This window comes from Mustela erminea, chromosome 13 (genome assembly GCF_009829155.1).
Source record: "Mustela erminea isolate mMusErm1 chromosome 13, mMusErm1.Pri, whole genome shotgun sequence".
NCBI classification, from domain to species: Eukaryota; Metazoa; Chordata; class Mammalia; order Carnivora; family Mustelidae; genus Mustela; species Mustela erminea.
The window spans coordinates 78,533,896-79,687,328 of record NC_045626.1 but is presented as its reverse complement, the minus strand read 5'-3'; the positions used below and the strand labels follow the sequence as shown (position 1 = coordinate 79,687,328).

Sequence of the window (1,153,433 nt, the reverse complement as noted above, 5' to 3'; positions counted from 1 at the left end):
ACAATTCTATTTATTTATCTATCTATCTATTTATTTATTTGCAGGGGGTGGCAAGTAGAGGGAGAGAGAATCTTAAGCAGGTAAGAGGACTCCATGCCCAGTGTCAAGCCTGATGTGGGGCTCGATCTCATGATCCTGAGGTCATGAGCTGAGCTGAAAATCTAGAGGCGGACACTGAACCGACTGAGCCCCCAGGAGTCCCTTTATCATTCATTTTAGAAAATCAGTTTGTGGGCACCTGGGTGGCTCAGTGGGTTAAGCCTCTGCCTTCGGCTCGGGTCATGATCTCAGGGTCCTGGGATCAAGCCCCACATCGGGCTCTCTGCTCTGCGGGGAGCCTACTTCCTCCTCTCTCTCTCTCTCTGCCTGCCTCTCTGCCTACTTGTGATCTCTGTCTGTGAAATAAATAAATAAAATCTTTAAAAAAAAAATCCGTTTGTTGCCCATGCAGTTCTTCATCTTTACAGGGCCCCATTGTTCTAATCTTCAAAGTGGGGGGCAACAGGCCTGGGAGAGCCTGCAGAAGAAAGTATCATGACACACTGAAGAGGATTCTGGAGCGTCGGAGACTGAACAAACACGACAATAACATTACCCGTATGGTACAAAAATGGCTCCTATTCATCTCCCTTTCCTCACCTGAGCTACATCCAGTATTTACATATTTACCTTTTTCACGTACCAGGCAACGCCCATGAAAAAAGAACTGCGCGAGCTTCCTTGCCTTGTAAAAAAAGATTCCGTTTTAGTAAGGGGTTTAATATTTAAACACTAGCTCACAAGGCAGGAAGCCCTTCAAAGCAACAGGAGTAGGTAGGCCAGCGTGAAAAGAATTCGCCAGTGGTCCTTGACCATCTGTGTTAAGACCCTTCTTCCCAGTCCTGGCATCGCACTTGCCCATCTCTGCCAGCAGATGGCGACGTGGTCCTGCAAGGGTGCCTAGTGCAAACTTCCGCAATGACCTGAAGATGGGACACCTGAAGCTGTGCCCCCTGGAGACTTTGTTCCTTGCCAACGACTCTGCAGAGGTCTGAGCACAGCTGGACACATTCGTGGGGGAGACAAACAGCAAGTGGAACAATAAAGTGTTTATAAAGTATACAGGATGGGACAAAATGAGGTCCGTGGTCTAACTGCACCCAACCACAGGTACGACATCCGTGGCGGGGAGGGGGCTTTTAAAACACATAACTTCATACAAGTGAGAATCAAATAATTATCCCCTTAGGTTACATCTATTCCAAGGAGTATGGTCATGCATTAAAAATTAAGTGGCATTTTATGGGGCACCTGGGTGGCTCAGTGGTTTAAGCCTCTGCCTTCGGCTCGGGTCATGATCTCAGGGTCCTGGGATCGAGCCCCACATCGGGCTCTCTGCTCAGCGGGGAGCCTGCTTCCCCCTCTCTCTCTACCTGCCTCTCTGCCTACTTGTGATCTCTCTCTATCAAATAAATAAATAAAAATCTTAAAAAAAAAATTAAGTGGCATTTTAGATATGACACCAAAAGCACAAGCAATGAAAGTTAAATTGAACTTCATCAAACTTACACTTCTGTGCTTCAAAGAACACCATCAAGAGACTGAAATGACAAGCCACAGAGCAGGAAAAATATTTGCAAATCTTGTATCTGATAAGGGACTTAACATCAAGACTATATTTAAAAAACTCTATCCACTCAACAATAAAAAACCCACCCATTTTAGAGATGGGAGGATGAAGACACACATCCCTCCAAAGATGATACACGCATTAGTCATCAGGGATGCGCAAGTCAAAACCACAATGGGACACCGTTTTATAACCACTGGATGGCTATAATCAATAAGAAAAATAAAGCCAGGTGCTGGAGAGGATGTAGAGAAATGAAATCCCAGTACAACGCTGGTGGGAATGCAAAATGGTACAACTCCCTTGGAAAACAATCCAGTAGAGTTCCTCAAAAGGTGAAACACAGAGCTCCCAAATGACCCAGAAATTCCAGTCCTAGGGATATAGCCAAGGGAACTGAAAACACGTGTCCACATGAAATTTACACATGAATGCTCTTAGCAGCCTCATGCCTAAGGGCTAAAAAGTGGAGAATACCCAAACATCCCTCAACTGAAGAACGGACAGGCGAATATGGTCTTTCTATACAATGGAATATTATTTAGAAATAATAATAATTTTTTTAAAAAGATTTTATTTATTTATTTGACAGACAGAGATCACAAGTAGGCAGAGAGGTGGGAGCAGGGGCAGGGGGGAAGCAGGCTCCCTGTTGAGCAGGGAACCCTATGAGGAGCTCGATCCCAGGACCCTGGGATCACGACCTGAGCTGAAGGCAGAGGCTTTGACCCACCGAACCACCCAGGCGCCCCTAGCAATTGAATGAAGTTGACATATGCTACAACACGGGTAAACTCTGAGCGAAAGAAGCTAGTTAAAAAAGACCGCATACATGATTCTATTTATGTGGAACTTCTAGAATGGGTCAATCCATAGAGACAGAAGGCAGACGAAATGCTGGCAGAGGCTGGAGGGAGAAAAAATGGGGAGTGACTACCAGTGGGTATGGGGTTTCTTTCTGGGGTGATAAAAATGTCTAAAATTAATTGTGATGGGTGCATAACCCTGTGAAAAACCAAAATCATCGAATTGTACACTTTAAGGTGGTGAATTGTATGGTAAGTAAATTATGTCCCAGTAAAATTGTTACAAAAAAGCAACGAAGTAGCAGACTAACAAAAAAACCGTTCCTGCTACACTGGTAAGTAGGAAAAAAGAAAAACAAATAAACAAAACAAGGCTGCTGGGTTGTACAACCCAGAGGCAGGGGACAACATTCTTTGTCACCAGGGGGATGACACGCCTTGGAGTTATGAAATGAAATGTGGGGTTTCACCCATCCCCACGGAGCCTGGTTACCTAACTCCACAGCCAGCCTGGCAAGCACACCACTTTCTCTCTTGGTCATCTCCAACTTCAAAGCCCCATTCAAGAGCCATTCATTTGGCTACAAACTAATAAAATGAAATAGCATCCCAATTTTCCTTTTTGTTAAATATATTAAGTGTGTGTATAGGAAAACAGATACACACCAAAGAAAAGTGAAAGAATTGTGAAAGCTTTTATTCTCTTTTTCTACCGCCCTGATTTTCTATAATGCAGTATATTATTTTGTTGTTAAAAAAAAAAATCACATAAACTTGGGGCGCCTGGGTAACTCAGATGGTTAACCGTCCAACTCCTATTTTTGGCTCAGGTCATGATCTCAGGGTCGTAAGACTGAGCCCCTGGTCAGGCTCCATTGCTGGGCCTGGAGCCTCCTTAAGATTCTCTCTCTCCCCTTCTCCTTAGCTCCGTCCCCTCTCCCCCCTCCCTTCCCACTCATGTTCTGTCTTTCTAAAAAGAAAAAGAAAAAAACTACCAAATTTTTTAAAAGTACGTATTTATAAACACAGCATTCTCCTCTGTAAGGCTGCCCTGCCCACCTCACCCACAGAGCAGCACGTCCTCTATTCCCTCATTTATGATCCTGAACAGCAGATAGAGACATTAACTGCCCATCTCTCACAACTGACTATATTATCTGAAAGCAGAGAATATTTCTAATCATCATTCTACCCAACATCCAAAAATGCCTGGTTTGGGTATGCTTGCTACACAATGTATCTAAGTATCAGTCAGTATCCTCTGTCTCACACCCTACAAAAATCTCATTTTAGACTTCGCACTAAGGAAATGCTTTGCCTTACTTATGCCTTCAATGCTTTGCATTAACATGAGGGATTATTTCTCTTTTTGCCCTTGCTGCCAGGAAACTCAACTGCATCAACTGCGTGTCTGCATTCTATTTTAATATGGTCCCAATTTTACTTCTATTTTATTTATCAGTACTATATGTAGACATGCATTTTCTCAAATCCTTTTAGAAAATAAACAAGCTGTACAACCATAGATCTGTGAATGAAGTGTGAATAAATACATGGCGTCTGTATGCTTCAAGCATCAAAGATTTTCCTTAAAAACCCAAACTGAAACTTTGCCCTAAAGGTAAACCGACCCTTAAGGATGCTCAGGTACTACAGTCTGCAAACCAGAGGCTCAGGGTCCACTCGAGTTCACAAGTCCGAAGGCCATCCTGCAGTTCTGGGGTCTCACCAGCACCCACCAGGTGCCAAGAAAATACCTGTAGGATGGTTGGCTGGGGCTGGCACTCCGGGGTTAGCACCATTCAAAGGGTGACAAGTTGGACCCAGGCTTTCTCCCCATGGCACTGGTGACATCGGGCCCCTGTGCTGTGCATTGGAGGATGCTGGCCTCTAATGCATGCTGGGAGCCCCTCCATACACACACCTGTGAGCCTCAGAAAGGTCTTCAGTCATTGGCACTGATCTCTGGGCTGGGGGGGGGGGTGCAAAATTCCCTTCTGGTTCAACACCCCTGGTTTCAGCCACCAGTCTGCAGTCCTCGAGACCACCGACTAGTATCCCAGAACACCAGGGCTAGAAGGATCCTCGTGCATGATACCATGTCCCCTGTCTCCAAAGGGGCATTCAGGCCCAGGAAGGAGGAGACACGAGCAGCCAGAACTCCGGTGGTGCAGCCGGGTCTTCCCCTGCCCCGCGCTGCCCTATGGTTCTGCCTGTTAATGCAGCACTCACTTCCTTCTAGGGCTAGATCTATCAGCTTGGGCGACCAAAACAAAGCACCACAGACTGGAGGTGGGGGGTCAGGGGGGGCCTCAAACAACAGAAATGTACTTTCTCACTGCTCTGGAGGCCAGAAGTCTGCGATCAAGGCGTGGAGGGGCGGGGGCTTGGTTCCTCCTGCAGCCTTTTTCTCCTTGGCTCGTAGATGGCCACCTTCTTGCACCACTGGTCTCTCTTTTTATAAGGACACCAGTCCTATTAGATTAGAACCCACTGTAACAGCCTCATTTTCACTTAATCACCTCTTTGAAGGCCTTCTCTCCAAATATGGTTACACTCTGAGGGATTTCTGCGTATGAATTATTGGGGGGGGGGGGATACAATTCAGCCAATACAAGGACTCTGCTCCGTGGATATTAAGACCCAGCCCTCTCACTAGTGCTGAAAGGACATGTTCTCCTTCCAATACATTCTTCAAAAACCCTTCCTGGCAGGAACCAGCAGCGGAAAGGTGAAACATTTTTGCTTAAATCGAGAATGATCCAATCCTGAGGCCAAAGTGCACATGTCAGAGCAAATGTAAAGCAGTCCTCCCCAGCACCTGCTCCCCACTTCAGTGCTCAGACCCAGAGCAGCATTTACTGTATCACAGGGGCTAAAAGTCTACATTCAATTGGGATGCCTGGGTGACTCGGTCAGTTAAGCCACTACCGTCGGCCTGGGTCATGATCCCAGGGTCCTGGGATCAAGTCCCACATAGGGTTTCTTGCTCGGCAGGGAGCCTGCTTCTCTCTCTGCCTCTGCCTGCCACTCTGCCTGCTTCTCTCTCTGCCTCTGCCTGCCACTCTGCCTGCTTGTGTGCTCTCTGACAAATAAATAAATAAAATCTTAAAAAAAAAAAAAAAGTCCTCACTGAAGATCAAGAAAGATCTGGGTTCAATCACTCTCTTGGTTTAAACCACCCAGACAACGTGCCCCTATGCACAGTATTTAATCTTTGGGTTCATTTCCTTTTAAAATGGGAGTAAACCTACCTACCTACCTACCTCACAGAAGTGGTTGTTAGGATTAAATAAGAGGCCGTTAGCCCCAGAAGTGATTAGAAGAAGGTTGCTGTTATCACAATGTGCCAAGGTCATGCGCTGCCCACCGGGCCTGTGTGCGCCTTGCAGAGACCTGCAGTTGGCACGCAGCTCCAGCATCTCACGGTGTAGCCTCGAGCAAAACTTAACAGTGCATCAGGGACTTCCTCTGTAAAATGGAGACGAGAAAGAACACCTGCCTCAGAAGATGGGGTGGATGCAAAACAGCACACGGTGAGTGCTTCCCGAGTGCTGTCCTTGTCTACGTCAGGACGGCTAAGAGACCTATCTCCTTCTCCACTCCGTGAACGGGTTAGCGTGGGCACCAGCAGGAGACCAAAGGCTGCCTGCCCAAGGCCCTGTGCACGAAATGGACGGGACCCCAGGAAGAGCCCCGATGTACCCTCCGCGGCAGATGGTTCTCCATCAACAGAAAGAGCTTCATTGTTTTAGGGAGAGGGAGTCCATGTGGGCACAGGTCCCACAGTCGCTTGGCAAGGAGTGTGCAGAGACAGAAAACCTATGGAGTTGGTGCCACCAAGTGGCACAGAGAGCAACTGTCAGTGTCGGTGTTACCAGCACCTCGTTCTCTCCTCTCCATCCCTCTTCCTCCCAGCTCTCCACCCTCTCTCCCCCTCTGCCTCCTTCCCCTCTGGAAATGGCGCCCACGAGCATCGAGCACCGAGCATCCGTTTAACTAGGCAGCTGTCCTTGGGGGTCTGCAAAGGCTGCAGACAAGTGACAGGGCTTTGAGATCACATCGGACTCAACTCCACAGTTCCTGCCTGCGCTAAATCAGGTCAATGAGCTTATTTGTGTCAAATAAATGAGCCCAGCCGACTGCTAAGCTGCTGCAAGACTATTTATCTCGGGCCTCCACGTTGGCACCGAGCAGGCTGCAGGCAAAGCACGGGAGGAGTGTGTGTGTCAGGGACTGAGCTGCTAGAGCCACCGCGAAATGCGGCCTGGGGGAAGACCTCCCAGGAGAAACTGAGGTCAGCACAGGAGGGGGACCCCAGGCCTGAGCCATGGAGGAGAGGGTGCCCAGTGGGCTCCAGTGCCCACCAGTGGGCCCCACGAAGTGCATGAGAGTACTCTGAAGGTACCCTCATGAGAGTACTACAGAGTAATCTTTGAAAACGGAAGTCCCTCATGCCCTCCGAAACCATCACGTCGCTGGACAGTCAGAGCTGGCTTCGGGGGACACGTGGGCTGCCCTGAGCTCAGACCATCCTTCCTCCAAACCGGACGTTCAGTAAGACGATCCAGGCGTCCTGCCCAAACTTTCAATATATTTCCGCCCTTCATTTCTGTGTCTAGTTACACGCTACTCGGGATGGCATGCTTAGGAGACCTGGAGGCGGCTTTTCCCCATTCTTCTCTCAGCCCTCCAGAAAGTGGCAGTCGGGGGGCGCCTGGGTGGCTCAGTCGGCTGTGCGTCCAACTCTTGATCTCGGCTCAGGCCTTGATCTCAGGGTCGTGAGTTTGACCCTTGTGTTGGGGGCTCCACGCTGGCCGTGGAACCTACTTCACAATGATAAGAAAAGAAAGCAGGAAGTCGGCCCTGACAGGCTTTGTCCCCAGCATGCTTAGTGCAGGCTGAGTCTGGCCAAGGTGGACACCTAGAATTTGTGAAGAACAGAAAGACTTCTTGCCCCACCGTGTGGACATCAGACAGGGAAAGGGGATGCGGAAATGCAGAGCCCCCCTGTGTGCCACAATGAAGGGGTTCGCCTCTGACCTGGCTTTCAGAGGCCAGGTGATACAAGCAAATTGTGTTACTTTTCTACTCCTTAAGTGAATTAGCTACAACTGGCTTAAATCAATCTAACAGGGATGGTTTATTTAAAAGTATTATCTACAGGATTCTACTTGATTTGCATACAAACATTAAATACACGTTTATGTACAAAATATAGGCAAATTTTACGTCAAAATTGATATGGTTCTCTTTGGGGCCGAGGAGTCTGATTTGGGACAATTTCTTTGTAACTTCCTACATTTTAAAATGCAGTTTCCTACCTTTTAAGGTTTCTGCCTTGTAATCACAAAAGAAATGAAAGGAAAACCTTCTACTGAGGAATGACTGTAGAAGCCCTTCTTAGGAATTCCGGGATGCTCCGGGTGTCTCAGGTTAAGCGCACCTGAATAATTTAGCACCGTATTAAGGTATGACTACATAGCACAGCCCTGTGTGTCCCTGCCAAAAGGCAGCTGTTTTTATGATGGAAAACACAACAGCTGCTTTCACAGGTGCGGAGCAGCAATCCGTGATAAGTTGGTCCCCGCAGAGAAGAATATAGTGTCTATTTAAAATCTGAAGAGGAAGAGGCAGAAAATGGTTAGCCCCAGTTGAAATCTTCGAGAGAGAAAGGCGAAGCCCTGGTTTGAGGAAAGCGGGCTTCGGATGGCTGGTGTCTGCGGCCCCTGGGAAGATCACAGCCCGGGACCAAGCTGCTGGGAGGCACACGCGGCGGCATCTCTGGCGGGTCATGGAAATCAATTTCCAAATCTGCGAGAGACCTTAGCAAGCACCCTCTGTGCCAAACGAGGAGACCAGAGCCAGAAGAGGGGACTTTACTCGAGGCCACGCATGCCTGTGCTCTTGTTCATTAGGAGGCTCCTCAGCTGCCTCCTGCTGCTGCTGTGAGGCTCACATGCACACCCTTAGCAATAAGGACGTACGGCCAAGAGTCTGAAATCTAGAATTTCTCTGAGTGTCAACACTACCTTCTCTCATTTAGCCAACACCACTTCTTTGTGACAACCTGGATGCAAGCTGGCCGGAGCTGGCCTACTATACCCTCATAAAAAACGAATGAAGGAAGGAAGTCAGAATGTGGGTAGGAGGAGGGGGTAACTGCGTGACGGGCATTAAAGAGGGTACGTGATGTGATGAGCACTGGGCGTTATACATAACTGATGAATTACAGAACACCAAACTAATGATGTCAACTGTATGTTGGCTAATTGAATTTAAATAAAAACAAAGAAAGAAGTCCAAAGACCAAGGGACTATTTACCCTATCAACAACTTTGAAAGTGCCCGTTAATAAACAATGCATTTCTAGCAGTCCTGTGTTCTGGTCCCTCTGGGTCCGGTAAAGCAGTTCTGAAAAACAAGAAAACTGGACGCCTGCTCAAGTATTTAGTTCCCTGCTTTGTCTTTTGGCTGTAACCAGCCAGCTGTTTTGTTTAATATAATATTAAAGGCTGTCCTCTTATTTTTAGAATACCCAGCAGTTCAGCTCTTATCATCAGACACGAATTGAGTTGTACGTACAACATAACTGAAGAGGTCCCACTGGGACAGGAGCTGTCCCCACTCCCAGGACACTGTCTGGGCCCCCGGTTCCTCTTTCTGTCTGTGAAAGCCGACTGCAGAGGAAGCCGGCAGATGCGTGACTGACCAAGACCAGGGACAGCAGCACCCAAAGCCGTACCCACAGCCTGATAACACCCTATCCAAGACAAATCCACACAGAAGGGTCCGGAATTCAAGACACAAGGCACAGTCAGGAAAGCATCCGCATAGGAAGGAACTCTCATAATCCACTGGCTTCTCTTTTTTAAAAAATTACTATTATATACCAGTGTGGCACCTTTTGATAGCAGTCATTTCCCATCTCTCTCTCCCCCAGACTCACTCCATGCAGAGAGCTGCTGCTGGGGCGGCAGACACCAGAAGAGCAAATCTGTCATTGTGGGGAGGGGGAGGGGGCTGTTGGTAAACTTCCAGGTCATTCTGCAGCCGGGAGGGCGTCTGCTCTGGGATCACGTTAGTGCGCTAAGGACAGTGTGGCAGAGTAATAATGCCATTCCTGGAGGCAGCACTGGGCTGGGAGAGACCTGCGAGGAAGCAGCAGGTCCCTAGGGACTGCAGGATAATTGAATCAGCAGCACTCCTGCGTGGCTGAAAGCAAGGGTAGGGAAATAATAAAGTCAGCTCGCAGCTCCTGGTAGCTCCTCTGTTAAACCTACGGGGGAAATGTGACCCAAGGCTCGGGCCTCCACCTGGGCCCTGCTGACGATCTGGAGCCAGGTCATCCTGTCGTGAGGGCTGCCCTGTGCACCAAAGGATGTTTAGCAATGTCCCTGGCCTCAGCCCACAAGATGCGCCACCCTCCTCCAGTTGTGACAAAAATGTCTCTAGACATTGCCGAAGGTCTCCTGGGGACAAAATTGCCTCCTTCCGATGCTCTAGGTCAACTGGAAAAGTCAGTTTCTTCACATATAGGCTACTTGCTTTGGAGTAACGTTTTAAAGACGCTAAGAAAAAGAGAGACAGTTTGGCCAAGAATCTGAATGATAAATGGCCAATCAGAACATGGAAGAATTCACCTCAGCAGCAATTAAATAACCACAAATGAAAACACTGAGATCCATCGGCAGAGTTAACAAAAGATGGTGGGCAGGTTCTCAGGGGGCATGGCAAAAGACACTTCCACACTCTTCAGGTGAGAGCAAAAACTGGTGAAAAGTTACCAGATAAATATAGAACCATGCTTGGTAAAAGCATATCATCAATGCAGTTTGTAGTAGCAAAAAAAAAAAAAAAAAAAGCAAAGTGTCCTCAGCAGGGGATTAATAACAGTATTGTAACCCATGAAATCTGACATTTTAATGTGGTCATTAAAATTATCATATGCCTATATGTAACACAGAAGGATGTCCATTACAGGATTGTTTTCAAGAGGAAAAAGTGCTCTCCTTTCTGCCTGGAAAGTCATGAGGAAAGAGAAAAATACAGGCCTGATCTTTGAGTTGTGGGACTTTAGGTTATTATTACTTTCATCTTTACATATTCCTGAATTATCTGGAATTTTTCACCTTTAGCATGAGTTCTTTAAAAAACAGTCATAAAAATAATACTAAGTTTTGTATTTGCCACCCTTCCAGGTGAGCGACCCACTAGCCCCGGTGTGGTCACTACCTGACAGTGGTCCCCCACTGGACTGCAGACACCAGACCTCGTGCTGAGCACGGGGCTTCACTCCTGCGGACGCCTCACAACCCATGTGATCCCACGTTACCGATGAAGGGCCCGGCACTCAGAAGAGAAGACTGCCCACAGCCACGCTGCTCGAAAGTAGTTACTCACTCTGAGTCAGAATTCTCTGCTGCCTTCGAAGGAATAACCAAGACCAAATAAGCAACATCTCTGCATGTTTACAATTTATCTGAAAATCTCAAAGATGGGAAAGTTTTGCTTGGGAGTTTTGCAGACTGTGCTCCCTGTCCCCATAGCTCCTTTGCAGACACACCAACTGAGGCACTTCCCAGAGGCCCAGAGTTGGCTTTCAGGAGCACACTGACAGCTGAAAACCCTGCTCTAAAATCCTATCCCCCACTTTTCAAGAGCTGCCAAGCTTGCCCTTCCATGACAGTCCCGTATCACCAGGCCTAGGGCCACCCTGAGTCCCAGGCCCAGTGGAGGCATGTCCCCCACTCCCGCGTACGTGCCCACCTAATACCTCTTGCATATACTCTGCTGTTTCTTTCCCTGTTAGGACAGATCTTTACCACTGCAGCCACAAGCAAGGCAATTAAGATTCAGAATTGGGGGAAATGCTTTTGAACTACCCTCTTACCTTTAGTCCCACTCAGTATTTAACTTTTTCCTTCGGTCTCTTCTTTGATTTTTCCTTAAAATCCCAACATTTATCACACACTCTGCTAAACTCTGGGCACGCAAAAATGACACAAGGTCCCTAATTCTAGAAAAACTCAGTTGAGGAAACCAGAAACCCAGAGAGTGCAGAGCAGGGAGGGGTTCTGGGCTGGAAGGCTGGGGAGGCCGAGTGATGGTCCAGGTCCGTCAGTGGCTTTATTATATAGTCTGCAGCATTGTGAGTTTCCAGAAACAGTGAACATGCCTCTAAATAGACTTAAGTAAAAAAGAACAACAACAAAAACAAAACAAAAACCACAAACACAAACATATTACAGGGCCAAATGAAAATGACTTTTGAATTACCGACCCAATTTGGCTATTGATGCCACCTCTCCTCTCTTTTGGCCTGGACAACTGAAATCCATATGGCCTTGGTATGGGGCAGGGAGAGGGGGGAGCAGTCGGACGATCACGTGTGAGTCAGCAGTGGGGCTGGCGAGAGACAGTGGCAAAGGACAGCAGAACTGAAGCTGGAGATGAAGTTCTTGCTTTAGTTCTGTCGTTAAATCTCAGTGGGGACTCTGGGAAGTAACTTCACTTCCCACTACTTCCTCATCTACAACGTGGGAATAAAGGTAAGCTTAAACTGTAGATACTATTTGTGAAAGCACTGAAAATGCAGAACATGCTCGTCAATAATTCAAGCATGAAGTGAAGAGGCAGGAGTTAGTCTTTGATATAAAGCCATTTTCACATTAAGTCTCTGTTACACTGTTCAAAAGTTAAATGAGTTCCAAGAGGAGGCTGATAACAGTGATAACCCACATGAGACAGACATACACCAGACTGAATTACCAAAAAGAATGAGATGGTAAAACATCCAGACGTGCACATTTCTTTCACATACAAAGTTTGATTTAGCACCATGAATGTACCTAGAATCCAAAAAGTCCGATGCAAACTAAATAGATGTTGGGGGGGGAAACATTAAAAAACAATCGCCAGACAGCTCTCAGAGAAAGCTTATTTAGAGTGACACACCACTTTGGGAAGAGATGTAGAACTAACAGGAGAAAGTTAAGGGCAATTACTGCTCCATATTGCAGAAACATAATGGAAGGCAAACATGGTCCAAAGAAAAAACCCTACTGAAAAAAAAACGTCAAAAGTGGATTGGAAAACTACTGCCCTGCTCCAAGGTCAACAGCTTAAACAATCAAAAAAGGAAAAAGACCTTGCCCAATCCCGGGGGTTATGGAGAGGCTCGCTCCAGGAAAGAGTTACGTGCCCAGGTCTCCTGAGAGCAAAGAGCCATACTATTTGAGGGGCAGGGTGTCTTGAGAGGGGGACCAAATACTCTGGATGTCGAGCCCACAAGATTCAGTGTCATACTAGAAACCCAGAGGGGCGCCTCAAGCACGCGGACCAGCAACCAGCATGCCCGGCCTTCACAGACTCGCCCCACTGAGGCACCAGTAACTCTCGCACAGCACCTTGACAGAAACCTGGGTTTTTTTCTTCTTTGCAAATCATCAGGAAACTGAAGGTCTGAACCTGTTACATATCCGGAAGCTGAAAGTAGTGAAGGATGACTGCTTACAGCCAGCTTCTAGATGTATCTTCACCTAGGAATCCCCTTAACACCAGTTTTCCATGACAGGAGAGAAGAGAGGGCTGCCGGCGGTGTTCCCGAAGCTCCCAGCGTACCACACACGGCTGAGCAGCCTGCGATGGCGGCGACAGTGGCGCGGGACATCAGAACAAAATCCTGCAGAACAGTGAGCTGGAATTTCTGGTTCCAACAGTGCTCGCGCACAGGTATGTAAGCAGATTCAAATGCCACTACGGGAAAAGCTGAGGGCGCCTGCAGGGAAGCCGGCATGGGGAAGAGTGGCTCTGAGCTGGTGACAAATTTAGATGTCAGGATACAGTGTCCAGGGCCCACTCCTGAAGGTGCTGTTGAAACAAAACCCAAATAACTACCTTGAGAGAACACACACGTTCAAAGAGGCCAAACATTTTATCCAGGGGAAGGATGACTTAACTCATCAAACTCAAGAATACAAGAAAACAACAACAACAACAATTTCCTTGAATATATTCAACTATCAAGGCAAGGCATCGTCCTATATAAAACATTACTACTTTCCCACTATTCCGAAGGAATCCAATAAATAACTTTACAGGGAAGGGTTCGATGAGTCTGCCATGGGAGAGGTGCCCCAGAGCGCCAACAGCTCCGCAAGCTCGCCTGCAGTTTGTTGTTGAACGTGACCCGCTGTTGTTTCCAAGCTGTTTTACAGAACCGTCCCATGGGGTAAAGCCCAGCGGAGAGCAAGGCCACAGAGTACAACACAAGAGATGGTCAAAGCCAAGGCTCCGGCGCGATGCCTCTCTTCTTCCAAGTGGACTAGAGAACGCTGGAGAGTGGCTTCAGGCCACAAGCTCTCCGGTGGTGCCTGGTTTGCCTTCTGTGCCCGTCACGCAGGGAAGAGCTCGGGAGGGCTCTCTCCATAGCAGTATTTGGCTATGGGGTCCCTATAGGTGTTCTCGTGCTGCACGCTCTGTTGGCAGAAGGGAAGATAAGAGCGCAGTGAGAGAGAGCAGAGTCTCACACACTTCCCTTGCAGGACAGTGGCGGCCGGAGCGGGACTGCTCTGCCAGGAGCCTGCACAAGACATTCTCTAAATGCCACCAGAAGAGTCCAGGCACTGCTATGAAACAAAGGCGCATGCTTAACACAGAATGCCAACGAGTGTGTGAAAATGGACAGAACATCACTGCATGCCTGTTTCTTCCTACGCCTACAGTGAGTTTTGTTTGCCTGGTTTTTAAAACAACCTAGCTACACCCTGGGCAACTCAAGACAACTATTTTTTTCTCAGACGATGTTACGTTAGATTAAGATCCAGCAGATGTTTCGCTCCTGACTTCTGTGCTCTAAGGAAATTCAGTTCCTGGTACTGAACCCTGCAGACACGAAGGAGATGCCATTTCCGGGCGCTTTCCTGAAGTTTTATGTACCTCCAGGTCTGGCACACAAGCCAAATCCCACAATACCACACAAGCCTCAGTTGGTTAAATAAATGGAAAATGGGATTTAACACAATCATCCCTGACAGCTAATTTTTCAACAATTTGTTTTCATAAAGGCAACTTGAGTTTTTAGCTAGTCTGGAGTTCATTAATTAGCCCAAGACCAGTGCTTAACATCTAAATCATAAGCATTAATCCAATTTATAGACATGCAGCAAATCTCCTTTTTGAGGATACCGTAATGAAGATAAACAGGCAAGTGGGACCTCTCTCTTTACAATAAAAAGATCAAGTGAGAAAGGTCAGCGTCTTCCCTCAAGACTGGAAATAGCGTCTGGGTTTTATCAGTTAAGGAAAAAAATATTCCACCTTCTCTAACATTTCTCAGAATGAGAGAGAATCTGATTCAAAATGAGTCATGTGTTCAGCCTTCCTCCACATTTCCTTTAAAGCCCATTCAAGTGGAAAGCTCTTAAAGCAAAACAAGCCCATCAGGAATTTCTTCATGTTTTCAAATGCTCCTTATAATCCCTGAAATATTTACCCAGTGATCCCAGACCAGAGACACACAAGGCGGCATAAAATCAAAAGGCGGTCTCCAGAAACCTGGCAAAGGGTACAAGAGTCACAGAGAATGACGATCTCAGACGAAGCCAGTCCAGTCTTGGACACTCCACAAACAGAAGCCAGAAGCAGCATGCATGTACACCCCACACGGCTGGCAATCTCACACCGAGAGCCCCGACAACCGCCCAAGCCCAGAAGCAGCAAGGCAAGGGTGCAGTGATGCAAAGGCACAGACATGCAGACACCTGCAGGGCCAGGGCCAGCGCTGAGCGCCCAAAGAACAGAGCACTTACACGGACAGCATGCTAGTGAGCACTGAGAGCTTGACCACCCACAGGTTTATTCCTGCATTTTTAAATGCCCACGTGCCCCATCCCCTCGAATCCTAAAATAAATTACAACTCCATCCCAGAACAAATGACTGCTTCCTCTTAACAAGTGGTTGCTGGAAAGCCCTAGCCACATTTCAGTCAGAGACGTGGGGAAGAGAACTGCTCTCAGGAACTGGACTTTTAGGGCTCCACCCAGACTCAGAAATAACTACGAGCTTCCACTTGAAGTGCGGACATGCCAATCAGGTAAGGGAGACGCAAGCTGATTAGATGTTGATTTCATATAAATATTTTACTTCCCTAGCATGTACAAATCCAATGCTGACACTCTCAATACCATCATCTAAATACCATCCACGAAACAAAGCTCGACACGGCCTCGCTCAAATCTCTTCTCCATTATTATCCCACCGAGAGGCCCCCACTGCCTATTTTCGACTGACTCCCACCCATCCCCCAGCGAGCCACATCACCGCTTCTGACCTGGGATGAGGTCCTGCATTTGGCCAGACACAATTCAAAGTGATCTTCGACGGCCATGAAGAGGTTCTGGAATGCCACGGCTGCCCGGTTGAGGAAGCGCTCCAGGAGAAGTTGCTATGGAAACAAAAGTTAGTACCTGTAATAAATTCCAGACTCAGCAGCACAAGGTAACCTTGGATATTTCTCCTAAACTAAGAGACTGCTGATGTGGAAGGGGAGGTAGAGAGGGGGACACAGCAAGCTCAAATGAGCACGAGCCTGATCCCCTCTCCGTGAGCCCTGATGAGGGACACGTGCAAACGAGCCACCCAAGTCAGTGGGAACCACTCCCTTCCTCATGGGCACTACCTCACAGGAGCAGTTTCTGCCATCTACACGGTTCCCGTCTCAGCCCTACCTTCCAGAGACTCTCGCGCGGAGACTCCGATGCTCAGCATCCAGGAAGGGCATAGAGAAAGGGCATGGAGACGGCGGCTACCGTCCGTACCTTGCTGGGCTGCAGGCAGCAGGACACGCAGTACTCGTAGGCGCCGCAGCAGCCGTGGGGCAAGCAGCCGTCACAGCGGTACTGCTTTGTGCCGGGGACGTTGACGTTACAGCAGCCGTTCACCAGCAAATCCTTCCTTTCACAAATGTACCCTGGAAGTCAGAGACTCACCTGAGTAGAAAGCCGGCAGGCCTCCCATCCCTCTCCCAGGGGGACCACGAAGCAGCAATGAAAGCGCACACGAAAAGCACACAGAGCCGGCACGTGGTGTGTGGAGCGCGCCAAGCAGCAGAGGGGCCGGGAGTCCAACACAAGGGATCGGGGCTTGCTCTCTGCAGGTCGTCGTGGACAGGCAACACGGGCTGCTGTGCGGTGAGCAGGCTTCGTGTTCTAATCTACCTAAAATAACCTCCTGGTCTGCTGGCACAGGTCTGATTTAATCACCATGTCAAGTCATATCTAACCAATGCAAGCCACTCCTTCATTTGTAACTGAAGAAAACTGGCATTGTTCTCAAAATAAAAGAAGAATAAGAAGAGAAAGAGAAAGAAAATAGAAAAAAAACAAGGCATTCATTCCTGAAAGTGAGATCCATCTAAAACCAACCAACCAGGGAGGTGAACCAAGAGAAACTATGGACTCTGAAAAACAATCTGAGGGGTTTGAAGTGGTGGGAAGGTGGGAGGTTGGGGTACCAGGTGGTGGGTATTATAGAGGGCACGGATTCATGGAGCACTGGGTGTGGTGAAAAAATAATGAATACTGTTATGCTGAAAATTAAATAAATAAATAAATACCCACCAACCCACCCCCCAATCTTTACAGACATTTTTTTTTTTTAAAGATTTTATTTTTTTATTTGACAGAGAGAGACCACAAGTAGATGGAGAGGCAGGCAGAGACATAGAGAGAGGGAAGCAGGCTCCCTGCCGAGCAGAGAGCCCGATGCGGGACTCAATCCCAGGACCCTGAGATCATGACCTGAGCCGAAGGCAGCGGCTTAACCCACTGAGCCACCCAGGCACCCCTTTACAGACCTCTTTTAAATGCTTGCATTTACTTAGTGATTTGGAGGATTTTTGGAAAAAGTAGTCACAATGAACCTTCATAAGTTGATTTAGGCTGTCTGTAAGTATATAGGCCCAGATTCAACTACCCCTCAGAATCCAGGAATGCAAGCTCTCTAATACCCTCTGCTCATAAATCCCGTCATCTGTAAACACAGTCTCCAACCCAGTCAAACCCATACTCAACTTGAAGGAAAGGACTCTCTTTGTAAAAACTAACTGCTCAGAGCTGCTAAATAGGCATTTCTCTATAACCTCTAGGAGTGAGACAGAAAAATGTAAAAATAAATGCATGAGGGACACCACATGGCTCTTGGGAGAGACTCCCAAGTGCATGCATGGGCCCACAGGTCTCTACCCAGGCCCACAGGTGCAGAGCAGCTGTTGCCAGCATCATTCCATTCCAAATGCCCCAACTTCTTAATCCTCAGAGAATGAGACCTGGTGAAGTATAAGGCTGTTTTCAGAAACTACTCTGGAAAACAAAGTCTGTGCAAAACCAGGGGGCACCACTAAAATAACAATGGAAGAGACTCAGACGGACCTCACTTAACACCTGGAAACCCGAGGCCTGGAAAGAACCAGACCCCAGTTACCTAAGAACTGGGTGCTTTGTGTTGTTTTAACTACATTTTGTCTTCTAAATTAAGGGAGGACGACTCAAATGCTGTAATATATGTTTCTGGGATTCTTTTTAACTATTCTTACTCATTTTCTTCACAGGGATTATAAATAAACCAAAAAAATCAAAATAAGTCAGCATGTTTCTCAAAATTTGGCCAAAACTAACGACGATGAAATCTTATCTCCTGTCAGGAAGACAGTAAAATAGAACATGTCCTAAACTCCACTTGTTGAAATTCTCTTTCTGCTCTCTTCTCTCTCCCAAACTGTAGGTATCAGCTGCACTGGCTGCCTTTCACATGCGCCCTGCCCCCCAGTCCTTCCAGTGTTAACTGCCAGTATTCAGCCTTGAAACCACAGGGCCTTCTGATTTCTGGTGAAAGGGAGCTCAAGATTTCTCCTTCTACCTTGTAAATCTACTCACGCCAATGTCATTTCCAACAAGGAGTCCAGTAAGATCACAACCTCAGAGTATGTCGCGATTCACTGGGAAATTAACTCCTAAACGTGGAAAGCATCATTCTAACTGTTACCCTGGCAATATTCGTGGCAGCATCTGCTTGCTAAAAAGCATAAATTCCTGCAAAGTTTTCTTTATGAAATTGTTTCCTTCTTCTCACAGTCATGGAGGTACAATACAACCTATGGCTCTGGGATTTTTATTAGTCGATTTTTGGAACTTTTTGCTTGAGAAGTCTGAGTCTTTGTCTCACTTGAATTACTCAGAGGAAAATTATTCCCGTGTTAGCTACAACAAAAGAAAATGACTGTCACTTGTAACCTAATATTAACTATTAAAGTCAAGGCATAAGATATCATTTTTCTCACTGGGTGTTATAGAAACACAACAGTCTCTAAGAAAAAAAGGACTGAACTCCCAAGTTCAGTCCTGGCCCTAGGTCTGCCCTCTAACAGCTGTGTCATCTTATGGAAGCAAATTTCCTTTGCCAAACTTTGTTTAAAAAACAAAACAAAACAAGAGGCTATTTGCAATATTATTTTTCAATATGATCTTAAAGACAGAGTTTGGCACTGGCACCATTGCTGGCTTGTCACCGCGTGGGTTTTTGTTTTTGTTTTTTTAAGATTTTATTTATTTATCTGACAGACAGAGATCACAAGTAGGCAGAGGCAGGCAGTGAGAGAGAGTAAGGGAAGCAGGCTCCCTTCTGAGCTGAGAGCCCGATGCGGGGCTTGACCCCAGGACCCTGAGATCATGACCTGAGCCGAAGGCAGAGGCTTTAACCCATTGAGCCACCCAAGCACCCCTTTGTCACCGTGTTTTTGTGCAAATTTTTCCAGTTCTTCTACCTTAGGTGGGTGTTTTTCCTCTGATCCCGTTCCTCAATTCCAAATAATCTCATCTGGACTAATGCTTTTGCGATCTTTTTGGGAAAGCTGTTTTTTGTTTTTCTTTTTGTTTTTCGCTGGGAATGCAAAGTTTGTTTTTTAAAGAACAGTAAATGCACTCGTTTCATTTTAATGACAGCATGTCTGCATTTTGTTCAGTCATTGTGTATAGTTGAATATTCTAATTCAAGGCTGCCCTGTGTCGATTACAGTACTGCCACACTCACAAGAGTGCTGAGACTCTGAAATACAGCAAAATTTACTCCAGCAAACAAGCCAACTGGATTATTTGCAAACCACCAAATGAAAAAAGAAAAAACAATCTACAAAACTATGGGGCAACTCTGAAAACTGTTCAGATAGTTGACATTAAGGGAAAGTGTAACTCTTCTGGTGTGATAATAGCAACTTGATCATGGCTTATAAAGAACCCTTCCCACTGCAGACAATGCTTCCCTCTCCTTCCCATTCTCTTCTCCCACCATGAAATTAATTTTTTTCATATTTTTTTGGTCAGGTAGATTTGGGAGGGTCCCACACTCCCCTATTCAATCTCCTTACCATCCCAAGCTCCCTTTTCATTTCTGGTCTTTATGAATATATTTATATGGACAGAATAAGAAAAGCAAAATTGATTTCCCCTTTCTCTCACTTCCCCCATCTTGTCTCCCCAAACCCCAAAGAGTTAAAACTTGGGCGTCCCCCCACCTCCCAGAACACTTGTATATTGTTTGTTTGAGGTTTGTGCCACAGTAACAGACAGTATTTAATTGCACATACAGATGTATGGGTATATTCACTGTAAATTTTATTTAATCTGATTTTTTTTGTTTGTTTGGGGGGTTACTTGGGGGGGGAGGTTGATTTTGTTTTTAAATATAAAAAGAACAAAATCTGTCACTGGGGGGAAAAAAAAGGCTAAGTTTCTTAGCCTCTTGGTGCCTGCCTTCACCTACAAAGTGACAGGAGCAATGTCTATGCTACAGGACTATTGTACAAATCAGACAAGATACTCAAGGAGAGGTTTTAGCCCAGTGCCCGGCACATAATTGAGAGCTCATGTGTGCACTAGTGGGAGTCCCTCTTCAGAAAGACAGGGCCAGCCTTCAACTGGTGAGACCACAATCAACTAATCCAACCACCTCAACAGCACAGGAATCCCCTTTCTTACAGACTAAAATGAGGCAACAAAACTCTGATGAGAGGAAGCTCCTGGAAAGAGGAGCTGCTGTTTTCACTGTAAGAACAACACATTTTGAATGTGTTTATTATTCAGGTGCTTGAGTGGCTCAGTCGGTTAAGCATCCAACCCTTGATTTCGGCTCAGGTCATGATCTCAGGGTCATGGGATCAAGTCCCATGTTGCGCTCTATGCTCAGTGGGGAGTCTTCTTTTCACCCTCCCCCCACCCCCAGCTCATTACGTGCGCACCCTCTCTAAAATACATAGATAGGGCACCTGGGTGGCTCAGTGAGTTAAGCGTCTCCCTTTGGCTCAGGTCATGGTCCCAGAATCCTGGGATCAAGCCCCACATCAAGCTCTCTGCTCAGTGGGAAGTCTGCTTCTCACTCTCCCCCTCCCTCTGCCTGTGCACTCTCTCTCTCAAATAAATAAAATCTTTAAAAAATAAGTAAATAAATAGTAAAGAGAAAAATAAACGTGTTTATCATTCATGTGAAATCACCTGGTCAGTCAACAAGCACACTTCCTAAGTGCCAAAACTGTGTGGATATTATCTAGGTCACCAAGGAGGAACACTGGCTACCGTATAGAGTTCACCACTAAGATGAGAAGACAACCTGGGCAAGATCTGAACATCCTGGGGCCAGGAAGAGATGAGCAGCAAGCAGCCTAGGGGCCGGCACATGAACAAATGCTGAAACCGTGCAGTACAGGTACAAGGAGCTTTGGAGACAGAATTATCAGATCAAACTTCTCTGACAGTCAGGGGAACCTGAATGACAAGTAAAGTGTGAAATAAAGATGAAGAAATGCTGGGAATGGCACTGTATAAAACCCCAGTAATGACTCACAGCACAGCCCTTCAATGGCTGCAGAGAAGAGAGGAGACAGCCCTACCTAGCTCATCCGTGATGAGGTGCTTCCCTTGAATGGAGTTCCGGCACTGGTTGCCGGGCCGACTGCTGTTCCCTAGGTGAAACTGCACTTTCCATGGAATGGGCTGGTCATGGTCTTGAACCTGGAGGAGATTCCGATCTCTCACTGTCCTTTCCTCCTACAAAGAGACCACCAAAGGAAGGTTAAAGTACTGTCTCTTACGTTCCCACCAACTTCTCATAGCAACTACACAACAGGACAGAAATGTAAGAAAGCCTGCACGACTGGAATCAGCCGAGTCGAGTCTGAGCCAAAGCCATAATATAAAACACAAAATAAACCTGCAGGAAAAGTAATAAATTAAGGTTATGCTTCAAAACTGGCGTACTCACATTAACGGCCTCTGGATTACATGCCTGTTTAAATGTGTACGAAAGCGTTAATTTCTTGCAAACCTGAGAGAGAAAAAGCTTTAAACTTTTTCTTCCTGATGGTATATCATTTAAAATATTTTTATAATAAAACAAACACATTGCTGAACAAAATGTAAAATTTGAATATACCTTTAAAATAGAAGAAGAAACTTCAAAGGCATTTCACAACTGTCATTTTAGACAATCCCTGGACTCATTTGGGGCACAACGTCACTTTCATTTGCCATTATGAATACTTCATTAGGGTAACACTGAACTGGGAGGTTGGTTTTAGGGGCAAGAAGAAGCATGCCAACTTGTAAATTTCTCCTATGAAAAGACAGTAATTGTGGAACTCTTACAACATACCCTTCATAAGACATCCTTCCAGCCAGCCCTTTACCTACGCATGCAAAGGGCCATGCTGCTCTAGAGGCAAGCATTTATGCCTTGTCTCCTAGCCAACAAGCTGCAGCCGAGTTTTCAATACTGCTTTTCCTATTCTATTAAAGGAACAAAGGGGGAAGGTGCCTAAGTACAAAACAACCAATCATGAGACAGCTGTCTTCTGAATCCTTCAACAAAACAATTATACAAGACTCCCTCCCAAAAGCTTTTTATATACTTTAAACATTCTGCCTTTTTAATAGATTTTGTGGTTTTTACCATTAAGAATGTCCTGTCATGTGTCACCACCAAAAAGGACTAATCCTGAAAGTCCTGATGGCAGAGGATATATACTCTAAACAATGAAACAGAGCTTCACAGTTCCTGGGGTTTCTTTAGGAAAGGAGCCTGAGAAGAGCTACTACTATTTAAAATACACATATCCGCATCTACTTTGACAAAATAAACACATTTTTGAGCATTTTCTATAGAAAGTACCAATGTGTAAGGATGCACCAGGATGTTTACTACAGTACTGTTTACATTGTAGGAAAAACCCAGAAACCCAACAGAGAAATGACTGAATAACACCGGTATAGCCATGGCTATTAGAAAAATCCCAGATGTGACGGATACGTATTTACCTTGAGCAGTTCTCAAAGCTGGCTTGCACATTAAATTACACAAGACTTTTTTTTTTTTTTTTTTTTTAAGATTTTATTTATTTATTTGACAGAGAGAAATCACAAGTAGATGGAGAGGCAGGCAGAGAGAGAGAGAGGGAAGCAGGCTCTCTGCTGAGCAGAGAGCCCGATGCGGGACTGGATCCCAGGACTCTGAGATCATGACCTGAGCCGAAGGCAGCGGCTTAACCCACTGAGCCACCCAGGCGCCCTACACAAGACTTTTAAAACAAATTCTGATTTCTGAGCCCAACTTCAGACTGAGTAAAAAATCTCTGTGGATGTAACCTGGGATCGATATTGTTAAACCACCTGAATGATTTTAAGACACAGACCACACTGTGTGTAGACCATTGGATGTCACAATATACTACGTGAAAAAAGCAAGTTACAAAAGAAAATGCATATTATATATCACACATTATGATAACAACAACATACACATACAGGTTTGTAAGAACTGAGATAAAAGTATGGGAACATATGCTACAGACTATTAACCTGGAAGGGATAGAGGGGATTATTTACATCTTCTGTCATTTTTGGAATATTTTCATTTTTAATTTAAAATAATAAAAACATGATTATCACTAACAAGACACTGAGGGATCTACACGAACTCTGTACTATCCTTGAAACTTTTCTTTGAATCTGTAATTCTCCCAAAATAGAAATTTTATTTAAAAAAAAAAAAAAAGCATGACTACCAACATTAAAAACAAAAATTGCCCACAGTCCCATTGCTTAAATAAAGCTTTATCAATTTTTATACATTAATTTCTAACCTTCGGCCCCAGCATTTAGACTACAAATGAGGATGCTTGCCATTCAGCAATTCTTGACCCTAACTGGATGGTAAACCATTAAGTACCCACCTCATCCTCATCATAGCATTTTCAAGGCCATATAATACTCTATCATGTTGATGTGCCATAATTCAGTAAACACACTTTCCATAGAACATTTGACCCAGCCCAAGTTTTTGTTATCATAGACAGCACTGCAATAAAAACAGAGGTTTGTTTATTCTCTTGAATGACTCATAGTAATAATTACTAGAAATAGTCCCTGCTATATAGTGCCAAATAACGTCCCGGAAGTTATATCTCTGCTATATAGTGCCAAATAATGTCCGGAAGTTATATACACCATTTGTAGTATTACCAGCATTTATGTAACAAATCCACCACCACTGCACCAGTACTGGAGTATGTTCTTTAATTTACTAAGTGTAAAACAGTTACATGTGGTGCCTTTAATTTCTATTTTGCTCTTCTCTTTGTTTCACTTATAGGCAAGAACTGGCACCGGCAGAAACAGGATGGGTTATACAAAAACAAGATCTGTATTTCTTGGCTGGTGCAAGAAGAGGGGCTACGCACAGAAGCCTTGGGAATATGGGACAAATCACTTAGGTGCACACTGCTTAACTACCATCAGTTCATACTCCTCTGCTCTGCTGGGCCCGTATCAGTTAACTATAGAATCAAGCTATGCACAAATGAAACTGAGCTCCAAATGCTGTCCTAAATAAATAAATTAATAGCCGTGAAGACTAGTAAGTAGCTGGTCAAAGTATAATGGATCTCACAAGGTTGAAAGTACTCCTAACACCACTCTGAAACTGTCCTGTTATTCCTCCCCAAAGAAAACAAGAGTTCACAGCCAAGTGCATCCCGGCAAGCTCTTCCACGTAACTATGCTCCCGGTCAACAGGAAGACAATTTTTCTGGCACTTGAACACTTTTTCAAGTTCTCAAACGTAAGTATCCAAGACCCTGCCAAAAGGATTGGGTAATAAGAGTTGTACAATCAAACAAGACTGTACAAGGGACAGTGTAAGACATAGTGGCAAATGTAAAGAATTAGCACACATTCGTGTTTCTGAGGGTCCAGTCTCGCCAATATGGTGTAGTGAAGGGCCACTGAGGGGATTCCTCCCATGGTTTTAAACCCTCTCCAAACTGACCTACTCTGTTAGGTTGTCTCAATTCTAGGCTTTTTATCTTTACACAGATTCATGCCTGTGTGTGTGTGCGCGCACATGCATGTGTTTCCTCCCAAAAAGGCAGCAAGTCCGTACAAAGCAGTAAGGATATACAAACGCAGTCAGGTTCTCTATTCTCAGAGTGTCCCCCGAACCGTCGATAAAGAAGTGTGCAGAGAAATCAGTACAATCAGCCACAACAGACGCCCACACATGGTACAAAGAATGGGAACAAAAACAAAAAAAAAAAACAACAAAAAAAGAGAGACCTTTCTTCATAAATTATAAGGAGCTACAGTAATGTTTTTATTACTAATATATGTTACTTAGCCTGATTTAAATAACTGCCCAGTCTGTTTTCCAGGGGTTACCATAAGGGTCAAGTGAGATAAATGTCCCATGCTCGGTGAAATCATGGGTCACTGTTCTCCTCTATCCTGGGGAGTAACTTGACAAACATTCTGAAAAACATACAAACCTTGGTGAACAGTAACAACAACAATAAAAAATAGTTTAGCAATTCTCTTACGATTTGCTACACTTCAGAAGTATCTAACTTACACACTAGTCTACTTCAATTTACACACTTAGTTCCTTGAAAGCTGAAGATGTTAATATGTTTTCAAGGAGTTATGCCAAGAGCCCGGAGACTTTCAAGAACCCCTCCACTTGAACACGAGAACATTTATTGACACAAGAGGCCCTCTAAGGACCCTCTGACTCCAAGACGGGGATTTCTTCCGTCTCAGCTCGAATGCCCCACAGGGTTAGGCCCACCTTGATGCTCTACCGCTACAGCTTGTTTTGTTTCCTTCACAGGGTAAATCATAATCTGAAATCATTTTGGCCACCTGCCATTTCTGCCCCCTTCACTCCCTGGCACAATACAGGCTCTTGGAGTGAGACCTCATCCGTTTTGCCCCCACCCCTTGTATTCCACCACCCTAGCAGAGCGCACCGCAGCTGGGGCTCACTCAACATTTGTTAAGTAAATGCGCCCAAGTCACTTGGCACCCAATCCTCTATAGCCCAATGGCATCCCCACCATTGTCATTAATTTCTCCTGCACTCCCATCTCTACAATTTAAACTATCCCCCAAAGCATTAATTAACGTGAAAACCAAAGAAAAGAGGAATTCAAAGCAACAGAGGGTAATCAGCTCCTCTCCAGGCAAACAGCAGCTGCGTCTGCTCCACGAGCTCAGTTTCCCTGAAGCAGAGCATGGGGCCCAGTAGCTTTACAACTTCTCAAAGCATCTTCTCAATTCAATCCCAACACACACCCCCAGCCCCAGCTACTCCATACCATATCTCCGTCTCACAGATGAAGAAACGGAGGGTAGGCAAAGTGAAGCAAACTTGCCTCAAGTCGCACAGCTCAGGAGTGGCAGGTGACCAGAACCGCAGCGCGGAGCGGAGCAAGACGAGCAAACTCAAATGCACCGAGCACAGCGTCAGCCAGAATGGGCTCCGAGTTGTGGGTCCCAAAGACCCTTTATCTTCCTTATATAGAGACTCTCCATATGTGGGTTTATGAGGATCATACTAGAAATTTAAAAATAAATTCTTAAAATATTTAAATTATCTATTCAACTAAAAATAAAGATGAACCTATTGTATGTTAACAGGGGTTTTTTTGTGAAAAAAAAAAAAAAGTTCTTCAAAACAAAAAAATAAATTTGGCGAGAAAATGCTTTTATATTTCTGCAAATCTTTTTAATGTCTGGCTGAATGGAAGACAGCAGGATTCTCCCATCTCCCTCTGCAGTTAATCTGTAGCAATACGTTGTCTGAGTTGAAGCATGTGAAGAAAAATCTATCTCACAAAGATGTGTAGTTGGAAATGGAAGGGATATTTCAATGGCTTTTTCAAATAATTACAGATAGTCTTCTTTGGTACCTACATCAAAACTTGACAAGGATAGTTCCTCAAAAGTTCACTGCATTGGTGCAGCCACTTTAGAAAACGGTCTGACAATTCCTCAAAAAGTTAAACTCGGAATTACCACGTGACCCATCATTTCTACACTCCTAGGACCATACCCAAGAGCAATGAAAACGTACTTCCAAATAAAACCTTGTACACTAATGTTCATAGAGGCATTATTTATAATAGAAAAAAAAGCCAACCATCCACCAACAGATGAACGGAAAACAAAATGCAGCAGATGGAGACGATGGAATATTATCCACACATAAAAATGAAGTACAACGGGCCACCTGTGTGGCTCAGTCATTAAGCGTCTGCCTTCAGCTCAGGTCATGATCTCTGGGTCCTGGAATCAAGCCCTGCATTGGCCTCCCCACTCAATAGGTAGCCTGCTTCTCTCTCTCTACCACCTGTGCTCTCTTACACACGCTCTCAAATAAATGAATAAAATCTTAAAAAAAAAAAAAATGAAGTACTACTATATGCTACAAAGAACTGAACTGAAAGAAAAAGAGTACGTGTTGTAGGATTCCTTTATATGAAATGTCCAAATCAGCAAACCCAGAGACAGAAAGTTGATGAATGGCTGCCAGGAGTTGATGGGCAGGGATAGAAAGGTTACAGCTGAAGGGTTTCTTACTGTTTATTAGGCTGTGGGAGGGATCTGACCCAGAGAAATTTGCCAACAGTTTGAGGCGAATCACAATCATCCCTCCCCAATCACAGTCATGGATCATGGGTTTTTAAAAAAGACAAACTGTAATTTTAAAATAAATACACAAGGTACACAAGAGTACCTTTAAGATGGTTGTAGGGAAGGTCACAGAGGAGACAACATCTGAGTAGTTGGAGAAGAAAGGAAAAGTCACCCCAGTTAAGAAGACTCACAACTCACTCGTCTGTTCAAACCACACTTGAGGGTCCATTAAGTGCCTGGCAGTATTCTAGGGGGTGAGATTCTATGAACGACACAGACAAGGTTCCTGTTCTCAAGAATATGAACATCTAGAAGGGAAAGAGAGAGAAGACAGATAAACAAGTTTATGAACAAGAAATGTTCAGTTAATGATTCCTAGTACAAAGAAAATAAAACATGTCTACAGTCAATGAACCTTAATTTAGACTGTGTCACCCAGTGTGGCCTGAGGCAGTAACGGTTAGCCGGGCCTGAAGGGACAAAAAAGACTCACCAAGCAGTGATCCTGGAATGGAGTCTGAGTTTTATCTGAATGCAACAGAGAGCCAAAGAATTATACCTAGGGAAGAACTATGATTTTTTTTTTCTTCCAGATTATCACTCCTATTACTGCTGGGTAGAGAAAAAAGACTGTTGGACAAGAAAGGAAACAGAGATCTTGAGGCACCAGGGTGGCTCAATCGGTTGAGCATCGAACTCTTGATATCTGCTCAGGTCACGATCTCAGGGTCATGGAATCGAAGCCCCCTTGGGATCCATGATAAGCACGGAGTCGGCTTCGGATTCTCTCCCTCCCTCTGTTCCTCCTCTTTCTCTCAAATAAAATAAATCCAAAAAAAAAAAAAAAGGAGGCAGAGACTAGATGGCGAGCTACTACAGTAGTCCAGACAAGGTAGCCTGACCTACAGTGGCACCAGTGACAATCAGGGGAAAGAAATAAAATCAGGATACACTGCGGAGGCAGGGGCAATGTTTTGGTTATGGGGAGTGAGAGAATGAAGGAAGTATCTGTGGCCGGACTACTAGTGAACAGTAATGCCACTTAGTGAGCCTGGGAAGACTGAAGAGGAAGTGTCGATGGTGGAGAATCAAGAGTTCTGTTTTGGCCAAGAATGAGAAGCCTATGACACATTCAAAAAGACGTCAATTAACCAACCGGATAGTAAAATTGGGAGTTTTCTGGAAAGGTCTAGGCTAAAGTTACAAATTTGGATATCGAGAGCATACAGCTAGAATTTAAACAATGGTCCCAGAAATCACCTGGGTCAGGTCGGGAAGAATGCAGAGATCTGAGTCCTGGCTCACTCTAACACTCAGAGGTCCTCCAGACAGAGAAGGGAAAACACGTGACCACAAGGTGTCTGTGAGGTTGCAGAAAACACAAGTCCCAGAAGCACTTAGTTTTTGAATGTCACCAACACATCCCAGTCAACAAAGAGGCTCACAACACTCACCCTGTTTGCCTAAGGTTAAGAGGTGGGATACAGTTCCCTATGTTCCCTTTACACAGTGCCCCCACTGAACCTGTTAAACTAGGGTGTTTAGTTGTGACTAGGGTCACATAGTTTATTTTATATTCATTAATATATTTTATTTAACAACTTGACCCCTGAGACCCTCACAGCAATCAGACATCAGAGGAACAGCATAAACCAGTACTGTTCCTGATACACTCCGAGGTATGCTGTCATCCTTTCTAAAAACCCAAACGCTCAAACCGGACTCATCAACGTCCATGCTTTGGTCGCATTTCCCACCAAACCACCCTGCCTTTTCTCCCAGAAAGTCTCACACAGAAGAAAAATGAAGGGGATGGGGACGTAAGAAGTGAATTCCATCCAACGAAGGATGGAATTTTTTTTTCCATTAAAAATTATTTTATTCAAATTATGTTTTCCAAAAGAGAGGGTTCTGTGCTAGTCGTCTTTGAAAGTTTTCATACCATTTCAAAACCACATTTGCTGGAATGAACATTTCAGATGGACTCGGTGTCATCTGGGCCTGAGAGACAGCAAATGATGAAGCAAAACTGTAGAAGCTGTCCAACATCTTTTGCGTGAACTTCATTAAAAAATACTTTTTTGCTAAAAAATGCTAAACATCATCTGAGCTTTCAGCGAGTCGTAATGTTTTTGCTGGTAGAGCGTCTTGCCTTGATGTTGATGGCTGCTGACTGATGAGGGTGGTAGTTTCTGAAGGTTGGGGTGGCTGTGGCAATTTCTGAGTGAATGAGTCAACTGAGGACACAGCAGCATGAGGTACCCCAGAAAGGGTACCTCATGGGTCCTGCTGAGGTTCCCGGGTGGACCATTGAGCCCCCAAAGTAAACGCAGGGCAAGTACGCCAGCGCTAGCCTGGCAGCGTGGCTACCTAGCACCTCCCCCTTCCGAGTCTCAGTTTCCCCCGATGCAATCTAGGGACACACATGTGCCCCTGGCCTTAGCAGCGCCTTCTCGCCCCGGCACCAACGAAATGGGCAGGTCCCTTAGCCGGTCCTCGGACCCGGCGGCCCGGACCCTGGAACACACTGACAGCGCGGCTGCACAGGCGGCTCCCCCCACCCCGGCGGGAAGCCAGGCGGCCGAGAGAGCAAAGGCGGGAGGGCGGCGGGCAGCCACTGACCTGCTTGAAGGTGCTGCTGAGGAAGTAGACGAGCGAGAGCCCGAAGACCAGGGCGAGCACCCACCTCTTCCGGAGGAGCCGGCGCCACACCATGGCCGCCAGGTTCACCATGCCCGCGCGGACGAAGGGCGCGGCGGCCGGGGCGCGGAGCAAGGAAGGCCCGGGGCCCGGGCGGCATGGCCATTACACGGCCGGCAGCTCCATTCCTCGCAGCGGGAGCCGGCCCCACGGCCTCCGGCCCAGCCAGCTCCCGGCAGCCACCCCGCGCCGCCCCCACGTGACCCGCTCCACGCCCCGCCTCCACTCAGCTCGCGTCGCCCACCGGCTTAGCTCGTCTCCTCCCCATTGGTTTCTAAGAAGCACCGGCCTCCTATTGGCTGAATCTCGAAAGGGGGGCGGGCAATCGCGTGCGCACCGCAGGAGTAGCGGCGCCTCTTCTCTTAGCGCCGCGCTAAGGCCACCTGAGAGAGAACCCGAAGAGAGGCCGGAAGCACTCGGAAGTCACGTGCTCCCCGGGCCTCGCGAGTGATTGGCTTGGAAGGAGGTGAAGGATGCTGCTGTGATTGCTGAATTGTCTGGGCAGGTAAAAAGAGAACGCGTTTTTTTCCTTCGGGGACAGTCCGTGTAGTCTCCTGTCCTTGCAGTCCGAGGGCGTTTTGTGCTGAACGTTGGTTGCAGGCATGCTCGCGGCTTTGTTCCTCAAGTGTACCTGCCGGCTTGCAGTGCTTGGAACGCAGGAGATGCTCTCGCCAGCATTTCGGTGCAGCCCTGTAACGGCCTGGGGGCGCAACTTAAAACAAAGCGTGCATTGAGAAGTCTCAGGGTAATTCTTCACAGGGAGGTAGTACGATGAATGGAGCAGAGGGTTAAGAGGCGTTTCATTTAGTCATTCGGATGCATCCCACGTGCAAAATTTTATACCAGAATTCAGTACTGGAATAATTATGTATGGCCTGCTTCCAAGAGTGAATCTGAAGCCCCTCGAAGTCGAGCATCTGAAGTAGAATCTTGGGCGTGTGATTTAGGAAGGTGTGTCAAATTTGGGATTTGTGTTTTGGGGATGCTGTATTTTATTTTCCCCAAGGATTTGCAAGTGATGGAGAATCACTGGGAGGGGCCATTAAGGTGGCATTGCTTGTTCTTGAAAAATATTTACGTAAGGAGCTTTCCTTCATATGTAAAGGTGGTGCTACTGACCCGTATCTTAGCTGAGTTTCCAAAAAAAATAGGGTTAGCCAGTGAATTGTCTCTCATCAGTGGTCCTGCTAACACCAATGCTGTCCCTTGAAGAAGGTGGTCAGGATTAGGAAATCATTCAACAACCGATTATGATGTTCTCAACTAAAGTATACCATCTTGGGTTCTAATACCAAAAAAAAAAGAAAGAAAGAAAGAATTCAAGGGTAAACCTATTCGTGGAAAGTCTAGGCTTTTATTTTTCTAGGGTGAAAGGTTGGGGAGGGAGAAAGGAATATACAAAAAATTAATTGAGATCCCAAGATAAATATTGAATAAACAAATAAATATCCGAATATTTATTTGTTGAATGCAGCTCTGTGCTAGGCAGTTCTGGATGCTGAGGTACCCGGGTGAGCCAGACATAGGATCCCTCCTTTTGTGGCATTTACATTCTTACGGGACAGATGATAAATAAGCAAACATGTAAGTAAATAAGTTTTATAAAGAAGATAAAACAGGGCAATATGTCATGAGTCAGGAGGATGAGAGGAAAAGGCCTCTGGAAGGAAGTGACATTTGCCCTGAGGAAGTTAGACAGAAGGAAAAGCATTGAAGGAATCGAGAAGAGCAAGTACAAAGGCCCTGAGGCAGGGACAAGCCTGCCTGTTTGAAAAACAAAATGGCCAGTGTGCCTGGTGGGGAGAGGGTAAAGGAAGAGTAGGGGGAAATGAGATTGGAAACAGGTGAAGCTTTTTATCAGGCAGAACCTGTAGGCCATAAGCAAAGTTTGAATTTTATTCTGGTTGCAATGGGAATCCATTAGAGGGCCTTACACATATTTTTCTGTATTCCCCAATCAGGATTCAGAGTTTGATAACAGGACAAAGTACATTAAGACAACATCCTCAGGAGTCCTAAAGAGGGATCAGTGAGAGGCTAACCAGAGATAGGGAGCAGACAGAACCATACGCTTAGAACTACCCATGATACCCTAAGACATTCTCAGGTTCAAGCCATTCCACACTGTTCCCTTAAGTGTTCTCTTCCCTCCAGGGTTTGGAGTCTGGTAAGCTCTGGTGACCTGTGCATCCTGAAGAGGACCGAGAGGCCCGCTATCGCTGAATTCTAGGGGTCACAACCCCATCAGAGCCCTGCCAGCCCCGCTCAGACATCATCAACATGGAGTTCTGAAGTCCATGTGGCTCCTAACAGTGAACCAGGTGACATGTCTCCGTAGAATTCACATCCCTATTACCATCGTATTACATGTGAGGGCTGGAAGGTAGCTTTGGTTTTTGGTCACACCACATCCCCAACCCCCCAAATTAACAGATGGGGAATCTGAGGCCACAGAGAGGTTGCTGATTTGTCCAAGCACAAATCACACACGTTAGGAGCAGCGTCAGTGCCAAAGCCATGTCTCGCACTTCCATCCTCCAGCACCTCCCTGCTCCGCATTTCATAGCCGCCTCTCACATCAGGACGTCTTCCTCCGCCTCTGGGTGTCAACATCCTTGTCTGCAAAATGGGGTGATAACACTTTCCTCCCTGGGATTGAATGTTGAATGAAGAGTTGGATGACTTAAAAGCTGCAAGCTGGGTTTGCAGCATGTCAGAGTTCTGGGGATGCGAAGTAGGAGTAATAGTACTTGTTTACAGTTGCCTGGGCAATCCGACCGGCAATGGGAATGTTGAGAGATTCTGCCTCATGCCATGTGTTGACTTTCAGGTCTTAAGGAAAATGCAGAGACGCCACAGTAGTAACACGGATAACGGGCCACCTGAAAGGTAGGTAAAACCTCTCCTGGTTTCGTTCTATCTGGAGGCTCTGGATTTCAGGTGGTCTTAGGCAACCCAAATCTGAGTGAATAGTACCCACCCTTCAGGGTTGCTTGTGAGATGATCAAAGGAGGTCTGGTTGGAAACTGCTTTGCCCAGTGATGGCACGTACTTCTCAGTACAGCAGCTTGCTGTTGCTTTAGGGTAATTTCCAAAGCCTATGGGACAGGGGATCCACTTGGCTTATTGCATCAGTGATTGTTCCCGTCGATTTTAACTTAGGTGAGTGAGTGAGGACACAGAGAGGCTAACAGCGCTGAGAGAAGATTTTTATTATTTACCTAACATATTTACATAACATAAATGTTATTTGTAATTCCCAAGAGGGCGGGGCACACCTTACCAGGAGGCACCACTGTCAGGAGGCAGGAAGAGACAAGGAGTAAGCACAGGCCACAGCTTTTATTAGCAGATGCCACATAGATAAATAGAAAAATCTGTGAAAACACTCATGAGCTAGCATTACTGTCTAGTGAAGTTTGAGAGACTCCACACCATGGAGATGTATTCTCATGCTAACACTCTCCACCTGTGCTACACACACATCCCAGGAGGGGGAGCTGAGCTTCTCATCTTCACATCCCATGGGGGAGGGGGTGCTGCAAGCCCAAGGTTGACGACGAGGTCATAGTGTGTCTACCAGTCCCATTAAAACTGAGTTTTACATCATCAACCCTGCCAGTTCTACAAGGAAGAGCATTGGCCTTAAGTCAGAGGACTTTAGCCAAAATCCCAGCTTAGCCATTTTCTACCTGTGGTGCCTTTGGCAAGGGATTCCACCCCTGGACCTCAGTTTCTCCCCCGATAAAATCCATAATAAAAGTCAGGGTTGTTGATGAATGAGTATGAAAATGCACAAACACGGCCTCTGGCTTGTAATAAGCGTGCCTCTTGGAACTTCTCTAACTTCTGAAGACAGAATCGCCATCTGCTCTTGAGTGAACCATGGGGTCTTGGTGGGCAGAGACTGCAGCAGAAAAATAATGGCCACCATGTATTGCGTGCTGACTCTGCACCTCCCTCACACTAGCCTGATGAGTCCGGGGCTATTTTTACCGCTCTTTTTATGGTTGAGGAAACTGAGGCTGAGAGAGGGGAAGTAAATTGCTTGAAGTCACATAGCCAGGAAGCAACAAGCTGAGGTTCAGGCCCAGCCCATCACCACCCTCAACCCCCCCATCGTTCAAGCTTTGTGTCCCCACATTATGATTGCATCCTATCTAGGTCGATCCTCTTCTCCTAGGCTGCCTCGAATTCTAGCCCTGAAATGGTTAAGTTGGAAGCACAGCCTTGGTCCTCCAAGGAATATGCTTTCCCATTTAGGCTGAAATCTCAGCTGGATACTGAGGAGGGGCCCAGGGAAAGGAGGCCAGCTATAAAAAGCCCTTTGGTGGGTTGAGTCTTCGCTGGTTGCTCTAGAGGCCCCCTGAGCCCAGTAAACTCCATGCTGTTGAGCTCAGGGGGCCAGGAAGGCTTTCTAGGGCCCATTGGCGGAGAGAGGCTGGCCCCTAGGTGGGTCAGCATGGGCACCTGCCAGGACTCCTGCTTTCTGAGCTCAGTTTCTTAAAGTGCAGAGAAAGCTCACGGCCCCTTGAGGGTCACAGCCATGGTGTCTGTTGTTGTTACTAATATTATTTTTATTGTTATCCCAAGCCCAAGGGAGTAGGACCATACATCTCGTGGGTTTGGGGAGCCAGCAGGGATAGGCCTTGGGGAGGGAGAATGGGTAGCCATCTCTAAGCTCCTTCCCTTGCACCAGGTTTATGATCATTTCTTCCCAGGTCAAGTTTATGGAGCTAGAGAAACCAGCCCTGAGACTTCTCCAGGCCAGCATTTCCCCTGCTGGGTTTCACAAGTGTCCTCCAAGATGGTAATAGGTTTCCCACAGAATAAAAGAATCCCATGGTCAGATAAGGTTGGAAAACACTAAGTTTCAACAAAATTAATTTTTTCTTCAGTTGCAGGCCTTCTCAGTGCTTTTAGTAAGCCCGTTCATTCATTCTTTCAAATAGTATTTATTGACGATGCTGTGTGTGCCTGGTGCATTGTGCCGGGCAGGAGAGAGACAGTAGGAACAAATAATCGTGATCTTTGACCTCTTGGAGCAAGGCCTAGGCTAAAATGCTGTTTGGACCCAGAGCATCCAGAGCATCTGACAGTTTTGTCTCTCTGAGCCTTGGTTTTTTAATCTGTAAAATGGGAATGATATTCATCCCAGTGGGTAGTGTTTATGTGAGCCTGCAGAAGGAAGTTTAGAATGGGAAGCCCTTTTAGTGGGACAGTGAGATAATCAAATACGTGTTTTTTTAAATGATCCTGGTCTCCAAGTAGAGATTATGCAGTCTAGTGTGATGCCCTTGGATGAAAACTAGCACACGTTTACTGACTACCTTCTGTGTACCCCAGGTTGTGGGGCCCACAGAGGGTGGCTGGAACTCAGCTCTCACGTCAGTGAGGTCCTGACATATTTTAAGTACCCTAGAGGTCTGGGAGGTGCCTTGGGGGCAAGCGAGGGGAGGGAGGCTCTCTGCTCCTCCCCTGATAGGCTCCTCCCCCGACAGGTGTGACAGGTGCACACCTAGCAAATCAGTTTTTGTTTCCACATCGTGCTCCCATTTGAAAAGGGGGCAAGCCCAAGAGAGATGACCTCCAGACCTCCTGGGTGTGGTGCAGAGCATACCTTGTTTGGGGCTCTCCATTCTCGTAGGGGTAATTCTGGGCTCTCTGCTCCTCCACAACATCTCTCAGAGAGCCACAGAACCCTTAGCCAGGTGCCAGTACAGGAGGCCGTGCTTGGAACTAGAGAAGGCAGTTGGCCCTGGGGGTCCCTCTAGAAAGATTTGAGGTCATCGTTCCCATAAATTGAGCACCTGCTCTGAGCTGGGTACACTGAAAAGGCTGTGCTAAATTCGATCGCACAGGAATTCTGTAGAGGAATGGTGCTTCTACCACCTTCCGGTGAGAAAAGTGAGTGCCAGATTGCTAAGGCCCCTAGAAAGCACGGGGCTGGGGTTTGAATGTGGGCTCTTCTGTGGAGTCTTCTTTTTATCTTTTTTTAAAAGATTTTATTTGTTTATTTCACACAGAGAGAGGGATCACAAGTAGACCGAGAGGCAGGCAGAGAGAGAGGGGGAAGCAGGCTCCCCACTGAGCAGAGAGCCTGATGCAGGGCTTGATCCCAGGACCCTGAGATCATGACCTGAGCTGAAGGTAGAGGCTTAACCCTCTGAGCCACCCAGGCGGCCCTCTTCTTGAGATTACTATCTGCTACCCTCCAAATACCAGCTGTGACCAAGGCCGGGCCCTCTTGGAAACTGGGAGTTACCAAATAATACAGGGCCAGGGTCCCTGGGTTCCTGAGGTTATTCTAGAATCATAGAATCTGTGTTGGCTTTTCAGTAGAGTAGAGTAGTAAAGAAAGCAGGCTCTGGGGGCGCCTGGGTGGCTCATTGGGTTAAAGCCTCTCTCTGCCTTCGGCTCGGGTCATGATTCCGGGGTCCTGGGATTGAGCCCCACGTCAGGCTCTGTGCTCAGCAGGGAGCCTGCTTCCTCCTCTCTCTGCCTGCCTCTCTGCCTACTTATGATCTCTATCTGTCAATAAATAAATAAAATCTTTAAAAAAAAAATCAGGCTCTGGAGTTAAGTTGAGTCTCTCCTGCTCTGTCCCTTACCAGCTGTGTGACTCAGGACGTGTTACTTTCTCTGTGCCTCAGCTTCTTGATCTGTAAGGTGGGGCTGTATTAGTACCTAACTCACAGGGTTGATCGGAGGGTGTCATGATTCAATCAACGGGAAGCCGTTAGAAAAGTATCTAGCACCCAGTAAATTCTCCAGGAAGATTATGACCCTGTTGTTGGTGCTCTCTGTCTCAGTTTTCCAGGCCTTCTGTGACAAGATACCGCACACTGGGTGGCTTAAAAGTTAGCGATTTATCGTGTCACTATTCTGGAGGTTGGAAGTCCAAGATAAAGGTGTGGGCGGGTCAGTTTCTTCTGAAACCTTTCTCCTTGGTTTGCGGATGGCTGCCTCCTTTCCCTGCCTCCTCACATGACCATCTTCCTGTGTGTGTCCATGTCCTAATCTCTTGTTGTAAAGGCACTAGACATATTAAATCAGGACCTACCCTAAAGCCCTCCTTTTAACTTAATCACCCACTGTAGGGACCTCATCTTCAAATATGGTTGCTTTTCTGAGGTCCAGGGGTTAGGGCTTCAACAGAGGAATGTTGGGGGGGCATTTCAGCCTGCAACAATATTGGGATGTTATTTGCTCCCCAATCCTCTACGGGGGTGCCGTCTTTCTCTCCCTACTGACTTGATGGGGCTCTCTTTTCCTCCCTGGCCCAGAAATCGCAGCCAAGCACTCAGCTCTGAGGCAAGCGTGGATGAAGGCGGTGTCTTTGAAAGTCTGAAGGCAGAGTCGGCCTCCCCACCTGCGCTCTTCTCCGGTCTCCCTGGCCTCCCAGCGGGCAGCCTGCCTACCACCCCATTCCCATCCAGCCTGGTGCTGGGGGCGTCGGCCGGAGGCGGAGACGTGTTCATCCAGATGCCTACGTCCAGAGAGGAGGCCGGGGGCCGGGGCGAGGGGGGCGCCTACCACCACCGCCAGCCCCACCACCACTTCCACCACAGTGGCCACCGTGGGAGCTCGCTGCTGCAGCACGTGGGCGGGGACCACCGTGCCCATTCGGATGAGGGGGGCGACGAGCAGCCAGGGACGCCTGCCCCTGCCCTGTCCGAGCTGAAGGCCGTGGTCTGCTGGCTCCAGAAGGGGCTGCCTTTCATCCTGATCCTCCTGGCCAAAGTGTGCTTCCAACACAAGCTCGGTGAGTCTGGGCGTGGGGGCATCGCAGGTGTGGCAGCCTGGGGCTTCACCTGTCAGGTCGGGGGCCCTTCATCCCACGGGCCAGGGCAGGGTTGCAGAGGCCTTCATGGTACCCAGTGCTTAAGAATGTGGGATTCCAAGTCAGACCTGGATGGCAAGCCTGGTCGGGCAGCTGTGTGACCTGGGACACGTCACTCACCTTCTCTGAGCCTGTGGCGTTCTCTGTCCAGTGGGGGTTGTCGTTGGCCTTGCAGAAACTTCCTTTGCTGCTTGGTTGGCATGAAGGAATAGAGGGTAGTGACTTCGTGATGTTGCACACGGTGCCTAGTAAGCTAGGGCCGGGCCCGAGGAGTCTGAGAGGATGGCGCAGACCTCTTCTGTCCCGCAGGCATTGCCGTGTGCATCGGGATGGCCAGCACCTTCGCCTACGCCAACTCCACGCTTCGAGAACAGGTCTCTCTGAAGGTGAGTCACCCGGCGATCCAGTCTCCTAGGCACCTGTCACACGTGACCACAAACCCCATGGCTTTAAACAATACAGATTTACTCCCTGATAGTTCTGTTGATGAGAAGTCCAAAGTGGGTCTTTCCAGGTGAAGATCTCCTGTCAACATGACTATTCTCTTGGGAGGGTTCAAAGGAGATTACCTTGCCTTGCCTTTCCCATGTTCTAGAGGTCACCCACATTCTTTGGCTCGTGGCCCCTTGCCGCCTCCTCCGAGCCCACAAGGCCACACCTCTGTGCCCACCTGTCTGTCCGTAGTCACATCTACTTGAGAACCCTCCCTCCTGTCTCCACTTCTGCTTTTAAGGACTCTTGAGATTACACTGAACCCAGCTGGAAAATCCAGGAGTCTCCCCATCTCAGGGTTAGCTGATTAACCATCTAAATTCCACTAACATAGCCACAGGTGATAGGGACTAGATGATAGGGACTGGGATGGGGCCGTCCCCAGGAGGCCACTCTTCCGCCTGCCACTCCTGGGCAGATCCCCAGTTGTGCTGTCCTCCCACACCCTCCCAACAGCAGTGTCTCCCCCATGCACCCTTATCTACCTGACCACTCCTACGGTTGAGGCCATCCTGCTGATGCGGCGGGTCCACCAGTTTCACCATCCAGCATCACCACCATTGTCCCAAATTCCCATCTAACCTCCGTGCGGCACTAACCAGGCCGAGCACACAACTGGGCGGCCGGCGGAGCTCATCTTGCAGATTTGTCTCAGCAGCCCAGGAGGGAGGCAGAATCCTTCTTAGCTCATTTTCCCAATGAGGAAGCAGTGGCTCAGAGACACTAAGTGCCTTGTGTATGAGGTCACACAGTCCCTGGAAGTGGTGGTGTCAGGCTGTCAACCCAGGCCTCAGGCCCACAGGCTGTGTTCACCCCCAGCTGAAATCCCAGCTCCTCTGGCCACCAGCATACAGGCCCTAGGATAGGTTACCTTGGTGATCTCAGTCTCCGGTGCCACCCTGGAAAGTAAACCATTCACACCAACTTTATACATGCATGGGGGGGGGTCAACTGAGATAGTGTTAGGAGGTGTTTAGCTCAGGGCCTGGCGTACAGGAAACATTTAATTGAGCTGCTTTTAATAAGCCTATGCCTTCTACTCTGCATGTGATCCCCTAACAGCCACCATGCTCTCTGGTCCTTCTCTCCATCTTTCTCTGGTGCTTTCTTAAAACCATCTGGGCCTCTGTGAGACACAGAAGGCAGCTCAGTCTCCCCTTGACACTCGAGCACATTGAGGTCCAGAGCTGGGCCTGGAACCATAGGTTTCTTCTTGACCCTCAGTCTCATCTTCTTCATACAGACTCCTCCTGCTGTTATTAGAACAGGAGGCTGAACAGTACCATGGTAGCACACTTTGGGGGGCTCTCCCTCAAATACAGAAATATCCAAATGGTACCTTAGCTTAAATTTTAGGGCTCAGAGGATGCCTCTATCCGTGGATAGGTGTTGTAGGTAGAAATCATTGAACCCTGTGAAGACACAGCTGATGTTTTGCCTGTCTATACACACGTTTTCCATGAAAGAGATTCTGCATGACCCTTAGTAAGTTTAGAAATATCAGCTTACTGCTGGAGAACTCTGCCCTTTTGTCCTTCAGAGTCTGGCTTCTCAGGGCGTTGCTAATTCTCCGTATTCCTGCTCTGGCTTGGATTTACAGGGGATTAAACTGGAATCCATTATTTATTGGAGTAAGAAGGGCCGCTGAGTAGATCATTCACGTGCATAAGAGCGGTTGTTTGGTTGGAGGTGGTTTCTAGGGTCATTAACCTTGACCGCTCCTGGAATAATGGGTGGATGGAGATGCATTTATTTTGTCTGCCCTATGGAAATGTGCTCTGTAACCATGCGTGAGGCACTGAGCTGTGTCTGGAGACAGTGGAGCATTTACCAAAACCGCAGGGAAGGTTACACTGAGAAAGTTATGACCTCATCTCATTCCAGCAATGCAGCTGCCCTGATCCAGGAAAAGATGAGCTTTTGGGAATCAGCAGCGCAGGGGTCTGCGTGAGTCTCCCAGACTACACAGGCAGGAGCACACCCTGCCCGGCCCCTCCTCTATGTATTCCCCGGGATGGCTCTCAGTCTGAGAAGCTACAGGAAAACAGGAAACCAAGAAGGTTTTCCAGTTGGCTTTCTGGGGACTAATCAGAAATGAGGCTGGAGAAAGAAATAGGGGTGGTTTGGGAAAAGACTTTGTTGGCCACGTGTGTGAGCTTGAACTGAAGCCTGTGACCATGGCCCTGCGTTGAACAGTCAGGCCAGGAGAATAACCCCGAGGTCCAAGCTAGAAAAAGGGAGAGGAGAATTGGCCAGCCTATAGATCTGAATCGACTGCTGGGTTGTATAGTCTGAATCCTACATCCTGCCATTTAGTGAGTCCGAAACACGAGCCCATACCAGACTGAAAGTTTGTGGTTTTGGATTTTCCTTCCTCCTTAGCAGAACTCTTGTTTTCAAGTGAGGGTACTGAGGCGTAACACATGTGCCCTTGAGCAAGAACTGTTTCCCCGCTCTGTGCGTCCCCAGTCCTTACAGATCTCCTTACAGGAACTGTGAACCAACATTGACTGCGTGCAGGCACCGTTCTAAGCATTTCTTGTGAAGCGGTACTCACAACTCTAATGGAGTCCCACTATGTACCCATTTTACAGATGAGGAGAGGGAAACACAGAGAGTTTCAGCAACTTGCCCAGCCCTGCGGTTACAGATCAAGTGTTTGAACCCAGGCCGTCTGGCTCCAGAATCCATGCTAACCATAGAACCTTCCTGCTTTTTCACATAGCAGGTTCCACATTTCTGTCACCTTCTCTGGGACCACCCCTTGGGCTCCAGTGGGATGGGAAGATGCCAGTGCCCTTCCCTTCACCATCAGCCCTACTTCTTCTAAACATTTAAGAAAGGGAAAGTGGCCACTTGTCAGAGAACATTCTGGAATGTTTTGCAATGTGCACCTCTGACATTGTAGCATCCCTGTAAGTCTCTTGCTTTGTCTCCAGGAAAAGAGATCGGTGCTGGTCATCTTGTGGATCTTGGCCTTTCTGGCGGGGAACACCCTGTATGTGCTCTATACGTTCAGTTCCCAACAGCTGTACAACAGGTGAGTGGGCAGGGGGGTCTGACCTGTGGCGGGAAGGTGGGGGGGTTCTTTGCTGGGCTTGGGGCACATAGCTCCTTTACTTGAGAACGATGCAGCGGCTCTGTGTCATCTAAGTTTTCAATTCCACCCTCTCGTATATATATATATATATATATATATATATGCGTGCTGGAGCATAGCTCTCTAGTGGAAATACACCGCAAGCCACATGTGTGATTTACGATTTCTAGTAACCACGCAGTGGGTAGGTGGGAGAGGGTTGACCAGGGAGGGCGTGTAGGACTAGGCTGAAACTCCAGCCAGGCTTCCAAATCATGTCTGTCCCTTTTAAAAATGGACTTTGAGGAACGGGCAGTTTCTCCGCTTTCTGGGACCCCTCCATAAAAGCAATTTGGGGAGTCAATTCTAAGGCATCAAGACACATCGCACACGCTGCTTTATTGTCTAGCCCAGATTATCAAGGTCCTGGTGGGTGGAGGGTGGAGGAGATAGCGTTTCCCAGAAACATGGATGAATTCCCAGCTCATGCCATTCTTTGGGCATGATCACATTCACAGGCTCAGACCTCTGTGCCCCCATCGAACCAGGGCTGTGTCAAACTGGCAGCACAGAAAGAGAAAAGCTTGGGAGAAAAGCAACAGAGTTGAGCCCCTTTCCGTAATAATGTCATCAGTCTAGAGTGTGTTTGTAAGTGATACCCATAGCCATTATCTTATTTTACCCTCCCAGTGACCCGGCAGGGTATTGCTGGCCCCGATTCACAGGTGGGGAAACTGCAGCTTCATGAAGCTTTTCCTAATGAGCCTTAGTCCTGATAGGCAGTCTTTGACAGTGAGGTTGAATCTTCCTAGGATTTGAAATCTGATGACCAGCATCCTTCCACTTATCAGCTTTGTGCCGTTTGGCAAATAATGGAAAATCCTTATGCCAGTTTCCCCATTGTGAAACGGGGACCAGGTGATTCTTGCCTTATCCACCTGACAGGCTAATTATTTGGAAGGCCAGATGATATAATAAAGGAAGAGTACTGGGCAAACTGAAACCCGGATATACCATAATGCTCTCATAATTAATACTATTCTTTCATGATAAATTAAAGTCCATTAAAGTTAATAGTGAACGTTAAAAATAAATAGACTTGGGCACCTGGGTGGTTTAGTTTGTTAAGCATCTGACTCTTTGTTTCTGCTCACATCGTGATCTTGGGGTCCTGGGATCAAGCCCCATGTCAGGCTCTGCCCTGGGTGTGGAGTCCGCTTAAGATTCTCTTCTTCTGTGCCCTTTCCCCCCGCCATGCGTGTGTGTCATAATTTGTGCTCTCTCTCAAATAAATAAATGAGATCTTTAAAAAAAAAAAAAAAAAAGAAGGAAGTGGACTTAGCAATCAATCTGCAAAAACACTTTGGCTCTCCAAAAAGCAAAAACAGGGAAAAAAAACCCTAAAATGGTGAACTACAACCCAGACAGGTGAGTCTAACGCCAGCTGGTGTCTGTGAGATGAAAGCAGGAGGCAGATGTTCATTGTACTGCCATCACAGAAGTGTAATAGAGAAGCAGAGCCAACCAGCCCAGGGTCCCAGGGTAGGACAGGAGCGAGACAAAGGGCACTCAGAGCTGCTAGCCTCTCCCTGAGTTATGACGTGGATGACCGCTCCAACCTGGAAGCAAGGCGTCCTCCAGAGACAAGACTAGAATGCGAAAGGACATGGACGGTATCGGGAGATGTGTATAATGTATATCTTATATATATTGTATTTTATATAATAAGAGGGCCCAGTTTGTGCTATTTCCTGCCAGCCCAGCAGAATACGTCAGAAGCATTCAGAAAGCATCCTCGCTGGGCTCTGTGCACTGTTCTTGCTTTACGGGGAACAGAGAGGACTTGGAGTGGCCTTTGCTCCGAGCCTCAAATCCAGCAGGAGGAAAAGTGAGTGGACCAGTGCAGTTTGGATGCTGCTTCCTATCCTGGCTTTCATTCCAGCCCAAGAGCTGTGGGCGGGCGACTATACCTTTTGGTGCTCTAGTTTCTCGAGCTCAGATGAGAATAATCATAGCACCTGCCTCGTAGGGTCTTTGGGAAAATGAAATGAGTTAAGACATGTAAAGTCTATAGGATCGGCCAGCAATGATGTCAACAGCCGAGCTATCCTAGCTGTTATGTTATTATTATGAATAATATCATCACTCTCAGAGACGGTAGAGAGTGTGTGACTCGAAGTGTGGTCAAAGTTGGAGAATGGCTTGTTGTCTGTGTTTAACAAGGTAAGTGCAAAAACTGAGTGTGAGGTTAACTACCCTGGGTAAGTTGGGTAGACTGGGTTTATGTACTCTGAGTAGCACTGCTATGGGGTAAATATTGAAAGCGCTAACTATAGCCAGGACAACCCAGGTCCGCATCCACCTGTGTCCCTTAGTATTTGTGGACCTTATGTATGTTACTTTATCTTTCTGTGCCTCCGTTTCCTCACTGTTAATGGGGTCGTTAACAGTGCCTACCTCGTAGAGCTGCTGTTCCTTTCACTGCTCCGTGGCAGGTCTGTCGTATGTCTGTTATCTCATCGAATCCCACCAATAACAGTGTGAAGGAGGGAATGAATCCCATTTTGCAGAGAAAAACACTGAGGCTTACAGAGATAACATTATTCACCCAGGGTCCAATAAATGGAGGAAACTGGATTCAAATTCAGGACTATCTGATATTAATGCCCATAAGCTTATCATGCCATGTGACCTTGGGCCACTTACTTCACCTCTCCAAGCTTCTGTGCTTCAGTTTTAAAGTGGGAATAAGCGATGTTCACCAGGCAGGACAATGAGACACCGTGAGTAGAAAGCTTAACACAGTGTCTGCACATCCGTTGCCCTCCTCCCTGCATAGTGCTGGCCAGCCTACCTGCCTCCCTCCCTTTTGCTTCCTCTAGTGAAGCCTGTTGTGGACTCATAAAACTGGAGGACACCTTAACTAATGAGGCTCCTGGCCAACCTCGCTGCAGAGCCCTTAGGGGAATGGAGGCTCAGAGAGGTTAAGACACCTACCCGAGGTTGCACAGCAAGTTAGTAGCAGATTCAGGAACAGGATACAGATGTCTGATTCCCAGTTCAGGGCCCTGTCTACAGATACTTACAAGGCTCCCAGAATGGAGAAGGAGCCGCCAAGGGCCAGGGATCCTAAGCGAGCATCTGGACTCTCTGAACCATCTCTCCCCCACCCCTCCACCAGCCTCATATTCCTGAAGCCCAACCTGGAGACGCTGGACTTCTTCGACCTGCTGTGGATTGTGGGCATTGCTGATTTTGTGCTGAAGTATGTCACCATCGCCCTCAAGTGCCTCGTCGTGGCCCTGCCCAAGATCATCCTGGCCGTCAAGTCCAAGGTAGGCACTGGCTGTGGCCACAGGTAGCCCCAGTCACGCCGATCATATGGGGGACTTGGGGCACCTTAAAGCAGGTGTGGGCAGAACTGATGCCACCATATGAAATAAACAGAGCCTGTCACCCACCCCTTATTGTTCCCCGAGTCCAAGCATATTCTTTGTTGTCACCACCATCCTCTGCTCGGCAAGGGCACTTCTTTTTTTTTGTTAAGATTTTATTTATTATTTGTCAGAGAGAGAAAGTGCGTGTGCGCGCACAAGCAGGCAGAGAGGCAGGCAGAGGCAGAGGGAGAAGCAGGCTCCCTGCTGAGCAAGGAGCCCAATGTGCGACTTGATCCCAGGACCCTAGGATCATGACCTGAGCGGAAGGCAGATGCTTAACCGACCGAGCTACCCAGGTGTCCCTGCAAGGGCACTTCTGAGTTTCATTGTTCAAAACTGCCCTTCATGCGATTTTCATCTAAATGTCACCTGAGAAAGGAAGAAAGCATGTTGACCTGCCCTGGGTCCTGCTTCTCCCAGGGAAGGATGGCTGTCTTAGGTTTCAACTCTGTGACTTTAGGAGTGTTGTTTTTTAAAGGGTACTGAGGCTCAGAAGAAACAAACTCCATGATGGATTAGGGATGCCTGCCACACCACAGGCTGGGGTGTGGTGGCAGGGGTGCTTTGCCTGCAGGAAAGGCCTGCAGGCAGGTGTTGTGGTAGGTAACTTGCAATTACGAGGACTGGGCAGAGTTGGGAAAAGACATCATCTTTAAGGGTTAATTAACGCCAGTGCCTCTGTAAGAAGACTCGAAGCAGGGAATCTGGGCAGAGGGAGATGCACTCAAAAATTTCTGAAGACTCCTACTTTCCACTCTCTAAAAGAAGCCATCTTTTCAACTTCAGAAAGCCCAGAATTCATCACAGGCCTTGGCTGGCAGGAGAGCAGGTTGGAACTGGCTGTCCATCTTGAGAGCCCAAAGCCATTGGCCAAGTGCATCAAAAAAACACTGCCATGTCCCTTCTCTCACACACTCAATACTTCTGACACCACATGTGTGGGTTTCCCCACACGTCAGGCAATGCTCTGATCCCAGCTCGGTGTCCTACAGTTCAACTCAGTTCTGACACTCTCTGCCTGGAGATAGGATCCTATCCCACACATGAAGGGCTTGGTCCCACAAGACTGTCCCCACCCCACTTCAGGTACCAGCTGCCAGGCCAGACTGTCACCTGTGCTCTAACTGGTTATCAATCAGGGTTCCCCGACCCATTCCTCAGGCTCAGTCATTTCCTAGAATAGCTCACAGAACTCAGGGAAACACTTACTTTCATTTACCTGCTTATGGTATCATAAAAGGTATGATAAAGGATACTGAGGAATAATAGCCAGATGAGGCACATAAGGTGAGGTCCAGAAGGGTCCTGGGCACAGGCGTTTCTGTCCCCATGGAGTTGGGGTACAGCACTCCCCCAGCTTGTGGACATGTTCACCAACCCCAGAGTTCTCAGAACCCTGCACGACTGGGATGTTTATGGAGGCCATATCACATAGGCGTGATCGATCATTACATTTCCAGCCCCTCTCCCATCTCTGTAAAAAGGGAGGTAGGGCTAAAAGTCCTAAACTTCTATCATGGTGTGGTTTTTCTGGTGACCAGCCCCACTCTAGAAGCCTACCAGGAATCACCTCATTAGAACCAAAGATACTCCAGGAAATTCCAAGGGATTTAGGAGCTCATTGTCAGCAACCGGAGGTGGAGACCAGTAGAGAGATTTCTTCTTATTTCACACCAGAGCAGTCTGAGTCTGATTTTGCTCTCCCCACCCCCCACGTCTCACCTTCATTACCCACCGCATGGTTTATTCAAGTGAACCCAAATCTAGGCTAGGGTGGTTGCCTTAGATGAAGTCACAGGTCTGATGCCCAGAGGCAGGACCAGGGAATCTAAAATGGCATAAAGACAGAAAAGAGACCTGGAGAAGAAAGAAGAGCAACAACAGACAAGTCTCAGCAAGTCCTGAGATGCCTCCCCACTTGCCCTTCCTAAACCATCATCACCATTGCCCTCTGCCCCCCAAGCTCACGCCAAGTACCATGTCGGCAGCAGGGACTTGACAGTGGGAAGCAGCGTGGCCCGATGGTTAGACACGTGAACTTTAGCATCGGGCACGTCAGCATTCAGGCCCAGCTATACCCCTTCTTAGCTACATGACCTCGGGTGGATTACTTAGCCTCTCGTGCCTCAGTTTCCCCGTCGGTAAAATGGAGATAATAATTGTGCTGGATGTCTTCCTCTGGCCCCTCCAGATACACTACACACACTGAGAATACCCAGAGAATCCAGGGGAATCTCCCCATCCTAAGATCTTTAACTTAGGCACAACTGCTAAGTCCTCTTTGCTGGGGAAGGTAACATTCACAGCTTTAGGGGATCAGGATGGGGACATCTTTCTGGTCATTGCTGTTCTAAGTGTTTTATACACATAAGCTCATTGAGTTGGCACCACCCCATGGAATAAGTACTGTTATTTCTACCATCCCCTTTCACAGACATGGGAAACAGCTCTGAACACACAGTTCCCACCATGGGCAGCCCTCCGCAGACAGCTTTCTGTTGGGGGCTAATAATTACACCCTCTTCTCACCCCTTCCAACCTAGGGGGATAATAACTCCCTGCCTGTGGAAGTTTCTATACCCCTGGGTGCCTTTCCTAAACCCTGACCACCCCTTTATAAAGAGTAGATGTATTAAACTCTTTTTCAATTAATAAACAGCCAAAAGAATTAAACCCCCTTCACCGAAGATCTACCAGTAGCAAATAGGTACCTGAAAAAATGCTCGGCCTCATCAGTCTTTAGGAATGGAAACCACAGTGAGGTGCCAAGCACCTGGGTGATGGTGGCCAAGGTGGAAAGGCCAGACCACACCACATACCACGTGTGGGCAGAGCTGTGGGAGAACCGGAACTCATCCGCTTCCGGTGGGAGGGTAAGTGGTACCATCCGCTTTGGAAGCCAGTTTGGCAGCTTTTTAAAAGGTGAAAGATCCAGCTGCTGTAGGATCCAGCCCTCCCACCTAGAGACATCCACCCAGGAGGAGTGATAGCTCACGTCCTTCTGAAGACTTTTGTGTGAATGTTCATACAGCTTTATTTGTAATATCCATAAACCGGAAATCACCCAAATTTCCATGAATAGGTGAACAGAGAAACAAATTTTGGTGTCTGCATGCCACAAAATACAACTCAGCCATGTAAAGGGATGAACTACAGTTGACCCTTGAATGACACGGGCTTGAGCTACAAGAATCCACTTACACATGAAGTTTTTCTGATAAATACAGTACAGGATTGTTAACATATTTTCTCTTATGATTTTCTCTCTTTTTTTTTTAATATTTTATTTATTTGACAGAGAGAAAGAGGGGGAATGCATAAGCAGGCGAGTAGCAGGCAGAGGGAGAGGGAGAAGCAGGCTCCCTGCTGAGCAGAGAGCTCTAGGCGGGACTCCATCCCAGAACCCTGGGATCATGACCTGAGCTGAAGGCAGATACTTAACCGACTGAGCCACCCCAGCGCGCACCCCCTCCCTTGATTGTCTTAACGTTTTCTTTTCTCTGGCTTACTGTGTTGTAAGAATGCAGTGTAAAATACGTACAGCATACAAAATATGTGTTAATCAGCTTTATGTTACTGGTAAACCGTCTGGCCAACAGTAGGCTTTTAGTAAAGTTTTCAGGGCATCAGAAGTTCTATGCAGATTTTTGATGGCACAGAAGCCAGTGCTCCTGATGCCGATATCATTCAAGGGTCAACTGAATTGATACAAACATCATAAACGAATCTTAAAATATCACCAGTTATGCTAAGTGGAAGAAACCATACTCCAAAAAAAGTGTGCCTAGTCTAGGAAATGGAAGGTGACAGAAAGCAGATCAGGTCTTGCAATTCCTGGGGCTGAGAGATATGTTCACTGTCTTGGCTGTGGTGGTGCTTTCACAGGGGTGGGGGTAACAAGCTTCTCAAATTACACACTTTAGGAGGAGGGGCTGCTGCTGCGTCTACACTGGCTTCAGTCCGAGCTCCTCCCCAGCCTGGGCTGCTGTGGTCGGGGGGTGGCCCTAACTGCTTGTCCTTGGGGGCCTCCACTCAAAAGCCCCTTCTAGATTCCTGAACCTTCTTCTTCATAGCACTGTGACATTTTGGGATTACCTGTTTCTGTGATTATTAAGTTCACTTCCATCTTCCCATATACAGAACATCCGTTTTATCCCCCCGGTTTGTCTGTAAGACCTAGCATGGCAGTGCCCAGAGAGTAGGGCTCTGTAAACAGATGGGTGAGCGACATGGCGGAGAAACTGGAGTCTCACGCAGTCCCTGCCCCGTGCCTTTGGTCGATTATCTCCAGACAGAAATAAGATGGGAAAACTTTTCAGTGTCCACTGAGGGCAAGAGACATGAACCCAGCCACATGAAGAAGCTAGCTCAGCATCGACTGCCTGGAATAATAATAATATCTCACAATTATTGAGCACCAACTGTGTACCTAAAACTTCTGTGCTAAGAGCCCTTCATGGATGAATTACCTTATGTGGCCCCTTGCTCTTCCTCTTAGGTGGGTTACCATTACTCGCCTTGATGGATAGGAGATGGGAGGTTGAGGGGACAGATGGCTTCTCGGGTCCCACGGCTGTTACCACTTTGGGCTGGAGCCGGGTTTCCCACCCAGGGCCTCCCAGCTTCCTGGCCCATGCTGTACCTCAAAGTGGATGTGGGAGAAGGGTAAGGAAAACAGGTGGTTAATGGTTACTTACTACAGTACAGTCTGGTTCTTGCTAGATTCTTTGCCATGTCCTGACTCCCTTCAGGCACTCATCAGCCCTCTGAGAGGGAATTCATTACTGCCTCTTTCTAGATGGAAAAGTCAATGTCAGGGTCCTGTAGCTGCTATAACAAATCACTGTGTGTCCGGTTCCTTTAAAGTACAGAAATTCATTTTCTCCTAGTTCCAGAAGCCAGAAGTCCAAAGTTAGTGTCACTGGGCTGGAATCAAGGTTGTCAGTAGGGCCGCACTCCTTCCACATGGTAGGGGAGGATCCATTCCTTGCCTTTTCCAGCTTCTGGTAGCTGCTGGTGTTTTAGGCTTGTGGCCTCATCATTCTAGTCTCTGCCTCCGTGGCCACGTGGCCTTCTCTGTGTATGAAGTGTTCCTCTCCCTGTCTTTTATAAGGATACAGGTGATTACATTTAGGGTCCTGGATAATACAGGATGTTCTCCTCATGCCAAGAATATTAATAATTTCTTCAAAGACCAGCCCCCCCTTCCAGATAAGGTCGCATCCACAGGTTCTAGGGAACAGGGGTCTTTCGACATTTCTTCACTGACTCTCCTGAGACTGAATGAGGTATGAGATGCCCAACCAGTCAGTTTTAAGAATCAGAGTAAAAATCCTTATCTTCTAAGTCCCAAGGCTGTGGCCACTGCAGGAGATCACCTGCCGGGCACTGAATGGACCACAGGCCAGAGCTCCTGGGCCTCTCCTGACCCTATCGCATTCTAGCCATGGGGGTTTGGGTGAGTCATTTTGTGTCCCTGAACACACTGCATCCTGTGGAAAATTGAGATGTTAACAAAACCTTGCTTGAGAGACTGCAAAGATAAAGAGTCTTAATAGATATGGGATGAAACAAGGGGCTGGTTGGTGATTGCCTGGAGAGGAGGCAGGCAAGGCTTTATAGCTCTCCACTGCTGGCCCCTCCTACCTGTCCATCAGCCTTCTCATTACACTTGGTTCTGCCTCCCCCCTGCGCCTCACCCTGTTCTCTATGTATCAGCCAGACTCTACTTCTTTCCTGTCTGTATACACGCCCACTAGTACCAACATGTGGCCAATGCTCTCCTTACCCTGTTTTCTAGATAAGAAGCCGAGGCACTGAGCCATAACTGATTGGAAAGTTTCCAAAGGGGGTTATGTGGTGTCTCCTACCCACTGCACCTGCTGGTCCTTCTGCCTCAAAGACCGGTCCCCTGCTTCATGTTGTCATTGCCTCCTGCTCCTTGGATCACAGCCTCTTAGAAACCTTCCCTGCCTTTCAGGCTAGGGACGGCACCCCTGAGGAGGACTCCCAGAGCACCCTATATTCCTCCTAGCACTCACCACCCTGACTATGATTGCTGGCTTAATTGTTCACCTTCTCTGCTTGATTGTCACCTCTGTGACAGCAGAAATGAATGCATCTAGCTTGTTTGTCAATGGGTCGCCAGCATCTGATATGTGCTCAGAAGCATTTATTATATGTCTATGGGGTAGGTGTATGGGTTAATAGATATATCCATAAATGGATGAATTAGATGGCTGGATGGGTGGGTGGGAGGGTGGATGGATGGATGGATGGATGGATGGATGGATGGATATTTGGATGAATGAGTGGATATTTGGATGGATGGATGGATGGATGGATGGATGGATGGACTGATGGGTGGGTAGATGAATGGTTCAGTGAATAAGTTGATAGTCTAGCCAGCTATACTAAATCTCACCACCTCGTCTTATACCAGCAGTGAGAGCTTAAATTCCTTTTCCAGCTCAGCTCAAACCTCTTGTACTTGGTAACTATCCAAAGAACTCTAATGAAGACACAGAAATCCACAAGGCAAAGTAGTACTTCTACATGCTGGAAAGGACCATATAGGGAGCCTCAAAGAAACCTGGAAGCCAAACTAATGATAATAAATGTGGCCTGGCATCACTGAGCACTTGCCAGGAGCTAGGCTTTGTGTTAGGTGATGTCAGTCATTCAGGAAATACTGCCTGAATGCCAACTGTGTGTCAGGCACCGTTTTAGGCACTGGGGATAGATCAGTGAACAAAGGAAACAAAAATCCCCGTACTCATGGACTTCATAGTCTACAGAAGATGTCTCACTCAGTCTTAATCCTGGGATAATAGATGTTGATCTCTTGTCACGGAGCAGAAACTGGGGGAAGTCACATGCCAAAGATCACAAACCTCACAGTTAACCCCTAGCAGTAAGACCAGCTCACGTGGAGTCAGCCCTCTGAATGGGCCAGACATTCAAGTCCTTCCAACATCTGTCTTACCAGGCAAGTGCTGCTGTTCTTGTGGGTTTTTTTTTACCAAAGTCCTATTTACAGACTATGAAGTTAACTGATAATCATTGTCAAGTCTACAATTCAATATATTCACGGTTATGTGCACCTGTCACCTCTGTCTGGTTCCTTCTTGTCACCCGAAATGGAGCCTTCTCCACCTCACTCATGGTCAGTCCCTCACACGCACCCCTAGCCTCTGGCGGCTACTACTAATCTGCTTCCCATCTCTGTGGATTTACCTGTTCTGGACATTTCATATAAGTGGAATCATCTCTTGTCTGACCCCGTGCCTGGCTTCCTTCGCTATGCATAATGTCTTCAGGGCTCTTCCATCTTGTAGCCGGTGTCGGGACCTCATTCCTTCTTACGGCTGAATCATATTCTGTTGTATGGGTCTTGGGATCATTCTTTGACTTTTTGAGGAACTGCCGAGCTGTTTTCCACAGCAGCTATACCATTTTACACTCCAACAGGTCGATTTTATCCATGTTTTCCAGAGGAGAGAACGAGCAAAGGGAGAGGTTAAGGGGGTATAGCCCCAGGCCACACAGCTTGTAGGTGGCTGAGCAGGGATTTAATTTAAACTCGGGGAGTTTAGCTGCAGAACCCCCTGCTCTGAGTTACTCAGCCATATTCCCTTCTGGGGACGCTCCCTGGGGTGGTTTGGGAAATTGCTCCGAGCTGATTAAGGAGAGGGGTCCCCATACACCATCGACACACAATTCCAAGTTCATACCGAGGCTCCTTCACTTCCTTCTTCAGACAGGCACTTCTGGGGGCGAGGGGGCGGGGGTGGGACCCGACACCCTTTCCCTGTGCCACCGGAGGGTGGGCGACAATTATTAATGCCTCCCTGGCAACTGTCCAGCTCCCTTTCTCTGATTATTATTATTTTATTCGGCGAGATTAATGTGCCAGGTCAGAGCATAATCCAACCTGTAAAAAGTGATGTGAATAGTTTCCTCAAGATAAATTACAGGCTTGGAAAAGGTTCACAGCCTTTCCTTGCCTGTCTGAGTGCTCTTCCGAATCCTCATCAATCCTTGTCTGGGCAGAAGAAAAGGACGGGTCTTCATCTGCAGCTGGGAGGGGGAGGGGGAAAAGAGCACATCTGTCAGGGACCCCTAATGGCTCACAGCACAGATGCTCTGTCCTGCGCCTTCATGCCATCCTCTGAGAGGGTCGGTTGGTTTTTAATATGATAATTGTGATCCTGGAAGGGCTTGTGGCATTTGGATTTGCTTGATGGCTCCGTGGTCCCTGGCGTGTGAGGCTGGGTGAGCCGCCAGTTCCCAGGTGCCTCCAGACACCTGTCGGGAATCTTCTCACACCTGGGCCTCCCGGGAGAGCCGTGTTCTTTGGCCAGCGGAGATGGGGATGGGGTTAAGGATGGCAACCACTGGCCAGCAACCTCAACCCTAAACCATCACACAACTCTGGATGCCCAGAGCAGCCCCTTGTCCTCATAAATCCAGATAACTTATATAATCCATATGTCTTAGCTTTGCCTGCTCTGACTCCTACCCACCTGTCTGACCTCATCCTCAATGACTCTGTCCCTTGTTCACCCTGGACCAGCCCACCGGCAACCTCGAGGTGTCCCCGATGTACCCAGTGCCTTCCTTCTCAGGCCCTTTGCACTTACTGTTCCCTCCACCTGAGGCAGTTTTTGCCCTGGTGTCCCCATGGATGTCTCCTTACCATCATCATTCAAGTCTTGCTCCAGTGTCACTTATTCTGAAACCATGTCACCTCCCTGTCCTCCCTGTTGAAAGTGCTTGTCCTCAACCTGCATTACCACACCCCCATTTTACTACCTTCCTTTGGAACCTAGAGTTCATGACCACTTCTCCCTCCCCCACCCAGTCCCCCTGACATTATTCGGGACCTGCTGGCTGACATGGGCAATCCTAGACCCTGAGAATATAAAAATAAGTGTGAAACCTTTTTTTATATATTAACTTAATCCAGACCTAGTTAAAAGGGCAAAAATCTTGTTCCAGAAACATGCATACCCTACACTCTGACCCCTACTATTATGTGGAAATAACTAAAAATCTGGCTTGTACGTGCTGCTGCTTCTCTATTAGAATGAAATACTCTTCACCCAGAATTCTCAAGCTGTGCTGGCCAGTACGACAGCTACAAGCCACATGTGGCTATTTATTTTATTTTAATAAAGATTTTGTTTTTAAGTAATCTCTACACCCAATGTGGGGCTTGAACTTACAACCCTGAGATCAAGAGCTGCATGCCCTACAGACTTAGCCAGCCAAGCCACCACGACATTTGGCTATTTAAATTTAAACCAGGGGGCACCTGGGTGACTCAGTGGTTTAAAGCCTTCAGCTCAGGTCATGGGCCCGGGGTCCTGGGATCGAGCCCCACGTCGGGCTCTCTGCTCTGCAGGGAGTGATTCCCCAGTGCCCTGGCCGTGTTTCTGGTGTTGAGTAGCCAGCTACCTCTGGTGGCTGCCATTTTGGGCAGCATAGACATGGAACATGTCCATCATCATAGAATGCTCATTGGACAGCACATTCTAGAACATTCTGAGGACAGGGTTTATTCTACCTCCAGTGGTACAGGTAGCAGACAGCTGCCATTCTGCCCATTTCCCACATGTGGGAAGACATAAAAGCCAGCATTTGCCGAAGAGCTCTCTGGCTCTAGTAAGTGGAAGCGGCTCCACGGAACAGAAAACACTGGCCTTGAGCAAAACCACGTTCAAACCCTGCTCCTTGATGTATTCCCTATGGACCTTGAGCAAGTGACTTCAGTCTTTGGAGCCCTCTGCTTCCTCATCCCTAAAGTGGTCATCTTGAGGTTCTCAGCCTTCTTGAGGTTCTCAGAAGGTAGAAGGCGATGTACCTAGCTTGTCAAATAGTTAACATCAGCCACACAAGGCTTCACTCAACTGTTTTCTCCAAAGAACCCAGCATTTGACTAACTTTCTGTCTTTTCCATAAGAATAGGAAAGAGGAGGGACGCCTGGGTGGCTCAGTTGGTTGGACGACTGCCTTCGGCTCAGGTCATGATCCTGGAGTCCCGGGATCGAGTCCCACATCGGGCTCCCAGCTCCATGGAGAGTCTGCTTCTCCCTCTGACCTTCTCCTCGCTCATGTTCTCTCTCACTGTCTCTCTCTCAAATAAATAAATAAAATCTTTTAAAAAAAAAAAAAAAAAAAAAAAAAAAAAAATAATATGAAAGAGGAGGGGCACCTGGGTGGCTCAGTGGGTTAAAGCCTCTGCCTTCAACTTGAGTCAGGATCCCAAGGTCCTGGGATGGAGCCCCACATTAGGCTCTCTGGGCAGCGGGGAGCCTGCTTCCTCCTGTCTTTCCCTGCCTGCCTCTCTGCCAACTTGTGATCTCTGTCACAAGATCTCTGTCACAAGATCTCTGTCTGTGTCTGTCAAATAAATAAATAAAATCTTTAAAAAAAAAAAAAAAAAGAGTAGGAAAAAGGAGGCCCTTCCCAAGTCCAAAATCATCTTAACCTGAACTTCCCATTGGATGAGACTCCATGAGATGTCAGCATCACTGGCTCACCTCCAAGTACAGGGGAGGAGAGGGAGAATGGACGAAAGCTAAGAAAGGTGGTTTCTCTGACGTGAGAGCCGGGAGGATTCATGAGGCTTTTTGTGCTATTAAAATCCCGCCATTCTCTGGGCCCTGAACCCAGCCCTTTTGCTCTCAGAGTGGTTTCCCCACCGAGTGAGTCTCCCTCCTTCCCTTCCAGAGGTCAAGCACTCCCCTCTCCACCCTGCCCTGCCCTCCCAAGCAGATATCTGTCTAGGCCGAGGCAGGCCTCTGTGGCCTAGGCCTAGGCTCTGGTTCTTACAGCACATAATTCTTTTATAAAAGTGCAGAATTTCTCCCAGGGTCAGATGCATTTGCCCCAGATTCCTGCACAGCGGGTGCTAGAAGTGGTTAAACCAGTGGTTCCTGACTGTAGGGGGGACCTCTGGCAATTTTGGAGACACGGCTGGTCGTCACAGCAGGGTTGGGGGGGATTGCTACTGGGTTTTAGTGGGTAGAGGCCAGGAATGCCGCTAACACCCTTATTTCTTCACACACACACACACACACACACGAGACCACATGAGAACACGGGGAGAAGACAAGCATCCGTGAGCCAAGGAGAGAGGCCTCGGAAGAAACCAGCCGGGCTGACACCTCGGTCTCAGACTTCCGGCCTCCAGAATCGAGAGGAAACAGACGTGCGCCGTTCGAACCCCCCCGGCCATGGCACTTGGCGATGGCAGCCCTGGGAAACCGGCACATCCATGCACGAGTTTCCCTACACTTCGACCATCTCCTGAGAGAGTTTTTTGCTTCCGTGCTGATGTGTCCCAACTTTCTCCCACCCTCAAGTTACTGAGGATTCTTAATTTTTTAAAAGAGGTTACAGAATCACAGGATTCAGAAGTTTAAAATGCCAAAAACAGCATTTGGTGAAAACTCCCCTTCTGTCCCTTGCCCCCAGGCACCGGTTGGGCCTCCAAGGAGGTAATCATCATCCCTGGATCTTTCCGTAGCTGGCGGATACGTAGTCAAGCACATGCGTGTCTGTCTTCATCCTCCTTATCTTTATATAACCAAATAGTAATGTCCTACACGAAGCTTCCAACTCGCGCGCGAGAGATCATTCCAGGCAAATACATAGAGAGAACACAGCCTGATGGTTAAAAGCCAGACTGCCTGTGTTCAAATCCTGTTTGGGAAACCCTCCGTCACTGACCAGCTGTGCGACCCTGCACCTTCGCCTCTGCCTGCCCTCCCTTCCTCATCTACAAGATGAAATGATAATCGGACCGACTGCTATTAGTTTTCAGTTCATGCCTAGCAAATGACCGCCAACTTCGCAGCTTAAAAAAATACCCATTTATTCCCCATTTTGTAGGTCAGAAGCTTGGCAGACTTGACCGCATTCTCTGGGTAGGGTCTCACAAGGCCAGAATCAAAGTGTTGGTCAGGCTGGGCTCCTACCTGGAGGTTCTGGAAGAGAATCTACTTCCAGGCTTATTCTGGTTGTTGGCAAAATCCATTTCTGTATGGTTGTAGGACTGAAGACCCCGTGTTGCTGGGTGTCAGCCAGGGGTCACTCTGAGCTCCCGGAGGCCGCTCTCTGTCCTTTCCTGTGACTTCCTCCCTCTTCTAGCTAGAAAGGGCATGTGGAATCTTCCTGTTTCATATCTTCCTGACTTCTTGCCCTTTAAAGGGCTCATGTGATTGGATTAGACCCACCTAGATAGTCTCCCTTAGGATAAACTTAAGAGTCAACTGGTTGGTAACCTTAGTGACATCTGCAAATTCCCTTTCCTCCTGTAAATAAGACCCCAGGGAAGAAAGCTCTCCCAGTACAGTCCCAAGGGACAAGGTTGGAAATTTGGGGGAATGCTACCCCAAAGGGTGTTGTAAGGCTCCGGTTGTATATCTCATGGCATGTGATGTATAAAAGTTAGCTTTTGGGGGGGTAAGGGCCCCCTGGATTTTTGTATTGTGGAAACGTTTAGATTAAGGCTTTTCGAAGAACTTCCTCTAAGGCCACCTTGAGCAGTTGTGAATTGCTTAGTCCTCTTTGACCCCTTGATTCCGTGGTTCTCCAGGACTCAATCTAACTATCACTACCTCCCCACCCCCACTCCCCCACCCGGTCCCCTTAAGACAATGGTAGTTTCCCTCATTCATTTTCCCCGTCCCAGCACATACGGTACTGCTTGGTAATTACCCAGGCCATTGTCTCCTCCTCCAAACCATAAATTCTGAGGGCCAGATACCTGGCTGTCCCATTCACTGTTACAGCCCCCATCTTCAAACAAATCCTTACAGACTGTATCCTTGGGAGGGGGATGGTCCGGTTTGCCTAAACATATTTTACAGATAAAACTGAGGTTAGGGGGGTGCCTGGGAGGCTCAGTCAATGAAGCAGCCAACTCTTGATTTCAGCTCAGGTCATGATCTCAGGGTGGTTAGATCGAGCCCTGGGCTCCACGCTCAGCAGGGCATCTGCTTGGGATTCTCTCCCTCTCCCCCCCACCCCGCTTGTGTGCTCCATCTCTCTCTCTCTCTCTAAAATAAATCTTTAAAAATAAATAAAAATTTAAAAAAAGAACTGAGGTCTAGGGAAGCTAAGCTATTTGTCATGGGTCAGTGTACTCAGAGGTAGCAAAGCTAAGCCCCAAACCCAGCTCTTTTGACTTGAGACATAACAAGAACATTTCTCAGCATTTCTTCCTCTTTACATATCCACTGTACAAAGTGCTTTATTTGAGTCATTTCATTTGGACCTAGAAACAATACTGTGAGAAGGGCACTGTCCTTAATTCCCATCTTACAGATGAGAAAACAAAGGGTCAGAGTCGCCCAAGAAAGCCACCTGGCTGGTGAATAAGGTCAGCCTGTGAGCCCAGCAGGTGCTCTGTCTGCCCGCAGCTGTTAATTGAAGACACTGACCCATCTCTCCTCATTAGGCTTCACCGAAACAGAACAGAAAGCCAGCAACCAAGATACTAATTTTTAGCAATATTAGAATTACCTAATGTTTACTGCAATTCTATGCTTAAAAAAACCTCCATCTCTGGCATTGCCAAGAAGATTCTAGAGCAAGTCAGACAAGCAAGAAATTATCTTTTCCTAGAGACACTGGAATCATGAAAAGAGCAGAGACTCTGAAATTCAACTTAGGTTCAAATATCCCCTCCACCCCCTTCTGCCTCTGAAACCTTGGTTCACTTCACTGAGCCTCGGTGTCCCCCATCTTTAAAATGGGAATATTAGGTTACCTCATAACCCTGTTGTAAGAATTAATGAAAAAAACACAGGTCAAGTGCTGGCTGGTTAGTTAATTCTTGTTTGTTTGGGTTTTGTGGTTTTTTTTTTTTTTTTTTTTAGTTTTATTTATTTGTTTATTTTAGAGAGAGAGAAAGTGAGTGCACACGAGTGGGAGAAGGGACAAAGAGAGAGGGCCTCAAGCAGACTCTGCAATGAGCATGGAGGCCACTGCAGGGCTTGATCTCATGACCCATGAGAACATGAGCTGAGCCAAAACCAAGAGTCAGACCCTTACGCAACTGAGCCACCCAGGCACCCCAATTTTTGTTATTTTAAAAGAGGTAGAGAACATTAGCAGTTATCGGGTTACAGCTTAAAGTGAGCAAGAAAGTCAGAATCTGGCCAAACTCAAATGGAACAAAACACCATTTACTAAACTATGATTCTGGGACCTTAGAGAGATGATAGTGGCCATTTTATAAAAAGATGTTATGTGGTCAGATGACTTCGAGAAATGCTCTGAGTGTTATTCACCCTCCCCAGCCCCTGCCCTGCTTGCACATTAACACAGTAAAGGTTCTGAGAAGTCCTGCAGTCAGATTCATTTCACTTCTACATTTCTACAACTTGTTAACCATGGAACACTTTTGTTGAGGAGCACAATATGCTACAAGATCTAGTTCAGGGGTTGGCAAACCCCAGCCTGTGGACTCGGTGCTTATTTCGGTAAACACAGCCATGCTTATGCATTGAAGTGTTGTCTGTGGCTCCCTTCATGCTGCAAAGGCAGAGCTGAATAGTGGAAACAGAGTCTACATGATCCGCAAAACCTAAAATACATAATATCTGGCCCTTTAAGAAAAAGTTAGCCAACCTTGATCAGGAGTTTGAATCTATTTATATTCCTAATTCATTATAGTTTGGACTTCATAAGACAGCTATGTCTAAGGGGGAACTCCGTAGTCTACAGCACACACTTTGGGAAATAGAAGACTCCAAGGGGTGAAATATGGCCAGAGGCTTTGCTGGAAACCAACAGAAATGAATCTGGGTAAATGTCATTATTAAGGATTTGACTGTTTGAAATTGCCAGGCTAATTTTTAATTTTACACTAAAGCAACAAGTGGCTTGCAAGGCTTCTTAGGATCACACACATCCCTAGGATTTGTTCTTTTTTTTTTTTTTTTTTTTTTATTTCTTTGACAGAGAGAGATGACAAGCAGGCAGAGAGGCAGGCAGAGAGAGAGGAGGAAGCAGGCTCCCCGCTGAGCAGAGAGCCCCGATGCGGGGCTCGATCCCAGGACCCTGGGATCATGACCTGAGCCGAAGGCAGCGGCTTAACCCACTGAGCCACCCAGGCGCCCCTAGGATTTGTTCTTTCTTTGCTCTGCTTGAAGTTTGTAGCTCAAGTACCCGCTGACCCCTGAATTGCTATAGCCTGAGATAGCAAACAGAATGAAAGCTCCCATGTACCAGCCTGTGTCAGGCATCACTAATCTGTCATGGCCCTGCTTCACCCAGGTTCATCTCAATGCAGCAACCCAGACAGTCAAAACCAATCAATGTCAGAATGTGAGATGAAGCCTTGGCTTTAACTTCAGTTCTTCCTTGTAAAAAAAAAAAAAAAAAAAAAGGAACATTCTGGCAGCCGCAGAGCTCTGTGGCCTCTCAGCTGATTGGTTGGGGCCCACCCAGATGATGGAGGCATAATCTCCTTTACTTAAATTCAGTTGATTGTAGATGCTAATCACATTGACACAGTACCTCCGGCAGCAACCCTAGATTTAGTGTCTGATTGCATAATTGGATGCTAGGGCCTAAATCAAAGCACGAAGCTGACTATCACAGTCCACTAAACAAGATACCAGTTTGGGGGCCAAACCAATGTTTAATTCCATCAAGGAAGTATCCATCTAGTCCAATTTATTGGAATTTTTAAAATAAAATCTGGTTGTTGAGCTTGATCAAAAAGCTCTTGGCCAGGCCTCCTCCTGGGGAAATTTCCCAACTTGATTTTCCACTTTAGAGCTGTGATAGGGAAGAAATGCATTACCAGGTTTCCTCCTAAGCATTGCACTACTGGAATGAGCTCCATCTGTTCCCAACATAGTCTTCTCTGTTAATGCTCCTGGATTCTGTGCTCTACTATTTTACTTAGGATTTTCGCATCAGCAGTCATGAATGTCCCTGTCCCTTCGTGGTGACTTCCCAGAAATCGCTCATATCACTTTCACTGACATCTCAGTCCCAGTCCTTGCCTGGGGAGCTGGGAGCATCTTCTTCTTAGCAGGGTGCTAAGGGACCAAAACAGAAAATCGGGCTTCTTATTTGAAGGAAGAGGAGGAGAATGGACATGGGGAGGCACCAGCGATCTGTGTCCCAGCATAGAACTCCTGATTCGAAGATGAGGTTCAGCAAAGTATATTCACTTACCCAAGTGTGTTCACTTGTATGTTACCCAAGTATGTGTGTTATCCAAGTATGTTCACTTACGCAAGTTTGTGGCAGAGTTATGACTTAAGGCCAGAGGAGATGCCCCAAGGACCCACAATCAGAATATAACAAATACCATAATGCATAATATATTAAGGAACTCATTTGCCCAGTACTGTCTTAAGAGCTCCATAATCATGAACTGATCGGGCGCCTGGGTGGCTCAGTGGGTTAAAGCCTCTGCCTTCGGTTCAGGTCATGATCCCAGGGTCCTGGGATCGAGGCCCGCATCGGGCTCTCTACTCAGCAGGGAGCCTGCTTCCTCCCCTTTCTCTGCCTGCCTCTCTGCCTACTTGTGATCTTTGTCAAATAAATAAATAAAAATCTTAAAAAAAAAAAAAAACCACAAACTGATCTTCCCAACAACGCTCTGAGGTTGATATCTAATCCCCCATTTGCAGATGAGGAGCCTGAGGCACAGAGAGGGTAAGTGACTTGCTCAGGGTCACACAGCTGGTCCATGGCAGGCTGGGATCTGAACTAGGCAGTCTCAGTCCAGAGCCCCCACTCTTAAGCATCACACAGTCCTCTTTGCTCATCCCTCACCACCCCCCACCCTCCTGACTCAGTTCCCCCAACACAGATGGTACAGCAAACATTCTATGAGGCTGAGAACTGGTGGGGATCGCTCGCCAGTAAGCCAGAAACCACACCCCCCATCTCCAGGCCTCTGGTCCATAACCTCCTCCCTCTGCCACCCCGCCCCACTTGGTCTCAAGGGCCTGCACCTCATTTTCTGTTGTTCTTGTTTTGCTTTGTTTTTTTCCTTCACTCTATTCCCTGGGAGACTCTCAAAGGCTACATCCTGCCACCAGGGAACACAGGAGGGACAGGGCGGGCACCTGAGATTTCCCAAACCCCTCACGCCGGAAGGCAGCGGTGGTGGTGGTTTGCGGGGGGGGGGGGGGGGGGGGGGGGACATTTATTTATTTATCTCGTCCTGCTGTGCTCCACACCCCCCAAGCTGTTGTTCCTCACTGGGGAAGATGAGAAACGGCTTCAGACAATGGAGGACAAGGCTTGCCACATGGCCCCCGCAGTTTAATTTCCTTTAATTCATTTTATATTGAACCAAATGATACTGTTTGTTTTTAATGGCAAACACTCAGCGCGGAGGAGGGGCGGCCAGGCCTCCTCCTGGGGAAATTAGGAACACAGCTGTTATTTAAACTCTCCTGCCACTCTGCTCCCTGCCACCCCCAACCCTTCACTGGGCCTCTGGAAATCACTTTCCAGGTTGAAAGATGATACCTTTCACCAGCTCAGATGGTCACTGTGCAGAGAGCTGGCCCGGCTCTGCCCCAGCTGCAGTCAGCCCCCCTCTGTGTGGCTGCCCCATCCCAAGGCCCACCCTGCTCTGGGAAAAAGTGGATACATGGGAATGGGGGACCAGGGTGGTGGCTGTTTGGTGCCCCTGTCCCCCCGCCCATTGCTGAAAATCCTCCATGAGCACCCGGTCCAAGCAGGGCTCATCTGGTGCCCTGTTCCAGAAACGAAGTAATACAGAAGTTGGGTGGCTTCAAACAGCACCTGGGGCAGTCTGTGTCCTTACTAGAGCCCCCCAGTATTTTGTGTATGTGAAAGTTGGCGGTCAAGAGGAGGGGTCCTTCCACGTGGGCTGGGAGGTGCCCAGAATCCACCCAAAGTCCCTTTTTGCTGAGATGGGCCAGAGTCTGCTTCAGCTCCTTGCAGGTACAGAGAACTTGAACAGATACACCAGCCCCTTTGGAGGACACCGGAGGGATTCCCAAGGCTTTTGCCTGCTTGTGACTTTAGTCGGGATCCATTATGATGATTAATGTCCAGTCTGGACATTGCAGAGACCCCTCCAGTCCCTCAGAGGTTGGGTTACACCCCTGCCCTGGTGTTCACAGACTAGAAACCAGAAAGAGCTGCTTGTCATACAGACCGGGAAACCAAGGCCCACAAGTTCCTGGTTCTAGGTCACATGACTGATCGTCTCCTATTTGTCATTCTACAAATACGTATGGGACAGCGACCAAGTGCTAGATGTGGGGGCTATCACAGGCCCAGACTTTTAAGCTCAGAACTCCCAGTCTGATGGGTCCCCACTGCATCCGGGGAAGCAGTGACTACAGGACCCTCTTGGAAAACAGAGAAGGAGCACCCAAGCCAGCCTCTGGCAAAATCTTCCTAGAGAGGGGGACCTCAGCACTGGGTTTTTAAGAGGGGTGAGAGTTAACCAGGCAAAGCCAAGCCAAAAGAACATGCCAGGGAGAGGCGACAGCCAGAGCCATGGCAGGGAAGTAGGACAAGGTTTGGCATGTGCATTTTTCCAGGTAACTGTTGAACCTCTCCTCCGCACTGGGCTCTAAGCGCCAGGCAGACACGGAGGATGTCTGCCGTTCTCCTGCTTAGACCCCGTGACACATGGGAGGTGTGCCGTGACTCAGATGAACAGATGGGGGTGTGCAAATGGTTGGTGTATGTGCCCGGGGCCAGGCCCAGGTCCCTGCCCTGCCTTTCCGAGCAACGTTATAGGTATGCAACCCTTATTTTAGGCTGCTGCAGGGATTAATTAACGGGCTAAGTGGTGATTATTTTGCTCTTCTCCAGCTAAATGATTAGGGAGGCAACCGGGCTCCCTGAGGCGGCCTCCGAGGCGTCCACTTCGTGTCCTTGCTGCAGGTGGGGGCCTGGCATTGTGCTGTGGGCGACAGGCTGTGGGTGGCGCTGTCCTGCCCTCCTCCCCTTCCCTGGGGAGAAAGAAACGGCTTGGAACTAAGATTTGGCCCAAGGGAGCCCACCACTTGCTGACATTTCTCAACCCTCAGCTTGTCCGAAAAGGCCCCAGAGTCCGTTGGGAAGCGCTTGAGCTCTGGAGGCGGGCGGATCTGAATTTGAACCATTCTGCCATTCCCATGGGTAGTGCCTCTCACCAGTCACCTGCCTGTTCTGTGCCTCAGTTTCCTCATCCATGAAAAAGGAGATAATGCCACTCACCTCTTAGGGGTTTAGGGGAGATTTGAGGTGAGCTGGAAAATAAATTTAATTTTTTTTAAAATTTTATTTATTTATTAATATTTTTAAATTTATTTTTAAAGATTGATTATTTATTTATTTATTTATTTGACAGACAGATCACAAGTAGACAGAGAGGCAGGCAGAGAGGAGGAGGAAGCAGGCTCCCTGCTGAGCAGAGAGCCCGATGCGGCACTCGATCCCAGGACCCTGAGATCATGACCTGAGCCGAAGGCAGAGGCTTTAAACCACTGAGCCACCCAGGTGCCCCTATTTATTAATATTTATTAAATAAATATTTATTTATTTGGCAGAGCACAAACGGGGGAGTGGGAGAGGGAGACCAGGCTTCCCGCTGAGCAGGGAGCCCTATGTGGGGCTCAATCTCAGGACCCCAGGATCACGACCTGGGCCAAAGGCAGATGCTTAACCACTAAGCCACCCAAGCACCTCTAGAAAATAAATTTTAAAGAAAGCACAGGTGGAATGTGCCTTCAGCAATTTCTGACGTGTAGTAGATGCTCCATGTGTGTATATGTATTTTTTTCGTATGTTCTTCCTCATGACCCTCCTGGGTCAGGACTCTGCCAAAGATTGGAGATTGGAGGTACAAACCAGGCCTGTTGCTCAGAGGTTGAGAAGCCACTAAATCTTGGCAGACCTGGTTCTTCTCCTCCAGGCCCAGAAGTGCCAGGGAAGAATGGCCCAAAGAAGGAAGGACAGGTTATACTTCCTAGCTACCTATTTGCGCCCAGCCCTGGATCTTAGGGATCTTGGGGCCGTCTGGGCTTGAATTTGGCTTTGCCACTAGGTTTGACTTTGATCTTGCTCTGTGGTGAGCAAGGTCACAGCTTCAAGGTTCCAGAGCCACATCGCATATAGGATTAGTAGATAATATTACCTGCCCCAAGGATGGGCCCAGTGGGGAGCACACAAGGTCACATATTAGGAAGGCTCAGCAGAGAGTTTTCAGCACCTGCTAAATCTTGGCTGTGAGGATAAGACCTTTCCTGCCCTTAAGGGGCTGACAGGTAGGGGGAGAGACATACACCAAAGCACAAGGACAGGACAGAGAGAGAGGACCCCTGAAGCCCAGAGACTTTCTCCCTGCTGTGTGCGCATTCAGGGACACCGGCGCGTCACAGCCCTCCATAAATACCCGAGTGGCGGCAACAGAGGTGGGCAGGGGCAGCATGGCACTGCAGGAGAGGAGGAGAGCGTGCTCCCTGTTCCCTCGTGGACTTGGCCTTGACTGGCTTGCTGCAGGCCCCTGGGGCTTGGCATTCCTGAGAACACCCTTGTCCCTGCTCTGGGTGAGGCAGGGGTTCCCTGCAGCCAGGCTTCCGTGTCTGGGGCTGTTCCTATTTTAAGAAGAGGAAACCGTCATCCTCAGGCTTCAGCGCTTTGTCCAAAGTCTTCCAGCTGCTCAGAGGCGACGGAGTCTTTTGGATCACCTGCCTGGCCCTTATCTCTTTCCTGCCTGACATCCCATCTGTCACTTGCCAGTTTTGACACCCTTGTGGTCCCTCCTCCCTCAGTCCCTCTCTTGTTCTGTCACCTCCCGGCCCTTGCAGGGCCTGTCCCCTCTGCTGGGAGCACCGTCCTCCTGACCCCAGCCCCATCTGGCTGACCTCTAATTGCTTGCCGGCGTGTGTTTACATCTCACTTCCCGTGGGAAGCCTGGACCTCACCTGGCCCCAGGTGGGCTTGGGGACTCAACCATGTTCCTCTATAGTCCCCGGGTGATTTCTGTTCTGCATGCATCATATGATGCTCTGATTGCTGGCTTGTCTCCCCAATACCCCCCCCCCCAAAAAAAAACCTTCAAGCCTGGTGAGAGGTCTCACGTATGTTTCATTTTATCCCTAGCCTGGTGCATGGTTCATGGTAGGCACTCAAAATAGAGGTTGTACTAGGTAATTAATTGGGAGTATGTCAAAGGCACATTTTCTCTGAAGCAGGCTGCATGCCCTGCCCTCAATGGTCTACTAAGAGTCAGTCAAGTAGCGTCCATTTCCGTAAGCTCCACTTATGAGCCATGGGGCCTTGGGTGAGGCTCTAAGCCTTAGTTTTGTCATCTGTAAAATAGGGATAGTAATCATAACGATATGAAGATAATACAAGATCATGCCTGTGAATGAAGGGTTCCAATCACTGCGGCTCAGTAAGTGGTGGCCACAGTTTGTTATTTAGTGAAGATACAAAGTAGACAGAGGAGAGGGGGCCTTGGAAGGCTGACTCCACCCCTGCCATCATTCCCTGGGAGGAAATGATGATGATATAGTCATTGCAATATTGCAGAAGCCAATCACAGTGTACTTACTCCATGGCAAGCACTGTCCTCTCTTTCCACTCATCCATTCATTCATTCAAATGTTGTTGTTGTTGTTGTTGTTTTTGACTACCTACTCTGTGCCAGGAGTAGTACTAGGTTCTAGAGACTCAGCAGTGAAGGAGACACAATATCTGTTCTCAAAGTCTTTATGTAAACAAGATGCTGAGATAAATAAGCAGTATGTGAGGTGGAGAAAAATAAAATGGTGGTGGCAGGCGCTCCTCTTTTAAATAGGGTGGCTGGGAAAGTCCTCATGGAGAAGTTGACATTCATGCAAAGGCTTGAAAGAAGCAAGGGGATGTGCCATGCGTATATCTGGAGAAGAGTATTCTGGGCGAGGAAATAGCATGTGCAAAGGCCCTGGGGTTGAAGCATGCTTGGCAAGCTCAAGGAACAGCAAGTGAGTGTGGCTGGAGCAATTGGGGGAAGGGTGGGGGTGCAGAGGGAGAGAGAGAAGCAGAATCCAGAGCCTGGTGGGGGGGCTCAATCCCAGGACCCTGAGATCATGACCAGAGCTAAAGGGAGATGCTTAACTGACCGAGCCACCCAGCTGGTCACTCCAACAAATTTATTATGTTATAGTTCTGGAGGTTACAAATCCAAAAGCAGTCTCCTGGGACTAAAGTCCTAGGGTCGGCAGGGCGGTTCCTTTTGGAGGCTCTAGGGAAGAATCGGTTTCCTTGCCTTTTCCAGCTTGTAGAGGCTGCCTGCATTCCTTGGCTTTGACCCCCTTACTCTACCTTCATAGCACATCTGTCTGACCTCTGCTCCCTTCTCTCCGACACTCCTGCCTTCCTCTAACAAGGACCTTTGTGATTACATTGTTTCCCCCTCCCCAGTAATTCAGAATAATCTCCCCATCTTAAAATCCTTAACTTAATCACATCTGCACAGACACAAAATTCCTTTTGCCTTGCAAGATACCATCACAGGTTCCAGGGATTAGCATGTGGACATCTTCGGGGAGCTACTATTAAGCCTATCACCCTTCCCAACACACACACTTTGCAAATAAGGAAACTGAGGCCCAGAGAGGTGATGTCACCTTTGGGCAAAGTCATCCCCCAGCATAAGGACAGGCCTGCAGCTGGAGCCCATGTCCATCTAGTTCCAAGTCATGGGCTCTAGACCACTAGGAAGGAGGCACCTTCTGCCTATCTCTGACCATCTCCCTTTCACCTAACCCCGAGGCTTGGGCAGTTGAAGCCCAGAGCATTTGTGCCTAAGACCATAGCTGACATGGGGACAGAGAAGCACATTCACCCACCTGGGACGAGGACAGAGGGAAGAGACTGCCTTTCTGCAGCTAACAGGGTCCCAGGCCACTTCAGGCTTAATCATCAACACCTTATAATTGGGCCTCTCTTGGGTCCCAGGGAGCAGGGCCCTGTTTGTAAGGAGGCTCCTGATGTGCATGTTGCTGGGACACGTGGCCTGAGCCCTTCCTGTTCATGGGGCCAAAGCTCTTAGATCAGGGGAACCACAGCCAATGAAACTGGGTACATGCCTGCTGCTGTTGAGGGCAGAATTCTCCTGCCAGTCTGGTGACCCCTGTGGGGCCTGAACAGCAGGCCTCAAGGACTCGATCAGCTGGCCCCTGGGGCCACAGCACCAAAAACCCATCCTAGCCTTTGGCATGCTTTCTGGCCTCCTCCTCATCCTGGGCCCTGAAGCCAGAAGAGCAGCGAGAGGACCTTAGGAAATCAGGGGTGTGAGCTATTTTGACTAGCTCTGGTCAGTTATCAGAAGGCAGGATGTGGTGATGGTCGATAAGGGCATCCATGCTGACATCAGACACACTTGGATTCAAATCCCACCTGTGCCAGTTAGTGGCTCTGTCATCTTAGCCAAAATGATGAACTCTGAAGTTGAGCCTCAGTTTCACCATCTACAAATGGAGCACACTAATTTGCCCCCCTGGCTCATGAGATTGTTATAGGTGGTGTAAAAAGTGGGCAAATTTTCTGCTTGTGACTTTTTTTTTTTAAGATTTTGTTTATTTGACAGAGATCACAAGTAGGCAGAGATGCAGGCAGAGGGAGAGGAGGAAGCAGGCTCCCTGCTGAGCAGAGAGCCCGATGCGGGGCTCGATCCGAGGACCCTGGGATTATGACCTGAGCCGAAGGCAGAGGCTTAACCCACTGAGCCACCCAGGAGCCCCGTGCTTGTGACTTTTTAAAAAATAACACAAGGTACAAAAAATAATAACAATCATGTTTTAAAATTAGAAAATAACACCTTAGAAACTCCCTATGCACACTTCCTGGGTTCCATCCATCTCCCTCCCTCCCTTTGCTCATAAGAAACGACAGAGTTTTGCAGTTACACTTTCCTCAGTGTCCTTATGTCGGCTTTTTTGTCTCCTTTCTGGCTGAGCCATTATGTATAACCCTACTGCCTTCCATACTTAATTTCCTACGAATTGTTCCTCTATTCTCTCCTCTTACCAAGCAAGGATGCTGCTGGTTGGGAGACCCAAACATCAAATTTGTCAATACTAGTAAACTTAGAATTAATGGGCTCTGTGTGAGCACCAGAGAACCTTCCCAACGAGTAAAGTACTTGTACCAAGAACCTCTGACTTCCTAGAAAGAACACAAGCAGCCCAGGCTTTATTCTCAAACAAACCTGGGCTTGAAAATCAGCACTGCCTACCAGCTTGATCCACCAAGTCTTTGAGTTCAATCCAGTAATATTAAGTGTCTACTGTATGACAGGCACTGTGTTGATACAGGCATGCCATGAATGAGACAGAGTCCCTGCTTTTGTTTGGTTGGGGAGATCACCATTAAACAAATAAGCATGCAAACGTAAAACCAAATTGTGATAAGCACCAGGCAGAAAATAAAACAATTCATGGGAGTCCCATTTAGGGAAATGGTAAGGGCTTTCTCGGCGCAAATCGTATTGCACTGAAACTTGTATTTCCTCGCCATCCGACTTTGGTTAAATAATTTCAGTTTTGTCATCTGCAAAATGGAGCTGGAAATTACTCCCTCAACAGCTCTGCCCTTGGTAATAGGCTGTGACTCAATGTGTGTTTCAACAAAGGAGCTCTGGTCATTTGCCTTCCTTTCTGTCAGCTGTGGCAATGTATGTTGCTGAGATCTGTTGAGCAGTTAGTCAGCAGAAAGTGATGGAGAACTAGCTGCTGGCAGGTGAGTTGTCAAGCTTTCTAAGGGTCTCGTTGGCCCCTCTACATTTGATGGCGGACTCTGGGGGTGGGAGAGAGGAGAGAAGGTATATTGTCCACTGGCAACAGGAAGTCTTCCTTTTTCTGGAGAAAGTGGTGAAGAGTAATACAAAGGCTGTGCTACTGAATCACATCCCAGCCCTGTGGCGGGTCCTTTCACCTCTGTGAACCTCCTCTTCCCATCTGAAAACTAGTCCTTATAATTCTTCTCAGGTGGGTTTGTCGTGTGGAATAGTGGCCTTTAACATAAAACTGTCCAAGTACGTCGTGGGCACCCAGCAAGCTTGACCATTACACCATTCCCCGCCCAGAGCCGGAAGTGGGACAGAGATACAGGGAAAGGGAGAGCCAAAGGGCTAGTTCACACCATCTCAGCTCAAGTCTTGATCTGCACGTTCCTAGCTGGGGAAACTCGGGCAGGTCCCTTATCCCTCTGAGCCTCAGTTCCCTCATTAAGACAGAGCAAAGAAGAGAACTTCTTTCACTGGGCGGCTGTGAAATCATGCAGGGAAGTCGCCTGGCACCGCTCGCGACCCAAGTCCAGGGGAGCTGATGCGATCACTCCCTGCTGGTACGTGACCTCAGGGGTGGCGAAGGCGCGTGAAAGAATGGAAAAGGCAGCTTTGCCTTTCGCAAACAGCGACCTCCTTTGTCCGCAGAGGTCAAAGAGCGGTCGGCTCGGGAATCGGTACCGGCGCGGGGCGCACGGAGGGCCCGGCCCGGAGCCGGCGGCGCGCAGAGCGGGGCGGCCGGGGGCGCGGGACTGTGACCTCATCGGCCGGCGCCGTCCCGCGGGGCCATGAGATCATGAGATGCCGGCGCTCGCCGAGGAGTCGATTTGTTGGGAGCGCGGGGACAGCCGGCCGCCCGCCGCGGTGATCTCATCCGGGCCCGGGGGAGGAGGAGGCAGGCGGCCCGGCCTGCCCGCGCCGCCCGGAGGGGGATTAATAGTTGCAGCCGGTCGGTGACGTCACCGGCAGCGCCCGTTGCCGGGTAACGAGCGGCCTCTGGCCCCGCCCCCGACGGCCGCGCCCCCCACCTGCCGCACTCTGCCTCAATCCATTCTGGCTCGCCCGGTCTCTTTGCTTTTTTCCTTCTTTCTTTCTTTTTTTTTTTTTTTTTAACGTACTGTAAAATGATCTAATTATAAGTGTACAGGCTCGATGGATTTTTGCATATTTATATATCTATATGTAAAATATGTATATGTATGTCCATATGTTTCAAGATCTCAGCGCTCTTCAATAAGAATGATGCAAGCCACATAGATAACTTCACATTTCCTAGTAGTCACGTTAAACAAGTAAGAAGGAGCAGGTGACATTCATTCTAATGATATATTTTATTTATTCTACTATGTCCAAAGCATTATTATTGCAACAGGTAATCAGTACAGAAATTTTAATGAGCTCTTTTATGTAAGACTTGGACAATCTCTGTGTATTTTATTCTTTCAATACATCTCAATTCGGAAATGCTCAGTAGCCACATGTGACAAGTGGCTACTGTATTGGGCAGCACAGGTATAAAACATTTCCAGTGGCGCCTACGTGGCTCAGTGGGTTTAAGCCTCTGCCTTTGGCTCAGGTTCTGGGATCGAGCCCCGCATCGGGCTCTCTGCTCAGCAGGGAGCCTGCCTCCTCCTGTCTCTCTGCTTGCCTCTCTGCCTACTTGTGATCTCTGTCTGTCAAATAAATAAATAAAATCTTTTAAAAAGAAAAATTTTCCAGCGCCCAGAAGCTTCCTTCTTCCTCCTTCTGGTCAGCACCCCTGCCAAGGGCATCCATTATTGTGACGTTCACCATCCCTCTTCAATCCTCCCCTCCCCTTACCGCCCCCCCCCATCACACACACATCTTGTATCTTTCGTTTCTCTCACCCCACATCTCACTTTAACCCCACGGGTCTGCATCACAGTGGCTCAGAGCACCAGAGGGGAAGTCAGACTGGATTTGAACCCTGGCTCTACCCCATCTTGCACTTGGACAGTCTCCTTTGCATCTTTGAGCCCGTGCTTCCTCACCTGTTAACTGTGACTCATGATAACAGGGTCCATCTCCTTGAGTCCTCAGAGTAGAGACCCTTGGCGGCAGCATGCCAAGTGTTTCAAAGAGAAATTTTATCACTCAACTTTTGAGCCAGCTCTGGTCCTCTTTCTGCTGGTTTCTTCTCTCTTCCCTCTTGTAATTCTTCTACTAACTTAGGCTCCCACAATCTATTCCTTCCCCTCATGCCTCTGTTGAGCTTTCTCATCAGAGAAATGGGAATGGATCATAACTAGCCACCAGGGGAGCAAGGATGTGCAATTCCTGGCCCATGGTGAGTGCTTGGTAATAAAGAAATCACTTTCTTCTTTCCCCTCCGTCATGACCTCCTCCCTTCCTCTAGGCTTCCTTCAGTCCCCAATCCCCTCAGCACTTCCTCCCACCACTCCTCACCATGCTGTTCCCAAGTGTTTCCAAGCTCTCCCCACCCTCAGCCTTCTCAGGTTGAAGACCTAGATTGGGAGTGCCTGCCCCTCCGCTGAAGGCACAGAGGTCGCTGTTCCTCTCTTTTGTTCTGAAGGCTTTGTGGTTCCCCATCCAGCCCGCAGGCCACCTTCCTAAGGAAACAAGTCTTTCTTTTCAGCCCCTTTTGCCTGCCTGCCCTGCCCATGTCAGAGCAGGAAGTATGACCTTCACAAGGAACTAGGTCCCAGTCGCAATCAGAAACTAAGGAGTAGTTCAGAGCGAGCAAAGCAAATATGGGAAAACCCACAGGGGAGATTGAGGGACCCTTTTCTCTTCCCTCAGGTTCCCTGAAGCCCGGGAGGCTGAACCCAAGTCCTGCTTATTTCCCCTCAAGGGAAAGGAGAAGCTTTGCAGGGAAGACTGTGTGTGGCCCTTTGCTACCTTTAGTTTGAGGAAGCTTTCCAGCCTCCTTTTCCTGACACCCCCTTCCTATTGGGGGAGCCGCCTGGCCCTTTCACTGTGGTTCTGATGAGGCTGTCAGTCACAGCGCTCTGCCCACCCCAGCCATGTGATCAGGACCGACCAATCATAGAAGCTGATCACCTCATTTGGCCTCTAAGCTTGGTTCTAAGGATGGAGGCTTGCCATTCATTTGGTGAATGGGTCCAGGGAGAAACAGGTCTCTCTTCAAGTGGGGTTGAAGCTTTAAGACTGTTGGCTTGTGGCTGGCAATGGTCATTTTTCCCACCAGATATAGGTGAATCCAGCACTTTCTACATGCATCACCTGGGGCTGGTTATCTATGCTCTCTGTGCCTCAGTTTCCTCATGTGTAAAGTGGGAGCATTAATATCTCCTCCCTCAAAGTGTTCTGTGTGGCGGGGTGCCTAGCACTTAGTAAGAACTAAAAATTAGTAATAATTTTAATCATCGTCATCATCATCATCATGATTCCCACCCAGAGAGGGCCTGGCCTTGGCAGGAGTGAATGAAACTTACACGTAGAGCAGCAGACAGCCTGAACCAAGTGATGGGAAAGAGGAGAGATAGAAAGAACTATAGAAATCGAGATTTTTGGCCACATTGTTTGCACTCTTGGACCCAGCTATATGGAACCAGAGCCACCCTGCCTTCTCCAGTTTCGTGACCCAGTACAGCACAATCTTTCTAGAACCTACTTCGAGTAGACTTTCTGTCATTTACAGCCGAAAGTGACGCTACAATGCAGACTTGTATATCAGCAGTTCTCGTAACAGTGCTTAGAAGACCAGAATGTCCAAGCTGGGTCACCCACCGCCATCACACAAAACAACCGCGAGGCCCAGAGAGGGAGAATAACTTGCCCAAAGCCACACAGCTACAAAGGATGCACCCCAGCTATCTGACTTCAGACTTGGCAATCTTAACGCCTTGCTTAACTTGTGAAAATCAGTTCTTTTCCGTCCTGCCTTCTTCATCCACCGCCATCCTGTTTAATGAGGCTTAATTCATTTTGTCTGGAAGATGTTTTATCCTTGCCAGGCTGCTAGCAGGGGCCGGAGTACTCCCGTGTGCCAGGCACTGCATTCAGTGCTTCCCTTGCACTAGCTCATTTATCCTCCCAACCACTCTAGGAGGTAGGTTTTACTTTCGCCTCATTTTACCAATGAGAAAACTGAAGCGGGGAGAGATGAAGTGACTTACGTTAGGTCAGTCGGCCGGAGACAGTCCGAATTCAAATCCTGGTCATCCGACTCCAGCATCCATGCCCTCACTGTATCTGCTCTGGCTCCAGGGCCTTAACAGCTTGGAAGAGGCAGAGCTGGGACCTGCACCCAATGTCACAGCCCTTTCCTTCTGCACTGTGGGTCTTTCCCGCACGTGCTCCAATGAGCAGTCACTAGACAATGCCCTTCTTCCCCTCCTTAGACGCAGACCCTCAGTTCCTAGCACTTCAGCATGAGGACTCTCCATGTGAAAAACCTAGCTGTTTGAACCATGATCATTTAGCTCACCTATTCACTCACTCACTGGTTGATTCACTCACTCAGCAAACATTTGCTGATCACTAATGGATGCCAAACCCTCAGTATTAAGCAAATAACCGTGAAGAACCCAAAACAATAGTGGCTTAAATGTAGAAAGAGTGTATTTTCTTTCTCGGGCAAAACCCGAAGGTAAGCAACCCAAACCTAGTAATGTGACACCTTCCAGCTCACTGTTTCACCAGTCCTAGGGTGTGGGACTTCTCTTCATGGCCCAAAATGGCAACTGGAACACAAGCCATCACATCCAAGCTCCAGACAGCAGGATGGAGGAAAAGGGAAGAATACAATGAAAGGGTCTCTGAACTTGTCACATGACATTATCCCATATCTTAGTGACCCAAGTGGCATCTAGAGGCAAAGGAAGCTGGAAGATAAAGTCTTGGTTCAAGATAGTTGTGCGTCTGGTTACAAAACTGAGGGCTCTAGGACTATGGAAGCAGGTAAGAAAGGAGAGGAGGACAGCCAGCAACTGGGGACTGATTAGGCATGTGGGGAAAGATGGTAGAACAATATATGATTCCCTGCACTTATGGAGCTCACAGCCTGGTCCAAGAAACACCTAAGAGTTACTGAGCACATACTCTGTGCCAGGGGCTTCTCAAAGGTTCTCACGTGTTTTAGAGTTGGGTCCTCTTCACACTTTTCAAAAGTATTGAGGGTCCAGGGAGCTTCTGTTTACATGAGTGACAGCTATCCACATTCACTGTCATAGAAATTAAAACTGTGACCTTTTGGGGGCACCTGGCTGACTCAGGCAGAGGAGCTTGATCTTGGGGTCATGAGTTCAAGCCCTATGTCGGGTATAGAAATTACTTAAATAAATAAAACTTTTTTTAAAAACTGTGACCTTGGGGCGCGTGGGTGGCTCAGTGGGTTAAAGCCTCTGCCTTCAACTCAGGTCATGATCCCAGGATCCTGGGGTCGAGCCCCACATCAGGCTCTCTGCTCAGCAGGGAACCTGCTTCCCTTCCTCTCTCTGCCTGCCTCTCTGCCTACTTGTGATCTGTCTGTCAAATAAATAAATAAAATCTTTAAAAGACAAAACAAAACAAAACAAAATACTGTGACCCCTCTATAATACTCATTAATTAAAAATAATAATCAGCCAATTATACAATAACATTAATAACATATCTTAATGAAACAATTTATTTTTTAATTACTGAGAATGGAGGCATTTTCTTTTTTTTTTAGTAGATTTCTTTAACATCTGGCTCAAGTCTGATCCCCACATTTTCTCATTTGTTGCAAATCACATGTCATGAGCCTTAGGAAAAACTCTATTGTACACCTGGTAGAGAGCAAAGGTGTCAAATAATGTATTAGTATTATTATAAAAAAGTTTCAATTTCACAGGACCCACCCCGCCCTGCCCAGGGTCCCAGACCACACTCTGAGACTGATTGACTTGTATCTTCATGGGAATCCTGGACAGTAGGCACAATCAGTCACAAGCTCCCCCTCAAAGCAGAATAGATTGGGGGTGGGGAATCCATGGAATCTTAGGGAAGGAGCAGCAAGGTAAGAAGGGGAAGGAAAAAAAGCCCAGTTTGTGCAGAAGTGAGCAGGAGCCTCTTGCCCATGCGAGGTGGCCATATGGCTCCAGTGTAGACGGGGCCGCATGGAGAAGGCTGGGTAAGCTGTTCAGGCTTTGTCCTCAGGACTGGGGAGCCATGGAGGGTTATAAGTGGGGGTCCTCAATAATCAGATTTATGTTCTCCAGGGAACATCCTGGGAGGAGGCACAGCTGTCTTTCTCCTCATCACAGTGTGTCTGGCTTTTTGACACAGTCCTGGAGTGCTAACCAGCCCTTAGCCACACACCAGACTTACCGGGGAAGCTTGGCATGTGGGACAGCAAGCAACCCACCCCCAGAGTGGCTGTGACGTCTCTCTTTAGCACTTTACTCTAATATGAGCTTCCTTTAGCTAACAGGCAGTCACAAGAATAATAATAATAGCCAACATTTTTATATGGTGACCTGTCACACCTTGTTTTAAGCTCTTCCAGCATGTGACTTAATTTTCTGACCAGGAAGGATTTATAAACTGGCCTCTGGAGCCAACCTGTCTGGGTTCAGATTTTCTCTCTGCCGCCTCCCAGCTGTGTGACCTTGAGCAAGTAACTAACCTCTCTGTGCCCCAGATTACTGTTCTATAAAATAGGGTTAACGATAGCTCCTGTCTCCTAGGTTGTCATGAGGACTAAATGAATTAACGCAAAGTGCTTAGAACAGCGTCTGGCAAGTAAAAAGCCCTCAATGTACATATTTGTTATTATTAACATCACAGCCCTTGGAGGGATGTTATTATTACCTCCAGTTTATAGTGGAAGACACCGTTCTTCCGCTGTAAACTCACCGTTCTATGAGCAGAAACAGTAGTACCAGAAAGACACAGAGCCTGTATTTCAGGGGCTTACATTCTCATAACAAAAAAATATAGACCCTGTCAGAGAGCGAGTGCAATAAAGAAAACGAAAGCAGAATACAGGGGCAGCTGGGTGCCTCAGGCAGTGAAGCTACTGCCTGTGGCTCTGGTTATGATCCCGGAGTCCCAGGATCAAGTCCTGCATCAGGCTCCCAGCTTAGTGGGGAGTCTGCTGCTCCCTCTGTCCCTCCTGCCTCTGGTTCATATTCTCTCTCTCTCTCTCTCCCAAATAAATAAATAAAAATAGTTTTAAAAAGAAAGAAAGGAAAGCAGATTACAGAGGGTGGAGAGTGGCCGGGGTAGGGAGGGAGCACGGGGGTGTTGCTTTATGTACATGGTTCTGTGATCCTTCTCCATGAGGTGACATTTGTGCCAAGATGCAAGGGAAGTGAGGGAGCCAGCTTGGCAGATTTCAGGAGGGAGGGGGCTCCGGGGCGAGGGAAGAGCCAGTGCAAAGGCCCTAAGGTAGGACTGCGCTTGGCTTGGTTTTGGCTTGGTTTTTTGAGGAAACAGGCCCCATCACACGTGTGGGCAGGGGGCAGATCTTACAGGAACTGGAAGACACGGCAAGGGTTTCAAATGTCATTCCGAGCGAGACAGATTTTCACAGGTACAAGCTCAGGGTTGATTTGATCTGTATTTGTATTTTAAAAAGCTCATTTTAGATACCGTGTGAAGAAGAAAACCATACAAGGGCAAGGACAGAAGGACAAGCAGAAGCAAAGAGCGGTTTCCAATAGGATTTGTTGATGGATCGGATGTTAGCTATCAGAGAGGATAATCAAGATGATCTCAGGGGTCTGAGCACACGGAGAGGAAGTACCTTGCCAAAGGTATACAGCTAGAAAGTGGCAGAGCTGGGCTTCGAACCCAGTCCATAGAAGAGAAGACCTGCCTCCAAATCACAGGCCGCCTACTTGGCAGCTGTGTCCGTGTGCTCAGCCTGCTCTAAGAAAATACCAGGACATTTCTTTCCTATGGCTCTGGAGGCTGGAAGTCCCAGAATCAAGGCTGATTTGGTTCCTGGTGGGAACCCTCCTCCTGGCTTGCTGATGGCTGTCTTCTTGGCATGTCCCCACATGGTGGGGCAGGGGGCAGTGGTGGAGAGAAAGGACAGGAGCCCACAAGCTCTTTGTCTTTTCTCATAAGGGCACAGATTCCATTCCTGAGGCCTCCAGCCTCATAACCTAATCACGTCCCAAGGGCCCCATCTCCGCGTACCATCCCAAGGGGGTTAGGTTTCTACATAGGAATTTTGTGGGAGAATTGATTCAAGCCACAGCACCCACTAAGTAGCCGTAGATGAACGCTTTCAGGTTTTTGGGTTGTGTTTTGTATTGTTTGGCTCAAAGCAGCTACCATGATATTATTGCTTAGGATTCCGTGGGTTAAGAGTTCTGTCAAAGCCGGAGCAGGGACAGCTGGTCTCCGTGCGGTGTCTGCTGGGGCTGGAGCCCCGACGAGGGCCTGTTCCCTCACAGGTGTGATGCATCAGCGGCCGGGGCTGCAATGAACTTCCCAGGCTCTGTATCCTAGACCCCCAGATCTGAATTCTCATTGTGGACTGGGTTCCTTGCTTCTTTCTCCTCCCTATAGTCTCAGAACCTCTCCTTGGAAATATTTTATCTGTTTATTTCAGAGAGAGAGAAGAGAGAAAGCACGAAAGCATGAGCAGAGGAGGGCGGGGGGCAGAAGGAGAAGCAGGGAGCCCGACACAGGGCTCGATCCCAGGACACCAGGATCATGATCTGAGCCAAAGGCAGACACCTCACTGACTGAGCCCCCCAGGTGCCCCAGAGCCTCTCTTCCTTTCTAGGCTGGGACTTTCCAGATGACCCTTCAGTCTCATTCTGATGTCCCTTAGTTCTTTTGAACCTGACATTTCTCATCTCCAAAAGAAGCTGGCATTGATCATGTTCATCTTCTCAGATGTTCGTGAGATTCCTAATTAGCTCCTGTCACATACGGAGGCCTCCCTGGGTACCTGGGTCTTAGGTTCATTTGCTCATTTGATCCTCAGACATCCCCCCCACACACACCCCTCCGTGTGTTGGAAACAGGTTGCCCTGCCTTGTGAGAGCCGATGATTAAGTTTTCAAGAAACGTGCAAGCGGGTGTGAAACCCTTGGCAGCTTAAAATGGGCCTTGTGGGAGTATTTACGCCGTAGAAATTGACAAACACACAAATCAGGGCCTTCGTTGGTTGTTTTCCAGGGACCTGGTTTGCCAGCACACCACTGCGTGTATGTATGTGTGTGTGATATAGGTATGTGTGAGTTTGTGTACATATATATTCAACCCCATTTACAGATTAAGAAACTGAGGCTCAAAGCCATTAAATTATTGTCTAAAATCAATTAGTAGGTACAGATCTGACCTTGGAGTCCCAAATCCCTTACCTGCTGTGCTGTCTTCCTTCTCTAGATGAGAAAGTGTGCCCCAAAGAGATTCGTAAACATATTCATAAAGCTGTATAATATTATGAATTGCAATGCAGAAAAATATCTTCCATCTCTGTCTACCCATCCTTGACACATGACCCTGCTAACAACCATCCGATGATGTGTCCCCTCCCTCCTCACCCCAGAGTTCAAGTCCTCTTCCCCAATTCATTTCTCCTGCTTCTCAGCAGTCCTCTCTCCTGCATTTGCCACCCCCTCCCAGAGTCAGCCCTCTGTTGTTTCCTTGTTTCCCATGTCACTCGATGTGTCCCTGCGCCCCCACCCCCCAGTCCTCGCAGTATGGAAGTCAGCACTGACTCCTCCGCCTTCCCGTCTCTGCCGCTCCCGCCCCCTGGATCAGAATCCCAGCGGAGAACCCTGCGCGCCCCAGTCCTGTGGCAGTTGTTCCTGTTCCCCTTCACGGGTGGCAGGGAGGGAGAGGGTGGCGGGGAGCAGACGGCTCACAATCTGATCGCTTCTCCTTGCTCCCTGACACCCCAGAGAAAAACCACACATTCCATTTGGTGGTCGTCAGAAATAACATGCTTAAGAAACCTGGAATTACAAAGCTGCTTAATTAGAGAGCGATGGTTTCACTGGGATATGCCCAGTTTTCCCTGGGGGTTGTATCTCCTTCTCCAAGTGCCCCCCCCACCAGCAGCTAATTGCTACCTTTGCATGGTGCCACGAAGACACTCACTCCCTTTATTTCGTCGTCTGTGACATCAGTGCTCACTTCTAAAGAGACATTCTCTCTTCCACCTCTCCTCCATCAGCGACTTGAGAAGCTGACACGAGGAAGGAGAGTGGACTCCCTAGCCTCAGAACGGTCCCCGGCCACGGGACGAGCATCTCCTCCCTGTCAGGTGCTGGCAACGCGACCAACTGTACTGAGGCCAGGGACCACATTTTGAGTAGCACGTCTTTTTCAAGGTCAGCTGAGATGATACTTTCTCTTAGGTCTTGGAAGACTTACCTAATCACTTCTCCACTCCTACCCCATCCTCCAACTCTGGCCCCCTCGTGCTCCGCTCTAGCTGAGTTGTACCACACTGTGTTAAAATAATTTGTCTAGCATCTGGGGCACCTGGGTGGCTCAGTGGGTTAAAGCCTCTGACTTCGGCTCAGGTCATGATCCCAGGGTCCTGGGATCGAGCCCCACATCGATCTCTGCTCAGTGGGGAGCCTGCTTCCTCCTCTCTCTCTGCCTGCTTCTCTGCGCAAGTTAGGTTGGACATTGGGAGAGACTGAGCTTTTGGCCCAGAATGAGCTGGAACATGCAGTCGTTGAGTGAGCCTAGATGAGGGCAGTTGAAAGCATGGGGCAGCTGAGGCTGAGGTGATGCAGGAAAACGAAGCTCACAACATCAGTATTCAGCAGAGCCCGGGGCCTGCTGTCAGGACACGGACCGAGTTTGAGCAACCCTAGCCATCTGCTGAGCTGCTGTACCATTGCTTCCGCTCCCACCACACCACTGGCTTGTAAAACCAGCATGGTGCCCATCCCCCACATCTCTGCTTTCCCAGTCGCCTCCACCTTGCCTCAGGCTGCAGAGGAAACCAGAATACCCCTCTGAGGGGTATGTCCAGGGATCAGAGACTGGAGGGGGTAGAGGGCCCTCACAGCAAGGGCACAGCTAGTCACAAAGGTCAGGCATTGGGATGAGGGGACAACTGGATGCCCTTTCTTGGTCCCCCTTCCTAGGCCCATCAAGATGGAATATAGTGGGGTAGATAGAAAGTCTTTATCCTCATCCCAGACATCATCCATCTGATGGATAGGCAACATGTTTTTATAATCTTTTTCCCCCTCTAATGTAAACGTATCCTATGCTCAGTACAAAAAAAAGAAAAAATTGGAAAAGGCAGAAAAACACGAAGATTATGGGGACATTTCCACTCAGAACTATTATATCAATATTTCCTTGCGTCAATAGGTACCCTTCGCCAGGATGATTTTTTACCTTTCCCTTTTGAAATTTTAGACTTAAAGAAGCATTGCAGAAATGGTGCAGAGTCGTCACATACCCTTCCCCCAGCTCCCCCTAATGTTACTATCTAGTCTGACCACAGTGCAGTTAGCAAAGCCGGGAGATGAACATCACTGCTGTTTCTATTAACAAAGTGACAGACTTGACCAGATTTTGCCAGTTGCCCCACTAACGTCTCTTTCATACTCCAGGAATTATTGAATCCAAGATCCCTCATTGCGTTCATCTGGCATATTGTATCTCGTTATTCCTCTCCGACCTGACAGTTCCTTGATCTTGTCTTTGTCTTTTGTGACCTTGACACTTTTGAAGAGTGCTGGACATTTCTTTTGCAGAATGAGCCTCCTTTTGGGTGTATTTTTTTTTTAAGATTTTATTTATTTATTTGATAGAAGGAGACCACAAGTAGGCAGAGAGGCAGGCAGAGAGAGAGGAGGAGGCAGGCTCCCTGCTGAGCAGAGAGCCCAATGCCGGGCTCGATCACAGGACCCTGAGATCATGACCCAAGCCGAAGGCAGAGGCTTTAACCCATTGAGCTTCGCAGGCGCCCCTTGTATGTGTCTCTTATTCATGACTCAATTCATGTTTTGTAAATTGTTGACCAGAATAACCACGGAGCTGATACTAGGTTCTTCTCAGAGCTTCTTATCAGGGGGTCCAGGCTGTTGACAGAACTTACTGCTGGGGGTGTAAATCTTGATCATTTGGATCACGTGATATGTGCTGGGTTTCTCCACAGTTGAGTTGCTGTTTTTCAGGATAATGTTTGAATGGCTGTATGGCTTTCCATTATAGCTCTCCACCATAACAAACCCTCTTGTTGTACATTTATTTACTTGTGTCTATTGGTACTGTTACAAAGAATGCTGCTGTGACCTTCATACACATCCCAGTGCACATCCTGGATAATTTTGTTAGGATGAATTCCTAAAGATAGAATCGCTGGAGCAAATGCTATTCACATTTTTAAGGCTCTGTGCGCCTGAGGCAGGGATGGTTGCTTCTTTCTATGTTTGTTTGTTTGAATCAGCTTTATTAAGGTGTAATTTAAATACAAAAAAAAAAAAGTGCAGTTTTGAAGCATATATTTCAATGAGTTTTTTTTAATTAACATATAATGTGTTATTTGCCCCAGGGGTACAGGTCTGTGAATCATCAGGCTTACACATTTCACAGCACTCACCGTAGCACATACCCTCCCCAATGTCCATCACTCAGCCACCCTATCCCTACCCGCCTCCCCCCAGCAACCCTCAGTTTGTTTTGTGAGCTTGAGAGTCTCTTATGGCGGGGTGCCTGGGTGGCTCAGTTGTTAAGCGTCTGCCTTTAGCTCAGGTCATGATCCCAGAGTCCTGGGTTCGAGCCCCGGATCAGGCTCTCTGCTCTGCAGGAAGCCTGCTTCTCCCTCTCCACTTCCCCTGCTTATGTTCCCTCTCTCGCTATGTCTCTCTCTGTCAAATAAATAAAAATTTAAACATATTTAAAAGGGGCACCTGGGTGGCTCAGTGGGTTAAGCCTCTGCCTTCAGCTCAGGTCATGATCTCATGGTCTTGGGATCGAGCCCTGCATCGGGCTCTCTGCTCAGCAGGGAGCCTGCTTCCACCCCCACCGCCTGCCTCTCTGCCTACTTGTGATCTCTCTCTCTCTCTCTCTCTCTCTGTGTCAAATAAATAAATAAAATCTTTTAAAAAAATTTTTTAAATAAAAATCTTTAAAAAAAAATGGTTTGTCTCCCTCCTGACCCCATCTTGTTTCAATGAGATTGTTGGGTTTTTTTTTAAGATTTTATTTATTTGTTAGAGAGAGAGAGAGAGCACACAAGCAGGGGGAGCCGCAGGCAAAGGGAGAAGCAGGCTCCCTGTTGAGCAAGGAGCCCAATGCGGGACTCGATGGATCCCAGGACCAGGGATCGTGACCTGAGCCAGAGGCAGATGTTGAACTGAGCCACCCAGGCTTCCCCATTTCAATGAGTTTTGGCAAATGTATACACTTGTGTAACCACCATACCAATCACATTATAAAATATCACTCCCCGGGGCGCCTGGGTGGCTCAGTGGGTTAAGCCGCTGCCTTCGGCTCAGGTCATGATCTCAGGTCCTGGGATCGAGTCCCACATCGGGCTCTCTGCTCAGCAGGGAGCCTGCTTCCTCCTCTCTCTCTGCCTGCCTCTCTGCCTACTTGTGATCTCTCTCTCTGTCAAATAAATAAATAAAATCTTTAAAAAAAATATATATATATATATATATATATATCACTCCCCAAAATTCCTTGATGCCCCTAATAGTAAGTCCTCCTCCTCACCCCAGGCAACCACTGATCTGATTTCTCTCACAACAGATCAGTGTTAATCTATTCCAGGATTTCATATAAATGAGAATTGTGCAATATGTATTCTCTTATAACTGTCTCCTTCCATTGGACATATGCATGTGAGATTCGACCATCAGTCATCTCTTCATTTTTATTCCTGAGTAGTATTCTGTTGTATAAATACACCACAATTTGTTTATGCATTCCTCCACTGATGGACATTTGGGCTGTTTCCAGCTTGGAGGTATTATGAATAGAATTGCTATATGATCATTTGCCTATAAGCAGACATACATTTTTTTTCTCTGGGGTTCATACCTAGAAGTGGAAATGCTAGGTCATAAATAGATGTATGTTTAAATTTATTAGACATAACAGGATGGGGTTATTTTCATCTCATTTTATAGCCGAGGCCACAGAAAGCTGGAGGGACTTGTCCAAGAGCAAAGGGAGGAAGGGAAATAGAATTGGTTGAGTACTGCTCCGTGCCAGGCACGTGCTAGATGCTCTCTGTGAATCTGCAGAGCAGTCTGTAAGACAGGAGTTGTGGTTCCCGTTCTGTAGATGAGGAAGCCGGGGCCCGTGAACTTGCAGCAATGCAAACTTCAAACCCAGCCCCATCTGAATCCCAAATGCGTCTCCTTCGCCCAGATGTCCCCCTGCGTTCTTGCAGACAGTAGCTGGGAAGGAGAGCGCATATCCCCGTCCAACTCTGGGCCTGCCCTTACTTGCCTCCTATCGTCCATCCAGCTCCTGCCCCCGAGGCTGGGCCCTCCGTGATCCCTGGGTCAGCCCTTGAGACAAGGGCAATCTGTGTGTGGGGCCAGGGACGGTGGCCCCAAAGCCACAGCAGGCACCAGGGAGTGACCCACACCCCAGCCCTCTGACAGAAGTGTCCAGTTTCTCCCTCCCTGAAATGTGATCCTCGGAGCTTTGCTCCTTGAGGTTGGTGGGCAGTGGGTGAGGGCGGCGGGCAGGGGCCACGTCTCCCCGGCCATATCGCAAACCCATTAAGAGCAGGTCTGAGTGCTTTCCAAAGCTGATTAATGGCCTGCCTGTGACCTGGGACATCATTACTGCCCAGGCTGGGGGACCCCCGGCTGGGTCCTTTGGGTCTTTTACAGCTAATAATAATTGATGCTTTCTGTGTGGTTGCAGGGCAAGTTCTATCTGGTCATCGAGGAGTTGAGCCAGCTGTTCCGATCACTTGTCCCCATCCAGCTGTGGTATAAATACATCATGGGGGACGACTCCTCCAACAGCTACTTCCTAGGAGGGGTCCTGATTGTTCTCTACAGCCTCTGCAAGGTGAGGTGGGCCAGAGACTTAAGGGCTGTCATGAGGAAAGTCCACACATTTGCCAGGTCTTGGGGGCAAGCAGGGAGCTTGGAATCTTTTTTTTGTTTCAAATGGGGGGTGGGGTGCAACTCCTTGGCACTGAGCAGGTACGCAGGGCTGCACCACCCCCACATCTAGTTCCAAGACATTTTCATCACCCCCAAAAGAAACCCTGTACCCATTAAGCCATCTCTCCCTGTTCTGCTCACTACCATCCCCCAGCCACTGGCAACCACCAGTCTGCTCTCTGTCTCAATGGACTTGCCTGTTGTGGACATTTCGCATAAATGGAATCCTCCGCCGTGTGGTCTTCTGTGGCCGGCTTCTTTCACTTAGCATCATGTTTCCAAAGTTCATCCACATGGTGGCATATATCAATACTTCATTCCTTTTTGCGGTTAAATCCACCCTGATTTCTTGCCCATAAAGCTCACCAGATGCTCTCCCTTCACATATTTCCATTATTACTCCTGTATTTATGGGCGAGGAGATGGGGGCTCAGAGAGAAGCAGCTCGCCCAGCGTCACTCTGCTAACGATAACAGAGTGGGTTTCACACCTGGGCAGCCTGCTTCCAAAGCTTGGAGCTCTTACCTGTAGATGATACTCCCCCCTCCCAAACTTGTTTCCATTCCTAGGTACAAATCGGGTTTTCCCCCCCACACCCATAAACACATCATCCTCTTTCTTTTCCCTTCTCTATTTCTGGCTCTAGAGAATCCTGAGGGAATATATTCTTCCCTTCTCTTCCTCCCAGCAGGACTAGCTGGGTAATCCATCCTATCAGCCACTGGGGCTTCTCTTGCCTGCTGATTCTGATCGACTGGCAATGCCTGACTGGGGAGCTGGCTGGGTTTAGAATCAGGGTTCTGTGATCAATTAGCAATGCCTGTGCTGGGCGTCGCAGTGGGAAGAGGTAGAATGTGTGTCATGTATTTGCTTTCCTGGCCCTGGTAGCAAGGGAGACTATTGACAGAAGGCAGCAAGCCAAATGCCAAGCAAAAGTGATAGGAATGAGGAGCTCCAGATGGGATAGAGTGTCCTGAAAATGTTCATCGTCAAAGACAAGGGGTCAGTGGGGGTGGTTTGGGAGTAGTAAGAAAGATCCTAAACAACCCTTGGAGACTTTCAGCCATCACTCCCCTCTCTTTTCAGTCATTTGACATCTGTGGTCGTGTGGGCGGAGTTAGGAAAGCCCTGAAGCTTCTCTGCACCTCTCAGGTGAGCTGACTTCAAATAGCCCCCACTGAAGTCAAAAGAACCAGGAGCCAGAGATAGCTCTCTCAGCGCTCCTGAAGACATTGCTCTGGGGAGGGTCCGCAGCTGGCCGTATCTCTGTCTCCTCCCTCGTACAGAATTACGGCGTCCGGGCCACTGGGCAGCAGTGCACAGAAGCCGGTGATATCTGTGCCATCTGCCAGGCCGAGTTCCGGGACCCTCTGATCCTCATGTGCCAGGTGAGTGGGATTGGGCGGGGCCAGCAGGGTACAGAGGCTGGGGGGCCTCTAGGGCCATGTTCCATGCAGAAGTCCCATGTGCCTCTCCAGTGACCAAACCTCAGGTTCTGCGGTGGGTCTTTGGGGACGGGATGGTCAAGACTGGAGTCAGATCGGACAGGCTCTGCCTCTTCCTCGGTGGGTGGCCCTGGGCAGGTTCCTTCATCTCTGTGAGCCCTGGATTTATCAGTCCAGCATCAAAAATGACAAATTTAGTATGCCGTAGTCAGATTCATTGGTGTAGGAATCCAGGCAGCACTCTGGACCCTTCAAGGGTAGATCATTCCATCTTCCTGAGCCTTGGCTTTTCTTGTTTATAAAATGGGCATCGTAATATCGACTTCATAGAGCTATGATTGTGATTAAATGAGATCATCAGTGAAAGAGCAAAATTTGAATTAGTCACCTGTAAAAATGTTAAAATTCTTATCATCACTGTAATTACTATTACCATTTGTTTTCGTTATAAGTTGCAGGCCACTAAACCATGGCAATGAGTACTGGTTACTCCCTTTTAACTCCCTAAAGGTACCCCCCCTCCTCCTGACTTCAGGGGCTAAGATGTCAGTTCAGCAGATGTATACGAGCCAAAGTGTCCTATCAGATACTGGGGAGGGGAGGCAGAGGGCACACAGACCCTGTTCCCTGCTCTGGCAGCTCACGGTCTCCTTGGGGAGACAGACACATACATAAATAACTATGAAACAAGGCAGGCAGTGATAAGTGCTGTGTAAGAGAGATTCATGCAGCATCCCAGGGGACCGGGACAGAAAGCAATGAGTTCCAGGCTGGGAAGGCTTTTTGCAGCAGGCACATTGGTAGAAACAGGAGCACGGCTGCTCCCCTATTCGGTGACCACCACCAACCCCCATGCTGCCCCCCACCCAGGGGTCAGAGGACAGGGAGGTGAGGTCCTTTTCTGGCATCAGCAACATTTCTTTCTTTTCTTTTTTTTAATGTTTGGGGGATGTTAGGAGGTTTCTTTTTTGCATTTTATTTATTTTTAAATTGAGAATATATTTGCATGACTCAGAATTCAAACTGAGGAACTCATGAGTTGGCAGTCACAGGGGCTACGTGCAGCATGGGACCAAGGTTGGATCCTGGAACAGAGAAAGGACGGGAGTTGGAAAACCGATTTGAGGTAATCCAGACAGAGTTTGGAGTTCAGCGGTTGGTCACGTATCAATGGGGATTTCTTGGCTTTGATATAAAAGTAAAGCGAGCTGATGATGATTAAACTTAGTGAGGGGGCTAAATAAGGATTCTCTGCACTATCTTTACAACTCTTATATAAGTCTAAAATTATTCCAAAATTAAAAGTTTATTTTTTAAAGCATTTTAAATATACCAGAAGGAAAACAGTCACTGGCCTCCTACCTCCCCCTAGCTTCCTAGTTTCTTTTATTAAATCTTCATAGAGATGCTTTATGGAATTAAAACACTATATGTTCAAACACACACACACACACACACACACACACACACACACACACACACACATCATTTTCAGAAAGACCTATGTCGTCTCGTACTCTCCCCCAAACTGTGTTCTGTATCCTTCCTCGCTGACTGCAAACAGTGTCTTGAGAGAGCCTCCTCCTTTGCCTATCACCCCCCTTCATGGATGGACCACCGTTGGTTTTACCATTCCACTATGGATGGGCACTTGGTAGTTTATAATCTTCCGTAATTACAATGGTGGCTTCCAGGAGAGGTCAGAAATGGAGAGACCTACAGCAGCTACCCGGGCCCGTCGTGTGGACCGAATGGGTTGAGTCAGTCAAGCATTTAGAGCCACGCGTGGTCAGGGTTCAGTCCAGGTCGGCTCTTCCTGGCACGTGTTTCATTTCACACCTGTGCGGGCTCTCGGTACGATAAATTCCTAATGGTGGAATTACGAGGTCAGAGGGTATCCAGTTTTGACAGATATTGCTAAATTGCCCTTCATAAAGACTGTATCCGTTTACGCTCCCGGTGCAGAGCACGACACGACCTCTTGCCTACCAACACACTGCACGTGCCAGCCTTTCCTGAGCCTGGCCAATCTGACCGGTGACGAGCACAATCTCTGTGCGGTTTTTAATTTGCATTTCCCTAATTACGAGTGCACTTGAGCATCTTTTCATATGGTTCAGAGCCATCTGTATAGCCGTCTCCGAGGCAGCGATGATTTGAACATGATGTCAAGGTGAAAGTCTTGCTTCTTCCTTTCTGGCAAGCTCTCCCAGCCTTCATTTGTTTGCTTCTCTCCCATTCCTCTCCTGGTGCCATGACACCTTCCCACACACGGCGGTGGTCGGAGCCACAGCCTTGGCCAAACTAGTCTCACTCTGCTGCCGGGAGCTGGGCCTGGGCTGGCGGAGATGACTTCCACAGGCAAAAGGGCCTCGTTAATTCCTGAGCAATTGGAAAGAATGAATGAATGAGTCAAGTGTTTGTTCCCCAGTCAGAGTCTTCCCTGACTCTGCTTCCCCAGACTAGCCAGTTCTCCCAGCAGTATGGCCTCAGAGATCCTTGTGGTTTTCCTTCCTAGCGATTATCCCAGTTGTCAGCTAGTTAACTGGGCAACTGGTTGCACAAGGTCTGTCTCCTCTTGGCCAAAGCGGAGGCAAACTTGAGAGGGGTGACCGTGTCTGTTTTGTTAGCAGGAGAATCATAGCACTGACTCAGTGAATATTGGATGGATGGATGGATGGAAGGAAGGAAGGAATGGGATGGACAGAAGGGGACAGATGGTATGAGATGGACAGGCTGGAGGAATGGATGGATGGACGGTTGGTTGGGATGGAGATGGACGGTAGCCAGGTCGAGGGGTGGGTGGATGAGTACAGAGATGCACGGACAGAGGTATATGTGTGTGGGTGACTGAGTAGACGGACAAATGATGGACCCACCTGCGGGTGCATAGGTGGGTAGATGTGGGATGGGGGGGTAGACGAATGAATGGGTAGATGGATGGATGAATGGATAAATGAGCAGGAGAGATGAGTGAACAGGTAGAGGAAGAGCCCACCAGGCTAAAGGAACATCTATCTCTCCTTCAAAGGGACATCTAAGTAGGCACAGTGCGTCACTCACACACAGGCCCCACCTCCCTCCCCGCCACCACCCCCGCATCAGAGCCTGGGAAGCAGATTGTCAATGGAAGCGGGTCAGGCAGACACTGGGCATGCCCAGAGGTTAGAGCTCTCCACTCAGGCAGAAGCACCTGCCCAGTTAGTCACTCCCCAAGTACCTGTGCCACGCCTCCTGCCCAGCAATGGGACATCAAGGAAAGGGCACTTTGAACACACAGTCAGAAACTTAATTTATTTAAAAGATTTCTTTCCAAAGAGAAAAGTCAGAGTACAATTAGCCCTTGGTCACTACAGGTTTGTTTTGTTTTGGTTTGAATATTGATAATGTAAAGGAAGGAGGGCAAGAGAATGGTAATTTCTATTGGTTTTGTCTTTGCGGGTACCTCATACTTCCGGCTTTATAACAGGCCCTACTCATTTCCATCCTTCCAGACACCGTGTGGGGGGAACAGTGACCCTCTTCTACAGAGGCAGAGGTAGGCTCAGCAAGGAGAAAGGACAGACTTTCCTCAAGGCTCCCCTGCTCCTCGGCAGCAGAACCAGATTCCAACCCAGAGCCCCAGATTTCAGAGGCCAGGACCTTTCCCCTTCTTGCTTTGAGATGTCCTCAAGGCTGCATTACGAGAGTAGAGCCCCTTTCCTGGAAATTCCTAGGAGCGTGCTATGCCCCGCGCAGCGAAGCCTGTGCGCGTCACCTCCAAGGAATGAAGGAACAGCTGAGCTGCGATCGCTCAGCACCTGTGCTGACTCCTCGGTCCGGGCATTTCTGCATCAGGTGCTTTCCAAGTACCCACGGCATCCCAGCACTGACTTTGCAACCCCGAGCAACACATTTCATTGCGGCACTGACCCTCCATGTCCTCTGTCTCCCAGGAATGAAAATGTTTGCCCTGGGCAGCTTGCAGGTTCTTTAATACAGTCAAATGAGATGACGTGTCTATCTGTGTGTGGGTTTTGAAAAGCATAGCATGTTATGCCAATACTCAATGTCAGTGATTAATTCTAAATCTGGACAAAGCTAGCCAGGTTTGTGTGATTCAAGAGGATCTGTGGTTAGGGCTGGGTGTGTATGTGGGTGTGTCCCTTGTCTGACAGTAGCCCCACTTTCAGTAATGTCATTTTCAAAACCAAGGGCTACAGACATCCCTGTCCACATTGTCCATGTGTGACCAGTAGAAATAGAACGTAACGGGCAGAGTGTTCACTAGGGAGGCAGACACCTCTTGTATCGGTTACCCGTTGCTGCCTAACAAATGACCCAGCACTGTGGCCGAAAGCAGCTAGCATTCATCGTCTCCTGGTTTGCGTGAATCCTAAATCCAGGCACACGCAGCTGGGTCCCCTGCTTCAGGCTGCAGTCAGGACACCAGCCAGGGTCCCATGGGGGAAGGCTCTGCTTCCAAGCTCGGTCACATGCCAGTGGCGGGATTCAGTTCCTCATGGGCTGTCGGACCAAAGGCCTCCATTCCTCGTGGCCAGAACCTACCCCAGCTTCCCTATCACACTGACTTCATCAGAGTGAATATGTGGGAAGAAGGTGTGAGAACAAGACGGAAGGCCCCATCTGCTGTAACCTAATCTCAGAAGTGACGTCCCATCCTCTTTACTGTATTCCGTTCGCTTGAGGCAAGTCAGTAAGTACAGCCGCATTCGGGGGGCGGGGGGGGCAGGCCACACCGGATGTGAATCCCAGGAGGAGGAGATCACTGAGAGTCGTAATAGAACTCAGCCTACCACATCCCTGAAGCTGAATTCCAGCCTCACTGCTTAGCAGCTGTGTGCCCTTGGGCTGGTGGCTCTCCCTCTCTGAGTCTCGGGGGTCTGTAGGTGTCATGAGACTGTACTTAGACGATGCCAGCAGTGCCTGGCACAGCATCTGTGCTCAGTGACGGAGAGGGCCCAGGGTCCTTACGTGTACTCCTCACCTGAACCATCCACCCAGACCTGGCCTGGCTGTTCCTTTGTTTCTCAGCTCACGCCGAACATCAAGTGCCGGGCTAGGAGATGCCCCTCTCCCATCCAGAGCTTCCTCTCTCCCGTGGGGGTTAGCTGCTGTGCTTGTGAGGGCTCTTGTCCCCAGCCCTCACTTTACCCGCCTGCTCCAAATCTTTGAGCAAGACTTGAGGAGTCTGGATGGAATTCAGGGGGCAGGGAGGGTGGCCCAGGCAACCCCAGGGGTTCACCCACCTCCGTGCCCCAGGAGGCGCAGCCAGGGAGTCGTGACTGACCGTCCCCACTGACCGTAAACCCGCTGATCCTACACTTCGCAGCCCAGGAGGCCCCTCCTTTCCCTCCCTCTGTAGGGGCTCATCCTTCTCTCCAGATGCTAGAAGTAGGCCCAGGGATGATGACCTCCTTCCTCCTCCCACTGGGCCGCTGGGTCGGCATGTGGTCTTCAAACCTCTTTATTTGGCACTAGGTTCCATCCTGCCTGATTCTCTGAGGAGGGGACCGTGAGCTCCCAGAGGACAGTGGTCAGGTCTTAACCATGCCAGTGTCTCCAGAATCTGCCCCCTGACCTATGTGGGAGGGCCTTCCTTCACTGCATTTACAGTCCCTACTCTGTGCAGGCTCGGGACTGGGCAGTGGGAACACAACAGCGGTTGCTGCCCTCTTGAAGTTTACCGCCCAGATGGTAGGCAGGACAAATGGTAAATGAGCAGTTAGAAGAGTGGTTCTCAAAGTGTGGCCCAGGTACCCCCTGGTGTTCCCTTTCACCTTCAAGTGCTTGTGTAATCTTGTGTTTTCAATAGATCTTGGTTTCCATTTCTAATATGATAAATATAGCCAGATTTGACCCACATATACAAAAGCCCTTTGAGATCATCTGTGATTTTTTAAGACTATAAAGGGGTCTTAGGACCAGAACATTTGAGAAATACTGACTGAGACATGGGAGAGCCTCGGTGATTGGTTTTTTGAATGAAGGAATGAAAAGCTTCTCATTTCCCGCTCACCTGACTCAAGTATTGAGCTTCATGTGAACACGGCTTGTGTTGCTTTCTTCTACGTAAGTACCGCCTTTTCCCAGGGAATGAGGTTAAGTCTCATTCGTTCATTGAGCGAGCATTTCCTGAGCATCTGCCATGTGCTCAGAACCTTGTTGGGAGCGTGGTCCCTGCCCTCCAGAAGCCCTTAATGCAGCGAACAAGACAGATGAGTTTGCAGATCATTCCAGAGGCATGCACGTGATGCTGTGAGAGAGACCCTCCCCAGGAGGTATCTGGAAGTGCTTAGATTTTCAGGAGACAGTAAGGCATGGAACACAGGGGACGTCATGGAGAAGGGGAGGTGTGATGGCTTGAGCTAAGTCTTCTGCAAGAAGTAGGTGCCCACCAGCTGATAAGGACGGAGGAGGGGCATAAGAGCATCCCAGATAGATATTACAGCTTGCCCTGAGGCTTAGCAGTATGACTAAGCTTTGCACTGCAAGTCATCGCCCCCGTGTGTCCGTGACATTGGCTGTCCGGGAGGGAGTGATGAAGAGGAAGAGGGGAGGGCGCTATTGTGGAGGGCCTTGAGTGCCCTGGTTGGGAGTCTGAGAGAAGCTGCTGGGCCTGCTGACCCCTGGGTCCTGCCCTTCAGACCATAGCAAGAGTCCAGGCACATCCTTTGAGGCTATATGTGGCCTGCTCACCTCCTGCCGCCCATTTCTTACACTCTCCTGTTGTAGCCATGTTGACCATCCTTGAGTGCCTCAATGCCTTCACATCTGAGGAGCTTGGCCCAGCTCCTCCCTTAAGCCTGACGTGCTCTATCCCTACCCCCTCTCTTCACCCATTCAACTCCTAAACATCCTTCAGGCCTTAACACAAGTGCTCCCCACCCCCGCAGGAAGCCTTCCTAGATTACTCCCTGGATCAGACTGGTCCCCTGTTGCATAGGTCATCATGGAGCTCTCCTTTAACACTGTTTACAGTTAGGCAACTACTGCACATCCTGCTAGGAATGGGTGTGCTAGAAGCTTACAGTCTGGCATGAATAATCTCTCCTGTATAATAGCCAACAATGATAGCACATTTACTATTGACCAGACATTGTTCTAAGTGCCTTTTTAATTTCATTTTTTTAAACTTTTTAGGAAACAGTATTCGGATTTTCATATTATCATTTTAAATTATCACTTTTATTTTGAAAAATGTCAAAACTATAGAGCAAAAGGACATAGAATGAACACCCTTTTATCTTTCTTCTAGATCCACTAATTGTGAACATTTTGCATTTGCCTTTTCTTGATGTAAATATTTTCCCCTTGCTTATTGAGAATAAGTTGGCGACATTTTGATTCTTCATCCGAAAATATTTCAGTGTTTACCTTTGAAGAACAAGGACATTCTCTCTCATAACTGCAATTCCACCATCACACCCAGGCAATTTAAAATTGATGTAAAATATTATCTAATGTATGGTATATATCCAGATTTCTCCACCCATCTTCAGAATATCCTGCATAGCTAGGATTCTGCCACCCCCCCCATCCAGGTTCCAAATGCAAATCGTGTACTGCCTTTGATTATTATGTTTTTAATGTGAAGCAATCTTCCTATAAGAGGAGTACTCTTAGCAGCATTTTGGGGACCCCTGGCTGACTCAGTCAGTAGAGCATGTGAGTCTTGATCTTGAGGTCCTGAGTTTAAGCTCCACATTGGGCATTGAGCTTACTTAGAAAAAGGGGTGATTCCCTCCACTTCCTCCTGACCTCTCATTTTATAGATAAGGAAACTGAGGCATTGGGAGGTTGAATCATTTGTCCAAGTGATATGGCCAGAAAGTGGGAGAACTCATTGATATTTCCAGCTTTCCTGCCTTTCCCTTAACCCCTGAGCTCTGACTAAAGGCATCTTTTAAAGATGAACAGGCAAGGGACGCCTAGGTGGCTCAGTGGGTTGGGCCTCTGCCTTTGGCTCGGGTCGTGATCTCGGGGTCCTGGGACCGAGCCCTGCATTGGGCTCTCTGCTTGGCGGGGAGTCTGCTTCTCTCTCTCTCTCTGCCTGCCTCTCTGCCTAGTGATCTCTCTCTCTTTCTGTCAAATAAATAAATAAAATCTTAAAAAAAAAAATGAACAGGCAAATCCTGTTCAGGTCACTCCTCTGCTCAGAGCCCTACCATGGCTCCCTACTTCTTTCCAAATAAAAGTCAAAGGCCTCGTGATGCCCAGAGAGCCCGATGCAATCTGTATCCTTCCATAGCTTCTCTCACCTCATTCCCCATCTCCCTCTCTCCAGTTCCAGGCTCAGCAGCACAGCAGAGATACTCCTGCCTCAGGACCTTTGCATAAGCTGTTCCCTCTGCCTGTGGCACTCTTTTCCCAGAGATCCTCAGGGCACAGTCTTCACCCAAATGTCAGTATTCAGTGAAAGTCCTCCTGGCCCTGGCCCCCCATGCTGAACATAGCAGCCCTCCCAAGTACTCCCTAGCCCCTTCCCCCAGGCTTTTCTTCTCAGCACTTACCACTGATATACTCTACATTTGGGAGATTCATGGGACCAGTCATCTCCCCAAGTAGAGCGCAAGCTCCATGAGGGCTGGAGTCGTCTGTTTTGTTCACTGCTATGTCCCCAGCTCCTAGGACCAAGGTTGGCACATAGGGGACACTCGTCCTGCTTGCTGTCCCCACAGCACGTGTTCTGTGAGGAGTGCCTCTGCCTCTGGCTGGACCGGGAGCGCACCTGCCCGCTCTGCCGCTCGGTTGCTGTGGATACTCTGCGCTGCTGGAAGGACGGGGCCACTTCGGCACACTTCCAGGTGTATTAGGGCTAAAGGACAAGGAACCTGAGCTCCAAGGCACTCTCTGGAAGCTGAGGGATGGCCTGCGTGATTGGGTTCGGCTCCAGGGACTTCCTGGAACACAGGCCTCAAGCGTTTACTATCCTGCCTCCTGCCTTTGTCCACCTCCTTCCCTAAAGCCAGGCCCCTGTGCTCCTGACCTTCACCTTTCTCTCCTGTCCTGTGGCGTAGTGTGTGCATCCTCGGTGCGGCCATTCTTCCCCTGCAAGCCTCCTGTATCAGATCTGGCCTCCTCCAGGAGGCAGGGTCTCCTGCCCCCTCCAAGGGAAGGGACTGGTGATAGACACGTCCTTCCTGTCGTTATTTTAACTCATAGCGACCTGATGCTGCATCCAGGGAAGGGCCTGGAGATCACTGCCTCTCCCCAGATGGCACAGGTCTGCAGATTGGAATTCACTGTGGAGCACTTCCCAAATACAAATGCAGGGCCCCACGTTGTCCCTGCAATAACTGCGCGTACCAAACGCATTGTGCCGGCTGAGCGTCCGGCTTGTACCTCTTGTAATCCTCGCAAAAGCCCTGGGGTGGAGGTCCTATTGTTTCCTCTGTTTTACAGATGAGGAAACTGAGGCACAGAGCTCCATGTGGTCACTTTCCCAGGGTCACCCAGCTAGCAGGGGTGGACCCTCTGTCTGGCTTCAGACTCTCATCCACCATGCTCACCCGCCGCTCAGACATTATAGGCATGGGGCCCAGCAGATGTGGCTTTTTAGAAGCACAAGAGGTGATTTTGATGCCCATCCATGGCCCAGGTGCATAGCACATTTGGTTTGGGCCCCACTGAGGATGCCAACAGGGAGCACTGGCTCTGGAAATCTAGCTGTGGCTGGATTCATGGAAAGAGTTGGTCTTTAGAATTGCCATTTTGCTGGGCTCTGGCTGGGATGCTCCATCGCATTTGGGTATCAAGAATGACCAGCTTTGGTCCCGATGCAGATTTCACTGGATCTCCACACCTGTCCCCATTTCTCTCCTCCTCCTTCTATTCTCATCCTGCCCCTCACTTAAGTCTCAGCCCGTCAACAGTGCCTGTAGCCGTCACCGTCTCCCCTGATGGCCTTGCGAGAAAAATGAACAATTCACGTTATGGATTTTTCCACAAGCCTGGGTGGTGGCGTAGAGTGCAGTCGCGGTCAGAGTTTCTGTAATCTTTATAACAGAGAGGTTGATCTCGGTAACAGAACAGCTTCTCCACCTGTGCGACCCTCCCTGCTTTGAATGTGGGAGAAGATGGCACAGGTAATCACTTAGAAGCTTCTGGAATCTTGCCTGCCCTAACCCTCTCCCCACTCTCTTCACTCACCATCAACCTCAGCACAATGGCTGGTGCCAGCGGCGTTACAGAGAAATCAGTCTTGTGGCTCAGGAACAGATTAGCAACAAAGCCCCAGCAGAAATGGTAGGAGACTTGCTGCCATCTCGCTCTCAGCCAGTAATAAGCCCACCCCATCCCTGATAGTTTCAGGACATTTGCCCCCGTGTGCTGTCAAGCCAGGACCTTTTCCTGTGCCTGACATCCCTGGCTCTTTCCTGGTACCCAGCAAGACATCCCTCCCAGGGCAGCATGGCATCTTTCAAGCTCTGTTACTATGGCAATGGCTGCGATGTTACAATCCCACTTGCCTGGATAATCAAGTCGGAAGGGGAAGCGGAGGGAAAGGGGGCCGGGTGGATGCGGCTACTCTGGTCCCCCTGCCTTGAGGAAGAACCAAAGGGAAGCAACGGGAGCTTCTGTGGCTGGTTTTTTTATCAGAAAGATCACTGCCTGCAGATGCCATCAAAGAGACACAAGAAACTGAAGCTGGAGAAGATTTATTAACGTGCTAGCTTGTGACAGAGTGGATAAGGCAGAATTCTGATTCCAAACTCTGCATGACTTTGGGAAGCCACTTCACGTCCCCATAGCCATCTCCAGGATGATGAAACCTTGTGTGTGAATCTGCTGGAGCCAGAAAGACTAACAATTGTGGAAGGGTGGGGAAGGCACCGTGGGTTTGCCAGTTTCACTCGTGCCACCAAAAAAATAGAGAAGAGAAACCCACATGTCTCTAACAATCTTCAAATAATGAGCCATGCCTTTGACGTTATGAACAGTGTCACACGTGGAGGATACGTGGGGGCAGGTGGGATGATTTAGTTTAGAATTTTACTTATTCATTCCCCACCCTCTGGGGGGAAGTTCCGTCTGGAGGTTTTCTTTTGGATGGGAGGAACTTCCGCCCTAAGGAGGGACAGGAGCCAGTGAAGTGTCCCAACCATCGGGCTGCATAGGTTCCCCACCATGAGGGTAAAAGCAGCCAAGGGTTGTCATTGGAAAGAAGAACATTCTCCATTGCCCATCCTGGCTCTGCAACTCCTTTGTTATAAGCAGGATTAATCAGATATTGGATCGGAGTATCCTGCTCTTAATATTTTATGATTCACTGACTCAAGTTCCTGAAACTCTTGGAGATGGCCCTCTAAATGTAAAAGATTTGGGGCATAATAAATGTGAGACTAAAAAGGCAAGCTTTGGACCTGGATGGAACAGGCTCATTACCTTCATAAGAGGAGAAAGTGAGAGACGCTTGGAGGCACCAGGCGCTCAAGACTTCGGGTTGGGAAAAAGACATGTAAAGTGAGTCCTGGGATCTCTCAGTAATTTTGCTCTGGGCTGAACAGAGCTGCCTTTGGCGTTTTTAATTTTCCCTTAAGTTCCCTTCTGCCAATAAATATCATCTGTCGATGAAATTTGGGTTCGTGGTCTCAAGTCTCCGTGTGCCTCTTGAAGCCAGGTGGGACTGTTGGAGGAGAAAAGCTGAGAAGCGGTCATGCAGTGGGTGGCTGGCTGCTCCCAGTTTTGCCCCCAAGCAGATCCATTCAGATGCACGTGCTTTATTAAGCTTGCTCCCCGGAGAAACCAGCAAAGAGGGGGAAGAAACCAAAAGGAGGGTGACTGGGGCGCCTGGGTGGTTCAGTGGGTTAAAGCTTCTGCCTTCAGCTCAGGTCATGATCTCAGGGTCCTAGGATCGAGCCCCACGTCGGGCTCTCTGCTCAGCAGGGAGCCTGCTTCTCTCCTCTCTCTGCCTGCCTCTCTGCCTACTAGTGATTTCTCTCTGTCAAATAAATAAATAAATTCTAAAAAAAAAAAAACAAGAAAGGAGGGTGACTTTCAGAGAAGTCCCAGCTCTGCGTGGCCCTCCGAGCTCTACAAGCTCAGCTGCATTTCAGAGTTTGCCCCACCTTGAGGTTTTTTTACTCAAACACCATCAGTCCTTGAATGTGGGTTGCTTGTGGAGGAGGCCACGGGTCTCTGAAGGTGCCAGATGCCACAAAGCATGTGAAGGCACAGGATGGGGAAGCTGAACTGGTAGGAAGGGTCAGAAGGGATCTGGGCAGGGGACCCGCGGGGCCCACCTCTGGTTAACCAGAGGATAACCCTATGATTCAGCATGGGTTTGCTTGGGTGCCGGATTATGATGGGTATTTTAAAATGTAAATTAATAGCATTAGGTGATAATCGTTACAAAAACAGTCACAAAAACATCGTCGGGCAGAATTTTTGCAAATTTTTTTTGCAAAAATTTATTTGCAAAAAATATTTATTTGCAAACCAACTCGACACGGCTTAAGCAAGAGAGAGACTTTATTTGGCTCAGGTAATAGTATGGGCCTGGAGTATCGCTGGAGTCAGGGGCCCCAGTGATACTAAAATCATGACATTGCATTCCTCTACTCATTTTCGCTCTGAGACGGTTTGATTTCCAGGCAGTCACATCCCATGTGGCTGTAAGAAGCCCTCCAAAAGCTCTGTGCTTATGTTCCACCAGCTTAGCAACCCTGGAGTCCTGAGGTTGACTCGTTAGATTGTCCCCAAACCAATCCCTTTAGCCTTTGGGACTTGGAGCCCTGCTGGCCAAGCCTGTATCAGGTGTTGAGCCCTGGCTGTGGGGACGGAGGTGAGGAGGAGGAAAGGGTCAATACTTCTAAGTCACACGGACTGAGAGTGGGGAGGGGGTGGGTCCCCAAGGGAAAAGAAAGCATCTATTATCTAGAAAAACACCCTGTCCCCAGCCCACCATTCTTAGGAAAAGACTACAACTTGATCGCTCAAGCATCTTAGAGCAGGTGAATGTAAGGGAAAGAGAGACCCATGTTCCCATAGTTGGCGACATGAGTCTGCACAGCCATTAGCTTATCTGCATGGCACCACGCATAAGTGATGGTTCTGGGCACTGACCTTGAACTGTCAGGCAAGTTCCCTCAACCTCTTGGCCAATCCAAGGGTACTGTTCAGGCCAGTCCTCCCCTTAGGGAGTTCTCAGAAATAAGACAGAGAAGGGAAGTGAGTGTGTGGCCTTTTGTCCCAGGGTAGATTGGGGTGCACAGCCAGATCCTCCCATGATCTTTGGGGACCAACCTTTCAAAAGGAAATGAAAACACAAAGGCCTCTGGCTGGAAGCACACAACCAGTTTTTTAATAAAGTCATTACAAATATGTACAAAGTGTCTCCAAGGTACGAAATTCCTCTTACAAAAGAGCACAACAAACCAGCAAGGTTAGAACCCAGAACGGAATGTTCCCAAGCTTGTTGCCTCTCTGGCTGAGCCAGAGGCCTCGGTGAGGTTCCAAACACCCCCACAACCGTGTCTGCCACATACACACATAGGCTCTTGGGCACGTATAGTGCAAAAGACTTAAGGGTTCAGGTCAGGGAGGGGACAGGAAAGAGGTAAGAAAAGCTTCCCATGTCCTAGGAAGTAAGTTGAACAGGCCCTGTTTGCAAACTAGATGCTCCTTCCAGGGACCTTATAGAAATTAAGGACACAAATGGCAGGGAACAAATACATAAAATCCCCACCTAAACCATCCACCCTGTCCTGGAGTGTCTCCAAACCCAACACTCCTTACGGTGGATCTAAGTCAGGCTTCCTTGCTCCCTGCCGGGTCCCAGGCTGTGCTTGCCCTTGAACTAGCAGTGCCCTGGAGCAGCTCAGGAGGGAATCTAGTGCAGCAGGGTAGTTACCTCATGGGTTTGGGGGGTGGTCACACGGACCTGAGTTCAAATCTTGGCTTGGCCACTTCACTCTGTATGTGCGGCCTTAGGCGAAGTTGCAAAATGTCTGAGTCTCAGCTTCCTCAACTGTAAAATGGGAATAATAACTACTGTCTTCCAAAATGGGTATGAGGAATAACTGAGGGGACACGTGTTAAGCACTCAGCACAGGGCTCCGGGCTGGTGAGCATGCGCTGTCGATGGTGGCTTTTGTTACCATGTGAAGCAGCAAGAACCAGTCTCTTCATGCTGGGAGTGTGTTGAGATCACAGGCTTTTAAATTGCCTTCACGATAGTGCGGTGCTCGGTAAATAGCAATACTACAGAACAATCTGCCAGCGAGGCTTGGGGTCATAGGGATGACCTGACAAATCTGTTAAAGACCGTGAACCAGACCAGAAAGGGACAATTAGCATCATCTGGTTCCAAGCAGGACTGCCCCTCGGTGCTCCATACCTAAGTTTCTTCCCAGATGGGATTCTACAACCTGGCACATTGTAGGTGCTCAGTAAATAGGTATGGAATGAACATTAATATTAAAAAAAAAAAAACCACAAAACTTTTGGTTTTAAGCTTTAAAATGACACTTCTGACATCAATATCCTCCATCACTATGGGAGTAGACCAGGGTGTCTAGCCTGTCCCTCTTTAACACCTAAGCAACTCCCGACTCTGCTTGGCTCAGGCTGACTTAAGGAAAGAGTCAGAAAAGGAATTGGTATCCACATAGAAGAACAAAACCTGTGTTCTGATCACTGCAGCTTCTGATACCAGATGGCCACTCAAAGAGTCCACAGTGGCAAACCAGTGTCCCCAAAGGTGCAGGACCTTTGTGCAGGACCAACTGGATTCCCCCAATTTCCCAAAGAAGGGAAGTGATATTTTATCATCATCAGAAACGTAAATTGTGAAACCAAAGTCACGTTGTCCTGTGACAATATTATTTAAATCACCACTTTTTTCCCATCAAAATCGAAAAGAATTTCTTAAATGAGACCACTGGAAGAAGTGAAAAAGAAGTCTCCAGTAGCCCAAAGAAAGAGAGGAAAACAAAATGGGAACTGGGTTCTGGGAGGTGCTTATGGCCTAGGACCATGGACAGCAGCCGGGGGGGGGGGAGAGCGCTCCCCCCCACCCCACCCCCAAAATCTGTTATTCCAGCTACATCTGCACCAGGATCGTGAAATGGAACCCCAACTTTGAAATGGGGTAAAGAGATCTTACTTGCTTTTGGGGGATGGGGAGAGAAGCTTCCAGAAGGGAATAGATCTAATTTGGAAGGGGAATGTTGAGGTCCCAGGAGGCTCCGATCCTTGTGGCTCCCGGACCCCCACCCTCTGAGAGCAACCAGCACCACCAGGAAGGAGGCCCTTCTGTTTCCTCCTCACCTCATTATGCAGCAAGCTACCTAAACAATGATCTCAGAGGCCTCCCTCTGCTTTGCACGGACATGCACACGCGAGCGCGCATGTACACATGCACACACACACACACACACACACACTCTGCTGTCTGCTGAAACCCGATATGAGGTCTTTTTTAAAATTTATTTCAAAGCCTCCCTCCCTCTCCCTCTCTTCACAGACGCTCTGCAGTGAAGCTAATCAAAATCAATGACTCCTTGGCAGCCAGAGAAAAGCGGGGGAGAGAGGGAGGGATGGTGCCAGCACTTTGCACACTGTGGAAATATTTAAAAAAAAAAAAAAGAAAAAGAAGAAGAAACACCACCCCACTATCTCATGCAATCCAAGTAATGCAGCCTCCGAGACGGTGGGGACAATATATACATATATATCATGCTTCAATTTCCTAATACAAATGTCCATCAAGAAGTCAAATCTCATATAAAAACAAGCATTAAAAACAACCCCTTGTCAAAAATCGGGGCAGTCGAGAAGTGCACTCAAATTAATGATGTGCAAGAAAAAGCCAGGATTAGATAAATACACAGTTTCTATTAATACAAGAGAATATGTACAAGGGACTTGGCTGTAAAGCTCCATCAGGAGGTCAAGGGTGCCCAGTTCTCAGCGGTGTGGCTTCATTGAAATCAAAATTGCCCCAAATGCCAACCTGGGCATTTGGATTTGGATCCTCCCTCAGAAATGTCAGAAGCTGGTAGGCAAGTCAGGGCTGAGAAAGGGATTCTCTGACCTTTCCCCCTCTCCCGTGTCTAGATGGTCAGCAGGGCCCCACTGCCGTGTTGAAGGTACAGCCTCAGGGCAGCAGAGAGCTGTGATCACATACCATTATAGTAATGAAAACCCCCTCCCCAAAAAATAGGCTGAGCTGGAAAGACTCTAGCGTCTGGCTCGGAAAGGGACGATACAGAGACAGGGACTGTGTTTCCTATCATTCTAATTAATTTGCCTTCTCTAAGTTCGTGGCTTGCTGGGGGTGTCGCCTGCTGCTCTCTGCAGACCCTGCCTACATACCCATCCCCTGCAAAAATAACTGGAGGGGAGGGCCCCCAGAATGAAAGGAAGCAAGTTCTCCATCAACAAGCTGGCTGGGGGTGGGGGTGGGGGCTGCCCTCACCTTCAGCAGCTTTGGGTCACATTTGTCTTTAAAGGTCTATTTAGGAAAACATAAGGCCTGGATAAAAGAAAGAAAGAAAGACAGCTCCCAGCTTGCAACAGCACTAAAAGGTCCTGCATTCTAAAGGACCTGGTAATTTTCACCAAAGCCTATGGGGAATAATTCAGCCCCATGTCAACCTCAACAACGGCTGATCCCTCTGCTGGCTTCTTAGAACAGCAAGGGTGTCTGCTAATCAGCCCAGTGGACCCCCCTGTCCATAGGGACTGGGTGGTGGCCTGCAGAATGACAGTCTGACCCTGAAGCCTGGTGCCCCACCATCTCAGCTTTGCACACGGCACTGTGTAAGACCCAGCACAGAGGAGTAATACCTGGGGTTTTCTTTCTTTTACATTTTTCAAAAAATAAAAGCAAAATATAATCACTGCTCCCTGAAGAGTCTTTGCAGCCAAGTCTCAGTCCAGCACACATCTTTTTTTTTTTTTAGCCCTTCTAGAAACTTCTGAAAATAGTAGCTCCTCCTGGGGAAATCAAACAAAAAAATCAGACCTTCTGTCAGTCAGTGAGATGCTGGTGCATTTCATTTAAGTGACCCGCTCCCTCCCCCAGTGCCTCTTGCTTATAAATCACCCTTGACCAGAACGTAGCCATTTCTTGGCCCTTTAATCCATAAAATCTAAGCCCTGAAATCCCCTTGGGGAGTAGGAGAGGCCATGGGCTGTACTCCCAGGGTACTTTCTCAGGGGCAGAGGATATAGCAAACAAGTCACATACGAGGTCAGCTTTCCACCTCAGTAACCAGCAAGCACTCGGTACCTCCCTCCCTACCTCCCTCCCAGACCCCAGGGTTTGCTCCAAAACACCTCTGGATTTTTCATCCCCACAGAGAAAGAGCAGAGACTCTCAAGTGGCACTTTTGCGACTTGTCCCTTTAAAAAAAGAATTTGAAACAGCAAAATAGAACTCTCTCGTCCCCTGGCCTTGCAGTCTGGCAACAGAACGCCATGGCAGCACCGGCAAGAACACAGCACCAGCAAAATTTAAGTGAAGCACCAGAGACACCAGACTGGTAGGGAAAAAAAAAAATCCCTTTTGTCTTGTTCTGACAGTGGGACTGGCTATTGACCTACACACAGGTACAGAGAGACTAGGACTTGTCAAGACTTTTGGAAATGAAGGACTCCCAGACTGCCCCTCGTCCTCCTCGCTTTCTTTCTTTTTTCCTTCTATTTTGCCTTTTGCAATTTTACCCTCTCCTCCACCAGCATCCCTCCCCAGGTGGTTGGTCAACTCTGGAGCTAATTCCCACCAGTCTTTGCAAATTTTCTAGGTACACAGTAGGCATCTCTCTTCCAGTGCCCCAGACATGGAAGTATCAAAGTCCACATGGGAAGGTGCAGAAAAGGGAGGGGACTTGCGTCCTCGACAAGACATGCACTGAGTAGTAATATTCAATATTTTCTTTTTTTATATATAGAGCTGTATGTAAATAGCATTGGGGTGTCTGTTTCTGCAGCTGGATATGCAAAGGGCTTCCCCAGTCCCTTTCGGCGTTGCTACTATTGGCTCTAGGCTCCTCTCCACTTCCTTCTCGAAGTGCCAACCGCGGCCTTTCAAGCTCCGGGCTCCCCCTCAGGAAAACGGGAACCAGCTTTCTCCAAGGACACAGGGTTTTCACCAACCTGCAGAAATAAAGAGTGGTATTTCAGTCAGTAGGCACGTGCAGACAGCTGCTGGGGATGACGTCAGTGCCTTGAGCCTGTGCACAGCCAGCCCCGAATGTCGAATGTTGGGAGGTGGAGGGGGATGGGAGAGAGCTGCTAGATACAGAGCTCTGATTTGGAGGAAAGGGTCCCCAGAAGCTAGATTTAGTGCCCACCCCGACCTCCACCCCGGCCAAAGCCCTGTCCACACAGCAGCCTTCCGTAAATGAACATTTGTACGCACACGCCCCCATTTCTGTTTTCAGACGTAAGCATCTTCTGTGATTAAAAGAGAGAATGTCAAACCACCCTGCCTTTTTGCTCCTCCGAAGCAGGAACAGGACACTCATCTGTTTATTTCACAGATCCATAGTCAAGGCAGGCTTATAGGACAGCCTCTGCTCCCATCCATTCATTCATTCATTCACTGCCGAACATAACAAGAACAGGCTAGTTACAGATCCAATGACATAGTTCCTGCCCTGTAAGGGGCTCAGAAGTCAAGAGAAAGAGGTGAGAAGAACTTGGTATCAATGACATTGTCTTGTGAAGAGAAGTCCGGATAAATGTGAACTATGGGACCCCATAAGGGAAAGGGGGAGTCAGAGCTCTTGAGAGAAAGAGGCGGACTCCTCTGGAGGACTGAGGGATGCTAGGGAATCAGCCAGGATAAGATGAGGCATCCAGGAAGGGCAGAAAAAAATAGCACATACCCCCGAGAATCGAAAAACGTATTTTCATACAGGGGCACCTAGATGAGTCAGGTCAGTTGGGCGACTGCCTTCCGCTCAGGTCATGATCTCGGGGTCCTGGGATTGAGCCCTGTGTCAGGCTCCCTGCTCAGCAGAGAGTCTGCTTCTCCTTCTCCCTCTTCCTCTGCCCCTCTCCCTACTTACGATCTCTCTCACTCTCTCTTAAATAAAATCTTTCAAAAAATTATTTTAAAAAAACATATTCAGGGGTGCCTGGGTGGCTCAGTCGGTTGATCTTCTGCCTTCAGCTTGGGTCATGATCCTGGAGTTCCAGGATCGAGCCCCACATCAGGCTCCCTGCTCAGCGGGGAGTCTGCTTTTCCCTCTGCCCCTCCTCTTGCTCATGCTCTCTCTCTCTCTCAGATAAATAAAATCTTTCAAAAAATTATTTTAAAAACATACATTCAGGGACACCTGGGTAGCTTAGTCGGTTAAGCGTCTGCCTTCAGCTCAGGTCATGATCTCAGGATCCGGGGATCCAGTCCCATGTCGGGCTCCCTGCTCAGTGGGGAGCCTGCTTCTCCCCCTCCTCCCTGCTTGTGTTCTCTCTCTTTCTCTCTCAAATAAGTAAATAGATAGAATCTTTATAAAAACATATATTCACACAAAAACTTGTACGTCAGTGTTCATAGCAGCATCATCCATAATAGCCAAACAGCGGGAACGACCCCACGGGAACGACCCCACGTCCAACGACTGATAAATAAAACAGAGTATTTCCAAGCAATAGAGTATTATTCGGCCATGAAAAGGAGACTGACACACTGCAATCTGATGAGCACCGAGGTCATTATGCTAAATGAAAGAAGCCAGACACAAAAGATCACATACCGTATGATTCCAAGGTTGTGACACACCCACAAGAGACAAGTCTTTAGAGACAGAAGTGGATTAGTGGTTGTCCACCACTGTGGGGTGGGGAAGGACTTGCGGAGTCACCACTAATGGGTACACAGGGTTTCTGTGGGGGAAATGAAAATGCTCTAACATTGATTATGGGGATGGCTAGCACAACTCTGGAAATATAATTTTAAAAAATCATTGAGTTGTGCACTTTGAAAGGATGGGTCTTCTGGCAGGTGAATTATGTCAGATGGACGAGGAAGAGGGAGCAGCGTAAGGGGACGGGGGAGTGGCAGGGAGGAAGGGAAGAAGCAGGACAAGGGCAAGAACAGAGCGATAGAATATCCCAGTGAGCTCAAGGTGCTTGAGGAGGCTCCAGCAAAGCCCAGGCCATGGGGCTGGGAAGGGGTGAGGCCGGAGAGTGAGCAGGGGCTAGAAGTTCGCAGAGGACAGCATGTTAGTCCAAAGCAGGCTGCCGGCGACTTGCCATGTGAGCCATACAAATCAAGTGAAGTCGTGCACAAAGTGGGAGAGAGATCACTTTCTGAGTTGGAAAGAATCCGGGATATCGACCTGTATGAACCGCGCCAGTCGGTTTTCCTGCTGGGTCTAGCCAACAGAAGCCGCTGATGGGGTATGAGACCAGGGTGTGTACTTCCCCGGCTCCCACCCTACCGGGCCACAGACCTCCGCCACCACCGAAGCCCCGATTCCCTGTCTGTCCCGTGAGAGAGTCTGCATCACTGCATGGTCGCTCTTGGTTTTCATGGGAATCAGTCATCCACGAACACAGCTGATCAACAGAGTCCTTTTAGTTCACGAAAATCTGCTTTCATAATCCCTAAAAACTCACTTTGTTGGTGCCTAGTCACACGGATCTTTGAAAAGTCAGTGGAACCCGGCAGCAGTAGCCTGAGATGATTACGCACAAAAAAGGAAGGATGGAGAGACAGAAAGAAGCCACCTCTAGGTGCTACGGAGCCTGCTGACTTTGTGCTCAGCATTTTTCTGTGCACTCGATGAGGCCGCAGTGCCTGCCCTCAATGTGCCTCCAGCCTTCCTCGGGGAGACGTGCCGTGCCAGAGGCCAGAACTGCGGAAGACCATCGTCCACAGGCGTATGGATAGCCCAGAAGTCAGGATGTGGCCGTGCTCACTAGGCAAGCTTCAGAGAGGAGCCAAGATTCGAACTTGGCCTTTAAGGGATGCATTCATATTTTTTTCAATAACTGGAAGAAGCAAGGATCATTTAAGTGGGGAAAGGAACGGAGCAAAGCACAGGGGCAGTGACACATACAGCTCAGTCAGGGGACCATGATGAGCAGGGACCTGCATCCCAAAGTTATGCAGAGTGAGGCTGCGCAGATACACTGCAGTTGATTGCTGGTGACGAAGGGAAGATGAGTATGGTATCAGGAGAGGGAAGAGAACTCTCTCTTAATGGCATGGATCAGTTCCACCCATGGGAGGAATGAATTGTTCTTGCAAAACTAGGTAGGACCAGCAAAGGATTTTCACTTTTCCTACCTGCAAGTCATTAAGCCCAGAATGAGTGTTTCTAAGGGCTTCCCAGTGCAGCTCCCTGGACAAGGGCCCCTGCCTGGTTGCATGGTTGGTGTCCCTAGAGACAGATGGACATCAGAGGCCTGTCTCTGCTTGGCCAATGGAGGCCGCGTCACCACAGCCCGGAGTCGGAGAGGGTGCTTGTGCATACGATTCTGGGGATCTTAAATGGGACCTGCTATGCCAGCGAGCTTACCCGTGGACGTAGTCACCGAAATGTGCTCAAGAGTGTTCCCCCCAAGTTTTATCTGTAAGGGAGCAGCTTGGAAACATCCCATATTTCCACCAGTAGGAGACCGGAGTAATAAACTGAGGTACCTGCATATTAGAAAGAGGTAGATCTAAGTGTGCTATGATCTTTTTTTTTTTTTTTAGGATTTTATCTATCTATCTATCTATCTATCTATTGGAAAGAGAGTGAAAGAGCAAGAGAGGGAGAGACAATCTGAAGCAGACCCCATGCTGAGCACAGAGCCTGACGTGGGGTTCAGTCCCACAACCCCAAGTTTGTGACCTGAGCCAAAACCAAGAATCGGACACTTAACTGACCGAGCCACCCAGGTGCCCACCCAGGTGCCCCTAAGTGTGCTACAACTCTTAAGTAAAAAGAGCAAATGGCCAAACAGCATGACTCCATTCTCCTTTAATGAATATATGTATATGGGTGCGTGTCTATACACACATACAGATATTTATATATTTCTATATGCCCATATAAAGGGATGTACAGATATGCAAAATAGTGTAATGGTTAAGAGCACTGGGGCACCTGGGTGGCTCAGTCAGTTAAGCCTCCGACTCTTGGTTTCAGCTCAGGTTGTGATCAACAGCACGCCGGGCTTCGTGCTGAGTGTGGAGCCTACTTAAAATTCTCACTCTCCCTCTGCTTACCCCCTGCTCCCTTGTGCTCTCTCCCCCCAAATTTAAAATGAACAAATAAATAAATACAACTAACTACAGTTAACTCTTGCACAACATAAAGGTTAGAAGCGCTGACGCCCCGTGCAACGGAAAACCCATGCCCCACCCTGTGTAACTTTTGACTCTCCCAAAACTTAACTACTAATAGCTACTGTTGACAGGAAGCCTTGCTCATAACATAAACAGTCAAATTAACATATATTTTGCACGTTATAGGTATTATATACTGTATTCTTACAATAAAGTAAGCTAGAGAAATATAATTTAATTAGGAAAATTGTATGGGGTGCCTGGGTGGCTCAGTCATTAAGCGTCTGATTTCGGCTCAGGTCATGATATCAGGGTCCTGAGATCAAGCCCCGCATCAGGCTCCCTGCTCCTGGGGGGCCTGTTCTCCCTCTCCCACTCCTTCCACTTATGTTTCCTCTCACACTGTGTCTCTCTCTGTCAAAAAATAAGTAAATAAACTCTTTATTTAAAAAATCATATTGAGGGCGCCTGGGTGGCTCAGTGGGTTAAGCCGCTGCCTTCGGCTCAGGTCATGATCTCAGGGTCCTGGGATCGAGTCCCGCATCGGGCTCTCTGCTCAGCCGGGAGCCGGCTTCCCTCTCTTTCTCTCTGCCTGCCTCTCCATCTACTTGTTATTTCTCTCTGTCAAATAAATAAATAAAATCTTTAAAAAAAAAATCATATTGAAAAAACATTGATAGTACTGTACGGTATTTTTTTTTAAATCTGCATATAGGTGGACCCATGCAGCTCAAACCTATGTTGTTCAAGGGTCAGCTGCATTTTTTTAATTAACATATAATATATTATTTGTTTCAGGGGTACAGGTCTGTGAATCATCAGTCTTACACAATTCACAGCACTCACCATAGCACATATACTCCCCCAAGTCCATCACCCAGCCACCCTATCCCTCTCCCCCAACCCCCCAAAAACCCCCATTTTGTTTCCTGAGATTAAGAATCTCTTATGGTTTGTCTCCCTCTCTGATTTCATCTTCATTTTTCCCTCCCTTTCCCTAAGATTCTCTGTCTTGTTTCTCAAATTCCACATATCAATGACAACATATGACATGAGATCATATAACAATGATAATTATCTTTCTCTGACTGACTTATTTCACTTAGCATCATACCCTCTAGTTCCTCCATGTCATTGCAAATGGCAAAATTTCATTTTTGAGGGCTGCGTAATATTCCATTGTATATATGTGTGTATATATACCCCATCTTCTTTATCCATTCATCTGTTGATGGACATCTAGGCTCTTTCCATAGTTTGGCTATTGTGGACATTGCTACTATAAACACTGAGGTGCACATTCCCCAGTCAGCTGTATTTTTAAGAAACAAAGTCCACTACCCGCTCTGAGCCACTATGCTGCCCCTAAAATGTTTTTCCTCAAACTTGGCTCATAAAAAACTTTCTCAAATGCTGACTCAAAACCAAAGCTCACAGCTGAGGAGATTCATGGAAGTTTTCCTTTTAAAAAAAAAGTCCCTATTTCCACCCTGCACCCAGTGTGGTGGGGGCAGAGGGGGAAACATGGAACCTCAGGTCCTGCCTCCCTGGGCCACTGTGCTGTCCCCCTGCTGTGCATGCAAAGGCAGGAAGCTGTGAACTGCGAGCCCCACTATAGCCGTGGATCAAGTCCCAGGCTCACTAGCTTCTTCCTATATCTGAGATGAGGACTCTTGGGTCCCCTCCTAAGAGGTCTCAATATTTAATTTAAGAAAATACCACTTTTTTGGCTCTTGCTATTTGCACAAGTGTTGAGTTACAAATTCAAACAGAGAAGGATATAGAAATAAAAGGAAAGCTCCCTCACTCCAGCCCTAAGCCTCCCAGAATATTTCCTGTGCATTTGCAGACACCATGTCTCTCCCCCTTATCCTATGTCCCCCGAGCCCATCACCATGCCCTGCACAGAGTAGGTGCTCATTTCAACTTGCTGGGTGACAGTGAATCTGTGAGGAAGCGAATAATGGTGGCAACTTCCCCACCTTTCCATCTTTGGTTTCAGGGTGCTGATTTTTTTTTTCTTTTTCTTTTCTTTTTGAGAAAGAGAGAGACAGAGCACAAGCAGAGGGAGAGGCAGAGGGAGAAGCAGGCTCCCCACTGAGCTGGGAGCCCGATGTGGGGCTTGATCCCAGGACCAGAGATCATGACCTGAGCTGAAGGCAGATGCTTAGCCATCTAAGCCACCCAGGCACCCCTTCAGGGTGCTGATTTTGACCGTGGAGTTCAGGTGGGACCAATAGTCAGTCCTAGCCCCTAAGAATCCTGGGGACAAAGGTGTCTGTGCTGAATCCTCCTAGAGGGAACACTGCTCTGGTCTGTGTCTTCAATCTTCATCTCTGTAGTTCATGCTGCCCATTTAGGAAGGTGGGTGCTGAGGAGAAGGTAGGGCAAGGGGATCAAAAAAACAGAAGCCTGGGGCACCTGGGTGGGTCAGTTCATTGGGCATCTGCCTGTCAGTTTCAGCTCAGGTCGTGAGCTCAGGGTCCTGGCATTGAGCCCTGTGTCAGGCTCTGCACTCAGCTAGGATTCTGCTTGAGAATCTCTCTCTCCCTCTCCCTCTGTCCATCCCCCACTCACACTTGTGCTCTTTCTCTCTCTCTCAAATAAATAAATAAATCTTTTAAAAGATTTTTTCAAAATTTTTTCATTTGAGAGAGATAGTGAGGGAGAGCACAAGCAGGGAGGAGGGACCGAGGGAGAGGGAAAAGCAGGCTGCCTACTGAGCAGGGAGCCTGTGGGGCTTGATCCCAAGACTCTGGGATCATGACCTGAGCTAAAGGCAGATGCTTAACTGACCGAGCCACCCAGGCACCCCAATAAATAAATCTTTTTTAAAAAAGAAAGGGGGATGCCTGGGTGGCTCAGTGGGTTAAGCCTGCCTTCAGCTCAGATCATGATCTCAGGGTCCTGGGATCAAGCCCCAAATCGGGCTCTCTGCTCAGCAGGGAGCCTGCTTCCTCCTCTCTCTCTGCCTGCTTTTCTACCTACTTGTGATCTCTCTCTCTCTCTCTGTCAAATAAATAAATAAAATCTTAGAAAGAAAGAAAGAAAGAGAGAGAGAGAGAAGGCTAGATCTGAGACACGTGAAAGAGGAAGAGGCCATTTGGCAGCTGCGGGAAGGGACGACGACTCCCTGTGCCCCGTGCCCGGCTATTAGTGAACAGTTATCCGTGCCTCAGTGAGTGGTTACCAAGGCTATCAGTGAGTGGTCATCAGCGTTTCACTGAGTGGTTATCAGTGCCTCAGTGAGTGGTGATCAGCAGTTCAGTGAGTGGTTATCCTTGCTTCAGTGAGCGGTCGTCAGTGCCTCCATGAGTGGTTGGTCATCAGTACCTCAGTGAGCGGTTGGTCATCAGTGCCTCAGTGAGCGGTTGGTCATCAGTGCCTCAGTGAGCAGTTGGTCATCAGTGCCTCAGTGAGCGGTTGGTCTTCAGTGCCTCAGTGAGCGGTTGGTCATCAGTGCCTCAGTGAGCAGTTGGTCATCAGTGCCTCAGTGAGCGGTTGGTCTTCAGTGCCTCAGTGAGCGGTTGGTCATCAGTGCCTCAGTGAGCGGTTGGTCTTCAGTGCCTCAGTGAGCGGTTGGTCTTCAGTGCCTCAGTGAGCGGTTGGTCATCAGTGCCTCAGTGAGCGGTTGGTTATCAGTACCTCAGTGAGCGGTCATCAGTACCTCATGTGAGTGGTTGGTCATCAGTGCCTCAGTGAGTGGATGGTCATCAGTGCCTCAGTGAGTGGTTGGTCATCAGTAACTCAGTGAGTGGTCATCAGTACCTCATGAGTGACTGGTCATCAGTACTTCAGTAAGTGGTTGGTTATCAGTACCTGAGCAGTACCTGAGTACCTGAGCAGTCATCAGTACCTCAGTGAGTGGTCATCAGTGCCTCCATGACTGGTTGCTTGTCAGTGCCTAACTGAGTGGTGATCAGCAGTTCAATGAGTGGTTATCCTTGCTTCAGTGAGTATTTGGTTATCAGTTCTTCAGTGAGTGGTCATCAATGGCTCAGTGAGAGGTCATCAGTGCCTCAGTGGGGGTGTTCATCAATGCCTCCATGAGTGGCTGGTCATCAGTGCTTCAGTGACTGGCCATCCATGCCTCAGTGAGGGGTCATCAGTGCCTCAGTGAGTGGTTACCAAATCTATCAGTGAGCAGTGATCAGTGCTATGGTGAGTGGCTACTGATTGTGTAAAGTCTGTGAGGAGAGAGCAGAGAACTGAGAGCTTCTGGCCACTATGAAATTATAGCAGGTGGACCTTGAGTGCACACTAACTGGACTTCCAGAAGGGTCGCACTGAGGGTTGGGAGGCAGCAAGGCAGCAGAGAACTGACACCAAGTCAAATGGGCAGACCCTTTCTACAGTAGTCTTGCCGGCTGAACCCCCATGTTATAACATGCATTTTTGACCCAATAATATCACTGCTAGGAACTTCACTTATTTTTTCTTCACAAAATTGCCCAAACAAGAATATACCTTGTTTATACTACCACCAAATGAGAAACAGCATAAATGTCCCTGGAGAGGGGAACAGATAAGTGAATCATAGTTCGTCCAACAGTGGAACACCATGCAGCCATTAAAAAGGATGATGAAACCTTTCTTTGTTGACATGGGAAGAGATCAGCAATCTATTTTTAGTGGAGAAAAAGCATATTACAGAACAACATGGACAGATGATCTCACTTATTTAAAATAGGGTATGTGTGTATGTGGGTGTGCGTGTACATCAAGGGATGTCTGACAAAGTGGTCCCCTAAAGCAGGGGTTGCAAATTTATATATACGCATGGATCCAGTGACGTGTGCCCAGAAGAGGTCAGGGTGAGCAAGAAAGTCTGTGTACCATCTAAAGGGGCTTCTGATACTCATCCATGGGAATACAGATCTTGTCAGATCTTTCCATTTGTTCGAGAAAAACTGGAAATTCAGGCTTCTTTAAGAAAGTACATGATTTTTCAGTGCAGCGGGGAGAGACACAGGAGCCGAACAAAACCCAGCTGCAGGCCAGATTTAGCCAGGAGACCACCAGGTTGGAACCAGTGCCCAGACACTGGGATACCCTTAGATAGAGTCACTGGCATTGAAGGCCACTTCATCTTAACCCTCAATACTATCTCTGTGCCTCAGTTTCACTGTCTGGAAACTAAGGGAGTTGGGTTAGGTGGTCTCTAAAGTCCTCTCTAGCCCTGGCTATATCTCTAGAATGGTGACCTTTTGGGTCATAGATTTTTTGAGGATTGGATCAAAACCTTAGTTTCTCTCTCAAGGAGGGAGAAATACGGGAGTATGACATCAACCAACTTTATGTGTAATTTTGGGGGGGGTTCCAAATTTCTTGAGGCTTCCCTCAAATTCATTCATTTATCTATTCATTCATTATTCATTCATTCATTTATAGTTACTGGATGCCTGCCCTATGCTAGTCACCATTCCCAGGTTGGGATATAGTGATGGGCAAAGTAAATACGATTGGCACCATCATGGGACCTGGAAGCCAGTGTCACCCAGGTTGGGAAGTCCCGTCCTGGAGGTCAGTGGCTTAAGCAGGCTGCTGGTGAGCCACAAAGTAGGGGACACAACACTGGTAACTGCTTTAAACAAAAGGCTCTAAAAAGTCCCCTACGAGTTCCCACCATACTATGAGTACAGACCCACAGACTGAATTTGATCTCAAATAATAACACATATGCCGGACTCCCATTTATCATTTTCTACCATTTTCTGAGCATCAGTGACATGTCCCACATTGCTCAGAAGGTAAAGGGACAGGGCGCCTGGGTGGTTCAGTTGGTTAAGCAACTGCCTTCAGCTCAGGTCATGATCCTGGAGTCCCAGGATCGAATCCCAGGATCGAGTCCCACATCGGGCTCCCAGCTCCAAGGGGAGTCTGCTTTGCTCTCTGACCTTCTCCCCTCTCATGCTTTCTCTCACTGTCTCTCTCTCAAATAAATAAATAAAATCTTTAAAAAAAAAAAAAAAGGAAGAAGAAGAAGAAGAAGGTAAAGGGATAGTTGATAGGTGGCCGAATATCTGGACCTGATGGAAAAAGCCTGACTCCAGAGTTCACGTGACTTTCCACCGAGCTGTCCTGCCTCCACATAAAATGCAGGTGAATATGACAGTGACCAATGGTTAAAATTTCAGAATCAAGACTTAGGCCCCATGATGTGCCGCCTAAAACATTTTAAATCCGGCTGTCTTTGAAAGCAGTACTTCTTCTTAAATCCATCCCGTTGCCCCTGACATATTCCCACACTTTGAAGACTACCCCCCACCTCCAAAGCTAAGTTTCCCTGTCTTCAGTAGGTTAGCATCCTTCAGGATTTATTAAGTACCATGTGCTAGGTTGAAGAATGTCAGATGTACACGGTGCCTGGCTGTACCATGGTGATAGGCAGAGGCCGGCAGTCAGGGAAGATTCTCCAAGCTCTTAGTAATATTGCTCGGACTTGGAGTTCCTCCCCGACATCGGGATGGGCGTGCAAGGAGTCCTCTGCATTCCCAGGCCCTCCAGGAATAGCCAGAGGTATGTTCCACAAAGAACATTCCCCACAAAATACCACAGATTGAGCTGAGGATGATAACATCCGACTCCAGAAGTCAGTGACATGACCGAGATATGGGAATAAAGGGCAGCGTTTATCCAGAAAGCCCTTCTGGACCTTTACTACATTTTATGCCCTTTAGACAACGGTTACAATGAAAGAATGTTCACATATGCTTTGATAGCAAAGTTCCACTTGGAGGCATTTTTAAGAAAATCATCCATGGGGGCACTTGGGTGGCTCAGTGGGTTAAGCCTCTGCCTTCGGCTCAGGTCAGGATCCCAGGGTCCTGGGACCGAGCTCTGTATTGGGTTCCCTGCTCAGTGGAAAACCTGCTTTGCCGTCTGCACCCCGACTCGTGTCCCCACTCAAAAAAATAAATAAAATCTAAAAAAAAAAAAAAAAACCCAAAAAAGAAAAAACCACACACACCAGAAAATCGTCCATGATGTTCCCAGTATACACAAAGATGTTCCTCTTCACGATGGAAATGATCTAAATGTCCAGCAGTAGTGGATTGGGAAGGTAAATGTTGGAACAGCCAAATAATGAAATAGCGAGCAACCTCTAAGGGTGTCATAGAAAATATCACAATGAGTGGAGAAATGTCTGTGCTAAAAAGAAGAAGTCAGGTTATAGAGAATAAATATCTAGAGCGAGTCATTCCATTTGTTAAAGCTCCCATCAGTCCATTTTTGAAAATGGAAAGAAGCCTCTCAAAATGTTCATAGTGAGTAGTAAGATAAAAAACAATTCACAAAATTGTCTTTTATTCAGCATTTTCCAAATATTTAATAAGGAAATTGTAATATTGTTTGCAATCAAGAAAAAGCTATTTAAAAAGGGGGGTGTGTCCCATAAATTTTCCCAATGCAATTTAATTCCATCTTGCCTAAGTCTGTGGTCTGCAGAACAAAGGTCCAGGATGGCAACACTCTGTGGGGGCAGCCAATTTTCTCCCCACGGGAAGGTAAAGGAGATTTCTCCTTCCCTGGGCATTTAGCAGTAATAAAAGAATGCATCTCACTGACAGAGTTAAAACAGAGACACCCCCTCCCATAGCAGGACAACAGTTTAGGGCAGGAAAGAGACAGGGAGATGAGGCTAAGTTGAATGGTGACATTTCTTAAAGTGCTAGAAATCCAGCCAATATCCACAACATTCTGAGCCTCCTGAGGGCTGGGCATCTGTGAACTGGTGCAGGAATCAGGACCTCTCAGACCCTGGCAGCAGGTGAACTTGTTCATTTGCACAGAGAGGCTGCGGTGAGAGTCAGAGCCAGGGTCTCCAGCTCCCGAAGTCTAGAAGCCTCAGCCGAGAGCTGGGACTAGTTCATCCCTATATCCCTGCATCCCAGCACCCGGCCCGTAGCTGGTGCTCAGTGCATCGTGCAACTACATGACAAGGAGCAGAGTCCTCCCTACTGTGTCACATCTAATTCTCCCCCTCCCCCCTGCAAAGCACCTGCTCATTCACTATCAGCACTTGTGAATCCCGTTACTGATGAAAGCCTCTCTGAGCTTGGTTTTCTCACTCCCTACTTCCTGTTGAACTTGTAACCAACTTGGGCTCTGTGCCACAGCCTCATGTAGCCACTCCCTGTCTCTCAGACTTCTTCCCCAAGTTCATGTGGCTTTAGCCACACTCCTCGGGTTTCTTTCTTACTCAGACACACAGAGCAAAATCACACCTCCCAGACCACTGGTCTTCCTATATGTCCCCCAGAACGCCCTTCTTGTAAGCCTTCACGGCCGGCTCCTTCTTGTCAATCAAGTCACCGGTCCCCTGGCTCCTCCTGAAAGTACCCATCCCTAACCACTCATGTAGGTGAGGAGTCCCCTGGGCTCTCTATTACACTGTCTTCCTGGAATACCTTCAGAGTCCTTGGCACTTCCTGAAATTATCTTTGTGTCAGATTGTGTGATCCAAAAATGGCCACATTATCTCCTATCCCACGTGCTATGCCAGAACCTTGCCACTGGCTCCCGGGGAGATGTCTTCATTCCATTCCCCTGGAACATGCGCCGGTTGGTGACTTCTTTCTAACCTAAACGACTTCTGAAGCAGGTCAGAAGAGGCCAAGTGGCTTCCACCTTTGTCCCCTGGAAGCTTGGTCTTGGGGCTCTTTGTCACCAGGTCAGAATCTAACCACGGTGAGGCCGCCATGTTGTGGAAAAGCCTGGGCCACAGAGGAAATGAATGCAAATTCCCCACGACCTCCTCCCCATGCCCAGCATGATTCCAGCCCCCACCCAGCCTGGAGCAGAGACAGGTCACCCCTATGCCATGTCCGAATCCCTAATGCACAGAATGTGTAAGCATAATCAGACAATTGTTTTAGGCCATGAGGATTTGGAGTAATTAGTTACAGAGCAATAGTAACCAGAACAATCTGTATTAACTTATCATCGGTCTTTTCCCACTAAAATGTACACGAGGGCAGGGCCTTCTATGTCATGGTCCTTCCTGTGACCACCACAGTGCCCTTCACCTAGTAGGTCCTCCAAAGCGATTATTGAGTAAGTGAAAGAAGCTGAATTTGGGGTTACCTATCTTGCATAGTTTCTGACTGATGCATCTATCCATTACATAATCATTGCACACCTACTATGCGACAAGCAAGTCACACGCGGTGAGGCATTCCATTGTTCCCATGAAATCCTATCACACTTAACACTGGTGACCAGAGGGAAAACAGAAGCCCCCACATCCCCCCCCTTCCCCCCAGTATAGGTCTGAAAAGCTGCCTGTCAAAAACCAGAGGTTGCCAAATCCACGCAGCCCACATCTGGGGGTGTATTTAATTATCCCCGGGTGCAGCTGTTTTTACACTGACAGCTCAGTCACTTGTGCCCTGGCCTCTTGCTAGGCAAGCGGGTGACTCCAGACAGGGACCATGTGGTGGGCAGGCTGCCAAGGTCCTGCACATCTGGCCCCTTCCCGGGGGGTACCTCCCCAACAGCTGTCTCCTTCCTTTTGGATTGCTCTCTCCCCTGGTCTAGGCTTTCAGGCTCTAGAAGTAATCCTGGCAGGGGTGCAGTAGGCTGGGTGGGAGGCTAGAGGGATGAGCCTCCGGGTTTAACTACTTAGTCCCCTAAGTACCTGCCAAGAACCAGTTAGCATGTCTGGCTGGCAGGCCAGGCCTTCATTAATTCATTAAAGCAGGCTGCTGCTGGCCCGTTGTCTTCCTTGTTGCTGACCATGTCGCCTCCTGGGCCTGCAGAGTCCTCTTCCTCCCTTTCTTCTTAGTCCCAAGGCAAGATTCTGTCCACCAGTGCCCCTTTCTCCCAGCCAGATTCCCTGGCTGTATTCTCTTTCCCTCCCTGCCCCCTCCCAAGGCACAGTTCTCCCTCTCCCCGCCCCTGCCAGCCAGTGCTCACCAGAAAGCATCTTTTGTTCCCTCTCCTGCATCTTTGCTGCTCAGTGACGGGTTAAATCACACCCATCTTCCTCTTGGCCTCCTCTGCCTCCAAGGAGCCTCCCCTGAGGCTCTCGCAAAAAAGGGAATCTCGCTAGTGCAAGAATTCACAGCTCATCACCCCCTCTGCTTGCTGTCCTGAGTCTCCTCCTCCCCTGCACCCCCCCAAATCATCTGGGAGGGGCTGTGTGCCCCAATTTCTGATGTTGCCACCAGTCCTTTGGGACGCAAGTGAACCCTCTCTGCCTCAGTTTCCTCTTTGAAATAGTAAGAATGGCATTATCCATTTCGTAACAGCCTCTGATGGGTGAGCTAAGTGCCAGGCACTGCACTGGGCACTTTAAATGGATGCTCTCCGATCAGGCTTCCAACAATCCTAGAAGAGGTACAGCTCCAGTTTAGGCTCAGAAAGGTTATGGTTCTTACCCAAGGTCACATTGCCCGCAAGTTTCTAGGCTGGGACTTAAATCCAGTCCCATCTGATCCCTAAAGTCATGCTTTCCCACTGTGCCACGCTGGCCGGGCTGGCCCTGATTCCCCAAGAAGACATGTAGGGATGGTGGGGAACTGCCCCCCTAACAGTGCTCTGGGAAAGGAAACTATTAAATGCACAATCATAAGCATGATAGCTCACATTTTATCTGCTTCTTATGCATTTGGCACTGTTCTAGAATGCTCTGGATGTGAATTCATTTCACCCTCGTGACAACACCTTTACCATAAAGTACTATTATTGTCCCCACTTAAAATATGGGGAACAGTTAGTAACAGGTGTGTGTGTGTTTAGTTAATGATGACTTCTGAAAGATGCATTGCTGGCTCACAGATGAGGCTCAGGACAAGTTTGTTGACACTGTTGTCCACATGGCCAAGCTCACCCTTAATGCCTAAGAGAAGAATTTCCTGCCCTATTTGGCTTACTCAGCGCCCCCGGCCCCAGAAATACTGAAGGTTCCCTACAAGAATTCTCACTTCTCTAGGATAGGAAGGGTGGAGAGGACCACACATGGAACTCAACAAACTGTCTTTCTCCAGTGGATTTTCTTTCACTTCTTCCTAAGTTTCGGGAGAGCCTAGGGGAAACCTGGGTTCCCCCCAATTAAGTCAAACGCACTCGCAAGGCCCGAGCTGTAGGCAGTAGGCGGCGGGAAAAGAACTCGAGTTTCTGGCATAGGGACCGAGGTTGTGAGCCCAAGGCCGGCGAACCCCCGGATGGGAGCTCAGGAATCGGGTGGTCCACAATTCCATCGGTGTCCCCAGGGAGTGAGGCGCGGCGCTGCAGGAAAGCTGAGCCGGGCTTCCTGGGGTTAGGGCACCCGAGGAGGGAGAACTCTGGAGGGTGTGGTTGCAGGGGACGCCAGGCGGGAGGAAGAGGAACCCAAGACTGGCCTGGAGTCCAGAAGCAGCCCGGAACTCTGGGGCAGAAGCGAAGTGAGGAGGGGGTCATAAACCCTACGCCGACAACTACCAATTCCCAGCCAAACTGCCATCGGACCCCTCCCCTGCCCGCGTAGAATCCCTGCCTCCCCGCTCCTCCCCCGGCCCCGCGCGCGGAGAGGCACCCCGGGTCCTCCCCGCGAGCCCTACCCGAGGTCTCCCGCCCCCTCCCGGCCGGCAGCCTCCTCCCGCGGCGCTGGAGAACCCCCAGCCCTGAGGAGCCCTCGGCCTGTGAGCCCCCGCGGCGGGGGCCCAGCATCCCGCACCGCCCGGTCCCGGGAAGGGAGCGCTCTCCCAGCCTGCCTGGACCGCAAAGACCGCAGGAAGCCCTGGCCTGGCCCTCCTACTGGGTTCCTCTCGCGTGCATCCTGCTTCTAATTCACATTCCCACTATCTTTTGCAACTTGTTCTCCAGGCAGTTTCTCTTACTCTCCAGCTCCCCCCATCTTCCCTTTCCTGGTCTCGCCGCCCGCTTTTTCTTTCCCTCTCCTTCCACTTTCTTTCCGCCTTTCCCCAAATTCCAGGCTTTGGGCTTCGCGTCTTTCTCTGGACTTCCTTTTCCTGACCCCCTCCCTGCCCCGTCCAAAATATAGTTCCTGCCCCGGGGATTTGGCAGCCCCAGCCTGGCCCCTTCCGACCCGAGGGCAGCCCCTCTCCCCCGATGGGGAGTGGCGGATGGGACCTCCGGGAGCCGGGCAGAGAGCGCCCCGAAGCACGCACCTCTCCTCGCCAGCGCCCGGGCTGCGCCGGCCCACGCGACATCTGTCGCCCGCGCTCCCGGCTCACACCCTGCGCACCCCCGCAGCTCCCCGGGCGCTGCCACCCCCCACGCTCCGGCTGCCGCCTCTCCCCGCGGGCGCAGTGCCAGCTTCTCAGGGTGTCGGCGCACGACAGGGCTCCGCCAGGGCAGAACGCTGGGCATCTGTGGGTCGTGGCACCCCCCAGCCGCCGGCTTTCTCACCTTTGACCTTCACCTTCCAGCCCTAGATCCACCTGTGGTGGGGCTCAAGCTGATTTTCTCTCCTTCCCCATTCTCCGCAATTCTACTCTGTTCCAGAATCTGAGAAGACAATCCCTTACACGTTTGGTCCCCTAGGCGCACAGCTAGTGCTCAAAAATTCCCCAGCCCCAAGGGCCTAGTGCATAGAAGATGCTTAGTACCTTTCTCCCACTGGTACCAAACAGTGGGCGCTCAACACTCATTCCCCACTCCCACCAGCACGCGGTGCCTAGCATGCTGCAAGCTTTCAAACATTCCCTCCCTAAATATTTACGGCCTAGCACCCAGAAAGAGTTCAATAAATGCTCTTTTATTAAGACTTCCCTTTGGGGTTTCCCTAACAGCCTCCGATCCCAGCCTACTTTGGGGGCATCCTTCTCCATCTCAGCTTCAGCCTTCTGGTGAAAAGGAGGCCAAGCTCCTTAAACGGGACACCTCGTTGCAGAAAGAGCGAAGAAGTTGGCAAAGCAGAGAAAAACTGCAAAGTGCGCGGGGCCGTAGAGGAAAGAGCTCCACCGGAAACCTGGAGGGGGAGGCGTCCAGAGAAGCGCACCGGGAGGAACGAGGGAGTGCCACTTAAGGAGAACAGGGTTCGGAGACTGGCGACTTAGGACAGCAGACGGCTTGGAAGAGGACGGGGGACTTGCCTTGAACCCGCGACAGACTGTAATTCTTTGGCGTGGCGGGTAACTACGTCCTCGTTGCAAACACACTTTTTACTTGCGCTGTGTGTTTACTTGAGCGCTGGTGGGCATTATGGAGGCTAAAGTCCCCGCCGCCAAGCCATCCCACTAGGAGAGTGGCGAGATGCGCTTAAGGAGTCGAGAAAAGAAGACAGAACCGACCTGACCCTTAGAAGGAGAGATAGGAGCTGGAGGGGAGAAGGCTGGCGAGAGAAGAGAGCAGGGGGAAAAAAGATGGGAAGAAGAGAAAGCAAACTTGGTCTCTCTGGCGCTCCCAGCCTGCCGGGTATGACCAGTCCCCAGCCGCCGCGCCCCGGCGCGCGCTCGCGTACCTGTTGCTCTCTCCGGCTGGGTCTCGGCTCCGGCCCCACCAAGAAGCCCCGCGTTCCTACAAGTTCCGCCTGCCGAGCAGCCAGGCCGCCAGCGCCGCCACTTGCGCGGCCGCGCACAGCCAGGGCCAGTAGGTGGGGAGCGCGCCGGGCGCCGGCGCCGTCCGGCTCCGCGCGCGGCGCCGCCACATGGTGCGCTGGTGCAGCTCGTCGCCGAGCGCCTTGAGCCGAGCGGCGGTGAGCTGCGCGGCGGACGAGCGCAGACCCAGGCGGCCCGCGCTGCAGGCGCACACCGCCGGGGGCCCGCGGCCGCGGTGCAGGGGGCACGGACACATGACCGCTCGCCTCGCTCCCTCCCCGCGCTCGGGCCGCCCCTCGCCTCCGCTCCCTCCGGCCTCTGCGCCTGCCTCCGCCGCGCTCCAGCCGCCGGGGGCCTCCCCTGGACACCAAGTTTCTCCTTGTGTTGTGCGTTTGTTGTGCTGACGGCGCTATTATTAATTAAAGTGTCACATGGTGGAGGGGGGCGGGGAGGGCGCGGGGAGGGGGGTTACATCATCCGGCCCCCGGGGGGGGGGCTGCAGGCAGAAGAAACCGAGAGGTAACTTTTAACCCTAGCGGCGCCGGCAGCGAGAGGGCGCGCGTTGGAGAGAGGAGGAGCACGGCGCGCTGGGACGCGACCAGGCCCCCGCCGCCGAGGTCCCGGGCTTGGGGGTCGCGTAGGACCCCCGCGGAGGCGGAGAGCGCGAGGGCAGGCCTTCTCGTTCTCTTTTTCCTGAATTCCGCTCCGCTTCCGATTTGGCGAGGGAAGCAGGCTTGTTTGCGTTTGGGATGAAGCTCATATCGAATTCGGCTGCATTATTCAAAAATATTCCGAAGCTATTGTTTTGTTTGGGGGACGGGGGTTGGCTGAAAATCTCATGAGAGAGCCAGATTCAACCCAACTTGCCCACTTTCAGGTCTGACTCGGCACCTACAGGCTTCGGATTTGAACGACACACGCCCCCACCCCACTCGCGGTTTCCCCGCCAGACCCTAACGCACCCCCAGAGCCTCTAGAACGCTTGATGGAGGCGGGGCGGGGGGGTTAAAAGGGTCGGTCCCTAGCCGCAGAGGCGCGCACCCGAAAGGCTCTCGCAAGGGGTTTTCTGGAAGGTAACTTATTTTTGTCTGCTTCCTTGTGAATATTGTTCTCCTGCCGGGTTACAGTTTCTAGCGGCGATCCCGATTTATTGCGCAGTGGAGACCCTGAGGGGCCGACGAGGAGGTGGGGCTCAGGGGACTTTAGACAGGAAAGGCTGGAGTTGTCCCTGCTTAGTGAAGCTACAGATGGGCAAGGGACACTCAGGGTTTGGGGGGAGATAAGGATCCCTTCTCTGATCTTAAATTTAATGGCATTCAGATAACTTTGGGATTCAGAAAACTAGAGGAGCCAGAAGTGGCTCCAAGCCACCAGTCTGGGACCTGATGTGGAAACTTTGATTGTCTCCTTCCCCCGGGCTGCCAAGGCCTGAGTCCTCTGGTCTCTTGGAAAACATTCTCAAGACGAGGAACGTCGAACATCGTTAGGATTTGCATTTGTCACGAGGACAGATTTCCCCTTGGCCTTCCCCCCACGGTCAGCTGTCAGACCCCAGCTCCACAGTGTGATGGTGGTGGGCCCTGCCCTCCTAGCCTCCCCAACGGGCATCACTTACCTTCTGAGTGCCTTCTATGCACCTTACTGGGCTCTGGTCCCTGCCTGGCTGCCTTAAGGAAATCCCCCAACACTTGGGGGCACGGGCTATTATTATCTCGTTTTAAGATGAAGAAACAGACTCGGGGAGGTAAGGCCTCTTGCCCAAGTTCACCGAGTTAGTGAAGAGGAAACTTGGATCTAAACTAGGGCAGCACGCTGTAGACTGTGAACGCTTAACCATGGTTTTATACTGCCCCCTGTAATCTGGGAATAATAATACCTCCCTCCCACGATTGGGGCAGAGATTAAATGAGAGAAATGTATGCCAAGCACCTGGCATGCAGGGGGCCCTGGATAAACCTTGGTTCCCTTTGCTTCTGGCCAGAACCACTTCCTCAGTCTCCTGGGACTCACCTCCTTAATCCCCGCTAGTCTTTGCAGAGGGGACGTGATCCATTGCCTGGTGTAGCGTTCCAAGAACGAAGATACAGTGTCTATTTGAAAAGCCCTTTGGATTTAAATGGAACAATTCCCTCCCCCACCTTTTTAATCTGCACGCTTTTAACGGCTCACTTCATGGACATTAATTTTAATGGGACGATTATTACTCTGTTTGGAAGCCTGCCCCTCGAATTGCTAGGCTCACAAGGTGGCGCTGGGTTGGGTCCCAGCCGCTTGGATGTTTTCTGTAGCAAAAAGAGTGCAGCCTTGGATGTGGGGATGTGTCACTCAGCAGAGGAAAAAGAGATGGTGATGGGAAGTGGAGAAAAGAGAAGATATCCCCCCCCCCCATACTCTGCCTCTGATGGTCCTTAATCTGCTCAGACTGGAGTTTTGGGCCCTCTCCCCTCCATTCAGTAACTGGGGAACTGGGCCTTGAGATGAGACTTTTTGGAGCCTCCACTTCCTCATCTGTAAAGTGAAAATATACCTACCTTATGAGAGTTAAATGAGATCATACTGGTAAAGCTCTCAGCACAATGTCCGGTCCATCGTTAGCATTTAATAAATGTTGGTTACTATCAATACTTTAAAGTAGATCATGTAGTCACTAAACAGTCTGCTTTGGAGAATGTTAGAGGACCTGCACCCTCAATAATATATGATCGCCCTATTGCGAATTGGCCGTTCCGTCACTGACATTAGTGTTGTCCAGAAAAAGCCAATTCTTCGGGAGTAACACAACACCCTCCTCACACTCCAGTAAAATGAGTTTTTACTTATAATGTTCAACTTAATAAACACGTTGAGTCTGCTTTGTACCAGACACTGTTGTAAGTCCTTGGCTATATTAACTCAGTTAACCCCCCTAACAACCGTATGTAATAGGACGGGTACTATTATTAGTCCAGTACTACAGATGAACAAATGGAGGCAGATTTAAAAGAACTTATCCCAGGTCACATAGCTGTCTGGCCCCAAGGTTTGTTCTCATTAGCATTATGTGACCACTGGGCACTGGGGAAGAGGGAGAGAGGCTATTACGGGATGAACTGTGTCTCCCCATGATTCCTACGTGGAAGCCCTAAGCCCCAGGACCTCAGAATGACTATTTTAGGAGACAGGGCTTTTAAAGAGGTAATTAAGGTTACCTTAATTAATTAAGGGTGGGGTCCTAATCCAATATGACTGGTGTCCTTATGAAAAGAGGGAGAGACACCAGGGGTGCAAGGAGGTAGCCTTTTGCATCCAAGAGGAGACGCTTTAAGAGAAACCAACCCTGCCAATTCCTTGAGAGTTTTGTTATTATCTAAGAAAATAAATTTCTGTTGTTTAAGCCCACCCAGTGTTGTGGCCCTTTGCTATGGCTGCCCTAGCCAATGAATACAGAGACAATGAGGGGGACAGAATGTCCCAAAGGGAAGTTAGAGGCAGATACTTACCAGACCTGGCCACTTTGACTGCTAGGTATATGCTTTGTACCTTTTTCTGGATTTTTTTTAAAAAGATTTTATTTATTTATTTGAGAGAGAGAGAGAGAGAGCACAAGTGGGGAGGAAAAGGAGAAGCAGGCTCCCCGCTGATCAGGGAGCCTGAATCCCAGGCTGGATCCCAGGACCCTGGGATCATGACCTGAGCTGGAGGCAGACGCTTAAGGTGACTGAGCCACCCAGGCGCCCCTTTTTCTGGGTTCTTGAGAAGGACTGAGTTCTAGGACCATTGACTTAGTCCCCCCTTCCTCTTCCAGGTGCTGCTGGAAACCTTTAAGGGAGGACGGGTTTTAGGATGATTTGAGAAATAGCTCATGAAATCCAGCTGGGACCTTTATTCAGATAAAACTTTCCCTACCAGATGCAAGGATATGCAGCCTCTCTCTCTCGCAAAGAAATAAGACAGCTTTTTCTCGTCCATGAAATTTTCCTGTGGTGTCCCAGTGCTGAGCACTGGGCTTAGCACATAGCAGGTGTTCAGCAAATATTCGTTGAAAGAGAAACTTTTAAAATGAGTGAATGAATAAATCCTGATTTGTCTCTTTCAGACCTACACAATATAGAATTATCATCAAGAATATACAAAAATTTCCTGTCCCAAATCATTCCCTTACCTCCTACAGAAATCAATACTCAAGTGTTTTGAGCGTGGGGGTGGGGGGGTATTTTTTTCTTTAATTAAAACAATAATTACCTATCCTGGTATTTGAGACTGAGTGAACCTTTCCTTATGGTGTTTTAATTCGTGTGGCTTGGTGAAGGGGTAAATGAATGAACAGCTGTTGCCTCCTCCAAACAGCTGTGTTTCCTGAAGCCATGTGTTCATGCCAGGGCTGGATTTGATGCCAGGAGGCGGTTTGGTGAACAACAGAGTTCTTGAATCGAAGTCAGAGTTACAGCAGAGTGGTTTGATGCTCTGAGCCAGAGTGGTCGGAGTTTGAGCCCCAGCCCCACCATGCAATAGCTGGGTGCTTTAGGTGTATTTTTCAGCTCTTTGAGCCTCCACTTTCTCATCTGTAAAATAGGAATAATTATCATGGTGTCTACCTCATGGGGTTGCTGTGAGGATTAAAAGAGAGAATTATCAAGTGTTTAGCACTCAATAAATATTAGTTATGGTCCTAGTTATTCTATCGGGATTATTAAGCATCCACTTAAGAAACAGAGCTGGGACCCTGACCCAAGCCTACTGGGAAAACAAGAGGTTTCAGATTTCAGTCGAGTCCAATATTCAATTACATCACAGTTATTCCCAGGGAAGTTCCCTCCATCCAGTAGACCCAGAGCAGGACAGCTCTTGTCTCTCACATTTGTCCTTTTTTTCACCCTCTGATACCAGAAAAAATGGGATAACCTCTTCTCCAGGGATCTCCTTATTATTCATTTGATACCTCTCCCTTATGGATCTTTTTGTTGTGAGTAAAGAGGGAACAGCAGATAAATGTCCACAGCAGGGGAGAAAAAAATTAACCAGTCCATAATTATAGTCTCATCAATACTTTAAGTGTAAAGGGTAAACCTCACTTAAATAAAACCTAATGCCTTGATTACTGGAGTCACAAGAGATAGGGTTGATTAAAGCCGCTCTCCTGCTGTGAAAATTCAGACATATTGTCCTTTGCTCAGGCAATCATCACTTTATTGAAGGCAACTGAGCTTAGTTTAAACAAGTGAATCGCTAGACTTGAAATTATAGTGTTGAGAGGGTAAATGAGGGTAAATGCTGGAGAACAATTTGGCAAACATGGAAACGCTGAACATGAACACGCCCGGTGACCAGGTGATTCCATTTCCAGCTATTTCTAGATGAGTGCTTCTCAACCAGAAACAATGTTGCTCCCCAGGAGACATTTGGCGCTGCCTGGAGACAATTTTTTGGTTATCAAAACTGAAGGGTGCTATGATCTAAGGGGTAGAGGCTAGGGATCCTGCTTACCCTCCCACAATGCTCAGACCACAAATAATTATCTGTCCCCAAAGGTCAGTAGGGCCGAGTGTGAGAAACCCTGCCCTAGATATATTAGTTAGTATACATTTGGTACAAATAACAGAAAATCCAACTGGTAGAGTCTTAAATCACAAGGATTTGTATTATTTGCTTGACAACAAGTCCAGAACAGGGTTTGGCAAACTATGGTATGTGCAACAGTCGGCCCACTGCCTGTTTCTGTAATAATATTATTGAAACACAGTCATGCTCATTCATTTATGCATTACTTCTGGCTGCTTTTGTGCTACAACGGCAGAGTTAAATAGTTGCAACAGAAATTGTATGGCCCGCAAAGTCTAAAGTATTACCATCTGGCCCTGTGTGGAAAAAAGTGTGTCAGCCCCTGATCCAGAGAAAGGCAAGCTCAGGGTTGGGTTTGTAGTGCAAATTTTCATTGAGAATCAGGCTCTGCCTACGCTCCTGCTCTTCTGTTCCCAGTATATTGATTTTAGTCCTCGGGCTTATTTGTCTCCTGGAAGCAAGATGGCTGCCACAGCTCCAGATATCACATGCGTACCGGGCTGAATAGTGTCTTCACAAGTTCTCACAAGTTCATCTCTACCTGAAAGCTATGAATTCAACCTGAATGGAAGATAGGAACTTTGGAAGCGTGAACAAGTTAAGATAAGCTCATATGGAATTGGGGTTGGGGGGGTACCTAATCCAATGACTGCTTTCCTTATAAGATGGAAATTTGTACAGACATGGAGGGGAAATGGCTACATAAAGATGGAGCTGGAGTTATGCTAGCGCAAACCAAGGAACACCAAGGAATGCTGGAAACCACCAGAAGCTACGAGAGAAGCAAGGAAAGATTCCCTAGAGCCATTGGAGGCATAGCACACTGTTTCACGATCCAGCATGGCCACCACACTTCTACATTCCCAGAATTACCATTTAACACCTTCACGTACATTTTGCTGGCCAGAATAACCTAGTCACATGGCCACATCTAGCTACATGGGATGCTGGGAAATGTAGTCTTTTAGCTAGGCAGCAATATAGCTAGCTAATATGTATGAGAGTTCTATTACTAAGAAGAAAGGAAAGAACAGATGGTAGCTGAATGTCTCTGTCTCACCACGATTGCCTTGGACCAGGGAATTGGCAAACTATGGCCTACAGGTCAAATTCAGCTTTCCGTCTGTTTTTTTGTTTGTTTGTTTGTTTAGTAATTTTTATTTTTATTTTTTTTTTAAAGATTCCATTTATTTATCTGACAGAGAGAGATCACAAGTAGGCAGAGAGAGAGAGAGAGGAGGAAGCAGGCCCCCCGCTGAGCAGAGAGCCCGACGCGGGACTCGATCCCAGGACCCCGAGATCATGACCTGAGCCGAAGGCAGCGGCTTAACCCACCGAGCCACCCAGGCGCCCTGTTTAGTAATTTTTAAAAATAATATTTTATTTATTTATTTGACAGAGATCACAAGTAGGCAGAGAGGCAGAGAGAGAGGAGGAAGCAGGCTCCCCGCAGAGCAGAAAGCCCGATGTGGGGCTCCATCCCAGGATCCTGAGATCATGACCTGAGTTGAAGGCAGAGGCTTTAACCCACTGAGCCACCCAGGTGCCCCTTTTTTAGTAATTTTTTAAAAAGATTTATTTATTTATTTTAGAGAGAGAGTGCACACAAGCAGGGGGTGGGGTAGACAGAGAGAGAGAATCCTGAGGCAGAATCCCTGCTGAGCAAGGAGCCAGACTCGGGGCTCGATACCAGAACCTTGAGATCATGACCTAAAATGAACTCAAGAGTCAGTCGCTTAACCAAGTAAGCCACTCAGGTACCCCATCTTTTTTTTTTTTAAATGAAATGTGTATTGAATAATTATAATAATTATTCACATATAGCTATAGAAATGATATGGAAAGATCCCTTCCACACTTTGCCCAGCATCCCCCAATGGTAATATATGGCAAAACTCAAGCTTAATAACATAGCAAGGATATTGACATTGATATAATCCACCAAGCTTATTTCAGATTTCCTGTTTTACTTGTGTTTGTATGTTTATACATGTGTGCATGTGTTAAGTTCTATACAATTTAATCACCTGCGTAGATTCATGTATCCATCACCACTATAAAGATACTGATTGCCTGGTATGGTTGGACCATAATTTATTAAATCAGTCATCAAGGAACATCTGGGTTGTTTCCAGTTTAGAGTAGGGGAAATAAAACTACTATGAACATTAATGTACAGGTCTTTGTGTGAACATTAAGTTTTCATTTTTCTGGGATAAATGCCCAGGAATGCTATTATTGGGTCATATGATAGATGTATGTCTAGTTTCCTAAGAAACTACCAACCTTTCCACAGTGGCTGTACCATTTTACATTCCCACCAGCACTGGTTAAGTGATCTCAGTTTCTCTGCATTCTTTCAGCATTTGGTGTTGTCAGTATTTTTTATTTTAGACATTCTGATAGGTTTTCAGTGATACCTCACTGTGGTTTTAATTTGCTTTCGCCTAATGGCATATGATGTTGCCCATTTTTACATAATCTTCTTTGCTATTCGTATGTCTTCATTGGTGAATCCATTTTTTGTAAATAAAGTTTTATTGGAAAACACTCATCCATTTATGTATCATCTGTGTCTGGTTTTACATTCTAACAGCATAATTGAGCCCATGTGACAGAAACTGTATGACTTGTGAACCTAGAATATTATTTTGCCTTTACAGAAAAATTTTGCCAACCTCTGCCTTCAACAAATTATGATTTATTTTTTGTGGCTGGGCACAAAATATTCAAGCATAATCAGGACTTTATTAGCAAGGAAGGAGCAGGAAATGACAGTATCTGCTGCACTAAAGAAAGTCGCCCAGTGATGCTTAGAGATGCTCACTGCCACATTGTTTGAAATAAGCAAAGTTTGGAAGCAACAAAAATATCCCCCAAAAGGAGAGTGGGTAAATGAAATGTGGTTTATTCTTACTATGGAATACTCAATACACATGTATTTCAAAAATGTAAGATTGAGTATCACTCTCAACACTTAGGAAATTCCAAGGGCTGGGGAGCTGTGAACCAGGAACTGTGAAGGAAGACCAAATATATATTAGAAATATATTTTGATCAAATATATATTTTTCTTATAAATCACAACATCACATCATGGTGCTATAGTTCCTTTAACACATTGTTGGATTTGATTTGCTAACATTTTGTTGAGGACTTTTTTCTCTATGTTCATGAGAGGCATTAATCTGTGGTTTTCTTTTCTGGTGATGATTTTTGGTTTTGGTATTAGGGTAATTCTGCTCTCACAGAAAAAGTAAAACAAAAAAAATTCCCTCCTCTGAAATAGATTGGGAAGAATTGGTATAATTTATTCCTCAATGGTATGGTAGAATTCACTAGTGAACCCATTTGGGCCCAGTGCTTTCTGTTCTGGAAGGTTAATTATTCATTCAATTTCTTTAATAGACACAGGCCTATTCAGATAATCTGTTTCTTCTGGAGTGAGTTTTGGCAGATGGTACCTTTCAAGGAATTGGTCCATCTCATCTATTATCAAATTTGTGGGCATAGAGTTGTTCATAGTATTCCTTTAAATGTCCATGAGATCTGGGCACCTGGGTGGCTCAGTCAGTTAAGCATCTGCCTTGGCTCAGGTCATGATCCCAGGGTTCTGGGATCAAGCCCCACATCAGGCTCCCTGCTCAGTAAAGAGCCTGCTTCTCCCTCTCCCTGCTTCTGGTGCCTCTCTCTCCCTCTCTTTTTTTTTTTTTTTTAAGATTTTGTTTATTTATTTGACAGAGATTACAAGTAGGCAGAGAGGCAGGCAGAGAGAGAGAGGGGGAAGCAGGCTCCCTGCTGAACAGAGAGCCTGATGTGGGGCTCGATCCCAGGACCCTGAGATCATGACCTGAGTCGAAGGCAGAGGCTTTAACCCCCTGAGCCACCCACGCGCCTTAAGGATTCTTTTTTCTTTTTTCTTTTCTGTAGTTTGAAAGTCATACTTGAGAGATAGATTTGGGGGCATTTTTTTGCCTGCTTCGAGTTCTCTGAGCTTCCAAGGTCTGTGGTCTGGTCTCTGACATTAATCTGAGGGACCATTGTCGGTGATTATTGTTCCAGATATTTCTTCTGTCCCTTACTCTTTGATTCCTCCCGGTGTTCCCGTTATATGCATTTTCCACCTTTTTTAGTTTTCCCGCAGTCTTTGGATATTCTCTTCTGTGTGCTTCTGGTCCTTGTTTTCTTTCCTTTTCCATTTTGGGGGTTTCTATTGAGATATCCCCAATCTCAGAGGTTCTTTCCTCAGCTGGGCCCAGTCTGCTAATAAGCCCATCCAAGACATCCTTCGCTTTTGTTATAGTTTTTGAGCTCTAACATCTCTTTGTGGTTCTTTCTCAGGAGTTCCATCTCTCTGCTTACATTGCCCATCTGTTCTTGCATGCTGTCCACTTTATACAGGAGAACTTTTAGCATATTCATCACTTTTGTTTTAAATGCCTGGCAGATGTTTCCAACATCTCTGCTGCTTCTGGTTCTGATGCTTGCTCCATCTCTCAAATTGTGTGTGTGTGTGTGTGTGTTTGTGTGTGTGTGTGTCCCTATTTAGGATGCTTTACAATTTCTTCTTTTTTTAAAAAAAAGATTTATTTATTTATTTATTTGACAGACAGAGATCACAGTGGGCAGAGAGACAGGCAGAGAGAGAGAGGAGGAAGCAGGCTCCCCGCTGAGCAGAGAGCCTGATGCGGGGCTTGATCCCAGGACCCTGAGATCATAACCTGAACTGGAGGCAGAGGCTTAACCCACTGAGCCACCCAGGTGTTGCTTTACAATTTATTCTTTTTTTTTTTTTTTAAAGATTTTATTTATTTATTTGACAGACAGAGATCACAAGTAAGCAGAGAGGCAAGCAGAGAGAGAGAGGAGGAAGCAGGCTCCCCGCCGAGCAGAAAGCCCGATGTGGGGCTCGATCCCAGGACCCTGGGATCATGACCTAAGCTGAAGGCAGAGGCTTAACCCACTGAGCCACCCAGGCGCCCCTACAATTTATTCTTGATAGCTTGACATACTCTAGCAGGTTAAAGGAACTGCTGTAAATAGATCTTCAGTAATATGGTGAGAGGTATGAGGAGGCAGAAGCATTCCATAGCCCTCTGTTAAGTCTGTCTCTAAGTGAGCCTATATGTCTTTAATATGAATTTCGTGTGTTTCTCAGGTTTTTTTTGTTGTTGTTGTTGTTTTTTCTCTCCCCTTAGGTGGGGCAGGTTGGCTGGAATGGACTAGAATTCCTTCTCTCCTGTGGAAGGCTGAAGCGAACTGGGTTTGAGTATTTCCCTTCCCCCCCAGATCCGTTAGGCTCTGGTAATACTCCAGCAGGTGAGGTTCTGGTTAACTAGTTTGTCCTGAGGGCAGGCCTTGTTATGAAGAACAGAGTGTTCTGGTGTATTTCAAAATGGTTCTTTTCTCCTCCTCTCCCTACTGAAAACAAGGGAAGACCCCCCCCCCCTTCTGCCCGGCCCTGCCACCATATTTATTGGGAGAACTCCTGGAAGAAAAACTCCAAAAAGGGTGGGCCCCCTCTGTGACTAGGTCCCTCTGGAGCTTTTGACTCTCAGACTTATCCACCCCGAACCTCCAGCAATTTGTCAATTACAGTTCAAGACTTCCTACCCTGGCATTGGTTTCCACTTGTGTGTTTGCTCTGGTAAGCCGAGACTCCCTGTATGTACTTGTTCCCACTCTTGGGGACCGTGGTTTTCTGTGTCCTCGCCTCTGTTACAGATTCAAGAAGAGTCGATGATTCTTCATTCTGTTCCGTTTTTGACTTGTTGTTAGGACAGAGTGGAGTCGGCCAAGATCCTTACAGGCAGAAGGGAAAGTCAGCCTAAAAATCATAAGTAATACAGAACCTAACTTGGTCTGGAGAAGGAGGAAGGAAAGGAGGGCTTCTTGGAGCAAGTGTCCTTTCATACAAACCTGGCAGGAGTTAGGCAGGTGTAGGCAAGAGCGGATGAATATTTCAGGCAAGAGGGAGCACCACGGAGAGGAAAGCTGGAAGAATTTGAGATGATTCGAGCTTAGAGATTGAAGGGGAAATTGTCCAGGCATCAGACCGCAGAGGTGAGCTCTGTCAGATTGCACTCTGAAGGTCTTATATGGCACTGACCTTGGAGAAATTTTGTGAAGGTAGATGTTAAGATTCACAACAATGGCATGTCTCCAAAGAACGCAGGCATGTTACAGACATTCCTGACTTCATCCCCACAACAGCCCCTGAGATATCTATCTGCAAAGTGCTTTGAGGAACTCCTGAGTGGCTTAGGGCACTTTGCTCTTAAGTGCTCATATAAATCGTAACTTATTGGCTCAAATGTTTGATTTCCTATTTTTCTTTCCATTTGTGTGTCACCTGTAATTAGAGTCTCAACGTGCTTAGAGTGATTTTTCTATTAAAACAAAAAGGAGAGGAGACTCTTTAGCAAACTGGAAAATAGAATAGACCAGGCAACTCCTTCTATCTCCTGTATGAGCACTTGGGTAGAACTTTATAAGACTTACGACATCTCTTACTTCCTTCTTATAGGAGTGAATTTATCTTTCTCTATGCTACTCCGTGTGTGTGTGTGTAGTTGTGCATATCTTTATTAGTTATAGCCTCATCAGTAACACAAATATTTATTGAGCATCTACTATGTATGGTCACAAACCTCAGCAACACCTCCTGTCCTCTCTTAGCTCCATCATTCATAGATCCATTTGTATATTCACTCATTCATTCATTCATTCATTCATTCATTCATTCATTCAATGAACCAATTATCGAGCACATTATAAGATCCAGGCTTTGTGCTAGGGGCTGAGAACACAAGGATGAACAACCTAGATGTGGTTCCCTCTCCCAGGGAGCCTACATTCTAATGGAAAGGACACACAAGCAAATAATAAAACAATTTACCCATTAAGGTAAGGGTCCATTTCGGAGCTAGAGAAAATTGTGTGTGGACATGTTACTTAGATGAGGCACTTAGGGAGGTCCCATTTAAGCTAAGAGCTGAAGGCTGAAGGGGGGCAGCTGCATGGGGGAGTGATGTAGCAAGAATATTTGGGAAGACAGAAGTATGTGCAAAGACCCTGGGGTGGAAAAAGGCTTATCTTCTTCAGACCACAGACAGGTTTGAATGGGTGGGTGTAAGATACACAGCAAACACTCGTACACCGCTGGCTGGGATGTAAAGTGGTGCAGCTACTTTGGAAAAACCTGTATGCGTGGTTTCTCAAATAATTAAACATGATTTTAAATGACCTAACCCGAGAAGGGAAGGGTGCCTGGCTGGCTCAGTTACAGGAGTGTGCGACTCTTGACTCGGGGTCATGAATTTGAGCCCCACATTGGGTGTAGAGATTACTTAAAATGAATTAATATATTAAAACTTAAAAAAAATAAATGACGTAACAGTCCAAGTGTGTAACCCAGAGAAATGAAAACATGTGTTTGCATAAAAACCTGTAATGGGTGTTTATAGCAGTATATTCACAATCTCCAAAGGGTGGAAACAACTCGAATGTCCATCAATGGATGAATGGATAAACAAAATGTGGTCTATACATGCCATGAAATCTTATTCCACCATAAAAAGGAACAGAGGCTAATGGATGCTACAACCTGGATAAACTTACAAAACATGATGCTGGGTGAAAGAAGCCAGTCACAAAGGACCTCATAGCATATGACTCCATTTATATGAAATGTCCAGAATAGAGAAATCTATACAGAAAATAGAATTCTGCTTGTCTAGGAAAAGATTAGGGATGAAAGCCCAAGCAAGTGGGGTTTCTCTCTGGAATGGTGAAAATGTTATAAAATATAGTGATGGGGGCACCTTGCTGGCTCAGTCGGAAGAGCATGTGGCTCTTGATCTCTGGGTTTTGAGTTCAAGCCCCATGTGGGGTGTAGAGATTACTTAAAAATAAAAATCTTAAAAAAATAAGATGTAGTGATGGTTATACATACCTGTGACTATTCTAAAAGCCATTGACTTGTACACGTCAAATGTACAACATGTCAATTATATCTCAATAAAGCTGGTTTTTTAAAAGATTTTATTTATTTATTTGACAGAGAAAGATCACAAGTAGGCAGAGAGTCAGGCAGAAAGAGAGAGAGGGAAGCAAGCCCCCTGCTGAGCAGAGAGCCTGATGGGGGACTTGATCCCAGGATCCTGAGGTCATGACCTGAGCCGAAGGCAGAGGCGTAACCCACTGAGCCACCCAGGCACCCAATAAAGCTGTTTTAAAAAATGATCTTATTTGTTATTTCAAGAACATGGAGGTACCTCCAGGTGTTTTTCAGTGGGGTGTCCTGATTAGATTCACTTTTACCGAAGTCTTCTGGCAGCTGTCGGATTCACTGCAGGAGCAAGAATGCAGGTGGGAAGACCAGTTAGAAGTAACTGCAGTGGGCCAGGAGCAATGTCAGTGCCTTGGACTTGGGGCTGCCAGATTTGGTGAAGAAAAATACAGGACATCTAGTTAAATTCTAATTTCAGATAAGCAAAGAATTATTTTTAGCCTAAGTATGTCCCCCCAAATATTGCATAGGACATATTCATAATAAAAAGTTATTCTTGGTGGGCCTGGGTGGCTCAGTGGGTTGAACCTCTGCCTTCGGCTTGGGTCATATCTCAGGGTCCTGAGATCAAGCCCCATATCAGGCTGTCTGCTCAGTGGGGAGCCTGCTTCCTCCTCTCTCTCTGCCTGCCTCTCTGCCTACTTGTGATCTTGGTCTGTCAATTAAATAAATAAAATCTTAAAAAAAAAGTTATTTGCTTAGCTCAAACTCAAATTTTGCCAGGCATACTTAGACAAAAAAAATCACTGTCTATCTGATATTTCCATTCTATTGGGTATCCTGTATTTTATCTGGCAACCCTGCTTGGGCTAGGATGGTGGAGGAGATGGAGAGAAGCGGACAGATTGAAGATATATTGTGGATGTAGACTTTTCAGGATTGGCGGATGTGGGAACCAGGTTGCTGGCTAAAGCATCCAGGTAGTGACGTAGTTTGCTGAGGTAGGAAAAACTTGGTCTGAGTTGCAAAGAGACAAGCTGGGAGAAAAGATTTGGAATTTTTAAAAAACATTAGTGAGCCGCCTACCTGGCTTATTCGGAAGAGCATGTGACTCCTGATCTCTGGGTTGTGAGTTCAAGCCCACTGTTGGGTGTAGAGATTACTTAAATAAATAAAGTCTAAAAAAAATAGGGGCACCTGGGTGGCTTAGTCGGTTAAGCATCCAACTCTTGATTTCGGCTTAGGTCATGATCTTGAGGTATGGGATTGAGCGCTGTGCTGGGTTCTGCACTCGCATGGAGTCTGCTGGAGATTTACTCCCTCTCTCTCTGTCCCTCCCCCTACTCGCACACACACTCTCTCTCTAAATTAAATCTCAAAAAAAAAAATAGTAGGGGAACTTCTTGGATGAGTCAGAGTCAAAGTCAAGCTAAGAACAAGAGTATCTAGGGTCAGCTGGTTGGCTCAGTCAGTGGAGCATGTGACTCTTGATCTTGGGTATGTGGGTTCAAGCTCCATGTTGGGTATAGAGATTCCTTACAAATAAAATCTTAAAAAAAATAATAAGAGCATCTTCATGCACATGCAGAGAATGGCGGCTCTAGGAAAAACTCACGCTTGTCATTTACGTGTTGCATTTTAAACGGGCAGGCGAGGAAATCAGCTCTTGGAGTCTCAGAGTCTGAGCCGGAGTGAGAACACCCACCCTGTGGACCAACGTCATCATCTCCTCTCTGTGTGCCAGAGATGGCTGAGCAAAGCATCTCTTAGGACCATTGGGCTGGAGCTAAATTCTTGAGAGAAATAAAAGGGACTGAAGGACAGAACCTGCTTTTTCTCTTGAGAGAAGGTAAAATTTCAGAGGGGGCGGGGGTTGGCACCAGGCTGGGGAGATTAAAGGGGCAGATTGGAGGGGGCTTCGATAAAAGCAGGAAGAGATTGAGGAGAGAGAGAGAGAGAAAGAGAAATGGGGAATTGTGTCCATATGGGACAACTTTCTTTTGAATGACTAAGTCTGTAGCTGACAGCTGACACTGAATCCCGTCTGTGCAGCATTTTCTATTTTATTTAAAAAAATTTTTTTAAAGGTTTTATTCATTCATCTGATAGAGATTGAGAGAACACAGGCAGTGGGAGCAGTAGGGAGCAGGGCTCGATCCTAGCACCCTGGGATCATGTCCTGAGCCGAAGGCAGATGCTCAACTGACTAAGTCACTCAGGTGCCCCGTGTGTAGCATTTTTTTAAAAAAAGAATTCCTGATGGGGGAATTCTCAAGAAGAAGCAAATTGTTTCTTGCTACAGATAGCTTTTTTTTTTTTTTTTTTAAAGACCAAAGTTTTATATTCCCTCCACAGGATTTTACATTTTGTTGATTATGAAGGCATAAAATAACACTAAAGGGCAGTAATACCCAGAGTGATACATTAAGGTCATATTTCCATTCAAAACGGCTACATATCATTCTGATGTTTTTGGTGATGTGTCTAAACAATGTACTTTAAAATCATAATCACTTCCCTGCATTACTTCTCATGTTAATCTCCTGCTGTTCTCATACATTAATGATCCCAAATGAGGTATGATTCTCTCATCCCACTACAAGAGCTAAATATATGGTGTCTTCGTGTTAGCTGAAGAAAGTTTTGTCCCACCTCATGGATTGTTCAAGAATGAACTACTGTTGGGGCTCCTGGGTGGCTCAGTGGGTTAAGCCTCTGCCTTCAGCTCAGGTCATGGTCTCCAGCTCCTGGGATCGAGCCCCGTGTCGGGCTCCCTGCTCGCCGGGGAGCCTGCTCCCCCCCTTCTCTCTCTGCCTCTTTTTCTCCCTACTTGTGATATCTCTCTCTCTCTCTGTCAAATAAATAAATAGAATCTTAAAGAAAAAAATGAACTACTATTGGGTTTGAAGCCTACCGCATGCAACTTAGGCTTTTAACCACTATCTTTGTTCTTTAAAAAAGTGTAATATGTTGCTAATAATTAAAAAACAAGATACTTATTTTCAGATGATCTGGATTAAGATCCAGCAGGTGGGTGCAGCTGAGTTTTGTCTCCAAGGGCATCCACGCTCCAGCCTAGGAGAGTAGACACCTGGCTTAGTTGCCTCATTTTTTTAATTCCCTGGAATCACCTGCAGGCATTTGAGTCCGTGGTCACGGAAGGTTTTCTGCAGTTGGCTGAATGGTGGCCCCCAAAGGAGAGCCAGGTCCTAATTCCTGGAACCTGTGAGTGTTACCTTAGATGGCAAAACTACAACAACAACAACAACAACAACAAAACAAAAAACCCTATGCTTTTGCTGATGTGTCTAAATGAAGGCTCTTGAGGAGAGAATCCTGGGTTATCCAGGTGTGTCTTATGTAACCACAGGTATCCTTATAAGAGGGAGGCAGAGGAAGACTTGAACCCAGGAACAGAAGGTAGGCAGTGAATGAACTAAATGCTACACTGCTGGCTTGGAACATGGAGGCACGAACCACAAGCCCAGGAACGCAGCTCTAGAAACTGGAAAAAGCAGGACGCAGAGTCTCTTCAGGGGGAAGCAAGATCCTGCCAATCCCTTGGTTTTAGCACAGCGAAATTGCTCTTGGACTAGCGGCCTCTAGAACTGTAAGAGAATAATCATGTGTTGTTTTAAACACCTTAGCCTGTCCCAGCAGCATTAGGAACTTGTTACACCTTCTTGTACCTGAGAACAAACGAATTAATAATCTCTGCTTCGGTCCCCTGCCCTCTCTACTTTTCCGAGACGTCCCTGATCCTAAGGTAGGGAAGTCCTTGCATCTTGGTAGTCTGGTGACTAGCCTGAGAAGGGCGAATGAGACAGGAGGTACTTAGGGGAAAGATGGTGGTCATTTTCTAGCCATCCTTCTGGGGCTCTTGCTGACCTGAACTTGGGCTTTGAGGAAGATACACAACACGTCCCACAGTGGGCAGTAGAGAACTCTGATGGCATGGGACGCCTGAAGACCAAATTTCCTGAGTCTCCCTCCTGTGATAGCCTTGTAGACGTTTTAATTTATCCCAGTATTCCTCCCTACCCTTCTGTTTTGGGCAACTCTGCCTCCCCATTCCTGGAAACTGAGCCCATTATAAGCTCCCACTCTTCAAGGAATGAGACCGTTCTGATGATTTTCTGGGATACTGGTTCTCAAACTGGATTGTGCACCAGAAGCACCTAGAGGGATTGTTAAAACACGCATTGTTGGGGTTGCAACCTCAGAGTTTGACTCCGTAGTCTGGGCTGAGGATTTGCACATTCATAACAGGTTCCCAGGTGATGCTGGTCAGGGGACCTCACTGAGAAGTCCTGCTCTGGGAATTTGAGTCTTAGAAGATAGAAGACAGGTGGTAACATCCAAAACTGATGGCTCATGACTGCCTATCGTGAAATCCCTGAATCTGATCTGATTCTGGGCATTCTGAGAACCTCATTATTTTTCATTTTAACCTTGTGAGCCATTCCGAGTTCCGTTCCTTCTTGCTGAAAGTAGCAAGACTTGCAACCAAAAAATTTTAATGGCTTGAATTTGCAAGGAACACATGATTACAGAAAAAAAGTAGGTCTTGCATGGAACACCAGACTTATAGAGCATATTTTGGATGTAATCTCTGCCGGCCAAGACTTATTAGTATGGACCCTAACCAGCATTTACTGAATGCCTACTGTGTCCCTTATAGGTGCTAGGAGTTTTATAAACATCTATTAGCCTTACAGTCACTCTGAAGGGAGGGTACTTTTTAAAATTTTCATTTGAGGAAATGGGAAGCCCAGGAATTTACTATTGGAAAGATAAAATCAACATCAATATTATCAGTGAATGGTAGGCAATACTGAATAAAGAATGGTGTCTTCCTTTCTCTTCGTATATTTTCTTTTTTTTTTTGTTTTTCCCCCTCCACTTAGGGCTGCATTAGCCTACTTGCATCACCCCTGTAAAAATCCTTTTAAAAGGACCAGAGGAAACAATGGTGGTTTTTGTTTTAAATTTAAAAAAAAAAGATATTTAATTTATTTATTTGACAGAGAGAGAGAGATCACAAGTAGGCAGAGAGGCAGACAGAGAGAGAGAGAGGAGGAAGCAGGCTCCCTGCTGAACAGAGAGCTCAATGCAGGACTCCATCCCAGGACCCTGAGATCATGACCTGAGCCGAGGGCAGAGACTTAACCCACTGAGCCACCCAGGCACCCCTGTTTTAAGTCTTAATTAGGTGTTTTAAAATTGTTCTGGCTGAAATAGTTTTGGCTGAAATATTAAACGGTCTGTAAACTACAGAGCTATCAGAAAAGCCGTATTTGGATTTTTGACTCCTAAGTAGATAAAACAAATTTGACCCTTGGAATCCTATTTAAAAAAATAGCTGGTATGAAGCAGAACGTAAGCTAAATGTTCTGAGGAGAACAGCTCATTGTTTTTACTACAAAAGGAGTACTTACTGGACTCTTCGTATGCCCCACGTCACATTCTCTCAACTTCCCTTTTACTTCATCATTGCTGTGGTAATTGGCTTTGTGCATGGGTAACCGGACAGTCCCTCCCGTTAGCTGCCTTGAGTAATTCTTACTTTTTGCCCCAGGGCATCTCTGCTTTCCTGGGGTGGGACACAGGTAACAACTCATTTACTTAAACTCAGCTTGGAAGTTAGAGATTATGAAAAATTCTTTCCTTAACCCTTCTCTAACGGAGGATGGGTGAGTGCATAAAGTCTCCTTTCCTCCATTTTCTATCTCTTAGGAGTACAGTCCTGGAGTGTCTTCTTCAAGGCTGTTTGGAAGGTCTCTGTGGGTTGGAGTGTAAGTTGCCCACAGCAGGACGAACTCAAAATGCCCTTTGGATTAGCTGTCCCTCCTACCCTGTTCACTCCTCCCTTGGTATCCCACTCCTATTCTCTGTAATCCCTGGTACATTAGCTGCCCAGGTCTCAGGCTCTGCTTTCTGGAGGAAGCTGGGATAGGCTAACATTCCTTGTAGAAAATTAGCGTGTTTTTTTTTTTTTTTTAAAGATTTTAGTTATTTATTTGACAGATACAGCGAGAAAGGGAACACAAGCAGGGGGAACGGGAGAGGAAGAAGCAGAATTTTTCATGACCTGAGCTGAAGGCAGACGCTTAATGACTGAGCCACCCAGGCGCCCCGAAAATTAGTGTTTTTTTTTTTTTTTAAGATTTTATTTATTTATTTGACAGAGAGCGATCACAAATAGGCAGAGAGGCAGGCAGAGAGAGACAGGAGGAAGCAGGCTCCCTGCTGAGCAGAGAGCCCGATGCGGGACTCGATTCCAGGACCCTGAGATCATGACCCAAGCCGAAGGCAGCGGCTCAACCCACTGAGCCACCGAGGCACCCCTGTTCTTTCTTTCTTTCTTCTTTTTTTTTAATCTGTATATTCTAACCCATTATCTGGCCCTCTCTAGAGAGCTCTTCTGCATATGTACTTAAAACAAACAGTATGGGATGGTGCTGTAAGTTGTGTACTGGCTTTCTCTTGTTAGGTTATATTTTCATGTGATTAAATTTTCTCCGTGTAATATTTAATAGCTACACAGTATTACATTAATTCATTATTTATAGAGCAGCTACTATGTCCCAGGCATTGTTCTGAGTGCTAAAGACCTAGCAATGGACAAACAGATCTGGTCTCCGCTCTTAAGGAGCTGATGTTCTGGTTAGGATCTCTTACATTCTAATGGGGGCAAAATTTAACCAGTGGCCTATTGTCAGTTATTTAGATTGCTTCCAATGTTCAGTATTACAAAACAATGCTCTGCTGCCATCCTTGAAGGCATTTGTTGAATTCATCCTCCAACTTCTTCTCTTAGGATAAATTCCCAGAAATAGAATTGCTGAGAAAGGCAATGAGAGTAAATGAGGGTCCTGGGATTCCCAGCTAGGTTTTTCTGTCTAATTCTGGGGCTCTGGCTGTTGATCACCATGCTGTTACTATCCCTGCACTGAAAAACCCTGGTAACTAAAGTAGCCATATCTTTCCTAGCTGGCTTAGGTATATAGGCTGTGTGATTAGGTTAAGGTCGGGTCTGGAGTGGGGGGGGGGGGGCGGGGAATTCTGAGTCTGCACATTACCAGCTGTGGGTTTTTTTTTTTTTTAAAGCTCAGTTTCTTCATCTGTAAAGTGGGGACAATAGTTGTCATCTGAAGGGGTTGTTCGTAAATACGTATGGAATGCCTACCAATCTCCAGACTCCAAGACAAGAATGGATAGTCCAGGAGGAAAGGGAGATACTAATAAGCAATTACATCAATCCAAAATCACAAACTGTGTTTTGTGGTATGAAGTAGGAGATGCTGTAGGGATGAGTAAGCAGGTGACCTTATTTTGGGGGTGGGGCACGAGGGATGGGGGGGAGATGAAGGGAGGTGTGAGCTGAGCTAGGAAAGATGTGTAGGGGTTAACCGGGGGTGGTGGTGGTGGGGGGGTGGGATTTGAAAAATTCCCGGAGGAGGGAACAGCAGGGTCAAAGCATTTGGAAGATGGAATACGATTGTACGCCACTTCTTTCCCCTTCTCACTGCAGTTCCTTTTGGAAGTGTCTTCTGGGATCTTTCCACGCCTGGCTTTTCTCCTCATTAAGCTCTTGGTTCAGAGGCTGTTGCAGAGATGCCTTCCCTGAACAGCCCTCCGAAGGTCAGTCCCCATCCCCACCCTGTGCCTTACTTTGATACCTTGTTTTATCAACCGCTACCACTAATTCAAGCCTTCATATTCGTTTTTTGGAACGTGGTCTTCCTCCCCCGCCCCCCAACTTGAATGGAAACCCCATGAAGGGAGAGCTATTAGGAGGGGGCGGGGACAGGGGCCCAGATTTAAATGCTGAATCTTCAGCGCCTGGCATCCAGGAGGTGCTCAATGCAGATGTGACCGAAGAAACGGTGCTTGGCGCCAAGTCCGCGCTTGACAAGAGCCGCAGGCGGGAAAGAGGAGAGGCTGGACGCGCAGTGAGGCCACAGACCCGGGACTGGGGCGCCGCGAGCCACCCGCGCGAGGGGACCGTTCGAGGGGCGCGCCGGGGGCGGGGCCGCCCACCCGGAACCCGAGTGCGGCGGCGGCGCGGATTTCCGGCCGCGGCGGACACTTCCCGCGGAAGGACTGTCCCGTGGCTGCCGGCGGGCCGAGGAGGACGCGGAGGACCGGGAGCGGCGGCGATGGACGACCACAGCCTGGACGAGTTCCGCCGGCGCTGGCAGGAGGAGCTGGCGCAGGCCCAGGCGCTCAGGAAGCGGCGGCGGCCCGAGGCTGCCGAGCGGCGGCCGCGGCGGGCCGAAGTGGCCCCCGGGCGCGGCGAGCAGGCCTCGGGATACCTGGCTCTGGCCCAGGGCCTCCTGGAGGGTGCGGGGCGGCCCCCGCCGGCGCGGGCGACCCGGGCAGAGAGGCAGGACTCGGCAAGCCGTTCCCGCTCCCCTCCGGCTCGCGAGGCTGCCGGGGGCGGGGAGCAGCTGGTGGACCAGCTCATCCGCGACCTGGTGAGTGGCCGTCACCTCCTGCCGAGGTCCGGGCCTGCCCCTACCTCCCCATCCCCCCACCAATGACTCGGAAAGTGCATGCCACCCTATGTTTGTGCAGGCATAGAGAGTCTCTGGAAGGGTTGGTTTCCACTCTGGGGTGACTTTGCCCATCATGGCAGTGTCTGCAGACCTTTTAAGGATGCCACAACTGGGTTGGGGGAGTTGCTACTGGAGTCTAGTGGGTAGAAGTCTGGGACACTTCTAAATGTCCTACAGTGCAGGGACTGCACCCAGAGAAAATGATCCAGCCCAAAATGTCAGTATCCGTTTGAGAAATCCTGCCCTTGAACTCTTAACAAGGGTTGTCTTTAGGGAGGAGGTCTCAGAACAGGGATAGGAAGCAATTTTAACTTTGTTCTGTATAATGCTTGTACTACTCAGTTTTTTCCCCAACAGTACATGTATTTAAAAGAGCAGGGGAAGCAAAATCCTTTGGGCACTGTCATTAACATGGAGGTTCTTGTCACTTCATGGGCATGGATCCTTTTGAGAATCTGGAGACACCCCCCTCCCCCCTCCCCCCAAAAAAAACCCTTTACAAAGTTGGCAAAGTCGGGATCATCGAAAACACATCCATGGTTAAGGTTAGGACGATACAGGAGGTTTTAATGGTTTGATTTATGGGGTGGGGGGAGCGTATAGAGGGAGAGAGAATCCTTAAGCAGACTCCCTACAGTGTATGGAGGACTTTGCTGGGCTAGTTCTGGTGAGCTCAAGATCATGACCTGAGCCCAAGTCAAAAGTCTACAGTTGTAGACTGAGCCACCCAGGTGCCCCTGGTTAGATTTGAATTAGGCTTAAAGAAGGCTTCTACAGCTTCCCAGGTCAGTGTAATTCTGTAATTGGCAAGTTGTTTCTAAAAATAATGGCTTATTTAAGGTGTTGTTTTATTCAAATACCATTAATAGCTATAGGAGTTTCCACAAAGTTTCTGGTTTACCTCTAGGGTTGGGACCTTCTTCTGTGTATATTATAAACTCATTTAATGTGACAATTCTTATGAGAATTCACACTGGTATCATATCTACTTCTGTAAAAAGTGGGTCATCACTGAGGAAGTCTGGCAGATGTAAAAATCTATCAGTGCCTTGGGAAGGTGGGTTAGCACTGGAGAAATTGCTCAGGCCAGTCCAGATCTATGCAGAAGTTACTCCCATGGAAGCAGATGTGTAGGTAAGGCTCGCAGCGGTAGAGGGAAATTGGAAAGTGAATTGTTAGGACAAGGACACACTTGGGGCCTCACAGCAAAAATCCAACCTGCTGAGTGTGGCAGTGTCTTCAGACTTCACAACTATCCTGAGAAGCCAGTATTGTTAGTCTCCTTTTATGAATGAGGATATTAAGAAAGGTTTTCTGTAACTGCCCCAGGGATGCCTTGCTGATAAGTTCTGGCGGTTGAATTTGGATTCAGGTGTGTTAGGCTGTAAATTTCACCAGACAGTAGTTTTGCAAACTTGACTTGGTGTAAAAATCCCCTTTAGCCTTCTTAAAAGACAGGTTCTGGTGGGTCCCTAGATCTGCTTAATCAATATCCCGAGGAAGCTCAGGAATGTGATGGTTGGGTTGGTCAAACAAATTTGAGGCTTTGTTCTCTGCTGTACAGCTTCCTTTGGTTTACAATCTTGACTTTTCAAGACTTTCTTGCTCTGATACTCCTGAGGGATGGGCATTGAGACCAAAAGTAGCGGAGCCCTTAATGAAGTCTAGAAGTAGAAGGGGCCTGCCTACTGTAGGATCCAAAGGGTACATCAAAATTACAGTTAGGAAAAAACCTTTTCTGGAATGTGTGCCCATCATCTCTGCTGTCTGCAGAATCACCACATTAGATGCTGCTGGGCTCTGCATCCTATGAGCAGCGTCCAACCTTCAGAGTGCTTGCTTTTTTTTTTTTTTTTAAGTACTTTGCAATCATCAACACGGCTATAAATAAAATTACTCTCAGTCTCCTTGGTACTACCTTAAGGGTTTCAAGATCTTATCTTCTCAGTTCTCCCAACAACCATATCTCTCCGGTGGCTGCTCGTTGTCCCATTTGACAGATGATTAATAAAGTAATTTTTAGAGGGGCGCCTGGGTGGCTCAGTGGGTTAAAGCCTCTGCCTTCGGCTCAGATCATGATCCTGAGGTCCTGGGATCAAGCCCTGCATCGGGCTCTCTGCTCAGCAGGGAGCCTGCTTCTACCTCTCTCCCTGCCTCTCTGCCTACTTGTGATCTCTGTCAAATAAATAAACAAAATTAAAAAAAAAAAAAAAAAGTAATTTTTAGGGGCAGTCAACCTACCCAGTATCCTGAATGTGAGAAGTGATGGTAACCTTTACAGAAAAGGTTTGGATTCACATGTCGGTGGTTTTAAGCCCCAGAGCCCAGAGGTAATGCCTGCTCTCATGCAAATGAGTAAGGTAGCCTCGGAGTGGCTCATTCTGTCCTTCTCCCTAGTTCATGAGGTGTTTCATTATGTATCTTTCCAGATTCCAGCCATAAATCTGTATTGCTTTAACTCATGGTTATCTTTCCAGCCATAAATCTGTATTGCTTTAACTCATGGTTATCTTTTTTTTTTTTTTTTTTTAAATACTCTTTAACGCCTGTCTTGGATCTTGAACTTACAGCCCCGAGATCAAGAGTCGCATGCTCCGGGCACCTGGGTGGCTCAGTCGTTAAGCGTCTGCCTTTGGCTCAGATCATGATCCCAGAGTCCAGAGATTGAGACCCACATTGGGCTCCCTGCTGGATAGGAAACCTACTTTTCCTTCTCCTACTCCCCCTGCTTGTGTTCCCTCTCTCTCTGTGTCTCTCTGTCAAAAAAAAAAAAAAAAAAAAGTCTCATGCTCCAGTGACTGAGCCAGCTGGGTGCCCCATGATGGCTATTATTCTTTTTGCCACTTTAAATATTAAAGATGACAGTTTAGGAGTTGCCTTCATGATATCCCTAAAAGATACGGAACCATTTTTTTTTTTTTTTTTAAACCTAGCCGCCTTGGTCTTGCTTTTCTGCTTTTAAAATTTCTTTAGATCAGACCCTGTATAAAATCAAAAATGTCCAGGTTGGTGAGTTTTCACAAGTGTACACTTCCATGTAAAATAGCACCCAGATTTCAGAACCGCATTCTCAGCTTGTCAGAACCTCCATGTGTTCTCACCTGACTTCTAACACCTTATTTTAATTTTGTCTGGTTTTGAACTATAAGTAGAATCATACAGCATGTGTTTGCTTGTGACTGGGTTCTAGCACATAGCATTATGTGTGAGATTCATCTCTGAATATGTCACGTTTTATTCTTTTGGACATTCTTGATAACTAGTTTCACAGCTGGTTTGGGACTCTGGGGAGTCGTGCTGTGAACACTTTGCACATCGTTTGGAACCTTGTACTCCTTTTTCTTAGGTATATAGCTAGTTGTGGAATTGCTAGGTCATAGGTATGCAGATGTTCAGCCTTAGTAGATCCTGACAGTTTTCTAGGGTGTTTATAATGGCTTTCCTACATGATAGTAACTCAAGTATGTAGAATACAGTATTTCACTTTCTTCTTTGCCATAAATATAACAGCATCTAACCGAGATGACCTATGGCAACTGAACTTGACCTCAGCATGGGCGAGACGAGAAGGTGATAAATTAGGGGATACACATGGGAGCTGGGCTAAAGGTGGGAGCCACTGCCCAGCTCAGCTGGTTGTTGCCTTGCAAGAATGTGGTCCCAGTGTGCCAGAGTCTATAGGTTTTTGTTTTGTAATTGGGAATATTTATTTTTATAGGAACTCCATCAGTTTTTGCCACACAGAAAACACCCAGGACTTTGGCTTAAAACAACACCATTTAGGGGCGCCTGGTGGCTATTTAGGTGGCTCAGTCAGTGAAGCGTCTGCCTTTGGTTCAGGTCATGATCCTACGGGTTGGTCAGGTCAGGCTCCCCGCTCAGTGGGGAATCTGCTTCTCCCTCTTCCTCTCCCCCTCCTCCTGCTCATGTGCACGTGCACACTCTTGCAAATAAAACGAAAAACCCCACCACTACTTAGTTGACTGTTTTGCAGGGTGGCAGTTTGGGCTGGGCATGGGTGGGTCCACTCAGATACCTGAGGTTAGCTGCTGGTTAGCTCAGCAGCTCTGCCGCTGGGGGCTGGCGAGCCACTGGGGGTGTGTATGTGCTTGCTCTATGTCTCCTCCTACAGGTGAGCCCTGACTGGGCTTCCTCAGAGCTGCCTGGGCAGCAGGAGGGCAAGCTCTGATGCCCAAGTGCTTTGAAGTCTGCCCAGGTCATGTTTGTTACTGTCAGGTCTGCCAGAGAGCCAGATGGCCAAGTCTGGAGTCAGGGCGGAGTCACCCACTGCCTGGATATGGGGAGGAATGAACAAAGTAGTGGCCATTCATACTGTCTATCACTCAAATTCTTCCCATTTTTAACTGGTGGTAACTAATGTAAAAAAAAAAAAAATGTTTTTAAGTACTAACACCGTGAGTTAAATGAAATCTTCTGTGGGCCGGGTCTGCGCTGGGTCCTGAGTTTGTGTTCTTTGCATTTGTTTTCCCAAGACTCCTCACGTGATCTGTGGCTGACTCCTATGGAGGAAGATTTAGTCTTCCTGAGAAGAAGACTGAGACTCCACACAAACTCTGACAGGCTGACCCACTTGACATGAGGGAGAAATATAAATCCTGCCCCGCCTCTTACCATCCCCTCTCTTCTGGGTGATGTCCCCCCAGTCCCTTGTACCAGTGCGTTCTGTTGTGTTGTATTTGACGCAGCCTCTTCCCACACACCCCGGAGCCTGTCGTGTCCTCACTGGAGTGAGATCCAACTAGTAGGTTGGCTGTCAGGAGTTAGTTCGCCTTTAGAGGAGTGGGGGAACAGCACCGCGCTGGAGTTTCATCTGGCCGGGTGCCGGCCGGACTGGCGATGGACAAGCACAGCTGAGAGGAAAACTTGAAAGTGACTCCTCTTGGGCCTCGTCTGGTCTTAGAAAGCTTTAAGTAATAGCACTGAGAAGCCATGTGTATTTAGGTGACAACTGGGGACACCTAAACTGTCTTTTTAGTACATGGTTTTAACTAGTGAAAAAAATTGCTATAGCCCTGGAAAGATTTTCAGAAGCATGAGGCACTTTTCTTCAGACATTTCTCTCTCTCCCTAAACTCCAGCTTTTCAGAGGTGTGTGTGGGGGGCGCACTTGAGCATAATTGCAAGATTTCTTTGCCTGTTATGTGTGCTGTCTGGTTGCATTGTCCCATTTTTATGTAGATGGTGTTAGGACTCTGAGCCATAAGCGGGCAGCCCCCAACTCAAACTGACTTAAGAAGCCCAAACTGCAATCTACTGATGAGTGTACCTAAAGATTCCAGGTGTGGGTGCTTCGATCATGCAACTAGAAGTCTCTGTGTGTCCTTATCCTGCTTTCCTTTTGTTTTTTATTCCCAGGCAGACCTCCCCCACCCCCACCTTTGGGATGAAATGTCTACCAGCACTCCAGTCTTTTTTTCTTCTTTCTCTCTCTCTTTCTTTTTAAGCTTTTTGAGAGCAAGAGAGTGAGTGGGGTTGTGGGGCAGTGGGAGAAGCAAACTCCCTGTGGAGCAGGACTCTATCCCAGGACCCTGGGATCATGACCTGAGCTGAAGGCAGATGCTTAACTGACTGAGGCACCAAGGTGTCAAGGTGTTACTTTCTCTCGCTTCCAACCAGGAGAAAGAGCATCTCTTCTCTGCCACAGAGGGTATGAACTTAAATTCCCATTGGTCTGGACTGGGTCATGTGTTCATCCTCTGGCCAATCACTGACTTAGGTTGCCAGGCTTGTATCCACTCCCACTCCTGATAAGGGGGAAGGCCTTAGCCTCATTAAACCAAGGCAATGGAGAGTAGGAGTGGGGTGGTTTCCTAAAAGTAGATTTTCTGTTGTCATTTCCCGTTGGGCAGGAAATGACAGAAACAACAGATGTCCACCTTAGGTGGGTGTCTGAAGCAACCTAACTATGGAATTGTATGTGTTTTGTAATCATCAACCATATATTTTTTTAAGATTTTATTTATTTGACACACAGAGATCACAAGTAGGCAGAGAGATGGGCAGAGAGAGAGGAGGAAGCAGGCTCCCCGCTGAGCAGAGAGCTTGACACGGGCTCCATCCCAGAACCCCAAGATCATGACCTGAACGAAAGGCAGAGGCTCAACCCACTGAGCCACCCAGGCGTCCCATCACCAACCATATTTATTGACTAGCTAGGTGCTGGGGAATCGTAGTAAACAGAATGGACATAGTCCCTGACCTCAGAAACCCACAGTCCTTCTTTTAACTGAAAGGATGACATTAATGGAAGACAATAGCTCCTAGTTAGGAGTCGAGGCTCTGGAGTCAGGGAGACTCAAGTTTAAATTTGAGACCCTGCTTAACTAGCTGTTTGACCTCAGGCAAGTGAACTTATCCTACTTTACTCATCAAATGAGGATGATGCTAATGCCTGTCTTGAAAAAAAGCATGGAATGTTCCAGCACAAAGCCTGGCATACAGTAAGCAGCCAATAAATTAAAACTGGTCATATTCTTATTACTATTGCAGAGAGTTCACTATATGCACTTCCTCTTTGCTAAGACTTATCACTGATAAGCCCCTTGCTCCCCTACTCCTGGGATTGGGAGTCTCTGGAGGACAGGGTCTCTGGTCTTTCTCCTGCACTCCTACTGTAGCATTCCGTGCAGAAACCCACATTTGTGAAGTTGAGACAGGTGGAATTACTGCTCCCAACAGCAGTGTTATAAAGTGGCTTCATGGTTGTTACAACTCCTGGCAACATTCAGACGTCCTTCCAGTTAGGATATGGGTTTTTCGGACTGATAAAGTATTATTAGTGCTGACTAATATGCATTGTACATTATGTCAGTATTTAATTTGTCGGAACCTACATTTGTGCTGTCAACAGGGCCAATTTGATGGCATCGCTTACTTCTGTTTTTAAGTTAGAAATGACTGTTCCTAAGTTAGAAATGAATGAGGAAACTTGCTCATATGAACTACAGCAAACAGAATTAAATGTGAGCTCATGAACTGGTCTAACTGGGTCAACTACCCTTCCTCTTTGCTGTCCTCTGCCTTCTCTTTAATGCGCAACTTGAAATCGTCTCTAGCTCAGAGTTCTCTTCCTTCTCCCTTTGCCTCAGTGGAAAAGTTCTTACTATCAGGGCGATTCATTCTTTCCTGTAATGAATTAGCAGGTCTCTACTTAGGCACCTTTCGAAATGCTGTGTATACCATGACATTGTAACTTAAGACACCATCACTTTGTTGGAAGATACTGCTGCTTGAAGCAGCTTGGGCTTCATTCATTTCACAAATATGATTAAATGGCTTCTTAGTAGCAGGCACTGTTCTAGGCACTGAGGATACAGCAGCGAACTAAACAAAAAAGAGCCGTGCCCTTACAGAACTAACATTCTGGAGAGCGGTAGACCATGAACAAATAATTGCCAGGTAATGGTCTGGAGAAAAATAAGGCTGGTGGAAGGGATGGAGTGTGTATGTGTCGACGAGAGGCTATTATTTAAATAGTGCTGTTCGAGAAGGTCTTCATGGAAGGAGATGCGGGAGCAAGTATGCAGAGATCTGGAGAAGGGGGTTCTAGGCAAAGAACAGCAAATATGCTGATTCCGTGCTGTCCAGGGCCTGGGGGCCTTTGTGACTGATGTGATTTAAAATTCTTAATTCTTTTTTTTTTTTTTAAAGATTTTATTTATTTATTTGACACAGAGAGAGGTCACAAGTAGGCAGAGAGGCAGGCAGAGAGAAACAGGGAAGCAGGCTCCCTATAGCTGATCCTAATGGTAGGAATGTGGAGTGTTTAGGACCCTTGATGTGAAAGGGTCATATTCACACTGGTCCAGGCTTCTGACTCGGGAGCACCTCCCTCACCTGATGTACCTCCTTTCCAGGTCCTTAAACTCTGATCCATTTAAACTAAAAGGGACTTCAGAGGCAGAAGGCCAGCCTCTTCTGCTTCACACCAGGGTCTTTCACTGCCACACCTAGCACTCACTCCCAGTCCTTTAGATTGGCATTTTCTGCCTCCATTCCTTGCCAGGGTGCCCAGTGCAATCCCACCAGCAGGTGTTGAATGAGAATGGTTCTTGAAATTGGAAAGCCTGGTTTTGGTTGTTTTTTTTTTTAATTTTTAAATTTTTTAATTAACATATAATGTATTATTAGCCCCAGGGGTACGGGTCTGTGAATCGCCAGGTTTACACACTTCACAGCACTCACCATAGCACATACCCTCCCCAGTGTCCGTAACCCCACCACCCTCTCCCTACCCACCTCCCCCCAGCAACCCTCAGTTTGTTTTGTGAGATTAAGAGTTTCTTATGGTTTGTCTCCCTCCCGATCCCATCTTGTTTCATTTATTCTTTTCCTACCCCCCAAACCCCCCACGTTGCATCTCCACTTCCTCATATCAGGGAGATTGTATGATAGTTGTCTTTCTCTGATTGACTTATTTCGCTAAGCACAATACCCTCTGGTTCCATCCACGTTGTTGCAAATGGCAAGATTTCATTTCTTTTGATGGCCGCATGGTATTCCATTGTAGATATACACACACCACATCTTCTCTATCCATTCATCTGTTGATGGACATCTAAGTTCTTTCCATAGTTTGGCTATTGCAGACATTGCTGCTATCAACATTCGGGTGCACATGCCCCTTTGGATCAGTACATTTGTATCTTTAGAGTAAATACCCAGTAGTGCTATTGCTGGGTCATAGGGTAGCTCTATTCTTAACGTTTTGAGGAACCTCCATGCTGTTTTCCAGAGTGGTTGCACCACCTTGCATTCCCACCTGAAAAGCCTGTTTTAAAAACAAAAAGTGATGCCTGGGTGGCTCAGTCGGTTGAGCATCTGCCTTCGGCTCAGGTCATGATCTCAGGGTCCTGGGATTGAGTACTGCATGGGGGAGCCTGCTCTGCCTCCCAGTCTCCAAGCCTGTGCTCCCTCTTTCTTTCTGATAAGTAAACAGATATAATCTTAAAAAAAAAAATCCCATGCACATTTAGTGTGCATCTGCTGTGTGCAAGGCACTGTGTTGGTTAGATTGTGTAGTGTTACATCATCCATGCATGCAATCAACAGAAACTGAATAAAAACCTCTTGCTTTTTCTCATCACAAGGCACAGGGATTAGGTTAAATGGGAAGAGATAACTTGGCTTTTTGTGGAATGTTTTAGAGCTTAACCACTCTTCATAGCATTGCCTCTCTGCAGAAATGATTTCCAAGTTCTAAATATCTGACTTACTAATGAACTTTAGAATACGTTAGGGGACAGTGTATGTTGCATTTTGTAGTCTCCCATCTTTATGCTCTTTTAGATGACAAACTTCTCTCTAGAAAAGATTTTAGCTCCTTGGATGTAGACATATTTTTTTTAAAAGATTTTATTTATTTATTTGACAGAGAGAGATCACAAGTAGGCAGAGAGGCAGGCAGAGAGAGAGAGGAGGAAGCAGGCTCCCCGCAGAGCAGAGAGTCCGACGCAGGGATCCATCCCAAGACCCCGGGACCTTGACCCAAGCCACCTAGGCGCCCCTAGACATAATTTCTTACACATTTTCCAACAGCACCTCTTCTCCCCGTGGGATCTGGAATGGCCCTGATTTCAGATCGTGTTTTGAACATAGACACCTTATTTCAAAAATGTTTTGGGGGTTTTTTTCTTGGTGTGTGTGAAATACCACTTACTGTAAAAATTCTCAGGGAATTCAGAAGAAAAAAATTGTTGTAATGCCATTGGTCAGAGGCTGAGCTGTTAACGTTTTGGTGTTCTTCTGTCATCTTTTTTTTTTTTTTTTAAGTTTTTTTTTGTTGTTGTTGTTGTTGTTTTATTTGACAGAGAGAGATCACAAGTAGTAGGTAGAGAGGCAGGCAGAGAGAGAGAGAGAGAGAGGGAGAGAGAGGAGGAGGAGGCAGGCTCTGCCGAGCAGAGACCCTGATGCGGAGCTCGATCCCAGCAGAGGCTTTAACCCACTCAGCCACCTAGTTGCCCCTTCTGTCATCTTTTTAAAAATACCTGTTTTGAGATGAATTTGGGATTGTGAATGAATTCATATTTATCTTGATTGTTTCAGACCTTGCCCCCATCAACCAGGTTTTTTTCCTCAAGACTCAGGTGAAACTGGAATTTTTTCTGATTGAGATTGCCTGGGTCTGCTCTGCTCCGCTTTTGTAGTATGTAGAGAAAATTGAGATAAATTCTTTTACAAAATGGTCTCCTTTCAGCCAGATTTAGCAGAAATACTATTGCATGTCTATTGTATGTTCGAGGTGCCTTTCTCGGTTTCTTAAAACACCACCTAGAGAGAGCTTTCATGTTCCCTTTGCCCTGGAGATGTACATTGGGAACAAACCTTGAGGCCGTTTCTTCACTTTTCACTGATTTGGCTCTTAGTAATTATCCCTTCTTCTACTCAACAAGAGAAGACAGATTAAATTTCTAACAGTAAGGCACAAAACCAATCCATTTACAGAATTAGTCTTACATTAGCACATAGGAGGACAAATCAGCCTCCCTGGGGATGGATCCATTTGCAATTTCTTTTAGCATTTTTGGAGTAAGTCCAGCAGACTTTGGGAAAATCTAGTATTCACTGACTTTGAATTAACAAAGTAACATGACCTCTTTGTGGGGTTTGTGTGGTGTTTTTTGTTGTTTTTTGTTGTTGTTGTTGTCGTTGGTTTTGGGTGTTTTTGTTTTTTTTTTCTCTTTCCTTAATTCACCTATGATTTAGGGCTGTGGTTCTCCGTTTGTAGTGTGCCTGAAGATCCCTGAGGAAGAGATGCTTGAGCCCCACCCCTGGAAATTTGGGGTAACAGGCAATTGGGGACTTTTTTCTTTTAAACTCCACAGATGGTCTTGATATATAATATGGGACAAAAGACCCCATCATGGTAAAGAATCATAATGGAGCCATTGAAAAATGAAAAGCCAGGTAGTATTTTATCAAAATGGTCTTTCTCCTCACCTTTGAAGCCATGTTAATACTTTAATGTCTTAGTTTTCCGTAGCATTATTAGCCAGTCTCACAATTCTTGGGCTATAAAATTGGTGCAAAGTGATTCTCTAAACATAGTCTTACTGATATTTTTGTAGTGTGACCAGGTTTTCCTATGTTACTGTTTCCAGTGTCTTTAGTTTCCTTCCTTCATTCTTGGAATTTGTTTCTGAGTCGTCCACCTCTCCATTTCCAGGTCTTTAAATCCATAGCAATCAGAACTGGTTCATGTAGCCTGGAACATTTCAGATGGCTATGTGCTTCAGAGTGGCCTAGGTGGAACTCCGATAGCACCCTTTAGACGATAAGGTACTTCTCCGCACACTTGCGGCAGGTATATTGTTTACTTCTATTTATGAGCTGTGAGAAGGGCCAGGTGGGAGTGCTCAAGCCCCACTGTTAGCATGTGCGTGGTTACTGGGCTAGCACCTCTGTCCAGGATGTGGCTCCACATCCTTGTCAAATCCTGGGTACCTGTAAAAGAATTACATTTCCACCCCAGGGTCAAGTATGCTCATAATGCTCTGTCTTTTATAAGGTATTTCTCAAGTGATCCATTACTAATAACAAAGTGAAGTTTATGAATGACTTACTTGACTTTGACTCTACTTTGTTCTGTCTCTTGGTCTAATAATGTCATTCTAACATCATTCCACCTCCTTGAGTGGAGGAAAGGGAAGTAGGTTAGCTAGAGCTAGACTCCTGTATCCAGAGTGCACATCAGAATCTTTGGGAATGTGCTGAATATAGGACTGTCTTGTATCACATCTCTTGCTTCAGGAAATCAGGTTGGATTTTTCATGAAACACACTCTGGGATGAAGTTTTGCCTGCATGTGGTTTAGCAGGTTGGCCTTCCTGAGAAGTCCTGAATTGAGGCACCGGGGACAAGGCTTTGTTCCTAGTTATTGACTAGTCACTGGATGCAGGCTGCCCTCCAGTGGGGGATGTGACTGGATGAGGCAGCTTGTTTGACCAAGGTGTGCTTAGGAAGGGGTGAGCCCATCAACCAAGAGCAGGCGGCATTCTGAGCGTTTGGGGCGGTGAGTGTCGTGGACCCCGAGGGGGAATCTGAGTGATCCACTGCAGCATCTGCTGTAAGAACCAGTGATCAAAAGTCTTGCCAAAGAGATTCCAAGTGTGCAACGTAAAACTTCAGCCTTCGGTTTCCTGACCTTGTAGGTCTACATAGGTCTAAAGAAGTGGACCTTCCCTTATCACATTGGTTTCTTTTTTTCCCTGCCACTCCCCAACCACTGGCAGCAACTGGAAAGGTCATTTACAGGAGTCTGGAACTTGATTTGTTAGGGATCGACAGTCATTTTGGAGGTTGGATGTAATTCGAAGGGCATAATGATTTAAAAGTTTGACTTTGTAATGTTGGTGTTTACCTAATTCAATGCTTTGAAACCATTGTCCCCCAAAACTGACAAATTCTCAAGACTCATCACAACTGGTACATTAGCAATGAGACCAGCGTGGCATTTGAGATCATTTGTTGGTATGGGGGCCGTAACACCCCTGACTGGTCTTTTGCACCCTGTGGCTGTCTCCTTTTCCTTCACTGTGCACTAGAGCAATCCTTTTTTAGTTGTTATCATGGTATAGCGTCTTAAAATTGCTGATTCTCTTTGAATGGTTCTCTTGAAAAAGATCTATGGTATGGACACTCCCCATTGTTGAGACTCCTGAGTGACTTTGCCTCCACCGTGCCATCCCCTCTCTGCTGTCGCCAGCTGTCCTCTGCTTATAGTAGGACAGGGGAGACAAAACTCTCCGTGTAAACAAGCTGGTAGAGGAGTCACCTAAAATGTGGACCTAATCAACAAATATTTGTTGAAGGGGAAAAAGGGAGCCAAAGTGCCACTCCAGGAAAGAATATAGCAGTATCGTTCAGTTATTGTGCACTTTGCCCTGGTACTTGCCCCATACCCTTTCTGTGTATTTCATTTTATTCTTGTAACTGCCCTGTGAGTAGGCATGCTCTCTCTTTTACAGATGAGGAAGCTGAGGCCCAGAGGTATTTAGCCTGGTTACAGGGCTAGTCAGGTGGTGGAACAGGATTATCCGTTTAAATCTTTGTTCTGAACCTCCAACCTGGAGGTCATGGCAGTTGGGATCAAAGAGGGTGGTGGCAGGGTGTGGTTCTGCTGTGGTTCTGCTGCACTGTGTTCCAGGTTGAGAATAGAGAATCTGCCATCTGAATGGGCAAAAGAGGGAAGGCTACTACCACCACAAGTCTGGTGAACTTTCTACACCAGAGTAACTAAAAATAAAGGTGATTTCTCTTGCTTTGTTACAGTAGTGCTGTCCAGAAACCAGTTAATAGTCCTAAAGCGGGGACTGATTGAAGAAAGCAGTGCCTGCTGTCTCTAACAGTATAGAAGCTAGATCTGAGTTCACTTCGCACGAGTGCAAGCTTTTCTTTGCTTGAAGAGCAGGAATGTTCTTATTTCTCTACCAAGTAGGTAAAATAAGCTTCTTTACCTCACCATAGTCAAATAATCCAAAAAAGAAAGCAGAAGGAAGTCCAAGGTCACAAACGATAGTTTGGTATTGTGTGTGGCTTTCCTCAGCTGGTGGTGGGTGACACCCTCTCCCCGCACCATGGTTGTGTTAAGGAGTCTCAGGTTATATCTGGGCCAAGTAAGAAAGTTCTGCCTCTTTTCCTCCGTGAATGAAGCCAATTAGTTGTAAGAGGTGACCTAGCCTGACATTAGACTAAGACTTTCCGTTATTTTTTTGGGCAGGGACACTTTTGCCTTATGATTATACTTGCAGATTTTTTTTTGCCCCCCACCCCCTGGCATGGCCAACATTTCTTTGCTGATTTAACATTCTGTACTGTCTTTGCCCATGAGAACTGTTAACTCTTGCTCTTTTTCCCTCCAGAGATCCTTTTTGGCTCTCATACTTAGCCTTGTGCTGTTTTTGCAAAGTTGAATACATCTTCTTATGCCTTGCCTTATCTTCTTAGCTTTGAGACTCCTTGAGGAATAGAAAAATGATTCCAGAAAAATCTTTACCCTGGATCTTGGTAGGTGATAAATCAGTGCTCACACTCCCTTAAGAATGCTGAGACTAGGGGTTCCTGGGTGGCTCAGTGGGTTAAGCCTCTGCCTTTGGCTCAGGTCATGATCTCAGGGTCCTGGGATCGAGCCCTGCATCGGCTTTTCTGCTCAGCAGGAAGCCTACTTCTCCCCTCTCTCTCTACCTGCCTCTCTGCCTACTTGTGATCTCTGTCTATCAAATAAATAAATAAAATCTTTTAAAAAAAAGAGTGCTGAGACTATTTTCAATTTTCAGACTGGAGCCTTGCGGTATAGGACTGTTGTATTTGAATGGTGAATTAATAATTTGCTTGCAACCTGTAAGTCACTGATGTCAGCCAAAGCTTATTAAAAATGAATTTTACTGAGGAAGTTCCATGGAGACAAACAGGCTGCTTTCCCTAACTTTGCAGGAATCCATGCAAAAGGGAGCTTTAGCAGGTGGATTTGGGAACAGAGAAGCACATATACACACTTGGCTTTCTTTCTGCTTCGCACTCCTGTTTCTTTGTGCAACCAGGATCGTCATGACAGCCTTATCTCTCCAATAAAGCCTGTTACTTCATCCCTAATTGCTTATCCAAAGGCAGGCGAGCTCTAATTTCTCCACATTAATAAATGACACCGAAGAAGAACTGCTTTGTTTGCACTGGCTCACTCAGGTTAACCAGTGTGGGCCCCCGAGTGCATCAGGAAACCGTGTGTTTCTGCAGTGGCCAAGGGGAGGTGGTGCTCACCTCATTAGAAAGGAGTGTTTCGTTTGTTTGCTTCTTGCTCATCTTCATTGCCATGTTCTTTTCCTGATGAAAACACTTTAGTGACCTAGGTCAGCATTTCTCTGGCTGTGGGGGCTCACTGACCTCCCAGGCTGGGTTTAGGAGGAGGTGCCCTGGGGGAACCAATGGCCCTCTGACTTCAAGGCTCACTTTCTTGGCTGCCCACCACTCAGCTTTCCTCAAAGGCCAAGAAGCTTTCCGCAGCCTTTGTGCTGCTTCCTGTGGCATACCCCCGATTGTGGTCTGGCGCCCCTGCTGCTCTTCGAAGTATTATGGGAAACAGTCTTGTGGATTTTCTGAGTGGATGTGAGAAGTGTGGGCTTGTGGCAGGGAGAATTCGGAGTGGCTCTGGGGTTCTGTGACTGCTCCGAGGGGTAGTGAGAATACGGGGCTCCCCCGGGACAACAGCACCTCTCTCGCTCCTGCCTAAGACTATCTCTTGCCCTTTGAAGACCTCCAAATTGTAAACTTGTTTTTTCTCTTTGTCCTCAGAATGAAATGGATGATGTGCCCTTCTTTGATATCCAACTGCCTTATGAACTGGCAATCAATATATTTCAGTATCTGGACAGGAAAGAACTAGGACGGTGTGCACAGGTAAGTGATTAGTAAACTAAGATTCCAGATTTCCTTCTACTTGTGATGCAAGAGTAGGCAGCTCTTGGGTAACAGAGATGGACTTGTCAGAATTGCAAAGTTTAAAGAATTAATGAAGTGATGGCAACTTTCCTTGAGGGAAAGCAACCTTGAACTGGAAGGATTCGGTTCCTCAGCACCACTTGGTGTTTATCTTCTTGTGGCCATCTGTTCAAGAGCTCTGTTCTCCCTGCCGCCTGAGTTACGGTCGCCCTGTGGCTGACAGCTCTGCTCGGCCTTTATAGAGCTAGCCTGAGCTGTTAATGTCCTCAGCATTAATGCAAAGATGCCAGCCCTTGGTTAAATCAAGGCGGTCGTTAGGTGGGGAGCTGAGGGTCAGCTTGGGGACAAAACAGTGAAGTCATGTGTTACGCGTATTGTCCAAATGACCCTTTAAAGACAAGAATTCCACTCAGTGAGGTGCAAGGCACGTGAGAACAGACACCCCCTGAGGGAATTGCAGATCTGTGGTCCCTATCTACTGCTTGTTCTGGGGCATATACCCATGGGGCAGCATGGTGGCACATACCGTCAAGGCCACACTTGACCCTGTACATGTATCACAGGAGATCTTGATAAAATGCAAATTTGGACTCAGGAAGTCTGGAGTCGGGCCTGATATTCTGCATTTCTAACCAGGTAATACCTGTGTGGCTTTGACCACACTTTGAGAGGCTAGGGTTTATCCTATTAAATTAAGTCTCTTTTTCACTTCTTTTTGGTAGAGAGTATAATGGGTGAAGTGTATAATTTCTCATAAGTTGAATGTATAATTGCTGACCTTTTGGTTTTCATGGACACCTGTATTCCCCGGAGGAGACTAGAGTATTCATTGTCTATAACTCCCAAAGACTTAATTTGTCTAGTGGCTACCATTTCCTGTCCCCAGATTCCAGACTGCCTTTTACACAAATGTCTACATCCTTAAAGGAAAGGGATCAGTAAAATGGAATGGTACCAGAACTGTGTACTAACATTCTAGAGGGGCCTGACTGGCTCAGTAAGAGGAGCATGTAGCTCTTGATCTCGGGGTTGTGAGTGTGAGCCCCAGGTTGGGTATAGAGATTACTCAAAAAATAAATATAAAAAATTTGTTAAATTTTCAAAAATGTGAAGTTAAAAAGATGAAGGCAGTTTGAGAGGTACAAACTGTAGCCAAATGTAGACTCTAGAGCTTGCTATACCTCTGGCAGTTCAATGAAGTCACACAAAATACAGGACAATTTAAAAAAGTTTCTGATTTTATACTATATGAAGCAGTTTGCTTAATCAAAATTTTCTACCTAGATAGGAATTTGAAAGAGCTTTTAGTATTCTTTTTTTTGTTTTTTTAGGTTTTATTTGTTTATTTGATGGAGGAAGCACAAGCAGGGGGAGCAGTAGGGAGCCCGATACAGGGCTTGATCCCAGAATCCTGGGATCATGACCTGAGCCAAAAGCAGACGCTTAACCGACTGAGCCACCCAGGTGCCCCAAGTTTTTAGTATTCTTGATTGCCACAATATTAAGTGGGGGTGTTAGCAAGTATTTTTTAATGCAGAGTCTGGAGTCTTCAGGAAATAATGGAAAAAATTATTCTAAGGCTAAAATTCACTAAATAAAAATGTACTGAAATGTAAACCGTGCTCAAAGCCTATCAAGTGCATTAAGCAAGAGTACCTATATTGTCTTCTTCTTTCCCTTGGAAATTGGATTTGTTCTATTCTAACTTTACACTTTGGCCCTGTTCCCAAGAGTCGAAAACAAGGGTATAGCTAAATGAGTCCAACTTCTGGATTTCAGCCTGATGCTGTTAGCCGGAGTCTTGGAACAGGGTCTAATAGCTAGCTGCTTTCCACAAAGTCAGCATTAGATGATAAAATCTTCATTCTTGATAGGGAGCTGCTGTTTAAGGAATCCTTTCTTTTAACACTGCTTTTTGCTCTCCTGCTTTGTCGAGGGCCATGTGGCTTTCACATCTGCTGCTGGTTTTCTCATCCAAAGAGTTTATCAGTGAAAGATAGGATCTAGTGGAAGAAGAGATCCCCCTTTTGGTACAAGGGGGCTGCATTTCAGGATAGATTGGTCATGCTGGTGAGATTATTCTGCAGGTGTGAACGGTTTAATTTGCAACACAGTGGTCCAATTGTCCACCAGAATTTTTCCCTCTTTGGCCTGTTGGATTTGTTTTTTGTTTTTCGTTTCAGCCTAATTTTTAGAGCACACATATAAGCATGAAAATATTCTTAAAACAGAACCCCTAAGGTGGCTCTGATCTATGAAGCCAGGATTTTTTTTTTTTTTTTAATAGTGCCTTTGCATGAAGAAGACAATGGATGGCTGGTAATGCTTAGAATTGGCTTTGTTTTTTCAAGCATTAGAGTACAAGCACCACGTAATAAAAATCAGTAGCATTTTCATTTGTTTCTTGTGGTGTTTTTACTTTTAAAACCGGGGGAAAAGTCCTTCTGTTGAGTGAAATGTCCTGCTGCTGTATGATTTGATTTTTAGAGGGGGCTTGCTCTGTCTGTCCCTCTGTCTCTCTCTTCTCTTTTAATCAAGCCGCCTTGGGATTTTAGTGAAATTGGGCCAGTTATAGTAGAATTGGCACCATGAACTATATGCGTGCCCTGGAGAAAACTTGTTTGCTTAGATCTTTATGCCAAATTGGTAACTGACTAACAGTAAGGAACCTGGATTGGGAAGGACTTCTTGAGATTTAATTATGCCACAAAGTATGCTGGAGAAGTGATTTTACTCTTTGTCTCCTTTCTGCATCCCTTTGTTTTCTGCTTTGTAGGTTTTAAGCTTTCAGAACTAAAGTCCCACTGCATTGTTTGTGGTCCTTGTGTACTTCTGATGCTGACCTTCCTAGCTCCTTGCTATCGATAGTTGTCTCTTGCGGGATTTAGTGTCCCTGTGGGAGTGTTTCATGCTGAAATGTCTTAAAAAACAGTGTGGCTTTTAGTAAGCAAAGTTATGCATTGGGCGATTCATTGAACAGCTTTATCATTTTGCTACTTCTATTTTTATGGTTTTGTGTGTGTGTATGCCCACAGAGTTCCTGGTACTCTAAAAGACAATGTTTTTAAGCAGATAACAATTCCAAAATTGTTGAGTTCAAAATTACAATATTTTTTTAATTGGAAGAGTAAGTCTGCTGTTATATTACAATAGGAATTGTAATTCTGAGAAGTGATGGTTTTAGGATTTACTAAGAGTAATTGTTAAAACCTTAAAAAATAATTATAAATTCATGGGTAGTTGCAAAAGATAGTGTGGAGAGGTCCTGTGTTCTCTTCTCCCAGTTCTCTCATTTGGCGATATCTTGGATACAGAGTAATATCAAAGCCAGGAAACTGACATTAGTACAGTCCATAGAGCTTAACTCTGATTTCGTCAGCTTTACATACACTTATTTTGAATGTATTGAGTTCTGCCCAGTTTTACCACAGGTGTGGATTTATGTGGCCACACAGTAAAACTACACAACATTCATCACAGAGATCTTTTGTGACCCCTCTTATGGGCTGGCCATCTCTGCCCCTACCCCATCCCTAGTCCCTTGCACCACCAGTCTGTTTTCATCTCTATGATTTTGTCTTATTTTAATTTTCATTTGTTTCACATTTTATGTCTGTTTCCTAAAGTATAACTTTAGAAATCTAGCTGTATAGGTAACAATGTCACATTTTTCAAGTAAGAAGTAGAAAAATGTGCATAAAGGAAGCAATGAAGAAAAATGGGGTAGAGCTGGAGGTTAAAAACTTAAGATGAATGGTAAAATTGACAAACAAGGAGTAGGTGTTACCAAAATAAATCGGGAACTAAAACCCACTCTATTAGATTATGATATTTTTTGTTGGTTGTTTTTTTTTTTTTTTTTTCCCTTAAGTAGGCTCCATTTGTGTAGAGCCCAACACAGGGCTTGAACTCACAACCCTGAGCTCAAGACCTGAGCTTGAATCAGAAATCAGATTCAACTGGGCCACCCAGGCACCCCAGTATTTCAAGTTTTTAAGTAGGCTCTACATCCAGCATGGAATACAAACCCATGATCCTCAGATCAAGAGTCACTTGCTCTACCCACTGAGCCACCCGGGTGCCTCTGATAGCTCAGGTTTTAAGGAAAATGTGATCTTATGATCTCCAAATAGAAGCAAGTAAAATCTGAGGTTTTATTTAGCTGAAGATCTTCATGAAGTCTTTTTTTTTTTTTTAAGATTTTATTTATTTATTTGACAGAGAGAGATCACAAGTAGGCAGAGAGGCAGGCAGAGAGAGAGAGGAGGAAGCAGGCTCCCTGCGGAGCAGAGAGCCCGATGTGGGACTCGATCTCGGGAACTCGAGATCATGACCTGAGCCCAAGGCAGCGGCTTAACCCACTGAGCCACCCAGGTGCCCTCATGAAGTCTTTAAAGTTGGAAATCTCTAGCCAGGTGCTGCTGGAATGACCCGCCCCCCCTCCCCGGCCAGTAGCCGACCTAACTCTGAAAAGGTAACTGCTGGCAGGGTTTCTTTCATTCTTCTCTCTCTGCTTTGCCACCTGACTCCATCTCCAAGGGAAACACGTGCCTGCTTGAAACTCTCTCTGCCTCTTCCTCTGGCCCTCCTGCTCATGTGCTCTTGGTTGCTCGCATGCATGCACACTCTCCAATAAATGAATAGATCTTTTTAAAAAACTGAAAAACGGGGTGACAAAAGCAGCCACTCTGGGAGAGAAGACAGAGCTAGATGAGAGAAGAATGGCAGTGCCTCGAGAATTATTTGAACTGAGTCCTGGGGACGTGAGGTTGTTTACACTGCTTGCTTCATTTTTTGTGTGCTTGAAGTGGTCTATCATTTAAAAAGTTTACAAGAAGGAAAAACAGCAAAAAGTAGTATTTAATAAGAAAGTCTGAGCCTTTTGAGGGCAGTCGATGCAGGAAGCTGAACAGTGAAAAGCATTGCAATTTAAGTGTTAAATTTTTTAAAAATATATTTTATTTATTTGACAGACAAAGATCACAAGTAGGCAGAGAGACAGGCAGAGAGAGAGGAAGTGAAGCAGGCTCCCTATTGAGTAGAGAGCCCGATGTGGGACTCGATCCCAGGACCCTGAGATCGCTACCTGAGCAGAAGGCAGAGGCCTTAACCCACTGAGCCACCCAGGTGCCCCTAAGTGTTGAATTTTTAAAAGTTGGACTTTTCCACGTCATTCAGCTATTCACGGGGCCTGCTGTGTGCCGTGCACGAGTCTGGAACAGTGCAGCAGAGAACAGAACATAAACTCCCTTCTCAGAGCTTACTCTCTATGCAGGAAGCACCCAGTTAAGCAGAGTGTGTTTCAGATGGTAGAAAGTGCTATGGAGAAACTCTAAGCCCACAGAGGTGATGTGGAAGACTTCACAGAGAGAGTGACCTTTGGGCAAACACCTAAAGGAGGGAAGAATGAAGCTACGCAGGTCTTTGGCAGAGGCGAGTAGGAAGCGGAGAGGCTTAGAGGTGGAGCGCACCTGTTACGCTTGAGAAATAGCAGGAAGGTCAGAGTGCCTAGGATGTGGTAGGTGGAATAATGCCTCTTACCCAAAAGGTCCATGCCCTAGACCTCAGAACCTGTGCAGATGTTACCTCTTATGGTATTGGGCCTTTGCAGATGTGAGGAAGTTAAGGACCTTGAGATGGGGTGGTTATCATGGATGATCCAAGTGTCTCCATGTAATTACAAAGCTCCTTAATGAGAGGGAGGCTGGAGGTCAAAGCTAAGATGCTGTGTTGCTGGCTTTGAAAATGAGGGAAGGGGCCACAAAGTCAAGGAATGTAATGTGGCCTCTAGAGGCTAGAAAAGAGACAGAAACAGGTTTTCCCCCAAAGCCTCCAGAAGGAATGCAGCCCTGCCACCTGTACTTTGGTTTTTAGACTTCTGGTCTCCTGAACCATAAAAAAATACACTTATATTGTTCTTAGCCACTAAATTTGTGGTAATTTGTTAGAGCATCGATGAGAAACCAATAGAGGTGAGGGTATGAAGAACAGATGGGGAGAAAAGGAAGAAGAAATAGTTAAAGTGGGAAAAGGCACTTAAATCCATTAAAAGAACCTGAACTTTTATTCTAAAAGAGGTCGGAGGCCATTCAAGTGTTTTGAGCTGAGAAGTGACAAGGTCTGATTTACCTTTTGAGAGGGATCATTTTGGCTGCTATGTGGAGACTAGAGCGAAGGGGGACAAGGATGCACCAGGGAGACCAGTGGACCAGTGAGAAAGCTACTGAACTAACCCAGACGAGAACATGGTGGCTTGGAGTGCATTGAATCGAGTCAGGACTGCTCATGGGGCTGGGTATAGAGAGAGAAAGAGGAATCAACTGGGACTCCAGGGTACTGGGCTTGAACAACTGGGCCAATGAAATTGTTGTTACTGACAAGGGAAGACAGATGAGAAAGTTTAGTGGGGGAGATCAGTAGTGGGATGTGAGGCTAGAGAAATTTGGGAGCTAGCAGCACATCGTTGGTATGTATATATTTTTATAGATTTATTTCTGAGGAAAGAGGTAGAGGGAGAGAGGATCTCATAATAGACACCTTGCTGAGCATGGATCCTGATGTGGGGCTTGATCTCACGACCCTGAGATCATGACCTGAGCTGAAATCAAGAGCTAGACACTTAACTGAGCCACCCAGGTGCCCCACATCATTGGTTTAATTTAAAGCCAGGAAACTGGATGAGGTCATTAGGGAAGTGAGTGTAGATGGAGGGGGCTTAGGATTTGAGCTCTGTCACATCATGGTTAGAGGCCAAGATGAGGAGTTGGAGAAGGCGTTCCCTGTGATGTGGGAAGAAACCCAGAACACATGGTCCCCTGGAACCAAGGGATAACCTTTTCGAGGAGGAAAAAGTGATCAGCGGTATTAAGTGTCACCTTTAGTCAAGTAAGACTGAGAAATGACCGCCAGGTTTAGCAACTTGGAGATCACTGGTGACCTTAACCAGAATCCATGGCACAGTTGGGGCAAAAGTGAGCAGGCTCGAGAGTGAATGGGGAGAAAGGCAATAAGGAAATCGAGCTAATGAGTGTATGTGGAACTGTCTGTACATGGTATGTCCTCACAAAATAGACTTGATTTGTGAACATGTAACCAGAACAATGAGTGTTTCCCTCTGTTGTGGGCCTCACTGGTAACCCTAATCCAGGCAGAGTTAATAAAGCTAGTTTTGGAGCCAAGGGCTCCCCCCCCCCCCTTTTTTAATGCTGCAATTCACAGTGGTGCTATAAAGCAAAATGCTGGAGACACTTTTATTAGCAAATTCTCACAGCTGAGGCTCACTCAGTGGGGCTCTTACTGGGTAGGGCCTTTCCAATCCTAGTATATTAAAGAAAGACCATTAGGCCTTTGGAAAATTCAAGCTTATAAACTTGCTAGATTTAATATAATATAAGAAATCAAAACTATTATTTTTCCTTTCAGTGAGATGCTTTTAAAATTGTGAAGATTTATCTAGGTCTTGTTTCTTGTTTTTGTTTTTTTTCTCCCAGGATTATAAGACATTCTTAGAGCCTGTCACTTCTGTGCCCCTTTAAAAGAAGGAGAGAGCAAAGGCACCCTCCCTTTCCAGTTTGCCAAAGAAATTGTTGGCACATTTCTGCGTTTAATATCTAATTGTAGGTACAGTTCTGATCCCTTTTTGGAAGTAATTCTCACCTCTAGCTTTTCTGAATCCCTCAAAGAGATGATTGTTTGTTATCCAGGGTTTTAAACTTTATCCTGAATATTGCTTTCCACAGAATAATCCTTGTGATCTAGGGGTTAGCAGTGGGAATGATGCACCGAAACATCAACTTTTTGTTCTCCGTTTTTCATCCCGTAACCCTGTTATACAAATTTCAGATCATGTTATTTAAAATGACTTGGCATTTTCTTTGAAGCTAATAGAAAAATCTGTTTTCTGCTTCCAGTGTTCTCAAGGTCTAATCTATCTGGGACTTCTTAAAAGTCCCATGGAAAAGTGCCTCCGTTTTAAGTGGCTGAGGACTGTATGGTTTAGTACATCTCCTGAAAACTCATCCAGAATGTTTAATTTAATTAGGATCTTCTAGTTTGTAGTCACTGAGCACTGGATTTGGATTTTCTTAAAATGCTGCTGCTGATTGAGTGGCTCCATCTCATAAAAAGCAGCCTGTAGCTAGTTCTAGACTCCCGCATTAAAGATACTGTCCTGTACTTGGGGTGGGGCTTGGGATCCAGTCTGTGGCTTCCTTGCCCTGGGAGAGAAGGAGATCACGCACAAGGTATCTGGCTGGCAGAGGAGAATTGCTGGTCTTCGTGTCCAGCTCTTCACCCACTCACCGATAGGCCACGCAGATGTTCTTTCAAGTGGCGTCTGCAGGGCACTAAGGCTTTTGAGACCATTTTTTAGGAAAAGTTCAGGAGCCAAATAAGTTTGGGGAATACAGTGTCTCCCGTCCTTCTGAGAGATCAGCAACACCTGGCCATCTATAAAAGCTCTCAGAAGTTCTTCAGCGAAATAACTCTGCTTGTTTTTTTTTTAAACCAGTGTTCCCCAAATTCATCTGACCATGGAATCCTTTTTTTAAGGTGACTTATTAGCCCCCTGAGGAGTTGTTGGTCTACTGAGCATGCTTTGGGAAGCGCTGGTCTGTGCAATAATGCCTACCAGTTATATGATCTCTTAGCTACTCTGAGTCTTCCATCCAGTTAACATTTCATAGTATTTACAAAATCTTACATTTCATGATGTTTACCAAAAAGGCTCCTGGCATCCCAAGATCAGAGTGAGCTGCCCTGGGTTTGGTGAGCACTTTCTGCCCTTGAGGACCCTTTAGGGTCTCTGTGTGTTCGCCCTTCTCTGATACTTTAACCTTCACTTCCAGAGGACTAGTAGGGAAGTGCTCTGCTCTGGAACTGTTTGAGTTGTGCCTGGCTCCGTCACAGCTGATGTAGGTCCGGTCCTGTCTGCGCTTGATGACTGCCTAGTTCTCAGACTCGCTCTGGCATGGGCAGATGGACAGACACCACTCATGTCGGGGCAGGCTCAGCTGTGGCCCAAACATGCCAAAAATCAAATGGTGGTGTTCTGTCTAGTCCAAACCAGAGCTCCAGTGTTCCTGAGTCATTATCCCATTCTTTCTTGCCTGACCACTTGTGATCAGATGAGGGTTTGTTTCCTTGATGCCCTTTGGCCTCAGATGGAGAAGTGTGAGATGACAGTGTGGTTAAGTGGGTTTGTAACTGATTCTGTGGCCATGCCCGGGGTGGGCTGCTTAATGGATCCATGTCAGCCGAAGGGGGTGTGTGCAGGGAGGGCTCTAGTGGTTTGCCATGGGCTCAGCCCCATCCTGGTCAACTTTTTTTTAATAATTAAGAGGTAAAGGCCCACAGACCATATTTTGCAGATGACTTATCCATGGGAGAAGCAGTTAATGCAACAGATGACAGAATTGGGGTTTAAAGATGCTCTAAAATGTGGGGGTGGGTGCAGAGAGCCAGGGTTTAAAATGGGACTTAAAATTAGATTAAAAAACTAATAGAATAGAAGTAAGAAGTAGGGACGGACTTTAACTGCAGTTTGTGTGTTTTTAAAAAAAAAAACAAAAACAAAAAAAAAAAAACTAGAGGGGCGCCTGGGTGGCTCAGTGGGTTAAAGCCTCTGCCTTTGGCTCAGGTCATGGTCCCAGGGTCCTGGGATCGAGCCCCGCATCGGGCTCTCTGCTCAGCAGGGAGCCTGCTTCCTCCTCTCTCTGCCTGCCTCTCTGCCTACTTGTGATCTCTGTCAAATAAATAAATAAAATCTTAAAAAGCAAAATAACAACAATAAAAACTAAAGAATGGGGGCACCTGGGTGGCTCAGTCAGTTTTTCGGCTCAGGTCATGATCTCATGGTTGTGAGATCGAGCCCTGTGTGGAGCTCCATGCTAAGTGTGGAATCTGCTTAAGATTCTCTCTCTGCCCCTCCCTTATTCTCCCTCTCTCTCTCTCAATCCCTCTCTCTCCCTCTCTCCTCTCCCCCCAAAACAACTCTGAAGAATGATGGACACCAAATTCAGGTTACCCCAATGGCAGGGGAGAGGGTATAGACCTAGAGATGCACCGGGGTTCAAACTTACTAGTAATATCTTATTAAATGGGTGACAAGTCCATGCATGTTTATAGTATTTTTGCTTGTTTGCCTTAAGTGTTTCATAAACTGTAGAAGGTGGGTTGTTAATTTAGTTGCCACGATGGGGTATTTACAACAATTGAAGCAGCAAATTAGCGTCTGATAAATTTTTCTGTTCATGGCACTTGAAGCCTGCAAATGCAGTGTTGTTTTGTGCTGGGTACCGCATTTGAAGAGGGACCCCGTATGTGCACAAGTATTAAGGTACGTTCAGAGATAAGGGGTATGGAAACTAGTCTAGTCCTAGGACCGTTAGTTGAGGGAAATGGGTGATATTTAGGCCTGTGAAATGACTAAGGGGAATTAGGACAGTGTCTTCTTGAGAAGACACCTTGAGAAGCTTTCAGGTGGAGGAAGGAATAGAGATTTCTTGAGAAAGGCAAAATTAGGGCCATGGGCGAATCCCTTTACTAGCCAAAGGGAGGAAGCCCTTTCTAACAGCCAGACGGCTTTGCAGTGGATCAGACTGATTTGGAAGGTCACCTCAGCTCTCTGCAGAAGCCACTTACCAACCAGGGCTGCTAGGAATCGCCCTTCTGTGATGGAACTGCTCCGGTTGATTTCCAGGACCCCTCTTACTTCTTCAGTTTCTAAACCATTGAAGACTTGAGCCTGTGTGACACCTTCAGCATGACAGGGTGGCACTTTGGTTCAGCAAAGTAATGGAACCCTTGCACTTCATTATGCTACCTGCCCTAACTTCTGATGCTAGAGCTGCCATACACAGTGTCCATGCCTACAGGGAAGATGACTCTGCTGATGTGATGGCTTGTTGCACCTGGAACTTGCATGCCCACAGGAAGCCAGAATTTTCATCTGCCATTAGACTGTTCTGTGGGTCAGTATTGCTTTGACATACTTTTGGTTGAGTAAGGTGTTGTAATAATAATTGTTCTTAGTATACTTTGCTTGAGATGGAAAATCAGAAATTTTGACACTGAAACTATCTGAATTCTTGGATTCTAATTTTTACTTCCCCACAGCTAACCTCTTTCTGCTGCCATGGAGCAGTGGAAACCCATTCTAGATTTAACAGAAGTTATTTTTTAAAACACAAGGAAGCTAATGGACTCCTCAAAGTAATTGGAGCAGCAACACTTGTGAGCTACTTGGGGAGGGAGGGAGTGGCAGACAAAATCCAAGCAGACTCCCCATGGAGCAGGGAGCCCGACGCAGGGTGCAGTCTCACAACCCTGAGACCGTATCCTGAGCCGAAATCAAGAGTCGGGTGTCGAACGGACCGAGCCACTCAGGTGCCCCTGGAGCAGCATGATTTTATAATGAATTTGTGCCTTCTAGAGTGTTGTCAGTGTGATCTGTAGTACTGTGTGACCTATGGGTAAACAATTGTTTGCAGGGTCCTTTTCTTGAGCTCTTTGAGATGCACAGCCACTCCGCTGGTGGTGGGGTATGATGATTCACTTTTTAAGGGTGAGAAAACCACATTCCAAAAGTCAGACTTTGGTGTTGTGATGGACATTTCAGGATGTCTGATTCCTCCCCACCAGTGAGGAGGAAAGAAGCCCATGAAAGCGGTACAGAGAAGCTTAGTGACTTTGTCATTATACCACAGCTAACTAGTGAAAGACCGGACAATAGAATCTGAGGTCTGGGGTTTTGTTTTTTTCACAAGTGTAACTGGTTTTTTTTAATTTAATTTTTTTCTTAAGATTTTTTTTATTTATTTGACAGAGAGATCACAAGCAGGCAGAGAGGCAGAGAGAAGCAGGCTCCCCGCTGAGCAGAGAGCCCGACGACGTGGGGCTCGATCCCAGGAACCTGAGATCACGACCCGAGCCAAAGGCAGTGGCTTAACCCACAGAGCCACCCAGGCACCCCTTAAATTTAATTTTTATTTTATTTTTTAAAATATTTTATTTATTAGAGTGTGCACAATAGAGAGTGAGAGAAAGAGAAAGCAGGAGCTGGGGCAGAGGGAGAAGCAGACTCCTTGCTGAGTAGAGAGCACAGGTGGTAGAGAATGAGAAGCAGGCTACCTGTTGAGCAGGGAGCCCGATGCAGGGCTTGATCCCAGGGATCATGGGGGATGATCATAGGGGATCCCTGGGATCATGACCTGAGCCAAAGGCAGACACTTAACCGACTAAGCCACCCAGGCTCCCTGTAACTCGTTTTCTGTTATACCATCCTGCTTCTTGGAAAATGCAGGTGATCTTGAAGTATGTTCCTAAAATCTTGATCAGATATGTATCCATTATCACTTTAGGTCTCCTTGGGGACATTATATAAAGGCACTCCACTTTGAAGTCTTTTGTACAGTACAGATTTATTTTGAATATAAAGAACTCTTTTTAATGTTACGTTGCTTGTTAATCTTTGAGAACTGCATGTGGTTCTGGTCCTTCATCCTAGCACCGAGATATCACCTTGATGTTTGTATGTTCAGCTGACCCTGTATTTGAGACAAATTGATGTGGTCATAAAATATAACCCTTTTTGTACATTCCTGGATTCAGTTTTGTGTATATTCATCAGGGATATTGATTTGTAGTTTTCTTGTGCAGTCTTTGTCTGGTTTGGGTATCAGAAGTACTGGCTTCGTAGAATGAATTGAGATATGTTCCCTCATATATATATATATATATATATAAAAATTTTATTTATGTATTTGACAGACGGAGATCACAAATGGGCAGAGAGGCAGGCAGAGAGGGAGGGGAGGAAGCAGGCTCCCTGCTGAGCAGAGAGCCTGAGGCAGGGCTTGATCCCAGGACCCTGGGATCATGACCTGAGCCGAAGGCAGAGGCTTTAACCCACTGAGCCACCCAAGCGCCCCCCCCCCTTATATTTTTTAGAAGAGTTTGTGAATTACTGGTTATTCATTAATCTTTTTAAACATTTGGTAGAATTCTTTTAAAATTTCTTTTAATTTAGCTTTAACAACTTTAAAAATTCTTTTTAAACATCTAGAATTCACCAGTGATACCATCTAGGCCTGGGCTTTTCTTTGTGAAGAGTTTTGTTTTGTTTCTTATTACAGAGCTGTTCAGATTTTCTGTTTCTTCATAAGTTAACTTCAGTACTTTGTGTGCCTTTTTCTTTTTTTAAAGCATTTGTCCATTTCATTTAGTCTATCTAATTTGTTGGCATATAATTGTTCATAGTATTCCTTTATAATGCTTTTCATTTTTGTGGTTCATAGTGATGGCCTCTTTCCTTGATTTTAGTAATTTGACCCCCCCCCCCCAACCCTTGTCCCCCTCTTTGGTCAATCTAGCTGAAGTTTTGTCAGTTTTGGTCATCTTTTCAAATAACCAGCTTTTATTTGCTCTGTTTTCTCTTTTTATTTCACTCGTTTCTGTTGTAATTTTTCTTTCTGCTTGCTTTGGGTTCAGTTTTCTTTTTCTAGTTTAAGTTGTAAGCTAGGCTATGGATTTTAGATTTTTAAAAATATGAGTTTATAGGTATATACTTCCCTCTAAGTACTGCTTTCACTGGGCCTTATAGGTTTTGTATGTTACATTTTCATTTTCACTCATTGAAGAGTATTTTCTAGTTTCTTTTGCAACTTCTTTGACCCATTGGTGGTTTGGCATGCTAACATTTGTTAGCGTGTTCTTTAATTTCTACACACTTAATTTCCCAGATTTCTTTCTGTTATCAGTTAATGATTTCACTTCATTGTGGTCAAAGGACATACTTTGTACACTTTTTTAGTTCTTTTGAACTTAGATTTGTTTTATAGCATAGTATATGGTCTATCCTGGAGAATGCTCCATTGCACTTGAGAATAATGCTCAAATTGTTGAGTAAAATGTTCTATGGTTGTCTCTTATGTCTAGATGGTTTATAGTGTAGTTTAATTCTTTTTTTAAAGATTTTATTTATTTATTTGACAGATTGCTAGTAGGCAGAGAGGCAGGCAGAGAGAGAGGGGGAAGCAGGCTCCCTGCTGAGCAGGGGCCTGATGCAGGGCTTGACCCCAGGACCCTGGGATCATGACCTGAGCTGAGAGCAGAGGCTTTAACCCACTGAGCCACCCAGGTGCCCCTATAGTGTTGTTTAATTCTGTGTGTGTGTGTATGTGTGTGTGTTGTTTAATTCTTACAGTTCCTTGTTGATATTCTACTTATTCTATCCATTATTCAAACTGGGTATTAGAATCTCCTGGTTTGTTGAGTTGTCCATTTCATCCTTCAGTTTTGTCACATTTTTCTTCTTGTATTTGGGGGCTCTGTTTTTAAGTATATATGTTTACAATGATTAGGTCTTTGTGATAGATTGGCCCTCATTATAAAAATATCCTCTGTCTCTGGTAACCTTTTTTTTTCCCCCTAAAATTTAAGTGGCATTAGTATATGTACTTCAGCTCTCTTTCAGATATTGCTTGCATAGTGTATATTTTTTCCATCCTTTTAATCTATTTGTGCATGGGAATCTAAAGTATGTATGTCTCATGGGGTGCCTGGGTGGCGCAGTTGGTTGAGCATCTGACTCTTGGTTTTGGCTGGGGTTGTGAGAATGAGCTTCACAGTGGGCTCCAGGCTCAGCATGGAGTCTGCTTAAGACACTCTGCCCACCAACCCCCTCCCAACAACCCCTAGAGGTGTCTCTCAGATAAAGTAAATGAACCTTTAAAAATAAAAAGTGTGTATGTCTTAGGACACCTGGCTGGCTCAGTCAGCATGCGACTCTTGATCTCAGGTCACAAGTTTGAGCCCCATGTTGGGTGTAGAGTTTACTTTAAAAAAAAAAAAAAAGTATGTCTCTTGTAGACAGCATATCCTTAGGTCATGTTTATTTAAACCTCCAATCTCTGTCTTTTGATTGGAGTGCTTAGTCCATTTACATTTAATATAATTACTGATAAGAATTTATATCTACCATTTTGCCATTTTCTGTATGTCTTAGGTCTTTTTTGTACTTCTTTTTCTTCATTACTGCCTCCTTTTGTGTTTAAATCTTTTTCTAAAGCATACTATTTTAATTTCTTTGTTTCTTTTAGTATACTTTTTAAGTTCTTTTAAGTTCTTTAGTATACTTTTTAAGTTCTTTTCTTAATGACTGTCCAGGGATCTTAAAACAATCTAGTTTGTATTAATGCCAAATTAATTTCAATAGTATACCAAAACTGCTACATTATAACTTCCCTCTCCCTTTTTGGTATATTATTTCATGCAAATTATGTCTTTGTTATAAGCCTATAAACACAATTTTATACTTAAGGCAGTTGTCTTTTTAATCAGAAGAACATGTTGCAAACAAAAAATACATTTATACTGTCACTTACATTTACCCTTGTAATGACTTTACTGATTTACTTCTTAGTGTGGATTAAGTTACTATCTAGTGTCCTTGTATTTCAGCCTAAAGGATTCCCTTTAGTATTTCTTATAGAGCAAGTCTACTAGTTATTGATTATCTTATTATTGTTTATCTTGGCATAATTTAATTTCTCTTATTTTGAAGGATAGTTTTGCTGGGTATAGAGTTACTGGTTGGCAGTCTCCTCCTTTAGCACTTTGAATATGCCAGCCTACTGCTCTCTGACCTCCCTGGTTTCTAATGAGAAGTAAACACAAGGAGTCTTTTTCTTTTGCTGCTTTCATGATTCTATCTTATGTTGTGTGGAGGTGTGAATCTTTGAGTTTTTCCTTCATGGAGTTTGGTGAACTTTTATTTTTCATTGTACTTGGGAAATTTTTAGCCATTATTTCTTTATATATTCCTTCTACCTCTTTCTCTCCTCTTATGGAACTCCCATAATGCCTATGTTGGTCCACATAGAAGGTATTCCATAAGCCTCTGAGACTGTTAATTTTTTTCATTTTGGTGGGAGGGTTTCTCTCATTGTTTTTCTTTTTTTCGTAGATGGTATAATCTTAATTAATTAAGTTTGTGGATTCTTCTTTTAGCTCAAGTCTGAATTATTTGTTTACTACTCTACTTTTCAACTTTCAAACTTCTATTTTAAAAAATTTATCTGTATTTTGTACTTAAACATTATGTTCATAACTTTATTTTCCTAAACCTGCTTTCCTTTAATATTTTGAACTTACTTGTAATAGCTGATCTAAAATCTTTACTAAATCCAGAGTCTGGACTTCTTCAGGTATAGTTTCTGTTGGCTGCTTTTTCTTCCTGTATATGGTTCCTATTTTACTGTTTCTTTGCATGTCTCAACCTTTTTTGTTAAAAACTGGACTTTTAAAATAATGGGCAACTCTGGAAATCAGATTCTTTCCCTTTGGGAGGGTTAGTTTTTGTTATCTTTCTTGCTGCTATTTATTAGTGACTTCTCTGGACTGATTCTCTAGTTTGTATTTTTTGTCATTTGTGACCACTGAATTATCTGCTCATTTAGCTTAGCGGTTAGCTAGTGATTGGACAGAGATTTCCCTAACTGTGTTGAAGCAATAAATCTCCCAGTTTTTGCTGAGGCGCTCTCTGTTTGTTGGGGCATGCTTTCAATATGTCAACAGGTCACAACTCTGTGTGCTTGTGGAAAGCTTCAGGGTTAACCAGCATAAGAGATGAGGGCTGTCTCAGGTCTTGGCTGCACACAGAGTCCTACACATGTATATGACATTCTTGAGTGCTAGAAATACATTGGAACCTTTCAAAGCCCCTTGTGGACATCCCATTCCCCAGTTTTCCATCTAAGCTTTTGGTCAGATCCTCTTAGCCCCAGTTGCTAATGTTACCTCAGGCAGCCACAGTGTTAAACAGTTCTCCCTTATTGTTTTTGACAAATGCAGTGGAGATAAGACAGAGTTCAGTGAGATAAAGACAAACCTCTGAACAGAGCTTTCCAGCAAGCTGTCAGGTCAAATAATGACAGTTCTCTGGGGATAGCACATGTGGGGACCTATAAAGCCATCTGGCCCTTTTGGTGACTATTAGGCTACTGGTTTTTATAGCTACCATAGTTGTAAAGCTATTGGTTTTCAAGGCTACCATGGAGTTACCTGTGGTCCTGGAGGAGGAGGATGGGATTAGTGCAAGTTAAAACAACATGAAGGTTGTTCTTACCAGGATGTGGCCATTTTTCTTAAATAAATGCTCCTCAAAATGTCGAAAAGCCTTCAGTTAATTGCCAGAGTTCTGAAAAAGTTGATTTTTGACAATTTTTGGCAGTATTCTTATTGCTTGCATGTAGGAGCAGATTTTTGGAGATCTTTGCTCTGCCATCCTGAAAGTTAACTACCTATCAGTACTTCATCAAACGAGGAACCCTGGTGTAATGAGAGTCTGCTGTGCACATGCTGTGTGCACTATCGCCTACTTTGCCTCATGTTCCCTTTTCTTGTCTGTATTCAGTGTCTTGAAGTGGCCCCAAGGGAGTGTTAAGGAGTGCAGATTACTGTAAATCAGTGGTCACGACTCTCATTTTATTAGGAATGAGTCTTAATCTTTAAATGGGCAGCAAGTGTTGGGCACTTAATCCCCCATTCCCAGAATGTGCTGCAGATCCAGGAGCATGTTGACCTGCTGGATCATTTTTTCCTATTGCCAGGAGAGTCCATCTTTTGCACTCTAGCCAACTTTGTTCATTGTCCTGTGCGGAAGTAAATCCATCATCCCCCAGAGTCAGGCTTGGAGGACAAAATACTAATAGTGGAAATGGCCATTTCCTCTGCATACTGTTGGGATTTGAAATCCTGTCCAGACACAACATTATTTTTTGTATATCAGATCTTACAGTCCTGGTGAACAGCTTGAGTTTTCTGTTAAAATTTTTTAAAAAATCTATACATTTAAAGTCTAAGTTTTTGTGTGTAATATAAACTTAATTTTCTCATATGACCAGAAATACTGCATTATGGGTATTTATTTTGTTACATACAGCCTTTTATTTCAGAAGTCATCAGTCTCCAGGTGTATAAAGAAACACAGGTGCCTTTGGTAAAAAGTAAAGAGTTTCTGGTCTGAAAACTGGTGTATGATTGTATAGCTATGTTGCAATTGTATTTTTTGCCTTTTATGTATTTGTATTTTGTTCTCACATGTTATATAATAATTCAACCAAGTCATCTCAAATGTGATATGAAATGGTAGAACAACAGTTTTGAAATCTTGAAAAATAAAACTGGAAACATTTGCTTCTATTTTTTTTTCACCTCAGAGTGTTTTGTTAATGAGACATTTTATACTGCCATAAACTCAGGGCAATAATAAAGGTGTTGATTGATTTTTGGATGACAAGGGGCTTCTCTAATTGCAGAATTTGACATTTGTGTCACTTCTGTTTTAGGTGAGCAAGACGTGGAAGGTGATTGCAGAAGACGAAGTGCTCTGGTACAGGCTGTGCCAGCAGGAAGGGCACCTTCCGGAGAGCAGCATCTCTGATTATTCCTGCTGGAAGCTCATCTTCCAGGAGTGCAGAGCCAAGGAACACATGTTAAGAACCAACTGGAAGGTAGGCAGTAGCCAATATCCTTACCTGTAGAAGAGCGGCCTACAAGGACACAGGAATCCAGGCCCTGGCTTAAATCCGGAGTCCCTTCAATTACAGCCTGAGGTTAACTGCCAAAAGCAAAGAGGGGAGTGTGGTGAGAGTCCTGTCAGCTGCTGGTGATTTGTTGCCCATTTTGTTCACCGTTAGAGTATCTGCCTCCGCTTTCAACCACACGGTTTGGGAGCATCCACTTCTCTAGGAGAGGAGGGTGAGATTAGGGTGTCGGTCACCTCCCCTCTGATGGTTAGGCTCTCCGGACTAGTGCTCAGTGAAGCCTCCTTTTGTCTCGGCCAACACTGATGGACCAAGACATGGACCCCCACCTGAATACAAAAGAGAAGCTGAAAATGCTATTTCCAGTAACTCTTTAAGAGGGAGGTTTTAAACGTCTCTAACTACCATCTTCTCTCCCCTCACATAACCCACTGGCTTGCTTCCATAGCATTTATCACTTCAGAATCTCTACAGAAATATTAGATCACGGCTAAGAATTTGCACACTGGAATGTTTCTATGGGAAATAACCGTCAAGAACAGCATTACTTAAAGCTGCTCTGAGCCATGACAGGACGACCGTGCAGTCGTGCTGCTTCTTCCCGCCTGGTAGCTGGATAGTCCCTTGTATGGAAAGAGTAGAACCATACATACTTTCCCCGCCCCTGGAAAGGTCAATCCTAATAGACTTTGAGATCAACAAGCTTTTGCTCATTACTGATGGTGACAGATTGCCTGTGTGCCTGTCTGTCCCTGGTCACCTCATAACCTGATTAGTGATGGATACTCTCGATCTGGGCAAACTTACATGGTTTCTAGCAGAGTTAGTAAGAGCAGTGTTTCTTGAATTCAGGGTTTCTCGATCGCAGCACACGACCCCAGTGACATTTGGTGAGGACTGTCCTGTGTGTGGTAGGATGTTGAGCAGCTTCCCTAACCTCTGCATAGTGGATGCCAGTAGCATTCTCTACCTCCCTCCAGTCGGGACAACCGCAAATGTCTTCAGACATGTCGTGAGTCCCCTGGGAGGCAAAATCTCCCCTGGCTGAGAACTACCTTTCTCAGGAGAACTAGCATAGCCATCCTTTCAAAGAGCTTTAAGACCCCACCACTAAGAAGCGCCCGGGCCCCACAGCTGTGTGCTCACCAGGTCGTGAACTCCCGTGGAGGCTGACTGTGTGGTTGGGCCTGCATGAGAGACCTCAGTGAGAGGCAGTCATGAAGGTTTGATGGCACTACTTAGACAAGCCGGGTCCAGCCCTGCAGCAGGAGCTGGAATTTAAGGAGAGCTGGCGAGTTGAGCATTCACGGGGGCCTTTGCCTCTGGAAAGGAGGGATACTTCTGACTTGTGTTCCTGGGAGCTAAAGTGGCAAATTCAGAGATGTCCGACCCTTAGTAGCACCACAGCTGAGTTTCTCCTTCCGCCAAAGCTTTGGTGATAGAGAAAGCCATGGAGGGAGGCAGCTACTTCCTCCTCATCGGCTGGAGGTGGCAGCAGGGACGGTGTTCAGAGACCCACCTGCAAACCTCTGGCCCTTCATAACTGTGGCAGGTTACGTGCAGATGAACAAAACGTCTCGTTTTTTTCCTCTGACAAGCACACAGCCGTTTGTTTAGTGGGCACTCTCATAAATGATTGCCGATTCAGTGAACTGGAGTCAGACTCTTTGCAGCATCTCGGCCCATTTCCTGGTCCTGTTAGCGGTGAGGACTCCCGTGAGCGAAGTGCGGAATGATGAACCATGCGCTGACTGTAATGATGGAATTCTTACTGGGATTCTAGAAAGAAAGCCCTATCAAAACATGAAAAGTAGTGTTAAAGCAAGTTGTTTTCCCTTCCGGTGCTCCCGTTTTCTGCTGCATAAGGCCAGCATTGGGTTATGGTGAGGGGACGAACACTCCTACTGCACAGCATGGCCCACGTCCTGTGTAATGAGCTTTGTACAGATGATCCCAAACCCACAAAGGGGCATAGAGTGGAAAATACATCTGTCTCTTGTGTCTCTCTGCCTGCCACCTGGTCCCCTCAGGAGCAACACTCGTCATGGGTTTTGGGTTTCCTTCAAAAGAACCGTTTCCGGGGCGCCTGGGTGGCTCAGCCGGTTAAACGTCTGCTCGGCGGGCAGTGTGCTCTCCCTTACCCCCAGCTCGCGTTGTGTCTGTCTGTCTCTCAAATAAATAATCTAAAAAAAAAAAAATTACCGTTTCCATGAACCTCTGACCTTGCAGTCTTTATTTTCCCCATCCTGATTTTATCTTTGTATGTCCTTGCTCATTTTATCCCCCGAGAGTTCATAAGGGCTGCTGACAGGTAAAATACCATAAAATGCCTTCTGTCCTCTGAACTGAACTAAATACATGTGATGCATTTCCTCAGATACTTGCCACTGCCCACCTTCTGTGCATCATAGCTGTGTGCTCACACACTGCCTTTGGACCCTGTAACCCCCTCGAGCCCAGGAGCAGCGACTTGCATGTCCCATGCCCCCACCCTCCTCTTCAGTGCATCTCATGTGTGCGGTAACCCATACATGCTAACACCTGATCTTATTAGTTGTCACCTTTGTCCTTTAAAACGCCCGCAACTTGGAGCACAATCAAGTGCTAAGAAATCGCCGTCGAACGTAGCTGGAAGTGAAGTGCCAGCTTCCGGGGATCCCAAGAACAGTACAAACTGTATCTCCCTTCTCCTTACACAGAATCGCAAAGGTGCCGTGAGCGAACTGGAACACATTCCTGATGCGGTTTTGTGCGACGTGCATTCCCATGACGGCGTTGTCATTGCCGGGTAAGCGAACGCAGTTTTTCACTTAATGATTAACTCTTCATCTTAAGGTCTTTCATTTTTCATGGGCCACCCTCTGAGTCCCAGTGACGTTCTCTTCCCCTGAGAGCACGTACCTTCCCACAATAGCCCGGGTTTGATGGAAAATCTCCACGATTCTGTTGTCCAGCGTTCAGGAGTCTGAAGTTAGTAGTGGGAAGCGAATGGTGTTGAGTGTAGAGCTATAATCCATTTGTCTCAATATGTCTTTCCTAGCCTTTAAATCACTCTTGTGGCATGTTAGGCTAGATTTTCATTAAGGCAAACAGTCTGTATTTTATGAAGACATAAAAAAGTCAAGCAAGAATAATACATGTTGGCACAAACGGAGCCTGTTCTTACTGTCTTGTTCTGAAGCTATTGTTATGAGAAAGGGCTGTGACCACATGGGATACTCCTTCCCCACCACAGAGCACCTGTTTGCTACTTGTCCTGAAATAAGCTTTTTAGTGGTCTTCATCACCAAGAAATTTAATTTTAGCTTCTGTAAATTCCTGTGGCTACTGTCCCAAAAACCCCTTTCATGAATTCTTCCTATTTTACTAACAGATGCAAAAAGGTTTTTTTTAATGTACAGTGAGAAGACCAGTTTGATCTTTGGATTGAGAAGTGGTCTTTGAACTACAGTCCCACACTGTATATTTAATGCCCTGAGTAGAGATCATAACATTTAAAACCCTGAGTCTGAATTGGCTTTGGAGTGAGCCCCCCAGGAGAGGTTCCTGTCTGGAGGACCAAAAACAAATCTTGGCCTGAACAGCTTGGTGTAGTAGGTGAGTCTTTTTCTTTAAAGAAGACTCTTTGCTTAAGAAGCACCATTGGAGTTAAAAAACTCGAAACAGATTATTTTGTGATCTATCATACCTAGAAAAAGTATCTTTGCTTGAAACTAGATATGCCTGGAAAGAACGCTTTTCCTTAGCTTTTCTTTTGCTGCCGTGATGTAGAGGTGAATGCCTTCTTGGGAGTGCTGTAGAACCACTGTTTTTGGAAAGATGAATGGACCTGAACTCTGGAATTCTGTCCATTCAGGTATCAGTGCGGCTTTAGACTTTTGCTTCTCATAGCAGAAATGTGGGCCTCAGAGCTTATGCTACATAAGGTCCTTTGTGCCTACAGATTCTAAGCCTCCACGGTAACTCGGAAAGGACTTCTGTCCTTCTAGCTTACAGGGGTCTCCCAATGTGTCAGGAGGCCTTTGAGGACAGAATGTTGAGATTGGACTGAGAGTCCGAAGGGAAATTAGAGATAAAGGAAACTTTAATCTCCAAAGCCAAGTAGGAGTTTATCTGGACGTGGCCCTCACAAAGGCCGGCTGGCCATGAGTCCAGATGCCAGCCCTTCTTTTCCTGCCTCCCCGTTCCCCTGAGGTCTGCTCAACATTACAGATTATGCCAGCACAACACAAAGCGATGGCAGAGTTTCGTGGATCGATAAGATGAAACGTGATCTGTGGGTCAGAGAGGCTCCTCCCGGCTCCTCTTTCTAAGAGAACCTTATGTTTATGGCCTAGCATCAGGTACTTCAGTCTTGCTTGTGTAGAGCATCTTGTGTTTATCATTAAAATTTTATCTGGTGGTTACGGTGCTTGTTTTCTGGGTCAGATCTCGAATCCCTTTTCATTTGAGACAGCGGTGTTTGTGGTTACCTCATTCCCAATCAATGTTGTATTTACCCGGCTTTCTGCAGCTCTGCATCTCCAACGAGCTGCTTGCAGAGACCCTGGTCACTCCACCTTCTCTCGCCCATCTACTCAGCCTGTGTTTCTCTGCTTTTCCTTCATTTCCTTTTTCTCCCTTTGAACATAGGCAGAATTTGTTCAGGGGCTTAAGTTTTATGTGCCTAGAACTAAACTGTGTAACCACTTTGCATTGAAACCTGTTAGGTTTACTTCCTGTAATTGGCAGCAAAGGCGCCTGCAGAACCCCTTGCTTTTTCCCATCTTTTCACACCTTTGTGTAAAAGGTTCCTGGTTTGGAGATGCCTAGAATAATTTTTATTACTTAATGAGCCTCGCAGTTGACCCTCTCTTGGGTCTGCCTTACTTTTCTTTTCACTCAAACCAGAGTAACCTTCAAACACTTACGCACTCCAGTGCACCCAAGGCCCAGCGTACTCATCAGTTGAGCAGGACCTGGACGATGCCTCTTACCCAGGCTTGTCTTCCAGCAGAGGAAGTGGATACTGTTGTCAGAACTTTTGGTTTTTTGTTCTTTTTCCCATGAGTCTTTTGTTTCCCTTATGGTCTCATGGATGGTAACTTCCAGTTACCTTTTCCTTATGTTCCAAGCCCTTTAAATTTGTTTCCAATTTAACTTTTTCCTGATTACTCATCTCTGGTACCCTTGACTTTTCCCACAGTCTCTGATTGCCTCTGGCCACATCTCTCTCTCTCTCTCTCTTTTAATTGAGATATAATTCCTATACCATAAAATACCCTTTCAAATCGACGAAGTCTGTAATTTTTAGTATATTCACTAGGCTGTGTATCTATCTACCGCTGTCTAATCCCAGAACATTTTCATCACCCCAAAAAGAAACCCAGTCCTCCTCCTTTAAGGTCCAACTCCAGTCTTGTCTCCTCCCAGGGGTGTCCACAGCCCCCTGGCCTATTAACCCCACCCCAACATCTGCCTGTTTCCTAACTCTTGGAGAAGTGACTGCAGCTTATAGTGCAGCTTTGCCTTAATTAACATTTTTGTTTTCTGTTGTGGCTTTACTTTGAAATAATTAATTTCACAACCATGTATTTTCTTGCTGTTAATTTGTAAACATCTTTTTCTTTTTAAAGCTAGAGGTAGTGTGTAATATGCAGTGCCCTACGGTGCTTGTACATTGTTTTGTCTGAAGGAAACATTATAATTTGATATGCCGAACCCCCTCCGACCTGGATACTGAGTGTTATGTGGAAACCTGAGGAAATCCCTAATTTGTCTGGTCCTTGATTTCTTTGTCCTTTCCACTTAGAATCATGTCATCCAGAACCTGGAAGAAACCATAGAGGTTAGCTGTTCTAAAACCCTCTTTTACATGGCTGCCTGGGGCAGCCGGGAGGGTCAGGCGTGCACTGCACCACTCCACTGTTCTTCTGCAATGTCCACATGGAAAACCAGTGGGTAGGGCTGCCTTCTGGAGCCCTTGTTTGCTATTCCGACAGCTCATCTATGACAGCTTCATTTTGGGTTTTCTTTTGTGGCACATATCATTCTTTTCTGTTAAAAAAACGAAAAAGTGGTAGTAAAACCATGTTCTTACAAAACTGTTAGAAAGCAGCAAAGAGAAAAAGCCACCTAAATCCCAGCATGCTAACGTGGCTCTTGTTATGGTTTTTGTGTATGCAAGTTATTTGCTCATTGTTTTATGCACAGTTTTACATAAGCCTAGCCTATCTTCTATTTTGGCCTTTATTCCTCACTAAACTGGTAAAAATTTTTTTGTGTTATTACATGCTTTTCATTATTTTCTTTGATTTGTCATAAAAAGTCCTACAATGTATCTTATTTTTTTTTTATCATTCCTCTAGTATTGGACATTAAAGTCATTTCCCGTGTCTTGTTATTAATGTGTATATTTTACATAGGGGTTTTCAGATTTCCCCCCTTTTTAGTACTGCCAGTCTTCTTGAAAAATTATAAAACATATGCTTATTGGGGTCCCTATGTGGCTCAGTCAGTTAGGTGTCTGCCTTCAGCCCAGGTCATGATCTCAGGCTCCTGGGATAGAGCCCCATGTGTTGCTCCCTGCTCTGCAGGGAGTCTTCTTCTCCCTATCTCTCTCCCCTTGCTCATGGGCTCTTTCGCTTGCTCTCTCATAAATTAAAAAAAAAAAAATTAAAAAACCTGCTAACTATAGAAACTTTAAATTGCATATAAATGTGTAGAATAAAGAGTCCTACATCTTTCTATATCCCTTAGTGTGATTATTTTTCTAGGCTAGAGTCCCATTAGTGGAATTACTGGATTTAGGGGAATGAATTTTCATATTTTCCAGATTAAGAAATTATTTTTAAAAAGCCCTCATAACTCTCAACTTCCTTCCAGTCTGACTTTTTGGTGTGAAGTCTCCAAACCATCCCGCAAGCCTGCTCTCCTGACTCTGCCTCCCTCCCTTCTGTCAGTGCAATAAATAAGAGGGGACACATTCGTGTCTTAACCTCCTATAGTCTGGTTTCTATCCCAGGCCTTCCACCAAGCTACACTGTCTCTCAGATCACCAGGGCTTGCAAACTGGTGGCTTTTCTTGGCCCATTGCCTTCCACGTGTTGGCAGTGTTGGGTCTTGTTAACTGTATCCTTCTTAAAATGATGGGGGTGGTGCATTGAGCATCTCTGTACCTTTGGAGCCTAACACTGGACCCAGGACTCAGACTTTGAGGAAAGTGTGTACAGAATGAAAACTCCTTACACTCCTGAGACCGTGCACTTTCTGGGACTCTTTACTGCGTCTTTGACTTGCCCAGGCTCCTCCTGTGGCCCTTCTTGCCTTTCTGTGGTCTCACTTGGCCACTTAGCAGTGATGTGCAAAATTCCAGAAAACCCAGTTGCTGTCTTTGCTGGGTAGATAAGAAGTTCCCGCAGCCGTGACAGAGTAATTCAGGCACAACCTTTACTTTGTTGTTTCAGCCAAAATTTCTCATTTCTTTAACTGGAGAAAAATTTGTGTTCAGAAGCCACTGATGTCCATACCGGAAACCCCCTGTCTGTCTCAGAGTCCAGCCTCTAGCTGCATTTTCTCTGTGATGGGGTAACCCTCCTGAAACACAGTTGAGGGTGGGTGTATGCTTTTCCGTGTATTTAGAAGAGAGATTATCTGGAAAGTTTGTTGATAATAAGTGATTAGGAAGTGTGGTTTTTGTTTTTGTTTGTTTGGGTGATGACAGCTCTGAGAATTTTGAAATGTTTCTCATTAAAAGAACAGAAGAGATGAGCACATGAAAACATGCCTGTCCTGTTTTGTGATGTGGCAACTGTTCCTCTTGTCCCCAGTTGCACTCTGGAAGTTAAGAGCATTGAAAACAGATGACATCATGAGTTCAGAAGGGCCACATTCTAAACCTGAGCTGTAGGTCTAGGTATGATCCACCAGAAGTAGACTTGCTTTACTGCCACCTAGTGAAGGGGAGAGTCTCAGGTAAAGCTTCCAGAAGGTCAAGCTGGGCTCACTGGAGGCCTTGTGCCAGCTCTGCTAACCATTAAGCTATTAGCTCACCAGAAGCTTTTATCAGATGCCCAGGAGTATGGTGGTGGTTTGCAATAAACTCCCTCCTTACTTAAGATTCGTTAAGTCTAAAGCATTTCAGTCTGCATAAGAGAGCATACTTCTCTAGTCACATTAGAGGACCTTTTCCTCCCCGTTTTGATTTAAAAAATAACAAGCACCCTCTTTGCGTCAAGGTTTTTCTCAGCACTCCTAAATATTTCTACTTCGGTTTCTGCTGCTGTGATGTTGCCTTTTTAGGGTCTGGTTTCCGCTTTTACTGGAAGGAACAGTGACCGTGTACCAGTGTTTCTCCTCTGCCAGAAATGGTTGGAAGGAAAATTATCATTTAATGTTGCAAAATATCAACTCTTATCTCCCTTAGAATATGATTGTCCCAATTGGTCTCCTGCATTTCATCCAGCTCTGTTCCCTTTGAGGCAGTTATGCCCAAGTAGACAGGTGAAAGGAGTGCTGGTGCCTCCTTCCAGCAGCCAAGTGACTTCTGGCTGTTGTTCTGGCTTTTCTCTTTGTTAGCTTTGTCTGTCCACACAACCCAGGCTTCTGTAGGCTGGAAGCAAAGCTTTGAGTTCCCGGTTTATGTGTACATAAAATCTCATGTCTGAGTCTCTGGTTTGCTTGGCACTTCCAGTGGAATTTTCTCATTTGTGATTAAGAACTGTAGGAAAATAATGGTTCCTGCATCTAAAGTAACTTGAAATACCATGCTTTTAGCCATTTTCCCACCACTTTTTCCTAGTAATTAAAAATGTGCCTTTTCATTGACCATGTACCATGCCACAATATGACTTTGCTCTGAAATTGTGTATATTTGCCCCAAATTTTAAAATCTGCCCAGGAGCTAAAGATGGCAAGGACAGGACTGAGGGGTTTAATAGTTGGCTAGTTTCAGGTGAATGTATAAAAATGGGTAATACCTGTGGCTTGCTTTTGAGACTCTTAAGATAACGTGCTTTGTAAATAGAGACAGGTGGTAAAGTTGTGTTAGACAGATGTCACCTCACTTAGGAAGGACATGCTTTCTATCTTTTTCCTTCTTTAAGAACTTTTTCTCTTGATGGTTTTCTTGCAGCCTTGGTTTATATATGTAGATTTTGTACTGCTGCTCAGTATGACATTGGACTGTTTGCCATAAGGAATTTGATCATTACCCGTTAGGGACCTCTTTTTAAAAATACCTTTAAAATTTATTTTCTGCCATGAGGTGTACATGCTCTTCTGGTAAATAAGTCTGAGGTAAGGTATTGATAAGAGCCTGGAGGAGAGCATTACATTTATTATACCCTTAATGAAGGAGCTCCAGAATACCCTTAATAAATACTGGTGAACTCATGACTGCATTTATCCATCTCTGGTTCTCCAAGGAATAATGGGAAGGGCCCCAGCTACAATAACTCTGCATAACCATCATTGACTCTGACTCTATTGATTGTGATTAACCAAGATGTATGGAAAAGAGTTTTAAGTGTGTAGTGCATGTATCTCGTAAGGTCCATTAAGATGTTCATTATTTTTCAATCGCTGCGTCTTAAGCTGCACTTGATGTCTGTAGTAGAGCTTTTCTGCGGAAAGACTGCACTGTGGGATTGAGTTCATTTTGTTAATTGCATAATACTACGCAGTCATGTTTCATAGAAAACAGTAAATACTCTTGATTTCATTGATTTGTATTCTTTGGTTATTACTAAATAAAGTATGGAGCATGCAAATAGTTCTTAAAGCCTCTGCATGGCGAGGGCAAAAATGGTTCTTGAAATGTGCGGTGCTGCATTTTGGGGGGCCTCTGCCTAATTGCTTGGTGGGCTTGAAACCAGTTTTGTCCTCTGAATTTAAGCCAGTAGATTCATTCATTGAACTCTTACTGAGCACAGACGAATGCTGCAGACCCCTCCCTTGCTCCCAGGCAGCAAGGAGTTCAAGCCCCAGCAGTGACAGAATAACTTGGGAGATGCTAGGGTGGGGGGAGCAAGGCATCTGCCGTAAGACCCTAGGGAAGGGCACCCAGTACAGGCTCAGTCAGGCCGGGTTCTCCTGGAAAGTGACTTCTCAGCTGAGTCCGGAAGGATGACAAGGTGCCGGCTAGGTAGAGTTTTATGGGGCAAGGATGCAAATAGCCTGCTTACATTCTGCCGCTCCTCAGTCCCAAGCCAAGGGCAGCATTAATAGTTCAGCACAGCATTTACGTTTCTGGTACGCTGCTGGAATTCAGCTTCAGAATCCTTCTCAACATAGGGCTGCAGACAGCCTCAGTTGATGTACTGGATTTGACACACAGACCATTTGCTAGGCCTGGCCTGAGGCCTCATGACGAGGCTCCTTTCAGCTGTTGTCAGTACTTGGTCAGAATAGAATTGTGATTTTGTTTGGGGATGGTTGTATGAATATGGCTCTGTAGAGGCTGAAGTTGTATCAGCCTTTCTGTACATCCTCCCGTGTCACCTGTGAAGTGCATATGGGAGGCACCCTTGCTTCTGCCCGGCCTCGCACTCCTTGCCAGCATAATGAGCCTTTTTTGTTGGCTTATTGCCTTCTAGTTAGAGATAGTGGTAGAATTGATGGGTTAGGTTCACGGGCTGTGTCCTGCAAGCCTGAGTCACAGTATTAAAAATGATAAATTCCTTATATTGCACTTCAATGGGGATGGTCCTTAAAAGCCATATTTGTTTGAAGACACTGTCATCTGAGGAGGCAGCCTGGCTCACTGGCTAAGCAGCAGTTTGAGGAAAGCCTGGGGACCTCTTTTGATCCCAGCTGTGCCACTAAATTATTTTTTTGTGACCTTGGGTAAGTCACTTAACCTTACTTACAGCATTCCTAAATCAAAACAACCCCCAAGGTTGTCATGAAGAGCCTTAAAAAAAAAAAAGTTTTTAGCGAGTAAGCTCAGGCTCCTGGAAGCAAAACGTAAACACCCCCTTCCATCTCCCCACCAGAAGGGTTAAAGGTGGGGCTTGTTTTATTTTGCTTTTAGCCATACAACATTTCTTCCTTTTTCTTCGGGCCTCTTAGTCCAAATGAGTAGTCTGTTCGTGGAAACTTAGTAGTTAATGGAAGCTCTTTGGTGGTAAATCATTGTAAATTGGCAATTGCTCTGGCGTGCCGAGCTTGAGAGGCTCTATTCCCATTCTTTCAACAAAAAATCAGCTGTGGTCTCTGACCTATTTATTTGGAGGTAACCTTGCCAAGCGTAAAAAAGATTGGGAAGGCGTACAGTTTCACTGGTCCATGCCCTGGACTGGGACATCCTCAGTCATCTGGAACAGGCTTCTTATTCCTTGTGTTTTTCTTTAGTGCTCTCACAGCAGCTAATATATTAGTTGCCGTTGTACTTTGCACAGACACTAATTAGAGAGCCATCAACATTGGGGTCCAAAGGCTTACTGACAATGCAACTGTCATAGTGGCGTCTTAATTGGTTGAGTGTAATTGTCATTAGGCAGCGATAAAGACATCTGGAGCTCTGGAGAAAAATCAGCTTTTTTTCCTACCTCCCTTCGATATCTGTTCTTACTTCTCCTGGCCAATGTTGTTAAGCACTTTTAGATCACATTTAGGGTTTGGTCCAGTTCCCTCTGCTCCAGCCATCATTTTACCCTCCTGAAAATGTCTGTTTCTTTAGCACGAGTTCATTAGCACAGAGTCTGATCTCCACTGCTATGGCTGCTCTCACTTGCCTTCTATTCTAGAGTCTGGCGCTGAGTCATCACGTGGTACCTGCTGAGCCGGTATTATTTGTTTCCCTCAGAAAAGAGAACATGGAGTCTTTTATATTTTGCCTCCTGAGTCATTTGCATTATGCTATTCTCCTGCTCTTTGGCCATGAAGAATGGAGTTCATTTAAATGGCTATCTTTGAAAGTGTTCTTCTTTATCAAAATAATTTAGCTTAGCCTATGCTTTTATACATATTTTAATCATTTTGGAAGTAAATGCAAGGAGTTTTAACACCTCTCGATGTGTGTGTTCCGAGTGTCTCGCTGATCATTAGCAGTGGAAGGTGGGCAGTAGAAGTCAAAGGAGGCACCAGTCATACCAGTCGAGTTGTTACTCATGGATACCCCCTCCCAGTCCCTGTGTATTAGCTGTGTGTAAGGCACTGTGATAGAGATAGAGCATTGAGATGTGGCCTTCTTCAGGACCTGAGCATCAAGTGGAGATGTGGCAGGTAATGAACACCATTTCTTTAGATACAGAACAGTTGATACAGTGTAGTTGAACCAGAGAAGGCTTCATGGAGGAAGAGGGTCTGTGCTAAACATTGAGCAGTCGGTAGGCTTGTGCTAGGTCAGTGGTTCTCAGTCTTGCCTAACTGCTGGAAACACTGATGCCTGGCTCCAATCCCAGGGTCAGACTTCAGTGGTCTGGGTGTACTTTGAATATCAGGAATTTGGAAAGCATCCCAGGTGATTCTCACGCGCAGCCAACATTGGGATCCACTGGGCTGGGTTGGTAGGAGGGAAAACACTCCGGAAAAGTGGATAATGTGAGCAAAGGTGCTGCAGTAAGAGTATATGGAAGCCAGGAATGGCAGACTTGTCCGGAGACAGGTTCATGCTAAGGAAGACCAATGAGACCTGGGAGAGAAGCTAGTGTGTGGAGGGATCTCAGTGCTAGGCCCAGTAATTAAAATGTCATCAATAAGACATTAAGGCTTGAGTAGCTAGAGGGCTTTCTAAGTGTCAAGTGCTATTCTAGTCTGACTCAGGACTTCTAGTGTTGGGCTCATAGCTATGAGCAAGACCCAGCCCCTGACCTTAGAAGCTGATGGGTTCTTGGGGATCTGGACAGACCGTTGCTGTGAGAGAAAAATCTAGGCTGCTGTGGTGTAGGCTAGATCACAGGGAGACATGGTCCAGTGGGAAGGGGAAGAGAGGAAGGAAAAATGATTATTTGTGTCATCAAGTACTTCTTGAGGGCTTGGCTTGTGCAGGGCTGATGGGGTGGGGGAGGCTTGGGACTAAGGGGCCCTGAGGCATTGAGCGGCTTGGATGGGGGCAGCATCCCTGGGGACGGAAATGGAGAGGGCGTGGCCACCAGAACACCTTGGGCAGTGTGGGTGGGGCCAGGGGTGTGTGTGTGTGTGTGTGTGTGTGTGTGTCTGTGTGTGTGTGTGTGTGTGTGTGTGTGTGTGTGTGTTGTGTGTGTTTGCTCAGTTTTGTACCAGGGACTAGGACTGATGTTGTCACTGAGGAAAGGAAGGATTTCAGCAGTGGGCTAGTTTGTGGTGAACTGAAGTCTTTTGAGGAGAACACGGGTTTAATTCTAGACCTGCGGCATCTCAGGGTCAGGGGGACAACATTTCTGTGGAGGAAAAGCCCTGTGAGGACCCGTTAGACATGAACAGAGCGCTCTTCTCTGTGGCAGCCCTGCCAGTGAGGAGAGTGAGTGGCAGCTGTATCTCACAGGGGCTCCCTGTTGTGTGTGGGCCGGCAGTTCATCAGGTTTTGGTTTTGTTGTTTTGCCTCAGAACTTTGTAAAGCGGCTTTAGGGCTGGAGCTTAGGCCCTGACATGCTCTCTGGCCCCGGGGGCCCCGATGGGGTGCACAAAGGGCCCTGAGAGACTGTGTGTGTGGCCGCTGTACCAGGCATCAAAGGAAAGGAAGTACGTTTCCAAGTCCCGGAGTTCTCGGACTCCTACATTTGCTTTCTGTGTCTTCCTTTCACTCCTTGTCTCTATTTCTGATGGTGTCGCCGTCCGTCCCACCTTTCTTTTCTGAAATGGCTCCTTCCTTTCATGTAGAACTTAAGAATCTAATCATGCACAGTCTAGACGTTCAAACGTGTTATCTTTGTTCACTGTCTCTGTAGCTAAGCAAATGGCTTTAGTCCAGGGAATACCTGAGTTCTTTTCTGGGGTGTCAGGGTGAGCCTGGTAGATTTGGCGTAGTGGTGTGTGTTCTTGTATAGGGTTCCTCATTAAGAAGGGTGATCTGGAATGCTGCCTAGAGGACCTGGGAGCCAGAGGCCATGCTTTGGCCACAGTGATACCAATATCCACCCTTACTTGGCATCGCCGGGCTTAACAACACTCATGGAGTGAGCATTCCTATTTACTGGGGGATCAGTCGTCTTGCAGATTTCCTTCAGCCCAATTTTTGAAAGCGTGTCTCTCTCGCTGGCTCTTTACACCACAGGCGCACTCCCCGGGCACCGTCCTGTGGGGCGAGAGCCAAATTTTCCAACTGAGGGAATTTATGTGACAGAATCATCTTTGAATCACATAATGTATATATTTACCAGCAATAATTTGAGGGAATTACTGCTATATTCAGTAAAAGAAGCACTCCTTTATCAGAATGTTCTTAGTTGTTTTTTTACATATATTTTTTTTAACGATTTTACTTATTTGAGAGAGTGTGCCCATGAGCAGGGGGAGGGACAGAGGGAGACGCAGTCTCCCTGCTGAGTAGGAAACCCAATGTGGGGCTCGATTCCAGGACCTGAGCCAAAGCCAGACGCTTAACTGACTGAGCCACCCAGGGGTCCCTCTTAGTTTCTTTATTAACAAATCTCACATGAGAGATTGATCTGTAACTACTTGATAGATATATCATGTGATAGATTTCAGTAGTTGAATTCATCTCAGAGATTATCTTGAGTATTTATGGTTTTTATGTGGGATCTAAGAAATGCTGAAGGAACTATGGCCAGGGTCTCTAGAAGACTGTGAACCTGCTTAAAGTCATGTGCCTGTCTTTGTGTTTGTGGGGTACATCATTAGACTCTTAAAGCCTTTCTAACATGCCTCCCCGTGGTTAGCTGATTTACATGTTGAACCAAACTCTCTGTAGCAGATGTAAGGAACTTAGCATAAATACTTCGATGGCAGACAGCACACCATCTCGTCATCTGGCCATTCCATTATCCTCGTATCTGAGGGGCCTCATGTCTGAGCAGGTTCTGGCCCTGTCTTGGCTTTGATGGAGAGAGTCATTTGTTGGAGTGGCAGTAGTAATAGGAGAGAGTGAGTGCTTCTATTTTCTAAGTGGGCAAAACCGGGGAGTGTCATGCATTTCGGCAAGAGCTTTTCATGAGAAGGCAGCATTGTCTGGCTGCTAAAGGCAAGATTTAATTGTTTCAGCAAATCAATTAGTCTTTAGGGACTTTAATCAGTCAAATCTGATGCATGGATGAGGCATTAGAAAGCTCGCGCCTGTAAGACCATTAGTCCTTAGCTTTTCTCTCTTGGTCTGTCTTTTGTGTATGTGTGTAAATACTCTGGCCTCTACAGATTTCTGCTAGTGATCCCTTTGCTGGGATAACGCAAGGCAGTAGATTGGTTATGATAGCGTAAGGGAGATCTTGATGCCAAAATCTTGTAGTACGGTGTTCTCATTTGAATTGTCACCCTTGTGCCGTGTGAGAGCATGAACTGTGTTCACAGCCTTCTGTCAGCTAGGTGACCTTTTCTCCTGTTGGAATTACTCCTCTAAATAACATTACAAGAATGGCTGCCCACCAACCAAATCTTACTTCTGTTGTTTTAAGGTTCTCCCTGTTTTCTCTACCATGGCCCCGCTCTCCAGTCCCCGTTTGGAACCAAGTGTGCTCTTCTTTTCCAGATATACATCAGGGGACGTGAGGGTGTGGGACACCCGCACCTGGGACTACACAGCCCCTTTCCTGGAATCAGAGTATGAGGAGGACGAGCCTGGAATGCAGCCATATGTCTCCTTTGTGAGGATAAACAGCTCGCTGGCGGTAGCAGCTTATGAGGATGGTAAGTAACCGCAACCCTCCTCCCTATTAAGGAAAAAAAGCTTTACAAAAATTAAGCAGCTGTGGCCGGCTCCCCCCTGTAATCCCTCCATACATACACGTGGGCACACACACATGTTCACACACATACACTCACTCTTGCCTTTATGTGAAGAAGTTGGCCAATAACCCTTCCATGCATTAGTAGGCAATGGAGCAGAGCACCCAGTAAGACTGGTGTTTAATTCCTACTGGAACTGGCGGGCTGGGTTTCAGTGCCAGACACGAGGCTGGCCAAGCCATCTTAAGCAAATAGCTTGTTTGGTATAAAATATTAAATATACTTGGCCTACTTTTCCTTTAGTCTCTGCTCAGTCCAAAGGGAACTGGGAAAATGGGGGATAGACAGATAATCTGTTGACAAATATGGAAAGAGAAAAATAAAAGTCAGTGCCTACCTTCACCTGGCATTTACATACCATACAAAATAATTTATGGTGATGTATTGTCTCTTTGGGATTGATAGTTATTTTTGTGTATGAACAACCATGGATTTACAGAACTAGTTAAGAAAAGCCTAAAATTATATTAACCTAAGTCATGAAACACCTGTCAGCTTGTAACTAATAGGAATAATAATTTTGATGGCCGTGATATCCTATGCTCCTAAGTTCTATTATGTTGTGATGTTGCAATCTCCAAAAGCTTGATTTCCCCACTTGCCTGAGTTGGACCACAAAATGTTTTGGAATGTTAGTCTTCATGTCATGTCACTGTTGGAAATATTCGGAGTCAGTGAAACAACCACAGAGTCCATGGTTGGCTCAGATGGACAAAACTGTAGTAAAGTAACTAATGGGCAATTTTATATCTATATGTCACTTAAAAAGAGGGCTGAAATCTTGAAATGTATTACTTTATGTATTACTTTCAACATATTACTTTAACAACATGAACTCTATTCTTTCAGTTTTGATGGTAGTGGACTCCATTGATAGATTTTCTTTTTAGCTTCTAGAAATTCAGCTAAGCTCTTTCTGCAATATGTAGAATTTCCTGTATGTTTCTTGAGCTCCTGGGTAGGTAACACAAGATCGGCTTGAGTGTGTTTCCAAATTACCAGTGTTTTTCTAAAAAATGAGTATGCAGAGGCTGTAGTACAATTAGAATCCTACAGTTCTAGCATCCTCTCCTAGCCTTCCTCAGCCACACACGTTCTTCTTTGGATGGGGAAACTGGAGCCCAAAGAGGCCAGCTAGGTGATTTGCTTGAGGCTGAGCTGTGAGTCCAGTAGTGAATCCAGAAGGGTGACTGTGTGTCCCAGGCCCGCTGGGGTTGGGATGCACACTTTATCTGCTACTAAACACAGAGACACCTGCAGAGATGTGCACCTGGTTGATCGGCATCCCCATGTCTCCTATCTTGGGAGCTTGAAAACCCAGCTTGAGGAGATGGGCTAGTGTGCTGCCAGTTTCCCATCATTGGTCAGAAGTGTCTTTGTCCCCCTCATCCCTATTGCTGCACAGAAGCCTCGGGAAACCATGCAGATGGGAGACAGAAACTACCTTCTTTGGTTTTTTTGTTGTTGTTATTGTTGTTTTTATTATGTTAGTCACCGTATAGTACATTAGGGTTTTTTTTTTGTTGTTTTTGTTTTTTTAAAGATTTTATTTATTTATTTGACAGAGATCACAAGTATGCAGAGAGGCAGGCAGAGAGGAAGGGAAGCAGGCTCCCTGCTGAGCAGAGAGCCCGAATTGGTGCTCGATCCCAGGACTCTGGGATCACGACCTGAGCTAAAGGCAGAGGCTTAACCCACTGAGCCACCCAGGGTGCCCCAGTACATTAGTTTTTGAGGTAGTGTTCCAAGTTTCATTGTTTACATATAACACCCAGTGCTCCATGCAATATGTGCCCTCCTTAATACCCACCACCAGGCTCACCCATCCCCCACCCCCCAAAAACAATTTGTTTCTTGGAGTCCACAGTCTCTTATTGTTCGTCTCCCCCTCTGATTTCCCCTCGTTCACTTTTCCCTTCCTTCTCCTAATGTCCTCCATGTTATTCCGTATTTTCTACAAGTAAGTGAAACCATATGATGATGCTCTGCTTAACTTATTTCACTCAGCATAATCTCCTCCAGTCCCATCCATGTTGATGTAAAAGTTGGGTATTCATCCTTTCTGATGCCTGAGTAATATTCCATTGTATATATGGACCACATCTTCTTTATCCATTCATCTGTTGAAGGGCATCTCTGCTCTTTCCACGGTTTGGCTATTGTGGGCATTGCTGCTATGAACATTGCGGTACACATGGCCCTTTTTTTCACTACGTCTGTATCTGTGGTAAATACCCTCTTTGGCAAATACTTGGTAAATAATGCCCAAAATGTATTTTTAAAACTTGATTTAAGGGACGCCTGGGTGGCTCAGTTGGTTGAGTGGCTGCCTTCGGCTCAGGTCATGATCCCAGCGTCCTGGGATCGAGTCCCACATCGGGCTCCTTGCTCAGCAGGAAGCCTGCTTCTCCCTCTGCCTCTGCCTGCCACTCTGTCTGCCTGTGCTCACTCTCTCTGACAAGAAAAAAAACAAAACAAACAAACAAAAAAACTTGATTTAAAAAAATACAGTTAACATTCAAAAAGAGCAAAAATAATATACAAAGTAAAAGAAAATATATCTCCCGAAAAAGCTCAACTGCTTCTCCCTTGCATCCTACCTTGGTCCCTCCCCTTGTACATCTTACACATGGATCCTGTGCTACGTACTTCTCTGCAACTTGCCCTTGTTTTGTTTTTAACATAATGACACATCTTGGTATCTTTCCCTGTTGGCACTTACAGGTAAACCTTATTTTTTTTTTCAGGCTGAGTACAATGGCACAATGCAGCTATATTTATAATTAGAGCCCTTAATGATGCACACTTTGATGGTTTATTTTTGTTACTAAAAACCATGCTGCGAGCAATATCCTCAAATACCACAAAGGACTCGTGCAGATATAGCTATGGGGTAAATTGCTAGTAATAACTGGGTTGGAAGCTACACATGCTTTATGTTTTGATAAATATTACCAGATTGCCCTCCACAAAGGTTCTTCCAGTGAATGGTCGTACCACCATATATATGAGAGCAGTGGCTTCCTCACGCAGGTCTGATAGGTGGAAAAGACATTGCACTCTTGCCTTTGTTTTAGTTTCTTTATATGGACATGTGAACACCTTTTCTTTTTTTTTTTTTTTTTCTGTTTCTCTGCAAATTGCTGGTTCCTGTCTGTTCTCATTTTTCTCTGGGTTATCTTTTCTGATTAGAAAGGGAAATAGTCTTACCATACCTATTTAAAATTTTTTTTTCAGTTGGTCAGTTATTCTTCAGTGGACTTTGTTATGATTTATTTTTCTGGACGGTAGTTGTAGATGTATGTAATTTTGATTTTTGAAATCTATAATTGAGTGGGCTTTGTTCTGTAATTTAATGTTTTTGACTAAGTACTACATTTTTAGGGCTGTAAGATCAAACTAATAGAAATGGTTACCCATTGAGAAGTCTTGCTCTTTTTTTTTTTTTTTTTAGATTTTATTTATTTGATAGCACAAATGGGGAGTGGCAGAGGGAGAAGCAGATGCCCCACTGAGCAGGGAGCCTGATACGGGGGGCTCTATCCCAGAACTTGGGATCATGACCTGAGCCAAAAGCAGATGCTTAACCACCTGAGCCACCCAGGTGCCCCAAGATGTCTTGCTTTTACCCATTTTTGTCCACTCCATTCTAAAGCAGCCATATATTTTAGTTCTCTTTTTATCTTCCCAGTATTTGTGCTGCAGATAAGAATGTTCGTATTCTCCCCCTTTCTGAAATGAAAGACCACAAATTACATTATTCCATATGTTGGCTTTTTTCACTTAATTATCTTTCTTGAAAGCTTGTCCCTGTCTGTATATAGAAAAACCGCCTCCTTTCTCCCCCTTATACTGCGTGGTATTCCTGTGTACAAGGATCGTGGTTCAACTTACACAGCCCCTTACTGAGGAGTAGTTGTGTTGTTTCAGACCTTCTGCTATTAAAAGGTAGCAATAAGCCTTACCTGTAGGACATTTCTTGTGAGTAGAGGAATGGTAGTTACCTATAAAATTTATGAATCCAAGGGTGAATGCTGATGGGTTTCTACAATTTTGCACTCTCACCGGCAAGGTATGTTGGTATGCCCATTTCATCACACTTTTGCCAGCAAAGTGTGTTTTAGACTTTGAGGTGTTGTCAATGTGATAGACTAGAAATGGTATCCAAATGTAGTTTCAATTTATATTTCTCTTAGCTTAAGATTTCTTTTCATATTTGTACCTGCTACTTGTATTTCTTTCTTCTAGTAAGCTATGGGTTATTTTTCACACCTGAATCTTGACCAATATAGAGTTTATCCTGTGACAGTATAAAATATGAATATGAGGCTATTTTTTCCAGCCTCTCTTCTTAGAAAGCCCCTCACTCCCTACCTCACTGGCGCAAGTTGCTATCTTTATCAGTTTTTTAATGTGAGATTCTCTCGGTACTCAGGTCTGTTTCTGCGTGTTATGCTCTGTCTGATTGCTTACGTTTATACCATCAAGTTGGCGTTGTCTTTCTGGGTCCCGCGGCATTGTTGATGTCACGATTCATGTATCTCCAGTTCATTTCGGGACTAGGATTATGTCTTCGGTGAGAACTCTTGCATTTTTACTTCTCTTCTCACTCTGAGCTTGCTTTACTAGCTGATTGGGGCTTTACTATTTCTGGGATACACAACAACTTTTCATTTTTCTCTCAGACCTCAGGTGTCATTGTCTTTGGTCTCACTTCATTTTAACAGATTGAGACTGTGATATTTATACCAACATATTCATGAGTAGCTACTTCTGAGGCAAAGACAGATTGAAAACATCAAATGCACATTTTTATATTGCTCCTTTTCAGGAGCAGCAAACAGGCACTTCTTAGGCAAAACATGGCAGGAAAGAAATGTACCTTGTGGGGTCTGCTGTACGACATTTGTGACGGTGCCCAACAGAAGAGAAGAATATGATGAAATGAGTTAATGAACTTCAGCTCCCTGGCTGTGCTGAGGGAAGTTCTGTAGTCACTGAAGCCCCATTGATGGTCTACACACGTATTCTCCACAGAAGGAGTCAGATCGAGAGGGGAGACGGAAGCTGCTTTGGGAGAAAGTAAGTCGTCCCTGCATCCTTTTTAGCCTCCTCGCCCGGTCGGAACACTGTACACCCACCTGGGGTGTTGAGATTTGGCAAGGTGATCCACAGTTGTGATTTTTTGAATTCCAACCCACTGGCCTCATATTTCTTCTGCCTTGTTTCCGATTGTCAGCACTGGCCATCCTCCAGTTTGATTTTACCACTAATTGTGTTGCACGTTACTGTACCGAAATGAATCAAATCAAAATGCTTTTCCTGGAGCATTAGATAAAGCAGGCGAAGGTTCCGAGTAATGAGCAGATGCTGCTAATGCAGGGACAGTGGGGACCTTGCCAGGACTCCATCTGCTCCACGCTCGCCTGCCTCTGGCCCCGAGCCACAGCATTAGGGAAGGCGGTGTACTCGAAACCCACTCTCCGCTCACAGAGTTTATCTTGAAAACTCACTGTTTGGTGAGAAATGAGATTACACACTTTTTAGGTGCAAAGAAGTTCTCGTTTGTCCCTCAAAGTGGAGAGGAGAGACCAGGCACAGCGCATATTAGCATGCAGGAGCCGAGATGGAATAGCCAACGGTTGTCTCTGTGTGCTGCCATGAAGCAAGGCAAAGTGGCTTATCCACTTCTGCAGCACTCCCAGTGCAATTGTCTGAACACACACATGCTCCATTGTCCGGGGCTGTGCCCGCCCTGGGCCCGGGTGACTATGATTTCTCATTTACTGGCGTAGTAACAATGGATGGGAGGAGTGGGTCTCTCCAGGCTTCTTTTTAGCAGAGAACAGTAGGACCATGTTTTAGTTAGATGGCTATGATGAAGAGTAGGTGCTTTTAAAACTTCATAATTTTATGTTTAATTAAAAAAAAGACAGTTCTTTGATAGTTTTGCTTATGTCTCTTCTTTGTGTGACGATGGTGACATTGGAATGTAATGATACAACCTTTGAATGTAATACTATACAATAAACAATATTCTTCACCCCCCCAATCAAGATAGAAGTTTTACAAGAAGTTTAACATGCTAAAGCATTGCTTGGGAGATGGCTAAGACAGCTGGGTGTGGGTTGTGGATATGACTTTTTTTGTTTAATTGCCAAGACCTGCCTTTTCTGGTCATTGTTCTCTTAAAAGTTTCAACAACCAATTTTTGCTTGAAACCTTTGCCTAACCTTAGGTCTGGTGGACTTGCTTAGGTATTTGACAAAAAAAAAAAAAAAAAAAAGAAACAACTTTCTGATAATCCCAGAATACCAGGTATAGTCCTTATAAAAGATAGGATACCTTTATAAACATGAACAATGAACAGTAAGAATGCTCACGTTTTAAAGGTGCTCAGAGTGGAATTGAACACTGAAATGCAGAGATGGTTCTTTTGGTGTCAAAGGATTTGGGGAATTGAACTTTAAATTTGACTACCATTTGGCATGGTCTAGAGTGCTAGACTGTGTTTCATACATAGACAGGCTGTGGGAACTATGCTTATGTGATGGAAGTGTTTGAATAAAAACTTTTTTTAAAGTTTTTCCATTTTTCAGTAAGAAGAATTTGAAATTATATTTCATACTTACTTCTGTATGCTTTGGCCGGAATATGCGTTGTATCTACGTATTAGGGCAGTGTTCCTCAAGTGGGTGTCCAGAGAGAGAATCTTGAGCAGGAGCTGTGAGATCTCCAGGAAAGTTTGTTGTTGTTGTTGAAGACTTTACTTATTTATTTGACAGACAGAGATCACAAGTAGACCGAGAGGCAGGCAGAGAGAGAGGAGAAAGCAGGCTCCCTGCTGAGCAGAGAGCCTGATGTGGGGCTCGATCCCAGGACCTTGGGATCATGACCTGAGCCGAAGGCAGAGGCTTTAACCCACTGAGCCACCAAGGCACCCCAATTTGTTGTTTTTGTTGTTTTTAAATCTGTATTTTTATAGTAATCTAAAAAAAAAAAAATCTGGATCCTTTGACCTTGTAACTAAACCATGCAGCATGATCTCAGTATTTGAATTTGCATTTTGTGTTCACAGACAGTTGGTATCAAGTGATCACCTACAGGTCTTGTGATTGTTTTTCATGCTAAGGGTTCCACAGATGACTTTTTATTTTATTTATTTATTTATTTATTTATTTATTTTCCACAGATGACTTTTTATAGAGGTCTGCAAGCTCTCAAATTTAAGAAACACTGGGGAGGGAAGTTCTCAATTTCTACGATTACTGCAATTTTTTTTTTAAGTTTTTATTTATTTATTTGACAGATAGAGATCACAAGTAGGCAGAGAGGCAGGCAGAGAGAGAGGAGGAAGCAGGCTCCCCGCTGAGCGGAGAGCCTGATGTGGGGCTCCATCTCAGGACCCCAGGATTATGACCTGAGCCAAAGGCAAAGGCTTTAACCCATTGAGCCACCCCAGGCACCCCACGATTACTACAAATTTTTGATGTTACTACTGAAAATAATTTGGAAAATGTCTTTTCATGCAGAAAGTGATACATTGAATTTATGTTATGAAATTTGGTGTTAATCTTCTGGTATACTAGGGTGGTTTTACTGAAAACTGATTTTTAAAAATATACCGTATGATGCATAAATTCAAAGTAGCTATCCAGTGTTAGTAGGGTTGAGGTTAAAAATGGAAAGGAACAATGAATAGCACAGAGTATTTTTGTCGAAGGATAGTTTAGAGAAATAAATTGTCCATGTTCTTAAATTTACCTAATGAAATCACACATGAATTTTTTTTTGGAGACTGATAAATCAGATTTTCAGTGCAAGAATTTAATTTCCCTTTTAATACCTGCAATTTTGATTGTGGCATTTATTCTATACTAAACCCTACAGCTCTGTTAAAGCAGAAGTAAACATATTTGTGGAACGTATTTTTGTTTTAAAAGCGAGTTGTGTCTGCCTGTCAGCCATCTCAGTCAAAAAGTCATTAAGCAAGCTACACTGGAGTAGGAAGGCAATGCTGTGGGGCAGGGACAGGTGGAGGAGGGAGTCTGAGTGGAACAGTGTCCTGGCAGGTGTGGAAGGTTTGAGACATCCGGAGAGATTGGGCAGATAAGTATATTAAGGGTAATGGAAGCCAATTTTCTCACTATTGGTGAAGGAAGTTACGGGCATGGAGAAGGGCTATCCAGATGAACCCTGTGGGGCTGGATTGGAATAAAACGTGTTGGTGTAGAATTCCTGATTTTCATATAGATAAGTAAATAGAGGTATCTCTGTGTTTACATGTAAGCATATTCATACATGTCCTAGCTTCATTTGCTGTGAAGGTATAGAAGCAGCAATAGTCCAGTAGCAATGAGCATAAGTGCTTGGATCTTAAAAATTCCAGTCTTGGGGGGCGCCTGGGTGGCTCAGTGGTTTAAAACCTCTGCCTTCGGCTCAGGTCATGATCCCAGGGTTCTGGAATTGAGCCCCGCATTGGGCTCTCTGCTCAGCGGGGAGCCTGCTTCCTCCTCTCTCTCTCTCTGTCTGCCTCTCTGCCTACTTGTGATCTCTGCCTGTCAAATAAATAAATAAAAATAATAATAAAAAAAAAAATACCAGCCTTGGGGCACCAAGGTGGCTCAGTCAGTTAAGCATCTGCCTTCGGCTCAAGTCATGATCCCAGGGTCCTGGGATGGACTCCCGGATAGGGCTTCTTGCTCAGCAGGAAGCCTGCTTCTCCCTCTCCCACTGCTGTACTCTCTCTCACTGTCTCTGTCACTATCTGTCTCTCTTTCCCTCTTTCTCTCTCAAAAAAATCTTTAAAAAAATGAATACCAGTGCCCACTAAAAGGAATCAGGGCTGCTTGGCGAAGAGGCTGACTCCACGGCTTGGGTAGGGAAAGAACAAAATAATCCTGGAACATCCTATTGTACCAGGAAATACGGAAGTACTTAAGGAATTATGGTGACATGTCAAAAGAATACAGAAGCCACCTTGAAGGTAGCTTTAAAGAGGCCAGGCTGGTCTTTTTGTGGGATGTCCTTCAATTTAGGTTTCTAATACTCCTCACGATTCGACTCGGTTATGCGTTTTTGGCTGAACTATCACAGAAGTGATTCTGTGTTCGTCTCAGTGCATTCTGTCACGTAGCACAAGATGTCAGTTTGTCCCATTAGTGATGTTAAATTTGACCGCTTTATTAATTTGGCATCTGCCAGGCGTCTTGACTATGAAGTTACTTTTCTTCCCTTACTCTGTAATGTAATTAGGGTTCAGCAGGGAGATTCTTTGAGACGTAATATCCCATCCCTTATCTTCTTCTCCTCTGCTAGTTTTAGCGTCCGTTGATTTTTTTTGGTCTCAATTATTGCCATTATAACTGCCAATTAGTGATCTTCTAATTCCTTCTACATTTGTTAGGTGACATTCTGTGGTAAATGTGTACCTCTGTTACTGTCATGATTTTGATACTCAGATTGCGCCAGATTTGGCCAGTTCTCAAACTCATGAAGGTTTAAAAAAAAAAAAAAAGAAAAAGAAACTATTCCAGGTTGAAGGACACAAGGCAGCTGAATGCCATGTATCATCTTGAATTGGATTCTTTAGCTATAAAGGACGTTACGGGGACAAATGGCAGTGGGATCTGAATAATGGGTATATAAAAGTTCTTGTAAATTTTCTGTAATTTTCAGATTGTTTCAAAATAAGTTAAAACTTTTGTTTCTGATTAAGGTGAAATAACAGGGACTAGATTTATCCTCTGCCTTAAACTGGAAAACTGGAGAGAATGTATTAATGGTTTTCAGACATTAATCTCTAATAGATCAGTCTTGGGCTGTTTTTCAAACAAGAGGAATCCTACAATTACACCAGCTAACCAGCTGGAAACAACCCAGTACAGGGAAAGGGAACCTGAAAAGATAGATCCTGGACCTCATGTTGAGGAGACACCAAGAGGTCAAGGAAGCCAAGGTGGAAAGAATTTGTGGGCCAGAGTATCAGGGAGGAGGGAGCTGCACAGAGAGAATTCTACAGACCTATAGGGACTCCTCTGTCTTTGAGTACTGCTTTGCCCATGTTTGAGAAGAAATACCTGAGAGCAGGGAAAGAACCACCTGAAAGAAGGCAGATCAGTTTCTGAAGCTCACACAGGGCTAGGAATGGTCTGTATCCCCACCAACCAGCATGGAAAGACCTCACTCTTATAAGGCCATGATCCCATTCACAGGGCCCACACTCAAGACTTAATCTAATCCTAATTACCTCCCAAGGCTCCATCTCCAAATAGCATCTCATTGGGGGTTAAAGCTTCACCCTGTGAATTTTGGGGGGAGACACAGACATTCAGTCCATAACACCAACACTAAAGCTATTCTTTTTAAAGATTTTATTTATTTTAGAGAGTGAGCAAGAGTGCATGATCAGGGGAAGAGCTGATGGGGAGAATCTCCAGAAGACTCCATGTTGAGCACAGAGTCTGAAGTGGAGCTTGATCCCAGGAGCCTGAGCTCATGACCTGAGCCAAAACCAAGAGTCAGAGGCTTAACTGACTGAGCCACCTAGGTCCCTGAAAGCCATTATTTAAATATGAGTATACACATAGGTTTAAAAGTAAAAGGATGGAAACTTATACAGTGCAAACAGAAAGCTGGAGTGGCTACGTTACTTTCCAACAAAATTTTAGAACAAGGAATATTAGGGATTAAAAGGGGAATTTTGTAATGATAAAGGGGTCAGTTTATCAAACAGACATAGTAATCCTAAATATGTATCTCCTAACACAACTTGGGGGTTGCCTGGATGGCTGAGTCAGTCAAGTGTCCAACTCTTGATTTTGGCTCAGGTCATGACCTCAGGGTCATGAGATCAAGCCCCACATCAGGCTCCATGCTCAGTGGGGAGTCTTCTTGAGATTCCCTCTCCCCCACTGCCCTTCCCCTGCTTATGCGGTCTCCCTCTCTAAAATAAACAAAATCTTTAAAAAAAGAAAAAGTGAAACAAAAGCTGATAAATTGAAAGGGGAAATAGATAAATTCATAATTATAGTGGAAATTTCAGGCACTTTTATTTCAGTAATTGATGTAAGTAATTGGTAAGGTCATATAAGATTGAACAACGTTGTCAGCCAACTTTACCTGATTGGCATTTATAGAACTTTCCACATAACAGCTACAAAATACACATTCTTTTCAGGTAGCCTCAAAATGTTGGCCAAGATAGAGTATGTTCTGGGCCATAAAATTATTTTCAGTAAACTTAAGAGGATTGAAACCCTGCAGAATATGTTCTCACTGAAAGTACATTTTTCAACAAACATGAAATTAAAGTAAAAATAACAGAGCGCTGTAAAATCTCCAAATATTTGGAAATTATACAATGCACTTATAAATAACGTATGAGTTAAAGAAGAAATCAAGAAATATTTTGAACTGAATGAAAACAAAAAACCTTATATCAAAATGTATAAAATGTAGCTAAAGCAGTGCTTAGAGCGAAATTTAAAGCAATAAATGCTGAAATTATAAAAGTTTCAAATCAATGATATAACTTTTCACCTTAAGTAGAAAAAGAGCAAATTAAAATAAGCCAGAGAAATACAGTAATAAAGAACAGGAATCACAGAAATTGAGAAAATACTACAGGAAAATCAAAACTAGTTCCTTAAAAAAAAAAAAAAAAGAAGTGACAAGCACTAGTCAGAGTGATTAGGGGAAAAAAATACCAATGTCAGGAATACAACAGAGGGGACATCCTTATAGATCCTACAGTTGTGAAGAAGACTATAGTGAAAAATTATGAACAAGTTTATACCAGTAAACTTGATCTCTTAGATGAAGTGGATAAATTGATTTTCTTTGAAAGATAAACATTACCAAAATTCACTTAAGAGCTAGAAAACTCGAATGGCTCTATTTCCATTAAAGAAATGGAATTTGTAATGCAAAATTTTCCCATGAGGAAACGCACAAGCCCAATGACTTTACTGGTGAATTCTACCAAGCATTTAAGGAAATAATACTAATTCTGTATACTCTCATAAAATAGACTAGGAGGCAACACTTTTCAACTCAACTAATGAGACCAGCATTATCCTCCTACCAAAACCAGATAAAGAAGAAAAAGAATAACTAGTGTATGAAAACAAGGAAACTATAGATCAATATTTCACATGAACATAGATGTAAAAATGCTTAACAAAATACTGTAAAACTCAATCCTATAAATCATAGCCACTTAGGATTTATCCAAGGAATTCAAGGTTAGTTTAACATTTGAAAATCAGTTGATCATATTAACAGACCATAAAAGAAAAACCTGATGGTCAACTCAGTGAAACACAAATTTGATGATTAAGAACTCTTAGCTGACTAATATAGAAAGGAACCTTTCTATGAAAAACCTACAGCTAACTTCGTATGTGATGGTAAAAGACCATGCTTTCTCAAAACTCGAAACAAGGCAAGGATGACCACTTTTACTACTATTGTTCTTTTAAGCATTGTACTGGAAGGCCTCCTTAGCACACTAATGCAAGAAGAAGAAAGGTATACCGATAGGAAAGGAAAAAGAATAATTGTGGATAAATTGTCTCTGCATAAAATCCTAAACCATCAACCAAAATGTTACTAGAACTAAAAAGGATCTTTAGCAGTGTCACTGTGAATGAGGTCTGTATGCAAAAGCCAGTTGTATTTTTTCAAGTTAGCAGCAAACAGTTGGAAAAATATAATTGGTGATTAATTCAGCAAATGCCAGGGAAATGTGTGTAAGACCTATGTGTTGAAAATTATAAAACACTGAGAGAAATTAAATAAAGCCCAAATAAATAGTTATATTCATGGATGGGAAGATTGAATGCCGTTTAGATGTCAGCTGTCCCCTCATTGACCTAGAGATTCAGCCCAAACCTAATCAGCATCCCTACTGGCTTTTTCTTTTTTTTCTTTTGGTGGAAGTTAATAAGCTGATTCTAAAATTTAAAATCTAAAGGAATTTAGAATCTAAAAATCTAAAAACGCTGTGGACCAAGAATAGTGAGGAATGGTTTTGAAAAGAAGTAGAAAGTTGGTAGAGTTACCCTACCCAATTTCAAAGATTTGCTGTGAAACTGTAGTCTTCAAAACAGTGTGATACTGGCCTAAGGCTAGACCAATGGAACACAATAAAGTCCAGAAAAACCCACCCACTGATTTTTTTTTATAAAGGTGCCAAGGTCATCCAGTGATGAAATAATCATCTTTTCAACAAATGATATTGAAAGAGATATCTCTAGGCCTTTTCATTCCTGCTTATGAACTTCTACTCTTACATCATGCCATCTACAAATTAACACAAATGGATTATAGACTTAAGTATAAAACTTTGGGACAAATTTCTTAGGACATAGAAAGCACAAATTAGAAAAGAGAAATGTTAGACTTCATCAAAAGTAGAAACCTTTGACCATGAAGATACTAAGAAAAGGAAGAGACAAGCCATAGACTGGCAGAAAATATTTGCAAAACACATATCTGATGGATGATTTGCATCTAGAATATATAAAGAACATTCATAACTCAAGTATAAGAAGAAAACCAACTGAAAGTGGTAAAAGTTCATGAGGAAAGGACAGGGTCTCTGAGGTGTATTAAGAGGAAAAAGTGCTTTCCTGCTCACTTCTACATTTGAGTGGTTGATCATCAAGAACAGAGAATTCCTCTGGTGGTTCTGTGGCCACTGGAACACATTTAGTTATTGAAGTTTTATATATATATATATATATATGTATATATATATATATATATAACATATATATAATATATATATTTTATTATATAAAATCTTTTTTAAAAAATGAAATCTTAAAAAATATATATATATATTTTTTAAGATTTCATTTTTTTTAAAGATTTTATATAGTTATTTGACAGATCACAAGCAGGCAGAGAGGCAGGCAGAGTGGGGGAGGCAGGCTTCCCGCCAAGGAGAGAGCTCGATGCAGGGCTCGACCCCAGGACCCCGAGATCATGACCTAAGCTGAAGGCAGAGGCCCAACCCACTGAGCCACCCAGGTGACCAAAGATTTTATTTTTTTATTTGACAGACAGATAGACCACAAGTAGGCAGAGAGGGAGAAGCAGGCTCTCCACTGAACAAAGAGCCCAAAGTGGGGCTCGATCCCAAGACCCTGGGACCATGACCTGAGCCGAAGGCAGCCGCTTAGCCAATTGAGCCACCCAGGCACCCCTTTTTTTCTATATTTTTAATTCTAAAATAATCCTTCATGAAGAAATCTGGACCTATTTTCAAACAGATCCGAAAGTGGTTATTGTACTATGGGATCATAGTGGTAGTATATATATACATATATATGTATGCATATATGCATACATACATATATGTACGTATGTATGCATATGTACATATATGTATGTATACATGTACATGTATTAAATATACATGTATATATTAATGTATATATACATACATATATGTATATATATACATAGTGCTATGTATATATGCATATATATATATACAATATCTACTACCACTATGATATATATATGATCATAGTAGCAGTAGACATGGCCAAATATTGTTGCTATGTGGACTCAGAATTGTTCCTCCTTCCTTGCTTTTAACTTTGCTCCCGTATAGGACTTAAAACCCAGGATCGTGCAGCATTACAAAAAGAAATTCTTAGATAAGCAGCTTTCCCCAACCCTTTATTCTAAGGCTATGGCACACTTTTCTGTATATTTTTAAGAGCATGTGACCTTTGATGCAAAGACCTGGACTAGCTTATTCTACTTCCTAAGAGTTTGAAGTGTATATTTTGCTACCCTAGTAATATTAAATATAGCTAGTGCCCATATCTTGATTTCTAAATATCATTAATTTTTCAGTAAAAGGAACCAGTGCTAGGGGAGGCAAATACAGGATGAGTCTAGAATATCTTGTGGGTCCAGAAAGTAAGGGTGTTAAAAAAAAAAAAAAAAATGGATAGCAGAGGAAAGGGGGAGGCTCTATTTTTGGGACAGCGGAACCAAACTGGAGTTCCTTCCCAACAGCAAAATCAGGGATAATTTGAGCAACAAAATATAGTAATGGATTATAACATATAAAATAAAGAAGTAAATATAAACCCATCCTGATATAAATAAATAATTGAATAAATAAAGGAGAAGAGACAGCTCTTCTTTACAGTAGCATTTTCTTAATGAATTTGCATATAGACAAGTGTGGTGAAAATAGAAATTCATTTGGCAAGCACCACAATAATTGTTGCAGGCAAGAATCATCCATGGATGCTACAATTAGTATGATGAGAAATAGGATATTTGCATAGTTGCAAATTATTTCTCCACTAGAGAAAAATAGTAACTTTATAATGGAGAAACCTAACTCTACCACCTAAACCAAGTGGTGAAAGTTACCGTTAACAGCAATGAGAAATTGACATCATGTACCTCGCGATACACGGAAAAGGCACGTTACTTCTGTGCTGTTTTTGCCAAGATGCATAACCTGATTTTATTTTATTTTAATTTTTTTTAAAGAACTTATTTATTATTTGACAGAGATCACAAGCAGGCAGAGAGGCAGGCAAAGAGAGAGGAAGGGAAGCAGGCTCCCTGCTGAGCAGAGAGCCCCATGTGGGGCTTGATTCCAGGACCCTGGGATCATGACCTGAGCCCAAGGCAGAGGTTTTAACCCACTGAGCCACCCAGGTGCCTCTATAACCTGATTTTAAACATGATTAAACATCTTGTTCTATTAATCAGGGTACTTAATTTTTTTTAAGACAATCATTTTGGAAGATAGGTGTGTTATGAAAGTTTTTGTGTTTTTCCCCCCTGTAGTTTAACAATGTAAATGGATCTGTTATCTCATTATAATAAAAGCCTTTGTCAAAAAAAAAAAATGACTAAACATACAACTGAGAGATCTACAAGATACATGGTCAATACTTTTCAAGGGGCAGGGGCAGGAAGGACAAGATAGACTGAGGAATGGTCTCGGATTAGAGGAAGGAGACAGGACAATTAAATGCAACATGGAATTCTAGATTGGATTCTGGACCAGGAGAAGGAAGTTAGTGGGCCATTTGGTAAAATGGGAATAAGGTCTGTAAACATCTTATATCACTGTTAATTTCTTGACTTCCCATGCTTCTGTGGTTATGTAATATGTTAACCCTTGGGGAAGCCTTGTGAAGGATATATTGTAACTTTTGTATAATTTGTAGGGCTCCTTTTATAAGTCTGAGATATTTCAAATTTTTAAAAAATGTTAGATCATTAAACAAGATTAGATTCTTTTTTGCATAGTGATTTAATGCCATGTTTTTATGTTAAATAATTTTTCAGGAAAAAAAAAAATGTGCCTGTTCCTTTTCTGTTTGGCTGAATTGGGAAACCGAATTAGATGAGATTAGGGTCCTTAGGGATTCTCCACATACTTTGTTTCTGTATCTTGCTGTTTATCTTTGAACTCTTCCCTCCCCCTTTTATTTAATGTATGATGGTATGAAATGGTATACCATTTCCAAAGAATACATTTTAAAGAATGATATAGCTATTTTATTTTAAAATGTCAATATTAAGCAGTGTGGCAGAAATTAGTTTTTTAGGCCACTACTTAAAACTTATGATAAACAAGTTTTGTCAGGTTTTTTTTTTTAAGATTTTATTTATTTAGTTGATAGAGATCACAAGTAGGCAGAGAGGCACGCAGAGAGGGAGGGGGAAGAGGGCTCCCGGCTGAGCAGAGAGCCTGATGTGGGGCTCAATCCCAGGACCCTGGGATCACGACCTGAGTCGAAGGCAAAGGCTTAACCCACTGAGCCACCCAGGTGCCCTAAAAGTTTTGTCGGTTTTATATATAAGATGTGAAAGGGACATATGATTTCACTTATACAGAATTTAAGAAAACAGAAGAGCATAGGGAAAGGGAGTGAAAAATAGATGAAATCAGAAAGGGCGACAAATCATGAGGCTCTTTTTTGTTTTTAATTTTTTAATTAACATATAATGAATTATTAGCCCCAGGGGTGCAGGTCTGTGAATCGCCAGGTTTACACACTTCACAGCACTCACCATAGCACATACCCTCCCCAATGTCCATCACCCAACCACTCTATCCCTACCCCTCACCCTCCAACAACCTTCAGTTTGTTTTGTGAAATTTAAGAGTCTCTTATGCTTTGTCTCCCTCCTGATCCCATCTTGTTTCATTTTTTCCTTCTCTACCCCCTATGACCCCCCGCCCTGCCTCTCAAATTCCTTATATCAGAGAGATCATATGATAATTGTCTTTCTCTGATTGACTTATTTCGCTCAGTATATTACCCTCTAGTTCTATCCACGTCGTTGCAAATGGCAAGATTTCTTTTTTTGATGGCTGCATAGTAATCCATTGTGTATGTATATATATGTATATGTATATGGCATCCTTGCCAACATACACATGTACATACATGTGTATATATACATATACATATGTATACATGTATGTACATATGTGTATGTGTGTGCATATACACACACGATGGAATATATACACACATGTATATATGTATATATGTATGTGTACATATACGTATGTGTATATGTATATATGTGTATACATACACATATATACACATACACAATGGAATACTGTATATGTATGTATATGTATATATACATATACATATATACGTGTGTGTGTGTATATATATATACACACACACACACACCATCTTCTTTATCCATTCATCTGTTGATGGGCATCTAGGTTCTTTCCATAGTTTGGCTATTGAGGACATTGCTGCTATAAACATTTGAGTGAATGTGCCCCTTCGGATCACTACATTTGTATCTGTAGGGTAAATACCCAGTAGTGCCATTGCTGGGTCATAGGGTAGCTCTGTTTTCAACTTTTTGAGGAACCTCCATGTAGTTTTCCAGAGTGGCTGCACCAGCTTGCATTCCCACCAACAGAAAAGGTTCCCCTTTCTCCGCATCCTTGCCAACATCTGTCGTTTCCTGACTGGTTAATTTTAGCCATTCTGACTGGTGTGAGGTGGTATCTCATTTTGGTTTTGATTTATATTTCCCTCATGCCGAGCAATGTTGAGCACTTGAGACTCTTAATGCTAGGAAACAGACTGAGGGTTGCTGGAGGGGAGGGGATGGGGTACCTGGGTGATGGACATTAAAGAGGGCACGGAAGTAATGAGCAGTGGGTGTTATGGAATACTGGATGAATCACTAAATTCTAGCTCTGAAATTAGTAATACACTGTATGTTAAATAATTGAATCAAAAAAATTTTTTGAAAGATCTGAAAGGGAGATCTGGTTTGCTAAATAAAGTTTAGGGGGTAAACAAAGTCTGAAGGCTGCTAGTCTTTTTTTTTTTCTTTTTCTTTCTTTTTTTTTTTAATATGTAGTTGGAGATAAGACTGTTCACCTTTATTTGCCAAAATAAATCTTGTTTTTTTTTAAATTTTTTATTTATTTTCAGCATAACAGTATTCATTATTTTTGCACCACACCCAGTGCTCCATGCAATCCGTGCCCTCTCTAATACCCACCACCTGGTTCCCCCAACCTCCCACCCCCCACCACTTCAAACCCCTCAGATTGTTTTTCAGAGTCCATAGTCTCTCATGGTTCACCTCCCCTTCCAATTTCCCCCAGCTCCCTTCTCCTCTCTAACTCCCCATGTCCTCCATGTTATTTGCTATGCTCCACAAATAAGTGAAACCATATGATAATTGACTCTCTCTGCTTGACTTATTTCACTCAGCATAATCTCTTCTAGTCCCGTCCATGTTGCTACAAAAGTTGGGTATTTATCCTTTCTGATGGAGGCATAATACTCCATAGTGTATATGGACCACATCTTCCTTACCCATTCGTCCGTTGAAGGGCATCTTGGTTCTTTCCACAGTTTGGCGACCGTGGCCATTGCTGCTATAAACATTGGGGTACAGATGGCCCTTCTTTTCACTACATCTGTATCTTTGGTAAATACTCAGTAATGCAATTGCAGGGTCATAGGGAAGCTCTATTTTTAATTTCTTGAGGAATCGCCACACTTCTTCAAACGTGAGACAGGAATCCATCAGAATCCTAGAGGAGAACATAGGCAGTAATCTCTTCGATATCAGCCACAGCAACTTCTTCTTTTTTTTTTTAATTTAATTTAATTTTTTTTTTAAAGATTTTGTTTATTTATTTATTTGACAGAGAAAGATCACAAGTAGGCAGAGAGGCAGGCAGAGAGAGAGGAGGAAGCAGGCTCCCCGCTGAGCAGAGAGCCCGATGCGGGGCTCGATGCGGGGCTCGATCCCAGGACTCCGGGATCATGACCTGAGCCGAAGGCAGAGGCTTTAACCCACTGAGCCACCCAGGCGCCCCAGCCACAGCAACTTCTTTCAAGATATGTCTCCAAAGGCAAAGGAAACAAAAGCGAAAATAAACTTTTGGGACTTCATCAAAATCAAAAGCTTCTGCACAGCAAAGGAATCAGTCAAGAAAACAAAGAGGCAACCCACGGAATGGGAGAAGATATTTGCAAATGACAATACAGACAAAAGGTTGATATCCAGGATCTATAAAGAACTCCTCAAACTCAACACACACAAAACAGATAATCATATCAAAAAATGGGCAGAAGATATGAACAGACACTTCTTTAATGAAGATATACAAATGGCTATCAGACACATGAAAAAATGTTCATCGTCACTAGCCATCAGGGAGATTCAAATTAAAACCACATTGAGATATCACCTTACACCAATTAGAATGGCCAAAATTAGCAAGACAGGAAACAACATGTGTTGGAGGGGATGTGGAGAAAGGGGAGCCCTCTTACACTGTTGGTGGGAATAAATCTTGTTTTTTAAACAAAGTTTAGTTTCATTTATCTGACCAAGAAAGTAAAATACAACATAAAAATTTTACTTTGTTTAATCCTAAACTATGTCCACAAGCTGATTAAATATTAATATATGCTTACCTCCCTTAGATTTCTTTTTTATAAATAATTTTTTTAAAGATTTTTGTTTATTTATTTGACGGAGAGAGAGATCACAAGTAGGCAGAGAGTCAGGCAAAGAGGGGAAAGCAGGCTTCCCGCTGAGCAGAGATCGGAATGTGCCGCTTGGTCCCAGGACCCTGAGATCATGAGCTGAGCCCAAGGCAGAGGCTTTAACCCACTGAGCCACCCAGGTGCTCCTTGATTTTTTTTTTTTTCTTATTGTGTTATGTTAGTCACCATACAGTACATCATTAGTTTTTGTTGTAGTGTTCCATGATTCACTGTTTGCGTATAACACCCAGTGCTTCATGCAATTTGTGCCCTCCTTAATACCATCACCAGGCTCACCCATCCCTCTATCCCCTTCCCTTCTAAAACTCTCCATTTGTTTCCTGGAGTCCATAGTCTCTCATGGTTTGTCTCCTACTCTGATTTCTCCCCCTTCATTTTTCCCTTCTCCTATTGTCCTCCATGCTATTCCTTCTGTTCCACAAATAAGTGAAACCATAAGATAATTGACTTTCTTTGTTTGACTTATTTCACTTAGCATAATCTCCTCCAGCCCCATCCAAGTTGACTCAAGGTGGATCTGTGGACCTGGAGTTCAGAGGAGAAATCTGTATTGGGCTTTTATAATGCCTCACCCCAGGGAGCAGAGAAGGAAAAGGGAGAGCCCTAGTTTAAACATTAGGGCCCTCCTGGCAGAACCCCCCTGCACATGGGCAGATTGCATTTGGATTTGATGCCTAAGTGAGATGTGAGATTATCTGCTGTCCCCTTTTCTTCTCATTTGGTGTAACTCAAAGCTAACTGTGGTGGTACTATAATCTGAATCGTCACGTATTTTTTTTCTTTCCACTTGAGCCATTTAATACATTTATTGAAAGGGAATTAATTGATATTATGATTTCAGGATATTTTGAGGATTTGGAATGAGATTTCCAAAAGTTGCAAAATGTCATTGCTGGAATTTTCATTGTAAATCTGTTCTGCTAATGCATTTAGTTTGCACGGTAGCTACTGAAAACATTTGTAAAACACCAATTCTGCATCTCTACTTTTCTTGTGATGGCTTTTCAAATGATTGTTTTTAAAAATCCTTTCATTAGGGAAAATTCAAAATACACAAAATAGGAGAGAAGAGTCTGATGACTCCCCATATACCCATCCCTCAGCCTCAGTAGTCATCAGTGTTATTGTAATTACATGTTTTAAATATTATGTGGTTATATCACTTGGTAAGTGGAACCATTTTTGAAGATAGACATATTTTACTTTTAGTAACAAAGAACATTTTTCAAATTATATTTTAAGATTTTATTTATTCATCAGAGAGAGAGAACACAAGCAGGGAGAGAGGAAGAGGGAAAAGCAGGCTCCCTGCTGAGCAGGGAGCCTGATGTGGACCCTGAGATCATGACCTGAGCCAAAGGCAATCACTTAACCCACTGAGCCAACCAGGCGTCCCACAAATAGCACTTTTTTTTTTTTTTTAGATTTTATTTATTTATTTGACAGAGAGATCACAAGTAGGCAGAGAGACAGGCAGAAAGAGGGGGAAGCAGACTCCCTGATGAGCAGAGAGCCCCATGTGGGTCTTGATCCCAGGACCCTGAGATCATGACCTGACCCGAAGGCAGAGGCTTAACCCACTGAGCCACCTAGTGACCCCACAAATAGCACTTTTTAAAAGAAGAGAAAGAACAAGGAGGCTAAGACTTACTGAATACCACTCTTGGCCTAGACCCAGTGCTGGGCTCTCCTGCACCTGTCTGGACAGGGAAGTGGTGGCGATGTCACAGACTCCTTTGGAGTTTAATTCACCTTAACCCATCATTGAGTCAGCAGTAGAATTTGTATATTAGAGTTAACTATTGATTGCAAAATTATGTAGATTGTGATCGGAAAAAGTAAAAAAAGTCTTGTCACTAATCATATTAATATCTACAAAGAGGTATATGCATATTATAATAAAATTTTTGATACAGTATTACATGTGGAAAAAATTCATGTACTAGAAGATGTGTAGTGAAGGGTAGGTGTTCTTTCTCCATCTACCACCACTTGCCCGCTGAGTTCTCCAGTACCATAGTCTCTTCTCTAGAGACATCACCCACTACCAGTGTCAGATATACTCTTCCAAGATATATCCCCTATTATGTTTATGTTGCTCAGTTCTATTGCAGGAAAAAATTGGCTGGAGTTAGTGGTTCCATGCACAGCGATGTCTCTTTCACATTCTCTGCCTGCTTGGCACTTCCCCTTGTAGAAGAGCTGGTCCAGATGCTTCCCCCATCAATCTGTTTTTCCATGAGTTTGTTAACTGTAAATTCTTCTATTTAGTCACACTGTCCTCATCTGACAATGTTATTTGACTCCTTTTCAATTTACTGTCTCTTTTCTTTTTCTTTTTTTTCTTTTTTTTTTTTTTAGTTTTAAAATGTTTTTCCTCTCCTTTGACCTTAAGACTACTAAATGTATTCAGCTCGCTTGCTTCTTGACTCAGTATCTGCTTCAGTGATCTCCTGTCTGGTTGCTGATTTGCTTCTGCCTAACCAGGCACTTTATTAGTCCAGGGGCCCATTCAGATGCTTTTGTGAATCTAAAGTACAGCTTCCAGAATGCTTCACATTTACTGTTTTTCTCTGTAGCAGCAGGGTTCAGCTTTAAGGTTGTGCTCAGGCGCAGTGTTGAGGAGGGACATGCATAATAGTTGCTTTTTCTTTTTCAAGACCATCTGTAATTTAGCCCCACATCATGACCCTTGTTTGCACTGATTTTAGCCCCTGCCCCCCAGCCACCTCTTCCATAAAAGTAAAAGTTGTTTTGTCCTTTCAGACCTAATGCCACCTTTACATCTCTGGCCTACATTTCATAATGATGTCGTATGGACTTAATGAAGAAGTACACATTAAGTGAATGTAATGGGTAGATAGATCTTAAATCTTTGTTAAAATGCTTTTTCTTTTGGGGCGCCTGGGTGGCTCAGTGGGTTAAGCCTCTGCCTTCGGCTCAGGTCATGATCTCAGGGTCCTGGGATCGAGCCCTGCATCAGGCTCTCTGCTCAGCAGGGAGCCTGCTTCCTCCTCGCTCTCTGCCTGCCTCTCTGCCTACTTGTGATCTCTGTCTGTCAAATAAATAAATAAAATATTTTTTAAAAATGCTTTTTCTTTTGCTGAGCAATCTCTTTTGATACAGGCAAGTGTTTATGTGCTGGAAATGGAAGTTACCAGCTATTTCTATAGTTTCATTCACTGTCTCTGAACGGCAGGTAAATGATTCTGCCTGCTTGCCTACCATAGTTCCTCCTATCCGTGATTTCACCTTCAGCAGCTTCAGTCGCCCGTGGTCCACGGTGATCTGGAAGCAGGTGCTGCTCCTTCTGGTGTGTCAGCAGGTCAAGAGTAGCCTAACTCCATCACAACTGCATCTCCTCACGTAGGCCTGTTATCATCTCACACCATTGCAAGAGAAGGGGTGAGTTCAGTCCAGGAAGATGTATTAGAGACCGCATTCACATAACCTGTCATGGCACACTGTTATAATTGTTCTCTTTTAGTATCATTGATCTCTTCCTATTCTTCCTCTTCTTCTTCTTCTTTTTTTTTTTTAAATAAACTTTATCAGATGCATTTAAAGGAAAAAACATCAGAGGTATGTAAAGGAAAAAAAACATAGTACATAGTGGGTTTGGAACTGTCCATGGTCCAACATCTCCTAGGGGTCTTTGAACGTATCCCCCACAGATAAGGGGGACTGCTGCGGTAAGAAGCTGACGTGCCCCAAGCTTACATGTTTATTGTGCAAGCTCAAGAGGATGGGAACTCATGGCTGAAATAAGCTCTAATCAAGGAAGCACCAAAGACCACAAGACACTCTATGGTTCAAGAGGTGACCAGCCTGTGACTTTCGGAGCTATTAACCTGTTTTAAATTTTATGGTGTGTGGAAAAGATCAAAAGGGAGGGGCAATGCCAATTGTGTGTGGTGGTTCCCCCCCCCCCAAACCAGTTCAGCAGTTATTTACCTTTCAAGCAATTAACATAATTACCATTATGCTAAAAAGTAATTTTGGAAAGTTCTGCCCTGAGCTCGTATGACTCCACCGGGACAGTTTTAGTTGGGACTTATCTTTTTGATGGAAGCCTAATTGCAATTTTGGCTTTGTGCACACAAACAGAAGCAGCTAATTGTTTAGGCAAATAGCAGATTAATTTAAATATGCATCCCTAATAAAACAAAAATGGTATCCATTATGGTCCTTGTTCCCATGACGAGGAATATAAATATTCTGTGCAAGTACCATTAGGCAGAGGTCTTAAGGATTGTCGACATTATTTCACAGTGGTAGCACTTTTCCGATATCGAGTAATCTTTACAAAAGCTAACATAAATCAGTTTAAACTCATTTAGATCCCATTTCCACTATGTGCAGTTTCATTACCACACTCTGGCTGGCCTCCTCTGGGAGGTGGGAGGGGCACATTGCAAACTGGCATGGGTGCCCATCCGCAGCTGCTGAGCAGGGTTTATGTCTCCTCCGAAGACTGGCCGTCGTTACTCATGTCATTGTTAACGACTGTTCCTAGTCTAGGGTGAGCTCGGAGTTCCCTCAGCCCTGCTGCTGCTTGTCGAGGTGGAGGGTGCTGAGCCCATCGAGCAGGTGGGACTGCCAAGCCCCACTCCTGTCTCCTTGATTGGGCTGATGGCCCTCGCTCATTGTGCTCTTCCAGATTTTCTGAGAGACCCTTTTTATTCTTTTGTCTGCATCCTTTTCATATTTTTCATGAATGAGGCCGTATTGTTGGGAGCTCAGCACTACCTCGGAGTTAAACATCTTATCCAGCTATTGAGGTCTTGTCAGGGAGAAAGAAAGACACCTGCTCTTCTTTGAGTTTTCCTGGTGTGGGGCGGCAAATGAGAGCTGTAAGCTCTGGCTCTTAAGGATTATGTCTTGTTCAGGAAATGATAGCAATGACCTGCTTTTTAAGTCACTACTGAAGAACTATTTAGACCCTCCCTTTACATTTGCTAAGGCCTTTTGTTTTACCTTGGCCTGGCTTGCAGGATAAATGTAGTAGGCACTTTTTGGGGTATCTTCTCGCTCCAGTGAACCTCCTTAGCCTCTGTAGGAGTGGGCACATTCATAGATTTTGAATTAGTCTCTGGCCTTGGTTGGGCAGGAATGGGGACCGTGGGCTCTGGGGACAGCTAATTCACGGACTGGGATGAGCCATTTGGGCCTCACGCTTTAAATCTTGGTTGTGTGCTTAGAGTAGAAGACCTGGGGCACCTGGATGGCTCAGTCATTAAGCCTGTGGCTCAGGTCATAATCCCAGGGTCCTGGGATCAAGCCCGCATCAGGCGCCTTGCTCAGCAGGAAACCTGCTTCTCCCTCTCCCATTTCCCCTGCTTATTTTCCTTCTCTCGCTGTTTCTCTCTCTGTCAAATAAATAAAATCTTAAAAAAAAAAAAAAAAAAAAAAAAAAAGACACCACAGAGTGGGAAGGAGCAAAAGGTGGTTTGTGGGGAGAGAGGAAAGAATGAAACAGTTGCAGAGAGAAGTGGAGGCAAGATCTGTGGTGCACACAGGAGACATACACTGCGCTGGTTCTGAATACCTCCCTAGTCCCTGTTTGAGATTCCTACCAGTCTTCAGCTCTCCTTCGTGCTCTTGGGTTCCATGAAACAGCTCCATTCCTGTTCGGTTGGTTTCCCTTAAGTATTTAAGTGAGTTTCAATGGATTTCTGTTTCTTAGAACCAAACATCTGTCACTAAAACCCAAGACAAACGTTCGGCAAACCTTTATTGACAGGCAGCCAGTTTCATCAGCCACATCATCAGTGGTGTTCTAAATTCACTGACTCTGGGAGTATGGGAGAAGGACACAGTTCTGCCACTTCAGAAGTCCGCACACTATCAAGAGCCAAATCCCCATCATTGCTGGTTTTGCAATATAAAACTTGGCCTTTCAAATGAATTTATATCAGATTTTTTTTTAATTATCACCTATTTGACAAGTGACTATATTTGGCTCTGACAGGACTTGACTACTTATTCCTTAATGTCATGTAATGGTTGTGCACCCAGATCAACTGGAAATGTCTGGAAAAATGAGCTGTCCCTTTGGGGATGTTAAAATAATGTGATGATGTGAAGAAAAAGTACATCTTCCCATTGCACTTTGAATTATCTGCTGTGTGTTTGTTTCTCTCAGATGTGGGTTTTATGAGACTAGGGGTCATATCTTTTCTGTTTGCCCCCAGACAAGATGCTTGGTAGATGCCACGAGAATGTTTGCAAAATGCAGTGACTTTCTTGCTCTATTTTGTCTTGTTTGCCGTTTCCCTGGTGCTGGAATAGTGGCTGGCCCAAAGCAGGGGCATAGCAAACAGTTGTTGAATGTGTCATTGCATCAATTCCCTTTTGGCTAAATGTTGGTTTACAGAGATGATAATCAGCTACAATATTATAGGACATTCTTGTAATTCCTGTATTCACTGTTCAATTCCTTGTAGTTTTGAGGTTGTAAAAGTAGCCGTGTTGTAACTATATTAACTGATAGATCATTTATAAAATCAGCTTCCACTCAAAAGTGTCTCCCTATTTGCTGCTGTATCTCTTCCTGCCCACCCTGCCCATGTGTTTTTGGGCCGAGTGTCCAGCAACACAGTTGCAAAGTGGAATTGCAAATCTTGCAAAAGCGGCAGGAGTTAATGTTAGAAGTGATGTTGAAAGAGCACTAGAGGTGGTAATTACACGGGTAATTACATGGGTACATATACGGGACAGCTTTTTCTTACTGTTTATGTCTCTTTTAAAGATAATTGCCTGCTTATGCAAAAGTAATAACAATGTACATGGGATTCATAACATACATAGATATAAAAAGTATGACAACAGTAACACAGAGGCTGGCGGGTGGGAAGTGCATTGTGGGGAAGCTCTGATGCTTCACGCGAAGTGGGCCAGTATCACTGGGAGCTAGACTGGTAAGTTAAAGATGAACGCTAATACCCTAAAACGGCCACTGAAATAACACAACAGAGAGTTTTAGCTAATGAGCCAGCAAGGGAATTAAAATGGAATAAACATATACTCAGTTAATCCAAATACTCAGTCTAAAAGAAGTGGAAGAAGAGAGGACAGGAGCAAAGAAGAAGAGGGTTAGATGGCAAAACCCCTTCCTGCCCATAACCACATTAAAGGTAAATAATCCAAACACTCCATTTAAAAAAAGGACTAACCATATGCTGTCTACAAGAAATTCATTTCATTCATGAAGACACATGGCAAAGAGGACAGAAAAATATATACTGTGCTAATAACACCGTTCAGAAGAAAGCTGGATGCCTATATCCATACCAGACAGAGTAAATCTCAGAGCAAAGAATAGCCGGTGGGTAAAAAGGGATATTACGGACAGCAAAGGGTCAATTCATCCAGAGGACATAACCTTAAAAGTTTATGCATCTAAAAGTGGTCTTGGAGGACTGTGCCGTTGACAAGGAAAGGTCTAGCCAAGTTTTACACTTCATAGTTGAAGGAAGTAGAATTGACACACGATGACACTATAGGCATTCAGAAAAGAAGAATGTGACCATCGAATTGAGGGAGCCCTAGAATAGTTTTCCAGAAAACTATTCTGGAGGTCAGAGGGAGAAGCAGACTCCCTCCCAGAATAGCTCTGGAAACTGAACCTTGCAGCACAGGCTATTTTCTTGCATAGGATTCTGTTGGAATAATGATGCCAACAAAACCGAGTAGTTGATTAATAATGAAAAATGTGTTTATAGATAAACTCCATGTGTGCTTAGAATGAGCTGTGGTTGAGGAACTTCCACATTTGGCAGAAGCAGACAATTCTATATCATTTACTCATGGAGCTTATAGTTATTTTATGTGCTGTAGATGCAGCCGCACATCCTGCATTTTCCCAGCTAAATCCCAGCCCAGCCTCATCACATACCAAGTGGCTTTGGACCAGTTGTTTAACCACTCAGAGCTTCTACTCTTTTGTAAAATGAGGATAATGGAAGGGAGCACTCAGTGAGAGGAGACAAATGAAAGTGTCTGAATACTCGAAAGCTTTATGCAAATTACAATTTTTATTTCTCATTCCTGATTATTGTGATGTCTCCGAACAAATGCAAACAAAGGTAATGTCGAAGGATTTGGAGGAGGCACATATTGGAACATGGCTCTCTTCTATTTAATGGGTAGAGCCATTGGCATTTTCTGCAGTGTATCTGCTTCTTCTGAGTCAGAGTGGAAAGAATTTGCCAAAATATTTGCCAGGGGAATGTGTTGTGGAGCCTTTTGTGATCTGCTTATCCCCTGAGTTTATCACAATTCTTAGAAAAGAACACTGTTTTCTGTCTGAAGCAACATTTAACTTGAAGAAAGCTCTGCTTTTGTTTGGAATCACCTACTTAGCCTACTGACAGTTCAAAAGTCTTGCAAAGCAGTCCACATGTGTTATTTTCTTCTGCCTGTATTTATCTAGTGCTCAGTGATGCCTTATAGTAAGTTCCTAAGTTCAAAGCATGTGCCATTTACAGACAAAGTGCAAGGCAAGAAACAAGAAAGATGGGAAGATGGATTGCAAAGAGAAGAAGAGTGAAAAAGCTTGATCTGTTTTGGGAATAGGAAGTTATAGAAACTAGAACTGGATTTTAAATGACCAACAAAGGAAATTTGTGTTATTAATAGATACAATGTACTTAGCAACATGGCAGGCTTTATAGAACACATAAAAATAAAAGGTAAAACTGGTTGGCCTATCTCCAGCTTTTTTTTTTTTTTTTAATATTCTATTTACTTATTTGAGAGAGAGACAGTGAGAGAGACCATGAGCGAGGAGGAGGTCAGAGGGAGAAGCAGACTCCCCGTGGAGCTGGGAGCCTGATGCGGGACTCGATCCCGGGACTCCAGGATCATGTCCTGAGCTGAAGGCAGTTGCTTAACCAACTGAGCCACCCAGGTGCCCCTATCTCCAGCCTTTTGTGTGGTTTTTCTCCTTTCATCTGCACGATAGTCCTGTGCGTAGGTAGTGTTACCTTCAGTTTTAGAGATGAAGAGACAGGCGCACAGTTTCAAGTAACTTGCCCATGCCTTTGGCTAGCAAGTGGTAAAGGTGGATTTGAACTCAAATAAGCACAGACTGTGTTATTTCCATACAATCATTTCTCAGTGAATTTTGAAAAATTAGTGGGAATTGGAACCTCCAGCATGAGGCAGACAGGAATTATTTTCTTGAGAGGAAATTATTTTCTTTGAGAGGAAAGAAGTGGGTAAGAATAAGGGGCACCTGGGTGGCTCAGTGCGTTAAGCCTCTGCCTTCGGCTCAGATCATGATCTCAGGGTCCTGGGATCAAGCCCCACATCGGGCTCTCTGCTCAGCAGGGAGCCTGCTTCCCCGCCACCCCCCCCCCCCGCCTGCCTCTCTGCCTACTTGTGATCTCCCTCTCTCTCAAATAAATAAATAAATTTTTTAAAAAATTTATTTAAAAAAAAAAGAAGTGGGTATGAATGATAAAAAGAATTTTTTGGCAAGAAAAGAATAAATGGCACCCCAAATGCAGAAAAGTTTATAATTATTTTTAAGATTTATTTATTTTAGAATGTAAGAGAGATGAGGAGCAGAGAGAGAGGGAATCTTAAGCAGACTCCCTACTGAGCATGGATTTCCCCCCAACACAGGGCTCAGTCTCCCAAACCTGAGATCATGACCTGAACCGAAATCAAGTCAGACACTTAACTGACTGAGCCACCCAGGTGCCCTCAAAGTTTATATTTCTTTCTTTAAAAAAAAAAAAAGAAAGAAAGAAAGAAAAAGATTTTTATATATTTAAGGGAGAGACAGAGAACACAAGCCAGGGGAAAGGCAGAGGGAGAAGCAGACTCCCCACCGAGAAGGGAGCCCAGTGGCCTGACCCCAGGACCCCGGGATCCTGACTTGAGCCAAAGGCAGATGCTTAACCATCTGAGCCACCCAGGTGTCCCAAAAGTTTGTATTTCTGATAGAAGAGTGTAAGTTCCTGAAACGACTGGTGCTCAGGCTCAAGCGTATATCCCAGAGTTGCTGTCCCCCCAAATCTGCATTTCTAAAAAGCCAGCAGTGGATGCTGCCTCTGCTGCTGCTGCTTTTGGCCTGGGGACCACACTTGGATGTCCCTACTCAGACTATTTGAGGAAGGTGGAAACATGGCCAATGTGTGTAAGAGGAGTTCATCTGGGTAGCAGCATTCACTGCTACCCAGGAAGCTGGAGAGAAGGGTGTATAGGTAGAAATCAAGGTTTTTAACAAGTGTGGGATAGTCAGGCTCATGTTTTATAATGATGCGAAAGAAAGCACCCCCGTTCCCAGTGGCTGGAAGAGGGTTGTGTGTGGAAGGATGAAATACAAGAATCTTGTAGAGTGTAGGTTAATGGCTGTTTTCAGATCTGGCAAGCTTCTAGAGCATTGCCCTGTCTATAACATGCTCAATAATTGTTTGCACAATGTCTCACACCTGTTAGAATGGCTGTCATCAAAGACCAGTGATGACAAATGCTGGCGAGAATGTGGGGAGAAAGGATCCCTAATGCACAGCTGGTGGGAATGGAAATTGGTACAGCCATTGTGGAAAACAACATGAAAGTTCCTCAGAAAAATGTAGAACTACCAGATGAGCCAACAATTCCACTTCTGGGTATTTATCCAAAGGAAATGAAATCACTATACCAAAGAGCTGTCTATACCCCCATGTTCCCTGCAGCATTATGCACAATAGCAGAGACATTGGAGCAACCTAAATGTCTTTTGACAGATGGATAAAGGAAATTTGGTATTCATATACAATGGAATACTATTCAGCCCCAAAAAGAAGGAAATCCTGCTATTTGCAACAATAGGGGTGAGCCCTGAGGGCATTATGCTAAGTGAAATAAGTCAGAGGAAAAACAAATACTGTATCATCTCACTCCTGTGGAATCTAAACAAACAAACAAAAAACCAAACTCAGCACAGATTTGTGATTCTTGGGGTGGAGGTAGGGGAAATGGGTGAAGGTGGCCAAAAGGTGTACAAACTCCCAAATATAAGGTAAGTAAGCTCTGGGGATCTAATATACAACGTGGTGACTATCATGAACACTGTATTGTATATTTGAAAGTTGCTGAGAGAAGATCTTTGTATTTTTTATTTTTTTTAAGATTTTATTTATTTGACAGAGAGAAAGCACAAGCAGGCAGAGCAGCAGGCAGAGGGAGAAGCAGGCAGTCGCTTAACCGACTAAGCCACTCAGGCACCCCCTTAGAGTAGACGTTAATAGTTCTAATAAGGAAAGAGAAATTTGTTAACTGTGCAAGGTGATGGGTGGTAACTAAACTTTGATCATTTCACAATAAATGCATGTATCAAATCATGTTGCTAACTTAAACTGATACAATGTTGTATGTCAGCTGTATCAATAAAACTGGGGAGTAATTGTTGCATGAATGTACAGTTAGAATGAAGACTTCTGTATGTTAGGGGCGCCTGGGTGGCTCAGTCAGTTCAGTGTCCGCCTTCAGCTCAGGTCATGATCCCAGGTTTCTGGGATTGAGCCCCTCATTGGGCTCCCTGCTCTGCGGGGAGACTGCTTCTGCCTCTCCTTCTGCCTGCCACTGCCTGCCACAAGCACTGCTTGTGCTCTCTCTTTCAAATAAATAAAAATAAATAAAATCTTAAAAAAAATTTTTTTCCCGTATGTTAGAAATGTTTAAGGGGAACCTGGGTTGCTCAGTTGGTTAGGTGTCCGACTCTTGATTTCAGCTTAGGTCATAATCTTGGGGTCCTGAAATCCAGCCCCATGTGGGGCTCTGCACTCCACAGGGAGTCTGATTGAGATCCTCTCACTCTCCCCGTGCTTGCGTGCTCACGCTCTCTCTCCTTTCTAAAATAAGTAAAATCTTAAAAAAAAAAAATTCAGCAATTGATATATATCCTCCCATTCTTTTTTTAAGTCTTTCTCATAAAAACATTTTCTAAAATTTTTATTTTTGGTCAAAATCTTCAGAATATACAAATGATATACAGTAAAATGCCCTCCTGTTCTTATCTCTTCTCCTTGGTTTCTTTCCTTCAAGGCCAGTCATTAATAAAGTTTCTTGTGTATCCTTCCATACATAGGGATAGTCCTCGTAAGTGTGTATGTGTGTGTGTGTAAATTTTTAAAACACAAAAGTAGTATAGCATACTCTACCACTATTCTGTCCTTTACTCTTTCTTGTTTAGTAATACATTTTGTTGATCATTTCATATAGTTTATATATAAGGCTGACGCAGTCTTGTTTAACTGGTCATTTTATTTAAATGTCAAACTGTGGTGGGCATTTAGATAGCTTCCAATCTGTTGGCATAATTAAAAACATTACAGTGACTGTCCATATACATTGTAATTTGGTAAATATTATCAAATTGCCTTTATAGAGTTGGGTGAATTAGTTTACATCCCCAGCAACAGTTTAAGATAGAGCCTATTTCCACACGTCCGCAACAATAAAATGTTTATGAAGTTGTCCATTTGTCAATTTGATGAAAATAATACTCTTTGATCATTTTCACTTGTATTTTTCTAATTGTGAGTGAAATTTTGTATTTTTCTTATGTTTATATATCAGTTGGATTTCTTTTTTCTGTGACCAGGATGTTCATGTCCTTTGCTCACTTCCTAATTACTTTTTTTTTCTTACTGAATCTTAGAAGTTTTTATTAAGGAAATTGACCCTTTGTTATATGTGATGCACACTTGGGGCACCTGGGTGGCTCAGTTATTAGGTGTCTGCATTTGGCTCAGGTCATGATCCCAGGGTTCTGGGATCAAACCCCACATTGAGCTCCCTGCTTGGTAGGAGGCCTGCTTCTCCCTCTCCCACATGCTCTGCTTGGATTCCCTCTCTCGCTCTGTCAAATACATAAATAAAATCTTTTTTAAAAAATGTGATGCAAACTTATCATTTACCTTTTAGTTTTCTTTATAGTGAACAATTGTTTTTTTGTTTTGTTTTTTAAAGATTTTGTTCATCTCTTTGACTGACAGAGATCACAAGCAGGCAGAGAGAGGAAGGGAAGCAGGCTTTCCGCTGAGTAGGGAAGCAGAGAGCCCGATGAGGGCCTATCCCAGGATCCCAGGATCAAGACCCGGTTGAAGGCAGAGGCTTTAACCCACTAAGCCACCCAGGCACCCCTGAACAATTGTTTTTAAAATTGTGCGTTTTAAGTGAATTTACAATTGTTACCTGTGTTTTATTTGTTTGTTTGTTTGTTTTCCTACATAGGATTTCTTAATATTTGGGATCTAAGGACTGGAAAGTATCCTGTCCATCGTTTTGAGCATGACGCAAGAATACAAGCACTCGCCCTCAGCCAGGACGACGTGACTGTGGCCACGGCTTCTGCTTTTGACGTTGTGATGTTACGCCCCAGTGAGGAGGGGTATTGGCAAATCACTGCCGAATTTGAAGTTCAGAAACTGGTAAGCTTTTTGGTCCGATCACTGTATTCTCCGTTGTTGAAATCTCCAGGTCTAGTACAGACAGAGAGTAATGATGTTGGCAACTCCCATTCACTCAGGGCTTCGTGGACACCTTACATTTCTAAATCTCATGGCAGCCTTACAAAATAGCTAGTATCTTTCCCCCATTTACCAGAAAGCCAGGAGAGGCTTGGAACAGTAAACCAACTTGCCCCGTATCTCAGCCCCATATCTCAGCGCCAAGAAGCTGTGCTGCAAACCTCAGGGCTGACTTCAAGACTAGTGTTTCTGGTTACTGGGGTCTCTGGCTTCCTTCTCGTTCATAGGACATTCACCCCTGGAAATCTGAGCCTGGTTTCTAGCCTATTATATAAGTGAAAATGAATTCAGTCGTGTCCTGCCAATCCATATGGGAAGGAAGGTTTCCATCCTGCACTTTCTTCACCTAGGATTTTCTCACCTGCAATTAAGAGTAGCTCCTGAGTGAAAATAAATTTAAGTCCGCGTTAATTGGGTAGCTGTGTTCCAGGATGTCATGCGTGAAGCTCGGCCAGCCTGAAGAGTTCTTTCACATAGAGCCTGTTTCTGAGTCCATTTGTATGTGAGCCTCCGTGGTTATATGGTGGGAGATGATTTTGTGGTAAGAAGGAAGAGCTTAAATCTGTGCTAAATTTGGATTTAATTTAACCTTGATTTTAGCACTAGTGGGAGAGCAAACAGAAAAGCCAATTTTGAATAATGAATTTGTGGTCTGACCTGGAACAGATCCTGTTCTCCCTTTTCCCCCCTGGTAGAGCTCTTGTTAGGCTTGAGTAACTACAAAGCCCTTGGCCTCTCCACATCCCCTCCGTAAGCTTCTTGTCCCTCTAGTGAGCAATTTCTGCAGTTTCAGTGGTGGTTCCCTGAAACTGCCTGTTGCTCCTCTTGGAGTTTTATTAGAGAAATGTAGAAGTACCATCTCTTTGTTCTCGAAAATACCATAGTGTTTATCATTTGGTCTCTGCCTAAAGAATATTCTAGATGAGCAATAATTATATGAATTCGACAATTACTTAAGATTTGAGTTCCTCTGTAAAGTGTAAATCCTGCCTTGGCAATAAGGTGGCAGCCTGGCATAGACTGGAAGCTTTTTAAAGTAGTTTACAGCTCCTGGCAAATGGCGCAGCCACAGTCGATCTGAGCTTCTTGGTCTGTCAAAAATCCAACAGTAAAGTGAAATTAAATGGCTAGACTGAGGATGTTGATTTTTGGAAAATAAGAAGTGAGTTTTAGAATAGGGGAGAGAGGAAGGAGGCAACCGCTGCTGGAGGCATGTGTTACTATGCTTTTTGTGTGTTCTTTCTCATCCTGGACAAGGGGTTGCCACAGAATGTGCTGTCACTGAAAAAGGCACCTCCTGGCCTGTGAAAGCCGGGCCATTTTTGTCTTTCCCAGATAGGCTCCCTGAATCACAATGGCAGCGTTCCCCGATTGGTGCTACTGGCCGAGAATGTCTGTCCTTTGTCATGAGTTCTTGGCTGGGGACGTGGGGCTGCCACTCACACCCTAGGGCCAGAGGATTAGCAGAATCACCCGGATGTTTACTCTCTCTCAAGCTCCTCTGGACAGTCCCCGGGATGCAGGCTTTTGAACTCCTTTGGCTTATTGTCAGGGCAGTGCTGTCCCTTTCCACAGTGGTTTTCATAATTACACAGCATGGCACACCTTCTGCTTTTGTACTCTCCCATTTTACTCAAGGTGAAAACCTGGTGTAAACTGTGCTCAGGAGACATGTGCCATTCAGGGACAGAGAAAAGCAAATTATTCCTGAAGGGAGCACCTCATGCTCGTGCAGATTAGAGAAAGTGGTTGCAATAAATAATGCAGTCAGGAGTAGTAAAGGGGTCTTTCTACCCTCAATGACTTTGAAGCCAGCAGAGGACAGATACCTCAGGTACTTTTAGCCTTTTAGCAACACATTTTTGGTATTTGCACAAATGTTAAAATGTGAATGCTGCTAATTTAGAACTGAGTGGATTTTTTTCAGTTTCTTGTAAAAAAAACAAAAACAAAAACACTTTATTTTTTGAATAGTTATTATACCCTCATGGTTCAGAATTTAAAAGATAGAGTAAGGTTTACAGAGAGAAATCTCTCTTCCACCCCATCAAAGAACTCTGTTCCCTTTTTGAAAGTAGCCAGTATTATCAGATTTATATTTGCATAAGTCACATACATGCTATGGTCCCTCTGGCCATCCTTCACTGTGAATGCTGTTACCTTGCTTCCTTGCTTTTTTTCCCCCCAAATGTATCTTGGAGATGATTCCATTTATATCAGTGTATAAAGAATGCTTCATGCTTTTTTTTTCTGTGGCTGCATAGTATTCCAATACATAGATGTATTGTTAATTAGTCCCTTGGTAAGGCATGTTTAGGTTTTTCCAATTTTTAGCTAAGACAACATAGTAAATAACCTTGTACACAATTGTTTTGCCTGCATGTGAGTTTACTTGTAAGTAAATTCATAGGGCTGACTTGCTGGTTCTGAGCAAATGTGCATTTGACATTGTGATAAGTATTGCCAGATGTCCCTCTAGAGAGGTTGGAACAGATTATATCCCACCAACCGTAAGTGGGATCTGCAAGTATGGTTGTCCCCCTCCATTTCCAGACCAGTGTCCTATCAGGCTAATTGATCTTTGCTGATATGACTGGTGAAAATGGTATCTTGGCGAATTACTTCATATTTCTCTTATCAGAAATGTATCTTTTTTTTTTTTTTAAAGAGCAACTTTTTATTAGTGTAAGAATTACGTTGTCGTTTCCTGTGACTTTGTGAGCCTTTGCCCATCTTTTTCTGTCAGGTTGCTGGTCTTATTGACATAGAGGAGGAATTGTATATTTTTGACCAAGTCAGGATGAACCATGGGTGAGACCTGATGGACTCCATAACTCCTATCCTTTCACAGGTTGACTACCTTGAAATAGTTCCAGATACTGAAAGGTACCCTGTGGCAGTGGCCACGGCTGGAGATCTGGTGTACCTGCTAAAAGCTGAAGACTCTGCCAGAACCCTCCATTATGTCTACGGCCAGCCCGTCACGTGTCTGGATGTCTCGGCCAACCAGGCTGCTTTCGGTGTGAAGAGTCTAGGATGGGTATACGAAGGAAACAAGGTACAAAAATATTAAGACGTATAAGGAACAAAAAAGAACATCAGTTTTTATTTTTTTGAAGACAGTTAAAAAATTAAAGCTGTCTGATAAATTTTTAAGGTATATTCAGGCAATATATTTCAGCATGGTAAAAAAATAAGAAACTTCAAGCACTTCTGAAGGCTGTAAAATGAAAGTAATTGTTTCCTTTCTTGTTCCTTCCCCCAACCCCACTCCACAGAAGAAACTATTAAACAGTTTTTAGGTATCCATCTAGAGGAATTCCATGCATTTATAGGGACATTTATACACCAAAAAATGAGATCATGGTATACATACTGTCCTGTACTCAACATTTTCATTCAGTAATATACCTTGGAGAGCGTTCTTTGTCAGCACATACTATGTTCCTTCTCACTAGGGTTGCAGCGTATGCTTATGGCCCATGTCTGTTTATCCAAGCCCTGCTCACGGGTGGGCAGTCGGGTCGTTTCCCTGTTGGCTGTTACAGACCACACTACGATGTGTACTGCAGCTTCTGAAAGTCTTGTGTGGTAGATCTCTAGGATAAATTCCTAGCAGTTACATTGCTTGGCCAGAGGGTGTGTGCCTTAAGACGATGATGGACTTTGCCAAATTGCCCTCTAAAAGGGTTGCAGCAAAATCTCCCACCCTTAGTGCATAAAAGTGCCTTCTGATAATCTTTGAGTCAAAATTAAGGAGAGAGGTGTTTTAATTGACTAAATTTTACCATTACCTAGCATTTTACTATCCTGACTATAGGCCAAGTATTTGGTCTTAAAGCTGATTTCTCTCTCTCTCTCTTCCAATGGAATCAGGGGAGAAAGGGATCAAGTTTTGTTTTGTATTGTTTTGTTTTGTTTTTCTCCAATTTGCCCGCTCTTGACCCTGCTGGCAGTGGGTGCAGTCCTTGGGAAGGAACTTCCCTGAGCCAGCGGCTCCTCTGATGACATAGCTTCTCCTTCAGGAAGGAGGCCGTCTTCCACGGAGCAGCGTTATGACCCGGAGAAAAGCCAGGCTCTGGATGCACTTTGTAGTAACCTGCTGTCCTGTGGGACCTTAACCCTTTTAGGCCTCAGTTTTCTCATTGGTAAAGGGCATTCTGAATAGTAGCTACTTCATGAAATGGTAGGGTTTGATGAAAATCTGTGTGTAAAGCTTTAAGCATAGTGCCTGGCCTGTGAGCATGACCATCGTGGTGCTTCCTGTTTGTTTCCTCCACTCATCGTTTATGTCTGGCCTCCGGTTGTGATTTTTAGATCTTGTTTCCCCTGTGTATAGTCCCCTCTAAGATCAAATCTCGTTCATCAAGGTGTCCACTAGTTTTGCGACTTAGTAAATGTGCAAAGAATTGAAGCATCCGGATTGCAGTGAGCTATTCTTTGTTCAGGAGGACGCATAAAGCAGTCAGATACATGTGGCTTTTTGCAACCTCACTGTGACATCGGACTCCCTTTGTGCTCTAGTTGGCCTGTTTTGTGGGAGCACATTGAGCACAGCTTAGCTGGAAAGATAGATTGAGGATGATTTAACTCGTGTTGTGCGTTCCTGGGAGGTGGGGGAGGGGAGAGCAGTTGATTTCCTAAGGCAGTTTCCTTTCTTGCTTTGAAAAAACCTTTTCTGGTCCCCGGCGAGCTCATTTATTGAGAGAAGAGAGACTATTTGCCTTCTAAGTTTTCATCTATCATACTTTCAAGTTTGGTTATCTCCTTTATGTCTGAGGTTCTCAGTGTAGTGAGGTGACAGTTTTATTTAGCACTAGCGTTGCTTAAATTTGTCCTATTTTAATAAATTTTTCATAGTTAGGTCCTCTTTGACTTACCTGTGTGGATGTATTTGAGAAACCAGTAAAGGGATATTTCAGCACAAAATTAGAGTGGGTGTATCCTTTGGATATTGATGGAAAGAAGTGCTGTTTTGGATATCTCAGGTTTTTCAACCCCATTAAAAGCACTAATTAGGGAGACCTGCATGGCTCAGTCGGTTGAAAATCTGCCTTTGGCTCGGGTCATCATCCCAGGATCCTGGTATCAAGCCCCACATCAGGCTTCCTGCTCAGCGAGGGCCTGCTACTCCCTCTCTTCCCTGCTGATGCTCTTTCTCTTTCTCTCTCTCTGGCTATCTCTGTCACTATCTCTGTCTCTCTCTTTAATTAAAAAAAAAAAATCTAGAAAAATAAAAGCACTAATTATTGGAATCAGCTGATTAACCCACTGATTTTATGAAAATTTACTTTTAAAAGTTGTCCCTCAAGTCATTACCTGGTATTTTTCATTGGTGTTTTAAAATGAAGAATGGAGATTAGTTTACTACAAGAACGTGTCTCAGCATCTCTTTGAATCTGATAGTACCATTAGTCATCCAAATATTATGTGAGTGCAACTCCAAACCCTCCAACACTTCTGTGGGTGGATGGCTGGTGGTTGTTAGTAGAGCCGTTGTAACTTTGCACTGAGATGTCTCTCCAGCATGAACGCCGCCCACTGGAGCGTGAGGGAGGCCGCGCTGTATCTGGGAAATGTTCTCCAGTTTTGTTCCATCTGATTGTGTTCAATGAATTCTCTGCTTGTTTGAGAAAAACCTGCATTTTTAGGAAACTAATTGTCCTGTAACATTTCTGGGTGAACTAAGCCATGTCATGGGTGGCTCTATAAGATTTTAGTATCCTCCTGCTATCCTATCCTATAATATCATAATCCCCAAACAGTCTTATGTGCGGTGCTCAGTGTCACTGTGCTTACACTGTGAATACCATGTTTGGGCTCTATTTGCTTTGGCCCGGCAGCATGTGGCCCAGCACATTTTATTAGGATGGTGTGAGACTATTAGCAGGAGAGTTTGCCTGCAGCTAAATGCACATGGGGGTTTGTGTCTGTGCCTCTGGCCTGTGTATTTAGGATTCAGATGAAGGCTTTATGAGAACAGAGAGTTTGGTTTATCTTTGTTTGTACTGATACAGAACTGGGGTTTAGCTATAATCCGTTATTGATTAACTGTGATCAAAGCAGATAGTGAAGGCCAAATGTTGATACAGAATTTGAATCAGCGACTAGAATTTCCCTAACCTGTAGAAGTGCCCCAGCAGTGTTATTTGTGTTCAGTTGGAGAATATCCTTGCACCATGTGATAATCACATTAGCATTTTATAGGAACCACAGCTATCTGAGCATCAAGTAATAATGTTTTCGGATCCATCCGTTCATACATCTAGCCAGCCGGATGCGTGCTGGGTGTGGAGAGTTACAGAACACCAGTTGTGTTCCTGGCATTGGCACGTTACAACAGCATTCTGCACAGGCTTCAGCGAATTGGCACTTTTAGAACCTAGCCTGTTCATACACATAGTCTCCTAAGGAAATGAAACCAAGGAACATCATACAAATGTATCTAATCTCAGGGCACATGGGTGGCTCAGTTGGTTGAGCAAGTTAAACAACTCTTGTTTTCCACTCAGGTCATGAAATCAGGGTGGTAAGATCAAGCCCCAAGTCAGGCTCCGTGCTGGGCATGGAGCCTACTTATGATTCTCTCTCTCCCTGCTCCTTTGCCCCTCCCCTGCCTCATGCGTGGACACATGCTTTCTCTCTCTCCCTCTCTCTCAAAAAAGTAAGGTATTTAGTCTTAAGAAAAGGCTTGTAAATATAGCCGGTGGTTCAGCTGTTTCCAGCTCAGGTAGGAAGGATCAGAGAGAAAGCTCTGGTCCCTCTTGGTCTGCCTGTGTGCAGGGATCTCCAGGCTTACAGGCTCTAGTGTTTTGATATTGCCTTCTTGGGCTCTTTACTTCAGTGGCATACATGACCTGAAAGATGGCCGTTGCTGAGCGGCCTGTGATGGTGAGGGAAAACAAGTGTAGTTGCAGTTACTCCGGCCTCCGTTGGGCTGCGGTGTGGAAATCAGTGTCCGCTCTGTTGCTCACCCTCTAAAGTGTGTTTTTATGTCTCACATTTCCTGAACCTGTCAAAAACACTTCATCCATGAAAATGGTATTTATGATACCATATTATCTTTATTAATTCTTTTGCTGCTTGAATTAAATTTTTGCTCTCAGAGGTAGAGGGTTAGAAGATAGAATTGCCTCATTTAAGAGCATTACGTTGACGATGAGTCTCATGCCTCATAAAGGAAAGAGAGAGACCCACTTAGGGCTCTTAGCATCATTCTATGTATTTGGACATATTTCCTAATTTAGTTCTGAAGTACTTGGCATTCGATGGCAGATTGTATTAAGCAGCATGCGGCATGCATCCTAATCAGGGAGATGTGAGTGAAGTAATCCAGAAGGCTGGAACGTGTTTGACAAGGACGCTTGCTTGGCGCTGCTGCCTCAGCTTACATCACGCTGGAAAAGAATTGCTAACGTCTCCTGTGATAATCATTCCCTCTACATGAACGTGAAAGGACTCTGGATTGGTGGCTTGCGCTTGTCACGAGTTGAAATATCAGTCAGAGAGAGCCTTTGGAGTCCGAAACTCAGCACCTGTGAGTTTGGCCCCCCCCCCCCCCCATATCTACACTAGAATACGAAACCCATCTTTTGCTCAAGGTTCTATTCCAGAGAACAAAAACTTGGTATTTTACAAACAGGATGACTAATTTAAATTGAAATTTCCCAAAGTAAAAGGCTAATTTCCTTTTCACTTTCATCTTAAAACCTTTAAAATTTTTTATATATACTTTGTTATTGGAGAAATTTAGGGAAGTAGCTCTTGGAGACCAGTTTTCTTGGGTTACCGAGTCATGTGGACTACCAAAAAGATCCATTTTTATTATTGAGGTTGCTGCCATTGTTAGTGACTCCTTATTGAACACATGCTATATGCAGGATTTTTTTTTTTAAGGTTTATTTATGAGAGAGAGAGAGAGAGAGAGAGAGCGCGCGAGCGCATGTGCGCATGTTACAGGAAGGGCAGAAGGAGAGGGAGAGAATCTCAAGCAGACTCCCTGCTGAGTGTGGAACCTGATGCAGAGCCTAATCTCATGACCCTGAGATCATGACCTGAGCCAAAACCAAGAGTTGGACATGTAACTGACTGAGCCCCCCTCCACCCCCCAGACACCCCCATGTGCTAGATTTCTGATTGTAACTGAAAACCAAGATGAACCAAACATGACCTCTGCGTAGGGCTTACGATCTTGTGGGCCTTACCAGCAACTTAGCAATGCAGAAGTGGTTTTCTCCCCATCAAGAGGAACCGGAGGCCATTTTACTGAAGTCACTGAATTTCAGAGCGGTGAAAAATTATACAGATAAATAGATGAGGATGGAACATCCAAATGCGTTTCATACACGTTTTAGCACTGAAATGGTATCAGGAGGCGAGAAAACCGTTCTGTATTGTTAATGGATAATAATAAATTCTCACGTGTTGTGGAAACCCTGAAGCACCCCCATGGCTCTAGGGTTTCTCAGGACAGAGCATGGAACCTCTAACTGCAGAGACCTTTCGCCACCAACTCTGATGTGCCCTGTGATCACAGTGCGTGACTCTGCAAGAAGCATTTCTTAGAATACTGCTGCTGCTTGTGGAAGCTAAGAGGCCTTTAGGGTCTCTAGTGGTCCTGGACCACTCCTGAGAGGGAGCGACGAAGTCAGAGGAAGGGAATAGAGGGGAAAGTATTTTCAGCTCCAGTCAAGTAGTGGGGTAATTGCTGGGGACTCAGCAAGGTTCTGGAGTCCGATAAACCTTAGGTGGGTTACTGGCATGCTTCAGGCTCCCCATTTGGGAAGGGAAAAGACCTGGGAAAGGCAGATAATGTGCTTTGCACGGGCCTGGTGCTCAGCACTTGTCAGGTTCCTCTTTCACCTCCCCACCCCCTAGCTTTAGGTCAGGTTGGAGGTCATCAGGAAAGCCTGGGCAGGAGGCAAGCCCAGGCCTGAAGGGGAGGAAGTATGGGGGAGCAGTATTGGGGTGGTGCAGGCCACCTGGAACACAGGGACTAGCAGGGGGCAGGGCTGAAGCCATGCTGGTAGTGATAGCGGTCTGTGGTGCTTCACGAGATTCATTTTCCCAAGAACTATTTTCAAAGAATATGTTTGAATAGATAAGGGATGGATCAATTTAGCTTCTTACAGAACTAATGGAATAAGTTAATGTGAATGCTGAGTCACTTTGTGTCAAAGCCTCTGACACGTGAAGCCTTATTGGAGAGGGCTGGCACTGTGTCTTAAACATTTTTTGTCTTCACTTACATTTGCATGATTTTGTACACCAATGACATTTGTGTCATTTTCTAATTGTTAAAAACCTGGACCAGTATTCTTTTTTTTTTTTTTTTTAAGATTTTATTTATTTATTTGACAGAGATCACAAGGAGGCAGAGAGGCAGGCAGAGAGAGTAAGAGGAGGAAGCAGGCTTCCCGCTGAGCAGAGGGGGGGGGGCGGTGCTCAACTCAATCCCAGGACCCTGAGACCATGACCTGAGCTGAAGGCAGAGGCTTAACCCACTGAGCTACCCAGGTGCCCCGTGGACCAGTATTCTTGAAGCTCTGAGCAAAATTACAAGATGATTACATTGAAGTATATGGTGATCATTGCTTTTCTTCTCTTTTGCCTCTTGAATTAGCTTAGAATTCTATTTAGGGCCTATTTTTTTTCTCTCTTTTTTAATCAAAGTATAGCTGACATATAATGTTATATTAGTTTCAGGTGTATAACCTAGTGATTTGACTGTTCTATACATTGTTCTGTGCCCACCACAGTAAATGTAGTCCCCATCTGTCACTATACAATGTTATTACACTATTACTGACTATATTCCCTGTGCTGCACTTTTCATTCCCATGACTTATTTATAACTGTAAGTTTGTATCTCTTAATCTCCTTCACCTGTCCGAGAGGATCTACAGATGGCCTGTTAATAGGGCCCAATTTTTCTAATGGTGTTCTTAGTGATTTATGTGAAATTTCCATCCTGGTTTACCATTCCACACCCATGGAAGAATCTGAACTTGGAGGTGACCTTTGTGTTTGTTTCACCTCACAAATAGGTATGGCTTTGGCTTCTTTGTGACAGATGAGTCTTAGAGTCAATAGGGCCCAAGCAGCACCTAGGTTTTGTTAGGGTTAAAAATCAGCTTGTTTTTCAGTTGATAAAGATCAAGGGACGCCAGGAGGGGGCTATGGGAAAGATTTCTTTACTCTAGAACTAAAAACAGTAACACTGTAGAATCGGCTGCATGCTCTGGTACGTAGATGTCCAGACCATTGAAACCCATGGGTAGGTTGGCGGAGAGCAGGAGAAAGAAGGCACCCAGAAAATGACCTGTGTGAGTAGAATTTCAGGATATTTAAGACATTTTATTGTTCTCAAATACACATAGCTTAGACTAACAAAATATTACAAGTTAGAGAACTTTGCTTTTTATTCAATACATAAATGAAATATGATTTATTCATTTACTCAGCACTCCAGTTTCAATGAGGCATCACGTTAGAGTGGGTTAATAATTATAAATTATTGAGTTGCAGATGAGTCCTAATGGACGCAAAGTTACTCTTTTAAGCATTCTCTCCATGTGTTATTAATTTGCAGGGTAAAAGAAAACTCCAGCTCAGTCCAAGTTTGAGGGATCATATTCCAAATTAAGGAATTTGAGCTGAGTAATGAGGTTTATAGTGTGTCACAGTGAGGCCAGGAGTCCAACAGAGTGTCCCTCACCAAATGTCCACAGTTGCTAGAACCTGTGATTAGGTTAGGATACATGGCAAAGGGGAATGAAGATTGTAGAAGGAAGTAAGGTTGCTAGTCCCCTGACCTTAAAATAGGAAGATTGTCCTGGATTATCTGGGTGAGCCCCATGGAATCGCAAGCATCCTTAAAAGTAGAAGAGGGAGGCGGGAGAAAAGGTGATGCCCTGTGAGAAGGTCCTAACTCCCTGCTGACGGCTTGGACATGGAAGAAAGGTTCTAAGAGCCAGGGAATATGGGCAGCTTCTAGAAGCTGGAAAAGGCAAGGAAACGGATTCTTCCCTAGTCTTGACCAGGGAACTAGGTGTTAGCCAATGAGACCCACAGTAGGTTTCCAACCTACAGGATTGTAGAATGGTAACAGTTTGTTTCAAAACAAAAACAAAAATAAACAAAAAGAGGAGGCAAGGAGTGGACTGAACTGTGGGGCATGCAGAAAGCAGCTCTGCTGGGACCTGGGCCCCGGCCTCTGCTCACCTCGACTGCTCCAGAAAAATGCTTTGATACGGGACTGACTGACTGGACCTCAGCCAAATTCAGTACCCAGATCCTTTGGATCTTTCTGGGTTAGGACCTCTGGTTCAGGCTCCATCTACTCCTCTTGGGTGGCCATATTGCCCTGCAGTGTTTCCTTGGAGTGTGCATTCTTGTCTCATGTTCACAAAAATGACATGAAAATAATTGCTCCCAGTACCCCCTCCCTTACTGGTCCCTGCTCTTTCCCCACCTCTGTGCTCTTATACCACCTGGCAGAATACCTCCTCATGGTCCTGTCAGGCTTTACCAGAGCTGTGGCTCCGTGCTGAGGACGGTGGGTGAGGCCCTGGTGTGCTGGCCTTCAGCCTGGCCCTCAGGATCTGTAGGAGTCCAGTTCCTGCTCTCATCCCACACCTCCAGAGTGAGTCCCTTGCTCCAGCCAGGCCGACTCCGTCCACAACAGGACATGTCTGTTACCAATGGAAGGATTCCCTCTTTCCCTCCTGTTTCTCCGTGTCCTTTCAGGAAAGGTCTGTCCAGAGTCCCACTTACCAGAAGGAGCCTTACTGACTCGCTAGCTCTCAGTGAATACCCTTCTTCTCTGACTTGTGTGGTATGTGGTCTAAATCTCACCTTTTGGTACTGTTACTGCCCAGCACTTTTCTTAACTAGATTAGCGTTAACTGGGAGGCAGGAAGTGAGCATCTGCAGCTGAGTAATACTTCTGTCGTGGTGGAGACTCATTCTTGGCCTGGGAGGCAGTATTGGTATAGTGGGGGGTTCTCAAATGCCAGGCAGCATAGAAATATGTGGAACTCTGGACCCTAGCCCCAAGGGTTCTGAGTCGAGGTTTGGGGTGGGCCTAAGAATCTGCATGTCTGGCAGGTGCTGTAATGCTCCTCGTCCTGGGGCCACACTCTGCACACCACGGGGTAGAGGTTTCAAGAGCGAGCATGGGTGTGGAGGCTCAGCACCCAGGTTTGAATCCCAGTCCCACAACCTCATCGCTGTAAGTGCTTCCACCTCAAAACACGTCCATTTCCTCATGTGTACGGCAGGTAAAATCCTGTGACCCCCACCATATGGGATTGTGGGGAGCAGGCATCGTGGTAGTCTTTGCACCTAAGAGGACACTATAAACGTTACCCATTATTAAGAACCATTTTCTTGGAAACCGAAAAGGCATTCTGCAGACACGTAGGGATGGGACTGGCTGGGCTTTGCCACCTGTGTCCTTGGCCACTTTTGTCACCTGTGTAATGGGGGCAAGCTAATGGGCCTCCACTTCTTTGTGCATAAAATGTAGGCAGTAGTATTTGTCTTCTACTTGGTGGTTGTGAGAATCCCATAGAATATTCTGGAAGGATTTATGTGAAGGATTATGAGGATTACTATTAACAGATACTATTTATGTATTCTTTAAGTGCAAAGCACTTCTGAGCTTGTGTGTTGGGGGGAGGGAGTCCAGTTGTGAACCACAGCTGTAGTGTGGGCCGTTCGCCCGACACCGAAGGCCCTGACCATTCAGCACATTTGCTCACTCTCCCCTGTCAGCTGTCCTGTGTGTCCAGGGTCTGATTTTAGCTGCGCACTGCCTGTCTGCCTTCTTCTAAGCTTTGTCTAGTCCAGCCTGGGGCCACACTCAAAGTCACCAGCGCAGTCAGACGGGAACCGAGAGCCCGGCCGGTGTGACCATCTGCACAATCCAGTCCGATGTTAAGTGTGTAGGCTTACAGACGCCTAGTCTGCGGCCTCCATGGCCTCCATGTATGCAAGCGGCGGACGGAATAACTTTCTTGCGGGCTGGGAGCAGTTACCTGTGGTTGCTGTTTGTGAAGCACTTTGAAACCGGCTGTGCTCTTTGTTATCATGAGGCGAGCTGGGGCCTAATAGGAGGACGGGAGGATTTTCAGCTTTCGGTGGCATGTTTGCATAAAAGTATGATCTCTTCGCTGGGCTGAACGTGTGGTAAGGAGCACTTCTGGTCGGTTTTAGGTACCCCTTCACCAGTTCTCTACCGTCACATCTCTGTTCCTTATTCTAGCACTAGGGCAGAGAGTGTCTAGAGAGAGCCCTCTGCAGCAAAGCAGAGAGGCCTGTGCTGTCCCCTCCACAAGCAGACCGCCTGCTTTATCATCTCCAGCATCTACGGACATAGGGTTGAGAGCGCGGGAGAGAGATTTGGATTACACCTGCCTGCATTTTCACCCGAGCGTACTCCTGCTCTCTGGGTTCCTTTCAGGTTTAGGTCATAATAGGTGTTGGTTTGGCCTCGCTCTGGTCCTTTGTAGACATCTGCCCACGCCACAAAGCCCCCACGTTTGGCACAGGCCGTGGTGATTGGCAGTGCCTTTGCGGGCAGAGTCCAGTCCTGGAACGGCGGGGGGTGCAGGTGCATTGGCACGCGGTGGTGGGGAGCGCACACAGGCTTTGCCGGCCCAGCGCCTGGCGACACTCGGCAACACCGTCCCGTCCCTGAAATATCTTGGCCTTGTGGGCTTGTCACTCCAATTAAAACTTAAACATGAAAGCAGCCCAGGCTGCTGCTCCCTTTGTGCTGCGTTTGAGTGTGGCCTGTGCCAGCAGCGTGTCATGGAGACTGCGGAGGGGGCGCTGCACTTCAGGGATCCGCGCTCGCGCCGGGATCCATTCTTCAAGCCTCGCATCTTGCCGGTTGCTGCTGCTAAGTGCACCTGGGAGGCAAGTTTCTGTTTGCCAACAGAAAGTCACCTTTGGGATGGCGATGAGAGTCACTGTGCACATGTTCAGAGATATGCCGTGTTACCAAGCCTCCCGCTCTGACTTCTCTCTGGCGAGGGCTTACAAAATAGTCTCTCTGGCTGATTGTCAAAAATTACATCATATCGGAGTAAACTGCTTTTAAATCAGACATCCATTATTCATGTATATTAACTGCTTTTTTATTTTTTTATTGGCTGTTTTGTGTATGATTTACTCTTTTCTCACCAGGCCCCCCCTCCCTCCCCAATTGTCTGTCTTTCTCATCGTTTTTTTAAATCTTAGCTCATCTGTGAATTTATAGAGGCTGTTCACTTAGCTCTGTATGCGAACATGAATATGCAGACCCTGCATTTTTGCAGCGAAATTGTTTACCACGTTATTGCGGGTCATATTGATGTTGGGTCAGAAGAGCAGCTTGGGTCATTTGGGTCATGAGTAGACTTACCCCAAAGGCTGAGAAGTCTTTTTATTTTGCGATTTTTTAAAAATGGGCATTACTGGTCTTGCACTTCAGGATCTGTACTGAATGCAACTGTACCTCCCACTTCTGAAACCGCTAAATATGTTGCCATGAGTGCAAAAGCAAACGGACTTAATTTGTTCATTTGTATGCGTGGAGCAGATCTCTCCCGTAGGTCTGTGGGTCATGGGCCTGTGATCGATAGATACAGGCAGAGATGTGTAGCACTTACTCATTCTTTCATCAAATACATGTTGAGTCCCTCCTTTGTGCCAACCATGGGAACTATCTGTCCACTGCAGACCGTTGCACTGGAGGGTCCCCTGGGCGTCTGGCATCTGTGTGACTGTGGTGCATTGCCCTGATCCGTGGCACTTGTCTGTGTGGAAGAAGGACTGGACACAGTCTGTTCTACTTCTGTAACTCCAGATCGGCGTTGTTGTTCTAGATAGTCAGTATCTGCATACTTTTAGCACATTTACCTGAATCTTGGCTTACTGTTCCTTCTAGCATCTCAGGCCTTTTTCCTGGAATGATTGCCCATCTTCCCAAAGTATAATCTTTAGAAGTTCCTTTAGCGAGGGTCTTTTAGGCACAGGTGTTCTCTGTGTTTTTATCCCCCAAACCTCTCTTTCTCACCTCAGTTGAAGGTGGTTTTGCGGATCCTTTCTAATGGTTGGCTGGCAGGTCTTTTCCCTCAGACCTTTGAAGAAATTATTGGTTTTGATTCCTTTGGGGCCACTGATATCTTGACTGTCAGTCTAATGGCCTCTGCTTTTGTCTGCTTTGAAGACCTTTTCCTTACTTTTCTCTGGTTTCTCTCTTATGTCTGTAGGTGTGCATGTACTTTTATTTTTCCTGCTTGGGATTTCTTGTGCTTCTTCCCTTCCAGTTTAGAATGTTCTGAGCTATTGTCAGAATTTTCATCTCCCTTTTCCTGTCTGGAACTCAGGGGCATGTGTATTGGACTAGCTTGTTGTCCTCTGTGCTAGTCACACTGTCCATCCCTGCTGCTCAGTGTTACCTTCTGATGATGTCTTCAGATCTGTCTTCGGTTCACAGAAGTCTCTTGGACTCTGATTAGTTCTTTAACTCATCGATTGCCTTTTTAATTTCTAGAAATTCTATTTGTTTTGTTTCTCCCAAGGCTGCTTTGCTGTTTTTAGCCCCTTACCCACTTTTATTTCTATAGACATTTTCAGCACATTTTTTGTTTTATCTAATAAATATCTGATATCCTTGGAAGTCTAATTATTCTCTTTGTTTTCTACCTCTCATTTATGATTTGTTTATTTGGGATTTTTTAGAATTATGAGCTCGTATTTGGCTGATCTTGATTTGTAGGTTTCCTAAGGGGCCTAGGTTGAGAGGGTCATCCTCCTGAGAAGACTGCCAGGTACCAGGAGACAGGTTACTGACCTGAAAGTACTTTAAGTAGTAGGCATAGGGATTTGGGGCCTTGCAGGTAGCATAAATTCAAAGTCAGAACCTGTGTGAGGGCAGACGCAGAGCCCACATTTTCCATCCTGAGCTGAACCTGAGGCAGACAGGTTTCCAGGTAGGCTCTCTTTGCCAGTGGATTGACTTTTTCCCTAGTTTGCTTTTTACCGAGTGTACCTATCTGTACAATGGCCCCAACTGGAGGCGGACATCTCAGTTCTGGTGTTCTGTTTAGTGCTGGCCGGAAACTTTGCTTCTTCTTGCTCCAGTTCTGGGCACCTGGTGCTGGCAGATGTCGTCAGAGCAGCCCCTGACATGAGTGCCGCTTCCTTTTCTGGTTTTAGCACCCTCTTCATTTTTGGCTCCTCAGAATTTCTCGGATTTTTTAGGAGTTAAACAGAATGTCTGAAGAATATTTAATAGACTGAAACTTATCCAGCATTTTCAGTGTTTGTAAACAAGAGGGTTTTCTACATATTCTAGTCTGCTGTGTTGTCAGGGTAAAACCTTAGCCTAGATACAGTCAGGGTGTTCTAGAATCTGGATTTTCTGGAGAGAGATCTATGGAACCTCCTACTTTGAGTAGGACGAAGTGATTCTTTGCATATAGACCAGTAGTAAAATTAGGCATCCAGAAATGAGGGAAGAATGTGTCAAGCAAAACAAAGCATCTCTGGGTATTTATTATGAACTGGACTGTGGTGAGCTGGATACCATGTACCAATCAGTTAATCTCCAAGCACACACTTGGTCCTTGATCAGTGCCGCAGGAGTGAACGACAGGATTTCTGCCCCCCAGGAACTTTGAGCCTAAGTCTGAGCAGTGTTTTCCAGCGTGTAGCATGGTGCTTGGTAACAGAGCCTCAGGTGGCCTGCCCAGAGCCCAGTGTTTGAGAACACAGGTCTGGGGGTTCAAGATGGCATCTTGGGAACCCCAGGTGAAGTGTGTAGACAGAAAATACATTCAGTACTGACAAGAGTGGAACTTGTCAAATTGAATTCTGCCAAGGGCACAGAGAGAGCACAAAATAAGCTTAATTGGGATGGAATTGGAGAGAACATGAGGATTATTTGCTTTACTCTCTAGAATTTGGCTTCTTACCAAGGCTATCCCCCTTAGAAGAGCAAAGTATGTGTGGCAGTGATGGGGGTGGGCTTCTTAGGGAGTCAAGAAAGAAAGCAGGTAGATTTTGTCATCTCCAGGGATTTCAGATATCCTCACCCACAGCCACCCTCAGCCCAGCATCTCCCAACCTTTAGCTCTCTTTGTCACTTCCCTTTTTTAAAAATGGCAGCAGACAAGTGATCTTTATGCTGTTTTATTTTTTAAATTTATTTTTAAGATTTTAAAAAAAGATTTTATTTATTTATTTGACAGAGATCACAAGTAGGCAGAGAAGCAGGCGGTGGGCGGCGGTGGGGGGGGGGAGCAGGCTCCCTGCTGAGCAGAAAGCCCAGATGCAGGGCTTGATCCCAGGACCCTGACATCATGACCTGAGCCAAAGGCAGAGGCTTAATCTACTGAGCCACCCAGGTGCCCCGTATTTTTAAGATTTTATTTATTTGTCAGAGCACAAGCAGAGGGAGTGGCTGGCAGAGGGAGAAGCAGGCTCCTGGTTGAGCAAGGAGCCCGATGCAAGACTCAATCCCAGGACCCCAGGCTCATGACTTGAACCAAAGGCAGATGCTTAACCAGCTTAACCACCCAGGTGTCCCCCACTGTGCTTTTTTAAATGCCACCATCTTGTAAAGAAGCCTTCTGACCTCTCCCCACTCCTTTAGAAAGGCAGAGCTGGGGCCCTGAGGAGGCAAGCCGATTGATCAGGGGGTTGGTGTCCTGCCTTTGGCCGATTGAGGACTATGAGGAGGACTTACTGTTTGGGTAAGTTTAAAATCAAAACGGAAATGAAGTTCCTTTCTTCTTCCAGCAGTGCATGACCAAAAGTCTGGGACTGCGAGGCTCTATAATCTCTTTGTAGTGATTTCTGTGTGCGGCTGGCTCCTGTTTCATTATGAAGGTAGCAGGAGTCCCAGATTTAGGAAACATTTGCAGTGACACTCAGATGCCATCCCACTGGGTGGGTGAAGGACCTTATCCCACTATAGGGACAGTAGCCGTTTCTCAGCTATTTCCTTCAAGCTTTGGTTGGATAGCCGGTCCTGGGCACACCAAATATTCTGGGTTACTCCTGGAAAGTACAGGGCCCACCTGCACCAGGCACCCCTGATATTGGCCCTGGGGCTGCCGCCTCCTTCCTGATTGTACCCTGCCCCTCCCCTTGCCATCACTAGTCACAACACCAGATGCAAGGACCTGGCTGTGAGGTGGGTTTCCTCAGAGAGGCAAGTCCCAGGTATGGGGGAGTGGGACGGCTGGGGGCCGCGCAGCAGCTGGTGAGAGGATCGACCTTTACAGCCGGCAGCAGGCTGAGGCTTCTGCAGGCCCTCCGCCATCCTGGGTCATCCCAGTACTGGCTGTAAAGATGATTGATAAATATATGTTGACTTAACTGTTGAACGAAGTACATTATTGGTCTAAAAAAGAGAAACAACCCAAGTAGCCATCAGTATGAAATTACATATCCATAGAGAAATTCTGTGCAGCCATTAAGAACAAGGTCTATCTATAGAGACTCATGAGGAAAGGACTCTCACGTTGTTTAGGAAAAACAAGTTGTAAAACAACATAATTCCATTCAAAGGAAAACAGTTTTATATACACACAGACGCCTGGGTGGCTCAGTTGGTTGGGCAGCTGCCTTGGGCTCAGGTCATGATCCCAGCGTCCTGAGATTGAGTCCCACATCGGGCTCCTTGCTCGGCAGGGAGTCTGCTTCTCCCTCTGCCTCTGCCTGCCATTCTGTCTGCCTGTGCTCGCTCTCTCTCCCTCTCTCTCTCTGATAAATAAATAAAATCTTTAAAAAAAAAAAAAGAAACAGACAAGGCAGATCTGTGTCAGAAGGAAGTCTCACACTGTATACACCTAACTGCTGAAGTGGTTATTTCTGAGATGGATCTATAGAAGGTTTTCAACTTCTTGTAATTCTGTTAGAATGTGTTACAATATATATTACACTTGAAATCAGAAAAAAATAGATTGTTTAAGAAAAAGATTTCAAAGAAATCTGAACAGCTGCCAAAATGGAAAGTTTGGATTCTTAAACTAGGGTTTATGAAAATATGTTAAGGTTTCTGGGGGCGGGGTGGGGGGGAGACTTTCTGCTGAAGTTCTTTTTATTTTATTTATTTATTTTTTTAAGATTTTATTTATTTATTTGACAGAGATCACAAGTAGGCAGAGAGATAGAGGAGGAAGCAGGTTCCCCGTTGAGCAGAGAGCCCGATGCAGGGTTCCATCCCAGGACCCTGAGATCATAACCTGAGCCAAAGGCAGAGGTTTTAACCCACTGAGCCACCCAGGTGCCCCCTGAAGTTCTTTTTAAACAATGCTTGTTTCCAGCAGGTGCCCTTCAGTCGCTAGCTACCTGGAAGCCAGAGAGCAAGGCACACCTCCCGGTGTGCTCTGCACAGGCATCTCCCGTAGTTCTCTCTGCAGAAGAGGCGCCAGCCTTAATTTTGTCACTTGAGCTCATACTTAAACTAAAACTTTGCTCTGTAATCACTTATGTAGGCTCTTTTGTAACATACATTTGGTACTTAAAGGGAAAAATCCTAGCAATATCTATTGATTTGGCGGTCACATTAGTGCAGAGCATTTTGTCTGAGATTTTAGCTCTGGGTAGTGTTTTCCTTCTTTCTAGCATATCCACACACCTCTGAGAGGGAGTCAAGTGGCCCTGGGTTGAGACTCACCCAACTAGAGCAATAAAGAGAAAAATTAGTCTAATGCATGGTCTTAACAAGAGGGGGAGTGGGAGCATGAATAATTAATCTCACTCGTCTATGGCAATCAGATAAAATGAAGTCCCATTTGCTCAACCTTATTAAAAGAGAGAGAGTGCGGGAGGGAGGGAGGGAGAAATGGTAAAGGTCGTTAAGGGACTTTTAACATGGAAAGAACCGCCTCTGAGATGGGTAATGTGTTTTCTAATCTCTGTGGTCTTTAACTAACCCTAATGGTAAAGGTACTCTTTGGATATTCTGATTCATTGAATTATTAAACATTTCAGAAAATACTTGACTCTTGACTACGAACTTTGATGCCTTTATGATGAATTTGCAGTCTTTCTGGAGAGGGATCAGATTTCCCTGTGTCACTTCGAGAGGACCCTCCTTGTCAAAAAGGAATGAGAAAAAGTAAAGAGGGACTCAATACCAGATTTTTATTCTTACAATTAAGCCCAAGACGTTTGCACATCAGAGGCCTACCTTCCTTCTATGGAAGTTGAAAACAAAAAGAAATTGAGTCCAAGAACTCTACCAAGAGCTCTATTTACATTAGCCTATGTGAGAAACCATAAGATTGCTGTTAATTTTTTTCTCCCTCCTAGAACTGATCTTATGCAGCTTTTAGGTTATTTGCTATAGATAGAAGATTTGATTATTTCTTTGTACTTACTTGGAAGAATAACTTTTTTTTTATATTTTAGAATTATTGAATTACTTTCAGAATTATTAGAACTGTATAGAATTCGGGCGCCTGGGTGGCTCAGTTGGTTAAGCAACTGCCTTTGGCTCAGGTCATGATCCTGGAGTCCCGGGATCGAGTCCCACATCAGGCTCCCTGCTCAGCAGGGAGTCTGCTTCTCCCTCTGGCCCTCCCCTCTCTCATGCTCTCTCTCTCATTCTCAATCTCTCAAATAAATAAATGAAATCTTTAAAAAAAAAAAAAAAAAAAAAAAAAAAGAACTGTATAGAATTCTTGGAGTTTTTTCAAAGTTATTTTCCACTGCATGAAAACAAATAAAATTTAGCTTGTTCTCTATAGTCTTAATAGATTAGGAAGGCATTTTCAAATTTGAAATAGTCTCTCTTCCTTTCAGGAGCTGCTGGCAATATTAATTAAGGTGATAATCTTGTTTTAACTGTGAAGCATTTCCAAAGATTCACTTGTTAGAAATGTGTGTTGATAAGGAGATCATGGTTTTCAAGGTAGAGATCATCAGCCTCTCAATACTGAAAGAAGAATATCCTGATAAATTGATAAATGTAAGGTTGAAAAGAAAAAGAGAGCGTGCCATCTCCATGTGTGTGCAAAAGGAGGAGAATCTCTACAAAATATTAACATTAATAGTTTTGAGTTCAGTCATTTTAACCGCATGATCAACAGAAAAGAATACGTGCCCGGAAGTGTATGTGTTTGTGTCAGAGAGAGAGAGAATGAGAATGAGGTGGCTTTTGAACTGTGAATTTGGGGGCACACATGGGCAGTATCTTAAGTATTTACAACAATGACTAATCCATAGCAAGCATCTAGGGCTTTTTAATGTTATTTTTATTATTTTATGTTATTTTATGTTATTTTTATTCATTTATTTGAGAGAAGTGAGAGTGATCACAGAGGCAGAGGGAGAGGGAGAAGCAGACTCCCTGCTGAGCATAGGGCCTGATACCTGGCTTGCTCACTGGACCCTGAGATCATGACCTGAGCTGAAGGCAGACATTCAACCAACTGAGCCACACGTGCACCCCCATAGCAAGCATTTAATGTTAATTAATTGAATTTTTTTTTTTAGTAAAAGACTTAAATAATCTTTAGAAAGATTCCTCATGAACCACCTTTTTTTTCTTTTTGCTGGAGAGAAAGCACAGAACTGTTCGATCATAATGAATACGTAGTCTAGAGACACCCTATAGAAGAGAACCTCCTAAAATTAGCAAGGGGAGAGTGGCTGGAGAGAGAGATGTTTGGGAATGTCAGTTATACCTCACTTAAGAAACTTGTTTTAATGTTCGGGAATAAGACTTTGTGTTTTGGTTTGTAGTTTAGTCTAAAGAAATCATCTGTCATGTAGTGATTAACTATCCATCCTCCTGGAAATAGTACCATTCTTTCTTTCTCCTTCTGGGATAGCAATACAGAGATGGGGAAAATGAGATAACACAGGCTGGCACATCTGTGAACATCAGAAAATCAGAAGGCAGCTTCCCAATCTGATGTTGTCACTGACTCTTAGTTTCCATGCTGCTCTTTCTGGGTTAGGAAATTGGGATACCTAACGTCCCCATTTGGTGTTTTGCTTTGTGTCCTATGATTTTTGTACCTTGGCCTGGGAACTCTTTGGCTGTTCTTTTATTTTCTTTTGCATTTACTTTTGTCATTCTAAGAGCCATATCCCTGTGCTGGAAAAGGTCAGGAAATTATGCAGCAGTACATGTCCGTTAAGGGGAGCTGGGTGATGGTCTAGGATAAGAAGTGTTGGATGGGGTTCTGCTGTAAGCAGCTGCACACCCACGTATCTTCCTTCCTTCCCAGATCCTGGTGTACAGCCTGGAAGCAGAACGGTGCCTCTCAAAGCTGGGCAACGCGCTTGGTGATTTCACTTGCGTCAACCTCAGAGACAGCCCTCCCAACCTCATGGTCAGCGGCAACATGGACAGGAGGTAGGTGTGAGTGAAGAGCCATGTTTTGCAGCCGCGGTGGCTTTCTGCCGGGTCTTTGCCCCTCGCCTCCCCCGTGCTCGCTCATTTCCTCTGCTGCTTGCACGGCTGCGTTCTCATCCACAGCCTTGCCGCCTCAGTTCAGCCTGAGCCTTAAATACCGTCTCTGTGAACTTGGAGAACAAAGTCTTGCATTAGGTAATAGTTGGACAGAGCTAGCTCTCTGCCTCGTTTCTGAAACGCCATGGGAAGGTGGTCTTTTAAGCCATTTGGTGGACACAGTTGGTAGAAGGTCCAGTGAGACCACTTGGAATATCTTTTGTCCCCCTGCTGCAAAATTTGTCTGGCATTTAAAAGCTCACTTTCTAATATTAAAAACAATAACCTAAGGGCTGAATCATGTTCAGCAGAATAGGATTGCCTGCCAAATGATGTCAAGAGTGTATTTCAGAACACTATGGTGTCCCTCTGGTGATGGGGGGGAAAAGGGACTTGATGGGAACAGATTCCAGTTTCTATTTAGCTGATTAGCAGTCTTCTCTTTAACGCTTTGGCTTGGGGAGTCGGATTTTCCTGCTACAGGGTCCAGTGCCAGTAACGGACGCTCCAGGAACCACCAGCACGAAAGGATTAAAGTATTTGAAAAGACCCTCTGAGTCCAAATTTTAGGTCTTTTTCCCTCCCCGTCCCTTCTCTCCCTTGTCTTTTCTTTTCCTTGTCTTTTTTTTTGGCTGGTTATCTGCCATGTCTGATCCAGTGCCCTGAAGAGAGGTAGCATGGCTGGAGGCCAGGGTCTGCCGGCGCCCCCTCCCCCGGGCCCGGCCCCGGGCTGCAGGTGGTGGGCTGCTCGGTGGGGGGATCAGATCGCAAGGCGGGCACTCCTTTGTGCCAAGTCTCAGACCTCTGCCGCACCAGTGCAGCAGCTTGCAAAAATAATTATTGTGTCAAATAATATTTTCAACTCCTGACCTTCACCCCTCTGCTACCCCCTTCCCTTAGAGAAGAAATAATGTGAGTGTGCTCTGTGGAAAGAAAATTGGTTCTCAAGGCTTCCTAAAATGGCTGATAATTTCTGAGCTCAAGAATTGAACTCCTCATTGTATGTACAGTTTTTCTCTAAAAAAGCAAAAAACAAATCAGGCTTGGTAAGTGGCCCCACATGTGGCACAGCAAATGAAATCAGTTTGCAGTTTACTTCTATGTTGTGGTTTGCAGACTGAGCCGCACAAAGGCTCCACGCTTATCTGATAGGATCTCCCCCAGGGATCGAGCTGCTACTACTCTCTTTCCAGGACAGCGAATGCAGAGGCCTCTTGGGGGCATCCAAATGGAAGGGTTTAGGATTGTAGGTCATCCCTCAGAGTTTGCTTACGGCATGAGCATTTAGGTGTTCGACTATAGCTAGGCTCCCAGGAAGCCGCCGTGGTGTTCCAGTGCTGTTCCAGAGAAGAGGTCTCTGCTGCCTGCATTACTTAGCCCAGTCGGCTGGACGGGGACAGTTAAAGCCAGACTGTCCCAACCCTTGTCAGCCGAACGGCATCCGGTCCATTAGCAGACCTGCAAACTCTGTAAAGCTGACCTTGTCCTCTGGAGCAGGGCTGCCAGAAGAGGAGCTAAAGGCCCTATGGAGAGCGGCTCTCTGGTCATGTTCAAGTGCAGATCTGACCATGTGAAGTCTGTTTCATTAGGAAACCAGTGTTATGGTGTGGATTTTTGGTTTTGTTTTGTTTTTTCATCCTCGGTCTCTGTGGATGTAAAGAGCAGACTAGTGGCTTGGAGTTGAGAAGGGGGTGTTCAGAGAGGCGTTTCATCAGGGCAGTCCTAGATGTGCCAGCTGGTGGGCCGCTGCTGGCATGTCAGGGGCCCGCCGCCGCAGAGGTCGTTCCTTATGAATCAGAAGAGTAGCATAAGCAAAATGAATTTGGAAATACAGGGGTTAAAATATTATACCTCTGGAAAAAGGAAAGAGTCAGGAATCAATCTAGTAGCAGGAATGGGGTGTGCATGTGTTTTCAGCAAAGGCTTACTAGCTAGGAGTTGGATCTCGTTAGAGACGCACACAGAGGCTCTTATAGCTTATGTTTTATCTCAAAAGTGGGAGCAAGGGGTCCAACTATGAAGAGAACAATGTACTTGGTTGTCAGTTAACGGCCGCTGCAATTTTAAAAACCTGGAACTTCCTTTTTAAATTTTTATTTAAACTTAATTTCTACTGTGCCTAGTACTCTATCAATAACTTGAAAATGAAGTGGACTCTAAAGATACATAAAACTGTCCCAGGTTAAGACAAAAGTAATCTTCATGAATGTAAGGAAATTAGCAAACAATGGGTAGAATTTTTTAAGGCATTTGGGGGGGGGAGTGGAGTGGCTAAAATTTAAAGGGAAAGAACAGCTCACCTAGCATCTCACCCTTTCCAGAAAAAAAAATCTGATAAAGATGAAGAGAATGATTAGGGTGGAAATGGTTATGATTGGATTGTGCTTCTCCCTTCCTGGGAGAAAAGGGCTATAAAGCAGGGAGAGGGAGGAGTATGGCTCTGCACAAGAGTTTTAACATCATAGATTATTGACTTCTTCTGAACACACATTTTGTCCTTTCCTGCTAAACCAAGAAGAGCGAGGAGTAACGTCAGGAGTGGGCTCGTGTCTGTTCTCCTCACCACGGTGTCCAGCGCTCAGTCAGGGCTCAACACGAAGTTTTGTATTTATTCTAAGATGCCCTTTTTATATGTTCACAGCTGTGCAGTCAGGACGTATCCTTTATAAGGAAATCTTAAAATTAATTGGCAGCATTTTTAGATGCTACATGAAATAACGGTGTTTTCAATGAAATGAAAGGATGCATTTGCTCAATGAAGGCAACATGAATTACTGGCTTAGGAATGATAACATTTACAAGAAGCCTCAGTAGGTCACCAAGAGAGAGACTGAAGGAAATAGGCCAGTTTGTTGTTGTTTCAGTTTAACCTCTGTTTGGGGTTCACTGAGCATTGAAATCTCTACATTTATGTCTTCTACGAAATTTGAGAAGTTTGTGGCCATTATTTCTTCAGATGTTGTTTTCTGCACTAATCCCTTTCTCTTCTCCTTTTGGGACTCCGGGATGTCAGACTTCTGATGTTATCCCACACACAGGCCACTGATGCTCTCTGTTCATTTTCTTCCCTGAACTTCCTGTCCTTCAGAGTGTATAATAACTCTCCCACTTAATTTCAGGTCCACTGACTCTTTCCTCTGTCATATCCTTCTCCTCCTGAGCCTACCCAGTGCTAATTTTTTATTTCCGGTTTTTTGGGTTCCAAATTTGCATGTATGTCTGTTTCTCTGTTCAGAACTTCATTGTTTCTTACCATTTTACCTTTACCTTCTGGAATATAGTTACAATAGCTGCTCTTAAAGTCATTGGTGATTCCCCAAATCTGGGTTGTTTTTTCCCTTAAGAGTGGGTCGCATTTTCCTGGGGATTTTTTGGTGTTTTTTTGGTTGTTTCTGTGGTGTCGGGGGTGGGGATGTATGTCAAGTACTTTTGGATTGTATCCTGGCCATTTGAAATGTCATGTTGTGTCCACTTTGGATCGTGTTGTATAATCCTCTGGAGAATGTTAAGGTTTTTGTGTTAGGGGGCACTTGGGGGTGGCTCAACTGGCGAAGTGTCGGACTCTTGATCTCAGCGTTGTGTGTTCAAGCCCCATGTTGGGCTCCATGCAGTGTGGAGCCTACTCTAAAATAAAAGAAAAAGAAAAGGATTTTTGTTGTTGTTGTAAAAAGGCAGTGACCCTGGTTAGGTTCAGACTGCATGTTCTGTCTTCTGTGGGTGGTAACTCCAGTGTTAGCTCCATTTTCAAAGGTTTTGTTAATGCTTCTCTTGGCTCTGTCCCACACACGTTACCCAGGGGTCAGTCTGAGATGCTATTGGTTTTTTGTATGTGGTTTTTTGTTTGTTAACTAAAGTACAGCTGACATGCAGTGTTCTGTTAGTCCAGTGATTTCAGCCGTCTGTCCGTCATCACCAGGACAAGTGTCGTTAGCATCTCTTACCGTACAGTCTTGACTGTATTCTCTAGGCTGTACTTTTCATCTTGGCAACTTACTATTTTATACCTGGGATTTTGTACTCTCTTAGTCTCCTTCACAGTGTTGCTCATCCTTCCACCCACCCACTTCCTCTGGCAACTACCAGTTGGTTCTCTGTATTTACTGTCCGTTTCTGTTTTTTTGTTTTTTCTCGTTTTGTTTTTTAGATTCCACATCTGTGAAATCATATGGTATTTGTCTTTTTCTCTTTGACTTCTTTCTCTCAGTATAATACCTTCTAGGTCCATCCATGTTGTAAGTGGAAAGATTTCACTTTTTATGGCTGAGAATATTCCGTTGTGAATACATACCAGATCGTCTTCATCTGTCCATCCATCCATGAACACCTGAATTGCTTCCATATCTTACTCTTATAAATAATGCCACAGTGAACACAGGAGTGCATGTATCTTTTCGAATTAACGTTTTTGTTTTCTTTGGGTAAATGCCCAGAAGTGGAATTTTTTAATTTTTTGAGGAACCACCATACTGGTTTCCACAGTGGCTGCACCAGTTTCCTTCCCCACTAACAGTGCACAGGGTCCCCTTTTCTCCACATTTTCGCCAGTGCTTATTTCTTTTAGATACTAGCCGTTCTGACTGGCATGAAGTTATAACTCATTGTGGTTTTGATTTGCATTTCCCTGATAAGTGATGTTGAGCATCTTTTCAGGTGTCTGTTGGCCATCTCTGTGTCTTCAGAAAAACTGTCTATTCCGGTCCTCTGGAGATCACAGTGTTGTTGGGTTTTTTAAAGATTTTATTTATTTATTTGACAGAGATCACAAGTAGGCAGAGAGAAGGGTGGGGGGAGCAGGCTACCTGCTGAGCAGAGAGCCCAGTGCGGGGCTCGATCCCAGGACCCTGGGACCATGACATGAGCCGAAGGCAGAGGCTTTAACCCACTGAGCCACCCAGGTGCCGTGACAGTGTTTTAAATCTTAGATGAAATCTCGGAGCCGTTGCTATATGCCGCGTTGGAGCTGTCCTGCACAGCTCAGAGAGGAGCCGGAGATTTGTGTGCGGGCTTGTACAAACAGTAGCAGGCTCTCTGTCAGTGTGTTCCTCTCTTCATCCCTATACTTTCCAGCGTTCAGGGGCTCTTTGGGCCTCTGACCAGAAGAAAGTGTTTCTCTCGGTTTTCCCTGCCTGCTTCACTACCACCGTGCAGCTCTGTGGTAACAAGGCTATAGAACAAAGAGGGGGGGAAATCCCCACAAAGACATCCCTTCCCCAACACACACAGTCTTGGGACTGCAAGGGCCCTTTGCCTCGGTTCCTCAGAAAGGTGGCCTTTCTTTCGGAGCTCGAGCTCCTGCACTACCACACAACTCTTGGAGCTCATACTTGGGGCGTGGCTGAGAGAGAAGAGGGAGAAAATGGGAAACCTTTCCCCATGTGGCCCCTTCCTCCACAGCCCACCATCCGGAGTTGACTCTCCAGTGTCCTCAGGTGTTTGCTTTGTGTTTTGTCCAGAGGATTTGGTTGTGGTCAGCAGGAGACAGGCAGTAACGGGCTTCATGCCTCTTGGCCAGAAGCAGAACCCCCACTTTCTCCTCAATGATTTAAATAAATGAATAGTTGGCAGTCGGGGGCTGTGTTAACTGAGGCCCCTTTCCATCCTGTCTGTTCTCAGTCTCCTCATCGGTGACCTGCTCATTCCCCACCATGAAAACGGGAGGGGTCGAGGGGGCAGCGGATCTCATCCTGGAACATCCTGGAACAAAGCAGTTCGTCACTGCTCTGCAGGGAGAATCTCAATAGGACTTGGTGGTAAGGGCCTATGTCAAGATGGGAGCGGGTTGCCAAGGCAACAGTCACTCTACCAACAATGCTCACTGCCTTTCTTGCCCTGGAATCTCAAGATGAGTTTTAAATTTTTAGCACCTTTTTTTGAGATAAATTCACATGCCTACAATTTGCCGTTTTAAAATTGTACAATTCACAAGGCTGAGTTATATAACGTTCACAAGGTTATGCCGCCATCACCCCAAAAAGAAACCTGTACCCACCAGCAGCCACTCCCCAGTCCCTCCAGCTCCTCTAGCTCTAGGCAGCCACTCTTCTATTTTCTGTCTTTCCGAATCTGTTTTGGACGTTTCATATAAATGGAATCCTATAAAATGTGACCCTTGTGACTGGCTTCTTCCGCTTGCACGATGTTTCCAAGATGAACCTGTGTTGCAGCCTGAATCACTTCTTCATTCCTTCTGTGGCCAAATAGCACGCCGTCGTGTGAATATACCCCATCATTCGCTCGTCACTTAATAAACACTTGGGTTGTTTCCACTTTCTGACTATTGTGAATACTGCTGTATCATTCAAGTACAAATTTCTGTGTAGACATAGGTTTTTCGTTTTCTTGGCTATATACCGAGGAGTGGAATTGTTGGCTTACATGGTAACTCAATGTTGAACCTTTTCAGGAACTCTAGACTCTTTCCAAAAGTGGCTGCGCCATGTGACTCTCCCACCGACACTGGGCGACGGTTCTCATTTCTCCATGTCCTCGCGGGTCCTCGCGGGTCCTCGCCCAGCCTTGCCCTTGTCTCTGATTATAGCATAAGGGGTGTGAAGTGGCAGCTCATCCTGGATTTGATTTTCGTTCTCCTGGTGGCTAATGTGGTGTTGAACTTTCTTTCATGTGCTTTTTGGCCTCATCGAATAAGTGTCTGTTCAGATCATTGGCCTGTTTTCTTCGCTGGACTACTTGTCTTTTTTATTTATTGAGTTGTCAGAGTCTTTAATAGATTCCAGATACCAGTCCTTTCTCAGATGGGATTTGTAAGCTCTTCCCCCCAGTTGGTGGTTTGTCCCTTCATTGTCTTGGTGGTGTCTTTTGAAGCCCAGAAGTTTTAAATTTCAATGAAGTTGAGTTTATCCGTTTTGTTCTGTCACTAGTGCTGCTGGTATCACACTGAAGAGGCCATTTCTAGCCCAGGGTCACGAAGATTTACTCTTTTAAGTTTTCTTCCAAGATTTTTCTAGTTTTCACAGTTCCCCTGAGGTCTGGGTGCAGTTACACTTGATTTCTGTGTATGTTGTGAGATGGGAACCCAACCTCATTCTTTTGCCTGGCTGTCCACACTATCTGTTGAAAAGTATTCTTTGCCCTGTTGAACTGTTCAGCACCATTGTTGAAAATCAATTAACCGTAAAATAGGGCTGTTATTCTAGGTATAGTCATCTGATTAAAATTTAAAATCTAAAAGGATATTAAAGGTAAGCTAAGTATTTCCATGTTTCCAATTTGGGATCCTGTACCTTATTGGTGGGGGTGGGGGGGATGTACATCACCATTATTGCCCACAGATGGCTTCATGGGCTTTTCTGCTGGGGATCACAAGATGTTCACAGAGCTCTTCAAGGCCATCCATTGCTGGCCGCACTGAGCAAACAGCCAGAAAGGATGAGTGATCAGTCCGAGGGCCCTCCTACTCTTACGGGCAATATAGAGAGAACTCCAAACCTGAGATACAGCTTTAAAATGCAGAGCTCGGAGCAGAGCCTGGAGTTGGATAATTAAACTGGGTCATTCCCCTTAAAAAACGATGTTCTTCTAGTTGCTGTTTACAGTGAATCCTTACCAGAGGCCACCGCCAGTGCTACAGAGATAAAGCTTATTGATTTTGGCATATAAGGTTATATTTAAGATTCTCTAATAGCCCAGGTTCAGCAGGACAAAACAGAATCATGCATTGATTTCTTGGAAAAAACAAAACAAAACACCAAAACCTTGATTAATTTGGTCTCTTAAAAAAGAAGCCTCCATGTTAATGTTTTCTTATTTGTTCGCTCTATTTTCCGGATAGAAATACAGCTTTAGGTCAGGTCCTTCTAAATGAAACTGCCGAGCCAGAGCCTAAATAGGCTTTATCTTTGCCATCAAATACAGTTTGCCTTATTATCATTTGGGACTATTTAATCCAAACCAATGGGAGGCGAGCCCTGAGTGGTGACCCCCCAGTTAAAGAGTCTCCGAGCTTCCTTCTGGCCCCGACAAGTACGGAGTGGGGGTGTGCTGCTGCCTGCTGTCAGAGAGAGAGTGAGTGGGGCGTAAATGTTGTGTTTGCTCCATCTGCAAGTGTTATAATAAGTTATTCAAAGCTCTTAGCACAGGACCAACCAGAGCGTGCCTCCCTCTCAGTTCCAGCACGTTTTCCTGCCCATCAGATGGATGCTCCTCTGCTGGAGTCTTTGGAAGGTTCTGGTGTCTTTTATTTTAATTGGCGGGCTAGCGCCGACTCCTATGGTGTGATTTTCATTAGAGAGGGGCTGGAGAGAGGGAGTGTTGGAACAGCCCTCCAGACCCAACCATGAATATTAAACATAATACAATTACAGCTCTCGGACCAATTATTTTTCTCTTCAACGGGCAAAGTTGATGAAATACTTGCTAGATAGGAATTCACAATATCTACCGTTGGCTTCTTTCTGGCCCTGGAATCCGTTGTCTTGGCAGGATTTTGTGCCCATTTGTCGTGCTACCTGTTTCCCAGCACTGAGTCTCTGATTGGAGTGCTGAGGTTGCACACTTGGCCAAGGGATGTGGTTCAGGTTGGTGGCGCTCTGTCAGACGCTCGAGGCAGACACCGGTTTCTTAATGTGGATTTGAATGGCTCGTGCGGACTTCACACACCGCGGGGTGTGCCATTTCTGTCTGTTGACGAGAAAGCAGAGTGATGCCTCTCTAAGGAGATGTCCTATAAATGCTCTTCCTTTTTTCCTGGGGTAGAAGTTCAAGTCTCTTTTGGCCGGGTTTTGTTTTCCTTAGTGATGTAAAATACACAAATGCCGTATCTTTTGGTGTATTTGTTTATTTTGTTTGGAGCCATCCATGCTGGTATCTCAATACAATAGGAAAACAGATGGCAAACTTTGAACTTCTGGACCAAATTTGTGTTTGCCTTTGTCTCCCTAACAGCCAAACTGTAAATTATGGAGTATAAATATTCAACAGAGGGGCTCTTTATGAAAATCACCACAGCAAAAGAGGCCCTTATTAACCAAGTATGTGCTGAAAAGTACTTGGGCCAGAATCTTCCTCCTCCCCGCACCCAGCCTTTCCAAGTTGCCCCAGTGAGCAGTGCATCTGTAGCCTATGGGCGGCGCTCCTTTCCCAGCATTTATACCTTTCCTCACTTCCCCTTCGCACAGTGCCTCCAGTGGCTCTAAATGCCGGGAGGGAGACCTGTTTTTCCAAGCCTGTTGCCTGCTCTCCCTGCATCTGTAACCCCCGACCCCTCCCTGGGGAAGGAGGATTGCACTGCCAGAGTCAGAGCTCGTCCGCGCACAGCGTGGCCTAGATGGTTCTGTGCGCTGGCCCAGAAGAACCAGTGGATCTCTCCTCCGTGTTCTAGGACTACATATTTCTCAAATCCAGTTTTGTTTGAAAGAAAGCATACATCTAGGAGTGTACGTAAGCTGTGTGTACAGTTTAGTCACAGAAGGCCTGTGCATCCACCCCCCAGCTTTAGAAACAGAGCGTGGCTGGTACCTCTGGAGACCTCAGGGTGCCCCCCCTCCCCGATCATGAATGAGTTCCTGTTTCTGAAACAACATGGCAGTGTCTCCGCTTAAAAGGAAAGGGCGCCTTTATCCCCTTCACTCTGCTACTGCCACTCTTCCCCAGGGTAACTGCTGTTACCAATTCAAGTGTGTCCTTCCAGAGTCTTACTTAAGAGTTTTCTTTTCCCTTTTTTTTTTTTTTTTTTTAAAAGAGAGAGGGGCATCGAGGGGCAGGGGAAGGAGAGAGAGAACCTTAAGCAGGCTCCACACCCAGTGCTCGGAGCCCAGTGCAGGGCTCGATCCCTGAGCTGAAACCAAGTTGGATGCTTAACTGACTGAGCCACCCAGGCACCCCCAAAATCTTAAAATTTTTCAACTTTACTTGAACAGGCAACCCACACATTCAGAATTGAATTCAAAAGTACAACAGAGAAGCCAGGCTTCTGGGCACTTCTCTTCCTGAGCAGCCTGGTCCTCCTCAGCCACGACTGCCTGTCCGCGTTCTCGGGAGGGTGTCTGTACGCACACAGCTCACACACAGCACACACACATTGATTCTTCACCCCCACACCTGTCACACCACCAGGCCGGAGCGCCTCACGTGGCGCAGTGGCTTAGGGACTGCCAGCCTGCCCCGCTCTGCCTCCCTCAGAGATGGCGCCGGGGCGGCCGTCGTGCCAGAGCTAGTGAACCGTGCTGCGAACGCTGTTTCTGGTGTTCCTCGCTTCGGTAGGATACGCTTAATATGAAATTCTCGTTCTGATAAGTGCTCTGGAGTGTGAGTATGCATGCCTCTCATGAATTCTAGAGAAATACCAGCCCTTAACTATTTGGATATTGCCTCCTTGCCCTGTACTGTTTCTTCCTCTAGAACTTCTTTTGGATACACGGTGCACCGTCCCCTTCTATCATTTGCATCTCTTAATCCCTCAGTCACATTTTTTATCTGTGTTCTGTTTTAGGTCATTTTTGAGATTTATTGTCTAATCCACAAATTCTGAATTTAATTTCAGGAGTGGTGTTTTCATTTCCAGAAGTTTTATGAGGCTGCCCTTTTTTTTAAAGGCAGACGTCTTGACTCCCCTTTCCCACCCCACTTATTTTGGGTGGGCCTAAGTCTTACCATCTTGCCACTGGTTCCTAAGGCTGGCACCTGCCAGCAGCCTCGCCCCACCCCAGGCTGTCCAGGCTGCTTTCCAGCTTGGGCCCTGGGGCAGCCGCTTGCTTGTGAACCCAGCAGTGCGTTTTAAAGGCTGTTGTTTATCCAGCAGTACTAAGTGATTTTCAGTGGGAGGGTCAGTAAGTTGTCTGAAACAGAAACCCCATCTTTTGCTACTAAAAACAGTGCTATAACTAATGGTCTTAAATGCCCGTGTGTGTATTTGTAGACATATGTTAGATACAGCGTAGATAAATTCCTAGAACCGAAGCTGCTAGGTCAGAAGGCAAGTGTATTGTTTGTTGGCTTATTGCCAGATCCTGCCCCACAGGGTGTGCTCAGAGGCGTACCCAAGGCTCCCCTGCCTGCCCAAGGCTCCCCAGCCTGGAGGGTCTCACAGAGTTTACTACCAAACTTGACCTTTGTCAGGTAGGTAGGTGACAGGTGGTATCCAACTGTAATTTTAGTTCATAATTTCTCTCATTACCAGTGAACATCTCACACATGTTTAAAAGCCATTAGTATCTTCCCATGAACTATTTTTTCTTAGCTTTTCTCCTATTGTAATATTGGGTTGCCAGTCTTTACTTTCAATCTGAAGGACTTTTTTTAAACAAGAAATTAGCCAGTTCTCTGTTGCAAACATTTCCACCAGTTTATGGTTTGCCTTGATTTTGATTTTTTATTTTCCCTTTTGACTTCTGAGGTTTTTTTGTTTAGAAGGGCTTTCTCTATTCTGAATATTCTTTTTTTAAATTTTTTTAAAGATTTAATTTATTTATTTGACACACAGAGGAAGATCACAAGTAGGCAGAGAGGCAGGCAGAGAGAGAGGAGGAAGCAGGCTCCCTGCCACGCAGAGAGCCTGATGTGGGTCTTGATCCCAGGACCCTGGGATCATGACCTGAGCTGAAGGCAGAGGCTTTAACCTACTGAGCCACCAGGGCACCCCAATTCTGCATATTCTTGTAGCTAATTGTATTTAACTCTTTGAGATATCTAGAATTTAAGAGCTCCAAGCTGAGAAATTTTATTATAGGGTATTGTCTTTAATTGCTTTTATAAGTGGCATTTTTTTCTTTGAGTACATGTTTTAAAACTAGTGGTTGTTTGTACCTAAGATAGCTATTGATTTTGACATATTAATTTCATTTGATCTGAGTTATTACTGAGTTATCTTCGACTGTCATCTCTAATAAACTTGTCCACTTCTCATTTTTTCTTGTATCTAATTGTACCTAATTTTAAAAACAATGTGAAGTATTAGTAAAAGCAGACCACTGTTTTTTAAAGCCTTCTTTAGAGGGGCGTCCGGGTGGCTAGTGAGTTAAGCCTCTGCCTTTGCCTCAGGTCATGATCTCAGGGTCCTGGGATCGAGCCCCACACTGGGCTTTCTGCTCAGCAGCGAACCTGCTTCCCCCTCCACCCCCACCTCTCTGCCTACTTGTGATCTCTCTCTGTCAAATAAATAAATAAAATCTTAAAGAAAGAAAGAAAGAAGGTAAATCTCATCACATTTCTTTTCAGCAGTCCATGGTTTGTTGTAGTTACTTGAAGTATATTAATGGACACCCTCAAGGGGTTCTGCTGTATTTTATTCCGGTCTGAGTACTGACACCGATCTAGCATTGTTTTTGATACTCTGCTCTCATCGTCAGTTTTGGGGAGGACAGAATGTTGGCTTCACCGACAGACCTGGGCAGCTGTCCTCTGTCCTTGCTGGCTGTGGAGCAGCGTGCCTGGCCCCTGGGCTCTTCCCTCCAGGATGGGCCCATTTAGCATGTTTGCAGGACTCTTGCTCCCTTGACAGCCTTCTCGGTCTGCTCATTGTTACCTTTGCCATCCTTGCGGTCGGTTTGGGTGATTCTTATTGCTCTAGAAAGTGGTTTATTTCACTTAGGTCTTCAAATTTGGAAACTTAAGAAAATCAGCTTAAACCTGAGTGCATTATGACGCAAGAAACAGAATTACTTAAAATCTACAAAAACCAGGTCCATGTAAGTTGGATTTTTGTTTGTTTTTCCCAGGCAGTTTTACCAAATATTTGCTAAACTCTCCCCTCCGTCATTGTAAAGCTTCTGGTCCTGAAGTTCACCCTTCCTGTGTTGCCTGCGTTGAGCTTTACTTTGTGATCTATTCAGGGCGCTTCCTGATTATACGTGAGTTTATCCTGCCTGCACCCGAGACTCAGCAAGTATGTTCGGTCTCAAGCCGGCGGTCTGGTTCCACATTTGAAAATCTGTTTCATTCGTCTCTGCATGGCCTGTGTGTTCTGCCAGTATTTTGGTACATCCCTTTCTTCTAGAAAGTATCCATAGGTAGCTGACTTGGGGTCTTTTTCTGTGAAGAAAACAAACAAAAATCTTAGGTATTTAAACTTGGAAGCTACACTGGGTATAGAATTTTCAGTTCAAATTTATGTTCCTTAGAAATCTAAAAACAATAGGTCTATGTGTACATGCTCAAAACTCAGTTTAGGACACAGAACGTGTTTCAGATCATCTTTTCTCACTGCCTGTCGGGACCACATTTCACAGGCTGGCATTAGGTCTGTCCAGTTCCCGTCCGGGGTGGTAGGGTCTTTTCCTTTCTGACTCACAGCGCAGAGACTGTTACATTCACCTGTACTGAAATTTTGCCACATTTAATTTTGGCTGTGTGTCTTATTTCCGGAACTGTGTTGGTATTTCTGCTGGATGAGAAATTTGTTTCATTATCTAATTTGTCCATATGTAGAAATTCAGCATATACTTAGGTAAAGAGTAGTTTTTAAAGAGGTTCTTAAATTCAGATTATGACAAAGCAAGTCATTGTTTTGAAACTTCAGATAAGTGGCAACCAGTGTCCCCATGGTCAACCGTAGACACCTCCCTTTCCAAGGCGGGGCTCGATCCTAGGACCCTGGGATCATGACCTGAGCCAAAGGCAGAGGCTTAATCCACTGAGCCACCAGGTGCCATGACACCTCCCTTTCCAAATTTCAGCAAGAGGATGATGAACTGACGGAGTTGAGTTAAATACCAGAAAAGTGTTAATTTCCCAACCGGGTAAGGATCTGGGTTGCAAATGAGTGTGGCTGGTTTATCTCCTGCCCTTAACAGAATCTTAGACTGCCAGCAGTACCACGGTGCTGGGCGCCACACTTACCTGGGACAGCTGTGCAGTCAGATGCCAGGCCCAGCTCACCTTTCCTCAGAGTGGACTCGTGCTCAGGGCAGGTGTCCTTCCTGTCAAGCAGAGAAAGAGCACGGTATTTCTCTCGCAGCTATTTTGTTCCAGGGACTTTTAAGTCATTCTGTCTAGAGAGCTGCGGGCACTGTAAGTGAGCTCATTCCTTGTGCATCTGAGCTGTGCATGTGATGTGTGCCTAAAGGGAGAAAACTTCTCTGCGATATTTAGTTATTTGCGACCAAAGGGGTTTTTGTATGCTGTGTTTTCACAAGATTGTTGTGCACAGACCAGACCCCTGAGGATGACTCTGTTCCTTCGGGCTTTAGCTCACCTCCCCTTTCCCTTCTCTGCACTCATCTTGGGCCTTCCAGGGTGAGGATCCACGACCTCCGCACTGACAAAATCGCCCTGTCGCTCTCCGCCCACCAACTGGGAGTCTCCGCGGTGCAGATGGACGACTGGAAAATCGTCAGTGGAGGCGAGGAAGGCCTGGTCTCCGTGTGGGATTACCGGATGAGCCAGAAGCTGTGGGAAGTGCACTCCAGGTAACGGGGCACTCACGGCATCCTGGAAAGTGGACTCTGAGAATAAAAGGAAGAAATCCACAGTTGCCCGGACCTGCAAATACCCATCGCAAGTCAGGATAAGAGAAGGCAGGACAAAAGCAGGCAAGGTTAAAAGAGGGCTTGGCTGCCTCCTGGAGAGCAGCGGGAGCTAGTGCTCACTCCCTTTAGCAGCTTTTATGAGACTCGAGCCCCGGGTGATGTCCACACTGCTTGACTTTGTCCAGCCCTGCCTTACTAGCCAAGCAAGGCGTGTGTAATCCCTTTTTGTGCTTTCTGTGGTGACACATGGACTTGCCACCAGGTGGTGCCAGAAGGCAACTAAAACTCCTCCGCGCTGGCATTCCCAGAACTAGCGGCCTCCCGGAGCCGCCCCCCCCCCCCCCCCCCCCCCCCCCCCCCGCCCCTCGTCAGGCCGCTCTCCTGGAGGCTCCTGCCCGGGGGCTGCCGCCGTCCCTCGCCCACTTCCCGGCATCTCCGGCTGCTGCACTAGGCTGCCACTCCTGCATATCTTTTTCTCTCCCTGAAAAGCTGTGTTTCCTCCAGGGCATCATCTGGGTGAGGCTAGGATTGGGCAGGTCTTCCCCAGAATTTCCCTGTCCCAGCATTCATTTTCCTAACTCATTTGTAAATGTACAACCAGTCTTCAACCCTAGTTTGTGGCTTGTGCCGGGCAAGGCCCCCACTTCCCCCGGGACACTGCTGGGCCTCACCTTTCAGTCTCCTGCCCAGAGCTTGTGAGCCCATTAGGTCTTCCCCTGCCCATGCACGCAGCTGGTGTGGTTCTGCTGAGCCTCTGGTGCAGCCCTGCTGAGCATGGGAGCCTCCACGGCCACCCCCCCGGTTTCCTCCTGCCATCTCCAGCCAGCTCCCCTTGTCCGTCTGCCTCCCTGGCTCCTAGTGAAGTCTTCCAGCCGGTGCCCTGGACTGACAGGGCCTGACTCAGATCCCCCTGAACCTTTAGTACTCCCAAGAGAACGTTCTGTTCCAGCCAAGAAGCCTGTTACCCACCCACCCCCTCCAGCCATCCCAGGAGCAGCCCCTGCCCATCCTGCACAGATTGTCTCCGCTCCGTCTTCCCGAAAGGCCTGGCTGATGGGCCTTTACCGCCCAGAGCCCAGTGCCAAATCCCGTGTCTCATCTTTGGGGGCTTATAACGTCTCTCATGCAAACATTCAATTCTTAGGTAGGAATCCTCCACTGAAGGCACTGGATGAAAGTTTTTAGAATGAACAAAAGCCTTTGCTACATTAATTTCTAGCCATTGTTGCAAAACACTGCAGCCTGACAGCACTGCAGCTGTGGTAGCTCTCTCAAGCTTAGGAGGAGAGGGGCTTTTAGAACTCAGCCCCGCACCCTGCAGCTGGGGAGCCTGGCTTGGAGAACTTACCCAAGGCCAGCCAGCCAGAAATGGGGCTGTTCTCTGCCATATATGGCTAACCTCCTCGACGTGCGAAACACCGTGCTGCAGGGTAGTCTGCTGGGGGTACAGAGGGCGGGGGTAAGGCAAGGCAAGACTCTGCCCCTCTGGGGGCCCAGGTTTGTCCTCTGGCATAAGCTTGGCAGAGACTTCTAGCATCTCTTCTGCACAGCTTCTAAACATGGGAGATGCCCAGTTTCAGAGCATTTCCCTTTCCCATGGCTCACTCCCGTCCTGTTTCAGGCACCCCGTCCGTCACCTGTCCTTCAACAGCCACAGCCTCATCACGGCCAACGTGCCCTACGAGAGGGTGGTGCGCAACACAGACCTGGACAACTTCACCACTCACAGGAGGTCAGTGGGCTGGGGCTGCAGGGGTTCAGGGCGGACCATCGTAGTTCCACTCTGGGAGGAGGATCCTGCCTGGGTCCTCTCTCAGGCACGACTACTCTCACAGCAACTTCGAGCCCACGTGGCCGTGCGGCAGTGCATGTGTTGTGAGGCCTCCCCCGGGATAGCGCATGGCGTGGGGCACCCAGGGGCCGGGGTGGGAGCACCCACCACCGCTGTGGCTGAACTCCCAGTGCAGGTGGCCAAGGCCCGGCCTCGTGCTCAGTCTGGACCCCGGAGCCCCCCACCCAGCTGGGTCTTTCGGGACGTGTCCTGGCCTTCCCTGACGCTTTCCACCTACCACCCCACTGCTGGCCTCCCCGCACGCCGTCCCCTCCTCCTGACTTGTCCTGAGTCCAGGGATTCTGAGTGTCCGACGGCCCGTGGGCCGGAGGGCCCCGGGTGTTACCGGAAGCACGGGCCCGGGTGGGGTGTACGCCTGGGGTGGGGGCTGGCAGTGCCATGCTAACGCGCTCGCTCTCTGTGTGCTTCCTCTAGACACCGCGGGCTGATCCACGCCTACGAGTTTGCCGTGGACCGGCTGGCCTTCCAGAGCACGCTGCCCATCTGCCGAGCAGCAGACACCGTGCCGGGCTACAACTATGACCTTGCGCTCGCCTTTCCCTAGGACCGTGTTTAGGGGAGCACCTCGTTGGGGAGCGGAGGGAAATGGGAAGAACCAAAGTGGATGAATTAAAAAAACTACCGAGGAGCTCTGCACCAGGTGCACTGGTCTAACCCACAGGTTCCTCAACTGCCTCTTTGCTTCTCTGGAGCTGCCTATGGAAAGCTGGAGGTGGTCAGGGGCTGTGGCATTGACTCTGTTTTCTCTCCCTGACACTGTGCCTCTGAGTGCCACCCACTGTCCCTCCTTCCTCCTGCATCTGCTGCCTGCCGCGCGACTCTGGTCACCCTGTTTCCAGCCGGGACCCTCTCCCCTGGCTACAGTGTGGGTCCCCCCACTGCCGTCTGTGCATTACCATGCAGGGTTCTGCTCCAGCGTGCAAGCCCTTTCCTCTTGGGGGGCCTGGGTGTGGGCTTAGAGATCACGGTCTCACTCCGGGGGGGTCCTTCATACCACCACCCCACGTAAACCTAGGCGAGCAGTTACTGTCTTTATAGTTTTTACCACAATTTATATATTTATACACTTACTGCATTAAGGACTGTTTACTGTCGTGTCCACAGCATGTGGTACAAAGTAGATTATTTTCTACCTATTTGTTGCATAAACAGTCACCCTCCACCTAGGATGGAGAGCTGGGGGAGAAGCCCTTCTCCTAAACCACTGGGCTAAAGCGGGGCGGCACTGAGGAGTTCCTCCAGGTGACACGTCGCTTCCCTTTCCAAAGGGTTAAGAGGGAAGACCATCGTTTTAGACTGTTTTTTTAGACTGTTCTGAGCAGCGGCCATTAATATCCCTTAAAAACACTAAAACAAAAACTGACAAAACTACAAAAGAAAGGCCATGCTTCTAGTGAGTGATAACAGATATAATCAGTGGGGAAAAAAAAATTGAAGGATTTAGAGGATTTACTTAATAGAATTTCCAAGTATAATCCAATAGAGTTTTGTGCCTTTTTAAATATCCCTAGACCATGCACAGAAAACTGCTATCTAAAAATCACAAAGGCAGTCTCACATTCCACAAAGATACAGCCAGGCCCAAGTCAGTGACCCCCTAATGCAATAAAATGAGGTAACAAAGTGAAAAAGAAAAATGGAAAATGTGAACCCTCTGGGCCATGAAAACACTGAATAACAAAACGCCAGGGGTGAGGCCAGAATGGACAAAGAGAAGTGGGGCTTGAATAGAAAGTAGATAAAGGGCTAGCTGTCACCTCAAATAGTGACCCCAAAGGAAGGACTGAAAGAAGGGTTACCAACAAATCACAAAGTTAAACCCTACGCTTACCCGTTTTACACTGGACCAGCTTTTTTGGAAAGCCAAAATAGACTTTTTCTTTTAGGGAGCAAAGGGGCAAGTGGGAAAATCCTAAGCAGACTCGCTGCTGGGCACAGAGCCCAGCCCAGGGCTCCGTCCCACAACCCCCAGAGGACACTCAACCGACTGAGCCACGCAGGCACCCCTGAACTATACAACTCTTGATACAAAAAACCACCAGGGGCTGTGAGAAACCGAAAAGGAGGTACTTAATGTACACAGATTTCCAGGGTGGGGACGATCCGCCCACACGAATCCGAGAGAAGAACGAAGCTCTCCTACTGTGCCCCAGTGTACAAAACTGGGGAATGCTCTGAGGTTTCGGAAGTATTTTCAGGTTGATATTCCATCATTACAAACCTCTGTGCAACTTAACAGGACATCGGGCCCAGAGAGTCGCACCTGGAAATCATCCCTGAGTCCCCAGAGCAGCGCTTGCTTTCAGCCAGCCTTCTGCTTCCTTTCAGCAAATTACTTCCTGAATAAAGCTGGTCTGCACTTAGCAGACGAAGTATTTTATTTACTCCTGTTGTCATGGTGCTCTGACCCCCTCGTGACCTCACTCTGTAAGGTTTTCATCTCTCGTAGCCTTCGTGCGACTGGACCACTAAGACAGACACATTTTTCTTTTAAAAGGCAGGCCCTGCCGGTTCGATCCCACCACTCACTCTACAGACGCGGTCTCCTGCCCCAGCTTTGCAGCCATGAAAGGTCATTGAAAACCCAGAAAATTTTACCAGAACTAGTCTTCAACTATTGTCATTCACAGCCAGCAGCTAGTCCAATGTAAAATGTCACAATTATAGGGGTTTTCTTTCCTCCTCAACCTGTTTATAACATCTCCCCTTAAGAGGGCACCTGAGTGACTCAGTTGGTTAAGCGTCTGCCTTCAGGTCCGGTCATGATCCCAGGGTCGTAGGGTCGAGCCAGAGCTCTTCTAGAAATCAACATTACCCAGTGACTTAAAACCTCTTGGCCCCTGTCCACCTCTTCCCCTCACCCCACCTTACCTGGCCAGTCTGAGGGTTTCTTCACAGGTTCGGAGTGAGCAGACGTATCACTTCTGTCCTTCCGTAGCTCTGCTGCTGCTCCGATTCACCCCCTCCGTCTCCCCTAAAGAGAAGAAACTCCCGTGTCACTGGGGGAGCCAGAGGGCCCAGCCCCGGAGCTCTTGCGTCTTACAATGTCATCTGCCTTCTGCTTATACTTTATAAAATGTCTGTGGGTTCTAATAAATTTTTAAAATTTGGTTCTTGTTCAATTACTGGTCACCCCAGCCAGGGCGTCCTGTGACTGACACCCCCCCCCCCACCACAGTACCCCACCCCTGGAGGGCTCAGCTGGCTGGGCAGCCTTGTTCCACGGGCCACAGTGGAGTCGAACCACTCAGAACCACCACTTCCAGGGATTCCCAGCCCAGGATCCAAGAACCCACAAAACGAGATGTGAAGTTGTACACAAGAACATTTTCTGGGAAGTCAGGTTGGCTTTCATCAGATTCTCCGAGGGGACTGCAGACCCCCCACCCCACCCAAGAATTTCCTGCCACTTGCTTGTGCCTTTTAAGCCAAGCCATGAGCTGCCTTGTGTTCACAGTGTGTGTTCACAAGGTACTCTGGGGATGGCATCACCTTCCCTGGGAGAGAAGAACAGGTCCCTGGCTCACGATGACCCCAGGAGGAGGTCCTCTGTCCCAGTACCCCACTTCAGATTAGAGGCCCCACATTCAGACAGATGGTGCTTTCCCCTCTGCATTTATGTCACAAACACCAACTTACTGCAGACGGGCTCTGGCCGCCATGGACGAGCAATGGCTTCCCCTCGTGTGGGCACAGCCTTCGGGCAGGTCCGTGTCCATGGGCTGCAGCAGGCGGCATCTTGCCTCCCCATTCAGGGCCTCTGCTTCAGGTAGCAGCTGCGGCATCCAGGAGCTTCTGGCCTTGGTCTGGCCGGAGCTGCCTCTGCTGCGTGGTGGCGGCTTCCCTGTCGCTGGGCTCCCGCAGGCACCAGACAGGGCAGGCTTTCTACCTCCGATGCTCACTGCGGGCTTCCAGCAGCGGCCTTTCCACCCCGGCTTGGCGCCTAGGGAGGCAGGGAATTCTCCTGCTCCCCATAGCACCGAGAGCTGAGCCTGGCACATCTTCTCTTCCCCTGTCCACTGTCAGGACAGATGCTGCCCCATCCCCCCTGCTAAGAGAGGGGACAGAAGCTGCCACCCAGCATCTCTCTTGCCCTGACTGCTGCTCTGGGGCTGAAGATGGAGGTGGCTGGTCCCTTGCTGACTTGGTTGGATGAGAGGGAGGAACCACCGGGCCAAGGTCATCTTGCTCCTGAACCCCGGCTGGCACTTGCCTCCCGATTCTGGAAGAGCCCAGAGACGAAGGCAGTGCTGATGCCCTGGGAAGTTGTGGTTCAAAAAAACAAAAAACAAAAACAAAACCTGGCTCCTTCAGCTCCTCTCTCCAAGGCCTTCCCAAGGTCACCGTGTGGGAGGACAGCTTGCAAAGCAGGTGTTTGCAAAACCCTTGCCAAGATGACTTGTATTTTTAACTCTGTCAGCCCACGGAAGTCACTGCCATTCCCGGCGTTGCGGCTTAGCCTCAGCAGGCAGGTGGGGGGGTGGGGGCAGGGGCAGGTGCACAGGTGCCCCGCCCCCCATGAATGGAGCACAGACAATGGAATTGTGTTGTTCAAGTCCAGCAAGAGGGTGCTCGGCCAGAATTGGAAGCTGTTGTGATTGTATGTTATTCCCTTACCCAGAATTTATGTTCAGCACGGCTGTAGGATGTGTCCCCCGAGCCTCGCCTACCAGATTTCCATGACACGGCCCTTTGGGGAACCTACCAAACCGATGCAGTCACATCAAATTGCCAGATTCTTTTAACAACCAAAAGCTGAGATCCAGGAACTTCTCCCGTTGATGATGCAGCGGCAGGGGACCGGGCCCCACGTGCGACCTGAGCGCTGACCCATACGCGTGCCCTCCGCAAGCTCGATGCCCTCCAAGCACAACCGCACTTCCTCAAATATCTGACTTAGCACTGATTTCTGCCCCTTTCCTCTGAGCTGCTGGTGTCATTCCTGATGCACAGAGGCCTGTTCAACAAGTGCTCCCGCTGACTCACCAACCTGCCTGTTTCAGAACAAATTCCAAAACATACAACACTCCCTTCAGGTGAGTTGCCCCACCGAGCGCCCGGGGGCCAGCGGGGGGTGCTGGGCAGCCAGATAACCCCTCCTGGGCACACTCACTGGTCCAGCAGATAACAGATACAGTTTCTGGGTCTTACACCCTTCCTCTGCACGGACCACATGGCCCCAATGGCCGTCCCGAGACCTGTCCCCCCGTGCCTGCAGCAGTGACCTCCCTGCTAGACTGGGGGAACTTAACCTGCCCTTTCTAGAAGCCGGTCTGCTCCAACGGACAGCAACCCTGATCATTCCCCCAAAGGACTGAACAAGCAAAACCACCACCCCACGCTCTTGGCTCACTGGGAGCCGGCGGGTGGGCTCCCGGACAACGCTGCAGGCCACCCTCTGATGGAAATGGGCCCTACCCCTGCCTCAGAGCACAGCCTCGGTGACTGGGACCAACCCAGCCTTCTTTGGAGCAGCACAGACCGGGCCCATGGTGAATGACTCTCATTTTAATTAGCTGTTTAGGTAAGCTGTGGCCCTCAATGGTCTGTAGGCCCCGAGTGGCTGCTTCTCCCAAACTAAAACCCAGAGCACGGGAGCTGATGGAACATTATTTATAAAAACATTTTCCATCAGAGAGCTACCTTTGTGGAGAAACAAGACATCGCAGCACACTGGGAGAGTCCCAGAAGATGCAGGCGTACCGTGGCCATGCCAGCCGTCCTGCAGCTCAAAGTCAAGGGGAGTCCCACCTGCTTGGGAGTGGGGGAGGGGAGAAGGTGGCCTCCCCCAGGCTGCAGGGGGCTCCCTCAGCAGAGATACTGCTGGGAGACCTCCAGATTCCACGTACCAGGCAATCCCAGCGATGCTAGATTCTATCCCCTGGCAGCTGGGAAACAGAGGCGTGAGCGGGGCAGTTCCGAGCCGCCCACGAAGGCAGGGGCTGCAGCGAGGCCCGCTGTGTCCCGCTCCCACTCCAGGAAACTGCCTGGCTGGCTCCTTCCCAGTTCAGCGGCCCGCCAGATGGCTGGCACCTGGAGGGGAGGAAGCCCAGGCCTCTGCCGTCGCCCCCCACCTACCGCTTTGGAAATGTCAAAACACTGGCTGAGGAAGCGCTCGTCCTAGCAACAGAGTTCTGGAAGTGACTTCACACCGCCCCTGCTTCTCACAAAGGGGCCGCGCTGCCTGACAGCCGTCCACCCTGACCCGGGGGCGTGGAGGCCCGCACCCCTCAGGCCCCGGGCCCCAGGGGGCAGTCCTAGGCGCCGACGACCAACGGGACACCAGCAAGGGTCTGCTCTTGCCCCCAAGGTCCTCCATGAGGACCGTTGGCCAAACCGCCGTCACCAAGGGACACCAGCCTCGCCCGTCCGCCCCGCACTCGGCCACGCGCCCCCTTCCGCCCACCTCGCTGCTCCTTTACACCTTCTTCCTTGTAGGACAACGGGAAGCTTGTCCTCAGCACTCTAGTCACTGCTGTCCACACAAACAGCCCCGGAAAGAGGTCGAGGAAACGGGCTGACCTGAGTGCCTCCCGGAAGGGCAAGCCAGGGCCTGGCGGGCCCAGGACCGGGACCACATGGGGTGCCCTCCTGCGCCTTTCACGTTCTGAACCCCGACGCCCAGGTCTGAGATGAAGCACACAGGAAAACAAAGCGATGGGAACGCAGAAGGCCAACAGCCGCGGTTGTCCATCACCAGAACCTTCTCGGGAGGCTAGAAAGGAACCTCCCAGCGAGTCTAGATGGAAGGAACCGAGCAAGGAGGCCTAGAACACCACTAGCGGCAAGTGACCACAGTGACAACAGCCACACTAAGCACCAACTCCGAGCATTCAGCCCAAGCCTGGCCCTGCTGACCCGCCAGCCACACCCACCAACCAGATGGACAACCTCCACTGCCCTGCCCCCAGCATAACCCCTCCCCCTCCCCCCACGTGACAGGTGACTCTAGAGCTGTCGGAGCCCCTCCCCTGGGACACTCACCTGCCCTGCTGCCACCACCACTGGGGGCAGCCCCATGCTGGGCCCAGGAGGGTGTCAGCAGCCAGGCCTCAAGTCCAGCACTCCTGGTAGCATCGGCGGGCTCGGGCGTGTCACCGCAGGTTCCCTCGTCCTCTCCTCCCGCCCGGACACTCGGTCACAACCCGAGTCGCAGCCACCACAGAGCAGGGAGCAGCCTGCCTCCCCCGACTGCCAGCACTTGTGCGGCGAAAAGAGGGAACCCTTCACCCAAATATATGTGCTGCCGAAGCGAGCACAACCCTTCACCCAAATAAAATCAGAGAACGCGAGGGAAAACCTCCTCTCTGCCAGACCAGCCTTTGGAAATTAGCCGCTGCCTGCTCACGTTCAGCCTCGTGCCACCAAGTGGCCATGGGGACCAGACAGGAGCCACGTTCATTAACAAACCAATCATTTTCTTTTTTATTAGAGATAAAAACAGCCGAGGTCCCAGGTACCACACCCTCGGGAAAACAAGACAGCAGAGGAGTGAGGGCTATTTACACGAGCCGTGGCAGAAGGAGCCGGGCGGCCTCGGGTCCCACGGGAGGCTGTGGGCACAGCCGGCTTCGGGGGGCGGGGGCAGGCGGGTCAGTGGCAGAGGGCGATGGTTTCCATGTTAAGGAAGCGCACGTGCATCTTGGTCTCGATGTCTATCCCCTGCCAGATCTGCAACGGACAGAGCAGCATGAGCACGTGTCCCCGCCATGGCCCCGGTCCCCGCCCGGGTCCCCCCCTGCCCGCCCCGCCACCAGGGCAGGTGAAAACCAGAGGGTTGCTCTCAAGATTGTGAGCTAACCGACAAAGAGAAACTTCCATCTGCCTTTCTGTGGGTTAATTTGGCTCTGACATGTGGATCCTTTCTGATAATTGTCACAGCAAGTTATTATTAAGTACGGAATCCGAGCTTTTAGCTCCGAGGCATTTCAATCCCACCCACCCCACTTTAGGCTCCATGATTTTCATGCAAATTCCTTAACCCCACTTCATCAGTACAATGCCGGGACCCCCACCTGCGCTGCCCACATAAGTCACGCAACGCTGGGGGCTCAGAGGCAATCATCCACGGGAACGTTCTGGAAGCTGTTAAGCACTGTGCAGCTGCCAAATTTTATTAAGCCACCTTCCTTCGTTAAAAGGTCACAGCAATTTGGTCTTTATAACTTCCCAGGGACAGGTCACCCGGTTCTACGGAGGCAAGCTTTTCCCTGGGAAGGGTCATCTCTGCCCACAGATGTCCACTGCCACATACCTACCTGGTCCTGGTTCTGCCGTTACAGTCCATCCTGGCCAGGGCTCCGGGGGACCCCTCGGCCACCCGATCCCATCTGCCACACTACAGACCCAGCCTACCCCCCACTCTCAGGACTGCACTTGCCAGCTCCTTGGCCCTCGGAAGCCACACATCAAAAAAGGGCTGGATGCGGTGGGCGTGACTGGTCCCCCTGCTCGTGTGAGAGGTGCAAGGCTGACACTTGCAGCATTCCCGGAGACGGTCACCAGGCTGTAGGCAGGCGGCAGTCAGAGCCCTGTCGGCACCCGGGTTGCAGGGAGGCCTGGCTGCCGATCTGGCCACTGTCACACACCCATGCCCCAGCAGCTTTGTGGTCTCCTGCACCTGTTCTGGGTCTGGCGAGCGTGCAGAGCATCAGACCTGGCTCCCTGGGAACAGCTCCAGGCCTCGTTCCCAGCCAAGCTAGCTGGGCACCCAGGGTGCTTCCTGCTAAATGCCGAGTGGCAATAGGGACACTGGTGAGGCTCGGGGGAGTGGAAGGGCCAGCTGATCGGCAAAGGCCTCCATGGTGGGGGTCGGGCATGGAGAGCAGCGGGGGCATGGGGGTGGCAGACAGGCGAAGCCTTCTGGGGCAGAACCCGCCCAGCCCATGTGTGCAAGGAAAGGAGGCTGCACACCTGGGCCCAGAAGCTTGTGTCGCCTGCCGCCGCCTCTGCAGGGCGCACTGCTGCTGGCCAGGTGAGCTGTGCAGCCTGGGAGGAGCACCCATCTGAGCTGCCCTTGGGCTCCATGGGGCTGTGACCACCCATGTCCTGGCCTGGCTCCAGGCCCGGGCCCATCCCTTCCCTCGGGCTGGTCAGTGGCTGGCACAGTGCCCTGGGCCAGAGCCTCGGGTCCTGTTCCCTGACTTCCTGTCCTTCCTCAAATTCCAGAACGACCCCGTCAGGGTACTCAGAGCCAGGCAGAGGACGGAGCAAGCTCATCTCCCTCCGCTGGGTCTGTACCCATCAGAGCAGTGACGGGTCCTGCTTCCCGAGCTCGGAGCACAGCTGTGACAGCAGACGCTGGGTATCCCGCCATGGGGGCTGGGGGGGTGGGCAGCTATATCCAAGGCACCTTCTCTGAGGCACAGGAGAACAGCACATGGTGTGCTTCTGGGAAAAGCTAGTTCTCATACAGGCACAGAACACTCCAGAACCTGGTTCCAACTGCCAGCAGCAAGGCTTCTGACAAAGGGGGCCGGGGACTCGTCGGGGAGAGACAGGTGTGGCTGGAGCCCTTCTGGTCTCCTCAGGAGCCCCAACCGCAGGTGAAGAGGACTCTCCCCATAAAATCAAGTAAAGCCCGTGCTTTAAAGGTCATGCCCAGGCATGACCCCTTTCCGCAGAGGAGCGGGTCTCCTCCTGACCAGCGGGCACCCCCTCGAGCCCCACCGCTCCTCCTAGACACCCACCTTCAGGAAGTCGTCGAAGGTGATCCCCTCATACACCTGGTCAGGCTCCTGGGGACAGAGCACATGCAGCATGAGCGGCTTCCACCAGGAGATTCCCCCCCAGGACACAGATGCTGGGGCCCCTTTAATCAAGAGAAGAGGGCGTTTCTCCGGACTGCTGCCTCCAGCTTGAGGCCATCACCCTGAACTCCGAGGTCCCCTTCATTGGCATAACAACACGACAGAAGCAGGGTGCAGGCTAACTGGGGATCTACCCGAGCCCACCAGGGGAGACCCGGTGGATGAGGGTATCAAGAAGGCGGGGGGGCAGAGAGGCATGGACTCCCCTCCCCTCAGTGACCAATGGACATGCCTCCTGCCATTTCCCGGTCCTGCCCCACTGCACCCGCACTGACCCTGTGAGCTCACAGACCACTGGGGCGGGGGTGGGGGGAGGGCTGATTTCTGCGGCCCAACCCTTGCGCCCAGTGAGTCACCCCGATAAGGGTCACCTGCGGGGCCTCTCCCCCAGCCAGTCATGGTCAGTGCCAGTCTCCATGTGCGTCTGTCCCACTCTGGGCACACACGGACCTCATGAGGCCAGAGGTGGGGCTCCTGCCCCTTCTGCTATCTCAGGCTCTGGCACAGCCAAGCCTCCCCAAACCTCACCCCTGCCTGCAGCACCCTTTGTGCCAGGGGCCGCCCGGCCGCCATCCGTGTCCCTCCTCAGGAGACCAGCTAAATAAATCCTGGGCATCTGTGCTGTTGAGTACTAAACAGCCACTAAGAAGGAGTCGATCTCTACGAGCACATACAGAAAAGGCTCCAAAATATAGAGTGGGAAAAACCAAGCAGAAAGACGGCGGCAGGTCTGTGAACCCAGGCCAGTCTGGTCCCCTACTGCTAACCAGACACCGTCTGCCACCGTCCGGCCCGTGGAGGTGGGGAGGTCAGCACGGAGGGGAGAAGCGGTCTGTTCAACTGCATTTTGTGTAAATCAGAAATAAAAGATAGACACGTCCATGTTGGTGTATGTTGGGAAACAAATCCCACGAGGGCGGTTCCCCAGAGGGAGAAGTGCACAGAGAGCGTACGCCTCTCCGGCGTCGTCCTGATGTCTGTCTAAGCAAACAGCAGGCGCCCTGAGCGCCTGCCACATGGTCCTGTCCTTGCTCCCATTTTCCAGAGAAGACCACTGAGGCACATGAAGCCAGGCCCCCCGTCCAACTGGGAGGCTCCAAGAGCCTGGCTGGAAACCACAAAGGGTGAGGAACCTGAACCCTTGTTTTTCATACAAAAAACTTATCTATGTGCACTTCCAAGTTTTATAAATGCGACCAGTTCTCAAACGCCGGGGCCGACCCCCCTGGGACTCCCTGCTCTTCCTGCCCAGGTGTACAGGGAGTGGTGGGGACCCTGGAGACCCGGGTCGCAGTCGAGGAGAGCTAATGAAAAGAAGTTTCCAGAGCCCCGGCTGCAAGGCACCGGCAGAGGGAGGGCAGGGAAAGCCCCCAGCGGAGACCCCAGCCTAGCAGCCCCCCACGCCCCCAAGCCACAGGAGCTTCCAGAGAGAGCACTCTGGAAAGCCAGCACGGCTCCAGTCAATGGCTGGCTCAGGAAGGCAAGGAACACAGCTGACGGAGCTTCGGTCTGGGGCGGGCAGCGCGGGCAGTGGGGCAGGCCCGCTGAGCATCCCCAGTGGCCGCCTGTGTGCAACCCAGCCGCGTGGCCCGGCCCGGCCCTGCACACAGATATGAGCGCACACGGCTCATCCGTGTAACCGGCCAACATCGGCAGGAGAGAATGTTTGAAAAGCACCCAAATGACCCGTAAATCAAGAAAGGCGCTCGGGATGCACCTCCAGGGAGCAGGCCTGGGCTCGGAGATGCCCCCGCTTCTGAGGTTGTGCGAATTTTATGCAGATCCTCAGCTGCCAGCTGCCATGCGAGTTTACTACGGCAAATTAAGAAAACAGTCACCAATGGAAACTGGAGTGGGACAGGGAGCCGTTTAAAGGAGGAGAGTGTAATTAAATCAAATGGGAGTTTGGCTCAACGACACGGCAGGGGATCCCTGCACGCCCCACTGAGGTCACCAGCCCTCTCTGCCGCAGTTAATTTGCTGAGTGGGGTCGTTTCACTGAAGCCAGAAGCCTGCCCGCCCCGGGTCTGAGAAGCAGACAGAGAAAACGCAGCCCAGTACTGTGACCGCAGCCCCTGCCCCTGGGAATAGGCCCGGGCCTGCCAGGCCCCTCGACGGTGGGCATGGGGCACAGAGAGCCGGCTCTGGCAGGAAGACGCCCCTCCACTCAGGACATGGATGTGTCTGGGGCCACGTAACACACTGGTGTGAAGAGCTGACGGCCTCCGCGGGACCAGCCAAAACCCTCAGCGAACAAAGTCACAGAGATGGTCAAGTACCTGCCCTCGGGGTTCCTGGGGCTCAAAGCCACCGTGTCAGGGGCTAGCCGGGCTACAGCCAGCCCTCCAAGAGCGAGTCCACCAGGCATAGTAAAGAGGGCTGCCCCCAAATTCCAGAAAGTTCTTTACGTCCTCAGGCTAACGTGAGACCACAAATCTATGGAATGATGTGTGCACAGGCCGTGCAGCCACCCACAGGGACGGGAACATCGGGGGTGCCTGGCCTGCCTGGGGCATAGCTGCAGGTGCCTCCACGTGCCCAAGCTCCCAGCACGTGCATGACGGTAGCCCCGCTCAGTCGCCCTGTCCCGTCTATGTCAGTGCCCCTCTAGTTAATGATCCTTCACTGGGGACCATCCTGTTTGCCCACCAGGGACATTTGGCCATGTCTGCAGATGTTCTTAGTTGTCACAACTGGGAGGGAGGGCCTGGCATCCGGTGGGTGGAGGCCAGGGATGCGGCTGAACAGGATGGTCCCCCCACTGACGGCTGTCCTGCCCCACGTGTCACCAGAGCCAGGTGATGCTGCCCTGCTCTAACCGGCCCGGCACAGTCCTGAGAGACGCCCCAGCCGCTCGACACCAGCACGACCCCAACAAGCCTCCAGGGGTCCCCAGCACCCGTGCAGAGACCCCGATTCTCAGCCCTGTGGCCAGCCCTCGGCCGCACGGGACGCCTCCGTGGCCACACCTGCCTCTGGCCCCCACGTCTCTTCTGGGGCCGGCGGAGGGCTCCCCTCCACAGGTGCCAGCCCTGAGGCCGAGTCTCATTGACACACATCCCCACTCCCAACTCCACGCCAGATGAAGGACCCCAGAGAAGAGCCCCTGCTGACCCGCCCATCTCAAGGCCGGGAATCCCCTCCAGCCATTGGTAGATGAACAATGGTCTGATGAGCTGATGGCTCAGGCTTGGGGGGAGGTGACAGTGCTGGGGGTCTCCCCGCAGGGCCTTCCAGAAGCAAGCTGGGCAAGGCAGGGCAGAGGCTGGTCGGGGAGAGGGGCTCGGGGGTTCCGGGACACGGCTCACCATCTGCCCCACGCACACGCTGGCTGCCTCCATCATGGCCCCGTCAGCGATGGAGCGGGCCGACTCCTTCTCGATGTGTGGGTTCCCGGAGAGCAGCTCCTCCACCACCTGCCGGGCGAGGCAGACACACGGTGACCTCGGGGCTCCGTCCGGGCCGCGGGCGGGGAGGGGCCAGGAGCCCTGGCCTGCGGGCCGAGGAGCATACTTTACATTTCGATACTCTTCCAGGGTGATGCGGCCGTCGCTGTCCGAGTCATACATGTGGAACAGAACTGGGGGCAGCAGGGGAGAGAGAGAAAGGGGGGCTCGGTCAGACGAGCAGGGAGGGGAGGCCCACGTGCCCCTGCTTCCCCGCCCCTGCTTCCCCACGTGCCCGTGCCTCCCGCTCGGAAACATACCTCAAAATGAGCAAAAGACATCGACAACAACCCCAATGTGGCCACTGCAGGGATCAAGGACAAAGGCCCAGACTGCCTATTTCCTGCTGGGTGACCCTGGACAAGTGACCTAACTTCTCTGAGCCTCAGCTTTCCCATCTGTCAAATGGGAAGAGCAACAACAGCACCTACTTCAAGGTGTTGCCCAGACTCCGGGAGCCCCAGAGCTGGCGGGTCAGGACCAGCGAGCGATCCCTGCACACGCTGAGCACAAGCTAATGGACAGACAGATCGACGTTATTTCAAAGTCTCATTCCTTGCAGTGCTGGCTGGCTTGGTCACAAGAGCGTGGGACTCTTGCTCTTGGGGTGGTAAGTTTGAACCCCGCATTGTGTAGAGAGATTACTTAAAAATAAGATTTGGAGGGGCGCCTGGGTGGCTCAGTCGTTGGGCATCTGCCTTTGGCTTGGGTCATGGTCCCGGGGTCCTGAGGTCGAGCCCCGCGTCAGGCTTCCTGCTCTGTAGGAGACCTGCTTCTCCCTCTCCCACTTCCCCCCTGCTTGTGTTCCCTCTCTTGCTGTGTCTCTGTCAAATAAATAAAATCTTTTCAAATTTTTTTATTTTTTTAAAAAATCATCATTCCTCAAAGACCCAAGCAGGCAGCTATCATAGGCGGGTCATGGGCTACACTGCCGATACCCCGGCCCCTGGCTGGTCTAAGCCTGCCCCGTGGGCACGGGCTGGGACACCAGAACCTCCTCTCCTCTCGTTAGTCCATTTTGTGTCATTTGCTTTGTGCCTCTATGCACCTGACCGCCCAGCAGAGGGCCGGGAGCCAAGGGGGAGGCAGCCCCTCAGCCCCACCAGCTCAGCCTGCAGCTCCCCAAGTCCCTGCGCTGGCATTGATCTGGCACCGACTGAACACCCCGGGCAACGTGCAGCAAATATCTTCACGTCTCATCTGCACGTGACCCCATGAAGCGAGGCTGCCCTGAGACTGTACTCTGCAAGCTCAGAGAAGTTAATGGGCTTGCCTACGGCTGCCCTGTTAAGGAAAGGGAAACCAGGGCCCCCACGACCTCTGACCTGGCCTTCAGAGCAGGTAGGACACTGGGCCAACACCGGGCTTCCCTACTGGTCCAGAGCACCAGAGGCGGGGCACTTGGGGGCCCCCAGCCCTGGCGGTTCCCACCAGCTCTCACGTACGCATTCCAGAGCTAAATACGGCCGAGTCCCCATGTTTACTTGTTTCCGCTAACAGGGCTGAGATTCGGATGGCCTTCAGCAGGGGGTCAGGAGTCCTGGGAAAGTCCAGACGGGGGAGGGACACATGACACAGGCCACCCCAGGACCCCATGCTGCTGGCCAGCCTGATCACAACCAAGCAGGCTCCGGAACCCAGGGACTAGGCAGTGCCCTTAGCACCTGGGTGAGCTCCCTGAGCCTCAGAACCCGCGTGTGTTCACCATCAGCGTCCCGGCTGCTTGGCGGAAGGGCCCAGGTCTGTCTGAACCAAGGACCTTGCTCTTTTCATGGCCCCCGAGAGCCTCAGCCACCATGGCCCAACCTGGGGGAGAAACACCGCCTGGGGGCCTCTGTGGGTGTCATCAACTGAGACTGAGCACCGGAAGGATGCCGGTGGGCGTCCCCTGGCCCTCCCCTCCACACTGGCCTCCCACAACCCCCTGCCGGCTGCAGGGGTGCGGCAGGACCTGTGAAACACAGCCCGCCCCATGCGCACGCACATCTCAACTTCTCTTTGCGGCACAGCTGCACCTGCTCCTCGTCCATGGTGGTGTCGATGGGTCGGAAGTAGGACATGATGGTCAGGAAATCCTCGAAGTTGATCTCGTCGGCCAGGCCGCTGGACCCCTTGCGCAGGTTCCTACGGGAGCCGAGAAGGGAACAGGGGCAGCGTGTGAACCCCGGGTCCTATCCCTTCACCTGCGGGGCCTCAGAGAACCCGGCCCTTCTGGGCCCACGCGTCACCCACTATGGCCCTATTAGCCTTGGGTTCCATTTCCCAGCAACCTGCTTACAGGGGTGCCGGGGGTGGGGTGGAGGGGTGATCCCGGAGGTCTGGCCCAAGCCTGGTGCTGGCCTCCCAGAGCTCAGCACAGGGGCCTGGTGAAGGCTGGGGTGGGCACTCGCATGTGGGGAAACCAAGGCACCGAGCAATTCGGTAACTCCCGGAGCCACCTCTCCTGACCCTTCCCTTCAGATCCGAAGCTGGCAAACCGCTGTATGCGGGCCAGCCCTGCCTGCCACCTGTGTTTGTCCAGTCCATGCATGAAGAAGAGGCTTCAGATTTTTAAATGGTTGACAAAATTGGGGAAATCCCAAATAGACTCTCGTGGCAAAATTTCATAAAAATTACAGGAAATGCAAATGTCAAGGTGTCTAAATAAAGTTTTATTGGCACACAGCCACGGCCATCCAGTTACTCCGTGTCTGTGGCTGTTTTCAGGCCACCGCAGAGCCGAGCCGTGAGACAGACGCTGCCTGCGTGGCCCACGAAGCCTGAAATACTGACTCTGTGGCCTTTATAGAAGAAGCTGGCCGACTCCTGCTTGCTCTCGGCTGCTCGCAGCTCCAGTAGCAATGGGCTCGGCAGCGTTGAGTCATTGGTTTACAGCCAAGGCGCAAAGTTTACCGATAACTTCAGATCTTTTAATAAGTCAAGACAGGCTCAAGGTTGTCCCAGCAACGTGCATCTCAGAAGGTGCTGGGAGGGGCCCTTTTCATTCCTCATAAAGATGCCCAGTTTTTTTTTTTTTAAGATTTTATTTATTTATTTGACAGGCAGAGATCACACGTAGGCAGAGAGGCAGGCAGAGCGAGAGGGGAGGAAGCAGGCTCCCTGCCGAGCAGAGAGCCCAATGCGGGGCTTGATCCCAGGACCCTGAGATCATGACCTGAGCTGAAGGCAGAGGCTTTAACCCACTGAGCCACCCAGGCACCACACAAAGATGCCCAGTTTAGAGCAATCTTTCTCATCCTGAACTTTCTGACGATCCTGTAAGGAACGGAGCCCTTGGAGGTGGGGAACGGCTCACGCCGCCCTCCAAGGTGGCTCCTCTGTCCACAGTCCGGGTGCGCAAGAGTCTTAGGAAGCCAGGCTGACCCTGGTCTGTCTTGAGAGGAAAACCCTGTCTCTGGACCCCACTCCAAAGTTCTCCCCTCACCCCCTCGGAACTTCCAGGACAGGAAGCAAAGGATGTGGGGACGCCTGGGTGGCTCAGTTGGTTAAATATCCACTTTTGGCTCAAGTTCGGAGACTGAGCACGCCTTGGGCTCCCTGTTCGGAGGGGAGCCTGCTTCTCCCTCTGCCTGCTGCATTTTGCTCTCTTTCACACAAATAAAGAAATAAAATCTTGGAAAAAAAAAAAACAGTGGAGGATGGAGAAGAGTATACAGGCTCTTGGCCGCAGGCCCCCAGGGCCAGCCCTTCCTCAATTGTGCCCTCTTCACAGATTCCCACGCTCCTGCCCCCCTCACCCCCCTGCTACCCTCCCCAGGACCAGAGGGAGCTTTGCAAACATGCAAACTGGACCCTATTTCTCCCCTGCTTCAAGCCCTCCAGAGGCTTCAAATCTCAGTTGCTAAGTCCCAATCCCTCCCCCTGCTCCCCTGGGCCCCAGAAGGCGGGTGTTGGTCTCACCATCCACCCCAGCCCAGCCCCAGAGAACCCCTCCTGCCACACTCTGCAGGGGTCCCCCCAGGTTTGGTTCGACATCCACCTTCTGGACACTCAACATTCCCCCACCAACTAACGTCCCTACCCCTCTCTCCCTGCACCGCACCTGCCCCTCCCTCCAATGGCTGTCCTAACTTCCGACCCTCCAAGTAAGGGTGGTGTCTCTCCCCCTCTGACTGGCTGCCCTGAATCCAGTGGCTGCCTTCATGGGCCCTACCTTCCTGTCTCCTAGCCAGACAGAGGCCACAGCTCCAGCCCCACGCCCACACCCTGTGCCCTCGGCAGAGGCCACCACTCACAGGCGACAGCCCAGCAGATACCTGAAGGCCACCCCGCGAGCCAACAGCACAGCTCCTGCAGCCGCGCCCCATTCCCAGGGGTGACGGATGAAAGCCAAGCTCAACCCAAGGTCAGATTTGTTTTAATAAATAATTACATACAGTCAAAGGCACAGATTTTGCATTTGAACAGGTGCACCTGCACAACCCACGCCCCAGTCAGGACCCAGAACATTTTCCTCCACCCCAGGAGCGCCGTCTCTCCTGTCTGAACACACTCCCTGCTAGGGCGCGGGGGAGGGTCAGGGGACCCGCCTGCTAGGTCCTGGCCCAGGCCAGCCCCGCAGGCCCCAGGAGGCAGCTGGTACGAGCAGGCCTCCGCCCTCACCCCCCTCGCTCACCTCATGCTCCAGGAGCCACCAGGCCCCCAGCTCCGCCCCACAGAAGGCTGCGTCCCTGATACCCGGCCAGCGTCCCGAGGGGCCAGGTCTGCACAGAGTCTTTTGGAAACAAGCCTCACAGACACATGCTGGCAGGCGTGGGCCCACATCCTCACGCACACTCCCATCTCACGCGGGCACCCCTGGGCTCTGGTCGCTCTGTGAGACCTTCAAGTTCAGACCCCAACATCCGTGTCAACTCCATGTTGGGGGGGACCTCCCGCAGTGTGGCCCCATCACCACCTGTCAACCCCTCCCCACCCGCGGCGGTGCTGCCTTCCTGCCCACCCCAGGCCTCCTCCCCAGAGAACCAGGACCAAAAAAGGAGATTCCAACCTCCTCTTCACCAAGGACCATGTGCCATCCCTCTGGCAAAGGTGACAGTCATCTGTGTAGATTCCTCTGACACTGGTTGCTCACCTCCAGCCCCAGACCCAGCCTTCCCTCTGTCCCCTCTTCTTCCCCTGCAGGTGTCACAAAGCCACCCACTGCTCTCCACCTCCACTCAGCAGCCCTGCCTCCAGCCTGGGGACCACATGACACCTCCTCCTGGACCTCTGTCGCCCATAGCTCACCGGCAGCCAGAGTGTGTGATCCCCACCCTGCCTTAAACCTATCAGAGCCCCCCTGCTGCTGCTCCCAGGTTAAGGTCAAGACCCCTTTTACTGGTCAAGGGGCTGCACATGCTGCGGCTCTGCCCTCCCCACACCTCTCGTCTCGCATGGCCTCTCTGTGCTCCGGCCAGACCTCCTTTCTGCCACACACATTCATTCCACTTTCTTGTGCCACAGGACCTTTGCACATGCCTTTCAGTCCTTCCAGAACACCTTCTCTCTCAGCTTTGTCTCATTAACACTTGATCAGTCTCTCTGGCCTTGCCCTGTGGGAAACTGAGGCCACCTACCCCCTCTACCCATGACCAGAGGAGGCTCAGGGAGACTGAGCACCTTGCTTCAGGCCACATAGCCTTATCAGAACCAGAGCTCAGTGGCTCAGGCTCACAAACTTGAAACCGGCCTGGGAAGTCACCACCCATCTTCTGGCCACAACACGCCTGTTCCCTTCCTTCCTCTTTCTGCCAGTTCTCCCGGTTTCTTGGCCGTCTCTGTAGATATAAGAGGTCAGACGTGGGGCCCTGGCAGGCTGGGGAGGGCGTATGCCACCCAACTCTTGATAGAGCCTCAGACACAGTGAGTCTCCACGCAGTCACGCAAGTCAGCTCCAACGATGCTGGACATCTGAGGGTGTGAGCTCTGGTTGGAGCCTCAGCTCTGGGACACTGCACCACTGCTCTATGCCTCAGTTTCTCTGCACGTCAGGGCAACAAGCAGAATGACAGCCAACTCCTTAGCGCACATCGTCTCAGAGCTCCCTCAGCAACTCCTAGAGGCAGATGCTATTGTGACCTCCCATTTTACAGATACGGAAACTGAGGTAGTCTCCGAGACAGCTCCCAGTGATTCTGAACTCCTTGTAGCCAGCGCCCTCTCTTCCTGTGGGCTGACCCAGCGACTCACTTCTGATGAAGAGAGCACAGCGAAAACCATGGGATTTCCCTCACAAGATTAGGTTACCAAAAAAAATGGGGTCTTCCAGCTCAGGGGTTCAAGCTGCCCTCCTCTCTCTCACGTGGACATCGCTCTGCGGGAGGCCAGCAGCTGCCATGGGTGAGCAGACCTGGGGGACAGTCCCCGCTTGGAAACAGAGACTACCCCAGTCAAGCCTTCAGATGACAGAGGCCCCAGCTGCCCCTGAACCCAAGAACCCAGCTAGTCTGCTCCTGGATCTCTGATATGCAGGAACAGTGAGATAAGAAGTATTTGTTTGGAACTGCTAAGTATCAGGATAATTTGTTATGCGGCCGCAGCTAACTGCTGAATAGGCCTGAGGGACTGAGTGAGCTGCCCAGAGTCAACCAGCCTTGAACCCAGCGCCGGAGCTGTCTGAGCCCGCGCTGTGCCTCTAACTCCTACTCAGCCCTGCCCCCTCTTCTCTGTGTTGGCTTCCGGGGCTGTAAGAAGGTGCAAGGGTGAAACGCTCTCTCGAGGCTGAAGTCACCTGCCACCGGGCGGGTTCGGGGACAAAGACACACCTGTTGTCGAAGAAGGCACGGACGATTTTGGATCGGATTGGGTTGAGCTCCAGGTCAGGGACGTTGTTGAAGTTCTCCTTGCTGGGTCGCAGGAAGCAGGAGCACCGGGGAAAGAGAGAGGAGGAAAAAAGCCAAGGTCATGTGGTGCGTTAGCACTTACGGGCTCTATTTCTCAATCCCGAGCAGGTCCCTGAAGAACGGTCCAGAGACAGTCCTGGAACACACAGCATTGATGGGCCCCCTGCTCTCCCCTCTGACTTCTGGGAGCTGGGAGGATCTGAAAGCTCCAAGATGCTCTGTGTCCTGGACCTTCACCCCCCAGAAAATGCAGAGACACAAGATGTGCACCCCCTCCCGGGGGCTCAGAGACACCCCCGAGACCCATCATAGACCCCCAGTGAGAAGAGCCTGCTTCGGCCAGTCTGGAGTCGGGGCAGCAGACTGCCGGTCTGGGGCTGGAAGACAGGCTGGCAAGACCTCAGCGGGTAGAGGGGAGAGTCTGCCAGGACCCGACCCCTCCACACCATGCATCCGCCTCCGAACACATCCATGGACGGCAAGAAGCAGCGTTTGTAGCAGCCACACACGGCAAACCCACCAAGGGTCTGTCACCTGAGAAGTAGGTAAATCGCGGTCCATCGAGACAACGGAGTATTATTCAGCCATGAAAAGGAAGGACACGGGGTCCATGTGGCAACGCAGTGGGGCCTTGAACACATCACAGGGGCCGAGTGAAAGCAGCCAGGCACCAAGACTACACAGTGTGGGATCCCGTTCACACACAATGTCTCAAAGAGGTAAATCCACAGAAACGGAACAGACACCGGCGGCAGCCAGGGACCAGCGGGGTGGGAACGATGGGCAGGCACCGCTGAGTGTACACGCTCTCTAGGGGACGATCAAAAGATTCAGAAATCGTGGGGTTGGACGCACAGCTGTGAGGATACTAAAAGCCATGGAATTGTACATTTTAAGGGCAAGTTGTATGGTATGTGAAGCCTATTTCAGGAAAGCTGTTTAGGAAAAAATATGCCGGCTTGGGGCAGAAGAGGATGAATTTCAAACCCAACAGCACCGTCGCTGGGCAAAGGGGTCACTGGGTGGGGGAGAGGCTGCGGGTCCGCAGGAGAGGAAGCAGCGAAGGTCCTTACCTGCCTGACCTGCCCACAAAAAGCCATCCTTTGTTCTCAGAATCTGCCTCCCACTCCCCTTCTCTTCTATTCCATGGACTTCAAGGGGCAGCGGCCATGGGAGGGACCAAGGCCCAGGCTGGTGACCCCGGGGAGCTAGGAGGCATGCCCAGGCAGGGGAGGTAAGAGATCAGCTCCTTAAGCTGAGAGGGTCCGGGGCCGGGGTCGACAGCAGGGCTGGGGCTCAAAACTCGAACTCACGCCTGGCGGCAACAAGGAGAGGTCACGTACACGGAGACTCAAACACGGAGCTGGAAGCTTTAGAAGCACGTGGCTGACCTGTCCTGCCCCCACCTTACAGACGGGGAGGCTGAGGCCCAGAGGGGAAAGGGGAGCCTGGCTCGGGCGCCCAGATGCCTCCGTGACCCCACTGCCACCCCCACACTGCTTCCTGTCCAGCTTCCTGGCGGGGCTGGCTCAGGGGACGCCAGGCCAAACTTGGGAACCAGCATCCGTGGACGCCACGTTCTGGATTCCTCAGATCCCAAGGCTGAAGAAGGAGGTGCGCTCAGAACAGATGTCTGGGATAACGGGGTACTATTTGGTCACAAGAAGGATCGCGGTGTCGAGACAAACTGCCGTGCAGACCACCTCGAAGGCGCGGGACTGAGCAGAAAGCGCAGGACACAAATGGTCACATCCCAGAGGATCCTTTTATTTGCGATGACCAGAGTCGGTCCCCCCAGGACAGATCCAGAGGCAGAAGGCAGTCGGCTGGCTGCCAGGGGCAGGGGGCAAGCAGGGGTAGAGACTGGTCAGTACAGGCTTTCGTGGCGGGGAGGGGGGAGAGAGTGATGGAAATGTCCTCAAACTGGCTGCGTACTTCAAACAGGTAAACTGTAGAAGACGTGGGTTATAGGCATCTAAAAAATTTCCCCAAGAGAGGTTGAAAAACCAAAAGCAAAAAAACATTGCACTGTGACCCTCTTTATATAAAGAACACAAGGCACCAGCACTAACCTATGCAGCCCAAAAGCAGGAGAGGTCAACTGCCTTCGGGGGTGGGGGGGGGAGAGCAGGGAGGGACAGGAGGCTGCCCTGAGGCAGACAGTGCTCTGCCTTTGACCTGGGCGGGGTCAGGGGTCTGTGCAGGCTCTATGGTCCCCTCTCTGGGAGCTGACACCTTTCTCTGGGTGTGCTGCCCTCCCCACTAGCAAAGCCGGAGACCCCCATGGGAGACCAGAGACGCCCTGCACCGGGACAGGTCAGGTCAAAGGAGCTCCGTGGACAGCGAGAGAGAATTCTGGGCGAAGGGAAAAGAAGTGGCCAGCAGATTTGTGGCTGAGACCCCTCAACCCCCCTCTGGCTTTTATTGGTCAGGGGTCCGGGCCACCGCTAATCCGGCCTTGGCCTCGGTTTCCTATCTGTAAAGTGGGCACACAGATGCCACAGACAGAAGCTTTCACACACCACGTGCTGAGTGCCTTGCGCCACTGGGGGCGGCTCAGGTGCTCCAGGAGCCGTGGGCAGAGTGAGCCTCCGAGCGGAAGGCGTGGTGAGATGTGGGCTGGGCTGGGCTCCTCATCCATTCTGAGCATCTGGCTAATGCCGGCCTCGGGGCCCCTGCCGAGGTGTCCAGACCTCTCAGCTGCTCCCAGGACGTGCCCTTGGATTCTTGGAGAGCATCAAACCCCAGCTGCGCCTTACTGGGCTGTCAGAGGAGCGGTCCCCCAGAGCTGCCAGAAGCATCCTATTTGGGGACACGCCTGGGATGTGGAAATGGGTCTGGTTAATTCCCCAGAAGGAAATAGCCAGCAACGGGGAAGCTGCAGGTTCTAGGGGGCTGAGAAACACGGGCCCTGGGCAAGAAGGGACGTGCCAGCAGCCCTCTCCAGCCCCCACGAGATCCCACGAAGGGCCAGGAGCTCCCTGGGGCTGACGGTGGAGGAAGGAAGGTCCTCGCAGAGCCTACAGAAGAAAATTAACAAGAAGAGGCCTGACCTCCCACTGTCAGGGGCAGAGGTGAGGCAGACGCTAGGAATCCGGGTGGGGGCACAGCGTCCCGGGTCCGGACATCACAGCCTCCGGCAGGTCCCTGCAGGTGTCTCTGAAGCCCAGCTGTCCTTGCTCCTCAGTCCTCAGACACCCGCTAGACCCATGCTCAAACCTCAGCTTCCTCACATGGGCACCTGACAGACGTTCCATGCCTCAGTTTCCTCATCCGTGAATTCCAAGCACTGCCCACAGCAGAGGGGCGTGAAATCAAGCACCCCCGGGGCCAGTTCAGGATCTGCTCCTGACCAGGCGTGTGCCCTTGGGCAACGCTGTTTCCTCAGCTGTAGAATGGGGGTCCTGGGAATGTCTGGATAGTGTCACAGGGTTGATAAAATTAAGAAATCCGGTAAATACTCATAGGGAGCTTAGCACACTGCCTGACACACAGTGAGTTCGTCATTTTAAAATTAGGACAATCGGGGTGCCTCGGTGGCTCAGGTTAGGCTGCTGCTGCTTGGTATGGGCTAAGGTCAATATCTCGGGGAGCTGGGATCGAGCCCTGCATCAGGCTCTGCGCTCAGTGGGGAGTCTGCTCAAAGATTCTGTCTCCCTCTGCCCCTCCCCCTGCTCGCACGCATGTATGCACGTGTGCTCTCTCTCTCTCTGAAATAAATCTTTAAAATAAAATGAGGACAATAATAGCAGCTAACCTTCTGTGCACTCCAAGGTGACAGGTGACACTCTAAGAGCTTTACATTCTTCTCCTATAAGACAGATGCTTGTCCCCATGTTAAAGATGGAAACTGAGGCAGAGGTAAAGAACCTTCTTATTGCTAAGAAGGATACTGACGGACAGACAGTGCGCAGATGCTAGGGGAAGCAGATGCTAGCATGTTAGCATGTCTGGTCCTTGGGGACCCTCCCGGATATTTGCCAACTTCCCTTTTCAACAAGGCGACTGCAGGCCTGGAACCCAGAGCCTGAGAAAGGCTGACCATGGTTTAATGCCCCATAAATGCTGGTTTCGGTCCTATTCTCCTTCCTCCCCACCCGCCTCCAGCGCCCACTGGGCTGGTAGAACCGGCTCAGCGGCACGTGTCCAGGCCCAGGGTGCCGCCATGGGAAAGGACTCTGCTCCCCGTGAGCCCAGGGCTCTGGGGCCAGAGCTGACGCCGGGGGAGGGGCTCAGGGGTGATACTGCCGCAGTGGCCAGCAGGGAGAGGTTCCCCACGGAGGCCCCAGGGGCACACCACTTGCACATCTCCTCCTGGGGGTTGAGCCCCACCACCACCACCAGCATCCACAGGCTGTGCTAAGTGCTTTGCAAACACTGCCATGCTTAATCAGCCCCCCCACACCCATAATCTCCCTTTGACAGGCGAGAAACTGAGGTCCAGGGAGGTGAAGTGAGGAGGCCACGGTCCCACAGCCGGGAGGGGAGCTTAAATGGTGCTCTAACGGCCCCATATACTTCCTGACCCTGGCTACTTCCTCCAGGTTGCAGGTTTTTACTTGAAAGAGAGAAGGACTGAAATCTTGGTTGGGGATCTGCTTCCCTCCCCCCGCCGCAGCCTCTAGAGGCCCCATCTGAGAGCCACAAAGAAGGCAAGAAGCATCCAGCCCGCAAGGGAAGGAAAGACTAAGAAACCACCAACGAGGGGCCCTTCCTCAAGCTGTGGTGTGGGCTGGCTTCCGGCAGCTCCGAGCACCAGCTCAACCGCAAAGCTCTCTCTGCAGGCTCGGGGCCGTCCTCTGCCACCAGCAGGGAGTAGCCCGAGAGCTGAGGACACAGCAGGGCCCCCAGGGTTCCGTGGTCCATCCAAGAGGGGTCTTCACTCGCGGGCTGCCTGCCCGACTCTCCTGGACCCCCTGCCCCACCATTTAGCAGGTAATATTCCCCACATGAGGGCTGCAAGATGTTACTTACTGGCAAACTGGCCCCCAGGGGACTCACGCACAAGGGCCCAAGCCTCACACATCATGCAGGGGTCTCCCCAGCCAATGCTAGGCAAACTCAAAGTGTGGTCCCCGGACCGGCAGCATCAGCATCACTTGCAGTTTGTGAGAAACAGAGCCTTAGCTGGCCCGGAATCCAAACCGGCACTTGAACATGATCCCAGGGAACTTGTGTGACGGCTAAGGTTTAAGGAAAGTCCCTAAATGCACCAGGCATTTGTGTCTCCCATCCACGTGCCTTTGCACAAAAGCTCTGGCAGAAAGAGCCCTGGGCCCCTTGCCATTGGGCAAGTCCCTCTTCCGAAAGCCGGGGGTGGCATCACCCACGTCATTCCGCCCTGCCACATGCTTTCTCAGCTTCTCCTGTACCCGCTCCAGGCCTGAACCCAGCTGCCCTCCAGACACCTGCCATGTCCTCATCACAGGGGAAGCAACAAGGATTCCGGCACCTTCCACAGGCCAGACGCTGCTGTAGGTGCTGGCTTCAGCGGTGAACAGGACAGACACGACCCCTCCTGGGATTCCAGCAGGGGAAAGAAGACAGAGGGAAAACAGAGGGGCTCGGGCAGCCGCGAACGCTCTGCAAGCAAACCAGGCAAGGACAGGATGGAGACCCGGGGAACTGGACGAGGTCTCAGGGGGGTGATCAAGAAAGGCCTCCTGGTGAAGGTGACACTTGAGCAGAGAGCAGAGGGTGGCGAGTGCTCCACCCCCAGCGAACACCCGGCCACGTGGGGGCGGGGGGCACATTTCTGGTGTCGTCCCGGGGAAGGGGTGTTATTGGCATCTGGTGGGCAGAGCGCCAAGGTGTGCGCTGCTCGCCGCAGTACACAGAACATCCCCCGCACACACTCCCACACACAGATTCTCCAGCCCCCAAAGCCACCAGAAACCCTGCAAGAAGCTTCCTCTCCCCACCAGTCCCAAGAGACGACGCACCCTTCGTCCTTCGTCTTTCCACAGCTCAGACGTGATGAACTCGCTCGCCGGTTACTCACCTCTCCGACCCCCCCTCCTCCTCTCTCCATGCGCCCCACACACGGGCCCCACCCCTCCCCCACAGCAGGAGCCCCCCAGGAGAGGCAGAGGGAGCGCACTGGTCCTTCACTCCAGCATCTGGGGCGCCAGAACCAGCCACGGAAGGCCCGGCCACCTGCTCCCACAAGCAAGGGCCGCCAAGTCAGGGTAAAACCTCCCCCGGGGAAAGGGTCTCTGTAAAAACCGTCCGTTTGAGAGCCTGCGACTTCGTCAAGTCCCTTTAGAAAGCTCCGTCCTGCTTTGGGGACATCTCAGCACCCTTCCCACCCAAGGGACTCTCCTGCCTGGCTCTCCCTGTCACCTGTGTGGACGGGAGGGACCGCTTGGGAGAGGGACCGCCCACTGTCGCCTGGGGAGTTCTATGGATTTTCTTTGTCAAATGAACGTGCACCAGGCGGGCTGAGGCTTCCAAGGGAGGACTCATCCTCATCAATTCTCGGAGTTCATTACACACGGAGAGCAAAACAGCAGAGCCTCAACTCATCACCGTCGGGAGTTACTTAAAAAAAAAAAAAAAAAAAAAAAAAAAAAAAAAGACATTTTTAGCTATGTGACGGGTTAAAAGCAAAGTAAATGGGTTACAATTACAATTAAAAGGCCTTCCTTAGAGAAAAGCGATATGATCACTGTGGGCTCTGGGTTTTCTTCGAAGCGGGGAAGACCCTCCCTAGGTAAACCCACCCAAAAATAAATCCTAGATAGTGAAGAAAATAGCTATCTGGGGGCTCCAGTTCTGCTTTGACCTTGTCCTCTTCAGCCTCAGTTTATTAATCTGGAAGACGGGATAATGGGGTGAACATCACGGGGTTCCTGAGACCCGTGGGACTGGGCCAGTGGGCACGCAACCCTGTGCGTGCACGTATTAGCCCTAACGGCCACCGGGGCTCCCACGCGCGTGCTTGACTGGGAGACGACCTTGAACGTCATATCCTCTGCTCAGCTCGGAAGCCTGCTTCTCCCTCTCCTTCTCCCTTCTCCCCACCCTCCCCATGCTTGCTGGCTCTCTTTCTCTCTCTCTCTAATACTAAATGAGAAAGAACGCCGCTCGGCGATTTGGTGTCCATCAGCACGGGACCCTGCTCCCTTCCTGTCCACCCCGTACGTGCACGGCTCCGTTTACTCCAGGATTCACTCCGCGTTCAGCGGCTGATGAATCTAAAAATATTTCTGTAATGTGGCTCCATCTAATCAGACCTCCTCCTGGCCTGCATCACCCGAAGGATTCCACAGCATCTATTTCTGGGGGGTGGTGAGCCGGCCACCGTGTGCCGGGGCCTCACCCATTTGCTGTTTAAGGCACTTGCCCGGTGACTGGCCCCAACTAAAGACACACACGGGGCCAAGTGGCAATTACTGAATTTCTCTCGTGATGGGCAATCTCCTCCTATCTGTTCGCAGGGTCACTTAGGGGCAGTGCTTCCCTGCCGGAAGGAAAGCTCTTGGGGGACAGAGGTCTGCACAACATCAGTACCTGATACGTTTGTCTAATGACCGTTTTCTATTCAAGCATTTCTCCAAGAGGACTCAGAGCTCACTGTTTGGTGGTCACAGAGGACTTGGGTTTGGGGGGTCCTGAAACATACACAATTTAGGAGGAGCCCTTAAAGAAAAAGAATGCAGCTTTATTGGTTTTCTTTTTTTAATCAGGTGCTGGGCACACACACAGCGGGGTTCTGAGATAGCAGCTCCCGTGCCTCGGACTGAAGCCATGCCTGGACACCCTCAGATCATTTTCAGAAGGACGAGGGACCAACCAGACATGGGCAGGACATGGTGGGTTAAAATTAAATCCCTTCTGGCATTTCTTCCCGTGGGATTTTTTGTTTTTTAAGCTATAGACAATTTATCAAAGTCACCAATTCAGAAACTCAATTCTTCGTTACTTTTTTAATGCAACTGATAAAACTTACTAGGAGTCTATGTTTAAAGCCTGCAGATTTAAATGGTCACTTTGAAGGGGCTTTTTGCACTCGAGGTGTCCACCCCTCCCCCCACCCCAATTACTGCCCCACAGGATCCTAAAAGGCTCTCGGGGCACCTCATTCTCCGAGAAGGCAGGGCAAAGAGTGCTACCTCGCACAGCCCTCGCAGGCTGTGGTGCCGGGGCCTCACCCAGGGGACCCCAGGCGATGCCTTTCGTGAGGCTCAATGCTAATGAGGCCAAGTTCCCTTCCCTGCTCGGAAACCCCAGCATAGCCCACAGCTCGTTGGATGTGCCCAGGATCAGAGAGGTTGAATGCTCAGCCCAGGGTCACTGGAGAAACCCTTGGCAGTGTGGAGAAGGTACAGGGGACCAGATCCAGCCCAGGGCTGCTCACCCCTTCTGCCCTAGGAGGATGGGCAGGAATACCTAGGAGACCTGAAAACCTGCCCTATCACCCTCCCCAAGTCCTAAAAGACAGACTAGGAACAAAGTGGCTCTGGGAGGGGGTCCTTCAGGCAGGCCTGTTTGCCTAAAACACTGTGGTCTATCACCTCTTTCCCCCTGGGCTGGGTGGTCACTGTGTGCAGCTGCCACCAGCCTCCCAGCAGAGGTTATGACACACTGGAGCTAGGGCTTCGGTGATGGGAGATTACACACGCCCACCCCGGCATGATGGGTGTGGAGGGTCCTCAGAGGGCAGAGCAGGGAGACTGAGGGCCCCAGGAGGCCACTCCCAAGTTACGGTAATGCCCGAAGCTTCCTTACAGAGGGCTGTCAGCCCTGGGCTCAGATCCCAGCTCCTCTGTGTAGAAGCTGTGTGCCTTGGGAACAGACACAGCACCTGAGCCTGACTTCCCCATCTGTAAAATGGGAAGAACAGGCATTCCTACCACGACTTCCGGTCAGGTTTCAGAAGACTAAAGTAACGTGCTCCAGCTACACAGCACACAAAACACAGTCAATTAAGAAGCATTTACATCCACGAACATGCCTACGAATGAGGCCCTGGATAAAGTCTTCCCCGGGGATTCGCACCCCCTGTGGAGGGACACAGCGTTAACAAGTCTCACGGATTCCACACTTCATGGCTCATACAGAACATTGGCAAGAAACTCTCGTTTCTTCCTCATTACTTTGCTCTCCCCCATTCATTCAACCAAGCGGTAGTGGTCCTCCCACCAGCCCAGGACACAGCACCAGGGCCAGGGGCAAAGACCCAGTTCCTGCCCCTCATGGGGCCCGCTGTCCGTTATGGCCACAGTTACGGTTCTGTACTGTCAAGGGGGGGATGGGGCACCCCAGGAGGAGGCGGTGGGAGTGCAGGGGGGGAGGAGGGTTATCTTGGAGGAAACGAGGTCCACAAGGAGACCTCCACAAAGCCAAAACCAGCATCCGGAGACCTTGGTGGACCCCAGCTAAGGAAGACAGACATGACCTCAGGGCACCGGGGAGCCCCGAGGCTGGGAGCAGGGTCTGCTCCCCGGGGCCAGGCAGACACACTCAGGGCTTGCATGAGGCCAGGTGGGAAAAGCATGACGCGTAGGATGGTCCTGGGGGTGGGTGCGGAGGATGGGTGGGCAGAGCCCACGGCGCGTGTGCTCACAAGAGCCGCAACACGGGCCCCCCAGGGTCTGCAGGGGTGTAGCCTCCTCCCACCCAACCCAGAGGGGCTCCTGGGCACCCTCCTGGGTGCTGGGGGTTGCTGACCGGTTGGTGACCACGCGTGCTTGTTGGAAATGCAGAATCTGGGCTTCTGCTCCAGACCTGTGAGTCAAACCTGCGTGATTACCTGGTTCCCAGGGGATCACACACACACACATCCACACACACACACATCCACACTCGCCATCCCGCGGGGAGGCAGAAACCACGGTGTGTGGCCACAGGGAAGACGGAAGGGGCCCGGGGAGCCTGACAGGTTGCTGATGGGGCAGGGGCATCATCGAGGTTGACTTCCAGAAGAAACCCCGCTGCTGCTATGACCGAAAGGCCAGCCTGGATTGAGGCGGAGGGATGCGGGGCGGAGGAGAGAGGCTACAGGCCTGAGGCGAGAGGAGGCGGGGAGTACCGCACAGACGGACACCTGAGCCCCGGGGGCGGGAGGCCGTGGCCTCCTCTGCTGGACGCTTACTACAGCCCAGGCCGGGCGCTCAGGGAGCCTGTGGCACAGGTGCTGGGTAGAAATGCAGAGTCTCGGGCCCTGCACACTAGCCAAAGCCAAGCCTGCATGAGGAAGGTTCCCGAGCGATCTGGGCACACACAGCCGCTGGGAAAGAGCGTGTGCACAGCGCATTCAGTTCGTGTTTCGGTGTGTCCTTGCAAAGCCCAGGAGGGGCCCCTGGGCCACACGGGGCTCGGATGCTAGAACCTCCAACTGGGAGGGGCTCCGTGGGCATCAGAGCCGCCTCCTCACACACCACCTGTGCCCCCCACCTCCGCTCCGGCCCCAGGAACAGACGTCTGCCTGTCGGCCCCTCAGCGTGGCTCTGTGAGGCCTCAGCAGCGGTGGGAGGACAGCCCGGCCGCCCAGACAAACGGGCTCAGACAAGCGGGCTCAGAGTGGAATCTTCCAGCAGGCATCTGCTCACGGCCCAGACCAAACCCTGACGGACTGTGCTCGCTTTACGGGTGATGAGACAGGCTCAGAGACACAAAGCAACTCACATCCACTCACACAGCCCCCGTCACAGAGGATGTCAGTGCAACTGGTTTCCCAAGTGTGGATTTTCCGCTTCCCCCAAGTCTAAAAATCCTATAAACACATGCAGAAGCGGAACTCAAAACCTCTCAACAGTCAAGACCCAGAGACCCCCTGAGCACAGAAGCTTGGTCCAGGGCTGGGGGCATCACTTGTTGGAAAATTATCTTGAGAAAGGAGGCCCCACGTTCACATGTCACCCACCGTAAGCTGCATTCACCAGCACAGGTACGAGCACCCGGCACAGAGCACGGGCCCAGAAACTTCTGATGGAAGGAGGGGCAGCAGTTCCCTTGCCACTTCCCTTAGACTCCCCGGTGTTCCCACCCTGCACCTGCTCCTCAGCCCACCCTGCCCTGGGAAACCACCCCCCCTTCCCCCGCCCCAGGCTGAGGACCAGGCTCCACTCCCTCACAGCTTGGAGGTAGGGGAGGACGGCCAATTTGCATCTCTAGCCCCGGCCGCGGTGATTGGCTCGGACTCAGACATGTAACACTCTCAGCCAATGAGAAGGGAGGTGGCTTTCTGCTGGGCTCGCTCTCTCTTCTCTACTGGGCTTAGCAGGTGTCCTGGACGGAATTAAAGATGCCACCTCTAACTGGTTACCATTCTGCCTTGGATATAATCACATTGAGACAGGAGGCCACAGGAACCATGAGACTCTAAGCTCTGGGAATGGAGGCTTTGAAAATACAAAGTATGGGATTAACAACATGCTTTTGTTCAGACAGACAAGGGAAAGTGGATATTTCATCTGTCAGTTTCCATAAAACTAAGGTGAAGATTAAGTCTGTTCACTAAGAGAAAGTGTCCCCTGAATTATTCAAATGTTTGTTTTGAACTTCAAAGACTATAACCTTCAGACCTTGAATATTTATTTTAGGAAACTACATCTGTTAGATGTTGTGGTAGCATGCTGTTTACTTTGCATTGGAAACTCTGCTTGCTACAGTCTGACTCCAAGCTTCCTGGCCAACTCTGTGATGACCCAACGTGCTAAGTGGGACGTCTCACTAACCTAGTTCCATATAACTCAACCAGCATCTAAGACTGAACACACTCTTCTAGGAGAAGGAGTATAGATTAAGGCATTCCCCTTAAACCTACATAGCTTCTACAAGATTAGCATTAAAAACACAATGTAGGATGGCCAGTTTCCTTGATAGAAACCAGAGGCTGCTCTGACCATCTTGCCTGAGGCTGGAATGGACCTCTGAGAAGAAGCAGAGTCAGGAGACATTCACCAGACCTTCAACATCGACCTGGGATTCTAAGCACAGAAGCCAGGAGCATGTCCCGTTTGGGGAAGTCAGGGTAAGGCAGGCATGGCGGACTGGCCATTGTCTTCACTCTGGTTAGACATTCCTGATGCCAAGAGAAACAGGTGTGGCTCTAGACTGGCTCTAGAACATCTCATCTAGAAGGGACCAAAACAATCACAACAACTTCGGGTTTGCTGCAGGAAATGGGGTAACCCAGGAGCTCTTCTAGAGTCACTGCACACTCAGAGAAAGAAAGAGCTGGAAAGAGAAATCGTCAAAGGCCGTGGACATGCCCAACGCCCGAACCCAACCGCAGACCTTACCGAATGGTGGGCTGGTCTCCGCTGAGCTGCTTAAACCGCCGGTGCAGCTGCTCGATCTGGTCTGAGGAGACTGAGAAGCAGGGGGGGGGGAAGGAGAGGGGGAGGAGAGGGGGAGAGAAAGACAGGAAGACATCAGTGACCCCCGAACTTGGAAGCTACCAGCATGAGGCTGGTGACACTCTCCCACCTTCCCGTTCCATCGTTCCCCTGCCCTCCCCAGCCGGCCAATACCGAGCAGCACCAGAAGAACCACCCTACAAAGGGTTTCCCAGTCTTCCTGGCAAGGCACCTCTGGGGTTCTTTGTTCTGATCCCCTTGGCGATACAACTTGGGCTACTAACAGCAGCCCCCAGGACAGTACCAATGGGAAGCAGGTCATTCGCCCCTTCCCCAGCCTGCTAAAGGGATCCCAGCCATGCTTCTGACTTCCTCCCCTCCCACTTCTGAAGACCGGCATCTTCCTAGATGAGCAACGGGCTTCAGAGGGTCAGTCTCATAAGGCGAGACAGAGGAGTATGGAAGGGAAAAGTGGCTCAGGCTGGTGCTGGGTGATTTGGGAGACGCACAGGGAGACACAGAAGGAGTATCTGGTGCAGCGAGGGAACTAAAAGGAAAAGAAATAGGATCTGGATAATTACGCTGTACATGATGTATGATCTCAATCATTCTAGAAAACCTACATACCGGAATTTTTCTTAAGAACCCTTTCAAGGCCAGTGGGCCATGTTTCTTCCACAGAGGAGACGGGCCCTAGTGCATTCCAAGACTCATAATGGTTCTGTCCACACAGGGCTTATCTTATGAGATGCACAGTATGAAACACTGACCTGCATCTTTTCCCTGAAGCCCCGGCACAACCCTGTAGGGGAGGAGATACCTTTCTCTCTGTCTCCTAATCTGAGGCCTGCAGCTCAGAGTACTTTCAACTGCACAACTGGGCATCAGTGGAGCTGGGATCCATCTCCCAAGCCTGCCCTCACCCGCTACTCAGTATCTCCTGTCTGCCCATATATTTCAGCATGCAAGGCCTTACATCTGATTCCTGGGGACTACATACAGTTCAGGCAGAACCTTCCCAACGGGGGCTGGGCTGATGAACAGCCAGCCCCCTCTTCCTTCTTTCCAATGCTTTCCCTGCCTTAAACACCTTTTGTCCTCTTATTACAGAGGCAGCTAATTTTTGGGACCAGCTGGTCATCTCATTTCTTGTTGGGATTTTTTTAAAGAATTTTTAAATTTTATTTTCTTTTTAAATATTTTATTTATTTATTTGACAGACAAAGATCACAAGTAGGCAGAGAGGCAGGCAGAGAGAGAGGAGGAAGCAGGCTCCCCGCTGAGCAGAGAGCCCAATGCAGGCCTTGATTCCAGGACCCTGGATCATGACCTGAGCCAAAGGCAGAGGCTTTAACCCACTGAGCCACCCAGGCGCCCCATGAGTTTTTTTAAAAATATTTTATTATTTATTTTCCAGAGAGAGAGCGCACAAAAGTGCACAACCAAGGGGAGTGGTAGGCAGAGGGAGAAGCAGGCTCCCTGCTCAGCAAGGAGCCCAATGTGGGACTCTATCCCAGGATCGTGGAATCATGACCTGAGCTGAGGGCATACATTTAAAAACTGAGCCACCCAGGCGTCCCTTTTAAAGAATTTTTTAAATCATCTCTACACCTAGTATGGGGCTCAAACTTACAACCCCAAGGTCAAGAGTCTCATGCTCTACTGACTGAGCCAGCCAACCACTGTGCCTTTTTTTTTTTTTTTTTTTTTTTTTTTGTCTCAGGCTCAGGTTGTGTCGCTTCAAGAATCTGCAGCTCAGAATTCTCCAGCCTCCCTAGAAGCTATTGTTGCTGAGAAAATACTCCTTATGACTGCCAGCTGGTACTGAGGCTTTGCTAAGTGCTGGATGTCCATCTCCACACTGTAGCTCATCTCTTCCCCATGACCCCCTGGGATAAGACTGTATCCCCATTACAGATGTAGAAACCGCCCCTTGGAGAGGCTGATAACTACCAAGGGCAATTACCAGCTTTCTGGAGGAGGATATGGCCATTTACAGCACATACGTCTCAGCAAGGTTGTGTGTATACTCGACCACCTTGCAATTCCGCTCCTGCGTACGTACCCAAAAGAAACGCACACTTGTGCTCATCAGAAAATGTACAGACGGAGGTTCATGGCAATACTATTTCAACAGCCCTAACCTGGAAGCTATCAAAACACCCAGCAATGGCAGAACACAAAACGTTACGGTGTAGTCACACAATACAACAGAATACCGCAGTGAACCAAGAGAATGTGTTGTAACTTGGGTAAGTTTCAAAAACACAAAAATGAACGTCTGGATGGTTTGGTGGAGCTTGAGACTCTTGATCTCAGGGTTGGGAGTTCAAGCCCTACATTGGGTACAGAGATTGTTTTGAAAAATTTTTTAAATCTTAGGGGCACCTGGGTGGCTCAGTTGGTTAAGGGATTGCCTTCAGCTTAGGTCATAATCCTGGAGTCCCAGGATCAAGTCCCACATCATGCTCTCTCCTCAGCAGGGAGTCTCCTTCTCCCTCTGACCCTCTCCCCTCATGCTCTCTATCTCTCATTCTCTCTCAAATAAATAAAATCTTAAAAAAAAATTTTTTAATCTTAAAAAAAAAACCACCTTAAAAACAAGCAAAAGAAGTCAGACAGGAAAGAGCATGTACTCTAGGATTCCAACCAAATAAAGTTCAAAAACAGACAAAACTCATCTATGGTTTTAGAAGTCGGGATAGAAAAGCTACATCCAGGACGATTCCAACTATAGGACATCCTGGAAAAGGCAAAACTCTGAAGACACAAGAGAGATCAGTGGCTGTCAGAGATCACAGGGGTGACGGATGAATAGAGCAGAAGGTTTTCATAGCAGTGAAAGGATTCTGTAGGGTACCACTGTGAGGAATGCCTGACAGTACATATATCCAAACCCACAGAACCTACAACCCCAAGATGGAACCCTAATGTACACAGTGGACTTGGGGCAATGATAATGTGTCATGTAGGTTTATCAACTATATCCCACTCTGTTGGGCGGTTATTGATAATGGGGGAGACCAAACTTGGGTTGGGGTGGGGATACACGAAAACTATACTTTCCCCTGAATTTTGCTATGAACTTACTAAAACTTCTCTAATAATAATGATGATCATGACATCCTCTAAATATTTTTTTTAGAGGGGAGCAGGGGGAAGAGAAAATCTTAAGCAGGCCTCACACCCACGGCAAGCCTGATGTGGGGCTCAATCTCATGACCCTGAGACTGTGACCCAAGCTGAGACCAAAAGTCAGAACACTTAACCAAATGAGCCACCCAGGCACCCCTGTCTTAATTTTTTAAAAAGAGAAGTCAATATAAGAGTTACCCCTGAGCGGAGAGTAGCAATTTGAATGGGATAGGAGGGGGCCCTCTGGGTACTGGGAATATATTATTTCAAGTTCATGGGAACATTTGCTCTTGAGTGATACACTTTTCCATACATGATACCACAATAAAAGGTTTACATGCAAAATTCAGTAATTTAAAAAAAATCAGTAATTCTACTTGACAAAAATTTGTCCTAAAAACAAAAATCCAACAAGAACAAAACATGAATATATATATAAATGTACTCATTTTTATATTCTTTTTTTAAAAGATTTTATTTTTAAGTAATCTCCATGCCCAATGTGGGGCTCGACCTTAACAACCCAACCCTGAGATCAAGAGTCGCAAACTCTACGGACAAAGATAGCCAGGTGTCCCACCTTCATATTCTTAACAGCTTAAAAACTGGACTCAATCTAAGTGCTCACCAAAAGCAGACTGGTCAAATATTTTGTGGTATACTTAGCCAATTAAAAAAAAAAAAGCATGTTGCTTTTGAAAAGTGACAACTGCATATCTGACATGAAAATATATTCCTCATGTGATGTTCTTCAAAAACAGCTTTGCTGGGGCACCTGCCTGGCTCAGTTGGTACAGCATGAAACTTTTTTTTTTTTTTTAAGTTTATTTATTTGACACAGAGAGAGAGAGAGGGAGCAGGCAGGAGCAGCAGGCAGAGGGAGAAGGAGAAGCAAACTCCCTGCCGAGCAGGGAGCCCAATGCGGGGCTCGATCCCAGGACCTTGGGATCATGACCTGAGCCGAAGGCAGACGCTTCACCAACTGAGCCACGCAGGTGTCCACCGGTCAAGCATGAGACTCTTAATCTCAGAGTGGCGAGGTCAAGCCCCCCATTGGAGACTACTTAAAACAAAAACACAACAGCTTGCTACAAGAGCAGCATGACCTCATGCTGGGGGAGATATGTAGACACATAAAAACGTGCATAAGTAATAAAAGGAAATCTGGATTTATTTTCCCTGAAATAATAGTGATGGTTTCCCCCAGTAGTGGGATTAAAGGGTTCATTTTGCTTTGATTCATCTATATTTTCCAAATTTTCTCTAATATGCAATGCATCATTTATTAGTCACGTAAATGGATATTTTAGGCACACAATATGGTCCCATATGGGACAGCCCAGGGATCTCGATAACATCACTCTTGATGACTCATCGTTGGTGGTGTAGCTTGTCCTGCAAACACACGTTCTCACTTAATCCTTTCTACGACCTGAGAACAGACGCTCCCACTTTACAGAAGAACGCATGGAGGATCTGAGGGCCTGGGTAACTTGCTGATGCCCACTGAACTTGAAAGGCAGACCCAGGATTTGGGTTCAGTTTGTCTGGCAGAAAGTGTGTGGATTCAGGTTTGTTCATCTGCTTACTGATGCCTCACGCAACCTCCCTTTGTGTGATCAACGACCGCTCCCAGCACTCAATCACAGATTTAAAAAAAAAAAAAAAATTACACTGATCCGATGAAAAACAGCTCTCAGAAATTACAGCCAAAAATGCTCCTCAACAGCCTCTATGACAGATGAGTTACCTTCAAAATGATGCTAAGTGACAGAGGCCAGTCACAAAGGCCACCCCTCACATGATTCCATTTACAGGAGACACTCAGATAGGCAAATCCGAAGTAGACCAGGGCTTGCCTGAGGCTGGGGAAGAACAGAGAGTCAGGCTAATAGGTACTGAGCTTCTTCTGGGAGGGATAAAAGGGTTCCAAGTTAGATTGTGGTGATGAGTGCACAACCCTGTGGCTATACTAAAAACTACGGAGTACATGTTAAATGGCTGAAATGTACAGAATGTAAATGACATCTCAATAAAGCCATTAAAATAATGAACTATGGGGTGCCTGGGTGGCTCAGTGGGTTAAGCCTCTGCCTTCGGCTCAGGTCATGGTCCCAGGGTCCTGGGATCGAGCCCCGCATCGGGCTCTCTGCTGGGCAGAGAGCCTGCTTCCTCCTCTCTCTTTGCCTGCCTCTCTGCCTATTTGTGATCTCTCTCTCTCTCTCTGTCAAATAAATAAATGAAAAATCTTTTAAAAAAATTAATTATGTTCCTAAGCATAGAACCACAGCAGCTGACATTCATTGAGCATTCACGGAGTCCAGCCCTACTCCTGCTAAGCTCTGGCTCACATAACCCTCTCTATCAATCCTATTGGGTAAGGATGGCTTTTAGCCCCATTATAGAGATGGGAACATGGAGACTTGCCCAAGATCACACAGGTAAGAAGACATGTATAAACCAGAAATCGCCATAGGCCAGGTTCCTCTCATGAAGCCTCCAGCTACTTTCACGCAAAGTGTGAGCACACTCACACACATGCACACAACCCTTCCTGCAGTGCCTAATTGAAAACAGAGGGGTGAGGAAAACAACCTGTCTTCGGTACCCAGATTCCCGGAGCCAAGAGCTCGGGCTCAACTTAGATGACAGTGACAGTGGGAAGAACGTCTGGGGCCTCACGAAGTGACTTTCAAGGCACCCTTGGGTCCGGGGGTCCCCCAGAGGGTCAGTCTTGTGGGCACCTGCTCCGCGTGTGCGTGGCCCCCTCGGGGGTTCCCAGGATGGAAGATTTTCTTGTTTCTCTGTTCCTCTCAGCCCTTTCTCCAGGTCCCCAGGAGGTCACAGTTGCCGTGGAGACAGGAGAGCCACCTGGGTGCACAGGCACGGTGACCTCATTATCTGTGGCTTCAGATTTCAACCTGAGGGTTGGTTTCACACCCCGCCAGTGGCTGGTGGGAGTTTAACTGGCCCAATCTCTGTGTGTGTTTGTGGGGGGTGACATGCTACTTTGTACCAAAAGCTTAAACCAGAAAGTATGTACCTATATAGTAAGTCACTAGCCGCAGGTGGCTGCTAAGCCTTTGCAAGGGAGCAGGATCAGGGACTAAAATACACAGCAGCTTCCAAAGACTTAGTACAAAAAAGGATGTAAACTGTCTCAAAAATTTTTGTACCAGTCATACACTGAAATACCTTAGGCATAAGAGGATAAATAAAACATTGAAGTTAACCTCATCTGTTTCTTTTTTTAAACATGGCTACTAGAAAATGTAGAATTACCTTACATACACAGCTTCCAAAAAATTTAGCATTATCCCACCTTGCACTGCATTTGTACTGGACAGCGCTGGTATCTGGGCTTCCGACCAGCAACCTGGTCCCAAGGAACAAAAGCCGAGGACCTCAGACAAGTGTACAGAGATAAACAGGCAGAGTCATCATCAGGGACTCTAAAATAGTTAACACCTAGGGAAACGGTGAGCCACAAGGAAACCGGCTGAAATAAATCCTGGAGCATCCTGAACACAGAATACTACACAGCCTTCAGAAACACGTTTAAAATACTTAGAGGGGTTGGGCCTCTGCCTTTTGCTCAGGTCATGATCTCAGGGTCATGGGATCGAGCCCTGCATCGGGCTCTCTGCTCAGCAGATCCTGCTTCCTCCTCTCTCTCTGCCTGCCTCTCTGCCTACTTGTGATCTCTCTCTGTCAAATACGTAAATAAAGTCTTATAAAAAAATAAAGTAAAATAGAGGGGTGCCTGGGTGGCTGCACTGGTTAAGCGTCCAAGTCTTCACCTCAGCTCAGGTCATGATCTCAGGGTCGAAAGTTCAATCTCCGTGTTGGGTTCCACACTGGGCATGGAGATTACTTAAAAATATATGTATAATGGGGTGCCTGGGTGGCTCAGTGGGTTAAGCCTCTGCCTTCGGCTCAGGTCATGATCTCTGGGTCCTGGGATCGAACCCCGCATCGGGCTCTCTGCTCAGCAGGGGAGCCTGCTTCCCCTCTCTCTCTCTGCCTGCCTCTCTGCCTACTTGTGATCTCTGTCAAATAAATAAATAAAACCTTTAAAATATATATATATATATGTATAAAATAAAATACTTAAGGGCACCTGGGTGGCTCAGTCTTTAAGCATCTGCCTTTCGTTCAGGTCATGATCCCCAGGTTATGGGACTGAGCCCTGCGCCGGGCTCCGTGCTCCACGGGAAACCTGCTTCTCTCTCTCCCACTCCCCCTGCTTGTGTTCCCTCTCTCGCTTTTTCTCTGTCAAATAAATAATATCTTTGAAAAAAATAAGATATTCAGAACTTAGAACAGCACTACAGGGAAAAACCAACAGGCCACAACATCTCGGGAAAACGAATGTTCACCATCACATCTGTGTACGCGCAGGAGTTCATAGGAAAAGACACACAACGAAATAGTGCGCCATTTCCAGGTGGCAGAATCACAGGACATTCCTCTCTTCCTCTTGTCTCGTATTTTTGCTTATCCGTCCTTTCACTTTCCTGTGATTAACACGGTCCGCTTGTCTGTCCGGCGGGACAAGATCCAGTCCTAAACGGAACAAAACCCCCCACGTGCACCAGCACGGATAGGCCTTGAACACACGAGGCTCCGGAGAGAAGCCAGGCCCAGGTCACATGTCGCACGACTCCATTTATATCGAATGTCCGGCAAATCAAGCCACAGAAAGTAGGTTAAGGGGTCGCCGGGGTTCAGGGTAGGGAGGAATGGGGAGGAATGTAATGGGTCTGGGGTCTCTGCCTGGGCCTGGTCCCACCTGTCAGGCGTGGGGGGCTGGCTTCCAGCCCTGCTGTGCTAAGCATGGGGCCACCAGGCAGGAGGGGGGTCACACAGACCAAGAGGTCGGAGACAAGCCTCAAAGAGGAGGAGGCAGGAGATGGGGGGGCTCGAGAAAGGGGCATGAAATCCCCCAGGAGGCCCGGCCTCCCCCATCTGACTTGAGAAGAAATGGAGCATCAGCCTTCAGCACCTCCATTATAGGGGGTCACCCAGACTACTTGAGCCTTTATTCCCAGGGGCCCAAGTCTGGGGACAAAGGGCACATAAAGTCTCACCCGCGCCTTTGCTGAATCCATGCTGGCTCGCAGGGGTGCGGGAGGCCTGATTGACCCGCCACGGTCCACCGGGGTCGCTCAGCCCTCTGACAGATGCCCCGTCACTCATTAAGAGACATTTACTGAGCACCTCTTGGCACCTGCTAGCGGCCAAGGGCGGCAACACGAATTCCATCTATTGGAAATGGGCATCACCTCGCTGGGATCCGGGATAATAAATGTGGTGTCCGCTTGCCAAGGAGCACGGGGGTCAGAGAGGGGGTTCCAGTGCACAGGGAGGGGTGGGAGGCAAGGCCCTGCGGGATCCTGAAGGCAAGAGCGAGGCCGGGAGGGTGGGGCTGGCAGAGGTGGGGTGGGAGGGGCTCAGGACACCGGGGTTCTTTAGCACAGGCAGAGAGTGGGCAGGGGACGGGGAGCAAGGTGGGGAGGTATCCGCGGTCACACGCACCGAGTTGAGGCATTCAGAATTCACCCCCAGCTCGCAGAAGTTGCTAAGGCAGGGGACAAGATTCCATGTGCCTGGTGACAGAACGGAAGGTGGATGCAAAGGACAGGACACAGGGGACCAGTGGGGGAGGAGTGGGGTGTCTGTGCTCAAAATGCAGTTGCAAGGAGCTAGGGTGGCTGAAGGTCTGCTCCTGTGCTTGCAGGAGCCAGCCAGCCTGGCTCCCCCAGGAGCCAGCCCCCCTCCCTCAGTCTCCCTCAGCAGTGCCACCTGGCACACAGGCCCCAGGACACTGAGCAGGGAAGGTCTCAGTGGCTTCTGGGGTGCCCATAGCTCTCCTGCTCACCATGTCCTGACTGACCGGCCAGGACTCAAGCCAAGCATGGGGCTGATGTCCCAGAACACAGAGGCGAGCAGGGTCAGACAGAAAGGTGGGCTGACGGCATGGGGCCAAGAGCTGCTGGCTGGGTCCCCAGCTCCACCTCCTACTAACCCGTCTCCCTGAGAACGCCTCCTCCTCCCCCGTAACACGGAGAGAATAACAGCGACACCCCCGCGTGGCTGTTCACACCCCAAAGAACAAGACACGTCACACACACGCGATGCACAATGGCCGGAAGGTAGGAGCACCCACACGTCCATCGGCTGGTGAGCAGATGAACAAAACAGGGTGCGCGCTGCTCATCGGGGCAGGTCACACAGACACCTGTTGGCCCACAGCTGAGCTGGGAGACACAACAGAAGAAGCCAGATGTGCAAGGCCACCGCGGTGCGCTGCCATGTACCCAAAGCTTCTGAAATACGTGAACCTACAGGGACAAAAAAATAGGTTTGCGGGTGCCAGGAATGGGGGTGGGGGTGTGGATTTCAGGAGCAGCTAATGGGCCTGAAGTTTCGTTCTGGGGTGATGATGTCCTAGAACTGGATGGTGGCGACGGCTGCACTTAATGCCCTAGAGCTGCAGGCTGGAAAACGCTGAAGATGGTCAAAGACAGGTTATGTCAATTTCACCCCGTTAAATAAAATGTCACATTCATGTTGCAGGGGACCTGGCAGGAGGAGCGGAGGCAGCAGAGTGGCCACGAGAGCAATCATGAGGACCCTAATGACTCTGTTGTACCCACCGGGCACCCCAGCTGGCTCCCGGCTTGGCTGGGCTTGGGAGGGAGAAGGCACCTTGCCTGCTGCCTGGGGCTCCAGCGAAGCAGTGACTCATCCTGGGCCTCCGGAGGGAGGAGGGAGAGCAGAGGGACAGCCTCCGCAGCCTGGAAAGGACCTGCCCCCACACACCCGCCCGTTGCCCTGAAGATGCGTCCGGTGCCCAACGCCCCACTTCTCTCCTTCACCCTCGCCACGCGCCCAGCCTGTGCACATCACAGAGCACGCCTCGCTGCCGGGATTTTTAAAAGAACCAAGGCCCTCAGCCTTGGAAAGGAAACGACCAAACCCAACTCTAGTGTCCAAAGCAGAAGCAGCAACAAAAAGGTCAACGGCTGCCTTCTCTCCAGCACCTTCGAACCCTTTACACGCAAACGTCAACCTTTCTGTGAGCGCGAGAGCCACAGGACCTGGGTGGGAGCTGCCCCCGGGCCCCGACCAGCATGGGGAGGGTCTTCATTTTAAGCTCAGATACCGAGGGTCTCAGGAGGATCTCGGCAGGTTTTTTCCACCCAGAAGGAATCCTCCAACTCCCAGAATGGGAGGAGAAGCGGAGACAGAATGAAGTGGCTTGACTTTAGCAAAGATCCTCTCATGAGCGATGAGACGACTTGGAACACGGTCAGAGTGGGTGGGCAGGACTCTCGAAATCACAGGCTGTGCTGTGCTCATCGACGCTCACCTTCCCACAGCTCTGCTCTGTTCTTTGCCATTTGCCTTATAGCAGCAGGACTCACTGCCACGTGCTAGCATTTCCTCGGAGGGGGGAACTAAGCCGAATGCTTGGCACACATCATTTTATTTCGCCCTCACCCCAGGGCCTGCCTCGGAAGGTGGTTATCACACCCCCTTCACAGATAAACCCGAGCCTGGGAGAGATTAAGTCACTGGCTGAGATGAGCGGCAGAGCTGGGGTTTGAACCCAGGTCTGCAGCACTAGAATGTTTTCACACGGCCTCACGCTTGGGCTATGCACCCCAAGGGAGGATGGGGGGGGCAATGAACACATAGCATTCATGTCACTAAAGAGACAAAGAGGTCTCCATTTTAATAAAAAGACTAGGGGTGCCTGGGTGGCTCAGTGGGTTAAAGCCTCTGCCTTCAGCTCAGGTCATGATCTCAGGGTCCTGGGATTGAGCCCCACATCGGGCTCTCTGCTCAGCAGGGAGCCTGCTTCCCCCCCGCCCCCGTCTGCTTGTGATCTCTCTCTCTCTGTGTCAAATAAATAAACAAAATCTTTTTTAAAAATTTAAAAAAATAAAAAGACTAAAGATGGGGAAGGGACGAGGGGACGCCAGTTAATCAGTAGAGATGGGAAGAGTGGGCGTCTTTTGGACCATCTAAGGAACTGGTTTTTACAACCTTCCAGAACGATCTTCAGCTCCAGATTTAGACTGGGGGCACATCAAGTAGAGAGAGGCTTACGTAAGGTAGGAAGGCTTACTAGGTAAAGAAGTCCAGTTCCTGCTATGTGGAATGAACACATTCCCCATTGCCCTACAGACCCCTGAAACCCTGGATAAAAGAAGAAAAACCTCCCTAGGGCCACCAACCCTGCAAGGGAGGGGGACCCAACAAGGTCAGAAGCCAGAAAGGAACGCACACCCAGCAGGGCAAGAGTGCCAGACGCTGCTGAGGTGACCCTGGGCCATCAGCTGTGGCCTTGGTTCCACGTAAGGGAGAAGTGAGACTTCTATCCAAAGCTGATACAGAAGGGTACCAGGGTGGCTCCATCAGTGGAGCCTCTGACTCTTGATCTCAGCTCAGGTCTTCATCTCAGGGTTGTGAGTTCAAGCCCCACATCGGGCTCCATGTTGGGTGCGGAGCCTACTTAAAGAATAAATAAAAATAAAAAGCTGAAGCATAAAAGACCACTTCCCCATGTAAGATAGGCTAGAGAAAATATTGCCTACTGCCTCAGAGAATCGGCGAGGAGCAGACCCTGCCAAGGAGGTGGCTGGGCCCAAAAGAAAGGGGTAAGTCTGCATGAGGAATCAAAATGCCACGTCTGTGCCATGCCCAGGGGAAAACGCCAAACCTCGGTGGCACAGGAGAGCCAGATTGAGGACCTACTATAAAAAGTGTTTCTAGACCAGTGACAGCTCTCGGGAACTTAGCACAATAAATGCAAAGCACTGCGTGAGGTGCTTCTGGAACCCAGGGACTCTCATGGGAGAGGTAAGCTCTCCCCCACTTGGTTTGGCCTTGGCATAGATCTGGAGCTGAAGACCGTTCCAGGAGGATGTGAAAAACAGGAGAGAAAGCCCAATCAAACGCGAGCTCAGAATCCAAAACCAAACCACACCAGCAAATGAACCACTGGAAGGGAGGACCAGCAGACACAACTAACAAAAGGAATAGAACACTTTTGGTTTTAAATTTTTTTTAAAGATTTTATTTATTTATTTGACAGGCAGAGATCACAAGTAGGCAGAGAAGGGGTGCCTGGGTGGCTCAATGGGTTAAAGCCTCTGCCTTCAGCTCAGGTCATGATCCCAGGGTCCTGGGATCGAGCCCCGCATCAGGCTCTCTGCTTAGCAGGGAGCCTGCTTCTTCCTCTCTCTCTCTCTCTCTGCGTGCCTTTCTGTCTACTTGTGATCTTTGTCTGTCAAATAAATAAACAAAATTTTTTTAAAAAGATAAAAAAAAAAAACAAGTAGGCAGAGAAGCAGGCAGAGAGAGAGGAAGAAGCAGGCTCCCTGCTGAGCAGAGAGCCCGATGAAGGGCTTGATCCCAGGACTCTGGGATCATGACCTGAGCCGACATGACATGACAGAGGCTTTAACCCACTGAACCACCCAGGCGCCCCATTTTTGTTTGTTTTGTTTTGTTTTAAATATGTTAACAGCACCATGATCTAGTGGGCTTTGTTCTGGAGTGTTTCCATATTTGCAAACCAAAGGATACATGACACTAACAAGAGGAAAGATAAAGGGCACATGAGCCTATCAAAAGATGCAGAATTAACATCTGACAAAATACAATACCCATTCATGACTAAACCACTCCACAAAGTGGATTTAGAGGGAATATGCCCAATCACAATGCAGTCCATATATGAAGAACCCACCGCTAACATCCTACTCAACAGTGGAAAACCAAGAACTCTTCCTCTACCATCAGGAGAAACAGAAGGTCATCCTCTCTCACCACTTTTATTCAGCATAGTTCTGGAAGTCCTAGCTGCAGCAATCTGACAAGAAATGCAAGGCATCTGAACTGGTAAGGAAGAAGTAAAGCTGCCACTTTTTGCAGACGACATGATACTCTACACAGAAAACCCTGAACAGTCCACCACAACGCTATTAGAATAAATGAAGTCATGGACGCCTGGGAGGCTCCGTCATCTAAGTGTCTGCCTTCAGCTCAGGTCATGATGCCAGGGTCCTGGGACTGAGTCTGGCATTGGGTACCCTGCTCAGTGGCGAGTCTGCTCCCCTCTGCTCCTCTCCCTGCTTGTGCTCTCACAGTCTCTCTCATAAATAAATAAAACCTTAAAAAAAAAAAAAAAAAGTCAAGTCCCAGAGACAGAAAGTACAGCATTGAGGATAGAGACAGTCATACCGTAATGACACTGGGTGGTGACAAGTGGTGACCACACTTATCCTGCTGAGCACAGAGCAGGGGCTGGCCAATCACTCTGTTGCATATCTGAAACTAACATTATTCATCAAGTATACTTTAATTTTTTAAAATAAAACAATTAGGGTGCCTGGCTGGCTCTGTCAGTAGAGCATCTGACTCTTGATCTTGGGGTCATGAATTTGAGCCCCACGTTAGGGGTAGAATTTACGTAAAAATTTTTTTAATTTTAGGGGCACCTGGGAGGCTCAGTCATTGTGCGTCTGCCTTTAGCTCAGGCCATGATCCCAGGGTCCTGGGATCGAACCCCACATCAGGCTCTCTGCTCAGTGGGAAGGTTGCTTCTCCCTCTCCCATTCCCCCTGCTTGTGTTCCCTCTCACCCGTGTCTGTCAGATAAATAAATAAAATCTTAATTTTTTTTATTTTAAAAATGAATGGCACCCCAAGAGGGTGAAATGGAAGAAACTATACAATAAATGTTAAATTACTACAAATAATGAAAGAACACTACTCTATGACAGAAGCAGCAACTCTAAAAACCATTTGTAACTTACAAAATGTTTTTTGTATGTATTTCATAAGCCCTCCGGGGGCATCTGGGTGGTGCAATCAGTTAAGCGTCCAACTCTTCATTCCAGATCATGTCTTGATCTCAGGGTCGTGAGATCGAGCCCCACATCCGGCTCCACACTCAGCGCAGAGTCAACTTAAGACTCTCTCTCTCTCCCTCTGCCCCTCCCCACAGCTCGCTTGCTTGTTCTCTAAAATAAATAAATCTTTTTAAAAAATAAAGTAAGTGGCACCTGGGTGGCTCAGTTGGTTGTCTGCCTTTGGCTCAGGTCATGATCCCAGGGTGCTAGGATCAAGCCCTGCATCAGGCTCCCTGCTTGGCAGGAAGTCTGCTTCTCCCTTTCCCTCTACCCCTCTCCCCTGCTCATGTTCTCTAAAAAATAAAATCTTTTTAAAAATCCTCAAAAAATAAAAATAATAAAAATGAAACAAAATAAGTCATCAAAATTTATAAACTTAGGGGCAGCAAAACTGTAACAGCTAAAGAGAGCATTCGTGAATTGGAAGACAGACCTAAGGGGCACCTGGATGACTCAGTCACTAAGCATCTGCCTTCGGCTCAGGTCATTATCCTGGGGTCCTGGGATCAAGCCTCTGCCAGGAACCAGCTTCTCCCTCTCCCAGTCCCCCTGCTTCTGTTCCCTCTCTCACTGTCTCTCTCTCTCTCTGTCAAATAAATAAATAAAATCTTAAAAAGAAAAAAAAAAAACGGACCTAAGGAAATGACTCCAAAGACAGCAAAAAGCAATAAAACAATAGAAAATATGAAAGAGAGGTAAACAGGCATTCAGGACAGAATGCCATGACCCCATCTATTTCTAATAGGAATTACTGAAGAAGAAAATAAAGATAAGCAGTGGGGGGAATACATTCATAATATAAGACACAAGCTTTCTTTAGAAGGAAACACCATAAACCATGCTCAGGGAGGATAAATAAAACAAATCCACACCTAGACACAGTGCAGTAAAAAAAAAAAAAAAAAAAAAAAAAATCCCAGAAATCTAAAAGAGGTACAAAATCAGACTTCTACCAAAAAACATCAATTAGACAAAAGAGCTGACTTTCTCAACAGCAACAAGAGACCAAAACCAAAGTGCTGGGAGAAGATATGCAGAATTTTTTACCCAGATCAATGATCAACTGTGTATGCTGGCAAAATCTAGACATTTTCAGACAAAGTTGATAACTCGCTGAGAGTCACTGAAAAAATCAGTGGAAAGGTGTATCATGTAAGAAAATGAAATCTATAAGGAAAAACTTACAAGAATTAAAAGGGTCAGCATAAAACAATAAAAAAAAAACCAATGCATAGGTTTTAAAAACGTAGAAAAAATACTGGAGAGTGACAAAAATTAAAGCATGTTAAGGTCCCTGACCATCAGCACAGGGAAAGATAAAACTGGACCTCAGGCATGTCCAAGATGGCGGCCATGTTAAAAACATGGAAGGAATTCGTGAAGTTAGAGAATGACCTTAAGAGGGAGAACGGCAGCCAGCTTCCGTACAGTTCCTCATCAAAACTATGAGTACTCGCCAACAACTACTGAACACCTACAATGTGTCAAGAGCTTTACTAAGATGCTCACTTAATCCTCACAGTAATGCGGTGACACATCCCCAATCAGCAGATGAGAAAACAGAGGTGTGGAGGCCAAGGTGGTTGCCCAGAGACTAAAAGGTGGTCCACAGTTCAAGCCTTTACTGTCTGCTGATAAAGGCCATGGTGGGGTGGGAGGGGGGACAGGGCAGTGTATATCCATGTGGGACCCTGGCTGCCATCTTGGGGGATGCAGGTAAGGACAAGAGAGCCCCTGGGAACAGCGGGTGGGTGAGGCATGCTGGGAGCTCCCTTGGGGCTGGCCACTGGGATCCCGGCATGAGGCTGAGGTTAGAAAGGACGTGCACCGGGAAAGCCATCCACCCTAGCAACCTTCTCTCTCCAACGCGGTCCAGGACTCAGCCATGTCCATTGTGAAGTCTCCTGCTGGCCACCCGCCCGCCCTCCGGAGGCACCAGATCCCCGAGACCTGAAGGAGCCTTCTCACACTCCAGGACACAGAAGACCCACTTCTGACAGCCTGCCCATCCACAAAGGTCACACCGCTGGGACAACAAAGGGCCTTTTTGTCCTCGTGCTTAACGGTGGCTGCCGCCACCAACGGAAATCACCCACTCGACCTTCTGGCTTTATGAATTAATAATAAAGTTGGAACAGGAGACGGCTCGCAGGCCAGGGTACCTCTTCCCCCCCACAACCCCAATCACCTTGCCTGGTGTCCCCAGCACGGGCACCAGGGGGCCCTGCCTTATCTCCCCAAAGCCGTGAGCCAGAAATGCCTTATTCCCTTGGCTTTGAGACAGCAGATACTGAAGCGCTATGCGAGAGTAAAGGCATCTTATCAACACTCGAGGTATTCTGTCTGTGCGACTGGGCCGTATGGCATGTCTGAGCATTGATTACATTCTGGGCTGCATTCCGGGGACCATTAACTCACACACACAAAAAAATATCCTGCCAGTATGGGGCTGGGGGCGGGGTGAGAAAGAGACGCATAAGGGATCTGATTACTACTAATCCGCACGGCGAGGAAGTCTTGGAGCGCACTGCCAATTACTTTCATGCAGAGAAAACACAAATTCTCCCTCTGAAACAGACCTGAGCCACCCAGGAAGACCTCAGGAAAACAGAGGGGGCTACACATTCCCGCTCTTCCTCCCAGAGCCCCTAACTCCCCTCACACTGCCCCCCCCCCCCAGCCTGCCTCCCTGGGGACAGCTCACAGTTCTAGAACTTTCCATAACCTGATACCAAGCCTATCTGCCTCGAGGTCTAATTCTCCCCCTTCCAACGTAGTAAGCAAGTGTATTAATGAGGTCACGGGGTGACAGTGTTGCCCCTCCCAGATATACAGAACCTTTGTCTCGGTCTACATCGTATGGGGTCTGGGTCACCTGGGGAAGATGGAGTTAAATGTGGGTTCCGCATTCTGCATCCAAGTGACCGGGAGCAGTCCCTTCAAAGGTCCAGGCCTCAGTTTCCTCATCTTTAAACTGGGAACCATATGCTATAATAGTGAGAAGAGCCAGCCCAGCCACAGTGCAAAATATCAGCATGGGACAGAGCAGGGTGATTTGGGGTGTCCAGCAATGAAGTTCACTTGCCACCCGGCCCTTTTAAAAGCTTCCCAAAAGGGACACCAGGGTGGCTCAGTCCACTTAGATGTCTGCCTTCAGCGCAGGTCATGAACTCGGGGTCCTGGAATCAAGCCCCACATCCCGCTCCCTGCTCAGAGGGAGCCTGCCTCTCCCTCTCCTGCTCCCTCTGTTTGTGTTCTCTGTCAAAAAAATTGTTAAATAAAGTCTTAAAATAACAAATTTAAAAACCAGAAGCTCTCCCAATCCGCCTGCAAGTTTCCATACTGTGAGCTCCCAGGGGAGGCTGGGTCCACCGGGCCTCCCTCCTCTGATCTTGGCCACTGTGCCCACACCACTGGACCGTTTCTGCCCAGTCTGCACGGAGATCTCAGCCTCGGGGGGACCGACCCTCCCCAGACCTCACAGATACCCTTATTCCTCCCTGCTCAGGAAACAGTTTTTTGTTTTTGCTAAAGAAATTGCTTTTAATTACTCTCTTATTAAGATATGGTTTACATGCAATGAAATCCCTCTTCATCATTTTTGAGAACCCGATGGGCCCTGGGGATCTGCTCCCACCTCACCCCCAGCCCCAGAGCCACAGACACAGTCGTGCACCCTGTTTCCTGGGGCCTAGAGATTGCTGGCTGATAACAGCCATAGTCCACCCACGGGAAACAGGAAGGGAGCCAGGAGGGTCTGTACTGGCCCATTTGGCTTAACATGCCTCAGTGGGGGACAGGAGGAGCTCAGTAGTACGGGCCAGGGTGCCTGCACCCCCGGAGCGCCTGGAGGGCAGGGAAGGTGTCTCTCCCTCCCACCCCCACCCCGCATCCAGAGGGAATATGGCACATGGCGAACAGGCGGAGACTGTGGTCTGGGGCCCCTTGAGATCTTTGCAACCACCAAGGAGTAACCAGCAGCAGCAGCCCAGTGGAAAATGGGGTGCCACCCCCTCCAGCCGGCACGGGCCACCCAGGCCTCTGGTCCCCTCCCCAGTGAGGGGGTCTGGGGATCACACCAGAAACGGAGTCCCAGCTCCAATTCTCCAGAGCCTGTGGCCTCAGGCGCGCGGCCTGCTCTCTGCAGCATCCGTGCCCTCCTCGGGAAAACGGGAAGCCATGGTGTTCCTGGGGGCGCTGCTTCGGCAGCTGCGGGTAAGCTGCCGGGCTCAGCTCTGTGTTTGGCAGATGACAGGCGCCTGGTAAACACACTCGCTGTCAACGTGAAGAGGTCTCAACTCCAGATCTGGGACATTGTTTTTCCTTCTTCCTTCTGGCAGCTTCTTGGCATCTACATAGATATGCCTGTGGGGCTGTTTTGGAGCCTGGAGGAAAAAATAGACCCTCCACCTTTCCCAGAATCCTCCACTTATTATTTCCTTTCCAGCCCCAGGAGCAGGCATGGGTGGGGGTGGGGTGGGGCAGGAAATGGCCACCGCCAGGCCAGCTCAAGGTGGTGAAGGCGACCAGGCTTCCGTGAGCGATCCCCCCTACAAGGGCCCGGTCTTCCTGCCGGGGGCCACTTCACACCTTGGGACCCACGCCGGGCTCCACTGCCTTCCTGCTGCGGCAGGAGCGTCAGAAAGGCCAGCGCCCGTGTTTAACGTGCATTTTAATGTTCTAGGTAGGCCGCTTTCTTGGCTCAGCAAAGATGTCTGGGAAGACTTTTAGGTTTGAAATCAATCAGTGAGACTCTCCCAGGCAAGAGGAGGTGGGTGTGCAGCTCTGTGGATGCCCTGCGTGGGCTGCCTTGAGCTCAGGCCTATTTTTGGTGGGGCTGGCTCAGCGCTGAGGCCCACAGGATGGTGCCAGGAGGGCTGGTGCGGTCACGGCCGGCTGCTGGGGTGGCACGAGGTGTTCCTCCTGGACCCACGCTCCTAGCCAATACTCTGGGTTCTAAAGACCCGGGGGTCCCCGCCTCGTCGGCACGAACCCCTATGTTGTAAGTACCACACCTGCATACTGAGGTGAACCAGCCACCTTCTCCCTGCTCTCCGGAAGCTCCGAGTTCCGAGGGGCAAGTGACAGAGCTGACAGCTCTACTGCCATGCGCTGTGCGCTGTAACCACGCAGGGGCTGCGCGAGTCTCCGGGATGCGTGAACCCTCAAAGTTTGGATGGAGAGCAGGCAGGGTGGCTTCCGGAAGGGAGCAATGGCTGAGCAAGCCCCAAATGAGGAAGAGAATGGACTTCGTCAAGAGACAGGGTTAAGAGAACACATTTGCAATCTGAACCTGGCTGGTGGTTGCACAAGTGCCCCCTTACGTAAACCCCAGATTATGCACAGTCAAGTGAAGTGTTCTCCAGGTAGAGGGAATGGCTTGCACAAAGGCCCCGAAGTGAGAAAAACTGATGTGCAGGCTGTTCCCCTGCCCTCCTGCCTTCCTAGAAATCCGAGGCAACTCGGCACAGCGAAAGCACAGTGTTGGCAGGAAATGGGCTTGGGGATCCTCGGATCCCCTACTCCCCCCACTCAATGACCTGGGCAGCTGCAAGCGGACTGCTTTGCCTCTCCAGGCCTCAGTTTCCTTCTCTGTAAAATGGCCACATTGCCACCTTCCACAGAGGGTTATTATGAAGATTCCACTGAGTGCATCCCAAGCGCTCCGCACAGAGCCTGGTGCCCAAGGAATGATGCACAGCGCCCCCGTCCTGTGCTCGTCCTGCTCATCGGCTCCAAAAGGAGTCCTCAGGGAGGGACCAAGTGGACTCTTCAAATTAGGGACCATCTGGGTTCCTCGAGGAGGCAGGGGGAGCCCCGCAACCTTGCAGGCACAGCCTGTTCCTTGACTGCCTGGGTCTCAGGCAGAATGCTTCCCAAGGATTCTTGCAGGAGCAGGGTTCTGGGAGCGGACCTTCCAGGCCAAGACAACTACTTCACACACATACATACATCACCTTACTGAAGCCATATAACCACCCCAGGAACCAGAGGGGGACCCTGGCTCTCAGAAGGGCAAGGACTTGTTTAAGGTCATGCAGCTGGGAAGAAGTGGGACCAAGCTTTAACTCTTGGCTGTGGTTCACAGTGATACAGACATACAAATGGGTTTAAAAGCATGGCCAGTACCACTAAACACTTGCTCCAAGCCATGTACCTAGCAAGATCCTTTAAGTCAGGCCCCCCCCACCAGCTAAGCCTTGGACTATGGCAGCAGCAGCAGCATCTCATACAATTCTCATTTATTGTCCTGAAAATCTCCCCACCACAGGGCCTGGTCCTCCCTAAAGAAATGTTTCTTTCCCTGGGCACCTGGGTGGCTCAGTTGGTTGAGCGACTGCCTTCGGCTCAGGTCATGATCCCAGACTTCCAGGATCGAGTCCCACATCGAGTCCCGCATCGGGCTCCCAGCTCCGTGGGGAGTCTGTTTCTCCCTCTGACCTCCTCCTCTCTCATGCTCTCTCTCACTCATTCTCCCTCAAATAAATAAATAAAATCTTAAAAAGAAAGAAAGAAAGAAATGTTTCCCTGTCCTTCCCCAGACTCTCACACCACTCTGCATCTCCCCTCAGGAACATCAGCTTCTCTGGGTCACCTCTAAATCCCCAAGTCCGCGGTCCATAAATACTTGCTGAATGGGTTCAAATGACCAGACTCGGCCAGCTACTTTCAGAGGACAAAGGGGAACTTTCCTTTGTCAAGGAACTGGAGGTATTCATTCTCCCCTCTAGTCTGATCCCACACCCCCTTCCCTGGTGCGCCCCCGCCCCATCTCCCTTCCCCATTTGGGGTATGAAATTGGAGTCCAGGGCAACTAGAAGGGAAGCCTCCTCAGCCACTTGTAGGAAGGCTACAGGGGGAACACTAAGCATCTGTCTTCCCTCACGGGAGATCGGACCCAGGAAACAGACATGAGTCCCAGCATGCCCTGTGGTCCTATCGCTTGTAAAACTCACCACCAGATGGGAGTCCCCCCACTGCCTGCACGTGGGGGTACCACCCTGCCAGCAGAAAACCCAGCTGCAGAGGTCCCGGACTTCACGAGTGCAGATCCGAGGTAGAAAGAGCTCCACTAACAGAACCAGGGGAATCCCAGGGAAGAAAGAGGGGAATCCTACCTCCTCTGTCATGTGAGCCTTAAGGTTGAACTGGACTTAAGACTTCCTTTTTTTTTTTTTAAAGGTTTTATTTATTTGAAAGAGTGAATGAGAGAGAACATGCAGGCGAAACAGAAAGCGGGGGGGGGGGGGGGGGGGGGGAGAACAAGCACTCCCAAGAGGCAGGGGGAGCAGCAGGGAGAGGGAGAAGCTGACTCCCCACCGAGCAGGGAGCCAGATGTGGGGACCTATCCCAGGACCCTGGGACCATGACCTGAGCCAAAGGCAGATGATTAACCAACTGAGCCACCCAGGTGCCCCTGAACTTGAAACTTTTATATTCACACACGGTTCAAAATGAAACTATAAAAAAATTTACAGCGAAGAGCTCACTCCCTCTCTGTCCCCTCCCCTCAATCTGCAAGTATGCACCCTTCTTACTTTCCTGCGGAAGCTTCTAAGATCCTTGATGCAAACAAACCAATTACAAATATATGCTCTTATCATTTTTTTAAAAAGCGTTCCAAGTTTTTCCTCTCCAGTCACAGACGGTTCTGGGATTGTACATGGGAAAACATAACATGTGTATGTGATGTATGAGTGTGTGTACACACACACACACACACACATACAGACCAGGTAGAGGTGCTTTCTGTAATTTTCACCCAGTTCAGCAGCGGTCACCTTTCAGCCTCGGCACAAGTGGCTGGGTCAATCCCTACCGGCGCCCAGGTGGTATTAGGGACCTGATTGGCTGTCCTAAACTCAAAGCAGGTGCCAGGAGCCAGCCAGCCCCTTCCTTGAAATACTATCTGCAGCTCCTATCTCCTGAGCATCTAGCAGGTACTAGCAGAACTTCCATTCTAGAGAGAAGAAAACCCAAAGATGAAGTGACTAGCCCAAGGTCACACAGCCAGGAGGTGGCGTTGGCAGGATTCACATCCCCCTGTCCGGTTTGCCCACTCACCTGGCCTCCCTGGGTCTACGGTCCACACTCCCCTTCACAGCCGGTGGCTGAGCCCAGCACCCCGAGGTCGGAGCCCAGGGTCAAGTTCCCAGCCCCACTGGACTGGAGAGGACAAACGCTTCCACCGTCACTTCCCTGCGGTCAGGTCGGCCCCGCGGCGCAGCCTCTCCCTGCTTGCAGCCTCGGGCCGGATGCAGGTCCCAGGAGTGCGGGCGAGCTCGAGGAAGGTCGCCGGGCTCCGGTCAAGTGCTCCGCGGGCGCTGCCAGCTACCCGGGGAGGTGGACCCGCCTGCACCCACTTCACAGACGGGAGGACGAAGAGAGGCGCGGGGGGACGGGCTCTCCCTCCCGAGGTCACCGGCCGGGGAACGCCGGAGCCCGGCTGCCGCCCAGGTCCCGCCGACTTCAAAACTTTCCCGCCCCTGCGCTTCGCGAACCCGAACGACTTCCAGGTGCGGAGCGCGCACACCAGCTGCGCTGTACGGGCTCTCGCCCTCCGAGCCCGGGACGCCTTCCCCGCCCTGCCCTGCTCTGCCCTGGGGGAGCCCGGCCCTGCTCCCTCCTGGGTCCGCAGTTCCCAGGCCCGGGGGTTCCGTGCCAACTCCGCGGGCGCCGAGGCTGAGCGGCCGCGGCACTTACTCAGCATCGCCGCGGAGCTCCTCGCCGCAGCCTGCAAAGTGGCCGGTGGGGACCCATTTGCAGGAGGGGGAAACTGAGGCGCGGAGAGGGTCAGCTACTGGCCCAAGGTCACACAGCGCGGCGGCGCGGAGCCGGGCGAGCGGCCGTGGGCTGGGAGCCCCAAGCCAGCCGCCCGTCGGTTCCTGCCCGTGTCCCCGCGGGATACTCACAGCCGGTCTTGCCCACGAGCTCCCGCACCTCCTCGGAGGCGGAGTGGGCAGCGCCCATGGTGCCCGCGGCGGGGGCCCCGGGGCGCGCGTGCCTCGCAGGCCCCGGGCTGGCGTCGACTGCGCAGCGGCCGGTCCGGCCTCGGGTCCACCGCGGGTCGGGACGCCGGGGACAGGTCTGAGCCGCGGGTTCCGCGTGGGGCGCGAGCGCGGCCTCTTATAGCGGCGGAGGGCGGCGCGCCGCGGTCCTAGCGCGCGCCGGCTTCGCTCACTGCGGGGATGGGGGAGCACCCGCCCCGGGCCAGAGACGGCGGGGAGGGGTGGAAGGGAGGGCGCGACCTAGATACCCACCGCCAAGGTCCCCCGTTCCCCGTGCAGCGGCCGTGCTCGTCGCGCCTCCCCGCCTCCGCACCCCTGCGGGCTTTGGAAAGAGGCGGGTGCGAACAGAGTTGGGGTGTAGGTGGGCGGGATCGGACCCCGGGGAGGTTCCATAATCACCCCCACCCCGGTTCCATCACACATCCTCCCGGATCTCAGGAGGGAAACTCACCTGGGACAGTGAAGAAATACAGCCAGCATTAATTAGCTCTCTGCTGAACAGCAATAAAGGTAATATAATAACAGTAATCCACCTTAAACGCGCACGAGGTGCTTCGCTTGGCTCATTCCAGGAAAGCCCCTCGGCCCCTCCCCAGCACCCTGATGGAGCGGACACACCACGTGCCCCAGCGGAACAGCCCAGGAGCTTGGGGTGGGGGAGTTTTCAAACTGGAGGCGCAGGCAGCTTCCTGGCCCCACCCCCCACCCCCATTCTGGCTCTGGCAGGGCCCTGGAGGCTGCATTTCAAGCTGCCCAGAGAATGTAATGCTGGTGGTTCCCCTAGCCTCCTGGGAGAAGTTTGGCCTTAAGTTGGCTTGAGGAATTGAATTCTGTGGTCAGGCTGGAAGACCCCAGCCCGTCCTGCCACCTGTTTGACCATGATTCCTTCTCCTTAAAATGGGGACGATAATAGTAATGAGATGTCCATCGGAAGGGCCTGCCATGGGACAGGGCACAAAGCGGCTGCTGTGGAATCCTGTCCATTTTACAAGCGAGGAACTGACTCTCAGAAAGGTCACACAGCCAGGGCAGAAATTCAAAGTCAACATTTTCTGGTTCTCAAGGCCAGACCCTTGCTCTCCGCGGTGCCTCACAGTGCGGCCATCCATGTTTGGACAGTAGTCAGTTTTATGTCCTGGGTGCCAGGCTCTGTGACAGTGCTGGAGTGTGGAGGCGGGCATGAGTCCTTTGGTGCTCACAAAGACCTGGGTGGGCCCACCTACATCAGTTTCACAGGGCACTGGGGAGGGTATGCTGAGAACCAATTACCACTACCTACAGCCTGCAAACCTCCCCGGGGAGGCGGGGCGGGTGGGGGGGTGGGTCCTGAACCCAGCCAGAGCTGCAGAATGAGGTCCCTGCCTGGGGGAAAGTTCAGCTGCCCATGACACACGGTTGGCATTGAAAGAGCTGGAGAAGCACCTGGACCGGCATTGCAGAAGCACCCCTGGGCAGGCTGAGGTGGCCAAGCTCGGGAAGTGGGGGCTGTGGGGCATCAGCTGGTCTGAGTTAACTGAACCCAGGGCTTGCATTTCAAGGCAGAAGGAACTGAGACACCCAGACTGGCCTCAGGGTCTAGAAAGGATTTCTGACCCCCTGCAAATGACCCACGACTGCTGAACACAATTTTATTCTGATGTAAAATACCATTTCCTGGAATTTTATTATATTAAATTATCCAAGGATTAAATGATGGGGCTTGCTGCCCAAGAGATTGAAAATAGCGTTTTCAGGCCCGCACGGTCTCCCCCTTGGCCTAGCTGCTCCCGAAGTTACAGACAGTGTAGGTGGGTGGGGAGGAAAGCCCTGGGACCCTGCTCTGGGGCAGTGGGGGATGGGGGGGGTACATATGGCTGTGCTCTGCCCTTCAGTGATCACAAAGAGGACCCCAGTGTGGGGAGGGTGAAGGGAGCCTGTCTTCACTCTGTGACCTGTCTACACTGGTACCTTCATCTCGGACCCCACTGACCACTGTCGGCTCCTAGAGTCCTGGCACCTGCCCCTTGGCCTGGAACTCCCTTCCCCTCTCTATTCCTATGGTTGGGGCCTCCTCTGCAGACCTCAGTGTAAATATCTGCTCCCCTGAGGGGCCTCTGAAGGCCTCCCTCCACCCTCCTGGGTCTGCTGCTGAACCAGCCGCCTTCAACAGTGAGCAGGGAAGGGGAAGAGGGGAAGGCTGGGGTGTGATGACCACGGGGCATTGGTTCCTGATGGCAAGTCTTGGAGTAAGAATCAGGAGCTCCGTGTGGCAGCGGGAAGGTGGGGAGGCCGAGGCACCGTCCGGGGGTTTGTTGATTCACTCATTCGTTGCCCATTTATTGAGGCTCTGCTGTGTTCAGGCACCTGGCTGGGTCCCGGGGCCACAACCAGGAATAATCAGGAGCCACACTTCAGCTCCTAAGGAACTCCTAGAGGAATAGAGTCAGACAGACACACAGGAGGTGACAAGGCAGAGAGGTCAAACAAGGGCTGACTTGGGCCCAGAAAGATCTGGAATGTTCAAGCTAGAACGGTCCATGAAAAGACTCTGTTATCCCTTAAACAGAGCTTCTGGGAGTCCGTGATCTCCCCCCAACCACAGACCCAAATGGACAGGCCAGAAGTATATACCAGGCAGACAGCTGTATCCGTGAGATGTGGGGGGCCTGGATTCTTGACCCTCTGCTCTGGCCGTGATGCACATACGCAGCAGGGACTCTGCTCACAAAGCCTGCTGCTGCCTGTTCCAGGACGTCAGGGCTTTAATTCAATCCTAGCAAAGGCTCTGTCGGCGGCGTCAGAGCAGGAAGGAGGTCTGGAGCTTTGCGTGGGGTCTCGCTGGGCTGATTGCATCTGCTTTCTGGAGTCCTGTAAGAGGGGCACCCCATATGGGGATCTTTAGGTTCCCATCACACAGCACGACCTTCTAAGGGCTGGAAAACACTTCAGTCCCCAGGAAACGGCCTCTCTTCTCCCAGAGGAACTGATTAAAACCAGTGCCGAGATTAGAAAGGCCGGTACCCTGGAGTCCGTAAAGGGCATCGGCACCCAGAGACTTTGAGGATGGTCTTCCTGCAGCAATCCTGCATTCCATGGAGGGAAGACTCCCAAACTGTATGTGGGCAAGGGACATCATCTCCCTGGGCCTCAGTTTCCCCATCGGTAAAATGGCAATAATAAGGGTGCCTTCCTCGGTTTAGTTGTGAAGATTAAATGTGGATATTCGTCAAGTGCTTAAAACAGTGCCTGATAGAGAAAGTACTCTCTAGCCTTGTGTAGGTAGAGCGGGAGGGAAGGCTTACTTTGTAGCATTTGCCTACTTCTGGGCTGTAAGTATCCCTACCATGTCAATTTCAAGCTACCAGTAATTTGACAAGGGGCTTGCAAAGTTCTGGAAATGTCTGACAGTTCCATCTTGTAAGCCAGCGGCATACCATTACACAGGAGACAGTTATTATTCATATGCTCATTCGCTCACAGTTTTTTTAAGCTTATTTATTTAGTGATCGCTATGCCTAACGTGGGACTTGAACCCATGACCCTGAGATCAAGAGTCACACGCTCTTGTAACTGAGCCAGCCAGATGCTCCCATTCGCTCACTATTGAATGCCAGGAATTTAAGTACTACAGGAAAGGAGCCAGTCCCTGACCCCGGAGGATCCCAGTCAGGAAGGAAAGAGAAATAAACAGACCATCACGGCACATTCATAAGACACTGGCTGCCGTGGGGGTCGGGAGGAGAGGCACCCAACACACGCCCATTCTACTGATGAGAACACCGAGATAGTCACAGAACGCGTGGTGAACCAGAATCAGAGGACAGACAGGAAGTTGGATAAATGGCAGTTCCTATAATACCTCTGTCTCGATTCCCTATCCCTCTAATCACTTTGGGGTACTCCCAAGGCTCAGCAACGTTCTGGGAGAACAAGACTCTTTCCTTAATCTTCTGATTGTAAGTGGGCTCCTGATTCTAGGGAATTAGCCTCTGACTTAGGGAAGACCATGCCTAAAGGGCCTCAAACAAGTAAGGATTAGTGATGTGCAATAAAAGCTGCCCAGGGATGGAAACCCAGCAGGTGCCTCCTGCCCCCATCTCTGTCTGGACTCGGGACATGGGCAGTTTTTCTCTTAGACTCCTTATGTTGGTCTCGAGAATGGAATCAGAGAAGAATCATCCCCAATCTGCCTCCTGAGTTAAAGCTGTCCTTCTGGTTATCTTTCAATCTTTTTCTTGCCCGAGGCACCCTGATCTTTTAGGTGAACCCTAGAGCAGAGTCTCAAGTCCGCATCGGCTCCCCTGCAGGGGCTCTGCCATTCCTGGTTGTATACCCCAGGGGCTGCTTGCTTTGCCCTCTGAGCCTTCAGGTTCCCCAGCCCCGTCTTGCTAGAGAGGATTCAGCAAGGGTGAAAAGACTGCCACAGAGCACGCCCCCCACAAGCGGCAGCTCCCTTTCTCGGGGGACAAGACCCCGGACTTCGTAGCCAGCCTGACTCTCCGCTCTCCATCTCTGTCCTCCCCACAATACCTCGAGAGACAAATCAATGGAACTTGCACTCGAATTTCCGCCTGATGCCCACTTGTTTAATCATTTTCTGGGTGACCAAGCTCCCCGGATCCCTCTGCCCCCAGTGAAGCGCCCCCGCCTCTCCTGGGCTCCCCTGAGGCCACCATCCCCACATCTCCATCCTAACTGGTGGCTGGAGCCCGCCTCCCAGACTGCAGAGCCACGCAGCTCCAGGGGTGAGTGGGAGGGCCGGCCGCCTAAAAATGGAGATGGGGGCTCTTTGGGGAGGGAGGCATGAGCATGTTTTCCTCTTATTTATATAATTATAAATAGTGACCGATTACTGGAATTTGTAGGGGGCAGATGGAAGCTTGTTGCTGGATGGGCTTCAAACTCTGCATTGTTGTCTGAGAAACAAGCTCACCAGAGAAACAGAAAGAGGTGGCAGGGGCCCAAAATCTATTTTAACTTCGCCACGGCCTCACACGAACGGCGGGGCTGGCCTCACAGAGGGCTGGGGGCTGGGGGAGGACACAGCGATAACCCGTATGTGGGAGAGTCTGCTAGGAGGGCTTCTCGGACACAAATGCAGCCCCCCTGAGGGGGCTCCAAGGGCAACTGCCTTTATTTTCTCCGTATCTGTGATGTGGGGAGAGGTATCCTGTACCACAGAACGGCAGGGGGCAGGGGCGGATGGAAGCAGCACGACCGTGTCTGATCCCTGGGAGGTGTGAACATACCAGCTGGCCTTGAGATGGAGGGACGACCCCGGACTATGGCTGGTGGATCCCATGTGATCACGAGGGTCTTTGTATGTGAAAGAGGAAGGCAGGGAGGAGGGTCAGGGTCAAGAGTGCTGTGACATGGCAAAGACTCCACTGAGCGTTGCTAGCTTGGAATTCGAGGAAAGGTCCATGAACCGAGGCGTGCAGGTAGCTTGGAAAATGGAAAATGCAAGGACACGGGTTCTTCCTAGAGCCTCCAGAAAGGAAGCTCAGGGAGACCCATTTCAGACTTCTGACCTCCAGAGCTGTAAGATGCTACATTTGTGTTGTTTCCAGCCACGAAGTTTGGGGGTCATTTGTTACAGGAGCCGTAGGAAATTAATGGAGAATGGGTTTGCACCTGCAAGACCCCTGTGCCACGGAAAGCGGCATTGACCAGACTGTGGACCCGGAGGGATGGTTCTTTTAATTCTGTGGGCATGCAAATCACCAGGTGTTCTTATCTACACTCAGATTCCTGGACCCGTCACCCACCCCGTCACAATTTCAGATTCAAGAGACCAAGGAATGCATTTGAGATGAGATTGCCAGGTGATTCTGGGGGACCTGGTCTTTTATGTTTGGTAATGGCTCCGTATAATGGCTATACGGAGCTGGAATGCACATAGCAGGGAATTCCTCATCTAGAGTCCACAGCTCGATGGTTTTCCCTATCCTCACAGAGTCGTGTAACCATCACCATAATCCGTTTCAGAACTTTTGCATCATCCCCAAAAGAAACCCCACACCCTTTACCTGTCACCCCTCAGTCGCCCGTCTTCTGGCCCCTGACAACCACTAATCACTTTCCTGTCTCTCTGGATTTGCCTACCCTGGACATTTCCTGCAAGTGGAGTCTCTAGTATGGGACCTGTTGTGTCTGGTTTCTTTCACTTAAGATGATGGTTTCGAGGTTCATTTATGTTGTGGAATGGAGTCAGTCCTGCATTCCTTTTAATTGCCAGGCGATGTAACATGGTAGGGACAGACCACATTTTATTTATTCATTCACCCATGGAGGGACATTTGAGTTAACTGTGTGGCTTTCCTTCAAGTGCCTCGTTTAGCCACCGCAGCATTCCCATTTTGTAGATGTGGAAACTGAGGTTCCATAGGGCTCAAACCACACGCTCAAGTTCACATGGTTTGTAAGAGACAGAGCCCGGGTGGGTCCCATCCCCTGGCCCATGATCCAGAGAGACCTCTTGCACGTGTCTCCACCGGAAGTTACAGAGCTGGCAAAAAAAAAAAAAAAAAAAAAAAAGGAAAAAAAAAATGGAACATCTATTTCTTCCATCTGCTGAATCGGTCTGCCATAATTTCCCTCTGCTGCTGAGTAATGACCCAGGGATACCCTTTACTGAGCGCTAAGCACTTTCTGTATCATATTACCTCACCGAATCCCCGGACAACACGGTGCGATGCGCATTCTTCTTTCCTCTCCTCCCGCATTAGAAGCACACGGAACTATGCGTTCGGGGGAATCCAAGCCATTGGCTGCCACATGGCTGGCTGGTTCTTACGTGGTTTTGTGGAAAAGGCCCTGCCTGGGAATCTGCATTTTAACAAGGGCTCTCCCTACACCCCCCCCCCCCCACCAAGTTGTTTCTGAGGACCACACATGAAGAACTCTGTACCATGAGGAAAACTAGTTTCTGGCACTTTCTCCACTATTGCCAACTGTCCCCTTGGCTGCCTGGCCTTCAGGCAGGTCCCCATCTCTGGTGTGCTCGTGGCTGACAGGGCAGGACTTGGATGCTGAGCCGGCCACCTCGGGGACCAGGAGCTGACCGGAAGGGCAGGACCACTGGCCAGGATCCTGCCACTTGCTTCCCCAGCAAGGGGGTGGGGGAGGGGAGCAGATGCAGCCCTCTCCTCCCCCCTCCCTTCCCTGCACTCTGGGACAGCTGCATGTTCAAGCAAGACCCCAGCTGAGTGCCTGGAAGGCAGGATGATAAATACACGTTGGGGTTCAGAGTTGGCACAGTCAATAATTTGGGGCTTACTTGGGAAAGGACGCGGCAGGCACCTACCATTTGGGCAGCTGGCGGCGGAGGGCACAGGCAGGCTGGGAGGTGCGGGTAGGAGGTGGGCCCAGAGCCTCACCGCTCCCACGCTGACTCAGCAGAGCTCCGGGCCTGCTCCTGCCGACCGGGCGCCCTTCCCAGATGTCCACTCTGGGCTGTCTCTTAAACCTCTCCTGGGGCCGGCTGCAGAGAGCAGAGATGGGAACTAGATCCGGCTCTCCTGCTTCATGAGAAAGAAGGTTGAGTGTGAGGGGAGGGTGGGAGGCCCTTTATGCCCGGGGTGGGGGGGGGCACTTCCCTGTGCCAGAGACTCTGGGGGGAGGGGGGGGACACAGGTGCTCTGGGGGCTTCCCAGTCCCTGACTATGTGTGGAGGCAGGTGCAAATCCTGGGCAGGGTCCAGAGTTTTGACCTGGCAGAAGGGTCTGCTGGGACAGACCCTGAAAGAGAACCCCCCCCGGCCCTCCCCACGTCACTTTGGATGGGAACCAAGTGGGAGGGCTCAAGGCAGAACTGAAGAGCTCCCTGCAACTGGCTAGCTCTACTCTCTCATTTTCACCAAAGAGGAAGCTCAGAGAGGTCAAGGTTATGCAGCAAGGTCGACCCTGGCTGGACCTAGAAGAAGCTCTGAGACTCAGAACAGGGTAGAGGAAGGGCTTGTCTTGGGTCATTTATGTCAGAGTCCCCTGTATTCTTGAAGGGATGTTGGATCCTGGGATTTTTCTGTACTCTTAAACTTGGGAGTCGCTGCTATAGGGGTTGCAGATGTGGGTTCAAATCCTGTCTTTGTCCTTAGGTGATGGCTTACCCCTGGAATCCTTGGTCCCCATCCATGAAATGGGTGCATGAGACTTTGTGCAAAGTGTTCACACCATGCTGGTGCATGGAGAGTGCTCCGTGATTGGCAGGTCACCGGGCTAGCTCCAGGACAATCCGTTGCTGGTCCTGGCTGCATCTTGGTGGGGACTGGATGGGGGGGCTCTCTCCCTGTATCAACTGACATGTGCGCTTTGGGGAGCATTTACAGAGTGAAGCTGTGCTCAGCTGGTGATAAGGAGGGCGCTTTGGTGCCCATCCCCTGGGGTAGGTCTAAGGCCCATGGAGAGAGGGAGGGAGGATTGGTAGGGCCACAGAGGCCATGCCTCTTGGATTTTATGAAATTTGGGCCCCACGCCCAGACACCAAATACCACAGGGAGAAGAGAGGGCCCACGGCTTTCTGGGGAGAGGAAGGCAGGTGAAGACAGGCGCGAATTCAGCACTGTGGGGGCCCCTGTGGCCTTACAGGTCAACAGGAACAGGAATGTGTATGTGAGGTCCCAGAAGCAAGGGCATCCAGAAGGAGGCATCCCTCCCCGGGGACCTCCAACAGGCCAGGGCAGAATTTGAGAGCACAAAGCACAAAGTCAGAGGAACTGACTCTCAGAAAGGTCACACAGCCAGGGCAGAAATTCCAGGGGAACCTGGTGGGCTCAGATCCTGCAGTGTGCACTCGGGGTCCGAGGAACCAGGACCCTCCAGAGAGGAAGAGTGAGGCCTGGGGGTTGGATTACAGCAAAGACTCCCTTCCCTCTGTCTCCGTGCACAAATCGTGGCAGAACGGGGCAGCTTTCATGCCGCTCACGCTGAGCATTTATATCCTATTCAGGAAGGTACAGCCAAAAGACCTATTACTTTGGATTGGTTTCTTGACATTCAGAAGTCAAGAACAGAATTTTCTGGAGATGCTTATCTATACCCAAGCAGCAACATGGGACTAAAATCTCTTTTTGGGAAGGGCAGGGTGGCCTTGTCTTTTGGGGGCAGGGGTGGGGCCCAGAGTCCAGGTGCAGAATGAACCAGACCAGTGTTCTCAAATTCGAATCACCTGGGGGAGCAGGTGACGATCCTAATTCCCAGGCTACACCCCAGACCGCAATTAAAGCAGGCTGGGCAGGGTGGGCAGTGCTTTCAGCCCTCAGATGATTCCCGTACACAAGGGGGTTTGAAAACCACGGTCTCCTTCCTCCCTAGCTGCAAGCTACCCACCTGGGGAGCTCTTCAGCAAACACTGGCAGGCTCCAGCCCAGGGGCTCGGAACAAGAAGCTCCAGGGGTGGGAGTCTTGGTATTGATGTTTTCCATAAGGTGCCCCCAGGGTGGAGAATCACAAATCATGTCAACGCAGCAGCGGGATTCCTCTGCCACTGGGTACCGCGGGTGCATGGCTGTCTTGGCGAGTTCTAGTAGTGTGACCTTGGACCAGCTGCTTGGCAGCTGTGCTGAAATGTAGCTCATTAACCCCATATCCCAGAGAGGTGAGTGGCACACCAGCCGTGAGGGCTGTATGACCAGCGCACCCAGGACAGCTCACAGGTGGCCTCCTATCTTTCCACTCGGGGAGCCTGTGCGGCTTGTACCGTAGGGACAGCCCTGGTAAAGGGAGCCCAAGGAATCTGGGAAGAAGGTCAGTGTGACTTTGGGCAAGTAGCCTCTCTTCTCAGGCTTTGTTTAGTGTTTCCTTTGTTTTAAAAAAAAAAGGCAGGGAGATGAGGAAAAGCGTGGGGGGAGAGAAGGAAGATGGAGGAGAAGGAAAAGGAAAGATACGGGGCGCCTGCGTGGCTGAGTGGGTTAAGCCTCTGCCTTCGGCTCAGGTCATGATCCTGGGATCCTGGGATCGAGCCCCGCATCAGGTTCTCTGCTCAGTAGCGAGCCTGCCTCCCCCTCTCTCTCTGCCTACTTGTGATCTCTGTCTGTCAAATAAGTAAATAAAATCTTAAAAGAAAAAAAAAAGAAAAGGAAAGATAAAAGAAACCCCCCCCCCCTTTTTCCTTCCTGGAAGAGTGGGTGAACACTCTGGGCTCTCTCAAAGTCAGATGTGTTGAGTTTTGAAAAGGTGATGTCGGACAGCAAAACCACCCTGGTGAAGGGGAAACTGAGGCCTGGGGGCTAAGTTGCGGGGAGCCTGGATGGAAGGTCAGAGTCACGTCCAGCCATAATCACTCTTTAAATTAAATCCCCCTAAGGACCGTGACAGGATCAGGCGCCAGCCCTGTGTAGTAAGCATGTATCATGTGTCAACCGAAACCAGGAATTCCGGTGGGGCCCTGACCGAGAACTTGCAAATGGCCAGGCATAACCTGCGACGGAGTATTAATTCTTGTTAAAACTGTTCCCTTCTCCTTCCTCTCCCCCAGGCCCCCCAAGCCCTCCAATACCTCCAGTAAAACTCCCAGCCCTGGCAAGGGGAACCACAATTTAACCTTGGGTTGGCTTCATCTTTGTACTCTATCCCCAGAATTTACTTTGACTTCAGAAAAAGCGAGTGGTCACCCCACTGGGGCTCGGAGTACGTTCCAAGCTCAGATGTGCATTGAGAAGAAGCGTCTGGTGCAGTGGGCGGAGGTGGGGGCCTGGGTCCTTCTGTGTTAGAAGCCCCCAGGGAGGATGGACAGGCAGGGGTGAGGAGGGAGGAGCCTGTGGTCCAAATCTAAGGACCCTCCAGGGACCTGCCCTGTGCCCTCCCCTGCTGCTCCCCACTCTTTGCCCCCATCCTGCTGGTCTGACCACCGCAGGATGGTGAGGGAGGGAGACAGGGAAGCGTTACAGACCCCCAGACAGATGGAAACTCTATTTGTCTCCGGTGTCACCTGGCCCTTTGCAGCCCCTTCGTCCAACTCTCTCTGGAGGACCAGGTGAGCCTGCACGGGGCACTGTTGCTGAGCTGGAGACAACCACAGCCCCCACCCCCAAGCTGCTGCTGTGCTCTGATGTCACCAGAAAGCTTCTCCTGTCAGCTATTCTTAGTCTGCAGAACACACCTCCGCCCGTTAGAAGTCTCTAGATTTCAGCTGCCTTTTTATAAATAACTTAGAAACTTGTAGTGTGCCGGGCCCCCATCGGTTAAGTACTTACTTCTTTTCTGCAAGATGTTCTGAGAGTCTGCGTGGGGGGCACTGACTCCGCAACCCCACCCCGCGAACCTGGTAAATATCTTGCGTGTATCAGGACGGCTCCCTCCCACTTGTGCTGGGTGTGGAACTACCCCGGCAGGACTAAGGGCTAACCGAGGGGGGCGCTGTGTGCCCAGCAGGGAGCTGGGGAAGCCCTGAGCCAGCTGGAGGCCGTTCTGGTCGGCCCGATGACCTGGGTTCCAATCCCGACTCCGCATGGGCATGGGACCTGGAAAGCCCCTTCGCTTCCCTTTGCCTCCCGTGTCTGCATCTGTGAAACCAGGAGGCAGGGCTGCCGTGCAGACGACAAGAACCGGAACACACAGCGGCGCTTGGAGCCGCAGAGGGGAAGCCCTCCGAGGGTCTGTGTTGCTCCTAGAAGGAGGGACTGTTCTCCCCGTTGGCACACAGGAGACAGAGACCCCTGCCTGCAGATTACGTGATTTGCCCACACTAACTCGGTTAAGTACAGAAGTCGGATTTGAACCTGAGGCTCAGGCACACAGTCAGTTATGAAGTGCTGCTGCCCCCTAGGGCGGGAGGCAGAATCAGACCCAACCAAGTGTAGTGGGGAAGGAACTCCCGATCTGTTCCTTTCCCCTTGAGACCTTGAGCAACTCAGTACCCCTCCTGAGCCTCAGCTTCTCCATCTATAGAATGGGTTCATGCCAGTAGCATCCACTCTGCACAGGAACGTGAGGACGTTGTGTGGGGGGGACCCTCTTCAGCTTCCTGGATAGGCCAGCTCCCCCACCCCCCCACCCCCGCAAGACCAACTGACCTCCAAGATGCTCTAAGGCTGGCATGTTCCGGCATCCCTCCACATCTTCCTAGAAAACTTTCAGGGCTTCCTCTTCAGTATGGATCCTGGGGACCTGAGTTGGTTGTTTGTGGGCATCAGCATCTCCCTCGCTGGACCCCGAGGTCCTGTTGATGTCCTCGGCAAGGAGCAGGTGCCCAGGAAAGTCGGAGCGAGGCTGCTTCCCCACCTGCTCCCACTCACCACCCGCCCCCCGGGGCATTACGTACTAGCTCACTTCGCGTGGTGAAACACCATCTGGTGTTGCTCTAGGCTTGCCCACATTTTCCCACATTTGTGATGGAACACCGCAAGGCCAGTGCCCCTCCTGCAGCCACAGGGCATGGTGACAGGACCCCCAGGGGGTCCCTAGCCCCCTCCAGCGTGGCCGGCTCAATGAGCAAGGAGCTGCTCACCCCCTTCCTAGCTTTGCCAGTCCCTTGATAGCAGCTTCCCCTCCACCAGACTGATGGGAGAGGGGGTGCTCCAAGGTGATGCATTCTGTGGGGACAAAGCCCCGTTCACAAGGTGGGGGTGAGGAGGGGCACCTGGGTGGCTCAGTGGGTTAAGCCTCTGCCTTTGGCTCAGGTCATGATCCCAAGGTCCTGGAATCGAGTCCCTCACTGGGCTCTTTGCTCAGCAGGGAGCCTGCTTCCCTCTCTCTCTGCCTGCCTCTCTGCCTACTTGTGCTCTCTCTCTGTCAAATAAAACCTTAAAAAAAACCCCAAAACACCAAGGTGGGTGTGAGGAAAGAGTGTGCCCAGCTGATATTTTGCTTATCAGACTAGAATGCATTCCCTTCACCTCGCAAGCTTTCCTTCTCCTGGCGGCTCATTGTCCAAAGACTGGTTGTCAGTTTTCCCTTCTGGAAAATCCTCCCTTCATTCAGTCTGCTGCCCTTGACTCATGCCATCCTCTCCCCTCTCTGGAAATCTACAGGAGAGTCAGGAGGAACCCGGGGTGCAGAATCAGCAGAGCGCGTTGAAAGCTCCCAGTAGAGCCGTGACCCTGGCAGGTGGGAAGAATAAGTAAGGGAGGAAGCTGTACTGACGGATCTGGGGATGGGGGATTGGAGATTCGAATGGGGGGGTGAATTTTAGGGTATCCGCCGTTGGATCCAGGGAATCCAGGCTTTGAGACCACCACCCCATGTGGAGAGTAAAGGGGACCTGGAATCTTCCATTGGCAGAGTGACTACAATTAGAATTCAGCTACGGTCCCTGGAAAAAAATCAATTCCTTCTTCCTGGCCAAAGAGCACTGTGTAGGGTCCTTTCCTAGCCGGGGACCACCAGCTTGCTGCTGATGGCACAGCACTCTCCTTGTTGGGGTCTTAACACCCCAGAAGGGTTACTGCTTGGTACAGAGAGGGTGAAGTAAAGCAAAGCTGTGGTTAGTTTGTGTTTGTTTTCTCCTATATTATATTGGAACGTAATCTATGTATATTTCAGGTAGGCTCTGTGCCCAAAGTGGGGCTAGAACTCACAACCCTGAGATGAAGAGTCCCGTGCTCTACCAATTGGGCCAGCCAGGCGCCCCCTATGTATGTGTGTGTGTGTGTGTGTGTGTGTGTGTGTATTTAAAGATTTTATTTATTTATTTGACAGACAGAGATCACAAGCAGGGGGGAGAGGCAGGGGTGGGGAAGCTCCCTGCGCAGGGAGCCCAATGTGGGGCTCGAACTCAGGACCCTGAGATCATGACCTGAGCCGAAGGCAGAGGCTTAACCCACTGAGCCAGGCAGGCGCCCCAACCCTATGTATATTTTGTATTTCAAGTGCTTGAAACAGTTAAGAGAATTCGGCATCCTCAAACAGGAAGGCTTTGTGATTCCCATTTTTAAATGTACTGCGTAATCCATTGTGGCCAGATCCTTTCTTCCTAAATGTGGTAAAATACCCATTAACGTAAAACTGATTGTTAACCATTTTTTTAAGTGCACGGTTCAGTGGTATTAAGTACACTCACGTTGTAACTGGACAGATTTTTAATTTGAAAGTTATAAAAGGCTTTTACTAAGTTTGCAAACAGTACGCTACTGTTTACGAGGACTGAGAGCTGCCATATTTAAAAGTTCAACTTAGTGGCTGCCTAAGCATTCATGAAAGACCTGGAAGGTTCTGAAAAGCGTTTAAGAGGAAATGAAATATATTAAATTCATTACTGCACTTACAGTATTTATGGGAAATCAATTACATTTAAAAAAAACCACTTTAAAAGTGATCGTAAAATACAGTCAATTTTATAAGCAAAGTAGTGAGATTCATAAATTCAACACAAAGTTTTAGGTAAGAACTGTGTTTTGAATTTGTAGTTGTAATACATAGAATATTAATTGAAAAAAAAAAAACAAACCAACCAAGAGGTCTCTGAATAACCTTTCACAAAAGGCTTTCAAGAGGCCATGTTGACAGAGTGCTTTGCAGCCCTCAAGCTGTTTGTGCATAAAATATCTCCTTGCATCGAGGTTCCCTAACTTGAGTGTGCCTCAAAACCCCTCAGGAGGCCCGTTCAGATGCAGAGTTCCTGATTCAGTGGGTCTGGTCCCCACATCCTGCATTTCTAACCCAGGGGATGCTGAAGCTGCTGGCCGGGGGACAGGACTTTGAGACCCAGCTCGCTAGATCCCCAGACAGAGGGGCCGGGCGCCGGTGCCCTCAGCTGCTCGCCCTTCTCTTAGCTTGTTACCACTGTTCTTCGAGCCTTGATTCCGCTGGCTCTAGGACGAAAAGAACAGGTTGGTGCTGCCCCTACAGGGTAAGGTCGGGGAGGGGTGGGCTTGCAGAGTATGGTACAGAGGATTCTAACATGACCCCAATCCCCGTGTGCCTTCTATGTCCTCTGTGCACCTAGCATAGTGATGTGCACACAGTAGGTACTCAAGAAATGCTGATGTCAGCGACGCTGACTGGCCCCTCCCCATATACTAGGAACACTCAAGGGCTGGCTTATGGGGGCGCTACTTACCCACAACCCCCAGTGGCCGCGCAGAAAGCGGCTGGTCTCAGGGACTGGTTTCTCCGTGAAGGTGAGGGAAATGGAGGTGCCTAGTGACAGGAGCCGGCGAGGCTGCCCCGTCTGTGCCGTTTCCCCACTCGCGGCTTGTGGAGACGTGGGATTACGGATTCTCTGCGGCATGCTGAGTGAACGGAAAGGCAGCGCAGGCCGGGTAGCCTGGTTGAGAGCACCAGCCCCGATCTGGTCCACAGGACGGGGCTAATCAGTCCCACCGTACAGGGTGCTGAGGAACGCACGGCCACAAGCCCATAAGCCCCGTGCCTGCCGCAGGGGACACTAGACTTGGAGTTAACGACAGCTCATCGTTGGAGGGAAGAGTCCCTTGGAAGGTGGCCTGGTGACTTTTGCAGTACGGGTTGCCAGATTAGGGACTCCTGTTCTGCTGGTGTGGCTGTCAGCCCGGTGAGGATGGGGACATAGTGGGCTCCGGGGCCTGCTAGAGGTCACTCAGAAGAGAGCACCGGAGTTTTCGTCCCCGACTGTTCTTGGGTCTTTCGTCCCCCATGGCTCCTGCCATGCTTGCTTCAGCCAGTTTCTGGAGCTAAACGCAGAGGGATTATGTGAGACAGGCTTCTCTGACACTGATAGGAGGACACAGATGGCTCTCCCCAGCTGGGGCTTGTTGGGCCCCTGGTATCTAGGTTTTTGCCACAAAACTTCTCCTTGGGGATTCTGCACATTTGGTTGGAAAGTGAACAGGGAAAGATTCAGGATTGGGCAGCCAGAGTAGGAGGAAATGTATTAAGCTGCCTTCTCTTTGTAGGAATGAACATTTATTGATATAGTAAAAACGCATTATTTCTGTTATTTAGGACCTGTGAAGGCTGCCAAGTGAATGAAGAACCCTTGCTTAGTATAAACATCACAGACAAATATATGATCTCTCTTATCAAGAAGCTGGAGTTAAGCATTTCCAGGGTTGGTACAGAAGCCCAGAAAAGTTGGGGCTCTGGGCTGGTACTTCCGTAAATTCTTTGGGCCCTCCCCTCATGGCTGCAATGTGGCTGCCGCAGTGCAGGACGTCACATCCTCTCAAACTGGTATTCAAATCAGGAAGGGAGGAGGCAGAAAGGAAAGCTCCTATCATGAGGGAGCAATGTCTTACCAAACTCTCTTACAGACGGGAACTGTGTCGGACTGAGGCGCACGGCCTCTCCCAGACCAACTGCTGGCAACTGGGTTACACGGACTTGGCTCTAACTGCCTGTAGTGAGTGCACATCCAAGGAGGGGAAGGAGGGACACTGCTGCCAGAACAAACTTTGGGTTCTGTTTGTAAGAATGAAGCAGAAATCGGCTGTCGAGCAGGGAGCAACGTGGGAACCGTCTCGAGGGTCCTACTGAATCCTTGGTTTCATGCGACGTACTTTTAACCAACCACCAGCTCTCTCTCGAGTGTCTGGTACGCCCTGGGCATTGTGCGAAGCACACGGGGACAACCTGGGAAGGGGAGGGACTCGAAGCGGCCCAGGTGACCGGGTGTGTCATCACTGCAGGTGTGGGCAGCGCACAGCTATAAATCGAGGTTTGCTGGGACACAGCCATGCCCGTTTGTGTCGGGGTCTCTGGCTGTTTCCATCCTACAACAGCAGAGCTGAGGAGCTGCGTCAGAGGTGCTCAGGCCTGTGAAGTCTACAGAATTTACTCTCTGGCCATTCCTTTGCAGAAAACATCGGTTAGTCTGTGCCTTATTGTGACAAACCTCATTATCTAAAATGCAGAGGCAGACGCCATGTGGTCGGTTAAGTGTCTTGACTCTTGGTTTCGGTGCAGGTCATGATCTCCGGGTCCTGGGATCCAGCTCCCTGCTGGGCTCTGGGCTCAGCACGAAGTAGGTTTGAGATTCTCATTCCCTCCCCCTGCTCCCCACCCCCGCCTGCTCATACGCACTCCCTCTCTTTCTCTGAAATAAATAAAATCTTTTAAAAAGAAAATAATGAAATAAAATTCAGAGGCGTGCCTGCCCTCGGGGTGGCGCCCCTCTGGCTGGGAAGAGGACATGCGCAAGTAGAGGGAACAGGAGACACCCCCCATCAATACAGTCTCTGTGTCTGCAAAAGTTGGGGCCCCTCCTGGGATGGATAGCTTCTTCCCTTTTTCTTCTAAAATTATGTCTTCCACCTGATGCCAGCTTCTTCCAAAACATCATGAAGGCATTCCCCACTCAGTGCAGCAAATGCCTAGCAGCAGGAAATGCAGAGATAATGGGGATCCAGCCCCTCTGTCGCCTGTAAGGAGCTCAAAGCATTTTGGGGCCCGCAGGCAAGAGACAAAATTTCCTGCAGGTGCCCCGACAGGGTTAGGCACAGGATGCCATGGGAGTGTAGACGTGCCCTACCCAGCGGGGTCAGAGGGCACAGGGTAACGTGGAGTGGAGTCAGCAGGAGAACGTGAAACTGTGAGGTTGAAGCTGCCCTGAGGTTGGTGATGCTGGGGGTAGGGGGTTCCTGGCAGAGGAACAGCCCGTGAGTGGCCCCGAGGCGGAAGCTTGTAGGAATGTCAGGGAGCCTGTAATTTAGGGCCGCTGCAGGGTCTGTGTGCTGGAGGAAGGTAAGTTGCCTGAACTCAGGAGCTGGGACCTTATCCTGCAGGCAACGGGGAAGCCATTGAGCAAAGGAGCAACTCCAGGAGATACACTTTTCAGAAAGACCAGGTTGAACGGGGTTGAACTTGCTTAAGGCAGAGGCGGTGGAGGCCTGGACCAGGGTGGCAGCAGTGGGGATGTACACAGGACACTGGTCCCCTCGGCAGGACGCGTTGGATGACATGTGGCGGAGACAGGGGTGTGAGTTCTCCATCCATTTCAGGACTCAGCGGACCCTTCCTGAAAAGGAGGGTCCGAGTCCCCGCATAGGGTGGGAGACAGGACAGGATGTCTCTCCTGAGACCCCTCTGATTTACTCAGCGACTGAATGGCCTCTGCGTGCCTGAGACAGCCCCCGATGGGGACATGGCAAGTCGTTTCCAACACGTGGATGGTTCCAGGCCTAGGTGAGAATCAGCCAGGCTGGTCCGTAGAGGACGGGAGGAGCGGAACAGTGTCCCGAGTCTCTGAGTCACTTGCTGGAGCCGACGGAGTCCCGGTTTGCTCAGCAAACCCGCTCCCAGGACGGCATATCCGAAGGCCAGGCCTCTCTCCTGCGACTCCTCCCAGCCTGCTGCGTTCTTGTGCATCTGGGGTGCATTCCACAGAAGCAGCGATGCACGGCCCAAACCTCACAGCGGAGCCTCCTGAGTGTCCCTGGGCCACCAAGGGCTGGTGGCATCTTCACCTAAAATAAAACAAGGACAGCGAGACAGCGCACCCAGGCAAGCGGGTGGCCCCCCGGCAGCTGGGGGCACCTGAAGATGGGAGACGGAAGCAGATCGTGGGGAGAACTTGTGGTCGGAAGGTAGGGCGGGGGCAGAAAAAGCTCTCCAGCCATTGACCTGCGAGGCTCCCCCAGAGAAACAACAGAAGGAGTAAACCAAGCTGTGAACCGATCTGGTTTTCTTCGGAGTCACCCAGGGCAGGAACGTGGAACATTCCCAGTCTCCCTCTCTTTCCTTCCCAAACGGGAACACAGGTTCCCTGGAGGGGCTGGCAGAGCCTGGGGTGTGCAACCAGCTGGCAGGACACGGGGGCCATCGTGTGTGGTGGCTGGCCCCTTTCTGGCTCTCAGGGTGCTCCCTGTTCAGCAGAGTCCTCTCCTGGCAGGTCTCAACATGCCAGAACCCTCCATGGGATCTTAAGGTTGGTGATGCTGATTGTTTGGGGCCGCTGCCTGGCAGGGCTGACTCATGCTGAATGCACCTTGCCGGGACAGTGACACGTAGCAGAGTCCGTCACGGCCAGAGGAAACTACACAGGCCGGGCCCCCTCACCATGGAACCATCTGTTTGTCTCTATTACCACGTGCGCGACACTGCGGGAGACGTCGGGCGCCCCGCCCCGCGGCCCGCTAAAGAACTGCCCCTCCACGCGGCACAGACTGGCAGATCTGAGACTGGGAACCGGCCCTTCTGTTTGGCCACAACATGTCAGCCCCTGGCCCCCCACCCCCACTCCGCCCTGCCCCAAGAGGACAGCGACACCAAGTGAGGCCCCGGCCATCTCAGTGGATACCTAAGAGAAAAGGCAGGCAGAAGTCCTAACACGGCATAGAGGGAACCTGAGCTGCTGATAAGTAACATACCCATATGCACAGAGGACCGGGTGGCATCCTGAGAAACCAGGAAATCAACAGGTGGTCCTCTGAATACCTCCACCTGGCAGCTTCTAATCCCTGGAAAGGCAAAACGACATAGGTCCTAAGGCACGCCCGGAGTCTGCCCTCAGGGGTTGAACTAACTCAGCCAAACCATACTCACTGCGATTTTGTCACCATTTCATGGAAAGCCGTAGACATTTCTACACAAGAAGGTTGCCTTATTCCATGTGTTTCCGGGAGGATAAGGAATTCAGCTCTACCCGGGGAATTATCTTAATCCGTTCAGGCCGCTACACCAAAATACCACAGACTGGGCTGTGGGGGCTGACACAGCAAACACTCATTTCTCACATGCTGAAGGCTGGGAGTCCAAGGTCAAGGTGCCTGCAGATGGGGTGTCTGGTGGGAGCTGCGTTTGGGTTCACAGATGAGGTCTTCCCGCTGGGTCTTCGCATGGCGGAAGGGGTGAGGGAACTCTCTGGGGTCCCCTTTATCAGGCCGCTAGTCCCTTCGTCACCTAGTCACCTCCTGAAGACCTCGCCTGCAAATACCATCACACTGGGGTTCGCGTTTCAACACACAGACTTGACGGGAGGGACTCAAACATTCCGTCTGCGGGGTCTGCGAGGAGCGTGTCGGGTTCTCTGGTCAGTAGAGCTGGGAAGGGATGTGAGCCCCGGCACTCAGGAGCTGCGCCGACTTGGACGAGTTACTCAACTTCGCTGAGCCTTACTTTCCTTGTGCATGAAACTGGGGTCATTCCAAGGACACCCAGGCATGGCGCAGAATCCAGGTTCCAAGGAGCATGAGCTTTGACAGGTGGGATGTTTGTGCAAAGAGTGCTCTATCACGGGAAGGTAAAGGGACTTTGGCAAATGGTCTCGAAGCATTTGCTTGCCAGGTGTGGTGGCCGCTGCGGACACAGACGGGAGTCAGTGTGAAAGGGAGTCAGGGAGCTCACGCTTGACACCCCCGTGAGGTCTCCGCTCCCTGCCCAAGCAGACGGTCAGGCTGCTTCCCTGCATAGTGGGAGGAAAGATGCCAGCCACCCTGCTCCCCAGAGGCAGGTGTGGTCTACGCAGCTAGGACAGCGCACCTGGGGCCACTGTGAGTCTAAATCACCCACACTCCGAACCAGGTCATTCTAGGTTTGCGAGGACGGTCCCATGGGGTTTGAACCTCTGCTAGCTGTATCTTCCACATCATGAGTCCAGGCCCTGAAGGCAGATGAACAGACTCACCGAGGAGGAGGACAGTGGCCCTGTGCCCAGCCACCCACGCCAAGCACTAGAAGACAAGTGGCCCAGCTGGGTGCAGGCGTGCATGAGCAAAGCTGGAGGTTTCGGGAATAATGTCCGCTTACACCAAGGGGCTCGGCTGAGCCCCAGCACACACAGTATCTCCAGTTCTCACAAGACTCTGGACTGGCCCTCTCAAGATGAATGCTGGGAGGTCTCTAAAGTCCAGAAGCCCTCCCTTTGTCGAACCTCCCTTTGTCGAAGACCGTCTCTATTTTCCAAGGCTCAGAAAAACAAAAATCTCCAAGTCTGGAAGAGGACAAGTGAAGGGAGTTGTGCTAAAGACGCATTTGCAGACGGGGGCGGGGCGGGTGCGTGGAAGGCATAACTGGGGGGCATGCTTAGAAAAAAACAGCCATCGGCGGGACCATACCAACGGCAGTACATCCCGAGTGCGCCGAGAAGGGTAGAAACTGAAGGCCCAGGAGAGCTAAGAGGCAAGAACATGGGAATGTCAGTGCCTCAGTTCCTCACTGGCTCATTCACATAATGGGCCGACTCAAAAGACGACAGGCTGTCAGGTTCTCTGCATCTGCAAATGGAATTGCCGAGAACCCCCCTGTCCCACCCAGAAAGAGGGCACAGCCCCAGACTGGCATTAGTTGGGTCATGTTATTATACCCCAGCCTCGATCATTGCTCTTAGCCAATGCAGTCCACGGAAGCAGGGTCTTAGCTGCCGCTAATGGAATAAGCAAGCCACAAAGTAGTGAATGGGCTGCCTTTAGACGGGAACTCCGCCCCCTGCGGTCTGCAGAGCTTTCCGGCTGAGGCTAGAGGACACAGCACTCCTTCTGTAGGCTCCCACTGACCCTGCTTCCAAAAACCTGCCAAAAACCTGCTTCCACTGAATTTTATACCCCTTAGTCAAAGAAAGAACCTTTCAGAGCCCAAGTCTACAGTCACTTCGCTGTCAAGGTCACCTGGGGCAATCGGGGAGCGATTTTTAACTGTTTCTCTTGAAGAACCTCTACCTACCGGCTCGAGCTGCGGGCCAGGGTGCTCCCGGGAAACCTTAGTGGTGACACGGGTTGGTCCTCAAGGTCCAGTCTCGTCATCTTGAGGATGTGATTGTTTCTTCTCTTTTTTAAGAGAGGGAGAGGGGAAGGGGCAGAGGGAGAGAGAGAATCTTAAGCAGGCTCTTAAGCGAGGGACTTGATCTCACGACCCTGAGGTCACGACCTGAGCCGTCACACCAGTCAGAGCCTCAAACGAGGGAGTCACTCAGGCGCCCCTGATCATCACATCATGACTGGTCATCTTTTTTAAGTACTCGTGGCACTGTGGTCGTGGAGGAAAGTGCTCTCATTCTTAGGAAAGACACGCCCGAAGAATTTAGGGAGAGGTTCCGGGTTGTCTCAGGCACCTTCATATGGTTCATGGGGGAAAAGTGGAAAGGGAAGGAAATAAAACATAGCAACTGTTGAAACTTGGTGTAGGGTATATGGGTTTCACCTTTTTTTTTAAGTTAATTTACTTCTTAGTCACCTCTGTGCCCATCACAGGGCTTGAACTCACCACCCCGAGATCAAGAGTCACACGCTTTCCTGACTGAGCCAGCCAGGCTCCCCTACCCTGTTTCAACTTTTTTTTTTTTTTTTTTTTGAAGATTTTATTTATTTATTTGACAGAGATCACAAGTAGGCAGAGAGGAGGAAGCAGGCTCCCCGCTGAGCAGAAAGCCCGATATGGGACTCGATCCCAGGACCCTGAGATCATGACCTGAGCCGAAGGCAGCGGCTTAACCCACTGAGCCACCCAGGCGCCCCGACCTGTTTCAACTTTTTGATGTTGCTTCTGCTTAGACTTCGGTTTAAACAAAACCGGCCAAGTGGACTGAGCAGTAGGATCAACAGGGGACAGCCCGGGGGCCTGACCCAGCCCACACTTGTTTTTGTAAATAAAGTTTTATTGGCACACAGCCATGTTCCCTTGTTCACCAGTCGCCTGTGGCTGCTTTCTCTGCTACAATGGCAGGACTGAGTGGTCGTGAAGAGCCGAAAAGTCCAAAATACTTACTCCCTGGCCCTTTCCAGGAGAAGTCTGCCGACCCACGCTTGAGGACAGATCATATAAGAAGTTACAGTTATACCAGATGAGTAAGTTTCCAAGATCAACTACACCTCCATAAAGCTGGAGGGGGACAAAGAAACTTCCTTTAAAAAGTCTTTGCAGGGGCGCCACCTGGGTGGCTCAGTGGTTTAAAGCCTCTGCTTTCAGCTCAGGTCATGATTCCAGGGTCCTGGGATGGAGCCCCGCATCGGGCTCTCTGCTCAGTGGGGAGCCTGCTTCCTCCTCTCTCTCTGCCTGCCTCTCTGCCTACTTGTGATCTCTAATAGGTGGAAACTTTAAAAAAAAAAAATAATAATAAATTAATTAATTAAATGAAAAGTCTTCATGGGTTTTGGATATCTCCCCAAACTTCAAGAGGACAAAGTGCTGAAATGGTGAGGGATAAAGAACACTGGCTCGTTTTCTGTCAAAGTAAATGTATGAGGTCAGAGGATGTTTGCTGCTGGCTGGGAGGTTGCCACAGCACAGCCTCGGAGAAATAACAAGGTTTTGAATGCCGAGGAATAAGGGCTGATGTTATTAGCGAGACTCTCTGTAGGGCAGGAAAAACCCTCAGAGGAAGCAATTTGGGGGTGAGAGAAACAGCAGTGCAGTCAAGTCCAAAGGCCCAGGCTCGAGTACCTGCTCAGAGCCACCTGCCAGATCAAGGCACGTAACCTCCATGGGCCTCATTATTTCCTTTTGTAGAATGTAGGGAACAATGGTCTAACACTAGCTAACTGTTCAGGAGGCCTTTAGCTTTCAAATGCTCTAATCCTGTGGGAATAGTTTCATACAAAGGTAGCTATTACCCAGAATGTCTGGCAACTGTACTTTCTTTTATTCTGTATTTGTAAGAGGCAGATGAGGGCAAAGACTGTGTAATATGTACCCAGAAAGGCCTTGAGAATATGCAGATTAGCACTTACAGGGGACAGACACATACGTCTCCTGGCACAGCACCTGGCACTAAGGTGGGCACATTAAAAGACACTCAAGGGGGCACATAGGTGGCTCGGTTGGTTAAGCGTCTGCCTTTGGCTCAGATCATGATCCCAGCGTCCTGGGATGGAGCCCCACTCCCTGCTCGGCAGGGAGTCTGCTTCTCCCTCTGTCCCTCACCCTGCTCGTGCTCTCTCTCAAGTACGTTTTTTATTTAAAAATTTTACCGAAATTAAAATTATTTTTAAAATTTTATTTATTTAAGCTTATTTTAAAATTTATTTAAAATTTTTATTTATTTGAGAGAGAGAGAGAGAGACAGCGCGGGCCTGAGCGGGAGGGAGGGGCAGAGGGAGAAGCAGGCTTCCCGTCGAGCAGGGAGCCCGATGCAGGGCTCAATCCCAGGACCCTGGGATCATGATCCGAGCCGAAGGCAGACACCCAATGACTGAGCCCCCAGGCACCCCGAGTTGTACATCCAGGCGGCCCAAGATTTCTGTCATTCTAAGGGAAGTAGATGGAAAATCTGACCATGCAAGGATTCTGTAATGCATGCTCTTCCCACTGGTTCTCCCCCAAATTTCTTTCCTTTATTCTGTCAACTCCTTAAGTTCACTAAACAACTTGCTTTTAGCTCTTTCCTGTCGCCAGAAGACCCGCCATCATTGTCCTCCCCCCACCCCCATCCCGCACAGCCCAACAAAGGAGAACTTCCCATGGAAACATTAGCCCACTTTAAACTCAACCACCCTCGCCACCACCCCGGCCACAACAAAAACCTAGACTGTACGGAGTCCGTTTGGCAGCCGGGCGCACACACAGCAGGTTGGGAGGTGGGAGGGCTGTGTTTGGGCTGCACGGGGTAAAATGTGGGCTTATGGTCTGCAAGGTGGACCCCCTGGTGCTGCAGCTGGTCTAGGGGAAGCAGGTGAAGAGGGAGAGGGCTGACTGCCCTTTGCGGCTTACAGCAAGGTACGACATGGGGTGGGGACAGGCACAGGGCAGAGCCGCGGAGGAAATAAAGCAGACCCGTTCAAGTTCTGGAAAAGAACTTGGGCTACGATCACAGGCAGATAGGTTAATAGCCTGCTAAGTGTCCGAAGGAATCGTTGCCAGAAGATTCACAAGCTTGTAAAGATAAACAGAAGTCTGGGGCTGGCCCCCAAACCCTGCAGCAGGCGGAAGTACACGGAGCAAGATGCCCACTTCCCAGGGAGGACGCACCCCCAACCCGTCCTAGTGAGGGGACCAGGGAGGCACAGCAACCACTCTCCCCACAGGATGGGGGTGGGGGTGAGGATGTCTTCACAGTGCCTGCCCGGCAGGATCTCATCACTGCGGCTGCCAGGTTTCCGAATCCCCACCGAATGGGTACTGGGGAGGATGGGTCAAAACTTCTGGGTCATGGGGCTGGTCCCCAAGGAGCCACGCTGGATTGACCCTGGGCAGGACGCAGGAAGTGAGTAGGAGAGGCTTGGGGTGAGAGGCACAGACCAGGCAGAGCCCCCAACCTTTCCTTTTCCTCCTGGGCACAGGGGAGGCCATTCTCCAGCCTCATCTGGAGTTAGGTTTGTGGGTCTGTGACTTGTCTGGTTACCGAGGCAGAAGTGACATATGTGGCTTGGCGTGGGACCTTCTCTTTCCCTCCCATGGTCACCTGCTGCGGTGACTATGGACGGTGGCTAGCAGCGGGACCTGTGAGGACTCACTCCCACCGCCTGGGGGCCGTGGGGTGGCCCGAGCAAGCGGTATGTTTCTAGTCTGAGCCACTGACGCGGACAATGTTTGCCGCCACAGCTTGACCTCACAGAGGCTGTCTCCCTGGGAAGGGGGCACGTCCTGCTGCGACGCGCGCACACCCAGAGTGGACTGGCCACTGGGTTTCTGGGTCTTCATTCCCAGCCTCCTTTGCGAGATGTGAGTGGCAGTGCCAAGGGCCACCCCCAGCCTCTGTGCTTTGACCCCTCCCAGACATGTCCCTCCATGCTCGTTCCCCTTCGGGGCCACAGAGCCTCCAGCAGACAGACAGCCGTCTCCCCCCAACCCCATTCCCCTGCCTGGTGGCAGGTGAGCAAGAAAGTTCTTCTGTGTTCGAGCCAGAGGAAATTTTTGGGTCTATTTATTATAGAACTAGCATTACCCTAATACAATCATCACTAAATGGCCATAATACATTTGTTCTATAATTGCACAGAATTTTATTCACCAAAGGAATGTCCTTTCCTCTCAAGAGTGTAAGTGTTAAAGAACTGAAACGTTTAGAAGTTAAAGTGGCTGCAAGGCAGAAGGTCAAACCGGTGCGAGGTAGTTGCTCAAGTTGGCAGTGGTGACCTTGCCTAGAGCGGGAGCTTGGAGATCACACACCCAGGCGTCCCACCAGCCGTGCCGCCTCCAAGCAGTACGCTCCCGACCTCCCGGCCGGACAGTGGGATGCGGGCAGGCCTACACCTCGGCGGGGACTGGCAAACTGCGGCCCATGGGCCAGACCCAGCCCACCGCCGGTTTCTTTACAGCCCTCATGCTGAGAAGGTCTTCTACGTTTATGAAAACAAAGAACATGTGACCTTCCGTGGCCCGCAGAAACACTGACCACCTGGCCCTGCCTTAGAGGGTTGCTGTGAAGAGTCTAGCTGAAGCCAATGCCGGCTCCAGGGAAGCTTGAATACAAAAGCACAAGCGCAACACAACTGCTGACGTCTCCAGAAAGAAACCGGCACACAGCCAAATGCTGCATTTTGTCTAGGAGAACATTCTCTCCTTTCCTCCAAAAAACTACAAACAGTAAGACATGAAGAGCTACATCTTGATTATTACGGCCACAGGATACCTCTAAATTAAAAAGTTGCTGGCAATCCAATTTTAGTTACTTAGAATATGGAGGAAGGAAAAAAGAGCATTTCGCCTTCGGATGGTAGAAGCAAGCCTAGAACGTGAACGTTTGACTCAATTTAATACGTTAGGAAAGACTGAGACATTTTAAAATTAGAGCAAGACTTCGAGTAGATATAGAAAATGTACAACTGACGGAGCAACAGTATTAATGCTGGTTTTCATGATAAAACAATTTTGCTGTGTAAATGCACTTATAATGAGATCTATTACGAGGTTTGGGCGGAGACCACATGAAGCCGGCCGTCCGAAATCCGGTTAGACGAAGTTGTTCACACGAGACACTTGGCCAAACTGGTCTGAGGCAAACGGAGACTAGTTTTGGACATAACTGATGACACAGTGTTTCCCAAAGTACGTCCACAAACACTGGACCTTGGGGCTGCTCTGTGTGTGTGTGTGTCTGTGTGTGCGTGTGTGTTGGGGAGGAAGGTTCTAGGGGCCAAGAAGTAGGTAAGTCACAACGCATGACAGTATGTTCCAGGTCTGAGACCCACCGCAGCGCAGATACTGGGGACTGGCCTGTGCCTCGTCCTCTCTGCACAGCACACAGAGCATCGCTGGGGGGACGGGCGCCCCGCATCCCGCAGCTACCACACCAGTGCTAACAACGCACTGAGAACCCGCACGTCCCGAAGCACCTGCCCTTCCCATTGCACAACACAGACTGTAACAACCGACAAGCTGCGCTGGACAAGCTGTGCTGTTCCCGTGACAACCACGGGCTCCGCCTCTCCCAGCCAGCTGACTGGAACTGGCGTCTGGGAGGAGCCGGCGGAATAAAGGTGCCCTGTGCACTCACCAAAGTTAGGAAAAATTCGGTGGAGCAAATGTTTGAATGTTTGGAGCAGAAGAGAAGCCAGGGACATTCTGCTGTTGTCATGGCCGGACTTTCTGTTCCGAAACGAAATTGGGCAGTCCGCTTGTGTGGTTTCTCTGGGTAAGTTCCATTTTATTAATCATTGTACAAAAAAATCTTGGCATTCATTTGAAGAGAAAAGAAGTGACTATATCCAAATATTTAATATTTTAACATAGTGAAAGTCCTACTTTGTTGTAACAGGGCTTTTTAAAATGGAGAAAACTTTTGGAAAAAATTTTAAAAAGAAACTTATGATTTATTAGAGTACAGGAGATCCAAAACACGTTTTTAGAAAAATATAAAGTGCCCAAATACCAACTTACACAGGTGACACAGGCTTCCTGGAGCCGAATGAAGCATTCATGAAGAAACACATTTAAAAACGGTCTACATACATATTTACATTGGGTCAGTAAAAGTAAAACCATCCTTCTTGGCTTCGATGTTACTCTAAGAAAAAAAGGAAATCAAACCAGAAAACCAACGGTTATAACTCAGCATGCTCCACAGTTTCTTAGTAACGCATCTGGTTAGTATTACCTCTGGATTAACTAGTTTCTCACCTTTAAACGAGAGTAGTGTTAGACCCCCGGCCTCAGCAGGCGGGGTGCTGTGAGTGGTCACGTTGCCCGGGCAGATCTAACCCATCGGGCTCTAGATCTGACTGCCGAGGGACGCCGACACTGGCAAGTGCGAACTCGGGCTGGCAGGCGCCGGCCCGCCAGACCCTCACCTCTAGTAACTGCTTACCAGCCGCCAGGTACCACGACATGGTCTCAGGTGGCTTCCCCAAACCTCGGTCATCCCAGGGCTTCCAAGGGCGAAACGAGAGGCGGTCATCAAACACGGCGTGGAAAAACAGCATGCAAATGCACGGGTGGGCGGCGAGGCGGGGCCGGATCCCAGCCCCCGGAGCCTCGCTCACCAGAGCAACTGGGTTCTTCTCAACTCAGAGAGGAAAGTAACTAGGTCCTAACTCCAGAAGTTAGCTTCTACTGGTTAACTACGAATTAGCTAGCTTGCTTGAGAACAGGCAGGTGGAGAGTGGCGGCCTTTGGAGCTGCGCAGGGAACCGGCGCCCTCACGCTCAGGGACGGAGGGCACGGAGCAAGAGCCAGTGGTATCTTCGGGACAGCAGTGCTTCGAGAAAGCAGAAGGACACCTGCCTCCTTCCCCACGGATCAGACATTCTTTAAGACGTTTTACTTGTCTCCACCCCGCCATACTCAAAAGGATCTTAGAGTGATTCTTATGGATGACAGGGGGCATGGAACCTCCTCTTTCCTTTTTAAAAAACGTATAAGGTTCATTATTTCTTTTTTCCGGTTACAAAAGTGAAACCTCCTTTTTAGGTTTTTGGAGACCACCGTGTGTGATTTCCAAAAGTAAACATTTTAACACCAGATTAATACTTCCTACAATAAAGAGAACCCATCACTGACTTAAGATCTAGTCATGATACTGGAACAATTCTTAAAATTAAAAGGAAACAAAAAGTAGTTATTTTAAAGGGAGGAACAGTAGATGAATGTGGGAAAACCCATCCATAATGGCCATTATTATGTACTTTCTTTAGAAGATTTTATGTAATGGAACAGAAAACTAAGAATTCACAGAGAGATGAGCATAAGTGTGAGAGGAACACAGAAGGAAAAGCTATGCCATTCTCCCAAGTCAAATCAGGGAGAAGATAAAATGCCTGAAATCTGTTTCAAATATTAGAAAAAATAAATGCGGATGACTCTGATTACATTAGTCTGTTAATGTCCCCATCTCTCAGATGCTGCCACCATCACTCACCGCTTCCCCTCTGAACAAGCAACTAAATTCACGGTGAAAAGACAAGCCGCCCGGTGTTCCGCAGAGAAATCAGAGAGAAAGCATGGCCAACGCAGGACCACCCCTTCCTGCCTGGCAAATGAAATGTTCTGAGACAGGTGGGAGACAGACGGAGGGGAAGTGAGCAGGAAGAATGACTCTAAGAGCGTCGACTGTGAGACCTCATGAAGACAGAATGTCACGAACTGTCACCACAGGACAAGCACACAAGCCATGCCACTGAACACAGTGCCGTCAAATGAATTCACTAGTGTAGGCGGAGAGCAACATTGTCTTTGCAGCTGGAGGAGAGCACACGTTATTTAGACTTGGTAGGAGGCAACCAGCACTACTGGTTAAGTGGCTTTCCTGGTGGTGGTGTGAATCCAGAGGGATCCGTGGAGACGTCTTCTTCCGGAATCCTGTTCTCCTGGAGGACAGCAGCAGCGGCAAAGGCGCAGTGTCCTCGACCAGACGTTACTCGGCGTCCTCCTTCTTTGCACTGTAAATATTCTGCACCGTCTCATACACAGACTCCAGATCCTCTGGATACCGGATTTCTAGCTCTGCGTTCGGGATGTAGTGTGTGCCGGTAAACTCTGAGAAATAGCGTCCGACATCAGGGTGTGAGATTTCTTGAGGCTCCACGTTATACTCCAAGTTTTCTGTTGGTAAAGAGGCACAGGGACAACTGCCGTTAAAACGGACATGGCTGCAGCGTCTTCCTATCTCTCACCCCTTTCATGTGGCATTTTGACATGGGGGAAAAAGAGAGACATGTTTACGGAATCTGGAAGAGGTAAGAGGACAATGGCAGCGGGGGGCTGGGGACGGTGGGATGGGCCCCCGCAGCTCCGCACTCAACAGAACGTTCTCCTATTCTCTGAGCAAGAGGTCGGCCCCAGCAAATCTCCAGCTGTCTCTGGAGGGCCAGCAAGCTACAGATTCCTCATGTTCCTCTGACTTGATCGCACTGACAGCCAAGTGTACGGGACCAGGACATCTGAGCCTGCCCTTTGTCTACCAGAGGTTCGACCCGGGAAGCCTCCACACTGTGTGGCTCCAAGTCTCGCACGTGCCACCGTTCTTGTCTGCTAATGGAGTGCTCCCGCACAGACGGCACTCCTTCCCCTGGCTCCCTTCAATCCTGGCCGTGTTGAGAGCCCGTGGGAGGAGCTGACGAGCGGCTCGCACCTCCAACCTGTGCATGGATGTGGCTTATCACTACTTGTCCGGTTTCCTAGGAAACCATGCTACCTCCTCTCCCTGCTAGCCATTCTGCCACCAAAGAAATAGCAAGATTCCTCTCAAATGGAATGATTACAACAAACAGATGACAATACAGGCAAGGTATATAGAAGGCTGAAATCCTTTCACACCACTTCTCCCCTGCAAAACTTTGAAAAACAGCTCCCCCTCGGGGCGCCTGGGTGGCTCAGTGGGTTAAGCCTCTGCCTTCGGCTCGGGTCAGGATCCCAGGGTCCTGGGATCCAGCCTCTCATCAGGCTTTCTGCTTGGCAGGGAGCCTGCTTCCCCCACTCTCTCTGCCTGCCTCTCTGCCTACTTACGATCTCTCTCTGACAAATAAATAAATGAATAAATGAAAGAAAAACTGCTCCCCAAAGGCCCAATGAAAAGATGGTCTTGAGCCCCCGACCCAGGAGTCACTTAGCCTCGTCCCCCATGACCTGGCACCACGAGGAGCTGGGCCAGGGGGATCCTCCCGCTCTGACCCCCCGGGGTGGTGTCGGTTCTGGCCAACACACAGCCACAGCCCGCACAGCTCTTCACTCGGATTCATTCCAGCGAGCCTAACACACGCAGTGCAGCCCTCGACAGCTTGGTTAAACATGCTGACATGCCAGTCCAAGGCACAGCCCTGTCCACGCAGAGGCCATGAGTCCCCAGTCACCACAGGAACATCTCTGGGGAACACTGACTTGCCCTGATGTTGGGAGAGCGGGAAGGAGTTGCATGATTCAATCTAACTTTTTTTTCCCCACAGGACAGGGAGGGATTTACAGACATTTTGTGCTAACAGACTGCGGGTCATGGAACCTGCTCAGGTATTCCGGGAGCTCCTGAGGGACATGCACACGAACCTGGTGTAAAGAACGCCGCACGACCGCCTTACCCTCACTTAGGAGAGCGCGTGAGAGCGGTCAGACTGCCCAATGCAGTTCCTGGGGCTCACGACGGCACATGCACTCCTCGGAAGATGAGGCAGCCAAAAGAACAAGTGACCGGTTTCCCACACGCTGAGAGGGAAGGGGCAGTAACGCACCACACTGCTGGACGGCGAGCCTGGAGGCCACACGTCGGGGCCGCCCTGTCCACAGCACAACTACAGATTGCCTGCGGGGTTTGCCCCGGGGTGGGGTGGGGGGGCTCCTGCCCCACCAGCCACTGTGGCACGTGACCGGGCTCCCGCTCCCAGTGCACGCACACTTGCGGCCTTCCCCACGGGGTCCCTGCCAACTGAGTGAACCGTGACACGCACCAAAAGCCCTGGCCCAGGAGGCAGCCGGGACTCGAATCCCGCCAGCCCGGGGCAGAGCTGAGGGCATCAGAGTAGGAGACGCACCAGAGCAGGGGCAGGAATGCAGGAGAGGGGACTGACTCAAAAGCCCACCATGGTCCTGGCAGGGCAGGCTCTATCTGACAGTGCTCTGTGCACACAGAAGCCCGAGGTTCTTCAAAAGGGAGAAGGAGTAGCCTGCAAACCCTGACTGCTACTGCAGACGACAAGATCTCTGTAGAGAACTTAAGTTCCTCATTTAAGGGTTACAGGTTTCTAACCTTCCTGCATCTGCCTCTGGCGCCCCTCCCTGAGGTCAGCACTGCAGGCGCACAGGTTGGAACCATGGCCGGTGCCGTAGCCAGGGAAGCGGCTGAGGGCCTCAGAGTCCCCTGCAGAAGAACGCAGAAGTATGGGGGGCTGGGCTCAAGTCTCTGGAGGAACTACCATTACCTGTCATCAGCAGGCAGGATGGAAATATTTAAAAAGAACTCAAGTCAGTAATTCCGAACAACAGCTCTGTTGCCAGTCTATGGAGAGCAGTGCTTCTCAACAGGGGGCTATTCTGCCCCTAGCAGAACAAAGAAATATCTGAAGCCAGATCCAGTTGTCACCACTGGGGGCTGCCACTGACATCAAGTGGGAAGAGGCTAGGGTCACTGCGAAAGAAATGCACAGAACGGTCCCCACCACAAAGAACTGTCTAGACTAACATGCTGACAGCAACCGTTCAAAAGAATTCAGACGTATGCTTTAGCATTGTCTCTCCCTCCCCGTTTTTGTGTGTATTAAGTAGCAGCTCCAGTACTGGGAGGAGAGAAAAGTCAAGGTCAGATTTTGATCATGGATCTGGAAGGATAATGTGAGCCAGTTCTGTGTGTGGGCCCGAGAGGCACAGACAGATCGTCTGGGAAGTCACGTGAGGGGTCAGCAGCAGCCCAAGGCAGTGGTCGTGGCCCCATGTCTGGCGGGTAAGAGGGACAGGGGCTGGGTTCTGTGCATTTATTTACCTGCCCAGGCTCCTAGCAAAACAGGAAAGAGGTAACAATAATAATAACAACATTGTTTATTTATTTATTTTTAAGATTTTATTTATTTATTTGACAGACAGAGATCACAAGTAGGCAGAGAGGTAGGCAGAGAGGGAGGGTAAAGCAGGCTCCCTGCTGAGCAGAGAGCCCGAGGCAGGGCTTGATTCCAGGACCCTGAGATCATGACCTGAGCTGAAGGCAGAGGCTTAACTCATTGAGCCTCCTAGGCGCCCCAATAAAAACATTTAAAAAAAGATTTATTTGGGGGGCGCCTGGGTGGCTCAGATAATTAAGCATCTGCCTTTGGCTCAGGTTATGATCTCAGGGTCCTGGGATCAAGCCCCACATCAGGCTCCCAGCTCAGTGGGGAGTCTGCTTCTCCCTCTCCCTCTGCCTCCCTGCTGCTCCTTCTCTCTCTCTGTCTCAAATGAATAAATAAAATCTTAAAAAGAAAAAGACTTTTTAGGCAAGAGAACATGAGCAGGGGCAAGGGGAGTGGCAGAGGGAAACAGAGAGGGAGAGAGAATCTCAAGCAGACTCCTCGCTGAGTGCAGAGCCCAATGCGGGGTTCAATCCCAGGACCCTGAAATCATGAGATGAAATCAAGAGTTGGATGTTTAACTGACCGAGCCACCCAAGCGCCTTGATAAAAACATTTCTGAGAAGAAAAGATAATGAAGATGGTTGACTATGTATTAAGAGGGGGAAATCCACTAAATAAAGTTTTAAAAAAAATTTACCTGAAGGGGAATGAAAAAACTAAGCAATATAAAACTTTCGTGAGAAAATATCAAACAGGGCCTACTTAAAAGTCCTGGAGAAATCCTAAGACCTTCCCAATTTCCTTGGCATTTTTACAGAAATGCGTCTCCTTATCTTATTTTAAATATTCAGCTACCCCAGGGCTGGCTGGCTGGCTGGCTCAGCTAGTACAGCATGAGACTCAATCTCAGGGTCATGAGTTTGAACCCCAGGCTACGCATGGAGCCTACTTAAGAAATAAAAAATAAAAAACTTCAGCCACTGGGTACACAAATACAGTTCTATACAACTATGGCAATACCACGTAGAGTCATCTCCTCCTGAGAAGAAACCACCCACTGTGAGTGTATCCTTCTAGACCCTCTTTTGTGAACACAAACAGAAGGAGCTAAACATAACTGCATATAAAGAGAATCTGGATTGTTTTCGGTGTACAGCGTAACTGCACACATGTACACATGCATGTGTGTAGTATGTATGCCACACGGGAAGGATTTATCAGCAACGGGACTGACTGCAGCTTAGCATTCCAGGGTCTGGACAGACCCCAGTTTACCAGGGGAGTCGCACGAATGACACCTTTGTCCTAGTATAACAAGAACACAGAGACCTGCGTCACTGTATCTCCAGTGGAAGGACCCAGGGGTGGAACTGCTGGGACATGGCAGAATGAGCACTTGAGACAGTCACAGTTTAAAACCAACAGCCATACCCCGCTCGGCAGTGGCTGGAAATGGATACTCCACGCGCACGCCGCACGTGCGGACTGCCACGGACGGCTCACGGTGGAAACCTGTTCTGAAGCGTCAGACGAAGGACAGAAAGGGGAGCTGATGCTTGGCGAGGCCTACCATGCATAAAGCATCCTCTGAGGCATGTGCTCATTCTTACACAAGACACAGTAAGGACTGGGTTCTCACACTGTAGGGAATGACGGGCCTTCCAACACGGGCAGCTGACTTGATTCTGACCACCTGTGATGTTCACTTTCTGCAGTAGCTAAGAAGTACAGAGGGAAGCTGAGATAGGACGCGCTGCTCCCCGCTGGTCTCCAGAAAGTACTAAAGCATGCCCCCTAGTGGGAACAAAAGTTAAACACACGCAAGATGCTATCTCACCCCATTTGGATTTAACTACAATCTAACATATGAGAGGAAAATTCTCTTAATTATGTAGACTAAAACTACTTGAGGATCTCATGCATGCACGTGGCTTATAATTCACTCTCTCAACTCTCTGTGAAGGGCTTATAATTAGGGAGGCATTCATCAGTGGGCTCTACCCAAGTTAAAAGGATTTCCTCACTCACAGGCTGAAAATTTAAATCAAGAAAAAATTTAAGAGCAAAATTATCTGATGCAAATAAATTAACCCAGAAATGTTCAAAAACATATTGAAGTAAGTTGGGTTTTTAAAAATATTTTATTTTTGGGGCACCTGGGTGGCTCAGTGGGTTAAGCCGCTGCCTTCGGCTCAGGTCATGATCTCAGGGTCCTGGGATCGAGTCCCACATCGAGCTCTCTGGTCAGTGGGAAGCCTGCTTCCCCCTCTCTCTCTCTCTGCCTGCCTCTCCATCTACTTGTGATCTCTCTCTGTCAAATAAATAAATAAAATCTTTAAAAAATAAATAAATATATATATTTTATTTTTAAGTAATCTCTATACCCGAGATGGGGCTCGAACTCAGGACCCCGAGGTTAAGAGCTGCATTAGCAACTGAGCCAGCCAGGTGCCCCAGTATTTTTTAAATATAAATTTAGCCTCTCAAGGTTTACGTTTGGCTAAACATGGGTTAATCTGAGCACAATTTGTCCCAAATGATTTTAACACATTGACTAAATAAAAATCTAGGAATTTATGGGAGGAGAGGCACAGAGACAGAAAACAGAAGGATAAGTGGGGAGGGAGAAAGGGGAAGGGGTTGGGGGGACAGCAGGCAGGAAAGCTCTTGTTCACAGAAGCAGGGAAAACAACAGCAGTAAAAATCATCATTCTGCAGCTCTCCTGTAATAATTTAGGCAAGGAGATTCAACAGATGCTACAACAAAATGAGAGACTGTGGTCACTGGGGAATAGGATATTCACAGGACGTCACAGTGTTAGTTGCAAAGGGAAAATTCCCTTACAGGATCTTAGCCAAGTGGCCAAACTCCACCTACTGACAGTGGGACATCAGACAGCAGGGGCTCTGGAGAAGATGCACGTGACAGACAGGCATCTGACGAGAAGCATTCTAGCTCAAAAATATTAACCTGATCTAATCAAGCCTCAGACCTGATCGGCTTCCGGTTTACAGACAATACAGATAAGGAAACAGTGAGACAGATCCAGAATGTTAGGCAATTCCTATGACAACCGGCCTGGAGAGTTCAGAAAATGAAAGTCACATGAAAAAGGAAGAAAACAAGGTGAGGAATAAGGACCTAACTGGTTTTATTAAGAGAGGACTATGCCTTTAGAGAGACAACAGAAAACGAGTGCGGAATCATTTGTGTGAATCCTGGCTGGATCATGGCGTGAAAACAAACCAATAGCTATCAAAGTTACACTGTGATAACCGGGATGAGACAGGAGGTCAATGTTACTTGCTCTGTGCGGTGATGTAACTACAGTAACACAGAGAAGCATCTTATTCTTAGAAGATGCGTGATTCAGTATTTAAGTCCTGATGTCTGTAAGAGTCTTCAATGGTTCAGCAAAAACCTGAAATCTCTATCTATAGATAAAACACAGACGCTAAATGCTAGTTGTTGTATCTAATGGAAGGTGTATAGGGTGTTTGAGGTTTTAACCATATTTTAAGCATATTTAAAAAATATGCTTAACTTTAAAAAAGTCATAAAAAAAGCTAGCACCTGATTAGTGAGTGACCTGCTACTTACATGCATCTCATTATCATGCACTTCCGTTTGGCCACTCTGTCAGAGATGTGAACATCTACGGGACTCATCACGGGACAGGCAGACTGGGCTCTGGTTGTGCTCTCATGGAGCTTACTGTGCTGAGAGCCAGATGGTTCGATGGGAAACACTGCAATGTTCCCAAAGGTGTGAGGACTCAAGAGGGGAGTGTGTCAGGGAGCTCAGGGCAGGGACAGATGACCCGATCTGAGCCCGTGGGGGAGTGGCAGTGGGGAGAAAAGAGCCTGTTCACAAGGGACAATCACCTGTGTGAAAAACATTCAAGTAGGATGGTCTCAAGGAACCACAAAGGTTGAGGGGCTGGGAACAGAGATGAGGCTGTGAGGGAGGGTCCAGGTCACCTCTGGGCCCTGCAGGGAAGTCTGGGGGATACCATTGAGAAAGTTGGCATGGTGCAGCCAGGAATACCTGTAGCCCTGTGGGGAGAAGTGCCAGGAATAGCCACTAGTGGACGGAAACATGAGGGACAGACACTGAGGAGATGAAGTTGGTGTCATCTGCGGACTACCGTGACCACAGAGGAGGGCGAAAGACAGAGAAGTCAGAGATGCTGCAACCAGAACTTGAGACCCCTGAGGGACCCCTGAGCATGTCCAAGTGCACAGGACCAGGGTGCTGCCTGGACCCATGATGCCGCACCGACCAGGCACACAGCAGATTCCGGGGAAACCACAGGCCGTTGGGAGCCCTGGGAGAAGACGGACCACTCTGATAGGGCAATTCCAGCTGTTCACGTCCAAAATGTTCTGAAAGTCTCAGAATTTAAAACTAAAAAAGGCAACTTGCTGATATTACCCACAATCACTTTGCTCAATCTCAGTTTTAGAATGTAAAACTGCGGGAGAGGAGTCAAGATGGCGGAGAAGTAGCAGGCTGAGACTACTTCAGCTAGCAGGAGATCAGCTAGATAGCATTGCAAACACCTGCAAATCCATCGGCAGATCGAAGAGAAGAAGATCAGCAATTCTAGAAACAGAAAAACAACCACTTTCTGAAAGGTGGTACCAGCGGAGAAGTGAATCCAAAGCCACGGGAAGATAGACCCCGGGGGGAGGGGCCGGCTCCCGGCAAGCGCAATGGAGCACAAAATCAGGACTTTTAAAAGTCTGTTCCACTGAGGGACATCGCTCCAGAGGCTAAACCGGGGCGAAGCCCACGCGGGGGCAGCGTGGCCTCAGGTCCCACAGGGTCACAGAAGGATCGGGGGTGTCTGAGTGTCGCAGAGCTTGCAGGTATTGGAACGGGAAAGCCGGCTACAGAGACAGAGCTGACAGTAAGCTCACAGCTGGGGGTTACCTTGAACCGGTCGCAGGCTCGGTGAGCTCGGAGCGCGGCCAGAGGTCAGGCAGACGGGAGTTACTGGGCGCTGTTCTCTGAGGGCGCACTGAGGAGTGGGGCCCCGGGCTCTCGGCTCCTCCAGGCCGGAGACCAGGAGGCCGCCATTTGTATTCCCATCCTCTGGAACTCTAAGGAAAGCGCTCAGGAACAAAAGCTCCTGAAAGCAAACCCAGCGGATTACTCAGCCCGGCCCCTGGTAAGGGCGGTGCAATTCCGCCTGGGGCAAAGACACTTGAGAATCACTACACCAGGCCACTCCCCCAGAAGATCAACAAGAAATCCAGCCAAGACCAAGTTCACCTACCAAGGAGTGCGGTTTCAATACCAAGAAGAACAGCAGAATTCCAGAGGAGGAGAAAGCAAAGCATGGAACTCATGGCTTTATCCCTGTCATTTTTTAGTCTTGCAGTTAATTTAATTTTTTTCTTTTTCATTTCTTTTTTCTCTTCTTCTGCTAAGTTTTTTTTTAACTTTTACCCTTTTCTTTTTTAACGTTTTTTAACTAGTTTATCTAATATATATATTTTTTCTTTTTTATACTTTTCTTTATTCGTTTTCTTTTTTAAATTCTTTTCTTTTTTTTCTTTTGTTTTTTTTCTTTCTTTTTGAACCTCTTTTTATCCCCTTTCTCCCCCCTCACGATTTGGGATCTCTTTTGATTTGGTTAAAGCATATTTTCCTGGGGTTGTTGCCCCTCTTTTAGTATTTTACTTGCTCCTTCATATCCTCTTATCTGGACAAAATGACAAGGCGGAAAAATTCACCACAAAAAAAAGAACAAGAGGCAGTACCGAAGGCTAGGGACCTAATCAATACAGACATTGGTAATATGTCAGATCTAGAGTTCAGAATGACAATTCTCAAGGTTCTAGCCAGGTTCAAAAAAGGCATGGAAGATATTAGAGAAACCCTCTCGGGAGATATAAAAGCCCTTTCTGGAGAAATAAAAGAACTAAAATCTAACCAAGTTGAAATAAAAAAAGCTATTAATGAGGTGCAATAAAAAATGGAGGCTCTCACTGCTATGATAAATGAGGCAGAAGAAAGAATTAGCGATATAGAAGACCAAATGACAGAGAATAAAGAAGCTGAGCAAAAGAGGGACAAACAGCTATTGGACCACGAGGGGAGAATTCGAGAGATAAGTGACACCATAAGACGAAACAACATTAGAATAATTGGGATTCCAGAAGAAGAAGAAAGAGAGAGGGGAGCAGAAGGTATACTGGAGAGAATTATTGGGGAGAATTTCCCCAATATGGCAAAGGGAACGAGCATCAAAATTCAGGAGGTTCAGAGAATGCCCCTCAAAATCAATAAGAATAGGCCCACACCCCGTCACCTAATAGTGAAATTTACAAGTCTTAGTGACAAAGAGAAAATCCTGAAAGCAGCCTGGGAAAAGAAGCCTGTAACATACAATGGTAAAAATATTAGATTGGCAGCTGACTTATCCACAGCGACCTGGCAGGCCAGAAAGAGCGGGCATGATATTTTCAGAGCACTAAACGAGAAAAACATGCAGCCAAGAATACTATATCCAGCTAGGCTATCATAGAAAATAGAAGGAGAGATTAAAAGTTTCCAGGACAAACAAAAACTGAAAGAATTTGCAAACACCAAACCAGCTCTACAGGAAATATTGAAAGGGGTCCTCTAAGCAAAGAGAGAGCCTACAAGTGGTAGATCAGAAAGGAACAGAGACCATATACAGTAACAGTCACCTTACAGGCAAAATACAATGGCACTAAATTCATATCTCTCAATAGTTACCCTGAATGTTAATGGGCTAAATGCCCCAATCAAAAGACACAGGGTATCAGAATGGATAAAAAAACAAAACCCATCTATATGTTGCCTCCAAGAAACTCATTTTAAGCCCAAAGACACCTCCAGATTTAAAGTGAGGGGGTGGAAAAGAATTTACCATGCCAATGGACATCAGAAGAAAGCAGGAGTGGCAATCCTTATATCAGATCAATTAGATTTTAAGCCAAAGACTATAATAAGAGATGAGGAAGGACACTATATCATACTCAAAGGGTCTGTCCAACAAGAAGATCTAACAATTTTAAATGTCTATGCCCCAAACGTGGGAGCAGCCAACTATATAAACCAATTAATAACAAAATCAAAAAAACACATCGGCAATCATACAATAATAGTAGGGGACTTTAACACTCCCCTCACTGAAATGGACAGATCATCCAAGCAAAAGATCAACAAGGAAATAAAGGCCTTAAACGACACACTGGACCAGATGGACATCACAGATATATTCAGAACATTTCATCCCAAAGCAACAAAATACACATTCTTCTCTAGTGCACATTGGACATTCTCCAGAAGAGATCACATCCTCGGTCCTAAATCAGGACTCAGCCGGTATCAAAAGATTGGGATCATTCCCTGCTATTTTCAGACCACAGTGCTCTGAAGCTAGAACTCAACCACAAGAGGAAGTTTGGAAAGAACCCAAATACATGGAGACTAAACAGCATCCTTCTAAAGAATGAATGGGTCAACCGGGAAATTAAAGAACTGAAAAAAATCATGGAAACAAATGATAACGAAAATACAACGGTTCAAAATCTGTGGGACACAACAAAGGCAGTCCTGAGAGGAAAATATATAGCAGTACAAGCCTTTCTCAAGAAACAAGAAAGGTCTCAGGTACACAACCTAACCCTACACCTAAAGGAGCTGGAGAAAGAACAAGAAAGAAACCCTAAGCCCAGCAGGAGAAGAGAAATCATAAAGATCAGAGCAGAAATCAATGAAACAGAAACCAAAAAAACAATAGAACAAATCAACGAAACTAGGAGCTGGTTCTTTGAAAGAATTAATAAAATTGATAAACCCTTGGCCAGACTTATCAAAAAGAAGAAAAGAGAAAGGACCCAAATAAATAAAATCATGAATGAAAGAGGAGAGATCACAACTAACACCAAAGAAATACAAACTATTATAAGAACATACTATGAGCAACTCTACGCCAACAAATTTGACAATCTGGAAGAAATGGATGCATTCCTAGAAACATATAAACTACCACAACTGAACCAGGAAGAAAGAGAAAGCCTGAACAGACCCATAACCAGTAAGGAGATTTGGAAACAGTCATTAAAAATCTCCAAACAAACAAAAGCCCAGGGCCAGATGGCTTCCCAGGGGAATTCTACCAAACATTTAAAGAAGAACTAATTCCTATTCTCCTGAAACTGTTCCAAAAAATAGAAATGGAAGGAAAACTTCCAAACTCATTTTATGAGGCCAGCATCACCTCGATCCCAAAACCAGACAAGGATCCCATCAAAAAAGAGAGCCATAGACCAATATCCTTGATGAACACAGATGCGAAAATTCTCACCAAAATACTAGCCAACAGGATTCAACAGTACATTAAAAGGATTATTCACCACGACCAAGTGGGATTTATTCCAGGGCTGCAAGGTTGGTTCAACATCCGCAAATCAGTCAATGTGATACAACACATCAATAAAAGAAAGAACAAGAACCATATGATACTCTCAATAGATGCTGAAAAAGCATTTGACAAAGTACAGCATCCCTTCCTGATCAAAACTCTTCAAAGTGTAGGGATAGAGGGCACATACCTCAATATCATCAAAGCCATCTATGAAAAACTCACCGCAAATACATTCTCAATGGAGAAAAACTGAAAGCTTTTCTGCTAAGGTCAGGAACACGGCAGGGATGTCCATTATCACCACTGCTATTCAACATAGTACTAGAAGTCCTAGCCTCAGCAACAAAAGGAAATTAAAGGCATCCAAATCAGCAAAGAAGTCAAATTATCACTCTTCGCAGATGATATGATACTATATGTGGAAACCCAAAAGACTCCACTCCAAAACTGCTAGAACTCGTACAGGAATTCAGTAAAGTGTCAGGATATAAACTAAATGCACAGAAATCAGTTGCATTTCTCTACACCAACAACAAGACAGAAGAAAGAGAAATTAAGGAGTCAATCCCATTTACAGTTGCACCCCAAACCATAAGATACCTAGGAATAAACCTAACCAAAGAGGCTAAGAATCTATACTCAGAAAACTATAAAGTACTCATGAAAGAAATTGAGGAAGACCCAAAGAAATGGAAAAATGTTCCATGCTCCTAGATTGGAAGAATAAATATTGTGAAAATGTCTATGCTACCTAAAGCAATCTACACATTTAATGCAATTCCTATCAAAGTACCATCCATCTTTTTCAAAGAAATGGAACAAATAATCCTAAAATTTATATGGAACCAGAAAAGACCTCGAATAGCCAAAGGGATATTGAAAAAGAAAGCCAACGTTGGTGGCATCACAATTCCGGACTTCAAGCTCTATTACAAAGCTGTCGTCATCAAGACAGCATGGTACTGGCACAAAAACAGACACATAGATCAATGGAACAGAATAGAGAGCCCAGAAATAGACCCTCAACTCTGTGGTCAACTAATCTTCGACAAAGCAGGAAAGAATGTCCAATGGAAAAAAGACAGCCTCTTCAATAAATGGTGTTGGGAAAATTGGACAGCCACATGCAGAGAAATGAAATTGGACCATTTCCTTACACCACACACAAAAATAGACTCAAAATGGATGAAGGACCTCAATGTGAGAAAGGAATCCATCAAAATCCTTGAGGAGAACACAGGCAGCAACCTCTTCGACCTCAGCCACAGCAACATCTTCCTAGGAACATCGCCAAAGGCAAGGGAAGCAAGGGCAAAAATGAACTATTGGGATTTCATCAAGATCAAAAGCTTTTGCACAGCAAAGGAAACAGTTAACAAAATCAAAAGACAACTGACAGAATGGGAGAAGATATTTGCAAACGACATATCAGATAAAGGACTAGTGTCCAGAATCTATAAAGAACTTAGCAAACTCAACACCCAAAGAACAAATAATCCAATCAAGAAATGGGCAGAGGACATGAACAGACATTTCTGCAAAGAAGACATCCAGATGGCCAACAGACACATGAAAAAGTGCTCCATATCACTCGGCATCAGGGAAATACAAATCAAAACCACAATGAGATATCACCTCACACCAGTCAGAATGGCTAAAATCAACAAGTCAGGAAATGACAGATGCTGGCGAGGATGCGGAGAAAGGGGAACCCTCCTTCACTGTTGGTGGGAATGCAAGCTGGTGCAACCACTCTGGAAAACAGCATGGAGGTTCCTCAAAATGTTGAAAATAGAACTGCCCTATGACCCAGCAATTGCACTACTGGGTATTTACCCTAAAGATACAAACGTAGTGATCCAAAGGGGCACGTGCACCCAATTGTTTATAGCAGCAATGTCCACAATAGCCAAACTATGGAAAGAACCTAGATGTCCATCAAGAGATGAATGGATAAAGAAGATGTGGTATATATACACAACGGAATACTATGTAGTCATCAAAAGAAATGAAATCTTGCCATTTGCGACAACATGGATGGAACTAGAGCGTATCATGCTTAGTGAAATAAGTCAAGCGGAGAAAGACAACCATCATATGATCTCCCTGATATGCGGAGGTGGTGAAGCAACATGGGGGCTTAAGTGGGTAGGAGAAGAATAAATGAAACAAGATGGGATTGGGAGGGAGACAAACCATAAGTGACTCTTAATCTCACAAAACAAACTGAGGGTTGCTGGGGGGAGGGGGGTTGAGAGAAGGGGGGTGGGGTTATAGACATTGGGGGGGGTGCTTTGGTGAGTGCTGTGGGGTGTGTGGACCTGGCAATTCACGGACCTGTACCCCTGGGGATAAAAATATGTTTATAAAAAATAAAAAATTAAAAATAAAAAAAAAGAATGTAAAACTGCAACCAGATATCAAGGGTACTAATTTTTTTTTGCAAAGTCATTACCATATCATAACTCTAAATTTTACATTGCATGTTTACTTAGATCTGTTAGAGATGCATTCCTGAATCTTCAACAGACACCAAATTCAGAACACCTAAAACCAAATACCCTGTTTTATCGACTCTGAAAAGCCCATTTCATTTTATGTTATTTTTTCACTTTTAAATTTCTTTAAAAGATTTTATTTATTTATGAGAGAGAGAGTTAGTGAGAGAGGCAACGCAAGCAGTGGGAGTGGGAGAGGGTTCCCACTGGCTCGCCGCTGAGCAGGGAGCCCCATGTGGGCTCAATCCCAGAATGCTGGGATCATAATCCGAGCCTGAAGGGAGACGCTTAACTGACTGAGCCAACCAGGAGCCCCTATGCGATTTTCTTTTTCTTTTTTTTTTTTAATATGGCATGACTTCAAATTCAGATAACCTCCCTGTCGGCCCCTTGCTCTGACCCAGGCACACACACTCTCCTACAAATTCCCTGTTATACTGAAGCAGATTAAGTGACTTGCAGCCTCAATGAACAGACTTTCTCTTGATTCTCTGCACAATTCTCTCTCAGCTTCTGATGAATCAACAGGAATAGGAAACTTTTGGTACTTCTGAGATTTTTACACACCCAGTACCTTCATTATTGCCTTTTCCAACAGCTATGGACTGCAGTTCCCATCATGGCCACTCGAGGGGGTCTCCAAGGACGCGGGGTGGGGGGCCTGGGGCAGGGGGGCGGGTGGAGCACAACTGGAGGCCAGTCTCAGGGCGCCAGAGGCTGCTAGGGTAGTTCCCCCCAACAGTGTCCACTCATTGCCCTCGAGCTCCAATAAGCCGTAAGTGCATGGCACAGGCTTATTATCCCTCTCTGCCTGGAGGGAGCCAATCACAAAGCCTGGCAAGCAAGACTTTCAGGAATTTGACTGGCAAAGGTAATGACCAATCAGAACAGAGGTTGGCAACAGCCCTGGAAGAGGGTCTGGGTGTGGTGGTGATGGAGGGGAGCATCTGGGGGATGGGGGGCAGTGAATAACCCATGGCATGGCCACACTAGGGCACACCTGTCCACGTTTAGCAGGGTATCGGCCCTGATGAGGTTAGCCATGGGACAACTGTCAACTGTCATCTCTAGATAACACTGATGACTGTGCCCACGGTATCAGCGTGCTCAAATGTGTGCTTAAGATGCGCCTACCTGGGCTGCCTGGGTGGCTCAGTGAGTTAAGCCCCTGCCTTCAGCTCAGGTCATGATCTCAGGGTCCTGGGGTCAAGCCCCACATCGGGCTCTCTGCTCAGCAGGGAGCCTGCTTCCCCCATTCTCTCCGCCTGCTGCTCTGCCTACTTGTGATCTCTGTCAAATAAATAAATAAAATCCTAAAAAAAAAAAAAGCATGCGCCTGCATGTCATTACAGGTACACAAAGAACTAACTACTTACCTTGGGCTGCATATCTACAAGAACCATCCTCCACCAGAACATTATAGAAAGGCTGATGATGGCCATGAGGCAGGCTGTGAACGTTCATGTTTCGGATCCACTCGTGTCCCATCATGCAGGTGGGGTCCCAACCATAGATCACACAGTTATAGCCATACCTAATTAACATAGAGCAATGGCAAATCAGTTCCCTGGGACCCTGTCACGGTGACTATGGGATGTATAAATAATGGCTTGGTTCTCCTAAGTTCATGTCCTTACAAACTTACCTGCATTTATTCCTGTTAAGCATTTTTCAGGACACTCTTGACCCCCTTTGTAAGCCACTCTTACTTATCAACATAGCACCGCAGTTGGAAAAGAAAAAACTTCAACCAACCATCATGGGACAACTGGTTATCCAAATGGAAAGGGTATCAAGACTCGGGCCTGAGAGCAATGCACAATGTTAGCGGGACGAAGGCCTAGATATAAAATGCAGAATTTCTAAGATAGCTTCATGACATAGGACGGGTTTAAGATTCCTTAAGCCACGTAGGAACAGTTCAGTCCCTAAGGGCAGAATCTCAATCCATTCAATAGTATTACAGGAGCCAGATCCAAACAGACTGTTAAAATATATACAGGCCAGGCCACCGGGCAGCAGGAACCCTGGCCAGACGGCTGTGACGAGGTGAGGGACCGGTCTTTCCTTAGGTCCGACAAGAGGATGGTAAATGTACTTCCAAGCAACAGAGCAAGCCTGTACCTTCTAGGGACACGAAATTCAACAGCTACAGCGGGAATGACATCTGGTACGGGCCTGGGGAGGTGGGTGTGTGGTGGGCCTCGGGGAGGAACAGTGAGGGCGAACCCTCACAAAGGCTGAGGCTGGGTACGGGAGCACGTGCCCCTGGTTCGCTATACTCGTCTTCACGGGTGTATGTCTGAAATTTCCATAATGAAGTTGAAAAAAAAATGCAATAAAAGAATGAAGAATGCTAGTACCACACTAGGAATAGGTATTTGCCATGTACACGCATACAGACGCTAGCGGCAGGACACATGGCTATGAACCAACAAGAAAGGCAAATGACTCAGGTGAAAAGTAAGAATACTGGAAGAGATGCTTCATAAAAAGAAACCTAAAGGAGCTTCTTTTTGTACATTACGAGTCACTCTGCATAATCAGACTGCAATCTGGGAAATGCACACGAAAACCACGGTGAAATACTATTTGCCATTTACTACGTAAGTAAGTGCATTCTCAACAGTGGGGCAAGAACACAGGCCAGTGAGAACGGGCACCCCCGCTCCCAGCCAGCGGGGGGTAGGGGGGCATTCAGCACAGTTGCTGTGGAGGCACTTGCATCTCGCCTAGTACTCCAGCACCGCAGGCCCTACTACCCAGCAAACCTACTCTCGACTCAGACGCAAGGGGATGGAGATGAAAAGCAGCATCAGAACAATGAGCAAACGAGAGGGAAAAGAACCCTGCGGCTTACAGATCCTCCTGACAGAACAAAAAAAGAGTGGATCCGGTTCAGACCAGTTCAGCCTTCGGTGGTTTCTGCGGTGGACACTCAGACGCAGTGGCTCCTGAGAAGCATGCTTGGGGGGCATGCTGGGCGTCCTCTGCAGGCGCGGGGGGATGGGCGGCACAGGCACTCACCTCTTATGCTTCATAATGAGCCCAATGGAGTAGCAGACGTCTCTGTGCTTCTCGTGGGAGCGCAGCTTCACCTCCACGCCCACCTCCTCCTTCTTGCGCTCAATGTGCTCTAACGTGTGCTGCACCAGATAGCCCACCGCCCCGTGCTGCCCGGGGTCTAGGGTCTGAATGTGCTGGAGGATGTCAAGCACCTTCAAGACAAGACAGAAAGACTAGGAGATAATATTTTCATTTAGGCCTTTTCTTTTTCACGGCACGGGATTTAGACCTACATAACCTGGCGAAGGACGGCAAGGCGGGGCCGTGCTGATGGCCCCCGTGGTCTGTGAGCCGCTGGTTGCCCTTCAAAGGCTGGGCACTGGCCCCAGACTTTCAAATCCGACCAGCAGGAACAGAGGAGTGACTCAGAAACTCGGTGGGCTGCAGTAAGCACGGGGGAGGAAGCCGGGTGGCCACGTCTGGATTATGGAACTCTAAAAGGTTCTGACAGTCTTGGTCGGTGTGGGGATTTGGTTTTTCATACACTGAAAGGAGACGATTATAATCTGCCACTTGTCAACTGCGGGGGTAAGAGAGCTGCCAAGCTGCTCTGGTCCAGCTCAAGAGGACAGAGCTGCCTTTGCGCACAAAGTGGAAGGGGCGACAGAGAAGACACCAGAGTGATACGAAGGAGCTCAGCTGATGAAGAGGCGTCTCAGGTTCTAGAAGCATATGCACTGCTTTAATTACTGTAACTCCCCGTGGAACACTGTACTTCAGGGGGCAGGGAGAGACCACATCTCTGTGGGATGGGAATGACTAAGCCACTAGCAGCAGAACTGTCTGACTCCAAGGTCACGGTTCCTCCTGCTGTACACAGTGCCTCTAAGGAAAACTGCAGATTCAAATGAAGCTTCACACTCACACACACACACAATCATCCAGCGCCTGTTCTACTACAGCATTCAGCAGAGGACCTCGGACGTGCTCCTCCTTGGGGAACAGGATCTCTTCCTCTTTACGGAGTCCTGAGACAGAGCATTCGAGCAGACAGAATGACCTGGATTCTAGTCCCAGATCCATCAAACTGGCTGTTTCTATGTCTAGTTTGTATTCACTTACCAAAAGATGATTAATAACTGTCCTATTTCCTGATACATTTTGACCCAGTAAAAGTGTTGTGAAGACTAGTTATTCACAATGCTGGATGTTATTCCGAAACCTGATCTTGTCTTCCAAATCTAGACTTCCAGGATCTCAGTATTTACCGAACGCTGCTTCTCCGCGATTACTGTGCCCAGCCCACCACGTCTTACTTAATTTACTCCTCCCAAGCTGAAGGTCGGCAGTACCATCAGCGAGGACTTCCAGAAGAGGAATCAGGCACTATGAAGTTAAGGAGCTTGCCTGAGGTCCCCGGGCTGTGAGGGGAAGGTGTGGACCCGAAGCTGACTTTCAGTATCAGGTCTCAACCACCATCTTTCCAAAGCGAGACGAGGAGCATTTTAATCCACTGTTAGGAAAATGGACCAAATGGTACAACCCTAAGCACCTCTAATCCAGTTTCAACAAGTAGCACCCGAGTGCCAGTTTCCTCCCACATCCCACCTCTAGTAGTGGGGGACACGGACAATATGTATACTTCTTAGCTGAAAGCATGGGATCTGAATGGCGAGCTTCTATTTCCTCTGCGTGCGTATGGCTTCCCTTGTGTTCCCACACGCAGTTCCAAGCACAGCGGACCCTTGGGTTTGCACTGTGTGGGTCCACTCACATGACAACTGTTTCTAGTACAGGGCTGCAAATCTATTTTTTCTTTGTGATTTTCTTAGTAACATTTTCTTCCCTCTAGCTTACTTTATTGTAAGAACACAGTACGCTTTCATATAGCATATATATGCTTATCAACTTCTTGCTACCAGTAAGGTGGTCGAGAGCAGGCTGCTAGTTAAGTTCTGGGGAAGTCAAGTTGTATGTGGATTTTTAACCACATCAGGGGCCAGCACCCCAACCCCCCAGGTTGCACAAGGGTTGACTACAGTTACTTTTAATTGCACTTCTGTGACGTTCTGCAGACACAGCTCCCCTCCCAAACTAGCAGCCCCTCCCTGGCAGATAAGTGGAACAGATGTAACTCTTCTAAGCACGAAGGAAGTCTCCAACTCACCCGGAGGAACAGGAGATACGGTTCAGGGGTAATTACGGCCTCTTCTCCTGATGTGTGGATGACAGGGTGAAGGGAGAGGGCAGAAACAGAAAAGAGAGCGGGCTGGGGCCCTGGCGTGCTCCTGAGGAACAGCAGAGATGGTGAGCTGCCGTGACGTCTCCAACCAAATGTCCAGGCCAATAATCCCAGGAGCCCACAGTTTTGGGGGTAGAGATCTTAGAACGAGGGGTGGAGGTGTCTATCACTCACATTTGGCAACCCTTACTGTAAAGAGCCCCAGAACAAATACTTCAGGCTTTGTGGGCCTTTGTGGGCCTTAGGGTCTACGATCCAACTACTCATCTTTGCCCCCTGCGGCTGGAAAGCAGCCAGAGACGGAGAGTAAACAAATGGGCCTTCTATGAGATGTGCCTTCGAAGAAACGTGACAAAGCCAGGTGGCAGAGTCTGCCGGCCCTATTCTGTTCTCCTAACTACAGGTTTCCCGAGACTCTCTACGATGCGCTTGGCTCCAGGCCTCAGACATCCATTTGTCTGTGGCCTCTGCTGCTTCTGGGGCTTTGGCCACCGGGTGCTGATGTGAGGAGCCCCTGCCGAATGCCCTCACACAGCTGCCCTCAATGGCCCCAGATTGTATCAAATCCAGCACGCCCCAAACTGGACACCTTCTCCTGTCTCTGAAACAAGTCTGCTGTCCAAATACTCACTCTTAATGTGGCCAAACATTGTGGAAAAGCTGGACATCCTCTCCCTCATTATCTAATGAAGCTCTGTCACTGGATTTTTTTTTGAAGATTTTATTTATTTGGGGCCCCTGGGTGGCTCAGTTGTTAGGCAGCTGCCTTTGGCTCAGGTCACGATCCCAGGGTCCTGGGATGGAGCCCCACATTGGGCTCCCTGCTTGGCAGGAAGCTTGTTTCTCCCTCTGCCACTCTCCCTGCTTGTGCTCTCTCTCTCTCGCTGTCTCCCTCTTTGTCAAATAAATAAATAAAATCTTAAAAAAAAAATTTATTTATTTACTTGAAGGAGAGAGAGAGAGAGAGAGAGAAGCAGACTCCCCACTGAGCAGGGAGCCTGATGCGGGGTTCAATCCCAGGACCCAGAGACCATGACCTGAATTGAAGGCAGTCACTTAACTGACTGAGCCACCCAGGTGTCCCAAAGTTCTGTCACTTCTTAATCATTCATTCCAGCATCTTTCTTGAGCACCTACTATGTTGTGGGAGCAAGGGAACACTTCACTTCACTGTAGTGCTAAAAGCAAGGGAAGCAGCTACACTGAAGAACAAAGCAAATGTGGTCCTTGTCCTTAGACAGCCTAGTCCGTGGTGAAGGCACAGTAAACAAACAGCAACGGTATGCTTACAGAAAGTTCTTCAAAAGGACGAGCACGTGGCTGGTGGGCTAGGGGAAGCTGACTGCCACGGAGGGACCAAGGAAGGGCTTTCTGAGGCGAAGCTGAAGCTTGGCAAAAAGTAGCCGACACATGGGACTGAGGACTAAGGAAAGGTTAGTTTTAGGCAGTGCTTCGAGCCACGCCAAGGATCAAGGCAAGAGAACAGGGATGACTGGAGGACATGGCTGGGGAGCGGAGCACCAAAGGGGCAACTGTGAAAGCTGAGAAGCTCAGGCTGGCAGGGCCATACCCTCAAGGAACTAGTAAGCCATACTGAAGACAATGAGCCAGATTGCAAGGCACCAGGGTAGCCACTCAGAGGGCTCTGAGCACTTGAGGAAGGAAGACTCTGGCTACAGTGTGTGAAACGGGTTCAAAGGGTCTAAGGGCAGAGGGAAGAGCAGTCAGGCGGCCTCTGCAACACTCTAGGAGACAGAGCCCTGTGCAGATGTGCAGCACACATGGGGGGGGTGTGGGTCTGGAGCCCAGGGTCCAGGCAGGACGTCGGTCAGGAGCGGTCAGCCTACAGATGGTAATTGGGGCAAGGAGGCCCAGCGGCATCACTTCGGGGAAAGGAATAGAGTCAGCAGAAGTCTAAGAAACTAGCCCGCAGTGAGGAGCCTCTAGGGAAGAAACACAGGACAAGGAACTAGCAAGAGCTGAGAACCGCGGGCCACAGAGTCAAAGGGAACGGAGCGTTCAGAGCAGGAGCGGCCCCAGTGATCAAGAGAGATAAGGAAAGACAAGTTATCTGTGGATCTGGCAACAAGAACGGTCTCAGTAAGAAGGGGTCATTGGCTCCCTTGGCAAGAGCAGTGTGTGTGGAGGGGAACGATCACCGTGTGCTGGCGCACGGGAAGGAGGCAAGGCAGGTGGCCCTCCCGCCGCACGGTGGCACGTAGGCATCGCTGGCGGGGGCTTGAGCCCTGCGGGGGAGGAGAGAGATAAGGAGGCAGCCGCAGGGGAACGGCAGAAGGGCGGTCATGGGAGTGCTTTTTGTTTTCTTCTCCAAGGATGAGAGATATTTGAGTCAGTAGAATCCTGATGGCAGAGAGCAGAAACAGGGAGTTGTAGACAGAGGAAAACAGAGTGGGATCCAGCGCACAGACGGTTGCCTTGGAAAACTGGAAGGACATCTTTTCCAGCGAGACGTAGAGAAAGAAAGGGGAAGGCAGGGCCAGGGGTCAAAATAAGCAGGAAGTCCGGCAGCAGAAAGCAGACTTTGCCTGGCCACAGGCTTCACCTCTCCCCGGAGCCTGCCTGCACACAGGGGTGAGGCACGAGGGTGGGCTTAGACACCGAACTGCTCTCCCACAACTCCTGAGCCATCAACACCTGTGCAGGTGGCCTCAGCAGGTTACCCGACTTCGGCTGCCTTAGTTTCATTATTTATAGAACGGCAAAAACCCAGCATCCATCCCACAGGGTTGGAAGGACGTGTCTGATAAGCGCCAGTGACTTTTCAAAATGAGACCATCCTACACTCTCTCTTCCCATCATGATCACAGTAGCCCTGGATCTTGGCCACAGTGACCCAGTGGACCTGTGTTTCTCAGCTCTTCCTGATTTACTTCAAATGAACACCAGGTGACTTTCCCGTCTTCCCAGTTTGGAAACAGTTCCCTTTTACCTAACAAGGCAAACTAAGGGGCGCCTGGGTGGCTCAGTGGGTTAAACCCTCTGCCTTCAGCTCGGGTCATGATCTCAGGGTCCTGGGATCAAGCCCTGCATCGGGCTCTCTGCTCAGCACGGAGCCTGCTTCCCTTCCTCTCTCTCTCTGCCTACTTGTGATCTCTGTCTGTCAAATAAATAAAATCTTAAAAAAAGAAAAAAAAAAAGGCCAAACTAATTCCAATTTTGGAAACTGATCCAAAAAAATATTTTACACACACACACACTCTCATGTTCATATGCATATGTTTATGTGTATAAACCCTCGTCAGCTGGGCCTGAAGCACCGAGCTGGCCCACCTCTGTGCCACGGATAGGTGGAAATAACCTACTTTTCTGTCCTCTGAAACGGTTTCCCATCCTCCAAGGTCCAACTCAAACCCTTGTTCTGGAGAGGAGCATTTTCTAACTGCTTCAGTGTCCCCCGAATACTTCCTCCACAGGAGCCCCAGTTTTGCTGCTCCATCTCAGGTCGCTCCCCTAGTTCAAGGACACTCATACAGAGGGAAGTCACCGGAGCAGAGAATGGGCTACTTTGCACTCCTGATTCCCAAAAGAGGGGGCGTCTAAGTGCTTGAGCCCCAAAGCAAATGAATGGTCATGATGGGAAAAATGTTCTGGGCATAAGCAATCTGGAACTTGTTTTCGTGACATTTGCTTGGCAGGATGGCGTTCCTGGGCCATCCAAGGAGGATACGAGGTTACCTCCCCAGTGGGCAACGTGAGCGCTACACTGAGTCCGTCATCAAAGGTTAAGGATGTGAGAGCTCCTGCAGACTCTCCCCCAGAGCCAAGTTTCACCTTACCCCTTCTATGGCTCATGGGTAATTAAAGTACAGAATTTACTTATAAAAAACCATGCTTTGAGAGGGTCTCTACATTCTATAAATTACCACAAAATTCCTTAAAGAAAAAAGTGACAGGAACGAGTTACATAGACCCCAGCCTCAAAAATAAAGTGAAAAAATAAAAAAAAAACAACAACTGAACTCTGGACAAGGGGGTTCTGGGAAGTGGACGGTCACTTCAGCAGAGAATCTAGTTCCACCAGATCACGGGATGTGCTGAGAGGATATCTGCTAGCTGGACAACATGGCATTTTAAGATAGATCCCTTGGGATTTTCCCACTGATGTGTCCTTTCTAAGAACTATGTTAGACCACTGAAGTGGGGAATAGATAAGCCAGTTTAATTCTATGCAATGTGGGGTTGGACTATGCTCATGAGCAGATGATTTTATGGCGACGTCCCTGTGAGCACTCAGAACGAGAATTCTCTCGGCAGGCTGCTCTACACAAACGAAATGGATTACTAGCACATTCCCACCGCCAAGCCAGGGCATGATGGAAATGCGCAGCTGCTCCCATGCTGCAGCCGCCGGGCTCCCTCCCTGCTGCACCCCCAGCTCGCGGAGGAGTGTTTCCGATCGCAGATGGCGCAGTCCTCTTCAAGGGCTTGCCGCTGGCCACAGGGGCCATGAGGACACGGAGAAGCCCAAGTGGGCCCGGCTCAAAATTCAACAGCTTTCAAAGACAGAGCCAGTCCTTCAAGGCCAGCAGTGGGACCTGAACACATGGAAGATCCATTTTTTCCTTGTCAAACAGGGGTGTTTATGTACGGTCCCTTTCTGGACTACCAGCACAGCTGGATGGGGAACACTGAGAGTTTTGCTTCGCTTTGCGGAGTCGGGGTGACCTGGGGAAAACACATGTTTGGACAAGAGCAGGTGAGACGCAGAGCTGAGGCCTCATGATGCTAGGGGCTTAAGGCACAGACCACAAAGAGAAGAGGCAACTCCTAGCAGTATATGCAATTGTTTTAGAATAAAGGAGACAAAAAAGATTTAACTGAGGGGCCAAGATCGGGAGAGTGAATCAATTTATGTTTATTATTCCCCAGACTGATACAAGGATAAACTTCCCAGAGCCGCCTTTTCAAGCTAGAATTTCCCTCTCTAAGGCAAGAGCAAAGCAGCAAAGTCAAATAATTACCTTCTCTGGCCAGATTCCCAGGTGGAAGTAGAGCCTGGCTTGAAGGAGGAGGAGCTGCACCTGGTCCGGGTACATGGCCAGATAGAGATCCAACGAGTCTCTCAGGAGCTGGTAGGACTGGTCGATGCCTTCCCTGGCAGGGGACATAAATCACCATCTTATTCTGGTGCTTCTAGGCTGAGACCCTCCATTTCAAGGCCCGGGTTGTAAAAGTAATGGACACAAATGCCACACCTTTTCTAATTCTGGAACTGCCTTTCTGTTCAGTACGTCGCTACAATGATTTTAGTAATAATGATAGTCCCCAAAGAAACAGAACTTTTGTATCCCGCTTTGGTGATGGGCATTAAACTAAACTCACAATCGCGTTCCCTATACAATCATCTCAGTAACCGTGTACATAATTAAAAATAAATTCTGAACACATAGAGCCCAAAGGACTCTTATGCGACAGGAGAACTGTTCTGTACGAGACCACAATAGTGGACACATGTCATGATGCATTTACTCAAACCCACAGAACGCGCTACAAGAGAGAAGGCGAATATGGACCATAAACTCGTTAATGACCTGGCCTTGGAGGTGCATCAACCACAACTAACGTCCCACTCTGATGGGGGACCGTGCCAGTGGGAGAGTCTGTGGCGGACAGAAGGGCCAGGGGCGATACGAAAACTCTCTGTACTTTCTGCTTCATTTTGTTATGAACCTAAAATTGCTCTAAAAAAAGAAAACCTATTTAAAAAGAAACAAAACTATGACTTCAACAACTTTCTATTTTCCCGTAAGACAAATCCCCTGACTCAAAAGCAAAATAGTTTCATACTTTTCTTATCTAAGTGATAGAAATGCACAAATCAAGGGATTTGACAAAGCACTTCGACGTGAGAACATGCTGCCCCCGAAAAATAACCTTCACCCATCTAAAATACCCTTGGTTACTCAAGAATACTTTCAGTATTATGGACAGCTTGCATGAGCAGACTGCAAAGGTGTCAAAGAATCACTTAGCACATCTTAAACTGGACAGCACCGTGTCACAGGGATGAGTTTCTTCCCGCAGTGGGTTGACGGCTATAGATAATCCCAGCTGTGCCCCACAGCATCCATGGCTTCGCCAAACCCACCATTCGTGCATCAAATAAAATCCTCCGTAAGGCCATCCATGCCTCCAAAGACATGCACTTGGCACGAGTGCTGGAAAACCAAGAAAACCTTACCGCTTTCCCAGGCTTAAAAGGTTTCCCACCATGCGCTGTAACACTTTCTTCACGTTGACCACCCCGTACAGCGCTGCTGTCACGTGCTGGCCAATCAAGTATTCACACTCCTTCACGGTCAGCTGCTTCCCCTTCCCGAAGGCGTCTATGTAAATGTAGTCAAAGATGTCCAGGCTTGCCCTATGTGAACGGCACACGAAGTCAGCCAGATCTCGGGTCAGAGCTGAACAAGGCATTTATCCAACCACCGCCCCCCCACACCCCCACCTCTACTGAAATTAGAGCCTGAGTATGAACACAGCAGCGTTCCAAGTATTAGAGCCTTGTCTAAAGTTCAAAATCTACCTGCCCTGCTGCACAAAGACTGCAGGACACAGGTTTAAGGAACAGCACTGACGTGTGGCATCAAATACAGTTTTGGGGGCTATTAGGCCAGATTAAACCAAGTTTGAGAACAAACTAGAATTCATCGACGTGGTCTACAAGACACTCAATCCAAAGTTTGGTTGAGAGCAATACTGACGGAAGGCTGAGGCCCTCTGTGCACTCTGCAGTTGGCACAGTGCCTGTGGTCTCTGAGGCTTGGGGCTGTGATGAAAGTTACGGAGCCCTGCCCCTAAGTCTACAGACACGTTAAGGTGGTCAGCTCGGCCTGGGAGTCTGCACCAGACCAGAGAGCAGGGACCCGGCACTCAACCACGCCATCCCTCCTATGAACCGTGCTCTCGAACAGGGTGGCCCACGCTGAGTGGAGCAGTGGGAGGAGGTCACACAAAGCAAGTCCTTACCGCATTACCAAGAACATTCTATAGGATTCCTAAGAGATTCAGTGGGTTTTTGTTTCAGAGATAGTTGTTTTTTTTTTTTCCTTGAGCAACTGTTCCACTTTGATCTTATGCCCACTGCAAGCCATGTTAAGAGATTTTCTCTTTGGCTTCTTTAAAAAGCCCAGTCAGATTCCTTCCTAGAGTCCTACCAATATCCCTTCTGTGGCAAGACAGATGGAATGTTCCAGAAACAAGGAAGGCTCTTCAACTCTTAATATGAGTCTAGGAGAACCACGTATGTACACACAAATTTATAGGCAAAAATCCTAAATAAAGCACGAGCAAATCATACAACGTGTTTTTAAAAATCCATATGATTAAGAAAGATGTACCCCAAGAATGAAAGGAGAACTGAACGTTAAAAATCTATTTCAACACACATAGTCTCTAAAAAAGAAAACTACATGATTATATCAGACACAGAAAGGATATTTTGGGGAAAAAAAACCAATGCCCACTTTTTAATAAAACTGAAGCAAACTATAAATTTAGAAGGCAGCTCTGATAATCCCAATGGAAGAAAATACCCCAAACATCATGCTTGATGATGAAATTTTAAAAGCATTCCACCTAGGGGCGCTTGGGTGGTTCAGTAGATTAAGCATCTGCCTTTGGCTCTGGTCATGATTCCAGGTCCTGGGATCGAGCCCTGCATCAGGCCCCCTGCTCAGCAGGCAGTCTGCTCTTCCTTCTCCCTCTGCTATTCCCCCTGCTTGTGTTCTCTTACTCTCTCAAATGAATATATAAAATCTTTTTTTAAGCTTTTATTTATTTATTTGTCAGACAGCAAGCAAGCACAAGCAGGGGAACAGCACGCAGAGGGAGAAGCAGGATCCACGCCAGGCAAGGACCCCAATGAAGGGCTCAATCCCAGGACCCCGGGATCATGACTGGAGCCAAAGGCAGCCACTCAGGTACCCCTGAATGGGTAAAATCTTTTAAAATAAATAAGTAAAGAAAGGCATTCCACCTAAAGTCCTACCTAAGACAAGGGTACCCGCTATCACTGTTTCTACTCAACTTTGTGCAAGAGGACCCAGTCAGCACAGTAAGTACAAGAAACAGAAATGTACAAGGGCTAGAAAGAAAAGAAACAAAACTGTCATGATTCACGGACAATATGATGCTCTACACAGAAAACCCAAGAGTTGACAATGAGCTCTAATAATTTATTCAGCAAAGGGATTATCAGGGGCACCTGGGTGGCTCAGTGGGTTAAAGCCTCTGTCTTCGGCTCAGGTCATGGTCTCGGGGTCCTGGGATCGAGCCCCACATCGGGCTATCGGGCTCTCTGCTTGGCAGGAGGCCTGCTTCCTCCTCCCTCTGCCTGCCTTTCTACCTGCTTGTGATCTCTGTCAAATAAATAAATAAAAATCTTAAAAAAAAAAGGGGGGGGATTATCAGATCTATCCCTAAATATCAATCATGTCCCTATACATCAACACTTAGTAAACGTAATTTTTAAAAACTACCATTTATAATAGCAACAAAAAATTTAAGGTTCTTAATGAATAAAACTAGCAAAAAGCCAAAGAACTCCATGAAGAACACAATAAAATCTTTTTAAGGGGGCACCTGAATGACTCATTCAGTTGAGCGTCTAACCTGACTTCAACTCAGGTCATCTCAGGGTCATGAGACTGAGCTCTGCATTGGGCTCTGAACTGAGCGTGGAGCCTGCTTACGATTCTCTTTCCCTCTCCCCCCCTTCCCTCTCTAAAAATAAGTAAGTAAGTAAGTAAATAAATAAATAAAATCTTCTTGAAGACATTAAAGACCAATGTTTAGGGACGTATCGTGTTCACAGACTCATTGGTCAAACACTGACGATACCGTTCATATTCGTCTATGACTCGGGATAAGCTCTGGTGCCTGTCAATATCCATATGGGCTTCTGAAGGAGTCTGGTAAATGGATTTTTTTTTTCATTTATTTGAGAGAGAGACACAGTGACGGAGATAGTGTGAGAGAGAACAAGCAGGGAGGAGAGGTTGAAGCAAGCTCCCGCTGAGCAGGGAGCCCGATGCAGGGCTCGATCCCAGGATTCTGGGATCACGACCAGAGCCAAAGGCAGACGCTCAGCCAACTGAGCCACCCAGGCACCCCTGCTAAATGGATTCTAGAACTATAGAAGAGCAAAACGCTAAGCATAGCCAAGGGAGTTTTGAAGAACTCACTGGGGGTCTAACCAGCAGGTACTAGTTAATGACAGAGCTACAGTAAGTAGACTATATGGTTTTGGTGCCAGGACAGAGCAGAGACCAGATTAACAGGGAACATGGGTGGAAGTGAGGACCTGGAGGGCCTGCAGCCCTGTGGTGTGCCCCCCACTACTCTCACCAGCTTCCTCTCTTTCCTGAGGACCCAGCCAGGAGGCTCAGTGTTTACTTCTGCCAGGTGCCTCGGGTGCTAACAAGTTACTTCACTGTTCAGCTGCATTGCTAGTGTGCATTTGCTGCAGCCTAAGGAAAAATGACAGTTACCACACACAACTGTACCCAGCAATAAGTTACTTTGGCAAATAACACGGTAATTAGTTTTAAATGCTTTATATCATGCAGAGATCCTTGGTGGATTATTACATGGCCATTTAAGAGCATTTATGAGGTATTTAGGGGAAATTGGTTGGGTTATTTAGGGAGAGAGAATGGGCTGAAAAAGCATACTTCCCATTTACAGTAACGGAAAATGGGTGTCTGTTATCTAAAAAAGAAGTCATGCAACACATTTTTAGAAATAGATATTGGAAAAGAAAGGAAGCCCATACACACCATTTAAGGAAATATACGTATGTGATGAACTATAAAAATTTGCAGGGAAGTAAGAAAACTTCCAGATAACTGGTGGGTATCTCTGCAGAGCAGGGGGGGAAGAAGGGGATAAGGAAGGATATCCAGAAGGTTCCAACCATACATGTTTTCCTTCTTGAACGAGGTGCAGAAATAGAGATGAGTGGGGCACCCAGGGGACTCGGCTGGCTGAGCAGATGTCTGACGCCTGACTTTGGCTCAGGTCATGATCTCAGGGTCCTGGGATGGAGCCCCAAGTCAGGCTCCGTGCTGAGTGTGGAGTCTGCTTGAGGTTCTCTCTCTCCCTTGCCCTCCGCCCCTCCCTGAACTTATGCATGCATGCTTTCTAATAAATAAATCTTAAAAAAAAAAAAAACCCTTTCTTCTAGATAGGTCTCAGAATTCTACTAGGTGTGTAAAGCACTGGGTCATCTCAATCCTCCAAACCATTTGAAAAACACGTGCCCCATTTTCACAGAGTAAAAAACTGAGACTCAGAGGAAGCAGGTCTGAACCCTGCCCGACTTCAAAGCTCAGGTATTTTCTATTATTCCATTCACCAAAGGATATCACAGTCACCCAAAGAACAGGATATGATTAAATAATGTTTCTTTTTTCTCTAAATGGCACATTCAATGAGAAGATAGTTCTGCCTATTTGATGAACTGTTTCTTTCAGAAAAGCGAAGCAAGCCCCAGCGGGTAAGAAATCGAGCATTTGCTTTGCACATGAGTGAGAACGTGGCCACGCAGTCCTTACCTCCACCTCCCTCGTTGCCCTCCCCTCCCCCCTCCTTTCTCTGATGAGGAGGGAGGAGATTTTATGGAAGACCACAAAGTAAGACTTTCTTTAAGAACTCTTTGATCTAGATGGATTTCACAGATATATCAGAACATCTCATCCTAAAACGGCAGAATACACATTCTTTTCAAGTACACATGGGACATTCTCCAGAATATATCACGTACCGGGTCACAAATCAGGCCTCAACAAATACAAAAAGATTGAGATCATACCATACATCTTTTCTGACCAACCACAAGAAAAAATGTGGAGAGACCACAAATATGTGGATATTAAACAACACATTACTAAACAATGAATGGGTCAACCAAGAAATCAGAGAAGAAATTTAAAAATACATGGAAATAAATGAAAATGGAAACACAACTGTCCAAAACCTCTGGGTTGCAGCAAAGGTGGTCATTAGAGGGAAGTATATAGCAATACAGTTATACAATACATTAGAAGCAAGAAAAAATCTCAAACAATCCAACCTTACTCCTAAAGAAACTGGAAAAAGAACAAGAAATGAAACCTTAAGTCAGCAGAAGAAGGGAAATAAGAAAAGTAAATGATATAGAAAAACAAAACAAAACCCCAATAGAACAGATTAATGAAACCAAGTACCAGTCCTTTGAAAAATAAAATTGATAAACCTCTAGCCAGACTTATCAAAAAGCAAAGCGAAAGGACCCCAAAAAAATAAAATCACAAATGAGACAGGAGAAATAACAACCAACACCACAGATATACATCCAGTTATAAGAGAATAGTATGAAAAATTATGTCACCAAATCAGACAATCTGGAAGAAATGGATAAATTCCTAGAAACAAAGTACCAAAATAAACAGAAAGAAAAAGAAAATTTGAACAGAGCAATAACCAGCAAAGAAACTGAATCAGTAATAAAAATAAATCTCCCAACAAACAAAAGTCCAGGGCCAGATGGCTTCACAGGTAAATTCCACCAAACATTGAAAGAGAAGTTACTACCTACTATTCTTAAATTGCAAAAAATAGAAAAGAAGGGAAAACTTCCAAACTCCTTCTATGAGGCCAGCATTGCCTTTATTCCAAAACCAGATAAAAACTCCACTAAAAAAGAGAACTACAGGGGTACCTGGGTGGCTCCATCAGTTGAGCACCAGACTCGACTTTGGCTGGGGTCATGATCACACGGTTGTGAGACTGAGCCCTAAGTTGGGCTCCACACTCAGCACGGAGTCTGCCTGTCCTTCTCCCTCCCCTCTTGGCCCCCCTCACATTGGTGCATGCACGTGCACGCTCTCTCAAATAAATAAAATCTTAAAACAAAAACAGAACTACAGGCCAATCAATATCCCTGATGAACATGGATGCAAAAATCCTCAACAAAATACTAGCAAACAGAATCCAACAACACATTAGGAGAATCACTCACCATAATCAAGTGGGGTTTATTCCTGGGTTGCAAGGGTAGTTCAGTATTCACAATCAATCAACGTGATACACCATAGTAATAAAAGAACAGAACCAGATGATCACTTCAGCAGATGCAGAAAAAGCATTTGAGAAAGTACAGCATCCACTCATGATAAAAACACTCAACAAAGTAGGTTTAGAGGAAACATACCACAACATAATATAAAGGTCATATACAAAAAACCCCCATCTTCAGTGGGAAAAAACAGCGCTTTTCCTCTATGGTCAGGAATAAGACAAGGATGTCCACTCCCACCACTGTCATTTAACACAGTACCGAAGTCCTAGCCACTGCAATCAGACAACAAAAATAAAAGGCATCCAAAGAGGCAAGAAGTCAAACTCTCACCATCTGCAGATGACACAAGACTCTATATAGAAAACCCAAAAGATTCCACTAAATAAAGTCACAGGATACAAAATCCGCCTACAGATATCTGGTGCATTTACATACACCAAAAATGAAGCAGCAGGAAGAAAATTAAAAATCAATTTCATTTTTTAAAAAATCAATTTCATTCATAATTGCGCCAAAACAGTAGGATACCTAGGAATAAACCTAACCAAAGAAGTGAAAGACCTGTCCTCTGAAAACGATAAAGCACTGATTAAAGAAATCGAAGAAGACACAAAGAAATGAAAAGACATTCTGTGCTAGAATCCATTTGGCAAGAATAGCCAAAGTAACCATGAAAAAGCAAAGCGAAGCTCGAGGCATCACAATTCCGGACTTCAAATATAGTATAAAGCTGTAGTATCTCCAAACAGCATGGTGCTGGCATCAAAACAGACACGTAGATCAATATAACAGAACAGAAAACCCAGAAATAAACCCACAATTACATGGTCAATTAAACTTTGATAAAGCAGGAAAATATCCAGTGAGGAAAGACAGTCTCTTCAACAAACAGTGTTGGGAAAACTGGACAGGAATACGCAAAAGAATCAAACACAAAAATTCAAAATGGATGAAAGCCCTAAATGTGAGACATGAAACCATTAAAATCCTAGCGAAAACAGGCTGTAACCTCTTTACATCAACCACAGCAACTTCTTTTTAGATACGATTCCTGAGGCAAAGCAAACAAAAGCAAAAACACACTACTGGGATTTCATTAAAATAAAAAGCTTCGGCATAGTGAAGGAAACAACAAAACCAAAAAACAACCTATGGGATGGGAGAAGATACTTGTAAATGACAAATCTGATAAAGGGGTTAAGATCCCAAACCTACAAAGAACTTATACTGGGGCACCTGGCTGGCTCAGGGAAGTGTGCGACTCTTGATCTTGGGGTTGTGAGTTTGAGCCCCTGATTGGGTATAGAGATTATTAAATACAAAAACGAACAAACCAACAAAACCTTAAAAAACTCAGCACCCAAGAAACAAATGATCCAGCTACAGGATGGGCAGAAGCCATGAATAGATGTTTTCCCAAAGAAGACATCCAGATGGCCAACAGACACATGACAAGATGCTTAGTATCACTCATTACCAGGAAATGCAAATCAAACCTATAACGAGCTATCACTTCACACCTGTCAGAATGGCTAAACTCAGTAACATAGGAAACTACATGTATTGGTGAGAATGTGGAAAAAGGGGAAACCCTCTTGCACAGTTGGTGGGAATGCAAACTGGTGCCACTGAGGGAAACGATATGGAGGTTCCTCAAAAAATTACAAATAGAACCGACCTATGACTCAGCAACTGCATTAGTACAAAATTAGTACAAAAATACTAATTCAAAGGGATACGTGCCGTCTGATGTTTACAGCAGCTTTATCTACAACAGCCAAACTGTGGAAACAGCCCAAGTGTCCATCAACAGATAAGTGGAGAAAGAAGTGGTATACTTATTCACAATGGAATATTACTCAGCCATCAAAAAGAATGCAATCCTGCCACTTCCAACAATATCGATGGACCTAGAGAATATAAGGCTAAGCAAAATAAGTCAGTCAGAAAAAGACAAATACCATACGCTTTCACTCATATGTCAAATTTAACAAACAGAAGAGCAAAGGGGAGGAAAAAGGAGGTGCAAACCAAGAAACAGACTATTAACTACAGAGAACAATCTCATGGTTACCAGAGGGGAGGCGGGTGGGGTGTGGTAGGAAGGATGAAATAGGTGATGGGGATTAAGGCTTATGGTGATGAGCTCTGGATATTCTACAGGAAGTGCCAAATCCCCTGAAACTAACAGTACGCTGTATGTGAACTAACTGGGATTTAAGTAAAAACGTTAAAAATAAATAAATAAATAAAAAGCAACATTCCTTAAAACAAAACAAAAACCTCTTTGATCTGTTGTGCTTTGTAACAAGGGACTTGGAGATCCACCTGAAATGTGGAACTCCTAGTCCTACTCTTTTTTTTTTTTTTTTTTTTAAGATTTTATTTATTTATTTGACAGACAGATCACAAGTAGGCAGAGAGGCAGGCAGAGAGAGAGAGGGAGCAGGCTCACTGCTGAGCAGAAAGCCCGATGTGGGGCTCGATCCCAGGACTCTGGGATCATGACCTGAGCTCAAGGCAGAAGCTTTAACCTACTGAGCCACCCAGGCGCCCTCTAGTCCTACTCTTTATACATACTTTGAGAGACTTGTAAATTCACGTGCAGCTTTAAGAAATAATACAGAAAGATCCAGAGTGCCCTTCTCCCAGAATCAGAGTCCTGACACGGATGGCCAAGGATCGGACAGCTGGCCCATCCCCGTGCTCTGGTGAACCTCTGTTCAGTTCCTGCGCTTCCTCTCACCACCACGGGAGTGAATCCTGAGGCCCAGTCACGATGAGGCCTAGTGACTCACCCTTCTGCACCTTGGCACCACCTTAACAAGAAGTGACTGGGGAAGTTGACAGGCTCCAGTGGGACCCCCAACTGCCGGGCAATTGTCAAGTAGAGCAGGGACATGCTGATCGGGATTCCTGTTCTGCGAATCAAAACCTAAAGGAGAAAAAAAATCCTTCAGGTTCATGGAAAGGAACCGCACCTCATCGCTCCTACCATGTAAGTGCTACGGGGCACCCGCTGTGCATTGGGAATGACACTAGGTTTTCGTGGCTTAAGTGGAGGAATATTTGATTTATTTTAGATAAGGGGTCTGCAAACTGCAGTCTGTGGGCCAGATCTACTCCACTGCCTGTTTCTGTATGGGGCATGCATAAGAAGAGTGTCAACACTTTAGTATTTAAAAAAAACAGCCAAAAGAATACTATTCCGTGACACATAAAAATCACATGAAATTCAAATCTCCGTATCCGTACAGGAAGTTTCAAAGGAACACAGCCACACTCATTTGCGTTGTCCATGCCTCCTTTCAACTCCAGCAGCAGAGCTGGGCATTGAGGACACACGGCATATGGCCTGCAGAGCCAAAACCTCTGACCCTTGACAGAGAAAGTTTGCAGATCTGGGATTTAGGGGGTCTGTCTTCCAAAAAGAATAAAAGGCCATTCCAAGGAAAGAAAAAAAATTAGGGTAGCACAGAGGGCAAAAGAATAGATTTGAAAACGGTGCCGAGGACAAAGGACATAAAAACTAAATATCAATGATATGGCCGGCCAAGTTTCTTCTGACTCTTTGAAAGGCCAGTGCAGAAAAAAGACCTGATTAGTTTTAACAGTTTTGTGTTTGTGAGCTACAAACTGACCAAAGTCAGAGAAATACCTATTTCCAGACAGAAAATGATCTCAAGGGTTTTCACACAGAGTTAAGGAATAAAAATCCAGAGCAATATCCTGATGGTAGAGGCAAAAATGAGTTTCCCTGGGCACTGAGAGATGAAAAGACAATGCATTTGCCCTCAAAGATGACACAATTGGTCAAAAATGAGCTGAAAAAATATGTATTGTTCTGTTTTAATTCACCCACATTTACCTGGTGCATGTACAAGTTGAGGGCATTATAGTAATCCATCCGGTTCCCCTTAAACTTGAGCTGGTCGTAAAGGACATAGTTCATGGCATCCAACACCTGGCTCTGGAGTTCTATCTCCATTATCATGGAGGATTCGCCTGAAACACAGAGATCTACTCTGAGGACACAAGTACTCCCCAAGGTGTGACCATCGCCCCAAACAACCCGCACTACGAAGACACTAGCAGTGTCCCAACAGGACCCAGCAGGTACTGCCGGTCCAGGGTGGAGAAACGAGTATGAACTCAGAAGTCTTTTCACATCTCCCGGTGAGCACGTGGTAGCGTCACTAACTGCTTTTCTGGTGACGGCAGAGCAACACCCTGCAGAGCTTCTCAAATCAACCAATCGCTCTGCTAGGTTCTCTTGCAAATATGGCTGGATCGAAAGCAATTCCACACCTGCCTTGAAGGCCAAGCTGGGATGCCGGCTGTTGATGCCCCGGAGGGTTTTGCAAACAAGCTCCACGATGCTGTCAATCTGGGCCTGGATATCTTTGAGGCTGATGTCAGAGAGAGGATTGCAGTACTGGTCAATATATACAGCACCTGAAAATGAACAGGAATTACTGAATAAGCTATTTTTACCCTTTCCCTCGCAGTTGCTCATTCAGCGCAGACACCTAGGGCCACAGTTCTTTGCATCATCTTCCCAGGTAAGCTTCATTCGTGGAGGACAGACCTTGCTGCTAGTACACGGAGAAGGAGTCACATTCTCACAACAAAGGAGTTTAAAAACTTTATTTTTTATTTTTATTTTTTTTAAAGATTTTATTTATTTATTTGACAGAGAGAGAAATCACAAGTAGGCGGAGAGTCAGGCAGAGAGAGAGAGAGAAGCAGGCTCCCGCTGAGCAAAGAGCCCGATGCGGGGCTCGATCCCAGGACACTGAGATCATGACCTGAGCCGAAGGCAGCGGCTTAATCCACTGAGCCACCCAGGCGCCCTAAAAACTTTATTTTTAAAAAATAAACCTGGGGCGCCTGGGTGGCTCAGAGGGTTAAAGCCTCTGCCTTCAGCTCTGGTCGTGATCCCAGGGTCCTGGGATCGAGTCCTGCATCGGGCTCTCTGCTCAGCAGGGAGCCTGCTTCCCTTCCTCTCTCTGCCTGCCTCTCTGCCTACTTGTGATCTCTCTCTCTCTGTGTCAAATAAATAAATAAAATCTTTTAAAATAAATAAATAAACCAAATCCTCTCTCAAAGGTTATGGACTCAAAAATGGGCATGAGACAAATCATGTTCCCATATTCTATTACAAAGAAAAATAAACGCTATAAAGGAGCTCCTTCCAGGAAGTCTGAAAACATAATGGCTTAAGACAATCACTTTACTTAAAAAAAAAAAAAAGGCTGAGGGGCACCTGGCTCGATGGTTAAGTGTCTGCCTTTGGCTCGGGTCACAATCTTGGGGTCCTGGGATCGAGCCCCGCATCAGACTCCCAGCTCAGCAGGGAATCTGCATCTCCCTCTCCCTTTGCCTCTCCCCCTGCTTGTGCGCTCTCTCTCCCTCTTTCTCTCTCAAATGAATAAATAAAATCTTTTAAAAATTTTAAAAATTGAAACCCTCAATGAGGGATTTCTACAATTTGTACCCCTCAAAGATGAGACAGTGAATGAACTTTGGAGAGGAGACAGTACTTTCAAATCAGAGAAATACTGACACTCAGCCAACCTGCTGCTGAAGACTTAGACAAAGTAGACCAGAGACATAGTCTCTGGAATCCAGCTTGGTTCTCTACTGCCTTAGGCAATTTTCTAACCAGATGCCAAAGGGCTAACTTGATTATTTGGTTATAAGACCTTTTCACTTGAGAAGCTGCAGTTATGACTTTTTTTTTTTGGAGTCATTTTAAATTCAAGAGGTCAGGTTCTTGATCCCCTACTTACACTGCAAGGAGCTGAAAGCAGGCATCAAGAGAGCCAGTCCCAGTTTTGCCCCTTAGCTAGTCACGGACTCCTGGGATTTCTTGGGATGGTTTCCTCACCTACTGCCTGAAGTCCAATCCATCCTGATGCTATGATTTCTAGACTGCATTAGTCCTATCAGATTATTCTTGTTAGTCTCCATGGATCAAAACCCTGGAGCTGACTTCCACTTGCTCAACAACCTTCAATGGCTACCCAGTGCCTATAGCACCGATCTGGATGAGTCAGTGAAAATCGTACTATTACTTCATATTTGGAAGATGAAAAAGAAGTCAGTCTTCATAAATAAGCTACAAAAAACAAAGCCTGTCAAATAATTCCTCACTGGGAAAAAACAGATAGGGGTGATTCTCCACTCCAAGACACACAGGAGAAGATTCCGGGGTGGTGAGGCTGTTGGAGTTTAATCAACTGAAACAGATTTTTCACTTCCTTCTGGATGATGAGACTTTTACAGCATCAAGAAGAACCTGCACTAGGCAATGTGGAGTACACAGTGATCAGAATCATGTTAAGGTCAAGGGACACAAGAAACTTCATGATGAGCTGGAGAACAAATAACCCACACTGTGCCATGGTTTACTAGTCAGTGCTAGGGCACGCAAGCCTCCTGAGGTGAGTAAATCTGCAAGCGTTGCAGTAATCAGCAGAAACGCAATGGAAGTTTAAATCTGAACTGTACTTCTGCGGTCGAGCAGGATTTAAGAGGGAATTCTAAGAAAAATGAAAATACCACTAATGAAGATAAGCAGCCAGGAGGGGAGGACAATGATCCGGCTGGAGCAAAGGGGGTGTCCTGGAGAGTAACAGGCAAAGGTTTGGGCTTTGGCGTGGTTTGGGGGAGGGATCCCAGATTATGGCAGTCACTAAAAAGCAGGCAGAGTTAATTTAAAAAAAAAAAAAAAAAAAAAAAAAGGCCAAGTTTCAGGTAGGACCGGCGCTAGGTCTCAGCGGCTTTGAGGCTCAAGAAAGCAAGTACTGCTTAGAAAGCGGCTGCTGGGAAAGGCGGTGACAGCCCACACGACCACAGGAATAAAATGGGGACACAACCATGCCAGCACTGGAAAGGAAGAAAACTGAAGAACAGAGTAAGTCACAGGGAGGAGGGAATGAAAGTGAATGAACAGGGGCGCCTGGGTGGCTCAGTGGGTTAAAGCCTCTGCCTTCAGCTCAGGTCATGATCCCAGGGTCCTGGGATCGAGCCCCACATCCGGCTCTCTGCTCAGCAGGGAGCCTGCTTCCTCCTCTCTCTCTCTGCCTGCCTCTCTGCCTACTTGTGATCTCTATCTGTCAAATAAATAAAATCTTAAAGAAAAAAAGTGAATGAACAGTCCTATCTGTACTTCATAACCGTAATTTATGGCAGGGCTTATGCAATACGCTAGGAATTTAAATTAGTTTAAAAAAATGAAGTCACATTTTGTTCTTGTCTGACTTAGCAGGAACGAAGTTATTCTGTTCGTCATGTCTGTCCACTCGACTTCTTTCTCCTCACTTCTTGTCACGGACATGCAGACTCACTGATGCACAAGAACACTGGGTCCTCATTCAGCTCCAACCAGGGAGGGGAGCTGAAGGGATCTGCCCGAGGTCACACGGAGACAAAACTGGACAAATTTATTTCTGATTTGGAAATGATGCTTCAAAGCTCAGAAAAAGGGAATTTAACCTCATTAGCTCAGTTATCAGCCTCATGCTTTGAACCGACGGTACATCTTTAGAAAACACTGTCTCTTTAGCTGACAGCCAAACACTGGCAAAATCTTGGCTCTGCGGTTAGCAGTTCTGCCTGTCTAACTGATCAGACTGTAAAATCCCGCCCTCAAGGATGGTCTCCACTACTGTACTGAGCGACAACTCAGCTGCTAGTTAGAAGATCTCTGTCAGAGCCTCACCTTCAAGATACGATTCATAGTCATCAGGCTGCTGAAGAAATGCCTTAAGGTTATTTAAAATTTTCTGTTGGCGTAGGTAGTAGAGAATTTTTTTAGCGTAGTATTTCCAGGTCAAAGCTTTTCTGGAAAACAAACAAAAATAAGTCAATGAGAATCAAGATACTAACACCTTGATTACCTTAATTTTTATTTCACACTGATCATAGGATGTAAAGAGCCTACTTAACAAGAATAATATAATTGCTTCGTGATCACCCAGCACTTGTTATCATGGAGGCAGACGGCACAATTTACGACTTTGCATATGTCACCAACACTAGATTATTCGTGCTGAAATCTAAGAAACACTGACCTGTTCGGCTTCAGACTGACTAAAAAGAAATCCAGGAGAAACCTGAAAGCCGGGGCAGCTGGCTGAGGCTCACAAACGGGGTGAGGTATCTGGAATCCTTTGCTGGCCCCTGGGCACCTGCCTTAGGGAACTCAGGCCTTGGGCTAATGCTTTTCTCTTTCTATGCTTATTCCATGGTGATCTCATCCCATCTCACGATTTCAAGTATTATTTCCATTATTTTCCAAATTATTATTTCCACTATTATTTCCAGCCCTCAGTTTATTTTCCAGTATGCATTTCTGCTCTAAACTCCAGATCTGTACAACTGACTGCTACTCCACATCCCCACCTGGGTGTCTGGTGAACTCCTTGCGCATGCGTCCCCTCCCAGTCACCCCCCCTCAGGTAAAGGTAATCTGCCATTGCAATTAGGCTAAAAACCTTGTAGACCTCCTGGCCTCCTTGCTCGCTTGCTCTCAGAGGCCACATCTAACCCATCCACCTGTGCTAATCGATCTATCTTCAAAGTCTACCAGACATGTGAACACTTCTCAATCACTCATCTAAGTCCCCAACATCTTCTGTCTGCGTTATAAAAGCACCTGAACTGAGCTCCCAGCTTCAACCCTGCCCCTTCAGTCTCCCCTCCACACGGCAGTCCAAATGCCTCACTGAGCATGCTAAGTCACAGCATGGGTTTTCCACTTTGCTCAAAGTAAAAGCCCCAGTCCTAACGATGACCTAAGAGGTCCTTTAAACTCTCCCCTCATGGCCCCTCTGACCTCAATTCCTGCTCTTCCCTGCCTCCTCCAGGCCTCTGGCCACACCGCTTCCCTGTCGTTCCTTCACCACGCCTGGTGGTGCTCACCTCAGGCCTCAGTACTCTCAGCTCCTCCACGACAACATTCCTTCCCTGGGGATCTGCACTCTGCACCCTCGCCTCCTTTCAGGGTTTCATTCAAACGTCATCTCGAGTTAGGTCTCCTCTCACCACCAAGCCAAACACCCTCCTTGATTAGTATTTGTTTACAGCAATTCGAATCTTCTAATGTAATCAATCATCTTAAGTTGGTTAGTGACGATCTCCCCCACTAAGAATGGAAGCCCAATGAAGACAGGGCTTTTTGTGTTGTTCACTAGTGTATTCTCAGTGCCTGAGAGAGAGCCTGGTACACAGCAGATGCTTAATACTTGCTAAGTAAATGAAATGCTTCACCAGATATTCCAAATGCACACATGGATCATGGGAAATAGGAGGGAGACTGATTAGTTTATCAGTGTGGCTTCAGAAATACAGAACTCTCTGGAGCGCCTTGGTTGCTTAGTCGGTTAAGCAACTGCCTTCAGCTCGGGGCATGATCTCCAGGTCCCGGGATCAAGACCCACACTGGGCTTCCTGCTCAGTGGGGAGCCTGCTTCTTCTCCCTCTGTGCTGCCCCTCTCCCCCACCCTGCTTGTGCTTTCTCTCTGGCTCACTTTCAAAAAAAAGAAATCTTAAAAAAAAAAAAAAAAAAGAAAGAAAAGAAAGACAGAACTCTTACTCTTCGGTTAGTAAATGAAAATCAGAAGAGCTAGGTTCTACCAGCTTTTAACCTTTGAGTTGTAAGGTATGCCAATCTAGAAAACTGCATGAAACAAACAAACAGCTTCATGAATTAAGCTCAATGCATGATAAGACAAACATCCTCATATCCACCCATCAGGCTAAGAAACAACTTCGCAGACCTCCCAGAGCCCTCCAGGGCCCTCTCTCCCATCTACAGCCATCACAACCCACACCTCCATGCTCACGATTGCCTCACCAAACGTATATCCCCGAACACTCTAAGTCTAGCCCATTTTGAGGTCATTCAAGTCTCTTAATGCATGGGATCCCCCTCCATCTTTTCTTTCCCTTGCACTTGATTTGTTGAAGAAACCTGGTTGTGTGACCTGCAGTTTCCCACAGTCTGGAATTGGCTGATTGCTTCCACAAGGTATGGTTTCACATGTTCTTCTGTCTTCTGAATTTCCTGTAAATTGGATGTAGATGCTTGATCAGATTCAGATTCCATTTATTTGGCAAGACTACTTCACAGGTGGTAGTGAAGTCCTTCCATCAGGAGGCAATCATGCCTTGGCTGGCCCTTTCGGTGATGTTAGCAGCCACTGCTCCTCAATGCCCAGGTCCATTAATTCATTAGAAGTTGCAAAGTGGTGATATTCTAATTCCACCATCCTTTCTTCATTTATTAGCTGGAGCATTTCTATAAGGAATAATTTCCACTCATCTACTATTTGATTCCCCCAATGGCACAGTATTTAGGAAAGGCAGGATAAACGCTCGTGTCTTTCCTTTTGTTTTTCAAAATAATTTGGATTCTTATTATCCTCCAAAGGTGAACAATTAGTTGTTCCTGAGTATTATTATGAACTAACAGAGCTATACACAGTTGGTGTGATCCAACCTATCCCAGTTATTATTCACTCTGCTGCTCAAATCACATCTCTAGCCAATGGAAGCCTCTCCATGTTGGCCCCTGAACACTTAAAACATGAAATATTGGTACTTCTACTGATATCTGGTTCCAGACTTCCAAGATGCTCCAGCCTCATCTTTTTACAATGACCTGGAATCAGACCTAGAATCAGCCCTTTCCCCAAAACCATGGCTTCTTTTGATGGGAAAGGGTGTATCAAGATCGTCTCCTGGGTACTAGGGATCATCATTTCTACTGGATTGGTTATTGTTTCTAGACCTTTCCAACAGACAGAAATAATAAATCTAGTGTATCTATATGTGTGTATCCACATACACACCCCTACATATTTTTAAACACATCTCGGGAATTCATACCGACACTTCTAAATCAAATTCAGAACTAAACATCTTCTGTTTTGTGTCTCTAACTTTTTTTCTTCCAGGAATATCCAACTTCTCCAGAACACCAGAGATGAATTAGAATATTACCTAGGTACTCGTTTGCTTTATTCCACATCTCAGAAGCAAACACATGCCCAGCCTCAGAATAACAAACAAGATCAATATTTTCATCACCTTGATGAGTACTAAAAACAGCTAAATATTTGTTTCCATTCTCCCCTATTCTCTGCTCATTTCTTTAACAACTGTACTAGATCTATACTGGAAACACTTATGACCATTACATACAATACTTTCGACCCTATTAACTAAGCAAATACATATTTAATGCTCACCATTAGTCCTTGTGCCAGTGTCTCTCTGGTTGTTTTGGTTGTTTGAAGCTCATTTTCTACCACATTTCTCCTGAAGGACTCAAAAGTCCCCAAGTCCCCGCAAGCTGGTTAAGTTTGCAGCCTTTATACTTGAAGTCAGTTTGGCTGGATATAAAAATCCTTGGCTGACATTTCTGATCCTTCAGCATCTTAAATACATTACTCTTTTTTCCTCTGACACAGTGCAATTGTTGAGAAGTTTGATGATACTCTGATTCTTTTAACCTTGTAAGTGACTTCGTTTTTTTTTGGTTGGCTGCCCAAAAGACTTTTCTGTCTTTAAAATCCAGTAGGTTTACTGAAATATGTCTCAGTGATGGTCACTCTGGGTCATTTTCTCAGGCACAGCATATGCCATTTTTAATAGGTTGTTTCAAATCTTTATTGTAGATGTACTCTTTTTAAAGATCACAAAGAACACCATAAATGCAAATTGTTTTCAAATATTGAGATTGGTGCTTCAGCATTTATGGAAAACTATCCTTCCTTCCGATGCTTTCCATATTTGCACAATAAGCACTTGCCAAGAATGAATATAAACACGGTCCTTCAACAAAACCAGCATCCGAAAATATTTTAAAATGTGAGTATTCTTTTTTATTTAAAAATAACAATTTTAGGCTCAAAATATGTGTCAGGCCAAGAGGTAACATGTCTATGACACTCACTTCTAAAAAGACAGTAACTGTGTTTTTTAGCTGGCTGCACATGTTTAGTCATGTTTACCAGTCTGCTAAGTAAAAAAGTCAGTATTTCGTTGTTATTTAAGATTTCCTTGCAGAGTGAATTTAAAGATCTACAGGATTCTCAGCCCTTTGGATCTGCTCTTCTGTGAATGTCCTCCTCTTTTGTACCTTTTTCAATTTCTTCTTAGAAATTTTAAGAATTTGGGACACCTGCATGGCTCAGTCATTAAGCGTCTGGCTTCGGCTCAGGTCATGATCCCAGGGTCCTGAGATTCAGTGCCACATCGGCTCCCTGCTCAGCAGGAAGCCTGCTTCTCCCTCTCCCACTTCCCCTGCTTGTATTCCCTCTCTTGCTGTCTCTTTCTCTGTCAAATGAATAAATACAATCTTAAAAAAAAAAAAAAAAAAAGAAAGAAATTTTAAGAATTCTACTGACTTCTTTATGGTTTCTTTGGTCAAAAGAAGTTTATTTTTTATTGCAAAACTCTCTGTTTAGGGGTGCATGGGTGGCTCAGTCGGTAAGCATCTGCTTTGGGCTCAGGTCATGATCCCAGGGTCCTGGGATCGAGCCCTGCATCAGGCTCTCTGCTCTACAGGAAGCCTGTTCTTCCTCTCCCACTCCCCCTGCTTGTGTTCCCTCTCTTGCTGTGTCTCTGTCAAAAAAAATTTTAAATCTTAAGAAAAAAACAAAAAACCCTGTCTATATTCTTGTATTGTTTCTGTATCATTGGTCTTAGTTAAGTAGGTCTCCCTAGATTAGACACAAAGTTTGCTATTTTATTGAGGGATTTTCATGGTGATAATTTTTAAATTTAGGTTATTTAATCTTCTGGAACTTAATTTTTGTATATGATAGCAGTTTTACTTTCTTCTAGATGAATATTCAGTTACTTCCAATAACAATCACTAAATATGGCACCTTTTCCCCTCTGCCTTTAAATATATTAAATTATGTTCTATGCTGGAACACGTTTTTGAATTCTTCTTTGTCACTGATGTAGCTCTCAACTTCTAATTAAACACTGTTTTGGTTATAGCGAGCTTCATCTATGTCCTATTACCTAGGGATGCAAAATTTACAATGTGATTATTTAAAAAATTTTTTTCCGACTTGTCTAGTGAATTTATTCTTCTCAGCATATCATCCAATTAAAACAAAAAAACTCTTTTTGGATCCTAATTGGAATGGCACCAGGGTTATGTGTTAATTTTAGAAGAACTGACATTTTTGTAACGGTAAGTCTCCCCAGTCAAGGGCATGCTATCTTTTATGATTTTCATAACATTCTATAGTCTGACCTTGGACATTCATTCCCAGGAGCTTATTACTTAGAAATTAGACCACAAAAACCAATATCCTCCACAATAACATAAGATGGAGAAGAAAGTGGTTGGTCATCAACAGTAGGATAGTTAAATAAGTTACAGTGTGTACTGTAAAATAGTATATAGCCATTAATAAAGTGAATTTGACTTTTTATCAGTTGATTAGATTTCCACAAGGTAATGCTGAATAAAAAAAAAAAGATACAGAAAAGCACCTATTTTATGATCACAATTCTGTGAAATAAATCATCTCCCTCCATTCCCATATATACTGATGTGTATGAGCACGTCAGAACATAGGCTAAGCTGTCCTCAGTAACCACAGGGGTGGGACAGGGAAAGCCAATGCAAATGGAGGGAGTGGGGAGGAAGAGAGAAACAACGTAAGCAAGAAAAAACAAAGTCTGCACTCAACATCAAATCAAAACTAAAACAACCAATAAACTTAATATATTTGACACTACGTTTATGTATTTGAAAGTATACTCATATATATGTAAAAAAGACAGGTCAGCTTTTATTTTTAAGGCTGCACAATACTGACTATTAGATCATACTCCAATTCATTTATAGATAAACCAAAATAGAAACGGAAAAATGACCTCTGCATCTGAACTCATCCAAGGCCTAGAATAGTGGCACATCTTACCTCTCCCCTACAGTTGTTCCACTGATAGATAGCTCTCTCTCTTAAACCCCTTTAAAAAGAACAAGGAAAATATCCTACAACTTGTTTGTGAGATACTGCACAGTAAGCTCTAAGGGAGATGCTAAGCTAGCCTTCTTATCTTCTATCACTAATAGTTTCCAGAACTTTCAGAGCAGAAAATCTTTTTCATAGGTATGTCAAACTGGAAGCCAGGTCATCTTTTAGATAAATTGGAAAATAACCTTCACAGCAGAAAATATGAGACATAAAAAATTTTAAACAACAAACAAAAGATGGTGGATTCTTCTTGATCAGAAGAGAGAGAGGTTCAATCAGATGCCAACAATGTTCATGGCCAAAGTAAGATTATTTCTTAACGAAATTCAGAAATCATTAAAAAAAATCCTCCATTAAATTAAAACATGCCTAATTAATTTTAAAAAATCCATAACAGACAAATTTGGTGATGGTAGGTGGAGAGATCATAAAGGAAGGGTAGTTTATATTACTAAATGACATAATAGATATGAGTGCCGAGCACAGTATTTACCCCATAGCAGGAATAAACACGAATTCTCTTTTCCTTCCAAAAGGATTTTTGTAAGGTTTCTTTAAACATCAATTGTCTCAGTGTATTAACATTATTTATACAGAATTTTTTTTAAAAATATAACTATAGCAAGACATGAAATATTTGGAAAACATATCCCAGGGTTCAGCCACATACAAATTACAGCAGTTAATTCTGGGCATTATTAGAATGAACAAACAAAAAACAATCCCTGCTAAAACCATGACTTACCTTCCTTCCATATTTAGGATGCACACCAATTCATCCTCAAAAAATATCTCGGGTCCCTCAAGATTCTCAATGTCACTAAAACCATTACAAGGGACCTATGAAGGAGACACATACAAACAGGCCTCAATAACAGGCAATGAATAATCTGTCACTCTCACACACAATTCTGAGTTGCAAACAGAGATGCTCAAGTGCGTGGAAGCAGTAACAGCTGTCCTACACTAGCCTGCACCACCCACCATGGGTGGAAAGTAACATGGGGAGTAACAATAATTTGTTCAGCTCTTACTGCCAGTTGCAAATTAATTATATTTTCATGGTCTGGAATTTCTGAAATTACTCAGAGTACTAATGTGAGAAAAACCAGCTCTGAAACAAGGATTAGAAATACAAAATATCATAATTTACAACAGTGATTTCATGCAATTTATGTTGTACTCAAGCTGGAGCAAAGGGCCAGAGAGAAGCCTAGTACCTTGGGCAATTCACTTAACCCACTGGGCCTGTTTTCTGCAAGGTAAATTAAGGTGGTGGTACCAGTGAGCTTTAAAATTCTATTACTTCTCCCATTTTGTTTGAAAGTAGGCAGGAAATTTCATATAAACCTGTGTGCACGCAAGAATTTAAGGGTCCTGAGCCAAAGTAATCATCCGCCCACAGATCAATCTTAAATCTATTCCTGCTATGTTCAAAGTCCTTGACATATTTCTAATTAGGCAGTCATACACGGAAAGAGGGAGCTAAGGAAAAAAACACAATAATTCATCATTATTACACAAATACACAGGCTGTTAAAAATGCACACAAAACCAGCTGGACTAGAATTAGAGGATGCAAACTAGTAGGTCACGACCAAGTACGTCAAAAACATCTAGCACCCAAATATGTGTGTACAGACATTTTGTATCAGTTTTAAAATGTGATATGAATGCTTCTAGCCAGGGCAAGGCTTATCCAGAATAGAACATCAATTCTGTCCACCTTAGTATCAACAAACACTGAGTGCAAAAACTACTTAAAAATAAAATCTTAAAAAAAAAAGGAAGAGAGTAAGAAAAGAGGAATTAATCTTCAGTAAACCAGGGTAGTAAAATAAATCAGGGGTACCTGACTGGCTCACTCAGTAGAGCATGTGACTCTTGACCTCAGAGTCCTGAGTTCAAACTCCACACTGGGCATACAGTTTACTTAAAACAACAAACAAAAAACCCCAAGCCCCCCAAAATAAATAAATCAGACTGGCTTTACGTCTAGGTCCTCAATCAGAAATAAATTTATGGGGTGCCTGGGTGGCTCAAGACTGTTAAGCCCTCTGCCTTTGGCTCAGGTCATGATCCCAAGGTCCTGGAATAGAGCCCCACATCGGGCTCCCTGCTCAGTGGGGAGCCTGCTTCTCCCTCTCCCTCTGCCATTCAAGATCTGCTTGTGCTCTCTGGTTCTGTCAAATAAATAAAATCTTTTAAAAAATAAATAAATAAATTTAAAATAGTAACGTGAACTATGCCCCAGAATTACGAAAAGTTAAGAATCTTAACCTAATAAACTTCTGAAACACTTTGTGGGAAAACAAAAATAACTACAAAAAAACATGCATTTCAGCAATAATAAAAAAACATAAAACAAAAAACTTTTCATGGACAATGAATGCAAGATCATTTAACTGAGGGAGTAATAATTCTGATTTGCAGATAGCTTCTAATCCTCTTGTTAACTTAAGAAACAATGCTATTCACTACTGGTTAGTTAGAACCTGCAAAGCCAGAGAAGAAAAACCGTATGAATTTCGTCAACCCTTCTGGGAAAACAACTGGGCAAAAAATCTGTAGTGTTCGATCGCCGGTGATCTCCTAACTCAAGCAGAGGCTGTGAAAAATACGTTTAACCTCCTGGAGGAGAAATAATGCTGATCTGGATTCCCTCTACATTGTGCGGCAGGTCCCTCCCTCCCTCCCCATTCCCCATTCTCTCTCTGGCTTTAGAAAAGTAAAGCTGGCAGGGACAAATGGCTTCGTGTTGTTGGACGGGAGGAAAAGGACACAATGACTCTTGCGGCCATCTAAGTGAGTCAGGGATTGTGAGAGAACTGAAAAAGGAGTATCAGAAAGAGCTAGATGAGCTAATGCCTACAGACCCAGACCCAGACCCCACTAGCAGGCAAAAGCGGGGAGCTACATCAACGGATCCTTACGTGCTCTGAAAAGAACCTCTTTGAGAATGAGGCTACAATCTTCCGGGCTTCTAACCCAGCTTTTTGCCGAACTTTATACTCCTCCAACCAATTGACGTAGTCGGTGGGGCTGTAGTGTTTCATAAGGGAAGGCCACCTACAAGGAGAGAAAAACCCTCTCAGCTTAACAGAGACTCAAAGGCAGACACAGGAATCAAAGGCAGCCTTGAGAAACAGGGCAAGCACTATGGTTTAGTGGCACCAGGGGCCCCGGTGGTGGCCCTCGTTCAAATCTCCACCCGGCACGCAGCTCGCGGCGTGACCTTGGCGTAGCAGTAGGAATGGCTCTGTCTTCACTCCCCATCAGTAAAATGGGGACAGTTGCAGCAACAATAACAGGGACCACAAGGGCTGCTAACATTGATCGCGCGCCTCCCAAGGGCCAGGCCCTGCGTAAATGCTCCTTACACATCATCTCATTTAATAACTACAGTGAAAGGTAGGTCTGATGATCACCGTAGAAAGTCCATGAATGAGGCTCAAAATTAAAGGGAAGTCGCTAACCACCCCACCAAGGTCATAAGGCAAGTGTGCCACGGCCAGATTTATCCGGGATCCCCACACCGAAATCTGTGCTCTCGGTCCGCAACCCGGGAATGCCGCGTCCGCTTCCTCCAAGGGCTGTTAGGATCACGGCATCGCCAGATCCATGTAAACATTTTAGCTCGGAGTCGGGCACAAAGAAGCGCGCAGGATGGATCCGCGGCGATCCTAATCGTCGTCACCCTCTATGGCGGGCCCCGGCTGCCGGGCGCTTCCCGATGCGAATTTGGGCAGCGGCGGGTCCGCGCGGCGTGGACCTCAGGGGCCCGGGGAGCCGGCGGCCTGGAGGCCTTTGTCTGTCGGTCCGCGGGCAGGGGTCCGGGGGTGGCCTCCGGGAAGGGGGTCCGCGCGCGGGCTGGGAGGCGGCGGCGCTGGCCGGCCAGGCCCGGACCCGGGGGGCGCGGGGCGGGGGCGCGGGCGGCTGGGTGGCGGGGCGGCGGGCTCACCTCACCCGGAACTGCTCCTTCCACACCTTCCCGCTACTCTGACACAGCTCGCGCAGCCGCCGGCAGGTGCTGGAGACGCGGCCGATGTCGGCGGCCGTCAGCGAACCGCTGCACAGGATGTACTCCAGCACCTCGCCGGGCAGGTTGACTAGGCAGCTGAGGCCCGCCGCCTCCGGCGCGGCCTCCTCCGCCAGCGCCGGCACCACCTCCATAGCGCTGTCGACCACTGCTGCCGCCATCTTGTCCGCGTACCTGGGCCCGTCGCGCGCGCGCGCGCCAGGGCGCCCCTTTCGCCCCGCCCACCCGCCTCGAGGGGCGGGCGTACGGATCGCTCCGCCCACGCCCGTGGCCACACCCTCTCGACCCGGGCTGCCGGCTGTGGGCTGCGGGCTGCGGGCTGCGGGCTGCCCGTTATAGCCCGCGGAGGGAAACCCGATCTTGTCAACTGCGCGGTGGGTCCCGCAGCGGCGAACCCGGGTGTGGAGGGAGCCGGCGGCGGGGGGGGGCTGGTTGAGGGGGTCATAGCAGCTTCCATCTTGTGTGTCCGGAGCGCTTCCTGTGCATGAGCTCAGCGGTCCTTCCCAATAACCCCATCAATTCTTACCTCCCCGAGTTACACAGGGGGAAACTGAGGCTCAGGGAGCTAAAGGGCCTTGCTCAGAATCCCGTGTACTAGATGTTAATTCAGAGCCACTTGACTTCTGCTTGACTGTGCTCTAAACCAGTATGCTGTAATAACCGCTAATTTAATATTCTTGAGTGGGTGCTGTGCCAAGCATTTTTCATTTCTTTCTCCTCTAGTAGAACCCTCTCTGTTGGATTCTGTAATTAAACCTATTCTACGAATACGGAAACCAAGGCTCATAAAGGTGGAAGTCTCTGGTTCAGAGTCACAGATACAGAAAGTGATAGAGCCTGGCTTTGAACCCTTAAAGCAGGAATTACCATCCAGGTAATTCAGTGCCTGCACCAATACTATTACTACTACTAATTATTATTATTAGAAGCATGCAGGATGGATCAGCAGCGATTCTATTATTATAATAATATTTATTAAATATACAAAATCATTAAACATAATTATCATTATAATATAATTGTTATTATAAATATTTATAATATACAATGTATATAATACATATATATTTATTATTAATAAATACGAAGTAAATATTTTTAACCGGAGCCCTGTGTTGTGTGCCTTGGGGATACAGATGTGAGTAAGATGGTGCCCTTGCCCACGGGAGCTCAAAGTCCAGTTGGGGTCAGGGTCTGCTGTCAGTACAGGGAGGCTCACTTACTGCCCTCAGAAATGAATCTGAAATTCCTGGGGCGCCTGGGTGGTTCAGTGGTTTAAAGCCTCTGCCTTCGGCTCAGGTCATGATCCCAGGTTCCTGGGATCAAGCCCCATGTTGGGCTCTCTGCTCAGCAGGGAGCCTGCTTCCTCCTCTCTCTCTCTCTGCCTGCCTCTCTGCCTACTTGTGATCTCTGTCTGTCAAATAAATAAATAAAATCTTAAAAAAAAAAAAAAAAGAAATGAATCTGAAATTCCTTACATTGTTGCAAAGGGATAGTCCCCAGTTTACCTCTCCTTATCTATTTGAAGCCATTCTTTCCTTCACTAGTCACACCCCAGTCAGCCTGGTCTCTTTCCTTCCTCTTCTGGCCTTCACATGTATGCCTGGAATATATTTTGTGCTAAAATGACCTCCTCCTAGCTACTTCTCCTCTTCCTCCAGCGCTTGGTTTAACCTCTCCCGATGACCTCCTTTCCCTCAGCGCAGCCCCGCTGCCCCAGATAGGATTCCTTCCCAGCACTTTTCAGTCTTGTCATTACTTACTGAATTAACATTTAACTGTTCCACCTTCGTCTTTCCTGCTAGATCAAAAGCAACTTTAGCATCAGGACTGTATTTGATTCACGGGTGGGTGTCCCGTGATTTGGCTCAGGCCCCTTACATAGCAGATCCTCAGTAATTACCTATTTGCAATTGTCCAACCAGCTGTTTAGCTAGAGCAGGTCAGACTTTCTGAGGGAAAGCCTCTCATCTGTAAAATGGGGATATTAAGAAGAATGCTGGCCTCCTGGGATGGTCATGAGAATTCAGTGAGTACATTGACGTAAAGTGCTTTGCACAGAGGCCTGACACAGGGAAAGTGCTGGGTAAAAGGGTGTCATGGGGGAATCGGGAGATACTGCTTCATGGGTACAGGTTTTATTTTGGAGAGATGGCAATATTTTTGGAACTAGATGGAGGAGGTGGTTGCACAACATTGTGAATGTACTAAATGCCACCGAATCATTCATTTTTAAATGTTTAATTTTAGGAGCACCTGGCAGGCTTAGTCAGAAGAGTGTGGGACTCTTGATCTCTGGGTTGTGAGTTTGAGCCTTGCATTGGGCATAGAGCTCACTTAAAAAAAAAAAAAATGAACCGGGGCACCTGGGTGGCTCAGTGAACAGTTAAAGCCTCTGCCTCAGGTCGTGATCCCAGGGTCCTGGGATCCAGCCCCACATCGGGCTCTCTGCTCAGCGGGGAGCCTGCTTCCTCCTCCCTCTGCTGCCTCTCTGCCTGCCTGTGATCTCTGTCTGTCAAATAAATAAATAAAATATATTTTTAAAAGATTTTATTTATTTAATGACAGAGAGAGATCACAAGCAGGCAGAGAGGCAGGCAGAGAGAGAGGAGGAAGCAGGCTCCCCGCTGAGCAGAAAGCCCGATGCGGGGCTCGATTCCAGGACCCTGAGACCATGACCTGAGCCAAAGGCAGTGGCTTAACTGACTGAGCCACCCAGGCACCCCAATAAAATATTTTTTTTTAAAAAGAACTAAAACATTTAATTGGATGTTGTGTGAATTTCAGCTCCATAAATTTGTTCAAAAGGGCATTGCAGCTTGTATTAGTCTGCTAGCACACCATAACAAAGCAGCCCAGATTGGCTTGACAGAAATTTATCTCTCCACAGTTCTAGAGGCTAGAAGCTTGAGATCGGGGAGCAGGCAGGGTTAGGGTCTTCTGAGGCCGGTCTCCATGGCTTGTAGATGGCCACCTTCCCCACATGGCCCTTCCTGTGTCCGCATCTCCTCTTAGAAGGACACCAGTCCTCTTAGATTACAGGGCCACCCTGATGACTTTAAAGACCCTCTCTTTATTAATTTAAGTGGCTTTATTATTATTATTTTAAAGTCATCTCTACACACAACATGGGACTTGAACTCACAACCCTGAGATCAAGAGTCACGTGCTCTATCTACCGAGCCAGCCGGGTGTCCCAAAGATACAGTCGTATTCTGAGGTCTTAAGGGGTTAGAGCTTCAATGTAGGAGTCTGGGGGTAGGAACGCTGCATCTGTTGCTGCTACCACAGTCATGAAAATAGAGAGGTTTAGAGCAGCGCCTGGAGTGTGGCAAATCTGGGACAGAATCTGGGCCTTCCCTCCTGAAAATCCAGTGGCAGAGGTGGACAGTGTTCACCAAGCCTCTTCGGGAAATGCGGGGTCCTCACCTTCTCCTGGTTCTCCCTCTGGGTGGCTGCTGTTGGGGGGGTGGGAGAAGGAGGGGTGCCTTGGGACCTCAGTCACAGCCCCCTCCTTTCACTCTCTCACCCTGTCCACACCTTGAGTGATGATCCAAACCTACTTCGAATGTTCACACTCTCTCTGTAGCCCAGTTCACTCCTCTGAGATCTAGACTTGCTCTCCTACCTGCTCACCTGACATCCCCTTTGGGTCCCTAAAACTCACTGTGTCCAGGAGAAAACACACAACCTCCAGCAACTTCACTTGTCCTCTCCCAGCGGCTCCTGCCTTAGGAACGGCTGGCCATCCATCCATTCCTGCAAAACTAGAACTAGTGTGACTCCTTGGCGTCTCCTTCTCCCTCACCATCTACATCTGAATGCCCAATAGAGGTTAATTTCTCTGCGCCTTGGTTTCCTCCTTTATAAAACGGGGATAACAACAGATCTTCTTATTAAATCAAACAGTGTTTATTTGTCAGTTACTTTGGGCCTCATAACAAATAAACCCAACACCCAACAGCATAAAACAACCTTGTTTTTATGCTTTTGATTTTGTGGACCAGGAACGGGGAAGGTCTTTGCTGGGCAGCTCTGAATTGGAATGGGGCGGTGGTTCCAGATTCCATGCTCTCAAACACTGAGTGTACTTACCTCGGTCAGATCCTACAGTGCTTGAAAAAGGAGTTGGGATCTTAAGTGTGCTGAGAAGCCCTCTCCATACTCAAATGCCCAAACAGAGGTTGTGTTCTCTCTGCCTGTTTCTTTGAGAAAACTTTTTTTGCTTCTTTTTTTGTTTTTGTTTGCTTTTGGAATAAGGAAGCAATCTTCTTCTCTAAAATATCACTCCTAATTGTTATCAATCTGTCTCTTTCTGTTTCCTTAGCCACGGTCCCCATCCATGTCCCCCGCATGGCTCCTGAATGTTCCCTGGGCTTTCTCCCTGGCTCAGAGAATGTGAAATCAGCCCCAATAACACTCAGACTTTGGTAACCAAAGTTTTCAGCCCCTTAGGTGGAAGGCAGACCCCAGATTTGCACAGGTGATTGGAAAGCTGTTCTCATGAACAACTACTGTTTCCTCATCAATGCCACCCAAGTGCAGAGCCCAATGCGGGGCTCAATCCCACCACCCTGAGATCAAGACCTGAGCTGAGATCAAGAGTCGGATGCTTAACCAACTGAGCCACCCAGGCGCCCCTACTTTCTCCCATTTCTGATCAAAGATGACCAAGATGCCGTCAGGGGGAAAAAATTAAAATCTCCTAAAAACCCAGACAAACCTCTCCACAATTCTAGAAAAGAATAGTTTTAATGGTGAAGCATTAAACTAGATTTGAGGCACAGCACAGGAAATCTGCTAACAAGATTACAAAGACGAGAGAAATCCCCCCTTTTCATATACAGCCAAATACTGACTGCATCCCACACGTGCTCTCGAGATTAATGCTAACTTATCCTCATGTGGAAGGACCTGGTCGCATCTTTCCTAGTTCATCCTAAACTCACTTGGTAACTGCGGTACACATTGTGCTAGCTAATTGCTTTTGTCTCAAGGAAATAATAAAACTTCTCATCTTAACCAGCTTGGAATGCGTTGCTTAGGCTAAACCCTCCACTGCCCCAGGGAGTTAAGGACATGAGCTTCCTTGGTATTTACATTTCAAAGAGATGTTTCTCAGGCCTCTAAGGAAAACATTCCTGGGTTGTACTACTGGCAAGAGGCCTGATGCGCGCTTAAAAAAGATTTGCCGGGATGTCTGGGTGGCTCAGTAAGTTAAGCACCTGCCTTTGGCTCAGGTCCCGGGATTGAGCCCCACATCGGGCTCCCTCTGCCCCTCACCCTGCTCATGCTCCCTCTCTCGCTCTCTCTCTCAAATAAATAAAATCATTTTTTAAAAAAGAAAAGAAAATGTGATGCTAAGTGAAAGAACCGAGCCACAAAAGGAAACTATTGTATGATCCCTCTTACACGAAACATCTTGAACAGGTAAATTCATAGAATTGGAAAGTAGATCAATGGGAGGACTGAGAGGGAGGAGGCAATGGGGAGTTACTGCTTAATGGTTATAGAGTTTCTGTTTAGGGTGATTGAAATGTTCTGGATGTTCTAGAAGTAGATCCTGGGGATAGTTCTACACCATAGTCCTTTATTTTTTTAAGGTTTTGTTTGTTTGTTTGTTTTTTGTTTTGTTTTGTTTTTTGGGTGTTTTTTTTTTTGTTTTTTGTTTTTTTTTTGTTTTTGAGAGAGAGAGAGAAAGTGCATGGGAGCAGGGGTGTGCAGAGGGAGAGGGAGAGAATCCCGAGCGGATTCCCCACTGAGCATGGAACCCCATGTAGGGCTCAGTCTCATGACTCTGAAATCAGGACCTGAGCTGAAACCATGATTTGGAGGCTCAACTTACTGAGCCACCCAGGCGCCCCCACCATTGTCCTTTATACCACTGGATTGTATACTTAAAAATAGCTAAATGGGGGTTGCCTGGGTGGCTCAGTGGGTTAAACCTCTGCCTTCAGCTCAGGTCATGATCCCAGGGTCCTGGGATCAAGCCCCTCATTGGGCTCTCTGCTTTGCAGAGAGCCTGCTTCCCCCCACCCCGCCTACCTCTCTGCCTACTTGTGTTCTCTGTCTGTCAAATAAATAAATAAAATCTTTTTAAAAAAATAGCTAAAGGGTAAAATTTCTGCTACATACAGTTAACCATATTGAAAAAACAGCAAAAGATCTACATACATATCAAAGACACAGAGGAAAGATTTATACACGCACATAGTTTCTCCAGGAAACGCTCTAAGAAGGGAAAAAGGGGATGAGTCTCCTTCTGTTTGGGCAACAGGGAAATTTATAAATTTCACAATTTATCTTGTAGTACCCTCTTACCAAACTGCTAACTGATTGTATTGGACAGAGAGCCGATCCCCACACCCAAAATTCCTGCTTAAAATTACCTAACACAAGTCTAAATCCTAGACTAATTCCCTCTGGCCCCTCTCCCCTGACACCCCAGGCCCCCCCCCCCAGGCTGCCCTCTCCCTGCTCCAGCAAGCAATAAACCCATCTTTATCAGTTACCAGCATACAGTCTGGTTATTTTTGGCTAGAGGGTTTCAATATTCCTCTCCCAAGAGAGCTCTCTGCCCTAACTAGAGAGACCACTCCCACGACATCTTCAATGGCATCACAATAAATACACAGACTCTTTCTCTTCTGGTCCATCTCCCCAGACTCTGTCCCCGCTGAGGGCCTTTGCTAATTCTGTTCTCTTTTATCCTCGAGGGCTGGCTTTCCAGGTCCTGACTCAGCATTTAGATGGTCTAACTCAAGCTCTGTGTCCGTAGAAACACACACTGGGGGAGCGTGCCCTCAAGGGGTCCCCTTCCATTCATTAAACACTTCCAAATTGTCATAGTACGCACACTGGTGTGATTATTGGGTTCACTCACTGGCTCGGGCAGGGTTCCGCAGGGCCTGAAGCTTACACTGTCTGGAGGCCCTATTTCAGAAGAGAAAGGCATACAGATGAACTCATAAGTGAACAGGGGCGCATTTGGGTAGAATGAGAGAAGAAGGAAGCTTGAAAGGATCTTTCTACGTGAGGAGACCCCGGACTTGAGCTTCATCGGCAACACGGGAAACACACCCCTTCCTGTAAAATGATGCCCTTCATGATAGCAGGGCCTCTATCCGATTTTGCTAGGGTATGTGAGAGGGTGTCACCCTATCCTACAGACATTTCTTCAGACCAAAGAGCCCCCCTACCCCCCCCAAGGATGCTTAACCTGCTCCCTTAGGCCACCTCAGTCACGGGGGTGATGAGACCTTCCTCAACCGCCTTCTTTCTGTAAACTCTCCGTCACTCTGCTGTTTTTCTCCAAAATTTCTTATCACCATCTATCATTAGGACATACTCCTTCAAAAAAATTACTGTCTTGGGGCGCCTGGGTGGCTCAGTCCTTAAGTGTCTGCCTGTGACTCAGGTCAGGGCCCCAGGGTCCTGGGATGGAGCCCCCCACTGGGTTTCCTGCTCTGCGGGAAGCCTGCTTCTCCCTCTCCCATTTCTCCTGCTCGTGTTCCCTCTCTCGCTGTCTCTCTCTCTCTGTCAAATAAATAAATAAAATCTTAATAAAAAAATTTACTGTCTCTCTCCTTCCAACAGAATGTGAGTCCTCTTGGTTGACCCGCGGTGTCTACAAAAGGGCTCAACACATAATAGGTCTTCATTATATTTCTGGTGGAGAAGGGGTTCACCTTGTAAATGCAAATCAATTGAGCTGGTTGTAAATTGCACAGGGGAGGGGGGTGGCGCACCGGGGTGGCTCAGTGGGTTAAGCCTCTGCCTTCCGCTTGGATCATGATCTCAGGGTCCTGTGATCGAGATCTGCATCGGGCTCTCTGCTCAGCGGGGAGCCTGCTTCCCCACGATCTCTCTCTGCCTACTTGTGATCTCTCTCTCAGTCAAATAAATAAATAAAATCTTAAAAAATAAATAAATAAATTGCACAGGGGGAGGGGAGAATGAATGTGACTCTGGAGGGTCAGAGGGCAGCCAATGGTAGGCTGAGTAACAGCCCCCAAACACATCCACATTCTCACAATCCCGGTGCCTCTGATGGTACTAGGAGTCGTGTGCTTTCTTCCAACACTAGCGGGGTATCCTACAATTCAACCCAGTTCCAACACTGTCTACCTGGATACAGCGTCAGACCCCACAAGTTCAGGGCTCAGAAGGGCCAGACTGCCCCTCTCCCCCACTTCAGCCCATACTTAGAAGTGGAGGTTGTTGCCTGTGGTTCTGATTGGCTGCAGAAGTTTCCAGGACCCCTTCACCAGTTTGATTGACTTCCTGGAATGACTCACAGAACTCAGAAACATTTCACTTCCTAGATTGCTGGCTTCTTAGAAAAAGATGGAGTTCAGGAACAGCCCGATGGATGAGAGGCATGAGGCAAGGTTTGGGAAAGAGGCCTTAGAGCTTCCATGCTTTTTTTTTTTTTTTTTCCTTCCATGTTTTTTGAGCACAGAGCTGTTCCCAAAGCCCCAGGAGCTCACCAACGCAGATGCTTCCACATCCCGCCCTTTTGGGTTCTCATGGAGGCTTCCGTTACAAAGGCCTGACTGATTGACTCATCGACCATTGGCAATTGATTCCACCTGCAGCTGCCTCCTGGCTCCGCAGGTCAGGAAAAGTGGGATGAAAAGGAAAGTTCCAGCCCTTTGATCATGGGGTTGGTTCTCCTGGCAACCAGCCCCATCCCCAGGTGCTTTCCATAAGTCAATCCATTCACCTAAACTCAGATGTGGTGAAAGAGGTTTGTTAGGAACAAGGAGAATTTATCGCTCTTATCATATTAAGAAATTACAAGGACTGGGGTGCCTGGGTGGCTCAGTGGGTTAAAGCCTCTGCCTTGGGCTCAGGTCATGATCCCAGGATCCTGGGATAGAGCCCTGCATCGGGCTCTCTGTTCAGCAGGGAGCCTGCTTCCCTTCCTCTCTCTCTGCCTGCCTCTCTGCCTACCTGTGATCTCTGTCAGATAAATAAAATCTTAAAAAAAAAAAAAAAAGAAATTCCAAGGATTTTAGGAACTCTGTGCAGACCACTAATGTATTTCTTTTTTTAAAAATGTATTTCCACAGTACCACAGTTTCCTTACATGGCAAAAGGGACTTTGTAGTCATAATTAGGTGAGGAACCTTGAGATGGGAAAATTTTCCTGTGCATCCTGGATAGGCCCAGTATAATCACAAAGGTCCTTAGAAGAGGGGGACAGGAGGGTCAGAGGCAGAAAGAGAAGGTTGACAAGGAAGGCAGAGGTGGAAGTGAAGCTGGTCATAAGCCAAAGAATTCGGGGAGCAGGGCTCCTGGGAGGCTCTGCCTTCTGGGTTAAGCCTCTGCCTTCTGCTCAGGTCATGGTCCCTACATCAGGCTCTCTGCTCAGTGGGGACCCTGCTTCCCCCTCTCTCTCTGCCTGCCTCTCTGCCTACTTGTGATCTCTCTCTCTGTCAAATAAATAAATAAAATCTTAAGGGAAAAAAAAAAAAAAAGAATGTGGGATCTTCTAGAAGCTGGAAGAGGCAAGGAAGGGGATTCTCCCCTAGAGCAGGGGGGAAAATCAGAAACTAACGCATATTAAACACACGTTTTGTATCAGTTTTCCATTGCTGCTGTAACAAATTACCACAATTTACTGGCTTAAAACAGCTCAAAGTTATGATCTCCCCGCGCTGGGTGTCAGAAGTCTCTGATGGGTTTGTGAAGCTAAAATAAAGTGGACAGCAGAACCGGGAACCCCAGCAGCATGACCCCAACCTCTGCTGCAGCGATGCGGTACGCCAGGGACATGATGTGCTTGCTTGTTACTCAGAGTTCAGTGGCAAGAGGAACAAGTATATGGAGGCAGATAAAACATGCGCGTGTGCACACACACACAGCTATTGCACACCAATACCTACATGCCAAGCGATGGGTACAGACAGCTGAAAATGGTTGAATCCAACCATTAGCAAGAGAAGTGGAATTGGCCTTGGAAGGGAGGGGGTGGGCTTTCCAGTTAAGGGGAGTAGCAAAAATACAGGCTAGGCAGAAGGGAAGTAAAAGCTACCTTTAGAACCATCGGGGTGAACCTGCAGACTGGACGTTGGCCTGGAGGCCTGGAGGACAAGGTCATTGAGAAGGCTGCCTGCCTGGGCCAGAGCATGCGTTGAATGCTGGTGGGAGGGGTTAGCCCTCCTCCCCTGGTCCCTGGTGGCACTGATTGCCTCGTGGAAAAAGCATGACGGTTAAAAGAGATATTTCAAGAGGGCAATCTGGGGGCAGTGTGTGTTTTTCAAGGAAAGCGAAGCCACCAGCTTGAAGGAAAAAGGAACAGGTGTCTCTCTCTCCCCGCAGATTTGCCCGCAGCTTTTCTGCTAATAACTGCATTTCCATTAGCGACTCTTTTCAAAGCCTTCAAACCCAAACGGATTCAATTACTGCCTACTGTTTGATCGAATATGACCCCTTGTATTTATGGAGGGGGGGGGGTGTCTCAGAGCCTTTCCTGTGCTTCGTGTCTTTCCCCACCACTTCCCTGGGAGACCAGAAATGGGAGCAGAGGAAACAAGGGTTCATATGGAAAGATTTCAAATTCTTGGAAACTGTAAGGAAAAGCAAAGAGACCAAGGCTTCTAATATCAGCTCCGAGTTCTGGCGGAGGGAAAGACTGAGAGGCAGAGAGACCAAGAGACGGGTCACCCCTGTCCCCCCCACACCCCCCATCCTCAAGTCAAGCAGTACAGAAAGATTTGTTTTTGTTTTATGTTTTGTTTTTAAATCACTTCACTAATTACTCAGGCCTAATTGTCTGTTATTTGATTAACTTAATCTTATTTTCCTCCAGAGGCCATTGCTAAAGTGATTTCCTTTTAGTGATGTGGGTTCCAAGCTCTCTATCAATCCACTGATTGTAAATTTTTTTCCCTGCTTTTGTTCTCCTGGTGATTTTGCCAAAGGTACAGTGAGGAAAAAAAAAAAAAAGGTGCATTTTTACTATTTAACTGATGGTGAGGCCCCTATTCTATATTGACTCCTAGTCACTCAAAAATCCGTTCTTTCCCCTCCCCCACTTGTTTTCCACCCTTTCTTTGGATTTGTGGTTGGGAAGGTTCTTTTTTGGTGTAAACTGGGATTCCCCCCCCCACCTGGTTGCCAGGCAACAGGAGCCACCCCAATCAGATGCATAAAAGTGTTAAATTGTTCCAGCCACCTCTGGAGGCTTGGCCTGTTGAAAATCCGGTGCAGGTGGGTGGTGGTGGGGGAGGTGCTGGTTAAAATGTCCAAAGTCGGACTTTATCCCCCGTGAGCACTAATGGGCAGCTAGAGGGAGAAGCCCAGGAACTGGCTTTTAAAATTAGAGTCTTCTGTGATGACAGGTTGTCTTAGGGGCCTAAGGATCCCAGGGCTGAATAGCAAATGGCAAATTAGATCAAGAGGGAGCTGTTTGAGCTTCAAGGAGAGAGAAAAGCGGAGAACATTCGAAGCTAGATGTTAGTTTATTTACTTGTATTTACTCATATATACTTCTATCTTGTTCTATGTGTGTTGAATTAAATGAATATTAAATCATTTAATCCTGTTGCAATGCAATGAAGTTGAAACAATCACAGGCTACTTGACAGTGAAGAAAGGAAGATACAGAGAGGTTGAGTAACTCCTCCCACGTTGCACAGCGAGGAAGTGGAGGAGCCAGGACTTGAACTTCAGCAGTCTGGGACTCTTAGCAGCAGCCCCAGGAAGTGGTGAGGAAGTGGAGTTGAGTTGGACAGTCTGGGTTCGAATTCTACCTCTAACATGTACTAGTTATGTTCACCTTGTACAGACTCTGCTTGATCTCCTTGTGCCTGAGTTTCCCAAGTTTTAAATTGGAGATTGGGTAATGATTTAGTAAGTTAAATTAGAGATTGAGTAATTTAAATTAGTTAAATTTGAGATTGAGTAATGATACCTAAGTAGTCCCATGAAGACTGGCATTTTTTTTTTTAAAGATTGTTTTTATTTATTTGACAGAGAGAGATGCAGCAAGAGAGGGAACACAAATAGAGGGAGTGGGAGAAGGAGAAGCAGGCTTCCTGCTGAGCAGGGAGCCTGATGCAGGACTCGATCCCAACAGTCTGGCATCATGACCTGAGCTGAAGGCAGACACTTAACCACTAAGCCACCCAGGGACCCCTGAAGACTGGCATTTAGTCACTCTTAGACATTATTTAAGTTAACTTCCATGGCGCAGGATATAGCAGGAGACTGACGGGGTTCTCTCATCCTACCCCATCTCTGACCCGCCTCTCACATTTGACCTTAGGCCAGAGGCTCAGGGATGGGGTGGAGGAGGCAGGAACCATACACGGGGAACATCTGACTTTGGGTAAATTATTTTGTAACTTCAAAGGCTATCTGGTGGTTTGTGCTTTTTGGCCAGGAAATAGGTGTGAATGTCAAAATGGTCACAGCGTCCAAATGGCCATGTCCAGAAGGGCATGACAAAGCCCTGGGGGCTCCCAGCCCCTAGCTGATCCTTTTGTACTCACCACCCTGTCAGGGCATTTGGGGTCAGCTCCTCTTCATCTGTCCTGCCAGTGCTTTTGAGGCCAGCTAGGAATTAAGTTTTAGGGTCCTCAGGGTTGTGTAGATAGGAAGGCAGGACTGGGGAAAAAGGTGGTACAGTTTCTCTGGGGCCCATTCAATGGATGCAGCCGTGATGGGGACAAAGGTGCTGCAGGCAGGATGGAGAGGAAGCTGAGGTGCTCCACTGGGGTCCCGAGGACTCAGGAACCATTCCCCAGCCACTGGGAGCACCCTCAGCAATAAGCCCTTTGGGGATGACTTCTGACGCAGAGAGCGGGCTGGTCCAGGGCTAAATAATGGAGGGCTATGACACCCAGCCTTCTGGCCCCAAATCATGGACAGTTCTGGAAGGTCACCTTCAGAAACCCCTCAAGGTTGGCTGACATTTCTACTGCAACAATATGGCGGCTCAGGCTCTCCCTACCCCTCCTTCCCAAGACCACTTCCCAATCAAATTCCACCACCTGGCTCAGGGCGGGCTTCCTGGGGACGCCTGACTGGCGACAGTGGGCACAGGTGAGAGAAATTCCCACCAAAGCAAATGACAGAACACAGCCAGTGAAGTCAACTCCACTTTTTAATATTTTAACCATAATGCAAACAGGCATAAGTAGACTTTTGTTGAATTCCATCGAGTTAGAAGAGGAGGACAAGGCAGAAGGAGAGCATGCGGTGAACACAGCTTGGACAACCTCGCGAGGAGCGTGGGGCGGGTGACGGTCCTTGGAGGAAGGTGCTGGAGTGCACGGGACACTGGGCGGACATTAGCAGCATCGAGAGCTCAGAGGTAGGGGGACGTCCGAATTTCTGACTCTGCGTGTGTGTGTGTGTGTATGTGTGTGTGTGTGTGTGTGTGTGTTGACATGTGACAGCCGCTCTGCCCACCTCCCCACCTCCTCAGCCCGGAATGGAAACCCACTGGCACAGCAAGGAGGGATGGCCAACTGCGTTCTTCTTCTCTCTCTCTCTCCCTTCTGGGAAATCACTGCTGAGCCCAGAGTGGGTCCTACGATCACAAGATAGCACAACACAAGGAAAACAGGGCAAGGCGGGGTGCACGGCATCGGGTCTCCATGGGTCATAATTAGAGCGATGCCAAGGGCACAGCATCTTACCAAAATGGAACTGTCATCCTTTCCGTCTTGGGAGGAAATTTGTGAAACCACATTTTCATCATCCCCAGCCCCTGAAACCTTCTCCAATAACAGAAACACAGCTGTCACCCGAGGGCTGCTCTGCTGATACCAGAGGGTCCAGGATCGAAAGGCCTGGGGCGGCCAGGATAGATTCTTTTGCTCCCAGGGGACATGTCACAGTGGTGGGGGTGCGGTGGGGAGGGACTGCTGCTGGCTTCTGGTGGGTGGAGGCCAGAGATATCCCCAGAACAGCCTCCACTACAAAGAATTCTCCAGCCCCAAATACCAATAGTGCTGAGGTTGGCTGACCCTGGACCGGAGCCGAGTCTGGGCACTTGGACATCCTGGAGTCATTTTCTAGAAGACTATGGAAAGCAGCATCTGCAGGCAGCTTTGCTCCTCCCTGCCAGGACCACCTCCTTAAGAACAGTCTCTGTCCTGGACCAGACAGACACGCCTTGCTTGTTCAGAGCTATTCAGATCTTCCAGGACAAAACACACTCAAAACCAAACAGGCATGTTGACCCCAGACCTCCTCCCTTGCACGACTGCACGTGGCTCTGACAAACAGTAATCAAGGAGAGCCCCAAGACCCATGTTCCAGGGTGACAGTTAACCTAGGTCCCCATGCAGGTCATCTTTTGGGAAGAGGCAGCCTTTGTCACCCGAGGTGGGGACTGGGAGTGGACTGAGGACAGGGAACATATGATAGAAAGGGCAGAGACCAGGCTGGTGTCAGCCCCAAAGGGTCAGATTCAGGTTCATGGAGACCATCTGTGTTGAGTTCCGGGGGTGGGGTGGGGGAGCAGGGATTCTCAGATCTGTCTTCCTCCATCCTTTCATTCTTGAGCCAAACAGGACATTTGGATGCACGAAACTTTACAAGGGTTGGGAAACATCAAGGTGTACGGATAAGCCCTATAGGACGCCCAGATGAAGATTTCTTTCTCCTTGTCACCTGTAGGCCATCTCAGATTACCTTGCCAATTCAGACGGAAGGCTTTGTGGGTTAGGTGGGCACGGTGACATGCTGGAGGTCAAGGCAGTGGAGATGCAAATATACAAGGTAACGGCTGGCTTCACACAGAAGCTTAACCCCATAGTTTTCCCAACGGCATGAATGGCCAGAGCTCCAGGGGTGAACCGGCCCAGACATCTGGCTTGCTCATCTTGGCAGAGGGACGGTTTGCCAGTGATCTGGGTCAGAAAAATCTCACTTGTTTTGGACTTAGGGCAAAACCTGACCTCCTTTTGGAAGTCTAAAGCAGGTGGCTGTTGAGAATGTGCTTGGCAAGAAAATCCTTTGTTCTAAGGCCAATGTCTAGTTGGCCTGGGGTCAGTTTTCTTTCCGTGCAACTAGGCCTGGCTGGACCTTGGAAGGATGCACCCTGTTGGCTCAGGGAGAAGCTGGCTTATCATATCAACAACAGCAAACTCCTCTTGCCCTCCAGGCTGTTTGGTGCCTCCCCCTCCCCCCCTTTCCTTTCTTAGCCTAGAGATAAGACTTCTGACTTTCTCCTCCCCAGCAGCGAGGTCTTCAGGTCCTGATTTAATAACTGCGGCTGGTTCAACAGACCAGCTGTCCACGTCCACACTCTGTCCTGCAGCCGGAACATTCTTTTCCAAGCCCAAGTCCAATGACTTTATTTTTCCCATTTGAAAAACATTCCTAGGAATGCCCTGCCACCTTCCAATTAATCTAAATTCCTGGACATGCGCTCACCTGTCCCTAACACCTGCTCCCTGCTCACCTGCCCAGCATCTGGCTCAGCACCTTCCAAAGCTGTGCCAGAAGCAAAGTGCTCCCTTCTGTGCCTTTCCTCTCACGCTTCCTCCTTCCTGGAAATCTGATCTCCCCAAACCTGCGGTGGGATCCACTCATTTCTCAAACCCCAGACATTTATATCCAGTCTAAGAGTTGTGTGTCTACATACCGAGATTCTCATTGCCTACAAACCAAAACTGTTCTGGGCTCCGTATTGTCCCTTGTACCTTCTGCATAGTTATTAGTGAAGTGGAAAAATGAAATTTGAAAGCTTCAATGGGCCAGGTACCATAAATGGTTGTTTTATGGGCATTATCTCATTTAACTCACTTTGCTATATAAGTGGATATATAGACTCAGAAAGGGTACATCACCAGCCCAGGGCTGTCCGTGGAAACGGGGGAGGGGAAGAGTTAGCATTGGAACTCAGGCTGCTTACAAAGGCTCCATTTTGGTGGGTGTGAAGCATTTCCCTGAACCGAAGGATAGCTGGCTGTCTCCCTGTCTCCCTCCATAGAAATCATGCGGGAAAAGACTCCTCCGCTCAGGGAGTTTAATTAGCTCTGCTTCTTTCCTAACACAAGGTGCTGGCTCTGGATTCACAGTGATGAATGGGGGGGGCATAGCCATGTCAGCTTCTGCGGAGGGGGAGGTCTCCTTACTCCTGGCCAAGCTCCCTTTTGTTAAATGGGGTTGGAGCCACTGCAGGGCAGTCCAAGGTCTGTAATCTAGGTAACTCCCAAATGCCCAATCCATCTTACTTTTCTGCTCACCTATTGTGAAACCAAATTTTGCACCTGGGTTTGGGCTACTGGGACCGAAATAAAAAACCACCACAAGAGGGCAGCATTTACCCACCCTGCATCAGAGCCAAACCCTAAATCAGGACTCCACACTCTACCTCTTCATAGGCTCCTTACAGGGGGGTTTTTCAGAACAGGGATTCTGGCAAATGAGAGAAACACATCAGGCCAGCCTCCAGTCTTCTAGCAGGGAGTCCTGAGGCAGCCAGCGTTGGGTGTTGAAAGGCATTTCTTTTAAAAACAAAAATCTTTCTTGGGAAGAAAGGATGCACCCCGATTGGGATCACTGCTTTGGACTCCTGGGTGCAAGGAGATGATGCTTCCATCTGCGAGCCTGCTACTGGAGGGGAGGGGTGCATGACGGAGGTGCCCAGCACACAGAGGTGCACAGGAGCACTCTTCGGGGATGGAAAAGCACTCACAGGCAGAGCTCGTCTGGAGAGGGAAGCACGGATACGTTCCTCCCCGAGTGAGGCTGGACACTGCAGTTCAGGGTCTGGGGAGCAAGGGCCGTCTTAGCAAGTGTCTCTAAAGGGCTCAAAAGGGCTGAAAGAAAGCCCCCATGGGGGAAGCTGCTAGGAGCCAGAATCGTGTATAAAATGGGCGTCTGGAGTTCCAGATTGGCAGAGTGGGGTAGCACGCTGAGTGCCCGGGCTTGGTCTCCTTGCCATGGAAGCCCCAGCCAGAGGAAACAGGATTAAAGGAAGGCTGGGAGGTGGTAACTGGAGGCAGCCCAGCTCCGCATGCAGGGGGATGGGACCCCAGAGGGAGGGGGGCTGCCGTGGAGGGTGGAGAAAGGCGAGGGCCAGTTTGCCTTTTGCCTTTAAGAATCTCGGAGGTTGTCCCTTCCTGGGGACATCTCTTTGGCACTCCACGTCCTAAGGCTCTTCCAGAAAGGGCCAGGGCACTTTCTCTTTGGCAGGCCCCCCAAACAGCATCAAGAAATACCCATTGTGCCCTACAGAAAGGCGGAGCTCTCTCTCTGGGCAACAAAACATAAAACAACAAAACAGAACAGCCCACCCGCAGAAGGCTTCCCCTCCAACCTGGGCCGGGCCCCTCCAGCAATTTCTTGGCTCTCTCCTGGCCTTCCGCTGATTTTGAGCACTTCCGGGGGCGGGGGCGGGGGAGGGGGCTCCCAGCCCATTCCTCCTGATGGTGGGCACAGCACTTTACCTCCTAGGGTTGGGGGAGGGGGGAAACTAAACTGACCCTGATTCCTACTGAAGATTGTGTTGCCCACTTTTGATCGGAGTCAAGGTTCATTTCTTTGGCAAAATTATTTTGTCAGGCTAGGAACTTGGGAGATTGCTTTTAGAAGGCCAGGAGTATGAGAGCCAGGCCATGCCCTGTGGTGGTCCTGGGGAGGAAGCTGCGTGACGCCTCATGATGTCTTCCCTCTCACACTTATCTGCTTTAAGGGCCTTCTGTTATTTCCTTCCCGGGGTGGAAGGGCCAGCCCTATCTGGGGCAATAAAAAAATAGCAGTGATATTCTTCCTTGAAACTGTTTCCAGTCTCTACCACTCTAAAGGCTGATCTATTCAATCTTTTTTCACTTCATAAATTATAAAAGGAAACTGAGGACAAGGAACTTGCCCAAAGTCAGCCGGTGGCAAAGACGGGATGATTCTTACTTCCCCATACTCCCCGGGACATTACTTCCCCCTCTTGTGGATGGGATGGTCCGGGGAGGGCCAAATCAGGTGATCCTGTCTGGGGTGGGGGGTTGGGCTGGGGAGGAGGTGTGTTTAATCCACAAGATGGGTTAGTTTCCCAGGGAGGGCTCCACTAACTGGTACCAGAATCTAAATGCAACCGATTCTGTGAGCCCCTTTTTAACGGAGTACCCCCCCCTTAATCATCACACTTGCTTCCCCCTGCCCTTTGTAACCAGGACAATGAGGGTGCCTCCCAGTGTTTCAGGGATGTGAGCATAGACAGAAATTACGGACGTGTGGAGAACCAGGGCACGGTTCTTGGCACTGAAAGTCTGCAGGCCACACGCTGCCACAGGCAAGGGGACAGATGGAGACCCAGGCCTGTCCCACATGTGCATGCATGTGCACACACACACATACACAGACACACACACACACACACACACGACCAGGACGTCATCATAAAAAAGGACAAGGGGGGGCTTCAGCAGCAGAGAGACTGGCTCAGAAGACCCTCCTGACCAGTCCCTGGAGCCTCTCCGGGGGAACCCCAGAGCCACGGCCACGTTCCAGTGATGTCATGCGCCGGGGATCTGCCCTCCTCGGGAAGAGAGGGAGGGGGAAACAGTTTTGTAAGAGCCACTGTGGATTATAAAGGCATTGCATTGTAGCAGGACAACTCAAGGAGAAAACCCAAGAGGGCCAAGGAAACCACTGAGGGGCAAGGACCCAGAAGAGGAAAAACCACAGCGACAGGACGAGAGGGACAGCGGGGGCCACGCGGGGTCCCGGAGGGAAGGTTCAGCAGTGTCCACGCTTAGAAAACCTGCAGCCGCTCCGCCGGGGTGCACGGGACAGCCCCCCTGCCATCCATCTGTGCAAGAGGATCCAGTTAGGAGCTGAAAACCCTGTGGGAAGACAGGGCGGGGAGGGGGTGGGCAGTTAGTGTCCTGGAGGCAAAGCTGAGCTGTTTCCTTACAGAGCCACAGAAAAGCCACTAAGCTCTGGGTTTCACTGTTCCTTCCTCTGCAGGCTCCCCGCCTCAGACAGCACCTGACCCCTAGCTGGGCTCGTCTTGAATGAACGGATGAACTAATGAAGGAATGAAAGAGTGCTTGCTCACCAACACACCCGGCCAGAAAGAGGGGCAAAGAAAGGGGCTTTCCGACAGCCAAAGGGGTTGGAATCTGGAAGGTGAGAAAGCGAGCCTACCGGACACAACGTATGTTTTGTATGCAGACGGAAAATAATGAGGCTGTTGAGAAATGGGATGTCTTCCCTACGCCACCAAAAATGAGACAACCCAGTTCCTACCTAATTTAACATAAAGGGCACACGGCGGTGGTTTGCAGGCGGTCTGTGGGCAGGCGTGGGTGAGTGCCACTTCCGACCCGGTTGAGAGGTCCCGGCCTTAAGGGGAGGTTTAACTAGTGAGACTCAGTCCAGTTTTGTGGTGCCTCAGACTGTTCCCAGCAATTTCTAGAGGACCAGTGAGGATGTCAAAATAATACCGGTTGGGATCTGCATGGATGAGAACAGTCTGCGCAATTTGGGGGGTGCGGGAGGTGCTGTAAAAAGGCTGGGAGCAGCGGCTGGGGATACACCTTCCTGAAGACTGGAGACGTCATTCCACTAGGGGGCGCCCCAGGCAGACTCAGGGATCAGAAGCCAGGGCTCAGAATCCCCTGGAGGGCCCCTTAAAAACATAAACCTCGGTTCTCACTCCAGAGTTTTAGAGTCAGCAGGTCTGGAGCGGCCTGGGAATTTGCATTTGTAGCACACCTTCCACTGTGGGAAAGCCAGGGCAAACAAAGACAGACATCCCCCAGCCATCAGCACTGGGAAAAGAGGGCTCTGCCCGCCCCTCTCCCCAGGGATGGAGCCAGCTTACTCATCAGTGTCTTTTTTGCTCTCCTCAATGAAGGCAATGGATTCAGATCTAAGGCGGTTGGTCACTTCATATGTTCGCAGGGTGACCCCGAAAATATCCTCATGGTACCGGTTGTCATCCTGGGGGACAGAAATAGCCTTCAAATGCCAGCCAAAGGCAGGAGAGGGACAGACACACTGACAACCTGGAATGGAATGTCCTTGAAAAAGATGGGTTCTAAACAAACAGAGAGCCAGAGCCCCCTGGAAGACCTCTTTATTCCCAGACTGTGCTTCATAAGACCCCATGCCCTAACCCTCCAGGGCTTGGGGTCTCACCAGCCCAGGGTGGCAAAAAACATTTCAGTTCACATCCAAACTGGCACAGCTTGGACAAACCTTTTTGTGTAGTGCTCAACCTGGACAACTGCACAGGACAGCGCTGCAGCTTAGTTCTGGGGGCAGGAAGGGTCGGTTTAGGAAGTTTTCTATCCAGTTACCCAGTGGTCCACCCACCTGTTATTTTCACACACCACAGCCTCCATCCATATTTAATACATGCACCTGCACACCCAACACCCAGTCCTCCTCCTTCTCTCTCATCTATGGTTGGGGACCACGGGTATCCTCTACCTCGAGCCATAAATGGGAGAATGGGAGCAGGTGGGGATGTCATCATGGCCCCTCTAATCACTGAGACAGGTGGGGTGAGGAAGAGGAGACAGGAACCGGATGCTGAGAAAGGGATCCAAGAGGCCACTCACCCTCAGTCTGCTGATGAACACACCCGCATCCTCCGCTGAGAGTTTCCCCTGCTGGGTCATGATGCGCTGGATGGCTTTGAGGACATCAGCGGCCATGGTGACGTCCCCGCAGACGTAGATGTGGCCCCCTTGCTCCTGCAGGGCTCGGTACACCGGTTCTGCTAGCTGTTCCTGCAGGATGTCCTGCACGTACTTCTGCAGGGGGCAGCAAGAGCTGTGAGAAGGAGCTGGATCCTGGGCAGCAGCACACTACCCGCCCCCGGAACAGCAGAGCCTGACATAGGTGACCCAGGGGAGCCGGAGGAGCGAGGAAGAGAGGGAAAGCTGATCCGAGCGTGTGTGAGTGAGCTGCCCCTGTGCTGGAGCTCAGCAGGGCTGAGGACCCTCGAAAGGGTCATGCGGAACACGCCCCAGAGCCATAACCCAGCGGGGCATAGGGTGGGTTCACAATCTACCCACTCCCTGTCCGATGGCCAAAGGTCCCCCAGGGTGTTGACCCCTGTACTCTGATAGATGCTGGTTTCAGCCTATGCTGGGGTGCCAGAGAGGCAAGACAGCAGGAGATGGGGGAGGCGAGGGGCTCTCAGCTTTCACCTGTGCAAAGCCTGCTGCTGTACAACAGCTGGAGTAGAAGGTGGGCTAAGAGAAAGTGGGGTGGGCACGGGGGGGGGTGTGTCCAAATCAGCCTCTGGGGGATTTGACCTATCTGTTCAGGATGCCTTTCACTTGTCTAGGAAACTCCCCCGGGGTGAGGCGGACATGCAGCTGGTAGGTCTTGGCACGGCTGTCCTGCTTGTAAAGACACTGGGGCACTTCCACACCAGCTACCAAAGAGCCCCTGCCCACCCGCTGACAGCCCACCCCACCCCAGCTCTCCTGGCCCCTTTCCTGGGACCCCTCTGGATCTCCCCCAGATCCAGGAGGAGCACGCTCCAGCCCCACGGCCTGTGTCCGTATTCTGACTTTGTGCCTCTTGGGGACTGTTACTTTTTTTTTTTTTTTTTTTAGTTCGTATTTTAAAAATATTTGTATTTTGGTAAGATACGGAAATCATTTCATGTACCATTCAACCATTTTCAAGTGAACAATTTAGTGGCATTTTGTGCACCACTATCTTGTGCAACCAGCGCCCTATCTGGTCCTAGAACTTATTCATCACCCCCAAAGGAAATTCTGTACCTAGGAGCAGTCATTCCCATTCCCCTGTCGCCACAGCCGCTGGTAACCCCAGATCTGCTCTCCGTCTCTACGGAGTCGACTGTTCTGGATAGTTCACATAAGTGGCATCCTATAATATGGACCACTAGATATTTTAAACTGGTATTTCTATGCTCCTGCTTCCTGAAGCACAGAGAGACGCCCCAGAGGAGAATTCAGACTAGGTGAGGGGGTGCCGGGGGTGGGGGGTGGGGGGTGGGTGCGCATGCGCGTATCTGGGGCTGCGGGGCGGGGACAGTGCACGGCCCCGGGACAGTGCACGGGCCAGAAGTTACCTTTGGTTTGTCTGGCTCTCGGGAGTAGGCCGTGTAAAGTTCTCGGAAGACCCCCTTGTTCTTGGCCTGCAGAGTCTCCTCCCTGTAGATGTGGTCTGTCTGGGATTGCCGGCACCCGAACACCAGGACCATGGGGCAGGGGCTCATTCCTGAGGACCAGAAAGATCTCACGTTGCTCACACCTCCTCAGATGCCCGATTTGGGGGGGTGGGTGGCTGGTGGAGCCAGGAGAGGGTGCTGGGAACCTTCATGCGTGCCACAGGGATAGAGCACACGAACCCTGGGACAAGTGGGGTCTATGTATTTGCACACATGTACACCCACGTCTACACGCGCATGCACCTGCTCACACCGAGCAAAGTCGGTGAAGGGTGAAGGGTGTTCAGATTTTAGCAGACCTCCTTTCTCTGGGTCTCAATCCTTCCTGCTGCCCCAATGGCTACTTAGCAGCCCACCCCCCACTACTGGGTCATGCTGAAAGACCAGACCATGGAGCCAGGTTCAAATTCCAGCTCTGTCTGACGAGGAGAACTTGGCTTTCTATGTGCCCATTTCCGCAGGTACAGAGCGCAAGTTATCACAGCATCTACCTGCTAGGGTTACTCTGAGACCTAAAACATTAGAGCCCAGTGAATATACAGTGACTCCTTCATCGATGTTAGCTATTCTGCCAGAATGACTGCTCCATGGGGTAGCTTTTTTCCTTTCTCTTGCTGTGTGTCTGTCTTGTCTAGTGCTGTCCCTTGACACCTACACCGATGCTTGGCATTTATTAGCCGCTCAACAAATCCCTGGCCAATGCACACCTCAGCTGTGGGTTTCCTTCTCTCTCTTCCCAAAGCTGATCTGTTGTGTCTCTCACACAGCAAAGCCTGCTCTGGAATAATAGCCTTTGGGACAATCCCATAAACATACACACATTTGATAAGGCTTAATGTTTACTCTCCTAGGTCTGCTTGAATTTGCAGAGGGGTCCTATCTTAACAAAGAAATGTCTTCTGGGGATGGAATTTCGGGCCCTAGAACAAGCTATGTGGGAGACTGGTTGGGACAGGTCCTTTGAAGCATAACCATGAACTTCAGCCCTGGGTCAGGTCAGTACCATGAGCCCCCTTCCCTCCGCCAGGGAGGGAAGCAGGGGAGAGAGAGCTCCCTCATTCCTCCAAGTGGCTGAGACACAGGTGGGGCTGCCTGGGCGGGGTGGACATCGCTGGGCTGCTGAATTGCAACACCCACCTTTGTGTTGGATGTCAAATTGCCGTTGTTGCCAGAAGCTTCGGAAAGGGGCAATGCCAGTGCCTGGGCCAATGAGGATGCAGGGCACTTGGGGATTTCGGGGCAAGTGGAAGCTGGGTGCTCTGGAGAAGAAGGAGAGAATGAGAGGGCTTGCTGCGCTCAAGTCCGATGAAGGGTGGCGGGGTCTTTGGTAGACCAGATGGCCGTCTCAATAACCCAGCGGGATTGCACTCTCCGGCTGGGGTAGGGTGCCCCTTATCAGGGTGCCAGGCTACATGGATTTGGGGAATTCCCAAAAGAGGAGGTCCTTGGGGTCTGGCTGCCACTCCAGTTCCCAATTTTCCTCATTGCTGAGCTAAGCCACAAAGGGCAGTGGGATCATTTCAACCCAGGGTTTCCAGACCTCAGGACTGCTGACAACATTTGGGGCTTCACACTTCTCTGCCTTGGGGGTGTCCTGTGCATCGTAGGCTACAGAGCAGCACTCCGGGTCTCCCACCTCCTAGAGGCCAGGAGCACCCTGCAGCTGGGACAAAAATCTCTGCAGATGTTGCCACCTGTGCCCTGAAGGGGAGCACCGCCCTGTACTGAGAACCGTGGATTTAGCCCACAGTGAGGCTAAATCGGGGAGCAGATTTCATCGTACAGAAGAACCCCCAGGCGGTGTTAAAAGTACACAGTCCTGGGCAGCGGAGCAAGTCTGGGCTCTGGACCCTGCATTTTTGAGACACCGCGGGGGATTCTGACGCGCAGGACAGGTGCACCATCCCATCAACACCCCAGTCTCAACAGCTGAGAAAAATCAGCAGTCAAGACCACTGCTGAGGTACAGAAGTCACTGGCTGACATAGCAGGACCCTCCAAGGGGCCCACGGGCTCAGCCAGAGCCTCAGGGTGAAAAACATTTGAGCTGTATTTTTTATCCAATGGTGGTAAGGACACATTCAATGAAATCTACCCTCTTCACAAAATTTTTAAGTGCACGATACAGTACTGTTCATCGTAGGCAGGAGTGTCCTTTAAAACTGAGCTTAGGGGGCGCCTGCGTGGCTCAGTGGGTTAAAGCCTCTGCCTTCGGCTCAGGTCATGGTCCCAGGGTCCTGGGATCGAGCCCCACATCGGGCTCTCTGCTCAGCGGGGAGCCTGCTTCCCCCCCCACCCCCCGCCTGCCTCTCCGTCTACTTGTGATCTCTGTCAAATAAATAAACAAAATCTTAAAAAAAAAAAAAACTGAGTTTGGACAGCAGGGGTTGGTTGGGGGGTACGCCTGGGCCAATGAGGTCAGGTCATGATCTTCGAGTCCTGGGATGCTTCTTGCTCAGCGGGGAGTCTGCTTCTCTCTCTGCCCCTCACCCCGCTCGTGCTCTGTCTCCAATAAATAAAATCTTAAAATAACAAAAACAAAAACAAAAAAACCCCAACCAGCTGAGTTTGGGAGGAAGAGCTCTGATTGAAGGGATGAGGGTTTGGATCTTCCCCATCTCTGAGACAGCGGGAACAGATAGGGTAGCTGGGAGACAGCGGAGAGAATTTCCGCCCGTCTGCAGATTTCTGGAAAGCGGATGCTGCATTTACTGTGTTGTCTACTGTACCCCAGCCTCTAGCACAGTACATGCACTTGATAAATATTCATTGCATTGACCTGACTTTGACTGCGTGGGGTGGGGCGGGAGGGGGTACCTGCTTAGCTGTTGCTGTGTTGCCCATCCCGCGATCCTATTAACTTAACATCTTGGAGGGATACAGAGTGTGGATCTCCATTCCGTCTGACTCAGCCATCTCTCCAGAACCCATGAGGCTGGTCCACCCAGACCAGCTCACGAGTACACAGATTTGGGACAACTGCTCATTTCTCCGCATTTGCCACTCACCCTCTCACGAAACACGGGACTACTTCGTCAGCCTGTATCCGGTTGAGCCAGGAAGAGCACACGCCGTGGTGAATTGGTCCTTCTCCATCTGGCAGAATAATCAGGGTGGTCTGGCACGCCTACTGCCCCCAGGGTTCCCCGCCACTGGCTCCCCCCTCCCTTGGGTGCGGAAGCTCACAGCCCTATGCCAAGTTTCTGCCTTGGAATTCCCTGTCTGGATCCCTTCCTCTGAAGGGGAAGAGGGAATGATGAAACCCTGAGAAACTGCCCAGGATTTGGAGGGTGGGTTGGATTCAGACCCCGCCTACTGAAAAGGTTTCGGTCAATGTGATCCCAGAGACCGTCCAGGATCCGGGTCTTAGAGCTCCCTCAGGCACCATGCATTCTAATTGCTTTATCAAGGAGGGAAGATATGGGAGACAAATGCTAGGAGACAAAAGCGCTCTCAGGCTTGGGGAGCAGAGGAAGCTTTCAAGGGCACATCTTCCCTCCCTCCTGATTCTGCACAGGGTTGGCTCTGCCTAAGGGGACAGTTTCCCTGTCCTGCTTCTTTCCCCAGTTCCTGGCCTCGAAGTGGGTCTCCTCTCAGGACTTTGGGATATGGCAGCCCCGCAGAGGCCCCCGGGGGGCAAATGCAGACCCGGAGGCTCTCCCAGGGCCTCTGCCCACCTCGGGTGCGGTAGGAGACGATGGCCACGGTGAGGTGCACCTCGTCGGGGTACATGTCTGGGGAGGAGCTGATGGAATAGTAGCGGGGCTGCAGCAGAGACAGCTGGGTCAGGAGCAGGGTGGACGGCATCTGGATGGACGGGAACTCCTCCAGCACCTCCACGATGGTGGGGTTCTTGCCCCATTTCCATTCCTCGTATTCCTGTAAGCCCTGTGCCAAGGAGAGGGATGGAGACTTACACCCCGCTCTGGGTACACACTTCCAGTGGGGGCAACAGAACATCCGGGGAAGAAAGTCAGGAGAGGGCGCCTGGATGGCTCAGTATGTTAAAGCCTCCGACTTCGGCTCAGGTCATGATCTCAGGGTCCTGGGATCGGGTCCCCGTTGGGCTCTCTGCTCAGCGGGGAGCCTGCTTCCCCCCTGCCTCTGCCTGCCTCTCTGCCTACTTGTGATCTCTCTGTCAAATAAATAAATAAAATCTTTAAAAAAAAAAAAAAAAAGAAAGTCGAGAGAAGGAAGAATACCTAACACTCACACAGTAATAACTCCACACCAGGTCTTAATTCTTACGACTTTATACAATAAGTAAGACTGCTGTCCCTATTTTATAGCAGGGAAAACTGACAATTACAGAGGCTCTTTGGCTTGGAGGCAGTGATTCTGGGTTTGAATCTAGGTCGGGGGTGGCAAAAGGTCAATGTGGCTTACTACCTATTTGCAGGGCTCATGAGCTAAGACCTGTTTTTACATGGTTTGTTGGGGAAAAGGATCAAAAGAAGGATACTATTTCATGACACAAGAATGTGATATGAAATTTGAATTTCTGTGCCTACAAATACGATTGGATTGGATCCCAGCCATGCCGACTCACTTAGGTAACGTCTATGCTGTTGGGCTATAAATGGTGGAGTTTAGGGGTTGTGATACATACCTCATGGACTGTGAGCCTAAAAAATTTACTACCAGGCTCTTTATGGAAAAAGATCGCTGACGCCTGTTCTAGGGGGTGTGAGCGCCTAACCATAATCGGTCCCGCCATATGCAAACATCAAGAGAGAAGAACTGTGGAGAGAGTCATGATTTGGCGGTATGGAATGCAGACCTGGGACCTGTGAGTTTGCACACCTGGAGATGCATCGGCAGAGAGCATAGGTCAAGTTCAAGATGGTGAATGACAGCCCCAAAGGAAAAGGTTCGAGTGTGGAGGCCCACAGTCAGGGTTTGTGGCCAGCAAAACCCAGCTGCTACCAGGGAACAGAGGAACTCTCTGGGGCTTTGGAATTGTGTTTTCCTACTTGGAAGCTGCTTTGGGAAGACCCCGATTGCATGTAAGAGGCTCAGATTTTGAGGGGTAAAGTACTGTATTATAAGTATGGTATAATAAAGTTTTCCTCCATGTCCCTCAAGATCATTCTTGCCTTATTGATAGGGTATGGCATCCTTGAGAACGTGCCTCCCAGACCTCCAGCCTCACTGACCTCGAGCTGCAGGGGAACCATCAGCCAAGAGCTCAGGAATTGCCCTCTGAAATGGACATCCACGGGAAACAGACATGGTTCACCCGTGCTGGTCCTTCCTAAGGCTGTGGCTGCAGCTCCGGATGTTTCCACTCACACATCCTTCCCTGTCCTGCACTCAGAGTCAGACTGGTTGGAGCTCTGATGGTTCTCGTCTTATCGGACTCCTGCCCATTTTCCCCTCCCATGGGTGTTTCCCTTAATCAAAATCCTTGATCATTTAATCCCACCTTGGAGTTTCTGCTCTTTGGAAGAAACGGGCTAATACGTACAGTTTATGGGCTAATGGGTACAGTTTATCAAATTCTACTTGAAATTGTCCCATGAAATCTCTGGTCCCTCTAAAAGTAGCTCCTCCCTTTAATTTTAATTAAAATTTTAAAGTTATACATGTACATCATGTACAAAGGTAAACAATTCTGTGAAGTTTACTGATGAAAATTAATGCTCCACTTCTCCAATCTGTTTCCAGTTCCCCAGAGTGAATTACTTAATCTAGTGTTCCTTTTCACGTCTGTTTTCTCATGTCTAAATATAGCCGACCCTCCAACAACATGGGTTTGGTCCCATGTTGGGTCCACTTATATGCAATTTTTTTTTTTTGATGAATATAATAGAAGACTGTAAATGAATTTTCTCTTCCTTATGATTTTCTTAACAATTTCTTTTCTCTAGCTTACTTTATGGTAAGAATATAGTATATCATACATAAAACAAGCAAAATATGTGTTAATTAATTGTTTATGTTATTGGTAAGGCTTCTGGTTAACAGTAGGCTACCTTAGTGGTTAAGTTTTGGGGCAGTCAAAAGTTGTATGTAGATTTTCTACTGCACAGGGGCTCAGCACCCCAGTTCCCACATTGTTCAAGGGCCAGCTGTAATATACATTCTTTGAAATTAGTACCTTCCTGTCTTCCCATCATTCATCTCTCTCCTGGACAGCAGAAGAAAGCTAAGCCATCCTTTGCTGATGGCTTGCTTAGCGGGGAGGAGCCCCCACTGGGAGAAGTGTGGGTGGTCCTCCTGGGTAGGAATCATACTGAGCAAAATTTTGCGGCAGGTTGGGGCAAGCGAGTCCTAGGTTTCAAAGCAAGGACGGTAGAAATGTTTGATGCCTTTTACCATCTGAGGGCTTCCTCTATCTTGCAGGTCCTACCAATAGCTCCTTGGTGTTGGGAAAGGCCTCTCTCTAAAACAGGGCACTGTGGGATTCTTTTTTCTTTCTGTTCCTTCTAAGCCTGGGCTCAGATGGAGCTAAGGGAAGCTCAGGAGTTCCCAAGGAAGGAGGAACAAGAGTTAGAAAAGGAATCTCTACCGGCCCAGAGAGCTCTGAGATCCAACAGGGCGACCGTTGTTCCGTCAGACCTTAGTTAGCATGAGGGGAGATGGTGAGGACAAGCCAAAATGGACTAGCCAATATGGCATCCCCCTGCAAACGAAAAACGAGGAACTCTTGCTCCACACTGCCATCTTCTGGACAACTATTGTAACAGCTATATCGCTCTCCAGGGACCAGGACAGGAAAGATGCCCTGGGGGTTGTAGGAGGCCAGGGACCGACCTTGCTGAGGACCAGCAGACGCTGCTTCTCCTTCTCGCTGGTGGCCAGGGAGGCAAACTGCTGCAGCTGCAGCGGTGTCGGGGGCGTGGTGATGTCCAGGTAGTACTTGAAGGCCTGGAAGATGGTGCAGGGCGGGAGGCGGTGCTCGTCTGTCCAGTTACTGATCACTCCTGTGGAGGTACAATGGACATGAGGGGTGGATGGGGGGAGGAAAGTCTGAGCTCCAAGGGCTTGGGTCCAAGTCAGGAAGGCCAGATTTGTTCCTGGGGTGGGTGAGCCAAGCAATCCCTTGGCTTGTCACCTTCCATGTCCCACATCTAGACCCAAGCTTCTCGGGACCATGGGATCACCTCATGCACGCAAGGAGCAGATCCAAAATCAATTGTGCAAATTAGTTCAAAAATTAAAAACATGAACCAACATTAAAATAGCATGAGACAGTCCATCTCTGGTGTTTTATGCAGTGAGCCCCCCACTGAGCACGAGCTAGGAGTCTATTTTGGTTCTGTCTGCCCTCTCATGGTATTGGCCTCTCAAACCCCTAAGTGGGATTCCAGCATTTAAAATGACAAACATGCCTAACACTTTGCTAGCACTTTCTATATGCCAAGTGCTATTCTCAGCACTTTATATTATTAACTCACTTAGTCCGCACAACAATTCTAGGTGGCGGGTGCTATTATTATTCCCACTTTGCAACTGAGAAAAAAGGGAAGCACAGAGAGGTCAAGGAATCTGCCCAAGGTCACACAGCTCATAAGTGTGAAGTCAGGCAGTCCTGCCCCAGATCTTGTTCTAACTATTACGCTGTACTCCCGTATAATTTTCCATCGGATATAGTCCTACACACAGTATCTGCTTTAAGGGGCTCAATCCAAGATAAAAAGTGTTGCTCCAACACAAAGGAAGAACCGGCTGGGTTGGATTTATTAATATAAAGAATTATCTCCCCAAAGCGGTATCTCCCAAAGGACTTTTCAGTGGGGCTTTGACCGCATGCTATTTCCACACTCTGCCCTGACCATACACTCCAGCTCCTATGTGAAGGTGACAGGTCACCATGTCTTGGGCTGTCAGGTGGTTACTGGTTACCGTGGTTACTGGTACCTGAGCCCTGAGCTCACCTGTGCCTCCTGAAATGAAGCCCTGAGGCCTATTTGCCTTTAAAATTCTTCAATGGGAAGGTCAGGGATGGTCCCTAAAACAAACTGGAACCCGATCTAATGATGACTCAACCTTGAGAGCGCCATCAAGTTGCATGTAGTGCCTCTTGATTTTAAGAGGAGGGAGGGGTACACATCGGCGGCTGTTCATTGGTGGGCAGTGAGGTGGGGGTGATAAAGGAGGGCAGAAGCCCCTTCCCCGGGGATGCTATGGATGTCCTAGCATCACGGACACTGGGTCAGCCAGTTGGGCCAAGGTGGTTCAGCCATGAGAAAGGAGGAGTCTCAGAAAGTGACAGAGACCCTCGTTGGAGGTGACAGAGACCCACTCTCCCCCACCTGGACTGGCGACTGGGAAGAAGGATGGGTCTCCTTTTCCCCAGACACGGGGGCACCCCACCCTGCCGTAGGTACCCAAAGCTGTGTTCCGCTCCTCCAGCAGCTCCACCTTCACCAGCTGGTTGACCGGGGGCGCGTCCTCCAGCCGCTCGATCAGGGCATTCACGAGGTCCTCGCGGTTGCCTGGGAAGACGCCCAAGTGGTCCCCAGGCTGGTACTGCAGCTCCTGATTCCCGTTGGTGTGCAGACGCACGAAGATGGTTGATCGGCTGGTGGGAAAGGTGGGGAACAGTCAGAGAAGAGTCACCAGCTACTGCCTCCTTTCTTTGCTCCTTTGTCTCTTTCTGTGGTTGCAACCCCCTCCTTTCCGTTCTCCATGAGGCCCACGCCAAGAGACCTCTACCCCCATCATTCCACACCATGGCTTTTAGCAGGGCCCCCGTGAGCTTCTCTGCAAATCCAATGCCAATGCCAAGGCATTCATCTTGCTCATGGAACCAGCACTGGACGTGGCTGGTCTCTTCCTCCTCAAATCCCTTCTCCTGGGTTCTGGCACCCCAGCTCTCACAGTCTTCATTCCTTTGGCAGTTCCTTCTCATCTCCCCAAACTCTGGACACCAGAGCCCCTCAGGGTTCAGTTCAGTCCTCAGATTCCTTGCTTTTCTATCTTCCCAAACCACCTTTCTCCGTAGCACTGACCGGCGTCTGCCTTCTTGTGGAGCTTCCATCATCCTGTGCTTCGTGGTCTGCCTTCCCCTGCCTCCCGACCCTCCCTCCCCAACCCCACCCAGCCTCCAGAACAATGTAAATTCCACAGGGCAAGGAATCTATTTTGTCCACTGCTCTCTTTCTGGCAAATAGGATAGTCACAGCACATAGCTGGTCCTCAAGAAATATTTATTAGACGAAGGGACCTCAGGCTCTCAGGGTTCACCAGTTGCCAGAACAGACTGTGTTTTCATTACTAACTGGGGTTTTCCCAGGAATCAGGACCCCACTGGAACCAAGGCAGTGGAGTCTGCAGTCTGCATCATGCCATCTCTCCTGGGAATCCCAAGCTCTGTCCCCACTTTTGTAAGTATGTGTGTGTGTTGGGGGGGAGCAGGCTCCTTATATTATCACATAAGGGAAACACACATTTGGTCTTGGTTGTGCAAAAATCCACCCATATAAATTTGAGAGATCTAAGGAGAAAGCACACAGAGGAACTGATTTATTTATGATTTGCCTGATCCTCCCCTTTTCCACTGGTTTTTGTATTTTAAGGGCAGGATTTTAAGGGCCCATGCTAAGGGAGGGCAACAAGAATGAACTCTCAGACTATGATCATTCCGGTCCTTTAAAAGGTTTTAGAACAGACCTACTGCATTTTACACAATGCCTGAGAACTTGGGAGCTGATTACGCTTTTGGTAAATCAGATTCTTTGTCCTCTTTGGGTTCCGTCGGCATTTCAGAATCTTTTCTTTTCTTTTCTTTTAGATTTTATTTATTTGAGAGAGAGCGAATGAGAAGGGGGAGGGTCAGAGGGAGAAGCAGGCTCCCTGCCAAGCAGGGAGCCTGATGTAGGACTCGATACGGGGACTCCAGGATCATGACCTGAGCTGAAGGCAGTCGCTTAACCAACTGAGCCACCCAGGCGCCCCTAGATCTGCTTTTCTTCATTGCCAACTGGTTCTCGGTAGAGACACTTCATATCCAACATGAAGTTTCTACGTACTCCATGGTATGTAAATCAACACTTGAATAGACCAATGGGACTCGCTATATAAAGGAGTCTCTGGCACACCCAAGAACCCTTTTGTGCTGCAAATAGCCACCGTTATTAAAAATAGTTGTGCTAGCACATTTACTTTTTTGCAAGTATTTTCTCGAAGCAAGGCAAGGCACCCCTGTCCTTCGTATGGTGGGGAAATTGGTGGCTGACATTGGGAATGGTGGTGTCAGGGCCTGGGGTCCTATTCTCCTTTCCTGGACAGATTTGGCTGTTTCAGGGGCACTCATCTTGTCAATTATACAGACTTACACGACTGATGCTGATCTGAGCTCATGCGGGTTCCTGGTTCCTGGAGAGCAATGACAACCACCAGCTCCTGCCAGCGCCAGGGTTGGAATTTAGCAGAGGCTTATAGCCAGCAGGGGGCGCTGTGGGGCTGCTAATTAAGGAGCCTCCCGCGCCTACCACAGAGGCCTTTGAAAGGGCCCCACAATTCCCACTTTCTCCCAGATCATCATGATTCCTTTCAGAAGTATATTTGCCTCCGTTCTTCTGGCCGGTACAAAATAGAAATGTGGAAGACCCGAACTTGCTGAGCTGGCTCACACTCCCAGCCATTTCCCCCAAGTTCTCTTGAACATGACATACGGTGGTCAGGCAGACAAGGGGCAGGAATGGGGAGGCAGCCAGCAGATTCGCCAGGTGCCCCAGGCTCTGCCCGTGCCGGGAATTTAACCAAGGGGATGTTGCAAGCCTCTGATCAGGCATGGCTTGCTGACACCTCCCAGGGATGAATGACTGTATGGCCTTGGAGCACCTCAGTGGGCTAGTCTTTGAAGCCTTGTGGGGGAAGCAGATTCCCCTAACCCCTTCTCAGTAACACTAACTTGGAGACCAGTTGTCTCAGTTCTGCTGGGGGTTTGTAAGTATAGAATTTTGTAAGTTAGTTGTGTGTGTGTGTGTGTGTGTGTGTGTGTGTGTGTGTGTTTAAGCTTGGACACATTAAGGTCATTGAGAAGGATGGGGAGAAGGAGAAAGGGCAAAAAGGGCAGTGTGGGAAGGTAGCAGTCATTGGGGCCTCTCCATCCCAGACTCCAGAAGCATAACAGACAGACACAGACACACATACACACACGCATGTATGCTTGGCAGTGGCTCAATAACAGGTTCACGGATGAAACAAGAGTCAGTTAATGTTCAGCATCAAATGGAAAAAAGAATAGCTAATGCTCATTCTTTAATGAAAAGAGTAAACATTGTAAGTTTCATTCATTCAGCAAATTTGTAGTGAGTGTTGGGCATTATTCTAGGCACTGGTGAGACAGTGATGGGTCTGGGGTCCCATTCTCATCGACTGTACTAGTTTCACTGAGGAACAACTTAAAGAGGTCCCAGAAGGATGGGTGGGTGTTGATGGGTTGGGGCAGCAGGCCCAGTGATTATCAGATAGGATGGTCAGGGAGCCTCTGAGGTGATGGGACATTTGAGGAGAGATCTGAACAATGAGAAAAAGGGGACATGCAAAGACCTGTTTGGGAAGAGTGTTTGCATGTGCAAAGGCCCTGGGGTAAGAAAAGGTGTAGCATATATGGAGAAGGGAAAGAAGGCTGGAATGTTTGGAGAGTGGTCAACACAGATGTGGGGGGGGGCAGGGCTGAAGAAGGAGATCAGAATGGTGGCCAGAGGCCACTCATACCATCAATGAACATGGATTTGCTCAAGGCAGCAGCTGTAGGTCTGAGATGAAGTTGAAAGTCAAATCCCAGAGGACAAGATGAGGGCTGGACATGCAGTGTAAGGGAGGGAGAGGCGGCAAGGAAGATGCTTGAGGTTTTGGCTTAAGGCAACTGTTGATGATCTCTGTTGAAATGGGAAAGGCTGGAGAGAAGCAATTTCATCCAGGGAGCAGTAAGAATCAAGAGTTTCCCCACCAAGAACTGTCCATTGTGATATCCCACCACTGTCCACAATGCCCCAACACTCAGGACCCCTTCTGCACCTCTACTCCTGCCAGCCTCTGCCTCGATGTCCCTCCTCTCCTTCCCTTTCTAAAGCCTACCATGCGCTTCTCCTCCTCCCGAAATGCAGGACTCACCGCACCCATTACCACTCCATTATACTCCCTGCTGTGCTGTTTGTTAATTGGTGTACCTAGAGAATGTATTTCCTGGCCAGGCAATGACTGTGGTCACTTTTATCTTTGGTTGTGCAAGGATCACCCTCAGGAGGCGGTTTACTTCCTCTTAAGCACTTTGCTTGCAATTAAGTATCTGGGAGGCGGGGAGTAATTTGTGACATCTCGCTTGTGGCCTCCTGGCCCAAACAGCCTGATTTTGGGCCGACTTGGGTGGGGGAAAACAGAAGCATATGAGGCTTTTTTTTAAACTCGATTATCCCTTAAAACAAACCAATGACTTACAAAGCTGGAGATGGTAGTAAGCCTGAAAATAGGTCATCCTCCAGAGTGTGCTTCCAAAGACAGAGAGATACCTACATACAACTTGATCCTTTTTGTGCTAATTCACGACTGATTTTAATACAACGTTCTCGTCCCTAAACCTGTTGAAACAGTCTCTTCTAAGTCACTTAGCAGAGAGTCAGAGGCCCTTTCCAGAGGTGAGTGGGGGTTATTCTGGGACTTTGGTCCAAGTTAGCATCAGAACATTCGCAAAGGACCTTGCTTTTTATGTACCATGGTTTAGGGAGTAATTTTTGTTATTTGCTCTTTCACGGTTTGTTGCTGAAGGAAATTTCCAAGGGTTCTCAGTCACTTCTCTTCCATGTTACTGAGGTCATCCCTTTCTACAGGGCCGAAACGGGAAGTAAGGATGCGTATTTCAAACACAAGGTCCCTCTCTGTATCAGAGATCCCTATGCTCCTGAATGTTGCATATAACAAATTATTCAAAGGGTTTAATTTCCCAACCCATTTCTTTAATGTTGGAGGATCTAAGAGAGTACATGAGAGCTTGGGGGCTTCCTGCTGCTGCTAACTCCATCAGAGGTCTGACGCCCATGCAGAAAGCATGCATACTAGATGTGCAGGTGTTTGAAGCTGGGCCGGATAAGGAAGAGTAACAGGAAGGTATGAGACACTAGTTGCCTTGTGCACCTCGTCGTTAATACAGCAGCCTTGCAATGGGCTTGAGGACACCTGGGTAGCCATTCAGCATGCTGACTTTAGAGTTGGAGAACCGAGTCTATGTGACCTTGATAAAGTCACTTGCATTATCCACTTGTCACTTTTCATATTTAAAACATCGATGATGGGGGCGCCTGGGTGGTCAGTCAGTTGAGCGACCGACTCTTGATTTCAGCTCAGGCCATGATCGTGGGATCAATGTGGGATCACCCCCACATCGGGCTCTAAACTCAGTGGAGATTCTGCTTGAGATTCTCTCTCTCCCTCTCCTTCTGTCCCTCCCTGCCTAAAATAAATAAATAGATCTTTAGCGGGGCGGGGTAGGGGGGGACCCAAAACCAAAACTTCGATGATAATAGTCCCAACTTCCTGGGCTGGTTAAGAGTTCTGGGAGATTCCTCAGAGAGAGACACAAAGCAGGGCTCGGCACACAGAAAACACTAGAGAAATGTCAGCAATGTGTAGAGCTACCCTTCTTGTTCTGCATAAGGAGACGGGCTCGGAGGACCTGTGTGACTGGCCTGCGGTCACACAGCTGGTGTGCGACAGAACAGGGGTCAGAACCCAGGCCTGTTCAGCTCGCAAGCCCACTCTCTGTACTAAAGAATCAAGATTTCAAAAGCTCAACATGGGCTGTAACCGGGATGTGAAAAAAGATGCCATTCTCTAAGGATCAATGCAAAGGACTTCATGAAGGCCAAAAATCTTATTTACAGAAGCCGAGGGACAGAGAGACTTGGTTCACTCACTTTGACCACAGCAGCAAGGGTGGAAGCTAAATGGGACAGCGGCATGGCCACCAGGACAAAACCCACGATCTCAGGCGGCATCAGTGTGTCCTGCTCAGGTCCAGGGGTGGCTTTAATGGCCCCAGTGCATGTGGTAGCTACGACAGATTCTCTGTGTGCTGTGATTGGGTCTGACAATGACACTGGCAGCAGGACAAGAGCGCGTCCTTTTACTAAGGCGAAAGGCTTGGGAAACCTGGTCTTAGGAAGCACAATTTGAAGAAATCAAAACCCAGGAGAGACTGGTCCTTGTCCTTGGCTATCAGCAGGTCTCTCATTTGGAAGAACAGAGTTTGTGTTGGGTGTCACCTGAGGATAACTGAGATCAATGCGGAGAGCTAGGAAGATGCCCTTTGGTTAGACCAACAGCAAGATCATGTCTAACAATTAGGACTCTGAAACACAGAGTGGGCTGCCTGGTAAGGTAATGAACCTCCCATCATCCCAAAGGAATTTAAGCAGCATCTGGGTAGCCAGTTTTCGGGACTCTAGAGAAGAATTACCCACAAGGAAGAAGTGTTCTCTGGCTAGGATGTTCTGGTACAATGAACATTAGCAGTTCGACAAGGGTGTGGTCTAGATTAAAAATTCCTCATACAACCTTTCTTTTTCTGCTTTCCACGACGATCTGTCCTCTCTTGGTCCCTCTAGGGGGCTTGGCAAAGGGAAGGTGGGAAAACCATGATGCTACAAAGCAGCAGGGGCATCTCAGTGGTACTGGGGACGGTCATGGGAAGCCAGGTCTCTGAGTCAACCAGGGCTCCTCCCCGCAGGTGGTGGGGGGCATCTGGAGCACAGATGGGGAACCCTGAGCCAAGCAAGGTGTTCCTACCTGGATTTAGGGCTCTGAAGGTTCTGACGGCTGAGGAGTCGAGCAGCCGAGACCCGCTTTTTGTGGACATTGGATAGACCTGCGGTGAGAACAATGACAGTCTCCCTGAGATGGGGTTAAAGCATGGCCAGTACAAAGCCTCCAGCTTCTCCTGATCCTCTCTTCACACTTGCACTGTCCTCTGGAGTGAGGCGAAGAGATGAAATAGAAGTTGGGTGGGTTGGGGGAGGGCTGCGGATAATGGAGAAGGGAAGGCAAATCTAGTTGAGCCGAGCAGAGAAGAACAGTTTCAGGGTAATGGCGCCACGCTGCTGGAGGGAGAAACATCCAGGCGCAGGTCGGCTCGGTGTGGGGCACTGGCCGTGTATTTATTTTCAGAGGACTGCCCTGAAGAGAGATGGAAGCCATGACACCCAGCTTCTTGTGGCAACTTTTGGGGGGGGTGAGGGCTCCTTTCTCCCCCAACCCACATGCATGGGGGGCCCTGCATGCCCCCCAGAGGTCACGGAGAGGTACCTTGCGTAAGTTCTGGAGCTTCGGCCACGTAGGTGAGGCGGAACTTGTTCCTCTTCCAGCTGCGGTCGTTGCTGATGAGGGAGTTGTTGGCCTTCTCGATGTTGACATCATCTCCCACACAAAATACATCACAGGCTGCCTGTGGCACATGCAGGGCTCTCAGTGACCTCCCAGGCCCGGCCTGTATCCATCCATCCGTCCGTCCACCCATCCATCCATCCATCCATCCATCCATCCATCTATCCGTCCATCCATCCATCCACCCACCCATCCACCCATCCATCCATCCACCCATCCATCTATCCGTCCATCCATCCATCCGTCTATCCATCCATCCATCCATCCATCCACCCATCCATCCACCCACCCATTCATCCATCCATCCATCCATCCACCCATCCATCCATCCATCCATCCAACCATCCATCCATCCATCCATCCATCCATCCACCCATCCATCCATCCATCCATCCATCCATCCATCCATCCATCCAACCATCCATCCATCCATCCATCCATCCATCCATCCATCCACCCACCCACCCATCCATCCAACCAACCATCCATCCATCCATCCATCCATCCATCCACCCACCCACCCACCCATCCATCCATCCATCCATCCATCCACCCATCCATCCATCCATCCATCCATCCATCCATCCATCCATCCCTCTATCCCTCCATTCCTCCACCTACCTGCCCTCCTTCCCTTCTCCTCTCCCTTACTTCCCCCCTTTCCCTTTCTTATTTCCTTCTATCCATCCATCCATCCATCCGTCTTTCCTTCCCTCCTTCCTTCCATCTGTCCATCCAACCTTCCATTCTTCCATCTATACCTTAACTTCCCCTTCCTTCCTTCCTTCTTTCAATCCACTCACCCGCCCAACCACCCATCCATCCATCCCACCACGGACCGGCCAGCCATCAGTCTATCCACTAACCCATCCTATATGTTTTGAATGTTGTTGATATGCTGGCTAGATCAGCTTTACTAATTAATGACTTTAAGATTTAACCTCTAGGGGTGCCTGGGTGGCTCCGTGGGTTGGGCCTCTGCCTTTGGCTCAAGTCATGATCTCAGGGTCCTGGGATCGAGCCCCGCATCAGGCTCTCTGCTCAGCAGGAAGCCTGCTTTCCCCTGCTCCTCTCTGCCTGCCTCTCTACCTGCTTGTGATCTCTGTCAAATAAATAAATAAAAATCTTAAAAAAAAAAAAAGATTTACCCTCTATTTAGTATGTAACTTTTATGTCATTTATTCCTAAAACCAATATTTGTAGAGGTCTAACATTAAGCAAGAAGATAAACACCTTAGGGGCACCTGGGTGACTTGGTAGATTAAGCCTCTGCCTTTGGCTCAGGTCATGATCTCAGGGTCCTGGGATCAAGTTCAGCATCAGGTTCTGCACTCGGCAGGGAGTCTGCTTCTCCCTCTCCCTGCCCCCACACTCCATTTGTGTTCTCTCTCTCTCAAACAAGTAATAAAGTTGGGGCACCCGGGTGACTCAGTCAGTTAAGCATCTGACTCCAGCTCAGGTCATGATCCCGGGGTCCTGGGAGTGGGCCTTGTGCCTGGCTCCTTGCTCAGGAGGGAGTCGGCTTCTCTCTCTCCTCCTGGCCCTCTCCCCTACTTGTGCTCTCTCTCACGTGTGCTCTCTCTTTCAAATAACTAAAAATCTTTAAAAAATAAGTTAAGTCTTTAAAAAAAAGAAAATAGACACCTTAGAACATCCTAGCTATCTTATTCTAAAGATTTAAACACATTAAAAGCAGAACATATTGAATGTTTGAACATCTCCCTATGAATTTTGCTTTTTTTCTATTTCTATTCTTTTTTTTTTTTTTTCCCAAGTTCATAAGTTCTCTGACTTTAGTAATCCTAAGAATTACCATTTCAAATTCAGGTTTTTGGGAAAGAAGCCATGGATAATTCAAGAGTTTTTTGTTTGTTTGTTTGTTTGTTTTTTTAGGGAGACAGAGCACGTGAGCAAGGCGGGGAGAGGCAGAGGGAGGAGGAGAGAGAGAATCTCAAGCATACTCCATGCTGAGTGCAGAGCCTGATGTGGGGGTCTGTCCCATGACCCTGAGATCATGACCTGAGACAACACCAAGAGTCAGATGCTTACTGACTGACCCACCCAGCTGACCCAGTTCAAGAGGTTTTTAAGAGTAACTTTAACCACTTTTTGGCCGTGTGTCGATTTTCAGATAATCTAAACATCCGTCAGCTGATGGACAAAATACGATATATACATACAACAGAGGATTGTGTGGCCGTAAAAATCAATGAAGTACTGATAAATAATACAATGTGGATGAACCTTAAAAATGTGAGAAATGAGCCAGTTTGAAAAGACCACATACTATAGGATTTCATTCACAGGAAACGTCCAGGAGAGGCAAAGCTACGGAGATAGAAAGTCGGTTAGTGGTTGCCAGGACCGGGAGTTTGGTAAGAGGATGGATGGGGTCGGGGGGAGATAGCTAAAGGGTACAGTGGCTTAGTAACAGGTCCTGCGTCTGGGGTGCTCAAAGTGGCCGATCGAAGTCAAGAACCATAGTGACCTCAAGGTAACAGGAGAAGTTATCACCATTTTCCTTGTCTAGGGAGAAATGCAGAAACAGGCTGATGGACACAGCCTCCCCCCACAGATATCCAGATAGCTCAGGGCCTCAGTTTCCCCTTTTTTTCCCTATTTGCTTCTGCATGTAGGATGGAAAGTGCCAAAGGAGTGACAGGAGGTTGCCTGGTGTCCTTTCTCCTGTGGCGGCTTGAGAATGTGGCTCCACACATTCCGGCGTGGAGGAAGGAGCAGGTGGAGGTGGTGGGGTCGGCATTCATGGCTTTTTGTTTTTTTCCAGGATAGCCAGGAAGGCCATTGTTCATTATTCTCCTGTGACCTCATATGTCTAGAATCGCGCCATCCAATAGGATGTTCTATCATGATAGGATGTTCTGTGCTGTCTCCTGGGATGACCACTAGCTTCTTGGGACTACTGAGTATGTGAAATATGCAGCCAAGGAATGGGCTCTTTAAGTAGAATCTATTTAATATAGATACTAAATAGAATTAAAAACTAATTAAAAATGATTAAAATTTTATACATCCATTATGGTGTATAAAATGTATAAGTAATTATTTTATGCAAGATAAATACATTTATGCAAATATGCAATATATGATATTTCTGTCATAATATACAGTATTTTATATTATAATTAAACATTTTATTATTTCTATGTATATATATACAGACATTTTTCATGCAATATAAAATTCATCATTTTAAAATGTACTAAAATGTACAATTCCATGGTTTTTAGTGTGTGGAGAGAGAGAGAGTGCAACCACCACTGCTATCCAGTTCCGGAACATTCTCGTCCTCCCAGAAGAAGCCCTGTACCCATCAGTAATCATTCCCATTTTCCATTCCTCGAGAGCCCAGGCAACCACAAATCTAATCTCTGTATGCATTTGCCTGTGCTGGACATTTCCTATAAATGGGAGCATAGACCTTCTGTGCCTGTCCTCTTTCACTCTGCAGGTTTGCAAGGCTCATCTGTGGTGTAGCAGGTGTCAATGTTTCATTCTTTTCATGGCTGAATCACATTCCATTACCTAGACATACCATGTTCACTTGTTCATTCATCCTGTTGAATGTGAATTCATGAATACTGACATTTAAATTGCATACGGGTTGGGGCGCCTGGGTGGCTCAGTGGGTTAAAGCCTCTGCCTTCGGCTTGGGTGGTGATCCCAGCGTTCTGGGATTGAGCCCCGCATTGGGCTCTATGCTCGGTGGGGAGCCTGCTTCCTCCTCTCTCTGCCTGCCTCTCTGCCTACTCTCTGTCAAATAAATAAAATCTTAAAAAAAAAAAAAAGCACACAGGGCTAGTGGCTCCCATATTGGTCAGCGAAGATCTAGCACAAGAGGGAGAAGCTTGTCCAAGTAGACAAATCGGAGACCTGAGCTCCAGGATGAGGCATGGCCCCCGGTGTGGCTACCCAACTTTATGTTTTTGGCCTACTTGTCTACCAAATGCAAGGGAGGGATAGATTCTTCCCAGCTCTGAAATCCCAAGACTATAATTTCTTTTTATAGATTAAGTCTCTAACCATAATGAAGGGGGTTGGATTCTGGATGGAGAATGTGTGTTTTAAGACCATCTAAACCCATCTGAGTTGTTGACAGCTGTATCCTGGCTGGATACATGAGGGAAATACCAGGGGTTCTCTCAAGTTTCTTCAATTTCTGATGGTGTCGGTACTCTGTCTTTGGAGGTTTTGAGGGTGGGTCGTGAATTCTCCCCTTAGGTCTCCAAGATCTGGGCCAGTGGTTACCTTGAAGACCTTCTTGGCCCAGGTCCTGAAAGCCTCTTCTTGCCCACAGAGCTCATCCCCTTCCCTCATCTTCAGGATTCTCTCTCCTCCCAGCTCCTCCAAGAGGGTGTCCACGGCATGTCCAAAGGCGCAGAAGTGAGGGTAAGCCCGGGAGCCAAGGCCAAACACAGAGAACCTGCCAAGGAGACAACAAAAGCTCCGTGTTAGGGGACCGTGGGGCATGAGAGGGTATCTGGTATCATGGACACTGTGTCCCCCTCCCCAATTTCATATGTTGAAATCCTAACCCCCCAATTGTGGTTGTATTTGGAGATGGCACCTTTAAGGTGGTACCTGAGGTTAAATGGTGTCTTAAGGTTGGGCCCTAGTCCAATAGGACCAGTGTGCTTAGAAGAAGCGGAAGAGAAGCTGATAGCACTCTCTCACTCTGACGGTGGAGAAAAGAGAGGCCATGTGAGGGCATAGCAAGATGGTGGCCATCTGCAAGCCAGGAAAAGAGCCTCGTCAGAAACCAATTCTACTGGCACCTTGACTGCCAGCCTCTAGAACTGCGAGAAAATAAGTATCTGTTGTTGAAGCCATATACTCTGGTATTTTGGTTATGGCAGCCTGAGCAGACTGAGACATTTGGTTATCTCCAAAAGGACTGTGTTTAGCCCATGGTGATCAGATGTCCCTAAGCCCACCTGGGGAAGGCCATTTTAAAATCTGGGAGCCCCTGGGGCCTCTTCTTATCTCCTTCTAGTTCTCTGTTAGCTGCAACGATCCTCAGGAGAAAATTCCCAGTGGTCCTAAGGAGGATGAATTAGGGATAGTGAAAACCCAGAACCATTGGTTTACTTCTCATGCATCCCTTTCTAAGCCAGAGAAATTAGTCTACTTTTTTGGGAAGGCTTGAATTCTATCATGGACACAACCAGATGAGTTTTAAGTACAAAGGTAACGAAAATCATAATACAGCAGTCCTCAGGGTCCTATATTAATGAGGAGATCAGAAGGACTTGTCATTAACACATCAAATGTTGTATGTTAACAAATTGGAATTAAAAACAAAAACTTAAAAAAAAACCCTCACATCAAACGTTGGTGGGTAAACAGGTTCTTCTAAAAGGGAATGAAAGGTTTATCAATATGCGGCTCCACCTCTTGGGATGTCTATGAAATTCATTTGCGTTGTTAGGGCGCCTGGGTGGCTCAGTGGGTTAAAGCCTCTGCCTTTGGCTCAGGTCGTGATTCTGGGGTCCTAGGATCGAGCTCCGCATCGGGATCTCTGCTCGGTGGGGAGCCTGCTTCCTCCTCTCTCTCTGCCTGCCTCTCTGCCTACTGGTGATCTCTGTCAAATAAATAAATAAAAATCTTTTTTTTTTTTTTTAAAGATTTTATTTATTTTATTTGACAGAGAGAGAGATCACAAGTAGGCAGAGAGGCAGGCAGAGACAGAGGGGGAAGCAGGCTCCCTGCTGAGCAGAGAGCCAGATGCGGGGCTCGATCCCAGGACACTGAGATCATGACCTGAGCCGAAGGCAGCAGCTCAATCCACTGAGCCACCCAGGTGTCCCAATAAATAAAAATCTTAAAAAAAAAAAAAAAAGAAATTCATTTGTGTTGCAAACCCTCTTCACCTAGATACCACCAAGAAGGTGGGTGTTTGAATCAGTGGGGGTCCAGTTAATGAGATTTTTCCTCTCTGTTAAGGTGGGCTGCCTTGACTTGAGTATGAGAAGGGAAGGGCTGTGTCTCAGATAGCCGCTCTTGCTAGTTTGCTGTCCTAGAGACACTTTATGTCACACTTACAGGGCTCGGTCCTGGCTGTGGGTCTGGACCTCACCAGGACCGGAGTGACATGTTGGTGAGTGGGACAGGAACACCGCACCCCACTTTTTTCCCGGGCTGGAGTTTTCCGCTGCAGACGATCATCTCGGACAAGCCCAGATGTGGGGCTCTGTAAGTTATTTCATGGGGGCTCTGGGTCTGAATCTCTTTGTTTAGGATGATGGGGTCAATTTGGCTAAAGACTGAAATGGGGCATGCGGGGAAGGAGGAAGGGAAAGGGACTCCCATTCTCTCTGTCATTGGAGATGCACTTGAGATGGGTTCAGGCATCTCACAGATCAAGTGAGGGTTAGCAGAGGTTAACATCTGGGAAGGAGCACTTTTGCCCCAAGCCAGGCCCCTTAGCTTCGGCCCAGTGGGGATCGGAAATTCCTAGCATCAGTCATGACTTGTGGTTACGACACTTGTTCCTCAAACATGCAATATTTATGTTCATGGCATCTGCCATACCGACTTCCAGTGATACTATTGTTTCCTTATTACTGCTGTTTAACTTGCTCTTAATTTGTACTCACTAGCTTATCAAACCCACCTGTGTTCACTAACAGATGGCTCAGGCGATTCATTCATTAGTATATTTCCTGGTACACCTGAAGCCTGCAGCCCAGTTACTTTCTCACGTTTCCACCACGATCTTCCTATTGTAAACCTCCAAACCAGGAACTAGCAAACTGCTTATACATGGGGCCAGAGAGTAAATATTTTTAGGTTTCTAGGCCAAGAAGCAAAATCAAAGCTATCATGTAGATACTTATGTGACAGACAGAAAACAAATTCCTGCACATTTTTATTGACAATAAAAATTTAAAAACATTTTTATTACACTTACTAAGGATCATGTTTTAGTACTATGTTTACTTATGAGGATCTATCCTCATAAGTATCCCTTCCCCTCATGTTTGAGGGGGAGGGATAGCGTTTTGCTTCATTGGGATTCAACGGTAATGTTTCCTATCATCGAGTGAGTTGCAAATGTTCCACTAGAAAAACCATTCCCAGCTCATGGGTTGTGGAAGAGTCCACAATGGCCAGGCTGAACGCACCTGTGGGTTGTAGCCTGCCAATGCCTGCCCTGAGCCGTGATAGATTTAATATGGGAAAAGTGGGTCTGGCCATCAAAGTACAAAACCGATGTTCAATGTCAAAACTAAAACAATGCACTGATGTCAAACCCTGTGGAATGAATAACACCAAGGGTGAACCCTTGTATAAATTATGCATTTTGTGTACTCATGATGTGTTGGTGTAATTTCACCCATTGTACCAATGTACTACTCAGGATGGAGATGGTAGGGGTGGGGGAGGCTGTTTTTGTTGGCAGCTGGGAAGGAAACACAAGGGAAATCGCTATATCTTCCTCTCAGTTTTGCTGGGAACCTAAAGTTGCTCTAAAAAAAAAAATAAAATCTATTAAAAAGGGCACTGCTATAGACAAAGGGCTGATATCCACGATCTATAAAGAACTCCTCAAACTCAACACATACAAAATAGATAATCATGTCAAAAAATGGGCAGAAGACATGAACAGACACTTCTCCAAAGAAGACATACAAATGGCTAACAGACACATGAAAAAGTATTCATCATTAGCCATCAGGGAGATTCAAATCAAAACCACACTGAGATACCACCTTATACCAGTTGGAATGGCCAGAATTAAGAAGACAGTAAACAAGTGTTGGAGAGGATACGGAGAAAGGGGAACCCTCTTACACTGTTGGTGGGGATGCAAGTTGGTGCAGTCACTCTGGAAAACAATGTAGAGATTCCTTAAGAAATTAAAAATAGAGCTACCCTATGATCCTACAATTGCACTACTGGGTATTTACTCCAAAGATACAGATGTACTGAAAAGAAGGGCCATCTGTACCCCAATGCTCTTAGCAGCAATGGCCACGATTGTCAAACTGTGGAAAGAGCCAAGATGCCCTTCAACAGATGAATGGATAAGGAAGATGTGGTCCATATATACAATGGAGTATTATGCCTCCATCAGAAAGGACGAATACCCAACTTTTGTATCAGCATGGACGGGACTGGAGGGGATTATGCTGAGTGAAATAAGTCAAGCAGAGAGAGTCAATTATCACATGGTTTCACTTACTTGTGGAGCATAAGGCATAACACAGAGGACATTAGGAGAAGGAAAAGAAAAGTGAATTGGGGGAAATAGGCGGGGGAGACGAACCATGAGAGGCTGTGGACTCTGAGAAACAAACTGAGGTTTTGGAGGCGGGTGGGGGTGTTGGGAGGGCCTGGTGGTGGGTATTAAGGAGGGCACGTATTGCATGGAGCACTGGGTGTGGTGCATAAACAATGAATCTTGGAATACTGAAAATAAGAAAAAAAAGGCACCGCTGGAGATAAAACTTCAATATCTAGGACCCCTGTGATGGGAATGCATCTACCAAGCATTGCCATGAGCAGGTATGAGAAGCTTCGGTTAGCAAAGTTCAGGAAGATTTGCAGCCAGGCCCAGATGTTCGGCTTACATTAGCCTTGTGTTAACTAACATCGGCAAAACCAAGGATGTGACATCCAGTTTTCTTTCTCGTCGAACTGAATTTACAGCTGTTGAAATACAAAATATCTGTCTGTGTCCTACCTAAAATGACCTCTTGGTATGTGACCCCTGTACTTTGGTAAACATGGGGTTGGGTCCACGTTTTTTGCATCTGACCACACATTAGAGTCACCTGGGAAACTAAGAAAGTAAAAGGCAATACTTGCGCCCAATTCTAGATGAACTACATCAGAATCTCTGAAAATGGGGCTTGGGTATTGGTATATTGCAAGCATCTCCAGATGATTTTGATGTGTGTGCAGGGTTGAGAGCCACTGGCACACGGCAGGGGTGACTCCAGAAGCTTCTATCAGGTGTAAAACGTATCACCGGGAAGTGTAGCTCATTGACTAACAACCTTCAGCACACAGGATGATAGGCTGAGATTTGGAAGATGGAGCTCTGAGAGTGTGTTTAGGAAGAGGTGACAGGAGAGCCCAGCTAGTGTGCTTAAATAGGTTGGGAAGAGTCACTAGACAATGACAATACAACTGGTTATTCAAGAGAAGGTTGGAAATAGAAGGGAGACCCCCTAACAAAGAGCTCACTTTGCAACTGAATCCAGCTCACCAAGATGTCTTCCCTGATACCCTCAATCCTTGCTCACCTCACGTTTGCCAGGGGTCCAGCACTCTCGAAGTTGTCTCTGAGGTCTGGCCCGTCACCCGACGATTTATGGGAGTCAGAATATGAGGAAACGCTATTGAATCGGACCTTGTAGCTCCTGCCAAAACAGAAGAGAGCCTGTGAGTCCTGACTTGGAACCCCTTGTTGAGGTAGACACCCCAAAGGATCTTCAAATGACCAGTCCTGTTTCTAGAACTTTCTCTCGCATGTTGAGACCATAAGTCTTCTTCTTCTTCTTTTTTTTTTTTTGAGACCATAAGTCTTCTATGGACTCTTCCAGAATGGATCAACTTACCTTCATCCACCATGATGATAGCTAGTCATCTGCACATGATACCACTTGTATTTAAAGGGTTTCTGACCCCACTCAACTCAGGAATCTTGAGAGCAAGATTGTCAAAATGATTTAAAGGGGGAAAAAAAGTCACAAACAGAACAGACCATTCCCTAACCATTAGACCAAACTTCTTGGCTTGCCAAATTGTGATGAGCACACAAACCCTTCCGGGATGCTGCTAAAGGGCAGATTCTGATTCAGCGGATCTGGGCAGGGTGTGAGGTTCTGCATTTCTAAGAAGTACCCAAGAGATGCCCATGTTGTCAGTCCCCAGACCTCAGTCTGAGTAGCCAGAAGCTAAGTCAGTCTGAGCCAGTCAGCTAAGAACTAACTTGTGCTGCCTGCTATGGTAGCTCTGGGAATTTACTGAAACATAAAGTTCAATGGATTCAAAAGAAACACAGTTAAGTATTCTGTTCCTCGCTTGTACTAGTCACGTATTGAGCGTTCAGGAGCCACATGTGGCTAGTGGACGCCATATTGGATAGTACAATTGTAGAACAGTTACACCACCCTAGAAAGTTTTCCTGGATTGTGCCAGACAACTCTCATTCAATGTTCTCTCTCATCAAGTTATGGACCTTGGACGTTTCAAGGAGCTGTCACATTTCCCATTTCAAGAAATGTGGAAAACGTTCTAGCACTGAGACATGGCATGAAAAGAGATTGAATCTTTTATTAAACTCTTCTGAAGGGGATTGAAGGGGAAGGAAGATGTCACTGGACGCAGACCTCAGCATGAGAGGCTCGGGAGCCTTGAGACTTCAAAGAAAGATCCAGTCTTCTTGTTCTCCTCCAAAATTGGGAAGTGTTGTTTTCAGGCAAAGAAAAACAACAACAACAACAAACAAAACATAAAACAAAACAAAATCCCGAGACCAGAAAACAAAACAACCCCCCCCAACAAAAGCCCAACACCCAAACCAAAACAAAACGATACCCCGCAAACAAATCCAAGAGCAAAAGACAAAAAAAGACACTGCGTGTTCTGGCAGGCAGGGCTTCTGAGCTGGACGTTCTTCAAAGTTTTCGTTCCAGCATCAGGAAAGTTCTAAATATATGTAAGTGTATTTTCTGCCCTAAAATAGTCTCACATTGAGTCATTTCTGCAAATAAGTCATGCAACATATCAGGGGGTGGCTGTGTTGTTAGTGTGGGAGGGATGGTTAATGCTTGTGGGTTAAAAATAACGGCACATGTATTTGTATGAGGTTTGAGGTTTTTCCAACCGCTTTCCTCTTTGTTTTTATCCTTTGATCCTCTCAGCCGCTCCCAGAGATGGCTGGGGCAGAGATGGTTTCTCCCCATTTGGCAGATGAGAAAGACTGAGGCCCAGAGAGGTCAAATGCCTTGCTCAAGGTTGCATGGTGAGTCAGTGGCACAGCCTGGGTTAGGACTCAGGTCTCCTTGAGATGCAGGTGTGGCCTTGGATGCTTGGGCATTGGACACACCCACCCGCATGCATACACGAACACAGGGCACACACGCCCATGTACACAGCACACACACACTCTACCTCTGCTGGCTGTCACGGGCTGCAGCCAGACCACGGACTCCTGGGTCACCTTGGGGGAGGGGAGGCCCTTTACGGGGAAAGAAATGCAAGGGTTCCGGGTACCTAGAGGGGAGAACAGATGGTGCCCTCTCTCTCCCTGAAGGAGGGGTGAGGGGGAGCCTGTGATGGTCACCTGGAAAGGGGAGGGGCAGGGGAGAGCAAGGACAAAGATGGCTAAGCAGGAGGGACGCAGCTATCCCTTGGGAATGGAGCGTATGTGAGCTCGGCAACAGGTGCTTTGCTAAGGAGAAAACCAGGAGAGGTTTTCTGTGGACCAGGGTCTCTAAACACCAGTCAGCTAAGGCATTTGCTCTGCTCCGTGCTGGAGGAGACGCCGTATCGGGCTCCTTGAAAGAGAGCTCAGCACGCACATGCTTTATGTTCTCTGCTTTATGTGGGACTTACGGCTTTGCAAGGGTACTCGTGATGACAGGCCACCTCATGAAATCTCTTTAGAACCCAACCCTGCATTGGGACGCAATTTCACCACGAACATCTTTTGGCTACAGTTATTTTGTTGTTGTTGTTTTCTTTTTGTTTTTTTGTTTGTTTGCCTTAGGAGGTATCTCATCTTTGGAACTCAACCTCTATAGTAGCTAGAACTCCACAAGGAGCATCCCATAGAACAGTTCTGGGGAAAGAAACTCATTTTCGCTGATTTCAAATGTATGTTTCCAAAGTGGAGAGATAATAAGAACCAGTGTCTACACTTATGGGGTTCTGAGTTTTCAAAAGATGCCCACATCTATTTTCTCCCTCGGTTCTTACAAGTTAAGAAGTTAAGGCAGGTATAATAAGTCCTATTTGATGGAAAAAGAAACTGAGGCATGGGGCAGTAAAGTCACCCAAGGAGCCAGAACATGAGCCCCTAGTGATCCCCAGACACCCACCAGCTAACATTGCTCATAAGGGGACCTTAAGTCACAAAAACCAGCCCGCACTCAAATGTGAACCCCAGATGCCAAAAGACAATGTTCAGTTACCCACCCAAGTATGTGACGTGACCCTGGAGGGTCATTCACTTACTTCCTTTCCTCGTGCACAGAGTTGGGGTGCCTCATTTCCATCAAAGCGCAGCCGAATTTCTGGAAGCCAAAAGAGATGACTGAAACATGGAGTGGGACTTAGAAACCCGGAACAGGGTTGGGCGTCCAGGGTCCTGGCTGACACATCAGGCACATGCCGCACATGCCTGAAGCCTCTGGAGGCCAGGATGCTAGGGACAATCAAGGGTTCAGGCTGGGCAGCTGTGTCTTCCACGTGTGTGGGTACACGTGGAAGGACACACTGATGAAGCGACTCCAGGTGTGGACCCGCTACCCCCAGCACACAAATCCCCGCTGTGGCTTTCTCTTTATAAAAATACCATCCCCGCTTCTCTTATCTGGAGCAGGGGATGTCAAAGTCCTGATTGGGGTATTTATTCCAAAGCAGCACAGCTCACTCAGGAGAGAGCATTTTCACTGAGGATTGGCTCATCAGTAGACATCATGGGACTGAGGTCTTGGAATTGTCCAATCTTTGTGGAACTTGGATCCAAATAGAAGTCATGGGATTTTGAGGCTCTGGGAGGATTTCCAAACTGGCCAGGTGTAAGGTGTACCTTCTGCCCTTCCTCCCTACCCCCACCCCAATGGAGAACATGCTAGAACAGGTGAAAGGTAATCTTACCTCCCCATTCTCAGGGGGGTCTCCATTGCCAAAAGTGCTGGTAACCACAAGGACGAGAGTTTCATGTTCCAGATGTACAATGTCATATTCTTCCATGGACATCACCTAGGTGGGTGAGGATGAAGGAAGGGGGGAGAGGAAGGGAGAACGTGACAAGGAGAAGAGGTGAGAGAGAACAAAAAGTGATGGGGAAGGAGAAGAAGAGAGACAGAGGAAAAAGATGAGTCATCTTGAACCATCTCCTTTGGAAGAAGAATCAAATGTTCTGGGTGTCACTATTTCAATGGGCTCAAGTGGGTAGAACTAGAAGATTTTTGGCAGTGTGAGGCCTTTCAATGGTCACAGTGGCCTGAAGGACCATAAAGAATCTGGGAGCGATGGTGGAAGGGGTTGGTCGCTAATAGAGAGAGATCTTGATTGAGATCTTTGGGCTTATACCTAACTGATCCTGGAATCTTCTTGACCACATTTAGACTGGGAATGGCCCAGCTGGCTCTGACCAGGTCTGCTTAAACAACTTGCTAACCTCCCTCTACCAGCATGGGACTTGGGCCAAATAAGTCTGAGATCCCTGTTCTAAGGAAGATTATTGCCCTATATCTTAGCATGTCTTGAGCAACGTTTCTCTAAGTAGGTTCTGGGGAAACCCAGTCCCCTGAAAGGCCCCTTGAAAATGTGAGCCATGAACAAACATGCTTATATTATAACCCCTTTTCATTTGGAGATTAGAATACAGTAGACCTTGAACAACAGGGGTTTGAACTGTGTGGGTCCACTTATACGTGCATTTTCCCCAATAAATACGGTACAGTACTGTCAATGCATTTTCTCTTCCTTCTCGTTTTCTTAATAACATTTTCTCTAGGTTCCTTCACTGTAAGAATAGAGTATATAATACATACAACATACAAAACAGGTGTTTATCAACTGTTTGTGTTATCATTAAGGCTTCTGGTCAGCAATAGACTATTTTAGTAGTTAAGTTTGGGGGGAGTGGAAAGATATATGCAGATTTTCAGCACCCCGACCCCCATGTTGTACAAGGGTCAACTGTATGGACTTGCTAGTTGAAGGCTCTGAGATTGAGCTGTTTTTAATGCAGAGCTTTCCAAACTCACCCCAGAAGATTTTCTCATAAACCCTCTAAGATTTGGCTCTGAGATGGGGTTTCATTTTGTGATTCCTGGACTCTCCTGGAAGGACATGGGAAGACGGGCCTCAAAGTCCCCTGCAATTTATGCAAATATGCATGTGTATGCCGAAGGGCACCTCAAGATGCGCTTTCATTCATTCTCAAAGGTTCTTCTCTGTTGACCTCCCTCCTTCCCTTCCCAACTGTGTTCACCATGAAGGGCCAGGGAGCTGGCACTACCCCCTACCCACCTTGGCATCAAAGGCATGTTTGAAGATCTCGCACAAGGTTTTAGCATAGGCCTGCGACTTGCCCGTTTCTGTGGCATAAAGGATGGTCGCCTTGACCCTCTTGGCCATTGCTTGCCCCATGAGCTTGGCTGAGAACTTGACGGCTCTGGGGAGAAGAGGATGGAGAGGAAAATGGGAAATGTATAAAGAAGGGAAGATGCTAGACTGGGGCTTTTGGGTAAGAACCATGATCCCTGAAAAGTAGTGGGAGAAAATTTACTCTCTTGATGTCTGATGGTTTCAGGGACACTAGAAGCCTGAGTCTAGCAACATATTGACCTCTTTATTAAACCCTCCAGAGCAAGTAGTCATGAGCTAACACAGTTGGTTAGTTTTGTTAGTTTGTTGCTTGGTTGACCAATTCTAGTCTTGAGAACCTTGGTTTGCCAAGCATGGCCCCCATATATGATCCTTCATTCATTCATCAAATGTTTGTTGGGTGCTAACTCATGTATTGGGCAGAGTTATATGAGCTGAAAAATATGGACATGTAGCTATCATGAAGCTTTCATTCTAGTATGTGTGTATGTGTGTATGTGTGTGTGTGTGTGAGAGAGAGAGAGAGAGAATAAATCACTAGGTATTGAGTTAGAAGGAATTTAGAGGTTTATAAATCCACAAAGGAAGGACTTAATCAGGCTGCATCTTCAGGGTCTTGCACAGAGCCTGATAGCTAACAGGCACTAAATAAATATCCATCGAAAGAGGAAATGAATTTTAAAGATGTTGTTCCTACCAAAGCCCTGGGGAGTTTGAATAGCAAGGCTGGGCTCTTTCCAGTTAAATGGAGAATTCAGAACCTGGGTTCCTTCCTTCCTGTTGATGAGGGCATAGGGGTGGCAGACAGGCAGAGGCTCAGGAAGTCCTGGGCTCATCTCCTGAGCCAGCATCCCTGGTCCAACGAGGATCCTTAGCGTAGGCAAATTGTTAATTACCCCCACCTGGGGATGACTGGTGGCAAATACATTTTTGAGAATCAGGGAAACCACCCACACTGCAGGAGGACCCCGAGCTCAGGGGGAGAAACAGAAAAGAATAAAAGGTGTCTGGAGGATCCCCTTTGAGTGATTGGAGCATAAAAAAGCATCTATAATTAACTACCATTGTTTCTATCCCACACTTAATAGTGCAATTAATGTTTTAGATTTCTTCCTCCTTTTTCTTCCCGAAACAGTTGAACTGAAGTGAAGCCAAAGGCTGCCCTCCCCGAGAATATCTGTGATTCTCTTGTTAGAGAAGGAATGGTTGCTGATGTGTTCTTGTGTGGCTGGAAGATGGGGATTAGGTGGAAGGAGAGAGAGGGGAGGAAGACAGAGGGAGCGAGATGGCAGGAACCATGTTAATGGAGCCAGAACCTAGGTTTGGAGTCACCAGGGCCTGGCTTCTGGGGTTCATGGAATGGATGGCATCTGTAGGGATTGCACCCTGAGAGTGTTGGACCAGAGGGTGCTGATGGAAGAATCGCTCAATGTATGCCCAGATCCTCTGCCCAAAGGTTAACTCCAAACAGGGGTCTGTGCTGACGGAGTCTGTGGAGTTCACTTTAGGAGAAGGCTGGTCTCCCCATTGGATCATCTCAGTCACCCCCTACCTCATTAATCAGTGGGTCCCTTGGTTGGCCACACATTCTCCAGGAATTATTACTCTTTGGTGGCTTGGCCCATAACCTCTTTCCCTCCCTCCTTCGTTCAGTTAAGTCTCTTCATCTCATTCTTCAGCCCAATTGTCATCTTCTGAAGGAAGCCCTCTCTGACCTCCCAAACTCGGTTAGCTCTATATATGGCACCATGAATCAGCCCTCAATGGCACTTGCAATGTTTACTGTATTTGTGTGATTCTTGGAAAATGAAGGGCTGTGAGCTTTGACAGGAACAACATTGATCTGGCTCATCAGGCATCACTGGAGACCAGCACAGTGCCTGGCACAAGGTGGACCCTCAGTATTCATTTCTTGGCCAAATGAATGAATGAATGAATGAATGAATGAATGAATGAATGAAGGAGTCATGTTAGAGTTCAGCCCTGGGAGAGAGCCCTCTTGAGTTGGCTCATCCCAGTTCCTCCCACTTCTGGGTTCAGTGACTTCCTGTTGGTAGCTTGAAATTGGCCAAGGAGGAGTAGTTACACCATGGAAATTGGCAAATGTTACAAATCTACATCATTATTATTATTATTACTAGAACCACTCTTGTTATTTTTTGGAGAGCTGGCTTATCAATAGGCCACTGTCCTTCAGACAAGAATTTAGCACATGAAAGTGAGGAACGTGAGGTTAGGAAGGAGAAAAGTTGAAGCAACATCCATATCTCAGACCCTCAGGCAAAGAAGGCATGAGGGGGTCAGAGAAGATGGAGAAGCCACATCACATGAGGGGTCAGAGGCACAAGCATCTGCCGAGCCTCCTCTTTTGGGACTCTCTGAGTTTGGAGGCACTTCTATTCCCCACCCACTTGAGGTGACTTACTCTGCCAGTTTCTTGAAGCCGATGGCTCGCCGCTTTGTGGGGGTCCCATTGGTACCTTTCCAGACGTGGGTGTTCCAAGGCTCAGGCTGGGAAGAGAGGACCATGGTCAGTGCAGTGAGGAAGTCTAGTTCCCCTTAGGGAACATGCAGGACTTCCTGGGTGCTTGTGGTTGCCCATCTATGTCCAACCCTCAGTCCTTGAAGGGACTGATTCTGCTGCTGGTGTACATAGGGGTCTTTGTACAGAGTGGCTGGTCCAGTCTCCCTGCATTGTCCATCTAGACTTTCCACTCGGCCCTCAATCCTTCTCAAACACTCTCCAGAGGACCCCATTAGTCTCTGAGCTAGAGCTGTGCTGGCCAATATGGTAGCCATCAGCCACATTGGCCATGGCGCCCTTGAGTGCTCAAAGAGCAAGTCTGAATTCAGAAATGCTTGAAGCAGAACATGCATCCGAAATATTGAAGATTTAGCACCAAAGAGGCAGAGAGGGGCAGGACCTGGTATTCGAAGGAGGGGGTGAGCCGGTAGTTGAGCATCTCCTGGTGGAAGACTGGGGTGATGCTGCCGGACATAGGGGGCACAATCCACACCCAGTCAGCAGGGCAGCCCCCCCGGCAGCGGTATTCATTCTCCATGTGCTTAATGAAGGACTCGGTGGCCGAGTGGTGGTCAACGATGGTCACTTTGTCACTCTGTGGGAGGAGAGGGGACGGGGAGTCAGGAAGGAAAGGAAGCTGGGTTATTTCGGGACTCCTGTCCCCATTGAGCAGTGTTTCCCAGAGGGGGTCCCGGAGATGACATGAGGCCGTGTGAAGTGATTCTCCACACATCCCTCTCAGTTGTACCCAGGGGAGAGTCTCCTTTTGGTGCTAACCTGTTTTTAATGCCTCTCTTGCCAATTTTCCTCTCTCCTTCCTCCCCCACCGCCATTTTTCACCAGAGGGAGGAACCTCAGGCAGCACTGAGCCAGGATTTAACAACTCTGTATTGTTTCCCATGTGTTTATTTGCTTATTAATTTATTTAATATTATATTACTTTCTATTTATGGCAAGTGATACTGACCCTCCATTTACAGTGCTGATACAAAATCCTCTTAAGCATTTTTAAGTACTCAGGAGGAGTTTATTAAAATTAAGGCACAGAAATTGCAGTGGAGGTGGGTGGATTGCCTATCTAGGTAACCCACCCCCCGGGGCCTGTGCTGGTTGGCTGGTCTGGATTTGAACCTTGTCTGAAGAGCACTTTCCCTCTCTGTCCACAAACCCTCCCCTTCCCGCATCTTCCTTCCTCAATTCCTCATCCTGCTCATATCTCTCCTATCTCTGGCTCACTGGTCTTCACGCCAGGCCCCCAGCCCACCAAACTGCGCTCCATCTTTCTCAATGACTCCCCAAAACCCACTCCTCCACACTTAAGACAGAAGAGGGAACTTCCTTCCCCCTCATGCCAACACAACCTGTCTCCTCCCTGGGATGTTCCTGCGTGTGCCCACTCTCCCTGTGCCTGACATGGAGACCCATGGTCCGTATTCATATCTACCCATGACTTGATCCATTCATTCTACAGCCATCCTATGTAATTCCACCTACCACTGATCCACACATTCAGAGGGACGATATGCTTCTGATAATGAAGATGGGTATTCGTGTCCGTTATGTGATAGTCTGAACCCCAAAGAGGTGGCAAGACACAGAGGATGCCTGGCGTCCCAATTCCAATAAATCATAAGCAACAAGTCCCAATGCCCCTCCCCCCACCTATTCATCTCTTCCTCGAACGGTCTCCACCCAAGTTCCAAAACGGAGATCAAGGCATGTGTGTTGGGAAGTAGAACTTGCTGGTGAACAGATCTCCCCACTCCTGGCAGCCAGGTCTCTTGACCTTCTGTTCCAAGCCTCTGGAAGGCTTTAGTGCCCCCTGGAGATGTGCCAACCAGGGCGTGTGCCCTGTGCTACCTGGAAGCTATAGAGAACAGCAATGTTGATTTCCACCAGCGCCTGGTCCTTCCACAGGGAGGATGTCTTCCTCATGTCCAAGTTCATCTTCTTGGCCACTTCCTGAAACAGGAATGAAGCACAGACTCACAGGCTGGGCCCCCACAGGAGAGACAGGGCTACCAGTGAACTTCTTCACCAAGTAGCCAACTCAATGCCAGGCTGTCAAACTCACTCTAAAGACTTTTCTATTGAGAACCTGCTGGTAGCAAAGCTAGAGTGACTTGGGTGGCCATTTCATTTTTGAGCTTACCTTCTAGTGAGGGAGAGAGACAGTTAATATTGTGATAAATGCTAATTCCTAGGGAGAAAATAAGACAAGGGAGGGCGATGAAGAGGGGTGAGGGGGCCAGACTGAGCCAGGGTAGTCAGGAAAGACCCACTGTGGAGGTGGCATTATCGGGTGAGACCCAGATGATGAGAAGCAGCAAGATGATATCTGCAGGTCTATGGAGGGAAGGTTCTAGGCAGAGAGAACAGCCCAGATGCAAAGACCCTGAGGTGAGATGAGGCTTGTACCATCTAAGATATAGAAGGAAAGCCAGTGTATTTGAGGGGTGGGAGCAGTAAGCCAGGGGAGTTGGTGGGAGAGAGAGGCAGGACTGGATTGTGCAGGATTTGGGATAAGCCTAGGAGTCAGGATTTCATTCCAGATGTCATGGAGAGGGTCTTTGGAGGGTTTTAAGCAGAAGAGTGGGTCTGGAAGTAACATCATCTGCTTTCTAGAAGGAAAAGCTCTCCACTGATCCTGCTCTATGTCTGGAGAGTAGCCATGCTTGGGACCCACACTGCAGGGACTTTGAGCTCAGGGAAACACCTGCCTTGAGTCTATCTGACAGATAAGGAAACTGAGGCTCAGTGAGATCCATAGAGCCATTTGGCCTTGGAGCTGGGGCCCAGGCAGGGGTCCAACCTCCAACACCCGAGAGCAGCTACCCAGCTAGCTGACTGCCTTGGCTACAATGGAAACAAACCAGCTCCTGACGCGTTACAACTCGAGCTGAACCAGGGGCTGATGTCAGGAGAGGGGAAGACCCAATGGCAAATTCATTAATTAGAGCTTTGCTTTTCCTTCCTCTGTCAATTCTAGTCACTTGTGGGAGCCCAGGTCTCATTATGGGGTTAGGAGGCGACAATTTCTCAGGTTTGGGGAAACGGCTTCCCAGCCCAGCTGTCAACATTTGTACATAACAGAGATCAGACTGGGAGGGCTGGCGCGGGAGTGTCTCATTTAAGTTACTCGGGGAGGACTGCCTACAATGGAAATGTAAGCAGAGACCATGAAAGCAGATCTCATATTAATCCATTCTTTGCGGCTGGGGTGCTAGGGTCTGCTGTGGTCCTTTGGCAGTGGCATATCCACAGAAAGAAAGACATTTTCCGTTTTCCATAAATACCTACAAAACTTGAGTTATCTTACGAGAGCAAAGTGTCTGTGGCCACAATGTTGCCATTGTAACTGCCCCACCATTACTGTGGTTACAAAAATGGAAAGCAGTTGCAGGGGAAAAAAAAAAAAAAAGACTCTATGATTAAAAAAAAAAAAAATCCCCAAATGTGATTGGAGTCACATCTATGGAAATTGCCTGAAACATCTTTTCCTTTCCTGCTGTAAGTTTGCAGAGATCAGTGGCTGCCCAATAGAATCTTCTAGGGAGCTTTGAAAAATGCTGGTATTGAGGCTCTATCTCTGAGCAATTACATCTAAATCCCGGTGAGTGGCACTCAGGCATAATATAGTCCCCTAGGTAATTCCAGTGTGTGGCAAGGCTGAGGACCCCTGGCTTCTGTTTCCAAGCTAATACCCATGGGATTTTTTTAAAAAATTGAGACATCGTGGGCATATAACATTGGTGTGAGTTTCAGGTATACAGACTTAAGGTGCTGGTTTGATACATTTATATGGTGCAATATGATTACCACTGTTAGTTAACACCTCTATCATGTCACATAATTATTATTTCTTTTTCTGTGTTGGGAACAATTAAGACCCAGTCTCTTAGCAACTTTGAAGTTTATAATTCAGTATTGTTGACTATAATTACTCTTCTCTGCATTAGATTTCTAGAACTTATTTATCTTTCCGCTGCAAGTTTGCACCCTGAAACATCTCTTCCCTAACTCCCCCACCCACCAGCCCCTGGTAACCAGCATTCTGTTCTCTCTTTATGAAATTGGCCTTTTTAGATTCCACATACAAGAGATATCGCAAAGCATCTGTCTTTCTCTGTCTGACTTATCTCACTTAGCACAATTTCTTCAAGGTTATCCATGTGAATGCCCATGGACTTTATTTTGTTTTTTTTTTTTTTAAGATTTTATTTATTTATTTATTTGACAGAGAGATCACAAGTATGCAGAGAGGCAGGCAGAGAGAGAGAGAGGGGGAAGCGGGCTCCCCACCGAGCAGAGAGCCTGATGTGGGGCTCGATCCCAGGACCCTGGGATCATGACCTGAGCTGAAGGCAGAGGCTTGACCCACTGAGCCACCCAGGCGCCCCTATTTTGTTATTATTATTTCTAAAGATTTTACTTATTTATTAGAGAGAGAGAGAGAGAAAGAGAGAACAGTCATAGGCAGGGGGAGCGGCAGAGGGAGAGGGAGAAGCAGATGCCCCACTAAGCAGGGAGCCCAATGCGGGGTTCAATCCCAGCACCCTGGGATCATGACCTGCGCTGAAGGCAGACACTTAACCGACTTGAGCCACCCAGGTGCCCCACACCCACAGATTTTAACAACAGAAACCTAATGCTCGATTATGAGTTCCAGTCTTGCCTTATTTACTGTGTGACATAGGCCCAGTGCTTCACTTCTCTGTTTCTCTTGCCTCCTTTGGAAACACCGCCGGCCACGGCAGACAGTTGTTAGGAATAACAGTTGCTGGCAAGACCACAGCTATCCTGAGGCATCTGCCAGATTCGAGCTCCAGAAGCTACCCTAGCAGCCCTTAGTAGATGAGGATGACTCAGCCAAGGAGGGAATCAGACCCTCCACAGAGACGTGCATATGCTGACACACCACTGCCAATCCTCCTGCCTTGTTTTTCAGGAAAGAGGCAAGAAACATCCCGAGTTCATGGGTCATTTTCAAACCATTCTAATAAAAGGCTGTGTAAGCCGGATGGTTAGGAACTTGGACCATAAGTCAGACTGAGTTCTCATCCCCACTCTGCCACTGGCTAGCTGGGTGACCTTGAGCTTGTCCTCTAATCTCTGAAAGACCTCAGCTTCTTCATCTGTGAAATGGGGATTATCAGATGCAGAGGCGATACACAGTGCTTGGCACAGTGCCTAGCTCACAGCCCCTGTGCTGTTCCCGCCGCAGACAATCTGGGATTACCGGGGGGTTCACTCGCAGTGCAGCCTCTGTTTCCTCTGTTGGAAACCCGAAGAGGTTTCCAAGACCCAAAGCTCAGACGTGGGGACAGAGCGCTGGGCCCGCCCCCTCTGCCTCCTGCCTGCCCATTGTGATGGCCAGGGAGGGACCTCACCTCCAGGATGTTGTATCGAGAGTTGTCACAGTAGTCGCGGACGCCGATCTCTGTGCCCATGTACCAGCCGCTGAAGGGGCAGGCGCTGAACTCCAGGCCGCCAATCTCCAGCAGCATGTTGGACACAGCGGGGAGGCCATACCACTTCAGGCCCAGATCCTTGAACCACTCAAACCTGCGAACAGCGACACGGCCCAGGTCACCATGGGGCAGGAGACTCTCAGGCAGACGCGTGGGCGGGGCATTGGGAGTCCAGGGATGTGGAAATGCCAGCAGCCTCCTGGACCTCGCTAGGTCAGTCCCTGACCCCTGGGCTCCATTTCAGACCGGTAGGATCGCAGGCTCCACAGCCGGGCCCAATGATACACATTTTTAACGTGTCTCCCAGGTGATGTGGAGGAACATGCAAGCCTGGGAGCCACTGTACTGGGCTGCCATTGATCTCCTGAACCCATTCTGAAAGCTAATTCAGGAAGAAGGGAGTCTTGCCAAATTCCTTCCTACCCCAGGGCCTTTGCACGGCATGTCCTTCCTCCCGGGATCCTTTCTCTTCCTTCTGTGTCTGCCCAGCCCTTACCTAACCTTTAATTCTCAGCTAAAATATTGCTTACTCTGGAAGCCCTCCCTGATGCTCAGTTTAGGCTGGGTCAGGTGGCTTGATGCCTCTGGGGATCATAAAATTTCTTTTGTAGCACTTTATTAGAATTAAATATTTATTTAGGTAAGAGTATGTGCAAGTTCTCCTTCTTGGGATGGAGAACACCATGGAGGCAGCGACCAACTCAGCTATGAAGGGTTGCACAATGCCTGGCCCAGAGCAGGATTCATAAACCATGTTGAAGGAATGCATTGATGAATGTAGGCCAGGTTTCACCGGGAAGATTGGGTGAGTTCCCAGATACTGGGCAGTGTCAGGAGCTTCAGGAGCTTCAGGTGCTCCCTCTCCAGGGATGGGACAAGGGTGAAGTCATTAAGGCTCTAGCCTTGGGTGCAAAATTTAAGAGGGCTCTAACAAACCCAGTAATCAAGACCAGTACTATTTTTTTTTATATTATATTCTAAATTAACTCCATGTTTTCCAAACAAAATCAGTACCCACCCCCCAAAAAAATCCACAACAAACCATCAAAACTTTAAATAAAGACAGGTCTCACCTTGCACATGCATGGCTCACCTTGCTTGCTTTACCTGAATTTCAGCCCTGAACTGGATCCCACCTTTACTTAAAATTTTCACATAAACATTTAAAAATTAAAGTTTGATAATTTTTTTGATACAAAATTAATTTATATAAAAAGACTGCATTAATATAATATTTGGATTATTGAGTTTTTTGCCCTCCCCACCCCCATTTTGCCTCCAAGGTCAGGGTCTCACTATGGATTTCCTTCACTCTCAAAGTGTGAATTCTGCTCGTGCTGCTGGCCCGGCTCTTACAGTTCCTTCCTGGCTCCAAATTCCTTCTGGACTTGACCCACGTCAGGTCACATAGTTTTAAACAGCTCTATTTAAAATGAATGCCCACAACAAGACAGGAGGTGCTTCTGGCTTTCTGGAAAGCTGGAAAAAGGCTGGAAAAGGGCAGGTCCCGGTTGACTGCATAGGAGTGGGGTGAGGAGGGAGATTATGGCTCAGAAGAGATGGTCATCCCCTGGCTGGTCAAGGAGGACTTACTGCTTAGGGGAATCCACTGTGAGCAAGGAACCAAGACCCCCTTTCTGCCTCTGTCTGGGCTAGAGGGAGAGTTAGGGGCTTAGGGAGAGGCAGAGAGGGGCACTGGGTGAATCCTCCCCCACCTCCCTCCCCCTGCCAGTTCTTCTTACTTGGGGTGCCTAATAGGCACTTCCAACACCAGCTCTGGGGGAATCTGGAACAACTCGGGGTCGTTGCCGTTGGCCTGGAGCAGGAGTGGCAGGACGTCGAAGCGGCCCCTTGGGGGTTTCCAGCCCTGCTGGACGCAGATCTGCAACCAGAAGTGGCCAGGTCACACCACCTCCACTGCTACCGTACCCCAGGCTCCCTAGCCACAGCGGCGGGGGGAGGAGGCGCAGAGATCCCAGTGCAAGCCGGCCAATGGCACTTTCCTCTGGAGGCTCTGGGCCAAGCTGTTCTTGCCCACTAGGGACTCCCGGATGGCAAGAAAGGAATCTGACTGTTTTATCTACACCACCCTCAAGCCCAGGGTCTGGCACGTCCTAGGTACTCACTCTGGAACTGTGTGCATCGGGTACCCTGAGATAGAGAACCTACCACATTTGATGAGGGTGGAATGATTAGAATTTGTGCATAAATGCATCTGTTAGAGCAGATGTCGAATCGAAATATAAAGCAAGCCACATAGGTAATTGAAAATTTTTTAGTAGCTACATGTAATTTAATTTAATTTTTAAATTTTAATTGTTTAAAAAGATTTTACTTATTTACTTGACAGAGAGACAGAGTCAGAGAGGGAACACAAGCAGGGGGAGTGGGAGAGGCTTTCCGCTGAGCAGGGACCCCCCTCCCCATGCAGGGCCCGATCCCAGGACCCTGAAACTATGACCCGAACTGAAAGCAGACGCCTAACGACTGAGCCACTGAGGTGGCCCTTAAATTTTAATTTTTTAAATAAGATTTTATTTATTTGAGAGAGAGAGAGAGACGAAGAGTGAGTGGGAGAAGCAGACTCCCTGCTGGTCAGGGAGCCTGATACGGAGCTCGATCCCTCATAATCTGAGCCGAAAGCAGACACTTAACCGACTGAGCTACCCAGGCTCCCCTTTAGTAGCTACATTTAAAAAAGTGAAAAAAGAGCCCAAATATAAAGCAAGTGAAATAATTTCGATAATAGGCTCATTTAAATAATATATTTTAATTTCAATAATATTAGATTACTAATTATCATCATAATTATAATATTTATTATATCAATATTAACTTACCAATATTATATTAAATACAGTACCAATAGCAATATATATATATATTCTAATAATATATTTAACATTTACGTTAAATATGTAATATAGTTATCCAATATATCAAATATATATAACATATAATTAAATGTATTAATCATCATTAATGTCATGATAAATCTTAAATACATTATTAATATTACTATAATAAAAGACATTTAACAAATGTCAATACACTTCAATTGGTATATTAATTTTTAATAAATATAATAGTCTAAAATTATCTACAATATTATTTCAATATGTAATCAAGATGAAAATTATTAATGAGCTATCTTCCAGTCTCTGTCTTGTTCTCAGTCTTCGAGATCTGGTGTTACACTTACGACACACCTCAATTTGGATTTTTTGGGAGCTCACCAGCCACATGTGGCCAGGGGCTGCCCCACTGGACAGCACAGGGAGAGTGGGTTTCAAAAGACACGGTTATGGTTATGTTTGGGGTGTTTCTGTCTGCAGTGTCCATAGAAAGAGGAAGCACGAAATCAGGGGCTTAGGAAAACACGGGCTGTCAGCAAGGTTTCTGGAGACAGAAGGGGAAGAAGACGCTGTGGCATTTCTGTTCCGGTGGCCAGGAGGACAAGGTCAGCCAACTTTGCAGTTAGCGCTCAGCCAAGTGGAGCCGAGAGTCTGGCTGAGGCGGAATCGGCACAGGTGCAACTCCTGGTCGCCCTGGTTACAGCCCCTTCTCCTCCATAATAGTATTTTAATAAGAAAAGCCACATGCAAATGAAGTCAGCTGTCTTGAGGGACTGGAGAAGCATTTGGTCTTGCCAGCTCTGTCCTGAGGGGTGGTGTTTGACGAAAGAACAGAGATGAACTTCAGCTGGGGATGAGCGGGTGATAAATAAGAGGGGAGCTGGGCTGTGTGCCCGGGACCATGGGTCTGCCTGCGGTGTCTCCTGCGGGCACAGGTGCTAGAAGCTCCTGTGCATTTCCTGTACTACCTGTCTGCAGCCCCACAGATGGGGAGATGGTGGTGTTCGTTTTCCTGCCAGCTTTTATGAACTGACTTGGGCCACCAGAAACTGGGGTCATCTTGGTACGATGCAGAGACAAGCCCATCCAAAGAAGGGCTGGGTAGATAGACCCGGGTAAACGGATGAATGAATGCTAGGAGTCTGATGTATTACCGGGCTCAGAACCGGTATGCGTGTCAGCTCCTCTCCGGCTCGTGGGAGGCAGATGTGGACTGCACGTCCAGCTTTCTCTGTGCTCATTTGGTGGCTTTGGGTAACTCACTGGGCTACAGTGAGAGACTCAGTCTAGTCATCTGGGAAGTGGGACAACAGTTCCTATATGAGAGCTGGGGGAGGTAATGGATGAAGATGACCAAATGGCCAGCTGGAAGGGCACCAGACGGAGTAGGGGCAGCCAAAAGGAGCAGGAGGTCTGGAGAGGAGTCAGTGGTACCCCACTGGCCGCTTTCCCTATGACGATCACATTAAAGTAAGAAAAGGTTGTGGATGAAGCCAGTTTGGGGGATTTAGAGCCCAGGCGGGGGCCACGGGGGCACATACCTCTGTGAATTCCACATTGGCTGGGTCCCCAAGGATAGAGCCATCGGGCTGCTTGTAGCCGGCATAGCGGATGAGCTGGGAGTTCCAGACCCGGAAATCGTGCTTGCCGTCCGTCCTCTGCGGAAATATGGTGATGGCAGACCTGGGGCAGAGAGAGGGGGACATGTGCTGTCAGGGTGGGGCTTAAGCCTCACGGACTTGCTGGAAAGGGTGTCACCCAGTGCGTGAGGCTCAGGATGGATGAGCTCTGTGCCAAGGTCCCCAAGGGACCACAGAGCTGCTGTTGGAAGGGAGGGACTATGACCCTGTCCCTCCACAGGAGCACTGGTCTGAGGCAGGGTGGAGGATGAGAGGTCCCACGCCAGCCTACAGAAAAGCAAAGATTGCTGCCCTAAGTGGAGACTCAAACACTCTTCACGTGGGCTAGTTTCCCAGGTGTCTTTGGCAGGAGGTGATCTCTGGAGAAACAATGTGGGATCCTCCTTCCCCCTAAGAGCCCACCACTGATTCCCAGTTCCAGTCTCGCTCTTATCTCCAACTTTAACTTCTCGCCCCACCCGCCCACCCCCAGTACCATTCGGAAGTCTACACACTTACAGCTAAGAAGAACCCCTAGTGCTTCCCCTGCACTCCTGTTTATTCGCTTTAAACGAAAACTGGAGATCGCCACTGGCCTCGCCTACCTAAACAGGTAGCTAGGAGACCATATACCGTTATTACATTGCAGGAAGGTGTTGTGCTCTGGGGAGCACCTCTGATGGGGAGATCAGCAGCATTAGAGAGGTGTTATGGAGGTCTCCTCACCAAACTGAGACTTCCTCTTTAGCATCATCAGAAGGATCGAAAACAATAGAAAGGAGAATGACTTCTTCACAACGTGGTTCAATGTGAACTCATCCCAGGAGCTCCGGCCACCCTGACTCGTCAGCGCCATCTGCGGACTCAATCCCAGGCTAGGGGAGCCGCCACCCTGGCTTGTGTCCACGTGAGGATCATGGGGCAGGTCTAGCCCATTGCTTAGAGATCTCCTCCTCTACACATTCTGCCACTGCAACGTGGCCCTGCTGCCCATGTTGGCAGGAACCCTTCTCTGCTGTCATGTGCCCAAATTCAAGGCCGGACTCAGATTCACTTCCTCTACAAAGCATCCCGTCTTATCTGTTCCCAGGGCCACCTCCTTTCTGAGTACCTGTGGGTCTTACCGTGTGCCTAAGACTGTATTTCAGTTACTACTGCAGGGAAGGTGCATTGCACCAGGTGGGGGCGAGTCTAGAACGAGGGCTGAAGGTAGGCGTCCCACGGAGCCAAGAGTGCTCTCAACAGCAGCCTAGCAAGGGCGCCATATTGGAGATGAGCACAGAATGAGTCAAACTGACAGCGTTCCCTTCAGCAGTAAAACACGCTGCCGTTTCTTTGGTTGAGCACCAGATAAAGGGTGTTTGTGTAACATATATATTTAAAAAGCGTGTTTAGAAACACCAGAATCACACTCAGCGGGTGGAATGCTTACTCTGTGTGCGGGAACTGAGACCAACAGGAGAAACAGAACCCATTTATGTCTCCTAAACATAATTTCACTGAACGGCAGATCGAACGCCTTACATCTCCCCTCCCTCCCTTCTTCTCCTTTGCCTGCTTCTTCTGTTATGGCTAGATTATTTCTGTATATGGTATACATTCTCTGCTGGCCTTCCTATCATGTCCAGACGTGTGGTGTCAAAAAAAAAAAAAAAAAAAGAGAGAGAGAGAGAGAACCAGTTGAATATTTTCTTTAGGAGAAGATCTCAAGAAGCCCCACAGTTAATGACTAAAAAAAGGGGAGGTGCACTGTCTGGCTTTCGGTGACCGCCCCTCCCCCCAATATTGCTTTGTAATAGCACCATTTAGAAACTACCAGAACAGCCCCTAAGCTCCTGGAGGGCTGAGACCTCACGGGGTTCTCCTTTGACACTCAGGATATAGAATACGGTTCTTTGATGTTCTCCGAGCTTTGAGGTCTTTTAGGAAAAGATTGAAAGACCGATTCCCCAAGCAGGCTCCGGGCTTCTGTTACAGCCTCCTTCCCTCCTGGCGGGCTCAGCTGGAACGGTGTTTCCTTCTCAAGGAAGGGACATGGCCAGAAAAACTCATGCTTCACGCAAGCAAGCCACTATGGGGATGAGTTCAGTGCAGGGAATCTGCATCTCCTTTCAGGGACTCTCCCTACAGTGGCACACCGGGACCCACCACGGGGCTGGTCCTCAGCAGCTGGGAGCAGATGCTGGGCCAGAACCTGACAGGGCAGAGGCCTGACAAGTAGAACTGGCCAGCCGCAGGGCCCCAGCCATTCCGTCCAGCAGCAACTTGCCAGCGCGGAAGCCACCAGCCCACGCCGGAGCCTCCCTGCCTTAGCCTGCTGCCCGGGCCATTGTTCTTTGTTTGGGGCGAGAGGAGTCCAAGGTGTGGCTCCTCAAGGAGCCAACCGCGACAGGAAGAGACATTGTCTTTTAAATCCAGGAACATTCTAAGACAGCCCCAGGCTACCGCAGGAGCTGGTGCAAGCAGGTCACCACTGGCACTGGGATTTTCCGAGTCCTGGGAATGGGAAACACCCCTTCCTGCCCTTTCCACAGGGTTGATACCAAACTGTGGGTTGAACGTGATTTTGGCCGCTGTAGCTTTGCAACCCATGCAAGAGTCCCAAGAGACAGAGTATGGCAGGTGGGACAAAGCAGCCAGGACACCTCTCCCAGCTGGGCACCTCTCCCGGAGAGGAGAGGGGGAGCATTTCCTCGGCAGGCGAGCCAACTCCCGACCCAAGGGTCAATGCTTTGGGGACATCAGACGCCTCTCCCCGCAAGCTGGCAGGCTCACCTGAGGTTCCCTTTGTTGGTGGCATACTTGATGTGGTTGCAGATGTAGTTGAACATCCCGTGGGCCGTGGTGCAGTCGCGGGCATCAAACACCTGCCAGGGGCACGTGGTGAGAATGGGTGCCTCCTCCCTCCCTCCTCGGCTCCCCCAGGGCAGCCGAGGAGAACCCAGGGCCCACTCCACCTGCTGTCCCACTCGGAGAGCGAGCACTCTGCTAATGAGAACTGGGCGGGTTGGGTTTTATAGTGTGTGTTTCTCTATCCTAATAACCACAGTCCATCAAACCAGGAAAACCCCCCTGAAAGCAGGCATGGTGTGTAGGTACAGGTGGCTACAGGATGTTGAGTAAAGGAGAGACTTGGGTGGGCTGGATATATTTCCCGCTGAGTTACTAGGGATCAGGGATTTAAAAACAAAACAAATAACAATCAAACAAACCTCCCTTGGTCTTGATAACGAAACTACCTGCAATTTCAGACTATTCCTGTGGGGTGCGGTGGGGGGGGTAGAAATTTTAGCAGAGGATGCAGAATCTAATGCTTTCAGTGAGTACACAGAGAATATAAATCAGAGAGTAGGAGGAAGACAAAAGGGAATGGTAGGGTCTGTGGTAAAGTGGAGAGCATAAGCCTCACCAATAGATGTGCAAGTTCCTTTAAAAAACAAAACAAAACACTGTGTTGGCTCAATGAGACATGACTATGAGGCAGAGTCGGTCATGAACTAAGAATGTGGGCCCCTGTGACCACCACCCGCTATCTCGCTGTGACTTCCAAGTACCCCTGGAAAGAGCTGACCCTTGGTAAGGCTCCTCCCTCTCCGCCCACCAAGGAGCTCACTGCCTACCTGCAGCTTGGACCACTGGATCCTGCCAACGCAGCGGGACGCGTTCCGCCAGGCGTGCTTTGCCCCATAGATGAGCTCCGTGTCTTTGAGCTGGTAGGTGCCCGTGGTTTCAATCTCTTTGTTCACCTCTTCCAGCCTCTCTGTGTGCGCTTTGGAGCCAAATCTGAGTGAGGAAGGAAGGGACATGGGAGTGTCACCTTCTCTCCTGAATTAGGGGTCGGTGGAAGGAGCGAACCATTCCAGGAGGGCAAAAGCCACGGCAAGTCTGAGCTGGTATGTGGACACAACGTTCAAGCACAAGCAGACTGCGAACTCAGATGCCCACAAAGGCCCAGCAGTGACCGAACTGGCTGGGTGGGGACTGTGGCCAGTGGGCGAGCCTATGTCTGGTTCAAAGGGGTAGCTAGCACTCTGCTGGTAGGAATGGGGGCCCAGGGAGGCCAAGTCTCATTTCAAGAGAAACTAGAAATCTGATTTTTATTTTTATGTATCTATTTATTTATTTTTAAAGATTTGATTTTTAAGTAATCTCTACATCCAAGGTGGGCCTCGAACTTATAACCCCAAGGTCAAGAGTCATGTGCTTCACCAGCTGAGCCAGCCAGGTGCTCCTGGAAATCTGATTTTTTTAAATTTATAATTTAATTTACTTTTGATTTATTTTTAAATATTTTACTTATTTATTTGATGGAGAGGGAACACAAGCAGGGGGAGCAGGAGAGGGAGAAGCAGGGAGCCAATGTGGGGCTCAATCCCAGGGTCCTGGAGTCATGACCTAAGGCAAAGGCAGATAGATGCTTAAGCGACTGAGCCACCCGGGAACCCCTGGAAATCTGATTTTTAAAGAGAACTCTTCTAATTTTTAAACGATGACAAGGAATTCAATTTTAGGAAGTTGAAAATATTATTATGAAAAATTGGGGGCTTACAAAAAGGTATTGAGAATAGTATATATAATGAACACCCAGGCCTAAGAAATAACAAATGAGAAATATTATAGTTCCTTGGAGACAATGTTCCCATTATAACCCACTTTCTTCCCAAAAGTGTCTCATGCTTTCTTTCTTTCTTTTTTTTTTTAGATTTATTTATCTATTTCAGGGTGTGAGAGTGTGCGCGTGCACATGCTCAAGTGGGGGGAGGAGCAGAGGGGGAGAGAATCCCAACCACACTCTGTGCTGAGTGCAGAGCCTGATGTGGGGCTCGATCTCACGACCCTGAGGTCACGACCTAAGCTGATTCAGGGGTCAGTCGCTCGACCAACTGAACCACCCAGGGAGCCCCATCTCATACTTTTCTTTATATATTTGTCACATGTATAAATATTCCCTAAATCACGTACAGCATTACTCTATTATGTTTATTTATTTTTTTTAAGATTTTATTTATTTATTTGACAGACAGAGATCACAGGTAGGCAGAGAGGCAGGCAGAGAGATAGGAAGGGAAGCAGGCTCCCTGCTGAGCAGAGAGCCCGATGCAGGGCTCCATCCCAGGGATCACAACCTGAGCCAAAGGCAGAGGCTTTAACCCACTGAGCCACCCAGGCGTCCCTACTCTGTTATGTTTAAAAAGTTTATATAAAGGGTGCTACCCGGAATGTATTATTTTACAAACTTAGTCTTTCTTCCTTTTGTGTAGTTATTTGCGAGCTTTGTGCCCATGAACATGCTGGGTGCTGACTGGCTCATTTTTTGCAGCTGTATAATATTCCACAACTTGGAAAATACCACCAGTTACTCAAACATTCTCCTGTTGAAGGAGTTGAGGTGATTTCCTGTTGGTTCTTTGATTTTAATTTTTTTCCCTGCTAATAACAATATTTTAGCAAACATTTTTATGTATGTCTTCTGGTGAACAAGAGAGTTTCTTGTGAGAGTTTCTTCAAGGTAGTATGCCTAGACATGGAATTACGTGAAATGCTTCAAATTTAAGCAACGCTTTGCAGGCCAAACAAAGACATTTCTGGGGGCCAGATGTGGCCCTGGAGCCACCAGCTTTCAACTTGTGTGTGTGGAGGGCAGAGCCTTCATGATTAGGTCTTGGTTCAGCTATTGTAGTGCTGGGGCTGAAGTCTTTGTCCTGGTACTCAGTAATTGACCCCGGGGTCCCAGAGTCAACACACACTTGCCTTTTAATTGACGAGTAGTACTGATCAATGAACTCTTTGGCAAGAGGGAAGAGCTGTTCTTTCGTGCGGACGTCTTCAGGTCTTCGTATTTGCTGAGAAGGGAGCATGATGGAGCCCATACAGATGTGCTCGGTGCACCCTGTTTCCTGGAGGGAAAAGAGAGAGTTGGAGGATCGCTTGGTTTTAGCACAAGGGGGCTGTGGGCCTGGATCTGATGTTTGTTGTGGAGTTTATCTGGCCTTTAATTCCCAGATGGGATTTCTCAAGTACCAGCTTCAAATAATTGTAGGATGCAGTCATCAGTTAAGGGGAAGGTAGACAGGGTTTTAAGGTTCTAAAAATGTTTGCTCTACTCAACGAGGGGAAGAGGGGCTTTCTGATTGGCACTCCCCGGGAATCAGATTCACTGGTACCTAAGTACTTTTTTGATTCCATGTTGATCATGGAATCATGTACACGATTCATGTTATAGTCACTCATTCAAACACATCTGTGGGACGCTGACTGCAAAAAAGTAGCCCCAATTCTTCTGTGCCCTATAGTCACACCCTTTGCAGTGTGACTTAATAGCAATTCTCATTGAGGGATGGAGTCTAAATCCTCTTCCCTTGAATGTGAGCTGGTTTTAGCCAATAGAAAACGGCAGAGGTGAGGCTGGGTCCACCCCATGCCTAGGCCTCAAGAGGTCTCGTGTGCTTCTGCTCATTCTCTCTGAAAACCTCGCAACCACCACGGGAACAAGGCCAAGTTAGCTTGTCGGAGGATGAGAGATCACACGAAACAGAGTTGAGTTATCCTCGTTGAGGCCACCCAGACCAGCCCACCCACAGCTGGCCTCTCAGGTGGACTGCTGATGCTTGAGATCAATTGAGACAAGACCACCAAGCCAATCTGCGGACTTTTGAAAAATAATAAGTGATTGTTGTTTTTAAGCCACTGAGTTTCGGGGATGTTCGTCACACAGCAATAGCTAACCAATACAGTATTCTTCCAAGAGGGTCATTTTCAACAAAAGTGTAAAGCAACATGTTGCCTGGCTGGCTATTAAAAAAATATATGATATAAAAGTTCAGCTGACACACAGTGAAAGCAAGGAAGGGCTCGTTCCATATTTCATTAGTGGTCAGGCAGTGAGAGACAAAGAAAATGTGTTTGGAACGAGCAACTCCTCTGCTTGGATTCTTTTGGGTTCAAGGTACCCAATAAAATATTAATAATATTAATACTAAAAAATATTTAATAATAAAAAGTATTGCCATGAGTGAGTCAGTAGCTATCAGCAGTTCTCAAATGAGAGTGGATTTCCCACCCAGGGGACACTGAGTGATATCTGGAGACATTTTTGTTGTCAGAACTTCAGCGGGGTGACTGACATCTTGTGGGGACAGGTCAGGAGTGATGGTAAACCCCCCCACAGTGCACAGGACAGTCCCCACCACAAAGACTTAGCCAACACCAAATGCAGTTAGTGTGAGCTGGGTCTACATTCTGCTGGCATACTCACCAGTGTGCTCTTAAGGTGAAGGGTGTCGGTGAGAACCACGTCAGTCTCCCAGTTCTTGACCTTGAGGAAGCGGGGGCACTTGGAGGGGCTGCCATTCTTTGTGGGAGACTGTTTTCCCGAGGCAGGGGGCTTGAGGAGAGAAGGAAGGATGGGACATTAGACAGGGTCCTGAGGGCACTGGAAAACTGTCTCCACGGGGATGGGGAGGAGAGTCGCTTTTCCTGGCATCTTTCAGAGTCACTAAGTATCTGCACAGAGTAAGGACTCATTCTCCCAGGGTGACGCATGCAAGGTGGCTGGGAACCTGGTCCCTCTGTCTATGCAGAAGGAGGCACTGTGAAAAAGCCTTCTGGGTTCTGTTCTGCAGGGAGGGGCCAGGAACTCAAAGGTGGCCTCTCTGGTGTCTAGTACAGGTCCCAGCATATAGCAGGACCTCACTGAATGTTTGTTGAATGAGGAAATATCCAAGGGACGCTGTCGGCTTCTCTGAATGGTACCAGCTTTCAGGGCTGAGGAATCAAACCTGAAGCCAGGTCAAGTTTTTTGGATGTTTGGGCTTTCCTGCTACAGTCCAAACTCACTACTTCTAGTGAGTACTAGGAAAACAGAAAAGATTCAATGAGAAAGTTTTGAAGCATAGAATATTTCACCCAAATTTCAGGTTTCTGCCTTTCAAAAATGCCAAGTGAGTCCCTGCCTCAGGGCCTTTGCACTGACGGGCCCCTCTGTGTTGAACAATTTCAGTCCCCCATTTGTCTTCACTTCCATATACAAAATGCCCAGCCAGCAGTGGGGGATAAGTCCTGGGCTTGCCAATGTTGGCCTGTCCAGTTTAGACCTCATTAATAAAGATTACGTTCAGTCTTAGGTGTTTCTGAGTAATTGTCTACCTGCCTATGCATCAGACAAGCGTCACTCAGTCAGCAACTGGAAGGGAGAGGCAGCAGGCACACCCTGCCACGTCAGCTGAGCGAGAGAGGGAAGACAAGCGAGTGTGGAGGGACAGTCATGCCAAAGAATGGAGCACTGTACAGTGACCTTGCGGCAGGGTTTTCACACATTCAAATGGTATTTATTGAGCTCCTACTGTGTGCTAGGCATTGTTAGGCACTGGGGACACTGTAGTGAACAAGACAGAAAGTTCCCTGGCACACTGATAGGAGAGAAGTGGAGATAAATCATAAGTAAAGCCATAAATGAATGACAGAATATCAGTTAGTGATAAGGATATATGATGATGAGGGGAGAAAGGCAAGTGCAAAGGCCATGAGGTAGGGATACGCTTCAAAGGATCAGCAAGAAGGCCAGTGTGGCTGGAAGTGTAGGAGTGTGGTTAGCGCCAGGAGATGGGTCCTCATTTTTTTGGCTTGGGAGAACTCAGGTGGGTGAGGAAGCTATGAATTACCATTTAGTGGGCTGAGTCCAGGAAAGAAATCATAGACTACACCGAAGGGCTAATACTGAAAACTGGCATTCAAGAAGCACTTACTATATGTCAAGTAAAATCTTATCATGCCCATTTTACAGATGAGGAAACTGAGGCACAGAGAGGTTAACTAGGTTGTCCGAGGTCACACAGCTAGTACACTGGAGCCAGGCATCGAATCCTGGCAGTCTGCCCTGCAAACCATGTCCTCAACTGCTAGACTCTCCTGCCTCTTGGCCTCTTGGTCATTATGCATAATTCATTCATTCATTTGTTCATTCATTCATTCAGCATGTGTTTATTGAGTATCTCCTATGTTCTAAGCAAGGCGGCAAGGGCCAGGGCTACAGTGACAAACCAGACAGAGGTGATCTCTGTCCTCAGGGAGTTCAGTGTACATTGCGGGGTGGGGGGAGGGACGACAGTTGTCACGGTCATTATAACCAGGTGCAAGGTACTATAACGTGGGATGTTGGCAGTGTATAAGGGACTGTGGAAGCACACAGGAGAGGCACCTCACTCAGGGTATCTGACTCCTAAATCAAGACCTGAAGGGCAAATAGTTGTTAATCAGGCAAAGAGAGAAGACCAAGACCTTTTGGTCTTTTGCAGGCCAAAAGACCAGCCTATGCAAAGGTCCTGAGGTGAGAGCATGTCACAGCCTCCAGAACCGTGCAAGTGATAGCAGACAACACATGGAAGGTACCATGACTCCCTGCGGTGGCCAGATCCAGTTACCCCCAGTGGTTACCATCTCAGTGCTGGGCCTCACCATCCATCTGCCTGTGCAAGCCATGGGTGGGAGCTATCCTAGACACCATTCTCTTTATCCCGTGCACCTGATCCATCCCCAAGCCCGACCATTTTAGCTTCTCAATAGCTCTAGAATCCACCGCCTCCTCGTTCCCGATCTTGTTCTCCCTGGCCAGACCAGCATCATCTTTCACTTGGATGAATCCAGTCACCTCCTGAATGCTGGCCACTGCATACCGCTACTGGCGTTCTAATCCACGCCAGTAGACTAGGGCACTATAATCTTTTTTTTTAAAAGATTTTATTTATTTATTTGACAGACAGAGATCACAAGTAGGCAGAGAGGCAGGCAGAGAGAGAGGGAGAAGCAGGCTCCCTGCTGAGCAGAGAGCCCGATGTGGGGCTTGATCCCAGGACGCTGGGTTCATGACCTGAGCTGAAGGCAGAGGCTTTAACCCACCGAGCCACCCTGGTGCCCCTAGAGCACTATAATCTATACAGTCATCTACAGTACACCTGTTAGTCCTATCAGTGCGACCATCGCCACAAGTGTGACTAGTCTGATCACACCAGGAGCAGAAGAAGCATGCGGAAGAATTCTTCCCTTCGCTCTCATTTGTACTTCTTGCCTGCTAAGCTCCAAGCTATTTTCCTTCTGTCCCCTCGTGAAGCCACACGGACAGTGCCACTTCCTTTGAAAGCCTGGCCAGACAGCCCCAGTGCTTCTTTAAGCTCTGTCTCCACTACGGTCTCCTCCAGCCGATACGCAGGTGATGGACATCACACCTTTGGGCAGGACTTGGTAGCGACTAATTCCTCTGACTATGCCAGCAGCCTGCAGCCAGGAGAACCCCCCCCACCAAAAAAATCGGACCTCGCCCAAGTGGGAGGCACCCCGGCCGTCCTCCCTGAAGACTGAACATCACGCAGCCAGTTTGCAAACTCTCTTGACCATCCCCATGCCGGCCCCAGGGGCTGGGAAGTGGCTGGAACCCAGACCGGGGTCGGGGTGGGTATCAGACGCAGTGCTGGCGCTGGGGTCGGGCCCAGGACCCGTGCAGGGGGTGGGAGGGCAGACAGGTGGGGAGCACAGGGAGGCGGGAGGAGGAGGTGTGGGCTACGGCCGGTGGGTGGGCAGCCAGCAGGTGGGCAGGGTGCGGCAGGAGGGACGGAACCGGCATTGGGAAAGAGGCCGTCTGCTGAGGTTCCAGATGTGCGAGGGGTGGTCACTACGAGCCGAGAAACTGGGGGCCCGGGCGTGAGCCGTGCCTTTCCACCCTGGGCTGTGCTGGGCTGCACACTTGAAACCAGGCATTAGGAGGCCCCTGGCAGGGCTGTTGTACTTGGGGCTTTGATGTTTTAATTAGCCAGCAGTAATATTAGATGACTCAGGAGGGGACAAATGGGGAGATTAATATAGCAGTCAGGGGCCCTGCATGGGGGATGCAAATGACTTTTCTGAGTGGGGACGGGAATGTTCTCACTAAAAATGCAGATTAGGGCACTTGTGAGTTATTAAGCTGTGGACAGGGTACAAGTGGGCTTTGGGCAGCGGCTACACGTGTCCTTTTCTGGATTTGTGTCTAGGGTGGCCAGTGGAAGCTTCTCAGGTGGCAGGAGGTATGGCTAGATCTCCGTGGGCTCTGTGGGAGGGCGGCCTGGGATGTTTGGTCCTAAATGGGGCCAGGAGGCTCTGAACTTGTGGGCATTTCAAATGCTCTGTCAACACTTCTTTGCTTCTGGAGGCTGCACGAGCCCTGAAGAAATGGACGACAATGGTCTTGCTGCCCAAGAGGAGAGAGCGAGGCGAGGTCCTATAAGCCCAGAGCCCTGAGCCCGGAATTCAGCTTTGTAGGCACCCTGACACCCTTTCCCTCTGCCCTCTCTGCCCTTCTCTCCTTCCTCTCCTTCAACAGATAACCTGTTGAGCACCTGCTATGTGCCGGGGACTCATGTTCTTGGACCTACCATGGTCCCCACTCTCATCCCACAACAGGGGAAGCCTCGTCCAGCTGCGTGCAGGGTTCTGCAAACTGCAGCCCATGGGCCAAAGCTCAACCACTGCCTGTTTTCACACATCCCAGAAGCTAAGGATGGTCTCTTCATTCTTCGCCTGACGAATAAAAGTATCAAAAGCAGACTGATGTTTCATGACATACACAAGATACAGGAAGTTCAAATTTCAGTGTCCGTAAATAAAGTTTTATTGGCACATGGTGACACTCATTTGTTTTGTTTTGTTTTGTTTTTTTTAAAGGTTTTATTTGTTTATTTGAGAGAGAGGATGAGAGATCAAGAGATCATGAGCAGGGGGGCAGGGGTAGAGGGAGAAGCTGACTCTTCATTGAGTGGGGAACCCGATGCGGGACTCGATCCCAGGACCCTGGGATCATGACCTGAGCTGAAGGCAGAGGTTCTAACCCACTGAGCCACCCAGGCACCTCAAACTGCAGGCTCTTGAGCCAACGAATTGGCCTCCAGTGGCTGACCGCTTAGGTTGTTTCACTTATGTCCCCATCTGCTTAAACGGCACAGCATTAGAGATCTTTCCTGATCACCCTTTAAAACAGTGCCCCACCCCTGGTAACCTCTACTCCCTTTGCATGCTTTATTTTTCTTCAAGGCACTTTTCACTGCACTTGCGAGGGTATATGTATCTGCATGTATCTACATCTTACGACTTACAGATCCGTATATATAAAGTCTACAGATACTTACATACAGATAGAGTTTTCCGCCTACCCACTGTCTACTTTGCTCTATGTCCAGCCCCTAGACCAGTGTCCAGCCCATAGTACATACTCAACAAACACCTGAGGTCCACCACGGACTGAACTGCGTCCCTCCTGAACTTATACGCTAAAGCCCTAACCGGTTGGAGCCAGGACCTTGGGAAGTAACTAAGATGAAAAGAGGCCATAACAGGGGCGCCTGGGTGGCTCAGTCAGTTAAGTGTCTGCCTTCGGCCCAGGTCATGATCCCGGCGTCTTGGGATCGAGCCCCACGTTGGGCTCTCTGCTCAGTGGGGAGCCTGCTTCTCCCTCTGCCCCTGCTCTTTGTCCCTTTGCACACAAGAGAGCTTGTGTGCTCTCTCTCTTAAATAAATAAATAAAACCTTAAAAAAAAAGAGGCCAGAAGAGTAGGACCTAATCTGATAGGATTGGTGGCCTAATAATAATAATAAGAGAAACCTCTTTCTCTTTCTCTCTCCACGCACACACAGAAAGGCAGAATAAGGACACAGTGGAGGTGGCCGTCTCCACGCCAGGATGGGAGCCCTCGCCCGACATTACCATGCTGGTGGCTTGACCTCAGACTGCTAACCTCCAGAACTATGAGAAATAACTTCCTACGTCTATGCCACCCAGCCTGTGGTATTTCGTGGTGGCAGCCCAAGTCAACGAACACGTGATCTAAGTGCATTTCAAAATCGTAGAGCCCCTTGGATGCTAAGCCAAAGGCTTTTGTCTTGATTGAGTAGAGACCGGGGGACTCTTGAAGCTGCCTGATTCGGGGAGCGGGGGAGCTTTTCAAAGCTAAGGGTTAGGACACACGACCGCAGGGGTTGTGGGAGGGAGAGGGTGAGGGCAGAGAGACCCAAGGCAGGAGGGTGGGTGGGGCACAGGGGGGGCGGGGAGGGCGGATGCCATGGTGCAGGGGGTTAGCCGGGAGGGCGGAGCATAGCTGCAGCAGCTGTGGTGGGGTGGGAGGTGCAGGGGAGTAGGGTGCCAGAAGCAGAACAGACAGCCGCAGGCGGGGGAGAGGGTAGGAGGACGAGGGACGGACGAAGTCGACACTGACTCCGCGGCTCCCCTGGCAGTGGGAGGACCGCGAGCCTTCTGCGGAAGTTGGGGAGTAAGGAGCAGAAGTGACGGGAAGGTGCAGGGAGGGGGGCTTTTAAGGCAGGAAGACAGACACAAGACCTCAGAATCTGGAAGATCTAGAAACAGAAGCCAAGCCCCTTGCCCTTCCCCAGTCATGGGCTGTCACAGTCAGGAGCTCACTGTGAACTGGGGACAAGCACGTGACAGCAGGAATGGAGGGCTCTTGGGAGATACAACATTTTAGGAATTGTTAGGGTCCAAACTATGTCCCTCCCAGATTCATAGGCTGGTGTCCTAACCCCCAGCACCTCAGATTATGGTCTTATTTGGGGTCTCTAGTGAGGTCATTAAGTTAAAATGAGGTCTTTTGCGTGGGCCCTACTCCACTGAGAAAGAGGGCAAATTTCGAGACAGACACGTACCCAGGGACCAGGCCGCACAAACACAAGGACGCCATCCACAAGCTCGGAGAGAGCCCTGGGGAGGATTCTCCCTCACGGCCCTCGGAACCACCCAACCCGTCAACACCTTGATTTCAGGAGATCGCCAGCCTCCAGAATGTTCCTGCTGTTTAAACCACCCAGTCTGTGATGTTTTGTGATAACAGCCCTAGGAAACAATCCAGGAGCTAGAGCCCAAACCTGTACGAAGCAAGTAGCTTCTGACTCTGACTGTTGGCGCCCGGGACAGCGTCTCCCTTCTAGGCCTGCAGCAGCCTGTCCTGCTTGGATTGTCCTAAAATGAGGGCAGCCTCCTGGGCCTGAGCTGGGGACCGTGCCAGCCACCCCAGGGGCCAGACACACACATCGTGCCCTCCACAGCCGTCTCAAGCAGCACCATGGGCAGCAAGCGTAACCGGGTTGTGAACTGAGGCCCGTCAGGGTCCAGGATGGCAGACACATAAATGAGCAGGCAGGCACCCCCCATCTGTGCGATGGAAAAATCTGCTACTTATAAAACTTAACCAACTGTGTTTCAGACTTTCCAGTATAATTTCCTAGTAGTGTATTCAAAGCATTATTTCTAAAGCGATTCATTCTGTATAATGACTCCAAGGAAGCTCGAAATCACTGATTCTCTCCCCGCCTTTTTCTCTCCCCGCCTCCCCGATTCAACAGGCTATTTTCTGCAGAGGGTGATTACAAGGAGGTGCTCCACAGCCAGACCAGCTATCCCACAGCTGGGATAGACAAGGGCCTCTGAAGGGAAGGGGTCTTTAAGTTACGTCTTTAAGGGGTCTTTAAGTACGTTAAGTTATGTTGCTGAGTAGATGCTGACGTGGCACTGATATTGCCAAGTGGCCAGATGTTATTAGACAACTTTGAACTTGGTCCCATTACCAGACCAAATGTATATGAGCACGAGGAATTGATTTTAAAAGAAATCCTGTAATGATCTTGTGGTCCAACCCCATTCTATTACGTGTGTACTATGTGCATGCGTTGATTAAAAGCATTAACTTGCTAAATATTTAAAATGCACAAGGCTTGCGATCATGTTTTGAGCTTTTTACCTTACAAGGTATCTTGCGACACTCAGAAATTGAAAGTCCTATGAACCTCTGAGAATCTCTGTTTGGAGGGGTGTCCGTGTGCACAGTGTGGGAGAAAAAGGACTTTGACCTAACATGGCTTATCTGGGAAAAGAACACGAATGTGGTTTGATGCCGTGAATAAGCGTGGGAGTGGTATCGCCGATTCCTGAACCAGACATCATTGTCCCACTGGAAACAGTCGGGACAGCTTGCTTTGAATATACTCACTATTAAAACAAACAGTTAGCAAAATATGTGGAAATTCCTGCAGGGCTGAACCCAAACCCCCATCAGTTCAGGCCCCGCTTCCTGGCTCCGCCCTGGCTCTGCCTACCTGGGGTAGCAGGACCTGGAGGGCTGGTCTCATGGCTAATCGACCGAGAAGAAGCCCGAGGGTCACCAGCTGGTGATGGCGTGGGTAGAGGGAAGCAAAATATCAGCAAGGTTTGGATTCTGCTGTCACTGGGGGCTGAGGGAGACTCCGTTCCACATCCGTTCCCAGAAAATATCTTTGTTGAGGCTTTTTCTTGGTCTCCAGTTTGAGGGCAACCTATGACAGTGTGATAACTGCTGTGTGTGTGTGATGTCTGTAGCTCATCTCAGAAGTGGAAGTTTCTGGAAGTTTCTGGAAGTCAAGGCAACCATTTGATGAAAAGACAATGCCCAGATGGTGAACTTCTCAACTTCCATCATGAGCAATGTTTAGCAAATGGCTATTTGGTGGCTGAGCAGGGCTATGCTGCTGGACATCTCCTCCTCCTCGTGGTGACCCATCTTTTGGAGGGGAAGACAGAGGCTCTGAGAGGTGAAATGACTATCTTCAAATTAACAGCTAACAGGCAACAGAGCAGGCCGTGGGGTTCAGGTCCTCCAGGTCTGGGCTTTCTACTGTAGACCCTGGCTGCCGGCCCCTGTGGACTCCTAGAGCCTGACCCCTAGCCCTGCAGCAGAAAGACACACACTGCCTTGATCACGATCAACAAGGATGACAAAGGAGTCACAAAGGGAGAGGGGGCAGCTCTGTCACCGAGACTTGGTGGCTACTCACATTCCCTTTCCAGGCACGGAGATGTGCTTCCCGCGCTACCGGTCTCACGTTAGCCATGCAACAAAAAGCAGTAAAACTGTACCTAAACGAACCTGACCGTAATCAGCCAAAGAAAACAACGGCAATAATAATGATGATGATAATGCACATTTTAGAGCCCTCATTCTGTGCTGAGCTCTTAAGCATTAAGAGCGGGCTGTGGGGCTCGGCCCCTCACTAGTCACGTGACCTTCCTCAAGTGAACCCTCTGTGCCTCAGTTCAGTCATCTGTAAAATGGGGGCGACAGTACTTCATTGGGTTGGGGTGGGGGGGTGCTCCGTGAGACTGGGGACCTGAGGTGCTCAGCACCACGCCCGATGAGGCTCAACACACATTATCAGCTGCTATTCTCACAGACATGGTTGCCTCACACCTCACCTCCCCAGAACTGGACGAGCCTGTTAGGAAACAGGGCCTCCGTGCAGATGCTGTTTTGTAGTCTGACCAAGGTCACCGGGAGGAGGAGACCCAAACGGAGAGGTCCCCAGAGCTGGGGCTGGGGAGTCCAAGAGTCCGAATGGCCACACCCTACAACGGGGCACGGGGATCCACGTTCTTGTTATTTTTACCCTGCTGTCATTAACGTGCATGTTTCCCGGCAGCTGGCTGGGTTGTCGCTGAGACGCAGGGAGTGTCGCCTGTTTGTCTTCACTGAGATGCGGCAGCCCCGCTGGGGCTGGCTGCCTGCTTTCGGCTTTCAGCAAAGCCAGCACCCGCTGGACAGCTGGGGTGCGTGCCTGGGCGGAGAGGCGACCTGTCCCCGCTCTGATCCTCTGATCGCTGGGGACCCACGAGCACTCCCCCTCCCCTTGCCTCCTAATTTGGGGCTTTCTAGGCACTGGGATAATGCTAACACTTCATAGTACAGAAAAGCTTCTCAACAGATTTTGACATTTTGAAAGCAGCTAGCAAGCCCCGTGTCCCCAGGGGTGAGGAAATGCCAGGCTCCAGATGAGGTGGTGGGCAGGGGGATTTTGATAAAACAGTCATCTATCTGACTACCTGATTGCCAGTGTCAGCAAGAGGCTGGAGAGAAGGGCAGAGAGTTGAATAAGACAGGGGAAGCTGTATTGGAAATCCCACCTCCCCCAGACCCCAAATCCTTCCTCACATCCACGGAGCAGACTGATGCTTAATAAGTAACTGAAAAATAGACATTCGGCCCTGAAGCAGGACACAATTCACCCTTTCCTCCTTCGGAAAGCAAATCTGGCAGGTAAGGAAAAAATTGCCTAATAAGAAGAGAAGCACAGGGGTGCCTGAGTGGCTCAGTCAGTTAAGGACCCAACTCTTGATTTTGACTCAGGTCATGATCGCGGGGTCGCGAGATCGAGCCCCGCATCGGCCTCTGCTTGGACATGAAGTCGGTTGAAGATTCTCTCTTTCCCTTTCCATCTGCCCCTCCCTTTCAAATAAGTAAAATCTTTAAAAAAAAGATTTTATTTATTGGGGCACCTGGGTGGCTCGGGGGGCTAAAGCCTCTGCCTTCAGCTCAGGTCATGGTCCCAGGGTCCCGGGATGGAGCCCCGCATTGGGCTCTCTGCTCAGCAGGGAGCCTGCTTCCTCTTCTCTCTCTGCCTGCCTCTGCCTACTTGTGATCTCTGTCTGTCAAATAAATAAATAAAATCTTAAAAAAAAAAGATTTTATTTATTTATTTGAGAGAGAGAGAGAGAGAGAGAGCGAGTGCACAAGGTATGAGGGGAAGAGGGGTTAGAGGGAGAGGGAGAAGCAGATTCCCCACTGAGCAGGGAGCCCAACTCACTCGATCCCAGGACACGGGGATCATGGCCTGAGCCGAAGGCAGATGTTTAACCGACTGAGCCACCCAGGCGCCCCTCAATAAATAAATCTTTTTTTTTTTTTTTTTTTTTTTTTTAAAGATTTTATTTATTTATTTGACAGAGAGAAATCACAAGTAGACAGAGAGGCAGGCAGAGAGAGAGAGAGAGGGAAGCAGGCTCCCTGCTGAGCAGAGAGCCCGATGCGGGCCTCGATCCCAGGACCCTGAGATCATGACCTGAGCCGAAGGCAGCGGCTTAACCCACTGAGCCACCCAGGCGCCCAATAAATAAATCTTAAAAAAAAAAAAAAAAAAAAGAAAGAAAGAAAAGAAAAGAAAAGAAAAGAAGGGAAGCAGAGAAAGGCTTGATTCAAATGCTGAGGTTTTGCAGGGAGAATGGACCAATGGCAGTTTCTCAAGTCATTTACATAGGGTAGCATTTTCACTTAAGGGGATTCTTATGTCAAGGGCCTTAAGAATGGTGTCAAAAGTCCGTATGTGACCCAGATGGTATCAGCACTAAAGATGACCTCAGAGGTCCAACAATGATCCTTAGCAAGAAAAAAAAAAAAGCAATGTATCCTTTTACAGTGGTTCCTTTTACTATAATACCTTTTCCTACTTTCTACTTGGCAAATTCCTATTATGACCTTCCAAACCCAGTTCAAATGTTACCTCTTCAGCTAAATACTTCCTGATGCCTGCTGAGGTATTTATGTTCCCACAGTGTTTTGTGTCCATTTGTATTTTAGGATTAATAGCACTGTACTGGTGTCTGTCTCCCCACATTCATCAGTGAAGGTCTTATGGGAGGGAGAGGTTTGGTCATCTTTGTTTCTACCCCAGGGCTACGCATGTGGCAGGGGTCAGGTGAAGGTTTGGTGATGGGGGAGCTGATTTATTCTATCTACCAGCCCAGGCCAGAGAGGGTTTGCAAAGGGATGTTAAAGACGAGCATTACATGGGTCGGTTAAGCATCTGCCTTCGGCTCAGGTCATTTGATCCTAGGGTCCTGGAATCGGGTCCCATGTCAGGCTCCCTCCTCCTGCTCCTGCTATCCATCTTAAAATAAAGGAAAAAAAAAAAAAAAAGAAAAGAAAAAAAAAAAGGAGAAGACGAGCAGTACAGTCACTCACACACTGTGTTCTGGTGGCGAGGGACTGGAGTCTCACTGGCTGTACCAACTGCAGAAACCGTTAGCAAGAAAAATCACCACTAGATAGAGATGAACATCTCAGCCTCCAGAGACCGACTGAAGAGAAGGTGCTTCTGTGGCTGATCTTCCTTGACTCCGGGTAGAGGAGAGAATCAGGAAGGAAGGGGAAGACCTCACTATTCCTTCAGGGAGCTAACAGTCTTCTGAATCAGGAAGTTCTTTCTCTTGTCTAGCCTGTCTCCACTCTGCTTCCCCTGGACTCTGTCCCCTTTGGCCCCGTCCTTGGGGGAAATGCAGACCAGCTGTTTTTTTCACCTCCCCCTGTCTCTTCCTCACTCAGGAAGGCAGGTAGTGGCTGGGTCTCTCTTTGTGTTATTAACAATGCTAACCCCCCCGCCCCCCACCCTGCCCCGCAGATGCCTAAAAAAGCAAAGAATGTGGGTTACAACTGGGAGGAAGGAAGCCGGTCTGGGGAGCTCCAGGTAAAGTGGCTTTGAGCAGGTAGAGAAGAAGCGAGGCATATACGCCGGTCTTTTAGGGTGGAAAGAAGAATATTACGTTTTCTATTAATTTGCTCGGCCTGGGAAACATTTCCCAGCACTGTGGCTATGGAGATGTCTAGCAGAAAGTAACAGGGCTGCTTCCATAGCGCTGGGGCTGGGACTCACATATACCCAGCCACTTAGCAATCTACCCTCTTCCAGCTGTATCTCTGAGATGCATTTGGAAAACTGAGGCACAGACAACCGAGTCAGGGTGATTTTGATAGCCGGTGGTTTTGGGGTCAAAACGACACTGAGGATTTGCCAGTGATAAAAGAGAGAATGTACCTCCTGGCAAGGCTGATCTGCATGTCCTGAATCTAGAGGCTCCCTATTCTAAAACTGTCTTATCTTTAGGAAGATGTGATTGTTCCTACCTTGCCCAGCACTGTCTCTCCTTCTCCAGGCAAAGGGAACGACCATTTTTGAGGAGCTCTAAGGCAAGTCCTCAGCACCCCTCCCTGAGGGCTATGGCCAAAATGTTTAAGTCCCTCTGACTCCCAAATGCGTATGTTGAAACCTAATCCCCAAAGTGGGGGTATTCGTGGGTGGGGGCTTGGGGAAGGGATTAGATCACCTTCTAAAAGAGACCCAGAGAGATGCCTTTTCTGCCTTGTGAGGACACAGGGAGAGAAGACCTCTGCCATGAACCAGGAAGTGGGCTTTCAGCAGACCCTGAACTGCTGTAGCCTTGATCTTGGACTTCCCAGCCTCTAGAACTGTGAGAAATAAATGTATTTTTTGTAAGCCACCCAGTTCATGGAATTCTGGAATTAGAGCAGCCTGCCTGACCTAAGACACTGATCATTGCACCATGAAGCTCTGAAAAGAGGGCCAGTGGTCTTATTAATCACTTCTGCCCATTCCCAATATTGAGAGTCCCACTCCTCAGGCCTGAAGTTCAAGGTTATGGTTTCTAAGCTATCACTGTCAAACCGAAGTAAGCAACATAAAAGGAAATGGCCATCATCCTGCCATTGCTTAGAATTCAGCAGTGACTTTAAGGGTCTTTCTGGTGGGGTCAAAGCATCCTCTGTTTTGTCTCTGTAGGTCAGGTCTTAGGAGTTAATGCAAACCAGCAGTTATAAACTCTGACATCTGGAGGGATAGGTATGTAGGTAAGGTAAATTAGCCAAGCAGGCTAGCTAATTTCAAGATGAAACACTCGGCTGCATGTTAAACACATAAGAATATTCTTCATTTCTGTAAAATAAGAAATCTTTCTTGTGTTTCCTGAAACATACAAAACTCCTGGTTTATTTTTACCTGCCACTTATAATAAAGTCATGGATATAAAAATATTTCCCTTTCATCCTAAGAAAATCAATAGTACTAATGTTACAAAAAGTAACAACAGACAATGGTCTTAAGGGGAGGGGTACAATAGGGAGTGGTGGGGATTGTGGCAAACTGGAAAGCCCATGCTCTGTCCATGCAGATTATTGTCTCATAAGAATATAGGCTCGAGGTGGTCAGAGTGTCCACCTTTTTAAAGAGAAGCTGTGAAGACAACACTTATATAAAATTTTAAAACACTGGCAGTAAATTCAAAGTACAAATACAAATTATCCTTTAAGGCAATATAGTACAGACCTAACAAATCATGTCCAGAGCCTGGGTCTAGCCTGAGGCTGTCTCTTTCTGTTCTTCTTTTGTCTTGCAAGGATTTGAATTATGGCAATACTCCTTTCTTTTCAGTTAAGAAAGGAAATACAAAGAAGAATGTTAACTTCATTTGCTCGGTTAATCATGAATGGAAAATAGCGTCCTCACAGCTCACGGTGTGGCCCTGAGTTTTGAGGACAGCATAATAGATGTCTCTATTGGTGCTCCTCCTCCAAGCATTCCTAGATGTCACTGCAAGAGGGTGAGTCACTAGCCAGGGGGAGCAAGCTCTGACCTACCGCAGAATCCCTGACATCCTTATCTTCCTAGCTAGCTATCAGCTGCTAGGGAAAGCAATCCCCGCTGAGGCTCTGGAATGTTCCCTCCTCCCCTTGGGAGGCTATGTAGAGAGGCTTTGGGTCATTGCTCAGGTGAGCTGGTAGTGAGAGGTGCCATCCATCCAGATACATCAGAAGACAGAACCTGGCCACCTGCCCCGTGCCATCCAGGATGGATGAGAAAAAGGTGACTTGGGCCATCTCCCTGTTGTGACCTCCCACACACCATTCCTCCCATAAATCGTGGCAGTGCAGAGGATAGGTAGCAAATTCGTCTGGTTTAATAGGGTTGCACTGGCCTGGTCTGTAAGCTGCCCAAGCAGGTGGGAATGAGGCACTATCTCTAGCCAAATCTCTCTATGCTCAGAAACAACGACTCAGCTGCCAAAACACACCTCAGCAAACTGGCAAAGACCCAAAGTTTGATAATACGTTAGACTGGTGAGGCTAATACCACTGTGGGGGATACCACTGCTCTCCTGCTTAGCTGGTAGGATTGGGACAATGCTTACGGTGAGCCATTTCTCCATTTCTGCCCCAATCACAAATGTATATGATCGCTGAGCCAGCAATTCCATGTCTAGGAATTTATGCTGTTGAAAAGATTGCCCATGTGCCATGCGGGGCATTTAGGCAATGTCATGGCAGAATACCGGCAAGGACTTAAGTGTCCATTATGGAGGACTGGCTCAGTAGGTGCGGCAGAGCCATGCAATGGAATATTATACAGCTGTGAAAAAGTGCCAGGCCTTCCCTCCCCTATGGATTGGGGGTAATCACCAGAATATGTTGATAAGTGAAAAGCAAGGTGCAGAGAAATATGTATAATGTGTTCTCATTTGCATTAAAACAGTGTGTGTGTGTGTGTGTGTGTGTGTGTGTGTGTCTATGCATAAAGTATTGCGGAAAGAAATGATAAATATTGCTGGAATTGCTGGAATGTGGCTGGAATTAGGGGAGAGAGGAAAACTTTTTACCATGTATCTTTACTTTCTAAATTTGGGATGTGAATGGCATGGGAGTGCCTCTGTTGGTGAAAACAGAATTGAATTTCAAAAAATGGCAAGATTGTGAACAAAGCAAAACAAAGCCAAAACCCATCTCCTAGGAGGCATGCTCCTGGCCTCAGAGCCCCTGAGCTCTCCAGGTGTGGTGGTTCATCCCCATCCCAACATGGTTTGACATTTGCCATCCCCTCCCCTCCTCTTCACGCCGGGGAAGGTTTAGGGAGCCGTGCAGTGTGGGAGCCAAGCTGGCACCACCCGCTTACCTGCTCCTTCTCTGAATAAGGGTTGTTGAGGATGACGGGCACATGGTCCTTCCCCCACAGGTCACTGAAGACTCGGTCATTCTCCACGCCAAGGGGCAGCGGTTTGTGTGACTTGCCATCCACACCTCTGGAAGACAACGTAGGGGAAGTGAGAAAGGCATGCTCTCAGGGGGCATAGGCTGACGGCCCCGGTCTGCAAGACCTACATCTGTACAGAATTTCTACAGTCATCCTTGGGACTCTGCACGGAGCCAACATGCTGTGGGTGCTCAGCTTGCTGCTCAGCAGAATCACCAGCAACATGTGGGAAGGCAGGCAGCCCCCTCGCCAAGCACAGAGGTGAGCTCACTGATGTCGGCGCTGATGGCTGGTACATACCCAACTTTGTGGGCATCACTTCCGGATGGCCATGACCTGGCCTTGGTCCTCCTTCTCACTTCCCCATTTCAAAGATCCAGGGACACAGAAGGCTCATCCCCAGGCAGAACCCTGGACAACTTCAGATGTAGGAGGCAGGACAGACAGAGAAGACAACAAGCCCCGGGGGACAGGGTGATGGGTCATCCTAATTCTGAATAAGCACTAATAATGAGACTAATGATAGCTGCACCAAGAGAAACAGAAATGATTCTGAAAATGAGGGGAACAGAGCAACAAAATAAATAAGACCATAAAAATGATAGCTAGTGTTTATTAAGCATTTATGTGTCAAGCACCTTACAAGGGTTTTAATTTAATCCTTTTGACAACTCTATGAGGTAGGGATGGATATTAATGACGTTTTATGGATGTTGTAAGCGAGACAGACACTAAGATGCTCAGGGTCACAGTTTTTCAGTCCAGTATTCACAGCCATTCTGAATCGGAGGCCCTCATTATCATCATTCATCAGCATCATTATCACCCTCATCACCATCACCACCACCACCACCACCACTCTCATCACCACCACCACTCTCGACAACATCACCATCATCACCTACCACCCTCATCACCATCACCACCACCACCCTCATCACCATCACCACCACCACCACCACTCTCATCACCACCACCACTCTCGTCAACATCACCATCATCACCCACCACCCTCATCACCATCACCACCACCACCCTCATCACCATCACCACTACCACTTTCATCACCATCACCACCACCACCCTTATCACCATCACCACCACCCTCATCACCAGCACCAGCATCACCACCACCCTCATCATCACCACCACCACCACCACCACCACTCTCATCACCATCACTATCATCACCACCACCACTCTCGTCAACATCACCATCATCACCCACCACCCTCATCACCATCACCACCACCACCCTCATCACCATCACCACTACCACTTTCATCACCATCACCACCATCACCCTTATCACCATCACCACCACCCTCATCACCATCACCAGCACCAGCATCAACACCACCCTCATCACCATCACCAGCACCACCACCACCACCACTCTCATCACCATCACCACCACCACCCTCATCACCATCGCCATCATCACTACCACTTTCATCACCATCACCACCATCACCCTCATCACCATCACCATCACCACCACCACCCTCATCACCATCACCGTCATCACCACCACCACTCTTGTTAACATCACCATCATCACCCACCACCCTCATCACCATCACCAGCATCACCACCACCACCCTCATCACCATCACCAGCATCACTGTCATCACCATCACTACCAACACCAAGATCACCATCATTACTATTGTCATCATCACCATCGCCACCATCACCACCATCATCCCTATCACCACCACCATCATCACTATCACCATCATCACCATCAATACCACCAACACCACCATCACATCAACAGAATCACATCATCACTATCACCATCCCCAGTACCATCACATCATCATCATCACCATCATTACTATTGCCATCATCACCATCGCCACCACCACCCAAACTTCCACTGATACCACCACCACCACCATTATTCTGATGATCATCACTATCCAGCTTCTCCTCATCCGCATAACCATCATTGCCATAATCGCTCTCATCATCACCATCCCTACCAGCATCACCATCCTCCTCCATTGTCACCATCATTAGCACCTTCATTACTATAATCATAATCCTCATAATCATCATTGGATAAGGAGATGGAGGCCCAGAAAGGTTAAATCATTAGCCCCAATTACACAGCTATGTGCAGGAGTTGGGATTCAAACCCAGACTTGTTCTCTAAATGCTGACTTCTTAACTGCAAAGCTTTCCTGGCTCTCTGCTCTTGAACTCAGATTCGGGAGGAGACAATCTCAGCTACGTTCCGCAGCCTGGTCATCCTCTAAAGATGGAGATAAGTCATGGCTGAGATGGAACTGACTTCATATCACAATCCAGACCTTCTGAGAAGCTCTGCCTTACCTCTGTCCTTCTTCCCTCTGAGCTCTGTCCTCCTGCTTCCTGACAACGGGCCTCTTTTTAACCCTCCCTTCCACTTTCACTCTGACTATAACATCTGTCTGCTCCCCAGCTTTGGGCACCATGGCTTCTCTGGAGCCCCTCTTGATTTTGGTCCCAGGTATCAAGGCTTACCCTTACCTAGCCCTTTGTTCTACCTTCCCAGCTTTAGGGATTTATAATCCCGGTGCCATCATTTCCCCCAACCCCTAGTCTGCGCTGATGGTCATTCAGGGCTCGAGCTCTGAGGGCAGGGCCCGAGTGGCCCCTCTAGCTGTTCACTCGGGGCCAGTCACACCTCCTCCTTGCTGTGTTTCACAAAGCGCTGGTGGCCTGCGTCAGAGCCACTTCCACTCTTCTACATGGAGAGGTCTGCAATTGTCAGAGGGAACATTCTGTTTTACCCTCTTGAAAATGTCACCAAACACACTGGGAGTGGTTCTTGATTACAGACATTTCACAAGCCAGTGGTTTACCTACATGGTGATAAACAGAGGAATTTTCTGTTGAGATGGCTGCTCAAAATGTCACTCAGCTCCCGCTCAGCTGTGAAACGCCCGATCTTATGATATCATATGACTATAAATGGGGCTTCAGCAGAGATGAAAGGCCGATACTGTTTGAGGGTCTGTAACATACCAGGTGCTGGTGGAGAAGTGACTTCATTTACTCTCAACAGACTGTTTTACAGAGGCAAAAACAGCCCAGAGAGGTTATGTATGTTTCCCAGGCTCCCACAGTAAGCACAGAGAAGGGCTGAGATTTGAAACTAGGTCTGATTGATGCTCGCCCCAGATCCTTCCGTTTTTAAGCAGAGACAGGAGAAAGGAGTTACTCCAAGCCAGAGGCTAAAGAGCAAGGAATCCAACCTCTCTTGCTGAATGAGGCCAGTCTGCAAACATTACAGGGAACAATTACCTAGGCAACTCCGAAATGGCTCACATGGCTTGTCTGTCTTGAATCTTCAGGGAGACCTGCTTTTATCCTCACCCTCCTCACTCCTTTTTTAAGAGCCTTTAACACCTCTGTTTAAATAATGCATTTGAAGTGTTTTGTCAACACAAACTTATTTAAGAGTCCCGTGTGATGAGCTGGGGAGGAATATTTTTAATATGGGACCAAGGGGAACACCCAGGTTGAGCTATTTTGTTTCCGTTCACCCAAGAGCAAAATCAGAAGTAGATTTCCATAGATTCCCATCTCCTAGTCTGACAGTGATTCCAGGTCTGAGGGAAAATCTAGTTAATTGCGGCAAATCTGCTCACCCTGGGATCTAGCCGCTTCATGGGTTCCTACGGGAACCGGGAAGCTACTGGTTAAGAGGGTGGGCTATCGGTTGGGTGGCATTGGGTTCAACTCTTGGCTCTGCTGGTTATAAGTTGTGCAACTTTGGATATTTATGCTGTCTGAATCTCCATTGATTCATCTCTAAAGCAGGTTAATAATACCTAGTTCATGGGGTTGCAGCAATGGTTAAACGAGGTTAAGCTTATAGCCCTTAGCTGTGTGGCACCTGCTGTTACTTTTTCTACTACTGTGTTCATGGGCTGATCAGACAGAAACAGATAAAGGGAAAATGCTGGTTCTGTATAAAACAGCCAAGGTTGCTCTAAGCCAGCATGGTCTGGTAGAACTTTCTGTGATGATGAGAACATCCTACGTCTACATTGTCCAATTTTATAGCCACTGGTTACATGTGGCAATGAGTATTTGAAATGTGCCCGTGGTCAGTGAGAAACTGAATCCAAAATTTTATCTAATTTTAATGAAATTTAAGTCGCTAAATGTGGCTGGCGGTTATAGCACTGGACAGTGGCCCCTCAAGGACTTGGAACATTAAGTTCCAAGGACTTAACGTCTTGGGAAAGGAGGCATTCATCGCTTTTGCTGAGAAAAAAGCATGTTCTTTTTTTGGACGGCACAGGTAGGGATACTCAGACCCTTTCTGAGCTGTTATGTCTTGTTCCCAAGGCACAGGACTTCAGGAATTCTCTGCTTTCCTTCCAGACTCCTACCTCCCATCATTCTCAGTCCTGATCTCCACTCTCTTTTCCTCCCAAAGAGTACCCTGTTGTCTGCTCTTACCTTTAGACCTCCCTGGAATGCCTTTTCATCCTCCCTCTGCCAGGAACCAGCTCCTACTCAACCTTCAACACCCACTTCACACCCCTCCTCTCCTGTGGGTTAAACAAGGTCATGAGCATAAAATGCCCAACACATAGTCAGAACTAATTAAACATGGGTGTCTTCATTGACAACGAAGGTAACTTAAGCTCAGAGAGATTAGGTAACTCGTCAAAGGTCGCACTACCGATAAGCAGTGGAGAAAGCCTGAAAGTCAGATGTTTCCTTCTTGCTGTTCCCCTAGCTGAGAGTCACTGAGAACAGTGGTGGTGGGGGAGACGTTTGGTTGAGCCGCATACTGGTGAAGAACCTCAAATTCAGATTTGAGCTTTTCCTCCAAATGGGGTAGAGGTGTTGAACGTATTTATCTGTTGAATGATAGCCTGGTCACTTTCATGTATCATTTCTTCTTTCACAATAAATAAACTGGGAGCCCATAGAGGGATGGGATAGGGTCTGTCTTGACTTCTTAGAAGCCTGGAGGGTGACTCTCCTTTGCCAGTACTTATGAATGTTGGTCCTGCCCAGCTCCCTGGAGTGCTTTTGGTTTAGATCAGGGTTTCTCAACCTGGAACTATTGGTATCTTGGAAGCTGGACCTATCTTTGTCGTGGGAAGCTGTCCTGATCTCTGCCCATTAGATGCCAAGAATTACCTTCTTCCCTCCACAGTCCCTGCCCGTTGTGACAATCCAAAATGTCTCCAGACATTGCCCAATGCCCCTTTGGGGAGGAAGCAAAATGTACTCCTTGGTGAGAAGCACTGGCTTAGCTGTGGCTGGGGACCCAAACTCATGCTTCCCCCGCAGTCCCTCCAATCCTTGCTCTATGGCCATCTCTATGTCTACGAGGATTTATTCACTAGTTGCCCCTTGTTCCCAGATGGGACTGAAGAACCTGCCTTCCGTATGTGGCTTCTACCCCTTTTCAGCCATCCATGGTCCCCTGTGTAGGCCATCCTCCAGTGGGCTTGCTTTCTAGGGTAGACCAGGATCCCCATGGCCATCATGTGGTCACATTAGGCAGTTCTCACACTTAGGAGGCATCAGAATCAACCGAGGGGCCTGTTAAAATCTCTCTGAACTTGTCCCCTGGACAGTCTGAGGTAGCGGGTCTAGATGGGAAGCCTGGAATCTGCATTGTCCAAAGCACCCCATGTGGTCCACGGACTTCCTTGAAGACCCATCTTCCTGGGAGTGCTACGGGCCTGACTCTAGCAGGGAACAGCAAGGTTCCTTTCTGGTTAGAAATGTCAGCATCCTCCAAGCTCCTTCTCTTCTTTCTCCTCATAAGACCAGGCACGGTGCTTTACCTTCCACTCGGCAAGCATTTTCTGTGCTTTTTGTGCAAGAACCAAACTAAAGCCTCTTTTCTTCCATTTCGCTAGCTGGACAGTCAACCCCAAGCTAACACAGTCAGTCTGGCATCTCTAGACCTTTCCAAAACTTTCGCCATCTCCTTCCCACTGAGGCTTCCTGGGGGCCAGGCCTTGGGCTCTCAGGCAGGGCGTGTGGGGGTCCTGGGTCAATGCCACAGGAAGTTTGCACAGGTGCGGTTCACCCCAGCACCGACCACTAACTAATCCCGAATACCCAGGATGGGGAGCAGGTGGGCCAGGCCTCTGTGTCAGGCACAGTCTGGAGGTAGGGGCTGCTTGCTCCGCCCTGACCAGGCGAGAAGGCTGCTGAGGAGCAGCTGGTCCTGGCAGGAGGCCTGCCGCGTTTCTCCTCAGACATCGCACTACGCTCTGACCCCCTTCTCACTGCCCACCCTCCACCCGGTCTCGGATATTGGGAGTGAAGTGAGAGCAGGAAGACTTGGGGGCCATGGAAAAATGAGTCTGAGGTCTCTGCAAAGCTCTGTTCTAGATCTCATCGTGCTGGAGTGGGGGAAGATGACGAAAGGGGAGACGAGGCTCTTGAGAGCTAGAATTTTACCGCAGTGCTCTAGCTGAGAAGCGAGGTGAGGGCCTCTGGGCTCAGCAACAATCAGGACTGTAATTCTTCACATCACAAAAACTGGACAGGATCCTCAAACTCCAGTGTTTACAGCGTCCACGCTGAGCCGATTGGCGGACTCGGGTTCCTGGGGAGCTGGAGAGCCCGCGCTAGGCCCCGCCCAGCTCCCCAGGCTGGCTGTCTCCCCACGAATAGACTTGATGCTAATAGCTCTTCTGATATTCTCTTTATTTTTGAGAGGCTGGAAATCAGTTTCATTGTGAAACCTCTTGCTTTCTCTATTTTGCCACAAAATCATTCTTTAGAAAACTCCGTAGGCCTCCCAATAAAACTCGTAGGCGATCTGGGTGGGACCTTCAATCCCCCGTTTGTGACCTGTGACCTAAAGGGATGTCTAAGCTCCTCCCCCTAGAGTGATGCTCTGGAGAGTGTACTTTCGGGGTGGGCTGGACAGGAGGGGGACTGGTCAGCTGCCTGGCCTGTGATGAACGTGCTCGCTACTGACCTTAAGGAGGAGCCTGGAAGGAATTTTAGGGCTCATCTGGTCCACATACTACTTTTACAGATGGGGAAACTGAGGCCCAGAGAGGTCCAGGGGCTTTTCTAAAATATGTAGGTGCTGAGTGGCAAAGGGGGGACTCAAAGTAAGGTCACGGAACCCAGTCCAGTGAGACCTCATAGTAATGGCCAGTCCGGGACCTGGGCACAGCTTTCTCCAGGGGGCTTGTTGGATGAGTGCAGTGGGCTAAAAGTGGCCCCCAGAGACCTCAAACCCTAACCCCTGGAACCCATATATGTTACCTTACATGGAAAGGGGGTCTTTGCAGGGGTGATGGAAGTTGAGGATGTTGAAAATGGGATTATCTTGGATTAACTGGGTAGGCCCTAAATGCCATCATACGTCCTTAGAAGAAGGAAGCCGAGGGAGATCTGCCATGAGAGAGGAAGGCCATGTGACCCTGAAGGCAAGAGGCCGCATGCTGGCTCTGAAGGGTCAGGAAGGGGCTACTAGCCAAGAAAGGCAAAGAATGCAGCTCTCAGAGCTGCAGAAGGTAAGGAAACAGATTCACCTCTAGAGCCTCCAGACCTAAGACCTTTGGAGCTGTAGGAGAATAAATGCGGGTTGTTTTAGGCCACTGCGTTTGTGATCTTTGTTATTGCAGCAAGGAGCAGGGGAAACTGAGACAGTGGCTGGGGCAGGGATGGCGTGCAGAATTAGTGTCCCGGCCCACACGTGGTGTCATGCCTACCTCTTTATTCCTACTCACTACGCTCACGTCCCACAGACCTTCTTTCCGTTCCTTGAACATCCTACCTTGTTCCTGCCTCAGGGCCTTTGCTCCTGCTGTACCTTTTGCCAGGAATGCCCTTCCCTAGATTTCACATGGTTCCCACCTTCTGGCCTCAGTATAAATGTTGCCTTTTTAGGGAGGCTTTCTCCGACTCTCTGATCTAGTTTTTTCTTTTTTTTTAAACCTAACCCCAAGCCTTGTTTCTTCAAATCACCATGTTATTATTATTATTTTTAATGTTAGTCACCATACAGTACATCATTAGTTTTTGATGTAGTATTCCATGTCTCTCATGCAATTTCGAAAGCGACTGCCTGAGGCTACCTGTTTATTATTCCCTTCTTGTCTATGACTTCTTAATGACAGAGGCTCCTCGGTGGATCCCCAGTTCCAAGGACAGTATCTGGGGCAGAACAGATGCTCAATAAATATTCGTTGAATGAAAGATGGTGAGAAGGCCCCTGGTTAGAGGCTGTCTGGGGTGAGCAGGTGGCTGGGTGGGCTTAGTCTATAGCTCTTCCCCAGAACGAGGGCCTGGGTGCCCACATGACAAAGTGGCGGGGACACAGACGGAAGAGAGGGTAAAGCAAGAGTAAGGACTCCATAACTACAACTCCAGTCCCTTCCCCAGGAAAGGACCGACTGGGGAAGCCCCAGGTGTTCAAACGGTCAGGATGAGAATGAAAGCTCACACCGACACTCAGTGCAAAGGCAGTCATCGGAGTCCATGCCAACAGAGTGACTCAAAGCCATGAGTCAAGTGCAGCCAGAGAGGAGGTCCTCTACTGCAGACAGCCCTGGAGTCAGGGCTGCTGTTGGCTGGTCTGAGATCAGTTCTCCAGGGCTGCTATCTCTCATCTCTCTCTCCCTTCTGGACTGAGAAAGTACTCCAGCGTCCTCAGGAGCTTGATGGCCAGCGGTCAAGTACGCTGTGGCCAACAGTGCCATCTATGTTGGTAGCAGCCAAGACCATGGGCTCGGGATCAAGTCCTGGCTTTGCTACTTGTGAGCTGTGTGACCCGGCAGAAGGGACTGCACCTCTCTGAGCCTTGGTTTGCTTATTAGGAAAACAGGTGCTGTGAGGAGCAAACATTGAACTCATCAATGTCAAGACCTGCACATGGGGGCAGGCCCACCTGGAGTATTCAGTACACGTTGACCCGCATCACGATGACGAAATGCAGGCTTGTCACAGGTGACCTCCTCTCCCCCGTTAAGCTCTTTCTCTGGGCTCAAAATGGACTTCTGTGCCTCCGGCCACATTCTCTCGCCTGGTTTGTCTTTAACTGTAGATGCCCACAGTGAGACGTCCAGGTAGAAGCCAGGCAGCACCCTGTGGCCTGTGCTAGGTGACCCTGGGCAAAACTGCTCCAGCTCTCAGAGTTTCAGTTTTCTCATTGATAAGGGAACCCCAACCACACAGCCCGCTTAGGGAGCTGAATTCACCCCAGCCCTGAAGACATGGGGGTCGGGAAGGTACTCTGTAAGGAGCCGAGTCCCCTGCAGGTGGAGGGGAAGCGATCCCAGCACAGGGCGAGGCTGACCGGCTGGTCCAGATGGATGCTGGGCCAGGGACCTTGGCCTCTTTAGAACCCTCCTTCAGGGCAGCAGAACAACCTGGATATCCTCTGACACGCAGCATTTTAAAGTGACCGCTCCCAAGGGCAGAAGGTCCCAGAAGCCCCCAGATTTCCTTTCCTTACACACCCACATGCTGCCATCACCCGCCAGGTCCACCTTCCCCCAGATGCAAGGTGAGGCTGTACCTACACGAACCATCACATCCCCCGCCCCCCGCGAAGGGCCAGCATCCCAACAACAGGACCAGGGATGCCCTGCAACGGAAAGGAACTAGATAAAGCAGGAGAACAGGTCTGCGTCCAAGAGGAAAGAGGAAAGGAAGGAAATGAGGCCAAGAGAACAGGAAAGTCAAGGGCACCGCTGAGAACCAGGGATGGCCCCAGCCTCTGCTTGGTCCCCCAGAAGCCACAGACTGCTGCCGTAGCCGGGGGCTCCAGGCCTGGTGGGGGCCACCCAGAAGCCAGCTCTGACCCCACCCCAAAAAGCAGCCTGGATGGGGAAGCCCCTGGAAGGGTGCGTCATTTCCAGGCCACCACGTGCTCCAAGGGGCTCGGATGCTCCCAGGCCTGCCAGGCCCAAGAGTGACCCTGAAGACCGTTCTGTCCCTGGGCTTCCATTTCCTGACTCGGGACGCTGACACTCAGCATGGCATTTAGCTCAGCCACTGGGAGGCGGGCTGGTGATTCCTGAGGGCACATCTGCAACAACCAGAAGTTTGGGTTGTTCCAACGATCTTGAGGGCTCCTGCCATCACAGTGGGAAGGAGGTGGCCTCGGAGGTGGGGGGGCATCTTTCAGTGCCAGTGACAAACCCACACAGGGAAGACGGGGCCTGGCTGCCACACACCTTTTGGACATTCACCCAGATCCGAAGCAAGCTAAGCTTTGATTCCTGAGCCAAGATTCCAGTTGGGTCGGACATATAAACACGGCTTTAAAATATCGTGAATTTTCCTTGCAGACCACCACCGGGTCAAATAGAGACAGGACACCGTTTTATCGGGAGTCCAGTCACCACTTCAGAAAATCCCATACCACGTCACTAAGACGACCCTACTGGTGGTGTCTGAGTTGCCAAAATGACACACTTGTGTCAAATCCACATTTGACACTGTCATGTGCGGGCTAATTCTACGTGTAGGGGCAAATATGCAAGTACTGATCTATTACATTATAGCTTCTATTACTATAAGTTACTTTTTTTCTTTTAAAGATTTATTTTTTTATTTGAGACACACACAGAGAGAGAGAGAGAGAGCACGCACACAGGGGGTTGAGGCAGAGGGAAAGGAAGAGAGACACCCAAGCAGACTTTCCGCTAACCAGGGAGCCTGATACAGGGCCTGATCCCACAACCCTGAGATCATGACCTAAGCTGAAACCAAGAGTCGGACACCCAACCGACTGTGCCACCCAGGCACCCCTACAATAAATTGCTTTTATGCTTGGTGTCCTTTCTTTTATCGTTAGGGCATTATATTTATTAAAAAATGTAAAGTATGAGTAGGTTATATGATCCATGAATTTGCTCCTGGCTAGTAAAGGAGGCATTTAAAAATACTCGTTAAAGGGGCGGAAGGTGAGGGAAAGTTCTGAGTCCAGCACAGGTGTGGGTCATCAAGCCAGGGAAACCACGTGCTGGCATCAGACAATACTCCTCCTTCGAACCGCTTCCCTCAGCGGGGTTCGTGGAGCCCTGGACTTGCCCCGGGCCACTTTCTTCCAAACGATGCCTCCTCCAAAGCAGTGTTTGCTGCTCCTTTTGGTCACTGGAATGAAGGCTGTGATGGACGAGGGCAGGTCAAGAGCTCGGGGCAGCCTCCCAGTTTGGGAAACTAGGGCCGCTGGAGGAGACCCCACATCAGACTGGCGTGTCCTCCCTCGGGGGAAACAAAGCCTGCTTTTCTGAGCTGGGGTTTGGAGAGGCGCCCCAGACCTGGCCTACGAGAGGGCTGCGGTTCAAGTCCTTTGTATCGCATGACCTCCGCCAATCCTAGTGTCCCACGCCGGGCTTGTGTGTCCTGCCCTGTCAGCTGGGAGAGGGTCATACTGGCTTCTGGGATGGGGAGGGACCTGCCGGGGACTTCTCCACGTCACACAGGGAGATTCAGGCTCCTGGGTCCGGGATGGGACTGAAATAAAGCCCCAGCGAATTCCGATGCTCCTGACCCCACGCCCGCCCTGCACCCAGCCAAGACTCAGAACCAAGTGTACGGAACGCTAGATACGGCCCCAGATAGAACACCCGAGGTAACACTCTTACTCAGCTTCCTGCTGGTCCTCCTGGGAGAAGGGGTGTTGAGGAAGAGGGTCTACCCAGGAAACTTTGAGGGGAGGCACTTCGGGTGGTGTCCCAGAAAAACCAGGCCAATGACCGAACCTGGATTCTCCAACTGCTTTAGGATTTAAATCCATCGAATGAGACTTGGTGGCTGCTGGCTTCCCAGAAGTTATCTCAAGACTATGTTGTCTTTCCCGTGTGTGCCGCTGAAGGGAACCCTGGGAGGCGGCAGCGACCCTGAAGACTGGGTTCTTGCCTGGGGTGGGGGTCTCGTGCTTAGTCGTGGGTGAACCAGGCCCCAGATCTCTGCAAACCAGGACAGCTCCAAGGACAAATCCCGGCCTCCAGCTCTGGAAAGGAAGGTCAGGATGATAGGGGCTCCCTGACACTTGCCCCACCAAGAGGGTCACACCATGAGCTGTGTACTGGGGCCAAGACACTGTCTCCTGTAGAGATGGGACCAAAGGTATGAGGGAGACTCCAAGCTGCCCCAGGAATGCGCAGAAGACAGAAGAGAGCAGGACGGAGGACAGGAGCTCAAAGGGCAGCAGGGGATGCCTGGCGGCTTCTGATACAGGCTCGTCTTCCTTCTTGGTGTCTTGCTGGAATTGGTTTGGTTTTTGCCCAGGTGGGAAAAGTTTCAAAAGTTCCAGGAAGCAATGGTGGTCTGAGATGGGGTGCCACAGACTGAGCCCCCACCAAAAGGCAGTTTGGGGGCTGACCCATCAGGAAGGAAGACTAGATCCTGTGCAATTCCTCCACCATATAAGGCACACTCCTACCTCAGGACCTTGGCACCTGCTGCTCCCTCTGCATGGAATGGCCCTTCTCCATAAAGCTTCAAAGAGCCTTTCTTCCCCTTCTACTGGGTCTTCCAATGTCACCTTCCTGGAGACCTGCCTATCCTCACTCTCTAAAACTCACTCTCCCCAACACTTCCCGACCCCTTCCTTGTTCCGTATATCTCCTTAGCACATATCACTGATGGCCTACATATTTTAACATCTTGATCTCATTTACTCTTCATCTTTCCCACAACACTATAAGCTCCCCAAGATCAAGGGGCTTGTCTATTTCATTCACTCACAAGGTCAGAGGGTTTGTCTGTCTCATTCCTTGCTTTACCCCTGGTGCCCAGAGCAGTGTCTGGCCACAGTAGACCTTCAGTGAACAACTGGTAAATGAATTGGTGCACGGGTCTGGAGAGTTCTTTAATCCACGTCCCTGAGGGACAACTTGGGGACCTCTTCATGCTCTCCAGATACTCAGGGGTCCTTGGACAGAGGGTTGGGAAATCTTGGCCTGGGTTTCTGGGTGGCCCCACACCTCAGCCTCCCCTGTAGTGGGGGCTGTAGAGTTAATGCTAATCTAAGATGACAGCAGAAGGGGGCAGAGAGAAATTTCCCTCTCTCTCATATCTCTGGACCCACTATTCTCTGACCCCTGGCCCACCTGCCAATTCCTCCCCAAAGAAGGTGCTAGAATCACCCAGGTCCCGGTTCCCCTGAATTTGCCAGGTGGGCATTGCCTGTTCTCTTCCTCTCCAGAATCAGGGGGACCGGGACCTGGGTCTTCGCGTTCTAGCCTTAGCTCCTGCACAACCTAAGTAAGCCCAGTTTTGGGGGAACTGGGGCCAGTTCTCTGCTTTGATTCCTCGCTTGTTCCCAGCGGCTGTCACAAGGAGACAGCTGGGTTAGGCTGAGGGTTACCCAGGCCTCAGCTCATCCCCTCCCAATTCCCGGGACCTTGGCCTTCACCCTATGCCAAGACTGCCATGGACACGCGCCTCTCGCTCACTGGATGACCCGGGAGAGGCCCCTTCCCTCCGAGCCTCAGTCTTCTGCCCCATGAATTGCAGACATGGCATCAGCAACCATGACTCCTAGCTCTGGGTCTCACGGCAAGAGATACAGGCCTGAAGTTACACCCATTTTGCTCTCACGAGTGCCGTTTTAAGGGAAAGAGGCAAGAGGGGCCGAGTGGATGTGCCTGGGTGAGCGTCTGCAACAGCTCAGGTTGGCTCCCGGGTCCGACACCGAGTAGCAGGACATGCTTCCATACAGGACACACATGCACACACACCCGTGCGCACACACGCCCGTGCACACACACCTGTGGCACTTACCTGTCCACCTGGACTTCCGCGTCTTTTGTCTCCGCCTTGGAGGGACCACCTCCGTTGATCCCTTTGCTCCCACTGGTGAGAAGGTTCAGCACAGGCTCTATCTCTTTGAGCAATTCACTGTTCTGGCTGTCTTGGGGGGCGCCCCCGGTGCTTTTCTTGGTGGGGTCCTGGCCTGGGGGTCTGGGGGCCAGGCTGTTGGTGTTCGAGAGTGAGCCTGCTTCCTGCCTGCTGTCCTGGGTATGCTGGGGGCCGTTGCCAGGGCCCGTGGTCCCGTCCACGGCCGGCATGTGCTCCTTGCTGGCTGATGACTGGTGAGAGAGATCGACGGCTGTGGTGGGCAGACCCAGGGGCCGCGTCACCCGGATGGTCTTGGGGGTCCCGTCCCCGGTGAAGGTGGTCTCCAGGTGAGTGGTGAAGCCCTCAGGGCCCCTCAGAATGAGGACCACGTGGGTCTCAGAGGCGATGCCCCTGAGCACCTCCAGGGCACTGTCATAGCTCAGGTCCACCAGGGGCTGGCCGTTGACGGCGAGGATGATGTCGCCGGCCTGGATGAGGCCGCTCTGCTCCGCGGCACCCCCTCGGATCAGGTCGGAGATGATCACGGGTGGCTTGTTCACCCGCTCCTTCACCAGGAAGCCCAGGCCCCCCACCTTGCGCTTGAAGAGGCGGACGGAAATGACGTTGGGTTGGATCTGCTGAACACTGAACACCTGACTCTCCATGGCGTCTAGTGTCCGGGGGTCCGAAGACTTAAAATAGGTCAAGCCAAGTCGAGTTCACCAGGAGGATCCAGGCTTTACGCTGTGCCAAGAGGAAGAGCCGGGGGCTGGTGGCTCGGGGAGGCTCAAGAAGGAGCTACTCTTGGGTTTGTCCTCTCCGTCTCTGACGTCAACTCGGCGTCACCCACTCACTCCCATCCGGCCCTCGGTGGCATGATTTCATGCGTCTGCCTTCCTCCTTGTTCTCTAGGAAGTGATGGTCGATCGGGCAGACGTCAGGAGAAGCCGTGGGGCGTGTCCCGAAGCCACGGGTCAGGCCGACTGGGGAGGAGAAGTGTCTGGTGGAGGCGTCTAGATGTGTCTCGAGGTGACGCAAACTCCTGGGCACTATTCCCTGGGCATTGCCGGCCCGTCACACCTGTGCTGGAGAGAAGGAACAGAGGAGGGGTGAAGCGACCGGACAGAGATCGATGTGGGGCGCCCAGCGCCATCTTCAAAAGCGAGATGGAAAAATGCAGCCAACAGAGAAGTCTAACCACAAGACACTAGGGTTTGGAAGCCAACCTCGAAACGGAATCCTTCCTCCTTGAGGGGATGCGGGCCCTTCCCTGTTAGCTGCAAATTGCCTGGTTTCCTCTCCCATGATCAAAGCCCCCTGAGACCAACAGTCTCCCTGGGGAAACCTGATAGCCTAGAAACCAAAAGGCAGAAATCAAGATCTCATCTCTTATCTCTCCCATCATGAGGAGTCACCGTTGCAACTTGTCTCGTGGCCTTTGGCTCTCTGGGTCTTACCCGCATTTCCACTCGCCTGTCAGGAGCTCAGCCAGGACAGATCCTTGGGCTCTCTGCCCCACCCACTCCCCAAGTCCCCAAGACAAGCCCACTGGAAGGGGAATCCGCCAACAGTGTCAACCACCCTTTCTGACCATCTTGGTAACTATCAACTTGTTCCCGGCTCCAGAGGACACATGACAGACCATTATAAAGGCAACAGGGTATATTAAACACCAAAGACATGGGTCCACACAAAACTTTAGAGGACATCTGTACTCCACAGACTGCCTGCATCCCTAATGGGGGAACACTAAGGAGAGGGGACGGTGTACCCTCAGGGTTATTGTGAGCACACAGTAGGTGCTCCATGAGTACTTGTTGAATGAAGAAAAATCCCAAAAGATTAAGCATAGTGGAGACTTATTAAACAGGTATGCTCTTAATGTATGTATGTGCGTGTATATAAATACATTGGCCTTTGATCCTCATGGTAACCCTTCAACAGGCCTGGGAAGGGCGTTAGTTAGTTGTCTAAAGTCACGTGGAAATGACAGCAAAGAGAGGCTTTGAACCCAGGTCTGCCCCACTCTTGAGCACGAGCTTTTTAAACTTACACTCCAGTTGAGAAAAGTTCATATTCTTGTTACTTTCTTAACTCCCTCTGGCTCCCCCAGGTTTGGAGAAATGGGGTATGGCTGGGGTAGTGAGGGGTGACAGGGAGTCCAGCTGGGGACACTGTGGCCCAGGTGAGATGTGTGCCCCTGCGGCATGAGCACAGCAGGCAGTTACCTTAGTGTGTCCCGTGTGTCTGACCTGGAGTGGGTGATCTGTGGGTTGCGGGGGTGGGGGGGTGGGGGCTGGTGGGAGGCAGCAGAGAACCCCTCCACCTTGCTCTAGCCCCCCAGTTCAAGCCCAGTTTCCAGTTCTATCCCAAGCAGCCTTCCCGGCTGACATCCTCGCCATGCTCAGCGCAAGGAGGGAGCCCCCAGCTGTCACCACGAACAAAGTGACGCTCACTCCTCGTTTCCCTTTTAGCGAACTCCCGGGGTCATCCAGGGGCTGAGGCAGCCGACAAGCTCCCCGCTGCCTCTGTGAGCGGGAGATGGGTGCAGACACCTGCCCCCCCCAAGAAGGAGGTGCCCCTTCCTGGATCCCCTTAGGGCGGGGCGGTTAGTAAGCTAGCCTCCCCCTTTTGCAGCCCACGTTATGTAACTCCGCCAGCCCCTCTGTGTGGGTGAGGGAATAATGAATACCCAGGCCCGGCCCGGGCTGTGTTCTCCATCTGGTGTTGTGGTGTGTGTGTTGTGTGTCTCTCTGTATTCATGCATTGCCCTCGTGCTGTGTCATTTCTCCGCTGGGTGTGTGAGCATGTGTGGCCCGTGTGTCGACTGGCTGAGTGTCTTTCAGCTTCTTGCTGCTGGGGTTCTGGTTTGTGGAGAGAGAGAGAACCATCCAGAACCCCTGTGTCTTTCCTCACAGGGGAGGATCGGTCCTTCCCTGACCCTTTTGCTTCCTTAACTCTCCCAAGCCCCATTTCTTCTGGGTACCAAACCCAGGATGTTGGTTGTTTAGCTGGAGGCAGAGACAGCTGAGACCTCTAGCTCTCTCTTGAGTGTCCAACTTTGGCAGTGGACTCCATTCTTTAATTAAAGAAGGGACTCGCAGGTGAGCTTTTGGGAAGGCAAGGTTTCCAAAGAGCTTTTCTCCCACTGCTGGCTTGGGCCAGACCCTAGAAAAGGACAGATCCTGGGCCTACCTCAAGACAAAAGAAAAAGGATAAAATGACCCACAAGACTTCCCAGCCACGTTCAGCTTTTCAAACTCTTTCTCGGCTGGTTTTCAAATCAGGGAGGGCTACTGGCCGGTGCTTGGGAAATTGGGATGCTGTTTCTCACACTTTGACCTAAGAAAGGCAACCTGATTGTTGGAAGGAACTGGAAAGAGGCTGGGCTTGGAAGAAGCAGGGATATTCAGTGTCTGCAGAGAGGGAGAGAGGAAGGGACAAGCTCTGTGTCTCAGCCGACAGATTCTGAGCTCTACTCACCCATCTACCTTGATCCTAATAATAATCCCACAACACTCTGTCTCCCTCCTGTTCCTCCGCAGAACACAGCCTCATCTGCTGCAGTAATTTTATTCTCACTCTCACCAAGGTCAAGTTTGAATATCCCCATTTTACAGATGAATAAATTAAGCTGCTCTAGGGAGACCCACTTGTCCCAGCTTATGAATGTCCGGAGTCCAGGAGGCTCCTGCGTCAACGGGGGTGGCTGGCGACCCTTCTTCCCCGGGGAAGATTTTTAAGGCCCCTTCCTGGCTCTCTCTGTTTCCAGATGAGTTCTTTATTTTCTTGGAACTTCTATTTCCTTATCTGTAAAACGGGCTTGTTAAGCAGCCACCCCTTTCCTGGGTAACCAGAAGGAGTAATTAAAACGGCGAGTGCGGGGTACGCAGCAATGTCGCACAGCCAATGCCTAGAAGAAAGGGCTTCCTGTTACTGTTATATAATAGGTAACGATCTGGGCTTCCTGGCTTGTCGTTTTAATTTTCTCCACCATCCCAGTTTCGCCCAGGTAGTTTCATGTGCCATCTCGAAGGGGCCCTTTGCTGGAAAGCTGGTGGGATCTGGCACTGGTCGTGGAACAGGACCCTGAACACGGGGAGCCGGGTGCTGGGCGGCACGTCCTGCCAAGCCAGCCTCCGCCCTTTGGAGCAGTGATTATAAACAAATCACATGCATGCACGCCAGCGTACATACCATGGAAACAATACTTGGACCCGGGCCTCATTCGAGTAGTTCAGCAGTTTTGGGCGTATTTATTTCATTTACCTTGCTGCGAGGAAATTAGCGGTTGACTTTTGGGACAGTTGCCAGCAACAAGGAGGGAGCCAAAATAGGGCAGCGTCTGCTACTACCATCTCACCGTGACCTTGGGCAAGCCACTCCCCATTCTGGCCTGCGTTTCTGCGACCAGGAGGTGGGGACAGCGGCGGTTTCTAGTACTGGAGAGTTTCCTATGAGCTAAGCAGGGTGCCCAGCCCTCTGCACGGGTGCCTTATTTGATCCAGGCAGAGACTGTATGGAGAGACCCCTAGCCCCACGTTACGTTACCCGTGGATGAGGTGAGTAGGGTTCAGAGAAGTGAACCCGGTCGGCAACCTTGGGTCTAGCGAGTGGATTCGGCGCACTCACTGGGGTGAATCCCAATCCTCACACCAACCCCACCATGTGCCTCATTTCTCTTCCTCCCCAAATCACTTCCTCAACGGCTGCCATAATTTTTCATCCTCACTCTGATCGGGGTGACACCGGATTGTCCCCATTTTACAGATGGTGAGATTAAGCTGCTATATCAGACCTACTTGTCTTGGCTTGTCCACGACCTTCCATTTTTAGCACTGAAGGTCAGAAGACATTGGGATGAAGGGGAGCTCTTGAGATCATCCAAACCAACTTTCATTCGAAAATGAGAGGAGACAAGAGGCCTGGGGAAGCAAGGGGTCCATTCAACATGGGTCAGCAACGGATGCGGGGAGCTGTCTAGGGCTGTGCTCTCCAGTAAGGCAGCTGCTAGCCGCATGTGGCCACTGAACCCCCCTTAACTGTGGCTGGTTCCACTGAGATCTGTCGTAAGAGCAAAATACACACTGGGTTTCAAAGGCTACTTAGAAAAAAAAAGAACGTAAAATTGGGCCAGTCTAGAGTCCGACCTCTCTGTATTCCCTTAGGCCCCCTTGAGAATCTACTGGTAACTTCACCAGGCAGAAGATAATTATTCTTTCTAAAGAAACCAGAAAAATGGTACAGAGGGTTAGCAAAGATCTTGCCACGTTTGAGGCTGACCTCTGAGAACAGGCGTGATGGGGATGGGGCAGGGGAGAAAAATCCACCTAGAACTATGTGAAGAGGGAGGCAACAGCAGGATGTCACCAGGGCTAAGAACAGAGTCTGCAACATCCCATTGTCTGAAAGTCCTTTGAAGTCTAACCCTCTATACAATGCCCGTTTCTTTAAAAAGAATGAGGCAGATCTCTACTCACAGGTATGAAATGAGCCCATGATACAAAAATACATGTAAATTCTGCATGTGTAAATGCAGAGAATATTCTGGAAGGAAAGGGTATTAGTGGTTGCAATTCACAAAGAATATTACAAGTCAGAAGTAGGAGGGAGACATACTTTGCAGTCTATCTTATTTTTCTATTTGAATATCATTTAAATTATGTTTTTAATTATACGTGTATTACCTTTTAAATGAACAATATCGAAGGAAAAAGACAACACCCAGCCTGTGAACTCCTGGGTGTTTTCCGTTCGCACTCCTACCAAATCTATGATGGGTTACAGCTCTGTTTCCCATCTCCCTCCAATCTTATTTAAAAACAAATCTCAAGTCTCCATGTCTTAAAATCAAAACAAAATACCGCCACCCTCCACACACACAAAAGACCCGCCCCATAACCCAACTGTGCTCTTTAAAAAACAACAACAAAACACCACGAAGCAACCAACTTCCTTACATCTCCCGAACTGCTAATTTGCAGTCTTTCCCCAGAGAGAACACCACCCGGGGAATCAAGCCGACGTGCTTTCTCCCACGCTGACAAGTCATAGCTACAAACCCGCCAACCTCTGCAAATCAGGGGGGTTGAGTTGGCATTCTGTGTCTCGGGGATCCCAGAGACAGGGGCACCTGGTCCCCACGGGGTACCCCAGACATGTTTCACAGCTTCGGTTTGCTGATAATGACCTCAATCTCCCCAGACCTACTGCCCATACCTCTTAAGCATAAGTCAGAGAGAGCAGGATAAGTTCACGGGTGTTTCCAGGCTGAGATGACACCCTGTCGCGAGGCAGCAGGAAACACTCGCTCTCTCACACTGCCGCTTTGTACTACCTCTTTGAACGGCAATTTGACAGGATCTACCCTACAATTTAAAATACACAGATCTCTGTCCTGGCAATTCAGTTTTTAGGACTTTCTCCTGCAGATAAACTGGAAGGAACATCCTTACACACAGAGTTGTTCAGAGTATCAACAGATTAAATACACAATGGCACATCCATACGATGGAGTCCTGTGCAGGCATTAAATAAGGGGGAAAGGATTCGATTTAAAAGGACCAACGAGGAACGCTCTTGAAGACACACTGTGAAATTTCAAAAGATGAACAGCACAGATCTATAAATATAGTTACACATCCATCCTATGTTTTCATCAATACTTTAATAAGTTTGGAGATGCACTCAGTCTCTCTGGAAAAATATCCAAGACACCAGTAACAGTGCTTGCTTCTGGGTGAAGGGACCAGAAGGCTAGGGATAGGATGGATTGGGAGGAAAACTTACTTTTTATTGTATGTTCTTTTTTTTTTTTTTTGTATGTTCCTTCATAATGCTTATTTATTCATCTTTTACTATGTTTTTGTATCCTATTTTAAAAAAAAAGCACCGTCTGTGAAGTCAGACTGTCTTAGATGTGTACTTAAGCTTCTCCACTTGGCTTTGTGATGGTGGGCAAGTTGCTTAACCACTCTGAGTCCTGGTTCCTGCATCTATAAAATGGGGATGATAGTAGCATCTCTTCAGAGTGTCTGTGAAGATGGAATGATAGTTAATATTTTCCGAGTTCTTACAATACGCCATACACTACAGTAAGTGCCCAGCCGATGAGCCCTCTTCCCACTGCTACTACTAATAATTATCATACAAGCAGCCTTTATTCTATTGGTCGTCTACGCTATCACGAGGACCTATGTTGCTTAAAGCTCTCTGTGCTGAAGAACCAAGAGAAAGCTGTGGACCCACAGGTTGGTCTTACTTTTCAGAGAGCGGATCCTCCCACTGAGTCCTTGGAACACCGAAGGGGTGGGATTTGGGGTGTTGAGGCATGGAACTCAAGAGAGGCAGCCAGAAACTCAGGCCCTGGATCTTGGGGGTGAGTCAACACCACTGGGGTGAGACGGGTATGTCATGGGTCCATTATCAGGAGAGAGCTACAGGGCTATTATCCTCATGTTGGAACAGATCTGGGGAATTATGGACTCTTCATTTTATCTTCATTTTGCAAAGCTCATTTTTATGAGTGAGTTCAGCCAGCTGGAGAGTACTATATCCATCACAGAGACAGAACACTCCAGGGTCTGGGGCTAAGGTAATTAAATTCTTCCATCACCCCTCAGTGGCACAAAAGTCACCAGAGATGCACCCTTCCTCCCCCCCACCCCCCACCAGACATACTCCGTTCCTGGGGGTGTCATGGAGTGGTCAAAGGCAGGAGAGTTAGAGCCAAAAGACAAGACTTTGTGACCCACTTCTACTACCTATTGGCCTCAGATTTGTCATCTGTAAAATGGGAACATGATGGTTTCTACCTTGAAGATAGAAACCAGTATATTACATGGGGTAATTAAGTGGGAGTACATTCGATGGGATAATCTACGTTAAATGTGTGGCAGCCCTAAACCACTCTTTTTAGAGTCGCTTTAGATCGTACCTCAAGGAAAATGAACGATCTCAAGCCAGGTATGTGACTATTATCACAGCCAAGACGATGGCCTCATTACTGTAAAAATGACACACTACTGGTATTAATGTAAAAATGAAACACAAATGGTTGCAAAAAGACAGTGCGTATTTCATACCCTCAATTAACCCTTCCCTCTTTTCCTCTTTCTTCCTCCCCTCCCTTTTCCTCCTTCCTCTCTTCCTCCCCCCCCCCCATTCACACCATCTATTTGCTCATTATGAACCCTTATACAGCTCTCACCTGGGCCAGCAAGGATAAGACAGACAACTTCCCTGTCCTCAGAGCTTACTGTCTGGTGGGGACAGGAGCAGGGAGGGTGGAGAGAGGTATTATGACAAATGTAGCATATAGTGCAAAGTGGAAATACAGGGTGTTAATAGCAGCATGGACAGGATGCCTAACAGTCTGGGTGCTGGTGGTCAGGGAAGGCTTCCTGGAGGAAGAGTCAGAATATAGAGTTAGCCACACTGAATGGGTAGATGGTGGGAGGGAGGGGTGGAGGAGAAAAGGCACGGAGAAGGGAGACAACAGGCATCTAAGCCACTCCCCCATGCTCTCTCCACTGTGGCAGTAGAAGAAAGCCAGTGTCTTATAAAGCCAGAGAGGTCTTCAGAAGCTGGATCATGCAGCTCTCTTGAGAGCCAAGTTAAAGACTTTGGACTTCATTCTTACAGTGATGACAAGCTCTGAAGAGTTTTGAGGAGAGAAATTCTACGGTCAGATTTAGATTCTAGAAAGATCACTCTGGCTGCTGCCTGGAAAATAGGGCTGGGAGGCAAGGCTGGCTATGGGGAGCCCGAGTTAGGAGGCTGCTGCAGGCCAGAGATGAGAGATGACAGTGGTTAGCATTGTGCAGGGAGGAAGTAGGGACGTGGGTAGGTTTAAAAGATATTTAGGAGGTTGGGTCAACAGTTTGTGGTGACTGAATCAGTAGAGGGGCAAAGGCCAAAGCTTCTGGCTTCTACAAGTAGAAGGATCATGATGGCATTTCCTGGCTATGAGAGCAGAGGAGGGCAGGGTAAAAATAGGGCAAAAGAAAGGATAAGAATGAATGAAACTAATTTGATAAAACCATCATTCCTGAGTAGTAATAGATAATTTAACTGTGGTCTAGTATACTGAAGAGTCAACATTTGCCGGTATCATTATTTCCATAATTTTGAGAATGAAGGGAGATTATAGAAAATAAACACTTGATTTAGCTCATTCCCCAGCCATTTGATTTTGGGCAAGTCATTCAACACTTTGAATGTCAATTTCTTTTTGTGAAATTGAAAAGGTAATAAAACCACTTCCAAGGTTTTTGTGAAGATTCAATTGACAGGTGCTGTAAAGAGCACTCTGTAAACCGTGAATGTCAACTGTCGTAGCAATGTTGAGTCTTTATTTCAGGGAGGACATCAAGAATGGTACCCTTCAGACTGCCGCTCAGTGTTAACTTGACACTCAACCAAGTGTCTCCTCTCATGCCTGGTATCCTTGGTTGTCCCTGGTGAAGGAAAACTAGGTTAGGCAAAAGGTGCCCATGGAAGGAAAAAGAAATAAGAATGGTTATTTTAAAGGCAAGAGGGATAATATCTGCTCCTTTAACTTGAAAGTCCCCTGCAAATAGGTCACACCATCCAGATAGGTCTGAATCAGTTGCAAATTCGTTTCAGTGAAGAGAGAATACATTAAATAGAAAACACAAATGGCAATGTTGAGAATGACACCACGAATGTCAGATAGATCAGAAAAAACAATAAACGTAAATGGGTTAAACTTGAGTAAAAGATCCAAGACTCTCAGATTGACTAAATGCATTTGCACCTGTTCTATATTAGCATGGATGTGGGGACAAAGGGCGAAGGACAGGAGGAAAAATAGCTCTCCAAGGCAGATATGGGTGTGATGTACATTTGCACAGGCAGCATAGGTCTGCTTTGATTTGAAAGATATAATTCACTCTCTTCTTAAAATATGTTAGGGCCGGGTAAGTACAAAATAAATATTCACTGAGTAAATGATCTGTTATCCACAGCAATTTTTTTCATTGAATTTTTATTAATTAGGTTGCACTATATTAAATTAGTAGGTTTGGAAATGATCAAATTCACCACCGTCTTATAATTCAACCTAATATTTTGAACATTCATATATGTAAGCACTTCACTGAATTATCTAATTTTATCCTTGCAACAACTATGTGAAAGTCATGATTGTATTACTCCCATTTTATAGATGTTGAAATTGAGGCACAAAGAGGTTAACTACATTGCAGAGTTTATCCAGCTACAGTCAGTGACCAAGAGACTGACACAAACCAATTTTATCTGAGCTCAAAATCTTTGCTTTTTATTTTTAACTTACTAAACTCTTTTATTCGCTGCAGTAAGTTTTAGACTCAGATTTTCCAAGCAGATAACTGTATTACCTGCAAATAATGCCAGCTCAAATTCTTTGCTGTTGCCGCTTTCCAAATACTATGTATTTTTATTTCAGTTGGCCTGATCACCATGCATAATGTTAGTAATTTGTGCTGAAATGGACTGTGAGGTTTTCTATTTTAACTGCTCACAATAAGGAGTCTATGGACCCTCAGCAGGGCTCGGGGATTGCTGACAATCCTGGAATTGTGTGCACAACTTTTTTGTCTGTGCATATGCATGTTTATATGGGGAGATAGTCCATAATATGCTTTTCTAAGCATTCCATTACCCAGTAAGAGTAGGAGTCATTGGATTAACCCTACATTTTACAGATGAGAAATTTGAGGCTTATAGAAAGGGAAGGATTTGCCAAATGTTCTTAGAGACTGAGTCAGAGTGAGGATCTCTCTTGTATGGTATCTTCTCAAACTCAAGTTACAGGCTCATCTTCCTTGCTTTCCCCATGAAATCTGGAAATTTACTCAGGGTCCTATATTTGACGGTAATGCTAATTTCAGGATGTGAGCTGCAGCCTTCTTGGTAGATGCTTTTTATGTATGTTATACTATTTCTTAATTATTCAAAATAAGCCTGCGTAGTCCAGAATCTCCTTATCCCTCCCTAACTAGTGAACCACCTCCAATTATTAGCTCCCTATCCAGATTGATAACAGAGGCTGTGAAGACACCATGACAGGTGAAGGGAGGGAAAAAATCATCACCAAACCTCTATAGGGGTCCACAGACCCCATATCAGTTGCTTGTCAAAGTAAATGCTTAAATGATCAAATTCAAAATTAGGATAAAAACCTGATTATGCTCATTCAGTATTGATTAACAGAGCCATAAATATCAATGTAGTTTTTCAAATTAAAAATAAAAATCAGGATCCTAATATCAGAGACCCCACCCACAACGCCTTCATTTGCTCATTTATTGAGTAACTACTTTGTCCCCAAACCCTATCATCCTAAATGAACTATGAGATTGTACACTCCTTGAAGACAGGGATCATGCTTTTCTGGTTTATCATTGTACCCTCGGTGCGCAGCAAGGGGCCCAGCGCATAGTAGGTCCTCAGTAAATCAAAATCTCAATCTCTGGGCCCACAGCTATGGGATGAAGTAGCCCAGGTGGGAGGTGAGAGGGAATAGTGGGGACCAGTGGAAAACCAGAGCATCCCTGTCACAGCCAGAGCTCCATTCTGGCCATGTAGGAAGGCAGGGTTGGTATGAGCTCAGTTCTGGTCAAGCAGCTGCGGGGGTGGGGGTGGATAATGCAGCCCATTATAAATCAAAAAGCAAATACACAAGACCACACATCCTTGGGTAAGAACACCTGGATTCAGAAAAAGAGGAGGTCAAAAGGGGGGTCTTGGGCACCTGGGTGGCTCAGTGGGTTAAGCTTCTGCCTTCGGCTCAGGTCATGATCTCAGGGTCCTGGGATCAAGCCCCGCTTCGGGCTCTCTGCTCAGTGGGGAGCCTGCTTCCTCCTCTCTCTTCGCCTGCCTCTCTGCTTACTTGTGACCTCTCTGTCAAATAAATAAATAAAATACTAAAAAAAAAAATAAAAGAGCGGGTCTCAATGTAGTTTGTAGAATCACCAGGGATGGACATGGTCTAGTGCTGCCAGACACGGTGTGGTCCATGGACAGGAGGTATCAGCTGAGAGCTGGTTAGGAATGCAGAACCTCAGGCCCCACCTCAGCCCTGTGAATAGACTCTGCATTTTCAGAAGACCCCCAGGTGATGGGTGTGCACGTTATGGCTTGAGAAACATTGCTCCCATTTGCCTCTAAATGCCTGTGTTACTTTTTTTTGCAGTCTCATGAAGCTTCGAGCAGGACACTTGAGTCAAGGGAGCAATAATATTAGGCTGAACTGAGTACAATTGCAGATTTTCAATGATTTCGTGACCTGCAAAAATGGCCATTGCAAATGGAATTTCATTTCTACCTGAGCTAGAAACTGTTCTGCACAAAAGTGCTTTAGACCCAGGATATCACTTGCTTCAAAAAGGCTCAGGTCAGGGGCGCCTGGGTGGCTCAGTGGGTTAAAGCCTCTGCCTTCAGCTCAGGTCATGATCCCAGGGTCCTGGGATCAAGCCCCACATCGGGCTCTCTGCTCAACAGGGAGCCTGCTTCCTCCTGCCTCTCTGCCTACTTGTGATCTCTGTTGTTTGGTCAACATAGCTAAAAACATTTTATTTCAAATTGGACACCACCACATAAAAACTGGAAATTTCACATGAAATGCAAATTTCTGGTTTTCTTGCAACACTGGATGAGTTCAAGGACTGGGTCTGTATTCCTGAATGTGAGCAGACATATGGAGTGGGTGGTGGCACCCCCTTTAGACAGGTTGTAAGCTCTCCAGTTCCTCTGGGCTCCCACACAGCACCCCTCATGCATGTGTTTGTTGTCAGGACCCTTCAGGTATTTATTTGACCATGGGAACCCCTGTCTGTAGTGAGTTTTAAAGGGAAATAAGGAAGGTCACCTTTAGAAGCTGCTCAGTGCAAGGACAGATGTGCTTAGTGCTTGGGTCCTGCCATAGGTGACCCTAGGTGATCCAGGGGTTTGATGGATGCCTACCTTCCTGAAAGCCCTCTGCACCTGTTCCCGCTTATCCCCTGTGGCTGACGCTCATTGTATCTCATTATCCTCGGGTTAAAGCTACTGAGAACGGTAGAGCATTTCACATAATTGTCACCCTTAACTCTTAGCTGCTTCTTCCCTCAACTCGGTGTGTTTACAAAGACCCTTTCTGGACTGACACCTTTCTCTGTAAATGGAACTCTCACTTTTGATGTCAAACCAGTCTGCCTACTCATTCCAACAGGAGCTGGACAGAAACCAGCTTCCCTTCTTCATTTAGAGGGAACACACAGTCCAAGACCCCATTCGTTTTCCTTAGGGACTCTACCTTGGGGTTACCTGAACTGGCTGGGTCTTCATCTCCTGTTGTACCAGTGCACCTGGTAAGCCCCTAGAAGTCACCCCTCCCTCAAGCCCGAGCGACACTTTCCCTCCTGATTCAGCCCTACAGAACAGAGCTCCACAAACATTCCCCTGCAGTAAAATCGCAGAGAAAAAAGAATGACGCCACCATGAGCAGCACCAAAGCTGACATCACAGACATGGCAAAGAAGGCTTGTTGGGGGCGGGGGTGGTTGTCAAGGGTAGGACTGTCGATCCTGGCTTCAAATGCTGACTCTGCCATTTACTGACTTGGCTGGCCTTGGGCAAGGCACTTGGCATCTCTGTGCCTCTTGTTCCTAATCTGTAAAATGGTGAATGATAGTATTTTCTTTGCAAGGCGCTTATGAAATTTACATAAAATTTACATAAAATGGTGTCAGTTCCCCCCAGTGGTCTTAACCACCTTCTTATCTCTGTGCGGTCCCTGTGTCTCATCCTAGGCAATCATCTACTATTTTTCCTTAGAGCTGACTCACGTTTTACCCTAAATCCTAACGACAGCCTTATCCTGAGGCATAACATCCATCAAATCATGGTACAAAGAGGGCCAGCTACGTTTTTCTATTATCGATCAAAACAAATATTTAATGAGCAAACAAAACAAACAAACGGGTATCATCTTGTCCCAGTCACGAGAAAAGCACTGAACAAACTCAAATTGAGGGACTTTCTCCAAAGTAATCAACCAGTCATCTTCACAACTGTCAAATTCATGAGAGACAGCCCGTGTCATGGACTATCACAGATCAGAGGAGACCAAGGAGAAATGAGCTCTGAGAGTGTGTGGGATCCTGGATAAGAGTTGGGAACAGAAAACGGCCACTCATGGGAAAGTGAAATTCAAATAAACTGTAGTTTCGTTCATGACTATGAGAAAACCATACACGGCGTTAACATTAGGGGGTGCTGGGTAAAGGGGATAAAGAAACTTGCTGCACTATTCAGCAACATTTCTGTAAATCTAAAACTACTTCAAAATAAAAAGTTTTAAAATGGGTACGAGTTAAGCAGTCTCTCCCCATTGCCTTTTTTTCCCCCCTCCCTTCAGCGCCTGGCAACCACTTTCTGTCTCTATGGATTTGCCCATTCCAGGCATTTCCTACAAATGGAATCCTATGATCTGTGGCCTTGTGTGCTTGCATTCACTCGCTTAGCAGCCTGTGTTCAAGGATCATCCATGCCACGGCACACATCAGTAAGCCATTCCTTTTTAGGGCTGAATAGTATTCCATTTTATGGACATGCTACATTATGTTTATCTGTTGATGGACAGTTGAACTGTTTCCACCTGGGGTAGTGTTGGGGCACCTGGGTGGCTCAGTGGGTTAAGCCTCTGCCTTTGGCTCAGGTCATGATCTTAGGGTCCTGGGATCAAGCCCCGCATTGGGCTCTTTGCTCAGCAGGGAGCCTGCTTCCCTTCCTCTCTCTCTGCCTGCCTCTCTGCCTATTTGTGATCTCTCTCTCCTTCGAATAAATAAATAGGACCTTAAAAAAACAAACAAACAGGTAGTGTTGCTGTGAACATTTGGGTACACATTTTTGCCTGAACCTGCGTTTTCAATTTTTAGTGGGGATAAGGTTTCCTGCTGGGGTGATGGAATGTTCTGGACCTGGAGAGAGGTGATGGCTGGACAATACAGTGGATGCCCTCAAGGCCACTAAATTGTATACCTTTAAAATGAGAAATTTCATGTTATGTTAATTTACCATTTTGGAGAACCTGTGCTTTGGTGAGCCCAGCATTTAGCGCAGCTGCTGACCAGAAGAATGCTGGTCCGTGCCATCATCATCCCTGGACACCCCCATCAGCCTCCTGGAGCCCACTCCGTGAGCCTTTCTACACCATCACTCGGCTTTCATCAAGAAAGTTCCTCCAAGTTTGATCCATTAATCTCCTTGAAGATCAGCAATGAAGTTTCCAGGTCCCTGGGACAGCACCGCTAGAATGCCTTGCTTTGGCATCTGAGAACTCCTGCTTCACAAGGTGTGTACCTGACAGGTATGATACACCAGGCCATCGCCTCCAGCTACGTGCTCAGAGCCACACAGAGTGGACATTCAACAGACACTACACTGCTTGCTTGTTGACTGAACACTAAACCTCTATCAGCAGCTTCTCCAATAAGACTTACCCCCTCGGTAGACCAGAGGCTTTATTTTCCCGAGACGCTACCCTACAATTTGCTGGTGAAGTTGCAATGCCTTGAAACTGTTCATTTGATTTTATAATGCTCGCTCCCATTTCCTCAAAGTACCTTGGGATGCATTTTGGTGTTTGAAATGAATGCGAAGGCCCGATTTGGTTTGAGAATTTCATGGGGATCCTACAGAAAGCTGGAGACACTCCAGCACATCCCAGATGACGGAAGCAGGTTTCTATTCAGACGAGTTGGGGGCTGGTTTTCTTCCTGATTATCAGTGAGGTCTTCCCCTTTTCCCTGTCCGCGTGAGGATGGATGCCCCCTCCTGGGGGACCTGCCCCCAGGTCCGTTCTCCACCCTGGGCCCCAGGAGGAGGCTAACCTCTATGGATATCAATAGGCTCCTTGTCCTCTGGCTTCTGATTGGGTTTGGCCAATGGGAGGCACAAAGGAGATGAGGAGGAGGAGGGAGAGGGGCTCCAGGCTGCCCCAGTGCTGTGGTCTGGAGAGGACTGCACTCCTCTCTGAGCACAGCTTCCACTGACAGCCCCCCACTCCCCACTGCATGGCCCACAGGGCTTCGGGAACAAGCTCTCCCCACCTGCTCCATCAGTCCTGCGGTGGTCGTCACCCCCCCTACTCTTGCTGGTCCCTGGGTGCTTCCCTCTCCCTTGTGAGCATCTTAAACTGTATCCTTTCTTAAAAATAATTAATTAATTAATTAATTTGATAGAGACTGAGAGAGAGAGAGATCACAAGGAGGCAGAGAGGCAGGCAGAGAGAGGGGGAAGCAGGCTCCCCACTGAGCAGTGAGCCCGACACGGGGCTCGATCCCAGGATCCTGAGATCTTGACCTGAGCCGAAGGCAGAAGCTTAACCCACTGAGCCACCCAGGCACCCCCTTAAACTGTATCCTTAAATAACACTTTCATTGTGTTATCTTGGAATCAAAGTGTCATCGCTACAGGTGTCTCCCGTGTCCTGCTCAGATCCGGGCTGACAAACTTTCACCTCTGTTGCACCTAGGGATGAGGAATAGCAGTAGCAACTCTAATGCTCAAGGGTGTAGCATGTCTTCAGAGGATCCTAACGGGGGTCCTCATCCTCACAAAGAAATGTACGGAGCACAGAAAGGCACCAAGTACTTAAGGGTCCCGATAACCTGGTAGAGTAGAGTTATGCTCAGGTTTACAGAAGAGGTAAAGGCGGTTTAAAGAGAGATGCACAGCTACCCGCAGCTCACAGGGTGAACACATAGCAGTGGCCGCATTCGACTTTGGCTTGGGTGGGCTCCAGAATCCTGCCTCCTGCTGTCGCCTCATATCCACAGGAGTCTCACTCATCCAAGGGCCGATGTCAGGGCAAGTCAGACCTCCCCCTCCCACCCCCGCACCCCGTGCCTGCGAGAAAAGCCTGCTGTCTCCAAGAAGGATGTCCAGTCCTCAGGTCTGGATCACCTTCAGCAGCTGAAAAGCACTCAAACCACACCAGGGCTATTAACCTCAGCAGAAGAAAAGGGGACCCAGGAAGATATTCCAGGGACGAACCTCAAGCTCATTTCTGAATTCCTCAAGAGGCCCGGAGCCTGTTCTGCTGCTGACAGAGAGAAGTGTCGCCTGCTCCCTGCTCAATGCCCCTGATGTAATGAGCGCCGCAGAAGAAGGCTCGATTGGGATGCTAAACAGCCGTAAATGACATTGTCACCAGCCTTCATAAAGCACAGTGACTCACAGCCCTAATTAAAATGCTGAGGGAAAAATGTAAAGAAAGGCTGCCATGGAAAACAGTGACATTCTGCTAAACTGCAGGATTATTTCTTCCAGGAAAAGCAGGGCTCATGAGTGTGTGTGTGTGTGTGTGTGTATGAGTGCGCGCGCGCACATGCCAGCGTGTGTGGGGAGGGGGACGGAGAGGAGGAGGCTGAATGCTATCCTCGTAAGAAACTTGGGAAAATTTAACCCAGAGGAAAGCCTGAAGCTATTCTTGCCACCCAACTTATTATGAAATATTTAAGCACGGCGAACTGAAAAGAATAGTACAATAACAACTATAAACTTCCAACTGCATTCAACGACTCTTGGCATTGGCCTTTTTTGTCCTGCTTGTGGTGTCTGTCTGTCTATCCATCCACCTGTCCATCTATCATCTCTCTCTGACTTCATCTATCTGTACCACTCTATATCATTGATCTGTAGCTCCCCTGTGCTGAACCATTTGAAAATGAGTTGCTGATACGATGCTTCAGCCCTCAATTCTTAAACATGAATATCTTAGAATAAAGACAGCTCCCCCCACCCCCCACCCCCAGCCAAACCCCAAAGTACCATTGTTGCGCTGAAGGAAATGAACTCTCCTTGCAAAATGTTCCCAGACATTCAGCGAAGGTTGTGTTTTCAACAATGGGCATTAAAGTAGTAAATCTAATCCCTCCGGCTCAGGAGAGAGAAACCAATCTGCCACATGGCAAGAGGCCATCAAGAGGTTCCCGAGTGGGAAGATTTGGGGCTTCATGGGGCTGGTTCTTGTCATCAGAATCTCGAGAGGAAGAGTGCATGGGGCATGATGCTGTTTATACACTTTTGTTTTGAAAAAGAGCCCCTCCTGAAAACAAAATCTCCACAGGATCTCATCCCAATGTCATCACCCATTTTAACTACAAAATGTGGCTCCCAAGGACTTGTTGTTGTTTCTAAAAGACAAATGCACCCTAAAAGGCCCAATGAGCTGTCACCAGGCAGAAGAGTCAGAAAGAAATCTGCAATTTTGGAAGGCAAGTCTTGGAGGAGGTAACCCTTTGCCAGAAATCCTGTGCGTTGAAGACAGTAGTTAAAGAAATATTTACCTACACGTAGGAGTTTTGCATTCTTGTTAAAAAAAAAATAATCAAAACCAATAAAAATACCAACCCCAAACATCATTCCTGTCTCATTATTTTATACCCTGCCTGGCGAGGAAAAAAAAAGAAAGGCTTTTATTTCAGGGACTACAGTGATACTAGGAAAGAAATGACAAATGAAGGTTTTTCCAGCTAAGACTTATCTTAATAAACTAGTACAGAGATGTTCTTGACTCTTTTCATTACCTGCATTCTGGTTACATGAACGTAATTGTTTTCATTTTCCTTATTGGATATTGACTATTTGGAGCTATGAGAGTGCCTTAAAAATCCAAAGGGAAAAAAAAAACATGCTCAAAATATGTCTGTTGCTATCGAGTAGTATTTATTTTGACTTATCCCTCTGGGTTCCATTTTTGTGCTTAACATTCCTGTAATGAAATACAGCACGATGAGATCCCATGGCTGTTTTAATAACCAAAAAGGATGGGCTGCCTACACCAGGTACCCCACTGTATTGTAGTTATTGGCAAGTCGGTCCCTTTCTTGGACACCGGAGGTACTAGAGGGTAGGGACAGTGTCTTTTACTTCTTTATGCCTCAGCTTCTCTCAGGGTTTCTGCACAGAGCTGGGAGCTTGGGGCATGTTTGTTTGAGGAAGAAGGGGCTTCCCAGACTCTCCCTCGTGACAAGAAATCCTCTAGCGGAGAAGCAGCGATGGCTCACCTACCAGCATCTGAAAAGTCGCCATGCTCTCTTTTTCATTTCAACCTGGAAACAGGTTCCAGAAAGGCCCACCCTGTAAGTCCCCCACTGAGCTCTCAGGTTTTTGGATAAGGAAGGGATTCCCGAGTGTTACTTAAGGCTGGTGGGTCACGTTTTCCAGCAGAAGCAGAGGCACTTTTCAGGACACCCCTGATACTCTGTGGCATTTCTTTTAGGTGACTTCAGGGCAAGACTCCTAAAGCAGCTCGAGTGGCCAAAAAGAAGACCTGTGGTTCCTGGGAACCCCACCTGGTGATCTCGTGATGGTAGGGGACAGGGCATGGAACAGCAGCCCAGGCTGGAAAGGGGAATGTCCCCCCTGCAGCCGGCCCTGTGCTTCCGGGGCTCACAGAGGAGGCTTTCTTCAGACGCTGTCAGCAGAAATCACGAATGCCACTGATGGACGAGAATCGGGCAAATGTGTGTCTCTGGAGAGCCGCAGAACGTCAAAGTGGAAAAGGTCTTTGTGGGGTTGTAAATGGAAAATGTCTACAAGGGCTGGGCAAGTGACATAAACAATATTTAATGGTGGGGGGTTGTGACCTAAAGGTAAAAAAAAAAAAAAAAAAAGAAATCCAGACCAAAAGGAAATCCTGTAGGAGCCCCAGCCAGACAGAATGTATCTGTAGGTTTCTGGATGCAGCTGCCTTTGAATGCTAAGATCGTTTCACAAATGAGAAAATTGGGGCCGGGTGAGGGCAACAGGCTGGGTTCCACATCGGCTGGCTAACTGGAGGGATCTCTCTTTTGTGCATTTCTTTGCTTTGTGCTGAACATGACCACGGGCCTGATGCTGTTCCCATGCCAGAGCTCCGCACATACTCTCTCACGCTGCGTGTGTCCTCTGGCCAGCCCCGCACAGCAGCCAGAATCTCCATTTTATGGACGACGACACCTGCAGTTCCGAGGGGGTCACTCAATCATCCCGAGTCATGGAATCCACAAGTGCGAGGGCCTGGTGTCGATGCTTCCCCAGATGACACCCTCTTTCGACTCTCAGTCTGGTGCTCTGCCTTTCAACCCGGCTGCACTTGACCCAGTTTAGCACCGGAGACCCTGGAGACCCTGTCACGGTGGTGGGTCGGGTGGGGGGTGGGGAGCAGGGATTGCTACAAATCAGAAGCCTCCCAGTCCCACGCCTGCCTCCTCCGAGAAGCCCAAAACTGATGTCTCCAGTCTTTCCTCCCGGATGCCGCACTGCACTGCTACCTGTCCCACACAGCCATCAACCCTGGTAACAAGGCTTGTTTGGTGCCCACTGCCTGGCTGGACCGCAGGCTTCGTCAGAGCAGGGCTCATGCTGCCTTCATCTGGGCATCTGCCCTTGGGGTCCGGCACGGAGCCTGCCATTTGACTCTCATCATAACACATCTGACAAATGTCCTGACGTCTGCCGCAGAGCCACACATAACTGATGCTTGTCTTCGGCTTCTCGTCATTAAATATGCCTGTGTCTGCTGGACCCTGCCAGCTACGCTTGTACTGGGGACTTACGGGGATTATCTGTTGCTAGATCATTTTTACTTAACAGATTCAAGTAGACTCAAATTTTCCTGCATTGCTGGGTGCTGCTCAGGGGAACAGGGATGTGAGTGACATAAAGATGTAGGACTTATAAGGGGTTGGGAGGGGTGCTGACTCAGCTGTCAAAGAGCTCAAACCAATGGTTTTGGTGAAATCAGTGGTAGTTAGGGTTTATTAGTGTCTGATTACTTGGTTCCTAGAGTTTCAACCAACAGGTCCCTTTTATTTTTTTATTTCTTTAAAAGATTTTATTTATTTACTTGACAGAGATCACAAGTAGGCAGAGAGGCAGGCAGAGAGAGGAGGAAGCAGTCTCCCTGCTAAGCAGAGAGCCCAATGCAGGACTTGATCCCATGACCCTGAGATCATGATCTGAGCCGAAGGCGAGGCTTTAACCCACTGAGCCACTCAGGCGCCCCAACAGGTCACTTTTTAAATGAAATCCCCTCCCAAAGGACAGATGGAGCCACCCATGAGACTCATGCCCAGCGTTACACAGGGACACAGGGCTGATGTGCAGAAAGTTTAAGTGGAAAGGACTCTGCTCAGTCCCTCCTGAACGATCTGACAACAACTGGGAGAGAGAGACAGAGACAGAGGTAATTAAATCCTCTTTAGTTTGGAATCTACAGGACTTCTCTATCCTGGAGTAAATTTGCTGTTATCATTTGCACTGGGCAAAGAGTCAAGACACTGAGTTTCTACCCCAGCTTCATGGATACAGTGCTGTGTGGCTTTCGGCAAGGAGCTCACCTTTTCTGAGTTCAGCTTCTCCGTCTGTAAAATGAGGGTGATGGACAAGAGCAGAGGGCATTAGAATCTGCTGGAGAAGTCTTGTTAAGAATACAGAAATTTCAGGTCTCCCTTGGAAACCCTGACTTGTTAGATCCGGGGTGGGACCTGGCATCTTGACTTTTAACCAGCACCTGGGTGGATTCTGACGGCAATAGTCCACCAGGCCAGTGCTTGGCATGTGCTGGATTAGATGAGGTCTAAATGCTATCGTGTATGAGAATGAGAAAAACGTCAAGTCTATGGTCGTTGCAGCCACTGTGTGGTTAAACACACAAACCCGCACCGACCTGTGGTTGGAAGCATGCCCCTTTGTTCAAATAGACCGGGTGAAAATTGGTCCTGAAATGCCAAATTCAACTTCTACACATTCCAGTTTCCAATAGGAAAAGGCTCCCAGTTCAAAAGGGCCCAGATTGCTGCCAGTGATTCTCAACAACGTTCCAAAGCTCACCAAGACACGGAAACTACAGAACTTGAATGACGGGCAATATATTGAGCCTTGTCATAAGACACCCCTAAACATGCCCCCGAGGAGGCAGCACAGCCAGACCTATACATGCTCACAGTACCCGGGGGAACCACCCCCAGATTCTCCCCTGTCCTAGGAAACTCAGATCCCCACCAGGAGGAAGGTTTGGGGGACAAAGGTCCAGTTAGTACCTTGGACAGCGCCTTGTGACTCAAATGCAGAGACCCTCAGGGAGCCAACTGGCCTACCACACCACTGCTAGCCCCTCACCCTTTCTGGCAAGGTCCTTCTCTGTGGATGAAGCCTCCCAGATAGCCTGCTTTGGCCATTTGGGGAAAACAAAGAAGAGGCAGAAAAAGTACAGGACAGACAGGTCTGGAAAACCACCCCTACTTTACTGGCCCCAAAGAGTGCCACAGAAGACTTCCTTCTAGGGTCTCTTTCTTCCCCAGTCACCAACTTTGGCATAAACCTATTGCTTCCCGACTATCTTTCACATAGCTGATGAAGAAAATCTTCAAAACAACCCTGTGGGAGTTATGTTTTCAATTTGCAGATAATGAAACTGAAGTTTGCAGAGGTTAAGTGGCAAGGCCTCAAGCTAAGACCCTTCCCAGATCTCTACCATGCTGCTGGCTCTTTCCCTATGTGGTCTGGGACTTTGGGGGGGGGATATTACAATTTCTGGAGACTCAGTCATGCCCATGACCACTGGAATGGCCTCTGGGAAAGCAGATGGATCAGGAAATGAGACTTTGAGTGCTAGGGCAGGAGCATGTCCTTGTCAGACTGCCTAGGTGTCCAGACGTGGGCAAAACCCCTCGGTTAGAAAGACAAAACCTGGGTCTATGGTCTCTGGTTATGCCACTTACCAGCGAGGCGACTATGGGCAGGTGGCTTGGCTTCGCCTGCCTCAGCTTCCATATCTGCGAAATGGGATTCAGATGGCTGATTGGTGACCTGGGGGGAGTTTTGGGGAGCATTCTGGGCATATTCCAGGGGAACATTGTGTGTGACAGTGCCTTGGAGGTGGCACAAAGGTGTGTACTCTTTCAGAGGCTTCTGGAACCCGGACTGGTCATAAGGATTGGGGTGGTGGTGGTGGTGAAAGGGGGGTGTAGAATGCCTCCCTTTGGGTTCGTGTCAAAGCTTCTCAAATCTGTGATGCAGAGATGCCCTGGGGGGCAGAGAAGAAGGGACACCACTCTGCCAGTGGGGCACGCAAGGCCCCTTCCCTGCTTTAAGTTCAAAATAACAATGGAGGAAAATCACTGCACCTTGAGTCTGCCAGTGGGCAGCATCGGACCCAACACCAACGAGAGAAAGAGCTAGAAAAAAGGGAGAGGATTTTTCACATTCCTTCTGGGGGACTGGCCTGAGGGGTCAGTTCCTTCTTCCTCTCTTCCAAGGTCCTGGTCTACCTGAGCCCTGGTTGAGTGGGCTGGCTCACCCGCACCACTTCTCTGCTCAGGGACTCCTCCCCATCCCCCCCTTGGTGGTGCTCCCTCCCCAGCCACTTGTACATTCTTCAGGGGCCTGGGTGAAGTGTTTGAGCTAAAATAAGGGATTAGAGGGGGTCTCATCTGCCAGGAAGAACACCGTGCATCTTTTCTTGGGCGACTCATTTGCACTAGACCTAAGTGCAACCCACAAGAGCCTGGGGACCTTGAGGGGCCCCCCAGGTCCTACCGGCAGGAAACAACCCGCCCTTGAGCCTCCCGGAACTGGTTCAGGGGTGTTATAACAATAAAATTTCAGCAACGTTCCCCATACTGACCATCTGCGCTACACCCTACATTCCCATTCATAATTTTTTAATGTCCCCACAACAGCCCTGCCAGAAAGGAATCGTTTCCCCCATTTTACAGACAAGAGAACTGAGGCCACACACCCAGTAAAGGGTAAATCTAGGATTAGAACCCAGGCTCCCTGCCTGACTCAAAAGCTCCCTGCCGTTGTTCCACAGGCTTCTCAGCGGGTGCCTCTTCCTCCTGGTGCCCACCCCAGACAGCGCAGTCTCCAGCCTGCGGAGAGCCGAGGACTCTCCGGCTGCAGTGCCCCTGGGGTGGAGGCGAGTGTTGTGGTTTCTAGGGCGCGGTCCGGAGAGCCCTACCCGGACCTTCGGGCCCAAGGGTCCTTAGGGTGGCCCTGGAAGTCGGATCTCACGGGGACGCTGCCCTGACCCTTGATCACCTGGAAGCAAAGCCTTCGCGCGCAGTGCATTGCCTGGCCCCAAATCCCGGCGGAGCGCGCCCGTCCTCCGTCCGGGGAACGCGCCGGGAGCCCCAGAGCCTCTTCCGAGCGGGAGGCACAACTTTGCCAGGTCTGGGAGCCGGCGTTCTTACACCCCAATCCCGCCCGGGCTGAAGAAGTAAGAGGTGCAGGCGGCCCCGCCACGACCGCGGGAGCGCAACCAGGAGCCTCGCAAAGTTGGAAGCCAGGCCGGAGCAACGCTTCCCAAGAGCAGAGCCCTCCCAGCCTCCCGGCCCCCGCCGAGGGCGGCGAGCGATGCCAACGAGTCCGCCATTACCGCGGGCGCGCAGGTGCCATACCTCCGGAGAGCCGGGCACGCAGGAAAGCTTAAAGTTGAGGCTGGGCAGGTGCGGCGATCCTCGGGCACGGGCGGCCCCCAGCCGCGGGCTGCCCGCCGTGGGTAGCGAGCGGTGCCAAGGGGTCCGCCATTACCGCGGGCGCGCAGCTCGCAGGCGAGCGCGCGGCTCGAGAGGGACGCGGGTCCTTGCAAAGTTGGAGCGCGGCGGGCGCGTCGACCCCCGGCCCGGAGCCCCCCAGCCTGGGGGCCGCCCGCTGCGAGGAGAACCGGGTCGCCCCAACCAAGTTGGGACGCGCGGCAAGCCCCGCGCCTCCGGTGCGCACCGGGAGGCTGGCGCCCGAGCTGGGAGCCCCGGGGCACGGGGAGGGGACGCGGGACGGCTGGGCCGAGAACTCACCTGCCGCCAAGTCGGGCAGCGCCGAGGCTGCCTCTTCGCGCTGCGCACCCGCCCGCCCGCCCGCTGGTCCGCTCGCCTGCCCGCCGCCGCCTCCTCCTCCTTCTCCTCCACCTCTTCCTCCCGGGCGCCCGCGGCCGCCGCGCTCCCGGTTCCGAATCCTCCGGGTCAGCCGCCCCGCGCGGCTGGAGGGCGCCAGTCGCACCCACTCACCTCCGGATGGGAGCCGCGCGCGTCCCTCCCCCTTCCCCGCCGCTTTGTGCCTCTCTGATCCTTCCCCGCCCCCTCTCGCCGAGCCCCCACCCCTCCGAGTCCCCTCCCCTCCCTCCGCCCCAGCGAAGCCAAGTTCGGGACGGAGGCTGCGGGCTTCCCCGCGCGCGCCCCTGGCTCACCCAGTCCGCCCGGCCGCTCGCCGCCTGGCCGCCCCTCGGAGGAGCCGCGGCGCTAAGTGGCTCCTCGCCCGGCGGCTGGGAACGCGGCATAAATATGTAGGGACTGAGCCGTGAGCTCAGCGAGGGTCGTGAGGGGGAATTTATTTCTTAATGTCCCTCCTTTATCCTATCATCGCTGAAACGAATTAGCGGTGACGTCCAACCCGGCTGGTTTATGGGTGTGGGGAGGGAGACGTCGCAACCCTCATTAAAAGAGCCGCTCTGGGCTCCGAAGCATACATCTTTTATATAACCTAATTTCCATTTTTTTTTTTTTTCCTATCAGGAAATACACACACCACGACAATTTCTTGGGAGCCTGGAGGGGGCTCTGAATGTGGTGGCCACAGGGCAGCCCTCTGGGCAGACAAGGCCCCATGGGAAGCAGGGATGGTTCTTTCGGTCTCTACACCAGTGTTGGGAGAGGATTCCTTAATGGGACAGTGGGCCCTACAGCCCCCCCCCCCCCAACGCTGGGCAGGGTTGGAAGCTCCCAGCAGTCCTCAGGAGATTGCAAACTGAGTTCTGGCCCTGGCTCTTGGGTGGGCAGACTGGGAGACAGGCAGCCAGGTCTGAAAATATTGCCTTATTCTGCTTTTCCAGGGAGCAGCACTTAGGCGGGGCAGCCGGGAAGGGGCGCGGCTCACCTGTGGCCTGGTAGACCTGCAGGTGGGGAGAGGCCTAGGGCTGGGCTGGGGGAGGAGAAGATAGAGATCCAAGCTTTCCTTCCTTTCTTAGGGGCTCTAACATATGGGTAACCATATAAACCCATCTCAAAAGCTGTCTTTTCCTGGGCAGATTGCAAAGGATTTTGCATTTCACTGTTACTGCTGCTCACACACTCTTGGAGGAATGGGAAAACCAAGGAAAGAGAGGAGACTCCAGACACACACAGACACACAGACACACATAGACACACACACGCTGAGCTCCTGGCTCCTGGTTGGTTTGAGTCTGACCTCCTCCCCAGCCTTGCCGAGGGAAACAAGCCTGTTCAGGTTCTGAGCTGTGCAGAGGAGAGGCAAAGAGGACCCTCCCTCCCCCTTGTCACTAATAAATGCTTTCAGATTGTCTTGCACACCCAGCATGGAGAAAGGGGCGTGACTTTGGGGATAGGAAGAGAGGTGTGGGGGATGAGGAAAGGAGGAAGAAATAAAGAGTAAGCTGGCAGGGGCGTGGAGCTCTGTGTTTTCTTCAGCATGCTGGAAGGAAGAGACCAGCAATTCCTTCTGGGCCGCAGGGCTATGCTGCCACTTCCTAACTGTGCCGCTTGGGGCAAGTTCCAGAGCCTCAATTTCCCCAGTGGTGAAAAGGGTCTGCAGTCATTGGAAAGATGTGTACGATGGGAAGACGATGGCGAAGCTCTTGGCGTCGTGCCTGGCACGTAGTAAATGCTCAGTAAACAGTAGCCAGGAAAAATAATAACAATGCTGAGAATCATGATGACAAAGGTTGGATGGGGCATCCCAGGGAACTGGGGCTGCAGCTGAGTCCTTCCAGCTTCCCCTGCCTGAACCGTTTCAAAGTTGAGCACTGGGTTTCAGTGGTGTCAGACTCAGAATGCTGTTCCCCTCAATTACCATGGCAACTGGGGAAAATCAGAAAGCCAGGGGAAGGGAAGCCACTTTTCCACTGGGCTGGCCGTTTACCTGCTCAGAACAGCTACCTCGCCTGCCTGTGTGCGCTTCAGGACCAGAATAGGCCTCAGGCGGGCCACCTCCTCTCCCGGAGCACCTGCTGTTCTGATCTGGGGAGAAGGGTGGTTGGGAGGGAATAGGCAGCCACAGATGGTGAGGTCAGGGTCAAGGCTGAGCTGTGTCTGCAAAAGGCAGGTTTGGCTTGGTCTTGGGAAGAGGGAGACAGAAACCCCACTCCCCCAAATCTGTCCTTACCACCAGCTGTCCTGGCACAGTTGAGAGCAAAGAATGGAAACAGGAGCTCTCCAGACAGAGATTGGGGAAGACGTGGCCTCTGAGCCCAAGGTAGGAGCCTGTCATCACGAGGGGTCCTGTGTGTGGGTATTAGAGCAAAAGAGAGAGAGAAAGGAGAAGGAGAGAGAGAGAGCGCCCCCTTCCCTACTCTGCTTGTTTCCATCAGGTTAGGGGACTAGGATAATCCTGGTCATAGTAGAAAGAATAAAGCCTATCTTGTACCAAGCACTTAATCATTTTATCAGTCTGAACCAAGCGTTTGATAGGGCTCTCGTTGAATGACCATAAAAATGGTAAGAGGCGATTCCTTTCCTTATTCCCATTGTACGGGGAGGAAAGCAGAGACTCCGAGGGGCAAAATGAATTGCTCCAGGTCACCCAGTGAATTGGCGGTAAAAACGGCTATTCGAACTCGGGTCCTACTGACCCCAAAGTGGGTCCCTTCCTGCTGCCTTGTGGAGAAAGAGAGTGACTATGTCAGAGCTGTCTTTCTGGTGGCAGGGGAGTGTCTGGTGTGTGTGTGGGGGGCTCCCCTCACTTGTGCTGAGCATGGACCCCACGGGGCTTCAACAGCTGCAGATGGGCACTGACACCAGAAACTCACAGCCATGGGGGTGGTCCTGGGACTATGCAGAGGGACGGTCCCCCAAAACTCCTCTGTGGTGCCCCTTCTCTGAGGCTGCTCAGACGTTCACTCTAAGCTGATTCCAGCACGACCTCCTTGGTGTTCAGGGGGAGATGCTGGTAAAGCCACCCTTCTCCCCCACCACTGTAGGATTTGAGCAGCTGAGACACATCCAGGGGTCAGCTCAGAGCAAGCCCCCCATCAGTGGTCATCAGGAGAACAATTACTGTGGGATCTTCTCCAGGGCCCATGTCTTCCATCCTTGTGTGGAGGGTGGGTGTGCAAAAGGCCTCTGCCAGCCGAAGGGAGGCTGCCTCCTGTCCCCCGTCTCAGCCAACCTGGACCCTAACCAGTCCCCACACGGCTGCTTAGAGGTGGGCCCAGGGGAGCACAGTGTTCCAGTGGAACCACGGGGAGGAGGGGAAGGAGGAGGTTTGCTGATGTGGCGGCCACTGAGGGGGGTAATACATTATCCAGGGCTAATGAAAACATAATTATCTTCTTTTGGCTGCAGAGAGGGGCTAATTTAATAGGCTGCGATCGAAAGGCATCTGTTGAATTCACCCAGCAGTGAAAACACTTGAAGGGCTTGGGTGAGGGGCGGGGGAGCAGCCTAGTGTGGCTGGCCACCCTGCAGCTGTGTCTAGGCGGTGGCTCCCCCAGGGGACGGGGAGGGGGTGCTGGGCAGAAGTGGCAGAAGGGCAGCTCCTGAGAGGTGGCCTGTGCAGGGACAGTCTGGGGTTGCTTTCTTGCTGTGTGATATTGGGCTAGTCCTTTGCCTCTCTGAGCCTCAGCTTCCTCATCTGTAAAATGGAATCAATCCTGCCTCCTTTCCATTGACTGGGAAGATGAGGAATGTGAGAGGGGTTCTGGCAGCTACTAAGTAAGTGTTTATCTTTTTTTAAAAATTATTTTTATTTATTTATTTGACAGAGAGAAGCAGCGAAAGAGGGAACACAGCAGGGGGAGTGGGAGAGCAGGGAACCCAACTTGGGGCTCGACCTCAGGACCCTGAGATCACGACCTGAGCTGAAGGCAGATGTTTAACAACTGACCCACCCAGGCGCCCCTACTAAGTTAGTGTTAAACTAAAATCTCCCCCTTCTGCGGCTTTGCTGGGCCATTTCTACTTAGCCTTCAGGTCTCAGTGTAAACACCTCCTCTTTGGGGAACCCCCTGCTCTGAGCTCCCCTAATGCCCTGTCCTTCCCCTTTCTTAAGGCAACACACTTTAGGATATTTACTCCTTTAATGCTGCACTGCTGGAAGCTCCCAAAGGTGGGGGGGGGTCTGTCTCATCTGTCATTCAAAGTCAGTGTTTCTCAAACTGAGAAACTGAGCATCCCCTCAGAACTCATTAGCAATGCCAGGTGGGGGGCCCTGCCCCGGACTTGCTGAACCACACACTGAGGTGGGGACCCAGGAGTCTGTGTTTCCTACACATTCTCTAGGAGATCCTGGTCCACAATCAAGTTTGAGAATTTCTGCTCCAACCAAAAACCAAATTAACATGTGCTGAATAAATAAATGAAGAGCTTACTGAATGAAGTCCAGCTACGTAATGACTGTAGCTCCTTAATTAACCATCAACTGTATACCAAACCCTGTGCCCCTCCTGGCCGCCCCCTTCTCTGTCACTCACCATCTCCCTCACTCCTGCATCCCCCAGCAATGCCCCTTGGTCTTCCTCTCTGTCCTGAGTTGAAGGTTCCCGAAGGTTCTCTGGGTACCCCCTGACCCCCATTGCACACAGATCCTCCCCCCCAAGTAGTCCTCCCACCTACCCTCCCACCTTTGATTCTGGAAAAGAATTTGACCATGCCTGGCTGGGGAAGTCACTTAGATACGCTTATGAAGGATCATGCCTGTGGGGCAGTCTTGCACAGAGTGAGAGGGACCCTGAGATGGCTGTCCCGAACCGTGGCTTTTACACATGGGGAGGCCAAGGTCCAGGGAGGTTTGGTGATTGATCCAAGGGCAACAGCCTGTCAGTGGCCTATCAGATCCCTGTCCTGGCTCCCAGCTCAAGATGCTGGTTCTGGGGTCCCTGAGAGGGGTGGGTCACTGTAGTGGCCCTGGGGGATCTGGGGAATGGCAGAGCAGGTGGGCCAGATAGTGGGGCAAAGGGTTGTCTGAGATCCTAGAACCCCTGGGAGGGGTGGGGGCACCACAGTCCCTGGAATGGTTACTGACTTGTTAAACAACCCTGGCAGACAGACATCCATAGGAGTCCCGCAGGGAAGGAAGCAGGAGGAGCCCTTTAAGTCTTAAAGAAGCAGGCTTGGCACAGGAAGCACTAGATTTGAAGCTGGAACATCTGGCTTCCAGATCTGGTTCTGCCACGAATGAGCTGTGTGAGCTCGGACAAACCCCTTGGCATCCCTGGGTCTCAGAAAGTGATCTGAACCAGAAGATGGCCCCTGGGATTACATGCAAAATCAAGTCCAGGTGTGTTTTTCTGGGGTAGAGGATTTGTAGTACTCAGTAGCCTTTTTCTAAAGGAGTCGGACACCTTGAAAAGGCCAGAAGCAACTGAATCAGTGATCTTTCAGGGTGCTTTAGTGAGCAAAAAGGAGGCAACTTCTTGCCTGAGAAACCCCACACGGCAAGTTTGCAGGTGCCCTTTGCTCTACGCAGCCCGATGGCCAGAGAGGCAGTTCCCGGAATTACCGACAGATGGCGCTAAACCTTCACTGTAGCCTTCCTGTTTCTAGAGAGGACTCAGGTCCCTCCTGCTTCTGTTTACTCAGCTTTGGAGACCTCTGAGCCTGGGTCCGCTCTGTGCTGACCTGACTTGAATGGGGTGAGAGTGTTGGGCCACCCTGGGGACTGTCTGTATCTTTCGGCTGCCACCTTGCAGTGTGTGTCCCTAGAGGAGACATCAAATGAGGGTGGGGCATTAGGATGTGGTGGTGGGGGGGTGTCTTGAGCATTCCAGAGAATCAACTGAAAACTCAGAAAGAGCCCTAAGTTTGCTGTTCATACTCCTAAGTTAGTCTTTTCATTGTCTCCTGCACCCCCAATACAGGATGCCCTCTTAAACTCCCCCATCTCGATTCAAGCTGCTAGATCTTAGAATTCTCTAAACCTGGCATGTTTGAGGGCCTGTCACACTGGACTGTGAAGGGGAATCAAAGTATTTGCATTCTGAAGGCAATGGCAGGGAGAAGCCAGTGCTTCTAGGGAACAGATGAAGTGGGCTGGTTCTGAGACATCAGGGAGTAGTGGGGCTTGTGGCTAACTGGAGAGTACAGCCTACCTAAAGGTATTTACTCAGAATGAAACAGGCGTCAGCCACCAGTATAAGAATTCAGACCAAGAAAATGGATTTCGGGGTGCCTGGGTGGCTCAGTGGGTTAAAACTTCTGTTTTCGGCTCAGGTCATGGTCCCAAGGTCCTGTGATCGAGTTCCGAATTGGGCTCTCTGCTCAGCGGGGAGCCTGCTTCCTCCTTTCTCTCTGCCTGCCTCTCCGCCTGTTTGTGATTTCTGTCTGTCAAATAAATAAATAAATCTTTAAAAAAAAAAAAAAAGAAAGAAAGAAAATGGATTTCAATGCCTGGGAGTGGACGTGTTTGAGTGCACAGGAGATCTTAATCAGAACATAAAGCAGGGGCCCTTATACTTCTAGGTGCTTAAGAACTGCCTGAGAAGGGGGCATCTGGGTGGCTCAGTGGGTTAAAGTCTCTGCCTTCAGCTCAGGTCCTGATCTCAGGGTCCTAGGATCGAGCCCCACATCGGGCTCTCTGCTCAGCGGGGAGCCTGCTTCCCTCTCTCTCTCTTCCTGCCTCTCTGCCTGCTTGTGTGCTCTGTCTGTCAAATAAATAAATAAAATCTTTAAAAGAAAAAAAAAAAAAAGAATTGCCCGAGAAGGGGAATACCAGTTCCTGGACTGTGCCTCCATAGATTTTGAATCTGTAGGTCTTGGTGTGGGAGAGAGGACCCAAGAGGCTGTATTTTTAGCAAGCTCCTCAGGGGGAGCTGAAGCAGGTCTCAAGTTGGCTACTCTGTGGCAAGAAGGCACAGAGGTGAGCTGGGTTGGGTCCTCACCCTCAGCTTGTAGATACTTGGAGTTCAATGACACAGCTTCTCAGGGACAATGACGGCTTCCTCTCCCCATCAAAGCACAATCTCTTGCAGTTCTGCTCCCCACCCCATACCAGAGACATGCACAGAAAAGATGATACACTGGAACTTATTTCTAAGAGTCAAGAAAATTCCGAGACCAATCCCTGGGAGATGGTAATGGGGAGACAGTAGAGGGAGGAGCAAGTGAAATTCCAGCTCAGTATTCTGGAAAGCTACCAGCCTAGGGCCTCAGTGACTTCTTATCTGACTCAGTCCTCCATTCAGGATGCAACCTGGGGCAGGCCCCTCCCCTCTCTGGGTCTCTTTTCCCCCACCTATAAAATTAAGGTTGGACTGGAACATAGCATCCCTCTCTGTTCCAGGACTTCCTTGGATACTACATCAGTGTCTTGGGGGCTGCGGGTAGAGGGAGAAGGCTGGCGAAGGGTGCCCTGGACCCCCTAGGGTCCCCCTCCATTCTGAGTTGATCTGACTTCCTCATAGCTTTCATTCGAAAAACAAACTTGAGAGCGACTGGCCTGGGAATTCTCTGTGGCATCTTGTACTGTGCATTTAATCAGCTGCTGTCCCCTCTTTTTTGATGGTCTAGGTACCAGGCACTGTGCCAGGGGCTGGGGCAACCAACACCCCAGGCAGGATTTCTGGCTCCTGAAGGATTCAGCACAATGAACAAGTCAGACAAACTCAAAGTCCAGGCTGTGCTGTGTGCGGCACTTTGCAGTCTGTGCCACCCTGAACCCCAGAACACAATTCTGCTGGCCTCATCCTGACTTTTACAGCCCTAATGAGAGAACCCACTTTCTTCTTCTCAACCTGACAGCCTAGAGCACCATTAGCTTCATATGTTTTGGCATTTGATTTATTTAATCTGACACTCAAGCAAACTGTCTTATACTCCCTCTAATTGTGTGGAAAAGGGGAGTGTGCAAAAATATGGTGTGATTTAAAAGCTTGGGAGTTAGTCTTGGGTTTTGCCACTTCCTGGCTGTGTGACCGCAGGCAAGTTAATTGACCTTTCTGAGCCTCAGCTTTCTCATCTGTCAAAATGGGGATGGCAGTAGTCACTACCTCCCAAGACTGTGCTCATTAACTGAGATAATGCACATGAAGTCCTTGGCCTGGTCTTTGGCACATAGTATGTGCTTAGTCAATGATAGCTCCTCCTCCTTTTATTATTATTATTATTATTATTATTAAAGATTTATTTATTTGACACAGATCACAAGCAGGCAGAGAGGCAGGCAGAGAGAGAGAGAGGAGGAAGCAGGCTCCTGCTAAGCAGAGAACCTGACATGGGGCTTGATCCCAGGACCCTGGGATCATGACCCGAGCCGAAGGCAGAGGCTTTAACCCACCGAGCCACCCAGGTGCCCCAATTATTATTATTATTATTATTAGTTTATATGGGGTTCCTGTCTCTGGTTCAAAATTTGGAGACCTTAGAGAAGTATGGGCCATGCCTGAATCCATTTTTATGGACTTCAATATGCCCAGCAGTTTGCTGGTACATCCCAGGCCCTCAGTAATTGAATTCTGTTGCATGGAAGAATCAGGGTGGTTTCTCCACAGCAGTGGTTCTCAAAGTATGGCCTCCAGACCAGCAGCAGGAGGAGCACCCAGAAACTAGTTAGAAATGCAGATTTTCTAGATCCACCCCAGCCCTACCGAATGAGCAGCTCTGGAGGGTCTGGTAATCTGAGCTTCAACAAACTCCAGTGATTCTGACACATTTTTAAGTTTGAGAATCACTTTCCAACACCAATGATTTCTAAAATTGTTTTAGCCATTGCAACTTCTTATCTGACTATATATGTATATTAATCTAATAGTATATATTAGTTTCCAAATGGAATTGTATACAGAAGCCAATATATAAAATAAAATAAAGGAGGAGTTACTGAGAAATCACTGGGGAGGGGACAAGACCCCTGGCTGCCCTATCCTCCTCTAGGGAAACCCTGAAGCACCTATGGGTTCCAGAAACACAGCCTAAAAAGCATTGCCTTGCAAATTTTAATTCTCCCACCCATCTACCCATCCATCCATCCAGGCATGTATCCATCCATCCATCCATCCATCCATCCATCCATCCATATATGTTGGGAGACCACGTATCTTTTTCACTCCTGCCTGTCTTGCCAGCAGAGGCACTGATTGCCTTTTTTCCAGACTATCTTTTCAAGATGTTTGTATAGCAGCTTCAGAAGATAGAAATAGTATTTCCCTTCAGAGCAAAAGGCAGGCATGCCTCCTGTCCTGTATAATAATGATACGGACTCCCTCCAGAGCAAAGGGCAGTTTTGCTCACTCATGTCATGAAAGATTCGGCTTCTCTAAATTTGGGATTCCTCTCCTATAATCCGAACTACAGCATCCGGTCCTCTTCGTGTTGCTCTGTGGGAATGGGGCTTTGGGCTCCTGGAGAAAATGCTGATGCCCCGGTTACTGCTATTGCTGTGAGTAGTAGAATCCTGTGTCTCTGATCCAGGAATCTCTTGTCTCCTGCTGGCATCCATATAGAATACATATGGGCAGCATAGTGTGTTGGCTACTTCATGGCCTACAGAAGAAACTTAAGACACTGACTGCCCCAGCCTTGCAGAGCTTACAATTGGATTATTGAGGGGAAGCATGGAGATCCACCAAGCTCTCTGGCTGTGCTGTAGGGGAGGAAGTGGGAGCTCTGAGGCGGAATGAGAAGTATGGACAGAGGGGACGGCAGTGTGTTCAGAGAAAGCTGTGTTTGGGGGGCCACAGGGAAGGGTCTGGATGCTATGGCTTCTTCACCGGATGTGATGTTAATGCTCTTCTGGTCCTCCCACTGTCCCAGGGCTGATCAGTCTGTTCTGTATTTGCTGTCCTCTGGCTCTGCTTCATCATCTGACCCCATGCTTCTTAGGACGGATACCCTGTTTTCTTCATGTCTTGGGCCCCAGCACTCCACCCAGTGTTGGCATACAGTAGGCGTCTAATAAAGCTTTGCTGACTCACAGGAGGACTTTTAGGTGATATTAATGATGATAATAAAAAGAAGTATGATGATACTAAATACTTGAACAGACACTTAGTAGCAAGCAAGCACTCATAATATGGCAGACACTTTCTATGCATGAGAACTAGGTAAGTGGCAGAGCCAGGATTTGAGCCCAGGGTCTATGTAATTCAATAGTACATACTGGTTGCTGATATTGAGGAGGAAGTGGATAGAAGAAGATGGGGTAGCAAGCTAAGTATCACTGTTTTGAGATCATGGTTACCATTTCTTGTGTACTTACTATGGGCTGTGCTAATCCTTTCTAATGTTCACAGCCCCCTTGCAGGTTGGGTGTTATTGGCCTTCTTTGGGGGAAACAAGGCACAGAGACGTAGAATGACTTGCTCCAGGACACAGAGCTAAGTTGTGGCAGCTCTAGAACTTGAACCCGAGGTCTACTGGAATCAGAAGCCCACACACCTTTAGGGGAAATTCTGACTAAAATGAAGCCCTGAAGGGTTGTAGTGACCTTAGGGCAAGGGGACTCTGGGACGAGGCTGGGCTGATGCAGACCTGGTGCCAAGGAGAAAGTAAACAAGATGAATGAGACAGGCAAGGCCAGAGTATCCACATTGCTATTGTATCCCACCAGCTGACATTACAAAAGAGAGAGTGGGTGGGCATGGAACCGGACAAGACCGGGCCAAATCTACGCTCTGCCTCTTGCTTGCTGTGTGACCTTGAACAAGTTACCTAACCTCTCTGAGCTCCAGTATCTACCTGTCTTTTGAAAGCTTTGCCAATCACATTAACAAACAGCTACAAGGTACCTGGTATGTAGTAGGCATCCGACCAATGTCCATTCATTCATTGACTGATTCATTCAATAAATATTTACTGTAGCATCTTCTGGTGGTGTCCCACCTGTATCCCCTCGACATCTACAATTCTCATCGTGCTGATCCAAATTCCAGCTGCCAGCACCTGTACTCTTTTGTAGAAGGAACCTCAGTTACAGTTGGGTTAGAGTGCCTTCAATCAATGCCTGATGGGAACTGGGGTATAAGTCCCCTTGAATGGGATAACTCTGAGATGCATGGTCTATACCGTCCCCCAAGGCTCCCATGCAGGATTCAGCTCTGGTCTCCCACCATGGTAACTTGCATGAGAACAATGTATCTTTCTGGGGTCACCTCCCCCAAGAAATCTAAGCTCTGCCTCTTGCTTGATGACTCCAACCCTCATCTCAATCTCCCAGCTAAAACGAAAATAAGACAGTGACTGAACTACTCGTTGCCACACTCCGTCCCGCGCCTAGATTGGTGGTGAACTGGACAGACATGATCCCCGCCATCAGCCTACGATCTGTAGTCAGGTGAAGAGAGGAAACAGACAGGAAAGAATGACCTGCAGCCGGTCTAGGACACTTTCCCCTTCTCTCTTCCCTGGCCCTCAGAGAATGGCAAGGTTCCGCTCTTAGAACACACCCAATTCCGCCCAGAACTGTAACGATTTTTGCTTGACTCCCCCACCAATAAGCATTTTGAAGCCAGAACCCACAACTTATTGTTCAATTTTCTTCCCCTGGCAAAGTCCCTGACCCCGTGCTTTGCATGCATTCATCCGATAAATATTTGAGGAGCGCTCATTGTGTGTCCTGGGCTGTGGTGACACAGCAGTGAGCAAAGCTGACCCAGTCCTGGCTCTCAGGAATCTGATGCTCTGGTCGGGGAGACTGACCATAAAACGAGTAAAGACACAAAAATCATATAAATCCACAAGTAAACAAGTAAAGTAATGTCAAACAGTGATAAATGCTATGGCAAAAACAGCAGGGCAAGGGGGCAAAGAGGGGGTGGGGGTGAGGGTAATTTCAGGTAATGTGACAGAGAAGACCTCTCGGACGATGTGCATACAGTTGGTGCTCAATGAAGGGCTGATAAATACAGAAAGTAAGACCTTCAGTTATTTAACCAATGACTAATACCACAGATGAGGATAGCACCTCATAAAAGAAGACTTTTTCAAGCACTTCAAGGACCGCTAACCCCACTCTGAGCTGATGCCATGGGAAAGGTATCAATGATTTCATTCAGAAATCTGTTAGGCTCCCCATGCGCACAGTTCTTGGACCAATTAACAACCTCAAGAGGAAGGCAGTCTTGATATTTGATCAATACTAGTAGGAGTGCTGCCAGAATCAATGAGGGGCCATCTGAGGTCTTGGGAGATCACATGGCTCCGGAAAACCAAGATCTGTAGCAGATTCTGTGCTAAGTCTCATGGCTGACTAGTGGCTAAGGTGAGGACAGAGAATTCTCACGGCCTGCTTAGTCTGCTCCAAGTACCATTCTGAGTGCATTGTGAGGGCCACATCATTGAAGGCTCACAAAGACCCAGTTAGGAGGCTACTATTACGACCCTGTTTTCCAGGGGAGGAAAGGGAGGCTCAGAGAAGGCGAAGGCACTGCTCAAGGTCACATAATGACAACACATTGTATCAAGGACCATAATGGGAGGAGGTGGTGGGAGCAGAGAAACTCCTACCCTGGGGGTGTAACTTCCAAGCTGAAGTCTGGAGAAGATTGGAGTTGGCCCAGGGAAGGGAGGAAGGGAGGAGGGGGAGGAGCTCGAGACACACAGAGATCCGGAAGTGATGGCACATTCAGGAACCCCTGGGAGGTTGTGTTTTGTTGAAGGCAGAATTAACCCCTTGCCTAATTTTCTGTGACTCAGGGTTTGGCTGGGTGCATGTCACAATTCTGGAGCCATAGTTTAATTTTGGGCTGTACCGTACTCCCTGGAAATGCTCTATGCAGGATATGGGCACCTGCCGGGTGATTCTGGGTGATCCCCTAGTCCTTCTTTGGGTGGTAAGATTATCCTTGTGCCCATCTCTCTGTGCCAACAGAATGGAAGATCACTGGGGCCAGTGACTGGGTCTCCATCATCCTGGCAGGTAGAGGATATTCATATTGGTTTGCGGGACTGGCCTGGGGAGTCAACAGCTACGGTGGGTTAGGGGTGACCATAAGCATCTCCTGAATTGCCAGCAACTCGTTTATTTCTGTATTTGTCAGAGAGAGAGAGAGAGAGAGAGCACACAAACTGGGGACCAGCAGACAGGGGGAAGCAGGCTCCCTGCTGACCAAGGAGCCCAACGCGGGCCTGGATCCCAGGACCACGAGATCATGACCTGAGCCGAAGGCAGGCACTTAACTGACTGAGCCCCCCTGGTATCCTTCCCCTCCCCCTCCACATGCAGTCCTGGAGTGCTGGCTCCTACCCCTACAGCTCCGTTGTTCAGATTTCCTTGAAATCTTGGAGTTAACCGAATCCCTCCAATATATTCCTTCTTTCGCTAGAGTTTTGCCAGAGTCAATCTGGCGCTTGAAATCAAAGAAACCCTCATGGATGGAACCACCTCTCATCTTTCAACCTGAAAGTCTCATGGGCTAGCTGTCTGTCCCTTCTGGTCTACTCACCAGCCCCCCCTTCTGTACCTCTGTTGGTTCCTCTGGAGGCTCACCCCATCAGCGGAGAGCCTTGCCTCTAGCTTCTGGTTGGATTCAGCCAATGGGAAGCTTGAGCAGAACGCCAGGAACTGGGAACAGAGAGAGGTGGGTTTTATTCCCTTCGGGGTCCCTCCCTGGGGGCTGGAGGAGCAGTGATTGTGTTTCCCTGTTAAGGACAGTCCTTACGTGTTCACTCTGCAGGTTCCGCTAGCCTCTTCCTCGTCTTGCTCGTGAGGATCCCCATGCTCCTGGGTCCTATATGTCCCTGTTCTATCTCTTGACCATGACCACACCTTTGTAAACAGACTCTGCCTTTATCTCTCTTTGGTTATTACGAAGTTTTAATGTGCATACCCTTTCTGCCAGGGCCCTGGCTGATTTGAGGAAGGGGATCGGCCACAAGCTGGGCCTGCTTAGGGTCCAGAAGAGGCGGGAAGTTGTGTTGAGTTTCCCAGGGCCTTGGGCGGTGGAAAGAGGATGAGAAATCTGGAAGAAGACAAAGAGAAGTCTCCCGAAGTATTTCTAAATAGGACTGCTGAGAAGAGACCCAGCTAGAAAGAGCTCGGTAGGTTTACCATTTCCTTGCTGTGTGCCCTTAGGAAAAACTACTTCCTGTCTCTGACTTACTGATGAATTGGCTATTATGGTTGAATGAGAAGATCAAAAACAACTTCTAGGGGCTCCTGGGTGGCTCGGTGGGTTAAGCCTCTGCCTTTGGCTCAGGTCATGGTCTCAGGGTCCTGGGTTCGAGCCCCCCTCGGGCTCTCGGCTCAGCAGGGAGCCTGCTTCCCCCTCTCTTCCTGCCTGCCTCTCTGCCTACTTGTGATTTCTCTGTCAAATAAAGAAATAAAATCTTTTTAAAAATTTAAAAAAACCACTTCTAGGGGTCCCCGTGTGGCTCATTTTGTTAAGTGTCTGACTTGATTTTGGCTAGGTCATAATCTCACGACCCTGAGATCGAGCCCCACATAGGGCTCTGTATTGGGTGTGGGGCCTGCTGAAGATCATCTCTCTCTCCTTCTCCCTCTGCTCCCCACTGCTCACATGTGTGCACTCTCTCTCTCTCTCTCTCAAGAAAAAAAAAAAAGAATAACTTTTAAGTTTTCATTTAAGCAACTATGGAGATAAAGTTGGTATTTCTTGAGCCGGGGAAGATGTGAGAGAGTGTTTGAGTGTGGTGGGTGCAGTAGAGTTGGATTTAGAGCACGGCCGTTTGCAATCTGGGAGACATTCAAATGGCAATGTCAAGTAGAAAGATGTAAAGATTCAAAAAAGTCTGGGCTGGTGACATAGTTTAGGAATTTGTCTTGTAGACAGCGTTTGAAGTGCCTAGTATGTACTTCATAAACTCTCTCTGAATCAGGATATGAATCACGTCTTCCTACTTCTACTTAGTGTTGGGCAGTCCATGGACACAAGTCATCCAGGAGTGATTAGCCACCCCCCCGCCCCCAGCCTGAGAAGAAGCCAAAGAACCATCCATTCCTTGCTCTGCTCTTATATGCCCGCTGAACAAGAAGCTCAGAGAAGCCTGAGAATCCGGCCTTTCAAAGGCTGAATGAAGGTAATTCTGACGATTAAAACCGCCTTCCTGACACGTTGGGTAAAACACTCACTCATCTTTGATGCGATGAAAAGCACTTGAATCTCTGCCTTTTATTCCCTCAAGTGCCTTCACCTAATAGGCTGGGTTTTGAAAACAGAGTGTGAAAGAGGCAAGTCTGGGCTTCACCTGCCTCTGGATGGGGCCACTTGTCTCTCTCCCCGGGGTTCAACATCTTTCACACCATGAAGGTTTGGGAGGCGCTGCTGCAGAGGGAAAGGCTTCTGGGCAGGCTTGGAGGCAGTGTGACAAGGCAGAGACCTGGGCAAAGATGACATTTTCACCCAATGGCCTCTACTCCAAAGCAGCAAACTTGAATGCCTATAGGGACCAATCAGTTCACGACGCAGAAAAGTGCATCACATGAGAACTTTGAAGAATGGGAAAGCACAGGTCCTGTTTTAAGGGGTGACCACAACGTAGCTCTGGCCCATCGTTGCCATGTGGAACATTGGTTCATTATTACCAGGCCTTCTGGCTTCCTAAGAGAAGCCTCAGATTCAGATTTTAGAAATCTAGTGAGTTTTAAATGCTGGCAACAAAGTACATTAAAAGTGTTCTGTGCATATGATGCCTGGCTTGGAGCCAGCTTGAAAGCCTCAGGGAGTTATGGAATGGGCATGTGCCTCCTTCCAAAGAAATTGCCCAAGGGGGAAGAGATGTAATCGTTTTGGAATTGTCACTGAACCAACACGAGCTCTTTGACTCAGCCACGTATATTGTGAACCATAATTCATGGCTCTTTTTATCCCTTCTTTGATGAGGTAAACATTTCAAGCTTATCAACATGTGAGGGGGAGAAAGTAGAGATAAATCACGTGTGTCTTGTTCACTGCTGAATCGTCAGGCCTGAGAAGGTGCACAGAAATATTGTTGAATGAAATAGTGAATGAAAGGGACTGGCGGATAAAAGAGAAACAACTACAGAAGCAAGTTTGCATGTTGCAGGGTGTGGGAACGCTTAGTGAGTGGTCCACCTGTCCCCCAACCTACCCCCCATTTTAGTTCTGCTACATGTAAGTTATTGTCTTACAATTACTTGTAGACAAGTTATTGTCTACAGAGGACACTGACGGAATGCAGGTGCAACCTATGATGGTCTCTACGGAGGTAAACATGAACTTGGCATTAACAAGGTCTGTGTAGCAGAACTACTCTCCCCTCTAGAACTTTCCCAAGAAGCTGCAGCTCCAGACTTGTCTACACACAAAGTGTCACTGACTTCCCCAGAGAATGGCACCGACAACATTCCCATTTAATGAGCAGCTACTCCATGCCAGACATGGTCCAAGGTATTTGTAATGCATTTTAGTAACTTTTTAAATCATCTTTCCTTTCATAAGGAAATAAAGTATCCTACTTTCTTGGCCGTGGTGGTGAGTACAAGAGTGAGGTGTGGCCAATCATAGCACCTCATATGCTTCTCCCAAAGTGATTGGTCTGAAGAGTGAGCACGTGACTCAAGTAGGACCAATCAAGGGCCTTCCCTGGGACTGATACACTGTTACTAGGTGAAGGAAGATTTCTCACTACTGAGGCTGTGGGTGGTAATGCTCATGCCATTTGGAAGAGGCTCAACTGTGGGAGGAGAGACCGAGGGTTCCATTGCAAGAGAGGAAGAGACAAACAGAGAACAGAGGGAACTAGGGATGCAATACATTCTTTTTTAAATCTGTCTGGAGTTGGGTTTCTGTCACAACCAAAAGAATCCTGACCAATACAGCCCTTTATATATTTTGTCTCTCTCAGCAACCCTGTGAGATGGTATTAATAATCCTTACTTTATAGATGAAGAAATTGAGGCTCAGAGAGGTAAGGTGACTTGTCCAAAGCCACACAGCCTGTAGGAGGTAGTTTTGATAATTCCCGAACTGCCCTATTTCCACTGTTCTACTCTGCCTATCTTGGGGAATCAGCTCTCTGAATTGGAGCTTCCACCATATTTTCTCTGTTGTGAGTGCAATAGGGCAGAATTGTCTTCTGCTAAGAAACCCTTATAGGGCAGAAATGTCTTCTGCTAAGAAATCCACCATTTTAGGATTAGAAACAACTTTGGAAGTTGGCTGGGTTTCTCTAGAAATAGCAGGGGACTTGGAATCAGAAGGCTCCCAGGGCAACTTCTGTTTATTACTAGCTGGAAAAAGCACTTCACTTCAGTGAATTTGAATTTTCTCATCTGTGAAAGGGAGATAATATTCAATATAATAGTGAAGATACATGGATATTATGACAATTAAAAGAGACAAAGTATACGAAACTGTTCTAGAAATGTGAAGTCTTATACAGAAGTCAGTTACCAATGCTGTTGGTTCCCCCTGAGGTTCAGAATCCTATCTCAGTCTGTGCTTCAATGTTCCTCAACACAGAGCACTCACTGCCTCTCAAGGCCAGTCTCTCTATCTTTGGGCCAGTCTGATGGTTATAAAGTTCTCTCACATGCCAGGTTGAAGTATTTCCACCTTGAACTTGTATTCATTTGTTTTTTGGGTTCTATTCCTTCCTCCCTCCCTCCCTTCCCTTCCAACCGTCCACTCTCACAAGTATTGAAGATAATCAGAGAACCAAGAAGCTACAACCCCACATTCACACTAGCTTTACCCCATAGAGCCAATACATTTTCCTCATAGCAATGAGAATGACATTCTAAAGCACAAATGTAATCAATCCTGTCACCCCGTCACTTCAAGCCTATCAATGGGCTTCCACTGCCCTCATGATAGGGTGGACTCTAGGTCTCTATCCGATCCGGTCCCTACCCACCTCTCCAACCTCTCCTCTCCCCTCCTCCACTCCATGACCTAGGCTCTGGTCAAATCGAGAATAAGGTGACTGACAACTGCTAGTGTGAGCCACTGTCTTCCACCCCTGGGCCTTTGCACAAGCTCTTCTTTATGCCTGGAATACCTGCCTAACCTTCTTTACCCGGCTAAACCTTACTTCTCCTTCAGATCTCAGCTGAGATGTCACTCCCTCCAGGAGACCTCTCCTACCTCTGGAGACAGACAAGTGCCTCTTCTGTATTTCCTGAGTCCCCTGGGCTCACCTCTAATCCAGCATAGACCATACTCCCCTTGGCTCCCTGCTGCTTCTCTGTCTTTCCATCATGTTCATGACTGGCTGGTTCCTCAATGCCTAAGGGAGCTGCAGGAGAGTTTTGAATGAATACCATCTCTCCTTTCACCTCTGCCTCTTGCCCCCTGCCACGACCCTGCAGGGCCCTGTAATTACAAAGCGAGTGACTGCTCCTCCACAAGGTTAGGAGGGAGACGTGCCCTGTCCCTGTCCACCGCCGCTCTAACCTACTGTGGTGCTGGGAACACCATCACGAACAAGTCATTATTGAAAGTAAGGGTTGTGTCCTCCTGGGGGATCCTCAAGTAGAGACCCCATGTTAAGTGGAAAGTGTCCCATGGGACAAAAGACCCAGAGAGGAACGCGCACATGCACGCGCGGGTGTGTCTACTCCACACTGCAGTACTTTGCACATTTGCCCACAGTGATGCCACCAGGGGCCAGGTAAGATGCCATTCCTGTGAGGCTGGGTGGCACAATGGTTACCTTCTCGGGCTGTGGTGTCTGGCTTCCCGGGTTTGAATCTTGCCCAAGTCATTCAACTTACATATGCCTCAGTTTCCCCTTCTGTGAAATGATCTTCATGAGGTTAAGTACTAGCCTCTGGGGTCAGCATGGGCATTCAGGGCTATGTTGCCAGTGAAGTGTTCAGTGTGGGGCTGGGCTGTGGTAAGAGCTTTATGAAGCTCAAGTTATTACTATTATTCTCCTTTAAATTTAAATGGAAATTATTTGGCTTATCCAGAAGACCTGGCCTCCGGTCCCAGCTATGCTGCTGACTCTTGGGTGGCCCTGAGCAAGTCCTTTCCCTTCTCTGGGCCTCCCCGGTGGCTCTCAGATTCTCCTACCCTGGGGAACGTGGCCTTTGCCAAGCAGCTGGGAGACAGCTGTTGGACCGCCTGGCCCATGCCTGCCCTTTTGGAGGGGTTAGAAGGCTGGCTGGGAGGAAGGTGGGGCTGATTCGCCCACAGGAAGCCCATGGTGGTGTGTGTGGCCAGTGAAGGGGACACAGGGTGACCAATCTTGCTGGTTTGTCCGGGATTGTCCTGGTTTTAGCACAGAAAGTTCCACATCCTGGGGACCCCCTCAGTCACCCTATCATGGCAGATGTCCCCTGACCAGGATCCTAACACTTCAGTGCGTAATGAGGCTGGAAGGGAACAGATGTGGCTACTGAGGTGTGGCCCCACTGGCTTTGGGGCAGAGATCCAGGGAGAGGCAGAGGGAGGGCTGCTACCATTTCTTTTTCTGCACATCTTCCCCCCCCCCCCCCAAATTTGGCTGCCCTGTGGAATGAGAACTGACTTTTCCAGACTCGGGGCCTTATCCAAGCTCTACTGGCTGCCTAGACCTCCCGACCTCCCCTCCTTTCCTTAAAAGCAACCCCACTAAGGGCTCGGGACCCAGCTCAAATGTCAGCTTCTCTTTCCTGACCCGTCAGCTGGGTGACCCTTCTTGGCACCGTGTCCCAGGAGCCTCGCGGAAAGCCCTCCATCACAAGCCAGTGCCCTCGGGCAAGTTATTGAAATACCTTCATCTCTTAGTCTGCACAACAGATCGCTTCTCAGCCTTTTGGCTAAGATCAAGTGTAGTCTGCACAACAGAAATAATCAGAGAGGTCACCTCCTGGGGCCATCTGGATGATTACTGAGATGTTGATGTAAGTTCTTAGAACCTTGCCTGGAACAGAGTAAGTGGCGAACAAACGCTAGTAATCATAATAAGGACAGAAAAGTACTTGGTGACAGAGGCGAGAACGATGATCCGTTTGTGTCTCTGCTGTGTTCTCCCTCCCACCGCCTGCCATCCCTGGGTCCCTTTTCTCTTACCTACTGAGACTGGGCACACGTATGGGTCCCTCCCAGGCTGGTCTGTAGCTCTCCCTACATGTTTGATGCATGAATGTCAAACCCCAGATTTAAAACCTCTTTTCAAAGGGCTCAAAAGGGGGAGGATGGGGTAACAGAGGGACAGGCATTAAGGAGGGCGTGTGATGTGATGAGCACTGGGTGTTATACGAAGCTGATGGATTACTGAACGCTACATCAGAAACTAATGATGCACTATAAATTGGCTAATTGAATTTAGACAAAAAAATAAAAATAACAATGAATCTTGGAACACTACATCAAAAACTAATGATGTATTGCAGGGTGACTAATAGAACACAATAGAAAAATTTTTTTTAAAACACAGGAAAAAAATAAATAAAATGTATGTATTTAAACATCAAAAGACAGAAACAAAAACAAAAATGAAACAAAACACAAAACCAAAGGACTCGAAAGGTCCCTTTTCGAGAATGGTGGGGCGTTTGCTGCGTGCCTGGCAATGTCATAAGCTTCCTGGTGGCTGGTCTGCTGTAGTCTCTGAATATCGAGTGTTGATCATGTGCCAGCCAGAGTACAAAACACTCCACTGCAGTGATTTTTTGGTGGGGACAATATTGACCCTCAGGGGACAGTTGGCAATGTCTGGAGACATTTTTCATTGTTGCAAGTGGGGGTGGGCTGCCAGAGGCATCTCTCTAGTGGGTTGAGGTCAAGAATGGGCCAAGGGTGGGGGTAGACCCCCTACAAAGCATAGGGCAGCCCCTTGCCCAAAGAAGTATCCAGTCCAATAGATCAACAGCATCAAGGCTGAGAGACCCTCTTTCTTCTCTCCAATGGCCATGTGACGTAGGGACCACACAGGAGGAAGCAGAGGCTCAGAGAGGTCCAGGTGAATGCCCAGTTGAGCCAAGACGTGACCAAAACCTGGTGGATCTCATGCCAGATCCTGTGCTCTTTGGGCTCCTGGTCCGGCAAAGCAGATTCGGAGGGGGGAGCAGAAGCAGCTGGCTCAGCAGGGGAGGAAGGAGGCGCATAGCAGGAGTGGGGAGGACCCTCCTGATTGGCAGAGCACAACAGTCCTGTCTGAAGGGTCACTGGAGGGTCGGGTCCGGGCAGAGTGGCTGGTCCAGAACCCAGAGCTGGCCCATGGGGAATTCTCCCGGGCAGCCAGAGCAGCCACCAGATGGGAGGCAGAGTAGAATTTAATATCTGACCATCTGCAGCCCGCAGCCCCCAAACTCGGCCGGCAGCTCTCCCGGCGGACGGGAGGACCCTGCCTGCAACCCTCGATTCAATGCTGGTGAAGACGTGGCAACTGAACAGTGTCCCCCGCCATAGACACTCTCTCTCACACGCACACATGCACATGCACACGCACACGGCTGCTGGGAGCTCTGATGGGCTCTGAAAACGTCTATCTCTCTGCCATAAGCTTGTTTTCCGCTATTGGTGCTTCTCCTTAGGATACTGAGCTATGACGGATGGTCCCTTTGTCCCTTACGCCAACACCAGAATTTCTGTGAGTGGAGGCACAATGCATCCAGGGCAGACATCTGGAGGTGGAAGGTGACATTCGGATCTCTCCTATTATCTGTTCCCAGCCCACCCTAAGCCTGCAGAGAGACCCTAGTCCCCTCTCCCTCATGTGAGCTGCCCGCCAGCGCCCTGCTCCTCCTTGATCTACTTCCAGGGAAATACATCTAGCTTTACGCCTTGGGACCCAAAGGGGCCTTTAGGGCTGTAGAATTGTTCTAAAGGAGCACACAGCAACGGGGAGCTACCAGTAACTGAAGATTTATATCAGGCACCAGACCCTGCGGTTCCTGTGTCACCTTCATGTCCTTATGACAGCTCTGTGGGTGCTGATGGGAACCCCTTTTATTGAAGGCCCAGAGAGGTCAAGTCTTCCTCTGAGATCACAGAGCAAGTACGTTATTTCAGGCGTTTCTAGCAAGTTGAGAATTGCCGCAGGTCATTCCAAAGGGCCCAGGGGAGAGTGGGTGTGTGGCAAGCACCCCAGATTCATCCGTGTCCCCATGGGGGTCTCAAGAGAGGACAGAGCTATTGCTAACCAGCTTCGCCCCTCGCTACAGTGCAGATGTTGTGGGTGATCTGCTCTTTCCAGGTGGTTGAAAGACACCGGATTGCCGAGCAGGGGCTTCACATCCTGGACTCCTCTGGCCGAGGCTCTCTATGGAATAGAGCTCCCACCCGTTTCGTGCTAACTCTGCAGCTGGGAAAGGTGTCGGCTCCTGAATGTGCCTTTGCTGAGCCTGAGCCTGCTCAGAAATTACATTTTTCCTTGATGCCCTAATCAGTTAGCCCAATGGGACTAAGGGCCGAGTCTGTGCCAGGCACGAGGGAGGCAAGCTTGATGGTGGCACAGCTCTGCGTGGGATGTCCCCCAAGCCGAGAACAGCCCCCGTTGGCTCGGCACCTACTGTCTGCAGGGTGCGGCGCAGGCCCTCACGGGGGTTCCTACGAGCTTCCATTACCATCTCTTGCATTTCGCAGGTCTGGAACCTGGGGCTTTGAGGGTTCCGTGGCTTGCTGGGGGTTCTACAATCAGATGGTGGCAAAGATGGGAGGGTGGACCAGGCTGGCTAGGGTATGAGTCCCCGTCCCTTCTGGGTAGGAGCTCTGCCTACCTCTGAAAGGCTTCCCTGGACTTGTTGGGGGTCAGGAAGGAATAGGACCCTTCCTTTGGCTTCCTTGCTTGTGCCACTGTGCTTTGCCACCTTTGTGGTGGTTGGGGGTAGTTCAAGGCAATTTCCTCCCAATGGGATCAGTTCTGCTCTCTTGATTTTCCCCTGAGCAGACAGTGCTGGCTGGCTGCGATTCTTCAGGAACTTTCAAGTCTCCAGTGAGACCAGTGAGATAAGGCCGGGCGTTTTCTCCCGCTGGCCCAGCGTCCTCAGGCTTCCCTGGTCAAGCCAATTGCGCCACTGAATTATGGTTCATTTCCAAGGTTCCCCTGACCAGCCAGGAATCAGATAGTCAACTTCCCAAGTTCAGGGCAGCCCAGACTGTCTGTGGCTGGATCCCAAAGTGGCCTGACCTTCATGGAGTGAAATGCCAAAGACAAAAACCCAGTTCAAGTACCAGTAGCTCTTCCCAAATTCTGGGTCAGTTACCTAACTCCTGTGAGCCTCAACTTTTCACCCATAAAACAGGGATAGTAACAGATGCTGGCAGACTTTTTCTTCACCCTCGTAAATAGAGATTATGTGGGATGATGCTGGCAAGCATTCAACCTGGTGCCTGGCTAACTGTCCCTTTGGGGCAGGTGGCCCCCACAGAGTCCCCCCAGGGATCCCTGTCCCCTTGTGGTCACATCGGCATCCCTGTGCAGCCTCCCCCTCCGGGTGTGACTTGCTTCTAAAAATAGAGTGAAAATAACGGATGTCACTTCAGAGACGAGCTTCCAGAAAGACAGAGGCTCTGCCCCCTTGCCTTCTCTTGCCTTTGCCTTAGTGACGATAAACTAAAATGATGGCTGCTGAGGGGTCAACCCAGTCCCCACCGGTCCCTCAGAGCCCTCACCCTAGGAAAAGGTGTGAGCAACCACATGGAGAGGCCCACGTGGCAAGGAAGGGAGGTCTCTGTGGGACAGCCAGCGAGGCCCTGACACCTGCCAAGAGCCCTGTGAGCGGGCCTGGATGTGGATCCCTCCCCAGGGGCTCCTTGACATGACTGCCGGGCTGCCTCCTTTCCCTGGGCTTTAGAAGGATCCACGGGGACTAGGGTGTTCAAGCATCCTGTAACCCCTGAATCCCACTAAGACATTTGCCATTTAGGTGTTAACTACTGCCCCGGCGACTGCCAACAGCACCCCCACTGACCGAGTACTCCCTGTGTGGCGGGCAGTGTGGGAAGCCCATCTGCCTACTTGCTTTTTGAAATTCCCATTTTCCAGATGTGAAAACTGAGGCTTGGAGAGGTCAGGAATCCCGTGCATGGTCACACAGCAGCTATATGCGCAAGTCAGAGTCCACCTGGCCTCTGAGGTTTTGCTTCCTGACAGACTGGGTTGGGTCTTCTGGAGACTGGGCCCTGAGGACCCCATTTCTTGCTCCAGGAAGCACCCTCAGCCTGCACCTGGGCTGGAGAAGGGCAGCAGTGCTGTCTTACCCAGAGGGACATCTGAAGGCGAGAGCGGTCCCGAGAGACCTGGAGGTATGTGGGTTTGTGGCATCCTCCTCTTAGGCTAAGGAGCGGTCTGAGAGGTTGAGAGGGGGCTGAGGGGCCTGTTTGAGCACAGGGTGACCTGGGCCCCTCCCACATCCTCCTAGACCTGAGCTCTGAGGCCCTGGCCACAGGCTTCTGGCTCTGGGTCCCGGGAGGGCCCGGTGGAGAGTGGCCCTGCCTGTGGGACTGAGGGGAGAAGGACCCCTCTGCCAGCCCCGTTCTAGGGGAATCTCATCTGAGCCAGAGGCTCACGGCTGCTGTGACCTCATCCCCCTGTGTCTGTCCCTGCTTCCCCATAATTTATGTTCACGTCCACATTAACTGATGTTGCAGAGGCCGTGAACCGAGCTAATTGTTTCCAAATATCGAATTGTGAGGTTTCTTGGCTGATTACAGAGCATCAGAGTTGGAAGCAGCAAGGTTCTGTTGTGTCATAATTAATGAAGGACCCAGGGGACACCATCTGCAACAGACGGGACTCAGAAGTCTCCACATGGTGTGCTCACCCAGTGGCCTCGGACGCCCTCTGACCCCAGACTGTGGGAGCGGAGCCTCTCCTGGACACAGCGGGAGGAATTCTTCTCTACGGTCACTTCTTCTACCTCCCCAAGTTCTTGTGGCAATGATGCGGCAGAAAGAAAGGAGCCTAACGGTGGACTTCTAAGCCAGGATGATAAACAGTGACCATGACTACAGTGATCACAGCATCTGCTATGTGCCAGGGACAGTGCCGGTGCTTTCCATAAGAATCATTTAATGAGCACATCCCAGCTGCGAGGAAGGCACCCTTACTCCTCCCACTGTGCAGATGAGAAAACTGAGACCCAGAGAGGTATGGCACACAGCCCAGGGTGAGGCAAAGCTGGGCTTCCAACCCCCCGCGGTCTGGCTCCAGAACTCATGCTGTTAACCATGACCCCCCATAGGCTGCCCAGGAGGTGGTGTGCCAGCTGCATGAGCTCGTATTGCTAGTGGGAGCTCTGGGGCTGGTTTTTCTACACTTCCTGCTTTTTTCCAGTTGTTCCAGTTTCGGTTCCTGTCTAAATAATCCCTTCTGAACCTTCTTTATCCAGTTATCCCTGCTTTTGTACCTCCCCAGGGTGGATGGCTATAGGTAGGGGAGAGGGTGGGAAGAAGAGAAGTAGGGCCCATAGAATCATTTTGCAGGCATGACCTCATTTAATCCTTACAAAAATCCTACATGATAGGGATGATGTTGTTGCTATAATAATGAGATGAGGAAACCAAAACTATGGAACATAGGTGACTTGCCCAAGGTCATACAGGACACAAGTGGTGGAGGGAGCCAGGAGTGGTCTAATTCAGAGTCTGCTCTTCATTGTGACATGAAGTGTTGGGACAATACCTTTGTTATCACTCTGCATCTATTTTTACCTGGGCATTTTTCACCAGGATGCACGATATTCTCCATTTGATCAGGTAAATATCTGGCATGTGTGCACTACCTACTCTTCCCTTGTCCCTGGCAGACATTACTAGTAGATAACAGCATAATGTGATCCTATATCTGCTAAGCCTGTATCTGTAATCAACACGGTGACCCTGGCAGCCATTTCCAAACCCTCTGGGAAGACATTTGAGATGAAAACAAGGAGTTACTCCTGTCCCAAAGGTCATCTTGAGGACAAGACATTTCGAAGCCCTTGGTCACTAATCTCACGACCTCAGATGACTTCCCAATGACATGGGGGACCCCCAAACCCATCTAAGATTGCTGAAAACAAACCCCACCCAAAGCTTGGCTCTCTCCCCTCACATAACTATTTCTGGGAATTGGCCTTTCTGGAGCAAATATCCATTTAGAATCCCTAAATTGCAATTCTTGGCTCTCACTCTTCTAAGACCTACAACACTGATAAGGCAATACGCCCTCATGGGCAGGCCTGATTTTAAGACCGTGAAAACATTTTGCAGAGCAATAAAGCAGTGCGATAGCTGGTGGCCACCAGGACAGCCACCTCCCCCTGGTCCTTCATGGCGTCAGGCATGGTCTGGCTGAAATAGGGCAGGTTGGTGGTATCTGTGGAGACTCAAGGTCCTTCTCACCTGCTCGAGAAAGCTTCCCAATTACCAAAAGGGACATATTTATGGGGACCTCCTAGAGTCTGTTCTGATTTTTTGAGTCGGGTCTTCATACACTGGGGTCCTCTGGTGTCTCTTGGAGGATCCTGGATCCTGACACACCACCACCCTACCTTGTAGGGGGAGAGCCATCACCCAAAGCCATGAGGCCTGAGACGACCTCTCTCATCCAGGGTCCTGAGCCTCTTCCCCAACATTGGGCACAGAGGAGAACACGCCCTGTGCACTTGTTGAAGGAGTACAGGCCTGAATCTTGAGAACCTGAACATAGTCCCTGCACAGTTGGAGAAGATCATCTCCTGGGCTTGCCCAACTGGCTCCCTCCCACCCTTTTCTGGGAATAGTGCCCCATTTGCCTTTAGGGAACAACTTCCCCCTTCTTCTCACTACCATGAGATTGGTTGAGGAGCAGCTGGCTCCAGCCCAGGCAATCAGAGGCACCATACATCACCTACCTCTGCCCATGGCTCTCCAACCCCCTCCCAGTTACAATGGTTTTAGAGAGCTTATTATCCTGACTTACTCGTGGCCAGCCTCCACCGCCGGAATGTAAACTCCAAGAGGGCAAGAACACTGTCCATCTTGTTTACTGGTAACTCTCCAATTCTTAGAACTGTTCTCAGAACATGGGAAGTACTCAACAAAGACTTGTCAAGGGGCACCTGGGTGACTCAGTCAGTTAAGTGTCTGCCTTTGGCTCAGGTCATGATCCCGGGGTTCTGGGATCGAGTTCCGCATCAGGCTCCTTGCTCAGCATGGAGTCTGCTTCTCCCTCTGCCCGCTGCTTTCCCTGCTTGGGCTCTCTCTCTCTCTCTCAAATAAATAAATAAAGTCTTTAAAAAAGAGAGAGAGAGAGAGACTTGTTCAGTGAGTAAATGGTGATTCAACTCTGGCTGAAGTGAATCGGAAAGAGAGCCTCTTTTTTCCACTAGAGTTACTATACTGGTAGAACAAAAGCCTGCCTTGAGGGCAAGAGCAAGCTTGCCTGAGAATGAAGACAGCACAGAGGAAAGCAGATCTAAGTGAACAGGATCCCACTGTGCCTGAAGCCAGCTTGGAACCACAGAGCAGGTGGCTCTTTTTCTCACTCTACTATGTGTAATTCATTGTGCTGGGCTTTTACTGGTAAATAAAATATCCATGGTCCCCATTTTCATAGTTCAGAGGAGGAACTAGGCAGCGTATATGCAAGCAAATGAACAAAAGCTGTATTTATAAGACATATAAAGACTATGAAGTAAAAATAAAAAACCTTACTAATAACCAAAAAAAAAAAAAAAAAGACTATGAAGAAATGCCATAGGGTGTGGTGAATAAGAATGATCAGGGAGGGGCGCCTGGGTGGCTCAGTGGGTTAAAGCCTCTGCCTTCAGCTCAGGTCATGATCCCGGGGTCCTGGGATCCAGCCCCGCATCGGGCTCTCTGCTCAGTGGGGGGCCTACTTACCTCTCTCTCTTTGCCTGCCTCTCTGCCTACTTGTGATTTCGATCTGTCAAATAAATAAATAAATCTTTTTAAAAAAAAAAAAAAAAAGAATGATCAGGGAGACTTACTTAGGCTAGGTATTCTGGAACATTTACTCTGACTTGAAACCAAACTTGAAGCCCAAGAAGGAATCCCCTTACCCCTCATGCAAGAACGGGTTATTCTTGGCAGAGGAGAGAGCACATGCAAAAGCCCTGAGGTTGGGACAAACTTGGTATGTTTGAGGATTCTAGAAGCCTGATGTGGACAGGGTGAGGGCCCACATGGCTTAGGAGCAGGCCGGACAGTAGACATGAGGTCGTCACTTAGACTAGAACTTGGAGGTCAAGGTGAAGCATTGAGATTTTCTCTGATGTGCACTGAAAAGCTACAGAAGGATCTGGAAGAAGGGAATGACAGTCACTCTGTCTCTAGACAGATCTCCTATATGAAATACCTATTCCCAGCCTGGTCCTGAGACACACTTAGTCATTTCCAGGCCCAGCATCTAAGACTCATTCTTTTACCTGTTTTTCTCTCTGTTTTTTAAGCTCTTCATTACCTCCTAATTGTCCTGATTTCAGTTCTCTCTTGTTCTTGTCAAACACCAATTTAAAAAATGAGTCATCATGAACTTCACGTCACTCCTCATTTATAATTAGGCCCATTTCCCTGCTCTTCCTTTCTCTCTCACTCTTTCTTTCTGCTTCGAAAAATCAGGGGAAGGAGAAAAAAAAAAGATTCTTTTTTACATCCTTTAAAAAAAACTCTTCTTTTTTTTTTGCTACCATCAATGCTATTGGCTGTTTGGTTTTCTCACCGGTCCCTTCCATGGCCTGCCTAAGCTGCCTTGGCTTTTGGTGGTTTAAATCACATATGGGGACCCAGGAAGCCTCCAGAAGTCTGGGAAAACAATGTACTTGACTGTGCCCTTTGATGGCTCCTGGAGACATCTGTCAGGGATCCTGACCTCCAGGCCTCTGGATTCAGCTTCCCAAAGTGGCCAGGTGAGGTGTGAGTCAAGCTGGGGTTAGATCCCTGGGGACATGAATCCAGGGCTCACCTCACGAGCAAAGCCAGCCTGACTTTGAGTTACCACCTGGGAGGGAATCCTAGGTCCCTTCAATGTAGCAACTCCAAAGCCCAGCAAGACGGCTGCTTTAAGGGGGTTCATTTCACCTAGTCAGTCAACAAACACGGATGGCATGTCTAGAGGGTCTCAGGGCTTCACTGGGAGGGAAGGCAGGATAGTCCAGTGGCAAAGGACAGGCTCTGGATTCACATGGCCCGAGGTTGCTCCTTAGAGGCTGTGGGTTTTGGGGCAAATGTCTTAACCTCTCTGAGCCTCATCTGTAAAATGGTAAGAATATAAACACCTTCCTTAGGGGCTGTTTTGAGAATTGGAACAGATGATACAGAAGCCTCTGTCTGGCTTAGGGCAATGAGCAGTAGGAAGATGATAGTTATGCACTTTATAGAGAGGAAGAGGCACAGGGAGCTGTCGATGGAGGGAGTTTTTGGAGTGAGTGAGAAATTTAAAAAGACACTGTCCAACTATCAAGAAGGGGCCTATGGCACAAAAAGAACATTCTGTGTGTTTCCATTTTAGCAAGTTCAAGAGGAAGGACCCTATTCCTTCCAGAACAGCAGTTACCTCTAGGGGTAGGTTGTTGATTATGAGAGCTCATGAGGGAGACTGTAAAGTGTGCTAGAAATGTTCTGTATCTTGGGGCGCCTGGGTGGCTCAGTGGGTTAAGCGTCTGCCTTCAGTTCAGGTCATTTTCTCTGGGTCCTGGGATCGAGGCCCCTGTCAGGTTCCCAGCTCAGTACGGAGTCTGCGTCTCCCTCTCCCTCTGCACCTCCCCCTGCTTGCGCTCTGTTTCTGTCTCTGTATCTCTCTCAAATAAATAAATTTAAAAAAAGAAAAAGAAATGTTCTGTATCTTGATCCAGGTGGTGGGTATACAGGTGTATATCTATGTAAAAACCCACCAATCCTGTGCCTTGAAAATTAGTACACCTTACTGGACATGTGTTATACTGCCATTCAAAAGAGAGGGCAAGAAATAAATAGAGGGTCTGGGGAAGACTGCCGTAAGGGCTGGGCTAGGGGAGAAAGAAGGGGTTGAGCACCTTCCATCCCAGCCACGCTAAGGTTCCCTCCTCTTCCCAAAGCCACCCCTCTATGACGCAGCTAGGCTCTGCTGTGGTCCGTGGAGCAGCTGCCCTGGCTGTCAAGGGGGAAATGTATTAGAAATGCACATTCCCAGGCTGGCCCGGGATCAGGTCTGGATCAGGTCTCAGATTGGCCCACCTTATGCTGAGCCCCTCCCAGAGGAAGCTTTGGCTTTGAGACCCCCAGTCACACGAGAGACCCTCCTCTTGTGATTTTCACAGCTGCCTTGTCCTGGCCCCTCCTCGTTCTGTGTCCTCCTATACATGTTTCTCTGTTCATGGCTTCCTCTCTGTCACCTTTTCTCCCTCCTTGGCCACTCCCCCCCTCCCCCACTTCAGCTGTCATGTCCCCACACTGTCCCATCAGGTCACACCTCTGTTCTGAGCTACCAGCAGGTCCCTAGACCCCTGGCTGGCCCGAGTCTCAGTTTCACTGCACCTGAACCAGGGGAATTTTATTCCCTGGGGTGTCAGTTGCCTCACCTTAAAGTGGAAATAGTGATGCCTCCCTCATCAGTCTACTCTGAGAAGTAACAGAGATAAGATATGGATTCTCATCCTGGCTGTGTTGCATACGGTGGTGTGACCTCCACTCCGTTCTGAGTTTCTTCCAATGAAATGCAAGTACTCAGCGGAGCAGTTGGGAGCCCCTCTCAGTGCCTGGAAGGAGAAAAATGTCGGCTGGACCTCGGGATTTCTGGTCTTGCCGAAGCCTGGGCTGTTGGCTTAGTTGGGGTAAACTTGGAATTCACGTCAAGGGGTCAGGGAAAGGAAGCAGCTATTTCTGAGGTAGGGGCCAGCCCCAGACTGCCCCTTATTTAAAAATAGGCTTGATTGATGGATTTGAGAGAGAGAGAGAGCAGGTGTGCGCGGGCGTGCAGGTGCACCACTGAGGGGAGGGGTAGAGGGAGAGAGAGAGAGAGAGAGAATCTCAAGCAGACTCCCCCTGAGCACGGAGCCCGATGCAGGGCTTGATCCCAGGACCTTGAGATCATGACCTGAACAGAAATTCAGAGCTGGCCACTTAACCCACTGAGCCACCCAGGCATCCCTACTCCTCATTTAAAAATGAAAGCCCTTCCAAAGCTTCAGGGGCTTTAGTATAAACCTTCTTCTGTTTCTCCAAACCTGAAAGTGACTCAGTTCCAGCAGAAAAATGGGCCCTAGGCCATGATTAAACATCTACAGCACACTTAGTTATATGAGCAATTTAGATTTAATAAGAGGGTTCCTGGATTGTTTAATAAAATACAACAAGTGGGTTATCAGGTGAGGTCTGATCTCTATTTAATTAGATGCCAGCTTCCTGTGGCTTCGGGGGACAGCAAAGGGCTTCTGGGCTGGATGATAGCTTTGGCAGCAGGGTCTGTGTTCCTCTTCAGGATATCTGTTGAAATTAGCAATGGAATATAAAAACCAAGAGAAAGACTACTGGTGTTGTAAACTAGGGAAGCTTGGTGTTCACATCACCCAAGACTTTAGATAAATTATGCAAAATAGAATATGGATGGGATTAGATTGTGGGGAGGTCTGAACAGATCCATGGGAAGTCCTATGAGGATGAATAAGTCACTGTCAAGTCAGTAAGAGACCTCAGAGCATACCACTATCAGGAATGGGGAGTTACAAGCAGCTCAATTAAGTTCAGCTGGTGCCTATGGGAAGGGTATATTATGGGCTGCCACGTTATGGGGAATCCCAAATGCACACTTCCATCGACAGCTGCCGCTGAGTAAAGCCAGGCAAAGCTGAGCTTCCTGATAAAGTTGCCCATGGTACAAGTCTCCACCCTGGGCCTCCAGGTGGCTGGAATCCAAACCAGAAATGTTCCACTGTAACAACTCCAATTTTCCCCTTCTTGCTTTTCCTGGACCCCAAAGTATCAACAGGATGTGTAATCTTAGAAAAACCCCATTCAGTTCCCTACACTGTATCACCAGAAAAGCACCTGTAGTGAGAATGAGTAAACAGGAGAAGCCGTGCACCCAAAAGAATGGGACAGCGTATCCTTATGTAATGGATCTAAAGGAATCAGGGGAAACTGTCAGATTTCTCATTTGTGCTCTTGAGACAACTCCAAGGTGTGCCACATCTAAGAACCTGTAGGAAGCATTCAGTAAAGAGGCATTTCTGAGACTAGGGAGGACTAGGGAGAGGCAAACATGATTGCTGAATTAAAAGCTACAATGGAAACAGGAAAAGAAGATGAAGTATTGCCAAGAACTAAATCAGAGAATAAAGGACAAGCAATAAGTCCATGAAAAGGTTGTCAATATCGGTCATCAGAGAAACACAAATTAAAACCACAATGAGACTCCTCCCCACCCAGAAGAATGGTTGGAACAAAGCAAAAACAACAAACAGTAATTTTTAAATATCCTGGCAATTTCAAGAGTTGTACAGGATGTGGAACAAGTATAAAATGGTCTAACCACATTGGAAAATTGTTTGATAGGTTCTTAAAAAGGCGAACATTGAGTGTCCCTACAAATCCAGCAGTTCCGCTCTCAAGTGCATACAGAATGTCCACAAAAAGACCAGCATGAAAGGACAAGTCCCAAATTGGAAACCACCCAAGTTTCCATCTACAGGAGAGCAGAAAAGCAAACAGACACATTAATTCAATGACTACTCAGATGGAAAAAATAAAAGGAGTAAACCAGTGACACACATAACAACGTGAATGAATCTCAGACATTGTGTTGAGTGAACTGAGGCAGACATACGGGTCCGTACCGTATGATTCCATTTACATGAAAGTTCAAGAACAGAAAAAATGAGGCTATGGTTCTATCAGAACTCATCATGTGGTGGGTTGAAGAACAAATACAAAGACCACAAGGGGAATAGTCTATGGTGGTGGAGACATTTTGTATCTTGATCAGTTGATGGTTACAAGGTTAAATTATTTGTCAACATTTTATTGAATTGCGCACTAAAGATTTCTGTGGTTTGCCATATGTTTATGATAACTGAATGTGGTACTTTCACATACGTGCGTGCATGTGTGCACACACACATAGCCCTGGGTGATGAATCATGGTCCAAGAATTCTGTGCCCTTTAAATTGCCTTTATGTGCAAAGGCACCAGAAATACACTCTCACACATGCACAGACACAAAAGTTTGCCACTTTTGTGTTCTTAAAGAAAAAAAAAAGTACTCAAATATAAGTTCCAGCTGACCAGTAATAAGTCAAAATAAATAACCCCAAAATGGATGGGATTGTGGTTTTTAAGCGCTGATACTGAGTGATAAAAACCAGGAAATTTAAAAGATAAAATCTATTTTTTTGGTCCATGGTTATCAACAATACAAATATAAAACAATTATCTAAAGGGAGATCTAGTCCACAAAACTATTTTATAATAATAATAATAACAATAATAATAATTTGAATCTAAGCTCCACAGAAATGGGGGAAATAGGGGAAGAAATAAAATCTTAAGGAAATAAACAGACATAGGACAAAGGCAAAGGTATAAGGCAAAAGGCAAATGTATAAGGAGGATCATCAAGTTATGGACCAGAGAGAGGAAACAAGAGAACAATGGGGGATGGAAATTATGGAGTCCATAAAACTATGTCTTCTTCATTATCTGGTATCTTCTTCTTATAGGGTAGGAAACGTCACATGAGTCTCTTCACCTCTGAGCCTTAGATTCCTTGTCTGTAAAGTAGGATCATTTATTCCAATCTAACAGGGTCATTCATCATTTGTTCACTCATTCAACAAATATTTTTTGAGCACCTACTAAGTGCCAGGCACTGTGCTAGGTCCCAGGGACACAGAGTGGACACACCAGGTACCTGCACTCACAAAGCTGACATCTGATGTTCTACTGTGTCAGGGTAGTGGTACTCTGAAAGAATTAGGACAGGGTTAGGAACATGGTGGGGACAGGGAATGCTGGGTGGTTACTAAAGGTCTCTTTGATGAGGAATCATTTCATCAGAGACCTGATGTAGGTGAAGAAATGAGACACGTGGATACTTGGGGGAATAGGTTTCTAGTTAGAGGGAACAGCCAGTGCAAAGGCCCTGAGGCATAGACATACTCATTGTGTTGGAGAAACAGCAGTGTGGTTTGAGCTGAGTCAGTGAGAAGGGAGGATGTTAGAAAAAGACCCTAGAGATAATGGGGGCTTATGGATCAGGATGAGGACCCCGGACCTTACTCTGAGTCTTCTGGGAAGTCACTGGAAGGCGTGATGGAGAGTGATGTCATTTGACTCCTATTTTAATAGAATCCCTTTAGGTGGGAGAATAAACATAGGCGCTGTAAGAATATAATCAATGACCAGGGTCCTGGGGAACACATAGGAATACACAGCCACGCTCGGTCATGTTTTTTTTTTTAAACCTTACTTTTCTCATACAGAGGAGGAAGCGGGATTCTTTTTGTTGTAAGGGATGAAAAAAAAAAGTGGCTCCTTAAGCGTCCACATGGTCCCTTGCTTTTCTAATTATGTTCCTTCCAGAGGGCTGTGGCTATGCAGAGACTGTTTGCAAAGCCGATGGACATGCCATGCTTTGCTCCTGTGGCTACGGCTTCTGGCAAGCACTGAGAAGTGCGTGGTACAAGGAGTATGTAATCAATGTGAAATCAGTCCAGAAAGTCCAAATAGTCCCTGTTGCTACACAACGCTTGCGCAGAAAGATGGCACAAGGTGCATTTGATCTGGAGGAGGCTGGAGAGAACAGTGGTTTGCCTCCCCCTCCCCAGGAAGAGCCCTCTGGATCATCTGTCTGCTTCGCATGTTCTGGTGTGTATCCCTCCCACACCCTGTTCAATGTCCTGGACTATTATGGAGCCAGCTGAGTTGAAGGGACATGGTGTAGCCACTAGAGTGTGAACCTCAGGGCCGGACGGAGCTGGTCTGAATCTTCGTTCTACCACCTCCCAGCTGCGTGACTTGGACAAATCCTCTCCCTGCCCCGGGCCTCAACTTTATCATCTGCAAAATGGGGATGGTAACCAGGACGCTCACTTGGATAAGTTGTTGCAGCATTAAATGGGACCATCCCACACCTCCCTGGGCCCCCTACTCTGGACCCCAGTGCCAATTATAAGGATGCAACAATGAAAGAGACAAGAATAATCCCCACCCTCGACCAGGGGACACTGTCACAAAATCAGCATGCAATAACTAGTAGCAATCAGTTATAATAACGAAATGACAGTATTCATTCGCTCTCCTCTGCTCCAAATAACCCAAAGACCCATTTTCCTAGGAGGGATAATCATATTCTTCTTTCAGTGCTGGCGGCCTGAGTTTTCCCAGGCTTCTGGAAGACTTGCTGGCTGATCTCTGGGGTCCCTTGCAAGAGGCTCACCGTGCTTTCAGCCAGCCTGACACTCTTCTGCAGACCTGGTCCTGTCCGGGAGGACCCAGCTCTTTTGTGCTCTCCCAGAACCTATGGCTTATAAGATGTCTCAGAGGGCCTGGGTGTGTTCACTAAATGAGAGCCTTTGCCAGTGCGTCAATGAGACGAGTTCAGGGCAAGGAATCTCAAAAGTTTGCTTTTAGATCAAATAACAGAGCCAGAAAAGGGGCACTTGGCCGATGCTTAATATTCAAACTTGAGAAAAAAGGTCCCGAGATTGTTCTGGCAAAACCACTTGGGTTTTCCCTGGGAAAACAGACAGGAGGATTGATGGAGAACCACTGGGGGCTTGTCAAGCTTTGGCTACTGATGAATTACGGGAGCCTCAGCTCAGGGGGAGAGAGGCACGTGCCCAGCGTGAGCAGCCAGGCTTCCTTCTGTTTCAAGGACAGAAAATGAAATGATAGGCCTTTCTTTCTCCACTGTCTTATGTGAGCTCTATGACACCCGATGAGGCAGGCAGGACGGGTATATTTTACCTATAATAGAAACGGAACAAACAAACAAACAAACAAAAAGCTGAGGTCCAGAGAAGCTAAGTGACTTGCCGAAGCTACCTAGCTAAGTACCTGACAACTTCTTAGAGCCAGGTTAAGTGCTGGTGCCACTGGCCACAAAGACGCCACGTCACCACCTGACCCGGGCCAGGAAGGAAAATGGCACGGTGGCAGATTACAAAAATGACAGCAACCCTGTGTGACTCTTCCTGCTAACCAATTTATTTCCTCACCCCTTGAATCAGGGCCAGTTGTGTTCCCCGGCTTTGACCAACAGGATGCAGCAGAAGTGACATTTCCCAGTGCCTCACATAGGCTTTCAAGAGTCCTCTGCAGCTGCTGTCCCACACCAGCACAATTACAAGGGCGGACTCACCTGCTGGGGGCAGAGAGCAGCTGGAGCAGACACCAGCCAGCCTAGCTAAGGCTTTCCAGATCAGCCAGCCCCTGGTTGCTCTGGTTCACTGATGCCCTGTTGTCAGTGACCACAGGGCATCAGTGAACCCACCGGAAACCAGAAGGGCCACTCACCTGACCCAGCTTACACTGCCAACTTGCAGCATTATGAACTGAAATAGGGACTTAGAACGGTAAGCACTTACATAGTGGGATGGATCGTTACACGGCAAAAGCTGACTGATACATCGTGAGTAGAGACTGCTTCGAAGGGCCATCACTGACCCAACATCTGTCCAGCTTGGAGCATCCGTAGGGAGAAGACCTCACCCCCTCATGGGGACAGAGCCTCAGTAATTGCTGTCTCATGGACAGATCTCTCGGGTATGCACCCAGCCTGCCTTCAAGCTGGGACCACAGATGCCTCGTACACAATAAATAAATGTAGTTGAATCCTGTTTCGAGGAAGCGTTCTAAAATCTCTTTGTTAGCTGACTCATCGAGTACAGTGTTTAAGAGCAAGGACCGGCCAGTCTCAACTGTGCTAATCAACACCACTACCTCTCTGAATTCCATCTTTTTTTAACCTGCAAAGTGATAAAGTAATAATCTAATAACGTACACTGCCCACTACAGGCCGAGCACAGAGTGAATGCCGACGTGGGTTACGTGTTAGCATTTCTGGGCCTCTTCTCACTGTGGGCTTTAAACAGCCCCACCTAGCATCTTGACTTCTCTTTTCTGCGTTTGCAGGAGGAGACCGTAACATCCTCAGACTATGACAAAATAAAAGAAGTAGAGAAACCCATGGCCCAGGGGCTCTCAACCTCAGCACCATGGACATTTGGGACCAGAGCATTCTTTATGAATGGGGGACGGCTGCCCTGTGCCTTATAGGATGTTTGCCAGCATCTCTAGTCTACCCACTGGATGCAAGGATCCTCGCCCCAGCTGTGATGGCCAAAAACATCTCCAGGCATTGCGAAAAGTCTCCAGGGGGACGGTGAGGGGGGAATGACAAAATTGTCCCCAGCTGAAAACCACGGACATCGCCACCCTCGGATGCCCACAAACCAGGGCAGAAATTCCTCCATCACAGAGGACAGCAGAAGGTGGAGAGAGGTGGCTAAAAATAGCGCTGCCCAGTCAAGGATCATAAATCAGTGCGAAGGGAGCTCTCTCGCCCAGATGATGCCATCTGCTTCCAAGTCGGCGGTGGAGGTGCCTGAGTGAGGCAAAGGCAGAGCAGGGAGGAGGCGTGGAGAGCAAGGAAGGGACGGAACCAGGTTGGGAGGGAGGAGCTTTTGGGAGGCCGACGTGAAGAGAGATGCTGCCTTTGGTTGGGTTCCCCAGAAGCAGACCCTGAAATGAGGATTTGCTTGGCTGTGGTTGATTGGGACACATCTCCATGAAGAATGGTAGGGGAGAGAGGGAAGTAGGAGGAGGGAAGGTGAACACGGGAGGCTGTGCTATCAGTAAAGTCCCCAGAGGCTCGGTCATAGGGAAGTGCTGCAGACAGTGTAGACGAGATCCCAGAGTTGCCCCCGTTAGGGCGTAAGGGGACTGCGCCCCTCGATCACTGGGTAGGGATCACCCCCAGGAGGATGTTAAATTTCCAGACCCTCCGGTTCTCTCCCACACAGCGTGGGTTCTGGCTGTTGGGAGCGAAGGCACACGGAGAGCTGGTGTGCACAAACACGGGGAAGACATCCTTGTGGGGTACGCGCAGCACACCGACCGCATCTGCCACAGACACTCCGAGAAAGAACTAGACTGAAGACATAATGCAGAGAAGCATTTGCCTTTTCTGGAACAAAGTGCCAGGTACTGTGCCCACCGTTTATGGGTATGACCCCATCCCCTCCCCACAGTAACCCATGAGTCGGTGTCATTATTGCTCCTGCTTAAGAGGAAGAGGTAAACTCAGCTTTTTCCTGGCACCAAATTCTGAGCTGTGAGTACTAGATTATGGAAAGGGTAAGGAGGGGCTGAGGCGAGTAAGTGGATCGGGGCGAATCGCCTCGGATGAGGCGGAAGGAGGTGTGGTCCCGGCTTCCTCTTTTCAATTCCCCACCTTCCTTCCCTGGTTTCCCTCTGTCTGGCCCAATTCGTGCTGCCGTGCACCTGACTCAGCTGGAGAGATGCCCAGAGCAGCCTCTCTAGCTGTGGGGGCTTGTAGGGGGGCTGAGAGCTTAGGACCCTCCACGCACCACCCTAGATGCCCTGTTGCCCCCAGGGGTTGCTGACTGAGTATGTGGGGTGGGAGGAGATAGGGCAGCTCCCGGGGTATGTTGGGACCTTGACATGGAGGGACCCAAGGCAAGGACCCCAGCCCCCAATGCCTCCTGGGGCCAGGCTGGGTGCATGTCAATGAGGAAGCGGGCTGGAGATGGGGTGGGGGGCCCCGAATGAACTGAAGAGACCCTCCCCCATCTACTGGGGCACCCGTGGCTGCCCCTCAGCTCTGGTGAGAGTGGGGACGTTGCAGTGTGCCCCGACTAGCTCCTCTTTCCCAAGAAGCTGGAAAGCTAGAGTTTCACATTAAAAGAATTTTACATTCTTTTAATGTAAAATCTCCTGAATTTTAAATCTGGAGACCCACCCACCCCAAAAGCTAACCCAACAAGATAGAACACTGCAGACTAAACAGAATGTGGTCACCTGAGAGCCGTTCCTGTGTGACAACTGGCTTATTGGGGGGAGGGTAGCAGGAGGACTGTGGGAATGGTGAGACCATCACACTATGCCTTACTTTACGGGATCCTAAACTTTTTTTTTTTTTTAAGTCTCTTTTTCTCTTCTGGTTTTCTTCTGTTCACTCCTTATTCCTATCACCCCCTTTCACCAAAACCGTACACACGATGAACTTTCCAGCTTGCCTCAAATACACTGTTGCCATTTTGTGCCCCTGTGCCTTTGCTGTGCTGTGTGCGGGGGACGCCCTCCCACACCTCTTCCCCTCGCGCTCAGCCTCTCCTGATTCTACGAGAGGCAACGCATTGCTGATTTCTCTAGACTTAGCAAGGCAGAGTCAGGCCAGCTCCAACACCTCTAATACAGGCACTGTGTTGCTCAAGAAATATATCATTCCTACCCTCCTAGAGTTAAGTATATGGAGGAGTATAAGTCAAGGAAACAGCAGATTAAAATAATGGGAGTTACATTCTGTGTTAGCCAGAGATATATGCAAAAACCACAACAGCAATATCTTTAATTAAAGAAAGTCTGGGAGTGCCTGGGTAGCTTAGTGAGTTAAGCCTCTGCCTTCAGCTCGGGTCATGATCCCGGGGTCCTGGGATCGAGCCCCGCATTGGGCTCTCTGCTCAGCAGGGAGCCTGCTTCCCCTTCTCTCCACCTGCCTCTCTGCCTACTTGTGATTTCTCTGTCAAATAAATAAATACAGTTAAAAAAAAAAAAAAAGAAAGAAAGAAAGTCTAGCTGACCTGACTTAGAGCATTAAAGACTGAATTCCCGAGTACATCCGGGAGGACATCAGTCTCTGTGTCTGCTAATGCACTTCTCCATCCTCAACAGTCCTACCACGGACTTTGGCCAGCCTCCTCTGGCCAGTTCCTTGCCATGCCCTCCTCTGGGAGCCCCCTCTGTACCCTTCCTCACATGGCTCACACTTGTTCATCTTCCAGGTCCCGGGTTAGACACCCTCCTCTTCCAGGAAGGCCCCCTGGCTTTCCCAGGCTGGCTGAGATGCTTCCTTCCCGCTCCCATGGTGCACCACTGCAGCTCACAGATGAGGGATGGAAGCAGAAAAATGTTCACCTTTAGACGGAAAGACTAACCTGCAGCCTGCCGAGCTCGGATAAGGATCAAATACCTGTGGGGTAGCCACATTCTTTAAGGTCCTCCTGAATTGCTTGTATATCATACCAGAAGTTCATACCAAACTGAATGATAAGCACCAGGGAAGTCTTGGGAAAGTAGTTTCCAAGTAGAAATCTGAAGAAGACACGTACGATCTAGTACTCCCTGCACAGCCCCTGCCCCGGAGCACCAAGCCTGTAACCATCAGCCTCACACAGCAAAAGGGCAGTCCTTTCTGCCCACCGTGCCTGTCCCCTTGCAACTCAAATTAACTTCCTAAGTTGCCCCCTACATGGTCTCAAGAACTCTTTCTTGGGTCCCAGGACCCTACAATACAACTAACTACCTCTCCCAGAAGTCCCCCGGGTCTCCCTAATGACGTGCCCTCAGGCCTTGCTCTGCAGGGCACGGGGCCTCAAACCCAGACACTGACAGACACTGACCTTATCTCTGGGTCAAATGGTGGGCGCTCATACAGCCTTGGAGATGCCACGATAAGGTCCCAAGCGGAGACACTCAACAGACAGCTTTTTTTTTTTTTTTTAAAGATCGTATTTATTTATTTGACAGATCACAAGTAGGCAGAGAAGCAGGAAGAAAGAGAGGAGGAGGAAGCAGGCTCCCCGCTGAGCAGAGAGCCGGATGCGGGACTCGATCCCAGGACCCTGAGATCATGACCTGAGCCGAAGGCAGCGGCTTAACCCACTGAGCCACTCAGGCGCCCCTCAACAGACAGCTTTTAACTTCTTCCCAGCCCCGGGCTATGCCACCTGGGGTTTGTTATGAATTCATATTTAAAATACATCGTGTTGTTTTCCTGTGACCAGCCTACTTCCATTGCTCTGTTGAGGCTGGGTGTTAAACGTAGTCCCATTAGTTCCTTGCAAGTGTTTAAAATACCAGAAAGGGGGGTGCCTGGGTGGCACAGTGGGTTAAAGCCTCTGCCTTGGGCTCAGGTCATGATCCCAGGGTCCTGGGATCAAGCCCTGCATGGGGCTCTCTGCTTGCTAGACAGGGAACCTGCTTCCTCCCCTCTCTCTGCCTACTTGTGATCTCTGTCCGTCAAATAAATAAAATCTTAAAAAATAAATAAAAAATAAAATACCGGAAAGGTTTCAACGCCCTGTTTAGAAATGTCATTTTCCTGTATTTGGGGAACCTCGGGAAGTGAGGGTGGTCTGGATCTCTCTCGAATGCTGAGATGTCCTGCTCTTGGCTCCCACTGTGCTCCCTCTAGGAACACCTTCTCTGCCCAGCCAACACTACCCTGACCCCTCCCATACCCACGCTAGGCACTTTCCTTAGCCAAATTCAGACCCTGCCCAGGACTGTCAAGTGGGTGGTGGGTACGAAGTCTTGGCAGAAGGCCCCTCCCTAGCAGCAGAAGGGCTGCGCGGCTCCCTGCCCAGGCCTCCTACCTGCTGGGACCCTTCAAGGCTCCTCCTTCTGCTTAGGAGCTGGGCGGGCGGATCCTGTGGGCACCTCTCTCCTTGCTTTCCTGGAGGCCTGGCCTCTTCTTGCTCCTGGAAACCTGGCACTGAGCAGATCTGACCCCTGGCCCTAGGAAGCCCTCCCTCCCAGGGCTCCAGGTCGTGAGAACCAGCCCAGGTGTGTCCCCTGGGGCCCTGTCACCCGGGCCCAGCTGTCCCCATGATCCTGGAGCTGGACCTGAGGCTCAGGGCCGCAGCTGAGGGTAGGAGGGAAAAGAGAGCTTCGCTTCCCCACACCTGCGCAGCACACCCCAGCTTGTCGGGGCGGGGAGCTTGCTGAACACTCACGGTACTCGTGCGGCTGTCTCCGGGAGAGTTCTAGAAATCTGTATTTTTAGCAGGTGCACCAGAAATTCTCAATTGGGTGAGTCAGGGCAAGAGCGAAGGCAGGTTCTGGGAAGGAGCCCCTGGGCTCCTGGGGACGACTCCAGGCTGACGGGGACAGACGGAGAAATGTCGGGAGAGGTAGGAGTGCTCGCAGGTGGATGGTCAGTCGGACAGACAGACAGCAGCCTCCTCGTCTTCCCTTGAGTCTCCGTCCAACGTGAGTGTCTGTTTACTTGTAATTGCTGCGCCCCCACGAGACTGTCAGCCGCAGGAAGATAGGTACCGTGTCTGCCGTGTTCACAGCAATGTCCCAGGCCTAGCCCAGTTCCTGGCACATAGCATATGCTCAACTAATATCTGTGGAATAAATGAATGAATGAATGAAAGGGAGGCATGAGAGGACGGACTGGTGGGCAGACAGGCAGGTCGGAAGGCAGGTAGGAGGGGTGGAGAGTTGGGCGGTTGGCTGTATGGATGGATGGATGAATGGACAGATGGACAGATGGGCAGACAGGCAGACGGGCAGAAGGATAGAAAGGTGAGTGGACAGGTGGATGGACAAGCACGAGGGCTCGTGCTCTAGGCGAGCTCCTGTCCAGTCCCGTGCCCTATCTCTCCGTCCTAAGAAAACTTCCGAACCTTGAAGCTGCTCCCACTTTCGTTGCCAACCCGGCCCAGGCCCCTCCCACCTCCTCAGCAACTTGGCTTCTCCTCATGTCCACTCCAGACAAAGGAAATCTACTCAGAGAGAGAAGGTGCCTCCTGGGTCATGCCAGAGCATTCCATGCACCAGGCCACAGCAGCGGTCCTGAATAGCTCTTGAAGCATCAGACCCGGGCTCTGATTCAGCAGCGGAGGCCCCAGAGACAAGTTCCCTGCCTTCCAACCTCAAGACGGAAGGGGTGGTGGTGGTGACATACTTTTTAAAAAGCACAAATAATAAAAGAGCCACCCTACGTATTCCTACTACCCTCCATTAACCTTGATTAACATGTTGACATTCTAGCTTTTTTTTCCTAGACATTGGCTTTTTTTTTAAATAAATTTTAATTTTCAGGTTGGTTTTAGATTCACAGCAAAATTGAACAGAAAGTACACTGAGTTCCTACATCCTCCTGCTCCCCACCCCCTGTCTCCCGCATAGTCAACATCCTGCACCAGGACACCTGTTATACTCCATGAACCGACACGGACACGTCCTTACCGTTCTTATCAGAGCCTGTATCTTACACCTGGGCTCCCTCTTGGCGCTGCACATTCTGTGGGTTTGGGTAAATGTATAATGATGTGTATCCTCCGTCACGGTATCACACAGAACACGTTGCCTGCTCTAAATATTCCTCGTGCTCTGCCTATCCATCCCTCCCTCCTCACTAACCCCTGGTAACCACTGATCTTTTTATCTTTCCCGTAGTTTTGCTTTTCCAGAATGTCCCAGAGTTGGAATCACACGCTGTGTGGCCTTTCAGATCGGCTTCTTTGACTTAGTAATAGACATGTAAGTTTCCTCCATGTCTTTCGTGGTTCCTTCCTCTTCCGTGCTGAATAATATTCTACGCTGTGGACGGACCACAATTCATTCATCCATTTACCCATCGAAGGGTATTTTGGTTGCTTCCAAATCTTGGTAATTATGAATAAGGCTGCTATAAACATCTGTGTGCAGGTTTTTGTGCGGAAAAAGATTTCAACTCCTGGGCACCTGGGTGGCTTGGTTGGTTAAGTATCTGCCTTTGGTTCAGGTCATGATCTCAGGGTCCTGGGTCCTGCATCGGGCTCCCTGTTCAGCGAGGAGCCTGCTTCTTCCTCTGCCCCTCCCCCTACTTGTGTGTGCTTTTCTCTCTCTCTCAAAAATAAATAAATAACAATTTAAAAAGAGAGAGAGAGAGCTTTCAACTCCTTTGAGTAAATACCAGCGAATGTGATTACAAGATTGTATGGTAGGAGTATATTTAGGCATACATTTTTAAAAACATGAAAACTTTGTCCCTCTAAAAATACAGCTACCATGATTGAGCTCCTAGTGTATGCCAGGAGGTGTTTCTACACATTTTATACAAATTACCTCACATCATCCTCATAGCCACTCTCGGACATAGCATTAGCTCCACGGTACAGATGAGGAAAGCATGACCAGAAGAAATTAAGTAACTAACCCAGGGTCACACACCCATGGGGCCACCTGGAACCTCAGAAGTCTGACTTTGGAGCCCATGTTTTTAGCGACTATGCTGGAAAAAGTTAGAAAATTACAGGTAAAGCCGAAGTCCCCTTTGACCCCTAGCCTCGACCCTGATCTGTCCCAGCATTCCCTAGCAATGATGAGTACCAAGGGCAGGACTTGAGGGGGTGGCCCATTCTGAAAGAAGGCAATAATGAGCTGTCTGGAGAAAACTTTACAGTAATAATAAAACTGGCTGAAATCAGTCTGCTTTTTATTATCACTGAATACTGTCTATTGTAACTGAAGTCAGTGATCAAATAAATATTCCACCCTGAGAAAGTATTTTGTTTGTCTAAACTATAAACCACCGCTGCATTACTGTTCAGTTTTTTTTTTAAAGATTTTATTTATTTATTTGACAGAGAGAAAGAGATCACAAGTAGGCAGAGAGGCAGGCAGAGAGAGAGAGAGGAAGGGAATCAGACTCCCTGCTGAGCAGAGAGCCTGATGCAGGGCTCGATCCCAGGACCCTGGGATCATGACCTGAACCCAAGGCAGAGGCTTTAACCCACTGAGCCACCTAGGCGCCCCATCATTACTGTTAAGTTTTAAGAATAAGTTTCAAATGAGTCCATTTTTATTACTTATCCTTTAATGAACATGGTGTTCTACCTGTAAGCAAATTCAGAGAACCACCCCTCGCCCTTGCCCAGATTATACACTGGCTCCTGCCACAGGTGGACTCAGCTACATGTAATCGTTTCAGAAGTTCTTAACGGTTTGGAACTGTCCAAAGTCACTTTTGGCTTGGTTTGTGTTTCCAACCTCTGAGATAATACTAATACATATTCCTACATTCAAGCAGCAGATTAAAAATAAACAGTGATTACAGACACAAAGAAATAGCACTTGAGTGACTTCTGTCATTCTTCGTCACTATCTGGAGTGGCGTTTAAAATATACCTGTTTAAAATTTAAGAGTGAAGTGAAATACAAATCACTAGGTGTCATAGTTTTTTGTTTTTTTGTGAAGTGTCAATGTTTAGTTCATTCATGATCTATTTTAGTGAATTTGAATCTATCTTTAACATTGAGACTTATTCTTTTAAAATGACTGGTTTAAAATAAAAGACCAAGCCATGGAAAGGCTAATTATTAGTATAGAATTATTACTGCAAATGATCTTGTCATATAGAGGAGAAGGGTGTTTGAAATCAAACTGTTGTAGATATCAGGGTCACCTTGGTGGCTCAGTGGGTTAAGCCTCTGCCTTTGGCTCAGGTCGTGATCTCAAGGTCCTGGGATCAAGCCCCACATCGGGCTCTCTGCTCAGCATGGTGTCTGCTTCCCCCTTTCTCTTTGCCTGCCTCTCTGCCTACTTGTGATCTCTTTCTGTCAAAAAAAAAAAAATCTTAAAAAAAACCCCTTAATTCTTAAAAAAATAAAAAAATCAGTCTGTTGTAGATATCAAATATCCTCTCAGTTAACTGCTTCCCAGAGACTCTCTATGCTGTGAAGTTTCTGTGTATCTCTCCCAACTTGCTTTATGTGGATAAATACAAATGTATGTATCAGTAAAATATATCAAATGTTATTTTGTATATGTACAAGTGTTTAAATAGGCATAAATATTGACTCCTTTTACACCATGCCCCCAGACTTTCTTTTCTCCATCTATGGCTATGTTCGAGATTTCGTCATGTGAATGCTTATAGATCTCGCTCTTTTAAAATCACTATCCATGAAAGAAACCACATTTTACTTATTCACTCCCCTCCTGATTGGCATTTAGGCTGTTTCCAGTTCTTTACTATTATAAGCAACACGTCCCTCTGTGGTTGTTGCCCTAGACACGGCAAGGTCGGGGGCAGGTGGGGTTCTCGGGTTAATAGGTCCCGTCAGGTGCCCTGCTGGGGACTGTTCCAACCTTCGGATGGTCCATGGTTATTTGCACCCTTGCCCTTTTCTCAGGACGGCCCTGGGCCAGGCGAGGCTCAGGATGCCTTTCTCGTCCCCAGCGGCGCCTCCTGCCTGGATCCCGTGACCCTGTGGTTGTCACAATCCCGGCACCGTGAGCCTCGTGATCTGGGCTATTTAGGCAGACTCACCTACACCAGTGCGCGCGTGTGCGCACACACACGCACACACACCCCATCCCTTGGTCTCTCCGTGCCAGTGAGGGATTTCCAGGCTTGATCACGTTACTCTGCTCTGTGTCCCGGGCTGACAGCTGGCGCTGGGGATCCCAGGGGCTGTTCTCATTGCCTGTCTACACCCACAGCTTCTTTCTCTTCCTGCAAACCCTGGCCATTGTCTGTGCCCGTGAGGCATACTAGGGCTGATTCACTCTTCTCTTCCCTTTTTACACATGTCTGCTTTCCCAACTAGCCTGGGACATCCTTGAGAGTAGGGTCAAGATCTTGTTCACCGTGTCCCCAGAATGTGGCACAAAATAGGTACTGAATCATTGGAGAGTTAACAATTGATAAATGAAATAATCCCTGTGACTGTTTTGGGTCCTCACTCTTGGGCACCATACTTTATGTGCATTTTCTCCTCACGCAAGAGTAGATGATGTTATGTTTCCTGTGAGGTAGGTAATTATCCTTATTTTATGGTTGAGAAAACCAAGGCTCAGAGAGCTTAAGTGTGTTGCCTAAGGCCACACAGCAACATCCTCTGTGAGGGGGATCTGACCCAGCATGTGCCTGACTTCTGCTGGGGATACTCTCTAGCCCTTTGCCATCTGACTAGGTCAAGTTTGGAAGTTCAGAGTTGAGACAGGCACCATTTTTGTCCTCAACTCCTCAGCCCCATGAGAAAGCCTTGGGCTCCCACCATCTTTCCCCAAGATTGCTGTGAACGCCTGCTAACTGGTGTCTTGCCCATCCTTCACTCCCATCCAGCCGGGGCGGTCGTCCTCAAGTACTAATCTAAATTCATCTCCCTTCTTCCTAGCGCCAGTCCTCTCCTTGATTCCCCACTGACCAAAGTCCTCAAGATGTCTGACTGCTCCTCCACGACCCAGACCTGCCTTTGTCCTAGGCTCACCTCCCTTTACCACCCACCCCCAGGCTCCACGGTCCAGCCACACCTAGCTGCTTACAGTTCCGCAGTTGCTTGGGCCACCCTCTTCCTCACCCCAGGGACTTTGCACATGCTTCTCTCTCCACCTGGAGCACGTCCCTCTCTCTCCTGACTCAACCTTCAGGTCTGTCCCTTGAGAGCTGGGGTCTGGCCCTTGTTTTCAAGCTGCGGCCCTGACCTGGGGACTCTCCACTCTGGGGACTTGTCTTAGCCACAGGGGACATATAGGAGCAGGAGCAGAGGAGGGGGACGAAAGCCATGATTGGCAGCCCCAGCTGGGAGGTTGATGCCACCCTGCAGATACTCTGATTTCTTTTGTGCCTGGAAGCCTCTCCTTCAGGAACAGCCATAGAAGAGAGAAAAGAGTCAATGCTGTATTTGCCACATGCTGGGAAAAAAGGTGTCTACCTGAGGGATAGGGAGAGGACCAGGCAGGAAACAGTGCCCAGTGCAGGACCTGCCTCATTTGATCTTCAGAACAGCCTAGGAGGTAAGTAGTCTTGGACCCATTTTATAGATGAAGCAGCTCATGAAATAGAAAAAGAGGGAAGTGGGGCACCCTCCTGGCCAGCAGCCCCTCTCTGGTTCTCCTCCCGAGCCGGACACATCGTCACTCAGGCAGGAGGCCCTGGGCCCCAGCTTTGCCCCAGAGCTGCCAGTGTTCACGGGTTAGTTGGTGGCACATGGTGTCTGTGTGATGTTCATAGTCAGGGTCTGGGCCCAGGGTGAGGAGGGGCCTGGCCAGCAGCACCAGGGGGCAGGGAGCCCATAACCCCGGACTCTCTTTATGGGGCGGCCTCCCTGCCAATGGCTTCGGCCCCAGGTTTCCAGTGGCAGCTCTGGGTTCAGCGGTCATGTGAGGATACCGAGGCTGGACAGGTGGCCGCTGGGGCCCGCACTGTGGGTGCTGGGGGTCACACCATGCTTCTCAGGCCCCCTGGAGAAGGGCCTGTTGGGGAGCAACTAGAGGTGTCTAGTGGGGAGTTGCCCCTCTAGACACACTGGGAGCCACTCTGCCTGATGTGGGCCTGGAGCTGGAGGTGTGGCCTCAGACAGCCACGGGCCTCATCTTACCCCTGGACTGGCTCTGGGAAACCACCGTCCCCCCACCACTGCCACCAGCTGCAGAGGCAGGTATCAGAGAATCGAGTCCCGCTGTGGGCGGATGACTGTTCAGGTGCATTCTCCACGTGGGTGATGTGCCCTTGTGTGACCAGCAATGGCACTGACCAGTGGGGACCAAAGGTAAGACCACACTCCAGCTGCAGATGGACGTGCAGGGAGACCACACCCCGGGCCCTGTGTGGGGGGCCCTCAGGGGATGCCCTTGCCCCCCTGCCCCTCAGGGGCTTGGCTGGGCCCCCCACGCACGCTGGGCCTCTCACCCAGAGGACCCTCGGCTTCCAGCCTACTGGGGGTGGGGGGAGCTGATGAATCTGGTGGTGAACCACTCCCCCACCAGGGGGCAATGGGGGCCAGTGGCTGCCCAGCTCCCTAGCACAGCGGCCCCTCTGGCACATAGTAAACTTACACAGTACGTCTGTCCTGGTTTCCTGCAGCTGCAAAACAATTTGTCACAAACTTGGTGGCTTCAAGTAACAGCCTCTTACTGTCCCTCAGCCCTGGAGGCCAGAAGTCCTCCATCAAGGTACCTGCAGGCCCACATGTCCCCTGAAGCTTCTAGAGGGGCATTCATTCCCTGCCTCTCCCATTTCTTCTTCTTCCTTCAGGAGCACGTGTATTTTATTCTTTTTTCTTTAAAACAACAACAACAACAACAACTTTTTACTGGGAAATAATTACAGAGTCATAGGGGGTTGTAACACTTTATGGGGAAAGGGGGGTCCTTGCTACCCGCACCCTTCCAGGGTTTGCTGGCAAGTCATGGTGTTCCCTGGCTTCCAGGAAGGAAGGAACCCAGTCACTGGATTTGGGGTCACCCTACATCCAGGATGATCTCATCAATGAAATCCTGAATTTAATCACATCTGCAAAGGTCATTTTTCCAAATAAGTTCCCATTCACTGGTATGGGGGGCTAGAAATTGGACATATCTTTTGGGGGACACTGTTCAACCCTCAGCAAGAAGTAAAGATAAGAATGAGAATTAAGGGGTACCTGGGTGGCTGAGTGGGTAAAAGCCTCTGCCTTCGGCTCGGGTCATGATCTCAGGGTCCTGGGATCAAGCCCTGCATTGGGCTCTCTGCTCAGCAGGGAGGCTGCTTACCCCACCCCCCGCCTGCTTCTCTGCCTGCTTGTGATCACTGACTGTCAAATAAATAAAATCTTTAAAAAAAAAAAGAATAAGAAGAAGAAGAATGAGAATTAAAAGCGTCTAATTGGGTACTAAGCCTCACTGATTGATTCCTGTGGGGGTTCGTGGCTGGAGGTGCCCAAACCGACCCCCGCCTTCCACTTCCCCAACTTCTAATTCATACATTGAAGTCCTAACTCCAGTTAATATGAGGTCCTCCTGGGGTCTGGGGACCCCTTCAGTATGACTGGTGTTCTTCCGTAGAGAGCACACGTGAAGAGCCAGACACGCAGAGAAGAACACGATACAGAGTAAAGTTAGGGAGAACGTCACTTCTAAGTCAAGGAACACCCGAGGCCGCCAGAGCCAGCAGAGAGGCAGGCAGCACATTCTCTCCCATGGCCCGTAGAAGGACCCCACCTCTGCCAGCGCCTTGATCTTGATTTTCCAACTTCCAGAAATTTCTACCATCTAAGCTTTGCCGTCTGTAGGAGCTTATTAAGGCATTCCAAGCAAACGAACACATCTCTTATTCAAGACAGCTCCTGCCCCGCGCCCCAACTGCAAAGTAGATACTGCCCCCCACATTTCAGTAGAGGGACTGTGGTGCTCAGAGATGTCAGTAATGGGCTTGGTAACCCCCCGCACTTCCGGGCCTGAGCAAGGGACCGACTTGGTACATTTCCAGGCTGTCTCTTTCCTCTTTTGTGTTGTGATGCATCTCCCACGTTCCGTGGGTGGAGGTGACAGAGGGAGACAGAGTGTCCACTGGCAAGGGCTCTAATTGGCATGAGCTGGTCTTTTGGGCACACCCCTGTGGATGGCGGCCAAGCCCAGACAGGGACTGAAGCTGTCCATTTCGGTGGGTCTTTCGGCCTTGTGTGTGGGAGGACACGGCCATCAGGCTGTCAGCCTGGTGCTTTTCTGCCTATCAAAGTCACGGCAGAGAAAAACCCACTACTGCTTCCCTTCCAAGAGACAAAGCCATTGGGCAACCAATTTCCGATGACTACACGGCCTAGTGCTTTCTCCTATTATTAGACAGTCGCAGAATTCGAGGAATGAGACTGGCCCTCTGATTAAAGGATGCCCGTGTGCTGTCATTAAAATGCCCTCCGCTGTTCCCGGCCACTATCAGAAGAGCAGCCCGTGTATCTCCAGGCTGGGAACCTTGGGGGGCTTTGGGAGCAATGGGCTTAGGGAGCTTCGGGTCAGCGCACAGCCCACACAGTGTGTCCCAAGGCAGGGGGAAGGTCATTATGGCCACCTCAGGGGTCTTACTAGAGGGGTGGGGGCTTTCACTGTACCGTGCTGCTTCTGATGTAGCCCCGCGAGCTCTGCTCCGACAAGGATGCCGACTTACTACATTGGTCTTTGGGGTGTGAGTGGCGACTGGTCACCTTAGTCTTCTCACATTAGAAACACGACTATTAGAGATTTTATTTTTGTCAGAGAGAGAGCAGAAGCAGGGGGAGCAGCAGGCAGAGGGAGAAGCGGGGAGCCCAGCGTGGGACTTGCTCCCAGGACCTTGGGATCATGACCTGAGCCAAAGGCAGATGCTTAACCAAAACACGACTATGAAAATTAAATGCATTTGGGTTTGAATCCTGGCTCTGCCCCTTCTTGAATGATCCTGGGTAAGTAACTTCACTTCTCTGAGCTTCCGTGTCTTCATCCATTAAATGGGGATCACAGCTGAGATGACTTTGTTCAGAAAATGCTCACCCACGTAAGAGTCTGTGTCACGCTCAAAGCACGGGAAATGTTCAAACAATGGCAGTGGGGCTTTTTTGTTGTTGTTGTTTTGTTTTTTAACAATTCACAGATGCTTTACATTTTCTTGCTTATCCATAGACTTTCAAATTGGATCATCTATAGCCCCTTGGGTTTCCAAAATCCCAAATCACCATAATGCTAATGTGAGTAACTATATGACTTACACCTTGGCCTTAAGATCAGGAGGTCTGACCTTGTACCTGCATTGGCGTGCCAACCTGCTAAGATGACGCACCCAATTCAAGATGGATTATATATTTTGGGTTTTTTTGAGAGAAAGTTTCCAGGGGCGCCTGGGTGGCTCAGTGGGTTAAGCCACTGCCTTCGGCTCAGGTCATGATCTCAGGGTCCTGGGATCGAGTCCCGCATCGGGCTCTCTGCTCAGCAGGGAGCCTGCTTCCCTCCCTCTCTCTGCCTGCCTCTCTTTCTACTTGTGATCTAACTCTGTCAAATAAATTTTAAAAATCTTAAAAAAAAAAAAAAGAGCGAGAAAGTTTCCAGCTATTTTCAGACTCTCAAAGGGGTTCTATGTCTTCAAAGGGAAGATCTCTGAGAATGATCTGAGCAGGTTGCTTGTGCCCAAGAGCCAGGAGAAGGGACCCACCATTTAGTGAGCCCTACTATGTGTGCTGGGCTGACATACATCATCCCTGTACTAACAATTGGGCAAAATAGACACCATCATTCCCATTTTCCAGATGAGGAGACAGAGGCTCTGAGAACTCAAACTGGAAGACCAACACCAGGCTTAGTCACTTCCCTGTCCCATGGCTGGCACAGGCTTGGGATCCCAGCTTAGGTCTCTCTGACCCCAAGCTGGGCCCCATTCTCAGCTCTGTGCTGCCTCTGAGAAATGGAACGAAGTAGCCTAACGGGGAATGCCCTGACCTTGGACAGAGTCTCAGCTCAGGCTTCACACCAGGGAGTTCACCAGGCACTGAGTTATCAGGGACCACAGGACAGCCCCTCTCCAATTCTGTGAACGAGCCCCCTCGAGTCTGCAGAGCACCCACCACCCTGAGTAAAGTCTCTGCCTCTCCTCCAGGAAGAGTTCCGCCCCGACTTAGACCTCTCTGGGTCCCTCTCTCGTGTTCTGCTGCACCTGTGCAATGGGCTGTGTGGTTCTTTAAAGCCTGGGCCCTTGACACAGGGAGAATTCCAGCTCTGACATTCATCCACTAGCTGACCTTGAATTAGCCCACAAAGCCCTCTGTGCCTCACTTTCTACATTGATACAGTGAAGCTAATAACATGTACCTCCCATGAGGGGGTATTGTATTTTTCTCGTACTTTCTCCTGTCAGGGACACTCTCCTTCTTTCTCCATCCGTGTCCCACTCTCCTACTAGTCAGAGTAGCAACATAGCCAACTAGCCAACTAGCCAGTGGCAGCAGCATTGACGGCCATTGTCTCCCACGCTGTCAACTCCAAGAAGGGGGTGATTGTCCATCTCCACATCCCTAACACTTACCATAGTCGCTGGGGCATAGTACATCCCTAGGAAATATTGTTGCCGAACAACAGACTCAAAGGAAGTCCTGCTTACACCGTTGATAACACACATCTTAAATTAAGGGCTCCAAATTCACTCCATAAAAGTATAGGTTCCATGAAGGTTGAGAGACATTAATGAATGAAATATCCCTCATGAGTTACTGCAGAGCTGGGAAAAGTTGAAACATGAACTTAAACTCAGCGCTCTGTGAAACAGGGTAAAACAATAGGGCACAAGCTTTGATGTCTCCATCCATGACAGAATTTGAGGATAACAGAAATATGAAGTTTTTTTTCCCTGTGGCATTTCTTATTATGGATACCTTTATCGGGGACCAAAAGGTCATCAACGGTCTGTCTTTCCAATCACTAATCTTTTCACTCACATGCATACCTATCCCTCATTCCCTCCATCTAAATATCCACCCATCCATCCCTCCATCCAGCCCTCCATCCATCCATCCACCCATCCATCCACCCATCCATCCATCCATCCATCCATCCATCCATCCACCCACCCACCCATCCACCCATCCATCCACCCACCCATCCGACCATCCATCCATCCATCCATCCATCCACCCATCCATCCATCCACTCATCCATCGATCCATCCATCCACCCATCCATCCACCCATCCACCCATCCACCCATCCATCCATCCATCCATCCACCCATCCACCCATCCATCCATCCATCCATCCATCCACCCACCCACCCATCCACCCATCCATCCACCCACCCACCCATCCACCCATCCATCCACCCACCCATCCGACCATCCATCCATCCATCCATCCATCCATCCACCCATCCATCCATCCACTCATCCATCGATCCATCCATCCACACATCCATCCACCCATCCACCCATCCACCCATCCATCCATCCATCCATCCACCCATCCACCCATCCATCCATCCATCCATCCATCCATCCACCCACCCACCCATCCACCCATCCATCCACCCACCCACCCATCCACCCATCCATCCATCCATCCATCCACCCATCCACCCATCCACCCATCCACCCATCTATCCATCCATCCATCCATCCATCCATCCATCCATCCATCCATCTGAATATCTACCCAAACCTTCATCTCTCTGTCCATTTCTTCCTGTATCCATCCATCTATCTACCCATCTATTCCCACATCTATCAGATCATCTATCCACGTATACCCTACCACGAACATAGGTACTGAACACTTTCTACCTTTCAGGCACTGCACTAAGCACTCTTGTAACCTAACACTAAGGGACATGTGGATTCCACCTCCAAGGAATTTACATTCTAGAGGGGGATACAAATAAGCAAATAGGCAGTCTCGATTCGGTGGGCTATAGGTTATGATTGGGATGCACACAGAGGCTGGGGAAAGGCACAAGACCTGGGGGAGTCAGGCACAGTGACATCTCAGCTGAGGCAGGAAGGCCACGGAGAAGACACTGAATGGGGAGATGGGCTTTCCAGGCAGAAGGAACAGCTTTTCTTGGGCACAGATGAAGGCAAGACAAAGTGTGCTGAGCTGGGGAACTGTGGGGGCCCTGTCTGACCAGATCAGGAGAAGTGAAGCCGGTAGGAATGAATGAGTCGGCTAGAGTCCAGGGCCTTGGGTTGAGCTTGAGTTTGGACCCCATCCTGAGACCCTGGGAAGCCTTGGGTGGATGTTAGAGAGCCCCGAGTGAAGACAGCAGGCTCTAGAAAGGTCTCTCACAGGAAATGGATTCCCTTTTTGAACAGGAACACTACACAGGAGGCAAGTCATCCAACTTGCAAAAGATCCTGAAATGACTTCTTCCTTCTGAAATTTGGTCTTGCTGTTTCCTCTCCCAGAGCCATTTTATGCCTGGCTGAGAATCTAGTGGCCCTGGCAGGAGGGAAGCTAATGATTCAGACAGTCATTAACAGTCTCCCCGAAGAAGCTTCCTTGAAGCTCTAGTGGGAAATTCAGACCCAAGACCAGGAGAGGATTCCTATGGTGCATAATTATGGGCAATGATGTCCTATGGCCAGTCAGGAGGGAGAAGCTTGCATTGCATCAGTCCTTCTCTGTCCCTTGGTCATGGTGGTGGCTGGGGGTGGGGGGGAGGCTCATTGCCCAGACAGGCAGCCAGGGTAGGGGCTACATATGACAGCCAAGGGGCAGTGCACAGGACACAGACTTACTGCCCCCCACTATGTCCCAAGAACTGTGCTGGGATAGAGGAGAAACCAAGCCAGATCCCTACATTCTGGAAGCTTAGAATGATGTTAGGTACACAGGACCTCACATTGAAAAGAGTGGGTTATGAATGGTGCCTGTGGAGGGAAAGGAGGTGAGGAAAGGAAGGTGAAACACCCAACATGTTATCTGAAATAGTGTGGAGTCAAAATACACTGCCTGTAGTTGAGGAAATCAGAAGTCGTAGAGTGAAGGCATTTCTTTACGTTGCCAAGGTAACCGATGTAAACCTAAAAATAGTGATAGACCTCTCTCTATTGGGAGGACAGGGTGGGAAATGTTTGTAGATAAGGTCCAAGGTCTGTGAATCATTAAATATCAGAGAGTTGCAGTTAGCCCCAGAGGGGGCAGCTGGAAAACACAGGAACAGGAGCCCCTGGGAAGCAGGCGGAAGGGAAGAGGTGAGGTGGGCAATGGCTCCCCAAGACAAGACTTGTTCTTAGCCTTGATTATTTTTTTAACCATGCGTGTGTGCTTAGATTAAAGATTTTTAACATTTGAACAGAGATAAATTGTAGCTTAATAGAGTCAGTGGCCAAGAGCCAAACCCATGGCACAGGCAGTTAACACTACCGGATTTGGAGCCAAGGGGTCTATGGATACAATTCAGAGAGGCCGTGAACTTGGACAGGAAAAATAATTACATCTTTATTTTACTAACCCCTCACTGAAATTCAGCACTTGCTTTCCTGACAAACGTAGGCAAAAAGGCACGGTGGTGTGACTTTAAAAGGCACAGACCTGTGCCTTTATCACTGACAAAAATCATAGGTATTCTCTCTCGCCTTATCATTGTTGTAAATGGTTTGAGATATTTCCACACATCCGTGCTGCAAGACGAGAGAACTGGCTACACTCAGAGCTTGCTAATGCACCGATGGAGAAGCACGCTTATTATCATATTATGTTCGTTTCTTTAAGGTAAAATTTTGATAGCTTGATGTCCATATACTTTGTTCTTTTCAATCCGGCGCGTTTTTTTTTTTGTTTTTTGTTTTTGTTTGCATTGAAAAATATTCTTCGGAGGAGTCTGTGGGCTTTCCCAGATTGCCAGCATGGCAGGAAGTAGTTTGAGAACCCCCTTCAACCAAGAGGAGAACAGTTGGGGGGTGGGTAAGGCATTTGGTAAAGTCTTGGAGGCAGAGAGCAGGACCCACGTGCTGAGGGAAGTTAGGACCAGGCAGATGGAGAGGCAGAGAGCAGGTGCATGAGGGAATACGGCTGGCACAGTGATAACCATCATGTAACAACATCATCTGGACCCTGCCCCAAGCCCTTCGCAAACGATGTTGGGTTCAACCATGACAACAACCATAGGAAGGTACAAAGGCGATTTCCCTTTTACAGCTTAGGCTACACATCCCCAGACGGGTTTAGGGACAAGCGCAAGGCCCTGTAGCTGGTAAGGCATAGAGTAGAATTCAGACTGTGGTCCGCTGGACTCCCTAGCTTGTGCCCTTAAGGGGTCACCTCTACTGCCCAGTATAAAGGGAAGTCTTTATAACCGATAAAGTAATCGAGGATCCCACAAATCAAGTGCAGTGAAGCCCAGGATCCCAGCACGCTTGGGAATAGCCCAGCTGAGGCTTTCTCCTTGCCCAGCTGCCTGGGGATTCCTTCCTCATCCCTCATGGTTCCCTGGGGCTCTGAGAAGCTCAGGGAACCCGTGTCAGTTCCCTGGGCATCTGGACCAGCAAGCTTATGTCCTGCCCACTTGCACTGGCACACTATTCAAATCTTCCCTCCTCTTCTAGCCTTTGGAGCACTCTTGGCGTTCATGTCACCTTCATTCCACCATTGCGTCCCAACTGGGCTTCCCAGCTTTGATGCACCTGCACCCGAGTTCCTGCAATCAGGGTCCCCTGAGGGGTCGTATACCACTGTGATGGGGGTGATCGTTTGTAAGAGTTAGAACTGCATTGTTATTTGTAGGACATTACCACCAGCCCTTCCTGGACTCCCCGATAACCATCTCATCACTAAGAACTGCCACCTGGCTTCGGTGGCCGCTCTGTTTATGGTGGCACCTGGGCTGAGCCGCTCTGTTTAATCACAGCACAATGGTAAGAAAAGGCTGCGGATGTAAGACGGGAGCGATTCTCTCCATGCCTGGCTATAAGGCCAGCCACATTGTGCAGACAGAGGATCCGCAGCGGGGTGTGGAGAGGAGAAATGGCAGGAAACGGGGCATCGTGGGGCCTACCTCCAGGCTGGGGGAAGTCTGAACGCCCCTCTGGACAGCATGTCCTACGCTCACACAGTCAGTAAACCCCTGCTCTGCCCGCTTGCATTACAGGCTTTGAATTCAAATTGGATTTGTTTTGCATTGAGATTGCATCTAATTTGTGGATTCGTTTTGGTTTTACTGTGCTATTAGGGTGACAGACTCATCATACCTGCTGCTTTGCTACACGCACAGAAGCCGCCTCGTAAAACAAGTATTTCACGGCCGTGCTGGGAACGCAGTGTCTGGTGCCCTTTAAAAGTACTCTGTTTGCACATGCCAAACCCGTTGTTCAAAAATCGTGGTGCATTTGGAGTTAATATTCCAAGTGCTTAGCCCCCAGTCCCCGTATCCTGCTGATCGCCGGGGGCAGGCCCTCCGTGCCTATTCAATTTTCGTCACCTAGTGTGTGCTAGCTCCCAGCTGCGGGAGGTAAGGCTGGGGTGTGCCAGGGGCCCACGGCAGCCTCCAAACCCTGATCAGTGTCTGATGCATGGTGAGCCCTGGGAAGACTAGTACTACTCTGTCTCATGGGGCTTAGGGAAGAGACGTCTAGTGGTGTAAAAATACCCTCTCCTGGTGTTCTTGTCTCTGTCTCCTACATCTGGGTCAAGAAAGAAGAAGGAAAATGGAGATGAAGTGGCCAACCAGAGTGGCGAAACACCTGGGAGGGAGACACGGGAGCTCTATGATGCTGTCAGGAGGAAGCTTCTGGACTGGAAAACAGATCAGCTGGAAAGACACAACTCTGTGTGACCTCGGGCAGGTTACCTAACCTCTCTGAACCTCTGGGTCTCTCTATATGTTAAGGAAGACAAGGAACCATTCCAGTCCCCGCCCCCCCCACCCCCCCAGCGCTGCGCAGCAGGTGGGAGGAGCCATGGGGTCAGGGATGTGACAGGTGTAAGTGGCAGGAACACGAAAGGTTACTACTATGAGAGTCATGGTGACAGGCCGAGTCAGAGAGACATTGGGGAGTCAGTGAGGGATGGGGATCCAGGGCAAGAGAGAGTCCCCTGAATCTGTGGAAATTGCTGGCCAACAGCACTGCCGGCTTGCAGAAGACTGAATTTGTGTTCCCTGCTTTGGGGCTTAACTCTGTGAAAATATTTGGTCTTTATTTGAGATCGTTTGTTTTCCCTTGTAAGCATTAAATGTCTCTTTATAATGCATTGTTCTTGGGGAATCATGGGGAGCATCACTAACCAATTTTTTTCCCCCTAACCATATTTTCTTGAATAACGAACTCCACTTTGGTTTAAACGTTTTTATCAGAATTTCCCTCTTAATTGAAAAGTGATTTTTAAGATGCATTTTGGCAGAGCAGAAGGTGAGGGATATTAGAGTTACGGTCTTGTTCATTCTCGGTGGAGCGGAACCCAGGGGAGAAATCAGATACACAAAGAAAGTAATAGAATCAAAGGAGGAAAGAAATAATACAATGAACGCATGTGGGCTTTGAACGCGCATCTAGTCACCTCCATAAGCACCTGAGGTAGAAGAGATACGGAAATGAGTAGTCAGAGCGGACATCTGACCCAAGACCAGTTCCCGTGACTTAGCAACACTGCCATCGCCTTCGAGACTCTGGGTCTCAGTTTCCCCATCTGTGGAATGGGGCAAAGCCATTTTTACCGGACTGCAGCGAGGGTCCCAGGGACAGTGGGGTCAAGGGGGAAGTATGCATTGAATAAGCTTCAAGACTCTTCTAGCTCTAAGAATCCAGATTTTGGAGAAAATGCACTAACACAGAACACACTCCCAGGTACACACACACGTTCACGAACAGATGCATACTCACACACAGATAGACACACACCCCCTCACACACTCATTCTCGCACATCACTGTACCTGTGTGTAAACCACATGCGTGCCAGCTAATTCATACACACCCTCGCACACCCAAATACACACAAGTAAATACACACACCTCACATGTATACCGCCCCCCCACACGTTCACAGCCACACACACTCACTCTCACACACATTTTTGCATGCAGTTCCCCACACACACACATGCACAGACCCTCACAACTCTCATAAATAACACCCCTACACCTTTATACACGACCTCCCGATACTCCCTAACATGCACCCTTGCACGCACACACTCACCCCACACCCCGACCTCAGTCCTCCATACACAGCCCTGCACACACACACCCTCACACGCGCACACACCATGTTCTTCCATTACACAGTTCCTAGCTGAAGGACCGTGTCCCCTCCACCCCTTCCCAGCTGAACTTGGGTTGAAAGCCGAGCACCTTCTCTGCCCACTCCCCATGCTGAGCTCACGTCCTCACAGTCCCGCCACCGGGCTCTGCCCCAGGATGCCCAGAAACTGCCCAATGCTTCCGGTCCTTGACTATGTCTCTCTTTTTGATCCCTAACCTTGGCATTCGGTGACCCCCTACTGTGAACTCTGAGCTTCCCTGGTAGGGGTCCTTCCTGCCTTATTCAGGAATGCATCCCCAGCACCTCACACAGTGGGTGTTAAGGTAGTGAATGAATGAATAAATGAATGATTGAATGAGAGAGACCTAGGGAAGGATACAGGCTGCTCAGCCCAAGGCTCTGGGCTCCGGAGTGGGCATGGGGAGAGAAAGGAGGCCTGCCCCTGGGTCAGCCCCAGTGCCCTGCCCTCTTGGGCACTCGGTCAAGCCCTGAGCCAACTCTGCCCCGTCCACACACATCCCACCTTTGCCTCCTCCTGAGGGACCCAAAGTGCTGGTAATATTTGGGACCTACCCCTGGTAGCTCATCTCCCAGGGCCTCCCAGGTGCCTCCGGAGTCTGCAGGAAAGGACACTGTTCCTCGGGAGCACAGGCATTCTGCCATCTCAAATGACCTCCACACATGCTCACCAGCACTGTCCCCATCGGTTACCACGGGCCAGAACGGGGCTGTGTGATTCCCACACAGATCCTGCCAAGTGGCATCTATGTTCTAGAACTGAGCAAACACAAGCTCCAGCAGAGACATAACTGGCCCAAGGTCACGAGCCGGCAGGTGGCAGTCCTAGGATTTGAACCCAGGCCCCAAAGTCTTCAATGCTGCATTTCCCTGACTTGCCCACACTGGGTCTGGCACGCCGTCCTTGGTTCCCTCAGCTTCTGTGCTTCTCCACTGGGGCACCATATTTTCCTCAGCTGTCCACTCACTGCCCGTCTCCCACGCTGGGCCAGGAACCACCCAGGGGCAGTGAGGTAGATGATTCTGGTGCCTTGTCCGGGCCCCCTTTGCCAGGCCAATGCACCCATTCCCCAGCTGCTGACTTTTTTCTGGAACATTGCCTAATATAGGAAAGCTCTCTTGCTGGGGAAATTATGACACCACCTGCCCAAACTGGAGAACCAGTAACTGGCGGGCAAGGGGATACACACCAAAGGCCGCCCCCCTTTGCCTCCAGGTGGGATCCACTCTGGTCCAACTCACTCCACACCTCCTCGTGGGATCCGGCTGAGACATCTCCTGCTGAGACCCCAGCCTTACTAAGCCCCTTCTGCCCTCTCCTGCTTTCCTCGCTTGCAATTTCTAGAAAGTTCTCCTTCCAGAAAATAGGTGCCCCAGTTATCACGTCTCAGGCTCTGCTTCAGAGCTGAGAAAGGCAAAGACAAGCCTGATGATCACTGAGACCCCAGTGCCAAGGCATTTGGAGGTCATGAGTATTTACTGAATGAACAAGCCATTTTTTCCTATGCTCTGTGCAAAGCCTCTGCTCTGATCCCAGGCCTCTCGGTCAGGCCGTGCAGAGAATCATCTCTTGGCCATAGGGAGAAGCTTGGTTCCCTGTGGTCCCCTCTCCATCCCTGTTGCCTAGACCAATGCCTGGCACAGAGTAGGAGCTTAGTGAGCATTTGCTGAATGTATGGATATGCATGGAATGGCCATCTGCTTTTCCGGATTCCTGTTCATACCCCCTCCAACCCTCCAAAGCCGCCTCTACCATCACCTGCCAGGTAACCTCACCTGCCCTGCTCACCTTGGCCGGCTTTGACTTCATACCAAAGTGCTTTGCCAGCTGTCTGCACACCTCAGGGGTTCACCGAGGGCCTTCAGGGGTCCCCCAAGGGCAAGGGACGGGGGGAACCTAGGGATCAGTGTTTCCCACGGAACAGCTCTGTTTGACCTATTTCCATGAGGTTTTGTTTGGACTAAAGGGCGATGTCACTGCAAAGACTAAGAAGCCGGTCTGCTGTCTTGAATTTTTTTTTGTCTGTCCGCACCCCCTCTCATTTGATGTGGGGCACACCCTCCCTCATGCTGCCCTGTCCAAATTCTGTGTGTGGACAGACATCCTCTTAGGTCCCCATGAACTGGGGGCTCTAAGTCTGGAGGTTGAAAGCACAGGCTTTGGAGTCAGAAAGGCCTGGGGCCAGTTACTTAGTCCCTCCTGGCCTCAGTTACTGTACCTATCAAATGGGAAAACAACAGAGCTGCCTCTTGAGAAGGTTAGGTAAGAATTCAATAAGATTGATCATGAAATGTTCTAAATGAGTGCCTGGCTCCTGGAAAAGTCATAAAGGGTATCTTGTAGGATTTTTTCATGACCCAAGCAGCGCTTTGGGCATACTTGGAAATTTAACCGTCCAAATTATCATACTCTCCTTTGGCAAAGGGAGCTCAATCATGGATGCACGTGAAGTTTATCTTGTCGCTGTGTGTCTCGGACACCCAACACCATGTATCATGGCCATGATCACCGGGTGCTAGTGAAAGCCACTAACCCCAGGTGGACAGTGGGGACATTCCAAGAGGCAGCTGCATGGCTAAGTAGAGCCCTTGTCCCTTGCTGTCCCTGGCTGCAAAGGGGCCAGAGAAGGAACCCCAGTGTTCCTCTGCTTCTCAAGCCTCTGGCTTTCTCCCAGACCCAGGCGCATTGTGTTTAGATGTGGGAGAGTCAGTAGAGAATATGATTTCTCACTTCCCGGATCCCGGTGTCTAAGGCAGCTTGTGCGCAGTGAACGCTCGGTGAGTGTTGCAGAGTGAAGGCAGGCGTGGAGGAATGCGTGGATTTGAGCTCTGCCACATAAGCTCAGCATCTAGGATAGGTGTGTCTCCATAAACGTTTTGGAGAGAATGAATGAATTCTAGTTTCGCCACCCTAGTCTTGGTTCTGAGCCCGAGTCCCAGCACAGAGGCCGGTCATGAATATTTATGGCGGGAAATGAACCAGATACAGTATTTCCCTGGATAATAACCGGGTATCAGCTGTGGTTGCCCCCCCTACCTTCCCACTCGCCCCAGAGTCACGGAGATGGGTTCCAGGGACGGAAGGCTTGAGTCCAGCCACCGGCCCAGCTTGGCCTCAGCCGGGGGCAAAGGGGTCTGGAAAACAGAGCAAGTGAGTCTCCCCAAGGTATGCAACGGGGAAACTGGCCGGCTGGCTTGCAAGTATGCTCACCGGTTAGGCCCTCGGGAAACGCTCCCCCCCAGACGGACTGTGCTGGAAAGAGCAGAGCGCGGTGACCCAGGGGTGCTTCCAAGGAGCCCTCGCCTGCGCGGCGTTAGCATCCATATAACCTCACGCGCATGCACAGACACAGACACGTGGCCATGCCCCGATGGGCACAGAGCGCTCTACTGTGACCCATCCTTCTGCCCCAGCCTACGCGTTGCAGCCACGGTCCAGCACAGACTCAGAGACCCACACGAGGGATCCCGTTCATCTTCCAGAGGCAGCCCAGGTGGCACAAGTGGGTGGACACACAGCCAGCAGCCCCTGGCATCCCCCAGCCCTGGCATCCCATCCAAACACACTTGCCTCCACCCCAAGCAGACGGTGGCCACAGACCACCCTGGGGTACCACGAAGAGATAATACCACCTGTCACGAGGGACCCCCTTCCTGGATCACAGAACCCCCAGCAGCCTGGAGACGAGGCTCAGAGTTCACAGTGCAGAGCCAGAGACATGTCATGCGTCCCTTCATTTCTTGGAGGGCCGGAGCTGTCCCTCTCCAGCCCCTCGCGCTGTGCCATGGGCAGGCGGCTGCTCCCTCCTTTGCCACTGCTGGGATTGATTCCCCACCCCTCCCCTCCGGGAACCAGGAGGTGGCTCAGCCCCTAGAGTGTTGCCTGGCCTGCAGGCTGGACCGGCGTCCCCAGAAGTATGTGGATCCAGGGCCAGGGCCCTACTTGGCCCCCCACCAGGCTTCAAGACACGTGGTGCTGTGAAGCCAGAGGCCTCCTCCCAAGCTTGGGCTTGCAGGGCCGCAGTCTCCCCCTGCCTGCCTCCTGCAGGGGTCTCCAGCCAGTCAAGCAAATGGGGCCTCCCCACAGCGTGATCCCGAGAGCTGGAGGAACGCGGCCTTCGAAGCCCAGACAGGCCAGCACAGAGAACGAGCCCCACCTGCCGCGACGAGGAGGCGGCTGGGACCCTGAGGCCTCAGTCTGCGCCGACTGGTCCTTCATTCACCCACCAGGTTCCCTGTAGCCATGGTCTGGGGTTGGCCCCAGCAGCTGCACGGTCCGGGGGGAGATGCTGGGCTGGCACTGGGCCCCCTGGGGTACCCTTAAGGAGGACGGGGATGCTGGGAGGCCCCAGAATGCCCCAGGAGAGCAAACCACACCAGGGCCCCTTCCCGAGATGCCCGGGCCCGGTTCACCACGCCCGCCTGTCCCGGGGGGCAGGGCCCCCGCTCGGTACTCACCAGCTCCGGAGAGGCCTCGCCCCGGCATGGTGGCGGCCACCCCCTCTCAGGCGGTGCTCCCCATCTGGAGAGCCCAGCGGCACTAATCAGCCGCCTGGCGTGGTGCGGCCGAGTGGCTGGGGTTTAATTGACACCAGGTGGCCCCTCCCCAGGGGCAGGCTGGGAGGCGGCTCTGCCCGGCAGGGAGGCCAAGCCCTGGGCAGGGGGGCTGCACCCAGGCCTGGCCGGTTCAGGCCTCCCCTGGAGAGACCAGGGCGGTCAGGCAGCCGCGGGCCACCCCTCCCCGCCTCTCCTCTGCTGCTTCCATAGCACACCCCAGCCCTGCTTCCCTAGGATCTGACCTTTCTTTTCATTTCAGAGACAGCAGGGACAGTGACAACGTCTGCCCAGGAGGAGCGTGGCTCAGGTTTCTCCCTGGCTGGCTGTGGGCAGCCAGGAGTGCGTGCCCTGGGTCGGCCGTGGCCAGGCCCGGCCGGCTGGATCCTTAGGAGGGCCACCCGCTGTGGTCGTCGAGGAACCCCCAAACCACCTTTTATTGAACACTTACTATATGCCAGGCCCCGCACGGGGCCCACTCGGGGCTCTGAGGGATGGGTGTTTATTAACTCCACCTTGTAGGTGAAGAAAGAGGGGCTCAGAGAAGCTAACGTCTTCCCTCAGTCACACAGCAGGAGAGATACCTAGTCAAGGATTTTAACCCGCAAAGCAGGCCACCATCTTTCAGATCAGGTGGCTGGGGGAGGCAGTTCCCAAGGGCACACAGCAAGGTGTGGTATTTGGATCTGTCACCAGATGTGTTGGGCTGCCCAGAAAAGCCAAGCCCAGCGCCGGAACATAAGCCTTCTCTCCTGACCCACGTGCAACCCTGCTTATAGTAGGGTTCCAAGTGAGCCAGAACTGGGGTTTAAGGGGAAAGAACACTGGGAAGTGGAGTCAGAAGACCTGTGTTGAACCTGCTGTGTGACTTTGAGCAAGTGACTCGACCTCTCTGGGCTTTGCTGCCACCGTGGTGAGCACCCAACAGGAAGCCAGATGGAAAGTACTTCGTGACTGAGACTCACTGGGCAAGACTGGGGATTGCCGAGATGGTGCCTCTTCTGTCCCAGTAGCCTTGCCCAGCGACCCCCACCCCTGGTTGTCTCCCCTTACCATCAGAGGCAGCGAGACCCGGCAGTGAGAGCACACGTAGTGTCTGTAATAACACACCTGGGTCCAAATCCTGGCTCTGTGCCGCATCAACCACATGACCTTCAGAGGTCACTTCACTTCTCCGGGTCTCAATTTCTCATCTCCAAAGGGTGCAGAGGAGCCCTCCTCGCTCCCCGCCTGGGCTGTGTGAGGGCAAAGGAGAAACTGCCCAGCAGCCCCCTCTTCAGTCAACACTGTTTACTGAGCACCTACTATGTGCAGGTCACGGTGTTGGGGACATAATGGTGGGCAAAATAGAGTCAGTCTGTGCCCTGGGGGTGGAGAGACAATACATAAAAGAACACACAAAAAATTATGTAGTTCCTGGTCGTATGTCCTTGAGAAACAGGTGGTTATTGTTCACGCACTTACTCAATAGAAGAACTCACGCCCCTACTATGTGCTAGATAACTCTTAGGACCACAGGGCAATGTAGCAGTGAGCAGGGTGGACAGGTCCCCATGCAGAGGAAGCTGGCACATTCTAAAAATTAACCATGACAACATATAGCATTAATAATTATTGTAATAGCATTCTCAGGCAGGATGCCCCCCCCCCTTGTCCCCATCCCTTCTGTCTTGGTTTCCTTCCTGATAGAATAACGTGTCTCTCTGCCGGATCTGCCCCTTGGGGAGCTCCAAGGTACAGTGTGGGATTCCAGAACATTCCTAGGTCTAATCCTCAGTGAGGCTCATGGGCTCCTTTCGGTCTGACTTACGGGCACCCTGGCAGGCAGCTCATCCCTCTGGCCCAGACCCAGGCCCCACGTGGGTTGGGAGGAGCTGAGCCTGTGACTCAGCCTGCTTGGCTTGTCAAGCGGAGAAGGGAGCAGGCAGCTGGCTAGGTTGTCAGCCATGGGGCTGTCATGAACCAGACGTGGGGCAGGTGCCCAGGGTACAGACTGGACTCTCAGGATGGCAAGGGAAGGGCTCCGAGCTCAGGTGATGGCATCCCGGCGCCTGGTAGTGTGTGTTACTCCTAAAGAGAATATTCTGGTACAAGGCAGTGAGAAATCATGGAGTGGACTGCTTTGTGAGTGAATGATCTCCCTGTCAAAGTGTTCCAGTGATGTGTAAAGGGGACTCCAGAAATCGGGAGAGGGTTCTGGAAAAGCAAGTTGATTTCTGTGCCTAATTTTGGACATCACCTTCCCCTGGAAGCTTTTTCCGAGACCATCTCCCACCCAGGCAGGTGCTTCCCCTGAGCTCCTGCACCCCAGGCTTCCCCTACCCTGGCACTTACCTCCTCGTGCTAAAATGGCCTGTTCACTTGTGCAATTAAGCCATAAGACCGAGCTCCAGCTTTTCTGTCTCGTCCACACTGAAACACACCCAGCGCCTGTCCTCTGTCTGGGCTCGCCAGCTGGCTGTCCCCAGTCTTCCGGGCCCGCTCTGTGCCTTCTTGCACACGGCAGGGACCGGCACCCAGCTCTAGAGCAGTGCCGTCCAGTAGAAATACGCCGTGAGCCCCAGATCTAGCCATATGTTTTCTAGCAGCCGCATTAAAAGGGTAAAAAGCAACAGGTTACTTTATAACCGATTATAAAGTATTTTTTTTGAGGGGCACCTGCGTGGGGCAGTCTGTTAAGCATCTGACTCTTAATTTCGGCTCAGGCCCCGAGTCGGGCTCCGTACTCAGAGGGGAGTCTGCTCGGGATTCTCTCCTTCTGCCTGTCCCATTCCCTGTCTAAAATAAATAAATAAACTCTTTACAAAAATAAAGTGCTTTCTTTAACCCAGTATGGTCAGAAATGATCAATCACATCGATGTGTAATCAATATAAAATTTTTTAATGAGATACTTTACATTCTTCCTGACTTTTTTGAACGCCTTAGACATCCGGTGGGTAATACCACTTTCATCTCAAATTAGACTTGCCGCATTTCAAGGTGTCCATGGCCACATCTGACCAATGACTGCACTGGGCAGGCCTGGAAAGTTTTGTTGACTGTGAGAATGAGGTTAAGAGGTAAGATATTCTCAGCTCAGTGGGTAAGGCGTCCCTGAGCTCACAGAGACTGTGGGTTGCCATGCTGTTTTTTTTTGTTTTTTTTTTTTTTTCTCATTATGCTTCTCTTTTGCTTGGCTGGTGACTCCTTTATGTTCTTTCTGTCCTTGAAGATCCCAGTGCTGAGATGGAAATGAACCAGCTTTTTCAGAACTCTCTCCCGATTTCTGGAGTCCCCTTTACAACATCCCACTGGGACACTTTGACAGGGAGCTCACTTGCAAGGCAGTCCCCTCCTTGTTTTCTTACGGCTTCTTACTAGAATATTCTCTTTACTACTGACAATAGATCACCCAGCGGTTTGAACTCAGGGGACTGAGTGCCAATCCTGGCTTGGCCACGGAGTTGCATGACTCCGAGCCTCAGATTTTCAGATTTTACTTGATTAATTAAATTTAAATTTAAATCGCTATGTGGTGGCTACTGGCCATCAAGTCAGGAAGAACAGCTTTCCAGTGTCGTGGGAGTATTGAGGGTAAAGCCCCTGGCAGAGAGCACAACTTCCTCTCTTGATGCCCCGTGGACCTGGCTACTGTGTCTGTAAAGATTGTGGAGGTCCCTCTTGAGTAATCACGAATCCTGATGGTGAGTGGAAGAAAATCACCCAAGGCTGGGAAAGAAGTATCTGAGGGAGTTAAGGATGCAGAAGTGGTAAAAACCCCTCAACTCCCAGAGACCCTCCTCTCCCAGCATGTTGGGAGATGGCAAGTTCCTTCCAGCAAAAGCCTTGAGTATTAAAGGTCAACTGTTGATGAAACAATGAGAAGGGAAAGATGGACCAGGTAGCTCACAGACTTGGGGGAGGTGGAGACTGCAGGATTGCAATGGAGGTAAAGGGATGCATTGGAAATAGCATTGACCTTCATCTGGGTGGCTTATCATAAAATTGTTCACCACAGCCAGCAGGTATTTGGTTTACCACGTGCCTGGCTCTGTGGTAAGTGGTTTACATGTATTACCTCATTTAATGTTCACAATGACCCTGTGGCATAGAGACTACTATTATCTCCATGTTATGAATGGATGGTGAAATGGAGGCTCAGAGAGGTCAAGCGACTGACCCAAAGTTAACTGCCCAGCTAGTGAGTGGACAGATCTGGGATTCCAGCATTAAGTCTGGCTGACTGTGAAGTCCTTGCTCTTTCTCTACAGTGTGTTACTGTTTTCCTGTCCAACCCTCTTTATATTTCAAAGTTCCAAAAACTTTGCATCAGTCTTGAAATTCATCCTATGAGGTCATGTCATATCCGCATTTGACAGCGATGAAAAAACTTGAACCGCCAATAGGCTCAACAACTTGCCTAATAAAATATTAGTTTAAGGGAATCTTTAATGAAATTGCCTCAGAAATCATCTTGAACAATTTTCTTTTATATTTAAAAATAAACCCTTAGTCATATTCTGCTCTGTTCAGATCTTTCTAATTTACTTAGAAGGTAATTGTCTTCTTCTTTTTGGCTCTGGAGTTTTGCAACAAATACCTCTCTGCGAGGAGAAATGACATTAAGACCTGACTTGGTATCATATGGATCTTGAGCAGAGTTCTGGGCTAGAGACCAGGTCACTCCTCAAGTTTGTTTGGTTTGCAAGTGGTGAAAACGATTCTAACTAAGCTTTGAAGAAAGAGGAAGAGGGAGGATTGATTAGAATATAGAGCATCTGGAGAATCCAAGGAATCAAGGAAAAGAAGAAACCATCTGCTGGGGCGGGGGGGTGTCAGTAAGAAGAAATTCTCAGACCTTCTTTGAGCGACACATTTAGCTCCTAATACTACCTAGCCCCCAACCCCTGCCTGCAAATCCCAGGTCAGAATTCCAAATTCCCAGGGAAATAAATTTGATTGGCTCAGCATGGGTCACGTGTCCACCCCTCTGAACCAATCAGCTTTGGTGGGCAGGTGGACTCATGCAGGGCTGTCTTCCCAGGGGCTACTGGGGATGCATACACCTGCAGGGTGCAGAGAAGGTGGGCAGCCAGGCTGCTAGGGGCTGCTAGGAGAGCAAAAGAGGGACTCTGACATCTGGGAAAGAACCTTCCCAATCCCAATCCACTGTGGCTGGATGTCCTTTCACTGTCCCCTGATGAACAGACTTGTCTCCTCCTTCCCTAGAGAGTGCTGACCATTTTGTAATGCAGGAGTCAGCAAACAATTTCTGTAAAGGGCCAGAAAGTAAATATTTTTGGCTTCACAGACCATACCTTGAGCATGGCTGTGTTCCAATAAAACATTATTTATGGGTGCTGACATTTGAATTCTATATAATTTCCATATGTCATGGAATATTCTCCCACTTTCCCCCAACCACTTAAAATATAAGAATCAGTCTGTGCAGAAATAAGAGGCAGGTCAGATGGGGCTTGGGGGCTGTAATTTGCCAAGTCCTGCTGTAATGAAAAACAGCACTAAGTCCTTTGATCTAAATGTTTACGTTGAGATAGAGAAATCAGCAATGGAGGCAAATATCATTTCAAGTAGGTTGCAAATGAAAACTTAAAAATCAGCGATAAAAGGACTTAATTTCATATTTAATACAGTAACTGCAAAGGACGTCAGTGAGTGATACTGACCAATCTACCCCCCCACCCCAGGTCAGTGTCCAGGGGACATCACTCAGCAGTGTTTCATATCTGCATCCTGGCCAAAGTGGCAGCAGCAATGAGCAAATTCTGGTTTCCTGAAGATCTTCTGGCCATTGTTCCTTAAGTTCCTTAAGATCTGGGGCACCTGGGTGGCTCAGTGGGTTGAGCCTCTGCCTTCGGCTCAGGTCATGATCTCGGGGTCCTGGGATTGAGCCCCGCATTGGACTCTCTGCTCAGCGGGGAGCCTGCTTCCCCCTTTATCTCTGCCTGCCTCTCTGCCTACTTACGATCTCTCTCTCTCTCTGTCAAATAAATGAATAAAATCTTTGAAAAATAAGAAAAAAAAGTTCCTTAAGATCTGACTTTCCATTCTTTAAAAAGATCTCATTGGGATTGGAGAGTGTCACATAGAACCAAGAACCAGGATAGAGCCGGACTAGAACACAGCAGTCCTGCTGCCCACCCACTCCCCACCAAGCCCGACCCTGCAGTCACACTGCTGGTATGGAATTAGACGTTAATTAAAAAAAAAAAAAAAAAAAAAAAAGAGGAAGAAAAAATAAATCAAAATCCTAAGATATTTTTTTGGAGGTGTTGAAGCTCCATTCTTTCTGAATAAAAGTCAGAGGGAGGGAAACCCTGTACTAGAGGGGACTTGGTTCCAGAGCCTCAAGCTCCAGCCCCTGTCACCCTGGCAGGAGTGGGGAGGGCATTTGCAGAGAGGCTGAGTCTGCAGCTTCCTGCTGAGATCCCAGGTGGGTCGGGACTCCACAGTCGGTCTTTCTTGTACCGAACTGATCTCTTGGGTTTCTGGACTGGGGAGAGCTGCTGCAAACCCCAAAGACACATGGGTTCCATTGGCAATGGAAGAACAATAGCAAATACCAGCCTTTCTTAAATTAGGAGCTAGGCTCCCTGCTACTGTTTATTAAGGAAGCGTTCCCAGGGGAGATGGGGAGGGGAGGGGGCGAGGGAGGGGCTATTTCAGGGGAGGTCCCAGCCTCAGTGTGACACTGCGGGGTGGGAAGCCTGGAGTATAAGTTGCACCTCAAGGGTCATCCTCCTTCAAGGGTTCCGACTGGCTTCTACACCACCCGTCACCACTAACGGCTGCCCTGGAAGGATGTGGAAGCTTCTCCAGCATCCCAAGGACAGTCTTCCCAAGAAGTCATAGGAGCAGCCTGAGAAGCAAAGGCACTCGGAGGTCGGAGAGGGGAACCCCTAACTGCAATTATTCAGGGCCAAGTTTCCTGAGTGGGAGAGCTGGGTTCAAAGCCCTGGTTTCCAACTCCAGAGCTTGGAACTTGAACACGAAGCTGGTGTGCCCCCCCCTTCCAAACACTTGTATAAGGCTTGTATATGGACTCCTGCTGCATATGGACAGGGCTTTGGAGAAATGAGAAAAATACAAGTGTATTTGAATTTTATTCCTCAAATTATGGTCACCTTATTTTTTTATTTTTTATTTTTTTTGTTAATAATAGCCTTTCTCTTATAAAACAATGGTGACAATAAGTTGCAGAAATCGTATTTGTGTTTTGCTTTCTTTGCTTTCTTCTTCTGATGTCTTTACTTGTAAAATAAAAATCTGAGACAATATACCAGTGTCCCTAAAGTTTTGTTTTTTTTTTCTTTCTCATTTAATGGTCCAGGACATATGAACCGTCAGGGTCCAAGAATATACTTTGAATTTTTTCCATGGCTGAGACCAGTGTTTCTCAAAGCATTCCATGCAACAGGAATCCCCTAAGATACAAGGTTCTGGGACAGATAAGTTGGGAAATCTATATCCTCTAGCCCCCTCTGGGAGAGTTTATAAGGTATGTGAGCATATTAAAAGCTCTGACAAGTCCTGCAGCAAAGAAACGTACTTAACTTACTTTCACCCAGTGCCCTTTTGCTTTTTGATCACACTCATTTACCTGCCATGAACATATTTCAGGAAAATTCCATACACCGGCTAAAGCCACTGTTCCTGGGGCCCAAGACTGTGTTTTTCCTTGTTTGGCTCATTAGTGGCTGAGGTGGCATTTCACATGAGCGTAAACCCCCAGGAGAGCCTCCCGAGTTATAAATGGTGCAGGGGAAACAATGACCCAATTGTCAGACACTGTAGTGATTTAGAGCCCTTGGAAGGGCAGGGACATTTACGACTCGGCACAGAGCTGGATGCAGGCAAGTCCCAGCCTGCCTGCCTGCCGGCAGCCCCAGAACCCACGGCCCACTCCAGGAGCAATGATCCTGGGTTCTTCAGACAAGCCATGACCTTCAGGCATGTCTTAGCAACACAAATGGCAGTAGTCAAATAAGGCTTGCAGGTATCCAGCTGCAACCAGAGGGAAGGGGTGGGTTGGGGGAGTGGGGGTGAGTGAGCGTGGGGACCAAGGGGTGTGGGCATGTGGGTGAGCCGTGGGAAGTTGAGCGTTCTGAAAGTGGCTGATTGCCATTGTGTGTGTGTGTGTGTGTGTGTGTGTTCATGTGAACACACAGAGATCAGCTCTGGCAGGTAAAGCGGGGGTTTGAGGGGGGTACACCCCTGCAAGCTGTAAGCCCAAGAGAAGAGGTTGTAGGCCAGGGACTAGGGCCTCCTCTTTGCCTAGCTCCACTCCTCCTGGAGCTTGAACCTCCTGCAAAGCCCATACCTTTGGGCGCTGCCTGGACCTCTCGGAGCATCTTGGAAGATGTAGGAAAGGCCCAGGAGGTATCCTTCCCCTAGGACCTGTTACAGGAGGGGGGGAAGCTATGGGACTCATGGGTCTGACCACTTCCCATCCACTGACTGGGACCCTGGATTCCCACCACTCATCAGGCCCAGCCCCAACGCCTCTTCCTGGCAATTGAGGCCCTCCACACTGTCCCCCATCCAAGTCCCAACACTGTTTCCCAGAACATCCCAAACTAAAATATGCCCCGAGGGCTTACCCTGCACTAAACACTAAGTATTTTGTGCCATGTCACTGAGTCATGAAGAAAACACTGTCGTGATGCCCACTTTAGAGATGAGCAGACGGGGTCTCCAAGGGACAAAGTGACTTCCCCAAGGTCACAGAGCTGCTAAGTGGTTTATAGCCCGGACTCGAATGCAAATCTAGGGCTTACCCCGCTGCTTAGGCATCAGGATGCTTCTGGCTCAGGCAGGCCTCTCTGAGACTCAAGTTTGCTACATCTGCATAAGGGGGACAATGAAGTATTTGCTTCAGAGGACCACGGCGACGGTTAAATGAGATGACAAGTGTAACTTGCTTAGCATCGTGTCTGGGAACAAGCTGGTGGGAGATGGGAGATGAGGGTGGGCTCTGGAGGATCTCAGTTGAAGCAAAGGTGAGGAGGAACCCGGGGCCAGAAGGGTCTGCAAACCCTTGTCCCTGCTACCTGGACAACGGGGTGGCCTCCTCTGCGCCTTGCTTCTGGCTCCCAGGTACTTCCCCTGCAGCGTGTGCACGGAGGTTAATGAGCTGTTCAGTTCCGTTGACTTGCAAGGCCTCCCTCACTCACTTCAACACCTGCTGTGCCTGATTAATGGTGGCCCTGCGGCCACAGAGGACCACAAGCCAGAACCAGGACAATCAATTAGTTCCAGGCCCCAGGGAAGACTCTGGCCCCTTCTCTTCTGCTTGAAATAGGAGCAATAAAGATGGAAGGTTCTGGTCTCGTTCCACACCTCCTCCCCAAGTCAACGCTGTCCCAGAGCTAAATGTCAGATCTGGGCTTGAAATAAATAATGTCTATTGGTTGTTGATGCCAGGAACGGTGTGAAGTGTTTTACTTACCTGCTTTCAATTCTGAGCGCAGCTCTCTGAAGTAGAGCAATTATTATCCCCATTTCACAAATGAACCAGGGCTCTGAAAGTCGCCATCCCTGTCCAGCCGGGTCACACAGCCCGTGTGAGTGCTACAGCCCAGGACTGAAGCCAAGACACCACACGAGACTCTGATTTTCTGGAGCCTCAGTTCCCCATCTGTAAAAATGGGTCCCCTCATGCTCACCTCCCAATTTGACTGTGGTGAATGGGAGAAAATGGCCCTCGAGAAGGTGGGTTGACAATGTTAGAGCCCGAGTCAGAGTTGTCCTCCGTTTCCTTCTGCTGTTGGACGAATGGAATATTCCCTGCCTCACTGGCTGGTTTTCCAGATCAGAAGAGGTCTTGTTTCATAGAAGTACTTTAGTGGGCTTTAGCCATCCAAGGTACCTGGGACCCGCTGTGCTGCGTGTGTCCTCAAGAGATCACGAGCTCTGGCTTCTTGCCTTGTGATGGGTCAATTACTCCATCCCCTGAACCCAGCTTCCTCGTCTGTCAAATGGAATTGGGTGGTGGTGGGGGGGAGTGGGTTGGGCACAGAGCAGGTGGTTAATACGCACAGCCATATTTGTGTGTGCCTATGTATATGTGTACATGTGCGTGCACGTACGTATGTGTGGGTGTATTCATCACCCCGTATTACCCCTAGGGAGAAAACTCACCTGTGGCTGGCTGGCTGGGATACTTGGCCAGGCTACGATAACTTGCATTAGTCACCGTTCAGCAAGCCCTCACTTCCCTCCACGTCCTGGTCTGCGTGAAGTTTACGGCCCCATCCTGCTGAAAGTCTGGGTCAGTGGAGCCTGGGTGGCTCAGTCGGTTAAGCGTCTGACTCTTGATTTCAGGTCTTGCTCTCAGGGTCGTGAGACCGAGCCCCATGTCGGGCTCTGCACTCAGCGCAGAGTCTGTTTGAGATCTCCCTCTTCCTCTGCCTCTCCCTCTGCTCAACTGTGCCCGCTCCTCCCCTCTCTCTCTCAAATAAATAAACAAGTGAAAAGAAGGGCTGTGTCCTATGACTCGATTCAGCCACTGGATTATAATGAACGTAATTTGAGGAGAGGCTTTGAATGTATTTGCACAGTTTGGCTTGGCGCTTCCGATCTGGTGATCAGCTAGAGGATGAGTATGCCCCAGGAAGCTTCTCCTTCAGGGAGACATGTGAAACAGACTTGAAGTTGACCAGACACCTAAAGGGGAGACTTGGTTAAGCCAGCCAAAACCTACAAACACAGGAGGTCGAGAATAAACGCCAGTAGTTGTAAGCCATGGAATTTTGGGAAAGTTTGTTATGCACCGTTCTTGTGGCCAGAGCTGACTAATACGCTGGCCAGTGTCACATCTCAGGATTTCTTCCGTACGGCAAACAACAACAGAATTCACACTTATTTTGGCGGCAGTGTGATGCAGTAGTTCTCAAATTCTTTATTGGCATAAATAATTCAGACAATTGGATTCTCACTAAACATTGCACTAAACACAAGAAACAATAGTCTTGCCGGCTCAGAGGCTCACAACCTGTCCAACAGCCCAAGTTAGAAATACTTTTTTGAGAAGTGTAGAAAACTTTATAAAGGATTCTGTACACATATACACAGTGGACCCTCCATCCATCTGGCCTTCTTTTCCTGGATGGCATCTGAATCGACTGTTCTTTCCCAGCGACGAGACGTTGGCAATGAGTAAGAGAGAGACAGAGACTGAGACAGACCAAGATAAAAAGGGAGGAAAAGAAGTGGCCCCAAAAGGAAAACATGAAACCAACTTCTTACATTAACCCATTCTGCAACAGTCAGCACAAACACAGAGAAAACAATTGGGACCATTGGTCCATATCAGTCTGTACAAGAATTCATCTTTTTATATATATATATATATATATGTATATATATATATAATATATATATGTATAATATTTATAGGTATATATACTTTTTGTATAGAAAAGGTAACAGCGTAATTTACATAGAGAGAAAGCCTTTTTACAATTGAGAATTTTCCTAAGTTCAATAACTTTGAGAGTAATCAACCGAATGAATCATGCGGTAAAGTTCATGGAGTGGGCCCCAGTGCAAGTTCAAAGCACAGGGAGAGAGAAACAAAGCTCAGGGTGGGACCCGATGGCCCACTTTTGGGGCACTCACCACATGTGACCAGACTCATCCAGCCCCAGTGAATGCCCTTGGCCTCCATCTTGGGGCCTTGGAGAGGACTGATCTTGCCAGAGGCTCTCCAGTTTCCTAAGTTTGAGCCTCTCCCCTATGCATGATGACCCCACAGCAGCTGGAGGGTGTCTTTATGAGTCTTGGGTTGCCCGCCCCATGTCCACCAGAGCACCAGCCCCTAAGAAAATGGATCACACCCACCAGCCACCTCCCCATTCCAATCCTCCATTTTTTTTCCTAGAATATTTCCCTGGAAGTGGAATTCCTGGGGATATTTTGGTTGGGCCAGTGAGACGAGAAACCACATTTACTGAGCACCTACTGTGTGTCAGGTATTGTGCAATTCTATTAACATTCATTATTTCGTGTACTCCCTCCAATAACCTTGAGGGTTGGGGCATACTAAGTGCTAGTAGGTTGCATGAAGCCAAGGAAAATCCAAAGAACCCTTTGGGGGAAGTGCTGGCACTGAGAAACTGATGGTGAGGTCATTATCCACAAGAGGGGGTGGCTTAAGAAATGCACATTGAGTCAAGTTGAAGCAGGTAAACCTGATAAATTAAGCAACCACATGCACACCACGGGAGTCCTACAGTCAGCAAAGAAACTCTGTTTCCCATCTTTCAAACCCTGACATATATTTATAAGGATAGTGGGATACAATATCCCACCAAGAGGACACATCCCCACATTTTATGCTATATTACAGACCTGGCCTGTGGCCCACTCTGATCCCTGGGTCTTCTTCAGCGACTCTGTAACAAACCAGTGTTTTGCCCATTACACCTGTAATGGTTAGTTGGAAACCCCTAGAGTGGGGTCTTTCCATCAGTAAATTTCCATATTCACGCACATCCTCGACCTCAATGCTCCAGTGGCCTATGCCACAGAGTGACATAAACTCTCCAGGAAAGAGGCCACGGTGAGACAGCTTTCTGTTATGGTAAGACAGTGGTGTGGGCCTCAGAGAGATCCGAGACACAGGTCACAAGAGGAGGTAGGAAGGATTGTGAAGCAGAAGCAAAGACAGGGAAGAAAATGCTTTAGAGGGAAGGCTGATCGCCAACCTATCCATAGCAGAGATACCCGTGGTTTGAAGAACCCAGTGAAAGGTCCTAAGACACAGACAATGTGTGCAGACAGGCAGGGACACAGAGGGAGGCCCGCATGGCCAGAGAGGGCTCCAGAGAGAATCTGAGGCAGCCAAAGGACCACCTAACTCTAGCAAGCATGAAACCCTTCCGGGACATTATCTTCTCCAGGAACCCTGAGTCCAGTCGCCAGGACCAAAACACGGCAGGAGGTGGTGAGGTCTCTATGCGCCAACGGCACCTGTGTTTGGGGATGGGCTCTCTCAGGCCCTGATGCCATGCTTAGGGGAAAGCAGTTAAGAACAGAGCAAGTACCCAGCATCCGGCTTTCAACAAATCATGATGTTGCCTCTGCCCATGGGCTGTTCCCTCTACGTGACACACTGTTCCCTACACCGCCCACTCCTCTCCTCAAATCGCAAGAGGAGGTGACGTCCCCTCCTCTGAGAAGGTTTCTTGGAAGGCCCTTGCTGGGTTGGGTGCTCCTCTGGGGTCTCAGGATCTCTCTCAGAACCTGTCTGCCCCCTCCTCTAGATTCTGGGGTTCCCTAAAGGCCGGTGCCACTCTCATTCCCCAGTTTCCCAGGGGGCACAGGAGGCACTTAATAGATACTTGTTGAATGAGTTGACATGCAGTCTTGGGGACTAAAGGCATTAGGGTTGCTTGATGCTGGGGAGTGTGGCTGGGGACACAAGCCTTGGAAATATGGGGAAGATTGTTCTAGAAGCCTTCAGCAGCTCAAATGGTGAAACTTAAAATCCACGGACAGTCCAAAAAGTGGAGCATGTGGAACACGGCATGGCAGCAGTGCCTTGTGGAAGGTGAGGCTGATGCACGGAGCCACGGAGTCTGATGCATGGGGAACATGGGCCCTCAGGTGACCCACAGCTCGGCAGTGGGCGTCCAACACGCTTGGGGGACCAGGTGACTGTATTTGGGCTTCCGGCCACTCTGTACCAAGGCCTGGGGCCTTCTGAGGACTTATTTCTGACAGCAAGCTTGGGAAGCATGTGCGGGGGTGCTGGGAGAGGAATAATGGACAGCACTCCCTGGGGCAGGGAGCACAGGGACCCCAGGGAAGGGCTGCTTAATAAGGGGGAGAAAGGAGCCAGAGAAGACATTGTGCATCTCCCAGTTGTGCTCAGGCCGAGCCTCAGGCAGCCCGCGTCGGCCGTGCCCTCCCTCAGCACCCGCTCCAGCCAGGCACTGCCCAGCTGGCCACCCAGGACTTGCAGGCCGCTGCCCAACACTCCGTAGGAGGCTGGTTGGGAGGCCAGTGGGCTGGGGTGGGAACCTTGCTGTGGCTGGACCAGTCCGTGAGGGTAGCCTGTGTCTACACTGTAGCTACATAGCAGTTACTTGAACTTACACAAGTTCATATGTACCCATTTTAGTATTATTATTAGCAACACAGATAGAAAAATAAACAAAGGAAAATGGCTACAATCTTGGATGACCAATGCATTGCATTAATTGTCCAAGACACACTGAAGCGGCCACTGCCCCCGAGTCGGGCAGAGCTGGGGTGGGGAGAGGTCGGCCCCCACCGAGGGAGCAGGACCCCCATCAACTCGGCATCCTTCTTGGAAGGTGCTTGGCTGAGTATCCCCAGCTTACCAAAACAGGTTTCCCAGCCCCAGTCCTTTTGCCGTGCCTGGCTGCCTTGCTCCCCAGTCCTGGGACCGCTGAGTCCATGGGATCGGATTCTAGGGGTAGAGCCACAGGCCCTGCAGAGCTCGACCACACCCACTGCCCCCAGCCACGCCCACATCAGCCACGTGGGACCGGATCCAACTGCCCCCTCTCATCCACACCATCCATTTTGCTGCTTATGCTCTGCCAGAGACACCTGTGTTAACTCCTCAACAGTAAAGTAGGGGATCGGAAGGAAGCTGGCATGTCTGGGGACTCTCCTTCCCTGGGGAAGACAGGGGTTTTCCCTGAGTGGCCCTGGAGAGCAGCGCTAGGGTTGCCTGAGGCCAAGGTCAAGGAGAAGAGCCGCTTCCTAGAAGGACCATGGGAATGTGGACCACGACGGAAGGAAGGGGAGGATGTGACCGAGATTCCCACCCATACCTTGTCTCGTCCGTGTAGATGGGGAATGGCCAGTCAATGCCCTCCCTCCCTAGGCTGCCTTCAAACCATTGAAGATGCTAAATATTCCATTTAAAGCCCATTTTGGTGCCGCCGACACTTGAGGATCTTCCTCCCCGAGGTTTCCCGTTTCCCTTTGTCTGATTTCCCCTTTTCTCTGCAAGGCTGCAGATGGCTGCAAGCTAGATCCGTACCCTAGTGACCTGGCCAGGAGACAGCACACTCAAGACCTCGTGCCTTGCCTCAAACCAGTGAAGATCAGATGATGACACGATATTCCTGAAACCCCCCAGTGCTCTGCCACTGCCCTCAGAAAACCTCCGACACCCTCCCCAGCCTGGATGCTCCCATCGGGCCCCCAGTGCCCAGCGCGGCTCATCCCCTGTCCGCCCTGCTCGCCGGCGCTGGACTCTGCCCTCCCCTGGGGTGTCTGTGTTTGCAACTGCTTCTGTCAAGAATGGTGGTTCTCAACAAGGTGGTGTCACCCAGGGGACATGTGGCAATATCTGGAAACATCTTTGGTTGTCACAACTTGGGGGTAGCAGGAAAGGGAGGGTGCCATGGGCATCTAGTATGTGGAGGCCATCCTGCCACGCACAGGACATGCCCCCATCATGACAAACGGTCCCCAGTATCAACAGTGCCGCATTTGAAGGACCTTGGCCTAGAAGGATCGTCCCTTCCTCTTTCCCCTCCTTGAGAGCTCCACTCAAATGTCACCTCCTCAGAAAGATCTTTGCACCTGCTCCCTCCACAGCAGGCACCCCCACAATCTCCTGTTACCGGCCGACCGTTGGTTTTCCTTCCCTAAGCCTCCATGAGTTGTGATTCATATATTGCTGAGCGGTTCCTTGTCCAGCTCCCCCACCAGGCCCTAAGCTCAGAATGACTTTGTTTCCCTCATCACTGAACGCCCAGGGTCCAAGATGTAATAGATGCTCAATAAATGATCCATTGAATACACGGCCAATGACGAAATAAGCCCACCGCATTCCGAACCAACCCGGACGTCGGCATCTGCATGAGGACGCCAAGACCCCTCTCCCGCCTTCACCAGTCATCACTGTCCAGAAAGGCCTCTCTGTCTATTGTCTGCCTGTGTTTCTTCCCACTATCCTAGCCACAGGCTTTCCAAAATCCTCACTCTAGCTCTGGAAGTCAGGGTATTTTTAAACAGGAGGAACTAGCCAAGCTGGTGGTTTTTCTTTTCTTTTTTTTTCTTAAGTGGTGAAAAAGAAAAACTAAGATTTGTTTTTAATCATTAGACTTTCAGATCTAAGAAGGCACGATGCAAATAGCACGTTGGCATAAACAATTGCTCAAGGGAGGGAGGGCGCCTTTCTTCAGAGCTAATTCAAGCTGAATACATGCAGCTATTTTTCGTCTCTACTATTGTGTGACTTTCTCCTCAGCTCATAGGCCAGCCGGGGCAGATGTTATCTGGCAGGAGGTGGTGGTGGTGGAGGATAAGGGGAGGAAGGAAGCAAAGAGGCAGCACCCGGAAAGCACACTCTCAGCCCCCAGCTGCTTATTAGAGGCATTTCAAGAGTTGTAGGGGTAGAGCTGGTGGTCCACTAGGACCCCGGGGAATTCCACCTGGGTGAAAATTTGATTTTGAGCCTTCCTTGCAGGGAAGAAACCAAAAGCAACTGGAGTCAGATTCCTTTTCCTCCTCCTCCCTCTGCAACATTCCTTAACTTCGTAGATGTCCAGATCGAACCACAGAAACTTCTACAAACAGCTCCAAGAACAGTCTTACCTACCTAGGACCACAACACACACGCACATATTGTATTTCCTTAAGGTCCCCAGGCCTTCCAGCCCAGCTGTTACGTGGTTGGTGGCAGCATTCCGGCCCGAGGAGATAAATGATGTCTCTCTCCAAGCAGGCAGATGCCCAAATAGGATCATACACTGGGTCTTAAGGACAGACTCTTTCTGCATTCTCCAAGTTTCTGGATTGAAAATAAACTTCTGCAAAGTCCTTACAGCTTGTCGCCAGCTAGAGCCAAGACTCCAAATGACTGGGCTTTTGGAAGTTTCCAAGGCCTTAGGACCAAATCCACCTCTGCCTCTGAGAAAGGACCTAACTTGGGAGAGTTTACCTTCCTCTCTGGGCCTGAGCTCCTTCTTCTCGGAAAGGAAGGCTGCCATGAGATCAGGGATGGTTACCCGTGTCCTCATCCAGTAGCAGCTCTGATGCCCTGAGGCTGCATCTGTGCTCTGCAGAAAGGCACGCTGTGATTGATTAGTAATGTCTGCCAAGAGTACAGGACGGGGCAGTGGTGGCAGAAAGGGGGATTATTTGCCCTCGTTGGACTAGATCACTCATCTAGATCTTCTAGATATAGATCATTCTATATAGTCATCCCAATAACCTAGCTGACCCCCCTAAGTGTATGACTTGTCTATTATTTCCACATTGGTCATCAAGCTGTTTTATGTTGGGACAGTTACCCCACACAGCAGATTTGACCCATCCATTGAAAGACAAGCAGCCATAGTTTTCTGCTTTGTGGCATCCTTGTGCATGGAACCACTGTCCACGTACATGGAACTGGGGTCTCCCATCAGCAGGCCTGGAAAGAGGACATGGAGTGGCAGGGGCAAGGTTTCCTGGGGCTCAGCATTTCTTAACAGTATGGAACGGAAAAGCAGGTGCGTCTGGTGGCCAGTGGTCATCCCCAGCCTCATCTCTCTGCCCAGATGCATCTCATTCACCTTCCAGGTTCAGCATTCACAGTGCCAGCCTCCCGGGGAGGCCAATTCTGAGCAAGTTGTCTGTAAATACTGGTGATCAGCTGCTGTCTGTAAATACTGGTGATCAGCTGCTCTTTTCCGTGGGCTAGCACACTGGCCTTTGCCCTCTGTGCAATGTATCAAGTCAGACTCACAGAGATTAATCATGTGGATTCAGAAATAAGCCTGGGAAAGCTTGGGAAGAGCAGCCTGCTGTCAACCTTTTAAAGATTTTAAAATCTTTACCACACAGTAGTGTGTTAAATGCTCTGATAAGTCCTACAACCAAGAAAAAAAATTTAATCTTATTTTGCCTAAGCATTTCCCATGCGTGTTTGTCCCAAGACCCTTCTAATAATGCAACATTCTTTCCATCTAGTCTGCTATGAATTTAAAGGTCTATGGAACATCTTGGTAAACTGCGCCTAACCTAGATCAGGCAAGCTCCAGGCAAAGCCCATTTCCTCCAGTTCGGTCCTCAACAGGACAGCAGCGATCTCAACCTCATGGAGAGGAATCCTTCATATTCTTGGGAATAAGCGTTAAGGAAAGGGGTTTTGTGATCTCAGTGAACAGGAAGGAAGGAGCCCTTCCCAGCCCTGAGAGGGAGGAGCACTCACTGGTGAGTTTCCTGGGACAGGGGATCACAGTTAAATGTCTAGTCCAGTACGAGAGACACAGAGGGCTGGGCTGATGGTGCAGGCTGCCTGGAGCAGGGGAGCTGGAAGGACCCAGGAGCAGCTTTGCCAACCCAGACACACACTTCCTGGAAACCTGGGCCATTGCTGGCAGCCGGTCAGTCTGGGAACACAACGGAGAGCTTCCGTGCAAACTCCTCCAGGGGTCCCCACCCTCTCCTGCACCCTCCTTCAATCACTTCCTGTTTTCTCTCCCTCTCTCCTGGTTACAAGCTACACATAACCACAGAAGCCGGTAACAGTAACCTCCTGGGGGACAGTGGCAGAAACCACTCAAACAGGGCTGGGTTCCTCGGAACCCACGAGGCCAAAGACTCATATTTAAAACGTTGGCTCTACCTCTTAACAGGCTGGCTTGCATTTGCCGCAGTTTCTTCATCTGCGAAATGCAATAACGGTACCTATTTCCCAGGACTGTTGGCCTGGCACATAGTAAGTGCTCAGTGAATAGAGGCTCTAAGGGATGGATGACTACTCTTGCCCTTCACACTTAGATGCCCTGGGACACCTGGCCAATGGGTTTCTTTATGAGTCACATCCATGGAACCTGGCCAATGCACGTTGCGGGGGGCGGGGGGTGGAATCCATAGCACAGAGCCTGGTTGTGGGAATTTCATTACTGCCCGGGCCCCACCTGTGGAGCCCTTCCGCCTTCCCTGCAAGGAGCAGCTTCTGGCCCCCTAGACCAGTGCCTCACCCTCTCTCTCCATTCTGTAAGCATTTACTGAGCACCTACTATGTGCCAGGCCCCATATCAGGCAAGGACCTCCCCCCCGACTCTGCCCCAACTGTTTAGAGAATGACGTAGCTGGTAGGACCTCAAGACAGGAACCTGTCACTTGTGCTGATCATCAGGGGCAGTGACTGGAGAGGAAGGTGGCCTACTTGGCGTGACTCAGAGAGAGTCGGGGAGAACGAGAACCTTCAAGACCCTGGTCGCCATGTTCCAAAGCCCACCCCACATTTGCTTCTCCTTGCCCTCAGAGGTCAGGACCAGTCCCATGCAGGGGCGTGCAGCTGATGGCGGGGGCAGGGGGCAGTCAGCGGAGGCTGGAGCCCAGGGCTGGCATCCACCCGAGCCTGCTCAAAACCTCACAGGCACGGCCGAAGGAGGACACGGCAGGCACGCGGCTTGCCATGATCCGTTCCTCTGCCGCCGAGCAAGAACGTAAATAAAAGCAAGCGTCAGGCCGCCGAGCACTTCAGACCGGGCGGAAGCACTGGCTCAGCAGTCAAGTGCACGTCACGCAACAGACCCGCTGCACCCCCACCCGTGGCGTTGACGTCCAGGACTCTCAGACCTAGGAAGGGATCCCATATGACAAAAGCAACATCAGTGTCCTGGTCCTCATGGCGCAGGGGTTCTGGGATCTTTCTCCCCAGAGGTCTTCTGTGACCACAGTGACCAGTCAAGGCATGAGAAAAAGCTTCTTAGTGGGTGTTAGGGGTTGAATCATGTCCCTTCCACATACACACACACAGAATACATACGTTGAGGTCCTAAACCCCCGTCCCTCAGAGTGTGACATTACTTGAAAGTAGGGTCATTGCAGGTGTCATTAGTTAAGGCGAGGTTAAGCTTGAGAAGGGTGGCAGCCTTACACGAAGAAGGCCGTGTGTTTGGAATCAGAGGTGAGGAGATCCATCTGCAGCCAAAGACGACCAGCAAACCACCAGGAGCTAAGAAGAGGAGGCCAAGGAAGGACCCCTTGGCAGAGGTGTTGGGGATCAGGGTGCGGCCCTGCCGACACCTTGATTTTAGGCTTCCAGCCTCTAGAACAAGACCAGTCCTTGGAGGGAGTGGATCAGGAAAGGCTGGCAGGGCATGGGGACGGGGAGGGTAAATCTGGGGACTCAAGGTTGAGCACGATGTGGGAACAAAAGCCAGGAATAGGAGTGTCGCCCGGAAAGTCCCTACAGTCACAGTCTCAGGAACATCAAGGGTCTTCATGGAATTGGAATGGGATGGAATTGTGGCCCCCCTGCCGCAATGCACACCTCCCCCTACCCGCCCTCCAGATCCCTAGGTCAAAGTCCCAACTGCCAAAGTGATTGTATCTGGAGATAGGGTCTTTGAAGAGGTAACTAAGATGAAATTAGGTCCTAAGGATGGGGTCCCATCCAATCTGACTAGAGAAACAGACCCCAGGGTTGTGCGGGCTCAGAGAAAAGGCCATGTGAGCACACAGCGAGAGGCAGGATGACTGAAAGCCGAGGAGGGAGGTCTTAGGAGAAACCGGTCCTGCCCCCAGAACTGTGAACCATCCTGCCGTGGAAATCCCCCCACCTAAGGTATCTTGTTATATGCCAGCCTGGACGTAATAGGGTCTGAAATAGAACCACTCCTTCCATCCTCCAAAGCCCGAATTCCCTCTACAGCACGTACACCAACCAGTCCTCACGTCTGCCCAGCCCTCTCCAAAGACAGGGAGCTTCCCACCTCCCCAAGCGGCCCATCTCGCATCGAGGGTCAAGCTGCTAGAAAGTTCTTTCCCCACTGGAATGAGTTCTCTGCCCCCCTAACTCCCAGTCTGGCTCATGTTCCTCCCTTGGGAGCCCTATGCAAGTTGGCTTCTTTTTCAGTAAGCCAGTCCCCTAGATCAGAGGTTGGCAAGTGTCTCTTGTAAAGGGCAAGGTTATAAATATTTCCAGCTTTATGGGCCACGCTGTCTCTGTCATAACTAGTCAGCTGTGGCACCACAGCCCGCAAAACCCGTGGTTCGTCTGCAAATGAATGGCGATGGCCACGTGCCAATAGGATTTCATTTCTTGACATCTGAATTCTATAGAGTTTTCATGTCTTATGAAATCTTCTTCTGTTTTTTCCCCCCAATTAGAGAATGTAAAAACTTCTTGGGGGTGGGGTGGTTGCATATGGCCCCGGGCCATACTTTGCTGACCTCAGGTCTAGATTTCACAAGATGGGGATTGGGCCTGGGCCAAGTGTATACCATTTCCTTGGTGTTTCCTTAGATGATCGGCCACTGGCAATCGGGGGACAGGGGTGGGGGACAAAAATGGTGGGAAGAAATGAAGCCTGGTTTGGTGGGGTGGGAAAGGGGCAGGACCAGAGATCCTGGATACAAGTCTAGCTGTCAGAGACCAATCCAGGGCTCCTATGGACCAAAGAACTGAAAGAGGAGGGCTCTGTGGCAAGATGGGGTTTTCCCCTTTGATCAGCAAAAGGAAAACCCGGATGAAACACCATTAGGTAAAGACTTTGAGTCTCCAGCTTCATGCTTGGGGATAACCCCACATATGACCAAGGGGGGCTGGAAAGGTGGGGGCCGTGGTAGGAAATGCATGTGGTCTGAGAAATGGTAGCATTCAGGGTGCAAATCCATGTGCTCTTTGGAGATGGTAAGTTCAAGGCTTCCCAGGCATCTTCACTCTGGGGACTGGTGCACTTGGGAAGCCTGTGTAGGTAAGGGTTTGCTCAAAGCAGGGCCCAGAGTTAAACAGCTCGCTGTCGGCCACAGGGCACAAGTGCACACACACACAGTCTTTGTTGTGTGAATTCTATAGAATGAATCACAGGCAAGGCTGGCAAGTACTATGTAAACACACACACACACACACACACACACACACACACACACACACCCCTCCCGTTTGTTTTTCCTTTTTCCTCACAGAAGATGAATGAATGTGACCTCCTCCCAGTACTTGACTCATGAATAAGACTGAGGTCAGGGGGGAAAGCAGAGGTTTGGTTCTTCCTGAATTGCAAGGTCTGCAAATGAAAACTACCTTCTAAACAATTCAGGGTGGCGTCGCCAGGAGGAGGGTGGCAGGAAGGGGCTTTGGACGTCTGGATGCTATGGAGACCGAGGAAGGTGAGGGCAAAGGAAGGACGCAGGTGAAGGTAGAGAAGTCAAGAGCAGGTGGTGTGGGGCCAAGGACAGATGCAAGGAACCCTGTTTTGCAAAGCAGAGACGTTCCTAGGGAGCAGGGAAGGCTGGGGTATCCCCCTGGATCCCTCAGACCTTGTCCTTAATCTTAAGCTGGTACTCACGAAACAGACAGAAAAATCAGCCTTTGGTGACCCTCCCCCACGATCCCCCGCATTGCAGGTCTTGCCAAAGGCTCTGGGTGGCCATGTGAGTGAATTCTGGAAATGACAGCGGCAGGAAGGAGCAGTCCCGGCGAGCCTTCCACCAGCAGGGTCGCCGTGTCCTGCCAGCTCCTTCCCTTCCTCACTTCCTTGCCTGCACTCAGGTCCCCAACGACGACTGGGGTCCACAGACCCCATAAGTCCTGGTTGGATTAGAGGAACCAGGACTGGATTCCAGGTCTCTGGGGAGCTGGTGGGCAGAGCCAAAGCAGGCCCAAGCCCATGTTCAGGGTCGGCCCTTCAGGTGGCTTGCTGGGATTCGTGTGGGTGTGTGTAAGATGGCCCGAGATACACAAGTGTTGAGCCACGAACCACAGTCACGGAAGTCCCCAGAAGAGGAACATCCACTTAGGAATAGCCCACAGGGGTGTCCTTAGTCTCTGATCCTGTGTAGGTGGGAGCCCATGCAGGAAGGCCCTCTGGGAGGCTCAGGCATACCCCTTGGCCAGAGGTTCCAGAAGCATGACCATCTTGTTATTTTTTCCAGTTTGGAAGCAGGCTTGGCCCCCACAGCATGAATCAGTCTGGGATCACCCAAAGTGGGGAAGACCCCCACGCACCCCTTACATCAGGTGGGGTGCTGAGTCTGAGCTTGGGTAGGATTTTTGAAGTCTTAGGTCCCCTCTCTGGCAGGGGGATGTCAGGATAAGGTTGAGACCAGAAGAAAACCAAGCCTGAGCAGTGCCTAGGGAGGACAGTGAGGCCGTGGGCTTACCCTGGGCATCCTGTCTGCTGCCCAGCTGCCTGGCTACCACCCTGCTAGGGGACAGGCCTCCTTTCGCTGCCAGGTCAGACAGGCTTTGTGATCAGAAGACATCCCCTCCTAAGGGCTGGGACCTAAGAACAAAAGACAAGAGGCTCGCCATTTTATTCTCCCTGACTGACCTGCTTCCTGGATCCTTCCTGCATAACCCTTGGTCCCAAGGTAGTTGGGAAAATCCACCAGCTCAGGAGGGAGCGAGAGGGAGGGATGGAAGGCATGAGCACTGAGCAAGCGCAGACAGACCTCTCATGGGGAAGCCGCTCTGGGACTTGGCACCAGGTAGGAGCTAAGAACACAGACCCTCTTACAGTCTCCCTGCTTGCCTCCCCAAGAGGACTTACTAAGGTGAAAGCATGGGGGAATCCTTTGCGAATTTAACCCAACACACGTCGATCAGGGACCCACGTCCGTCGCTGTGGTGGACAAACTTAGCTGGTGTCGATGCCAGAGCAGGAGGGGAGAGAAGGAATGTTCTAGAACTTCCTCCCCAGACCCCCCAGTTCTCAGGCCCCAGACTTCAGGGGGTGTCAAGGATAAAGGTGAGCTGCAAGGAGCCCCCTGAAGTCATCTTGGCCAGGAAGCCATTGTGCTTTTCAAACGGCAGGGGAGCGCAGGGGCAGTGAGACGACAAGGGACGGCGCTCTCACAGAACAGGAGAAGGCGGCAGAAATGGGGACCCATGCCCCAGAGAGGCCCAGAACTCAAAGACATGCAAGACTGCTTTGTGCACTTCGGAGCTATGTGCAAAGGAGCCACAGATCATGACAGGCTTGGGTGAGAGCCTCTGAGAACAGATGTTTACAAAGGAACAACTGAGCTCCCCGGCCCAGGTCTTGGCCCCGTGGCCTCCACGAGGTGGGTGCTCAGCCCCAGACCCCACCCCATCTTTCCAGACAGTGCAGCTGGAACCCACAACCCAGGGACTGAGTCAGCCAAGGGGCGCTCCAGGGCTGTGGCAGCAGAGTGCTCCCGCTTGTCGCCGGGGATCGAGAGCAAAACGGTGTCGCGCACGGAGACACACATGTACACACAGACCGGTCCTGCGAGCCTGCCCACGCGGGCCTCTTGCCCTCGTCTCCATGGCCTAGGGGCTCTACCGACAGCCTCCAGTTTTCTTCTCGACACGGTCTCTGGGCCTCACGCATCAATCTCGCTTCTCCCTGGCTGGTCTTGGTAAGTCCTAGCTCAGGGGTCCCGAACCCTGCCCGGGCAAAAGGGCACAGGTCTGGGGAGTGGGGAAGCTGCCGAACTTGGCCGTGCAGTGCTCCCAGGCCGGCCGGGGTCGGTACCCTCTGATGGTGAGCCTCTGGTCTCCTGAGCTGGCAGAGGGCAGAGCAGGGAAGGAGAGGTGGCTCGGGGGCTGAGGCAGCTGAGTGCTGTCCCTTTGTCCAATGGTCACAGCCTGGAGTGGGGAGAGAAGAGAAGAGCAGGAGGTCACCGGATACAGCAATGCCATCTTTGGTGAATGAGCACCCTCTCGGTGGGCTAGGAGGCTTGAGATGAGCTCTTTCTGTCTACAAGAAATGGTGGAAGGAATACCCCTTTATACCTAGGTCCTACTATGTACCAGGTTCATGGACCTAATCTCATTTGAACCTGAGAATAACCTGCAAGATAGGCACCTTATACCCATTTCACAGAGGGGTATAAGATGGAGGCACAGAGAGGTTAGGTGTTTTGCCCAAGGGTGCACAGCCAGGAAGCAGCAGGGTCAGTATTGGAACCTAGAACTCTTCCCACTCGGAAGGGCTCCTTAAGGGCTGGAAATACAGGAAGGGGAGGTGAGACCAGGAACCACCCCATACACTCCTGCTAGGAGCAGAGGCTTTGCTGACCACTGTTGAACCAAGGATCTGGGCAATCGTGTCATATGTCAGTGCCCACTCTCCCAGCAAGGTTCTGGAAAGAATCCTGAAGGGACACAGGTAATCTCTGTGTAGAAGGAGCAGGGTAGAGGTATCAAGATGATGGATTTGGGGTCCAGACCAACCTGGGTTCCAAAGCCTCCTCTCCTCATTAGCTGTGTGACCTCTTGGAAGGTACTTAGCCTCTCTGTGCTTTGGTTTTCTTCTAAGGAAAAACATAATCGTGCCTCCCTCCTAGGGGGAGCTTCGAGGAGTCAGCAAGGCAATGCAGATAGAATGCTTGACCCAGTGTCTGTCACATATGTTTGGTAAGTGGCACCCAGAGGATGACCATCAGCATGGTCATGGGGAAGATCTGGACCAATGGCGTGCAATAGACTTACAGCGCTATTGAAAAAAATCGGAAGCAGGGACTCCAACAGACACTTGTACGGCACTGTTACGGCAGCCTTATTCCCAGCAGTGAGAATGCAAACAACCAGTGTATCCACCAACAGATGGAAGGACAAGCCAAACACGGTACATATGGACAACGGATTAGTGCTCAGCCGTGGCAAGGAGTAACGTTCTAATACGCATCATACCGTGGATGAACCTTGAAGACAGTCTACGTGAAGACCCCAGACACAAAAGAACAAATATCGTAGGACTCCACGTGTATGAAATGCATAGAATGCGCCAGTTCACAGGACAGGAGATGGGGGAGAGGTTACTGGGGGCCGGAGGGAGGAGGGACTGGGAGTTACGGTTCAGTGGGTCCAGTCTGTGTTCGGAGGGGACGAAGGCTTTGGAAATGGTGGTCGTGGTGGCACAGCACTGGGATGTGATCTGTGCCACTGAACTGCACCCTGAAAAGTGGCTAAGATGGCAAATTGTATGTGATATATATTCCAACACTTTTTTTCTTTTTTGAGTAGGCTCCATGCCCAGTGTGGAGCCCAACACGGGGCTTGAACTCGTGACCTGCACGGAGATCAAGAGTTGGATGCTCAGCCGACTGAGCCACCCAGGTGTCCCTCTACCACCATTTGTAAAAACAATGTCATATACCCACGCCCTCAGAGTTGTGTATTTTAAGTAGGAGGATTATATGATGTGTGAGCTATATCACAACAAAGTTGTTTTTTTAAAACAAAGAAATGCCATGCAAGTCATGGAAGTCATAAATTTTCTAGTCATATTTTAAAAGGTTAAGAAAAGGGTGAATTTAATAGTGTATTCTATTTAACCCAATGTAACCCAAACACTGGAATTTCAAAGTATCACCAGTCCTATCTGTGTAATGGGACAAATTACTGAATGTCCTTTTTTTTTTTTTTTTAATCCTAAGTCTTCAAAATTTCCTGTGGATTTTACATTCACAGGACATCCATCTCACTATATTTTGAGTGTTCGAGAGCCACACGTCGGGAGTGGCCACTCTCGGGCAGCGCAGGTCTGGACCCTCGCTACTCAGAGGGTGGTCCATGGACCAGCAACACCAGCATCACCTTGGGGCCAAATCTCGGGCCCCGCCCCAGACCTACAGAATGGGAATCTGCAATTCCCCTGCAGGTTTGGAATGCACAGGAAACTTCAAGATGCCTTGCTCTGGAATGCAGGCTTGTCCCAATCTTCTCTCCAGTTCACCATGTGGCATGGTGTACAGGGATTCTGGAAAACCCAGCTCCTCAAGTGTGACCCACTGGAGAGGCAAACCCAAGGCCCCAGACGTAAGTTTGGAGTTAGCTGCTCACGTCCTCGCAACATGCTGGCTACTGTGGAGACCTCCTGGTTGGCCCCCTCCATGGATTACCAAGACCTAGATAGGATCTACTTTAGCCAAGCCCTCTGTCAATCCCCTGATGACACAGCAGGCTTCTGGAAGGACTCCAGCATTGACTGCACCACTGGAGTGACCCTCTCCAAGCCAGATGAGTGTGATCGAGAGAGCCATGGGGTCTGATGTTGTGGGAAGAGAACATTTCAGATTAGGAAGTTGGAGCCTGACCTGTGTTCCCAGCTTTGTCAACACCCCATGTAAATGTGGTTGAGTTCCTGAATGTCTCTGGGCCATAGTTTCTCCAAATGGAGGAGGTTGGATCAATCTGGAAGGTCTAATGAAGGCATCCCATGCATTGATTCTGAGTAACTGGTGGTGGCTAGCAGGTGGGGTGAGTGATGGTGGATGTGCTGTGATTGATTCGCCATGCCTGCCACAGGTGCAGGAATAGAGCACAGATGCCACACACATCTGCATCCATCCTAGGTAATCCCTCTCCGAATACAAAAAGACACTTAAATTGAAGCCTAAAAGGAACAGAAGTCATCTTTGTTTCTCGGTATCAAAGTAGAAAAGTCCTGGGGATTACAAACCCCCATGTGGAGGCCTGGCTTTCCTCCAAGGGCTTTGCCTTGACATGATCTCCTCCGAGGGGCATTCCCTGACCCCTCCCTTCCACCCAAAGCCCCCAGTCATCCCTATTGCAATTTTGTCTTCTTGTCTTCTCAACACAACTCTATCTGAAATGATAACCCTTTTAAAACACATCTACCTGCCTATTATACCTGCTCTAGAAGGTCAGGGAGGTGACTGGCTTTGTTCGCCCTTGGATTTGCACTCTGAGAACCAGGCCTGACACAAAGCAGGTATTCAACACACACAGACGGAGTAGAGAACGGAATGAGTAGGGGCACCTGGGTGGCTCAGTGGGTTAAAGCCTCTGCCTTCGGGTCCGGTAAAGATCCCAGGGTCCTGGGATCGAGCCCCACATCGGGCTCTCTGCTCCGCGGGGAGCCTGCTTTCTCCTCTCTCTGCCTGCTGCTCTGCCTACTTATGATCTCTATCTGTCAAATAAATAAATAAAATCTTAAAAAAAAAAAAAAGGAAGCGAATGAGTAGAAAATTTCACTGACCCTAATATCCCATCCTGACAGACCACAGGGTCTCTAGTTCCCTGTTTCTCAGCCCAACTGTTTGCAAAAAAATGGAAAACAAGGCCCCCAGCTCTCCCTCCAACCGGAGAGCTTTAAGCCCCTCTATTCAGTTGACTTCTGCTCTCTCCTCCCTGATGCCCGAGAAAGCAGAGGCCATCCGGGTGATGGCCCAAATGACACTGGTGTTTGTTACACCGGGCACTCTTGGGACCCCATCTGGGCTCTGACACTCACTGGCCAACTTGCCTGCACTAGGTTAGCTGGGGAGGGTCCTTGCCTGTCAGAGCCTCCCTCTCTCTGTTCTCACATTCAAGCCATTCGCAGTCCTGGAAGGCCAGCAGGATGCGGCTGACCCTCCCTGACCCACAGCATACGGAACACCTGCTGTGGGGGGACACTGTACCAGCTGCCCCAGCTCCGGGCTGTGGTCATCCTCACCACACTCCTGCTAGAGCCGTCTGCCACCCTCATTCTTTAGAGGCTGCCACTGCTGCTCAGAGAGGCCGAGTAACCCGCCCAAGGCCACACAGCTATCAAGTGATGGAGTGGAGGTTTCCAATCCTTATCTGCCTGATATGGGAGGTCTGTGCTCTTTCCAAGTGTCTAGGGAGAGGCTGGGCCGCTGGGGCCTGTCCTCCAGGCTCAACAAGGTCAAATGGTGGGGTGAGGGGTAGCCTAGGGCCTCTCAGGTGAGATGCTGACAACTGCTCTGGTGTGCCATGTCACTCTGTGTGTGTGTGTGTGTACACCTGAGTCCGCCTCCAGGTGTGGGCTTTGAGCACAGGGCTGTGTATTCCTAGAATGTTCTTGTGCAGTGTGTGTGTGTCCCTAAGTGCTCCTGTATGCATATGTGGATACAGGTGTGTTTTTAGCTTAAGTTTCTGTGGTGTGTGTGTGTGTGTGTGTGTGTGTGCGTGTGCGCGCGCGTGCGCATGCGTGCGCCTGGCTGTGTGAGTGTGCACAACCATCTGTGCCTGGAACAGCAGGGCCGCGGGAGCAGGGACCTCTTGGAAGCCTCATCCGAGCCAGTCTTGCTCTCACCTTCTGGAGAAACCACTAAGGCTGGGCCTGGAAGGGAGGCCCCCAGAGAGAGGCCCCATGAATTACCTCACTGAGAACCACTGATCTCCATCTAAGAACGAGGCGGGGGAGGGCTCCAAGGAGGAAGCCTGAGAGACACTTATGGCCAGGAGAAGCTGAGAATCTTCCCTGCCCTTGTCTTCATGCAACAGAGAGTTCTGGAAGCTGTGAGATGCCATGATGGGGAGAGCTTGCTGGCCCCAGGGGGACATTTCTTGAAAGCCAGGCCCCCTGGAGGAATCCACTGTGTAGCAGACATATGGGGCTTATTGGGTTCAGGCCATCACCTCGCACCTGATGATCAAACTCCCTGGGGCATCAGCCTTCATCAGGAAGAGATGGGCAAGGAGGTAGCCATGGTAGCAACAGGGACCAAGGCCCTGGATGGCAGACCCTAGACTCCCCTGAACAGGAACCCGGTAAGAAGGCTGGCGGCTGGGGGAGGAAGGTGCGTGTGTGGAAAGGAGATGGCTGGCAGAGGTATGGGGGAGGGGAGCAAAAAGGCAGCGAAGGCCAGAGGACAAAGGCAGTGGGGAGACATATGAAAGGAGAACACCTACTCTGCAGACTTCCAGAAATGTCCGGGGTGAGACAGGCGGCGGTTTCGCTTTGGCAGTTTCTCCAGCATGTCCATGAGCTTAGTGAAGGTAGGTCTTTCTTCTTGTTCAAAGGCCCAGCAAAAGAGAAGAATGTCCTAAAAGAAGACAACATGTGGTGATTTAGTGTAAATAGTGATGTCTTGATACCTTTTGACATCTCATTGGGTCTATTTTTCTACCCATTTGTTCCACTTGCATATATCCCCATCATCCATCCACCCACCCACCCATCCATCCATCCGTCCGTCCATCCATCCATCCATCCATCCACCCACCCACCCACCCATCCATCCACCCATCCATCCATCCATCCATCCATCCACCCATCCATCCATCCATCCATCCATCCATCCATCCATCCACCCATCCATCCATCCACCTACTCACCCATCCATCCATCCATCCACCCATCCATCCACCCACCCATCCATCCACCCACCCACCCATCCATCCATCCACCTACTCACCCATCCACCCATCCATCCATCCATCCACCCACAACCATCCATCCATCCACCCATCCATCCACCCATCCACTCATCCATCCACCCATCCATCTATCCATCCACCCATCCACCCATCCATCTATCCATCCATCCACCCATCCATCTATCGTCATCCATCTATCTATCCACCCCACCCATCCATCCATCCCAATTCATGCATTCACCATCATCCATCTATCTATCTATCATCATCATCTTTCTGTCTTTCCTTCCGCCCATCCATCCATCCATCCACTCATCTAACACATGAGCCCATAGAGCAAACTAGGTAGGTCCTGTTCTAGAAGGTCTAGAATACACTGAGATCAGTAATGCTCCCCAAGGAGTTTCTTGGCCATTTTTTTTTCCTCAAAGGGAGGGAGAAAAGTGTATCCTGAGGTCTCTATCCATATCCCAAAACCATAAATGCTCTTCAAAATCAAAGCATTGGAGGTTACTTTTTTTTTTTTAAGATTTTATTTATTTATTTCACAGAGATCACAAGTAGGCAGAGAGAGAGGGAGAATCAGGCTCCCTGCTGAGCCAAGAGCCCAATGTGGGGCTCGATCACAGGACCCTGAGATCATGACCTGAGCTGAGGGCAGAGGCTTAACCCACTGAACCACCCAGGTGCCCCTGGAGATTATTTTTAATAATCACTTCATCCGAGATAGGAAAGCCTATATACAGGTAGTCCTTAAAAACATACCAGGTAATTACTCCTTCCCTGATTCATGTGTCTTCTGATCAAAAGACAGCACTCTTCCTGCTGTGTTTTAGAGGGTGATTATTAATTTATACTCAGGCTTCGCTGTTTGTGTGTATCTTATTCTGAGATGGATCATGACTTAAAAATTTTTATGTAGAAGCAAATAAATTAAAATCATAGCATATTACCCAATATTTTAATGAATATCTTTTAAAAGTAACAGAAAAGGAGGAATTCACTTTTTCTACTTGATGTAGCAATTTATTGCTAGAAATAGTCTGGACAAGTGCTACCGCACCCTTGAGGCGGGAGCCTGAATTGCAGGCATAGTTCAGAAACTTCCTAAGCTCCAAATCACGTGATCTGAAAAGGCTTTGGACTGGCTTTTGTGCCACCCTTTGGGGAAGCATTCGTAACCTTAACACATGGGAAAAAAGTTGCTCTGAACTGTGTCTACCTCTCTCCTTGACCCCCAGAGCACTGTCCCAGGACTTACCGAGATTTCTTTTCCCATGCCAATCTGGCTGAGGTTGGGTTTCATGCCTGTGCCCATTTGCCAGATTATTGCCTCTGCTGGTTGAGTCTTGAAAGGCCACTCCCTGGCATGGAGTTCATACCATATTGTGCTGTTGGCAGATGTAAAAGAGGTCGTTGATGTGGTATGTCACTCACGACCCTATGTCCCCTGACCAACACACATCTACCCAGCCCTCCTGCTGGCTAACCCCTCCACTTTCTAGTCTCTTCCTCACGGGACTGTTGTTTTGCTAGCCGGGACACACCTAAAGCTTTCTTGATGTCTTTGAAGTCATGCTTGTCCAAGGATACCTTCCCTGGTATCTTTGAACACCTTGAACCTACCCCTAAATTAAAATGAGTCAAAACCTAGAACCCAAAAGTGTAATAGAATGTGGTTAAGATTTCTGACCCCCACACTTGTAATTCTAGGAAACCACTGTAAGGAAATACTTCAGAGATACAAAAAAATCACTTCCAAGGATATTCTGTACAGCATTATATATAATATAAAAACAAGGAGAAATGACACAACTGTTCATTGAAAAGAATAGGTTGCATGTATTATGGCAAATCCAGAAAAAATGGAATATGATATTATTATTATTAAAACACTTCAATGAAATTTTGCCAACATGAAAAAATGTTTACTATCTAATTTTAAATGAATAAAGCAGGACAGGAGACTGTATATAAGGTAGTACCTATTCTTTTTTTTTTTTAAGATTTTATTTATTTATTTGACAGTGAGAGAGACAGAGAGATCATAAGTAGGCAGAGAGGCAGGTGGGGGGGGGGGGCAGGCTCCCTGTCAAGTAGAAAGCCCAATACGGGGCTCTATCCCAGGACCCTGAAATCATGACCTGGGCTGAAGGCAGAGGCTTAACCCACTGAGCCATCCAGGTGCCCCAGTAATACCTACTCTTAAAAAATTATATATTTATCAGCAGGAGAATAAAGAGAAACTGCAAAATGTTAATTAATAATGGCTAATTCTGGGTATATGATTTTTTTAAAAAATAATTTTGTTTTCTAAATATATGGCATCCCGTGGAATAGTGGGGGAAAATGCTGGGGGATAAGGGTGGCAGTGATGGCCTTGGCGGGGGTGCCATGGGGTGCTCACAGAATGCTGGGAATTGCTGAGCTGTCCACAGCGACTAGGTCTCAGCTCACCGGGAACAAAATTCCCCAACTCAGGAAATATCTGAAACGAGCCTTAGGGAATGATCTTTCCTCTAATCTAAAATAATTTATGCAAATTTGCTTTAAAGAACATTAAACACTGTTATCTTCTTTACTGATCAGAGGACTCTGTCAAACCAGCTATTTCCAGGGTCCCGCTTCTCAGCATGTTGTCCCCCACCACCCCCCACCCCCGCAAACTCATCCCTCTGGCGCAAGGAGGGGTGAAGCTCAGATGTTGGGCTGTTGAGTGACATGGCCAGGCAGTTGTCCCCGTAAGGTGCTAGATGAGGACTGTTGTCACCGTAATAATCAGTAACACTGAGTTTTGACTCCGGCTAGACCCTATTCTAAGCCCTTTGCATTTATTATGATTACAGGGGAGGTGCGAGAAGCATGTTTTTGTATTTTAGTGATTTGACATCTGGGGGTCTCCCTGACCCCTGGAGGGACTGCCCTTCTCCCCAGGGGCCAGCTCATTCCTAGAGATAGTAAATGACTCTCTTGTGAGTGCGTCTTTCATATGCAAACTAACCAATCCAAAGCCCCACCCCCACCTCCATCAGGCTTTCACTGGGGCCCAAATTCTCTCCTCTGGATACCCCACACCCTAGAGTCCACTGCATTAGGCAAACTGGCCCATCTTAGCCTGCTTACCCTGCCTCACTGGTTCCTCCCTGAGGAAACCACACTGAAGTTTCCTGCCCGCATTTTCCTCTTGCTCCCTCTGCCTTCTGACCCTGGTGCTTTCCCTGTGTGGTATGATGTGCTACCCCCACCCCTGCTTTTGGAAATCATGAACAATAAACCATCTTTCTAATGATCCTTGCTTCCTACTTGATTGCCCTCATCATACCCAAATCAAAGTAAGACCTACATTTTCAAACAGGAGGCACGATCATCATCCCCATTTTTCAGAAGAGAAAACTGAGGCTCCGGAAGCTTCTGTATCTTACCGAGGGCCACACAGCTGATAAGAGGTCCAGGCGAAGCTGAATCCGTTTGATCTGACGACAGAACTGCAACCCTGGCCATTACGCTACGAGGAAACTATAATTGATCCTATTTCAGAGTCCTCTGTGAGTGTAAGTGTAGGATTTGGGGCAGGGGGCAACCCTGCAGCTGACTGTTAGGGCCTTGGGAAGGAGGCGCAAAACAGACTGCAGGCAAGGGCTCATGCAGAGGGGGAAGGGAGCCTAGCAGGAGCCTAGGTGCAGGTGCCTTACAGGTGTTTTCTTGCTGGGTCCTCAGTGTCTGTCATGCTGGATTTATTATCTTTTATTTACGGTTGAGGGAAATAGGGCTTTTTGCGGTAAAATGACTCTGAGGTCCTAAACCCTCCAACTCCGGGGTTAGGATGTCCCAGGGTGGCTCCCAGATCTACCCCGGATTACCGTAAGACAAGACAGCCACTGAGCCGCCTGGGGCCTGTTCCCTCCTCTGACATTCGGGTGCCTGTCAAGATTTCAGGAGACAGCACCCACAAAAACCTAAACACGGTGCTCCACAGGCTTTTAAAAGTCCAGTTTTGTTCTAAGTCATGCCTAAGCATGATGTTCCCAAGCAACGAGAGGCACCTAATTGACAGGAAACCAAGAGCGCCAGGTCCCCCAGAATTCAGCAGTGTCAGGAATAAAAGCCTCATTAAAACTTCCTTTCAAACCCAACTTCCAAGAGAAACTCACACTAAGAGAAAAATAAATTGCTAAAGATTAAAACTCCAGTGGAAAACCAATTACTTATTTTGGTGCATTTGTTAATTACATTCTTGTTTCTTTTGCTAAATTTATACTACAATATATACCAACTTAATTACTGCAGCTTGGTTTCAGATAACAGTATCTAACTAGATAAAGTTTTGGGCGTACGCTAATCAAGGCGAACGACATCTAAAGGGGTCCGAGGGATGAACGTCTAGAATCCTGATGTGCCCGCAAACGTACCCCCACCCTCCTTCCTGGGCTTTACAGAGAAGACATAGTGGGGGTACTTTTCCATGGACGACGGTCTCTCTAACGTCTCTTGGTGGTGCTAAGTCTAATTGGAGACACCTGCAGGGCTGCACTTTGCCAAACAGCTTGCCCAACCTTGTCTCTGTTTGTAACCAGCTATCTTCGCAACCGCTCCAGTGGACAGGGTAAGGCAAAGATCAGCATGGCTATTTGAGGGATGGGAGCCTAGGAGCCTTCCCAGATGCACCCTCTTGGAGCCCTCGTCCTGCACCTCGGGGCTGAGTCCTGCACCTTCTATCTGTCTCTACACTTGCAAAGACATCCCGTTCTCTCTCATGAGTGCAGTTTCTCTCTCTTTGTGGAATAGCCCTAAACTCTGAGAAGCCCTTAAACAGCTGAGAAGCCATAACTCCAGTTGTGTAGATACAGCTGCCTTCTGGTTGGTTCCATTGGCCATCTCCAACGTAGCCCAGACTCACTGTGTCCAAGACTGCTTTCTTTGCCCTCTTAGCATAGCCGAGGTGTCCCCTCCAGGGTCTCTACCTTGGTGAATGACATTAATCTCTCCCAGTTGCCTAAGGTAGGTATCTGGGCACCAACCCCATTCAACCCAACATCAGACCCCATCTTCCCCCCACCCTTCCCCATCCATTTCCAGGGTCCAAACCCACTGGCAGGGATTTGGTAGAGAAGGTCAGCCTCTCTGCCTGGATTGGTCACCCAGCCTCCTAATCTCATCCTTCCTCCCATTCTCTGCACAGAAGAAGGATTATTCTGAAACTCAAGATATTATTACATCCCCCGGCTTAGTAACCATCAATGGCTCCCCAGTGCTGTGAAGATGAAGTGAAAACTCCCTAACTCAGCCTCTTAGTCCCTGTAGGATTGACTCGATTTCCCATCCTAGTCTCTCCTGTTACCACCCCCAGCTCATATTTTCCTGCTTCCTCCCCTCTCCACACCCCATATGTTCCTTCATTGTAGGAAATCTGTATTCTACGCTAGGCCTCTTCACATGTTCCTTCTGTGTAGACAACTCACCCTACCCTCATCAGGCCCACTTATATTCAACCACTAATTTAGGCGCAGGAGTCACCTCCTCTGGGAAGCCCTCTCTGATCTCCCAGGCTGGGATTAGCTCCTCCTTTACTCCCCCAGTCCTGCTGAGGCCTTGTGTCAACAGCCATGTGAGGGGGCCCCCTTGGAAGTGGATCCTCAACCCATCTAGCCTTCAGATGAGACTGCAGCCCTAGCCAACATCTTGACCATAACCTCACGAAAGATCCCGAACCAGCTCAGAACCATTCGGCTAAGCACCACCCCCACCGCCAAGTTCCTGACTACAGAGACTTGAGATCACAGATGTTGCTTTAGCAAATAAATGAATGGATCAAGTGACTTGCCACTGTCACATAACCAATTAGAAATGCAGCATATTAAGGTTTGCTAGAGTCACTGTTTCTACTACACCCCACTTGGATACCCCCATCTCACCCAGAAAACTGACCACCTAGGCCCCAGCAGGTAGGTGCCCCGTCTCTTCCAAAAGAAGAGAAGGAAGGGTTGGAAATTGTCCCTCTGCCTGGGCTGGGGCTCCCCACGGCCAGCATGGGCCACCTACCCTAGTGCAAAGACATCTGAGTGCTTGGAGAAGGGGAGCTTGTCCTCTTCTGTGTCGGGAGACAGCTGGCGGATGATCTCTGGTGCCAGGTGGCAGAGCCAGCCGTTCTGGATGCGTAGCTTGTCCTCCCGCCTGGAGATGCAAAACACAGAGTGAGCCCGCTTCCCAGCCCAGGGAGGACCAGTCCCCCAGCACCGACCCCAAGCCTCTGGACCACTTCCACTGGCTTTCTCACATCTCCTGCTACTGGGCACTGCCTGCCCTTGTACTTGAGGCCAAGCCCCAGCAAAAAAGGGGCAAGGAAGTCTGGTCTGGAGGGAGACGCTCGACACCCAAACCATCCTCGGGTCCCTCTCCCTCTGAGGCATCCCCTCCTGCATATTCATTCCGCCCATACAGCTGAGTCTTGTTACTCGTGGCAGTTATGTTGTATAAAGTCTCTGCAAAGAGAGAATTAGCAAATACAGAATCCTGGCTCCGAGAGGAAATATGTATTCACGCACACACCTCACATCGGGTATATCTTAAATCCTAAAAACAGCTCATTCTAGTACATTCTATTTTCATTATTTTAAGGAAGAGAAAACAAGGCTCAGAAGCATTGAGTGATGTGTCTGGGGCGGCCCCACAATCACGTGCCAGAATTGCAAAACTCTGTCCCACTGGCCCCGAGGCCCAGGGCTTCCTGCACCGCATGGCTCCCTCCTGCCTCTGTTCCCAGGTCTTCTCTGCCCGCTGGTCCTCTCTGTACGAGAGTTCAAGCAAGAACGAAGGGCATCCCCTTGTCTGACCTCAGCTGGGAACACATACACCGGGTGATGCAAACTTTCACCACTCTGTGCATGGCTGGGAATGACTGCGAGGTTGCCGTATTGATTTGGGGGTGCAAAGAGGTTGAAGCGAGTAGGCAAATTCGCAAATGTGGAATCCACGAATAATGAGGATTCACTGGATTTCTGGAGAACTGCTATGCCTAAGCTCTCTGGTTTTGGCACCGGGAACACAGAAGTGATGGAAATGTGCAAGGTCCGTGCCCTCCTGGAGCCTGTGCTTTGGTAGGAGAAGGGGGTGACAAATGAATTCAATAAATAGGAAAAATACAGACAATGATAAGCATTATATGAAAAAATTTAACAGGGGAATGTGTCAAAGATAAGAGGGATCTCACTTTAGATAAAATTGTATCTGGAAAAAAAATTTTATCTGTATTTTCTTCACGTGGTAAGACTTCAGTTAAGTACAGAGTTTTCCATTTGGGACTGAAATCTGAGCAGATCTCCTACAAGGCTTCCACTGACTCAAGACTCCCAGGAAAGGGCCAGTTAGTTACTACAGGGAAAGGGGGCAGTGATGGGGGATGGGGATGGATATCTCCAACCATCGGGAGTGAGATCATGATGGCCCAGAGCCTCCTGAATGTGGAGAGCTGGGGCTGGCTGGATTCTCCGGTTCCCCTAGGGTGGCTTCTGAGTCATGTCAGGTGCAGTGCGCTGCTCCCTGAACTGCACATATTCATATCCTGTGACCATGACTCCTGCCCTATCTGAACATCTTCTAGAGCAGCACTATTTCATAGAACTTTCCAGGATGATGGAAATGTTTTCTGCCTGTGCTATCCAATATGGCAGCCATGAGCCGTCATGGCCATTGGGCACTTGAAATCCAGCTAGTGTAACTGAAGAATTAAAGTTTTAATTTAATTTTAATCAGAGTTAATATTCGGAATGCCTGGGTGGCTCAGTTGGTTAAGCATCTGCCTTCAGCTCGGGTCGTGATCTCAGGGTCCTGGGATCTAGTCCCACATTGGGCTCCTTGCCCAGCAGAGAGCATGCTTCTCCCTCTGCCTGCTCTGCCTGCCGCTCCCCTGCTTGTCCTCTCTCTCTCTTTGACAAATAAATAAATAAAATCTTTTTTTAAAAAAAGTTAAAATTACATAGTCTTATGTGGCTGGGGGTTATTGGACAGCACAGCTCTCAAATATTATTTACTACAAATGGGGTTTTTTCATTTACTTCTTACCATGACCATACATAGGAACTAGAATAGATGATGCTTATTAACATCATCCCTAAAGTTATCTTGTGGACCACACGGGGAAAGAGAGAACCCAGAAAAGAGAGGTCTCAGGAGTTTGGGGGTTGGATCATTCTTTGTGGTGGGGGCCTGTTCTGACCAGCATCCCTGACCTCTCCCCACTGGATACCAGTCTTCCCTCCTCCCCTGTTGTGACAACTAAAGAGGTCTCCAGACATTACAAATATCCTGGCGGGGGACGGGGACAGAAGAGCCCCAGCTGAGAATCACTGTTCTCATTTATATAGAAAATAAGGAAATGGTCCAAATGTCAGTCTTTTAGCATCAGTAACATAGGACTTGTTACACAGCAGACCCAAATCCACTGGAAAGCCCTGAGTTGGCAGGGCCGTGTGAATTCTTGCTTCGAGAACTGGGGATGCCTTCAGGAACTTAAGGATCTATCTGCTGCTTACTAGCCATGTGACCCTGAGCATGCCCGAGTCTCCACTTTCCCACCTGCACAATGGGCACATTAATCTCACACGAGGCTTACGCAGGGCTGTGTCAGCTGCCAGGGTCTCAGGATTACTAGACAGAATTATTACCTATGGATATGTTTACATCTTGAGGATTCAGAGATGGAGTTGAGACTATAGCCCAAGGTAAGAACATCACGTAAGAAGGTAGGGCCATGGCCTGAGCCAGCGGACACTCTCCAGGTACAGCCAGGTCATGGTGGGGGGCTGCGGTGAGATGGGGTGCCGCTGCCAAAAGAGAGAGCACCCCAGTTCTGATGGTATTCTGACCGCCCCTGCTGCCTATTCTGGACTCGATGGCTAAATGTCAGTGGTTTGCAATTGCTGGCTGGACCGGGAGGAGGGATGCTGGCCACTCCCCAGCTATCAGCCCAGGGTGAGAGGGGGCACACACCCGGGAGGGGGCCGGATGCCAGGCCTGGCCCAGACACTCCGGGATGTCCTATTCCCTTGGCGATGGGCCCACCGGTGAAAACTCAAATCATCGTCATTACGGTTATTATTATGATTAATAACAGCCTGCGGGGCGCTGGCATGATAGTGCTGGCGTGGAAAATGGTACCTTCTCTCGATGACAATGGCAGCACAGCTGTGTGCTTGCAATGCTGGGGACCAGCTCGGGGGGAAGCCCCAGGGTGGGTCTGGATGTCCAGGACATGCTCACTTCACTGGGTAACCCCTACCCCTGCCCAGGCCCAGCCGACCTCCCCCTGCTGGGAACCCAGCCCTGTGAATGCCCCAGGCTCTAACTCGGGAAGGAGGGGAGAGGTAGGACAGCCAGTAGCCCCTGCTCAGTGCCTCCTGTGCACCAGCTTATCCAACACACTGCATCTCAACAAGCCCACTATGGGATGGACAAAATCCTGTTCTGTGGATAAGGACACAGAGCTTCAAAACACTTAAGCGATCTGCCCAAAGCTGCAGAAGTAACAAGTGATCCCCAAAACTCCCAACCACAATTTTCCAGCAGTTCCTGGGGAAACAGCACCCTTAGGGAGCAAAGTGAAATCCTACATGAAAACTAAGCTCTACATATAACTACAGCAGGAAACACTGAACCACCAGAGGAGATCCCCGATGGGGACTCGTGGGAAACCAAGAAATGTGGATTCCTTCTAGGAGAGGTCGCTGAGAGCTCCTTGGCCTCTCCCAACACTGTCCGCGTTTGTGTTGAGGACGAGGCTGGGCAGGGGCGGGAGTGGGGGAGTACCGGCTGGACAATGAGGCCAGCAGCCACCTTGCCCTTGACTTGAACTTTCTTCCCCGGTTGACACTGGGTCTCTGTGAATGAGGTAAAGGAAAGGAGGCTCACGTCATTCCACTTCCTTTCTTCCTCCTTACCCTGGGGCTTTAGAAAAGCGAGAACCAGAAGGGAGAAAATCAGAGGTCTTGCCCTCCTTTTCTCCACCGGCAGGAGAATTCTCTGCCAAGGACGAAAGGGGGAGGGGGAGGGTATGTGGACATGCCTCTGGGTTGGAGGAATCGGATTTTTGGTTTTTTTTTTTTTTTTAAAGAGCCTTGAAGCAGGTTCACGCAAGCATCTGCTGGGCCTCTTTTTGTCTGGACACAGATACTCGAGATCGTACTGATGTTACCAACTGCTTCCTCTGCCCCTTGGCCCGTGTGATGGATGAATGGACGTGTGGACGTGTGAGCGCATGCGCGCCTTGCAACTCCTGTGCCCGCAAACCCGCTTCTAAGTGCTGCTGGGGAGACGGACGGAAGAAGGAACAAGGTTCAGCCCTCCTGGCTCTCTCATCTTAGGGCCTTATTGATAGTTTGGGAGACGCAGTGAAATCTTTTGGGGCGGAGTCAAGAAACTTAATCTTCTGTTGCGCTTTCTGTATCTAGATCAGAAAGCAGCTAGATCAAGTGTTGCTGGTTTGGGGATGCTCTTAGAGCCAACGTATGATGCAGCACGAACAAAATTCACCTTGGGGGGCCCGGGGGTGGACCTCAAAGAGATCAGTACCGCACAGCAGCTGAAACTGAAGTAAAAGGGGAGCGTGGGGCTGCCATCCGGAAGAGGTTCGGGCAAGTGATAAAAGGCGTGATTAGAGAAAACCTGCAGGATTTCAAAGTGTGTGTGTGTGTGTGTGTGTGTGTGTGTGTGCCGCGCCTGCACATGGCTCGTGTCCACACTCCAAATTAAAAGTCAGGGAGGGCCGGCCTCCTGAATCATGGGATGTTTATTTGGAATAAGCTGTTTCTCCTGGTCAACTCAAGGCAGCTTGCCCTCGGGTGAGTGGCTCCTGAGAGTTAATTACTTAAAGACGGTTAATGATTCTCCTGGGTGACACCGGGGGAGGTATATGCAAATCTATAGTAATTACAGCAGCTCAGCAGCAGCTACTCTGTGCTGTGTGCCCCGTGCTCTGAGCACTGCTGTTGGATCCTTGATTGTGTTCTTTCGGCCCCACGAGGATCCCACGGACGTAGGCGTGATGACATCGTCATTTTTTCTTGCAGGCATGGAAACCAATGTTTGGGGAGGTTTCGGGAGTATAACTAAGTCTTAGTGATTAACAGGCAGAGTCCAGGGTGGGGGCCGCAGGTGGGTCTGACTTTAAATCCCTCAGTACTCTTGCTGCATAAAATGGATCAATTCATAAGAAAACTTCGAGCAAGGACTGTTGAGGGATTCCAACTTCCAGGTGGGTCCTCGGGGCAAAGGGGGATCTTCCAGTTAAATACAAGGGCAAAGGCTTTCAAGCATTCAGGGATGCTCTGTGCCCAGTAATGCCCATGCGTGGGAAGAGCACCACTTGAGAGAAAGCCTCCCCCAGGGAATCACGGCTTGCTCTAGCATCAGCAAGAGCCTAGCTACCCAATTCAGCGACCTCAGGCCCTACACCCAGTCTTGGTCACTGATGCCATTTGGGTGGCTGATTTCCCGTCCCCCAACAGTCATCGGCCAAGAACTCTGCTGGGCCCTTGCCCCGCCGCTCACCTGCCAGCCTGCAGGACCCCGGAAATGCTGAAGAGCCCGAAGTCTGTGATCACCACTTTGCCGTTGTCATAGAAGACATTCTTTGACTTGAGGTCTTTGTGAAGGATCCCCTTGGCGTGGAGGTAGCCCATGCCCTGCAGGGAGCAAGGAGATGGGAATTTTCAGAGAACACCTGAGCGGTCGCTGCTGCTACTACTCTGGCTTGGGCTCACCGTCCTTGCCTTTCCTACAACAGCGCCCCAAACAGCCGCAGTTCCGGGGACCCCAACGCAGAGGCTCAGAGGCCGGGTAAGAGAAGTCACGGCAAATGGGAACAGGAAGGGTCCCCAAGACACACATCTGCCACCACCCTCAGACCCCCGCCAAACTGTTCCCACCTAGCTCTTCTACCTCCTGAAGAAGAAACAAAGAAAGATGGCCCTAGTGGGGGGGGGGGGGGGGTGAAGACAAAAACTGATAGGAGGTCCCCAGAGAAAGGAATTCCATTCACCGCCTCCCTGCACTTCCTTTTTAAAACATAACTTCTGTGCAGAAGATGGGTTTTATATCCTCTTAACCCGTATCAGTGCAGAAACCCCTGCCCTCCTCCAGGGATGGATCACGAGCCACTGATCAAGACCACGGAGGGGAGAGTCTCGTGGAGGTCTCGATCAAGGGTGAGTCTCTAGATTTTTGGTTTTTCGCCTTTATGAGCAGTCACATTTTATCTCTTCTAACAGCTTAGTCCTGACACTTCCAATGGGAACTCAAAGCCCCAGTCAACTGACTAATGAGGCACCTGCCAGAAAACACAGGATGTTCCAGTTTGTTTTAATCCCAAACAACTTGCAACAATTGGATGTTTCCCTAGCAGCTGCGGAGAGAGATGGCATGTGCTCATGGGGATTCAAGCATCGGAGGGGTAAGGGATTCTAGCCGCACAAACTTCCCCGGGTCCCCACGATGGGCCCAATTATCATGATGATGAGGCAACAGATGGCAGCCAAACATCGGGGGACCAACCCTAATGTGGTATCCGGGCAAAACCCCTCCTCACCTACAGTCTGGTATTTTTCAGATCGAGTCTAAATTTTTTTTTTTTTTTTTAATCCAGACTGTTGCTCTGAAGCCAGACCATGCATCTCAGGAGGGAGCCCCAGACCCTACGGTACCTTCACAATTTCTTGGGCAATCTGCCTCGTTTTGTTGACATCCAAGACGATTTTGGCGTCCCGCACCACAGAATAGAGCGTCCGTCCCTTACACAGGCTGGAAAGCAAAAGGACAAAAGAAACGATCAGCAGTTGTTCAAAGGCGAGTGACCCCCAATGGTGGCTGGACGGGACAAGTGCGACGGCAGGTGCCACCAGTTTGCCTATCGGATACGGAGCCTGTAACTGGACCTCAGATCTGGCTCTAGGATGCAGATCGGGGCTGGGGGCACTTTCTGTCACGACACGCCCACCCTGGCACCGAGGTGCCTGCAGAAGCCAACCCAATCCAGAGGGCAGGCTTGCCACGTTCCATCTGTCCCAGACTTGCACAGAAGGAGAGCCACGCATAAACCAACAACTTCTGGGGTCCTCAGACAGCACTCAGACAGCACTCTGCCAGCCACTTGTCGCAGCTGCTCCCGCTCGCCTGAAGCTGCTGAGGGACAGTGATAAAACCCCAGCAAAGTGGTGGCTCACGTCCACCAAGTACCATCGGCCAACGATGCATTCAAGCCTTCAGACGGCGGCGTGTCAACACCAGTACTCCTCCCCCAACGCCAGATGCCTGTTGAGATGGAAGGCCTCACCTTTTCAGCCTCACTGAGTTCATTGCAAGGACCAGTGGTGTAAGATAAATGACAAGATGACAGAGGACATTAATGCAGTGACGGTCACACCTCCCCCGTTTAGTTGCCTGCATACCCCTCCGTCTGTCCCTCCCGCAGTGAGCTCAGTTCCTGGCACACACACACGCAGCCGGCCCTCAGTACATGGTCACGGAACGGGTGAGGGGATAAATGATCTCTAGATTCACCACCACATTCCCAGCCCCTGGCACCACTTCTGGCTCACGGTATCGGTGTTGGCTGAAGGAGGAAGGGATGGTACTGGGAAAGTTCATGTTCCATCTCGTGTCAAAATAATGGCTTGAATTTTTCTTTTAATATAGGTCTTCATCGCTAAAAGACTCATAGTCCTTCCTTTAGTATTTTTCAAGCCCTTGTTACATGCTGGACTTAACTGAGATCGTGTGCTTGGAGCTAGAACTGTTGGCAGAGAGGGACCTCAGTTTGGATCCCAGCTGTGCTCTTTACTGTGTGCCTTTGGGTGGGTTACTTAAACCCTTTGGGCTTTGGTTTCCACAGCTATCAAAGAGAACACCTACCTTGTAGAGTCACTATGAGGACTGAATGAGAAGAGGCCAGGGAAATGCCTGGCACCTGGTGGAAAGGGTAGCACAACGGTTGGAACAGGGGCCTAGTCAAACTCTGTGGGTTAGAATCCTGACTTGTCAGTTAGTGGCTGTGTGACCCCAGGCAGGTGAGTTAACCTCTCTGAGCCTCATTTTCATGATCTGTAAAATGGGGTCAATAGTTCCTGCCTTACAAGATTGTTAAGGAGACTCACATGGAATCAGGTATGTAAAGGGACGGGCATCTCTCCATGCCTGACATATATTAAGGGCTGGCTGTTAGGAGAAGTAGTAAATGATCAGTAAAATGGCAAAGGCACACACACCCTTATACAAATATGTATTATATATTAATACACATATCACATCTGTTTGTCCAGCTATTATATTCCTGCCGATATACCTAGCTATGTATCCACTCATCCACCCATATATCCGTCCAAAATGCTACCCATGATCTTTGACTAAGATTCATTTCTTCACTTCCTTAAGGTGAGATGCTCAGGGAAGTGGACTCCCAGGGAGTCTGATTCACCTGTCCAAGGTCGCCCAGGAAGCTGGCAGCCATGGTGACTCAAGGTTGTCCCCTGCTGTTGCTGTCCTAGGGAAACATTTGCTATGGCTGCTGCGGGAGAGGGGGAGGGAGTGGGCTGTGCAGCCAATTAAACCATACTGACATTTAAATATTGGGGATGGTGGAGACCGTGGGCGGATTTCCTCCCCTGGATACTCAGTTCTTGAATAGCCACCTACACTCATTATAGGCCAGAGCACAGAAAAGACCGTCCCCACCGCATATGGCAGAACAGATCACCGCACCAGGCTCCCAGACTTCCAGACTCTCCTTCCTAGGGTGGCCGCAAACAAGTCACAGGCTTCAAATATCCATCCCATCTTTTTTCTCTGCTCACATCTTCCTCTCCAAGAGCAGCTGCTGAAACCTCTGCTTCTCGCTACCCTGTGGTTTCTGGGGCTGGTGGAGAAACCATCAGCCACTGGTGGGATGTAAATTTGTACAATCACAGCCTGGCACGGCTACCAAAGTGAAATATACAAATAACCCCCAATCGACATTCTCTCCTCTAAGTAGGTATGCAACAGGCATGTATACTTGTGTTTACCCACCGATCTGCCAGAATGCACTGCCGTGTGAACAGCAACCCATTCATAATAGCCCCACTCTGGAGCTAATCCAAATGTTCCTCAACAGAAAGATGGATAGACTGTGATAAAGCCATGTAACAATATAACAATATAGGTCTCTACTATACTATGTAACAATAAGCTGCTGCTAATGGCAAAGAACATAAACACCATGTTGAACAAAAGAAGCCAGACACGCAAGGCTCACACAGAATAATTCCGTATGTAGAAAGTGCAAAAGCAGACAAAATGGACCTGTGTGCAAGAAGTCAGTGTAGTGGTGACCCTTGGGGGCACGTACGGTTCTGTTTGACTGGAGGGCTGATACGGGAGTGTGAATATAGTGGAAATTCATCAAGTTGTGTTCTTAGGATCTTGACACTTTGCCTTATAGTATACTTTTAAAAGTTTGCTTTAAACAAATCGGCAAGTTTGCACAATACACAGGTGTTGAAATTTACAAGAAAATCTAAACCAACACTGATACTGCAAGCATCCACTTTTTTTTTTTTTTTTTTTTAAGATACTGCTTTTTCATTCATGAGAGAGAGGCAGAAGGAGAAGCAGGTTCCCCACTGAGCAGAGAGTCGATGTAGGTCTCCATCCTAGGACCCCGGGATCATGACCTGAGCTGAAGGCAGATGCTTAACAGACTGAGCCCCCCAGGTGTCTACTTTGAAGCTCATTACACAGTTCCGAGAGGAATTCTCTGCAGAGGAACTGGGGGCTCCCAGCCTGGCTGTGCCTGCCAGGTGTATTGGGAGCCCAGTCAGAGAGCAGGTGTAGGCAGAAGGTTGAGGTCTGAGCATGAGCAGGCATCAGGCAAGTGTCCAGGGTGGCTGAGGCTCAGATACTCCAGGCAAGTCAGTCCAAGTCAGTCTTTGGCAACTGCTCTGGCCTTGGGGTTTCTGTGGCTAACAGCAGTGCCCAAAAAGCCACTTGCAGGGCGGGAGGTGGAGAAGGGAACAGAGGAGAGGATGAAGGTTTACTGAGCATATGTGTGGGACCTGAGTCACCTTCACGAATCCTCAGAGCACCCCCGCAGGGTCCACACGATTGCTCTATTCCTACAGATGAGGCTATGGAGACCCAGAGGGGCGGAGGACCTGCTTACAGACACACAGACATACAGACAGACCTGGTGTCAGCCTGTTCCTGACGTTTTTCTCATCTCCTCCGTGGTGTGGGTACCTAGTTACCAGACATGATTTTGGGGCCACTTAAGAGACACACAGGCAAGGGAATCCAAATCTGACTCTCCCATTTACTACTTGCTGGGTGACCTTGGGAAGTGACTTTGACCTCCGTTTCCTCATCTGTAAAACGGGGGTATTGGAACACCACCAGCTAACGTGCATGAGCCCTTTCTAGGTGCCAGCCACCAGCAAGCCTCACATGGATGGTTATTCTTGCTGTAGTCCATGGATTCTAACACGTGCATTTCCTTGAAATTTAACATCTCAGGAAGCAGAATGTGTCTTATTCATGAACAGGTAACAGTTGTTACTTCTTTCTTTATAGTCCATGAACACATGGTGCACATTGTAATGGACAGCATCTTGGACTTACTGAAGTCTTGGATCAGCCACGTTTTACAGATAAAGAAACTGAGGTTCAGAGAGGTTCAGCGGAGCTGGAATTTGAGCCTGATTCTAGAGTTTAGGCTCTTAACCCCCATCTTTTTTTTTTTTTTTTTTAAGATTGTATCTATCTATTTATTTGACACAGAGAGAGAGATCACAAGTAGGTAGAGAGGCAGGCAGAGAAAGAGGGGGAAGCAGGCTGCCTGCTGAGCAGAAAGCCCAATATGGGGCTCGATCCCAGGACCCTGAGATCATGACCTGAGTCAAAGGCAGAGGCTTTAACCCACTGAGCCACCCAGGTGCCCCCAACCCCCATCTTTTGCTCCATAACTTTCTCTGGGACTCCAGCACATTGCACGTCCTCAGTAAATGGTAGTCACAATGTCACTACCACGACAATGAGGATGAATGAGCCCGCTGGCCTTGGTGGCAATCAGCTGGAGGTTAGGTGAAGGTGTTTTAAGTGGCTTAAAGATGTGTTTAGTACTCCTTAAGGTTCTGGGGCAGTACACGTGTGCGCGCGTGTGTGCGAACACACACACACACATACACACACACCACTCCCTGGAATCTCTCTCTCTGCAAAATGACCACATTTTTCCAAGAAGAAAATAGTGGAAATTTAGAGAAAATTTCCCACTTTATCTGCAGCCTATAGAGAGGTCTCTCTAGCCCTGACCCCAGGCAATTCATATGATACTCATTCATATAATTCTGACCTTGGGCCCCTATCCCAAGTGATCCAGTGGGCCTTCTGGCCAGGAAGGCACCCCAAGTGTAAGATGCTTTGCTGTAAACCAGCATAAAAGAGGATTACCAGAAACAACGAGATAAATCCACCTAGAAGGCTTATCTAGAACCTCTGTCCAAACTGGCTACTTTCTGCCAAAACAGTGACTGGGAGAGAAATCCAGATGCCTTGGGGCAGCCAATTCCCTTCCCTCCTCCAAACCCCTCAGCACCAAGCAGGACCCAGGCCTGTGTGAATGAAAGAGGGGTGGGAGGGAGGGGAGTGTGGCTTTCAGGTATGCCTGGTCTTAAACTGGAATGTTCTAGACTGTTCTAGATTGGGATACCCACTTCCCCTCCTACAGTTACACCTGCTGAAACCTCAGAGGTGTTAAAGTATGAGGCCACTGGTTCACAAACTGGAAGGTGCTTCTTAAAACAAAGATGACTGGTCCCAGAGAAATCCTGACTCTGGCTGGGGGTCTGGGTTGAGACCCAGAGAACTGGCATTTCTAACAAGTTTCCAGGTCATGTTCATGCTGGTGGTCTAGGAACCCCACTTTGAGAACCACCACTCAAATCCAATCTCACTTGACTAGGGCCCAGAGAGAGTAATGTTCACAACCTATTTAGTGAGTGTGGCACTGTGAGCATGGCAGTATTTTAGGGGTAGGTGGTACTATTCTAGGTGTGCACAAGACAGGCATGGTCCTTAATCTCATGGGACTGACTGGCCAGGGGAGACATCAGGCAATAAATAAGTAGACAGGCAAATAGAGGAGATATTCAAAGAGGCCCAAGTACTAAGGGGAAAATAAATTGATTTATTGGACAACGAGTGCTGGGGCTGGGGACCTCTTTAGCTAGGATGGTTAGGGTAAGCCCCTCAGGAAAGACGACCTTCATGCCAAGAGCTAAATGAAGAAAGAAGGCAGCCATGTGAAAATCTGGAGGAAGAGAGTTCCAGGCTGAGGGACCAGCCAGTGCAAAGGCCCTGAGGTAGAACCAAGCCTGGTACGCTTGAGTAATATAGCAATGGCCCTACAGTGGGGCTCTAGAGAATACCTCCCGGGGCGAACCCCCCTCAAGTATTGATCTTCCAAATGGAAGAAACAGTTGGGTGGAAACATTCCTTAGCTCTGCCTGATCTGAGAGACCCAAGGCAGTTGGTTTCAAAGTCAGCTGTTATTTTTAAAACACTCTATTCTGTCAGAATGGATTTACAACCCTTTGGTTGTTCACTCACTTCTAAGCATTCCCCACCTCTCAAAACTCTAAACCCACTTAATTGCCCTTCCCCTCCCCCCCCTTCCCTTGAGCAAATTAATCACACTTCAAGCGACAAGTTGTGTGCTCTGTCGAATTCCAGCCACAGGCAAGCTTTTAACTTCCAAGTTGTTCATGAATCTAACACTGAAGATATTAAACCTCGGTCGGGACTTGGGGGCTTTCTAATAAAAAATGCCAGGTTCACTTCCTATTAAAAAGGGGAAAATGCCAGAAAGCGAGTGAAAAGTGTTAGCTGTTTGCCACCGGCTTAACACAACGTTTCTGGGAAATGAAGAGTTACAGAGTTCCATTTAGTAAGAGGTTGGTGGCAGAAGGCTCAAGTTGCAGCCAGACAAAGAAGGTGGTGGCCGGCCAGACATTGGAAGAGGCAAAGCAGGAGCCTAGCGGCTCAGGAAAGCAGGGCTTACATTTTGCTAATGCAAACCCTTCCAGCCTTTGATACTGCTGCAAACTTGAAGAAGTGGGGAGGGACAAGGTAAGCTTGGACCCTCTCTTACTGGATTGTTCTCTCCAGGACTGGATGTAGTTCTGCGATGTGCAGAGGCCAAAGGCTGCCTGGTCTGGGCCCTTCAGAGTACAGAGACAGGGCTGTGCCAATTAGTGAGAATTCCTGCCCCTGCCCCTGACCTCATGCTTCTGGGCATCTGGTGACATTCTGCCCTCTGTGGTCTGGGATCTACAAGGGAAGGAGTGCTCCAGGGGAAAAGGCAGCCTGCTGGGCAAACATGAGCCTTCAGCTCACTACAGGCAGAACTTCCAGGAAATGATAGCCCAGCTGGGCCTCTGTCTCCAATCACATTGTGTGGTCCAGCTGCCATCCGAGACCTGTTCTTCTTGACCTTGTCCAAAGACGTCCCAGGACATGATCCTTCCTAACTCTGCAGCATAGTTTTTTTTAACATCCCCTAAAGGTCAGACTGTGCATCTCACGGCAATCATTCCAGAACCACCTCAAGATCTTTGCCAGATCGACCACCTTCCTTTACTTATCACTTGCTAGTAGTTTCTTTTGGATGCACTGCCTTGAAAAAAAATAAGTGTATTTAAAAAAAAAAAAAACTTTTATCATGACCTCCTGTATTGCCAGGTGGAAAGCCAGCTGAAGAGGGCTGGGCCGTTTGAGGGGGGTCTTCAGAGCTCCTGGGTGCACCCCTGCAGCACACAGCTGGCCAGGCCCAGGGGAGGAGCTCCAGAAATGCTCCGGGAATGAGTGAATGAACACATGGTCCGACCCCCTTCCTTCTTCCCATCACCCACTGGTGCTGGAGGAGAGCTGTCTTGGGCACCAGGGCAGAACTTTCTGAAGCAGATTATGAGCCAAGCCAGAGCCAGTCAGCGACAAAGCTGCCTTCTCCCTGTCTGTGCAAGGTACCAAAAGACCACACTGACCACCGGCCCTGCCTTCTGGGGCTGGATACCCAAACATATCCGTTCTTGTGCTTCCTGACCAGAAACACATTTTATTTTTTTTAAAGCTGAATAGTAAACTGAATTATCATTTTTAAAATGTATACGAATACCACCTAATTTATATGCATTAAAAAACCAAGAGGACAGATTCCAAGGTGTCAGCATGGTTATATCTAGGTAGTGGGATTAAGAGCTTTACAAGGTTGTGGTTTTTTTCCCCTTGCAGCTTATCTCTCTTTTCTAATTTTCCTCCCAATAAACACATGGTACTTTTGTTAAATGAGAGAAAAGGGGGAAAAAAAAAAGGCTCCTCTGAGTCAGACTGCCATGAAACCAGACGCACGTTCATCCTCTAGACAGTTTGGAAAATACTGAGCCGGCCACGGACCGGAATGAGGAGAAGGCAGGCGTGAACCGTACCCACGGCCCGAGCAGCTCAGCCTTGGCCCTGCTCAGAAGGCTGTCGGGCTGTGATTCGTTCAATGCAGGAAGGGTTTTTTTGAGCCTTGTCCTCTGCAAAGGGGGCCGCACCTGCTGGGCACACAGCCTGTGACTGGTTCTTACCTGAAAGCCCAGTGGTATTCTCTCCCTGGAAAAGCTCAACCCCTAAGGAAGAAGGCAGAGTCAACGATCTGTGTTTTTTTTTTTTTTTTTAAATATTTTATTTATTTATTTGACAGAGAGAGAGAGATCACAAGTAGGCAGAGAGGCAGGCAGAGAGAGAGGAGGAAGCAGGCTCCCTGCTGAGCAGAGAGCCCGATTCGGGGCTCGATCCCAGGACCCTGGGATCACAACCCAAGCCAAAGGCAGAGGCTTAACCCACTGAGCCATCCAGGTGCCCCAAGATCTGAGTTTTTAAAGTAACTGTGTGTCCCGTAAGAGGAGAAGGGGCAGACACCGTGAGGTATGCATCACCCCACGAATGGCTGTGTCCTTTCTGCCCACGGGGCCCTGGGGCCCAAGCGGGTGGAGGGAGATGGGAAGATGGGGAAAGGAAACAGCAGGGGGACGGGAGAATGCTATCTTCCCAGGAGACAGACCTCAGGGCGGCACCTACCTGGCCATGATGTAAGGGAACATGTATAGAAAGTTCTAGAATTCAGGCTATAGACTCACATTACAGATGACTGGTCCACCTCCTTCATGGAAGAAATGGGGACACAGAGGAAAATGGAATTTCCCAAGATGAGGGCTTCAAGTGGCACAGCCAGGCTTGAACCCCCAGATCTGCCTAAGGCTAAATTCTGTGTTTGTAGCCCCAGAGCCAAGCTGCTTCCTAAGAATCAAGAATACCATTCGCTGAGAACCTTCCCAAAAGTGCTCTGCTAAGCGTTTGACAGGAATGATCTTAACTACAACTGACTCTTTAATGACACAGGGGTTAGGGACACCGACCTCTGACGCAGTTGAAAATCCTCATGTAACTATTGACTCCCCAAAACCTAACTGACTAGAAGGCTCATGGGTCACATAAAGTCGATTAACACATATTTTGTATGTTGTATGTATTATATACACATTCTCAAGATAAGGTAAGCTAGAGGGGCACCTGGGTGGCTCAGTCGGTTAAGTGTCTGCGTTCTGCTCAGGTCAGGATCCCAGGGTTCTGGGATGGAGCCCCGTGTCGGGCTCTCTGCTCAGTGAGGAGCCTGCTTCTCCCTCTCCCTCTGCCTGCTGCTCCTTCTGTTTGTGCTCTCTCTGTCAAATACATAAATCATTTTTTTTTTTTTTTAGGTAAGCTAGAGAAAAGGCATTGAGAGACCCACAAAGAAAATACATTTGCTGTACTCTACTTCTAGATACAAGACTCTATATAAGTGAATTTGTGCGATTCAAACCCATGTCATCGAAGCGTCACCTAGAGATGCACTCCCAACCTCGACCTTATTAGGGAAGTGCCACTCCTATTTCAGAAGGGAAAACTGAGACTCAGCGAGTCAAGTCACTTGCTAGGCTCGTGCAGAGGACACCTGCAAAGCAGAACTAGCTACCCCCCAATCTGTCTGCCACCAGCATCTTGTTCTTAGCCGCTGAACTGCATGGCCTCTTTGGGAAGTAGAAAGAACAGGACTGAGGGAAGAGGGAACCGACACTGCCCAAGCTCCCGAGACAAGCCTCACCGGAGCCCTGTGGGAGAACTGTTCATCTTCCCACTTTCTGGATGAGGAACCAAAGCCTCAAGGGAATGAATGACTTGCCCGGGATTCTTCACGGCCAGGACATGGCACAGGATCTGGGTCCCGTCTGCCCGAAGCTCCCTTTCCACCGCCTCTCCCTTTCTTGAGAATGGGATGTCCCAGCACACACCCAATGAGCTCATTGTTGGCAGGGCTCTAGGTCAGGGGTTCACAGAGAGTTTGGGAGACCGTAGACACACGGGCTTGGGAGAGTAAATACCCAGTAAATGCTGCTTTGTGGGAACATAGGGACACCCTTGTTTGCACACTGTTCTATAGATGCTTTTCTGCTTAAACGGCAGAGCTGAGTACCCATCACAGAGACCGTATGGCAAAACTAAGAATATTTACTTTCTGAAAATAATAAACATTAAAAGAAAAAAAATTTTTTAGATTCACTGTCTGGCACTTTACAGAAAAGATTTGTTCACCCTTGTTCTAAGACACTGGAATGGGTCAACAGGAATCGGGCCACTAGAACTAGACAGAGTTGAACAAACCTGACTCATTCTCCTTTTGCATTGGGAACTTGGTGCGGTCAAGGTCAAGCGTATTTTCCACTCGTTCAACCATTCACCCGTCCATGCGTGTGAGCCAACGCTCCCACACTAGGTGTGGGGGCTACTGAGTCCGGACGGCAAGGCAGACACCACACAAGAATGTCCCCGAGTGTCATAGGTGCGGGGATGGGGCTCTGCTTGGGGTTCCGTTGGGCTGACAAGGAAGAAGGAAGGAGAACCGGAGAACACACACGCAGCCCAGGAACGTACATGCCAGCCCGTGTGACACAGCAGTGGCAACAGGCTCCAGGGGAAGACACACCCGGGTCCGATGTGCCGGGACTCAAACATGGACGCACATGTCAAGTCAGGGCCCTGGAATGTATATTTGAGTCTCCTGTGGCTTCTTCTCCATAATCCCTTCCTGAATCCTCCGACCGCTCCCCGCCAGAGCCTTCCCAGGGGACCCCCGGGGTGCTAGATGAGCTGGACCAGTGTTCTTCTGAGTGCAGCAAATCCCAAATTGCTTTACAGATCACCAGTTTGCATAGGGTGACCATGGAGGAAATCACTGATCCCTTGCCACCACATAGTGGGTCATTGCCACTGAATCAAGAGCCACAGGTATGACATATGTCCGTGAGTACCCACATATATGCATGTATAGTCTTATTTCTATGGGAGCCAGTGCCCCCTCCACGTGCATAGTCTGAGGTCCTCATGAGTACGTGTGTATACATGTGAGTGCATCTGTGTGTGTGCGTGTGTGTGCGTGTGTGCATGTGCGTGTGGGTGCGTGGAGCAGGACACACGTCCATGCATAGTTAGGTCTGTGATCCGTGTATGTGTGTGCAGGCACCTGGACATTTATGTGCATGTCTGTGTTATCGCCGGGTGTGTTTCTGAGGCCGGTGTCGGAGAGAGCCCTGCAGGGATGGCCCTGCCAACCTCAGAACTGGCCACGGCCTCTCCCGCCGCTCAGAAGACGTTCTGTGTCTGCATGTCCCTTGGCCTTTGAAATGCTCCAGTAAAAACGTGGCTTCTTGGTCTGAAAGACGGGAGTTCTGGTTGCGAGGGGCTGGCGACTGAAGAGGGTGGGGGTAGGGAGCGACTGTGGGCAGAGCGTCTACAGTTAGATGTGAGGATAGCTGTACAACTTTGCAAATATACTAAAAACTGTATATCTGAGCTGTATGGATCCTGTCAGTGAGCAAATTTAAGGAGATACGGAAATACAATCAATACAGTTGTTCCAAAAAGAAAGAAAATTAGAAGTTTACAAAAAATCCCCACTTATTTCTTGCTGCTGCTTTGGCCGAGGGGTAAAGGAGCCCCGGTTTGGGGAAGAGGAAAACCCCCTGATTTCACAGAGCTGTCCCCTCCAACCCCAATTTCTACAACCTCACGCCTCTGCCAGCCTGACAGCGAAGAGCACTGTGCCCTTTGCACTGGAAGCTTTTTAGATAAAGGCAGAACACTGAGGGGATCGGAGACAGGCTGGACGGGCAGCACTGCTGGAGCAACGACTCGGGCAGAAATGAACTTGAGCTACCGTTTCAGGATGCCAAGAGGGATGGAGACGGATCTAGAGACCGGGGAATGTGCTGGGTGTGAGCGTTCCTTTTGTGGGTGGCAACAGCAAGAGAGAATGGAGGGGACAGAGAATGCATCAGAGAGGCAAGAGCATCTTGTGGCTAGGACCTCAGAACTTGCAGGTGGGCAGAACGGAGTTCCACGTCCAGCCCGGGTGCTCTTATCTTTTTAAAGATTATTATTTTATGTATTTATTTGAGAGAGAGAGAGAGAGAGAAGGAGGAGGAGAAAAGAATCCCACACTCTGCACTGAGCACAGAGCCCAAAGCAGGGCTCAATCTCACGACCCTGAGATCACGACCTCAGCTGAAACCAAGAGTCAGATGCTCAACCGACGGGGCCACCCAGGTGTCCCGGGTCTGGGTGCTCTTAAGCTTTGGGGCACATCACTTAAAAGAAATGCAGATAGACAAGCCAGACTCTGCCTCACAGGTCTGGGGGGATTAAATTAGAGAATGTGCAGAGAAGAGACACGTCATGTGTTCTCTGAAGTCGGTTCCGCGTTGCTCCCTCCGAGCCCCACGCGAGACCACTCTGCAGTGAGGCATCACCAGCTGACGGCTTGGGGCCCGTGAAACGTGACACCTGTCACTTTCTGGTTGGGATGCAGAGAAGCCCATCTATTATCTCTCTTTAGATGATAGGATAGTGCCACCGTCTGCAATATCCTGGACCGCTGAGGGACTGTGTGGAAGGGAGCCCTCCAGCAGCGCTGCCCAAACTAGAGCACACCCTACGTGACTGAGAGGTGAACTTTCTGAGTAAGTTGTCAGGGTTGACCATCCCTGTTGCACAAGTCTATCCTCTCCTGACCAGAGCTCCCGGTTCATAGGTAATAGGCAGGAGGCGGAGGTTTACAGGTATAGGGATTAAGTGAATCAGGGTTTCCCAGGACACAAGATGGGCACCACCATCCCAAAACAGTACTGAATCACATAGCCACAGCACGAGTGAGGGCTTAAGACGGGCACGAAAGAGACAACGGCAACATGAAAAACAGGAGACTCTGGCCAGGGTCACCCCTGCGCAGTAAACATCACCGGGGAAAACCGGTCTCTGCTTTGGAAGCTGCGTTCTTCTTGGTGCCGAAGGAACACGGTTCTCTTCCAAATGCCCACAGATGCCTCCATCTGTACGTAACTGGGCAGGCGACTGGTTTCAAAGAAGCAGAGGCGAATGGGAATCTGTGCTCGCTGAGATTCAATTTCATGTTTTTGTTAATAGCTTTCTCCTGCTTCTCACAGATAGAAAGCAAGTCACCCCAGGGATGTGACCTCACCTCTCAATCATTTAAAAACAGCAAATAAATGTCCAGAGAGATTAAAAACAGAGGTTCCGTGCCCTGGAAGGTGGCCGTGTGACAATGCTGCATCTTCATGGGAAAGATGAAAACTCCATGTAATCCTATTACAAATATTTCCATTAGTCACCAAGCCTCACCTTGGTAATCTGTTTCAATTCAAAGTCCTGTCATTCCCCCAAAACCCAATTTAGAAGGTGCACGAACAAAATGTAAGTTTGTGCCAATTTCTCAGAGACGCCCAAAAATCATCACTCAAGTTCATTTGGGGTTCTTCCCCCCCACCCTTAAGCTCTTTACTCTGGGGCACCAAGAGAATTCCTTCCCGACATTTGCCGGGTAATCTTGCCCTCTCAGGCCTCCTTAAATCCCCAACTCCTATCTGCAAAGCCTCGAGGGCAGAGATGCAAAGATCTTAGCATGCAAGGGTCCAGCCGTCTCAGCACGCAAGGTGCATGCACCTTGAGATGCTCTAGGGAGGCCAGTAGGAGGAGATGCCCAGGCCTGGGGCTGGGACTATATACACAGAGTTAGGACCAGCCAGACCACTCACTCTACGCAGCTCAGGGCCAGAGCCCAGATGTCAGATCAGCCTCTATACCATCCCGTCGGCCAGTGTGGGAGCTGTCAATCGCACCATCGCAAGCACACTGCGAACACGTGGGTAGAGTCGGTGACATTGTACAGTGGAGAGAGGCTCAGGGTTTAACCCAAACCTGGAGCTGGTATGCAGTGATGTTGCCCCTCTTCCCTAAGACCAGAGCCCAGACGTTCTACTTCCATGTCTTTGTGAGTTTCATCAGCCCTCCATGGCCTCCTGCTTACGCTGAGTTGTGCCTCTGTGGTTTACACCCAGGAAGCCCTGGACAAGGAACGGAAACTTCCTGGAGCCTGCTCGAGGACGAATGCTTGTGTCCACCCCCAAATTCCAGCTGACATTTGCAGGTGGGGCCTTTGGGAGGTGATTAGGTCATGAGAATGGAATCGATGTCTTATCAAAGAGATCCCAAAGAGCTCCCTTGTCCCTTCTATCCCAAGAAGTGGCAGGTATGAGACTCTGTGTACCGAGAGTCAGGCTCCCACTAAGCGCAAAATCTGGTGGTGTGCTGATCTCGGACTTGCCAGCCTCCAGAACCATGAGAGATAAATTTCCATTTCTAAGCCCCTCATTCTATGGTATTTTGTTAGGACAGCTCAAACGGATTAAGACCGAGCCTGATCTATGGAAAGGTGATGAGTGATCAAACTCACGTCCGTGGTTGGCTGTGAGCATTCAGTAACACAAAGTAGCACCATGTCTGTTCAGCACTGTGCCTGGCAGGCATTAGGGCTCAAAACTCTGTACTCTTAGAATTATGATTACTCATCCCTGAGGGTCCAGATGCCTTAGACGTTGGGACCGACCATACCCCGCCCCCCATCAGTTGGCACCATCTATTCCAATCCAAAGAACAATCGATACTTTTCCAAATGTGGCACCTTCTTTCTTGCTTGCTTTTGAGCCCACCATCCCCTCCACCAAGAACGCCCTTCCCTCCCTCCATCCCCCACTTCTTCAAGAGGTCTTACTCATCAGGAAATAGCCCATCCCCCCTCTCCGTGAGTTCCCGCCACACCCTTCCCACGCCCGTGTTTCCTCTCTTCCTACATGGTCTAATCCTGAGTTTCTCATCTCTGCTGGGTGGATAAGCAACAGAAGAAACACATACATTAATGACTAACAAAGCCATTTCTAACGATTTTGACTGGGGACACAGGTTTAGAATGTTTGTAACTAGGAAGGAGCCTTTGAAGTTGACACACATGCTACCCTATTGGGCCAACAAAACATCATCTCTATCAAAATTAGAAGCTAAATGTCAAGGCTCTCAGATGTGATTTCATAAATTATCTCAACGAGGCAGCCCAGAAGAATTAGACTATGGATTTTATCGGTTCTCTAGATCATATGTTAACACTCTTTTTGGCAGCCTGAAAATGACATTTCTCTTCCCAGCCAATATCCCCTCTTTTCCCACTTAGCAAACATTGTTGTTTTTTTTTTTTTCCCCCTGACTTGTCAGTTTCAGGTTGCAGCTTCTGTCCCTGCTTGGTGCATGCACACGAGGGTCTGTTTGCTTCAGGACACCATCTTCTCAGGGTCAGAACAGCCCCATGGTATCCACCAACCTGACTGTCACCACCCACGGCGGCTTCAAAAACCACACAGAAGAGGAGAGAAGAGAACCCAGTGTGGGGGCCTTTCCAGGGGAAAGCGGACAAGCAGACCTCAGATTCTCTCCCGCAAGAGGAGCTGGCCAGAGGCCCAGAGACGGCCCATGGGCTCCCAAGAGCTTCCTAGTCAAGGTTCGTGACCGAACCTCTCTGAGCCTCACTTCCTTATCTGCAAAATAAGGGTGACAGTACCATCCTTGTGAATTGTTAAGGAAATGCCCAGATGTGAACCCGGCCTCTACCACTACACGTTGTTTCATCTTTCTGAACCTCTGTTTATTTCATCCATGAGCTGGATTTAATGAGCTGAACTCACTACTCTGAAAATTAAACAATTCATCTAAAGAGCTTACCGCTGTGCATGGCACAGGGAGAGTCCCAGTGAAAATACTGCTCTTCCTTATAAGGATGAGAAACAATTAACAGTGCGTTCATGTCCTTTCTCCCTTTAAGTAACCACCCAAGGCATGAATCCACAGAACAGACAGGTAACAGTCTCCTGGGTCACAGGCTGAGGGCTAGACTCTGGGGTAGGTCACATGGCTCAAAAGACAATCCAGGATGGCCTGTGCCTTCTGGTGCAGTCGAGGAGGAAGGTGTGACAAGACCCTAGTCTGGCTCAGGTCACACATGGTGAGACGGGCACAAAGGAGGAGGCAGAGCCTGCTGTGTAGGGAAGGGTTTCCGGCAGCGGAGCAGAGAAGGCGGAAGTTGGAGACTATCAGCTATCATTCAGATATTGTCCCAGTATCATTGGGGTGATGGGGACCAAGGAGACCTCCCACTGCTGTCAGGAAGTTCTAAGAGCCCTTCTTGGTTGGTGAGCCCCAGGGGTCTCTCGCTGACCTTCCTCCTTCGCTACCTCCAACCTCCTCTGCACGCAGCCAGGGAGTGAGCTTCGGGACTCAAAAGGGAGATCACGTTAGGCACCCCACCCGCTGTCCTAATAAAAATCCTTTTAGAGGGGTGCCTGAGTGTCTCAGTCGGTCAAGCGTCTGCCTTTGGCTCAGGTCATGATCTCAGGGTCCTGGGATCGAGCCCTAACCCAGGCTCCCTGCTCAGCAGGGAAGTCTGCTTCTCCCTCTCCTTCCGCTCTCCCTCCCACTGCTTGTGCTCACTCTCTCAAATTAAAAAATCCTTCTAGAATCCTCCATAGCAGAATGATGAAACCTTGTCCCATGCAACATGGCTCCTCCTACCTACTGCCACTTTGGCCTCTTCATGTGACCCTCGTCCCTTGTAACCACCCAAAAGGAGCCCAAGACTGCTCCTGGGGCCAGGGGACCAGTTACTGCTCTTATGGACTTCTGGAGCCCAAATGGGCAATCGCCTTAATACAGGTAATCACCAGAGTGACAGGCAAGGGAGGACCAGGGCAGTGCCTAAATCCGGGGGAAGACAACTGCCAGGAATCACATCTGGGTGCCTCAGGGAACGGCCATCTCTTCTAAAAGAGGAGGTAAGGGGCGCCTGGGTGGCTCAGTGGGTTAAAGCCTCTGCCTTTGGCTCAGGTCATGATCTCAGGGTCCTGGGATCGAGCCCCACATTGGGCTCTCTGCTCTGCAGGGAGCTTGCTTCCTCTTCTCTCTCTCTCTGCCTGCCTCTCTGCCTACTTGTGATCTCTGCCTGTCAAGTATATAAATAAAAATCTTAAAAAAAAAATAAAGGAGGAGGTAAGATAGACAGGTGGGCACAGTCTCAGCCAGGGCTGAGTTCCCAAGTCACACCACACCATGTCAGAGCCGAGGGACATTCGCTGCGGTGGAACAGCCAGACCCCACCCTGCCCTAGGAGACATGTGGGCTACCTAGAAGCGAATATTCATTCCTTCACCCATTCTCTCCTTCATGGGTCTACTCAGCACGACTATGGCATCAGCTACTGTTTTAGGTAATAGGTTAAAAAGCCATCTCTCTGCCCTCGTGGAACTTACATGTTAGCCCAAAGAGAAAGAAAGAAACAAATGAATTAGGAATATATTCATGAGAAAAACAGTAGCAACAGCTAACACTCAGCTGTGCCCTGTGCTCGTCTAAGCATCCAAATACTCGGCATACTTTCTTTCTCAACAGCCCCCTGATCAGGAGGGGACTATGTTGTCCTCGCTGTGCAGAGGAAGGGAGGAGGGGCACAGAGAGGGGAGGTGCCCAAGGACGCACAGCCAAGTGGTAGAGAGAAGTGCCATGGTCTGCGCAATCCCCAAGAGAAACAGTGCGGCTGAACTGATCACCGCCTTTGACTAGCGTTCCCCACGTGCCCTGCTCCAGATCCTTCCCGTAACCCCATTGGAGTCTCATCATCCCCGTTTTACAGGGAGGAAACAGAGGCTCAGAGAGGGGGAGGGACCGCCTGAGCACCGTCAGCACTGAGTCAGGGAGCCTGGACTAGAAGCCAGGTCTAGATTCTCTTGAAAAGACAACATGTGAAAATAGTCTCTTTGCTTCAGCAGAACCTAGATGAGCCGATACATACCCCTAACCATCCTGGGTAGGACCACCGTGGTCTCTACCCATCTCCTCCCCAGCTCATAGTGCAGAGGCTGGAAGGGTGCTGGCCTCGACTCCCAGCCTTCCTGCCTCCTCCCTGGAGGGCACTGACCTTGGGTCTTTTGTCTATAAAATGGGAATAAGAGTTGTACCTGCTTCAGGAGGAGAGCTATAAGAGGACCCCCAAATCATTCAAGTAAAGGCTTTAGCAGGAGCCCTGGTCCCTAGGAAGTCCCTGAGAAATTGTAATTCCCCTTACTGTTGCGATTTCCAGTCTTCTCATAAGAACTGCTCCTATATATCAACACAACATCGGCTGCTCTTTGGAAACTGTGAATTTCGTCTCTGAGCTTTGCCCCAGGGAACCCCAAAAGCTACTTGTAGCTGAGACTGTATTAGCCAGCCCTAAGAGCCAACAACAGTGATGTCAGCCACCAATAGTCAAGCCCAAGGTGTGCCGTGGAGCCTCAAAGAAATGTGCTTTCCCTGTGCTCTGACATTTATTCTTCTCAACGACTCTGATAACTAAGACACAATCTGCCCTTTTAAGAGAACAGAGAAGCCAGGAGGTTAAGACTCCAGGGTCCCTGTCACAGTGCTCTTGTGATTGGGGATGGGCGTGGGGAGAAGTCTACCATGGCTCATCTGGGAATTGTACAGCGGTTCCTAATCCTGGTTCCAGGAAAGAATTACAGGGAGAGCTTCAACAAAAGGACATCCAGGCCCCACCCCCAGAACCTTTGCATCAGGACCTTCTGCGGGGGTGGAGTCCTGACATCACCCATTAAAAATCAAATTTTAAAAAGCTCCCCAGGGGCCCCTGGGTGGCTCAGTCAGTTAAGCATCCGCTTTCAGCTCAGGTCACGATCCTGAGGTCCTAGGACTGAGCCCTGAGTGGGGCTCCCTGCTCAGTGGGGAGCCTGTTTCTCCTTCCTCCTCTGTCCTCCTCCCCGCTTGTGCTCTCCACTCTCTCTCCAATAAATAAAATCTTAAAAAAATAAAACAAAGAGCTTCGCAGATAATCCTAGTGTTAAGTCAAGATTCAGAACTACTAGAAAAAAGGAAACTGCTCATTTTGACCCAATAAAGGACAACCCACCCCCCAATCCTCTCATTTTCATTGACTTTCATCCAAAAAACAATCTGCCCCCTCACATCTGTTCTGAAATTCTTTTGTTTGCAAAACATGGTCTGGTTTTTTAAATTATTTTTTAGAGATGAGAGAGCACAAGCAGAGGGAGGGAGAGAGGAGGAAGCAGGCTCCCCACTGAGCAGAGAGCCCGAGGTGGGGCTCGATCCCAGGACCCTGAGATCATGACCTGAGCCGAAGGCAGAGGCTTAATCCACTGAGCCACCCAGGCGCCCCAGAACACTGTCTGGCTTTATCTACTGCTCGAAGCAGCTCTGTGGCATCGAGTTCACAAAGCCCATCCTACAGGATCTGTCAGCATCCAGCACCCAGGGAGGAAAACAGGTGTCCCAACTCCAAGTCCAAGAGGACGTCCTTAAATAAAAGGACCGGAGATCTTTAGGACATTTAAAGAAAACCATGGCCATCCATCCATCTTACACAGGGAAAGGAGCTCAAGGGACCTGGTTTTGATACTTGACCCCCAAAGATACTCTTAGTAGGACTGACTGAAGGCTTTTACTGCAATACTGAAATGCCACAGAGACAATTGCCCAGATGGGGCTGGATCGGGCAGGGAAGGGGAAGAGATGTGTTCCTTAGAGAAGGGCCACTTAGAGATAAAGGGAAAGTTTCTGGAATCGCAAGGCAGGCACCATTTAAGGCCAGCGGGTGTCTGTCTGTCCCCAGCAGCTCCATCTGCCTGTAGACAGGGCCCTTACTCCGCTCGGTTTTCTTGAGTGGGTTAAATCTAGCCCCCTGTGATCTTATTTGAACTGCTGATTTGCTTAGCAAACTCTTTCCCTATAAATAATGAATAAGTAAACTCCAGCCTGCCACTGATAAATTATTACAAGTTGGGAGTTAATGGGGTGTAAAGTAGACAGGCAACAGCCCTGCCGTTGGTTCCCCTCCCCACCTCCAAGCTCTGGAAAATGCGCTAAGCCACTTTGGAGCCTACTAAGTCGGCATCTTCCCTCCCCACCCCGACCACCCAAGACCACCGTCTCTTCCTCCATCTTTTTCCAGGGTCTCGGCTTCCATGCTCACCAGGACGGAATTCCATAAAAATGAGAACCAAAGGCAAGGAAACAGGAGGCAGAGATGGTTCTGGGTCTTTCAGGCTTGCTGCCTGGTTTTTTGTTTGGACGGTCTGTTTTCTTTTCATATCTGGGAATGTGCCACCCACTGTTCATTTCCATGGGCGTGCAGGACACTGCAATTCCCGTCTATGGACACTCCCGACCCTACCCTGTCATCTTGCTTTGCTCCAAGGAGTTGGCTTTAATTATGACACACTCTCTGACTCCATCAGGCCTCAGGAGGAAAGCTCCAAACGCTCATTCCCAGCACCTACCAGTGCCTAATGGGCTCTCAACAACCATTTGCTGAATGGCTAGAAGGCTAGGTCATGACATGAGTGGGTGGACAGGCACAGGAACAGACAGATGGGAGGATGAGTTGGTAGGAAAAGGGGTGCTTGAGCACACGGATGATGGGTGGGGAAGACAGGTGAATGCTGGATGGGTGGAGGGAAGGAAGGGTGGCAGATGTTGAATGGGTACCTCTGTAGAGTGGGGCAGGGGGATGACAGGGGTGGATGAACTGATTAGAAGATGGATGGATGGATGGACGGATGGATGGATGATGGATGGATGGACAGACAGACGGACGGATGGATGGAGGATGGATGGAAGATGGAGGATGGGTGGACGGATGGACAGAGGGATGGATAGATGGACAGACGGACGTACAGATGGATGGAGGATGGATGATAGAGAATTGATGGATGGATGGACAGACAGATGGACGGATGGATGGAGGATGGATGGACGGATGGACAGATGGATGGACAGACGAACAGACGGACGGATGGATGGAGGATGGATGGACAGATGGACAGATGGATGGACAGACGAACAGACGGATGGATGGAGGATGGATGATGGATGGACAGACAGACGGACGGATGGATGGAGGATGGATGATGGATGGACAGACAGACGGACGGATGGATGGAGGATGGATGATGGATGGATGGACAGACAGACGGACAGATGGATGGAGGATGGATGATGGATGGATGGACAGACAGACGGACAGACGGATGGAGGATGGATGATGGAGAATTGATGGATGGATGGGTGGGTGAATGGATGCATGAACTGATGAGAAGATGGACAGATAGATGGATTGACAGACGGGTGGGTGGATGAGTGGTCCTTCACTCCTAAGTATTCAGCTGAGGCCAACAAGCCCCAGCCAAGGAGATAAAGGACCCAGATAAAGATGAAGTGGGTAATGTTCGAATCATTCCACAAACAAGCAGACTGGGAGCCGGAAAGGTTAAAGTTTGCCTAAGGTCATAGCAGAAGTAGTGCTTGAATTCTTGTTTCCTTTTTTTTCCATGCCTTTTCCTTGCCAAATTCAGCACAAGATGGAAAGTCCAGCCCTCCAGATGCCATGTCAACAGCACCCGTTTCCCATCTCGATATTCTGTAGCTGGGTGAGTGAGATAAGCCCTAGGGATGTCCCTGCACCGAGGCTGAAAGCTGGAGAGGAAGAGGGGGCAGGGCAGGGAAGCCAGAGAAGGCAGAGTTCCTGCAGGAGGAAGGGGGGACAAGCCCAGCTAAGCCCAAGAAACAGCAGTTTATTAACAAGACAGAATAATCTACCAGGCAAAGGCACAGCATCTCCGGTTCCAGGAGCCTGTCAAAGGCAGCCGTTGTTGCTCAGAAAGAGATCAGATTCTGGTGACGGATATGCCCGGACACACCTCCATGGTCTACAAAAATGCCAAACAAGCCCACTGAGAACCCTTGATCTGTGCCTCCACAGTCCCAAGAGGCCGCACTAATAATGGCCTGGGAGGAACTGCGTCTCAGATGGGGAAAGTCTGAAGATGCCTGGGACCCGTTCCTTGCCTTTGAAGATACTTGGTCTGTTCCCTGCTCAGTGCTCCTTTGGGTCTTTTGAACACCTAGAAGAAACGGAATGTGCTCTTGAAAGGGATTCAGGGACAAGGCTTTTGATTAAAGGCAAGAACAACTTCTCAGCCCCAAGACTCTCTATTTCTGTCAAAGGGAGGTGACAGCTGGGGACAGGTGTCCCTGCTTCTCATCTGTCAGTCACGGTCGAGGGACGGTCACTGCCCAGGAGACCACAAGAAGGAGCCCCAAGAAGGGGGAAGCCCATTGCCCCTCCCCTCAGCTGCAGTCCTGACTTTAAACTTGGATTACTGGCTCCTGCCAGTTTAACGAGATTTTCCTCACCCATACAGTGCTAAGTAGACCTGCTTTGACAACAGCAGACAGGAGTTCCAATCCCAGCTCCACCAGTACGAAAGTACCAACCCCACCTGGTAGGTGGGAAAACTCATAGTGCTTGGAACAACAGCAGACATGTGGTCAATGCTTCGTAAACTATCACCAATATATGATTTTTAAAATTATCCCACATTTCTCCGGTCCTGGTCATTCCATGCTGAATTTTCAGTCTCGCCATTCCCATTTGCTCCTCCTAGCCACCCAGGGAAACAGACACTGTTGTCCCCACTTTATAGATGAAAACACAGAGGCTCAGAAAGGGGAAGTGATTTGTCCGAGGTCACACAGCCAGCACCCTGACAAAGCTAGGACTCCTAACTCCGTGTCCAAAGTTCTCCCTGTTGTGGCACAGGACAAGAGTTTTGCTTGCATGCCCTCCCTTGGGTACCCACGATGCAGGGCTACTGGTGATAATCACTGCAACTACGAGACTTGACAATACTTACAGAGCACCTGATGTCATTCGCCTTCAAAATGAAACTGCCAGCTGTTTTACCAGCCAAAACGGGTTTATCTGAGAAGAGCAGAGAATTGCAACCCAGGATAAGCAAGCTATGGCAAAGCCATAGGCAAGTCCAACAAACAAAAGAGAATGTTACTTTATGGCGAAGGAAGAGGAAACTGGGAGGGGTTGTTTTGAAAGGAAAGTCAGCAGGAGAGAAGTAAGAGCTCAGGGTGAGGAGTTTCTCATTGGCTAAGTACCAGGGGTAGTCAATTCTGGTAGAAGATACAATGTACATCTTTCCCTGCTGGGACTTAGAATTGATGATTCCTTCCCATGGAGATTTTTCTGCTAGGGGTCTGTCATTGACAATTCTTCTGGCCATTGGCATCGCGTGGCACAGCTCCCCCTTCTAGCCTTCCCTGCTAGCATCCTGAGTTCACTCTAGTGAACTCACTCTGGTGAGCCTTTCTTTATCAATTTCCACAATGTGTAACAGGCTCAGTGCCTTAGATGTAGAAACCCACTTCCTTCACAATCATCTCACAAGGCAGGGCACTGTACAGATAGAGAAACTGAGGCTCAGAAAGGCTAATTACCAGTACAAACGAAAACCTTACACTGACAAACCTGTATGAAAGCCTAATTCCTCAGATCCAGACAATGAGTAAACCAACATTTTTCTGCAGCTTATTCTGCTGACCATCAGCTTGTATTTTTCTGATGACCCACAAGGCCAGGCACTGGGAGATACACGGAAGCTTGACTTTGACATTCAAGAACTTTTTTTTTTTCTGTTTTAAATTTCTAGATGGGGGAAATTCCCATGCATTTTACTCTGTACCCAAGGATGACAGAAGTGATCAGACCATGACAGTGATCTATGAAACTCATCCAGAGGGCCTTGGAGAATAGCTACAAAGAATATTCGAACAAAGAATTTTCGAACAAAGAATTAATTCATTTCTTAAGATGACACAGTACAGCCTGGTGGGGTTAAGGGTCAAGTTCTGGGATCAGGGAGATCAATGGTATAACGTGACCCAGCCTCACCCCAGCTGTATGTCTTTGGATGGTCCCCCTCTTTTCCCCAAGTCCCAGCCTCCTCATCTGTAAAATGGGGACAATAATTAAATGAAACAATAGATCCAAAGTCCTTAGTGCAGAACTCAGCTTGCAGTAGAAGTTCAAGAAACAAGTTCCCCTTAATACCGAGTGTGCCAGGCCCTCTTTTATGTTAACAAGGAGTCAACCAAGGGTGCCTGGGTGACTCCATCAGTTAAGTGTCTGCCTTTGGCTCAGGCCATGGTCCCAGGATCCTGGGATCGAGCCCCACATCAGGTTCCCTGCTCAGCAAGGAGTCTGTTTCTCCCTCTCCTACTTCCCCTGCTTGTGCTCTTTCTCTCTGTCAAATAAGTAAATAAAATCTTACAAAAAAAAAAAAAAAAAACCCCAAACAAAACAAAAACCAAAAAAACAACACCAAAAAACAACCAAATAAAACAAACAAACAAACAAACAAAAAACCCACCAAGGAGTCAACCAAACAACAATCTTCCCTTTCTTACTTTTACTTATGGCTGAACATCAAGGATTGGTCTTCAAAATAATACTGTGCCGTGCCCAGAGAGAACATCTCCCAGGAGTGGATTCATTTCCAGCCTTGGTGAACCCATACAGTCTTTCTGATGAATTTCAGCTCTTGCCTGCTGGGAACTGTTCCCGGCAATGGATCTTCCAGCTGTACCTCAGCCCCCTTTGAAACAGTCACCATCCCTCCAGTTCAGAGGGTAAAGAGCTCCATTCCCACCTGAACCCCAGCCGTAACCTGGAAATTCACACGGTATGCACCTAGGCGCACAGGTGCGGTTGTCAAACATCAGGGCACGGGTGAACAGGGAAGTCTGGGAGTAGGTGTAAAAACCACAAGCCAACAAAATGTTAAGGCCGCAAGGGTTCCCGGGGGCACTTTTCCAGATGCATCTCGCCTGGCCTTTCCATACTAGCTTCTCAAACCGCTGACCACTCGCTCCCTTGCTGAAACACTGTCTGCCCCGGGCTTCCATGATCACACACCCTCCTGGTTTTCCTCCACTCTCTGGCCCTTCGATCAGACTTCCTTAGAGGCACCCTTGGCCGCCTTCTCACCTACATCTCCCTCCCCGACCCCCTCATGCCTGCAGCCATCAGCATCCCCTGGGAACCAGTTAAAAATGCAAATTCTCAGGCCCCACCCAGGAGTTCCCCTTTGAGAAAGCCCTGCCCCAGGCCTGTGGTTCCTCGTTTCTCATAGCACAGACGGCTGCCCGCTCTGGAACTCTTGTCCAGACCTGCGCTCTGGACAGCGATTGATCCAAATACCTACTTGACACCACCTCCTGGAAGGCTCAGAAGCACCTTACACTAAACGTGCCAACCAGACTCTTTTGATGTTGCTCCCTGTCCCGGACCGAGTTCAGGAATCTCCTTCTCACTAGGTGTTGCCTGCCCCTAAGCAGCCTGGTCTCTGTTCCCCATCATTTCTAGCCTTTCCCTCCTCTCTTTCCTCCCAGAATAAAGGTACAGCCCACGGGCAGACGGGATTTCTGGGCATTCAACATTCAGAGAATGGAAAAAAATAAACACCAAACACAGTTTCTCCTTAAAGCAGGGGTTTCCGTGGTCCACCAAATAAATAAATAAATAAATAAATAAATAAATAAATAAATAGTAAAAAATAAAAATAAAAATCAACGAGTAGCTAAGGCAGGCCAGACACAATGCCTGCCTCTGGGGATCCTGATCTTCTGTCTCTCTCTGCTCCCTGCCTCCCTGGCTTCCCTCTTCTGCCAAAACAAACTCTTATTTTGCATTCAGAGATATAGGCTCCCAACGTGTATATTAATAAACCTATTGATTTTCCTCTTGCCGGTCATTATCAAGATTTATCTATCCCCCTGGCTCCCCATTGATTGAGGAAAGCATTATTCCCTCTGGTCAATCAATCCTGATAGACTCCATGACAAAGAGTCAATATCTATTTATTATTTGATTTATGGGCTTAATTATTTTAAACACGGCCAGGCAGGAACAAAGCAGAAGTTGAACAGTGCCCAAGCAACCGGGGCCGGTTTGGGAAGACATCAAACCACAGCCCGGGGCCTGGCAAGTTCCCAGAGCAGTGAAAATACACTCATCTGATGCTTCCCACTCCCCGCCCACCCACGACACCCTGGAGGCTGCCACAAGGAGAGGGGAGAGAAGGGATGCATGCCGGGGTATCTCTGTGCACCTGCCAGCTCAACAAGTCGTAAACCGGGTAGGTTCGGTGGTTTGGACAATGAGCCGGACTTGGAGGTGGGTCAGCCTTTCCCCTTCCTGCACCTGGGGGAAAGGGCCAGCAGGGCAGCGTCCCTAGAGGCTCCAGGGACATTCAAAAGAGGGAAGGACGTACCCACAGCTGGGAAGGAAAGAAAAGGAAGGGGGTGGTCTTGATTGGAACCTTGGTCTGAATTAGAGGACCCTGAGTTCAAATCGTGCCTCTCCCCAGCTTTCTATAACCTTCGCCGCTTTGCTTCCGTGGTGTCCTTGTCCACAAATGGGGGAGTGGAGTGGTACTTACTTCAGAGGGTCGTTAAACCCATTCAAAAGACAGAAAAGCCAGTATTCGCACGCAGGCCCATCAGAGGGCAGGGAACCAGCTTCTAATTACAACCTTGCCTTCCTCTGTGAAGCTACCCCCGTGCTCCCGAATTTGTTTAACCACTGGCTGACAGCAAAGCTGAGGAGACCGTCCCTCTGGTTTCTGGAACACATGTTAAGGACCTGATGTTGCCCACACTCGCCTTCAAAACAGGGGCGCGCAGCTGGCTATTTTTAACTCGGGTAAATAGTGAACGCTGTTGAAAATGCCTTTGTTTCCAAGGGACCGCCAGCCTGCTGTCGCTCTCCCCTCAGGGAGTCGGCCCAAGGATCTTTCAGAACCAAGGGTGTGAAAACCCGTGTTTGTTCCCGCTGATGTCTGATGAGGAGCCACACTGTCCACCCCATCCGTGGAGGGGGCGGGGGGCGGGGAAAAGATCTGCTGCGAGCTCCGCTAAGGAAAGGGATTGCCCCATGTTGGTCTTTCTGCTTTGCAAATTGAAGGCTTCGCTCCTCTGGCTATAACTCTGGTGGCTCCCCCGGACTCTGCAAGCAGAGTCCAGATTCCTAAGCTTGGCCCACAAGGTCCTTTCAGGCCGCCTCCAGCTCCTTCGCCCTTGCTAGGACACGTATGAATCCCACCCTCCAACCATGGACTCTTCTGCCTCCTTCCCAGCCCCTCCCACCTCCAGTCCTCTGCATTACAGATCTGGCTGTTAAGAATGCCAATACCCCGGGGCACCTGGGTGGCTCAGTAGGTTAAGCATCTGCCTTTGGCTCGGGTCTTGATCCTGGGGTCCTGGGATGGGGCCCCAGGTCAGGCTCTCTGCTCAGCGGGGAGTCTGCTTCTCCCTCTGCCCTTCCCCCTGCTTGTGCTCTCTCCCATAAATAAATAAGGTCTTCAAATAAAAAGAAGGCCAACACCGTCTTGTCCATCTGGCTAATTCCTTGATTTGGGGAAGGGGCCAGATCTGGGACCCCACAGCTCCCTGGGATCTGACAGCAGAAATCGAGGACGCTGAGAATCATCCCAGTCACCTGTTTGTGAATTTCAGGGGGCAGAGGCCTGAGGAGGCAAATGCCTTCATTTCCTCATTCCCACCATGATGAGTGTTTGGGGCCAATAGAGCCCCACAACACTGGACTCTTTACTGTCGGGATGATAATTTACATCACACAGTTGGCATCTCCTTCTTTGAATCCCTGTTAATTCTCCCACATCCTATAGCCACCCCCCCACCACCCAGTTTGTACTCTATTTTATATGTCCCACACATTTCTCAGTGATTCTGAGTAAACAGTACCATTCATTGTCTGCAGCTACACTTGCCTAGAGGAGCAGGCTGTGATAATGCGTGTGAATATATTTTTGGCAATAGTTATTCATTCACTCCACAAGTATTTAAGGGGGACCCAGGGTTTTAGAGGCTGGGGATGCAGAGGTGAGCCAAGTAGCTGAGGTCGTGCTCTCCCCAGGCTTATGTTTTAGGGTGGGGGAAGGGATGTAAGGAAGAGACAAAAAACAAGCAAATTGAGGAACAAGATAGTATCTTATGGTGAGAAGTGCTCTAAGGAAAATAAAACACAGCGAAGTCCTACAAGGGAATGGGGGGGGAGGGCGGCAATGGGGTGCCACTTCGGATTGGTTCCAGGATTCCATGCTCTTCTGGGGTCCTTTAACTCTGTCTGCTTTTTCTCAGTCCCCTGTGCCCAGTGACCCTCCCCCACCAAGACACCCCACGCCAGAGGGACTCCAGGCTCCGTCCTTGGACAGCCTCCTGATCCTCCCTGGATGACCTCAGCTGCCACAGAAGCCCACAGCTTCAATCACCACTTCTCTGCAGATGACTCACACACGGTTATTTCCAGCCTCAACCTTCCATCTGAGCTGGAGACTGGTATATCCAGCTCCTTTCTCAGCATTGCCTTGTGGACGGCTTGAAGCTCAGAGAGGTACAAGGTATAAGGCACGAGTCCAAGGAGTCAAATCACAGCCATCCCCTCAGATCATTTTATGTCATAATAAACACAGAACACCTGCTGCTTGAAGACCCAACGAGATCTTGGTACCTGGGAGGAAATACACGCCTCCTGTTAACTGCTATCACTATTATTGCCATCATCGTGGTGAGAATAGCATCCTATTACCATAGCAACTGGGAGATACAAGGTATTGAGTATCTCTGGTGATAGGAGGCATTAAGCTATATTTTGATCTCTAATTCTTATTACTACCTTACAAGAGAGAAAAAGCTCATCCCATTTTACAGATGAGGAAACAGAGGTGCACAAAAGTGAAGGAATTTACGGTAGACCCAAATCCAAAAAAGGGGACATTCCTACTTGTATTTGGGGAAAGTAGCAAGTGATAGTATGGGATTGCCAGATCAGCCTATGGGATAGAAGATCTATCCATAAATGTGTGTGTGTGTGGGGGGGGGGGTATGTGTGTGCATCAAAGGGCTCCTGGCCCTTCACCAAAACCCATGTCATTGTCCTCCTGGGAACACAGCTGGCAATTCCTTAGCCTCCCTCATAGTCAGGGGTGGTCGAAGGACTATTCCAGCCCATGACACAGGGGTGGAATGTTGCCCACCACTTTTAAGTATGGCTCACGGAAACATCACATGCAAGCTCTATGTACTTTCTTCTTTCCCCAGCTAGAAGCAGAGAACTCGGAGCCCTACAGATGGGTCCAAAAGATGGGCTTGGTCTTAGATCCCTCCATACCCGAGGAAGAGCCACCAACCATCCAGAAACACCCATCTTGGACTTTTATGTGAGCAAGAAATGGGACTTCTATTGTATAAAGCCATCAGATACTTTAAGATTTATTTGTTACAGCAGCTGTTACTGTTACTGTGACAGATACAAACCGGAAGTTTGCGTGTTTATTAGGAACACTGCCTGGAAGGCTACACACGAGAGTATTCACGTGACCGCCCCTGGCTGTAGACATTACAGGTGAATTTCATTTCCCTTTTTTCACGGATCCGCACTTTCAATAACAAGTTATCACTTGCCTAATAAGACACACAAGTTACTTTTTAAGTGATAACAGATGGCCCGCTTGCTAATTTAGAATCTTTGGGATTCGAGGAACGTGGTGGCCAGGGGCGAAGTCTTCACCCAGGCAAGTCCTCGGCTGGTCATACGATCGTTTACCAACAGGCATAAGCAACGTACATGAGATGATGTTAATAATAATGAGGATAATGAGGCAGTGCATTTATAGCCTTTCCTTCACAAAAGTCCCAGGGTGCTTCACATTCCAGCACAATTAAAGGCAGTCACAGACAAAAACCTTTTCAGCTGCGCTTTATAAAGGGAAAGCAATTCAGCTTTTTGAACATAAAAGGAAGACGATTCCACTAGATGATGGGGGACGGAATCTTCATGTGTTCAGAACCCCAACCCCCACTTTTGTATGTTATATTTAGGACAATCAAACTGGCCTGAAAGGGGAAAAGAAAAAAAAAAAATCAGAAACCCCACAAGTATAGAGTTACCGGAAAAGCAAGTCAAGATCTCATTCGGGCACAGAGTTACTACGGTCTTAGTTAGCAGAAGGCAGGGTCCTCCGTCTGTCTGTCAAATAGAGCAGCTTGGCACTATTCTGTTTGAAAGCAGGAAAAGCAAGGGCTGATTTGGAGTTGGAAGTAGTCTATTCAATACCTCCTGATATCTACCAGATTTAGAATGCTGTGCAAACAAGGCCTCGTGGGATTTCATTACTACCTTGTCCCGGGGAGCCGGGTGGGGCTGGATGTAGGGTGTGCACAGCGAGGGGATCCAGCCAGCCTCACACGACTTCACAGCTGCATTTAGACTCTGGGCACCCAGCGACTGGGTGGGACTGAGGACACTTGCCCAATAAGAAATTTTTAAAAATCCTCCTGAAAGCAGTGGGGAGATCCTGTTTTTCCTTCTCCTTCCTGCGGCACCCATGCCAAGCCCCTCTATCACAATGAGTGCCTCTATTGTTCTGTTCCCTCCTACCCCCATCCCCGAGAAAGCCTCCTGAAGTTCGTGGCATTTCCAAATACAGAGGAATCCTACTCGGCATTCCCCACACAGGTGGGGACACTACAGTGACAGTCAGGACACCCCAGAATCTCATTTCCTCTGATTGTGTCCTTCAGGGCTGGGCTACGTTGATGCTGTCACTGCTCTCAACAGAATGAGGTTTTGATACATTGAACCAACTAAATAGCCGAGTCTAAGAGGAGGCAGCAAGCAGCCAGGCCATTAGGAAACGTCCAGAGCGTTGGGAGTCAACTCCTGTTTAAAATCTTTCACTGGCTTCCCACTGCCATAGAATAAACTCTGCACCTTTATCCACACCTTTGAGACCCTACAGCTCCTCCCTTACCACCCTGCTATCATTCACGTGCTCCATTCTGGTCCTTGAAGGTGCCCACCCCATTCCCACCTCAGGGCCTTTGCACCCGCTGTGCCACTGCCTGGATTGCTCTTTCCCCTGCTGCTCCTGCTCATTAGGTCTCAGCTCAAAGGTCACCTCCCCTAAGACACCTCTTCTCAGCCCCTCCTCCAAGCAGCCCTCCCGTCAGTCTGACCCATCCCCCATACCCTTCGCAGCACTTAACACAATGTTTAATTATCTTACTTGTCTGTTCAATTTGTTACTGACCGTCTCTTCTCCTAGAATGGAGGAACCATGGGAACGGTGTTCTCAAAACATAGCACTCAGCCAGGGGCCCGGACATGTCTTCAGAAGGCACGTCCGTGAACTCACACTAGCGCTGAAGCTAACAGGTGGTTCTCGGGCCCCTGCTGGCCTTCGCTTTGGGACGTTCCGGGCCCTTACTCCTCTGGGACCCAGCTGCTCACCTCCCAGGGCAGCCTGGCAGAAACACTCGGTGAGGGCTCCGGGGTGTGCAGCTCTTGGCAGTGGAAAAGTCTCGCTCGGGGTAGGACGTGAGAACCGGTTTCTTTAGAGCAAGGGCTCTGAGCCTGAGCGCACATGAGAGATTTCCTGCAGAACTTCCTGCAACTCAGAAAGGGGGTCCTCCCTGAGAGCATCTGATTGGGATGGAGGGGATTCTTGATCTTCTATTTGCCTTTCTTAAAAAGTTCCCAGGTGATGCTAGTTAGGGGTCTGTGGCTTTAAATAATCTGGGGATTCTAGAAAAAGACTGGCGGGAAGGGGGGCAGCTTGTGGGCCATGGGAACTTTGTCAATTGCTGATATCAATAATACAAGTCTTTTGCAGGGAAAGAGAAAGTGAGTATGTTTTCTTTTCTTTTCTTTAAGATTTTTATTTCACAGAGAGAGAGAGAGAGAGAGAGAGAAAGAGAGAGAGATCACAAGTAGGCAGAGAGGCAGGCGGGGGGCAGGGGAAACAGGCTCCCTACTGAGCAGAGAGCCTGATGCGGGGCTCAATCCCAGGACCCTGAGACCATGACCTGAGCCGAAGGCAGAGGCTTAACCCACTGAGCCACCCAGGCGTCCTGAGTGTGTGTTTTATAAGATAAAGAGCAGGACAGAGAAAGAGGAAGGGAAGTGTGTGATGTGGAGGATATATGAGAGGTGTGTGTGTGCGCATGTGTGCATATTGGCACCATAGTAACTTATAGGGTATTTTAGTACATAAACAGAATCAAAGCTACAAAAAATGAAACTGCTTTAATAAGCCAGTGGCTTGCAAACTGTGGTGTACCAAATCCTCTGGAACTTAAAAAAGACAGAGGCTTTGGCACACTGGACTAAGATGGGGCCTGGCTTTTACAGCACTACAGGTACCCAGGTGCATCTGATGAGATCAGGGGTGGTGAGATCCCATGATATATTCCTGCCTACTCCCCCTGACCCCGCTGATGCAGCCAGGGCAACGGAGGATGCCACAAGACTAAAATCAGACATACGTTTGCTTAATTCTAGGTTCTGCCAGGTGTTTGTTCTATGACCCAGGCAAGGGCTCCCTTTGCCTTGTCTGACCTCAGTTTTCACACTTGGAAAATGGGCACAGTCATAAATGGGAGAAGATCACCGTGCCTGGCCTGAAGCCGAGTACTGGCTGAAAGTTCGTGGACCCTGTTGCCGTTTTGGTGTATGGTGGGGGCTCTGCGTTTATGAACATTAAAGAAATGCCCCTGAAGCAGGGAAACGGTTTTAGACATGATGATCAGCTGTGCCTCCTTTAGCTTCAAAAAAAGGCACCCCAGGGTGGACTGTGGTCTCCACGGGACCCTGAAGCTCACTGTGTCTTCCTTTCCAGAGAGACAGGGCTGGAGCAGCAGCTAATGAGGGCACTGGGACATGGTGATGTGCCTTTCTGGGAAGAATGGAGAAGCGTGTCTCCCTCCTTAGGCTCACCCTTGGTGACGACAAGGGTAGAGCGGCGGCTTCTCTGCTGCTGATGGAGACCCACAGGCAGAACGCTAACCGCGGAGGGCAGCCCTCTGAACACAGCCCTTCCTGGTCCAGCCAAGGGTAATGGGCTGGGTTGGGGGAAAAGGACGCTGGCGCCTGGTGAAGTCATCGCGTCTGACCATAATGGGAAGTGAGGGCAGATAAACGGCCATTTCCTTGAACTGTGAATGCCTCTGCAGCCATCAAAATACCCTCCTTGGGCCCCCACCCTTTATTTTGGGAGTTTCTCCATTTTTGTCCTTAAAGACACCAGTTCCCACCCCTGCCCATGACCCTCCAAGGGCTGCCTGCTCTCCTGAGCATAAAATCCAGACCTCTTGCCAGCCCTCCGGGTCCTATAGCAGAGGGTCTTGGCGGCGGGGGCATCCCAGCTGCCTGAAGAGTCGTATGGGGGAGGTTTTGTACAGAACCCGAGGCCTTAAGTCAGAGACTCTCTGCCAGCGGTTCTCGACTGGGGGTAACTTTGGCCCAGGGACATCTGACAATATCTGAAGACATTTTTGTTCTCACAACTAGGGACTCAGTACTATTGGCATCTTATGGGTAGGGAAGAGGATCCTAACTATCCTACAAGACACAGGCCAGACCCTGTAATGAATGACCCGGCCTCCAATATAGTGCGGAGGCTGAGGGGCTGCTGTAGGCATTGGTGCCGACTTCAACCAGGCATGAGTGCCCTTCTCCCCTCCCCCAGTCTGGCTCCTGCCGGCTTCTTTTCTCGCCTCCCATCCTCTCGTCCTCACTGACCATGTTCTGCCACCACAGTCTTCTCTCTGGTTTGAAGCACACCCTGCTCATTCCTACCCCAGGGCCTTTGCATCCACTGTTCCTTCTGCTGAGTGTGCCCTGCGCCATGTCTGCAGAGCTGGCTCCTCATCCTCAGGTCTCTGCTGCCGGGATCCTCCCTCCCACCACGCTCACCTAAAATAACTCCAGTCCCCAAGGCCCTCTAGCACTGCTCTGGTTTGGTTCCTTCAACAGGCTGAGACCTACTCAAATGATCTCATTACTACACAGCACTAGTCTGTCTGCCCCACTGGAATGACAGCACTCTGAGAACAGGGTCCATGTCCGTCTTGCTCGCCACCCTCCCCTAGCATCCAGCAAAGTCCCTGGTACTCAACGTCTTTACTAAAACCTGATAACTGAATGCGTGACTGGATAAACATTGGGGGAGAATGAGTTTTCAACCTGTTGGAGGATCAAGTGCATCGTTAGAGAGCTGGGCTCCCGTCCTGGCCCCACTTTACTCTCCTGGCCTCAGTTTCCTTATCTATAATATGGCCCAGATGCATTTAGTGGGATCAGGCTCCTCCTAATGAGGCCCTCTTGGAGACATCAACTGTAGCATTTTGCTTTAGTCTTGTCCCCATGGCACCCAGCTAAAGTAGTTGGTCCACGTTCCTGTCACTAGACAAATAATAAATTTCTTCCCACTAAGATCTTAATTATTTTGTCATTTTGTCTGGTCTTTAAAAAAAAAATTTTTTTTTAACTTTCCTGTTTCCATTTGCCTCTGCACCAACTGGACACATCCAGCATCAGCCCTGAGCACACAGTAGGTACTCCCTGGTAATATTCCCCACGGTGTGGCTCCCACATGTTAATCAGATTCGAATGGACTGGGGAGCTTGGTTAGAAAGTCTTAACCTGGGGCGCCTGGGTGGCTCAGTGGGTTAAAGCCTCTGCCTTTAGCTCAGGTCATGATCCCAGGGTCCTGGGATCGAGCCCTGCATCAGACTCTCTGCTCAGCAGGGAACCTGCTTCCTCCTCTCTCTCTGCCTGTCTCTCCGCCTACTTGTGATCTCTGTCTGTCAAATAAATAAATAAAATCTTAAAAAAAAAAAAAGAAAGAAAGAAAGTCTTAACCTTCAGAGTGACTCGATTCATTAGGTCCAAGGTGATGTGACAGACTGAATACTGGAGCCCGAAGATATGCAGGTTCTAACCCTGGAAACCATGTATTGCAAAAGGGACTTGGCAGAAGCTGAGCGTCTTGAAATGAGAGATGTTTCTGGATGGCTGGGTCCTAGACGCACTCACAAAGATCCTTATATGAGGGAGATCTGACTGTGGAAGCAGGCCATGTGCCCACGGAAGGGAGGGGCGATAATGCTGGCCTTGAGGATGGAGGAAGGGGCCACAAGCCAAAGAATGCAAAGAATGTTCTAGAAGCCGGAAAAGACAAGGAAACATTCTGTTCCAGAGCCTCCAGAAAAGAGCAGCCCCCTTGACTTGAGCCCAATGAGAACCACTCTGGATATCCGGCCTTCAGAACTACAGAACAATAAATGTGTGTCACAGTAAGCCACCAAGTGTGTGCCCATCACCACACCCCTAGGAAACTTGACACTGGGAGCACTCAGCATCTGCACTGGCACGGCCTTCCTCCCTTTGCTGGCTCTGACGTAGGAGGTCCAGGCAGAGCGTACTTCAGGAAGCATCGCTCCAGGGCCGTTCCAAGCTGCTTTTCAAACCAGAGCGTTTTTGTCAGCATCAGAGGGACTCTGCTCCAAGCACCTACTTCTACCTCCTGATTTCGCAGATGGGGACACTGAGGCCCAGGCAACCGCAGGAAGGCAGAAGGAGGAGAGATGTTTCCTTTCAGTGCCATCGGCTTTCAAATTCCACTCGGAGTTTTATAAAATGAGCGATTGTGCCGACTGCCAATAGCTTTGCAACAATCTCATAATAACCCAATCGTGAAACGATTTAGCAATCCTGCTGCTAATTGTATTTGTGGATAGAGCAATTGGGTAACTAGTCGGTTATTACTCATTCCCCAAGAGCCATACACATCGTGTTACAGGGAAGCTAATCTTAGAAATACTTGTTAACTCCGATGATAATTACTAAGTAATTGGCGAGAACACGCCATTGTGAATTTAGCTGGAATATGCCAGGTAATTATCTGGTCTTATGTTCCCTGTAAAATAAATCCAGGGTCCAAAGATTGTTCTAGTTGGCTGGCTCTTGTCCAACCATGGGCCTCGGCCAGCCAATTACGCGGATGCAGGTGATTAATCAAATTACTCAAATATCGGGTTTCGAACTGAACATTCGGATAAGAGATCTGATGGTCGACAAGTGGGCGGTGCTGAATGGGAGAAGGGGGTACACAGAGCACCCCCTGAGATACATATATAATGACACAATAATAGGGAATAAATACCACTTCTTTGGGGCTCATCTGGCTTCTTCACACAAAATACCAAAACACTTCAGAGACCAATTACATGTCCCAAAGCTGCAGAGTCTTTATCAGGGTGCCAGGAAAAGGCTGCGCTATTTGTGAAATCTGCAGGCAGTTATGGTGCTTGGGGGTGGGGGTGGGGCAGAGTTTGCACATAATAGAAAGGGGCCACAAACGCAGCTGGCTTATAGGACGAGTGACACATTTCCATAATGACCACTCATTTCTCAAGGGGGGCTGCTGACCGAATCAGTCCACTTTCAATTAGCCCCTGGGAAAGAGGGGAGGGAGGCTTGGGGTACTGGGCTCTACCAATAACCCTAAGGAAGTCAGAGGGCGGGGGGTGGGGGGGTGAGAGGTCCTTAGAAGGGCAAGGCAAAGGACAGGAGATGGTGGGTTTTGTGTTTCTAGTTTGGGGACGTCTAAAAGAGGAGTCAGAGGGCCAGAAGGTGAGGAGCTGACCAGAGAGGAATTTGGGGTGACGGGCTGGTGGGAGCACTAGGCAGAAGACCAGTGTGTGTGTATGTGTGGAGAAGATCACCTTCCCACCAGATGTGTGTACCTCAAATAAAGGGCAATGCATGAGGACGATACATTCTGGATAACAAAGAGAGGAGGAAAGACGCTGTGGCAGGTTGTACAAGTGGCCACAAATTGTCCCTCTCCCTGTATCTATGCCCCTGCAAACCCTCCCACGCAGAGGCAGACTCTGTTCCTCCAAGCCTTGAATCTGGCTTGACCACGTGACTCGGTTTGGCCAATGACCATCGGTCAATGTAACAAGGACAGAGGTGTGAAAGGCACTTGCCCATCAGCACTTGACCTCTTGCTGCCCTGGGAACCCTGAGACCACCCTGGGAATGAGCCCAGGCTAGGCTGTTGGGGAGTAAGAGACTGTGGGAAGGTATACAAGAGTGACCAGCCCCCAGTCTGATCTGCCAGATGACCACAGATATGTCCAAGAACCCAGCTACGGGGCCTGGCTCAGTGCAGACCTATCCACAGGATAGAGGAAAACTCTGAAGGGTGGGGGGTAGTTTGTTACTCAGCACAAGCATACTGATACACTCACCTCGTGAGAACAGCTCAGCCCCCGAATATGATCTGAGCTGGGAATTTCAGGGCTCCTTCTGTACTGTTCAGGGTGGAGAACCACCATTTTTACCCTGGTTTAGGGAGGATTGAAGGGTCAGCTCTCGATCTCCAATCCTTCCAAAACACTTACCATGGGTTACATGGATTCAATCCATCATCTGCACAGTCAGGGCTGACAGACAATAACACACCTTCGTTGGGCCACTGAGATCTTATAAATGGGCTCAAGGAAGCTTTGTGTCACAAGGGACCAGACCAAAGACACACCAGCTCTTCCCTGAGCTCACAGCTCCTGCCAAGTTGAGAGACTTGTGCATTTGGGATCTCATTGCTTGAGCTGGGAATGGGAAGGAGAGAGTGGACTCTCGGCATCCCAGGCCACGCCAGGAATGGCACTGCTGTGGTCAGTCCTAAAGCAACAGCAGAGCAACAGCCAGAGTTCAAAAACACACCAAAGGATTGTTTCACAATTTTCAACTTTCAACTGAAGTGATTTTATTTTTTCTCAACATCCCATGTCCCTGGGCGAGATTAGAAAGCAAGTTCAGGAAAGTTGCTATCACCTGACATTTTCTTAATGTCAGATTTTCTCACTACCCTTCCTGTGCAGCTAGAGATCAGGGATCCTGGATATTTAAAATAGCAATCCTGAAGACCTGCAAACGTAATATGCTGCTTTCATGAAAGTCAGAATAACAGTCATCACGATCTTAGCCCACAGTTGGCAAAACTAGGGGCTGGGGGCCAAATCCAGCACATCGCCTGCTTTTATAAGTAAAGTTTTATTGGCACCCGGCCAATTTGATCCAAGTGAACAGAGTTGAGCAGTTGTTACAGAAACTCTGTGGCCGGGGCACCTGGGTGGCTCAGTGGGTTAAAGCCTCTGCCTTCGGCTCGGGTCATGATCCCAGGGTCCTGGGATCGAGCCCCACATCGGGCTCTCTGCTCAGCGGGGAGTCTGCTTCCCCCTACTCTCTCTGCCTGCTTGTGATCTCTCTCTCTCTGTCAAATAAATAGAAAATCTTAAAAAAAAAAAAAAAAAAAGAAAGAAACTCTGTGGCCCATGAAACCACATTCACTACTGGGCCCTTTACAGAAGAAGTGTTCCAACCCCTGATTGGATCCAATCAGTTCAATTTTCATATGGAGACTGTGAGTCTCAGCGCTGTTGTTCCACAAATACTAGGAGCACAGGGGGCTCCGAACCAACTTTCCTAGTTTCCCACTCGGTGCTCTCCCCGTGGCACTGGTCTGCCCAAAGAGCTCTAGAATCAAAAGTATTTTCTAGAATCTCAAACCGTAAAAACCACACAATCGTGAACGGCAGAACTGGAGACGCTCCCTTCGCGAGAACCACGCCTTAACCAGAAGCCCCCGCTTCGCAACCCTGCCAGAGGCAGGACTCTGGGACTGGGTTCGAGGGTGGGGGGCCCCGGGCAGGACTGACCTGGTGATGATGGCCAGGTGGGGCGGGCTCATACAGGCGCCCATGAAGAGTACCACATTCTCGTGCCGCGTCTGCCTGTAGGCCATCACCTCCCGCTTGAAGGCCTTTAACTGCTCCTCGTTATCCCTCTCGATGTCGATCAGCCGGATGGCCACCTCCCCGTGCCAGCGGCCGTGGTACACCTGCCCGAAGCGGCCCTTGCCGATGAGCTCGCCGATCTCCAGCTGCTCAAAAGGGATGTCCCACTCCTGCAGGAAGATGCTGGTCTGGCTGGCCTTGCGCGGGAAGCTCCGGGCTGAGAGCAGGGACAGGTTCATCTCCTCAAAGTCGTCCTCTGACTCCTCAGCCTCATCGTGGCCCTCTTCATTCTGGGGTCAGAAAAGGGAGAGTGGTCAGAGCGGCCCCTGCCACTGCTCCGCCTTCCTACGAGATCCCCCTGGGTCCGGACACATCCCTACATGCATTTTTGGGGCTGGGGGACATGTATCTATTCGCCCCAGGTTGCTCCTGTCTAGAATCACAGAAGAAAGGGCTGAAAGGGAGATCGTGATAGTCCAATGCTCTCTTGCCAAGGGGGAAACTGAGGCTCCTTCCCCCTTGCCAAGGGGGAAACTGAGGAGAAATGATGGGGGACCACCCATGCTGGTTTGCTGGAGGCTGCTGGTTTAGGCAATGGAAGCCTCCTGGGGGAAAGGGTGCCTGACTGGCTCAGTCGGTAGAGCATAGGACCCTTGGTCTCAGGGTTGTAAGTTTGAGCCCCACATTGGGTGTAAAAATGACTTAAAAATGAAAATACCCTTGGGAATCCCTTCAGGCCCAGCAAACGGGGGGTGCTTGGTCACCCCGGGAGGTTGCTTGACATCACATGGCCAGGCAGAGCTGGGGCTGAGGAACAGGTGTCTCGATTCCTAATCTCCAATGCCCTCTTATTCCGTCGTGATATTTCGACCTGCCTGCTCATGCGTGTGTAAGACAGACAACAGGCTGAACTGTGGATGCATCAGGGGTCTGTCTGCACAGAACACCTCAGCAGGGAGTGCCTTTTGCTTCCCCTAGGGGATTTGGAACTGATGAGTCAGAAAAGAGAGAGGTCAGAGCTCCTCTACACAGGGCAGACCCCTGGGCTTCCTCAGCCGCTGTGAGGACAGGGCATACAAGGGAGGCTCTTAGGAGGGCTTACTTAAATTGAACAAAATGAGCTGGAATCTGGTCTCTGTGTGACTTTGAGTGAACTGCTTGACCTCTCTGAGACTTCCTTCTCTCATCATAAAGTAAAGCTAATAAAACCTGGCCTCCACCCCCGAGATGGTGTGAGGTTTTCAAGGGATGAGAGCCCTTGGACATGCCTGACCATTTGCATCCAACAGCCCCTGGCTTCCAGAGAAAATGCAGATTCCTGGGCCCTACTCAGAGCTACCGAATCAGAGAAGAGAAGGCCAGGGCCAGAATGGTGCATTTTTGTCCCCGCACACCCAGGTGGCCCAGGAATGCTTAGGTGTGACCATCGAATCATTAGACACTGAAGGTCCGGGGACCTGACTTCCCAGCGTGGTGCCGGGACTGTCCTGGCCCTTGGGTTCTTTTACCTGAGTGAGGAAGCAGCAGGAGCCCCAGCCGGTGGGGATTCCCAGAGGCTTGGGGCCTGACGAGGCAGCCTGAGGTCCTCCTGCCCCCAAACCTGAGCAAGCTGCCCCTTGTGGCACACTTGGGAGAAATGACACACTTTCCATTGGTTGGCTTCGCCCAGGATCATTTTTCAACTAGCCCAGTAATTGCAGAAAGGACATAATTTTTTCTGGGCTCTGCTCCCTTCGCTTTAGACACAGCGACAGTGCTGCAGAGTCCATGGTTCTAACTCAGGACACTTCATTCGTTCCTCCAGTAGTTTCGGCAAATGGAAAGAAGCCCCAGAACATTCTCGAAAGCTCGCACCAAGCTCCTTGTCCCTGGGGACCCTGCCTCCCCTGGTGTATTCTTTGGAAGGCAGTGGGATACAACCTCCTCGTATTCACCTGGCCCTAAGCTGACTTTTCAACTAAGAATGCAAATCTCTTGGCAACTTCTGCAAGACTAGCTTTTCCATGATGCACACCATATAATAGCCCATTAGTCTCAGTGCCGGGAGGGGCCCCCCGCCACTTGTCCGGAGTTAGAACATCCATCAAACAGGGTCCCCCGGCCCCGACCCACCCCAAGCCCTCTGCGTCATCCATCGACCCTGCCAAGTGCTGGGCAGCCCCAGGAAAAAGGTGCTTCTCGCTCTCCGAATCTCACCTCTGAAGTTGGCTCCACTTCAATTTGAAGTAATGGATTTCCTTCCAAGCTTTAAAGAAAGGAAAAGAAACGTGACCCTCAGGTGAAAAGGAGGTCGGTGTCTTGTTTATCCATGTATGAAGTCTTGGAGTGAGAAGCCCTCCCCATCAAGGCTTAATCTCAACATTCACTTTAACACTTGGGTCCAAAATGATCCATAACCTCGCCATGAAAAAGCAATGACAAGGACACTGTCTTAAATCGATTTTCGGGACTGCTGAGGACCTCATTTTTCTTTATGGCTTCGGTTTCCACTGATCTGGAAGCTTCCTTATACATTGGCCGAAATGCCACGGGTGGAAGAGTTCTCAGAGCCCCGGGTGTTTGCTAGGAAAGGATTAACGAGATTGCTCGAGTTCACTTGGGTTTGGAATCTTACGGGAGAACCTTAGGGTTTGGGATTACAGGCACTGCCTGCTTTCCACAAGCTGGCCTCACGCCACTTCTCTTTTATGAAAGGTCGACGCTGGTATCTACCAAAAGAAATTCAAAAAGGGTTTTTGCTTTCATGGAAAAGGGTAAAAAGTGAACATCGCATACAGCTTGGTTTTGCACTGAGCCATTACAGGGCGTCGTGCACCGAGCTCCTTCCCCGGGATGTACCCTGGGCATCTCAGCATCTGGCCACCAGAGATGTGACCTGTGTCTACGAGCATCTGGGCTTCATCTCCATGTACTTTGCGAATCCCTTAGCAAGATGTGTCCTAAAGTATCAGAAAAGCCTAAGAGAAGTAATTCTGGGGGTTGGGGGACACCCCCAATTTTTCCATAGAGATGAATGATAATTGCTTCTTTGCGTGACACTCTTTTGGCTCATGAAAGGTTTCCCAGGCACGCTCTACTTTCGGATAGTGGGGAAAACCTGCGTGTGCCAGGACAGGGGCGAGGCCGTCCAAGGGATATGGAGTTGGAACTGGAACCGGCTCCTGACTTTGAGAAATATTTCATTACTACCAAAGGGAACGAAAGCAAGCACGGAGACATTGTGCAGAAAGGCTAAGCGTGACAAGGGCCCAGAGTTAGGTATGAATCGAGTAAATGGAGTACGGTGGAAATGCCCTGGAGAGATTACCGGACGTCTGTTGAAAATCCTCAGTGTTTGAGTTAGCTGGATGTTGCCAATTACATCGAATCAGGATGCGTGGAATGGGAACGAGAGAAACCGTATTGGACTGGAAGACACAGGTGTGTGTGTGTGCACATGTGCACATGCGTGTGTGCACAGGCGTATGCGTCCACACGCGAGGGTGATGCAGTTAGGAGGTCCTGTGCTGCAGCTGGGCTAAGCTTGGGCTCCTGGTGCGGAGGGGTGCTGGGGGCCACAGGGTGCTTGCGTGTGTGCATGTGAAGTACGTGTCGGGTATCATGTGGGTGTGATGGGATGTGCTCTGTGTAGGGGTGGTTCCGGGCGCATGGGAGTGGTGGTGCCTCCTGGGGATGTCGTGGGCACATTGTATGTTGACAACGTAGCTGGGCATATACTGGGGTGTGAAGGCATTGTTGGAGCACATGGTATGTGATGGGCACGGGAGGTGTTTCTGGGGATGTTTTCAGAGGAGAGGGTGTGTGTGTGCGTGTGTGTGTGTGTGTGCGTGTGTGTACGTGTTCTGGGATGTGTTTTCAGAGGAGAGGGTGTGTGTGCATGTGTGTGTGTGCATGTGCGTGTGTTCATGTACGTGTGTGCATGTGTGTGGGTGTGTAGGGCTGCAGAGAGACAGTACCTGGGCTGCTGAAGGCCCAGAAAAGCTGAAACCAGGGGCAGGAAAAAAATCACAATGAACACCTTGCCCCCTTTCTATTTCCCCTGGGGACGCTTAGCAGATCCCCCTACCCACCCCTCATTTGAGGGGCCACTGCTCTCCTGACCCTGAGACCCCTCTGACCCAAGACCCTCCTGACCCAAGAAGTTGCTGACCCTGCAGACAGAGCCAGTCCACTTGCTGGAGGGGCTCTGGGTTAGAGGGAGCCTGAGGGGCTGGAAGAATGAAAAGAAGGGGAAAGAAGGGAGGGTCACAAAGTGCTGTTTGCTTTCCTGTTAACGAGTTATTTGCAGTCCCGGGAAGGCCGAATGAAAGCACCTGGTGACAGCTGAAATGCCCCGAACTTAACGCCTTGAGGAGAGCTGGGTGGAACAATGCGCTGGATTCCCTCTCACACCCAACAACAAAGCAGGCAGCCCTCCTCTGCTGGCATCCAGGCGTGATTACGGCAGCCCGGCAATTAAATTATTTCCTTCCGTGAAGAGTTAGTGCCCATCGCTCCATGCCCGTTAAAGCAGATCACAGGCAGCTACTGAATTTCGCGGGCACTCCCTGCCTGCCAGTTAATAACCTGGGGTTCGTCTTGCACGAATTGTGGAACTCGTGTATGCACAGCAGAGAAATGATCCGGAGCTGGATGTCAGCACAATATTCCCAGCAAACTGCCGCTCCTTCGATTTCACAGATGTGCTACTTGGGTCTTTAACAAAGTCCGTAACCCGGGTCAGAAAGGATAGAGTAGTTAGGGGAGCAGAAGAACAACCAAGGAAGAAAAAAATGTCAAATCGAACCACCAAGGAGCCAGTCAAATCGAAATCAGGTCCCCTAGCATGCCCTCCACTTCGGCCACAACCAAAGAAGTGAAGTCAAGGGAGGTGGTTTGGGCTGTTGGGCTACACCAACAACAGACCACCTGGAAAGACAGTCTGTGTCCCAAGGACGCTCGAGATGCCACATGCAAAGGCGTTCATTGCAGTGTTGTTTACGACAGTGATTTATGCGAAGACAGGAGATCGGGCAAGAGCGAAACGATGAAGGACATTTTCCACATCAATAATGATATTTTACAGCCCTTAAAAACAATGCCTATAAAGAGTCTAGAAAAATACGGAAAATGCGATGCTATAGCTTTACGGGATGACAAAGCCGGCTGGAAACGGCAGAGACCATGAATCACGAGTATGTAAAATATGAATAGAAAGAACACACGTCAAAGTTCTAAGAGTGCTATGATTATGAGGGATGATTTTTCTTTTCTTTTTTTATAGACAAGTCCATGTTTTCCAAAATTAGCTTAGATTATTCTGATAACGGTATAAAACCAGAGGTCAGCAAACTTGGTCCACAAAGGGCCAGATGGTAAATATTTTGGACTTTGCAGACCCTACAGCCTCAGTTGCCATGAAAGCCATATAGACAGTATGTCATAAACAAATGGGCGTGGCTGTGTACCAATAGATCTGTATTTATAAAAACAGGCGGCAAACTGGATTTGTCCCATAGACTGTAGTTTGCTGATCCCTTATCTAACCCTAAGTTGTGCTTTTTTATGCTTGCACAATTTGTGCAAGACGAACCCCAATTATACTTTTTAGAGGTGGGGAACAATGATATACAACAACTGTTCTTTCGTTAGCTCTAGCTATTTCCGAAAGTTATCTTTCTGATCACAGAAGTGTCTGGGGATCCTAAGGAAATGGTCCAGCCCCTGGAAATCACCCTTGACAAGCAGGGCCAGGACATGAAGCAGAGCGGGCTCGTCCGCTGGGTCCAGGCCGAGAGAAGCTGTCACACTCTCCCTCTCTTTACCTGAGTCATTCCCTACGTCTCTCTCTCCCGCAGTCTCCCACTCCGTCAATTCCAGGAAGAGGAAGCAAGAAGACAGAGACCCTGAGCAGACTGAAGACCCAGCACCGGAGAAGGAGGTCTCTCTTCTACTTACATTGGATTCGAGGTCACTGGATGCAGGATGACCTGGGGCGCCCGGGTCGGCGTCTCCGGCACCACATCTGAGAAGCCGACAGGAGACAGTCAGAAACCCAGCACGGAATCCACAACCTCCCCCGCAAGGACCTGATTCCTGGCAGATGGGGCAGCTAGTAACTTCTCACCGGACTGTGGACCCCTGAGGCTGGCCAATCCCTTCTTTCCCTTCCTCGATCACTTGAACTTGTCCTGCTCACACGCACCAGTATTCCAAGATGGCACCCTGGACAAAAGGTCCCACTGACGACATGAGAGCCCAGAGCTTCTGACCGGAAGCCCCCAGCTGGTCAACTCCGAATCCCCCCCCCCCCACTCCTGAGTTCCCTTTGGTGAGGCCACACGGTTTCGCATCTCCTGGTGCCTAACACAGCCCCTCCGAGCACCTCTCTACTACCACGTGGCTCTGGACCCCTCCTCACCCTGGCCTGTCCTTCTACTGCAGGCCACTTCTCAGGCTGTTCTCTTGTGCCTCAGGATCTCCTTGGTACCACGGTGCCCTTGGGACCACCCAGCCTCTCCTCTCCCACCTCCATGGCTCGCCATAATCCTGGGGGCTGGTGTTTCCACTGCTGCCCTCTTTGAGCTCGACCCCCCACCCCCGACAACTCTTGCCTTCGTCCATTCCAGCAACGCATGCCCCTCTGAGGGCCTGCTTGGGGGGGCCTGTGAGCCCTTGGACTCACCTGGGAAGATGAACTGCTGCTTGTATTTGTAGTAGTGGGACGCTTGCAAAGGAAGGAAAATATCAGAGTCAGTGCTGTCCCTGGGCTGTGCCTTCAAATAACAAATCGGGCTCCCACAGCCATGGTGTGGGTTCTCTGCCCATCCTTGAGTGTTCCCAGATTCCTGCAGACACCCTAAATTACAAGGGACTGAGGGCATGTACAGAAGAACCAGAGCGCTATACATCCAAACCAACCTTCCCCCTGCAGCTCCCTAAAAACAGAGCGTCTCACCTCAGAGAATCACCAGGGCACAAACCCATTTTTGTTAACCACATAGGGTCATACACAAAGTCTTTATCAAGCCATAATCTGAAATATCAATTTTTTCCCTTAGCCAGAGTGATTAGAGAGGCTTTAAAAAAATACTTTATGATACAACGAGCTACGTCTCACACCTGTTAAGATGTCTACTCTCCAAAAGATAAGAGAGAGGTGCTGGCGAGGGTGTGGAGAGAGGGAAGAGTGTGGGGCACCGTTGGTGGGAATGCAAACTGGTGCAGCCATTGTGGAGAATGGTCTGGAAGGTTCTCAAACAATTAAAAATAGAACTACTGCAGGATCCAGCAAACCCATGTCTCAGAATATGTCCGAAGGAAATAAAATCTCTATTCTGGAGAGATATCTGCCCTCCCATGTTCATTGTGGGGTTATTTATAGGATACAAGACATGGGAGCAACCCAGATGTCCCCTGATGGATGAATGGATAAAGCAAATAGTGTGTACACACACACACACACACACACACACACACACACACCCTGTATATTTACATATGTACACACAATGGAGTACTATTCAGCCATAAAAAAGAAGGAAATCCCGCCATTTGCAACCACATGGATGGACCTCGAGGGCACTGTGCTAAGTGAAATAAGTCAGACAGAGAAAGATAAATACTGTAATATTACTACTTAATATGTAGAATTTGACAAAACCATATTCATAGAAACAGAACCAGCTGGGTTAGGGGACTGGCTGAAGGTGGTCAAAAGGGCACAAACTTCAAGGGATAAGACAAGTAAGTCCTGGGGATATAACGTGCATCACAGGGACTATAGTTGACAATACTGCTTCATATATTTGGAAGTGGCTGAGAGCATAGATCTTGCAAGTTCTCAACACGAAGAGAAAAATTTGTAGTTGTGTGTTGGAGGTGGAGGGTAAAAAGACTGGTGACCATTTTGCAACCTCCTACATGTATCAAATCATTATGCTGTGTGCCTTCAACTTATACAATGTTATATGTCAAGTATATTTCAATAAAATTGGAAAAGTATGCATTTCCCGTGTTTTCCAAATTTTCTGCATTGAGCATTGTGTGAGCGTTCCTGCTGCTGTGGTAACAAATTAGCACACGCTTGGTGGCTTAAAACAACATGTTTACCTTCTTATAATTCTCAAGGTATGAGAAGTGTGGAATGAGTCCTAAGGGGCTAAAATCAATGTGTTGGCAGGGCTGGTTCTTTCTGGAAGCTCCAGAGGAAAATCAGTCTCTTGCCTTTTCCAGCTGTTAGAGCCCGCATTTCTTGGCCCAGAGCCCATCACTTCAGTCTCTGCTCCGGTCCTGACATCACTTCCTACCGACTCTGACCTTCTCATCTCCCTCTTATACGTCCCCCTGTGGTTCCATCTGGATAATCCCACCTTAATTTAACTCAACTCAGGATCCTTAACTTCATCACATCTGCAAAGACAAGTCACATAAAAGTATCACAGTCACAGATTCTGGGATTAGAGCATAGCCATCTTTGGGGTACCATTATTCTGCCCACCATGAGCATGAGTTGATCTCTATATTTAGGGATAAAAGAAATTTCTTCAACTTTGCTGCTGACTCACCTACAATTCATTTCACTTCCGGTTCATTCACCAGAGACCAGCTGTTCCGGATATCCCCAAGATTTCTGATGTTACCAGTTACTCCAGTGGGATGGATGGAGGGGCTAGAGCAGGAGGGGCAAGGGTGTCACGGGCATGGGGGAGGTCACACAGAGTTTCAGCTCCCCAGGCAGAGGAAGTGAGCAGGAATGGGGTCAGACAGCAGTCTGAACGGGTGAATATGCTTCCAGAAATAATTTCATTACGTCCGGGACAACATATGACGTGCACGTTGACTCACCAGGAACTCGCGGAGTGGATCAGAGGCTGGAGTGGGGGGTTTGCCAACCATGGCCCATGTCTGGACCATCACCTGTTTTTGTTCATAAAGTTCTACTGGAACACAGTCTCGCATTCATTCATTTATATGCTGTCTCTCGCTGTTGTCATGCTACAATGTCATAGTTGAATATTTGCAACAGTCTGGCCCATAAAGTCTAAAATATTCCTGTTGGGCTCATTATAGAAAAAAGTTGGCTGACTTCAAGTTCAAAGCAAAGATGAGCTGGACAGCAAGACTAGGAGGCTGATCCTAAAGGGTCGAATCCTGGCTCTTCCTTTGGCTGTTTGTAAAAGCTTGAGCAACTCTCTCCTGAGCCTCAGTTTCCACGTGTGTAAAATGGGGATAATAACAGTCTTTCCCTTCCAGGGCTGAGATCATCGCTACATCAGATCAGAGTGCACAGTAGTGCTGAGTAAGCATTAGCTGCAGGGGTTAAGCCAATATCTTTCTAAGCTCTCTTAATAAACAGACAAGAATGATTTATAATTAAGAGAAAATCTGTTTCAGACAGCAAAGTCATTAGCTGCCCCTGAGGTTGGAACTGATTTATAAACTCCCCCAGGACAGAGAGCATGTGTTGGCATCTCAGGATCCCAAAGGCCCTTGCACCAATGGGCGCACGACTCATGTTTGTGGAATTAATCAACTCTCTTCTAGCACAGTGATCCCCAAATATCACAGATAGTTGGAATCCAAACGGATGCATTTTCTAATTCTGGAAAATGAGGTGCCCGGGGAAGGGAAACAACTCATTCGAAGTCACACAGCAGAGCTTTAAAAGAGAACCAACCTCCGTGATTTCAAGGACCTTCTTCTGCTAGATAGCTTGGTTGGTTTTTGTTTTGTTTTGTTTTGTTTTCCTTTTCGTTGCACCCTGTCAACAAGGGGCTAAAATTAAAAAGGAAAAACTACCCGGAGTTCTCAAGAGGCTTAGCTGATCTCTTCTCTCCTCAACTGGGATGGGGGAGTCAGTGTCTGCAGAAAAGGCTAGCTGGCAGTTCCATTCGTTCACCGAGCAGCAGCTGGGGGAGGGAGAGGAGACGCTGCTCTGAAAAGGGACAGGTGTCAGGCAGAGGGACGCCGGCAAATGCCTCCAAGCGCATCGCCAGCCCCGTCCTCGCCCCTCTGTGTGCCGGAGAACAGCTTGTTCCTGATGACCGAAAAGGAGACAGTGGCCAGAGAGGACTCAAGGCATGGCCACGGGTCCTTTCTTTGCCGACAACAGGCACCAGACAGGAGCGATTCCAACGGGAAGCTGATGAACCCAAGTGGTCTGTTCAGGAAAGCTGAGCGACTCCCAGTCTCTGGAATGGAAGAGGACTCGGGGGAACTGGGAAGCTTCAGGCGGCCTGAAGCCAGAGCCGTAAGCAGACCACTTTGAAGTCGCCTCTACTCTGAAGCCCTCCTGCCTACCCTCCTTCCCTAAGGCCTCCCCCAAAAGCAGCCTGAATGGTTTTCGAGAAGGATCTACAAGGAAGAAGGCAGGATAAGTCATCTCCTGCCTACACCTTTTAAATAAAATTCAGATTTAAATAAAACCCAGATTCCTGCCAAGCCTTGGAAGGCCCGGCCAGACCTCTTCCCTGCGGCCCTGAGGCTTATCTGGTGCCATTTTCCCTTTACTCGTGGCACTCAGTCACTGGGACATTTTTTCAGCTCTTTCCTGGGGCAGGGCCTTTGCACATGCACCCTCCCTCTACCCTGTCAACTCTCCCTCATCTTCGGAACTCAGCCCCCTCTGACTCTCAACCTAAACTTGTCCTCCTCCAGGCTGGGAACAGGCAAAGAGGTGGATTCTCTCCTAGCTCCCCCAGGAGAAACCAGCCCTGTGGACACCTTGATGTTTAGCTCCGTGAAAGCGACTTTGGAATCGTGACCTTCATCACTATCAAATAATATGTTTGGGCCGTTTTAAGCCACTAAGCTTGTGGAGATTTATCACAGCAGCCACTGGAAACTCATAAAGGGCTCGGCTGGTGTGTGTACAGCTTCATACCTAGTGCCTTGTATAGTACTGGTACGTAGTAGATGCTCAGGAAATATGTGTCATGGAAACAGATGGGTGAATGCAGTGTGAGGGGAAGGGGGTGGTTCTGGACAGGAGTTAACAACCATGAGCCACTGGCCAGGTCAAATATGGCCTAGGATTTGGAAGCGAGTGGTGTGAGAACAAGAAATTCAATCCCAAATTCTACCAAGTCTGTGCCTAATGCACTTGGTTTTCCAACTAAAAACTCTTTCAGACGTCATGAGGTTAACAAGTGAACCAAATGCCTATTTACCCCATGGACCCTTTTAGAAAAGAACGTTCCAGATCAGTCAATGCTGGTTATGCCAAGCATTACCTGGAACAGTCTTTAGAAAACTCAACAGCTGGGGAACCATGGTCAAAGCAGCTTTCCCATCAGCAAAGGCTCACAGTTGAGAGTGTGACAGTGACTAGGGTCTTATATGAACAGGACAGGCACTCGTCATCCTGAGGGAATTTTGCTAAAACCTCCTAAGTCAAGGGAGAAGATCCGGCTGCTCATGTGGAAGGCCCTATTTTGCTCACCATTTCCATATTGCATTTTATTATTACCATCTGGTTATAAAACCAGCGCATGCTCCTTGGTATCTACACATTGTAGCAATGCATAAAATAAAACTCCTCTTCCTAGAAACAGCTGCCAAGTGAAGTTCTTGCAGACTTTTTTTTGTGCATATACAAATACACAAGTATATATACACACACATATAAACATACGTATACACCTGTATGTAATTATTTTAGAATGCGAAGGATGTTATTACACCAACTGCTTTGCGAATCACTTATTTTCCCACTGAAATGATATTGTGGGTCTCGTTCATGTCAGGATATCTACAAGGAGCCCCTCCATTCTTTTTAAGGGCGGCTGAATATTTGGTTATGCAGGAATATGACAGCATATCAACCATTTCCCCTCTGGATTGTAATCAACAATTCCCTTCTTGGGTTGAATCCAGATTTCCCACGACCGCAATGAAATCCTTATGCACCGATCCCTGTGCCCTATGCAAATATAATCTGTATATAGAGTCTTAAAAGTGATATTGCTGGTCCGAGGAATATACATATAAAACTTTGATAGACAATGCAAAATTACCTTCTCGGAAGGTTGAATTCAATCCCTACTCCTAACAGCAGGGTTTATGAGGATTTCATCTTTATTTCCAGAATTCTGATTAGGGCCTTATGAATTAGCAGTGATGGTGGGAAATGCCAAAAATGGTTTCCTTGGTTTTTTTTTTTTTTTTTTTTATTTTTTTTTTTTTTTTTTTTTTTTTTGAGAGAGAGAGAGAGAGAGAGCAGAGGAGGGGTAGAGGGAGAGGGAGAATCGTAAGCAGGCTCCATGCCCAGCCATGAAGCCTGATGTGGGGCTCGATCTCACGACCCTGAGATCACAACCTGAGCCAAAATCAAGAGTCAGGTGCTCAACCAACTGAGCCACCCAGGCGCCCCAGCATTTGTTAAGATCTTCAGGGAGACAGGCACTCTGCTCCGCTCTGGATATGTACGACAGGTTTAGGTCTTCAGTGATTCTGTGAAGTAGATACTATTATTATCCCCATTTTACAGAGGAGGAAACAGAGGCTCAGAGTGGTAACTGATTTGCTCGGCAAGATGCAGGTATGAAGTAGCAGAGCAGGCATTTGAACCCCAAACAGCCCAGCCCCAGAGCTCAGACTCTTAACTAAATTGCCTTCACTCAGAGCACCGCTCAGCCCACTCCCTAGATGTCACTGTTATGAGACACTCCAGAGGATGTGTAGATCCACAGGTAGGCGAGTAGCCAATCAGGGAGGACCCTACCTCGGGGAACCCAACCGAAGGAATGAAGCAGCTCAGGGAGACAGCGATCACCCCTGGTCAACAAGGTGTCTTGTCTAAAGATGCCAGCAGAGTCTTTGAGGGGCAGAAAGAGTTGTGGCATTCAGACACACGCTGCTCCCTTAAGAGGTCCTTTCTCAGCCCCTGGTCATCAAGCAAGCAGCGAACAGTTTCAGGGACAGTACCCCAAAGTCAGTGACCAGGGGTGGGGTCGAGCAGCTCTAAGAAAGCACCCAGACACCCACTTCCCCTCAGATTTGCGGGGAGGGGGGTCACGAAGTGTCCATTCACCCCGTTCCAGGGAAGTGGAAATGGACCACCACGGAGGTGGGAGTGGGAGCCCCAGCCTGTGGACAAAATGGGCAGTTTTGGCCTCATTGACTCGGGGAAGCACACGCCGAGATGATTCCAGCTGTTGGCTCACGTTACGGTCCTTGGTGGCTGCCAACTAAGTGGCCTTCACATCAGACAGATACAAGACTGCCTCAGACTTGAACTTCACAAAAAATCCCATATTGTCAAGACTTCAAAATGTGCCTTATTCCTATGAACATAGCCCCAGATCAAAACAGTGTTGGCAGGCAACAGCTTGTCCTTAAATCAGTAGTGGTATCAGGGTGCTGCCTAGGTGTGGGAGTGGGCCCCCTTTGGCCTACCCACCATTCACTCGTGGCTGATTGGGTTTGGAAGTGTGACCCGTGGCTGAGAACCTTTTCCTCCCCCTGCACGAAGCTCGCTGGCTCAAAGGGAAATCAACCCCCAGATCAGCACTGTCCAGTGGGACTTTTTGTGATGATAAAAATATTCTGTATTCTGCACTGGCCAATATGGCAGCCACCAGCCCCAAGCGGCTAATGAGTAATCAAAATGTGGCTAATGTGGCTGAAAAATTAAAACTTTAATTATATTTACTTTTAATTCATTTTGGTTTAAATAGGCACATGTGGCTATGGGGCACCATAATGAACAACAGAGATCTAGATTCTGGTTCCCATTGGCCAAGCCAGACCTCATCCCACCAGCCTCCTTCCTGCAAATATGGCCAAATTAGAAAGTCCTAAGGGCTCTAGAAAAGGTAGTGAGCTGGGCTGGACCTCAGAAGATGGGGGTGTACTCTTAGATCTGGCCCAACTGAGCAGAGAGAGATCCCTTAAGTCTAATGACAAAAGAGGCCAAGAAGCCAAACATCTCATGAGTGGCTTTTCCAGTATCTTATAACCCCATGCATGGTCTCAGGTCAGCAGCCAGGTGCCTTGGAATTTGTGGACTGGAAGAACCTTCCAGATCCTCTCATCCATCTGTATCCTTTCAAAGATGGGAAAGCTCAAGTCAGAGGTCACATGGCATGAACACGGCAGAACCGGATACTGAATCCAGGACCCCAGCTGTTCATTCCGAGCCCTATCCTGACAGCTGGAGTAAGTCTCCGTCTGAATGCAGCCCTGCCCAGCTTCGAGTCCAGGATCCTGAGGCCAATTTCAAGCTATTTAGCTCATGAGACAACTGCCAGCTTGAGTGGAGCCCCTCCCACCCCGCCCCATGACTGACCTAGCTGGAGACACTGGGTTGCTGTTGACCAAAAGTCCCTTGACCTCTCTGAGCCTCAGTATCCTCACCTGTAAAATGGAGCCAAGAAGGCTTACTTCATGGCTACCCTAAAGATCAAATAAGGTAATAATGCGGTGACTGCCCCGCCTATGGGAAGACTCAGCCGCATGCCTTCAACCCTTTGCCTTTAAGCATGGACCGACCCAGACACAGCTCTGGTTTGAGCCCAACCCTTCCTCCCACCACAACATCCCAAGTGCAGAGGTACCTGGCAGGTTGAAGTTCTTCTGCTGCCTCGTGCACTGTGGGGAGGGGTGCAGGGGAGAAGGCGGCGTGGCGCTGGGAGGGAGGGGCGGTGCTGGCGAGGAGGGCGTGGAGGATGTTGTAGATGAGGGATTGCTGCTCGAGTCTGGCTGGTAAGGGACAGGGATGTGGTCCTGCAGAAAGAAAACAGGGCAGGGACCAGGGGGAGGCAGAGAAGCAGAGACACTGCAGTGAGAGTGGGCGAGCAGGAAGGAACCCACGCCGGCATCCTTAGCCGCTTCCCTTAGCCGCCAGACCCTTCCCACCAGCTTCATCATCCCCACCCACCAGCCAGTTGCATCCAGCTGTGGAAGGAACAGTTCCTGGCATCAATTTCCCACCCGCTGCCTGGACTCCAGAGCGAAAGGTTACCACGTAATGAAAGGCACGTAGGTGACAGCCATGCTCTCTCTGCCTTTCGATTTGGGAAAGCCCCACGCCAAGGTGCCCAGAGTGCTCTTCCCATCCTAACACCTCTCCTCCTGAGTGTTTATTAAAGAATCAACAGCCTGACAGCTCCAGAGAGGGCGCGAGAGCGAGCCTTCAGCTTCTTCCCTCGCATCTCATTTGGAGGCGCCACTGCCTCTCCTGGAGCCCGAGCTGGCTCTAAGTGAACATGAGGACATAATCGAAGTGTGCAACCTCAGAATGGTCCCTGGCTGGGGGGGTGGGCAGCGATCGGGAGCAGTGTCCCCCACAAGCCCTGGCCCTTGGGAAACTCAGAATGTGACCTTCTTTGGAAAAAGGTCTTTGCGGATGTAATTAAAGATCTCAAGAGGAGATCATTCTCGATTAAGGTGCTCCCTAAATCCAATGTCAAGTGTCCCTATAAGAAATGGAAAAGGAGGCACATGCACAGAGGGAAAGGCCACATGAAGACAGACGTACAGATCACACTGCCACGTCTCTAAGCCAAGCCACGACTAGGATGGCCAGAGCCACCAGAGGTTAGGAGGGAGGCATGGAATGGATTTTTGCTCAGAACCTCCAAAAGGAACCATCCCTACTAACACCTTGATTTCAGACTCCTGGTCCCCAGAACTGGGAGAGAAAAAATATTTGTTGTTCTAGCTCCCCAGTTTGTGGTTAGTTGTTATGGCAACCACAGGAGACTGAGCCCTGCAGAGGCCGCTGAGTCAGGCAAACCCAGACTCACAGTTCCCACAGCCACCCCTCCCCCCCCGCATCTGGGACCAAATGCTTAACCTCTCTCTCTGGTCCTCAGTTCTGCCCACTGTAAAATGAGAGTACCAGCAAACCTCAATGCCCCGTAAAAGTGATTCCTGCCTCTCAAAGCCGGAGGAACATTGCCTGTCCCCTCACAGGACGCTGCCAGTTATCTAGTCCCTACATTACTGAGGTCCATCACTCCGATGGGCTACAGTACCTGAGGATGGTTTTGTGCAAACACGTTATTTGACAATGGGTATGTTTACCTGCCAAACTCCAGAGTCAGCATAATAAATACCAACCAGCATGGGTGGGGGGAGGGTGCGCCAAGGGAAAGGGGTAGCGGGCACTCTCTGTCTGGCTGCCCAACAGATGGCTGTGCTGTGCATGTCACCCTCCCAGAACACACACACTCCTGCTGCCTCCAAGTAAGCTCACTTCCGTGAGCTCCAGCCTCTCCTCGTCCCTTACATGGGCTAAGAACCCCCACCGGCTGGGTCTACTATGTTTAGATGCGCTTACCCATGCACCCACGCCCCTGGCATTGGGCCGAGGCCCTTGGCTGTCAGTAAATGGGAGCAATTATGTTGGTGACACAATCTGCAATGAAACTTCTTATCTGGGATACCTGTGGATTCACAGGTGGTTTTAAGAAGTAGCAGCAATCTCGCGCATCCTCACCCGGTTTTCTTTGATAGTTCTGTCTTGTAAAATTACAGCATAGTATCCCAATGCAGACATTGCGTGGATACAGCCACGAAACAGAACATTTCCACCACCATGGGGATCCCTCACATCGCCCTTTCATGGCGACCCCCACCTCCCTCTCTTTCCCTCCCATCTGGAACCTTAAGACACAACTAATCTGGTCTCCGTTTCTATTATTTTGCCATTTCAGGAACGCTATTAGGCGGAATCATACAGTATGCAAACTTTCCGGATCGGCTTTTTCTTTTTTCCACCCAGAAAGAATTCTCTGGAGATTTCTCCAAGCTGTTGAGTGTATCAATAGTTTGTTCCTTTTAATCTCTGAGCAGTGTTCCATGACATGGATGTATCCCAGCGTGTTTGACCGTTCAGTCACTGAAGGACAGCTAGGTTGTTTCCCCTCCATGGCTACTGTGGATAAAGCTGCTGTTAACATTCATGTACAGGCTTTGTATGCACAACAGTGTTTATTTCTCTGGGATAAATACTCAGGAGTGCAACTTCTGGACAGCATGATAATTGCATGTTTAATTTTTAAAGAAAATGCAAATATTGTTCTTTGGAGAAGCTACACCATTTTACACTAACAATGTATGAGTGATTTTCTCTGCCTCCCAACCAGTGTTTGGTGTTATCACTAAGTTTTACTTTAGCCATTCTGATAGGAATGCCATGATATTTCACTGTGGTTTTAATTTGCATTTTCCTAATGGCTAATGATATTGAACATCTTTTCATGTGTTCACTTGCCATCTGTATATCCTCTTTGGTCTTGATTATTATTAACTATATAATGAGCCTTGAAATCAGGCAAACTGATTCCTCCCACTTCATTCTTTTCCAAAATTGTTTTTCAGCTATTCAAGTTCCTTTGCTTTTTCATATAACTTTTAGAATAATCTTGTCTTTATCTATTAAAAAAATCTTGCTTGGATTTTGATAGGAATCGGACATCGATTTTAAGGAGAACTGATATCTTAACTATGTTGAATCTTCCAATCCATGAACATAGTATGTGTATTGGCTTCTGAATTAGAAAAGTAGGAACAAGGGTTTATGTTTTTTGCCCATGTCGAGAAGTTTTTGCCCATTATTTCTTGGAGAACTTTTCAGCTCTGACCTCTTCCTCCACTCCTTCCAGGACTCTGATGACACCAGTGTTATACCTTTTATCGTTGTCCAAAGGGTCCCTGAGGCTCTACTCATTTTTTTTTTTAATCCATTGTCTAATTTCTACTGCTCTATCTTCAAGCTCACATACTCTTTCCTCTGCCCCTCCATTCTGTCACTGAGTCTCTCCACTGAGTTTTTAATGTTAATGAATAAATTTCCTAGTTGTATGTTCTAAATTTTTCATAGGTCCTGCTTTATAACTTCTACTTATTTGCTGAGACTTTCTACTTCTTTGCAGCAATTTCCTATTTTTTCCATTTGTTTCAAGATTGTTCATAATCACTTATTGAAACATTTTTGATTGCTCTAACAATCTTTGTCAGGTAATCCCAAAATCTCATTTGTCTCATCTATTGACTGTCTTTTTTCATTCAGTTTGTGATCTTTCTGGCTCTTGGTGTGACAAGTGATTTTTCATTGAAGCCTGGACACCTGTGTATTACATTGTGAGACTCTGGGTCTTACTGAAACCTTTAGCTTCAGCTGGCTTCCTGTGACACTGCCCTAGCAGGGAAGAGGGCATGTGCTGTGTTGTTACTGCTGAGTAGGGCAGATACCTAGGCTCTCTGCCTCTGTTGGCACCTGAGAGCAGCAAGGTTCCTCCTGTTACTGGATGGGAGTGGGAATTCCAGTTCCTTCATAGGCCTCCACTGATACTTCTTTTGGGAGAAGTAAGAGTGCCTCATCACCACTCCCCATGTAATCACTAACACCAAAGAAAGGGGGAATAGCCTCATTAATGATGGGTGCTGGGAGAAGTCCTGACTCTTAACCAGGCCACCACAGACGTTAACTCATCAGGAAGGGGTACTGCATTATTGCTAAGTGAGGGGCTCACAGTCCCCAACACAAACCAGGCCACTTCACATCTTCAAGGCTTGGGACATGCTGTTATTTCTACTTGGAATATCTGTCTAGCCCTAGTCTGCCTATAAGACAGAGCTCACCCCTTCCATCCACTGAGAAGCTCCCCCGACCCCTGCTCTACCAGGTAAAGCCCATCATTCACTCCTAGTGTTAGTTCTGCATTACTCCCTCAGCTTCAGCTCTTGCTTCTACCCAGCCACTTCTCAGCCTACTTGTTTGTCTCATCCTCTAGGCTAGGAGCTCCCTATTCTCAGCACTTAGAAACACACCAGGCACACTGTGGTCCTTCCATTGAATGGAAGGACCAACAATGAAGGAAATGATGAAGCCAAAATGAAGGAAAACAAGAAACGAAAAGAGGAGGGTTGGAGGGATGAAGAGAAGGAGAGAGGGATGGAGGAAAAAGATCTATCTCATTTGACTAGACTGTGTCTTATCCATCTTTGAATCTGCAGAACTTAGCACAGGAATAAAAACGTAAGAGATATCAATAAGTATTATATGAATGAGTGAGTTAATGGGAAAGAAGAAGAAATGGAAGGTGAGATAAAGGGAGGGAGGGGAGAAGGAATTGTGTTCATAGAGAAAGGAATTATCTCTACGTCCTTGAGGGTAGAATTAGGTTTTCCTCATCTTTGTAGCTCAGGACTGTTGTGAATACAGAAAATCATCCCAAAAGAGCACTGCATATGGTGCCCACATTCTTTGGCCAAACTGCTACAATAGGAGGGGAAATTCCTTCTTCTGGTCAGACCCAGATCTATGGCCCGATGGGACCAGCAATTAGAGGTTGCATTCCAAACTCTACCAGATCATTCTGGGAAGGGCTAGTGGCATAATTCCTCTTTCTGAGCACAGTTAAGATGCAGAAACATCCTTCAGAGACCTCCCAGTCCAACCCCTTATTCTGTAAATGGGGACACTAAGACTCAGAGAGCAGGAGTGACTTGCTGGAGTCATACAGAGAGTTGGTGGCCCAGGTCCTAATCTCCACCCCAGCAGCAGAAACACAATATTGTGCCAAGTCACAAGAAATTCACAGTTGACTCAGGAATCAAACCGAAGCATGCTCATCTCCCAGGTTCCCATTTCGCCCAGTTGTGCACTGGTCTGGACATGGTGGTGATGGTAACTGCCTCTCTCATGGACTTTTCCTAAGAAAACTGTCCCTACCCTCCAACCCAATAGATGGTGCTGAATAGACAGTCCTAAACAGCCATACTTGTCTTGTGACCTTCAGAGCCCACCCCCAGTGCAAGACCACAGGTCAGAACAAGATGGCAGCCGGCTCATGACTATAATATGGAATGAAAAGATGAGCTGGCCGACAGGAAGAATGGCAAACAGCATTAGGAGCACAAGCAGAGAGAAGATGAGGTATGAGGTTCAAAGCGAACAGAAGAGCCACAATAGGCCAGAAAACAAGCCAAGGTTATGAGGAGTAGGAACTATATGGTGGCTGAAGCAAAGACACAGAGAGAGGAAGGTAGAGGATGAGGAAACCAGTCAACAGCAACAGACTAGAGCAAACCACAAAGAGTAGCTGAGTCAAGGTCGTGATGGGAGAACAGAACAATGATTCATGGTCTTGCTGTAGGTCCAAGGAGCTGGCCTGAGCACAAGACCAGCTGAAAAGGGCAAGCCGGCGTGCAGCTGCTCCAAATAGTATCATGGCAGCAGGCAGACCTACAGCCTTGGACACCACTGCAGATGGGGTTTGGATGCCTTGATGTGGAAGTGTGAGTGCTGTAGACTGCTCCCCCAAGGAGCTGGCAGAGGCTGCTGTTTCTCCCCCTCCTCTGCTGGCTCCTCCGCCATCTCCTGCTCCTCTTCCTCTTTTCCTTCCTCTTCCCTTCTTCTTCCTCCTCCTTCTGTCCCTCTTCCCCCTCCTCATTCTCTAGTCTTCATCATCAAGCCATTCTAGGCCCTGAGTAGCCAGTGTTGGAGTAAGTAATTTACGGGTACCATTGCATCTAATCATTTCCACGATCCCAATCACACCTGCTATCTTCCTGCCTCTTTTTTTTTTTTTTAAGATTTTATTTATTTATTTGACAGACAGAGATCACAAGTAGACAGAGCGGCAGGCAGAGAGAGAAAGGGGGAGGGGGAAGCAGGCTCACCGCTGGGCAGAGAGCCCGATGCGGGGTTTCATCCCAGGACCCTGAGATCATGACCTGAGCCGAAGGCAGAGGCTTTAACCTACTGAGCCACACAGGTGCCCCCATCCTGCCTCTTTAATAGGGATTGGGGATTGGAGGTGGGAGCCAAGGCAGAGAGAGCTTGCTATGACCACTTAGTCAATGAAGAAACAAAGTTCCAAGCCCAGGCCTTCTGACTCCAAAATGCACACTCTAAGTATTCTGCTGGAAGAAAAAGCTAGGCTTTTTGTGAACCTGGATTGACTGAGCCAGACAGGAGAGGAGACAGAGCAATGAAAAGGAAGTCTTCAGACCAAATTGGCTCAGATATCTGTTGCACTAACCACATCATTGCCTGACAAAAAGAATCTGTGTGAAGCCAGTGAGAAGAGAAAGAGAGGAAAAAATAACCTAGCTCTGCGATAGATCCTGCCCACCTTCAAGTCGAAGCTGCTTTCTAAATAGAGGTTAATTTATTTCTCTTATCAAATTCTCCTGCTGGCAGACAAGCAGAACGATGTCGTAGTCACTGATCTATCTGACCTGCATTTCTGTCCCATCTGATCGAGAGGCTCATGGTGCCTGCAAAGCCAGAGGGGAAGGTCTCAAGATGGCTCTGAGCAGCCTGCCCCCTAAGATGTGACAAAGAAAAGGACGGGTTACAGACATGAACAGTTACTTCTCAAGAGCTGAGCAGTGCCGAGTCCCCAGAGCAACCCCGGAGTGGGGAATCCCTTCTAGAGACCTGTATGTATCCTTTGCAAATAACAAAGAAGCAGCAGACCCCACCTGACATTTGGATTGGAAGCCCAAGCCTGAATCTGATAATGTTATCTAGAATTTCCCGGGCACTTACCATGTGCCAGGAACCTTACTACATCTTTTTATGCTGATTTCTCATTTCATCCCGAAAACAACTCTCTGAGGTCAGGGCTCCTCCTAGCCACCATAGATACTTTGTTTTTTATTTTTTAAGGATTTTACTTATTTATTTGAGAGAGAGTGAGTGAGTACGAGCAGGGGGAAGGGCTGAGGGAGAGGGAGAGAGAGAGAAGCAGGCTCCCCGCTGAGCAGGAAGCCCGATGTGGGGCTCTAACCCAGGACGCTGAGATCATGACCTGAGCTGAAGGCAGATGCTTAAACGACGAAGCCACCCAGGCACCCCATCACGGACACTTTAACACATGGCCTCAAATTCCTTGGGCTCCTCCCATCGGCAGGTGGGATCTATGCCTCGGAGCGTGACAGCCCCCATCAGTATGGTGTATACATGTATATACCAACCCTTGGCTAAGGACAAATCAAGACAGTGCGCTGGCTGTTATTGTGCTAGGTTATAAAAGCCCCAGTTGGCTGAAACACTTGTTCTTTGGGCCCTCACCTGCCATGGAGGAGACCCACTACCCTGCAGCTGCTCAACTGTGAGGAAGTTCAAACCATAAGGCAAGTCCCTATATAGATGCTCCCACTGAGTCTCCGCTGAACCCTGCCTCTGATGCATCCCATTCCAAACTCCCGAAGCAGGCTCTAGACCTGGGGTTGGCAAACTTTTCCCTGAAATGGCCGAATGGTAAATATTTTAGGCTTTGTAAGTCACGTGGTCTCTGCTGGACCCACTCAATTCCAGCTTGTAACGTGAAAGCAGCCATAGACAATATGGGCATGGCTCTTTCCAAAATAACTCTAGTCACAAAAACGGGTGCAGGTGCTGGGCTGGTTTGGCCTGTAAGCCATAGTTTGCCAATCTCTGTTCTAGAAGATTCCGGCCCCCAGCTGTTTGAGTTTTCCCAGGTGAATCCTTGAACATCATGAAGCAGAGCCCAGCCATCCCCACTGTACCCTGTCCTAATTCCTGGCCCTCAGACTCCACAAGCGTCATTAAAAGGCTCTGGTACACCAGTAAGTTTGAGGAGCTTTGTTGTATAGCAGTAGATAACCGGAATACACCCATTTCACACATGGGAAAACTGAGGCCGAGAAAAATGAGTGGTTTGCCCAGAGTCTCACAGCTAGTACGTGGGGAGAAGCCAAGGTTGACTGCAAGGTTTGCCTGACTTCAGAGGCCAAGCTCTCAACCATTCAGATGATGTCACAAGGAACCAGATGGTGAATGACTGAGAGCTAGTAGTAAAAACGGTGGGTGATAGCGCGCTCGAGAGAGAACATATGGGCTCTGGTGGGGAGGCATGCAAAGGGAGGTCCGAGATGGAGCAAGGGGCCAAATTACTCATGGCCTTGCAGGCTGCCTAAGGAGCTCTTTGTCTTCTATATACAGTAGAAAGCCACTGTATGGTTTTTAAGCAGAGGAGGACAGGATTCAAATTACATTCATTAGGAATTACTCTGGCTGCCCCGCGGAGGGTGGGCGGGGGAGGGGCGGACGCTTTCTCCAGCTGAGGCCGAGAAGCCAGGCTGAGCCTTGCCAGGGAGAGATCACTCAGCCATCTCGATGTTCCTCTGGGTTCTGAACACAGGTGGTGACTTCCCACATGCTTGGGTTGATTTATACTTTATGCACCTCCCACACAATGCACAAAAGCATTGGGGAGCTTGAAAACTCACCTGTTGGCATGTGCAGCCTTTGCTTCCTACCGTAAGGCTGCAGGTCTCCCTGGGACAGTTCTGATGCAGTCCGACCAACAGACCAAACACAGGATGTGGAAATCACACCGGAAATTTCCATGCCACGGTGGAGAGAAAGATGCACAGAGAGGCTCATTGCTGACCACCCTGTGAGGAGCAGCCGGAAGCCAACCAAACTGGCCGAGGCTCAGAGCTTTGGGCCCCCCCCACTCATCCATCCACCGAGTCTCCAACAGGAGCTCAGAAATAGACCCCCCACCCCCAATCTCTTGGTGGTCTGATTCAGCAGCTGTGTCAGCCCAGAACCATCTGCGAAATTAATCCTGGCAGATGGCTGAACATCTCACAGAGCAAAGAGGGCAGGCCTGGACCACTCAGGAACCTGCTCAGGCTCTCCTGCTCTCGCTACTGCCCCCTCCTCGACAGACTCATTCATTCTCACTTCTGTGTGCCCTCTTTCAAAACCAGACAGATTTCGGACGCGCTGAATCTCCACTGATGGCTGGACGGCCCCCAAACTTTACTTGCACAAACAGCAAGGAAGGAGGAGAACCCAGGTGGGCTGGGAGGTGCGGGTTCCCAGAGTCATCTGCATAAGCCCCGCCCCTGCCCTGCCCCCACCCCCTCAATCCTCCTGGCAGCTGCCAGCCCCAGCATGTACCCGCGGGACAGGACCCCAGCCTCACCTTGCTGATTTTGTTGGTTTTGGGGAGCGTCTGGCTGATGTGCAGGTCTGAATACCGGGGTGGCTTTCGTAGAGGGTTGTTGATGTCACACGGGACGGACTCTGTTCGGACTAACCTTGCTGGATCCGTAGGGGTAAAAACAGCAAGTTGGGAGTTTAAGTACCACTTTGGTTTTAAAAGGTTTGGCCAGGGGAGCATAGCTCCGACCCCACCCCGAAGGCCCGCCCCCACTCCCCCACCAGGAGCAAGAGGGAGTTCTCCAAAAATGATAATTGTCCTGTCATGGTAGTAAGATCAGGTGTTCTCCGGTTTCTAAAATCTTTATATTGTCGATAAATGACTTGTCCATTAGAAATTTTAATAATAAAACTGAAACTATCAGGTTATTTTCGACATCGTAATGGTCTCACACTGGGGTTCATTTCAGACTTGACCCTCCTTTGAAATACAAGAGGTTCCTGATTCCTTAGGGTCTGCAATCAACAGACAAGCTCAGAATGGTCACCTGTTCCTGGCCCCATCTAACTTTTGTGTTGGGATCCTCCTTTGCTACTCGTGGGTTTCCTCAGGCCTGAGCAGTCGGGTGTATGTCAAAACACTTCTGTCGTAAACACATTTGTCGTAAACCAGGCCACCAGGATCCCTGAAAGGAAGGCTTAGTATGTCCAGACCTCCCAGCCACACAAGAAGCTGGGCTCACAGCTGGTGCTAAATAAATGCTTCCTGATCCAAACCACACTATCCAGGCTCCTCCTCGAGTTACCCCTCTGTTATTCTGACTTCTTATGGGGCCTCTGGGAGCGGCTGATTGAGCAGTTCAAATTCAAATTTGATGCCTGGCAGTGTTACTTGTTTGCTGTTTTTATTGCATGGGGTGTGGGGCACTGGTGGAAAAGTTAAAGCTTTGCACTGACCCGGGGATTTAATTTCTCTGCTTAGCCTGAGCTGCCATCTCCATGGAAACCAACTATATTTTAAACTTCCTATCAACAGGGGTGTGTGTGGGGGGGGGTTGTGGTGAGGAGGAAGCAAGAACCTGGGGGACTTCTGGAAAGATCCATGGCTTTTGCATGTACAGGCACCTGTTGCCTTGGAGTGAAGGGGGCACAGCCAGGAAGGCGGGTCGGGGGGGAGGGAGCCCTTCCTCGGATGTCAGCCTCTGAAAGCCAGTCCCCATGCAGCAGGCTGGTTCTGGTCTGCACATGGAAGCTGGGCTCCAACAGAGTCCACGACAAAGAGGAATTTCTCCAGTGACGCTGACCCAAGACTAGGGCTCGAGAGCTGTTGAGAATTCACGTTTAAAAATAGCCTCGTTGAGTGTATACAGTTGTGCAAGGAACAGATGGTTCTTGATTAGGATGTGGGTGGAAAGGGGCAAAGAGCTGAAGATTTTTCCTTTACTCGCAATTTCCCTCCTCGTGGAGGTAAGCAACGCAAAGATCACGGACAACCAACAGCCCGTGGGCTTCGGAACACATCCCAGGACTTTGGGCGGCACTCTGCTTCCATCTTTACCTTTCCCTTGGGTTCGCTCTAAAACGGCGTGGATTCCCCAGAGCCTACACTGACTAAGGCCAGGGGAGCTGCGAGGGACACAGTGGGGACCAGAAGGGACTCTGTCCCAGATCAGCAAGTGGTATATGCAATGTTGGCTCCATGGCTCCATCCAGCCTATTAGAAGGAGGGTGATGGCCAGTGAGAATTTTTAAATAGTTAATAAGTTGTGAGCGTCTTCATACAACTATTTGGGTTTTTCGTGGAACTGCGAAAAAATGCAGAGCAGGTCCACGTTGCCTCCATCACTGCTGGAGCAGCTGTCCTCTCTAGACGGCCCCTGGGTGCCCTCTCCACTCTGCATGGCTTCACATGGCCACCCTCTCTCTTTTCCGATCCTGGCTTGGCTGTGCTGGCCCCTGTGTTGGCGATGTCTATTCTAGGGCCTTGCTTCTTAACTTTAAGGTGGCAGAGAGCTGCCCGAAGGTGTGGTGAAAGAGGCAGGTTCCTCTTCAGTAGGTCTCCAGTGGGGCCAGAAACCATGTGTGTGGAGCCACACGGCTCCCCAGGGATTTCCAGGTTATCAATACACAGACCGCACTTTGAATAGCAAAAGTTGGGGCCAGTGATACCCAAGAGAACTCTCAGCCACAAGGAGAGCGTTGGTTATCTGCACTGGCCAGTATGTAGCCACCGGTGGCCACTGAGCTCTTGAAATGTGGCTGGTGTGGCAGAGTCATTGAATTTTTACTTTTATTTCATTTAATCTAAATTTAAACAGTCAGATGTGGCTAGCAGCTCCTGTATTGAAGAGCACAGGTTTAGAGGGTCCCCTGGTGAATGAATTGCAATGTAGATAATGACAATGAGAGATAACTACCCCACGAGACAAGAGTCAGGGGAACTATTGTCAAGGTTGGACTGCCAGGTTTCCCGAAGAGATGCTTCCCACTGAGTCCTTGGGAGGCAGGGCAAAGCCTTTCCGTCCAGTCTTTCCTTTGCACTCAATTGGTCTTGCTTCCCCACCACCACCACAGGGTAAAGGCTGGTAGTGGCTCTCCTAAGGGTAGCTGTTACCTCCCTAGGTGGACAGTTTGGCCCAGACACTCCCAGGGCCCCAGGGGACAGAACACAGATGGCCCAAATCCAGAGACCCAAGCCCGCCCCCTCCCCATGCCCACCTCTGCAGGGCCAAGTGATTGAGGAACACTCAGCCAGCACTCTTTCTACATGTGAAGGAAAAGCAATGAGATTGGGGGAACGAGAGGAGAGTGGAAATTAGGAGAGCAGACAGGAATGAGAGAAAAAGACTTAGGAAGGGGGAGATGAATCTGAGGGCTAAAGTAACAGAGAGACCATCAGAGGGGCAAGGAAGATGGAGAACAGGCACCTGAGATGGGTGAAGGAGACAGATGTCAGGAAGAAGAGTGTCAGAGGGCAAAAAATCAGGTAAGTATCAGGGGATTAAGAGGTACTCAGAAATGGCCTGGATGGGACAGCTATCTCTGAGGGTCTGCAAGAGCCCCCACCCCAGCCTACCCCTAGGGTAGGAAGTGTTAAATACTTACCTCCTCGGTGGATGATCAGGAGATGACAGGGAGGGGCTTCTTTGGTGCATTTGTTGTGGCACTTTAACCTGAGAGAGAAAGAGGGACAAGGATGGAGAGATGGGTAGTGGATGGTGGATGGTTGGTTGGATGGATGGATGGGTGGATGGGTGGATGGGTGGATGGATGGGTGGATGAATGGATGGGTGGTTGGGTGGGTGGGTAAATGGACGGACGGATGGATGGATGGATGGGTGGTTGGGTGGGTGGGTAAATGGACGGATGGATGGATGGATGGATGGGTGGTTGGGTGGGTGGGTAAATGGACGGATGGATGGATGGATGGATGGGCAGACAGGTGGGTAGGTAGGTGGATGGATGGATGGAGAGATGGGTGGACAGAGGAATGGATGCGTAGAGGCAAGGGTGGGTGGAAGGCTGGGTGGGAGGAGGGATGGATAGATGAACAGGATGCCCTGATGGTTCAGAAAGCTCTGGAAGCTGTGAATACCAAAATATGAGATGAGATGGGGCAGCTAAAGTATCTCCTTGGCACCTAGGAAATTAACTCTGGATAAAAGCTATTGTCATTCCATTCTCCCAGGTCAGACTTGGGTGGTCCAGGTTGAGTAGCAACTCCTTCACCAACAGTGTCCACTTAGACGTTATGCTTTGAAAGATATCTTCGCCTTTCAGTCTGTACTTTTCTCTTTTTTATTTTAGGGAGAGTGAGAGTGCACGAGAGTGAGGGGATGGGGGAGGGGCAGAGGGAGAGAGAGGGAGAGAGAGAGACTCTTAAGCAGACTCCAAGCCCAGCTCCGAACTCGACACAGGGCTTGAACTCACGACCCTGAGATCATACCTGAGCCAAAATCAAGAGCTGGACACTTAACCAACTGAGCCATCCAGGCGATCCACAGTCTGCATTTTTTATCCTTATCATCATCATCACCCAATCCTAATAACAATCCCCTGTCTCCTTGCAGACTCGTCTGCCAGCCATTGTACTAAGCATGATACAAATGTTATGCTATTGGATCTTTATAAACACTTTACACAATGGATATTATCATCATTCCCATTTTACAGATGGAAAAACAGATTAACCAAGCTTTCCTGGCAGAAAACTTGGGTCGGTGGTGCCAAAGGTGGCCTCTCATTTTTCAAGCAACAGGTGACAGCTAACCAAGGCTTCCATTTAGGATGAGATTCAGGGGAGGTATTCAGTTTCAGAGGTAAGAAGAGTTTAGAGTCAAAGTGTCCTCTTTTGAGAGAATGTCATCTTGTTCTTTTCCAAAGCGTTGCCAGGCTTCCAAAGGATAAAACAAAAAAACAAAACAGAACAAAAAAAAAACCCCAAAACCAAAAACCAAAACCAACTAACTGTGACCTGGCTTTGTCTTTTCCTTTTAGAGTATATATGTCCTTAGGAAATTCTCCCAAATTTCCATACCAATACACACCGTGGCAGACACTATGGGTGTCCTGTCTGCACCCCTTTGTTCCCCTTACCATTTTTGTGCACGCCAGCCTGACTGCCGACAGCAGACCTTCTTGCCAGAAGGACCCTGCAGCCTGCTTAAAGGTTTCCCAATAACAAACTCCATCCAGAGAGGTGGAAGCTTTAGAAGCTCAAACTTCTTGCCCTCCGGGGACCTGATAGTTCTCTCTAACAGAATGACTTGAATGTCCAGCCACAGACTCCACTTGGACTCCCCCCAGGCTCAGTGGTTTTCCAAGCAGAGTCCCAAGACCGGCAGCATGAGCACCAGTGGTCTCCGAACTTTTCAGGAGCGCAGCTTCTGGGGTAGGGACCCTAGATCTGATAGAAGCGGAGACTCTGAGATGAAATGCAGTCCCCTGTTTCAGCAAGCCCTCTCTCTGAGTCTGCTACGTGCTCAGGCATGAGAACCACTGGTCTCGCTGATCGTTTGGGAATACCTATGCACATTTCCCGATTCCTCCTGTCTTTAGTCTGTGGTGGACACAGTAGGGCCCTGGATTCCACTCTAAGATGGAAAAGTTGGACCTGGGGCCCCTGGGAGCGCAGAAGGGAAGCAAGGAGATATGTGGGCAGAAAGAACATTATTAGTCTACCTCCAAGTCACCTTCACTTTGACTGCATCTGGGAGAAGGCTTCTGGTGCTAACACATCTTTACATTTCTCTACCACATGCTACCACAGTACCAGATTTGGAAAGGTGACACTCTCGACGGGAAATTTAATCAATTAATTTTTCCATCTGAACATCTTTTTTTCCTGGTTGCCGCGTATTCATGGAAGTGATGCTGATTTTCCACTCATGGTGACGGGATACACTTTCATCTTTAAATACATTTTTTAAAGATTTTATTTATTTATTTGACAGACAGAGATCACAAGTAGGCAGAGAGACAGGCAGAGAGAGAGGAGGAAGCAGACTCCTGCTGAGCAGGGAGCCCGACACGGGGCTCGATCCCAGGACCCTGAGATCATGAACTGAGCTAAAGGTAGAGGCTTTTACCCACTGAGCCAACGAGGCGCCCCTCAATACATTTATTTGAGTTAAAAAGGTGGTAAGGCGTAAATAAATAAAAGTAGGGCTGCTACGCATATATGACAAAATCATGACAGGGAGGTGAACGAATGACTGAATTAGACTGGGACAAGCTGGCTTACATAACTTGGAATTGTCAGAAAGAGGGGACAGCTCTTGGCATCTGAGTCTAAGTTTTGCTGGTTGAAAAACATTAAGAGGTCCTCCCGGTCACGGATGTCACAAAGACGCTGTGACTTAGAGAAGAACAAGAACTTCCACTTACATGGTGCTGGTGAAGTACCAGCCATGCCCCCCGGGGCTTTACACAACTTATGTAATCCTTGTAACAATCCTAAACAGTAGCAACTATTGTCATCCCCATTTTACGGAGTGAAAAACCGAGGCTCGGCAAATTCGGATAACTTGCCAAAGGTCAGATAGCCAGTAAGAGACAGAGGTCCCAAGCCCAGGTCTAACCAGCAGATGCAGATGCCTCCAAAACCTCCACTCTTCTTCGTTTACATCTTGGGGGTGGCAGTGAATGAACAAGAAGCTTTGGGTAACCAGCAAAATCCAAAGCTCCTCCTTTGAGATAAGCCTTGTTCTTCCCCTACAGTTACCTGACTTCAGAAGGATAATAAAAATCCCACCTCACTGTAAATTTCTTTTTCTCGTTTTTTTTTTTTTAAGATTTTATTTATTTTCGGTTGCCTGGGTGGTTCAGTGGGTTAAAGCCTCTGTCTTCCGCTCAAGTTGTGATCCCAGCAGCCCCGCATCGCATCGGGCTTTCTGCTCAGTGGGGAGCCTGCTCCCCGACCCCCGGAACCGGCCTCTCTGCCTACTTATGATCTCTGTCTGTCAAATAAATAAATTAAAAGAAAAGATTTTATTTATTTATTTGAGAGAGAGAGGACAGCATGAACAGGGGGAGGGGAGAGGGAGGTGCAGACTCTGCCCTGAGCAGGGAAGCCCATGCAGGGGCTGGATCCCAGGACCCTGGGATCGTGATCTGAGCTAAAGGCAGATGCTCAACTGAATGAGCCCCCCAGGCGCCGCCGTCTTTCTTTTCTAAGGCCCACAGACTGTCTGACCTACAGGAAGGTCCCAGCCCCCAGGGAGGGCATGGATATTGCATCCACACCCCAGTGGGAAGCTCTGCTGGATGTACAACTAGCCTCTCCATCATTCTGCAAAACACTTAACTGGGGTCTAGGACAGGACAGAAGCCGCTATGTTTATGGAGAAGGACAAACCACACGTAAACAAAGATCAGATCATCGCAGGTGTGGTAAGGCGGAGGAAAAACATCATACAGGGAAACAGGATGGAGAGTATGGGAGTGGGAGGGGAAGAGCTTCCAGCCAGAGCTAAAGTGTGGGGGCAGGAACAAGCTTGCGGGTTCAGGGATCAGAGGTTAAAGGCTGGTCAGGCTGAAGTACAGAGAACAGCAAAGCCATAAAGACAAGAGGAAGGGGAGGAGGGCATGGGCAGGGCCCCCGGCAACAGGGGCAAAGAGTCTGTATTCGATTCTGCAGGCACTGGGGGGCCACGGGAGGCTTGTGACAGCTGTGACAGGTCGGACTGATGCTTGGGAGGCCCCCAGCTGGGGAATCTGCTGATGCCAAATGAAAATGGAACCAAGAAGTATCTGCACTCATTCCTGTTTGAAATAGCTTCATTCCACCCTGGAAGCTTCCAGAAAGAAATTTTTCCTTTCTGCCTCTCCCGCCTACGAGTCTTCTCTAACAATCCCAGCTGGAAGGGTGACGTGCAGATGTGAAGAAGCTTGTTCGCTCTCGTGGGCAGCGCTCTGCACGGGGGCAAGCGGCTTCATGTGACCTCTGGACCCCGCCCGAACCAGGACAGGGCAGGCCAAGCCTCCTAGGACCTCGGTCATCTCCTGCCTCCCCCTGGTGTTTTCCTCTCCAGGATCCCTTGTTGCCTGTCTTTTGCAGTTCTGGAAAAGCCCCTTCATCTCTGGCCAAAGGGTGGGAGATGGAATGCCTGTCCTTCCAGGCGGCATTTCAAAGGGCAGCCCCGGGGATGGGGCCACAGCCACTGCTCCTGCAGAAAGGCCCAGAGAACTCCTTCATGCTAATGCACTTAACCCTTTGCATGGAGGCTGGTACGTCAAGAACTAGCGCCCGCATGTCCAGCACCTGCTAATCGAGTTGGCAGGATTAGCCTAGCGCTGAAATCACACAGACCCTGGAGGGCCGGAGATGAGGCTCTCGCACAATGCAGACACACCATGCCCCACTTACAAAGAATTGTTTTGTTTTTTTTTCAGCAGGAAAAATGCAGGATTCCACTCAAAGGAGACTTTTCCTTTCACCGCCCACAGAAGAGCAAGCTAGGACCACACACTGTTAAGATCGACCACCTGCTTCCAAATTTGATGCCTCCCATCCCCCAGGCTTACCCTCTAATTCGGTCTGTGCTCGGAATGTGGGTTTTCGTCAAGGGCATGCTGACGTCCCAGAACCACTCTAGGAGGAAGACACACTCTACTTCCCCAAATGAGTGATGTCTAGAAGCCTAGATTTTCCAGAACCCAGCATTCTGCACCCCTACCCCAACAAAAAGAGAAATGGGGTCCGGAGAGTATGGAGAAGGAATCTGGGTTCAAAGCCTGGCACTACCTCTTCCTGGCCGTGACGGCTTGGGGAAGTCGCTGACCTACTCTGAGCGACAGTTTCTTCATCTGTAAAATGGGGACAATCATAGCACCTGTATTTACAGGGAAACACAGTATCTGTAGTTGCAGAGAAGACTGACCACATGAGGCGGGCAGGGTGCCCAGGGCAACCGCTTGAAGTAGCAGGTAACTGTCATTTTGTTACTGTTGTGAGTTTGTGCATAGCTTTCCACTCAAGCCCCTAAGACCTTGCCTCTTGCTGAATTGTGGGCTCGCTGCAATGCCTGGAGATCTGAAACACCCATGGGTGGAAGCTGGTTGAGGACTATCCTAGTGTCCTCTCCCTTGGATGGGACAAGTCAGAGGTATGCAGATGTAGGACTGGACCTCCATTGCCCAGAGCCCTTACCTGCCCTACGAGGCAGCCAGGACTGGCTGCCTTCCCTTCCCTGTCTCTCTCCCCTCCTCCGCTGCTGGTGTGGGCTGGATCGTGTCTCAAATAAACCACCTGCCCTTAAATCCTTGTTCTGAGGTCTTTAGAAAGACAGGAGCCCAGCCAGGGCACTATGATGGTTCAAAACCCAACGTGGCCCGTCCCAAAGCTCTCACACCAACCCCAAGCCCTCTCTGCAAGTTGTCCCTTGTGTGTCCTCAGCACACATCCCTTCATGAACGTGGTTCTCCAGATGCTCCATTCCACCCAGAGGAAAGGAAGGGGGACTTCCCACACAAAGCCCCCATCAAACGTGGCCGGGAGGCGCTCCGTGAATTAGCATGGTAGATCTGAACAAGGCCTGACAGCAGACAAAGGTCAGATGTGTTTCCAGAAGTGGGGAGAAGCCTGGGCTTCTGAGGCAGGCCAGCCTAAGCCTGAATCGCAGTCCTGTCCTTCACACACCCCGGGGAACTCCATGTGCCCTGCGGAGCTCCAGGCTCCTCATCGGCAAAAGTGTGGTGAGAATCTAATGAGCAAATGCCTGAATGGGGCCCTCTGAGGCAGCAAATAGGTCAACATTTCTCCAGGCAGGGTAAAACGCACAGGAGTGGACACAGAATGCCATGGGAACCTCCTACAGCCCAGAAACTTGGAAAGGGCTCATTTAAAAACTTTTCCTTGAAGGGGCTTACACCTCCTTTTTTTTTTTTTTTTTTAAACATTCAAAGCTAATAGGATAAGCTTCAGCTATCGAGAAAAGTTGCTTACATGGAGTATCTCGTTCCCCAAAGGAGCTGCAGGCTAAATGAGACATCCTCTCCCTCTGAAAATTAAATATGTGCCTTTATCTGGAGGGCAAGATCTGGGTCTTCCTCATTTTGTAGGGGCCGTTCCCGTTCCCCTTTCAGTGCCTGGTCTGGTGCCTGGTGCATGAAAATGCCGAATAAATACTACAGACAGGGAAGGACAGAGAGAAGGACAGACAGAGCAAGGAAGGGCAGAAGGGAAAGCCATCACATGCCACTGGTGTATGGGATTGAATCGTCTCTGTCAAAAGGCTTCTTGAAATGATTCCTGCTTTTTTACAAATGGTATCCCCTGCGGCTTATGAAATGCACATGTGTCCCTGTCGGCGTCCCCTTCTCGCCGCCCTCCCTCCCAACCCCCGTTGCGAGGACAGGACAGGGTTTGGGCTACAAGAACACCAGACTTGCATGGCCCTCGCCCGGGGAACTGTGGGGGACATATGTCCCCTTTATGAGCAGTTTTGTTGTTTCCTTAATGGACGTGTCATGTCCCCCAGCAGCCCTATGGGGCAGATGTGACCCCAGAGCCTGTGTGACCCGGGGATCAGGATGCTAGTCTTCCCTGAAGAGGTGGGCTAGACTCCTGCCTGTGAACACAGTCCTTCATCCATTTCAAATGGTTCACTGAGCTACTGTAATCAATTTAGGAGAAGTTGGCTCCAAGCAGCCCAACCCGCCTTTCTCTGGTGCATACCAGCTTGCTTCACAATTCCTCTGAGCAGGACACAGCCTTTCCTTCCTGAGGGCCAGTGGTGTGTTTTAACAACCCACCCCCAACCTCTGATGGAGGGAACGTTAAAGAAACACCAACTTCGGGCCAGATGTTCTTACATAACCTGTTTGCTCTGAGCAACAGTGCCATGAAGGGTGGATACCATCACGTCCATTTCAAAGTTAGGAAGACTGAGGCTCCGTAAGCAGCCTGATCATACAGACAGTAAAGGAAAGAGTGAGAATCATTCACTCATTCATGCTCCCAAACATGACTGTCTTCCCTCTTTGTGCCAGGGGCTCTGTGAGGTCCTGGCCATGTGTCATAAGACAGGGCCAGAATTCTCTCTCCAATCATCTCTCTTGCAAACATTTAGCATGGAGCTCACCAACCAGGTATGTGAACCCACCTCTCACTATTTTAAGCATGAAAATCTCTCCTCGGCTGCCTCTGAGTGGATGTGATCTGGCTCTTGGGGCCTTGGGTTGGCAAGAACCCCTTTCTTTCCAGAAGTAACTTTGCAGGTCTATGGCACAAACAATATTTACTGAATACTTTCTATGTGCCAAGTACATACGTGCTAGCTCTGGACATACAAAGAATGAACAACACGGACAGAGCCCTACCCTCAACCAGTTTAAAGTCTGCCAGAGAGACAGGCAGATATGCTGCCCAACACATCCTAGTTATGTGATATGATATGACAGTAGAGGATAGGGTGTAGCGCTTTGGATCTGAGAGAAGTCCCGGAGGGCTTCCTGTAGGAAGTGGCAACTGAGCTGAGACCGAAGGATAAATGCGCAAGTGCGTAAATTCGGCTATATCCGAATTATATATCCGAATGTATATATCCAAATATAGCCAAAGTGCGCAAGAGAGATCCAGGCAGGAGCAAAAAAAGGCAGTTCAAAGATGTGCTGATTGATATGCATGTGGCCCGCCCGAGGGGTAGACGTCTCAATGTAGCTAGAGGTCTGGGTGTGAGGAGGGACACAGTGAGAGGGCTGGAAGGACCAATGAGCAAGGGATGGTGCCATTTAGCCTCGTGAGCCCGGATTTGCCCTGAGAGCAAGAGAGAACCAAGGAAGGATTTTAAACAGGGAGGTGAAGGCTAGATCAGCATTTTGGAAAGCCCCCCTCTGGCAGCAGATAGCTAAAATTAAAGGGCATCCCTCACTCATTATCTCTCTGACTTCCCCCCTCTGTTATCTTTTTCCAAGCTCACAGCATTAAGAGTTCCTCAAGGCTTCCTGCACAATCACTAAACCAAATCATTGCCCCCTTTCCCATGGGGCTTGTTTCATTGAATACCCCAACCAAACAGTTTTGTCTCATCCTGGTTCCCTTGCGGTCTCTCATTTGGGTTGATGCTTCTAGAAATGCCCCCATATGCTCTCAGTGGAGGATATCCTCAGTGGAGGATAAAACACTTCTTCCCCTCCCTGCTGACAACTCAGTGAGGCTGAGCTCTTTGGCCCAAGACTGGGTTAGGGAAAACAACCACAACAGAAATGAACAAGGTTGGAGGGGAATATTAATGTATAAATCATACTGGAAATGTCAGCCAAATAATGAACAATGATTAGAAAACCCGGCACTTTTCTCCATAGGAGGATATAGTGCAGGACAGCTGTGCATTGATTAGCTCTTGGAGATGTCCCCCTTCTCATCTTGCAACTTCTGCCAAGAGAGGAGAGAGTGACCCCAGAGTCTTCTTGGCTCCCAGGCCCCAGAGGTGCTCATCAAAACACAAAGACCAGTTCGCCATCTTTCAATTCAAGAGATAGGGCAGAGGATAGCCAGCTGCGGGAAGGACGATGAAAAGATGATCAGCTCCGGTCCAGGATCTGGTTGAGAACATTCTGCCTCGGGGCTAGCCTTTGTGGCTGGCCTACTGTGTGACAGGCCCTTTGCAAAATGCTTAAGAATCTGGGATCTCGAATCATAGAGGTTTGATCTCGAATCATAGAGGTGGTTTGATGAGCAGATCTACCTACTGGGAGACTCTGGCTTTACTCCTGAAGACCAGCGTTTCCTCATCTGTAAAATGATGGTGAACAGACCCTACCTTCCACGATTGTTGCAAGGATTACATGAGATCATGCATAAAAGTGTTCCGCAAAATGTCCCGCATTTAGTACGCCCTCAACACATGTTACCATGGGCGCCATCATCATCCCATTCAATGCCCACCTCGGCATCCAGTAGACTCACAATCCCCCTTCCCATACAACTGTAACTGGATGCAAAGTTTTGCATGTACTGGGTAAAAACTCATAAAAGGGAGCACGAATTCCCATTATGATCGTTGCAAAACACAGAAATGTTTCTATTAATGGAAAAGTAAGTCTGGGCTTTAAGCTGGTGATCTCTGAAACGCAAGCTCGTAATTATATCCTGCCAATATCCTGTGTGTCGAGCAAATTCCTGAGGCTTTCAGGAGCCTTGCAGCAGCTGTGACATCAGTGCTGATCACCTACCTCCCCAGTGTTTCCAGGGTTCGGGAAATTAGTGCAGCCAGTGGCTCAAACCAACCGTGGCTTACTTTTTCCTCTTAGCTAGCTCATCACCTGTGGCCAGCGTCGCTGTACAAAGCCAGGATGTTTTCAGATCAAACATTGTGTTTTGAGGCAAAAACTCAGGTTAGAAGATGCTACAGGGCAAGACAGGAACTGAGAAGAGCGGAAAATCCAAGTGACTAGGTCCAGTAATGGAGCAAAACTGGATAAAGGAGTGCACGGCTCATTTAAATAAAAATTAGTAAAGTGACAGCTTACAGAAAAAGAAGTGGAAAGCATGTCCAGCCGGGCTGCTGAAGGTAGGAGGAGAGGGAGGTACAGAAAGGGCATGCAAACAATGGAACAAATCGGAAATCCTGTGCTGCTTAACTCAGTTTTCCAAGCTCACTCTTGACCTTTCCAAGAAAATACTTATGGGTCTCACCCCTCCAGAAGCAGGCAGTGACCTAGTTTGGAGCACATGAAGTGCTTTTATTTGCAGAGCTCTGCCCCGACCCTCCTAGGTCCTCTGCGACATGGGACTTTCAGTGCTAAATCCCAGGCAAACCGAGATGTTTGATCACTCTGTTGAATATTTCAGTAATGGTATTCTAACGCTGACACTCCAGAACTGAATGATGTGTGCCTCAGTCCCACTGGTTGGCGGTGACTGATTCGTTACATAAACCAGCTGTTTTCCACCAAGGGTAACTTTGCTCCCCCTGGGGAGATCTGGGAAAGTCTGGGGACACTTCTGGTTGTCACAACAGGGGATGGGGTGTGTATCTGTGTGTGGGTTTGTGTGTGTGTGTGTGTGTGTGTGTGTGTGTGTGTGTGTGTGTGTGTTGCAGGGTTGCTCCTGGCTTCTGGTGAGTGGAGGCCAGCCATGCTGCTCAGGATCCTGCAAAGTCCAGGACAGCCACCCAGACCAAGAATTATTTGGGCCCAAATTTCAACAGTGCTGAGGTTGAGAAACCCTGATGTAAATGCTTGAACATGGCCCCCAAGAAGTGGGATGGTTTGGAAAATCCCAAAAGACCAATGGGGAACAAGTACTACAGAAAAGAAGGGAAGGTGCTGAATTTTCCAGAACTTGAACCTCGCATCAACCCACGGAGGGGATTTAGCGAGTAGGTTTCTCTTCCCACTTTGCATTAACAGAAAATCAGTTTCTACAACTAAATAAATGCTGAATGATTTATTGAAAGATTCTGATTGGAGGGAATCCCCAAGCCATTAATGTGATTGGTGCATTCACATCACACGAATGGTTCAGCCTCATTTTACATCAGAGAGGTTTAGAAACTTCCCTAGAATCACACAGCTGGGAAGTGGAAGAGCCAGGACCCAAACTCAGCTCCCTCTGGCTCCAGGGTGTGGATCCTGCTGTCGTTTTATGGTAAAACAACAACGCTGGGTTCCCTAGATGCAGGTCCTAAGATGGGTGTTCTCCTGAGCGATAGATGGAAGTTCTCCAAGAGAGGCCAATTCCATTGTAGGGGGAGCAGAACAGGAAATGGGGGAGAAGCTAAGCTAAGATGTGGTTTCAAGTGACTCTGGTCTCAGCTTGATCCGTCTGGAGCTCTGGACCATGAATTGGATCACAGAGGGTGTCTGCCCTGAGGCAAGCTAGCTGGCCTTCTGTATACCTACCCCAGTGAGTGCCTGGCTCTGAGCCAGTGGGGGAGGGGGAGGATCCCCGCCCCCCCTCCCCAGGCACCTCGAGTGAGGCAGCTGCAATTCCCCAAGAGCAAACCTCCAGTGGAGGGCTCAGGTTTGAGATGTTAGTAGCGTCCACAGCCACTGGTAAATGAGGTCCCTGGATATACATCCAGACATACATGGGTAGGGGAAGGCGGTGCTCTGTGGTCACTGACTTCATCATCCTGTCTTCAAAGTAGAGGAGTGAGTACTCCTCCATGGTCTTCGAGAAAAATGAGTCATAGCATCTACAATGCATTCTGACACCCAAGCCCCTCCTGTCTCAGCCTGTAAGAGCAGGTGACTTGGAGAACATCAGAACCCCTGGCTTCTGCCTTGCACTCGAAGGAAAGGCCACCCTGACACCAGCATTGTTCTCCCCAAGGCGTTGTCCTTGGCAAGCGACTCCCTCCAGCAAGATGACAGCTCCAGCTTCTGAGGAATGGGGCCGGAGGGGGAGTGAGCAGTCCTTACTACCCAGGCCTGGGGCCCCAGGTAACAGCGCCCACGAGTCAGAGTGGCAGGGCCCGGTACTGCAGCTGCTGGCAGAATTAGCGTTCTCTGGACCCAGCCCCCTGCCAGGTACAAGCAACTGCAAAATATGCTCAAGCCCTTCTGAGTCCTGATCCAAGCTTTGCCCATGCTGTGTCCTTGCCCAGAACACCCTTCCCCCTGCTTCACTTGGCTAAGTCCCACTCCTCCCTCAAGACTTCAAAGGCCTCTTCGGATGGCCTCCCCTGATGCACATCACGTATCTCCCACCCCCAGCCCGGTGTAGCCTGGGCATCTCCCTCTGGAGTAATAATTAACCTACTGGTTCACCCCCACCCTAATTCTAGATCCCTGTTCCTCACTTACGCTGCAGTGCAAATCTGACCCCTCTGGGAGGCTTATTAAAAATGCAGGTTTCTAGGCCCTATCTCCAGCATCTGGGCCAGGAAGCCTTGGGAGGGGCTCAGATGGAACAATTTTAAGCAGCTGTGTCTCCAGCGAAGCTGACCCAACCAGAACCACAGCACACTCTAAAAACAGAGTGGGGGGAAAGGGGCTACAACACACACAGGAGACAGACAATTCAAATGCTTCTCCAATGACAGTTTTGAAAGATGTCCCCTCCTTTCCATACCCAGTCCCTGCAGTTAAAAAAACAACAACAAACAAACAAACAAACCAAAAAAACGCTTGGTTCAAACTCAAGTTTCCTAGAGCACAAGCCACCCGAATTCACCACCGAGCACTTTTCCTGCAAGAAATGCAGATAGGAGTGGCCAGGTTTCCAAGGATCCAGACCTCGGTTCTGCAGAAACCTGTGGAAAGACCTCGAGAAGGAGGAAAGCTGCAGATAACGCACGAATGAGAGCTGGGAAACCCATCAGCATCTTCCTGCAGCTGAATCCACAGTCATCAGACAATACGGGGATTGTGCTGACATCCGACCACTTAGAACGAAACTCCATTCCGCGCTCATGAACCTATTAGATGAAAAGTCCTCAATTTAGATAACTGCAAATTGCTTTCTGAGCATAATTTCCTATTAGTTTGCTAATCTCTCTATTCAGAACGCCAACAAGACAGCTGATGATAATTCCGGAGGAAGTGGCCATTAAGCCGAAGGAGGAGGAGAGGGGGTTAGACATTCGCGAGTATCCTGGCTTCCTGGGTAGGGGGGGTACCCCAAAATTAATCCATAAATTTAGTAACAGTATTTGCTTTCATGTATGATGTTCCTATAATACACCAGGTACCGGGGGCTGAGCATTTTACCTTACTTACCTCACTCAGGGTTTTGGGGGGCTTTTTTGTTTTTTGTGTGTGTGTTTGTGGTTTGTTTTCTTTTTTTAACAATCTAGTGAGGGAGATATTATTTTCCTCTTTTGACAGAAGAGGAAATGGGGCTCAGAAGTGGTCACATGACTGTTAGTAGTGGAGTCAGGATTCAAATACAGGTGTATGCGTGTGACCTACAACCCCGGATTCCAGTCACGCCTTATCTTTTGGCTTATCACACAAATACTTACTGGATGAGATGATGATGAACAAGACTCAAGTTTACAGAATGAGGCCAAGAGATGAAATAACACAGAAGCCTAAAAAACAGTTAGCAAAGATTGACCCGTCTATAAAAACAAACAAAACAAAACCAAAAACAAGAAAAAAACCAACCAACCAAACAAAAAAAACCCACACAAAAACCCAAACAAAACAAAACAAAACAAAACAAAAAACAAACAAAAAGCCGCCGCTACCACCAACAAACAAAAAAACAACAAAACCCAAAAAGCAAAACTCATCTACTGAAATGTCAGGCTGGAGAATAAGGTTTGATTTTGTCAAATTGCTACTTTTATGTAGAGCAGTGGTTCTCAAAATGCGGTCCCAGGACCAGCAGCACCAATGTCAACCTGGGAACTTAGCAGAAATGCAAATTCTGGGGCTCCACCCCAGGCCTGCTACATTGGAGACTCTGGGGCAGGCCTAGGAATCTGTGTTTTAACAAACCCTCCAGGGGATTCTGATGTCCACTTGAGTTTGAGACCTCTGATCTAGACAAAGAAAATCAGCTCTACAAGGAATTTGGAGATCACTCAGAGCAGTGCTTCCCCAACCTTAATGTGTACAAGAATCACTAGAACAATCTTAAAATGATATCACAGGTCTGGGCAGGGTCTGAGAGTCTGCATTTCTAACCAGCTCCCAGGTGATGCTGATGCTGCTGGTCCAGGGACCACACGTGGAGCCACATGGGTCCAATCCAATCCTTCACCCAGCAGGTTTCTGGCAATAACAGAACCACCAATGCTCCAGGTTTCAGGGCGGGGGGGGGGGGGGGGTAGGCACTGTCTTCAGGGCAGATTGAAACTCACACCTCTGGGATGCTTTAGGACAACAGGAAATGACTTGTGCCACGGACTACTACTTTTCCCAAGTTCCCATTGGAGTGTGAGATCTCCCCTGGGCACTTTAATTCAAAGCCTAGCCCTTCCCCCAGCCCCTCCTTACTCCCCTCGCTGCATTGTTCTCCTTTGCACTTAGCATCCTCTGAACAGAAAGAATGACCTATTCCGTAGGTTTGTTGACTGTCCTTCCACTCCCCTGGCATTGTACCTTCCCCAAGGGCAGCGCTTTTGTGTGTTTTAGTCACTGTGATTTCCCTTCAGCCTAGAACCATGCCTGGATTATAGTAGGTGCTCAATAAAGACCTGAGCAAATGAACACCCCCCCCCCAAAAAAAAGCTGCTTCCTGGTTCTTGGTGCCACTGCTCTGCACTGTCATCTATCATGGCTCTTTACGCACACACTTCGGTTCTACCGAAATTCATTTCTCTATAGGTACATCTTCCCCAAGTTCTGTTGCAGCTACACAAGCACAAAATTGCTGTAGTTACACAAAATGTCAAAAAACTGGAAGCATACCGGACCTTTGGAGCAACTACAGGCTCTGCTTCCCCCGTTCTGGAAGCTTCTCTAAGAGCTGAGCAAATTGGTGAGATCAACAGTGCAATCCCAACCTCGGTTGAATTCTGCTTCTTACACCCCGGAGCCATTTCTGCACCAGGTGGAGTGAGGAAGAATGTTCTTTGACAGACCATGGTCATATGGGGTGAGAACATTTCACTGGCTCCTTCCCACAGCCCCATGGAAGGGGCCAGCATCACCCCCACTTTGCAGAGTGGAAAACTGAACCCCAAGATGACGGATAATTTGTCGGCTCAAGCTCATACAGAGAATGCAGCAGTGGGACTGGGACTCACATTCAGTTCTGGCTACTTCCAAAGCCTGTGCTTCTCCCCGACGTTCCGATCCCTCCTCCAACCTTCCCCGCCCCCCACCCCCAGCAGGGTCTGAGTCTTTGTTCATTACTTCTAGAACGGGGAGCAAGAGCAAAGGCCGCCGCAGAGTTCCGCCTCCCGGGCTGAAAATTAAAACGGCACAGGAAGTGTTCAGCCTCACTGACTCCTGGCTGCGTCCCTGTCACCTAATTACCCGACATCAAAGCCTCCACTCCGCAGGTGTGAGGATGTGAGAGCTGCCGCTTCCCTCAGAACACGGTGTGACTGGTGTGAGTACGCAAGGATGAGACAGGCCCCCCGGGGGCAGCTGGTGTGTGGGGAGTATCAGTGCACCCGAGGGCCTGGCCTCAAGCCTCTCAGAGTCAGAAAGGCCAGGGTCACCATCCTGAGGGCTCCCTCACCTGAGAGCCAGGATCTAGAGGGCACCAAGGCAGTCGTTCTGGACCTTTGCTCCCCACTGCCCCTTATGCCTGGGAGCTTATGGCCCCTTATGGCTAATTAATCCTCCCCAACTCCGGGAAGGAAGGGAACTCAGCCTTACCTCTGTTACTCAGGTGAGACACCCAGGCAGGGGGAGAGTAAGCGCTCGGCACCGCTGCTGTCCCCTCCACCAAGGGGCAGGGATGTGCGGACACCAGAAGGAGCCCAAACGGGTGTGGCCAGCCTGGGCTGGACAAGGAAAGAGAGATTCCTACATCCTTTTCAATTGAACCGTTGCTATCAAGCAGACAGGCACTCTCACGTGGCGTTCTCAGATATAGTTAAATATTATTGACAATCTTACAGGAATTGGACCAGAAAAGTGTTTTGCACACGCTTATGGCAGGAGCGAGGGAGGCCAGGCAGAAAGGCATTCCCGACCTCTGACAGAGGACAGAGCTCTGAGCCTGGCACTGTGCTGTGTCCTTGAGTCCTGATTTGTTGGATGCTAACTGCCACATCAGGCAGGAAGAAGGATTCTTCTTTTCATGCAGATTAAAAAAAAACAAAAAACAAAACACACAAAACGTGGAAGAGAAATGTGGGGTGACTTGTCCAAGGTCACAGTTAGAGAGGAACAGAGCCAGGATTTGAACCCATCTTAGTCTGACTACAGAGTCCACGTCGGACATTTTTTCTGCCACTTTCCCCGCCTTTTGCCAGCCACAAGCTGGCACGTGTGTGCAAGTGGGGGGTGCTTTGCAAGGTCGAGCCTTCCCGACCAGAACTCGAGACCAACATGATGCCATGGAGGGGAGAGGAGTTAGGGGTCGGGACTGTGTGACCTCAGGCAGGGGGCTTCTCCTGGCTGAGACTCGGCTTTCACATCTGTAAAACACGGAGAATCAGGGTACCCTCCTCGGAGGAGGAAAAACAAAGGAGGAAAGGACTTCACAGACTCTAACTCAGGAATTGACAAACTACATGTGACGGGCCAAAGCCAGCCTGTAGCATATATTTGTAAATAAGGTGTTACTGGAATAAATAAATGTGTCACACCCGTTCGTTGACATACTGTCTGTGGCAGCTCTTCTGCCACGGGGCAGAGTTGAGTCGTTGGGTCTGCAGACCCTAACGTGTTTACTATTCAGCCAACTGGACCAAAAGTGGACCAACCCCCGATCTTAGAGGCTACAAATGTGCAAATACGGCGGTGCCTTGGCAAACAGTTTTCCACATTTCCCACATCATCCAATGGCTCTGCTGCTTCCTCCAAACTGCCCCCCTTGACCCCTTCCCCAAAGGTAGAGGTTCCCTTAAGACAGAGTTCTGAAACATGGAGCAAGCAATCCTCCGGAGATCCAAGAAATCAAACCTCTATAAGCTACTTCAAAGCCCAGCATGGCTCCCGTGGACCTCAGACACCACGGAAACATTTCTGGATGCAGCCACTTACTTGCAATTTTTACACTTGAGACCGAAAAGCATTCCTTTCCCACAGACTGTGCACGTCTGAGACATCCAGTACTTGGTGGAAAACCTGTGGAAGAGAGACAGAAAACGTTCAAGGGCAAGGTCGTGGTGACCGGGCTAATCTCTACAAGGATGAGCTGCTTCAAGAGGAAGCACACAGGCCCCGGATTCTAGTCTTGCTTCTTCTAAGACGTGTGACTTCATCAGGTTGTCCAGACCACCGGAGACTTGGTCTCCCTGTCTGTAGAGTAGGGATGATAGCCAATGTCACAGGTGACTGTGGGGACCCAACGGGCCATGCATGTCAAGGGCCTCCCACCGCCTGGCAGGTAGTAAGGGCTCACTCAACTGGGCTGTAACTTCATTATTACCTGGACATTCGTGACAAGTCTTGCCTGGTGCCAGGCTATGTGCCGAGTTCAGTACTGGGATGGGGCGATGGATGGGGCTAGAGCTGTCCTCAGAGAACCACAAAGCAAGGTGGGGGCTCCCAGGAACCCACCCATCACCCCCTCACTGCCAGTCACATCATCTGGGACACTTTGATGGGGGCCTACCACCCCCAGAAGAGCTGAGGCCTCAAACTTGAGAAGAGGGTCCCCAAAGTGAAAGCTCTTGTAGGCGGTGAGCTCATCCTCCTCGCCAATCACCACCGCTTGCCTTGCGGCAAACGCAAGGCAGTTGGGAGGGCTCCGACAGACAGCTAGAGAGAGGGAACCATCGGGAACAGAAGTGCATCACATTAACTTCCCGGGCTCTTGCTGCTACTGGGGTGCTTTCTTCCTTCAAGAGATACCAGGCAGCAGCGGGGCTGGCCCCAGAAAAGTGCTGAAGGTTGCTGGGTCAGAGTTAATTTTCATTTTCAATTTTTGCCACCTTCTGCAGGAGTTGTATCTAATCTCCTCTGCCTCTGAGTGTCAAAATGAAAATCAGAAATGATTATGTAACTCGGTGTTTTGAGAACTTTGAGGGCAAGGCTGCATCCCTCTGCGGTACCAACATGCTTGATTTGGGTCAGTCACCCTCCGAGCGGGACCAGCCGCAGCCCAAAGCCTGTGTATTGAAGCAAATAGTAATATTTGGAATGGGGACTCTTGTGACTGAGGAAATTTCCTCTCCAGTTCTGGACTGGGGGGTGGTCCAGTCTTTTTCTGTCTCTTCCACGGGGCCAGCAAGTCTGGCAGGCCCTACCTTGTGCTATTTGGCAGCTCTTAGGGATGAAGAGAATAGGCTTGTGGTCCCCCCCGACGCCCTGCAACCAGCCCACTGTGTGGGGACAGCGGGTGAGCAGCACGAGCCTTGGAGCCTAGAGTTCTCTTTCTTTTCTAGTCCTCTCCCATCTCTGGGATCAGCTCTCTCTCCTCCTGAACTCTGGCTGGGGTGGCTCTGAGGACGGTGGAGGGAATGGGATATTAATTTCATTTCTTCACCAAGGCTGGGGTGAGTCTAGGTCTCTTCCTCCTGGCATGGAGCCCGGGGAGAAATACAGGGTGAGACAAAAGAGTAACAGGGCATCCCAAATCCCGGCTCCTCCAAGAAGACCTTTCTAATGCCCAAGATCATGACTCTGCCTCTGGGAATCAGGATCTGAGGACGAGGTAGAACCAGATCTAAAACACTCTAGGTCGCTAGAGCCGCGGGATGAGGCGGAGCAAGAGGGCGAGGCTGCGCTAGGGGGAGGGTCAGTCCAGGGGTGAAGCCGGGCCAGGGGTGCGGCCAATACGGGATGAAGCTAAGCAGGGGTCTACTGAACCCACTGTGGATCTGAGCCAGAGATGGGTTCAAACTAGAGGTGGAGCTGAGCCAAGGGTGTGGCGGACTTAGGGGTGGAGCTAAGACGGGGTGTGGCCTATCCAGGGATGGAGCTGAGTTGGGACGGGACCAATCCAGGGGTGGAGCTGAGCCAGGGGTGTGGCCAACCCAGAGGTGGGACCAACCGAGGGGTGGAGCTGAGCCAGGGGTGTGGCCAACCCAGAGGAGCAGTTGTGCCCGGGGCAGTGGGGAAGCAAACAGACAGGGCCGTTCTCTTTGATGCCTTTCTCGCTGCATCTCCCGCCTGACCATGGATGAGTCTATCACGTATTTCTCACGGCTTCCTCCACCGTTTCCTCATTTAGTCTTAACAACTATCCTGTCAACATGTTTCTTTCAAAAACTGTTGACAAGGTGCCATTCCGGGAGAGTGTGCTCGTTCCGCCTGGCCCCGCACCCCCAATGGCGATCCGTCTGCCCCCGATACTGCCCCCACCTTTGTAGCCCCGCTCCCAGGTACCGCAGTCTGTTAGCCCTCTAACCCTCCACCGGACCGCGAGCTCCACAAGGGCGCAGGCCCTAGGTCTTGCGCGGTGCTGCTACGCAGGCACAGATATGCTCTACAAATACCAGCGCAAGAAATCCATGAATGAGTGCACAGGTCCCTCGGCCACTTCCCAGAGGCCTCGGTACAAAGAAAACTCTGAGCAGCAGTGACCGAAGAACACAGAGTGCGAAGTTTAATTAGCTTGTAGGCACATCACTTAGTCGTCCAGGGCCTCAGTCTCCCTGTCAAATGGACATGACCACGCTTGTGCTACTTACCCCCACTGAGCTTATGGGAGACTGTGAGGATAACGACATAAAATGTAGAAAGTTAAATCTGGAAAGTTAATGAACTTCTTACAAGGGATGTTTAGTAGATACAAGTCTCCTTCCTGAAAGGACAGACGTACCCCTGGGGAGGTTATTGCCACGGACCCAACAGGGCTGGAGATCTGGACTGACCTACACCTCAACAGAGAGTGAGCACCTCTGAGTTCAGTATGAAATCTTGTCTTCTGGGAGGGGAGACCCAAAATTAAGAATGTAAGGCACTTGTTTGACAATGGTACCGTTTACTGAGTGATTATTATATGCCCTTTGCTTGGCACTTGGCATATATTATCTCATTTGACCTTCACCACACCTATGGGTAGGCAGAATTACCTGATGAGAGAACTGAGCCTCAGAGAGGGTAAGTAACTTCCTCAAGGTTGCAAAGCTTTACTAGCCGGGATTGAAACACAGGAAAGTCGGACTCCAAAGCTCTGGCTTTCTAACCATTACTTGCTGATTTTACCAGGGCCAGGTTAATAAGATGCCACAACGAGGTTTCGCTTGGCAGAGGAGAGAGGGGCATGACGACACAGGAGCCAGAGCAAAATGTCTGCCCAGCCTTTCCCCACTCTGGCAGCCGAAGATCCCAGCCTTCACTGTGCTGGGAGGTGGGCCCCGGTGCCCAAAGGAAACCAGCCTACCTGTGCTTGATGGAGTTGCCGAGGTCTCTGCGAGGGATCTGCGGGGACCAGCGCGGCACGGACAGCGTGTCTGCAGGGAGAGGAGAGAGGAGAAGAAGAGCCCGTTACACAGACGGTCAGAGGTTGGGGTGGGCTCCAGCGCCCTGGGAGGAAGAGGGAGGCTCGCCGGCTTCAGTGACCACCAACATCACTCACCAAACCGAAGCCAAATGGAACACTGTGTTAACGTGTTACTTTGACTGAAGCAAGATCCCCTGAGCAGGGCAGCTAGAGAGTGCCGTGAAAGAAGCCAGCTGTGGCAAGAATAAAAATGAGCATCGCTTCCATTTATGGGGTGCTTAGTGTGTGCCAGGTATGTGGCAAGTGACTCACATGCTTTCATTCATTACATGCTCAAAACAATCCCAAAGAAAGGGGTGGTTAGCATCCCCACTCTACAGACAACACCACTGAGGCTTGGAGGAAGGAAGTCATTGGTGTAAGGTCATACACCTTGGAGAATGCACAGCAGCTGTGAATCCAGATTTGAGAGACTCGAGGGCACACGCAGAAATGTGCACAAAGTTCTAAAATGGTAGATTCCAAATGTCAGGCACGGATGCACCACTTTTCCTGTTTTGTTCTGTCCCGTAAAGCCCATAAAATTATTTACTTATTATCTTAAGGTAACCTTCTTTGTTTGTTTAAATACACTTATTTTAAAAGCACGCTCTATATTGAAAACTAATGTCACTTTCTGTATATTGTCACTGATTCTTTAAAATATGTCCAACCACGTACCACTTAAACTCATGCTAAAATAAGTGGATGGAGAGCCGCCTGGGTGCCTCAGTTGGTTAAGCATCGGAGCATCTGATTCTTGATTTCAGCTCACGTCATGATCTCAGGGTTGTAGAGTGAGCCCTGTTTCAGGCTCCGTGCTGGGTGTGGAGCCTGCTTAAGATTCTCTCTCCCTCTTTCTCTTCCCCTCTCCCCACTTCTCTCTTAAAAAAAAAAAGTAAGTGGATGGGTTGAGGAGTGAATGCAAGAGTGAGTGGATGTATGGATAGACAGATGGGTAAATGGATTGGTAAGTGAGTGGATGGAGGGATGGTGGATGAATGTTTGGAGAGGTGGGTAGATGGTCAGATGAGCAGGTAGATGGATGGATGGGTAGGTGGGTAGTTGGATGAATGGATGGATGGATACATGGATTGGTAAGTGGGTGGGTGGATGGATGAGTATTTGGATAGTCAGGTGGACAAGTGGTTGGATAGGTAGGTAGAAAGGTAGGTAAGTAGGTTGATGGATAGGTCGGTAGGAAGGTGGTCGGAATGGTAAATGGGTGGATGGGTGAATGGGTGAATGGATGAATGGATGGATGGATGGACAGTTGGATGGATGGATGGTCAGATGGATGGATGGATGGTCGGATGGATGGATGGATGGTCGGATGGATGGATGGAGGGATGGATGGATGGATGGATGGTTGGATGGATGGATGGATGGATGGTCGGATGGATGGATGGATGGATGGATGGTCGGATGGATGGATGGATGGATGGTTGGATGGATGGATGGATGGTCAGATGGATGGATGGATGGTCGGATGGATGGATGATGGAGGGATAGGTGGGTGGGTGATGGATGGGTAGGTGGGTGGATGAATTGGAAGGTGGGTAGATATATGTACAGATGGATAAAAGGATGGATAGATAGACTGATGGATGGATGGGAATGAGCAAGAAACCATAAATCACATGGACTTCAGACTGGATGCTTATCCCCATCTGGTCTTTCTTTTCATGCCTTAAACTAAATCCCGGGGACTTCCACTAACACTCCACCTCACATCCCTCCTCCTCGACCTCGAAGGCCCCAAGGAGATGTGTGAAACTGCAGCAGAAATGAAGCTGCACTGCGTGTGAAATCTGCACCAGCTAGGCAGAGAGGCAGCGAGTGGCTGACCAACACACCAGCTCTCCTTTCGCAGGCCAGATAGATGGAGCCAGCTCCCTGTTTTAGGAGCTAACACACGCCTATCCCATTTTACACAGCCATTGTTCCAGAGTGGTGTGTTCCCTGGGAGCTGGTCATGTCTGAACCGATCAGAGAGCATTTAACCTCCAACCCACTCCCTCCTCTCTTCTGTCTAAGGACACCATTCACAGCCATCTGAAAGCTGTTTCCAGGAATCCCAATTCTGCCCTTGTAAAGCAGGGACCCTTTCTGGGAGAGCTAATGATTTTCCAAGCCCAAAGGGCAGAGAAAAGCCACTCGAGGAGCAGTATGGTGTATGAATCAGAGTCAGAGCCAGTGGAATTTCCTCCAGTTTAGCCAAAAGCTAAATGTCACCCCATCCAAGCCATCTTGCCAGTTGTTTCAGTTTCTGAGGGAAACAAAAAGGACAAGAAAGAAAAAACAATTTTAAAAAAAGTGAAAGGGAGCATTCTTTCCATTCCAAGCTCCTCTGGGGACTTAAGTCTGTTTTCGGAAGACGGATGCTACTTTCTAACTCCTTAAAATGCTTTCCCCAGCGCCAGGGCAGGTGCAGATAGGACAGCTGGGCCGGAGAGAAAGCGCTCGTTAGCTCTGATGCACTGGCTCCTCACGGGAAATCTACAAAACTAGGAGTGCCGACTGGGCTTCATCTCATGGGACATTCGTAGTGGCTGTCTAGAAAAGTGTGTCGAGAAAGATACTGAGGCCCAACAGGCAAGAACAGGAAAGAATGATCAGCCATGTCCACCATGGGTGAAGAATAAGGTAGAACCAACAAGTCTGTGTATGTGTGCCCCTCCTGCAAGGATGGGACCCCAGCCTCGTCGTTGCATCACCAGGAGCAAAGCAAGTCCTTCTTATATGTTTGCGGAGTCCAAGTGTATTATGATGGAAGCGCGAGTTAACTGATTGCTCGGTATGTGTTAGGCATCAGGCTGTGCAGTGTAGACCTGGAAACTATGTCTCAGTGCAGTCAACGGGCTTGTTCTTCCCGACAAGGCTCAGGGCTCAGAGACGCAGTAGTGTGCCAGAGGTCATCCAGCGAGGCACAGTTGAACCTCACAGAATAATTCTGTCATTTCTTATAAGTCTTGCAAAAGCCCCTTCACCAGTATTCTCAGCCAAGGTAACCTGTGCCTCCCAAGGGACATCGGGCAATGGTTGTCACAGTGGGGTCAGGAGGTGTTATTGGCACCCAGTGGGTGGAGGCCATGGATTCGGGTCAACATCCTATAACGTGCAGGCCAGCCCCTCCATCAAAGAATTAACCAGCCCCAAATGTTGAAAGCACCAAGGCTGAGAAGCCCTGATCTAGATATTTTCCACTTTCCTAACCACCTCGCATCCCCTGCCACCAACCCCAAGAAACCAACATGGTACTTCTGAGGCTCAAGTCAGCAGAGAGCAAATCCTCTTTTATTATAAGCACATCTCACTTTCAGATTCATATCCCAGTTATGCTGTTATTCTCAATTACAGCACCTTCTCAAGAAGTAGAAGTAATTAAGTTTAGTCGTTTGGTTTCATTTCCTTCTGGTTGAAGGGGTGAATTCTGTCAATTACATCGCACAGTTACAGCGTCATTAGTCTCAAGCGGTAATAACCAGCACGCGGCTTCGAACGTGGGTGTGCAGACCTGAACTTTGAGATCCTCGCTTTACTTTCTCCGTGTGGATTTTATTAAACTTGCCAACTCGAGCCTAAAAGCAAAGGAAAACTGTTTAAAGGGAAGGGGGGGGGGGTGGAAATCTATGAAAATCCAGGCCTTATCATAACAGAGAAGGCAAACAGCATTTACAGCAATTAAACGGATACAGAAACTTCTGTTTAACAATCAAAGCGCCTATTAAGATGTCTCCATAGCTGAACAAAAGCTTCTTTTCTACTCTAATTTTCTGATAACAAGTCATGCAGACACGGAGACAGAATTGTGCGCGTCCCTGGTGCCTTCAGTCCCAGGGGTAGAATACTAGAAACCTCTTCTCAGATGTTTTCATTTCCAGTGCATAGAAAGGGGGCGGTGGAGGGAAAGAGGGTCCGTCTCCCCTTCCACAGGTCAGTCTCTATGGTCTCTCAGCTGTTCCTCTGTACAGAAAGGGGGTAAACCAGGACCCTCAGTCTTTGAAATCCCCTTGGGAGCCAGACGGACAGACAGAAGCCCTGACACAAGGAACCGGCGTTAATAAAGCATTCATGTTATATAGAGCTTTGAAATGAGAAGCTTGGGCTCTGGCCTGGCAGGAAGGAACTCAAGCCAAAAGAAGTCAGGTGTGTGGAAAGTACTTTTTAAAGATTTTATTTATTTATTTGATAGAGGGAGACATAACAAGAGAGGGAACACAAGCTGGGGGAGTGGGAGAGGGAAAAGCAGGCTTCCTGCTGAGTAGCGAGCCCAATGCGGGACTCGATCCCAGGACCCCAAGATCATGACCTGAGCAGAAGGCAGACATTTAATGACGGAGCCAACCAGGCACCCCTGTGTGTGCAGAAAATATTTAAAAACATTTAACACAGAGATACCAGGTAAAAATAGGGGATGATAAAGCAAACGAAGAGGAAAAGAAAAAGTATGAGAAAAAAAGATGGTGAAGACAAAGACAAAGAAGAAAAGAAATGAGAAAAATAATGATAGATCTGCTTTTTGTTGAGTACTATGGTGTGCCAAGCTCTAGTGCCAAATAAGCCCTTTCTGGACGTGACCTCATGTAATACAGCCCCTGTGGCCTATGATGCATGGAACACAGCTGCTGTTAGGATTAGCTCCATCTCACCAAGAGGTAAGTCAGGAAGTTACGCCATTGGCCCAAGGTCACACAGCAAATAAAGGCCGGGACTGGGGTTTTTAATTCAGGTCACCAGAGCTTGGGTTCAATAAATGATGGCCACTTTCATCCCCATTTCACAGACAGGAACACTGAGGCTTAGAAGTACTAAGCCATCATCCATAACTAGTGGCTGAGTTGGGATTAGAACCGCAGACAGGAACAAACCAGATGCTTCTAGTCCAGGCGGCTCTCTAGCTACACGGAGTTCAACCCATCCTGGAGTGTCCCTGCCTCCTATCTCTGCCTGGGAGGAGCAAAGGACACGATGAACATCGACCCTTAACATGCTCAGGGAAGAGCTGTCGGAGGCCTGGCGGGTGGTGTAAGGCTACGCTGTTCATTTCAGCCGTCACCCCTGCAGTTAGCCAGCAATATTTTCATGAGTAGAATCATGCCCACACCCCTCCCCAAGAAGTCCTAATCCCTAAAACCCGTAAGTAAGTCACCTAACAGGCAGAAGAGATTTTTGCTGGTGTGACTGCATTAAGGATGACCCAGGCGGGTCCATAGTAATCATGAGTCCTTAGGTATTAAGAGGGAGGCAGGAGGGTCTGAGTTAGTGGAGAAGATGTGACAGTTGCTGGCTTTGAGGATGGAGAGGGCCAACAGCCATGGAAGCTAGAACAGGCAAGAGAATGGATTCTCCCCTGGAGCTTCGAGCTCTACCGAAATACCCTGACTTCGGCCCTGGGAGACTAACTTTGGACATTTAATTCCCCCAAACTGTAAGGTAATAAACTGGTGTTTTTGAAGTCACTGGGGTTTGTGGTAATTTGTTAGTGCAGCTGTAGGAAACCAACACGGCACCTTTGTTGTGCTGGGTTACCGTTTTAGGAGCTAGGTGTATGGTGAACAGGATAATTCAATTTTCTGAACCTGGAGTCAGATAGTGAGTAAACAAATAAAAACCCAAGGTAATTTCAGACAGTGATAGATTTCATAAGGGAAATAAAACACGGGCTTCGGGATTTGTTTTAAGGCGATGGGAACCCCCAAGTATATCAGAACAGAGGCTAGGGATGCCTGGGTGGCTCAGTCGTTAAGTGGCTGCCTTTGGCTCTGGTCATCTTGGGATCAAGACTGGCATCAGGCTCCCTGCTCAGCGGGAGGCCTGTTTCTCCCTCTCCCCTTGCTTGTGTTCCCTTTCTTGCTGTCTCTCTCTCTATCAAATAAATAAATTAATTAATTAATATAAAATAAAAGAACAGAGGCTAGATGCTGGTGGTGAAGGTGGAGTGGGCTCACTCATTGAAGAGCCCCCTCTGGTGGCCAAGCGGAGAACAGCCCGTCAGGCTGGGACAAAAATAGGAGCCCCCATTTCCACCCCCACACACCCAATCCTTCCTCCCTTATCCTCTAACTCCCCACCCACAGCGGGGTCCAAAGCATCAGCCCTGACCCTTACAAAGCCATTCTTTTCCCAGCCCAGGGCTTTCCAACTTGAGCTGTCATGATCCCAGTTGCCGCGCCCAAGTAAGAAATCCACACCCCAGAGTAATCAGTCCACTACCAGGCACGGGAGCAATGCTTGGTCTTCTCCCTCTGTATGAACCCCAAGCGGAGATAGGCCTCTTGGAGCCACTTCTCACTTAATCCAAACAATCCTATGAGGTTGTATTCCTCCTAGCTTAGAAGTAAGGAAAATGAAAACGTTCATTGTTCGAAGTCCCACGCGATATTTGGCGCACTTTGGGACTGAACTCAGGTTTCCTGCATCCCTGCACCACACTATCTTCTGATAGCCTGTCTCCTTCCAAGCCGGGTGTGAGAATTACGGTCTAAGTGATTCAGTCTTGGAGCTAGAAAAGACCACAGGCAGCTCTCTGTTGCCACCTCGGAGCCTCTCAACCTTCTCGGATAGAAGGTTTCCATGGAGATAAAGACCTCTGAGCCCAGAAAACTATTAATAATCACAGCTAACATTAATTGAGCACCTACTGCATGGCAGAACTAGATTAAGTGCTTTGGATGTGTTATTTCATTTAATCTCCATAACTCCATCTTCGCTGGGAGAGCTGGGGCTTGAGCAAGGGCAGTCAGACCCCGAGAGCTCATCCTCAGAAACACCACAAATAAAATGGAAGTTCCAAGCTGCCCTTAAGCTTCTGGCCCAGGGGCATGACAGCCGGAGTGAGTTCTTAACAACAGAGCTGCATTCAGATCAAGTAGCAAATTCTTTGGGCTCAAAGATACCAGAAACTAATAAAACTTCGACCATAAAACTTTTCTTTTGGGGTCACAGGCCACTCACCAGCTAAAATCCCCCCGGATTTATCCAAGGGGCCAACCAGTCCTTGGCTAAAGCCACTCGCGATTTTCTTCTCATAGCAGCGAATAACGCTGTTTGCTTTAATATCCAATTCAAATAGATCAGATCTAAAAGTTTCTTTAATTATGTGCTGTCTCTAAAGGTTACAGTTCCGTGGTGCTTTAAAGCCAAACTGGGTTTCTTTGCATATTTGGACATCATTCTCTTGCTGAGACAACTACAAGCCGTTTCCCCAGATCCAAATTTCATATCTATAGGGCCCTCAATGGCTATGGGCGCATCCCGGGAGCCACCTGGCACTCGTCAGTGTCTACATAAGACCACCACCACCGCCCCTGTCCTGGGGGAAGAAACAGGTGGGGGAGGGGGACCTAACATCAGTTAGAGATGTGAGGGGTAAGCAAGGACAGTGCTGTTTGCTCCTGATGGAAGAGAGCATTCAGAGGAGAATCAGGCATTCCCATGGCACTGAGTCAAAATAAAGAGCATGGCAAAGCTCTCTGTCTAGAAATAGGGGAATGCAGGAACGGAGGTATCAAGGTCACACTGATCCACATGTGTATGGCATGTAAGGGAGGTCCTGCACGTGGAACTTCCTTGGAAACAATGGAAACTACTTTCTGAACGGGAAGGGCTTCCTGGTCATCAGCTTGCCCACTGGAGTAAGGGAGAGAGTGTGGGAATCCGCAGTGAGCAGACCCTGTGTTCAGACGTCAGCTCTGCCACTTCTTCCCCCAGGAGGCTTGGGTCTTCTCTGAGTCTCCTTTTTGACTACTAGGAAAAGGGAGTCAGATCTACCTCACAGGCTTGCGAGGAGGAGTAGGACTAATGTAGTTGCACAAGGACTCAGCCAAGTGCTGGACGCATTACTGTTACTATTGTCTCTAGGATTCATACACCAGTTAGAACAGGATGAAGCTCTCCAAGGAGGAAGACTGAATGCCTGGCTTGGCACACAAGAACCCCCAGGGCCAATCCAGCCCACACCTGGTTTTCTAGGTAAAGCTTGATCAGCCTCTGCCACACCCACTCATTTGCATATCATCTGTGACCGCTTCCTCCTAGGAGGGCAGAGAGAAGTCACTGAGACAGAGAGGGTACGGCCCACAAAGCCAAAAGTTATTATTACCCGGCCCTTTACAGGAAAAGTGTGTCAACCTCTGATTTAGGGCTGTAACTCATTTCCTTGGGCGAGAGATTCCCCCTGCCTTTTCCCCCACCAGTTTTATTGAGGTGTACCTGACAAAATTGTAAGATATTTAATGTATACCTTATGGTTATTCGATATACATATCCGTTGAGAACGATTTTTTTCTCTGAAGCCAGAAGGCCTGGACTGTAGACCCATTTCTGTCACTTATGTGGTATGAATTCTTGGACAGATGCCCTGCCCTCTCCAAGCCAAAATGGGCATGACCGCTTGGTGGCATCCCTCTGCTCACCTCCTGCTAGCACCCTGTGGGCCTTGTCACATGTAAAATGCCCATTCTACAGAAAAGAGGAGCAAGGCACAGTATGCAATCCGGCTAAGATTCTAACCCACAACAGTCTCGCGCTCCCCGTCTTCTGGTAGAAGAATCCGTAAGAAGGTATGTCTTTGATTACCCGCCACTGCTGAAATCCATGTCAGCTGGTGAAGGCAGAGGGGAAGGAAAATTAACTCTCTCCTCTTGCTGCTCCTGACTGAGCTCATTAATATGATTATTCAGTTGTCATTTTATCAAGGCAGAGAGAAGACCTTGAGGATGTGTAAGTTACAGTTGGAGGGGCAGTGGTGCTGTTCATGGCCAAGGGGAAGAGACCAAGAAAGTGGCTCCTGAAGAGTGTCTCCAGGTAGAAGCCTACCTCTGTAGGACGGATGAGCAGTCAGGGCACTGAGCAAATGGCAGCATAGCAGACGGAGGGCTGATATGTGGGGCCAAGAGGCAGGAAAGTGCAGACACAGGGTAGGAGGGGAAGACACGACAGGGAGACCCAACCAAAGTTCTCTACACCCATTCTTCCTGACCCCAAGTTATAATTTTTTTTTAAAAAGTATTGAAACCATTGCTTCTCAGCCTTTTGGCTAAGATCAAGTGTAAAAATTATTGAAGCCCAAGAGGAAGCAGCTTTGAGATCTAGTAGACAAACTAAAATCATTCTCCCCCTTTAAAAAGGCCATCACTATCTTGGGTCTGGGTCCTGGTGGGTCCCTACTGAGCTAGGATCCCCTGAATTGCCCACAAATGAGCGCGGGGAGCGTGACGCCATCACTCCATCTCCCGGAGAGGGATGTGAATCCTGGAGTCATCACCTGTGATTTATTTCAGCCCCCTCAGGTGGCCTCAATTAAATTTCACTGCCGGTAAAGAAAGAGAGGATGGCTGAGGCATTTAATTACATTTTATAATGTGCTCGCTGCTGAATTTATTAAAGTGTATCAGGGATTTTTAACCTCGTAACCAAACAATGGGAGACCCGGGTGCCACGCGAGTAATTATCTTCCCAGTGGGGATGATGGATGGAGAATCCAAGCTGTTAACAATGGGGGGAGTGCGTGTGGGAGGAAGTGGGGGCTCATGGTGGGGGCATGACAGGGAAAGTGGGGCAATGGGCCTCGAATTCCCTGAGCCACTACCCCACAGATTGGAGCGGGGGAGGGGGATGGTATTAATGATCAATATTCCCTCAAAAAATAAGATGTACTGGGGAAATGTTTTTATTTTTCCTTCTCATATCCCTACTCCAAACCCTCTCCTCGAATTTCCTCTTGTTATTTTTTTTTTGCTCTGATGTGGAAAGGGGGGGGGTATCTTAAAATGTCAAAAGTGGTTTATATAAGATAATAAAATTAAAATACAAAAAAGAAATAAAATCTTATCTAGAAATCCAGAAGAATCTTATTAGGATAATGAACCCACCTTGGTTTATTTGGGAAATAAATGACCAATAAGGAGTTTGGAGTGTGTGTGTGTGTTGGGGCGGGGGAGGGATGCAGGTTCCTTAAATATGATCCTGAGAGTGGGCCTGGTGCGTCCATTATCGTTCTCTCCAGGGCCTTTGTTATAGGTCATATCTCCCACTCAAGTGACAGAGAAAGGTCAGATGGGGAGGAAGAATGTGCTGATCTTGGCCAAAGAGAACAAAAATGCCCCCATGCATCTGGAAGGCATCAGGAGAGAGGTAAGGGCCCAATGCCGGCTCCAAACTGCTCACGGTCCCATTCCCGTCTCCAGCCCCGCCCAGCCCTCCCCGAGTCCCATTCACACCATGGATCTGCTATTTGCCACCCCCACCTTCAAAGATGCTGTTCTCTCTTTGGCTAAGATCAAGTGTCTAGAACATGCTGCCATATCCCTTCCCCAATACTCGTGCAATTCCTCTTCCAAGACCCAGCTCAGGGGGGTGGCTCCTCCAGGAAGCCCTCCCTGAATGCACAGGGGGTCAACGCCCCTGCCACGACCCTATCTTAGCATCCTGTGCTCATCCCTCCAGGCCAGCTGCCTCATCACATGGAGAACCTCTGCTCAGGACTCTGTTCTCCCTATCCCCCTTGACCTTGAGTTCCTGGAGAGTAAGAGTAGCTAGTGATGCATCCTTATGTGTCCAGTGTCCCATGCCGAGTCCGGCTTAGAGCTGAGAAGTGAACGTTTTCCTTGCTAACTCCAGCAAAAATAAGCCAGCAACCCAACCCTCTGAATGAAGGCTTCACTTCTTCACGCCCTGCAGGGCCTTGGCCCGTCAGGGGTCCTGGGAAGCGAGGAACCCTAACTCTGCCCCAGCCCTCAAGCTCTGACTCGGGGTTGGGACCTCAACTGGGGCAGAGGACCAAACAGAGCCCATCTGCCCAAAACTGGAGCCCAGCCCTTCCTCTCCCAAACCTGTCCCCACATGCCTGTCTGTCCAGGGCCCCAGGGTTTCCTCAGTTCCACCAGGGTTGGGACCCCTGGACCATTTTCAGCTCCTCCTGACTCCTGCCTCTATTGGAACCACTGATACAGTCCCTCCTGAGGGCAGACTTGACATGTAAGTCAATTTATACTTTCAGTCCTCTTAGGAACCCTGTCGGGGAAGTCTCGTATTGATCCCATTTTACAGAGGAAGAAACCAAGGCTCTGAGAGACTCAAACAGAGAAGCAGAGTGATCAAAAGAATGCGATCTGGAGTTAGAGACCAGGGTTATTGTCCCATTTCCACCCCTAACTGTATCTCTGAGCTGCAGCGATAATAAACAGTTTTATTAAGGGCTAACGCGGACCGGGCATTGCCCAAGCCACATCCCAAACTGTCAGCATGCTGGAATCATCCAGTGCCTGCGCTCCTCCCCCACATTGTGGCTTAGTGCAGGAGTCAGCAAAGCCTGACCCCTAGGCCATGCATCTGGCCCCCTGGTCTGTTTTGTAAATAAAGCTTTATTGGCACACAGCCACACCCAGTGTCTATGGCTGCCTTTGTACTCTAAGAGCAGAGCTGAGTAGCCATGACAGAGACACAGGCCCTGTAAAGCCTAAAATATTTACTATGTGGCTCTGCTGTGACGTTTGCTGATCTTTGATTTAACTGTGCTGGGGTATGGCCTGGCTTTGAAAATTTTAAAAGATCTCCAGGTAATACCAATGTGCTGTCAAGTCTGGGGATCCCCTGACCTAAGTGTTTGACATGTGTTCGCTCGCTGACTGTAATAAACCATGTCTCTCCTCCATTCTCTCCTGCATCCTCGGCTGCCAGCACGATGAGGGGCAGCGTGGCACTTCCATGAGATTTCCTGAATGAATGAATGAATGAATGAGTGAATGAATAAGTGACCAGCCTGCCCTATGAGTTAAGTACCAATTATCTCATCTTGCAAAACTGAGGTTGGGGGTCAGCTAAGGAAAATGTTCTTCTGGGATCTGAACCTCGATCTCCTTAACTGGGGAGCCTCCTCTGTGAGCATCATGGTCTCTCTTCAGATAATGAGGAAGGGAGCCCATTAGCAAAGTCGGCCAGGGAGTCCTCTTATGCACCCTTCCTGGGAGAGGAGCCCTGAGGAGAGGCAGCCTGGAGTCTCGGACAGCAACGCGGAGCCATCTCAGACCACAAAGATACAGGACCTGTCTCCTTGACCTGAAGGAAAATGCTAATTGGAAGAGGCTGGCTTACTGTGCCCGGCTCAGGCTTAAATGAGAACAAAACAAGAGTTGACAGACAGAGGCCCCACGCTGCCATCACCACAAATGTCCCTGTGAAGGGAGAAAAACAGCCAGGCCTGTGCTCCATCAATTTCAATTGTAAATGGTCTCACGTTGAAATAAACCAACAGAAACAGCCGTATCAGTGACAGGCGTGGGGCAGGGAGGGGTGGGGGACACGCAGACCACAGGCTGGAATCTACAAGTTGGCCTTGACATCTGGACCCAGACACGGATGACAGGACACGTTTGTGGACCACAACGCAGGCCACCCAGAGGCCTGAGCTCCCTCTTTTGCCTAAGAAGCAGAAGGACAAAATGGAATTAATTTACAGGGGCAGACCTGAATTGAAATCCTGATTCTGCCCTTGTGATTGATGCTTTGTCTCTGCAGACCTCCTCCTCTGTACAATGGACGTGATCAAACCCATCTTGCGGAGTTTCCCTAAGGACCATCCATGGATATGAAGCCAGGCACATAGTAGGTGTGCAATTAAAGGGGGCTTTAATTGCAACTCAGATACTCATTTGCAGCTTTGCCTAGAGCCGGAGCTTTGCCCTGGCCTGAGAAGACAAAGCCCGGGGACGAGGCTCTTTAGGGAACGAGGCCATGACTCCATGGAGAACAGCGGTGAGTTATGGGGAGGGCAGAGCTGTCTAGGTCCCTCTGGCCATTTATTCCCCTCCTCTTGTCCTGTTCTCAGAGCGTGTTCACAGCCCTTGCTTGCCCAAGTGTGATGGATGGGTCTTAAGTTCCTCGCACACTACATCATCAATTACCTACATATTTATTGCCTCAAACTGAGTTTATGGATCTTAAATCAGAGCCATTCCGAGTTACTTGAGCTGAAATTCTCCCCCAGTGGAAATGTGATGTTTTTTAATTATGCAGTCGCCCGGTAGTTAATGTTCAGTGGAAGTTAATTGTCCATAGAACAAATGACTGCTGAGAAGTTCCCCACACAGAGTCGCTCCTCGGAATTCACTGCCTGAGTGGGCTCAGCAGGGACAGACCAGGCGAGCTGGCTGTGAGAGACCCCGGCCCGACTTCAAGAAACCCGAGACACCAGGCACCCTCGGTCTGAATTTCACACAATACATTATCTCCCTCTCTCAGTTCCCTGATGCTCAAAGCGCCCTCCAGAGACCTGTCACACTGTCTGTGGTTTGCAGACAGCCTTGAAATGGATCACATTCCAAGGTCAAGACAGAGTGTTCACACTCCAAAGCATCCTTAAGTGGGACTGAGGGGCTGGAGATGGGATGGGTCTGGTCCTGATGGGATGGCTGTGGAAGGGGAGGCCACAGAGAGAGGGGACCTCAGCTACAACGGGGCCATGGTTTCTCAGTGAGAAGTGTTGCCAGGGGGTGGGGGGTAGGGGGTGTATAGAGAAACTTCACCCCTAAGAACTTGAAGATGAGCAAAGACGTTGACCCTCCAAGAATGAGACTAGCCCAACTCTGACATTGGACAGAGAGACATCAGCAGGGGGATGTTGGCCCCAGGGGACATTTGGAAATATCTGGAGACATTTGGGGGGGTTCCTGCTCAGGGAAGGGGTCTGGGATGGTGTTACTGGCATCTAAAGGATGGATGTCAGGGATGTTACAGAGCATCCTACAGTACGAACGATAGCCCCCGGCACAAGAACTACCCAGCTTCAAATGGCAATTGTTCGGAGCGTCACTGCCCAAAGCACTGGAAGGAAACTAGATCAGAGCCTGATACACGTGGATTAAATATACAGACAGGCTGAAAGAAGGGCTCAGTCAACTATGAAAGGACGGACAGAGTGTCGGGGGTGGGTGCTGGCTTGACCCTCCCAGCCCACCTGGGGAACAGGCGTCTTTGGCACTGGAGCTACTCCTTCTAGAAACAACAGCCCCGTTTTCCTTGGCATAATAACCTTTTGACATCTCAGCCCTAGAGCCCAGGGCAGTCTGAGGCTCCCTTCCAGTCCTAGGAGGAGGGCATTTAATTCAGGCATGGGAAGTCCAAAGCACTGTGATTGGTTCAAGGGTAGGCATGTGACCCAAGATGGGCCAATCAGAGTCCACGAAATGCCCTGGGACATTGTTCCCACCCCTCCCTTCCCATCTTTTTTGTTGTTGTTGTTAAGTTCTCCTCTGTCCCCTGGAATTAAAGCTTCAACTGGTGGGTTGTCAGGAGGTCCAGGAAGGAGGTCCCTGCAGGAAGGGCCCACCTGAGAAGGAAGCCAACGCCCTTAAAAAGCAGAGTAGAAAGATGGAGAGAAACCAAAGACTGGTAGGTTGTCTGAGCTCCTGCAGCTTCTCCAGTGACTGTCAAATCCTCATTTTCAAACATTTTAAGTAGTGTGAGTTGTTTCACGTACAAGCAGAAGAATGTAGACATCATGCAAGGTCATGGAGACGGATGGAACTAGCACATTTCTGATAGCTACAGTCCCTAGGGCAACCCCACCGCAACGACAAGAATGCTCGTTGTCATAAAGACGCTGGTACACCATTTATGGCCCAGGTACTAAACATAATACCAAACACTTTAAGGGTATTATCTCATTTATTCTACACAATAATCCTATGACTCCTTTGTTATTATTATCTCAAGAAGGGAAGCAGTTTAGAGAGGTTGAACAACGTGCTCTAGGCCATACAGCTAGCAAGTGATGGTGCCTGGATCCAAACCCGGGCCATTTGCCTGAACTCTCAGTTACCCTGCCCAGAGACAACAGGCTGTCCCAGCGTGAGGCCTTCAAATATTCCTACAACCAACTTTCCTTCTGCCTATTCCATGTTCGGGATCAGGAAACCTCCTGAAAAAAATCTGGTGTTCAGGAAGGGTGGACGCAGAGAAAAAATGGGATAATCACCCAGTCCTTGAGAAATGCAGTGCTTGTAACAGCAAGTTCTCTTTGTACATGAATAAACAGAAAGTCTGGCTTTATACATCAGTCTCCAAAGTCTGGTTAATGTGAATCGGGCTCTAAGAGACTCTGTCTTCCGAACAGACAAAGCAAGATCCAGATTTCTGGATTCTGATGAATTCTCTATAGCACTGGTTCTCAAACTTGAACATTCATGGCAGCATTATTTGTAAGAGCCAAAAAGTAGAAACGACCCCATGGCCATCAATCAATGAATGGAGAACCAAAATATGGTGTGTCCTTACAATGGAATATTGTTTGGCCATAAAAAAGAATGAAGTAGTGACCCGTGCTACAATATAGATGCGTCTTGAACACATCGTGCTAAATGAAAGGAGCCAGACGCAAAAGCCAGGCCGCATATTTTAAGATTCCATTTATACAGATGTCCACGACAGGTATATCCATAAAGACAGAAAGTAGATTAATGGTTGCCAGGGGCTGGAGGTCATGAGGGTAAAGCTCCGGAGATCTCGCTCGCCCCTTCTGCTGTAGGAGTACACAGTGAGAAGACGGCCATCTACGATGTCACCAGGTATCAAATCTGCTGGCACTTCCCAGTCTTTAAGAACTGGGAGAAATAAAATATTGGTTGGGTAAGCCGCTCTATCCATGATATTTTTGTTACAGCAGCTTGGAAGAACGGAGACTATGCTGGACCCCCCCAAACTCACCCATGTCCTAATGCCCAGAACCAATGCCTGTGACTTTATATGGCAAAAGGGACTTTGAGGATGGGATTAAATGAAGGAGCCAGAGATGGGGAGACTATTCCAGATGATCCGAGTAGGCCCTCCATGTAATCACAAGGATCCTTATAAACGGGGTCTGTGACCTCACAGACCCCTGGGGGAGAAAAGATGATGTGATGCTGGCGCTGACCCAAGGAATGAGGGCTGTTTGCTTCTAGAAGCTGGAAAAGGCAAGGAAACAAATCTCCACTGGAGCCTTGATTACGAACCAACCCTGCGGACACCTTGATTGTGGCCTCAGTGGAAGCATTTTGGACTTTTGCCCTCTAGGACTGCAAGAGAATGAGTCTGTGTGGTTTTGAGCCACTATGTTGACGACAGTTTGTTATAGGAAACTGTGACCATAGGAAACATTCTTGTCTCCCAGCTTGTACTTCACAGAAAACGTGCAAATGGGCATTTATGAACTTTTTCCGTGTCTGATGAGCCCGAGACTAGATCCTCCCAGCGACCAGAAAGACCAGGACCACATCCCACTTCACAGGAGAGAAAACTGCCGATCAGAGAAATTCAGTAATTGGCCCCACACAGCCAGTGAATTGAGGAGTGGACTTCTTGCTAATTCAGGAATTTATCAGGAATTTCCCACAGGGGGGAAAAAACCCCGAGTTCTGTTTATCTGCCCAGTGGCCTGAAGCATTGGGACTGCTGTGGCGGTCATATCGGTGAACAAGATTCAATAACCCATAAAAGCTGGGCCCTTCCTGGAAGCAGTTTAATCCCCCGAGCCCACGAGACAAGGGACCCTGCAGAAAAGCCCAAGGTCTGCTCTCCCTTCCAAATAGTCATTTAGCAAGTTGCAACTTACCTAGAAAGTGTTCTGGCCTCTCAGACTGACCCTGGGCCCTGACAAAGAGCATTGGCTATTTGTAAAATGTAAAATGGGACCAAGACGCCCCGAAGTCAGAGTCCCATCCCCACCATATAACCGGACCTATGGGGTCCCCCAGTGTTAGAGACCACTCATGGCTCTCGGTCAGTGCTGCTCAAACTTCTTGCATCAGTCGGGGCTAGGTGTAATACCAGTTTCTGACCCCCCAGACCCTTGAGTCTGGGGTGGGGACCAGAATTTGCATTTCTGTCAAGTTCCAGGGGGATGCTGAGGCTGCTCAAAGTTTGGGGACTGCACGTCGAGAAAGAATGTTCTAGATCAGGGTTTCTTGACCTCAATACAGTTAACATTCTTTGTTATGGGGGTGGTTCTGCACATCACAGGATGAGCAGCCTTGTTGGTCTTGACCCACCAGATGCCAGCAGCTCCCTGCTCCCCCGCTGTGACACACAAAACTGCTCCTAACATTGCCAAGTGTCCTCAGGGGCTAGAAGGGCCAAACTGGCCCCAGTTGAGAACCACCGCTTTAGAGATACCAAGAATGCTCAAGAGGAAGGGAGTCACTGGATGTGACCCCCAAAGATTTTGGGGCTCTTGACCATAGTCCCAACTATTTATCAAGAGTGTGGGCTGAGGGGCACCTGGGTGGCTCAGTGGGTTAAGCCTCTGCTTTTGGCTCAGGTCATGATCCCAGGGTCCTGGGATCGAGCCCTGCACTGGGCTCTCTGCCCAGCGGGGACCTGCTTCCCCCTCTCTCTGCCTGCCTCTCTGCCTACTTGTGATTTCTTTCTCTTATCAAATAAATAAATAAAATCTTAAAAAAAAAAAAAGAGTGTGGGCTGAATGGTGAGCACGGGGTTGAGACAGGTCGCCTAAGCCCGTCACTCCTTCAGGCATTGTGAGGTCAGTCAAGCAGCCATTGGTTCTACCAGCCAAAGAGCTCACTGTCTTCTCAAAGTTTCCCCAAGTTCTCAGAGAAGCCACCTCTTCCAGGTGACTGACTCAGCCCAGTCCCTAAGGACAGAATATGCAATCTCGGCCAGTCAGTGAGGAAGGTGTCTGAGCCAGAGAAGGCGCTCAGGCCCAACACTCAAAGATGGTCTGATTGCAAATTGCAAAGAGGAGAACATAAATTCACAAAGCGGCCCCAGTTCCCAATGCTCCAACTCAGCAAACCAAATCCAAAGGTGCAATCTTCTCAGGCTTTTGAAAGGCCACGTGACTGACAGTCCGGACGGGAAGGAAGAGGACGAACCCAGGACTGATGGGTGGGTGTGGAGGCAATCAGAGGCATTTTCAGAGCGTCTCCGCTCTGACACCTGCCCCCATTCTGCCCCATTCTCGGGGAGCCGGGCTCTGAATGCACCCCTGGGCCACACCCGTCTCCTCTACCTGCTGGTCCTATTCTTGTGGGAAGGAACACCGCCTAATGATGGATGCCTTCGGGGTGATCATTCTCCCTTATGTACCAAACAAAGGCAAGATTGATGAACTCCGAGGAAGCACATTCACTGGCCTGATCTATGCCTTTTACCTTGGAGCAGGCAGCCCATGTCTGCAGCTTTGCATTTGTCAATAGGACCTTGATTCTCTAAAGGCTGAAAGGGGTTTTCATGGGTGAATGCTTGGAGCCAGCTCAGGGTTCTTGGAGCCCAACTCAAAGCCTCCAGGTGACTTGTTTTGCATCTGCTGGCTCCTTTCATCCCTGGATATCACCCTTGCGTGAGGACAGGGGGAGAAAAAGACTTTCTACATGCACGTAAGGAAGAAATGGGAAACTCAGAGGCACAGGGGTTGCGGGGAGGGGCTGCCCTGTGCTGGGAAGAGCAAAGTCCTGCCTCCTGAGTCCTCATCTCAGCTTTGCCCTGGCCGAGTCTCTAAACCGTCGTGGAGATGGCTCCCTTATTTACTTGCAAGATGAGAATTTAAACAGCAGCCCGGCAAGGAGGCTGTTGGAGCTAACAGAGGCTCTGGAGCCCACGCTCCCCTCCCCGACCCTGGTTTGGCGTCCTGGCTCCGAGACAGGCAGCTGTAAAACTGGGCAGATCCTTGCTTTATCTCTTTGTGCCTCACTGGTTCCTCGGAGAGTTAGCCAAGCACTTCTAGAACGACACTTAGCACTTAGAAAGTGCTTAATTAATATTTAATTTAGCACTTGATTAATATCCCTCTCTGCTTATTTCACTCCATCTCAGAGTGCAGTAGATAAGGCATAAAGAGTTCATGCTTCTTGTTTCGAATCAAAGGTCGGGGGACGGGGTCTGATGTATGGGGTTGAAATGTCCCCCTCCCCCCAAAATGTATGACCACCCAGAACACAGAGACACACAGAGAAAGGAGGACATGGCATGACACGCAGAGAGAATACTGTGCAGGGACAGGCAGAGACCGGAATGGGGCATGTACAAGCCAGGGCAAGGCCAAGGATGGCTGGCAGGCACCAAAGCCAGGCGAGGAAGGATCCTGCCTGAGACCCATCAGAGACAACGCGGCCTTGACAATGACTTGACTTCAGACTTCCAGCCCCAGAAGGAGGAGAAAATAAATGTCTTTTGTTTTCAGCCCACCCAGCGTGTGGTGGTTTGTTAGAGCTGCGTCAGGAAACTACAACTCCTAATATCAAGGGAAGCTGGTCTGCTCATCCCTCTGTCTCCAGGCACAAGCCCACTGACCACTCCCATCTCTCAATTCTTGCATCTGACTTCTCCCTGCCTGCCGTCACCTGGCTGAGAAGGACGCAGAGCCGAGGTCAGCAAACTCGGTGAGTAAAGTAGCAGGAGGAAATATTTTAGATATCACGGGTGGTTACAATCTCCGCCACAGTTTTCCAACAAAACTGCTTATGGACGCTAAAATTAATTTCATAGAATGTTCACACGTCATTAAGTATTATCCTTCTTTTGATTTATATACGTATTTAAAAATACAAAACTACCTTCTTAGGTTTTCAGCCATGCAAAGAACAGGCGGGGGGCCAGATTTTTGTTTTTTAATTGAGGTGAAATTCACATAACATAAAATGACTTTAATATGTACAATTCGGTGGCATTTACTATACCGTCCATGTGGTGCAAACCCCCCTCTGTCTACTTCCGAACCATAACCATAACCCCCTCAAGGAGGCTGATCAGGCAGCCCCTCCTCATTTGCTTCCCCCAGGCCCAGGCAACCACCAGTCTGCTTTCTGTCTCTACAGACTTACATTTTAAGGACGTTTCATAGAAATGGAATCATGTGCAGTGTAGACTTCCGCATCTGGCTTCTCTAAGTTAGCATCATGCTTTTGAAGCCCATCCATGCTGAATTCACAGCAGGTGTCACATCTTTGTTCCTTTTGATGGCTGAATAACAGTCCATTGTAGGGAGAGACCACATTTTGTGGACACAGAGACCACACTATGGACATTTGGTTTCTACCTTTTGACTACTGTGAACACTGCTTCTGTGAACATTTGTAGACACGTATTTGTTTAAAACCTGCTTTCGGTTCTGGGTGTATATCCAGGACCGGAATGCTTGGATTGTATGGTAGTTCTAATGTCTAACTTTTGGAGGAACTGCCAAACTGTTTCCCACAGTGGCTGCCTGCCCCATGTGGCTTTCAGTGGGCCAGATTTGACAGACAAGCCACATGCTTTGGCAGTCCTTGATCTAGAGCAAGGATATATGATAACTCAATGCCTTTAAGTTAGACAAATGAGAGATAAGTTAGAAAAATAAAACATGGGCCCTTTTGATTTTTCCATCATTTTCCTAATTTTCATAGAGATATGAATGTAAACATTAATACAACTAACATATGATCTATATATTATGTGTCGATTACAATGATGTTCGTGTAATGCTAGGCGGCAGCTGCCATCGGCCTTGGTGATGGGGAAATGCCAGGAACATGGGTCCAGTGTTGCTGGATTTTCTGATTCTTCTAAGAGAACCCAGAAATTCAGACTTTTATATGAAATTTCCAAATTTTTAATTAATTCAGGGGAAAAATCAATCCATTTGCATAAACCAAGCAAAATGTATTTCCAGGCTATAGTCAGGACTCATGATCACTCGTGTTTCCTTCTAATACTGGTGGCTTCTTCTAAAAAAGAAGTCAAACAGATTCACTGGGGTCTCTGTGGCTTTGCCTGTTCCCAGGTTCTTCTAAGAATCTGTCGACAGATGGACACATGCACCTTAACTTGGAGTGAGCATTACTATGGCAACCTGGTTGATTTGGGTTTTGAGGACACTCTCTCTGCAAGCCGACAAGGTTCCAGTGTCCATAAAGTTCTTCCGGTGCTGCTGACAAGGATCCCAAGCTTCTTACCCCATCCGTCGGGGGAAGGGGGTTCGATGGAGTAAATCACATTGGTTTTATTTTATGCTGCATGTAGATTCCAGAAAGAAGCAAAAGAAACCAAAGAAAAAACAATGAGGCCTGAAGTGGAGAAGATTCGTCCATAAAAGGAAGAAGGTTCTTTAATGTTAGGGCAGGGAATCGGGAGATGTGCAAAGAAGCTTTGCCTATTGGCGAGAGTGCAAGTTTGGGGTTCAGGCTGGGTTTTAGGGGTGCTCTGCTATGAACTAGGGCCAGTCACATCACCTCTCTGTGCCTTGGTTTCCTAAGCCAAGGAAAGAGGTTATGATAAGCATTCTCCTGGCTTCTCTGACCTGCACATCGAAAGCATCTGGGGTTGGAAGATACAATTCAGCCCCTTTAGCGCTTCTCACATATACCACACTAACCCCGAGAGCTGCTTCATGAAGAAAACTCTGATTCTGGGATAATTAAGTTTTGAAAAGTCACCGTGGACATCACTGTAAGCTCTGAAAAGTCCTGTAGTAAAAGAGACCTCGTTTAACTTGTTAGAACCCAGAATTTTCACACTTGTTTGAGCCTGAAATTCTTTCTTCTCCCCATGACACCTAGAAACATCACACTTTACTAGTATTCAACAAGCACAATGGATGGGCAGGTTTATCATTCTTTGTGTGTGGCAGGTCCACCTAGCCTACGACCCCTGGAACCTTCTAGAGAGCTTCCATTAGCCCTGTGCTGACTTCAGTCCTCCATCTCCGGCTCCTGGTTCCTGTCTCCAGCCATGACCATGGGGAAAAATGCATGCATATCCTCCTTTTGCAGATAATGAAACTAACTCCAGGGCGCCTGGGTGGCTCAGTGGGTTAAAGCCTCTGTGTTCGGTTCAGGTCATGATCCCGGAGTCCTGGGATCGCGCCCCGCATCAGGCTCCCTGCTCGGCAGGGAGCCTGCTTCCTCCTCCTCTCTCTCTGCCTGCCTCTCTGCCTATTTGTGATCTCTGTCTGTCAAATAAATAAACAAAATCTTTTAAAAAAGAAAGAAACTGAGCTCAAAGAGAGGCACAGCTGGTGGGTGGCAAACAAGCACTAGACTGGGGTCTACACTAGCCTCCAGGGGTTTATGCCCCCTCCTGACATGAGGGGCTGGCAGCCTCCAGATCTGTTCACCTCTCAGAGCCCCCCTACTATCTCCCCCAGTGAGAAGATCTCCAAGGGGGAATCAGGCAAAGCTCCGAGCTGCCTGGCCTCATGCTCTACCACCCACCTTGTATCAGCAAACCTCCCTGGAAACTTCGAAGAAGCAATGGGCAGGCTTGATGGGCAGAGGGTGACAGTGTCAGGCGATTCGGTTGACAGGAGATTAACCCAGGGGTTCTGTGGATCTGAGGCCAACAGACAAGTATGACAGCCGGGTACAGGGTTTCTGACACCACAGGTGCCCCTCTGGAGAGAGTGGGGCAGAGTCTGGGCACAGTGGCTGCCACATGTGACACTGGGTTGTCCCTGAGGCCACTGAACAGATGCTCGGCCCACGGGGACCACTACCACGCAGGGCCAGCTCAACTCTGCAAGGGGAGCATCCCCCAGGGAAGATCATCTAACCTCCCCGAGCCTCAGTTTTTTCGTCTGGACAATGGAGCTGAAAATAGTGCCTACTTCCCAGCCTTGTTGAATGACAGATTGCCTACCAAGTGCCTAAGGATGGCTCACACTTGCCAGGACTGTAGGAAGAGCTCACCTGGACCACAAGCTCCTCAAGGATGCAGCTGTGTCTTACTCAGTGCCTAGAGGTACAGGGCACATAGTAGCTGCTCAGTTAAGGGGGAAACCATCCAGTGAATAAAGCAATGAGCAGCCAAATGAGTGAAAGCCTGGCTCATTTTATTGTCACCTCCTGATGTGGACATATAAGGTGTCACTGTTCTAATTTTAATAACAAGGACATCTCAGATCAGAGAATAAAGAAGCTCACTCAGAAGTGCCAAGTCTTGCAGGTATGACTTGATCCCGGAACTCTGAGGAAACAGCATCAGAGTAGCCACTCCATCTGGCACAGGAAGGACAGAGCCCGGGACCCACGAAAATGTTTTCGTTTTCATTTCTTAAGTTAGAAGACAAAAATGAATGTACTAATAAGGAATATACAATAATGAATCCAGCAGGGATCACAGCTGTCTTGAACACAATCATAAAATACTCTTTAAAAAAGGCAGGGTGCCTGGGTGGCTCAGTGGGTTAAAGCCTCTGCCTTGTCATGCCATGTCATGATCCCAGGGTCCTGGGATAGAGCCCTGCATTGGGCTCTCTGCTTCCTCCTCTCTCTCTCTCTGCCTGCCTGCCTCTCTGCCTACTTGTGATCTCTCTGTTAAATAAATAAATAAATAATCTTTAAAAGGAAAAAAAAGGCTTTTTCATGGAGGAAGGTGCAATAGTACCTCCTTGGCACTATTGATCTGTCACTTGGTCCTCCTTGGACAGTACAGATCTCGGTGGGAGGGAGACACAACCTGAGTGCCTTGCGTGGACACCACTGGGAAGCAACAGCTCAGACTAGGGTGCACAGGGCATTCTGGAAGTCTCCCCCCCCAACTGTTTCCCTGACATGCTGCATTTTCCCAGGACTGGCCCCCATCAGTCTCCCTCTTATCCCCACTTCTCACATTGGTCCCAACCTTGGCCAGACATGTCTAGGCCTGGGGAAGGGGCATGTGATTTGGAAGCCCATTGATTTTATGCACTGGCTCCAGAAGAGGTCACACCGGGGTTCGAATCCCAGCTCTGCCACTTGTAACTGAGACGTCCTGGGCAGGTGACCTCATCTCGCCCTGCCTCAAGTTCCTCATCTCTAAAATGGGAATAGGATCCCTCCAGAGGGGTGATGTGAGAGTGAGCCAGGTGACGACCCAGGCATAGCAGTGGGCATATATAATAAAGGCTCAATAAAGTGGTATTTATTGCCTCTGTCTGCCAAGACTCTCGAAATTCAGTGGGTGGCAATCTGCCTTGAACGCCTGCCCTCTGTTTCTGCATGGCTTCCATCTAAGAATGGTCTTTGCAAACAACTTTTTATAAGAAGACTTGGTGACACATGACAAATTATATGAAATTCAGATGTCAGCGCCCACAAATAAAGTTTTATTGGAACACAGCTTTGCACGGGAGTGACAGAGTCGAGTTCGTTGTGACAGAGACCATATGGCAGCCTTTCTCAACTGTGGCGCCACTGACATTTGGGGCTGGATAAATCTTTGTGGTGATGGCCACTCTGTGCCTTGTAGGATGCTGAGAAGCATCCTTGGCCTGTACCCAGGAGATGCTCATGGCCATCTGCCCCCAGCTGTGACTACCAAAGATGTCTCTAGACACTGGGAGCAGAAAAATCGCCCCCAGTTGAAAACTACTGCCATATGGCCCACAAAACCTAAACTATTTACTATCTGGCCTTTTAGGGAAAACATTTGCCAGCTTCTGAGCTAAACCAACTTCCTCGCTGCACAAAAGAGAAAACCCCATGGTGGGGGTAGGGGGTTTTCTTAGCTTTATATTGTTTTCTTAGTATTCTTTTGATTGTATTACCCACCCTCCTAGGTAGGAAGATCTTTAGCTCTCAGTGAGTATAAATCAGTACAGTTTTCATACGGTAATTTGGCAATATAACTCAAAAGCTTTATAAATATGCACTCTGTGACACAGAAATTATTCTTCTACGAATGCCACCTAAGGAAATAATCATAGTGCACACCAAGCTCTGTAGCTATGTAGATGGTTTTGAAATTGTGGAATTATTTAGAATGCCTCCAAATTAGAAAACAACCCAAACATGAAACAATAAGGAAATGGGTAAATAAAACACAGAACATACTTTGCTATGACATTATGTAGTCAGGAAAACTTACCAATTAGAAAAAAATGCACACAAATCTATTGATGTATTTGGGGGAGAGAGCAGTAAATACTAAAGACATACACATTTTAAAATATTTTTAAAAGATTTTATTTATTTGACAGAGCACAAGTAGGCAGAGAGGCAGGCGGCAGCGGGGGAGGGGGAGCAGGCTCCCCGCTGAGCAGAGAGCCTGAAGTGAGGCTCGATCCCAGGACCCTGGGATCACGACCAGAGCTGAAGGCACAGGCCTGAACCCCCTGAGCCACCCAGGTGCCTCCACATTTCAAAATATTACTAAGAACTCTAAGTAATGAGGTATTTTCTACAATATTAGGTTAAAAATGAGTGAATGATGTTGACCGTAATTTTTCAAAGAACCTGAAAATCATCTCTCTCTCTTCTCTCCCTTTCTCATACTCTCAGCACCATGTATAGGCTTGAAATGAAGCCCGGACGAGTATAAACCCTTCAAGGGGCAGGAAGTCTTTTGGGAGGTCTTGAAAGGAAGCTTCGGGCACAATGACCCGGTTCTGATTTAAAAAAGAAAATTCTGAAAAGTCACACAGAGTGTGGTGAGGTCATAGCTCATATATGGTCTCTAAACCAGTGAAATCAAGACATGCCCATGAACTTCACAGAAATCTGTCACGACGTGGGGCACCTGGGTGGCACAGTCGGTTGGTCTTCTGACTCTTGGTTTCGGCTCAGGTTGGGATCTCAGGCTCATGATCTCAGGATTGTAAGATGGAGCCCCCATGTCGGGCTCCACACTCAGTGTTGGGCCTGTTTGAGACTCTCTCTCCCTCTCTCTCTGCTCCTCCCACCCCTAAAACAAAGTAAATAAATCTTAAAAAGAAAAAACAACAACAAAAAACCTGTCAGTAGTTGAAAACACACACACATGCACAAGTGTGTATTTACTGCAGACTCCTTGCTCTCAGCAAGCAGGTTGACGAGTGGCTGGGTCATGATACAGGAAACAATGACTGAGCTTATGTTCGGGGGAAAGGAGATGGGAAGGGGAGGGGGCACTCGAGCTGGCCAGGAGCAGGTCCTGAGCAGGAGTGACAGCTGAACCACTGCTCAAAGAGCAAACTCGAGTCTCTTCTAATAATCACTTCAAAAACCTACGGTCTTCTGGAGAACCATACATAATTCCAATCAGTTGTAACTCAAAATCACATGTATGTTCGGTTTTAAAAAGGAAAGAAATTCTAACACCTGCTACAGCATGGACAAACCTTGAGGACATTATGCTGAGTGAAAGAAGCCAGTCACAAAAGGACAAGTCTTGGGTGTTCCTGGGGGGCTCAGCTGGCTGAATGTCTGACTCTTGGTTTCAGCTTAGGCCATGATCTCAAGGTCATGAGATCGGGCCCTGCATGAGGCTCTGCACTGGGCATGAAGCCTGCTTAAGAGTCTCTCACCCTCCCTCTGCGCCCTGCCCCCCACTCTTTCTCTCTCTCCCAAAAAAGGACAAGTCTCATGTGATTCCACTGATATGAGAGAATAGTCAATTCTTAGAGAGAGAGGTATAATGATGGTTTCAGGGGCTAGTGGGAGAAGGAAATGGAAGTTAATATTTAACGGGGAGGAGAGTTTCATTTGGGGAAGCTTCGAAAGTTCTGGAGACAGACGGTGATGGTGGCACAGCAATGTGAATGTATTCAATACCACAGAACTGCACACTTAAAAGTGGTTACAAATCGGAGCACCTGGGTGGCTCGGTGGGTTAGGCCACTGCCTTCGGCTTGGGTCGTCGTCTTGGGGTCCTGGGATCGAGCCCCACATCGGGCTTTCTGCTCACCAGGGAGCCTGCTTCCCCCTCTCTCTCTGCCTGCCTCTGTCCCTACTTGTGATCTCTCTCTCTGTCAAATAAATAAATAAAATCTTTTTTAAAATGGTTAAAATGGTACATTTCATTTTATGTATAACTTACCACAATAAAAATTTTTTGAAAAAAAAATCATATATGTGTCTGACTTCAGAAGGAATAACACAATTCTTTTTGGTAGAAAGTGCCCTTTCTTTAGGTTCAATCAGGGACCTACTTTAATGTCTTTGTACATTATTGTAAAAACATCCTAGAAGCTCTCGAGGAAACAATTTAAACTTGTTCCAAGATCTATGAGCGGGAAATGCACAGAAGAAAATCCAACAGCCAATCTGTTTATGACAAATGCTTAACCTCACTAATCATTAAATAATTGCCCATTGACACACAACTGTTTCCACCTAACAAGTTGGAAAACGTTGATGAAGACTGATAGTAGCCAGGGTTGGTGGAAGGACAGGAAATGACTCTCTCGTGCTCTCTTGGTGGGGCTGTAAATCAGTGCGACCTGATTGGAAAGCAATTTGTTGGAACCTATCAAAATTCCATACGCACACACTTTTATCTAACAATCGTATTTCGGTAGAGATTGTTGTTTGCCAGACACGTCATTGGTCAGACTCTCCCAACCTCAGTGCCCCTCAGACCCTCAGCTGTTCACTCTGCTCCTGCTGCCAACCTACAAGCTGATTTCACTTCTCAGGTGTACTTTAGCCACATAAGGCTGATTAATGGCACATCCAGAACCTCTGGAATCTCTAACTCTCGACTCACGTGATACATCAAGCCACAAAGCACGGGACCTGGGCTCTTTGAGCAACTGATAAATGGACTGGATGATACAACCTAGAGGAACAGGAGGGTTAATGCATTGTGGCTGAACCACGACGCCTGGAGACAGACTGTGACAAGCAGCTAGGCAGATCCATTTTCTCTCCCTTCCCTTCTTCAGTGGGCTGTTCTTGAGGCAGGATTTCTCTGTGAAGCCTGTCCTAGGACATCCCATGAGGAAGAGCAGATGCACCTGCTGAATGATGGCTGTGTCCCTTTGTAACTCACAAGGAATCAGCGGCTGCCGGATAATGCTTCACTTCACACTGCTTCTCCTTCTGCCCTGCCTCACTTCCCATATCCCTCCTTCTCAATGCCCTGGGGCTGCACCTCCCAAATAAAGTATTAGCACTTAATCCCTGCCTCAGGCTCTGTGTTTGGAGACAGGCTAAAACAATTAGCATTTTGCTCAGAGACCTAGGAACAAGACACTGTGGCTCTGACACAGTGAAAAGATTAGTAAAATAGGTGAGCAAAGAGATAAATTATGGCACATCTCAAGGGTGAAATATTGTATGTTATTAATGCCACAAACATCTATGTACTGATATGAAAAGATGTACTTCATAGGCTAAGTGAAAATATGCAAGGTGTAGAATAACACGTGTGGATAATAACATTCATTCAATCTTAAAAGCAGAACACTACTATGTATAGAAAAAATTCAAGGAGGATTCACTCAAACTGGCTTAAGTGCATACACTCTGGTAATGGAATTTGATCTTTTTGCTTGCTAAGTTTTTTATTGTTAAAATTTCTTGCAAGAAGCACAAACGATCTTTTACAATTGAAATGAGTAAGTTGTAAAAAATGTGAAGAAAACTTGTTCTAAGGAAAAGACACACAGAAGGAAGCACACAAATGGGTTCTTGAGAATTGACTGCACTTGTTCAGGTTCAATGAAAAATGCTCTGAACACAGCTCCCTGGGTGGGCTGCTCAGAATTCTGATTCCTTATCTGATAAAATGTGAATTTAATCATGCTATTAGGAGTAAATGATTGATCCTGTTGCAAAGGGAAGCTAACAGAAGATAAAAGGGAAAGCTGTTGACATCTCCATGTGGAGAAAGGCCTCTTAATATCTTTCTGCCGTCCTTTTGTGAATTCAACTGTGGGAACTTGGGGAGAGGAAAATGAATCAACATTACAGGGTTGACTTTTAATTTACACCCATGAAATAATTTTGACGGTCGTTCTTAAGTGTTTAACTAATGTTTATTCTGGAAATGTCACCACTGCCTCTGAAATTTACTTTGATATTCTCTGAGTGTTATCTCTCTATTAATATGTGAGCATGGGTAGACTTGCTCTCTGTTTCCTGTCCTGACATATTTTTTGATGTGCTAAGATTTGGCCTGAATTTGATAGTAGTGGTGGCAGTTAAGATAAAAGTTTACCTTAAGAGGAAATCTATTTAGTTCTCTTCTCCTCCAACCCAAAATATGGGGTACACTGGGGATACCCAGAGTACCTTTGCCTCCTGGGTTGTTCCCAGTTTACCTAAAATGGGAGGATGAATCTTGGGGTAACAGCTGAGGGGACCCACTCTGTCTTCTCCTGGTGAGACATACTCAAAGTTCATGAGAACATGAGAGAAGTATGTTCCCCTTCTCTCTAGTTACACACACCCACATGGGCATCATATTCCATTTTGGTCTAGAAGAACTAATGCTTTAAAGACTTTGGAGCAGCTCAGATATAGGGGGTTACAACCTGCCTCATGACCCAGGGATCTCTGTTAACCAAGGTTAAATGCATTGCTTTTCTTTGCTACTCTCCCTCCCTCTTTACATGCCCACTGCCAAGCCTTCAGTCCTCAGGAAAACATCAGCTTATGACTACGTCCACCTTGGGACAAAACAGACTAGAGAGACCGATGCAATGAAAAGAAGTGGAGGCAAGCTTGTGTGAAACAAGAGCTGCCATGTCACGAAGACACTCAAGCAGCCCCTAAAGGAAGATTCATGTGGGAGGAATGATGTTCTCCTGCTAAAAGCCTGCACCAATTTGCCAGCCATGTAAAGGCACCATCTTGGAAGGGGGTCCTGCAGCCTCTGCCATGGTCATATGTTGAGATCCCAACCTCCAAAGGTGATGGTATTACTCAGTGAAGACTTCGGGAAGTATTTAAGCTTAAAGATGGAGCCCTTATGAATGGTATTAATGCCTTATAGAAAGAGCTTCTGGAAAGTTCCCTAGCTCCTGCCACCATGTAAGGACATAGCAAGAAGATACTAGCTATGAACCAAGAAGAAGGTTCTCATCTGTCCGTGATGGCACCAAGATCCAGGACTTCCAGACTCCAGAACTATGAGAAATAAATACCTACTGTTTATAAACTACCTAGTCTGAGGCTTTATGTTACAGCAGCCCCAATGGATGAAGACTGTCTTGGTCAAGATGTCAGATGAGACCACAACCCCAACACCATCCTGCATGCCCTTTCGTGAAAGACCCTGATCTCAAACCGCACAGCTCAGCAGCTCCAAAATTCTTTACAGAATTCTTTATGTGAGAATAAATATATTCTCTTTCTAGCTACTAAGTTCTGAGATAACTTGCCATACAGCAACAGATGACACATAGAGATTTTAAGGAGAAAGAACTCCAGGAACTAGAAAAGGGCTTCAAAAATATTTTTATAAATATTTTCATACTGATGAATCATTAAATGAGTGAATTTCAAGAAAAGAGTCAGCAAAAAGCAGGCTAGGTAAGTGGCCTTTGTCCCCCATGCCTGATAAGAGAAATGCATTTTCTTCATTCATATAATATGAGGACTTAGTTATTGGGTATAAGAAACTTAGTTATATGGGTATAAGAAACTGGGTAGCTCCAGAAGGCTATACAACTTGGGGTTCTGGGTTCCTATGTCAGGACTATATGGCAAAAAGGAATGGAATACCAGAGAGCTAATGGATACTGTGGTGTACCACCCAGGTACCCACTGCCAGCAACTGCCATTGGCTAAAGACAGAAGCCTTGCCCAAAGTCATACCCCATTCCTGGGGACAGCCCACTAAGGGTTGGTCAGTGCTGTCATATAGAGACTTGGGGTCCTTCAGCCCAATTCAGAACAAGTCTGCATTGTCAGCCCAACTCCTGACTGCTCTGAGGTTCAAAGAGGTCATTTTTGAGACCATATCACAGCCCAACTTCTCCTTCTCTCCAATTTTGCATTCTTTATTTCCCCACTTCTATTGATTCCAAGAGGCTCCTTAATAAACTTCTCCATGCTAATTCGCATCTCAGATTCTGCTTCCCAGGAAGCAACCTGCAACACATGGCAAATCAGGGAAAGAAAGCTGGGCTCCAGACTGATCTCCCTCCTTCTCTTCCTTTCTCCTTCCCATCCCTTTTCCCTTCCCTTCTCTTTCTTTCTCTTCCCTTCCCTCGCTCCCTTCCTTCCTTCCTTTCCACACGCAGGCCTGTAAAGAGCAGTGGCTAAGAGCCCTCCATGAACTAAGATCTGATTATGTAGCCCACTGGGCCTAGCAGTTTTACAAGATGTTCTTGGGTGTAGTTTTCTTAGTATTTGTTCTGTTTGGGATTCAAGGCACTTCTTGAAGCCATAGCTGGATATCTTGTCATTTTAGAAAACTTCTCTGTCATTATCTCTTCAAACTTTTTGTCGCTTTCTTTATCTCCTCCCCCTCTGGAATCCCAATTACAAATATATTAGACCATTTTGGGATCTCTGTAAGTCTCACATGCAATCTCTTCAGTATTTTCTATCTTTAGTTTCCCTTTATGCCTCAATCTGGATATTTTCTTCTGAGTTACCTTCCAGTTTATTAATTCTCTCTTTAAATGTGTCTGACTTGCTATTAAATCCACATATGGATTATTAATTTCAGTTACAATACTTTTGAGTTCTAGAATGTCTGTATGATTTCTTTATTGTTTGCAGATCTTTGCTGAAGCTCTCTATCTCATCATTGAATTTCTTACATTTCTTAATCATAGTTGTTTAAAGTTCACACCTTCCCATGAAATACAAGCAACAGCAAATTACAAACCACTGAGAACTGCAACCATACAGATGAATTTCAGAAACATTATGCTGAGTGAAAGAAGCCAAGCACAAAAGAGCACATACTGTACAAGTCAAGGTATGTGAAACTTGATAATGTAAAATCATGTGTAGTGACAAAAGGAAGATAAGTGGTTGATGGGACATGAGGGATGGAGGGACTAACTGCAGAGGAATATGAGAGGACTTTTGGGGTGATGAAAATGTTCTGTATCTTCATTGTGGCAGTTCTTACAGATGTACATATACTTGTCGAAACCCAACCAACAGCAAATTTAAATGGGAGCAAGTTATTATAACTCAATAGCATTGGTTTTAGAAAACATAAACTAACCAAGAGGGGAGACAGCTTCTAATTCTGGTAAATCCCAAAACACATGAATTGAGAAATTAAATCATGCAAAATACCAGATAAAGTCCATGTTTCATAACTCATATATCTGGATCTCCTCTGGGTCTGCCTTTTGCTTCTGGTTTTAAGTCATGTGGTTTTGCCTCCTAATATGCCTGGTAATTTATTTTTTTATTGAATTCCTAAAATTGTGTATGAAAATTGAGATAATTTGAGTTTCTGGATGATGTTATTTTTCTCCAGAGAGAACTGAAATTTTGCTTTCGGCAGGCAGTTAAGAGAGGGCAAATCACATTAATCCAATCAGGAATTGAGCAGAGTTGAAGCTTGGCTTCGTTTTTATAAGCACTGGTCTATTTCTATTTCTAGTTTACCCTTCCTCCTAGGGCACAGCCCCTCGGGGTTCCTACTGGACACACTGGTATTTACCAACATCCCTTTCTGTTTATCTTGAGCTCCAATGTTTATTCCTCAGCTTTGTGTGATGCAGGAAGTCCCCAGCTTCTCAGTCTCTCAGCCACCGTTTTGGAACTAGCCATCCTTCGAGGGGAAAAGCAATATTGAATGTTGGGCTCACTTCTCTGTGCCTCTTTTCTCTCTGGAACCCTCACTACTTATGTAGCTTGCCTTCAAACAAATCTTAAATTTTTTTTTTTTTTTTGCCCAAATTCTCCAGTTATTCTTGCCAGGAGGGTTGGTCCACAAAAGAACAGTGCACCACTGCTGAAAGAAACTTCTGCCAGACCCTGGGGAGACACAGATCCAGAGCCACCTCCTACCTTCAAGAAACTTACAACTTTCAATTTTCCTTGAATTACTACAATGATGTATGCTAGGCTGCCCGGCTACCAAGCTGGTGCAATCGCTCTCCCCCAGCAACATTTCCTGTGTGCAGTCAGCTGCAGAGAACAGTCTACTTCCAATTTTGAAGATGCTAATGATAATGTACACGTGGACAGCATGTCATAAACTCTTAAGTGATTCCAATTCATCAGCTCACTTAAGCCTCACAATTGATACTTTTTTTAAACAGCTTTATTGAGGTAGAATTTACATATTGTAAAACTCACCCATTTTAAACGTATAGTTCAGTGACTTTTAGCAAATTTAGAGTTGGGATCATCGTCACAAGCCAATTTTAGAACATTTCCATCACACCAGAAGACCCTGTATCCCTGTTTGCAGTCACTCCCTGTTCCCATCCCCAGCCCCAGGCAACTCCTAATCTACGACTTTCTGTCTCTATATATTTACGTTTTCTGGACATTTCATACAGATGAAATTGTACAGTATGTGGTCTTTTATATCTGCCTTTTTTCATTTATCACAGTTGGCTTGCAATGAAGAGATCATCCTCACTTTACAGGTGAGAAAACTGAGGGTCAGAGAGGTTAGGAGACTTGCCCAAAGTTGATCAGCCGGGTCAATGACACAGGCGCCAGGACTTGCACACATGTCTGAAAGCTCTGTCCCTCTAGAAAACTGCAGCCAACACACTGCAAGCTGCCTCAGAGTCAGAGCTAGGGTCTCCTAGATCCTAAGCGGTGAGCACAACATCTGGTCTACCATGGGTGTGGGGTAATAATTTTTTTGAACTGAAATCAACTTATCCTATTTGGTTCCTGCCCCACCCTCATTCACTAACCCCAGGTACATTTTTGTGTACATTCATGTCATCTGCCACTCATTGATATTTAGCTGGGGGCCACATATTTGTGTTATGGCTGACTGAAGGAACACAAAGAAAGGAAAAATGAAGAAATGATGGAAGTAGACCCAGCATGAAGAGTTTGCAGATTAATGACTGCTGAAGCTTACACACTACAGAGCTCCTGGCGAGCAGGTATCTGTGTCCCAATAGAGATAAGTTGGGTCCATTATGGGGGACCCAACTCCATTATGGGCAGCAAAGGCCAGAAAGGCGGACCCATTCTTTGCCTCCATGACTTACGATGCTGGTTTCGGGTCAAGGCACATCTCTGTGGGCCATGACAATGTGTAGGTATTTCCCATTCTTCTTGTTTGTTTGTTTGTTTTTTCCAGACTCTTTCCTTCCTAGTTCTTCTGACTTACACTCACCAGCAAGTTCTGGGAAAGTAAGAGGAGCCAGTCTTGTCATACTGCATCGTCCCTACCTATGTACCCTCAAAACCAAACCTAAATGCATCGTGAGCCCCTACCATCTGCAAATCACTGTAGCAAGATTAGAAAGGGGAGTGATCCAAGTCCTTACTTCCAAGGAATTGTATCACTGAATCAGGAGGCAGCAAGGAAGTTCAGAGCATGGGCTCTAGAGTCAGATTCTAGGTTTGTCTCACGCCTGCACCACCTCCTAGCTGCATGCCCCCAGGCAGATTACTGATCCTCTCTTTGCCTCAGTCTCCCCATCTCTAAAATGGGGATAAAGGCAGTACCCACCTGAAAGTGTTCTTAAAAGGATTTAAATGATATCGGTTGGTAAAGAGGTTAGCACGAGCACGAATCCAGTTTCTGCCCGCACATAAAAAATGCAGACCTTCTCTTGTCGCTTGGTTCATTGTAACCTGCCAGTGTCATATCCCTGGTTTGGGTGATGTGCTATGGTTATGTAAGATGATGTCACTGGGAAAAGCTGGGTGAAGGGTCCATGGAACTCCTCACCACTTTTGCATCTTCTCACAAGTCTAAAGGTAGGTCAAAATACAGAAAAGGCTATCTTCTAAAATTCCAAAGCCACGTATGAAGAATCATAATGCAGACCTTCTCCCCACTCATCAGCCTCTACCTCCAACCCCCCCATCACCTCTGTGCTTTAGCCTCTGCAATGCAAGTGTGCAAAAGGAGAAGGATAAAGGGATCAGAGACATTCCATGCACATCTTGGGGACGTATCTGCATCCTATTCTGTCAGTTTAGGGAACTGAGGGATGATGATCTCATTCAGCACATGAAAGTTATATAACAGCTTTGGCCTCGCAAGCAAGATGGTGCCCATCGCTAGACTCAAGCCCAGCTGGACAGGAGAGTCTAAGATCATTCCCACTCAGGACTCCCAAAACAACCTGAGGCATGCCCCCATACCTTTCTGCACTTCTATTTTTAAAAATGGGGTGGGGGAGGGACAAAGAACCCAGTCCTCTGGGAATCCAGGATTTGGGATGTGATTTGCTCAAGATTAAATCATCATTTCCTGCATCTAATTTTACATGTGTAATTCAAGAGCTCTGAGAGCCAACACTGTTGAGATTTACAATCAGCCTTCACAGCCTCTGCTCCCAAAACATCTGCAAAGCAAAAGAAAGATTCTCTTGCAGAGAGCCTCTTTGATAAGACAACAAAAGTTACTTTATTCAACTAGCCTCTCCTTCGGAATGAGCCTATTTGTGCAATTTGAGGGTTGTACAATTTAGTTATCAAATTCTTTTCTCCCTGTCCCCAACAGAAAAGGTCAAACAGGATTAAACTCATGTTACTACCTTCCCCTGCCTTAGAACAAAGGTAACCCTATGTCTAACTTGGTATGTCTAACTGGCTAGAAAGGCTTTCTTACCATTACAGAGAATGTCCAGGACATTATCTACTGAGAAGCTTTGATTTAATAGAATGTTCAGAATCTTGAATTGTTTGGAAATGCTCTTTACTCTGCTTTTTGGAATAAGAGAAAATTGTTCCCCCCAAACCCAGCCCGAGCTGATACCCCTTCCACAAATATTTATGGAGCCCCTATTGTATCTCCAACATGGCGGCAAATTCCAGAAATACAAAGGCAAGCCAGAAACACTGCCCTCCTGGAATTCCCGGTCACGTCTCAGAGAAAGAAAAGTAGCCAAATAATTACAATGCAGGAAGTTCAAGGCAGTGATTCAAAGCACCAGTTTTAAAGAACAGAGTTGACCTTCAAACTAGACTCTGCCAATTACCAGCCTGCGACTCTGGGCAAGCTACCTCATTGTGCCTCCTTCTCCCTTTCTTTGAATTCCATCCTGTAAATTTGGTCATGTGTCTGGCACACGACAGATGCTCCATGTGCCCTCAGGGCTGAACAGTAGTGGAATCGAGTGATGAAACCTAACATCTGCACGTGTATTTATGTCTTTCTTTATTCTGGAAAGGATTAAAAGGATTACGCTCATTAGAGGGGAAAGAAAGTCTTCTGAACAAGCTAATAAAAAAAGCTGAGCCAGAAAGAAATAGGAGTAGGAAATCAATATGAAACTAAGAAGGAGAACAGTCTTAACCCCCTACACTGGTGACTGTTAAGAAGCTGGTCAACGATTTGGTCTTGAACTTCCTGGTGGCCAGAGCAAAGAGGAAGACATGATGGGTCACCTGACCCAGCTGCTGGCTCCATAATATAAAAAAACAAAACAAAGGCAGGTGAGAATCACGACTCTTCCTGTTCCTAACATGAGAACTAAATTTCCCCTCCAGGTCCTTGACAGTTACTACAGCAATCAGCGTCCTCAACAATACCCCCTTGGATCTCTCCTGCATTGTCCCTCAGTTAAAGATGAAGACATATAGGAACCAAAATGTAAGTCAGTGAAGGTCATTCTATGGGAAGTCAGAACGATGCAGCCCGGGCATCTTCAAAGAGGCACATTTTGGCATATCAAGAAGAGCTACACATATCCTCCATAAACTCTACTTTCTTGGTCGACCTTTTCCAAGGTAAGTTACATCAGTGAGTCCCCTACCAAATGGGCTGTGTGCAGCAGCCACTCACTTTACCTTCAGCTCCCCAGGTCCACACAGAAGTGGATCACAGGAGTGTTCATGGGTAGGCCAAGGAGATCCTGTGGAAATCAAGTCGTTTTGGGATCCTCCAAATGCACAGTGGAAGAACCAAGGAAACCCCCAAAGTTCTAAGGCAGTGGTGTTACATCTGCCTAATGTACCCCCATGAGTAATGTCTCTCAGTCTCCCCTTATGTTAAACAATCTACCATACTTCAGGCTGATGGGTGACACGTGTGTGCTCATTTGCATTCCAGGCTGAGAGAAGAGCATGTACAAAAGTCCTGGGGTAGGAGAGAATATGGTGGTATGAGGGGCTGAAAGAGACCAGTGTAGCTGGAAGAGAGAGGAGATAAGGGAGGGGCAGAGAAAGACAGGGAGGGCGTGTGTGTGTTTGGAGGAAGGAGTTGGTCGGTTGGGGTTGCAAAATGAAACCCAGAGCACACAGAGCCTAGTGGCCACTTTGAGGAGTTCTGTCTCTGGGGAGTCATGGAAGGCTTGTAAGCAGGGAGGAGCTGATCCAATCCTCCCTTTTGCACAGATCCCCTGGGTGGCAGTGTGCAGAATGACTTGGAGGAAGGCAAGCAGGGAGAGGCTGTGGCTGTGGCAGTCATGGCTCTGACCCAGCAGTGGGAATGTGGATGGAGAGAAGCAATTTGGGAAACCGCAGGCAAGTGAAAATGTCACTGGAGAAAGTGAAGGTCAAGACTATGTCTTCTGTAAAAAGCAGGAGTCCCATGATAAATGACAACAGTAGGGCTCCTGTTGGTATCAATTCCCCCAAAGACCTGGGGATTTACAGCCCAGGCCAACGGACTCCATGACAAGTGAGAATGCTTCCCAGGCTGACCCAGACGAAGAGTAGCGCAAAATTCTCAATACATGTTTGTTGACTGAATACAAGAAAAGCCAGGTCTGGAGCTGCCAAGGAGACACCACGTTAAAACTATAAGCCTAGGTGAGGGCCTGACCTCCTATCGCTATATCTGTGTTTGAAAAATATTTTAGCCTCTTATTTTATGATCAAAAAACAACTGGGCGATTCTTCTTGGTGATTATAATTAATCTAGGTCTGTTAGTCTCCATCAGGAAAAAAAAAAAATTCCTGACTTTTATCTACATTTCTCATGCCTGATTATTTTTCTTCATCTATATTCCAATATGCTAAATATTGTGATAATAAATCCAGATAATCGTCGGCCAGCTCCTTTTCTGAGCATACTAAGTGTTCATTAACACCCGGAAACCAAATGGAACTCCAGTGTTTTCTATGTACTCACAAATAAGATGAATCAAGTTACTTGGGGGTAGGATGGGGATAATTATCATGATTTATCAGATGATATAATACACAAAAAAGTACTTTTAAGCCAAAAAGCACTGTACAAAACGCGAGCTGTTATTATCGCTCATTAAACAAAATTCCAAAGTCAAAAAGGAAATCATTAAAGTCCTCATAAAACGTTAATTTATTCTGATGGAAGGAGAAAGGCAGGATGCTCAAGACGGAGCTCTAAAGGGCCTCACACGGCTCAGGTTCCCCGGAGAGCCCGAGAGCCCCTGGATATAGCAGCTGCTCCTCGGTCGCCAACCCAGGCACAGGCCAACACTGACTGCAGAGACTTGCCGGGCCCCGATTAAAAGGAGGCAAGATCTTACTCCAGGCAGAAAGGGGGCTCCAGGGAGATGCTCCCGGGATAAAGTCATAGGGGAGTTGCCTCTCCCGCAAGCTACCGTTAACAGCAAGTCAAACACTGGTCACCCTAGGAACCGGTCATAGGGAAGGCAGGAGGTCAGGGTTGCATCCTCTTAGACCAGCTGGGCCTGGCACCTGTCACCCCAGAAATGATCAGCCTGCCCTGAGAAATCTGTGATTCCCCCAGGGGTACATCTGGGTAGATGGTATTTGTAAGCATGGAGATCAATCCTATCCATCGTGGTTTTGTTTTTTTTTTTAAAGATTTATTTATTTATTTATTTATTTGACAGAGAGATCACAAGTAGGCAGAGAGGCAGGGAGGGAGGGTGGGGGAAGCAGGCTCCCTGCCGAGCAGAGAGCCCGATGCGGGGCTCGATCCCAAGACCCTGGGATCACGACCTGAGCTGAAGGCAGAGGCTTAACCCACTGAGCCACCCAGGCACCCCTAATCCTATCCATCTTGCCGGAAAACTTGGGTGGGATCCGGAGGCAAACTCTCCAGCCATCCTGAAGCAGAGGACTGAGCTTAAGCCCACGCAACAGAGGACACCCAGACATCCAGGCCACGGATTTTTCAGGAGGTGACACAAGATACGTGGCCAGCCCGAGGCATCATGGCGGTGGCCACTCCAACAAACCAGACATCATCTGTGCACAGAGAACCGCAACCTGCAGAAGGCTATCCTGCAGCCAGTCTCGTGCGTAGAGGCTCCTCCTTTAGTAGAATCTGCAGCTAAAACTCAACTGTGGAAGGAAGTGAGCCTCTTGTCTCCCCCATTCATAGGGTTTGCTCCTTAGTGTCTCTCTGTGGCAGTGTCTCTATGTTTATAACAGCAGGAAAGCTGTTATAAACATAACCAAAAATTTTTAAATGTATCATAAAGAAGCAGGGGAGGGAAGAATTATATACCTTTTTAAAAAGTATAACTGACATATAATAGCCTATGAGTTTCAGGTGTACATCAGAGGGATTTGATATTTTTAAAAAATATTTTACTTATTTATTTGACAGACAGAGATCACAAGTCGGCAGAGAGGCAGGCAGAGAGAGAGGAGGAAGCAGGCTCCCTGCTGAACAGAGAGTCCGACGCGGGGCTCGATCCCAGGACCCTGGGAACATGACCTGAGCCGAAGGCAGAGGCTTTAACCCACTGAGCCACCCAGGCATATTAGGAAATGATCCCCGTGATAAGTCTAGTTAGCATCTGTCACCATACGGAGTTACTCCACTACTATGAACTCTATCCCCTCTGCTGTACATTACAGCCCCACAAATTACGACGTATCATAAATAACGGAGGGTAGATGATTATGAAGAGATTAAAGCTGAGAGCAAATGAGGGGAGATGAATAACCTAAAAAAACGCGAAAATTGAGTTAGCATTCCAATACATAGGAGACACTAAGAATGTTTGCCTTGAGCCGTGAGATGAAACAGAGGAGAGTGTTTTACAAATTGCCGGGCGGTGAGGCTAAGATGTCAAAGATGGTGGGTCACAGAAATAAAAGATAGATGTTTTAAACCCCAGAGATGCTAAATGAACAACGTAAAAGTAAGTGTGAATTTAAGAATTTAAGGCGTTAATTACAGAAAAGGCAAAAAAGAATTCTTTTAAGAAATGAGAGAAATCAGGGGCACCGGGATGGCTCAGTCAGTTGAGCATCTGACTCTTCTTTTTTTTTTTTAAGATTTTATTTATTTATTTGACAGAGATCACAAGTAGGCAGAGAGGCAGGCAGAGAGAGAGGAGGAAGCAGGCTCCCCCCGAGCAGAGAGCCTGATGTGGGGCTCGATCCCGGGACCCTGAGATCATGACCTGAGCCGAAGGCAGAGGCTTTAACCCACTGAGCCACCCAGGTGCCCCAGAGCATCTGACTCTTGATCTCAGCTCAGGTCTTGATCTCAGGTTCATGAGTTCAAGCCTTGCACTGGGCTCCACACTGGAGGGAGGGAGGAAGGAAAATCTTTCTACACTGAGATTTATTTTGGCATACTTTTCGGCTGACAGAAAAGCCGCAATGAGAGTCTGGAGAGTTCCCATCTACCTTGCACCCAGCTCCCACGCATGCTGGCATCCCGCACCATCTGTCAAAGCCAAGAACTTGGTATATTACCATCAAGTCAACACCAGACTTCATTTGGATTTCACTAGTCTTTTCATTAACATCCTTCTTCTGTTCTGGGATACTGCAGTGGATTTAAAGAGAGAACTATTTTTTTTTCTTTAAATCAATGCAAAATTTGAAAAATGATCCAGATACCTATAAAAAAGGAAAAAAGCAAAGGCCAGAAATGAGTGACAACCAGTGGAACAGGATAAGAAACAAAGGAGCAGTCGTGAGTGAACACAGGCTACCTAATCAATGACCAGATGGCACAGCACATCAGTGGGGACCTTGGAAGGTATTTGATAAACGGCGCTCGGAAACTGGTTATCCATTTAGGGCGCAAAGAAAATAAGACCCTGCCTTATTCCAGAAGCCAAAGTCAATTCCAGGTGGATTAAGGACTTAAATCTGAAAGGCAAGACTTCACAGCTTTCAGAGGAATATCTAGGACAATATGTTTATGACCTCAGGGCAGAAAAATTGGATTAAATAAGATCTTCCAAAAGCCAAAATCCATACAGGGGAGAAATGATCGATTTGACTACATTAATGCTAAAAACTTCTCTTCATCAAAAGAGACAATAAGGAAAGTGAGAAGACACGCCACACATCAGCAGGAGATATGTGCCACACGTATAACGAAGATTTAGAATCCAGAAGAGTTTTCCAGTTCCTAAATATCCGTAAGAAAAAGAGAGACAGCTTGACAGGAAGGAAAGGAAACAAACAAAGAAACAAAAAACAACAGGCAAAAGACACAGACATTTCACCGAGGATGAAACACGAGAGACCAAGGTTGTGACAAGATTACAACCTCATCAGCCATCAGGCAAACAGTTACTGAACCTAAGCAGGGAAGTGCCTTCATGTCACCAGGTGGGCAAAACAGTTAAACGGTCTGGCCACAGGGAAGCTGCCGAAAATATGGAGCAATGGGACCACCTCTGCATTACTGGTGAGCACATGAACTGATGCCACAACCCTTTGGACCACTGGTTATACATCCTCTGATCCTGTGGTTCTCAGCCGCCGGGGCTGATTTTGTCCCCCGGGGGACATGTGGTACTGTGGGGAGCTAATTCCAGGCTTCTCCTAGAGAGACACGGGAGACTCAAGATGAGACCCACAAATCAGTACTTTTTTTTTTTTTTTTAAGATTTTATTTATTTATTTGACAGAGAGATCACAAGTAGGCAGAGAGGCAGGCAGGAAAGAGAGTGGGGTGGGGGGGAAACAGACTCCCTGCTGAGCAGAGAGCCCGATATGGGACTCGATCCCAGGACCCCGGGATCATGACCTGAGCCGAAGGCAGAGGCTTAACCCACTGAGCCACCCAGGCGCCCCAAATCAGTACTTTTTAACAAACGCTCCCCAAATAACCGGCACCACCAGAGAAGTTTGGGAAAACTTCTAGATGCTCAAGTACACTGGGAGAATGTCTAAGAATACTCTGGAGTGAGAAACTTGGAGAGAATCCAAATGTCCATCAACAGAGGAAAGCGTACATTTGTTGTGGTCCTGTTCATACAACAGACTAGTACCATATTTCATTGACTTTTAAGATGCCACTGAGTGTAAGGTCATTAATTTACGAGCCACTAAGAAAGGGAGCGGCTGCCAGTGAATCAAGGCACAGTGCTTTTTTTATAGTTAAATTTTTAAATTGAGTGTTATTTTCCAATCTCTCTTAGATTGATTTAGACATATTTGATCATATATCACACGGCTGTAAGCCCGTGCCTTTCTGCACAAAGAAGATGCATAGAGAGTTTTTTGTTTCAAGGCCAAGGGAAAGCACGATATATTTGAAACCTTTCTAACTCCAATTAACTTCAACTCATGTAGGATCAAATAATGCACCTTGCCTCACAAGTGATGACACACTGAAGAGCCACATCCGTGTTCCTGGGGACTGGCAAGCAGTGACCAGTGCAGCCCGACCCAGACAGACAGACGACAGCAAGGAGGTGTCATAGACTGAAAAGCACAGCCTGATTTCGGAGATGCTAATCCAGGGGTAGGGGGGTGGAGGCGTCAAAGAGTTGGCGAAAGAGTATGAGGCAGCATAAAAATGAATGAACTACAATTATTCCCGTAGACTCGAGTGAATCTCAGAATCAGGATATCTGATTAAAAAGGCAGACTACGTGCAGTGCGATCCCATTTTTATGAAGTTCGAAAACGTGCCAAACTAAATGATAGATGTTTGCGGACACGTGTACATGAGGTGCCCTACAAGGAAAAGTCAGGCATGATAAAACAGGTTCCCGACAGCAACCTGTCCAGACAGCAAGCATCATCTCTGGGGTGGGGGAGGGAGGGAAGAGGAAGAGAAATGCAATCAGGAGACGCACTTAAAGGGTTTACAGGAACTTGTGATATTCTCTTTCTCAAGTTTCTGAGGATTTTTATCAGGGCCGGGACGAGGGGGAGGGGCAACTGAGGCACAAACTTCGGGAACAAAATTTAAGGGAGTGGCCCAAACACTCAGGGATCAAAGTAAAAATTTTCTAATGCAATGGTTTTTAAATGAGTGCAAAAGAAACATCCATGAACAAAATACCAAACATGTATAGAAGGACGGGATTCCACCCTGCACTCACATGACCCGGCCTCGCTCGCCACTCCCTCATCCCGGCCCTCATTCAAATAAAACTTTATTAACAAAAACAGGCTGCTGGCTCACAGGCCACAGTTTGCCATTTTTTTTTTTAAAATTGCCTTTGAATTTTATTATTCTTTAAGTATCTATAGATTAGAAACATACATGTAGCTGCACATCTACGTGTGCAAATACACTGTTTTCTATTTGCGATATTTTTTAAATTAAAATTTTATGTATTTATTTTAGAGAGAGGGGGCACAGGTAGGGAGGGACAGAGGGAGAGAGAGAAAATCTCAAACAGATTCCCCGCTGAACACAGACCCCAGGCATGAGGCTCGATTCCATCACCCTGAGATCACAACATGAGTCAGAATCAAGAGTCAGACGCTTAGCCGACTTGAGCCACCCCGGCTCCCCAGTGATATATTTTTCAAAAAATATTTTGCAGGAAGGGAAAAACCAATGAGAAGAACACCCAAAGCAACACCCAGAGCCCCACTGCCACAGCCATTCATCAGTTACTACCATAAGATCAAGGGCTGTTTCCCACTACAAACCCCAAGCAGAGAAGTGGGGGGCTTCCCTCGAACCTCTGCCAGCCTACCCTCAGGACCTTCTCAGTCCGCTTCCCCCAATGGGACAGCACTCTCCAGTTTAGAAGCCTTTTGCCAACTGTTTTTAAATTCAATGATGATCTTACTGCTCTGGGGGAGGCAGATGGGGAAACGGAGTCTTGGAGAGGTTAACTAACCCAGCCAGCATTCCACAGTAAAGGACAGCAGAACCTGGCTCCTGCTGGGGGTCTCGACTCCATTCAACACTCATTCCATCACATGCCAACTGACGGGTGGGCCTTTCTGAGCTAAGAACTGCCATGCCTAATTTACTATTAAATCGGAAAGTGGGGTGACAATAGTAAGCAAAGGGGGTTCCAGTGAAGCTGTCACGGCTGGGAGAATGGTTTCATCCAAAGAGCCCGTTGCCACCGTGCTGCAGGCAGTAGAGACCCGTGTGCCTGAGGGTAGGTGGTGAAAGCTGTGTCTGCCAGGCCCCCACCCCCTCCTCCACGGAGAGCCCCCATGGGCTGCCTGTCGAGATTCTCTTCCGAGGCAAACAGCCGTCTGGGGAGCCAGGAGGGCATTTTGGGAAGCAGCACTTAACTCTTCATGGTCACCGGGAGGCCATCTGCGAGGTGATCACTCGAACGCACTGGCTGATGAGCAATTTCACAGCTGAGAAGAGCTCACGTCGTTTTCACAAAAAGCACCCCGTTTACTCCCAGACTGATTACGCAGTCACCGGGAGACTGACTCATCAGCCGTACACTTTGGGGTTGAAGATGTACCCCTTACAGACACTTGTTAGTTTCCTCGGACTGCCGTAACAGAGGGCCACTGTCGGGTGGCTTGAAGCAGGAGAAAGGCACCCTCGCCCTTTCGGAGGCTGGAAGCCTGGCTCAGCGTGTCGGCGGGTCCAGGCTCTCTTGGAGACTCCGTGGACTCAACCTTGCCCCTTCTAGTGTCTGGGGCTGGCTGTCAGTCCTTGGGGCTCCTGGGCTTGCAACCGCATCCCTCTGATCTCTGCCTCTGCAGTCACATGGCATTCTCTTTGTGCATTTCTGTCTCTACGTCCAAATCTGTCTCTATGTCCAAATGTCTCCGTCCTTATAAGGACTCCAGTCCTACTGGATTAGGGGTCCGTGCTACTCCCTCATGACTTCTTCTTAACTTCATTAATTACCTCTGCAGCACCCCAGTTCCAAATAAGGTCACATGTTGCGGTGACTGGTCCTGCCCCACCTGGGACGGACACTCATGTCAACCCGTGACCGACACGCCTCTCAGGTAGCAGAACTCGTCACTGAAGGGAAATGCAGAAACAGTACCTGATCTTGAGGCCTGAAGATTCCCCCAGCCCTGAGATTAAATCCCAGATACCAGACTATCAGCCCAGATGTGGTTCCTGCTTACCCCTCCCTCTCTCCCCTGCGCCATCCACAGACTTGTGCACCTGTAACCCGTCCAACGCATTCAGCACAGGGGTTCCTTCTTTCTTAAATACACGTCCCCCCTGCGTGTCATCTGGCTTACCCTCCAAGTCTCTGTGTGACAGGCTAGGTTGGATATCCTTGCTTCCGGTTTTAATTCTCTATAGCGTCCAGGCATCCACTCACGACCACCATAACTGGCTCTGTGGTATCTGTCTCCCGTCGCCATCTGGATGCTCCGTGAGGACGGAGATCTTGAATGCCTCGCCATCCCCATAGGCCTGGTACCCACACAGGGGGCAGGCACTCCCAAATAGATCTGGTTGGATGGACAGAGGGAGGGATGAGTCTTGAAGTCATCAACTCAAGAGTGGCACTGTTGGGAAATCTGTACTTCCCGGATACAGGTTTTCCTGCTCTCTGGAAGTTCACTTTATGCCCCTTTGCTTTCACAAAAGACCTCCCTTAGGACCTGTGTTCGCCACGAGAAAGAAATCCAAGGAGGATTTTTGCTTTTGCAAAATGTTCATTACTTCTTTGCTTCACACCATTCTGGCTCACAAAAGGTTTCACGGGAATGTTCTGCGGGGACCTCCTAATTCCAAAGCTCCCTCCAAGACTCTAGACCCAACTCTATAGCATAGGAAAAGAGGACAAAAGCCCTGGATCTTAAGAGAAACATATGTGACCCCGGCCCTTCCTCCCTCTTGGTGATGCTGTGACAGCCAGGTAACTTCCCTTGACCATGCTCTTCTCTTTTTCAAAGTAAGAAAATCAGATGCTGCCTCCTCCCAGGGCTGTTATGATGAGGACTCTACCCCTCGGCACCCACAGGTGCTAGATGCATACTGAGGTTGGGAAGGGTCTCTAACTGGTCAAGGACATGTCAGCCTTGGGATGACTGAACCCAGTCAGGAATCAGGACTTTTGGAAAATATTCTCCCTTCTAAGGGCCCTGAGTTTCCCATTCATTCATTACACTTACAGAAATACCTAGAGTAGCAGTTTACAAACTGAGTTTCAAAGAAGGGTCCCAGGGTCCCCACTGTCAGGGGACAGGAGGAAGGAATGGGAACAGGACACCAGGCCCCCTTCTGCACACAACCCAGAACAACTCTGCTTCTCTTTTTTTTTTTTTCCATGTATATTTCACATATTTTCATGCTGATGCTGTTATTTGGAGATAAAGGACTCTCCCCATTCAAAAGGAGAAACAAATAAGTAAAATGCCCAGCATCAGAGTTTTCACAGCTGTCCCCTAGGAGCAAACGTGTATCAAGGAGGACGTGTGGCATGGGCGTGACGGGGGAGGTCAGGAGAGGACCCCCGGAGCACCGTCCTAAGGATGAGAGGAAAAGCAGACCCCGCCACTTTGAAGCCTATGTCCGGTTTCTCTGAGGAAATCTGGATCATCTGGTGACACTTTGTCCCCTTCCCATAGAGCAACAGTTGGCTGGAAGTGAGTGGTGGCCACTGTCTTTAGAAAGGGTGGGTGCTCCGTGTTTTTCCACAGTCCTCACCTCTCTCTACTGCCCCATGCCAAGTGCATCCTTTACCCACTATGTACTCAATCCTCATTTACTGAGGAATGACCAGAACCCTAGCAGGAGGCATTGGGCTTTATTTATTCGTTCAAAGCCTACTTTTCAGTATCCACGATGAGCCATGCCTTGAGGATGCAGAAGTAAACAAAAGGGACAGACATCACCTTTAGGGAGCGGGGAAGCTGACCTCAATCCAATCACCTACAGTCTTCAAAACCACCCTGCGGAGGACAATATGGCTATACTCACTTTACATACCAGGATACTGAGGCTTTAGGATTGTCTTGTGTTTAGTGAAGGAGGCATTTATGTTTAAGGGTGTCTGAGAACATTTAACAATGGTTATGGGATGGGCACTGACCAATCAGAATACAGATCTGACCAATCAGAACACAGGCCCAGCCAATCAGGAGATAGGCTCAGCCAATCAGAACACAAGCCCAGCCAATCAGATTAAACAGTGTTCACAAGTGCATAACAGCCGAACATCTGCACCGCCTGTCTGTATTGCTTCTTACTGGGCAGGGATGATGGTATTTTGTCCATCTGAACAATTTCTAGTTTTCAGAGGGTGGTCACAGACTTCCCAACAATCAACATTCCCGTGAGATGGGCAGGGAATCACTGACGCACCCATTTGCCAGATGAAGAAACTGGGGCTCAGAAATGTTCAGCGATCTAACAAGGGCCACCTTGCCAGGGGTAACAGCTCTGGGAGGAGAACCCCCATCTCCCAACTCTTGGTCCAGAGTTTTTGGCTGTGTCTTACGTGGCTTCTAACCCAGCAGACTGCAAGTTCTCTGAGGTCGGGAATGGTACCAGACATTTATTTGATTTCTCGATGACACTCAGTGCTACGGTCTGAATGTCTGTGGCCCTCCAAAATTCATATGTTGAAATCCTAACCCCCAATGCGATGGTCTTAGGAAGTGGAGTCTTTGGGAGGTAGACTTAGGTCATGAGGATGGACCCTGATGGATGGAATTGGGTGCATATAAGAGAGGACCCAGACGGCTTCCTGGCCCCCTTCCACTATGTGAGGATACAGTAAGAAAACGCTGGCCAGAAGAGGGCCCCCACCAGAACTCGACCATGCTGGCACCTCGATCTTGGACTTCCCAGCCTTTAGAACTATGAGATATAAATGTCTTGTTTATCAGCCACCCAGTCTGTGGTACTCTGTTATGGCGGCCCTAATGGACTAAGACACTTAACATATCAGGAATTCAATCGATATTGATGACTTCATTCAGATACGGCGGCCAGTGGGGTGATTGTCCAGCAGAAACCAATGAGGATCAAAACTGACCGAAACCCAAACACCATACAGTAGTTTCGATGACCACGACACTTGGGTAGTGCTTTCTATACTAGGCATGGTGCTCAACATTCTCTCATTTCAGCTTGGTAACCATTCCACAAGAAAGGCGGAGTATGCCTATTTTAACGATAGGGAAATCGAAGCTCACAGATGTTAGGTAATAAATGGCAGAGATAAGATTTAAACCCAAGCTTGTCCAACTCTCAGCTTGGTCCTGGCCAACAGTGGGATGCTGTTTGTCTTGGGAATGGCACTGAGGCTCTCCCTGGCGCCATGGCTTAACCTTCTTGGGTAGGCTGTGTGCTCTCTAGAGACTCCCAAGGAATGTCAGAGGGATAATAAAAATACTCCTTGCCAGGGATCATAGAGAAACACAGTCCAACGGAGATGCTTGGAGAACTGAAAGGGTTTTCTGTACAATGTGGAGATGTGTCCCCACCAATTTGGGTAATGAATTAATTTGGCCAGGAGGATGTTCCTCAAAACCCCAGGATAGGGACCTCCGTTATTCATTACTGCTATAATGGACACTCGTTATCAGCTTCCCTGGCATTCATTCTCCACTATTAGACAAAACCCACAATTTCTAAGCCCAAAAGTAAAGATCACAGCCCAAGATTAAGCCAATATGCTAACTGGCCACCTGTCTGACCCCACTGATTGGTTTAGAGGTGAGCATGTGGTCATGCTGGTTGAATCAGTGAAACTCAGACCTAAACAATCTCATTCTTCCATTCTGGACCAGAGCAGGGAAGGGACTTCTGAGGTCATCTGATCACCACATGTAGCCAAAAAGTGAAACCACCCTGGAGAAGAGCCAAATTTAAAAATACAGAGAGATCAAGACTGGACATGAACTGAGTCCCTTGATCCAGCCATACCTGAAGCCTATACAACCCCTGGGCTTTTCAGTTACATGAGCCAATAAATAACCTTCATACTAAACAAACAAACAAACAAACAAAGCTCAACTTGGATTGTTTGTCACTTGTAAGCGTCAAGCTCTATGTTAGTACTACTACCACCATGCAGGGATAAAGACCTGTCTGTTTTCGATCAACAAAATGATTTTTGGCAGTTTTGCTTTGAATGCCCATTTCTTTGGTCAGTTAAGGCAGAAAACTATCCATAATATCCCAAAGACTGCATCAAAGTCCAAGGACTTCAGTTCCTGCCTCGATGATGCCAAATTTAGTCAGCTTTATAGTTCTGGAGGATGACAGAGTCCTTTCTCCTTTTTCCTCTAGAACCTGAGCAGCTGAAGGCTCCCAGCACTGGCTGCCCAGCGAATGCTCAAAAATGTCCATTCAAAAATATTTATGTGGGCCAGCTCCATGCACGGCACAATGGAGTAGTTACAAGTGAGACAGTTACAAGACAGTTACAAGCGAGAACAATGTGGTCACAGCTCTCGTGGAAGTGATACTGGGGGGAACAGGACATTAAAGAAATAGATGGCTGTGGATTGTGATAAATGTTTCAGAAGGAAAGTGCAAGAGGCGAGAGAAGACGTAACGGACATAACTTGGGAAGTTAGGAAATGCTTTCTCAAGGAAGTGGGGATTGAGACAAAGGGACAGCAATGACAGGGCGTCGTCACCTACGAGTGCAAAACAGAAGAGAATGCAGTTCATGTAAGATCATGGTATAATCTTAACCTGGGTTTGGGGGCCTGATCACTTTGGTGGACTGGATATGGAAAGATCCACTTGGAGACTACTGAGTAGTCTGGACCAGGGTGTGGTGGTAGAGGAGGAGATGGAAAAGACTGGAAGAACAGAACTCACAGTCTATAACCCACGAGGCAAATCTGGCCCCTTGCCAGGTTTTGTAAATAAAGTTTTATTGGAACACATCCACTTTATTGGAAGACGATCTATGGCTGTTTCATGCTTCAGGGCAAAACTGAGTAGTGGTCTTCGAGATCCTATGGCCTGCAGATCTGAAAGTATTTCCTACCTGGGCCTTTGCAGAAAGTCTGCCAGCCATGATTTAGAAGGTCAGCCAGACAAGACTTGGAAATGGGGCATCGTGGAAAGGTAGGGCCACAAATCACATTGGATAAAATACAGACTTGGTCAGTTGGATAGATGTACAAGAGGGGACCACCAGAGATGAATTAGTTTTATTGGGGATGGAAACAAATTTGATTAAAACAAGCATACCAGACCCCGATGTTTTGTCTCACGGAAATGCAGTCAGGCCAAATTATGTACAGAGAGCACATGCAATCTGGAGTCTGAGGGGTACCATGGCTTCTAGTCTCGGCTCGACTGGTCTCTTCTAGTCTCTGATGTGTCATGGAACCTGAAGCCATGTGTGGATTTCTCCTCTTGGAATATCTGCTTCTTCATCTACAGAATCGGGATGCAGGGGCCCGGGCAAGGAATAGGAATGGCACTTGCACACCGCATAGTTCTACAGCAACATTACTCACTACTTCTTCTCTTGTTGCTATGAAATCGGTTGAAGTACTCAGCAGGGGTTGTGGGGGGGATGTTACTGGGACAAAGGTACAGTCAGACATACGTCCTGATGATGGGCAAATGGGACTGCCCAGGCCAACAATGTGTACCTGACTGAGGACCAGGACTCACTCCAAAAGATATAAAGGGCCCCCTGACTGCTAATGCCAACCACTTACCGATCAATTTTTGCTGCCACAATTCCTGGTGGGAGCAATCACAACAAAAGGTCTGAGGTTGTCTAGTGCATGCTGAGCCCAGGCAGTTTGTGCTAGGGAAAGAACTGCAAAATTACAGAGAAGAAAGGGCTGATGATAACCCAGAAGTTGTCTCACCTAGAACATTCATAATTGCATGTGTGCAACACACACACACACACACACACATACATACACACACATATTAACTGCCGTCCACACACACAAAAGGGGTCACCTTTTTTTTTTTTTTTTAGGATTTTATTTATTTATTTGACAGACAGAGATCACAAGTAGGCAGAGTAGCAGGCAGGTGGGGTGGGGGGGACAGGCTCCCTGCTGAGCAGAGAGCCCAATGCGGGGCTCGATCCCAGGACCCTCAGATCATGACCTGAGCTGAAGGCAGAGGCTTAACCCAGTGAGCCACCCAGGTGCCCCAAGGTGTCACCTTTTAAAGAAAGTCCCCGTTTCCTTCCTCTGGAGCACGTTCAGAACGTGCTGCAGAGCCTATAATTTTGCAATTATCTGGGCATGAGGGAGAAAACTACTAGTTGGGCATCAGGAGATCCAGGTTCAAACCCCAGCTCTGAAACCCTGGGCAAGTTCCTTCTACTTTCTGGCCTCAGTTTCTCCTTCTGTAAAATAAGAGCTTGGACTCAGTGACTTCTGAGTTCCCTATCAGTTCTGATCTCTATGATTTTAGAACAGAAGTTAAAAATTGGGAGCCCCAAGACCAGATATAATTCACCAACCTATGGGACTTTTTTAATAGTATCTCAAACGGGGTTAAAAGATTTTTCACTGAGTGTTGACGTTTTAAAATTGGGAGATTTCTCCTAACATCATGAGCTTAGGGCTCCTGGGTGGCTCAGTGGGTTAAGCATCTGCCTTCGGCTCAGGTCATGTTCTCAGGGTCCTGGGATCAAGCCCTGTGTCAGGCTCCCTGCTCAGCGGGGAGTCTACTTTTCCTTCTCCCTCTCCCTCACCCCTCCCAGCTGTGGTCTCTCTCTCTCTCAAATAAATAAATAAAACCTTAAGGAAAAAAAAAAAAATCACAATCTCTGACTTCTTTGGAAAAAATGCAAACACCGGGTCCACAAAGAGGGATCCACCGAGAAGAACATGCCCCAGAGGAAGCAGATGTTATATGAAAACCGCCAAGCCTGGGTCTAACACAGAGAACCACACACAAACCCAAATCCAGAACACTCTGTGAAGAAGTTGGTCCCCACTCTTCAAAGACGTAAGAGTCACAAGCAACAAAGAAAGGCTGAGGAGCTCTCTTCAAGCCGGACGCAAGCACGTAATACAATATGGGATTCTGGATGGCCTTCCCTGCCAGGAGAATGAATTGTTGTGAAAGATGCTATTGAGACAATTGCTGAAATAGGAGTATGGTTCGATGAAAGTCTTGAGTCAACGGCAAGGTTACTGAGCCCGGCACCTCTGTGTGGTTATGTAAGCGTATAGACGACCCACAGCCCCAAATGGTTCACAAAATTGAGACGGAACATGAGGTAGGGGATTACAGAGGAATCAAACACAAGCAAATGTTAAAAATGGATGAATCCCTGTGAAGGGGGGTGCAGGAATCCTTTGGGGTATTCTTGCAACTTTTCTGTAAGTTTGAAATTATTTCAAAATGGAACTAAAAAAATTAAAAAGGCTGTTGTATAACCGAGTGTTTCTCAAATGTTAGTGCACAGAATCCCCTGGAGGTTTGGTGAAAATTCAGACTGTTACACCCTCTCCAGCATCTCTGATTCAGTAGGTCTGCGAGGGGTAAGTAAGAGTTTGCATTTCTAACAAGCTTCCCGGTGATACAGACGCTGTGGCCCGGGACACACTTTGAGAAGCTTAAACAGTGGAAGTGACTTTCAAAAGAACAAGACACAGAAGGAGTTGTTAAAAAGCAGGACCGGGCACCTGGGTGACTCCACTGGATAAGCATCTGCCCTTGGCTCAGGTCAGGATCCTGGGGTCCCAGGATCAAGCCCTGCATTGGGCTCCTTGCTCAGTGGGGAGCCTGCTTCTCCCTCTCCCTCTGCTGCTCTCCCTGCTTGTTCTCTCTCTCTAATAAATAAATAAAATCTTAAAAAAAATAAAATAAAAACAGGATTTTTTTGACAGAGGGATGGTTCATAGTGTTCACCATGAACCTTTTTGGATTTTGTTTCTAGGTATATACATTTTAATGCCTAAAAGTGCCTTGACCAGCACCTGCCTGCCAAGGAGCCGGTGAGGATGTGTTAGGGACCTGCTTGCTGGTATCAGAGTTCCTGAAATACAGCAAAGATGCCAGGCTACAAGAATGCTTCCTGTATCTGCCAGGGGGCAGGGGGCGGGGGAAGAGGAGGAGAAACAACATTTTTACCTGCTCATTTTAGGGGAAGAAACATTCTTCGGGGGGTACTCTAGTGCAGTCTATGGGTTCCCCCTTGAAACTGCCGCCACTGAGTCAGGTCAGACACAGACTTCTCAAAATCCCCAAATTCTAAGACGAGAACAGGGTTCAAACAGCCAACTTCTGTCAAGACACGCACTCCTCCTCGTCCTCTTCCTGGGGGTAATGAACCTTGGCCTCGAGCCTCATTAAACCCCATTATATAATCACCCCCATCCCGATGGCTGGTTTCTTGGGACTATACGGTTCAGCTTCATTAGTCTTTACTGTTACCTGCTGTCTCCCTCAACAAATCAGCCTTCTGACTCAGCCTCGAGGCACATGGGGCCAGGCCCTCAATGGAGGGTCAACTCTTTGTTGCCTTGGGTCCAAGAAAAAGTACTGGGAAATGCTCGGCGAGGAGATGAGGCACGCACGGTGAGACAAGGCAAGCTGAGGGCATGTCATCTTTCAAGGCGCCACACGAAGGACAATATTTTCTAAGACTGGGGCCCTGTATAAAACTCCAGCTGGGGCCATTAGGACCAAGAAGGGGCTGTCTGGGAATCATCAGTCACCTGTTCCCTTTGCTGGCTGTAGCCCTGAAGTCCTAGACCCCCAGAGACAGCTAATTAAAAAAAACACCCAGAACACTGCAGGTGATAAAAAGTAGCCTGTAGTTCCTCATCTTCTACCAAAGATGTCCAGGAAAAATGAGTTGCAGAAGCTGTCTGCAACTTACTCTTCTGGCTGCTCTCTGCAGCTGCCTAGCCGCCCCCAGCCCCCACCCCACCCCAGCACAGCTACCACCTGGGACAATGGATCCCCTGCATATCAACACCAGAGTCTGGCAAGGTGACAATTTTCCAGCCCATGTGGGGGCTGCTTTCTGACTGAGCACAGCATGCCGAGAAACAGGAGGCATCCTTGGAGCCAGGCTGACCCCCACAACACAATCCCCCAATGAGGCCAGGGTGTGAGAAAGGAAACTGGGACAAGTTAAGGTCCCTACTTGAGCAAAGAGGTCTCAGCGAAGACAGTGTGGCAGCTGCGTTCCTCAGCATTACAGAACGGGGGATTCAGGACGAGCACAAACTCCACTTCCCACCTGCCCTTGTGATCTCGGGCCAGCTACCCAAACCCTCCCGGCCTCAGTTTCTTCATTGGCAAAATGGGGATAAGAAGAGAAACTACCTGATGGAGAACGGGGAAGCTTATATAATACAAGTAAATTGCTTTGTCTGAATGAACGGCGCCTGCAACATTGTCAATGCACAATAAATGCCAATTGCCATTATTATCGTCATTTGCAATCATTGTTACAAGCGATCCCACCATAGGACAAGCAGAAGAGTTGCCAAACCTACTCTTTATTGAGACTTAGTGCTCTAAGCACCAGCCCCTGCGCTGGGAAACTTAAACCCATTCCTCATTTTGCCCTCACTACACGCTTGCCAGGTTGAAACAGACGCAGGGGGTTCCGCGAGTGCCCAACGATATGTCAGCCACCGCTTAGTTGCTATATTCCCCAAATCACCTCCACCAGCCACTAATGGATGATGAGGAGTCATCACTCCTTCCCATCTAGACAGTATGTTTTTCATTCCGAAGAAGACTCTTTATTGGGAAATACAGCGGCCGCCTGATACCCTACACGGAGCCACCAGCAGACAGCTGGTTGGACCCAAATTGGTCCATGGGTAGAGGGCATCCTATCAGACACCATCTGGGCCACGTGGCATGCCGCAGCGAAACAGAGAATAAATGCAGCGAGCATGGGGAGCTCAGTCCATTGTTCTCTACTTCTTTGGGAGGTAGGTTCCCTCCTGAGCCACCACCTTCCACGTGGAACAGAATGGTTTAACAAATTGTGTTTTGTCCGTGGTTAGCCTTCGAGAAGGTTCCTCTGGAAGCTGGGGCTCCCGACTCTCCTCTCCTTTGCCCTGCTCATCACTCCCAGACCAGGGACATAGGGTAAGCCCAAGGAGGTGAAATCCTTCTCATGGCCCATCGGAGGAGGCTGGGCACCCTGAGGGTCTGAGCCTTGACCACTCTACAGCCAGATCTGTCTAATGCTGTCCCCAGGCATCCCCAGTGGGGGTAACGAGATGGCAGATCACCACTCTTTGCATCAGCCACGGCCAGAACTGACGGTGACAAAGGGGTTGACAGCCTCTGCCTGTCAGGGACACAGCATCAGGGGCTCCCTCCGCTGGGTTAGAGGGAGGAAGGCTGGCACTGGGACCCAAAGGCAGAAAGGTCTCTTCCGAAGCTCAGAGTAGGGGGAGAACAGGACTATTACAAGCAAGAGGGGACCAGAGACTGACCCCTGTGTCCTCCCAACCATCCAGCCCAGAGTCCTCAAACCCGCACTCCAAGTGGTCAAAAGATTTGCCCAGGTAAAGCTCACTGGCTTAGCCTTAGAATCACTGAGTTCCTAAGCTCCGGACCGGACCCTTGTGGAGTCTTTTATTATGCAGTTGGGGAAACTGAGACCCAGAGAAAGGAATTTGCTTCACCAAAGAACAGGGATGCAAGCTAGAGTTGGATCGGATTCAAAATGTACCATGTGGGCACGATCATTTCCCCCTTTTGAGTCTCCGTTTCTTTATCTAAAGAATGGAAATTAGAAAGCCTGCCTCTACGTTTGTGGCAAGCTTTAACTGTGACGAGGCAGGGACAGAGGTCACACAAGCAACTGGTGGCATCACAGAGACTCTAACAGAGAGCTTCTCATTTCCTAACCTGGAACCTATTCTCAGGGCTGTCCCCTGTTTCTGTCATTTGTTAGGATCAATGGAAATGGGACTGGTCCATGGGATTCCAGCTAACATTTGGGGACACCCTCGTCCTCCTACTGAGACCCAAATGTTGACTTTCCTTCCTTATGATAGACAAGAGGGCGACCTCTCTGCCTCCAAGGACCAGGACAGCCCAAAGAGGCAACTGTGCTTCTCTGGCCTCTTAGCGCTAAGGACTGATTTCATTAAGGACTTTGCTCCTGGCCACAGGCAAGAGGAGAAACCTCTCCTGTCCCGTGGAGACCAGGGCAGGCAGGAAAAGCTGGGAGCCATGTGAGTCCTCATAAAACTTTCTGGCAGGAGAGAAAGGGTCAAAATGTTCACATTGGTGGTTTTTTAAGCAAGCTGAAGATGTTTTTATCTTGGACAGAGCTAAAGGGCAGAGCTGTGGGCCAGTCCCCAGGGATGATGATGCCCAGAGACAGATGGCTGCTGGAGGTAGCCACCCGGGCTCCTGCCAAGGTAAATTCCAAGTACTCTTAGGGCCATGGGGAATCATGGCGGGATGGGGGGCCTCTCACTGAAAGGCATTCACTCACAGCCTTCAAATTAATCAGAAAGTCAGAGGATGCAAACGCTGCCGGGAAAAAGGAACTGATTAACATCGCCACGACAGCCTCCGTGTAGAAAGCAGCTACTATGCACCAGGCCTTGTGCAGGTGACTTGACACACAGGAGCTGATCTAATCCTCATAATCACCTATGAACCGTGTCTACTGTGAGCCCATTTTATAGATGAACAAACTGAGGCTCAGAAGGGCTCTGTACTTGCTTGGGGTCAGGCATGCTGCTCCAAAGGACACAGAACTGAGACTGGCCCCCAGCATCACCCTCCCCGGCTATGACATCCTGTCTCGCCCGCTGCTATGACACATTTGCTACATCATCACCCCGCTCGTCCTTATCTAGGCTCCCAGGACACCCTCACACTGCCACACAGGCCCACCCCCACTGAGGAGTTCTGGTCTCTCTGATAGTTATTTCTCTTAACAAATTAATAAATTAATTAACAAAATTAATAAAAGTTAGTAAGTTGGCCTTCCGGTGTTGCTATGTGTCAGGAATGCTGAGACCAGCCAGGCTCTGGAATTTCTTCTAACTGACATCCACACGGGTCTCTTCTGGTTTTGGGCCCTCAGCAGACTCCTACAGGGGACACACACTGCACACGTGTGGACCGACTTCACCGTTCCGCCCAAGCCAACCATCCAGGGGGACTACGACAGCTCTGAACCCAATGGAAATTTTGTGTGCATTTTCCCAGAGAGAGAAATAATGGATTTCATGAAATTCCCCAAGGGTCCACAGCCTCCCCAAAAAAGTTCAAAAAGCCTCATGTAAATAACAGAATAGAACCCTACCTCCAGAGAAAGGGGCCCTGATGAAAGTCGAGGGATCTCGGCTCAAATCATGTGTGATGGCGAAGCGTACCCATTCCGGAGCCAGGGGGAACCACTTTCAAACCCTGGCTTAAGGACTCAACAGCTGCGTGAGTTTGCCAAATTCTTTTGATGTCCCTGAGCCTCTGTTTGCTCATCTATACAATGGGACTCACTCATCCGTGCAATGGCTTGTCGCAAGAACCGAACGAGGTTGTGTGTGGGGGTGAAAGGCATGACCAGGTGTTCAGTAAACATTGCTTATCACTAATCAGAGCAGCGGCATGGTCACCCCCGGGGCGGTGTTGGGGCCCTGAGTTATTTCCATCCCGTTCCAGCAGCACGCCCCCCCTCCTGAATTCCCAGTCCATCAGAGCCGGTGTCTGAGCTGCAGGACCGGTTGGACTTTTTTCAGGGGCTCCCCTCTGACCGCATCTGTGCCTGTTCAGCAAAACGGGCCTCTGGGCAGAGAAGATGAAACGTCTTCTGAAACCTCAGCCCTTGATCACCAGAAAGTTCCATTTCCACTCCGAGTAATAACCACTTTGTCTCCAGCAGAAATTCGTGGGAGCAGAATGTAAAACACCCCAGGCCATGCTCAGCCCAGTTTGAACCCACATACATCTTTGAAATGAAAGGTGATACGTGTTGACCCGAGTTGAGGGGGGTGGGAATTACAAAATTTAATCATAGAGGCCTGATCCGCAGCGGCCCAAGAAAAATCCTAGGACCGGGCAGCTGAGAAGCAGAGAGAAAAAGCTGATGTCGCCTTTCCTGCCCTGCCTGCCTGCTTCCCTCTGCCATCCCTACACACCTGCAGGCAAAAAAGAGTAGGGACGTGGGACCAATGACAACAGCCAGTCAACCTCCCCGCGCTAATGACGCCCCTTTCTTTCAAAACCATCCCGAGGGGCGGGAGTGGCGCAGGTGGGAGACGCGTGAGCCTCGTTCAAAGCATTTCATGAGCATTTCTCGAGAGAGAACAGGGAGCGTGCACCTGGCCCGTGAGAAGGTGCGGTGGCCCCGGCGGGTGACTTACTTGCAGAGAAGTTGGCCTCGGTGTGGACAGGAGGGGTGGAGGGCAGGAAAGGTGCATGTCCCACAAAGAAGGAGCGGAGGGAGCGCTCCGACAGGAGCGGGGAGCGTTGCTGAGAAGGAATATTCTCGCAGCTGCCCACGCTGCTGTGAATCTTGAGGTTCAAAGGTTTGCTTTTCTTCTTGGCTCTGAAAGAGAGACAGAAGAAGAGAAGGGAGTGTATCCATAAGTGTACACAGAACGAGAGCCTGCAGACCCAATCTCATTAACATGGCACCAGTGTCCGCTCCCCACACTGAACTGGCCTACTGGGCTGCCCCATTCCCCTTCCCTGAGCTCCAGCCAGGGCTCTGTGCTGTTTCTCACCTGCAACCCTTTGCTCCTGCTATCTCCACAGCCCAGAAAAGCCTCCCCTTCCCTGCCAGCTTAATCTGTCTTCTCTGACTCCGCTCTGGTGTCCCCTCCTCCAGGAAGGCTTCCCTGATACTCCCCTCCCCGCCTGAACTGGGTGTTCCTCTTCAATTTGTCTACAACAGTCTGAGTGTATCCCTGGGGCTGTACTTCCCTATTTTCCCAAATTTGTTCTTTTAGCGTTTGTCTCCCAAGTGAACTATGGGTCTTTGAGGGCAATGATTCTGTACTGTTCATTTCCTGGTCCTGGGCAATTAGCACAGAACCTGGCACACAGTAGGTGCTCATTAAAAGCTTATCAAATGACCATTCTGGATCATGACTGGCACATAATCCCGCTGCACTCTAATTCCTTGAGGGCAGGAACCCTGTGGTTTTCGTTGCTGACTCTCTCAGCCCCTGGCTTGGCACCAGCTGCATGGAATGAACTGTTGGAGCTGCTCTGGAAACACTTTTCCCCCTCCCGAGGAGCTTGGGTGATCAGTTTAAGAGAGTGTGATTTAGAAGAGGATCCCAAATTAACCACGCAGCACCCCCCCTCCCTCCCTCCCCCTACCGCCCCATTCGCGTCTGGCCCGGAGTTGGGCGCCACCTTGCGGCCAGAGTGAACCCTCCTTGCAAACTTTCTCCCTTCTAGATGGAGAGCCCAGGAAGGTGCCTTAATTAAAGACTGGAGGCCTCCCGCACACGCAGCCTAAAAGTCACCCTCTTCAGGAGGCCTGCTGCTCATCAGCTTTAAGGAATCCAAGCGCACCTGCAGAGTCTCTCCCTCCCAGGGCTTCAGCTGGCAGCCCTGCTTATTATATCCCTAGGGGTCTGCAGCGAGGCCCAGGAAGGCACTTCCCATTAGAGCCGCACGCGTTAGCTCTCCCTGCCCACGGCTGGAGAGGAGAGGGAAACAACGGAGTGAAATTTCCTAAGTCTCCCGTGGTGGAGATTCAAAGAGACATCTACACTGAGGCGGGATAATTTTGGAGTTAGACTCGCCAACTTTGGGGACGGGGCAGGGCTCAGGTCCTGCTTGGGACCTCAGCAAAGTGATCTCATCTCTTTGTGCCTCAGTTTCCTCACCCGGAAAATGGGGGAAATAACAGCACCCATGTAAGAAGGACGCTGTGGTGGATCTATGAGGTCACGTGCTTGGCACAGGCCCGGGGACTGAGTGAGGGTTCGGGTGACCCGTTATTAACGTCACTATGAGCAGGTTAAACTCGGCGTCTGTATGGCATGGAATTAACCCGGAAGAAGCCAAAAGTTGAAGCCGAGCCATGTTTTTCACCTGAAACCTTCAGCAGCTCTCAACCCACCACTACCCTTGGCAGACAAATAGGATACAGTCATACCCTCTGGCAAGAGATAACATCATTATTTCCAAAACACTGACGGCAGCCTTGAGGCACTGGGTCATCAAAGGACAAGGCCAGATCCCTTGTATAAGGAGAACCAAGTCCAACTCAGCACGAGTTCAACAGTAGCTCAGTGACGGCGGACCGTCAATTTGCTTTACGAACCCAAGACCACCGATGAAGCAGAGAAGGGGTATATATAAATAAATGTGAGTTGGACAGATGCATGGGTAAAAAGCTTGATGGACAGATGGATGGACGGAAGGATGGACAGATGGCTGAGCGGACGGATGGAAAGAAGGAAGGAGGGAAGAAGGGAGGTAGGTGAGGTAGAAGGGAGGAAGGATGGATGGATGGATGAGAAAATAGACAAAGGACGGACAGACGGATGAATGGATAAAGAGAGGGATCCGAGGATGGACAGAAAGACGGATGAAAAGGCTGAAGGAGAGAAGTTGGGTGGATGGACGGAGAGGTAGAGTAAAGAAGGAAAAGAGAGAGGGAGGAAGAGAAATTCGGGGGTGAATGGTTATGTGATCAGAGTAGGTGACAGACATCCTGCATCACTTCCTGCCCACCGAGGAGCCATGAAGGCTCTTCATGGGCATGAGGGATTCACCTTTGCCATCTGCCCTCATTACCCGGCATGCTCAGAGGAGAAAACAGATGCAAATGACTGGGACTGTGTAAGATTCAGTGCCTATTTTGCGTATATCCTGCAGGTGTAATTAAAAAGAACATCTTTCCATGATCGCAGGATATTAGAAATCTATTACATAAATGTCTTCCCTGGAATCGGGGCCAATTCTGGGGAAAGCAGCCAACTAAGGGGGCACAAAGCATCGGCAAAGGCAGCTCCATCCTTTGGAGGCCGTATGAGCCCCGGATGGACCGTGCTGCTGTCTGTACAGGCGGGCAAGTCAGAGGTCCCTGACTTGGCTCTGGGGCTGTGCTGAGGGCAGCCCCAGAACTGGGCTCAGCCAAGGCTGCACATCCATGGCGGGAAGACACCCGGCTTAGGGGCCATTCACCTGTGCTTAGGGAAAATGCACGCTGTTTTCTTTCCTAAAGATTTTTTTTTAAGATCTTATTTATTTATTTGACAGAGAGAAATCACAAGTAGGCAGAGAGGCAGGCGGAGGGGTAGGGGGAAGCAGGCTCCCTGCTGAGCAGAGAACCCTATGCGGGGCTCGATCCCAGACCCTGAGACCATGACCTGAGCAGAAGGCGGAGGCTCAACCCACTGAGCCACCCAGGTGCCCCATGCATGCTGTTTCACCAAGTATAGCAGAGGATTATTCATTCTAGGGTTGGAATCTAGCAAAGTTCTTCTGACCTTCCTGAAGCCTAATTTGCAGACACTATATCTGCACTAAAAGGGTCCTGAGAACACTTACTTCTACAATTGGTTCATTACTCTCCATCTCCAGCCTTCCAGCTCTGGTCCAAGCCACTTTCTGCCCTCATGTCAGCTGTCACCGCCATCACTGTGCCTGAATCAGACCCCCAATCCCATTTTTTTCTTTTTTCTTTTTTTTTGCTTCTTAACATTTTTTATTTTCTGTACTTTTTATTTATATTGAGGTAAACTTCACATCATATATATTAGCCACGCTAAAGTGAAAAATTCAGTAGCCTGAAATATATTCATGATATTACACAAACACCATCTCTAGCTAGTTCCAAAATATTTCATCATCCCAAAATAAAACCCTGTACCCGCTAAGCAATTCCTCTCCATGCCCTTCCCTCCAGCCCCCAGCAACTACCGACCTGTCTTCTGTCTCTGTAGATCTGTCTATCCTGAATATTTCATAGAAATGGAATTATATAATACGCGAACTTCCGCGTCTGGCTTCTTTCACTGACCCTAAAGTTTCTGAGGTTCATCCACGTGGTAACAATGTATCTAAACTTCACTCCTTTTTTTTGGTAAGATTTTATTTATTTATTTGGCAGACAGAGATCACAAGTAGGCAGACAGGCAGAGAGAGAGGAGGAAGCAGGCTCCTTGCTGAGCAGAGAGCCGGATGCAGGGCTCGATCCCAGGACCCTGGGATCATGACCTGAACCAGAGTCATGACCTGAGCCAAAGGCAGAGGCTTAACCCACTGAGCCACCCAGGCGCCCCAGCTTCACTCCTTTTTATGGTTGAATAATCCCATCCCACTTTTGATTCTTTATAATCTATTCTCCATCCAGGCACCAAGATGAGGTTTTAAAAAGCATATACTGCATCATGTCACCCCCTGCTTAAAAACTCTTGAAGGTTTCCTTTCAAACGCTTCAAGGGACCCTCAAAGATCACTCTCTGGAGAACTTCTTGTATTATCATCACTCTGTCACCCTCTGACTCTAGCCACTCTGGTCATCTTTCTGATTTTGGACCATTCCGTATTCTCATCTACCTCAGGACCTTTGCACATGCTGTTCCTTCTGCCAGGAACACTGTTCCCCATCCTATTAGTAGAGACCTCCTTTAGGCATCACTTCCATAGAGGCACAGTCTTCAATCCTCAGACCCAGTCAGATCTCCAGGTTACATGCCCTCCTTGCACTATCTGCTCTTCCCTCATAAAATGCATCCCGGTTGGAATTCTGCTTTTACTTATGTGGTTGCTGAGTGAATGTCCAGCTCTCCTGTGGCTTGTGCCCACCACACATGGGACAGGCCTGTATCCCAGCCACTAACACAGTGCACAGTTGCAGAGCCAAGACCAGAAGCTATAGGTCTATAGACTCCCACCCAAGCCCACATCTTCCAACTCAAGCAAAAAGAACCTGGCATCTTCTGTCTTGGGAGAATGCTAAAGGCATGTAGCCCAGTTTCCATCTGCAAGTCAGGAGGGCTGGCTTGGCAGCATCTTCTCAGTTAATTCCAGCCTTGGGCTCCTTGAGGGCAGAGATACACCTGATTTTTTTTGCCAGCCCCTGGCCACCCCCAGCCTTGGTCTGGCAAACAAACAGCTCTGCACTCCGAAGCCTTTTGATCAATGCCCATTTGCCACCTGTCCCTCAGAGCCTTGCTTGCAAAGATCGCTGCAGGGGTCCCAAACTGATGATTCGTGTTTGCACCACTTTCTATTCCAAAAGCTTGCTGGGTGTTGAGTCAAGCAGAGCCGCCAGCTCCCGTGGCCTCTTTACCCTCAGCTTCCTCACATGTGGGGTTGTGTCCCCTTGAACTCGAATGCCTTCACCCGGCCATAAACTTCAGCATCTCATTAACAGCGTCTGGAGCATCTGGCCCAGCCAATTGGGAGGAAATGACAGAGCTGGGGGCAGACAGGCTCCTCGCAAGCAAGGCTAGAGGACAGGCACAGCATACATTCTCCAATACCAGGCTATGCAGCAAAGCAAAGCCCAGCAACCATTCCCCCAAATAGGAAAATATGCCCACTGGCCGTGCACGGGGCTGTGTGAGCCAAATGGGGCCACTGAAATCCTTCCCAGTTGATATGATCTGATTTTCCAAAATGAGGCCTCCAGGCAAGACCCTTTTCAAAACCAAAGAATAGCACCATGTTCTTGGGGGGAGGAAGGGAAAGACAACAGCGGATGCGCACAAAGCCCAGGGAAGGAGAAGGTTTGGAAAAGCAAAGGGCTGCTAAGTCTAACCCCAGGAGGATGTTTAGTAGACTCTGCTTTGCTCCTTGACCACAGGCTACACCCCTTACTTCTGGCTCTAACACACCCCGAGCACAGTATTTAATCCACCCAAACACTGGCAAAAAGGAAGCATGAGCGACTCAAACACTGTAACTGCACTTCCCCCAGTGTGGACGATATGCAAGACTTTCAGAGGAGACACAAGTGAAATTCTGATTTCCTCGTATACAGTTTTACGTGAAAGAGGCTAAGAAGGAAAAGAAGACAACAAAGAAGGAGAAAGAGAAGAAAGAGGAAAAGGGGGGGAGAAGGAGAGACGCTGATCGGAAACATGTTAAGTAAATTCCAGGACGGGTCCCGCCAGCATGGCTGAAGCTAGAGTTAAGAATACCAAATGTTGGCAAGAAGAGAGAGAAACCAGCATTCGCCCCCAATGCTGGTGAGATTACAAACCTGTATGACCATTTTGAAAAGTTATCTGGGACTATCTACTGAAGGGAACATAGCCTCCGACCCCAAAATTTCACCCCTGGGTAGGCACCCAACCAAGAGGAGTGTGCCCATGTCCACAAAACCACCCATGCAGGAATGTTCATAGCAACGTTATTCATACGGCCCGACACTGGGGTTAGCCTCAATGTCCGTCAATAACAGAAAGGATAAAGGAAGCAGAGTATGTTCATACAATGGATTACTGCGTGGCAATAAAAAAGAGAGTCTGGCTAGACTGTAACACCGCCGAATCTCAATGATAGGGTGTTGGGCAAAGGAAACCAGTCACAAAATCACTTGTATCGTATGGCTCCATTATGATTCTATTTACATGAAGTTCAAGAACAGGAAAAATTAAGCTATGCTAGAGAGGCCAGAAGAGTGGTTTTCTTTGGGTAGCTTATCGACCAGCCCCCCATGGGAGCTGGACATGTCTCCAGTCTTGATTGGGTGGTGATGACGTGGGTATTGTGATATATAGAGTCATCAAACTATATTGAGAAATTGTGCACTTCACTTCTAAATGAAAGTTACGCCTGACAAAAAGTTTCTTAAAACAGTACTAAAATAGGGGCACCTGGGTGGCTCATTTGGTTGAGAACCTACTTTCAGCTCAGGTCATGATCCAAAGTCCTGGGATGGAACCTCTCTTTGGGCTCCCTGCTCAGTGAGGTGTCTGCTTCCCCCTGCTCGACTTTCACTCCCCCTGCTAATGCTCTCTCCTTCTGTCTCTCTCTCAAATAAATTTTTTAAAAAAATATTTAAAAAAAATACTAAAATATAGATATATAAGCGAGCCAAGGACTGGAATAGACATTTCTCCAAAGAAGATACACAGCTGGCCAAGAAGCACATGAAATTTGCTCTGTATTATTGGTCATTAGCAAAGGCAAATCAAAACCACAGTGAGCTACCACTTCATACCCGCTAGGACGGCCATGATCAAGAGGTCAAAAACAGAACAAGGGTCAACGATGATGTGATGTAACCAGAACCTTCCACATCTCTGGTGGGATTATAAAGTGGTACAGCCACTGTGGAAACATCAGCATATGACCCAGCAATTCCACTCCTAGACACATACACCCAGAAGATCTGAAACAAACAAAAACTGTACGCCACACTTATGGCAGCAGTATTCATGAGAGCCAAACGGTGAAAACAACCCAAATGTCTGATAACAAATGAATGGACAAATTGTGGTCTGTCCATACAACGGAGTATGATTCAGGATCTGAAGCACTGATTCACGCTACAATGTGGAAAGACCCCAAAAATGTTAGCTAAGTGGAAAACATACACACACACACTCAGATACACACACACAGACACACACCCCACACATTATGATCCCATTTAAATGAAACATCCAGTAAAGGCAAATCCACAGAGACAGAAAGCAGATCAGTGGTTGGCCAGATCTGGGGACAAGAAGGGGACTAAGAAGTGACTGTTTAATAAGTCTGGGATTCCCATCTGGGGTGATGAAAACACTCTGTGGGAATTGAAGAGTGGTGACAGTTGCATAAGCCTATGAATGTACTTGATGCCACTGAATTGTACACTTTAAAATGGTTAAAATGGTAAACTTTGTGCTATAGGTATTTTTCTACAATTGGAAAAATATATAATAGTAACACAGAAATTAGATCTCTCCTCCTTACTAGCTGTGTGACCTTTATGCAGTCACTCAACCTCTCTGAACCTCAATGTCTTCACCTGTAAAAAAGCATAATCATTTCTCTACTTCCCCAGATTGTATGAAGATGCAATGAACTGATGGACTCTGAGTGCCTGAGAGGACATCCGGCACCTGCTAGGTCATAGTCTTTCCTGCCCTGGTCCCTTGCCAACATAGTTTCTTCCTCTAGACAGACTGAGGCTCTGTATGGGCAAAGATGATGTGAAAGTCGGGCTCAAAATAAGGGAAAAGGGAAAAGTATCCATGAGGACGACCAAAGAATTCCTCTTCACCCTGGACCCCTTGCCTCAGGGGAAACACACGAAGGTCTGCCGACCACACTGACCGGGACAGGAGGCTGCCCGTCCCTGGGAAGCAGTGATGACCAGGCCAGGCAGGTATGAAGGCTTTCTGGAAGAAGAAAAGTTACAACAGGATTTTTAAAGTCATCTAGAGAAAACGCTTGGCAAGGAATGCTTGTTCAAAGCACCCCTTTCCCCTCCCTGTGTCTCCCTAAGACAAGAAAAATACAACAAAATAAAAATTGGCTTAATTCCAAAAACGAACCCAGTAACTATCCCAAGGACAACAAGGTGCTTGGACTTGAGCAGGGAAGGAGATAGACAAGACCCATGTTCTACCTGGGCTGGTATCCCAGTGGAAGAAACAGAAAAATGGATAGAGAAATAAGGAAATACTGGGGCATAGGAGGCGCTTCGTGGATAATTAAAAATCAGGTGATGTGGTCGTGAGTGGGTGGTAAGGCCTTCCTGGGGACATGGCATTTAGGCTGAGAACCGAATGTCAAAAGAAGCCAGATTTGCAAAGATCTGGAAGGAGACGGGACCAGGCAGCGAGGCAAAGGCAGTGCTGGGGAGTCCCAGGCCGAGGCAGGTCAAACTGACGGTGATTGAGAAGAGAGGGAGTGTGGGATCAGGGGCGGGACTGGTCACTGTGACCAACCAAGTCCTTGCCCCTGTAGGGAGATGGGGTTTTCTTGTAGAGGAACGAGCGCCTGCCAACGGGTTTTAAGAAGGAAGATGACAAAACCCAATTCTATTCTTTTTTTTTTTTTTTTGAAGATTTTATTTATTTGACAGACAGAGATCACAAGGAGGCAGAGAGGCAGGCAGAGAGAGGGGAGGAAGCAGGCTCCCTGCTGAGCAGAGAGCCCGATGCGGGGCTCGATCCCAGGACCCTGGGATCATGGCCTGAGCCGAAGGCAGAGGCTTTAACCCACTGAGCCACCCAGGAGCCCCAACCCAATTCTATTCTTGAAAGACCACTCTGCCAATGTGTAGAGAGTTGACTGTGGTGCAGGTAAGAATGGGATTCTGGGATTCTGAAGAGGCGGCTGTGGCCATCACCCAGACAAAAATGAAGGCGGTGGCATGGGCTTGTTCTGGACATCAGAGGGGGAGGAAAAGGAAGCATCTGGAACACAGCTCTGCTAGGACCTGGCAGCCAACAGTGCGGTGGGGTGAAATGAGGAGGTCTCTCTCCTGAATCTGTGTGCCACGTAGTTGCCCAGTCTTAGCAGCATACTCTCCCTTGTATAGAAACATTTTCTGGAAGGATCCACAAGGGGCAGTCGGCAGGCTAGTGAGGAGGCTGTGGATTTGGGGAGTAAGCACTTTGTTACTTTCAGACTTTGAACTTAGTAACCATCAGAACTGAGAACCAGGAGTATTCTTTGATAATAATAAAACATCATTGCAAAAGGACATGCAGTATTTGGGGCTGGAGTTTTTTTCTCTTTATTTTATTAAAACAAAACAAACCAAAAAAATCCTCCTCTAGAAAACAGAGGTACAGACATGGAATAAAGTGGTCAATCGTTATTTAATATTTTAATGATGTTTCATTATTTTTCAGTAAGTTTTAAATTGAAGATCAAATTTGAGAAGGATTTTGCTTCCCACATGGTTCTATCAGTCACCTGGTAACTAGTATCTCAGATTTAGTTGACAGATATAAAAATGTGGTCATTTATAGATTCCTAGAATTAAATATACATATATATATGTTTCAGTATATATATTATGTGTATTATATATAGCCTTACGTATTTAGAGTATATAACATGTAGTGTATATATAGTATACACTTGTATATATAGTGGCGTATATGTAGTGTATATAATATACACTACATGTTATATACTCTAAATACAGTATAGTATTACATATGTAAATTTATATATAATACATATTCAAGTACAATATATAATATAGTATTTATTATATTTATTATTTATGTGTACAAACACTATTTTATATTATTTGATATTATATTATCTATTTATGCATATATTATGTATTTATGCATATTATATATGTATATATTTATGTATTGTGTATGTATGCATAGTATATATTTATGTACATCAATTTATATATGTACTACAGTGTGTGGTTAAATATATATGTTATATAGAAATGTATGTACTTGAAAATCATGCAAAATATCTTAAGAATAGATACACAGTATTTTTAATAAGATTAAACATGGCTCAGTGACAGATCAGCTCTCAATAACAAACAGACCTTCTACTAAGACTTGATTGGGAAAAGAGCCAAGTGTCCTATACACACACACACACATAAAATATGGGTATATGTGAAATATATACACTATATATTGTGTTCCTCTATATACTGTCTATCTATCTATTCCTCTGTTGTCCCATAAGACACCACTTCAGATCCAGAGTGAGTATGAGAGAAGAAGCAGGAATGAGAGAGGACAGGAAAATGTTCCAGCGCAGAGGCTGGTGAATTTTTTCCGGTAAAAGACCTCCGTGAGTCGCACGTTCTCTGTCGCCAACTACTCAGCCCTGAGCGCGGCCAAGATCAGCCTGAGATCACGTATGCATGAACGGATGTGGCAAGTTCCATAAAACCATCGACAGAAACAGGCAGGGGGCTGAATTCGCTCCTCCAGCCGTGGCCGGCCAGCCCGTTCTAAAAGTCTGGACTTACCTAAAAGTAGGAAGCGTAAAACAAACCCCCCAAACCATGCAGCATCCCCCTCCCCATCGTCTGGTTCACCCCAAGAGCTGCTACCCCTGCCACATGGGGTCCTTCCGTCCCCCTCCTGCCTGCTCCGGAGGTAAGCTGGGTCCCGCCATAGCACGTACACGTTTCTCCAAAGCTCTGGCCCCATTCTGGAGTACACACTTACGGCTCTGAGGATCTGCTGAGTGTGGGCCCCTCCCACCCATGGAGGGGTCCTGTGTGACCTGTTCTCTGTGGATCCCCAGCGCCCAGCACCGGGCCTGGCATATAGGGGGCACAGGGGAAGTCTGTGTGTTTCCAGTGCACCATCGTGGGAAAGCTGGCGGGCTCCAGGGCATCTACTTGGCCTCCATGCTGTACTGGGAGGGGTCCGGGCCACACCCGACCCTATACAATCCTTTCTAATAGGAGGCACTTGCTGCCTCCCCTGGCCAAGGCGGGGGTTGATCTGCAGGAGGGGCAAGCACCTGTATTGGCCCACCCGGGACCGTGAATTCAGCACTCCCAGGACAGCAGGCCTCAGCGCTGAGATCTGCCTGGCCCAGATGCCGGACGCAGGTGCTGCACTTGGGACCTGCCGTCTCATTTGAGCTAGTGACAATTATAACCCCTGCTTTGCAGTTAAGGTAACTGGGTTTCTCAACAGTTAATGGACCCAGGTCACAACTCAATAAAGGCCTGGGGTGTGAACACAGATTGAACGGACTTCAAAGCCTGCTCTTAATGTCTCCATTAATTCCGCTGTAAGAGCTGATTACATGCATTCCCGTTTTGTACAGGTGCCTGTGCATACTTGTGGTTGTGGAGGTTGGTGATTTCAGGGATCCCTGGGAAGAGACGATCTTGTGCCTACAAACTGGGCATCTTGCCACGAAGCTGCCCTCTCTCAGTTCTTTTTTTTAAAGATTTTATTTATTTATCAGAGGGAGAGAGGGGGAGAGAGCAAGCACAGGCAGACAGAATGGCAGGCAGAGGCAGAGGGAGAAGCAGGCTCCCTGCTGAGCAAGGAGCCCGATGTGGGACTCGATCCCAGGACGCTGGGATCATGACCTGAGCCGAAGGCAGAGGCTTTAACCAACTGAGCCACCCAGGCCTCCCCGTCTCTCAGTTCTTGACCTGCACATGGACAAGGCCGCCTCGGCCCCTTATTGTGGAATAATCCGGAAGCACACAGCCCCCTCTCCACGTGAATACCACCGCACAGCCCGGCCCAGCGTCCCCACCCGCCCGCCCCCTCCGAGCTCACCCAGACAGCCAACCTCACTTCTGCCTTCTAGGCCCGTTGATCTTCCTGCATCCCTGTGATTAGCGACTAATCTTATTTTTTTGTTCCCCAACCCATAAATCAGTTACAGACCAAATATTTACACAGGCCATCATTTCCGGCTGAACCAGGGCTCTGACAGCCCTCATTATTAAAAAGGATGACTGATTTTGGGCAGAGATTTCACAGGCCTGTGGCTGGATGTTTTCTTTTAGGCTTCCTTCCCCCTCCCCTTGCCTGAAGAAAAGACAATTTCCAAGATAAACTGGCACAGAGGTCTGCTCTCGCTGTCTCCCTGGGGCCAGTGGGACACGGGCTGCCTCCATCAGTCCAGTAAGTGATGATTGGCGCTGGCTTCCTCCCGCTTTGCTTAGCCTACCCATGGGCAGGGAGTCGTGTGACTCATAAACAATCCCCTAAAATCAGAACCCCTAAAGGAGACGGAGAGGGGAGGGGCCAGGAAGGGTGAGTCACCACACTTCTCCCCTCCACCCAGGACATCCACGCTACTGGGTGACCCCGAGGGAGGCCATGTGTTGGGTTGATAAGATGACGGGGTGGGGAAAGCAGGAGGCTGAGTTCCTGACCTGGCTCTGTCATTATTAACAAGTCACTGTGGGCTTTGGGGCTGGTTTCCCTTCCCATGTGAAGCAGGGATTTGCTGAGCCGTCCCTGTCCCTTTCTGCTCCAGGTATCTTGGCTCTAACTGTGACAGCTGCCATGCATTGAGTCCTTACTATGTGCCTGGCCGTGTATTAAGCATTTTAGGAGCATTAGCCCGTTCTATTTTTTAAGATGAGGAAAATCATCTCCAGGTGAAGAAACAAGAGTCAGAAAGGCTAAGCAACTTATCCAAGGTCGCACAGCCTTTTATAAAAGGCAAGGAATGAACATTTGAACTTGGTTCAGTCTGACCCCAATACTTGGGAGTCCTAAAACATCCTGCAGCCTCCCTAGGTCCTGAACTTGCTCAGGACACTGTGGCAAGGAAGCATGCGGTCATCTGAATTCTCAATACGAAGACAACTCCGTATAAAATCATCCTGGGTCAGCACCCTAAGCAAAGGCAGAATTGCCGATCGTCTGCTCAAGGGTTGAGCCAGCAAAGGGCCTTCTCTCGGTGAGCTGGAGTTGGCTAGAAATATTTATTCAGGAAAACTGAGTACTTTGCTGCTTATGGAGTACTTCAAAGAAGCCACCTTTACCCTGAAGGAAATGCACTGAGAGTGAATCTTTATGGACGCGCGTGAAGAGGGCTGATCTGTCAGCCTGGTAGTTCCATGAGAGCCCCACTGAAGGATTTGCCATCACAGCCTGGGAGACAGACAACCACATCCCCAGCTGCTGATGGCTCGGGAAGGACTCACAATTCCGGGGGCTAGCTGGGCGCCCCAGGCTGGCCACCGAACCTGGCATGACCTCAGCATCCTTACTTGTAAAATGAGGGCTGAGAGCAGACCATCCTTAAGAGTTCATTCGTCCACACTGAGATGATTCTGCCACGTGGCTCCCTTTCCTCCAGACTTACAGCGCGACCTTGGGCGGGTCAGAATCTATGAGGCTTCCCAGTCTCCTTATTTATACGGTGGGATCGCCTCCCCAGACCCTCCGTCTGCCCCTTGCTTCGGTGGGGGGCAAATGAGTCAGCAGGAACTGAGCAGAGAGCGCGGCAAAACCTCAGCCAGTGTGATCCCAGCAGTGCAGGGTTTCCAATAAGTCATCCGTGACTGTCCTACAGAGACTCCAAGAAGCGAGTCTGAAATGCGTTTTCCATATGAGTGTGAAGAATTGCTGCCTGAAATCAATGGTTTTTTTTTTTTTTCTTCTTCAAACCAAGGCCTTCGACCTGCTTTCACCTTTTGCCTCCAAGAGTGACTTGTTATGATACAAAATGTGTTCATTTGAGGAGGAAATAATATAGAGGATGGGCCTTTTGGGGGACTGCAACTTGACAGTTCCCAAAAAAGAAGGCTCATGTATTTAAAGATGCCCCGAAGGCTCATGTATTTAAAGATCTCAGCCAATGACCTATAATGCTTCTTTGCAGTGAACTGTGACCATCAAGCATTTACCCTGCCCTCCACCCCCACCCCGAGGGAATTCTCTTTCCTCTGGGCACAGTCTTGTTGGGGGTCTTACACCAGGGGACAGACCACTACCCTCTGCAAGTCCCGAGATGCCAAGTCAGACTAGCAGGAATCTCCCTGGGGACATAAGTCGTGATTGGCATGACAATGATGGGGAAAATCTTTGAAGCTCAGTTAGTCTACTGGTGGCTCCCCCACAAAACCCCATCAAGCCCTTCCTGCTACTTAGAGCCTCCAGGATGCTCTGGGTCCGGCTCCCTTCTGAGCTTTCCTATCTATCCTAAGGGTTACTCTAGAATCTTCCATAGAAGCTCATTCTCTGCTTAAGCCAACCACAGATGGCTTCTAGTTGTTTGCAACCAAAGACCCTTAATGCATCTTTGAGACCAAAAAAGCGGCACTTCTCTCTTTAAAAAAGTTTACAGCTTAATTTTTCTCTAAGTCAGGCTAAGAACCTTCAGCTCTAGAGTTTCTCAAAACCTTTGATATCAGGTGGGGCCCTGACCTTGGTGTTTTAACAAGTTCTCTAAAAACACCTCCCCAGTTCTGTAAGTCTACTTCGATGACACTTGCCTATGGGTCTGGCACAGGCTGATATTCCAGAACAAAATACCACTCCCATTGCTAGCATCTGCTCAGGCTCTCTACAGACTCGATGACATCAAGGCTGAAAGTTGGGGCCAGACCAGGGTTAGAGCATGCCGGAAGAAAAGAGGTAATGAAGCAGTAAAGAACATTCTCTGGGACAGCCACAGGGACACAACCACATATGCCATGAAGTCCATTACTGCACCAAGCATGGAAACCCAAGCTCCACGCCACTCTGAATCAGAAAAGTCCAGAGTATTTATGATAAGCCCAGGCTCCCCGAGACAGTCCCACTTAGCAGGTCCCCCACTGGAGTATGTAAACAGAGCAAGGCCAGAGACATCTTCATAAGGGAGGGATTTCATAGAACATGATGGAGCCATACTTCAGAATACTATGACGTTATTAAAAAGAACGAGGTGGCTCTAGGCTGGGGTCAATAAACTTCTGTAAAGAGCACAATATTGACTCTTTACGCCAGAGAGTCAATATTGTGGGATTCGTGGTCCATACAGTCTCCATGACAACTACCCAGTTCTGCTATCCAAGCAAGCCATTCTAGGCAATCCATAAACATGTGGGCGTGGCCCTGTCCCAATAAAACTTTATTTACAAAAACAAGGGGTGGGCCAGACTTGGCTCCAGGGCCATGGGTCATCAACTCCTGCTCTCCAAAAGCAGATCTGTTAAACCTGAAGACACACTGACTAGAAGACACTAGAAGAAAACTCTCTGCCAAGCAACACATAGAGTATGAGCTCATTTATACAAACCGAAATATATAAATATGTATAAATGCATTTATGAAATGTTTGAATGTACTTCCTGTATATTCATATAATGTATTTAAGGTGTGGAAGGTGAAATAAAATGGAGTCATTCACATTAAGGGGTTTTAAAACAAAGCCTTATGCACATTCTCCCCAGGTAGCGCCATGAACTTCTGAGCTGGGCCAAACGGCATGTAGTCCAAGAACACATGCAAGCATTGCAACTTGCTATAGTAAGAGACTTTGCTTAGTGAAAGCCTTAGCAACCAATCATGTTCAGCCAAAATTAGTTTTCTGCCACCAACACCAATCAAAATTATTTGTCAACAACGAATAGAAACGTTCCTTTCTGCCTTTAAAAACCCTGGACTTGTGCTCCCTACTAGGACACAAATTGGGTTGCTACCTGAACCTTTGCTCCCCAAGCTGCAATCCTAGACCCCAAATAAGTGCTTTTGTTTTATTTCAGTTCTACCTCTTCTTCTGTTTGCTAAAGGCCAAAAAAAAAAAAAAAAAAAAAAAACCCAAAACTGGAAGGGTTTCCACTGAGAAAAACAGTGGGAGGAAGGGGGCTGGGGAAACTTCCACATTTGACTCTGTGTGTGAATTTTTTACCAAAAAAAAATTTTTTTAAAAAAGGCCTACCATGGGTGTAACTGTGTGTAACTTGGAAGGAAGAAAAAAGGAGGAGGAGGAGAAGTAAGATGGGAGAGAAAATGAATGGAGAGAAGGAAGGAGGGAGGAAGGGAAAGTAAGAAGGAAGGCTGTGTTCCAATAAAACTTTATTTACAAAAACAGACAAGGGGCCACATTTAGCCCACAGGCCATAGTTTCTGACCTCTGGTCTAGACTGCAGGTTCCAAGAGGGGAGGGTCGTAACAGTTTGTTTATCTGTCTCCACTGACCTGGAAAATGAACAATTCAACTATTATCTTAGCCTCTGACACAAGCACGTATAAAGGGAATTTGGCTGCGTGTTACTTATTTAAACATCTTGAACTAATTGCTGCCAGCACACAGGTTAATTAAATGGCAGTGATCTCAAAATTAAAAAAAAAAATTCCATTCTCGTTCTCACATTATCGCATCAAAGGGGTCTCATTCTGCGGCACTTTGCTGGCTTAGAAAAAGAAAAACAGGGCTGATGGCTTCTGTTCCACAACTAGAGATCTGTTTTCCAGATCCCACCAGGCACAAGAGCTGGTCTGTGGTCACGCAGGTTCCCAGATCTGCAGGCAGATGTTTCTATCTCCAAGGAAACCACATCTCGAAATGCCACGCAGTGTTTTCCAACCACCAGCAAACCGATTCTGATACGGAGGAAAATCTGCAAACCCTCCCTCTCTTGAAAGGAGGATCAGGGCTTCCGGGAGGGATCCGACATGGCCTGGCGATGCTACAAAGGTGACTTTCAAAAGAATCAGGGTTGTAGTTTTGAGGGGAAGGGAGGAAAAATGGGAAGCTGCACGAGTGGCTTTTTAAAGTAGAAAGAAAATTGCTGCACTTTTGGACACTTTGTTCAATTGGTGGGGGGGCGCCCTGGGATCAAGGGCAATTGACGTCTCCACTGGCGGACCAGAGGAACAATTGTCAAATGCAATCTTTAAGTCGTTGGGAAGGGACACAGCCCAGAGACTTACGGCAAAGAAAGACTCCAGCCGTGGCCACTGAGTCACTAGTCCTCACCTGGAGCCACCGGCCAGGGAGGCGGAGAAGAGGCTCCCCTCTTTCTCTTGTATATGCAAAATCACCTGCCCTTTGGGGGCTGCTGCCTACCGTGTGACTTCAGCATCAAGATGAATTATGCATCAGAGCAGCTTTGCAGGCTGACAGAGACAGACAGCTGCCTACCCAAGGCCATGCTGGGTGCAAACAGAGCCATCCCATCAAGGTGTTTCAAGAGGCCCCTTCCTGTCCCCTGTTTGCTAGGGTGCAGAATCCCTATACTGGGTGGCTGTCCCCCTCACTCTCCAATGTCCATACCAGATCTATTGCAGGCTCCCAAGCATCTCAGAAGGTAGGATGGGCCACAGGCCAAGTCATGAGCCGCAAATGAAATTGAGAAGCAGGAGTCAAAATCAGGCTACTAAAAAGACTTATTTAGCACCGCCTGGGGGGCCTCCCTATGCCAGAAGCCAGGATGAACATGTTCCCCTCATGACCTCCAATCCTCAGAGCCCAGAATGGGAGGTAGTGGGCCAGGTGTCCCCACTGGGGAAGCTTCTTGTCCAAGGGTCCACAGAGATGGCATTCCACTCCTCACCCCCCTCTGCAGGTGCCCCTGGGACAACCAGACTGGTGGGGCTCTGGGGAAGGAGAGATGATGAACATGAATCAAAGAAGGGTATGGGACACAGAGACAAATGACTCAACGGAAAGAAATAAAAGTACAAAACACTTGAATAGACATCTCTCCAAAGAAGACAAACAGTGGCCAACAAGCACATGAAAAGACGTTCAACATCGATAGTAATATGCAAATGACAACCACAATGAGACAGCCCTTCGTCCCTATGACTCTAGTCTTTTGAAAAATGGGGCGCCTGGGTGGCTCGGTCGGTTAAGCAGCTGCCTTCGGCTCAGGTCATGATCCCAGCGTCCCGGGATCGAGTCCCACATCAGGCTCCTTGCTCTGCGGGGAGCCTGCTTCTCCCTCTGCCTCTGAGGTTACAAGGGATTGTGAGGATGTGGAGAGAGGGGAGAGCGGGCGAACGAGTTGATTCTGATCAAGCCCATGGGCTCAGAGGGCTCGATGGTGCCTCTGCCATGCAAAGGGCCCATTCCTGGGGGGGGGGGGGCACAAGTCAAGGGTCCTGAGTAATTCCGGGAGAAGAGACATCAGGTGCTATGTCCCAGGCTGCACTCGGGGGCTCCTTCAGATTGGCTTGGCCAATGGAGACGAGCCCCATCAGAAAGCCCTGCAGAGAGCGGCTGGTTCCAGACCCCGGGCGGGCAGGAACTACCTCCACACCTACTGCTGGGGCAGCCACAAGGGAGAATGTCCGGCAGGGAAGGGGCGTGGCGGGGGTGGAGGTGAATGGCATGCACAGTGGAGGGGGACCAGAAGCAGTAGGAAAGGGAAGGGGAAAGCGAGGGGCTCCAGCGCTCCCAAGCTTGCTAAGCTATGTGCTTGCGTGAGTCACTCCGGTGCCCCCGAACCTCCACTTCCTCGTCTCTACAATGGGGCTGGAAATAGCGCCTGTCTCCAAGACTGAGGATGAAACAGAGGGGATGCGTGTAAACAGCATGTGCCGGGCACTTAAGGAATGCTTCGTAAGTGTTCCACGGTTCGCCAGTCCGTGAAGCCCTGTATTCCATTGCAAACAGCATTGTAATCTCTATAGAATAACATTTTACTCGGGGCTTCCTGTTTGCCAGGTGCCGTCCTTCAAACCCCGTAATGTGTACTCCTAGTTAATTCTCCCAACCAGCCTGTGAGGGAGGTCTGATTGCTGTTGTGCCCATTTTACAGATAAGGAGACTGAAGTAGTATCCAGTCTGACATTCGCTCTTTGAACAAATATTTACTGAACGATAGGGCTGAATACACGTTCAGGGACATGGAGTAGTATAAATCAAGGCACTTGCCCTCAAGCTGCCAACAATCTAGTTGAGGAGCCAAGACAGATCCCCCCCACCAACCCCCGACCCAAGAACTTACACAGAACAAATGAATAGAGATAAAGGGGAACACACAGAGGTATATAAATGCCCAGTGCCTGTCAGCCTTTGTTAATCAAAGGAGAATATAGGAGATGCTATAAAGTAAGAATCAACATAAAATGAACCACCTACGGGCCATGAATGGACAAATGAAAGCCCAAAGAATGGACTCAACTTTCTAGAACATTCCTGACCCAGAGGAGGAAGCTCAGTGTTCAAAAACTAGACTTCCTCTCCCAACTGCATCTCTGCTCAGGTCGCTAAAGTTGAGTGGCCGCTTCTAAGGATGTCTGCACCTCAAGGACTGAGACTCGAGATGCAGCAATCACAATAGACCATACATGCCTATGTGAACCCCCAAGGCCTAGCATAAGCAGGTGGTTCATAGCTCCTAGGTAGATAAAAACCTCCACCCACAGGGATATTCCCAGGGTGCTTATCTCCTGTGAGACCCAGCTGGATGCATTCTAGGTATGACCTCATGGAACCCTCTCTACTCTGGGAAGCGGGTCCTATTACTGTCCCCATTGACAAGTGACACCTGAGGCTTAGAGAGAAGAGCCATCTGTTCAAGTCAGCTGTCCCATGAGCAACAGACTCGGGCTTCAATTAGACCATCTCTGACTCCTATGGCTTTGGGCTAAACTACTATGTTCTTCCTTTCATATAAATGACTTTCCCCAATTCCATGTTCCTTGAGCTAGCCTGGCTGGCTGAAGGGTCATCACTTGGCCCTTGAACTTTGTCTGAAGGGAGAGACCTAAAAATGCATGGAGGAGAGGCAGAAACTGATGCATTGACCATACGTGATTTATCCATACGATGGAATATTACTCGGCCTTAAAAAGGAAGGGAATTCTGGCACCTGAACCAACAAGGACGAACCTTAAAGCTATTACGTCGGGGGAAGTCAGAAAGTCACAAAAGGACAAATCATGTAGGAGGCCATTTGCAGGAGGGACTTAAAGAATGAAGAATATAAAGTTGAACGGTGGCTGCCGGGGGGCTGCAGGGAGGGAGGCTGGGGAGTTAGTGTTTCACGATTCTAGAGTCTCCGTTTGAGAAGATGAAGCCATTCTGGAGATGGACGGGAGTGAGGGCTGCACAGTGACGTGAATGTACTTAATGCCACGGAGCTGTCCATCTAAAATAGTTATCACGGCAATGTCCCCATAGTATACATTTTATCACCATAAAAAAGATGTGTCAAAAAGTGGAACACCCACCTTCTGATAATGGAGAGCTGAAATGGATAGGGGAGAATCCTGAGGGGAAACAGAGAGAGAGAGACTTGGAGAGAGAAGTGCTTCTCTTTAAGAAGACCAAAGGGAGAGCCACAAGGCTTGTAGTAGGGACAAGGTGCCAGCCCTCGGGGAAAGGGGGCCGAACCCGTGCGAGTGAGCGCCAAGAGCTAGCAGAGCCGGCCGAGTCTGACTCCCTTCTACTCCCTCTGCAGCTGTTAAATGTCTTCTGTGGCTGAGTGCTCTCCACCTGCTCAGATCCAATTTAATTAGAGGGTCAGGGCTCCCCAAGTACCAGAAGCGAATGCCAAGTTTATGACCATTAACAAAGGAGCTGTAAAACCCAGGCCGGCGGAGTATAGCACTGTGCCACCTGCCACCTGCCACCCCGGGCGGCTTGCCGGGCCCCAGCCTGGGTTTCTTTGGGGTCCCACTGCACCCATGATCAACACATTATCTGCATCATAAGAAAACCAGTGGACGGTGAACCCCAAAAGAGAGCGGATTTCTCAGATGCACAACGTGTACAGACTTTCAGAAGTGATCACGGCAATAATCCTCGAATAAATAACCTGAGCCATCCTTACAGCTAAGTTTCATGGTGGACGCCAAGAAAAATGTGGATCTGGACTCAGATGAGCCTGGAATTTGCCTCTCTGCACCCTGGGTTTCTCTCCCATAAGAAGGGAGGGCTTCCGTCCTAATGCTGTTGGAGGCAGTATTATGAAGTCATCCGGGGTGTGGACCCAAGAGTTGGAATAGGAATCAGAACCCAACTCTGCAGTCAACCAGCTATGAGATTCTAGCCGGGTCATTTACTCTCTCTTATAAAGAGACTAAGTGGGGTTAGGTAATGCCATTCCCCAGGAGGACCCTTCTCACCCCAATCCTCCCTAGGACTCATAAGTGTCAACTAATGAGTGATTCCAGACATCCAAAGACGTCCGTGACCTCCCTTTGCCACATCCAGAGGTCAAGACAACCCCCAAGGCACCAGACCTCAAAGTCACCTCGCAGAGCCTCAGTCTTCACACCTGTCTAATGGGACTAACTGGAGTTCCTGCTTCCCTGGCTGGCTGAAAGGGTTTCCTGAGATGGTATGTGTCAAGCTGGACTCCTCAACTTTTTTCCCTTCCTGACACAGAAAGTGACCCAAGGCACACACCAGCGGGCCCTGGCAGGCAGTCTGGAGCCTGAGCTGATCGATACTTGGAGGTGACTTGAACAATTCTGCAGGACGCTGGTTGGGCAGCTCCGCTGCAAAGCTCGCAGCACGGAGAGCAAAGCTGCCCTCCTCTCCGGAGGATGGACAAATGAATCCGTATCAGCTCTTTCTCCTTGATCGGCCATCAGCTAAAGCTCCTTATTTTTAAGTTCAGTTTGGCTTTATTGTAAAAGTAAGCCCACACAGTTTTAAAATGTTAAAACAGTGTAGAAAAGTACACAATGAAAAACAGAAGCCCCCCCTTTGTGGAGGGCTTCTGGGGATTCTAGATCTGGAGGCTGGTCACATGGGTACATTCATCTGATGGGAATCCAGGCAGTTATACATTTACTAGTGTGCATTTCTGTGCATACACATTCGATTTCAACAAAAAGATTTTTTTTATATAACCCTGTTATGGCTTGAATTGTGTCCCTCTAAAATAATGTTGAAGTCTTAACCCACAGTACCTCAGAATGTGACCTTATTTGGAAAGAGAGTCATGCCGAATGTAATTAGTTAAATGTGGACGCACCCATGCTAGAATAGGGTGGGCTCCTAATCCTCTGGGGCTTGTGTCTCTGATGAAAAGGGGAAATTTGAACACAGACACACAGAGGGAAATGAGGGGAGGAGACACGAGAGAATGCCACATGGAGATGAGGCAGAGATGGGGTGACATTTCCACAGGCTGAGAAACACCAAACATGGCCAGTGAACCACGAGAAGCTAGGCAAGAGGCATGGAACAGGTTCCCTCACAGCCCTTGGGAGGAACCAACCTTCCAACACCTTGATGTGGGGTTTCTTGCCTCTAGAACTGTGGGACTACCAATTTCTCTTGTTTAAGCCGCCCTGGCCGCAGTTCCTGCTCAGGCGGCCTGAGGAAACTAATACACTCCCTCTGTCTCTTCCTCTAAGCCTCAGCCAAGCTCCTGAGAGGCCCCGGCTGTAATGACCTCCTGGGCCATTTGTTTTAATCACTGCATCTGTCAACCTCTCCTAGCTTTTGTCCACGGCTTGGCTGTGAGTGGCTACACGCACCTGCATTCGGAGCTCCAGACCTGCTTCACAGAGTGGAGCCTGGGGGGGACTTTGGGACACGAACCCAGTAAGAGCAGCCTCCCACCAGGCTGCCCTCCCAAAGCTGAGATCACAGTCACCCTCAACACCAAAGAGCAAAGAGGACGCTGCTGAGCCCCTCCCCAAAACTGGCAGTCTAGAATGTGCATAGCCCTGATATCAAGATCCTCAGGGAGACCTTCCTTGACCATCCACTGCAAAGCCTCCAGTGGCTTCCCATGTTATGTTCTGTCCTTTCATTCACCTTATTTTTCTCCTGTTTATCCCTCCACCACCTGACGTTATGTTACTTCTTGCATATTGATCTCCCGCCCTTCTCCTAATGGAGGCCGTCACACTCTTTACTGGCTACCTCAGGGCCTTTGCACCTACTGTTCCCTTAGCCCAAAATACTCTTTCTACAGAAATCCATATGGGTTGTTGCATTACTTCCTCCAGTTCTGTGCCCCAGTGTGCCCTCATCAGAGAGGCCACGCCAACCACCTCATCTAAAGCATCCGGCTTCTGCCCAATGTTTTCTGCCTCCCTACCTTGGTTCTCATTTTCCTTATGGCACTTATCATCACCTGACATCAGGTGCATTTATTAGTTTACGCACCTACTCCCTAGCTCCCTCACCAAGCTACGTGAGCACAGGGACTTTGCAGGCTGTGTTGTGTCTACAGCCCAACTCCTAAGGGTGCACCGCGTGCTCTCGGCATTCAGCAAATCCCCGTGCACAAATCCACATGAGAGCTTCTGTGTAAAATGTCAGTGATACCGATCGGCCCTTCTTACTGAGGACGGCTGAGGCATCATCCCACCCAATTGTCTCAAGAGCCCAGTAAAGTTGATATTCTTCTCCCATTTTACAGGTGAGGCACAGGGTGATTAATGACCTACCCAAAGTCATTCAGCCATGGGCTGCTGCAGGTAGGAGCGGACCATGAGATGCCACACCCCGGAGCCCACGGGCTGGACCATCTTGACACAGCCTTGCTCTGTCTGCCCACCTCCCACACAGACCATGTGACCATGACTGTCACTGTCCACCTCCCTGTTTGCCTTCTCAGCCATGATGTGACCTGAGTATCAGAACAGAGTGAGGTTCTTCATGAAATGCAAATTAAGTGCAAGCCACAAGCACCAAATTGCCTTTCTTATTTATTTTTCCCTGCGCAGGACTGTCCTGGTTGTTATAAAAAAAAAAAAAAAAAAAAAGCCACTGAAAAATAATGATCCTGCATGGATGCCATGGAGATATATGGAGATATATAAAGCCTGTCTGTGCTTTAATTGGCTTCCTGCCACTGTGTGCACTTAACTAGATGAGAATGCTATTAACTGCTCTGAAGAAAACATTTATTCACAAGAAAGTCACATAATGAGGGATTCATCAACGTGGGAGCAAATGTCGGCATCTCTCAGATAAGGGAGAATGGCTCGTTGAAACAGCAGAAATGTCCCCTTGCCAGGTCTTTGTACAGTTCTCCACATCAGGGCCAGCGTGCAGGGTGACACGAAAGAAATGGTTCAAGCTGATAAAATCAAACTTCCAGTTTTTTCCATGCGCTCCTCAACGCCCCTCCTTCCACCGCTCCTGGACCTGCCACCATCACCTCTCACCAGGTGATCCGGGGAAAACCCCTCTTCACTGCACCTGACGGCCCACCGACCCTCTCCCCGCGCACTAAGAAGAGAAAACTTTTTCAAAGTTTGCCTCTGATCACACCAAATGTAAGCCTGCTTAAAACGCCTCAGAGCCTTCCCAAGGCTCCCAAGATCAATACCTAATTCTTCACCACGGCCTCTGTCGTCAGTGGAAGGTTATACAAACACCCCCCTCCAAATACATATCCGCTGGGACCTGTGAATGTTGTCCCATTTGGGGGAAAAAAGGGGGTCTTTGTAGATGCAATTATGTTAAGGATCCTTAGACAAAATTATCCTAAATCTAATGACAAGTGTCCTTGTAAGAGAAAGGCAGAGGGAGCTTTGACACAGAAGAGAAGACGACACAGAGGGGAAGGCTGTGTGAACAGCGAGGACATATTGGGGTGAGGCAGCCACAGGCCAGGGACATGCGGAAAGGGACACCCAAGGCTGGGAGACACAAGAAAGGATGCTGCCTGAGAGTCTTTGGAGGGAGCCTGATTTTGCTGACACCTTAATAAGACTTCTGCCTTCCAGAACTATGGAGAATGAATTTCTATTGTTTGGAGCCACCCGGTTTGGGGTCATTTCGTACAGCAGCCAAAGGAGGGTAACACAGTCTCCAAAGTCTCCGTGGTATCTGGCTTCTCACACTTGGTCTCTCCTCTGCCAGCCTTCACTCACCCAAATGCAACATGCTTCCTGCATACCCCAGGGCCTTTGCACATGGTATTGTCTCTGTCTACTCCTAGTTAACTTCTTCTCTACCTTCAGAGAGCAGCACAATTATCTCTCCCCTCAGGAAGCCTTTCCTGATGTCACTGGCCAAACACTTCCTTGTTTGATTCCCTGTTACAGAACCTCCCAATGTCAAGTAGCTCCCGCCACTTACTATTGCACAGGTGCGGGGCTCAGTCACCTCCCTCATCAGAACTGCTCTATAAGGGTGGGGATCACATCTGTCTCCTCCACTCCTGTCTCCAGAGCGACATGCATAGCGCTTGATGCATAATAGACCCCCACATATTTGAATGAGCGAAGGGAAGAGTAATTTAGAGAATTTCGAAACAGGTGCAATAGCCAGATATCAAGTAAACCCATCAAATGAAAAAGGTAAGAATAAAAAACAAACCACAACAACAAAAAAGGGTCTCTGGGGTGAGCAGGCAAATTAGGCCGGCTTGTTTTCCCAAAACCACATCAAAGTTTTCAAAAACAACTTCCAGAGCCTACAGATGGTGTCAAACCAGGACTCCTTGTCTCCCAGATTCCCCAGACTTGGCAGAACTAATTTCCTCATTAAGGATCATTTTTAACCCTGCTCCCACTGAACTGGAATTTTCCCAGAGAACAAGTCGGAGGCTCCAGCCACTTGCGAAACAATAAAAATTCAGTGAAGTGGTGGCCGGCACACCGTGGGCCTTTTAAAAGCTCCTCTCTCGCTAATGGGATGTTCAGCTCAAAATGGGGACTTTCAGAGCTGCATTAGCACACGTTTTCTCTGTTCGCAGCTGGACACTTAGCTGGAGGGGAAGCCAGTCGGCTCTCCGGGGGGTGGGGGGGGGCTGCGGGGAACTCAGGGGAGAAGCAGCGAGGAAGGACCATCTTCCAGCAACAGACTTGTTTCCTTCTCATCCTCTCCAGCCTCCCACTCATCCACCCCCTACGAAAAGCCAACCCAGAAATGAAGGGGAACAGAAGAAAGCCAGGATCGGGTTGAGGTCAGGGAGAGAGAGACAGATGGCTCTGGAGTCAGGCTTGGGTCAAATCCCAAAGTCAAGATCTGCCATGTGCCAAATCCCGGGCAAGTTCCTTAACCTCCTTTATTCTTGTTTTCTCAGCCGTGGCGCAGAGGTTTAATTGGTCCATTCAACAAACACTTGGGAAGTGCTTGCACTGTGCTGGGCAGAGCCGGGACCCAGGGGAGGTGAGCAGATGCCTCTAGCACAGAATTAAGGTGCCACCTACCCTGAGGCACGTGCCCAACCCCAAAGTGAACACCTTGCGTGTTGTTCCCCAGGCTCCTCCTGTGCCTTGCCTTGCCCCTGGGGCTAGACCACCTCGGAGGCCGTTTTGCTGTTCTGCATAAAGTCCAGGAGCTGAAGGGGAGGAAACGTGCCTACACCTCACGACACTAATCCCTGGCCGCAACAAAAACAGCAAAGAAATTGCACCTGCAAGTTCTTAAAAGGTAATTCCGCCTCCCGCTGGAAAACCACTCGTGTGTCCCAGGCTTGGCTGAATTTATCAAACACACACAGCTACCTAGCAATCTTCCCAGAGAGCAGGATTAGAGGCCAAAGGAAATGAACGCAAACAGACCCCATAAAGATCAATCTCTCCCAGACCCACTCTGCTGGGCGTGTGTGTCCTCCCCACCACACAGGGGTCTAGACCGCCAGCACTGAAATTACCTCCGCTCCATGTGGTGTAAATGAAACAGGCTGAAATCAGTGAGTCTCTTTACTCTGCAAAGAAACCATGGCGAAAAGGACAAAGCAGCCCATTGTATAGTCGGGACGTAGTCATGTAAACAGAAGGCATTTGGGCAATTTCTGGGTAAAAGCTGAATCTTGTCTGGGGCACGATTTGATCATGCTTCTTATGGGGTTCCAAGAGAAGACCTGTAATCTCCAGGATTATCTGGATTTCGAGGAAGATATTTCCTATTCTCGGACGGAGGAAATTCATACTCGGACCTTCGAGGTGAATGGTTTCTGAGCTGCATGTGCCCCTGGAAAGATCTTGTGCCTCCATCGTTTACAGTCATGGAAACTCCACTTTCCAAAGAGCTGTAGCCACTAAAACCGTATGCCAGCCACCACCACCTCCTGCAGAGTGGGCACAGAGCACAGCGTGTTTCCTGCGGGGAAGGGGAAATGGGTCATGGGTAAAATCGAAGGAATCCAACTGCCACTGATCTCGGATCTGAATTTTGTACCTCTTCAACAGCTGGGTGGTGCAGCCATTGCTGGCAACCAGACCACGGGCGAGAGAAAGAATCCCCGGAGAGCACTGGATTGGGGCCCGGGAAGGCCAAGAAGCAAGAGTGCCAAAAAGCATGGGTTCCTGAATCATACCCCTCGGTCCAAATCCCTGGTCCACTCTGTACTTAGTGAAACAAGACAACTCAGTGTCTCCAGACCTCGGTTTCTTCATCTGTAGGATGGGAAGGATAAGGTCTCTATCTAACGCGGCCATTGTGAAGACCGCATGAGATGACCACAGAAAGCTCTCAGAGCTTCTGGTGTATTGGCCATGTTGGCCATTGCGGTTCTGAGCAAGGAACGTGGTGAGAGTATTTTTTTTTTTAATTTTATTTATTTGACAGAGATCACAAGTAGGCAGAGAGGCAGGCCGGGAGCGGGGGCGGGGGGAGGAACAGTCTCCCTGCTGAGCAGAGAGCCCCAGGTGGGGCTCGATCCCAGGACCCTGGGATCATGACCTGAGCCGAAGGCAGAGGCTTTAACAACCCGGAGCCACCCAGGTGCCCCTAGAGAATATTAACCTGCCTTCCTCTCCTCGGGCTGCTGTAACCAACTCTCACAAACCAGGTGGCTTACAACAACAGAAATTTATTTTCTCACGTCTCTGGAGGCTGGAAGTTGAAAATCAAGATGTTGGCAGAGCCAACACATCCCTTTCAAAGAATCCCTCCCGGCTTCCGTCATCTTCTGAGGGCTCCAGGCGATCCTTGGCGTTGCTTGGCGTGAAATTGCTCACTCCCGCTCCTTTCTGTCTCCGTCTTTGCAGGGCCTCCTCTGTGTCTCTGTGTCTAGGGGCCCCCTCCTCATTTTCTAAGGACACCAGTCCTCAGATTTAGGGCTCACCCGAATCCAGAATGACCTCATCATAATTTGATTCTTTCTGCAAAGACTCTTATTCCAAATGTGGTCACATGCCGAGGTTCCAGGGGACATCGTTGTGGGGAGATACTACTCAACCCACTCCCTACTGACGCTCTCCCTAATCGCCAGGACGAAGACCCCAGCACCTTCTTTCAGCAGACATCTTTCAAGATGCCCACAGCCTAGGCGGTGCAGGTCTGAAGATTCCCACCACCCAGAGCGGGGCTCGCAGGACAGGGGCCCGCCCCCCTCAGCAACAGGTGACTCGGTGAGGGGGGACTCCTGACCTAGGATGGGCCGATCAGATTCTCTCTCTTGGGATTTTGGAACAGGGACCCAGTGCGTCCAGTTGGTTAGCTGCAGATGCTACCCGGGGAGGACGTGTGAGCTTGGGGATGAGGCTGCCACACCGGGTGCCTGCCTCCTCCTGTGTGCACAGAGCCGGGGAGGTCGACCTGCCAAGGGACAGGGCATAAACAGAGGAGCAGACAGATCACCTCCCTCTCCCAGGCTACAATGTCAGATCTTCCCATTTTTCAACTACAGTCCTCTACACCTGAACTCAGCACACCGTAGCCCTCGCACCAAATGTACCCCCCCACTTGGTTTTACAAATAAAGTTCTATCGGAACATAGACACGTCCACTCACACTGTCTAGGACTGCTCTCACATGGTAAGCACTGAATTAGTTGCGGCAGGGACATGCAAAGCCAAAAGGACTATCTGGCCCTTCACCGAAAATATTTGCGGACCTCTACCTTCCACCAAGCTCAAGATCCAATGGAAACGAATCTCAAGATGAGATGATTTTAGTTAGAAGGCAAGTCTACTCACTTAGTCTAAGATTAGAGAGGAGGGCACAGTCAGAAGAGCTCACGTGTCTGGCCTTTTATTTAGTGGTGAGTCTCACAAATATTGCCTATGAAGAGCCTCCTCTGTGCCCTGCCCCAGGCTAAATGCTGAGAATATGACCTAGACCAGCCGGGCACTACCCCAAGCAGCTTGGAGTTCATTCGGGGATGTTTAATTCCAACTCTGGAAAGTGCTACAGAAGGACAGTCCTGGTTACTCTGAGGGGGGACCAGAGCCATGAAGCCTAGTGAAGAAAGCCTGGAAGGTTCCCTGAGGAAGCTAAGACCAGTGGGGAGAGCAGAGACTAGTCAGGCAAAGGACATATGTGCCATTTCTCCCCTGCACTGAAAAATGTCGGCCTTGTCCATTTCTTCCAGTGCTTTCCTGGTTACTTGAAATGTCCGCTGATATATCAAGAATCAAGGATGGGGGCAGGGGCGGCGCCTGGGTGGCTCAGTGGGTTAAGCCTCTGCCTTCGGCTCAGGTCATGATCTCAGGGTCCTGGGATCGAGCCCTGCATCGGGCTCTCTGCTCAGCAGGAGCCTGCTTCCCCACCCCTCCCCTGCCAACCTCTCTGCCTACTTGTGATCTCTCTCTATCAAATAAATAAAGTCTTAAAAAAAAAAAAAAAGAATCAGGGACATGAGACACAAGATGCTGCAGCTTGGGGACTCCTCTTTATAGCTCCTCTATGCACAGCAACAGGTGCTCTGATGGGGTCCCTGGAGACACCAAGCAGAGGTCTCTAACCCAGTCTTTATCCTGAGAACTTCAGATCCTATAGCTCAGGCCTGAAGTGTGGGACGTGACTTGTGGCAAACAGCTGTGCGTGCCTTTTGCTGCTGGGTGACTGTTTCCAACTGCTTCATTACCATCAGTACCCAGAAACCACATTTGCAGCTAAGTGCTCTCAGCCCTAATTGGTTCCTGACAGATTGGGCCATAACAAAGCACTTAGAACCCGCCAGGCAAGGTCAGGGCCAGGGGTTGCCCTGCTCCATGGGAATTCTTGCTGGGAAATCTGGCCTGCTAGTGAGGTGGGAGGGCCTAGGCTCGGGAATCCACCTATCTGGAATTCATTCCCAGCACCTTCACCCGCTGCTCTGAGCCTCAGTGTGCTCATCTGTAAAATGGGGTGATGACCCCCGCCTCACAGAGCTGGTCGGACAAAGTTGGACGTGACCATAGGGTCTAAAAGTCACTGAGTGCCCACCATGTGCGGAACACTTAGCTGACTGTTTCAGGTGCATTCAGCAACGACACCCTCCAATCCCATAAAATCGTCTGTGACGATCAACCCCACAGATAAGGAGGCGAGACTCAAAGCAGTGACTACTTGTCAACGTGCCGATCAGGGATAGACATTTAGAAAGGATAGACTCTTCTTTCCCAGTATCAGTCTTTCTGCTTGGAAAACAGATTTACAAGGGTCCCGGTTGTATATGTAGAGACGGGAAAGCACATCAGTTGTGTGGGGCTGGGACAGAAGTGGGGATTCATGGCCAATGGGCTCAAGAGGTCTTTTGCGGGGCTACAGGCATGTTCTAAAACTGGGGTACGGTGAAGGTTGCATACTCTGTAAATTGACTAAAATGCATTGCATTGTACTTAAAACAGGTGAACTTAAGAGTATGCAAATTAACACATAAACACATATGACTGCTACTTTAAAAAGCAGCCTGGTCCACCTCGTGGCTATAGATATGAAATAGAGGCTGTAATAGGTAAGAGGGTTAAAATGCGTGGGAAAACGTATGTCCACACAGAAACCTGAGCGCCCATGCTTATAGTGGCCCTACTCAAGCAGCAGAAAAGTAGAAACAGCCGAACGTCCAGCAGCTGATGCATGGAGAAACAAAATGTGGTCTGGCCATACAAAGGAATACTACTCAGCCATGAAAAGGAAGGGCATACTGACATGGATGAACTTTGAAAACGTGATTTTGAGTGAAAGAAGCCAGATACAAAGGCTCACATAGTACAGGATTCAATTTCTATGAAATGATCAGAACAGGCAAAGTTAAAGACACAGAAAGGATTTTAGTGGTTGTCGGGGGCAGGAGTGGGGAGAAAGCAGCAAGTTGTCAGTGCAAATAAGAAGTGACTGCTCGTGGGGACAGTTTCCCTTTAGGGTGACAAAAATGTCCTAGAATCGAATGGTGATAATGTTGTACAACTCTGTGACAATACTAAAAACCCCTGAATTGTATGTTTTAAACGGGTGAACAGTATGGTAAGAGAATTTTGGTTCAATGAGGCTTTTAAAAAACAGAATAAAATTTAAAAGGGGAAGTTAAAGAAGATTACTTGTCATCTTGGATGGCCAGGGTTCAAAGCTGAGCAGTATCACCTTCTGGCTCTGTGACCCTGAGCCAGTACCTTGGCCTCTCTGAGCCTCGGTTGCATCATATACAAAAAGGAGGGTGTGAATAATAAGAGGTGAGGCCAGCAGAGTCCCCTGGACTGGTCCCACCATAACCATCTATTCCAACTGGGATTCTTTCTTTTCTTTCTTTCTTTCTTTTTTTTTTTTTAAAGATTTATCTGACACAGAGAGACAATGAGAGAAGGAACACAAGCAGGGGTAGTGGGAGAGAGAGAAGCAGACTCCCTGCTGAGCAAGAAGCCGGACTTGGGGCTGGATTCCAGGGATCACGGACCTGAGCCGAAGACAGATGCTTAACAACTGAGCCACCCAGGTGCTCCAGATTCCGACCCTAAACCCGATCAATGATCTATAGGAAGAGACAGCAGCTGGAATTTTCAAAACTGACCTGGCCACTACTTTTGCTAGTACTTCTGGTGGTCCTCCAGTTTGGCGAAATGAAATAAGACCAAGAAACAAATTACAAACCAAAAAATCCCTTAGGAAACAGGAATTTAGGGCTTCAATCAAACCCAGCCCCCAGCCTCCCGCAAATTCACTGCTGGGTGTTAAATCAGAGAGTGATACCTACAAACTCAAATCAAGACTCAATTCTTGCCCCCCACCCCCCGATTCCAGTGCCAGGCTCTCTGCACCTCATTGCATGGGATCTTCTTGGGAAAGGGACATGGGGGCTGCTCAGCGAATGGGCAGTGGTGTTAACACTTGAACTTCCTTCAGGGGTGTGGCCCCACCTTAAGACGGGGCACTCCCAGGAGATCACTCTGGCATACACCTCCCTGTAGGGCCACCAAGGTCTCCGCTAAGACTCCTGTCCTCTCCTAGCCACCTCCGCCCCCTTACCGACTACCTGGGGCTCCCAGGGCTGCTGGAACAATGACCACAAGCTGAACGGTGTTACACCACCTAGATGGGCTACTGTCCAGTCCCGTAAGTCAGAAGGTCAGCAGGTCCTGCAGATCTAAAGTCGAGTTGTCAGCAGAGGCTCTGGGGGAAAAGTCAAGTTGCCTTTTCTGGCTCCTGGTGGCTGCCCACGTTTCTTGGCTTAGGAAGCCCTCCCTGCACCTTCAGATTCCAGCGTCTGCTTCTGTTATCACACCTCTGATCCTCCCCCCACCTCAACCCCCATCCCCTGCCGGCCCCGGCTTCCTGTTGCAAGAACCCGTGTTCTTTTCACCTTGCCTGTACACGATTCTTATCTTAATCACATTCTTAACTTTTACCACGTACAGTTGTATATCCACAAGTCCCAGCATGTAGGCCTCTTTGGACAGGCCGTGACTCTGCTCCCCCACCCATCTGGCTTCCAATCTTTTCTTCCCCACATGTTGATCCCAAGAGCACTTCCTAATAAATGCACTGGGTCCTATATTTGATCTGAGAGGCTGCTTCTCAAGGAACCTTACCCAAGGATCATTGGGCTACATGCCCTTTATGTCTTATCGACTTCAGTAACCCAGTAAGGACCCCAAGGGGTCAAGTGTGTTGTCTATGGTCATCAGGGTAGCTGGTAGCAAGTTGGGTTGACCTCAAGCATCTGGAGTGAGTTGAACTCCAGATAGATACATCTAGGTCCCAACCCACAGAAGGGGACCTTATTTGGAAATAAGATTTCTGCAGATGCGATGATCAAGGTGAGATCATCCTGGATGTAGGGTGGCCCCAGATCCAAGGACTGACTCGTGTCTTTAAAGAAGCTGTGAGATACACACAGGAGACAGCCGGGGAAGATGGAAGCGAAGATTTGAGAGAAGCATTTACAAGCCTACGAACATCAAGGGTTGCTGGCAACCACCAAAAGCTAAGAGAGGCATGTGACAGATTCTCACGCAGAGCCTCCAGAAGGAAGTAACCTTGAAGCCATCTTGACTTTGAACTTCTGGCCTCCCAAGCAGAATACACTTCTGTTATCAAAAGCATGCGTTCTGTGGTCCCCGTTCTGCAGCCCGAGGAGATGTACACAGCTTCCGACTCCTAAAATATCAGTCCTTAACCTCCATGTGATTTCTGCTTCCCTGAGAGAGAACTCTGAGGGAATGTCGGAGGATGGCAGTCGGCAGGAACAGGAAGTGGGGTCTGGAGGGGGCGGGTGATGATACAGATGGGCCACTCGGGAGGGAAGGCGTTGTGCGCCATACCCACAACTGGGTGGATTTCACATGGTGAAGAGCACTACGACTGGGTGGGCAGAAAGCGTGATGGATTCAGAGGAGGGGCACCGGCACACCCGGGGGAATCAAGGAAGGCTTCCTGGAGGAGACACCTGACTTGAATGTTAAAGAGTAAATGGGAAAAAGGGGGAAAGGACAATAAAGAGCATGGAGAAAGGAACAAGTAAAGGAAGGACATGTGGTTGAGGGTTGCTGGAGAGGACCGTGGAAGGATGGGACACACAGATGGAGAAGCAGCTCTCCCCAGACTCCTGGCTGAGAGCAGCTAAATAGATCATTCACTCAACCAACATTTACCGAGTTTCTACGGAGTCCAGGCAGCGGGCTAGAGATCCAGCTGGAGAGGAGACAGCTTCCCCCAGGAATCACAATCTAACGGATGGTCTTTCGGACTCAGCACTGTTGGCCTTTAGGGCTGGATAGTTCGTTGTGAGGGGCGGTCCTGTGCATTGTAGGTTATCGAGCAGCATCTCCGGTCTGTGCCTGTGAGGCGCCGGGAGCATTCCCGTTCCCCATCGTGATAACCAAGACTGACTCCAGGCATTGCCCTGTGACCCCTGGGGAGCGAAGTCACCCAGATTGAGAACCGTGGGCCTATATGAGAGACAGATTCTAAACACACTTGATTGTGAGGAGTCTAGATCTTTGTCCTAAGGGGGAAAAAAGGTCACAGGGTGGGTTTGCGCCCACCTCTCAAGGGGGCGGATCTGGCTAGGACCTTGGTTTCAGAGAGCTCTGAGAAAAATCATGTACAAGCCGGTGGAATATTCAATCCAAGTCCCGAATCCAAGGAGAGAAACAAGTGAATAAAACATAGCGAGGCCCGACAGATAATGATGCCATTTGAATATGGCCTCTTGCTCCGAACCATCAAACCACCGCTGCTGTTTTGTTTAAAGAAAAAAAATGACCAACAGAAAAATTGGCAGGTGACATCAAAGGCCTTGGGGGCATCTGGATTTCATTATCCGCCTCTCATCTTTTATTTAACAAGGAAGTGGGAATGCTTCCAGGCATTTAGGGGAATGGAAATCGTGGAGCATTCAAGCGCATTAAGAAGAAGGCGAGGTATAAGGCCAGGGGCAGGGGGTGGTGATTGGGGGAGCCCGGGGTGCTCACACCTCCCTGTACCCCAGCTGGCCCTGGACCCTGGGGCAGAGGAACCTGAGACGGGAATGCAGTGTAGACAGCGGCAAGTTTAAAAGCTTTGGAGTCCTGGTTTCAAATGTGATCTGCCCCTGCTGGTTGGAGGGTGGGGTTTTGGGCATGTTACTTTCACCTCTGGGGGACTCAGTTTCTTCAGTGAAACCCTGAGAACAGTCAGACCCATAGTTGTAAGAATGCAAGGACATACACAAAGCCTTTAGCTTAGGGCCTAATGTGTACTAGGGATGAGAAAAAATGGGGAGTACCATGACTCTGATCGTTTTTTAGCAGATGCAAGCTCTGTCCCCAAACTACCTCCCTAACACCATGTCACACATCTCCTCATTCACCATGCTTTATCCACACCAAAGTAGTAACATTGTTCCTGCCTCAGGACCTTTGCACATACTGTCCCCTCTCTGGGTAGGAAAATATCACTTCACTCTGCACTTAGCCAATGTCTACATGTCCTTGAGAGTCTGTCTTAAATGTCACTCAATCAGGGGCACTTGGGTGGCTCAGTGAGTTAAGACTCTGCCTTCGGCTCAGGTCATGATCTCAGGGTCCTGGGATCAAGTTCCACATCAGGTTCTCTGCTCAGCAGGGAGCCTTCTTCCCCCTCTTTCTCTCTGCCTGACTCTCTGCCTACTTGTGATCTCTCTCTGTCAAATAAATAAATAAAATCTTTAAAAAAAAAAAAAAAGTCACTCAATCAGAGATAATTTCTTCAACTGTCCAGCCTAAGCCAGATCCTCCTGGCCTTATCCCTCATTGGGCCCTTTATTTGCCTTCCTATTCCTTACCACAATTTTAGGGTTTGTAAAATTCTGTGGTAATTAAACTGTTTATGGGCTATTGTTGCTCCTATGTACTACAAGAGCAGGGACATGGGTTGGCTGATGGGCTTGTAATCAAAATACCTAAGATCATTTCAAAGTGTCCCAAGTATTATGAAGGAAACACATAGGGCACTGAGATTGAGGATGACAAGGTGGTCAGGAAGGCCTCTCTGAGCAGCTGAAGCTAAAATCGGAAGGATTAGAAGGAGTTAGTCATGAAAATAATAGAGGTAGAAATGGGAAAGGTGTTCCAGGGAAAGAGAAGGCACGTGCAAAGGCCCTGAGGCAGGAAGTGTTTGCATGTTCTGGGAACTCACCGGACACCAGTGTGGCTGGAGCTCTCTGGCGAACGGCTTGGAGGACGACGATCATGATTGGGAGGTAGTCACAGCCAGCCAAAGGAGATGCCAGCAGGAAGAGCCACATGAAGTGTGGATGGAGTGAAGACAGATGCTGGATCTGTCATGACCTTAAAGTCTGGCAGGGGGAGATGCCCTTTGCTACCTCCCATAATATACAAAACAGTGGGCAATCCTGTGGTTAGAGAGACAGCCTGAGGAACCCCCCGTGGCCAGCTGTGTGCCAGCCGGAGTTGGCCCATGGGGATGGGCGAGACTGACGACTGGTCCATACCTTTCCTCCGCTCCTCCCACAGCCTGCCCTGCATGGATGGAGGAGGCACAGCTGTGCTCACGGTCCATCTCCCCTTCCATGCAGGCCTCACACATGCATACATGTGAGGCTTGCTGGGGTGTGAGGCCCCCAAGACCCAGGTGTGAGTCCCCCACGCCAGCCTCCCCAGGCCTGGAAGAAGGCTGCCGAGGGGCTCGTGCGTGTCTTATCCCCATGTCAGCTGTGACCAGGACTCGCTCCTCATTCTCTTCAGCAAGGGGTGGTGGGTGGGGTACAAGACCAAGAGGCACAGCCTTCCTCACCTTCCCAGAAGCAAAAGGGAAAAAAACCCTCATCTCCACTAACAAGACACGCCCAAGCTCCCCTCCAGGGCACAGGCCTTGGGAGGCAATGACAACTCTTCCTAAGAAAGGATGAAGTCTGGGAACAGGGTCCCAGAGTAGGGGCGGGGAGGGGAGAGGTGGGAGGAGCCACAGAGACCACAGCCATGAACACCACGGGTGTTAGGCAGTGTAGACCCTCAGCAACACCACTGGCTGGAGTCAGAGACTCCTCCCTGCCCTGCAGCAGGAACACTCTCTCCATCTCCCACCTGGGCTTCCTTCCTCCCACCTGTAAAACGGGGCAATGAGTTTAGACTCTACCCTCTAGAGTAAGTGATACAATAGCGTTAAAGGGCTTCACGTGGCACACGGGAGGGAATTCTGCGTCCGGACTCAAGAATGCAGCATTAACTCCAAGCCAAGACGGCCTGCCTGCTGGCTTGTCTTGCGGGTTTGGGACTCACCAGTCCTGACAACTGCCTGAATCAATTCTCTAAGATCTCTCAGGCAGTCATAGAGATAACAGAGCTGGAGGGGTAGAGATCGGGAGATACACGCACGCACACACACACACACACACACACACACGCATCCTGTGGGTCTGTTTCTCTAGAGAACCCTGAGTAACAGTTCGAGATGCAGAGCGAAGGGTTCAAAGCAGTTACTTAGAGACTGCCGGGGTGGGGAGAAGCAGGATTCTATTGATTAGTAACTAGAGTACTGTGCACTTTTGTGTGACTTTTATCTGTTATACCAGCACAGATTAATTGCCTTTATCATTTGAAATAGGGGAAGTTAGAGACAGGAGCGGGAGGGCAGGAACGGACAGAACAAGAAGAGGAAAGTCTGTCCAGCCTCCCCCGTTCTAGCCTCTGCCCTCTCCTCCTTCCCATCCTCTGCAAGCCCTGCTGAGCAGGTCCTGGAGACGGGGCTTCTAGAGTGAGGCGAGACGGGGCTGCTCCCTAGGGAACGAGGCGAAAACACAAATTACTCCCGCAGGCTGACTCAATTTCAAGTTCTTCAGCTCCCTGGATGCCGGCGACCCACTGCTTCTGAGTCGGAATTAAATGAGTTCAGCACAGCGTTGCTTGTGATGTTTGGGAGCTGTGGGGAGGGCAAATGATTCCCCAATCTTTGACTTTATCCTTTTCGCATGCATCGAAGGGGTCAGAATGAAGAAGAGGAATTTTCTTTCCTGATTTGGGGGCAGGACCAGGAGAAGCAGCAGCTCTTCGTTATCAAAGCCGGGATCGTTAAATATTCATTCAAATGCCTGTCACCCTTGCAGGAGGATGGGTGGATTTAAGGTTCGAATCTCACTGATCTATTATTCTTTTTGGAGCCCCAGGTGGAACTCTTTCAAGCAGCTGCAAATTATAAGACCGCGCCATTCTTTGAAGGGAACTTTAAGGAAGGAATCAAATGCAACTTTTTCTTCACCCTGACATGTGACCTCCTATGCTGAATCTCATCAAGAAAGGCGAGAGAGGGAGCAGGGAGAAACTTAGGAGGGCGGCCTGTGCCCATCAGCCCTCAGCGATCAGCTAAGAGGGAGAAAGATTCTCAGAGTCTGGGGTCGAGGGAGGAAGAAGAGGAGGAAGAAGACGGGAGAAGGGCAGCCAGGAGAGAAAGATCATCCCATTCGTCTCTACAACAACCTTTGAGGCAGGAGTTAGGTTCCGAGAGGTTAAGTGACCTGCCCAAGGTCACACAGCTAGCCGTGCACACCCCGGGGATTTGAATCTGACCTCTTAAGCCAGGTGCTCGATAGCAGCTGCCTCCAGACTCACACAGACGACATCTGATAGGTCCTTCTATACCAGTGTTTCTCAACCAGGGATGACTTTCCCCTCCAGGAGAACTCTGGTTGTCACTATGGGGGGAAGGTAGACACTGGGGAAGCTGTTACACACCCACCACATCAGAATTACGTTGCGTCAAATGTCAACAGTGTTGAGGCAAGAGAAAGAGCTATGGGAAGGGCACTCACCATCGCCCTTGTGAATCCTGGCTTCTAGCTCTCATCCTGGGAATCTAGAAACTCCAGCACTCATACTTTCGCCCCGTGCCCAGGACAAAACTCACCCAGTAGTGAGCAGGTATTTGGGGGGAATTCTTGCCTCTTGTGTTGGCCCTGGTACATAAATTCTCATCTAAATTCATGCTCACGCTCACAATTTCATGGTGGCGAGAGAGGCGCAAACTTCTCATTAAGGGGCATGGTCTAAGTTTCTCTCCACGGAGAGCAGTAAGAATCTGGGCTCCTTTGAAATGAAGCGCGGCCGTAATTAACATTAATGAAGCTCCTAAGTCAGCCCACGTGCCAACATGCAAGGATCACTGCCCCGCCCCCCACCCCCTGCAAATTCTATGTAACATGCAGGAAGAACTGGGGACAGGGAGGAATCCAAAGAGGAAACTCAGTCTTCGATTTCAGCTGCCTAGGAACAGGAAAGGTCCACTGGAGCATTGGACCAGGGGCCCAGAGGAGGATTTGAGGGAATTAGGGGAGAAAATTCAGCTCTTTTGAGTGTATACAGAGATTAGTGTCTGAGGCAGACGAGGGACATCCTCCTCTGATTTAATCCCCACAACTGTTAAAAGAAGTTAATCTCAGTGTTGTCCCCGTTTTATAAATAAGAAGTCAACATACTTTTCTCAGGAAAGGGCCAGATGTAAGTATTTTTTACTTGTAGACTATAGAGTCTCTGTTTCAACTACTCAGCTCTGCCATGTTAGCACCAAAGTAGCTGTATACAACATATAAGGAATGCACCTTTCCATCCATCCATCCATCTGTCCATCCAACCACTCACCCATCTACCTACCCAACCATCCAAACATCCATCCATCCATCCATCCATCCAACCCCTCCAACCAACAAACATTCCTTGACAACCTACCAAGTGTCAGGCACTTTGGATATCAAAGCAAATGAGTCTCCTCCAAGCCATTCTCCAGATAGCTTTGGCCATACTGGTCTTCACTCAGTTCCTGGAACATGTAGGTGCTTTCTTGCCTCAGGACCCTTGCATATGACTTTTCTCCCACTAAAATACCCTCTTCCATCTGCCTCCCCCAACTCTGTAGGGCCACTTCTATGATCCTTCTGATCTCAACTTTAGTTGCACAGAGGAACTTTCTGACCGCCCCCCCCCCCATCATTCTCAATCCCAGTACCCTCTGTGTTTCTTTCTTAGCACTTTGGGCAATTTAAAATATTTTATGTATTTCATTTCATTTGTTTTGTGGGAGCCTCCCTTATTAGAATATGAATTCCAGGAAGGTGGATATCAAGTCTTTCTCATTTGTCATCATAACCTCGGCATCTGGCACATAATATATATTCCACAAGTAGTTCCTGAACTGAATTTGAATCCAGAGAAGATGGTTCCAACCATTTCATCTAGCTAAGCTCAGATTCTACCATTCAATATGGCAGCCACTGGCCACATGTGGCTTACTGCACACCTAAAATGTGGCTAACCTGAATTGAGATGTGCTGCAGGTATACAACACACACTAGGTTTTGAAGACTTCACACTGAAAAAAAAAAAAAGTAAAATACGTCAAGTTTTTATATTGATTATGAGTTGAAATGATGTTTTGGATTCGGTGGGCACAATGAAATGAATTATTAAAATCAATTTCACCTGTTTCCTTTTACTTTTTTTAATGTGGCTACTGAGGTTTTTTTCAGTTGCCTATGTAGTCTGCATAATGAGTCTACTGAGTGGCATTGGTCTAGAACCTCCCCAACTCTGTTCCCAGACTTCTTAGTAATTAGCTCTCTGATGTTGATCCAGTCAATTAACCTCAGTAGGTCTTGGTTTCTTTATGCAACAAATGGATATAAGGATTTCTGACCTGCCAACCACATGGGTTGTGGCACAGCTCAAGAGAGATAATGGCTATGAAAGTGCCCAGGAGAAAATCTATACAAATACAAGCTCTTCTGTAATGAGATTTTCTGACTCTCTCCAAATCCCCTAGTGGGTTCTTCCCTCCCTCCCTCGCTCTGGGATATGACCTAGCGTCTATCTTTCCCACCTTCCGATCCTCATGGTCTGACTTCTGGAGTCCTTATTGCCATCAAGTGACACACTGACACTCTCAAGTCTAGCCCTATGGGTGGGATTTCAGAGATGAAGAGTCTGGCAAGACAAGTCCATTGTCAGACTCCTCAAGTTCACCAAAGTCATTGTCTACCTTCCCGTCCTGCTTTGGATGATCTTTCAAATAAAGATGGAGTCATGGAAACGTGGTAATTCAGACAACCTCCTCTTACATCCCAGCTGCACACTCTTAACTATACCTTCAAGAAAGTCCTGTATAATTTAGGCTAACCAGGGGCTGAGGTCTTAATTATTTTTTAAAATGTGGATGAGATACACTGGTCTAGTCTGCCTACCATCCATCTCCTTTGGATCCCACAAATGCACAATCAATTTGCTCTTGAGGACCCACTCCTTCCTGGGTCTCTACCCACTTGTTTTGTGTAGAGCAGACAGGCGTGTGAATACCTGTGCCAACCAGCTTATTCCACCTCCCTGGACACAACAGTGGTTTCAGAGATGGACATGAAACAAAGCTGATTTAGGGAGGGCCAATCCCAGGACTTTGCAGGAACCTTTGAGAACTTTGCTTTTACCACTGAGGCTGGAAATCTGGAACTACTTGAGACATGCAGTTGGGGGAAGCAGCCAGTCAGAAGGAAGCAAAGATATCATAGAGAAAGAATCTAGATGGAGTCCTTTCAAACTGTTTAAGCACCTAGATCCAACTATACTTGAAGCTGGATATCCCTCTGAACTTCACAGTCACAAAAGCCAACAAATACATTTTTGGGGGAAAAGTCAGCTTGAGACTTTATCACTTGCAACCACAAGAATCCTGTCTACTGCAAAGAGAGTACAAGTATAGTGCATTTTCAAACAAATTTACTTTTATGACTTTTAATTAATGTTGTAACTCCCTCTGGATTAACAGAGTGTTGGCTAGAGGAGCTGCTAAGAATCTTTTGTAACTAGATTATGAATTAAGTATAAAGAGGCTCTTCTAAGGCCACTAGAAATGCACAGAGGTCCATGAGAAGGGCACTTTCTCTGGGAGTATTTTACTAAAATCTGATTATTCATTGTCTGTGGAAGAAAAAATAAATTGCTCGGCAAAACCAAACTTTAAATTAATGTGGCCTGTAGGGTTTTATTCTTGTTACTTGAGAGAAACCTCCTGTCAGACTGCTACCTGGCAAACCTCCACCTTGATTTTGAAGTTCTGGCCCCAGGTCACCCTGTCGGCCAGCCCACGAGGTCACTGGGTGGGTGGCTCATGGACAGATGCAGATGGGGAAACTGAGGGTCACATGTGCCCAGCCAGAATTAAGTATGTGAAATTCAAAGTCCAGCTTTGCCCTCCAAGCCAGGCTCCCCGTTGTGAAGATTAATGAGGCGACAGTTGTCAAGAACTGGAGGTGTTTAAAACAAGACAGCCACCCTTCCACTGGAGGCTATTTTTATCCTCTTCTGGATGGGGTTTGAACACCTATGCCCACAGTGGCTTTGGCTGAGCATGGCCTTTCTGCTGTGTGCTGGCCTCTGCTCTGTTCCCTCTGTCATATATAATTTGAATGTGGAAACCCTGACAAGGTCCAAGGCAATGACATGGGGTGACCACCATCTCCCTAAGAGAGAGGACTTCTAACCTCCTGACCAATCGCCCAGCAACAGACCCCAACAGGATTCCTATTTGGGTGAACTTCAAGGAAAGAATGTGAAATGGGTTCACAGGGGGTTGGATTTAGTATGCAAAGAGATGACCTGGAGAGTAGCATCTCGACGACAGATGAATTATGGCTGGCTCTCATGAGGCTTACTTATAGATGCGGTGGCAGCATTTTTTTAATAGAGAAATGTCACATTAAAAACTCCCTACTTCTGGGGGTGCCTGGGTGGCTCAGTGGGTTAAAGCCTCTGTCTTCAGCTCAGGTCATGATCCCAAGGTCCTGGGATCGAGCCCTGAATCAGGCTTTCTTCTCAGCAGGGAGCCTGCTTCCCAACATCCCCCCCCCCCGGCCTCTCTGCCTACCTGTGATCTCCGTCAAATAAATAAATAAAATCTTAAAAAAAAAAAAAATTCCCTACTTCTGGCTTCTTGGGATAAGTTAAAATAATTCAGGACCTGCCTCCTACAAGGCAATAGTGAGGTGGAGATGAGGAGTGGCTGCCCTCCGTAGGTGCGCCATGGGCTGGCCTGTTGGCCCCACTCTCCACCATGCCCTATAGTGACTCCTTGAGTCTGAAGCAGAATGTCACTTGCCATTCATCATCTTAGAGAAGGGCCCCTTCCTCTATTTGCACTTCCTGAAGGATCTTACTAAGTACTGGAGTTTGTAAGCTCTGCAAAACATACAGGAATCAACTGCAGAGTACGTTGTTTAGGTAACATCTAAACAAGCGAGGAGGTGAGATAAGATGTTCCTAAGGTCCCTTCTAGCTCTGGCCTTGTATGATTGTAGAAAAAGGCAGGGTCAAAATATGAGAAATGTCAGGAGGAGCCTGGGGGAATGGGTGTGTCTCTCTCCACCCTCACTCTTTCCACCCTTGTGCAAGGAGCTCTACCGGCAACCTCTTCGGGGTCCCTCTGCAGCCTCAATCACTCCTTCCAAGGAGAGAGGGTGACTCAGTGACACGAGTCTGGCAGAAGAGCTTGCACATGTGCCCTCTGTCCTTCTATGTTCTTCAGACTGGCAACAAACCACCTGCAGAAAGTGCAGAATCCCATCTGCCCCTCCAGATCTGAACTTGTATCTACAAGCACCAGGTTCACCCCTACTAAGGGGGGCCATCCCTGATCAGGTGCTGCCGGGGAATGGGTGGGTCTGATCTATGTTGGGGGGTGAGGGGGTGGTTCGTACTCAGAAGATGGATCATCCATGGATGGAAGTCACATTCTCCTATAGCTCTGAGTAGCAAAGGGGTATATTTTGATCCCCTCTGCATCGTTATTTAAATTCTATTTCTCAAGTGATTCAGAGCACATGCAGAGAGTGGGGGAAGGAGAGCTAGGTACTGAGTGTCCTGAAGACCCCACAATCATCCAGGCTGGCTGTTCTTAACATTTTAGGGTTCATTACCCTTTCCTAAATCTGATGAAGGTCATGGCCCCATCTTGCCTCCCCCTCTTGAATGCACCTGTTTACACCATATTCCTGTATCCAATAACAGGGTATTCACAGACCCCTGAAGCCCATTCATAGGCTCCCTGGATTTGGATCCCTGATTTGTTTCCATCCCCAAAGAGGAGTCCTTCAGAGCGAGAAGAGAGAGAGGACAGACTGCTCGAAGCCCCAACATCCTGACCGGCATCCTCCTCGCTTGGCCGTATCAGATGGATTTACTCATTCAACAAACTCTAACTGCCCCCGTGCCAGACACTCAGTGGCCGTGCATTGATGAGCGCCACCATTAGTCCCAACAAGGGATTCGAACCTCAGAGCCCTTATTACACAAATGGAAGTCTAAGCACACACCATGACCAATGCTCTCATGGGAAAGAACCGTTCTTGACAAAGGAGTCTGACATTTGGAGGTGGTGAGGTAAGGAAAAATTTCTTGAAGAAAATGACCCTTCAGCCCAGATCTGAGATCTGAGGAATACATAGGAATTGACCAAAGAAGGGTAAGGAACAGAGAAGCATCATCCAGAGGGAGGGGCGTGGGCAAAGCCCCTGAGACAGGTGGGAAAAGAGAGTGGCACGAGATAGAACTGGGAGGAAGAGATGGGGAAGGTAGGACAGTGACACACAGGAGTGTTGAGCAGTGGGACCCTATGGGACCCTATAGGCGTGTCGGTCCCATTCACCCATCAGACCTGCAAATAGTGTGTGTCTGAGGTGGGGGGGCTGAAGGCACTAATTTAAGCTCTGACAGAGAGTTAAGAGATTTGTAAATTCAACCCTACTTCCCACTTCTGGGACAATTTCTCCAAAGGAAAGAAATCACCGAAAACAAGGAGTTAGATAACCCAAGATACTCACAGCGGTGTTATCCTTAACACAGAAGCTCTGGAAATAATGGAAATCTCCAACTAAAAGAGGAACCATTCAAGAACCATGGGTCTCAACATGATACTATTGGCCAATCTGAAGAAATGGAAATTCCAGTCAAAGGAGAAATTCGGGAGAAATGTTTAGGGTACACGAAGGGCTTTATATGAATGTAGGCAAGATATGGAAGGTAGCATATCTGCGTACCTGTAGGTAAGTCTAGAAGGTTATACAGTCAGAATGAAGCTATTCACAGTAACCATGTGATATCAGATGTCTCCTAAAAAAAAAAAAAAAAAAAAAAAAAAAAAAGAAAGAAAGAAAAAGAATTATGGTAAAGGCCCAAAGCTAAAAATAAAAGACGTAAATGACTCTACTCTCCAAAGAGAGCTGCCCCTGAGCCAGGGTTAGCACCAGACTCCTTCCCACATGGGTAACAAAGAGGGGGCGGAGCCAGCCCCACACCCCAACTCACACTGTCCCCTCCTCCCCAGTCTAAGGAAGAAGAGGCAGGTGGATGGGGTGGGTTTGGGTCTCCCACCCTGTGAGGGTGTAAGATCCAGAAAGAGAGTGCGTTCCTATTCCCCAGAAGTGCCTGTAAGGAAGAGAAACTGCTTTCTCATTTCCTAGTTGTACAAAAGAATGCTTATTGCGTATTTCTTGAACTTCTAGCATATGCTTTAAGTAAGCTAATCATTTAAAGATCCCTGAAAGTCTAAATTATTTTATCTAAGTATTTTAGACTCAAGCTGTCTTTAATCCCGCTCTTACTCTTTATTTCAGTTTATTCTTTAAAACATAACACATTTGGGGGCTAGGATTTAAGGTGTATATATATATTTTTAAAGATTTTATTTATTTATTTGACAGAGAGAGATCACAAGTAGGCAGAGAGGCAGGCAGAGAAAGAGGGGAGGAAGCAGGCTCCCTGCTGAGCAGAGAGCCCGATGTGGGGCTCGATAGCAGGACCCTGAGATCATGACCTGAGCCGAAGGCAGAGGCTTAATCCACTGAGCCACCCAGGTGCCCCAAGGTGTATCTTTTAAACTATACCTGGACATACATGGCAATGCCTCTCAGATACTGAGGAATTGGTACAGGTTCTCGTTTATCTGGTGCTTATACCAAAACCGGACTCTTCCTAAATTGTGATGCAGTGAACGATATAACCTTTGCATTGGGTCCCAAAGAGTCATAGACTCTTTGTGGTTCCGCTGCTGCTAGCGACCCAACCAGCATCATCTCTCTGGGTCATTAGCAAAAAATAGTCTTGGCCCCCTACCTCCCCTCCACGCAGTTTTGGGCTGCTAGATGCTCCATGATCCACATCAGACAGGCAGGGGGTCTGCACTGCCAGGACATCGCCAACAGCATCATCCCAGATGCACAAGAACATGCCAAGAATAAATGGGAGAATCAACAGAGACAAGAAATACTTTTGATCCCTTACAGAGATGGCTGTGAGTGTGCAGCCCTGGCTTGATGAGTCACTCATTAGGAAAGAAGAAACATGACCTTTTATTATTGATTCCAGGAAGACTCGGGGGTGGCGGGCGGAGAGATTTCAAGAAGTTGATGGAGTCAAAGACAAGGGGAGGAATCAGACTTGGCCAATCTGGTTAGATAGGATGTTCTTGGGACAGCGAGAATTGAGGCGATGACTGAAAAAATTAGAAAAACTGGTTAATAAGAACAGGGATGCTGGGTAAAGTCACTTTAATGTTATTACTCCTGGTTAATCCGTTTTCATACATACACACACACACACACACACACACACAAAGAAGATGACAAGGGACACAGACTGCAAGAGGCAGGAAAGAAGAAGAAATTCACCTAGTTTTTCTCTCCCAACTGTCCAGCAGCAAAAGGGAATTGAGAGAGGAAGAAACAGAAGGAGGGGGGCAAGGAGAGAAGAGATCAGGGAGACGACAGTGATGGAGACAGTGTGCTGCTGGCATAAGAACAGACCAGAATAGAGAGTCCTGAAATAGACTCATATACATGGCCAGTTTAGATCCAACAAATGTACCAGGTAACTCAGTGGGCAGTGGGAGCTCTTTTCAACAAATGGGGTAGGAACCACTAGATGTTTGTATGGAGAATAATGAGCCTCGACCCTTACCTCACACCATATGCAAAAACTAATGTGATACAAATAATATACCTGTCGTAAATGCTGAAATTATGAAGCTTCTAGAAGCAAACAAGAGAATATCTTGGTGTCTTTGGGATTTGCAAAGATTTCTTAGGATAGAAAAGCACTAAGCATAAAAGGAAAAAAAATGTGATAAATGGAATTCCATTAAAATGGAAAACTTTGGCTCTTTGAAAGACAACCTTAAGAGAGTGATAAAGGAAGTTCCAGACCAAAAGGAAGTAGGCATAATAATACTTGTCCTTACAAAGGACCTACAACACAGTAATGGAAAGATAAGCAACCCAATTTAACAGCCGGCAAAGATCTGAACAGATAATTCGATAGAGAGAGAGAAATGGCTAGTAAGTCCACAAAAAGACATTCAACGTCTTTAGTCATCAGGGAAATGCAAATGCATGAATTAATTAATGCAAATTAAAACACAATGAGATACCATTCTCTATTGCTACTTCAGGTCGGATAATTCTTTCCGGGAGGGTGAAGGTGGGGTTGTTCCGTGCCGGGTAGGCTGGCTATCAGCCTCCTTGGTCCCCACTCCAGGGGCTAGATGCCAATGGCACCCTCCTCCCAAGTTAAGACAACCAAAAACGTCTCCAGACACTGCCAAATGTCGCCCAAGGGGCAAAACTGCCCCATGCTGAGAGCCAAGATGTAGAGCCACTCACTTCCCTGGTGGGGTTGCAAACCCTACAAGCACTCTGGAAAACAGTCTGCTGGTTTCTTCGAAAGGGAAGCAAATACATACACTTGACCTAGGTATTCTACTGGAGGGTATGTACCCAAGACAAATGGAAACGTATGTTGACCAAAAAAGAAAAACAAAAAAGCCCATGTAGAATAACCATAATGGATTCCTTCTCAATACTCCCAGACTAGAGATGCTCCAAATGTCATCAGTATGTAAGCAGTGAGCTGTCCTGTGTCCTCAAAAGATATTCCGACGTCTGGGGCGCTTGGGTGGCTCAGTGGGTTAAAGCCTCTGCCTTCGGCTCGGGTCATGATCCCAGGGTCCTGGGATCGAGCCCCATGTCGGGCTCTCTGCTCAGCAGGGAGCCTGCTTCCTCCTCTCTCTCTGCCTGCTCTCTGCTTACTTGTGATCTCTGTCTGTCAAATAAATAAATAAAAAATCTAAAAAAAAAAAAAAAAAAAAAAGATATCCCGACGTCCTAACTTCCAGGAGCTGGGAATGCGACCTTAGTTGCAAACAGGGTCTTTACAGATATAACCAAGTTCAGGGAAGATCATACCGGATGAGGGCGGGCATGAAAGGTAAGGACTGGCATCCTTTTTTTTTTTTTAAGATTTTTTTTTTTTTTTGACAGACAGAGATCACAAGTAGGCAGAGAAGCAGGCAGAGAGAGAGGAGGAAGCAGGCTCCCCACTGAGCAGAGAGCCCGATGCGGGGCTCGATCCCAGGACCCCGGGATCACAACCTGTGCTGAAGGCAGAGGCTTTAACCCACTGAGCCACACAGGCACCCCAAGATTTTTTTATTTCTTTATGTAACAGAGAGAGAGATCACAAATAGGCAGAGAGGCAGGCAGAGAGAGAGGAGGACGCAGGCTCCCTGCTGTTCAGAGAGCTCGATGTGGGGCTCAATCCCAGGATCCTAAGATCATGATCTGAGCCAAAGGCAGAGGCTTAACCCACTGAGCCACCCAAGCGCCCAGGACTAGCATCCTCATAAGAAGAAGGGAGAACATACAGAGAGAAAAGGCATTGGTAGACAGAGGCAGAGACTGGAATGATGTAGCTATAAGCCAAAAAAAACCAAAAACAAGCCACCAGTGGTTGCTGGGAACCCCCAGAAGCTGGAAAAGGCAAGGAAGGATTCTCCTCTAGATCCTTCAAAGGAAGCCAGTTCCATCTGACACCTTGATTTTGTACCTCCAGCCTCTAGAACTGTGAAATAATAAATTTCTGTTATTTTTAAGCCACCTAGTTGTGGAACTTTGTTTCAGTGGCCCTAGGAAACTAACACTGGGAGGGTGGCTTAATAAACCGTGGTGTATTCATACAATGAAATATTTTTTGTTTAAGATTTTATTCACGTATTTGAGAGAGAGACAGAGAGAGCATGAGTCGGGGGAGAAGCAGAGGGAGTGGGAGAAGCAGACACCCTGCTGAGCACAGAGCCTGACACCGGGCTCAATCCCAGGACCCTGAGATTGCGACCTGAGCCGAAGGCAGACACTGAACCGACTGAGCCACCCAGAAGCCCCGAAATATTATTAATATAGAGTAATAAAGTAATACAAAGGAATGAACTGATATATACAATATGGATTAATTTCAAAAAGATTATATTGAGTGAAAGAAGCCAGACACAAAAGCATACATCATACATGATTCCTTTTATATGAAGTTCTGTACGAGACCGAAACTATAGGATAAAGGCGAGGACGGTGGTTCCCTTCAAGGCGGGGGACAGAACTGGAGAGGAGAGGCACGGGGGGAGCTCTCCAAAGTGCCGGGAAGTGTTCTAGAAGTTGACTGGCAGGGTGGGTACCTGGAGATACCCATTGATCAAAACTCATTTAACTTAAAACCTGTGTTTTTATTGATATAGAAATTAATACTCAATTTTAGAAGCTGTAAATCAAGAGGCTAAAGGGGAGGGGAAAAAAACTGGGGAGCATGTGACCCTTTCACCAGAGTAGGGGCAGAGAAGGAGAAACGGCAAGGGAGGGTCACAGGAGAAAAATGACCAACCGCGGGATACCGGCAACTTTGAACATTTCCAGCAAGTTTCGTCATTTTGTTACACCTGTGCTCGTCACCACGGTTAAATGAACTTCCCAATTCTCCACTGGAGGCCAAGTTTGCCCAGCCGCTCAACAGCAAATTGGCCCAGGCAGACATCCCAGCTGCTGTCCATTATACCCCGCAATGGAACATTAACTTCTGAGAGGCCCCTCTGGCTCCCACAGAGCCCCTAGACACCCCACACTTCAGGAGCATTCTTGGAAATCTAAATGGACAACTGAGAAAAATTGGAGACACGGTGCCTGGTGAGCAACCCGTGTGCATTCCCAAGGCCATGAAGCACTCCGAGGGCGGACGACGGTCCTGCAGCCCGAGCCCCCTGCCCCTGACAGCACCAGGCTCCCATCTCTTGCAAAGCTGCAGAACTTGCAATGCCAGGGCGAGCTGCCGGCGTCATCAGGTAAGGAAGTAGCAACCAGAAGCCGAAGTCTCTGGTGCCCACGGTCAGGGCCAAGCCAGGCCAGGGGGTCACCGCAAATGTGGGGAAGAGGCACAAAACCCTTAACTTTGGCTCCAGATAGTCCACAGTTCAAGGGCAGAGACTGCTTCTCCCCGGGGCTCTATAAATGCCATCAATTCCTCATCTGGGAAATGGGAAAATGTTACAAGCTTTAAGGGATGCTGGCAAATCAGGAACCTGGACTCCAAAAATACTGGTTTCCTTTTCTGAAATGCAGTCCGGAGCACTCTTGACATGAGGTTGTAAATGCCCCATGAAGTATATCCCTTGCTTAGAACAGTGTACCCTGCCAGGACTTCCTTTTCTATAGCATTGGTGTTTGATAAAACACTTCTACGCAAATCGCAGAGTCTGGCCCCTTTCAAAAGGGTGATGCTGCTTTGACCCTCTGTGGACTTCGTTCCCAGCTGGATCAGCATAAGAGCACCCTTCTTGCACAGATGTGTTAGAGCAGCTCTAGGGAAAGGTCCCCATAAATTCACACTTGGGACTGGGCTTGCGTGTGAGTTGATACGCACTGCTTGAATACAATGGTACATTAGTCATGTTTAAAAATTGAATTCCAGGCAAGGAGAGCTCTAAGAGGTTTGTCAAAAAGAAGGTTAAAGAATGCTTCCTCTGGCACTGGCCAGATACTTCCACATCCCTCCGCCTGCAGGACCAGGCCTGGAAATGATGAGGCAGGTGTCTTCAGCAGGGCCAATGTCTCTCATTTCCACTCCTGTCTTAAAGGGGCATAGCTGCAAAAGGGCCATCCTGTGCAGCTTCTCTCATATTCACTATGTAATACGGATAGCACTGCACCACGAGTCAGGAGGGACGGCCACCAATGATGCAGGGGACTGGGAAAGTCATCCATCCATCCATCCATCCATCCATCCATCCATGTACCCATCCATCTGTCCATGCATCCTTCTATCCAATCCAAAAATCATTCGTTGAGAATTTAACTATGTACCCAATGCTGTGTTAAGTAGAGAAGTCAAGAATGAGTAACACAGGGTCTACTTGAAAGAACTCACATGCCAGGAGTCAGGAAAACAATAAAGACTTACTTAAAATCTGCTGGATGAACAAATGACAGGCACAAGCATAGCAACTATAGACACAGCCTATCATACGTATGGTCATGAGTTCAGCCTCTGGGTCAGATCTGTACCACGTCTGCAACATTTTCTGGAAGGGCCAAATTAGGCTCTCCAGGGTATACAGTCTCAGTCGCAACTAGTTAGCATGAAAACAACTGTAGAGAGTATCTCAATGGATGAGTGTGATTGTGTTCTAATAAAACTTTATTTACAAACACGGGCAGAGGGCCAGACTGGGCCCTCAGATTGGTTGTTTGCCATTCCCTGAGAGAGAAGGTGTGACCCCAGGTGAGTTATACAATCTCCCTATGTCTCAGTCTCCTTTACTACATAAGATGGACAGTGATAACAGCTATGTCATAGGGTGATATAAATTGATACTACATGAAAAGCCCAGTGCCCATGAAATGGTAAGGATGCGATTGATGTTAGCTCTTTCTATTATTATTATTATTATTATTATTATTATTATTAATTGCACTACAGTATGATGATAGAAGTGGGTAGACAGAGGCAGAAAGGAGTGCAGGGTCAGCTCCACATGAGGGAAACCAGGTATAACTAACTGTGGGTCCCTGAGCCCCTCTGCACTGACCTGTCAGGACAAGGTCAAAGCCCACCTAACTTCCCCGCAGGGCTGGGTTGCTGTCCAAAATGCTTTCTGAAGACTGAGAAACCCTCAGGTTCTTGCACGCAGTGTTTCTGTGACACAAAGGATGTAAGAAAATGCATCTGTACCTTCCCAGAGTGAAGAACATGTCTCTTAGACATTCCTCCTCATCCTCCCTGAAAACAAAGTGTTTTAAGTCTCAACCTCTTAGAGAGTGAAATCCAAGCCGTGCCAACCTCAGGTCCCAGGAGAGGACCACCCCCGCAGCTTGACCTCCATCCCAGATGCCTCCCACCACCGCTCGGTGATGAAAGTCGAAGAACCTGCTAACTAAACCTGTGACCGATTCAGCTGAGAGATGCAGAAAGGCCACCTCCCTCATGTACACTTCATGATCCTGACGCCCGGCCAGGCTGGAAGGAAGGACCCAGTGACTGTCTCCTGTGAGAGCACAGTGACAAGCATCACTCTAGAAAATGAACCTTGCCGGCCCTCCTGGTAGCTTCCAGAAAGCCTAGCCACGGCAGAGGGGGCCCCAGCTGGAGGCCTAGAGAGTTGTTAATATTTTTATTCTTCCTCTATTAATTCAAGTTAATAAATACCTCCAGCCTAAGGGGAACAGGAGGAGGGGGTGGAGAGCTCATTGCTAGCAACCAGACAGCCCCCAGCCACGTTCATTTCAAACTACAGAGTCCCAACCGGGCCCATCAGGAGCCAGAGGCCAGGAGGCCATTGGAGATGACACACGTGGGGAAGTGAACAGCACTAAAGGGGGGTCAGGGGCTCCCTTCTCTGCCACCGGCCACCAGAGTAAGATGGCACAGTCTCCCATTGACTTCTGCTCACCTATGTCACCAGGGCCACACTCTCCTGTGTCCTGGAAGGTTTGCTGCATACCTGAAAGAATTAATTCATGGGAAACAGGACGAAAAGGGCTCAGAGCAATTGGACTGACGCCTCAAGGTCAAAACCAACCTCTCTGAAAATGATGCACAGAAGTCATGCCCCTCCATGTTGAGAGTCTTTTCCAAAGGCTCCCTACTGCCTGCCTCCAGGATAAACTCCAAACTGCCCAAGAGCACTTGCTTAACCCTCTCCTCCCACCCACACCATGCCAGATGCACACACGCACACACAGGCACACACACAAAGCCCAGCCCCCCAATTTTCAGTTCCCCAACCGTCCCCGGCCCCCAGGCATTTTCACCTGCTATTGTCCTACCTGGATACTTTCCCTTTCTTCACATAGCCAACCCCTACTCAATCTCATCTTGGGTCAGGGGTGGGCCAACTACAGCCTGAAGGCCAAATGTGGCCCACTAGTTGTTTTTGTAAATAAAGTTTTATTGGAACACCACCATGCCCATCCACTGGCAAACCACCTAGGCTGATTTCGCTTTACTACTGCAGAGATGAGTGGATGTAAGAGAGACCATAGGGCTGCAGAGCCTAATGTATTTAATACTTGAGCTCTTACAGGGAAAGTTTCCAACCACCATCTGAGATGATGCTTCCTCCAGGAAGCTGCCTCTGGCTCCCTCAAGCTCTTCAGTCGGGTTCCTTCAGCCCTCGAATTATTTCCTCTCCCCTAGACCTTTCCGCACTGAATTAAACACTGATGCTTCCATCCAAGCCACAGCAACTAAACAACAACAAAGCTAAAAAGCAACCAAATCAGTAAGGAAGAAGTCCAACTTCCACTGTTTGCAGATGACAGGATACAGGATTTCTATATAGAAAACCCAAGAGACTCCACCAAAAAACTGCTAGAACTGATCAATGAATTCAGTAACGTCACAGGATACCGAACCAGTGTACAGAAATCTGTTGCGTTTCTATAAATCAATAATGAAGCAATAGAAAGAGAAATTAAGGACTCAATGCCATTTGCTACTGCAGCAAAAATAGTAAGATACCTAGGAATAAACCTAACCCAAGAGGTGAAACCCCTGTGCCCTGAAAACTGTAAAACGCTGATGAAAGAAAGTAAAGATGACACAAAGAAATGGAAAGACATTCCACGCTCTGGGATTGGAAGAGGAAATATTGTTAAAATGTCTATTGATGCAGCCACTCTGGAAAACTGTATGGAGTTCCCTCAAAAGGTTAAAAATAGAACTACCCTACCACCAAACTACTAGGCATTTATCCAAAGGATACAAAAATAGTAATTTGAAGGGGCATGTGCACCCCAGTGTTCATAGCAGCAATGTCCACAATAGCCAAAACATGGAAGGAGCCCAGATGTCCACCACCAGATGAACAGATAAAGAAGATGAGGTATAGATCTACAAGGGACTATTACTCAGCCCTCAAAAAGAACATCTCGCCATCTGCAACAACATGGAGGAACTAGAGGGTATTATGCTGAGTGAAGTCAGTCAGTCAGAGAAAGACAAGTACCATATGATCTCACTCACATGTGGAAGTTAAGAAACAAAACAGATGAACATAAAGGAAGGGAAGGAAAAATAAAATAAGATGAAACACAGAGGATAGCAAACAGACTCTAGACTCTAGGGAACAAACTCAGGGCTGCTGGAGGGGAGGCGGGTAAGGGGGAGGGGCAATTGGGTGATGGGCATTAAGGAGGCCACTCGAAGTAATGAGCTCTGAGCATTATATGCAACTGATGAATCATTAAATTCTACCACTAAGATTAATAATATACTACATGTTAACGAAATTGAATTTAAAATAAAAAATAATAAAATAAAATGTCTATACTACCCAAAGGGATCTATATATTTAATGCAATCCCTATCAAAATACCACCAGTATTTCTCACAGAGCTAGAACAAACAATCCTAAAATTTGTATGGAACCACAAAAGGCCTTGAATAGCCACAGTAATCTTGAAAAAGAAAACGAAAGCTAGAAGCATCACAATTCCCAACTTCAAGTTATATTACAGAGCTATAGTGATCAAACAATACGGCACTGGCACAGAAACAGACATACAGATCAATGGAACAGAACGGAAAACCCAGAAATGAACCCACAACTGTGTGGTCAACTAATCTTTGGCAAAGCAGGAAAGAATGTCCAATGCGGAAAGACTGTCTCTTCCTTAAACAGTGTTGGGAAAACCGGACAGCCACACGCAGAAGAATGAAACTGGACCGTCTCCTTACACCATACACAGAAATACACTCAAAATTTGGGTCAAAAAGACCCAAATGTGAGACCTGATACCATAAGAATCCTAGAGGAGAACCCAGGCAATAACCTCTTTGACATCAGCCATAGCAACTTCTTTCTAGATCTGTCTCCTGAGGCAAGCAAAACAAAAGCAAAAATAAACTATTGGAAATGCATTAACATAAAATGCTTCTGCACAGCCAAGGAAACAATCAACAAAACTAAAGGGCAGCCTTCAGAATAGGAGAAGATATTTGCAAATGACACATCTGATAAAGGGTTAGCATCCAAAATACAAAGAACTTAATGAAACTCAACACCTCCATAAAATGAATAATCCAATGGGCAGAAGACGTGAGTAGACATTTTTTTCCAAAAAAGACATACAGACACATGAAAAGATGCTCAACATCCCTTACCTTCAAGGAAATGCCAATCAACCCACAACGAGCTATCACCTCCCACCTTCCAGGGTGGCTAAACTCAATAACACAAGAAACAACAGGTGTTGGCGAGGATGTGGAGAAAAGGGAACCCTCTTGCACTGATGGGGGGAATGCAAACTGGTGTAGCCACTGTGGAAAACAGTATGGAGGTTCCTGAAAAAGTTAAAACTAGAATTACCCTACAATCCAGTCATTGTACTACTGGGTATTTACCCAAAGAATACAAAATACTAATTCAAAGGGATACAGGCACCCTGATGCTTAAAAGCATTATTTACAATGGCCAAATTATGGAAGCACCCTGTATCCATCATCCAATGAATGGATAAAGAAGATGTGATATGTGGGTACATGGAATATTACTCAGCCATCAAAAAGAATGAAATCTTGCCATCTGCAACCATGTGGATGGATCTTGAGAGTATAACGCCGCGTCAAATACATCAGTCAGAGAAAGAAAAATGCCATATGATTTCCCTCATATGTGGGATTTAAGAGACAGAATGAATGAGCATAAGGGAGAAAGAGAGAGAGAGGCAGACTCTTAGCTATAGAGAACAAAGTGATGGTTACCAGAGGGGAGGCAGGTGGGGGGATGGGTGAAATAGATCACGGGGATTAAGGAGGGCACAGTGTCTATAAATCACTACACTGTGCACCTGAAACTAATAGCACATTATGTGTTAACTAACTGGAATTTTATTAAAAACTTAAAAAGAAATAAATAACACATAAATGGATCCTTCCAGTCTGTCTCCTCGAAACCCTGAGCTCCGTGAGAGGAAGGCTGGGTTTTTTACAACACGGGCACCCCCGATCTCGGACCCATCAGAAGCCCTGGAAAATAATCTGGCGGAACGAAAGGATAAGCAAAGGAGTGAGGGTTTGCTGGGGTGCTAGAGAGCCCAAGGACCCCACTAACGAGAAAACAACTAACCTCCCCCTCAGCGCCATGGATGCCCTGATCAGGGGACCACACTGCAGCGGTCTTTGGAGGAACAGAGGAAAGGGGAAGGCCCAAGCATTAGTCCCATCCGAAGAACAAAAAAGGCCCCAAAGTGCCTCCTGGGGAACGGTTCCCAGAGCGACACGAGGGAGGAGTGAGGAAAGGTTCAGTAACAGGTGGGGCGTGGACTATTATTCCAAGTTGGGACCCAAACTCTAGATCCTACCGTTGCTTCTGGTCCTCGGCAGCCCACTCAACACACATTACTATTTTAGTCTGCTAACTAATCGTTCTTTTCTGTTCCATGGTAACCTCCTGGAAAGCAGGGGTCATTTGCCCACTGGGGAATCCCTGTAGGACTTGGCACCATGAAGGCAAAAATGTATGACCCATGAATGAAGGAATGAATGAATGAATGAAATAAAACTCATTCATCAAAGCCTTCCATCTGGCTTAGAGCGGTACAGAGTTACAGGTGGGGCCAGATTTCACTCTGGGGTGGACCAAGGACTGGCCCCTTACCCAATAAGGAACCAAGAAGAGCCCTACTTAACAGGGTAGTCATGACTCTTTCATGGCTGCCTTCCAACTGGCATGTTGAGGCCGCACACTTGGCCCTGAATAGCTTCTCCATCATGGCCTCCAGGTTCTGGATGCGTTTCTGCGGCCTCAGCTGTCCTCAGCCTTGCTCCAACCTCTGCCTTGGCTTTCAAAGGTCTCACTGCCTGCCTGGCTTGGTGCAAACACTCCACGTGATTCTGGTATCATGCCCTCTAGACATACCCCCCCCCATTATCTTAAATCTAAGTGCCAGGCAGATGTGCACAGGTTCCCATCGAGGAGCCAACACATAGTGGAGAAGGTGGCCCTGGAAGGAATGTGTATGTCTCTCCATTTGACACACTAAAAGGCTACGTGTCCAATTCCATCGACGGGGTCAAATATCAAGATAGAGAGCAGTGTCTTCTCTTTCCAGAAATGGCACCGCCCTCTGGAGCAAGTAGATTTGGGGCATTTAATTTGGCAACAAGTGACATTCCCTCCCGGAAGGCTGGCGCCTGCCAGAACAGAGCAAAGGGAGGGGAGCAGGAGAAGCAAAAACCTCAACACGATTACCGCAAGGATAGATAAAAAGAAACCATCAATTCTGCTTGATGAAGGAAGTCTCTTGGGAAACCCCGCAGCATCCTGGACGCAAGACGGGAGCTTATGACTGGGCACCTCAAACCCGAATCTACACTTTTCCTTTTATCAGGGTAATAACGATCCCTGTAATTCTGCATTCGAGATACCAGTGCCATGCAAACCATAGTGTTTCACTCGCGCTGAAGCATTCTGTGGTTTGCATAAACAACAGGTCTGTAGGATGATGCTTCCAGATGATTTGGGGAACGTGCATCTAGGAGATAATCGCAGCGCCGTAAAACCACAGGGTGCCCTGAATAGTAGCTAAAAAAAAGAAATACGTTTGCCAGCTTAAGGATGACACCCTCCCTCTAGTTCTTTCTTAACCTCTAGCTTCGTTTCACATTCTAAGTCCCCTCCCCATCAAGAGAAGAACCATTTGCCCTAATCTATAGAATAAAGGGCCCTGGGAAAAGATGGGAAATCAGATATCCATCAAACATTCCACTTTGGATGGATGGATAGCAACCTTCCCAGAATGTTGTGTTGAGAAGGATTCTGAACTCATATCGGGGTCTACAAAAAAAGCCCGCCCTTGGAAGTGGATGGGGAATGATCAGCCTGGACTTATCAGCTACGCCAACACTCCCTTGGGCCGTTTAATCATAGCTGAACCAGGTCAAAACAGGTACTGAAATGTCTCCCTGTCCGTGCGCTCAGCCAACTCAAATACATCCCTACGGGGTCCCATTAAAATGTCACTCACTTCTGCATGCCTTGGCTTTGTTCCCTTCTGCTCAGGGAAAATAAACGCCCCCTTGCTCAAACATGCAAAGTGCTCAAACGTGTAAACGTTACATCTGCCTCTATTCTCCCACTTCCAACGCTGACCAGGGGAATCTGCCTCCACTGTCCTCTCTATACAGCCCTATTCTTAGCCCAGCGCGTGGTCCACGATAGGAGCCCGGCAAATACTTGCTGGATTCATGTTCCATCATATCCCCGTCTCACCCAGAGAGTTTTGAAAACTAATAAGGGGTGTGGATATATTTCCCCAAAGGGGAGATTTCTAACAAGCTCATTCCACAGTAGGAGGGCTCTCCCCCCTCCAAAACCCAGGCTCTGCAGCTCCAAGGAAGGCCTGGAAATTAACATAGTGGAGAACCACAGGAGAAACTGGACACCGCCTTGTTATCCCAACTTCTCCATCTACAATTCTTCTTCCTGCCTCCGTGGACGTGTGTGTTTCACCCACTGTTGAAAGTTAAATCTGGCCTTTTGCGGTAGGAAGATAACGTTGAGGTGGTACTTCCCAGACTTTTTTCATGGTCGGAACCGCTTTCTGAAACTCTGCCCTATTAAAGGACCACCTTATTCACTTACTGGTTCTTTAAAATGATGATCTGCTGGTCTCATGTGAAGCAACAACTTCTAATGAACCCTGAATCTGATGTGTCAGCCACACTTTTCTTGAATTAAGACGTAAACGCTGACGTAATTTGAAAGGTTTCTGGTTGTCCCACGTGCCTCTAAAAGTCATCTTGCCTGCAGGGCTTGGAGTCCCGAACTGCCCCTAATGGATTATGCCACAAACACACAGATGCAACGAGGCAGCAAGCTGTGCCTTCTCCAGGACTGTCCTCACCAGGGATTCGAACCCAAGTCTCTCTTGGGCCAAGTCAGCACTGTCCAGGAAGCAGTAGCGTGCAGCAGTTAAGGAATCTGGAGTCAGGGCTGGGTCTGAACTCTGGTTCTCACGACCCTAAGCAATTTGTTCACCCTCTCTGAGCCTCAATTTCTCCATCTATAATATGGGGATAATGAGGGACGCCTGGGTGGCTCAGTTGGTTAAGCAGCTGCCTTCGGCTCAGGTTATGATCCCAGCGTCCTGGAATCGAGTCCCACATCGGGCTCCTTGCTCAGCAGGGAGCCTGCTTCTCCCTCTGCCTCTGCCTGCCATTCTGTCTGCCTGTGCTCACTCTCTCTCCCTCTCTCTCTCTGACAAATAAATAAATAAAATCTTTAAAAAAAGAATATATGGGGATAATGATAATAACCACCTCACATGGGGTGCTGTGAAGATTAAACAAGAAAATGCCTGAGGCTTCATGGGCACTCAAAAAATCACAGATGCTGACATTATGATTATATTTTAAAGATGTATTTATTTATTTTAGAGAAAGAACACTGTTGTGTGAGTGGGGGGAGGGCAGGAGGGGAGGGAGAGGGAAAATCCTCAAGCAGGCACCTCACTGAGCATGGAGCCCAATGCGGGACTCGATTACGAGCCAAAACCAAGAGTTGGACCCTCAACCGACTGTGCCACTTAGGAACCCCAGATACTGATATTATTATCAACACTTATTCATTCAACTAATGCACACAAAATTCCTGTTGAATTCTCATTAAGAAACTAGTACTGAAAAAATAAATAAATAAATAAATAAAATAAATTTAGATATATGCAAATCTAAACAACAACAACAGAAAAAAAAGAAAGAAAGAAAGAAACCAGTACTAAGGGGCGCCTGGGGGGCTCAGTCCTTAAGCCTCTGCCTTCAGCTCAGGTCATGATCCCGGGGTCCTGGGATCAAGCCCCCCATCGGGCTCTCTGCTCAGCAGGGAGTCTGCTTCTCCCTTTCTCTCTACCCTTCTCCCCTGCTCATGCTCTCTAATAAATAAAGTCTTTTTAAAAATCTTTTAAAAATAAAAATAATAGGGGGGCGCCTGGGTGGCTCAGTGGGTTTAGCCACTGCCTTCGGCTCAGGTCATGATCTCAGGGTCCTGGGATCAAGCCCCACGTCGGGCTCTCTGCTTAGCAGGGAGCCTGCTTCCTCCTCTCTCTCTGCCTGCCTCTCTGCCTGCCTGTGATCTTTCTCTCTCTCTCTCTCTCTGTGTCAAATAAATAAATAAATAAATCTTTTAAAAAAAAATACTTCTAAAAAATAAAAAATAAAAATAATAAGAATGAAACAAAAGTCATCAAAATTTAAAAACTTAAGAGGGAGCAAGACTGTAACAGCTAAAGAGAGAATTCATGAATTGGAAAACAGACCTAAGGGCCGCGTGGATGGCTCAGTCATTAAGCATCTGCCTTCAGCTCAGGTTATGAAACCGGGATTCTGGGATGGAGCCCCGCATCAGGCTCCCTGCTCCACGGGAAGCCTGCTTCTCCTCATCCCACTCCCCCTGCTTGTGTTCTCTCTCTTGCTGTGTCTCTGTCAAATACATAAATAATATCTTAAAAAAAAAAAAAGAAAGAAACTAGTAACAAGAAAGACTAGCAGGACCCTCACAGCGCTAAGAGGAGTGGCAAAGACATTCTAGGGAATAAGACAGATGGCAACAACTGTAGAAGGCCACTGGAGATCGGCAAGGTGAGCCATGGGGAGCCGGCATTCGGGAGCTGGGATTGGACCTAAGTTCCCAACCCTCACCAGGGCACAGGATCGGGGAAGAGTCCCAAGAAGGAGCTTGGGCATGTGGTTAGACTGCCATATTTGGGATCTATTTTTTTTAAGATTTTTATTTATTTATTTGACAGAGAGAGATCACAAGTAGGCAGAGAGGCAGGCAGAAATAGAGAGAGAGAGGGAAGCAGGCTCCCAGCTGAGCAGAAAGCCCGATGCGGGGCTCGATCCCAGGACCCTGAGATCATGACCTGAGCCAAAGGCAGTGGCTTACCCCACTGAACCACCCAGGTGCCCCACTGGGATCTATTTTTAATAGAACCTGGCACATTCCAGCCAGATGACAAAAATGAAAGTGATAAAGATAAGAAAGACAATGATATTTAGTAAAAATGGTCTCCCAGCAGGCTAGACCTCAACTACTGTGCCTGGGGGCCCTCTGGGCAGCTCCTCTAGAAGAACCCCTGGTCCTGTCATCCATCTAGGGTAAAAAGAAAGTAGTGAGGAGAGAAGGATGTCACTTTCCCCCTGTGGCTCTGAATCCTTACCTGATGGCCAAGAGCAAAAAGGCAAACAGGTGGCAACACCAGCCTTCTGAGAGCATCTAATCTCATAGACTCCGGAAAAATCCACTGGGACCAAAATGTCTGTCCCATCCCCAGTCCTAGTGCCTGAGCCTTCCTCTGATCCTTGAAAGAGCTGCCATCTCAAAGAGATTCTCCTTCCCCCAAATACAACTTTCACGTATTAAATAAATACATTGGCCCTGCCATTCCCGTCTGAAGGATGCCTCTTAGAGAAACTCTTGCACCTGTGCACAAGGAAATACGTATAGGAGCTTCTACTGCAATTCCAGTTACAGCAGGAAAGGTGTGGAGGCCACTGAGATGTCCATCAACGGGGGAATCAGTACACAATGGCACGTCCATACAACAGAATATCATAAGGCGGGTGAAATTAAGTAAATGACTAGAAGCTGTGTGTGTATCACCATGGAGAGCTTCCAAAAATGCTGAGTAAAGAAAAGCAAGTAACAATGTTATATCCATAGTTACATACCAGTGATGAGAAAAGCATGGAGCCCACAAAACAATACCTACCCATACACAGGAAGGACATGCTCTGAAGTGGGTTTGCTGCTGCCTATGGGAATAAGTAGCAGAAATGGGGGAGGGGGTTCAGGGGGATCTTCAACCTCACCTGTGAATTATTGTTCTTGTTGTTGTTGGGGAAAAAAGAGCAAAGCAAATAGGAAAAAAAACGTTTGTATGCATTCATTCTGAGTCATGGGACCTAAAGGTCCCTCCTATTAGTCATTGCATTTTTCTATAAACCTTATAATTTCTCAGACATTTACACCCCTCAGGGGATAATCCCTGAGGACTGTATCACTGTGAGGTAAGGGTCTGGGAACCGGGAAAGAAGAGAGACTACATGCCTTTGTGGCAGCCGGCTGTGTTCTGGCAGAGCCTGCCTGCCCACTGCTACTAGAAAAAGATCAGGAGATCTGAGTTTCCGTCAAGGACCAGCACATCTTCATAAAAGCAATGCTACTGATAAGAGCCAACACTTACTCTGCACCATGCATAGAGCTAAGCTTTTAACAAACAGCATCTTATGCATGAAAAAAGAGAGAACACCTGCCTTCAGCTAGAGTCTTCATCTTCTTATGCCAGAAAACAAGACCATCCTCAAAGTAAAATAAGAACATGTCTATAGGAGGCAGGACCCAGCTTGAAGGGGCTTCTGCTGGCCACATGAAAGACAAATGAGCATCAGAATAAATAGTGCCAGTAAAGGACTACAACCGACTGAATTAAGTAAGCATCCATGAGACCACATGGATATAAACAAAGAAGGAAGAAAGAAGTTTTTTTCCTTTCAGTAGAAAGCTGCCTGGCAAATACAGAAGAAGTGATGGAATTAGAAGTGACCGTTTGGAAACCATCACAATAATACTTGACTCAGGCAAGAATCTTCAGTGGAGTTAATGTCAGTGGTGGAATTTTGGCAGCAACAAAATATTTACATGGTTTCCAAGTATCTCCCCACTAGGTACGTACTAACCTCAGTGGGTAAAATGGGCAGACATCACTTCCACCGAATGATCATGATTAGCAATACCAGTAACTGGCCAAATCCAATGTACATTTCCTACTCTGATCACTGCTCTGCTAAAATTATATAACCTGAGTCTAATCGTAAAGAAAGATCAGACAAATCAAAATTGAGAGATGGTGTACAAAACAGAGCGTGTCCTAGGGATACCTACACATCAAAGGAAACTAATGGGTCATGATAACGTGATTCACCCCATGATCTTCCATTTTTCATTTGCATTGGGACCATTGGAATCTGAATAAAGTTACACAACTGGGAAGTGGTGAAGTCAGGACGCAGACCCAGGCCATCTGGCTCCAGAGCCCATGGCCTTACCCACCCCATCTTCCAGGGTCCCTGCAGGCTTTGGGTAAGAATGGGCTGCAACTCTAGTACTTAGTCTGAATGAGGCTGGACAGAGCATGATCCCTCTTAAAGTCTATATCCTCACTTGCAAAATGGGATTAAGTAAAATAAACCATGCCAAGTAAGTGATGGCCATCACGCATATTACTGGAGCTATTACTCAATCAACAAACATTTTCATTTAGCAGAAATGTGCTGTGTATTGAGCTTAATGCAACTATATATTAATGATCACCTGTTTTAGTTTGGGTTCCCCCAAAATCAGACACTAAGGGAAATTTTGGGGGTACAAGCAGTATATTTGGAAGGTGATCCCAGGAAGTATGAAGTGGAAAGGTGAGGCAGGAAAGGGAGGAAAGCCCATAAAGGAGATGAGTAGGGGTGAGGCTCTGCCATCGTGGGGCGGACCCGGTGGGGCTCAGTCCCTCTGGGGATCCTTCAAGAAAGTCTATCGAACACAAGACAGAGGCAGGTGTTGGATAAGTCCAACTTCTCCTGGAAGTGGGCCTGGAACCTGGAAGAGGGGGCACCAGGTCAGTGCTGGCCAGGAAGATGGGGCTGGGGATGAAACCCTCTTATGCAAAGAAGTAACAATACTTTAAAAAATTGATAAGCACAGATTTAACTGGAAATATTTATAAATTATATTATATACAATAGACATGTGATATCATATATGGATTGCAAAAGATCTTATTAAAAGACCTCACTGATTGAAAATAAGAAACTCAGCGTGATTCGGTGACAAATCCACCTTACAAGATTTTTAAAAGATGCTACGGAAAAGAGGGAACACCTCCTTTTCATCTTCTGTGAGTGGGAATTTGGCCTTGGCCTGATTCTCTAGGTCTAATCCTCTGAATACCCCTAAAAGGGAAATATCAACTATTTTAGTAGACCTCACTGCTTGTGGTAGAATTGCCCCGGTTGGCACTTTACATATGGACTGGGAGTTCTCACCATGAACTTGAAGTATCCGAGGAGGGATCCACAGCCTTAGGGTCCCCTGAGCAGCATGACTGTTAGAACTACGCGTGTCCCCTGTAGTGTCCCTAGGAGCTACGTGGATGGAGCTCTTCCAAGAGCGACTGCTCCCTAAGTCAGGATGGCTCCCACACCTCCTTAACGTTCTTTCCACCTTGCTCTCGAAATGCCACTTGGAGGTGAGGGCGAGGAAGAGTAGCCCCTTGAGGGTCTGCAGAAAAGACACCTGAGGCTACCCCGCATCCTCCAAGGTCATTCCAATGCCAAGTGTGACCTAAATCAATTCGAGTGTGTGTCTGAATGCTTCATTAGACCTAAAAGGACCCCTTGAGTGAGCATGGCAGAAGCCTTCCTTTTTAACGAATATACTATCATACACAAACTAATCTCTCCACTAGGGCCCTTACACATCTGTTAGAGTTTGCTGAAATCATCAGCCCAATGATCTATAGGTATGTGTCAGGGAGTTTGAGGGCTTGGACATAATTAGTTTTCTAAGACAAACAAAAAGATCCCTCCTGAAATCTTATGTGCATAATTAACCTGTTGAGCAAAGCGTGTTCAAACTAGCTACAAGTGATATAGCCCAGACCACGGATAGATTCTGAATTCTTAGGAACCAGAATGAGGATGAGTGTGGATCTCAGCCTGCCTGGCTGCTTTCCTCGCCAGCCACCTGAGGATTTTCCCACGCTCCCCCAGGACAGCAGGGGTGCAACTGTACAGAAACAGCCCAGAAGTCTGAGAGCAGAGGCATGCACAGAGGCGCCTTCCAGCTGTGCTTTGGGGAGAACAGAAGAATTTCTAAAAGAGATTAAGTGTGAGGAGGTCGGAAGGGGAATATTCCTATTTATGCAGGACTGACAAAGGCAAGTCGCATGAGTAAATGTATAGAATGTGGTTCTGATTATGAAGAAAGTAAACTAAATCTATTATATATGCACATAAAGACACACTATGTGTGTTGATGTAAGGATTCCCAGCAAAGGATTCCTGCAGGTCTAGCCTCTCTCTATGGCAAGGGGAAGGGGGACTTAGACCTTGTATGCCTGTATTTTCAAAATAAAGATATGGCTTCTGTAATGAAAACAAAATTATAATTGAAAACCACCTTTAAAAAAGATTTGCAAAAAAGGGAAAGGTTCACAATGGGATTCTTCTTGAACACTGAGCTTTTCCCATGCATTTAAAATGGGATCTGTAGGGCACCTGGGTGGCTCTGTGGGTTACGCCTCTGCCTTCAGCTGGGGTCTTGATTCCAAGGTCCTGGGATCAAGCCTGTATTGGGCTCTTTTGCTCAACGGGGAGCCTGCTCCCTCCACCCCCGGCCTACTTGTGATTTCTCTGTCAAATAAATAAATAAAATCTTTAAAAAATAAAATAAAATAAAATGGGATCCATTTTCAGAAATCCAGCCTACCCTTTCAGATGCTCTGCAAGAGAAAGCAAGTCATTGGTATCAGGGGCAGGCAGGCAGACGGATGAACGTGAAGACTTCTGACTCCTATCGCTCATAAGAATTGTTAGATGTGGGCGCGCCTGGGTGGCTCAGTGGGTTAAAGCCTCTGTCTTCGGCTCAGGCCATGATCCCAGGGTCCTGGGATCGAGCCCCGCATTGGGCTCTCTACTCAACAGGGAGCCTGCTTCCCCCCCACCCAGCCCCGCCGCCTGCCTCTCTGCCTACTTGTGATCTCCATACGTCAAATAAATAAATAAAAATCTTTTTAAAAAATAATTGTTAGATTTTTCCTTTTTCCAACACTGTGGCCATGGGACCCGTGGACTGAAGTTAAGGGGACCAAAATCCCTGAGATGGTGCGGATTTCATTTTCCAAACGGCTGACCATAAGGAATCGGTGCCAACTGATTCATACAAGTGTGGCCACAGAGCCTGAGGGAGAAAGACTGATAAGAACACCAGGGAGACTCTTGATAACCCCCAACGCTTCAGTCTAACTGTAGCTACAAGATTAGATTCATAGAGCTATGTCAGTGTTTTTCAATTTTTTTTTTCAGCATGAACCTTTAAGGAAACATTTTGGATTTTTGTTCTAATTGTCATCCCTAACCCTCAATAAAATTTTAATACCACAAATATACCATATCTCTATTTATGTAAGTGGCTCTTTGGAGGGTCATAAACTATTGTAATATCAAGTGGGGTTTTTTTTGTTTTGTTTTGTTTTGTTTTGTTTGTTTTTGTTTTTGCCTTCTTCTACCAAGAACTGATTTTTGCTCCCCTGGGGATGATATTAACCCCGTTGAAAAAACACTGTGTGTTTATATTATTTGTATGTAGATTCTATACACATACATACATAGAAAACCAAGGACCAGATATACTTTCCACTTTCTTGTGTTGTCTCAATTTCCACAATAACCACATATTACTTTTCCGGGGTGGGGGGAGGGAAGATTCCCTGCATGTAGGTATGTGTGTGTATGTGTGTGTTTTAAAAATGCCATGTAAGTAAAACCACACACTTAACCCGAATGTAAAAAAAAAAAAAAAAAAAAAGGAAAGTAAAAGAAGAAAGTAAATAGCATTTTGAGAATGAATACTAGGCAGGAAAAATGGTTTTTAAAAAGAGAAATCACACGTAGTTCTGGTATTTTCGAGCATACCAAGGCTCCCAATGGAGGTGAGAGATGTGCTATGGCTAATATTTTCTTTTCTTGCCATGCTTTTTTCTAGAAATGCCCACGGTATACTATTGGGGACCAGCTTGGAACCCAAACAGACCATCTGACACCCACCGCCATGGGTATGCCAAGGGTAAAGTGTCTAAAACCTGGTCTTCCTCCAACCCCAAACTTCCAGGGTGTTGGAGCCTGAAAACTTACAAAGAATCAACCGTCTCGAAAGACTCAGATCTTGGGTGCCTGGGTGGCTCAGTGGGTTAAAGCCTCTGCCTTCAGCTCAGGTCATGTCTCAAGGTCCTGGGATCAAGCCCTGCATCGGGCTATCTGCTCAGTAGGGAACCTGCTTCCCTTCCTCTCTCTCTGCCTGCCTCTCTGCCTACTTGTGATCTGTCTGTCACATAAATAAAATCCTAAAAAAAAAAAAAAGAAAGAAAGACAGACTCAGATCTGTTCAGAAAGACCCCGTGACTTCTGAAATTCTGCTTTATCCATTATGGGGAAATCAAGGTAAACTTATGACAGGCAAGTTGCCAACAAAGAACCATGCCCAGCAAGGGTACAAGGTTGATGGTGAGAAGAACCCAGACACGAAACAGAACAAGGAAACCAGAATGAGTCGAGTAATTCAGGATGAAGGGCTGGCTTCTCAGACCTTCTCACCTAATCCCTGATGGGGCTCATTCTAGTAACAAAGCTGTCCAGAGTAGAAAGAGCCCCCAGAGGAAGGAAAAAAATACGTATGTGTATATATACACATATGTACACACACACACACAAATATGTGTGTGTTTCACAAAACAACACTAGTAGACTCATTACATGCAATACATTCCAATAGCAAGCCTAGGCTATTCTATTTCATTTCCTTAATAGGCAGGTCGCAGGCCATTAAAATGGTGCCACCATCCACAAATGAGTCACGACCACGGACTCCAGAGCACAGATGAATTCCAATCTCTCTGGCTCACAGATGAGAAAACTAAGATGGGTTAAACCCAAGGTCACAAAGCTACTCCCCTGCAGAACCAGGACTAGCTCAGACCAAGACACATGGTGGCAGATGTCAGTCTACTTATTGGAATTCAACTCAACTGATGTCTCTCTGAAAACCCTTCCTTAAGCTCCCTGATTTGATTTAATCTCTGCCCTTGCTCCCCCTGCCCACACAGTCCAAAGTGCCATTGTCTCTGTCTTGGATTTTTTTTTTTTTTTAACTCCCAAAGGCTAGGTACTCGAATATCCCTTGTGGATCGGATGGCTGGGTCCAAGGCCAACCGGTCACATCGCATCTCTATCTGGACCCTCTGCTGCTTCCATGCCATGAATCTCAGCATCCTGAGAGGTGAGGCAGGAGAAGTACCTTCTTCAGGGAAGTGGAGAACTCGCTACACTGGACAGAAGAACCCTGATGGGCAGAGCTGAACTTGGCCTGAATCTGATAGACAATTTCTAAAACAGCTGATGGTAGATGAGTTGATTTGGAAGGCCTTGAAAAAGTAGGTGATTCAACCCTATCCAGACAGAGTAAATCTTTCAGGAATCTGGGGAAAGGCTCACATTTAAAGTGTGGTACTGGCATAAAAATAGAGATATAGGCCAATGGAACAGAATCAAAGGCCCGGAAATAAACCCACGTATATATGGTCAACTAATATTTGACAGGGGAGCCAAGAATACTCATTGAGGAAAGACAACGTCTTCAATCTTCAATAAATGGCATTGGGAAAACTGAATATTCAGAAGCAGAAGAATGGAACAAGATCCCAACTTTACACCATTCACAAAAATTAACTCAGATGGATTAAAGACTTACATGTGAGTCCTGAAACCATAACTCTGAGAAGAAACCATAGGCTAAAATCTCCTTGGTGACTTCTTTGGATATGATACCAAAAGTAAAAGCAACAGAAGCAAAAATCAAGAGATGGAATGATACCAAACTAAGAAGCTTCTGCACAGAAAAAAAAAAATCAAAAAATGAAAAAGCAACCTATAGAATGGGAGAAAATATTTGCCAATCTGATAAGACATTATCAAGTTACATAAGAAACTCTTATATAACAAACTCTTACAACTCAATAGCAAATTTCCAAGTTATATAAGAAACTCTTACAACTCAATAGCAAAAAATAATCATTATCATCTGATTTTTAAAAGGGGAGGGAACCTGAAGAGACATTTTTTCCGAAGACACAAAAATGGCCAACAGATCCACGAAAAGCTGCTCACCACCGCTCATCCTCAGGGTCATGCAAATCAAAACCGCGATGAGACATCACCTCACTCCCACTAGAATGGCTATTATCAAAAAGGCAAGACACGATGAGCTCTGGTAGGAATGTGGAAATTGGTGCAACCACTATGGAAAACCACTATGGACGATTCCTCAAAAAAAGTAAAACAGAACTACCCTATGATCCAGCCATTCTACTTCTAGGTATATATCCAAAGGAGATGAAACTGCCATCTTGAAGAGATATCTGTACCCCTTTGGTCATTGCAGCATTATTCATAGTAGCCAACACATGGAAACAACCTAAGTGTCGACAGATGAATGGATAGAGGAAATGTGTACACACACACGTACACACACAGTGGAATATTATTCAGCCATAAAAAGGAAGGAAATCTTGTCATTTGCAACAACATGAATAGACCCTGAGGGGCTTTATGCTGAGTGAAATCAGTCAGACACAGAAACACAGATACAGCTTGATCTCACTTATATGTGGAATCTAAAAACATCTAATGTAGAAACAGGGAGTAGAAAGGGGTTGCTAGGGGTTGAAGGCTGAGGGAAATGGGGAGATGTTGGCCAAAGGTTGAAAACTTCTAGTCATAAGACGAATAAATTCTGGGGATCTAGTGCACAGCTAGTGACTATAGTGAACAACATTGTATTATGTACTTGAACGTTACTGAGGGAATAAATCTTAAATATGCTCACCCCCCAAAAATTATGTGAGGTGACAGAAATATTAGCTAGCTTTATTGTGGTCATGATTTTGCAAGGCCACTTTGTGTTCAATCATTACCTTGTACACCTTAAATGTATATAATATTATATGTCAATAAAGCTGGAGAAAGCCCCAAAGGTCATCCTCTCTCACTTCATCCCTTCCTCACAGAGAAAAGATCATGTGTCCATGGAGCCTTTTTTCATGTCCCACAACCCACTGTGGGTCAGCACAGGACGGGTGAGGGAGATGTGCAGTTGGAAGAAACCACCACGTCAGACTGTGAGTGGCCATCCTATGTGATCGTGCCTTCCACCTTGAAGACCTTCCCAGGGCCTTAAAGGGAGAATGACTCTCTACAGCACAGCTTCTGACCCAGCGAATGACAGCCTTGGGCACCAAACTCAGCCAGGCCCTGATTTTTTTTTTTTTTACAAATAAAGTTTTATTGGTACATTGCCATTTCCATTCAGTTACCTGTTGTCTATAGCTGCTTCCACTCTGCTGGAAGCAGAGAGTTGCAGGCTGCATGGCCCGCCAGACCTGAAAGTTTCGTTATCTTGCCCTCCACAGAAAAAGGTTGCCAACCCCTAGCTCTTCTCCCTCTTTGCTGTTGTTGCTCTTGTCAATCTGGGTACCTCGTGTAAGTGCCTTCCTATGTGACTGGATCCTTTTGTGACTGGCTTCTTCTACTTGGCATACCGGTTTTGAGATTCATCCACACTGAAGCTCGTGTCAGAATTTCTTTCCTTTTGACGGCTGAATAATATTCCACTGGATAGAGGGCACACACTGTGTTTAGCCCTTTATCCACTGGCAGACACTTGGGCTGATTCCACTCTGGGGCTGCTGCAAAGAGTGCTGCCTCCTGGCTAACTCCTGAGTCTCCTCCTGCAACACCTGCCTTGGTCTCTTAGCCGCCAAGGCCTTCTGTCGCCTTCTGTCGATTCCTCAAATGTATAGTGCCCCCTTCTACCTTTTGGCTGGAGTACTTCCCATGCCCTCCACCTCCACCCGTTCACCCTCTTAAGCCCTCCTTAGCCTTCAGTCTAAACCACTTCTGGGAACTCTCCATGACCAGACTCTCCCTAGTTCCCCCACTCACCTCCCTGCCAGCTGAAACTCGATCAGCTCGGTCTGGTCAGGAGCTCTGACGGTACCCTGCACAGCATCGTTAGAACCTCTCATGCTGTCTGTAATTACTGACACAATCTTATAATATTTATGTGTGGTTATGTGATTAATGTCAGACTTCATGAGACCAAGGCTATGTCTCTGCTTCCTGTTATATCCCCACTGACAAGCCTAGAGCTGAGAACGAACCACTTACATATACACATGTATATGTAAGATATACATATCTTTTATGTTTATCACAGGTTGTACTTTATAATCAGGTCTGGGATCCCCTTGCACATGGTGATGAGAGCTCATGAGACACTGGCTCGAACAGTGAAGACCCTCACAGGCAGGTGTTCCTGTGAAACCCCCAAGGGGGGGATTGAGGAAAACAGAAGGGGTCAGGTGTTAGTCCTAGATGGTCCTAGGACTGTGCTGCAAAAGTAACAGATGACAGTCAGGTGGGCTCTGTTTGCTTGAGACAGGAGGCAGGGAGAAGGTCTGAGAGTGGGGGAGGCCCCCTGAGTCCCTCTGCACACTTGCCCGGGACAGAAAGCCAGCTCTGGATAAATGCCTGAGTCAAAGGTGAATGAGTACAGCTAGTGGGGTGGGGGTCTGAAAATCCCTGAGAGCCTTTGCAATGTTGCAGGAAGCCAAAGTGAAGGGCAGGTGCAGCCAGGGCCCCTACCCTCTGTTTCCTACAGAAGCATGGGACAGACACTCTGTCTCTGGCTGGCCTCAGTCCCCCCACATGGGCCTTCACATACTGGAAATGCAATAGAGCTCTCCCCACTGCTCCCCCACAGCCTAGAGGCAAGGATCCCAGAGCAGGGGTCCAGGGCTCTGACATACAACAGGTACCAAACTCCGACTCCTTATGGTGTTTCCTAGTAAGATTACAAATTATCATTTTTAAAAAGATTTTATTTATTTATTTGAGAGAATGAGAGAGAGAGAGAGAGAGAGCACTAAAGCCAAGGGGACAGACAGAGAGAGAAGCAGACTCCCCTCCAACCAGGGAGCCCGATGCAAGGCTTGATCCCAGGATTCTGCGATCATGACATGAGCCAAAGGCAGATGCTTAACCAACTGAGCCACCCAAGCTCCCCTAAACCATCATTTCATTTCCATGCCTTAATGGCAATTTTGTTTAAGTGTAGATATGTAAAACATGCTACCCACTTTGGGAAGCCTGTTTAGCATTTCTTCCAGTTTTAAAACACCGAGAACCTCAAAAGAATGAAGGGGACCTGGACACTGTCAGCCTCTGAGGGTCCCTTCCACCGGCCAGTATGTAGCTACCGAAAACTGTGTCACCCTCTGCCGGCAGCCAGATCCCCCCCAAACCAGAGCCAGGCACACACTGCACCCCACTTTGATGATGTTCCCCCCAGACGCCTACAGGCTCACCATAAGCTTCTGTATGAAGTCCTTTGCTCTAATAGTCTAGTTCTCCACTCTCTGACCCGCCTCCAACCCCGAGCAGACCCGGACATGCCTCTTCATGGTAAGCACTAGCAGGATCCAGCACGTGCTGCCCATACAACAGCCCCTTGCCCCTCCATCCCCCGGGGCCACTGCACACTTAAAATGCAGGGAGTCTGAACTGATAGGAGCTGGAGGTCTAATATACACACTGGGTTCTGAAGCCTTCCTAGGGAAAAAAATGCAAACTATTTCTGTGTTAATATTTTATATCGATTCTATGTTGCAATGGTAATATTTTGCCACATTCCATTAAATGACACCTATTATCAAAAGATCACTTGTTTCTTTTCACTCTCTTTAACGCAATACTAGAAAATGTAAGGTTAGGTATGCAGCTCACACCTCCTGTCCAGGGGCAGTGCTGGCAAAGAGCCTGCCGGAGCGGGCCAGCTTTCCCCATCCAAGGCCTGAGGGCAAACATGTCCAGCTTTGTGGGTCATACTCAACTCATCCGGGCGGCAGGAAAGCAGCACACAGGGATGAACCTCACGGTGTTGCCACAAGTGCAGATTTGGCCCCTAGGGGATGGTTTGCTGACTCTTGCTTTAGAGAATCCCTTGCTTAAAAGGGTCATTTCTAGAACATTCCCTAGCTTAAAAAGGGTCATTTCCGGAACGTGCTATTCATTTTTCTCATGGGCTGTCGGTGAATAGCCACCTTTCGTTCAACCGAAGAAAGAATAACACAAGTGCTTTCGAGGTTCCCCTAATGCGGGGTAGTCCGCGGGCCATGAAGCCGCCCCCTGGCAGCCCCCAGGGCTCCGGCCTCCCGGGCCCCACCACACACACTTACTTGGGCGTGTGGGCCTCCTCCACACGGTGACCCAGCTGGAACTCGTGGGACTTGCTTCGATGCAGGGCCGTGAAACCCGGAATCAAGTGGATCAGCTTCCTCGAGGAGGGCGGCGGGGTCCCCGGGGGCTTCAGCTTGTTCTTCCTCCGCATGGGCGGTGTGCCGGGCGGGGTCACGGTGGTGACGATGTTGGGCGTGCGCGGCGGCGTGCGCACCGCGTGCCGCTGCCGGGGAGACGGGGGCAGGGAACGGTGGCCTGACTCCAGCGGCGGTGGCGGGCACAGGCCCGGGTAGGCGTCCACGGTGAGCCTGTCCACGTGGGTGTACACGGGGGCCCCGGGCGAGGGGCTGGCGTGACAGTAGTGCTGGACGCACTTGGCCTGGACCCTGGGGCTCTGGGAGAGGTGGGTGCGGATCCACGGGGTGGGCTCCGGGGGGCACACGGGATTGTTCTCCTTCCCAGTTTCCGTGGTGGGCCACTGGATGGTCCAGTCTTGTTTGGAAAGGTTGCCTCCTGAGTTGGAACAAGGAGCAGAGAGACAGCAGATAAGCCGGGAGACAGGCCTGGTAAGTTAAACGTTAGGCACCTTGCGGTATAGACGCATTACAGGGACTTTCCTTACAGCGTTTGCACATCACACCCCACAGACACCACTGTGTGTGCACGTTATGCCTTATGCGCCTCAGAGCACGCCTGTTGTCCAAGCCTCCTAGTCTCGGGTATTTGTTAGAACAGCCTGAACAGACGGTTACCAGGTTCGCTCTGTATTATTTCTTACCACGGCATGTCAGTCTGCGATTAGCTCCATAAAAGTTTCAGCTGAAGAAACTGGAAATAAAAGCGTTGAGGGCAGAGCCGACTTTAGGTAGAATGTGCAGCCTCCTAAGGAAATGACATCGAAGCTGGCATCGAGGACAAGAAGGGGACTGAATCACTAAGAGCCAAGGACAGAGCATGGCAGGTGTGGGTCGAGGGAGGCAGAGGAGGAGGAAAAAAACATACAGACAGGACGGGGTTCTTTTTTTTTTTTTTTTTAAGATTTCTTTTTTGAATTTATTTGACAGAGAGACAGCAAGAGAGGGAACACAAGCAGGCTTCACACTGAGCAGGGGCTTGATATGGGGGCTCGATCCCAGGCCTGGGATCATGACCTGAGCAGAAGGCAAACTCTTAATGACCGAGCCACCCAGGCACTCGGGGGCTCGCTCTTTTTTTTTTAAAGCCTTGCAACTCCTGCTCAGCGGAGTCTGCTGCTCCTTCTGCCTCCCACCCTGTGCTCTCTCTCTCTCTCAAATAAAAAATTAAATCTTTTTTTCTTTTTTAAACTCCCCACTGTCAGGGCACCTGAGTGGATCAGTCAGCTCAGGTCATAATCCCAGGATCCTGGGATCGAGCCCCATGTCAGGCTCCTTGCTCAGCAGAGAGCCTGCCTCTCCCTCTGCCTGCCACTCTGCCTACTTGTGCTCTCTGTGTGTGTCAAATAAATAAATGAAATCTTTTTTTAAAAATACCCACTGTCTGGGGACGCCTGAGTGCCTCAGTTGGTTAAGCAGCTGCCTTCAGCTCAGGTCATGATCCCAGGATCCTGGGATCAAGTCCCACATCGGGCTCTTTGCTTGGCAGGGAGCCTGCTTCTCCCTCTCCCTCTGCCTCTGCCTGCCACTCTGTCTGCCTGTGCTCACTCTCGCTCCTCTCTCTCTGACAAATAAATAAATACAATCTTTAAAAAAAAAATCCCCACTGTCTGAATGCAAGCTGGGGTTTTCAGCCCCGGTATAAGTTAAACCAAAAAAATTAAAATAAAAATTAAAAAACTCAATTGTACATGAACATCTTCACTCCTTTGCCATGCTGGAATGGCAAACACCAAAGTGGTCTACATACACAGACTCTGTGCTAAGAGATACAAAGAGATATAAAAGCATAAGGGTTGGGGCGCCTGGGTGGCTCAGTGGGTTAAGCTTCTGCCTTCGGCTCAGGTCATGATCTCAGGGTCCTGGGATCGAGCCCCACATCGGGTTCTCTGCTCAGCGGGGAGCCTGCTTCCCACTCTCTCTCTCTGCCTGCTGCTCTGCCTGCTTATGATCTCTCTCTCTATCAAATAAATAAAATAAAATCTTAAAAAATAAAAAACATAAGGGTCAAATAACACCAAGTGGACAGGCTCCAAACCCATCTAAGCTAGGGTAGGCACTTTCCTAGGTCCCTTTTAGGGGTGGCTCCTCGGAGGCAGTGTGCCCAAGGTGTGGTGACAATGAGTGAATGGCTCAAGGAGAGGCCGAAGGGACAGGCCACCAGGACCACAGGCCAAACACAGTGTAGTTTTAATGTCAAGGTCAGTGGGAAGCCAATGGGAGTTTGATATGAAGTTCCTTTCTCAAAGATCTTACGTGGACAAGTAGAATCTGTGGAAGGTTCTGCAAGGCTCCTGGCGCGAGATGATGCTTGGCACCACGTGGGTGGTGGCTGCAAAGACGGAGGGAAGTCAGTGGGGATTGCTGCATGACGAAGCAGGACCTGGCAGAAGGCTGTCGAGGGCCCTCCCATCAAGGGCCAAGGAAGTGACGAGGGGCAGAAATGAATTCCAGCTCGCGGCCGGCTAGCAATAACCATAATAATTACTATAAGGACCATAACAAGAGCTAATTTATAGAACATCTGACAGTTTACAAAGTGCTTTCATGAACACTGACTCACTGCCCCATTTTTAATTAAAACTACTCATTTGGTTATTATATATTCATTATAGAAAAATTAGAAAACTCAGATAAGGAAAAAGGCAATGTTGGTCCACAGCCTATAACCACCATCCCTATTAATGTTTGGCTGTGGAGCCTGCCAGATGGTTTTTTGTGCATCTTTTTTCAAGAAATGCCATAAGATCTTATTGAACGACTTGTGATCTGCTTTCTTCATTTGTTACATTCTGATTGCTTTACATCTTCTCTCATGTTTACGACTCTGTGCAAAGGGCCATTTTGGTCTCTACTTTGTAGGTAAGGACAAAGAAGCACAGAAATGAAGATGTGCCCAAGGTCACACCAGAGAGGAGGACATGCAGCTGGGGTTCAAACCCAAGGCCTGGGCCACCTCCACAACCAGGGCCTAGGGGCAGCTGAGACAGAGGCCCGGGACTCTTCTGAGGCCCCCAAGCCTTCATGGATGAGCCAAATGGGAACAGAAATTGAAACGAGGGCTCATTTCTGACACGGGTCTCCCTTTTCCCTTCTCCCAGCCTTTGACAGAACATTCTACCAAAGTCACCATCACTATGGTGGTATGTAAAGCTCTAAATATAGACAAAAATACTATTAGCCCTGTGAATATGAGCCAGCTCTTGAGTCTCCTGACTTGGCCCTCTGTCTGGCTACCCACTTACTGGCTGTGTGGTCTTGGGCGCTTGTCTGACCTCTCTGAGTCAGCTTTATCACCTGTGAAATGGGACAACAATGGAACATGCCTCTGGGGAACGGAATGAGGAGAAATGGGACAGCCCCAGTGATGTGCTTAAGACAGCCCCAGTGATGTGCTTACTTAGCCCAGCACCTGACACACGGCAGCGGACTGTGCGTCTTGGGACTCTCAACACCGTGGTGATAAGGGGCTATCTCCCGTTTAAAGAATGTGCGCTCGTGCTGAGAAGTGCAGCCATCGCCCAGCGCACTTCCCAGAAGCTACCGCCGGGGGCGCTGAAGAGCTCTGAGAGCCGGGGGCGGAAAGAAACCGGCCCAGATAAGTTTCTCCATCTCCCAGCAAGCTTTGGATTGGTGCAGTTGCTCAGGGAATACAACAAACTCATGGTTTAAACGAACCTAAGACATGTTTAAGGGACTAAACCTATGTTTTAAGTCATTCATCATATCCTGCACTCTAAGGCCACAGAAAAGTACTGTAGGCATTATTGCTATAATTTTATATATATATATATAAATTTTATATATATATAAAATATATATATATAAAATACATTGCTATGTATATATAGCAATGTATTTTTTCTATAATATTATAGCAAATATATTTATTGCTATAATTATATGATAGCAAATATATATTATTGCTATAATTATATATGTAGCAACAAATATAATTATAGATATGTTTATACATTTATATAAAAATTATATAATATATATATTTATATTAAAAAGCAATATATAATTATAGCTGTTGCCCCTATCCCGTGGAAACTGGGAGAGAATATGGGATTGGGACTCTGGGAGATCTGGCTTACAGCCCTGATTCCACTCTTGATAGAGATCTGTAACCTCAGGTAAGTTCCTTGACTTCTCTGAGCCTCAGACTTGGGGTCTATAAAATGAGAATGATCATGGTTCCCTTGGGGGATACAGTGAGGAAGAAACGCATTCATTCATCCATCTGAGTATTTCACAAATGTTTCGATGCCTCTCATATACCAGGCACTGTTCCAGGCATCAAGATAGAGCAATGAATACAAATAAAGACCAAGGTCCCTATCCTCACAGGGCACATGTTCTTAGTGGGGAAATAGAGTAAAAGGGGAATGAACAAAGAGATGGCATATATATTATCCATTAGATGCCATATAAAATATATTGTCTATAATATATGAGTGGTAGTGCTATGGTGGGAAAAAAGTGAGCACTGGTGCTGGGGGAAAATGCTGGGGGACTACTGCAGTCGGATAAGGGTAAGGAGGTGACAATGGACAAGAGCAAATATGGCAGTAAGTGAGAGAAAATGAGTCATGCCATCGGCACAGAGCCTGGATGACGCAGACCAAAGGGCAGATGACTGAGGGGGACTAAGACATCTACTCTGGATGCCCGGGACTCATCCAATTTGCTCCTGGTGCTCACTGTGCCCCCCCCCCCCGGGGTTGGGTGTGTGCCTCTCCCCATCCTCAAGATGCTCCCAGTCTGGTGCAGAGACTGACAATGAAATGAGCACGCACTACAATTCTGCTCCCATATTGACCCGAAGGAGGTGAACTCGAATGCTTGGATGTCAATGTTCCCAGCAGGCTGGGCACACCAGGCAAAAGGTAGAAACACCCCAATGTCCATTGATCTGTCAGACAGATACACCAAATGCTGCGTGTCTCTACAATGGGATATTATTCTGCCATAAGAAAGAACGAGGTGCTGACGCGTGCTACAACTGGGATACACCTCAAACATATTATGTTAAGTCACAGAAACCACACATAAGAAGCCACATTGTGTGTGATCCCATTTATGAAGGGCCCAGGATAGGGAAATCTACAGAGACAGAAAGCAGATCAGTGGCTGCCAGAAGCTGGGGGCAGGGAGGGGGGGAATGGGAAGCAACTGTTTCATGGGTACAGGTTTCCTTTTGGGGTGATAAAAATTGGGGGGAACTTAACAGAGGCAGTGGTGGCACCATATTGTGAATGCACTAAATGCCATGGAACTCTTCTCTTTAAAATGGCCATTGTTCTGTGAGCTTCACCTCGAGGAAGTAAATAAAGCAGTACCCACAATGGGGAAGAGGGAATCTGATGTCATAGAACACGCTGGTGTGTGAGAGCAGAGGCCAGGAATCTAGCTCCTGGGAGAGGGGTAGGGAAAGGTATCCTGGAGGAGGTGGCACCAATGCCCCGACCTTGAGGTTGAAGGAGAAGTCACCAGGAAAGCAATGGAGTCAGGAGTAGAGGGAGATGGGCGGAGACCCGACAGCAGGGTCAAGGCCAGGAGATGACCAAACAGGGTGAGTATGGAGGATTACAAGGAGCTCGTTGTGGCTGCAGCTATCTGGAGGGAAGAAGAAATGCAAGCCCACGCCAGAAAGAAGGGCAAAGGAGAACCATCTGCGGACTTGCTCTCCTAGGTGCAGGAGGATATTGAGAGGGAGAGGTAGGTCAACATGACCGATCCCCTGCGGCTAACCTTCCCAAAGGGATGTGGTCTCCTGTAGGTCATCACGCACCTATAAGCTAAAGGCTGAGACCTCAGCCCTGCAGTCATGCCAAGGGAGGGACCAGCACTTCCCCCAACCATAAACAACCACAGCCAAGTTCCTGTCTGGCCATACTACCATATTCACGAGACTTGGGCCCCCAAACTCCTGCTCACGCCAAGGGTAGGGCTGGCTCTCCCAGTGGGCAAAGGCTGAGAAGTGGTATGGGGCTGGAGGCCAAGGTTCTACCCATGATATCACTGTTATATCCCAGCCCCTGGTCACATAGGGCAAGAGCTGGTGTTCCCTCATTGTGTGGCTTAAAAATCCGTCCATTTGCCAACAAGTCTGCTGGAGCCCAGAGTGTTGGCCCTGTCCCTGTCCCTTTGTGATCAAAGTGGGCACAGGCTGTGTGGGAAACCAATCTTTTTTTTTTTTTTTTTTTTAATTCCAGTTTCGTTAACACACAGTGTTATATTAGGTTCAGGCGGACAATAGAGTGATTCAGCACTTCCATACATCACCCAGTACTCATGCCCACAAGCACCTCCTCCATCCCCATCTATCTCCCCCACGCCCCCCACCACCTCCCCTCTGGCAACCGTTGGTTTGTTCTCTGCAGTTGAGAATCTGTTGCTTGTTTTGGTTTGGTTTCTCTCTCTCTCTCTCTCTCTCTCTCTCTCTCTCTCATTTCCCTTGCTCATTTTTTTTTAATTTCTTTAGTTCCACATGAGTGAAATCATATGGTATTTGTCTTTCTCTGACTGATTTATTTCACTTAGCATTATACTCTCTAACTCCAATCACGTTGTTGCAACTGGCAAGACTTCATTCTTTCTTAGTCTGAGTAATATTACATTGTATACATATATGCCACATTGTCTTTATCCATTCATCAGTCGATGGACACTTGGGCTGCTTCCATATTTTGGCTGTTGTAAATAATGCTGCTATAAACACAGGGATGCATGTAGCTCTTTGAATTAGTGTTTTTGTACTCTTTGGATAAATACCCAGTAGTGTGATTGCTGGATCATAACGTTGTTCTATTTTTTAACTTATCCATCCCATGGCCCTAAACTACAGGACAGGGAGGGGAGGTAATGAGCACATCACCCACTGCCTGGCTCCCGCAGAAGGAAGAGAGACAGCTCCGGGTTTGGGAGACTCACTTTCTGAATTGGAAGAACAAGAACGGGTTCTAAACAAACATCGAGCAAGGAAGCAGCCGTTTTATATGCACCGAACACCTGAACTTTGCAACATGATGCTTGGAAATTAACTTGCTCTGACCTCGCCTCACTGTGACTCAGCCACTTCAACTATAAAACAGGAATCACAGCAGCGCTTTCCCCCAGGACTGGTCTGAAGATTAAATAAGACAATGCAAGGAGAGCAGTTAGCGTATCTCTGGCCCGCAGCCAATGTTGCATAAATGTTCATGTAAGATGGGAATAAAACCATCTATTTCACACGATACTGGGGGGGATTAAATGAGATAAGCATGTAAATCAACGTGCATTCTGTGACTATATCCCTGACCTTGCCCTATAGAAAGCAAACCCATGAAGCAAAAGCCAACGAATGAGTCCTTATGGCAGTTACATTCTATCCAACCAAAAAAAAAAAAAAAAAAAGTTGAAATCCTAACCCTCGGGACCCATGAATGGGACCTTATTTGCTAAAAGGTTCTTTGCAGATGTGATCAAGTTAAGATAAGGGAACCCTGGATGGGGGGTAGGGCGTCCTAAATGCAATGATTGGTGTCCTTATAAGAAAAGAGAGAACCCAAAGGAGAGACCATGTGAACACAGAGGCAGAGATTAAAGGGATGCAGGTACAAACCAAGGAATGCCAGAGATCACCAGAAAGCCCCAGGAGCCAGGAGAGGGGCCTGTCACAACTTCTGCCCCCAAGCCTTCTGACGGAGCTTGGCCCTGCCCATATCTTGGTTTGAAACGTGAAGCCCTCAGAACCATGAGAAAATACATTCCTGCTGCTTAAAACCACCTGCATTAGGGTGGCTTTGTTAGAGTGACCCTAGGAAATGAAGACAGGCCTCAGTCAGGAGCCAAGGATGCTTACTAACTAAAGACTGGGGAGTCATAATATAAAAGGAAGCATTTGGAGGGCACCTGCTGGACTCAGGATTCAGTGCTCATCTTACCTGCCCCGTAAGGTACGTTCTATTGGCCCATATTCTAAATGAGCTCTGGATGAGTGACAGGACGTGGCTAACGTCCCATAGTGGGTAATGAACCTATACCTTTCTCTCCCATCTTTGTCACAGGGCATCCTGCCATTGAGCCGGCCTGAAACCACCAAAGTCTGAAAGTTCCTCCAAACACACACACACACACACACCCCTTCCCCCACCAGGTTTAAGGAAGCATCGAGGTACCCTCCAAGAATCCCTGTGCTAAAGTTGTTTTAAGTCTGAAAGATGAGAAGAGCGAGCACAGCTTTACCCCTGCCAAATTGCCCTCTCCATCAATTACTCTTCCTCTCCACCCCTACGTTTCAAAATCAGAAGTTTGGGAATGAAGAAGCCAAGTGCCTCATTTCATTACCCAAATTGTCAGCTGCTCAATTGACAGGGATAGGCTTCTCTCTGCCGAGGCTTCAGAAGTGCTTTCACTGATGGGCTGTATTATAACAACTCTTCCCCTCTCTCTTTTGATCCTCTTTTTAATAAAGTTGGAGGGAAAAAGGTAATTTTTCATTTTAAATAGGGAAGGTGTGGCACCAAGGTGCTCTGGGGGTTATTAATCGTGGCTCTCGCTATCTTGTCATCCGTTTCTAGAAAATCATTTTATTTCAAGTCTTGAAATGGGCGGGGAGAAGGGAATAGGTTTTAAGAAATGAAAGGTCTGAGAATTGATTAAAGACATTTCAAGGTGTAAGGGTTTTTCTTCTGACATTCTCCGATAAGGGACTAAGAGAAATAAAAGCCATTCTCGAGGGAGAAAATGCTGTCAGAAAGTCTAGGCAAGTGTCTAACTTCTTTGTCCCTTCCCATTAAAATTTATAAACAGGAAAATGTGTGACTTCGAACTCGTCTGAATTTCAGAGCCAGCAGCAGAATGCAGAGATGCTCGAGCCGTTCAGAGGCAGAGGGGAAAGTCTGCAATTTCAGCATCGCCACTGCTTGTAATTTTCATGACTATTTCAAAGCACCTGTTCGCTGAATCCTTCCAACTTCCTAAGAGAAATACAACTTTTAGATGTGGGCTGCAGAGATTAGATTGAAGTCATCGGGGGAACAACCGAAAAGTTTTTACTTTAATCTTCCTAAGTCTGCGGCAAGAGACAGAACTTCTGGATGTTGGTTGAAAATGTTTCGCTGGAGTCATTGGTAAAGGGGAAAAAAAGTAACAATAACAATCATTATTCACACTAATGATACTTACTATTTATTGAGAACTCTGTGTCAGATAGTGTTCTAAGTATTTTGTATGCATAACTTCACATTATCCTCATCAGCCCCGGGGAAGAAAATTCTGCTCTCGTCTCCATTTCACGGTGGAGGAAGTAGGAGATGATCTGAGAGACTGGGTTGCCCAAGATCCCACAGCTAGCAAGTGGCAGACTGGGATTTCCAGGCCAGGTCTCTATCCCTCACCTTCACGGCTTTCCAGGACACCCTCCAGAAATGAGAAAACCATCCAGAAAGCCCTTGAAAGGCTGAACCGTTTTACACAGACCTGCCAGGTCAGCACCAGGAGCAGTACTGCCTGACCCTTCAAAAGTCAACTAACGATGACGCTTGCTTTAGGGCACAATCCCTGAAAGAGTGAAACCTGAAATCTAGGAAGAATTTCAAGTTTCTAGCGGTACTTACAAAAGGAAGCAAATAAGGACAAATGAAAAACACAGTTGCCAAAGCAATTCAACACTGGCAAGAATCTTAATGTAAGACCTCATTAATGAGCTTGACATCTGGCCGAGCCGTGGGTCCCGCTGCGCCCTGTTCTCCCCAACCCCGGCGTCCCCAAGCAGAACCAAACAAAGGCACTGACCCCAGTCTGTGCAGGTCATCTAGGAGAAGGTACGGGGCTGGGAGCTTGGGCTCTGTCCCAGTAATGCCTCTCAGGCCCTACTCTCTACAGCATTTCCAAGTTTATTACCCACCAAAGATCCAGGGAGATCAACCTTCAGTCACAAAATTCGGGGGAGCTTTCCAGTTCTAACAACGTTCTTTTTTTCCCTCAAACCAGGTACACTTCGCATTAACCATTTTAAAGAGCAGAATTCAGTGGCATTTGGTACAGTCACGATGTTGCCTCTATCCATTCCAAAAATTTGTCATCACCCCAAAAGAGAATCCCATGCCCATGAAGCAGCCACTCCTCCTCCCCGACCCCCATTCTCCCAGCCCCTGGGGAACCACTAATCTGTCTTCTGTCTCTCTGGGTTTACCTATTCTGGATCTTTCATATAAATGAAGTCATACAATATGTGACCTTGTGTAACTGGCTTCTTTCACTTAACACAATATTTTCAAGGCTTATCCATGGTGCAGGGTATATCAGAATCGTATTCCTTTTTGTGGCTGAATAACATTCCCTTCTAAGACTAGCCCACATATCATTTAACTGATCGCCAGCTGATGTACATTTACTGGCTTTTGCCTATTACGAACAGGGCTGCTAGGAACACTGGCGTTACAAGTATATGAACAACTGCTTTTCAGTTCTTTGGGGGACAGAGACAGGAGCAAAATTGCTGGGTTCCGGGGTAAACTACTGTGTTTAACCTTCTGAGAAACTGGGGTGCAAGGGTGGCTCAGTGGGTTAAAGCCTCTGCCTTCAGCTCAGGTCATGATGTCGGGGTCCTGGGTTCAAGCCCCGCATCGGGCTCTCTTTTCAGCAGGGAACCTGCTCCCCTTCCTCTCTCTCTGCCTATTCTCACCAGCAATGTACAAGGGTTCTGATATCTACACATGCTAGGCTGCTCGTTATTTTACTTCGATGACGATGATTGCCATCCCAGGGAGCATGTAAAAGCACTTTTTATAAAAACCATAGTTAAAGTTTGCCGAGTGCTTGCTGCGGCCACGCTCCCTCTCATCCTCATGCCTTCTTGCATTTAATTCTCTTTAACAATCTTATGGGCTTGGTGAGGGCTTGGAAAGGTTGAAACACTCGCCCAAGGCCAAGATATAAACTCTGGTAGTCTGACCCCAAAGCATGGTTCTCTCGGCGGCCACATGGCATACAGCACATCTGAATTAATCCTCACAGCCACCCAAGGGGAGGCCTGGATCAGCCCCATCTTTCAGATGGAGAAACTGAGTCTCAGAGAAGAGCAGGGACCCTCCCTATGCCCACCCATCGACAAAGCTCCAGGTCTTCTATCCCAATCTGAACCTCATGATGTTTTGCCCCCACCGTGTAAATACTCTTTGACAATATTCAGTGTTTTCATTGTCAAGAACAATTAAAATTGTGACTGGGCTGCTTCCTGCCTCCAGAATGAAGAGAGCAACTGTGACCATCTGTTGGGCATTTTCAACTGAAAACAACCTTCCTGGTTAATATCACAGTTAGAATCTGCATGGGGAATGGTGCGATAAAACGCACGCCAGACAGTCTTGCGGTTGGGGCGTTTGACAGAGCAGCCAGCAGCAAGCTCTGATCAGTGTTGAAGCCCCAATTCACACAAGTCCAGATTTCAGGGCTCGAGGGTAGAGGCAATATTCAGGGTAAGATCTACAACACCTGCGTTGTTGGTAGTAACGGGATCTGACTTCGGATCCTACAGTCTCACTGGAACCATGGTTCTGAACCTCCCTGACTGTCCTCATCAAAAGGCAACTCTAACGTCCCAACGTCCCAACTAACGTCCCAACGTGGATGGCGAGCAGAGGAGACTGCAGAGTGCGCCAGGCCAACCTCGGGGATACCTGGGATCCAGGTGGCTGCAGGCACAGCCCTGCCCCCTTCCCACAATGCCAAGCGCTCGTCAGCTTCAGTCACTCACTCCATCCTCCTCTCCGTCCTCCCTACCTCCCTACTCAGTGCGATTATTCTGTTATATAGTCAATTCTTGTTATTTGCAGCCATTACGTTTTATGAAGATGCTGCAAACTTTTGCTCCTCGTGGAAATAATGAGGTTAGATTCCTAGAAGCCTCCACCACATTTTGTCAACGGATTCATAGGTCATCCTATTTTTATGTGGGTTTTTGTCTAGTATAGATAGCCGATTCATTAACAGCAAACTCAGCAGCCAGCAGTGCTACCACTTGAGATGGAAAGCCGGAACAAACCTTATGTAACAATGTCTTTTTCTCCATAAGGCATGTGGCAGCCTTCGTGTGCTCAGACGGCACCTCAGCCCTGTGCTCGGTGTCATCTCAAACAGTGAAATCACCAACCAAAAACAACCACAGAAACTGTGAAAAATGTGGCACTAAATTGAAGACCACCGAAAGGACTCTAGTTCATACCATGAGAGCTGAAACGAGAAGAGGCAGAACGTCACCTTTTTGGACCTCAGCTGAGGACGTAAGCATCAGATGACTCAAATGTTTCACCATTCTGTACACACAGGTATTGATTTGGGGGGTTCAAATACATTTTAGCAAGTATGAAAATCTGCAGATATGGAATTCAAGAATGATGAAGATTGACTGCATTTACCTGTTTCTTTTTTTTTAAGATTTTATTTATTTATTTGACAAAGAGAGAGATCACAAGTAGGCAGAGAGGCAGGCAAAGAGAGAGGGGGAAGCAGGCTCCCCGCTGAACAGAGAGCCCAATGTGGGGCTCGATCCCAGGACCCTGGGGTCATGACCTGAGCCAAAAGCAGAGGCTTAACCCACTGAGCCACTCAGGTGCCACTGGATTTATCTATTTCTTTATCATCTGTCTTCCCACTAAAATACAAGGTCTGAGAGGGCAGGGACCCAGGCTTTCTTACCATGGTGTTTGCTCAGCACCAAGCACAGTGCCTGGCAATAAACAAATACAGATTTTTTTTTTTTTTACAACATATGTGTATATCACATCATCATGTGGTACACTTTAAACCCCTGCAATGCTATTTGTCAATTATATCTCAAGAAAGCTGGAAAAATTTAATAAATACAGATATTTTTATTATGGTACCTAAATGATATGTTGCTTCAACACATATTGGGGGAATGATTCAATTCTTGAACACTCATAAATCCTAACTGCCACAATTAATGCTATCAGTTGTACCACCTATCCTGAATTCAGGCAAGAAATGAGGTGAGAATGCCATGCCTTAGCCAAAATACCATGCATGCCTGGGGTTGTCCTGAGCAGATGAAGTCTTGGGAAATAAAGGTCTGGTGACCCAAGAAAACAGGTAGAAGATGTCCTTATCTCAAGCCTGTCTCCCTTGGGCTCTACATCCTTTGAGAAACAGCATGCCTTGGGCCGCCTACCCCCTCCCCCAGCTTCAGCTCTCTGCAAAGAATGGGCAAATGGGCTGCCGCACCCGTGGGCCTGGGAGGAAGAAGAAGAAGGTAGAAGCTGGGGAGGCCCACCCGGCTCAGCTCAGCTCTGAGGGCTACAGCAGGGAAGAGTCCACACCAGCAGAACCTACATTGGAAAAGATGACCTCTGAGACTCTTCTAATTCCAGAACTCACCTCCCTTTGAGTGACAGGCACGATATTAGTTTTTTTAACCTCCTGTGTTGGCAAATTCAAGAAAGCCGAAAGCAGCGTTAGATCACCTTAGGTGCTGCAAAGCACCTTATTTTTATCTCCAGACAACTGGGCTGGAGAGCAGCTTTTCCCAAACTTCCTGTTTTCTCCCTTGCCATGTGGATTGAGTATGACCAGCATCTGCCTCGCTTTCTCACCCAACTGCCCTCTCCAGGGACAATGCTTGTGAAGGTTTGCAGCCTGGTGCAGCAGGAGGTAAATTTTTTCAGGTTATACTCACAATCTTGATCCAGAGGTGGAGATAAACGCAGATGCCTCCAAGAAAAAGGGTGTTGCGTAAACTTTTATTATCCTTCACCCCTGTTAACAAAGGCGGACACCTCCGTGGGCACCGGGGGGCTTCTCCAAGACGTCTAGGTTTAGCACTTCCTGAGATAACTGTTTGCCACAGGACAATAGAACCCAGCTGGGTTTGGATCCCAGCTCTACATTCCCTAGCTGTGTGACCTGAGGTATGTTGCTTGACCTCTCTGAACTGCTGTTTGTACACCTACAACCGAATGATAAAAGTACCCATTTTATAGGTTGTTTGGAGAATTTGTGAATAAAGTGCCTCGTGAACAGTCAACCTGCCTTCACTGTTACTATCACTGCTACTGTTAGCAGGAATTCTGTTCCCAGCAGCAGGCAACTAAGCCTAGATATCTTTAGATGAGACACCCACTACGTACAAGGCACTTGGATCCACAAGGTAGACGGTTTCTCCAGCCACACAGAGCTCACACCCACAAACCACATTAAAATGAAGACTCTGCAGGAAAGTAAAACAAAATTGTTCATTAATAATTTGTTTATTGGGGGCGCTTGGGTGGCTCAGTGGGTTAAAGCCTCTACCTTCAGCTCAGGTCATGATCCCAGGGTCCTAGGATCAAGTCCCGTATTGAACTCTCTGCTCAGCAGGGAGCCTGCTTCCCCCTCTCTCTCTGCCTGCCTCTCTGCCTACCTGTGATCTCTGTCAAATAAATAAACAAAATCTTAAAAAGATAATAATAATTTGTATATTGATTACACATCGAAATGGTCCCTTTTTGGAAATACTGGGTTCTGTAAAATATATTATAAAACTTCATGTCATTCCTCATAAGGTTAAACAGAGACTTACTCCCACAATCCAGCAACTCCAGTCCTAGGTACAGACCCAGAAGAACAGAAAACAGGGCATCAAACAAATATTGGAGGTACAAATATCCGTACACCTGTGTTCACAGCAGCGTACCTCACTGTCTCTAAAAGACAGATACAACCAAGTGTCCAAGACGCATGAAAGGGTCCACTATATGTATTAAAGCCATGCGGTAGAACAGCACTCAGCCATAAAGGGAAAGACGTATTGATGCATTCTTGCGCCTGGATGAAGGCTGACATTCACAAACCTCGAACATGCTGCTAACTGAAACAAGCCAGAAACCAAAAGGACACGTGGTATTCAAATTTTCCCCTTAAATGTGGTGGTGATTATGTGGGTGTGAATGAACTTCAAGCCACTTTTTTTTTTTTAAAGAATTTATTTGATAGAGAGAGATCACAAGTGGGCAGAGAGGCAAGCAGAGAGAGAGAGAGAGGAGGAAGCAGGCTCCCCGCAGAGCAGGGAGCCTGATGTGGGACTCGATCCCAGGACCCTGAGATCATGACCTGAGCTGAAGGCAGAGGCTTAACCCACTGAGCCACCCAGGTGCCCCTCAAGCCACCTTTAACATAGTTAAAATGGTCAATTTCCTGCTATGTGTATTTAACACAATAAAAAAATACTGCCACCTGTTTCTTGGTATGTTTTTAAATTTTTTTTTAAGATTTTATGTATTTGAGAGAGCGAGTACAAGCACAGAGGGAGAGGGAAAGCGGGAAGCCGACTCCCCGCTGAGCAGGAAACTGACACGCGGCTCAATCCCAGGACCCTGAGATCATAACCCAAGCTGAAGACAGATGCTTGACCAAGTGAGCCACCCAGGAGCCCGTCTTTGTATGTGTTTTAAAAGAGTAACCAGAAACATTAGATTACATACATGGCTCGCCTTATCTCCCCCTCGAGACATACAATGTCCCATGTGGGTCTAGAAGAAGAGGCAGACACTAAATGCAGGATCACGCTTCCATCATTTAGTTAGAACAGAAAAGAAGGAGCTGAGGGCTGGGGAGAAGTTTTCCAAGAGGAATCTTTGAGCTGGGGTCTGGCGGATGTGCGGTGATGAAGCAGGCAAAGAAACAGGGCAAGTGTCCCCGCTGGAACCAGCACGTGGGTCAGGAGGGGACCCGCCGGAGGAAATGCGAGGGGCTAGTGGGGCCAGGGTGGGCAGGAACTGCGCCAGGAGAGGTGGGCAAGGACCTACGGGCCAAGGCGGGGATTTGAGGGCGTACTCAGAGCACGACGCCATTGTGCTCCCACATCCCTGCTGACTGCCCCTCAGAAGCTGAGCCCATAGCACTTAAACAGCAGATCTGTCCATGTCTGCAGGTCAACCGTGAACTTCTGGAGGCCACGTCCTGGCACCTTCCACCCCAGCCTTGGGCACAACCCTGGCACCACTAAATGTTTGCAGGCTTGATCTGGAAGCGACCAACACACGTGGGTGCATCCCTGTAGCCCCTAACCTTTCCCCTGCACCCAGCCTGCCCCTGGAGCCCAAACACCGTGTTGGCCATGCTTCCAAAGGATACTTCTGAAAGCAGATGCTGCCAAGCCCAGAGATAGAGGGCAAATGCATAACTAAAAACGTCCCCCCGCCCAGGTCTAAACAATAATTAAACCTCCTACACTGATAAAAATCACAGACCAAGAGGAAAACAAGCTTGGCTGGATATTAGCAATGTTGATGCTCCATGTGAGAGCCTTCTACCCCCAGTGACTACCCCAGGGGGACAGTCTGATGCTGACAAATAAAGTGCCAAGCTTGAGCAGTCCAGTTGCTTATTTGTGGAGCACTGACTACAGAGCGAGCGAGCACGGGGAGGTGTTGGAAGTCTCAGCTTCCAGCCAGCTGTATCTGGACCAGAACTCCTGTCTCCGATCGGGAATGCCTACTCTCCCATCGCAGCAGGAACTTCTGGCTGTCGTTCAAACGATCGTCAATACGGTTCATGAGGAAACTAACACATTTTTTAAGGACCTACTATGCGCCAGGAGCCACGCAGACACCTTTCCCATACTATCTCATTTCACTTCTTAGAGCTACATCATTCACAGGGTACAGATGAGACTTGGAGGGGGGTGTACGGAGGGTCCTAGTTTTACTTGGTCTAAAGCTATATAGCTATTATTTAAAAGAGCCAAACTATAAACCCAGGGCTCCTCCTTAACCCTCTTGTCGGGGAGGGGCATAAGGAAAAAGAAAGTGAAGTTCAACTAACCAAAAATAAATGAATAAATAGATAGATAGATAGATAGATAGATAGATAAAGAGGCAGAAAATTGGAGAAAGCACAGGAATGGGAACTAGCCCTCCAGACGCCCTGCGGACCCCTTACGTGAGCAGTATCAGCAGACAGGGGAGCAAAAGGGGTAACGGCTAACATCTTTCTGACATAGAAATGACAAAGTAAAATCCACTTCATTTAAGCATAAAATGGTTTCACAAGTGGCTGGACTCAATAAGTATTTCAATAAATATTGACGGAGCGCTACTGTGTGCTGGTGGCTGTGGGCTCCGTGCTCACTACGCACGGAACAAGTAATAAGGGTGATAATGACCTTCCGGGAGAGTTAACTCCTGGGAACCAGTTACTGCTCCCAATGCTTAGATCTCCTAACCCAGTCTTTGCAATGGTGCCACGAGGGAGATGCGAAGACTTCGCCCATCCTGTAGATGAAGGATGGGGGGGGGGATGAGGCCCCTGACCCCCAGGGTCCCCACCGGGGGGCCGGGGGAGAGCAAGGTGCCCCGGAAAGCGGCTTCAACACCATGCAAATGCTTTAGGCAAGACACCAAGGTGGCATGATGATGGTTTAGATCCTGACTTCGCTTCTCTCGGCCTCTGTGTTCTCCCCCGTACAAGGGGGATAACGTCGCATACCTCCCAGGATTACTCTGCGTATCCACTGAGCCAAGATTTCCAAAATATCCATCCCAGTTCTGGTCTGGCCTTGATGGAGTAGCCCATCCTGGCAGACTATCTTCCTCACTGGTGACAGCCAAAAACTCTGGGAAAAACACAAAAGCGGCTGCCTGAGGGTTCAGAGAACATAAAGAAAAGCAGGGAATAGGGGAGGGAGGTAAAAAAGTGAAGAACGACCAGTCATACGGTCGTGGTGCGCTTCCGCAATTCCTAGCTCCGCTTGGCAAGTGGGCCGAGTCTAGGAATGCTGTGATGCGTGGGTGTGCGGAGCCAACCTTCTAGAGCTGCCCCGCTTTCCGCACAAAGAACCAAAAACTGAGGCCCTGCGTGCGCAAGGATGTAAGGGAAGGGTGCCTGGGTGGCTCAGGTGAGGAAGGTTAAGACTCGGGGCATGATCCCAGCATCCTGGCATCAAGCCCCACATGGGGCTCCTGGCTCAGTGGGGAGTCTGCTTTTCCCTCTCCCTCTGCCTCTCCCCCTGATCATGCTCCCTCTCTCTCTCTCTCTCTGCATCTCTTTGTTTCAAATAAATTTAAAAAATCCTTAAAAAAAAAAAAAAAGAATGTAAAGGTAATATTTTTTTTTCTTTTCCCTCTCCCAGCACTGCCCGAGGTCAGCTGAGCCATAAAACCGCACTCACATGACACAGAAAAGGCACAGACACCTAAGCCCCCAAGAGAAAACCCATCCCTTTGGAGAGAAGAACTGGGAATAGGGACCGATGTTTTGTGAATCCCGGGAGGGAGAATCCATGGGGCTTTTCTCTCTTTTCTCTCACCGTTTTACCGCAAGGACAGGGTCAACTCATTCAGAATCTCGCAGCAGGACAGAGATGAAAAGTTTTGGCCAGAAGAACTGGGAGAGAGAAGTCCCTGGGAGCCGGAGAGTTTGGAAGAGCTCCCCAAAAGGAAGTAGGTGGAGGGCGGAAAGAGCTCCCTAATTCTGTGTGTGAGACGCCCTGTGCGCTTAGAACAAACCCAGAGAAGCATCACCGAAACTTTGAGAAATGGTCTGGCGCTGGACCACCACCCCCAGAAGGCAAGACAGAACGTGCCACCTGAACCAAACAGACTGATGGCTTAAGAAAATCAACACAAAACAGACAAAAATCAATATTCCCCAGAGGAGACCCAGAATCTCGTAACAGATATTCCAAATGTCCGGGAGATACTCAAAAACTACTCCAGTGCTTACTGATGGAATACATAGGACAGCTATAATATGAAGGAAAGTGAAAACCACAATAGCTATCTTTATACTAAGCACAATATGGAAAAACTAGTCCCCACCCTCTGGGGTCTTATAATCGATATGACCGATTATAATGATACAATCAAACAGAATTAAGGAACCAAAAGCAGCGATTTTCAGTCAGTTGTGTCTACTTTTGGCTCAGGTCACGATCCCAGGGTCCTGGGATCAAGCCCCGCATCCGGCTCTCTGCTCAGCGGGGAGCCTGCTTCCTCCTCTCTCTCTGCCTGCCTCTCTGCCTGCTTGTGATCTCTGTCTGTCAAATAAATAAGTAAAATCTTCAAAATAATAATAATAAATTAAATAAATTTAAAAAGAAAAGACACCAAAAACAATGGGTTACAATTCCACCAGCTCTCAAGCTTCCTTCCCTAACCGCCTTGCCTGGGTTGGTCTCTTCCCCCTTCTGATTATCCATCATTGCAATCCCACTTAGCACCAACTCAAAAAGTGTTATTTATGGGGGTTTTGTTGTTGCTGCTGTTATCATTGTTCTTCTCCCCAGAGACTGTAAGATCCGCACACACCTCATCGGTCTTGCTCAGCTTAGGCTCTGAAGCACTGCACAGAGGCTTGGCCTGGGGCGGGCACACACAGATGTTGGAATAAAGGAATAAATGGGTAAATGATAAAAAAAAAAAAAAAAAAAAAAGGAAGTCACTCAGATCAACAGTTTCGTTAGGCAAGGTGACGTGCAAACGGAGTTTAGGAATGGAAAGGTGAGCCAACCACGTGGATAGTCATGAGGAGCTTTAAGATAAGCCAAACTTGGGGCACCTGGGTGGCTCAGGCATTGAGCGTCTGCCTTTGGCTCAGGTCATGATCCCGGAGCCTGGGATCGAGCCCCACATCGGGCTCCCTGCTCAGCGGGAAGCCTGCTTCTCCCTCTCCTACTCCTCCTGCTGTGTTCCCTCTCCCACTCCGTCTCTCTCTGTCAGATAAATAAATAAAATCTTAAAAAAAAGAAAAAAAAGATAAGCCAAACTTCTGGACTTCCCAACGAGAAAGGCTGTGATCTCCCCAGATCCCTAGTAACAGGCGGGACCATCACCTGTCTCAGCCAGATGGATGGGAATAACTACCAAGGAAGAGTCTTAAAACCTCTCAGCTCAGTGATACCGTTGGTGCTTTGTAATCACGTCTGTGAAACCGCACTCGGCCAAGGAGCCGTTTGAAAGAAGCAATTTCCCTAGACTTCACACTCGCTTCCAAAGTCAGACTGTGTCTGTGGGATGGGCATCATAGGAGAGGAGTCTCAGGAAGATACACGGTAGATCGACGGGGGTCTTTCCGCGGCTGTCCCGCAAAGGAGGAATTAGCCCCAAGCTAGGTGGTTCCAGGGCTCAGTCCTCAAACCCACAAGAGGAGATTAAAGGCAGGCAGATTTGGCTTAGTTTAAGGCAAATGCTAACAGTTACTACCAGTCCCTTAAAAAAAAAAAAATACATATATATATATACATTTTATATGTATAAATGTATATGTATATACATAGATAGCTATAGATACATGGCCTCATAAAGTCAACAACTCCTTGTATGTAGACGCCTTGAAGGAAAGACTGAATAATCATAAATTTAGAGCCAGGACTGTCCACTTGACGGGAGACTGGACTAGGCCCATGTTTCCCAAACTACGTGCCATGGAATATGAGTCCTAAAAGTACATTTGAGAAAGATTGTGTGCTATACCCCTCCACTGGAGATTCACAAAGCTTATTAGCATATTAAAGGCTCTGATAAGTCCTTCACAATAGGAATTGTACTCTATGACGCTCTGCATCTTTCAAATTTATTTGATCATGGAACCCAAATCACCTGATTTCCACCACATGTGGGTGAAACTAATGTTCTACAGAGCACATTTTAAATGAGCTGGGCTAAAAGATAAGTCTGATCTCATTCTGACCATTCTGATCCTCTCCCCATTGGAGGGAAAGACGTATTAGAGGCTGGAAGCTCTAGGCCAGTGGATCTCAAACGTGAGCCTGCATCCAGATCTCCTGGAGGATTGTTAAAACACTCAATGTGGGGCCCACCCCTGAGGTTCTGATGCCTTTGGTCTGGGGTAGAGTCTGAGACTTTGTACCTCCGACAAGTCCCCAGATGGTGCCAATACTACTGGTCCAGGGATTTTCCTTTGGAAACCATCAATCCAGACCTTGAGCTTAAGACCTTTCAGGTCTCAACCAACCTGAAGTCAGAAAGCTTCTTACATCTCATTCTGGATAGTCTCCAAGCCCTTATAATTCGTTCCTTCACGGAAGGTCGAGAGGGAAGGCAAAAAAGAAATCTGATCCTTAAGGACGTAAATGCAGTCTGCAAAGCTGGAGAAATCCCAGATGGCATTACTGGGGGAATTCAGTCACAGCCAGGCCGTGCTCAGGCCTCTCGAGTTCTAATGCAATCACCTACGTACTGGTTCCCAGGCACTGTGGACATGGTCTCACTCACGCGGCCTCATTTATCCCAGCAGCTACCACGAGGCCCTCCTTACTGTGGTGAAACTGAGGCTCAGAAGCTAGAGTGGTTGGCCAAGGTCACGCAGTAGAAAGAAGAGGAAGTGGTGTTTGAACCCAAGCCATCTGAGACCACCTCGGGGACTCTTCTTACTATATGCCTCTTTTCTCACCAGTAGGATACCCTTCTTCTCCTACCCTCCAATCCCTGTCTTTATAACAGGGCTTCTTGAGGAAGCCCCTCCCTTCCAATGACCCTCCTGTAATCAATTCTGCTCACTTTCACGGAGAACTACTAAGCATCAGGTACCTGGAGACACAGCTGTGCAGCAGACAGACGAGGCGCCCATCCCCGCTGAGGTCAAAGTCATGCAGCGTGTGCAATGTCTCGTCCACACATAGACACATGGCGCGTCTGGTGGCTCAGACAGGGTTTCTGGGAGGAGATGGCGTCTTAGCTGAGTCTTGGAAGGGAGGGAGTTATCTGGGCACACTCTTCAAGTGGAGCCCTGGGGGGACCTTCTATTGTCAACCCCGCACACTTCCTAGCCCATACACTCCCCAGCCCCATACACGGCGCTGCCAATCACTCAGCCACTTGGGGTCGAAATCTAGGAGTGATCTTGATGCATCTCTATCCCTCCTGACCCTCTGTAGACCTCATACTCCCTCTACACACATCCCAAATCCTACTCTCTCTGTCACCCTTGCCATTGTCTGGTCCAAAGTATCACCACCCCATGCCTCCCGGCTGCCCTCCCTGCCTCCCCTCCAGGTCCTCTACAACCCACTCTCCAACTACAACTCATCTGGTACAGTTCTAAAACAGACCCTCACTCCTCTACTGTAAACCTCAATGGCTCCCTATTACTCTTGAAATTAAAATTCCTTCCTGGCGTGCCTACAAGACTCTTCCTCATCAGGGCACAGCCCACATTGCTTCTTCCTCACCCCACCTCTTCCCCCACCCTCTCTTTTCCTGCCACATTGGCCTTCCTTCTTTCCTTCTAATATACCAACTCACCTCAGGACCTTTGCACCTGCTGGTCCCTATTTGGAAAGCTCTTCCCCTATAGATCCTTCAGGAACTCACCCTCTGTCCTGCAGGTCATTAGCCTACATGTCACCATCTCAGGGCAGACTCCCCTCTCCTCCCACTCACCCCCTATTATATCAAAGTTGTATTTTCTTCAAAACACTGAGTCATTCTCTGATATTTTCTGGTGTATGCATTTACCGTCTGTCTCCCCCAACTGGAATGTAAGCTCCATAAAAGCAGGAATTTAATCTTGTTTACTGTTCTTCCACCTAGAACTGAGCTTGGCACATAAGAAGTCCTCAAATATCTACTGAATGAGTGAGTGAGAGGCCAAAAAAACTGAACAACAACAACAACAAAAAAAAAACCCCACAAATCCATTTGATGGGAAATTGGACTGATAATGGAGGGAGGGGAGTAGTGTGCCTCTTTCCCAAATGTATTTTCAGAGCTCGTATTCCATGGCACACAGTTTGGGAAACATGGATCTAGTCCAGTCTCCCATCAAACAGATTGTTGGCGGAAGGCGAGGAGGAAGGGCAGACCTGACAGCAGGAAGATCCTTCTGGAGACTGGCAGGGAATCCAGCGGAGAGACCAGGATGGCCAGACCAGCCATGCTGTGGGCACGGAGGGACCCACATCAACTCAAGGGACATGTGGACAGGACGTGTGACCGATGGGTGTGGAGGAGGCAGGAAAGGGAGTCTCACCGATCAAAGCGCCAGCAGTCCATCCCACCACTGCCCAGAGATGCGAACTGTGTCCAAGCACCTGTCGGCATTCTGTCCCCTAGCTAGACCGCTCCCTATAGATAAACCAGACACGCCTTTTCTGTGTCCCTCTCTGTCCTTCTCTCTGCCCCCAAGAGAAAACCCACATGGCTCTGTGTCCAGAGGGAAGACCATCTTGTAGGCACGTGGATGTTTTCCAAGGGGAAGGACCAGAGTTCCTGCAGTAAGACGAGGAGAAGCGGTGGTGAAGAATGGGGGTCCCAGAGTCAGCCGGTTATGCTCCAGGTAACCCCTCGGCAGGCTGCTGAACTCTGTGCCCCAGTAGCCACGCCTGCCACACAGGGAACGGGGCCCCCATCTCAGAGGATACCTGCACTGAGTCCTTGGGATGCAACATACGGAGGGCTGGGCGCTGGGCAGGGCACACAGCAAGCCCTCCACCAAGGGAACTTTGGTTAGGAACCCCAGTCCCTTAAGTCAGATCAGCTGCCCCTCGTGGCCCCGTGGCCCCTGGCCCCGTGGCTTTGTCCCCTGGCGTCTGACTCACTCTGCATCTCTCCCGTGCCTTCGCTGCTGGTTGGCCGCTGTTTCTCCAGAGCTGGGAGATGTCATAATGTGATTGATGCACCCAATAGTAAAAATAACCAGTTATTTTGATGTCGGGTGCGTCATCCCTAAAAATAACCGGGTGTCTTGGAACCGAAGGCGCCACGGGGAATGTTGGGTTGCTTCAGGCACATGCACATCAACACACACACACACACACACACACACACACACCCCAACACACACACTCCCATCAACACACAAGACACATGCACCCGAGAGTCACTTTAAACGGGATGGGAGAGCACACTGACTTTAATCAAGGGACAGAAGTCTTTCCCTCCTCTATCATCCTCACTGTGAGCTGGGGACAGTGACGTTTTCCTAGGGGGCTCTTGTCAGAGGCAGCTGGATGGGGACAGAATAAGGCAGCTTACCCTTGGTATCAGAGAACACCGCCGGCGAACAGCTGTCCCCAGGCTGTGGCAAGGAACCCATTTCCAGCTCTACCTACCTCCCTGGACTTCATTTGCCACAAGAGCATCCCTTATTCTAAGCGGGTGTCATGCTTCCTTGCTTTAGCAGAGAAATGCCCCCCAGACATGTCATCCTGACTTGCGCTGCAAAGGGACACCGACTCATCATTCTTCGGTGGCTGGAAACCCGTCCCTTGCTGTTGAAAGTGCTTGAGAGACTGGGACTGTTTGCTTCTCTCCTGTTCACTCCAGGGGCTACGGGCACAGGGTTTTAAGACCTCTGGGCTTTTAAGAAAATAGACGAGGCCCAATTGGTACAGGATGTCATCCCTCCAGCAACACTGACCCCCTTGCCTCCTGGCGACACCGCCTTTTCACACAGACATCCAAGCGCCAAGTGGAACGGACTGGAGTAACTGGGAAGGGGTGACAAGTTTTGGATTTCCAGGACATGGAGACTCTCCAAGCATGATCCAGAATCTTCCCAGATGCCCCCTGTCACCTGGAGAAAAACACCAGCCTCCACAATGCAAGAAAGAGGCCGCACCAGCCTGCCGGCCGGAGAACACAGATTTAAAATGAATGGAAATCGGGGTCAGAAGACCACGTTCAAATGAAAGTTCTGTCTCTGGCTAGTTAGGTCTTTGTGAGCAAAGCATTGTGTGAGCCTCAGTTTTCTTGTCTGTAAATTGGGGCGAATGGTATCTACCCAGTATGGTGATGAATGACCACTCAATCTCATAATGCAAGGAAATGACTCGGCACCACATATTAAGGACTGAGATGTCATCGTCTTCGTTTCTGATAAGATGTGTAAGGGCTAGAAGCTGTCTGCAAATTTCTAGACCTGTGTTGCCTTCCTGAGAGGGAAGCTGTTTACCCAAAAGAACACGCTGCTTTGGGCAAAGAGAGCACCCTTCAGAGTCCAACAGACCTGGGTTCGGATCCCAGCCCTACCGCGCACCAGGCTTGTGCCCCTAACTCCAAGCCTCGGTTTCTTCCCTTGTAAAATGGGGCCTGACCCCCTGAAGTCACCCTGACCCCTTCCACAGATCTCCAATCCAAGCCACTTGCCAATACAGCCGATGGCATTCAGGGCTCACAGACCCACTGCTCAGCCTCCAAAGTGCTCGGAATTCCCCCGCATAGAAAGGTCAGCCTACGGTCACTTTATTGACCACTCTCGCTCACTGGACAAACATTTGCTAAGTGCATTCTGTGTGTCAAGTTCGGAACCAGAGTCTGGGAACACAACAGAGAGCTGGGAACCAAGACGGCCCCAGGGGTGCCTGGGTGGCTCAGTCGGTTAAGCATCTGCCTTCAGTTCAGATCATGATCCTGGAGTCCTGGGATCGAGTCCCACATCGGGCTCCCTGCTCAGCCAGAAGCCTGCTTCTCCCTCTGCCTCTGTCCCCCCCCCCTACTCATGCTCACTCTCTCTCTAATAAATAAATAAAATCTTAAAAAAAAAAAAAAAAAAAAGAACCAAGCAGCCCGGGCTCTCACAGGAAAAACTACAAGAGTGACAGAAATCACACACAAAGACTGATTTGTGGTTCCTCAAAAAGTGAAACACAGAACTGCCACGTAACGTAGTAATGTCACCACTAGGTATGAACAGCAAAACTTGAAAGCAAATGTTCACAGTAACACATTCCCATTTTCCAAAGGACGGAACCACCCAAAGGTCCGTCGGTGGACGAATGGATCCACGAGACGTGGTCCAGCCGCGCAACGGAAAAGGATTCAGCCGTAAAAAGGGATGAAACATTGCCCACCACAACATGGTCGGAGACTGAAACATGCTAAGCAAAAGAAGCCACACACAAAAGGAAAATGTTGTACAATTCCACGACGTGAAATGTCCAGAAGGGGCAGATCTACAGAGACAGAAGGAGGACTGGTAGCTGCCCAGGGGCCAGGGACGAGGAAATGGGGAATGGCTGCTTAATGGCTGTGGGGTTTTATTTGGGGTGATAAGAATATTCTGGAACTAGATAGAGGTAAAGCGGCACGATATTGCGAGTGTCCTAAATACTCCTGAATCGTTCACTTTAAACGGTTAATTTTATGTTCTGTAAATTGCACCCCAGCCACGATTCATGAAAAGCCTGAACTATGTATAATGGAGAAAGTGCTTCGGAAGCACGAGGTGCGGTGGGCAGCGTGAGGCAGGACGCCATTGCTCCTGGCAGCTTTCTTCCCAGGAGCCAGAAAGTGGACCCAAGTTTCCTTCCATGGATGACGGGTTGAATAACACGCGGTGTCCAGTCAGTGCACCCTGACCCAGCCCTAAGAAAGAACAAAGCACTAACCAGGCCTCCACACGGAGGAACCTGGAAAACATACGGTAAGCATCATAAGACAGTCACCAAAAAGGCAGATGAATTAGCCAGAATAGACAAATGCATCGACACAGAAAGCAGAATAGATTAGCCAGTGGTTGGGAGAGAGAGAATGGGAAGTTATTGCCTCATGGGTACAGGGTGTCTATTTGGGGTGAAAATAAAGTTTTGGGAAAAACAAGAGGGATGGGTGCACACACCGGGAATGTCATGCTGTACACTTGAAATGTGGCTGAGATGGTCATTTGACATAATGCGCATTTTGCCACAATAAACACACATTGAAAAAAAAATCAGAGGTGATGAGCCATCGTTGGCCTCATTTGTCCTAAAAGCAAAATTCAGAGGGTTGGTTGGTATCAGGAGTCAAGCAGATCAGTGTTTACTGCTCGACAAAGCCCACCTCCATGCTGTGTGACCTTGGACAAAGCACTTGATGTCTCTGAGCCTGTTTTCTAACCTATAATAGCACCCGGGGCTAAGGGTAGTTTTCGACATGGATACAAGCCATGATGCCTGGCTCTTGGCGGAGTAAGTAGTGATGATTTTTAAGAGCCTGGGGAGCCTCGAAGAGGCACCAAACTTCTCCACCTCCCACAGCTGGCTCCACCTGGAGACGTAGGAGAAGTATCCGGAGGCCATCTTCCACGAGCGGGTACACAAGGGCACCGCCCCTCAGGCTCGCATGCCCCCAGGCCCCACCTGCGACTAAACAGCTCTGGGGGCCAACAGATCACCTCAGGCAGAGGCAGGAATACCGACGGGACGGAAGGTCCAGGGGCCTGCTGGGCGCCACGCCAGAGGCTCACAGGAACTAGGAACCAAGATGGCTGCTCTAGTGTTGTTATGGGGCCCTCACCTGTGCCGGCCCTGGGGGGACAGGGAGCTGTGACTGTGAGTTCCTGTCGGTCTCCTCACCTGCTCTTCCTGATTCCCAAAGCATAATCCCGCCAAGAGTCACAGAGGCCTGGGGGTGTGTCCCCTGCCGAGCTGGGGAGGCCGAGCCCCATTGGCCACTCATGGGAGAAAAGCAGATCCAACCGGGTACAGAAGGGGTAAGGAGAGCCCAGGGGGAGTCCGGGGAGCAGGAGGTGCCTCTAGCTGAGAAAAGGCCACCAGGCACCTGTGTGGGGCTCCTGAGGGGCCCTGGGGCGGGAGAATTGTACCCGATCTGAGTTTCCCGCATGGAAACTGCCCCGGAGGAAAGGGTAACAGAAGGTAATAGAAGGGGTGTCAGACACGCTTGCAGAAGGGGTGATGAGCAGACCCGCTTGCCAGCCAGGTCACCTCAGCGGGTACACTGACGCTGGAGCAAATCAGGACAACTCCGGGGCTCAAGACAGCGCACATTCATTACCTTTTCCAGCTTCCGGAGGACCCTGCCCTCCCTGGCTCACCACCCACCCCCTGCCCTTTCTTTACTTTCTAAACCAATGGCATCCCCCTTGCAATCCTGCTCCTTGACCCTGTCCCTGCTGTCTTCGCTCCCTCTCACAGGGACCCTTGGGATGACACGGGGCCCTCCAGATGACCCAGGATAATCTCTCCATCCCAAGATCCTGAACTGAATCCCACCCACAAGGGCCTTTTGCCCTGTAAGTTACCAGAGCTGCAGGTTCCGGGGATTAGGAGGATGTGGACATCCCTGGGGGCCATTATCCTGCTCCCACAACAAGCACCTTCTCCACACCGAGACTCTGTTTTCTCACCTGTCAAATGGGGATGAGAATCGTAATGGTAATAAGAGCACCGGTGTCCCGGGTTTGTGTGAGGGCCCCAGCGGGAATAGGATGGTCTCTGAGAACGGCAGCTCAAACAGCAGGGGGGGTGTCGGCTGGTACCCCTCCGTCCCTTTTCGCCCCTCCCTCTTTCCCAGAAAACCCCAGGAGGCCCGCTGCATCTCTGAGTTCAGGTCTGAGGCTCAGGAGGGAGTAACATTGGACTCCCAGCCCCAGGGCCGACAAGAGGGTATCATTCTTCATATAAAAGTGAAAAATGGATCTTCACACCCCCTGATCTGGGAGCAAATGGGATTTTCTAGGCAGGCTTGCTGACAGCGTCTCAGAGCCATTTGACTGATAATTGCATTGTGAAGCCAGAATTGATAAATTGCCCATGCATTGTCATTACTGGATGTTTACCTGATCTAGCTGATGAATATTAATTCACCAAAAAAAAATATTTCCATTCCCGAAGCAGTTCCAGGCAAAATGATGCCTTTCTCTGCACCCCTCCCCACTCCTACCAGCAACTGCGGAAACAATGTACGGAGTTAAGTAATAACAAGCCCTTGTCAGGGTGATTTATTGGGTACGAAATCAGGGAGGGAAGGACTCGAGCTTCCCCTTCGTTAAGCAACACCTGCGGGAAGGAACAAGGCGTCCTTCCCCAGAGCTGGGAGCGTACGTCAGTGGAGAGGTAGCATCTGCTGGCCGGGCTGGGGAGAGAGTCTGGACAACAGAGATCATCCTCCTGCTGCCAGGGTTTCTGAAAGAGGTGCCTGAGGCCTCCTGCGGACCCTCCCCACGCTGGGGAGCTCATATGTAAGCATTTGCTATGATGCAATTCGTCGGGACACACCATTAATCCCCACAGCAAGGCTATGAGACGGCGGGGGTGGGCAGGGCATCCCTGTCCCCATTTTACAGATGAACACACTGAGGCGCACAAAGGACAAAGTCTCACTGCTCGGAAGTGGCAGAGCCTTATCGGGAACCTAGGTTTGACTCCCCGGGACAGTGCTCTTTCCACCACACCAGCGATTGGCAAACTGCAGCCTGAGGCCAGCCGTTGTTGTAGATCTGATGATTCTAGGACATCGTCAGATTCGTTCCTTTATGTATTGATTATGGCTGATTTCATCCTTCCGCGGCAGAGGGGAGAAGCCGTGACAGAGACCATACAGCCTTGAAAACCTAAAATGCTTCCCGTCTGGTCCTTTAAGGAAAACTCTGCGGAACCCGGCACGCGGACAGTCCATCTGGAGACCCTACAACCGCGTGCTCAGTAAATGGTGGCCGAAGTCATCGTTACCATCATCGTCAGCCCTATCGTCATGATGCCACTCCTGTCACTGCTGCCTCCCCGAGACAGAGCTTTCCCACCAGCCCATCAAGGAACCAGCCCTCAGAGAACAAGCGCTCTGTTTCCTGCAGTCAATCAGAAGGGCCTTCAACATAGTTAGCAATATTTTTAAGTCTTTCACTGTCTCTGGGTTCTTCCCGGGAACTCAGATCACAGCTGCGTCCTTCAACAGACGCTTCCAAAAATGTTAAGTGGCTCTCCTTCTCGTCACGGACCAAGGCCAGGGAGGTCCAAGGGCACATAGTTGGAAAAGGTGAAAGCTCTTTAGTAGGACCGGTGGGAATGGTCAAGGTGGATCTTCAGACACCCGGCTCTGCTGGCCTCGGCCAACCTAGCATCCTCCGAAGCTGGGAATGAACCCCTGAACTCTACATTGGGGATCAATCATCTCAGTTAGCCAAAAACTAGAGGTTGGGGGACTGGGGATGAGGGGGGGTTGATCTCTAGGGACTCGTGACTCTCTACTCCAAAACCAGGAAAATCCCAGGCAAACCCAGATGAGCTCGTTGACCTCATCCCGAGACATATGAAGGTCACCGCATCAGAACCAGGTGGGAAGCCCTAGTGAAGCCAATCACAGGGCTCTTAATTTAGGAGACCTACTTGTTGAATCTTAACCCACATGTGCCTTTGTGGGGATTAGCCAGGCTGTGCTCAGTGTGAACTCTGAATAAAAGAGGGTCATCTAGGAACCATCTTGGGGGAAGGCGTGCAGGGCTGGCCCTCCCCAGTCACTCCTCTGGGGGCAGAGAAGGGTAGAGGTTGAAAGTGCAGACTCCCAGCCCCGCCACTGGCTAGTTGTACAAGTGTGGGCAAGTTACTCCTGCCTCTGAGCCTCAGTGTTCTCATCTGTGAAATGGGGACAATTGAAATACTCATTTCATAGTATTTCAATTGAAATACTCATGTCAGGATGAAATGAGTTTGAATGACCCGAGAGCATACAAGAGAGCTTCACACTCGATGACTGCCTTGTGCTAATTGGGCTTAAAAGATATCTCTGCACCCGAATTGTAACTGTGTTGATTTCTTTGCATTTCAGACCCTGGTGAAGCGTGCTCCTGGGGCCCACAGCAGCAGGCACTGCTTAGGAGCTGGTAACACGTACAGATTCACATACCCCATCCCGAACCTGCTGAACGTGACCGTTCCCTGTACAGGACGCTCGTGCACATTCAAACATGAGGAGCACTGTTTTTAAACATCTGGCATTTCCTGACAGTTGAACTCCGGAGGGACACGGGTATAAAGAAAGAACACAGGATGAGAGGGTGGGATTCAGGAGACGCTTGTTCCAGCCCCAGTTTTGCTGCTTACCTGACACATTTTCTAGTCCCTGCTTCCTGCTGCCCAGACTCCACCAAAGACCAGTTACATCGGCTCTGGGGCTGGAGCAGCTCAGGCAGCCAGAGTTTTAAAGTCTCCCCAGGTCATTATAATTATAGCCTGGGGTGAGATGCCCCACTCTAGTCCAGACCGGATCCCCAAATACCTGTCGGGTTCCATGTCCCACCCTCTACATGGAAGCAGACAAAGAACTTTTTCTTTTTTTTTAATTGAGGTGAAATTCACATAACATAAAATTTACCGTTTTCATGGATACACGTCGGTGGTATTACATTCACAATACTGCACAACACCTCTCTCCAGGTCCAAAACATTTTCATCACTCCAAAGGAGGCGTCATACCCAACAGCAGCCCCTCCCCAGCCCCGCTTCCCCAGCCCCTGGCAACCACTGATCTGCTTTCCACCTCTGTGGGTGCCTCTCTTCTGGACTTTCCCCAGAAATGGGACCATACACGGTGTGGTCTTTTGTGACCGGCTTTGTTCACTCAGCTCAGGTTTCTGAGGCTCCTCCACACTGTATAGCCGATGTCAGCAACTCACTCCTTCCAAATCATATTCCGGCTCTAGCGTTCCGTGAATCGAAACTCGGATTAATCCCTCTGGAGGCTTAAAGACACCAGCCGGGTCCCAAGAGCAGACTGTCCCCCACCCACGCCTGTCACCCACCCCACCCCCGCACACCCTCCTCCCTGTCAGGATCCATTACGGGGGCGGGGGGCGGGGGGGCGCAGGTCACATGAACCTGTTCTGCTCAAGCCCTGCTCAGACTCAGCCGGAGCAACAGTGACACTTCCTTTCCATGGTGGGGAACGCACAGTGCCACAGGGAGGCTCCGAGGCCCTGATGAAAACTGACAGCGGATCATTCTCACATGCTGGCTCCAGGAACCAAGTGAGGAGAAAATGAAGCAGATGTTTCCTGGGTCTCTTGGGAAGCTCATGGCTGCCCTGTATTTTAGAAACCCTCCTCCCAACTCCACCAACCACCAGCATGTCCCTTGACCACCTGAAAAACCACAGAGGAAGGGCCTGAGTGGGACGTAGAAGAAGCAAGAGAGATGGGGAGAGAAGATGCGTAATGAAACCACTGTCACTGGAGAACATTCCCCAAACTGGACTCCGCCAGATAATACTGCTTCACAGTGCATCAGCAGGTGCTATGGGGAAGACAGATCTGACGCACTCATAAGTTTCGATATCACTGTATATCAGCTCCCCACTTTGAAGAGATTCTCCAAGCAACTTTTCAAATTAAAGGCTCTGACAAGTCCTGCAAGAAAGAAAACTATACTCAATCTACTTAATGCATCTGATCAAGGGAATCTTTCTCTGTGCGTAGGGACCCTCATCAATAAAAGCATGTTAGGAGTCCCTGCACATGTGAAGTCTTTGTTTAACAAATGCCAGGCGATATGCGAGAGACTAAGGATGTGTTGATGGAAAAGATGGTTACAATCCTATACCCAAAGAGCTTTCATTCTGGAAGCAGAGACAGATAAGGAAATAAAAAAGGAAATAAATAAAACAGAGTAACAGAAAAAGGAAATAAATAAAACAGAATAACAACATCTGAAATCCACTCTTTGGTGCCTGCCTTGAAGATCTCTTTATTCAAACTATCCTCGCCCCCTCCAATCAGCGGTGATGGCTCCCTCTTTTAGCGCCTACAACATTTACAGTAGGCACCATTTGGAAGGTAATTAATTGTGCTCTGCCTGCAACGGCACCCAGATAATTATGCTGAGATTTCATAATCTCTTGGGTTGTTAACGTTCCCTGCTTTATGTCTTGTTTTCTCTGCCACGTTGTAAACTCTTTTAGGAAAGTAAAGAGTAAAGAGTCTCTGTTTTCTCCCTCCCAACTCTCCTTGTGTGCAGCCCGAAGAAGGTGTTCTGGAAGCCTCTCTGTGAGGACTACAATGAATCTATCTTACACAGACGGCCCTCTCCTCGGGCTCCCCCAGACCTATCAATGCAGAACACAGAGGTGGCCCAGCCATCTTGCTTTACCAAACCTTCCAGATGATTTTAAGGTGGGTGCACCCCAGTCTGGAAAAACCACTAGCTTATGGTCTCCACCCCTGCCTCTGAGAGCCCAGGATTAAATCCCAGATCAAACCTTCATTCGCTGTGTGACCATGGGCAAGTAATACAACCTCTCTAGACCTCAGTTTACCTCACCTCTGAAATGCGGATCCAAACAGTACCGACATCAGAGACTCGGTGCAAGGAACTGGTGAGCCTTTCATTGAAAGAGGCTTAGCCCAGGGCTGGGCACACAGCTGAGGTCCAATCCCTGCTACCTCTCACTGGTCAGGATTATTAAGAAAACAGAGCAAGTCTCTCATTGTATCTCGAGCTGAGGCCCCTGCCCATCTCCCCTCTTCTTTCTCCCCTCACCCCATTCCAGGGAAGAACTCGCTGGGCTTTCAACACACTAGCTCATCCCCACCCTGACTGGCCGAACACAGAAAAGCTCCTCTCTTTCCTCCGGGACCCACATTACACACCATTTCCCAGCCTCCTTTGCAGCTAGCACTCCGGCCAACAGAACAAAGACAGAAGTGAGGCCAGGTCCCCCAGAATCGCCGGTGCAACCCTCCACTCCCGCCCCACCCTCCGGGTGCCAGTATCCAGGGCAGCCTATGTGTCCAAGGTGGTGGCTCCTGGACTCCTGGCTCTGAAGGAGCCTGGAACTGAGCACCTGCCCCGCCTCCAAGCACAAGCATCCATTTCAGCTTTAAATGACTTAGAAATAGGGCGCCTGGGTGGCTCAGTGGGTTAAGCCGCTGCCTTCGGCTCAGGTCATGATCTCAGAGTCCTGGGATCGAGTCCCGCATCGGGCTCTCTGCTCAGCGGAGAGCCTGCTTCCCTCTCTCTCTCTCTCTCTGCCTGCCTCTCCATCTACTTGTGATTTCTCTCTGTCAAATAAATAAATAAAATCTTTAAAAAAAAAAATAAATAAAATAAAAATAAATGACTTAGAAATAAACCCTGGCTCTATTCAGCTGCTGAGACTTTGAGGCTAACCTTCGACAACAGCCACCAGTGCCTTAACTAATACATCACCTTAGGGGTTTAGGCTTGTTCCCACTTTCTGGAAGTTTCTTCCAGGATTTTGTAGATGTTGCGTGTCTGGCTTCTTGTTACTAGTCCTACCTCTGACCAGGGTTTCCTGGCAGCACTGTTGACATTTTGGGCTGGGTAATTCTTGGAAGGATGGGGGGTGTGTGTCTTCTGCACTGCAGGACATCTGCTGACCCACTGGATATAGCAGATGTCCAGCCCCAGCTGTGACAACCAAAAATGCATCCAGGGGCTGCCAAGCATCCGATGGGGAGCCCCCAGCTGAGGCCCAGCTGCCTTCTCAGAAAGCTCTTCCCTGACCACCCCCCTGAAAATTACCCCCTCACCTCGCTCGCACCCCCTCCGCCCCCTCACCCAGCTTGCCGCCTGTCGTTCATAAAATGTGCCACGCGCTGGAATTAGCTACTCACCAGTGTACTTGTTTGTGGACTCCCTGCCCGGCCCCAACATTAGTCCCACCTGAGCCCGGCCCAGCCCGGCCCGTTCCGTACTTCATCCCTCACGCTCCCCAGCACTCAGCACCCAGCACCCAGCACTCAGCACCCAGCACCCAGCACCCGGTAGGGACTCAGTAAATATTTGCCAAAGGGATGACAAGTGAATGGGATGCCGGGATGGCCAATGGACCAGGATGGGAAAGTTGGGACTCAGGAAAACACCTGTGATGTGACCCCTATTAACTCCGAGATTCAACAAAGCACAAGGTGATCTGATACAAGCAGCGGGAAGACAGAATAAACATCATTTTGTGGGTCATGGGGCGTTTGTGAGGTTCGGTCCCTGCAGCCCTGTCAACAGCAGCTGGAAGGAAGAGGCGTCCAGAGTGACCCTCAGCTGAGGCCACTGCCCCTCGGGGACTGACCACCAGGGAGCTGCTGGCCACTGGGAGCCAACAGACCCACCTGGTCTTCTGCCTCCCTGCCGTGGCTTGAATGACAAAGAACCCACTTCATTCCTGAGCTGGGCCTCCATGAATCCAGACTCTGCAGTACCTCAGTCTAACACCAATGTAGTAGAGAATGAATGAATTCTGGGCATGTTATCTGACTGGAAACTCAACCATCACATCTTGTCCCTCCCTCCCCTTAACGTCCCCATCAAACATGCAGAGGGAAGGAAGGACAGCACCGCACTGCGGGGAGCTATAAACCGCGCCTAACCGCCCCAGACCTTCAGCTCCTCTCGGTTTTTTTGTTTTGTTTGTGGGGAATTAGTTTTGGTTGCTTTTAGCAAAGGGAAAACAGGAGGGAAAAAAAAAAAGTAAAGTTAATGAGCTTATAAGAACAAAGCTAAAAATAAATGAATCAATGAGAATAATGTTGTGAAACAAAATAAAATGCAATCAAAATTAAAATGGGCTAGGATGTTTTTTTAAAGAGTGTCAAACTCGGCAGATTGATGAGTCTTGATTGAATCCACCAAAGAAGGGATTTTTTTTTTTTCTCCTGCTCTCCAGTCCATGCTGGGTCTCAGCCCTAACCCTCTTGGTCACAGGTACTTTAGAAGTCCCTCACATAGAGGGCCGGCCTGGTGAATAGAAAGTTCTTCCCGGGGCGCCTGGGTGGCTCAGTGGGTTAAGCCTCTGGCTTCAGCTCAGGTCGTAATTTCAGGGTCCTGGGATCGAGCCCCACATCAGGCTCTCTGCTCAGCAGGGGGCCTGCTTCCCCCCATTCTCTGCCTGCCTCTCTGCCTGCTTGTGATCTCTGTCAAATAAATTAATAAAATCTTTAAAAAAACAAAAAAGAAAGAAAATTCTTCCTTTCATGAAGCCCAACTCCGGGTGAGGTCCTCTGCTCCTGCTGTGTCCTCTACACTCACAGCACGGCCCCCCTCCCCCATGACCGCCCTTCTCCTATGTGACAATGAGGTGTTGACCATGTCTCTACCCACTTCTGCTCCAGAGTAAGTATCTTTAGTGCCTTCAGCTCTTCTGCGAGGGAAATACTTGGAGCAAGGTGTAACTTTAATGAGGTGCTTCTCAAACGCTAGCCCCCAGATCAGCAGCATCAGCATCATCTGGGAGCTTGTCAAAAATGCAAAATCGCAGGCCCCGCCCCAGACCTTCTTATGGAGTCAGGAATTCTGAGGATGAAATGAGGGCTATTTGTGTTTCTTATAGGCTCTCCTGGGGATTCTGAAGCGTGCTCAAGTTTGAAAGCCACTGCTTTACACGAAGACGGTTTTTAGCAAATTACTTTAACTGCTCTCTGCCTCAGTTTCCCCTCTGTTAAATGGGGGTCTGAGAAGAATCCCCATCACAGCGTCGTTGGGAGAAAGCAGTGAGATAGGGTCTGTGACGGAGTTAACTTGGTGCCTGGTGCCTGGGAAGGAGGTCTGTAAAGGGAGGGCCTGTTTGCTAAGGGGTTTGGTAGCTACAGAGAGGGCAGGTCCTAATTTGGTGGAGGTCTTCCCAGGTTTTCCTGCTCAGAAAAGGAGATGCTTTGGAGATTCTGCAGGAGCTCAGAGGATCTTCTGGCAGCACCCCAAGGTTCTCAGCCCCACCTGGAGCTCGGGAAAGGACTTGGTTATCCTTGTCTCCCTCTTCAGCTAAGGAAGCCAAGAGAAAGTCCCTGCAGGGGGACCCAGCCCACTGAGCCTGGGTCCCGGGAGCAGGCAGAATTCTGTCTGGAAGGTTAAATTTCCAAGTGTGAGGGGTTTCTTGTTCATTTTCATCAAACACCTACCTGTGAGAGCTCTAGGGGTTCCTTGTCCAATAAGGAAAACACCAGCCACACACGGCCGGCCACAGGACACTTGAAAGATGGGTAGTTGGACTGAGATGGGCTATAAGCAAAAATACACACCATGTGGCAAAGGCTTAGCATAAAATAAAAAAAGAAAAAATGTCTCAATAATTTTTTTATCTTGGAGACATATTGCAATAATTATACTTTGCATGTACTGGGTTAAATGAAACACATCAATGTCACCTCTCTCAAAATTCGAATGTATTGGGGCGCCTGGGTGGCTCAGTGGGTTAAACCTCTGCCTTCGGCTCAGGTCATGATCTCAGGGTCCTGGGATCAAGCCCCACATCAGGCTCTCTGCTCAGGAGGGAGCCTGCTTCCTCCTCTCTCTCTCTCTGCCTCTTTGTCTACTTGTGATCTCTTCAAATAAATAAATAAAATCTTAAAAAAAAAAAAAAAAAAAGAAGAAGCCACAGAGCTGGCCAACAAGTACAGAGAAGGATGTTCAACATCCCTCATTGTGTGGGAAATGCAAATCAAATCTACAATAAGATATCAGCTCACAGCTGTTAGAATGGATATTACAAAAAAAGAAAAAAAAAGGTGAGCGATAGCAAATACTGAGCAGGATGTGGAGGAAAGGGACCCTCGTGCATGACTGGTGGGAATGGAAATTGGTGCAGCCACTGTGGAAAACAGCAAGGAAGTCCCTCAAATAATTAAAAATAGAATTACCCTAGGAGCCAGGCTTCCCGTTTCTAAGTATTTATCCAAAGGAGAAGAAACAACTAATTCAAAGAGATACGTGCACCCCTGTGTCCACTCGAGCATTATTCACCACAGCCCAGTTAACCTAAGTATTCATCAATTAATGGGTAAAGAAAATGTGGTAGGTAGATAGAGAGAAGAAATACTATTCGGCCACAAAAAAGAAGGAAATTCTGTCACTTGCCACAACAAGGAAGATCCTTGAGGGCATTATGCTGAGTGAAAGAAGCCCCACGGGGAAAGACAAAAGCCACATATCGTGTGACCTCACTGTGGAGGGAATCCAGACACAGCGGACTTAGGAAGAGGGAGTGGAACGGTGGTGGCCAGGGGCTCGGGGGGTGGGGGCAATGCGGAGAGGTTGGTCAAGGATGGGAACTTCTAGGTACAAGTGACTAAGTTTTTAGATACCTAACGGACAGCGTGGTGACTATAGTTAACAAGCCGTATCATATTCTTGACGGTTGCTATGAGAGGGGAGCTGTGATGTTGTCACCACAGCAACAGGATGACGAGTGGTGACTAAGTGAGGTGAGGGAGGCACTAACTACCCTTACTGTGGTCGGCATCTCCCAACACATCTGCAAATTAAATCATCACATCACACACCTTAAACTTTCACGGGGTCACAGGCCAATGTATAGGTCAACAGAGCTGGGAAAAAAAATGTTACCTGTTTCTTTTTCCTTTTGGTGTGCCGTGAGGAAGGGCACCCAGCCATGTGGCAAAGGCCACGTGTGGAAATTCCACAGAGGACCCAGCTGAGCTTTTAGTCCACCTGCAGACATGTGAGTGGGGCGTCAGCTCTGAGATGTTTCCAGCCCCAGACTCCATGGAGCAGAGACAAGTCAACCTCACCTGTACCCTGTCCCGGTTCCTGATCCTCAAAATCCACCGCACAGTACAACAGTTTCACACCAAGTTCAGAATAATCTGTTACAGAACAGGAACAGTGGGCGCCTGGGTGGCTCAGTGGGTTAAGCCGCTGCCTTCGGCTCAGGTCATGATCTCAGGGTCCTGGGATCAAGTCCCACATCGGGCTCTCTGCTCAGCAGGGTGCCTGCTTCCTCCTCTCTCTGCCTGCCTCTCTGCCTACTTGTGATCTCTCTCTGTCAAATAAATAAAATCTTTTAAAAAAAAAAAAAGAACAGGAACAGTAACATGGGGCAGGCGTCTGAGAACTGGTTTTGTCTTTTCTTAATCATCATGGTAACCTGCGCTCTGAACCATTACACAAGGCAGCACAAAGAAGCCTCTGGATAAACAAAAGGGATACTACTGCCCTCATCCGATGGGCCACAGGGGAGAATGTCCTTTGGCCAAAGGTTCACCCCAGTTCAATTCCTACGTGTGCCAATTTTGATAAGCCGTGGCAGAAATTTCAGAGTCTTTCCATGGAAGTTTCTTTTCCTGTGGAAAAGAAAGTTTGCTGACAAAGAAAAATCCCTTAAGACCTGCTGTCCCTTTGCTTCTGGATTTCTAAACCATTCTTGCAAAACTTCATCAGACTCTGAGCGTGGCATGGGAGATAATGATCTGATTTCTCCCTGCCTCAGACACCCTCCTCAAGTTTCCAAACACGCACGGTGTGGGAAATTAGACAGCTCTAATTAATGACTCAATAAATACAGAAAAAGGAGAGAAGTTGGCCCAACAGTCGCTCCGGATCATACAAATCCATTTCGGCTTCTAGAAAGTTCCCTTCCCACAGCGGGCTCACTGAACTCTCAAGGTGCCCCATTCCAGATCTGAGCCGGGGTTCTCATTAAAGACTCTCTCCCAGGGACTCCTGGGTGGCTCAGTTGGTTGGACGACTGCCTTCAGCTCAGGTCATGATCCCGGAGTCCTGGGATCGAGTCCCGCATCGGGCTCCCAGCTCCATGGGGAGTCTGCTTCTCTCTCTGACCTCCTTGCTCATGCTCTCTCTCACTGTCTCTCTCTCAAATAAATAAATAAAATCTTTAAAAAAAAGAAAAGAAAAGACTCTCTCCCAAACTCCCCTGTCCGTGCGCCAACACTGATGCTGTCCATGATGCCCGGAGTGGATCCCGAGGACTGTGGTGACGGATCAAGAAAGACCCCTTCCCCCCTGTAGAGGCTGGGACCTCACCCAGCTAAGGTCCATTCCTCCAGATGTTCCTTCAAGGAGGGGGTCAAACAGAACAGGGACTAAGGGTGACCACTGGAGTCACATTGCTGGGGCCAAATCCCGGTGCTGCCGTTTGGCCCTGGGAAGCTTCCTTACCCCGACAGAACCTTAATTTCTTCCCCCCTGGAAACCGGGAACCATAAGAGAAGCAGTAGAGTGCTTCAGCGGCTCTGACCACAGGCCGTGAGTGTTTGAGCCTCGCTGTGTGGCCTGGGGAAAGTTGCTGAATCTGTCTGCCTCAGTTTCCCCATCTGTAAAGTGGGAATCATAAAAGTACCCACCACATAAGGTGGTCTATAAGAATTAAGTGAGCTACAATGCAAAAACCACTCACACCAGAGTCTTCACTCCCCCATGCCGTGAAGGGTTGGCTCCTGTGTCGTTAGTGGGCGAATGAGGGGACCGAGCGCCTGGAAATGCTCAGCACAGGGAAGAGGCGTCACACAAATGCTCACAAGCATTGCTGCCTCTGTTGCGGTTCTGAGCCAGCTTTGCTCCTGCTGAAAACGTCCTGTGGCTGGAAGAGGAAACGTTAGAGCAGGGACTGGCTGCGTGATTAGGCAGATCGTGTCCTCAGAGGTGGCTCTCGGTGTCCTCCGGGCACAGGACACCAAGATAAACAGCAGGCAGCGGACTGAGAGGTCCAAACGTCCTGCCCACTGAGAATGGCCCGAGGGACTGAAAATGTTTAGTCTGGAGAAGGGAACCGAAAAGAAGAATGTAAAATACCATTTTCCAAGAAGCAAAAGGCATATTAAGAGTCCCTTTCCAGTCACTCCCTGACCATGGCATCCCTCCAAACCCCCAGCCCAAGAAAGACCAGATCCCATTATAAGCTCTCAATGCTCACGCTGGGGTTAAATCATTATTGACACAGTTAGCGGTTGAATGTCTACCTCCCCCACCAACCTGAGCTGTATGAAGGCAGAGGCCCGGTGAGTCCCATTCACCGCTGAGGTCAGACTGTTTCGCATCAGACCAGTAGAAAGATGAACAGGAAAGGGGCAGAGATCAGGAGGGACAGGGAGGGGGAGGAAGGGACCTAGAAAGACGCCGCGTGGAGTCAGGGGTTGAGGTAGCAGAATTACCAGAGACTGAAAGATGTACTAGGAGGCCAGTTTGAGATTGCTCGAGGACGGACAGTGCACTGCAAGGCAGCCATGGAAGGGGGCTGACTTGTCTGGGAGTGAGCTCCCTGTCATCGTAGGCATTCATGGCAAGTAGCTGCCGACACCAAGCAGGGGTTTAACTTGCATGCATTGAGAAAACACCCACCAAGCATCTTCTATGCGCAGGACCTGCCCTAGCACGTGTCACAGGCACCTCGAGGGGATCCAGAGCTGCTGAGAACATTCTAGACCACAGTTGCAATGAGGACACTTGGGGCTGGCAGGTACGTTCTCATCTTGATTCATGATGATGGTTTCCCTCGTGTATCTATCACAGGTCAAAAATCATTAAATTGTACACTTCGTGCAGTTCATTACATACTGATTATATCTCAATGAAGCTCTTAAAAAATAGACCATCTTGGGCTCCAGTGGGTTAAGCATCCAGTGGGTTAAGGATCCAGGGGTCCTGGGGCTGAGTCTCACATTGGGCCTCTGCTCAGCAGGGAGTCTGCTTCTCCCTCCCCCTCTATTTCTCCCTTTCCCTCTGCTGCTGCTCTCTCTGACAAATAAATAAATAAAATCTTTAAAAAAAAAAAAAAAAGACATCTTTGACACCCGGCAAGCTCAGCCAGTAGAGCATGAAACTCCTGATCTCAGGGCCATGAGTTCGAGCCCCACATTGGGTACAGAGATTACTAAAAAAAAAATAAATAAATAGAACTTTAAAAAATAGACCATCTTTTTAGAAAGTGGAATGACAGTAAATAATATAAGGACACCACAATGCAAAGATGTTCGGGGTGGTGAACATCACCGGAAAGCACAACATAACCAAAAACCAATGGTTATGCAAATTCGCCATATCCACAGGAAGAAACGGAGTGTGGCTATTAAATGTGAGTTTTTTGAGGCGCCTGGGTGGCTCAGTCCTTAAGCGTCTGCCTTCAGCTCAGGTCATGATCCCAGGGTCCCGGGATCGAGCCCCATATCAGGCTCCCTGCTCAGCGGGAAGCCTGCTTCTCCCTCTGCCTCGCCCTCTCCCTGTGTTTGTGTTCCCTCTCTTGCGCACTCTCTCACTCGCTCTCTGTCAAATAAATAAATAAAATCTTTATTTAAATAAATAAAATAAGGGGTGCCTGGGTGGCTCAGTGGGTTAAGCCTCTACCTTCGGCTCAGGTCATGATCCCAGGGTCCTGGGATCGAGCCCCGCATCGGGCTCTCTGCTCAGCGGGGAGCCTGCTTCCCTCTCTCTCTCTGCCTGCCTCTCTGCCTGCTTGTGATCTGTCAGATAAATAAATAAAATCTTTAAAAATAAAAAAAAATAATAAAAAAATAAAATAAAATAAATGTGAGGTTTTCAAATGCTAACTAACGGCATGACCTCTCCTCAAAAAAATAAATAAATAAAATAAGGTGAAGGGAAAAGGACATAAGAGAATTTATATAATTTGATATTGTTCCGATTTTGTTTAAAATGCACTAAAAAACCCCCAAGAATGATCACAATTAAAATGGAATCCTGTGTTACTGGGGTAATTTTGAAAGCATTTTTGAACATCAAAAGGAGCCACCATAAAATGTGAATCTGGACACGATTATGATAGGTGATTTTGGTTTTCTGTCTTCACATGTTTCTTTTCCAGAACTTTTGCCAATAAAAGTGATTTCAGTATCAAAAAGGGAAATAAAGATAACTTTAAAACTATAAATAAAGGGTAGGTAAGGTCTTCTCTCCATATGGGTCCTTGGGGCGGGTGAATTCAGGGGAGCGCTAATGTCCCTTCCAATAGAGGTTTGGGGGCACAGAGGTTGTGAGCAGGACATGGGCATGTGCTGCCTGACACAGATGCCGATTGGATTAGGGCCTGCATCTGTTTCCCTCTAAGTAGATTATGCTTTTCTTGAACCTGCTCCAGTGGGTCCCGGAAATTCAGCCCAGGACAGTCCTGCGGTTCGTTTTCAGAGCTCCCTGGAATATGTTTAAGCATGTAATAAATACATTTAAGTCTAATCAGATAAATCACTAAATCAAATCGTTATCTTGCAATTTGAAAACCAGGCTCTGGCTCCAGATCCCAGGGGCAGGAGGAATAGGAAGAAATGGAAAGGCTTCGGGCAGAGAGCAAGGTCACATTCCTAACCAAGACTATCCAAAGAGAAAGGCAGAGAAGCACAACACCCTGGCCCCTGCCAAACCAGACGCCCGTCAGCCATAGACTGCCCTCAAATTTGCAACAAAACTTGACAGCAGTCAGAGTAAGTGTGAAAAAACATCACGACGCTACCTACAACGTCAGACCTTCTAAGAAACACCAGTGCTGGAGTTCCAGGTGTGGGTCATCTGGTCTACCTCCCTGCCGCAAAGCAAAAGAATGTTCAAGTTCTCAGCCAAGACTACCCTTTTCCCGTCTGAAAACCTGTACTGAGCTTCTGTACTTGAAAACCCTGTAGAGCTAAGACAAAGGGGCAAGAACTCAAGAATCACACAGATCTGAGTCCAGACCCCAGCCTGGCCATGAACTGTGTGTGAGAGCCAGAACAAGCTCAGGTTCCTATGCCTCAGTTTTTTCATCAGTAAAATGGGAATAGTAAAAGAACCTACCTCATAGTGAGTGCTGTGGGTTTAAATAAGATTATACGTAGAAAGCACCTTGCACCATGCTGACACAGAGTAATTAATCCATGTTACTTACTGCTATTGTCTGAATTATCTTTATAGAACTTCTTATTATCTAGTATATTTTCAGGTGAACAGACAATATTCATATATGATATAAGCTCCCTGAGAACATTTTCATTTTATTTTAATAAATATTATCTGAGTCTCTGGAAGAAGTGGTAGGGACATAATGGTGAACAAAGCAGAGATGGTTTTTGGCCTCAGGGCATTCTACAGTATTGTGAAAAAAATGTTAAACTAATAAGCATACAAATATACATGTAACTAAAAACTTAGATGCGTGCCACAAAGAAAAGCAACATAGTATCCCAAGAGAAAATAGAGGGGTGCTCTTTTGAGTTGGGGGGACAGGAAGACTCTCCAGAGGAAAAATCTTGTAAGCCAGAAAGTAGAAGTTCCGTAGGAGTCCGCTAGGGAAAAAGAAAGGACAGAATGCTACAGATGGAGGGCACAACATATGCAAAGGCCCCGAGGGGAGTAAAGCATTCAAAGAACTGAAAAATAAGGTCAGTGTGACTGAAAGGTTTTTGAGTAAGAGAGAAAATAAGGGATGAGACCATTGAGGTAGGCAGGTAGGTGGAGGGTTTTAAGCAGGGAAATCACATGACTCGATTCAGGATTTGAGGAGGTTAATCTGGTTCCAGGTGGAGACAGCAGAGCCATTAGGAAAGCGAGGAAACCAGACAAGAGGCTGCTGCAGCCTTCCAGGAAGGGCTGGAGTCCCGGCCACAGCCACGAGAAGCAGGCAGATTTGACATACATTTCAAAGACAGGATTAACTTGACCTGGGGACACGCAGCATGCGAGGAGAGGGGATAGGGCTGCAGTCAGAATGACTCCCAGATCTGCAACTTAAACAACTAGAAAGATGGTGCCACCCTTTACTAAGAAGAAAAAAAAAATCTAGTGGAAGAACAATTGTGGGTTCTAGAAGATGAGTCCATTCATCTTCTAGATGAATTGGCAGGCAGGGGCCAGAGAAGGCAGGAGTAAAACCAGGAGAGCGTGCTTTCTTGGTAACCGAGAGAAGGGAAAGTTTCCAAAAGGAAAAAGTGGTCAGTTATTTATGCTGCTAGGAGGTCAAGAAAGAGAAAACAGATGTGTCTGACATACAGTAGGTTGTCAATGAACGTCTGTTAGATGCATAGATGGGGCGATGAGTACATAAATGCATATGTGAATGGGTGCATGGGTGAGTGGATCTGTGCACAGACGGATGGGTGCATGGGTGGACAGATGGACAGATGGATGGATGCACGGATGTGCACAAAGATGAATGGACAGGTGCACAGATGTCCGGGTACATGCATAGGTAAACGGATGTATAGAGGCAAGGTTATGCATAGATGGATGGGTGCGTGGATAGGGCACGGAGGTAGTAGCCCCAGCCACAAGAATTCTAGTTAGTTCCTCAAGCAGGAACCACGTCCCCCCTTCATGCAACCATTCCCTCAGTCTAAAGAACTCTCCATGCCCCTTCCTCTCCCCTTCACATTCTTCAAAGCTCGGTTCAAGGGTTACTTCCTCAGACAGACCTTCTCTGACTACTCTACCTAATCTGGCTCTCTCACTACTTTCTTCAAAGTGTTTATCAGGTTTTCAAATCATCTCATTTCTTTGTTTAATGGTTGGCCTCCCTCATTAGACAGTTTGGTCCTCAAGCGCAGGGACCTCGTTCATAATTTCTAAATCTCCAGCACTCAGCAGAGCACCTGGTGCATAAAAGAGACTCTGTGCCCAGAAAATAGATGAGGGGAGACAAATGGATGAGCAGGTGAATGCAGAGGTGGGCAAAGAGGTAGATGAGTGGGTGGATGGAAGATGGGCGGGTGAGTAAATAGAGAGGTAGAGGGGTAGATTGGGGGATTGGGGGGATGAATGGATGGATGGAGAGACATGTGGATGGATGGATGGATGAACATTTGGATGGATGAGTGGATAAGTGAGTGGATGTGTGGATGGATGGGTGGATGGATGGATGGATGGATGGATGGATGGTCGGATGGATGGATGGATGGATGGATGAATGGATGGATATATGAATGGATGGATGGACAGACGGATGGATGGATGGACGGATGGACGGACGGATGGATGATGGATGGATGGATGAACAGACGGATGGATGGATGGATGGACGGACAGACGGATGGATGATGGATGGATGGATGGATGGACGGATGGATGGATGGACGGATGGATGGATGGACGGACGGATAGATGGATGGATGGATAGGTGAATGGATGGATATATGGAGGGATGGATGGATGGATGAATGGATGGATGGATGGGTGGATGATGGATGGATGGATGGATGGATGGACAGATGGACGGACGGATGGATGATGGATGGATGGATGGACGGACGGATGGATGGATGGACGGACAGATGGATGGACGGACGGACGGATGGATGATGGATGGATGGATGGATGGACGGATGGATGGACGGATGGATGGATAGGTGAATGGACGGATATATGGAGGGATGGATGGATGGATGGATGAATGGATGGATGGATGGGTGGATGTGGATGGATATATGGATGGATAGGTAGATAACTGGGTATATGGATGGATGGGTGGATGGAGCAAAGGAGAGGACAAAAGAAAGAAGGGTGGCTGAGAGAGGGAGAATGGATAAATGATTAAATAAATGAATGCACCCCGCTCCCTTCCAACTTATGCTCAGAACACTTGCCCCCTTGACCTGGTCTCCCTCTACCTGTGCTCAGCCACCCGCTGACAAAGACCACAGTGTTCACAAAGAAGATTCACAACCCCTCCAGGTGCTAAAGGACTTAAATTCTCTCTCTGCGAAGGCCATGGCAATTCTCCTCTGCAGCCTTAGCCAGAGCTGTGGGAACATCCCATCCCTGGGGGGCTGACATTAGTCTGCTTCTGCTTTCCTGTCATAAATAAGCAAGGTAGGGTCAGGCTACCAGGCACCAGGAAGGAGGAAAAAGGGAGATTTTAAGAGACAAGGAGGGGGAAAAAAAAACCCACTCTAATAGGCAAACAAACAACAACAACGAAAGCATTTTTAAAATACACTGCCTCCTAGGGAAGGAGTCAAGCACCCCACTCTCAAAAAATATTCAGAAGATGACAAGCGAGAGACACATAAAATCTAAAGGGTGACCTCTATGAATCACTGCCTGACATTAGCAGAAGCAGGTATTAGCATTTGGCAAGATCTTTTTAAAAATACACACACACACACACGGAACTGATTAAAGTATCAGGGCTCCCATTTTCTTAGGGAAAGTAGCTCTCTCTTTTACAGATCTGTTCTCAGGAGCCCTGAACTCTACTTGTGACTTCAAGAAGTCATTACAAAGCCTAGAGGAGGAAGAAAGAGAATCAACCTCTGTATTTGTGAACGAGAGAAAGGGCAAGGCTTAATTAAGATCCCAGACACTGGAGTCCGTTAACCAGCTTTAAGGCTTAGTTTCTTATTTATGTACCCCTGGCCATGGCTTAACTATAAGCCTCAGTTTTCTCATCTGTTAAATAGGGATGATAATAATACTTATCACAGGGGCAACTGGGTGGCCCAGTGGGTTAAGCCTCTGCCGTTGGCTCAGGTCATGTTATCAGGGTCCTGGGATCGAGTCCCTCATCGGGCTCTCTGCTCAGCAGGAAGCCTGCTTCTCCCTCTCCCACTACCCCTGCTTGTGTTCCCTTTCTCGCTGTCTCTCTCTGTCAAATAAATAAAATCTTTTAAAAATAAATAAATAAATATTTATCACATAAACTCATAGCAAGCAGTAAATTAGAGAATCCGTGGATTGTGTCACTGTGGGTCAATGTTGGCTGTTATTAATGTTATCATAATACTTACAAAGCCCTTTGTACACACCAGTGCCTTATAATTCATTAAATCCTCATAACAACCCCGTGAGGTACTAGGAGTACTCTCCTCATTTCATAGAAGGAAAGATAGAGGTGCAGAGAGGTTAAGGTACTTGCACAAGGCCCCCCAGCTGGTAGGTGGCAGAGTTCATTCTCTAACCTCAGCCGATGGATGCAGGGTCTATGCTCTTAGCTCCTGCGTTATGCTTACGTATGACCCTCCCACAGCCCAGTTTGATTAACCCCTCCCCAAGCCAGAATCTCATATGATCTCTCCAACCTCCTCCTACTGAGATAATATGCAGCTGGTATTCATACTGTTCATACTGTTCCCATTTTACAGACCTGAACCCTGAGGAGCAGAGCAGCTCAGGACTCTTGTGTTAACTCTAGGAGCTATCACCAAAGTCCATGAGGCCAGGTCTGTGTTCACTCTTGTGTTCCCTGAGCCTAGCACAGTGCCTGGCACAGAGGAAGTCCTCAGGAAGTATCCCCAATACCAACAGTTTCCTTAAACAGCATTTCCCAAAGCCTGCTTCATAAGACTCTTGTCTCAACATATGCACAGGGGAACCAGAAAGCCAGAGCCAAGTCCAAGTGGAATCATGCTGTTCTAAGTAAAATCATAGCACACAGCAAAGTACAAATTATACCAAGCAGCCCTACAGGAAAGAAACCTGTTGAGTGTTGTTGGTTTTTGTTTGTTTTTTTTAAGTAAAACCCCTAATATCATTTAGAAAACGCTTCCCTGGACAGTTATTTAATTACTAAACCACATTACTGAATGCTTACTATATACCAAGCATTTGCTTTATATATACTACAATTCACTGAATTCTTAAAAGAACCCCAAGAAGTGAATGTTACAAGTATCCCCATTTCACAGATGAGGAAGCACAAATCTCCTCCAAACCTCATTATCAAAGCAAATGTGCAAACCGTGCATCCACCCTTATGGCCAAGCTGTCCTGAGTTACAAGGACAGTCAGCATCCAAGGTCAACTAATTCCAATCTTGCCAGCTCTGGGACCTCTCAGCCCTGACCTCAAGCCCTCAAAGGGCATCCAGAATCCAGACCACATTGCTGTCCCTCTGGAACTTGTCCAGACATTCTATGGAAGGCACCAGACTGCACATCCTTTTCCCCTGGCCAGTCTCCTCACTGCCATCTGCACTCTATTGTGATAGCAGAAACTGTGCCTTGGATAATTCTAGTGGTAACATTTCCATTGGCCTCAGAAGGCAAGGAGAAAATTCCAAAAAGAAGTCATTCTGAAGGGCCTTGGGAGACCTCTGAGACATTTGAGATGGGTATAAAAGTGGAAAGCCAACCTGAATCCGGATTGGTCAGCTCCAAAGCTACCTGCAGATGAAGTGACCTTGGGGCGCACCCCTCCCCCATCTAATGAATCCCATCAACTGCCCCTAAGCTGTGGTTTGGAGCTAATCACCATGGAATCAACACAGGAAGTCATCACTCCTGTTCATAGAGTGCTCCTCATGTGGCCCCTCTATGTCGCTAACCCCACCTCCCTCCCTCATCCCCCAAACCCTCCTCCAGGTTGACATCCACTTCCTGAGCTGGTCTTGTTTCATCACAGCTACACACCTCACTGCAGGATATTCCCATACCTGGGAGGTCATGGCCCCCCAGCTTTCAGGTAACTTCCCATTTTTATACCCATCTCAAATGTCCCCTCCTCCATGAAGGCTTCCCCAGCTCTCTCCTGTACTCAACCTCTGAAACATTGCCTGCCTCCTCCTTTAAGTCACCACTGCAGTCAAGACGGTCCTCTGCCCTACTGCTTTGCAATAATTCCTCAAAGACAAGTAATACTCCTTGTATGTAACATGGAACTTGGCACGAAGAAAAGTGTTTCCTAAATGCGTGATGAATGAATAAGTCAAAGAGCCTCCTTGTTTACAAGCATCAGCAGCAGAAACACCATAGTGGATCACAGCCATGGACTAGAACAAAGGCTGGGAGATGCTCTCTGTATAGGACAAGACAGCAATCATTTCAACTTGGGAGCCAAACGGCCTCTGTTGCAACTTAGCTCTGCCCTTACAGAGTAAAAGCAGCCTCAGTCTCCACATAAGTGAGCAGGTATGGCTTCGTCCCAATAAAAGTTCATTTTAAAAAGCAGGTAACTGACCAGATTCAGCCTGCAGGTCACAGTTTATCAACCCATGAATTAGATTATTTAATTAATAAATTAGATTATTTAATACAACTCAAAGTGGCATAAAGAAGATAGGCTCATCCTTAGCAAGTCATTCTCTTTCGAAGAGATCTGGGCCTGGCGGGAAGAGGACAGAAGGAGAGAAGGAAGGAGGGTTTGCCAGCTCCAAAGAAAGCCTGAATAGTTTCTGGATGATTAAAAAGATTTTCTTGGAATTCCCTGAGACCTCAAGCTTCAAACCCTTGAGGTGGCCATGAAAATAAGATCTAAATAAACTACGAGCTAATGACAGAGTCCTCCGAAGAGACAAAGTTGACTTCACAGACTTCAGATGACAGAGGATATGGGTGTCATGTGGGTTTTATTACCATGTTTTTCCGTTACGACCAATACTGTCATTCCCATTGATAAATTCTGCCCTGACCGATGGCTTAGGAAAGAAAGAAAACAGAAGAGAAAATTAGCTCAAGGGAAAAACCGAACTCGAAGGAAATTTAATTAAATAAATAGATTTCTTGACTGTAAAAGAAAAGAGATGTGACATGTCCACAAATCCAACTTCCTCCTGTCTCTAGGGGAACCGGCGGAGCATGAAAACTCCAAATATTTGCCCCAGAGCAAGAAACTCCCTGATATTATTGTCAACATGCCCCTAGCCACGTTAAATCACATCTGCCCAGACAGAACTTGTTCTGTTTTGCTCTTTCTTTCCCTTCCCAACAAATGCACTTGGAAAGAAAGTTGGGGTCGTTTTGTAGCTCCTTTCGTAGCTCCTCCTACTTTTGGGCTGACAATCTCTCTCCACCAACACTGGCTTTGTCTTTCCTTGGGTGGCAAGCATCACATCCACCTGGGGCATCTCACTAGAGGCAGGCAAGGGACCCCTCTTCTCCGCCTCCCTGAGATCGCAGCACGTGGCTTTGGTGGCTGTATTTCTTTCTTCGTCTATAAATTGGGGCCGTGAACGCCAGGCACTTAATTCACACGGAAGACAGCGTGCAAAAATGAAATGGCATCGAAAGAGAAGGCAAGTCACCCTTACAGGACTGCCGGAAGCATTAAATAAGATCAGACGGGTGAAGACACTGAACAGTAGCCATAATTTAGCTCCATCATAACAGCAACAAGGACCAGCTATCCAGCAGCCACAGTAAGTCTGTGCCAGCCACTGTGCCTTGCATATTCGATCTCATTTCGTCCTCACAGCAAACTGAGAAGCAGAAAGAGAGGACTACAAAATTTCCACACCAGAACTGAGGTCACAGAGAGATCAGAGACTCTTCCAGGGCCACAAAGCAGGGGGAATCTCTCACATGAGGCTGGGAATACAGTAGGTGTTTAATAAATGCTGGTTAGAGCTGAGTACACACACGTGAACTGCACACTAAAATATCACTGTGTGTTGGCTGCCACCACCTCTCTCAATGGCTCCCTGGCAATTAGAGGCTCAAGGACTTTATTTCAACCCAGAGAGACCCTGTATCTTCTTTCCTAATGGTCCCGATGACTTTGAGGCTACAGAGCCAGCTGTCATGGCCCCTCCAATTCTCAGCACTGGACAGCTGCCAAAGCACGTTTGGGACCTCACCCTGCTCTGCCCTCACCAAGGATCCAGCAGGAAAGGAAAACAAGAATTTTGATTCTCTTTTTTAAAGGGAGAAACCAGAGAGCTCGAGCGATGTGACTTCCTTTGGTGAGCCAGGAAGCCAGCACAAGTGATCCGAGGCAAGTTTCAGGACCGAGTCCAGGATCCTCTACCCTGAGCTGTTCCCCCCGCCCCCAGGACACTGAGCCCACAGCCCCAGTCTGCGAGGAGGCTGGTGGGTCAGAGAGAGCCAGGGACATTCTGGGGCCCCCCGGAGCCATTAAACCCACAGAGCAGGTGGCCAGTGGTGTCCACACTGACCTTTGTCCCTGCTCAGCTGCATCCCCTGCCTGCTTGGTCACTCCTTCTCCAGCTTGCTAACCCTCGGGCAGTCCCTGCTCACACAGTCCTTCCTCTGAAGCCTCACCCAAATGCCCAGCCTCATCCCCACCATGCAGATGGGGACACCAAGGGCTGGAGGAGCCAACAGACTTCCCAAGGTTCCAAGCAGGTCAGGGGCAGGAGCCCAGAGTCTGAGACAAGGACCATGTGCGGCAAAGCCAGCACTTAGTGGGATGGTGCTTGTTTTGTGACTACAGATCCAAGGTCAGGGCAGCAGCTGCCTGAAATCCAAGGCAGGACTCTCCTGCAGACCTTGACCCCTGACGTCACTTCTCCCTCCAGACCCACCTGCTGAGTGGCTCTGGTACCGTCTACTCACAGGGCCTCAGACTCCCCACCAGCATGACCTGGACATGGGCCAGCAAATCGCCGCCACACAATGGCTCATGTCCCCCGTGGCCATGCGGTGAGGTCCACGGGCTTTCTGTCACCAGACCTCGGGTTACTTCTGCAGAGCACCTGGGTTCTCAGTAAGTGCCATCCCCTTCCTTTCTCGCCTTCAGAGCCTCGGGGTGTGGTGTAAAGCAGCGGTCACCCTCCAAACCCCCAAGGGCGAGGCTGACTTCATGACTTGTCTAAGCTGTGCCTCCTCGTGCAAATCCACCCTCCTCGCTGAAGACTGCCTCCTCCCTTTTTAACGACAACAGGGCAGCCCCAACCTTACAGAGTCTTGATAAGCATAAAGGGAGGCCACACTTGGACAGTCCCCACACACAATGGGTCTACCGTCACAAAGGCAGGGAAGGGGTAAAAACCTCTTTTCCACATGCATTGGCACCATGAATATTTGGAAAAATCCACAAGACACCAAGCCCTCCCTTCATAGAGAAACCCCTGCTCTCCTCCACTCCAACACATCTGGCCCTAGCCTGCTGTCGTAATGTCCGTGTGCCCAAATTTCAGTGTCTTGTCATAGAAGTGGCTTGAACCAGGAACCCGAAGGGCACTGCTGAATAAAGCCCAGGGTCAGAGGTTATAAGGAATCCCACTTAAATTCCTCTTTTGTCTTCTGGTCTTTGGTACAAGGACCAAAGGAAATCGGATGTAGTTGGGTAATGTTCTGGCATTTTCTCTGCATATTACCTTCTTTTGAAAGAAACAAAGAAAAGAGATAGGCATGCCTTCCCCCAGAATGTGTATGTTACGGGCTTCAGCACTGAAGGTGTACAGACAGCTTTTACAACACAAAATGGTCCAAAAAGATATTGAAAGAAAAAAAGCAAGTCCAGAAAGATATTGCAGGGGGCCGGGCAGGGAGAATTTTTGAGCTGTGATCATTTGAAAGAAAGCACGTCCAGCAGATTTGAGAGTCAGCATTTGGAGGGCAAGAAAACAAAATCATTAGCCCAAGAAGCGAGCAAGGAGTCCAAACACAGCCCGTCCCCTTGGAACCAAACGTAGCCCGTCCTTCCTCTAGAAAGTGCCCCTGAACTCGCTTGGCTACATTCGGGTCTTCCCCCTGGGCCCTCTCACCTTCCCCCCATGCTTCCCTGTCTGTGACAAAAGGTCATACTACTATCGTGGGTTGAGTTCTTCCTGCAGCATCTGAGCGAGACTAGGAAGCAGGAGGAGGCCCACAGCCTCTGCTACAAGCAGAAACGAGCAAAGGTGCAGAGTAGTTTCTTATGTTTAAAGAATCCAGAGAAGATGCCACCAGTTGATATGGGAGCTTGATACAATCATAATGAACCGTAATACCAACTAGAGACACGGTGAGAGCCGGAGAGCTGTCTACGAGGACGGGGACCTGGTTATTGCTGTCATTTTGCCTGCCAGAGGAGAAAGTCAAACGTCAGACATGGGTGGAATCACTGAGGAAGGATTTTATTGACCATCCTTCCTGCCCCCCGAGCATCTTACAGACCAGGACACCAGGCTCAGCCGGGCCATGTGGCTAGTCCAGACTCCCAGAGCTGGAGAAGTCGGGGCAGGGCTAATCCAGGCATCCGGCCTCCCCCCACCCCCAACCCCAGAACAATGTCCGCTCCTGTCCCCTTTCACAGAATCTTTCCTCAAGGAAAAAGATGATCGGGAGCTGTTTACCTGCAAAACTCAAGTTGTAACAAGGTCCCTGGGATGAGAGGGGGAGATTGTGTGTGTGTGTGTGTGTGTGTGTGTGTGTGTGTGTGTGTGTTTGCGTGCGTGCGTGTGCGAGGGAAGAAGCCACATCAAAACTCCTAGCTTTCATCTGGTTCCTGTAACTGTGACTAAGAGCCCCTGGGAAAACCTTGCTCTGGGCTTGATAAGCTAAAGCCCAACTCTCAACTCAATTATGGTTTTCTGTGCGTTTACAGACCCTCAGTCCGTAAAATCTCCTGGCTTTCATCTGGCCTCAGAATACTTAAGTTGTCATCATCCGAGCCAGAACATCATCAAGGCAGTGGTGTTCAACCGGGAACCTTTGACAAGGTCTAGAGGCATGTTTGATTTCACAGCTGAATTGGGGGGTTGGGGGGGGTTGGAGGGATGCTACTGACATCTGGTGGTTAGAGGCTACAGGTGCCACCAAATGCATGGACAGCCCACGCCATGAAGAATTATCCATCCCCAAACGTCAACAAAACCCCGACCCAGCCCTGTCCATGTTATGATTGCCAAGATCTCCTTCCGGGGGGCCTGAGATCTGGTGAGGTCCAATGTCATCAACAGACAATGATTACATTCTTAAGCACGGCTCCCCCACCCCCTAAGCCTCGAGGCCATGCTCAGTGAGGAAGGGCCACATGTAAACCCACAGATCCCCTGCCTAAAAGCCCCGAAGTCTAGAAGCTTGCTCACTTTGGGGGGATAAATATAGTCCCGTGGTTCTATAAAAGACAATGGGAACTTCTCCAACCTTCCAAATATGTTAAAGGAAGACTGTGATTGTTACCTTTTTTTTTCTGCTCCAAGATACTAAAAAGGTTGCAAAGCCCCACTCCATGGAGTACCAGCTCCGTCCAATTCAGGGGCTCCACCCAAGTACTGGCAAAACCCTCAGCTGCCCCCACCCATCACAGCCTCGGCCGCACCAGCTCTGGGGCCCCATGGCCATTCAGCTCCCGAGGAACCTGCCTTCCCAAAGGAGGCTGGAAGCAGAACAGGAGAACAGGGAGAGAAACCTTTGACTCGGCCCATTCATTTGGGTCGTAGGATTTCCAACTCATTCCAGCCAAAAGAACTAAAGAAAGGTCCTGCTCGCACAGGGGGAAGCAGACCCAGACAGAGGCGAAAGCGTACAGCATCTCTCTCATTCCTCGTGATGACACCAAATGGTTAGGAACTTTGATGTCTGTTTCAAAGACAGGCTCTGATGGGAGAAGGGGCTGGACCGGGTTCCCTACTGCCTGGGGTCTCCCATGCCAACGGCCGTGTCTCTTATGTATGTGCCCCCGTGGCGGGCTCGTGCAAATGGGAAGATGCCGATTTTAAATCTGGCTGCTTCTCTTCTTAGCCTTTCCTCCGGGAAGGCTCCTGCCACAGGAGTCACCCCAAGTCTGGCCCCAAGCTCTTTCACGATGTCTCCCGAAGAAAGGAAGCCACCGTCTCTCTGAGCTGCCTTTGCATCTCTGCCCGCTACTATCTGGAGCCTGCTTTTCAAGGTTGCTCGTTTTCTTTTCTTAATTGGTCTTGCAGCCTGGCGGGGAGACCAGCGAGCGAGCGACAATAACATGAGCCTCGCAGGGAGGTGAGTGGCGGCAAGACCCCCATCTGAGCCAACTGGAGGTGGGCAGGAACCCCAAGCCTGCTTAGAGGCTGTGTAACAAGAAAAAGCTGAGCAGAAGGAAGATTATCAGACAGCGCCTCCTGGTGGCCATCAGGAATCATCGGCACAAAGTGGCCCAGGGCAGCATGGTGCGTCCAGGGCAATAAACAGAGGGAAGAAAAAGTATCCAGGGGTTTGCAGCCCACCGGCATCTGGACGCTAACTGCTAGGGTTTAAAAAGCAAAACTCCAGCCCTGCCTCTCAACCCCTCCACCCTCCATGACCATGAAGGCGGAAGGCCTCTAGAAGGGAGAGCTTGAAAAACAATGTCAGCCTCAGTCACTGAGGGCGTCCTCGTATCGGATTACCAAGCCTGTCCGCCTCCTTTCTCCTCCACAAAGTACCAGACAGCGAAGGGAAAAAACAAAAGCGCTAAAGAAAGAAAATGATCAGATGATAGAACTAAACTGAGCTCTGTGCCCAAGGACGGGCTGACGCGGAGGCTGGAGGTGGCAACAGGTCCTCGGGTGGCTGGGGGAAGGGCGGCCATTTGGAGTTTCCTTTTTTAAGTGAGGGGTGAAGTCAGGAGGGAGATGGGGAGCCTGAGGCAGCCCCATGCTCAGAACCCCACTGGGGTAGTGGGTCGCTTCGCAAAATACTAGTTGCACGGCAACTCCAGAGATAAGGGGCTGTGGTCCCCCCCCTGCCCCCAGAGAACCCACAGTCTGGCGGGGACAGACCAGAAAGGTCAGCACACAGGACACTGCGAGATGAAAGTGAATCCTCTGGATGAGACCGGCATGGGTTTGAGGCCAGGCAGGCTCCATCATGTCCTAGCTGTGTGACCCTGGGCAAGTTACTTAACCTCTCTAGACGGGCTCTTTATTCCTTCCCTTAAGCACACAGTATTGTAAGGAATCAAAAGTCGGCAGCTCCCTGTACACGCCGTACCACTGTGCAAATAGTAATTCACTCTTAGGACTGAGATCACCAGGGACAACACCCTCCTGTCCCCCGGGACCTCTCTGCTTACTTATTCCCCTCTTCCCTCTTTACATCAGCCTGAGATCTCATCTGATTTTGACCACGCATGCCTTTGTTTGAGGAGACACTCATCTCTCGCCTGCTCTTTTGCAGCAAGGGATGACCAAACTCTTTCTGTAAAAAGTCAGAGAGTGAATATTTTAGGTTTTCTCGGCCATACCCTGCCATATTGCTCAGCGCCGCTCCTGTAGGATGAAAACAGCCATGGACAATGCAGAAACGAATGGACACGGCGGTGTTCCAATAAAGCTTTATTTACAAAAGCAGACAGAGGGCAGAATTTGGCCGTGGGCTGTTGGCGCACCTCCGTCTTAGAGAGAACGCTCTCTTATTATCTGCTCATCTCTCTACCCCGTGAGCCTGTCACTGACATAGAGACAGAAACTGTCTTCTGCTCACTTCTCTCTCCTAGGGCAAATCTAAAAATGCTTCCACCTTCCACTCCAAGGGCACAGTTCCCATGATTAAATTATGACAGTTCATTTGTTTATTAATTCATTCGATGACACTTTTGCCACCGTGATGAGTACATCACAGAAAACTAAAGAAGCCGTGTGGCTGTGTGGCCGGTGTGGCCGGTGGAGCTCAGGTCCTGGCCGCTGCTGGCGGCCAGATCCCCCCTGCCTTGTGACTTTTTTCTATCATCTGAAAATTGATAGGGACTAAGAGTCCCTATCCCCTGGGGAAGTTCCTTTTTTTTTTTTTTAAAAATATTTATTTATTTATTTATTTTAGAGAGACAGAGCGTGCACACGTGTGCAGGCAGGGAGAGAGGCAGAGGGAGAGGAAGAGAATCCCAAGCAGACCCCCTGCTAAGCATGGGACCTGACGCCAGGCTCAATCTCATGACCTTGGGATCACAACCCCGAGATCACCACCTGATCCAAAACCAAGAGTAGGATGCCCAACCGACTGAGCCACCCAGGTGCCCCTGTCTGGGGGAAGTTCTGAAGCGTAAGTGAAGTTTTCCTTAAAATTAGGATAATACCTGATACACAGTATGCTTTTAATATGTTATTATTTTTGTTGTTACTAAGAGATGGTGCCTGTGATGTTAGCAATCTATCATCTGATCTGGGAGGTTTCTATATCAAAACAATTGCGAGGGGTGCCTGGGTGGCTCAGTGGATTAAGCCGCTGCCTTCGGCTCAGGTCATGATCTCAGGGTCCTGGGATCGAGCCCCGCATCGGACTCTCTGCTCAGCGGGGAGCCTGCTTCCTCCTCTCTCTGCCTGCCTCTCTGCCTACTTGTGATCTCTCTCTGTCAAATAAATAAATAAAATCTTTAAAAAAAAAAAAAAAACTGCGAGATAACTGCCAAGATGAGATCAGGGGCAATCAAGGCAGGCTTCCTGGCAGTGGTGGCATTTAAGCTGTGTCTTGCTCAAAGCATCATTAGGAGTTGCTAAGCCATGGGAAGGTTTACTTCAAAACAGGCAGGCAGGAGGTTTTCTCTTTTGAACAGATGCAAGGAACAGGATGCCTGGGTGGCTCAGTCAGTTAAGTGTCTGCCTTTGGCCTAGGTCACGATCCCAGAATCCTGGGATCAAGTGCCTCTTTAGGCTTCCTGCTCAGTGCAGAGTCTGTTTCTCTGCCCCTCCCCAGCTCATGCTCTCTCTTCTCTCTCTCTCTCTCGCTCACTCATTCTCTCTCTCTCTCAAATAAATAAATAAAATCTTTAAAAGAAGAAGAAGTGGGGTTTAATAAGTAGATGAAATCATCAAAGTCTGTAGGGTCCAAACATTGAGCCCCATCAGGCACCAGCAGCCGAGAGGAACGTATGGCAAGAGAGACAGATTCGAGTAGTTTCTTCCCTTCGATTTTGTTTTTCTTTGAAGTTATACAACTATTTGTATCTTGCCCAGAAAGACAGAAAATGCAGACAAGCAAAAGAGAAATAATAATCACCCCCATCTAAGACAACTATGCTGAGTATCCAAGTGTATCTCCTTCTAGAATTGTCTTCTATGTATCCGTTTTTAAAACACTAGGTAACCTGAAGGGGCACCTGGGTGGTTCAGTGGGTTAAGCCTCTGCCTTGGGCTCAGGTCATGATCTCAGGGTCCTGGGATCGAGCCCCGCATTGGGCTCTCTACTCAGAGAGGAGCCTGCTTCGCCCCCTCCCTCTGTCTGCCTCTCTGCCTGCTTGTGATCTCTCTCTCTCTCTGTCAAACAAATAAATAATCTTTTTTAAAAAATTAAAAATAAATAAAAACGAGGTAACCTGAAAATTTGGTCAAAACTGTGCCATTTTGGGGGGCATCTGTGGGGCTCAGGCAGTTAAGCATTCAACCCTTGGTTTCAACTCAGGTTGTGATCTCAGGGTCCTGGGACCCCGCGGTGTCAGCCCCTCTTTCAGCGGGACATCTGCATGAGAGTTCTCTCTCTCCCTCCGCCCCTTCCCCGCCTCGCTCTTTCACACTGTCTCTCTCCTAAATTAAATACATAGACTCTTAAAAAAACAAGACAAAACAAAAACAAACAAAAACCCAGTGCCTTTTCTCCCCCCTTCCCCAGACAGTAGCTGGAGCGCTTGTCATACAAGACTCTGTCGGTATTCTGGAAAATAATTGAACAACACAAAAGGCCACCTGAGTGCAAAACCTAACTGTAATGAACTGGAACTATCTCCTTGTTTCCAGTAATGCTGTGTCAGAGTACTGAGGCATTTGCGGGTCGTGGCGGGGTGGGGGGTCAGGCGGAGCGGGTGCGGGGGGGGGGGCAAATTTGGTTCCAAATAATACCACCACCTGAGAACACTCCTCTCCACTCCCCTACCCTCCCTACATTTACTGCACTTTTCACATATAATCACATACCCAGGGATCAGAAACCCACTCTGTCCCAGGACCAGTGCTAAGAATAGGGCAGAAAGCCTTGCTGGGAGAAGGGGGGCCCTCCCAGGGCTGCAAGGCTCCGGGGACTTCTGACCCTCCACACCCACCTCAGGGCAATGTCCCAGCTCTGCAGCTCTGGGATTTGACCTGGAGGGGCTATGTGGCCCCCCATCAGCATTCCCAAATACCCCACAGTAGAAGGGGCTCGGCGCCGAGCGGCAGGAACAAGTGCTGCTGTTCCAACTCTGGCTCTGCGGCAAGTCGGAGTGGCCTTCTGCTGGCCTCAGTTTTCCCACCTGTGAAATGGGTGTTCACCCCGGTCGGCCCACCACCCACACGTCCGTGAGGATCGAACAGGATCATCTGCAGCCCGGGGGCTTCTTACAACTGAACGTGCTCTGTGAATGTGCAATGCGCTTGTCATTTAGTATTGACATACACGCTCTAAAAAATGTCTTTTTCTCTTGTTTCTGGTTACAGCTGCTCCACCCCTGTGAGCCCCACAGAGGGCTGAGCACTCCAGCTGAGTGAATGGAAATATATGGACTCCCCCTGCCAAGGTTAAGGAGAAAGCCATCCCCACCCACAACCGGGCTTCCAGCCCTGGCTCTGACACACTCCTGGGTGACCCTGGCCAAGGAGGCTAACTCTCTGGGCTTCAGTTTTCTTACCAGTAAATAGAAAAAATAAGCATCTAAACCTCATGAGGTTGTTGAAAGCATTAAATGAGCCAGTGCGGCTGGTCAATTAACCGGCACATCATTGCTCTCAGTAAGAACCCAAGCGGTATCTGCTCTTACTATGATCACGGGCCACCATCAATCACTTAATCGCTCAGCGACTACTTTCTACTCGACAGTTCTGAGCCAGGCTCTGGAACCGTGCTGTCACAGTAGTTCTCAAAGTGGTGTCCCCAGACCCGTGGCAGCAGCAGAAACGGGAACTTCTTAAAAATACAGGTGCCTGGGGTGCCTGGGTGGCTCAGATGGTTAAGTGTCTGCCTTCAGCTCAGGTCATGATCCCAGGGTCCTGGGATCAAGTCCCGCATAGGGCTCCCTGCTCATCGGGAAGCCTGCTTCTCCCTCTCCCTCTCCTGAGGCTTGTGTTCCCTCTCTCGCTGTCTCTCTCTCTCTCTCTGTCATATAAATAAATAAAACCTTAAAAAAAAAAAATACGGGTGCCTGGGTGCGTCCCCAGACCAGCTGAAACAGAAATTCCGAGGGCCCTACTGGGGATTCTGGTGGACATTCAGCTTTGAGATCCACTGTTCTGGCAAGGAGTAGAGAAACAAACCAATAGATAAACAAATAGGAACCCTGAAGAAAATAAACAGCATAATGGGATTATGAGTGGCTGAGGTGGACGTGGGATGCTCCGGGAAGGTGGCATTTCAACAGAGACCAAAATGACAAGGAACCAGCCACCAACAACATTCCAGGCAGAAAGGATGGCCTGTGCAAAGGCCCTGAGGGCAGGCTTTTCAAGAAAAGCAATTAGGTCAGGGTAGCTGGTGTGATAAGCTAATGAAGACATCTGAAGATGGACCAACCGGGAGCCTGGGGGAAGGAGCTGGGGTCTGATTCTCAAATGGAACCGTCAGTTTGGGTCCGATTTCTGCTCATCCGGTTTAGTGGACACAGAAGCCACGATAATCAAACAGTGCAGCCCCTGCCGACTACACAGTTCAAGTTCAGTCTCAGTTCTGTGACCAATTCTTCTGCTCTGTTACCTCCCAGGTGCAGGGAATTCAGACAGGGAGGACCGTGGCTCAGATCAGAGAGGCCAGCCGGGAGCCAGGTTCCCTTTGTTCTCACTGGGGGATTCCTACAAAAGCCAGAGCTGACCGCATGAAGTGGCACGGGGGTTTAAGAGAGGGGCCAAAGGTGGCCAGCAAGAAAAGAAAAGTAGCAGCTATATCGGGAAGAGCAGATGAAGCCCTGGACCAGTTTCTCAGCGGGGCTTCTGCTTCCCCGGCTACAAGGCAAAGGCCAGGGGCAGGATGGGTGGGGGGCTGACTTAAAAAAATAATAATAAAGATAATCAGAGCCAGCCATGTCCTAGGCATGCAATCTGTCAGACATCAGGCTAAGCGTTTATTGATTAACTCATTTCTTTTCTGGTAACAGCGCCGAAGGAAGATACTACCATTTTACAGATGAGAAAAGTAAGGTGGAGCTAAACAGGGAGAGTTGAGGCCAAGCCCAAGGGAGGCAGGACAAAGGCATGAAGAAGGAAGAAGGGAGATTGACCAATGGATTGAAACTTGCCCCAAACCAGCTCCGTTCACCCTTGACTTAAGAGTCCAATGAAATCAAATCAAGACAATTCCCTTAAAACCCCTCCGACAGCCTCCTACTCTGCTTCAAAGAAACCCGAGCTTCTTGCCATGGTCCTGAAGCCCCCGAGAAGCTGGTCCTGTCTGCCTCCGCTCCCCTGACCTGCCATCCTGCTGCCCCCGCTCCCTGATCTATACTAGTGTGTTGTCAGCCTGGCGAGATTCGGGCACCTGTGTTTCCAAAATCCTGTCTCTGTAGAGTCCCAGGTTAGAGCTGTCCAATGTACAAAATTTGGGACATGCAGGAAGCAGCAGCTATGAGGCTCTGAGACGTGGGTTAGGGACAACAGGGGACAGATGCAGAGGTGCTGGTCTGGCTTCTCCATCGTCATTCCCACTCTGGGGCCAACTTCTCATCCTGACGGTGGGCCTTGGTGACCACACTGACCTCAAATCCAACACCAGACTCGTCCCTGCAAACCCACAGAAGCAACAGCTCCAAAGAAACAACCACCTTCCATGAGCGTCTCCTCTAGTCCCTCTTCTTGGTTTCCCTGCAACAGATGGACGTGCTGGCTTCCAGAGGATTCCAACAACCCAGGCTGGCTTACCCACATTAGGGCAGGTTAGAGACCTTTCTCTGAGTCCTCAGTCTCCCCTTATGAACTTCTGCTTCCCCAGTTCTTCCTTCAGTTGTATAAGGTCTGTATGCCTAGGATAAATTCATTTTCCCCTTATACTCACAGCGGTTCTCCCCTCCAACTGACCCTCACTGATACAGTTACCAGCAGAAGGAACACTGTACCTGTTCCAGAACTAGCTTCTGAGATACCTGACAGCTTCCCCTTTCTCCCTCTTAGAACGCTTATTATTGCTATAAGAAACCCAAGCCACACGGAAAGGCAGTATGTGGGTGCCCCCACAGACAGCCTGAACTGAGCTCCCCCTCAACAGCCAGTGCCAACTGCCGTCCGGGTACGTGCGCCATCTTGAATGTCCCAGTCCAGTCAAGCCATGATGCGTGGTACTAAGGATCGACCCCGCTGAGCCCAGGCAACCCCGACAATCACGAGAGAAAACAAAGCATTGGTTGTTTTAAGCCACTGAGTTTTGGAGTCAGCTGTCACCCAGCAAAGAATCACCAGAGCACACGCCATGGTTCAGCTGTGAGAGCCTTCTTTCGGCTTCTTCAGAAAGCTCTGGAGACTGGCATGACCCACTTGCTCTCCTCAGAAGGCGCTCTCCCTGCTCTTCTCATGGCTGGTAAACCTTCTTGTCATTCAAGGCTTAGTTTAAATGTCACCTTCTCAGCGATGCCCGCTGGGATGGTCTGACGTGGCTAAGCCGGAGTCCCCAGGTACTCCATCCAGCATTAATCTGTGGGTTGCTTTACAGGTATTTTGTGGATGTGATTAAAGTCCCTAATCAGCTGACTTTAAATCAGGAGTATTACCCTCCATAATCTGGACGGGCCTGATTCAATCCTTCAAAAAGCATTAAGAGCCGAACAAAGGCAGCCGGCTCTTCCCGATGGGCGGGCCCACCCTCCCCAACAATAAGGCGATCCCCGCCCTAATCTCTTAATACATTTATCCTCCTGGGTCTGCTTTACTGGTAAACTCTGAATGACACCCCCACTGCGACCATCCCATCAAAGAGAGATACCCAGTCACTCCCCTGTCACCATATTTTAATTCTCCGCATAAAGCTGATCACCATTTGTCATTTTTCTTATCATTTTTCTCAACGTAGTCTAGAGCGGCACCATCCTAATAGAACCTTCTGCGGTGATGGGAATGCCCCAGGATTCTGCTTCCCCCGTAGGGTACCCACTAGCCCCATGCAACCATGGACCACTAGAAAGGAAGCTGGTAAGATGGACGAAGTGAATTTTTTATCTTATTTCATTTTCATGGGTATCACATGAATCTAGCAGCCGCTCGACTGGGCAGTGCAGGTCTAGAATGCAAAGTCCATGGGAGCTGAAAGCATGTCCAGCTCTCACTGTGTCCCCGTCTCCCATGGTGACCGAGACAGGAAGTCAGATCGTTGCTCACGGAGTGAACGAATGAGGCGTTGGTAAGGTTGCATTAAGTTTCTATCACTTGCCCCGGAGAGACCCAACATGGCGCTCCGTGTGTGGAAGGGGTTCCTGAGAACCCACAGCTCGGGGCCGGAGAGTGTACCAAGATGGGAAGAGAGGACCTCAGCGCTGGAACATAACAGACCCTGCAGGCTTTGGGAGGGGCCCTGCTCTCCCTCGCCCTACCCAGTCTTCCCAAAGTTAGAAGCAGCTGGAACAATAGGGCAATCAAGACCGCTCTTACTCTTTGTTCTATCAAAGGAAGGCTGCGGTGAAGGCAGGGCTCTAGTGGGCTGCGCTGAATACCCCAACAGGGAAGGAGAGAGAGAGAGAGCACGAGTGCGCTCGAGCGAGCCTGGGCTTCGAGGCTATTTCGGGGCCATTCTGCACCCTGTCCTTTCTCCTGGCTGCCAGTGTCCCCCGGCCAGGCAGGAGGAGCCGGAGAGCGCCTGGCCGAAGGCCCTGAGAGGCCCCCGGGGTCCGGGGCTACCTGCCTGCTCTTGGCACCCTGGCCTCCTCTCCGGCCCCGGGAGGAGGGACAGAAGCAGAAACATGTTCTTCTTTAGCCCAGAAGGCTGGCCTACAGCCTGCAGAGCTGCGATATGGATCAAAGACGTGCTGGCTGCTACATTCTTCAGGGGCCTCCTGACTGCCTGTGCACGGCTTAATGTCAAGCTCAATGATAAGCCCGAGAAACATCCTGGGAAAGTAGTTTCGTGAGTAGAAATTCGAAGACATTTATGATCCACCTCCGGCGTGTCCCTTCCCCCTCGAGCACAAAGCACATAATCACCAGCTTCATACAACCAAAGGGGCCACTTTCTCTGCCCACCCCGTGCTCCTTAAGGAAACTTACTAAGTTGCCCCCTAAGGCATCCGGAGAATTCTTTCTTGATCTTTGAGATCCACAGTGCTGCAACGTGTGCCTGTCCAAGCCTCCTCCTGCGCCTCCTGGCAACTCGCTGTGAGCCACCCCTCCCCCACATGCCCCAGCCGGAGGGCTTGCTTGCAAACAGGACGGCGACCCATGCATCTTCTGCTCCACACCCCTCGATGGCAGCTCCGTGCCAAGGTCCACCGCAGAGGCCGGCCCTCCTCAGCGCTCATAGTCACACGGGTCTGTCTGTGCCTCCCACGTTACACTCTATCTCCTGACATGAGGCACTTCTGCATGCTCCCCCCACCCACCCCCACCCCAGTCATTAGGAGAACTCCTCCTCCTGCTTTGGGTCTCAGCTCCCCACTGAAGCCCTGAGAAAGCCCCCAGGCCCTGGAATCTAGCACAGTGCCTGATATATACCAATGCATGATAAGTGATAAATAAATGCATACGAAAGGAAGGAAGGAAAGCAAAGGAAGGATAAAAGCAAGGCCTTCCATTACCTGGGACCTGGGTTTTTTCTGGGGAAGGAGAAGATGCAAATGACTCCCCATTATTGGTCTCAAAACAGTCAAAACAGTCAAACCCCCAAGAGGAGAAGGGACTAAGAGGAAACAGAAGAGAAGGAAAGGCACAGCATCTGCACTGTGGTTTCTGAGTCTTGTCCCCCTGGGGTCTTCTTTGATAAGCAGTTGCGATCTAGGGAGGAAAGTTCCAGGAGGGAGCCTGTGGTTTTCAGGCCTGAGGCCGCCAGTCTGGGGCTGGAGGGACAGTGAGGGGTAGGGAGCAAGTGGGAGGTAGACACTCTTCTGCAACAATCCATTTACCCCTAGGACCTTGGCTCTGTACCATGATGGAGAAAATGGGTGCCATGGAAAAATGCTTGGGCTTTAATGTTCTTGGTCAGGGGGAAAGTGGGCCACCCCTAGAGAACAGTCAAGTCAAACAGAGTGGGAGAATAGGTTCTAAAGAAGAAGTTATGTTGAGGGAGAAAGTGGCTTAGAGGGAAGGGAAATCAGAGAAACAAAGAATGAGAAGCATGATTAGGAAACTAAAGGTCATGGGCCCTTTGGAGAGAAAAAGAGAAGATGATGGCAAGAAGGTAGAGGGAAGAGAGTTGGGGTCAGAGAAAGTCTAGAGGACCCTGGTGATGGTGATGATTGTGGTGATGTTGGTGGTTATGGTAAGGTTGGTGTTGATGAGGATGATGATGGTGGTGGTGACATTGTGTATGGTGGTGGTGGTGATGATGTTGGTGTTGATGATCGTGGTGGTGATGGTGATGATATTGGTGTTGATGGTGTTGATGGTTGTGGTGGTGGTGGTGACAATGATGGTGGTGGTGATGGTGTGGATGGTGGTGGTGATGGTGATGATGGTGGTAGTGATGTGGGTGATGATGATGTTGGTGTCGATGGTGTTGGTGGTGGTGGTGGTGATGGTGATGATGATGTTGGTGTTGATGGTATGGATGGTGGTGATGATGGTGTGGGCGGTGGTGGTGATGCTGATAGTGATGATGATAATGATAATGATGGCAATGGTGTGGACAGTAGTGATGGTGATGGTATGAATGGTGCTGATAATGACAGTGACAATGATAGTGGTGATGATGTTGGTGTTGATGGTGTTGATGGTGGTAGTGAGGTGATGATGATGGTGGTGGTGAGGTGATGATGATGGTGGTGGTGATGGTGATGGTGATAATGATAGTGATGGTGATGGTGGTGATGATGTGGTAGTGATGGTGACAGAACTTCAGTGGTGAGGGTGGTAATGACGAGTGCCGGATGGGGGTAGGGATGGTGCTAATGATGATCGTAACAGTAAGACTCATGATGTCCCTAATCCAAGTCAGGCCCTGTGCTTTGCCTGTACCATCTCCTGTAACCCTTCTAACAACCAATGGGTAGAAATGATCATCATCTTCATCTCACTGCTTTGGAAGCTAAGCTCAGAATTGTGAGATGCCATATTGAAAATCACATCACTGAGAGGTGGCAGGCCCAGGACTTGGCAGAACCATAGTTTATCCAGATTCCATACCATTAGCAAACAGTGAAGCCTTAAGAAGGGCAAAGCAGAAAGGAAAACTGAAGAGGACGGAGGCCTGCCCTGACCACACTATTTAGCAGGACAACCTCCCCCCATTCCCAGGGGGCACTGCCATCCCCCCGAGACTGCTCCACTTTTTTCTTCCCTCAACCACACTTATTCTAACATACTTCACAATGCACTTATTTACTATGATTATAACACATCATCTGTCTGCCCCACCCCCACTAGAATGGAGAGCCCTGAGGACAGGCGTCTGAGTATGCATTTTCAGAGATCAGACCAGTACCTGACATACTGCAGGCATTCGACAAATTTTGTTGAACAAACGAATTTTTTTGGTTTCAGGCCACATCTGATATAACAAGAAAAAGTTAAGATATCATGGCTTTGGGGTCCCCTGAACTTGTTGAAAGGACAATTGAGGATTCTTTGGATTCGGGCTAAGGCTGATCTAACAAGCTCTGAGAACGGAAGAAGGGGTCATTTCTTCCTAACTTGGGGGCTTCTTGGACACTGGGAAACAAGGCTATCCCCCAGACCGAGGGAGAACACTAAGATTAGAGTCACACGTCTGAAATAAAGGTGCCCCAATGTTCTAAGAGGGAGACAGAGAAGCGGAGAGTACACATTTCCTCCAGGCATAAAGCTTGCTTGTCTCCGTCTGCTTCCATGAGTTTCTCCACACAAGTTGTATTCCTTCAGTCGTTTAACAAACATGCTTTGAGTCACCAGTATGCAACAGAATTTTTTGTAAAGATTTCATTTATTTATTTGAGAGAGAGAGAGAGAGATCCCAAGCAGGGGGGAGGGGTAGAGGGAGACGTAGACTCCCTGCTGCGCAGGGAGCAGGACATGGGACTGGACCCCTGGACCCTGGGATCATGACCTGAGCTGAAGGCAGATGCTTCACCGACTAAGCCACCCAGATGCTCCACACCAGAATTTAAAATATCTGACATCATCACTGTACAAGAGACCAGCCGTCCAGATGAGAGCTGGGGTTACCAGGGCAAATAAATATGGGATGACGCTTAAGAACCAGTCTCATGGGAAAGATAGTACTGTGTTCCCTAGTTTGGGATAACATTTTTGGTTAAAGTGTAGGGCAGGAAATGATGGAATCATCCAGCTCCTAAGATAGTTAGAAGCTTCTAGGAACCAAAGATCATATTTGAGGGAAGATTTAAAAGGATGGCTCCCTGCTTCCCCCTGGTGGAGATCAGTAGCAAGTACATGAAACAGCTTGAGTCTTCCCTCAACAGGGGAACCCTGAGTCAGAAGCTAGGCTTGTAACTGCACCTGCCCCACAGGAGGTCACAGTCAGATGAGAGAGGAAGGCCAGGAAACTGACAACCACTGTAAGACATGGTCAGCTGGTGGCAGAGCATTCATTCATTTGTTTGTTCATTCATTCATTCAACAAAGTGCAGAGGCTTGGAGGCAGGGATTGGGCTTGAGGATAAGCAGGGGATTCACTGGGAAAACAAAGAGAAAGGGAATTCTAGACCATGGTGCCCAGAGCAAGATGTGAAATGCATGCCTGATCCAGAAAATTCTATGTAACTAACAGACTTAGTCAACAGTTAAGGCTTGAAGGGGAAATGGGAACGGTTGGGGCTCCAAACGGAAGCCAAATCCTGAGCTTTCTCTGCAACCCATGAGAAGGACCACGTACTTTAAGCCCCTGGTGATTTTCACGGGCTACATGTGGAAAAAGGTGCATTAATTCAGAAATATTGGGGCACCTGGGTGGCTCAATCAGTGAAGCATCTGCTTTCAGCTTGGGTCATGAACCCAAGTTCCTAGGATCTGGCCCCGCACTGGGCTCCCTGCTTGGGGGGAGTCTGCTTCTCCCTCTCCCTCTGCTGATTCCCCTGCTTGTGTGCTCTCTCTCTCTCTCTCTCAAATTAAGTCTTTTTTTAAAAATTCTTTTAATCCAGGGGCACCTGGGTGGCTCAGTGGGTTAAGCCCCTGTCTTCAGCTCAGGTCATGATCTCAGGGTCCTGGGATCCGGCCCCGCATCGGGCTCTCTGCTCAGTGGGGAGCCTGCTTCCCCCTCTCTCTCTGCCGGCCTCTCTGCCTACTTGTGATCTCCGTCTGTCAAATAAATAAATAAAATCTTTTAAAAAAATAAAACTTAAAAAAAATTCTTTTAATTCAGAAATGTTTACTAAGTCCCTAGAGTGTATCAGATATTGATATCAGGCCTGGGAATAAAACAATGACCAGAAAGAGGTCCGATCCTTGCCCTTTTGCAGCTTATGGTCTGGTGAGGAAACAGACACCCATGTTTAAAGAAAAAAAAAAAAATCACTCCACCCAAAAGGTTAAAATTTAAATTAAAATGTGGTGAGAAAAAAAAAAAAAAGTGGTGAGCAGCCCCGCCGCAGACAGGAAAAGCAGAAGTAAAGTATGACTCTGGGGAAGTTTGGAGCTGAGCTGGGTGAGTAGATAAGACAGAGTTAGGGGTCCCCAGAAAAATGAAGCTGAGATGCAGCTTTCTTAACATCAGAGAAGTCATGTGAGGACCCCGGCAGGTCTGTGAGCAATGCCTGGCCGGCGCTATTCGCACAAGCACATTTTTTGCAGAACTCCCTGGGATGCATTAAAATTGCAGGAAAAAAAAAGGGGGGGGACCTGAGCAGTTAATGGTTTTCAGGGAACAAAAGAATATAACAAAAAAACAACCACTCCCAAGCCAGGACATAGTCTGACCACAGCAGAGACAATAAATCCTCAGTAAAGCTCCCAGTGCTTTTTCAGAAGTTAAGACTGACCTACTGCCCACGCTTGGGCAGTGTTTTGGTCATTTTTGCAGGATTTAAACCCCTTTGAGCGCAAAAACCTGGGACTAAGTGCAGTCAGAGCACCGACGAGCCGACCCAGGCTGATCTGTGACTTCAACCAGGTAGGAGCTGGACTCCTGTCCCCTTAGAATGGCTTCTGCCCCAATTCTAGACTGAACTGTCCTTTGCCAAGCACCTCTGTGTATACACATGCACTCGCAGCTTCAAAGTCCCCCGATTTTGCTGTTGGGAGGGGCTGTGCTCAGCCATCCCCCTGCCTCGTTCCTTATAAACAGTCGTACAAAGTTCTTTGCTTCCAACATCTTGGGTTGTGAGACCTAATGCATGGCACTGAGTTGAGTGTTTCCCCATGCTGACCTCAGCACCAAGAGCCGTAGGATTTTGACAAACGTGCAGGACTTGGCCACCATTGTCAAAGTCCCAGTGGCCCTAAGGCTGGAAACAGAGCAGGACATTGTAGACGGGATCTGAGCTGCCTAGGAAGGGTTGGTAGAGGCAGGAGGATGAAGGGGAGTGGAATCTGCCACCCCAGAATACATCCTTTTGGCTGAAGGGCTATTTTAGGCTGATTATTTTGAAGAAACAGCAGACAGAGGGGAAGCTCTGGTACCCGAGTAGAAGTTGTACTTTTGTAAAAGGCATTGACATTGATAAGGGAAACCTCCATGGATAAGGGTGTCTCCAACTCGGTATCAGAAGGGTGATTCTTAAATCTCTAGAAACTTCTACCAGTGGAGAAGGCAGAGATTTCTGTACAACCACCTTCCCCTTGTTGATTGTGCTTTTCCTGGTCACTGCCCATAAGGGCCTCCCCCCACCCCCTGAGTGTAACCCTCTCTTTTGACTTTAGCTAGAGATGTGATTTAAGATGATGTCTTAGGGCTATTCTGAAGAGTGACTCAGTTTCCCCAAGGCTCTTCTACAATACAGGAGGTATGCATGTTAGCAAACCTCTGTTTTCTCTTGTTCATCTGGTGGTGGTCTCATCTAAGGACCCAGAAGGGTAGAGAGAGAAAAATTTTCCCCCACGAGGATCAAAGAGATCCCTGTCTTTCAAACCACGGCTCACAACCAGTGAGGTGTGACCTGAAAGTGATGGGTCATTACCAGCGTCGGGTAAATGATACGAAATGAAATAGAAAAGAATGCAAAATACCACATATAGTAAGAATGAGTTTGATGCCAATTCTTTCTTTCACGAGACTCATTTCAGGTGCGTATGTGCATAGGGGTGTGTGTGTACAGAGTTGTCATGTAAATCTGATTCATTTCTGTGCAACTCAACCAAAACTGAAAACCGGCAGATTAGAGGCCCTCGCAGGGTTTCACGCAGCCCAGGATGTCACCAAGGGTGAGTGCTCAGCCTCGGGAAGGTGAACAGCATTATATGGGGCGGGGGTGGAGGAGAGGCCAGAGGTAGAAATCGATACAAACTTTCTGGAAAGCTACTTGGTAACGTTCACCGGACTATCTGGCGGCATTTTTGTTTGTCCTACCTGGGATTGGGAGGAGAGAGGATGGTACTGACACCAGATCACTGAGCCCAGGGATGCTGCCAACATCGTTCAATGAGACGACAGCCTCTGAGTCAGGGTCCCTTCTGAGGATGACCGTAGCTTTGGTAAGGATGTGCCAGCAAGAAGGACTACCAGAGGGCGTGCACAGGGATTCGGGCCAATGACCTGTTTCAAATATGTTTTCTCTTTCATTCCCTGATACATCCCAGCCCTGCTGGCACACAGCAGGCAGGAAATACCTGTTGAACGTTCCGTGCTGAACCCAGCAAAGAAAGGCTTCTGTGGCCAAGCAGCGGCCTCATTGCTCCAGACTGAGGTTCTACAGTGACACCTAGTGGCGGAAACCGAAACAACCATGCCGATGGACCGGATTTAGCTCGAGTTTGCAGAGCGGATCCCTTCCAGCTACAAAGGCCCCAGAATTTGTGGGGGGATCATGAGGCTAGAGAGAAGCAGGGAGACTCAAGAGGAGCTAATAGCGGCAAATGGGGATTTGAGCGATGAATGGGAAAGAGCAAAAAAAAGATGATGTGAAAAAGAAAAACAAAACAAAACAAGCCTCCGATGTCTAAGGTACACGCTGGTTCAGTCGCTTAAGCGACCAACTCTTGATTTCCGCAGAGGTCTTGATCTCAGGAGGGTGAGTTCAAGCCCCACACGGGGGCTTACTAAAACAAAACAAAACAAAACAATCTCCAAAAGGAGTCTTCACCCTCACAAGATAGCAAACCCAAACTTAAGAAGTTTTAGCCTCTCAGGAAACAACCCTCTCTTTTGTTTTGCTAATAACTCCCGTGCCTCACCCTCCCGCCTATAAAAACTTCTCTGCTTCTCTGCGTGCTGGAAGGGATTCCGGCAGATTCATAACTGATCTCCAACTCATTCAGCTGAATTTTTTTTTAACAATTTGGATCCCAAACTGATAAAACAAGTCACAGAGGTTATTTAATTGGGGGGGGGGGCATCTCAAAATGTGCATGGATAATCGTAATCATATTGTTTAAAAACAGGACTCATATACCCATCTGTCTGGAAGACTTACACCAAAACTTTTTACCAAAATGACAACGGTAGGTTCCCTAGAGGGCAGAGCCTGGGATAGTTCTTTTCTTTTTGTTTATCTATTCTCTGCTTTGTTTTACATTGAGAGTCTATTATTTATGTAAAGAAAATAAGAAGTTAACTGGATGTGGACCCAACATGCAAAGGCACTTAAGAATGTCTAAGGTACCGGGGGAACCTGGGTGGCTCAGTGGGTTGAAGCCTCTGCCTTCGGCTCGGGTCATGATCTCAGGGTCCTGGGATTGAGTCCCACATCGGGCTCTCTGCTCCGCAGGGAGCCTGCTTCCTCCTCTCTCTCTCTCTCTCTGCCTGCCTCTCTGTCCACTTGTGATCTCTCTCTGTCAAATAAATAAAATCTTTAAAAAAAAAAAAAAAAAGAATGTCTAAGGTACCAGTACCCTGACCAGCTCTGCACTCCCGGATTTCCATATCTGGGCCATTATTATCCAGAACCAAATGCCCTACCAGCTCCGCACTCCCTTGAGCACAAGCTTCCAAGAGCTGCCTTCACCCCCTCCGGCTTCGGAATTCCCCTCTTTGAGGAATTTGGTAAATTTGGTATTTACCAACCAAAGCTGACTGTCTCATCCTGGCCTGCAGCTCAGGCACAGAAATCTGGAGGAACCAAGGACGACGTGTTGGGGACGAGCCTCCGTCCCCAAGGCCTGCTCACCTGACATGTGGACGTTCCGCAGGCAGGTCAGGGAGGCATTGAGACGGGCACACTCCTCTCGGTTGGCTCCGTATTTCTCCACGGTCTCACACACCTGCTCATCTGTCATCTCCAAGAGGTCCTCCAGACTCAGCTGGCCGGGGGTGATCTCCTAGAGCAGGGAAGAAAGAAGTATGGTGAACATATCTCAGGAGCCTAGAGGGGATGAGAGTGGGCTGAGCCTCCACACTGCCGCCTAGCGGTAGCTAGGGGGAACAGGCCTGGGTTTGCCTCTCAGCTTGGCCACTCATTACCTTGGGCAAGTCACTTACCCTCTCTGGGAGCCTCACTTTATTCATCTGTACAATGGGAGTCTTAAGTGTTCATACTTTGTGAAGTAGCCCCTATCGTTAGCACACAGCCAGTACTCTATAGATGGTGGCAGTTAATTATATGTCCTCCCTGAACTCCTTATGGGCAGTCTCCAATTCCTTTGTCTTTGGATGGCCCTCTGCTCAGCTTGGCTTACCCCCAATACAGGATGATCTCAGAGCAGAGCACACTGGATAGGCCTAGTCCCTTGATGGCTGTCCTCCCTCACCATTCCCGTCTAGACTGGGGGTTTAGGAACCCTAAGGGGTGGTAAATTGGAACCCTATGTGTAGCTCGGTGCTGGAAATGAACCTGGATTTTCTTCTGAGTCCAACAGGGCAAGGCTGTGCTTTCTAAGACAAAGTGGTAAGACTGGAGTATAGCACGAGGTGGGGACCAGGACACCTCTGGAGAGATGGACTGAGAACAGAAATGGTAGGATTGCCAGCTACAAATGTCCCTTCACCACCAGCAGCAACCACTCCCCTGCCGCCCATTTCCCAAAATGATGTGTCCCGGGATACCATGAAATTTGTCAGACTTTGATATTTATGCATCTTTATGCACTTATGCATATTATGCATCTATATCCATATATATATACATAATAGAGAGACTTCCTTTATAGCAGTTAATGGCATTCAATGTTTTTACACACATTATTTAAATAAGAATTTTAGACACCTAAAGATGGAGAGTCTAGTGTCCTATTGTGGGATACTGCTGCCCTCTTGTGGCCACATCTGTGTATTACAACAAAATCTAATACCTCCCCCCCACCCCCTCACCAACCCCCAATACAGACATTTAACTGGCAGCCAGAAGGAGGAAAACTTCTTTTTCGCCTCAAAACAGATGCAGGGCAAAGGCCATGAAACCTGATCAGTGCCTTTCCAACTCACTAGGGCAGGGAGCAGGAGAAAACAACACTTGAGTCATTTAGGGTTTTTCTCAAATAGGGACACATGGCTCAATAAAGTCCACTTTAAGAAAAGTGATGGTCCAGGAGCTAAAGGTACAAAACAAATCACATTTAGAGGGACTCATTCACAACCTGACAGATTTCTCCTCTTTGCTGCAGAATTCACTCGTGCATTTCAATTCTATCATTTACTCTCCAAATACTCAAATTTCCCTGAAATTTGGGGTCACAGAAAAAAAAATCACAGAAGTAATAACGACATAAAAAATGGACAAAGCCTAAAGGAACCCGGACTAACAGAGCAGATTCACTTCCGTTCAATAAAGTGATAATAAACGAAAATGAAATGAATGGTGCACTTTTTTTTTTTTTTAAAGATTTTATTTATTTGTTAGAGAGAGAGATACAGAGCGCAAGCACAGGCAGACAGAGTGGCAGGCTAGAGGCAGAGGGAGAAGCAGGCTCCCTGCCGAGCAAGGAGCCCGATGTGGGACTCGATCCCAGAACGCTGGGATCATGACCCGAGCCGAAGGCAGCTGCTTAACCAACTGAGCCACCCAGGCGTCCCAATGGTGCACTGTTTTAAGTGTTTTTTGGGCTTTCTTTTAATGCCACAAAGACCCAGTAAAGTAGTACTTTCATCATCATCATTGGTCTGTAATTAGGACACTAAAATTCAGAGAGGTTAGACCACTTGCCCAGGGATGCACAGCAAGTAAGTCTGAACCCAAGCTGTTAACTTGGGAGCCTTGGCCATACTGCTAGTTCCTTCTCGGAAAGGGGCCTCTGGTGGACGCAGGCGGGAGCTGCAGGCAGAGAGCTGGAACCTCAGCGTTCCCTAGTTGGTGGACTCAGGACTCTAACAGACTAAGGTAAGAGCCAGAGCTGGGGCACTTGCAGGCCAGGTAAATGAGCAAAACTCCCAAAAAGCCAGAGCCTACAGGATCCGAAGGGGCAGCAGAAATCAGGTGACTGCCACTGGACAGGAATTCAGCTCAGTGTGCTCAAAAATTTGGCTTTTTTGAGAAGGCAGAGATCTGGGTTTTTTTTTTTTTTTTTAATGCAAACTCTTTAAGCTTTTAAATATTGGCTCAAGGGGCGCCTGGGTGGCTCAGTGGATTAAGCCGCTGCCTTCGGCTCAGGTCACGATCCCAGTGTCCTGGGATGGAGCCCCGCATCGGGCTCTCTGCTCAGCAGGGAGCCTGCTTCCTCCTCTCTCTCTCTGCCTGCCTCTCTGCCTACTTGTGATCTCTCTCTCTGTCAAATAAAATAAATAAAATCTTTTTTAAAAAATAAATAAATAAATAAATAAATATTGGCTCAAAATTTTTTTTTGCAAACACCGTATCAGACAAAAAAAAAAGTCTGTGCATCAGATTCAAGGAATAGCTTGGGGGCCGCCAGGTTTCAACCCCTAGCTGAGAAGATTTTGTCTCTGTATTCACCACACTTGATAAATAAACAGTCCCCAAAGCCTCTAGAAAGGGGACTGGCCCGTGCAAATAAAATGAACTGTCCCTAATTATACGTGACCTTTCATTTTTAAGCTATTCACATGGAAACTCCATCCTGGGGGGCACCTGGGTGGCTCAGTGGGTTAAAGCCTCTGCCTTCAGCTCAGGTCATGGTCCCAGGGTCTTGGGATGGAGCCCCGCATAGGGCTCTCTGCTCAGTAGGGAGCCTGCTTCACTTCCTCTCTCTGCCTGCCTCTCTGCCTACTTGTGATCTGTCAAATAAATAAATAAAATCTTAAAAAAAAAAAAGAAAGAAACTCCATTCTGGGAATGAGATAAAGGAACATAGAGTCATACAGCATCCAGTGCACATGCATGCGGTGCAGGGGCAGGGACGGAGGAACCTGTGGGTCCTCCGTCTAGCTCAGCATCTGGTGGGTTCTAGGAGAGCTCACATTAGAGGTCAAGGTCTGAAAAAGACAAAAGGTGGAAGACAATCTTCCAGGCCTCTTCAAGCGAGAAGGGTGCGCCGTGAGAAATGGTACTTGGTCCCGCAGGCAAGGGGAGCACCCCCTTGTCTACCCAGCTCAGCGAGTCCCCAGCAACAGAAAAAGGAGGAGAAAGCGCAGAGCTTCCCACCTGCCCCAGAGTCCTTCTGAGCTGCTTTCTCCTGTCAGCCCCATCCACTCCCTAGCAGGAGTAGTCGCTTCATCTCGGAGCGTCAGATTCTTGCTCTGCACAAGGGGGATCATTGTTCCCACCTCCAAAGATCATTGTGAGGGTCTGAACAGTCTCAATCGTTGAGATCCTGGCTATAAAGCCCTTAGGACAGCTCCTGGCCCCAAATATTCAGTGACTGGTTTTTATGAGGGCTGGACTGGTCCCTGGAAACAATGAGGCCTTGGGGTCCAAGAAGGTAGGGAAATCTCTTTGTCCTTGGGATTTTAAGGATGTGGTCCACTCCGGTTACTTCCAGAGCTTTCAACAGTAAGAACAAGCTGACATTTACCGAATGCTATCAGGTGCCAGACTGCGTGGAACATGTTGGATGGATCATGGCATTTTATCATTCTAGTCACTTCAGAAGAGGAGGCGATCATTACCCCCATTAACAGATGAGAAAACTATACAATGGAGTATTATGCCTCCATCAGAAAGGATGAATTCCCAGCTTTTGTATCAATATGGACGGGACTGGAGGAGATTATGCTGAGGGAAATCAGTCAAGCAAAGAGTCAATTATCATACGGTTTCACTTACTTGTGGAGCATAAACAGTAACACAGAGACATGCGGAAATGGAGCGGAGAAGTGAGTTGGGGGCAATTGGAGGGGGAGAAGAACCATGAGAGACTGCGGACTCTGAGAAACAAACTGAAGGTTTTGGAGGGGAGGGGAGTGGGGGATGGGTGAGCCTGGTGGTGGGTATTAAGGAGCCTAGAGCACTGGGTGTGGTGCATAAACAAGGAATCTTGGAACCCTGAAAAAATAAAATAGAATAAAATAAAATAAAATAATAAAATTAAATTAAATTAAAACAGATGAGAAATCTAATACCCTCAGTCTGTAGTGTTCACTATGGTGGCCACCAGCCACATTCATTAACATTAAATATAAGTAAAAATTCCATCCATCAGCTCCAGGCACTAATCACACTCCGAGCACTCAAGGGCTCCCTTGGTGGCCACTGCATCAGAGAGCACAGATACAAAATATTTGCATCACCGCAGAAGTTCTGCTGGACAGACCCATTCTAAAAGGTAACGTGACTCGGCCGAGGTGACTGAGCTCATGAGTAGCGGAGCTGGAGGAAGACGGGGCTGAGCTCTTAACAACCCACTTGGACAGCATCAAAGATCCTCTATACCTTCGTCCAACACATTTTTTTTAGGGCCTACTATGTGCCAGGCACAGGCAAAAACACACTGGTTTCTGTCCAATCGGGGGCAGGGGGCAGGGGGCCGTCTCTGGTCACCTCCAAGACTTCCTTGCGCACGTCGACGATCCGGAACCAGTGCCGGAGCTGGGGAAAGCCGTCCAGCTCAGCGTTGCGTTCCTGAAGGGCCACCTTCTTTTTGCAGGACAGCTGACGGCTGAAGTACTTCACCAGCTTGCTCTGTGGAGACACAGATAAGGACAGAGAGCGGGTCTCAGAGGCACAGCCACGGGAGGAGAAGCAGGAACCTCCCTACGGCCCCCTCCCTGCCCAAACCCCATCCAAAGCCTGTTCTAAAGATGGATTTAACTGCAGGGAGGAGAGGCAAGCAAAAGGTACCACTTCTTCAGGGGGGACTTTTGGCTGCTGTCATGTACATTTCCACTGCACAGATTCTTGGACCCAAGGACTCCGCTTCTAGGAACTCACCTACAGACGCCACACTGGGCCTGATGACTGTAAAAGAATATTTCTTCCAGTTCTCCTGGCAATGGCAAAAGACTGAAAACACCTTGAGAGTCCATCAGCAGGAGACTGATCTATCCAGGGAATTTTACACAAGGGAGCGCTAGGCAGCTATAACAAAATAAGGAAGCGCGCTATGTACTAGTACAGAACCACGTCCAAGATACATTGTTACACAGAAATACTCTCCAGGCGTATGGGCGATGTCAATGTCTACGTTTACATATCTTTGTAAATGCAGCCACTCTCTGGGATTTCTAATAATCTAGGAAAGGGAAGAGGGACGTGGGGAAGAGGTGTGGAAGAGACATTTTTTGTTTCTTACTTTTTAAAATTTGTACTTGAAGTAGAGTGAACACACTATATTATATTAGCATCAAGCGTACAACCTGGAAATTCAACGATTATATACTCGATGCAGGGCTCACTACCAGCAGCAGAGACGCACAATGACATTTGTCACCACATCAAGTTATTACAAAGGTATTGACTCTATTCCCAAGGCTGTAGTTTTCAGGGTGTAAGAGGTACAAGCTTCCGGTTGTAAAAGAAATAAGTCACGGAGATGAAAAGTACAGCAGAGAAACATTTCACGGAAACCTTTTGTACTCCGTGAATCCGAACTCGCATGCAAATATTCACAAATCCACAAATACTTTTAGAATGAGATGGATATGAATTCATGCTATGGAGAGATGCCATGACACGAGAGAGGAAAACTAGTTCTGTAAAAACTAACAACATCTGGCACACATCTGTCACTTCCAATGTATTTCTAAGGACAGTGTTGCTGTAGGGCTTTATCCTAAAGAGATAATTAAGAATATTCACAAAGCTTTGCTCTAAATGGAAAACAGCCAGGAAAAAGTGGAGAACCACCCGAACCTTCCACAATAGGGGGTGATGTAAGTACATTACAAATATATCTATATGATGGCATATCATTGAAAATAATGTATCAAATAAGTATAATATAATGTACAAATAATGCATTAAAAATTTATAAAACTATGGGACGCCTGGGTGGCTCAGCTGGTTAAGCAGCTGCCTTCGGCTCAGGTCATGATCCCAGCGTCCTGGGATCGAGTCCCACATCGGGCTCCTTGCTCCGCAGGGAGCCTGCTTCTCCCTCTGACTCTGCCTTCCACTCTGTCTGCCTGTGCTCGCTCTCACTCTCTCTCTCTCTTACAAATAAATAAATAAAATCTTAAAAAAAAAAAAGTTTAAAAAAAAATTTATAAAACTATACGTGTACAGATGCACAGAAAAAGCCTTGGGAGGGTATATAACAAAATATGAGCAGTAGTTATTTCTGAGAGTGAGATTATAGGTGATGAAGATAACTCACATTAATAATTATTATAGTTAAGATTGTTAATCAATATTAAGATTATTGATAGAGATTTTTTTCTATTTGCTTCTCTACAACAAAATTAGAATATACAAGATATATATATCATCTGCTTATTAATGGGAAAATGTTCAGATGGGCTTGGCAACGTTTCTTTAACACTGATGCTATCCAGTGTCAGCAAGAATGAGAGAAACCATTGAGAATTGAGAATGCCACTGGCGGGCAATCCAATTTTTGTCTCAACATTTTAATATTCTCACTTTTAGGAAACCACCCTAAAAAAGACTTATTTGTGTGTGTACATAGGATAAAATGGCTCATTACCGCAGCACAATAATTTTAAAAACTTGAAAAGGTAGACTGATACATATTGAATTGGGAAAATCTCCAAGATTTTCCTCTTCCGTGAAAAAGCAATCTGCAAAGACAGAATATACTGTAATTACATTTGTATTTTTAAAACTCTGTGTGTGTTGGGGCGCCTGGCTGCCTCAGTTGGTGGGGCACATGTCTCTTGATCTCGGGGTTGTGGGTTTGAGCCCCATGTTGGATGTAGAGATGACTTAAAAATAAATTCTGGGAGCACCTGAGTGGCTCACTGGATTAAAGCCTCTGCCTTCCACTTGGGTCATGATCCCAGCGTCCTAGGATCAAGCGCCGCATCGGGCTCTCTGCTCAGCGGGGAGCCTGCTTCCACCTCTCTCTCTGCCTGCCTCTCTACCTACATGTTATCTCTGTCTGTCAAATAAATAAATAAAATATAATAAATAAATAAATAAATTCTGGAAAACAAGGTTTAAAATTAAAGGCACGTTAACCGAGGGGTACCTAGGGACACAGTCGGTTAAGTATCTGACTCTTGGCTTCAGCTCAGGTCGTGATCTCCGGGTGGTGAGATCGAAGCCACGTGGGGTTCTGCGCTCAGCATGGAACCAGCTTGAGATCTTCTCTCTCGCTCTCATTCTGCCCTCCCCACCCCGGCTCTCTCTCAAATAAATAAATAAAATATTTAAAAAAATAAAAAGGTACATTAACCCCCAAATTAAGTATGAATGAATTCCAGCCCATCCAGAGGACAGAATCCTGTATAAACGTTCATGTGGTGCATAAAACAATGAATTTTGGAACACTGAAAAAAATTTTTAATTTAATTTAATTTAAAAAAATAAAGTACATTATGAATTTAAAAGCAAAAAAAAGGTAGATTTTGCTATGAAACCTGTCTCCAGCAGTTACCACTCTCTCTATCAATTCTAGTAAGTTTGAGGACAGAAAAGACCTCAGAATTCTAACTTCCTTCACCGTGCAGAAAAGAAACTCTGGCAATTAACAGCAAAATGAATCTCTCAGACCCTGAGATGGTGCCATCTCTTACTCACAGTAAACGTGCCGGCAGACTTGCTTCCTTTGCGTTGATTTAAGTTAGGGCTTATTAGTAAATGCAAAACTAGAAGAGCACGCCGTGAGATGTGTAAGCCTGATGATTCACAGACCTGTATTCCGGGGGCAAATAATACATTGTATGTTAATAAAAATAATAATAAAAAATAGAAGAGCACAGTATGGAACCAGAAAAAGAGAACTCTACTATATAAAGTCTTTAATTTTTTTTTTTTTCCACTCGGCGTCAGGAAGGGGCTGGAATCTTGGGCACCAGAATCAGGCTAACCTGGGCTCCTCAGCCCCACTGGGCTCCAATTCCCACTATGAATGACCTCAAGCAAGTTTCAAAACTGCTCTACACCTCGGTTTTGTCACCTGGAAACCAGAGATTTAAGTGTCCCTACTGCACTGGACTGTGGGGAGAGTTTAAAGGAATTATTCATGCAAAGCTGTGCTGAATGTCACAGCAACAACGAGGCTGACTTTGTGCCCCACAAACTCACAAGCATCTGCCACAGTTTCCTTGGAGGGGTCCTGCCCCAAACTTACCAACTCTCAGTACCAGCAAAAGTCTTAGCTAATAAATTAAAGTTAATCTGTGTCAAAATATATATTCCTTAACAAATGTATCCTTTCTCCAACGTTTAAAATGTACAGTTATATTGCAAAGAAATACTTTTAAGTTGGATTAAACTAAAAACTGTCTCCCTGACTCATTATTTAAATCCTGATTCTGAAATTCATAGGATTTAAATCGAACCAACTTACAGAAATTGCTTAAAAGGAATACATGCTTATTTTATTAACAATATCTATAAATTTGGAATTTCTGCTAACTGAACTTCCTCAAGCTTTTCACCTAAATAAATCAAGTTTTTCTGTTTATTATTTTATGCCTATATAGGCCCGTGTTGAATTTCAAATATGGTAAAAGAAATAAGAATGTGGCTTTTTTTTTTTTTAAGATTTTATTTATTTATTTGACAGACAGAGATCACAAGTAGGCAGAGAGGCAGGCAGAGAGAGGAGAAAGCAGGCTCCCCGCTGAGCAAAGAGCCCGATGTGGGCCCAATCCCAGGACCCTGGGATCATGACCCGAGCCGAAGGCAGGGGCTTTAACCCACTGAGCCACCCAGGCGCCCCAAGAATGTGGTTTCTTGACATAATAAAAAAAAAAAAAAATGTGGTTTCTTAAAGGAAGGAAGGAAGAAAGAAAGCAGTGTCAGAGAGCCAGTGACATCCTATCTCTCAAACTTTTTTTTTTTTCAGTTTTTATTTATTTAAGTATGCTCTACACCCAGTGTGGGGCTCGAACTCACAACCCCGAGATCAAGAGTCACACGCTCCACTGACTGAGCCAACTAAGTGCCCAGTCTCTCCCACTTTTGATTAAGCTTTCATTATCACAGAAGACTGCAAAACCGGACTGAGGCTGGATGGGGCCAAGGAGCCATGCCACGACCCCGCTCAAACACACTCTTGAAGGGCAGATCTCCCAAGTATGGGTCACACCGATCACTGCAGATATGGCACTGAGTGACAATGGGTTATATCAAGGAGACGGTTTCTGTCCAGTGATGCTATGTCTTTAATATCTAGCATGTGCTGATCTCTCTCTATAACAGAGAGCAGGACACAGACTCATAGCCTTGGACAGGTAACAATAGCGAGCGTGATGCAATGACCCCGGGTTTTTCTAGTTTGTCTGTTGTTGTTTTTTAAAGGTTTTATTTATTATTTGTCAGAAAGAGGGTGAGCACAAGCAGGGGGGAGGGGCAGGCAGAGGGAGAAGCAGGCTCCCTGCTGAGCAAGGAGCTCACTGCAGGACCCCATCCCAGGACCCCGGAGATCATGACCTGGGCAGAAGGCAGACACTTAACCTACTGAGCCACCCAGGTGTCTTGTGATACTACTGTTTTTATTGTGTTAAATTTTCTCGATTGCCTTCCATTCATGGCAAGTGATACTAGTTTTCCATTACAATAGCTGCATAAGGTTTGTATTTTTTTTTAAGATTTTATTTATTTATTTAACAGATAAATCACAAGTAGGCAGAGAAGCAGGCAGAGAGAGGAAGGGAAGCAGGCTCCCCGCTGAGCAGAGAGCCCGATGCGGGGCTCCATCCCAGGACCCTGGGATCATGACCTGAGCGGAAGGCAGAGGCTTTAACCCACTGAGCCACCCAGGCGCCCCACATAAGTGTTTTGAATGTGTGTTTTATTTAAATACATGTGTGTTTTGAAGAATTGAGTCAGTTTCAAGAACATACACAGACATGGCAAAAAGCACAGTCATGGTGTCAGACTTATGAGCTGGGGAAATGCTGTTCTATAGACTATCATTCAGACTCAGACATTATTCAGGGCTCAACTGTAGTCCATTTCTTCTCCCTTGCCTCTTTCTTTTCCGTGTGATGCCCTGAACACATCACCTCAAATGGGCCCCTTCTATGATTTTGTCCAGGTTCCCCCATCTAAAAGTGCTTTCCGTACCCACATGTGGTTGGTTGTAAAGATGCCCTGATTCCTCTACACCTCCTGCCCCCATACCCTTTGCAATGTGCCTTTAGATTTCACCCACAAGGGGCACCTGGTTGGCTCACTGGGTTAAGCCTCTGCCTTCAGCTCAGGTCATGATCTCAGGGTCCTGGGATCAAACCCCGCATTGGGCTCTCTGCTTGGTGGGAGCCTGCTTCCTCCTGTCTCTGCCTGCTTCTCTGCCCACTTGTGATCTCTGCCTGTCAAACAAATAAAATCTTAAAAAAAAAAAAGAGAATTCACTCACAAACAAGGCAGAGTCAATGCCCACAATCCTCCAACCGGAAGTTTCTTGCCTCAGCCAAAAGAAAAAGGCTTTGCATGGCTCTACTTGCTGCCTTGGATCAGCCATGTCCATGAGAATGTGTCCGTGCCAGTCAGTTAATCCGCTGAAGGAGGGCCGTGGAGAGCAAAGCTAGGTCTTCCCCGACATCCCAGACAGAGCCAGCCTTCTCATGTCAGACAACAGCCTACTGCTACCTGGTTATTGGCCGTGAGTGAGCCCAGCCAAGATGAGAAGAGCCGGGGAATCGGCGACCGATCCCCAGACGTATGGTCAACCAACGGTCACGTCGTCTGCAACTAAGGTTTTATGGTTGGTCGTTACGCAGCATTACTGGGACGCACAGCTGACCTACACACCATCCCATCAACTCCGAGAAACCTGACTTTTTCTCCAAAGTTCATCTCAAACGTCACCTTCTCCAGCAAGTCTTTATCAAACCTCCCCTGGCATTGCATTTTTTACTTAACTCCGTTATAACATTTACCACGGTTTTTTTTCTTGCAGTATAATGGGCTAATAATGAAGACACTGGATATTTTAAAGGGTTGAGGAGCCCTATCCAGACTTGGAAGCACCAACAAAATAAGAACAATAATAGAAATAAAGGTACCATTATTGAACACTTCATGTCGATACAGCCACAAACCCCCAGGGGCTAGACGCTGTTACGATCAACATTTCATGAATGGAGAAATTAGGCACAGAGAAGTTAAGCCTTTTGTTCACATTCTCACAGCTAGTTAAGTAGAGAGCTAAGATGCAAACCCAACCTGATTCCAAGGCCACAACATTGCAGAAAGGATAGATTTAATTTAATGTTAATTAGTTAACAAGCACCTGTGTATCTTTTCCTTGTGGAAAAAGCTAGACCATTTAGGATAAGGCCAACGCTTCCTCTGTGGTCTTCTTCTCCCTGGACATAACGGAGGTAACCACTGAGACTAGCTTGACCTTCTTCTACGCCTCTCTGCACGTCCATACTTGTGTGTGCATGGGGCGGGGGGTAAACTCTGCAATGTAGTTGATGTGTAGGGTTGTGGGTTTTTTTCCCACATAAATTGAATCTTAGTTTTTTCACCCAGTTGCAAGCCTCGAGCATCTTTCCCTTTTAGTTCATACAGATCTAACTCATTGCTTTTAATCTTCTGCATGAGGGATTCCTTTGATTCCAGGGTCAAAAGCCAATGATGTGAGCAGTTCTGTGATGTCCGCTGGGGGCATCTATGTCGGCTATGACAGAGCATTTTTCAGGAAGAACAGCCACGAGAGAAGCCACCATTTACTAAATGCTTGCAGTGAGCCTGACCCAGTGGGATAAGTGCTTTGAATGTGCCTGCTCAGTTTTAATCCATGCAGCGGTGCTGTGAGGGGGGCATTCTGAGCCCATTCTATGAACGAGAACACTGAAGTGGCAAGAGTTTAAATCATGAACCCAGATCCACAAAACTATAGAAGTTGGGGAGTCAAGGCAGGAGCCCAAACCTCTCTCCCTTTACCAAGATGCTACACTGAGATGCTCATGGGTCCTTCCCACTGGACTGGAAATCCAAAGCCGTCGTGGACGCCTCACTCATCTTGGAAAGGCTTCCAGGTATTATGGGAGAGGTGAGTTTCTAAACTCCAGTTCCAAGGCTTTGGTGATTCATGTTTGCTCCCTGAGACTCTGCTGTCTCATCTGTAAAATGGGCATATACCACCTTTCCTCACAGGCCTGCTGAGACATCACAGGAGATGCTGTCTGTGCAGAAGGCAGGCTGAGCCCTCTTCTGACACAAGCACCGTGTCCTGGCTGTGGAAGGAATGCTTGAATTCTGGGAGGTGTTTTCAGCATCACCCCGAGACTGGACCTACATCTGCCCAAGACCAAGAATCAAGGGGCACCTCCACTATGATGCATTAGGAATGAGGGAGACAGAGACGGGTTCAGGAAGCAGATGGAGTCGGGAAGAGAGGCAAGGAGGGAAGCTACAGGACCAGGGCTGCCCCTCCAGGCAAAAAAGGAACAAGAGTCACTTTTCGGGACAAGAGCGCAGCTAATCCTAGCAGGGAAGAACCCAGAAACCTGCCCCGAGTGTGAAGCTGGACTAGGCAGAAGTCAAGCAATACTTCCCAAATGGGATGCATTCCTCTGGCAATCAGCCGCTTCCCCTTCCAGGTCCCAAGGGTTGGTGGCATCAGAAAATTGCAGCTGTTGGCCAACAGGGGTTCTCCCCGAGCCAAGTGCTGCAATAAACACTTCTTACGAATTGTCTTTAGTCTGCACAGGGACATGATGATGTAGGTCCAATTACTGGCCCCATTTAAAGTTCAGAAAAAGGGCATCTGGGTGGCTCAGTGGGTTAAGCCTCTGCCTTCGGCTCAGGTCATGATCCCAGGGTCCTGGGATTGAGCCCTGCATCAGGCTTTCTGCTTACCAGGGAGCCTGCTTCCCCCTCTCTCTCTGCCTGCCTCTGCCTACTTGTGATCTCTCGTTCTCTGTCAAATAAATAAATAAAATCTTAAAGAATAAATAAAGTTCGGGCGCCTGGGTGGCTCAGTGAGTTAAGCCGCTGCCTTCGGCTCAGGTCATGATCTCAGGGTCCTGGGATCGAGTCCCGCATCGGGCTCTCTGCTCAGCAGGGAGCCTGCTTCCTCCTCTCTCTCTCTGCCTGCCTCTCTGCCTACTTGTAATCTCTCTCTGTCAAATAAATAAATAAATCTTAAAAAAAAAAAAGAATACATAAAGTTCAGAAAAAGTTAAATTCCATCTCTGGGTTAGCATAGGTGAGATGTATTTGCTTATTTCTGGACGTGTATATCTTATCATTTTTTTCTTAAGCTTGAATCGCTTATAGGATAACTAGTTACAAACCTCATGAAAATCAGACACTTACCAACAATAAAAACATGTGGGACCATGGCCAATGTCAGCCACTTCATTAAATATGTTCTAGAGTTTTACTGCAGTTCATTTTTAATCCATGCAACAATGCTAGCTGGGAATGGTTCGATTAGACACCAAATATGTGAAGACTACAGGAAATCATGTATTTAAGGCATTTAAGCAATACTTGGTGTATATATATGATACATACAGTGTCAACCATTTCATTAAATTTGTATATAAAAGTTTCTGTATAACCCTATATTATACATTTGACAATTATATATAACTATACTATATGTTATACTTAGTATACATTTTATATAGTAAGCATATAGTATATATAGATATATAGATAGAGATATAGATATAAGATATCAAGTATTCTGCTGAACATTTCATATGCATATTATTTAACCTTTGCAACCCCGAAGATATGCCCATTTTACAGATGAGGAGACTGAGGGCCACTGAGCTTTAGCTGCTCTCCAAGGTATCAGATAATTTTACATATAAGTTTCCTCTTTCCCCCATTCCCTGACCATAAAAATCATCTGGAGGACGTGTCTGTTCAAAAATCAACCTTCCAGGCCCATCCCTTAGGAAGCCTGGTTCAGTGAATCTGGGAGGCCCCAAGAATTCATAAAAACACACGTACCCCAATGACACTGTGAGTCAGTCACCCATCTACGGTCTAAATTATGGAATGAAAGCAGTTTGTTTCCCTGACAAGCTTAAGCATCGGGATCCTTAGACAATAAAACCGGGGCAGAAACCTAGTTCTGGAGGCCAGTGTGGCACCTGGACGAGCAGCCCCCTTCCGGAGCGGTGGGCTCCTGTGGGCAGCAAGCATTCACTGCGCAGCTCCAAGGGACAACACCCTGTCCAGGGCCCCGGGAATTCGAAGAGCTGTCTGCCCCCAGCCAGGCCTGCAGGGGCTCCCAGTGGGGCAGAGACTGATGTGCCAACATGAATCAAGAGGCCGGATGAGAGGAGTCAGAACGGAAGGGCAGCCAGGCTTCAGCACCGTCCCCAAGGATGCAAAACGAAGAGAACGGTCTCGTGGACAGCAACTCACCATGACCACAGGATGGTAATGATGGGAGTTCTATGTTTATTCTAGGAGAAGCAAGGCCCGCCCTTCATTCTTTTACTCTGTGTACACACGTGCACGTCCCAAGTGCGTGTATGTGTGTGTTTGGGGGTTCAAGAGCAAGGGATATGAAATCAGTTACACGTCCTAGGGCAGGGCTCTTCAGCTCTGCTAGTGTGGCCTGAAGACACGTGCTCTGAAGGCTGTGAAGGCTGGGCTCCTCCAGATGAGTGCCGAAACCAAGAGCATTTAGTTACCTGGAGAGCTGTTTGAGTGCTTTTCTGTCCGCTGAAGCTAGTACCTTCAAAGTGAGGCTTGTATTTTGTTTGGATATTTCGGTCTCCTTCATTTTCCGCTACATTGTTTTATCCTATCTTACAAAAGCATTGGCTACAAAGTACCAGGAAAACAAAAAAGCTGTTTCTTCACCCCAGAGGGCAGGATAGGCACTGACCTCCACACTCAGACAATTGCAGCGAGGAACCTGAATCCCCCTACATCACTAAATAACCTTCCAAGGATTCTGCCTTTAAGAGCACCACAGCAATGCTGAAGTCGGTGTTCGCTTGTTATGGGCATGCTACAGATGGGAAACTGAAGTTCAGAGCCATTGGAATCCTGCCCGAGCTCACAGGACTAAAGCAACACCAGGTCAGTATTTAAACTCAGGGTCCGATTACCAAGTCATGTGCCCTCTTAGCAATAGCTCTCTGCAGAAGCAGAGGGCCCAAGCAGCCTATAGGTCAAGGTTGAGAAGCACGACTGGAAATGTGTCTTTGTATGTCCTCACCCTGCCAGGTGTCCTAATTGATTTTTAGGTCACCCTCAATTCAAGTCCATGCAGAACCGAACCGCAAAATGTCCAAAGGGTCCACCTTCAAGGGAAGAAACACAGGGTTCCCGGAAATAGCACAGCCATGCTGAGCCCGCCACCTGCCCTCGCCTTGCCCTGCCTGGGTGCAAAATAAGGACTCTGGGCCCCTGGGGTGGGAAGGATCCCAGAAGTCTTCAGAGAGGGGACAGAGGGATGTAGTTCTCCAACTCTACACCAGGGGGCAGCCTGGCACCTTCCACCGCAGATGGAAAAATTTCTCAGACCCTCCTGGATGCGAGCACCCTCAGTGTCTTATTACCGTACTCCGTATTAGCATGATGGTAAATTTAGCAGCATAAACAACAAAAAAAAATGTTTAAAGTCAAGACATGTGACTGAGCTATAAATAATCATGTCTGAAATCTCTAATGTGAAATGGGGAACTTTTCACTTAGACTCTAAAGCAAGATAAACCCCTGGACCCGTGGGCAAGCCCCTGGGGTTGGGTTCACTTAGCCCCAAGCCATCACTGTTTACGTGCTACTTTGTTTTGTTTAATTTGTTTTAAGTACTCTCTACACCCACTATGGGCTGGAACTCAGGACCCCAAGATCAAGAGTCACATACTCTTTGGACTGAGCCAGCCAAGTGCCCCTTAGGTGCTATTTAAAAAGAAAGAAAGAAAGAGAGAGAGAGAGAGAGAGAAAGAAAGGAAGGAAAGAAAGAAAGAAAGAAAGAAAGAAAGAAAGAAAAGAAAAGAAAAGGAAGGAAGGAAGGTAGGAAGGAAGAAAAGAAAGGCTAAGGCAGAGAAGATCTTCTGTGTGATCTTTCACAAATCATCTCTCCTGTAAACCACATGGCCATTGTCTAGGGGAGCACCTCGGCTCCCACCCATTTTACACATAAGGAAACTGAGGCTCCGAAATGCAGCATAACTGGCCTTAAAATCCCACAGATGAAGAGGCAGACTCCACAGCACCCTGTCCCCCCTCAGGGCTGCCTGTCAGCAAACACCCCGCTATCGCTGCCTTCTGGCAGACAGGCACCGGCTCGCAGCAGAGAGCTGAAGCCGCGAACCCACAGCGTCCCCGCCTCTGTGCTCTTCTCGCTGCCCAGAGCGCTCTCCTCCAGCTGCAGGCACAAATGGCACTTTCCTACCCTTCGGGTGCCACCCCTTCCCAACCGCGGCCACCCCCCCCCCACCCCGTGTCACCATCACACCACCCTGCTTTCTTCCTCTGTAGCACTTATCCTTAGCCCACAAATGATCCTGTTGATTGGTTTCCATGGTTACGCCCCCCATCAGCACCATCACACACACACACACACACACACACACACACACCCATCAGAATGCCAGCTCCAAAGAGCACCACAGGCTTGGCCTCCAGCGTGCAGAGCTGTGTCTGGCACACAGTCAGTCCCCGGGACATTTTTCTGGGTGGTTCAACGGGGTTTGGCGGGGGTTGGGGGGGCCAGGCCTCTCCCAGGAAGTCCCAACCCCTTTTCCAGAGGGTGCTGCTTGTTCAGAACCGCTCCCCCCCCCCCACCAACCCGGCTCTGCGGCCAAGGTTCTGCGTTCCCTGGGCTGCTGCGGGGCCCAGCCAGACGCCCAACGCCTTCCCGCGGTTGCCAGGGCGACCATTGTCATAACATCCCTGGCGCTGCGCTGGCGCGGGGCCAGCTGACAGGGGAGAGAATGATTTGACTCGCTAACGTCTCAAGTAACCGGCCGATTTGCATCCGCAGGCAAATTCACTGCTGAGGGCTGGAGGCCTGGGATTAGGGCACCCTTCCTTCTCTTCCTACCCCAGATCCCTTAGGGCGGCAGCATCCCTCAGTCCAAAGCAGACAGGACCCACTACCAGTGGGGGGTGGTCCCCCAGGAATGCTGGAACCACGCCTACTCTGTCTTCAGGGGAAAATGCCCACTGCATGCTACTTGGGGGTAAAGCCCTCAAGGCTGCTGGTGGCTTTCCTTTTCTTTCCGTTATTATTACTAACGAACATGACAAACAATGGAGGCAACTTCACTGATTTAGTGAGCACTTACTAGATGCCAGGCCCACTGGCAACTTTCTCACGTGGTCATTATTACAATTTTAATATTTATGCTATAACAGAACACTCTAGAATACAGTAGTGTATCTATATACTGTATAATATATATTTGCACATAAATCATAGATAGGGGTTCATAGACATATAATACATCATATAATTAGAAATATAACAGTATGTATACTATATGCATATAGTATGTATTTCTAATGGTAAAACTGACATTTGTTGGTCCTTCTTAAATGCCAGCCTGTGCCTGTTTCACTACAATGATGCTGCCGTCAGTACGCTATCATACAGTAATAAAGTCATAAGCATAACCTTAGCTAAGTTTTACTGAGCACTTACTATGTGCCAAGCACTGTGCTAAGTTTATTACATACACACACAAAGGGCTGAGAGCCCAATTATCCCCATGATGAAGGTGAGAAACAGGAAGCGCACAGTAACAGTGCAACTTGCCTGAAAGTCACATGGAAAACAGGCAGGACCAGAGATAGTCCCCGCGCCCCCCGGAGCCTGTCCCATTCCTTATTTCCACACCACACCTTCAAGTGGTCCAAGGCAGCTTGCAGCAGAACCCCTTCGGGACGGTGTTAAAAAAACACATTCAGAGTCCCCGCTCCCCACAGCCCACACATGCAACGTCCAATGCTCTTGGGGACAAGGGGGCTTCTCGTTTCTTTTAAACAAGATCCCCAGATAATTCTGACAAAGGCAAAAAGTCCAGAACCACTGGCTTCACTTTTTTTTTTTAATCACTCATTACCACTGCAGTGCCAATTAGGTGATCTGATTAAATTAATGAGTCTTGAGGGGCTGAAATTCCAGAGAGGGCAGTTCCAAGTGATGTACGTAGGACCAACGATCCTAAAAAGAAGACGTGGGGAGGAAAATAAGACGCAGGTCCCCTAAGACAAACTTCGATGTGACCACAGGTGTAACCACTCCCAACCTTTTTGGAACGGGGAGGGCCTTCGTGAAGAGTAATAAGTAATAACACGAATTCTGTCCAGGGCTGACGTTAGGGGAGAGCATCCAGTCCGTCTAAATTACCTCCCACTGCCCATCTCCTCGAGCCCCTCCTTAATCATTCAACAGGGATCAAGATGTGCAGAGAAACATAAGCTCGTAGAGTAGGGGCCCACTTTTGTACCTACATTTTGAACCATGAGACCTCCTGGCACATAGCAAAGCTAGATAGAAAAGAAAGAAGGAAGCCAGGGGAGGGGAAGCCAGGGGAGGGGAAGCCAGGGGAGGGGCAGGGGAAGGCATTGCTCTAGAAGCAGCATAGCTGGGGAGGAATCAGGCAGGAGTTCTGGGATGCCGTGTCTGTGGTCCCTGGACAGCTGGGGGGACAAAGCTAGATGTCACTAGTAACCAAAAACATATGTGAAGGGTCTGCCCTAAGCAATACATTTCCTTATTATCCACTGCCCGAACTATAGGAGAAGTAGAACTAAGACCCCAGAAATAAAGACCAGACATATCAGGGGGAAAAAACCACAAAACACATATGCACTAAAAGTAAGTTTCTTTGGGGCAAATTCTTCCTTTTGACCATGGAAACCTGTTCTGCCCAGTCCCACACTGCTCGATAGACCAGCCACTCAGTACATGTGGTGATGAACAGGGAAATCAAAATGAACTAAAATTACACAAATATTTAACATAGCAAATAAACAGGGTGAGAGCATCCTATGGACCCCACTGACCAAAAATCCAGAAAGCATCCCTCATGGCCATTATGTGACATCAGACAATCACAGAATTCAACTCCCAAAAAATGTCATTAGAATTTGAGCTTAGAATTGTGTGAGACAGGGGCGCCTGGGTGGCTCAGTGGGTTGAGCCGCTGCCTTCGGCTCGGGTCATGGTCTCGGGGTCCTGGGATCGAGTCCCGCATTGGGCTCTCTGCTCAGCAGGGGGCCTGTTTCCCTTCCTCTCTCTCTGCCTGCCTCTTTGCCTACTTGTGATCTCTCTCTGTTAAATAAATAAATAAAATCTTTAAAAAAAAAAAAAAGAATTGTGTGAGACAAACTAGTTTCCTTAATGGGTTAGCACCTTTAAATTCTGAGAAAATATAGAAAGAGTAATAGATATATTTAAGGGCCTCCTGGGTGGCTCAGTGGGTTAAAGACTCTGCCTTCAGCTCAGGTCATGATCTCAGGGTCCTGGGATGGAGCCCTGCATCGGGTTCTCTGCTCTGCAGGGAGCCTGCTTTCTCCTCTCTCTCTCTCTCTGCCTGCCTCTCTGCCTACTTGTGATCTCTGTCTGTCAAATAAATAAATAAAATCTCTAAAAAAAAATTTTAAAAACAGACATATTTAAGATAATTAAACCCACAGCATTGCTATTTGAATGAAAGAGTCCATGCCTTTGGAATATTTATATTCTATTCTCTTAAGGTTTTAAGCAATTTGGCCAGTTAGAGTAAGAATTCACCTTTCTGGTTTGAGACGTGTCATTGAATAACTGATTTATATGTGCATTTGACATTGAAATTGTATTCAATGTAGGTACACTATTAGGAAGTGGCTTAAGGGCCCAGCATATTTGTAAGTTTGACTTTTTTAGATTTCTATGTGCTGTGTAAATAGTTGGGAAGGCTTGTATATCAACAATTAGAGCACTTAAAAAAAAAATTCCTGTATATCACATTTGTAAATAGAGGTTACATTTTTTGGCGATGTTTAATTCACTACAGTTGTCAGTGGAAGCAAAGAAGATACAAAATCCCCTGGATGTGACTGCTGAAATTTCCTAGACTCACACAAACACAATAATACTGTGTATGCACTGAATTAAAAACACAAGGAGAGGGGCACCTGGGTGGCTCAGTTGGTTGGACAACCAGCTCTTGCTTTTGGCTCAGGGCATGGATCTCAGGGTCCTGGTTCAAGCCCCGTGTCGGCTTCTGTGCTCAATGAGGAGTCTGCTGGGGGTTATCTCCCTCTGCTCATCCTCTGCTCACATACACTCTCTCTCCAAAATAAAAATAGGGGCACCTGGGTGGCTCAGTGGGTTAAAGCCTCTGCCTTCAGCTCAGGGCATGATCCCAGGGTCCTGGGATCGAGCCCCACATCAGACTCTCTGCTCCGTGGGGAGCCTGCTTCTCCCTCTCTCTCTGCCTGCCTCTCTGCCTACTTGTGATCTCTGTCTGTCAAATAAATAAATAAAATCTTCAAAATAAAAATAAATAAAATCTTTTAAAATGTTATTTAAAAAACATAAAGGGAAGAAGGGCATGTAACTTTTTCTGTAAAGGACATGGCGTTAATAAATTAAATATTAATTTTAAAACCAAAAAAGTATTACATGCAAGTGAACATTCAGTGTCAGGTGCACTAACCACATTTCAAGCACTCAGTAGCCACATGTGGCCGGTGGTCAGTGGCTGTTGTGCTGGACCCCACAGATACAGAATACATCTATCATCTCATGGGGGAGGGGGAGTTCCTCTAAACCACACACATAATTTTGGCAGAGCTCTTGGGAAATGAACACTCCAAAGCCCTTTCCCCTCAATGCACAATATAACTCTTTCCAAGATTTGTAGGGCTGGGACATCTGGGGGGCCAGTCGGTTAGGCATCTACCTTCCGTTCAAGTCATGATCCCAGGGTCTTGGGATCAAGTCCTGCATCGGGCCCCTTGCTCAGCAGGGAGCCTGCTTCTTCTGCCTGCTGTCCTCCTGCTTATGTTTTCTCTCTCTCTGACAAATAAATTAAAAATTAAAAAAAAAAGAAAAAGAAAAAGAAAAAGATTTGCAGGATTGCCTCAATGGAAAATGCAACGCAGGCCCCCCAAGGACACGAGACAGGTATATACAAAGACAACCTGAGTGGGAGAGGTTAAGAACAGAGCAGGGAACACTGGCCATGAAATTTACCCCAGAATGAAGAGAAATGTATAAAATCCTTGAGAAGGAAGGTCAAAAGCTATAAACATATCCACTAACCCCTCTCCATTTTATTTTATAAGGATATAAGGATTTTTGGCAAATTCTCATTATTACTGTCACCTTGACCTCCACTCAATACTGAGCAGCTTTGGGTGGGAAATCAGGAAGTGGTTCAAGCAATTTTGATTTTTTTCCCTCCAATTGGTAAATTTCGCACACACAGAAAAAGATTCTGACCCCAAAATACAGCTGGAAATTTCCAGGTTAGCCAGAAAATGGTCCAGCCAAGATGAACCATACAACATCACTAAGTCCTCTGAATGCACAGACGCTGAAAAGACTAGAATCAAAGGTGGGGGCCCGGCATTCAGCTCCCTGCTCGGCAATTAAGTTGCTGTGGGACTTCTCACAGGCTCGTTTTTCTATCCATTAAATGAGAGGTTAAAAAATGGTTGCTCTCCAGAGTGACTCCAAGTTCAAAAATTCCAGGATTATTCCTGCAGGTGATGCCAGTGGGGGAGGGGCAAAAGTATCCTTTGAAGGTTTACACTAGTCTCAGCTTTGCTGGGCAAGGAAAAGCATGTTTTCGGGTCTCTGTGCTGCACCTGGGACCTTAGCAACTGTGTTCAAAAGAGAACACTCGCCAGGCAGGTAGGGCTCAGGGTTGGGGGGTGAGCCTCCTGGTTTTGCATTGCAAACAAAGTAAGCTCCAAGCTGGGAGACTCTCGCACCCATGCCTACCATGGATGAGCAGAGGGAAATCACAGAGCAAGAAGAGTGCCAAGCTGGGAGTTGTTCAGAAGACCGGATTGCCATCTGCTCTCTCCTGACCAAGATGATAGAACCTTGCTCAGCCAATCACTTAAGCCAGTGCTGTCCAGTAGGACGTCCTGTGATGGTGGCAATATTCTACAACTGTCCTGTCCAAGATGGTAGCTAGTGGTCACATGTGTCTATTGAGTCCTTGGAATGTGTCTACTGCATATAACTGAGGAGCTAAATCCAAAGTTGTATTTAATATTCATTAATTTAGCTTCAAATAGCCATATGCAACTGACCAGTGGCTACCATCTTGGAAGCAAGATGTAACGTTTTCTCCATCGTGTTTCTTCTCCCTGTTTTCTTCCCCCTCAGCCAAAAGCTGTATCTAGTCTTTTCTACTCTCTAGGTATGTTTAGGGGTTGAATAAAGGGATGACTAGAGAGAGGGAAGGATTTGCTAAGAGAAGGTCCCTTCAGTGATGTGAGGTGGTTCTGTCAAGCCAAGTTTGGGGCATTCTCCCACTCAGACCCGTTATGGACAAAGGCCCAAGGTCCTGACAATGTCACCCAAGACCTTCCTTTCCCATGGCCTCAAGGCTTTCCATTTTCCCCCCAAAGATGTATTCTATAGATTCCCAATGCATGCTGAGTACCATCCGAATGCCTTACCTGGCCTGCAGCGCCCTGCCCACTTCTCCCCAATCACGAACCCCACAACCCCTTACTCCAAGTCCACAAGAAGACCAAATGAAACTGTGGGAGTGACATGGCAATGAGTTCCTTATAAGGTGATTCTGATGCACGTTCTGGTTTCAGAGCACCTGCTCTAGACCCTTGTGTACTTCTGATCTTACCTCCCTGCCTTTTGACCTCCCATTCATCCTTCAAGTTCAAGCTCAAATGCTCACTCCCTCTGGAAGCTCTCTCTTCCACACCCAAAATTATAACTCAACACCCTCACCACCCAAACCACAGTGTTTATGCTAGCCACCTGTAATATATTCCCTTATATTAGGGTTATTTATATTCATGTCCTAATTCCCCCACCAGATTTTACCTACCGAAGGGCAGGTGGCCTTGTCTTTGTCATCTTTGAATTCCCCCAACTATGAATACAGTGGTTTCCTGCTGGGAAATCATTAATCCATACCATGGATTCATGAATGAATGAAGGATGTGCCCACAGGAACAAATGAAAGGCCTTCTCCATGCACAAAACCCACAGCTGCCTCATTGGTCCTGGGTTTGGATTCCCAGCCTGGACTCCTGATTACTTTATTTGTTTTGTTTGTTTTGGCTTGTTTGGGGGTGTGGAGGGGGTTTGGTGAAAAAAGAGATACAAACACAACAGATTGGCAACTCCTGCCATCTGCTACTAACCTAACAATAAGGTTGTTGAGAGCAGAGAGAAGTGAAAAGCTACTTTCTGCAGAGAAAAAGGGAGACACTTCTTGGGTCCTTTTATAGGACTTCTTGGGTCCAATTGGGACCCTTTTTATATGGTAACGTGCTACCACTGTGCCCCCCCCACCCCAGCTCTTGCTGTTCCTCTCCTCCCAAGTGTCTCCACAGTTGAGAAATGGTGACAGCAGTCTCCATGTTTCGGGCTCTTTATGTATCTTCTCTCGAACCTATGGGTTGGCCTCACTGTCAACATGAGGAAAAGAAGAGGTCAATGGACTTGCTTGGCACAAGCTTAGCTGGGCAGTGGCACAGCTGGCCCCAAGGCCATCTGGCTCCAAAGCTGCAGTCCTTCCACAAGCCATCACAGCCAGCTGAGTTGGTAAGAGATGGAACCAGAGGCCAAGGTTGTAGATTCAAGTCCAACAAGGTCAGTTAGGGACTATGCATCTTAGAATAATTCATATCTTTTAAGGTCATAAGAGCAGAAAGAATAGGAGACTCAATAGCTTATGGGGTCCCACCCTCTGTACTACAATCCTATTCAGGGACCTTGTAAGGGGAGGTTGTGGGGTCCTGTACACATTTATAGAGGGCACATATTTCCCTGTAGAGGTACCTACAGACCTCAGCAAGAAAACACTGGGCAGCTCTAAAAAGCCAGACCACCTAAAGGGGAAAACACCTTGCAGCTCCCAACAAGGCCCCCCTCTCAAGGAGCTCAGGATGTAGAGAAGGGAAGAGGTCCATGCACAGCTCCTTCATCTGACTGAAGGGGCAGTGGGAGCTACAGTAGAGGCACAAGCAAGGTGTTCCAAGGATGGAGATATGATGTCTGGGAAGGACAGACAATCTGAGATAATTCCCTGGAGGAGGTGGCAGCCAAAACAAGCCTTGACAGATACTTATAATTTCCTGTGTTCCAAATCACCATTCAATTGTCCCCTACACATCCACAAACATACCTACCCTGGCTTCCACATGAGCCGACAAGAATCACGCATGGATGGGAGGTTGAATTAGATGAGTCTTAGGGTTCCTTTTAACCCTGGGATCCCATGATTTCAGAGATATGGGACCTAACTATTCTTCTCTCCACCACTGCATCCATGCAAACATCCATCCACCATCTGCCCATCTACCCATCCATCCACCCACCCATCCATCCATTCTACCATCCACTCACCATCTGTCCATCCATCTACCCATTCATCCATGCAACCAACTATCCACCATCTGCCCATCCAACCATCCATCTACCCACCCATGCATCTACCCACCCATCCATCCATGCAACCATCCATCCACCATCTGTCCATTCACCCATCCGTCTACCCCTCCATCCATTCATGCAACCATCCATCTACCATCTATCCATCCACCCATCTAACCATCCATGCAACCATCCATCCACGATCTATCCATCCATGCAACCATCCATCAACCAACTGCCCATCCATCCATCTGCCCATCCATCCTTTCATCCATCCACGCAACCATCCACCCACGATCTGTCCATCCACCCATCCATGCATCCATGCAGCTATCTATCCACCATATAACCATTTCACTCATGATACTTGCTGGGCACCATTTAACAAAAACACAGGGAAGACAGGATTGACTCCCATTTTTAACATAAATGACATCACAGTGGGCTCATCATGCTAGGTGTAGCTGTTACATCCAACTGATATAGATTTCTATTACCACTCGTCATAATAAGGTTTGTTTGTAACCAAACACATAGAATAAGATAATGTTTTCCAGTGCTTCTCACAGTGCCTGGCACATAGACCACAATGAATAAATAGCTGATTTCCTGTAAATGCCAACCACTGTGCTAAGGCCTGGGATAAAATGGACAACAAGGTAGACTTGATCCCTGCTCATATGGGAATTCTATTTTTGTGGGTAAAAGAGATAACAAGTAGGCAATAAATAAGATAACCACAGATTGTGATAAATGCTATGGTTTCAACAAAGAGCTTGGAGCCCATAGCAGAGAAGGATAGTTTGTTAGCTGGTCCAGCCAAAGAAGTCTCCCTACAGAGGCGGCCAGGTGGCCGTGCACAGCACGTACAAAGGTCCTGAGCTGGGAAAGCACTTGGCATATTTCAGGAACTGAAAGTTGGAATATCATGGGTGAGGAGAAGAAGAGATGATGTCAAAGATAAAAGCAAGGACCAGTTCATGTAGGTCCTATTACAGTCATGGCAAGGAGGTGAATTTCACTCCTATGTGGTAGGGAATTGCAAAAGACTTAGAAGTGTGAAGTGACATTCTTTGACAAAATAAGTAAAAAATATCATTTGTCCCGCAAAGTAATTTTGTGAGAGATGCTCCCGGCCAATATCATCATCATGCCCATTTCACAAAGGGACAAAGCAAGGCACCAGTTAGTTGACCTGCCATTCTAGCAATCTGGGCCCTTTCCTGCCTCTGTAGGGTGAAGCCCCTCCCACAGATGACCCCTTTGCCCAATCCTCAATCCCACAGCAAAATAACACAACAAAAGAGAGAAGCAAAGAAGGCATGAGTCCAAGGATGAGGAGAAATCCTGTCTCCAGAGAGGCCTCTGCACGACGTTCTTTCCCGAGCATGGACTTGAGCTGGAATGGACATTAGGAGCTGCGCACCAGAGAGTCAGAACCCTCAGCTATGTCAGCTACTGCTAGAACGAATTTCAGAAACATCTGAAATCCCATTTCTTGGCGTGGTGGACAGGGAGAGCCATCCCAGCAGCCTGATGGCAAGCCAGACCCACATCTTCCGTTTCCACCGAAGGGTGATAATCAGGAGAGATGTCATCCAAAATGCCGTCTCCAGCTGAGGAAGCACACCATCTTCTATTTCTGTGGGCTGTGTACTTTATTCTTCTTTATTTTTTAAAAAAAATGTTATTTATTTATTTTTTAAGGATTTTTTAAAAATTATTATTTATTTAATTATTTAACAATTTAAAAATTATTTAATTTTTTAAAATTTTTCTTAAAATTATTTAAAAATTAAAATTTTAAATTTATTTATTTGACAGAGAGAGAGAGAGCACAAGCAGGGGGATCAGCAGACAGAGGGAGAGGGAGAAGCAGGGTCCCAGCTGAGCAAGGAGCCCGATGTGGGACTCGATCCCAGGACCCCGGGATCATGACCGAGCCGAAGGCAGCTGCCCAACCAACTGAACCACCCAGGCGCCCCGGTTGTGCACTTTATTGTATCTTTATGAAAAATAATCCAGCGAGAATGATTAAAAACTCAATGTATATATATCCTTTGGCCCCTGAGGCTGTTGAAGATTGAGCAGAGAGAGGAGAAATGACAGAAGGCTACACTGAACTGATCTCTGGGCAGCCCAGCTTGGAGAATGGGGCCCTAGAACTCACCTCCCTTCTCTGTCACCCTCTTCTCTACCACCTGCTCTAGTCCTTCTCTTTGCCTAAAAGCCTCCCCAGCAATGAAGCGGGGCAGAGGCCACCATAGCTCCTGCCACAGAGAAAACACGCATGTCACTGAGGGCTTTCTGTCTTCCTTTGCGAGGCGCAGCAGGTAAGAGCAAAGCAGGTCTCTGCTGGGAGAACGGAAGACAGGTCCTCGGCTGAGTGTCCTAGGACACATGACCGATGTGGGCCTTGGATTCCACCACGATGGGCACGACTGCCACAGCCCTGCTGGACGCAGAGACGCCCAGGCTCAGCGAGGCAAAATGATTCCTTTGGGCTGACCCAGCTAAGAGGTGGCAGTGCTGGACTGAGAATCTGGGTCTTTCTGATGAAGGTTGTAGTTGTCACCGCTGTCCCTATGTCATGAGTGTTCACCACATGTGGGCGTCATGCTAAGCACTTTACGTGTGTCTCCTATGAAAGCACGCACAACAACGCTGTGAAGCAGGTATTATGATTCATCCCACTGAGGAAGGAGACAGAGACGAGGGGCCATTTGCCCAAGATCACACAGCCAGGAAAGGTGGAGCAAGGAACTGAAAACAGAAGGTCTAGCTCAGAGCCCGGATACCTAACCACTGGGCTACCCTGCCAGGGTTCCCTCTGGGGGAAAAATTGTGTCTGTGCGTGTGTGTGTGTGTGCACATTACATATATGATATACCTATAATCACACATTCATATATACATATAATATATAATATACACATATTACAGTCAGGATGCCAGGGTGGCTCATTCAGTTAAGTGTCTGCCTTTGGCTTAGGTCATGATTCCATGGTCCTGGGATCGAGCCCCACATCGGGCTCTCTGCTCAGCGGGGAGCCTGCTTCCCTTCCTCTCTCTCTGCCTGTCTCTCTGCCTACTTGTGATCTCTCTGTCACACAAATAAATAAATAAAATCTTTAAAAAATTTTTTAATAAAAAAATTCATATATATATACACATATTAAAGTATACATATAATATGCATATATATAATATACATGCATTGTATGTAATTTAAACACACATACAGATATGTGTAAGTAATTATTAAATGTATCCTTTGTCTTTGTTATATATATATATTTTATGTCATAAACTTCTATTATCTGGTTTATTAAAAAAAAAGAGGGGCACATGGGTGGTTCAGTCATTAAACGTCTACCTTCAGCTCAGGTCATGATCCCAGCATCCTGGGATCGAGACCCGCATTGGACTCCCTGCTCTGCTTCTCCCTGACTGCTTCTCCCCTCTCCCACTCCCCCTGCTTGTGTTCCTTCTCTCGCTGTCTCTCTCTGTCAAATAAATAAATAAAATCTTAAAAAAAAAAAAGTCATCCCTAGGAAAGAGAAAGAATATCCTGTCTTTTAAGAATAGGCAAGGATTGGGAAGGGGTGCCCAAGATGTGCCCATGATGATGCCCAGTTTGGCCAAAGGCCAATACACACAGGGCACAGAGTATAAGGGCCAGTGACCAATTCCTAAGAACCCAAACTGTCAGTAGGATACCCTATTTTAGGAAACTAAAGACCTTAGTTTTTTAAAGATTTTATTTATTTATTCATTCGAGAGTGAGAGAGCATGAACAAGGGAGGGAGAAGCGGGCTCCCCGCTGAGCAGGGGGCCCGACATGGGGCTCAATCCAGGACACCAGCATCATGGCCTAAGCCAAAGGCAGATGCTTAACTGACTAAGCCAACCAGATGCCCCAAACTGCTTATTAAAAGTGGCTTCATGGGGCTCCTGGGTGGCTCAGATGGTTAAGCATCTGCCTTCGGCTCAGGTCATGATCCCTGGGATCGAGCTCCAAATGGGGCTCCCTTCTCTCTCCCCATTGTTCCCCGTTTGTGCCCTCTCACTCTCTCCATCAAATAAATAAATAAAATCTTTTAAAAATAAAAATAAAAGTGGCTTCAACAGACTTATCTTTTAGTTACAGAGCAAGAAATCCCAAAACGCAGTGACTGCCAGAGCTGGTCCATCCAGTGGCTCATGGATAATATCAAGGACCCAAGGTACTAGGTACAATGACTTCCCTCCTACGGACACAAAACAGCTGCAGCAACTCCAACCTGACAAAAACGTGCACAGCATCTACTCCAATGCATCTCTGAATGACACAAACCTTTGCCAGGAGCCCTCCTTCATAAGACTTCCACAGGACGAGGAGGGGAACTTGCTCTGGTCAACCAACTGCATGGAGAATGTCATTGGCTTAGACCAGTCCTGAGTGAGCTGTTTCGGGGCATGCTACTCCGACGAACGAAGCAGAACAAAATCAGAGTAGGATTTGGGAAGCAAGAAGGAAGGCACATGGCTTTGGAAAGGCAAACGAGAGTGTAGACGGCACTCGGTGCTTGCCTAAAGAAAAGCTGAGTGTTTGGGGCAAAACTTCCCATGGCTTGCAGTCTCTTTTCCAACGCCAAATAACTTCTGGCCTAAATCCCTATTGAGGATAACTGTAAAACCACCAGCAATTTTATTTTTATTTTTATTTTCATTTTTTTGTTGTTTTCATTCAGCTATCTGACCTTTGGCTTTTCCCCGGGGCACTTCCAAACTTTCCACCGGAGGTCAGACTCAGACCGGGATGAGGCGTCTGGGAAAACTCAAAGGGGATCAATGCTACAAATAAAAGCTTCTGCCATCTCAAAAGTATGTTCTCCAAAAGGGCAAATATTGTAGGAGGTACCTAGAATAGTCAAAATCCCAGAGGCAGAAAATAGTTTAGAGGTTGCCAGAAGACAGTGATGGGTGGAGAATCTTAAGGAGTGTTTGTGTCGCCCCTAAATCCATACATTGACGCCCTAATCCTCAGTGAGATGGATCGGGGGCAGGAGGGCTGTGGGAGGTACTTAGATTTAGATGGGGTTGTGAGAGTCAGGCCTCCAAGATGGGATAAGCAACCTTATGAGAAGAGGTAGAGAGGTTCCTGGGTAGCTCAGTCGGTTAAGCATCCAACTCTTGATTTTGGCTCAGGTCACGATCTTAGGATCGTGAGATCGAGGCTTACATCAGGCTCCACAGTCAACGCGGAGTCTGCTTGGGATTCTCTCTCTCTCTCTCCCTCTGTCCCTCCCCCTGCTCTCTCACTCTCTCTCTCAAGTAAATAAATCTTTAAAAAATAAAAAATAAATTTAAGTAAAAGAAGAGGAGGAGCCATCCTCAGAGAGACAAGAGACGAGACAACAAATACTGGTGAGGACGAGTAGAAAAGGGAACCCTCGTGCACTGTTGGCGGAAATGGAAATCGGCGCCATCCTTGTGGAAAACAGTATGGAGGTTCCTCAAAAGATTAAAAATAGAACTACCCTAGGAGCCAGGAAACCCCTTCTGGCTATGCCCCCTTAGGAAATGAAATCACTACGTCAAAGAGATACCTCCCGCCATGTTCACTGCAACAGTATTCACAACAGCCAACATACGGATCAATCCAAGTGTCCATCGACAGATGAATGGACAAAGAAAATGGGGTGTATACACAACGGAACGCCATTCAGCCATAAAAAAGAAGGATATCCTGCCAATTGCAACAGCAACACGGATGGCCTTCGGATTAAGTGAAATAGGTCAAATACTGTATGATTTCACTTCTATGTGGGATCTTTGAAGAAAAAAAAAAAAGACTCATAGAGAAAGATCAAATTTGTGATTACCAGAGGTCATGGGTGGGGGGGAGTTGCCAAGTAAACCCTACACATTCTTATCATAAAGCCAAAAAAAAAAAAAGTTTTCTTTTGCATCTGTATGAGATGAGGGATGTTAATTTATTGTGTTTGAGTCATTACGCTGTACCCATTAAACTGATGCAGTCTGCATGTTGATTCTGTCTCAATGAAGCTAAAGAAGGAAAAAAAAAAAAAAGAGTAAGAAAACCGCACACACTCTGTCCGCCATGTGAAGGCATAGAAGGCCATCGTCTACAAGCCCAGGAAGGGGGCTGTGCCTGGAACCTCAGTCTCGGATCTCGGACTTCCAGTCTCCAGAACCATGACAGCCTGTGGCGTTCTGTTAAGGCAGCCTGAGCTGACAGGGAGCTATGGAGAATGGGCACAGAGTTTCAGATCCGGATGTGGAGAAAGTTCCAGAGAGGATGGTTGTCACGGTCAGCCAAGAGTGTGAATCCACTTACCGCCACAGAACTGCGCCCGTGAAATGGTTAAAATGATCAATGTTATGTTATTATATAAAACATGATATTTGGGGCACCTGGGTGGCTCAAGCCACTGCCTCCGGCTCAGGTCATGATCTCAGGGTCCTGGGATCGAGCCCCACATCGGGCTCTCTGCTCTGCAGGGAGCCTGCTTCCTCCTTGCCCTCTCTCTGCCTGCCTCTCTGCCTACTTGTGATCTCTCTGTCAAATAAATAAATAAAATCTTAAAAAAAATACATATTTTATATTGCTGTGCACATTTTACAGATGTGAACACAGAAGCCCAGTTAGGGCCCTGCATGACTTGCCCAGCATCTTGGCTGCAATCTGGCAGCAGCAGAAGTACTGGAACCCAGGTCACCCAACTCCAAGGCACCACATGGGGACAATGTCCCCCATTCCCAGCCTCAGATGCCTGTTCAATCTTAGGTCTCACAGGGAAGGATAATCCAAGCATGAGAGACAGTTCGCCAGCAGAAGACAGACCTCATGTGGTTATTATTAGCAGGAGGAGGCAGCCAGCTGTGGTTTTCACGGGAGAGAAACCCAAGGTGAAGTGGGAGGGAGCTCGTGCCCGCACTTCTGGGCAGCAAACTCTACAGTCACGGTGGCCTAAAACTTTCCACCAAAATCCCCATGCGAGGCTACTTAGCTCTTGGGGGAGAATTAACGCGAGTCCCCGGGGCCGAGATTTTCCATGTTTAGCTTTAACCCAGAGGAAAATTTTGTTAGAAAGTTTTAAGGGTGTGACTATATTTAAATGAGACATCAGGCCACAGTGTCAGCCTGCTCGCAAAAGTTAAAAAGCTCTCATCTTGCCTCTTTTTTCTTTTTTTCCTATCACAATGCAAAAAGCCAAACTGCAAAAGAAAGTAAAGATAATTAGTACTTTTAGCCTGCCGTAGGCCAGGAGCTCGATTTACCCTAAACCAGTGATTCTCAGCTAGGGGGTGATTTTCGGTTCCCAGGAGACATAGGGCAATGTCAGGAGACATTCTTGGTTGTCACAACTTGGTGGGTTGGGGAGAGGTCGCTGCTGGCATCTGGTGAGTAGAGCCTAGGCATGCCGCTCAACCCCCTAGAGGGCACAGGACAGCACCTCCTCCCCTGCAACCAAGAAGCAACCAGCCCCTAATATGGATAGTGGTGAGGTTGAGAAATCCACTCCTAGGCCAGCGGTTCTCCAACTTGAGCATGCATCAGAATCCCCCGGAGTGCTAGTTAAGACAGATTGCTGAGGTGGTTGGGGGGCATGGGCAGCAGGGATGAAGGGGAGAATGGGAGGTACAGGCTTCCAGTTCTGGAATGAATAAGTCATGGGGATAGAAAGGCACAGCACAGGGTTCGGAGTCAGTGGTATTATAGTAGCCTTGTCTGGTGAGGGATGTTATTAACACTCAAGGTGAGCAAAGGTACACCTGAAACTTATACACCATTGTGTGTCAGCCATACTTAAATTTAAAAAAAATATGTATTTACTCTCCAAAAAAAAAAAAAAGTGGATTGCTGGACCCCTGCATCCCCACCTCTCCCAAAGTTGTGATTCAGCAGGTCTGGGGAGATGCCCAAATTTGCATTTCTGACAAGTGTCCAGGTGATGCTGATGCTGCTGGTCCAGGGACGATAACGTGAGAAACACTGTCTTGGGTTATCCTCACAACAGCCTGGGGGGCAGCGGCACTGTTCTTCCTATATCAGAGATGCGAGATCTAAGACTTCGAAGGGGTAGACAAGTGTTGTCCAAAGTCACTCCAGCTATTACCAACAGAACCAGTATTCAAACCCAGATTGGCACAACATTCAGCCACTTTGGGTGCCCATAGGCTTCAGTGTTCAGCCAAGTGTCCTAGGAGCCCAGGATGGTGCCTTTGCTATGTGTTGTCTCCAGCCGAGATCAACCGCTTCAATGGAACTTGTAAGTTTCGGATTCGTGGGCTCAGCCTCAGAATTCCACCATGGAAACGTGACTTATAAATCAAGTCTTTTTGAACAAGATCACTATTTAAAAGAACCTCTCTGTATGGGGTGCCTGAGTGGCTCAGTGGGTTAAAGCCTCTGCTTTCAGCTCAGATCATGATCTCAGTGTCCTGGGATCGAGCCCCGCATCGGGCCCTCTACTCAGCAGGGAGCTTGCTTCCCCCTCTCTCTCTGCCTGCCTCTCTGCCTAATAGTGATCTCTCTCTGTCAAATAAACAAATAAACTCTTTAAAAAAAAAATCCTCTCTGTGTTAAAGCCCCTTTGCAGGTTCTAAAAACTTATTATAAAAGAAATATTTTATCCATGGTGTCATGCCCAATTAGCTTTACGTGGAGACCCCTCCCTCATGCTTCATTCAGATCCATTTTATTGCATTTGAAGTTGTTTATATATCCATAAATTAGAGTGGGTTTTTTTTTTTCCCTCTTCCCACTTGGATCCACCCTGGGACATTTTTCTGCCAAACCTTGCATCACACTTGAATGGTGTAATGGAAATAATGCTGGACCGGGAGCCAGGAGACTTGAGTTCCAACAGATGGGAGAAGGAGGTCTCAGAGTGGAATATTGCAACATCCCATCTTCTACCTCGAAGGGCTACTGGATTCCCTTGTTGACGAGGAATTACCACTGGGTCACCTTGCTACGTGGTTAAGCACTGTCATCTCTCACTTGAGAAAAGTTAAATTATTCAAAGGTCACAGGAGAAGTGTGCAAAGCGGGGGACATGAGATTCCTACATTCTTAGCCCTACAGTCTCGATCGCTAGAGCTCACTTTTTACATTAGGCATGTCTTGTTACATCTGAAATGATTTTTAAAACACTGGTGTGGGGGTGAGGGAGAGAAAATGAAAAGTTGTTAACCAACAGGTATAAGATCTCAGTTAAGCAGGGTGAATAACTCCTTGAATTTGCTGTAATCATTGTGCCTACAGACATCTATCTAACAGCACCATGTTGTACCCTTAAAATCTGTTAAGAGGGTGGTTCTCATGTCAAATGTCCTTACAACAATGAAATTTAATAATAATTTAAAAAGGAAGATGAGTGTCGAAGGGGGAAAAAACAGCAGCTTATATGTCTTTTTAAACATATCTTTTCTAACTTATGTTCATTGTTTCCTATTTAAAACTTAAGAATAGGGGCGCCTGGGTGGCTCAGTGGGTTATAAAGCCTCTGCCTTCAGCTCAGGTCATGATTCCAGAGTCCTGGGATGGAGCCCCGCATAGGGCTCTCTGCTCAGCAGGGAGCCTGCTTCCTCCTCTCTCTCTGCCTGCCTCTCTGCCTACTTGTGATCTCTGTCTCCCAAATAAATAAATAAAATCTTAAAAAAAAAATCCATTCTTTGATAGTACCACATCCTCGCTCAAATCTCACTGTCAAAATTTATTAAAAAATTAAAAATAAAAAAATAAAACTCAAGAATAAATTAAAAGCAACTTCCTACCCCCAAAAACAAAAAAAATTGGCTTTTCTTTTTTTTTTTAAATTTCTTGTGCCTCCCAGACTGAGGGCTCTCCTCACAGCACAATATTCCCACTTCTTCTATGTCTTCCCTTTAGGATCCTTCCTACTTTACAGTCAAATGCTCTTCCACTGAGCTATACCCCGGATCCTTCCCACTTTGTTTCCGGCCTTTCAAGATTCTCTCTTCTTCATCAGCCAACTTCAGACTCTTCCAAGCATTTTCTCCTATACTGGCTTCTGTTTAAAGAGACACCTTCCTCTACACACCGAGTCAGCAAACTAATGCCCAAAGGCCAAATCCGGCCCTCAGCCTGTTTTTATAAATAAAGTTTTATTAGAACACAGACACACCTATTAGTTTAGATACTGTTTGTGGCTGCTTTCATACTCTAACTGCAGAGCTGAATTGCTGCAATAGAGACTACATGACCTGGGAAGCTTAAAGTATTTACTATCTGGTTCTTTACAGAAAGTTTGGAGCCCCCTGCTCTACATACCAAAAAAAAAAAAAAAAAAAATTTCAATTTCATGAAAAGTTGCTTGTAAAGTGAATTTTATCAAATAGTACTACATCTCTACTTTACATGCAGGATGGTGGCTGTCTGGTCCCTGACCCATAATCCACAAAAGACAGGCCACACAAAAAACGCTGAGCCAAGTTAATGAATTGCTAATGAAATTTAAGGAAAACCTGGAATGAGATTCTATGTAAACTAAAAAACCCTTTCCAAAAAAAGGTGATCAAGGGTCCAGTGAATTAGCGACTCAGGCTCAGTGTTCTCATCTGTAGATGGGGACCGACACCTTCCATTCTTCATACTTTGCATGGTAGAGGCTTATGAACTTGAACATGTCACATATCCTCACAGACAGCAACACAGCGCTGTACAAAAAGCATAATCTCTAGGCTCAAAAATCTGGGTCCAAATCTAGATGGCCCACACGCTAACTCTAGACGGACCACAAAAAACTCTGATTTGGGTTACCGCACATTATCTCTTTGAACTTTATATCTTCATCTATAAACTGATGATTCTATCATCTCCTTCAAATGGATTGTTGCAAGAATTAGGTGTGATGCAGTGAGATCACACACAGTAACTAAAAGTACCCAAACAGAGTGGGTGCTTCATGAAGTATCTGGAGGCAGACAAAGGCAGAGCTAGGAGAAGGGTGAGAACAATGAGGCATTCACCCCCGGGTATGAAATTGAAGGGAGCACCCGAAAAAATCAACCAGTAATCAAGCTGAATTCTATTTTAATGTAATTAATTTTAAACCAAAATTAATATTGCCCCCCAAATCCGTGAAGAACAAACTTCCACAATTTTAAATAAAGACATGATCAAACTGTGCCAGGTCTAGGGTAAGCAGAGGGAGGTAAATTATGCAGATGCTGGGACGTAGCCTTTCTCTACATCAAATATTGATATTTTATTTATCGTGAACTTTTGCATTAATTTTGATTTTTTTTAAGATTTTTATTTATTTATTTGACAGAGAGAGAGGAGGACACAAGCAGGGGGAGCGGGAGAGGGAGAGGCAGGTGCCTCGCTGGATAGGCAGCCCGATGCAGGGCTCAATCCCAGGACCCTGGGATCGTGACCTGAGCTGAAGGCAGACGCTTAACACTGAGCCACCCAGGTGCCCCAATTTTGATTTTTAAATATTACATCGACATATGATATATGAAAGTTAGTGATCAGGATATATGATCACTAACTTTCTCTCTCTCTCTCTCTTTTTTTTTTTTTTTCTCTTTTGCTCCTTAAACTTTGCACTCGAGGGAACTGCCGAGACTCGTTCCTGGGTGGAGACCTACTAACTATCTTATTTGTACTAGAACGTTTTCCTGGCCCAGTAGTTCTCAAATCTAGCTGAGTACATGAGAATCAACCAGGGGAATTAAAAATACAACCATAACAAAAGCAATGCCTACACTCTACCCCAATCCAATTAATCAGAAGTAAAGAGGCGGTGGTGTGGGCATTTGGTATTTTTAAAAAGTTCTCCAGACCACTTCACACCCACTAAGGTGTCTATAACCAAAAAGAGAGACAGTAACAAGTGCTGGCGAGGATGCAGAGAATTGGAACCTTGTACCCCCCGCTGGTGGGAATGTAACAAGGCACAGCCACTGTGGAACACAGCTTGGCAATTCCTCCAAAGCTAAACATAGAGTTACCACATGACCCAGCAATTCCACTCGAAGCGATATGCCAAGGAAAATGAAAACATATGTTCGTACAAAAACTAGTACACGAATGAACACAGCAGCACTGTTCACAGTCGCCAAAAAGTGGAAACAGCCAAAACGTCCATCGGCTGAGAAATGCATGGCAATGGGCACAACCATACAATGGAATACTAGTTGGTCATAAAATAGGACCGAAGCACTGGCGCCTGCTACCATGAGGATGAACCTTGAAAACGTTATGCCAAGGGAGAGAAGCCAGATGCAAAAATCCACATACTATAGGATCCCATTTCAACAAACCATCCAGAATAGGCAAATACAGAAGGACAGAAAGTAGATGAGTGGCCGCCAGGGGCTGGCGGGAGGGATGGAGGGGAGTGACTGCCAATGGGTGTGGTGTTTCCTCTGGGGTGATGGAAAGTTCTGGAATTAGATTGTGGTGATGGTTACACAAGCCTGTGAATATATTAAAAACCACTGAACAATATGCTTTAGAAAGGGGGATTTTATAGGATGTAAATTATGTCTCAATTTTTAAAAAGTTTCCTGGGGCACCTGGGTGACTCAGTAGGTTAAGCCTCTGTCTTCAGCTCAGGTCATGATCTCGGGGTCCTGGGATAGAGCCCCACATCAGGCTCTCTGCTCAGCAGGGAGCCTGCTTCCCCCTCTCTCTCTGCCTGCTTCTCTACCTACTTGTGATCTCTGTCAAATAAATAAATAAAATCTAAAAAAAAAAAAAAAAAGTTCCCCATGCAATTCAAACACACAGCCAAGAGACTCAGTCTCCATCTTTACAAAATGGGTATGCTGGTAGTTGGCTCCCTCTCGGGCAAGGTCAAGGCTCTGCTAGGGTTCAGACACAGAGAGCTTGACAGGACAGGTACAGTGCCAGGCAGCACTTCCCCCACTAACAAGGAGGTGCTAGGGGGGAGTGGTTTCCTGCCCTCTGCCCTGTTCCTCTTTGCCCAGGTCAACAGAGATTGGTGTTCAGCTCGGAGGTTTGTGGGGGGAAGGCAGCACCCACACTTTCATTATCAGGCATTAATGCCTCATTAGTATCCATCTCCCAAGCAGTGGCAAATGCCAATTTCAAGCTATATTATGCACAGCAGGAATGATCTGGAGGAAAAAAAAAAAAAAAATACCCAAGGCATGGGTGCCAAGGAAAGGCACGTGAACTAAGAATAGCTTTGGCGCTCAGCGTGCTGTGCAGAAGAAAGGTGAGGGGGTTGCTTTCCCTGACCCAGCAAGTCTGAGATCTCGGCTTCTTTTAAGAGAAAAAGAAAGCACTCCAGTCTGCCCAGCAGCTTCCATTATCAGGCAGCATGAAAGGTTGACTAGGAAACCACACCAGCTTTGCAGGGTCCAAAAATACAATCAAAGCCTTGCCAGCACCTCCTGTGAGTCTCAGGCAAGGGGCCGTGTTCTGGCTTCCTCCTGTCTTCGTGCGCGTCCCCATTACCTGGCTGAACAGACATGCCTTTGAGGTAGCAACGGCCTTCAGAGGAAGAGGAAAACTTCTCCCCCCGTGGAAATCCCCTTTGGTACAAAAATAAGCACCGGGTTGGTAATTTTCCTATTTTTTTTTTTTTTTTTAATGTGAACAAGGCGACTTGGGTGCTAGCTTTGTGCAGAGCGAAGACACCCAGTGACGGCAGATCATTAATGCGGCAGAAGCCAGCAAGCAGATGCCCCACGGATAGAATGGGCTCAAGTTCCCAAATTGTTGGGAATACAGTTTTATTTTGCAGTCGCCTATGAAAACACCCCCGCAGAAGTTTCAGTTGGCTTGCGAATATGTCCACCCACACAAAAGGGCTGGCAGTGTGTTGTGCACACCGTGTGTGTGTGTGTGTGTGTGTGTGTGTGTGTGTGTGTGGGTCTGCGCTCACGCATGCAAACACTCCTATATTACGCTCTGCTCAGCAACCCGACACCTCTCCTGGGTCGCTTCCTGCGGACTCCAGCTTTCTCCACATCACCCGCCAGGCAACCAGGTCCCCCAGCTCGGCTTGAGGGTTAGGAGACTCAGATGCACTTCAAAGGGTGATGGATTGTGAAACAGACACCGATGGTCGACCCTCCGCCTCCCCACCACTGTCTCAGCGCAGAGCCAAAAGCAATCACACTTCAAAAAGTCCTCCAACCTCAGAAGGGGTTAGTGAAGCTTTTCTTTTTCCACTTTCTCGAAGAAAACAGGAGGAGGTTTTTTAAAGGGCTGTCTTGTCTCCTAGATTCTTTTTGTTTGGGAAAGCTAAGTTCTATCTAAAGTAAATCCCCACTCGGATGCGGGAGGAAGGCTCTTCCTTTTGTGTAAACTCTTGTTAAAAGTCTCTCCATTTCAGGTTCCTCGAAAAGCTAAAAATAGAACTACCCTACAACGCAGCAATCATACTCCTGGGTCTTGACCCAAAGAATACAAAAACACTACTAATTCAAAGAGATACGTGCATCCCTATGGTTTATAAGCAGTATTATCTACAATAGCCAAATCAAGGAAGCAGCCCAAGTGTCTATCAACTGACGAATGGGTAACGACAGCACCGTGTAAATGTGCGATGGACTATTACGCAGCCATAAAAAATAAAATCTTGCCATTTGCAATGACATGGGTGGAGAGTATAAAGCTAAGGGAAATAAGACGGTCAGGGAAAGGCAAATACCATACGATTTTACTCCTCTGTGGAATTTAAGAAACAAAACAAAAGAGCAAAGAGGAAAAAGAGAGAGGCAAACTAAGAAACAGACTCTGAGCTGTAGCTAAACTAATGGTTAGCGGGGGAGGTAGGGGGTGGGGTGGGGGAAACAGGTCATGGGGATTACGGCAGGCACTTGGGATGAGCACCAGGTATAGTATGCAAGTGCCGAATCGTACATATTGTACGGCTGAAAATACCGTTACACTGTATGCTAACCGGATATTAGAAACTTTCAAAAAATGTCTTCCATCACATAGGACCTTGATCCTATGAATCCCAACATCTTGTAAGCATATTATCTCAACAGTTTTATAAATGTGATTGGTGTATCATGGACACTGAGCATGTCATAAAAACAGACAATTCTCTAATTATCCCAAGGCCACATATACACGAACTCCCCAACCCTTTCAGACACAATCACAAAGTACATTGTAAATGAAGTCCTGTGAGAAGTTGAAGCCCAGGCACTAACATCAGGGTGTTTTCTCCAAGGACACTGTGGTTGGAAGAGTTCTAAGATGACCTCATGAACTGTTATGACATTGTACAAGCCTTGCCCTTCATGGGTTGACACCCTGACAGAACATGGGACTTGCTTTCTCACCCAAAGAATATGGCAAAGATGATGGGATGTCCTTCACATAATTAGGACTTATTACATAAACTCCATCTTAGCAGATTGGAGAGAAAGGCTTCCCTGCTGGTCTTGAAGAAGCAAACAGCCATGTTGTGAACTGCCTACAGAGATGGCCATATGGTCGGGGAACTCTGAGCGACTTCTAGGATGTGAGGGTGGCCTCCAGGCAACAGTCAGCAAGAAGTCGGGGCGCTCCATCAAAATGCTACAAGGAAATAACATTCCGCCGATGACATCAATGAGCGCAGGAGCAGGTTCTTCTCCAGACCAACCTTCAGAGGAGAATGCAGCCCAGCCAACACCCTGACTGCAGCCCGGTGAGGCTCTGAGCACAGGACCCAGCCAAGCCATCCCTGGACTGGTGGTCCCATGGAAACTGAGCAGTAATAGATATGTATTGTTTGAAGCCACTACATTGGTGATAATTTATAGACAGCAATACAAAGCTAACACAGAGGCCCTTAACTACATACTCAGAAGTTTACTGACCCTTGCCTACTATCTAATACAGAGGCTTACTGACTCTTAGTCAATACCTAAATTCAGGTGTGTATTTCTCTTGGACACAATGAATGAGAAACAATTCTAAAAAGACATACCCATAAGGAACAAACCTTCTATGAAAGAGACTCTTTGACTCTAAGCAAAGGTGCTATAATTAGTCTTTAGCGCACAGTAGGTACTCGAAGAACATTTAATGGATGCATCACAAGAAAGGCAAGAAAAACAGAAAATATACATAAAATGCAAAATGATAATAACTACTATTTTTTTTTAAATCCAGCATGTGCCAGCCACAGTGCTAGGGGCTTTTTACACATACATGTCTCATCTTCATGGTAGGCATAACTGGTTGGTTATCATTGCTGTCGATTGGATTTTTGAGCAATCACAAATAGGCAAACCCTACCTACAACTTGTAACCCACTATTTTTATGATCTTTCATATCATTAGAACATCAGTATCACGACCAACACCCGTACTTAAGAATCCACCCAACGGGGGTGCCTGGGTGGCTCAGTGGGTTAAGCCGCTGCCTTCAGCTCAGGTCATGATCTCAGGGTCCTGGGATCAAGTCCCGCTTTGGGCTCTCTGCTCGGCGGGAAGCCTGCTTCCTCCTCTTTTTCTGCCTTCCTCTCTGTCTACTTGTGATCTCTCTCTGTCAAATAAATTAAATTAAATTAAAAAAAAAAAGAATCCACCCAACGCCAGGGCACCTAGGGAGCTCAGTCCGCTAAGCATCCAACTCTTGGTTTCAGCTCAGGTCATGATTTCAGAATCATGGGACTGAGCCCCTCATTGGGCTCCACACTCAGCTTGGATCTCTCTCTCTCTTTTTCCCTCTGCCCTTCCCCTCAAAATAAAAAAAATAAATCTTATTAAAAGAAAAAAAAAAAAAAAGAATGCACCCAACTCTGGTAAGGTGTTGAGTCAACTGACATTAGACCCTACTATTAACTATGAAAAGCAAATGGATGGGCCAGCACATGAGGCAGACAAGCTCTGGGCTACACAGACGCTCGATCTGACATAGCAAATTCATAGGCCTCCAAACCAACAGTGATTCTGACAAAGGCATCTTTTCCCTTCAAAGTGCTTAGAACAGCATGGCAAGACATCAAGTCATTAAGACCAAAAGATGGTTTTGTCTTTCCCAGCAAAGAACCTGTTGGCATAATAAATTCAGAAGCACCAAGGGCTCTGCCCAAAAAGTCAGCTTGTGAAGAGACTACCATCATGATGAATGTTCAAGAAGGAAAAAGCATGCAGTGGGGGTGGGGGGGGGGTCACTGAAGTGGAGAACCAGGGCTGGGGTGAGGAAAGGGATCAGCCAGGCACACACTCACCCGGGTGCAAAATTTGAGCGGTACCAAAAGATTTTGGGGAAAGGATATTAGGAATATAATAAATAAATACATTCGTATTAAATACATAATACAACAAAAAACATGAAAATATAAATAAAATGCACAATATTTGAATGCAATGCTTTTTGAAATTCAAATCAATGCAAAAAAAAATTCATGATGAACAAAATATTCAAATTTTTTACAAAGGCAGCGGTTGATTGTTCATTTGAAGATCCTGCATGACTGTGTAATGGGAATTGTCCCTTTCAGCCGGCTGACAGTTCCTAAACCCACGAGGTGGCCATGTCCTCCAGCGGGCAGGTTTATGAGGGCTGACAACAGTATGCAAACAGACCAGACCATGCCTGGCTTTCCATACCGTCATATGTTTTGATCGCAAAGCTTTGACTAACTCTCCCGCTTGATTCAGGGTATGGGAAGATATTTTGATAAAGGTGTATAGGGGCACACATTTTTCCTTCTCCCTCCTGCCCCAACAGGGCTCTGCTCGGCACTAAGAGGAACCGTCAAAACTACCTCTCCCCCGGCCAGCACTGCACGGTCAAAGACTCCTATCTTCACAAACACTAAATAGACAAACATAATGAACATAATTTTGAACTTGGCTTGCAAATTTAAAAATTCTGCATGTACCGAAGCCTGTCTATGCTTGCTTGCTAAAAGTGAATTTCCAGGAAAGGAAAAAGGGAATCTTCAGTACAAATGTCAAGAGACTCCTATTATAAATGTCTCTGCTAAGCCAGCCCTGATGGAAAAATTCCTCCAAAGGCTCCAAAGATTTTATTTATGGATTTATCATAAACATATACTGAACAATGCAGAGGGGTTAACCACGGTATCTGGAGTCAGGCTGCTTGGATTCAAACCCTGATGACCACTTAGGAGCTGTGTGACCTTGGCCAAGCTCCTTAACCTCTCTGAGCTGAAAAAAAAACAGAGGATAATCCTGCTCTCTGCTTACAGTGTTGATGTGAGGATTTAAGGATACATTTAAAGCACTCTGAACAGAGCCTGGTGCAGAGTGAGCCCCTGACAAGTGTGAGCTGTGTGAATCAGGCCAAGAGCTTGGTTTTCATACTTAATACATATTTATAAAGACATTTATTTATAAAGACATTTCCCTTTGATTTTTCTTTTCAGTTACATTTGTCGCCAGTTTTGATAAAGTCATAGTGAAGAAAGATGACAATTTATAAATAAAGCACATCTAAAAATAAGGGTTTGACTTACATCTTCTGATTCTCTGGGGTCATAAAACAGGACGGGTCAAGAGCTGGCCCTGGTTTCTACATCTAAGGGACAAGAGAGTGTGCTTCCTATCCAACAGTGCAGTGGCAAATCGTGTAGGGCTGGGAGAGTTGCCAGATTTAGCAAATAAAATAGAGGACATCTAGTTAAATCTAAATTTCAGAGAAGTGAATAGTTTTTTTGTTTTGTTGTTTTTGTTTTTGTTTTTGTTTTTGTTTTTGTTTTTTAATAGCATATGTCTCAAAGACTGCATGGGAGATCCTTAAACAAAACAAAACAAAATCACTATTTATCTGAAATTCACATGTGATGGTTCATCTTTTACTGGACCTTGCAACCCTACCCGGGGGCAAAGAGTTCAATGATCTGGTCTAAGCCCTACGATATCACTGTAGGTGAATGTGTATATTCCATACGGTTAATGATGAGGACAATAACCAAAGGTTACATTTTGTCCTATCGTTTCTGTTGAAGGGGGCCCAAAAAATGTTTCTTTGAAATACAGAAGAAAGAAAGAAAGAAAGAAACACTTAGAAATGCTTTGTCCAAAATGGTTGGCGTGTCCGGGGCGGAGTGATCATCGCAAGCCTGGGAAAATCACTGACAGGGGACAGGATAGTAGCCCCCTTCCCCAGGCCCTAGGGGCTCCCTGACAGGACACCAGCCTCACAGGGGAGCTCCTCCCCTTGAGGGGCTGCTCCTGCCATATTCAGTATCTAAATACATTGAATGAGATTGAAATTCAGCCGATGGGATTACTGTGGGTGGTCCGTATATATACACGCATAGTCTCCTCTGTTCTCAACCAACCACGTGGAGACTAAAATGACAGAAGAATTCAGAAGTCCAGCCCACGCCATTCATATTAATGTTTTCCACCTCAATGCCCTGCTTAAATGCAGGCTGTCTTTAAAAAAAAAATTAGAGGGGCGCCTGGGTGGCTCAGTGGGTTAAAGCCTCTGCCTTCAGTTTAGGTCATGCTCTCAGAGTCCTGGGATCAGCCCCGCATTGGGCTCTCTGCTCGCTGGGGAGCCTGCTTCCCCCTCTATCTGTCTGCCTCTCTGCCTACTTGTGATCTCTGTCAAATAAATTTTAAAAATCTTACAAAAAAAATTTTTTTTTTTAAATTAGAAGACGGATTCCAGTGACATAGTAACACACGGGGCAAGTGGGGAGGCAGCTTCTAGACACTGGGAGGAGGGATATTATTATTATTCACATTTATGAAGGTGGACATATTGTTCAAGGATGTTTAATGGCTTAGCCAAGGTCCCAGAACTGATAAACGGCAGATCCCGAACTCAAACCCAGCTCTGTCAAAAGCCTAAAAATGAGGCTCTCAGCCCATGGGTTTTTTCCAACCTTACCACCTACTTACCACCTTCGTAACCTTTGCCCCTGCCACTGCTGTTTATTTAAAATCAGTGATTGTTACTTCTTTAAAATTTGTGTTCAGGTGCCTGGGTGGCTCAGTGGGTTAAAGCCTCTGCCTTTGGCTCAGGTCTTGATCCCAGGGTCCTGGGATCGAGCCCCGCATCGGGCTCTCTGCTCCTCGGGGAGCCTGCTTCCTCCTCTCTCTCTCTGCCTGCCTCTCTGCCTACTTGTGATCTCTGTCTGTCAAATAAATAAAATCTTTTAAAAAATTAAAAAATAAAAAATAAAATAAAATAAAATTTGTGTTCAAGTTAATGCAGACCTACTATCATGACTCATGTTAGCCTTGGCCTACATAATAATATCCGAGAAGCTATCATTTTGACATGCTAATTATGTATTTTCTAATACAAATAAAATAGACCATGTGGCGATTAAGATGCAACATGTTTTGCCCACGTGCCACACCCCAGGCCCAGTTTCCTGTGTGTACATCAGTGGTCAGGGCACCACACTCTGGGATGCTCAGAACTCCAGAATTAGGAAAAGCAATGCAGGAGGGCAGGTGTCCAGAGGAGGGAGGAGAGGGCTGGTACCGCAGCTGTGGTACACTGCAATGAAAAATTATGCAGACCAAGAACTGCTGTGAATATATTCTCTTCCCCGCAAGGACAGCACCTTGTAGCAGAAAAACCCATTATGCTGAAGAGTGAGGGGAAGAGGGCCGGAATCACAGCTCTGCCTTATGCCTGGGGATGAGACCCAGAGTCATAACCAGAGGAAAATGCTAAATTAAAAAAAAAAAAAAAACCCACAAAGTAGGAATCATATGTCTTTCTGTAGAGATTTGGACTAAACTACGTCAAGTTCCCCTTTTTCTGATCTGATCCCATGATTTTTTTACATTTTATTAATTTATTTGACAAAGAGAGAGAAAGAGAGAGCGCACAAGTAGGGGGAGAGGACAGGCGGAGAAGCAGACTCCCCGCTGAGCAGGGAGCCCCATGAGGGACTCGATCCCAGGACCCCAGGATCATGACCTGAGCTGAAGGCAGACGCTTAACCAATTGAGCCACCCAGGCACCCCCTGATTCCATGATTTTAAAAGAAGAAGAAAAAAATAAATACATCAATTAAAAAGTAGGAAGATAGTATGTAATAATCAGTAATAAAAATGGCAATAGGGTGATTGATCATGATCACAGTTAACATTCATTCGTTCATTCCAACAATATTTACAAGTACCTACAATGTGCCAGCACTGTTCCAGGTGCTGAGAACACATGAATAATATACATTTAAAAATCACTCACCAAGGGGCACCTGGGATTGCGGGGTCCTGGGATTGAGCCCCACACTGGGCTCCCTGCTCCTCAGGGAGCCTGCTTCTTCCTCTCCCTCTGCCTCTCCCCCAGCTATGCAATCTCTCTCTCTCTCTCTCTCACACACACACACACACACACAAATAAATAAAATCGTTTTTTTTTTTTAATAAATAAAATCTTAAAGAAAAAAAAATCACTTGCTGGGACACTTGGGTGGATGAGTTGGTGGCTCTCTCTCTCTCTCAAATAAATAAAATCTTTTTAAAAAAAATAATAAAATAAATAAAAAATTAAAAATCACTTGCCTTCAACATATAGAAGCGTTGAATCACTATATTGTATACCTGAAACTAATGTAACACTGTGTTAATTACATTGGCACTAAAAAAATTTTTTTTTAAATCGCTTGCTTTCACACGGCTTCGACTCTGGGCAGGTATAAGCTTTGGATGTGTCCACCATGGTCTTGCTGACTCCTTACAGCAGTGGCTCTCAAAGGTTTTTTTGGGGGGTTTTGTTTTGGTTTTTTTGGCTCAAAGTTTAAAACAAATTCCAACCCTTGGAAAGCTGGTTAAAACACAGACCCCCTGGGGGCATCTGGGTGGCTCAGTGGGTTAACCCTCTGTCTTCGGCTCAGGTCATGATCCCAGGATCCTGGGATAGAGCCCCGAATCGGGCTCTCTGCTCAGCGGGGAGCCTGCTTCTCCCCCACCACCCCGCCTGCCTCTCTGCCTCCTTGTGATCTCTGTCAAATAAATAAATAAAATCTTATGGGGCGCTTGGTTGGCTCAGTGGGTTAACCCTCTGTCTTCGGCTCAGGTCATGATCCCAGGATCCTGGGATCGAGCCCCGCATCGGGGTCTCTGCTCAGCAGGGAGCCTGCTTCCTTCTCTCTCTCTCTGCCTGCCTCTCTGCCTACTTGTGATCTGTCAAATAAATAAATAAAATCTTTAAAAAAAAAAATAAATAAAATAAAATCTTACAACAAAAACAAACAAAAAAAACAAAAAAACAGATCCCTGGGCCCCACTCTAGACTTGCTGATTCAGTAGGTCTGGGGTGGGATCTGAAAATCTGTATTTCTAACAAGTGCCCAGGTGATGAAAATTTACACTACAGGTCGGGGATCCCACCTAGAGAGCCAGTGCCCTTCCACAAGTCTATGAGGTAGGGGCTTTTTTTTTCCTCACTGGACAGATCGGAAAATAGAGGCTCGGAGGGGCCAGATTACTCCATCAGATCAACACACCAAGATTCACGCTTGGTTCTTTCTGACGTCTATGAAATCAGCCGTTGCGATCTGCCTTTGTTTAGAATGGGGAGTTCTGCCACGCTGACTCAGCAGAGACGAAACAGGTGCGCTTTCTTTCAGCCAGAATTTATAAAATTCAAAGAAACGTGTCCTCCATCCTGTAAAGCCGGATGCGCCAGATCTGGGAGCCCAAGACGACACTCGGCAGGCACCTCAGGTGAGCTCTGGTCTCCAGGTGAAGACACGACAGCTGCACCTCTCTCCCAACACCCTCTGCTAACTAATCTGCCGGGCTGGATTGACGTCAGCCCCAGTGGAAACTGCTCTCCTGCCCTGACCTGTTTAGAGATTAAGAGAACACAGAACACAGAGAGAGAGAGAGAATATCAGAAAAAGTGAATGGAAAAATCTGCACGCAAACCAACCACCTAAAGAGTACAAGGTTAAAGTAAGTTGACCTCACACTATTTAGTCATGAAATGCAAATGAAGAGAAATTAAGGGGATCGCTTTCCAGAAATATCTGGAAGGGGAATTTCAGCCACACCTTTCTTGCATTTTCTTTTCTTTTTTTTTTTTTAAATTTTTATTTATTTATTTTTAAAAAAAAGATTTAAAGATTTTTATTTATTTATTTGACAGAGAGAGATCACAAGTAGGCAGAGAGGCAGGCAGAGAGAGAGGAAGGGAAGCAGGCTCCCCGCTGAGCAGAGAGCCCGATGCAGGGCTCGATCCCAGGACCCTGATCATGACCCAAGCTGAAGGCAGAGGCCCAACCCACTGAGCTACCCTTTCTTGCATTTTTAAGTCTCCTTTTCTTCTTCCTGTAAAGCTATAGAACACCGACTTCATAATCATCCCTCTACTGACCCTCTTTGCCCACGGAGAAGGTATTCCATACAATCACACTACTTGTCTTCTAGAAAGAAAAGAAGCAAGTGGAGGCTCCTGGCGAGAGCTGGAAAATACTGGAAAATTCAGGTTGGCTAAAAGTGAAGTGATAATGAGTTCCCAAGAAAGAAGATAATAAGGAAAAAAAAGAAAAACAACACTGGGTGTGGGTATTTGCAAGACAGAGTGGTTGACAGCAATCAATTTACAAGATGGTTTCAATAACTTCAATTTGTATTTCGTGTTGAAATGAAAATGACTCATAATGGAAAAGCAAAGCACAGAATCGATTTACATGAGCTTGTCATATATCCATTTTACATGCATTTCCAAATAAACATCAGTCACGAATAACTAGAAAACTCATTAACTGTGACTCCGTGGATGCTTTTTTTTTTTTTTTTTTTTTTTTTCAATACAAATGACCGACTTATTGAAGTTTAGCTTTCTTCTGGATTACCTTTTCGAATCCGCTGGCATGTTTACGGAGCGAGGCTGCTCTGTGAGAAAAACAAGCCTTCTAAAGTCTGTACAAATGTGGAAATGCACACCCACCTTCACCTTTAAGGGACATCATCAAGACAGAATATTCCTAAGCAACCGGCCCTGGGGGTAGAACTGTAAACAGAGGCCATCTCATGAAAGCTGCCCTTTCCGCTACCTGCAGATGACTTCGGTGTAGCTCCAAAGGATCACGATGACACAAACACATAAACACGATACCCCATCTTTGAGATCTGAATGCAGAATCCATAGAGTTCTGAGGTCAGAGAGACTCCCTCTGACTCACACAGGACTTGGGGAGGGTAGCGTATTAAGGCCCCCTCTACTGCCAAGCTTCTAACACAACACAGAGAAAAGCTATCTGCTTTGAATAAGTCACACCTGGGGGCGCCTGGGTGGCTCAGTGGGTTAAAGCCTCTGCCTTCAGTGCAGGTCATGATCCCAGGGTCATGGGATCGAGCCCCACATTGGGCTCTCTGCTCAGCAGGAAGTCTACCTCCCCCTCGCTCTCTGCCTGCCTTTCTGCCTGCTTGTGATCTGTGTCTGTCAAATAAATAAGTAAAATCTTAAATCTTAAAATAAAATAAATAAAATCTTAAATCTTAAACTTATATATGAGTAAGTCACACCTCGGTTTGCAAACCCAGTGTCAGGGTATTCCTTGGAACGGATCAGGCAATGAGGTAATGAAACGTCCTATTCGGCTCCTGTATTTAATTCACCATGGTCTATCACTATAGAGAATATTGAAGCTAAAAGGGCAGCCAACCCGATTTTGCAAGTGAGGAAAGGGAGACACAGAGGAAGGGCAGGACACGGAAAGTTGAGAGAGAAGCAAATTATCTGAGTACCAAGCCTCATACTTGATCTTGACTCCCAAGACCAAAATGCATGGTTTATACTTGTGGTTTTCAAACTGGGTTCCATTGACCCCTCAGGGGTTCCATGCAGAGGCTAACCGGCAGGATTCCAATACCCCCAACAGTTTTAAGCTAAAGTAGCTGTACTTTACCTACTTTATATGTTGGAGTCTTCCTAAGATTTCACTCTGGAAAGAAGGACTCTACAGACTGAACAAGAATTGAACATCACTTTCCTACCCCTACAGTTGTCTTTTTTTTTTTTTTTTTTAAAGATTTTATTTATTTATTTGACAGGGAGACAGAGATTGCAAGTAGTAGGCAGAGAGGCAGGCATGGAGGGCAGGAAGCAGGCTCCCCACCGAGCAGAGAGCCCGATGCGGGGCTCGATCCCAGCACCCTGGGATCATGACCTGAGCCAAAGGCAGAGGCTTTAATCCACTGAGCCACCCAGGCACCCTCCTCCAGTTGTCTTTTATAAAACAAATTCCCTCCGTACCAGGTCTAAGTTGCCTGACATTGTTTACCAAAAGGATGGCAGCAAGGCCTCTCCAGGTCCCCTTCCACTGCTCCCAACCCCAGCCCCAATGCCTTTCAACAGGCTTTATCCTCCAGCACAATTATCTAAGATGCCATTTTCCCTGAGTATGGTGTGTGTACACCTGTTAATATCAAGGAAGCCTGTAGCTGGAAGGTGCCCAGGGCATTACAAAACCCTGACTCACGTGGAATGAAAGTTACTCCCTTTTCTAATTCTTTTCCACTCACATCAAGTTCATACCAAGAAAGTCTCAGTTTAGTGCTATTATATCCTTAACAACTCCCCAGTGGTTGCTAATCTCCTTCTAAACAAGGAACGACCTCAGTGTCCTCATTCGCAATAAGAATACGTGCCTCGTAGGATGGCTGTGAGGTTCACACTAGAGACTGCATGAAGAGAGCTCAGCACAGTGCCTGACACAGAAGAGCCCACGCTGGCCAGTGGGATTTTACTTTGTACTTACTCCTGCCTAAGGCTCAGGAAGGCAGGGTTGAATAATTCCCCTAGCCCTCCAAGGCCATGTCCCCAGCCATGGTGTTATTTTTTATGGTATCACAATTTAAACTTACGTTGCCTTTAGAAAAGCTTCAAGAGGGGCGCCTAGGTGGCTCAGTGGGTTAAAGCCTCTGCCTTCAGCTCGGGTCGTGATCTCGGGGTCCTGGGATCGAGCCCTGCATAGGGCTCTCTGCTCAGCGAGGAACCTGCTTCCTCCTCTCTCTCTGTCTGCCTCTCTGCCTACTTGTGATCTCTGTCTGTCGAATAAATAAATAATTATTTAAAAAAAAGAAAAAGAAAAAGAAAAAGAAAAGCTTCAAGATTTCACAAGATCCCTTGTAGACAGCTAGAGAAATGTTCTGAGTACCACAGGCAGGCCCAGAGCTTCACCTCTTACTATAGGGCACGGTGTTATACAGCATCTTGGGGTTCTTAAAAAGGAGGCTCCAGTGTTTTGTATTGGGAAATCTTTCTTCAAGTGTCAGTTTAAAAGGCAGGCATGAGTCTAGCATGAAGCACACCACGGTGTGATCCTAAGAGGGGATGTGGACATCTGTGTACTCATCAATGCTGCCTTATCACTAGCAAAGGGAAGGATGTCATTCTCGAAGACCAAAGGGCTCAGTGCCTCCTACAACTGATCACGTCTGAAATTCACTACCAGACACCCATGCCATATAGGCCACAGAGAACCCACTAAAGCAAATGATTGTAGGGCTCACTACTTTGTCTTTAAGAGACCATGTGTTTCTGGGCCTCCATGAATCAGCCATGCTTGATGAACTTCTATGCAAACTTCTATCAAAACCCAACTGAAGGTTATCTCCTCTGCTAAATATTCTCTATGGTAGATTGTATTATTGATTGGCAAATATTCTCTCTCTCTCTCTCTCTCTCTCTCTCACACACACACTCACACACACAGAGAATAACCCCCACCCACTAATGATGGACTTGGCTAAGTGACTTGCTGTGGCCAATGCCACACTGAGCATACACCTGGTTTGACTTGACCTCCTATACTACTGTGATCTATCATAAGAAGATGTCCCAGTTGCTGCTGTCCCTGTAGTATGGGTCACAGAATAAGAGTCCCGTGGGGAGACTCCAACCCAACCCACCACTTTACAGAACAGTGGCTGCAGTGACTCGCAGACAAATGAACAAGAAATAAGAATGTTGGGTGCCTAGGTGGCTCAGTTGGTTAAGCAACTGCCTTCGGCTCAGGTCATGATCCTGGAGTCACAGGATTGAGTCCTACATCAGGCTCCCGGCTCCACATAGAGTCTGCTTCTCCCTCTGACCTTCTCCCTTCTCGTGCTCTCTCTCACTGTCTCTCTCTCCCAAATAAATAAATAAAATTAAAAAAAAAAAAAGAAAGAAAGAAGAACTAAGAGTGTTGTAGTAACCTCTGAAGTTAGGGACTATTTGTCACCGTAGCAAAAGCTGACTAATACATTCTCCAAATAAGAACTCCCTCTTCTGCTTCTGAGAGTACTTGAAGGGATATCCAACCAAGGGCTTCTCATCATATTAAAAATTTTTTCTTTACAAGTTCATGTCCTCATGGGATGTTTCATCCCTTGAAGATAAGAACCATCTCTCTTCCAGGTTCTTACAAGGCAGACAGTAAATACAGTTGCTGAACACATTGGAGTACTGACCAAAGAAATGCCATGACTCACAGTGATCACAAACTCTCAGAAACTATGGGCATAAGCAGCACACACAGGAAAATTTAAAATACCCTCAACATATTGCTTGGCAAGAAGCGATGGCTAGTGCTTCTTAGATGAAGAGGTCCTCGGCCTGGAAGCCAAAAAGGAGCTCCAATTCAGACATCTGATGCCATCCCAAAAGGCCATGTGAAATATTAGTCACTGTATCGTGTGTGATAAATATGTTGACTTTCCAAGTGAAAACATTTAAAATATATCACCAACTTGCATGATTCTGTTGGGCCTTTCCTTTTTTCTTTCTTTCTTTCTTTTTTTCCCCCTCTCCAAAAGAATGGGAAGCTAAAAAGAATGTGAGTGGCCTTGGCCTCTCTCCACTTCTAGAAGGGGGTGCAGTAAACAAGCGTCTTAGATTTCCAACGTCACATGGACTAAATATGAAAATTAACTTCTCCAAAGATGGAACAAAGCAGCCACCGTGGTGAGAAAACCTACTTCACTGGTTTCTGACTGGTTGGATCTTGAACCTGGCTTAGTGCTGTCTTTTGGCCTCCTAGTAAAAATGAAAGGAGAGATTCATATTATTCAAAGAATGGTATGTTCTAGGATTCTGAGAAACACAAAAACATGTACCTGGGACCTTCTGACCATTTGGAACTCTGGAAACAGCAAAACCACGCCGGTAGGAAAGGACAGCTTTCTAATAGATACCCTTATGGCAACTGTAGTTCTGTTTGCCCACAGGACTTTAAAGTTGTCTGCGAGTTTTGAAATGATACAGGAGGGCTAATAAGGTGAGGTTAAGCCAGAGAAACCGACACAAAGCATTGCATGTCAATGACCCCAATATATAAAAGGGGGAAACTACCAAAATTGTTCAGTGAAGACCTTTGGGTGGTGGGATTATGGGTGGGGCCATTCTGCACTTTTTCACACTTCTGCATACTGTCTAAATGCTCAACAAGGTGTTGGATTTTAAAACACCCTCTAGTAGAGGGGAGGCTTAGCACCCTGGAGGACAGAATTTCCTCTGATCACGGCTCTTTGAATGTTGTATTTCAGGAAGAGAGCAAGCGGGGCCTGGAAAGATAGTGAAATGCCAGCCAGGGAGGCTTACCTAGTTAAAAAAAAATTCATTGGCAGTCAGTCCCCTCAGGGCAGACACTGTTTCCAGCAGTTCTGAAAACAGTTTGTTCCAAATTAACCTTTTGATGAGAGTCTCCAGCAGGCCCCGAGGTGAGAAGCCCCACCCGGGGCAGGGGAGCTGGGAATAAAGATGGGGTGCCTGTGGTATCTTAGAGTAGAAAATGAATGGCATCTCCTGACCCCTCCCCAAGTTGGCTTTGGAAGCAGAGTGCTTGATCCCCAGGTGGCCCCAAAGCAGAAACAGTCTGCGATTGGTACAGTGAGTTTCTAGACCAGGACGCGGGGACCTGGTTTCTTTCTGCTGCGAGCCTCTCTCAGTTCCCCCAGGAAGCAGTCGCCACCGCCAGATGCTGTGGCCCCCTCCCCTTCGCGCCTCTGGTCCCCTGAAATCTGTCCAACCTCCCCACAATTTAGTGTCTCCCCAAAATTCATGTCCCCCTGGGACCTCAGAATGTGACCTTATTTGGAAATAGGATCTTTGCAGATGTAATTAAGATAAGAATTGAGTGGAGATAGTATTAAATTGGGATGGGCCCTAAATCCAGTGAGAGTGTCCTTATAAGAGAGACAGAACTAGGACACACAGAGGGAAGCATATGAGGACGAAGGGGGACGCAGAAGGCAAGAGAGCCCCCAGGAGCCAGAAGGAGCCAAAAAAAAAAAAAAAAAAAAAAAAATCCAAGAAAGGATCCTCTTTCTACAGCTTCTAGAAGGAGGCTAGCCCTGCAGATACCTTGACTGCAAGAGAACACATTTCTATTGTATTGAGCCACCGGTGGGTGGAATTTGTTTCAACAGCCCCAGGAAATGAATACACCTACCCTCCCCCACAGTCTCCCCCCAACCAATGATTTGCCTCTTGGAACTGACTCCTACACATCATTCTCTCTCCTGACTTTTCTTCTCTGTTCCTCTTTTCACACTCAGTGAGGCCAGTGGCTCCAAAAGGATCCTGAGGAGGTCCTGCCCACTTACTGGCTGTGTGGCCCTGGATCTATACCATCAGACTCTCAGGCATGCCATCAGACTGCCCATCTGCAAACTAGCATTCATGGTATTCTGGGCATGCGCTGCTATGGGGGAGCGGGGTCAAAGAAGTAATCCACACAAAGCATTTCAGCGAGACCCCTGACCCTTCAGAAACACTCAACTGACTTTACCTATCGTAATCAGTAATGCTTTTACTCAGCTGTGTATGCCCCTGCTGTTGGCACTTCCTCCTGGGTCCATCTGCACAGCCTTGGACAAAAGCAGAACTGAGAGAATAGTGAAGGATTCTGGGCTTCCAGGAACAGTGTAGAAAAACTCACAGTTACTAAATACTAAATCCCAGAAATGTTACCCCTTCAGAGTTTGCAAACTACTTCCACTTTGTGATCTGTTCAATTCTCATAATAACTCCGAGATGTTGAAGTCATTATCCCTCTTATATGGGTGGGGAAAAAACAGAACTCAGAGTGTTGGATTTGGATTCAACAAAAGCTCTTTGTGCCCTTTCTGCTGTCTCACTGATCAGATTTCTCCTACGGTAAAGAGATGACAAGATCTCTGGGTTTTTGCCCCTTCCACCCCTACACCTGTCTCAGTGCCTGGCATTAGCAAGTGCTTGGCTCTTCCGTGCTTTGCCACCACTTGGGTGAAAGTGGCAAGTGATGCATTTTCATAGGCATAAGCTAAATACAGCCTGAAGCCAGGAACCGATTCTCAAAGTGTGGAGGGCTGTGGGTCAGCAGAGCAGCTCAGAGATTCAAGATCACGTAGTGAGAGTCAGCACATCGCATGTCAGCGGGGGTCCAAGGTCATCCAAAGTCATTATTGTTGCAGGAACAGTCTATGTCAGCAGTGGATTTTTTTTTTCCTCCCCCAGAATCAAGATTCAGGATCTAACAAGCCCCTGACGGAGACATTAGGGCAGAGAACTTTGCTGAGATGACCACGCATTCTTATATACACTGCATACACATACCTACCAGGCAGTCGGGGAATGACAGTCACCACACTGACGTGGCCTCTGCTACTAGGCTGACCACAGACTAAACTTAACCTTGGAACATTGTCCTATCTGTATGTCCATGGATCCTGACAAATTAGAAGTTTAAGCCTGAGATATATCCTAAAAAGTTTTCCTGGGTTTTTTTCCTCCCGAGACCTGATTCAAATCTCTTTTCCTCCTTGAAGCTTCTCCAAGACTTAGAGAAGATTAACGCTCTCTCACCTACGCACCCAGGACACCCTCCCACCATCTGCCCCACACTCAAAATTACCAAAACCTTCTCCACTACTAAGCAGACTTTGAGGAAATGGCCAATTTATCACTCTGCCAACTGAACAATTAGCAAAAACTCCACTATCATTTCTTGCCTTTTTCTTTCCCCAACCCAGTGCCTTCTGATATTGTCCATGTTAGTGCTCCCCAAGTTAGGATGCATGGAAACCAGAGTGTCCTGGGGTGAATTCTCGGGGGTCTGCCAAAGATAATTTTTAAAAATGGAACACAGAATATACACCTGCCGGGGCGCCTGTGTGGCTCAGTGGGTTAAAGTCTCTGCCTTTGACTCAGGTCATGATCCCAGGGTCCTGGGATCGAGCCCCGCATCTGGCTCCCTGCTTGACGGGGAGGCTGCTTCCCCCTGCCTCCGCCCCGTCTGCCTCTCTGCCTACTTGTGATCTCTGTCTGTCAAAAAAATAAAATCAAATCTTAAAAAAAAAAAAAAAAGAATATACACCTGCTGGATGGTCTGGATGCCCACTTTATAAATTAGTCCACCCTGGTAAATTTAATGCCTGTAATTTAGGAGCCTTTTGGTGCCAAGTTGTTTTGCTTTAATTATCACAAGCTAATCAAAATAGATAATGAGCAACACCTTCCCCCACCACTGAAGGCCAAATGAAGTCACGCCTACCACTCTTCCCTCCTTGTATTATAGGAGAACTAAGCCACCAAGGGCACACACACGAAACTCACCAAAGACAAAACCACCTGCATAAGAGTAGGCAGAATCCCATGCAAGTTTCAGTGACTTTCAGTAAAATGTCATTTGCCCCAGTGATGTTATCTGTTGGAATGTACTAGGCTTGTAAAATAGTTTAGATTTCATTTTTATAAATTTGCTTTGTCTTCATAATTGTTTAACATCTCTAAGCCAAGGACTTTTATATCTAGGTTTCTGTCGGGATTCTCCACATGGGCACTATTGATATTTGGGGCCAGATAATTCTTTATTGTGGGGGCCGCCCTACGCATTATAGGATGCTGGTCAGTCTTCCTGCCTCTACTCACTAGATGCTGATATCACACTGTGCTCCCCCAAACCGCACCAACCAAAAATGTCCCCAGACATTGCCAAATGACCTCTGTGAGGGGACAAAAATCAGCCCTGGCTAAGAACTAGTCTTGTGTTGGTAGAGACGTAAATCCCATTACAACAATGAAATCTCTAGAACATATCTAAAGGTCTTTTTTTTTTCCTTTACGAGAGGTTTGAGAAACGCTAGCTGACTTGAGAGCAGCACCTATGGAGGGATGGACCCGAGGGTGAATCAGATGATAATCAATACTCTGAGTCCTTCGTGTATGTGGCCTGGGATTCCTTCCCCCGCCCCTCACCCACAGCAGCACAGCGTGAAAATGGGCCACTCCCAAGCCATGTCCAGCCCACAAAAGTGTTGCAATTTCTACCTTGGTACTAAGAACAGGATTACTTTGCAGACCTTGTGTCTCTTTGTAGCTGTCAACTAAATGCCTTGAACAGAATAATAGGTAAGAGGAGCATTACAAGCAATAGTTCAGATTATCATCAGCTTTACCCAATGTGACGAGGGTGCCTGAGTGGCTCAGTCAGTTAAGCATCTGCCTTTGGCTCAGGTCATGATCTCGGGGTCCTGCGGTCTTGGGATCATTTATTGATTTATTTTCAATGTTAGAATGAAATGTTAGAAGAACTAGCCAAAACCAGCAAGAACAGAGAAGACATGAAAAAAGAGTAATAGGAAATGTTACTAAGTAAAAAAAGAGGATTATGGAGTGATGTGTATAATAAGTGTGTAAAATATATATTTATATGCAAAACAAGGTTGTGTATACACAGAAATACATAGAAAACAGTCTAGAAGGAAACAGAGCAAATAGGCGATACGAATTAGTCCAGGGAAATGGGGAACAAGCCCCCATAACTAGAAGAGCAGTCAAGGATATTTTAGCACTATTTTTAATATTCTAATTGTTGACCAGGAGAATAAGTCATGCATTCCATCAATAATTTTTTAATGAATTAGATGAATGAAAAATAAAGGAGGTCCTGTGATAGTGGCTTTGACCTGGAATAAAGGAAGAAGACCACTGCCTATATTGAAATAAAACAGATGACGGGGCACCTGGGTGGTTCAGTGGGTTAAGCCTCTGCCTTCAGCTCGGGTCGTGATCCCAGGGTCCTGGGATTGAGCCCCGTGTCGGGCTCTCTGCTCATCGGAGAACCTGCTTCCTCCTCTCTCTCTGCCTGCCTCTCTGCCTACTTGTGATCTCTGCCTGTCAAATAAATAAATAAAATCTTTAAAAAATAAAAAATAATGAAATAAAACAGATCAATAATAGTAATGCGTTGGTGCCATTTATTGAGCACCTACTGGAGGCCAGGCACTAATGCTGCTTCACATGCATTCACTTGAAACCCCACAAGAGCCCCATGAGAGAGGTGCAGTTATGATCTGTGATTTTTAAATAAAGGCATGGCAACTCGGGGAGGCGAAACACCTTTTCTGAGTTTACATTCTCTAATGCAGTCTCTTAACTTTAACAGGTAAACTTCGTGCTTAGGGTATGAGAAGGCAGATTCCCCGCGGGGCTGCCCACAGCCCAGAACGAGGTAGAAGGGAAGGAGGACAGGAGCATAAAGACGCAGAGTCTCTGAATTTGGGGCCCGCCTGTCTTCAAAACGGATTTGGAATAACAGGTGGCAAAGTTCTAGGAGGGCAAACCTAGGAACCTGTGGACTCACCATATATGGGCACCCAACAACCCCCACCTCGGTGAATGACATGACTTAGGTCCTGTTCTTACTCCTGATGCTCAAGCTTTATTGGCCTTTGAGAGGCGGTTCACAGTGGAGTTCTAGCGCAGGGACTCTGGTACCCGCGTATGAATCCTGGCTGCTAGACACTCACGGTGTGACTTTGATTTCTTGTGTAACGCCGCTGGGACTCAGTCTCCTCATCTGTAAAATCAGTGTAAAAATCAGACCTACCTCAAAAGCTTGTTCCAATGATCCCATGAGCCAATATGCATAAAATCTGCAGAACAGCACTGGGCACATAAAACACGAAGTGAGTGCTGGTCGCTGATGCTCTTATTCTTAATGGCACCAGTGCCACCTGTGGGGTCTGGCACATAATAAACGTTCGGGACATATGAAGCAAGTTGAATAAGGCTGTCACTGAGACCACACAGTGAGCCCTTATCCTAAAGAAACTTTTATAGACACTTCTCACTAAGGGGGTTAGCACACTGGCTCTGGAGGCAGAAAGACCTAGATTTTGCCAGGCTGTGTAACTCTGGGTGGATTACTTTACCTCTCTGAGCCTCAGCTTACTCATCTGTAAAATGGAGATGCCGTATTATCTACTCAGAACTGCTGTAAGAATTAAATTCTATCAGTATTAAGCTCTTTGCACCATGCCTAGCTCATAACATATACTCATGAAGTGACATTAATTCTTATCAACAACTAAGTCCATGCACTGGACTCGCTTAACCCTACACCTTCGCATAATAAATAATGTGATAGGGCACCTGGGTGGCTCAGTTGGTTAAGCAACTGTCTTAGGCTCGGGTCAGGATCCCGGAGTCGCAGGATCGAGTCCCGCATTGGGCTCCCAGTTCCATGGGGAGTCTGCTTCTCCCTCTGACCGTCTCACCTCTCATGCTCTCGCTCACTGTCTCTCTCTCAAATAAATAAATAAAAATCTTTATTAAAAAAAAAGACTACTTAAAAAAATAATAATAAATAAATAATGTGATAATGGCATCCACAGAGAATGCAGAGCTAATAATGTAGTTTGTTTTTCTAAAAAAAACATTTTATTTATTTATTTGACAGAGAGAGAGATCACAGTAGGCAGAGAGGCAGGCGGGTGGGGGTGGGGGAAGCAGGCCCCCCGCTGAGCAGAGATCCAGATGCGGGGCTTGATCCCAGGACCCTGAGATCGTAACCTGAGCCGAAGGCAGAGGCTTAACCCACTGAGCCACCCAGGTGCCCCTTAGTAATGTAGTTTGAACCTCTGAAAATAACAAGAAGCAATCAGTAAATTGTAGATGTTCTTCTTACATATAAGAATGCAAATCCCTGAAGACTTTTGCAAATGTATGTTTGTGTGACAGATATTTATGGAGGCTGTATACTTTTATTTGCCTAGAATTTGATGCACTAAATGTAAACAAAGTATGATGAAGACTCTAATAGAAACAGAAGCCAGGGCTCCTTCCCAAGCTCTTTGGAAGCTTAGCTCCTCTGCAGGCATGTTGATGTGGTATATTTAGGCTGCTAATCACACCCAGAAATGTTCCCACCTATCTGAAGACAGGGCAAACCCAGCGAGTCTCAAATTAGCAACATCCTACAAAATCTCATCAGCCAATCTAATGCAAATGCTTTCACTTCCGCTCAGAGAAAATTCTGTAAGAAATTCTAACTGGCTAAAGTTCATGACTTGAATATCAGCTATCAGGACAATGAGCTTCTTGGTCTGGGTCTGAATGGCTGAAAAAGTATACATTGGTCAACTTCAGGCAAATGAAAGCACAGTTGGCGCATATTAGTAGAGTTCCCTAGTTATAGAAAATCCAGGGTCATATGGTAGGGTGAATAATAGTTACAAATAAAGGACTTAGGGAATTTTACATGAGCTTGACTTTGTGTAAATCATTTCTTTTTTTTTTTTTTAAAGATTTATTTATTTATTTATTGGACAGAGAGATCACAAGTAGACAGAGAGGCAGGCAGAGAGAGAGAGAGAGAGAGAGAGAGAGAGAGAAGCAGACTCCCTGCTGAGCAGAGAGCCCAACGCGGGACTCAATCCCAGGACCCCGAGATCATGACCTGAGCCGAAGGCAGCGGCTTAACCCACTGAGCCACCCAGGCACCCCTGTGTAAGTCATTTCTAAAGACTCAGAATTAACAGAGTTCATAGATTTGATGAGTAACGTGCTGGACCACGTCTTATTGACAAAGAACTACTATTTCAGAAGAACAGAAATACATCTAATGCAAATCAAACACAAATACTTAGAGCTGTAAGACCCAGAGTAGAAAATATCCATTCTCACTTGGGGATTCATTCATCTGTCATTAGTAAGCTTCTCCTGTGTACGAGACACGCACAAGCATGGTCTCTTCCGTCATGGGGCTTACAACTTTGTGGAGATGGAGGGAAAAGAAAATTAATATAAGCAAATCAGATACAATCCATCCCCATTATTCACAGATTTCCTAGAGCAGATTTGCCTACTTGCTAAAATGGATCTGTAACCCCAAAATCAATACACATGGTGTTTTCAGTCATCTGGGGACAAATGCTGAGCAATAAACAATTTGATTTGCCCACTAAGGTCAAAACAAGTTGAAGCTCTGGCCTCCTGTTTCAGCTCTTTTCCTATGGTCTATTTAGAACCACATTTTTGTGCCTTTTTTTTTTTTTAATTATTTCACTGTTTAAAATGGTCCCCAAGCATAGTGGTGACATGTTGTCTAGTGTTCCTAAGCACAAGAAGGCTGTGATGTGCCTTACACAGAAAATTTGTGTTAGAGAAGCTTCATTCAAGCATGAGTAGCAGTAGTGTTGGCTATGAATTCAAAATTAATGTACATTAAATAAGGTGTCTTTGAACAGAAATGCACATATAACAAGGTTATGTATCGATCTGTTGGTGAAAACGTGACCAGAGAGTTGCAGGAACCCAACCCTGTATCCCCTAGAGCAATGGCTCGGTGCTCATTAATTTAGTGATGACTTTATAGAACATAACTACTGTGAATAATGAGAATCGACTGTAATTCAAATCTATAAATGCAATGAAGCAAATAACTGAGTGGAAATAGAACCAAACAGAGGGTGCCCTACTTTAGATTATTAGAGTATGGAGTGTTTATGGCAGTCTAGATTTTGTGTAAGAGGTAATATTAATTAATATGTTTTAACATATGCATGTATATTTGTTTTGTTGATGAAGGCTAAAACTAAAATTAAATTTAAAAACTCAACAAATGAACTTATCTGTATGTCAACTTGGTGATACAACTATGCAGATAATTCTTTTAAAATTACACTGTTTTGAGTATATATGTATCTAGCAGGATGTACCCTAATGACAAAAAGAACTATAAAATAATTAATTATATTAAATATTACCTTAATTATGTTTTATTTAATAGTAACACTATAAGTATTATTTTGAAACATATACAATTATACTATTATCTTAGTTATATTAAGTATTCTTATTTAATAAAATAATAACAAAATGTCTGAGGTTCCTTGGAAATGCTGCACTTTTTGTATTTCCACCATTAGAACAGTGTAAGAGGATGTGTTTTGTTTATTGTCTTAAAAATAAAAAAAGAAAGTTCTCTAAGAATGACAGTAGAAGTATCATTATTTTGAAACATATACAGTAAGTATCCAGGTCAATGTAATTAGAAACCAAGATTCTTAGTTTAATAGAAATGAGATACAAATAGAAAATCAAAAGTTAAGTAAAATCATATAATCTTACATTTAAGTTGAAAATATCACTATGAATTCATTTTTCTCTTTCTAAAAAGTATGTGTTTTCCAACTCTATCTACTGAAATGATAACCCAGTAGCAATGAGCACCACTGGTGCCGAACTGTGGTTTCTAAACACCATTCTCTCTAAAAGGAATCAAGGCTTCTTCCTTTCATTTTATTTTATTTCTTTTTAAGATTCATTCATTTATTTTAGAGAGATGGAGAGAGAACATACAAGCCGGGGAAGGGAAAGGGAAAGAGAATCTCAAGCTGACTGCCCACTGAGTGTGGAGCCTGACATGGGACTTGATCCCACAACCTTAAGACCATGACCTGAGCCAAAATCAAAAGTAGGACACTCAGGCCATTGAGCCACCCAGGTGCCCTGGAATCAGGGCTTCTTTTGAGAAACAGCTGATTCCCAAGGTAAAGGGAACAAAATAATCCTGGAACAACTTATCGTACCAGAAGGCATGGAAACCATTCAAGCCAACTGAGATAATATCCAGAAGACCTGGAAGGCAACTTAAAGTGGATCCCATTGGCCAAAAACGGGAGAGTTGGAGCTTCAAAAAGAATAATGACTGCAATAGGTTGAAACATAACAAGTAAAAATTCTTAATCCATTAACTTACAACAGCATTCTTAAAAATCGCTGGTCATCTTGGGATGTGCTACTATACCAACTCTATATTTGAAAAATTGGCAAGTTAAGGGAAAAGAACAGGCATTTATCCTGCCTTTCCATAGAAACTGCGTTTCAGGGTAACCATAAAGGTGAGACATAAAAGTTATTTATAGGTAGTCCTAGCTTCAAATGCATTAGGAATGACAATTCGAAAAGCCTCATACTGCAACCCCTAATGGAATAAGAACTCTAGATTCATTTGTCAGTGTAGGCCAGTTACTGGGTAAAAGACTGTAGGGACACATTACAACGGGTAGATCAGACTGACAAAACCTGATCCTGTTGGATCAATCTTAGCATCACTAGGAGTACAATATCCAGACATTGCTTCTGGTGTGAGCATGACAAATACAGGTGACGTATTCTTGCAAAAGAAACATAAGTAAACAAGCCTGGATCTAGTCAACCACTTCTGGATATCACTATCATCAGAGAGGAAATAGAGAGCACGAACAAGGTAAACCATACACCAAGGAAACCCCAAAACTCTACAAGACAAATGACTCCATTTCTTCTAAAAGTAAGTGCTGTGGGGAGGCGGGAGTGGGAACAGTGAAGATTCAGAAGTTAAGAGCCATAGAAACTAAATGCAAAGTGACATTTTCTTACAAATCCTCATTCAAACCCATCAACAGCAAAAAGGCATTTTCAAAACCTCCAGAGAAATTTGGACATGGATTGTGTATTAAATTATATTGAGAAATTAGGGTGTTTTTTTTTCTTAATTTTGTAAGCCAGGGTAAAGCTTTGTGTTTGTATAAAAGTCCTTATCTGTTTGAGATGTGTGCTGAGATATTTACAGATAAAAGTCTATAATCTTTCAGATTTGCTTCAAAATTTCTCTCTCTCTCTCTCACACACACACATACGCACACACAGTGAGATGAAGGCAAATGAAACAAGATTTGCCAAGTGCCAAGTCTGGGTGAAACATACACAAAGCTCGTTTCTCCTATTTTTTTCTTTCATGTTAAAACTTTCTGTTAAAAAGGACTTCAAAAATAATACACTGGGGAGCCTGGGTGGCTCAGTGGGTTAAGCCTCTGCCTTCAACTCAGTCTCAGGGTCCTGGGATCGAGCCCCACATCGGGCTCTCTGCTCAGTGGGGAGCCTGATTCCCCCCTTCCCTGCCTGCCTCTCTGCCTACTCGTGATCTCTCTCTCTCTCTGCCAAATAAATAAATAAAATCTTAAAAAAAAAAAAAAATACACTGTCTCCCATGGGCCTTACTCCTTAAAGGGGAAAAGAGTTCATGCTGATCATTTTAACATGTGGTGGTATTTTACATAATTATAGAATAGGGGCAGCCTCCATAAGCTATTGATATGATCACTTCCTGTGTGCCTGATACAAGGCCGAGCATTTTACATGTGTTCTCTCATGAAATCCTGACCCGGAAAGGAAGGTCCTGTGAATATCTGTATTCTACAGATGGAAAAACAAAGACACAGACTTGTTCACAGACACACAGCTAATAAACAGCAAATCCAAGATTTGAATGCAGAACTGATTCCCAAGTGCGTGTTTATGGAACGTGGCCCAATATCGCTTTTTCAAAGTAATGCCTACCTTTTGATCTTTCTCCTGTACATGCGGAATCAAACAACAGAGGAAAAAGAAGAAAAACCAGCACTCTCCCCATCCTAGCCCTGATTTTGCTCCTGGGGGAACAATGCAATGCTTCACTAGCCCATTATATTTTCTGGAACAAAGGCGAGAGTCTTGATAACTGGTCGACAGGGAGGCTATGAGCACAGAACGTCACGTGCAAAGCACACCCAAGGATGCCGGGATGGTCCATAATTCTTCATTAGCATCTCTCAATTAGGAATCTGCAGGCCAGCTGCTTTGGAGATGAATTATGAGCTGGATTTGCATATGTCAGGGCTGCTTTAGAAGGAGGAAATTGGTTGGTCTGTCCCAGAAGGGACTCCAGTGGAGGCACTTCCAAGAGCACTTTCCGGCACCAAGGAAGTTTCCCTGAACATCCAATCTCCTCGTCTTGTGTTTACACCAACTCCGAGGAGAAAGATCACTCAGCCACCGGCGGTGAAAGCCACAGATGGTCTTGTTTTTGCCAGAAGTAACCCAGTGGCCTTCACCACCCACCCTGTCCCTGTGACATAGAGGCACGATTAAGATCGGAGATGGCTCCTGGTAAACGGCCTTTGGGTGGGCATCCTGGGAGGCAACATGGCGTGGCCTGTGGAATGGCGCATCCCAAGTCCCCAAATTCCTGCTTCCACCAACAACAAGCTGTGGACGAAAACAGGGTGATATATGGGAAGCGCTCTGCCCAGTGTCCGACACACAGACAGCGCCCAGTAACAACACCGATCATTGACAGGTAATGATTTGATTATCATTCTATTATTACAAAAGAAAAAAGAAAAAAGAACCAGGATTTTCCCAGGCACCAACCAAACATGGCTAATGTGAAAGCAAGATGATCGGTGCATGCCAGTGTAAAATCTAAACCTAGAAGTCATTCTTCCCTTCTTTTTTCTCCTTTTTTTTGATCGTAGTAAAAGATGCATAGCAAAAAATGCCCAGTTCGGACTGATTATAGGTGTGCAGTTCGGGGGCAGGAAGCACATTCACGTTGTTGCCCAGCCATCACGCGACACCATCCATCTCCAGAACCTTCCATCTTAACAACCTGAAACTCTGTCCCCATGAAACATTAACTCCCCATTGCCCTGCCCCCTGCCCCGAGCATCCAAAATTCTCCTTTCTGCCTCTACAGACTTGACCATGCTTGGTATCTCACAGGAACAAAAGAATACAGCACAGCTGACCTTTGGACAACATGGGTTTGAACTGTGTGGACCCTCTTACATATGGATAGTTCTCTTCAATAAATACTATACAGTATTGTCAATGTTTTTCTCTTATGATTTTTGCCATAACATTTTCTTTTCTCTTAGTTTGTTGTAAGAATATAGTATATAGGCACGCCTGGGTGGCTCCATCGTTGAGTGTCTGCCTTCGGCTCAGGTCATGATCCCAGAGTCCTGGAATCGAGCCCCACGTTGGGCTCTCTGCTCAGCAGAGAGGCTGCTTCTCCCTCTCCCTTGGCCTGCCACTCTCCCTGCTTGTGCACTCTCTCTCTTTCTCCTGTCAAATAAATAAAATCTTGGGGGAAAAAAGAATATAGTGTATAATACAATATAAATATAGTATATAATACAGCATAAAAATGTGTGTTCGTTGACTTTCTATATTACCAGTAGGGCTTCTAGTCAACGAGAGGTTATCAGTAGTTAAGTATGAAGGGGAGTCGAAGTCACAAGGGGATGTTCAACTGCGTGGGGGGCGATCAGTTTCCCGAACCCCTGCGCTGTTCAAGGGTCAGCTCTATATATATGTCTTCTGGTGTCCGATTGACTTGACTTAGCCTAATGTTTTCTTGGGTCTTCCACACTGGCACTCTCCTGCTCGTGGCTCACTACCATTCCTCCGTGTGTCTATACCTCCTACGATTTATCCATTCCTCCCTTAATGGACGTTAGGGCTGTTTTCACCTTTTGGCTATTCTGAATAATGCCGCTACGAACAGTTGTGTACAGGGATCTGTCCAAGCCCTTGCTTTCAATCCTTGTGGGTATATAACCAGAAGTAAAGTTGCTGGATCATAGGATGGTAATTCTGTGTTTAATTTTTTTTTTTTTTTTGAGGAAGCTCCTTATTTCTATTAGCAAGCAAAATTTTTCTGCATGTTGAATACTTATAAGCCAGGCACTCGGATTATTTTTTTTTTCTTCATTTAATCCTCCTAGCAATTGCAATGGTCATCATCATCTCATTTAACAGATGAGAAAATGGACCTCAGGACCTACTTGAAATTGGGTAGGTGATGGGTCCAACACAAAGCTTTAGCAAGGGCAAAATGCTGGGATTTGAACTCAGATCTCGAAGACTCCAAACCCAGCATTTCCCACCAGGCTGTGCTGTCCCCTCTAGAAAGGAAGAAGAACACCCAGCTTTCTCTTTAAGGTACACACGCATACGGCCTTGGGGGTCAAGGGAAGGGACGGTGTAAATCCGGAAACTCAGCGCCACTCTCACACAGCCGTGTCATTGCAGGAAGTCCTTGTCATTGCTGCGTCCCCATCTCTTCATATGTGAAGGGAGATAACTCTCCCAGGATTACACCCAAAAGAGCTGAAAGCAGCTGGGGCGCCTGGGTGGCTCAGTCAGTGAAGCGTCTGCCTTCGGCTCAGGTCATGATCCCAGGGTCCCGGGATCGAGTCCCGCACTGGGCACCTTGCCCAGTGGGGAGCCTGCCACTCCTCCTGCTTGTGCTCTCTCTGGCAAATAAAATCTTAAAAAAAAAAAGAACTGAAAGCAGGGAGTCAGATACATGTACTCTCATGCTTATAACAGCATTATTCCCAAAGCCAGGATCTAGAACCAGCGCAAATAGCCATCAGCAAAAGATGAGCGGCTAGACAAAACGGGGTCTGTAGGCGCAAGGGAATAGTATTCAGTCATAAAAAGGTGTGGGGTAACAATACACGCTACAACACAGGTGAACCCAGAACACAGCATGCTGCGTGACATAAGCCAGACAAAAGGGCAAATACTGTATGATTCCCCTAATACAACACGCCGAGAATGTGCAAGTTCGTAGAGACAGAAAGCAGAGGTTACGGGATGCTGGGGGAGGGGAGGGGAAGGTGCGCTCTCACAGGGGCACAGAGTTTCAGCCAGGGATGACAAAAACACTTTGGACATGGCTAGTGGTGATGATTACACCACACTGCCATTGGACCTCCCACCCCCGAATCAGACCTTTTTTTTCCTTTTTTTTTTTTTTAAGATTTTATTTATTTTGACAGACAGAGATCATAAGTAGTCAGAGAAGAAGGCAGAGAGAGAGAGGAGGAAGCAGGCTCCCTGCTGAGCAGAGAGCCCGATGCGAGGCTTGATCCCAGGACCCTGAGATCATGACCTGAGCCAAAGGCAGAGGCTTTAACCCACTGAGCCACCCAGGTGCCCCCCCGGAATCATACCCTTTACACACGGTTAAGACGATATGGGGCACCTGGGTGGCTCAGTGGGTTAAAGCCTCTGCCTTCGGTTCGGGTCATGATCCCACGGTCCTGGGATCGAGCCCCGCATCGAGCTCTCTGCTCAACAGGGAGCCTGCTTCCCTCTCTCTCTGCCTGCCTCCCTGCCTACTTGTAATCTCTGTCAAATAAATAAATAAAATCTTAAAAAAAAAAAAAGAAGATGATAAATACTGTGTGTGTTTTGCCACCATAAGACCTGTCGTGGAATTAATAACACTGTGTCGTTCAGAGGATTGAATTGGTGCTTCTCAAACATTAGCATGCACACAAATCTCCCGGTCGTGTTAAAAATGCAATTCTTAAAAAAAAAAAAAAAAAGTGCAATTCGATCCGTCTGAGCCAGGGTCTGAGGCTCAGCGTTTCTCGCTGGTTCCCCCGTGACGCCGATGCCACCCGCCCACGGACGATGCCTTGGGCAGGCACGCACGGGCCACTCCCGCGCGCGCCCAGGATGTAGCTGGAGCCAGGCAAGTACGAGTGAAGGTTCCAAGATTACCACAGAAGTCGGTACAGACTTTTCAAACAACTTTGTCTTCCACTGGTAAAATGCTCATTTCAAGAAGAAAGGAGCACATTTTGATCTGCCTCTGAAATTTCATAACCCCCGAGCACATTCTTTTTACAGAAGCTACAAGAGCCTTGCAGAACAGAGACTTCGGCGGCTGTGTCTCCCACAGTCATCTAAAAACATTTCTCTCTAAGCAGCATATGGATAAAAACACCAAGCCTGAAAAACATTTCCATTTTAAATGATCTCAAGCAAAAAAGAAGCAGGCATAACACACAGTGTGAACCTCGGGCTAGCCCCGTCTACCCCCTGTCCTTGGACAGCCCGCACACACAGTTCTGAAGACCCCGGAGTTCAATTTTCAGACTCCGGTCCCCAGCATCTGTTTAGGGCCTGCAAGTGAGAAATACATGGAAATAGAGACCGGGGCTGCAGACATGGACTCAAAAGGGGACCACAGGTCCATGGCTTAGATCCAAGGCACGCTCGTAGGTCCATCCACCTTGCAAACCAGGACATGTCTGCTTGGACTCGGGGCAGAATGTAGAGTCAAGACTGTCAAAATCAACCCCACTGAATCTAGAAACAACAGTCCTCCCCTTCCTCCCTTCTCCCCACCCCAACTCAGAGCTGAAAGTCTCCTCTATATGTCAAGTTCAACCCTGCATCCTGTCATTCTACTTCAGGGGTTCGACCCGCTAAGCGTGACCCCGAACCAGACGAGCAATTCAGCTAGAAAACTTTCAAATGGAGCTGCGAAGTCAATATGGAAAAGCAAACACAGGTTATTCTAGACCAGCCAGATGAATCTCTATAGATTTACTCTACCTGCGGCGTCGAACATTTATAAGCACTTGTCACAGGCCAGACGCTAAGCTAAGCGCTTTGCACATTTTAGCTGACCCTCACAACCACATCATGAGGTGTGCACAGCATTTTCCTAGGTGGATGGATGGGGAAACTGAGATGCTGAGAAGGTGAAGCCCAAAGTTAGGGCTCAAACCTGGAAGAGCCGACTCTCTGTTACCCCAAACTGAAGCCTATCTCAAAATGAACATTCTTAAATGTGGTATAATAGGATTGACATATACATGCAGTCAAATTCGAGAATTCCAGCTTAGCATAAACCCGTAGTCAAGAGGCTTCTTGGTGGCTCAGTCAGTTGAGAGACCAACTCTTGGTTTTGGCTCAGGTCGGGATCTCAGGGTTGTGAGATCGAACCCCATGTTGGGCTCCACACTCAGCAGGGAATCTGCTTGAGATGACAGAGTGGCTCTTCAGCGATCATCGGGCCACCACAAGGATAGACAGTTGGAGTGAAAGCAATCCAGCAAGAAAGTAGAGCTCCAGAACAGAGAGAAGGGGCCCTGCCTCCATTCTTTAAGTCCCTGGGTCCAGCCATGCTAAAGCTCTTTGCTACCCATATACTTCCCAGTTGGATATAAGCAGAATGCCTACTTTGTGCATAAGTAATTTCACATATGTTGCTGTCACTTCTGACCAAAAGAGTTCAGGTTAACACAACCAGTAAATACCACCATTTTCCACATCGATCAACAGGCAAGCTAAATAATATATCTATCTGGAAATCCTTACAACATAGGGACTGGAGTCAACGTATTGTAATGGTGTTGGCTGGCTGACAGATGGTGGCGGCACTCGTGGTGAACAAGGCGTAACATACAGAATTGTCGAATGCCTGAAACTAATGTAATATTGTGCATCGACTGTACTAAAAAAAAAAAAATTAATCTGGAAATCCTGTTTGCTGTAATTTCTAAATATATCCAAAATCCAACCATGGCTCACCAGTCTGGCATGAGCCACCTTTGTCTCTCACCTAAATAGTCTCCTGACTCTTCTGTCTGCTTCTACCCTACAGTCTATTCTCAACCACCAGCTAGAAGGATAATATTCAAACTCAAGTCAGATCATGTCACTCCTCTCCTCAAAGACCTCTAGTATACCTCATTTCACTATAAAACTCTTTATACGATAAACTATAAAACTCTTTATACTAGTCTTACTTTGCTGCTCTGTTATGATCCTCAACGCTCTACTTTAATCATACACGTTTCCTGGCTGTTCCTCCAAGGCCTCAGGACCTTTGCATGAGCTGTTGCCTCACCCTGAATTTCTTCTGCCTGCCCTGGATATCTTCACTTGCTCACTTCCTTTAAATCTTTGCTCAAATGTCACCTTTTGCCTGAAGCCTGTTTTACTTTCTTTTTTGTTTTCTTCTTTTTTTTTTTTTTTTTGCTATAATACTTACTGCTTTTGATTAATTTTCCTTATTCTTATTTATTAGTTTTCCTTATTCTTGTGATTATTTGTTGTCTATCTCCCGACGAAGCACAACAGCAGACTCTTTGCTTGTTTTCCTCAAAAGATGTGCCCCCCCACACACACATACACACAACCTAGAAGACTGCATGACACATTGTAGGCCCTCAATGCCGGCAAATCGTGACCCAGGAAGAAGGAAACAAGCCCAGCAAACAGAAGAGCACTGTCAGGGAGCCTGGACCACAGGGAAGGGAGTGTTCAGGGAACCTTGTTACATGGGACCCTGGTTTCCAGGTGGCTTCTGGGCTCAGCACCCCCTCTGCCGGCCTGGTCTCACCTGTGTAAAGAGCCCCCCGTTCCCATCTTGGCAGACAACTAGGGCGACTGGCTGTGAGGAAATGTGATTACACACATATGACTGAACAGTAAGGGGGAGAGCCCTCCTCTTAATCTGAGTTAATTTAAGACTGCTCTCATTATTGTTAATCTGATCAAACAATGACCAGCTTCTCAGACCTGTAGCACGCTCCAAATGAATTTTTCATAACTCTGTAGAGACATTTTCTGCTCTGCTGTTAATAATAAACCACAAAGCATGGGATTTTAAATGTATTTCCATTTCGCCACCTCCTTCCTTCATCCTGGTTTTATCCTTCCTCCCCTCCCCCACCCTCTTGCGAGGCCTTGCCCATATATTATTATTATGGGATGGTCTGTGTTTGTTGTGGTGGTTAGGACTGGCCTCCACCTTGGGGGAACCAATAAATTCATGTTATGCTTTCAAATCGTATTTCAGAAAGGGAGATCATAGATTAGACTTTTATTCAATTTGGCAAATGAGACCGCCTCATTTTTCTGTAATGAGGAGGAGATGAGGCAGGAAAAGGATGCAAAGGAACCCAGTTTAGAGAAAGGAAAAAGAGCTGCTCCATTCCCTCACCTTCAAACAGACCTGAAATACCCTATACTTCAGCCACGTTGGACTTCCTTGGTCCCTCAAACACCCCACGATGGCTCTACCCCTGGACATTTGCACACACCGTCCTTCTGCCTGGAGCACCCTTTCCTCATCTCTGGTTAATGCCATCATCCTTCAAGTCTTAGCCTAAATATCGCATCACTAGAACCATGAGCAAATAATGTGTCCCAGGACCCAGCACAGTACCTAGTACTCAGCACCCAGCACAGTGCCTGATGTGCAATATACATATTTGTACGTTATAAGCCCCGTGGGGGCAAGACGCTTCTGCATGTCTGATGCATTTAACAGGAAGCGGGAGGGACAGAGGAAGGGTGGACACATGCTGAAGCTAGCCAGCAGCTGCCCTTACAGAGCAGAGACTGGAAATGACTGACGACATAGCCCAACACCAAAGCTAGGACTCCTCTCTGAGCTTCCTCGCAGACGCCGTGCCCAGAACACAGTCGTGATTGGCTTCAGAGGCAACGCCTCTTACGCATTGAGAGCACACTTGAATACTTTCATGTTTTAAATAGACAAAAGTCATTGGAAAATCCAACATCCATTACGAAGGCTTTTCTGTTCAGGGTAAAGAAAAACTAAAGAGACTTGTTCACTTGCAAAAAAATAATAATAATAAAAAACAACCTCTAAGGCTGGTTTTCGAGAATGTCTTCAGTAATGCCAGCAGAACTGGGGAAAGGCTAAGGCCATCCGCTGTGGCTATTTCAAAAAGCACAGTTGTCTTTTGTGCATGGGTATTTTGATTTGAATTTTAGGGAAATATCTGACTAAGAAATTGTTGGTACAATAGGAGTCGTCTGGCTATGCTGAAAACAGGGTACTCAGTATTTATTAGAAATACACATTGAGGGGCATCTGGGTGGCTCAGCGGGTTAGACCACTGCCTTCAGCTCAGGTCATGATCCCAGGATCCTGGGATCAAGCCCTGCATCAGGCTCTCTGTTCAGCAGGAAGCCTGCTTCCCCCCTTTTCTCTCTGCCTGCCTCTGTCTACTTGTGATCTCTGTCTGTCAAATAAATAAAATCTTTAAAAAAAACGAAAAAAGAAAAGAAATACACATTGAAATTTTTTGAGGATGCAATGTTATGATGGTTTAGGAATTGCTTCAAAATAATCTATGGATGAGGGTGTGAGGAGTTATTGGCAATAATCTGATATTGTCGAATTTGTGTGACAGGTACCTAAAGGGTCCGTTATACTCTTCTATTTTTGTACAGGTGTGAAGTGTGTGTGTGTGTGTGTGTGTGTGTGTGTGTGTGTGTGTGTTTGACCAGGCACAACTCTTACTTCACTGTAGACTGAAAATAAGCAAAGATCATAAAATCGAGAGGTCATTGTCATCCTAACTTCTCCAGACTTGGAAGTATGACCTTAATTTTTTGGAACCCATAGGTGGGTGGGATTGGGAGAAAAATACCTGAAAAACAATTAGCAAAACACTGGTGTTCACAAATTATTTCAGAGATGTTGATTATCTGTATCTTCCTTTTCTTCACTCAGTCTTAACCATAGACACACGCGTGAATTAAAGGGGGGGATGGTAAAGTTCTTGATCAGGTAGCAATGAGACAACGTCTGCTTTTATTTATAGTTTTGATTTGGGGGTTCCTTTGGAAAATGGAAACACCCCACAATATCAGGCCCAAATCCTATCCACTGGCAAGGTTGATATCTGTCGATGGGACACAAGCTCTCCATTTAACCATGCCCCTGACGTCACCTCCCAAGTACCCTACCCCTGGCCTATTTTCTGTCCCTTTTCTGTTTCATGCCTGGTCCCAGAAATCAACCGACTGGGTGATTCCTGGAGCTCAGAAGCCTCATTTATTGTAACACGCGCCTCCCCTTCTGATGTCATTTCAGAGAAGATTTCATCTCACATTAGGCTTCCCTATCAAGGACCTGATTCTGATTCCGCACCTCCTTCAGCAGAAAGGGTGCGTTTGCAGACTCCAGCCTTGCCTCAAGCTTCTCAGCTCATTACAAGTTGATTCACAGATGCCGTAAAGCGACGTTATGTATTTTTTATTAAGTCACAGATTTATTGGAAACATTTCCCTCCTCCAGTTGTCATTCCTGAAGACACAAAGCGACAGACTCTTGGAAACTCTAAGAGGGCTATAATCGGGGATCGTTCTAAAGGACCATCGGGCTAGAGAGGTAGAAAAGCCTTATGAGCATGTAGGAATTCTACTTCTCGGTATATTTCCTAAAGAACCAAATAGAAGCGCTTTACAAAAGATTTCATTTGGAAAGTAGTCATTAAGGCTGTGTTTATGAGAATAAGAAAAAAACCAAATAACTCACAAAAGGGGGGCAGTCGACTCAGTTATGCTCTCTCTTTATGCCGGAATGTTACTAGTCATTTGAAATGCTTTTGACAGGGAGAAACATTCACACCTTAAATCGACTTTGAAGATGAAAAGAGGCGACTACAAAATACATAAAATACAGCTATTCTTTAAAGTCACATAAAAACCCAAGTTTGTATGAGGGGAAGCCTATAAGACTGTGTAACAAGGTGCTAATAGTGTTCATCTGTGGGTGGCAGGAGTAGAAGCGTGTGCATTTTTCTTTTTAATTCAGCACGTATTCCATTTTTCCTACAATGAATATGATTTGCTTTGATGTCTATAAATGTGTTTAAAATGACATTTGTATTTAATGACTTCTGTTTCTGAGGCCTGCGTGAACAACTCCTAAGCCAGCATAGATAACCTAATGAGCACCCACAAGAGCTCCAGGAAAGCATCCTAAGACAGTAACGGACAACCACAGAGTGTATGCAAGGAACTCTGGACTCCAGAGTTCCAGCCCGAACCCGGGATCGTTTCCTTAGTTTCCAGCCTAGGAAAGTCAGTTGACTCCCAAAGTGCCCCAACTACCTTCGCCAAACGGATTCCACAGCAGCACTATTCACAACAGCCCCAAGGTGGACACAACCTCGTAAGGATAAACGCATGCGAGGGAATTCGATTCGGCCATAAAAATGGATGAAGTAGTGATACATGCTGCAAAGGGATGAACTTTGAAAATATTATGTTGAGTGAAAAAGCCAGACAAGGGCACCTGGGTGGCTCAGTGGGTTAAGCCTCCGCCTTTGGCTCAAGTCATTATATCTCAGGGTCCTGGGATCGAGTCCAACATCAGGCTCTCTGCTCGGCGGGGAACCTGCTTCCCCCTCTCTCTCTCTGCCCACCTCTCTGCCTACTTGCAATCTCTGTCAAATATATAAATAAAATCTTAAAAAAAAAAAAAAAAAAAGCCAGGGGTGCCTGGGTGGCTCAGTGGGTTAAGCCTCCGCCTTTGGCTCAAGTCATTATATCTCAGGGTCCTGGGATTGAGCCCCGCATCAGGCTCTCTGCTCGGCGGGGAGCCTGCTTCCTCCTCCCTCTCTCTGCCTGCCTCTCTGCCTACTGTGATCTCTCTCTGTCTGTCAAATAAATAAATAAAATCTTAAAAAAAAAAAAAAAAAAGCCAGACAAGGAAGGTCACATACTGCATCATTTCATCTACATGAAGTTCCCCAGGATAGAAGAAAAACAGAAAAACACAGCCACAGAAAATTGATTCATGGTTGCCAGGAGATGGAGGGCAGGGAAATTGGAACCAACCGTTAACAAGTAGGTATGAGCACACCTCATTTTAGTGGGCCTCCCAGATGTGGGTTTCTTGTTTTTGTTTTTGTTTTTCAAATTAACAGTTTGTAGCAACCCCATGTAGAGCAAGACTACTTTTTGCCACCGGCATTCACTCACTTGGTGTCTCTGTGTCACATTTTTTCAAACATTTTCATTTATCAGTATATTTGTTCTGGTGATCTGTGATCTTTGAGGTTACTACTGGAGTTGTTCTGGTGTGCCACAAAGCGCGCCCATATAGGATGGCAAACTTAATTGCTAATTGTGTGTGTGCTCACTGTTCCAACGATAGTTACCCCATCTCTCACCCTCTCCTCGGACCTCCCCACTCCCTGAGACACAACAATGTTGACATCAGGCCAGTTAATAACCCTACAGTGGCCTCTAAGTGCTCAAGTGAAAGGAAGAGTTGCACATCTCATCGCTTTAAATCCAAAGCTAGAAATAATTAAGCTTAGTGAGGAAGGCACATCAAAAGCCAAAAGAGGCCGAAAGCTTGGCCTCTTGCGCCAACCGTTAGCCAAGTGGCGGAGGCAAAGGAAGAGATTTTGAAGGAAATGACAAGCGCTACTCCGGGGAACACACGAATGATAAAGAAAGAAAACCGTCTTCTTTGCTGATCTGGAGAAAGCCGGGTGTGGTCTGGATGGAAGATCAAACCTGGCACAACACTCCCTGAAGCCGAAGCCGAGCCCAGAGCAAGACCCTGACTCCCTTCCACTCTCTGAAGCTGAGAGAGGGGAGGGGCTGCAGCAGGAACGAACGTCTGAAGGTAGCCGAGGTGGTTCACGAGGTTTAAGGAAAGACGCCGTCTCCATAACACAGAAGCGTGAGGGGCAGCAGCAGGTGTAGAAGCTGCAGCGAGTTCTCCAGAAGCTCCAGCTGAGATGGTCCATGAAGGCGGCTCCACTCAACATGATTTTCAGTGTCCATGTAAGAAAGAGCCTCCTATCCGAGGAAGACACCGTGGAGGACTTTGGTAGCTAGTGAGAAGTCAGTGCCTGGCTTCCAAGCTGTGAAACACGGGCTGACTCTCTTGTGAGAGGCTAATGCAGCTGGAGCCTCGGAGCAGAAGCCACTGCCCGTTCTGCAAACCCTCAGGCTCTGAAGCACGATGCTGCGTCTACCCGACCTGCGCTCTGTAAATGGAACAGCAAAGCCTGGACGACAGCACCTCTGTTCACAACGAGACTGCCTGAATATTTCAAGCCGGCTGTTGAGACCTGCTACTCAGAAAAAAAGAGATGCCTTTCAGAGTACCACTGCTCACTGGCAGTGTATCCGGCTGTCCGAGAGCCCTGATGGCATGGAGATGTACGAGATTAATGTTGTTTTCATGTTTGCTAACACAACATCCATTCTGCAGTCCGTGAACCAACTTTCAACTTTCAAGTCTTATTATTTAAGAAAGACATTCTTTTGGGCACCTGGGTGGCTCAGTTGGTTGAGCATCTAGAGTCTTGACCTTGCCTCAGGTCTTGATCTCAGGGTCATGAGTTCAGGCCCCATGCTGTGCTCCACACTGGGCATGGAGCATCTTAGAAAGAAAGGAAGGAAGGAAGGAAGGAAGGAAAGAAAGAAAGAAAAAGAAATAAAGAAAGAAATATTTTCTAAGGCTATCACTGTCACAGACAGTGATTCCTCTGATAGATCTAGGAAAAATAAATCAAAAACCTTCTGGAAGGAGTTCACCATTCTAGATGCCATTAAGAACATTTGTGATTTGTGGGAAGAGGCCAAAATATCAACATAAATGGGAGTTTGGAAAAAGCTGATTCCAACCTTCGTGGAGAAGTAGCTGCACATGGGGTGGGAAGAGCAAGAGAATGAGAATCAGACAAGAAGCCGGAAGATGGGACTGAATCGCTAGAAACTCACGATACAACTTAAAGAGATGAGCAGTTGCTTCTCATGGATGAGCAAAGAAAAATGGTTTCTTGAGATGGAATTTGCTCCTGGTGAGGAAGCTGGGAAGACTGTTGATACAACAAAGCAGTCAGAATGTTCCACACACTCGGTTCATAAAGCAGCAGCAGGGCTTGAGAAGACAGACTCCAATTTTGAAAGAAGTTCTGCTGTGGGTAAAACGCTATCAAACACCATCGCTCGCTACCAAAGAATCATTCGTGAAAGGATGAGTCTATCAATGCAGCAAACTTCCTCACTGCCTCAGTCTCCCCGACCCTCAGCAACCACCAGCTTGACCAGTCAGCAGCCATCAGCGTGAAGGCAAGACTGTCCAACAGCAAAAAGATGATGACTCGCTGAAAGCTCAAATGATGATTCGCATATTCTGGCAATAAAGGTTTTTTTTATTTTTTAAGAGTGTTTTTTTTTTAAGATTTTATTTATTTTTTTGACAGGGAGATAGAACACAAGTAGGCAGAGAGGCAAGCAGAGGGAGAGGAAGAAGCAGCCTCTTCGCGGAACAGCGACTTCCATGTAGGGGGCCTGATTCTAGGACCCTAGGATCATGACCTGAGCCAAAGGCAGACACTTAACCGACTCAGCTACCCAGGCGCCCCAATAAAGGATTTTTTTAATTAAGATATGCACATTGCTCTTTTATTTTTTATTTTTTTTTTTTTAGATTTTTTTTTTTTTTTTTTTTTTTTTTTATTTGACAGAGAGAGATCACAAGTAGGCAGAGAGGCAGGCAGAGAGAGAGAGAGAGGAGGAAACAGGCTCCCTGCTGAGCAGAGAACCCGATGCGGGACTCGATCCCAGGACCCTGAGATCATGACCTGAGCCGAAGGCAGCGGCTTAACCCACTGAGCCACCCAGGAGCCCAACACATTGCTCTTTTAGATATAATGCTATAGCACCCTTAACAGACCACAGTGTAGCATAATCATAACTTTTAGGTGCTCTGGGAAACCCAAAAAAAAATCATTCAACCCACTTTATTGTGATATTCACTTCATTTCCGTGGTCTGGAACTGAACCCGCAGTATCTCCGAGGTGCGCCTGTACAAGGTATTTATGTGTGCATGTTTGTGATGATGGGAATGTTCTAGAATTAGATAAGGGCAATGGCTGTACAACATTAAGCATATATCAAAAACCACCTCATTGTATACCGTGAAGTTGACAATGTGGTAAATTTTATGTTATGTGAATTTTACCTAAATTAAAAAAAAAAAAAAAAAGTAAAAAGTAAAAGCTGGCGTGGCTATATCAATATCAGAGAAATCGTTTTCACTGTGAAGAGTACCAGGCATGAATAGTAACTATACATAATGAAAAAAAGTCAAGTCACTAAGAAAATAACCATCCCCAATGTGTATACGCTTAACAAAACAGCTTAAAGTACACAAAGCAGGGACGCCTGGGTGGCTCAGCTGGTTAAGCAGCTGCCTTCGGCTCAGGTCATGATCCTAGCGTTCCCAGATCGAGTACCTCTGCCTCTGCCTGCCACTTTGTCTGCCTGTGCTCACTCTCTCTGCCTGCCACTTTGTCTGCCTGTGCTCACTCTCTCTGTCAAATAAATAAGTAAAATCTTTTAAAAATAAATAAATAAAGTACACGAAGCAAAAACTGTCGGATCTGTAAGGAGAATTGGACAAATCCACAGTGAGGGTAGGTGCTAACAACACTCCTCTCTGTGTAATCAATAAAACAATTTGAGAGAAAGTCAGCAAGGATGCAGGGGGTCTCGACAAACCATCGACCAACTGGATCTAATTGATGGCTGGAGAACTCTGGGCCTGTCAACAGCAGAACACACATTCCTCACAAGGACACATGTTACGTTCACCGAGCGGGAAGATATTCCGGGTCCTAAAAATAAACCTTAAGCATTTTAAAATAATTGAAAGCATATAAAATGTGCTCATGGACCCTAAACGAATTAAACCAGAAAATAACCACAACACTTGGGAATTAACGCGAGTCTGAAGGGTGTATGCATCAGACTCAGTGGGTTAAAGCCTCTTGGTGGCTCAGTGGGTTAAAGCCTCTGCCTTCGGCTCGGGTCATGATCCCAGGGTCTTGGGATCGAGCCCCGCATCGGGCTCTCTGCTCAGCAGGGAGCCTGCTTCCTCCTCTCTCTCTCTGCTTGCCTCTCTGCCTACTTGTGATCTCTGTCTGTCAAATAAATAAATAAAATCTTTAATTAATTCATTAATTAAAGGATGTATGCGTCCGAGAGTAAGAAACCAAAGAAATGAAAATATAATACCAAAACTTGTGGGATGCTGTTAGCATAATCCTTCAAGGGGCATGTGTGGTGATGAATACGTAGAAAAGGAGAAAGGTCTCAAATTAACAATCTAAGCATCTAGTTCAAGAAAACAGGAAAAAAAAAAAAAAGAGCAAAAGAGACCCAGGGTAAGCAGAAGGGAATAATACCGAAAACAAAAACCAATCAAACTGAAAACAGAAAAACAGAGAAAAAGAAATGAAGCCCAAACCTGGTTTTCTGAAAAGACGAATAAAACTGATAAACCTCTAGCCAGACAGGCAAAGAATCAAAGGGAAAAAAAACACGTATTACCACCACCAGGGATAAAGGATCCCGCAGACACCAAAAGGATAGTAAAGGAATACCATGAGCAAATCTAGGCACATAAATTCAATTATTTAGATAAAATGTAACAATTCCTTAAAAACCACAAACTGGGCCGCCTAGGTGGCTCAGTTGATTAGGGAACTGCCTTCGGTTCAGGTCATGATCCCAGAGTCCCAGGATAGAATCCCACATCAGGCTCCGGGCTCCATGGGGAGTCTGCTTCTCCCTCTGCCCTTCTCCCCTCTCAGTCTCTCTCTCACTGTCTCTTTCAAATAAATAAATAAAATCTAAATAATAATAATAATAATAATAATAATAAATAAAAACAACAAACTACCAAAATTCACCGAAGAATACATTTTTAAAATTGAATTTGTAGTTTAAAAAAAACTTCCACGTGCAAAAAATAACAATAATAATCTCGAGGTCCAGATAGTTTTACTGCTGAATTCTACCACCATTCAACACATGATGAAATAACATCAGTTGTGCTTCCAGTGCCTTCCAGAAAACAGAAGGGGAGGAAGGGGAGCTTCCCAACTCATTTTATGAGGCCATTGATACCCTGATACTGAAACTGAACAAAGATGGCGCAATATCCTTCATGAACACAGACTCGAAGATTCCTCAGCAAAATATTAATAGATTAAATCTAGCAACATATGAAAAGAATAATATTGCCTTTAGGGTTTATCACAAAGGACTGTTCCTCCAAGCCAGATAAAAGTAAAAATAAAAATGTGGCATCTAAACTTGCTCTGCCTCTTGGGGCGCCTAGGTGGCTCAGTTAGGTGAGTGACCCACTCTTGGTTTCCGCTCAGGTCATGATCTCACGGTCGTGAGATCAAGTGCCACGTTGGGCCCTGCACTGAGCTTGGGATTCTCTCTCTCTCCCTCTCCCTGGGTGCCTCTCCCCCCCACACTTTCTCTCTCTCATTCTCTGTGTCTCTTGAATAAACAAACAAGCAAATAAATAAATAAAATCTTTTAAAAAACAAAATCTTGCTCTGCCTCCCAGTAAAAACAAGGTCCCTGAATGTCCCACTTGATGGAAGAGTTCTTTTCTATACCTACTTGCCTCATTGCTTGGGTCCAAGCTACCCTCTCCCTCTGCCCTCCCCCGCAAACACTTGCACCTGCAGACACAGGCTGTCTCTCTAAAATAAATGAATGTTTTAAAAGATTTTATTTAATTATTTGACAGAGAGAGATCACAAGTAGGTAGAGAGGTAGGCAGAGAGAGAGGAGGAAGCAGGCTCCCTGCTGAGCAGAGAGCCCAATGTGGGGCTCAATCCCAGGACCCTGAGACCATGACCTGAGCCGAAGGCAGAGGCTTAACCCACTGAGCCACCCAGGTGCCCCTAAATAAATAAATCTTTAAAAAAATTAAACATAGGCAGTGCCTCTCTGCCTGCCTCTCTGCCTACTTGTGATCTCTGTCTGTCAAATAAATAAAGTCTTTAAAAAAAAAATTCAACATAGAATTATCATATGACCCAGCAAATCTATTCCTAGATACAGACCCAAAAAGAATTCAAAGCAAGGACTCAGATACTTGTACATCAATGTTCATAAACATCATTGTTTGCCATAGTCAAAAGATGGAAATGACTTAAGTGTCTATCAACAGACGACTGGATAAACAAAATGTGGTCTCTATGTACCGTGGAATATTAGACAACCATAAAAAAGGAATGAAGCTCTGACACCAGCTACAACATGGATGAACCTTCCTCCACTAATCAAATTCATGCACACAGGAAATGGGGGTTACCATGCAGCTGGGGAGAGTTATTGTTTCATCGGTACAGAATTTCTATCTGGGATCATGAATAGGTTCCGCAGATAGATAGTGATGATAGTTGTACAAGATTGTGAATGTATTTCATGCCACCTGAGCTGCACACTTTAAAATGGTTACAATGGTAAATATTATGTGATACCTATTTTACCACCATAAAAAAAAATTAAAGGCTACCTTATGAGGTGGGGCTCACCCCAAAGCACCATGCCAAAGCTATACACTAGCCAAGAGGTAACCCTAGCCAACCTCTTAAGGGTCCCCCTACCTTTAAAAGATAAGATTTTCAAGCAATTGGATACCATGGTTCTTTCTATCACATAAGCTTAAGAGAAGTTCAGGAGGTACAAGGCCCAACCAACCCCAGAACTGTTAACCAACTTAGAGCTGGATGAGCACATGGTTTAAAGACTAAAGCCTGCCAGGCACTGATGGGAAGTGAGTCATCTGTGGGCGAATTCAAAGACCCAGACCTAGTATCAGAATCTTGTTCACTTACGTCACCTGCAGCCCCACAGGTGTGCCATTATCCCATCAAATGCTTCTATGGGATTCTTCTTCTCACACCTTGCTCTCATGCACCGGGAGCTCAAAAAGAGTCATTGAATGAATGAATGTTACACCCAACAATGGCACCCCCACCCAAAGGCTGAGATGTCCTAACCTCCCCATGCCAACCTACTGGAGGGAATGCTGGAAGCATCTGCCGTGTGCCAAGTGCCCTGCTCAGCTCCTTAATCCACAATTCCATGTAATCAGCATAACAATCCTATGTAACATGATCCTAATTTTATAAGCAAGGAAACTGAAGCTGAGAAAGGAGAGCTCATTTGCCCAAGGTTACTTAGCTAGTAACTTGAACTCAGACTGGAATCCAAGCAATCTTATTGGCAGATCCCAATCACTAGGTTATACTGCTTTAAGCAACCACGAAAATTTCTAGAGACTCAATTACGTTATTATTTCTGAGTCTTCATCTCAATTTTCCACTGGTCCCAGGAAACTGAGGGCATGCGTCTTTGGGACGCAACCACTGCTTTAATCAACAACTGCCTAGTAACCCCCAGGGCGGGGAGGGCATATTTTCAGTCTTTTTTTTTTTTTTTAAGATTTTATTAATTTATTTGAAAGAGAGAGAGAGAGATCACAAGTAGGCAGAGAGGCAGGCAGAGAGAGAGAGGAGGAAGCAGGCTCCCCGCTGAGCAGAGAGCCCCACGAGGGGCTTGACCCCAGGATCCTGAGATCATGACCCGAGCTGAAGGCAGAGGCTTAACCCACTGAGCCACCCAGGTGTCCCATATTCTCAGTCTTTACCAAGAGCAGAATTTCTATTCCAACAAAACAGAGAAATCACCTCAATGGCCAAAAGCAGCAACTGTCCAGATGAAATACACAGCGAGCCACCTCCGTAATTTAAAATTTTCTAGTAGCCTCAGGAAAGAAAGAGTAATAAGATACAGGTAAAATTAATTTGAACAGATTTCATTAACCCAATCTGTCTGAAATAACATCATGGCCACATGCTGTCAATATAAAACATGATTAATGAGATATTTTCTATTCTCTTCTTCATACTAAGAGTTCAGAACCTGGTGTGGATTTGATACCAACAGCACATTTCAGTCAGAAGTCACCAGGTTTCAACTGCTCAGTAGCCAAGGTGGCAACTGGTTGGACATCCTTGAGTCTGTTTCCCTCTTTTTGTCATCCTTTCTTGTGTCTGTGGATGCCCTGCTTGGTTTCCATTGGTTCTGCATTTCTCCCCAATAGCTTTCATCTATAAAAGCCTACCCACGGGGGCGCCTGGGTGGCTCAGTGGGTTAAAGCCTCTGCCTTCTGCTCGGGTCATGATCCCAGGGTCCTGGGATCAAGCCCCGCATCGGGCTTTCTGCTCGGCGGGGAGCTGCTTCTCCCTCTCTCTGCCTGCCTCCCTGCCTACTTGTGATCTCTATCTGTCAAATAAATAAATAAAAATCTTTAAAAAAAGAAAAAAGCCTACCGTGAAATGAAAGTATCTGAGTGACAGAGTATGCGCCACCATGATGGTTCTCGTAAACCAAGAGCCATGACCTCCAACCAGCTCACCATGATCACCTGCATGTCCCCTTTGCCTTCTATCTGCTCTCGTTTTCCTTTCTTCCCTTCCAGACCATGCCCCCTTTGGGGCACCCAAAGTAGAGCAGGAAACCTCTTTCTGGATCTGCAACTGTCTTAGCATCCAGTTTGGGACAAATCAGTGACTTTAAACCTCAGTAAATTCACTTGAAAAGCAGGAAGAACCACAGTTGCAGTCACTGCCCACTGGAGGGATGTTGCAAGGGTCATAGAAGTCCTGCTGACAGTGATTCTCTGCTTTGACTGTCTCCTCCCCATTCCTCGGCTTCTCCATCCTCTGTCCCAGCTGCCACGTGTCCCTTGTCTTCCTCAGCTCCCGAACCCCTCCCCATTCCCCAGCGCCAGAGCGGCACTCTGGGGGCGAGGACGAACAGCCAGGTCCCAACAGTAGGAGCCCAGTGGGTGGGAGCCCAGAAAATGGCTGATTGTCTGGGGGAGGAGAAAGACTCCCCAGTCTTCTGTCCATTAGAAGAAGTTTCTGCTCCAGAACAGAATCCACTCCAAAAACCCAAAAGGGAGAGTGAACCCTTCAGAAACAACTTTCACCACTGACTCAGAGTTGTGAGACCACCCCCCTGCCATATCTTTATGAGAACAAGGCAGAAGGGCGAGGCTAGATCTTCACAGGCTGGCCACTTGGTGTGGAAAACCAAGTCCTCCTCTTGTGTCCACAAGTCCCCAGATCCTTCCCAACTAGAAACAGAAAGATGAGATTCTAACCCGAGGCAACTGCCTCTTTAACCCTGAGCTCTTAGTCATCAAAACATAGGCAGGGGCGCCTGGGTGGCTCAGTGGTTTGGAGCCTCTGTCTTCGGCTCAGGTCATGATCCCAGGGTCCTGGGATCAAGCCCCACATCGGGCTCTCTGCTCAGCGGGGAGTCTCCTTCCCCCTCTCTTTCTGCCTGCCTCTCTGCCTACTTGTGATCTCTGTCTGTCAAGTAAATAAATAAAATCTTTTAAAAAAAATAGGCAACCAAAGAATAAAATAAAACATAAAGCCAGGGGCACCCAGGTGTCTCAGTCAGTTAAGCATCCGATTTCAGCTCAGGTCCTGATCTCATGCGTTGTAGGATTGAGCCACGCATCAGGCTCCACACTCAGTGGGGAGTCTGCTGGAGATTCTCTCTCCCTCTCCCTCTGCCCCTCTCTCTCTCAAATAAGTGGATTAAAAAATTTTTAGTAAATAAAAATAAGTGGATAAATTTTTAAGATTTAATTTATTTGACAGACAGAGAGATCACAAGTAGGCAGAGAGGCAGGCAGAGAGAGAGGGGGAAGCAGGCTCCCTGCTGAGCAGAGAGCCCCACTCGGGTCTCGATCCCAGGACCCTGACATCATGACCCGAGCTGAAGGCAGAGGCTTAACCCACTGAGCCACCCAGGTGCCCCAGATAAATCTTTTTCAAAAAAGCATAAACTCATACTGAGGATAGGGGAAAACAGGCCCTTTTCACATGCCTGGTGAACAATAATTTGGCAAAACCTATTGTAAGTCCTGAGACTTTGCATATCCTTGAATTCAGCAATTCCCCTGGAACTGAAGGACTGATACAAACTGCAAGGATGTCTACTACAGTATTATTTATAATAATGGGAAGTTATAACATACACATCTGACAGTAGAATTTGTTAAATCGTGCTACATCCATGTATTATCCCACAGCCACTAAAAAATATTTAATACTATGAGAAGAAGTTCCTGACATATTAAGTGCATTGTGTAGCTCCAGCCTTCCTCGGAGCTATAGGTTCAAATACCTAGTTGTCTTCCTGACACATGGAACGTGTCCAGATAGGACTTGACTGTTGATCCCAACCTACTCCACCTCTACTCCCCATAGTTCAAATCGAGGTACCACCAGTCACTCTGTTCTTAAGCCAAACGCCCAGGCATAATCCTCCAACCTTTATTTTCCCCATATCTGATTCACAGGCACCTCCGTCCACCTGACCTTCTGGATCCAGCCACCTGCCCCATTCCCCCAGCCAGCATAACCGTCCAAAGCACAGTCACTCCTGGCTTTGGTTTCCACACTAACCTCCCAAATTGTCTCCCTGCTCCCATTCTTACGCCCCACAGTCATTTTCCCTGCAGCAGTCTGAAAGATCTTTTAAAAACATAACTCAGGGGCGCCTGGGTGGCTCAGCGGGTTAAGCCTCTGCCTTCAGCTCGGGTCATGATCCCAGGGTCCTGGGATCGAGCCCCTCGTGGGGCTCTCTGCTCAGCGGGGAGCCTGCTTCCCCCTCTCTCTCTGCCTGCATCTCCGCCTAATTGTGATCTCTCTGTCAAATAAATAAATAAAATCTTTTAAAATATATATAATATATTTATATATATTTATTTATATATATAAAAAATATATATATATATATATATATCAGTCACCTCCCTGTTCGTGCTTAGAACAAAATCCAAGTATCTTATCAAAGCCCTTTATGATCAGGGCCCTGCTTCTGTCTCCCACGGTGCCCTCACCCCTTCCCTGCCCACCCACTCCACTCCAACCACAGTGGTCTCCTTGCTGTTCTATTAACATTCCAAGCACGTTCCCACCCAAGAAATTTGCATCCGCTGTCCCCTCTTCCTGGTGCATTTCCCAGATAGGTCTCGGCTTGCTTCCTCAAGTCAGTAAAACCTCCTTGAGGGGGCCCTTTGCAGATGATGCCATGACCCTCCCTCTTTCCCATGCTATTTTGGTTTTATTTTGGGTTTTGGGGGGAGGTTTTCCCATAGCAATGCTACCTTGTTACATTAGATTGTTCACTGGCCCCTCTGAACCACACCTCCTAGAATATATGCCCTTAGATAGTAATTTCTACACTGACTCTGGGCTTACCCACTTAACCTGCTTTGGCAAATGGGACACCGGCCAAGGTCATGGAAGCAGAGCCCTGAAAGGGGCTGCGCGACAGGGTGTATTGTCTTGGAACACTGCTGCCTCCACCAGGGAAGGAATCTGCCTGTCCTGCTGGAAAGACCATGGGGAGGGAAACCAAGGCACCCTGACCAACCACTGGCTGTGTGAGCAAGGCCGTCTTGGACCACCCAGCACAGCTGGGCCGCCCAGTGATGGCAACCACATGAGTGATCCAGGAAAGATCAGCAGAACTAGGCCGTCCACCCTACAGATCAGAGATCAGCAAGCTACCTATCGCCCATGGGCCAAATCTGACCCACCACCTGTTCTCGTAAGTCCCCAAATCTCAGAATAGTTTTTACATTTTTAAATGTAAAAAAAAAAAAAAGTAGATAATAATGTTTCTAGGACATAGGAAAATTATTTCAAGTTGGGATTTCAGGGTCCATAAATGATACCGCACGGGGAAACGTTCATTTGTGGATATAGTTCATCCATGGCTACTACACGGGACAAGAGCAAGGCTGAGTGGCTGTGATGGGCCGTGGGTGTGCGTCACCCACAAAGCCTAAACTATTTACTCTCTGTCCCTTGACAAAAAAGGCTGTCAGGCCCTGCTTGCAGGCTGCCATCGGACTAACCTTTAAACAAATTTTTATCGTATTTACTCCGAAACCTTTGAAGATTTCTACCTCCATCCTCAAAGGAGGGAAGCTTTGTCAGTCTGACTCCCTTGTCCTTAGTCAGATCTCAAGAGCTTGTGATCTAAATTCATTTCCTTGGACACTCTATCAGGGACTCTCCATTCTGGACCCACTGGTCTCCCTGCAGCCCCACGAAGGCATGAACTGGCATGAAACGCCTTCAGCTTGTTGTCTGGCTGCAGGCTCTCCCAACCTACTGTGATTCTAAGCCTTTCCCCATCCTTCTCTCCGTTCAGGGTCCCCAGCTCCCCAACCAAGAAAGCTACCCTAACTGCTCTGCCAAATGTTTCCCTGGGTGTATTCTATGGAACATCAGACCCAAGGGATATCCTTGGAAAAAGGACCCAACCCTCTCTTGGAGTCACCATGCCCATAGTTAGTATAGTAAAGACTCTCAGAAGTCTGTTTCCCTTTGTTTAACACAATCTTTCTCGGGTGTTAGCACCCAAGGAATTCATCTTGTCTTCAGAGTACTGGTTGACCACCAGCATCTAGCACAGTGCCTAGATCACTAGTATGTGCTAGAAGAATGGAAAATGCTACCAGACCACAGAACTAAGGTTGCACAGAACATACTTTGCAAATACTGCTCAAACTCTTCCTTCTCTCCCTCTGATCTGAGCTGTTCCCTTCCATGTCATCTAGCCCACACCACATAATGCTAATCATATCATCATCATAACTATGATTTATTCGACCCCTGCGGGCTGTGCTAGAGATAGCACTAGACCCTTGAAAATGTCCTGTCTTTCAGTCCTCGTAACCACTGAAGTAGGTAATGTTATCTTTTTTTGCCATTTTGCCAAAAATTAAACCATGGGTCAGAAAATTTAAATTACTAGCCCAAGATAAAGTAAAGCAGAAAAGCTACAATTTAAAACTGTATTGGTCTAAAAAAATAAATAAATAAATAAAAATAAAACTGTATTGGTCTAACTCCAAAGCTCATGGCCTTTCTTCTCTGCCAGAATACCTCCTGATAACATGCCATGGCCAGTCCTGTTGGCTGTCCACCCAATGTCCCTTCTTTCTTTCTTGTAAGCAGAACCTTGACTGTGTATGGAGTGACAACAGGTCAACCGAGGCAATGGACCACGACCCATCTAAACCACTCACGATGCTGTTCCCGCTTCCCCACCTCCCAGCATTGCAGCTGGGACTACCTATCCGACCAAGTTTCAGCCAATAAGACATTCTTAAACATTAACTGGGTGGCTCAGTGGGTTAAGCCTCTGCCTTCAGCTCAGGTCATGATCTCAGGGTCCTGGGATCAAGCCCTGCATTGGGCTCTCTGCTCAGCGGGGAGCCTGCTTCCCCCTCCTCTCTTACTTGTGATCTCTCTCTCTCTCTGTCAAATAAATAACTAAAATCTTTCTTAAAAAAACAAAATAAAACATCATCTGTGGGTTAGGTAGCAAGAGGTATTCTGGGGAAGCAAAAAAAAAAAAAAAAAGACATGAACCCTTTATATCTGCACACTCCTCACCTGGCGCCCCCCATCCCTGCCTTGAACCTGGGTGTGATGGCTGAAGCTTGCAACCATTAGAAAAAGGCCACTGACAGCTCAAAGAGACGACAGCCCCGACGTTACTATCTTACTTGAGCCAACTCAAGCAGCCACATCCCTCCAGACTTGATGCCACACAAGGAAAAGAAGCCACTGTTCCCTTGAACATGTGGTTGAAATTGCCATTTCATGCAGTTTGAAAATATTCTTCACAGACCCACATTGCTGTTTGGACTTGATCATTATTTCTCACACCTATACTGTGAGCCTTGTCTCCCTAATCATGCAGGACCCTTCTGGAAGGCTCAGTCCACGCTGTATATTTTTGTTATCATGGGGTCATAGGCATGCTACCAAATTTTGCTTATTATCATGGTTTTCCAGGACATTCCATGTACTGCTTACTTCAGTGTTTGTGAGCAGGGAGTTCTCACCATCAAACTGCAGAAATATGTCCTAATTGGTGGGTATTCCTCAGAGTCTCAATGTGAAAACATGCATCGAAACACTTGGACTGTTTCTTAAATGCAGATTCCTGGGCCTTCCCTCTCCCCCGGCCCCCGACCCCCAGTCCCACCTGAATTAGAACCTCTGGGGTTTGAGGCTGAGAAGGCACATTTTTAATAAGTTCCCTTGGGTGGTTTTGATATACAAAATGTGATATACCTTTTGATATACAGAAATATTTGGTTGATAAAGAACCTTGGTCCAAAACCTAGGCGAGGTTTGGCAAGATTTGGCTGTACCAGGAGTCACCAGCGCTTCCTCAGTGGCCCCCCCTCCTCGCCCCAGGGGCCCGGGAGAAGCATAGAGCTGGCAAGACTGCTGGAGACCCTTCCCTGCACAATATGTGTAAAGCAGTGGTGGGCATGCTCTTTGGCGTCCTGGGACCAGGAAACTGACAACCAGATGCGCTCCAAGTAATTGCAACCTCTTGCAACTCCACCCCCGGTTCTCAAAGAAAACCACGGTGCAGGAAAGAAGCCACAGAGGCCAGGGTCCACTGGGACCATCGTCATCATTCCAGAAGCTATCAGAGGATGGGCCATGTTGAGAAGAGTTGAAAACTAAACCAGGGGAACTTACACAGGGATACATAAATGAGCACTTGGGACTCCTGACTCAAAGGACCAAAGAGGACTGAGGTGGCCCTTTTGGGTTACTTATTTATTTACTGCCTGCCATTCTGTGAGTTCACTGCTCACACAGAGACAGAAAGGCGGGCCAGGGCATCCCACACTTTTTCTTGCAGCCACAAAGTCCTAGCCTAGACTATTCTCCCAAAACTCCGAGAAAGCAAGTACCTGGTCTCCCAACAGAGTCCCCACTCCTCTGATCCCTCTTGACACGTATTTTATTTCATTTCTGAGGATCATTTTCCCACATGACAGGTGCACACAGACATGTATTCTAGGGGACCAAACAGCATATCACACACACACACACACTCACTCTCTCTCTCTCTCTCTCTCTCTCTCCTTTCAAATTGATGACCTTCCAAACAGCCAAAGTTAAAATCATGGGGGGGTGGGGGGAGAGGAACAACTTTAAAGTGAATCAGAGAGTGGAACTTATCCAGGCAGGAACGGGGGCACAGGGCTCAAAGATTCAGCAGGGACGGAAGAGTTCGGGCCTTGGAAACTCCTGGAGTGGAAACAGAGGGAACCTCCAGCACCACACATGCCCACTTCTCCAGAGGGAGAACCCCTTTCCTATGCTCCCAGCCTGCACAGCCACTACCCTCAGCAAAGGCCAGCTAATGGGAGTTCCCAAATTTAATCAAGCCATGCATACAGCTGTTTTGAGGGAGAAGTAGAGGAACCCTTCAGATGTTTCCAACAACGTGGATGCCCAGTGATTACGTGCACACCAGACATTTTCTAAAGCTCCTGAAACCTTCCTCCTTTGACCAAACTGCCTTGGGAAGAAATAATTTCTGCCATCTTCTTTCTGAATAACTTTGCATCCAACCCCATCCCCCAAAACTGCTTCAAACTCGCCCTCAAGTTCTGTTGGAGACAATGTTACAACTCGCCAGAGATGACTCCTCCTCCGACCCCTTTCCCCGCGGTCCCACCACGGATTCAAGAGTATTTTCCCATACCGCTTGCGTGTGCCGATGCAGGCACATTTTCTCTTATCTTTTTACACGTTTCAGGCCTGCAACAGCTCCCTGCATCAAACGGTTTGATTGGAAACTCAATGGGGATTTTTTTTTTCCTTTTTACCCCTTGACATGGATACCATTGAACTAAAACACAAACAAAAACAAAAGAACAAAAACAAAATCCAAGGGGCAAAAGCGGGCCAGGGAAGGAGGCTGAGCGCCGAAGAGGTCTGTATTTATAGGCAGCCCCATTCTGCGAGCAAAAACCACCTTTGACCACCTGCAGAATGCGCAAGGTCACGTGGGTTCTCTGCAGCGCCTTAATGCCTTACCCAGCACACAAGCCCCCGTGGCATATAAACAAACCCACAAGCGGAAAAAAGAGAGAACTCCCTCCTCGGAGGGGAAGCGAATGATAATAACAGCCGCAAGAATAATAATACATAAGGAATCACAATTACTACTACTACTACCACCACCCAGCCAAGCGTAGACGACAGCGGTACAGTAAAGGGACACCCAGGGCAGGCTTTGCAAAGAAGATAAATCACAGAAAACCAAATCGTGCCCACCTTGATACCTTCCCACACCCTCCCGCCCCCCAACAAACAGAATCAAAGGAAAGGGGGGTTGTGGGGAGCAAGGAGAGGGAAGGAAAGATTGCTTTTTTTTTTTTTTTTTTTCCACAGGCAACACCTACCTCCAGGGTCCGGATCTCTTTTTGTGTGAGGTCGTTGGAGGTGGCACATTTGGTCCTAAGCCCTTCCAGGTTGGAGATGCTCAGGTCTATCATGTTTTGGACCAACTCGCACTGCTGTAAGGCTTTTTGCAAACTCAGAGGCTGCTGCTCCTCGCTTTTCGTCATGTTTTCCTCATCCATCGCTTGCTCGGCAAGCCCCCTTCCCCTCCTCCTCCTCCCAGAGAGAAAAAAGGGGGGGGCGTAGAGGTAGTCTACCCCCTACGCTCTCCAACCACTGCGACTTCTCAACAATGTCTCATGAAGAAGAAACCCAACATCTCACACAGGGTTGAGGGGGTGGGGTGGGAGGAGGGGACAAGAGCCAAAATTTATTATTTTATTTTGGGGTATCAAGCAGACTCCATTCGAATGTCTCCTCTTTTTGAGTCTCTGGTCCCTGAAAAGGAGAGATGCTGTTTCTCCGAAGCAAACCAGGTGATGTGATGCTGTCTGTACACTTAGGGAGGAGGAGGAGGAGGGGGAGGAGGAGGAGGAAAAAGAGGAGGAGGGGGGGAGGGAGAGGAGAGGAGAGGAGGAGGCGAAGGAAAACAGCGCTCACTCTTTACACACCGGCTCCGTGAAGGACAAATGTATATATTTTTGGCTGGCTGGCTTTTATGTCAAAAAAAATCTGCTTTGCCCCCCTCCCAATTGCAGTGACAGGGCATTGTCCACCGTTTGGAGTGCTTTAGCGCGTCCTCAAGATGCTGTCTGCATTGCTCCCGCGGCTGCGGCGGCGACTGCGGCTGGCTGCTGTCTCCTCCTCGCGCTGCTGCTGCTGCTGCTGCTGCTGCTGCTGCTGCTGCTGCTGCTGCTGTTGCTGCTGCTGCCGCCGCCGGGCTCCGGGGGTGACGGCTGCTGCATTCGCTCCTGCCTCGCTCCACACCGACATCTTGCCTGTCAATCAAAGGGCGGGGGGGAGCGAGCGCCGGCGAGGGATGGAGAGCGAGCGAGGGACCTGCGGGGAGCGGGTTGGTGGAGCGGCGCCGTGCGCGCAGCCGCCCCGGCCCGGCGCGCCAGGGACCCGCCGGAGGAGGCGGCCGCGGCGCGCGCAGGCTCGCGCACCTGCCCGCGGAGGGGCCAGCCGCCGGCGCGGGCCGGGGAGAGGGGAGGAGGGGGGAAGGGCAGCGGAGGGGGGGCGGGATTCGCGGGGATGCGGAGCTCGCGTGGCGGAGTGCAATTACTACCGGGCGTGCGTGCGAGCCGGCGGGCGGGGGCGTGGGGGAGGCGCGCGCGGCGGGGGAGCCGGCGGGGAGTGTGCCCCGGCGCGGGGGCTGGGCGCGGGGGCGGCGGTGGGGGGAGGGGGTGGGGGGCCACTACTACGGCACGCTCTCGCGAGACGAGGCCGGAGTGCTGCTCAGCAGGTGCGCTCCGGCTGGGAGCAGGTGTGCACCCAACTTTCAAACCCTTAGTGCGTGCTGGGGAAACGTCAGCGTGAACCTGGGCGCGTCCTCTCTGGCTCTGGCTTTCTGGCTTTCTGGATGTGTGTGTGTGTGTGTGTGTGTGTGTGTGTGTGTGTGTGTGTAAAACGAAACAAACCTGATCATCTTCCGTGAGCCCTGCGTGTGTGCGTCTGTCTGTCTCTTGTCCTTTCTTGTTACTGGAGAAAAATGGAACAAATCTGATAATCTTCCATGAGCTCTAGGCTGCGGCTTCCCAGGGTGCGTGTGTGTGTGTGTGTGTGTGTGTGTGTGTGTGTGTGTGTGTTCCTTTGTCCTTTCTTGTTACTGGGGCAAAGTAAAACAAACCTGATCATCTTCCATGAGCCATAGGACGCTGCCCACCCCCGGAATTGGTACCCCGGCCTGCAGTTACCCAGAGGGGTGGCTTTTCCATTTGGAGGGGGAAGGGGCTTTGCCTTAATCTGACTGTTATGCCCTAGGTGTCCTGCACTATCTGATCCCCACCTACCTAAAGGACCTTACGCCAGCAAACTGTGGCCCCAGAGCTAAGAATGGTTTTTATATTTTTAAATGGTTGGGGAAAAAATCAAAAGATTTTGTGATGTGTAGGAATTATAAAAAAATTTTAATTTCAGTGTCCATACACAAAGTTTTATTGGACCACTGCCACAGTGGTCCACAGACATTTTTCTATGTCTGTTTACTGCTGTGTTGTCACAGCAAAAGTGCATAGTTGCAACAGGCACTGTATGACTTGTAAAGCCTAAAATATGCGTTATATGGCCCTTTCCAGAAAAGTCTGCCCACCCCTGACCAAATCACCAGACATATTTTTGCCTCAGAGTTCTTTGCTCTCTATATCCTCTCTGCCCAGACCACATTTCCCTCAAATTCTCTCCTGGTTGGTTCCTTGTCACTCAGTGTCGACTCAAATGTCATCCCAGAGAGGCTTCGTTTTCCTGATCATCTTAACTACTGGCAATCCCAACACCCACTCCTCAAAGGATGTGTTCAGGATAATTAGCAAAAGGCTCCTCTTTCTCCCGGTGAACAGAGCTCCATGCCAGGCAACTGGGTTTATGGAGCAGAGTGACTCAGAAAACATGGTAAAATATGTGTCCCTTAAAGGAAGCCACTTGAAAAGTAAAGAGAACGACAGCCAGTGATGGCAAGCTTTTTTTTTTTTTTTTTTTAAGACTGTGGACCATGAGGTTTTACAGCTCATATAGAGCTGAATCAGCATTTTCTTTTCTTTTTTCTTTTTCTTTTTTTTTTTTTTTTAAGATTTTACTTATTTATTTGACAGACAGAGATCACAAGTAGGCAGAGAGAGAGGATGAAGCAGGCTCCCTGCTGAGCAGAGAGCCCGATGTGGGGCTCAATCCCAGGATCCTGAGATCATGACCTGAGCCGAGGCTTTAACCCACGGAGCCACCCAGGCGCCCCAGAATCAGCATTTTCAAAAGCGCTCTGTCGATGAGAAACTCAAGAGAGTTCTCTATGTCCTAGTCTTTTGAACTAGGAAGTTCATGGATTCCAATTCTCTGGTAAAATTCACTTTTCAACTCTTTTCTCCTTCTTCGGCTTTGCGTCTCTTGAACATATTAATCATGGTTATTTATTTACTTATTTATTTAAATTTACTTGACAGACAGAGACACAAGTAGGCAGAGAGGCAGGCAGAGAGAGAGGAAGGGAAGCAGGCTCCCCACTTCACAGAGAGCCTGATGTGGGGCTCAGTTCCAGGCCCCCAGGATCATGACCTGAGCCGAAGGCAGAGGCTTTAACCCACTGAGCCACCCAGGTGCCCCAATCATGGTTATTTTAAAGCCCTGATTTTATTTCAGGTCTTTGATCACCTGCACACTCTGTTTCTATAGCCTGTTTTCTATTTGTTTTCAGGGATTTGTTCCTGTCTCTTGGCAGTCCTTGTAATTTTTGTTGCATGCCATACAACATCTGTGTATGAAAAATATATACCAAGTCTCTGGGTGATCTCCAGGAGTCCTGGAGAGGGCTCACCGTTTCTTTGCAACCAGATGGCATGGGGACTGAGCACTTTAATCCAGTCAGGGGCTGAGCTGGGTGGAGGCAGGGCTGCAGTTTTTTGTTTGTTTGTTTGTTTTTTAAAGATTCTTATTTATTCATTTGACAGATAGAGATCACAAGCAGGCAGAGAGGCAGGCAGAGAGAGAGGGAGGAGGAAGCAGGCTCCCTGCTGAGCAGAGAGCCTGATGCAGGGATCGATCCCAGGACCCTGGGATCATGACCTGAGCAGAAGGCAGAGGCTTTAACCCACTGAGCCACCCAGGCGCCCCAGGGCTGCAGTTTTTATAAGACTCCTATGTAACTCTGGTTCCCACCGCTAAGGCTTTGCCTTTCAGAGATTCCAAATGAGAACTTTAGGTCTTCACTGAGGTCCTTCCCCTGGTCCTGTGCTCTAATCTTTGTAGCCGTAGCATAGGAAGAATGCTGGATACACTGCTTTTCTTCAGGGGCTTTCTGTTTGGCTTCTAGCCTCTTGGCCTGCACTGTTGCAGAATTGCCAAATATCTTAAGGGGAAAACCACTTTTCTACCTTTCCCTTCTCTCTAGGATAGTCCCTAATTTTGTCTCTCCAGCCCTAAGACACCACCAGAATTCTGCCGGTTTCTCTGGCCCCCAGCAGCAGCATCCTTGCCTGAGAAAAGTCTAGATTTCAAGGCCCAAATTTGCAAATGCCCCAGGGAAAAAGTGGCTGCAGTTTGTCCCCCCACGTCAACGTTCCAGAATCTTGGCCCCTCTAGTTCTGGTCGCTTCGGCAGCTCTCTGAACGCCTTTAAGTAGGTGATGATGATGATGATGATTTGACTTGGCTTTCCTAGTTGTTCTCGGGGGAAGCAGAAGTTTTAAAAATGGAGGTAGCCCATAGTTCAGAAGTCATCAACAGGCAGGGCTGTAAGCAGCACACAAAGGCATTCCGTTTGCCCCCGCTTTCCCCATCCGATCACCACCAGCATGTCTTTCCAATTAGTTGCAAGAGTGGACAATTGTTACACTTCATTTCCATCCAGCCCCCTTGAAGACCTTCCCTGTGTTTGAAAATGCCCACCTTATGAGTCCCACCTCTCCGTAAGAGAAACCAAAGCACTCTTCGAGAACCTTCCTTGCAACCAAGTTTCATGTGATCTGGACTCTACCATTCCACGCATCACATGAGATTTTATACTTGAAAGCGAACAACAAAGAGGAGCCTATCTGATAGTGAGCGTGGCAGCCAGTGCGTCGGTGTCGGGCTGTTCGGCCCCTGTGTAAGCATGGGATCTGTGCTGAGGGGCATGGCCTGGCATTCACAGGGGCTGTCTGATGGAGCGGTGTGGGCATCACTCCCAGCTGGACAGTCCGAGCCTAACCCTCTCTTCCTGGAGATTCCTGGAGATTCCGCCACCTGTCTTAGGCTGCCTTGGCTAACATAACAAAATACCATGGATGGGTGGCTTCCATGACAGAAATTTATTTGTCTCCCAGTTCTGGAGGCTGGAGATAGTGGTGCCGGCACATTCAGGTTCTGACAAGAGCCCTCTTCCTGGAGGTCAGAGGGCGTCTTCTTGCTGTGTCCACACAGCAAGTCCACACAGCTCCCGTGGTTCCTCTTCTTATAAGGCCATCGCTCTTTTGAATTAGGGCCTCACCCTTTGGCTTCACCTAACCCTAATGACCTCCCAAACATTGTAAAGGTCCATTGAGGGGGTTAGGGCTCGAGCGTGTGAATTTGGAGGGGACCCAATTCAGTGCAGAGTACCCCCGTTAAACCACTTATACTTGATCCACCTGGAGTAGTACACTGTGTCCTTTGCAACAAAGAACCCTATATTCTTACCAATAATGTTGACATCAGCAGACACTTTCAAAAATGGATCTGGGAAAACAGGAAGATGTGGCCTCATTGGGCAACAACTGGTAGATCTGCGAGATAGCTGTCCCTCTCCCTGGGACACAGGCTCTCCAGTTCACCATGGACCCCACCTAACGCCCCCCACACCTAACCCCCTTCATTCATTGTATCTCCTGCCTGGCCCCTGTTGGCATTTGCATTGGTTGCCCCTGGGATAGCGTATGGCGGTTTGCACCCCAGAGCAACAGAAATCTCGCGGATATCAAGGTCGGAGAACAGGAGTGGATGGCTTCACGTTGTGCTATGGTTGCTGGGACTTTATTCTGGAAAGTGCTCGACACTCTGGATGCCGCATGTCTCACAGCACCTTTATCCCTTTTTTTTTTTTTTAAGATTTTATTTATTTATTTGACAGACAGAGATCATAAGTAGGCAGAGAGGCAGGCGGGGTGGGGTAGGGTGGGGGGAGCGGGCTCCCCGTCGAGCAGAGAGCCCGATGCAGGGCTCGATCCCAGGACCCTGGGCTCATGACCTGAGCCGAAGGCAGAGATTTAATCCTCTGAGCCACCCAGGCACCCCTCACAGTGCCTTTAACAATAGTGGAAATAAATTCTTCTTACTGGGCTATGAAAGGAGCTGAGCTTGGAAATATCACATCAGACCCCATAGCTCTGAGTTTCAGCTGTAAGAAGAGGCTCATATTAAAAGTCCAGTCCAGTCCGATCAAAACTGTACTCTCATATGCGGTTTAATACCTCTTCCCCACCCCCTCAGCTCTGATCCACAGGTGGCTCAGGAATCTGCAGTGGAGATGAGCGCAGGTGTGTCCTCTCCGGTCCCTTCCCAGCTCACCTTGCCGGAGCATAGGAGCAGGAGAGCAAGAGGAAAAGGGACCCTTTGCTGAGAATGGGTATAGTTCTCTTGGCTGTCAGATGCCCCCCACTGCCTGCCTTGGCCTGACAAGTGCTGGTTGCACTGGGAGATCTTTGGAGAACCTTGTCGGGACCTTGTAAGCGCTCAGTGCATTGCTGGGTGACCTCTTGCACACCTCGTTTCCATTCAGACCCTGGGAAGCACCCCCACATTCTTTTTCTGAGGTCCTGGCTGAGTCCTCTTGGGTGAGTCAGGATGACTCAGACCTACACACATATTCGGGACCCTGGGATATAGGGTGCACCTTTGCCCTCTGCCCTTGCTTCTTGCCCTCTTGTCATGGACAGCCCCAGGCAACCTTCAGGTGGCACTGAGGTGCCGGTCACCGCCGCCCCCTCGGCCGCCCCCTTGGTGTTCCCAGTCTCATGAGGGATTCTGCTTTGAGCTCTCCTCTCCTGGCTTGGAGATCAGAGGGGAGAAGAAAACCACCTACAAAGACCTGTCAGAGAAACATTCTCTGGATAAAATCTGACCTTGTTTTATATAGGCTGGAAGCTGATGGTTACTGACGGTCAAGGGACCGGTCTGGTCACCTCTTGACAGGAGGAAGTATTGTTACGCATTGCCCTCAGCTTTGAAGCTTTAGCTGAAGTTCTGGGTCAACAGGAAAAGTCTCATTCCACATCTCGTTATATTAGCGATAAGCTGTCCCCAATATTTTCTAAGTTGCCTGGTGAATAGGGACCCAAATTGGAAAGTAGCACGTTAGGAAGTAGCGGGGTGGCCGACACCCCTGAACATAACAAAACTGACATGACTTCTCCTTGAAGGGCTCGACACACCGCCTTCCCAGGGCATTTCTTTCTTTTTTTGCTTTTCTTTTTTCTTTTTTCCTTTTTCCTCCTGATTCTTTGCTGGGGGATCAATCTCAGGACGCCAGCCCCCAGGATACAACCGAATCTTCCATAGCTATGAGAGGACTATTATTGTTCTGTTCTAACTCAGTGATCCCCAAAACATAAATGGCTTTAAAAAAAAAATACCTTTGAGGAGTGCCGGCAGAATGCTCCTATCTTTAACCTTGTGAAGTCTTTCCAACATCAGAAAATGCTTTTGGCCTTTTGCCTCTTTGTTTCTTAATTTTCCAGTGCAGGCAAAGCAACAGGATCCCTCTCTTGATGGCAAGATAACTTGAGCTCTCGGTAATGGACAATTCAGTCCGGTGATTTATGCTAGCTTTACAAATTAAGCACTCAACAATGCAGTGAATTTTTCAGAGACAGCGCCCTCAGGATGGGAGACGATGTATACTGTGACACCGGCCAACTCCTTAGTGTACATTGAAGGATTTCGCTGAAAGTTGCAGTAAAGTGAGGCCATTGACCAAACTTGCTTCCTTTTTTTTTTTTTTTTTAAAGATTATTTATTTATTTCACAGACAGAGATCACAAGTAGGCAGAGAGGCAGACAAAGAGAGAGGGGGAAGCAGGCTCCCCATGGAGCAGAGAGCCCGATGTGGGGCTCGATCCCAAGACCCTGGGATCATGACCTGAGCTGAAGGCAGAGGCTTTAACCCACTGAGCCACCCAGGTGCCCCCCAAACTTGCTTACTTCTTACACCATCTTGCACTCCAACAAAGAAATCATCTGCTCTGCTTGGGTACTGGGGGTCACGGCTTGTGGGACAGATTGAGGCCATGGCCACTGCCCCCAGTCTGGGCCCCTGACAAAGGAAACAACGCACATGCATCCATCTGTGGCAGCCCCGATGAAGTTCCAGATTCTTTTGTTTGGTTTCTATTGCAGCTGAATATACATAACATAAAATTTGCCACTGGTGACATTTATTACTCTCAGGATTGTGCAACCATCACCACTCTATACTTCCAGAATGTTTTTGTCACCCAGAGGAAAGTCCCGTCCACATTTAGCAGTCATTCCACATTTCTGCCTTCTTCGGGCCTCTCGGGACCACTAATCTTTCTCTCTCTGTGGACGTTTACCTCTTCCGGATTTTCCGTAGAAGTGGAATCTTACAATATCAGCCCTTCTGTGTCTTGCTTCTTTCACTTAGTGAATGTGTTTGACCTTCATCCATGTTGCAGCATGGATCGGCGCTCTGTTCCTTTTTTTACAGCTGAGTAATATTCCACTGTATGGGCTGGTGCATATTTAAGTTTTTCCATCATCTGGCTATTGTGAATAGTTCTGTTACGGACTTTGTGCACAAGTTGTTCCAACAGTGTCATGCATTCTTTTGGGCATACAAGCATCCCTTGGAGATGGATTTGGTTCCAGACCACTACAGTAAATATTACAAATGTTGCAATAAAGCTGGTCACGTGAATTTTTTGGTTTCCCCGTGCATATAAAAGTTATGTTTACAGAGGACTGCAGATATTAAGTGTCATAGCATTATGTCTTTAAAAAGCAATGTATATACCTTCATTAAAAAATACTTTATTCCTGGGACACCTCAGTGGCTCCGTCAGTTAAGCCTCTGCCTCAGTTGCAGCTCAGGTCACGATTTCCTGGGTCATGTGATTGAGTCCACATCTGGATCTGTGCTCAGTAGGGAGCCTGCTTAAAGATTCTCTCCCTCTGGGGCTCCTGGGTGGCTCAGTGGGTTAAGCCTCTGCCTTTGGCTCAGGTCATGATCCCAGGGTCCTGGGATCGGGCCCTGCATCAGGCTCTCTGCTCAGCGGGGAGCCTGCTTCCCCCTCTCTCTCTGCCTGCCTCTCTGCCTACTTGTGATCTCTCTCTGTCAAATAAATAAATAGAATCTTTAAAAAAAGAAAAAGAAAAAGCTTGAAATATTACAAGAACTACTCAAATGTGACTCGGTGACACAAAGTGAGCAAATGTTGTTGGGAAAATGGCACACACAGACTTGCTCAATGCAGCGTTGCCACAAACCTTCGATTTAGAAAAAAGCACAATATCTGCAAAGCTCAATAAAGGGAAGGACAATGAAACGAGATATGCCTGTATATCCAGGAGCAGGGATGATGGTCATACGATAATTCAGTTTAACTTTTTGAGAAACTGCCAAACTATTTTCTATAGCTGTTTGCACCATTTAACATTCCCCCCAGCAACGTGGGAGGCTTCCAACTTTTCCACATCCTCCCCTCCTGACTCTTCTTGCATCGACAGCATCTCGTGAGAAAACATAGCGACGGGACACCTAGCAAAGTCTGCACGCACACACACATTTCTTGAGTGCCTATCACGTGCCAGAATGGTGCAATAATATAAGATTTAAATATTAATTAAAAAAAGAACAGTGCATTCTTCAGTTTTCTTTTAGTTGGAAGAGATGAAAACCCAAAATGAGCAAAAAAGTGATTCACATCACCAGGAAGTTGAAGGGAGGAAACTCACTGCAGCCTGGCATCGTCCCATTCTGTCCCTGTCCCTCAGTCCTGCTTTCTTCCAGGGAGGCTTCCCTTCAAGGCGGTTTTTCCCCCAGGTCGTGACTAAGATGGCCACCGAGAGCTTAGCAGTCCTATCAGAAGTAGAGTTCCTTCCTCCTTATTTCTGGTTTAGTTCCAGTTAACTTAAGTTGCAGGACTGATTGCGCACTAACCTGGTTCAGGCCACGATTTCCTGAGCCAGTTGTGTCAACCAAGGAGATGGAATGTGCTGACTGGCCGCGTCTGGGTTGCCGAGGACTGGTATCCACTCCACCCAAAGTGTGTTGTCTGAGATTAGGGGACGGCTGGCGCCCCTAAAGGAAAAGAAGAATGCTATTGTCAGAAGAGGGAATGGATGTTGGGCAGACCAAAGCCTTGACCACATTCCATTATCCTTGAGGGGGAGTCATGGTCTAATGGGGGAGACCCATGCAAATGCATCCTGTAATTATATGATGCTTCTGGAATAAAGGAGAGGAATCCATTACCCCTTTGCAAGGGAAGGGACTCTGGGAATCTCTGTCGTGGGCATGAGTCTGAAGCTGAGACTGAATAAGGAATAGGAATCCTCCAGGCGACATCAAGGAAGCTTGTGCCAAAGCCCAGCTTCCTGAAGTCACTGCCATTAGAGACAATTGCAAGAAACAGACTTGTCCCAATGATTTTTGAAGTCGGTCAAAAATACTAAAACTATTGGCCTTGCCTTGAGAAGGCTTTTGCTGGTGTATGAGACCACTGCCAGACCTCCCTCTACTGGTTTACTAGATGTGGGCCCTTCGTGTTAAAACCGGGACAATCCAAGGCAAAGTGGGACGGTTTGGTCCCCCTATTCTTAAGTCCCTGCCTCGTGGACACGTATGAGTGGGCTCAGAGTTGGGATTAGTGCTGTGGGGGCAGCTGTTATGTAAAGATGATCCCTCTGTTGAAACAAAACATGCCCACAAAACTTCACAGCAGCACTAGTCACAATAGCTGAAAGGTGGAAACCACCCAACTACCTGTCACCTAAAGAGCTGGACAGTGTGTGGCATATCCATACAACAGAATTGTATTCAGCCGTAAATAGGAAGGAAGCACTGAGGCATGCTACAATGGGCAATGAACTTGAAAACATTATGCAAAGGAAAGAAGAAGCTAGACACAAAAGGCCGCAGCCTGTAGGATTACATTGATAAGAAATATTCAGAATAGGCAAATCCACAGAGAGAAAGCAGGTGGGTTGCAAGGGGGGTGGGGGAGGGGATTCATAGGTATTGGTTTTCTGTTTGGGGTAATGAGAAAGTTCTAGAACTAGATAGAGGTAATGGGTGCACAACATAGGAAAGGCTATTCAACTTTGGGGCCCAGAGTCTCCGCCCCACTCCAGTCTCTGCTCCCCAAGCCTTCTCCTGAGGTCCTCATCTGCTCTACCTGCTGGTCCCGGGGCACTAGAGGGCAGGACTTCCAGTACTTGCACAGAACAATGAGAAGAAAGGCAGATGCTAAAATATGGAAATCAGGCAATTGATGTGGTGATTTCCATTTTCATTCCTCCAGAAATGAGAGGTCAGTGAATTCCGTTTCCCAAAAGTCTTACACGACTTTCCAAAGGGTAAGGAAATTTCCCCTTCATGCAATGTCTATGCGTGGGAATCACCTGGGAAACTTTTTTTTTCCTAAATGTTGGTGCCTAGATCCTACCCCCGCCCCAGAGATTCTGATTTATTTGGTCTGGGGCGGCATTGGGATTTTTAAAAGCTCCCCAGGGTAATTCTGATGTTGAGCCCAAGTTGACACCTACGGCTTTACATCTTCCTTTTCAAGAAGGGCCCCTCTTCTGGCCTCAGACATCACAGAGCAAACACACACGACACACACGTTGAGAATCTTTACAGCTTTTACTTTAAAGTAAGTGTCTTTTGTTGTTGTGGATAGCTACCCCGGCAAACATATGCTACCTTCAGCTGCTCCGAAGTTATCTTGACGGAGACAAAAAAGCAGAGGAATTAAATAATCTACGTTTTGGTAGGGGACTCCGTGGCCTCCTTATCAACAACAGCATCGAAAGCACCTCATAAAAACCTGAAAGTGAACCCTGCCTTTGTGTCACTGACGTGAAGGGCTCCTGCCTATACATAGTGTGCCATAGACTAAGGAAACAGTCTGATAAAGGACACATGCTGGGGCACCTGGGTGGCTCAGTGGGTTAAGCCTCTGCCTTCGGCTCAGGTCATGATCTCATTGTCCTGGGATTGAGCCCCGCTTCCAGCTCTCTGCTTGGCAGAGAGCCTGCTTCCCCCTCTCTCTCTGCCTGGCTCTCTGCCTACTTGTGATCTCTCTCTCTCTCTGTCAAATAAATAAATAAATAAAATATTTTTAAAAAATTGCTGTTTACCTGGGCTGGAGTCTTAATGGCTTGTCACATGAACCTGTGTGCATTGTTCAAAGTGATCACCCCTTTCCAGAGTGCCACTGTGAGGCTGTCGCTGACATCCTGGCCGTGCATTTTCCATGGGCCCCTGCTTGTGAGCTGCTCCACCAGGCTCTCCCAACGGGACGAAAAAGCAGCTGCTGGCAGGACAAACAAAACCTGTTCCCTAGTCTGGACATCCTGAAGGTGTGCTACCTTCCCTGGCCTATGCCATTCCCGCATTCCGCGGTTCTCCGGGCCAGAGAAGAAACCCATGCCTGCCCGGCCAGCTCAGGCCGCGGGCCACGCCTCGTGCACCTGCTACGCACACTGTACCACAGCTGGTCGGCTGCATCTCGTGGCCCAGGGTTGGCCCGTGTTCTAGCACCCATCTGTGACTTCGGGTTGGGGGGGTTGGGGGGGAGGAAAAGAAAAAGAAGAAAGAAATGCATGTGGTAAATGACCAAAATTGCTCGCATTGTCCTGGACGAGCCTCAAATCCTCCACAATTCGATTGCCTTCTGGAAGGCACAGACCCTGAGTTCACTGAGCCTCTTTTTGTATTTGAGTCTGAACACGGGAGCTGATGGCCCTTTAGAAGTCTCCTCTGTGATTTCTCGACTTTCCTTTTCTTTGAAGAAATGGGGAAAAAAATGAGAAATGCTGAGTGGGGCAGATCATAAGTTTTCCCCTGTCTTGGGCTTTTGTGCACAGAATCAGATAAATCAGTACCAGTTTAGTCTACCTGGTAAATTGAGAACGTGTTTTATTTTTGTCATAGGAAGTACAAATGTTGGCTTTTAGCTTTGAAAGACAGGCCTAGTCCACGGTTTTGACTGAGCAGGAAGGTTACAGACCTTGGACCAGGGACCCTAACCTAGTCCGTATTCTTGTATTCATTTAACTCAATGATCAATTAATTTCTGATTATAAGAAAGAGTCTGATCTACTGATAGGACAACAGGAATCTGCAGAATTGGAGGGGGTGCGGGACCTTCATCATCACACATAGAGGTGGGTCCAGGGGAGGGAACTGACCCCTGCAGGGAAGAATGTGGGCTCTGAGCACGAGCTGATGGTCAGGTTTAAATCCCAACTTTGCCACCTCCCAGCCCTGTGACCTTAGGCAAGTGATTTCACCTCTCTGTGTCCGGGTTTCCCCACCCATAAAATGAAGGTAATAGTATCTGCCTCCTCGGATTGTGCTGAAGATGAAATGACTCAATGTGTGTGAAGTGCCTAGAACACCGCCTGAAAATTAGATGTGACTGCTTCTGCCCCGGAAACCAAACCTACTGGAGTCACACAAAGGCAGAAGCACACTGTGTCCTGCCAGACTTAGAGGCATGTGGCATTCTTCCTCATCTATTTCCAAAAAATCTATAGTTTGGGCTCCTGGGTGGCTCAGTGTGTTAAACGGGGTGTCTTGGTTTCCACCCAGGTCATGACCTCAGGGTCCTGAGATTGAGCCCTTCATGGGGTTCTGTGCTCAGTGTGGAGTCTGCTTCAAGACTCTCTCTCTCCCTCTGCCCCCCCAAAACAAACAAACTTTTTTTTTTCTGATATTGGGTTAAAACGGAAAGATCCAATTCAGAATTTCTGCAAGTGCCATGTGCTGACTAGTTCGCATCAGAACCACTTGATTGCTTAATCAAAATTACAAAGCCCAGGTCCTGTCTCAGACCTACAGAGGCTCTTTGGGGTTCAAGGCCTGGGTATCTGAATTCTTAACAAACATCTCATGTGATATAATGTACCCTCGAGTCAGGAAAGTATGATTAGAATCAACAAACAAAGATACCCGTGGAGCCTAGAGCCTGCTCTCATGAATCTAGGAAAGCAGTGTCTCTGAAACGCCATTCAAGCGTTACCTTTTTTCACAATTTCGCCCAGTTATTTGACAACTGGTAACAGCGTATGCCTACAATTTTCTCTTACGTGACTCACTATTTTTACGAAAGCAAATTCATTTTAAAGGGGAAATTTATTTCATTACTGCAAATGAGAAACAGACATCTTGCCATAACTAGATGATAACCGCAAGAGTAAATATCATTTTTTAAAATAATGTTATTAAATTCTACCTAGACACTGTTACTGGCTGGAGCTCTGAAATCTGCTGCAGTATTTGTTAAATAGGAAGAAATCAGCAAGCACCAGAGAGGTGTTCCAGAACTAGACGCACCGCTTCCAGACTTTCTCCTTGATGACATGATTGAGAGGGACTCAAAGGAGAGTAACTTCCTCACCGGGTGATTCAGTGCCATTGAACGTTGTGTCTGAGCACCACCTAAAGTCATTTCCTCGTGAGTCATGGCGCACTTGGTACGGAACTCCAATAAAGCCTTCTCCTGAAGACTACTGACTCTGGATTTGCAAGAGTAAGAACAGGCGTGCCTGGGTGGCTCAGTGGGTTAAAGCCTCTGCCTTCGACTCAGGTCATGATCTCAGGGTCCTGGGATCGAGCCCCGCATCGGGCTCTCTGCTTAGTGGGGAGCCTGCTTCCCCACCTCTCTCTCTGCCTGCCTCTCTGCCTACTTGTGATCTCTGTCTGTCAAACAAATAAATAAAATCTTTAAAAAAAAAAAAAAAAAAGAGTAAGAACAAAAGCAAACACAATGACCCAGGCTACTTGAGACACCAGTAAGCATGGTATGCGCAGTCCGTGAGTCTCTAGGACCTTCCTCAGAAGGCCCTCTCAAAGGGTGAGGGTGTCACAGATTTGGATTCGGATCCAACGATCCACTGCCTGTGGTTTGTGACCTTGGGCTAGTCTCCAGAAACTGTCCTTTCTACAACATAAAATGACATGATACTTGCTCACGCCAAGATGAAATCAAATGGTGTTTGAAAAGCCTTAACGCAGAGGATGACGCATGGTTGCTGTTCAATAAATGGTAGCTTTCAGAAATTACCAAGACTTCATATTTTTAACCATTTTTGATAGAACTCTTTGAAGAATGCTCTTCTATTTCCTAAATACAGTGAAACTTGATGACTCAAGGCTATCATTTTGAACGTCTCTGCAGTCATTTTATTGTCACTGGATGCATTTCTTACACCTTCCCATAGTCACCTCTTTGTTCAGGCATTCCACATGTGCAGTGGGCTGATAACCAAGCTAAATGTCCCCCAGTAGAGAACGGATTAAAACACAGCAAAATTACGTGGGTAGCCAATCAAAGTGCAAAAAGATACTCTAACAGTCATCAGAAAAATATCGAGATGCGCGGGTGGCTTGGTCAGTTCAGCAGCTGCACGCAGCTCAGGTCATGATCTTAGGTCCTAGGATCAAGTCTGCTTCTCCCTCTCCCTTTGCCAACCCCGCCACTGCCACTCAGGCTCACTCGCTCTCTCTCTCCCTCTCTCAAATAAATAAATTAAAATAAAAATACAAATTCACACATTGAGGTATTTCTGGTCCATCGGCATCACAAATATTAAAGAAAGCAGTATTATCTAAGAACAAAGAGAGAATAGCAGATAAGCACTTTCATACTCTAATGAGTGGTAGTATAAGTGGGTACAACTCTTTTGCAGGGCATTTACTCTTTGACCTAGCAATTCTATTTCGAAAAATCTATGCAACAGGGGGACCTGGGTGGCTCAGTTGGTTAAGCGTCTGCCTTTGGCTCAGGCTATGATGCCAGGGTCCTGGGATTGACTAAGTCAGCCAGGCATCCTCACCACAATTAAAAAAAAAAAAAAAAAAAAAGAATGTAGAGCTAAGCCAACAATTGTCACTTTTGAATAGAACTTTGATGCCATGGCGACTTTTTTATGTTTATTTCAGGTTCAAGACTATGTGTAATAGGGGGACAGGGGATATCACCAATCTAGTCTCAGAATAACCAGAATGTTCCCGAGTTTTTTCATTGTTTCTCTTATTAGTCTTCATTCCCATCAAAATACTAACAGAAAACTGCTAATGTTTATTGAGTAATTAGTAATTAAATAATTAGGTATTATGATACAAATGCTCTTCATAAAATAGACAGGTTATGAAGATTCAATAAGTAATATGTAGATATTCAATAAGATTCAATAAGATAATAAGATAATCTGTACAGGGGCATCTGGGTGGCTCAGTGGGTTAAAGCCTCTGCCTTCGGCTCAGGTCATGGTCTCAGGGTCCTGGGATTCAGCCCCAAGTCAGGCTCTTGACTTGGCAGGGAGCCTGCTTTCCCTCTCTTTCTCTGCCTGCCTCTCTGCCTACTTGTGATCTCTCTCTCTGTCAAATAAATAAATAACATCTTTAAAAAAAAAAAAAAAAAGATAATATATACAAAGTGCATAGGTTCCTTAGTTGTTATTTTTGTTATTTTTATCTCATTTAATTTAATTAAATTTAATTATGAAATCATTCTTATGACATAGGTATTATTGATATCCCCTCTGTATAGTCAAGAAAAATCAAGGTTCAAGAAGTTAAATAATTTATCCAAGATCACATAACACATAGCAGTGTTGAAGCTAAAAAGCGGTTTGAGACTCCAAAGTCTGTGTGCTTTACCACTAGGCTGAGAACACTTTGTCAAGTCTTCAATTTCATGAGATGATTCTAACTGTTCCTAAAAGTGCAAAAAAGCAAATTTTAATTTTTTAATTGTTTTAAATTTCAATATATCATTTACTCATTATTATAATCAAATACAGTATATACTACCATCTTCAAATTATTTAATAATTTATTCTAAAGAATATAGTTGAAAAGCACATGGTTTAAAGGACCCCTGTATCTTACCCTCCTCTATCTCAGCTTTCATGTCCTCTTCCCCAGAGGCAACCACCCTCAAACCATATAGTTTTTCCCCTGGTACTTATCACTGTCCTTCTAAATAGAAAACTAATACTACAATTTCTTGATGTATCAGTTTTAGAACGCCTATTGATTCATTTCTTGTACATTAACACCACTCCTTACTTACCCTCCTCGTATCTCTCCAACATCATTATACAGCCATTTGGGAGTAGAAATGTTTATATTATGACCAGATAAATTTTGTTTTCTACCAAACCAAGTAGATGAACTGTGTGACCATGTTTCCTTTCTTATAAAACCCTTTGTTTTTTTCCTAGAGTTTATAATTGACTTGGTTTTTAATTTCTCCAAGTATTGTTATATATATATATATATATATATATATAATTTTCCAAGGGCTCCAACATCTCTGCTATAGGCCTGTCAACAATATTTTCTACATTCTAAGAATCAGTTTCATGTTTTTCCTGGGGATCTCCTCTCAGAGTCTGTTTTCTTGCTCCAATCAAGACAAGTTGTTCTCTAGGGCCTACTGCACAGCTGTCATTTTGAATCATCTCTTTGCCATTGTCCTCTGAATTTCCTTTGCCTATTGCCCATTGTGAATCTCCTCTTCCTTCAAGTCTTGTCTCACTCTTTCTTATTTTACTCTCATTTTTTAGAGTACATTTCCAAAAGCTTATTGAAAGAGGGCAAATGGAAGGTAGTTTTTTTAAGTCCCTGAATGCCTGAAAATATTTTTTTTGAAACAGAAGACCTTTCTGTTTATTTTTTTAAACTATTTTTATTAACATATAGTGTATTATTTGAAAATATTTTTTTTCTGATGTTAATCCCCAGTGATAGTTTGGTTAGATATAGAATTCTAGATTGGAAAGCTGGTGACTGCTCTCCCCTCAGGTATGGCACATCTATAACTAACACATATTTTTTTATTCCTTAATTTTTTTTAAGATTTTTTTTTAAGTAATCTCTATACCCAGCATGGGGATTGAACTCAAAATCAAGAGTTGTGTGCTCTACTGATGGAGCCAACTGAGAGGCCCAACATTTTTTTGTCAGACTCTATGTTCAGTGGGGGGCATGACTCCAAGATCAAGAGCTACATACTCTATGGACAGAGCCAGCCAGGTGCCCCTCCTTAATATTGTCTTAGTAAAGTTTTTGGAAAAGGCAAAGTATTTAGCCTTTCGTATTTAACTGGAAATCCCTCCAACAACCTTTTGTCTCCCAATATTTGTTGAAATCTCTTATCCACTATTGTCTCCCCTCATTCTCTTTATCCTGGTGAGTTAGTACATTCTCATCCCTTTATTGTGTTTTAGCCAGATTTGGGGAGGAAAAGGAAATAAAGGTGCCTCCCAATATGCTGGTTTTAATTGGAAATTCCACAATGGCTTATTAAATAAAACTTAAATGTCTTGAACCATACTATAAAATATTCATGCATATGAACAGAGGTGAGGTCTCCAAAGGATGAATTTTGTACTCTCTATTCTCTTTGTCTGAGGAGAGAAGACCACCTTTATACTCTCCTGTGAGGGCTATACTCCTCAGCTTAACTTGGCTAACACCTAAACAAGGGAAATTGCTTCCTATGCACATAAAATTACGAACACAATTAGACTTGGTTTTCCTGTTTATAGACAAAAGTTTAAAAAACATTATGAACAAAAAACATTATAAGCAAAGCTTTAAAAAATATGCAGGATATGTGGTCCCTGCTCTAAATCAGATTTTTGCTTTTATTTCTATTTTAGTTTATTTTTAAGAAAGGGATAGAAGCGTAGTGAAATGCATTTGTGAAAGGATTATGGATAAAATACCAGTATTCTGTATTTTTATTTGTTTATTTATCTCTTTATTTTTAAGATTTATTTATTTATTTGAGAGAGAAAGAGAGGTACAAGGGGGTGGGTAAGAAGCAGAGGGAGAATCTTCAAGCAGACTCCCTGCTGAGCACAGAGCCTGACACAGGGCCCGATCCCACAACCCATGAGGCCACAACCTGAGCCAAAACTGAGAGTCTGAATGCTTAAACAACCGAGTCACCTAGGTGCCCCTAGTAGTCTCTATTTTTAAAGAAATTTAAGAGTTAAAAAAACAAAACAAAACAAAACCCAGACAGTTAAATAGTGGTCTGTAATCTCAAAGGCACTGTCCTTCACTCTCAGATGGGTTTCTGCTACAGGTGGATTTTTCTGGAAGAATACGGAAACAGAGTTTGAAGAACAAGAGTTAGCATTCAACATCTGTGAAAAGAAGCAGGAGGAAGGGGCGCCTGGGTGGCTCAGTGGGTTAGGCATCTGCCTTCAGCTCGGGTCATGGTGCCAGGGTCCTGGGATGGAGCCCTGCGTTGGGCTCTCTGCTCAACAGGGAGCCTGCTTCCCTTCCTCTCTCTCTCTGCCTGCCTCTCTGCCTGCTTGTGATCTCTGTCTGTCAAATAAATAAATAAAATCTTAAAAAGAAGAAGAAGAAGAAGCAGGAGGAAGCTTGTGAGATAATAGAACATATACATGCGAGTCTCTCGCTCAGTTCCTGACATGGGGCTCCTGAAACCCTTGTTATTTCCTAAGTGATAAGAGCTCTTGGAGCATTTTTTGATCTAATGAGGTGACTCTGGCCTCCTGGATGGGCTCCTGGATGGGTGCTGGTCACTAGAAAGACCAAGCCAGGATTAGAAGCTTGGAATTTTCAGCCCCACCTCCTATTCTCTAGAGAGGGCAGAGGGGCTGGAAATGGGAGTTAATAATTGGTCATGCATGAGGAAGCTTCCATAAAATCCCAATACTCTGAGGTCTGGAGAGCTTCCAGGCTGGAGAACACATCGACACACTGGGAGAGTGGCATACCCCAACTTCCTGAGGACAGAAGGTCCTGCACTCAGGACACTTCCAGACCCCACCTTATGTACCTCTTCAGCTGACTTGTCATCTGTATCCTTTATCGTGTCCTCTCACAAGCTGGTAAGTATAAGTAGCTGTTTCCCTGAGTTTTGTGAGATGTTCCAGCAAATTAATTGAACCTGAGAAGGGGATTGTGGGAACTCTGATTTATAGCTAATCAGTGAGAAGTACAGCTGATGAGCTAGACTTGCAACAGGCATCTGAAGTGGGAGTTGAGGAGATAGTCTTGTGGGACCGAGCCCTGAACTTGTGGGATCTGATGCTATCCGCAGATAGTGTCAGAACAGAGTTGAATTGTAGGACACCCAGCTGGTGTTGCAGAATTGCTTGGCGCGGGGAAAACCCCCACATCTCTGGTGTCAGATGTGTCGTGAGTGTGGTAGTCCTGCGAGAGTCAAGGAGACACACCGGAGGGAGAACTGGTTTTTTTCTAAACAAAGCAGAGCTGGGCAGAGAGAAAGGCCCAACTGTGACATGCACCCAATAACGCCCCCGCCAAAACCACGGGACACTCTACAGTGATGATTGCCTGTCGGGGTTGGTGGGAGTTGGACCAAAGTAACAAGTTCCTGTAGCCCCATCCCACTCTTGCTTCCCTTAGTCACTCAGTATGAACTGTCCCAGAAAGGACGTGACCTTGGATGAACAACTCTCCACAGCTGTGGCTTGAAGCCCAAGGAGCTGGGAGCAGAGCCCATCTCTTGACTGTACTCCCAGCAATGGGACAGCAAGTCTTTGCTTGAATAGGGTCTGGGCAGCCCATCTCTTTGTCCATCATTACTGTCTGAGTCTCCTATAGCTGCTATAATAAATTAGCATAAACACTGTGACTCAAAGCAACAACAAATTTATGATCTTACAATTCTGGAGGTCAGGAGTCCAAAATCATCTCGTTGGGCTAAAGTCAAGGTGTTGGGTCCAGAGGAGAACCCACTGCTTTGCCTTTCCCCTCCTCAAAAGACTGTTCACGATTCCTGGCTCATGACCCCCAGCCAGCAACACATTACTCCAACCTCTGCTTCCACTGTCACACTTTCACTATTCCCCTGCCTCCCTCTTTCCCTTATAAAGACTCTTGTGATGACACAGAGCCCACTAGGATAATCTAGGATAATCTCCTGTCTCAAGATCCTTAACTTAATCCCATCTGCAAAGTCCCTTTTGCTCTGTGAGGTACCATATTCACAGGTTCCAGGGATTAGGGTATGGATATCTTTGGGGACACCATTCTGACTACCAAAATTACCAAAGAGACATTCTAGAGTAGCTGGTTAAAAGTAGCACCAACCAGATACCCTAGTTTGATCCCTACATTTGTCTACAATAATATCTCATGTAAATCCAGAGATTCCTCTGACTCAAGTACTATGCTAAGTGCTGGATGTGAAAATCTCACTTATTTCTCTCCACAGTTCTGAGGTAGGTACTATCATTATAATCTTTATTTTGCAGATGAGGAAGTGGAGGCCCATTGAGGTTAAGCTATTTGCTTTTGGTCAAACCACTAGTAAATGGAAGAATCCTGATTTAAACTCTGGTCTGCCTGACTCCAAAGCTGGTACCCTTAGACCATATCTTTCTAACCCTCCTTTGCTTGTTGCTAAGATTAGGTCTTTAAGCTGCTCAACACAACCACCTCCCCTCACCCTACATGCCAGCTCAGGGTGGCACACAACAAAGGCTCAAATAAATACTTGTTGGATTGAATTCTCCAAAATTTAATCTCTTTCCAGTTTCCACACAACCATTAGGGTATTCTCCAATTCCCATATTCTTATTCTCACATCCAATAAACTTTTATTGGGCATTTATGTGCCAGGCACTGGAGAAATTCAAAGATGAATAAAACATGTGGCTCATTTCCAGGGAGCTCACTTTCCAGTGAGGGAGTCATGATTTTGACCTTAGAGTAATTTTTTATTTCCCTCCTGTTCCATCCCTTTGGACCATCAGCAATGAATTTGAAAACAGGAAGCATCATTATTATTGTTTCTGGACAATTATCTACAACAGGAACCTGAAGAACAAGAAGAGGAGGCTGGAAGCTCTTTGGGGCTTTTTATCATATTAATATATATTTACTGTGCACACACACATATGTAGGGGTAATTTTAGGTTTTGTTTCCATTTTTTAAAAATGGAAGCATTTTCTCTATATATTCTTACGCTTGTCTTTCCACTTAGGAATGCACAATAGGGTGCATTTCCAAACTTGCTTCCTACTAAATGTTTTGTTCCCTTACTGACACTCATCAAAACTAATTTCAAGTGTTTTCCCCCAAAACTTACAGGATAAGAACTTCCTTTTGTTTTGGTTACAACAACCTTGAGCAGTGACAAGTCTACCTTGTACTAAACTATCTGGCGCTCCATCCCCAGAATAGTATTTCCAAAGCCTAAATTTTCCGGTCTCTTCTCTCCAAAATTTCCCCATTGCCTGAAGGATAAAATCAGATCTGCTCTGGTTGGCCTAACAGACAAGGATTTTCAGAATCTGGCCCCTAGAGCTATTCAGCCTCCAATGGTGGTCCTACACATACAAACCAGACCTCCCACTGGCTTTCTGTACTCTGCCATAGTGGTCTTCTTGCAGGTTCTGAACTTCACCAGCCTGCCTTGAATCCAGACCTTCCAATATTTCTCTTCTCTTCCTGGACAGCATTCTCTCCTTCCTCCATCAGGGTAAATTCTAATCACTCTTTGAGTCTCTCCTGAAGCCTCACTTCCTTAAGGTTTTCTTAGGCCCTTCTCAGCCTGCATCTTTCTTTTCTTTCCTTCATCCTGGGTACATACGTTGTGCTAGAATTTAACTGCAAGTCTGTTTTGCCTGCAATTATCTCTGCCCCACTGAAAGGTCTGTCTTCTTCACCTGCTGAACAACCCCCCCACCCCAATTTCAGGCATCACACAGTTGGTGGCACATTGCAGGTGTTGATAAATGTTTGCTAAACGAGTGATAATGAATGACTCATGGGGAAATTTTACTGCTTCTGGTTAATATACAATGCGTAGGTGCAGTCTCATGTTGAATATTTGGTTCCACTGATAATGATAAAGAGAAAAAATCACCAAGATGAAGACATCCTAGTTTCTTTTTCAAAAGCACTTCATCTATTTTAAGGATTGTTCTTTTCTTGTGTTTATTCATTTGTGGCTTTAATCATTGTGAACCAGTTTATTTTAAATGGGTCTTTAAGAAACCAGTTATCTGAAGCATTTGGGATCTGATCTTGTGGTTTGCTGTTTCTGTTGACTCTTGCTCATGGTGGATTGTTTCCTTGTGTGTTTTGTAATTTCGAACACAGAGATCTTTATTTGTGGGAATCCAGGACATCTAGACTGAAGGTTTGCATTTAAGAGTTTGCTTAGCTCATTTCTTGGCTTAAGGGTTTCCCAAAGTAAATTTGAACCCTGAACCTTACATGAGTAGAGTCCTACTGTGAACAATTCTAAGGGGGCGTTTCTTTCCCACTCAAGGTCCAGAGTAAAAGAAATAGGCTTTCTTGTTATCTCCCTGTGTTGGCTGGATGACTTTTTCTAGTCCTTCCACCCTTTCCCTTAAGGGTATAACTCTTTGAGGGTCGTTGAGTGGAGGCCACAGTGCCCTTCCCCCAAAGTTTTGTCCCCTGTCCTTTGGGACTTTTACAACTGAAACCCCTCCCCTGCTCCATGCCGATAAACCCTACCAGTTTAGTTTTCACCATCTGTTTTTCTGACTCCTTGAGATTATTCCTGTTTTCTGGTGGTGTTATATTTTACCCAGCATTATCTAGACGACTATTAACCGGGGAAAGTTTTTACTTTATCTAGTCCAAAATAATGCCCAAAAATAGAAACCCAGTAGACTAGTTTATAGACCTTGCCCTCCATCTGTGAGCTTGAGTCTGTTTTTTTTTTTTTAAGTCACGTTGTTCTCCTGCTATTTTCTGTATATTTACCACTCTTCTCTTATTCTCTCCCTACTTTTACAACAGTTACATTACAGAACAAAATGCCTTATGCTAATAATGTCTCATGTATGAACTAGACTTTTCTCCCCTTAGTATTTGGCTCCTATTACTGGTTCTTTTTCACCTCCTTTCCTAACTATCCTTTTATGTAATTTTCTAGTGAACAGACACCAAATATAGCTAGTATCTGATCCATATGTCACCTGCTAATTTAAATGTTCTTTTCTTAAAAAAAAACAAAAAACACTATCCTAATTTTGCAGATTAAAAAAAAAAAATCCTGAGGTCGACGAAACTGCTAGCAATGTTTCCATACATACCATTGTCAAAACGCTGGCAAATTTGGTAACATGAGGTGGCCAAGTTTTTAAAAATTCAGTCCTAGTACTGCAAGACATATTTCTAATTTGAATAAAAATTCTAACTTGCTTAAAACATGGTCTAGGCCTAGATAAATTTCCTTTGGTCTTAGGTCTAGGAATACATGTGACACAAGTATTCCTACTGATATGCAAGTACATCAAGTGTACTTTATACAGATAATATTTGCAGCCCTGGAGTGCTTCACAGAGGGTCTGGTTTGTAAGGCTGTTCCTCCTTACTCATAGCTTCCTTGGAATTTCTCATTTACATAACAACCAAGTAAAAATGAGATGAGTATTGAAGAAACTACTCTTGTCATTGTTCTAGTCAAGGTTACACATTAGCTGACTTATAAATAAATCACTCTCTGTGACAGAAATATCAGCAACTGAGATAGTCTATAAGCATAGCCACAAAACTTTTTCAAAAGGACTTTTAAAAAACTCCCTTAGTTATGACAGCTTTGGTTAATGAATATTCTACTTGTCTCTTCCTTTCAACCTCCAAAATGTTTTTAGAGTTGGTAAATCCCAATTTTAAAAACTTGAGAAAGGGCGCCTGGGTGGCTCAGTGGGTTGAGCCGCTGCCTTCGGCTCAGGTCATGATCTCGGGGTCCTGGGATCGAGTTCCGCATCGGGCTCTCTGCTCAGCAGGGAGCCTGCTTCCCTCTCTCACTCTCTGCCTGCCTCTCTGCCTACTTGTGATCTCTGTCTGTCAAATAAATAAATAAAATCTTTAAAAAAAAAAAATAAAATAAAATAAAAATAAAAAAAAAATAAAAACTTGAGAAAATTGTCGCTGTGATGGTCCCTATTGCTACCGCGTAACAGACCTAACAGACCACAGCTAAATGTAATGGATTAATATAACAATCATGCTATTTGCTCGTGAATCTGCAGGAACTAGGGCAGGCCTCAAAGGGACAGTTCACCTGTGTTTCACATGGTGTTAGCTGAGGTGGCTTCGTGTGGGGCTGGAGGTTCCAAGATGGCCTCACTCGTAGGGTTTCCGTTGAAATGGCTTGAACAATTGAGGACTGCATAGGACAGCTGGGCCTCCTTCCTTGTGGTGTTGGCTGGACTCTTTTATGTCTCTGGGGCCCTCTGCTGTCACCTGAGTTCCTGGAGTCCCCTTTCTCCAACAGAAAAGCCTGGACTTCTAGTCATGGCAGATGGTATTCCCTCTAGCTAACGTGTAAACTTCCAGGCCTCAGCTTGAAAGTTCTGGAACAGCATTGCCGCCAAGTTCTTTTGGTAAAAGCAAGTCAAAGAACAGCCTCCAAGGAGTGAGGAAAAAGACTCCAGCTCTTGGGAGGGGAAGATGCATGCACCCCCTAGGGATGGGAGAAATGGGCAGCAACCATCTTTGCAGACAATCTACCATGGTTACTTTATTAATGCATTTATAAATAACTGGCACCCATTCTGATTAGATAGTTGAAACAAATCAAAGAAGTTTATCAACTATAGCTTAGTATCAGTATTGAGACAGTTTATAGTAGTTGGGACTAAAGACGTCAAGGTATTTTCCCAATATAAATAAGCTTAGGGCAGAGCTTGAATGTCACTATTCTTTTTCTGCACTTAAAATTTCAAGTAAGAAGGTCTTGCTTGGTTAAAACAGTAAAGCTTAAGCTAAAGTCACCTAGTCCTTAAGATCTGGGGGGGATCTTTAGTTCACTGCCTCGGTGCATGTCTTCTCCCTGGCGGTCACATTGGGGGGGTACAGGGAGACATGAATAAATGCTGTTGTTTTCTTGTTCTCAAAACACCATATTGCAGGCTTGGACCAACTTTCTAATCCCACTAATTGTTTTTTAAAGAAATAACACGATTTTGATTTTGCAAATTTTATCACACCAAGTTCTCCACAATCGGGTACACCAAGATCTTACCATTGAAACCCTTCCTGGTGTTAAGCAGATGGATAATTTTGAAATATGTACGTATGGAATTAAGTTCCATGACTATCCAAATACGCCAACTATTTCCATGGCATTTGGAATTATGCAATGGAAAACGTTTCCAGTGATGCCTTTTTATGTGTTAATTTTGCAAAATTTATTCTCAATTATAATTTCAAATCACCTGAACAACAGAAGAAAATTAGAAGCTATATCAAAACCAAGAACTTATTTGAATTTAGCATTAAGAAAACATCTTAAGTTAATTAATTGGCACAAACTGAAGATAACCCATGTTTAACAAGCCAGTTCTGGTTGACATTTGCCAAAATAGGACATACTGAATATGTTGTTTTTGTTCAATATCCCTTAAAATTTTAAGAAAAAAATTAAAGCAGAGGGTACAAAATAATTTACTCCCATGAGATTCAGGAAACTTTAGATAATCCTTTAAGAAGGAAATTTGCTTTCATTAATTTTTTAAAAATCTGTACTTTGAACAATCTTTAAATTTTAAGACTTTTTCAAGACACAATTGTCCAATCTTCATACTGATGAACATGCCAGATAATTTAATTTCCTGCACATCTGCCAAGATTGGACATCTTCAGATTGGAATAAGACTGAATTCTAAGGTGTGTCCTTAAAAAAAAAAAACAACAAACAATTTCTCTTAAGTTGAAAGATTCATTAAAAGTATATTTTGAACATCTATCTCTTTGAAACACTTAAAATATCTTCGAGTTTAAAAATTCTTCATGTTGACTTGGGATAGCCTTGGCTCTTCAATTTTCAGTACTATTGTCTTGTTTTACTTTTCAGTATTGCATTTTTTAAAATAAGTGTATTTTTTAAAACACATTGCCATTGAACTTGGGCCAGATGCTTTGAAAGAGTGAGTTTAGGGGGGTTGGGGGAACAGGAAAAAATGTCTATAAATAGTTCTTTCTGTAGCATCTACTGTATAATAAAGTGTTGTGTAACTCTGCCATGCAACGTAAATAATGATAGTAATTTGCATTTTCTTATTACTATTCATCCTCGAATTGAATCTGCAGTCTTTTGCCAATATTAAGGTCTATTTCTTACTTCGCTACATCCCCAGGGTCCCTGCTATGTTGAGAGAGTGGAGAGAAACGGTCCCTTTGTTTTGCACGCAGATTGTACAACAGGTAACACACCAAATGCTTTTTGCCTTGCAATTCTGTTCCATAGACCCAAAGGCAGTGTGGTCCATGCCTGGACCAGTACCGAACAGAGCCAGGGTAATGGAACTACACTTCCATCCCCTCCTTATTAACACCTTTTCCTCTTTTTCAGTCAAGATGGTCCCAGAGTCTAGTCCAGGGCAATGATGCTGGGCTCAAACTAGAGGGAAACAGAGAAGACTCCAGAAGAAGAAATATTTTTAAAATTTCACCAGCTCAGAGGACCTATTATTAGTGTGACAGAATAATGTGATGGAGAAATTAATGGACTTACTTTCCACTGCGGACTCATCACCAAAAACTAAGGGTTGTTTTTTATTTTATTTTTCCTTTTCCCCAAGCAATTAAGCCTCAGAGTCCTGGAGCATTGGGTTTGCCTGGCTCAGGGGAGCTTAGACGCCTAGGAACTTTTGGACTTGGAGTTGAATGATCAAAATGCTAAGCCCCTAGCAGGGAGGAGGTTGGGAGTGTTATGTGAGAGGCCAGTGGTCCTGCTCCCTGAAGAATTCCATACTTAGGGATGCAGAACAGTGGTGAGGAACAAGGTGGTGGGAGAGAGACACATTATGTGGTATCTGGGGCTTCTCAGCTGAAATCTGCACACCAGCTGCTTGGAGACCTTGTTAAAATGCAATTCTGATTGAGGAGTCCTGGAGTGGGTCCAGAGATTCTGCATTTCTAACGAGCTCCTAAGGAGTGTTGATACTATTGGTTCTGGAACCTCGCTTTGAGTTAGTAAGTGGGTGAGAAGAAGGTGGCAGAATTTCAAAGGAGGGGCCCAGGGAAGTCTAAGCCTCAAACTTGATGACAAAGAGCATCTATGCCAACAGACTTTAGGAACAGCTGAAGACTAAAAGCCCTTCCTCAAATATTCTGGCCTATTTCCCTACAACCTCTTTGCCTTCTTGACCCCAAGGAACGGAAGGAACCCAACTCCCACAGAATGAATTTCCACACTCCCTTGGTTTGAGGAAGAGACAGTGGAGGACCCTGAGCCACATTCTATGGAATTTAGAAAAATTAAAAAATGTGAAATTTTTTGAGCCCATGGAGCAAATTTATATGAATCACCCTTTCAATCTCAAAGTTAAAGAGCATCAGATTTGAGAATCAAAAAAGAACCATTCCTTAATTATTCAACGAACACACTTTAGGGGACAATGAATGGATTTCCTTAAACCCTGTCGGGTTTAGGGGCTTTCTGGGGCTTCCGACAAAAAGAAAGTCCTTGAAGGCAGCGAGTGCCCCCAAAAGAGCTGAGGAATTTACAGTCCTTATCAGTCAATGATTTGGCTGTGGTCACTAAAGAAAATGGCCCTTCCTCTACACAAACTCTTCGAATTCCCCTTTGAGATTTTTTTCCTCCTTCAAGTCCTTGCTCTTCATTTAAACATGATTTCACCAGTACAAACATGCTCAGGAGAAAGACCCAGTTTGATTTTCTTCTGCCAGCATCTTCCAAAGATAGCCTCGCATCCCATTCTCTCATAAGAACAAATCTTAAAAATAAACTAAGGCAGTAAGTGCTGTGTCCAAAGCCAAGTTTGTTCCAAAGCTGAGAGTAATAAAATCCAGGGCTCCCTTCCCCTAAGTCAATTTTAAGAGCAAATGCTTTTCGTTGGTAATTTTGTTTGTAACTTCTGATCCTGCCATCTCTAGGACCTACGGTTTTATTAAAGCATTTCCAAATCTGGTTCTGATTACATAAGAAAAGTTTGTGCCTATGTTCATCAGTGTCACAATTCACATGGAGCTACCGGCTTTATTTATCCTTATTTCTCCAGAATGTCTACAATCTAGGCAGAGGGTCAGAAGGAATGACTGCGTCTTCTGCCTGATCATCTGTATTTCAGAAAGAAAAACTCACAAAATGATCCAACATTTGTGCTTTACCAGCAGTTCTTCTTTTTTTTTTTTTTTTAATTAGGTGCCAATGTTTAACATACAGTAATTTACATAAAAATCTAAATTTTTGATGGCCCTTAAAAAAATTGTACACCCTGGCAACTTATGGATGCCATTCCTCATGGCTGAATATCGGCCTGCCCATTTCACAAATGCCAATACTGAGGGCCAAGGACATATTAAGTAACTTGCCCAAAGGGCTATGCCTTTAATTAATTCAATTAATAACAAAACCAGAAACACACAAAACTGCAGAGACACACATTAAATGGACACCTCTGTTTTTCCGGCATATGCGTGTGAGTACCCATTCTCTGTCTTAGAAAGTGATGGCAAGCTCCAGGACTGAGAAGCGGTGGGAGCAGAGGGCAGTGGTTCTCAAACGCCAGTGCATCAGAATCCCCTTGAGGGCCTGTTACAGCACAGATGGCTGGGTCCACCCCCAGAGTTTCAGATTCAGTGGGTTTGGGGTAGGGACAAGAATAATTAACATTTCTAACAAGTTCCCAGGGGATGCTGCTGCTGCCAGTCCAGGGACCACACTAGCTGAGCTCGCTAAGAATTTGGGCTCTTGTCCTGGTTAGATCCAGTTGTGACCATTATACCAAGTCAGAAAACCTACTAAACTTTTGGGCAAGTTACTTAACAAGTCTATGAAGTGGAGCTAATGATAGTAGCTTAGGCTTATTGCAACAACTGAGTGAGAATAATAAATGTAAAGCAAAGTACATAGGACAGTGTCCGGCCCCTAGCAACTCTCTAAGAAGTATTAGTTATTATTGTTCATTCCTTCATGGAACAATTATTGACTGATTGCTTCCTCTGAGCCATGCATCAGGCACTAGGAATACAGTGGCAAATAAATCAATGCTTTGCCTTCTAAGAAGCTTACAATCCACTGGGGAGGCACACAACACATGACCTTGTAAATATATAAGATAACGCCACACAGAAGAATTCTGCATTCCAAGCAAACCGAGTAGCAGCTGCACACAGAATTTTATGAGAACTCGGTCTAGTCTCAGTCACATCTTCCAGCTCAAAGAGGTGGTGGCACCGTGTTTCTAAGACAAAGGTCCCTTAGCAAAATGACTATATATACATCATTAATTTTTTATTATGTAGACTTATATTTTACATTGTATATGTAATATTGATATATGTTTTCTATGTCAATAACATTTATGTGTAATAAAATATATTTTGTGTTTTAAATATGTTTTATATTTTTATATTCCTGTTTATATTTTATATATCCTAGGAATGGCTCCCATGATTATGGAGGCCAAGAAGTTCCAGAATGGGCTGTCTGCAAGCTGGAGACCCAGGAGCCAGAGCTGTGATTCAGTCTGAATCCAAAGGCCTCAGAAAAAAGAGTACTGGTGTCTGAGGGCATGAGAAGATGGATACCCCAGCTCAAAAAGAGAGCCAAATTCGCCCATCCTCTGCCTTTCCGTTCTATTCAGGCCCTCTGTGGACTGGATGATGCCCACCAGCACCGGTGAGGCCCTCCTTGCTCAGTGCACCAATTCCAACACCGACCACTTTCAGAAACACCCTCTGAGACACAGCCCCGGCATAATATGTTACCGGCTCTCTGGGCGTCCAGAGTCCAGTCACGTGGACGCATGAAATCAGCCCTCGCGGGTATAGTCACACCAGCCGATTCTTGAGTAGGTTTTGCCTGAGAAGAAACATTTGAAACAAGAACAGGGTGGGTGGAGAGTGTGCTAGAAGGGGAGCAGAGAGTAAGGCGGCAATGTGCCGGCTGCTTTACACGTGTTGTTTGATCCTGGCAGGTACCTCTGTTGTAGAGATTGCAGGACGAGGAGAGAAGCCGGTGGCAAAGGGGCAGACGAAGGATCTGAACACGCAGAGTCCGAGCTGGCCACTGTCACACCACAAGCCACAGATGACCCTTTCCGCTTCCGAATTCCCAGGCAGGGGCCAGCCTCAAGTATAACTTCCCTCCTGTGTTTGCCTCACTGCCCCTCTACTCTGCTCCTAGAGCAGCTGCCACAGATGTAATCAGGTGCAGGGAGCAGCCGCTTCTGATTCAGAACCCTTCTGACCCCAGCCTCCTCTTTTCTCCCTATTGTCTTTCTCACAAGTTAAAAAAAAAAAAAAAGCTTTATTCTGGATAAAGTATGTAATCTGTAAGATGCAATACATACTCGTCATACTCATGGCTGGGAAATACAGACGAGCAAAGTAGAAAGAAATAAAAGTGGTCCAAAACCATCTCATTGCAGAAAAAGGCACTAAAATGTCAATACTCGTTCCCCTATCTTCAGATCCTAGGGATCCTGTCCTCTGTGCTTGGTAGCTACCCCTTTCCAGTTACACGCTATTAAACTAACTGGGAGTTTGGTTTTGGTCTTCACTCTGGGGTTGCTCCTGGAGCTGGGCTCTCCGCATTGTGTTGGGTGAGGGGCACGGACTGGGAGGTAGACCGGAGCTGTGCGTGTTTGCAGTTGTTTATCCATTCGAAGTACTCACCTCCCAGCATATTTCGAGCCTTTTTTTCCTAGGGCATCTATATTCAAGACCTGGCCCCGTCATTTCGGGTTGTTTTCCCTCGGGGTTTTTCCGCGCTGGAGGCTCTCTGTTCCTTCGAACTCTTAAGTGTTTGAACTTTGGGGGTAGCTGGAACTGGCTTTCGCCGTGGGACTTTAGTTTGTAACGATGACTGGCCGCTGCAGGGGGTGACCCGGCCTCTCTTGCTTCCCCCGGCCTCAGGAAGCCCCGTCACACCGGCGAAAGGGCAGCGCTGGGCTGAAAGGGCTGACCGGGAGGGAGTCGGGCGCCCGGCGCCTCCCGGTAACCTAGTAACCGGCGCCTTGGCAACGGGGAGGGGGCGGGACCTAGGGAGGAAGTCGGAAGCTGGAGGCTACGTCTCGCGAGAGTTCCTTTTGCGCGCGAACTCTAAGTGCCCGGGTACCTGGGCCCGCTCGCAGCTAGTGACTGTGCAGGTCACCGGGGCCCGCGGCGACCCCGGCAGACCTGGACACCTTTATCACCCCGCCATGGAGACCTCAGCGCAGCAGGAGCAGCAGCAGCCGGTGGCGGCCAAGATCAGAAACCTGCCCTGGTAGGAGGAGGCCTGTCTGCCGCGGGAAAGGGGATCGGTGGTCGGGGTGGGCCAGCGGCCAGGCCGCCGCCCGCGGGACCTCGTCCTGCCGCCCCGGACCTGGCCCGGACGGAGCCCCAGATTTTCTCCTTGACATCCCCAGCTCCTCAGCCCCCTCCGTTCTTCTAGGACGTTTGCCAGGTCTTCCCGCTGCCCTACTCCCATCGCCCCCATTCCTTTTACGCGCTGCGGGTGACAGCACTGGGGTTAGATCCCGCATCTTCTGACTTTGCATCTGCCTCCGTGCCAAAATGCTCTCTACTCTTGCTTGGATCTTCGATGCAATTATTGCTCAAATCCTAAACTGAAATGATCATGATGATAATAACGCTTCCCAGTTAAGTTGTATTTAAATGGCTTCTTATTAGATTAGCAGGGACCCTGTTAGATGTTCCATCTTTACAAAGACCCTAGAAGGGAGGTAGTTATTATTCTAGTTGTAAACCCAAAAGGTTAAAGGACTTGCCTCAAGTCCGGAGCTAGAAACAGGTTGGGATTTGAACCCAGGCGAAGTGAGAGCTTGCACTTGTAACCATCCTGCTTTCATAGTTGCCTCTGAATGTTGTTTTAGAAACTGATGGGATCCATCCTGATGTCTTTGAAAGCTCCAAGTTGGTCTTGTCTAAGAAGGAGATCAGTTTGTTTTTATCGTGGAAAAAAACACATACCGTTTCCAGTTGTAAACATTGTAAAGGGTATAATTCCGTGACTTTAAGTACTTTGAGAATGTTGTGCTACTGTGTCACTCTCTAGTTCCCAAATTTTTCATTTTACCGCAGATGGAAACTCCATACTTTATGGGCAATTACTGTCCATCCCCACCGTCCCCTTCCTGCACTGCCAATCTGCTGTCTCTGAATTTGCCTATTGTGGCTGGTCATATAAATAGAATCGGTGTATGGCCTTTGGAGACTGGTGGCTTTCACAGCATCATGTTTTTGGGGTTCATCATGTTGTAGCGGGTGTGGGTGCTTCATTTCTTTTTATGGGTGAATAATCCATTGTATGGATCGACCACCACTTACTTGCCCATTCATCTTCTGATGTATATGTCTGATGTCAATCTTTTTAAAAGATTTTATTTATTTATTTGAGAAAGGGAGAGCAAGCATGAGGGGGAGAAGCAGACTCCCTGCTGAGCAGGGAGCCCAAGGCAGGGCAAAATCCAAGGACCCTGAGATCAGGAATTGAGCCAAAGGCAGATGCTTAACCGACTGAGCCACTCACGTTCCCCAGTGAGTTCAGTTTTTAATTTACTTTGAAATAGTAGGTGCCCATCCAGGTTGAGATTATTTATAGGCAGATAGCTGGAAAGGTAAAATGAGAGCAGTGCTGTGGGCATTTGGGCTATAACCTTGCTGGGGGCAGGCATGGTGGCTGTCCTGTGTATTGTAGGATGTTTAGTGACAGCCCTGGTGCCTATCCACTGGAAGCCTGTAGCACCCTCCACCCAAATGTGACAACCAAAAATGTCTCCAGATATCACCAAGTGTTTTCTGGAGGATGAAACTGTCCCTGGTTGAGAACCAGTGGTCTGTATTCAAAGTTAAAGGATTTTATTTCCCTTTCTCTTTTCATTAGGATATGAAAGGATTCTTTTGCATGTGACAGCATGTTCTGGCATTCGTGTGTATTGTAATCCATGCTACATTCTATTTCAGGGTTGAAAAATACCGGCCACAGACACTGAACGATCTGATTTCTCATCAGGACATTTTGAGTACCAGTAAGCATCCGTGTGTCAGTTGCTGTCATTCTAGTTGGAGGACCTGTATAAATTTCTTGGTGATGTCTCTGCTGAGTAATAACCTTGAAGTATCTGTGAGCTTTATGGAATGTTGTTGTAAGAGCTGAGTCCCTTCAGATTTTTCATTGTTGCGTCTGCCTCTTATTTGAACGTGGACTTGAAGTGCGTTTGAGCCAACTCTAGGGCCCAGGTGAATGAGGCAACTCTTGGAAGCTGATGGGCTCTCTCTTTCTTCCCAATCCTCAGTTCAGAAATTTATTAGTGAAGACCGCCTGCCACACCTGCTTCTCTATGGTCCTCCGGGGACGGGAAAGACCTCCACCATCCTGGCCTGTGCAAAACAGCTGTACAAAGATAAGGAATTTGGCTCCATGGTCTTGGAGGTAAGTAAGAGGATTCTTCTCACTCTGCAAAGAACTCGAGTCTCTTAGTTCTCTTAGATTTGTCTTACTTTACCAGTAAGTTGCTGTGCTGGAGGTGGGGAAAGAAACAGACAAAATATCTCGAGTGGCTTTTGTCTAGAGTCGACATTTGGGCCTGAGTTGGCATTAGCTAGAGGGCAGTGGTAGGGCTGGATATTTTTCTTTGCCTTTGCCAACTTGCACGCAAACACTCTGGGGTGCCTCAGTGAGTGGTCACTCGGTGGCTTGCTGTCTTCCACGTGCCCATCCAGAGTTCATCTCCATGTGGCTCCCTCCCATTCTTGCCCTGGAAGGCTGAATTGTCTTGACTACAGGCTGCCTTGTCCTTTGGTTCCCCCAGTTACGTTTGGCCAATAGGGGCCCTGGCAGGAGTCGGGGGAAGAACGGTGCCTGGTTCTGTCGTGGGGGTCACCACAGGCTGACAGCATCCCCACCTGCTGGGCAGATCCCACAGCCTTCTCCAGCTCAGCACCACTCCCCCACTCACCTCTTAAGATCTGGGGTTGGTAGTGGGTCCCAGCAGTTGCAGAGGAGTTGCACAGCTCTTGTAGTTTCCCCCATCCCCCCGCCGTTTCAAATCTCTCTACATGTATTTCTCTTCAAATCCCTGAACTTGCGAATGCCATCTGTTTGCTCTGAGAGTGAACTGATACCCTTAGATTACAAAGTTGCAAATATTGTCTATTGCAAGAAAAAAATGTCTAACTAATTTTTTCATTATAGCTCTTAGAACCTTCCTGCCACCAGTGTTCTTCCTTCAGTATGTTAAAGACTGGTAACTTCTGGGTTGCTCTGGGTTGAGGTGGCTCAAATCAGCATGATTCTGTTCATGCCCAAGGTGCTGTTCACTGTGGTCAGGCCAATGAGTTACTCCGCCAGAGTATGTCAGTGGTTGTCCTCCCGTGCGGAAGGAAACACAGTCATTTGCCTTTCAGAACGTTGTGAGTTTTAAATACAGTTGTGATCTTGGTTTTTAATAGTGTTTATTTCACAGCTGTCGTTAGACCTAGAGACCTAGCTTGCCGAGCTGGATGGATGAAAGGTAAGTAAGTTCGTAGATGACATACAAACATGTTTCTAATTGACTCTGCCTTCTCTCTCCCGCATTAGCTGAATGCTTCAGATGACCGAGGAATAGAGATTGTTCGGGGACCCATCCTGAGCTTTGCTAGCACAAGGACAATATTTAAGTAAGAATTATTTGCCTAATTTCTCTCTCTGGAGACTCTGATCAGTGAGAGGACAGAGCTTTATTTTTTTAATCCTCCCCTTTGCTTGTCTGTAAAGGTACAAAATGACTTCACCAAAAGTAGCCATGAAAAAGAGGTACAAAGATGCTAGTAAGAAATAATTCCAAAAGGGGCGCCTGGGTGGCTCAGTGGGTTAAGCCGCTGCCTTCGGCTCAGGTCATGATCTCAGGGTCCTGGGATCGAGTCCCGCATCGGGCTCTCTGCTCAGCAGGGAGCCTGCTTCCCTTCCTCTCTCTCTGCCTTCCTCTCTCTCTCTCTCTGCCTGCCTCTCCATCTGCTTGTGATTTCTCTCTGTCAAATAAATAAATAAAATCTTTAAAAAAAAAAAAAAAGAAAAGAAAAAAAAGAAATAATTCCAAAGTAAAATACGACCTAAAGTCTATATTAGCAGGTTGTTTGGGAAGCATTAACTTCATTTGATTAGTTAACCAAAACCTGTTTACATCCTAAGACCAGATGAGCTAGTTTAAATTTGAACAAAAATGAATTGAGATCGAGAGGGATCACGGGGAGGTGGTAAACAAAGAGAAAGATGAAAAGACAGGCATGCGCGAGGGCGACGGTGATGGAGAAAGCAGAGCCAGGCCCAAGGAACAGGACACCATGTGTGCACAGAAGAAAGGTGAATGTGCCAGGGGGAGCAATGTAACAAAAATACCCAAGTCAGACCTCAGTTCCTCTAAGAGTAGAGTGACAGGCATGTCCTCTGTGTGACCACAGATGCCTGCTTTGCTCAGGTCGAGGAGGAATGGACTCTCTGAGGCAGGGCCTGATGGCACAGCCTGAAGGTACAACTTCTGGTTCGGCCCAGAAGTGGAGGTGAGATTGAAGACATCTTCAGACGGTGCCATTTGTTTTCCTAGGAAAGGCTTCAAACTAGTGATCCTGGATGAAGCGGACGCCATGACTCAGGATGCCCAGAACGCCTTGAGGAGAGGTAGGAAGCGCTCCCGGGGATGGCGTGTTGGCTCAGGAGTGCCTTCGAGAGAGAATTAGGCTCTTGGAACATGAGACATGCAGTGGCTTGTTGACAGATTTCATCTTCTGGCCCAGAGAAATCTGCTGACCTTCCTGTATCCCACTGGACGATCTAGACCAAAGCTCTCAGTACTGGGGGTTTCCCCTTTCAGCAGCTGAAAGATAGAGGCCCTGGTGGGACTTTAAGTCTGACCAGACAGTGCTGTCTCCTCCTTTTCCATGGGGTTCAATGTGGGGTTGGGAATTTGTGGGGGGTTTTTTTGGTTTTTGTTTTAAGATTTTATTTATTTATTTCTCAGAAAGAGAGAGAGCGCACAAGCAGGCAGAATCAGAGAGAGAAGCAGGCTCCCTGCTGAGCAAGGATCCCGATGCAGGACTCGGTCCCAGGACCCTGGGGTCATAACCTGAGCTGAAGGCAGCAGCGTAACCGACTGAGCCAGCCAGGTGTCCTGGGAATTTGTAGTCTTAGAATGGGCAGTGGTAGATAGGGAAAGGCTGTCGTTCCTAAACTCCTGGGTAGAACTTTCTGCTCTTGGTACCCTAAGGTAGACAGTAGCCAGGAAAACAATTCTGAAAACGTAGTCACACTCAGAAAGTTGACATGACTTCTGTCTTTGCCGAGGGGCTGATCTGGCAGGGAAGGAGAGTATCAGATGAGTTTTCTATCTTAGGGCCCTGGTGCAGTGGATTTCTTTGAAAGGATACTGGTAATCTCTCTTGTTAAGATTCTGAGGTAATCAGCTAGGAGACAGGAGCGGTCTTGGGGAGTTGGGAGAAGGAGTGGGTTTAAGGGGAGGAGGGGGACAGTTAGAGTGTCTTCTGATCTTAAAAGCTTTGGCAGCCTTTCTTCAGCATTTGCTCTGTGCAGTGACTGTCAGTCTGGGCAGGTCCCCATGCAAGAACATTGGGTAATTACAGAATGCACCCGGTGTTTCCTAAGCTTGCTGAATTTGACTAGCACTCTGTCGAATGTTCTAAAGCTTCGAGACAGTCCACTAGGAAGTCCACAACAAGCCACCCCCTTGCCCCCATTAGAAGGTGGGGCATCATCAACCTGTCAGGTGGAGTTTTATGCAAAAGGACAAAAATACTGGATTTCGTAGTGCCGCGGAGCAGGATGGCAAGGATGCCAGAATCCTGGCACCTCAGAAGGAAGGGACACATTTTATAAAATCTTGTTTAAGTGGCATGTCTGTCCGCTTGGGGGAGGAGGACGGCTGGCTTCCGGTCCTGGCCACCCCAGCCACAGCGCCTTGCTCCCACAGCACCCCGACCGTGGACGGCCTCTGCTCGTGCACGTGAGCACGGAAGAGTGTGGGGCCTCCAGGGCTCTGGAAGGCTCAGAATGGACAGGAGCTGGTTTTCTTTTCCCTTGCCAGTGATTGAGAAATTCACGGAAAATACCAGATTCTGCCTCATCTGTAACTACCTGTCCAAGATCATCCCCGCCCTGCAGTCCCGGTGTACAAGGTTCCGATTCGGCCCGCTGACTCCTGAACTCATGGTCCCCCGCCTGGAACATGTCATAGAAGAAGAGAAGTAAGTACAGGGGAAAGCAGGAAAGCCGAGGGCCTTGGGGACTGGGAGGCAGGGCCCCGGGCTGGCCGGCGGGTTTACAGTCGAAGGTGATGAGGCGTGGTAAGAGCTAAGGAGGGTGCCTGGCCCAGAGTCGCATCGGGGTCTGCGAGCTGCCGGCTTCCCCGGCGTCTCACGGACAGCCTTCGCAGGAGGCACTTGGTTCCTCTCTTGATTCCATCCTCCTCCCCTGGAAGCTGTCCCGACTTCCTCCTACTCTTCTTTTGTCATTGGCAACTGCGTGCTGCCAGAGTCCCTTCTGCTAAGATGCCTCCAGCCTTTTGGGACTAGAAGGGAAGGTACTGAGACATTACCTTCTGTCTAACCAGTTGCCAAGCCCATAGCCAGCCCAAGCTGCTGCTTTTTGAAGCGGGGTGCTCTGCCTCCGTGACCACAGCCCTCGCCAGCACACTTGCCTCTCAGAACAGAATTCAAAGCCAGTTGCTCAGCACGGCAATGCTTGGTCCTCGGTGAGGGTCTTTCCCGTCTCGGGGTGGGTGGTCACTGCTAACGTGAAGCCCACAGCCCTGAAGACCAGAGCGGATTCGAGATCCCCCACCGATCGGGAGAGTACTGTTAACTGTGTCCTTCCCTTTTTTTTTCATTATTTCAAAACCTTGGTCGCACTCTTGGTGAATGCTCGTGCTTTCTGAGGGCCTCTTACTTCCTCCTGCCTCGTTCCTTTCAGAGTGGACCTGAGTGAGGACGGGATGAAAGCACTCGTGACCCTTTCCAGCGGAGACATGCGAAGGGCTCTGAACATTCTGCAGGTACGGTGCCGCTGGAGCAGATCTCGAGGCGCCGCTTTGGAAGCAGTTTTCGAGAAAGACAAAAGCAGTAGCTCAGCTAACCTGTAAATTCAGAAATCGAGAAACGGGTAGGATCTCGATCTCATCATGTACCACTGATGTCCCCCTACCTTTGGGTTTTGAGTAACTGAGACTAATGTGCCGCGAACCGGGGAAAGCGAGGGACGGGCTCTGGAGCCGGAACACCCGCTCCGCTGCTTCCGCTCCCTCCTGACCCGCCTGCAGCGTGCTGGCCGCTGTGACAGTCACGATTCTCCCCCTCCGTCTGCACAGAGCACCAACATGGCCTTCGGGAAGGTGACAGAGGAGACGGTCTACACGTGCACTGGGCACCCCCTCAAGTCCGACATTGCCAACATTCTGGACTGGATGTTGAATCAAGACTTCACCACGGCCTACAGAAGTATCCTTCCTCACGTCCTGTGGACGGCACACGACGTACCTGAGGCCCGAGCCTGGCCCAGTAGCCCAGGCCGCAGCCAGCACCCAGACCCCGCTGGCCAGAGACGGTGGCTGCTCGTGGGGCTGGGCCACTTGCTGAGGGAACATGTGTCTGGGGCTGGAGCGGGTCCTTGTCTTTAAGGCCCTCATGTTCTTCCCGAAGGAGTCTGATGTGGGTACAGCTTGAGGCCCCCTTGCTTACGGATGCGAGCAGCAGGACAACCTTGGCGCTGGGGCTGGCAGATGTGCTCATTTTTTTTTTTTTTTAAAGATTTTATTTGACAGATAAAGATCACAGGTAGGCAGAGAGGCAGGCAGAGAGGGAGGGGGAAGCAGGCTCCCTGCCAAGCGGAGAGCCCGATGTGGGGCTCGATCCTAGGACCCTGAGATCATAATCTGAGAGGAAGGCAGAGGCTTAACCCACTGAGCCACCCAGGTGTCCCTGATGTGATCATTCTTGAGTGGCCAGCATTACTGTGGTTCTGCTGTGAGATTCAAAGCCAGGGATAGTGAGAGGCGGCCTTCTGGGGGACGCATTCGGCTCTGTCCTCTACTGGGCAGAGACAGTTCTATCAGAAAGCCCTTGTGGAAGATGAAAACCTAGTACAGGTTAGAATTGGAGCCCACCTGACACAGCTAGATTCAGACATCACATTGGGGTGAGAACCTTTCCCAGAAGTCACCCCCAACGGGCTTGAGATTCAAATTGCTGTGAGGCATGTTTGTTCCGGAACCCGGCCCTTTGCCTTAACTGTTCCTCTCTAGATATTATGGAGTTGAAGACGCTGAAGGGGTTGGCGCTCCATGACATCCTGACTGAGACCCACCTATTTGTGCACAGAGGTAACTCCGTTTTCCCCAGCTGAGAAGCTGCAGGAGGCGGTGAGCGGGGCGGTTAAGGGCAGGAGCGAGGGAACACGAGGCTTCGCTTTTGAAGCAGAGAAACGGGAATGAAGCAGAAACCTGGCCCCCCGGTTTTCGTTTTCTTTTGTTGCTCTTTAAAACTTTGTTCCAAAACGACTCTTAACCTCTCAGACTCTTGGGGAAGCAGCTCCAGGGGGCTAACTTTCTCTCCTCGGAGGGTTTGTATTTTACAGCAGGAAACAGTGTTCTTAATTCACATTTCTCAGGGTATTTTCCCCCAAAAGGGAAGAAAGAGGAGGAACGTCTGTCTAGGGCATAAAGCAGAGCCGTGTGAACTAAACTGTCTTTAAATTCCATACTCTGCCATATCTTCTGTACAGAGTCCTGGTTTTCAACCTTGGCAGCACAGAGGAAATCACCCCAGACCTATCACTTGGCCGTTTGGGGGCATCCGGATTTTCTCAGGCTCCCCGGGTGACCTGCTGTGCAGCCTCCTCAGGGCAGCTCTTCCCCCCGCGGCAGCCAACTGCCGACAGTTGGGTGAATGTTCTGCCCGTGTCTCTCAGGGCCTCACCCAGGCCAGCTGACCAAGAATGTGGTCGGCTCGAGCCCAGCTCTGCACTTGGATTGTGGAAAATGAGTATGAATAGATTTAAAAATCAATTATTTGTTTTTAAAATTGGCAGAACAAGTGAGAACTTGGCTTTGCCATTCACTCCCAGAGCTGCCCTGTTCCTAAAGCAGCGTCCATACCTCTTCTAGGTTCTTGTGATCACTTTGGAACTTGCTTGCAAAATGGGTATAAAAACTGAAGACTCATCCAGTGTTCACTTCCTTAGAGGTGTGGCAGCTAGTGACCTGATGCCTCGACACCTTTAGTGTCCCCTGACGTTTAAGCTCATAACTGTCGTGGGACTTTTTTTTTTTTTTTTTATTGTATTAGGGAGTGGCAGACCCTCACTCATTTGAATTTGTTTCTCCCCACAGTTGACTTTCCATCTTCAGTTCGAGTGCATTTATTGGCCAAAATGGCAGACATAGAGTGAGTGCTTCCTGATTTTGATTCCTTTCCCTTTTTTACTCTGTTGTGCATTTTTCCTTTCTACCTGTTTGGTTCCAACTTTGTCCTTCCTACGTGGCATAATCTAGTTTTTGGTGGGATCCATCACTGAAACAAACATGGGAAGGATTTGATTTGCTTGTTCAACATACGAATGAACACAAGGACAGGTTCGGCTCAGTGACATGTTGGAGACAAAGGCCTCTCCTTAGACCTCAAAGGCTTGGTCCACATTGGTTTGAGAAGTGCCGTTACCTGGACGGCCCAGTTCAGTTCCAGCATTGAGGTCATTTGGGGACAAGCAACTGCCCAGCTGTTATTAAAGCCTTTTGCTGTAACAAAGCATATTGGGAGGCAAAGTAAACATAAACTCCATTTTCCACTTTGCCTGGTTCCATAAACAGTCATTAGCCCCCAGTGAAGCTGGCAGCTGTCATGTAAGTGGGCAGAAGCATTGGGTTCAGAACAGACGCCAGCATGGGACCAACTGTGATTGGCTATCGCGGGCTCTCACATGCACACGAGGTCACTTCTCCCTACGTGACCAACGTCATGATTTTCCTTTCACTGGCTGGGCCCTGGAAAGGTGGCAAGATGAATCACCAGTGTCCTGCTTTGCTAACTAGGCCACAGAACCCCAGTCCACCATTCTTCTAAGTGAATTAAGAGGAAGAAAATCTTCTCTCAGTGCATCATCTTTCGAGGGAAGAAGTGAGTCTTGATCACTTCAGTTCCGTATACATCTAAATAGCTAGCAAAGTTCAGAACACTGCCACTGATAAACTTTTTAATTTTTCCTTACCAGCTTGAGTGAGTTGATAAATGAGTGTTCAGGGCAGAGAGGAAAATGTCAGGGGACACTGAAGATGACTGGCCAGGATCAAGTTTGATCGCCTGCCTTCCCCCTCCAGCACTCTGTCTTTGCTCTCGTTCTCTTGTCAAGAGGGAGCTGTCCACGATACTCCATTCTTACCTTTTGTTTGATTTCTTTTAGGTACAGACTGTCTGTAGGCACCAACGAGAAGATTCAGCTGAGTTCCCTCATTGCCGCTTTCCAGGTCACCAGGGACCTGATTGTCACAGAGGCCTGAACACCGAGCCCGTTCGCAGCAATTCGCAGGCCCCACAGAGACCAGACGGCGGGACTGAGTTACAGCTGGGCACGAATGCCACTATCGCCCCAAGCTTTGGGAAAGTCTTCCCAGCGTGGTTGGGCCAAGGTTCAGAAAGTAGCATTTGAGGCCGGGCACAGCAGGTCAAGAACAGCTGTAAGGCCCAGCTCTCTGCTGCACTGCCCACTGTGTTTTATAGGGAAAAAGAAAGTGCAATGAGCTTTTGGGGGGGGGGGGGGTTCTTTTGTTTTTTAAAGCCTTAAGGCTTTTATCTTTCAGTTGCTTGGAAGACAGGAAATTGGCCTGCCCCATTTTGGTCTGGAACCTGAGGCTTCCCAACCGCCCGTGGGGCAGCGTCTTCTAACTCCAGGTGAACAGAGGAGCCCCACACGGAAGTGCACAGACCTCAGTGGGGGGTGCGGTCTCTGGATCTGCTCTGAGTAGGTGTCAAAGAAGAAAAAGAGATGTGCATCGATTTCTGGCCCAAACTGCTGTACTCTTATAAATGGGCTCAGCTGGCTTACTTTAAAATCGTCTTTTTATTTCTCCTCTACTAGCAATTAGTTCCTAATTGTGGCAGGGACAGCAGGGGTAGGGACCTGGGCTTCTGTCAGTGCAGGCAGGGCAGGTGTGCTGGGGCTGGGCTCCAAACTGCTCCCCCCCCCCCCCCCCCCGCGCCAATGCGGGAAGGACAGGGCCCTGTGGACGGGGTGGCAGTCTCTCTTGCAGCAAACAAACAGGCTGCCTTTGTTGATGGCCTTCTTTTCGGTAAAAATAAAGCAGCTTGCATGCTGGCTGTTACGAGTGACTCTTCCCTTCCCCAGTCAGAAAGACACTGACTTACTCAACTTGCCTGTGTGTGAGATCCTTCCCCCCAACCCCCATGTCACAGATCAAGCCTCCTTCAGAGGCTGCTCTCTCTGAAGGTGTCAGCTTTTCAGACTATCAAAAGGGAGAGGTTGGTTATTTCCCACATCCACAGACACCTCACTCCCTGAGGACCCCAAGCAAAGTCTGAAGCTAACGGCCAGAGGGGGCCTCGGGGAAGCCACCCAGAACCTCTTGGGCTGCTCCGGGACAGTTCAAGATGACCCCAAGGAGTAAAACTGGCCCCAGCCGTTCCCCGCTCTCCTCACTTGTTTTAAAAGGTCATATTTTTTTTTCTTAGTGGAGAAAATGAAACAGCCAAAAGCTTTGTAACTTTCCTTCAACGAAATCCTCTCATCTCGAAAAGAAATGTTTTTTTCTCCAGCAACAAAGGCGGTAGAGGAGACGCTTATACTTTTGCGACAAGTTTTATCACGTTAACACTGGCCTCCACAAAGCACCTAGTAAGAAAGCCAAAGGATAAGATGTTGCATTTCTTTTAAAATAATTTAAAATATATTAAATTTTCCAAAGGCAGATTTCATTGCAATGAGGTGTCTTGATCAGAGAACTACACGCCGCTGAAGGAGAACAGTACTTTCAAGGAGCTATTTTTGTTAAGGGGGAAGAGGTGAAACGGGCTGACTTGTCCGATGAGGCAAAGCAGCAAAGTCAGACCTCAGACGCGACAGTCAGCCAAAGGGGCGACAATACCAATTCTCTACGCCACGAAGAAGAGACATCTTCACAACCGTTCGACTTAAGAACTATGGTTTTTAGATGCCAGGGAGGAAAACACAGTTGTACCTTAACATCTGTTGAGAAAATACAAATAAATAGGCTACCACCAGCAAACCGCTGACAACTCAGTCGCCATTTTGGACAGTCATGCAGTTGAGGAATACGTCCTTGTGTAACCGGACACACGCGTTTGTCATCTCCTGCACATGCACACCACTGCTTATCCAAAAAAAAAAAAAAAAGCCATTTATAGTGTATCAGTCAGGAGCACAGCCTCTGAGTCACCTGTAACTTAGCGAATACCTCACAGCGGACGGCTCCAGGAAAACCTGGTCCTGCTGGTCAGAGGGGAGCTCGAGGAAGGAAAGCACTTGCCACCAGCAAAGCCACTCTGACACAGCGGGAGAGAACTTTCAACAATGTCACCACCGCATCTGAAACACGACAGTGACAAGTACCAGGCAGAAGCCAACACTTGCCCACTTGCCAGTCAAGGGAATGATCCACCCAACAGAGAGGCTCTCAAGGCCTGGTTACTCTGCTTATCAAATCAACATGAGTCATGCACCCTGGGTCGAAAGGATTTTAGAAGGTGTTTGACGCAGCCGTTTCTAAGTGGGCTGAGGATCTGGGATTAGGCTCTGCTGCCACGAAGCTGGGATCCCCTCCACGACTGACTGCCACAGGTGACAGAGAAAAACCTGGATGACTAGTCCACTGGAAGCTGCTTTTGCTCTACTCTGGTCACCATGTCAAAGAGAAATTCTATTTCAATCCAAGACCAGCCATTTGGCCCATCGTTCCAGCTGCTCCTCTGCCAGGAAGCTTGATCCTGCTACATGAAAACAAGTAAGACTATGGCGTGTGGCTTAAAAAGTCCTGTATGTGAGGAACTCTTTCATTTTCTTGGGGATCGGCAGTGCTAGCACTTGGTAGGTGGTCAGGAAACTTCGAAGGGCTTTCCGGCATAAGTGCTTCAGTGAGGACAGGACCCGAGGAGCCGTCCAGAACTGGACATGGCCATCCCTTGTCCTGAAATGGAACAGAAACCGACGCTTTAAGAGAGACCTTAGAAACACATGTTTTCCCAGTGAGGGACACTAATGTTTCTACTCTCACTTGCATTAGCAGGAGACACCCGGGGAGTGCGATGCGCGGCCCTTAGATGCAATCCTGACCGTCCAAATCGATGTAAAGGGTGTGATACTGATAATTCAGGCCGCTGAAAGGATCAGGACTCAAGACACCTCTGATACCCACGTGCTACCCGTGAGCTCGGCCCCTTCTGAATCACACCACGGGTTCAAATGCAACAGAGGAAAGAGTGCCACCTCCTGAATTATAGATGCTCCCCACAAGGTGGTCTCTGCCCTAAATGGTTTCCCAGAAATTCTGCATCATCCTGACTCAGGCCTCCTTGTGGACGTGGCCCATCAAGTGGTGTGAGTCATAACTCTTCCATTACTCTTAGATTAACTATTAAGAGTAAATGATAACCTATCCTGGCAGAATAAAATATTAGAATTTTGTGTCCTCTTGGATTTCCTTAAAGGCTTCATCATAGGCAAGAACATTCTAGAGGCCTAAAAAAGCTAGCCGGTACACTCAGCAGAAACTGCTCTCCATCTGCTCAGCTATCAGACACATACCCTGTGGCGATAACTCCACCATGTGGAAAAAATGTGCAGCAAAGACCATTGGTCATAGGAGCAAATGCGATTGGAGTTTTCAGTTCCAGGGCCCAGATCCTGAGGAGTCTGGACGAGAGAGAAGAGAAACACTGGCACGTTAGTAGCTGTGAGGCCAGCCCCAGAGGGGGATGCTACAGTTACTTGCGGGGACTTGCTCTGAGGCCACACCCCCAGATGTCTCTTTGTTACCTGTCATCTGCCACCGTGGCGAGGTACAGGCCTTCGGGAGAGAAGCACACAGATCTCAGGGAGCTGATGTGCACATCACTGTCCTCCACTGGGGGGTCAAGCTGGGTGTGGCTGTGGAAAAAGAAAGAGGACGGTCGGCCTGGGGTGATGGCTACTCTCCACCCTCTGTCCTCACTCCGGTGCTGGGGCTATGATAGCTCAAAGACCTGTCCTTACCCTCTCCGGAAAACCTCGGGAAAAGCAGACTAGGAGAAAAAAAAAAAGGCATTTCCTAAGTGTCTGGCAGAAGGGGCTGAAGGGTTACTCACACTCCCTGTGCTCATTTCCTTATGCAAAGTAGGTCAGCCCTCACTTTAATGCCGCGGTACAAACTGAAAGTCTTTTCTCGGCTGAGATACATGATAATTATAGGCTACCTATTATTTGCTTCAGAAAACAACAGAGACAAAGAGAAAAAGATGCAAGTTTGTAAGAACACTGAAAATTCATTTTGGAAATACCAGTTTCGGTAAGAGGATCGTTCCGAACTTGTTACTACAGTTATTAGTAAATGGAAAGAAAGAGTCACTTCGAGGTTTCATGAACGCTGAATCCAGAGAAGTACACACAGCCTCCTACATCGGGAGCCCCGAAGGCCCTCTGGTCTAAACTGAGAATCTAAGTGACAAAGAAGAGCCACAACGTGAGCTCCCCACGCCTTTCACCCAGCACCCCCCGCCCCGGACCCTGCGCGGGCCATGCCTAACCCAAGGCAGCTTTCCCATCAGTCCCCCCGCAACAAGGTCCAAAGGAGAGACCCCGTCCTTACTGGAGTAACCTCAGCCTCTCGCCAGTATAGGGGTCCCACATGATCACGTTGGTGTCATAAGAGGCCGTGACGAGCAAGGCAGAGTCGGGGGAGAAGTCACAAGAGACAACACTGCTTTGGTGGCCTTCTAGCTTCCGGATTAATGTGTAGGACCGCATGCTCCACAGAAACACCTGTGCAAGGGAACAGGTGCCCGGTGAGGGGCAGCAACAACGGACAGTGAGTGAAGGACACGGCTATGCCAGGCGAAGGCAAGCTCTCCCCACCCCCACTTTCATACTGCTCTCCCAGAATGCATTATAGGGGCTTGGGGAAAGCTCCAGGTCTGAATTCTCAAGGCACCTGACCAGTGCACAAGTTCAAGGAGCCTGGTCTAAGGGAGAAGAAACCCAGCCAGCCTCAGGAAGTCTATGGGCTGAAATGTGTCCAGAGGCTTTGCAGTTCTGCTTCTGAGCCCTGTTTGCAAAATCACAGTGTGTGCCAATAAAGCACTATGTGGTCCTTTCAGTTAAAAGCAAAACCAGGGGTCAGAGGTAAGCTGCCAGGCTTCCAACAAAGCCGTGGCACCTTGCCAAGCCATTTTATACCATGTGTTCACAGAACGGTGGGAACCTGCCCCACAGCTGTACATACGTCTGACACAGTTCACCTGAAATCTTTTTGAGAATCATGAAAAATGGGATTTTATTTTGTTCCCTTGAAAACACACCGTCATGTAGTTCCAAACCCCAAATGAATGATTAACCACGAGGCTGTTCCACACAGTGAACTCTTCACTTTCTGAGTCAGTCACAGCAAAGCGCTCGATGCAGATGTGAGATCAGACACACATACTATTCCCGGCTTGTTCTTGGGTTTATAGTACTTTCTTAAATGACAGGCCGGATTTCAGAACAAAGTTCAACAAGTAAGTGTACATTCTGATTTGAAATGGAAATCCCTATTACCCAGGTTCACATTAAATGGTTCAAAGGAGGGAAATTTGGATCCATACACGGGAGCTGCAACTTTTAAAATCTGAGACTCCAAGGGGAAAGGAAATCTTAAAAGCACATCTTTACCCCATGTTGTAAAGGCAAGCAGCCCTCCTCCAGTGATGAGGGCTTCACCTCTCGTGGGGTTTGTGTCCACACGCAAATCAAAAGAGAAGCGTGCAGGGGGACAGCCCTGCCCGGCAGCATGCCTCCTGCACAGGCTGATCTGGAGGCACCGGCCTTATTTACCCCGTTCAGACCGCCCGGGCTCACTGCACTCGGGCAACGATGGAGGTGGAACCTGCCGCTGGGCCTTACCGACTTCTCTCCAGCAGCGGAGCACAGCATGCTGCAGTCCGGGGAGATGGAGCAGCAGTACACCCACTGCAGGTGGCCCGAGAGCACCTGGATCTGTTTACCTGCACAGAGAGGGGCGCACGGTGAGCCGGTTCCAGGAACCACGTGGCTGCTGGACCGGAGGACCGCAAGCCATGGCCCACCCACCCGGCATCCCCACCGGGTTCCCTATTGGCTGAGCCCAAAGGCCCACCTTTTTAACGCAGAGCAAGATGCCAGATGTGTCATTTAAACACCTGAAGTCTATTCATAGGAGAGTGTAATCCCCAAGTAGATCACTACCTTCTGTTTCACCAAAACCCGCAAGATGGGCGGGATAAAGGCTGTGCGCACATCACACCTGACAGATCCCTCTGATAGCAGAGAACATTCTTTTCTTTCCCCTCCCACCCCAACCAGCTCTGGCACTTTGAAGCATCCTTCCAAACGCTGAGAATGTTTTAGCCTCACTTCTGTCATTCACACTCCTGTAATGGTCTCCCCGCTTCTCAGGGGTCCCACTGCACCCTCTCACCCCGACCAGGTGTCTGGACAAGTGACAGTGCAGAGTAATGAGGGCCATGTGCGCTGCGGTCAGGCGAACCTGGCTTTGAACCCCGACTCCACTGATTACCAGCACCTGCCCCAGGGCCACTCACAAAATTGCTCCAGTTCTGAGTTTGAGGAAAAAATTAAAGGCCCGTCCATTAGCATAAAAGAACAGGTGAATATATAGAATATGTCTATCCCATTGATTCAGATGGTATTAAGATTTAGATTTTCCATGATTTGTGGAAAGAAATGTGGGGAATATGAATCATTTTTTGTGGTACGATGACCCCAAACTTCATAAAAGTAAGTGTCTTAAGTGTCTGAGTAGGACACTGAGGGCAACATGGAAGGCTCTTAGCATGGGTCATGAGGCTGCAGAAGGACGCCAGGGAAGGCAGCGGAGGGGCGGAGGAGATGGGGAAAGAGATCTGGCAGCGGGGTTGGGGGGGCAGTGAAAACGAGTATTAAAAAAAAAAAGGAAAAAACTTTTCTGAACGTAACAGCCATGCAGATGCATGTATGTGTCTGTGTATGCGTGTATGTTAAGTATATGTAGTATTTTTGTAGTAAGTCATGGTTTCTTCAGCTATCACATTAGAGCAGTACCAACCCCTTCCCGGGGGTGCTGTGAGTACTGAACAAATTTAGGCAGGATGGTGGGGCAGGGCCCGGTACCAGCAAACACTACTGTATCCCCTCCCGAGAAAGCCCTAGTATACTCGCCCACCCCCGGTCCCCTTCAGCTAGTCCTGTCTTCCCAATCACCAAAAGATTTTAAAGTCACTTCCAGAATCTTCCTTACATGGTGGCAAGCTGCCTCTGGATACTCATTACAAATGGTGTTGCCTTGGAGAAGCCTTCCCAGTCAGCAAACCTATCTCATGACTTCAAGTTCTGCAGCTAAGGGCAGAAACTACCAGAGTTCTCTTGGTGACCAGATGCCATCAGAAGAGGACACCACAAGCACCTGCATGGCAGTGTGACAATCGTCAGGCTGGATTCTCAGAGGGCAGGAGTTGGTCCTCTCTCGTGGCTGTGGGAGCTGGCACAGTCACGGCTAAGGCAAGAGTACCAGTGCCTTCACGTCATCAGAGGCAAGTGTGCCTCTCTATCAACCATCCACATTCCCATTTACCCCTGCCACCCACCCCCTCCGGCTTCTACATCCCTGCCATGTGGGGAGAAAGGGCTGGCAATAAATTCCTCTTCCCTGTGTCACAATTCTGGTTAACAATCATTACCAGAAAAGTATGGGCCACCTCTGCATCCAGTTCTGCTCAAAGGAGAATTCCACAGAAGTTGACCCTCTCTAGCTAAAAGAGTTCTTCTGGGTAAAGAGTCCACTTCACAAAGAAACTATTTCTAACAGGAAGTAACCAACATGGACAACTTCCTCTAGACTGGTGGTTCTCAACCCGGGGAGACTATGCCCTACACGTGGACGGCGGGGCAATGTCTGGAGACATTTGGGCTGTCACAACTAGAGAAGATACTTCCGGCATCTAGTGGGCAGAGGCCAGGGATGCTCCTCAACAATCTAGAATGCACAGGGCAGCCGGTAACAAAGAACTAGCATGCCCAAAATGTCAACCATGCCACGGTTGAGAAAACTTACACTGCAGCATCTATTTTCAATAGAAGTGATTATCAGCCAGGGTGAAAACTGATTCTCAGTAACCAAAAAAAACCTTACTTTTTTAAATATACAAAGCATAAATATGCATTCAGTGCATAAATGAATGATATATTTTTGGTATTATGATTAGAAAAAATGTCTTACGAAGGTCCTTAGGAAAATCAGTTGTTCTGGATAAAAGTGAGAAATGGGCAGAGAGAGTACTTTTGGAGCTGCCCAGGAGTTCCGTCATTTGCATACCATGTTTATTCAGGTCCCAGATGCGAAGAGTCTTATCCCGAGATGCCGACACCAAAATCAAACTGCCACTGGGTGTGAAGCTCAGATCTCTCACTACATCTTGGTGGCCGGAAAGATTCAAAAGCAGGAGCCCTGGCGTGGGAGCAGGAGCACTTGGTCAGTGGGAGAGGCAGATACCGGTCTGCTGGACATGGCTACACCCCTGAGCCAAGTGTGGGGCCGGCAGCCTCTCTGGTCCCTGATGAGAACATGCATGCACCCTGGGACCTTGTCCCAGCCAGAAATGACTTACCTGTCTGTACCTCCCAAATCTTGATCTGCCCATCGTTGAGTCCCGTAGCAAGGATCAGGCAAGAGATATCTGGCACTTGGGGATGGTGGCGTGCCCAGAGCTTCCTGCCGGGTGGAGAAGACCACGGGCTAAAGGCCAAAGCCCAGACAATTTGCCCACAATCCAGAGTCTTCTCCTTCGGGCTGCCTCGCCCTTTTGTATCATTTTTGCTGCTTCGGCTTTTGGCTTCAAACCCTTTAGGGATGCTGGAGGAAGCAGAGATTCCTTAATGAGTTAAAAATCGTCACCAAGTCAACCAACTACTCAATCCATGATATCTAAGATACTAAAGCTCTAGAAATAAATTGGGCTTTGGTGAATTCTGGCGTGACTTAATTTCGTTTTGGAATTCACGTAAGAAAGACTTCATTAGCCTTGGTACATCCCATTCGCGATAGTCCTGCGAAAGGGTGACCTGCCTTGTCGGGTAACTGGATCACAGAAGCTCCAGGGACTCAGAAAGTTCTCTCAGGTTTGATGCATGGAAGGAAAGGTGCACTCGGTTTTTCCCGTGAGGAAGAAAGCCTGCTGTGGGTCTGGAACTAGGACAGAACTTAGAACTTGAACACCCATCTGCTGCTCCCCTGCCTGGCGAGCGCCTAGCTTCGAAAGGCCCAAGGAGCAGGAAAATAAATCCTTTTCTGGCCCACACAGTTTGCTTGGTACAAGCTGATTTCCACCTTCACTTGCTATGTTCCAACCTATTAGTGAGGCTCTCTCCCTTACTTTTCTGGGTCCATGCAGCACAGGAAGCGACCAGCAGGGAGATCCAGGAGAGAAAGCCCACAGAACTGGGCAGAGCTACACTGACCTCAAAGACCCCTGAGGCCCATTTTACATTCTACTTATGGTGAAACACAGGCCCAGATAAGCTCCATGAGACTCACTTCCTGAGCTCTAGGCCCTGCCCACCACTCTCCTAGCAGACCACATCTCAGAGCCTTGAGCAGTTGGACAGCCCTGGGATTCAGCCCACACGCTCCCAAGTTTCCCATCGGCAGATATCAGTGCAAGTATTAAGTCCTACTTTTCTGTGTGACCCTGACCCCACGCTGGGGTGTATCAAACTCAGGGAATTGAAGACACTGAAGCTGGCGCCCAGTTCCGTGAAAAATCCTGTGTTCGATGTGTATGTAACTGGACCTCGTTATGCATTAGACTTGTTCCCCCAAAGTTGCAAGTAAATCATGTTTCTGCCAAGTGTGTGGTTGAAATATATTGAAGAACTGTAACCAAGCTCACCAAGAATATTAGAAGGGAGGAAGTGAGGCAAACATAGGCTCCATCAGCTCTAAAACTCTATTAGTCCACATCAGAGCTTGGCAAGTTATGTCCAGGCTAGCATTCTGTTTTTATAGATAAAGTTTTATTGGAACCACATTCATTTGTTCACATGCCATCAACGGTTGTGTTCACACTGTAAGAGCAGAGGGGAGGAACCTTGACAGAGACCGGATGGCCCCCAAAGACAAAAATCTCTACCATTGAGCCTTCAAAGGATACATGCTAACACCAGGTCTCAACGGCCCAGTGGAGTTTGAGAACTTGTCCTGACAAACATATGAATGTGATAATGACTGCCTCTTTAACTGACTCTGCTAACTCCCCACACCTCACGGAGCTGCAGGGCCTTGGCACAGGGGCCTGAGTCGGCCATTCCTGCAGGCAGCACGGAACAGGCAAGCCACAGGGAAAACCGTAGGACAGCGGGGTGCCACTGAAGCTACAGTTCTTTTATTGTTTTTTTTTTAATAAAACCCTAAATTCTGCATCTGAATTAAAGAATGATCTGGAGCTACTTTATACCACAGGAATTAAGGCACCTCTGCATATTAATTAATTTTCATATCATAAATTTCATTTCTCTAGAAAGAGACACTAAACCCTCCATTTTTAGGGGTAGAGTTAACTTTCCTAGGGTCACGAAATCAGGGGCCGAACTGGAACTAGAACCCAAGCCTTGGGTATCCCAGGCATACTGCTCGCAGGATCCCCTGGGCCTGTGAGTTTGCCAAAGAGGCAAGGGAAGAGTTACGTGGGAGGTGGGGTGTGTACACATGGGGACGGAAGAGCTAAGTGCAAGGCAGAGTCACTGGGGGAATTTAAATTCAAGTTTCTAAAAACTGTATTTCTAAAAGTAGTACAATTATTTGGTTAGTACGAATTATTCACTCAGTACCCAAAGCACTATTATTTTTTTTTAAATGTGTAACAATCCAAACAAGAACCTAAGGACTTCAGATTTCTCCTTTTATAGGACTTTAAAAATAACATTATTTTCAATCATAAAAGTAATAGAGAACTGTGGGAAAAATCTGGAAGTGAGACAAATAATAAAATGAAAATTACCCATACTCCTAACACCACTCTAACCGCAGTAAGTATTTCACTGTAAGTTTTCATTTGGGCATATACACATATATTTTTAAAAAGACAAATCTGGGATATTACATATATGGCTTCATAGCTTACTATTTTTATTAAATCTTATAAGCATTTTCCTAAGTTATTATTCTTTAAAATGTGTGATTTTTCCCTAAAACAAGTAACTTTTCACATAACACATTGAACAGTAACACTTCTCTCATTATATAAAGCAACAGATACACAAAAAGGATTAATACTCAAATTCCCATTTTCTCGAGTTCATACTGGACAAATACATTTACCTATAGTCCTACAGTCATGTATGTGTTTGAATATAAGGGTGATTATTAGGAAAACAGAATGCCCTTTGTATGCTTTTTAAAGATTCTTTTTCAGACCATAAACCTGGACCGGACTGGATATAAAGTTGAGGCTCTTGCATTTAGAGTAGGAGATCAATAAAATAACGAAAGCCCTTGGCATTCTCATTACATTGATAAGAATGAATAATGAATTAAGAATGAATTAAAATCACGATTTTAAAAAACCAAAAAAACAAAAAACTCGGGGCGCCTGGGTGGCTCAGTGGGTTAAAGCCTCTGCCTTCGGCTCAGGTCATGATCCCAGGGTCCTGGGATGGAGCCCTGCGTTGGGCTCTCTGCTCCGCAGGGAGCCTGCTTCCTCCTCTCTCTCTTTCTGCCTGCCTCTCTGCCTACATGTGATCTCTGTCAAATAAATAAATAAAATCTTTAAAAAAAAAAAAAAACTCTTCGATGGCTACAAAAAATGTCCTCTGGCAATGCCATGAGTTCCTTACTGTCCTCTCATCACCAGATTCTAAGGGATTTCTGGTTCTCACTACTACAGAGCTAATTCCGTGATGAAAATCAGTGTATGGAAATAGATGACCCCATTTCTGAGATTCCTAGTAGCGGGAGGAACGTTCTCAAGGTCCTTGATGCATACTGCCGAACAGCCAGACTGTAATCCCAGCAGCACCGGGAGTACCCATCTCGGCACGCTCTTGCCGGCCGGACTTCTCATCAAGGCAGCTTTCAGACTGAACTGACAAAACACTTGAATCTAACGTGCGATTTATAAGAACTGCCCAAAGCAAAACAAAGGAGACCCTCAAGGGCAGGGGCCATGTTTGATTTATTTCAAGTTTCCAAGCCCCTAGGCTCTGTGTCAGGCAAAGATTTCCAACAGATGCTGCCTGAGCCCTGTCCTGGCTGGGCCGTCCGACATGGAGCTCATAGCACTCAGACACGGGGCCCTGCCCAGCCCAAAAAAAGAAACTAGTTAATAACAGAAACTAAATTTGGTCCATAAAGGAAAAAACAAAAACCAAACTTAAATATGGGCAAAGGATATGAGCGGATGTTTCTCCAAAGATACAGGAGAGGCCCAGAAACACAAGGTGCTCTTCGTCAGAAGCCATTAAGAAATGCAAATCCAAACAATGAGATGCCACTTCCTACCTTACAGGATGGCTCTGCTAGAACCAAAAAGCCAGACAAGTGCTGGTGAGGGGTGAGGGTATGGGGGGATACGGAAATCTCACACACCCGCTGGTGGGACTGAGAACTGGGCCAGCCACCTTGGGCACCAGTCTGTTTTCCAAGCACAGAAACACCACAAGCCTATGTCCACGCCAAAAAAAAACCCCAAAACAAAACAAAAAAAAAACCATATGTAAATGTGCACAGCAGTATTATTCCTAATAGCCAAAAAGGGAAAACCACCTAACTGCCCAGCAACGGACAGATGTGTACACAAGGTACGCGGTCTCCGTACAATGGGATATTATTTGGCAGTAACGGGAAATGACGTGCTGATTACAGGCTGTCCGAGGGAGGACTGAAAACATTCCCCTAAGTGCAAGAAACCCGTCAGAAAAGACTCCACCGTGCACAATTCGATGTATATGAAAAGTCCGAATAAGCAGACCTATGAAGACAGACCTATGAAGACAGAAAGGGGACTCGCGGCCGCTCAGGGCTGGAGAGAGTGAGACTGGAGGGTAACAAGTGAGGGATGCCCGGCTGCCCTCTGTGGCACTGCCAGTGCTTCTGAGATTAATCATGGTGAGAGGTGCCCAACTCCCTGAATGAACTAAAAGCCACTGAACTGTGCACTTCAAAGGCGCGGATTGTACGGTATGTAAATTACATCTCAATAAAGCTGCTAAAAAATAACAGCAGGGTTAACATGATCTCCACAGAATCAACTTTCCCACGTACAGACCGTGGGGCTCTGGAAACCCCCATGATCCATTTCTGAACTGTTGGCAGCCATTCTCTCGCTCCTGTTCCTGGGGGGAGGGGGGGCAAGGGGAACCCCCAAAGGGCAGGGAATCATGTGGGAAAGCGCTCCAGGTTCCCCATCGTAAGGACTCCCTCGTTCCTCCAAGCTTGCGGGTACAAGAACTTACAACTGCTCCTCCAGCGGCCAGGGGATCAGCTTGACGATGCAGTGTCCTTGAGACCAAGCGAACCAGGAACCGTCTGGAGAGAAGGCGACACTCCAGGTCTCACAGCTGGACTTCCAATCGAACTGCTGGGGGCGCCCCGGCTTGAGTTCGGCCAGCAGCAGCGGCTCCTCTGAGACAGGAGACATGCTTCAAACAAACGCCTGCCCAGGGGCGGGGGTTGGGGGGGAGGGTAAGCGGGAGCCAAGCTCCAGACCACCTTGCTGACTCAGAACCCGGAAAGCCGCTGTCTCCCCAAGGGTAGGGGTGATACTCTGGATTCCGGGAGGGAGTTGTCATTTAAATGACCTGTGGCAATAACAGTAGCCACAGGCCACATTCCAGCGCGGTTACTCAGCCCTGGCTCTGGCCACTGCTGGTTAACCATGACTCAGAGTAACCTTTGTGCGAGTGAACCCAGTGAATGGAGGCCTCATTTTCCTATGAATGCCTGAAGAGGAAGAAAGGAGAGCCCGCCCAGGCTGGGACCCGGCTAGATGGTGCAGATAAGGAGGCCTTCCAGTGTATTTAAGGTCTCCTCAAAAGAACCTGCCACCAGAGGCCGGTGGCAGCAGCCACGTCAGAAACTCAGCGGCTCCCTGTCGCTCACCAGCCTCCACCCCCATCACCAAGGCTGAAACGTTCAGCACTTGCCCTCTTCTCCCTGCCGCTCAGACCTCTGGATCTGGCCTCCCATTTCCACCTCTGTTCCGGTTTAAACCTTCATCCCAATCTTGCCCATATCTGAGACTCCCCTGATTTTCCTGTCCCCAGGAACCCTGCTGAAGCTAAAACACATACCACATCGCCTCCAATGCATTCCAAGGCTCCCACCTGCGTCCACGGTAAGGGCAGCGAAGCCTGGGCCTCCTACCCCATAGCATGGGCCTCCCCTCCTTCCCGTGACTTCTGCCCACGGGCCACACTCCAGCCGTGGGGGTCACCTGGCTATGCCCCAAGTAGGTCGGACTTAGGAGACTCCCAAGCACGTATTCTCATCGATACGGAAGCGGAAATGAAGTCCCACCCTGCTGACTTTATTTTCTGCTATAATTATGAATTTCCTTCTGGCCCGCCAGAAATCAAGCACCCTGTTCATACACCAAAATGATTTCATTCTCGTTTCTCTTAGGGCCTAGCAGCGCCTCGTGAAGAGGAGGTGCTGGATTGGGATTTCATCTGCCACCTGACAGGCAGTTCCTCATTCCAGTCTCCACTCCAATGGAAGGTTCTCAATGGCTGACAAAGCTCTTAGGTTAAAGGCGTTCAGAATCCGTTTTTTTTTTTTTTTGCACTAATTAGGATACTAATATAAAGACTGGCTTCCACTCTGAATGAGGTCATTTCCTGATGTCTATGTTCCCCATCAGTGGTTTTGTTCGCGACCTTGACCCTTTTTATACCTTTAACCAGAGAGATACTAATTTAAACAACCCTATTTCATGGGACGTCTGGGTGGCTCAGTTGGTTAAGCAGCTGCCTTCGGCTCAGGTCATGATCCCGCTGTCCTGGGATCCAGTCCCGCATCGGGCTCCTTGCTCCGCAGGGAGCCTGCTTCTCCCTCTGCCACTCTGTCTGCCTGTGCTCACTCTCTCTCTCTCTGACAAATAAATAAAATAAAATAAAAAACCGTATTTCATTTATTGTACGACACACATTTATAAAACTTCTCCCATTTTGACCTTGCCGAAATCGGGATGTGTCTTACAAACGAATTTTTTTAGAGTTAAATAAGCATATTTTTTCTTGGTGATAAGAACGAACCATGGTATCTTGGGTTTAATGAAACAGATGGTAAACATGCATATATAGCGAGATGCCTATCTGTATACGATATTTACATATATATATATAAAATACCTCCTAGGATATGCATTATAAGATGTGGTTATTACCTTGTTTTATAAAATGAATGTGTTGCTGAAGAGTCTGTCTTTAAATAGAATTTTAATCCATCAAGCCTTTGGTGGCTTTGCTATTTCGAGAAAAGTTAACTAAGTTTCCTTTGCAAAGAGAATATTCATTTCCTGAGGTTCTATGTATAAATCTGGGTTTGAATACCTTAGGTCTGTCTAAACTGGCATTTCTATAGGCCCAGGTAATTCTCCTGAAATCTGTACATGTTTGTACATGGGATCTTTTCATTTATAGAATTACTTGTCTCTAGGAACATACTCCTTTGGATGGGAATATCTGCATGGTGAGAAGTTATTTTACATTTTAAATCCAGAAGAGGTCTCTCAGTGTTGCCCAGCAACCCTGTGGTGTTGTCTTCATTCTCATTATTCCTAGATATTTTCTTGCGGTGACCTAGCCCTAATCTGTCAATGAATCCAGTGGTTCTCAACTGGCTGTGTCCCCTGGGGACAGGTGACAATGTCTGGAGACATTCTGCGTTGCCAAGACTGGGGGTAGCGCTACTGGTGTCCAATGAGAAGCAGCCACAGATACTGCTGAGCACCCGACAGTGTGCACAGGGCAGCCCCCCACAATGAAGGATTATCTTGCTTAAAACGTCGGTAGTGCCAAGGCTGAGAAATTCCGATGTAGTTAAACATTAAATGATATCGACTGCTCCCGAGGTGCATTTTTATCTACTGTCTTTATTCCACCCTGATAATACACTTGGTTCACTACCTCTACAACAGGCACATCATTAGCTACCACAGCATAGCTATCCTATCCAGGAGGCACTGAGCAATATAAAGAGGGGTTCTCCCCACTTTCCTTCTTTTCTTTACTTCCCAAACCAAACCCATTCACAAGTCTATCAAGGCTGTCTCCAAAAGGCCTGGCAAACCTAATGTCTCTCCATCTCCATGGCTACTATTCTAATCTATGCAAACCATCTCACCAATGTCAACTCTGGCTAAGCACCGCTGCAAGTGCTCTCCCTGGCTTCCACGCTACACCCCAACCTCCAATCCATTCTCACCTCCTAGAGTGATCAGTTTCAACCACTCTTAAAATAAAATTCAGGGGCACCTGGGTGGCTCAGTGGGTTAAAGCCTCTGCCTTCGGCTCAGGTCATGTTCCCAGGGTGCTGGGATCAATCCCAGCATCAGGCTCTCTGCTCGGTGGGGAGCCTGCTTCCTCCTCTCTCTGCCTGCCTCTCTGCCTCCTTGTGATTTCTGTCAAATAAATAAATAAATCTTTAAAATAAAAAAATAAAAAGGGGCGCCTGGATGGCTCAGTGGGTTGAGCCTCTGCCTTCGGCTCAGGTCATGGTCTCAGGGCCCTGGGATCGAGCCCCACATCAGGCTGTCTCCTTGGGGAGCCTGCTTCCTCTTCTCTCTCTGCCTGCCTCTCTGCCTACTTGTGATCTGTCAAATGGATAGATAAAATCTTTAAAAAAAAATAATAAAAAAATAAAAAAAAATTCAAGGGTGGCTCAGTCACGTGAGAGTCTGCCTTGGGCTCAGGTCATGATCTCAGGGTCCTAGGATCCAGCTCCGTGTGGGACTCCTCACTCATCCAAGAGTCTGCCTGTACTCTGTTTTTCCCTCTCTCTCAAATAAATGAATAAAATTCAAGCTCCTTAACATGTCCTTGATGTCCTGCATAACCTGGCCTCTGGCTTTCATCTCCCACCTGGGCTTATAACTCTCCCTTCCCTGCCCCTGGCTCTATCTAGCCTTCACTCACCCCTTGACTGTGCTCAATTAGTTCTGACCTCAGGGCCTTTGCACCAGCTAGTCCCTTCACATGGAATGCTCTTCCATGACTGGCACCTTCTCTTCATTCAGTCTTGGCTCAAATAACAACTCCTTCAAAAGCCATTCTCTGACCCCAAGTCAATCTCCTTCACAACCCTTCCTCACATCATGTTCTTTACAGCACAATTACCATTATGTAGCTATCAGTCTCCCCTCAACCAGGACATCACTTCCACGGAGGCAGGGACCTTGTATGTTATCCTTAGTGCCTAGCAGAATTTTTGGCAGAGAGCACGCAGTTGGTAGGTATTTGTTGAATAAATATACATGGTAGACCTCTTTATATATAAATAAAATAAAGCCCCTTAAACTATTATGTTTCCTATGCCAAACATTTCACATGAAATGCTTCTTAAACATGAGCCATACCCAGATTTCACACTCTATTTCTGTGATTTGGAGATTTAATCTCCTGCTATTTCAGGCTCAGGAATCCAGGAGCTAAAAGAAGAAAAAACTCAGTGACTCCTGTCTCTTCATTTCTAGAACTAAGAAAATTCTGAAGAGAGTCTGGGCCCAAACTAAACTTGGTTGCTGGCGGAGGGGGAAGGGGGTGGAGAGAAGCCATAATAAGTGCAGAACTTAAAAAAACAAAAACCAGAACTTAAAAAATCCCAGCTTTTATCTGGGATTGTACCTGCCGTGGTGCTTCGTGGTGAAAAGGCCCACAGATCAGGGTTTGTAGTTAAACACTGGGATGTATCTGGATGACGAGGCTGAATGGAAAGATATTATCAGCTTCTTCTGTGCAAGGAGATTCGCTTGAACACAGACATGGAAGCAACGGACTCCAGCCAGCAGGAAGCCTGGTGATTTGTCCTGCCTCAGTCTTGACATTGGCTGTTCCATCGGCTGGGAAAACTGCACGGGAGGCCCCAGATCCTTGTCTGACTGCTCCATCTCACCATCCAGGTCTCAGTGTTGATGTCACCTTCTCGGAGACCTTTCCTCTCCCTCTCAGTTCAATGTTCTTTAGGGGTACCACTCACTCAGCTTGTCATGATTGCTTACTTGCTTTTACACATTTCCTGCCTAGCTCTTCCCCACCCTCACGCCAAACCTCCCTCTCTGCCCACTGCAACTGACCTCCACTGTCCAACACAGTAACACTAGCCACACTTGACCGCTGACCGTTTGTTTGCAAAATACCAAGTCTGAAGGGAGATGGGCTGTTAGGTATGTAACACACACCATATTTTGAACTTAGTACCAAAAAAAAAAAAAAATCTAAAATAGATCAATAATTTTGAGTCCATGCTGCAATGATAATATTTTAGTGGGATTGACGTGATGTTAATATTTAGGTGGGATTGATGACTACAATTTTAAAATTGGTTTCACCTGTTTTGCTTCTTTTAATGCAGCCACTAGAAGATTTCAAGTTGCAGATGTGGCATTATTATTTCTATTGGCCAGCGCTGGCCTACAGAGTGCCTGGCACAGAGTAGATACTCAATAAATATTTGTCCAAAGAATAAAAGAATTCTAACCACTGCGCTGAAGATATCTACTGTTGGCCATTGTAATCCCATTACAATGGCCTTTATTCAGTTTCAAAAGAATGTAAAAGTCTCTGGCCTCTTTTTTTTTTTTAAACAGCAACTTGGCAGCTCTCAACAGCTCTGCCCACACCCCAAAACACAGCCGTCAATCATTAGGGAAAACTCAGAACTGGAAACAGATTCCAGCTAAAAAGGGAGGCTAGCTACAGATCGCTTTCAGTTTTAACTATAAGGAGTCAATGGAAACAACAGCGGAAGCTATAAAAAGATTCACATAAGATTCAAACAAACAGTAGGGGCCATTTAAAAAGTGGTAACACACTCACTGAATAGAGAGCCCTTATCTAGATGGGAAGCCTGAGAGAGTTGCCTCCACACCATTTACTGAATGCCTGACTACAGCAAACAAAGAAATGTCATTTCCCAAATTAAAAAGTTACACCACCCCAGGGAATACCCCGATCCCAACCTACCCACCCACAATCCCCGGCTCCATCAAACTAGCCAGGGAAACGCAAACATCAACAATCAGAATTCTCCAGAGCAAGATGAAGCTTGAAACTCACTGGAAGAGTACCAAGAGATTTCTGGAACAATTCTGAACCCTAGGCCTTGACCCTTCTGAGAATTTTCCCTTAAGAAACTGCCTTTAAGCATGGAGGTATATTCAAGAGTTGGAACTCCCAGAATAAATCCCGAGTCCACCCCAAATTTCTGTATAGGTAGGGTTTAGAGGCAAGGTGGTTGAACGGGAGAAGACGGAAGGATAGTCTGGAGGTTTTGTCTTTGCCTAACAAGCACACTGAGACTACACGTTCATTCGGGCTGACTCTCCCAAGTATATCCGACAGTCTCAGACTTCCCCAGTTTTCAGATGACAGCTGTTAACAAGGACGGAGGCATGCACCTCACCCATCAATGTCTCCTAAACTTGCCCTATCAGGCATGCCTGCACGGATCAGCATCCCCAGCCCCACCCCACCCCACCTCTACGAATGCCTCTCCGCGGGGAGAGGTTCGCAACAGATTTTTTTTTTTTTTTAATAGGTACCCTTGCCTTATGAATAGGCAAGTTTGGGACGCTCCCCACTACCCCCTGGGGCACGTACTATTATTATCATTTTGCAGATACAAAACAGACTCGGGTTAAGTGGCCGGTGCGCGATCACACCGCTGGTAAGAGGCAGACCAGACTCCCACCCAGACCTGCAAGTGCGTCACCTGGCACCTGGGCACCCGCCCCCCGGGTTATCACCCCCTCAGGGCCTGGCGCATCCCGCGTACCCCACCCGGGCGGAGGCGTCGGGCCCCGGGAACCCCCCACTGTCCTGGCGGATGGGGATCCCCGGCACGCAGTGGCCCGTGCTCCCCCGTCCTGTCCACCTCAGGCGGGAGACGTGGTGGCGGCCGCTGACAGCGAAAGTGAAACAAAGCTGGGCGCCCGGCGCGCCCCCCGCCGCGGGCCCGCGCGGATGGCCCAGGCCCCCGCGCCCCCGCCGTGCCCCTCCCACGGCCGAGCCTGCGCCCCCGCCCGCCCCCCCCTCGGGAGAACGGGCTCGGCCCCGCCCGGCGGGAACCCGCGCACCCCCGCCCCGCTCACCTCCGGCCTCCATGGAGGACGCGCGCGGCCCCGCGGCAGGCGGCGGGCGCCTCAGCCCCCCGGGCCGCCGGCCCTCATGCCACCCCCACGTCGCCCGCCCCCGCCCCCGCCCCGGCCCCGGCCCAGGCCCCGGCCCTGGCCCCGCAGCCGCCGCCGCGCCCGCCGCCGCCGCCCGGAGAGGCCATCAGCTGCTTCCCGTCACATGGCGGCGGGCGCGGGCGGGGACGCGCGGGAGGCGGGGCGCGGCGAAGGGGCGGGGCCGAGGGGAACCGGCGGAGGTCGGGGGGGGGGGCGGGGATGGTTGCTGAATAAAACGGAGGGGGGCGGAGGGGAAAGCGGGGCGGTGGGGAAGATAACACCGGTGCAGGGGAGGCGCCGTATGTGGCTGAGAGGAACGCGGGGGCGGGCGGACAGGACAAGACGGGGGGCGGGGCCGAGGGGAAAGTCGGGGGGGCGGGCAGGTGAGCGCCGGCGGGATACAGTTCGGGGGGCGGCGCCAAGCGAAAGCGGGGGGCAGGTGAGCAGGGCAGGCTAAAAACCGGGGGCTGCGGGGACGAAGAGAAGCGGGGGAGGGGTGAAAACGGAACGGGGTGGAGGGGGAAACCGGGAGCGGTGGGTGACGACGGGGGGCGGGGGTGGGTGCTGGAGGTGTGGGCAGAAAAGGGGGTGCGGCGGGCCGAGGGAGTCCGAGGGAGGGGAGCGGAGGGCTGCGGAGAGAACCGGGGCAGATGGCGCGGGGAGAAAGCCCGAGGGGTGGGAACCAGGTGAAGAAGGGGGCAGCGAAGAGGGAGGCGACCGTCTGTCGAGAACGAGGACCTGAAGACACCAGGGACCAGAGGCACTGTGGGGACAAAAACGGGGGCCGAGGAGAGAACTGGGGGGGAGGGGGTCCGGGGACCCCCAGGCCGGTGACAAGGCGGGAACGAGCCTGGAGAATAAAATGGGGGCGCTGAGGCCGGGAGCTCAGAGGTTAACTGGGAGCCTTGGTGGAGGAGCCCAGCTCAGGGGCTGGGAATGAAAGCAGAGGACGGGGCAAGCCGCCGGTTTTTAAGAAATGGGAACCAGAGACAGACAAGCCCGGCGGAAAATGGAGGGTGAAAACGAGCGTGTCAAGGTTAAAATGGGCGGCAAGAAAGGGGCAGCGGGGCCAGACAGAAAAAGGGGGGATCCAAGAAGAGTGGGGGTCCGAATACGGACAAGCTGGATAAACCTAGGAGGACGGAAGTTCGCGGAAAGAGGCGTTCGGGACAACGGGGAGAGAAGCGAAACAGGCAGGGGTCCCGTGGGGACTCAAACCAGCTTGGAGCCAACCCACGAGTCTTCAAAGGGAGGGGCTGGGTGGAAAGTAACTCGGGACACTGAGGTTAAGGTAGGAAGCATGGGTTTGGTTAGAAAGGATGTAAGTTAAGGTGGAGCCGCCGTGATAAAAGCGGGGGAGCCAGGCCAGGGCAACCTGGAGGGAGCCTGGAGGGCGCCTGGAGGGAGCCTGGAGGGCAGTAAGAAAAGGGGTGGGAGGAGGAATGACCCAACAGCGAGAGTGACTTGAAGCTTCCTCTAAGAACTGCGGTTTAGCCTGGGCCTAGAACAGGAAAGTGGGAGGTACCGTGAGATCTTGTGGGGGTTACAATTAGCTGAGCCCAGTAAAGAACTCCCAAGGCCACCCACAACTACAGGACAGCTGATAGAATTCATCTTTTCAGCTAGCCCAGCAGATGCGCGTTCTCCCTGAAGCCTGCTACCCTAGCCCTTTCGCGTTAGAAAGCATGCAGTCTGACCAAAAAGAGGCATAGACAGGGAGGGGGAAGAAAAAAAAAAAAAAAAGATGGAAGAACGGGTTTCTCCGCGGGAATCTCAGTGTGAGAGAAGATCTACAAAGAATACAATGGCCACAAGAACTTTGTGATTACCAACACAGGGAAAGCTGGTAACAAAACAAAACAAAACTGGGGAGGCAAACCCATTTCTCCAAATCTTGTTTACTAATCAAGTCTAAATCAAGATCATTAAAGCATTTATTTAAAAATAACTTTATTCCATAATCTTTTTTTTAAAAATCCATATTATAACCTCAGAATAAATTTCTCTTACTCCCCTCCCAACACACTGCACACCAAATATGAAAATGTAAATAATGCAGAGGGATCTTTGCAGCAGTTCCTGGTCACTCCCACGGTGAGTGAGAATTACCAGTTGGCACTTACTGCATCACATGAATTTTACCTGGCCAGGATGATATCACAGGTTCCGGTGCACCTTCCTTCATGGGTTGTGTGCAGTCACAGGGCCTATATGTGCTTATGAGAATCATAACTAATATCAAAGCCACAGGATTGGCCGAGTCCTTTCCCAGTGTCCCCTTCAGAAATGTCGGTTGTGATAGCCGTTAAGTATTTATCTTCCTGGTTCTGATAAATAGATCTTGGAGTTCAGAACACCTGATAAGATTGTGTAACAGCACAATGTAACAACTTGGACTTTGCCAGAGTTTGTAACCCACCGCCTCATGCTTGTAGCTTTAGGGATAAGTCATCTTAAAATAGAGGAAAGCCCTAATTTCTTTAACAATTCTTAGGACATGAAGACTGCCAGTTCCTGCACTCTGAACTGACCCAGGACTCAGATGAGTGACAGAAGTCGTGGCTCAGCTAACACAGGGTGTACAGTATTTGGCAATAAGATCTTGAAGCACACACATACCACACCACACACCCCGCCCCACCGCCATTGCTAGTGGAAAAACCCTGCCCCAAAGATCTCCCATCATCAGGGATGTGTCCCATCTCGTCCATGTGCAAGAGAAGAAATTCTGAAAAGCATCTCAGTGATCTTGAAGATCATTCTCTGCATTCTTAGTTAGGGATTGTTTTTCTTCTTTCTTTTCTTTTCTTTTTTAAATATGGGTGCCTCTGCAGAGTGAACTCTCAAAGTCAGGAATTTAATCATGGAAGATTCTAAGAGAGACAGATTCTGAGCTCAGTGACTTTAGAAACAACTCAAGTCTCCTGTTCTGAAACACTAACTTAGACTGGCCAGAGTGGCTAAGTCCAGGAAGTCCTGGGCAGCAGAAGCCCCAGCAAGTAAGAATTGCAGTTTGCACCTAATTCCTGAGGAGTGGAAACTGCAAGCAGCTCCTGCAATCCACGCGGCTGAGCTGGGGACAGGGGGCTCACTCCTAGTGATTTGCTCAGTTCAGTCTTTACGTCCAAGAAAACAGACCCCTCCCCATCACGCCGGCAGGGGAAGGCTGCAGATAACCAGCTTCTCATCTTACTGGAGTCCCAGTCCCTGTTACTTAGAGAAAGGAAGCTCTCCTTTAACCCCTAGCTCTTGCCCAGCAAGTGGGATGTGAACATTAAAGAACACAAACTCAAGTCAGACTTTCATGCTCGGCACAATCTTTTGCACCCTTATTACGTCTCTGACACGGAAGGGATTTGGACGAAGTCAGAAAAGAACCATCTGCAGACTGCGCGGGGATCTGGAAGCAGCAGCTTACGTGCATCAGATCTCACTTCCTTCAAAACTTTGCCTTATTGATCAATGCATCCTCATACTCTCCTTAAGAAGGAGGAAGGAAACAAGTTTTCCCATACCCATTTCCAAGACTGGGAAGCTGAGGCCGGATGAACTAGTCAGCCCAAGGAATACTTATCTCACCCTACTCCACTGCAAAACATTTCCCCTGCCTTCTTTCAAAGCCACAGGAGAAAGGGAGGAATGGGGAATTCGGCAAGCTACTCGGGTATCACCTAAGAGGCTTTGGTACAAATATGAAACTCTGCAAAATGAGAGGTTCTAATGAAAGGCACTTCCTCTTAGGGGCCCCTGCCTCTTTTGAAAAGAACTGCACCTCCAGGGAAGCCAACGGCATCAGGAGAGCTCCGATAATGCTCTCCTCTGAAACCATCCTACAAAGAGCCGAGAGGCCCAGGCGGCAGCTTATAACCTACAGTTGACATAGTGTCTTCCACTAGAGAGGGCGGACGAGACGAGAAAGGACATCTGCTGAACACCCGCTGGGCACTTTCCCATCCGCAATACCTCCCTCAGTCCTCACCATACCCTGTAAGGCAGGTTGGATTTTACCTGTTTTACAGATGAGGAAACTGAGGCCCAGGGAGAGGTAAAGCAACGGGCCCAAGGCCAGGAAACCAGTAAGGAGCAGGGCCCACATTCAAGCCCAGGTGCTTGCAAAACTCCAAAACCTGAGCCAAACTGCCTCCCTCTGACTGGCACCGGTAGCGGACACCTCCTCACCTTTTCCAGGGAGGTGACGTCTGCCTGGTCTTCCGGCTTACCCGGGCATTGATAAGGGAGGTGTCCCTATCACCCCACACTCTTCCCTTGTGTGTATGGGGCAAGCTGGTCACGGACATCTAATAGAATACCGGGAGCACTGAACACGAAGGCCAGGTGCTCCCCCCAAACTCCTGTCCCCTCCAAATCGGCATCAGTCAACCTGGATAAAGCCAGAAGTCACAGTGAAGGGGGCACCGGAGATGCCAAATACACCTGGCCCCCCACACACTGCCCGTTCCCAACACATTTAACATCCATGAGAAAAACAGCAAATCAAACCAATTTAGGGAGAAAAAAAAAATGGAAGGAAATCTGTGTGTGTGTTTCTTTTTTGCTGAGCACCCCACACCATTTTCAACCCTCAGACAGGGGTGCGAGTCAAGTCGAAGCAGAATGAAAAGCTCATCTTCAACGCAGCCTTCCAAGCTTTTAAGACGGGATCATGGAGGACAGTTCTTTCTTCAAACGGGTCTGTCTTCTTCTTGAATGATGTCAATCCGCTCCTGACTGCTGTCGTCTGGACAGGAGGGAAAAGCAGATCGGAGTCGGAGTGGGCTCAGCGAGAGGTCGCTCCGTCCCCACCGTCCGTTTTCAATCACTGCCCTTCCCAGTCCTTCACTGGCGAGCCTCGGAACTGAATTCATGGGGGAGCGAGTGGGGCAGGTGCGCGTTCCCCTTTTCTCCTGTTCTCTTCACTCAGGCTCCTCGAGACGTGCTTGATACGGTCTACCCGGCATCAGCCGGTTGCTGCCATTCCCCTCGCCTGGATACTCTCTCCCCTTTCTGCTTATTCAGACTCGACCGACCATCCTGAAAGACTTGCCTCATATCTTCCTCCGGCCATTAAGCGTCTCCCAACCAATGCATCCCTCAAGGCATCTCACCTCTCTCTGAGATCCTGTGATTTTTAAGCCTGTCATTCATCTGATAATAATCAAATTCCTCCCTGTGACAGCTCCTCTACTGCTCTCTCAAAGTCACGGTTAAATCTTGCTTCTGTTTTAAGTGTTCCTCAGTACACTCTGACTGGTCTTGTAAAGCTCCCTGCCTAGGGTTATGATCAGTCTTTTTTTTTTTATTCCCCCCAACAATGCCAATAGTGTGCCTTTCCCAGAACAGGTCCTTGATACATGTCTGTCAGTTTAATTGTAGTGTGGGGCGTTGACAGTTGATCCTAGGTTAAACTACCTTCCCCACCCTTTAAAAAACTAGACTCACGGGGCGCCTGGGTGGCTCAGTGGGTTAAAGCCTCTGCCTTCGGCTCAGGTCATGGTCCCAGGGTCCTAGGATCGAGCCCCACGTCGGGCTCTCTGCTAGGCAGGGAGCCTGCTTCCCCCTCTATCTCTGCCTATTTGTGATCTCTGTCTGTCAAATAAATAATTAAAAAATCTTAAAAAAAAAAAAAAAAACAACTAGACTCACCTCTTGGGGATTCTTACGGGGACTCCCACTGCCCCCAGCAGGTGCTTGGAAGGCGAAAGGACTCACCTTGCAGAGCCTGGAGTCCGTTGCCCATCCAGTCGACATTCCCATTCACCAGTGCGGTCACTCTGTGAATGTGGCCATGCTTACGGATTTCTTCTGGTGACTCCTCCCTCTCATTTGTTTCTTCCTCTTCTTCTTCCTCTTCTTCAGCACCATCTTCCTCCTCTACCTCTTCCTCTTCTTCTGAATCCACCAAAACCATGACATCACCCATGTCTTGTCCCCTAATTTCCAAAGGGGGAGAAATAATCAAGAAGTTACCCCATTCTTCCCGCCCCCCAACATCAGCCCTCACTGAACAGAAAACACTAGATTTATGGCAACCTCTTTGGTAACATGGAAAATCCTTTTGTGTGTTCACCTCGTTTAAGAGAGGATAGTGTGTAAGGGCGCCTGGGTGGCTCAGTGGGTAAAAGCCTCTGCCTTCAGCTCAGGTCATGATCCCAGGGTCCTGGGATCGAGCCCCACATCGGGCTCTCTGCTCAGCAGGGAGCCTGTTTCCTCCTCTCTCTCTGCCTACTTGTGATCTCTGTCAAATAAATAAATAAAATCTTAAAAAAAAGAGAGAGAGAGAGAAGACAGCATGATTGTAATGTCAGAGATACTGACAGATTCCTGTAGACTATGCACATTTTCCCGGGTGGGTTTTATTACTTCCCCTTGCTCCTTGGGCAGGTGACCCTTCGTCCCAGGAACCTACCATTTCAGTTCCCCTCGCAGCACTCTCTCAAAGTCATGGTTAAAAGTCTTGGTTCCATTTTAAGTTTCCCCAAGTTTTCTCCGGTGCACTCTGACTGCTCTTGTAAAGCTCCCTGCCTACAGAGTACACGAAGGCTACATTCCTTTCCTGAAATACCATTTATTTCTGCTCTACTTACTGAAATGTCGCCTCCTACTCATCCTTCAAGGCCCAGGTAAAGTCCTCGTCCACCCCGCAAGCCCTGAGCCATGGACTGCACTTGGAGTCCATGCCCAGCAGTTACCACGAATTCTTCTCTAGTTCATTGCTGGTTCTGCCCACCCAGCCAGCCTATATACACAATGCCCTGGGCCAATCACAGTGCCAGGAGCCTTACATTTTCATATAATCTTCAGTTTCCTGCTGGGAAACGGATGAGGAGACAGAGGCTCCGAGAAATTGAGAGGGATTTTTCCAGGAACACAGGGCCCGGGAGTGGGAGAGGTACAATCCGAACCCAGGTCTCCTAGTTCCAAAGCGTTTTTTCCATGATGTTTGCTGCCTCCTCCTGTGAGAAATAAGTCTGGGGAACGAAAGACTCACTGGGAAGATGGTGCTTGAATACAGGGCAGTAAAGGTAACATTTTCCTATGAAAGATCATCCCAGAACAGCAATATCCCTTCATAAACTGGTTAAGAGGGACAAAGAGAAGAGTTTTTTGTTCCAACCCAGAATGTCTTTGGGAAATGATGACACACGTTCCATTTAGTCACCTTGCCCTTACTGAGGTTTCCCTTTTTTTTACAGTGGGTTGTTTTTTTTTTTAAAGATTTTATTTAGTTATTTGACAGAGATCACAAGTAGGCAGAGAGGCAGGCAGAGAAAGAGGAAGGGAAGCAGGCTCCCCGCTGAGCAGAGAGCCCCACGAGGGGCTCGATCCCAGGACCCTGGGATCATGACACGAGCCGAAGGCAGAGGCTTCAACCCACTGAGCCACCCAGGTGCCCCTAAGTGGATTTTTTTTTTTAAAGATTTATTTATTAAAAGATATTTGGGGTGCCTGGGTGGCTCAGTGGGTTTGGGCCTCTGCCTCCAGCTTGGGTCATGATCTCAGGGTCCTGGGATTGGGTCCCACATCGTGCTCTCTGCGTGGTGGGGAGCCTGCTTCCCTCTCTCTCTGCTTGACTCTCTGCCTACTTGTGATCTCTGTCGAATAAATTAAGAAAAATCTTTAAAAAAAAAAAAAAGTTATTTATTTATTTATTTGAGAGAGAGAGAGAATATGAGATGGGGGAGGGCCAAAGGGGGAAGCAGACTCCCCCCGAGCAGGGAGCCCAATGTGGGACTCAATCCTGGGACTCTGGGATCATGACCCGAGCTGAAGGCAGACACCCAACCAACTGAGCCACCCAGGCGCCCTAAGACTTTATTTTTTCAGAGACAGAGAGTGTGCAAGCATGGGGAGGAGCTGAGGGAGAGCAACAAGCAGAATCCACGCTGAGTGCCGAGCCCGACTCAGAGCTCAATCCATGACCCTGAGATCATGACCTGAGCCCAAATCAAGAGTCAGACGCTTAACTGACTAAGCCACCCAGGCACCCCCTGAGATCTCCTCTTGGGAGGGATTCCTGGCCGTGCTCAGACTAATCTTCCAAAACATGCTGTGAGACTAGGACTTGTTCTTCCTTTCAGCTCTTTTTAGAAAATTAAATAATTGCACCCATGCCTGGGCTCTTGCACACACACCCCGCCTTTATGCTTCAGTGAGAGCCCGGCAAGTGCCCCGCCCTGAGGTCTGGCATTATGACAAGAGCATAGACTCTGCAATCAGTGAGACCTGGATCTGAACGCAGGTGCTGCCATTCATTTCCTGGATGAGCTTGCAGAAACCACTCACTGCCCTGACCGTCCATCTCCTTATGTGGCAAATAGAGGTGCCACCACCACCCTGAAGAGCTTACGAAACAGTCTCTAATGAGGCCTAGAGAAGGCCCTCACCCAGGGTCTGGCCCATGCCGGGTCCTCCACAGTGGCCGCCATGACTGCTCTTGCAAAAGAAAAACAGCGGCGAACACAGACCATGGAAATGGGTTTTTGACTCGATTCTAGGAACACTCACCTGAAAGTGTTTCCTACTGAAGGGAAAAAGGAAAAAAAAAAAAATTAATATCCAGTAACATCCCCTTCAGCCTCCCAAAAGTTTTTAATCTGACATTTACAAAAGAATGGAGAAATGAGAAAATGGACCCAACATGACAGGTGACAGGGTGGTCAGGAATGGTATACTTAATTTATTCATTATTGCACCTCTGGACCCAGTCAAGAAGTCTATAGAATGGGACCTCAGGTAGGACAACAACTGGGGCCTCCTTCCCCCTGCCATACCCTTTCAAGAAGCCTCAAAAGTAAACAAAGGGGCCCAAGAAATCCTTACCTTTCCAGCAGAACACAGGGCTATAATACAGCATGAGCCCTGAGATAATGGCCAGTCCCAGCAGCAGGAGGCTCACAATGGTTCCCACAATTCCCCCGATATTTAAAGGTTCTGCAAAGACAAATCACACTGTTGATTCTTCCATCTGACACATGTGCCGGTCAAAGAGCGACGGTCCCTTCCTCTGCCTGGGTCTTGGTCTTGTTTTGGTTCCATCATCTTCAGCAAGGCACATGACCTCTCCAAAAAGCAAGATAAAATCTCATTTTCCAACCTCAGAGAGTTTGTAGGGAAGCAAATGAAGCGTGTGATGCAAAGGAAGACTGGAAAGTTAAAATCTCCAGCCGTCGAGACTGTTTACAAGGCCACAGAAATGAAGAGGGTGAGCTATTGCTGCTGTGATGAACAGTGATGAATGGCGCAGACAGAACATCCGAGAACGGACCACACATAAAAGAAAATCTGATAATGACACATTAGTGAGTAAAAGAGGAATTACTCAAGAATGGTGCCGGAGGGACGCCTGGGTGGCTCGGTGGGTTAAAGCCTCTGCCTTCGGCTCAGGTCATGATCCCAGGGTCCTGGGATCGAGCCTGCATCAGACTCTCTGCTCAGGGGGGAGCCTGCTTCCCCCCCTCTCTCTGCCTACTTGTGATCTGTCTGTCAAATAAATAAATAAAATCTTAAAAAAAAAAATAAAGTGCCAATTTGATCATAACTTTAAAAAAAAATGGTGCTGGAAGCCATGGCTACCCAAATTTGGGTGAGGGAGAAATGAGATCCCCACGCCTCACACCTTTCACAAAAATCAATTCTAGGTAGAGTACAGATTTAACTGTAAAAGGCAAAACATTAAAACTTTTTAGAAGTATAGGATAGTATCTCTGCGGCCATGGGGGAGATAAGGTTTCTTGAGACACAGAAATTGTTAATGATATGATTCATAAAATTAACTGCATGAAAGTAAGAATGTCTGCTAGTCAAAGGATAGCAGAAAGAAAGCCAAAAAAAAAAAAAAAAAAAAAAAAAAAAAAAAAAAAAACAAAAAACAAAAAAGAGGCAAACAAGCTAAATGGAGGTATTTGTAACACGTAAAATTAACAGGGGATTAGTAGCAGAGGTTCTAAAGAACTCCTACATATGGGGCACCTAGGTGGCTCAGTGGGTTAAAGCCTCTGTCTTCAGCTCAGGACCATGACCCCAGGGTGCTGGGATCGAGCCCCGCATCGGTTTCCCTGCTTCCTCCTCTCTCTCTGCCTGCCTCTCTGCCTACTTGTGATCTCTCTCTGTCAAATAAATAAATAAAAACTTAAAAAAAAAAAATTCTTAAAAAAAAAAAAAAAGAACTCCTACATATCTACAAGAAAGGGAAGATGTCAAAAGACACAAGTGAGTATTTCACAGAAAAAACACAAACAGCAAACATATGAAATAATTCTCAATCTTCTTAGCTACCACAGAAGGGCCAATCAGAATGACAGTAAGATTCTAATTTACACGTACTTAAGGGGCAAAAATCACAAAGCCGGAAAGCGAAAATGCGGAACAATTCAACACTCTTAGATAACCGCTGTTGTGAACAGAAATTGGCATGACCACTTTGGAAAATAATTTGCTATTATCCCAGAAAGATACAAATGTGCATAACCTTTCCTTTCTCTTCCGTCCACATATATCCTAGAGAAATATTTGCTGGGGATCTGCTATATATATGTACACAAGGAGCTGGGTAAAAGATTTTCATGGCAACATTTTTTGCTCATCACAACAATGACAACAAAATCAGAAACAATACAAAGGTCCATCAGCAGGAAAATTAGTAACTTAGTTGTGGAATCATGACACAGTAGGAAATCCTACAGGAGTGAAGAGGTACAACATACAGTTACAGTAAGAACAAAATGCAGAGTGGAAACAGCAAGTATTTCACTAGGTAGAAACAGTTTTCTTGAATAAAAAAATTCAGAATAGTGCTTACCTTTTTCAGGAGGCCCAGGATGAGACTGGAAAGGGGTCTAGAGGTAGGGTTGGCCGAAAAAAATATAGCATGCCCATTTAATTTGGATTTCAGATAAACAATGCGTTCCATTTTAGAATAAGTATGTCCCACGGAAAATGTGGGATATACTTACACTAAAAAAAAAAAAAGCCTTGTTTTTCTGATATGCAAATTCAAGCAGGCATCTTATTCTTTTTTTTTTTTTAAGCTTTGTCATTTTCTAAATCTGGCCACACTACCTACAAATAACTAGCATTGTAGGCACCACTCTGTATCCTAAGCAGGATGGTAGTTTCTCAAGTGTTCATTTCACTATTATGACTTACATTTTTCATATTTTTAATATATATATTTTATATTTATAATATATATATTCTTTGGGATGCAATTATTTTTTAAGTTCTATTTTATTATTTTTCAGTAATCTCTACAGTCAGTGTGAGGTTCTGACACATGACGCTGGGATCCAGAGTTGCACGCTCTCCCGATGGAGCCAGCTAGGCGCCCCAACGTAATTTGTTTTTTAATCCCTATGCAGTGTTACAGATTTACGACTGGGTAATAGTTTTTCCACCTTGTCAAGTCACAGGCAAGCGGGTACACCTTCTCCCTGATGGCAGTGACCCACGTAAGGGGAAGAACCAAGCTGTCCCCATGCTGGTGCCTGGTCCTCTGAAGCACTCCACCATCTTCCTTCGGGGTCCCCTCCCCCTCACTCACCTTTCACGCTCAGCCAGATGTCCACCTCCCGCACCCCCACTGGGTTCTCCGCCCGACAGACGTAGTAGCCCTCATCCAGGGCCTGGGAGCAGTTGCGGATGGTGAGCGTGGAACTCTGGCCATCCTGAGTGATGAGGTAGCGGTCACTGGGCTGGATGGCCACCTCGGGCTGGGTGAGGTTCCTGAGCCACAGGATCTTGGCAGGCGGGTAGGCTCTGGACACTTGGCAGGTGAATGTAACACTGCCCCCCACGAAACAAGTCTTCATGGGCTCAGAGAGAAGGGAGGGGCTTCCTGGTGACCAGAAAGTAAAGAAAAACAAATATTCAGGGAGATTCAAGCCACAGCCTGAGCTTTTCAAGAATGTTATTACCCTCCTGATGAAGCCACTCAGGGAATTTCTGTCCTGCACTTGGTCTCATGTAATAATAAAAGCTAACATTTATTAAGCATCTACTATGGTCTAGACACTGTTAAACGTATTAACCCCATTTTGCAGATGAAGAAACTGAGACCCAGAGAAAGTTAAGTAACTTGCTCAAAGGTACACAACTAAATTAAGTGGGGCACCTAGGATTTGGGGTGAAATCAACATTTTTATTTTGGTCCTAGTTTGCTGAAGCCTGAGGGGGTTCCTGGGACATGGAGCTTTCAGTGAGAAAACTGGGAAAGTCTTGGGCAAACCAGGATGAGTTGGCTACTCTTTTCTTAAGATTTTATTTATTTAGTTGAAAGAGAGAGAGAGGGAGAGAAGGGTTGAGAGAAAGAACATGTGGAGAGAGGAGCAGAGAGGGAAAGAGAGAATCCCCATGAGACTCCTGGCTGAGCACAGAGCTGGACGCAGGGCTCGATCTCACAACCCTGAGATCATGACCTGAGCCGAAATCAAGAGTCAGACACTCAACTGACTGAGCCAGCCAGGAGCCCTGAGTTGGTTACTCTTGTAAGCCCAAGTTGCCAAACTTCTGTAGCCCGCATTCCCCATCTAAGCTCTAGGCTTCCATGCGTCACAGCCACGCTGCTCATACAAAGAATGGGCACACAGCCTGACAAGAGCGCTCTACGAGACAGTAAGGCAGCTGCATTAGTTTCCTTTTGCTGCTGTAACAAACTGCTACAAATGGAGTGATTTAAAACAACACAAATTTATTCTTTTCTAGTTCTGGAGGTCCGAAGTTGGAAGTGATCGTAGGGGGCTGGAATCAAGGTGTTGGCAGGGCTCATTCCTTCTGGCAGCTCCAGGGGTGGGGATGCAAATCCATTTCCTTGCTCTCAGCTTTCCGCAGCCACCCGCATTCCCTGGCTCCTGGCCCCTCCTTGCATCACTCCAACCTCTGACATCTGTCATCACGTCTCCTGCTACTGAGTCCAACCCTCCTGCCTCCCTTTTAGGAGTACCCTTGTGATAGATGACATGGGGCCCATTCCAACAATCCAGGATAATCTCCCCATCTCGAGATCTTAATCCCAGCAGCAAAGTCTCTCTTACCACGTAAGGGAAAGCCCCAGGGATTAGGACACGGACATCTTTGTTGGGGGAGCATTAGTCTGTCTATCACAAGTCTGTCCTAGACAGCTCCCAATGCAGTGTCCCTACAGCCTTGGGGTCTGCTCTAAGTGGGACACGGAGAACTGTAAGGTCTCCAATAGCGATCCGTTTATTTTCTTTGCAGCAGAAGCCTTTTCCCAAAACATACGCCCTCCTGGGAAGGGTCGCAGATTTATCTTGGGTGATATATTAAGCCTGTATTTTCAGCAGCTGAAGGATACAGAGTGGCATGTTGGGTTCCTGCCCGGGAGAGCAAAACCCTACACTTTCCATCCACAGTTGTTCCAAGAGAGAATCTAGGGTTTCACGCCTGGCACCCTGGGAAGAGGGAATGGGGGAATGGATGTTGCGGGGGGGGGGAGCAACGTGGGGGTGTGGAACAGCCCAAAGCCTCTCCTTCTAAATCAGGTCAGCAAAAGAGAAACCCCAAACCCAGGTTTGCTCAGGAAACTCACGTTACACCCCTTTCTGGATCAACCATCAGGCCCCTGCCCATTATTAAATCCCACCTTCCCCTCTCTCTTCTTAACTCGTCTCTCCTTTGGGGTCACAAAGCCAGCAGCACTGACAAGCCTCATCAGTATGTTGGAATTCGGGGGGCCCCCCAAACCAAAACTTGAGAAGTGGCCTCCTCATTCTGTATAAAAAACAAAACGAGCTATCCTCCAGGGGACCCCCCCACTCCCCACAAACAAAGGTTATATATATATATATATTTTAATCATTTTTTTAAAGATTTTTTTTAAATTTATTTATTTGACAGAGAGATCACTAGTAGGCAGAGAGGCAGGCAGAGAAAGAGGAGGAAGCAGGCTCCCTGCCAAGCAGAGAGCCCGAGGCGGGGCTTGATCCCAGGACCCTGGGATCCTGACCTGAGCCGAAGGCAGAGGCTTTTAACCCACTGAGCCACCCAGGCGCCCCAAAATCTTTTTTAAAGATTTTATCTATTTACTTGACAGACAGAATCACAAGTAGGCAGAGAAAGAAAGGAGGAAGCAGGCTCCCTGCTGAGCAGAGAGCCCGGTGCGGGGCTCGATCCCAGGACCCTGAGATCATGACCCGAACCAAAGACAGAGGCTTAACACACTGAGCCACCCAGGTGCCCCAAAGGTCATATATATTAATATGCTTTTGTCAAACACAGCATTAACCCTCAAAAATCTGAGTCACCCCCATAGCCTGTGTGGCACCTAGACATTCAAAGAGTTTCTTTCACTTGAGAGGATGCTCTATGCAAAGGTGGGGTCAGGGGTGGAGGCGGGGAGCAGGGCCCTCAGAGATCTAGAAGAGATCGCAACACATCAGCCTTCACACCATGGGCTGGTTAGTGCTTCAGACTCTCCCGATTTGAGCAGTCTTCTTCAGTGTAGGGGCTACAAGGAATTTAAAGAGAGATGTGGGCAGGACAAGCCCCACCAAAGTGTCACTTCTCATTGTTTTGGGGGCTGCACTGTTCTGCATCCCAAAGGTGGGCATTAACATTGTGTTTCTATTTTTTTTTTTTTTAAGTAAGCTCCATGCCCAATGTGGGGTTTGAACTCATGACCCTGAGACGAAGAGTTGCATGCTCTACAGACCGAGGCAGCTAGGCACGCCTACCATTGCTTTTCAATGGTTTACTGGTCCTGCCAAGTGAAATGATCCAGACTCCCTCTCCCCAGCTATTCAAAGTGCGGCGCCCAGACCAGCGGCATCGGCACTTCCTGACAGCTGGTTAGAAATGCAGAGTCTCAGGTCCATCCCAAACCCACAGAATCAGAATCTGCCTTTTTACCAGACCCCCAGGAGACCTGGATGGACATCAAGGCTGAGATGCTCTGGGCTCACGTGACCAAGAGGGAAGAGGGGAGAACTGGACAATGTCAGGGTCAGGAAGGTTCTAGGCTCTTGTGCCTGCTTCCTCTCCAGTCAGCTCTTTTCTCCAGACACGTTCCTTCATCCTGAGCTCGAATCAGAATCACTGGTCCAGTCTCAGGGGCCATAGGAATGGTGACTGAGCTAAGATCTGCATAAAGAAATGAAGGGATGGGGGGAAATCACACCAAATCCGTCACCTGCTGCTGCCATTTTCCCCCTCTGTCAGGGTCAGTCCGTTACTCAGCCTTTTCTGGGGTCTTACTGTCCACACACGCTTCGGGAGTCTTCACTACACACCACTCTGAACGTGTGTCCTGCTTCCAGCTGTAGGGTCACGCCCAGTGCCTCTGCTCCATCATCCACAAAATGGAGTGCAGAGCATCTGCCCAAAACTCATGTCCACCTGGAACCCCAGAATGTGACCTTATTTGGAAACAGGGTCTTTGCAGATGTGACAAGCTAAGGATCTCAAGATGAAATCCTCCTGGGTTTAGCGTGGGCACTAAACCCAGGGGCTGGTGTCTTGGGAGAGGAGGAGAAGACACAGAGAGACACGCACAGGGAGAAGGCCACCAGCCAAGGAAGACCTGGCAGCTCTGTAAGAGGCACGGAAGGATCCTCTCCTGGAACCTTTGATGGGAGCATGACTCTGCCAATACCTTGATTTTGGGCTTCTAGCCTCCAGCTCCCAGGGTGACTGACCGTGTGGAAAGAACATTGAGCACAGCACCTTGCACACGCTTTGCACTCAGTAAATGTCAATGTCACTATTACTGTGATATTACCTGTTTCATGGTTCTCAGACTTCTCTTTACCGGTAAATTTTAAGTCCTTCAAAGGTCAGGACCCGGTAATTCCTCCATAGGACCCAGTGCCATGCTGAGTACATAACTCTTACTCAAAAAGATTTGCTGGACTAGGTCCTGAGGAAGGAGGTCCCCAAGGGAGGCAAGGGTTCTGGGGTCAGACCAGCCTGAGCTAAGTGACGGCTTCAGTCACAAGCTGGGTCACTCTTGGCTAAGTCAGTTCACACCGTGTCACATCTGCAACTTACAAACTGTCCTGTCTAACCTGCAGGCTATTGTGAGGCTTACAAACAACATGTTGGATGATCTGGAAACAGGCAAAGAACTTCTGAGCCTGGAAACCCTAAAAGAGCAGGACTGACAGAGGGAACACCTTCAAAATCAGAAACTGTGAATCACCAGCAGGAATAAGGCACAAATGTAGTATAGGGGCCAATGGGGACAGAAAAATACCTATGACAGACGTGACAGTTCTATGAAATTAATTGACAGAGTTAATATAAAGTGTTCTTAGGGAATAATAGGAAAAGATGAACTCTATAGAAAAACGGACAAGATATGAACAGATAATTCATGCATAATATATAGAGACCCAAGAAGCATATAAAAATTGCCAACCCCACTAGGATCAAAGAAACCCAAATTACAACAGTTATGCCATGTCCTAATGAACAAATAGGAAAAGTCTTAAAAAATTAATGATACTCCATGTCAATGGAAATACCAGGAATGGAGTACTCATACACAGTCTTTGGGAGTCACTGCTGTGGGTAGGGGTCTTGTGTGGTGATGGAAATGTTCTGGAAGTACACAGCAGTGAAGGTAAGTACAACAATGTGAACGTCCTAAAAGCCACCACATTATACACTTTGAAATAGTGACGTTCATATTATGTGAGTTATATCTCGTCAAAAGTAAAATTGCAAATTACCAATTGGGTTGGATTTGGCCCATGGGCCATCATGTGCCAAGCCATGTTGTAATGCAGAAAGTAAGTCTTGGTCCCTTCTGTTGCCCAAGGCCAGCCAGGCACTGGACACAGATGGGACCGCTGGGACATGTTTGTTGAATGAGTCAGTGGGGAAGAGACGACCATGTGAATGCCACTTGCCTGAGAAAAGAGCAACTTCTAGAACACCAAGGCTCTCTTCTCCCCGCAGGCCAGCGCTCCATCGCCGCCTCTCTGAGGATTAACCCGACGGGCCGAGAGGAAGACCCTCACCATGGCCAGCAAAGCCCAACACTAGAGAGTGTGGCAAGTGTAAGCAAGAGTCCTTGCTCACTGTTGTATTAGATCCCTGGGGCTGCTATCGCAAAACACCACAAACTGGGTAGCCTCAAGCAACGGAAATCCATTCTCTCACAGCTCAGAAACTCAGAAGTCTGAAATCAAGGTGTCAGCAGGCTTGATTCCTTTGGAGGCTCTTGAGGAGACACCATGCCATGCCTCTGTCTTGGCTTCTGGGCGTCGCGGGGAATCATGGGCATTCTGGGCTTGGAGGTGCATCACTACAGTCCCAACCTCCATTATCATGTGGCATTCTCCCCGTGTGTCCATGTCCAAATGGCCCTCTTCTTGTGAGGATACCAGTCACAGTACTGGAGCCCACCCTAACCCAGTATAACCTCATCTCAACTTCATCACATCTGCAAAGACTCTTATTTCAAATATGGCCACGTCCACAGGTACCTAGGATTAGGACTTGAACAGGTCTTTTTGGGGGAGACCCAATTCAACCCTCAACAGCCATCTAGCCTCATGGGTACCTCATGTGCGACACTCCGGCTACCCTGGTTTTCTCTCAGCTCCTCAAATGCCAGGTACGTATCCACCTCGGGGTCTCAGCATTTGCTGTTTCCTCTGCCAGGAACACTCAGCCCACCTGGCCAGCTCCTTCTCATCCTTCAGGTCTTAGCTCGAAAATGCTACCACCATGAGGAGACCTCCCTGCCCCCTAGGAAGAGTGGCCCACTTCCTAGAAGAGACTCTTGAACACACCCCGTCTCATCCTCCTCACAAGTATTGTCACGACCTACCTCACTTGTGTTTGAACTTTCTGTCCTCCCCTCGCCCCCAACCCCACACGTAAGAGCTTGAGCTCTATGAGAGAGGGATGGTCGTGGTTTCAAAAACATGTCCAGGAATCACGTGACCTTCTTCCCTTCAAAAAGTGGAGCCCAATTCCACCCACTCCCCTTGAAAGTGGAGCCAGACTGAGTGACTCATTTCTAATGAACACAAAAGGCAGTCGGGATGCCATGTGACTTCTGAGGTCAGGTTGTTCAGAGAAAGGGTAGCATCGGCCTGGCTTGCTCCCTCTTGCATCAGTTGGTCTTGGGAAAGCCAAAGCCACGTGGTAGGGACAGTCCAAGGGCCCTGTGGAGAGGCCCGCGCGGAGAGGAAGCAACCGGCCCAGCGTGTGGGTGAGCACCTTGGAAGTAGATCCTTTGGACAGTTTCAACCCCCACCCCCACCCCCCAGCTAAGTCTTGTAGCTGAGACCCAGGAATCACGGAGCCAAGACAAACCGTCCCCACCATGTCCTGTCTGAATTCCTGGCCCATAGAAATCATAAGATAAATGAATTATGTGTTGTTTGAAGCCATGAAGTCTGGGGCGTTTGTTACATAACAGGAGATGGCTAATAAAGGAACTATGCCCGTCTTGTTCCCCCCGCCCGCCCCCATCTCCAACACCTAGAAACAGTACCTGGCACATAGCAGGTGCTTAATTAGCATCTGTCAAGTGGAAAACAGCTTGGATGAGAACCAAGAAGCTTGGTTCAGCATCTTTAAAGTTTTGAAAGGAAGGAAACACAAAACAAAAGAAAAGAAGAAACAATTCAGTTCACTGCGACATCTTGGGATTTCTTTCCCAGACCTTGCAAACGGTCCTCTCAGAATAAAGACGGGTGGACCCCAGCCCCGGCAAGCCAGACTCACTGATCTGTACCACGCAGCTCGCTCCCAACTCCGGCCCTACTATGTGGCTCCCAACGCACTTGAACTTCTTGCCGTCTGACAGCTGGGACTGGTTCAGCATCTCCACTCCCAGCTTTGACGTCCCCACGACCACACCTCCTGGTTCTTCGGTCCACAGGAAGTCCGGGTCTGGGTACCCCCCGTCCCAGCGACAGGTGAGCTGCAGCATGAGTGATTCCTGTGACATCTCTGCCCGGCACTGAAGGGCCGATGGAGGCGGGACTGCAAAACACCAGAGGACACAGACTTAGTCGCAGACTCTGAGATCACCGTTGGGCTGGCTCTCAGGATTACAGAACTAGGGTATTGGAGAAACATCATGCCTAGCTCCTTAGCACAAATTAGCATGTGACAATAGTCCGATTTCCTCTGCTGAATGTAAAATCCCCAAGGTTGTGGACCTCATTCATCTTTGCACTTCTCACTAGCCACAGTGGCCTTTAAATGTGCTTATTTAAATTTAAACTCATTATATCATATTACAAATTTAGTTCTTCCAACACACCACCCGCATTTCGAGGGCTCGGGAACCCTCTGTGGTGGGTGGCTATTGTACCAGACCACAGAGAACAGAACATTTCCATCATCATAAAAAGCTCTACTGGACAGTGCTGGTCTCTAGGGGGAGGTACAGGTGGGATTCACGCCCCCCTTAACATATACTTCCTTTTTATTATGGGCACGACATGTATTACGAAAAACACATAAAAACTTAACAAGTTACAGACCTGGAAATCCAATGCAACCCATGTGTTCATAACTACATATGAAAATCCACACATATTATAGATGTATATTATGTGTGTATATATATATGTACATTATATTGTATAGATTATATGTGTATATATATACATGTTATACACACATATGTATACAATATATGTATAATACATATATTCACATCTATACATATAAAAATGCATATTATACATACATTATGTATGTATATATATTGTATATGTACAAATGTATATTATGGATATACACGTATATTGTATCATGTATTATAGGGGTGTCTGGGTGGCTCAGCGGTTAAAACCTCTCTCTTTGGCTCAGGTCATGATCTCAGGGTCCTGGAATCGAGCCCCACATCGGGCTCTCTGCTCAGCAGGGAGGCTGCTTCCTCCTCTCTCTCTGCCTGCCTCTCTGCCTACTTGTGATCTCTGTCTGCCAAATAAACAAAAATCAGACATATTGCATATTATATATGTTTGTTTTATATATTTTATATAATATACACAAATAGAAATAAGTTTGGCTCTTACATGGATGAGTAGATACATGTCATCTACAAGATAAATTCTTGATAAGACACCAGAATGATGGTTAGAATATCCTTTTCTTCTTTACACTCATCTGTTTCCTCTAACAAGCACCTATGACTTCATAAACAATGTTATTTATGACAGAGAACACAGAGACTCGTACAGGCTCTGAACAACGTATGAATTAAGAAAGGTATTATTATCCTGTTCACTAATTTGTTGTTCTGAAGCTCCCTTTCATTAGCGTGGATTAGGAGCATACTCCGCATGTCTACAGCGGTTTTCGTCCAAGGAATCTGCTGTGTTCTCACCCCCAGAAGGTTCGGGAACTGCTGATTCCTAGCAGTGCAAGAGGTCCCGAGTTCATAGGTAGAATGAGGATAGCTTATCGGATAAACAAACTGGTCTTTCCCCACAGTGGGATATTAACTCTGTCACAGAAAGGAACGAAAGGCCGACACCTGCTATGACATGGATGAACCCTGAAAACACGATACTGGGTGAAAGAAGCCGGTCCCACGAGCCACGTGGTTCAGAAGTCCACGACACTCACACAACAGGCAAATGCAAACGGGACACGGGCCGGCGGCTGCCAGGGAGTGACGAAGAGACGAGGGAGTAACTGCTCCGTGGGGATGGGATTTCCATTTGGGGTGATGGGAATGTTCTGGAACTAGACAGAGGTGGTGGTTGTACAACCCTGTGAATATACTAAATCCCACTGAGTTGTATGTTTTAAAATGGTGGTTCTGTACTTTCAATATAAAGAATATAATATATATTTTTTATATATTTTATATTTATATATATATATTTTTGTATTTCAATATAATAATATATCTCAATATAAAAAAAAGCAAGCATGAGGCTTGGCATTAATTTCCTTCTGTGGCTCACAGGGACTCTCCTGGAACCCTACTTAGCAGCAAGCTTCTAGAAGCGACTCCCTCTCTGACACAGCCCTGGGTGTGTACATGTGTATTGAGGGAGCCGCAGCAGCACGTTAGGGCCCATGCAGCAAAGGCATGCCTTTGTAGACAAAAGGAAGGGCACAAACATATAGTTCATGAGGGTCAAGGTGAGGGAGTGGGGGAGGGGGAGGGGAGCGCTTCTTACGCACAGTAGACCAGGAGCTCGGTGGTCACCTTTCGCTGTCTCCCACTGCGCAAGTTCGTGGCCAAACAGGTGTAGTTTCCTTGCAGGTTTTGTGACATAAGCAGCAGAGTGAAGCAGTTGACAGTCAGGTTATTTCCAAAGGGCTCGGTTCTGGAATCTGGGGCCTGGAACTGCCATTCAACCACTGGTGGAGGCCAGGAGCTACTGCTGCAGCTGAAGGCCACCTGGGAGCCCTTGGCTGCATAGACGGTGCCGTTGGGGAGCTTGCCAGTGCTGGAGATATTGACCTCGACCTCATAGGGGCCCCCTGGGAATGGAGAAACATTAATTACTTAAGAGTTAACCTGAACTCCTTACCAGATCTAGCAGACACAGAAATGATCAGGAAGCGGCTAATGAGGATAACAACATCCACCAAATACTAATTATGTGATGAATGCTATGCCAAGTGCCCTTCTGCATTCGAATCCTGAGATAAAGGTAGATTTATTGGGGATGGGGGGCTCAATCGTTAGAAGGGAAACATGCAAATCGCTCCTTTTCAGACACACTGGTAAGTGGATCGGCTACCTGTGCACAAACAGAGTTAACACGGCAGACCCGCTTGCCAGGCTGGCCTTGGCTGGTGACGGCAACATGGATTTCAGGGGGGTCCCGGCCATTCCCAGAACGGACGAGAGCGAGGCTTACTGGCGAACCATTTGCACAAACCGTGTGGTTTAAGTTGAACACCTGCCTCCCCTCCCTCTGGGAGTCTGGAATTTTGGTACATGCTCAGCAGTGGGTGCCTGTGTGACTAGCTCCCAAGGAAAATCCACGGTGCTCCGTGTCTAAGGGGCTTTCCTGGCAGACAGCATCTCACATGTGTTGCCACAATTAGCTCCCAGAAGAATTAAACGTGTCCCATGTGACGCCCCTGGGAAGGGACTCGTGGAGGCTTGTTCGTGACTTTCCTTGGACTTAACCCCATGTGCCTTTTTCCTTTGCTGATTTTGCTTTGTAGCCTCTTGCTCTAATAAATTACATGTTGAGTCCTAGGACTTCTCCTAGAGAATCACTGAACCTGGGGGTGGGTGTGGGGAGTCCTAGTCCAATTTCACACCGAAAGACAAGAAACATTGGCTCCAGGCCCCACTCTGGACTCCATTCACTAGCTGTGACCTTAACCTCTCTGAGCCTCCATTTCCGCATCTGTAAATTGGGAGCCATGGGGCACCTGGGTGGCTCAGTGGGTTAAGCCTCTGCCTTCGGCTCAGGTCATGATCTCGGGGTCCTGGGATCGAGCCCCCCATCAGGCTCTCTGCTCAGCAGGGAACCTGCTTTCCCCTCTCTCTCTGCCTACTTGTGATCTCTATCTCTGTCAAATAAATAAGTAAAATATTTTTTAAAAATAAAAATAAATTTTAAAAACTGGGGGCCGTGCTAGAACCCACTGCGAGGGGCTGCGGTGATACTTCAGTGAGTACTGAGAACACTCAGAATAATGCCGGTCACGTTGGAAGCACTTGGGAAGTGCTGGGTCATATCTGGGACCCCTGACATTTCTGAACATCTTCTCATTCCCAGGAATGCCCTCCCACAGCTGGTACCCAGTGCATCCAAGATGCCACATCTCTTTTGTTGAAAGAAATATAATTAACACCTATTTATTTATTTATTTTACGATGTTATTTATTTGTTTGTCAGAAAGAGAGAGAGAAAACAAGCAGACGGAGTGGAAAGAAGAGGGGGAAGCAGGCTCCCTGCTGAGCAAGGAGCCCGACACGGGACTTGATCTTAGGACCCTGGGATCATGACCTGAGCTGAAGGCAGACGTTTAACCGACTGAGTCACCCAGTTGTCCGTAGTTAAAACCTGTTTAGACTAAAGCCACCGAGTGTGTCACCTCTCCCAGAGACTACCCCTTTTATTTGTTTTTAAGATTTTATTCATTTATTTGAGAGAGAGAGGGAGGGAGAGAGAGAATGAGCAGAGGAGAGAGGCAAGAAAGAGGGAGAAGCAGGCGCCCCGCAAAGCAAGGAGTCCGATGTGGGGCTCTATCCTAGGACCTCGGGATCATGACCTGAGCCAAAGGCAGAGGCTTACCCGACTGAGCCACCCGGGGACCCTGAGACTACCCCTCTTAAAAAGAAGAATCCAGGAAGGGCAATGTTTAACCAAAGGAATACATCTATGACTGTAGAATTTGAACAGAAACAGGCCAGCTGGAAAAATTATTCCAGGACGGAAAAGGCTCTCCCAGAGCCCCTTAAAGTACAACATCTACTTCACCTATGTCTCGAGCCATTGTATAACTACAGGAATGATGGGTTTCTCAGGACACCATTCTTGAGCATATGCTGCTCAGGTTGGGGCTGGCTCCCAATATTTGCACGGACCTGCTGGAATCGTGTCATCTCCCAGAGAGGGTCTGCGGAAAAAATTATGCCATTAGTTTGGGAGGTACCATTTACTGTTGCTGGCTAGTTGGTTAGGTATGCAGACCAACAGGTAATAGGGCGTGCCCAGGTTGGCAGGCATCCAACGAAGCAGAGGGTATCTCTGGGCACTAACAGTCAAAGCCCGGGCTTTAGATTAGCCTGGGTCTTCTGAACTGTGGTCTGGAGGGCCGCAGCGGCCCAGCATGGACAGTGTGGACCCCCCCCCCCGAACCTGGCTGGGAGGGGCTTTTTGAGCAGCACAATTCTCAGCAAGAAACAGCTTTGGATACAGGGAATGGATAAGAAGGAACAGGTGGCAGGATTAGGAAAATAAATCAAACAAGAGAACCTTCCCAGCCTCCTGAATTAAGTGTTCAGAGGTTACAGCTCGCATAAACCCCTTGGGTTAAGTCTGCTTTCTTAATTAAAGCTGACGCCATCTTCCTGATTCCCTGGGGTTCCTCCCTTGCTCCGACTTTACTACATAGAAGGAGGTACCCAATTCCTTCCCTTCCACTGTTTTCTCCACCCATGTGATATTTATTCTTAAACAGAAGCCCACCAGTGCCTTTTTTTTTTTTTTGGCAGGGTGACAGTGGCACTCACTCAGAGGCAGAGAGACGGGAGAGGAGGCAAAAATAAAAGAGGAAATAAATAAAAATAGAGAGTGGTGACAAAGGTTTGAGATCTAACTGACGCCTTGGTTACTGTACTTTGAGTTCTCAGCTCCGTCCTGGATGCATGCCTCAGCCTCGTGGTTATAAGCTTATGCTCTGAATTCACAGACCTGGGTGTAAATCCAACTGAGGAACAACCTTGGACAAGTGCCCATTGCTCTCATTCCCTCGTCTTTCCTACGAAATGAAAAGAACAGACAGAGGGACACCGGGGTGGCTCAAATGGTTCACTGTCTGCCTACAGCCCAGGTCATGATCTCGGGGTCCCGGGATGGATGCCCACACCGGCTCCCTGCTCAGCGAGGAGTCTGCTTCTCGCTCTGCCTCGGCTCCCCCCTGCCCCTGCTCCTGCTCACACACACACTCTCTCTCAAATAAATAAAATCTTTTTTAAAAATGTGGAAGTGTGTTTTCACTCTTGTTATGTAAGTTTTTATATAACATCTTCGACTTTACCCATCGGGCCATACCATCTAAAATATTTACCATCTGGCCCTCTACAGAAAAAGTTGGATTCCTGTTCTAGAACAATCTACCAGTGCCACTGCCTTCCTCTTCTCTGTGGACATTCCTGACATGGGAACAACTCGCTTCTTTCCTTCCCCTCCATAAACGTCGTTTGGCCAGTCAAGGGTCTCACAGGGTTGACTTATAACTCAGGAGGGAGATTCTCATCTCCGTGTTTTGGGTTCCCCGCCAACAGGAAGAGTTGTCGTCAGGCATCTGCTTTCAGACTAGCATTTTGATTTGAAAATGACCTAAAAATGTACCGGGTAGTCTGTGCTAATGAGTGGGCATACCTATAGTTCTAGAGTGGGATAAGATCCTTGGGGAAACTCACAGAGACTTTTTTTTTTTTACACTAATTTATTATTATTTTTTTTTTCAAGATTTTTAAATTTACTTATTTGTCAGAGAGAGAGAGGGAGAGAGAGGGAGTGAGCACAGGCAGACAGAGAGGCAGGCAGAGACAGAGGGAGAAGCAGGCTCCCTGCTGAGCAAGGAGCCCAATGTGGGACTCAATCCCAGGACGCAGGGATCATGACCTGAGCCGAAGGCAGCTGCTCAACCAATTGAGCCACTCAGGCGTCCCTAGGTTTTTTTTTTTTTAAGATTTTATTTATTTATTTGACAGACAGAGATCACAAGTAGGCAGAGAGACAGGCAGAGGGGGGGGGGAAGCAGGCTCCCTGGTGAGCAGAAAGCCTGATGCAGGGCTCGATCCCAGGACCCTGGGATCCTGACCTGAGCCAAAGACAGAGGCTTTAACCCACTGAGCCACCCAGACACCCCTCAAAGAGACTTTTTTGATATCACTTTTAGAGACTGAACGTAGAGACACATGCAACAACCCCACTGCATCCCGATTTCCCAGGTGACTGCTGTTCCTGTCCAAAGAGCTGGACCCCAGAGGTCTTCAGCTTCTTACAAGCACCCATCTCTGCTTCAGATGAGCTTGGCAAGACTCAAGGTAACCAATCTCTAAGCAAGGGTCCTCCATTTTCCGAAGGAAACCAAAAAAATCTTTCTTCAGTGCGGCCCGAACACTCTTTCCTGAGGACCTTATGTTCTGAGGGGGCACAGTGTCACCCTCGGCATTATAGGATGAGGGCAAAGAGATGAACCCAATTAGTCACAGAACACGGGACTTTCCTGAGGCCCCTTCCTGGCCTCTCCTGATGTGACGGCCACATCGCCCGCTAGATGGGAGCCCTCCCAGGCTGACTCCAAAGAGATTCTTGGAGGTCGATACCAACCAGCTTCCTCACAGTCCACGTGCCATCCAGCTCAAACGCCCCCTCAACACTTGAGTGGCCTGAGAAAAACTGACCCGGCGAGAGCCTGGCACCACGTACCATGAAGTCTGACTGCAGGCTGCCGTGGGATCATCTGATCACTCCGCTCACCAGTGCATGAGAGCTGATATCTTTAAAGAAGAACAAAGTCTAGTGGCACGTGTTCAGGTCTGTGCTACCTTGCCCATCCCTCCGGACTTCCTGCAGGAAAACACGGCAGTTCTAACCTCCTGCCCACCCCAATTTGGAGGCAGAAGAGGGTGCGTAAGTCCATGAAATAAAGTTGGCAGCCCCGAACTGCCCTAGACTAAAGGATTCCTGTGTTCTCAGGAGCGGGGGTCCCAATCCGGCAGACAAGATTCTTCAACTGCAACATTAAATTAGCAAGTAATATAGTACAGTCTCGTGTCCTCAGACAAGTAACAAAATCACATCGCAGTGCCCATCCCAGGCATATTAAATCATCCCAGCGCACAGAAAACCTGATTCCCGGGAAGGCAGAGACACCAAATGTCCCCCGATCAATAGCCAGTGATCTCAGCGGTAGGGAGGGGGAAGCTACTGGCCCGCATACAGCCAGCTTTGTGTCCCTCTGGCACCTCTGGCCACACACTCAAAGTCACTTACCGATAACAACTCGTCACATCTCAGAATTTTCTTTCCCTCCCTTCCAAGGCCATGTTCAAATGTTTCCAAACTTTTCTCCTTAAGAGACTCAGTTATCAACCACGTCAGTGAAAACACGGGAAAAGCAGGATCAGGACCCGCAGAATCCCTGACCCACAGAAGGTCCCATTCCAAAGGGTTGGGTGTTCATGGATTGCTGGGAACCTGAGATGCATTTTTCCCAGAGGAAACCCATCACCTGTTTAACAAGGTGGCCAAGGTAACATGAACCGAGTGCATACAAGTGAGAGGAGTTCAAGGGACTTTCTCAACGTCACCAGGACAACAGCCCCCAGCACTTGGATTTGAATGCAGGCAGCTGGACCTCAGTGTATGCTCGCAGCTACCCAGGAGTACCATGGCCCTCCCCTCCCAGAAATGGATTAGGCTTAATCCATATTCCAAATTCTTCCATGCAAAATAAGGGCCGAGTCCCATCTGAGATGTCAAGGCCTCCCCTTCAGCCACTGTCAAAGGAGGAGCCGCAAGGGGCTCCCTGATGCCTGGAGGGGTCTGCCTTTGCCAGGGTTTGTCCTAGAATGGGATTAAGACCTGAGATTCTGGAGGGCTCTGGTATGTGGGAAATCACAGGACATCTGTGCTATGGACTGAATGCTTGTATCCCCTCCAAAATTCATGTTGAAACCTAATTCCCAATATGATGGTATTTGGAGTTGGGGCCTTTGGGAGGAGGTGATGAGGAGGTCATGAGAGTTAAGTCCTCATGAATGGGACTGGAGTCCTTCTAAGAAAAGACCCCTCCTTCCTCTCTCTCTCTCTACCTTCCATCAACTGAGGACACAATGAGAAGACCTGTCTACAAACCAGGAAGTGAGCCTCGCCAGACACTACATCTCCCGGCACCTTGATCTCGGACTTCCCAGCTTCCAGAACTGCCAGAAGTGTTTGTTGTTGAAACCACCCAGCCTACGTTACTGTGGTTACGGCACCCCAAACTAGGTCTGCATCCAGTTTTCACAAACAAGCCCACACCAGTCGGGGACACCGTAAGTGTCCAAATGAAGACGTTCCGTAATACGAATCACATCACAGTAACTCAGGGAGCCCCAAGAGCCATTTGAGTTTAGTGATTCTTTTAAGATTTTAAGTTCATGTGCATTATAAAAAGGCCTTACATTTATGTCCCTATAAGGCAATAATGAAACTAATCCACCCTCCAATAAACTTAGCCAATGATTAATCAATGTCAGATAAAGTCACCATAAACTGGAGAGAGTGATGATTTAAAAAAAAAAAAAAAAAAGAAAAAGCAACAAGTTGTAATGCTGTCTTACTCTGTGGTCAAAAGAGAAGGCCTTTATTGCGGAGACTGCCATGAGGAATTATTAATGACTGGCAGCAGGAATGAGTGGCCCATGGGCTCACAAGTAGGAACTGAACAGAGCTGGGCCAAGATGGGTGACATTTTTAATACACCCACATTCATTCTTGGCAATTCAGCCGTTCAACTGTGGCATCTCCAAACGCAAAACCACGGCAGTCCCAAATTCCAGAGGTGGCAGAAACCTTAGAGACCATCGAAAAACCCAGACACGTCCTTGAAGCCTTGCTTTTCTTCACCCTCCATTTCCAATCCACCAGCATGTCTTACTGGTCTACCTCCAACATCATTTCTGAAGCTGTGCATTTTACCAAGGCCACTGCCACCACCCTGGTTCTGGCCACCAACCTCTAAAGCCTCCAGCTGGCTTCCCTATTTTTATCAGTCCTTCCTGAGATCACACACATACAGCCTGCATGTGTAATTGAAATAATGCCACATCCAAGCTTCAGGCTCCAGGAGTTTTCCTCTGGCACCCACCACAGCAACAATAAAAATCTCAACTCCTTGCTGGGTGTATTAGGTTCCTGAGGCTGCCTTTACAAAGTCCCACAAATGAGGTGGCTTAAACAACAGACATGGGTTCTCTCACAGTGTTGGAGGCCAGAAGTCTGAAATTCACGTGTCAGGAGGGCAGCGGAGAATCCTTCCTCGCTCTTTCCCTGGCTTCCGGTGGCGGTCATCAGTCCCTGGCATTTCTAGGCTTCCAACAGCATCTCTCCACTTTCTGCCTCTGTTGTTACAGCATAATTTCCTGGGTGTCACGTGCCTTTTCCTCTCCTTAGAAAGATGCCAATCAGGGGCACCTGGGTGGCTCAGGTCATGATCTCAGGGTCCCGGGATTGAGCCCCGCATCGGGCTCTGCTCAGCAGGGAGCCTGCTGCCCCCCCACCCCGCCCGCCTCTCTGTCTACTTGTGATCTCTGTCAAATAAATAAATAAAATCTTTAAAAAGAAAAAAAAAAGAAGGATGCCAATCAGTTTGGATGAGGGCCCACCAAATGACCTCATCTAAACTTGATTCCATCAGCAAAGACCCTATTTCTCAGTAAGGTCCCATTCACAGATACCAAGAGTTGGAATTTCAGTATTTTGGAGGGATATGATTCAACCCATACCTCTCACACACCGGGCTCCCACCACACCAGTCTTCTCTCCATCTGTAAACGCACCACACTCAACTCATCTGGCCAGGAAATAGTTCTTCCTATAGTTACTCTTATCTCTGCACAACGGGCTCCTACTCATTGTTCAGCTGAAATGTCACTTCCTCCAAAAGGTTCTCTCTGATCCCCCTCATTTAAAGGGTTTCAGAGAGGGCGCCTGAGTGGCTCAGTAGGTTAAGCCTCTGTCTTTGGCTCGGGTCATGATCTCAGGGTCCTGGGATCGAGTCTCGAATCGGACTCTCTGCTCGGCAGGGAGCCTACTTCCTCCTTTCTCTCTCTCTGCCTGCCTCTCTGCCTACTTGTGATCTCTCTGTCAAATTTAAAAAAAAAAAAAATCTTTAAAAAAATATTTTAAAAAATAAAGGGTTTCGGAGAATCACCCCACCTTGACTCTCTGCCCTCATCACTCTGGTACTGCCTGACACATTCATGTACTTGCTTACGGGTCCATCTTCCCTCACTAGGATGTGAGCTCCATGCAGGCAGGGGCCCTGTCTGTCCTGTTCACTTGGCCCAGTGCCTTGACCAGTGCCCGGCACCAGGCTTTCAATGGATATATACTGAATAATAAAGAAATAAATAAATTATCTTACAGATGAGGAAACTAGGGAGCAGTAGGCATCACGCGTCTATTTCTACTAAATGACACATTCTGGATCTAGAACATGGGGCTATCCGTCTAAACCAGTATGCAGCACCACTTTCTTTGCAAAGGGCCATCGAGTAAATATTTTAGGCTTTCCAGGTCACCCACCCCGCATCACTGCCACTCAACTCTGCCAGGACAGCACCAAAGGCACTCAGGGCGTGGCTGTGTCCAAACAAAGCCTTCTTTATGGGCACTGGAACTTCATATCATTTTTACATGTCATAATTATCATTCATCTTTGGGGTTTTTTCCAAGCCTTTCAAAATGTAAAAAATATTCGTAGCCCGCAGGTCAGATATGGCTCGAGTTTGCCAACCCCTATTCTAAATTCATGCACGTATATCCACAGATAATATACTGTTTGAGGGAAGTGTAGCATGTTATACAATAGTAGCTCACGCCAAGCCCTACAGTAAGCACCGTAGCATTGGAGCACTAGACCTACCAAGGTCCATGATGTATCATCCTCAATTAACAAATAAGGACAAGTAATGCTCTGAGATCTTAAACTCCTAACTCAAGGTGACACAACCCCAGGACTGGAACTTGGGCGGTCTGACTCCATCATGTTATATGCTCTGACTACGGTGCATAATAAAATCGTATTCACAGCAAGGACGGCACTAACCAGCTGAAAATAATCGCTAACTAATGTGCCAGGAGCCATCAAGAGCAGTTTATTGACATAAACCAGAATCCAGTCTTCACAGCAATCCTAGGACAGGAGAATTCTTTTCACCCCTATTTCACAGATGAGAACATCCAGGTATGAGAGGTGACCGGGCTTGCAGGTAGCAGAGCCCAGGACGAAACCCGGGCATGCCTCCAAAGCCTTCCTCCCGCCCAAGGCTCTGCGCGCCTGGCCAGCCGGCCCCAGGCCCCTGCCACCACACTTACCTGCCACCTGCAGCCACACTCGGAACCACCGAGTCTCGTTCAGGACCTCCCGGCAGGTGTAGTTGCCCTCATCCTGCAGCCTCAGCGCCTTGATGTGCAGCGAACTGGCATCTGCCAGAGAGAAGCGTGGCTCAGCCGGCGGGAAGCTGGAATTGGAGGACAGGAGGAGGACAGGCTCCGAGTCATTCCGGTACCAGGTTACCGGGCCCCTTGGTCCCGAGACGTTGCCACAGTGCAGAGTAATGTTCTCGTGAACCTCTCCAATGACCAGAGCCTCCAACCCTGCACGAGGAAGGTCAGGCTGTTACTACATCTCTTCATCTCTGAACACCCTCCCCTGTGCACCATCCCTCTGCATTAGGATTAAAAAAAAAAAAAAAAAAATTAAGGTGTGTGTGTGTTGTTGTTTTTTTTAAGATTTTTTTTTCCTTTTAATTTGTTTGACAGACCGATATCACAAGCAGGCAGAGGCGGGAGGGGAAGCAGACTCCCCACCGAGCAGAGAGCCCGATGGGCGGCTGGATCCCAAGACCCTGGGATCATGACCTGAGCCGAAGGCAGAGGTTTTAACCCGCTGAGCCACCCAGGAGCCCCCAGGGGTGTGTTTTTAAGCACTCTGTGGAGATTACTGCCAGGGCTGATGATGAACCTGCCGTGAACGGCAACCACAGAGATAGCCCCAGATCTCCCCCTCCCGCACCATCGGTGCCCTGCACCGCAGGACTGGCTGCGCTCCCACCCCAAGCCCCGCTGGATCACGTGGCTTGCTCTGGCCAATGAGGGGTTAGCAGACGCGATGCTCACAGAGGCTTAAGCACTTCGTTTAACTGGTCTTGCTAACTCACGCCTCCTGCCATCACCTGGAGCAGGACATGCCCGTGATAGGACCCAGGAAGAGGATGAGAGCTACATATACAGACCCCAGGTGTCTCAATCATCTGAGCTGAGGCCCGTCCAGATCGGCCCCCAGCCACCCAGTGGATGCCCAGACACGTGAGTGAGCCCAGGCAAGATCAGCAGAGCCGACTAACCCCAGCCCTTGAGCTACATTGAGCACTTACGGTCATTTTGTGATTGTTATGCAGTACTAATGTGGCAGGCAATAAATAACCCATACAGAACCCAAATGGTTTTATTTGCCTGGAAATCCAGAAGGGATGGAAGGAAGAGGGCCTGGGCTTTGATCCCATCTTCCTACTGCTGGCTCTTGCCATTGCTGGTGCAAACGATCCTGGTAGTCAAAGCTCTCTTGCTGCTCCAACTTTGGCCATGCCCTGTGTTAGGCACTGGGGAGCCAGTGATGGGCAACACAGAGACAGACCTCCAGAATCTCACAGTCTAGTGGGGGAAACAGACAATAAACCGGCAATTATCATCCAGGGTGATCAATACCATGACATGGCCTCAGAGAAGGGGCTCCTAAGCCCAGCTGGGGTGACTGCCATAGAAGGCCTCCTCCAGGGGGCCACACTGAGATCTCATGGACAGGTAGGAATTAGCCAGGTACACGGAAATTGGGGCTCCCAGGAAGAGGGAACAGCGTGTTCGAAAGCCCAGATCAGCAGCAGCAGCGTCACGTTAGAAGTGCCAATTATCAGGTCCCACCCCAGAATATGTAAATCAGATAAATCCCCTATCTAGGGATGGAGGTGGAAGGTAGCACTGCATTTTAACAAGCCCTCCAGGTGATTCTTTTTTTAAAAAGATTATTTATTTATTTATTTATTTATTTATTTTGAGAGATTGCAAGTAGGCAGAGAGGCAGGCAGAGGGAGGGGGAAGCAGGCTCCCCGTTGAGCAGAGAGCCTGATGTGGGGCTAGATCCTCGGACCCTGGGATCATGACCTGCGTCCAAGGCAGATCTCCAGGTGATTCTAATGCTTACTCATGACTGACAGGTGTGAAGGGCAACGGATCTGGCACAGACTGTCACCAGGTAACAAGAAGCAAATTTGCTTCTCAGCCCATTTGCTGAGAAGTGTCAAGACATAACAGCCCCCCTCCACGATCAATGTCCAAATACAAAGAGGCCGCAGGCACAGAACTAATGGGCAGAAACTGTTAGGAGTCTTCTACTCATGTTGTTGCACTCAGTAGATGGGAAAGGTGTGATGCCAAGAAGGAAAGTGGGTTAGATCCAAGTTCTACTGTGAGAAGGTAGCAGGGTGGGACCAGAAGCTAGACTTCTTGCTGTCCTCTAAAATGTTCTCTTTCCACCACATCAGAAGTTTTCAAAGTATGTGAATACACTGGGGTTTGCGAAAGGTGGTATTTCATTAAAAAATAAATTGCCTTTGACAACCGCACAGGGACAACTGGGCATCCGCGTACAAAAGAATGAGGTTAGACCCCTTACCTCACAACATATATAAAAATTAACTCAAAATTGGGGTGCCTAGGTGACTCAGTGGGTTAAAACCTCTGCCTTTGGCTCAGGTCATGATCTCGGGGTCCTGGGATCAAGCCCCGCATCGGGCTCTCTGCTCAACATGGAGCCTGCTTCCTCCTCTCTCTCTCTCTCTGCCTGCCTCTCTGCCTACTTGTGATCTCTCTCTGTCAAATAAATAAATAAAATCTTAAGAAAAAAAATTAACTCAAAATGGACCATAGCTCTAAATGTAAGAGCTAAAACTATAAAATGCTTAGAAAAGAAAAAAGAATAAATCTTTGTCACTTTGGGTTAAGCAATGGTTTCTCAGGACACTAAAATCACAAGTAACGAAAGAAAAATGGCTAAATTGGATTTTGTCAAAATAAAAATTTTTGTGCATCCAAGGACACCATCCACAGAGTGAGAAGACAGACTACAGACTGTGATAAAAAATGTTTGCAAACCACCTGATGATGGGTTTGTATCCAGAACATATGAAGAACTCTCACCACTCAAAAATAAAAAGATAAATAATACCATTTTTAAAATGGGCAAAGGGGGCGCCTGGGTGGCTCAGTGGGTTAAGCCTCTGCCTTCAGCTCAGGTCATGATCTCAGGGTCCTGGGATCGAGCCCCGAATCAGGCTCTCTGCTCACTGGGGAGCCTGCTTCCCCTGCTCTCTCTGCCTGCCTCTCTGCCTACTTGTGATCTTTCTCTCCCTGTGTTAAATAAATACACAAAATTTTTTTAAAAATTAAAAATAAAAAATAATAAAAATTTTAAAATGGGCAAAGGATCTGAATGGATATTTCTCCAAAAAGATATACGGAAGGCCAATGAGCACGTGAGAAGACGCTCACTGTTAGTCACTAAGGCAATGAAAAGAAAACCACAATAAGACACGTACCACTTCATACTCACTGGAATGGCTAAAATCAAAGACCACAGCAAATACCGGCAAAAATGCAAAGAAACTGGAATCCTTACGCGTCGTTGGTAGGATTTTTTAATGGGGCCGCTCCTTTGGAAAACGGCGTGGCATTTCCTCACAAGGTTAAAGTCACAACGTGACTCAGCAATTCCACCCCAAGGTGTAGATCCAGGAGAAATGAAAACCTACGTCTTCACAGATTTTACATGTGCATTCACAGCCCTGTTATTCATCACTACCAAAAGATGGAAACAACCCAGGGCGCCTGGGTGGCTCAGTCGGTTAAAGCCTCTGCCTTCAGCTCAGGTCATGATCCCAGGGTCCTGGAATCGAGTCCCACTCTCTCTGCCTGCCTCTCTGCCTACTTGTGATCTCTGTTAAATAAATTAAAAAAAAAAATGATGGAAACAACCCACATGCCCACCGGCTGATGGCTGATGAATGGACAAATAAAATGTGGTATATCCATCCAGGGGAGTATTATTCAGCCATAAAAAGGAATGGAGTGCAAACCGCAGCATGGATGAATCCTGCCAACATTACAGTAAGTGAAAGAAGGCAGTTCTAAAAGACTCCATACCCTGTGATCCCATTTATATGAAATGTCCCAAATAGGCAAATCTATGGAGATCGAAAGTAGATTAGCAGTTGTGTAGGGTTGGGGCAAGTGGGTTGTCGGGGGTTGGGGGGGAGGAAGTAGTGAGGAGTGACTGCTAATAGTGAAGGATACTGCGATACTATTTTCTTTCTTTCTTTCTTTTTGGAGTGATGAAAACATTCTGGACTCAATTAGTGGTGACAGTTGCACAATCTTGTGAACATACTAAAAACCACTGAATTATATACTTTAAAAGGGTGAGTAAATGATATTTTAATAAAGCAGTTAAGAAAATAAATAAACTGCCACCTGCCTCTGAAAAGCCTTCCCTATTATAAACAGTAACAGTGATATGCTTTTGGTCTTTTGTCTACTTAGAAGGGGCTTCTTCTAACCCTGGAGCCTGGGGCAACAGGACGTTCGCCTCATCTTGGGTGCCACACCACTCCCAACTGCCAAACATGAGAAACAAAAAAAAAAGAAAGAAACCAAAAAAACAAAAAAAAACACCCCAAAACCAAAAAACTCTAAGTCACCCACTGGAAGGCAGACAATGTCACGTAATGCTAGAGATTCCAAAACAGCAGGAAAGGCTTCTGAACAATGACTTTGAAAAGCAGGTGAGAATTCTTTTTAAACCATTAGGCCCGAGAACCCAAGTTCTCAGAGGAGAAGATGAACTATAGAATTACGGACCTGCCCCTTCCCAGCTCCCTGGCAGATGAATAAAGAAAGAACCTGGAAAAGCCTTGGCAAAAGTCTCGTTCTGGAACTTGAGCTAACATTGTCTTCTCCTCCAAGGAGCAGAAAGACGCAATCATAAAAGAAGCCATTTCGAGGCATTTCACTTTGCTTTGCTTACTCCATTCTTTTTGACCGCTGAAGCTGAAGGTGACCTTGAAGGTCATTTTGTCCTGAGATGTGGCAAGTCCCGAGGGCTGGGTTCAAGATGAGGCAGGCTGAGCCCCAGCTGAGTGGAAAAGAATTTGGTCATCTGTTAGTGACCTCTGTCTAACAGGGACACCAAGGGGCAGTCCTCGAGGGTGCAGTGGTTCCATGCTTGATCATTCTATACTCCCTCATTTCACAGATGAGAAAACTGAGGTCCAGAAAGCTTAAGTGATTTCCCCTAAAGGCCCACAAAAGTCACTAGGAGAGCTGGGACTGTCACGGAGGTCTTCAGTCCTTTGAGTCACAGGGATTTATCCTGGTCTCCCGATTAGACAGGATGAGCCAATAAGACATCCTAATAGTTTGCATTACCAGAAGCTGTCCCCATGGTATCCACAGGCTTCCCTACCCAAAGGCCTCCCTTCCCCCACCTTAAATTCAGAATATGGACCTAAGGAGGGAGCGATATAAGCAACCATTTCCCAATGCTACCCTCCTACTATCGCTCACAGACCTGGGATTGTACCCCAACACTTATTTTTTTTTCTACCAACTTTTCCCCAAGAATGACCCGAGATTTACAAGCTGAGGGGACAGGGCAGGCGTGAACATTGTCGGAGTGAAGTAACAATTTTTTCCCCTAAGATAACTCCCAATTTGGAAAAGAAACAGCAAAAATACAAGCTAGGGAAGCCCCCTGGCACTATCCATGAAGGTGAACTTGGCCTTATAGCAAAATGACCGGGCATGGCAGTGAAGGAAGCGTCCCTGTGTGGTGAGCTGCAGCCAGGCTAAAAGCTGGTTCATTCCAGAATGATGATTGTCGCCCAGGGTTCTGATGTCCCAAGGCCCCTGATGTTCACGGCGCAGTAAACACAGCAGACAGCGGTTGAGAAGGGAACTTCCGGGGAGAGCCAACTGGAGACTGTCCTCTCCTCCCCGTAGCACAGTGACCACTAAGTGAAACACCAGCAGGGGCCCGCAGGTAAGGTCCATAGAAGAGGGTCAGGACTAAGTACTACAACAGGAGAGGTGGAGCAAATCTGGGGTCACAAGCCCTAGAGAGAAGGTGTAACCACTGCTCAGTTCCAGGTGGGAAAGCCGTGGCTGCCCGATCATCACATTTTTTCCAGATAAACTGGAAACCTAGATTATGGGAAATTTTACTGTTTTTAAATGATTGCCGAAAACAAAACAAAATGTTAGGACAGCCTAATGGTTAGGAACTTTTGGCACTTGCTGCTAGGAAGCTGGGGGCGGGGGGCAATTCCTGTTACAGGAATCAATCAGTAGTGTGTGCCGGCATGGGCTACACAGAAAATAACACCCCAGGGCACCTGGGTGGCTCAGTGGGGTAAGCCTCTGCCTTTGGCTCGGGTCATGATCTCAGGGTCCTGGGATCAAGTCCCGCATTGGGCTCTCTGCTCAGCAGGGAGCCTGCTTCCCCCTCTCTCTCTGCCCGCCTCTCTGCCTGCTTGTGATCTCTCTCTCTCTCTCAAATAAATAAATAAAATCTTATAAAAAAGAAAGAAAGAAAGAAAGAAAAGAACACCCCAAGTATTCTGCCAAGGTACACCACCTCCGGCCCCATCTCCTTTCCCTCCACCTGAGTCCTGGCTCTCACTACTTGTCACCCTGCCCCGCACACAAAATACACACATTCGCTGGTGCATTAAATTCAGAAATGCTTTTTCAGTATTTCTGTATCCTATATATTTTTGTAAACAACCTGTAAACTTAGTGTTACAAGGGAGAGCACAGATGAAGCATTTGAGGCCTTCTGCCAATCATGTCAAGTGGAAGAGGTCATGTCAAGTGGAAAGGCGAGTTTTCTGAAAGTCTGAAATTACTTCAAAATAAAAAGGTTTTGTTTGTGTTTCTTTAAGGCGAAGGACGGAAGGCATGGTTTTTGAATGTGCTAATCCGCACAGGTTGGCTTGCAAGGGTGTGTAGGGAAATCCACAGGTTACAAGTGTAAGGCGAATTCAACCTTGGGCAGAGGAAGGAGAGAATAAAGCAGCCTGGAGTTTGAGCCCCAGCGCAGCAGGTAAAACCAGAAAGCAAATTTACATCCGACGCTTTAAAAAAAAAAAAAAACAGTCCACAAAAAAAAAAAAAAAAAAAGCAGCCCACCACAAAATGCCACTTCCCCCCCTACACGTGCCTCTCCAATTTTCCCATCTTCAAAATTTCCATCTCTGCAGGCCCTCTGCAGCCTCGCTGGCTGCCCACTCCAAGAGACTGGGGATATCTTGCCCTCCATCAGGCGCCCGGGAAAATTCCTTCCTGCAAAAGGAGCCGAGCAGCGAGCAGGAAACTCAAGACCCTCCCGGGGCGGCTGCGGGGCCGCGGCCACAACCGGCTCCCGCGGAGTCGGAGGGAATTGGGTCCCTGGCTCTCCTCTTTGCCTGGCAAAACTCAACTTTTCCCTCCGGATCGCGGCCCCTTACCTGCGGCGACCCAGCGGGCCAGCAGCACCCCGAGGCAGACAAGGACCTGCGGCCGGGACGCCCGGACGCCTGCGGCCATCTCGCCCCAGAGGCGGGCAGGGACTCCTCAGGAATCGCAGGCTCCGGCTGGGTGGGTGCGCGTCCCCACCCCCAGGGCCCCGGCCCCTGGGGTACTGAGTGCTCCTCCCAGGTCTTCGGAACGACAGAGGAGCCCCACTCTCCGCAATCTCCGGGAAGGATGCTTGGGCTGAGCCCGACGTCAGGCGGTGGGAACAGCCTGGGGCTGCCGGCGCGGTTCTGTCTGGGGAACGCCCGGCCCGGGGTGGGAGGGCGCACCCCGCCCTCTGCGCCCGCCACCCACTCCCGCTCGCGGAAAACAACAGGAGCGGGACTCCCTCCCGCCTCCCATCCAGGCGGGAGCCCAACTTCCTCTACCTTGGCCGGGGAGGAGGGCTTTATGCAAAGGGCGCGCGCCCGGGCGCGCAGAGCCGACTCCGGCCCGGCCGGGGGTGGAGCGCGGAGGCCGGTCCCTCCCCAAGCCCACTCCGCCCGGGACGGCCGCCTGGAGTCGCGGGGACAGCTGGGGCCCGGCAGAGCTCTGCAGCTGCCGCAGGACGGCACCCCCGCTCCGGCTCGCCGGCTGCTTCCCCCTCCCGGCGCTCCGGCTGCAGCACCCGGAGGTGCGTGGCCAGCCGGAGGGGCGGGCTGCCAAGCTGCAGAATTCAGGGTCCCCTCGGCGTCCCAGCTTAGCTCTTTTGGGGTTCTTGTGTGCTGTCCCGTGCTCAGGGCGGCTGCCAGGGCCGCCATGGCTGTCTTCTACCCTTTGCCCAACGAAGAAGACAAGTCTAGAGCAGGAGAAAGATGATCCCTTAGACCTCCAGCCAAAAGCGCCACGAGACTCCTGTTCTCCTGTGAACTAGCTGAGACCACACAGCAAGATCGAGAACCCAGGGGTCAGCAGAACTCTTTCTCAGAGCTCTCTGTCTCCTGCGCCCCCCAACCGCGACCTCATTCAGTCTGATTCCCAGAGAGCCGAGATTCCTCTGCCCTGCCACATCCTCGGCCCATCCTGTCCTAGGACAAACAAGGTTACCATATCCTCAGGAAAAGCGGATACTTGAAACTGCCCTAGGCGGAATTTCCTTAAAAAAAAAAAAAATGCAATTAGTATAGTAAAATATTACTTGCAGACTCTAGGAGGGGGTACAGCGGTGTTTGCCTTCTTACAACTTTTCTGCGTGTTTGAAAATGTTCATCATAAAATACTGGGGCAAAAACCCAAAAATTGCTATTAAGAAACATCACTGAAGAAAAAAAAGAAACATCATCTGTTCTGTTGCCCCAAAGGCCCCTTATTGAAATACTTCTTCCATGATGAAATCCTCTTGAAACGAATAAAAACAGTGTGTCTTGCCTGATGAACTGAGCCATAAAATTGCATAAAATGGTTCTTCCCTTTTCCCTCTTTTGCAAAGTGATTTAACTCTTCAGCCGGCTCTCCTTTCCCTTCAGTTTCCCTTCAGTTTCACGTTTCATCTTTTACCTCCTGATGGAAGGTAAATTCTCTCCTAGATGACCTCTTCCTGTTTCCTCAGTGCCTGGCACCATGCAACCACCCACTATGTATTTGTTAAATAAACAAATGAGAGTTCATTGGTTTTGATATAGCTTTTCTGGCTAACTCCTAACTTCTTACCTCACGTTCCCCACCTGAAGCAAACAAGATAGAAGTCGAATCAATAGCTGGCAAGTTTCCTGCTGAGGATCTGGAATTTTCTGTGATCCTGGTGGTACCTCAGGTGGGGAGTTGCACAGGACAGCCCATGCTGATATATTTGCGGAGTCGAATGCAAGGTGCTTATGCCCAGTTCTCCAACCCCCAAGAAGGATCAACTTCCTCAGGGATGGTTTACAATGCTGACTAGTTTGCATGGCTGGGGCCTTTTAGAAACTTAATCTCATTGGGCCCTCCCTACAACCCTTGTACCCAAGAAATCATGCAATCCCACTGAATAAATGAGCTCCAGGAGGGTAAACTCCGAGTCACTGAGCTGGCTGGTGGCAAAGCCAGGACTGGGGTCCATCTCTGTACCACACCAAGTCCTGCCAAACAGAATAATTTAGTTACTTATAAAAAGGCTACCATGGTCTGGATGCTTTGGGGGGGGGTGGTCACTGGGCCGGCGGACCTGGGCATGCCCCTGAGCAGGGCTCCCAGGACGGCTGTGTGGCCCAGGAAACACCCACTCCCTCTGGTCTGGGTATGGGCTGTGGCCAACGGTGAGACAGGAGCCGTCAGGAAATGCCCCACTCTGATGTCCCGTAGCGGCTCAGGCTGCTCTGGATAGTAGAAAGCACACTGTCTAGACCAATGACCAGTGGGGGTTCACCCTGGGGTCCCTAACAAAGTAGGGACCTTTTAGAGCCTTAGTTTTATGATCTGTGCCTCACGGGTTGTCGGAAAGACACAGTGACTCGATTTGCAGGAAGGGACTCGGTGAAGAGTTGTTAAAGTATCAACCCCAATCTATAGTCATATATTGTATTTATTTGACAGAGAGAGAGAGAGAGATCACAAGTAGGCAGAGAGGCAGGCAGAGAGAGAGAGGGGTAAGCAGGCTCCCTGCTGATAAGAGAGCCTGATGTGGGGCTCGATCCCAGGACCCCACACCATGACCCAAGCCGAAGGCAGAGGCTTAACCCACTGAGCCACCTAGGTGCCTCTATAGTCATATATTAATCCTAAATCCCATAGGCACATATTAAACATGAGGCTCAAAGCCCTCTCTACTCAGGCTACTACACAGGCCTGTTTTTATTTTGTTTTGTTTTCACCTCCAGTGAATTAACAAAACGTTTCGGCTAAGTGCTTTACCTACCTGAATTCACTGACTCCTCAATACAACCCTGAGAGGTAGGGAATTAGAGAGGGTTCGGAGAAGCCAGGTGACACAGCAAGGGAACGGGTGGGTGGGGGCGGGGGAGCTGATCTGACTCCAGGTCTTATTCAGTCGTGGAGGGAGGGACAGCATGGGGCTCCTGCCTGACTCCGTAGCCAGCCCTCCTACAGCCTGGGTCTCGGAGGCCATCAAGCTACCTATTATTTCTGCCCGGCTACTCCTCTTCTCCTGTCCTCTCCCTAGAGGTAACACTGAAAGGTTTCTTAGCAACAACCTGCTTCTCTGTTCAACCCGGAGATACTCTCCTGGGGGCGTCGGAAAGAGCAGGTCAATCAGGAACAGCTGGAGTAGCCGCCTGGCTAGTCAGTAGACTCTGTACCCCCACACTTCCAGAAGCATAAAGAGGGGCTTGACCATCCTGCCTGTACCCCGGTGGAGAGGCCTGGGACCCACAGGCTGGCACCTCATGGGACAGGGACAACAAAACCAACCTGGCTTGTTCTCTGGAAAAAAAAGCTTGCTAAGCCTTCTCCAAACACCACCTCCTCCTACTTCTCCTCTGCCTTCTGCCCAGAGGGAACAAACTGGCATACAGAGGCCATAGCAGGAAAGTTGCTGAAATCAGGCGAAGTTCTAGGAAGAAGCTGGCAGGATGAGATAAGAAAGTGGAAAAAATAGAGAGTTGTCAAATGAGTCTACTATTTTGGACCAGAGCCTCTCCTCTCTGGACTGGAGAACAGGAGGGCGAAGTTTGGTATCTCTGAGCCGCAAGAACCACAGAACGTGGAAGGTGGACCCAAACCCGGAAAGCAAAATGGTGCCTACAGACAGATTAAGGACCAGCCAGTTCCCTGAGAAATGGGCAGCCGGGGGGCTGAAGGGAGGGGGATGTTTCACCCACCCAAGAGATGAATGCAGCCTAGCAGGTAAGCTGGTGACTGTCTAAGCACAGTCTCTCCTGCTGGTGGTGATTGGGGGAGAGGGGGCAGGGGCGGGGCTTGACTTGTAGTATTTGCCAATTTCCTTGGTGTAAATAATTCCATCATTACCAGTTCCAGGCTATCACTGGGAAGTGACTTTACTGGATGTACAGTCAGTTCTCCCAAGCCAGCACTCCTGGAATACACCTCTTTCCCCCAGTGACATAATTCCAAGGTGGGAAACTTTCGACTAGATGGCCCAGGAGCCGAACAGATGACTCAAGTAGAAAACATTCTTTGATCGGTCTCCGGTTCTTTGATCTCACACTGCTGAATGCCATTTGTTAGCCAAAATAAATGTGATTTTCCTATCTTCAAATTGGAACATATGGGTTGATAGCAGCAAGTGTATTTATTTAATTTACGGCAATAGAAGAAGTTAGTAAACTCGGGATTTCCAGGGAAAACTTGGAGGAAACATCTTTCTGAAGTTGAGACACTTATTCTTAGATGGCATTTGCTTTTGCCTGATTATAAGCATATCAATCTCACTCTAGAATAACGAAAAACAAAAAAATAGAAAATGAAGTGTAACTATAACCCATCTAGAATTTGTCAGTAACATCACTAGAAACCTCTAGTCATGTCTGCTGAGTTCCAGTGTGTGTGTGTGTGTTTAACAAAGCTGGGATGACATTTTTATACGAAGTCTTGTCTCCTGCTTGTTTCTTTAGCAGGAATATACATTTCTTTTTTTTTTTTAAGTTTTTTTAATTTACTTATTTGACAGAGAGAAAGATCACAAGTAGGCAGAGAGACAGGCAGAGAGAGAGGGGGAAGCAGGCTCCCCACTGAGCAGACAGCCCGATGTGGGGCTCGATCCCAGGACTCTGAGATCATGACCCGAGCCGAAGGCAGAGGCTTAACCCACTGAGCCACCCAGGCACCCCAGGAATATACATTTCTTTAGCAGAGATATGCATTGCAATTTTTTTTTTTTTTACAAGTAACTAGGCTTTAACTGGAAAAGTAATAAGACATGAATGGTAAAAAAAAAAAAAAAAATTTCAAATGCACCTTGCTGACATTGTGCTAAGTGAAATAAGCCCGTCACAAAAAGACGAATACTGTAAATACTGTGTGATTCTACGTATTTGAGGTGCCTCATGCAGTCAAATTTCTAAGAGAGACTTAGAAGCGCGGTTGCCAGGGGCTGGGGGGAGAGGTGTGTGGGGGAGAGGGCATGGGGGTTTCAGTTTTGCAAGATGGAAAAGATGAGTTCTAGAGGCAGATGGTGTGATGGTTGCATAACTTTGTGAATGTACTTAATGCCTCTGAACTGTAACTTAAATAGGTAAAGATGGTAAATTTTATGTTATACATATTTTACCACTATTTAAAAAACTTTTAAATGCAGAAGAAAATGGGGAAGCAGGAGAACAATGAGAAAACAATAATACACACATGGGACAGAGAACAGAGACACTTCACTGGTATTTGTGAACTGAGTCATACTGAAAAAATCCAAGCAATTTTACAGTGAAATTCTTTTTTTTTTTTTTTTAAGATTTTATTTATTTATTTGACGACAGAGATCACAAGTAGGCAGAGAGTCAGGAAGAGAGAGGAGGAAGCAGGCTCCCTGAGGAGCAGAGAGCCCGACGCGGGGCTCCATCCCAGGATGTTGAGATCATGACCTGAGCCGAAGGCAGAGCCTTAACCCACTGAGCCACCTAGACACCCCTTACAGTGAAATTCTACCTGAAAATAAGTCTTCTGTTCATCTTCTCCTTGTCTCAGTCCTCTTCCCAGTAACAACCAGTCTCACCACCTTCTGGATATTACAGTTTTTGCTGGTTATCTAGTATGCAACTGTTGGAATATTATAAAGCCATCAACAGTTGTATTTTCAAAGTTTATGTAATGATAGAAGATTTGGCTATTCTGATTACCCAGATGTGTGAAATTCAATGAGGATTTTTTTCCCCAATAGCTTTATATACTATGAATTCACTCATTTATTATTTTTTTTAAGTAGGCTCTACATGGGGCTTGATCTCAGATTCTGAGATCAAGACTTGAACAGAGGGGTGCCTAGATGGCTCAGTGGGTTAAAGCCTCTGCCTTTGGCTCAGGTTATGATCCCAGGGTCCTGAGATTGAGCTCTGCATCAGGCTCTCTGCTCAACAGGGAGCCTGCTTCCTCCTCTCTCTTTGCCTGCCTCTCTGCCTACTTATGATCTCTGTCTGTCAAATGAATAAATAAAATATTTTTTAAAAAGACTTGAGATCAAGAGTCAGATGCTTAACCTACTGAGCCACCCATGTGCCCCTGAATTCACTCATTTAAAGTGTATGGTTCAGGGGTGCCTGGGTGGCTCAGTTGGTTGGGCTTCCAACTCTTGACTTCTGTTTAGAGCGTGATCTCAGATTCATGGGGTCAAGCTCTATTTCAGGTTCCATGCTCAGCAGCTTAGGATTGATCTCTCTCCCCCTCTGTCCCTTCCCCCTGCATGCTCTCTCTCTCTCTCCAAAATAAATAAATAAATCTTTAAAAATAACTTAAGTATACGGTTCAGTGGGTTTCGGTTGTCAGAGTTGTCCAGTCGTCCTCACAATTTCTTACATTTGCCACCCCGAAAAGAAACACCTCACCCCTTAGTTACCACCCTCAATTCTCCCCACCCCCAGCCCCTGGCAACCACGAATCCACTTCCCATCTCTGTGGAGTTGGCTGTTCTGGGCATTTCATATAAACGGAATCAAACGATGTGTGTGGACTCTGGCTGCTTTCACTCAGCCTAATGTTCTCAGGGTTCACCGGTGTTGTGGGATCTACCTGCACCCCATTCCTTGTTGTGGCCAAATTAAATTCCATGGCATGGAGATACCGTAGTTGAATTCAGGTAGTGGACATTCAACAAACATTCAGGCCACTGAGTGACCCTGAGAACTCAGGGCACCTCTTTGCTTGTTTCTTTTCTGCCTTATTTACCCATCACTCCATGAATGTCTTCTGGAAAGAACTTGTTCTTGCTTCCTTGCCGCTCTATGGAGAGCAGGCTGACGTTTATAAAAGCATGCCCTTCTTTACTCCCTTTGGGCTCTGTGTTTGCCAAAGCCCCCGAACGGACATTCAATCAATCAAGTAGCATCTTATGCCATTATTTTTCCTCCTTCCCAAGATTTCAGTCAAACTCCTTGGGGGATCTATTGCCAAGAATTCCCAACTTTTTAGGGTTCCAGCATCTGATCACTGCTTGCTTAGTTCTTCCTCCCGAACCTGCAAAAGTTCCCTCCCACTTCTCAAAGCCGAATGTATTCAGCTTAGTTCAACTTTAAGATTTTTGCATTCTCTGACCAGGAAAACTTAGTTTTGCTGAACCGGTAGAGACATTGTACCACTGGCATCCCATCTTTTTCCAGTGGATGGCTGACTTCCTGTAAGATTTCCAGAAAGTTCCTTCAGAATATATACTGTTTGCGCTTGCCAGGCCCACTCTCCTTGGAGCGTCTCCTTCCGTCTTCTGAGTCAACTTCTGAAGTAGTTACTCTTTCTTACCTACCTTTTACTAATAAGGATGCTGAGGCTTGGCAGGGTGAAATAGCTTTCCTAATGAGGGCACAGCCTCAAGCCCATGTTTAGAAAGTGAATCACTTCTGCTCTGGGCTTCACATTTTCTTGGAGAAGTAAAAGCTTGGATTGGGGGGGACACTTCAAGGATTAAGAACCTTGTGATAAGGGGCATCCGGCTGACTCAGTCAGTGGAGCATGCAACTCTTTTTTTTTTTTTTTTTTTTAAAGATTTTATTTATTTATTTGACAGAGCGAGATCAGGCAGAGAGAGAGGAGGAAGCAGGCTCCCTGCTGAGCAGAACCTGATACCAGGCTCGATCCCAGGACCCTGAGATCGACCTGAGCCGAAGGCTGCGGCTTAACCCACTGAGCCACCCAGGCACCCTTTTTTTTGTTTGTTTGTTTTTTTAAAGATTTTACTTATTTATTTATTTGAGAGAGAGAGTGAAGGAGAGAGCGCGAGCACAAGCTGACACAGGGGGAGAGAGGGGAAAGGGGAAAGGGAGAGGAGGAAGCAGATTTCCTGCTCAACAGAAAACCCGAAGCAAAACCCCGATCCTGGAACCTGGGACCATGACCGGAGCTGAAGGCAGATGCTTACCCAGCTGAGCCATGCAGGCGCCCCGGAGCATGCAACTCTTGATCTCCGGGTTGTGAGTTCAAGTCCCACCTTGGGTGTAGAGATGACTTAAAAATAAAATCTTTTAAAAAAAAAGAAAAGAAAAGAAAAAAGGGAACCTTGTGATCAAAACTTTGTACCCTCTTCCTAGAAAAAGGTACATATTCCCAACATGTTAAAAGCAATTTCAAGGAGTTAGGAAAACAGCAAAACCGAATAAGCGTGGAACTCTGAAGCGGAATTGTTGGCTGGGCCCAGGAAGAAGGGAAAAACCTCACTTACAAGCTTAAAGCACCAGGTGGCGCTCTCAGCCCTGAATGGACGCAGGGTCCCACAGCCAAGGTCTTCCGAGAGATAAGAGCTGCCTGGAACTCAAAGAATTTCCGAGATTATTGGTTCAAACAATAAGCCTCACCATCTAGAGGAGGAGAGGAGGCGCAGAGTTGTTAAGGAGCTTGCTCAAGGTCACAGCTCATGGACAAAGCCAGGACTCACTCGCTTTTGCAAGTTCACACATTTCTGAAATTATCACATAGTTCCCCTACTCTGAACGGACACAGTGGACACAATGCAGTATTTTCTCATGACGTTTCAAGCAATGAGCTTTTGTGCGTGTGAACATTGTGAGCATTGGCTCCTGCGCTGCGTTATCTGTAAAAACGAGAGGGGCTTATCCCCCACATGAAATGGCCCTAGCCTGCCATTTCTTTGTGAATTCCGCTTGACACAGGTGACACAGGTGTTGGTCCTCTCATGCGTCAGGTTTGCTTATGTTTCTACGTGTCCTTAGGAAAGTTATCTTCCCCTTTCTGAGCCTCGGTTTCCAGGGCCGATGAGTGGATTTCAAGAGGGACGTGTCAGTCAAGTGCCCAGCAGGTAGTAGAGACCCAATAATTGGTAACTGTTAACATAATCATGATTAGTTTCTTGCTACTGTCAATATGCTACTTTAATTTGCTACTTGAACTGCTACTTATAGGGCGTCAGCTGGGTGCTGACGCCCTATAAGTCAGCACCCGGGGCATTGGTAGAAACAGAAGGTAGAGGGCATTGGTAGAAACAGAAGGGAGATGGGAGATTAGACTCCTAGAAAAGTCAGTTGCCCTGAGGTTCGCTATCCCTAGATCTCCTCTTTCCTTTCAACATGTATTTCTGACCGTTCCACTGGTAAAATAGTAGTGAAATTGTATTTTTTCAAATATGAGACCTCCACAAGGCAAAACCCCAAGGAATGTGAAATTTCACCTTTCAGCAGATTTGTTCATTCTTTGAAGGATGCACACCCTTCAGAGGCTCATACACTTCAGTGCTGGAGGCCAGCCCCACCAGGGAATAAACATGCCTCGACCCCGCCTCGAGGAGCTCACCCTTATCCCCAAAGCTCCAGCCACAGCAGACAACAGCTGTTCCAACCAAACCATGTTCTCACTACACCTCTCTATCCCTCAACCATGTTCTTGCTGTTTCCACTACAAGGGCTGCCCTTTGTTCCCTCCTTCATCTGGATGATTGCCAGCAATGCTTCAAGTTCAAGTGTCCACCTCTTCCAGGAAGTCTTCCGTGATGTATTCAGGGGGTGCAGGTGCCCTTCCACTGCATTCCCCTAGCGCCCTGCAGAAATCGATATCCTAGCCCTTGCCATGCTGAGTTGTAATCATTGCTTTCCATGACTGCCTTTCCCACTCCAGCCTGGAGCCTCCTTGAAGGTACAGACAGTGTCTCATCTATTTCTGTGTCCCCAGGTCTAGCATGAGGCTTGCTGCATAATAGAGGTTTTCAGTAAATGGCAAGCGAACAAATAGAGTGTTGGCCCCAACCGAAGTGGACATTGAATGGAATCCTCAGGAGAGGATTTATTCTGGAAACTCTTCTCACAAAACTCTAGAATCTGGCAGATGGTTCTTCTTTGCCAGAAACTACCTTCTTCTTCTTCTTCTTCTTTTTTTTTTCTTAAGATTTTATTTATTTATTTGACAGAAAGAGATCACAAGTAGGTGGAGAGGCAGGCGGGGTGGGGAGGGGAAGCAGGCTCCCTGCTGAGCAGAGAGCCCGACGCTGGGCTTGATCCCAAGACCCTGAGATCATGACATGAGCCGAAAGCAGAGGCTTAACCCACTAAGCCACCCAGGCACCACTTAAAAAACATTTTTTAAAAGATTTTATTTATCTTAGAGAGAGAGAAATGTGTGTGAGTGGAGGGTGGGGCAGAGGGAGCGAGCATTTCAGGCAGACTCCGTGCTGAGTGTGGATCCCCACGTGGGGGTAGACCCCATGACCCTGAGTTCATGACCTGAGCTGAAATCAAGAGTCTAACAATTAACCAACTGAGCCACCCACGAGCCCTTAAAAAACATTTCTAAATGAACCACAAAAAAGGAATGAGGTCTTGATATATGCTACAATGTGGATGAATATTAGAAATGTTAAGTGAAAGAAGCCAGACACAAAAGGCCAATGTTGTTTGATTCCACTTACATGAATATTCCAGAAGAGGCAGATCCATTGAGACAGAAACTAGGTTAGTGGTTGCCAGGGGCTGGATGGACCAGGGGAGGATCTCCCTGGGCACGGAGTTAGTCTCAAGGGGATAAAAATGATCTGGAATCGGACTATGGTGATGGTTGCACAACTTGTGAATATACAAAGACCCACTGATTTACACACTTTATGTAAAGGGTCTTTTGTTTGTTTGTTTTTTTAAGATTTTATTTATTTATTTGACAGACAGAGATCGCAAGTAGGCAGAGAGGCAGAGATCAGGGAGGAAGCAGGCTCCCTGCTGAGCAGAGAACCCGATGCGGGGCTTGATCCCAGAACCCCAAGAGCATGACCTGAGCCAAAGGCAGAGGCTTAAACCACTGAGCCACCCAGGCGCCCCTGTAAAGAGTTTTTTAAAAAGCAAGTGTCTTGGGATGCCTGAGTGGCTCAGTTGGTTAAGCCACTCCCATAGACTCAGGTCATGATCTCAGGGTCCTGGGATCAAGTCCCACATCAGGCTTCTTGCTCAGCGGAGAGCCTGCTTCTCTCTTTGCCTCCGCCTGCTTCTGCTCTCTCTCTCTCTCTCTCTGACAAATACATAAATAAATAAAATAAAATAAATAAAATCTTTTTTTTAAAAAAAGCAAGTGTCTTAAGAATATAGACTGTGTGATCTTACCTGTGGTTTAAAGAAAAGCTGTATCTTCATATGTTGTCTATAATGCATATGCATGTAAATGCATAATTGGAAGGATAAATAACAAATGGTTAAATGTGGTTTTCTTCAGAGAGGAATACAGAATTTAAAATTTGTTACAGGGACTTTCACTTCCCACAAAATGGACTCAATTGTTTTAAATTATATTTTTGCAAATTTCCCTTTTAAAACAATGAACATACTTCTTCTGACTTGACTAGCAAGAAAGGGTTTCAAAGCTAGGAAACTAAACTAAGCTATATCAGTCTGACGACACTGATTATTTGACATATAAAATATAGAGAAACCATAATTTTTATAATTCTAACGATCAGGGACCATAAATTATTATGAGCCATAGTATAATCAATATAACACATTTATGACATTATATTTTATTAATATATCCTCATGTGATTAAAATATAATGAAGTATAAAATAAAATAATATGCATGCATATTCTGCATGTCCCAGGGGGTGTGGTGACATTCATTCAGCTCTCTTCTTTATCAGGTTCCATGCTAACAGGTAAGGGCCATCACTATATACCATTCCCATTTTCCAGTGGAGGGAACTGAGGCTCAGAGGGATCTTGTGGCTTGGAAGCAGTTAAATCCAAGTGTGTTTGACCCAGAACCCAGGCCTTATCCTGTAGTTGGTTAGAAAAGGCCGGAATGCAGGCTGGGAAAGAGCACATGAGAAAATGACGTCACTAAGGAGGTAGATGTTGAAGACCAGAGCCGTGGACCCTGTGATCTGACATATACGTAGGTGAAGATGCCCCTAAAAGGTAGGCTGCACCCTGAGGCAGAGAAGAGAAGCAACTGAAGGGAGGGGAGCCTGTGGGGCACAGTCAGTTAAGCCTCGGTCTCTTGGTCACAGCTCGTGTCCTAATCTCACGGTGGTGAGACTGAGGCCCGAGTCGAGCTCCCTGCTCAGTGTGGAGTCTGCTTGAGATTCTCTCTCCCTCTCCTCTGGCCCTCCCCTCCTCATGCTCTCTCCCTCTCTCTAAAATAAGTAAATAGGGACACCTGCGTGGCTCAGTCGGTTGGGATGCTGCCTTTGGCTCAGGTCATGATCCCAGGGTTCTGAGATCGAGTCTGAGTCCCGCATCGGGCTCCTTGTCCAGCGGGGAGCCTGCTTCTCTCTCTCTGTCTCTGCCTACCGCTCTGCCTGCTTGTGCTCTCTCTCTGACAAATAAATAAATAAAATCTTTAAATAAATAAATAATAAATAAATAAATCTTAAAAAAAAAAAAAAGGCAACTGAAAGACCAGATGTTGCCTGGAAAGACAAACTAAACTGATTATCAAGAAGATAGTTTCTGGGGCGCCTGGGTGGCTTAGTGGGTCAGGCTGCTGCCTTCGGCTCAGGTCATGATCCCAGGGTTCTGGAATCGAGTCCCAAGTCAGGCTCCTTGTCCAGCAGGGAGCCTGCTTCCCCCATCTCTCTGCCTGCCTCTCTGCCTACTTGTGATCTCTGTATGTCAAATAAATGGATAAAATCTTTAAAAAATGTTTTTTTAAGTGTATTAGAAAACATATAACATAAAACTGACCATCTTAACTATTTTTATATGTACACTTCAGAAACGTTAAGCACATTCACCTTGTTGTGCACATCAAAAGATGGTCACCATCACAAATCATTAGAAAAATGCAAATCAAAATCACAATGAGATGAGATAGCACCTCGCCCAATAGGAGCCTATTCCAACCCTCCCCCCTCCCCTAGAAAATAGCAAGTATTAGAGATGATGTGGAGAAACTGGAGCCCTCATGCACTTTTGCTGGGACCTGTAAAAGGATGCAATCGCTATGAAAAACAGTATGACCGTTCCTCAAGCAGTTACAAATCATAGCACTCCCACACGATCCAGTAATCCTACCTCTGGGTATATATATCCCAAAGAATTGAAAGCAGGGTCTCAAAAAGAGATTTGCACACTCATGTTCATAGCAACACTGTTCACCGTAGCCAAGACGTGGAAGCCCTCAAATGTCCGCTGACAGATGAATGAAAAACAAAATGCAGTATATACAGACAGTGGAATATTATTCAGCCTCAGAAAGGAAGGAAATTCTATCGTACACTACAACACGGGAAAGTCAGTTAACCAGTTAGCCAACATGCAATTATGGGTGCTTGGATGGCTCAGTCGGTTAAGTGTCTGTCTGCCTTCAGCTCAGGTCATGATCCCACAGTCCTGGGATCGAGCCCCACAGGAGGCTCCCTGCTCAGCCTGGAGCCTGCTTCTCCCTCTCCAGCTCCCCCTGCCCGTGTTCCCTCTCTCACTATCTCTCTCCATCATAAATAAATAAAATAGAAAGGAAGGAAGGGAGGGAGAGAGGGAGAAGGGAAGAAAGAAAGTCAGCCTGGGGGCTTACCCCTGTTTTTGAATTTCCACACTGACATTAGATCCTAACTTCTACGTAAGATATGTGAGATCTGCACTGTTCTCATGTCCCATGACATTCCTTGACTGTGTTTTTTTTTTGAAGATTTTATTTATTTACTTGACAGGGAGAGAAATCACAAGTAGGCAGAGAGGCAGGCAGAGAGAGAGAGAGAAGCAGGCTCCCCGATGAGCAGAGAGCCCGACGCGGGGCTCGATCCCAAGACACTGAGATCATGACCTGAGCCGAAGGCAGCAGCTTAATCCACTGAGCCACCCAGGCGCCCCAGAGTGTGATTTTTTTAAAAGAGTTTATTTATTTATTTGACAGAGAGAGGCACAGTGAGAGAAGGAACACAGACAGGGGGAGGGGGAGAGGGAGAAGCAGGCTTCCCACTGAGCAGGGAGCCCTATTCGGGGCTCGATCCCAGGACCCTGAGATCATAACCTGAGCTGAAGGCAGATGCTTAACGACTAAGCCACCCAGGCGCCCTCCTTGACTGTGATTTTATATCTCAACTCACTATAAAGGCAAATAAGATGCTGTATTTCCCTGAAGTATCTTCCATCTGTCGAGCTCAACCCTCCCACCGGAAAAGTGGAAAGAAACCCCCAAGTCATCAATATCCTTGAGTTCAAAGCAACTAGTAACCTTGACTGGGTTCATCTGATGGCAAAACAGATGAAGATGAATATACATGTTTCTGTAAAGGTGACATTTGCCCTTCTGGGACTGTGACTCAACCAAAGAAAAATCGTTTGAGCCCCTTTTGTTCCCTATTCTCTCTGTTCCCTTTCCTTGGACTCCTGAACAGCGAAAACTAATTCAAATGAGTCGGGGAAGGAAAAATAAACTCTAGGCCCGTGTGTTTTATTTAATTTTTTTATTTTAATTTTTAAAAAAGATTTTATTTATTTATTTGACACAGAAAGAGAGATCACAAGCAGGCAGAAAGGCAGGCAGAGAGAGAGGAGGAAGCAGGCTCCCCAAGGAGCAGAGAGCCCGATGTGGGGCTCGATCCCAGGACCCTGAGATCATGATCTGAGCTGAATCAGAGGCTTAACCCACTGAGCCACCCAGGTGCCCCTAGGCCCATGTGTTTTAGTAAATAGAGTTTCTTTCTTTCTTTCTTTCTTTCTTTTTTTTAAGATTTTGATTTATTTACTTGACAGAAACACAGCGAGAAAGGGAACACAAGCAGAGGGAAAGGGAGAAGGAGGCTTCCCCAAGCAGGGAGCCTGATGTGGGGCTCGATCCCAGGACCCTGGGATCATGACCTGAGCCGAAGGTAGAAGCTTAACAACTGAACCACCCAGGGGCCCCATAAATATAGTTTCTTAATTTCTGGAGCATGCAAAACATTCTAGTAAGCTCATAAAATTTTGTTAAGTAGAGAAGGAGTCTAAAAAGGTGACTGATAGCATATGTAATTAGCATGAGATGTGGACTCAATCGAGGCAGAGCTTACACATTGGTTCGTCCTGAGCTGGTTAATCTCCATGAGAGTGTACGTTACTCATTCGCTCCCTGCAGAGGACATCTCTTGATTTTCTTGTCCCAATTTCTCTTCTTTCGGGCATCATTTGGAGCTGCCCCCAACCCTAAGAAAACATGATTGGGATGGCGCTGCGGCGGGGGGTGAGGACCCAGGGGCGGCAGAGGTGAGGCGGTGAGGGCTGGCCACACGACCCAGTCCAGATTCGCAGGGAGTCGTCGCTGGATGCCGCTGGAGGTGTCGAGCAACGGGAGCCTTCTTCCTGCTGGGGCTGCCAGCCCAAACGAATGTGAGCCTGAAGCCGTGGGCGGCTATTACCAGTTATCTATCGCTGTGCCACAAATGACCACAAACTTTGTGGTGTAAAACAATGCACGTTTCTTATCTTACAGTTTCTGTGGATCAGGGAGAGGGGGGGCATGCCCGAGCTGAGGGCTGTGAGTCAGGGTCTCTCAAGCTGTCAGATGTGTCTGGGTCTCATTGTCAGAAGCCCGGTCGGGCTGAGAGAGAGTTCTGGCAAAGAACGCGTCCGACCTCTCATCTAAGGGTGATGGTAGAAACAAGAGGCTGAACCCAGCGAACGCACCTTCTCTCCACATTGCATTTTCCCCCATGGAATGGCACAGAGCGTCAGCACAGGTGTGGGGGGTCATCTTGCTGTTGAGAGAACCCCAGAGACAAGGCTCCAGTGGTTTTTTGGATCCTAGAGCTTGGCGGGGGTGGGGTGGGGCTGATGCAGAGGATGAGGGAGCAGGAGGGGAGCGGACCATCACGGGTACTGAGGCAGAGTGGGGCAAGTGTCTTCAAGGTCCTGTCCTCCCTCCAGAAGGCATCCTTGGCGCAGGCAGCTAGAGAAGGGTCTCTGCCCAAGACCTCAGATAAAGAGACCCGGGAGTAAAGGTGCCAGGGCTCAGAATACAAATGCATTCAAGAGCATGAGTGGTCAGAAGGGTATGAGTCCTTGATGCGTCTCCCTTCAGAGCCTGCCGTGTGCCTGCTGTGCCCCAGGGCTGGTGTGGGGAGGACAGCTTTCCCCTCTGAGCCCTGCCAGGTCCAAAGCCTTTGTCACTCATTACCTCCAGCAGGCCCGGTATGCCCCACATAGGTTTTGAACCAGGAACTGGACACCCCGTTCATCAGAAGCCTTGACTGGGAAATCAGCGGCTTCCAACCTCTCTTGGTGGACGATGGTAGGATTCAGTTCCTTGTGGGGCTATTGCATGGAGGACCTCAGAGTCTCACTGGCTGTTGGCCAGAGGCTGCCTTCAGTTCCTTGCCGTAGGCCTTTCCACGTGGCAGCTTATTGCATGAAAGGCTGCAAGCTGAGAAGGTTGTAGAGTATGTGTGCTAGCAAGCCCTAAGCCACAATCTCCTGTAACCTAATCACAGAAGTGACACTCTATGGGCCTTGCTGTGTGCTATTCGCTAAAATTGGGTTACTCAAGGGGAAGGGATTATACAAGGCCATGAATACCAGGAGGTGGGATCACCAGGGCTTCCTTAGACGCTGCTGCCACCGTGGCTTTCTGGCAACATAAAGGGAAGGTCTACTTGAGATTGAAACCAGCTCAGAGGCAGACAAAGCTGAGAAGCAGGAGGGAGACAGATACTTACAGCGCCACTTTTGCCCCTGGATCCAGACCCTTCTGAAGCCAACCACCCACGGGCGACCCAGGACCCAAACTAACTACGTTCCCCCCCCCCCCAAGATTCTGGTTTACATTGGGTTTTAGTCTCTTGAAATTGAAAGAATCCTGATTAACATAAAAATAAATTGGCCAGATTCTAGGGGCTTCATGGTACAGAGAGGCGCCACGGTCACGTCAAGGACAAGGTATTTGGTGAAAGGATGCTGGTGGCGTGGCCCCCACCTGGAGCCCTGATGGGGAGGAGGTCAGTTCTGGTGGTCAGTGGTCTCTGTCTCTCCAGGTGCCTGCTTCTCTCTGTGACCCTGTTGTTTCCGCACTATTGATGGGCCATTTCTCCTCTATTCTATATAAAGGTTGACGCAGACTCCCCAGTGCCTCTGATTTTCAGCCTGGGCAAGACTCTCAGTGCCCCCTATGCACTCTCTCTGCATCTTCTCCTTTTTGTGTCAGGTCTTGACATGTACACCTGCCTGTTTCTCCTGACAGACCAGGGCAGATTCTAGACGGTGGATCTGATTGGTCCCGGCCATTGGGGGAGCACTTGCTGGGTCCGTTTCATAGGTGGTTTGACAAGTCTGTGGATTGGTTGTCAGATGGATTCAGGTGGACTCCTGAGGGCTTCCTAGGGAGCTGTGGGCTTGGCGGGCACAAAGACACAAAGCAAGCCATTTTTCATGAAGGTGGTAAAGATTCCAGTTTGAATAATCGCTAATTTGATAGCGCTAAAGTCTGAATGAATGAGGCTTCACTGAGTTTCAGCATGATTTGGGAGAACTGGTTTCTATTTCTAGCTCCCTTTTAAAAAAGTTTGTTTGTTTGTTTGTTTGTTTATTTATTTGACAGACAGAGATCACAAGTAGGCAGAGGGGGTGGGGGGAAGCAGGTTCCCTGCTGAACAGAGAGCCCGATGCGGGTCTCAATCCCAGGACCCTGAGATCAGGACCTGAACCAAAGGCAGAGGCTTTCACCCGCTGAGCTACCCAGCGCCCCTTCTATCTCCTTTTTGATGAGGAGATCATCCACATTAACTAAGGACTCTTAGTTTCTGTTGCAAGTGAACAACCCCCAATTTAAACAGGCACAGGTCCAATATGGAATTCGCTGGCTCAAGTATCTGCAAAGTCCAAGGGTAGCTCTTGCTTCATGCTTGGCTCCATCCAGAGGTCAAACAGGGTCAATGTCATCATGTCATGATGATTCTCTCTCTCTCTCTCTCAGAGCCACCTTCCACTGTGTTCGCTCATTCTCAAGCAGCCTCTTCTGTCTTGGGGACAGGTGATCTCCTGCAGCCAGGCTGACATGCCTTCTCTTCAGCAGCATGGGCTGGAAGAGAGATTACCTCTTCCCAGTGGTCCAACCCAAGGTCCCCAAACAGAGTATCATTGGCCTGGCTTGGTCACCTATGCATCTCTCCCTGAGCCCACGGCCAGGCCAGAGGGATGCAATGCTTTGACTGACCAATCTCCGGTCACGTGACCATCCCTGGAGCCCCACCTAAACCACACACTGAGAGTAACAGAGGAGTGGTTCCCCAAAAGAAAAGTGGGGTGCTACTCCTTGAAAGAGAAACGGATGCTGGCAAAACACCACTAGGGTCTATACCTGTTAATCTGCTCATTTCTGTTTCCCAGTCTCTCAAAGCATGTGCTATTTGGGGGGTAGTCCTGCAAACAACCTCTGAGCCTACCGACACATTTGCAGGTGACTTCCTGTAACATAAACTTGACCACTTTATTATTTTTTTCAAGATTTTATTTATTTATTTGACAGAGAGATCACAAGTAGGCAGAGAGGCAGGCGTGGGGGGGGGGGGGTGCGATGCAGGCTCCCTGCTGAGCAGGGAGCCCGATGCGGAGCTCGATCTCAGGATGCTGGGATCATGACCTGAGCCGAAGGCAGAGGCTTAACCCAGTGAGCCACTGGGGTGCCCAAAGTTAACCACTTTAAAGTGAACAAGGCAGTGGAACTCAGTAAGGTCACAATAGTGTAGAACTACCACCTCTGTCTCACTCCAGAACATTTGTGTTCCCTCAAAATAAAGCCCTGTGCCCGTTACACAGTTGCTTCTCAGTCCTTCCTCCTTGTACTCCTGGTGACCACCCATCTGGATTCTGTGTCTGTGGATTTAACTGTGCTGGATATATCCTATAAATGGACTCATCACATACACGGCCTTTGGTGTCTGGCTTCTTTCACTTAGCGTCAACTTTTCAAGGTTCATCCACATTGTGGCAAGTATGGGGGCTTCATTCCTTTTTATGGGCTGAGCAATATTCCATGGTGTATATATACCAGAATTTGTTTGATTCTAATTTAATATACGTAACACAAAATTAACCATCTTAACTGTAATTCTTTTTTTTTTTTTTGAAGATTTTATTTATTTATTCGACAGAGAAGGAGAGATCACAAGTAGGCAGAATGGCAGGCATTGAGAGAGGAAGGGAAGCAGGCTCCCTGCTGAACAGAGAGCCCGATGTGGGGCTCGATCCCAGGACCCTGAGATCACGACTTGAGCTGAAGGCAGAGGCTTAACCCACTGAGCCACCCAGGTGCCTCACTTTTTTTTTTTTTTTTGAGAGAGAAAGAGAGAAGGTGGGTCAGGGGGAAGGGGCAGAAGGAGAGAGAATCTTAAGCAGGCTCCATGCTCAGGGCAGAGCCCGAGGTGGGTCTCAATCTCACAACCCTGAGATCATGACCTGAACTGAAATCAAGAGTTGGAGGCTTCACTTGCTGAGCCACCCAGGCGCCCCTACTATCCTGACCGTTTTTAAGCACAGTCTGTGTCATTAAATACACTCGTATTGTTCTGTAACTACGGCACCGTCCGTCTCTAGACCTTTTCATCAGGCAAAACTGAAACTATATGATTAGCCAATTCCTCATTCCCTCTCCTTCCCCCTCCGCCACCCCTGGGCAGCAACACTCTACCTTCTGTCTCCGGGAGTTTGACTACTTTCGCTGTTTCATGTAAGTGGAATCTTATAGTATTTGTCCTTTTGTGATGGACTCATTTCACTGAGGTTAATGTCCCCAAGTTTCATCCATGTTGTAGTGTGTGACAGGGTTTCCTTTCTTTTTTTTTTTTTTTTTAAAGATTTATTTATTTACGAGAGAGAGAGAGAGAGAGAACATAGCAGGCGGGAGCAGAGGGAGAGGGAGAGAGAAACGCTGGCAGATTCCAGGATGAGCGTGGAGCCCGACTCGGATCCTGATCTCACGACACCACCTGAGCCAAAACCGAGAGTCGGGGGTTATCTGACTGTACTACCCAGGCAGCCCCGGGGTTTCCTTCTGTTAAAAGGCTGAATTCTGTGTATGGACAGACAATGTTGTTTTTTTTATCTGTTCGTCCATCAGTGGACATTTGGGGTGTTTCTACCTCTCGGTTATGGTGAATTACACTGCTTTGAATACGTTGTGCAAATAATCTCTTTGAGATTTTGCTTTCAGTTTTTTTGGCTATATACTCAAAAGTCAGATTGCTGGATCTTGATAATTCTCTCTTAAATTTTTTGAGGAAATAGAATTTTCTTGCTTTTAAAATTAATTTTTGCATCTTTTCCTAAAGATATTTTATGCAGAAGATGCCAGTGAGAACAGAAAGGGTGTTTTAAAATGTGTGGAGGGTGCCTGGGTGGCTCAGTCAGTAGAGGGCATGAGTCTTGATCTCAGGGTTGTAAGTTCATGTCCCACATTGCATATAGAGATTACATAAAAATACAATCTTTTAGGGGCGCCTGGGTGGCTCAGTCGTTAAGCGTCTGCCTTCAGCTGAGGTCATGGTCCCAGCGTCCTGGGATTGAGCCCCACATCTGGCTGCTTGCTGCACGGGAAGCCTGCTTCTCCCTCTCTCACTCCCCCTGCTTGTGTTCCCTCTCGCTGTGCCTGTCTCTCTGACAAATAAATAAAATCTTTTAAAAAAAATTACAATCTTTTAAAAATAAAATAAAATGCTTTGAAATTCTCATTGCAGAAAAACAAACATCTCAATATGAAAAACAAAAACAAAAACAAAAACAACCTAGCGAGGGGAATCCTGGAGACCAAGATCCTGGTCAACTTCCAGAACAGTGTCTTGGTCCAGGTTCCATGGCCAATGGCCAGTTCCGGGGTCCCCTGGAGTCACAATTTCAAATCAAGCATGGCCTCAACAATGGTTTCTAAACCGTGGCCACAGGACAAAGCTTTTTTTTTTTTTTTTTTTTTTTGTCTAGGCCTCTCTGGTGAAATGCTTTCTCTAGTGGAAGCATGAGTAGCGACACTGGCCCGGAGCCACTCCACCACATAACCACATCAGGGAATTTCCTCCCCTCACTCCACAAACAAAAACAACCTGTGGTTTTTCAGACTCATTCATTCGAGTCGACCCAAGGGCAGCACATACAGGAGATCCCTGTCTAGACACACACACAGACAAGTTAGAATCCAGAAAGGCAAGTATGTAGTGGGTGTGTGTCAATAAATAGAACATTTCTCTTTCTCTTCTTTCTTTTTAAAAAATTGCGTTCTCCACCTCCTTTAATCCATGAACAGTGCTCTGCGTAATCAGCCCTTTCGGCATGTGCTGTATGCCAGGAGCCTCCCCACTCCCTCAGGGCTGGGTTTTTAACTTGAATTTCTAGGGGGGCACTTCTTGGTTTCTGGGGGAAAACAAGACTCTCTGTAGGCATTTTCAGGAGCACTTGGTGCCCCCCATTCTGACTGAGGGATGATCTCTCTCGGGTGCCTGCCTCGCTGCCCAGACCTGCTCCGGAATCTACAGGCCATTCCCCGCCGAACCAGATGGTTCTGTCAGCCTTTTTGGCAAGTCCCCGAAATTTCTGAATTTCTTGTGCTTCACTTTCCTCAGCTGTCAAGTGAGGGGGAAAATGAGAAACAGCCTCAACGTCTACCAACAAACACCTGACTAAATAATCTACAACACTGTGGTATTGGACAGCCATATTAAAACAAAAAACAAAAAACAAAAAACAGTTTTTGAAATGTATTTACTATCAGAAAATGTTTAAAATAAAATATTCAATGAGAGGTAATGCAGAATTATGTATGCATTCTTAGGAAGGTCATACGCTTTACATATACTGTCAAAACCATGAAAATAAAACTTTGTGGAGATGGAAACATTTGAAATAAATGACAGGGTAATCCTGGTTGATCACTACGTTCCCTTTCCACTTAAAAATCAGCCAGTCACGGAGGCCCTACCCAGTTTGGGACGTGGTATCTCAAACTTAAAATGTCAATGTTCTATGACCCACTGCTAGGATTTTATCCTGGAGAGAAAACAATCAGCCAAATAGGTGCCTCGAAGGTACATGCAAAAGGATACAAATTACAGAGATCTTTCTAGAGCATCGTAGTGAGAACGCCTTATATGTTCCCAAAGGGGGGTTTGTGTTTACAAACAAGGGATAATCCATATAATAGAATTCTGTGCAGCTATTAAAATTTTGCTGTATTGGGACGCATGGGTGGCTCATTCAGTTAAGAGTCCAGCTCTTGGGGGCGTGTGGGTGGCTCAGTGGGTTAAAGCCTCTGTCTTCGGCTCAGGTCATGATCTCAGGGTCCTGGGATCGAGCCCTGCATCGGGCTCTCTGCTCGGCGGGGAGCCTGCCTCCCGCCTCCCCTGCCTGCCTATCTGCCTACTTGTGATCTCTCTCTCTCTGTCAAATAAATAAATAAAACCTTAAAAAAAAAAAAAAAAGAGTCCAGCTCTTGGTTTTGGCTCAGGTCATGATCTCAGGGTCCTGAGATCGAGCCTCCTGTTGGGTTCTGTGCTCAACACTCAGTTTGGAATCTGGGGGGGGATTCTCTCCCTCTCGCTCATGCTTTCTCTCTCTTAAAATAAATAAATAAATAAATAAATAAATAAAATCTTTTTAAAATGTTGCTGTAGGGGCCCCTGGGTGACTCAGTGGGTTAAGCCTCTGCCTTCGGCTCGGGTCGTGATCTCAGGGTCCTGGGATCGAGCCCCGAATCGGGCTCTCTGTTCGGCAGGGGGCCTGCGTCCCCTCTTTCTCTGCCTGCCTCTCTGCCTACTTGTGCCTAGTCTGTCTCTCTCTCTGTCAAATGAATAAGTAAAATCTTTTTTAAAAAGTTGCTGTTTATTTATAGACATGACTGGAGAAAATGAACAGAGGTAAATTACACAACAGTACGTTTGTCATGTTGAATACTGATATTTGTATACATAGAAAGAAGCCTGGACCGCGGTGCCTGGGTGGCTCAGTAGGTTAGGTGATTTTTAGCTCAGGTGGTGATCTCAGGGTTGTGGGATCGAGGTCTGTATCGTCAGGCTCTGCACTGGGCATGGGGCCTACTTGAGATTCTCTCCCCTGCTCTCCCTCCCTTAAAAAAAGAAAAGAAAAGAAAAGAAAAAAAGCAAAGCAAAGCAAAGAAAGAAGTCTGAAAGGAAATACAGCAAATGTCCATTGCCTCAGGTGGTAGGATTACTAATGGACTTTAATTAATTTTATGTTTGTTTATTTATGAATTTTATTCATTAAAAAAAGTTTTTTTTTAAAGATTTTATTTATTTATTTGACAGACAGAGATCACAAGTAGGCAGAGAGGAAGGCAGAGAGAGAGAGAGAGGAGGAAGCAGGCTCCCCACGGAGCAGAGAGCCCGATGCGGGGCTCGATCCCAGAATCCTGGGATCATGACCTGAGCCGAAGGCAGAGGCTTCAACCCACTGAGCCACCCAGGTGCCCTATTCATTTAAAATTTTTAAAAAGATTTTATTTCTTTATTTGACAGAGAGAGAGAGAGATACCACAAGTAGGCAGAAAGCAGGCAGAGAGAGGAAGGGAAGCAGGCTCTCCGCTGAGCAGAGAGCTCAATGCGGGGCTCGATCTCAGGACCCTGAGATCATGACCTGAGCTGAAGGCAGAGGCTTTAACCCACTGAGCCACCCAGGCACTCCTATTTATGAATTTTATATAATGAACCTGTAATAAAGTAATAGCATCCTCCTTGGACATGCCAGGCTGTATGTGAAGCACATTATAGGAGTTTCATTTGATCCTCACAATGACATTTCAGGGATGCTGGTAAACCCAGTTTAGAGAGGGAGAAACTGAGGCTTGGTGAGTATAAGTCATAAGCTAATGAGTTTCCTGTGGCTACTATAACAAGGGACCACAAACTTAGTAGCTTACAACAACACAGATTTATTTATTATTTTTTAAGATTTTATTTATTTATTTGAGAGAGAGAGAGAGAAGGAGGGAGAGCATGGGCCTGGGGGAGGGGCAGAGGGAGAGGGAGAAACAGACTCTCCATTGAGCAGGGAGACCGACTCAGGGTTCGAGCCCAGGACCCCAGGATCACTACCTGATCTGAAGGTGGACACTTAACAGACTGAGCCGCTTAGGTGCCCCTGACAATACAGACTTCTTATCTTACTGTTCTATATAGTAGAAGTCTGAGGTCTCACTGAGCTAAAATCAAGGTGTCAGCACGGCTACGTTCATTCTGGAGGCTCTAGGGCAGAATCGGTTTCCTTGCCTTATCTAGCTTCTAGAGGCCACCCGGACTCCTTGACTCATGGCCCCTTCCTCCATCTTCAGAGCCAGCAGTGGCTGGTAGTCTTTCTCCCATGACATCACTCTGCTTTTGACAATCCTGCCTTCCTCCCTTTGAAAATATCTTGGGCTCCTCCTCCCCCAGATAATCTGGGATAATCTCCCAATTTTAAGGGCATCTGATTAGCAACCTTAATTCTATCTGCAACCATAATTTCCGTTTGCCATGCATTATTCCCAGACTCTGGGCTTAGGATGTGGGCAGCTTTGAGAGGTCATTCTGCCTCTCACCCAGAAGGTTTCGCAGGTACTGGGTGGGGGATTTGGAATATGAACTTATTCTGTTTCCCATATCCCCTTAGATTATGCTATGTTGTATATTGAAGAACATTTTAAACTTTGCATAGGTTAAAAAAATAGAAGCATATTCCCTTTCCTGTCTCTTTAGCCTTATTCAGATTTATTGCTATGGCATCCATCTGCCCCTACAACAAACCCATCTGCCCACTGTTCCAAAACCCCAAACTCACTTCCACTTCATCTTGTCCTCATGCTGTTTATTAAACCTGGGAGCTTCACTCTTGGTCATCTGAGAAGTTGTGCAGAGAATTTATTAGGGGAAACGGCTGTGCAAATAAGCGAGAGGGAGTCAGGAAAGACTGGGAGAGCCATCTGACCCTGAGAGCAGGTGACAGGGACGGAAGCGTCTACCCAAGGTCCAGTTTCAAGGAAAGCAGGCAAGCCCGTCCTGACTACAGAGGGGCCCTGGTCTCCTGGCTCTGCTTTAGTACCTTTGCAGAGCTCAGTCATTCCCCGGGGAGGGGGTTGGGGGGGTTGGGGATGGGGGGGGGAAAGCCAGCCAGAGCACAGCAGGGGGGACCCTGACCAAATTCTCTCCCAGCACTCAGAGCTGACGGACACATTCTCACGTCTGCCAAGTGGGGTCTTGGTGACACCTTTCTTAGAGGAGTCTTTCCGGACTTGAGGTCGTGACTATGTCACCCTATGCCCTCCCTGCACTCCCAGCTAGAGTGTGCCTAAGGGCTTTGTGTCTGGCTTTTGTTTTCAGCCAGGCACGCTTTCACTGGGTTTTGTCACTTACACCTTCCCAAGCCTCAGTTTACTTATCTATGGAATGGGGTAACAGCAGTGCCTCCCACACTGGGTTGGTGTGAGGATGAAACGAGATGTGGAGTTTCAAGGCCTTCCTTGGGTCAGGGCCTGGCACAAGGCAGTGGTGATGGTTAGTAAATGGTAGGCATCCTCCCTAGAGCACTCTTTGGCCTAGCATGTCCCTAATAATATATTCCTGAAGCTATCTATCAAGTTTTTAATATACGTGTAGGAAGATGTTCGTTCCCGCAATATTGGAAAAAGGGAAAAACCAACAAAGAGCATAAATGTCCAACATCAATAGCATTGTTGAATAAACTGTGGTGCATCTGCAACAGAAGCCCTTAAAATAATGATCTATTTTTGATACAGACATTCTGTAATGGTAGAGTTTAGTTGTTGTTTTTTCCAGAGAGGGAGAAAGGTGGGGGAGCAGGGGGAGAGAAAGGTGTTTTTTTTTTTTTTTTTTTTAAAGATTTTATTTATTTGACACAGAGAGAGAGACAGAGATCACAAGTAGGTAGGGAGGCAGGCAGAGAGAGAGAGGGGGAAGCAGGCTCCCTGCAGGACCCTGAGATCATGACCTAATCCAAAGGCAGAGGCTTAACCCACTGAACCACCCAGACGCCCCTAAAAGAAAGAATCATAAGCAGGCTCCACATCCAGCACCAGCCTGACGACAGGCTTGATCTCAGGACCCTGAGATCATATCCTCAGCTGAAACCAAGAGTCCAAAGCTTAACCAATTGAGCCATCCAGGCTCCCCTATGATGGTAGAGTTTAATGCAATTGTTTAAGTGAATAAACAGAAAGAAATTGTTTATTGATGTCCAAGTAGTGGAATAGAGATGATTGTTTACCTCTGTGAGGTTTTTTTCCTCCGAATTATCTACAATGAACTTGTATCACCACTAAGAAAACAAAAGGATTTTTTAATTCCCTGGGCAGGGGCGGTTATCATTGTCAATGGCTGTCCTAAGGTCAAACAGGACAAGGACTATTAAATAGTACCTATTATATTTAGTAAAAAGAAAGCATTAGCGGCTCCCGTGGGAGCAGTTTTGGCAGAGGCAGAGCCCCTTGTCAGCAAAACAGGAATAATAATTATAGCTTAAAAATTTAATTTTCCAAAAAAAAAAAAAATCACTTCCCCGGAATCTTGTTTGCACTAACTGGTGACAGAGAGATCAGATATATGTGCAAATACAGTTGTCCGTTGAGAAAAATGCTCAAAATTTCCACCGCACGTCCTCTCAAGCGGCAGTTAATCAAAACAGTGAGCATGCGCGAAAATACAGGGAGGGGAGGGCAATCAGGCTTGCTGTAAGAAGTGGGGGAAAGGCAGGGCCTTACCATTTCTGCATTTAGAAAGTAAAGGAAAGAATCATGCAAAATATTTAGAAAAAAAAAAAAGAATAAGAAATGCAAAGCTAGCTTAATTGCATTTCTTGAAACAATGGTCTTGCAAACCGAGCCACAGTTCCCGGAACTATTCAGCCCCACGGAGCGAGCACGCTCAGAGCAAAGAGACAGGCAAAAACTACTGCATTGATCTGGGAGCGCGAGACGCCCCGCGCTATTGGTTTTGACCAATTAGAGAGCAGGGTGGGCCTGGCCTGGCCTGTGATTGGAGGATCGGGGCGAGGCGGGGCTGCGGCTCCGACGCGTGCGCCTCCCCAGCAGCTGGTCCCGCGCCTCCTCTGGCCAGTTTGCAGACTGCTGGGAGTTGGCTCCGCTCGGCTGTTCCAGTCTGCGGAGACTCTTCCCGGTTGTGTGCCCAGCTCGGCTCCGCAATGCCGGTGGACCTCAGCAAGTGGTCCGGGCCTTTGAGCCTGCAGGAAGTGGACGAGCGGCCGCAGCATCCGCTGCAGGTCAAATACACCGGGACAGAGATCGACGAGCTGGGTAAAGTGCTGACGCCCACCCAGGTACCCGAGGGCGTTGGGGTTGCAGCCGCTCCAGGCTTGGAGGCCGGCGGAGAGGGGGAGGGTGCTCCGAGAGAAGGGGGTCGCGGGGCCCACGCCGCAGGCCTGCGGGCACCTGCGGGCACCGGGAACCCTGCACGTGGCGGGCGGGGCTCGGCCTGCAGGAGAAAGCGATCTACTTTCTAGCGGCTTCAAGGCGTAGGCTGGGGCCTAGGCCCAGAAACAACCTGGGCCGCAGGCCTGGGGGCGGGGGCCACCTCTTGGGCCCCAGACCTCTCCTAGGGTCTCAGGACTTTAGGCCCCAGTTTGGGGTGCAAAAGCCCCACCCGAGGGCATGTGACGCATTATGTAACCGGTGACCAGCATCGCCCAGCGATTCCTCCTTTTGTCTTAGCGCGCAAGAGCATGAAGCCGTGCAAAGGTAAGTGCGTTCTGCAGCTGGAAGGCTCGAGGGCAACGGCCGCGGCCTTGTTCTACCGTTTGCCCTGCGAGCTGATCGGGGCCTGGACACCGGAAGTGGCGGAATTGGAGTGCCCCGCACTTGGCAGTTGTTGGTCGTCAAGCTCCGGGGCAGTGGTGTGCATAAATTGCTCCGACAGTTTATTGTTGTGGATGTTTAGATACGGAGTGACCCTCTGGAAGCCTCTGTTTTCCCAGACTCACTGTCCAGTCCGGCCATTTTCTGTGCACAAAGGATCCAGTTAATTCAGATTCCACTTTAGCAGGCCCCAGCTAAGCTGCTGGTCACCAGATCTAGACACTCCACACCATATGAAGTTGTAGTTCAGAGGCCTCTGTCAGCTCCAGGGTGGAAATCCTGACCCCACGTCTTTCTGTTAATAACATGCTAGGACACCAGTCCTACAGTGTCCTTTGGAGTAAAGTAAATAATGTGTATTAAACGTAAGCTCCTGGCTCTTAGCAGAGTCCATACACTTTAGCTTTTATTAATAATTTACTGTGTTTTACCTTTGAGGAACCTGAAATCAGAGAGTGTTGGCTTCTTCAGCATTTCTGACTTTTTTTTTCCCCCCATTTCTGACTTTTTTTTTTTAACAACGAAGTGGTTGCTTCCTACAGGTTAAGAACCGGCCCACCAGTATTGCGTGGGATGGCCTTGATTCTGGTAAACTCTACACCTTGGTCATGACAGATCCAGATGCTCCCAGCAGGAAGGACCCCAAGTACAGGCAAGTTGGGGAAAGATTGGCAACACTAGGTCATCCAGACAGGACCTGATGCTTCTGGCCCTGTGTACGTATGTCCCTTGCTGGACATGCTGTGCCAGGAGGACGGACACCCAGTTTGGGCTGCTCACACACACGCTTCAGCCAGAGTGTGCATTTCCTACCCCTTCAGTCCCTAGAGCAGGAGTCTAGAAACTACAGCTGAGAGCCCCATCTGCCTGACACCTGTTTTTGTATGGCCCCACGAGTAAGAATGGTTTTTACATTTTTAAATGACTGAAATTGAAAGAATCGTACTTTGTAACATGTGAAAATCACATGACATTCAGATTTCAGTGTTCATAAATGAAGTTTTGTCGGGACACAGCATGAGAACTTCCTTATGTCTTGTCTGGCTCCTTTCACGCTCTAGCCGCAGAGTTGAATAGTGGCAGAGACCATGTGAACTACAAAGCCTAAAACGTTTTACTGCCTGGCCCTTTGCAGAAAAGTTTGCAGATAACTCCCGAGAGACTCAGAGGGTGGGAGGGAGGCACCGGGCGCTCTCTTCTGCAGACCAGTGGGGTTTGTGCTGGCCAAGAAAGCAGGACTGTGTGTCTCCTTCATCGCCACAGCCTGGTCTGGAACACGTGCTTCATGCACATTTGCTGGCTGTGCCGTGACTGTGTGCGTAACTTCTGCATCGCTGACTGTTCTGTGTTCCTCGTCTCAGGGAGTGGCACCATTTTCTGGTGGTCAACATGAAGGGCAATGACATCAGCAGTGGCACAGTCCTCTCCGATTATGTCGGCTCTGGGCCTCCCAAGGGCACAGGTCAGTAAAGGCTGGTTTGTCAGGGAGGTGGGGGGCAGGCAGTGGGTGCACATTAGGATTGGCCCAAAGGGCTGCAAATTTTAGTCTGGGTTCCCCGAGATCCCTTAGCCTAGTGGAGCTTCCTGGCAGTGCAGTTCAGTGGAGCTTCCAGGCAGTTGCCTGCAGGAGACCTTGAGATCTGGAGTAGCAGTAGCATCAGGTGGCCAGAACCTTGGGTTCTGGTCAGGGGGATCCTCCGTTAGCTTTTTTGCCTCTCAGCTGCTAGGCCTTTCTATGCAGGGCAGTTGGTGAGAGGATTCCAAGGAAGCAGTGTTGCAGAAAGCTTGGAACAACTTCCTGGGGAGGTGGTGGGGGGTCGTGATTGGACACATTTAACATGGTCAGTTCTATATTCAGTCTTTGCCCCGTGGGATCTTTGGGTTTCCAGTTCCCGTGAAAGATCTCAGAAATGATCATAGGTTCCTAAATAAATATAAAAAATTGGCTTCTTCATTTCTTTATAGGTCCTTTTGAAAATCTAGGGTGGTATCATCTCGAAAAGATGTGGAAGGCTTTAAGAACTATAGCGAAGATACACATGTTCTGCCTATAGAGGGGGAGAATACTGTATTGAAAGTCTGAGTGGAATAAGCTCACAGTGGGAGGTGCACTGTTAATGCTTGTTGTGCATTACGGGATGCTTTCATTTGCTGGAACAAAGTAGTAGTCATGGGTAGACACGTTGTCAGGCCCTGTTAGTCTGAGCAGGTACAGGAAGGTCCCTGACAAGAACAGTTGGCCATAGACTTGTGCTTTATCTGTTAAGAGGAAGGTGAAGGTGTATCTTTCCCAGGGATCTATTAAGTTCTCTAGGGCAGTTACACAATTAGGCACTTTAATTGTGGGACGTACACACATGAGAATAAAGCAGGTCTCTCAAGTAGGACCTGTGTTCTCATTAACAAAAAAAGCCTCCGCGACTGACTTTTTCCGCCCCCTTTTGCTTTTAAAAAATATTCTTTTAGTATAATTTGTCCATGATAAAATGCCTAAATCATCATTGTTTTAGTCCACGGAAACTGACAGATGAAGGTGACCACATAAGCGACTTAGAAAAGATGTTTTTCAGCATCTTTGCTACTTAGTCGGTCAGAGTGAGTTTTACCGGGCACAGGTAGGGTAGGTTCTGAATCAACGAGCAAACACTGTTGCTTTGTGGAGTTCGCTTTCTAATGAGGAGACTAAACTGAAAAGACAAACTTTTAGAGAAGTCCCAAGTGAAAGGGGTATGGAGATGCGGGTGGTGGAAAATGACTAGCGGTCGGGGCGCCCGGGAGATGGGCTGGGAGCCCGGAGAGGATGCGCGAAGGACAAAGGTGATGGGGTGAGCGAGGGCCTTCGAGGCTGTGAAGGTAGGTATGGACTTGACCCCAGTTGCAGTGGGAAGCCACTGGGGGATTGTCAGCAGGAGAGTGATCTGACTCCTTCCACCTCTGCGGGTCCTCAGTGCCCCTCCTGTAAACGGGGTGGCTGGGGCCCTCCAAGTTGGCACTTCCGTGAACACGGGGGCCGTCTCCATTCCCATGGCCTAGCTGTGTTACATCTTCCTTCCTGCCTCTCCCTCCAGGCCTTCACCGCTATGTCTGGCTGGTTTACGAGCAGAAGGGGCCACTGAAGTGTGACGAGCCCATCCTCAGCAACCGATCTGGAGACCACCGTGGCAAATTCAAAGTGGCATCTTTCCGCAAAAAGTACGAGCTTGGGCCCCCAGTGGCCGGCACGTGTTACCAGGCGGAATGGGATGACTATGTGCCCAAACTCTATGAGCAGCTCTCTGGGAAGTAGGGGAATGCCAGGAGATAGAGGCCATCCTGGAGACCTCAAGCAGTGTTCTCAAGTTCAGTGATGCATGTAGATTTCTCTGCTTCCCCGTTCCCATTCTCACAGGTGAGGCCTGAGCAGTCAGGTAGTGGTCTAGAGTGACCTTTCCTTCTGCCTGTCCTTTATAATTCTAGAGGGTCACACTGCCCATTTCTGTTTTGATCAAATTTGAACTCCATTTTTGGGGGTATTTTGGTACTGTGTTGGGGTCATCAAATTGTTATGGTAAGAATAGCAATCCAGAATTTCAAGAAGTAAAAATTGAGGTAAAAAGACCAGGTCTTTGGTAGTAGAGCAGAGTGTCATAGAATCTTTAAGGTAAAAAAAAAAAAAGATTGGTTGATTGTCTCTGCCTTTGTGAGCCCGAGTCCGGAATTGTGCATGATGGCACTTTTGGGTCGTGTTTTCATGGCTGTGTTTCTCACCAAGGCAGCCGGAGGCTGGTGTGTGCACTGATCCCCAACGTGGTACATCTCAGACTGTTTACTAGGGGTCAGTGTTCTGCTCTGGCTCCTTGGAAGAGCAGTACTGGAACAAGCAGTAGGAAGAGTGGCTTTGTGGTTAAGGCACAGCAATCTAGATGCGCTGCAGGGTTGGGTGAGGGGTTGTCAGAAACCCCGAGGTCTGTGTCTGTTGAACTGGTCACTCTTTGTGGAAAAGCCGATCTGGAGTTGCGGAATATTGTGTTAATTCTGCTGTTTGCTTATAGTTGAATAAAAATAAAAACATTGTGTGGATGAGCAAGGTCTCCAGATATTTTGCCTTTTTTGGGAATGGGGCCTCATAAATGTGGGAAGTCAAGAGACAACCTCAAAGGGTGAGTAGCCCCTTTCCCTGACTCGGACTTGATTCAGGGACCATAGAGAGGATCCTTGCCTGTACACGTGCCATCAAACTACAGCAGGAATAACCATTCCAACTGGAGGGTTTGGGGGAAAAAAAAAAAATCACAAAGTTTTAGGCCAGCTCCTTTGCAGAAAAAGTACCTTTGCTTTTCAGAAGTGGTCCTTTTCCATCTGAGCATGAAACCAGTGGGAAACCTCCCCACTGGGTGTTGTTGCGTGGAGAAACAATGACTTGGGACATGACTTAGAGAGGGTACACCTCTCCCTGTCCTGACCTACAGCCCATATAGAATTCACACCCAAAAGGCGCAAGGGTAGGTGGGGGAGATTACAGTTGACCCTTCAGCTGTATGGGGGATACAGCACTGACTGTCCTGTGCAGTTGAAAATCTGTATACCTTTTCATTCTTCCAAAACTTAATTGCTAATAACCTGCTGTTGACTTGGAAGTCTTCCCAATAACACATAATTAACCCGTGTTGTGTGTTACATGTATTATATGCTGTATTCTTACAATGAAGGAAGCTAGAGAAAAGGAAATGTTATTAAGGAAATGATAAGGAAGAGAAAAGACATAGCCCTGTACTGAAAAAAAGTCCACACGTAAGTGGACCCCACGCAGTGGAAATTCCTGTTGTTCAAGGGTCAGCTGTACTTGCACACCCTTTGATGTACCAAAAAAGAAAGGAAAGGAGGTGTTTGAAGGATCCCATCACTGACCTGGTTTGTGTTGGAGAAGGGATCGTGGTGGGGCCTGGCGGGTGCTAATTAAGCAAGGCTGGGTCTTTTCCCCACCTTTCATTGTAGTTGCTTCTCCAGAGACATTGTTGGAAATGTTGCTTTGTGTAATCTCTATGGGGGGCGGGGAGTGGTAGAGAGCAATTATTTTCTAATTTAAGGGTTTTAAAATTCAATTTTTAAATAATTTGCAAAACAAAAGTTACATAAAGAAAACAGCTACCCCACCGACTATTTTATTTTATTTTTATAATTTTTTTTTAAGTAGGTTCCACACCCAACTTGAACTCAAGAGTTGCATATTCTGCCTTCTGAGCCAGCCAGATGCCCCCTACCCTGTTGCCTCTTTTTTTTTAAGGTTTTATTAGAGAGAGAGAGGGAGAGCACAAGCAGGGGGAGCAGCAGGCAGAGGGAGAAGCAGACTCTTCCCCAAGCAAGGAGCCTGATGTGGGACTCGATCTTGGAACCTTGAGATCAGGACTTGGGTTAAAGGCAGATGCTTAAGCAACTGAACCAACCAGGCGTCCTTACCCTGTTGACTTTAAATGAAGAAGCAATGCGTGCCTGTGGTTAGACAAGGTACACAGCCCAGGAACCGGTGCCTTCCACTTCAACTTTCCTGGGTTTTCAGCAGCGGTTTGAAAGAAGACAGGGCACCTGGGTGGCTCAGCCAGTAAGCAGCTGCCTTCGACCCAAGTCATGATCCCAGGGTCCTGGGACTGAGCCCCACATTGGGCTCCCTGCTTGGCGGGAAGCCTGCTTCTCCCTCTGCCACTCCCCTTTCCTGTGTTCCATCTCTCTCTCTCTCTGTCAAATAAATAAATAAATAAATAAAATCTTTAAAAAAAAAAAAAAAAAGAAAAGACACAAACATGAATATCCACATAAGCATACATCTGGCATAGATCAACATATTTTTTCCTTAAAAATTACGGTCTTGCTATACACTCCAGGTTTGCATAGTGTATCTTGAGTTAACAGGGCCCTACAATTCATATCATCATTTTGAACAAATACTCTATTTTCCAGGTGTTTCATAATTAACCAGTCTAGTCCCCTACTATGATTAGATTATATATATACATGCTTCTGCAAAGTAATTTCCTGGAATAAGATTCTAGCACTGAAATAATTAGGTCAAAGGGTATATACATCTTCAGTCCTGATACTGACAAACCACCCTCCAAAAAGATCACATGGTCATATTCAAGTCCATGGTTATGAAAGTATCTATCTCCCCATACCCTTAAGCAGTTTTCTCAAACTCTAAACATTCTGATAATTTGAAATTTATGTGTACTTAAAATCTTTCACTCTCTTTTTCTCTGAACTGTTTTCTTTGAGACTTATCTGCTGACCACAGCACTTTGTCAGTCATAGAGACTGGAAAATCAATGAGGAATTATGATGGTATGTTAGTTTTCTGGTCTAATATAGGCATAGACTCAAAAATGATGCAGAAAAAAGGTCAACAACTCAACCAGAAAAGGTGAAGTGTATACGTAAGAAGTTCACACGAAAAGAATACATAGGCGGACCTATATTAGAGGCATAGAGGCAAGGGGATAGCCTGTCTCACCTATTAAACTTGGAAGGTGAGGTGCCTGGGTGGCGTTAAGCCTCTGCCTTCTGCTCAGGTCATGATCTCAAGGTCTTGGGATCAAGCCCCACATTGGGCTTTTTGCTCAGCAGGAAGCCTGCTTCCCCCTCTGTCTGTCTCTACCTGCCTCTCTGCCTACTTGTGATCTCTGTCTGTCAAATAAATAAATAAAATCTTAAAACAACAATAACAACAAAACTTGGAAGGTGAGGGGAATTTGCCCCAGGGCATCTAGTTGGGAAGTGGGTGATCCAGATTCCCAAGCTTATACATGGTGGTCCATGTCCTACATCCTCTCTTGGGTCTGGGAGCAAAAGACTTCTGTTCTTAAATTGCTGCTAAGTCAATGGCCTCAGCATCCTCTTAAAACCTGTGAGCTGTTTGAGTTGCTCGGGGCTGTAGGCCAGATCCTTAAATGGCCCATGGATAGGCTCTGTATGATGTGACTCCCATCTGCCTCCAGCTTCCGGCGGTTGTCTGCTCATCAGGCCCCAAACTTGCCGGCTGCCTCTCAGTTCCCTGACAAGCCAGATTGGTCCTTTACAAATCCTGCCTGGAACCTTCCTCTTCCACGTTCTCTGACCCTTTCTCCCTTAACTGACCTTCAGGGCATCCTGACGAGGCTGGGTTCTCCTGCACCATTCCATTGTAGTATTAACCACTGTAATTTTAAAATCTGTAAACTTGTGTCATTTTTTTGTTTAAATGTTCATCTTCTCCCTTAGACTGGATCCTTATTGAAGTCAAGGACAAGCAGTATCCTGCTCAGTATCTCCAGCACTGGACATAAGAAATCTAATGACCATCAATTGAATGAATCGTTGTAAAGAGGTTCTTAGGTTTAGGGAGTATAGACGTCTTTATATCCATAGACCATACCATAAAAGTTCCTTCTCCCTTTCCCCAAATATATACTACTCACACACAATTAAGTTTTTACAGAGCTCTCTAAAGCCCATTCATCAGCTCCCTAATTCTGATGGCCATGAACACCGGAAAGCTGGTGTTAGTCTGGTGTCCCCTCCATTCAGGAATCTGTATCTTTCAGATTATTTTTAAAGGTTTTGTTTATTTTAGAGCGGGGCTTGCTGGCAAGGAGGGCAAAGGGAGAGGGAAAGAATCTCAAGCAGACTCTATGCTGAGTGCAGAGCCCCACGCGGATCTCACAACCCTGAGATCATTACCCTGAGCTGAAACCAAGAGTTGGGACTGAGCCATCCAGGCACCCCTGTAATTAATTTTTTTTAAATGCTTAAAATGATATCTTCTTGACATCCCTTTATTCATAAATGTCTTTTATCTTTGATAATGCTCTTAGTTTTGAAGTCTATTTTAGTTGATAGACCTCTTATGCCTATTTGCATGGTGCTTTTCTCCCCCATTCATTTACTTTGAATTTATCTGTCTTTATTTAGTTGGTCTCTTATAGGCAGCAAATAGTCCTTTTTAAAAACTCACTCTGTCTGTAAATATTTATGTAATTATCCCTATGGTGAATTTAGGTCTACCATTTTTTTCCAAAATATTCTATTTCTTTATTTGAAAGAGATTACAAGTAGGTGGACGGGGCAGGGGGAAGCAGGCTCCCCACTGAGCAGAGAGCCCGATGCGGGCCTCGATCCCAGGACCCTGATATCATGACCTGAGCCGAAGGCAGAGGCTTAACCCACTGAACCACTCAGGCGCCCCTAGTTCTACCATTTTATGTTTTCTATTTGTTCCTCTTTTTCTTACCTTTTGGATTATTTGAATATCCAATTTATCTATTGGATTTTTGGCTATTACACCTCTTTTGGTTTTCTTTTTGGTAATTACTCTAGGAGTTAGAATATACATAACTAATTTCTCAGAGTCTGCTTAGAATAAGAATGGTAAATTCTTCATGTAAAATGTAGAAACGTGGTAACCATATGGGTCCTTTAGCCCCCAACCTTTGTTATAGTTGTCATCTGGGTTGCATTTAGATACATCAAAACCCTCCTCAATGGTATAATTTTTACTTTCAATGAAAAATATATTTCAATATATTTTAAAGAATATAGAACTGGAAGACATTTTTTTTTTAATATTTATCTAGATATATACCATTTGTTGCTCTTTCTTCATTCCCAGAGATCCAAGTTTCCTTCTGGTATCATTTCCCTTCAATATGAGGAACTTTCTTTAGCATTTCTTGTAGAATAGTTCTCTGACAGTAACTTCTCTTAATTTTTCTTCATCTAAGGATGCTTTATTTCACCTCATTCCTCTGCATACATGGCTTTTCCGTAATCCACCTGCTCTTAGGTTTTTCGGTGTCCTCAAGTAGTTGCTTTTGCATTTGGTCTAGTTTTTAGCTGTAATCAGTGGGAAAGACTTATATGCTGCTAGGCCAAGCTAGAGAAAAAAAATGTATTTTTTATGTCATCATTTCCATGGCAAAATACATTACTAAATTAAAATCATAAGGGGATAGGCGTTCTTACATGGGCATGTTTCCAGATGCCCCAGAAAATGCTTTTTCAACAGATAATAATTACAGATGGTGATAATTTCAAGAAATAATTTTTTTTTACTCAATTAGATACGACTGGTAAGTGTTCTCTGATATTTCCTATGACTGTAATTGTCTCAGTTCCTGTGAACTCCTGGTAGTGCCCACCACTTGCATTGTCATGGCTTGTCTACTGTTGGTTAACTCAGTTCCTCGATTTACTTGTTTCAGTGGAGATTTAAACCATGAGCTCCAGCAGAGTAGTGGCCCCATCCATCCTATTTACTCCTACACCTCCCTGGCACACAGTAGCTGCTCAATAAATATTTCTGGAATGAAGGAGCAAAAATATGCTGATCTTGGCACTTCAGATACCTCCTCACCCTTCCCTCTTTCCTTATAGCACTTAGAACCATGTAAATCATTTATTGTTTATAATTATTGTGTCGTCATCTTCCTCCTACCCCTAGGGTAAGCTCCAGAAGGGGAAGGGTTTTTACTTAAGACATACGGATGCATCTTAAGCACCTGGCATTGCACCAGATTTAGAAGGTACCCACTGAGTGAATAGTTACAAATCAAACATAAGCAGCCCTACCAACACATATGACAAACCTGCAACAATTCTTTCCTTTTTAAACTCAGGGGAGATTAGTATGTGCCAGAGGAATAAGGGACACAGGCTCTCGGCTGCTGTCCTAGTACCTCTTTTGAACCTGTTCTTTTGCTGCCATTCTGGTTCCTCTCTACTCACTGCCTCCTCACGCAGGTGCTAGGAGTTGGAAGCCCTTCTGTGGCAGGTGTTAGGAGCAGGGACACATGTTCCTCCTTTCTGGTAACTCTACCTTGGGGTACATCACTAACAAACTTGTGGACGGGGCACTTTCCTAAAGATCACTACCTATAATCTCACAGAAATAAAGCCTATTTATTTAATAAAGCCAGCTAGATGTTTTCCACTACAGAGAGAAATGAAACAAACTATAGGAACGTTTTCTACCTTATTGATGATTTAATGTCATTCTGAGTGTGGGTTCTGAAATCAGACCGATCTTGATTCAGACTTCACTGCCACCACCAACCCTGGTCTGAGCTTATTTCCTTATCTGTAAAATGCTTAATGTAGTGTCCCATCAAATGGTAAGCATAACCACGCAATATCTGTTTTCATGATCTGTTTCTCGTGGACATCTCTGAGTATTCTTTCCAGTCCTTTCCAGTGTTATTTTCAGATGTACCTAACATAGAAACTTCAGTGAACTAAGCTGCTTAGGAAACCTGATAATTATTTTGATAATTATTCTGTTCGCATTTTATAATCTTTTGAGTGTATCTTCCTGCTTTAGTCTATCACAGTGAACGTGACTGGTCCTATTCCTATGATGACTGAACATTCTGTAAGATACAGGAATGATTTTTAGGTCATCATGTTAAAGATAAATTTTAAAGATAAATGTCCAGGACTTAGAACCCTAAAAATAGGAGATCTTACTGAAATTATCTTGACCCCCAAACCCGTCTTAAAAGTTACATATTTGGGGCACCTGGGTGGCTCAGTTGGTTAAGCGACTGCCTTTGGTTCAGGTCATGATCCTGGAGTCCTGGGATTAAGTCCCACATCGGGCTCCCTGCTTGGCAGGGAGTCTGCTTCCCCCGCTGACCTTTCTCCACTCATGCTCTCTCTCTCTCAAATAAATAAATAAAATCTTTAAGGAAAAAAAAAGCTACATATTTTACTACCTCACTGTTATGCACATAAAATTATTCTAATAAAAGCAGAATATGAGGGGATCTGCCATACAGTGGGACCATTTCAAATACTTGGCCATAATCTCTCTTTAATAGCTTGCTTTTCTGTAAGAGCGTGTAATGTCTTAGCTCTGCGTGTGCCTATGACTGGCACACTGGTGTGTGTGTGTGTGCCCACGCAAGCACATGTGCCATTTTCTAAAGGGCAAACAGGTGCAACTGACCACTTCAAACAATGGGACGTTATCTTCAGCCCTGTAGAAGAACTTGCAAGACACAGATTTACCTGAAAATCTCGGACGGCTCTTCTGGGAGCACCCAGGGCTGTGGAGGATGGTATCTGGAGGGCAGGTCTCCCTCTGAGTTATGAGCTGGTGAACCTAGAAGGGAAACTTCCTGCTACAATAACACAGCAAGGCAATGTGATGAACACTTTTATTTACAAATATAATTAAAAGCTCTGACAGTTATCATGCTCTTCCTTGGAACCTGAAAAATGTTTTGTTTTGTTTTTTTTAAAGTGCATGCAAAAGAAGTAAAGCCTTTTTTTTTTCATCATTTTTTATTGTAAGAAAATACACAGTTTGAAAGTGTGAATAATGCAATATTTATGACCAAGATATGGGACTCAGGGAGGGGAAGGGGAATAAAGAAAAAGATCAAGATGATCTGATCGAGAGACAGTGTCGAACTCCAAATACTGAATTGGAAAAGGAGCGGGGTGGGGAGGAAGAGGAGGAGGAAGTAAAAAAATTTGATCAGAGAAACAGTTAAAATACAATATGAAAATAAGTAATACCTCTCCTTAAATTCCTTCTATACACAAAATACACGATTTGCCAAAGCCCAATTTGTGCTACTGGGATTCTGTGAGCTCCTTAAGTGTATTCACATCCTCTGCAACAGCAGAAAATGATTATGATACAATCAGAATATGCTGAAGACAAGTTAAACTCTTGCCAGCA

The 1,153,433-nt window shown here is 48.0% G+C and overlaps 12 protein-coding genes and 5 long non-coding RNA genes across 40 annotated transcripts; 6 read left to right on the top strand and 11 right to left on the bottom strand.

Moving 5' to 3' along the window:
- Window positions 1-12,063: 12,063 nt before the first annotated feature.
- On the bottom strand, window positions 12,064-30,366 carry C13H12orf49 (chromosome 13 C12orf49 homolog). 3 transcript variants are annotated; one of them, XM_032310099.1, is made up of 5 exons: window positions 30,119-30,364; window positions 21,357-21,513; window positions 16,237-16,388; window positions 15,750-15,863; window positions 12,064-13,895 (listed from the first exon to the last, which is right to left on the bottom strand). In XM_032310099.1, exons 1-5 carry the CDS (start codon window positions 30,236-30,238, stop codon window positions 13,812-13,814), a joined length of 627 nt encoding a protein of 208 aa, XP_032165990.1. In that variant the 5' UTR covers window positions 30,239-30,364; the 3' UTR covers window positions 12,064-13,811. The 3 variants fall into 3 exon arrangements, with proteins under 3 accessions (XP_032165990.1, XP_032165991.1, XP_032165993.1); XM_032310100.1 differs by having other exon boundaries at window positions 30,055-30,361; XM_032310102.1 differs by lacking the exon at window positions 21,357-21,513 and having other exon boundaries at window positions 30,055-30,366.
- An 87-nt stretch (window positions 30,367-30,453) lies between these two features.
- RNFT2 (ring finger protein, transmembrane 2) lies at window positions 30,454-101,874 on the top strand. 3 transcript variants are annotated; one of them, XM_032310097.1, is made up of 11 exons: window positions 30,454-30,637; window positions 32,287-32,453; window positions 32,963-33,021; window positions 37,419-37,897; window positions 38,285-38,361; window positions 41,407-41,507; window positions 44,728-44,881; window positions 84,561-84,710; window positions 85,895-85,960; window positions 86,095-86,196; window positions 101,723-101,874. In XM_032310097.1, exons 2-11 carry the CDS (start codon window positions 32,430-32,432, stop codon window positions 101,753-101,755), a joined length of 1,245 nt encoding a protein of 414 aa, XP_032165988.1. In that variant the 5' UTR covers window positions 30,454-30,637; window positions 32,287-32,429; the 3' UTR covers window positions 101,756-101,874. The 3 variants fall into 3 exon arrangements, with proteins under 3 accessions (XP_032165988.1, XP_032165987.1, XP_032165989.1); XM_032310096.1 differs by lacking the exon at window positions 101,723-101,874 and adding an exon at window positions 94,935-97,851; XM_032310098.1 differs by lacking the exon at window positions 101,723-101,874 and adding an exon at window positions 87,269-94,246.
- Window positions 101,875-102,489: 615 nt separating this feature from the next.
- HRK (harakiri, BCL2 interacting protein) lies at window positions 102,490-122,343 on the bottom strand. The gene is made up of 2 exons (XM_032310103.1): window positions 121,896-122,343; window positions 102,490-104,358 (listed from the first exon to the last, which is right to left on the bottom strand). Exon 1 carries the CDS (start codon window positions 122,225-122,227, stop codon window positions 121,952-121,954), a length of 276 nt encoding a protein of 91 aa, XP_032165994.1. The 5' UTR covers window positions 122,228-122,343; the 3' UTR covers window positions 102,490-104,358; window positions 121,896-121,951.
- A 21,245-nt stretch (window positions 122,344-143,588) lies between these two features.
- FBXW8 (F-box and WD repeat domain containing 8) lies at window positions 143,589-269,382 on the top strand. Its single transcript, XM_032309357.1, has 11 exons — window positions 143,589-144,000; window positions 159,388-159,492; window positions 177,882-178,046; window positions 180,779-180,867; window positions 193,681-193,838; window positions 227,240-227,436; window positions 230,387-230,593; window positions 249,777-249,904; window positions 264,187-264,360; window positions 266,042-266,152; window positions 266,687-269,382. The coding sequence occupies exons 1-11, from the start codon at window positions 143,683-143,685 to the stop codon at window positions 266,814-266,816; spliced, it is 1,782 nt and encodes a 593-aa protein (XP_032165248.1). The 5' UTR covers window positions 143,589-143,682; the 3' UTR covers window positions 266,817-269,382.
- LOC116571432 lies at window positions 262,076-264,234 on the bottom strand. Its single transcript, XR_004277888.1, has 3 exons — window positions 264,147-264,234; window positions 263,157-263,871; window positions 262,076-262,984 (listed from the first exon to the last, which is right to left on the bottom strand). It is a non-coding gene; the product is annotated as an uncharacterized LOC116571432 (long non-coding RNA).
- A 4,287-nt stretch (window positions 269,383-273,669) lies between the features above and the next one.
- On the bottom strand, window positions 273,670-321,849 carry TESC (tescalcin). Of its 2 annotated transcripts, XM_032309358.1 has the most exons (9): window positions 321,631-321,849; window positions 298,600-298,669; window positions 286,274-286,354; window positions 281,512-281,651; window positions 279,600-279,661; window positions 279,390-279,497; window positions 275,962-276,009; window positions 274,653-274,778; window positions 273,670-273,943 (listed from the first exon to the last, which is right to left on the bottom strand). In XM_032309358.1, the coding sequence occupies exons 1-9, from the start codon at window positions 321,686-321,688 to the stop codon at window positions 273,866-273,868; spliced, it is 771 nt and encodes a 256-aa protein (XP_032165249.1). In that variant the 5' UTR covers window positions 321,689-321,849; the 3' UTR covers window positions 273,670-273,865. The 2 variants fall into 2 exon arrangements, with proteins under 2 accessions (XP_032165249.1, XP_032165250.1); XM_032309359.1 differs by lacking the exon at window positions 274,653-274,778 and having other exon boundaries at window positions 321,631-321,846.
- Window positions 321,850-327,965: 6,116 nt separating this feature from the next.
- LOC116571595 lies at window positions 327,966-333,935 on the bottom strand. The gene is made up of 3 exons (XR_004277920.1): window positions 333,716-333,935; window positions 329,012-329,228; window positions 327,966-328,213 (listed from the first exon to the last, which is right to left on the bottom strand). It is a non-coding gene; the product is annotated as an uncharacterized LOC116571595 (long non-coding RNA).
- Window positions 333,936-347,332: 13,397 nt separating this feature from the next.
- FBXO21 (F-box protein 21) lies at window positions 347,333-400,903 on the bottom strand. 3 transcript variants are annotated; one of them, XM_032309604.1, is made up of 12 exons: window positions 400,604-400,902; window positions 399,576-399,711; window positions 397,388-397,482; window positions 390,354-390,475; window positions 386,936-387,082; window positions 386,496-386,632; window positions 385,426-385,562; window positions 376,748-376,927; window positions 375,528-375,660; window positions 368,325-368,536; window positions 366,674-366,831; window positions 347,333-351,464 (listed from the first exon to the last, which is right to left on the bottom strand). In XM_032309604.1, the coding sequence occupies exons 1-12, from the start codon at window positions 400,840-400,842 to the stop codon at window positions 351,277-351,279; spliced, it is 1,884 nt and encodes a 627-aa protein (XP_032165495.1). In that variant the 5' UTR covers window positions 400,843-400,902; the 3' UTR covers window positions 347,333-351,276. The 3 variants fall into 3 exon arrangements, with proteins under 3 accessions (XP_032165495.1, XP_032165496.1, XP_032165497.1); XM_032309605.1 differs by having other exon boundaries at window positions 368,325-368,515; window positions 400,604-400,901; XM_032309606.1 differs by lacking the exon at window positions 366,674-366,831 and having other exon boundaries at window positions 351,340-351,464; window positions 400,604-400,903.
- An 18,199-nt stretch (window positions 400,904-419,102) lies between these two features.
- On the bottom strand, window positions 419,103-590,076 carry NOS1 (nitric oxide synthase 1). 10 transcript variants are annotated; one of them, XM_032309123.1, is made up of 31 exons: window positions 589,994-590,076; window positions 501,304-502,445; window positions 487,492-487,618; window positions 480,046-480,114; window positions 472,175-472,303; window positions 470,671-470,816; window positions 468,540-468,702; window positions 467,695-467,786; window positions 464,842-464,983; window positions 462,188-462,327; window positions 460,365-460,539; window positions 456,835-456,936; window positions 455,375-455,569; window positions 454,876-454,961; window positions 452,373-452,517; window positions 450,990-451,094; window positions 450,345-450,403; window positions 449,280-449,381; window positions 447,407-447,523; window positions 442,404-442,578; window positions 438,060-438,198; window positions 437,544-437,622; window positions 431,141-431,334; window positions 429,564-429,733; window positions 426,485-426,695; window positions 425,816-425,903; window positions 423,945-424,066; window positions 422,709-422,857; window positions 421,216-421,410; window positions 420,474-420,592; window positions 419,103-419,490 (listed from the first exon to the last, which is right to left on the bottom strand). In XM_032309123.1, the coding sequence occupies exons 2-31, from the start codon at window positions 502,023-502,025 to the stop codon at window positions 419,475-419,477; spliced, it is 4,473 nt and encodes a 1,490-aa protein (XP_032165014.1). In that variant the 5' UTR covers window positions 502,026-502,445; window positions 589,994-590,076; the 3' UTR covers window positions 419,103-419,474. The 10 variants fall into 10 exon arrangements, with proteins under 10 accessions (XP_032165014.1, XP_032165013.1, XP_032165011.1 ...); XM_032309122.1 differs by lacking the exon at window positions 589,994-590,076 and adding an exon at window positions 526,583-526,721; XM_032309120.1 differs by lacking the exon at window positions 589,994-590,076 and adding an exon at window positions 526,404-526,481.
- On the top strand, window positions 567,761-569,065 carry LOC116571328. The gene is made up of 2 exons (XR_004277841.1): window positions 567,761-568,142; window positions 568,833-569,065. It is a non-coding gene; the product is annotated as an uncharacterized LOC116571328 (long non-coding RNA).
- Window positions 590,077-600,964: 10,888 nt separating the features above from the next.
- KSR2 (kinase suppressor of ras 2) lies at window positions 600,965-1,014,708 on the bottom strand. Of its 6 annotated transcripts, none has more exons than XM_032309540.1 (22): window positions 1,014,688-1,014,708; window positions 1,013,462-1,014,458; window positions 926,595-926,735; window positions 921,894-922,044; window positions 849,533-850,046; window positions 776,604-776,788; window positions 718,402-718,471; window positions 715,113-715,196; window positions 698,157-698,224; window positions 695,095-695,219; window positions 694,388-694,447; window positions 685,732-685,900; window positions 677,859-677,900; window positions 677,132-677,198; window positions 673,391-673,439; window positions 671,117-671,484; window positions 632,812-632,908; window positions 631,661-631,794; window positions 626,159-626,290; window positions 621,381-621,510; window positions 619,652-619,785; window positions 600,965-614,632 (listed from the first exon to the last, which is right to left on the bottom strand). In XM_032309540.1, the coding sequence occupies exons 2-22, from the start codon at window positions 1,013,639-1,013,641 to the stop codon at window positions 614,626-614,628; spliced, it is 2,907 nt and encodes a 968-aa protein (XP_032165431.1). In that variant the 5' UTR covers window positions 1,013,642-1,014,458; window positions 1,014,688-1,014,708; the 3' UTR covers window positions 600,965-614,625. The 6 variants fall into 6 exon arrangements, with proteins under 6 accessions (XP_032165431.1, XP_032165432.1, XP_032165435.1 ...); XM_032309541.1 differs by lacking the exon at window positions 1,014,688-1,014,708 and having other exon boundaries at window positions 1,013,462-1,013,897; window positions 1,014,060-1,014,514; XM_032309544.1 differs by lacking the exon at window positions 1,014,688-1,014,708 and having other exon boundaries at window positions 695,095-695,213; window positions 1,013,462-1,014,514.
- On the top strand, window positions 1,013,838-1,044,610 carry LOC116571570. Its single transcript, XR_004277915.1, has 3 exons — window positions 1,013,838-1,013,935; window positions 1,043,714-1,044,166; window positions 1,044,252-1,044,610. It is a non-coding gene; the product is annotated as an uncharacterized LOC116571570 (long non-coding RNA).
- On the bottom strand, window positions 1,029,875-1,045,303 carry LOC116571569. The gene is made up of 3 exons (XR_004277914.1): window positions 1,044,952-1,045,303; window positions 1,044,043-1,044,136; window positions 1,029,875-1,030,026 (listed from the first exon to the last, which is right to left on the bottom strand). It is a non-coding gene; the product is annotated as an uncharacterized LOC116571569 (long non-coding RNA).
- A 40-nt stretch (window positions 1,045,304-1,045,343) lies between these two features.
- Window positions 1,045,344-1,057,690, top strand: RFC5 (replication factor C subunit 5). Its single transcript, XM_032309550.1, has 11 exons — window positions 1,045,344-1,045,543; window positions 1,047,244-1,047,308; window positions 1,047,576-1,047,712; window positions 1,048,862-1,048,941; window positions 1,049,865-1,049,938; window positions 1,051,359-1,051,518; window positions 1,052,243-1,052,324; window positions 1,052,637-1,052,766; window positions 1,053,570-1,053,647; window positions 1,054,656-1,054,710; window positions 1,055,723-1,057,690. Exons 1-11 carry the CDS (start codon window positions 1,045,479-1,045,481, stop codon window positions 1,055,817-1,055,819), a joined length of 1,023 nt encoding a protein of 340 aa, XP_032165441.1. The 5' UTR covers window positions 1,045,344-1,045,478; the 3' UTR covers window positions 1,055,820-1,057,690.
- WSB2 (WD repeat and SOCS box containing 2) lies at window positions 1,057,406-1,075,969 on the bottom strand. 2 transcript variants are annotated; one of them, XM_032309549.1, is made up of 9 exons: window positions 1,075,861-1,075,969; window positions 1,069,007-1,069,175; window positions 1,064,167-1,064,411; window positions 1,063,875-1,064,006; window positions 1,061,429-1,061,529; window positions 1,060,137-1,060,309; window positions 1,059,329-1,059,439; window positions 1,059,098-1,059,205; window positions 1,057,406-1,058,480 (listed from the first exon to the last, which is right to left on the bottom strand). In XM_032309549.1, the coding sequence occupies exons 1-9, from the start codon at window positions 1,075,871-1,075,873 to the stop codon at window positions 1,058,318-1,058,320; spliced, it is 1,215 nt and encodes a 404-aa protein (XP_032165440.1). In that variant the 5' UTR covers window positions 1,075,874-1,075,969; the 3' UTR covers window positions 1,057,406-1,058,317. The 2 variants fall into 2 exon arrangements, with proteins under 2 accessions (XP_032165440.1, XP_032165439.1); XM_032309548.1 differs by lacking the exon at window positions 1,075,861-1,075,969 and having other exon boundaries at window positions 1,069,007-1,069,206.
- A 1,906-nt stretch (window positions 1,075,970-1,077,875) lies between these two features.
- Window positions 1,077,876-1,114,336, bottom strand: VSIG10 (V-set and immunoglobulin domain containing 10). Of its 2 annotated transcripts, none has more exons than XM_032310315.1 (9): window positions 1,113,908-1,114,336; window positions 1,106,667-1,106,948; window positions 1,097,059-1,097,361; window positions 1,094,632-1,094,892; window positions 1,087,478-1,087,771; window positions 1,084,759-1,084,869; window positions 1,084,444-1,084,459; window positions 1,081,648-1,081,868; window positions 1,077,876-1,080,676 (listed from the first exon to the last, which is right to left on the bottom strand). In XM_032310315.1, the coding sequence occupies exons 1-9, from the start codon at window positions 1,113,984-1,113,986 to the stop codon at window positions 1,080,621-1,080,623; spliced, it is 1,623 nt and encodes a 540-aa protein (XP_032166206.1). In that variant the 5' UTR covers window positions 1,113,987-1,114,336; the 3' UTR covers window positions 1,077,876-1,080,620. The 2 variants fall into 2 exon arrangements, with proteins under 2 accessions (XP_032166206.1, XP_032166207.1); XM_032310316.1 differs by having other exon boundaries at window positions 1,084,444-1,084,456.
- A 26,622-nt stretch (window positions 1,114,337-1,140,958) lies between these two features.
- PEBP1 (phosphatidylethanolamine binding protein 1) lies at window positions 1,140,959-1,145,383 on the top strand. The gene is made up of 4 exons (XM_032310468.1): window positions 1,140,959-1,141,206; window positions 1,142,284-1,142,393; window positions 1,143,103-1,143,203; window positions 1,144,810-1,145,383. The coding sequence occupies exons 1-4, from the start codon at window positions 1,141,072-1,141,074 to the stop codon at window positions 1,145,025-1,145,027; spliced, it is 564 nt and encodes a 187-aa protein (XP_032166359.1). The 5' UTR covers window positions 1,140,959-1,141,071; the 3' UTR covers window positions 1,145,028-1,145,383.
- The last annotated feature ends 8,050 nt before the right edge of the window (window positions 1,145,384-1,153,433 follow it).

Bases quoted from the DNA above. Each gene is read 5' to 3' on its own strand.
- HRK (XM_032310103.1), bottom strand. From the start codon at position 122,227: ATGTGTCCGTGCCCCCTGCACCGCGGCCGCGGGCCCCCGGCGGTGTGC.
- RFC5 (XM_032309550.1), top strand. From the start codon at position 1,045,479: ATGGAGACCTCAGCGCAGCAGGAGCAGCAGCAGCCGGTGGCGGCCAAG. The intron at 1,052,325-1,052,636 runs GTACGGTGCCGC...CCGTCTGCACAG, and splicing joins GGGCTCTGAACATTCTGCAG to AGCACCAACATGGCCTTCGG. The intron at 1,054,711-1,055,722 runs GTGAGTGCTTCC...GATTTCTTTTAG, and splicing joins GCCAAAATGGCAGACATAGA to GTACAGACTGTCTGTAGGCA.
- C13H12orf49 (XM_032310099.1), bottom strand. From the start codon at position 30,238: ATGGCCATGCCGCCCGGGCCCCGGGCCTTCCTTGCTCCGCGCCCCGGC. The intron at 21,514-30,118 runs GTGGGTGCTCGC...GTCTCTTTGTAG, and splicing joins CGCCGGCTCCTCCGGAAGAG to GAGGAAAGGACAGTGAGAGA. The intron at 15,864-16,236 runs GTACGGACGGTA...TTGTTTCCATAG, and splicing joins GCTGCCTGCAGCCCAGCAAG to CAACTTCTCCTGGAGCGCTT.
- FBXO21 (XM_032309604.1), bottom strand. From the start codon at position 400,842: ATGGCGGCAGCAGTGGTCGACAGCGCTATGGAGGTGGTGCCGGCGCTG. The intron at 387,083-390,353 runs GTGAGGCTCTGA...GTTCATTTTCAG, and splicing joins CTATGAATCGTATCTTGAAG to GTGCTGTATATATTGACCAG. The intron at 376,928-385,425 runs GTGAGTCACTAG...CCGTTCACATAG, and splicing joins TGGTGCCAAGGTGCAGAAGG to GGCAAGCCTGGACATCTTTG.
- VSIG10 (XM_032310315.1), bottom strand. From the start codon at position 1,113,986: ATGGCCGCAGGCGTCCGGGCGTCCCGGCCGCAGGTCCTTGTCTGCCTC. The intron at 1,106,949-1,113,907 runs GTAAGGGGCCGC...TTCCTCGTGCAG, and splicing joins GGCCCGCTGGGTCGCCGCAG to GGTTGGAGGCTCTGGTCATT. The intron at 1,080,677-1,081,647 runs GTGAGTCCTTTC...CCTCCTGTCCAG, and splicing joins CGGACTCCAGGCTCTGCAAG to ACGACAGCAGTCAGGAGCGG.
- RNFT2 (XM_032310096.1), top strand. From the start codon at position 32,430: ATGTGGCTCCTAACAGTGAACCAG. The intron at 32,454-32,962 runs GTGACATGTCTC...GTTGACTTTCAG, and splicing joins GGCTCCTAACAGTGAACCAG to GTCTTAAGGAAAATGCAGAG. The intron at 38,362-41,406 runs GTGAGTCACCCG...CTTTGTCTCCAG, and splicing joins GAGAACAGGTCTCTCTGAAG to GAAAAGAGATCGGTGCTGGT.
- KSR2 (XM_032309540.1), bottom strand. From the start codon at position 1,013,641: ATGGATGAGGAAAACATGACGAAAAGCGAGGAGCAGCAGCCTCTGAGT. The intron at 694,448-695,094 runs GTGAGGCTGGGG...GGACTGCATCAG, and splicing joins AAACCAACAAAATCAGCAAG to AACTGTCCCAGGGAGACCTG. The intron at 619,786-621,380 runs GTAAGTCCTGGG...GTCTTCTTTTAG, and splicing joins GCATGGGAAAAGAAATCTCG to GACATTCTTCTCTTTTGCTG.
- FBXW8 (XM_032309357.1), top strand. From the start codon at position 143,683: ATGGACGACCACAGCCTGGACGAGTTCCGCCGGCGCTGGCAGGAGGAG. The intron at 230,594-249,776 runs GTACAAAAATAT...CTTCCTTCCCAG, and splicing joins GGGTATACGAAGGAAACAAG to ATCCTGGTGTACAGCCTGGA. The intron at 249,905-264,186 runs GTAGGTGTGAGT...TGGGCCTTCCAG, and splicing joins AGCGGCAACATGGACAGGAG to GGTGAGGATCCACGACCTCC.
- NOS1 (XM_032309123.1), bottom strand. From the start codon at position 502,025: ATGGAGAGTCAGGTGTTCAGTGTTCAGCAGATCCAACCCAACGTCATT. The intron at 460,540-462,187 runs GTAAGAAGAACT...CGCTGTTCGCAG, and splicing joins GTGCCTATTAGGCACCCCAA to GTTTGAGTGGTTCAAGGATC. The intron at 425,904-426,484 runs GTGGGCAGAGGC...TTATTCTGCCAG, and splicing joins CGTCTCCTACCGCACCCGAG to ATGGAGAAGGACCAATTCAC.
- PEBP1 (XM_032310468.1), top strand. From the start codon at position 1,141,072: ATGCCGGTGGACCTCAGCAAGTGGTCCGGGCCTTTGAGCCTGCAGGAA. The intron at 1,141,207-1,142,283 runs GTACCCGAGGGC...TGCTTCCTACAG, and splicing joins AAGTGCTGACGCCCACCCAG to GTTAAGAACCGGCCCACCAG. The intron at 1,143,204-1,144,809 runs GTCAGTAAAGGC...CTCTCCCTCCAG, and splicing joins TGGGCCTCCCAAGGGCACAG to GCCTTCACCGCTATGTCTGG.
- WSB2 (XM_032309548.1), bottom strand. From the start codon at position 1,069,191: ATGTCTCCTGTCTCAGAGGAGCCGCTGCTGCTGGCCGAACTCAAGCCG. The intron at 1,064,007-1,064,166 runs GTAAGTCATTTC...CTCCCACGCCAG, and splicing joins GATTTGGGAGGTACAGACAG to GGCTCCTGCTTTTGAATCTT. The intron at 1,059,440-1,060,136 runs GTAAGGACGGGG...CTTTTTCCACAG, and splicing joins GAGAGGCTGAGGTTACTCCA to CCACACCCAGCTTGACCCCC.
- TESC (XM_032309358.1), bottom strand. From the start codon at position 321,688: ATGGGCGCTGCCCACTCCGCCTCCGAGGAGGTGCGGGAGCTCGTGGGC. The intron at 281,652-286,273 runs GTGTGTCTTTGT...CGGCTCCCGTAG, and splicing joins CGTGCCTTCTTCGACAACAG to GAACCTGCGCAAGGGGTCCA. The intron at 273,944-274,652 runs GCAAGTGCAGTC...TGTCCGTTGCAG, and splicing joins TTCCGAGGGCCAAGGAGCTG to ATCTGGCAGGGGATAGACAT.